General features: G+C 40.7%; 5 protein-coding genes across 11 annotated transcripts in view; 1 reads left to right on the forward strand and 4 right to left on the reverse strand.

Annotated features, from left to right (window-relative positions):
• Positions 1-20,207: 20,207 nt before the first annotated feature.
• CCDC141 (coiled-coil domain containing 141) lies at positions 20,208-157,033 on the reverse strand. 4 transcript variants are annotated; one of them, XM_063429786.1, is made up of 24 exons: positions 156,764-157,033; positions 135,726-135,848; positions 120,902-121,093; positions 119,261-119,369; positions 105,317-105,570; positions 101,893-102,012; positions 94,100-94,294; positions 91,956-92,110; positions 66,565-66,706; positions 61,509-61,628; positions 61,183-61,374; positions 60,185-60,346; positions 58,454-58,633; positions 52,138-52,263; positions 51,140-51,328; positions 49,828-49,989; positions 49,134-49,283; positions 43,023-43,163; positions 36,258-36,452; positions 35,113-35,296; positions 33,236-33,348; positions 25,725-25,815; positions 24,920-25,115; positions 20,209-21,656 (listed from the first exon to the last, which is right to left on the reverse strand). In XM_063429786.1, exons 1-24 carry the CDS (start codon positions 156,863-156,865, stop codon positions 21,407-21,409), a joined length of 3,843 nt encoding a protein of 1,280 aa, XP_063285856.1. In that variant the 5' UTR covers positions 156,866-157,033; the 3' UTR covers positions 20,209-21,406. The 4 variants fall into 4 exon arrangements, with proteins under 4 accessions (XP_063285859.1, XP_063285856.1, XP_063285855.1 ...); XM_063429789.1 differs by lacking the exon at positions 24,920-25,115 and having other exon boundaries at positions 20,208-21,656; XM_063429785.1 differs by having other exon boundaries at positions 24,920-25,815.
• A 16,987-nt stretch (positions 157,034-174,020) lies between these two features.
• SESTD1 (SEC14 and spectrin domain containing 1) lies at positions 174,021-304,949 on the reverse strand. 2 transcript variants are annotated; one of them, XM_063428674.1, is made up of 18 exons: positions 304,872-304,949; positions 278,343-278,417; positions 243,513-243,621; positions 240,171-240,261; positions 231,991-232,104; positions 210,803-210,916; positions 210,117-210,214; positions 207,166-207,221; positions 202,509-202,720; positions 186,714-186,836; positions 185,594-185,788; positions 184,600-184,714; positions 183,624-183,783; positions 182,531-182,612; positions 181,677-181,799; positions 178,542-178,733; positions 176,195-176,316; positions 174,021-174,861 (listed from the first exon to the last, which is right to left on the reverse strand). In XM_063428674.1, exons 2-18 carry the CDS (start codon positions 278,395-278,397, stop codon positions 174,732-174,734), a joined length of 2,091 nt encoding a protein of 696 aa, XP_063284744.1. In that variant the 5' UTR covers positions 278,398-278,417; positions 304,872-304,949; the 3' UTR covers positions 174,021-174,731. The 2 variants fall into 2 exon arrangements, with proteins under 2 accessions (XP_063284744.1, XP_063284745.1); XM_063428675.1 differs by having other exon boundaries at positions 304,844-304,882.
• A 75,949-nt stretch (positions 304,950-380,898) lies between these two features.
• On the reverse strand, positions 380,899-882,862 carry ZNF385B (zinc finger protein 385B). 3 transcript variants are annotated; one of them, XM_063429791.1, is made up of 10 exons: positions 882,773-882,862; positions 795,239-795,544; positions 563,919-564,061; positions 510,396-510,506; positions 434,457-434,598; positions 428,587-428,709; positions 405,283-405,528; positions 400,142-400,320; positions 397,421-397,522; positions 380,899-381,925 (listed from the first exon to the last, which is right to left on the reverse strand). In XM_063429791.1, the coding sequence occupies exons 2-10, from the start codon at positions 795,540-795,542 to the stop codon at positions 381,713-381,715; spliced, it is 1,563 nt and encodes a 520-aa protein (XP_063285861.1). In that variant the 5' UTR covers positions 795,543-795,544; positions 882,773-882,862; the 3' UTR covers positions 380,899-381,712. The 3 variants fall into 3 exon arrangements, with proteins under 3 accessions (XP_063285861.1, XP_063285862.1, XP_063285863.1); XM_063429792.1 differs by lacking the exons at positions 795,239-795,544; positions 882,773-882,862 and adding an exon at positions 780,223-780,455; XM_063429793.1 differs by lacking the exons at positions 795,239-795,544; positions 882,773-882,862 and adding an exon at positions 595,523-595,540.
• LOC134570654 (putative tyrosine carboxypeptidase MATCAP2) lies at positions 440,766-442,619 on the forward strand. Its single transcript, XM_063428590.1, has one exon. It carries the CDS (start codon positions 440,766-440,768, stop codon positions 442,617-442,619), a length of 1,854 nt encoding a protein of 617 aa, XP_063284660.1.
• A 111,269-nt stretch (positions 882,863-994,131) lies between the features above and the next one.
• Positions 994,132-1,008,221, reverse strand: part of CWC22 (CWC22 spliceosome associated protein homolog) — a 70,360-nt gene continuing 56,270 nt past the window's right edge. The window contains exons 14-19 of the mRNA XM_063429790.1: positions 1,001,468-1,001,545; positions 1,000,669-1,000,821; positions 998,734-998,861; positions 997,361-997,462; positions 997,086-997,267; positions 994,132-994,676 (exon numbers count right to left, since the gene is read on the reverse strand). Coding sequence (XP_063285860.1) covers positions 994,459-994,676; positions 997,086-997,267; positions 997,361-997,462; positions 998,734-998,861; positions 1,000,669-1,000,821; positions 1,001,468-1,001,545 — 861 coding nt within the window. The 3' untranslated portion in view covers positions 994,132-994,458. The remainder of the gene's footprint in view (positions 994,677-997,085; positions 997,268-997,360; positions 997,463-998,733; positions 998,862-1,000,668; positions 1,000,822-1,001,467; positions 1,001,546-1,008,221) is intronic.

Consider the following 1,008,221-nt stretch of genomic DNA (forward strand, 5'->3'; position numbering starts at 1 on the left):
TATTATTTATTTATTTATTTATAAAATATTTTACCAGGAAGGATACATTGAGATTTCTCTCGTTTTCAAGTATGTCCTGGGTCCACAAAACATTGCATTGTAGCAATAGGATACAATATTACAAAAAATACAATATACAAACTATATATATATATATATATATATACATACACACATATATACATTTAATACATAACAGGTAATAAATATATTCAACTCTGACAGGTGCATTCTGTGCTGATGTATATTGCCATAGATCTATTAAAATATTTTAGATTGAATGAAGATTTGACTGTATCCCTGAGGTTATTCCACAATTGCGGTGCTCTGTAGGAAAAAGAAGGATCGAGCCACTTTATTTTTATATTGCGGTATGCTAAATATTGTGTGAGTACTGTATCGGAGGTTTTAGGAGGTGGGAACAGCTGGGGAGATCATTCTACTCAGGTAGGGTGGAAGCTTCCCAGAAATGCTTTTATGCACAAGGCTGGAAAGATGTATACATTGACTCTGTCACTGTCACTCAAATGTACCAAATTGCTTCCTGCACTAGGGTCTGTCCTACAATTCTTGCCAGACAACTGTTTTATGCAATCAGCTTGCTCCAAATTATTTTTAACCCGTTAAATCAAAAATATAACGTTGTTTTATTTTACAACTCTGCATGCTTTCTGGCGGGTTCGTAGTTAGTATATTATATTACATTAAAATAAAATTATGTATTTATTTTCACTTTATGAAAGGCTGGTTAGCAAGCTTATCGCTTTTTAAACAAGTCCAATCCATTTAGGGGAATATACTGTAAAACCCCAACATTTTATTTTAGCCCTGTAAAGTGCTGTGCACACTGATTCCACAACAGTGAATATCTTTAGAAACATAAAAATAAAAGTACAGCATTGTAAAAATTTAGATACAAATATAAAAACAATGTGCCTTCAATGAACTGACATTTTAAACATCCATTATCATGTCTATGCGATGTTGTAATCAGTCCTTACAATTCTAATCTTTTAAGAGCCTGAATGCATCTTGTTCTGGTTTGTGTTAACATTGGAATAGCTGGAGAGATTGTCAGGAGCGCTGCCGATTACATACAGTGCACTATATAGTGTAACATGGTATATGTGGTGTTATACAACATAACATAATAATGTATGACAATATGTAACTTTAAGTAAATCTGCCATTTCTTTTGAAAAAGATACAGTAATTTGTCACAGAACATAACTGTATGCTATGCCCTCTATAGAATACAGTAATATATGTGGATACAAACAAAATAATATATATGGTTTATTGAAAATGTAACTTTCCTGAGAATTCAAACGTATGTATTACTTTTCACATGAAATATCAGCATCTGTGACCCCCACGGATTATATCTATCACTCTTAATGGGATTTAATAATGTATATGGATTTCTATAAAATATAATTATTCACAGAGCTTCCCATAGAACCTGTGAGCCTCTAATGACCGGAGTTTAGAGAATAACTCATTAGAAAGTGATATATACGCTCTAATCTGAACCTGGGCACCCATTATATATTATTTTATATTACTTTGATAGGAGAGCAATAGAAATACTGACATACATATCACACATTGAACAATGTAACAGTGGGTAAGTGTGCAGGAATTGGTTGTAGCATGTATTTAAGGTTCAATGTGGCTAATCACTAGTGATGTGCCGAACGGTTCGCTGGCGAATAGTTCCTGGCGAACATAGCGCGTTCGCGTTCGCCACGGCGGGCGAACATATGCGCGGTACGATCCGCCCCCTATTCATCATCATTGAGTAAACTTTGACCCTGTGCCTCACAGTCAGCAGACACATTTGTCAGGATCGGGTCAGGGATCCAACACGCAAAGTACAAACAGGTACAGGGTACGTATACCGGACCTTAGAATGGCCGGACTAACGTACAGAGAGTATAGAGAATGGTCAGAGACAAGCCGAGGTCGAGGAAACGAGAGGACAGGTAAGCGAGTAACAAGCCGGGTCAAGATAACAGAGGTAAACAGAGTAAGTCAAACAAGCCGGGTCGTAACCAAAAGGATAACTGAAAACACCAGAGCACTGTGTGACTAGACAGGCTAGAACCACGACAGGGCAATGAGCAACAGGGCGAAGTATGTTTAAATACCCTGGCTAGAGAGGATAGACACGCCTCCGACGAGTCCTGATTGGTCTCCAACGGATTGAGTGACAGGTCGTTCCGGATTGGCGTCATGACGTCGGTCTCCGGGCACCATGCTACATAAGGAAGTAACTCCCTCGCGGCCGGCGTTTATGTGAACGGGTCGACCGCGAGGAACAGGAGAAACATGGCGTCCGGACGGATAAACGTCTAAGTCTCTACCTCTCTCGGAGGTAGAGACCTCAGGTACCCTGACAACATTCCAGCCAATCAGCAGCAGACCCTCCCTTCCAGACCCTCCCACCTCCTGTACAGCATCCATTTTAGATTCATTCTGAAGCTGCATTCTTAGTGAGAGGAGGGAAAGTGTAGCTGCTGATGATTTGATAGGGAAATGGATAGCTAGGCTAGTGTATTCAGTGTCCACTACAGTCCCGGACTCATCTGATCTCTGCTGTAGGGACATCACCCCAAAAAGCCCTTTTTAGGGCTAGAACATCAGTCTGCTACAGTTTTTGACTGTAATCTAACAGCAGTCCGTGTCCTTCAAGCGGGTGTCAGGCCTACAGCGTGTACTCTGCCAACCTCTGCCAGTGCACAGTGCCACTCATATCTGGTGTCACAATAGCTTGCATTTAAAAACAAAAACGTTTTTGACTGTAATATAATAGCAGTCAGTGTCCTTCATAAGTTTGTGTCAGGCCTACAGCAGGTACTCTGCCAATCTCTGCCAGTGCACAGTGCCACTCTTATCTGGTGTCGCAATAGATTGCATTTAAAACCCAAAAACTTTTTTCACTGTTATAGATTGAATAGCAGTTAGTTGTCTGCAAGCGGGTGTCAGGCCTACAGCGTGTACTCTGCCAACCTCTGCCAGTGCACAGTGCCACTCATATCTGGTGTCACAATAGCTTGCATTTAAAAACAAAAAAGTTTTTGACTGTAATATAATAGCAGTCAGTGTCCTTCATAAGTGTGTGTCAGGCCTACATCGTGTACTCTGCCAACCTCTGCCTGTGCACAGTGCCACTCATATCTGGTGTCACAATAGCTTGCATTTAAAAACAAAAATAGTTTTTAACAGTAATATAATAGCTTTCAGTGTCCTTCATAAGTGTGTGTCAGGCCTACAGCGTGTACTCTGCCAACCTCTGCCAGTGCACAGTGCCACTCATATCTGGTGTCACAATAGCTTGCATTTAAAAACAAAAAAGTTTTTGACTGTAATATAATAGCAGTCAGTGTCCTTCATAAGTGTGTGTCAGGCCTACAGCGTGTACTCTGCCAACCTCTGCCTGTGCACAGTGCCACTCATATCTGGTGTCACAATAGCTTGCATTTAAAAACAAAAATAGTTTTTAACAGTAATATAATAGCTTTCAGTGTCCTTCATAAGTGTGTGTCAGGCCTACAGCGTGTACTCTGCCAACCTCTGCCAGTGCACAGTGCCACTCATATCTGGTGTCACAATAGCTTGCATTTAAAAACAAAAAAGTTTTTGACTGTAATATAATAGCAGTCAGTGTCCTTCATAAGTGTGTGTCAGGCCTACAGCGTGCACTCTGCCAACCTCTGCCAGTGCACAGTGCCACTCATATCTGGTGTCACAATAGCTTGCATTTTAAAACAAAAAAACGTTTTTGACTGTAATCTTATAGCAGTCAGTGTCCGTGAAGCGGGTTTCAGGCCTACAGCGTGTACTCTGCCAACCTCTGCCAGTGCACAGTGCCACTCATATCTGGTGTCACAATAGCTTGCATTTAAAAACAAAAAAAGTTTTTGACTGTAATATAATAGCAGTCAGTGTCCTTCATAAGTGTGTGTCAGGCCTACAGCGTGTACTCTGACAACCTCTGCCAGTGCACAGTGCCACTCTTATCTGGTGTCGCAATAGATTGCATTTAAAACCCAAAAACTTTTTTCACTGTTATAGATTGAATAGCAGTTAGTTGTCTGCAAGCGGGTGTCAGGCCTACAGCGTGTACTCTGCCAACCTCTGACAGTGCACAGTGCCACTCATATCTGGTGTCACAATAGCTTGCATTTAAAAACAAAAAAGTTTTTGACTGTAATATAATAGCAGTCAGTGTCCTTCATAAGTGTGTGTCAGGCCTACAGCGTGTACTCTGCCAACCTCTGCCAGTGAACAGTGCCACTCATATATGGTGTCACAATAGCGTGCATTTAAAAACCCCAAAACGTTTTTCACTGTTATAGATTGAATAGCAGTTAGTTGTCTTCAAGCGGGTGTGTCAGGCCAACAGCGTCTACTCTGCCAACCTCTGCCAGTGCACATTGCTACTCATATCTGGTGTCACAATAGCGTGCATTTAAAACCAATTTTTTTTTACACTGTTATAGATTGAATAGCAGTTAGTTGTCTTCAAGCGGGTGTGTCAGGCCTACAGCGTCTACTCTGCCAACCTCTGCAAGTGCACAGTGCCACTCATATCTGGTGTCACAATAGCGTGCATTTAAAAACCCAAAAACTTTTTTCACTGTTATAGATTGAATAGCAGTTAGTTGTCTTCAAGCGGGTGTGTCAGGTCTACAGCGTGCACTCTGCCAACCTCTGCCAGTGCACATTGCCACTCATATCTGGTGTCACAATAGCGTGCATTTAAAAACCCAAAAACTTTTTTCACTGTTATAGATTGAATAGCAGTTAGTTGTCTTCAAGCGGGTGTGTCAGGTCTACAGCGTGCACTCTGCCAACCTCTGCCAGTGCACATTGCCACTCATATCTGGTGTCACAATAGCGTGCATTTAAAAACAAAAACATTTTTTTCACTGTTATAGATTGAATAGCAGTTAGTTGTCTTCAAGCGGGTGTGTCAGGCCAACAGCGTCTACTCTGCCAACCTCTGCCAGTGAACAGTGCCACTCATATATGGTGTCACAATAGCGTGCATTTAAAAACCCAAAAACGTTTTTCACTGTTATAGATTGAATAGCAGTTAGTTGTCTTCAAGCAGGTGTGTCAGGCCTACAGCGTGTACTCTGCCAACCTCTGCCAGTGCACATTGCCACTCATATCTGGTGTCACAATAGCGTGCATTTAAAAACAAAAACATTTTTTTCACTGTTATAGATTGAATAGCAGTTAGTTGTCTTCAAGCGGGTGTGTCAGGCCAACAGCGTCTACTCTGCCAACCTCTGCCAGTGAACAGTGCCACTCATATATGGTGTCACAATAGCGTGCATTTAAAAACCCAAAAACGTTTTTCACTGTTATAGATTGAATAGCAGTTAGTTGTCTTCAAGCAGGTGTGTCAGGCCTACAGCGTGTACTCTGCCAACCTCTGCCAGTGCACATTGCCACTCATATCTGGTGTCACAATAGCGTGCATTTAAAAACAAAAAACATTTTTTCACTGTTATAGATTGAATAGCAGTTAGTTGTCTTCAAGCGGGTGTGTCATGCCTACAGTGTGTACTCTGCCAACCTCTGCCAGTGCACAGTGCCACTCATATCTGGTGTCACAATAGCTTGCATTTAAAAACAAAAAAAGTTTTTGACTGTAATATAATAGCAGTCAGTGTCCTTCATAAGTTTGTGTCAGGCCTACTTCAGGTACTCTGCCAATCTCTGCCAGGGCACAGTGCCACTCTTATCTGGTGTCGCAATAGATTGCATTTAAAAACCCAAAAACTTTTTTCACTGTTATAGATTGAATAGCAGTTAGTTGTCTGCAAGCGGGTGTCAGGCCTACAGCGTGTACTCTGCCAACCTCTGCCAGTGCACAGTGCCACTCATATCTGGTGTCACAATAGCTTGCATTTAAAAACATAAAAGTTTTTGACTGTAATATAATAGCAGTCAGTGTCCTTCATAAGTGTGTGTCAGGCCTACAGCGTGTACTCTGCCAACCTCTGCCTGTGCACAGTGCCACTCATATCTGGTGTCACAATAGCTTGCATTTAAAAACAAAAATAGTTTTTAACAGTAATATAATAGCTTTCAGTGTCCTTCATAAGTGTGTGTCAGGCCTACAGCGTGTACTCTGCCAACCTCTGCCAGTGCACAGTGCCACTCATATCTGGTGTCACAATAGCTTGCATTTAAAAACAAAAAAGTTTTTGACTGTAATATAATAGCAGTCAGTGACCTTCATAAGTGTGTGTCAGGTCTACAGCGTGCACTCTGCCAACCTCTGCCAGTGCACAGTGCCACTCATATCTGGTGTCACAATAGCTTGCATTTTAAAACAAAAAAGTTTTTGACTGTAATCTTATAGCAGTCAGTGTCCGTGAAGCGGGTGTCAGGCCTACAGCGTGTACTCTGCCAACCTCTGCCAGTGCACAGTGCCACTCATATCTGGTGTCACAATAGCTTGCATTTAAAAACAAAAAAAGTTTTTGACTGTAATATAATAGCAGTCAGTGTCCTTCATAAGTGTGTGTCAGGCCTACAGCGTGTACTCTGCCAACCTCTGCCAGTGCACAGTGCTACTCTTATCTGGTGTCGCAATAGATTGCATTTAAAACCCAAAAACTTTTTTCACTGTTATAGATTGAATAGCAGTTAGTTGTCTTCAAGCGGGTGTCAGGCCTACAGCGTGTACTCTGCCAACCTCTGCCAGTGCACAGTGCCACTCATATCTGGTGTCACAATAGCGTGCATTTAAAAACAAAAAATTTTTTTTCACTGTTATAGATTGAATAGCAGTTAGTTGTCTTCAAGCGGGTGTGTCAGGCCTACAGCGTGTACTCTGCCAACCTCTGCCACTGCACAGTGCCACTCATATCTGGTCTCACAGTAGCTTGCATGCATAGTACCAGTACAGTAATCCCCAAAAAAAGACAGGCAGAGGCAGGCCACCCCGCAGGGGCCGTCGTGGTCGTGGTGCTGTGATTCCCTTTTGCCCTAGAATAATGCCCAGTTTTCAGAGGCCACGTACCCTGAACTTGAAAAGTTCTGAGGACCTAGTTGACTGGCTAACACAGGACACCCAATCTTCTACAGCTTCCGCTCGGAACCTTGACGCACCATCCTCCTCCAGCTTAGCTTCGGGCACCTCTCAAGATACCACTCACACGCCTGCCGCCACCACCAACACTAGCACCACAGTCGCTTCACTTTATCTGTCAGAGGAGTTATTTACACATCCGTTTGAAGAAATGAGTGATGCGCAACCATCATTGCCAGAGGATGTAGATAACAGGGATATGTCTCAGTCAGACAGCATTACACACATGGACGGACGGTGTGATGATGATGATGTTGTACCCGCTGCTGCTTCCTTTGCTGAGTTGTCAGATACAAGTGAAGCGGTTGATGATGACGATGCATCCATGGATGTCACGTGGGTGCCCGCTCGGCAAGAAGAAGAACAGGGCGAAAGTTCAGATGGAGAGACAGAGAGGAGGAGGAGACAAGTTGGAAGCAGGGGGAGGTCATCGCAAGGAGCTAGTGGCACAGTCAGACAGCATGCATCGGCACCTGGGGTCAGCCCGACAGCACGCCAATCAACGCATGCTGTGTCCACCACCAGAATGCCGTCATTGCAGAGCTCAGCAGTGTGGAATTCTTTTTGTGTGTCTGCCTCTGACAATAGCGATGCCATTTGCAACCTGTGCCAAAAGAAACTGAGTCGTGGGAAGTCCAACACCCACCTAGGTACAACTGCTTTGCGTAGGCACATGATTGCACATCACAAACGCCTATGGGATCAGCACACAAGCAGCACACAAACTCAAAGCCGCCATCCTCCTCCTGGTCCAGCATCTTCAGCCACATCAACCACTGCTATCCTCCTTGCCCCCTCTCAACCATCCGCCACTCCGTCTCTCGCCTTGAGCAGTTCCCGCTCATCTGCCCACAGTCAGGTGTCTGTCAAAGACATGTTTGAGCGTAAGAAGCCAATGTCAGAAAGTCACCCCCATTGCCTGGCGTCTGACAGCTGGCTTGTCTGAACTATATTAGCCCGCCAGCTTTTACCATACAAGCTGGTGGAGTCTGAGGCGTTCGAAAAGGTACCGGACGAAATTTCTTTTCACAAAAGGCAATCCCCAACCTGTACTCGATTGTACAAAAGGAAGTAATGGCATGTCTGGCACACAGTGTTGGGGCAAGGGTCCATCTGACCACTGATACCTGGTCTGCAAAGCATGGTCAGGGCAGGTATATCACCTACACTGCGCATTGGGTAAACCTGCTGACGGCTGCCAAGCATGGAATGCGTGGCTCTGCAGAGGAGTTGGTGACACCGCCACGACTTGCAGGCAGGCCTGCTGCCACCTCCTCTACTCCTCCTACTCCATCCTCTTCCATAACCTCCTCGGCTGAGTCCTCTTCTGCTGCTGCGTCTTGCTCCACATCAACGGCACCCCCCCAGCTCCCAGGTACTATTCCACATCCCGGATACGGCAGTGTCACACCGTCTTGGGTTTGACTCCTGTCCGCCCTGAACGCACAGGTGGAAAAGTGGCTGACTCCGCAGGAACTGGAGATCGGCAAAGTGGTTTGTGACAATGGAACAAATTTGTTGGCGGCTTTGAAGTTGGGCAAGTTGGCACATGTGTGTAATCTGATCGTACAACGCTTTGTGCATAAGTACACAGGCTTACAGGACGTCCTGAAGCAGGCCAGGAAGGTGTGTGGCCATTTCAGGCATTCCTACATGGCCATGGCGCACTTTGCAGATATCCAGCGGCGAAACAACATGCCAGTGAGGCGCTTGATTTGTGACAGCCCGACACGTTGGAATTCAACACTCCTAATATTCGACCGCCTGCTCCAACAAGAAAAAGCCGTTAATGAATATTTGTATGACCGGGGTGCTAGGACAGCCTCTGGGGAGCTGGGAATTTTTTTGCCACGTTACTGGACGCTCATGCGCAATGCCTGTAGGCTCATGCGTCCTTTTGAGGAGGTGACAAACCTAGTCAGTCGCACCGAAGGCACCATCAGCGACATCATACCATTTGTTTTCTTCCTGGAGCATGCCCTGCGAAGAGTGCTGGATCAGGCCGTAGATGAGCGTGAAGAGGAAGAAGAAGAGTTGTGGTCACCATCACCACCAGAAACAGCCTTATCAGCATCGCTTGCTGGACCTGCGGCAACGCTGGAAGAGGATTATGAGGAAGAGGAGTCAGAGGAGGAATGTGGCTTTGAGGAGGAGGAGGAAGACCAACCACAACAGGCATCCCAGGGTGCTCGTTGTCACCTATCTGGTACCCGTGGTGTTGTACGTGGCTGGGGGGAAGAACATACCTTCATTGAGATCACTGAGGAGGAGGAGCGGGAAATGAGTAGCTCGGCATCCAACCTTGTGCAAATGGGGTCTTTCATGCTGTCGTTCCTGTTGAGGGACCCTCGTATAAAAAGGCTGAAGGAGAATGACCTGTACTGGGTGTCCATGCTACTAGACCCCCGGTATAAGCAGAAAGTGACTGAAATGTTACCAAATTACAACAAGTCGGAAAGGATGCAGCATTTGCTAAATAAATTAAAAAGTATGCTTTACACAGCGTATAAGGGTGATTTCACAGCACAACGGGAATCTAACAGGGGAAGAAGTGAAAGTAATCCTCCTCCTCCCACAACCACGCCGGCAAGGACAGGACGCTTTACAGACAGTGGAAACACCAACCAGACCTCAAGCTAGTTGTTTTTTCTGGTGCTTTACAGACGTGTTGTTGATGGAGGACATGCAGAGCTTTTTAAGTCCTACGCATCGCTACAGCCCAGGATCCACCCTCAGAGAACGACTCGACCGACAGGTAGCAGACTACCTCGCCTTAACTGCAGATATCGACACTCTGAGGAGCGATGAACCCCTTGACTACTGGGTGTGCAGGCTTGACCTGTGGCCTGAGCTATCCCAATTTGTGATAGAACTTCTGGCTTGCCCCGCTTCAAATGTCCTGTCAGAAAGGACCTTCAGAGTCGCCTAGGTCAAAAAAGTATAGATTACCTCACCTTTATTAAGATGAATGAGGGATGAGGGATGAATGAGGGATGGATCTAAAAAAGGCCTGATGAGATAAGCTGCCTTGGGCTAAAAATGGTCCACACGCTGCTGTATAGATTGAGCTTTAGCTTAGAACACCCTTGAAGGTGTTTAAGGAGATTAGGGCTAGTTTAGAGGATTCTTCTTAGACCTCTCTGAGTCTTTATAGCCCTTCTACCTATCCAGCATTTCTGGAAACTAGCTAAGAGAAAGGGTGGCTGTGTGTCTGTGATACATTTAACTTTATATCACCTTATTGACACTTTTTATGACAGCATCACTCCGGTCTCCATACTCTCTGCCTATACCCATCTATTTAGAGGGAATTTCCTTGCCCCTGGCAATATTATATAATAGGTAATAGTATTACCATTATTACACAATTAGCCACTATAGGGGAATGAGTATAGTATCCCTTTGTTATTTATAAATGATACAATAAAGACTTTTGTCCATTACTCAATTTACTTTAACAAAGGGTACTAACCACGGTATTAGAAAGCATTACTCTGCTTTCCCTTTCTCCCTCTATTATACACCTATGCTCACTAGGATTTGTAGGTATCACTTTATTATAGTTGTCTAACCTTTTCCTATGCCAGTTTTAGATCTCCTTCATGGGAGATTTTTTCTTTTTTCAGTTTATTAGCATAGCTGGGTACAAGCCCTGGTGGGGCTGGCACCACCACCTGACCACATTTCCTCGTTTCTTCCACTCATACCACTTTTTCCATCTTTGAAGGGGTTTGGCAAAACAAGGAAATAGTCCTCTACTCGTAACAGGGATTAAACTGATAAGAATAGTACTACTTAACACACCTTATAATAATGCAGAGAGAGGCAACGCAGAGAGAGGAGTCTGAAGAAGAGGAGTCAGAGGAGGAAGGTGGATTTGAGGAGGTGGAAGACCAAACACAGCAGGCGTCCCAGGGGCTTGTTGTCACCTTTCGGGGACCCTTGGTGTTGTACATGGCTGGGTGGAGAAAGAGACCTTCAATGACATCAGTGAGGACAAGGAACGGGACATGGCTAGCTTGGTATCCAACCTTGTGCAAATGGGGAGTTTGCGGTTGTGCAAATGGACTGTTTGCGGTTGTTTGCGGTGCGTTAAACGGGGAGTTTGGTCTGTCACTGTGATGCGGGCGTAACCCTTACACTACCTGATCGATACAACATCATACAGTAGGTCCCCCCCCCCTCATTATTTTTATGGCCCCCACCCACCGCTCATGGGTGGGAGCGGGCGGGAGGACAGTAGGTCCCCCCCATTGTGATTTATGGCCCCCACCCACCGCGCAGGGGTGGGGGCCGGGGGGAAGGACAGTAGGTCCCCCCCCCTTATCCTTATTTACTGAATATTCCCCTGTGTAACAATGTTTGGCATTTAGTGAATATTCCCTATTCTGCTCTGTGTCAGTGTGTATCAGGGTCTCTGAGGACAGGTGTCAATCCATATCTCTCAAGTGACCCTATGTAGGGGGAACAGTCCCTATTCTGCTCTGTCAGTGTGTATCAGGGTCTCTTAGGACAGGTGTCAATACATATCTGCCAAGTGACCCTATGTAGGGGGAACAGTCCCTATTCTGCTCTGTGTCAGTGTGTATCAGGGTCCCTGAGGACAGGTGTCAATCCATATGTCAAGGTGTCAATATGTCATATGTCAGGTGTCAATCCATATCCATTGTGATTTAGGAATGTTAGGTGATTTATGCCCTTTATGGATTAAAACCAGACTCTTTAGATCTTTAGATCTCTTCTATATTATTCCCACTAGAGGCTGGGGAGTGCAGGGGAGTGCAGGATTAGTCGTCTTTGTCAATACAGGGTTAAAGAATCCTTATCAGAATATTAGGACTCTAAAATATTCTGTGTTCCTTTCTGTGTATGTCAGTGTTACTGTACACAAGTGATGACTGATGACTAAACCTGCACTCTGCAGATACGGGTCAGATGATGGTGGAGAAACAAGTCTGGACTGTGAGTCACATGTTATTCTGTACACATAACGTATTCATGTTGTTGGGCAGTACATGAAAAATGCTGCCCTTCTGTATGTTGAGTTCATGGTCTACTTTACAATTTAGGACAATTTGTTTGGAAACCCTCTTTAATTAAAGGGACGCTATAGTCACCAGAACAACTACAGCTTAATGTAGTTGTTCTGGTGAGTATAATCATTATATGCAGGTATTTTCATGCAAATACTGCCTTTTCAGAGAGCATTGCCCCTGGGTACACCTCCAAGTGTCCACTGCTCAGATGGCCACTGGAGGAGCTTCCTGGCTCAGTGCTGCACAGTAGGCAGCTCTGCCATACAGCGTCTCCACGTTCAATGCATCTCGATGAGGAGGTGCTGATTGGCCAAAACAGTGTTTGGCCCCGCCCCCATGGGAAAGCATTGGATTGGATAAAAATCAGCAATTCTTATGATGTCACCAAGGGGGCATGGCCAGCTCCGACAGACCTGCACGGCCCTGGAAATTAGGTGAGTTTTATTCCATTTTAGGGGGCAAATGGTGGGTTTTGCACTATAGGGTCAGGAATACATGCTTGTGTTCCTGACCCTATAGTTTTCCTTTAAGTAAATCCCACCCTGTATTTTAAGGGTTATCTAATGCATCACTTTTCATCAACTGTCCAACAACAATGAATATTCGTCTAGAAAAATGGTGGCTCTGAACCATAATCACAGGGCATGTTATTTAAAGGGACACTATAGTCACCAGAACAACTACAACTTAATGCATTGGTTATGGTGTCTGTAGCCTGTCCCTGCAGACTATTTAATGTAAACACTGCCTTGTCAAAATAAATGCAGTGTTTACATTACTGCATAGGGAAACCTCTAGTGGCAGTCACTCAGATGACCAATATAGGTACTTCCTGGGTCCCTGCATGGAGGTGCTGAACATTCCTCGTAGAGATGCATTGATTCAATGCATCTCTATGAGGATATGCTGATTGGTGCATTGTTTTGCTGCTCATGCGTGATAGCCCCCAATGCTTTCCTGTGGGAAAGAATTTAATAGGCTGAGATCATCATGTTTGAGCAGGTTTGTATTTCTGACACTATAGGGTTCCTTTAACCAAGAGATGTGACTAGAAAGTGTCTATTGTCCCAAATGCTGGGTGGGAAGCAAGATGGCAGAATCAGTGCCATTTTCTTTGTCCAAACAGTTTTTCTTGAAACTATAGCATTGACATAATTTGTCCGAACAGAATTTTTGTCCACCCCAACAACATTTTTATTCTGGAGAAATTGATTTAGCCAAACCACATTTTTTCCCATGCACAAGTCTACAAAATGTGCATTCTCAAGTATAGACATATCTCTTAATTTGGTCTATTTTGGTTGGAGAAGGATATAGAATGTTCATATGCATGTAAATTACTATGTGAATTTATTACTATGTGAACGGTACACCATATCAAGTGATTCAATGGAAATTGTAAAATAATCTGAGCCACAATAAACACCCAGATTGTTTTACAGCAAATCGTCTGGCATCAAAATCTATTAACATGCATTTTAAAAAGGACCAGACACATAAATAAAATTTATATTAATACATTCAGAAGAAGAATGTGTACAAACGTGTGTCTAATTGTGATGGTTACTAGTCCATATAATCAATTATTTTTTGACCTCCCTTTCTCAGTAGACACTGTCCGGGTTTAGTTTTCACTATTAAAACATAGTAGAGAACTTAGCTTGCCGGGGACCACTGTAATGCAACACAATAGCATGGCAGACCAATGATATCTCTAGTAGGAGCCATTGTGGGTACCATTGTCAGTGGGCAGAGTCTTTCAGAGGCATAAAAAAAAAAAAGACAGACATAAAATGGAATAATAATGCATCATTTAAAAGATACAGTATATATATATATTTATGTATGACAAGATACTGAAAATGATATAATAATACAGTATATAGATACATGTGATGTGCAGTCCATACTGCAGGTTGCTCCAGCAGAATTCAGTTTCTGATATAAAGGTTACAATGATTCCATTAAAATGTGAATTAGAGTTAGTATTAGGACAGTATACTGCCATGATTCCCCATGTCTGATATGAGGCATGGTTGGAAAGTTAAACTAGATGAATTGTAGGATAAAACTTACCAGGAAAAATTAAAGAAACGTAATATGTATAGCTTGGAGGAAAGACGAGACAGGGGGGATATGATAGAAACGTTTAAATACATAACGGGAATCAACACAGTAAAGGAGGAGACTATATTTAAAAGAAGAAAAACTACCACAACAAGAGGACATAGTTTTAATTAGAGGGACAAAGGTTTAAAAATAATATCAGGAAGTATTACTTTACTGAGAGGGTAGTGGATGCATGGAATAGCCTTCCAGTTGAAGTGGTAGAGGTTAACATAGTAAGGGAGTTTGAGCATGCGTGGGATAGGCATAAGGCAATCCTAACTATAAGATAAGGTATTTAGAAAATTGGGCAGACTAGATGGGCCGAATGGTTCTTATCTGCCGTCACATTCTATGTTTCTATGTTGCAGGAGTTAGTGTTGGGATTAATAGTAGTTGAATTCCACATCTTTGTCAGTGTAAAAATATATTGCCAACTACAAAAACCCCTGTCCTAAACTTGTATCCTCTTATATCCTAATCTCTGACTATAAAGGGATATCAAACCAAGCGCACATCACATGGTATGAACTGCAACTACCGTAATCCACCTGACTGAGAGTAGTAATTATATCCCTGTTAGGTACCAGGATTTAACAAGAATGAAAATGGATAAACTAATTGTTGCATTAAAATCACCACACCCATAAAACAAACAAAATAAAGACACAAAACTAAGAAATAAGTGTGCAAAATATTTATTGCACCTTAACAAGTGGAATTGCAAAGGTCTTTGACTAGCTAGGTATCATGAATTAAACATGGTTAGTGGCAGTCTGAGTACCATAACCACTACAGCATGCTGTAGATGTTATGGTGCCAGGAGTCCACTGGTGGAGTATTATGGTTAAGAGTTAAACTATTTTCAAATGGTACTTACCTGGGCCCCCACCATTATACCTAAAGCATGGTTCCCTTCTGCATTCAACATATCAATTTTATCTGTATTTGGATGGAATTCATTGACTGAGAGCATAATGTAATAGTGATGCCCCAATGAAATCCATCCAGAGACATGTAACTGATTAATGTGGAAATAGAGACTTCTGTTTGAATAATATCTGACGAGAAGACCAGACTGCGGGAGCCCAGTAACTATGGTGCTAACAATTTAAAAGGACACTTAAAGGGACACTGTAGGCACCCATACCATTTCAGCTCATTGAAGTGGTCTGGGTGCAATGTCCCATGTCCTTTAACCCTGCAGTGGTAATTATTGAAATGGACCTTTGGTCCGGTATCTGATGTTGGACGTCCTAACGCTCTGCATGAGGACCTCCAGCATCAGATTTTTCTCCACATGAAATCATTGATCAAAGCTTTCCCTTGGGAAAATCCTAATGTGAGTGTGACCATTGCCATACATTCGCATTAGGTCTCCCCTGCCGGCTGACGTTGGCGGGGGAGGACCATGGTCAGAGCCTAAGACCGCGCGAGGGACATCGAAGCTGGATTCAGGTAAGTGACAGAAGGGTTGTAACCACTTCAGCGCCGCGGGAGGGGGGGGCAAGGTACATCCTAAGCACCAAACCAACTGTAGCTTAGTGAAGGGATTTTCATGTATGGATCATGTCAGTACAGACTGACTGACTGATATCATGTGAATAAACAATGTTAACATAATTATAAATTAAAAAGTAGTTTTTGTGTATAGGTCATGCCCCTACAGACTCACTGATCACATTTCTGCCATATACAAGTTAAATAACGTTTTATGGAGCCCTAGGCACACCTCCATTTGCTGAGACTCACATAACCTCCCAATACACTTCCTGAAAAAGAGCTTACCATTTTTTTTTTATCTTCCCTTATTGTACAGTGTTTTACTTTAGAATGTATTGCCTCCTGTTCTGCTAATTACCTGCTAGAGCATGCAGGAACTGCATGTGTGTCATTAGTGTTTCAATTAATAGAGCAGAAGACAATGACTTCTAAAGTAAACACACAGTGCTGTAAGATCTGATTAAAAATGAAAAAAAATTAATGGAGGCTGTGTGATTCACAGCCAGAGAAGGTGTTGCTAAGGCAGCATAAACAAACATTATTTACCTCCTAAATGGCAGAGAATTGAGCAGTAATAATGTAGAGGTATGATCTATGCACCAAAACTGCTTCAGTGAGAGACTGTCAGTCAGGGTAGAGGAAACTAAAGGCCCTCTACCCATGGATCGGACACTACAAGGTCGGCAGGCACAGGAGGAGGGGAGGGATGGAAGGTGTCTGACACACATGGAGAGGAGGGGGGGGACTGAGATATATGGAGGGCAGGGAGGCATAGACTACAATCAGTGGCGTCTCTAGGATTCATTTTTAGGGGGGGCACATCGTGGACCAGGGACAAAAGTATGGGGGCAGTTATAAAACATGTATGTATGTGTATGTGTGTGTGTATATATACACACTGTAACGGATCGACGGGCACCCCGACTGGGTACCTCCGTTGAAGGATGCTCCTAGTGTTTCCTGAGGACTCCAAGCACTGCAGCAGACACCATAACCACCGTGGACTCTTCCAGAAAGCAAAACAGGAACCAGCGCTTACAAGAACTTAGCAGTGAGGTAGCAATGGAATATGACAAGCATAGCAATCCCTTTTAGCAGATTCCCCCAATAAGAGACGGCACTCCAAATTGAGGGTAAAGTAGAACTCAGGTTTAATGGCAGGTACTCTGCTTTTATGCAGTGCTCCCCTGCAAAGGAGACCCACAGACAATTAGGCATTAACCAATCAACTATCGGTTACATCCCACATATTCATCGAACGCACTTCGACTTCTGTCGAAGTGTCGAAGTGAAACCGGGGTTGTGTTTCCGTGGTGTTATATTGTCTACCAGAGGTCTATTTTACACCCCAAAATTACAAAGTCCCGTTCGAACGTGTGTTCGAATCTTCGAACGGGACTTAGTCTCCAGCCGCAGTGTCAAAGGGTAGGGGAAGGTACAGCTCACCGCGGTCGACTGGATTAAAATGGCCGCCACCACGTGTTCGACTGTAATGGCGGCCACTTCGACGACTTCGGCACTTCGACTGCATCCGAAGTGCCAGTTTAAAAGTTGTAATACTGCTCCACAGTATTTAAAGGGCCAGGAACACCATATAAACATCCATTGTACCCAAATACCCTTCTTACAGGGTTAATACACCCCAGGGCCATAGTCGCAGGGCAGGAGGCTAGCAACCAGGCTTCTCCAGTTCACAGTGGCGAGGTTGGTTCCGCCACACACACTCTCCCTTAATCCCTATGCAAACTGCAGTCTTAGCCAGGTAGGTAATGTGTCACACCTTAGATGTAGCCACACCGTTCAGCTCGCATCTACCCCATGGATTGAAGAATCCAAGTCTTTTTTGCCCCCCCTACCATCGATGTCTCTGTTCCCCTTCCTTTTATGTCTTTTCTCCCCTCTTCTTCAATGTCGTGGATGTCATTTGTATTGTATGTAGTGTATGTATTGAATACATTATGTGTGTTTGTGTGTGTGTGTGTAATGAATGCAGTGTCTGTGTTTGTGTTGTGTAAGTAGTGTTTGTGTGGTGGATGCAGTGTCGATGCAGTGTCTGTGTAATGGATGTAGTGGATGTACATGTAGTTATGTCTGTGTAGTGCATGTAGTGTTGAATAATTGCTGGGGGGTGAGCCGTTCAAATTAAATTTGGCTTAACCCCCCTCCCTGCCTCTTACCTGTGGGCTGGAAGGGGATGGATAGTGTATAGGAAGGTGACAGTAGAGGGGGGCAGTGTGTAGGAAGGTGACAGTATTGCAGGGCAGTGTGTAGGAAGGTGACAGTATGGGGTTCAGTGTGTAGGAATGGGACAGTGTGGGGGAGCAGCGTGTTGGAAGGTGACATTGTGGGGGGCAGGGTGTAGGAAGGTGACAGTGTGGGGGGCAGGGTGTGGGGGGCAGGGTGGGGGATGACAGTGTGGATAGGTAGACTAACAGACAACATGCCCTCACTGATACACACTCACTGACAGCCATTGGCTCACACACTGTTTAACTAACACACATGTTCACTGACAGACACAGACACACACTGACACATGCACTCACTGGCATACACACACTCACTAACAGACACACTCAAAGAAACACACCGACAGTCACACACGCATTCAACGACAAACATACAGACGTCACTGACAGACGCAGACTCTCGCTGATTTGATGTACACACTTTTCCTGACAGACACAGATACATTCATTGACAGGCACACAAACACTCAATGACAAACATAGACTCTCACTGATGTGACAGAAACATACAAATTCACTGACAGAATGGAGACCTGCGAGTCTCGACATGTAACTTACCATATGTTGAAAAATTATTTGAAAATAATAAAAATCATATTTACAAATTCACTGACAGACATACACACTTTAACAAATTACTAATATTATTATTTTAATTTGTCCACCCAGCCTCTCTACCTTTCTGGAGTGCTGGAGCGGATCTGTACCTGGGGTTCAGTGGAGCTGTTTTGAGGCGGGCGGCTGTGAGCCCATTAGAGGCGGCGAGGGAGCTGTAATCCTCCTGCTCTACACACATTTACCGTCACACATAGGCACACAGCCCCACACACACACACACACAGCTACAGTCACATACAAGCAGACAGTCAAACACTCAGAGACAGACACACACACACGCAGTTATAGTCACGCACAGGCAGACAGTCTCACACAAATGGACACAGTTGAGCGCACACACACACAGTTGCCTCTATCCATTATGGGCTGTCCTGTGCAGCAGTTACCCCGACCAAAATTTTCCGGGCACCTTTAGCCCTGCCCTGCTGTCATTTGGCCCAGCCCCTGCCACAATGTGTTTTTTTTTTTTTTTTTTTTTTAATCCCGGGTGGAGGATTCATTATTTTACACCAGGGATTATTAAAAAACAAACAAACACGTTTTCCTTGTTAGTGTGCCTGCATTTGGGGGGGGGGAGGCAAGGAGCATGATGTAGGAGGGGCATGGCCCCCTCTGTCCCTCCCCCCTCTAGCGACGCCACTGACTACAAGAACTGACAGGCAGGAGGGGAGCGCTACCCCTTCTATTAGGCTATTAGAGCGCCTGCTACTTAGCTAACTAAGCTAATGGAAGTGGGAAGTGAATCTCCCCCAGCTGTTTCACTATTTTGAATTTTAAAAGTGCTAATTTCACAATTAAATTATCACTTTTATAAATGGGGATTTTAATGGGATACTCAACAGCCATATAGCAATTCAGCAAGCTGAAGTGCTCTATGGGTGTGGAGTGCTCCTTTACTATGGTATGGAACTCTAATTAGAACTCTTGCCATGTCCAATTAGTTTATGTATGAGGTTATAACCGTGTGATTTGCTGTTTAGCTTTTTGCATCTACGTGCAGGTATACCTAAAAAAGTAGGTATTGAGTGACTATATATATACACGTCTATATTATATACAAACACAGATAATCACACAGGCAATGGCTAGCTTTTTGTTCTTTAATTCTGGAGCTATACATGAGCAATTTCTGGCACTAAGAAAGAAAATCTAATTTCGAGCAGGTATGTTGGCCTTCATTTGGCAACCGGTCGTCAGTTCACCTAGCTCACTGTTTAGTGAATAAGGTCCCTCAGTCTGGACAATGTGTCGCCTTCAGTTTTTCTTAGAAGAGGTTTCCATAGTCATGATGCCTTCTCATGCCTTTCTTTGGTTTCATATGCATGCATTACATCCAGATTAACGGGCAGCCACTCGATGCCAAATCTTTGAAATGCCTCTGTAAGATATACCCGCCGTGACATTTGAGTTGCTGTATATTCATAGAAATTAGAATTGGAGTCTATAGCAGATAGACTTTTTAAAATATAAATTAGAATTGTAACTCCTCTTCATATCTTTTGCTGTAATACTTTGGGTATTCTTTTGTCCAAACTAAAACCAACATTTTAACAGATGTTAAGCACAACACAATGATTACACTACAAGGAGTCTTGGAGGAATACTTTATTTTAATTGTTAATAATTACTTGTAATATGTGCATAGTTCTTTCATTGCCATTACTGGACCAAAACAAACACAATACTCGGGCACAGTCTCCTCTACACAAAATTCACCCACCACACACACTCTTAACCAGCACACATAAACACACTCAGCCCCCCATAGAGCTCTCAGCTTCTTCTTCCACACACAGCACTCAGCCACTACACACCTGTCTAGGGTCCTGGGTAACCTTCATTTGTCTCTGTTTATGGTGATTAAATTAATGCAACTACGAGTTAACCATAGGTTACATAAGCAAGGGCACATCTAAGGCATTACCATAATTTGTAAAATATTTGCTTGACGAGCACCAGAGCTAAAAAGTTATTTAATCCTATGACCATGGATGTGCCTCTCAAAATTCTACACATATAAGTTCACCACCATTAAATAAATGGCATGGAAATAACTTAATAGTAACATATAATTCTCCTTAGACCATGGGAAGCCTACAGTTAGGTTTTGACGGTTTTGTGTGTTTTCTCAGATACAGTTTGATTGAAGATCATGTCAGTTAAATTCCAAAAAACACATGGGAATCCACCTGCTGGCTGTCACTGTCCCCGGGTATTGTAGTCTAGTCTAATGTTACATAACAAAAATACAGAATCAATATAACAAACAAATAGATTTTAATCAGCCATTATCTGCTTACAGTGATTTGGGGAAGTTTGAGACTTATCGTAGGGGACCAAAGAGCCTGATATGCAAAGTGTTATTGATAAGGTCAGTTGCTGACAGATGACAGATTTTTTTTTTTGCATGTACAATGTATTGTCATTACATGGAAATACTCCTGTCGAATACCCCAATGTACTAGTTAATTTCCTGTTTTATCAAAACAGTTATGTTTTTGTTCTACATTCAGTTTTCTTTTTTTTTATTTTGCAACTTGTTATGTAATTGCAAATGCCCATCTTGAATAATTCCATGTATAGGTTGGCAGATCATAATGAGGGTTGTAGCTCAAAGACAGCTGTCTACTGAGGTCTGCTGCTGCCTCTGCAAATATACTTTTTTTGTTTTAATAACTAATAAAATTGTTTGTGTTAATACATTTCACAAGTATTGATACATGGTTGTATGTCATTACAGAAATATCTACTATAAATCAGTTTGATGACAGTGTTTAAGATCAATTTGTGAAAAGCCAATACGTTAATGATATACAAAGGTAGACAAAAAGTAAAGTAATCCAGTCTATTTCTGAAAGAGGTGACCTGTCATCTTCCCATCGGATGCCGTCAATAGAAGAAAAGGAGTTTCTACAAATGGACGTGTGTGCAATATATTGGTCAGGATCTTTCTTGCACACCTCTCGAATGACCAAAGTGTTTTTGCTTTCTTCTCCATAATCTGTAGAATGTTTGTGTTCTTTTTGGAACCTGAAGCAAAAAGTTAGTACTCATGTCAGATTTGCATAGGACAGTGAATTCCGAACTACGGAACTAGTGATAGGTAACAACTCCAACTGCACATTCCGTTAATCATTCAATTATTAAGACTCATTTCATGTTATTGTAGATAATCAGTCATTCATATATATCTTCCACACATTCTTTAGGAGGTATATATCCTCAGTGAGATTTAAATATATATCTTCCATTTTCTGGGGCCTCTTTAAATCTAGAAACTTATCAACCCTTTTAGTGTCCAAACAGTGAGACCCAGCTATTGCTCTTTGGGAGGTTAAGGAGATATCCCTTAACAGTTCTTGTGTTTGTTTTTGTTGTGGAGTCTGTAGAAGTAGCAGCTGTGCAAACCTTTCATTGCTCTCTCACAAACAGCTGTTCTATATTCCAGTTTCTCAACCCAGTCCTCACAGCATACCCCCAGTCTTGGATTTAGACATTTCCCAATTTTATTCTCATAAGAAAATTGACTGTTTGGGTGTCTTGAGCACTGGTTTGGGAAGCACTGTTAATCCATAGCACAGCAGTATGATGTTGCATACCAACATTAATTGTCAGTCAACAACTTGAACATGACTAACAGAGTTATTCAATAAAGTGAAAATTGCTGGGAGTTCAAAGTCAATAAGTTGATCTTTGTGGATTGTGTCCTGCCCCCTCCTCCTTCCCCACCTGTACCCGTTATGGCATTGGCAGGCAATCAGTAGGGTACAGTCACAATATGTTTATTTTTTTAGAGGAACAGGCTGAATGGAAGGGGCTAAGAACTGGTGAGGGGAACTTGACAAGCTGCACTGGAAGGATGGAGTTTAAACATTAAAAGGTGTATTAAGGCACTTGGAAGCTCAGTGAGGGATATACGCACTGGAAATATTGCAGAGACACAAGGTAGACTTATTGTAACTGGAGGGGATAGGGGAACCAATGGACAATAGGTGGACTAAAAAAACATAGAAAAGAATCATGGGAAAATCAGAAAGTTAAGTATGGGGTGGTAGTGATAAGTGGAGGAAGAAAGCTTTGCAGATTGAGGGTATTTTTGTACAGATCTATAGATCATTTCGTGCAGATCGATATATCCCAAAACTGAATTCCGTAGAATTTAAGGCAGAATAGCAAAATCTAGGATAAACCGTTAAACAAAAGGCAAATATTTTTTCCATATTCACTAGGGATCTCCAGATCCCAAACCTAACTGTATTAACAAGGCAATCAAAAACATAAATATATTTCCTAGATTGACATGTAGAGAAACTAGCTTTGGATTTATGGAATGAGAAAGGCTCCCAGCATAGACAGAAATAGCGTGACACAAAATGGCACACTGCTCATCACTAATAACCGCTGAGGATATATATCAATTTAGCAGCTGCATTCATTTTAGTAAACACACAGGCGGGTGTAGGTGGGGAGCACCAGTGCAAATTGCTGGGTAGCCAGGAATATATTTTTTTAGCAGCAGGAGCTGACTGAGGGACTACCCCCATTCCTTCTTTAAATGCCCACATCCAAGTTAAAACAATACTGTCAGAGCCACCATTCGGCAAGCCTGTTGCACATTTAATTGTTTTGTTGGGCAGTAAGCAGGGTAGCAGAGGTATCAAAATAGCTGCATGCATATCTAAATGTCTGTATGCATGTTTGTAAGTTTATGTATCCTTATTTTTTATTTGTTATTTTTTTTTTATTAACACACTGGGAACTTAGGTTGTCTATTTATTTTAATGCAGGTGTATATGTCCACTTTGTTTTTGTAAATTGCCACAATATATCACAGTGCCACTCTCAATTCTGGGCTCTGGATCCAACCCTGGTTAAAGAGATGTATACAACAAGGTTGTTTGACAGGTTTTGATACCACACGAATGTAATGTGCCCACGGGTTGAATAATGAAGACGTCTGCTAGAGACGCTGGGGTAGGCAATCTTCGGCACTCCAGATGCGGTGGACTACATCTCCCATAATCCTTTTACAGTCATAATACCTGCAAAGCATCATGGGAGGTGTAGTCCAAAATATCTGGAGTGTCGAAGATTGCCTACTCAAGATGCAATCATTTCTTTTGCAACTAATATAAATCTGGATTGAAACAAACAGCCTCCACGATGGACTGACTGGAGAGGGAGTCTCATTCCCCAAAGTTATGAATTCAATACAAAGCAGTAGCATAGATGGGCCAGCATTCTCCCCTGTATTTCGCTATAGAAGAAAAGGTGGTGGTCTTGAGCAAAAAAGGTGAGCAGTGGAGAGAACACAGCAAGCAAGAAGTTTGTGGTGATGGAGCGGGTCGAAAATTATAACCCTGCCCACTCTCTTTTAGGAGAAAGGATTGGCCAAAAATCCTAGACATAATTTATTATAGTCAGAAACATTCGTGCAAACCAAAGAAAATCCGGTGTGATAGCGGTAAGTATCAGAGCAGCAGGGAATGCAGAAGGAAGCACATCATCATTTATTTGGCTTAGATATGAAAAGAAAAAACAAACAAACAAACTAACAAAAAACACAGGGGTTTTACTTTACCTTTAAAAATAAAATTCAGAAACAAAATCAACACACTCTGGCAATTTGTATGTATTTTTTTTAGATACATTTAACAATTGCACTAAACTGATTGGACAACACTTTTTATTTATTAAAAACTTTTGTATTGATGCATGTTGGGGTTCTCTCTGTACAAACACTAAACGCTATCTTAATTTTGCGACAGGATACAGCTTTGAACTAGCACTGGCTTGCAATAAATTAAACAAAATAACACTATATCAAACAATTCAGTGAAAGTGAATTAGCTTGTTACGTAAAACCAACAGCATAATTTCCTAAAGGAAAAAAAAAAGAATGTTACACAGAAAGCATTCGGTTGGAAAAACTTGACAGATTAACAGCTCTGTAAAATACGCAGAGGTTACGTTTCTGCCTCTTTTGGCACTGAGCAGATTTTCTTTTTAGAATCCAAGCATTCGATTGGGCTAGTTAGAATATTCTCAAAGTGGTTTCAAGCATGAAATTCAGAGTTAAATATTCTTGTGGAATGTTGTGTTAAAAAAAATAAATAATAAAAAAAAAAACAGTAAGTAAGTATGAATATTGTAGAGTGTGAGATGTTAAAGAAACTTAACATGAAATATAAGAGACCATGCCATTGGTTACACACAAATAGGTGACTATTGTGATTGCATTAGTACACTTAGAAATTAAAGGGAATCACTGTTCTTCATTGTACGCTACCCACCATGTTAGAGTTGGCTCTGGACAACTTGTTACTTCTACTTCCAAAGTCACCGGGGAGCCTTCTTTAACAGTGATATTAGGCAGGGGCTTGGAGAAGCCAGAGGTCTGACCTGCAACATTAACGCTGCTGTGTTTTTCTGAAACGCTTTTAATCGCTTCTTGTGTCACCATATGTCTCTGGCAGCTTTTGGCTGGGTCTGATTGAAACACGAGACTTGAGAATTCATCTGGGGTTGCATGCAGCCTATCTTTAGGATTAGATGTATTACTGGGGACATGCAATTGTTCTGTTTTTTCCATGCTTGTGTAAACAGAATGATGTTGCATGTGAGTTTCATGCACTTGATTTGACATGCTGTAGTTAGGTTTAGATTTTGCAGGAGACGTATTTAACAAATATCGGGTTTCGTTGCCTACGGTTGAAAGAAGCGCGGAGGGAGATTCTATTTTATAAGAAACAGTGGGAGAATAGAATCTCTCTGCAAAGCTCGAAGTCCTTTCCCTTTTAACGTGGGAAGTGTCAGTATAAGCAATGGGGGTTACGATATCTGAGCCTGCGTCCGTTACCCTTTTGCCGCTCGAGTTCGTCTGCATATGCATGCTGTATGAGCTAACATGCATGCTGTGGGAGCTATAGCAATGCTGCTCTTCCTGCTCGGTTTCAGATTGAGGGAGGTTGGATTCGGGTGTTTCAGCAAGCGGAGGCAGGGAGATGTCATCGGGCGATATGCACTCATATTCATCGCCAGACGCAGCTTCCTCTGCTAGGGATTCAGGCCGCAAATCCATGTCTGTTAGCATACTACCGTCTTTGGCAGAGGATGGTAGATCTATGGGTTGGGACGAAAGTTCTTCGGAGGCAGGATTCGTGGGCGTTTCCAGCATTTTACATGGTTCCTTCAAGAAAGTAGAAGAAATAACATAAATAAGATCTTGTTGTTTGTTATTGCAGATGTTACAAAGTGGCAAAATGTCTCTCGTGTACGAAGTTTAAGCTTGAAAAATGCCAGTATACATAGTTACATACAAATAGGCAGATTTAAAAAATAAATAAAAAAAAGCAATTTGGAGTAATTCTGGAGAAATTTGTAGCAATGACAAGACCTTCCAAAGGAAAATACATTTACCCCCCCCCCCCTAATTTTTCGTAATTCAAGCATCTTAGAAGCTGAGAGTGATAGGAGTTAAAGACCACAGCACCTTGAATTAGGTAACTCCTAAACCAAAGTCCCTCCTTTACATATTCTTAAACATGTATCACTGTGTACACTGCCATACCATGCCCTTTTACAGCACTGATGCTCATTGTAGTTGTGTACTCATCGTTATAGTGACCACTATAAATATTACAATGCTAAAATGCTGCTGCAGCCTTTTAATGTGAAAACTCTTTAGCAGGGGTGCCCAGAAGGTAGACCCATAGATGTTGAAGAACTACAACTCCCATGATGCTTTGCATGCCTTCAAAATGACAAAGCATGATGGAAACTGTAGTTTTAAGACATCCGGGGATCTGCTTTATAGCGTTACTATAATGACCGTTGCATTTTAAAGATGCTGTTTAAAAGAGAACCACCGTTTCTTTGGAAATTGCATCACAGAAAAAAAAATCACAGAAAAGTCACCAATACCTTGTGTTAACCGAACTTTCTTGTTATGCACTTTCTTTTTCCATTTCTATTAAATATTTAGCAAATTACATCACAAACCTATTTAGCGCAATCATAGCCAGGGCACACGTGGTGAATAAAGAGGAGAAATACAAACTTTGTTTAATTACTCCTCTTCTCTCTATTTTTTCTCTATACAAAGGACGGAGCTTGTATCAATGACCGACAGGGAGCTAAAACAGAGGCCCCCAGATGCAGGATAAAAAGGTGTGGATTTCTACATTTCAATTTATTTTCCACACCTCACAAACACATATTTGGTAAATATGAGAAAACATATTAAAAGGAAACTATAGGGAAACAAAGTTGTTTTCCTGGTACTTTAACTATTATAGTGCCCACTAGGTGGTGCAGAAGGGGTTAAAAAAAAAAAACCTTCTACACTTACCCGATTCCATCGCTGATGTCCCTCGGCGCTAGTTCAGGCTCCGCCTCTGCTCCTCCACTGCCGACGTCAGCTGGCGGGGAACCTAGTGTGCATGCTCGCCGATTGCCGTGTTCGCAATAGGATTTTCCCCATAGGAAAACATAATACAATGATTTCCTAGGGGGTTTAGGGTGACTCTGGATAGCATAGTGTGAGGACGTCTACCGTCAGTTAGGTGACCAAAAATCGCCTAACCACCCAGCCACTTTATAGGGATTTAACCCTCCAAGGCAATTATTGCAGTTTCTCAGAAACTGCAATAATTACCACTGCGTGGTTAAGGGACCTAGAACACTGCACCCAGATCACTTCAATTAGCTGGAGTGGTCTGGGTGCCTATAGTGTCCCTTTAATATTTCAATTCCCTTTATTTTATTTTTAGTGGCAGTGTGGCGCTGTTCTGAGAAATCTTAGGTGGCTTACTAATAATCTATTCAACTAAAATGTAATTTACAACAAGAACAATGTATCTCATTTACACAGAGCTCTGTTATACACTCAGAAACACCAACAACATGGAGCTATTAGAAAAGAGGGACAGAGGAATTTGTGCCCAAAATAGAGACTCTCTCTCCTTAATAGGGACACTCGGGAGGTACGTATTTGACTAACAGAGGAACATTTCAAATGGTCAAAGATGTCCTGGAATATTCTTTAATAATAACCCCATATGGATTTTTATATATTGTATGTCACATATATACCTCAATGCACCTTCTGGTCCAGAGTATCACAGCTGTCATCTCTGTGAGTCATTCATACAGTCTAATTTAGTGAAGGAATAGGATGATTAATGGCTCTGCTTCATACGGTTATACAACAGCAACTTATATCAGCATTTATATATAGTACAAGCCCACAGAACTGGAACTGATCTAGACTATTATTAGTGAAACCAGACATACTGCTTACAGCCCTCCTTAGAAACAAAAAAGCTATCTATATATGTCTACATTTCATATTTTATAGTAAATTATAAAACAAATAATACTTCCATATTACAATAGCATCAAGCCTATAAATTACCATTCTTTTAATACAATCTGCTAAGAAGTTACATAGTTACATAGTTAGATAGCTGAAAAGAGACTTGCGTCCATCAAGTTCAGCCTTCCTCACATTTGTTTTTTGCTGTTGATCCAAAAGGCAAAAAAACCCAAAAAAAAAACCCAGCTTGAAGCACAATTTAGCAACAAGCTAGGACAAAAAAATCCTTCTTGACCCCAGAATGGCAGTCAGATTTATCCTTGAATCAAGCAGTTATTACCCTACATTGAAAGATTATATCCTTGAATATTCTGTCTTTGCAAGTATGCATCTAGTAGCTGTTTGAACATCTGTATGGACTCTGATAAAACCACTTCTTCAGGCAGAGAATTCCACATCCTGATTGTTCTTACAGTAAAAAAAACTTTCCTTTGCCTTAGACGAAATCTTCTTCCAGTCTAAACGCATGGCCTCGTGTCCTATGTAAAGTCCGGTTTGTGAACAGATTTCCACACAATGGTTTGTATTGGCCCCGAATATATTTGTATAATGTTATCATATCCCCTCTCAGGCGACGTTTTTCTAAACTAAATAGGTTTAAATTTGTTAACCTTTCTTCATAGCTGATATGTTCCATTCCTTTTATTAATTTTGTAGCCCGCCTCTGCACTTTTTCTAGTGCCATGATATCCTTCTTTAGTCTTTAGGTGCCCAAAATTGCACAGCATATTCAATATGTGGTCTTACCAGTGATTTATAGAGAGGCAAAATGATATTCTCGTCCCGAGAATGAATGCCCTTTTTCATGCATGACAATACCTTACTGGCCTTGGCCACTGCTGATTGACATTGCACATTGTTGCATAGTTTGTTGTCTATAACAATTCCCAAGTCCTTTTCGTGTGTTGTTATCCCTAATTCACTTCCATTAAGGGTATACGTTGCTTGTGTATTCTTTACGCCGAAGTGCATAACTTTGCATTTTTCAACATTAAATTAAGTATTTATAGTAATTAAGTATTTATTAAGTATTTATTAAAATTATATTAATGTACTTACCACTGCCATGTAACCAAATATAGTCTTACATCTCTATATACAGTGAGGGTAAAAAAGTATTTGATCCCCTGCTGATTTTGAACGTTTGACCACTGACAAAGAAGTGATCAGTCTATAATTTTAATGGTAGCTGTATTCTAACAGTGAGAGACAGAATACCAACAAAAATAATAAAATCCAGAAAAACACAAAAAAGGAGTCAAAAAAAGTTATAGATTGATTTGCATGTCAATGAGTGAAATAAGTATTTGACCCCTTGACTTAGTACTTGATGGCAAAACCCTTGTTGGCAAACACAAAGGTCAGACGTTTCTTGTAGTTACCCACCAGATTTTCACACATCTCAGGAGGGATTTTGTCCCACTCCTCTTTGCAGATCCTCTCCAAGTCATTAAGGTTTTGAGGCTGACGTTTGGCAACTCGAACTTTCAGCTCCCTCCACAGATTTTCTATGGGACTAAGGTCTGGAGACTGGCTAGGCCATTCCAGGACCTTAATGTGCTTCTTCTTGAGCGACTCCTTTGTTGCATTGGCTGTGTGTTTTGGGTCATTGTCATGCTGGAATACCCATCCACGACCCATTTTCAATGCCCTGGCCGAGGGAAGGAGTTTCTCACCTAACATTTGATGGTACATGGCCCCATCCATCGTCCCTTTGATGGGGTGCAGTTGTCCTATTCCCTTAGCAGAAAAACAATCCAAAGCATTATTTTTCCACCTCCAAGTTTGACAGTGGGGATGGTGTTCTTGGGGTCATAGGCAGCATTCCTCCTTCTCCAAACACGGCGAGTTGAGTTGATGCCAAAGAGCTTAACTTTGGTCTCATCTGACCACAACACTTTCACCCATTTCTCCTCTGATGTAAAAAAGATGTAAAAGATTAAATCCTACTTTCCATCTAAGGATCCAGAGTCCAGAATATGTAGCAGATAAGCAGTGTGCTGAAAGTGTTACCACTCCCTTGGTGCAGTAGAAATTCAGAAAATGTCCAAGGATCTAGCCGAAATGCTGCAAGTTCAAATGGAGGGATGACAAAGCACTTAACTGCCAAAGGTGTCTGCCTGGAAAGATAACATGTAAGGCTTCTAACTCATCCACGCGTTCCACCCGTACTCAGCGGGCTTTTTCAGACACCTTTGGCAGTTAAGTGCTTTGTCATCCCTCCATTTGAACTTGCAGCATTTCTAGATCCTTGGACATTTTCTGGATTTCTACTGCACCAACGGAGTGGTAATACTTTCAGCACACTGCTTATCTGATAAATATTCTGGGCTCTGGATCCTTAGATGGAAAGTAGGATTTAAACACCATCTTTTTTACCGTGTATGAGTTTTTTAAAGGATTTAAAGTTTTAATTTTACATGATATTAATAAACTGTGTTGCACTTTCTCTGCTTGGTTTGTATCTTTGAAGATACTTTACTGTGATCACTGCTGTTGGATACAAAGTTTACACAGAATACTCCTAATTTCCTAAACCACCGCTGTGGAGGTGGAAATCATACACATTTACCTCAATACCCAGCTTCCCCACAAACACTGATTTGGGGCTATTGCACAGCGCTGACATTTATCTACTTTTGGACATTCTATCACATAGGTTTGCAGAATAACCTTTTATGTCTGGCAACTAAAAAAAATCTTATCTTTAGACTTTTAATATTTGGTGTCATACAGATGATTTAATTTTATATTGCGCTTTTTTGTTCTATTTTTTGTGTATTCTAATTGTTTTCTTGGTGACTATGGTCCCAGCTGCCTTAAGATGCCCGTGTAGTTTTGGGCATCGTTCTCATGATCATTGAAACTCCTCAGGTGAGATCTTGCATGGAGCACCAGACCGAGGGAGACTGACAGTTATTTTGTGTTTCTTCCATCTGCGAATAATCGCATCAACTGTTGTCACCTTCTCACCAAGCTGCTTGGCGATAGCATTGTAGCCCATTCCAGCCTTGTGTCGGTCTACAGTCTTGTCCCTGACATTCTTGGACAGCTCTTTGATCTTGGCCATGGAGGAGAGTTTGGAATCTGATTGATTGATTGCTTCTGTGGACAGGTGTCTTTTATACAGGTAACGAGCTGAGATTAGGAGCACTCCCTTTAAGGAGTACCGTACGGGACACTCCACAGAGGCAGCCCTATGATAGATGCAACGCTTAAGGGCTGGTGCTCAATCCGCTACTCAAAAAATGTACTATGTCCCCAAATCCATTGACACCCATAACACACAACCCGGAACTTGCGGACGGCCTGCGACCGGCCAAAGTGGTCGGCTTTCAGGCTTCGGACTGGACACGTATCCATCACTGGTGCACCTCGACTCAACTAAAGACCCTTCCGAACTGATCCCTTGACGGACAGCTGAGCCCCATGGAAAGATTTTGATACCACCAAATACGCTTGTATTACACATCCACGGCGGGGCAAACCCAGTTCCAGAAACCACTTACACAATTTGAACAACTGTGCAAGACTCGTGAACTATTGTACAAAGGGATCTCCACCCTCTACACTATGCTTCTTACAGGATGTGATGGACAGCCACCTGGGTTCACCTTGAGATGGGAGAGTGCTGTAGGGGAGACACTTACTGAAAGTGAATGGGACAAAATTTACACCCTGACACATAAGTGCTCCATTAGCTCTAAGTAACAGGAACTAAGCTACAAGCTCTTAACACTCTGGTACCGGACATCAGACGTCCTACACCACATAAACCCAGAGACCCCAGCGGTCTGCTGGCGCTGAAGAGGAGAAGAGGGCACAAACCTCCACATCTGGTGGTCATGCCCAGTGATTTCCCCTTACTGGGCTATGGTGCACGCTAAAACCCGCAATATTACAACTTCTTCAGATGCTTCTACACCATAAACCAGTCCCATTGCCTCATACAAGAAGTCCATAACTATCCACCTACTCACAGCAGCAAAATTCCTAATCCTGACACTATGGAAACAGATGGGTGTGCCTACCTTCCAGCAATGGGCCACCAGGGTCAAAGAGATCCATAGCATGGAGACCTGAGAGGCTGCTCTGACAAATATGCCTTGACTTGGTACCCATGCATGCACTATATCTCCAGGACTTGTCCCTAAAAAACACAAACTTTCCCGCATCCAGACGAGCCCGTCCTCCAAGCCAGAGTGCAACTCATGACAGAGCAGGCGACACACCTAGACCTTTATAGCAGGGGAGAGCCAGACCACCCAGAAGACTAAGCCACACACTTTCTCCCCCCCTTTATCCTTCTTTTTTCTCTTCCCTCTCTTTCCTACTCTCTTCCCTCACTCGCTCTCATACTCCCATTCACTCTCATACAAGCGCATCTTCTACATCTTCCCACAACCTTACCCCTGAAAGCCACCCTTCCCAGCTCCCACCTCCCTTCTTACCCACTCTCCCTACCCAACTGAACACCAATTTGAACGCAATTGCTCACCTACAGCCCAAATACAACTACCAGATGATGCCCGCAATGTTTAACCTAAGACCAAATCAGAGACACATGAAATATGGCACGACTCAGATACGAAGCTACGTAAAGCGCATCACTCACTGTATCCTTAGATAACAACTGAACTAACAGTAAGACCACAGATGCATAATACATGTGACCAAAGTTCTAACATATGCTTTAAGTTCTTCCATTTCTATTTCTCTCCTATGTGAAAAAACTAAACTCAAATAAAGATTGTAAAAAAAAAAAAGAAATAAAGTCTGTTCATTTTTATTTTGATTCCTCATTCTTCTGGATACCAAGTTGTTCCCGTGAACCTTCTTCAAGCTAACCCATTTGTGGATGAAATGCACCTATAGTTCAGAGCCAATCTTTAAAATGGCTCTGTGAATTGTGAGTGTTCCATTTTACTTAATCGCCTCGCTATTTGTGTTTACAAATTACACTACTTTTTATGTCTTTATTATACAGGGTCAAATTAGGGTTTTAATTGAAAAAAAGACCCATCTATTATAAACTGAAAAGGTAAATTATAATTATTGTGTGCGCGTTTACCTTTTTTGTTTGGAAGAAAATGGAGTATATCCACCCTCCTCACAAGGTTGAATAATGATCACTGAATCAAATTTATAACACAATTAGGAGAACACATACATTGTATCAATGGTTCTGTTGTTGTTTTTTAAATCTAATTAACAATTTGTTAATGAGAAATACCTGCAGTTTTTCCTCAAGTTCCTTTAAGTATATGTATAAATCATTCACAGAGTGAATACTTTCTTTGTGTTTTGTGATTGTCTTCTCTATATACTTCATCCCTTCATCGGGTCCTGGAAAAACATCAAAATAAAATCTGAAACATGATAAATGTATATTAAGAACAAGACTTATTGTCTCATCATGCATAATTCTTTTGCATTTTTGTAACTCATTTTAATGTTGTTTTCATTTTGCCATCATGTTAACCTTGTAGAAAAGCTCACAGTAGGACTGTGGTTTTCAACCATTTGGCCTTATTCCTCTCCAAGATCAGAGAAACAACTTGCTTGTTTTCCATCCGATTCCCAACCAACTGCAAGCTGTCTGCTATAATGGGTGAGGTGGGTCGCTTGCCGATCTTACACTGGAAACTATCACGCCCATGATTGAGGGGTCATTAATGAGGGTCCTGGACAGGGTGCAAATTCTTCAGTAGAATCATTGAATAATCATTCTGAATACGGACCTGAGACCTGTGCTTTCCACTGATTGCTTTTACTATTTTTCCAGCCGGCCACAATTTTTAGAAATAGTTTTTAACAAACTAAATGAAACTGTTTTGTTTAAAGAGCTGAACGCTTTAGACTCGATATTATCCATATAATTTACCGTATTTTTCGCTCCATAAGACGCACTTTTTTTCCCCTCAAAAGTGAGGGGAAATGTCTGTGCGTCTTATGGAGCGAATATGAAGCTTTACTTACCTGTCTTGCAGCGTTGTCCGGCAGCACAGGGCGCACCGCGGTAGTGGAACTTGAATTTCATGTTCCGGTTTCCGGCGGGACTGAAAGGAAGTGTGCACAAGCTGAGTGCGCACTTCCTTTCAGTCCCGCCGGAAACCGGAACATGAAATTCAAGTTCCACTACCGCGGTGCGCCCTGTGCTGCCGGACAACGCTGCAAGACAGGTAAGTAATTATGGGACAAGGGGAGGGGGACAGTAAGGGGGGGAGGGGGACAGTAAGGGGGGGAGAGGGACAGTAAGGGGGGAGGGGGACAGTAAGGGGGGAGGGGGACAGTAAGGGGGGGGGGGTGAAGTCTATGGGGGGGAGATGAAGTCTATGGGGAGGGGGTGGATGAAGTCTATGGGGAGGGGGTGGATGAAGTCTATGGGGAGGGGGGAGATAAGGTCTATGGGGAGGGGGTGGATGAAGTCTATGGGGAGGGGGTGGATGAAGTCTATGGGGAGGGGGTGGATGAAGTCTATGGGGAGGGGGGGGATGAAGACTATGGGGAGGGGGTGGATGAAGACTATGGGGAGGGGGTGGATGAAGTCTATGGGGAGGGGGTGGATGAAGTCTATGGGGAGGGGGTGGATGAAGTCTATGGGGAGGGGGTGGATGAAGTCTATGGGGAGGGGGGGTAGATAAGGTCTATGGGGAGGGGGTGGATGAAGACTATGGGGAGGGGGTGGATGAAGACTATGGGGAGGATGAAGACTATGGGGAGGGGGGGATGAAGACTATGGGGAGGGGGTGGATGAAGTCTATGGGGAGGGGGTGGATGAAGTCTATGGGGAGGGGGTGGATGAAGTCTATGGGTAGGGGGTGGGTGAAGACTATGGGGAGGGGGTGAGTGAAGACTATGGGAGAGAGGAGAAGACTATGGGAGGGGGGGGACACTATGGGACAGGGGAGGAAAAATATTCTGTACAAACTGTCCCATAGTAAGAAACACTATGGGACAGTTTGTTCAGAATAATTTTTTTCTGGGTTTCTTCCTCTAAAAACTAGATGCGTCTTATGGTGAGGTGCGTCTTATGGAGCGAAAAATACGGTATTTGGGTTTCTCAGTGAATTGATTTTTTTCTTTCTATATATAGACTTAATGTCTTACCATATATATGGCTGGCAATATTAGTCATTTCCTGTATCCTTTCCTCTTGTTGAGGGACGGTCGGTTCTACAAACTTGTTAAATTGTTTAAGGAGAATTTCTATGGCTTCCACTGTTTTACATTCTGCTGAATAACGTCCCACTCTGACAACTGTAGCGCAAGCTTCTTCACTCCAAAACTGGCACTGAAATAGAGTGTAAAAAATATATATTATGGCAGTGCATCATGGGAAACAGTTCACAACAGTTAGAACTCTGTAGATCATCCATCAGTGTGATAAAGTTGCAGGTACAGGTTCCATGTAATGTGTAGGATTTTAGGGAGAAAATGTATCTCTTAAACGAACATTGTATCTTTACACTGGAAACTTAAATCGAGTTTTCTAATCATATATATTCACTATTAAACCAGGAATGTGACTCTCTGTTTACTTATCGTTGTAAAGAACCAAAGGTAAAAAGACAAGTATATTTATCAGCAGGTCAGCTGTAGCTTGTGCAGTTTTACTGAGCATTAGGTTTTTAAAAAAATAATATAAAAATAAAGACTACAGTCCTTTACAGTCTTGGATTCAGTGGGACAGTCACAATTTCGGTCCATTGTCATTTAATCATAGGTTTAATTTTGGGTGAATAAAAACAATTAATGTAATATTGTAAATATGCATCCAGACCACTTCAGCTCATTGAAGTGGTGTGGAGACATATTCCCAGTTCCCTTAACCCTACAAAGGTAATTATTGCAGTTTTTATTAAAGTGCAATAATTACCTTTGTCAGTTAATTCCACCTATACTGTCTGTCTGCCAGACAGCCACTAGAGGCACATCCTGGTCATGAGGAAGTCCAGTGTCACCCGCTGGCTGACATCGGAGGGAGATGAGCGGAGGTGGAGCCCCAGGCAGACATCGGCACTGGACTCAGGTAAGTCACAGAAGGAGATTTTAACATTTACTGCACCATGGGGGGATTGTAGGGGCGGGGAAGGGTGACCAAGGGGAGGCACTTAAGGGAGCTTTAGTGCAAGGAAAACAACTTTGTTTTCCTGGCACTATGGTTTCCCTTTACCTCTCGTTTACAGTAGCTCTCTGCAATCAATTATTTTGTTTGGTTCTCTAGTGGTCAGAGCACATTGGTGGTCGATTACCTCTTCCATTATATGTTGTAGATCTTCTGCCATTTCAAGGTTCTGTTTATATTCTTCCACAACAAAGTTGAAGTCATTCACTTTTTTCAGCAAATCACATACTGCTTCCTTAAAAACATCTGCTTTATCAGCTTGCTGAGAGACAACACCTGTAAAGGTCTTCTTTTCTAAATTATCAATTTTTTTCTTTAAAACCTAAACGGAAAAATAAAAACATCGCAACGTAACTAGTGCGTGCATAGCAAGAATAATGTATGCAAAGCTAAAGGGACAACCACGTGGCTGTGTACAAATCTTCATATTTTTGGAGAGAGAGATTGAGAGAGGGATGGACAGAATACATATTGGTGAAATGTTTATAAATAGAAAATTACGAGTTCTGGAGACACACTAATAAATATCCCTTGTAGTATTTTTTTTTTTTTAAATTAAGGTTAGAGCCTTTAGCCTTGTGGTCTATCATTATATCTACATATCATGTGTATCATTATATATATTAACAATTACAAACTAAAACATTTAACTCTGAACAAATTGAGGGTTCTTTCACATGATGAAGTTGAACGATACCATAGCCTACTACTGCATTTAATAGATTTTAAATTAGCCCGATACTAAAGTTAAAATATAGTACGTAAATTCTATTTTGAACATGCTAACATTCTCCTGCAGTTTACAGCCCCTATATTAAGACACATGTATGAGTGGGAGGGGTGTGACCCAGAAATGCACTAGGGGAACTGAGTCAACCAGCCATAGCAAGCAGACACGTTTTAAGAAATCTCTGCAATATCTCATAGAAATATACGCGATATCTACACTAGTCAGACATCCATTCTCAAATGAAGACATTTTCACATTGCACCAGAGGGACTTGGAATTTTTGATCTGTGAGCTTGCATCCTTCTCTGCCAATACCTATGGCCTAACTATTCACTGCATTCATTCACAGATTTTATATTTTGAAGTAGTGTTTCAAATTAGTTAATATTTTCCATAAGATTAAAATATCAAAAACTGTAGATATATATACACACATTTCTCAAAATATTAAAATATTATTAAAAATACTAAATCATTTGAAAAGCGTATTCAAAAATACTAATTTGAGGCGCAAGGCTCCTTTTTGATAAATCAGCACATCTTTTTTTGCTTTCTTGTATGCATCCATACATCAACACCCTACTTTGGTCCAGAGGCCCTAACCAACCCTTGAAATCTGCACCACAATTATGGTCTTGGGCTGTGCTCTGCTCCCTGTGCGTAGAAATTGTTTTTGTGGAGTACAAACATCTGCACGTCCTAAGTTTGCACTCCCGCCATTAAGCTTCTATTACATTTTATGTTTTTTTTTTTAATTTTACTGCCTCAGGGCTACTGGTGGCCATTATTTACGGAGCAGTGATAGCCCACATGCTTGAAAAGTTGGCCTGCTCTTTATACCAACTTGACACTTTGTGGCTTTCTGGTAAATCACCCCAGTACTTCACTCCAGGGAACCTACCTGCCTTTTGCCTAGATCTTTTGGACTGGTGGTAGTTCCCCCAGTTTGCCTACTCTAAACATCGGAGACTACTCTAACCTTCACTCACATACTCATTTGTTAAGCCTCAGGGCGCAGCTGATATACAGTGAACAGAACAGAGCTCTAATCTAACATACACTTGTGACTTGGGAGATTTTGCACATTTTGGCAAGGAAACAAAGGTTGATACAGCTTTAGAGATATATTAAAGGATCACTATAGTGTCAGGAAAACAAAACGGTTTTCCTGACACTATAGTACCCTCAGGGTCCCCCTCCCGTTGAGCAGAAGGGGTTAAAACCCCTTCAGTTACTCACCTTCTTCCACCGCCGGGCTCCCTTACCTCTCCTCCCCCGCCGACGTCAGCACCCCCGTCTGACATCAGCGGAGCGGAATGCGCATTTCCTATGGACACTATGCGTGATGGAGGCATAATATGCCTCCAGCGTCGCAGATGCGCCTCTAGTGGCTGTCCGGAAGACAGCCACTAGAGGCTGGCCTAACCCCAGTTTCTCTGAAACTGCTATGTTTACAGCAGGCGGGGTTAACCCTAGAGAGACCTGGCACCCAGACCACTTCATTGAGCTGTAGTGGTCTGGGTGACTATAGTGTCCCTTTAATAATATCAATGCCACTCTCAGCTAATTCTTGACAGTGGCTGTGTCACCATGTTTGTTACAGTCTGCAGAAGGGTTCTGTTATATTACATTTACCCTCTGTTTCCCTCACTATTCCTCACTCCCCTTCTCTAGTACTCTTCTTGACTAACCACATCACTGTAGAAAACATTCTCACTAAATATCGTCTTTAAGTTCTGCCAAACAATCTTGTTGTACTAGCTTTTATCTAATTATTTCATTTATTTTTGGGCCTGTGTTGATGTCATTACTTAGTTACAGAGGAAACAAACACGTCATATTCATCGTACTTGGATACAGGCTCAATTGAACATATTGTATGGAGTGCTTTCTATAATCTCTTTTAAATATATTTAATACTAAAAGCACTCACTGCATTTTGAGATTGACAGTCTTTCTGTTTAAGACAAACAGGCAGCTATAAAAGACGTATTCACCAAACATACCATTTAAATATTACTTGCTGCTGAGCTGAATATATGGAAAGGAATCAAGTAAAATTCTATAGATTTTATAAAATATGTTATAACACATGTCACGGATTTCAAAATATAAAGTTGTGGAGAGAGGAGAAAGTAAAACTAGTATTAGTTGGATTTGTGATGAATTTACTTTATGTTGTATGGATGTAGAACATGCAGGATTGTGTAATTTATAAGGTTAACCGGCAAACTGATTTGTATGGGTTTTCTTTGGGGAGAGGTCCAGTCTTTGATATTGAGCTTTTATGAAGCCCCTTTCTGCCAAACACACATAGTGAGGAGTACCCTAACCATCATGTAATACTACCTGCATCTGTGTTGCAGCTAAATGGTAAAGGTTACTTTATATAGAGGATGACCAAGGGGACTTTGGAACAAAGAGATTAATTATTGAGAAGCTAAGAGCAGCCTAAATTATTTTATGTTTGCGGAATTATCTATTAGCTCCTCCTTAACATCATAACATACCCGTGGGGATGTACTACCAGGAGGTAAAATGGATAACAACATACCCCAGACCTTAAAAAAACAGACTTGTTTTCCAAACAAGGGGTCCCAATGTCCAGGACAAAACTATATGTCCCACAACTAGTCTGGTTTACCATACAACTGGACACCACTTTATTGCAGTCCAGTCTCCCTGACAAAGATCTGGGGGATTCTGGTAGACTTGGACAGGCTGTTTGGTCACAGCTCCTCTTCACGCAAGGACCTTCTGCCCCTCCTTGGTTCACAAAAATTTGTCATGTGCATAATGCCTTAAGGTCACGTCATTATTTTAACTTAGGCTACTTTACCTCTTGTCAGGTCAATAGTAAATTTTCACTCAATCCGCAAGCCTGGCTGATCTAACCAAGTGACACGAATTTCACTTATTTATAATAGGACCATAGTTATTCCCCTGTTGACAACCATTCACCAGTCATTTGGATGGATGTTGTAGCCACACTGGCTTTACAACTACATTTGATGATGTGTGGTTTAGAGACATGTGATCTCATCATGCATACACAGTAGCAGCTGCTAATACTCAGGGAAACTTATGGCAAGGCCAAGCAGTCAATGCCCCTCAGACATGGCAGCTTGAGATATCAATAACAACGGTTCTCATTTTAATAATCACAAGGATGGTTAGACGATTCACCTCTCTGACAGCTAACCATCAGTTTTCTCTGGTTTGTGTTCACTCTGGCTGTTGTAACTCAGCAGTTGATGCTCTGTCATGTTCTCATTTTCTGGACTTCTTTATACTAGACCCGACTGGCAGGAAACACAATAAAACCCCAGCTCTCAAAGTCCTCATTGACTAGCGCGTTTACTGGTCAGAGCTGGTTGCTGACACAAGCTGCCCTATCCTCAAACACACTAAGAACATATAATAGAGCTCTGACTATATTCAACAGATTCCAGATTACCGAATCTTATTCCATGAAGACTAGGGCAGAGGTGGATCCAGAGCCTGATCTCGGGATGGGGCACTTGTAGATTATTTAAAGAAATAATCCATGCACAATAACCACTACATCTCTGTGTAGTAGTTGTGGTGCCAGTAGTGCCGGGACCCCCTCCCAGAGTAAGTAGTCAAACCGTTTGAGAACAGTTTGACAACTTACCTGGGGTCTGCTGGGATATGGGGCTGTAGTAGGGCATAGGAGCAGTGGTGTGTGAGTGGTGCAATGTGTGAGGGGTGCAGTGTGTGTGAAAGGTTCAGTGTGTGTTTGTGGGGTGTGTAATGAGTGAACGTGTAGGGTGTGTGGTGCAATGTGTGTATGGGGGGGCAGTGTGTGCATGGGGGCTGTGTATGTGTGTGTGGGGCAATGTGTGTATGGGGGGCTGTGTGTGTGTGTGGGGCAGTATGTGTATGGGTGGGCAGCGTATGTGTGTATGGGAGGGGGTGTAAATGAGTATGGTGTGTGTGGGGGCAGTATGAGTATGGGAGGGCAGTGTGTGTATGGGGGCAGTGAATGTGTGCGTGGGGCAGTGTGTGTATGGGGGGGCAATGTGTGTGTGTGTGTGTGTGGGTCAGTGTATGTATGGGTGGCAATGTGTGAATGTGTGGTGAGGAGGGTAGGGAGGCTTTTTCATAAAATTAATAAAATTAATAAAATAAATACATTTCTCGATCCCTGGTGGTCGCAGTGGTGAGAGTAAACTCTAGCCCGTAGCTCCAGGGCTAGAATTCATTCTCGTGAGATCCGGAGCATTGCCGTGGTAACCGCAGCAATGCTCTGTGCGCGCGAGAGAAGGACCTGAAGGAGCTGCAGGCTGAGTTCCAGGGTCCTCTCTCTCTCCCCTGACGGCTGCCCGCACGGTGCCTGTGGACGAGGTTGGGAGGTCTCTGATATCCCCTCCGGCCCGTGAAGGCAGATTGCAGGGCTGGTGCTTGGACTGTGCCAGCCCTGCATTAGCCGGCAGGGGAGAGCCTGGGGGGGGGGAAATTTCCCCGTGGTAACCCCTCCCCACCCAGGATATGCCAGTGGACTAGGGTGGCATTCTTTTCCTTAATCTAAACTATCACATAATACTATAAACCTTACCTGACAGGCATTTGACATCATTTACTTCCTACCTTCCTAATCACAACCATTGTGCCTACTTACCCTAGTAAACATTCTCAAGGCCTTATAACAACAAGACCATCCTTGACACCCAAACGACAACTCCTTGACAGGAATAATTGAGGACGCTTTCAGTTATTAGACAGTACTCGTTTTAAACTCACACTACTACTGCAATTAAGGCAGCCATATACATGTCTTTTACGGTTCCTCACGCCATAGGAATTTACATAGCAACGTTATCAGATTCACCAAGTTGTCAAGCTGTGAACTTGACAAAAATCAGTCTTCATTAAGTACTCCTATTAAAAAAAAAACCAAAAACTAAATACCAGCCAAACGGGCCCTTTAATAGAATCTCCCTTTTTTTATCCCATAAAATATGGGACCCAGTATAACTGCTGCAAAATAACAGGTTACCTGGCGAATATACCCTACTGTTCATGTACGATATACCACCCAGCTCAATTTATTTAACATTAGGACGCTGTTCATGAGACTCGCTTTGACCCTTCTATATTTACAGCACATTCTTCCAGTATAAGTGCAGCTTTGGCTGCTTTTAAAATGGAACATATAATTATAGAATAGGATGCTGGAAGTCCTCAGGGAAAGAGATACATAACGCAACCCGAGAAGAGTTAAGAAAGCATTCAAGAGTTTGGTTTGTATGCTGTATACTTAATGGTGTGCAATTTGGTATTTTTTTTTGCACTCTTTATTTACAGGCCTACCCAAATGTCAATTTCAGCATACCACAACCGACTTTCCATAATTATGGCTTTTGTCCCTGACCACAAATGTAAAGGCTGTGGCCTTTAAACTTAAACCTAGTAAACCCTCTTACCTGGGCCATTGTCGCTCGATTCACCCCACCCACCGCTCCCACCCTTTCTCATATAACTACCTTGGCAGGCCCTCTTTATTTACAGGCCCACCCGAATGTCGATTTCAGCACACCACAACCAACTTTAAGGTATTATGGCTTTTGTCCATGACCACAAATGTAAAGTCTGTGGCCTTTAAAACTTTAAACCTAGTAAACCCCCTTACCTGGGCCATTGTCGCTCGATTCACCCCACAGACCGCTCCCACCCTTTCTCATGTAACTACCTTGGTGGGCCCTCTTTATTTACAGGCCCACCCGAATGTTGGTTTCGGCAAACCACAACCAACTTTCCATTATTACGGCTTTTAACCCCGACCACATATGTATAATTATTACATTACATAAGTGATTGAATGAGGTATCGTCAGGTTTTAAAGGTACATTGTAGGAACCATAATCACTTTATCTCATTGAAGTGATTATGGTGCCCGGAGAGTTACACTCTGCCTGAGCCACACCAGCAATGATAGGCTGGAAGCGTCCAGCAAATGCAGAAACATTAGCCTGAGCAGTAGCTCTCAGTCAGTATGAAACCATTCGAAAATTGTTTAACAATAAACAGAGGAACGGTGCCAGAGGACTCAAGGCACCATAAACACTTCAATGAGATAAAGGGGTTAAGGGGTTATGGTGCCTAGAGTGTCCTTTACATATTGATCTGTAAGCCACTTACCTGCATCTTTTCTGCATACATTTCAACTTGCAGTATCTGGTTCTTAATCAGTTTCAAATTCCGACCTTTGTCAGCTTTCTTTGAGTAATTGAATTTCAAGTTGTTGAATTTTTTCTTCACATCTTTAAACGATTCGTTTAGCTAAAACGATACAGACATTTATATTAATTCAAGGTAATGTGACTGTTGAACTTTATTCTGTCTCTTTGTCTACAACCAACAAACATATTAACAAACACCTTATATACTGCATTTACCACCAATAAAAAGAAAGAAAAAAGGAAAAGGAAATTCAACGCAGAGTTTTTATTATTATACGGATGCATGGGGAGAATGGGTAAGTAGTTAAAAACACTTAGGATTTTATATGAAAAAAAAAAAAGTAGCAACTTGCTTAACAAAAGCTTGCTTAATGCGTTTGCTAACACAGTGCAATGTGAAAATAAGACAAAGGAAAGCGAGTCTTTCCTTAACACTTCTATCAGTTTTCCAATTGATGTCAAATATGGGATGGCAGCTGCAGCCTTATTGCAACGTGACACTTTTTTCCTGACATCGCGAGATCAGGTTTCACATTCTCCCCCTGCCCAGTGTAGATAGCTGTCAACGTAAGCAATCTCTCGGATATAAATCGGAATCTAATCTGAGAGTTTGCAGGCCTTTCAAAACTGCTTTATGAGTTTGTTTCTGTCTGCAAACAATGGGCTTGTTTCTATGCTTGCCTCAATCATTTACTGACAAGTGAATAATTGCCAAAATGATTGTCGATAACATTCGCAATTACAGGCTGTTTTCGTTCTACACTTTACTATAAAAAAAACAAACAAACTGGCAATTTTAGGCTGCCATACATTTTATTGTCTTTCATAGAGATTAATGTAAAAAACAGATAAAATTCGTACCTTTTTATTTTATAGAGATTAATAGGAGACAGTGATCGCTAGGTAACACCTAATTTCCAAGTTACACTGTAAAAATGATCACCTGTCACTAAACTAAAAATTACACCTACCTCATTTACGACTAAAGAGAAAAATACAAGTTAACAAATGTTAACTATCAATACATTTTAGATAAAAATATAATATATATTTTAGCATTTATTCATCACAATGCTGTCACCCAAATCCACTGCCAATGTGTTGATTGAGGGGATTTTCAAAGTCTCAAACTCACCTGGAGTACAAAAGAAGGGTTTCTGTGATGTAATTGTTCAACTGTCCCAAATGGGTGACAAGTCCACCATCGTGAAGATGGCTCTTAGTTCACCCTCCAATACCTTGAGGGTATATACTTAACTTTTAATACCAACCTCTCCCGGGCTTCCTTACACTGGAGCAGTTCACAAAGTAATGTTACCAAGCTACTCCGTGACAAAATGATCACCTACTGGTGGGTGAATCCTAGATCCTTAAATGGACACTCCAGACCCCTAAAGCACTTTAACTTGCTGAAATGTTTTATGTGTGAAGAGTGTGCCCTCTTTTTGTCATTTTGCAAAAAGTGTAGATTTCAATAGAAATTGACACTTTTATACATTAACCTGGTTACACCCCCTTGACTGTCAGGCAAAGAACAGGTTATGTTACCTCCTGGCTTGATTAGCTCAGTGGAGCTAAACTCAAGAGACAGCAATGGCCCAGAGCACCTGCATTTCAAAGACTTCTCATTGAGCTTCATTGGGAAGTCTGTGATTGGACAGCCACAGAAAGTATGGGCGGGGTTAGAAGGGGAGGGCTTGGAAAGACTGCAAACAAGAGAACTGCAGTTTTTGAAAGCTGCTTTTAGATATACTCCAGTGAAAATGGCATAATTAAATGCATGCAGGTTTTCATTTGGGGGAATAGCTACATATAACAGTGATTTTTATTTATTTTGTGTTTGGGCAGTAGAGTGTCCATTTTATAGTGGAACACTATGGCGTGGTGCTGAAGATGTCTGTGCAGTGGAAGCATCTTCATTCCTCACGGAGCTGGGACTATCATTGCCTACTACAACTACTAAAGGTAAATCACCAGATGATCTGGGATGTTAATGGGGGCGCTATGACTTTACCTGATAGGACAATTACTAGAGGCATCTTTATGTAGCCTTTCATTTAACAGTCCAATTTGCTTTATTTACAATCTGAATATCTCTTTTTGCCTGAACTTTTAACATCTGTTATGGTAGACTTTGAGATGCACTGTTCTGAATCCTTTTACCAATTACTAAAGGCTCCAGATCATTATTATGATTATTATAACAAAATCACAAGGATATGAGAACTCTGAGAACCGAAAAAACTTAGAGGAACTCAGTAGCTTGCCTTTCGATAAATCTCCGCTCAGTCTCACAATAGTTTGCTCACTTGTGCCATTACAGAGAAATCATATTCTGAAACATAACAGACTGATTCCACCCGTAAAAGCAGTCAAGAACCGGAATGTCAGCAGGTGCTCTCTGTATGAGAGGTACAGCAACCCCAGACGATCGTTTCGGCCTTTTTGGGCCTGTCTGGGGACTTTGAATATTTTCGCAAAGAGGGGTCTGGTGGCCATGGTGGGGCAGGCAAAGGTAAGTTCTACACATCTGAACTTGTCCCTTGCTGGTGCAAACATTCTTCTGGATTGTCCTATTGTGCTACTGCACCAGAAGCTGAAATAACTGCTATTCTCTCGTACATGTGCAAGAGCAGTGGTGTAATCTGGTTTTGTGCTGCCCTAGGAATGACAAAACTCGGCACTCAAGAACTCACTGATGCATGCACTGACATACACTCACAGATACACAGTCACTGTCACACACACTGTTTAACAAACACACACTTTCACTGAAACATACACATTCACAGACATACACACTCACTCATTGTCAGACACACACACACACAGGGACACACTCACTGACAAACATACATATACAACACTCACTGACAGACACATTTGCACTCAGTGTCAGGCACACACATTAACTGACAGACACACACTGACAGACATACACATTCACTGACAGACACACACTCTCAGTGACAGACACGCATACACACACTGTCAGACACAGATACACACACTGACACATGCTGAAACACACATACATACACTGACAGGCACACATACACACACTGACACACACTCTCAGTGACAGATGCACACACTGTCAAACACACATACAAACTCACTGACTAACACAAATACACTGTCAGTGACAGACACACACTCACTAACACACACACACTCTCACTAACAGACACACTAACTCTCACTAACAGACACACACTAACACTCACTAACACACACACTAACATTCACTAACAGACACACACTAACAGGCATGAACACACACACTTTTACTAACACACACACTAAAATTCACTAACAGACACACTAACACTCACTAACAGACACACACACACACACACTAATACACTCACTAACAGACACACACACACAATTTAAAATGAAAAAAATAAATCAAGTTCAATCCACCCAGCCTCCCTACCTTTGGGAGTGCTGGAGTGGATTCTTCCCTGTGGTCTAGTGGGGCTGGCTGCAGATCGGCGGACAGGCAGGCGGTTGGTCGGGCTGGCAGGCACAGTGGAGGTGGGCGGCGAGGGTGCCCTGATCCTTCTGCTCAGCTTTCTTGCGCGCCTCTCAGTGATGCCGGGACTGGAAGTGACGTCATATTCCAGCTACGGCATCACTGCAGGGCGCTTGGGGGAGCAGAGCAGGGCAAAGATCTCCCTCACTGACCGCCTCAATTATCAGTGCATGCCAGCCTCGGGGGGTGGGGGGGGGGCTATGAGGTGGCCAGCCGGCCAGCTCTTGGGCCCCCAGGACAAGAGGCTGGCAAATGCCTTGCCAGCCTCGTGGTAGATACAACGCTGTGCAAGAATATACCAGAGAGGTCTCTGGAGCATCCCTCGAGACTTAGATAGAGTCAATTTCTCTGCAGTGTCAAGTAGTGTCAGTCAGAGGAAAAATACTGAGACAAAGTAGTCCCTACTTGCATTGAATAGTTCATCCGTAGAAGTGGTATAGTTCACAAATGCCTAGGACAGCTACACTTTATTCTGAGCAGTGAACATAATAAAAAATAATGTATGTACTTTTAGAAAGGAAATGGCTAGACTAGACAGGCCATCACCATGTTTTAAAGGGAAAAATTTATCATTCATTATTATTATATAACAACCCAGAATAGTATATAGTTGGAAAAATATATTAATGTTAAAAATGTCCCCCAAGATGTTCTGCAGTGGCCATGAGTTTGAAGACGCGTGCTTCTCTTGCAAACCAGTGCCTTGTTTTTATTGGCTCGAATCTTGACATTCTCAAAACTCGTGAACAAATGCTGCTCAGTCACCCTGGCCAGTCAAACCGTGCGGTGGGTGATGGGGCATTCCTAGAGTGTCATGAAAGTGTCTGTATTCTGACCTGCTGGTGACAGCTGCTGTGAACTGTACTCCTGAGATGAAGGGTAAAGACATCATTTGATCTACTGGATAATTTCCCAAGTTATGCAAGTTTAGAACTACACCGTGTTTCCTTTCTATTCTATGATCACAAATAACATACCTTATTTATGTAGTATTTGTATGAAACAGGGATCAAATTTGCTCACTGCTTACCTCTCTAGTTCTCAATCCCTAACAATATTAAAAGCTCAGCAAAAAATAAATAAAAACTTTTAAAAAAAATACAAAATACAAAGCAATTCAATAATATAAAAATTAACCTAGTGAAGATTTGTATTCATATGCAAGGAATATGTAAGGAAAACCAACTTAATGGAGCGAAAAGAGATGCACCCAACCTTGAAAGTAGATGGGATATTTCATGAGTGAGCAGGACAGATCGCTATGAGTACAAGAATTTATATTGGGTAGCTGGGCAAACGTATACGACACTGCTTCCAGTTGGCACTTTTACGAACAGTCTAATTTCATAAGTATAGCTCGCTGCATGCATGCTAGGGCAAAAAGCTGAAATCGCTGAACTATGGCTTACATGTGAATAAGACCTAGTAGGATTTACACAGTGAATCCATGAATGCAGGAGGGGTGGTCAAAAAGTAGCAAAAAAACGCTGCACAGAAGCTAAATATATTGGAAATTACATGGGCTGATTTGTCATTTATCATTAAGATTGAAAAGTATCACATTTTTTAAATGACTTATTAATTGTACTCCTGACAAATTCCACAGTGTATGCACAATGGATAGGCTGGGTAAAGCAGATAATAAAACTTATTATAACACACAGATGCAAACCAGCACTACTTTTGAAAGCCCTGTCTGCAAGCTTACAATCTACAATTAAAGGCATAAGCTATATGTAGGGTGTGTGCGTGCGGCAAAAGAGATAGGTTAGCTTGAGTGTGGACATTATGGTGCTTAGAATGGAAACAGGATGAATGAGATAAAATTCCTCATTCACAGAAAATTGACGCCACTCCAAACGATCAGATTATGCTGAGAAGCTGGATCGTGTTTTTTCTTTTAACATTTCAATCAATATATAAATAAAAAAAATAACAGGATTATTTCCTCGGTACTGGACTCTTCCCAATTATTGATAATACTTCACAATATTTACACAGTAGTTTACACATGTGGATAATCCCAGACAATCCACAGGGAAAAAAATACAGTGGTACCTCGGTTTACAAACGCCTCGGTTAACATAATTTTGGCTTACAAATGAATATCTATTGAAAATAATGCCTTGGTTTACAATTTTTTTCGCAATACAATCGTTTACTTTTGATCGACTAAATCACCAGTAGATTTTAGTCAACACGCTAAGATCTAATGAGTTTAGTTAAAGCCTCTGTCTCTTTTGCCCCTTCCCCAGTCCCACTGTGTCTCTTTGTGTGTCCCCAGCCCCTCTCTGTGTTTTTCCCAAGCCCTGATCTCTCTCTGTTGCCCCTTCCCCAGCCCCTCTGTGCAGCATTAATTTTGGCGGCAAATTTCAATTTAGGTTTAGTCAAAATCTAAAGCTTTTTTCGTTATAGTCGTAATTTAATCATCTGAATTGTTTTAGTCGACTACATCTCACCACTCTGTACTGTGCTAGGTCTAAACAACAAACATTAATATTTCTAAAATGTGTGCTTCTTTTTTCAACAGACCTCTTTCACATCGTGTAGAGCTTCTCCAAAGTTAGGATTTGTTAATGCTTTCTCCTCCTGTTTGTTCTGTTTGAAATCCTGATCTCGTCTCTCATTTTCCAGCAAATTAAGCTGTTGTTGAAAATCCTTTATGGGGATAGTGATGTATTTCTAACGGGAGAAAGGTTATATACTTAGATAGCGATGAAATTTCCAAACTTGAATACTTAACTGTAACCTAACCTGCACATTACATCTAACATTTATCATTCCATATTGCTGTAAGAGCAACACTAATTTGCAGTGTTTTAAACTTTGATCCAAAAATCGTGCTTCAAATGATGTCCAAAAATTTTAATTTAGCTAAAATCTTGCTAGTTATTTTGCTTTTATTTTGTTAACATTCTCAGTTTTTTTTCTTTTAATTATGCATTTACATTCATGCTTTTGATAGAATGACCAAATACCTGTACATGTGACCGTTTTAAGCGAGCTATGTCATTTCCTGAATTGGTAAAATTGGTCATTGCAGAAGCTGCACAGCCTGGGAATTTGCAGAAAATGTAGAATTCATTTTCAATATTTTCTTTATTCGTGTTTCACATTTTGAATGCATTAATTATATAAAAGAATGGGACAACACCAGTCTTGATTTGAGCAATAAATACCCCAGAAAAATCCCAGTATTTATTTGCCAGTAACTAAGTTTACTCACAGAGCACTGAGCAGTGGAAATGATCTCTGTCCCCAGGTTACGTATCAGATTATATAGGCTTGTAATGTGTGTTTGCTGCTCAATTGTTTTATGGAGCTGGACGTCATCGTTGACTTCAGGAGGTTTCGGGGGTTCTTGTGTTGATCTGACAAGAATTTCCAACTGGAGTATTAAAACATAAAATATTAATATTAACAGAAAATATTTGAAATAGGGTAAACAATAAACAATTGGGTGGTTGTTTTTCATGTCTCTCTTATTTCTAGTTTTTTTTTCACCTCTACCCAAGCAATATTAGTTAGTAGACATGTGACACTGCACAGGATTTTATGTGTCCTGATATGCATACATGTAAATGTTTGGTTAGTCTTGATATTTACATCTATGGATCTCCCCTGAACCTTCATATGTGCACCTACTGATCTTCCATGTGCTCTGATATGTACACATTGGGTCATTTGTTACACTGGGTATGTACACGTGTATAGGTCTTACAGGGTCTTGATGTGTACACGTGTGTATCTTTGATAAAATCTGATGTAAGCATGGATATGTCAGTAAAACTGAGGTTCATACTTACAAATCACTAACTTTAAGGTAAATGAATCCTTAGGATAGTTTACATCAGCTACGAGAGAACCTGAGGAAAATGACTCAAGAGTTCGGAATAGAAGGTAATCTGCTTGAACCAAAATTCTAATGTGTTTCCTTATGTTCAGTATCTGAGAAAACTTAAAATTGTTTGGATTGAACTCAAATGTATCCACATTTTTAAAAGGAATTTTGAGATTGTTCACTCTGATTTAACCTTTAAAAGATTAAAGGGTTATTATCTAAAATTAATTCAAAGTTGATTTCAAATTTAAGGTCAAAATATCTGAATGAGAAATATTCTCCAAGTCAGTTATTATCCTACTTCAGCGATTTTGGTCCAATATATAAAATTCACTATGAATCCCAGCTATTCTCACTAAACTAAAGATTTGTGAAAAACAGAACAACAAAAAAACTACATTCGAGGCTTTACTAGAACTAACTTAGGTTTCTAAAATGTAGAAAGTATTATTTATAAAATTGGCAATGGACCTGTGAATTTTAAATGATAGTTCAAATTGTAAAAAAATGACTAATTTTGGCCTAATATTTTTAATTGCCGAGTCATTTTCCAACAGTTCCCTTGAGGAAGTCCTAAAAACCCGCACTGTCTGCTTGTCTTGTAGAAGCTGTCTGTTAAGATGGATCCTTTTAAATTCCAATAAAATTTGATGTTTTTATACTGTAAAAAAAGAATAATTGTAAATGGTGTTCTTACTTCTGTCTTAAATTTATAAAATGTCCCAATCTTAATTAAAAGAGCTTCGTATTCCATAATGCTTCCATTCACTCTTTGGTAATGTTGAGCAAGATCATTTATTTTCCCACTTGCATCCATGACAGTCGTTTGTTCCCGGTTAAGAAGTTCAGACATCTTTGCAGCATGTTCAGTTTCAGTATTGAGTTTCTAAATTAATCAAATGATGACACACTGATTATTACACTGTCTATTAAAAGTCTTTTAAGTCCGTATAGTAAAAGTCAAACCAAAGCGATATGCGTAGTAAAGTAAAAAGATGTACGAAAAGCATACGAAGCAGAACACAATACAATCAGAGGTAGATCAGAAATAGGGAGTCATCGTCACTATTTTCAGAGGCATATAAAGTGCAAATAATAAAAATGACAAAACCAACTAATACAAACCAACATAGAGGGGATAGGTGAACTACAGTACACTAAATAAGGAACTTCAAAATTGATGCTACCTTTGTGGAGGTGATTTATAATTTAAAAGATACAAAATATATGAAAAAGGAGTGCAAAACTAAACAATTTTTATTAATGATAATTTGTTAGATGGAAAGAGGTGAAGGGGGTGATATACTTTCCTGATGCTCTAACGCTTTGGCTCCTCCACCAGTTAGTAAAGCTCCATGTTCAGTTTATATCAGATAAAACTGGATAGGCTCCACGTAACTGTTACAATATAGAATTTTCCATAGATCTTCTTGTGGGCACAATGATATGCTTTAGACTTTTATTGTACATGGGGATTTCCTATAAATCTACTTGAGTGTATGCAAAAGTTGTAAGCTGACTGATGCTCTGTCTTTTTATCTCAGCATCTCCATGAAAATTTCAGCAAAATTAAAAACCGTCTGCTTATAAGGACATTTCAAGCACATGCCGAGCACCAACACAACTTAAAGGAACACAAGCGTCACCCAGACCACTTCATCTCAATAAAAATGGCAATGTATTATACTGAATTACCTGAAATGTATCTTTAATACTATTCAGTTTTTCTTGTGCAATTAGGATATTTTGGAGATTATCCCCAAGGCACAGTAAGGAGAAAGGTTGTAGATCATTCTCTAATTCTTGTAGCTTGTTAGATGCCTACAAAAAGAATAGTCATATATCAGATTATTTTCTTTACAGAGATAACTGTCATAATATATGTCAGATGACTTAAAGGTAGGCAGACAGTGTAATAGAGCAGCAGGAAATGCTAGCAGAATGATTGGTTGCATAGGGAGAGGTATTAGCAGTAGAAAGATGGAAGTGCTCATGCCATTGTACAGAACACTGGTGAGACCTCACTTGGAGTATTGTATGCTGTACTGGAGACCGTATCTCCAGAAGGATATTGATACTTTGGAGAGAGTTCATAGAAGAGCTACTAAACTGATTCATGGATTGCAGGATAAAACTTACAAGGAAAGGTTAAAGGATCTTAACATGCATAGCTTGGAGAAAAGACGAGAAAGGGGGGAATATGATAGAAAAAAGTAAATACATAAAGGGAATCAACACAGTAAAAAAGGAGAGAAGTCCATGAAGAAGTCCAGCACCTTATCGGACGAAACGCGTTGGATTCATACCTTGTGTACTTTGATTTTATTTGCATTTATTGTTTATTTGGATTTGGCTGCCTCTATACTACTACCCCTGGATTTCCATTGTGGATGTTTGACAACATCAGCCAGGAGTTCCATGTTTATATGGAGACATGCTTTTTTTAATTCTTCTATGTGTAAGTGCAACCAATAAATGTGATTTTGTAATTTTATAACAAACTTCACTATATTCGATTTCCTTTATTTCCATATATCTTACTGGAAGACATACAAGCTCATATTCATCACACTACCCCTGAGAGGGTAAAAAGCCTGATTTCACGTTCGTTTGTGAGTGTATCTAATATTTCACTTACTATTATCTTATCCCATACTATTTTACGCTATGTTAGTTGTCTGATTTTTTCCATACAGACCATATCCATGGATATTCCACCTGAATTCAGGTTGTCTTATTCTATACATATTTAACGTATTCTGGGTGTTTTCCACTTTTTTTGTTTGGTTGTATATTTCTATAGGTGGTTGTGAAGTACACCTGTGATTACTTCCAGCTATATGTTTTATAGATCTTTAGTGTATATACTTTGTTTCTGTTTGCAGAATACTGGTGAGACCTCACTTGGAGTATTGTACGCTGTACTGGAGATCGTATCTCATATCTCCAGAAGGATATTGATACTTTGGAGAGAGTTCATAGAAGAGCTACTAAACTGATTCATGAATTGCAGGATAAAACTTACAAAGAAAGGTTTAAGGATCTTAACATGCATAGCTTGGAGAAAAGACGAGAAAGGGGGGATATGATAGAAAAATGTAAATACACAAAGGGAATCAACACAGTAAAAAAGGAGAGAAAAGAAGAAAAACTACCACAACAAGAGGACATAGTCTTAAATTAGAGGGGAAAATGTTTAAAAATAATATCACGGGGATGTGGCTTGGACACCAGAGTGAACCGCCGCATGAAAGCCAAACTCCGCTCAGAATTGGCCTAATCAATAGGAAACCCGGTGATTTAAGAGACATTTCAATGAAAAGATTGAAGGCACAAGCATGTAATACCCCTTCCACAGCCATTACCTCCTCCAAGACCTCCTTGAGGTGATTCTACACCGAGAAATTGGAGCCGGACCTGCGATACAAAATGGCGGTGGCCAGAGAAATCTCCCACCAGTAGTGTACCAGCGAGCCCGGCACCATCAGACAGCTCGATGAAAGGTGCTGATTAGAGAACACTCCTCACACAGTTACTCTCCAAGACCGACCTTGAGGTGATGTTTTCCAAAATGGAGAAAAGTTTTGGAGAAAAACTACAAACACTCCGCGAAGAGGTAGGTCACATCGGCACCAGGGTGCAAACACTTGAGGATGAAGGGGAAATAGAAGACTTGGATGATAGGGAAAGGTGCAACAACCTTTAGAGTGAGAGGCCTTTCTGAGGCACCTGACGAAGAACAGGAGAATATAATAAAAATTATCACAACCCTTTTCAACCGGGTCCTAGACAGGCCACAAGACACCATTATCAAATTTGACTGGGCACACAGAGTGGTCAGACCGAGAGCCCTTCTACATGAAAAGCCAAGGGGCATTATTTGTCGCCTCCACTATTTTCCCCTTAAGGAGGAAATCCTACAAAAGGCCAGACAGCTAAGAGAAATCACATATGGCGACCACAAGGTAAGGATCTTTCAACACCTTGCACAATCCACACTAATTGCACAGAGAGCACTTTGGCCAATAACCAGGGCCTTGACAGAGCGCAACATGCGGTTCCATTGGAATTATTCCTTTGCACTGGTGGTGGTCCGTCAGGGAAAGACACACTCAATCACTTCTATCACAGATGTCCCAGCGTTTCAACAAGCACTGGGCCTACCAACGGACACTGTGGAAGACTGGACTGACCTTGCTACGGAACGAGACAAGCAACTGCCCCAGAGAGCGAAATGACAGCGCATCTCTAAGAAAAGACGATGACAGACCCCTTTGGGATGGAATTATCTGCAACCCCAAAAAGCATGGGGACCTGACCACCATAAGGAACTCATTATATCCTTTAACTCTGTTAGCCGCTGCAATGCCACCAAGGTGCCAAGTTCAATCACCTGATTATGTTTATGTTTGAAGCAATGTTTATTATTACTTTATTTCTATAGTTCTGCGTGGTCGAGGCCCGTATACCAAAGGGCAGAGAAGGGCCTTGACCACGGCAGAACCGGGATTATCTTACAAAAGTAATTAGTTAATATTTGAGGATAAGTTATAACATTACAATGTCTTATATGTATTAATGGATCTATAATGTATACATCATAAGCTGAAAGCCTAGTTTCCTGACGGTTCTAGACCACAAGGAGCTTGCAGGATCCAAATGATCCCTAGCAAGCTCGACACCATCTTGTCGATGCATGTGACCCACATGCTTGATGTACATAGTTACCCTGGTTTGAATTTCCCCTTCACTACTTCCCCCTCCACTGGGTACCAGTTCCGACACTGTCCAATCAGTGTTGCACACATACATGTCTGGCCATTCTACAATGGGTGACTTCACGCTAATGTCCTTGAATGTCCGAGGACTTAATACTCCTGAAAAATGCACAGTCCTGGCTCACAAAATTGATAGACAAAAGGTGGATATAATTTTCCTGCAGGAAACCCATTTTAGGGGATACAGACTCCCAAGTTGAGATCTAAAATGATTGGGCAATCCTACTTTAGAAACTACCATGGGAGCAAGTCTAGGAAAGTTGCTATCTTGCTGTCATCCCATATGGCCTTTACGTCCACTGGAAGTAAACTAGACCCCCAGGGGAGGTATATATTTATCAAAGGGAGGCTGAACAACACACTCATAACTTAAGTCAATATATATGCACCCAATACCCGACAGGTCTCCTTCATCAACTCGTGCCTAAGGAAACTAGAGTGGTGGTAATGGGGGGCGACTGGAATAGTATGATGGACCACTCAACTGACAGTTCAGTGACTGGCAGAGACACACAACTGCACCAATAAATGCTACTTTAGAGGGCTCTCCACGCTAACCAATTAGTGGACTGCTGAAGGATCACACACCCCCAGGTTAGGGATTTCACCTACTATTCACAGGTAGTACACATCTGGGACATGAACACCTACAAGAGCTTAGAGATGCCTTGATTGGTCCTATCACATGGTCTGACCATGCCTCAATATTCTTCACGCTATCCATTACAGGGACAAGCAAGAACAGCACCAGCTGGTGCTTAAACAAATTCCTGTTAGATGACTCGAGAGTAACAGAAGACTTAAATAAATCTCTCCCCTGGTACATTATGGAAAACAAAAATAAGGAGTTTGCGGACTCATGGGTATAAGAGACTCACAAGGGCATAACCCAACGGATCCTGATCAAATGGGGGGCTCGCATAAAAAAGGAGCAGGCAGCTCAGATCCAATCACTTACAAATGCTATTCACACAGTAGAATTGATTCACAAATCTAATCCCTCACCGGAAGCCCATAAATGCCTAACGGCGCTTAGAGTGGAACTGCGCAGCCTCCTCATAGCAAAAGCACACAGAGCAGTCCACCTGACTAGAGGAACATACTACGCACACGCAAATAAAAGCAGGAAATTACTGGCCAAAGCACTAAAAGACAAACATCAAAAGACATGTCACACAAATTAAAATGGCAATTGGGACTCAACATGACATGACAGAGGACATAGCTAGAGCTTTCTGTGACTATTATGGCGACTTATATAACTTGGGTCCCTCGAATTACCCCCCACCCGAGATAAAAGACTACATTACAGTTAATTTAACAAGAACACTAGCCTCAGAACAAATCTCTCTCTTTGAAATGCCTATCACGGAGGAGGAACTGCAGACAGCGATAACAACCTACCGAAAGGCAGGCCCTGACGGACTGACAGCCAAAATTAGATTATGGGATAAACCTCCCTATTCACTCTTTGGCAGAGTCAATATTCTTAATATGATGATCCTGCCAAGGATCCTTTATTTGTTTCAAGCTCTACCAGTAGTGCTGGATAGCCTATTCTTCCATACCCTGAAGAGGTATTTTCTTTCTTTTGTACGGGGACATAAAAAATCATGGTTGGCATTCGATATCCTTATACGCAATAGGAAGGGTGGGGGCTTGAGCCTACCCCAAATGTACAAATATTATATCGCAGTCCTCTTCACCAGGATAAGGGAGTGGACAGATGAGATTCACAAAAAAGCATGACTCTACCTGATGGGAAATCCATCTCTCACCACCCCCCCCCCCTTTTTCTAACATCCCTTATATAATGTTTTGTTTGATCCTGAAATATTGGAGGTACACAATGCAGCTAGGACATGCAGCTATGCACACTACAGTAGTGACCACAATGGGGTTGGGCAGGATAAGTAGACGCATTATACTTATATGGGATAGGATACCCTGAGACACTCCCTCCATATGGGGCCCTCACAGGCACAGACGGGTATCTCCCGAACTTAGAAACCCAGTGTCAATGTAAAGGGCTGGGTATATATATATATATATATACATATATATATACACATATCTCCTTACTTCTTGTACTGAAAACTATATTGTAATACATGATATTGTGCTTATATGCTGTGTATGTACATTGTATATACTTCGCCCCTATAGAAAAAAAAATTATAATAATATCAGGAAGTATTACTTTACTGAGAGGGTAGTGGATGCATGGAATAGCCTTCCCGCTGAAGTGGTAGAGGTTAAAACAGTAAAGAAGTTTAAGCATGCGTGGGATAGGCATAATGCTATCCTAGATTTAAGATAAGGCCAGGAACTAATTAAAGTATTTAGAAAATTGGGCAAACTGGATGGACAAATTGGTTCTTATCTGCCGTCACATTCTATGTTTCTATGTTTAAACAACAAATACATTCTGATGTGTATTGTATTATAGCAAATGTTGGCAGAAGTCTTAAATGGTATAAATGTTTTAACAATACTATAAAAGTGGCAATTTAGGCACGGTAACCACTACAGCAAACCAGAAGTTACCTGGATACCAAGGGTGCCTCCAACTAGGCCTCCTCTTCAGATAACTCTAAGGTGAAAGTCCCCTCCTGAAACAGTTTACATAAATTTTGTATCTATATTGTTAGAATTCATTGGCTGAGAGAATAACTTGATATCACTAATGTGGAAGAGGAAACCAGACTGGAGGCACCTTCGGAAAAATTGGTTACTAGGGGACAGTCCCAAGGGACTCTGCACGATAACCACTGCAGTATACTGTAGCAGTTATAATGCCTAGATTGTCCCTGCAACATAGAAAGAAGCACATTGTTATATTATGTTTATTGATGACAGAAGAGGACAGAGTTTATATCAATGATTGATAGGGTACCACGATAGAGGCTCAGTTTCAGGACAGAGGTTAATACAACAGAGAACTACAGTTATATGTTATAAGTTTTTAGTGTGTTGAACAGAAATCCTACCTAAATACCATAAACATACATTATTATAAACATTAAAGGTGTCCGAGTCTAAACTACTTCTGTTAATTCTGAATGATATATAATTATCATGCATACCTAGAAAATATTAGTAAGCCCAAATGTTAATCATTGGATTAATCTATGATTTTCCCAGCTGTTTTGATTCAGTAATAATTCTTACAACATTCTTGAATGAATGGTTTAGAAAGGGAAGAGGAATGCCTTTTTTTGTTGTAAACTCACAGATCTCAACTGTTCTTCTATTGTTTTCCATTGCTGCTTGCTGGATTTTTTTATTTGGTTGGAATGCTGTTGCCATCCTGACAAAAAAATGGCTAATTCTGCCTTTTCTTTAATCAAGTTATCCATTGTGGATTCAACTGTTTGCACGTGACTTTCTTTCAGGACTGTATTTTTGCTCATCTATGATAAAAACAAACATACAAACAGTTCTAAGTCACATGATTTAATAATACATCACACCAATCTTGAACGGACCTCCAGTTATTGTATTAACTGTATTATTTTTCCCCCACTAGGAGTGTTCCTCAAACATCAACACACAAAATGGTGAATGAGAGATCAAACATTGTATACTGCTATGACATCTATTTGTTCTGCAAGGATATTTGAATCAAAGTGCTCAGTTTTTTTGAATATGGTTGAGCTCAAAACCTACCCATAAGTTTGCAAGTTAGTTTGGGCAAGGCCCTCTCCACCTACAGTTCCTGTATTTCGTACGTGTTTTGTTAGCATTAAATATTTGTGCTCTTTCGTATTGTATAGTGCTGCAGAATATGTTGGCACTATATAATTAATTGTAATTGTATCCTTTTTCGTGATGTGCACAACCTAGAATAAGTATAATTTACAGTTAAATTATTTAGTTTTTAAAGCTAAAATAATAAAAAAGGGTTACAATGTGGGGGCGGGGCTTGACTGCCATGCTGAGAGGACGTGGCGGGCTCGAGCTCCCAACAGATCCTGCATTTTAGGAGATTTAAGGGTCCTTAATATCCTATCAAACTACGTTATGCAACTGGCACAGACATCTGGCACATCTTTGGCAACATCAGCATTGGTGCCAGGTCCAACTAATACTACAGTGGCACAGCTGCATCCTCCAACTGGTCGATCGCAGAGCCTCGGCCCAGAGACTCCCTCCCAGATGGGGACTTCGGCAAGTTCGGCGAACCATGCACAGTTCAATCGCCAAGGGGAATATTGCTCCCAGGGACCTCAGGGAACTCCACCAGCTGGAAGCATAGCGGCATGTGGCCATTGGTGCTGGAGATCTGTGACATGCCAGGACATCCAGGGAGGCTCAAAGCATCCATTACACCTGCTTGGACTCTTCCTTTAAGCTAGGGGCATAGGCTGAATGGGCTGCAGTTAGGGGGTTATTTTAGCAGTACGTTAATGCATTGCCTTGAAGTTTGTTGCCTCTCTTTCTCAGCTCGTTTTATGTGTCTACCTACCATAACATGCACCCTCGACCACTCTAATTATTAACGACAGCTTCAGACCAGTCAGTAAGCTGTTGGTGCTACTTCTCTTGTAAGTTTAACTAGCATGTAATTAGTGCACATAATCATCTCCTACTCACCATGTCAAATGTTTTTGCTCTAGTTATCAATATTGCCTTGTACTCAGGCATGATAGCTTAGCATGTTTAATACAAAAATATAAAAATTGTGCTATATCATCAAAATATCACGCACTGTACCATCACTCAATGTATAGGAATTCCTGCAACTTGTTTTTCTATGTTGATTGTTATTCTTGTACTTGCTGTTATGGCATTTCAGGTTTCATTGTACACTCAAGCACAGCAAAAAATAAAGAATTATAATTTAAAAAAAGGGTTATAAGATAGATGACACTTCTTACAAAGACTTGACATTAAGCAAATGCAGAAGTTCAGAACTAGAAATGTATATATAATTCAAATATAATTAAGATAAACTTCCTCACCATCTTTATGATGTTTAAACAGTTTTGTCCCATATCTCGGACTGAAAAAAACTCATTGACCACACGTTGCAGCTGGGCATCTGCAGAATCCTCAATGGACATCGGTCTTTCTTCAGGATTAGATGTGTACATTTTCTTAAGGCTCTGGATATGAGAGTTTAACTTGAAAATATACAGAAAGTGAGTTATTACTTTGATTAGTCCATACGCTTTATATTTAATAAATTATACATTTTTCAAATATGTGCAGATATATTCATCTATAAATGACATGTATAATTTACAAACCAAATTGTGTTCACAAATCGCTAATTGATATTGGTGGGGTAGTTGGAAAATATTAAGTGGCAGATATAAGCCTAGATTTAATGAGTTTTCCAAATTATTAATATCATTACTGGTAATTAAAGAGTGACAACTTATTTCACAGTGCATTACAATATTATTAAGGGGGAGTTTAACAACAAGAGAGACAAACAACAGATTGATGAGGACTCTGCTCAAAAGAGCTTCTATAGTGTTAGAAAAACGTTCACAATTATTTTTCTACAGAAGTCACCAGTAGCCTCTACAGGAATTTTTGTAGATAGTTAATTTGGAAAGTTTATTTTGCAGTATTGAATCATTTGGAAAGTTTATTAAATTGAGGCCATACTTTCCACTTTGTAGGTTTGTTACAGTTTTTCAGGTACGTGCTGCATACACAGAAGTATTGTCATTTCCTCAAACATAGATCAGGAAAATATGGGTTCTGCATAGAAATCCTGAAGTCATCTAGTGTTAGATGATAAATGGTCCTTCACCTACATCAGGGTTCTCCAAACTCTGGCCCTTCAGATGTTGATGAACAACAACTCCAATTATTCTCTTGCCATCTATGTCATTCAAAGAACAATTTGAGTTGTAGTTTAGCAATATCTAGAGGGCCAAAGTTTGATGGACCCTTGTCTACATGGTAGTTCATGATACAGACCAATTATTTATTATTTGCATTGTACCTCTTTTGATGATATCAGAAAGGTAGTATATACATTTAGAACTTCCAGTTTCTCCTCTATAGTTTGATCAAGAATATTCAGTTTTTCATCCAAAAAGTGAGCATTGGTGATAAATGCATGTGCTTCGGTTGGGGCATTTTGTGTCACTTCTTTCAAAAGTTGGGCAGCGGCCTCCATGTTTTGAGATGCTTCCTATGTGAAATATAGACTAAAACAGTAATTACTGAAATTAAGAACTGTTGATTAGAAATATGGATCATGTCTCGTAATGTTAGTGATTTGGGAATTATTTCAAGATTAGGATATGAATATGTATAGGTAATTACCTTGGTTAGATTAGAAAGCTCTACCAGTTTATTGAGCACCTCTTCACATTCGTTGATGGTACAGCCTGGATCACTGTATCTTTCCAGTTCTGAATTTATTTTCTGAATCAACATTGACACCTGTTATGCAAAATATTATGAAAATAACATGTAATGTGCAAGCTTACATGATTGACTGCTATTTAGTAGGACTATGATGTAAGTTAAAGAAATCATAATTTTGAAAAGGAGAGCCTTTTAAAACCATCCAGAATTTGACATTGAAAGGGACCTCCATTACAACCATTTTCTGTAATTTAAGCAAGAACATTCATTTCATTAGTTAGAGATTTTCTACTTGTTCCAACTAAGTTTTTCCACTACAGAACCTTCTAATGAGCACTAGAGGTCTATGTTTATTGAAGAAGTCAAACTATCTTGGAATAGCTTGTTTGTCAAAAGTATTTTCCGGACGCCATACTCTTGGGTCTTCACACATACTTTTCCTTGGCTTTAAGCTTGCCACACTGATATTGACACCATTATTTTACTTTTCATATAGACCATAGCTGTCAAAATAAAGGTCATCGACGAATATATGATACCTTTCTTCCTTCTGGAACTGTCTTCACAACTATACACAACTAAACATTGATCTTGTGACTTGACCTAACAGCCTTGTCCTTCGAGAAAATAACAGGTTTATGACTAATAACGGGATCACAATGAGAAAAGGTAATACAACCTTTTTAATGCCAGGGATAAAAAACTGACTGCTCTTGATGTTCTCTGTAGCAGCTCTTACACTACATCCAATATGTTTTCTGCACAAGAAAGATGTATTTTTGAAAAGTCTTAAAGAGGAAATTGTGACATGCCAGTGTTAGCTATAGAAGCAAATAGCTAACTAGATGTTAAAGGCTGTACCATTTTATTTTTATGTTGTATACAATTCTGTTCTAGCATATAATGCATATTAAAGTAAATCCCCATGATGACATGTTTGCATTGGAAGCTGCATCAGGGTATTTTGCAATTAATCACTAGGAGTAATTTTTGATATTTTCTGGTTATGAGCTGGGGAGGGGAATAGGATAGAGGAAAGGACACAACATTTTGAGCTTAATGGAAAGCAGTTTGGAAAAGATAAGTTCTACATTTCTTCTTGAAGAGACTTGCGATTGTGGTGGGAGAGAGTACCATATCTGGATGGGAGGGGAAGCGGGGGACAGAATTTCTATTCTCAAGGGTGGTGTAGGGAGATCTTGGTTGATAGAGAAGGGATGATTTCATGGAGTAGTCACTCATGTTGTTTTATGACTGTTTCATACAATGCTATGTTTTGTACTACTTAGAGTTTCCTACACACACTAAGCAAATGGAGGTGTATGAATGGGCCAGTTATTCAAGGTCTGGTGTGTCTACCAGTAGGCATTGTCCTCTGAGGGTTCTTAGTGTCCAGCACTAACCACTGCTTACACCTATTCATCTAAGTTTAAACAGCTGTCAAAAAGTAGTTGGACCACATTTCAGAGAGTTGGGTTAATCTAATGCTGCACTTTCTTCAGTCTTAACTAAGTTAAATTTGAGTCTGTTATCATTCATACAAGTGGCTATATCTGCAAGGCAGTTAGAGATTCTCTCCGTCACTAAGACGAATCCGCTAAGAATGAGACATAGACCTGTGTGTAATACCGATGACACTCTATTGTATACCTCTGTATACATATATACATGTATACATCTAACAGTGCTTTAATGAATATGTTAAACAAAATAAGTGATAGTATTGAACTTTGTGGAACCCCTTAGGAGAAGACCCTTGGCCCAAGTGAAACTGACTCATCACTATATGTTGCGTGCAGCCATCTATACTGGGTTAGAGTAATTTCAAAGAACTTTTCTTCACTCTTGTCGGGTGTTCCAATTATATTAATATGTAGGGCTGGATTCGTTAAAAGGGACTGTATGAGTGCTTGTTTTAAAGTGGGAACCTATATTACATTGATTAAAAGTGGATAATTGAGGTCATAATGGAGAAAACTGGCCTTAACGTCTCTTTGAGAAGCCTGGTGGTGCAATGCACACACTATCGAATTTATTCGGCATGTTGCTTCCACACTGTCATTCTCTGAAGTTCTGCCTCTGCATAACACTTAGAACAACAGGCAGATGCGTATTAGGGACTTTAACTTGTGGCTTGGTGAATGGTGTCGGAAGCAAGGATTTGGCTTCATTTCTCCTGGTAGCTCTGTTTGGAATATAAATAAACTGTACAAAAAAGATAGTTTGCATCTTTCTCAAAGAGAACAAATGTTCTCAGAGAGCAGTTCAGAGGTTTTGCTTGGATATATTTAAACTAAGAGGGGGCAAAAGGGTGATAAAACATCAATCCAATTGCCCCCCAAAACAAGGACAGTAGGTGCCTGTAGCAAGTGTGTCTGTAGCAAGCTTAGAGTCATGTCTACAAATGCTTGCAGTTTAGGGAATAAGATCCATGAGCTTGTGGCAATAATGGCAACTTATAATGTAGATTTAGTCGCTAAATCCCCCTGTAATTGAGAAGAGGGACTGTCTCCTCTTACGGTATCTCTGGCTGCCGCTGGGGAGAGAGATCGGTTGTCTCCTCTCCCTGTAAGGTAAGCTGCCGCTGGGGAGTCGGACTGAATGTCTCGACTCCCGGTAACGCTGCCTGGTTCTGGGTAGTGGGACCGACCGTCTCCAACCCCAGTATTGCTTACTTCTGCTGGGATGAGGGACCAACGCTGCCTGGTGCTGAACTGCTTCTCTTAGGTTCTGGTATTCCTGCTCCAGTTCCCATTCTAGAGCGACTAGACGGGTGATATCTGGTCCCAGGCCTGCAGTACTGGGGAGCTCCAATGCATCCGTACAGTATTCCTGAATGTCACAATACCTAGACTCCCCCATGCTGCCAAAAAATCACTGTCTTCCTCCATGGCATCCCATAATAGACCAGGGCCATCATAATCATAACCCTCTGGACCATCACGCTCATCCATCCAGGGGCACCTCTGCACCGAATACCATTGTAGTGCCGGGTATGCCTCGTCCAGCCATAGTTCCTTCTTGATCTGATCAGCCACTAGAATTCTATAATCCACTCTTCCCGGGGCAGGGACTCCAGTAAAGGCAGCCTCAGCAGTGTTTGCTTCTGCCTACGCCATTCTGAACTGGGAAGACTCTCTCCCCCTTGAGCTTGAGACTGCTCCAGGGCCTCATGCCAGAGATCTTGCCTTACCCCATCTCTCAAAGCCAGCTCCTCCTTGGTTGAAATAGGGTCGTACTCCTGGACCAGTGCGCCTTGTAGTCTCCTCTGGAACTCCTCTTCATATGGGTACGCTGCCGGGGGCTAGCTCGCTCCATCTTGCTGAGTTCCTCCGCAACCAGGGGCGCTGCACGAATGCTAGCATTGCCCTTAATTATAAATCCATACGATACCGGTGTCTCTAGGATGCTTCTATACTCCAAGGAAGCCATCCCACGGCTGCCACCAATGTGACGGACTGCCTGGCACTCCGACCGGGTACTTCCATCAATTGCTGCTTCCTGGTATTTGCAAGCACCATAGTCTTTTGGTAAGAGGCTGGCCAGCAGGCCCCTCCAAGAACACACGTGACGAGGCTCAGTTCATCACACAAAGGTTTAAAAATTATATCAGGAAGTATTACTTTACTGAGAGGGTAGTGGATGCATGGAATAGTCTTCCAGCTGATATGGTAGAGGTTAACACAGTGAAGTAGTTTAAGCATGCGTGGGATAGGCGTAAGGCTATCCTAACTATAAGATAAGGCCAGGGACTAATGAAAGTATTTAGAAAATTGGGTAGACTAGATGGGCCTAATGGTTCTTATCTGACGTCACATTCTATTTTTCTATTCTTGCTAGGGTCTGTTTAATATAGACTTAATTAACTTAACATAATTAAGTTCTGGGATGTCTTGAGTCTGGAGAGAGGTGTGGGGATGGCCAATGGGGTGAGTGTGACCTTGATGTCTATGGTATGCTAAAGCACAAATGCACATGTACCAAACTTTCTAAACATATACCTGAATGTTCAATGTTTGATCACATGGAGCATCATGGGATTTTCCACACCTAGAAGTGTGCAGAGAACTGTGATTTATACTAAACTCTTATACTCTTAACTGGAGTGAGGGTTTGTATAACTGTCACTTTCAAATGACTGTTCCTCTTTATTAAATTCATTAATATTTTTAAATAATGAGTTTTTGTCTCCACTACTAATGTCCCACTTTATTTTTTATACTATTACGGAAGGGGTTTGAATTTGTGACTTTTAGAAAAATGTATATAACATTCTCTTAATCTGCTTACCTGTTTGTGAGCACCAAACCTTAGGAACAAGTTTACCTAAATATTGTACAGTAGAGTTTATCCACTAAGCCAAGGGTATTTCAAATATTAGGCCAAATTAGATGTTGTCATTCCATTGCTAGTTTATTAAATGGCCCCATCAGGAGTTGTCAAGAAATTATCAATAATTAAAATAAAAATTAGACCAAAACATTAGAGCCATAGTCACAGACAAGAGTAAAATGATATTGTTAATTTTGTGCTTATATAAGTCTTTTAATCAGAGACACATATAAAATGCATACATTAGACATAACAGATACCATTACAACTGGAGATTGCACTAATTTTTCTGACACGATCCATGAATTACTAATTTTTTCCCAGCATCTCTGACTTAAATATCAATATGATCCGCCTGCTGACAGACATTATGGCCCCAATTTAATAATTTTTGGATAAGCATTTAAAATTATTCAAATTTTAAAATATTATAATTTTCAACAATGTGCAATATATATAAAAACATATTTTAACATATTAAAATATTTTTCAATGTATAAAAAATTGTAAAACTGTATTAAAAAATATGAACTTATTTTAAAAGCGTATGCAAAAATATTAAATCGGGGCCTATATTTCTATATATTTTTATAATTGTCTTTGACATATTCCCTGTATATTCTTACTTAGCATCAAAGTACTGTGAGCTAGACAACAAGACAACAGTTATAGATCGCACCTTTCTCAGATGTTCCTCAAGAGATGTTAATAGAGAATGTTTCTTTACATTGTATTCTGTAGATGTGTGGCTGTGGCCGGTTAGCTGATCTACTCTTTTCTGAAGATATCCAATCATTTCCTGAATTCCAGTCATCCCAGAGCTAAATATGAAGCAGACAGCTGTTAGCACCTCTCCAAGATGAAGTTCTTGCCAGGGTAATAAAAAGGCACATGGAAACTATGTTTCTACTGTAATAAAACTTTGACATATTCACTGACGTTAGAGCTTATGCTGAATACAGGGGTTATGTTTTATTTGATTTTCTGAGAATATTAGTAAACAGATATTACATATGACAATTTAGTATAATTATAATGTACTTTCTTTCTTATCACTTACTATCCAACTTATTCTTGAAAAAACAGTAAACCTAATACCTAATACATAAGTTAAACTTATGTGAAAAGTACATTTATGACTTTTGCATATGGGTGATTTACAGAGCACTAGAGGTGCGACATCCACATGAAAAATCTATTAAATTGTGCGCGATTTAGTAAATTGTTTTCTGCTTAACATCTCTGGAGCTCCGTACTAACTTGTTGCTGGATTTTTTTTTTTACTATTTCTTTTTACCAGTGCAACCTTTTATGACTCAAATCTGATTTTGAGACACTGTCTTGTGAACTCCAGTTTGTCTGCAACCATACAGTTTTTGTGTATAGATTATGCCCTTGTAGTCTCACTGCTCAATTCTCTGCCATGTAGGAGCTAAATCACTTTTGTTTCTGTTTATGCAGTCCTAGCTACACCTTCGTGGCTGTGACTCACACAGCCTGCATGAAAAAAATATTTAATTTTCAATCAGATGTTAACGTTCTTTAGAAGTTTTTTTTAACTCCTGCTCTGTAAATTTAACTTTTATCACACACAGGGGGCTTTTTCATGGTCTAGAAGGTCTTGAAGGCGAGTAACAATGCAAGAGATAAGAAATTCTAAATTAAACAGAATATTGTAACGAAAATATACCCCAACACGCAGGATTCAACTAAACAGAAGACAACACAGAGGGGAGATACGTCTACCGGACCTTAGAGTGGCCGGACTCGACGTATATAGGAGAAGTACAGAGTCAGGAGCGATCCGAGGTCAAGGGCACAAAGAGACAGCGTAAACTAGGACTAGCCGGGGTCTGGTACACAGTAAACAGCAAGCCGGCAAACAGAACAGATAAGGATAAAGAGATAACGTAGTCAGAAAACAAAGCCACGGTCAAGTACGAAGGAAAACAACTGAATACAACAAGCGCTAAAGGGAACTGAAACAGACACCACGATAGGGCACGGAACTAAGGGAAAAAGGTGAGTATATATATCTAACATCTATTTTGATTGTTCCCTGTCGCATCCACGCCCCCAAAAGGTAAGTGTATGGGGAGTGTGGCATGACAGGGACCAATGGGAGGCCTTTGCCAATTTAGGCTCCCACTGTCCCTTTAAGAGCGCGCCCGAGACCCGCGACGCGCTCTTAGAGTCAGGCAGGACTCTAGTCACGCGGTCACTGCCCGCCTTCCTGTTGCAGCCGTCGGATGAGCCGCGCGCGGCTCGTGCAGCAGCAGGGCCGCGCGCGGCTTGAACAGAGGACCCCGGCCGGCCCCTGGAAAGGGTAAGTACCGCTACAAATATACAATAAAGGAAGTGTAAACATTAGATCTCGCTTTACAGGAAGTGTTTAGGAAGGTTGTGTAAGTCACGTGCAGGGAGGTGTGACTAGGGCTGCATAAACAAAGTGATTAAACTCTTAAATGGCAGCAAATTGAGCAGTGAGACTGCAGGGGCATGATCAATACACCAAAATAAATGACTTTATTAAGCTAAAGTTGTTTTGAGGCCTATAGGGTCCCTTTAACCCCTTAAGGACACATGACATATATGACATGTCATAATTCCCTTTTATTCCAGAAGTTTGGTCCTTAAGGGGTTAAGAAAGAAATAAAAATATTATTTTTAGTTGTAGCTTGACATGTTGGGGTACTGGATCCAACAAAAACATTAATAGTGCCACAGAATATTTACTGTGAACAGGGTTCATCAGGATGTCTTAGGAATATGTTACTCATTAATTAGTTATATTCATGGTTTCTAAACAGAGTTATAAACCAAAAGAATACTAACCTGTATGCCGAGTATCCCAATTAGTGTGTGCACAGACTTCAGTTAAATGTGCAAATATTTTTGTTAAAGTGTAGCAATTAACAAAGAGTACCCGATTTGAAGTCATTGGGTGAACTGAGACACTACTATTTTACATGGTGCTTTTACATCGGCAGATGTCAGAACGTTTCCCTGTGTGAATCTTTTCCAGGCTATATCATTCAGAATATGCCAAGCAAAGCAAATTTCCAGATACTGATATGTGATATGTATATTACAAGTTTCAAAAATAATACACATCTCAAATTCCATACATATGTGTTGCATGGTGTAAACAAAGTGAATGTGCTAACGAGTCAATTATATAATAGGCATACACACAAGATTAATCAGGTATCCATGTGCTAATGAGTCAATTATATAACAAGCATACACACAAATCAGGTATCAATGTCTGTTTTAAGGATTTATCATTCTTAAGCAGAGCTCTACTGGGAGACTAACAGGGGGACTTGTTCTGGGTGAAAACAATTTACTTTGGCCAAATCAATTCAGCTCCCAAAACAACATTTATTAAGGTGGCCTAAAATTCAGTTTGGACGAGTTTCAACTCTGTTATTATTTCAGAAATAATGATTTGGACGAACCAAAAGGAAGCAAAAATGACCCAATCACTGAAGTGAAAAATACATAATAAAAATATTATATCTTGCAAAAAACTAATAGGTAAATATTTACACCATTTGGTTTACAGATCAAATGAGTAACCAGTAAAGGGAAAAAAGCTTTTGATCAGTCAATAAAATCAACATTTGGTGGCTGTCCCCTAACCACCATCATCTTTTTTCCCCCATCAATCATCTCTTCCTTTGGTGCCAAGGGCGGAACTCCAAATCCGAAATCAAACAAAACTGTCCATCTATTGTCCTTTCGTGGAATGTACATATGAAGCTTCCGATTTACAGAATTTAGCCTGCCTGCGGACCACCCTAAATTCTCACAAATCGCAATTTGTTTAAAACTGAATGCACCATCCTACAAATGGGAAAATGTGAACCATTATTGTCTCCCCTTACATGATTCAAGTCAGACTGCTGGATGTGTTAATATAATGGAGATGAGATCTAATGATTTAATTTGCTGCGTTTGCTTCATGCCACACACCTGTTAAGGTAAAATTATATTGAACCATATCTAATCTAATATCTTTAATAAGTTAATACTTATTAAATGGTCAATTGCAGTAAATTAAAGTTATTTTCTACACTGAACAAAAATATAAACGCAACACTTTTGTTTTTGCCCCCATTTTTAATGAGCTGAACTAAGATCTGAGACTTTTTCTATGTACACAAAAGGCCTATTTCCCTCAAATATTGTTCACAAATCTGTCTAAATCTGTGTTAGTGAGCACTTCTCCTTTGCCGAGATAATCCATCCACCTCACAGGTGTGGCATATCATGATGCTGATTAGACAGCATGATTACTGCACATGTGTGCCTAAGGCTGGTCACAATTTAAAGGCCACTCTAAAATGTGCAGTTTTACTGTATTGGGGGGGGATCAGGGAGGGTCTGAAAAGCAGTCAGTATCTGGTGTGATCTAATTTGCCTCACACAGTGCAACACATCTCCTTTCCATAGAGTTGATCAGGTTGTTGATTGTGGCCTGTGAAATGTTGGTCCACTCCTCTTCAATGGCTGTGCGAAGTTGTTGGATAGTGTAAGGATATTGTTCTTCCTCTCCGCTGGATCCCCCAAGAGTAAAATCAGGAACAAGAAAACACCAAGTAGATATTCCACCTCCTCCCCAGCAACTGGACGACACACAGTTCTGGGAGTACAACTGGTTTTATTCCTGCCACACACGGCTTTTATACATTGCCCCTAGCATGAGGTTTCTTAGTCACAATTACAGGGCTTTTCTTCCCAAGATCCTCTGTGCCTGAGATATAATTGCGTGAGAAAAAACTATGACTCAATTATCTCTCAGGTTCAGAAAAATCTACAATATTTAAAAAGATCCCAAAATACAATGTAATAGCTTCAGAACCCCACAAAAGTCATATCACTGAATAGCTTTGATCTGAGTGCACAATTTGCCAAAATATCACTTAGATCCCTTTGGTGGTTAGGGAATGCCATTCGAATGAAGTTTTGACTGGTCGGCCACGAGGTAATGCCCCAAAACAGTTCCAGAGAAAACAAGGTAACGACCGGTCATCTTTCAGGGGTTCTCACATGAACATTGTTGAATCTATCCCCTGACTGTTAGTATACGAATGCTCCCCCTGTTCGGTAGTTTATGCCAGCCGAACGCCATTCTCCTAACTGTTCTGGATGTTGCTTGGGCAGCGGTACCAGTTTCCCGGCGTCGCATATCCGAAATTGGTTCCATGCCATCGATGGCCATGTACCGCTGCCCTCGTCCGGGAGACAAAATGGTTGCCAACTGTTTGAACATGTGCGTTTGGTTAAATGAACGGCGGCCACACAGGGAAAGCACTTGAACTAATAACCAATTTGTGTGATTAACAGCCAGGGGTGGTCAGTGATTATGAAGGTGCGATCAAGGGACACATGGCAAAGGGGTTTGGTATTGAACGGGGCATACGGACAGCCGAACAAAAAGGGGAAGAAAAGTATATTGGAGTTCTTTCCATTCCACCCACCATCTTCCTTTTAAATAAATACCTGATGAAGCACTGGCTTTCTCTGACTTAATGAAACAATTAAAATCAGTATATACCACATTACGTTTAGTGATCACCGTCACCAGATATGGTACTCCCTACATAGTGGATGGCCTTTATTCTTCCTCTAGAACACAAAGCAGACGAAAAGTAATACTGAAGTTTTTTGAATGACTCTAGAGTCGACCTCTTTGCACTCGTCGGCTTTATTAATGGACTAGAATAGATCGAATAGAGGAAAGCATAAAAAGAAAAACGCAAAGATATAGCATCATTGAGAGCTTTAGACTACTCCATCTTCAAACGATTATTTGTTATTCCTTTTCTGCCTGTGTACGTAGAGTACAAGTTCTTCTTTTCAAGCTCGTTAACATGGAGCGAAAATGTACAAGATGAAAGCTTACATTCCATTTATATATAAATAGATGTTATTTTTCCATTTCCTTCCAATCAAACACTTGCCATTTTGTCAAAAATACAATTTCAGAGGAAATGGAAGCGTGCTATGTGAGAATCGCAGGTCTGTCTACTCAGAAATAATTTGCTTTAGCTCTATGGTGAATGGAAGGGTTATTATTATTTGTATTTATTATTATTTTATTATTTATATAGTTCCAGCAATCCTACTTCCAAAAAGAATAAAGTTGTTAATTTAGATCTAAGTTCAAAAATAACACCTGTTTTATTAGTATCTACATGATCTCAACTCCAAATAAAATTAATCAGGAATCATATTTCTGCACGGTCAACTCATTTGAGTGGGGCTTTCTTCACCTCTTGTTTCTGTTCATTTTTATATGTCAATTGCATATATAGAAACATAGAAACATAGAAACAAAAAATGTGACTGCAGATAAGAACCATTCAGCCCATCTAGTCTGCCCAATTTTCTAAATACTTTCATTAGTCCCTGACCTTATCTTATAGTTAGGATAGCCTTATGCCTATCCCACGCATGCTTAAACTCCTTTACTGTGTTAACCTTCAGCTGGGAGGCTATTCCATGCATCCACTACCATCTCAGTAAAGTAATACTTCCTGATATTATTTTTAAACCTTTGCCCCTCTAATTTAATACAATGTCCTCTCATTGTGGTTGTTTTTCTTCTTTAAAATATAGTCTCCTCCTTTACTGTGTTGATTCCCTTTATATTTTAACCCCTTAAGACCGGAGGGCGTACAATTACGCCCTATTTTGAGCGGCTCTAAACATCGCCGGGCGTAATTGTATGCCCTCCGGTCTTTTCTTACTTACCCGGTCGCCGGCGATCCCACGCCAGCGATCGCGGTTGGGAGGACTCCCAGGGAGCCCCCCGCGGCACATCCGTCCTCTTCCGACCCCCCCCCTGGCCATGTGAGAGTGAGGTCCTTGCGAGGACCTCACAATCACATGGCCGGGATAGCTGGCTCAGGCTCTGCCAGCAGGGGGACTGCCTGTAATGACAGTAAGTCCCCATGCTGGCTGGAAATAAAATAAAATTAATTAATCAGTGTAACAAAAAAATAATAATATACCTAGATCATATATATATATATTATATATATGATCTAAGTATATATATATATATATATATATATACACACATATACACACACACATACACTGTCTAGGTGTATTTTTTTATTAATATATATATATAATTATATATATATATATATATATATATATATATATATATATATATATATATATATATATATATATATATATATATATATATATATATATATATTAATATCAAATTACACAAACCTGTCAATACCTCCCTAAAAGACTCCATTATCTCCTTGCCTGGCTGATTTCTTCAAGAGGCATCGACATTGGAACTGTATTTAAAGGGACTCCTAAACCCATGAGAGGTTGACAAGCGTTTTTGCACAACTAGACATAAGTCTCTTTGTGCCACCTTCTTTGTGAGTGTATATTTTTAATGTTGTTTTAGATATTTTATGTCATTAAATACTTCACCATGTATGTTTTTTATTTCTCTTTTTATATGATCACCATGCAATATATATGTAAAATTTACGCACGATTTGTGATTGTTGTGCCCCCCACTGGTATATGTCTTTGTACTATACTGTCTACATATTTGTATATCAAATTACACGTAGACTGATACTGATTATATATATAATTTTTGTTATAAATATATTTATATATAATATATAAAAAATATGTAAATACATAAAAAATCTAATTAAATTAAGTTCTAACTGTATTGTGATATTAATATATATATTTATATCAAAATACACGTAGAACGAAATAATATATATATCTATATACATAAATATATACAAATATATCACTATATATATACCTATATATAAATAAAAATATTTTTAAAAAATTATATATATATATGCATATATATACACATATGTATATATATATATATATACATATATTAATTCTACACATATATTTATGTAATATTTTTACATAATTAGGTATCCTAATTAATTACAATTAGCGGGACCTGCCTGACAACCCATGCCGAAAGTATAGGGAATTTAATTTGCTAGCACTATATTTAACCCTATAACTTTCCAAGATACCATAAAACCTTTACATGGGGGGTACTGTTTTACTTGGGAGACTTCGCTGAACACAAATATTAGTGTTTCAAAACAGTAAAATATATTACAACGATGATATCGCCAGTAAAAGTGAATTTGTTTTGCATTTTTCACGCACAAACAGCACTTACACGGACGATATTATTGCTGTGATACTTTTTATTGTTTTGAAACACAAATATTTGTGTTCAGCGAAGTCTCCCGAGTACAACAGTACCCCTCATGTACAGGTTTTATGGTGTTTTCAAAAGTTACAGCGTCAAAAATAAGGCTTGTGTTTCATTTTTTTCACATTAAAATTCGCCAGATTGCTTACGTTGCCTTTGTGACCCTATGGTAGCCCAAGAATGAAAATTACCCCTATGATGGCATACCATTTACAATAGTAGACAACCCAAGGTATTGCAAATGGGGTATGTCCAGTCTTTTTTAGTAGCCACTTAGTCACAAACACGAAAAAAGACTGGACATACCCCATTTGCAATACCTTGGGTTGTCTACTATTGCAAATGGTATGCCATTATGGGTGTAAATTTATTTCCTGGGCTACTATACAGTCTCAAAGGCAACGTAACCAATCTGGCGAATTTCAATTTCAAATGTAACACGCTATATTTGACCCTGTAACTTCCCAAAACACCATAAAACCTGTACATAGGGGGTACTGTTTTACACGTGGGACTTTGCTGAATACAAATATGTGTATTTTATTGCAGTAAAAGCAAACAGTATTATGACATTGACAGTTAAAATGTCATGTAAAACTAAAAAAATAACAACATTTCTTGTTTTCTCCCATTTTTTTCATATTAAATTATGTTTCATAGCTAAATATTTTATATTAAATGAAAGCCCTGTTTCCCCTGAATAAAATGATATATAATAAGGGGTGGGGGTGCATTTAATATGAAAGAGGTGAATTACGGTTGGACAGACATATAGCGCAAATGCCAGGTTTTGTTTACGTTTTGTTCTGTTCACAACGTGTACATTTGGCTCAGTCCTTAAGGGGTTAAAATGTTGCTATCATATCCCCTAAGCTATACATGTTAAGATCCTTTAACCTTTCCTTGTAAGTTTTATCCTGCAATCCATTAACCAGTTTAGTAGCCCTTCTTTGAACTCTTTCCAAAGTACTCCAAGTGAAGTCTCACCAGTGTTCTGTACAATAGTATAAGCACTTCCCTCTTTCTACTGCTAATACCTCTCCCTATACAACCAAGCATACTGCTAGCATTTCCTGCTGCTCTATTACATCGTCTGCCTACCTTTAAGTCATCAGAAATAATCACCCTTAGATCCCTTATCTATATGTTGAGGTTAGAAGTGTATCAAATTTTCTTGTTGCCAAATATGCCCTTTCTATAATTATAAAGTGCTGCATAATATGTAAGCGTTGTATAAGAGTGGGGAAGTGGCTGGTCTCCGCCCCTGACCAGTGCTGCCAACTGGTGCCCCGTTACCCCCCTTTGGATTAGTGGGGGTGATCCCAGTCTACCTTTTGGAGGCTTCCTTACACTACTGAGAGTGCACGGCATACCTGCCGAACACACTATTGACTCCTGCAAGCACAAGATGCCGCATGCTCCTCCGACTTCTGTGTAGAAACCAGCAATCTCCTGCATCAACTGAATGGCCACTTTGGGTCCTTCTGGGCATAGCTACGGAATTACCTTAGACCCCACGTGCCGAGAGATCGGACCAACGATGAACAAGCAAGGCATGCAGCCATAACACAGGCCTAGACCAGGCCAGAATGGCATCCAGATAACAACCAAAACCCATCATGGGGCCAGCAGTGAAGTCAATGGGACTGACTCCCAAACCACATAGGGCAGTGGGACCCTCAATAATCGCAAGGGACTTACCCGAATATCGAATGGTACTCAAACAGCGCTACTCAAGGGGGGGTTCTGGGAATATCATTGGGACTTCTACAGAGGATCTACACTAGGCCAAGGCAGGGTATGGGCTGATTGCACAACAGAGTTAAGGTGTACCTACTCACTCATGGCAAGTAGCTCTAGAGCTTCTTATACAAAGTTAAGCTGCTCACTTGTTCTTATTTCCCGGTCTCCTACTGGCTTAAGTTTATGTCCAGATTGGGGGGCCTGCGGGGGTTTCCAAGCGAAGATAAGCTGTTTTATTTACACTTTTATTATTCATTCTCTACTTTATTGATTTATTACACTACTGTCTTATTCTCTATTTTAAAAAAAAGTGCATTTATTCAGGCTAGCTTAAACCATGTTATTCCTTACAGTCTTGATGCAAAGCAATGTGTCATGAGGTTTTATTATTCAAATTCACAACAAAATTAAAGAATTAAAAAAAAAAGATCTCTTTTGATTGATTACATTGGTAATTTAATAAAATACCAACACAGACTATAAGTGTTTTCATAAAGGGAATTATTAAGTAAAGCCTAAAAGTCACCAACCTGAGTTACGAATAAGAATCAGGTATGATAATAATACTTTCGCAGAATCGGCCACTATATGGCCATGAATTCCGTTCCACCGAATTTCCACAATAATTCAAACATAAAAGATGAATTTTATAAAATGCATAATATATAATTGTTTGATAAATATAATGTATCAAATCAAAACTATTTTAGGATAATTTTATATTTTAACATTTTGTACCCTGGCTACTTGTGTGGCCACTGGGCAAATATTGCAGATTTCTGTGATTTGCTAGCAAAAAAGCAAGTGAGATGAATAAAGATTTTTCAGATAAATGCTGGAGGGGCTGTGGTGATCTTGGCACGCTGTCTCACATATTGTGTCAATGTGAGATAATTAAATATTTCTGAAATGGTATCCATTCCTTAATTAAACTGATAGATCCATCGATTGTCATATTCACACCAGACTTGGGATTGTTTAAGAGATTCCGTGATGTAATAGATAAGATCATTTCGGGCCACATTCTTGTTGCAGCAACGGCAATCATACCCTGCTATTGGAAGTCGCCCACTGTTCCATCCATAAGGAAAGGGCTTCTTCTGGTATTGGATAACAAAAGATTTGAATTGGCTATAATCCCCTAACAATGCTATTCCATCCCCTAACAATGCTAAAGTAAGGTTTCATTAGGACACTTGGGAGAATTATATATATAAAAATATATATATATCGGATATAATTAATTTTACACACCCTGCAATATCATTTATAAGGTAACTATTGAATTTTCTTTTTATGTACTTCAGTGTACTCTGCGTTATACATCAGGACTTTAAACACCTGTCATTTCAATGTATATACATAAGGATGGAATGCCCCTGTCCCCCCCCCCCCCTTGTGATTTGATTTTTTTTTCCCCTTCTCTTCTTTTTAGCCCATATTATAATTGTTCAATGTCTGTTTTATTTCACTATTGCATTGTTCTATAAAAGCTTGTTAATAAAAACGATTTGAAGAAAACAATCGTTCATGAATAATACAATGTATCTTTACAAAATACTCAAGTGACAGTGTTTAATTTAATTAAACAGTTAGAGAATTTAATTAAAGAAAGCACGGCAATTATTAAATATATAATGATTGAAACGTTTTTTTTTATAAAAACTGAAATTTAAAATGTTACATTACATTGCTTAGCATACATTGTTTACTATTAAAATATATTTATGTCTGAAACAAAATTGTGGGGAAAAAATGAAATAGTATGAAAAATATTTTGATAAATCTCTACAAATGTCTTTTAAATATTTGGTAATCCTGTGGTTTAGATATACCATTGTCAAAACGTAACACTTGTCTTGGAAAACAGCTGTCTTGGAAAAAAAAACAAATCGAAAAACTCAGAGTTTATTCTTGAGAGTTAATTAGGTGAGATATAAAATGCTTGCCTAAATTGGTTGTATGCATAGATTTCCACTGTGAATGAATATCTACCGTGTGCATTTTAACAGTGTACCATGTTTCAGCATCTACAGAGTGTAAGGGGGATTTTGGTGGCCTACATTGGCAGGTGAGTTTATCTGTGTGCTATAAATAGCACATTGTCTGGGTACAGAGATATTCTTTGATGGCTCCCAGATATGTCCTGTGCAAAAAAACTAAAATCAATAACTGTATTTTTATATAAAGGATTGGCAGATTAGATTTGTTGCTTAACTTTTGTCAAAATCAGTGTTATTTTCTTTTTGTTTGTTCGTTGGTGCTATTATATATAGGCATTTATAATGTATTTTTATATAAAAGATTGGCAGATTAGATTTGTTTCTTAACGTTTGTCAAAAGCAATGTTTGTTTGTTGGTGCTATTACAAATAGGTATAGGTATTTTCTTCCTTTCTAGTCCGTGTAATGTGCTTTCTTTCAGCTTTTCCTTGGGAATTGTAAGCTCTCACATGAATGCTATCCAGGTAGGCAAAGATATCCTTAAAAAATAATTCCAGAATGCTGCACTTTTTGAATTGTGGCTAAGCCAAATAGTCGGCAGCTGTTGGAGCAGAATTTGCAGGGCATGCACGGTTTTCATATAATGTAATTGGGGAAGAGCCAAGTGCCCCCTCACCCTCGATCTTGCTCTAAACTGTGTTTGCACATTTTGGGCACTTTAATATAACATTGTGACATTAAAATACACCAGGTCACTTGGAATAAAGTGAATGACATAGCTTTATGCAAAAGTTTCATATTATTTTACTTTTTCTGTCACTGTGCATTTGTTAGCGTTAAGAATTGCGTTTGTCTGTGAGATACATTCTATATTTATACAACTGTTCTCATGCCATGGCAGGCAGAAGGGCTTTTTGTTTTTTAACACCGCAAACAGGTTGTCATTACAGAAGTGCAGCTGCTACACGTTGCTGTCAGCACAGTATAAACCGGTGGCATTAATGGCTCGTCCTGCTATACAACTCCACCTACTGCCCTTATAGAAAGAGCAGAACTGGAACACAGCTCACCGACGGAAAGCAATATTCGATTGACTACTAAAGCATCTAATGCATGTCATATTATTGTAATGGAATAAATAGATTTCCCATTTCAGGCCAAAATAAGTGAATTGTAAAAAAAAAAAAAAGTTATAAAAAAGTATTTAGTTTGGATATTTGACCTACAAGCTCTAAATTAAAATTGAATTCCTATCATTTTACATTAGAGCACTCCATCCATCCCAGGGTACATTCATATCACTTGATTCCTTCACATCGCTTTACATATTTGTCCCTCAAACCTTTAGATTGTAAGCTTGTTTGGGCAGGGCCCTCTTGACCTTCTGTTCCTGTATGTCATTCGTGTTTTCTTAGCAATAAATGTTTTCTTGTTTACCTATTGTACAGGGCAGCGGAACATGATGGTGCTTTATAAAAAAAAAAATCAATTATTTAATAAGCAGGGAGATTATGGGCTCAGTGAAGATTTTGGCTCAAATTTATCAAGATAAACCTGAAAAAAATCCTTGGGCAATATCACAGGCTTGTAGCAATTAGCACACATTCTATCGTTTGCTACAGTGATTGCTTTGCAATTAGTATATTGACCCAGAAATGATTCAGGTTCGCTATGTATAACCCTTTGTGGTGAGTTGATTAAAAAAAAAAGAAATCGTTTGCAAATGTGCAAAATGTAGACCAAGAAAGTCAGGATGGAGGAAATCTCATATTAAATGATTTTTTCATAAGTAAGTTGTCAGCTCACTGGCTTAATAAACAACTCCATTTAATATATATGTTTGCAGTCAATTTATTCATCATATGAGGCGTTTCTTAGAAATGTGTTGTTATTATTACTGTGATTCTAATTGGTGTTTTTTTTAGCACCAAGCAGGAACAGACTGGTCCTCGGACTAACTGGGCAAATGCCCAAAAGGGCTGTGAGGGTAAAGGCCAACAGAGGAGATCAGAGGATCTCAGATGCAGGGCAGGGCAGTGCAAAGCATGTTTTTGGAGCAGGGAAAACAAATAAGAGGGTGGTGAAAGTTAAATTGTAGGAGGGGTACATCGGGTTACTTCACTTTTTTCAACGTTATATATTTATATGTCACCCACAATAATCCTAAGGCTATTTCATAACATGAAAGTATATCAATAGTGATGCTGTGAGCTTACACCTCAGTACCAACAGCTGATTCAGATACATTGGTAATGTAAGTGCAGTTGGATTAATGGCTTGTGTGGTTTGCTCAGGAGAATTGTGCCCCCTAAAGGATATCTGGGTTATTGCATTTTTCATCACTGTAGACCAGGTTTAGGCAACAAATTATGCCCCCTGATGTATATCTGGGTTATTGCAGTTCACATAATTGTATACGAAGTGCAAACAACCTTTTGGCACTCCAGATGTTGTGGACTAAAAGTTCCATAATTCTGGAAAAGCAGGGGAGATGTAGTCTACAACATCTGGAGTGCCAAAGATGGCCTACCCCGGCAAAGCAAATCCTACTGGGCACAGTTTTTTATCTCACGGTAAATTCATACAATTGCCTAGTTTCCTTGAGTTAAACTAGTAATATTTTGTTTAACTACAAACACAAAACATGTCCATGGCTCTACCTCAATTGTTTGAAAGAAAGAATGATTACTTTTTAGAACTTTTTTTTTTTCAAAATATCAAATATTGTACTCTGATTGCCTTTATGATAATCTTTTAATTTTTCGCTGATCAGTATGGTATACCTATTGCAGCTTTGAGGGGACATTGAAAAAGAGAAGCCAGGAGAAGGTTACTGTAAATTTAATTTAAGCTTTCATATAAAGACACTAAAAGAAAACATGCACCAGCGATGGCTAACCTTGACACCATAAATTATTTCTGGACTACATTTCCCATTATGCTCAGCTAGCTTTTAGAGTCTAAAATCTAGCTGAGCATCATGGGAAATGTAGTCCAGAAACCGTTTATGGTGTCAAGGTTAGCCATTACTGATCTACACAATAACAAAGCAAGCTTTAATCGCAAACTTTAAAATATGAAGTTAGCAATAAGCAATAGCATTTTACTAGACATGGCAGATGGTATAGAGTGGGTTAGAGGGACACTGTATGCCTCTTCATCCGCTCTGTCTCTGATGCACTATGTTATAGAAAGAGGGCAACTAAATGTGATGCCATATGCTTTAATTCTGTATACAAAAAGGATAACAAACAAGGTATAGAAAGCTATAACATAGACCAATGGAGACACAAGTCTACTGCTCTCCTCTAGATCACTAGAGATTCCACTAGGGATATCCTACTCCACCCATGGAAAATATGCAGTAGGGCTGACGGATGGCATCAGAGAAGGAGGAGGCCTCACTTTATTCATGCATGGGTTCTCACAGTGCTTTTAGTCATGGACATATACACTGCTCAAAAAAATAAAGGGAACACAAAAATAACACATCCTAGATGTGAATGAATTAAATGTTCTTCTGAAATACTTTGTAATTTACATAGTTGAATGTGCTGACAACAAAATCACACAAAAATAAAAAAACAGAAATCAAATTTTTCAGCCCATGGAGGTCTGGATTTGGAGTCACACTCAAAATTAAAGTGGAAAAACACACTACAGGCTGATCCAACTTTGATGTAATGTCCTCAAAAAAAGTCAAAATGAGGCTCAGTAGTGTGTGTTGCCTCCACATGCCTGAATGACCTCCCTACAACCCCTGTGCATGCTCCTGATGAGGTGGCAGATGGTCTCCTGAGGGATCTCCTCCCAGACCTGGACTAAAGCATCTGCCAGCTCCTGGACAGTCTGTGGTGCAACGTGACGTTGGTGGATGGAGCGGGACATGATGTCACAGATGTGGTGACATTCTGTCATCAAACTAATATGGTGACCAGGGGTCATGTGACCAAGCTCATGTATGCCTTTCTCACAGTGGGATAAGCTTTACCTTTGATATGGTAATTCAATACCTTTACAGGTCAGGAAAGAGATAACCACTCCCCCCTATCCCCATTCCTTCCTGTTCCTTCTTGGCTGTGCTACTAAGCAGACCCTTAAGCAGACATGGGCTAATTTTTATCATGGTGAACTGTGAGTGGGATCTGGTGATTTTATAAGATTTAGTTGTTATTGTTAGTTAGGTTGTTGTTGCTGTTGTTGTTGTTGTTGGTATAGTTAGTTAGATTGTGTGTCATTATTTGTATGTTGTTGTTGTTTTGTCTCTGAATAAATATTTGTTAAAGTAGACGGACCAGAGTTTATATGTGTATGCGTACATAATAATTTATAGAGTTTGGTATTACACCACAACAGATGTGCTCAATTGGATTCAGGTCTGGGGAATGGGCAGGCCAGTCCATAGCATCAATGCCTTCGTCTTGCAGGAACTGCTGACACACTCCAGCAACATGAGGTCTAGCATTGTCTTGCATTAGGAGGAACCCAGGGCCAACAGCACCAGCATATGGTCTCACAAGTGGCTTAAGGATCTCATCTCAGTACCTAATGGCAGTCAGGCTACCTCTGGCGAGCACATAGAGGGCTATGCGGCCCCCCAAAGAAATGCCACCCCACACCATTACGGACCCACTGCCAAACCAGTCATGCTGGAGGATGTTGCAGGCAGCAGAACGTTCTTCACGGCTTCTCCAGACTCTGTTACGTCTGTCACATGTGCTCAGTGTGAACCTGCTTTAATTTGTGAAGAGCACAGGGCGCCAGTGGTGAATTTGCCAATCTTGGTGTTCTCTGGTAAATGCCAAATGTCCTTCCCCGTTGTTGGGCTGTAAGCACAACCCCCACCTGTGGAAGTGGGGCCCTCATGCCACCCTCATGGAATCTGTTTCTGACCATGTGAGCAGACACATGCACATTCCTGGCCTGCTAGAGGTCATTTTGCAGGGCTCTGGCAGTGCTCCTCCTGTTCCTCCTTGCACAAAGGGGGAGGTAGCAGTCCTGCTGCTGGGTTGTTGCCCTCCTACGGCCTCCTCCATGTCTCCTGATGTACCGGCCTGTCTCCTGGTAGCGCCTCCATGCTCTGGACACTACGCTGACAGACACAGCAAACCTTCTAGCCGCAGCTCGCATTGATGTGCCATCCTGGATGAGCTGCACTACCTGAGCCACTTGTGTGGGTTGTAGACTCCGTCTCATGCTACCACTAGAGTGAAAGCATCACCAGCATTCAAAAGTGACCAAAACATCAGTGAGGAAGCATAGGAACTGAGAAGTGGTTTGTGGTCACCACATGCAGAACCACTCCTTTATTGGGGGTGTCTTGCTATTTGCCTATAATTTCCACCTGTTGTCTATCCCATTGGCACAGCAGCATGTGAAATTGATTGTCACTCAGTGTTGCTTCCTAAGTGGACAGTTTGATTTCACAGAAGTGTGATTGACTTGGAGTTACATTGTGTTGTTTAAGTGTTCCCTTTATTTTTTTGAAAGAAACAAAAAACAAGTAACCCACAAAGGGGAACTCGTAGTGTGTCTGTGGATAAACCTATAGGGGATTACCCTCACTTGAGTGCTTTGAAAAAAAGAAAAGAAGAAGACCTCAGGAGCAGAAAGCCCAAATTAGGTTACCACTGCTAACTGTATAACTGTATATAGCTATTTCTAGCAGCTGGTGATGTCTCTCCCAATCCAGGGCCCTTCACCTTCTCTACACACACTAAGACAACCAGAAACCCCACAAACCTCATCACAATACCCTGCCCTTTACCCTCACTTACCAAAATGCATTGTGCACTCTGGAATGCCCGCTCCATCTGCAGTAATTTAAAATCAACAACCATAGATGACTTTTTCATCTCAAACTCACTCACACTGCTTGCACTTATAGAGACCTGGCTGTCCCCTTCTGATAGCGCTACTCCTGCCTCTTTATGTTTTGGTGGGCTACAGTTCTCTCACACTCCCAGACTCAACTGTAAAGGAGGCGGCGTAGGCATCCTTCTCTCCCCTCAATGTACCTTTCAACCAATCATAACTCCCCCTGCCCTATCCTTTTCTTCACACTGTCCGACTATTTAAACCCACTCCTTTAAGAATTGCTATCATCTACCGCCCCCCCCCCCCCCTCTCCACCCCGGTTATCCTATTCATTGAGCACTTTTATTCTTGGCTTCCCCACTTCCTCTCATCTAGCACTCCTTCCCTTATACTTGGGGATTTCAATATCCCAATCAATAACCCCAATTGCACTGATGCCTCTTGTCTGCGCTCTGTAACCTCCTCCTTTGACTTTACGCAATGGTCCAATTTAGCAAACCATACAGCAGGAAACACTCTTGATCTTGCCTTCACCAACCTCTGTACTGCCTCTAATCTCTCCAATATTAATTTTCCTCTATCTGACCACCATCTGCTGACTTTTGACATTGGCATACCTAAGACCCAATTGACACCACCATCTGAACATCACTCTCACAGAAACCTCCAATGTCTTGACCTACAGCATTTCTCCACTAATCTCCAAACTCTCCTTTTACCTATCTCAAACTTCACCTGTCCTAGTTCTGCAACCTCCTTCTACAATTCCACCCTCTCCTCTCAACTAGACATCATGGCACCTTGTACATTTAAACACCGCAGCCCCCCCCCCCCCCCAACAACAACCCTGGCACACCAAGCTCACTCGATACCTCCAAAAATGCTCCAGAACTGCTGAACGCTGTTGGAGAAAGTCTCACTGTGCATCTGACTTTCTCCACTATAAATTTATGCTGAGCTCATACAGCTTGGCTCTTTCCTCTGCAAAAGTTAATTACTTCAACACCCTCATAACCGCACTCTCCCATGAACCCAAACGACTATTTCACACATTTAACTCTCTTCTTCGCCTTGCTGTTCCTCCTCCACCTACTAACCTGACCGCCTCAGACTTTGCCACTCACTTCACTGACAAGATCTCTACAATCATCTTTCTTCTTCCCCTTACAATATTTCCCCTAACTTCACTCCCTCTGCTGTTCTATGTTCATTCGCATCCGCTACATTGGAAGAGGTTTCTGCTCTGCTCCAGTCCTCCCGCCCCACCACCTGCTCCCTAGATCCAATTCCTTCGCATCTCATCCATACTCTGTCTTCTTCTCTTTCTCCACCTCTCACAAAAATTCTCAATCTCTCTCTCTCCTCTGGTATATTTCCATCGCCCTTCAAACATGCAACTGTAACCCCAATTCTAAAGAAGCCCAATCTTGACCCTAACTCCCCATCCAACTATCGTCCTATCTCGCTACTGCCTTTTGCATCCAAGATCCTTGAAAGAATTGTGTATGCGAGATTGACAGACTTCCTCGAATCCATCTCTCTGCTAGACCTGCTTCAGTCTGGTTTCCGCGCTAAGCACTCTGTGGAAACGGCACTGACCAAAGTATCCAATGATCTACTCGCTGCAAAATCTCGTGGTCACTACTTTATCCTAATTCTCCTTGACCTGTCTGCGGCTTTTGACACTGTTGATCATCAACAGCTTCTTCTCATCCTCCGCAATATCGGTCTACAAGATATTGCTCTCTCCTGGTGCTCCTCCTACCTCTCCCAGCGCTCTTTCAGTGTTTCTTTCTCTGGATCTGCTTCTTCTCCCCAACTCCTCTCTGTTGGTGTCCCCCAAGGTTCAGTCCTTGGTCCCCTACTGTTCTCCATCTATACTGCCTCCCTTGGTAAACTCATTAGCTCCTTTGGCTTCCAATATCATTTCTATGCAGATGACACGCAAATCTACCTGTCCTCTCCTGACATCTCCCCGTACCTCTTGACTAGTGTCTCTGACTGCCTCTCTGCTGTTTCTAACTGGATGGCTGCCCACTTCCTTAAACGAAACTTGACCAAAACTGAAATTCTGGTCTTTCCTCCCTCAAGTGTTGTTACTGCTGTGTCTGTCTCCCTCCAAGTCAACAGTGCTACCATCAGCTCCACCACAGGCTCGCTGCCTAGGTGTTCTCTTTGACTCCGACCTCTCCTTCAAGCCTCATGTTCAATCTATCGCCAAATCCTGTCATTTCCATCTCAAAAACATTGCGCGCATCCGCCCCTACTTAACGCCAGATACGCCTATGGTGTTGGTCCATTCCACTGTCCTTTCTCGCCTTGACTACTGTAATCCACTTCTCAGTGGTCTTACGGGCTCCCAACTTGCGCCGTTACAGTCCATAATGAATGCGGCGGCGAGGCTCATCTTCCTGTCCGCCCGCACCTCCCATGCCTCACCCTTCTGTCAGTCCCTACATTGACTTCCTATAAAATATAGAGCTCAATTTAAAATTCTGGTTCTTGCTTTCAAATCTCTACATAATGCTGCTCCCACCTATCTATCCTCCCTTATACACAAGTATGTCCCGTCTAGGCCCTTACGATCTGCTGAAGACTTACGTCTATCTTCTGTCCGTACTCCAACCTCTGATGCTCGCCTTCAAGATTTCTCGAGGGCTGCACCGTACCTGTGGAACTCGCTTCCCTCCTCCGTTAGATGCTCACCCAGTCTCCACTGCTTCAAAAAATTGTTAAAAACCCACTTCTTCATAAAAGCGTATCAATTAAACTGTTAATAGCTCCCAACTGATTCCTCTTCTGCAACTGTCACTAGCCTAATACTATCCTTACCTTTTGTGTCATTTTACCCCACTCCCTCTAGCATGTAAGCTAATTGAGCAGGGCCCTCAACCCCTCTGTTCCTGTGTGTCCAACTTGTCTTTTTACAACTACATGTCTGTTCGTCCACCCATTGTAAAGCGCTGCGGAATTTGACGGCGCTCTATAAATATCATAATAATAATTAAAAAAATAACTTTTATTCAATCATTAAAATAGGGAGTCATAGATTCATACCCAGTGAATAAATAAGTGAGAAAAACAAAAAAAGAAAAAAATAATAATAACAAATAAAATCACATGGCAGGTTAGGGAGAGACCTGCTAAATCAGCCACTAGAGCTGAAAAGATAGTATACCTAAATGGTTGAAGAAAACACACTGGTCTCTCACAAAGCAGCTCATGTGCTGAACTATATATCTCTGGGGACACCGCACAAGGGAATACAAATATAACCCCCCCGAGGCTCCTAGATAGCTGCTCAGAAGAGTGGCTTGTATGGATATTTTACTGAATCTTGCTAATATTGTACTTCAGAACATGTAAAACAAAGAGTTCTGCTTGAAATGACATAAATAGTGTCTAGCTGGGTGGAAACACTGTTGCTTAAACCCCAAAGTCCCGGATCTAACTTCCGTGGGCTGGAGTCTGCAATGGCAACTAAGTTGCTAGAATCTAATAGCCGTCGGACTAGCGCCTTCGTCAGAGGCAATAATTTCTAAACGTGCCCTGATTTGTCTGTCGTTTAAATTAATCAAGAACCAATAGGAACAGGGGGCCTGTATCGGTAATTCCCGCCAAACAATGACGGGAGGCATGCAACACGCCCCCAAGAGACGTGTCGGTGTCCCATTGGTTATGAAGTCCCAACGGACAAGTACCCTAATGGGGAATTAACCCGTAGGGTGTCTGGTTGCTCGGTCCGCACGGTAAGTACCTTGACGGGAAATTAACCCGTGGAATGCTTTTGGATTCACAGATTCGATACCCTGGCTCCCAGAGGACTAAATGAAGGTTTCACTTTCACTTCCTTCATCGAGACTTGAATTGTGTTTGTGTATCTTGTCCTTTATTTGGAGAGATATTTATCTGACTGTATAGATTGTTATTTACTTTGTATTTTTTTTATTTTCCTTATGTAGATTTAGGTTGCATAACCAATGTCCAGTGCCCTCTTCTTATTCTGTCGTTAGTACATCATAAACTGTAGCATGATCTGGTTAGGCCAGGGGTAGGCAACCTTTTAGCAGCACTGTGCCGATATCGGATTGTGATGTCCCGTAGCGTGCCGGTCCTATTTTTTTTAAAATGAGGTGTGTATGCTGCCGTATCCTGCTTGTGTTATTTTTACTGTAATTGCTTTGTATCGTTGTATTTGTGAGTATATGCAGTGCCGTCTTTAATATTGACTGGACCCTGGGCAAAGCATTTGTTTGGGGCCCCCTGGACCCTGTCCCCCGCAGTGGCGGACTTAAAGTAGAGCGGTGCAAGAATTTTTTTGGGCCTCCCTTTTGCACGAGTGATTAAAAGGTAGATCCCCATCGGTCGTGCAACTCCAGTAATGCATTGACAGCTGGGGCTCTACCATTTACCCATGTTTCCAGGTCTTAGCACTAAGCGGTTTTTGTGTGTTTGAATGTAAACAGGTTTTTGTATGGAATATGTTTGTATGTGGTGTTGGCGTGACTGCAAGCATGTATTTGTGTAGTGTTGGTTTTTGAATGCAGGGGTGTATTTACATATAATTTTGGTGTGTAACACAGACATGTGTTTGTACGTAGTGTTGAAATTTGAATGTAGGGGTGTATTTGTGTGTAGTGTTAGTGTGTGAATGCTGAGATGTATGCACATATACACGCACACAGAGATATATATACACACTGAAACACACATACAGATATACTGACATACTGACACACACACACACAGATATACTGACACAGATTTACTGACACACACACACAGACATACTAACACACACACACAGACATGCTGACACACACACACAGATATGCTGACACACACACAGATATACTAACACACAAACATACTGACACATACACAGATATACTGACACACAGATGTACTGACACACACACACAGACAGACATACTGACACAGACATGCTGACACACACACACACTGACATACTGACACACACAGATATACTGACACACACATAGTGACACACACAGACATACTAACACACACACTGACAGACATACTGACACAGACATACACACATACAGATATACTGACACACACACAAAAATTACACTTTTAAACCCACCCTCCAGTTTCCTACCTTTCCTGCTGGTGGCTGAAGGAGTTGGGGTCTGGCTCTCTCAGCCAGCCCCCCACTACTCTGCCTACTCTTCTTTCCCGCACGCTCCTCTCTTTGTGGGAGGAAGTGATGCACGGCCGTCACTTCCTCCCAGCCTGTTGCCAACAAGCAAGGGGCCCACTTGCGCTGTTAAAGCGCCTCAGTGCGCCACCGGGACTCTGCTGACAGATGCCCACCGTGTGGCCCTTTGTGCACGGGCCACCCGGTGGGCCTCCTTAGTGTGCGGATTACCGGCCGGGGGTTAGAAATAGTTGAGGCCAGCGGGGCTCACGGTGCAGCTGCCCAGTTTGCCCCACGTTAAAGACGGCCCTGCGTATATTAGCTATTATATTGTATATGTTCATGAGTAGTTTATGGTATTGTGTATGACACATATGACACATATGACACATATGACACGTGAGTTGTGTATGGGGGCTGCATGTGGAATTGTGTGAATGGATATGTCACATTTTGTGTTTGGTAGAATGTGTGGGGGCTGTTTGAGGTATTGCATGTGAGAGACTGCATGTGGGGTTGTGTGCATGTATGTAGATTGTTAGTGGTGTTGCGTTTATGCAGATTATGTGTATGTTTGTGTGTGGGCTGTCCGTACTATTTGTATGAGGGATTACACAGGAATGCAGGATTCTGCATTTCTGTGTATATCTGGCAGTCTGGGTGGCTTCCCTGGGTTCCAGTGGGGACCAGACCGGCCAGGTACATGTCAAGGACAGGAGCTGCAACAGCAACTGCAAGCTGCTCTACTACAGTGTGGATTCCTATTCACAAGTGCTGTGAGGAAGTGATCTGAGATCACTTCCTCTACGTGCTGCAATGCATAAATTGAGGATTGTCCTTCACCACCTTTTCGGATTAGCAGATATCTGAAGTTTTACTGGGACTCTTGATTTTGTCTCTAGCAGCCTTGAGTGCCGTGCAAAGACACCTCGAGTGCCGTGCATGGCACTAGTGCCGTAGGTTGCCTACCTCTGGGTTAGGCGATTGATTGATAATTCAATAGATGGTACTCCCTATATTTACCATCTTTATTAGCTCCTGTGTGATCATTGGTTTACCTATTATTTATCCCCAGGGATTTTGTTCCCTAAGGGATATAGTTCTGTTTCTAAGGCACCTTCCCCCTCTTTTTGATGTAGGGGTTGCCCCCTTAGTAGTCATGGAATCACCCGATGACACCCTATGTTTCTGTACCCATAATTTGGATTGGTATTCCTTGTAACCTCGGTACTTAGGGGTCACCTTATTTGCCTTCCTAGGAAACACTTTTTCCTCTCGGTTAATATCCGAAGGGATATAACTGTCTTGTGGAACAGATTGGAATAGATTGCCTTTGAAATAGATTGCCAGTGGTTGCTCTATTCCTTTAAGATCCTGCTACTACATGAGTTTAATGCCTTTTTGACCTGTAGGGAAAAGGCACCCCATGGATTGTTCCATTGCTTCAAGGTCCTGTTATTACATGAGTGGTATGCCGTTTAGCCCCGCTGGGGCAAGGCACCCCACAGGTTAATTTCCTGTCAGGGTACTTACCTGTAGGGACCGAGCAACCAGACACCCTACGGGTTAATTCCCCGTTAGGGTACTTGTCCGTTGGGACTTCATAACCAATGGGACACTGACACGTCTCTTGGGGGCGTGTTGCATGCCTCCCGTCATTGTTTGGCGGGAATTACCTATACACGCCCCCTGTTCCTATTGGTTCTTGATTCATTTAAACGACAGACAAATCAGGGCACGTTTAGAGATTATTGCCTCTGACGAAGGCGCTAGTGTAAGCGCTGAAACGCGCATCAGGCTTATCATAGGCAGGCTTCAGCTCATTCATTTGCTACAACCATTTATTTACTTTATTTTTCTCTTGAATGGGGTACACCAGGGGACCTGGTATGGGGTATCGTTCTGAGTCAGTGGATTGTCTCAGAAGCGGCAGTATTTTTAGGACTGTGATAGCTGGTCCAGCGTTATAGGAGGCAGTTTAGGAGGCTAAGATGGTAGTCCAGCACTCTGCTACCTTTCCTCCACGCTTTATTCTTGGCACTTAGTCCCAGTTATAGCCCGTACTTCCTAGCGGTTTATTAGGCAGCTAGCCTATAGTTCTGCATTTTTTGTTACTTTAGTGGCAGCTTTGGAAGGGGGGGTTTAGTGTTGTTGTGTATCTTTGTCTGTCCGACGGCTATTAGATTCTAGCAACTTAGTTGCCATTGCAGACTTCAGCCCACGGACGTTAGATCCGGGGCTTTGGGGTTTAACCCCTTAAGGACACATGACGTGTGACATGTCATGATTCCCTTTTATTCCAGAAGTTTGGTCCTTAAGGGGTTAAGCAACAGTGTTTCCACCCAGCTAGAAACTATTTATGTCATTGCAAGCAGATCTCTTTGTTTTACATGTTCTGAAGTACAATATTAGGGGTTATATTTGTATTCCCTTGTGCGGTGTCCCCAGAGATATATAGTGCAGCGCATGAGCTGCTGTGTGAGAGACCTTTATTTTTTGAGCAGTGTATAAATGGACATATACTATAGATTTTAATTTCAAAATTAATACCAACATAGCCAAACAAGAAAAATTCTCCAAGTCAATTTTGACCATTTTGGCCTCAAATTTGAGATTCATTTTGAATTCACTTTGAATTCCTAGAAACTTTGCCAGTGACACTGATAGATATCTATATGTCTAAAATCTAAGCCCTAAATGATTCCTAAACATTTTATAGATATGTGTTGACGTGTAAATATAACAACATTTTCAGCATTCCTTAGTCATAACACATCCAAGTTTCCATTATAGCATCACATTCACTATTCTGGAGACGCAGAGAGTTTTCAAAACAAAGAACAAGCATGTCCATCAGACAACCACTTTATCTGGTTATATGAGCAATCCAAAATGGTGGCTACTCTCGTGAGATCTTGCAAGACTAACTACCACTTCGGATTGGTTAACTAAAATGCTAATTTCAGCAATTTTATTTTGGGAGAAATAGCATTCCATCAATTACTGCTGTCCAGATCATTAATCTATCTGGTGGATAATGATAAAAAGAAAACTGATCAATAATCAATAATCTACGGTATATTTAATTGTGAAAATACAAAGTATACATCACTGTTATTTTAGAATTTATTTGAGTATAAACTTACCTATTAGAACATTTGTTGATGAGAACCTGTCCTCTCTGAAAGGCTTCAGCAGTGCATTTCCTAATTTCCGTTTCCACTTCCCCCCCAGGGCTACCCGGTTCCTCTGTCCTGAGATGTTTTAAATGCATTTCAATGTTTCCTAATTTGTCAAAAGCCTACAAAAATGATGACAAGATAATATAACATTACATATCAATATGGCATTTAGAAAACTGATTTAGTACTGATTTATGAATGTAACCAATATAATATCCACCATGTAAGATCACCACCCAGTGGAAGGTTGAAAAATACATTTTAAATTATAACATTAGCCCAAACGAGCATTTTCTCTCATAGGAATAATGTTAATGTACCTCTTTCACGTGTGGATAGTGTGTTAGAATACTTAAAAACCCTATTGGGGAAATCTGACGCTGGAGGTCCGTGAGGACCAAAAGTCTGTTTGGATTCCGGAAGCCCTCTAGTGGCTGTCTGTTAGACAGCCACAGAGGGCAGACTTAGAGCTGCAATGTCAACATTTGGAACCGCAATGCTTTACATTGCAGCACTAAGTGCAAAAGGCGCTGTAATGGTCTGGGTGCCTACAGTGTCTCTTTAAAGGTAGGCAGACAATGTAATAGAGCAGCAGGAAATGCTAGCAGAATGCTTGGTTGTATAGGGAGAGGTATTAGCAGTAGAAAGAGGGAAGTGCTCATGCCATTGTACAGAACACTGGTGAGACCTCACTTGGAGTATTGTATGCAATACTGGAGACCATATCTTCAGAAGGATATTGATACTTTAGAGAGAGTTCAGAGAAGGGCTACTAAACTGGTTCATGGATTTCAGGGTAAAACTTACCAGGAAAGATTAAAAGATCTTAACATGTATAGCTATATGATAGAAACATAAACATTTAAGGGAATCAACACAGTATAGGTAGAGAGTGAGCAGTGGCGACTCTCTAATTAGGTGATTTAGGCGGCCGCCTAATGGCTCGCGCTGTCTGGGGCCTCGCGGCTGCCTAAATTGCCTAAGGGCAGACTCACGTCGGGTCTTCGGTCTATGACCGAGGGCCCGACACAGGAGGGGGCCGGCGGCTTGACCTTTATACTGCTGGTTGCGAGGCCCCTCCTGTCAGTCTGCCCTGACTGAGAGCCAAGCACTGCCTCCAGTCTGCAGCTCCGCCGGGTGCAGAGCTGCAGACTGAGTTGTCTCCCTATCTCCATGCCTCATGTTTGAGTTTCGCCCAGGGCCTCACAAAGTCTAGAACCGCCACTGAGAGTGGGTATACTTAAAAGAAGAAAAACTACCACAATAGGAGGACATAGTTTTAAATTAGGGACAAAGGTTTAAAAATAATACCAAGCTAAAGGGGCGGGCTTGTGCTCCATGGCGGCCAGATGCATTTTATGCGTGCCCCACACTAAGCACCAGCAATCAATACTTTCCCTGGCTGTTACTTTGTTTCGAAGTGCCTGAAACTGCATTCCCCAGAGGCTCGAGTGGGGCATAGTTGGTATAGCGGTATCTCAGTATGCCCCTACATTGGATCATTCAGGGCTCCCACCACAACCACTTACTGCCGGACTGCCACCACAACCACTTACACATCTGTAAGTTTCCCACCTAGCAGTGCGCAGGCTGCCCCCACAACCATTTACACATCTATAGGCTCCAGCCTCCCAGTACCAGAACTGCCACCACAACCACTTACACATCTATAGGGCTCCCAGTGCCAGGAATTAGCTTATTGGTCAAGATTCATGTCATCATTCATGTAATTTTTCCTCCCTCTCTCTTGTTTTGCCACTTTTCAGAAATCCAAAGCACTTCGGAACTTTGACACTTCGGTTCGGCACTTCCGAACTACCGAACTTCAGCACTTTGGACATTCGTAAGTATCCGAATGTCCGAATTGCATGAAAATCGTCCGAATATACATTCGGAACGAAACGAATTGCACATGTGTAGCACAAAACACGTTAGCCCCCTGCCCAGTGTTTCACTCTGTTTGGTATACTACTTTTTAAGCATACTTACTGAAAGAAGCTGGCAGCTGTTTGTTGTTTTTTTTTTAAACATAACTGCAGAAGTTTTCTAATGGTTGAACTCACATGATAACATCTCAAATGGCAAAGATACTGTTTGTTTCTACCCACCTTGTTCACACTTTTAAAGAAGTTGTTGGCTTCATGTAGAATGTTTTGTCTTTGATCCACTAACTTCCAGAATTCAGCATTAAGTGCATTTAGTTTATCATTTGAAGTCAAAATGTATTCTTTTTCTGGACAATCCACCATCGCAACTAAACGGGCAGCCTCTCTTTTTAACTTTTCAATAACAGGGGTCCATTCCTAGAAATATAGTAAAATGTTATTTTACCATGTTATTGTGACAGCCTGCTTTTAGACAAGAGTAATCTTTCAGTACAGCGATATCCTCCTGTGAACAGAAGAAAAAGATTGTCTTCCAATTTTTTATTTTATTTTATGAAAATGGTTGAGGAAGTTCCCAGCATCCCAGCCTATCACATGACATATCACTGGAAAGCCCAGGATGTCCTCGCTACAATACAGAAGGTATTGATAGAGTAGCTCAAAAGAATAAAAGGAGATGCATGTTAACGAAATGTCCAGTACAGAGGACTCCGGTTAATGGGCTGGCTCTCAGGATGATACAGCATACTATGGGAACACTCCAAGCACCATAAATACTACAGCTTGGCTTAGTAGTTATGGTTCCCATTATAAGCAGTCTGTTTTTAATTGTCTCTTAATCGCTCTCAGTCAATGAGTTAAGCGCTGCATTGCACGCAAGGTATGAAGTGAAGGAGGGGGGTGAGCTGTCATGAATAGCAACAAGCTGAGAAACAGGGTATGTGGAATGTAAAAGGGCCTTGAATGGAGCGAGAGAATGATAAGCAAGCCTTGCATGATGGGAGATAACAGGGGATTAAATTAGGAAACACTAAGAAAAGGTTGGCTTGGAGAGATGAACTGGGATGGGGGTTACGCTTGTCCAGGGTGTGGCAAACTGACTCTTAAAAGGTATTTTTCCATCTGGTTATAAGGAAATAATCTGGAAATATAGTGTGTTAATCCAGGTGAACCTCATAACTGATGAATGCTGGGTGAGGGGGAAAGGATCCCAACAATCCATGGGAATTAGACAGTGCTAGATAACTAATCTCCTGGGGGTTTTTTTCTTCACACTTTTCTTCACACTTTTTTCTTTATACGGTCACTTCAAAACTAATTTTTAATATAATAATACTTTCATCAAGTTTTAAACAGAAATAGATTGCATGAGAGCAAAAAGGGATTTACAGATGGGACCAGAGGTTCTGATTCTCAAGCAATCCCTGAAAGTCAGGCAAAGCTAGTGTGCCTGTTGTTTGGAGCACACTGGTTTACAATGTATACTGCAGATTACAGTGAGTTCTATTCTGTCCTCACTACCTTTTGTATAGGCAGACTGAATGTAGAAGATAATCGCAACCGCTCACCTTTATAATGGAGGTCTTTGGAACTCCCCAGCACATTTTTATTTACTTAAAGGGACACTCCAGGCACCCAGACCACTGAAGTGTGTGACGAAATGCCTTTTGTCACTGGATTTTTAGGTGACAAGCTGCCCTTTGCCCCTGGCTGTTGGAGGAGCCTGATTGCCATCCTCCTGCCTCATGACTATGGCCCTGGGTTGTATGGCCCTTTGCAAACATCATTTGGGCCAATGGATTTATATTGTGCTGCTGCTGGCCCTTTAAGAACTGCATTGTGGCTTATGGACTTGTATTGGACCATGCTGGCGCTTTAAGAATCGTCTGGGGACATATTGAGACTTTGTGTGACAATGCCCCTTTAAGACGGTGTCCCCAGTGTCCCCAGACTTAGTTAAAATAACTTGTTCCTGACTTTCTCCCACTTGGTCCGGTAAATGGGGCTTACTGAACCAAGTTCCACACAGGCGGACCACCCAGGAGTGGAAGTGTGCAGGCAATTTACCTCCCAGGCTGGGAGCCTGCTGTAGGTAAATTGCCGACCGCTGGGGGGCCGCCGTTCATGCAAACCAACACGTGGCGGCGGCCATCTTTGTTCATTCGAACGAGGTCAGCGGTATGTGTAGCCAAATTCATGGAACTGAATCGGCTACACATTTCACCGAACACCGCTGACCCTTACCTTCTCCTACACTGAACTTTCAGCACGTTCGAATGTCATTTTTCTGCATAAAATTGATCGGCCACACAGCCCAAATCTATGGAACTGTTTTGGGCAGAAAAATGTGCTGGCGGTCGGTCATAAAGGACTTCCACCTAACTTTTTATGTACTGGAGGGATTTGTATAATTTTTGGTTATGTTTATATTTAAGTATGCTGATTCTGAATATATATGCTTTGTATGAATATGATGCATATTGTTAAAGTTACAGTGTATGTATAAAAAGTGTATTTTCCTGTCTGTGATAAATTACATTAACCCATTGTGTTCAATAATTATATCACAGGCAGAGGGGAGGGATTGTATGTTTGTGCTGGGTGTGTTTTACGGTTTTCCTGTAGATGATTGGTTGTACTGTGTCCCACCCTGTGGGATGTCCCCTTGCATGGGGACTTGCATAAAAGCCAGTGTGTATCTTGTACCTTCATGAAGTTTTGGCTCATGTTTGGGGGATTGGAGAACTAAACTCTGGGGATTGCTATAATCACTATACTCCCCAGGGTATGATCACCAAGCTCTGCTAAGAGCTTGTTCCTGTTCCTGCTCTCTGGAATTCGGAGAGGTCCACCTACTGGAAGCTGAACCCTGGTCTTGGGTCCAGAGTGGGTGGAGACGGCGAGACCCCAACCAAGCTGCGGCAGTTCGTGGGGTGTGCAGTGGTTATGGTGTCAGGCAGAGTGCTTGGAGTTCTTGGAAAGCACTAGGAGCATCAGTCAGCGGAAGGTACCCGGTCGGGGTGCCAGCGGTTCCGTTACAAAGTGGTGTGGGTGCAAACTCCCACCACCCTCAACCCTGCAAGTGTAATTATTGCAGATTTATAAACTGCAATATTTACCTGGCAGGGTTAAGTCCTCCTCTAGTGGCTATCTATCAGACAGCCACTAGAGGGACTTCCGTGTTCTTAGAACAAGTGTTTTAAACGACGCTTGACATCCTCACGCTATGTGAGGACCTCCAGCATCTCCGAAATCCCCATAAGAAAGCATTGAATAATGCTTTACTATGGGGAGGTCTAATGCAAAAGCGCATTAGGTCTCCCCCGCCGGCTGACGTTGGCGGGGGAGGAGAGTAGGCTGAGCCTGACCCCTTCAGCAACATGGGATGGGGGGTGGGAGGGAGAGGGAATATGTTTTCCTGGCACTAGAGAGTCCCTTTAAAGAAAACATTTTAGTACCAAAAGGAACATTCCAGATATTCAAAAAGTCCGTAATATTTTTCTATGATGTGTGAATGTGCTGATTTTAATAAAAATGTTCATATATTCATATATTTTCCCAGAAACATATTGATCAATTTTCCCTGCTTTTTTGTGTTCTATTTCACTTTTTTTTTTTTCGCCAATTTTCGGTGTCTTCTGGCAGAATTTCAGATAAAGAAAACAGTCAGCAAACTGACAGCAGAATGGACAGAGCTTACATCAATGACTGACAGGAAGTCAAGACAGAGGCACACTTAGTACCTGGACAGCGCGGTGTGGATCTACATATCATTTTATTTTCAGACCTCACAAACACGTATTTTGTTAAATATGTTGGCGAACTAAATATAATTAACAATCCTGGTAAGTGAGGATTCCTTTAATTTGTGCTTTAGAGGGTTCAAAATTCCCAGGTGATTTATGTTTGTTTTATAGTTTTTTTCTGTTAAGATGGGACATGCAGGTAGAGAATTCACAGATTACCAGTACATGGATTTTAATCAGGGTTAGTCCCTAAACTAAGAATTATAAAGAACTGTAAAATCTGTCACAATTTTATTTTCACGATGGAAAAATAGCTGAGTATTCTGACATAAAATGTCATGATATTTATGTTATTAGTCTATAAATGTAGATGCAAAGATAATGAAATATTGCAGTTTCTTTCAATACCTTTATTTATTGAACTAACAGAAATGTATCAAGGGAGAAAGTCCCGAAAGCTTGTCTATACAAATTTCTGTTAGTCCAATAAAAAAAGGCATTAAAAAAAAAATTCAATACTTCCTTATTTTTTGCCTAAAATGTGAGCTTCCTTTTTTGTTTTCACAAATTTCCAGTTTAGTGAAGACGTCTGTCAATTTTTTTTATTTTCTAAGTCAAGGTGATTTTAGAAGGCAAATTAAATAGGAATTAACTGCCGTTAATCTCAGATGTTGGCTGTTTTATTACTTGCTTTTATCATTAAAGTAATTTCCCATGTCCTGCTGTATGGTCACATGATGGCGCTGAAGACACATTATTTGGGAGAAAATAATGTTAGGCACAGGTTTCTGTCATCAATCAGAATGTATTTTGCCAGTAGCAATCGTCTGTTACACAGACAATTTTATTGATGTAACATTAACAAAAGCCTTTTTGCTTTCAGATGTTTTATCTGGTCCTGCTGAGGGTTATAATGTTGCTTTAAAACATTACAGCCGCTAAGCCAACTGCCTGAAGTATATATTTTTGTCTTTGTCTTGTGCTTTTTTAATTTATATATTAACATTTTAGTTATTTATTTGCAAAGAGCCAACATGGGCAGGCGATATGGTTAGATATGATTATGGTTATATACTTTAATTATTTTGCTTAACCCCCTGCAGTTTAAAATGAGACAGAATTGTGCATAGATATGAAAGACACAAAACATGTCTTTAAGGTAATGACTTGAAGTTGGTCAGGAATAAATTAATAATGTAGCAAAGTTGCCATAGTTTAAAGACAAAGAAAAACAAACGCAAAGTATTGGCAATGGCAACCTATTTCTTAGCATTCAGGCTTAGAACAGACATCTACATTAAAAGAATAAAATACAACAAGTAGAATCTGAGGCCTGTAGTCCAAATTGTGTCACATGGACTCTTTGGATTTATAGGAGGGAAGTCAGTTATACAATGCTCAGAGATGGGAAGCTAGAGGTAGTCAGGGGAAACATCTGAGCAGGCCATGTACAAAGTACACACACACTGGGGGCAAACAAAATGGCAGACACATAATAAGGACTGATAATGTTGTATATTCCTCTCTCCACTTAAGACTCTTGTGGGACATGAATTGATGACAAGGCCTGATATCTTCCCTGAGTCTCTTGGCATCTTTTGTTGTGAGGTCTTTGAGTAAGGGATATTCCTCCAACTTCCACTGGAAGTTTTGTGTTTGCAGTTATAGAGGTATGACCAACCTGAATCCAATTCTAATTTGTATTTTGTTCACCAGGGTTTCCTTGCTGGCATTACTTTGGGACTTTTTTTGGTTAAAGAGATAGGCAAAGTAGTCAGTACAGCCACTATGGACTGGCTTCGGTATGAGATGTCATGAGAAAATGGTTATAGTAGGATATCTATAGCAGAAACCAGGTTTTTCTTATGCTATTTAAATGTGTTGCACCATATATCTAGTCATGAACTACAGGAGGTTGGTATATATGTTTCATTTTGGCCATGTTCTATTGGACAACAGATATATACCAATGCAGATATCGGAAGACTAGACCAGCCTGGATAACGTCTATAAGCCTGGATGAGTTAGCTTTAGCAAAGGAGGTCAGAGGCTAGGAGAACAGAAAATCAGTGTTTTTCCTGTCCAGTCTGGATCATCTTGTCTCTCCAAAAGGCTCTCAGATGTCAACAGAGAACGTTTAAAGTAAAGAGGGATTCTCATTTGAGGTGTTCCTTAACTTCTTCAGACACAGAGTCTGTATCATGACTACCAAAATGTAAACCCCCAGCTATACGTGAGGCAGACAAAGCATTGTAAAAGCTGCAGTAATGCAACAGCTGGGATAATATGTTTGTCCACACTTTCTGTTCATTAAATAACAAGTTGACTTGAGTGTATTCATAGGTAATTTAAAAAGGGAAAGTCTATTTCCAGCTCAGTTGGGGAATAATTTACTTTAAATTTAATCAAGCTCTCCATATTCAGAGGTTTAGCATGAGATGCCAAAGGGTTTAGCTACATAAATAGCTGGAACATTTCAAATTAAAGCATTATATACTGCGCTGGGTAAAATGAGGAAATAGAATGGATGCAGCATATAAATACGGACATCATTTTGATGTAAATTGCTACATATGGTACATGAAACGTTCAACTGATTACTAGGTTTAAATAATAGGAAGCAGCCACTTGATTTCAAAATATCAAACCTATGTATTGATAAACATAACATGTCTTGAGAAGCATAAGTGAACATTGGATTTTGTGATTCTTGCTTTTTAACGCACTGTGTTTGATGTGCATGTGTAAAATAGAAATACATGTGTAGGATAATGCATGTTGGAATGAATGACAACAGGTATTGGAATCAGATCAGGAGTAACCATAAGGTAATGCCGAGGGGTTAGACAGGGGCCCCAAAAACTGTGACTTTGCTTGGCCCCATTATCCAACCCTATGTGAAGAATGAAGGAGGCCTCAAACTGGTAATCAGTTTAGGGCCCTCTGGGAGCTTAATCTGTCTCTGATTGGACTTCTAAGATTTTAAAAGGACATATGGACAAACAAAACTTTCAAATATCTCCCTTTATCTGCATATTTACAAATACTAAGAATATATGGTGGGTTATGGTTCAGTCTGGCCTAAAATACTTTTCCATAAAACCATATATTTCCCCCAAAAGATAATTCTGGACTACAGTTTCCAGCTTTCGAAAGCTTTTTAAGATCCATAGGATATGTATTAAACAATAAATCCAGTGCCAGTGGTTATTGTTCTTTGCCATATGACAGAGGACTCAAACATCAAACCACAGAAGATTTAAACATGCTTTTGGGATTCCACCACGTTAAGGTGGTTAGTCAACAATTTGCCTACATGATAATTTTAGAGGGTTTTTTTAACCACCAAATTATAATAAACTAAAAACCAAGGTGCAAAACTACTATTTTAAAATGTAGTCAAAATAAATAAAAAATATATATATCATTAGAAAGGATTATGAGGCATTTAAAAAGAGAAAGTAGTAATTGCTATGATGCACATCCAATCTCATTTTAGCATATACTACCCCCAGCTCAAATCATTATATTATGCTCTGTTTGAGAACTTTGCATGGCTTGAAAGATCTTGTTTCTATAAAATGTCATATCCTAATACTCTGTTTCGTTACACTATGATAGGACAATGTGGAAGTATATATATTTTTTTAAATGTCGGCACCAGACGATTCCCTTGCTCTGTCATTAGAATCCCAAAATACAAACCCCTCTATAAAAGACAGATAAAAAGGAATACACACATCTCCTAACAAATGTTCTTTGGACACCATGGCATTCCCATTCTACCATCTGTTTTCCACTTTATGGCATATTTTCATAATTTACACATAGAAGGTGATGTGAGGAAGGCTGAACTACAGATGTGAGGAAGGTTGAACTTGATAGACATGTCTCTTTTCAGCCTATGTAACGATGTAATTGTTAGTTCTCCTTATTCCTGATGTTATTAAGTATCATCATCAGTCTTATGTTTGGAATACTGAAGATCTTAGCGATAGGACATTTGTGATGAAGGGGTCATGCTAAGTATAGGTTATTACCAATACTTGAACAGTCTATGGAATTATAATTTTTCAGATTTGAGATTTTCTGAGCCCATCTGGAAATAAGTAGTTTTCTCTCTTTCACAAGACATTATTATTACTGTATTATTATTACTACCCCCAACATCTCCCACAATGCTGACACGATACATTGGTAAGTAAAGCCTGCACATTGTTTATTGGTGTGTGCTCAGACTGTTCTTTTAATCAGACATCACAACCGTACCTTAGCATTAAGGACGAATTGTTTGTGCTTGTGGAGTAATTCATCATTCTCGGTCAGCGATGAGCCTAATACATCTGTCTTCAAATACACTTCTATATGCTTTTTCAGCCAACAGGTAACCTAGAGCAAAAACAGCATGTATAAAACATTGTCCATCAGATAACTTTCTATCACAAACTCCGGACAGAAGATTGATTTGGGATTTTGAGAGCCAGAATGTTTTGTGCAGCTACATACAAAGAGAAAATAAATACAACAGGGGTCACAGTTATCAATCCAGACATAGATGGCAATTTCAACATTTTCTGGACACATATAATGTTTACACGAAAAGTGCTGACCTGACGTATGTAGAATTCATATGTTGTAGGATGAAAATCAAACCATTCACATGACTTTGTCAGCAGAAATAATGACTCCCATCATACCAGATGATATGTCAGGGCAGCCCTTATTTAAGCTATGTGCCAAACCCATGGCTTGACAGAGTTAATTTATTAAGCAGCTAGAGATGATATTTCTCTGAAATTAGGACAGTAAAATACAAAACTGTTTATATTCTAAACAGTGTTCCCCTGACATGTGAAGACTTCACAACGTCTTTAAATTAGTCAGTAACATCCATATCCTCTACTCAAATATCTTGAATCAACTCTCAAGGTTAAAGACAGTTACCACCGTGCCATAAATAAACCAGAATTAGAGTATTTGGCATCCGCCGAGCTCCAGCCTACGCTTAGCATCATCACTCCCATACACATGCCAACTACTGAAAGGATCTACTCTGAGACAGTGGTGTAGCATGTGCAGTGCTTATTCTTATGGGCACAATATTCTTAGGGGCACAATTTCAAAGAATAAGAATATAATTTCTACCACCTGTCACTTCCTCCCATCTAACACAAGGAGCTATACACAGGAGGGAGGGGGCGCGGAAGAAGGCGGAGAGAGTGGCATGAACTGTAAGAGCCAGACTCTGACTCCCAACAGTCCCAGCTAGCAGAGGCCACTCTCCTGCATCCAAAATGTAAGTACAGGAAGTGGCTAAAACAATTGCCTGCATGTATGTGTCTTTGTGTGTCATTGTGACTGTGTGTGTATCTGTGTGTTAGTGTGTGTAAATGTATGTGTCAGTGTGTTTTTGTGTGTATCTGCATGAGTTAGGGATGCAATTCATGCCTTACCCCAGGCACTGGCAACCCATGCTACACCACTGCTCTGAGAGTGAATCACAAAGGAGCCCTAATCTGCCATACTTGGTACAGTGTTTATTTACCCACCACCTTTACAATCACTATTGAAAAGAAACACCTCAAATAAGTTTCATTAGAAGGGGCTATTTTGGCCAAAACTTGGAATTTGTCAATTTTTGTAATTTGCCTGTTTAGTGAATAAACCCCAATAGCCCCTACATACATACAAATCTCAGAAATTTACCATATGGCACTTATTCAAAAATCATTTCAATGCACTAGCTGGTATTCCCTGAGAATAATTTGGGGCGGCCCACCATCAGACTCTAATGGTAGGACGGAGTGGAAAACCTGAACACAGCTACCTCATCCTCTTCTCCTAGCCTGGAGACAATATCCCTATAATTTCCTAAGGGATCGAACTTGTTCAACGTACCTGTGTTATCCTAAACTGGCTCATGGTTACTGTTTGTTTGTATTTGTTTCACAACGAATTTTCAGGCGTCTTCATGATGGGGTCCCCACTTTCAGATATAAATAATGTATGATGCTTTGTTTTGCTATTTTTTTGTTTGTTTGTTTGTTTATCTTGTTTAAATGGAATCTGCCATCTAGGGTATTCGGTAATGTAACCCCAACACCAATATTGCTGACACTTTGCATAATTTCCAATAAAAAATGTTTAGATAACTAGAAAACTGGAAAATAAGGGTGGGGTGGGATGGGATGGGTACACATTTGCAGTAGTTATGGCAAACATTTTGTTGGGAGATGTTCTAAGAATAAATGTGACATAGTACAAGGAATCTATAGTAATTGGTAAAGTTGGCACTGCATGACTACGTAATATGTTTGGCCATCCATCGAAAATGATTTTATGTTAAGGCAAGCCAAAAAACAGTGAAGCCTATTAGCATTATAAGCAGTACATTTGAAACTAATCTGCCCATTTCAAACAATCGAGATGGTGGATAGTATGCGTAATGAAACATTTTGAGAGTTGTGCCTTCACAGGGCACAAAGAAAAGACATTTTAGCAAGTAAGTGTAAGAGAGATGCAAATCGACAATAGAATAGTAAATGGATTAACCATTGTGAAGGGACAGTTTTAACAGTATCCCTGTTGGGAGTGTTTCTAGTGATAGAGTGTAGACTACAGGTATTCTAATACTTTGATAGATAAGATTTTTTTGATTATTTTTATTTTGCTCATAGGTCAGTGTTAAAACAATTTGGTAGCCTGAATTTTTAGAAGATTCATGAAATCTCTGCGCTGGGCTTTTGAAGTGTCAAAATGTTGTTTGGTCTCAGGACTGCTCATTTAAACAGTGAATTCTAGAGATTTGACAGGTAAATTGCACATTGCAGACCACACTAAGAGTGCCAACCTACAGTCCACAAAGTACTCTCCAATTTATCATGAATGGGTCTTAGCTTTAAAGGATCACTCCATACCCGAAAAGCATGTCAGCTTGCCGAACTGCTCTATGGGTCAGGAGTATCCTGGTTTAACTCCAGTTTATAAAAGTGCGGATTTCTAGGAGAAATTGGCACTTTTATTAATGAACTATGGAACATCTACTTGAGTGTGCCTGCCTCCTCCGAAACATATCTCAGACCAGCTCCTCCAGACCTCACACTAAACGTGCACGTGCACACACGCAACTGAGTCTTCTCAATTAGTTTTTTCCTATTGGAGAGAGTGAAAGTCTTTTCCGGGAAAAAAGAGAAGGGCTTGCTAAGGCTGCAGTCCATAAGATCTACATCCTTTGCAAGGTCTTTTAAGATACACCCAAATTGAATATATGTATTAAAACAATCCATGCATTCATTCATCGAGGGTATATCTACTAAACAGTGATTTTCTTCTTTTCTTTGCCCATTTGGGCATTGAAGTATTACTTTAACTGCAAGATTTATTTTTATCTGAATTTAGTATATATGTAGCCTTGCACAGTACGGTGTCTAATGATAATTCCAGTAACAAATTGTTAAAGCCTTCCTGGCATTTGCTATATGCTAAAAAAGTTGTAGGCAAAATAAAACCACATGGCAGATGTCAACTATTTAAAGGTCGTTTGTGTCACTCTGCAAGAATGGGAGAAATAATTCCACGGAAAAAAAGAGGAAGCAAAGTTCTCTCTTGTCTCTTTCACACCAAACATGTTGTACATGACATCAATTTTACATACACGATCCGATAAAACAGGTGCTCTCCCTTTGTATATTACCTTATCTTCTTCCTGATTCCATTGACTAACTTGCAAGGTCTGCTCCAGTCTTGAGCGCAGTTGCTTGAACCGTTTATCCAGCTGTCGTCTCCTGTCTTGCAGAAATTCCAGAAGATTGTCAATTTTCGAGCAGCTAACTCTTGCTCCCCGAGCGATCTGGCAGTAGGCAATTGACTGGTTACTCTTAAAAAGGTCTATGAATTCAGTCAGTTCATGGCTTTTATTGAGCAAATGCAGTGATCGTTCAAGAAGGGCTAAACAGAAACAAAAGCATTTACGTTAAAATGTATATTTAAATAATTTTTTTTACACAATTAGAACAAAAAAAATATTCCAAAATCTTTCCTAAGGGGATTTTAAAATGTTTCCCATTACAATGCTCTTGCTTTAGAATGGGTAGCAACTTAAAATAAAAGGGACTAGTTGGTGTACCTGGGTTCTGCCAAATGTTTCAGAAATTAGAGCTAATGCTAGTTATTGAAGAAAGGAATTGTGAGCATTATAGAGATTAAATACAGGACAATTATTTGAATAGAAAAGGGTGTTCTATTTAAGATGAGGAACATTTTCTTTTATTTTTTTTTCATTAAGCCCCAAAGCCACAAAATGTAGCAAATTAAAGTACAAAAGGCAACATTCAGGCTACGTAGCAAAGCTTGAATGAAAATTTTGCTTAAATCTTGCCATTTGGATTTTAACTCGCTACAATTTAGAATTGAGTGAATTAACACTATTATCTTGTTCTGACCATGCACAATATTTTTTCATAGACCTATTTCAGCTATTTTCTTGATTGACCCATGCCTAATAGTGAAAAGCAATTGTGAAAGTACTCGGAGGACAATATATTTTATAATGTTAAAGGGACACTATAGTCAACTGAACAACTTTAGCTTAATGAAGCAGTTTTGGTGTATAGAACATGCCCCTGCAGCCTCACTGCTCAATCCTCTGCCATTTAGGAGTTAAATCCCTTTGTTTATGAACCCTAGTCACACCTCCCTGCATGTGACTTGCACAGCCTTCCATAAACACTTCCTGTAAAGAGAGCCCTATTTAGGCTTTCTTTATTGCAAGTTCTGTTTAATTAAGATTTTCTTATCCCCTGCTATGTTAATAGCTTGCTAGACCCTGCAAGAGCCTCCTGTATGTGATTAAAGGACCACTCTAGGCACCCAGACCACTTCAGCTTAATGAAGTGGTTTGGGTGCCAGGTCCCTCTAGGATTAACCCTTTTTTTTATAAACATAGCAGTTTCAGAGAAACTGCTATGTTTATAAATGGGTTAATCCAGCCTCCAAATCCTCTAGTGGCTGTCTCACTGACAGCCGCTAAAGGCGATTGCGTGCTTCTCACTGTGAAAATCACAGTGAGAGCACGCAAGCATCCATAGGAAAGCATTGTTAATGCTTTCCTATGAGACCGGCTGAATGCGCGCGCAGCTCTTGCCGCGCATGCGCATTCAGCCGAAAGGGAGGATCGGAGGCGGAGAGGAGGAGGAGAGCTCCCCGCCCGGCGCTGGAATAAAGGTAAGTTTTAACCCTCTTCTCTCCCCAGAGCCCGGCGGGAGGGGGTCCCTGAGGGTGGGGGCACCCTCTGGGCACTATAGTGCCAGGAAAACGAGTGTTTTCCTGGCACTATAGTGGTCCTTTAAAGTTCAATTTAGAGATTGAGATACAATTATTTAAGGTAAATTGCATCTGTTTGAAAGTGAAACCAGTTTTTTTTTTCATGCAGGCTCTGTCAATCATAGAAAGGGGAGGTGTGGCTAGGGCTGCATAAACAGAAACAAAGTGATTTAACTCCTAAATGACAGGGGAAATTGCAGGGGAATGATCTATACAGTAAAACTGCTTTATTTAGCTAAAGTCATTTAGGTGACTATAGTGTTCCTTTAACTTGTATGCAGGGCCGGCCTGTCCATAGGACAGACTGGAGCCATGGCTCCAGATGGGCACTTTAACAGGGTGGCGGCATTTTGCCGCACCGGCCGTTAGGGGCCAGGCTGCCTCTGCTGCATATGTAGAAGCGGCTCTCTAATAATCAAGGTAGAATGATCTGTCCGGTCCTCGACCCTACACCAGGAGGGGGCTCGGCGGCTTGCCCTGTATGCCGCATGGTGCAGGGCCCATCCGCTCAGTCTGCCCACGAAGGGCCTTCTGCCCCCAATACTGTCACCTTCCGACACACTGTCCCCCTATACTGTCACCTTCCTACACACTGTTCCCGCCTTCCTGAATGCTGAATGTTGCCTATCACGGGTCTAGAACCACACTAATGAAACAGCATATATGTTACAATTAGGGGTATAATTATTTTAGGCATTTTTATTGCTATTCCTCTGCATGCCATTACCCAAACAAAAGGGCATCAACCGAATAGTAGAATATGAGCAATAGGCGAATACATTTTCTGTACTTGAACATTAGATATAGATATAGATATAGATATAGATATAGATATAGATATAGATATAGATATAGATATAGATATAGATATAGATATAGATATAGATATAGATATAGATATAGATATATATAGAGAGAGAGAGTACATATGAACAGTTTGTTTTTTCTGTAGAATATTTAGTTGTAAACAGATTTCCTTTGAGAAAGAATCTAAGAACACATCTCAGGATAATGGAAGAAATGTAACCCACGGTTGCCATTTTATTAGCAATGGCAGGATGCTTCATTGTATTGCGCCATTGGATATAACTCACCTGTACAAATATCTTCAATATCTATTTCCCTCACAGTGAAAACTATAGCCAGAATTAAAAAAAAAAAATCTATTTCAACTAACTAGGTAACTTCTACTCTTCTGGCTATCTGCCAGTTCTTTAATAAAACGGTAGGCAGGATTTCCACTTGTGTGCGGATTGTTGGGACTTTCATGCATATTTAATTTTAGGATCCATTTGGAACAATTCAGCAGTTTTGGCCTAAATTTCAAACTTGCTTTGCTTACCCGATAGTTCAAGCCTTATTGAATAACCCTGCTTCTATCAAGATCTTAGTGCACGTTCTTAATATACATATCACTTGAAATGGCAAAATGTGTTAAGTTCACCAAATTTCCAGTTTTCCTTCAATATCGAGATATATAGTTCTGCCCCTTATTGCAATGCTTTTGTTTTTCATAACTTGCTTTTACCTCTCTTCTTATGGCTATGTATGTATGTACACACGATAAAACCTGTGAATTTTGTGTTACTAAAGTTAGACATCAACATAGTTATTGCATAAAGACACACTTTGTATTACACACCTGGTTTAGACGAACATCTTGGCCTGTGATACATGAGCCAACTATGGTTTACACAATTCAATATGCCCTAAATCGTCTTGCGATAATAAACATGCAAGTCTGTTGAATTGTATTTCTATGCATTTTGTTTTGCCCTTCCAACATCCGAAAGGATCATTCTTAGTCTTGTGCATAGCCAAATTTTATTACTGAAGACAGATCATGGAAAACAAATTAGATGAACCAAAAGGCAAAAAATGCTACCATATGGTTCACAGATCACGTGAGAAAAAGTAACAGAGTGAAAAAGAGGAGGAATAGTAAGATAAACAAATATATAAATATAACTAGATTTATACATTATATACATAGATATAAATCTAGCGTCATTATATATTACATATACATTTAGTAAATATATAATACATGAATATTGATTTTGTTTTTCACTGATTCTCCTGGTTTTCCTCTATGGCTCACTTCTCACTTGCTCTGTGAATAAAATGAACATTTTAGGAACTGTCCACTAGCAATCAATCAACTTTTGTCCCATCAATCATCTCTCTTTTTGTCACCACAGGCGGAATACAGAATCGCAAGTTAGAATCTCATCTCAGAATGAATCTCATGTGTTCCATTAGTGTATTTATTTGTCTATTAAACCATATTCACTGTGTTTCACGCTATACTGAGGGCAGTGGTGGATGGACCAATCTGAACGTACTCATGGCCATTGTAGACCATTAAAACCAATGCCTCTGTATGCACTAATATGTTCAAGGGTAGGCAAATTGCAAATTAAAATGGCAAATTCTCTACATAAAAATAAATTGGACACTTTACAGTTGAATTATCAGACTGTCAATACTGAACATCAAATATGTTATCTGTCTCTGTATGCTAATATACCAATGTCAGGCCAGGTAGAATTGCCGCCTGGGACAAGTCAAACTGGAAGGCTGTGGAAGCTTAGGGTTTTGAATTCGAGTTGTTGCTATTTAGTACTCTATATGCAATGGTTATCATATCCACCATGCTTCCCTGGACCCGGGACACATGACACATGACACATAATATACACACACACACACACACACACACACACACACACACACTATACGTATATTTACGGGCAGTACACGCAATTAGGTAGCATGTTGAACTCAAAGGCTGCAGGTAGATCATGTAATTAATCAGTAAGAATATTTTAGCAAATTAATTTTTAAAATCAATGTACTGCACATCAGTATGTATGAAATGTATCCAGGAAAACAGATTGGATTAGACAATCCTACTACCGTGTCCACTATTGTATTTAGGATATTACCAAAAAAGTGTTGTAAGTGTTATAGACCTTTATTTTCAAAGGCATCATTTTTAATGTTTTATTTTTAGAACACAATAAAATATTGTAAGAATTCACCATCATTCCTACTGGTGTTTTGACTGTTACCTGAATTTCAAAGCCTGTGGATAAACTTATTCGGAGCATGCATACGTTTAGTGGAACATATTACTGCCTGGATTTACGTTAGCCAATATAAAAGGCCACCTGAACACCATAGGGAAAGTAGTACATTAAAATGTGATTAACAATCAAAAGGGAAACCCCACTTTAACCCCTTAACGACGAGTGACGGACGAGGTCCGTCACTCAGGGGAATGCGTTAATGATGAGTGACGGACCTCGTCCGTCACCCGTTAAAATTAACCCCAGATCGCCGCAATCGCGGCGATCGTGGGGTTAATGGTGCTCCGGTCTGCCTCTGCATTAGAGGCAGACCGGGAGCACCGGATCGGGCTGTCAGAGTACATGTGCCCGCTCTGACAGCATGCCAGAGCGGGCACATGTGCTCTCTATACTCACCTCCGCCTCCCTGCACTTCCTGGTTCTGTGTGAAGTGCAGGGAGCCGGATCTTCAGTGATCCTGCCCCCTGGTGGAAAGAAAATATAGTCAAATTAAAATCCCCCCCCCCCCCTTTACCCATTTTAATAAAAAATTAACCCCTTCCCTGCCAATTGATCACTGACTACAGTGATCAATTGGCAGGGATTACATTTTACTAAGATCTGATTTTTTTTTTTAACCCCTGATGGTTAAGTCTTTTTTTTTTTTTTTTAACCCTCAGGGGTTCAATTTATTTAATTAATTTAAATATTTTAAAATTATAAATTTAGCTAGCTGGGGAGGGTGGAAGTTAGTGGGGAATTGGGGGATTTAGTATTACGCTAACTAGGGTTAACGTTAAAAAAAGTTTAAAAATACGCTTTAAAAAGTTAAAAAATTAAGTTAAAAAAAAAGTTTTAATAACATTTAAGTAAAAAATGTAAAAAAATAAACCCTTTACCCAGTCCAAATAAAAATTAACCCCTTCCCTGCCAGTCGATCACTGCCTACAGTGATCAAAATACAGATCACAGTATTATACTGTTCTAATTTTTTTTTTAACCCCTGACGATTAACTTTTATTTATTTTTTAACCCTCAGGGGTTAAATTTATTTAATTAACTAATTTAAATATTGTATAATTAAATATTTTGCTAGCTGGGGTGGGTGGGAGTTATGGGAAAATGGGGAATTTACTGTTAGTGCTGCTTACTGCTAGTTAGGGGTTAACGTAAAAAAAAAAGCTTAGAAAAATGTTAAATCTGTAAAAAAAGTTTTACGAAAGTTTAGGAAACTTTAAAAAAATGAATAATCAAAACAAAAGTTTAAAAAATAGTTTTAAAAAGTAAAAAAAGTTTTAAAAAGTAAAAAAATACATTTTAATAACGCTCATTACCACTACACCTGGTACAAGCTAGCGGAAAAATTATCCCACGCTAAGGTTCAAAATATGCCTTTTGAAATACCCTGGGATGTCTTCTTTAAGAAATGGTATGGCTTTATGGGGTATTTGGTTTATATAGCCTGGTAAAATACTCTAAAATGGGACATGGGCACAGCGTAAAAATTTAAAGTTTGAAAAAAAATGGAATGGCTGTGTCCCAAATGTGCCCCTCCGATGTCCACATATACCTGGCAAAGGTACATACGGGGGTATTTTTGTACTCAGCAGACATAGCTGAGCAACATATGAAGTATTATACAGTGGTAGTACACATAAGGTTTGCAAAATATACTGTGCAAACTCACTTTGTGTGTCAAAAAGGCAGAAAAAACGCTTATTACCACTACACCTGGTACAAGCTAGCGGAAAAATGATCCCACGCTAAGGTTCAAAATATGCCTTTTGAAATACCCTGGGATGTCTTCTTTAAGAAATGGTATGGCTTTATGGGGTATTTGGATTATATAGCCTGGTAAAATACTCTAAAATGGGACATGGGCACAGCGTAAAAATTCAAAATTTGAAAAAAAATGGAATGGCTCTGTCCCAAATGTGCCCCTCCGATGTCCACATATACCTGGCAAAGGTACATACGGGGGTATTTTTGTACTCAGCAGACATAGCTGAGCAACATATGAAGTATTATACAGTGGTAGTACACATAAGGTTTGCAAAATATACTGTGCAAACTCACTTTGTGTGTCAAAAAGGCAGAAAAAACGCTTATTACCACTACACCTGGTACAAGCTAGCGGAAAAATGAACCCACGCTAAGGTTCAAAATATGCCTTTTGAAATACCCTGGGGTGTCTACTTTAAGAAATGGTAGGCCTTTGTGGGGTAGTTTGAATTTAAAACCTGCAAAGATGCTTGGAAATTGCACATAGGCCCGGCGTCAAAATTCAAAGTTCGGTCAAAACTGATATGGCTTGGTCTCCTATATGGCACTGTAGCTTCACAAAATAGTGCCATAGACATACAATGGGGGTGTCCTTTTACTCAGAAGACTTAGCTGAGCATAATTTGGGGGGTTTGAACTTAGTGGCACACATGAAATATACAAAATGCCCAGAAAAAATGCAATCCGTATGTAAAATATGCACAAAATTATTTTTTACCACATACTTTGGCATGTAATGGTAAAAAAATGGGGGCATGTTAAGGCACAATATGCACCTTACGAGATACCCTGGAGTGTCTACTTTTACAAATGGTAGGCCTTTGTGGGGTTTTTTTGAACAGTCAAACTACTATAATACCCCAAATGGAAGCATAGGCTCATTAAATCCGTCTCTCAAAATTCTACTGTGAATACTGAAAAGGACAGGTCTCCTATATGGCACTGTAGCTTCACGAAATAGTGCCAAAGACATACAATGGGGGTACCGTTGTACTCAGCAGAAGTAACTGAACACATAATAAAACTTTGTACAGGAATAGCACACACCAAATTTACAAAATACACATGAGAAGTTCTTTGTTATAAGTTTGTGTGCGAAAACCCCCAAAAAACACAATTTTACTCCAATATTTAGCAGAGGTTGGCGGTAAAATGGCTACGTAGAAAGTGTCAAAACAACCTTAGGTAAATAGCCTGTGATGTCTACTTTATATAAATATATACTTTTGTGTGGCAATTTTGTTTTCTTTTATGGCTATTAGGCTTACAAGACAAACATACCAAATTCTAAAATCGCTCCACATAAAAAGTTTATTTTACTCCTTGTGCTTTGTGACCTGTAACTACCAAAAAAAACTGAAAATCCCAGACACATTATATATTCTGTAATTCAGAACAACTAAATGAATTTATTTTTAATTACTTTCCTTAACCTGCACTAATTATGTACACATTATTATTGCAAAAACTGTAAAAAAAACACACAAAAATTCATTTTTTTGCATATTTCTGTATTTTTTTTATAATAAATAAGCATTTATATATACATGTGTTACATCAAATTAAAGCCCTTTCTGTCCTTTAAAAAACGGTATATAATATGTGTCGGTGCAATAAATTAGTAAAATGCAAATTGCAGTTGAACGCAAATAGCAAAAAATGCAAAAAATGCCGTTGTCATTAAGTGAAAGACAAGCTTCTGAAGCTCTGTCCTTAAGGGGTTAAGCTGGCTGTGCATTATGGGAAATCTAGTTTACAAACAATTGCAGTGCCAAAGTTAGGAATTATTGCTACAGAGAAATACTCTGGAACCATCTGTGAGCAGTTAAAAAGCCTTTCACAAAGTACGGTATTTATAGAAATGACTTTTCTTTCTCCGCCCACTAAGCCCCAGAATAGAAATCTAGACTATAATGAGAGCAGCTGGGGTTTGACATGTAGAGCATTCTAACCAAACACTGCTGTGATAACTCCACGTTACATTGTAACCCTTTCACTATTCCATTCATACAACGTTTACGTGGGTATTTTGAACGTCCAGAAGACTTACAAATTCCACCCTATGCAGCAATCATTGTATCTTATTGTTAATAGTCGTACAACACTAAATTGTCATTTTTAATGCAAACCAGGTCTTTTTGATTATTTTATTTCCATAACCTTACACCTAACCAGTTTAAGGGTTAATTCTCATTTTATATGGTGTACTATTGTTATTATGTACTACTTTTCAACTCACTTAAAGCGGCACTGTCATGCCGAACTTACCTTTCCCCAATCGATTCCTCTTCTCTCCCTCTCTCAGGACCTGTTCTTCTTTTCTTCCTATCTGCTATAGTTTTCTTTAAAACTTAAGAAAAAGTAGGGACTATTTTTTCTTCAGGAAGTTTCCTACGCAGTTACCAGTGGTGACCAGCGGAGGAGCAAAGTGTGCTTCGTTTCCGGTGGTCACAGCAATTTTCCCATGATCCTTAGCTTTCCTCCCTGTTCCCACGATGCTTCCTGTCACTTAGACAGAACGCCGGCAAAACTGCCGAATTGCGTTCTAACAGTTTCTCCATTCGTGTTAGAACACAATTCGGGCCTGTGGCTGCTCACTGTAAAAAAAAAAAAAAACACACACAAAATAAACCAACCTATTGGCCCCACCCCTACTGTCCTGCCCCCACCCCTGCGCGGTGGGTGGGGGCCCTATATAAGAATTGTGGGGGGCTTATAAAGCCTTGCCCCACCCTGCAATTAGGCTAAGAACACTCTGATTGGCTGGTTTAAGCCAATCAGAGTGCTCTTTGTCATTTTACACAGCGTGGGAAAATCCCAAAGAACTTTCCCATGCTGTGTAAAATGACACAGAGCACTGTGATTGGTTAGATTCCAAGCCCACCAATCAGAGTGCTCTTTGTCATTTGGCACAGCGTGGGAAAATCCCAAAGAACTTTCCCATGCTGTGTAAAATGACACAGAGCACTGTGATTGGATGGATTTCAAGCCATCGGGTCACAGTGCTCTGTGTCATTTTACACAAGCCATCGGGTTTTTTCTTTTTCGTCAGGTTTTTTTTTGCGCTCGGGTTTTTTATTTTATTTTAAGTTCGATGGGTATAATGGATTTTTATTTGGCCTTTTTTGGGACTGAAAAATGAAGATTTCAGAAAAAAGATGTTGAATGGTAAGTTTAATTTTATTTACAGGGTAGTAATTTTATCCTCCCTCACTTTTTAGGGTGAGGGGGGTAGGTAGGGGCTTTTTTATTTGGGTGGGGGGTGGGTGACTAGGGGCTTGGGGATCCCTAGTCACCTTTGATGGAGGGGGGGTTATTAGATTTAGGGCCCCCACCCGCCGCCCAGGGGTGGGGGCCAGGGGGGGAGGACAGTAGGTGTCCCCCCCTCATTATCATTATGGCCCCCACCCGCCGCCCAGGGGTGGGGGCCGGAGAGGGGGAGGACAGTAGGTCCCCCCCTTGTTATCTTTATAGCCCCCACCCGCCACACAGGGGGCCACAATGATAATGAGGGGGGGACCTACTGTCCTCCCCCCTCATTATCATTATGGCCCCCACCTGCCGCTCAAGGGTGGGGGCCGGGGGGGAGGACAGTAGGTCCCCATCCCCCCATTGTAATTTATGGCCCCCACCTGCCGCGCAGGGGTGGGGGCCGGATAGTAGGGATTGCGGCTGCTCACTGTTTAGTAGACATGCCCCTACTCGCGGTATAGCGAGTAGGGGCATTGGGGAGATTTTATTCTCCTTTATACTATTATGGGGGTCATATTGACCCCCATAGAGTGAGGGGGGGGGGACCTGGGGGCTTATGAAGTGGTGGGGAGCACTGCTCCCTGCCGCTTCTATCTTTACATATTACAAGGAGGGAGCTGCGTGCCGGTAGCTCCCTCCTTGTAATAAACTGAAAGAAACAAACGAACACTGATACACAGTGTTTGTTTGTTCGTCTGATTTTTCTATTCATTCATTCGTCTGTCTGATGAATGAATGAATAGATGAAATTCCCGTTCGCATGTCCAGGTGTTTCACTGGGCATGTGCGGGAATCTCAGTGCTATCTAGTGTGGGCAGATGACGTGTCCCACAGGGACTTCACCTACCCACACAAAGATGGCGGCGCCCTGAATATAGATCGGGGCAGAAAATAAAGATAAAAAAATAGGTAATCTGGGGGCTTAAGGGTATTTGGGGGTGACTAGGGGGTCAATTGGATGTAGTAGAGGCGGGAGGGGGGTTAAAAAAAAAACGTGATTCGCATGACAGTGCCGCTTTAATAGGAAATCCAGATCTTCTATGTATGCAATCACCAACGCCGGCAGTGACGTCACAATTGCACGCTGGAAGTGACGCGCCGCCATTGCTGGCTACGACGAAGGACGCCAAGTCAACACTTTACACGAGGTATAAATAAGGGATAATTGACAAGAGTATATATATATATATATATATATATATATAAATAGATACCCTTTGGCACTGAGGAAGACTGTAATAGTCGAAACTCATTTGCCCAATTGAAAGGACTATTTTATCCACATGCGGTATTGTATACCAATCTAAGAACTGTTTTGCCTACTGCGTATATATAGTCCTGTACATTTTTACTCAATATTTATTTGACCAAATAAAGTATTTTTTGTGCAAGAAGCATGGATTTCAGGCTAGTGAATGACCAATATAATATTATAAGCACTTCATTGGTATTGAATAACCCTTTACTTGTTGCAGAGGTTATGTTGCAAGGATTTTTCAGTCTCTCGCTACCCACCATTTGTGGCAAATCCCTGCCCTCTGCCACACAATGTATGATGATGCAGTATGAATATCTTCTACATGATGGTCATACAAGTTCTTGCACTCCGTTCATATCCATGTAATTTGTATGGGTTTTCTTATACAGTAGCATGCCACAAATAATTGAATTCATAGAAAATAGTTAATAAACATCCAAATGTACAAGTTAGTCAGACTCCACACAGAATATGCTAAATAAACACTTCATCTTCCAAGATAAATAACATTTAGGGGACCAAGGTGGGGCCACCAAAATGTGCAACCAGGACTGGTGCTTTAAGCGTTTCATGCATTTAGCACTTCAAGTGAGGTCTCAGTCGAAGTCATTTAACTGAAATTGAAATGAGAAGCACATTATTTAACAATAACAAAAGGACCAGAATAGGCTGCAAAATTTTAGACACATCCTATCTCCCTCCAAACCGTTGATCCCACAAAATCAACACCCATGAGGCCAATGATTGGTCACTCCAGTCACAGAGAAAGAGCCAATGTGGAAACCCTGTCACATCGAAGCTTTAAAGGGACACTCCAGGCACCCAGACCACTTCTGCCCATTGGAGTGGTCTGGGTGGCAACTCCCACTACTCTTAACCCTGCAAGTGTAATTATTGCAGTTTTTTTATAAATTACCTTGCAGGATTAACTCCACCTCTAGTGGCTGTCTGGTAGACAGCCACTAGAGGTCACTTCCTGCTCTATAGCACAGGAAACCTGTGCTAGAGCGTCGCTGGACGTCCTCACGCTGTGTGAGGACCTCCAGCATCACTCAAATCCCCATAGGAAAGCATTGAAATTAGTTTTCAATGCTTTCCTATGGGGAGACCTAATGCGCATGCGCGGAATTGCCGCGAATGCGCATTAGGTCTCCTCGGCCGGTGGGCGGGATCAGTCTCGCCCACCGGCCGATGCAATGGAGAGGAGGAGCGTCGCGGAGGAGGAGACAGCGGTGAGGGACATCGCCGCTGCCTCAGGTAAGTGACTGAAGGGGTTTTCACCCCTTCAGTACCTGGGGATTGGTGGGTGGGAGAGGGACCTCCAGTGCCAGGAAAACAGATCATTTTTCTGGCACTGGAAATTCCCTTTAATCTTGGATCTCAATATTTGATGAAAATAATATATGCACTCCAGGTGAGAAATTGGTTAATTACTCATGGTGGGAATATCGATACAACTTCTGTGATTATTAACTTGTTTACACACCATGAGAATGGGCAACAAGTGTGTCCACATCCACTAAGTTTACCTGGATTAATTTCACTTCTGCATGGTCATGAGAAGTGCTTTCCTGGTGTATGCAGCCACCATGTGTTTTAGGGAGGAACTCATTCACTAATGAATAGAGTTTATTTGGGATCATTACTTGATTATTGAATTGATTTCCTTCACATAGCAGGGGAATTCTACATTCTGCAATGTAGCATTTCTCATGGGTTGACCATCAACATGTAGAAGTAATATGTATCTAAGGAAATATGGTGGATCTGGCAACCCTATGGGCAATGTTTACAAGTACTGCCCAAAAGAAGACAAAATTGTTAAAGAGACATTGTAGGCACCCAGACCACTTCAGCTCATTGAAGTGGTCTGGGTGCAATGTCCCATGTCCCTTAACCCTAAGAAACTGCAATAATTACCTCTGAGGGTTAGCTCCTCCTTTAGTTGCTGTCTACTAGTGGTCCTGCATGAGGACTCCAGCGTCAGATTTTTCCCCATAGGAAAGCATTAAATAATGATTTCCTATGGGGAAATCCTAATGCGGCTGACGTCGGTGGGGGAGGAGCGTGGGCGGTGCCTTACCCAGCACTTGGGGACATCCGCGCTGGATTCAGGTAAGTGACTGAAGGGGTTTTAACCTCTTCAGCGCCATGAGAGGGGGGACGCGACGGAGGGGGGCACTGCAGGAGCCTATAGTGACAGGAAAATAGGTTTGTTTTCCTGGCACTATAGAATCCGTATAAGTTTCTCACATAAACATGGTTATCTGGAAGCATCATCATCATGCCATTGGCCACTTGAGACCTGGTGATACTGTATTAAATTAAGCTACAGAGCTTGTACTGTGCCGTATTATACTACATATTGCTGGCTGCCTACATACAATCTAGAATGGAGTGCTGAGCTTTGAAGGGAAACTCTAAGCACCATAACCACATCAGTAAGTATGCCAGGAGTCCCCTGGCACAGTCCAAACTATCAACATTTTTAAGGACAGTTTGACACATACTTGTCTCTGTCTGGTGTCCGCATTGCTTCCAGTCTGCACTAGTATGGTAAAATAGAAGTTCACACCTCTCCCTTGTCATGCTAACTCATTCAAAGTTGGGACATTATTCATTGGCTGACAGTCATCAGCTGATGCTCTCAGGCAGTGACTAAGGTCCCAAACTAATAGTGGCATGATAATGTACCACAACTGACAATCGTTTCCTTGTTTTTTTTGCTTTAAATTAAGCATTTAATAATATTTATTAGAACAGGTGAGGGGTCCACTTTAGATTACCAGCTAAGGTTAGCAATCTAGATAAATGTTTGTCTGGAAAGTGGTAAATGAAAGGAATAGGCATTGCATTGATACCACTTTTAAAAATACTGTTTTAGGAAAATCACTTAGTCACACTTTAAAAGAGCTTAGTTTAATATATGTTATCGTGAAGAACAAAATGTTACCTTTTGTGTGACTTTGAAGTTGATTGAAACATTCTGTAATATTATCTGTTGATTCCTGGCCTGATGTATTCTGTAGAAAGTCCTCTGCTCGATCAATTGAGGTAGAAAACTAAAGAAGAGGGACACCAGAGTAAACAAATAATTAAAATGCATTAATGTTATCTAATATTAAAGAAGCATGGATCTAGCTGTATGTCCCTCCTTTTATTTCTAGAGGATGTCAACCTTCGTTTATGTCTGTCGGGCAACTTTTTTTTAAATCAGTCCTCTACCGTTATTATATACCAGTGATGGTTAACCTTGACACATACATTGTTTCTGGACTACATTTCCCATGATGCTCAGCTAGTTTTTAGAGTCTAAAAGCTAGCTGAGCATTACGTGAAATGTAGTCCAGAAGCAATTTATGGTGTCAAGGTTAGCCATCCCTGGTATATACACATATAGCCAGAGTTCACATGTATATCCAGCATGTCTGTGCTCACTTTATCTCCCCTTTTCGGTAGTACCCTCCAGGCCTTTTTTTGTCTCCACAATTCCTCCACATCTTTCTCCACCACCTCACTCCCAATCTTCTCTCCATTTCCAAAGGCCCTCTAAGAAAGTTTCTTAAGACTGAAAGCTTATACAGGAAACATGTGTGCTATTCTGTTTTTGATAAACTCTGCGCTAAACTGAGTGATATGCCAAAACCAAAAGAAACACTCCTAGCACCATAACTACAGCCCAATGTAGTGGTGATGGTGTTATGAGTGCTCTAGTGCTCTCCCAGCATAAGTTGTCAAACCATTTTATAACGGTTTGAAAATTAACCTGGGTCCCACCATGTGCCCATGACTGCAGATCCAAGCACGAGAATCCCATTAGCTCTAAGTTAAGCAGGGCCGAGCTCATTGGCTGAAAGTGTCAGTCTTGGGTTGACCAGGTGTAGCTCAATAAAGACATCTGGTCTTCTCCTGCAGGAAAAGAGAAGATGCAGCACTAGCACCCAGAGAACCCAGGTAGGTGGTGCAACAATGCTAAAGCAGTGTTTGGAGTATTCATTAAATGGGCAGTCAAGGCACTACAGCCCAGTTATGTGGTTATGGTTTTAAGAATACCCTGACACTCTAATTTTTGACCAAATACAGTTGACATGTAAAAATCCTAAGGGTTCCCTATCAACAACCTTATTTTAAAGTTGTGTAATATGTAATATCAAATGCAGAGGAAAAGCCGTCCAGCTTACACCAACAGGGTTATTTACAATAGTGAGAATTCAAAGTGAATTTAAAATTCAAGTTAAAAATAGCTAAACTGGAAAAATTTAACTAAGTCAGTGAAGTTCGGCTACTTTGGCTTTAAATTTTAAATTCACTTTTAATTCTCACCCTAGTGAATAATCCTGTGAATAAGTATCTTGGCACCTTGGGCTCTCTTTCTTTGTTGGGTTTCCCCTGCAGGACAGATAAATAGTTGGTATGGTAACAGCACTATAGAATGCTGTGAAATACATTAACACTTTGTAAACAACAAGCAACTAGCATTGATTAGGTTGGTAGCTTAAATGGAAGTATTAATTACTGTTGGCAAAGATAAACAGGAGAGGGTAAATGGCAGAACTGCATTTTAACATCGGTCATATGTGACTCAAACACCTACCTCTAGTGCAATTCGAAAGAAGTCTGCAGCCAAGTGTAAGAGAGTCCGTCTCTTCTCCAATACAGCGATCAGTGTGTCCCACGCATCTTTAAGGGTTGATGCCATAGCATCATACACACGTTCTTGATCTTTATTTTCGTCAGCTGTCTTATCTGCTTCACATAACAAGTCCCATACTTGATCTTCCAAGGACTGGGATAAGAAAACAATAAATAATTAAGTAGAATAACAATAGGCATCTTTTTAATGATTCCAAGTCAGTGATAGTTTTATTAAAAGTGTTCTTTTTATCTGATAATTCCTTTGCACTATAATATAGCTCTGTATATAGTGAGTATATGTAGAGCTATTATTTTATCATCTGTTCAGCAGTTTTATTAATAAAACACCAAAAAAAGAATGTTGGAATTCTCAGAAAGACATTGCTATACACACACAAAAACAATGCAGGAATAATAGTATGTAAAAAAAACAACAAAATAAACTTGATTAGGTTAAAAAAGTATAAGATATAGAAATATTTTTTTAAACTGATGATTTATGACAAGAACATGGGATTTGTCCACTTTACAAAATGCATACACTCTTACATTTTTCCATGACAAGTATGCCCAACATTGTGACAAGTATGCCCAGCGCATTTCACAGACAATGAGAAATAACTTATAATATATTATACTATCAGCTATCAAAAACGACACAAATACAAAGCAAGTTCAATGTCACAATTAACCTGCAATTGGTCAGCTCAATAAAAAAATAAAAAGAGTGCAGCCCTCAAACATCAAGGTAACCAATTAGGGCCCAATGAAATAAATGTACTTATCCCTTCAAAATATGTGCAAGGTATAGGACACCTTGGTAACAAAGAAAGTCCTGAAGAATATTAAAGGAACACTATAGAGTCAGGGATACAAATGTGTATTCCTGACCCTACAGTGTTAAAAACACTATTTAGGTGGCCGCTCACATTATCCACCTTAAAAAGTTAATAATCTTACCTATATTCCAGTGGTGGCTCCAGTGGTGGCCTCCTTGGCTAAGATCATCAGAATTGAAAATCTCAGTAAATCCAATGCTTTCCCATGGCAACATTTCTCTAGTTCAGTGATGTTCAGCTACTTTGTCCTTAAATTTAAAATTCACTTTGAATTCTCACTTTAGTAAATAATCTTGTAAATAAGTAACTGGTAAATGGTCTCCACTTCCTTGTTTCAAATAAAGACTGCCTTTTAGAAGAATCCTTAAGTTTGCCTGGATATTTCTTTATTTTATTTTTTTTCATGTAAATAAGTAACAGTTGTTACGGGCATTTTCTTGACTCCTCAGGCTCTCTTACTTTGTCTGGTTTCACCATAGAAAAGCATTGGATTCGATTCTGATGTTCTCAGCCAAGAAGGCGGGGTGTGGGAACAGATCCAAATCCATGCAACTTTATTGGTAACTGAATTCCTTGCTTCCTATACGGTACTTTATATATCGCCAAATTAAAGTCCCTTTCCAACCCACCTGGCAGGTCCTATGTTGCTGGCATCACTACTAAACGTAATTTAATGTAATCTATTTTCCCCAAAAATGTATTTGAGATTCAAAAGTCTGATCATTTTGTGCAATTGCGGCCAATTCTCATAAATTGTCCCTTAGAAATATTAGTTAGCCAATTATTAAGATGGCAATGTCTAAAATTAATATATCTATTTCTATCTGGGAATTGCTCCCTGTATAAAAAAGAAAATGACTTTCTGTTTTATTAACTCGAATGGTTCCCTCTGTTAGTTGGATTTTCCTCTATTTCCATTTTAAACTTCATATGAATCTCAGATCTATTATTTTGGCCATTTTTATTCCTAATTGAGATCTCGGCATCCTCAGTTAATAGTTGATCTGCGTCCGTTCCCTGTTAATATTTATTATTCCATTTGTGTTTAATATTTGATGGACTGGGTTGTCTGTTTGACTTATAGATAAATATAGCCTGTTACTGTTCTCTTATTATTTTAAAATCCTCATTGTCTTTATTGAATTTCATTTTTTTTTATTTTCTATTTTTTTTTTCCCCCTATTAGTTTTATGTTTTGTTTAATCACACCATTCCTCCTCTCCATCTCCTCAGGTTTACAAAGAGTATTCATTTCAATTTCCAAAGATTCTGTCTCTCTCACAGATCTTAATTTGAGCATGTTGATAATCAATTAACAAATAAATCAGATCCTTAGAACCTTTTTTCGAGTATTCCGTTCCACGTTTTCATAAACCCATGTCAATCTGTGCCTTGAGTTCTAATTGTTTGTGTATCCTCAATCCTTAGGGATTATTCCCAACTTTAGGTACTGTTCTAGATGGACAACTTCCCACTAATGTATTACATCTTTAATGGCTGTTCTTTTGAATTTTGAAAAGAGATTATCTGGAGTATTGGATTTTGTTACACTGTTAATTTTATTTTGTGTGATTTTATACTACCGTGTTTCTCCGAAAATAAGACCGGGTCTTATATTAATTTTAATCACAAAAAACACACTAGGGCTTATTTTCAGGGTAGGGCTTAGAGCCAGTCTGTTAACCGGTGTCCGCGCTGTGTAACCCCCCCAGAGACCCTCACCTCCCCCTCCCTGTAATATTCTCCCCTCCCTCCCTGTAATACTCTCCCCCCTCCCTCCCTCCCTGTAATACACCCCCTCCTTGTAATACTCCCCCCTCCCTCCTTGTAATACTCCCCCCTCCCTCCCTGTAATACTCCCCCCTCCCTCCCTGTAATACTCCCCCCTCCCTCCCTGTAATATTCTCCCCCTCCCTCCCTGTAATATTCTCCCCCCTCCCTCCCTCCCTGTAATGCTCTCCCCCCCTCCCTCCCTGTAATACTCCCCCCGCCCTGTAATACTCCCCCCTCCTTGTAATACACACCCCCTCCCTCCCTGTAATATTCTCCCCCCTCCCTGTAATATTATCCCCCCTCCCTCCCTGTAATACTCTCCCCCCTCTCTCCCTCCCTGTAATACTCTCCCCCCTCTCTCCCTCCCTGTAATACTCCCCCCTCCCTCCCTGTAATACTCCCCCCTCCCTCCCTGTAATACTCCCCCCTTGTAATACTCCCCCCTCCCTCCCTGTAATACTCCCCCCCTCCCTGTAATACTCCCCCCTCCTTGTAATACACACCCCCTCCCTCCCTGTAATATTCTCCCCCCTCCCTGTAATATTATCCCCCTCCCTCCCTCCAATATTCTCCCCCCTCCCTGTAATATTATCCCCCTCCCTCCCTCCCTGTAATGCTCTCCCCCCCCCCTCCCTCCCTGTAATACTCCCCCCCTCCCTGTAATACTCCCCCCCTCCCTGTAATACTCTCCCCCCTCCTTGTAATACACACCCCTCCCTCCCTGTAATATTCTCCCCCCTCCCTGTAATATTATCCCCCCTCCCTCCCTGTAATACTCCCCCCTCCTTGTAATACTCCCCCCTCCCTCCCTGTAATACTCCCCATCCCCCCTCCCTCCCTGTAATACTCCCCTCCATCTTCTCCTCACCTCCCCTGTAGCGTGGCCGAGCTCCTCTCCGGTCTGCGACCCGGCCGGACTGACCTGGAAGTGCACACTCAGTGTGCACTTCCTGTCAGTCCGGGCAGGTCGCGGACCGGAGAGGAGCTCGGCGACGCTACAGGGAAGGGGAGGTGAGGCAGTGCGGCAGCCGTCTGAGCGCTCTCTATAGAGCGCTCAGGTGGCTGAGGCATTTAAAGGGCCGGCAGGTGCCGGCCCTGCCTAGGTCTTATTTTCGGGGTAGGGCTTATATTGCAGCCCACCCCGAAAATTCAGCTAGGGCTTATTTTCGGGGTAGGGCATATTTTCGGGAAAACACGGTATGTAGCTTTATTTTCTATTTGTAAGCTGATTAAAGAGTTGAAGGAATTCTGAGCAATTTTCTTTTGGATCTTTATTGATAAAGCTTTTCGAAGGTATGTTCTATATGTATTCCCCTCGCTTAGTGTAATTACACTTCTGCAATCCATTTGTCATGTCACACTATTTGTTTGGTATCATATTTTACCATAATTACCGTAGCAGGCAGAGCTGGGTATGGTGCTTGCTGTGTTCATTTAAACGGCTTAGGATAGTAATTCTTAAAGGAACACTATAGTTACCTAAATTACTTTAGCTGAATAAAGCAGTTTTAGTGTATAGATCATTCCCCTGCAATTTCACTGCTCAATTCACTGTCATTTAGGAGTTAAATCACTTTGTTTCTGTTTATGCATCCCTAGCCACACCTCCCCTGGCTATGACTGGCAGAGCCGGCATGAAAAAAAATCTGGTTTCACTTTCAAACAGATGTAATTTACCTTAAATAATTGTATCTCAATCTCTAAATTGAACTTTATTCACATACAGGATGCTCTTGCAGGGTCTAGCAAGCTATTAACATAGCAGGGGATAAGAAAATCTTAATTAAACAGAACTTGCAATAAAGAAAGCCTAAATAGGGCTCTCTTTACAGGAAGTGTTTATGGAAGGCTGTGCAAGTCACATGCAGGGAGGTGTGACTAGGGTTCATAAACAAAGGGATTTAACTCCTAAATGGCAGAGGATTGAGCAGTGAGGCTGCAGGGGCATGTTCTATACACCAAAACTGCTTCATTAAGCTAAAGTTGTGCAGGTGACTATAGTGTCCCTTTAATTAAGGAAGGGCTTAGAGGAAATCCGACATACACATAGTTATCTGATTAATCTTATTGTGTGGGATAATGCATTCAGAGGCCTGTGGTATATTTGAAAGCTACAGTTGTTGGTTTTCAGTGCCTATTAACAGACTATAATGTTCTGTGTGGCCCTATCAATGTACTACAGTTACATTTTAGATACGACAGGTAATCATTCTGGCCTTTGCTATGAGAAAGAACAGAACTTGTTGGAGATAAATCAAGAATGTAGCTGTCTGATAGATAACTACAACAATGTCATAACATTGTGATCCAGTTAAATATACTCCAAAACACTTGTTCCAGCTATTTGAAAAAAAATTCAAAAAACAAAATCACCTGAAAAAAAGCAGAACATATCAAATGATTCTTATAGTTCTCTAACTATATATGTATGTATGTATAAGCATTGTATGTTATAAAGCTTGTATCTATAGACACTGATGGTTTTGTGTTTTTAATGACGCCGCTGAACTGTATTAAAAATCAGCTACAGGTTTGTAATTTAAGCTCCAGATTTTTTTTGATTTTTTTTTTTTACGAACAAATTGATACCTGCCCTATTTTTCATCAGACAGGATTAATTAAATACTTTTCCTGCAATATTTCCTGAAGCTGAAAAACAATCATTAAATGTAACTTTTCTTTAAAGTGCAACTGTCACCTAAAAATATTTTGCCTGAAATCAGTCAAAACAATAATTCAAACAGTTAAGTAAAAATTTTTATCTAAACAAGCTATAAAAAGTTTATCAGAATTACAACTTAAATATCTATCAATTTTTCATTGTGGAGTCAGCCATTTTGGAATTACATGACAATTTTTACACCCTCGATGACAGTTATTGATAAATCGAGCCTCCAGGTAACATGTGATATTAGCAGCCAATCAAATTTTATCTTGTGATTTCAATTTGATAAAAGCATCATATATATATATATATATATCACTGTGAAGCACCCGGGTGGTCTATGGTTTTTTGGGGGTTTTTTTTAAGGCAGAGTGCCAGAGTTTAACTTACAGATAGATAAAGAGTATGAGTTTCTAACAACAGATCCAACAAGAAGGTAGTCAAAAATGTGCACCTGTGTGATGTACCATTGAATAACCTTCAGATATCACTGCAAAACAGCTATGTTGCCAGGTATGCTACAGCATGGTAACATTGTCATGCATAAAGTAACATTGCATCACATGTCTCACAATACATGAAAAAACTTCTGAAAATAATGGGCTAGATTCTATTATAAGATAATAAGGATATATTTGGTAATTTAATAGGATTTCCCCACAGATGTCAATAAGAGACACATCTGTTTGCATAGTTAAAGGACAGCAAGCACCATAACCACTACAGAGCCCCTAATATGACATTAAACCATATCTTTCCTGTAGCCTCTACTCAATGGGACGGAAGGTAATCAATACTCTGGATTAAGATATCCACAAACACCGAACAACATGATAAAGGATAAGGGTATGCACATGGCCAGTAGTACTTGCTTTAATAACTTTATCCATCTATCTAATATAAGATCAAAGTACGTCCAGTCACCTGTCAAAAGTGTTTAAATCAATACTCCATAAGCTCCTGGGCATTTATAGTCTCATATAACGCTCATCCCAAATGATAAAAAAATTGAGTAAATAACCGCAACTGTCTTCTTACCTCTGCTTCTTATTTGATAGTGAAGTCCCCACTAGGTTCAAAACCTAACTGTACGGATAGCTTAGAGTTCACTAGAGAACAGTATGAATATATTTTAACGTCTTCACTATAAATTCTTATCAGTCTTTTTAAGTTAAAAACATTCTTTAGAAGCAGAATTCTCCATCTTTTAAATGATAGCGTAATACGAATTCTGAATATTTTAGCCAACGCAAGAGTTTTACATGTTGCCTAACATTGCAGGCAATCCCACCAAGATCTTGTCCTGTTTTCAAGAGATTTAATATTCCTTAGAACAGAGAATTGTATTCATTTCAAAAATATCTCAGCAGCTTAGAACATCAAAGAAAACAGCTTGAGGTCTGATAAGGCTTAAAATCCACAAGAAGAAATTATGAAATTGAGATTACGAAATAATTTGCAACTCCTTTATCACACTTTACATAAAAAGTATGAGAAAAATGTAATAAATAAAAGAAGAAAACATTGAATACATACTTTAGCAAAGATACAGACATATTTATGCAAATAATAGCACTCAATGGAGTGAGAGGACTTATTTGAGCCTACACAATGTTGAGTTGATTTGCAATAGAGCAGAAGAAGTTGCTTATAATATTTAAGTCAATATATATCCTTAATAAGCACCGATAAATCAGTGGGTTAATCCTCCCGCTGATAAATACATGATCAATTCTTTACTTTTTGACATGCGCACTCTGCATTTTGTCTTTCGGAGGTCGATGGAATTAGTTTGAAATGTATTCGGTAATAGTTATGTCATTTGACTTAGTATAAAGGACTAAATCCCTCCTAGAAGGTTTGAAGTAGGCTATATAAGCAAAGGGATTATTTGACTAATGTTTATAGAGCGAGATTCATTTTAGACCTTCCCAATATCTTGCTACAGGTTCCCAGTCACTTTGATTTTGAGGACATAGCTTTTGTAGATGTGGACATGTCACCTTGACCCGTCTAGTGTTGGCAGAATGATAGGAGCTGATCCCACACCAAAAGCTCTGTGTAACATGAGAATGCTTTAAAACTGTGAAACCTAGGTTCAAATCCCATTTATACCTCTCTACCAGTAAGTGTCCTTCACCAAGGCAACTAATGATATACGTCCACCTATCTCAAATCCTCATAGATTGTACGCTTGTTTAAGCTTGACCGTCTTTAACTCTAAATTATGGAATATGTTCTTGCTATATAAATGATATTAATAATCAGTAGCAAAAGTGGTGCTTATACAACTAACGGAAAAGATAACAGCAACAGCAAAAAGCTAATAAATAAATAATGTAGCCTGAGACACAGATGAGCGCTGATTTGCATGGCAATCCCAAACCAAAATGAGTATTGGATCCCTACATACCCCAGGATTTTTCCCTCCTATCTCCTTTATTAGTTTCTGAACATCCTGAATTCTTTACGGCATGGCGCCATCATGAGCTGGAAACATTGAGAATTCTGAATCATACCGACTCCATGTGTAAATACATGGGGTTTGAATCATATTACTGGTTTATATATCGGTTTACAAATACCACTAACAGAGTTGATGTCTTATTCTAGGTAGAGCCCCTATTCTACATACCTGGACAATATAGTAACAAACTGTAAGGAGATTTTATTCATATAGCCATCTCATGCAGATTAATTATCTCAAGCAAGTTAATTATTTTTGCATGAATAATAGGGTTACCTATAGAAAAGTGAGAGTTCCATTTTGAATTCCTATTTGTTGTGCTGTACCTTCTTCCTCCAAATATGGGGATGAACATGGTAGCCACACCTGGTGTTAACAAGAGCCTTGGACGAATACTGTAGTGAAGCATAAGTGCCATTGAGCTGGCCGGTTGGGAGATGTACCACTGCACTTGCTGAAGTTCATGAAAGCATCAGTTTACTTTGAGTCTTAATTTCTCTGCCAGATTAAGACCTCCAAGGCATTGTTCAGAGTTCTAAATTATAACAGTTATCCAAATCCTTGTACATAAATACCAATATGAGGCGAATTCAGTAACTAACCATGTAGCCCCAGTTTTTAATATTCTGTCTGCTAACATAGAAATATCCACATTGCACAAGGACCGGGGGTAGACAACCATCGGCACTCCAGGTTTTGTGGACTACATCTCCTATAAAGGTCTTCCAGACATAATGCTGGGAAAGCATCAAGAGAGATGTAGTTCACTCCTCTGGACCTCCAATGGCTGCCTACACCTGACTTAGACAATAGCGTGGATTGTCAGCTTGGCAATACCGATCTGCTAGGGAAAGTCATTTAAAAGGCATCTTATGTTGTTCTGCCCTCTGTTATAATGCAATTACATAGTTCATACTCCTCAGACAGTCCAAGAGTTAATTTTATTCGAAATTACCCAATAACAAGCTTAATGCATTTGTTGTTTGACTAGTTTCCATTCAATGATACGGAAATGTCAGAACATTTTTGTTTGCTCACTTTTTTAGCATGTTTTACTCTTTCAGGCAGATCACATGAACGCATGACCCTGACCAATTTTCCTTAAAAACCTCTCAGTGTTTTCTCTTTACATAAACAAACAGGATATTTTGGCCTGCTTGCCAACTAAAGCTTTTATGTGCTCTCACAGTTTATGGTTTATCCTCATATTTGTCAAAAAAAATCTGCTTTTTCTAACTGACAGTTTCCTTTTATTTTCTGTACGGATGTTGCAAAACTAGTTTTGTGTTTTGTCATTTGTGCAGATAGAGCATTAATAATAAAATTGACTTAAAATCACTTCCTGAAGTTTGTGTTTTGGCCGAAGATACTTCCAGCTTCAAAGTGGTTTTGTCAAAGATAAATAGCAGAAGTGTAGTAGATTTGATTTAGTAAAGGTTACTGTTAAGGACTCATGGTTTCTAAAACACGCAATATATGCCTGTAATACCCTTGGATGCTTCTCAGTGGGTATCCCTTTAAAGTGACACTGTTACTTCTGTGTTTTGACATTCCAATGCAATGAACCTTTGTGTGCTGTACCTTGTCATATCCACCCAGCCACTCTTGCTGGATGTTAGGAATGGACATCTTCTTGTACCTAGTGCAGTAGATGCTTTTGGCATCGTATCACATATGCAAAAGAATATCTTCTAGAGAGCCATGTTTGCAATCATACACTTAGGTGCAGAAACAAAGATGGCGGAGCTCTTGGTAGCTTCATCTACTGGAATATGAAGGGAGGAACTTGAGACTGAGCATGAGAGCTTCATGTAAGTATGTTTATGTCCCTCTTTTCCCTCCAAGTGTCAACATGGAGCAGGCATGTGACACGAGGGAAGGTGTCTGTGCAAAAAGAGGCTAAAAACTGCATAGGCCATGACAGTGCAATCAGATTTAATTTATCAACACCTAGTGCAGTATACTATAAAGCAGTGGTTTCCACGCCAGTCCTCATGGCCCACCAACAATCCAAAACGTATGTATTTCCCTGTTTTTTGCAATGGCGATACTGTCAAAACCTGGAATGTTGGTGGGTCTCGAGGAAACACTGCTATAAAGCATACATTTATGTAAAAAGGCTGTTATTGAGTATTAACTTGCACCATGTTGAAACTTACATATTGACTTCCATCATTGTTAGTTATAGCATTCAAGCTAAGAATGCCATACCTGCAGTAACAAAAACCACACTATAAAAATCTGTTACGTTTTATTTTCTGAAACTTTTTTTTTTAAATAAATCGTTATTAAAATGAGACAAGTTCGATAAAGATTTGTCAAGGAATAACAAGTAAGGAAGTACATTGAAATAGGTAACAGCACAAGAAAAACTATATCAATGGGACTATTATTTTATAGTAAACAATCTATCTTCTCTAGAAACTATACCACTGAATAAAACTTAGCAAATCACTCATAACCTGTGTTAACTTTTTTCATATGGTGCTCTGTTTTATAGTAACTGTGTGTTAAACATTACTTGAGATTTCAGTCTAGGCACAACCAAGGCACACAATGCAAATGTCAGGGTACTCACCTGTGAGACAGACGGCCAGACGTGGTCGCCCCTGGAATTCCCAACAGGGGACTTGAACCGGGGTACTTATCTATCCCAGTCCTGCTCTCTGCCTCTGAGCCACAGCAGCTTTACCTGAGACTTCTGATTCCGGTCTTGTTCATCCTGGCTTGGCTACTACACCGGGGGCTGCACCATGACTTGTCTGCTTCTCACCTGACTCTGATCTTCATTAGCAGGGTATTTAAACCCAGCCTCGCCCTGCACTCATTGTCAAGTCTTTGATCTGTGTTCCTGTGTCGTATCAGTGTTCCTGTTTATTCTGCTTCGTATATTTGACCTCGGCTTGTGACTACGTTTATTCTACCTCTGGCATCCTTTGACCTCGGCTATCCCTCGACTATCCTGCTGGTTCTGCCCTTGCCTGTCCTGCGAATTTGGTACTGCATCCTGCACTGCCCCCGTGCACAGACCCACAGGCCAGGTGAATTCTTACCTGACCACCTCGGTCTGTGGCTATCTGCAAGGGTGAGCGACATATCTGCGCTACAGACTCCCAACTCAGGTAAGACCCTGACAGCAAATGAGTAACCAAACAGAAACATTGTTTCTGTTTCTTTTCTTTCTCTAACTATGATCAATGGCAGAAAAGAGCAACTTTTATAACAGTGATTGACACACAGCCAAGATGTGGATTTATAAATTCTAAATATAAAATATATTTACTATTTACAGATGTGCTAAATATATGGTGTCTATCGATGTACTCCTCCTGCAACCTAGCATACAACATTTTACATTCAAAAAGAGAAAGTTATGCTTTTATATTTTCTTCAATTTATTTCAATGCAACATATTAACAATAGTAAGAAGTTACAGGGATGCTATTTATTGGAATTAAAATATATCCTCACAAGATGGTCCATAGTGAGCTAATTGTGAGATATAGAACATGTATGTTTATATGAAAATATTTTATACACTCAAGGCTAAACATTATACATTTGTCATTTATTGTCTTGAGAAAGCAATATGGCAAATAAATATATTTATAGCACATATATTATATTTGAGAAAGAAAATAAATAAATGCATTCTAAGTTATGAATCTCATCCAGACATTCAGCACAGGATCAATACCGGTACATTTCTGGTTATTGCTGGGTCTTGTTATCCCGGCAAATTTAGGTTTAGTAGAAATCTACTCATTCATACTTAAAATAATAATGGAATTCTTTCTTGTCTCTGAAAACTTTCTATGTTGATTGTTTTCAGGATTTTTAGCAAAACGTCCCTAAAGTAAAAAGAGCATAAATGTTTTGAGATAAATGGAAAACTTACCATAACAAAAAGGATAATTTTCAGCGGACATATTACTGCAGTTACGTGTGAATACAAAGATATACTAGACAGCAATATCCTCAATACAATGGTATAAGTACAGCAATAACTCATTTCCCCATCAACTTTTTTTTCAATTTGACACAACTTGATGTTTCCTTTTTTATCCTAACTTTGAAAAACTAATTTACAGAGTCTTTCCCATCTGGGAAAAAAGTACTCACCAGAGATATCTCATGAGTAAGATGAGAAACAGTATTCAAGTACTAAACTGAGCGCATGTTTAACTCTTTTTAAAGGGCAGTATAATTAGGGAACCTTTTTTTCTAAACTGGGAGTTCAAGTCAAATCATGGGAGAAAACAGTAGATCTGGGAAAACATCCAAGTATAAGTTTTTTGTTTTTTGTTTTTTTTTCGAAGTGGTTATTTTAGTCTAAAATTTGCAATTATATTGCCATTTCTCCGCATTACCCAAGAGAGTTTAGTGCATAAACCTCTAGCAGTTATTTCATAAAGTGAGAATTGTAGGGAATTCAAAGTGAATTTCAAATTTAAGGCCAAAGTAGCTGAACTGGAAAATTCCCCAAGTCAGTTATGCTTCCAAGTTGGCTGCTTTGACCTTCAAATTGAAATCCACTTAGAACTCCACACAATTCTCATTTTAGTAAAGAACACTTTTACCATATTTTTCACCCATACAATGGTTTATATTTGAACCTTTCTTTCTATCTCACAAGCTTTTATGTCATGGATTCCGAAAAGGTATGGCATACCCATACTCTATACACCTAAACAATGTTGCTGTGTGAGTTATTTCATCATTATTCTAGTAAGTGAGATATGCAACTAAAACACAAATCTCTCTTCGGCCACCGTCTCGGTTACAAGGAGATCAGAGACAGGAAATGCAGAGCTGCCATGACACCTTGGACCTCCGCCAATAAACAGCTACACAATATTCTTTATCTCTAATTGCACCCCTGTTGGACTCAATCATCAATTATCAAGTGGCACGAACGGCTTGGTGACACATAGTTATAAGACGATATTATATATGTTGCTCAATTATGTGGTCAATACAGAAAATAAATAATTTTTGAATACATTTTTTTTAGCAGCGTAGCCAGATTTTGGCTGTGACTTGATTGTAAAAGTACGAAAAAAAAATTCTGAGAATTTCTGATCTAAATATATTAACAAAGACTGGAGGTATGTTATGTATGTTGGCGTGGATTCTACTAAACCAATCTCTTAGTTGTCCTTTCTCTTCTTTCTTTCTCAATAAATCATGCTGTCACTTAAGGATATTAAGGACATTTTCCGAAGGCACGCAGCTGGAAGTTCAGGTCCAGAGGGACGTGCCATTAATCTTGAAAATGTTAGTAAAGCTGTGGAATTCAAGTTCAGGTTTAAAAATAACTGGGTTATTCTGAACCAAGTGAGGGCTCTAATCGAGGATGGAAAGATTCCTGTCAGGAACACAGAGGCAGGGTCACACTATATACTGCTGAATTGACACATTTTTATGGTGCATTGGCAAACATGTTGCAATTTGACATTTTCAATGTTATTTCCGATATATTTATTTGGGTTTTAAGATCCAGGACTCTGTGTATTTGACCCGCTTGGTGTAAGCTGGAGCACTGTATGCCAAATGTCAGGACAATGCATCAGGAGCTGGCTAAGTGAGTCACAGGAGAAGCTCCACTTTTTGTCAACATCAATTTGTCCCATAAAAGAAATAGCCCCTACTTTGTCTTATGATATCTTGCGATTGCGTTGGGATTCCAAAGCAAGTCAACACAAGCATCTTATAAAGATTTTATCTTTATGAAATAGTTGGGGAACTTTATCTTGATCTTTTAAGGTGTTTAATAAAGCACAATAGTGTGAAACGCACTCAGAGTCCAGTTCACTAATACCTCTACCAACTAACTTTTGTATTTGTGTTTTCTTTGTTTCATGCTCTAATTCTGTCATGTTTTTCTGACAATTTCAATAAAGATGAATACTCCTTCCAAACCCAATACTTAACCCAAGAAGACACAATTTTTCCACATAGTAATACCAAGCTTCACAACTCTCTTCCTGGCCCATGGTAAAAAAACACACTTATCTTTTAGAAAACATAACAGTAGCCAACATTCTAGAGTTCATTCACTAAATGAAATTCTTCGAAAACAAGAATCTCAATTTCTCTCTCTATGAACATTCATAAATAAAATTTTAGCATGTCGACTTTCTATTTTAGGTGGAGGCTTCTACATATGCCCCCCTCCATTGCGTGATGTTCTCCATAGAATGCTGTCCCAAAAACACACAGTCCTGAAAGATTTAGTAATATGGGGGATTTACCCTATATCTTATTTTTTTCAAATGCATGCTCAGTCTCCAAACTCTGTAATACTTCATTTCCTCTATCAGACCACCACCTCCTATCATTTGTTCTCGAGTGCCCCCACACCCAATATCCTCAACCTAACCCCCCGCAACTCAGGAAGAATCGGAATTCTCTTGACCTCCAGTAACTCTCATCCATCCCTACCTTCTCCTGTCCCTCTCTGGGTATCTCCTCATATAATGCTACCCTCAACTCTGCCCTAGACGCTGCCGCCACGCTCCAAGCAAGCTCCTTAAGGAGGGCGTGCATCCAACTACACTTAGTCAACCTGCTACCTGCAGAGATGCTCCCGCTGAACGCTGCTGGTAGAAGTCTTGCACCTTGTCAGACTTTCTACACTATAAAATTGTCTTGCGCTCATACAGTGCAGCCATCACCCTTGCTAAACAGTCCTACTTTTCTTTTTTCATTAGTTCATGCTCCCGCAGTCCTAGGCATCTCTTTAATACTTTTTTAACTCTCTTCTTTGCCCTGCTGTGGCCACCCCACAAACTAATCTTTCAGCTGATAGCTTTCCATGTTACTTTACTGACAATATTAAACAGTTAAGGAATGAATTATCCCCCCTTCTCACCTCTCTATCTCAACCTCACTTGGACCATACCAACACTACCCTCCAAGACTTCCCTCCAGCTACTGAACAGGAGGTGGCTGCGCTTCCTCATCCCACCACCTGTCCTCTTGATCCTCTTGATTGTCAAAGCATTCTAACCTAACATGTAGCTTTTTTTAGGTTTACCTTGAGTTTGGAAAGAAGCAGCTCGTGATCCTCAAGCAATTTTTTAGATTCTTCTAGATTGTTGCCAATATCAAGTAAATTGGGTACGGCTTCTGATAACTGTAGATTCACCAATTCCCCACACTGAAAATAAAATAGCAACATATTATAAATCCATATATAGAATTTGAAAATGGAAAAAAAAAACAACTTGTGAATTACACATACGCCATGTGTGCACATATGTTAAAACTTTTAAAATTACAGCGAGGCATTTTGGAGCACACACACAAATACAAATCTGAAGGGTGGAATTATAAATACTTGCAAAAAATTGTGATATGTACCAATTACTTCCAAAAGTAAAATGTATTGCTTATTATTGAAAAGCGTGTGATTTAATAGGATATCATTAATAAATGATATAATTTAAAGTACAGAATTTTGAAACACAGACTTGCTACAGTCAAAATGGATGTAATGAAATTGGAGAGCTGATTTGTTAAATTCTTCATTTCACTAGACATCAGAGTTTGCTATAACATTGATCATATAAAATGGCGTTAGGATATATAGACTGGATTTACAGAAGAGTATAAGACAGTCAGACTTTGACAATAAATGAGGAGAATTTGTTCTAAAGTGTCTTGGACCCAGAATAGATGGAAAGACCAAGCCCAGTCACTTGACTCCACAGAAGGAAGAATGTTGAAGTTTAGTTTTATATTTCCTTAGCAGCTAGCTTGGAAGTGAAAGGTTAATGCACTGCCGTCTGAAAGACCAATAAGACAGTTGTTATTAGATCTCCCGGACTACAATTCAAGTTGATTTTTATTTTTATTTTTTATTTTATTTTTTTTATGAGTACTCAGTCACAAGTATTAAGCGCCAACACCTCTTCAAATCACTACAGATGTTCTGGAAGAGTAGAACTCACCTGCTGTAGCTTAGCGAAAGGGAGCATTGAGCTCTAGATCCTTTTAATAAAAGCGCAGTGTGCCAGTAAAGGTGTAAATACATTTATGACACTGTACTATACATGACTGCAGTTTAAAGAACGTGACGCTTGGCAGACCTTTGTGGATTAAGATAAGAACCTGTTCAAAATAGTAATTTAACGTGAGGAGCTGTTTATAGCACTACGCAGCACTACGCACTATGCCATGCTACCCTCTTGCTCTTTTTAACTGAAGATAATAGAAGTGTTAGTTAAATAATGTTTGGACTGAGGCTGCACTTTGTGTGTATATAATTAACAATGTGTTTTGTATCATAAAATGTTATTGAACATATTATTGCAAAAAGTTATTTGGCTTGAGGTGAAGAAAATAGTAAAATATAATTAATGTAGACCAATATCCGTAATATGTTTGATAGTCTGTGTGCTTTAAAAATAAATTGTTTACACCTATTCTTTTAAGATGCTCATAAGGTCCAGAGACTTAATGTGTGAACTTGTGAAATACAAGATGATACATCGCTATTAGAGAAATTTAATAAAGCATTTATATGCATGTGATTAAAATGATTACCATCAGAAAACAAAATTCAATATATACACTGAACAAAATTATAAATGCAACACTTTTTTGTTTTTGCCCCCATTTTTCATGAGCTGAGCTCAAAGATCTAAGACTTTTTCTATGTACACAAAAGGCCTATTTCTCTCAAATATTGTTCACAAATCTGTCTAAATCTGCTTTTGTGAGCACTTCTCCTTTGCTGAGATAATCCATCCACTTCAGAAGGTTTGGCATATCAAGATGCTGATTACACAGCATGATTATTGCACAGCTGTGCCTTAGGCAGGCCACAATAAAAGGCCACTCTAAAATGTGCAGTTTTACTGTATTGGGAGGATCCGGGGGGGTCCGAAAAGCAGTCAGTATCTGGTGTGACCACCATTTGCGTCACGCAGTGCAACACATCTCCTTCGCATAGAGTTGATCAGGTTGTTGATTGTGGCCTGTTGAATGTTGGTCCACTCCTCTTCAATGGCTATGCGAAGTTGCTGGATATTGGCAGGACCTGGAACACGCTGTCGTATACACCGATCCAGAGCATCCCAAACATGCTCAATGGGTGACATGTCCGGTGAGTATGCTGGCCATGCAAGAACTGGGATGTTTTCAGCTTCCAGGAATTGTGTACAGATCCTTGCAACATGGGGCTGTGCAGGGCCGGACTGGGGATACAAAGCAGCCCTGGAAAAAAAAATCTATGCCAGCCCCATAAGTCATTGCGCCATATATTGTCGCATGTAATATGTAAGGATATGTCTTGCCACCCCAGATAATAGAGTAATATATATATAAAAATATATATATATATATATATATATATATATATATATATATATATTGCTTTTTCTAATATAATATATTGGTCCTTTCAGAGTAAAACATTTAATTATACAGTAAGCATACTCACATGGAGACACAGACAATCTCACTGACACACACAAGCTCATTGATACACAGCCTCATAGACAAACAATTTCACTAATATACATAAGCTCATTGACATAAAAACACAAGCTCACTCACTAGCAGGCACACACACACACACACATGCAAGCAAGCAAGCTCACTAGCAGGCGCACACACACACACACACAGCTTAATGTAGTGGTTCTGGTGTCTATAGCCTGTCCCTGCAGGCTTTTGAATGTAAACACTGACTTTGCAGAGAAAAGGCAGTGTTTACATTGCTTCCTAGTGACACCTCTAGTGACAGACACTCAGACGGTCACTAGAGGCGCTTCCTGTGTCAGTGCGGATTGGCTGAGATCATCAAGCTTGATGATCTCAGTCATAGAGGCAGAGACCAGCACGACGTTGGGGAAAAAAAAAAGTGAGTAAAACACTATTTTTAAAAACACACACAGACACCACGACTGACACACACACACACACACCATGACAGACACACACACACACACACCATGACAGACACACACACACACACACCATGACAGACACACACACACACACCATGACACAGCCACACACACCATGATACAGACACACCGTGACACAGACGACACAGACACACACAGCATGACACATACAGACACACACAGCGTAACACAGACAGACACACAGTGTAACAGAGACAGACACACACACAGCATGACACAGATAGACACACAGCATAACACACACACACACACACACACACACTGCATGACATAGACAGACACACAGCATGACACAGACACACTGCATGACACAGACAGACACACACACACACCGCATGACACAGACAGACACACACACCATGACAAACACACACACCGTGACACAGACACACACGACACAGACAGACACACACACACATCATGACACAGACAGACACACACACACAGCATGACACAGACAGACAGACACACACACACTGCATGACACAGACACACACACACAGCATGACACAGACAGACACACATACACAGCATGACACAAACAGACACACACAGCATGACACAAACAGACACACACAGCATGACACAGACAGACACACACATAGCATGACAGACACACACAGCATGACACAGACAGACACACACACACACAGCATGACAGACACACACACACAGCATGGCACAGACACCCACACAGCATGACACAGACACACACACACAGCATGACACAGACAGACACACACAGCATGACAGACACACACACAGCATGACACAGACAGACAGACAGACACACACACACAGCATGACACAGACAGACACACACACAGCATGACACAGACACACACACACACATGACAGACAGACACACACACACACACACTTTTTGGTACCTGTGGGTGGGCAGACTGATTGCTGTGCTGGCGGCCGCAGGGGAAGCTTTTCATGAGGCCGCTGGGGGAGCAGGCTCTTCTGGGGGAGCAGGCTGTTCTGTCTCTGCTCCCCTTCCCTCGCGCGCAGCTTGATGAGACCGGAGCCGGAATATGACGTCATATTTCCCGGTATCCCAGTGGGCCAGTCCGGCCCTGGGGCTGTGCATTATCATGCTGCAACATGAGGTGATGGTCATTGATAAATGGCACAACAATGGGCCTCAGGATCTCGTCACGTAATTTCTGTGCATTCAAAATGCCATCAATAAAATGCACCTGTGTTTGTTGTCCATAACATATGCCTGCCTATACCATAACCCCCACCGGCACCATGGGCCACTCAATCCACAACGTTGACATTAGCAAACCGCTCACCCACACAACGCAATACACGCTGTCTGCCATCTGCCCTGTACAGTGAAAACTGTGATTCATCCGTGAAGAGAACACCTCTCCAAAGTGCCAGACGCCATTGAATGTGAGCATTTGCCCACGACGACAAACTGCAGGCAGGTCGAGACCCTGATGAGGATGACAAGCATGCAGATGAGCTTCCCTGAGACAGTTTCTGACAGTTTGTGCAGAAATTCTTTAGTTATGCAAACCGATTGTTGCAGCAGCTGTCCAGGTGGCACGTCTTAGACGATCTTGGAGGTGAAGATGCTGGATGTGGAGGTCCTGGGTTGGTGTGGCTACACATTGTCTGCAGTTGTGAGGCCGGTTGGATGTACTGCCAATTTCTCTGAAACACCTTTGGAGACGGCTTATGGTAGAGAAATGAACATAAAATTCACTAGCAACAGCTCTGGTGGACATTCCTGTAGTCAGCATGCCAATTGCCTCAAAACTTGCAACATCTGTGGATTGTTTCTATAACCTTTAAAGGCAGCAGAAATGGACAAAAAATAGTGCAATATGTAGCAGTAATTTGGACTATTTAAGGTAGGTACAATTAGTTGAGCTACTAAGAGCTCCGCTGTTATGCGCCTGGACGGTACAATCCCTGGATATGGATATATGTAGCTCTGTTCTGTTGTTCTTGCCGTCCAATATATATGGGAAAACACAATAGAGAGAGAGATATTAAGGTGTAGTACATGCGTACACAAAGTAAAAGATAAAAAGCGGTATCCTACTTACAATATCCAGAGTAATGCAGGATACACCAAGGAGAATGGTGACGGGTATGTCATGAAATAAAACAAAAATAATAAAATGGAAATATATATCTAAAATTCTAAATACTTTATTTGAAGTAGAATATATATATATATATATATATATATATATATATATATATATGGCCAGACTCTGGCACTCATCCCCAAAAAAACAAATAAAAAGAGTAATATTACCCGGGTGCTTCCAAACCAATAGATAAATGTAGTCAATCAGGAGCACTCCCTTGGATTTTCAAAACGGTATTTAATCAAGTGTTAATAACTCACATCAACGTTTCAACCCTATAGGGTCTTTATCAAGACCCTGATTCCTACATGTATATATATATGCTCCTGATTCACTACATGTATATATATATATATATATATATATACACCCCCTGTCCCCCACTAAAGCCCCTTTTCACCCATTACAGTCTTTATACTCCCATTATCGTTCCAATTTTTTTAAATAATTTTCCCTCAGCACCTGTCTCCTCACTACAGCCCATATCTCGCCCACTACAACCCCTATTCCTGCATTCGACCCCCTGTCCCTCCCTGAAGCCCCTTTTAACCCACTACAGTCTCTAACCCCCAAAAAACAACCAACAATCCATGTTTACCCAATACAGCTCTTAATTCCCTAACCAACCACTACATGCCCTATCCCCTATTACAGCCCCTATCCACCAAACCCCCACACTACAGTCTCTATCCCTCAATTTCAACCCCTATCCCCCACACTTCAGGACCTATCCCCCCACTACAGCCTATATTCACACACAACAGCCCTAGTCCACCTCTAAAGTACCACCTCCCACAGTACAACCCTTTCTGTAACACAATGATGTACATGTAGCCAATGTGTGTATGTGGATGAGGCTTATATGGGTGTAGCTTGTAAGTTGCCAGGCACAAGTGGGTTCCATGATCTCCTATTGCCCGTAAGCAACAATACAAACAATGGCAAACCTTGGCTTTGAAGAGGTTTGTGAAAAACATTTGACAATTCCCATAAACCCTGTTTGACAATAATTGCAGGTTCATATTAATGTGTGTATCTGACTGCACATGTAATCTGTATATCTCCTTATATATTATGTGCATAAGTGACCACATATAATTTGTATTTATGCTGTGTGTTATGTGCATGAACCCAGAGACACTCAGATGGATGGGGAAGGGGACAGTGACACACAAAGAGGGACTGGGAAAGGTGACACATAGACACCCCAAGGGGTTGGGGAAGGGGACAATGGCAAACACAGAGTGGCTGGGGAGGGAGAAATGAGACATGCCAAGTGGCTGGAGGGAGAATCAAGCAAAGGGGCTGGAGGAAGAGACACACAAAGGGTCCGGGGGAAAAGACACACAAAGGGGTTGGGGGAAAAGACACACAAAGGGGTTGGGGGAGAAAGTGACACACATAGGGGTTTGGGAGAAAGAGACACACTATGTTTTTCAATTTTTGTTTTTGGAGGGGTGCAAGTAGTGAATCTTGCCTAGGGTGCAATATTCTCTAGCACCAGCCCTGCCTAAATATCATTGCTCCCTATTCATCTTAAGACATCTAAACCACTTTCCGCTCCCTTCAAGCCATCAGCCTTCAGCCCTTTTTATCATTCCTCTACCTATAGTACTTGACATTCAGGAATATATGACACCCGGAAACCTTAATTCTATGTCACCATGTTCATCCCATAATCCCATATGTGTGGTATGTATGTAAAAATGCATGTGAATATTTGTATGGAGTCTCAATACATGTGGGTGCAAGTGTACCCGTATGTGAATGTATCCTGCATATCTCCTCCAGATGTGTCTTTTAGACAAGTGTTTATCCCGGAACTCTCAAGTGTCTAACTCTTTCCCTCTTGTACCTCAACCACATCTGCCCCTCTCCTCAGTCTCCGCGTCATGTGCCTTACTCTGCCATCTCACACACATGTGCTGCTCCTCACCATGAATACTGGCATTAGTTTCTCCAGAACCTCCTCATAGATATCCCGCAGTGTTGTCCCCACAGTTAGTATACCACTGAACACAACTTGTGTTAGACTGGGCATATCGCTACAGAATTAAAGAAACATTCCACGCTGAAGTTGATACTAATTAATTTAATTAATTAATTAGATTTGGGTTAGTTGATTGTGAACATTTTGGTTGACATTTATTATTAATGCATTTGATAGCTAATGCATAGCAAAAGAAATATTAAAAGAAAATTAATATATAGAACTTTGTAGTTCACATTATTGCTGCAAATACCTGGAATTTGGAAATTCTGTAATCCGCTCCAGCCAAACTAGGTAGTGACCCAGCAGAAGATTATAAGATATGTAATTCAACACCTAAAACAGTTCCATTCAACAAGAATGATGAATGGAGAAACTGCACTGCTGTGAAATCACTTAGACTGGTAGAGGGGAAGTATAAGCTGTCTCTTTTGTAAAGCTAGAAGCGTGGTTTATTTTTAAAGGTGATTAGAGCACCCCTTATCCATTTATTTAATATAATGAAGCGAGGAAGGAATAGGGAACACTTTGCACCATAATCCAGGAAAATAATACATTTTAAATGCACTCCAGGTTGACAAGCCCCCTTTTGGGGGACCCACACAGTTTTTGGGGATTAGTACAGTGTCACTGACACCATCACCCCTCATAACTGTCAATCTTGATCATTGTCCATTAGTATAATATTTAATTAAAATGTGGTATTGTTACTCAGACTCAGATACTTCTAGAGCTGCAAGCAGATCGCTCTTTATTTACATCTGTGAAACAAATTAGTGTAAAAAAAAAATCACTGTGTGTCAAGTTTACTCTGAATCAATTTGACTATATGCTGCTGTAAGTACGTGAAGAAAAGACAACTCATTACACTTATAAAGACATTATTACATTTCAATATCCACTTATAGCGTAAAATAAAACTGCCAGCATATGCCGGCAGACACATAAATAAATTGCGAGGCTAAATGGACTTTTCCAGGAAGGATTAATGCTGAATGGAAATATCACTAGTCAGAGAGTAAACACTATATCTTGCTACTGTGCAACTCTAACAGCAGATCCCATTCCTGACCATTCTCTCCCCCACTTATAATTTAAAGGACCACTATAGCATAATGAATACAAACCTATATTCCTAATGCTATAGTGTCCCTGTCCCTAAATCTATATAGGGCTTACCTCTCTGCCTCCCACGACGTCACGGAGGAAGCAAAGCTTCCTCTGCGGTGGTCCAATTCAATGCTTCTCATAGAGGGCTTCCATATCACATAAACAAGTGTTATTCAGTCAGAGCAGCTGAAGCACCACTAGTGGCTGTCCTTATGATGGCCACTAAAAGGTGGATTTAACCTTAAAAACACAGCACCCAGGCCACTTCATTGAGATTAAGCTGTGTGGGGTGACTATAGTGTCCCTTTATGAAAATTTTTGGAAAACTATTGTCACTGGTTCTAGAGAACACAAAGCCAGCAGTTTGTACTGCCATATCGAGCAGAATGACATTGATGTACTAGATTGAAATAAAGGTGTGGAGTGGAGAAATTGTGAAGGTATTTCATCATGTCATGAGCTGAAATTTAATGTTATGGCTTACGTACTGCTCCATTATCTCTACAATTTACATTTACATATTTTTTAAAGTATTACTTATACACCATCCCAGAGTAAGCAATCAGACTGTTTAAAAACATTTAACAATGTTCCCCCAGGTGCCTGTTGCCCTTTCCCTGGACAAGGCAGCGGACATCTGGTGAACTCCAGGTATGTTGACAAGACATTGCTTCATGGTTTGTCTGTTTACAATAGGAGGACATCAGGGCACTTCTGGTTATGGGGTTAGGAGTGTTCCTTTAACTCTTTTATAGAACCAAATGCACTGCGTGTAGACTACTGTCCACACAAAATAAATTACTGTGAATAATTATTTTTCAAATATATATATATGTCTATATTATGTTAGACACTTGTGTGAGGCATGGCCATTTTGGGAGTGTACAATCTTCAGCCATCAGGGGAATCTACCTGGGGAACATACACTGAATCTTGAAGTCTTCATCTCCATCATATACTGGTGGGAATTATGGTGATGGTCCTTCTGGCTTTACACACAACTATTGAATATACATCATATTGTGTACTATTAAACCCAGTCACCCTGACACAACACCTCAAATTAGCAACGATATTTTCGATGACAAGCACAGCCCTATTCTTGATCTGTTACCAATACCACGTAAAAGGGATGGGAGAAGAGAATGTGATTGAGGAAAAGGTAGGGGTAGGACATATGGCAGCATGGGAGGTAAGAGAGAAAATGTGGAGGAAAAGAAAGTAAGGCTTGTAGTGAAGTAAATGTGGCCAGGGGCGGACTGAGAGCCCTCGGGGCCCACGGGCAAAATAAATCAAGGGCCCCCTTACAGGCCCCACCCATGCTCCACAGCAAGCCCTACCCTTGTCCCGCCTCCAGCCACACCCTACACAATCTTTAGACACAAGGAACAAAAGTGCAATCATCCCCTCGAGGCCCCAGTAGAGACTACAATTGAGGGCTAATGGGCCATGGAGGGGGGTCTTTCTAGCAGAGGCTCTCTCAGTGTCCTTTAGAGAGTGTGTTATAAAGAATCCCCTCCAGGCCCAATTAGAGACTACAATGGAGTCTAATAGGCTTGGAAGGGGGTCTTTCTATCAGAGGCCATCTCAGCGTCCATTAGATAGACTCTGCTGGAAACAGTCACCTCCAGGCCCCAGTAGAGACTACAATTGAGGGCTAATGGGCCATGGAGGGGAGGTCTTTCTAGCAGAGGCTATCTCAGTGTCCTTTAGAGAGTATTAGAAAGAATCTACTCCAGGCCCCATTAGAGACTACAATGCAGTCTAATGGTGCCTGGAGGGGGGTCTCTCCTATTTACAATATAGCAACACAACATAGCTTGCTGATACCTAGGCCAAGTTACCTTAATTACTGTTGCTGGAAGGCTGTGGGCTTGCTGGCTGCGGCTGGCTGGCTGTGGCTTCCCGGCAGGCTGTGGGCTTCCTGGCTACTGCCGGCAGGCTGTGGGCTTGCTGTAGGTCTGTGGGCTGGCTTCTGGCCAGTGGCTGGCTGCTGGCCTGTGGGCTGGCTAACTGGTGGCCTGGTTGGCCTGTGGGCTGGCTGGCCGGCCTGTGGGCTGGCTGGCTACGGGGGCACTTGTAGATTATTTAAAGAAATAATCCATGCACAATAACCACTGCTGCTCTGTGTAGTGGTTATGGTGCCAGGAGGGCCGGGACCCGTCCCAGAGTAAGTAGTCAAACCGTTTAAGAACACTTTGAGAACTTACCTGGGGTCTGCTGGGATATGGGGCTGTAGTAGGGTATAGGAGCAGTGGTGCAATGTGTGAGGGGTGCAGTGTGTGTGAAAGGTTCAGTGTGTGTGTGTGTGTGGGGGGGGTGTAGTGTGTGAATGTGTAGGGTGTGTGTGGCAATGTTAGTATGGGGGTCTGTGTATGGGGGTCTGTGTATGTGTGTGTGTGTGTGTGTGTGTGTGAGGCAATGTGTGTAAATGTGTGTGGCGACAGTGTGTGTGTATGGGGGGCAGTGAGTGAATGTGTATGGTGTGTGTGTGTGTGTGTGGGGGCAGTGTGTGTATGGGGCTAATCCCTGGTGGTCGCAGTGTTGAGAGTGAACTCTAGCCCGTAGCTCCAGGGCTAGAGTTCACTCTTGCGAGAGCCGGAGCGTTGCCATGGTAACTGCCGGCAGCGCTCTGTGCTCGCGTGAGAAGGACCCAGAGGAGCTGCAGGCTAAGCTCCCGGGTCCTCTCTTCTTCCCTCCCCTGACGGCTGCCCGCACGATGCCTGCAGACCGGGGAGAGAGATCGGCCAGGGGGATCCACCAATGATATATACAACCCCTCTGTGTGCCTTTTTGTCTCCCCCAGTCCCTCTGTATGTTTCTTTCTCCCCCACACTGCTCCTCTGTGTCCATGTCTCCCCTCTCCTTCCCAGTCTCTCTTCCCCCTCTGCCTCTTTCTCCCCCTCCCCTTGTGTGTCTCTCTCATTTTTCCCTGTGTCTCTCGTCCCCTCTGTCTCTTTCTCCCCCTTTTCCCTGTGTCTCTCTCTACCCCACATCTCTCGTCCCCTCTGTCTCTTTCTCCCCCCTTTCCCTGTGTCTCTCTCTACCCCACATCTCTCGTCCCCTCTGTCTCTTTCTCCCCCCTTTCCTTGTGTCTCTCTCTACCCCACATCTCTCGTCCCCTCTCTTTCTCCCTCCTTTCCCTGTGTCTCTCTCTACCCCACATCTCTCGTCCCCTCTGTCTCTTTCTCCCCCCTTTCCCTGTGTCTCTCTCTACCCCACCTCTCTCTTCCCCTCTGCCTCTTTCTCCCCCCTCCACCATCTCTCTATTCCCCCTCTTTCTCCCCCTGTGTCTCACTCTTCCCCCCTGTCTCTTTCTCCCTCCTTTCCCTGTGTCACTCTCTCCCTCCCTCTGTCTCTTTCCTTCCCCTCCCCCTGTCTCTCTATTTTCCCACTGCCTGTTTCTTTCCTTTACCCCTGCCTCTATCTATTCCCTCTCTCTGTGTTATTTCCCCCCTCTCATTTACCGACAGAAGGGGCCGGCCGTGGTACATGCTGGAGCCGCCGGGCCGGGTGGCAGCCTCGCCGGTCCGGCGGCACTCCTGTCAGGCTGTCACTAACGCTGAGGACGGAAGGAGGGAGGAGCATGTCTCTCTCTCATGTTCCCTTGCGGTTCCCTCATCCTGTGCTGGGAATTGTGGGAACCGCAAAGTAGCATGAGAGAGAGACATGCTCCTCCCTCCTTCCGCCCTCAGCGTTAGTGACAGCCTGACAGGAGTGCCGCCAGACCAGCGAGGCGGCCACCCGGCCCGGCGGCTCCAGCATGTACCGCGGCCGGCCCCTTCTGTCGGTAAATGAGAGGGGGGAAATAACACAGAGAGAGGGAAGGGATCACCAAAAGAGGGTACCCGGGTACCAAACCTAAACCTAATAAAGTAGTATTCCCTACTGTACAAATTACAGACAGTTTAAGCAATATTGATACATGTGAGCCTCCTGACACTGGCTGCTTTGCAACAAAGGCTTTAATTTAATGTGTTTGGATCAGCATCGGAAATGATCACTATCTGTTAGAAAAACGTTTCAAATGATTTATCTACAAAAAGAATTTCCATAGACTTTATTAGTGACTTCTGTAGAAAAGTAATTGGAAACGTTTTTCTTACAGATTGTGATCTCCCACATATATACTTATATTTCTGATGCTGATCCAAACAAATTAAGATGTTTTATTAACATGGGACACAAGCACAAAAAATTATCACTATCAAAAACAGCTGAATGAATGTCTGAATGATGCACAATTGGGAAATGAGTGAGGAAGAAGATGTGGTAATTATTATTATTATTGCCACCTATGGATCTGTGAAGAGATATAAGAGGGGCTAGAATTGTTCAGTGCTTTATAGGTATAGGTTACCACTTGACTCCTATAGGATACAGGAAGCCAATGTAAGCAGGGCCGGCGCTACCTGTAAGGCGGACTAGGCAGGAGCGCCGGCCCCCCTCATGCTGCAGCCGCCCGAGCGCTCTGTAGAGAGCCTCAGGCGGCTGCAGCTTTGCCCGGGCTGGTGCGTCCATGAGGGCGCACCGCCCGGGCGCAGCATGAGGAGAGGGACTAACAGGAGGGAAGCACTGTAGCATGAGGAGAGGGACTAACAGGAGGGACTAACTGTAGCGTGGCCGAGCGCTGTATGGTCCGCCGGTACAGGGAGCATCGGTGTCCTGTACCCAGCCGGACTAACAGGAAGTGCACACTGAGTGTGCACTTCCTGTTAGTCCGGCCGGGTACAGGAAACAAAAGTTCCCTGTACCCGCGGATCATACAGAGCTCAGCCACGCTACAACACAGGTGGGGGGGGGAGATATAAATAGAAAGGGAGGGGGAGATAAATTGAAAGGGAGGGGGAGATAAATTGAAAGGGAGGGAGGGGAGATAAATTGAAAGGGGGGGAGATAAATTGAAAGGGAGGGGAGATACATTGAAAGGAGGGGGAGATACATTGAAAGGAGGGGGAGATAAATTGAAAGAGGGGATATAAATTGAAAGGGAGGGGGGAGATAAATTGATAGGGGGTAGATAAATTGAAAGGGAGGGGAGATAAATTGAAAGGGGGTAGATAAATTGAAAGGGAGGGAGGGGAGATAAATTGAAAGGGGGGAGATAAATTGAAAGGGGGGGAGATAAATTGAAAGGGGGGGAGATAAATTGAAAGGGGGGAGGGGAGATAAATTGAAAGGGGGGAGATAAATTGAAAGGGGGGAGATAAATTGAAAGGGGGGAGATAAATTGAAAGGGGGGAGATAAATTGAAAGGGGGGGAGATAAATTGAAAGGGGGGAGGGGAGATAAATTGAAAGGGGGGAGATAAATTGAAAGGGGGGAGATAAATTGAAAGGGAGGGGGGAGATAAATAGAAAGGGGGAGATAAATTGATAGGGGGGTAGATAAATTGAAAGGGAGGGAGGGGAGATAAATTGAAAGGGGGTAGATAAATTGAAAGGGAGGGAGGGGAGATAAATTGAAAGGGGGAGATAAATAGAAAGGGAGGGGAGATAAATTGAAAGGGGGGAGATAAATTGAAAGGGAGGGGGAGATAAATTGAAAGGGAGGGGGAGATAAATTGAAAGGGAGGGAGGGGAGATAAATTGAAAGGAAGGGGGGAGATAAATTGAAAGGGAGGGAGGGGAGATAAATTGAAAGGGGGGGAGATAAATTGAAAGGGAGGGAGGGGAGATAAATTGAAAGGGGGGGGGGAAGATAAATTGAAAGGGAGGGAGGGGAGATAAATTGAAAGGGGGGGGAGATAAATTGAAAGGGAGGGGGAGATAAATTGAAAGGGGGAGATAAATTGATAGGGGGTAGATAAATTGAAAGGGGGGAGATAAATTGAAAGGGGGGGAGATAAATTGAAAGGGGGGAGGGGAGATAAATTGAAAGGGGGGGAGATAAATTGAAAGGGGGGAGGGGAGATAAATTGAAAGGGGGGAGATAAATTGAAAGGGGGGAGATAAATTGAAAGGGAGGGGGGAGATAAATAGAAAGGGGGAGATAAATTGATAGGGGGGTAGATAAATTGAAAGGGAGGGAGGGGAGATAAATTGAAAGGGGGTAGATAAATTGAAAGGGAGGGAGGGGAGATAAATTGAAAGGGGGAGATAAATAGAAAGGGAGGGGAGATAAATTGAAAGGGGGGAGATAAATTGAAAGGGAGGGGGAGATAAATTGAAAGGGAGGGGGGGAGATAAATTGAAAGGGAGGGAGGGGAGATAAATTGAAAGGGAGGGAGGGGAGATAAATTGAAAGGAAGGGGGGAGATAAATTGAAAGGGAGGGAGGGGAGATAAATTGAAAGGAAGGGGGGAGATAAATTGAAAGGGGGGAGATAAATTGAAAGGGAGGGGGGAGATAAATTGAAAGGGAGGGGGGAAATAAATTGATAGGGGGAGATAAATTGAAAGGGAGGGAGGGGAGATAAATTGAAAGGGGGGGGGGAAGATAAATTGAAAGGGAGGGAGGGGAGATAAATTGAAAGGGGGGGGAGATAAATTGAAAGGGAGGGGGAGATAAATTGAAAGGGGGAGATAAATTGATAGGGGGTAGATAAATTGAAAGGGGGGAGATCAATTGAAAGGGAGGGAGGGGATATAAATTGAAAGGGGGGAGATAAATTGAAAGGGGGGAGATAAATTGAAAGGGGGGAGATAAATTGAAAGGGAGGGGGGAGATAAATTGAAAGGGGGGAGATAAATTGATAGGGGGTAGATAAATTGAAAGGGGGAGATAAATTGAAAGGGAGGGAGGGGAGATAAATTGAAAGGGGGGAGATCAATTGAAAGGGAGGGGGGGAGATAAATTTGTAAGGGAGGGAGGGGAGATAAATTGAAAGGGGGGAGATAAATTGAAAGGGGGGAGATAAATTGAAAGGGAGGGGAGGGGAATTGAAAGGGGGGGATAAATTGAAAGGGAAGGGGGATACATTAAAAGGGATGGGGGGAATAAATTGACAGGGAGGGTGGGGGGATAAATTGACAGGGAGGGTAGGGGAATAAATTGACAGGGGGAAAATAAATTGACAGGGAGGGGAGGAAGAAATTGACAGGGAGGGGGAATGAGAGTGGGGAGGGGAGAAGAGAGTGACAACAGGGGAGAAGAGAGTGACAACGGGGGAGAAGAGAGTGACAAGGGAGGGGGGAGAAGAGAGGGACAAGCAGGGGAGAAGAGAGTGACAAGGGAGGGGGGAAAAGAGGGACAAGGGGGGAGAAGAGAGTGACAAAGGAGGGGGGAGAAGAGAGTGACAAGGGAGGGGGGAGAAGAGAGTGACAAGGGAGGGGGGAGAGATTGACACCCATCTCACACACACACACACACACACACAATGCACCCCTTACACACAGAAAAACACACAATGCATTACACAGACACACACACACAAGCAATGCAACCCTTACACACAATGCATCCCTTGCACACACAGAAACACACAATGCATTCCTTACACACACTCAATGCACCCCTTACAGACGCACACACTGCATCCCGTACATACACAGAAACATACCTTGCAGCCCTTACACATACAAACACAGATTCACACAATGCATTCCTTACACACATATCAGGACATCCCCTACACATTCCACCCCCTATGAACAAACTCATTGGTGAAACATGAAGGTGGACCCTGGGACCCAGACCTTGAGCTGTGTAAAGGGCCCCCCAAAAATGGAGCTGCTTCCCGTTCTCCCAGAACATTGATTTTTGTGACCACAGTTACAAACAGCCTCCAGAGAGCCTGTTCTACACCAGACCAGTGGAGCCAGACTGCAGCTAGAGCCCATCATCATCCTCATCTGGTTGTAAGTAGGCAATCTAGTATATTATTCGTTGCACTAATCTCTAATTTACCTCACATTAAAGAAACACTATAGTCCCCAGAACCACTTCAGCTTAATGTAGTGGTTCTGGTGTCTATAGCCTGTCCCTGCAGGCCTATTAATGTAAACATAGCGGCACTGCAGCACTGGCGTTAGTTAACATGGCAGATCATATGGATGGGGCATTGTGATGTCACATGGGGGGGGGGGGCGGCAAACTTTACTTTTGCCTAGGGCTGCAAAAATCCTTGCACCGGCCCTGAATGTAAGGACTGACAGAGGGGTGAGGTGTGAGAGGACCGACTAGAGAGGAAAATCAGTCTGGCATCAGCATTCATTAGAGACTGTAGCGGGGCAATACAGGTTTTGGGAAGACCAATAAGGAGAGGGTTACAATAATCCATGCTGGAAATTACTATAGCATGGACAAGCTCCTTGGCAGCATCTTGCGTTAGATGCGGGCTATACTTTTAAGATGGAATCTACAGGATTTGGCAACATACTGGATGTGAGGCTCAAAGGTGAGGCAAGAATCAAGTATGACGCCAAGACAGCGCGCTTGCAAGGATGGGATTATGTGGATATCACTGACTTGAAGGGAGAGCGAGAGAGGAGGATCCGTATTAGGAGGAGGAAAGACAAGGAGCTCAGTTTTACAGAGATTGAGTTTCAGAAAGCGGGAGGACATGCAGTCAGAGATCGAAGAAAGGCAAGCAGTGACATGTTGCAGGACGACAGGGTATCATCAGCGTAGAGGTGGTAGTGGAATCCAAAAGAGATAATACGTTTGCCAAGAGAGGCAGTATAAAGAGAAAATAGAAGGGGACCAAGGACAGAGCCTTGGGGGACTCCAGCCAAGACAGGATGAGGGGAGAATCATTAGAAAAGGAGATACTGAATGAGCATTGGGAAAGATAAGAGGAAAATCACGAGAGGACAGAGACACAGAGACCGAGCAATTGAAGAGTTTAAAGGAGGAGAGCATGATCAACGGAGTCGAAGGCAGCAGAGAGGTCAAGAAGAATTAGTATGGAGTAGTGGCCTTTGGATTTATCTGCGATTAGATCATTAGTAACTTGGATAAGAACACTCTCAGTAGAATGGAGAGGGCGGAAGCCAGATTGAATAGGGTCAAGGAGAGAGTTGGAATTGAGGAAGTGTACATACAGGTAAAGATAAGTATTTCCAGAAGCTTTGAGGAAAAAGGGAGCAGGGATATGGGGCGATAGTTAGAGGGGGAGGACGGGTCAAGGGAGGGTTTTTTCAGGATAGGTACTAAAGTGGCATGTTTAAGGTCAGCAGGGACAATGCCAGAAGACAGAGAGCAGTTGAAGATGTGTGTTAAGAAAGGCACACGACAATGGGAGAGAGATCTGATAAGGTGAGATGGGACAGGATCGAGCGGGCAAGTGGTGGGGTGAGAGGAAAGGAGAAGCGCAGCCACCTCTTGTTCAGTAGCCGGAGAGAAAGTCTGAAGGGTAGGAAAGGGATGATCTACGTGTGGTTGGGAAACAGAATGGCAAGGTGGGGAGAATTCTTTCCTTAGCTGTTTAATCTTGTCGGTAAAGTAGCATGCAAAGCTATCGGCTGTAAAGTTAGTTTGGGGGTGGCCACAGCAGGGCAAAGACGAGAGTTATAGGTGTCAAAGAGACGCCTGGGATTGCGGGAGCATGAACTAATGAGAGAGGAAAAGTATGACTGTTTGGCGAGGGCAAGGGCTGCGTTGTATAAACACAGTATGAATCTATAATGGAGAAAGTCTGACTGGGTGCAAGACTTCCTCTAGGAACGTTCAGCACAATGGGAGCATCTTTGCAGGTAGCGTGTTGATTTAGTATGTCACAATTGGGGGGGTGTCCTCCTCGAGGTGCATGTTTGGAGCGGGGCTGCAAAGTTCAAGGCAGAGGTAAGGGTAGTGTTATATCTGGACATGGCCAGTGAGGGAAGGGAGAGGGAAGGGATGGATAGCAGTTGTGAATCAATATCAGCTGACAGCTGCTGGAGGTCAACAGAATTAAGGTTCCTCCTGAGTTGAGGGGGTTAGGCTGAGGTTGTTGAGTGAGGGGGTACTCAAGAGCAAATGATAAGAGGTGGTGATCAGAGAGAAGAAATGGAGTGTTGCAGATATTAGATACTGAACATGCAGAAGAGAAAATGAGGTTGAGGGTATTGCCAGCTACATGGATTGGAGAATTAACCACTGCGATAGCCCGAGGGAGGAAGTAATTGAAAGTAGTTTAGAGGCTGCTGAGGTCAAAGGTGGGTTAATGGGAATATTGAAGTCCCCGAGAATTAGGGATGGAATATTAGAGGAAAGGAAGTAGCATAGCCATGCAGTAAAGTGGTCAAGGAAGAGGAGAGGGGCACCAGGGGGAACGATAAATAACGGCAATGTTAACAGAGAAGGGTTTGAAGAGGCGAATCAAATGAATTCAAATGATGGGAAAGAGAGGGAAGGGGGGGGGGGATAGAAGTTTTAAGGTGCAGTGAGGTGCGAGAAGAAACCCTACACTACCACCTTTACATTCAGAGTGTCTTGGATTGTGGGTTGAAGTTGAAGACCACCAAAGGACAAAGATGCCGGGGTAGCAAGAGGTCGTGGACAGCAGTGGATTTTGTAATATTGCAAACAGAGCATGCATTCCAGAGGACTGTATTGAAGGAGGATTTAGAGGAAGAGTAACATGAGATATGTATGAGATTGGTGTGGTTCCTTGAGTTTGCACATGGTGGGTTTGCTGAGATGGGACCGGTGTTTGGAGAGACATCACCAGCTGCTAGGAGCAAAAGGATAGAAAGGAAGTGAAGGTGGGAGAAGGATTTGAACGTTTTGTAGGAGGGTATGTATATTGAGGATTTGGGAGGAGTTGGAGGAGATAGGCTGGAAAGGTATATGTAGAGTGCATGGGATGAATAGAGAGGGGAGTAAAATGGAAGTAATGAAGATGGTGTTGCCAGGGACAGGTGAGCAGAAGGACAGGGCTATTTTACTAATGAGAGAAGTTAGTGTGAAAGTGAAAAAAGAGAAGGGAGAATATTATTTAGAGAAAATGTGATACCACTCTGGGTTCTCTTAAAGCAACACTCTAAACCTGTAAAGCACTTCCTTGGCTGTCAGACAGCCGGTCCTGTTACTTCCTGGCAGCTTAGCTCTGTGAAGCTGAACTGATCAGGCAGACAATTATCCATAGTACTTGCCTTGCAAAGACTTATCAATGAGAATTCAGCTCATTCAGAAGTCTGTGATTGGACATCCACGGAGAAGGAGAGGGCTAGCAGTAGCTGCAGATTATAGAGCTGTAGCTATTGCAAGCCATGATTTCATGTAACTGCAAAGAAGACATTCAAAACAAATTAAATGCTGCAATTATTCCTTGGGGGCATTCCTGTTGTTGTTTTTTTTTATTTGAGTGTTCCTTTAATAGTCCCCTCTACCACATATATACATACAGCATTACAAAGTTGCACAGACAGCCTGTGTGCTGGGACTTGCAGATAAACATGCACACGCTGTCCCCTCATAAATACGATTGAGGGAGTGAAAAAAAAGACTCTTTTACTGGTTGTTGTACAATATACAGAGACGGGCCCATGGAGACTTGGTCAATTTGTGCTTGCCCAAAACTGTGGTGAGATTCCTCTGCCACAATGGCATCTCTACATAGACTTGTTACATATTTTCTGATCATTCTCAATAATACTAGGCCGTTAATAAGGAGACCACATTTCCTCAATCAGCTCCAAACAAGAGCCTCAATCATGCTTCCTCACTCATCAGACTTGCGGCAGGTGACCTCTGCTTCCAATCCTACACTTAGGGGGAGATTTCTCAAACTTAACAGGTGCTATTTTGGCACAAAAGTGCTACTTGTTTAGAGACATTCTATTGGTTTCTAAAGCAATTGGTCTTTTTTTAGCACTTTGCCACAGAACACCACCTGTTTATTCCTAAATCTCCCCCTTAATGTCCTTTTTGCAACATATGCAAATTATGGTTTGTTTCACAACGTTTTAAAGCCTCCGGATGCAGATTGTAAGCATTTTAAGAGGAGCCTTATTGACTTCTAATTTCTGTTTACCTTATATTTTATATCCTCGTTAAAGCAATATATTTTGGAGCTATAGAAATAATAATTAAAATGCAGTTGATATGTGATTCAAAACCCCCAACAAAAGTCATAGAAACAGTGCGAATGATCCCAGTGCGAATGATAATGATCCCAGTGGGAATGATAATATGGAAAGCTACCCTTAGAATTGTATGTATATATTACTTCCAACACATTGACCTTAGGGGGGACGTTAATTTGTAAATCAGTAAAATGTTGTCCTGTGAAAACTGAATTTGCTCACTTTACTTGGGAATGTAGAAACATTTGAGAATGTTTCAATTTGTTTTGAATTTACCAAAATAAAATCAAAGACCATCACAGTTCACTACCAAGCAAATAAATCCCCAACGCCTGGGTTTTGCATTAAAAGCCAACGGGTAACCTACGAGTCAATATCATTGGGAGAAATTGTAATAAACACTACAAAGCATGGCTTACAAAAAGGTCATATAGAATCCAAATAAATAAACCAAATTGAATCAAAATCTTCATTTAATTTAGTTTTTCCATTATACAAAACATCTCAGGAGAAACAAGCAGAAAGTCTCAAAGCTTAAAATGAATTATATGACATGCTGTGATAGCCGTAAAGGGATTAAACTTCAGCTAGGGACAAAATCCACAATTTAACGCCGATAGAGAACTGGTAGAATTATTACAGGTTCATAACTTAACTATTTGATTGCTGTGCAAAGTATCGCAGACTGTTCTTAAATCTGGATCTTAAAGGGTTAAGGCATTCAGCTGATGCAGGTGCTGTACATATACTGTGATTTATAGATCTGGAATGTAACCAGGATCTGTATTGTATCCTAGAAGGAGCTGCGTTCAGAAACATTTAACAAACGTACATTCGGTAAAGATTCCTAAAGTAAGCTGATACAACTATTTAATGCAAGACGCAGTCATCACACACCTAAAGCAATGCGGAACAAAATGCATAGTATAACAATTTATGTTTGCAAAGTACTTAAACTCCATTAACAAAGCTTACCTTGAGTACTGCTACAACTATTCTGGATTCCCCCGCTTGGATAGCTACTGTACTCACTGTAGTAGTGGAAAACTGTTCGACAAAATCCTTTTCGTTTGACATGATGTCTGTCGGCCAGATCCTAAAGGGCCAAAGTGTATGAAATATAATAATTACTAAAAAAAGATCAACTCTTTAATCACGCTGCCTCAGTATCGATGGTTTCTGAATGTAATCACCAAGGGTATTTGCAAGCATTGAAGAGGGGAAAAAAAAAAAACCTCAGCCGGGGCACATTACATTAGCAGAAGAAACTAGCAGGAGGTTAAAAATAGACGATCCCATTGAGTTTATCATCGTCCCGTCACAGAACCGACACACCCCTAACTTCATAGCACAGAGCTGTTTGAGCACTTCTGCTATAATCAGAGATGTCAAAGCTCCCTATAGCTCGCTGCTCTTAATGGTGGATAAGCAAATGGAATAAGATACTTTAACAACACTTAAAATAGCTCTAAACGGAGAGCACATTATTTTTTGATTTTTTTAAATTATATTTTTTTGATGTTTTAGTTTTTTTGTGTCGTTAGAAGATATTTTTACCCATTTTTTTGTTTTCTTTTTTTTTGTATTACAAAGCTTTAAATAGCATTGGAGTTTATGACTATATGAACTATTTATAGCCAGATAAAAAAATGCAGACAATGTGTCTGGGGACAGCAGGGATTTGCTTGGGGCCGCACTGTGGTTATGGTTATTTAAAAGTAGAAAAGATTATGTTCTGATATTTAAAAGTTGACTAAATATAAATATTCGCAAGTTTCTAACTTTTAATTAACCGGAAGAAAATTGGCAAAATTCAAACTGCATATTGCTCGGTGCATGCATTATAGAAAAAAACTGGAATCTAATTCACTGTATTACAGAGCATTCGTAAAGTATTCAGACCCATTTTTTCTCATTTCTTTTTATATTGCAGCCTTATGCTACAATTTTATATATTGTTTTTATTTCACATCAATCTACATTTAATATCCAATAATGACAGAGCGAAAAACAGATATTTTGACACCATTGCATATATATTAAACAGAAAAAAACTGAAATATCATATTGACATAAGTATTCAGACCCTTAACTCAACACTTAGTTGAAGCATATTTTGCAGTGATTGCAGCATCAAGTCTTTTTGGATATCATGCAACACACTTTGCATACCTGGATCTGGGTAGTTCCTGCCATTCATCTCTGCAGATCGTCTCAAACTCTGTCATGTTAGATGGGAAATATCAGTGGACAGCCACTTTAGTGTCCCTCCAGAGGTGATCAATTGGGTTTAAGTTTGGGCTCTGGTGGGGCCACTCAAGGACATCTACATAGTTGTCCCTAAGTCACTCTTGCATTGTATTGGCTGTGTGTTAATGGTCATTATCCTGTTTTAAAGTGAACCTTTAGCCCAGGCTGAGGCTCTGAGCGCTCTGGACCAAGTTTTCATTAAGGATATCTGCATACAGCTTTCCTAAAACCTTGACTAGTTCCCCAGTACTCCAGTCCCTACAATTGAAAAACACCCCACTGGTTGATATTACCACCACAATGCTTCACTATTGGCATGGTATTGAGAACGTTATCAGCCGTGTTTGGTTTCCTTCAGACATGATGCTTTGATTTGAGGCCATATAGTTCAATTTTGTTTTCATATGACCAGATAATCTTATTTCTTCCGCTGGCCAGTCTGCCATAAAGTCCAGATCGTTTGAGTAGTACAGTGATGGTTGTTCTTCCACAAGTGTCTCCCATCTCCAAACATGATCTTTTGAGCAAACCCAGGGTGATCATCAGTTCTTGGTCACCTCTCATGCTGAGGCCATTCTCCTCTGATTGCTTAGTTTGGCTGGACTGAGTCATGGTTGTTCCAAACTTCATCAATCTAAAAATTAAGGAGGCCACTGTACACTCAGGAACCTTCAATGCAGCCAATAGTTTTTGTAGTCTTCCTCATAGTGCCTTGACACAATCCTGTCTCTGAGCTTTGACCTTATGGCTTGGGTTTTGTTTACCTATGCATTTAAACACGTGGAACCTTATATTGACAGATGTGTGCCTTTCCAAATCATGTCCAAGTTAAGAGGTTTAGGTGGATGATTTTAAAAAGTGTTTATGTCTACTTAGTATATTAAGACTATAGAAGATGGCTTTGCATTTCATGAGTATAGTATTATTTCCATCTATTCATTCACTAAGCTTAGAGCTGTGGTGTGACTTCTAGTTCTGTAACTTCAGTTAATAAATAGACTTTTGACAAAGGGTTAATTGCTACTGAACTGACAGAATTATTCACTAAATTAAATTTTTACATTTTAGTTACATTGGAAGCATAGCAGACTTGGAGGTTTTTGTTTTTTTCTCAAACCGTTTTGTGAATTGGAAGTTACTCTCCTCCAATCAGCGGCACCCATGGCGAGGATTCCTCTTCCAAGATTCTGAGCAGCAGAAGGACAGAGCGTTATAACAACTTTATTTCAATTAAGTTGTTATGGTGGCCAGTTCTTTTAAGAATTTACATAAATTAACAGTAATAAAATGATTTAGCCCAGTATTAGGAAACAAACCACGTATTAAAGATAAATTGTCACCTTTGCCCTGTTGACAGCTTAGTTTTCCCAAATGTGAGTAAACACTATTAAAGTATTTACTGGGGTAAGAAGTGCAGCTGAGCACAGTGTAAGTACTGTCTTTGATACATTCTCTATGAGTGAGCAGTGTAGCTAAGCACCACTTCTCTGTACTGTCTTTGACATTTCCCTAGCTGTGCCTTCCCATGATGCTGTGCATGTGCGTATGTGCTCATGGGCTGGTAAGCATGGCATCATGGGATTATCAGTTATACCATAGGACACGACAGCATGTGCCTTGGCAGCCTCATTTGAAATTTATATTTCTGTTTTTCAATTTCACAATCAATTGTTAACTTCTAGTTGTTAACGTATAACAATTCCTCTCTAAAGAAAAGTGTTTGTGTTTTAATGGAGCTACTCTACTTTACTGCCCAGATACTAATATATATATCTCACTATTTAGCAGATTTACACTAAATGGAAATATGCATACATTTAATAACCCCAATGGAAAAAATGCATATCTAAAAACAGCTTGCAAAAGCTACAAATCTCTTGTCTGCTGCCTTTGCAAGACCTCCCCTTCTAACTCTGCCCAGACTTTCTGTGGCTGTCCAATCACAGACAGCCCAGTGCAGCTCAATGAGAAGTCTTTGCATGGCAGGTGCTCTGGGCAAATGCTGCCTCCTGAGTTTAGCCCCACTGAGCTAATCAACCAAGAAGTAACAGGTCAGGTTGTCTGATTGACAGTCCGGGCTGTGTGACAAGGTTAGTTGATAAAAGTGACAAGTTCTATTGAAACCTGCACTTTTTGTAAAATGAATAAAAAAAAGGGGACACACTCTTCACACATGAAGCACTGCAGCAAGCTAAAGTGCTTCAGGGGGTTGGAGTGATCATTTGAGAACAACACATAGTTTACAAAAGTAAAGGCGTTTGTGGAGAGTTGATGAAGAGACTAGAGCTCATAAAACTATACTTTAGCTCAGTATAGATGATGTACCACAAACTAAATCAAACACCATTATTGTGATTGGGGAGACAGCTGCCTGAATTCTGCAACAGAGCAGCTGGGAAACTGACACAGGAGAGAACCTATATCTGCCCAACATGCACACATCACAGGAACAAAAGGCAAAACAAGTCAAGGTGTCAGAATCATCATCATCTTTTCGTTAAAACAGCACATTTTGGGGGGGGGGGCGTGGCTACCAACGGAGCAAGATGGCCGCATAAATCTTAGCTCCGGCACATGGGCTCCGAAAATAGGCGACTAAACCCTGACACAGACAACCCAAATACCCAGCAAATCAACATGTCACAGCCTAAGCAAAAGAGGCAGACGACTAAAGCCGAAAAACATAATTTCTTTGGCCAAAATGCCACGCCGGCAAAGCACACGACTCAGCCGCACCAACAAGATGGCGGAGAAAGCTCGCACGACGACGACCCTGTTATTGAACCGGGAATTCCCTCTTTAGAGGAACCGGTCACTAAACAGTTCCTTATGGAACAATTTGAGGCATTTTCCTGCAAAATGATGTCCGGCTGGAAAACGGACCTGGCAAGCCTGAAAAAGGACATAGGGGAATTGGGCGCGAGAACCTCCCAAGTGGAGGAGAAAATGGAGGAAACACAGGACGCACACAACCAACTAACGTGCCAGGTTGACTCCTTACAGTCTACTGTCTGCACACTAGAGAACAAAATTATGGATATGGAGGACAGAGCGAGGAGGAATAATCTGCGGCTACAGGGCATACCAGAATCGGTGGCCCCTGTGGACCTCCGGGCCTACCTGCATGAGTTCTTCCGAGCCCTGTCGCCAGATACGCCGTCGGATATGCTGCTCTTAGACAGAGCTCACAGGAAACCAAAGCCACGACACCTGCCAGATTCAATACCCAGAGATGTCATCCTGTGTGCCCACTATCACCACGTCAAGGAGCTCATTTTGAAACAGAAATAACAAAGACGTCCCCAGCAAATACACCGACCTGAAGATTTTCCCCGACCTGTCAGCAGCAACACTGCGTTGGAGGAAAGCCTTTCAACCCATCACCACCATCCTCAGGCAGCACCAGATCGCATACAGATGGGGGTACCCCATTAAGCTTCTTATCTCCAAGGACGGTACGACAAAAGTTCTACTTTCGCCAGATAAGGGGGAACAGCTTCTCCGAGAGTGGAAGCTCCCTCGACCAAACAAAACGCCAAAAGAAGCAAAGAAGCTGCCACAAGAGTGGCGACAGGCATAGAAGCCATGGACTATTACCAGCCACATAACGCTTTCCACTTACAGCAGCATGTATTGGCTGGTAATGTATATATACCACACTGACCCTGCTTGTCATGTTGACTAATGTCGAGCTGTTTCATAGTTCTGATGCTAAGAACTATCTGTTAATAGTTATAGTTTATTATGTTTAGCCAGACCACCCTGCGACATTTACTGGAATTATCCATATATCGCCAAAGCACACCTGAACCCTGTACTGCCGAGAGCCTTACCCCGACTTCCTTAGGTGTATCTTCCCCTGACTGAGGGATTACCTGTCACCAGCACTACCTAACCATTAAAGGTTCTGACAACCTGCTTAAACTCTACTAAACCCAGACGGGAACGAAACCCACCTCCTGAGGTGATGATTCCGAGGTCCAATAAACAGACCTAGCCCTTAGTGGACCGAGTTGATAGACCAGGGGTAGGCAACCTATGGCACGTGTGCCATGCACGGCACTCGGAGTGTCTTTGCATGGCACTCAGGGCCAAACAGGCCCTGGCCTATCAGGAGTCCCAGTGAAACTTCAGATATCTGCTAATACAAAAAGGTAAAGAATGATAAAAACACACAAGTATTATTATGGCGCTGAATTATAAAACAACAATAATTACTAAAAAGCAGCACTATATACAGTGAAAAAGCTCAATCACCTATACTAAGACGATACAAAAATAAAGTGCACTCTGTGTGTCTCTGTGTGCCAAAAAGACTTCCTGGTTCCAAACACTTCCGGGAGGCGAGGCTTAGCGGCCGTCTAGCGTAATGACGTCAGAGCGTCATTGACGTCATTACGCTAGACGTCCGCTAAGCCCCGCCTCCTGGAAGTGCTTGGAACCAGGAAGTCTTTTCGGCACACAGAGACTCTGTAAAGCCGGCGCCGAAAGAGAGACTGCAAAGCACAGCACTTACCATAAGGAGGAAAAAGCCAAAGAGGGACTTACCTGCCAGATATAGCGACCTGCCAATAAAGGATTTCAACTTCACCACAGTTTCCAGTCTACATCATTGCATGAGAAGCCATCATAGTTTAGAGCAGACTTGATTGCTCTACCCTTGTGAGTGTTTTGGTTTATATTTTCTTAATATTTATATTTTAACATATTATCCTATGATTGTGAATTTTCCCTTCTCTTTTTGAGACACATATTCGATTGCTGACAGAAGTTTTAAAGCAAATTCCATAATTGGGAAAGTTAAGTATTGGTTTTCTATTGCACAAAATTGTTGCACTAAAAGGTTTTTGCACATTTTGTATACTTATATTTATATTTGTAAGTGTGTTGCACATCTGATGCACTTAATCACTTTATTTGTACAATATTGCACTAATTGTTTTCACTGTTTAAAAATAGGCACAGCGCACTTTATTTTTGTATCGTAATACAAAAAGGTGGTGCAGGACAATCCTCAATTAATGCATTACAGCATGTAGAGAAAGTGATCTCAGATCACTTCCTCCCAGCACTTGTGAATAGGAATCCACACTGTAGTAGAGCAGCCCGCAACTGCTGTTGCACCTCCTGTCCTTGACCTGTACCTGGCCAGCCTGGTCCCCACTGGAACCCAACCACACTGCTAGATATACACAGACCTGCAGAATAACCCTCCCATCATACAAATAATACAAACAGCCCAAACACAAACATACACACAATTCCCACAAACTCAACACCACTTACAATCCACATACATGCACACAACCCCACATGCAATATACCAAACAGTCCCTCACATACACACACTACTAAACACACAATGTGACATATCCATTGTAACGGATCACCTGGCACCCCGACCGAGTACCCTCCGTTGATGGATGCTCCTAGCGCTCTCAGAGGACTCCAAGCACTGCAGACGACACCACAACCACCGCAGGCTCCACAACCGCCGTAGCTGAACTGGAGCCGCGCCGTCTTCCTTCCACCCTGGATCGGCTTCTGTCCTCCAGGACCGTGTGGGGAAGACCTCTCCTCCAGGAGAGCGTATCCGGAACAAGCTCTTACAAGAGCTAAGTGATTAAGAGCTCAGGGGAATATGCAGCGCATAGCAATCCCCAGTGTGATATAGCAGTTCCCTCCAATAACGAGACAAGGCTACGTATTGAGGGTCAGAAGAGGTCTGAGGACTGGAACACCCAGCCTGCTTTTTATTAGGATCAGGTACATACAGGACACTCCCAGGGGGAGGATGAAATTGACCAATCACATGCATGGTAACACCCCCACGTCTCCTCCCCTCAGATAAACACATAACCCAATTAAAACGTACATTATTTTACCCAAGTTCTGGATGTACCCCAAAAACAGGGGGTACAGCTTTAAATCTGGTATATATAAATAGCCCTTGTTCAGGGGAACAGTCTGTCCAAAAATCAGCCCATTCGGATGAATGGTTCGGGAGATACAGAGCTCCAAAGTTTTGACCGACCGCACAGACCAACTAGCCGAAAATAGTTCCATGAGTTTTGGCCTTGCGGTCGGTCTCCGTTCGCACGGTAAAATAGACGAAATTCTTGCCATCCATTCGCATCTTTGTGATCGCTAGAATCCCCATACTAAGTTAAGTATAACTACCGAACGGCCGGTCGTTCGGTAGTTTCCGTACGTAGTTCTGGATGTCTGGAGGTCTTAGCGGTATTCGCCTGTTTGCGCTTCCGATTTCAGTTCCATGCGTTCACAGGCAAACACCGCTGTTCGTACGCAAGATGGCCGCGGACACGTGTAAAAGTCCCGAAATGGCGGCCACCTATTCAGAGCACAAAGAATTCGTATGAAATCATACGAACGGCTGTATTCTCCAGTAATGGTATTCCCATGCAATATATTCGTCTAAATCCCCTGGCTGTTCGGTTATATTAGCAGTCCAGACCTACAGCATAGTTAAAGGGTTAGAGACAGCCTAATACAAATCCATGTGCCCGAATATAGGGTTTACAGTGCAATATAGTCCAGGACCATAGTCGCAGGGGAGGAGGCAGGCAAGCAGGCCTCTCCAGGACAAAGTGGCGAAGGGCACTTCGTCACATCCATCTACACACACAATTCCACAAGCAGCCCCCATACACAGCAGACATTCATAGGTATAATACACAACGCCACAAACTACTTGTGAACATATACAATACAATAGCTCATATAGGCACAAATACGATACAAAGCAACTGCAGTATAAATACCACAAGCAGAATACGGCAACAAATACACCTCATTTAAAAATAAATAGGACCGGCACGTTACAAGATATCACATCTTATTTCGGCACAGTTCTGCTAAAAAGTTGCCTACCCCTGTGATAGACTAAACCAGTCTCTCCAAAAAATAAATAAATAAATAAATATAAAACCCTCATACTAAAGGGCTCAAGTGATCCCAAACACATCACGATAATGACGCCCCAAAGACCAGGAGAAGCCTCAGATACCTTAGTTTCTGACGCGCAAGGGAACCTGACTTACTATTAACTAGACTACCCAGCTGTATATGTATTGTAATGTGTATTGTGAAACTGTATAAGTGTATGGTATGAGCCCTATACATTTCCCCACCCGGTTTCCACATCACCTCCCCACACCTGTAACCCCTCCGGGGCCAGCCTGAAGTGAGCGGTATATTCGTTACCCAGGAAAACACTACATACACCACACGGGGGAACACAACCCAGCACAAATTCAGGGTCCGCTTTATGAACTAAATAATGAAGGAGCCCAGGTAGCCTCATTAGTGAGCAAACCACGCATGCTCACAACACCCCAGGTACTAATAAAGAGTACCAAGCCCCAATCTAGGGCAAAACTGTACATAGTTAAGTCCCTTAAAGGACTACTGTTTACCCCTACCTCTCTCCCCAACCCAGGTTGCAACAAACGTGAATGCATACGGCATCTCGCCGTCCTCAACTATGAACCTCAGCCCCACCACTACTTATCTATAGCCGCGCAACGCACATCGTCGCTGCCTTCCCGCAGCCTACTACTGCATCACCCGATACCAACTGAGACCTCATTTCAATTAAGATTAAGCCTAAACTTTACTTCCAACACACCCCATAATGAAGATATACTCCCATAATGTTCGGGGACTAAATTCTCCCCACAAACGCCAAATGCTATTATCCGAACTGAAGAAACAAGACGCTGATGTGGTATGTCTCCAGGAGACCCACTTCCAAAGATTGAAAATGCCATCCCTTGGCCTTAAACAATTCCCCCACCAATACCACTCCACATATAGCCATAAAGCCAGAGGAGTCAGTATCTTGGTGCATAGATCGCTCCTCGATGATGCCTTCTCCTACAAAGGAAAAGGGTCCTGGAGAATGAACAACTCGCTTCTCTATAACCAAACATTTACCTCCACGCTAAACCAAGAGCTTACACATTACTTCACCATGAACGCAGACCCCCAGCTTACGGCCCCAACCCTGTGGCAAGCACATAAACCTGTGATACAGGGACTATTGATCCGCAGGACTTCATATCTCAACAAACAAAAGCGGGCAGCACTTATGACACTACTAAGGGAACTCAGAGACACTACCCAAGCCTAATACCAAACAAAGCAACAGGACCTCCTCACTCGCATCCAGGCACTAACTGCTAGAATCAATGAACAGCACTTCCAAAAAACAGCGTATACCTTGCAAAAGTTTAAAATGACCCACTATGCGCAAGGGAATAAAGCTAGCAAACTCCTGGCCAACATGCTGCGAAAACGACAATCCAACGCCAAAATCCCATACATTCTCTCCAAAACTAACCAAAAACTTTGGAACCCACAAGACATGAACAAGGAACTAGTGGCCTTTTACAACGCCCTGTACAATGTAAAAACAGACACGACTCTATATCAGCCAACCACGACGGAAATCGAAGAGTATTTGAAGCAAATACCGTTACCGACCCTGACACCTAAACAGAAAGACACCTTATCCGCACAAATTACGACAGAAGAGATAGCAACTGCTATCTCCTGACTACCCACTGGGAAGTCCCCAGGGCCGGACTTCTTCCTGTACCACTGCTTGAAGAAGGAGTCTTCCAGAAACTGGCAGTAGGACTGGGAGTTGAGCTTGACTCCATCCTCAACCCGAAAAGGCCCCACAAGCTCATCTTTGATGATACCAGCCAAAACCAGTACTCCACCTCCACCTTGCTGGCGTCTGAGTCGGACTGGAGCTCTCTGCCCTTTACCAATCCAGCCACGGGCCCATCCATCTGGCCCTTCAAGACTCACTCTCATTTCATCAGTCCATAAAACCTTAGAAAAATCAGTCTTGAGATATTTCTTGGCCCAGTCTTGACGTTTCAGCTTGTGTGTCTTGTTCAGTGGTGGTCGTCTTTCAGCCTTTCTTACCTTGGCCATGTCTCTGAGTATTGCACACCTTGTGCTTTTGGGCACTCCAGTGATGTTGTAGCTCTGAAATATAGCCAAACTGGTGGCAAGTGGCATCTTGGCAGCTGCACGCTTGACTTTTCTCAGTTCATGGGCAGTTATTTTGCGCCTTGGTTTTTCCACACGCTTCTTGCGACCTTGTTGACTATTTTGAATGAAACGCTTGATTGTTCGATGATCACGCTTCAGAAGCTTTGCAATTTTAAGAGTGCTGCATCCCTCTGCAAGATATCTCACTATTTTTGACTTTTCTGAGCCTGTCAAGTCCTTCTTTTGACCCATTTTGCCAAAGGAAAGGAAGTTGCCTAATAATTATGCACACCTGATATAGGGTGTTGATGTCATTAGACCACACCCCTTCTCATTACAGAGATGCACATCACCTAATATGCTTAATTGGTAGTAGGCTTTCGAGCCTATACAGCTTGGAGTAAGACAACATGCATAAAGAGGATGATGTGGTCAAAATACTCATTTGCCTAATAATTCTGCACTCCCTGTACAACAAGCTTTCCAACACATAATCACAACGGGAACAATACCAAAAGAAATGCTTATGGCCCATGTGGCCACTTTACCCAAACCAGGAAAGATCCCAGACAAAGGTCAAAACCTACGCCCCATATCACTTCTCAATACAGATATCAAACTTTTAGCTAAAATTTATTCCAACAGGCTAGGCCCAATGCTCCCCACAATAGTACACGAAGATCAAGTAGGATTCATAAAAGGTAGACAGGGCACGGATGGCACCAGAAAAATATTAGACCTCATATATCATCTACAAAAACAGAAACAAGGAGGTCTCTTCCTATCATTGGATGCCGAAAAGGCCTTTGATCGGTTAAACTGGGACTTCCTCCGTGCCACACTAGAGAAATTTGGATTCCCCACTGAATTCATGAATACCCTGCTGGCACTCTACAGCAACCCCACTGCAAGAATAACCAACGCAGGGTTCCTGTCTGACCCGTTCAACATCACGAATGGAACCAGACAGGGATGCCCTCTTTTCCCCCCTCTTATATGTCTTAGCACTCGAACCCCTCACAACACTCATTAGACAACAACCTTTAATTGCGGGAATCAAAACACACACTAGGGAACAAACTCACACTGTTTGCGGATGACGTACTAATGACACTACAAAACCCAGACGAATCTCTGCCGCATTTTCACTCCATACTGGACAATTACAGTAAAATGTCCTACTACAAATTGAACATATCCAAAACGCAAGCCCTAAGCAGGGGATTACCTCAGGAGACAACGCACAGACTAAAACACACATACCACTATGACTGGAGAAATGACTACATCACTTTCTTAGGCATACGTTTTACCAAATCACAGTCCACGTTGTTCAGTGCTAACTACGGCAAATTAAGTATAGATATAAAACAACAATTACAAGACTGGAAGTCAGCCTTCATATCATGGTCAGGCCGCATAGCGGCAGTTAAGATGATAATACTCCCCAAACTATTATAGCTCTTCAGGTCCCTAATGATCCATGTTCCATCCATCTATTTCACCACATTACAACGCTGGGTGACCAGATTTGTATGGAATGATAAAAGGGCGCGAATAGCCCTAAAAATTATGCACATGCCACTGAGAAAAGGAGGCATGAACATGCCAAATTTCAAACAATACTACCATGCTGCAATACTTGGCAGTATAGTCCAAGCGAGACCGGGGGCACTTGAGCCTCAATGGAAACCCTTAGAAGCAGAATGGGCTGGGAATGCTAGCACGGATAGTTTAGTGTGGCTTCCATCACAAGATAGACCACAAAATTCGAATTGCCTCCCAACCACTGTGCTGTTTTTTGGGAAAAACACAGAGCCAATCTTACAAACGGCTCATTGATATTTACAGTTATACCACTTAAAACACTCAAGCTACTTATCACAGATTTCAACTATAGAATCTGGGAAAGACACGGTATACACCTCCTGCACCAGATGCTCGATAATCAGAGTTTAAAAACTTTTAACACACTCACAGAAACCCATGGTTACCAACAACGGCACATTACTCATATCGTCAAATAGCCTCGTGGTTCCACACACAATGTCAGAAGAAAACAATAGTCCTCGAGAAACAACAATTAACGGACTTCGAAACTATGTACACAGGTATCAGACCACCCTTAAAAACCATATCCTCTATCTACACAGCTCTGCCTGCGAAACCAGCTCTGAACGAACATAGCTTCACTAAAGCGTGGGAAAAAGAGATTCACAAAACATTCACAGAACACGAATGGGAACGCATGTTCCTAACCCCCAAAAATTTCTCCCTCTGTTCGAAACATATAGAACTGGCCAAGAAACTCCTGTACAGGTGGTATTTAACACCAGTCAGACTGCATAAGTATAACCCCAAGATCACACAAATATGCTGGAGATGTAAACAGGGCATAGGAACGATGGCACACATATGGTGGACATGCCCAGTCCTGAAACAGTACTGGGAAGACATAGCAGCACTTATTAAAAATTGTACGGGGAAAACACTGCCCCATAGACTGGAACACTACGTTCTCTTTGACATCCCAGAATTGATACCTAAACCAGATAGATATCTCATGTTCCATATAAATATAGTGGCTCTGGGGGCTCTAGCAAGGAGCTGGCTCTCACAAACGATACCCACCATCCCCATGTGTAAAAACCTTATAAGCCAATCTGGCCGCTTTGAAAACATAATGAGGCGACAAAACACTCCTCCCAACAAAAATCACGAGCACTACAGGAGATACTGGGAAATAGCCTGGGAAAAATGGGATAGGCACAACGAGATGTGCCAAGACACGGATTGCCCCAAGGGCAAATCCGTGAACACAACATCAGCGCACAAAAGCATTGCTACTACACAAAATTTACAGGACTTGAGGTAACTGTGTCACACACTTAAGTTAAGGACTAGACCTTTTACAACCAATCTCAGCTGCACCACACTATGCTATATTGCATAGATGAATACGGCTCATATAGGCATAGTAACTTGTTTGTACTGTTACCTTCACAATGCTATGATAACCTATGCCAACACTAGACCCAAATGAGACTAATATATGTGTAATGTATTCATGCAATTAACAGAAGTGATTCTGTAACGTCTATAATGTACATGCAACCCCCCTTTCCCCCCCCTCCCCCCCTATTCTTCTTTCTGTACCCCTATACCTTTGAAAAATGACAAAACAATAAAAATTGTCAAATTATATTAAAAAAAAAAACAAAAAAAACAGCACATTTTAACACATTGAATCGAATAATAAAATTATGGGTTTATCCCATAAACAGTTAATTTAGTGAACTGAAATTGAAAAATGTTGGTCAAGTTAATTGACCTATTTTAAATTCACTGATTTATCTATAGTCACAGTTTACTAATTTACCCTGAATTTCCAATCTGATTTTCCCTTCGTCATGATTCATTGCAGTTAATCAACCCTTGTGCTGCTGTAATCAAAGATGTTTTGCATTTGCTTAAAAGTCATTTAATTTACAGGGTTGTTCTCTAAAGTGACAATTTTTAGGAATTGATGCAAAGTGAATTGAAAGTTAATTTCAAAAGTCAGTCCAAAATAGCTGGATTGGAACACTTCTCTGAGTCAGTTTTGGATTTAAATTTAAAGTTCACTTAGAATTTTCAGTAGTTCTCAATTTAGTGACTTGTGCATTCCCGACAAAAAAATGGTTTGACTGAATCAATCTGTGTGTGTGTGGCAGTGGGGGAGGGGGAGATTAAACATTGTCAACCAAATTTTGCCTATGCAGCAGTTCAACTCGTCCAGCGTTCATCTAAGCAAGTGATTCTGAAAAAATGATTGGGCAAATCAAAAGGGCACAAAAATTGGCCATTCTTTGCAAAATACATACATAATATGTTTATATATATATATATATTAGCGGACTGCTGAAATACACAATAAATGGGTATATGTGTTAGCGATACCTGCTATAAACTACCTGAGTGGGAACCCCTTATACCACTCAAACAAAAATCTAAAATATATACATACAATAGGCGGAACACACATCTGATGATTCTACAAGAAAGAACATAACATAACATAGTGCAATATTGCCAATATAAGGAATATACAGATAATCATAGATTTCAGGTACTACTCACAAACATGGAGCCAAATATGAACATATGGCTCTCATCTGCAGTGCAGAGGGACTCTTAATAGGATGTCCCCATCCCTCTTCCTGCTGGTCTTTATGCAGCCCTTCAGGGGTCTGTGGTAATGAACAAATAGGAGAACCTTCTCTGGTATAAAAAGGCTTTATTGGGTCCAATCAACACAATAAATATGTGTGCAAAAAAAAAGAGTAGAAAGACTGGACAAAAGTAAAAAGTCCAAATAAGTAAAACTAAATCCAATGTTGACACAAGCTGCTGGCTAGTAAGACAGATACGCGTTTCACCCTATGGTAGGGGCTTCCTCAGTCTGTATGTGATGGGGGAGCCTCCTCCGCGTCTTTTTAAACTGGGTATTGCTGGCTCTTCCGGATCTGGCTGTTTGCACTTGGAACGCATCAGGCGTCCCAAATCATATGTCATGCACTGCACTTCTGGGTCGGGTGACTTGCATCATTGGAACACGTCATACAACGTGAGCGTTCCACTGGGTAGTTCTATTCGTCCGCAGAAGTTGTGGTATTAGACTCTTGTGTTTGCATATACTCAGACATATGTGTATTAAATAAATATAATAGTATTAGAACAAATTACACATTATTAGTAGGTGAAGGCCTTCTGTGTCATAAGAAACAAACAGAAAAATAGCTATGTATCTAAACAGAAAGTGATTATATTACTAGATACCATATGTATAAAAAGATAGGCAATTTAGAAGCCTTCTTTGTTTTGTATTTTTTGTAGTCTGAGTGCGCCACAACAATTTTTTTCATGTATAAAGTTTGGTCACTGCGGCAGCACCTTTCATGCAAAATGCAGGTCTCGGGTGTGCCCCCAATCCTTTCTCTGTGCGTCATTTCTATAGACCAGCATCAATTGAATGATGCCAAAGCATATGCAACAGAGCCTGCCTGATGGGACTGTCTGTGTCATTTACATTGGAATGACTTAAGGTATAAAACCGTGGGGTGCTGCAATACTAGGACTTCGGACGAGGCAGGTAACATCACAACTTCTTAATTTGACCTCAGCCTGTTTTTTGGTTGAGGTACTGTTCAGTTTACCTACCAAAGATTATCAAAGTACACTTGCCATGGAATGGTTTGATATTATAGCATGAGATGTTTAAAAATAAAAAATATAATTTCATAACTGGAATATTTAAGTATTTTGTGAATTAGATCTGCCATGGTATTGATATGCCAATCATAATGCAATAATAATAGTAAAAAAATAAAAAATAAAAAGGTTTCTTAAAAATAAATGTATTAAAGGTTAATTTTTGAACAGAAACATTACACATGTACGAAACATGCACTATTTATAATAACCATATTTAAATTAAGGTGTGTGCAAGCGCCTTTGATATTCCTCTGAAGCATGTCGGTTGTACATAAGAGTTTTGTTTTTTAAATCTGAAGTATCATTTTAAATCATTATGTGAAATTTGCTGACCAGTATACACTCTATCAAAGATCCATTAGCGGACTGCTGACTAAATAGAAAGGCCCTTGTACATTGTATTAAGGTCCATAGCCAGCCTGCTTTATAATAAATTATTAAAGTATCATTTTTATTTTTTAATATATAGGGAAGCAAAGAGATCATGTAAAATTCTAAGTGATGCAAATAATCCATTAACTCAAAGGCTTTTTTCTTCTTCAATAGGATGTCATATAATAAAAAAGTTCAAAAGAAAAAAAATATATATATACATATATGTATCAAACATAGGCTACATTAATCAACAAAGGAAACATGAAGGAAACACATTAAATAAGCATTTTCTCTAAGTAACAGAGTTGGAGCCAGATATGCATATCCATTTCTTCAAATTAATTGTGTTGTGTTTGATGAAAGCATATCAAAGGAACTGTGCTCTGACTTTCTGCTCTAACTTAGGTAATGCACAAGCAAACTTCCACTTTAGTTCATCCATCTTTGGAAAGCAATGATAAGCCGGGAGCGTTTGGCAAAGTTGTCCTTAGAACCATCAGCCTTTTCTGGCGGTCCATAGGTGGACAGCTGATGTGGAAATTCACGTACATATTAACAGAGATGCAACAGAGAGCTGGGTCTTGGGTACCAGGAGAAGCCCTTTTATTTTAATACAACTCAAAAATGGTTTGGTACAAAGCGAGGGGGTGGCGCCAATAGACTCATATTGCATAACCACTACGACCTGTAGAAGTTAGAAGGTAGATCTCGTCTTGGGCCACTCAATATGACTCCACTTGACAGAGGAATAGCCCCAGGTATCTATTGGTACTTGGATCTCCTTGGTGCGAGCAATGATTTAAACACTAGAATAAAAAGCCAGAAACTCTGCAACAATTCTCACTTTAGTGATTAACCCTGTTTGTCTAATTTGATTTCTTATTGAGCCAAAGTGGTGCAGTAAAAAGTTTGAGCGAGATGTGTCTGAAATGTATGCAATATTGTATTCCTGGTGGGAGCACTTCCCACATGTTCACAAGTGATGTATAAGCGATGGATGGGGTGAAAAAGTATATCTACTCTATGATGGGAAAGATATTTATGTGTGTAATTTTCTTATTTAACTTTTTTCCCCCAGTGGTTCAGAGACAGTACAAATGTTTATACAAATACTTATCTTACCTATTTACTAATCAGAGTCATATTACTTGCAAAGATGCCACACCAGTAAATCAATGTGAGTATTGACTTTTGTTTCCTGTATTTGCTGCATAATATTTAAATCCTATATTTATCAATCCTATATTTCCTTTTAAGTAGTCTACAATTTATTTATTTTTTAGAAATGTAAGCGCCTTTCTTGGACTTAAATATGCAAAATATAAAATCTTACGAACATGATTTTATTTAGCACAAACAGATTTAAATACATTGTTCCATACAAGTAAGAAAACATCCGTTTCATGACCATGATATATCAAAGTTCTAATGGACAAGTTGCATAATAATGGCACAATAAAAAAAATGAAATGTCTTTAGATAAAAGTTGAAGTACGCTACAGCCTAAAAACAACAGGGAAATTACCCACGTCCTAAAAATACTAAGTTATCCGATCAGCGTCAGCACTTGTCCCATTCCTCTTCTTCATATTATTTTTTTTTTTTTTTAATGTTAACATTATTATTATTATTATGGAGAAATCCTTCACTTTTTGGTAGCACCAATAAAAGCTTTTGTCAACCCGCTTAACTAAGAATTAACTGCCATATAATATAAAGCTTTCAGCCTGCGTGCTAATCAGAGGCACTTGTAACACATTAACCAGCCGGGTGTTGCAGTTACCGTATGAACGCTTAAGGGCCAAGGAAGTGTTCAGTGCAACAATTACACTTTTGTTTAAGATACTTTGAGTTTATAAATTCACAGCACATTATATAAGTAAGGCTCATAATGGAAAATGTTACAATACACAGAGAATGTTTAGATTGAGACGATGTTGGTGAAATGAATTTTAATGGGAGTATACTGAATGTTGCATTATGCCGACGACATGCTGTCTTCAACCTGCAGCCTTTTTACTGGCCAAAGCAAAGTCTATTAGCTCTCCCTTGAGGACATATTGGACTCCAGGAGCTGCTGTTTTTTTAGGCAAATCATCTTGATTTGTTCCCTGATGTGTTCTGCTGTAGAAGCCATGTCACTGGGGCTTCCAAAATACTGCTCAGATCTATGGCGAAAAAGAAAACGTAATGTATAAATCATGTAATGACAAACACACATAGTAAATAATCTTTAACTACAAAATATGTTAAGATATATATATATATATATATATATCATACTATGCAAATATGGAACTGTATTAATTTGTAAATAAAACAATATACAGTACCATAAAATGTGCATATTTGTGTTTTTTTTGTAGTAAAATTATGTTTTACCGGGATCTAGATTAGAGCTCTGGATTTTCTGTGAGCTCACGCTATTTTGCTATGCAATAAAATAATGTAAAAATATTTAAACAGGAAATGTACATAGCTTGATGCTTGTTTTCTAAGTAGGTTTCGAAGTCCAGATATTATTCATCAGACACAAACCGAAAGAGAAATCACACTCCAAAATTAAAACAATACTCTCCTGGTGGTACACACAATCTAGAAACGCCACATTCCTCCTCCAGAGCAATGTACAGACAGTGACTAATAAAAAATAATAAAAACATGGAAACTTACTGAAACAGAAGTGTTTTGGATCACTGGGAAGCCTTTATCAAGTCGATAAGGCTGCTTATGAGATAATAAATTGGTCCAGATACACTCAGTGGAAAGAACCCCAGACTATATGGTTATCTATATATATATACACACACACACACACAACATAGTAATTTACAACCTTCACCTTTATCAGGTTTAGCTTGATAAAGGCTGCCTTTATGATAATAAAGTGTCTATTGTGGCTGAAGACAAATTCACTGAGCTATATCACATTATAACTGCCTCTTACATGTGTCTGCCACCACCAGAGAGATAAAGAAACCATAACAAACCCATCAGGATAGATAACAGGCACTGTTAAAGGGACACTATAGACACCTTCTGGGTCCAGTGTATCTGTCCCCTTAACCCTGCATTTGTAATAATTGCAGTTATTGATAAACTGCAATAATTACCTTGCAGGATAAACTCCATCTATATGTGGCGGTCTACCAGACAGAGAAACTTCTGCACCCTTAGAGGACTTTTGGTCCACTATATGAGTACGCTGGACATCTTCATGCTTTGCATGAGGACATCCAGTGTCAGAAAAATCCCCATATAAAAGCATTGAAGCAATGCTTTCCTGTGGGAAATTCCTGTGATTGCGGCGCTTGCCGCACATGTGCATTAGGTCTCACCGGCCGGCTGTTGTCGGCACAGAAGGAGCTGGAATCGGGTAAGTGACAAAAGGGTTTAACATCTCGGGGGGGGAGAGGGGGGTGTGTGTGTTGGGGAGCCGCAAGCAACGGGGCACTTTGCATCCTAGCACTATAGTTTCCCTTTAAAGTAATAGTAACATACCCATCAGGATATACAACAGGCACTGTTAATCGGTCCAGAAGGGATTTCCCAATAGCTTCAACTTCATCAAATTGCTCAAAATCCATTACAGATTCTGGAAGGTCTGGGCAATCCTGTAAAATCTGCAATAAGAAATGGAACAGTCAAACACAAAGCTTCACGTGAACCTTTTACTTGTATGCATGTACAACGTGTGATAATTTAACAATTATACATTGATGTATTCAAAAACAGTCATTTTGAAACTGATATTTAATTAATTTTTTTTGGAAAAGGGTTAGTCCAAGCATCATAACCTCTACACTGACAGCTGTAGTGGTTATAATATGAGAAGTGCCCTCGCCCTGTTCCCCATTAATAGTGCAATAATTCGCCCCCTTACCTGGGGTCTCCACCGGGTGCTGAAGGTCCTCTAATGGCCAGTGATGTGCATTCGGCTTCTGAAAAGCTGCAGAAGCTCAATGCTAATCCCATTGGCCATTCATTGACTGATAGTGTCAGCTGAGCACTCTTCAGCCAATGAATTCCCCTCCGTACATAGAAATAAGCACAGAATTGACCAGGTTGGTTGATTACGTCCAAGTGATGCTGCTAGAGGCTGAATTATACCTCGGGTAGCAAAGGGCTTAAATGCTGTGCAGGGTGTTTACAGGGAAATACAGACTTGAGGCACCATGACCACTTCAACACATTGAATTTGCCATGGTGTTTGGAGAAACCCAAAGGTATACTACAGCATGGATTTATTCACCCAAGAGCTTTTTTTTAGGCTTGGATACACCTCCTTTGACATCAAGAAGTGGTTATCACACTTTCTGGACTCCCATTATATGCTTATGTCCCACATTAAATCCCATGCAGGACTGCACTGTGATTTCTATTAAAATATACAGAAGAAGACTATATGTGGACTACTGACATGCTGTGTATTAGGCTTGCATATGTGCCTTGTATATTCTGCTCACACACATGCAACGCATCTTTAAAGGTTAATGTTCAAAGCAAACAGACACCAACAGCAAGTGTACTGGATGTATGTAAGTGGCTCTCAATAAATAAAACAGGGGAGCACTGGGTAATTGCAATGAGCTCTATTGATACCATTAGGAAACAAAAATAATGTCAGAGAATCAGAGGAAGCATTACATTTGATGTAAGAACCCCCTTCATGCACACACTACTTTTACAGATTGGATTGAAAAGACTGTCCACAATTTCATTGCATCTGGAATATTCCTTTGAATGCAGGTCATTTGGCATATTTTAATTAAACATATTGCATTACAGAAATAATTAGTACAAAAGTAATGAGTTTGAGTCACCCCTGATGGCCCACTGTAAATGGAGTTGATTTCCCTCCTTTTAAGGCATTATGGAGAGAATTGTTGTAAAAGAGATCCAAAAATGTGTTATTACCAAGAGTATAATAAAGACATTTGTTAATGGCTTCTTACCTAGTGTGCACCAGGTACCCTTCCCTGCCAATGCTACTGTCAGAAATGAAAGCCAGAAGCTTCTGCAAGGAGCTTCATTAGCTCTCCTGAGCTAAGGTGTGCAGTCCTAGCTCATTGGCTTGGAGAGCATCCAAGCTCGCCCCCCAGGGCCCGCCTCCAAATCCCACCCCCAGGAATACACAGACACAAACATACGCACTGATACACACATACTGAAACAGTATGTATGCCTACATGTGTGCATGCCTGACACACACATACTGAAAGAGGCCCGGCCACGCTATTACACGGCCGCAACGCTGACCAGGCCCCTAAAGATATAAGGCTTATCGGGTGGGTGGCCCTAAATGCTTGGGCCACCCGGTGGGCCCTATCAACGTGCAGGCCCCGGTGGCAGATGCGCCGCTACACATGGGGCCAAGGCAGCAGGGCCCTCCAGGGCCGTGGCAACCGTCATTGTTGTCACCCCCTGATGGCTTCCCTGCATATATGGCTCAGGTAAAAAGAGGTGGCAGAGGCAGGGGGCAGCACAGGAGGTAAGAAGTCCCATTGTTAGTGAATGGTTTGACTACTTATACTGGGCACGACACTGCTGGCACCATAACCAATATAGCCATTTATGCATATACATGTCTTAGAAATGTAAAGGCAACAGAAAACTCTTAAATGCAACTACTTGAAATAAAATCTAAGAATAGTAAAAGCAAAACTAATGTAAATTGCATTACACAAAGCCAAACTATAAAACAAAGGCTTATTTCAATTCTATACGCTGCTGAAGATTATAAAGCACTGCATTCTGACAGTACGAACCAGCAAGAAACGCTATGTAAAATATGTGTGACCTTTTCAACAGAATTATACGGCGTGGGTCAGATGCAAATGTGTCTAACCTTTTCCGCGTTTGAATGAAACGCAAGAGCCATTTCTAGCCGCTGAATTCTCTCTTCTGAGGTTATGTTGAACTGCTTCCATACTCTGTTTAGCTTCGGGAGCGTGTCTCCTGATGACCTTGACGTACATCGCAGAGACTGACACAATACAACAGTGGCTTGCAGTAGCTGTCGGCCATAATCATAGGTACTCTGCAATACAGAAATCAAGGATTTGTATAGAAAGATAATTCATTTCTACTATTGCAAGATTGAAGAGTAAGCCTAACAAATTTAGTCTTTTACATGTTTTTTTGATTTCCATTGAAAATAGAAAATTATCGGGAAAAAAAAAGTATGGACACTACTGATGGAATAATTCAAAGAATTATGAGCAAAATCGTTTAATTTACTGGGAGAAGGAAAATGCTTTCTTTATGGCATAAAATTGTGTTTTATATAGGTAAGCAAAATGTGGGAAACCTTGGGTTAAATGCCAAATTTGGCATTTCATATTTAAAGAGACACTCCACTACCCAAATATTTAAAATCACTGTTTAGTATACATACCCCAATTTTTTTAATTGGGGGTATATCTAAAACCAGCTTTAAAAAGCTTCAGATCTTCCCTAACCCAGACTTTCTGTGGCTTTTTAATCACAGACTTTCCAATGCAGTTCAACGAGACGTCTTTCAATGAAAAATAGGAGGACACACTCTTCACACATAAAGCACGCCAGCACGCTGAAGTGCTATAGGGGGTCCTGTGTGTTCTTTTAAGAATGTTACTTCGTTTTGAATTGATAAATAAATCATAGTGATTTTGTTTTCCGGGAGCTCCCAGTCCGTCAGATCAGCCCAGTTAAAAAAATTCAGACAGGTGCAGGCTCCACAGATACTACAATTCTGATCATTGTATACATACATATTTACACACTGGCCATATACACGTACATATAATCATTCAATATGAAAGGCATTAGAGTAAAGATGATACAAAATGCCTGACAGATTCTGTGCAATCCTAAGATCTATGTAGACACCAATTAAAGGGTTTCTCCAAACACCATGGCCACTTCAGTAAATTAAAGTGGTTATGGTGCCAGGAGTCTGTATGTGCAGCCAAGAGTTCCAGCTTGGCCAATATCAATTGTGTGCCTATTTCTTCACACAGAGGGGCATTCATGGCTGGAGCAACCCCTTTAAGGCCTAGCACTCAGCTTTCAACTCAGGCAATCCTTCATTAGCTGCCAGCAATTTCTCATTTAACAACTGTGAAAAATAGCCACTTTCAGGCTCAAAAACACAATTAAACCCCCAATTATAGACAGATTATGTTAAATTAATATTTATCGACTGAAAAGGTTGCTTTAAACATACTGATGTAAAGAAATACTCGAGTGACAGACATTTTATCAAAAAGAATTGCAAATTACATTTGCCTAATTTTACAGGATTACTTAAAAGGACATTCTAAGCACCATAACCACTAGAGTGGGCTAATGTTCTTAGCCAATGAATAATCTCCAATGTTAGCATGGTATGCAAATGGAGGACCGCAAAGACCGAACATAACAAGTTAAGTGTTAAGCCATTCGCAAACAAGCCATTTGCAAACAGTTTGACTGCTTACCCTGGGACAGCTTCAAGAGACTCCAGGCACCGTAATAAATATGTAGCGGTTATGGTGTATAGAGTATCCCTTTAAAAAAAAAAAATGCAATCAAAAGTAAATTTCATGTTGTGTTTCGATTGTGTAACAAATCTATTCGATATTGCTCTTCTAGTAGTTCGGTATTGTACGTCATGTTGTCCCCTTATATGTTGGCAGCTGAGATATAAAATAATTGTATAAGTACTTTATGGATATTAGAATGTCCTCCTATATTTGAAAACAGAATTGCTATGGTGCTACAATGACTGGATGTCTGGTGCAGCCTCTAAAAGCATCAAGCAACTGCTTAGTTTCTACGGGAGCCTTGAAAAGGCTTGAATGCGTCGGCTGTCACTAAGCGCTGTATTGGTGGTGATGTCCCCCGCACCTTGACTGTCAGTAAGGGGTTAAACTGCCAGATCTTTTAGCAGCTACTGAATTTCTTCACTTAAAAGGGACACAGCAGGCACCCAGACCACTTCTGCCCATTGGAGTGGTCTGGGTGCCAACTCCCACTACCCTTAACCCTGCAACTGTAAATATTGCAGTTTTCAGAAACTGCAATATTTACCTTGTAGGGTTAACTCCTCCTCTAGTGGCTGTCTACTAGACAGTCACTAGAGGGCACTTCCGGGTTTCTAGCACAGATTTTCAGTGCTATAGCGTCGCTGGACGTCCGCACGCTGTGTGAGGACCTCCAGCGTCGCTTAAATCCCCACAGGGAAGCATTGAAAGCATTTTTCAATGCTTTCCTATGGGGAGGTCTAATGTGCGTGCACTGCATTGCTGCGCATGCGCATTAGGTCTCACCCCGCCGGCAGGCGCGGATGCGCAATCGGTCTCCCCCGCCGTATGACGTCGGTGAGGGAGGAGTGTGGGCGGACCCTGGACCAGCGCCGAGGGACATCGGCGCTGGACTCCGGTAAGTCACCTTCAGCAACCTGAGATGGGGGGGTGGGAGGGAGAGGGGACCTGCAGTGCCATGAAAACGGTTTGTTTTCCTGGCACTGGAGTGTCCCTTTAAGTGTTCTTTTAGAAAATGATGCGTCCTTATGTCGCTAATTCCCAAAAAGAATCATTACAATAAGCCACTGACTCTGAATAATTTTTTGTGCAGATGTCCTCTTGATTATATTATGCTGCAGAGTTCTGGCATTTATGGTACTGAAGAAGACTATTATGAAGGTGAATATGCTGCCCTGACTGTCATAACTGCAATCTGCAATATCTCCTCCTAAAATGAAGAATGTGATAAAAAAAAAAAAAATGCAGACCGGTCACAAAACCAGAAAAGCCGATGGAGATTCCACGTAGGAACTGGGAGAGTTCGGAGATCAATGCTAGTCCACCTGCCTAGAAGATGATAACCATAGACGACTAAGATAAATACCCAAGGTATCTAAACTGGCCACATACTCTCCCATTAACTAGTCAGCTTTGCTAGTATTTTTGGCTCGAGTAAACATATGAAATAAAAAAAAAAAAAAATAGAAAAATGTTACCTGGGCAACGTCAACAAATTTTCTGTGTTTTTCTAACAATGTTGTAGTTTCTTGTCGGTCGTCTCCCAATCGAATATGAGTCTTTAATAGTGCATCTAACAATTCATTCAGCCAATCTACTGCCTGGGAAAACAGAAATAATTAAACATTAAGAAGAAGAAAAAACAAAAAACAACTAAATGGAGTATAAATTATGTTTACGTTATTGTTACTGAGTTCTGTACTACATGGACAAGATATCTCCACTGTGCATAGGGATATACCTGGCATTGCCTACACCAAGTACCAGAACTTTGTCCTGGTATAGGTAGCCAGGATTGCTGTTCAGCATGTCAAAAATATGTAACTTATGCAATTGGAATGCTCCTTTAACTTTCATTACCACCAATGTCCACCTTTGATGACAGCATAAAGCTTGGCTTTAGTTTGCCCTGATTGCAAACACAGGCATTTAAAAAAATAAAAAAATAAAAACTAAACAAGAAAACAAAACAAAGCTAGCCTTACATTTACTACAATGTTTGTATCATTTATAAAGTGTGTTCCTTTCTGAATGTGGTATACAATGTTCGTTTCATATTTAAAACTTTTTTTATTTGTACAGAAGTATAGTTGTACATCTCTGCTCTTGTCTGTTTTCATTTAACTTGTATGATTGTAGCTTATCTATTTTAGCTAAATATTTATCATCTTGTTTAATTGTGTTTAATTAAATCTAAGAAAACGTAGCTAAAAAAAAATTATTATTAAAAAAAAAAAAAAAAGCTCACACCAACAGGTAGGGTGGAAAAATATTGTTTAACATTATCAAACAGTCTAGAGGAGTAGTCTGATTTGATGTTAATGGAAATTACCTGAGCTGCATCTTCTTCACATTTAAATAGCTGAACCATCTGAAGCATTTTTAACCTTCGGACATCAACCATGTCTTCACACCTGGGAGGATCGTCAAAAAGGATTAAAACAATGTATCTCCTCACAAACTGAAGCTTGTGGGTGTACTGGGTGTTCTTTTCAGAGATTTAATAAATCCTTAAATGGAGCACCATAATTGCTAAATGTTGTTGTAGTGGCTAGGGTGGCAGGAGGTTCTAGAACAAACTATGTTCAAAAAACTGCTTGACCCAGAACCATGGTACAGCTACTGCAGCCTACCATCACCATAATCACTACAGGTTAATGAAGTAGTTATAGTGCTTGAGAAACTAAGAGCTGGGGAAATCCATTTATATCAAGACATGCCTGGCAGGTGTTTGGCCTTTAAGGGGCTAAAACACTAAGTAACAAACTAAGCCAATGAATGCCATGCAAATTTGGACACAACTGATATGCTAGTGCAGACCTTCTGCAAACAGCAATGTACCATCTGACAGGCTAAGACACACATGCCCAAAGGCCTCTACGTTTGTGTCCAATCACTAAAAATCGGTTTAACACAGGTCTGTGAGACAGCATTAAAGGCATGTAAGCACCATAACCACTAGAGTTACCTGCAGAGAATATGGCACTTAGTATACCGCTTTATTAAAAAATGTTTGTATTACATAAACACAAAGATATCTGCAGCAAATGCATTCACTACATTCTATTTCTGCATCAAATAACTTTATCCACCAAAGACTGAAATGTGGCAAAATGACACTGAAAATGTCAAATTTAGGCTACGCAAAAAAAGTCAGAATTGATTAATGCCAGTATTTTTTTGTTTTCCTAACTGTTGCAAATATGCTATCACTTGCTATTTGGTAACCAACGTTCTGTTGTTTTTATCAGTTACAATAATTAGAACCCAGGATATCTTATTACTTGAAAGAGAACTACTATGCAGGAACCATGTTCTCACTATGTGCTATGAATTGCCTGGTGATTTACAGCAAAACAGATTTGGATTCTTAGGCCACTTCAACAATATGAAAGCTGTTCCTTTTGCATATCAAGCCAGCTTACCTTTGCTTTCTAAGTTGCATGTCCTCCATTACTCCTTGAACGTGATCGACATTGTCTTTGTTTTCAGTAGAAACATCTTTCCCATAAGCCCAAGAAGCTTGGTTTGTAATTTGATCTAGAAGACCTTGACCTTTCTCACGTAGACCTTGGAGGCCTGTATCTAAAGTCAAGATAAAGTCTCATGTAAAACAATAAATCTGGGATGTGAAACTTTCGTATACATTTCTACAAATAAGTATATGGGCAAGATTTTACACATAGCAGACTTAAAAGGACTCTGAAAGCACCAGTACAATATCTGGCATTGCTGTATGGAACTAGCATGTTTGGCACAAAAGACATAGGGTGAGATTTATCAAGGGAAAACCACATGAAGTTCTGGGGCAAAATGCTAAACAGGAGACATTAACCATGGAAACCAATAGAATGTCTCTAAACATTTAGTACATTACACCCAAAATAGCACCCGTGATGCCTTGATAAATCACCCTCAACGTTTCTACTGCCATGTTACTGATCACCTTCACATGTAACATGTACCATTAGCTCATCACACATCTATACGGGCTTCTTGCAGATACCTGGAATAAAGGTTTGTTTTCTATCTATGGAAGAAAAGTAAAACTACTGTACAAAAGCAATACCTGGGGACTGATAGCTAGATGAACTCCAAAACTCATGGCATTAACCCTTGTTTAACATTTGAACCAATAACTTTACAGAAGCCTAAATAATCTTTATTTTTGATTTGTTTGTATAGGAGACATGTTGTCAGTGAAAGCGTTAACTATTCCCACCAGTTTGGCCCGATTTAGTCGTTTTTAAAAAACCTGCAATGACTAGAATAGCGTGGCACCAAGCACAACAGATCTGTTTTAATATAGTTTTTCCCTGCACCGTGCCATGCTTTGCATTAAGCATGTGTCTTGGTGTCCTTGCAATATGAAGGAAACAAAGGTACCGTCCGACTCCTTACCAACACTCTTGAGCTTCTCCTCAAGCAGTTTTAAGGTTTGCTGGATCGCTGCTCCATCTGTAGGGGGCACGTCCACACACAGCATCCCCAGTAAGCCATCCAACTGCTGTGATAACTGTGGATAAAACAAAATACAGTAAAATATATTTAGATATCTGGTGGTGTCATTTCAGTGATCTATGAGGGCGGTAATTGATAACGATCAGGGATAATGCATTTAGATATATAGGAATAAAAGCAATCCCTGAACCAAATTTTTCAGCGATCTGATAATTTAGGAATCACATGAAAGATTTTTTTTGACTGTTCGTTTTGAGATGCTTTCAATATGCATCCTGCAGAGCTGCCACCTCTAGTTCTTAAATCTCAAAGATCCAAATTGGACATGTGTCAAACCAAGAGCAGGGTTTTACTGATCTTCTGATAAATAAAAAAAAAAAGTCCTAAAGCAAAATCGCAATAAACATTTTTCAATAGCAGACCCGTGTACATGTCGATACAAAAGTTTATTTAATGATACACTATTTAAATTTTGCACCCCATATGATTGTCTTGCTAGCCGTACGGTCATTCTTATATTAGTTGTATATTTCAGAAATATACAAGTGGAGGATTTTTTTTTTTTATACCTAGCATTAATATATATTTTGTACAGCACAATTTAAACTTTAACATACAAAAATGACTGGATAGTTATTTTTTATCAAACACTGGGGTTAATACTGCACATATATAATTGTACATTACATTACTTCAGTGGGACTCGGTATGATCAGGGCTACATTGTGGAAACATATTTCACCTTATGATGAAATGGTGTGTTATCTGACAGAAATTATTATTTAGGATTAATAAGAAGAAACGTGTTGTATTGTACAAAAAAATGCAACACAGTATCCACACAGTGGTTGCCATAAAACATACCAAATGTATCAAAATGTACAACTGCTAAAGGTATTGTTTAAGATAATTGTATGCTGGTTTAAATACTCACATCTTGGGCCACCCCATGAAATTCTAGTGCTGCCTGAAGTAGGTTTTGCCGGAATTCTAACTGGCTGGCCTGGCGGTAACAAACATCACTAAGTCTTTGTTGTAGAGTCTTCAGCTCCACCAGATCCTCTTCATCTCCGGCATTAAGCAGAGCGGCGATCTGCTGATTCAGTTCAACATACACTGCAAACCATTCCTATAAATACAACATAAAAAGGTCGTTTTGAAGTGATAATGCCGGCTTCTTTAGGATACGCCATTCATAAATCTGCTCGGCAAATTTATTGTCACAAACACTTTGTGCCCAATTTTGTCTGTATACTATTGCGAAAGAATTTGTCAGTTCCAGAACACCGGGATAGTACTTTTTATTTATATGTAGGTTCAGATAACACACAAATTAAATTTAGAATAAAATTAAATCTATTTCAAAGTTAATTTCACCATTTTAGACCAAAATAGCTGAATTAGAAGAATTCTAAAAGTCAATTATGTTCTCAGTTTGGATAAGCATAGCTAACTTTGAGCTTACATTTAAAATTCTCTTTGAATTTCTGGTAATTCTCACTTTACAGGGTTATTTTAAAAAAAGAAAAATCAAAGCGAATTTCAAATTTAACCTCAAAAGCCAGCTACGCTTTTAGCTTGGCTACTCTGGCCTTAAATTTCAATTTCACTTTGAATTCACCTTGAATTCTCACTTTAGTGAAATACTGTGTGAAGAATTCAAAGTGAATTTGAAATGTAAGACCAAATTATCCAAACTGGAAACAGAATTTACTTTTAGAATTTTTCTAATCCAGCTATTTTGGTCTGAAATTTTGGAATTTTCCCATGTTAGTAAATAACCCTGTAGGTGTTTGCAAGCAATTTGAGCAGCACTGCTTAGCTAGAGTTGTTATCTGCATATCAGTGGTTCCCAACTTGGTCCTCACAGCTCATCAATGGCTGGTTCTGCCAGAGTTCCCAAAGAAACAGAATTGACACATTTCTAAATTCTGGAATGTTGGGATCCTGAGCTCTATAGAGTGCTTTCCTGTAATTATTTTCATGACGACAGGTACAGTGTATGTTCTGTTAAACATTAGAAAGTGCTTTTGCTTTTGTAAAGGAAGCCTTACGCTGTGTTGACTTTCAATCTCCTCGTGCTTTTGTTGTAAAGCCTGAGAAGCTCTGATTGAGTCTCCAATTCCCCACTGGGTTCGTAGCTGTTCAGACCCTGGTCCTTCCAACCAGTTCACAACCTGAATGGAAGACAAACAGGTCTGTTAAAGCAAATGTACTTTACAGCCAGACACATTTTTATAGAAGGTAGGAGTCACTAAAGATACGAAAGCATACAAAAGTATTTAATATTTTAGAAATCCAGGCGTTTGACATGTTCTCCCGTATAGAGAAGAGTTGAACAAACAAGAAAAACACCAGAGATACATGAACAGCACAGATATTAGCCATTTCTATGGCACAATATAAGTAAAAATACAAAAAGTGTTTGCTTTGATTTTTAGTTTTTTTTAACATGTGCAAAGTTGGTGATAGAAATTAATACAGTTTTACTTTTGTCCCTCAAAGACACCTTTTCTGGTTCGCCTTTATCTATTTGGTATGACATGTGTAGCATCACTGGGTGCCAGCACTAACCTTATATAGTCCCAGTCTCCCGGAAATACAAAAAGCCTAGCATGGTGTAATTAAGGGAACACTATAGTCACTAGTACAACTAATGGTTTATATAGCCTGTCCCTTTAGGCTTTTTAATGTAAACAGTTTACATTGCAGACTAGTAACACTTCTATTAGCAGTCACTCAGATGGCCACTAGAGGTGCTTCCTGCATGGAGGCACTGAACAATCTCCATAGAGATGCATTGATTCAAAGCATATCAAGGAGGAGATGCTGATTGGAGCAGTGCGGCATTTTGCTGTGCACACACAATAGCCTCTCAATGCTTTCCTATAGGAAAGCATTGGATTAGCCGACATCATCAAAATTGATTTTCTCAGCTACGAAGACGGGACCAGCGGAGTCGAGACCAGCACAGCATGAGAAATAAGGTAAGTAAATCATGCTCGTGTCATGCTTGTAATCCTAACACAATAGTTCCTTTAAGCAACATGCATTAACAAATTCAATGCTCACCATCCATGTATGACACACACATGCATACACAACATGATCCCTCACATGCCAGCAGGCAAGACATCACTAAGGAGCTATTTAAACCATAAGTCTCTTAACTGGTCTCCAAATGATCTCAGCGGCTTGCTGTGCCCATGGCTTACACCTTGCTACTTCTGACATAAATCCCTCGCTGCCCTCTAGAGGACATTTTTCATTCTGCAGCGACCCTCTGTAATTCCTAGCCTAGTTCTATCAGACTATCACACACAATCTATAACAAAATGTTCTCTGAAGACCCATCTAGTCGGAGAAACGTAGTGACCCATCTCACTGATAATCTTCTTGAAACGTCAATTTCCTCATCCAACTTGCAGCATGTCTAATTTCATTCCACACAAACTGGATTTTCATTTATAAGCAGTCTACTTAACTTCAGTCCCCATCGACCATCACTTCTGACTAGACTGAATTAAGAAAGCGGGGTCCCAATATGAACGCTACCTATGTAAAATGTATACAATGTTTCCAGTACATAACCATATATTCATCTATAAGTGTATAATGCTGCATAACCTCCTGGGGCTTTAAAAAAAATAATACACATACATTGTACGAATACATAGCATTTATTTAATTCCTTAAGGAATCACAATCTGGTCCCCGATTCTTTAGCAGCATGGAATGTCCTGTTTATTTAGCCCAGGCAGCTCTGTAATGCTTTGCTGCTGGTTACAGGAATAGTGATTTCCATTGTGGACTGGGATCCTTAAAAGCAGATTGTTATGGTAGTATAGAGTAGACCATCATGTGCCCTTAAGGGGTTAAACTGTTATACATTTTACTATCGCATCACAGAGGAAGAGGATTTGCAACCTAATTCTAGACATCATATTTCTTTATTGCATGTGACATGTACTGTTGCTACACGAGGTTTCGTCTGTCTAACTTGGCACTTATAAAACCACTATTTTTATAGCTGTATTAGATGCTCAGACAGCGGCCCAGGATTACGATTTCTAGGTTAAGTAGCTTTGTCAGTGCAAACTATTGCAGAATGACATCTCTAATAACTGTAAAAGGCACTTCCCACACCGCGTGTTACCAGGCCAAAAAAAAAAATATCACAGGATTTCACTAGCACAACGAGTAACCCTTTCTGAACTAATGCTACTCAACCAGACAAACACATACACCAACACTTCACATGTAATACATTCAAATTTCTATTTTATTAAATTCAAATGGTTTCTTCTACAAATATCCTGTTTCTGGGCCGCAAAACAAACTATGCATTTAGACTACTCTTGCAATCTCTGCTGCTCCGTGAAAGACAAACTACAGTCATTTGGTTCTTTACCATATCCTTATTACTGTATTCTTTTTATTTGGCTACATGAAAGTCAGTGAGTAAATAATAACCTGTCCTGTTTTCAGACAAATATAGTAACATGCATCTACTGCTCTAATTGGGCCCATTGTGATTAAAGTGCACTTAAAGTTGTAGAAGTGGAGCAGTCACTATGGAAACCAATGGTTTGTTACTCTGGATTGCTGCACTTTTACAGTACTGCCCTCTAACAGTTCATTATGGGACTGATATCCAGCCCATTCTCTGTACCCTCTTACAAATAGATGTTATTAGTAATAGTGGGTTTTAAACCATGTGAAACGTTGTGAGGTTTCTGTGGTTTTATTTGGACAGTCTTGAAAGTAATATGATCAGCTAGGACAATTCCTCCACTTGTAAAACATCAAGAAGTCGAATAGTCATAGCATTAGAGGAATACTATAGTGCAGGCAACCTTCGACACTCCAGATGTTTTGGACTACACTTCCCATGATGCTATGCCAGCATTATGGATGTGAGAGCATTATGTGGCATGTAGTCCACAACATCTGGAGTGCCGAAGGTTGCCTATCCCTACTATAGCGTTAGGAATACCAATCTGAATTCCAAACGGTATAAAACCCTAATCACCTAAACAGTGCCTAGGGCCCCGTTCAGCGGCCAATACATTGTTAATTAACCATTTATTTGCTTACCTTAATCCAGCGCCAGGCTCCCTCGGCACTGGTGACCTCTCCTCATCCATCGACGTCAGCTCCAGAGGCGCGCTCGCGCATTCAAACCCGCCCATAGGAAAGCATTACTCAATGCTTTCCTACGGGCATCTTTTTTTGATGCTGGACTCCGTGAGGACGTCCAGCGCCAAATAAGGGCTGTTTACTCAGTGTAAATCGCGGAAGCGCCTCTAGTGGCTGTCAGGGAGACAGCCACTAGAGCAGTGATGGCGAACCTTTTTGAGCCAGAGTGCCCAAACCGCAATACATGCCAACTTTTTTTCCTTAAAGTGCCAACACGGCAATAAAACCCAAATACTGAGGTTTAGAAAAAACAACTCGTACTGTTGTCCGAACTAATAACTTTTGTTTTAAAAGAACACAGACTTCAATTATACAAATTTTAAATAATGATATAAATAGATAAAATTAAGCTTATATTTATTAGTATCTCCAACAAATGCAATACATACACACACAGACTGCTGAATACACACACAAGACTGCTGAATACACACACACACACACACACACACAGTCTGCTGAGTACACACACAAGACTGCTGAGTACACACACACACAGTCTGCTGAGTACACACACACACACACTGCTAAGTACACACACAGACTGCTGAGTACACGCGCACACACAGACTGCTGAGTACACGCGCACACACAGACTGCTGAGTACACGCGCACACACAGACTGCTGAGTACACGCGCACACACAGACTGCTGAGTACAAGCACACACACAGACTGCTGAGTACAAGCACACACACAGACTGCTGAGTACACGCACACACACAGACTGCTGAGTACACGCACACACACAGACTGCTGAGTACACGCACACACACAGACTGCTGAATAAACACACATACTGCATTGAGTTGTGAGGTGCTGTGTGTGTTTGTGGGGGGGTGCTGTATGTGTGTGTGTATGAGGGGTAATGTGTGTGTGAGAGGGGTGCTGTGCTGTGTGAGAGGGGTGCTGTGCTGTGTGAGAGGGGTGCTGTGCTGGGTGTGGGTAAGGGTGCTGGGTGTGGGGGGTAGGGGTGGTGCAGTGGGGGGGTAGGGGTGGTGCAGTGGGGGGGTAGGGGTGGTGCAGTGGGGGGGTAGGGGTGGTGCAGTGGGGGGGTAGGGGTGGTGCAGTGGGGGGGGTAGGGGTGGTGCAGTGGGGGGGGTAGGGGTGGTGCAGTGGGGGTAGGGGTGGTGCAGTGGTGCAGTCGGGGGTAGGGGTGGTGCAGTGGGGGTAGGGGTGGTGCAGTGGGGGTAGGGGTGGTGCAGTGGGGGTAGGGGTGGTGCAGTGGGGGTAGGGGGGGTGCAGTGGGGGTAGGGGGGGTGCAGTGGGGGTAGGGGGGTGCAGTGGGGGTAGGGGGGGTGCAGTGGGGGTAGGGGGGGTGCTGTGGGGGTAGGGGGGTGCTGTGGGGGATAGGGGTGGTGCTGTGGGGGATAGGGGTGGTGCTGTGGGGGATAGGGGTGGTGCTGTGGGGGATAGGGGTGGTGCTGTGGGGGATAGGGGTGGTGCTGTGGGGGATAGGGGTGATGCTGTGGGGGATAGGGGTGGTGCTGTGGGGGATAGGGGTGGTGCTGTGGGGGATAGGGGTGGTGCTGTGGGGGATAGGGGTGGTGCTGTGGGGGATAGGGGTGGTGCTGTGGGGGATAGGGGTGGTGCTGTGGGGGATAGGGGTGGTGCTGTGGGGGATAGGGGTGGTGCTGTGGGGGTAGGGGTGGTGCTGTTGGGGATAGGGGTGGTGCTGTGGGGGGTAGGGGTGGTGCTGTGGGGGGTAGGGGTGGTGCTGTGGGGGGTAGGGGTGGTGCTGTGGGGGGTAGGGGTGGTGCTGTGGGGGGGTAGGGGTACTGCTGGTAGGGTAGGGGAACTGCTGGTGGGGTAGGGGTGCTGTGTGTCAGTATCCCTCCCCTCCCTCCTTCCCTCCTTCCCACCTTTAATAAAGTGGGGGGGGGAGGGGGGTAAGCACTGCAGGGGAAGGGATCTGTGAAGCAGCTCCCGTCCTCCCGCGTGATGCTGTGTGGAGCGTTGCCATGGTAACGCTCGGCAACACTCCACACAGCATCGCGCGGGAGGACAGGGGAGCTGCTTCACAGATCCCTGCCTCCCGACACAGAAGCAGAGTAGGCGCCTGCCGTTTCGGGCAGGCAGGTGCCTACTCTGCATTAATGGCGAACATATGGCCGCGTGCCCACAGAGAGGACCCGGCGTGCCATAGGTTCGCCATCACTGCACTAGAGGCTGGATTAAGCAGCGTAAACATAGCAGTTTCTCTGAAACTGCTATGGTTTTCAGCTGCACTGTTAAAACTAGGGGGGACCTGGCACCCAGACCACTTCATTGAGCTGAAGTGGTCTGGGTGCCTATAGTGGTGCCTAAGATTCATATCGCTCTGAATCAAACCATGCACATCTGTCATCTTGCTTTAGAAATGTCTCAACACGTTGTTTTTAACAATACACATGTTAACAATGAGTTTAATGTAAATATAAGAAAAAACAGTGGCATCATCTCCTTAGAAGAAAATGAACATCAGAAACATTCAGGTGGGACTTCCAGCCGAAACATGGATATAAGGCCAGATTTCATTATCATATCAAGTAATTAATTTTAAACATCACCATCTACAATACATATTACGTGTTCTTTAAGAAAATCATGTTTTATCAGCTTGAATTGTACACTGATATAGTTGGATTCATTATCAGATCATTTAACACACGGTTTTCGCTCATGGAATGAGCAAAAGATTATCAAGATGCATAAATAATTACATTTCTAAACCGGTCTATGTGTTAATTTCCTGAATGTTCCCCATTTTCTCTCTCTTCCTGGTTGCAATCTCTTACTAAATGCTGTGTTTCCTCTCCTTTGTGTCTTCTCTTCTCTCCTTACTCACCCCGATCTTCTCTCCTCTCCCTACTCACCCCGATCTTCCCTCCTCTCCCTACTCACCCCGATCTTCCCTCCTCTCCCTACTCACCCCGATCTTCCCTCCTCTCCCTACTCACCCCGATCTTCCCTCCTCTCCCTACTCACCCCGATCTTCCCTCCTCTCCCTACTCACCCCGATCTTGTCTCCTCTCCCTACTCACCCCGATCTTGTCTCCTCTCCCTACTCACCCCGATCTTGTCTCCTCTCCCTACTCACCCCGATCTTGTCTCCTCTCCCTACTCACCCCGATCTTGTCTCCTCTCCCTACTCACCCCGATCTTGTCTCCTCTCCCTACTCACCCCGATCTTCTCTCCTCTCCCTACTCACCCCGATCTTCTCTCCTCTCCCTACTCACCCCGATCTTCTCTCCTCTCCCTACTCACCCGATCTTCTCTCCTCTCCCTACTCACCCCGATCTTCTCTCCTCTCCCTACTCACCCCGATCTTCTCTCCTCTCCCTACTCACCCCGATCTTCTCTCCTCTCCCTACTCACCCCCATCTTCTCTTCTCTCCCTACTCACCCCCATCTTCTCTGCCTACTCACCCCGATCTTGTCTTCTCTCCCTACTCACCCTATCTTGTCTTCTCTCCCTACTCACCCCTATCTTCTCTTCTCTCCCTACTCACCCCTATCTTCTCTTCTCTCCCTACTCACCCCGATCTTCTCTTCTCTCCCTACTCACCCCGATCTTCTCTTCTCTCCCTACTCACCCCGATCTTCTCTTCTCTCCCTACTCACCCCGATCTTCTCTTCTCTCCCTACTCACCCCGATCTTCTCTTCTCTCCCTACTCACCCCGATCTTCTCTTCTCTCCCTACTCACCCCGATCTTCTCTTCTCTCCCTACTCACCCCGATCTTCTCTTCTCTCCCTACTCACCCCGATCTTCTCTTCTCTCCCTACTCACCCCGATCTTCTCTTCTCTCCCTACTCACCCCGATCTTCTCTTCTCTCCCTACTCACCCCGATCTTCTCTTCTCTCCCTACTCACCCCGATCTTCTCTTCTCTCCCTACTCACCCCGATCTTCTCTTCTCTCCCTACTCACCCCGATCTTCTCTTCTCTGCCTACTCACCCCGATCTTCTCTTCTCTGCCTACTCACCCCGATCTTGTCTTCTCTCCCTACTCACCCCTATCTTCTCTTCTCTCCCTACTCAACCCTATCTTCTCTTCTTTCCTTCCTCCTCAATCTAGCCCCTTATTTTTTCCCTCTCTCTCCGTTCCTTGTGCTTTTTTCTTAGCTCTACTACGCTGGTTTAGGTTGCTGACTTTTTTCCCACTCATATGCAGAGAAGATTTTATTCTTGTTTGAAGGTATACTTTTGAGCTTTAAAGGGGTGCTACAGTGCCAGGAATACAAAGCTGTATTCCTGGCACTAGAGCTCCCTCTGCCCCCCCCCCTCCCTCCCCACCTGGGTAAATAAAGGGCGAAAAACCCTTTATTTACTTACCTTTTCGCAGCGCTGAAGTCCCTCTGTGCTGGGTCGGCGCTCCGCCCCCTCCTCCATCCCGAGTCGAGTGGGGTCTAATGCGCATGCGTGCATTGAATCAATGCTTTCCTATGGGGAAAAATCAATCAAAGGTCGGTTTCAACCCAGGAAGCCCTCTAGTGGCCACTGTGGGCAGACGTGGAGCTGCAATGTAAACGTGTTTTACATTGCAGCACTAAGTGCAAAAGGGACACTGCACCCAGACCACTTCAACGAGCTGAAGTGGTCTGGGTGCCTACAGGGTCGCTTTAAAGTCTTGCTCGTGGTGCAAACTGAACTACAATAGAAATTCACCACGCTGTGATGTCCTGCAATGCCCCCCGGTGTTGGACTGCATTTTACCGCAACTGCTGATCTTTCATCTCAAGTTACCTTCGAAAAGGGATAGGCAACCTTCGGCACTCCAGATGCTGAGGACTACATCTCCCCTGATGCATTAAGGCTGTGTGAGCATTATGGGAGATGTAGTCCACAACATCTTGAGTGCCCCTGCTTTAGGATGCATATTGGGGTGGCTTCCTTGTGAAATGTACAGACGGATCATGCATTTTTCTTTTCTTATTGTGACTTGTAATAAACTGCAAACGTTTGAATAAAAAATAAAATAAAATAAAAATTACAGATGAGTTCAGAAAATATCCTGATTAAGGTTAGTGAAGTTATTTGTGATTTTTCAAGGTTTTTTTTTTTCCCACTTGTCTAATTACTGAAAAGTAGGTGGAACAATACATTCATCAAAATAATTCTATAAAAGAATGAAAACCTTTGAAGCTTGAATGTTTACATAATTACCATTTTATTTCTTAACTATTTAATATTCTTAACAAATGTTATGTAACGCCAGTGACACAGATAAAGCAAATGTTCATATTCGATGCCCTTTGAGGAGAACGCCACAGTAAAGAGGTCCGTTTAAATGCATGAATGATGGCCGTTTCCCTGACTAATCTGGACACATCATGTTAATCATCCCATCATTTAGACAATTTGAATATTAAATTAGCTACAGACATAAAGTGCAGTTTTATAGATCCCTTCTAATGGCAACATTATAGCAAAACACTAATATTAGCTGCCAAATTTTGAAATGTTTATAAATTTACAATCAACAAAAATTGTGATGATTCATGTGCATGTCTGGCCAATTTTAATGTTTTATAATGAAGTAATCCAGGTTGAAGAAAAGACTAATGTCCATCAAATTGAAAACCCATTCCGTTATGCTCTTTATTAAAGAGTAATAACTAAAGAGGTAATCTGAGATTTCAAAGGACACTAATGATCTAATATACGTTTTACTGAATAAAACAACCCATTGTACTTTATATTAAAATATTATAGGGTTGGGTTTATGTCTTTTGTTCCTCCAACATCATGACTCAACAGGAACTGCAAGGTGCAATCTACAGATCCCAAGTAGGCCGTTGCTAATCAGTGAAATGTCACGACTCTTCGGCTAAGTATTTGCGCTTCACAGCAGGGTTTAGAAATTGGAATTTGCCAAGTGACACATGAGCGTTTACATATGAGTTTAAAAGTAGAAAAAAAAAAAGAGCGTGCCTTATTTTAATAGCACTTCTCAAAGTTCTAGATGTACCTCTCAAAAAAGAAATGATAATTCTTAAGAAAGTTTGGTGGTGTATAAAGAAAATATATTTAACATTCTAACAGGACGATTAAGAGGAACCTGACACTTTTTGGCATTGAATCAAAGTAATGCCATATTATTATTATTAATATTTATAAAGCGCCAACAAATTCCGCAGCGCTGTACAATGGATATATACTAGCGGGAGTATCTGTGTTCGATGGCAATTGGTGAAAGACTTGAACTGGAGCAAAATTGGTCCAGAGGAAACAATACAAATTGCAATGCCTGAAAATGTATTAAAGAATAACAAAATCACCTTACACCTCTCTCTATAATCTATCAACTGTAGAAGAGACATTTTTAGTTACCTTTCGGTAAACAGTTCCCTAGATGATCACTTAGTCATTGATTGTTCTAATATAATTGTTAAGTTAGAGAAAATACTTAAGACCAATTCATTGAAAAAATTAGTAGCAGACTGTAAAACACTGATAAGCAAAGAGGTACATCCCCAACCAGTTATAAAATAAAATGGGAATAAGAATTGCATATTAAAATTGATCATAAAGAGTTGATTTGAGTCCAGAAGATTGGTAAATAAAAAAGTGCATTGCCTTAAACTGGTGGAAATACATTACAACATTTTTAAACAGGTGGTACTTGGTCCCCAGCAGGCTAGCAAAGCTATATCATGATTATACAGATGCTGGAGATGTGAAGGAGACAAAGAAGGGTTTGTCCATACATGGTGGGACTGTCCGTCACTTTAAGTGCTTTGGTATATGATCTACATTAAAATACAAAAACTACTTAAAGGCACACTGTAGGCACCTAGATCACTTCAGCTCATTAAAGTGGTCTGGGTGCAATGTCCCATGTCACTACAGTCTATAGTGGTAATTATTGCAGTTTCCAAGAATCTGCAATAATTACCTTTTAGGGTTAAGTCTTTCTTGTAGACAGCCACTAGAGGGACTTCTGTGCGCTTAGACGACTTTCCAGCGTCACCAGAATCCCCATAGGAAAGCATTTAATAATTATTTTCTATTGGGATACCCCAATGCGAGCGTGACCATTGCCGCACACGTGCATTAGGTTTCCGCCGCCAGTTGACGTCGGCGGGGGAGGAGCTTGACCCAGCTTGACCCAGGGATATCGGCGCTGGATTCAGGTAAGTGACTGAAGGCAATGTGCGATGGGGGGGAGGGAGGCAAGGGGGGGCACTGTAGAATTCTACAGTGTCAGGAAAACAGGTTTGTTTTCCTGGCACTAGAGAATCCCTTTAATAAGCTCTTCATATTTGAACATAAGTTATTCTTACTTCACATAAATGTATATAATAGTTTTGGCCAGGGGCGGACTGACCAGTCGGGCACTTCGGACATGGTCCGAGGGCCCGGCTGGGAGGGGGGCCCGCCGCCAGAGCCGCCATCAGGGGGCCCGGCGGCAGGGCCGGATTGCCCCACCGCGGCCTCGGCATCTGTGCATGTAAGTGCCACCGGGTGGCCGGTCCGGTGGCACACTGAAGGGGCCGGTACATGCTGGAGCCGCCGGGCCGGGTGGCAGCCTCGCCGGTCCGGCGGCACTCCTGTCAGGCTGTCAGTAACGCTGAGGACGGAAGGAGGGGAGGAGCATGTCTCTCTCACATGCTCCTTTGCGGTTCCCACAATTCCCAGCACAGGATGTGGGAACCGCAAAGGAGCATGTGAGAGAGACATGCTCCTCCCCTCCTTCCGTCCTCAGCGTTACTGACAGCCTGACAGGAGTGCCGCCGGACCGGCGAGGCTGCCACCTGGCCCGGCGGCTCCAGCATGTACCCGGCCCCTTCAGTCTTCTCTTGGTAAATGGGAGGGGGAAAAATAAAACAGAGAGGGGGAAAAGATAGAGGCAGGGGAAGAAACAGACAGTGGGAAAATAGAGAGACAGGGGGAGGGGAAGGAAAGAGACAGAGGGGGGAGAGAGTGACACAGGGAAAGGAGGGAGAAATAGACAGGGGGGAGAGTGAGACACAGGGGGAGAAAGAAGGGGAATAGAGAGATGGTGGAGGGGGGAGAAAGAGACAGAGGGGAAGAGAGATGTGGGGTAGGGAGAGACACAGGGAAAGGGGGGAGAAAGAGACAGTGGGGACGAGAGATGTGGGGTAGAGAGAGACACACAGGGAAAGGGGGGAGAAAGAGACAGGGGACGAGAGATATGGGGTAGAGAGAGACACAGGGAAAGGGGGGAGAAAAAGACAGGGGATGAGAGATGTGGGGTAGAGAGAGCCACAGGGAAAGGGGGGAGAAAGAGACAGAGGGGAAGAGATATGTGGGGTAGAGAGAGACACAGGGAAAGGGGGAGAAAGAGACAGGGGACGAGATATGTGGGGTAGAGAGAGACACAGGGAAAGGGGGAGAAAGAGACAGGGGACGAGAGATGTGGGGTAGAGAGAGACACAGGGAAAGGGGGGAGAAAGAGACAGGGGACGAGAGATGTGGGGTAGAGAGAGACACAGGGAAAGGGGGAGAAAGAGACAGAGGGGACGAGAGATGTGGGGTAGAGAGAGACACAGGAAAGGGGGAGAAAGAGAGAGGGGATGAGAGATGTGGGGTAGAGAGAGACACAGGGAAAGGGGGGGAGAAAGAGACAGAGGGGAAGAGAGATGTGGGGTAGAGCGAGACACAGGGAAAGGGAGGAGAAAGAGACAGAGGGGACTAGAGATGTGGGGTAGAGAGAGACACAGGGAAAGGGGGGAGAAAGAGACAGAGGGGACGAGAGACACAGGGAGAAAGGAGAGAGACCCACAAGGGGAGGGGGAGAAAGAGGCAGAGGGGGAAGAGAGACTGGGAAGGAGAGGGGAGACATGGACACAGAGGAGCAGTGAGGGGGAGAAAGAAACATACAGAGGGACTGGGGGAGACAAAAAGGCACACAGTAGGGCTGTATATATAATTGGTGGATCGCCCCAGCCGATCTCTCTCCCCGGTCTGCAGGCACCGTGCGGGCAGCTGGCAGGGAGGGAAGAAGAGAGGACCCGGGAGCTTAGCCTGCAGCTTCTCTGGGTCCTTCTCACGCAAGCACAGAGCATTGCCGCAGTTACCACGGCAACGCTCCGGCTCTCGCAAGAGTGAACTCTAGCTCTGGAGCTACGGGCTAGAGTTCACTCTCAACACTGCGACCACCAGGGATTCCTGGTGGTCGTAGTAGTGAGAGTGAACTCTAGCCCCATACAAACACTGCCCCCCCACACACACACCATACACATTCACTCACTGCCCCCCATACACACACACTGTCCCCACACACACCCTACACATTTACACACATTGCCTCACACACACACATACACAGACCCCCATACTAACATTGCCACACACACCCTATATGTTCACAAACACACACACACACACACACTGAACCTTTCACACACACTGCACCCCTCACACATTGCACCACTGCTCCTATACCCTACTACAGCCCCATATCCCAGCAGACCCCAGGTAAGTTTTCAATCTGTTCTTAAACGGTTTGACTACTTACTCTGGGAGGGGGTCCTGGCCCTCCTGGCACCATAACCACTACACAGAGCAGCAGTGGTTATTGTGCATGGATTATTTCTTTAAATAATCTACAAGTGCCCCCGTAGCCAGCCAGCCAGCCCACAAGCCAACCAAGCCACCAGTTAGCCAGCCCACAGGCCAGCCAGGCCAGCAGCCAGCCACAGGCCAGTAGCCAGCCCACAGACTTACAACAAGCCACAGGCTTACAGCCAGCAAGCCCACAGCCTGCCGGCAGTAGCCAGCAAGCCCACAGCCTGCCGGCAGTAGCCAGCAAGCCCACAGCCTGTCGGGAAGCCACAGCCTGCCAGCCGCAGCCAGCAAGCCCACAGCCTTCCAGCAACAGTAATTAAGGTAGGAGGAGCCAACTTGGCCTAGGTATCAGCAAGCTATGTTGTGTTGCTATATTGTAAATAGGAACCAGAGTGTTGGAGAGACCCCCCTCCAGGCCCCCATTAGACTCCATTGTAGTCTCTAATGGGGCTCGAGTAGATTCTTTCTAACACTCTCTAAATAACACTGAGATAGCCTCTGCTAGAAAGACCCCCCCTCCATGGCCCATTAGCCCTCAATTGTAGTCTCTACTGGGGCCTTGAGGGGATTATTGCACTTTTGTTCCTTGTGTCTAAAGATTGTGTAGGGTGTGGCTGGAGGCGGGACAAGGGTGGGGCTTGCTACGGAGCATGGGTGGGGCCTGTAAGGGGGCCCTTGATTTATTTTGCCCGTGGGCCCTGAGGGTTCTCAGTCCGCCCCTGGTTTTGGCTCCTATTTTTTCATAGTTATCCATATTCTGACTGCGGCAAAATTACTAGTGGCTAGATACTGGAAAAGAGCCTTAACACCGTGCTGGTCTGTAGTTAAAGAGCAGTTGATTTATCAGATAAGAGAGCGGTATCTGTAGATCATCTGGAGATAAATTTGAACAATGGATTGAGCGAATATAAAAGTTATGAGGGGTGACTTACACCTGACAAAATGAATCTCTTTTTAAACAGTGACGCCTGACTTGGCATAATCTGACCTGGAGCCCTGCTCTCTTCCCCTTTCCCTCCCAGCAAGGAAATGTTATTTGTAGTATGTAATATGTCTGTAATGTTATTGTATGTGTTATATTGCTAATCAGATTGATAGGTTTGGCTATGTAGTTCATTTTGGTGCGAGAGTGATGGTGTGAGAGTGATGGGTGTGAGAGTGCTGGGTGTGAGAGTGCTGGGTGTGAGAGTGCTGGGTGTGAGAGTGCTGGGTGTGAGAGTGCTGGGTGTGAGAGTGCTGTGTGTGAGAGTGCTGTGTGTGAGAGTGCTGTGTGTGAGAGTGCTGTGTGTGATGGGTGTGAGAGTGCTGTGTGTGATGGGTGTGAGAGTGCTGTGTGTGATGGGTGTGAGAGTGCTGTGTGTGATGGGTGTGAGAGTGCTGTGTGTGATGGGTGTGAGAGTGCTGTGTGTGATGGGTGTAAGAGTGCTGTGTGTGATGGGTGTAAGAGTGCTGTGTGTGATGGGTGTAAGAGTGCTGTGTGTGATGGGTGTAAGAGTGCTGTGTGTGATGGGTGTAAGAGTGCTGTGTGTGATGGGTGTAAGAGTGCTGTGTGTGATGGGTGTAAGAGTGCTGTGTGTGATGGGTGTAAGAGTGCTGTGTGTCATGGGGTGTGAGAGTGCTGTGTGTCATGGGGTGTGAGAGTGCTGTGTGTGATGGGTGTGAGAGTGCTATGTGTGAGAGTGATGTGTGTGTGTTTGGGGGGTAAAAAATAAAAATAAAATAAAGCAGTTATAATGTCCCCCCCCTCCCTTCTTACCTTTAGCCTGGGAGGGGGGGGGACTGACATTGTGGTATCTGGGAGGGGGGTCCAGTCACTCGCACAGCATCCCTGGTGGTCCAGTGGGTGAGTGAACTCTAGCCTGCGAGGCTAGAGTTCACGCTCGCGAGATCCGGTCGTTGCCATGGCAACGCGCCGGATCTCGCGAGAGGAACCCAACGGAGCTGCAAGATAGAGCTCCGCCGGGTCCTCTCCCTCCCTCCCCAGCCGCAGATCTATTCAAGTGGGCCGGTGAGGGAGATCTTTGATCTCCCTCACCGGCCCTTCATGGCACACAGCGGGCCGGCGCTCGGATAGTGCCGGCCCTACATAGACCGGCAGGGGAGATCCTGGGACCTTCCCCTGTCGGCCTCCGCCCATGGCCACCGCGGCCCACCGGGCATTTGCCCGGTGTGCCCGATGGCCAGTCCGGGCCTGCTATCGTGCAATCTAAAATAAAGAAATAAATAAATATCAATAAAAAAAAAAAACCCTGCAGTGCCATTTAGTAGCCTCCCAAAAAAAATAATATTTGGAAAAGCTCAGACCCCCTTGGTAAAGATGCAGGTTCATTTACTAAAGTGAGAATTCAAAGTGATTTTAAAATTTCAGGCCAGAGTAGACAAACTAAAAGCTTAGGTGACTTAGAAAATTTCCCAGTTCGGCTATTTTGAAACTCACTTTGAATTCTCACATTAGAGATTAATCTTGAGAGGTTGCATCTTGAACGAGAACCTGTCCTAAAGTGGAGTTGTACTACAGCTATACTCTTACTAATGTACAGCCTTCACGGTCCAATTAATTTACCGTAAAACTAGCAACAGGGATAAAACAGATATATTGAAGATATTTTTTTCATTATTGAGAATATGTTTCTTTATATGGGACTATTGCTTTTCGCCAAGTAAAACAACAGATCAAATTCGTATCTTGTAATACCTTTTTTAATGGCCTTACAGAATTTTGTAATGACAAGCTTTTGGGGAGAACCTCCCTTTCTCAAGTCTAAAGCATTTCTGAGCAAAGACGTCACATAGAATTCAAAGTTGAGTTGTGATACAGTGGTTAAAGCGAAGTGAGTGCAGATTATTATTATTTAATTATTTATATAGCGCCAGCAAATTCCGTAGCCCTGTACAATGGATAAGACACAGGTTTGATAGAAAATGGACGTAGAATTACTGAAGGACAACATGGTTTGTATTTCCTATAAGCCATAAATTGTTAAGTGAATAGCCAAACCGTGAATCCACACAAAGTAATAAACAAGAACAAATAAATGCAAAAGAATTCTGCAAATCATGTCCTTGTTTTATTTGAGGTGATGCAATGTAATTTTTATGTTTGTTATATTTATTTGGGGATATATTTATTTTTACCTGCATAACTTTCTGTTGGACCTCATCAAGTTGAGTGCGTTTACTTCTTTGTCTGCATACTTCCTGGTATCTGGTATATTGCTCTCGCAAAGAGTCGAGAAGCTTCATGACCTGAGGTTGTGCCAGAAGTTCATCATCCATTGGAGACCATGAAACCCCTCCCTCAGACCCATTGAACCTGCGTTGCTGTAGTTCAGAGAGCAGCTCGTGTCCTTCAAAAATAAAAAATAAAACAGGGAAAAGAAAAGCACTTCATGAAAGAGTGGGAAAAATGCACTAAATACACTATTCCTGTGATAAAATGACTTATAATATATCATTTCATGAGTGTGTTAACTGGTGAAATAATTAAGCACAAATCAACAAAGAGCCCTTCTCCACACAAAGGAAGAAAAAAAAAACATAAAAAGCCAAATAGATTCTCACTTTAATTTTAGTAAATGCTCACTATTTCTCTGTGGCAGCAACTCTGCATTGTTAAGCATACAGTAACAAATAAAGAACCTAAATGAAAATATTTAATAGTAGTGCTGCAAACATACTTCCTTCTGATATATTTCAACAGCAGATTATTAAACACTAACACTGTAATCTTCTCTACAGAGATTTATTTACGAGGCATAATTAAAGTATACAGCCAGTACCTAGAATGTAATAACAGAACTCAATGCTTAGATGGTTTATGTTCTGCTCTTATCTAACAAACTTAAATACAGACTATTTTTACACTACCACTTGACAGTCATATACCTCTGATATTACATTCAGCACCATGTATTGCCAGATGGGCCGTTTGCTAGAGTAAAAGGCTAGTTGTAAAACCAATCATATAGGATCTCTCTAAGAGTATCTGAGGATTAAAGGGTAATTAACATATCAACCTTTTAGGCAGTTGTCTGTTTAAGACTGCTACAGTCATATTTAAACCGAATGTTTCACATATAAATTATTGATCAAATCACAACATTCTACACTAAACAAATGAAGTAAAATGATATTAAAGGGACACTATAGTCACCAGAACAACTACAGCTTATTGTATTTGTTCTGGTGAGTATAATCATTCCCTTCAGCCTTTTTGCAGTATTTACATTACAACGTAGGGATACCTCCACCGGCCACTCCTCAGATGGCTACTAGAGGTGTTTGGCTTGTGCTTGCTCTGCCCCTGATCTGTCTCCTTGACAGTCTTAGCCAATCCTATGGGGAAGCATTGTTATTGGCTCAGAGAATCACTACTGATGAGGTTATCCAAGCAGGCAGATCAGAGGCAGAGTCAGCAGCTGCAGACTTGAATAAAAGTAAGATTTTAATACATTTAGGGGGCAATGTTGGCTAGGGGGTGTTAGATGATTGATTTAACACTATAAGGTCAGGAATACAAGTTTGTGTTCCTGACCCTTTAGTGTTCCTTTAAAGACAAAGAAACATTACATATTACTGGTTCTTTCTAGACATAATGCTGAATCAATAGCAAGGTGACAAATTGGACACCTGTACCGGTAGCACAGTCCTATAATTACCAAGCCATATCGAAGAAACTGTGAAGAAAGCCCGTGAGTGTAACAGGATGTGACATGCATTTGCTAACTCATCCCATCACACGCTATTGCAATGAGCTTCCACTACAGAAATAAATGTAAGGATGAAAGTCATCTGCTGTTGTACCGAGCATGAGTGGGAACTTCTGTGTTTCTGAGCATATGCTGAGTGTGCATAATGTTGAGTATTACCCAATCACTAGTGCTTCGACAAACCGTGTTACCAGAAGCTGTGTCATGAACAAGAGAGTAAAACGATGCACATATTTTTATACCTTTTCTAGCAAACAAAGCAATCACGCTATATTCATTCCAATATTAACCAGTGATCATGCTTTTAAATCATTTATTTAGGAGTGCCTTGAGGTATTGCTCTAGAGTGAAGATTGATATGTATACAACTTAATTTTACATTTTGTTACCTTATTCTGTGAACAACACTGCACACAGATAACAGGGCCATGAACTAAAATTCCCTCTTAATTGATACTTTATAGCCACCCAACACAGAGCTGCCTTTCATAAAATCAGCCCGTGCCACCCATAAACAGTTTATTGAATCAGGCATGTTATATTGCCATTTTGCATGTTGTTTTTTTTGTGTCTTTAACAAAGAAAAAAAAAGAAAATGATCTCGGGAAAAGATGTTGAGTAGTAAATTGTTCCAATGTAAAGTTTATCACACAGCACGCTTCATCTGGCTACTGGCCTTTGTACCAGACTTATAAACAATTATTTGTTGGCCTGCTGAAAGGACAGCTTTCATTATCTTTCCACATGAACAGCCTGGTGTTTCTTTCACATTAAAAGACATCCTGCACAGAATAGACATCCATACACAGAGCTGCATCTGGCTTTCCCTTACTGCCAAATCCTGGACACTGAAAAGTTCCAAGGCATTCTGTGAACTCTCCCTCTAAGCATCTTAGAACATTTAGAACACAATTCTTTCTAAACATCTTAAATCATTTGAAGCCAATAAAGCAGAGGTCTTACTTCAGCAAATTTGTGAAACAGTCAAAATAATCAAGGCAGAGACAACTATGAAACAGATTTATATAATTAAACATGGCTTTTCTTTAAAAAAAAAAAAAAAAAAAGGTCAGAGGGCTATAACATTTTTTTTTTGTTTGTTTTTTTAAAGTAGAGTTATTGGGTCTATACACTCTACTGCCACTTAAAAGTACACTTTTGTGTTAGGAATACAAAGCTGTATTCCCAACAATATAATATTCGTCTGTCCCCACTACAGCGGTAAAAGGATCACCCGCCCTCCCTTCCCCCCCCCCCCCCCCTTACATTATACCAGCTTACACTTACATTATACCAGCGCCAAGGTCCCTTGGCACTGTCTCCGTTTCCTCCTTTGTCATCATCACGGGGAGCTTCATGCGCATGTGCGGCAATTGCTGCTCATAAATTAGACCTTCCCACATAGAAAGGTCAGCTGATGCTCTCGTCCAAACAGTGACTCCCCATTCACTAAACTGGCTTGGAAAAAGTATGCACCTTTCTCAAGCTAGTTTAGTGAATGGGAAGTCAATGATTGGCCGAAACCATCAGTTGACCGCTCTCATCCAATCAGCCGCGCCCTTGCCCAGTGGCACTCCGTGCTTCCTGAATCTGAAAATTCAGAAGTCAATTGTCTCCTGGGAGGGAATGGACATCACAGCTGGAGGCAACTTTAAATGGTTTACATTGCAGGGCTAAGGGAAGAGGGACACTGCACCCAGACCACATCAAGGACTTAAAGTGGTTTGGGTTCCTACAGTGTCGCTTAAAAGTATTAAAATGACTTAATTATTCACAATATAAAGTAATACCAATTAAAAAAAAATCCTATCCCCCTACTTCTTTATTTTACCCTCCTTAAACACAGTCCTGTTAGTTCTAAATAAATTGTATCAAGACTATGCTAATAACAGTAGTTGTCAGTTTCACGTGAAACCTAATTTAAGTTTTTAAAGTTACATAAATGATTAGACAAATGGTATCATATTCCTGATGAGACAAGGCCAAACATTGTAAATGAAAAGGGGCAATGGAAATGTATTTTTCTTGATGCTGTTTGCCAGACATAAATGACACCGCTTATAATGATGGAATTGTCAAGTCAAGATGGAGTTGTATAGTGGCAGAAAAAAAAGGTATATATTTCTCCATTTCTTTTTCACACCTCTCAAATACATATTTACTGAATATAGGGGGATAAGTAAAACATTATAATACAAATCTTGGGGTGTGACAATTCCTCTTTATTTATAATAAATTATTCTTTCAAATTTAATTCATGGTTGAAGTCTTTTTTTTTTTTTTATCGGGTGAATCTTACAAAATATAATTTTTTACATAACTCACTGTTGGTTTGCTGGATTTAGAATAGGAAGTTAGTATTAATTGGGAAAGTGTGTTCATGCGACTGCTTGAGTCACTGGGAACATGTGAGTAAACCTGCAACACTTTTAGTTTTAACCTATTTAGCACAAACATGTTTTTTTCCTAAAAAAATCGATTGTCACAATAAAGGTTTGAACAGCAATACACAACTGCTTGGGATTGGCTTGTCAATGTATAAAAATTCACATTAGCTGTTCTTATAACATATATATGCATAAAAGTATGTATTTAATAGATCCTGTTTTTAGATCCCTTAATGTACAGATGGCGATATCATCTGTACATTGTTGCTGCAAAAACGCAAGTTGACTGCCACCATCAGCAGGAATATTAGTGGGAGTTATTGTCCTAGGTAGCAGCTGATATTGATAGCAAACCTAATCCTTAACACAAAAACAAAACAAAAAAACCAACATATAGCATAAAATAGATGCAACAAAGAAGTGTTGAGTATTACATGGAAACATGAAAATGCAATCTCAGTGTTCTTAAGACATTCATAAACCACTTGAACATTGGTCTCATTGTATATTGTGATGTCTCCAGAAACCATAATGTGATTCACCATTATTCATCCTCTATATACATTTTAAGGATACACAATTTAAAGGCAATAATATACGGTATGTGTCTTTTAATTTTATTTTTTGTTTATTTTAAAGATTTAAATGTTATATTATGAAAATGTAGTTGCTTTACAAGTCAGAAGACGTTCTTACCAGTTTGTAGAACAGTTTCTGGGTCAACAGAGGGTAGATAATTGAAATCCATGCTCCTTAAAAATAAATAAATTCACAAATTAATAAGACCATATGATAAGCATTGAGTTTTTAAATGAGGTCATTTTCAGGGGATATCTTGATCAATTTTTGCTAATCTTCATATGCCACAACGTTGGTTTCTCTTATTAAATCAAGTTAACCCTTTCTATACTGTAAAATTTGGGAGTTCTTGTTTAACCCCTTAAGGACCAAACTTCTGGAATAAAAGGGAATCATGACATGTCACACATGTCATGTGTCCTTAAGGGGTTAACAATGTGAATACTGTGGGATTTAACCGATTACGCCCTTTTTCTTTTACTTGGGTCTGAATATATTCATTTTTGTCAATTATATGTAGTTGATTCATTTGATTGGAGCCCTTTTTTGTTAATTATGCACCATACTTATAGGTCATGGTTGTAAAACTGTGGTAGCTTGACAAAGACCCTGCTGGGTCGAAACATTGCTGTTTTGCTCTATATAAAACTGCGATTTTGGCTTTTATCCTTAAGTGCCTGCGTCAATATATATTTTTAATATAAATTATAGTGACAGCTGTAACATGAAACAACAAAACATCTCGACTATAAACATACCAGAAACATAAATCCATTATTTTAACTGTCACTAGTAGGAATAAAAATTAATTTTAGTTCATATCTTTCACATACATGACTACCATACAAACAGGTATTCAGTGAACACAGTTTTCGAGGTGATACTGCTTGGTGTTGACAGCTAATTAATGACAATGTAATAAGGAAGGCAAACATAGATTCCAAGAGAACCGTTACAATGTATATTTGTAAAGATGTAACAAGGTTTTGGTTGTTAGGTACTCTGTGTTTTTTTTTTAAATATACTTGACATAATGTTATTAGACTATTTCCAAAGTTATCCACTGTGATCATTGATGGGAGAATAACACGTTAATGAAACCTGTAATCAGAATGTATGTATCACAAGTATTTACAAAATCCTTCTGGACCTTCTGAAAGGAATCAAAGCTCAACAGAAGCTAGCAGAGAATTCTGTAAATTGTTGCACAGTGACCCGGCAATACCAGGAGAGATCACAACCCGTTTTATATGGTAAAGAAGGGAAAAGGAAAAACATACTACATAAAACTACATAGATTCAAGTCCAAACAGGGGAGGAGAAAACCATCTGATACACAAACAAAAAAAGCAACAAGCAGACTTACATAAAAAGTGTATTTTTTTTAAATACAAAAGTTTTAAAAGAACTTCTAGTTTACTGATGTAGGCTGATGATAAAAAAATAGAAAGGAAAAGAAAAGTAAGGAACAGACTAGAGAATAAGCATGTACGAAAGTGTGCTTGAGCTCAAAAAATTTAAATAGTTTTTGTTTTAAGATATATAATAATACATAAGTCATATAGACAAACTACCAATGTAAATATATAAATATATAATAATACATCAATGAGTTACATAGTTACATAGCTGAAAAGAGACTTACGTCGATCAAGTTCAGCCTTCCTCACATTTTTTGCTGTTGTTTCAAAAGAATGGAAAAAAAAAAAAACCTAGTCTGTATCGCTTCCAATTTTGCAACAAACTAGGAAAAAATTCCTTTTTGACCCCAAAATAGCAGTCAGATGTCTCCTTGAATCAAGCAACTATTACCCCACTAATTAGAAATTATATCGCTGTATGTTATGTTTTTGCAAGTATTTATCCAATTGCTGTTTAAACCACCTCTTCAGGCAGAGAATTCCATATCCTTATTGCTCTTACTGTACACATTTCCCTAACATAATATCATTGCTCATTTCCCAGAGCCCTTCCTCTTAGTTATCATGAACAAAAGTGCCTTCTCTAAAGAGAGCAACTTTCGATTATTGGTTTAACACTTCTGCAGGTAAGTAACTTGATGGGAAGTGGTCATGTACCCTTCAGGTCAAAACAATCTCAGACTTACACTTATACGTTTTAGTGCACGTCTTACTTTCCTGGTTTTAAAAATATACTACACTATTAATTTATCTTTGTCATCTGTTTTGAAAGTCATCTATTTTGTCGTTTAATATCACTGCACTAAAGGACATTAAAGGTGCCACTGCCACCTCCTCCTCAAGCATTTTATCATGGCTGGAGAGGCGAGACCCTGGCTGGGTTATGTTGCCACCAGCCTCATCCTGTGAGCATACACTCTTCATAATTTGATCAGCTGTATTATTTACATAAATAACATAATTGTTATTGATAGATACTACAAGTTCTTATATTTAATTAAGACTAGTTAATGGTCCAGAATACCTTTTTAGAGATGGCGACTCCTCCAAACTAATTCACAATATGTTACAGTTGTTAGGATATCCAATTTGTGATACAAATCTATTGGCCATTTGGAAATTTATTAAAAATACTTTTTTTTTTTTTTTAATCATGTTTTCAATACTTGAGGATTTTTGGTATGGTTATATGACATGATGCATATTGATGTACCATCTTATCCATAAAAGAACAAATATAGGAACTCGTGTAATTGCAAACTGGGATGGAAGACAGACAGACATATAAACTACTTTTTAAAAATCCTTCCAAACCCAATCGGTGTTTTTCTTTGTACCTTGCCATATAGCATGCCAAACATAACACATATGACTTTTTGTTTATTTATATAATGCTATTGAAAACACAACTAGTTTTGACAAGCAGATCAACCATAGCTACTCTGCAATGGTGGAGGTTAAAATTATGTTTTTGTTTGTACACACAGTCCAACCTTTTCAGACTTTGGTTCAATAGATGTGTAAATATAATGGCGTGGCTCCCCGTCAGTTTTAGGAGAATGGCTGAATGCACAGATGCAGACAGGAGAATTGAAATTGTACGGCTTAAAAAGACCAAGTTGGGTACAATCAGTTAATTTCACAAACCTCTCCTTTTCATTCTGGTTTCCCTTATCACTTCCATTGTTGATAACAGCTAACTCATCCAGCAATGATGTAGACTCTTTTGTGAACTTTTCAAATACCTAGGATGCAAAAACATGATTATTTCACACAAAGAGTGAGAATTGTGTTAGACGGCACAGGGTGAATGCCAATTCGAAGATGTTCCAGGTAAATAATTGCATGCGCTAGATGAAAAATGTCTATATTTTAAAAATGATATTTCTTATTAACAATTGTCTGAATTGTGTGAATGTTCATGAATAGAAACAGTCTGGAAAAAAAAAATGCATTTACAGAGCAACAAATAACGAAAAACCCAAATCAATAAATGATGTAGGTTTTTATACAGGGGCTTAAAATAAAAGTCCTGTGCTTCTAGACACTCACCAACCATAACAATCTCAACAGAGGTGAATTTTTACTCTCCATAGAAAAATGTACATACAATTATAAATAAATAGAAATAGTATTTATTGGTAGGACAAAAGTACAGGACCACTGCACTCAGACCACTTCATTGACATGAAGTGGTCTGGGTGACTTTATTAGTCTTGACCACAGCTTGGACGTAAAAAGCAAGCATGACGTAAAATTTCCGTCACGTGTCCTTAAGGCGTTCAACTTTCAAATAGCAGTTGATACAAATAACATTAGTTCATTTTACTTACAAGCCTTTTATTCAGCCAATCCATGTGATCGTAAGTGAGGCTCCCACCAAACTCTTCTGTTAGTTGACATGGTTCTATGTATCTTGTCAATTTGTTGCCAGAAACCAATATAACCTACAGAACATAAAAAAGAACACATCATAAGGTTAATCAACACATATCAAAATATTACATTTTAGGCATTAAATTACATACTTCTCCTGGATGCTTTGCACTGACCTGTAGCAAGATTGCAAACCATTAGTCACATAATAGAGAATAACAGACAGTTAGGGATATCATGAGACAGAACACACTATTATGTACTGGAGTGGCCAGATGTCGGAGAATTTCTTTACACTAAGAAGTCTCGTTATGGTAAAGTCATGCACAATACAGATAAGCCTGGTTAATGGTGATGGTGTTTTTGGCCTTTCAAAAGTTGAATGGTGCAACGGGACTAGGTCTCCTGGATAAAAATAATCTTGGATCATTGATATGAGCAATAACAATATTGTTAAAGTCGTGGTCTCAACTTTGACACATTCAAAAGTTAGAATTGCTGGGAATGCAATGCAAATGCAAAGTGCATTTCAATTTGAGGCCAAAAAAGCCAAACTGGAAAAAAATCTTCACGTCAGCGGAGAAGCGGTTCTCTGAGATCTCAATAAAAATTACTTGGCGAATAATCAAATCTTCTGAAAAATATACTCTACCAGGGACGCAGTTAATTATTAAAAAGCAACACCAATCATGACCACATTAAATATATTGTACATCATAAAGAGCAAAATACATTCTTTTATACATGGCACAAAGAAAGAGCAAAACAGATTATCTTATACAAAGACTATCGGGTTTGTACATGTTTTTACGGTCATCTAATAATACAAGAATGCCTTGATAAAAATGTACAACATCCACAAGACGTCTGATTCTTAATAAACACGCTTACACAAATGTAATAACTTTGACCCTTTTGTATCTTTTCAATGTATATATTTATATTTCCGAGTCACACTTTGCATTTATTCAGATGTCCCTTCTTCTCTTGATTTCTAAAAATGTGGAATGTTATAACAAAAGGGAAAAAAAATACTTACTAAGGAAAACATATTAAACGTATGCACATTTGTAATTCTGCAGGGAAAACTAAGAACACCACAAGCTAGGATTAATAATGCAAAATGATAAAAAAAAAAGAAAAAAAATGTTCATAAATCAAGGTTACATCAGGTCTCTTATTGAAACAATAATAAACGATAAGCCTATTGCATGCTATCTTGTCTCATTAGAATTGGCAGTTTGATTAAAAAACATCAGTATTTTGAAACCTCGAGAGAACAATGTTCTGTAATTAACTATGATGGTAGCAAATGTGCAAAACAAGGTTCTAGCAGTACGGAATGCAAAGTCCATATTTTTGTTCTAAAAGAACACAGTTACAAAATAAGAACTAAATAAACAACCAATGTTCATCAATGTGTAGAAGAGAGCATCATGAGACTGACTAACATTAAAACAGAAAAATTAGGTTGAACCACTCAAATAAAGACCCCGCTTTAGATTTCAGTTAAGGTAACCTGGGCCTTATGTAGCTGTGCCGATGTGTGTTTAATACCAACACTTGAAAAGTGTGCTGCTACCAGCCTATATAAGCTTCACCAGTGAATATGACAAAATGTGACATTACTGATAACTGGTCCTAGAGTAAACTCTACGCCGATGACATTGCGGATACTGCAATTGGCACTGTGCCTAGTGTTGCACTCCCCAATGCAATGTGTGCAATGTGGCAACACACGACTGGATTGCAATCAGCCGCAGGTGACCTTGATCTTAACACTAACAAAGTATAACATTTAGTTTATTTAATCACAGGGGATTGCACGAGGACACCATATATCCTTATATATTACAACTCGAACCCCTGTAATTATATAAACATAATGTTATACTTTGTTGGTGTTTAGATCAAGGTCTCCTGCAGGTGACTTCAATCCAGTCGTGCATTCCAACGTTGCACACATTGCATTGGGGAGTGCAACACTAGGCACAGTGCCAATTAAAGCATAATACTCTATATCTGAAACTAAACTTGGCACCCATACATTTAGCCAATAAATTTACAGGCGCAGCGCAGTTGAACAAATTCTGGAAAATTCTTGAGGTGTCGAAAAAGTTAAAACAAATCTCCATTTAGGGAAAAGTCTGTGGACTTTATAAAGTAGAAAATTAATGTCACATAAAACCCAATTGATAAAAAAAAATAAAAAAAATCTTGCTTGGCAAGAAAAGTAACACTGTAACCTCAAATAATACAGTTCTACAAAAATATATCATCTTTCTTATTCTTTACATGACACTAACCAACCATTCTTCCTAAAAACCCATTCTTCCTTCATTTCCAGACACATATTTTTTCGTGAGTTTTACTCTCATCTATCCTATATAAGCTATCCCTGCCTTTATGTTTTCCTTTTTTTAATTACCAATTTTTTTTAATTTTTTTTTTTACACAAAAGGCTCTACCGTCTACCCAATCCTTAAAAGCACACTAAAAATCACTTAGATCTCCTCATATTAATGAAGAGGAATTTGTGTTGTGGGCCTGTCCTTTTAAAGGTGCACTCCAGAACCTTAAAGCCATTTAGCTTGCTGAAAATCTGTGTGTGTGAAGAGTTTGTCCTCTTTTTTCCATTTTGCAAAAAGTGCAGATTTCAATGGAAATTTATACTTTTATGAAATGCCCCCTGTGGCATTCAAGCAGACAACAGGTCCTATTACTTCCTGGTTTGGTTAGCTCAGTGGAGCTAAACTCAAGAGGCAGCCATTGCCCAGGGCACCTGCCTTGCTAAGACTTCTCATTAAGCTGAATTGGGAAGCCTGTGACTGGGCAGCCAGAGAGTCTGGGTGAGATTACAAACGGAGAGCTGGCAAAGGCAGCAGACAAGAGAAATGCATGTTTTGCAAGCGATTTTCCGAAAAAAAAGGCATAGCTAAATACATGGATGTTGCCATTGCGGTATATTACTAAACAGTGATTTTAATTTATTTTTCTATTTAGGCAGTGGAGTGTCCCTTTAACCTTGCAATGTAAAACATTGCAGCTTTTTAGAAACATCAATGTTTGCATTGTAGGCCTAAATTCACCCCCAGTATGTTTCTTACAGGCAGCCACTAGAGGTGCTTCCGCGGGACTGACCAAGTAAAACTCGGTTACGTGACATGGAAGTTCTAAGTGTTCCTCTTAGACAGTGGTTCCCCCTAACAGTCCAGGATTTAGGGATTATCCAGTTGTGTCTAAGGTGTTTTTAAAAAAACAAAACAAAACAAAAAAAAAAACACTTTACATACAACAGGGTAATCCCTAAATCCTGCACTGTTAGGGGGTACATGAAGACTGGGTTGGGAACCACTGTTCTGAGAGACAAACTGCAAGCTTCTTCTAAACCCAGTTATAGTATCTTGTATTTTCTGTTCAGATGTTGTAAAAATTCAAACTGATACTGGCTTATGAAATCATGAAGAAGTTTAAAAAAAAAAGAAAAAGAAAAAAAGAGAAAAATTGAAAAGAAATAACAATACTCTTTAGTCAAACTATGTCCCAAGGCATCTTAGCTGTAGAAACATATTTCTCTAATCTGCTACAGATGCTGTCCAGATTAGAAAATCACATAATATTAAAAAAAATACCATGTCTATTCTTATGAAACTTCACTAAAAAAAAACAAATGAAGAGAAAAAAAATTACAGGTTTTACTAGCAATACTAGCATCACTTCACGGTTTTCTGTCACATTTCATTTCAATTTAGAGTCAAAAGAGTTATTTCCACTGACTTAGAATAACAAAGTCAGACATTGTTCTATTTCTACAGGCTGGAACATTGCATGGGATATCAGCAGCCAGCATTGCTATAGAACTGCACATCAAGATATTTATGAAAATATAGCTTGAAGTTACTTCCGTTCATGATTCTGTCAAGGAATTCTGCGCCACACAACCCATGCAAAAAATGTTAGTAAAAGGTGACGCATTAGTAAATATAATTAAAATATGTTGAAATAATTTTGTAATGACATTCATAGCAGCAGTGCATGAATATTAAATCATAACAGACGCTGGCTGTGAGCCATGACATTTTATTAAAGGAAAAATATTGGATATGTCTGGAGAGAATTCTATATACACACACAAAATATCATCTAAATTCAAATTATTTTCATATTTTCACTTGATTCATTGTTTTTGTCAGATCTCTGGCATTTATCCAAAAAAAAAAAAAAAAAACAACAAACAAACAAACATATTTACATGCTCTATAAAATCAGATATAAATTAATACAAAATCATGATTCAAAGAATTGGCCAGAAAAACATCATGATTATTTCAAGAAGCTACAAAATTAAACAGTACTGATAAAGATTGAGGAGTATGTCAGTAATATTAAGGGGTACCTCTGATCAATTTCTAGGACATATCCAAAAAATGATCTGTGATTGTACAAAACGATGCAACGCATTCAGCACCATAAGAACATAGTGTGATATTGGTAAATGACAACAAAAAGCGTTTAGTTTATAGCAAGATAATAAATTACAATATGTATTTTAAGAAAGATTTTTTATTTAGACTTTTAAAATATGCAGGATAAATAGAGTGAAATGGAAAAGCAGATGGTATACAGTTATTCTTTGATTTGCTCTGCACTATAATCACTAGTCTGCTACTGCCAGGAGTCTCAGCGACACCTGCAGTACGGACCCTAAAGTGAAAGTTTTCCTTCCTCATAATATATATATATATAATTTTTTGGTCTCTATTGATACTTAACTTGTTTGATGAGAGTGTCAGCCGATTCGCTCAGTCTAATTGAATTCCATCCCAATTCAGAATGATGAAAGTTGCTTAGATCAGTGCACACAGCCTATCAATCCACTAGGCAGTAAAAGTCATGTTCATAGACATAGCATTACAGATAATAAATACATAGTGAGGCAAAATAAAGTGCAAATAGTTTCAGTGAAAAACTAAGCACTAATAAATACAATGGCCAACAATTAAGTGGCTCTGTCACCAAATTATTCCCTGGTACCCAGCATAGGGATCCCTCTCTCGAGCCCTCTTTACCAATCTAACAACAAGTTTTAATGATCCATGGACAACTTACCTTTCTTAACATTGTTCTAGTCCCGCCAGGTCTTCATTCTTGGCACTGCCATTATGCATTCCTAAGAAGGCAGACGCCGGAAACACCATCTTATTCCCTTTCTAGGGCATGATTGTGAAATCACATGCATTCTCAGTATACCGATGGAACTGGGTTCACTCTGGTCTTCGGTAAATAGTCAACATAGATAGATGATCCATGATGCACCACTCCCGAAAGTGACACAACACTGGAATGAGATCAGTAAAGAACGAGACAGCCAATGCCAAAGGCCGTGGAGCTTGACTTTTCCACCTTTTGACAACATTTGTCCACTAGCAGACTACACATCAGGAAAATACTTTTCATTACGTAGATTTTAAAAATAAACATGATTTTAAAAAAATGAAAAGAAAAAACAAACCTCAAAACAATGGGACAGCCCACAGCAGGGATTTTTGGACATGTTAAAAGAGAAAAAAAAAAGTGACAAAACTACTTGAATCAAGAGGAAATTAGAACTATTAGACTAAGAAAAATGTAGATTTGTTTCTATAATTTTTTTTGTAAACAATTTTCATGAAAAAAAAGAAAAAATGTAAATTCATATATGTTAAGTTAAAGTGAAAAATGGAAAATAGACTAAATGTTAAGCCATTTATAATCATATGAAACTAATTCATGGTGATTAATGAATATATATCTTTTTGAAATGTAATATCCTGCCTTTCAACTCCCTCAAGCTTGGCACTGGTCTTTGAAAGGCAAGAAGTTAATTTGCATAAAAGCCTACTGAAACATGAAAAAAACTGTCTCTGGGGACTTGTAACTAATAACAGTAATACTTAATCCATTTACCGTTAACACAATCTGTACTAAAGTATTGATCACCTCTATGAAACATGGTAAAAACAAAGGTGGTGTGGCTAGTCTACAAGCATGAGGGTTTTTTAGACATTAAACCCAACTGCTAAAAAGCAAGAAAGAAAATAAAATGCGAAGGCAAATGGCACACATGGGGATCTGAAGTTACATTTCTTAAATTTTCTTTTTAGTAGTTTGCCTTAAAATTACAGCTCTGAACCCCTGCCAAGAGAGTCACGTTTTTGCTTATTTTTACCCCGATACAAATCTCCCCTTGGACTAGTTATAAGCAGAAAATTAACTCTGGACAAATTCACTTTTCCTTAAGTCACACATGATTGCAAGGTCTGCATCACGTTCAGCACTGTGCTTAATTTATAGGTATTGTATATTTATTCATCAAGAAAGGAACCATCATTCGATGCTCAGTGTACCCAAGAAAACCCAAACACAAAAGGATCACTGCTTGGCAAATCCAATAGAGAGAGAACACTCTCCCACATTAATTACTGTACAAAGTTTTAGCGAGCAACAGAAGACCGTTCTCATCACGGCATGCATGAACCCCCGTAGAGTGTACTTTCCCATTACATTTGGAAGCTTTTCCTAAAAACGATATTTACAAAATTCACAGGTCACACGGCACATATTTCAAAAGGAGGAAAGTATACAATGAACATTAAATGCGCATTTTAAAAGCAAAAATATTTATTTTTTTCTAAGATATAATTATAAAGAACTACATCAATATGTGATCTAAATTACATTTCTAGAGAGGTCTCTTTTCCCAACCTGCTGTTGTATATGAAATGTAGACAAACTGTATCTGGAAACATTACCGAGTTATTGATCAGAAGTCGTTAACATTCCGCATTTATCCAATTATAATTGAATCGTAATATGGGAGCAGTAAGAGGTAAAGGAATGCAAGAATAAGGCAACTTGCAAGAGATATTGCTTTCAAAAAGGGAAAGTAGATTTACAGCTTTAAGAGTATCTGCAAATAAAATATACAAAGATCCTGAACGATGCCTAAATGCATAAAAGAAGAACGTTGGCCGATTCAATTAACTGATCACAGCAAATACCAGTAAACCTATAAGGAACCCATGTTAATTATTTTTATTTATCAGACATCAATTAATACATTAATTGGGTCCAGGGCAACTAGATGAAAAGGCGGTGGGTAGAGCACTGGCAATTTTATTAAAATATGTTTCTCTATTAAAGAAGGATATCAAATGCATAAATTCCGCACACGTGCATGCTAGCACAGAATTTTCTGCAGCAATAGCTTACACAAGCATATACTGCGCACACAGCACTGCGACCGTTAATTAAGTTACATATTTAGTTCCGCGTTCGCCAGCAAGGTATACAAGTTAAAAAGTACCAACGAGAATATTTTTTCTTTAAATAAAATTAGCCAAGTTTAGTTGTGCTGAACACAGCCAAGTGACAGTTCGTCTTTAAATACAATGAAAACCCTCTCATAGTTTAGTCTTCAGTCTGTTTAACCAGGAAGTAGATCAATGTTTCTCATTACAAAATGGTGCTAAAACTTGATCGATAAATGTAGATAACAGACACAAGCATACCTACATATACAGAGACTTCATTTCCTTTAAGGCATAAAAGCAATAAAAACACTAAACCTACTTTACTTCTTTGAGTCTGTGCATTATGTCATTTGACAACAATTTCATTTCTAAAGTCTACAATGATTGGAAGAGAAATTTCCTTTGCGAGTATTTCTTTCCCAATGTAGATTATTAATCTTTTAAATCTTTTCCGCAGAGCTATATTTCAGTCTTTGTGTCTGGTAAAAACTTACTGGTTACTCCTGTAACTATTTTTTTAATTTTTCTTTTCTTTTTTTTTTTTTTTTTTAAAGTACTCTTCCAGAGATAAATGGACCCTAAACATAATAAGGATGACACATCTTGCCAATATTAATCAATTATTATTTACTATTGCAGGCTAAAGAATACACTTGAAGGGTCATTAATGTACTCTAAAAGCGCTAAATTCTGCTTGGTTCTAGAGAATATGAGGCAGCATAGATGTGTTGACAACCCTGTTTTAAAGGGACACTGCCCAAATACAAAATCTAATAACATTCCTGCAGGGGCGTATTTGCCGCGAGGCAAACAAGGCATTTGCCTTGGGCGGCATTTTCTAGGGGGCGTCAAAAAAAGCCGCCCCCAAACGCCCAGGGCAAATGCCTTGTTAGCCTTGTGGCTAACAGACATCCTGGGCTGGTGGCTGCTGGGCTGGTTGCTGGGCGGGTTGCTGGGCGGGCGGGCGGCTGGCGAGGGAGCACTTCCTCTGAGCTGTCTGCTCAGCTCCCTCGCGCGCCTTAGAGTGAGGCTGGGAGCCGGAATATGACGTCATATTCCGGCTCCGCCTCCCAGCCTCACTCTGCGGCGCGCGAGGGAGCTGAGCAGACAGCTCAGAGGAAGTGCTCCCTCGCCAGCCGCCCAGCAACCAGCCCAGCAGCCCGACCGGCAGCCCCACTAGACCCCAGGGAGAGGGAGAACCCCCCCAGCATTCCCAAAGGTAAGGAGGCTGGGGGGGTAAATTAAAAAAAAAAAGAGTTAATGTGAGTGAGTGTGTCTGTTAGTGTGTGTCTGTTAGTGAGTGTGTCTGTTAGTGAGTGTGTCTGTTAGTGAGTGTGTGTGAGTGTGTCTGACTGTGTGTGTCTGTTAGTGTGTGTGAGTGTGTCTGTTAGTGAGTGTGTCTGTTAGTGTGTGTGTGTGTGTCTGTTAGTGAGTGTGAGAGTGTGTGTGAGTGTGTCTGACTGTGTGTGTCTGTTAGTGTGTGTGAGTGTGTCTGTTAGTGAGTGTGAGTGTGTCTGTTTGTCTGTTAGAGTGTGTGTGTGTGAGAGTGTGTCTGTTAGAGTGTGTGTGTGTGTCTGACTGTGTGTGTCTGTTAGTGTGTGTATGTCAGTGTGTGTGAGTGTGTCTGTTAGTGAGTGTGTGAGTGTGGCTGTTAGCAGCTAACAGACACACTCACACACTCACTAACAGACACACTCACACACTCACTAACAGACACTCACACACACTGACATACACACACTGACATACACTCACTAACAGACACACTCACTAACAGACACACTCACTAACAGACACACTCATACACTCACACACACACACTGACAGATACGCATCCATTAGCTAACAGTTAGCTAATGGATGCGTATCTGTCAGTGTGTGTGTATTTAGAAGGCGGGGGAAGGGTTGGGTGGGGGTGGCGGGGGGGGGGTGGGGGTGAGGGGGGCGCCTGAGTTTTGTCCTGCCTAGGGCAGCACAAAACCAGGATACACCACTGCATTCCTGTATAGTAGATATATGTCAATGAAAACTTGTATGCATTTAATTATTGTTTTTTTTTCATTAGGTGTATATTGGTAAAACATCTTGTACAACCTGCCCATATTTTCTGTGGCTGTCCAATGACAGAGTTCAAAATACAGCTCAATAAGAAGTCTTTGCAAAGCAGGTGCTCTGGGCAATTGCCTGTGTGACAGAACGCTGGCACTCCAACTGAGTACCTCCACCAATCAATGCTCCTAGTGCTCGCTGAGAACTCCAAGCACTCCAACCGACACCATCAGCACTGCAGATCCCACTTCCAGCGATACAGCTGCGCCAGGGTCTCGCCGTCTCCACCCACCCTGGATCCATGATCAGGATCCAGCTCCCAGTGGGTGACCCTCTCCTAAATTCATTGAGCGTAGCAGGAACAAATCAAGCTATTGCAAGAGCTTACTCTGGGGAGTTAGTGATTATAGAAATCCCCAGAGTGTAGGTATCCCTTCCCCCAAACATGAGCCAAGGCTTCAAGAAAGGTTCAAGATGATCTGATTTTAATGACCACACACTGGCTTTTATGCAAGTCCCCATGCAAGTCCCCATCCCACAGGGTGGAACACAGTACAACCAATCACAGACAATACAAACAAAACACTCCTACAGTGACATCACAATCCCTCCTTTCTATCCTGGAGATAATTGGGAAGTTATCAAATTATCGCCCAGGACAGAGGCAAGACTCCATTAACCACATGGTTACAAAAAGACATACAATTACACAATGCTACAATTACTACATAAAACATATACATGCAACATATCCCCAGATAGCTTAGATCTGAGTGCACATTATTATTGAATGGCGCTCAGATCACATACATACAATTCAATTGCCATGGAGCCAAAGTCTTTTCCATAGTCTTTCGTTAAACGAATAGGCTCCATGGCATAGCTATCTGGGGTAGCACTACTCACATACTGAAAGTCCCGAACACCCCGGCAGAAATACCCAAATAAACCTCAGGGTAAAAATACAGCTATCAGCACAGGGGCCATAGTCGGAAGGCAGGAGGCTAGCCAGTAGTCCCCTCCAGGCACAAGTGGCAAAGGGCACTTCGTCACAGCCTGCATCTTGGGTTTATCTCCACTGAACTAACCAAACCAGGAAGTAATAGGACCAAATGTTTGATTGACAGCCAAAGGGGTTAAACAAGGTTAATTTATAAAATTCCAAATTTTGTTTTTTAAATCTACACTTTTTGTAAAATGTAAAAGAGAGGACACACTCTTCACACATAAAGCACTTCAGCAAGCTAAAGTATGTTAGGTGTCTCTTTAAAGCGGTTCTGTCACTTCTGAGTATTTCATAGAGATATAAATCTTTATGAAATACTCATACTGACTGCCTTCCAATGCAAAAAAGATTTCCATAAGGCAAAGTAGGTTGCTCCACATTTGTATTTTGTCCAATCCGAGCAATAGTCACCAGTGACAGCTGTAGGATGCAGGCATCATTTTGCTTATCACAAGACGTGATCTAAGAAAGCTCCCCTATTGTCGCGTGTTTCTCAAAAGACTTCAGTATTGCACTCACGTGCATGAGTTGATGAAGCTCCAGGAGCAGAAGAGGGTCCCATGGAAGAAGATGACTATTGCAGCGAAAGTCCATTCCAGGTAAGTATACCTAACTTTCACTTCACCCCGTAGCCAACAGACCCTAAGTGGAGAAGTCCCCTTTTGAGAGCTATGCAAAGACCACTGAAGGTGGCAGATTTGCATTAAGCTATAAAACATGTGGGAAAATTGGCTAGTACCATGTACAGGTCAAATGATTAATGTGAAATGGACAAAATCCAATTAAATCTTGTGATCAATATCTGCAGAATAGTATAGATGAAAGCAGACATTTAAACTTCCTATTCCTAATAAGCCATTCAATCTTCTCCACTAATCCTACTACAGTGTTTTTCCTTTCCGTCTGATAGAATGAGGTTGGAGATAATGAGTTATCACTATATTTAAGTGCGGTTGCGTAGGAAGCAGGAAGGTGAAATGCCAGTCTGCAGACATCTTAAATAAAAATCAATATACTTAAGGGAAAACGAGACCATGCTAACCGTAAAATGCCTTAAGTCCACATATAAAGAATAAAGAAAAGGGGGGGAATGCAGAACAGCAGCACCTTACATTCTTACCAATGAGAAACTGATGAGCCAAACTATTATAACAACATTTTAATTTTCTCCTTTTTTTTTTTTTTAAAGAACAAATTACTGCCATCAGTAAATCCAAGATGATGTAATACAGACATTTTACAAAGATTTTAATGTGGCAGACCGCCGTCACTAAGCACCATGCCCACTGCTCATTCATGTGTTTTCCCCTGTGTATTGTATGTTTCCCAATGTACTCTGTGTAAAATACCCTTTTGACCATTTCGGAAGTGCCCGTGCGAACGGAACCCGTACAGCAACGCTGTAGAACTGATTTCGAGGATGTAGCCCCAGACTTTATACGATCCGATAGACCCCCTATTTACAGGGATCCTAACTTGGACCCGGGGCTATCCAGGGATGTATGTTTCATGTGTGTACCCTATTCCCTTCCAGGAGCACGGAGCCCCTAAGTGTTCCCCCATATATGTAATATGTTTTACTGTTTGTAATATGTTTTAATGTATGTAGCTGTGTCCTGTTGGTATATCCCAGAGCAGAAGATGGCTATATGTAACCCATCCCCCTTCCCCTGCCTGGGACAAAGGAAAGTGTATTGAAAGAGTGGAGACCTCCTGCAGGGGTCGGTGCATAAAAGCTGTGTGTGCCAATAAAGGATTGTCAGTGTTTTTACCTCCAGAACTCTGTGGTGTCTAGTTACTGGGGGGGGGGATTTAGGAAGGAAATTTAACTCTTATCAATCCGTAGAAATCAAGGATCAGGAAGTGACTTTCATAGTCACTTTAAAGGGACACTATAGTCACCTGAACAACTTTAGCTTAATGAAGCAGTTTTGGTGTATAGAACATGCCCCTGCAGCCTCAGTGCTCAATCCTCTGCCATTTATGAGTTAAATCCCTTTGTTTATGAACCCTAGTCACACCTCCCTGCATGTAACTTGCACAGCCTTCCATAAACACTTCCTGTAAAGAGAGCCCTATTTAGGCTTTCTTTATTGCAAGTTCTGTTTAATTCAGATTTTCGAATCCCCTGCTATGTTAATAGCTTGCTAGACCCTGCAAGAGCCTCCTGTATGTGATTAAAGTTCAATTTAGACATTGAGATACAATTATTTAACGTAAATTACATCTGTTTGAAAGTGAAACCAGTTTTTTTTTTCATGCAGGCTCTGTCAATCATAGCCAGGGGAGGTGTGGCTAGGGCTGCATAAACAGAAACAAAGTGATTTAACTCCTAAATGACAGTGAAATTGCAGGGGAATGATCTATACACTAAAAACTGCTTTATTTAGCTAAAGTAATTTAGGTGACTATAGTGTTCCTTTAAAGTAAATGAAGTGGTCTGGGTGCCATGTCCCGGGCTTTTTATCCCACAACCAAATATATTGCAGTTTTGCAGAAATTGGCATTGTTTTCATTACCAGGTTAACATGCCTCTAATGGCGGTCAGGAAGACAGTCGCCAGAGGCACTGCCGCAGCTATAACAGAGTTAAACTCTGTTACAGATCAAATGACTTTCCTAGAAAGCATCTGATTGGCTTTCTGTTTTCCCATAGCACTAGATTCCCAATGCTTTGTTATGGAGAAGCATTGGATTGAATGAGATCACCTATCTTGATAATCTCAGCCAGGGACGCAGAGTGGCAGCTAGATCAGTCTGCAGCAGAATGTAAGATAAGTAAAACTCATCTTTTAAACCCATGCAAGGGGGAGTGGAAACTGACATTGGTAGGGGAACACTAGAGTATTAGGAATACTTGTTTGTATTGCTAACGTTAAAGTGTTCCTTTAAGGAGGAACTGTCCATTCACAATCAAACTAATTAAAGGTTAGATTCGATATTGAACAGTTAAAATTCTTTACATTCTTTACATCAAACTCTGCAGTTATCAGTTATGTAAGAAAAAAAATATTGCAACATTCATGAGAAAAGTGATACGGTGTATGGATGCGACGCGATACGGTGTATGAATGCGACGCGATACGGTGTATGAATGCGACGCGATACGGTGTATGAATGCGACCCGATACGGTGTATGAATGCGACCCGATACGGTGTATGAATGCGACCCGATACGGTGTATGAATGCGACCCGATACGGTGTATGAATGCGACCCGATACGGTGTATGAATGCGACCCGATACGGTGTATGAATGCGACCCGATACGGTGTATGAATGCGACCCGATACGGTGTATGAATGCGACCCGATACGGTGTATGAATGCGACCCGATACGGTGTATGAATGCGACGCGATACGGTGTATGAATGCGACGCGATACGGTGTATGAATGCGACGCGATACGGTGTATGAATGCGACCCGATACGGTGTATGAATGCGACCCGATACGGTGTATGAATGCGACCCGATACGGTGTATGAATGCGACCCGATACGGTGTATGAATGCGACCCGATACGGTGTATGAATGCGACCCGATACGGTGTATGAATGCGACCCGATACGGTGTATGAATGCGACCCGATACGGTGTATGAATGCGACCCGATACGGTGTATGAATGCGACCCGATACGGTGTATGAATGCGACCCGATACGGTGTATGAATGCGACCCGATACGGTGTATGAATGCGACCCGATACGGTGTATGAATGCGACCCGATACGGTGTATGAATGCGACCCGATACGGTGTATGAATGCGACCCGATACGGTGTATGAATGCGACCCGATACGGTGTATGAATGCGACCCGATACGGTGTATGAATGCAACGCGATACAGTGTAGGAGTGTCATGGAACACATTACATGAGTAAATAAAATAAACTGCAAATGAATGGTACCAAACAATACCGTTTCTTGTGTATAGACCATGGCCCTGCAGATTCACTGCTCAATTCTCTGTATATGCACTCCAAGCCACACCTGCCCTGGCTGTGACTAACACAGTCTGCATGGAAAAACATGGTTTGATTTTCATTCAGATGTTAACACTTTAGAAATTTTTATCTCCTAAACTTAAACTTTAATCACACACATGGCTCCTGCAAGGTCTAGCAAGCTATTAACAGTGCAGGAGATAAGAAATTCTAAATTAAACAGACTGTGCAATACAGGAGGTGTAAACGTTAGATCTCACTTTACAGGAAGAGTCTAGGAAGGCTATCCATGAATTGCTTCATTAAGCTAAAGTTGTTCTAATGACTATAGTGTTCTTTTACTAATTGAAAGGCAATGTCATTCCCTCCTACAAAAAAAAAAAAAAAAAAAAACAAGTAATTCATAAAGATAGAATGAAATACTACTCATCAATTTCACTGAAATTACAACCCAATCAAGAGATATACAAAGATACAGTAGGGACTACTTTGTCTCTGTATTTCTCCTCCGTCTGACTTTCTTTAACACAAGGTGAAGACTAAGTGTCAATCCCTGTAGTTGTCATCAGTGACGGCTGTGTCTATAGAGGATCCCACGGTCTTGTGGGATCCTCCTTGTACAGCAGTGACATTGGCAGCGAGCAGGACCACGCCAAACCAAGATGGCGGTGCATGCGAGAGACAGGTTCAGGTAAGTTAACTCACCTTTACCTGTTGCTTTAAGCTTTGGCAGGCTGCATCCTGCAAGGAAAAAAATCATGAAGCTATAGTGTCCCTTTAGAGAAGAGAAGCTTGTGCTACCAGGTTGCAACAATTCTGTACAGTTTTATTTTTTGTTACAATTTCTAGCCGTCGTATTCCAAAGGAAATAAAAAAAAAAAAAAGGAATGCTTTGCTTCACCAATACTGTTTGATTAAGTGCGCTGGGTGACTTTAATCTTCCTTTAAACAGTACTCCACTTCACATTGGTCTTTAAACATTGTATTATTATGATTATTATTTGTACAAAGTGAATCCAAACGAATACAAAACTGCTATGCAATAAAGAAAAAGGAGAACCACAAAAACAACTGCATTTGTTAAACGTTAAAATGTTGTCAACTGTAGATAATGTTCTAGCACGCACAGTGCCTAAAGAGATCTTCCCTCCAGTCTGAAATGCCATGTGGTTAAATAGCCTATGGCCATTCTTTCAATTTCTTTCTATTTTCGCACATAATCCCTGTAGCAGTCATGATTCACACTGAAGTAATCAGGCATCCATGCCACGGGTGATAAAGCATGCCAAGCCATTGAAGAGATACTACATTAGCTTGGAAAGACAGTCTTTGACATAACTTCTAGGAAACACCGATCACTTTCAGTAGATCTCATTTTTATTTCATGACTTACTTTCTCCCACTATTTCCCTGTGCCCCTCAGTGTGAGAATACAAATTACATAATCAATGTCTACCAGCACCTTTCTACTGTATTCAAAGAAGATGAGAAGTTTTATTAGATCTTCAAATTAAGTGTAAAGAACACTCTGTGCACCAAAACCACTTCATCTTAATGCACAGATTTGAAAATTTTGAAATATATCGGAGCGCTAAATAGTCAAATAAAATCTCTTTAAATGCTCAGGGGTCTTGTAATGTGTCTTAATTAGATCTAAAACCACCCGATATGGGAAAAATGTATACTGCTGTCGCCACAACACTTTGATATGTACCCTTCACCACATCACATTTATTTTGTTTAATGCACATAATCTGTCCCTTTTGTCGGCAATGTAAAGTATTGATAGTTCATAGAAATTGCAACATTTACAATTGTCTGAGAACATAGTTTTAGTGTTGGACTGACAGCCACTAGATGCAATTCCTTTGATTTTTGAAAATATTTCCATACAGCGTCATGACAACGCTGACCACCACTAACACTTGTTAGAGAAGATGGTGGTGGATTTAGAGTTCTATTACTACTGGTTGGATACTTTTCATAACCCCAAAAATGTGCAATTTGTATTTGAATCATATTATATTGTTTTCTACAATAATTTCTCAATGTTTTTGCAAATCATTTGTCTTTTAACCAAATAGCTGAGTGGTACTAGCGCAGAAAGACTGGCCACACAACCAATCGCAATCCACCATAATTAATTATAGTGTCTCCTCTACCAAAAACACAAAAAGAAACAAAACAATACTTAAGTAAAATGGCTAAGCATCCTGTGAAAAAAAAGTATGTTCTTAGTTCCATTAATGTTCTCAAAGAGAAAAAATAGAAACAAATCCAAGCAAAAAAACAAATGGATCTAAGAATATACTTTTTTACAAGACGCTGAGCCATTTTATTTAAGTATCACTTTTGCTTTTAAACTTACTTGTGCTTTATTTATTTTTGTCTGTTTTATTTAATAGGCACACTTTATATAGCTTGAGAGATTTTATTTATATACACTGTCCAAAGCTCTTACTTAGAAAAGGCATTCCTGTTTGTTCTGGCCTTCTGGATACTTATCTTGTGTAGTTTTAATCGTGACAAGATAGGAATAAAACTACTTGCCAAACTCACAGAAGTCACAGCTGATTGCTGTAGAGATTTATTCGTATTTTCATGAATGAAGATTGCACTGGTTGCACAGCCAGCACACCACACACAGAGCCAGCACACATCACAGACGCTACAAACAGCCGACGCACACCACACACAATCACCACACACTGTGCAGGGGACACAGAGGTTATTGACTAAACTCAGAATTTTCACAAATTAATTAAGAATAGAAAAACAAAGGCAAAATGTTGTTCATGATCAGCTTGTATTGTTTCTGTTCTTTCAGTGACTGTCCAGGGCTACAACACGTATTGAGTGTGTCAGGACAAGTAGATCGTCATCCTATCAGAAGGACAGTGAAATTGGGCTACTGCTTTTTGCCCACTGAAAAAGTAGATTTTTTTTATTTAATTTTTTTTATTTATTTTTTCCACCCCTGATATAGTTATGGTGCTTGGAATGCATCTTTAACATAATGGGAGCAATGTTTCTATTGCTATATTCACTTGTAAAATGTTTATACAAAGTAGGTGAAACTGCACCATTAAATACTAACTAAAGGTAATAGGGTTTGTACTATTAAAATGAAAAAACTGCTGAACCGGGAAGAGAAGCAAGATTCACAAGATATGTATCATTTTTCATGCACTACTGATTAATGTGCAGTTTATTTCATGTGACAGTTCTACTTTTAACATTAGGGAAGATCATCGTATTCCGGAGTTCTATTTTCTTTAATCAAAGATTACACCTCCGATAAGGCATAAACCTGTGCAGCGGTTAGCGACACATCCATAGACATTATTCAGAGAACTGAGTTTTTTTAGATGGGGGGTGGAGGGCTGTCATTTCTGCTATCTTGTGGGCTGTCAGAAACACAATATACGCTGGAAGCTTTTTCTAGAACACGCAAGCATTAGTATGTTTGTTTGCATTGGTTTACAGCAAGTTGTAACTGTGATCCTTCTGAAAACACAGATCAGTCGAAGGATGAGTTATTAGGGCTCAAGGGAATTTATTTCCAATTTCTGATTCCTTCTGTTGGCATAAAAATGTAATTTAAAAGACCATCCTGCTGGAAGCAGGCCAAAAAGACATTAAAATCAGCTTATGGGAATATAAGAAGATTGGGCTGCAATGGGAAGTGCATACACTGGTTTCCATGGATAAGCCAATAAGATAACTGGTTTTATAAGGAAAGGTCAATATGTGGTGATGTGATAGATGTAGACTACTATAATGTAGACAGATCTATGGAAAAGACAAATACTAGAATAGTCAGTGCCATAGCAGTGAGGAAACGCAGCTTGGATTCAGAGGGGTCATTTCATTAACCTTCTGGAGAGCAAAGGGAACATGCTAAGGTGCAGGAAAGACACAACAGACAATACGCCACTCTTAACTTTTAATCAACACAGCAAGCAGATATATTTATTGTATCTGATGCTTAAGCCTCACAATTCAGGGAACGCTTTAAGCTAGGGAAACAAAAATACATTCTAATAGTGTTTTCCTATTTCTTTAAATCGATGGGCCTGTCTTCTTAAGTAAAATAAATAGTCTTACTTGCCTTTAGTTTTCCAGCACACTGGTCTCACTGCAACCACGGCTCCTCCCCTGGCTGAGATTATTACTACAGATAATATCAGCCAATCCGATGCTTCCCCAAAGGGAAGCATTTGGGGGCTTGTGTGCATGCCCGGCAATTGCTGCGCTACGTCAATCAGCATCTCCTCATAGAGACGTCTTAGATCAATGCCTCTCTATGGGGAATGGGGAACATACATTCACACTTACAACCGAGTTGTGCGTTTAAAAATAAATAAATAGGGGGGCGGGGCCGGACCGCCGAGCTGGACGGTCGCAAGCACCTTCAGCTCCTGCACCTTTCGGCGATTTCAGCCTTAAAACATGGCCTATCCTGAGAAAACAGACCGACAGCACCGACCCTCCGTGTGCTGGGACCACTGGACCCAGGGAGAGGCTGACTCTCCGAGTTCCAGTCCCCTGGGGGAGAAACTACCACCCCAGATGGGGCCTTCTTCGGCGGTGAGCGGGGCGGACGGCCGCTGCCCCGCTATCCTGCCTGACAGTGCCCGGCCGGAGGACCGGACCGGCGAGGTCCTGGCCCCGTTCCCCCCCCTCTGGACCGGCGGGGGTGATCCCGGTCCCCATCCTGTGACCCCGCAGGCAGCAAAGCAACCCGGGCCCAGCAGCAACATCCGCAGACTGATCCGCGGCCTGGGCACCTTACCCAAAATGGCGGACGCCACGTGCATCGCAACTAGCAGGGGAACATGCAAAGCCCAGACGCCCACGACTTATGGCAAAACAACCAGGTACCAACAAACGGACACCCCACAGCTGCCACCGACTTCCAACTGCCAGAAAATCCCAGCAGTGCATCTCTCCAGGCCGCAACATGAGACCGACATCGACATGAGCCTTAACACAGAGCCTGCAGAAACTCGGCCCCTCCATGAACGCCTGGATGCCCTGCTGAATAGTTTTTGGGAAAGACTGGAGCAGCGGCGTTTACAACAAACCCCCAACCAACCTGCAGTAGTGGGGAAGCGGGAGACTGCGAGCCGGAGAGGGCAGATCCCGGACATGGCCGCCACTCCTTTGATGGCGGAGTGCCCTTCTAGGCAGAGGCCCAACAGGAGATTCTCTCCAAACCACCGACCACACCGCAGGAGGGTCGCCCGCCGCCGGCGGCGGAGAACCACCAGACCCCTCCACAGCGCCCATAAAGGGAAAGACCCGGCCCAGAGAGGTACCCGAGTCTGTGGACACGAGGTGGGGGCCCAATGTAAAGCCTGGAGCTGGGGAGAAGCTTCTCACCGCACTCAACCCCTCTGCACGTTTACCCCACGGACCGACGTCTATCCCACTATACTGCCGAACAACCGACCATCCATCCGTCCGACACCAGCCTTGATCCTGACCGGCATCGGCTGAATGCTTCCAAGGACTCAGACAGAATAGGCCAGCGCTACCATTTCCAACGACACAGCTACCTTGATGGACTGGCACTGTGCTGGACTTTCCCACCTAACGATCTGAGCAGCTGCTATTCACGTGATATTTTAATTTTATATTTACAGTCTGATTTGCTTTGAATTCATGTCCAGTTAATGACATTAGGTCGCTGACTGACTGCCTTGCCTACAGGAAACTGTGTTAAATAATCTCATGTTAAGCAGGGTAAACCTGGGCCTAATTGCCTGCTAGAATTGAGAGCCTGCTGTAACCTAATATAGACATATCTTGCCCACTAGTCTGACCCTAGCATTTAAAGGGGATTATCCCCCATACACTTGGTCTCCAGCTTGTAACTATCCGTAACCTTGTATATGTACTGGGAATGCTTGTTTGAAGCTTGTAATTACATGCATAGCTTAGGAACACTGTGTTGCTTGAAACGCCTATAAATCGCTTATAATTAATCGAAATGTTTTAATGAGTAACGATCGCAGTTTTTCCTAAATGTGAAACACAACCAGCTCGCCAGCATCAACGTATGTTAAAACGATACCTGCTAAACTTCACTCTTTTACCTTAACTAATGATGTTTTATTTTGTGACGCTTAACCTAATTTGAAACGCTGTGACTATTCATGTTTAAAAAAAAGAAAATATGGCAGGCTTTCTTGGGAGTGTAATGTGAACCATCTTGTTACCATTCACATGTGTTATCCCTATGTACCTCCCCTTTCTGTTCTGTACCCCATAACGCATATGCCATAATAAAACAAAGATTGACAAAAAAATATGGGATCGTGCCTAGGGACACCTGGCACCATAACCATTGTGGCCTGCAACACAAAAAAAAAAAAAAAAAAAAAATAAATAAATAAATAAATAAATAAATAAAATAAAACCACTTCTTTGCCAATTGATTGAGAGCCTGATGTTTTAAGGGTTATAATTACAATGTACCACCAGTATCAGAATAAATGCATTCAGCAAATCAAAAACATATCCTTGGTAAGCCAATAATAATTTGTAAGCGGAGACATGGAAAACTGTGTAAATGTTATGGTTGTACACGAAATTATGAAGTGAAAAGAATCTGGCTTGGTGTATATGTATTGTTATGTGTACTGAAACAATAGCAAACAGTGCACACAAAATTATGCTCATTGACCCTGCCTTCAAAAACATATTTATTAAGCGATAATCTTCTAATGGAAATTACATTCGACATACAGTGAAAGGCTCCCTCCTGTAGGACAGATCTCAAGTGTTTTACACACACACACACACACACACACACACACACAGACAGATTTAATAAAAACAAATTACTTACTTCAAATCCCAGTCTGTCCTTCTCTTTCCAGAAACAGAAATGTGTTACTTTCTTATCCCAAAACTCATCTGGCTTTACTACACAAACCAAAGACACTTCGGCTGGAACGACATTCTGTAACATAACAAGGCAGGGTGTTAATATTGTTGAAGATTACACACGTCGTTTCAAAGTCTTGTCAGGCAAGAGAAAAAGCAGGGAAAGTGGATTTTTATCAATTACCTTTGACATTTACAGTAAACACATCACCCAAATCCTGATGCAAATTAACAGACACTGATCAAGCTAAGACGTACATACAAGATTTAAAAAAAAAAAAAAAGGACACAGTAGAAACCTGTAAATTATATTTCATAGTTCCTATACAAAAAAAAAGTTTATATTATTTCTGCATGAACAAACACCCTAGGATGAGAGAGAATTTTCCATAAAAGACAAACGATGGGCTATTGACAGGAAGAGCAGAATGTATTGGAGGATTAGCTCTATTTAAGCATTATATAAATTAAGCATTATATAGACAGTCACATATACAGTCACAGGCAGAGAGTTACACACACACACACACACACAGTTTTACACACACACACACACACACACACTATGCCCCCTCCCCCCCCTTTAGTACGCCACTGAATACAGATATTAGAAAAGGGCAGAAAAATAGCTTCTTTGGTTCATTTAATTACCAATGGAAAATTGTCAGACAAGGGTGGCAAAAAGCTAAGTTCTCAGTTGTTGCAGAATTACAATTACCATACAACTTTGCTGGCCATAAAGTTTGCAACGGAGCGTGGAGGCTGTCATTTAAAAACAGCTAGGAATCACCAAGGCTTAGATCAGTGACCATTGTGTGTCTTCTGATAGCCTTGCAATCCGTTTTTTTATTATTACTCTTTTTTAAAGGGACACTATAGTCACCAGAACAACTACAGCTTATTGAATTTGTTCTGGTGAATAGAATCATTACCTTCAGGCTTTTTGCTGTAAACACTGTCTTTTCAGAGAAAATGCAGTGTTTACATTACAGCCTAGTGATAACTTCACTGGCCACTCCTCAGATGGCTGTTAGAGATCCTTCCTGGGTCATGGCTGCCTAAAATGTATCCAAACATTCAGTGTCTCCTCCCTCTGCATGCAGACACTGAACTTTCCTCCTAGAGATTCATTGATTCAATTCATCTTTATGAGGAGATGCTGATTGGCCAGGGCTGTGTTTGACTTGTGCTGGCTCTGCCCCTGATCTGCCTCCTTGTCAGTCTCAGCCAATCCTATGGGGAAGCATTGTGATTGGATCAGGTCACCACTTCTGACGATGTCAGCAGACTGCTTGTTTTTCTGAGTCTAACAGCATGCAGACCTGCAGCTTCAGACTTGAATACAGTAAGATTGTGCTATATTTATGGAGGCATGAGGGGCCCAAAGGGCTAGATTGTGATTTTAACACTATAGGGTCAGGAATACATGTCTGTGTTCCTAACCCTATAGTGACCCTTTAATATTTCCCCATTAAAAAATATTGGGATGTATTCTGACTATTAAATCTCTAAATAAGAATTTCAGCTTTAACATTTTGATAAATGCCAGCACAGCAGGACACTGGGAACGGAAGCCCAAGCCATTTCCACACAGATTACACTTTGCGGTTACACACAGTAATCAAATGTCTGGCAAATCTAGAAGATAAAAAAGAACCAGTTAAGTATATTTTCCAACAAATGTGACTGCAATGAAAAAAGAAAAAAAAATGTTTATTGGATTAGTAAGAAATAAACACAGCTCTTACTGTTCCCAGCAGTTTGAATATTAATCTATTATTCAACCCCTCCAGCTGGTAACAAAATACAGCGCTGAACTTTAAACTAACCGATATCAATCACTGCTCTATTGAAACTCTGAACCGCATGTTGCCAATCAGATAAACGTATCAGTTTTTTAAGCCTAACCACTTTGATAACCAAATGATTTTTATCAGTTCTGCTGACTGTAAAAAAAAAATCTAACACACATGACGAGAAATGCTCTCTGTTGAAACATTAGGTATTCCAACAAGAAAGTCATTTTCCATTAAAACTTCTTACCCCCTGGCAAAAGTTTAAAAACAAACTTGTCATAAATTGTGTCCTTTGCTACTGGTGGTCAGCATAAATAAAGCACACAGAGAATAAGCAAAATTAAACAATGTTTGTATCCCCCCCCCCCACTTCATTTACATTTGCCCTGGCTTTGCCTGGTCTGAACTGGATTATCATGTTATTTGCCAACTCTTAAAGGGACACTATAGTCACCAAAACAACTGCAGCTTATTGTATTTGTTCTGGTGAGCATAATCATTTCCTTCTGGCTTTTTGCAGTAAACACTGTCTTTTTCAGAGAAAAGGCAGTGTTTATATTACAGCCTAGGGATAACTCCACTGGCCACTCTTCAGATTGCTACTAGAGGTGCTTTCTGGGGCAGTGATGTACAGTGTGCAGCACTAAACTTTCCACAAAGAGATGCATTGAATCAATGCATCTCTTTATGGAGATGCTGATTGGCCAGGGCTGTGTTTGGCTTGTGCTGGCTCTGCCCCTGATCTGCCACCTTGACAATCTCAGCCAATCCAATGCTTTCCCTATGGGGTTAAAGGTTTCCTATGGGATTAAAGGTACTTACTGGTGTATATTTCAGAGTTCCCCTTTAACTTATGCTTACGTTCTGTTTGCCTCCAAACAAAAAACAGGACAGAACAAAACAAACATGGAATAGCACCTACGGGTATTTGGACCTTTAAACAATTTAAAAAAGGTAATTCTTGAAAATGTTATTTTGTTTTGCTTGCAGGTTTCTAATAGTGCAATCTGAGTGGCTCATTTGTAGAAGAAAAAGTAACCAACATGTTTTCATTTATAACCAGAAAGCATTAAGTGGATCTGAAGCACTTGTGTATTCATCATGGTAACGATCCGATTACAGCAAGTCATAAAACTGTCAAACGTAAAAGACTTTCCTGCTCATTTCTCCACAGCCACATAATGACCCCCAAATAAAATGCTAATTGGTTATAACCATTTGTCACCACCAAGAAGTAGTAATGGCACGCATTTAAGGATTTCTAATCTGTTTGTTTGCTGGCACTAATGAAAAATAGTCCCTTAAATTTAACAGAATACCAAAATGTTGGTAAATTCTCCCTGGTGGGTGGTATTAGAATTGTAATATTTGATTTAAGACTGTATCTTTTTTATGATTTACAATAGGGAGGGCAGTAGAGGTCTGTAACCCCGGAAGGACTAATATTATACACAATAGAACATTTTAAAAGCATAATCTACGGAGCAATGGGCATATTGTATCATAATTGCACAATAAAGAAAATGACTGCAGTCCTTTCTTCAAACATTTATACGCTTGCTTGGGGGAGTCGGTTTACCTTCAAGTGGGCCCCCTCCAGCCTAAGACCACTTAAACTGTTACTACAACCCTTTCTAATCGATTGTTAAATGTACTTAAAGTCCTAGTAGTGAGCATTGCTAAATAGGCCCCCTACTAGTTATAAATTACTAAAATAATAACTTATGAAGCTCCTGGTGTCACTTTCCACACCTCTTCTGCCATCACCGTGGGCCACGTGTGGTCAGATCAAATGCTTCTCATAGAGTGCATGCGCGCACACAGTCAGCAAAGGGAGGAAGTTTTTTTTTATTGATTACCGTATATACTAGAGTATAAGACGAGTTTTTCTGCACATTTTTTGTGCTGAAAACCCCCCACTCGTCTTATACTCGAGTCAATGTCTGTATTATGGCAACTTACATTGCCATAATACAGACCAGGACCGCCGGGTTCATTACAAGCCCGGCGGTCCTGTTGGGGGCTGGCAGCAAGCTGTAACTTACCTTTCCTGCAGCTCCTGTCATCTCCCTTCTCCTCTGTGCCGTTCAGCTCCAGTGTAAGTCTCGCGAGAGCCGCGGCGTCAGAGCGTTGCCACGGGTTACTCAGACCACGAGATTTACACTGGAGCTGAACGGCACGGAGGAGAAGGGAGCTGACAGGAGCTGCAGGAAAGGTAAGTTACAGCTTGCTCCCAGCCCCCCTCCTGCACAGCCCATCCACTGGACCACTGGAATAATATAGCCCCACCCTCACTGGCCAGCTAACAAGCAGGGAGGAGGGACAAAAAAAAATGTAAATAATATTATAATAAAATATTTTTTTTTATAATATTAAAAATAAAAATAACTTAATATTAAAATAATAATAATAATAATAATAAATAAAAAAAATGCCCACCCCCCCCACCAAGGTTACACACTCTGCATCACATACACACACACACTGCATTATATACACACACTACATTATATACACACACACACACTCTGCATTCATTATATACACATACTGTAAATAAATATTCAATTAACCCCTTAACGCCGTTACGGCGTTCTATGCCGTCGCGGCTTTAAAGGGCTTTAAAGCCGTTGCGGCGGCATAGAACGCCGTAACGGCTTGCAGCCCCAGGAGCAGAGGTGTACTCACCTCCGCCGCGATCCTCTTCTGGGGGGCTGTCTGAGAGCCCAGGCAGCCCCCCGCCGGCAAAATAAATTAAATGCCTTTTTATATATATAATATATGTATATATATTATATATACATATTATATATATGTAACGTCATACGTAATGTATTTTAATATTAATATTAGTATATATATTAATATTAAAATACACTTAGAATGACGTTACATATATATAATATGTATATATATTATATATATAATAGATCTACATATATATATTATATATATATACGCATAATTACAATAATAAATACATTAATTAAATAAATAAAATATTGAAACAAAATATAAAATAAATTATATATTCATATGTAATTTCATTCTAACTGTATTTTGTTAATATATATATATTGGAAACAGAATACACTTAGAATGACATTCTATATATATCTATCTATATATAAAATACAAATAACCGCAAATATATATATAGAGATAAATACATATAATTACATAAAAGATTACATTAGTATACACGTAGAATTTATATACCTATAAATGCATATATATTAAAATTCTACGTGTATATTTAAGTAATTTTTTAACATAATTATGTCATTTGATTAATTAAAATTTGATTGACATGCCTGACAACACAGGGAGAAAGTGCAGAGAATTTAATTCGCAAGCACTATATTAGACCCTGTAACTCTTCAAGACACCATAAAACCTGTACATAGGGGGTACTGTTTTACTCGGGAGACTTTGCTGAACTCAAATATTAGTGTTTAAAACTGGTAAATTGTATTACAACGATGATATTTTAAGTAAAAGTGAAGTTTTTTGCATTTTTTTACAAACAAACGGCACTTTTATGGACTATATTATTGTTGAAATATGTTTTACTGTTTTAAAACACTAATATTTGTGTTTAGTGAAATCTCCAGAGAATAACAGTACCCCCCATGTACAGGTTTTATGGTGTTTTGGAAAGTTAGAGAGTCACATATAAGGCTTGCATTTCATTTTTTTGACATTGAAATTTGCCAGATTAGTTATGTTGCCTTTGAGACCGTATGGTAGCCCAGGAATAAGAATTACCCCCATGATGGCATACCATTTGCAAAAGTAGACAACCCAAGGTATTGCAAATGGGGTATGTCCAGTCATTTTTAGTAGCCACTTAGTCACAAACACTGGCCAAATATTAGTTTTTTGCTTTTTTTCACACAAAAACAAATATGAACGCTAACTTTGGCCAGTGTTTGTGACTAAGTGGCTACTAAAAAAAACTAAACATACCCCACGTTCAATACCTTGGGTTGTCTACTTTTTCAAATGGTATGCCATTATGGGGGTAATTCTCATTCCTGGGCTACCACACCGTCTCAAAGGTAACATTACTAATCTGGCAAATTTCAATTTGAAAATGGAACGTTCTATATTTGACCCTGTAACTTTCCAAAACACCATAAAACCTGTTAATGGGGGGTACTGTTGTACTCGTGAGACATCGCTGATTACAAATATGTGCATTTTGTTGCAGTAAAACCTAACAGTATTATGACATTTACAGCTAAAATGTGAGGCGGAACTACAAATTTAAAAAAAAAATTAAAATTTCTCAGTTTTTTTTTATTTTATTCATAATAAATTGTTTCATATACAAATATTTTATATGAAATGAAAGCCCTGTTTCTCCTGAACAAAACGATATATAATAAGTGTGGGTGCATTTAATATGAAAGAGGGGAACTACGGGTGAACAGACATATAGCGCAAATTCCAGTTTTTGTTTACGTTTTGTTTTGATCAGAACGTGTACTATTGACTCCGTCCTGAAGGGGTTAATATAATTTTTTGGGATCTAATTTTATTTAGAAATTTACCAGTAGCTGCTGCATTTCTAACCCTAGTCTTATATTTGAGTCAATAAGTTTTCCCAGTTTTTTTGGGTAAAATTAGGGGCCTCGACTTATATTCGGGTCGACTTATACTCGAGTATATACGGTAATTTGTTTCAGAAGAAGAAAAAATGCTGCACATACAGACTGATGAATTAGTGACCACTTCAAAAAAGCAGAAATGGTCATGGTGGCTGGAGAAACCCTCCAAGTCCATAATTCAGGAGTCACATCCACATGCCATTTGGTCCAAATGGGTTAATGACATAAATTAAATAATATAACGTATAATATAACGTGCTCTGGTTAGAGAAAAATAAATATTTGCGTGAGTTTATGGTCTAACAAACCTCAAAAATGGACAGCTCAGACAAATCGCTTTTTGTGCTTTAATGACAACGCTGAAATGGGTGTACAGAGAGTACTGTGAGTTTCCCTTTAACAAATCAATGTCGTTGTCAATATCCTGTTTTACTAACTCAAACAAACGCACCCTGTGATCCTCTCCGCTTTCAGTATACTTTTATAATAGACACTGCAGCCACAGTCATCTTTTACAAAGACCTCAAGGGATTAAATCATTAACAGCACATTTTTGTACTGTTGTGACTATAATTAAGAAGTTCTGAAAGTGTAAAAAGTTTAATTTGTTTCACTACTGGGGGATTTAGAGTTGGGGTAAGAAGTCCCCTGACTAAAGATCTCTCTGAAGTATGGATTGTGAAATGAAAAACAGCAGCAGTCAATTAATAACACATATACATATATTAAAAATGCAAATAGATAAAATCAATCAGAAAGTAACAAGTTTCTCCCCTGCCCATTTCATTTGAGCACTGCACCATCATATAAACAGTTCGAACAGCATGCTTGAAGGACACACCTGATCGGTCATTTCTTACATATTAATCTCAAAATGAATTCTGCAATTTTCAGAAACCACAATACGATAACCTAAAGTAAGTAAGCTGACTTCTGTCACTTGTTTGAGGTAGAGCTACTTCCAGAGTAAAGGCAGGTCCTGCAGATTCTACCAGAGGAAAGCAAGCCAAGGGCAGAATATATATACTTTATCTTAATTGCCTTTACTGACCCAGCTGTTTTGAGTGACAGGAGCAGTGTGAAAAGCAGCAGCGAGTGCAGTTTGCCTCCTTCATTATTCACCTTCAACATCACTCAAAGCCTGCAGAAACCTGTGATGAAGGAGAAAACTAAATACCATAAAACTATAGCCATGGTAACGCTGCCAGGTTAGATACTTATCAGAATGGCAATCTCTTAATGAGAGGGGCAGTAGTGAAAGGGGAATGCATTGCAGTAGTGCATTGGAAACGATCAGAAAGGACCAACGGAGAGAAGATAACAGAAGGAAATAACTTTCTATGGTAGAAAACATTTAAATAAAGCAAGGTGGTCAGGTACGGACATTAGTGACCCCTTAAAGGAGAACTGTCCCCAGGATTGTAGAAGTCATGCCTACTTATCTTCTAAATTTAAAATACATTTGTTGGGTGTGAAAGCAAAAATACACAAACCCATACCTCTTTATCATGCAACTTAGAGCGTTCATCTTGGCTCCCTGCATTTCAATGTTACAAATATTTTGATTTGGACTGAGCAGCCAGCATAGAGAAAAAAATAAACAATGTTTTTATTTCCTCATTTGCATGGTGTGCCAGGCAGTAACTGGCCTAATTGTGATTTCATTTTCTAAATCTTAACATTAAATGTAAACGAAATTGTAGGACCACACAAAAACCATTGATAGAATGTACCTGAAGCATCAGGACTACAGTCTTGACTATATTCCATTGTGATTTCCTTCCGTCTACGATGACCGTGAAGCCTCTTGCTTTGCACTTATCGCTACAAAGAAACAATAAACAGAGGTCAGACATGAAAGGTGCATAGTGGCAAAAAATCATGTAGAGTAACATGATTTATAGAATATAGGCTACTCAAAGGCCTGAAGCACATTATATAATAAACAATTAAAGGTCCATCATAACCTTAAAGGGTAATGCCAAGTATCGTAGTGGTTATCATAGTTATCCTAGTGGTAATGCAACAGTTTTCCTGGTCTCCTTTAAGACTGGCTGTGACATGCATCCGGCTCATGCAGCACTTCAGAGCCAATTGCCGATGCAGCGGGCATGACCGCTGTCAGCCAATGATTGTAATTCTGTGCATAAAAATGTAATGACGCCAGAGGTGATTTTTTAAAGAAACGCTGCATATAGAGACTACATTATCACTTTAAATCAATGAAGTGTTCATAGTGCGGGAAATAACCCTTTAATCACATCTTATCTTAGTATAAATTCAAATTGTTTTGTTTGTCTACCACTTTTTCTAGAACCCCATTGCATGTAACTATCAACATTTCTGTAGTACCGTATTTATTCGAGTATAACGCGCAAAATTTTGTACCGATTTTTAATTTAAAATTAGAGGTGCGCGTTATACTCGAATAAATATTCGAGTGGGTGCTCCGATTATACCTCCCAGGACCGCCGGGCTCATTACAAGCCCGGCGGTCCTGGGGGGGCGGGCAGCAAGCGTTTACTCACCTCCGTGCAGCTCCTCCAGCTTCCCAGTGTAAATCTCGCGAGACCCGCGGCCGTCAGAGCTGGCCGCGGGTCTCGCGAGATTTACACTGGGAAGCTGGAGGAGCTGCACGGAGGTGAGTAAACGCTTGCTGCCCGCCCCCCCAGGACCGCCGGGCTTGTAATGAGCCCGGCGGTCGGTATTATCGGAGCATATTTATTCGAGTATAACAAGCACCCCTAATTTTAGATTAAAATCGGTATAAAATTTTATAACGATTTTTAATCGAAAATTAGGGGTGCGCGTTATACACGTGTGCGCGTTATACTCGAATAAATACGGTAGTTTTGAACTGTTAACATTCTCATGTTCAATTATCTTCATAAAAATTAATCTTACCATTTTAAAGTGGACCTGTCACTTTCGGGGTTCTATGCATATTTTGCAAAGACCCACAAAGGCTACATCTCATGTTGGGGTCTGATGGTCGTGGGGTCCAGTAGAAGGTAAGCTTACTCAGGTGTCCCTTTTGGCCACTGCCATCTGCTTTATGGAGGTCTTCTTTGGCTCTTGGCGCTTCACATGGAAAGTCCAGCGAGACCGCACCTGAATCCCACAGCCATCACTTGTGAAGGCTGCTAGGGTTTGACAATTGTTGGCAGCAGAACTTTTGTCAACCTCAGGCTTTACCATAAGCCTCCTATGATATCTTTGGATTGTGTTTCAATGAAATTCCAGTGCAGTTAGCATTAGTATTTTATACAGATTGTATCTATATGAAGTGCCGAGAAGTGACAGAGTTGCGTTAAGTTTATTAAACCATTTACATTCTTTCATCCAGAGTCAAAAAGTCAGAAGTATTTCTGTGTTTGATAATGTACTATTTAATAGTCCCGCTTTGAATTAGATATGAATAATTTACACCATTCTTGCATTAGTCTCTAGAGGTGTACAATATTATAATAACGGCATTGTTTGTGACCTTCATTCTTGTTATTTTGGAAATTCTAAGCAGACAGATGCTGCTGCATGGCTGCCATCAATCTACAGAGTAGCTTAACACATTCTAAGGAAATAGAAGATCTGCAAATGGGGATAAAACTACTTATACCATAAACTCTTGTTGTGTAGGAGTCTATTGGATACGAATTCTTTCTGGCATAGCTGGGTCTGCCTGCAGCCTCAGGCAGAGATGGTAAATTGTGTGTAGCTAAGAACTCTCCGTTATAAATATATATTACATTTTAATGAATTATGTTTATAATGCATCAAAATGAAATTTTTGACCCAATAGTTCCCTCTTCAAATTTAGTTTCCAAAAAGATAAAGAGGACAAATGACAAGTCATTTTATTTCTTATAGACTGGATGTGCTGAATAAGACTTGGAGACAAGTTTATTCAGGACGTCACAAAACATGCTTATCCAGCCTTGTTAGCATCCTAATGTCTATACTCCAATAGAGATAACCCCATGATACAAGTTTTCTATCTGTGCTCTTATTTGCTTTAAAGAGCATGTATTGAACAAGGTTAAAGGGACATTATAGTCACCAGAACAACTACAGCTTATTGTATTTGTTATGGGGAGCATAATCATTCCCTTCAGGCTTTTTGCAGTAAACACAGTCTTTTCAGAGAAAATGAAGTGTTTACATTACAGCCTAGAGATACCTCCACTGGCCACTCCTCAGATGACTACTAGAGGTGCTTCCTGGGTCAGGGCTGCACAGTGAGCAGCAGTGCCATTTAGTGTATCCACCCTCTGCATGGAGACACAGAACTTGATTCAATATATATCTATGAGGAGATGCTAATTGGCCAGTGTTTGGCTCTGCCCCTGGAATGTCTCCTTGGCAATCTTAGCCAATCCTATGGGAAAGCTTTGTGATTGGCTCAGAACAACACTTCTGATAATGTCAGCCAATCAGGCAGATCAGAAGCAGAGCCAACAGCTGCAGACTTAAACAAAAGTAAGATTTTATTATATTTAGGGGGCAAGGTGGGCCAGATGGTGGTTTTAACACTATAGGGTCAGGAATGCATGTTTGTGTTTCTGACCCTATAGTATCACTTTAAGAAAGTAGAGAGGCAATTCTAACTTTTTTTTTTTTTTTTTTTTTTTAATTCACAGAAAATGTGTTACAAGACAAATAGTACGATTTGGTTCCAAAAAGTAGGATTTGGTTTATATATATAAAAAAAAAAAAGTGTCTATACACTCTGAAATATACTCTTGTTTACACGGTACTTGAAAAGAACAGTATTTAATTGTAGCTTTAAACAAAGTAAAACTGTCAAGACTTTCAATCAGCAATTATGATTTCACCGCAAAATCCATTGTAGCAACTTGTTGTGAGTGACAGCCGTGATGAGCTTTCTTATAAAGAGCAAAACAGGGCCTTTGCTTACCCTGCAAAACACTGCATTTCTCAACACGTCAAATCCAAGTTAAACAAAAGAGGACAGGAACACAATGCAAAGGCTGCAGAATCAAAGAATACAGCTTGTGAAGAAGTATGCTTAGCCAAGTGCAGCACAATAACTTATTCATGCAAGAGGTGAATGTCACCTTGGGATGCTGAGCAAGTAGTCCAACGTGACACTAAGCTCATCCATATTAGTCTGCTCGGAGCACAATGGAATTGTCAGAATGAGGCCACTTCGTCTGTCTTTTCCCCCTAGAGAAAAAAAAAAAGAAAATCAAAATGTTAATTACAGGTTAAATGTCACATGATTCTGATTTAATGTATACTAAAGCAGGGGTGGCCAAAAAGTAAGCTAAAAACTACAACTCCCGGGGGGGCGTGGCTAGCTGAGCTACTGAGCGGTCGCATACTAGCAGAGCTCCCGCTCCAGAGACCCAAAATCCGACTTTATCTATCACGCCAGAGCTTAAAAACTTACCTTCTAGACACCTGGAACACCCCCCGAGAGAGATGGGCAAAAAACACCGAAAAACGGCCCCAGCGGAGGGTCAGAAACACAGAGACATCAGGCTGTCCTTCTGCCGGCCGCCGCAGCAAGCCCGAACAGACATGGCGCCTGCAGAGCCACGCAGCTCAAGTGACTCGGAACTTTCATGGGAGGATGAGACACATCAAACTCATCAGACCCACAGCGGTGTGCACCAGAGAGCGGAATCCGACTCCGATCAGTCCCCATCCACTAAGGGGGACATAAAAAACCTCCTGCGGGACCTGAGAGAGGTGTGGAAAGCGGACCTCGCAGGAGTACAGGAGGAAATAGGAGGCCTGAACCGCCGCATGGGAGCAATCGAGTCCCGAGAGGAGGAGAGGGGGAAACAGATTACCAACACTGACTCCCGGGTCACTGCCCTCACACACCAAGTACAACTTCTTACACGTACGGTGACCTCCCTAGAAACGCGCCACCGACGAAAAAATATCAAAATCCGAGGGGCCCCAGAATCGATAGGCCAAGAAGCCTTACTCGAATATGCCAATCAAGTCCTGCAGGCACTAGGAGTCCGGACAGAAGGTGAACGACCACCACTAGCATCGGCCTTCAGGATCAGGAAGGCCCCCACAGCACCCGCGGACGCACCCCGCGACATCATTGTAGTCTCAAGGGACATTGCAGTAAAAAACGCTATCATGGCGCGAGCGAGACAAAACCCTAATCTGGTGATCGCACACAATAGGATCTTGATATACGAAGACCTGCCTTTCACTATCCTTCTCGAACGGCGTAAATTCGCGCCCATCACCCGGGCACTCCGGGATCATGGCATAAAATACCGCTGGGGGCTGTCAGGAACCTTGGTGGTATCGCAGGGGGAGGCAATACACACCCTGTCGGCCACTGAAGACCATACAGAGTTTTTAAAAGGACTCAATATACCAGCACCGACCCCCTCGGAGCAGCTCACGCTGGGAGACCAGAACACAGCGACCACCGCTGCACAACAGAAGCGAGGAAACAGGCCTACGGGAGACGCACACCAGAGAGGGCGGGAGGACCCCCCATAAAGAGACTCTCATGCTCACACAGCCTACTTTATCATCGAGGCCCCGGAGTTCAACGAAACCACGGCCGATTAGTGAGGACTCAGGGGGACAACACAAACTCTCCGGTTAACCTAACCCCCTTGTTCTTGTTTTTGTTGTTGATTCTTTTTTTCTCTTTTTGGTTATGCTACGCTTCCACCCGCAAGAGACTCAAACGAGCCCTACCAATGGGCCGATAGTGACTACCTATCTCGATGCCGCACGGCACCAACATGTCTATCTTAACCCTCAGGGACCATCGACAGTTCCTGTCACTTAGTCTCATTTAACCCCACGACACTCGCCCACACACTTAGACACTAGGCTTATGCTCATCCCACTGGGAAGGCCAGCCCATGATACCGGGGTGCCGGCCATACCTGATATGTCCGCATCATGACTCCATAGGAGTCACTAGCAAACCCCACCAGGGCAAAAACCTTAATGGCACACAAGCCGCTCTACATTCCCACCAATAGGGATCGCCATAGACCCCACAAACGGTGACTCACCACGACACTCAACCAAAATTACAGTTCATGACCATCTACCATATAACATCATTCATACTCATTCATCACCTCTTTGGATGAACTGGTGGTAAGGCAACGGGAGACAGTAGTGAATATGAATACTCGTAACGCTAAAATTTTGCATTAATTCACTTCTCCTAGCTCCGTAAAGCTAGGCTTTTTGTATATAATATAAAATATGTTTTTTCTTATGTGGAGTTGCCTAAAGTTCTCCTAGGCTCAGACGGTTTGACCTACAGACACCCTACTTTACTGACAGCCCAAAATGTATAGATTTTAAGTAATGCTAACTAAATTACATACCAAGTACTTTTCTTACAGGCTCATCTTGATATCTACCACCGCAGATATTTCCCACAGAACTTTATAGCTTACTATAAGAATGTACACTGTGTTGACATGTCATGCCCTGGTAAACCGATGTCCCCTTTTAGAATGTGAATATATGCATATGGGGCACGACACACACACGCATCTGTAACTGCTCTGTATATAAGCAACCAAAAGTACCAACTGTCTACCCTACTATTAAAGCCCAACTGGTATCATACCAAACACATTACAATCTATAAACAGAATGACGTTCGCACATCCTTAAACACCACTACAACACACAGCACTTGTCCCAACATCTCGATATCACATTTTTCTTGTAAATATGTATGTTATTTTATTTATGTTTATCACAACAGCAAAATAGACAGTTACCAAATGACTTCCTTTTACTACCAGGCTTCTGCGTAAGCCATGAAATGAACCATTACTGCATTGTAACTGTCTATGCTAAAATAAAGAATTAAAAAAAAAAAAAAAAAAAAAAAAAACTACAACTCCCATAGTGTTTGCTAGCTTTGTGGATCAACTTTTTTTTCTTCTTACCATTCATGTGCTACAATACTTTTACAAACCTGCCAAAGATGGGGTACATTGACGTTCTGACAGGCTTATGCATTGTATGATCATATACTGTAACTAAACCCTCTTTATTTTTGCCAATATTAGGTGTTTTAAAAAATAAATAAATAATAATTAAAATAAAATCTGTGAGCTTTGAAGTTGCTGTTTAGTGGATGAGTGAGTGAGGTGGATCTTGTGTATTGTATAAATTTGCACCAGCTGCACCACATTTATGCATGTTTAGGTGTGTGTAGCCCCCTTGTTTCTATATATATATATATATCTCAATTTTAAAAACAACAATGACAATTTAAAATAAAACAGCTTGCAACTGCATGCTGCATTCACAAAGAAAAAAGGATAATAAACTAAATAGTGAACTTACATCTGTCGCTTAAGCAATATATATTCTCAATATTAGCTAGAAATACTATTATATCAGGTATCAGATATCATGTATTAAACACAAACTGACAATGTTGTTTTAATAGGGTGGCACATCACCCTATTTAGCACTATATCACTTTCAGAATTGTCACAGTCACAGCACTTTACATAATGATTGATTTTGCACTTTAACAGCAGTAAGCACTTTATTTTCATATATTGTTTCCCACACATTATCATCCTATGACGCCCTTAGTTGTCTCACCACTCATAAAATGTCCGTTCACATAATATTTTACAGCAGCACTAGCATGTAAGCTTACATATTTATGCCATATTAGATTTCCATAGCGCGTTACTATGGTAACAATACACAACAATGTTATGTATCGCATCACTTCATGTTTGGCCGCATTTCTATGACAACGACGGCCGCACACGCATGAGGTTACGTTTGAGGGCGGAGTTAGCCTCGCACATGTGCACACTTTCGAGCTAGACGCCGATCACAACACAGAGCACCTGGGGTGAGTTCATTTACTTTTTATTGTAACATTATATTATATATATATATATATATTTATTTATTTATACACACACACTGTCTTTTGTACATTGTCTGTATGATCCTGATGAAAGTCCTCAAGTAGGACTGAAACGTTGATCCTTTAAACAAGACTTATTAAAAGTTATATTTTATGGGAATCCGTGAGTGCAGCCTTCTATTACAGCCATTTGGATATTTGGAGCCCTGGTAGTGCACCCGGTCTTGAAAATTGGAGTCTGAGTGCAAGGTACAGTTGTTATATATATATATATATATATATATATATATATATATTTATTTGTGAGTCAGGCCAACGTCTTGGTTTTGCACCCCTCCCTCTCATAGGTGCCTCATTCCAGGGCCTTATTTGGCTTTGTACTGCAGAGAGCCCCAGATGGAATTTTTATCCCAAGTAAGTGGGTTCAGTGGTGTACTAAGGGGGCGGGGCGGGGCGGTGGTCCGCCCCGGGTGCCACCAGGGCTGGCCAAGCTTGGTGTTGTGAGCTGTGTGGCTGCACAGTGCACCATGGCAGAAGAGGCGCCGGGCAGCCGGCACAGCTCACACATGCAGGGGACGGGCATCTGCTTCCCCCAACATCTACACACCAGGGATGATTACAGTGAAACAACTCCTCCTCCAGCCCATGATGTCAGTAAGTGAGAATGGCTTTGTGTGTGACTGTCTGTCTGCCTGTGTCTGTGTGACTGCCTGCGTGTGCATGAATGTGACTGTCTGCCTGTGTGTGCGTGTGACTGTTACTGTCTGCGTGTGCGACTGTGTTTGTGCGTGTGACTGTCTGCCACTAGAGGCTGGATTAACCGTGCAATGTAAACAGTTTCTCTGAAACTGCTATGTTTACATCTGAAGTGTTAAAACCTGTGGGACCTGGCACCCAGACCACTATAGTGTCCCTTTAACCCCCATTATTTAAAATAAAATAAAAAATAAAAAAAACTAATAAAATCTGTGAGCGTTGTATTTGCTGTTTAGGGAGTTATTATGAGTGAGTGCCCTGGATCTTGTCTACAGTACTTTTACAAGACACAGAGGAACAAACATTATTCTTTTTTTTTTTTACTCTAATGAGACAGCTGCCGCAAAAAAATGTTTAGGAAGAGCACTTTATGCAAAGTAAGTAACAATTCTCATGATTCTTATCTCACAGCAAAAACTCATAAGAAGTTCATGAATATATTCCCAAGAGAAATCCCCAATAGCTGATTTACACACATCTCCCTGAGATGAGGAGTTATAGGAAATGTTACATTTGCATAAGAGAGCATCAGAATATGAGCACTATCCTAAATGGCAGTGCACATTACAGGTCACTCGACAGGTCACGTTCAAGATGAACACTTTTGTTCTTTTTTATTTAATTGAAGATTTTAGAACAAGTTATTACAAAACGATCTTAACAAGAATACAACACTGTAACAATGCCAAAGATGAGGAACCAATCAGATCAGCACAAAGTATAGATAAGCTTAAATACTTACCTCCTTTAAAGGCACAATCTCACTACCAGGACAACATACGCTTGTAAAGCCTACGCCTCTACAACACAAAATACGACCTAACACCTAGAACACATCCAAAGGTAGATAGATGGATAGCTACAAAGGTAGATACAATGGGCTTCTTTCATTCTAGGCAACATCCAGATAGATGGTCTTGAACCTGTATTCGTTAATTAGGGCAAACAGTGTTGTATTGTTTGTTTTTCCAGTGAATTCTCCATCACAGAATAAAAATACTAACATGACAGACAGAGCACTGACTTCATGTCAATCACACAGGGCCTGAAAGGAGCCGGAGAGGATTTGGTGATTGGAGTGTCCCTTTAGTATTTAAAGGAATGCTCCACTGCCCATATCCAAAATAAATAAAATTCACTGTTTAGTAGATATACCCTCAAGGAAAACTTGCATGTATTTAATTATGCATTTTTCATTGAGGTAAAAAACTGTTTGCAAAACCTACATTTCTTTTGTCTACTACCTTTGCCAGTCCCTCCCCTTCTAAACCCGCTCAGACTTTCTGTGGCTGTCCAATCATGGGCTTCCCAATGTAGCTCCATGAGAAATCTTCATAAGGCTAGTGCTCTGAGCAATTGCTGCCTCTTGAGTTTAGCTCCACTGAGCTAACCAAACCAGGAAGGAGCAGGATCTGTTGTCGATTTGAAAGCTAAGGGGTGTTACTAGATTCATTTATAAAAGGGTCAATCTGCACTTTTTGCAAAATATAAAAAAAAAAAAAAAAAAAAATTGGACACACTTCACACAGAAAGCTTTTCAGCAAGCTAAAGTACTTGAGGGGTCTGGAGTGGCCCTTTAACAAAACTAATATATATATATATAATTATTTAGGGTTTATTCCTGTTGTCTTTGCTAATTAAATTTCTCCAAGTGGATGTGTGGCAGCTTAAACACAAAGGCTGCCAAAACAGTCTTCTTACAGAAAATTGGACCATAGAGTCAATCTAACAGATTTATTGCTAGTACGTACAATACGGGTTCCGCAGACAAACAAGCGACCAGGATTCATCCCAGGCAGGGATATATGAATGGATGTCTGTTTTTTATTTTATAAATATTTTGTGTTTGTTTCTATTATTTTATGGTCTGGCTTAAGGAACAGAAAAGAAGAATGCAATAAATTGCAGGTGCCAATGGAAAAGTCACATGGCATGCAGCCCTGGATTTTATACGGAGGAAAGTATCTTAGCAGCCAGCTTTGGCCTGCGTTCATGCAAACCATAGTCAGTGCCAGCTCGCATTGTGATGTTACCAAGACCAACGTACAGAGCCAACTAGGGTTTTGGATTTATTTCAGTTTACTTTTGGTGCGGTCTCTTGTGTGTAACAGCACGGAATATACTGTTCAGCCACTTTGTATTATTTCTGAACATTTAAAAAAAAAAAAAAAATAAATAAAAAAAAAAAGGTTTTAAAAGATACCAGGGGGGGCGGAGCTCAACTGCCGAGCAGAGCAGACGTGCCTGGCTAGAGCTCCCACGACTAGCAGCATATTTGGGGCACAAACCCCTATCACTTGCAACATCCAGGCAGCTGACAGCGAAATCTGAAATCGGGGGACACTCCACTCCACGTGGATACCCCACATAAGCTCCCTGGACCCTGAACAACGCAGTCCGAGGCTTGCGGCCTACGCTGGAACGAACCGAAGTGAGACGGCCGCTCACCCGGTTCTGTCCCTGCAGCAGCAACACGCAACCCGAGCCTCCCCCCCCCCCTGGACCGGCAGGGGTTATCCCGGTCCCTGCTGAACGGCTCCGCGCAACCCACGTACCTACAGCGACGACCTTCACTGGGACGCAACCACGAGGTCCCTCTCAAGATGGCGGACGAGTCTTCCAACTTTGAGCACCGGAGGCAACGTGAAGCGCAAGCTGGAAACACAGCACTCGAATACACGAGGCTGCGACTAGACGCAATCTTCACCCGTTTCTGGGCACAACTGGAGGCTCGAAACAAAGCAGCAACCCAAAGCAGAGTGAAGGGAAGGAGGAAGAGCGGAGAGGAGGTCTGTGCGCCACCCTCGGGCACAAACACCCAACAAGCGGCAACACACCCAGTATTGAGCCCACCTGGGCCGAGAGCCGCCGGGGTTATTCCCCCCACGCATCACCCACGGAGGCGGAAGACCCGCCACAAGCAGCGACCCACCAAACGCCACTGCCGTATCCCGCCAGAGACGGACCTGGCCTCAACTGTGAGTACCCAGGCCCGTGGGACACTGATGCAGGCCCTTCCCACAGCCCAGGGCTGGAGGGTTGTCACATATAACCCCCTCCAGGAACTGTCCTCCAGAAATGCCAGTGAGCCTCACTTTTACCCTACACCTGCCTCCAGCTACTCACTGGCTAGTCCCAGCAGCCTCCCTTTGCGGGGCATCGGATGAGGATGACTATTGTGGACTCATGCCAGCCACCCAGAGGGACATATCCTTAGTGCACAATGCCAGATACTCCACCTAAATGATTTTTACATGTGCTAGGCTGTCTTGCACCCCTTTTTGCTATACTACTAAAAGCATGTTTTGCTCCCTTGATCACACTCAGTACTGGGGGTTGCACTATATTTGTCCTATCTGATGCGGTTAGCTAGCCTAACAAGGCTATTTCAAGTTGTATATCTTGTATTCTATGACACACTTGTTTAATTTTCACCTGTCAAAGCTACATAGTCAGATACTCTAGCCTGTATCTTAAGTTTTCCTCTATGTCCCTCTTCTGATTATGTATCCTACTCAAGCACAGAAAAGCATTAGACATACCTTCACAAATATGCATATTGTGTTGTTCCTTGCATGTACTCAGAATAGTTGACCAAGCCTGTTATAATCCCTACAACTTATCTCAGGCTGTTATTTAGACAGCAATACTGTTTAATGAGACCGTACAGCATGTTTTCACTACCATTTAGCCTCAGGCTTTACTTACTTTCATAGTTTCAACAACATGTCTATGACCATGCGAAGCTTAGCCACTAATGTTTCCAGACATATGCTGTTTAATCTATACCCTAAGCGTACTATAAAACCTTTAAAAAATTGTGCCACGTATGCGCATGCCACAAAACTGTTTTGAATGTCTTGTTCGCTTTCTGTTTGCGGAAGCTGTTGTGGCTTACCAAACACTGTGTTATCTCTTTGCACTCTATAAATAAAGAATAAAAAAAAAAAAAAAAAAAAGATACCAGGGAGAGAGAAAAAATATTAAAGGTGCAACAGAGTCTTAAGTGAAAAACTTAATTAGACCCATATTTGCACTTTTTGTATTTTCCACATTATCGTGATTTTCTGTTTATTTTTTTTAAGGAGATATGCTCCCATTCTATTATGCCAGCCAGTTCTTCACAGCAAACACAGAACTTCAAGAACAAGCACGTTTAATTAATTATAAAAATACATAATTAGAAATACAATTACATGCACTTGTAGCGGTGACTAGACTAAAAGGAAAAACTCTAATACCATGACCACCACAGCGCACTTTACACTGGGGCACAAGACCCCAATGTAAATAGTGTAGCCATTTTAGAAGGTTTTGACTCCTTACCTTGGGTACACAGGGAGCCAGTCCCAGCCTTCACTGCAACCAGATGCTTTTAGTTCTGAGCTACGTTTTGCAGTGCAGAGCTTAGGTCACTGGCTGAGTGTGATTAGCTGACCCTCTCAGCCATAGAGGATCCCTGCACTGCAAGACTTAACTCATGATATGTTTCTGTATAAAAGAATCATTACAGATTTGCAACTAAACTGTGCTTCCTAGCTACACAAGTGCCTCTGTTTAATAAGGGCTGGACAATTTTACAAGTGTATTTTATTAGAATTTGCAATTTCCTGGTGATCAGAGCACAATCCATTGTTAAGTCAATAACCAACCCTACCAGGGTGAAATATAGACGTACCAGTTGTCAATGTTTTAGGGATTCCTAAAGTGTGAGGATAAAACTACGGTACATCAAGGTCAGGGGGAAACAGGAAGTATACGGCAATACAGTATTTGCAAAATAACTCCAAACATTTATCTCCCGACTATAACTTGAACGGATAAAAAAAAAAAACAATATTAAAAGGGTCCACTACTTTGCTGTCAATAATAAGCCTTATTATAATCCTTGGGGTCTCGATACTGACTTTACTGAAACATTAATAAAATTGTAGTTGGCAAGCAAGGAAAATGAAAACCGTTCAAATTCTCTTTAGTTCTGACAGTGAAATAGGTTGTTTTTTTAATAAAACAGGTTAGGGGGCATTTTAACATACTCACTACAGTTTGATCACAGGATACCTCTGAGAATAGTGTTCAAACAATTATATTATAGTTACAGGAGACAGTCTGAAATGGAAAATAAATCTACAGAATTCCCCAGTCAGTCAGCAGGGTTGACTGTCAAATGAAATAACTGCGGTGGAAATAAAAGCCAAATTATATAACATTTATTAAATATGTGAGGTTATTTTTTTTATGGAAAAAAAATAAAGCACTCTGCCAATTTACCAGAAGTACTGCATTGAGTTTCCATTTTGATGCTAGGACCACCTGTGGGGAAGAGAAGTGGCCAATGCGTACTCTAGAATTCCAGCAGAGCGAATAAAAATAATTATTGCGATTAAAAGTGTATCACTCAATATTTCCCTTCATAAGGACGCCACTAACTATTTCCAAACAGAAACACAAAAAGGGCCTTAGAGTTTGCAAAATGAATTAATAAAGATGCTTAGCAAGTAAAATATCAATTTCTTGAGAACTCTGCTCAACCGATAACCCTCGGAGGGTCAAGATGCAATAGGACAATCCACTGATGGCTGAATAAATTGGTCACACCTCCGGATGGTGGTGTAAAAAACACTTACAGCCTCTTGAGTCTAAAAACTTACTATGAAAACAAACTAATTAGAAGGAATTAACACCTTTCTAATTACATTTCCACTAGAGTAATTAAAGGCAGCACATGTTGAAGTTATCTTAAAGAGAGAGTATGCCTATTTTTTTCTCTCCCAACTTAAAGCAGATAGTTTCATTAAAAGCAGGCTAAAATTCTAGTCTTAATACCAAATTATGCCATCAATGTAATATTTATGGATAAGCTTTTCAAATAATTTAATATTTTTTTTGATAAACGTATAAAATATATTTTTCAAAATATTAAATAATCTAAATATATATTATATATATATAAAATGTTGTGGTCGGGGACAATAAGCCGAGTTGTTAGTGGTGCCTATATATATATATTATTTGTGGTGCCGAGTTGTTAGTGGTGCCTAAGTCGGAACCCGATAGTTACTAATAATCATCTAGTTTATGAAATGGTGAACAGAACAGAAACCGTATATGAATATTTTTTTTTTTTTTTTTAATTCTTTATTTTTGTCATATTTTATAATATTTTCAGTGTCATTGGGGTGGGGGTACAGAAAAGAACAAGGGAATAAAATTATTGTTACAGAGGTCAGAAAGCTTATTTACCATTGTGATGACAATCATACATAATATACTTGCAAGGTAAGGTCTTTCATTGGTTGCAATATCACACGTATGTTGGTACTTTTGTGCTATCCATGCAACATTTGTTGCTGCGCTGATTCTAAGGGTTAGGGAGGGGTTAAGGGTTAGGGAGGGGGAATATTTTTAAATCATCATATAATACATACCCACTGAGCCAAATAAAACAAGATGTCGGAAGACAGAATCAAAACAGGAACAGAGGCCTGAAGAAGATCTCTAGAATGCCATAGTGGTTGAACAGGCTAGTGGCCCTGATGGCCGTACATAATACACAGGAAAAGACAGGAGATTTAAGACATACATTAAAAAGACCTACATGCGGAATGCTTAGGAGGATGATAAACACTTATGCATACACAGCTGGCATGGAATATTAGGGTTGAATGCAACAGGAAATGCTAGAATAATGCTAGAATATCTCAGTAATATTGGCATCAGATATAAAACTTCATTGTTTAAACTGAACATGACTGAATGATGTTCCTAATTAGACATATGCATTCGTTTTTGTACAAATACGATTTTTGACCAAAAATTCTGGGGGGTTTTCGTATTCGTTTACTAAACTGTAAACGAAAGCCCTACAAACTAAAGGGCAAATGCTGAATGCATTACCTTTTCGTTTAGTTCGTTTAATAGACTCCATGCTGCAGGGGAATTAACCCCCACAGCACAGAGAAATAACAGTGCGCATGCCAGCAGAGCTAGCAGTAATAAATAATGACCCCCATATTAATAAAAGGGAGGTTAAATCCTCCCGTATGCCCCAACTCGTGGTATGCCGCCTAAGCCGCGAGCGGTCATTTAAAACTTAATATAAATCAGTAAGGGGGTAACTTTTTTTGAAAGCAACTAATTAGGGGGTTATGAGTCAAATTACACAGCATGGGAAAATTCCAAAGAACTTTCCCACGTTACGTAAAATGAGACAGCGCACTCTGACTGGTTGGATTTCAAGCCAACCAATCAGCTTGCTGTGACATGTAAATGTAGAGACATACCTGTCAGTGCCCTCTGATTGGTTGGCTTATTCTGTGCCGTGCCCTCCATGAGTGAAGATGGATTATTTTTTTACCGTTGGGATTTTTTTTTACAGTTGCGACGCGTATTATGGATTTTTATTTGCCCTATTTTGGGGCTTAAGAAAGAAAAGAAGAAAGAAGACATCAAATGGTAAGTATGAAATGTTGTTTTACAGGTTTAGTTTATGGTCGTACGTCTCCCTCTCTCCCCCCCCCCCCCCCCCACTATTATTATTCGGGGGGGGGGGAAATAGGTAAAGTATTTTTAGTGGGGGGGAAGAGGGAGGAGTGACTAGGGGCTTGGGTCTGTACTGAACCAGACAGTCTCAGTCCAGAGGAAGGGGCAGCGTGTGTATTTATAGGCCAGAATAACCACTCCCACAACTACAGGCTGCAATGATTACACTGCAGGGTTAAACACACCTGTGGTGGTTGTCATACTGACAGCCTAACCTGAATGCATCCACACAGCGTTAGGAATACAGATTTATATATATATTAACTCTATAGTGTTCCTTTACGCCATTTCTTAGCACTACTCGAAGACACGTACACAAAGTCAACTGATCAAGTCCAAGCCTATAGTTATCTCTGAGGAAATCCAATTAAAGGGAAACTATATTGCAACGAATACAAAGTTGTTCACTAGAATCAGTGGTATGTCTACTATGAGTTAACAAAGAAGGTTGCCTCATCTTAGGTCAGGATTCCTCAAACACCGGCCCTCCAGATGTTGCTGAACTACAACTCCCATGATACTCAGCCTATATTTCATTCATAGAGTTGTAGTTCAGGAACATCTAGAGGGCCGGAGTTTGGGGAAGCCTGTCCTAGGTGATAAGGGGAACTGCTGCTGTGGAATAAACTAACTATCCAAAAAAACTGCTGCTGAACAATAGTTGAAAGCAGGGGTTCTTAACCTGTGAGGCATGCCTTCCCTCAGGAGGTGCCAAGGGTTTCAGTGGGAATGTGACATTGTGGGGAGCTACTGATACCACTCTAGCCAATTAGTGGTGCTCCTGCCCGGCGGCACTCCACGCTTCCTGAAACTCAATTTCAGAAGCCAGATGCTGCCCGAGGAAACTGCAGATCAAGCACTAGATCAGCCTCCTGGCACCATAACTTCATTGAGATCAAGGGTGCCCAAAAGGCAGATCCCCAGATTTGTTTTTATAGCTACAGCTTCCATGTTGCTTTGTCATACTAAAGACATTATAAAGGCATGCAAAGCATCTATGGGAGTGGTAGGTCTACGACATCTGGGGTTCTACCTTTTGGGCACCCAGATTTAGATGAATATGTTATTTTGTTCCTTTAATAGATTTTATTTTAAACAAAGTGCAATGAGAACTTGAAGACATATGCTCACCAAACAGTTAAATGTAACTGCAGTAAATGTAAAAAATAAAAACACATTAGGTTGTGTCTAGACAGACTACAACAGTTTAAACCACTCTGAAAATCAATCAAAGAGATTAGGGGGGCTCAGACTTGACAGTCTATAGAGGCATACGGTATATCCCTGCACTGTAAACATTGTCGTTCCTACAGATTGGCACCCACTTCATTGAGACAAACGTGTCTGGGTGCCTATAGTCTACCTTCCATAATGGAAACATGTTTCTGCTCACACATGCTTATGATGCCGCTTCGTTCTTTCACCGCTTTACTTTTTGTAAACTTGCAAAGATTATTCATGTACTGAGAAGATGTGACTCTGAGAAGATGTGAATTTTGTAAAAAATTTTTTTACCAATTGTATGCTACAAGGTAAAAATTAATTTCTGTCTCACAATATAGGATTGAAATCATAGAAAACATGGGAGATAGAGGAATGTCAATGTTTACAGTGCAGGGTTTAAATAACCTTTAGTGGCTATCAGGATTATATTGATCCAGCACGCAGAATAGTATCACACCCTAGAACTAAGGGCAACGTCTTACTGGGCCTTAGAATGGCCGGACTTAACGTACCCGAGAATAGTCAGAAAATTAGCCGAGGTCAGGGGCACAGAACGGTACACAGGGAAAAGGAAAGGCCAAAAGTCAAGGGTACCAGAAATCAAGGAAGTCGAAACAAAGTCAAAGACAAAAAAAAAACACGATCAGGAACACACTCTCGGACAATATCTAAGGGAAATCACGACAGGGAAATAAGCTAAGGAATAAGCGAGTTTAAATAACCCCCTTGCAGATCCGATTGTCTGTACCTTGACCCCAAAACATGTGTGTGCATCTTTTGCGTGACGTCATCCGCACATTGACGTTGTCTTTACCATGGACAGACGTGGGGCTATATAATTGCGTGGGTCCGCAGCATCCGGCATGCACTGACATGCCGCACAAGCCAGGCATCAAGGCAGAAGATCGCCGAGCGGCACTCCCCTCGATCTTCGGAAGCAAATTATCTCCGTTTTTGCCACATGGATACGAAGGATACGGGACACTATCACACTCTGCTATTTCATAGAGACCATCCAAGGTGTTTTGTCATGCATGCGAACGAGCCTCCAATGCTATTTCTATGGCTATAGTGTTCCGTTATGAAATTGTATAGTGCCTATTTAGACTCTAGGTTCCAGTTACTTTAAAGGACCAATTTAACATTAGCAATACATACCTGCATTGCTAATGCTATTATGTACCTCCCAACTGCGGCAGTCCCAGAATCAGGAGGCAGGTGGAAGGGGAGTAAAAGGACCGGAATGTAATTGTCACGACACTCCTTAGTCAATATGCCCTCGTGCAGCACTCGCACTCACCACTCTCTCTGTTTGGCACGGTTTCTCATTTCCTTTCGTTAGGCACTACACCTGGCCCTTGTTTAGCACCTATATATTCTGTCAGATCATTATCCTCTATCCTTGACCCTGTACCTGCTGTTTCCTGGTTCCCGTGATTCTGGCTCCTTGCTCCTTGCTCCTGTGTCTTGTATCCTGTGTATCCTGAGTATCCTGTGTTTCCTGATCCGATGTCCTTATGGTCCTGTGTTCTTGTCTCTGCCTGGTCCTGTGTCCTGTGCCTCCTGTTCCAGTGTTCGCCTGCAGTGTTCCTGCCTAGACTCCTTCTCCAGTGATTCTGACCTTGCTGCTTTATTTCTGTGTGACCTGCTTAGGGCTTTGCCCCTTGATGTTCATTTAGTACTTGGTGGCTGCACTACCCTGACTAAGCCTTTACCTTTGCCTAGGACTATCGTGGACTCTGCCTGCTCTATTGTATACATTGGGTTATTGTATATATTTGTGGCATTGTCATATTTTGTTTTGTATATATTATATATATATATATATATATATATATATACTGTATATATATATATATATATATATATATATATATATATATATATATATATATATATATATATATATATATATCCATTTGGTTTTCCTTAATACATTTTCTTTATTACTCCATTTATCGTGTCCTAGCATTATTTCTCTGCTAAGTTGGTTCCCACACTTAAAGGGACAGTGCTGTTGCAGGGCAGCACCCCTTCATGTCCTTACAGTAATCATGTCACTGACCCAGCCAAAAAGCAGATGGACCTTCACAGACGCAACATATCTGCCCAAATTACTGGCAGGTCAGCCTGGTGTGAATACACACCAAACTGCCTGCCTGCCAAACATTTTAGGTGACCCGCTGAGGACAGGACATGAAGGGAGCGCCATTTCAGTGGTCTTTTCAGGGTCCTAATGCCCTAAACATAGTGCAAGTGCTTCTAATGGTGCACTCATGCTATAATTGTTGGGTATAGTTCACTGGTGTCTCCAAAAGAGGGACACCAGGGTACTAAATCAGGGCTACACTGCCAAAATCAGGACAGTTGGACAGAGGCATGCTATAGTAGCCCTGTCCCTAGCTTTATTCAGGGCACCCACCCCCCACACTTCCTTGGTGCTGCACACCTCTCTGCCTACCACTACTGCATTGAGGAGGCATTGCTTCCTTAATCCTGTTAGTTTACAAAGGGTATATCTCTTCAAATGCATTAATATTATTGGTATTTGTATAGTGCCTGCTTATTCCGCTGCACTTTACAGGATTAGAAAGGGGAAATGTAACAATAAATAAGACAATTAAAAATTGTTACAATACATTTGGTTGTTACTCAATAGCCACACAAAGCCGGGTTCATCCTCAAAGCATCATGCAAGGAATTCATTTTTTAACATGATTTTAAAAATTAAACGTTTTCCTGAAAGCATAGTGTCTCTGACTCTGGAAGACAGCTTCTGGAAATCTCATTCTCCAAAATCCTTAGAATTTATTGAGAAGGGTTTGTTGGCAACATGCTTTGAAAACGTGGTCAATGCCAGGCAGCAGCTGCAAAAGTTACCAACAATGAATGGATTTATGGAAGGAAGCTGATATCCTACATCTTTGACATGGCAAGCAGCCTATTTATGGCAAGCATGCCTCAACAATACCGAAAAGGAGGAACATACCAGTACACATTCACATATAATCCTTTATGCAAAGTCTTAACATTGCTCTGCTTATAGCTCCCCAGTTACAACTTACACTGGTATCTTCTGACGAGGCTGTACATTACATGTGTAAATTAAGAGGGCAAAAAAAAAATAAAAAAAGCACTCTAGACACTGTAACCGCTTCATCCCATTCAAGGGTTATAGTGTCTGCAGTCCCTTGGCACCGTCCTTCCATTCAGTATTAAACTATTTTTATGTTTTAATGCTAAAGAAAAGTCCCCATGAGCCCACCCACTCTGTGCTACATGAGCTAACAAGGAAGCAATGTGTGGCAGCGATTTTCTGAAAGTTTCAGCTGACCACTTTCAGCCTATTACAGCGTCTGTTGCTGGTATGAATTGGTATATAAAAGAGTATAATCTTTGAATATTCACACCTTTAGTTAGCGCCAGGAACCCTTATTCAGAGTCAAACTGCTGGAAAATGGTTTCCCATTGATATGAATGACACCGCCAGGTGACTCCAGGCACTATAACAAATTCAATGAGATGAAATGATTATAGCGCCTACAGTGCCGCTTTAATTATATAGTTCCAGTGTTTCAAGATGGAGGGCACTAAATCCTGCCCTTTTATCTATAAATCCCAGTTTTCACAGACAAGCTGAAGAGCAGATGGAGGAAGATGGTGGCGCCCCGCGAGAAGTTCAGGTAAGTAAATCTCACTTTTAACTCCCCCCCTCCCCTCTCCAACCAACGGACCCCCAGCAGTGATGTCACCATTGAGGGTGTTTGAGAATTCGGTGAAGTTCGAAAGTGCTGCTTTAACACTTAACTGCCAGAGATATACGCATTTCTTTTGAATACTTTTAATATATTACCAGACACTGAAAGTGTTAAATACGTCTCAGGTGGGATGGCGGCTTCAGACTCAAAATGGCCTCCCTGTCAATCACCGGTGTGCCTTTTTCTGAATATAGGCCTCGGTTTAAGAAGCCTTCAAAACTATTACTATTATTTTTGGCATTTATATAGCGCCAACTTATTCCTTAATATTACAAAAAGGGAACGTTTCACAATAGATGAGACAATTACAAAAGGTTACAGGAACAATAGCTTGATGAGGACCCTGCTCAAATGAGCTTACAATCTACAGGTGATTCAAAATTGTTAGAAAAACATTCCAAATGACTTATAACATCTATGGGAATTTCTGTACATAAGTATTGAATCATTTGAGGACATAGGTAGTAGAGGAGGATAAACTAGAACAATGTTTCCGATCTCCTCCTTATTTGCATTGTGTACCCTGACTGTGCCGGGACTAAACTGGATATTGATGTTACTCTGCACTATTCTAAGAGTGGCTTGTGTTACTTGTTAAATCTTTAACACACATCTTGAAAGATAATGGAATAAAAAAAAAAAATAAGAAGGTCACAGCTGATTGTCAGTGTTTTTATACAATAGTGTAATGTCAGAGAGGTAACAGTTTTAATTTATACAAAACTAAATGCTTTTTTATATATATATATATTCGTCTCATCCTCCAGCAGCAGGGGAAACAGATATATTTAGGACGTTGTCTTTTGATAAGCAGGTGATGTGACAGTGTAGCACAAAATATAAGGATTCATTCTCAAATTAAATTATTTTTCACTACACTTCCCAACTAAATACACTTGCCTTTTTATTTTAGGAAAACATTTTAAACTATGCTATGGTACATGCTTCAAGACTCTTAAAGGTGCACTCTACGTCTACGTACCATAAACATTACTGGTAGAAGCCAACCTGCTAGGTCCCAGCCCTCTCAGGCTGTTATTGCCTTCCAAGATTGGACAGATTTGCAGTTGACAATTAGGAAGTGTAAAATTCACATTAGAAATGTGGTTGCAGTAGAGGGTGGGCAAGCAACCAAAGACTTATAGCACCATAACCACTACCATTAGCTGTTTACTGTACACCATTAACACACAACACAAGAGCTGTCAACTTCCCAAGGCATCATGCTCATTATACTATACCAGACATCTTGAGAAATTTATATCTCACAGTGAAGTGGTTTGTGGGTGTGATGCACTTCTGTGTACAATGTCATGTACTTAGCCTTGAAAATAAAAACCCTTTGATATACTCTCAAATTGCTGTGAAACAGACCTTCAGCCTTATGGTTTGTCACATATCTCCAGAACCCCTTAACAGCATTAATTTCCCATAATAAATGATTCACCACTACGTACGCATGAAAACCAGTGCATGAACAGCATCACGATGTCTTGTGTGTAGACCACCTGTGTAGAAGTAATTTAATATATATATGTATATACTTCGAACGAAGACGCAGATTCGACAAGCGTGACTAATTTAATACCTGCTTGTCTGTCTTCATTTGGGGTGTTATTACATGTACTTATATCTTTCCTAATTGTTCAATGAAGGACAAACTGTTTTAATCACTGCACTTTGAGTAACTGTACCAGCCAGTTAAGTATATTTGTTGTGGATAAAGTCGGCCATTGATGATGCACTGATAATATTTTAATTCTGTGTAATTTTAGTAAGTGTGGCATAGATTAGCAATGAGAGTATGTCTGAATATATACAGTAACATGCAAATAGCTGTGTATAAGTATACATTAAAAAAAAAATACATGCAAAAATCTCTTTTATAGAACTGGTTGCTTCCAGGAACACAGAGAGAACCTGCAATTAGTGGTGCTGCTCTCTGAGAAGTGCTCATTGGCTGTCATTGTTAATAATTTAAAAGTTTCCAATTTTCTCTGACGAGAAGAGTTTGGATTCCGATTACAAAAAAAACCATATTTACCTGTAATGGGATTAATGTCATCCCAGCTGGGACTTTATAAATTGAATTCTTCATGTAACATAGGTTCAATAGAAAAGCAACACTCTTAATATCACTTCATAACACTTCCAGTATCTAGGAGTTAAGAGCTGTAAATTCAATAATGAAAAGCACATTTTCAGCTTTTTGTAGATCAGCTGAGTGAAAGCAGCAATGGAACATCTTATGCAACAGAATAAATTCAGCTATTATTAGTATGGAATATGTCTCATAAATATCAGTTTGTACACAGCTGGATTCATGGTTTTGTGAATTGGGTTGGGTACAGGAATTGGCAAAGCAGCGGATTGTGGGAGAATCTTCAAGCTTGTGGTCCCCAATATGGACAAAACGGACACAACAGAGGAGGAAAAATAATTCCTTGTTTGCTGAATCTGACTCAGGTGATACTTTTTATAGCTGTGATTTGTATTTATTTTTACATATTTTTGTGGTTAGAAGTACCTCTCAGAACAGTAATACAAAGCTGTTAAGGTATTCAGACTATTTCTGGAGGAAGAAGCTTTCACCCAATGCGTCTTCCTCTGACATCATGGAAGCTGTGGGCCAATTGATGTCAGATCTCCCTGACAATAATACAGCATTATTATAGAATGTGACGGCAGATAAGAACCATTCGGCCCATCTAGTCTGCCCAATTTTCTAAATACTTTCATTTTCACTTTTTTTTTACTTTCAATACTTTCATCCCTGGCCTTATCTTATATCTAGGATAGCCTTATGCCTATCCCACGCATGCTCAAACTCCTTTACTGTGTCAACCTCTACCACTTCAGCTGGAAGGCTATTCCATGCATCCACTACCCTCTCAGTAAAGTAATACTTCCTGATATTTTTAAACCTTTGCCCCTCTAATTTAAGACTATGTCCTCTTGTTGTGGTAGTTTTTCTTCTTTTAAATATAGTTTCCTCCTTTACTGTGTTGATTCCCTTTATGTATTTAATAGTGCGCACAGGCTGCACTTTGTACCTGGGCTGCCCAGTTACGTTACTGCTCCTTTTTTGTTCTGTAAATTCTAACATGTTAGAGAAGAGATAAATGGACAGCAGCCCAGTGCACTGATTCACTTAGCAGCATAAACAGTTTATAGACCAGGGATATCCAAGGGTTCGGTATCCAGTACATCTCTACTATAGACCAGGGGTAGGCAACCTTGGGCATTCCAGAGGTTTAGACTATAACTTCCATAATTCTCTTACTGTCATAACGCTGGCAAAGCATCAAGGGAGATGTAGTCCAAAGGGTGGCACAGGGAGCCCCATTGGCGTGCGCACACACCATCGTACAAGATAAACAGTGGTTTGACTGTGGGCGCCCCCTGCCCAGGGGGAATTAATTAAAATGACTTATTATTTTCTGTACACCTGAAAGTGGCTAAATGTATATTTCTTCCAAGTAGTATGTGACAGCCTTCTCCCATATAGTGCTGATTTAACAATGACATCTGTGAGCGACAAGATTCTGCCTTTCAAACCCTTCCAATATGGATAAATAAAGGGTCTAATCAGAGATCAGCCATTCTGCCTCTATATCTTCTCCCATGGTATGAATAATCACAGCACTTTCATGCAGTTTCAGAAACAATGCAAAAGATGATTAATCCTATTGGAAACTGTGGATGGAAGGGTGAGGGGGCAATAATGAGCTAAATATATGTACTATAAGGTTCTTAACCCCTTAAGGACCAAACTTCTGGAATAAAAGGGAATCATGACATGTCACACCTGTCATGTGTCCTTAAGGGGTTAACAGTGTATAATTAAGTCATAGCAGTTTTATTTTGTGATCTGTCTATTTATTCGTCATTTTTCTTTCATGTTTAAAAGAGGTTTGATGGAAGTAGAAATGGTCACTTAATTAGGGATCTGATGTTAGACTGGGAAGATCGGCACAAAACTGGAAAACTACTATAAATTTTTATTTTTTTTTAAATCTAAATACATGCTGAAAAGAAAGGTCACATTTATCAAAATAAACGTATATCATGATGAAGTTGAAGGAAAAAAGCATATCATAAGAAATATTTAATTTGCTTCATGCAAGGGGATTGTTCAAATGCAGAAATTTTGGACAAATGGAATCTAGCCCTCACTAACTTGGTGAGCAGCATAGATTGTGCTTTAATTATTGCAGGAGTTCTCTGATAAACTGATATTAAAATCTGTGCAAAGGTGCTCGCTAACAGTGTTTTCACTGTAATCAATCAGAATCAGGTTTTGTTCACCAGGAATCAGAGAGCGGCACTTATTGACTTTGGAAGGAAAAATATTAGGGTGTCCCCTCCCCCTCATTTTGTTCAGGTGGTTGCTGAAAAGACAATGCAGCAAACTAAAAATATATATTACACCACGGTTAAGAGACATCTAAACAAGTTAGTATATTGATGATCAACGTCAGAATAAGAAATGAATGCTTCAGAAAAAGGCAAAAAACATAGAAATGAGGACAAAAAAGAAAGAACAGAAAGTGAAATATCAGCAGAGCAAATGTAGAAACCACAAAAGCATAAAATAAAGGGTAACAAAAGCAATACTCAGACTGGTGCTGAAGCAGCAAAGAGAATGTCCTTAGTCTGACATCACCTGCATTGCTTTACTTCTTGCAATGTAATTTTTTTTTAGTTTCATAGCTGCTGCTGTTTTCGGGGAACAGTTAAAAAAAAGGGTTAAGGAAAATGTGAAGCCGCCTGTCATGTAAAAAAATTGCTGACAGTGTGACAATGTCAGAACCGCTCACCCCAGCCCATAGGAAGATAAAATAATGATAAAAAAAAAAGTAGTACGAATAGCTAATGATTGTGAATGAATGGCAAGGCTCCCAACAGCAGATACAATCATTCGTTGACAAAGCACCTTGTTTTCTTGATTGACAAAATTAAAGATTACCTTATGTAGACACGGAGGCACATTAAAGAGACATTGCCAACAAAAATGTAAATATTTGTTTCAATTTATTAAAAAGTTCTAATATGCAGAGGAGGTTTCACATCTTATTTTTTCAATTTATAATATATACCATTTGTAGACAACTCTACATTTTACATATCCATAATATTTGCAACAGTGCTGCCATGTGTATCTGTGAATGTATCTGAGAGAATGCTTCATTTGTTCACTGTCTTGAACGCGTATGACTTTACAAAACCAATTTATGGGGCCTTCCAAGTTCACAGATACAAATTCACGGACATACACATCCCTAGACACACAAAGGTAAGCATTCGCACAGATACACAGTCACAGATAAACATGGAGACATGAATTTCAGACCACACAAAAAAGAAATTCACAAATTTACACGGGTAGACGGAGATACACACTGCCACACATACACACAATCCTAGGCACACGCACAGACAGGTCTCTTCTGGGGCCTGTGTAGATGCAGCTGGCAAGTGCAGTCAGGTTTGGAGATATATTTCAACAGGGCCACCTCTGATTAGTACTTGTTTAATGCCCTGTTTGTGGACAGCCACTAGAGGTGGAGTTTATAAAAAGAAACACAAAAAAACCTGCAATAAATTACCTTTGCAGGGTTAAGGGACCTGGGGCACTGCACCCAGACCACTTCAATGAGTTGAAGTGTTCTGGGTGCCTATAGTGTCCCTTTAAAGAACTTAGCATGCGTCCATCATAGCAGATATTTTATATAGCTACCCTAACCTACAGGGAGGGACATTTTACGTACCATGTCCTATTTTTCTTTCAAACTACCTAACAAAAATAAAATAAAAATAACCTCCTTCTAGACAATCTAAGGACTCTGATTAATTCTTTAAAATCATGTGTAAGACTTTCTGTGCTAGAACTGCTCTTATAATGCATATTATTGGTTGTTTTACAAAGTGCTGGGGGTGATATGGAAATAAATACATTTGTCAACGTAACCCGAAAGTCAGTCTATAAAAAGCAATTCAATGAAGACAATCTGCTTTCTGCCTTTATAAATTACTTGGCTGGTTTGTTAATTATAGTACGTCTGGTAAAATAAACTCTGCCACTTCATCAGCAATATGGTGTTTTTCGTCTTTAGATCTCTCAGTAATGTATTACTTCAACCACCTGAGACAATACAACAAAATCTGCGTTCATCTGTTTTTACACTTATATATTAATTCCACCTCCATATGTCGAGTGAAGCAAGACTGAGCATAGTGTTTGAAAAAACAAATTAAATAGCATTGTGCTTTACAATTCCCGATACAAAGAAATGAAGGTGAGCACTTACTCAAGGAGTTCCATCAAATAAAAATACTGCAAATGTAAAATAAACAATGGATAGTCCAGTGCAGTGTTTAGACAAGTCAATTACAAACAGGTGACATAATACCGTCTAATACAATGTGTTTATCAATCCTGTGCGCACAACATAAAAAGACACATTTGATCTGGTGAGGCTAGAGCTTTCTCTGCTTTTATAGGAGACTTTGCTGATTGATTTGAAGTTGGTTTTGTGGCGTTTGGACATCCCCCCAACATTGTGATATTTGAAATTAAAGGAACACTCTGCTGTTGTAGTTATGGTGCCAGGAGTGCACTGGAGCCCTGCCAGTGTAAGTAGTGATTTGACAACAGACCTAGGGTCGGACGGAGGCAGATTCCATCTTTATCTAGGGCCTGGAAGCCATATGAGAACTCTTGGTCAGTGAGCTAACTAATTCACCTTAGCGCTGAAGAGAAGGAGGTAACTGGCATTCGGTTGACTCCGGCTAAGTTAGCAACCAATTTGAAATGGTTTGGTTACTTATAATGGGAGGGTGCCAGGGCATTTCTTACACCATACCACTACAATTTGCTATAATGGATATTGTGCATGAAGGGTTCCTTTAAGACATGGGAAAGAAGAGGAAGCTTAACAAGGAATTAGAGTCTGCCTGATGCGTATTAACATACACCACCTCTGTGAATAGTCCTTCAAATGGTTCCACACAGGAGTGTTCAATGTGGATCACTAAAATGTAGCGTTTGTACATAAAATATGTTTATATAACTTTTTTCAAAAAGGTCTGGGTGCCAGCATTTATGACTTGCTTTAATTAATTGCTCTTGGGCCTTAGATTATATTCATCGTAACTTTGCATTAAGTGACTGATCATTTTAGTACTTATTAATTACCTTGCCCCCTGGGGTAAAAGTGTGCCAGTGTGACTATGTCTGGAAGGTATATGGGCTACCAAAACTAGTCTCAACAAATCATGGAAATTCTCCATAATAAAAAAAACACATTTCACATGTATAAACCAACAAACTATATATATATATATATATATATATATATTCTGTATATGTATTCTCACAGAGAATACAATAATTATTATTGCATATTCTTGAAAGGAAGACTGAACATGAAAATTGATCTGCACAATTCTCTATGAACAGTGTATACTTAATATTCCCTCACACCAGAATATAAGGACTTATAAAGGACTATCTAAACATGGTTCTCCAGGATACACTTTGTCGGGTATTTAGGGCACATTGCTAAGTATACAAAGTCAATTGGTTCATGATCAGCAATTAGATCACTCCTTTAATTAGCATCAAAAACCTCAGAGAGGAAGCCTGACTGTCCTAACCTAGTATAAAAGCAGTAAAAGCAGGCAGATGGTATATTTTTGTTTTCAAGAGAACGTTCTGCTCCACAAAGTGAGACCAGTTCAGTCCCCCTTACAACTGGTCCCTGAAGATACTGCTGAGGCAGCAACGAAGCACTTGAAAGGTTGTAGCTCTGTAATGCAATAGTAGTTTAGTAGCAACTCCGGAACCTTCCAAATTTAAATAATGGGCTACACAGGTGTCCATTTCAAGGAGTGCTATGGCTAAGATAGGGGTCAGGAAATCTCATTATCTTGTGGCTGCCCTGTTTTCACAGTTTGGTCTATCTTGTACAAAGCTTCCTAACAGCTATGGAAGACTGACAAAACTCCTGTGCTCCTAAAACTCTACTTCTTAATTCGAGCAAAGAAAGAATGACGAACATTCTAACCCAGGCTTCCTGTACAATTCAATACATAGCCAGCTATTCAGACATGGCTATTTATTACCTTTATACATCTAAATCCTCCAGCTGCTATTAGAACTCAGAAATATGAGTAAAATAGCACATTGAAACTATTTACAAAATTAAAAAAAGTCATTAAAGTGGCTCTATCATCAGAAACCCACCACTTCAGCTTGTTGGAATCTGTTGGCTTCCTCACAGTTTGCGTCAAAACGGTTGTCGTTGGCAAAAACGAAGCTCTCCTAGCACCTACAGCCTAACTTCTTTATTGTGGACTTCTGCCTTAACGCGTCCAGCTTTGGCAAGGATAGGCAGACAGCACTGGAGGCTGGGCAGCAATACACTGCAATGGTCACACTGCTTAGGGTTCCACTTTAAATAGTGGTTTGGTTTCATTAAAAAAAATAAAAAAAAAATAAACTATATACACGTGTAATGTTTATTATGGATGATACATGACAAAATGTTAAAAAAAAAAAGATTTTGAGTTAATATTGAGGAACATTCAATGAACTATTTTCTGTTTCCTGCATAGTGAAAAGCCATGAGCTAATCTGTAAACCACATACGGTTATCAGGAATACAATGTGAAATTCAAAAATAGTTACATTTACAAGTTTTCCCATTTGGAGAAAAACTCCAAGAACCAAAACCACTACACAACGCCCCTTCACTGTAAGGAGTCAAACCGTTAACCTTACCTGGACTGTGCCAGGTGCTGCTCCCTGCCTTAACACCTAATTTCGGAGAATCAGGAGTTCCTAAGTAGGAACCTGTGAACTTTGCAGCTCTTCTGAGGTAATCTTTGCAATGCTGAAGTTTGCAGCCTGTGCTTATGAACTTCCGGCTCACAGGCATCAGTAGTAGAGGCACACGGCGTAAGACGTCAAACTATTTAAAATCTATTGCCTATTCAAAATTGATGGTGAGCCATAGCACCTATTACTACCACCACCTGTAGTGGTTATGGTCTTGGAGTGTAACGTTAAAATGTTATATTTTCTTAGAATTTTAAAGAATTAACTTATTGATAACCATCACATAATCGTATTAAATGCTGCCATCACAGGTATTATTAATCTTTTTGTATTACTGTCTCATACATATCTAAGGAAAGGATATCAGGGGACAGAGTCACTGAATGAAAACAATAACAATGGTGCATATTATTCTATTTAAAATACACACACACACACACACACACACACAAAACTTGTTACAAAGTTTCCAAATCCAGGTCAGTATTTATAAAGGCATCATCACATTTTGTTCTGGCTTTGTCATCCGTACAGAACAGAAAGCAGCACTGACAGACAAACATGGCCTGAGGTTTGTTTAAATCAAACACGCAGACAATGAACTGCCTTATCTGCATGAAAGACACACCGGGATAAAGGTTACACCAACAATACAATAAAGAGGAACCGTCATAAATCTATTTTTAACATTTTGTCATGTATCATCCATAATAAACATTACACGTGTATATAGTTTATTTTTTTTTATTTTTTTTTAAAGAAAAGCACTGTACACATACAAGCAAAAGTAAACAAGCCTGGAACACAATGGCTCTGTATATTTCTTAGGAAGACAGGTTTCAAAAGTTGAACAGAGAGCCATGACAAAAATGACGAGTCCCAAATTATACTGCTGCTACTATTAGTTGCACTCTAGGCAAGTCAAAAGGCTAGCATATCTATGGAATTATAAAAATAAAAAAAAATGAAAACTGAAGCATAAAAACACACACACACACACACTTTTACTTGGTGCAAAAACAAAGCAGAATTCAAGCAGAAACTCCTATCTTATAAATGCCCTAACATCCGAGGTTAATGGAATAAGCAATCTATCCTCAGACAGGATATCTAAAACTATGTTGTAAATTTGTAGCAACCATTTCACGTTTAGTGAACCAGCCTATGTTAAACTCACAACAGACCAGCGTCTAGAGATTGGCTCTCTCTCCTGGGTATATAGAGTGCGCAGAACCCAGTTGTGCATGCAGCACACGAAACAGATACAAATGTTACGACCCACTAAAAAAAAACTTAAGTGGTTATGGTGCTTAGAGGATAAATATAAAAGTATTTCTCTCTGATATTCTAATGTCTACATGCAGCCCACGTTCTCCTTCTAAAAAAAGAGCTAGGAGACTGGAACCCAGGAAAATTAAATATTATGCAGTGGTTTTTTGTTTTTTTTTCCTGAATGCGTAAAACCACTTGGGCATAGAGAGGAGGCTAATACCATATTGATTAGATGGGAAGTTAGATTTAAAAAAAAAAAATCTTCCACTCAATAGAAAGTCACTAAGGATGCTTTTGTTTAATCAGTTATTCAATAGCATCTTTCAAGAAGTGTATCAGAACAACAGTGGAGATACAGAACAAGAAAAAAAAAAAAAAAAAAAAAACTCAAGAGCTTAAACTTAATAAGATGCTTAGTGTTCCTAAAGATTCAATGAGCAGGTTTCTGGCAGATATCTATAGTTTCGACAGGCAGGCAACATTTAGTAAATAGCATGTAAACCTTGATGACTGGATACCCTGTGGCCCCAAATCTCAATACTTTTTCTGCTGTCTCAAGAGTAGGTGGATAGATCTTCAGATTCCTTTCATCAGAGGTAGAGACTCCGTTATGTCCAATTGGAGTTCAGCCCTGAATCTGGCTGTAAAACGGTTTGAATTTGGTATATATTTTATGATGCCTTCCAATGAACATGCGTGAAAAAACATATTTATTTTTTTTCCCATTTTTAAATTTTATTCACATGAAATGTTGTGATCGGTATTTATAAGGGATTTTAAACAAAACCCTTAAATTACGTCGACAAACATATAGCTCAAATTCAAGGTTTTGCTCTGATCCAGTGGACAATTGCCTCTGTCCTTAAGGTGTTAAAACAGGGATCGAAATGGTCTACATTTTTAGATTGCAAGCTTATTTTGCAGAGCTCTCTTTGCCTATTATTCCAGTATGCAAATAATGTTTTCTTATAAATGTATTGTATTGTAAAGCAGTGCAGAATATATTGGTGAAATATATAAATTATTATAATTATTATTGCCTGTTTAAGTACGTTAGTGCCCCTTAATACCCATAACTCATTGTGGGCACAGAACACAATGTTCTTAGATGTCCTTTTGAATATTTGAGTATGGACACCTACTGGTAGGAACAAAGTACAATAATAGTGCCGTGCAGGAACCAGAAGGTACTTAGTGTGTGCCTGGAACAGCAAAACATTGTCCATAAATAGCAAATACATAATTCCTGTTCACTTGCGATGCGCAGTAACATTATGACAAAGAACATATCCATGAAAGGAAGTAGGGAGATGAAATCCACCCTTCCCATTATCTTCACTCAGCACTTTCACCAACACCCAAAAGCAATATTTAACAGAGTTTTACAAAATAAATTGTGCAATAAGTCATTAAATTAGAACATTAACTCTTTCACTACCTGCCACTTACTCATACCCTGGGTACTAGGAGAGTCAGGCGTATTCCTTCTTATAGCTTATTTTTGTCATAGGATTTATAGCCCAGACATTTGGCTCCTACAATGCCTTTTTATTGGTTCTGTCATGACACAAACTAGTTTTGGAAGCACTAGAATGTCATAAAATACTTTATTCATATTTTGGCTATTTTAGGTCACTGCAGAGTTCCTAGCTTTTTTTTTTTTTTTTTTTTAATTAACATTAAAAGAAACATTGTTTAGTTTAAAGTTTACATTCAGAACCATTTTATGCAATCGTTTTTTCTCTATACAATTGTGATTACGTATGGTTATCTTTGGTAATTAGCTTTAAGGAACTACACACATACAAAGCGTTCCGGAGTTGAAATATTAAAAACGATCATCCAAAGAAAGATGCTGCTAAAATTGTGCTGTCAAGTATTGGATAATATAAGATAAACTGACTTAAAGGGACACTATAGTCACCCAGACCACTTCAGCTCAATGAAGTGGTCTGGGTGCCAGGTCCCTCAGGTTTTAACCCTTCAGATGCAAACATAGCAGTTTCAGATAAACTGCTATGTTTACATTTGGGGTTAAACCAGCCTCTTGTGGCTGTCTTCCGGACAGTCACTAGAGGCACATCTGCGACGCTGGAGGCATATTATGCCTCCATCACGCAGAGCGTCCATAGGAAAGCATTGAGAAATGCTTTCCTATGGACACTTTGAATGCACACGCGTCACTGCCGCACATGCGCATTCTGCTCCGCTGACGTCAGACGGGGGAGCGGACGTTGGCGGGGGAGGAGAGGTAAGGGAGCCCGGCAGTGGAATAAGGTGAGTAACTGAAGGGGTTTTAACCCCTTCAGCACCACAGGAGGGGGATCCTGAGGGTGGGGGCACCCTTTAGGGTACTATAATGTCAAGAAAACCGATTTGTTTTCCTGACACTATAGTGATCCTTTAAAGAACATTGTCCTCATGGCATGCCACAGTTTATTATTAATTTAATCAAAGAGAATCTTTATCTCAACAAGTTTAGTTTAAAACAAACTATGTCCTGCACAGCTGGGCTTTGCTCAGACAGAGAGCTTTAGTTTCTCTTTCAGAGGTAGTGGAGACAGAGCATCACCAGCAGACCTCGGGTATGAAGTCAAACCATTCTAAAACAGCCAGACTAGTTACCAGGGCACCCCTGCCTCCAAAACTACCACAACATGCTCTAGTGGTTATGGTGCTTGGAGCGTTTCTTAACATAAGACTTGACAAACCCCAAGAGCTCACTATCTATCTGAAAGCTGATCAGTGGTCCTATTATTATCTGCATTAGAAGAGTCAGAGTAACAAAGGATACAGCTAAAATGTGCCAGGAGTGTCATTGAAAACAGCTTGACACAACCTATGCAGCTGCTGTAGGACAATTCCCATGATGCTTTGCATGCCTTTAGAATGACAAAACCTCATGGAAGCTATAGTCTTAAAACATCTGAGGATCTGTCTTTGAGCACCCCGCTCTATGTCCTCAATGAAGGAAAAATCCTCTAAGCCTAATGCATTAAGAAAACCTGGCACACTAAACACCAAAAAAATAAAGGGTTCAGGTACTAAGAAGAATCAAAGAGTTTTAAAAAACGGAAAAACATTTGATTAATTAAATTAAAAAAAATTAAACATCAAAGTTCCATCCTAGTCTGATGTGACAAGGCATACGTTAAAGATTCTGGGTAACAAAGATTTACCACCCCTTTGTTGTCACCACAAGAGGTAAATCTATTGGGGGAAAAAAAAAAAAAAAACTTATTCTGGCTATCCAGAATGTAAGGGTGAGGGCCAATAAAAACAGAAATGCTTTACAACCTAGTCACTATGAGAAAATTATTATGTTTGAATAAGTAAATACAATGAGTACAGGTTCCTGGCTCAGAGCTACCTGCATTGAGGACTGAATATTTATTAAGAAACCCTAGACCAGTGGGAGGCAACCTTTGGCACTCCAGATGATGTGGACTACGTCTCCCATGATGTTTTGCCAGCAATAATGGCTGTCAGGGCATTCTGGGAGAATTAGTCCACGACATCTGGAGTGCCAAAGGTTTCCTCCCCTTGGCATCGAAAATAAAGCTCAGATTTTAATTAAAAAAAAAAAAAAAACCATACCAGACACAATAAGCAATTCCATTAATTATCTGTACTGCAAGTCATGTTACAAGTTATCCAATGGAAAGCAAGGAGAGAGCTTGTATAAATCACTTTAGAGTCTCACAGCTTATGTGTATGACACACAGGATCCTGCATGGCACAAACACAATGTATCCTCTATGTTTCCTAGAACAAGGAGTTCAGCTTGCACTATAAGTTTACAGGAGTAGAAACAGTAACAGAACCTGGAGTATTTCTTCAGTCTCTGACTTCCTGTTCTATTGGTGTTCCCCATCTCACATCTCTGGACTTGGAAAAGTTTACATTTTTTTTTTTCAAAATCCCTTGCAATATTTGCTTGTTCATTATTAAAGCGGCACTGTCATGCCGAACTTACCTTTCCTCAATCTCTTCCTCTTCTCCCCCTCTCTCGGAATCTGTTATTCTTTCCTTCCTGTCTTCTTTAGTTTTCTTTAAAATCACAAGACAAAGTAGGGACTCTTTGCCTTATGGAGGATTCCTCCGCTTGACCAGCTCTGACCAGCGGAGGAGCAAAGTGTGCTTCATTTCCGCTGGTCAGAGCAATTTTCCCATGATCCCTAGCTTTACTCCCTGTTCCCACAATGCTTCCTGTCAGTATTGCCGAACGTCCTGTCACTTAGACAGAACGCCGGCAAAACTGCCGAATTGCATCCTAACAGAATGAGCACTGTTTCTCCATTGGTGTTAGGATGCAATTCGGTACTTTGTTCGTATCGGAATTTCATTCTAATGAATGAAACTCTGATCCTATTCATTGCCGCGGCTGCATCTTGCAGCCGCTTAGTAGATAACTCCCTAATTCCCACGGTATCAGGAAGCCATCTACTAAAAGGCTGCAAGACCTAAAATGGTCTTTCAGACAAATTTACTAATACTAAGTAAAGATTACTTAGTATTAGTAAATAATATGCCCATACTCGCTATATCGCGAGTAGGGGCATGTCTAGTAAGCAGTGAGCAGCCTATAGCTGCCCCCCCTCCCCCCCCTCATTACCATTTTTTTTTACAGTGAGCAGCCACGGGCTGCTCACTGTTTAGTGGACATGCCCCTACTTGCGGTATTGCGAGTAGAGGCATTCGGGAGATTTTAATCTCCCTTATGCCATTATGGGGGTCATATTGACCCCCATAGAGTGAGGGGGGACATGGGGTGCTTATGAAGTGGTGGGGAGTTCTGCTCCCTGCCGCTTCTGTCTTTACATATTACAAGGAGGGAGCTGCACGCCGGTAGCTCCCTCCTTGTAATAAACCGAACAAACAAACGAACACTGATATTCGGTGTTTGTTTGTTCGTTTGATTTTTTCTATTCATTCATTCGTCTGTCTGATGAATGAATGAATAGGTGAAATTCCCGTTCGCATGTCCAGGTGTTTCACTGGGCATGTGCGGGAATCTCACAGTCTATCTAGTGTGGTCAGATGACGTGTCCCTCAGGGACTTCACCTACCCACACAAAGATGGCGGCGCCCTGAATATAGATCGGGGCAGAAGATAAAGAATAAAAAATAGGTAATGTGGGGGGCTTAGGGGCATTTGGGGGTGACTAGGGGCCAATTGAATGTAGTGGAGGCGGGAGGGGGGTTAAAAAAAAACGGGATTCGGCATGACAGTGCCGGTTTAACCACCAGGTGAAAAGTTCTGAAGGAGCAGCAGACAAGATATTCTCGGAGTCTCAGATACTTTAGTAGATTGTTACTAAACTATACTAAAGGAATATTTGTATTTCTTAAGGGTACACTCCAAACACCAGAAGTGCCCTGGCACACTTCAGTAGTTGTGGTGGTGGAGCCCTCTCCACCCCAACTACTTCAGCCAGATAGCAAGAAGCGCTCCTTTTGAGCTAAGCCCGGTAGTCCAGGTCTTAGATCACTTGTTGAAAGTAATCATCTTATAGCGCCTGGTAAATTCCCATGAAACAAGTCATTGTCTGTGAGCATGCCACGGCACATTACAGTGGTTTTGGTGCTTGTAGTGTTCTTTTAAAACTATAAGCAAAATATATTTCAAAAAAAATTATGAGAATGCAATTTATACACTTCCATATCTATGATACAAACTCAAAGAACTAGCTTATTTCAAAGAGATGTTTTGCATTGAAGAAAAAAAAAAAAAAATATATATATATATATATATATATATACACACACACACACACACACACACACACCACAGTAAAAATTCCAGAATAATAATAACATACGAAAAGTAAAAGGCAGAGGAAATGACAACAGTAATACTCCAGAGTGTGCAAAAATATTCAAAGCACTTCCTAGGCATTTATAATTGGATCCACTGTGAAATAAATGTAGAAAAATGGTCCATGTTTCATTTTTGCCTTTTACAGATTCCAGCTCAGTATTGAATATATTGCTAGAAAAACTGATTTGACAGCTGCAACCCTTCCGTATCCAAATTGGAACAGTGCAGTCAGTATTTAAAAGGTTAAAAATAAATACATTATGCATGGCTATGAATGGGATTATAAAGTTCTCTGCACAACTTTAAAGCATGGGAGATCATTATATCAGCAGATTCTGCTGGAAATCCTGTTCCGCACTAATTAAATAGATACGGTCAGCTTTTTTTTTTTTTTTTTTTTTTTTTTTAAATCACAGAAAATTCAGTTCCTCAAGAAGCAGCAAAACATATTTTTTATTTAAATGCAACATTAAAAGGGATACTATAGTGCCAAGAACACAAAGCTGTATTCCTGATACTATAGCTCCCTCTGCCTCCCTCCTCCCTAGTTTCCCCCCCACCCTGGTGAATAAAGGGTTAAAAACGCTTTACTTGCCTTCCCCCAGCGACGAGGGACATCCGCCTTCCTCAACCCGCAAGTACCGGACGCCAATGCGCATGCACAGCAAATGCCACTTGCGCATTAGACCTCCCCATAGTAAAGCACTGAATCAATGCTTTCCTATGGGAAAGAATCGGACGCTAGATGTACACATGCAGAGCGTGAGGTCGACCAGCGTCATTTACTGGACCAAAGATTCGTTAGGATCCAGGAAAAGCCTCCAGTGGCTGTCTGGGAGACAGCCATTGTAGGCACACTTAGTGCTGCAATGTAAACATTGCAGTTTCTCTGTAAGTACAATGTTTAACACTGCAGGACTAAGTGCAATAGGGACACTGCACCCAGACAATTTCAATGAGCTGAAGTGGTCTGGGTGCCTATAGTGTCCCTTTAATTATGCATTTCCATCAGTAACTCTGTTTAAAAAGAAAAGAAAAAAAGTTCTAAATATTTATTTTCATTTTTTTTTATTTAAGTTCACTGACAAAATCATTGCCTGGACAAGTTTATAGAGTAGTTTTAAAAATATACATGAAGTACCACAATCACTACAGTGGACCAAGTCACATTCAATGCAGAGAAAAGACTTCGGAGCCAAGGGGGTATTGTCCAAAGACAAAGTGCCATTCTTCTGTTTGACTACTTACACGGGAGGGCGCCGGAGTATCATGACCACTCTCATGTTCAGACAGGTTTCCCAAACGATGACAAATATTACCCATGAGAGGCCCAATGCAAACACACCTTTGAAATCCATTGTCTGACTCTATAAACACCACACCAGAAACAGTGTTTCAAACTGGTAAGAAAGATAATGAATCTGCCTCTTTTGTCCAAAAAAACAAAAATCAGACTAAAAACTGTAAAAGAACCCAATTTTTGCCATCTTAAATAATGGAAATGTACCCCCTAGAGCAGTGCATCATGTATAGTTAGAAGAAGTCTAAACCTTTTTAAATGTGGGATGCGCTAGAACCATCAGCTAACAAGTTTTGACATCTTAAAAAATAAAAATAATCCATAAACTGGATGAAATTAACATCTGTATTTAACATTCAGCACCTGCTTGGCACATACCACTTTGAAGAAAATCCAAGAATGTTTCTCAAAGTAAGACATTGAGGAGAAAGGAAAGTAACTCACTTATCACAGAATGAAGATATATAAACAATAAGCCAACAATAACACACACACACACAAAAAAAAATTAATACCTGAAAGGAAGGCAAGTTTTTTCTTCAATATTGGTAAAATCACAGTGGCGTCCATTTCTAATAATGTTTACAGATCTGCAGGAGATAAAATAACGAAAAGACACTTGTTAAAAACATGGGTTCTTGTACTGTTGAAGACCTATGGCTCTAAATATCCACAGGAAATTCATTAGCTTTCATAACTGTTAAAACAATATAATTTCAAGTTGTAACCATGACAATGAACAAATGGCTGATGTGGAGATTAAAAAAAAAAAAAAAAAAAAAGACACTCCACCCTTCTCTTAGGTAGAGCAGTTACCTTCACTTCGTGCAGACCAATGGGATAATGTTCCCACATAATTCCCCCCTCACCCCTCAAGCTCCCATTGCCAGATATAATGCCCACATCACAGACAAGGAAGGGGTAAAAATCTTTTTCAATTATCTAGCTCACCTTGCCTGTTATCGTCTTAACTCGGACCTGCCGCTTTTGTTTTCCTTAGTTTGTTAATTCCCTATGTCTCTCTTCCTAGTAGGTGGTATGGCATCTGCAGCCTGAAATGTAGCTTAGCGCTTACCTGCCACTTCTCATTTAGGCCTTAATATGAACGATTCATCTAGTTTGTTTTTACCATCTAAAAATGGCAATTTCTAAGTTGCATTGCTTTCTCTGACTAATGATTGACAATCACAGACTTCCCAATGCAGCTCAACGAGAAGTCTTTGCAAGGCAGGTGCTCTGGGCAATTACCTGCAGGTTGAGTTTAGCTTCACTGAGCTAAAGAACCAGGAAGTAACAGCACGGTTAAATGATTGACAGCCAAGAGGGTGTGACAAGGTTTATTTATAAAAGTAACAATTTCTATTAGGTTTAGGTGTGTAAAGTGATCCTTTAAGTCATCTCCTTTATCCAAGGTGCATTGTGAGGAGGAATTATTAAATATAAGTTTAAGCTTCTATTTGTAAAGTTTGGTTACTAGAAAAATTTGTTTGTTCATAGAAATAATTACAAATAGCTTTTCATAGGTTAAAGTACAATGGTCAGATGTTATAGATACCAATTTAAATCTTAAAGGGACTCAATAGTCACAAGATCCACTACAGCAAGCATGTCAAACTCAAAAGCTAACACAGGCCAAATAAACAAAGGTTTGAGTTTATGTGGGACACCAAAAAAACAAAAACTTCAGTTATCATAGAAACGTAGGCTTATTTAGAAAAGTACCGTATAAAAGAAAAGTTGCCTAACACTAGACGTCTTCATATTCGTAGGGCTTCGAAGTAAAAAAAATAAAAGAGCGGATTTATTTAAGGAGACGTGCATTTCACATACAACAGAGGTTTGAAAAAATGTTTAAAAAGTTTGGTAATGGGACTGAAATGGAGAATGTATGCTGTTGCACAGCTATAAAAAATAAATTATGTTATCTTGTTTATTTTTGTAGTTCTATGATTGTCTTCTTCACTTTTGCTGAGATCAAACTTGATGATCTCAGCCAATCCAAGTTTTTCCATAGGGAAGCATCAGGAGGCTATTGTGCATGTGTGGCAAAATGCTGCGTGGCCAATCAGCATCTCCATGGGGACCGTTCAGCGCCTCCATGCAGACCCAATCCAATACACTACCCCCTTCCCTCCACTCTAATACACCGCCCCTTAATCTAACACACTGCCCCACCACTCTAATTTAATACACTGCCTGCTTCTCTCCCCCAATTTAAAACACTGCCCCCCTCACCACTAACACTGCCCTCCCCCATCCCTCAATTAATACACTGCCCCTCCTCGCACCACTCAAATGCACTGCCTCACCCTCCTACCACTCTAATACACTGCTCCTCTCCCTCCTTCAATTTAATACACTGGCCCCGTTCCCCAAGTTAGTACAGTGCCCACTCCCTCCCCCAATTTAATACACTGGCCCCCTTCCTCCCTCAAATAAATACATTGCCTCCCTCCCCAATTAAAACACACTACACAGGAAGGTCCCCTAAGCCCCTCTTCCCCTACCTTAAGATGAGCCGCCCGTCCTCCAGTTCCAGCCCTGCTCTTCTCTGCTCAAGCAGGCTGCGGGAGCACGCAATCAGCCGTGGAACGGCTGTCTTGCGGCAGTTCGCAGCCACAGCACAAAGTGGCCCCAGGGCAGTGGTGCCACAAATATTCACTGTGGGCCGCATACGGCACGCGGACTGCAAGTTTGACATACTTGCACTACAGTTTAATGTAGTTGTTTTGGTGAGTATAGATAGTCCCCGCAGGCGTTTTAATGTTAACCCTGTCTTTTCAGAGACAATGCAATGTTTACATTGCTGCCTAGTAACATGTAGTGGCAGTCACTTCCCATTCCAGTGCTGTACTGGCATTCAGCGTCTCCACGGCCTACATGGAGGTGTTGAACGCTCCCCTAAGAGATGCTGATTACTGCAGCATGGCATTTTGCCGTGCATTTGCAATAGTCTCCTGACAATTTCCTATGGGATTTGATTGGCTGAGATCATCAAAACTGATGATCTCAGCCATGGAGATGGAGCCAGCCATGGCGAGACCTGCATGTCGTGGGAGATAAGGCGAGTAAAATAACCTCGCTCATATTTAGCAAGGAGGGCCAATGACCTATATATTTAGTTTAACATTATAGTGTCAAGAATACGTTTGTATTGCTGACACTATAGTGTTCCTTTAAAGACAATGTTAAAAAAAAAAAAAAAACTGGTTGGTGTTACTTCACACTAATTAGCTGGAAAGTCCATTTCTGGTTAGTCATATCGTTTAAAAGTCAGTAAACATTTGTATTTCAGAAAAGCCAACAGACAACTTCAAGGAATGTCTGTAACTTGGAGAAATTCCAAATAATGTTCTTAAGTTAAATTATGTTTTGTAAGAAGTGGTTCTCGTATAGTAGGAATATTTAACATGAAACAATGTCACTAACACTTGGTTTGAAGAAAAAAAGATGTAAGGAGCAATACACATTTATTCATACATTTTAATATTAGGATTACATTTCAGATTTATATTTTTAATGAAAGTACAGGATAGATCTTCCAAGAACAGATTACTTGTTTTGGCATTTGGGGATTTATTCACAAAACTTGATATGTGGAGAATACATTTTTTAGCCAAAGTAGCAAAATTGGAATAAGTCTCTAAGCTAGCTATTATTCCAGTTTTGGGCCAATATGTGCTAATAAGAGCAATTCCTTTGTCAAAAAGCCCAAATTCAACTAAACCTCAGTCTGTATAATGAAAATCAGCAGTTTACTTTCCTATTTAGGACAACAAATCTTCCCAACCTCTATCCTAGGCATTCAGAATTGCTGTTGTATTTATCTGCAGTACTATAGCCAAACATGACCAAAACAGCATGTCAACTGATAAATGTGCATCATTGTGCTTAAATAAATACATTATATAAAAAAAAAAAACACTATCACAAAGTTACTTTGCATTTGTAGCACAGACAGAGGCCCAACCCAAGGGGGATTATAAAGGTTAATCAATTACAGACTGTACAATATATACATTGACAGAGCAGGGGAAAAAAACAAAATTAAACGTGAACTCGCTCTATTGGAAATCTAGCAAGAAAGAAGAAAAATAAAATTAAAAAAAGAGGCACAAAGTAGTAATTCGTATAAGAACACATGATGACTCAAAGTAATCTGTCACTGATTGGTCATAAAGTTCATGTAATAATTCTCAGAATAGTGTAGTCTCCTAAATCAACATGATTTTGCTTTGCCATTTTCTCTGTTATGGTTTAATGAGCAAACCCCAAAACATCTCCAAACTCATCCAGCACAATATCTTGTTAGATATCCGTATACAGTCCAAGTTTTCTATATTCAATTTGTAATTTTAACTGAGCCATTTTCGACATTCTCTCTCTCTCTCTCATAGCCAACTGAGCTTGTTAAGCCACTTTTTATTTCCCTCGAGGGCATATGAGAACAGGGTTTTGCAGTAATAATCCGGATTAGGAACCTAACACAAATATCCCTATTAAGACATGTCTTTTAAATGTTTCAATAGGGACCACCTACACACAGGACCCTGCACTCATGGACCTGTAAAGATTAATTATGGAGTATCCTTCAGCAATGTTTGGATATTGATATTTTTGGGGAGCACTTTGGGGTCTAAACAAGATGTGTTGGCCTGAGTATACTCTTGAGAAAGGCAAGTTAGTGTCGAAACGTTGCCACTCTGTGTTTGATGGCTAAAAACCATTATTAATCACTCAGCTGTGTGCGGAGGCTCTCTTCTTGAGATTATACTTTGGTCTATGGAACAAGGAGTAAAGAATTAAATAGTCGCCTACACAATCGTATTTGTGTACCCTATACTCTTCAGATGATATTGTGATGTGGATTATTGCGTTACTCATGGCACAGCACTGAAATCCATGGTGTAGGCCAAGAAAAGTTGAATGCAGAGAAAAGAATTCTGAGCCGAAGGGAGCACTGTCCAATTTGAAAGACACATAGATATTCTTCTGTTTCATAGTAACAAGCCAATCGTACAGAGTTTTCAAATCTTCTAATTCACAAAGATGATATTTCACAGAATGTATACAATCTTTGTGAACTGCGGGATCTACCGTTCTGGAAACAAAAAGAAGCATGGTTCTTTTTCCTCATCTTCTTTCTTAATATTCACTGGTGGTGGACATGTTGACGAAGGATAACCCAGCACCAAGATCATTTATTCATTTAAGGCACCAACCCCATTATTCTCTCTCTCTCTCTCTCTCTCTCTCTCTCTAGTATCCATGTACTCGTGAGAAATGTGGTATTTGTAGACTTGTTTCTTCTTAACTATATGTATTAATGGTTATTTCTGGAGGGCATTCCCAAAAACCACATCACTCAGATTACTGTTCAGAATAATTGTGCGTAAAAAATGACTTTAGCTAGCTGTGGTTTATTTTGCTACAGTTCTAATAGCCCTGCTTTTAGGATATGCATAATTTATTAGAATATTGTAAAATGTAAAAGATTGGATGTGTTTATAAACTGCTAGTTCAAATGTTACTGTGCTGTGCTCTAGGCATTTGGACACACACCAAGCACAAAGACAAAGACGTTTTACATTAAAGGGTTAGTTTAACCCTTGGGAGCGGAGGGGAACCTTTTCTGTGTAAAATGCCCTATTGGGCACCATGGATAAAAATAAAAAAATATATATGTATTAAGGCCTTTTGGCCTGTAATTGTGGGAGGGGCGTATGACACACCTCTTCCCTACTTAAGGGACACCCCTTACCTGGCTCCATATCGTTCGAGGTCAGCGCTGCATCATTTCCACTTCCGGGTCATCCAGACGCCATTTTACCTGATTACTCCATGAGGTTTTTTAAGCAGAGCTGTGTCAGGAATCCAGCCACAGGCTTTTCCGGCCTACCACCTTCTTTCTTCAATCCATCGCCGTGGATGGTGTCCAAGTGACTCACAAACTGTAAGTCAACCTACCCGTTATGCCAGGCATCAGTCCCACGGCACCATGCACGGGTCAGGTCCTCACTTTACGGCTGCATTTTGTCTAAGTCTGTTCTAAAACCATTGCATGTTCATGCATATCATTCGTTTAAACCCCCTACCGGTCTTTGGGTGTACTACAGGCTTCTTAGACATTATCGCATTTCATGTACAAACCACTGCATTTTCGCCTACACACTGACCCCTACCGGTCATTCAGTCTACTACAGGCTTCTCAGACATTATTGCATTTCATGTACAAACCAACGAACCACTGCATTTTCGCCTACACACTGACCCCTACCGGTCATTCGGTGTACTACAGGCTTCTCAGACATTATTGCATTTCATGTACAAACCATCAAACCACTGCATTTTCGCCTACACACTGACCCCTACCGGTCATTCAGTGTACTACAGGCTTCTCAGACATTATTGCATTTCATGTAAAAAACAACCTTGCTTCATTTAAACGATTGTCATTTCGGTTTGTGTTTTCTGGTCGGCACTTATTCATAGTATATTCTATGCACGATTGCTGTTCGCATTAAAATGCATACGGTTAAGCTATTCATGCTAACTTCTGTTTCCCTTCATACTAAGATTCGGTTATTCTGCTATGTATTCACATAGATCTTTTTCGTGAGTTACATTTCATCATTTTATGTATTTACATTTGGTTAAAAAGTTGCTTGGTTAAATAGACAGACCATTTTCATGCTATTTTTAAGGTATCACTTATTACATCAAGGGTATGAAACCAGCTAACATTTCTGTATAGACATTGGACTCCCACGCTTACTGGAGTTTTTTTTATAATTATCCATTTCATTACAATTAAATCAGCCTACGTTACAGGCCTCATTTCTTTGTTGTTAACCATGACACAAGGATTTAATTCCTTTTCATGCATACTCGGGTTGAATCACACGTACTGATCCAACCAATCATACGTTTCCTGCACAGTTATCGGTTAAACTTTAAAATACTTATTTTACACGATCTTAGGTTGTCTATTTTGTTTCAGTTTGCTTATTATATATATATGGTTTTAATAATAAGTTATTTTATTTTACAATGCAGATATTACATGTATATTACTGTTATGGTTAGCCTACATTACGGCTCCTTTTTCTGTCATGCTCGTACGACATACCACGAGTTCAAGGACACGGTCCTATTTTCAAAGAGTATAATGGAGATATGATGTTATTACAACCATGTACATTACGATTACATGGCACTAACTATTCAGGCCATTTCTTATCATACTCATACGATATACCACGAGTATATAAGAACACGGTCCTACCTTCCACAGAGGGTTTCGGGTTGAATCACACGCGTTGGTTCAACCACTCATACGTCACGTTACAACATTTTCTGCATAGATTGTCATTTCACATAATTTCACATGGCATTTACAAACTCAGGCCTTTTCTTGACACACTCAGGCGACGTAACACGAGTATTCAAGAACACGGCATATACGTCTCACAAGACTTTCGGTTTTTGAATCACACGTTCTGGTTCATACATTCATACGTCACTTTACAGCAACATTTATGATTCTGCATATTGTCACTTCACATTAAAAAGTCCCTTGCATTCCCAGATCAGTTTAGTGACATGCATATCATCTGATCACCTTCCATATATACACATTACACGGCCAATCCCCTGCTGCCAGGTATCGGACTCAGCGTAACGCTTGTCACCAAGCATGGGCAGTCATGTCACTATCATACTCATAGATTTTACACCTCCCACACATACTGCTAGAAGCCTAATCCCAGCCTATACAGATTACACAGGTCTCACAGGATCCATTCTCACTCGATCCCTTTTTAGGTTTATCCAGGTTTTCATACCTGTCGAATCTCAAAACTTCATACATACTACCAGGTACGTAAGCCTGCTCACGTTGTAGTTCACATACGTTTCATTCTTCTAGGCCATAGAGTACTGGCAAGTTAGGGGTATAGGCCCAAATAGGTACCTCCCTTCTTGGCATTTCTGCCTATCGTTTAGTGGTCCGCGAGGCCAACACCCCGCCTCAACGTTTCGGAGGCAAACGCCATCGGGCCACACGTGAGTAAGCCGCCTCGCAATATTATAGAGAGGGCCTCACCTGTCACTCCCTCCCCCTGTTTTCTTTTACTATCACTGAGAGGCCTACGATTCCTGCCACTACGACGGGTGGCCTCAATAACCCCTCGCGCCAACTCATAGACAGAGCCTCTCATAGCCACTTGGCAACTAGCAGGGCCTCACCTGTCACAAACAAGATTAATTTTTCGCCTTTCAGGCCTAGTTAGCCTGCCAGTATCACCCCTGGGGAATCGGTCACTACACCCCTTACCATGGCTGGGTCGGCCGCTGCGACCCCTCCAGCACTGGTTGAGTTGCAATCACTTTCTCCAGCCATCTGTTTCAGGGCACATGCTAAATCTGTGTCCAAATAAAATGTATCCCAAAACTATACTTAACATCAATAAACATTTCTGTACTTACGACATTACTGCCACATCATCCATCTAGACATTTGGTGGAATTCATTATCTCGGGTCTATCAGAAGGATTCACACAGGCCTCATACACATGCCTTCCGGAATCCTGGAATGTCCTAATTTACAATCCGCACAACAAACCCTACAGCGGTGGAGGCACTCATAGCCAGGAAGTGGCAGAGGACTTCTTATGGGGGCCCTTCCAGTCCCCTCCGTTCACCACATGGCGGACAAACCCCATCGGTATTGTCACGGGGAAATCTTCTCACAAACAGAGACTTATCATTGATCTATCAACACCTCACACCTCTGCCACTCCTAGTCTGAACTCCCTCATACCCTCTGAGGAATTTTCACTGCAATATTCCACCATAGATCACGCCATTACGGCTATCATGCAGGCAGGGGCCGGAGCATGGCTCAGTAAGACTGATATCACAATGCTTTCAAGTTACTGCCTATCCACCCTACACTGTCACCTGCATGGTATCAAGTGGGCAGGGAACTACTATTTTGCTCACGTTTAACATTTAGGTTCCAAAGTAGTCCGGCCATTTTCGACGTATTCGCCGAAACCCTATGCTGGTTTTATTAAATATAGCCAGATGCCCTACAGTTATACATTATCTGGATGATTTCTTACTGGTCGAGGAGAATATTTCCCCTCCCAGTAGCCTAAAAGAAACCATCAGTCTATTCGAACAGGTGGGTGTCCCAGTCTCCTCCACCAAGACTGAAGGACCAGATACCTTCATCACATTCCTGGGTATCATACTAGACTCAGCCACCATGCATGCTAGCCTGCCACGCCCAAGGTAGAAAACATTCTGATCAACATAATCTCTACATACAACTCGGTACTTGCAACCGCAAGAATTAGTCTCTGCTTGGGTCACTGAATTTTGCCATTCGCATCATACCTCAAGGCCGGGCTTTCATCTCACAACTCCTTTACATGTTTCCCACTTTTAGACATGATGGACACAGGTCACCCCTGGATACCCAAGCCACGGCAGGCGTAATTATGTGGAGAAAATTTTTAACCACCTTGAATGGTAAAAGCATGTTCCTTCCAAAATTGTCTGACTCCTCACCTACCATTTGGTCAGACGCGGCGTCTACCACAGGTGTTACAGCATTTTTTCAGGAACGAATGGCTTTGGGGCAGCTGGCCTTCAGAAGTTCAGGACCTGGAGGGTTTTTACACTACCTCAGCTCTGTTTGAGATATATCCCATCATGACGGTTGCCGTGGCATGGGTGCATTTATGGGCAGGTTCGTCTGTACGTTGCTACTCAGACAACCAAGTAACTTGTCACATTATAAACAAGGCCGATCCAAATCACTGACTATTATGAGATTCTTGAGGAAACTCACTTGGCTGGCTGCATGTCATAATTTTCTCTTGTTTTGTATTCATGTTCCAGGTGTATGTAACACTGCTGCTGACAATTTGTCTCGCTTTAATTTCCAGGCTTTTCGTCAAATACTCCCGTCAGCCGCACTCACAGCCATGAACACCCCACTATTCCACCATCTAGTAATGGACTAGATGCTATTATGCAACATAGCAGAACATTGTCCCAATTAGCACTGTCTACTAATACCCGGGAAACTTACGATAGAGCTTTCATTTGATTTAAAGATTCCTTTCTGAACACAACATCTTACAACCTTTCATCGTGACATCCTGGTTGGGCTTTGCTTCTTTTTGCCACCTCAAACTCAAACTATCAAACAACACAATCAAACCATATCTGACAGGCATCCAACATCACATGCTAACTTTACAACCAGACAAATCAAGTGTCCTCCTACCAATTAAGAACACCCTTAGGGGTATTCAGAGATCCGAACCCCCACGTACGGCCCAGAGGCTACCCATAGATTTCCATATTTTTAAAGACTTATACAATTCACTAGATTTAAACCCTTTGCCAACAACACAAACCTCATCGTTAAAACCGCCATATACGTAGCCTTGTTTATGGTTTCTTGAGACCAAGAGAATTTACCGCCATCAGCACAACACAGTCCACTCACATCCTACTTCATTCACACTTAACAAAACACATGGACTATTATATCTTGACTCTGCCTCACTCCAAAACCAGTCAACATGCATTTTCAGTAGAGGTTAAGTACTATCCTACTCACAACAGGTGGAGCCCCGTCCAACTACTGGACTCATATACCCAGCATAACAACGAACCACCATCTCAACCACTTTCAGTCTACAAGGTTCGGTACTCACTACCACCACCTTTATGACACACGTCAGGTCTTTACTTGCACAGCTGGGCCTCAAATCAGCTAACTATTTGGGCCACTCCTTCCGCATAGGAGCGGCCTCCACAGCATCCAGTGCAAACATTCCAGTTCATGTTATCAAGTCACTAGGGCGCTGGAAATCATCGGCTTACTCTAGATACATACCTAACCCGGTACAAGAAGTAAGAAATGCCTTTCAAGACATGTCTGGTTAAAGTATGTATATTGCTGGTATGTAATAAATTTGATTTTCTACTTTTGCCCTCTTTATTTACAGGCCTACCTCATCGTCGGTTCCGGCACACCACAACCGACATGCTCTTTTAATACCATCAGTGTTTGTATCTTCTGTACTATCATGAGCCCTTAACACAAGTATTAAGGCCTTTTGGCCTGTAATTGTGGGAGGGGCGTATGACACACCTCTTCCCTACTTAAGGGACACCCCTTACCTGGCTCCATATCGTTCGAGGTCAGCGCTGCATCACCCTCCCACCCACTCCTCATTATTAACTCCTTTTCTCTTTACATTTCTTCTTGGTGGGCCCTCTTTATTTACAGGCCTACCTCATCGTCGGTTCCGGCACACCACAACCGACATGCTCTTTTAATACCATCAGTGTTTGTATCTTCTGTACTATCATGAGCCCTTAACACAAATATATATATATATATTTTTTTTTTTTTTACTGAACTTGAATTCAGGGCAAAGCTATTGGCACTGACTTTCACACTCTGTCCTCATGTCACAGAGGCCACGAGCACTTCAATCGCAGGAGCGCCCACAAGGAGGGAGCATAGGAGTGAAGCGCTAGCTTTAAGCAAGGTGATTATATTTGAAAATATATGTAACACATTGTCTTTTCCCTGTAATTTACAACAACGAAAAGTATTAGTTCTCGAGGAGCAAGTTTTCTTTAGCCATAGTTAAAAAAGCTGCCCCTAAAGGGATACTTTAAAATGACATTAGGAAGGAACTGCTAAAAATGAATCTATTATGTACTCTTCTTTAGGTCTTTAGAAAAATAAAAATCAACACCACACCCTTTAATGAAGTCATCGGCTCCAGGGCCAGTATTGGAAGCTGTGCTAAATCAACGTGAACTATGGAGAAGCAGAAGAAAGAGTATTTTAGTAAGTAGATAAGATTTAATAGCACCAATTGTGCTTAAACCTTGTTGAAAATGTGTTCTTGCTCAAAAGGAAAAAGTGCCTTCCAGATACAACTTTATAATTTTGCTGGTCTGAGCAAGAACTATTTGCCAACTTTGCAGCTGTCTGCAACGATGCAGTCGGACTACTGGAATAATCAATTCACAACAGCTTTGAAGCAGACTTGTAAGCGTTTTCAAACTAAAATATAGCGAAATAAAATTTAAAGCAGCACTCCCATGATATTAGTTCCTCACAACCAACTGTGAAAAAAAGTATTTTATTTGAAGGCAACCTTATGTAAAAATACTAAACAGAGGAGACTGGACCCGAAGGGCAGGTGGGTCTGCGTCCTCCCCCAAGTTTTTGTTGCAATTTTTTATTTTTTTAAATCATAATAAATTATCAAATCTATCGGTGTTGTAATGACTAATGATAAGTATGGGATAGAAAACGTGTGTGTGTTGTGTCTGTCATAATTAGTTCTGCAGTTCGCGCTCTCATCCCACATAGAGGCTCTGTATAGGACAAAACTGGACATCCTAAAATACAAGTCTGTGTATTATCATGTTTTTTTTTTTTTTTTAAAGTTCTGTTTCCTAGATTTGTGTGTCTATAGGTTTATAGTACTGAGCATGGCATGAAGTCGTATTGGGTCAGGGGTTGCGTATGTGGGGTCAAGTAGGAAGAAAAAAATAACAACCAGGAAACCTAGTGAACTCGATCCAGAAATTCTAGCTTGAGATTGCATTTAGAGTGAGGAAAACATCAAATAACGATAATTTAGATATACAGTACAAATGGACCCTCCAGACAACATGAAAAACTCCCAGTGATAAACAACTAAAAGGTGGTGGCAGAGGTGGGTCAGTGTGCTATTGGAACCATAGGGGAAAACTGACTAAAGTAATTTCAGTGTAAATTCCTCCAATCATCACATCTAACTAGCAATATTGCCAATGAGGACCTGACTCACTGAAAATGCGCCCCCCCCCCCCCCCCAAAAAAAAAAAGACATGTGTATTAGGAAGAGGTATAAGGACATCAAAGCCCCCAAACAGTTAGAAGAAAATAATAAGGAAGATAAAAGGAGACTCAATACCTCCACAATTACTTATTTGGTTATAGGGGGGAAGTCAGATTTGGGACTGAGGGCTTAGTGACCGTGTTTAGACACCTCCCCTCCTTTCGAGTAGGTTAAGAAATTATCATAAAACGCTGTCTTCGTGGCTTGAACTTTAGAAATGTAAAACGGTGTCATGCTCTTAACAGAAAATGCCAGCCAACATGTGCTTTCTATTAGTGTATAACATCTGAAGCAAATTTGGCTCCAAAAAAAAAAACTATATTATATTCACAAAAAGAAAAAAGGCAAAACTAGATTATATTCATATATTCGCAATATTCACAATAAAATAATTTCACATGATCCAAATCATAGCCTTATCTGTGATGCATTACAGGCGCAGTTTTATAGCTACATGTATGATGGCCATAAAAATTGATGATATTCTGTAATATTATAGTAGTAATCTAATAAGTCAAAGACACCTCAGAGGCTGAACAAAGAACACAAACTCACCACTAAAACTATCAATAAACATCTCAGACAACTTTCCATCAAGAAACAACCTGGAACAAACTAGTCACTTCTATCTCCATTTGGATGCAATACAAAAATGCAAACAAAAGGTTAAGAAACCATAGCTGCCAATGTTCTGATTGCCCTGACAAGAACCTGCTACTAGAGTGACCAGGTGAAGGGTAGCATGATATTGCTAATTTATTATTATTGGCAGTTATATAGTGCCAACTTATTCTGCAGCGATCTAGGTTATTTGGAAGAGGTGGCAATGTGCCAGGGCACCACTGGCACCATAACCACTACAGCATGCTGTGCTCCTTTAATACTATGTTTCCTATATTTAGCAAACGCGTTTGTTAGACCTGGAGAATAAAATGGAATGCAGAAGTCCACGCTGCTGTATTTATCTTCTTATCCTAGAAGTGGGCACTTTCATGTTGTCTCACTGTCAATCATCGCTATAAATGTCTGCCATTGAACATTGTTGAACAGTTGTATTGTGTGCCCTGGCTGTGCCAGGACTGAACTGAACTGGATTGCAATGTTATTTGCCAAACCTTTAAAATACATTTAAAAGAAAATAAGCATCACAACAAAAGTGTTAACAAAATTTACAGGTGATTTTTGATGTTTTATTCTGTGGTGTAATTTCCAAAGAAGTTATGTTCACTCTGTGATAGACCTGGTCTTTCAAGCATTTGAATCTTTTTTATTTTTTTTTTCTTCTCAGTTCAACCTGCTCCTCATCACTGATTTAATAAGATCCAAACAGGAGTAAAGTCAGGCACACACAATGATACAACCCTGCACTGTTGATATCACCAACAAATAAAAACTCACCTTAAAGGATTACTCTAAGCACCATAACCACTTCAATGATTTGAAGTGGTTGTAATGCTTGGAGTCTGTATGTGCAGCATTTTACTATGAAACGCTGTACATACCATGAAACGCTGTACATACCATGAAACGCTGTACATACCATGAAACGCTGTACATACCATGAAACGCTGTACATACCATGAAACGCTGTACATACCGCGTTGACTTCACCTCCGGCAGCGTCATTAGCAAGCTCAAACAAGAGTTCTGGTCTAACTAATGTCAGTGCAGAGCATCTTGGACATCTGTTGTCCGTATGCACAGCACACTGACGACAAGTGCCCAATGGAAGCACGCCTCCCCCCATCCACCCACCCATGCTGCCCAAGTCCTCCCAAACGTGCCTTCCCCTCCTGAGAGGGAGAAAGACATCAGCAGGGGATAATCGAGCTGCCAGGAGAACGTAGCCTCCGCATTGAAAATGAGGTAAGTTTTAGGCTTTGTTTTTTGGGGAGGGAGGGAGGGACCAGAACTGCAAGGGCCACTCGGACCAAAAATAGTTGTTTATTAACACAGGAACAGGAGAGGAAGCAGAAATTTAAAGCAGCACTCCAAACACATGAAGCACTTCAGACTGCTGAAGTACTTTATGTGTGAAGAGCTTGTCCACTTTGTTTCATTTTATGAAAGTGTCAATTTCAATAGAATTTTTATAAATAAATGTTATCACACCTCCTGGCTGTCAGTCTGGCAGCCAGGTGGTGTTAATTCCTTCTAGTTTAGTTCATTGCAACTAAACTCAAAAGGCAGGCACTTACCCGCAGATAACACAGCATACTGAGAAGTCTGTGATTGGAGAGCTGGTCGGCAAAACTTCTCAATGAGAATGAGATATTACAGTGGCTGCAGGTACTAAATATGTGGCTATTGCAAACCAGGATTTCAGAAGGTTTGCTTAAAATCTCTGTAAAATGGCTAGAACACGTCCATGAGAGAGATCAGGTAATAGATCAGGTAATAGACGCATAATATCTTATCGCAAGCTGCAGATACTTTAACAACAGTTTATCAGCTTCGGGTAGTTTTGATTTATGAAGACAACATTTAATAAATGAGACCAGACTATTGCTTTGCTACACGCTGTAAAGTCAGTAGTTAAAGCTTTTGTTTACATTTGGAGTCATAAAAGTTAAACATTTATTTCAGAATCGTTTACCAAGCAAGTTACATGTATAATGGGTATAAATCCTGTTAGTCTAAGCCTGTGGTTCTCAATCTATCTTAAAGGAACGCCAGGAAAATATTGGACAGTCTGCCACATCAGAAAGCTTTATGAGAAGCAGTCTAAGCATGTAGAATGCAAAGGAGCGTACACACGGTCAGCCAATGTACTCATTTCCATTACTTACAATGCCTCTTTTATTTCAAAATTGTAAAGGTTATAATTTCTTTATTAAACCAACATAAAAAACTAAATGCCTTGAAAGGGCAGTCTAAGCCCCAGTGACTCGTAAGTATTCAACAAAAAGTCCTTACCATTTACCATGAGATGTCTACAGGGGATTCCTGGCACCACAATTGAGGCCTGTAATTACTCTTTAATATTTTATTCATATTTAATGTTATGCACATATAGAAGAAAGTCTTATCTTATATTTACAGAAAAACTAGAGTGTTAGGAATACAAAACTACACTAGAGATGGAGTTAACCTTGCAATATAATTATTGCACTCTCTCTGAAACTGCAATGTTTTACAATGCAGAGTCAGGGGACATGATCACTGCACCCAGACTACTTCAGTGATGTGAAGTGGTCTGGGTGCCTATAGTGTCCCTTTAATGGTTCACTTAAAGGGACACTCCACTGCCTTAAAAAAGTCAATGTTTAGCCTCCAATGAAAACATGCATGCATTTTATATGCATTCTTTTTCACTGGGGGCAAATATCTAAAACAGCTGGCAAAACCTGCAGGTCTCTGGTCTGAAGCTTTTGCCATCCTGCCCTTCTAACCCAGCCCAGACTTTCTGTGGCTGTCCAATCACAGACTTACCAATGTAGTTCAATGAGAAGTCTTTGCAAGGCAGGTTTTCTGGGCAATTGCCTGCCCCTTGAGCTTAGCTCCACAGAGCTAACTAAATCAGGAAGTAACAGTAGTGGTTGTCTGATTGACAACCAGGGGATTCTAACCCGGTTAATTTATAAAAGTGCAAATATCTGATGAAATCTCATATCTTTACTCCATCAGCTCCCTAACTTGTCGTTAAGGTTTCCATGCCAAATCAGTTAAGAGACTGCCACATGGTATTAATGACAAATAAATAAAAAGAAATGCCACCTTGAACAAATGCATTGAGGGCACAAAACCTGTTTTTCCTGAATATAATTGTTTGAACACATTACTTCATGACAGAGCAATTTGTTAGGGAGAACAAACTGGTAAGTTACCACTACTTGTTAGGCATGGGTAGAAAATGATTGCCTATAAGCAGAGTCTGACAAGTGCCTGTGTATGTCACAACAACAAACAGAACACAAAGAATGAATAAAGGAATATAAAGGCTGGCAGAGAATTGTGGGAGATGTAGTCTAACAGAAGCTAGATGAACTTTGATAGTAATAAGCTGTAGATTACATCACCTCTCTGCCTTAAATAAACCCGATTATAAACATTTATTCAAAACATCATATTACTCGTGTCATTGAAGCAGACTAAAATAATCAGCATTCATAGATTTTACATTAAAATATACATGTGGTTCAAAAGCAAGCATCCAATGTTATAATTAGCTGTCATGTTTCCCGGGTCGAAATAATTTCTGATGGAAAGTGATGTTAAATTAGCATTTTCATAAACCTGTAGCTATTCTAAACTACACTGATTTCAAAGTCTGAAATGATTAAAAATGGGCCTCTGCAATTCTTTCCAAGCAAACAGAGGACAATCCTTAAGAAGATGATGATTATTACTGTACCCAAGCAAAATGACATCAAATAAAATAAATACAATAATTTATATAAAAACAGGAAAATAGATATGCAGAAATTGGAAAAAAAATATATATATTGCTTTTCTATATTTTATATCAATGCATTTTTATCGCTGGTCTTCATATCTGCGTTGATTAGGAATACCATAGTTACTGTGATGCATCACCCAGATATCTCTAGGTGGACTTTGAGATGTCCTTCTTGGGCAGAGAAACTCCCCCAAAAAAAACAACAAAAAAAAAAAAAAAACATTTCCACAACTGTCCTAGAGTTCCCAACATGGATTTAAACAAAGTTTTTTTTTAAACCACAGCATGAGCTATGATCCAGAACGACCAATGACCAGAAACTAGCCAAGGAGTTAGCTTCGACCTTGTGGGTCTCAGCACGGCACAGTTTCTGCTGTGGAAGTTAAAGTCTCTCTGAGAACATATAGCTAGATACTAAAAAGACCATGGGGAGACCAAACACAAAACTCCAAACTGTGTTTGGGTCTTCTTGGATGGTATTATAGGGGGAAGATGATTGTAAGATGAATAAGCCCTGTCATATGTAAGTGTACAAAAGTGGGGTTTACTGAGGTTTCCATGATATTCTAGGTAATGTGCAACTAGTATGTACTGCGTGATGCATGTTCCCAACAATCATAGATAGGAAACAGCAAGATGTGTTGAGGGATGCTGTGTCCATGGCCATATTTTGCCAAAATTCAGCTTGAACATAAGAGAAGGTAGCCCCTAATTTGCCTCATGTATAACTTCGGAATGAGTTTAAATCCCAGTGAAATTCAATAGCATTCTATATGAGGAAGCTTAAAGATTCTATATTAATCAAAAACTCAGAAGAGCCAGTGCCTTGATGAATGACATTTAAACTAGCCTGCAGACATATTATGCAAGAGCTTTTTTAATTTTATTTAAAAATAAAACAAAAATATGCATTGGTGGGGTTTCTGAATTAAATACGTATACATACGTATACACACCTATTTCAACAGCATTTCTGAGACTATATCTTAAATGAATGCTTGCATTATATGTCAACAGCCATTAGATAATTGCATTTCTGCAAAAGACATTAAAGATCAATGTTATTATCCAATTACCATTGAAGATCACACACAAAAAAAAATGGCTATGTAATCTGGCCACAATTACACTGAGGACAGAAAGAGACAGCAGGAGCTCAAATGTGTTTGTATTCATGACCAATGCTTTAACCGCAGGGCCGCACGTACCCCCACCCACAATATCATTAGCTCTGACTTCAACACAGCAAGGGAGAGTCTATTTCACACACAGCATTTGGCGTATTATAAGACAATGAAAAAAAAAATGATTCTGTGTTTTGTTTTTTTTCGTAAAACATTTAATTGCAGGGGATTGGATATTGAAATACAAACTTGATAGAAATAGCTGATTTGGGGGGAAAAAAAATCAACTCATCTATATCACAGCTTGGCTATTTTAGCATAAATTTTGCTAATTTTTTTTTTAAATTCACTGTTTGGTGAATGAAACCCTTCACGAATGTTCAAGAGTTAGGGCTATTTCAAAGAAGTGCTTTCTATAATTTGAAATTGAATCCAAGCTAAATGCAATATAGGAGATTAGGAAGCGTAATCCAACATAAAAGATTCATTAGGCCTCAATAGAAAAAAGAACAAAAAGATAACTTGAGACAACAGAAGAAACAAAAATAGACAATCTGGCCCTGAAGCTCAAAGGACCAAAGCTAGCTGTTATTTATTTTTTCTTAGATAATAGGACAAGGTGTTGCCCCTCTTAAAGGGACCCTTTACCCCCAAAACAACTTCATCTCAATTACGTTGTTTGGAGATCTGGAGTCCTTGGGTGCCATCTTACCTTAAAGTATTAAAATGTTTTTGAACAGTTTAACAACAAAGATGTTCTTCAGGATGGCCTGCCAAGGCGGCATCCATTTTTATTTTAAACTCCCCCTCCTGACTCCACTATATTTTATTGCCCCCTTGTCACCCCCAAATGCCCTTAGGTCATGGCCCTGCCATCTTAGTGTGGGATGGTGAAGGTCCTGCGGGGCACATTATCTGCCCGCACTAGATAGAGCTGTGAAATTCCAGCACATGCCCATCTGAACATTGGGCATTCGCTGTTGTCAGAAATTCGGAAGGGAAATTCAGCTATTTGTTCATACGGCAGAAAGAAAAATGGACGAATAGAAATTACAAAGTACAAAGGAAAAACAAATCTCAAATCAGTCTTCGTTGGTTCGCTTATTACAAGGAAGGAGCTACAAGCTCAAAGATCGGTCTTTGTAATATGTAAGTTTGCTCTGCATGGAGACGCTAACCATTCCCCATAGAGATGCATTGATTCAATGAGGAGTTGCTGATGGGCTTGCACAGCGTTTGCCATGCATGTGCAATAGCCTCCCAATGCTTTTCTTTTGGAAGCATTGGATTGGCTGAGATCGTCAATTTTGATGATCTCAGTCAAGCAGACGGAACAGGGGATCGGGTGAGTAAACTCACCTTTTACATTGGTGACAAAAGGTTAAACAGTTAAATTACAGCTATACTGACAATACCTAATTTCCAGCCACCTCCCCCTGCAGCCTCCAATGCGAAGATCTGTCAATGTTACCAGCTGACGTCAACCGCGGTCTTGTTCAATCCAGTGCTTCTCAGAAAAGAATTGGGGACAAGAACACGTGCGAAAAAAAACGCCATGCTTCCCCCAATCAAATGCTGCTATGAGCAGAAGATGATTGCAGGACCACATTTTACGTGGTTATGGAGATGAAAGATCCTCCAATTGCTGTCAAAAAGAGCTCCACTATAGGCTTGCTTAACCCCGTAATGTAAACAAGTCCTTTTTTTCCCCCCAAACAAGCAATGTTTTATATTATTTTTATTACTGGCATTTATAAAGCACCAACATATTCCACAGTGCTGTACAAATAACACTACAGGACCACTGCACCCAGACAACTTAATTGAGATGAAGTGGTGTGGTTGATGTCTGTGGTCCTTTAAGTACTTTTTACTCCTTCTGTTCACAAGAGCCATATGCCCATCTCTGGCACTATGTGACATGACAAGATTTGTATGGTATGTATTTGACATACAAAGTAACTTGTAAGGTGCTCTCATTGTCCCAAAACCTAGTATGCACAGATGACAAACAAAAAAATCTGGGTAGCTTTACTCATCTCGCTTCATGAATGAAACAACTCAAGAGTTCTGAAATGCATATACCCCAATTCCCTCCTAACCTAGGGTTTAGATTTATGGGAAACAAGACAATATCTCCATAATGCATCATAATGAGGGGGTTTCAATTAATGCCCAGAGTAGCCCTTGAATATAGGTTTCACTCCAAAATGTTTTAAAGGATCACTATAGTGTCAGGAAAACAAAGCGGTTTTCCTGACACTATAGTGCCCTGAGGGTGCCCCCACCCTCAGGGTCCCCCTCCCGTGGCGCTGAAGGGGTTACAACCCCTTCAGCATCTTACCTTAATCCAGTGCTGGGCTCCCTTGGCGCTGGTGACCTATCCTCCCTGTCCAACGTCACTGGAGCTGAAAGCGCATGCGCGGCAAAAGCCGCATGAGCATTCACAGTGTCCATAGGAAAGCATTTCTCAATGCTTTCCTAAGGACGCTCTGCGCGATGGAGGTGACATATGCCTCCAGCGTCGCAGATGTGCCTCTAGTGACTGTCCGGAAGACAGCCACAAGAGGCTGGTTTAACCCCAAATGTAAACATAGCAGTTTCTCTGAAACTGCTATGTTTGCGTCTGAAGGGTTAAAACCTGAGGGACCTGGCACCCAGACCACTTCATTGAGCTGAAGTGGTCTGGGTGACTATAGTGTCCCTCTAACTATTTCAAGATTCCAACTTTTAACTCATTCTGAGAAATAAAACAGAACAGTGAAAAGGATTTGGCTATTTAAATTTGGCTGTTGAAATAAGAGTATTTCTCAGCTAAACTGTAGTCGAGTACGGAGTATACATGCCATTACAGTGTCTGATTTCCTATTGTGTTGCCCTTAATAATATGTTGGCACATTATCAATAGGTAATATCAGAGACAACAATGGGTGGTGAAACTGGGTATTTTTCCCCCTTCAAACACAATGAAAAATCTTACAAAACAGGAACCATCACAAGTGATGAAAGAAACATTAAAACAAAGAGACTGTGTGTTCTTGGATTTTTAAATATATTTAATTTTACATTGCCAAGAAGTCAAATTTTTGACGTATATGAAACCTAATATTGCTTGCTTATTTCAAAGTAGGACACAAACACATAGCACATCTCTTTGAATATAGGGTGGGGGAGTCTGCTCACCCTTTGCTGGATCTTAAAAGGGGTTAAATAACATTGTTAAGTGGTGATTTTATAAGCTTGGTGTAAACTCCACTAGAAGTTGTGTTGACAGCTGTGAGAAGCTTTGCTTGTAACACCCAGCCTCTGTATGACCCCTGCCGCATTACTTTCTACCAAACAGATCTCTTTAGAGTGCCCTTAAGTTGCCTGGAGAGGCAGATCGCTTTATAATGATTTATTTACAGAAAAGTAATGCATTTTGTAAATGCGGACACCCCAAAATGCAAATAAGGTAAGCTTGTCCAAACATGACAGTTTAAGAAGAGGACAATGTTTGATGTGCAAACCTTTAGCTCAACAAAGGTCTTGGTATAAGTACATTTATTGCTGCTACAAGGCTGTCAATGCACTTGCGCAGTGATTGCAAATCTTGGCCAAGAAAACCAGCATCCATTAAGTAACCAATTATGGACAAAAAGAAATAACTTTTTATATCTGTAATATCTTGTTGATTTTGATTGAGAAACATATCACTTACACTGCTCAATGCAAAGGTCTAAATAATCTTTAAAAAAAAAGTCTCTATAAGCATCAAATACAAGTTTGCATTACTGCAATTTGTATTGTGCACATAGCACTCTGCTCTCGATTTTCCTTCCCAGACTGGCTGATAAATGCATCGATTTGCTTCTTCCATTGCTCCCTCAGATCTAACCAACTTAAACATTAAATGCATACAAAGTTTAGACATCTTTCTCATGTCCTTTCTGATTCTTGATTGAGCCCAAGTTGCTGCTATGCATGCGAGTTTAGCACCTTGGTACATACACAGGGTGAGATTCAAGGGAACTATGACGACCCCAACCCCTTTTTTGTATTTATTTTTTAATATAAAGTGACTGTTTGTTTAGATAATACATTAAAAAAAAGTGTTAAATACATAAATAAAAACTCTTTCAAAGAATCCTCCAAAAACAACATATCTTGCCTGAAACTAGAGACAGACCCCTTCACCATCAAGAAAAAAACTTTTCCTAATGGAAAAGGTATGTTTTTTTTTTTCCAAGCCAGTTTAGGGAATGGGGAGTCACCGATTGGCTGCCCAGTGCACTCCGCGCTTCCTGAATATGACTATTTATAGGCCAGGTGCCACCTGGGGAGGAGTGGACATTCCCGCTGGAGGCAACTTTTAGGTAACAGTGCCACCAGGGGCCTCCTGGCACCATAATAACTTCATTTAGATTTAGTTGTTTTGGTGTCCGGAGTATCCCTTTAAATAACAGCAGTGACTACTGCTTGTAGTAACACAGGGGAGAAGCATAAGTTAATACTTTGAATGTGTCATGTTTTCAAATTATACATTAATGAGTAACCAGTCATTTCCTCAGAAACATTTAATCTTTAATTCCCATGAAACAAAAAAAGGTATGACTGATTATGGACTGTGGGTTTAAAGAAGTTCATATTTAATATGACACTGAAACCAAATGTGCAACAAAAATTTTTGAATACTACCATCTGTCATATAATATCACTATTTCGATACAATACACCTTCGATGAGAAAAAATGTCAAGGAACATCATCTGTATTTTTCTTTTCTATGTTATATATACTTATAAATGTCAAATGTATTTAATATGCATTTAGTCAAACTGACCAATTTTAATGCTGACAATTATGAAAAAAAGTTCCACATCTTAAAGGGGCACTGTAGGCACTATAACCATTTAATCCCTTTGAATTGGTTATAATGCCTGGAGTCCCCTAGCACTCCCCTCTATTCATTGTTAAAGGAACACTATAGTGGGAGAAATGCAAATATGTGTTTCTAGTGCTATAGCGCCCTGCTAACATGTTAAGTGTCCTGTCCCCACCTGCAATGAGTAAAAAAGCAGTTTTATTCACCTTTTCTCCCTTGCAACACCAGTCCCTAGGATTGATTATCTCAGCCAATCCAACGCTTTCCCATAGATAATCCGTAAGAGGCCAGTGTGCATGCATGCAAAACTCCATGCTGTTCCAATCAGATGGCCTTTATGAGACCACTCAGCCATTTTGGCAGAAATTTATTTAGTGGCTGGCAGAATGATAGCCACTAGAAGCGTTTAAATCCTGTAATATTTTACAATGGAGAGTCCTCATCAGGATTCTTCAGACATTACTGCTGTACCCTAGCCCATGCACGCAGGGCCGGACTGGCACACCGGGATACCGGGAAATTTCCCGGTGGGTCGCAGCACTTGGGGCCCGGGGAGAGACAGGAGAGCCCTATTACCTATAACTAAATACCATTTGGTAAGTTTTCCCTCAGACTGTGAGAGTCCGAGGGAATTATGGAGGGATGAGCTTGGTGCCGGTGCGGCCGCATTGAGGATGGGGCAGCCGGAGGGAGCTTTCTGGCACTCAAGCTCTGCCCCCAGCTGCAAGCTCCGCTCCCCGGTCGCAAGCTGGTGACCTCAGGGCAGGAAGAGGCAGGGAATGGAGTCCTCACCTCCCAGTAGCCTGCAGTGCCATGTAGGCTTCAAAAACACTGCAGCTAGTGAGTGAGAGTGATTGTGCGTGCGCGTGTGTAATATATATATATCTGCTGTTGTGAGCATGTGTGTCTTAGTAAGCATGTCTCTAGTAAGCATGTGTGCAGTAAGCATGTATGTGTGTGTGTGCGTGTGTGTCAGTGAACACGTCTGTAATGAGCATGTATGTGTGTTGGTAACAACATCTGTAGTGACCATGTATGTGTGTGTCAGTGAGCTTGTAATGAGCATATGTGTGTCAGTGAGCTTGTAATAAGCATGCGTGGTGTCAATGAGCTTGTCTGTACTAAGTGTGTGTGTGTGTACCTGTAAGCTTGTCTGAGTTTGTCAATGATCTTGTGTGTGTCAATGAGATTGTCTGTCTGTTCCAGCATGTGAGTATGCTTATTTTAACTAATATTTATAATTAAAAAAGGAACTAAATCAATAATAAAAGTATATATTTATATATCCTTTAGTGAGAATATTAAATATCCCTTGATAACATTTAAAATATGGCTGTCTTGCTACTCCAGATTGAGTAATTCTAATTTAAACATAGATTTTATATATATATATAAATAAAATCTATATGCCAGCCCTATATAGCATTGTACCATGGTAGTGCGTGTGTGTGTGTGTATATATATAAAATATATATTAAAGTCTATGGAGGATGACAAACGACAGTGGGATTCTCCATAGACTAAGCCAATTCCCTACAGCCATCACTGGTGACAGCAGGGGGGACTGACACTTCTAAATGGCAGTAGCTTCGCCCAGTGTCTAAAAGGTGTCAACTTTAAGAAATAACAGAGACAAAATAGTCCCTATCTCTTGACTGGGTTGGCATTTCAATGAAATTCCAAAAGAGTCACAATGAGTATTTCATAAAGATTCTATCTTTATGAAATACTTGTTCGTTTGTTTGGGGGTTTTTTTATGAGGGGGGGGGGGGGGGCAGTGCCACTTTAAGACAACAGAGACATGGCAGCCAGACCACTTCATTGCAGCTCAAGCAGCACAGAGGAGATGGGCTACAAAGCACTAAGACATAAAAAAAAAATAAAAGGTTTGGCACTGGATAGAAGGGTGGCACCAGTTATCCCAGACACTATAATCACTTCAAGAAATTAAAAAAATTACAGTGTCCTTTAAGAACATCATTTATCCTATTACAGCCCTGAAGTCGCTGTGTTGGTGCCACAGTTTGTAGAGGCTTCAGACTCACTAGTGTACCGCAAGACACTGGCTGAAAGCCACCGTTCATATATCACATGTGGCAGCATTTTTCCTTGATGTCCATACACATCTGGGTTTTGCAGTTGCAACCAAATAAGACTTAGACTTTCTTGTAACCACTAGTAGTGGAATTCCTGTAAAGTAATCAGAATTTTCCAAAATAAATATGCTAACCTGTCAAAAGTGTGCAACCAAACTCCATAAGAAAGATTCAAACATCAACGTACCTTTAAAGTAAATCTAAATTTACCCCTCCCCATTCACAAAAAAACATATTTAAAACAGGCTAGAAAGAGAAAAAAAGTATTTCCAAATATTTTTCAAGGAACGGTGGAAATACAATGGGTTAGCCAAAACAAAGCACAGCACAATAAAATCTGCACAACTCCAGGACTTTCAAATCCCTAAACAAACAGCTCTAAAATGAAGACAACAAACTGCACACACAACTGCAAAAAAATAAGGAAAAAAAATCACCTGCAATGATTGGCAAAAAATCAAGTGATAAATATAAATACAGCCTACACACTACTGTACTCTGCATTTTTATAATCATGATCTCATTCCACAGGAATAGCCAACTCATGATAGGAAATGAGTACCACAATTTGCAAATAAGTCCATACACTTGCAGACAGCGACAATAAATTATGGCAATCCATCCAACAGCTTTTAGTTATCTCCTTTTTTAGAAATGCATTGTAATAGCTTATAATGGCAAAATATGCAAGCCAATAACTAAAGTATGAAGAATTGAAAAGTGATTTGCAAACTTTAGGCCACATTTCAAATATTCTGCACCACACGTTTTTTTGTGGCTTGTTTGACCAACCAGGTTTATTAATTCTAGATTTTAAACGTTCCACAATTCACAGTTTAGTGAATAATCCCAGGTGTTGTGTCCCACACATTACAAACATGTGTTCACTGTAGTGAATGTTCAACTTTATGCTCAAAATGACAAAATAGCACTTTAATTTTATTTATTTTTTTCCCCGATTTGGCTATTTTGACTTAAATTTGAAATTTCACTATGGAGTTTATTTACTTAATTAAGAACTGCAGTGAACTGGTTCATACAACAGATTTGTATAAATAAATTAATAAAATACTCCCAGTCAGCTATAGTCACTGCTTGGTATTTATCCTTCATTTTTGTACAGCGCTGCAGAATAGGTTGGCGCTATCTAAATACCAATAATAATAATACCAATAATAATAATAATACCAATAATAATAATAATACCAATAATAATAATAATAATAATACCAATAATAATACTGGCATTGTGATTTAATTTTATTCCAATTCATTGTTTAGTGGATCCCAGACTGTCCCTGGTTTAGTACATAGCCCAGCCATCTCGCAGGGTGTGTGCTTGTTGCAGTCAGTGTATGCACACATGGTACATGCAGCTCACACACACCAGGTATGATGGTTACTGTAACAGAGAGCAGTATGCTGCTCCATTCACAAGGGGGAGAGGCTGTATCTCCCACAAATGCCATGCAGCATCAGCCCAAGCAAGCAGCCTTCTGCAGACCCTCACCCACCCCATGCATGACTGGCCTCGCTGCTAGACACACAGGGAAACCCTTCACCCCCAGTTACCCCCGCCCGGCCGTTCCATTCACACTCACATCCCGATATGAAAACCTCAATATTTACATGATGAGCTTACGGCAGCGACCACGGCAGCTTCAGTGTACGCGCCACACTTCCTGTTGCGTCCCCTCCCCACTCACTACTCGCCGGCCCCCTCTGCTCGCACCACGCCTACCCGAAGGGAGGGGTGGAGCGGTGAGGGTGAGAGTGTGCAGATGGGAGAGAGCTGATTGGCCGCTTGATAGCCACGTGTACAACCCCCCCTCTCTCATCCCCGCCCCCTCCACCGTGCTGCTAAGGACCTTGATTCCTTGGCGACCGCCATGGAAACAATGAAAGTGATGCGGTCGGGAGGGAGTGTAAGGGAAAAGGGGGGATGGCGGGCTGCTCGTGACACCTACAGCGCAGTACGAGGGTAGCAGGGAGGGGGAGCAGACTCAATCAAAATAATAATCATGGGCTTGGGGGTATGACGCTCTGCTAGTGATGGCTAGGGCTGTCAGCATCCACTGCAGCCCAGACAGGGATGGTTAGGGCTGTCACCATGACACCCAGATAGCGTATGCTCCCATCATCCTCATCCAGGGAGTGTCAGCACTGCCACACGCCTATGATTCTCAGCCAGTGAGAACAGGGCTTGCCATCCTCCCCCTAAATGATCAGGCAGTGGAGACAGGACAGTCTTGCACCTATGTGATGCTCTCTCAGCCAGTCAGAACTGAGATGTTAAGCTCCCATGATGCTCAGCCAGCAAGGACTAGGACGGTCATGCTCTCATAATGCTCAGATAGCAAGGACTGGGGTTGTCATCCTCTCATAATGCTCAGACAACAAGGACTAGGGCTGTCATGCTCCCATCATGCTCAGATAGCACATACTGGGGCTGTCATGCTCTCATAATGCTCAGACAGCAAGGACTAGGGCTGTCATGCTCCCATCATGCTTAGACAGCAAGGACTAGGGCTGTCATGCTCAGCCAGAAAGGACTAGGACGGTCATGCTCTCAAAATGCTCAGATAGCGAGGACTGGGGCTGTCATGCTCCCATGATGCTCAGACAGCAACTAGGACTAGGGCTGTCATGCTCCCATGATGCTCAGACAGCAAGGACTAAGGCTGTCATGCTCCCATCATGTTCAGACAGCAAGGACTGGGGCTGTCATGTTCCCATCATGCTCAGACAGCACAGACTGGGGCTGTTATGCTCCCATAATGCTCAGATAGCAAGGACTGGGGCTGTCATGCTCCCATCATGCTCAGACAGCGAGGACTAACATGCTCAGACAGCAAGGACTGCATTGCTCTCATGATGCTCAGACAGCAAGGACTAAAGCTGTTATGCTCCCATAATGCTTAGACAGCAATGACTAGATCTGTCATGCTCTCATAATGCTCAGACAGCACAGACTAGGACTGTCATTCTACCATCATGCTCAGACCGCAAGGACTGCCATGCTCTCATGATGCTCAGACGAACAAGGACTAGGGCTGCTAGGCTCCCATGATGCTCAGACACATGGACTTGGGCTGTAATGTGCCCATCAAGCTCAGCCAGGGAGGACGAGGGCAGTCATGTTCACGTGATCCACAGTGAGTGAAATCTTCCACAAGTCATCACTCAATTCTCAGACAGTGATATATCAGTCACTCATGCTTACAGTATGCTCTGCGTCTATGGCAGTTAAACTCACATAACTATGGTACTTATGCTCAGACAGTAATGGCTGAGCTACTCCCATGATGCTCAGACAGGAAGGGCTGGGGCTGTCATGCTTCTAAGATGCTCAGACATTGATGGCCAGCCTTTTGCAATTCCAGTTGAAAAGTTATGGATTAGCTTTCCCAGGATAATTATCTATATTATCCTGGGAATCCTAATCCATAGCAGCTGTTATAATTTCTGGCTAAGCAGCATGGGCAGCATAGTCCTCAAATAATGGGGTTCTCTGTGTTATATAACTGCCTGAGTATCAAGGGAAACAAGGTCTACAACAGCTGGTGAGCCAGAGGTTACATTTCCCAAGTTTAGTGGAAAAACTGGAATATGATCATCAACGTTATGTAAGGGTGGATCCCAGCACTGCAGTTAAGCCTCCCAATGCTTGCCAGCTGCAGGCAGATGTTTGAAGGCTTTCTTAGAATAATTTGCATTAATACCTAGGAAAAAAAAAAGAATTGTATAAACATTGGGGTTGTGCTTGGAGAGTTTGTGCTCCGTAAAATTCCTCCTTCCCTTCCAAATCACTGCTTATAGTGCTAATTTTAATAAGGTGCACCCTGCTAATTGTATTAATTACAATTTTAATGAGTGAATAATGGAGAGGGTGAATGACACAAAAATATATCATCTAAATATTTACAGATACATTGAGTTAGTATTCTTTTTGTTTTCATATAAGCCAGCGTATTCTGTAGCACAGTCGATTATTTTCAAGCAGAGCCATCAAATGTGAGGTTTTTGCATAACTGAATATCATTCTAGAGCTATGGGCTTTGCTGTTTTTTTTTTTGTTTTTTTTAATTCCGCTCATTACAATGTTTTAATTTATTTAATGTCATGTCTCTCTAGATGCCAGAGCGAGCGTGAGTGTGTTCAAGTCATCATAAGACAGCAAAGTCTTTATTTTTATTTAACTCCGTTGCAGTATTCATCTTCGTAAATGCTAGAGTTGTGTTTACTGGTGTTAGAGAATAAAGAACAGTCACTACCAGACAAGTGACATTTCCACTTTGAAGTGGCTCTCAATTTTTACTTTCTGTATATTTTGCAAAGAACCCCAGAGGTGGATTTGGAGGTTCGTGCACAGTACAGCAAAATGCTACACCAATCAAATGCTTCGCAATGGAGAAGCATTGGAATGGCTGAGATCATCACGTTTGATCTCATCCGAGGAGGCGGGACAAACCCGTGCCAGATGCACACCATTTTTACAGTTGAAATAACTGTATTTTGTTTAAAGGAATTGATAGCTATCTTTGATGCAAAGGGATGCGGGGTAAAGATGCACGTACTTAAACCACTGACAGGTGAAGTGAATAACATTGATTATATCATTACAATGGCGCATGCCAATGGGGTGGTGTATATTAGGCAGCAAGTGAACAGTTAGTTTTTTAATTTCATGTGTTGGCAGCAGGAAAAATGGGCAAGTAAAAAGATCTGAGTGACTTTGACACAGGCCAAATAGTGATGGCTAGACGACGGTCATAGCATCTCCAAAATGGCAAGTCTTGTGAGGTGTCCCTTGTTTGCAGTTGTCAGTACCTACCAAACGTAGTGCAAGTAATGATAACCGGTGTTGTCTGGTCTGATCACACAGAAGAATTACTGTAGCTTAAATTGTTGAAAACCTTAATGCTGGCCATGATAGAAAGGTGTCAGAATACTCAGTGCATCTCATTTGCTGTGCATGGGGCTGCATATCCGCAGAACGAATGGAGTGCCCATGATGACCTCTGTCCACTGGTGAAAGCACCTTCAATGTGGATCTGAGCTTCAGAAGTGGACCATGGAGCAATAGTAGAAGGTTGCCTGGTCTGATGAAACACATATTCTTTTAGTTCAGGTAGATGGCCGGGTGCATGTGCGACATTAACCTGGAGAGGAGATGGCAGCAGAATGCACTGATGGAAAAAGGTAGACCGACTGAGGCAGTGTTATGCTCTGGACAATGTTCTGCTGGGAAACCTTGGATCCTGGAATTAATGTGTATGTTACTTTGACATGTACCATCTACCTAGAGATTGTTGCAGACCACGTATACCTCTTCATTGAAAAGATGTTTGCTGATTGCAGTGGCCTCTTTCATCTGAATAATGCACCCTGACACCCTGCAAAAATTGTTCAGGAATGGTTTGATGGACATGACAAAGAGTTCAAGGTTTTGCCTTGGCCTCCAACCCCCTAGATCATCTGCGGGATGTGCTGGAACAAAAAAATCCCATCCATGGAGGACCCACCTTGCAAACTGCAGGACTTAAAGTTTTGGTGCTTATGTCTTGCTGCCAGATACCACAGGACACGTTCAGAGGTCTTGTCCATGCCCCAATGCATCAGAGCTGTTTTGGCAGCACGAGGGCACCTACACAATATTATGCAGGTGGTTTTAATGTTGTGGTTGATAAGTGTATATATAGTGAATTAATTACTCATTTCAGAAATCAAAACGTGTTATGACAGGTTCCAATTAGCTTTTTAAATCTATTATTTTTTTTAATGAATTATTGGTTTTTATCTAACAATGCACAGAGTTGCAATACATCACTATTAAAAAAATGTATTCAATACTTAGTGAAATGTGGTAAATTAACAAGCATATTCCAGTACTAAGGACAATATAGCCAAGTTGATGAATTGAGTTTTGGTTATGTTTTTATAGCAACACTTGTCACCATCTGTGCATAAAGACATTTATAAATTGTGCATTCTGTCCGTGGTGTGAGAAACGAACTTGCCAAATCCTTAATAAATGGGGCCAATCAGAAATCATTTTGTTTTAACATATTAAAAACAATTTATTAATAATAAAAGAGCAATGGCCATTTGTCCAATCAAGTTGATTCTTAATAAAGAATAATGAGGTATCATTTTACTGAAAGAAAACATCTTCATCATGTCATCATTCTTCTTTGTTGCAAATGCAGTCAGTGCAATCAAGTATAGACATGGTTTCTGCTGCCTGGCTGTTGCCATGACAGCAGATACAAATTCCATATTCCGTGGTTAGATCTGTCTTGATCCTTTGTACATCATCTCTAAGGTGTTACCATTATTGTGTTTTCTTGTGATGTCTAGCAATAGTGTATATATCACTTATGTTATTTTACATATTTCAAATCATTTAGATTGTAAGCTTGTAAATTTGCACGCTAACTTGTAAGGCACTTTGTTTCTTCTGAAGTAGTGTATATTTATAATGTACTGTCTGTATCACCCTATTTGTCCAGCTCTGCAAATATGTAGGTGCTTTTTGAATACATAATAATATGATGCATTATATAATTATGAACCTTGCAGATCATTGGCATTGTAATTATTATACTGTCCAAATAGGGGTACACACAGACACTTTAACTGTTAAGGTAATTTTAGGCTCTTGCCGTCAAATCGGACACTTGAAGGGACACTGAAAGCACCACCTTAATGTAGGAGTTTTGATGCATGTATTGTAGCTGTTAGCCTGACACTAGAGGTGTGTTTTCTTGTAGAATGTCAACATTGGAAAAGTCAACGATTCTCTCAAAAGGCAATGTTTAAATTTATGAGATAAAAGGTGCAGCATACATGCATCAAAACTCCTACATTAAGGTGGTGCTTTCAGTGTCCCTTCAAGTGTCCGATTTGACGGCAAGAGCCTAAAATTACCTTAACAGTTAAAGTGTCTGTGTGTACCCCTATTTGGACACTATAATACTTACAATTAGCTTTAAAATTCCAAGATTTTACTATTTACATGACGTAAAGTCATGATTTTATTAAAGACACGGAGGAGAGTATATGCAATCTCTTTCTTATTTATTCCCTCAGCAGCAAAAATAGTTGAGAGAAAAAACGAAATTACTTTTAACATTAACATTTAAATCTGCCTAGGAACAGTGGCAGCCAATAATGTCATAGTGTCCATATGAAAGGAAGCTGTCATCTCTTGCTCCTCCTCTTTCTGTCTGCGACCTTCCATATAACGTAACTAAATAACATCCAATAAGTCCACAACGAGATTATCTGTATCCACCAATCAGGATGCAAGGAAAAACAAAATATATGGTAAAATCCTATCTTCCAACTATTTGCATATCTTTAAGCAATATAATCAGAAATCCAAGTATTCTAAGTTAACCAAAAACCTTTCTTATCCTACCTTAAAATGTTTAAACTGTGTAAGAATTCAATCATGCCTTATGCGACTTACCATAGTTCTCGAACCAGAAAAGGTATAAATGTATCCACCTTCCGCGGTTGGGCGGGAGGGAATAATACTCGCCTCCGTGTCTTTAATAAAATCATGAGTTTACGTCATGTAAATAGTAAAATCTTGGAATTTTATTATAGACACGGAGGCTCGTATATGCAATTTGAAAGCTGATCAATAATCCTTGAAGAAAAATGTTCGATAGATTCCTTCGACCAATCGGCTGCTTTTAGGATATCCTCCAAACGACAACCTATCGTCGAAGCCTTGGAGGCCATCGCCCCCCGTACAGAATGGGGTGAAAAACTCGATACATCAATCCCGGCTGTAGAAAGCATCCATCTTGTCCAGCGGGCCAATGTGGGAGATGAGACTGGGAGTTGTGGTTTCCGAAGGGAAACAAATAACGCGCTTTCCTGTGGAGACCGAAGTGGAGCCGTGTAGTCTAGATATGCCTTCAGACATAGTACTGGGCACAGATTAGGTTTGCTAGGAAATCCTGGATAGAAGACTTGTTTAGTCGACGTCTTAGTTCTTTGTGAAATGTGGAATAAAACGCCGCCCGATTGAAAGGTGATGGCGTTCCAGTCCAGGGCCCTGACATCGGAAACCCGTTTACATGCGATTAAACAAAGGAGGATGAGTAATTTTGCCGAAAGTTTCTGAAGTGAGAGTTCTTGATTCGTCGGCCACGTGTCCAAGAAATTGAGGACTATGTTGACATCCCAGAAGACCGAATACCTGGCCGTTGGAGGTCTCAACAATCTAATCCCTTTAATGAGTCGACAAGTCAAGGGGTGGTTTCCTGCTGTATTTCCCGTAAACCCCTGGTGGCCTGCTGATATAGCCGATCTATGTAAGTTGATCGTACAATATGCTTTTCCTGCTTCAAACATAGACGTGAGGAAATGTAATATCTTATTTAGAGGGGCAGATATGGGATCCACTTCCCTTGCCAGGCACCAGCTAGACCATGCTAAATGGTAAGCGTTTCTAGTGCCTGGTGCCCATGCCTCTGCCAAAAGTCTGAGAGTTGACTGTGGAACGTCAGGGATGGTCCAGGGTCCCCTGAAAGGAGCCAAGCCATGAGGCGTAACAGACCTCTGTCCACTAGGTCGTGCGAGTTCCCTTCCGGGTTGGTCAGCAACTCCGGCAGGTTCGGGAGCAATCGTCGGAAATCCATTGACATCTCCAGCAGTCTGGGGAACCACGCCTGTGTCCGCCATTACGGGGTAATTGATGAGGTTGAACGGTGGGAAAGCATAATGCCTTGTCTGTGGCCAGACTTGTATGAATGCATTGGCCGCTAGAGCTGCCGGGTCCGGTCTCCAGCTTTAAAACTTCAGAAGTTGCGCGTTCAAACGAGAAGCAAATAGGTCGATGTCCAGTTGACCCTACAGTGCTCGCAGTTGAAGAAAAGTCTGTCTGTGTAGCTTCCAATCTCCCGAGTCCCTGAGGTATCTGGAGTTCCAATCCGCCGTGAAGTTGTCCAGTCCCGGAATGTGTTCTGCAATCACTCAGATGTTGTAGCGGAGACAAAAGTGCCAAAACTCTTTGGCGAGGAGGGCCAACATCTTCGATTTTGTGCCCCCCAAGTGGTTTATGTATCTCACCGCTGACACATTGTCCATTTTGAGTAGGACACAGCAGGTAATGTTGGTGGGTGTAAGGCTGCGGATGGCGAATGACCCCACCAGGAGTTCCAAGCAGTTGATGTGGAGCCATGTTTCCTGCTCCGACCATCTGCCGCCGGTGGTAATATCTCCACAGCTTGCGCCCCAGCAGTGTGAGCTGGCGTCCGACTCTATAATCAAGTCTGGTGTTGCCCCGAACATCACCCTGCCATTCCAGGCCTCCATGTGGGTGAGCCACCAAGCTAGTTCCTCCCTCGACTCTGGGTCGAGAGGGAGTCGTGTTTCGTATGTGTGGCCTGTGCGGAGATAGGAGCCCTTGAGTCTCTGTAGTGCAGTGGGCCTGGAAATATCGCCTCGATGGATGAGGCGAGCAGACCTATGATTCGTGGCAGTTGTCGTACTGTTTAGTCTGGGGCTCATAAGAGTCGTCTGATCTCCTTTTTTATGGCCTTGACCTTGTCTTCCAAAAGGCAGAGGGTCTGTTGAATGGAATTGACCTGAAAGCCTAAAAAGTCCATGTCTTGTGTTGGTTCTAAGATCGACTTCTCCCAGTTGATGAGGAAGCCTAAGTTCTGTAGGAGGTGCAGTGTCCAATCCAAGTGGGTAAGTAGTAGGGACGGTGAGCTGGCGAGGAGGAGGATGTCGTCCAGGTGTATGATGAGTCTGACCCCTAGTGATCTGAGAAAGGCTATCACCATGGTGCCGAGGATAGACTGAATGGAAGGCATTTGAAGCGCCAGATATGCGTCCCACAGGTTGACCATCCAATCCGCCGCTAGAAGTAAATCTGTGAGGCAGTGAATACCCTCCATTTTGAAGTGTCGGTATTGAAGGAAAGCATTTAACTAGCAAAGATTTATCACTGGGTGTATGCTGCCACCTTTCTTTGGCACTAGGAATAGAGTGCTTGTGAATCCATGTTGATTTAATGGGACCTCTTGGATCGCATTCTTGGCGACCAGATCTGAAATCTCTAGGGTAATCAGTATAGCCTGATCGTGGGGAAGCGATAGCTCTCTTGGGGTCCTGAGTTGTATGGGAGTGGTTACTAGGTCTAACTGGTAACCTTGTACTGTTTGGAGAACCCACCGGTCTGATGTAATCATGTGCCACACATGGGCAAAATTGACCAATCTTCCACCACCTGGGGGGGAAGGGGAAATTAGTACACTTATCATAGGGCCGTCGTCCCAACGCAGCTCCTCTCGATACTCGTGGCTGCCATGATCTTCCTCTGGATCGGAACGGGGATGGCTTGTACTCCAACGTGTATCTCAGAAATTGGTGGGAACCTCTGGGGGCTCTGAATTGTCCCTGATAGCCTCAGCCGGGTGGACGGCTCCTAGATCTCCCGGCCCCTCCAAAAACCTTGGGTGCGAACACCGTCTTTAGGTTGGCTTGTGCCTTGTCAATAGCCGTAAAGATTTTTACGTACGTGCCCAGATCTCTGACAAACGAATCTCCAAATAACATGCCCTTTGCAGCCGGGCCAGGCTCAGTAACTGCCATAGATACCAGTTTAGGGTTGATTTTTAGCAATATGGCCTTACGGCGTTCAGTCGCCATAGCCGTGTTGGCGTTTCCCAACAGGCAAATCAGGCGCTGAACCCACCCTATAGCCTCATCGAAATCCATGGCAGTTTCTCCCGCTTTAGTGGATTCTAATAGCTCATAGAGCTTAGATGTTGGTCCAGTCGTTTCTAAGAGTTTGTCTTGGCAATTTTTAAGTGCAAACTCCAGGCCTTTCTTGGGTTTCCAGGCCAATTGGGAGATCTTGGGGTCCACTTCTGGGGTCTTACAGGCCTCATCAGGCATGATAGGGCATGGGCATTCTGCTCTGAGTTTTTGGCGTCCCTCCTTTGACAGTGGCGTGCGCATTCGCAACGCCAGATACTTGGTTATATGTGTGGGTGGCTCCCACTCCGCGGAAAGCAGGTTGCGCAAGCCTTCCGGGTCAAATAAGGGTTGTCCCTGTGGGTCCCGGAGACCCGCCCCCGCGTCCCCCAGAGTAGTGTCCAACCCAAGCGCCGTGGAGGTCAGATCTTCCTGAGCTCCAAATTCAAAGGGTCCCTCCGCCTCGGACCCCGCCTCATCAAAGGAGGCGTAGTCAGGGGTGTCGGAAACCTCTTCCTTCTCACTCCGGTCGGAGTCCAACCAATCTTCCAGGGCTGACGCCCGTTTCCATGATCTGGCCGCTTTTGCCCGGCCAAAGGCTCTTTTGCGCGGCTGTAACGTGCCATCAGTGATCGCCAAGGGCGGATCAGTCACAATAGGCATAGCCTTATCAGTGGAGTGGGAGTTAAGGTGTTTACTTGTACTTTTCACCTTGTGGCGGTCGGAGTATGGGGCTTGGTGGGCGCCATGGGCTTGACACAGAGCTTGCGTGAGTGTCTGGGAGAATGAAGTGGACATAGCCCCCATAGCAGAGTCCAGGGCTTTATTTATGGACGTAGCCATCGTGGTGTCCAGGATAGCCTGGAACTCATCAGAGGCCAATAAGGCCATGTCATCAGCCGAGGGGGGCTAGAATGGATTAACGCTGGGTAACCCAGACCCCTCTGCATGATCATTCCTGGACTGCATATTAGCACTAGTAAAGAGCAGTGACAGGCTGTAGGGGAAAAAACATCTGAAAAGCTGCTAAACACTAAGAAAAAACTGAAAGGGAAAACAAATAGGGTTGAGTAACTACAACACCCTGAATGTACTGAATGCACTGAAAACAGATAGCATACTGACTGAAATACTTCTGGTGTATACCCTGCCGGAGAAGCCGTCAGCCAGCAATGGATGGAGGGAGACCACAAAGAGGCTTCCCGCCTATGCGTGCTTTCACCACAGAAAGCTCGCCAACGGCAGTATCCGGCTTCTCCCCCCACAATGGCCGTGAGCGCACAGAGCCCGCGGCCGGTTTGACAGCGTGAGAACTCGCCGCACAGGGAGAATAAACTCCCGCGGCTTATTAGACTGAGCGCGGCGGCTCTCCCAAGGGAGGGGGGAACCGCCGGCTCTCGAATGCGGTCACAGGCTGCGAGTAAGGGAAGGGATGAAAAAGAAGGAACAGGGGTAAAGAGCACCCAGGGAGGTCCCCCAGAGCACCGGTATCTCTGTGAGGGTGATCTTGGTATACACCAGGACAAAACAAGTGTTACAGAGTTAAAAATAAACTTCAATAAAATACAATATTAAACTGAAGAAAAAATTGGTAACTTATCTGTGTGAGGGAGCAGCAAGAAAGAGGAGGAGCAAGAGATGACAGCATTCTTTCATATGGACACTATGACATTATTGGCTGCCACTGTTCCTAGGCAGATTTAAATGTTAATGTTAAAAGTATTTTCGTTTTTTTCTCTCAACTATTTTTGCTGCTGAGGGAATAAATAAGCAAGAGATTGCATATACGCGCCTCCGTGTCTATAATAAATTTGAAAGTCATTACATTCAGCATGATCATGCACAGGATGATGCAGAACATGGTTAGCAGAATTGACTGACCTGAGTTAGAGCACTGAGTAGGCTGCTAAAAAGCCCTGTGTCTAAATTTTGACATTTATTACTGTTGGCCTCAAGTCCCCTGTTTTGTGCCTGGTCAGAAAAGGACACTCTGGGCTAATAGTAGTAAATGGCATAATATCGCAAAACGCCTCCCTGGTATTTCTTCCCTCTCCTCACAGCCATTGGTAGCTTTATACTCAACACAGCTCCCAATTGCTCTTGCAATGTCACATGCACAGTGCGCACCATGTGGGACCTGTGCTTAGGGCTCTCCAAAATATGGCTGCCACAGTGGATAAGGAAACATTGGATCAATCACTTGAGCGTTTTTTGTGTAACATGAGTGAGCATAATAATGTATTAGCCCTACGCTATCAGGGTACTTAGTTTCTGGTGTCTGGAATCAAGCTAGAGAACCAAAGTTGGTGGAGCAAAAAAACCCAAATTGTGATTGTCCTGCCAAATCCAATGCTGTTGAGAAAAGGCAGTAGTTGAATTGTAATTCACGAGTAACTTAAGACAGTAGCAAAGTGTTAATCATATATTTACGAAGTATCAAACTACAAACTGAATGAAATAGTAACAGAAATGTATGTTAGTTAAAAAGTATAATTTCTAGTTTAAATTACCTCAATACGACTTTACTGTTCCAATCGCCAATGAAGAAGAACACTTAATGAGAAAAAGACTATACATTTATAGATTGTCACTCTAACCTGTGTATAGTATTAGGAAAGGTAGTGCTTTTTCAACAATAGGGATTAGTCGTAGACATGTGTTATTGGAATACTCAAGGGACCACAATATCTTACCACACTGATATTAATGTTATATAAGGCCTGTTGGGAAAGTCAACCTATTATGTTCATGTCCTGGCACCTCACAGGTTCAATAGGAACCCACAAGGAGAAAAGGATTCGATAGCTATGCGGTAAATGTCTGTGTAGAACTGTAGATGATGGGATAGAAAGGTGTAAATGACTCACGGAATGAATATTCAGAGACAAGTAAAGGCTTTATGGTCTAAAAATTGATGGCAACATTATCCCTAATACAAAATGGTAGTTTACCAACCTTTAAAGAATGAGTAATATACACACAGAGAGTACCTTAGCTGTGAGACTGCCAACTGAGGAAGCTACATCTAGCGAAACGTGTCTTGGCATTGGAGAATTGTCACTATACTTGTTTTTTGTTTTAAAGATTTTACATGTTTTAAACTGTTTCGCACTGCTGGTAGTCTGTTTTGCTCCAGGTTGCAGATCACATTTTGGGAAGTGTCACCCCACAATCTGACACTGAGTGTTTCCATCTTAGAGCTGAGGCAAAACAGGGCTCTAGGGAATGTGAGCGAGAGTCTTTTATATTGATTAAACCTTTGTTATCTTTATGTGGATATACTACTCCATAATTCCCTATACGTGTTTCTGCGTATTGTGAGAGTGAACACCGATTGAAGGAGGTGGGGTGCCGCCTTGAAAAAAGAGATCTAAGCTACATTAAAGGGAAACTCCAGTGCCAGGAAAACAATCTGCAGGTCCCCTCTCCCTCCCATCCCCGGTTGCTGAAAGGGTGAAAACCCCTTCAGGTCACTTACCTGAGACCCCGCCGATGTCCCTCAGCGGTGGTTTCTTCTCGCCGCCGCTCCTCCCAGTCTTTACGTCAGCCAGTGGGGAGACTGATCCCGCCCACAGGCCGGGGAGACCTAATGCGCATGCGCGGCAACGACGTGCATGTGCATTAGAGCTTCCCATAGGAAAGCATTGAAAATGCTTTTCAATGCTTTCGTATGGGGAATTGAGCGACGCTGGAGGTCCTCACACAGCGTGAGGACGTCCAGCGACGCTCTAGCACAGGTTTTCTGTGCTATAGAGCAGGAAGTGCCCTCTAGTGGCTGTCTAGAGGTGGAGTTAGCCCTGCAAGGTAATTATTGCAATTTATAAAAAAACTGCAATAATTATACTTGCAGGGTTAGGAGTAGTGGGAGTTGGCACCCAGACCACTCCAATGGGCAGAAGTGGTCTGGGTGCCTGGAGCATCCCTTTAACCCCTTAAGGACACATGACATGTGTGACATGTCATGATTCCCTTTTATTCCAGAAGTTTGGTCCTTAAGGGGTTAAATATCAAAGTATTTTCTGGATTTCATACTGAATCACTGTCCATACAGGGACCTGACATCATGACCAGTTCAAAACACTAAAGTGGACATGGTGCTCAGAGTAACCCTTTGAGCAATATTTCACAATCTTTTTACTGTATTTGTTTTACTATAAGGAGAATTGTTTTAAGGAAGAGAATTTGTATTTTTATTAATGATTTTTTTTTTTTTTTTACTTTTATAAATATGTGGTGGCTGGCTAGCAGTGCCAAAGTTTTTTTTTTTATATATACTATTCCACCTGGCTGCTATCCAAATAGTTAAGATTTTTAAAAATCTGGCCCCAGATGTGAAGCAGCTGGGCCCGGATTTGAAGCATTCTGTTTGGATTTGCGCTGTCCAGCGCCTTTCTGTCCGGCTGAACTAAGGACCTAATTCAGGCTCATTTAGAGCCTTGCATGCAAAACTCAGACATTGTTAAATAGCACAAACAATGCCCAGATTTTGCAGTCAGAATGGCTCCGTACGCAGTCGAATGGTTTTACCTTATTCAATACAGGACGATTAAGAATTTAGTAGTGAATAACCCTGTTCGTTTACTTCTTCATTAATATATGCATATATACCCTGTGGAGTCAACAGAAAATACAAAACATTTACGTCTAAATTTATGTAACGCACATGGCAATGTTGCATGCTAAAAAATATTCATACTTTATGGTTGTGTGAAATGACCTCACATAGATTTTTAGTGATTATGTTACATCTGCAGTTTTTGTGCTTTTCACATTCAGTAGATGTCTATGCCATCTGTAGTCTGGCACATTGAGCTGAGGCACATGGCGGGGACTTAATCAGGTTTGTACAGAGTGCCGCATAAGCTCCCTCAGCTGGACACAGACATGGTTTTCACTAAAATGAGAATTCAAAGTGAATTTATAATATAAGACCAAAGTAGCCTGTAGCGGAGAGCTGATTTCTCGCAGCTATTCTCCACTTTAGATCCAAGGGAGGCTCAGGAACAAGTCATTAGTAAATCCACAGCAGAGTTTCCAGCAGGTAAAAAGGTACAGCGAAATCCCCACAGCACTCCCAATAACTGGACGACACACAGTTTCAGGAGTAGAACTGACAATCGTTTATTCCAAGGTTTCTTATAAAGCCTGCTCCCATGCAAGGGAGGGAACTACAGTAATTATGACAGTAACCAATACCATTCTTGTTACCTCCCACACATCTCCTCCCCTCAGAGTGAGTCATAATCCCCTTAAGTTGTACAGTACTTTACCCCAAACTTGGATGTACCCCTAAACCATCACATATCCTTAATATCAGGGTACCGCTAGGTAGCCCTGATCTGGGTGAATATAATATCCAAAATTCACCCAGATCGGACCAGGGGTTCGGTAGTTACAGGCAGGGGAAGTTTGACCGACCGCACACGAGTTGGTATCCGAAAAGGGTTCCACGAGAATGGGCCCTGCGGTCGGTCTCCGTTCGGCAGTTAAAACAGGCATTTATAATTGCCATCCACATTTACATTCACCTAGATAGTGATTCCCTCATTCGGTACTTTATTACTACCGAATGGGGATTCGTTATGGTTCTCCGTTCGGCAGTTACGGAGCTCTGGAGGTCTCAGCGGTGTTTGGTTGTTTGAGTGTCCGATTTGAGTTCCAGGCACTCGACGACCAAACACCGCTGGGATTTTCATGCGTAAGATGGCCACCGCCACGTGTACGCATGCCGAATGGCGGCCACCCAGATACAATGCTAATGAGCCGGTTAACTTGCGGTTGGAAGGAATGTGAACTTTAATAGCCGGCACACTTCTCTCTGGGGTGGTCCCTCCGTTCGGTAGTTTCCATAAGTATATAGTACGGATGGAAACTACCGAATACCATACAATTCACATAATACACACACGAATAGCAATTTCAACATAGGGAAAACATATACAAACACAGTCACACAGGCATTTTGCAGGACAGGCTCACTGCATTCCGCTACATAGCCAAACTGACGACATAGCTGATTGTTTCCATTTTATTTATTCTGACCTTAAAGGGACACAGTTTACTGAAGTGTTTTACTTATCTGGAGCCTGTCTAATTTCTGACAGTTTATAAAAGTGTTGTTATGCAATTTGCTGAAAGAAAATGGGCATTCATTTTTGAACAAATGTGGTTTAGTTCAAATTTTGGGAAATTCTACCATTCATTTTTTTGAAAGAATAAAAATGGAGACCAAATTGCTTGCTGGACAAAACTTAATTTGAGCAATTAATTTGTCTCATGTGTTCGTTTAACTGCAAGGAGGGAACTACTGGCTCCCTCCTTGTAATTTGATTATAAAAAATTAGAAGCGGGGAGCACATAATTCCCCCATCCCCTTCTCCCCACTGCATTGGGTGAGGGATATAATAATTTAAAGGGATACTCCATTTCCCAAATAAAAAATGTATATTAAAAAATCACTGTTTAGTCGACGTACCGCCAAAAAAACCATACTTGAATTTAATTATGCATTTTTTTCATTGAGGTTATATCTCTAAATAGGGTTACCAGATCCACCATGCCTTCAAGGTGAAATATAATTTTCTCTTGTTTATGAAAATGCAAGAAAAGGGTTGCCCTGCGGTATGTCTCATGCATATTCTGCAGGATTCTTCAGTGCCTAATTACTTAATCTTATACACCTTTTGAATTCTACATATTACTGGGCAACCCTTTTCACGTGCTGCGCATTATTATGTATATGTGATATGTGTGCCTGAAAGCATATTGGATCTTGTAACCGTAGGTATAAACAGCTTGCAAAACCTGCAGATCTCTTGTCTGCTGCCTTTGCAAGTCCCCCACTCCTTCTAACCAAGCCCAGACTTTCTGTGGCTGTCCAATCACAGACTTCCCAATACAGTTAAATAAGTCTTTGCACGGTAGGTGCTCTGGGGAAATGCTGCCTCTTGAGTTCAGCTCCACTGTGCTAAGCAACCAGGAAGAAACTGTCTGATTGAAAGCCAGGGGGTATAACAAGATTAATTTATAAAAGTGTCAACTTCTAATAAAACCTAAAAGCCTATGGTGAACAATGTGACCCCCTTATCAGTCTAAAGGAGATTTGAATGCTCCATTTAAACATTACATGGAACATGTCTACCTATGGAAGCGTTACATAGATGACGTCCTCGTAATTTGGACAGGCACTACAGAACTGTTTATGGAGTTTGTGGGGCCACTAATTTTGAATAACCTCAATCTCAAGCCGACTTTGGAGGTGGGTACTCCATCACTCAATTTTATGGACTGTACCCTCACGATATCTGAGAACTCAGAGATTATTACTACCCTTTACCGTAAACCAACCTCAACTAACAACATGCTCATATGGGAAAGCCATCACCCTACCACCCTCAAGAGAGGCATCCCAGTGGGACATTATCTGAGGCTGAGAAGAAATTGCTTTTCTACTGAGGATTTCCAGCAGAAAGCCACACAATTGAGAGAGAGATTTAAGGAAAGGGGATACCCTAATAGGTGTCTTAAACAAGCATACCAAAGGGCATTACTCTGTGATCGTGATACTCTTCTAGATAATGAAGTAAAGCAAGAACCCACCAAATTAATTAGATGCTGTCAGGGTACCTGTTGTCTCTACCTCGGAGGAGGTGAGACACTTAGACGCTCGTCCTCTGAGAGGGGTTGACTCACTCGTTCCTCGCAGCCCTCTCGGCCGTTTACACGCCGGCCGCGATTGATCCGCCTCCTTTTATGACGCGGCGCTCTGTAGCCGACGTCATGACGACTATCCGTTCCGGCCTGTCAATCAAACCCCGAGCAACGAATCAGGACTCGTCGGGGGCGGGATCATCAATTTAGAACCAGGGTATAAAATAGGGTTTTGTGTATTGGTTCATTGCCCTGTCGTGGTTCTAGCTAGTCTAGTCACTCAGTGCTCTTATTACTGTTTGTCTCTTTGGTTCTGACCCGGCTTGTATTGTTCTACTCTGCTTACCTCTATTATCCTTTTGACTCGGCTTGTCTCTCGCTTACCTGTCCTCTCGTTCCCTCGACCTCGGCTTGTCTCTAGACCATTATTTGCTTATTCCTTACGTTAGTCCGGCCATTCTAAGGTCCGGTATACGTACCTAGCTCCTGTTTGTACTCTGCGTGTTGGATCCCAGTCCCGATCCTGACAGATGCATAGCGAACTATGACGCAGGTTGGGACTCGGCCAAAATAACTTTGGGAAGGTTCTGGCCACTCCTGACACAGGACCCTCACTTGACCGAGATAATTTAATTACTGCTAGAGGGGGCAGAAACCTAAAAGAGATTCTGGTACCAAGCCATTTTTCCATACCCAACACGACTAAAAACAGTTGGATTACAGTACATGGCACATATCAATGTGAATGATGTGTGGCTTGTCACTATATGTCACTATATCACTGTGTGGCTTGTCACTATATGGCTAAAGGGTCCAAGACACTAACAGATTCCACAGGCACTGTCAATATTCCAATCAAGCAGTTCTTTAACTGCAACACCACTGATGTAATTTATCTCTTGACATGCAAATGCGGCATTAAATATGTGGGAAAAAACATACCGTATGTCCTTTGAAAAGATGTGTAATGGAAGCTATCCACTCAGTGACATCCAACGATTCACCCAGATGCATCAAATTTGCAGGTATAGAGAGAAACCAAATGGGAAAAGGGGGGGGGGGGGGAGATCTGGACCAAACTCTCAAAAGGAGAGAGTGTTTCTGTATCCATAAATTTGACATCCTGTCACCCAAGGGACTTAATGAGGGTTTTATATTTACCCCATTTATAAATTCATAGAAGCATATGCGTTACACCAATATTTAGTTTAGCATTTTTTATTTATTTTCATTTCATTTAAATATACACATAAATCCACAGTAATTCATGGATACATGAGTATATTACTAGGCAGAGAGTGCTGGCTGCATTTGTGGGATATTAGTGGGGTATTAGTAACTTGAAACACAGATAACCGTGACATAATATCTGTATATATGTACATATTCTTTTCATATTAAACTATGATCATTTGTGCCCTTACTAACTATGTGACTTGTATATATGTATATACACTATATACATTCCTCTCAAACTATAGGTGGCATTACTACCCGATCTGTATCTAACTTTTGGTTGGGGATATTAGATTCAATTCTCCTTATGTTCCCATATTCTAGAGGTAGGATTGTAAAATGGATAATAATACTTAAATACCTTATGAGACATGTGAAGTAATAAAGGATTAATGCATCAGTAACTTATGTAGCTAATCAAAGTCCCGTATACAATGTCATCTAACACTTATCTAAGATTATTAACACCTACCCAAAGGTGTTAATAATCTTAGATATGTGTTTCAGTAATTTCATTTAATGGCAACAGTTTCATCTGGATGCCTTTTGGACGACCTATGATAAGATCGTTGTTGAAACGAGTCTAGTTTGACATGACAGACAGGTTCATTGCACATAACGTAATAGAAACCTGTTGCCTAGGCAACAGGCACTAGTAAGGGGAAGTATCCTTCTCAAACCAGAGACTGGGTCCGCACATTGATATGCCCAAAAGGGCGTGACTATATGCGGAAGAAGTATGCTCCAATCTCCAGGCGATTAGGTTAATTTCAGTTTTGTCGTGAGAAGTTCTACACGCCCACCATTCCTGAATGGCTCATACGAGCATGTCCCAGTATACAAATAGCCACACAGGTCAGTGTACCGGGTTATTGCCTTTGACAAAGGCGCTTTAGCAGCACCGAAACGCACGTTAGACTTTATGTCTCTTCATTCTTTATTTTAAAATCACGGCACTTTTTTATTTAGCACTTTGTTTGGAGTGAGGGTTATGAGGACAGACCTTTTATAGTTATTTTGGATAATGGGGGTATTTTAGGAGATTCTAGCATGGGTTTCAATATCTTAGGACTCTGGTTTCATAACCACCTTAATAGCACGGTCCTACTTATAGCCAGTGATTTATGAGACAGTGATTTTACTGCTCACTATTGGGCTGAACAGTGTTTGTCGGTGGTTTGCATGTAGCCAAATGTTACTCTTTCATTTGGGCTCTTACAAACAGACATTTGACTACAATTTAGCAATCTTTCATCAAGAGCCTGTTCAAGGCATCTAAGTGTCTATACTCTAGGAACTATTGTATAACATAATTTGTCATAACTTTATTAGAAATATTCTAGTACACTTAGGTCTGAGGATTGTTTGAACCTATCACTGTATATTTACTACAGATAGGATTTGTATCCATTTATTAAGTCTTTTCTTTAAAGCTGTCCACCCACCGATGTTTGCCATTTAGCAACCCCTGATAACCTGCTAATCCCATATCCCTATTAGGTCTGTTGAGCCTGTAAGCTCTCCTCGCGGATCTAGATGTGGAGTGATCAGTTATTTTGTTTATTTTTTATTTTTTCTCTTGTATTCTATGATTTACAATAAAATGTGTTTTTAATCTAATTTACTAAAAATACTCTGAGGACTCTTTTGTGTGCCCCATTGTGTGCTCCATTGTGCCTCCACCCACCATGCCAGGTTGGTACATGTGTACTAAACAGTGAGCAACCAGTAATTGTTCAATGTCATAAAATACTAGCAACAATTATTGCTGCTCAGTTACTAATCCAATACCAGGGATTAGTACAGGTCCCTTAGGTCTCCATGGTGGGGTAATTATTAAAAGGGTCATAGTTTCCCCTCCATTCCCACAAACATATTTATTGAATACAATGACCGAGATGATAACGTATTTTCACCCGTCCCCCCACCTATAAGCGAAGGGTGGTGGCTCTAAATACAAATAACTAGCGGAAACCTATTGTCCCCCCTAACCCACACCCTTTGGCAGCAGGTGGCAGCTAATAATAAAATATACCAGGGGAGCGGACATATTATTGTCCACCTATTCCTCAGGTGGCAACATCAGTGTAGCCTGACAGCCAAGGAGAGTGAACTGAAATATGCAGCCATGAGCAATGATGACTTCACTGTACTAGTCAGTGGGGGCGCTAGACTCTGTGGAGTGAGCATGTGTACTATGTGGCTGTCACATTCAAAATGACTGAGCGCGTAAAGCAGTGATGGCTAACCTTGACACCATAAATTGTTTCTGGACTACATTTCCCATGATTCTCTGCTAGCTTTTAGACTCTAAAAGCTCGCTGAGCATCATGGGAAATGTAGTCCAGAAACAATTTATGGTGTCAAGGTTAGCCATCACGGGCGTAGAGCAACAAATCTGCATCAAATTGTGCGTTAAGTTTGAACATTCCTCCGCGGAAACTATATGGATGAATAAGAAGGCTTTCGGGGACGATGCATTGAGTGCAGTGCAAATAAAAGTGTGTCACAAACGCCACATAGTCGAGAATCTGTTGAAAGATTTCAGGGAAGCGATTTCAGACCGTCGATGAGATTCACGAAAATACGACAAAGCAACTAATGGCGATTCCAACAAAGGATTTTCTAGAGTGTTTTGAACAGTGTAAGAGGCGTTCTGAGAACTGTGTGAGTCCCAAGGTGTCTACTTTAAAAGGGACTGAAGCGTTATTATCCTATGTACAATGTTTCTTGTATCTTTCTTCTTCAATAAATGTCTCTATTTTGCATATTATATTGCTGGATACTTTCTGGACAGAACTTGTATACTTTTTTATTTTATCTTCTAACTTTTTGCGTTCAGCCACAAAAAAGGGGAAAATAAATAAGTAAATTTAAAAAAGGAATGTATTGCAAATAAAAAAAAGAAACACAAATCACACATAAAAATTAAATTAGGGGGGCGGAGCCAAGCGCTCAAACGGAATGGTCGCAACTACCTAGAGCTCCGACAACGGAGAACAAAAGACGGGGAAACTCACCGCACCCGATACGCCACGGAAAGTGAAAGCCACCTATCTTGATACACCCGATCGGGAGCTACAATTCGATGCCTTTCCTGTTCCCGCAACCCAACAGAAAGACACGCCGGAGGCCTGGGGCCTACTCCGGGCCGCGCAGCGCTCGGGCCTCGTGGGAAATACCGGAGTGGCCGGAGACCTTCTTATACTCCCCTCCACACCAGACCCTGCACGCCTCAAAGCCTACCGAAGTCATGGGCAAAAAGAACCACAAAGCCCCCCTGACAACAACCAGAGACACTCAGGACATAGGCGCAATGTTACAGCGCCCAGCTACCACGATGGCGGCTCAGGGGCAATCTGAGGGCCCGAAAGCACAAGAGGGACCAGCAGAAAGGCCCACTCACACCACACAGTCCGAACTGAACATAGTGGAGCAGACATTGGTACCCAACCAAACTCCGGCCACGAAACAAGACATAGCGGACTTACTACACGAAATGCGGCAGTTACATGCTGCTGATCTGGACTTACTCAAGAAGGAAATCACAGCGGTTATAGTCCGTACTCAGGCCTCCGAGGACGGCATCCTGGAGCTCAGACAGGAGGTTCAAGACATAAAAGAAACCTTGAATCAACTGCAAGCATCCCAAACCGCGCTCCTAACTAGAACAGACCAAGCCGAGGACCGCCACAGGCGCCTTAATGTTAAGATAAGGGGCATCCCTGACTCTGTTACCTTAACGGAATTGCCCCACTACATCAGGAGGCTCACCACCTCGATAATGCCACACACGCAGGCAAAGAAACTTACTTTTGAGAGCCTCTTCCGAATCCCGACGCCACGCCAAGCACCAGCTGGAGCACCACAGGACGTGATAGTCCGATGCCACTCGACCACCGATAAAATCCAAATGATGACAGCAATCCGGGGCAAAACACCGCTCCACTTTGAAAACGCGCAGTTAACGTTCTACCAAGACATAACCCGCTCCACAATGCTATGGCGCAAATCGATGGGCCCAGTTACCAGCCAACTCCGCAACGCTGGTGTGGAATACCGGTGGGCACTACCACGTACCCTCCTAGTCACCAAAGACGGAAACACGAAGAGACTGTCCAACCTACAAGAAGCAACCACGTACTTGCAAGCTATGGGTCTCCCTGCACTAGCTGAGGAAAGAGCGACTACCTCGGGCTCACATGCCTGGGACCCGGAGAGATCGGTGCCCTTCACCCCGAGAGACAACGAACGCCCAGCAGCCCCAACCTGAAAGAACTGTGCTCACTAACAGGGAACAGTAGTACCCGGCAAAATTTGAACTCTGGCTAAAAACACTCCCTTCACAAATTATCAGTTAACGTTAAGTTTATTTAACTTTGTTTGCTTCTACAATGCCCCACTTGTAAACTAATGTGGCATAATGCACACCTACAAAGATTACGGGGACATAGGTCACTCAATGCACACAGGTCAGACGCATACCAACACACTCATGCACTACACTACACGGGAGGTTGCAACAACCCCGAGAAGGCCTCATACCCACCCTTACGGAACCCCGGCAAGAGATGGGATCACCATAGCGACACCCCCCACACACACACACACACAAGTCTCTGCCAACTGGAGACACCCTATACCGAGCACCGCAGACCAACGACCACTCTAAGAACAACAGTCGCCCACACTTTCTATAATGTTAAGGCGCAGAATACAACCGACCGGGTAGAGTATATGACACCGAGAAGGCACACTGACACCGCCTCACAACACCGCAACACACGAACAGTCACACGACAGGTGTAGAAACATCCGAGAACTTCACAAATTACAATATATACACGCGAATATCAAACGACTTTAATGCTAACTTTGTATATGAACGTTTTATCATTGTCACAATGGCACTTGGGAAGGAACAAAAGACAAAAACAGAACTTACATAGAATGTAGTGGGTACCGGGGAAGGTTAACTACAGGACTAGACCAGTTTACCCACTGACTACTGCCACTGTATGGCACTAGATAACCTTAATACGCATGACAAGGTACCCCCGGCTGCACTGAACATATTATCGATGAACGCAGTGCTAGCTTTACAGTACTGTCACGACTATATTGACCCATGTTACGGCTCAACAGCATGACACAGGCAAACGAGCCACGCTCCCTAATTTTACCTACTTAGCCAGTCACTAAGACCGACTGACACTCTACACCACCTTTTATATAGGCATTTTCAACCTGACAACACAAAGTCGTTTATAATATAAAATGAAGCGGACACTCATGTAAGAATGTATCAATGTTATTGACCACTGTCTATATGTGCATTTACCAAGATATATTTTTCCTTATTCTTCCTTTCTGTAACGTACCCATAAAGCTTCAATAAAATAAAGATTGACAAAAAAAAAAAAAAAAAATTAAATTAATGTTTGCCTTTTAAGGGGCCCCATGCATGACAGGAACAGCCTTTATAAGTGCTTTCCCATGCAACGCAATCTCAGTCAGAGACTCTGGACGGCTTGTAAGCAAGTCTTGAGAGAGTGATTGTTAAAAAATAAAAAAACAGTATTATATTCTGAGCCCCCACCTGCTGCTTCTTAATTTCGATCTTTTATCTGCTTAGTAAATAGCTCACTAATTTGGTTGGTATCATATGTGGGATTGCTTCATGTATTCTAAACAGCCCACTTAAATATGGCAATTTCACATAAAGGTAACAATTTAGGGAGATATCTGCTAAACAACTGTAAGATGATTCAACCACATGAATTTCCAATCTGAAAATATTGTTTGAATTTCATCTGAACCATGCAATCCAATAGACAACATTCGGTTTGAAAGAAAGAAAAAAAATATTTTCATTTTAATAAAAACAGACAAATGGAAATTTGCCATCATGCCCAAGTCTATTGTCTAATGGTGTTCCTCTTTAAATGGACATCTTATGAAGTTGTTCTACTCCTCTAAACCTAATATTGAACTAATTACAAGACTTGGAAGAACAGCCTCCAGGATGTCGCAACCCAAGGAGGAGGTCATGGCAGCAAAAAGGGAGGCTCAATGCCGAGTAATTTTTTTTTCCTTCATTTTTGTTTGTGTGCAGATGGGAGGGTCAAAATGATGTGGGGCACCAAGACTGTAGTGTTAGAAATACAAACCCAGAGAATTATTGATAATGCATCCTTCTCCCATAATTGGAAAAAAAAAAAAAAGCATTTTCAAGGCGTATTCAAGGAAGAAACAGAAAACCTCAACACTGTACAAGGACAATATTCAACAAAAAATGTAAATGTAATTTTTTCCTAGGTCTAGAGGGGACGCTGTCGTTCTTAGATTCATTACAAATGACTGTATGAGTTTATGAATATATGAGGAAGAACAATATTTACTGATCTGTATCTTGTTAAAAATCCATATGCTATTGGTGAACCACATTAAATGGTAATTACCTACGTTAAATGCATGCATATATTCATCTCATACCTAGACCACTGATGAACCATACAAAGCTGTAATTAAATACATTAATTATACATCAATGAAATAAAAATAAACCTGCAATTAAAATCCCTGATTATGGTTCCAAATCATCTCCTACTGTTATGTGAAATGGGCACAGTTTGCAATTTTTTTTATATTACATTTTTTTAATAACCATTTTATATTGATTTAACGTAAGCTTACGTAAGAGATACGTTCATGTGTTTACTTAGGAAACATATTTAAACTTGTATTTGGACATTATATTCTTTAATGGACTTGGGTGATGGTTAACAGAATGTTTGTATCGCTTGAAAGCTTTCAATTTTAATGTTTGTAAACAAACATAGATTCCAAGGAAAGTCAGGGTTTATTATAAATGGATCTTGGCAGATAATTCACCTGAACTTGCCTGGCTGTTTTCGTACTTAGGTTTTCATGCTACAAAATGTCATATAGTTAAAGGGAACCTATGGTGCCAGGAAAACAAAGTTGTTTTCTTGGCACTGTAGCTACCTATAGTGCCCACCTCCCCCCACGCGGTGCAGATGGGGTTAAAACCCTTTCTGTGACTTACCTGGGTCCAGCCTCGATGTTCCCTAGCGCTGGCTCGGGTTCGCCTCTGCTCCTCCCCCGCTGGTAGACAGCCACTAGAGGTGGAGTTACGTCACAAAGCTAATTATTGCAGATTACAAAAAACTGCAATAATTAGCTTTGCATGGTTAAGGGACCTGGGACTATGCACCCAGACCAATTCAATGAGCTGAAGTGGTCTGGGTGCCTATAGTGTCCTTTTAAGGGGATACTCCATTAAAAATTTATAACAATTTAGTAGATATAACCCCAAAAGAAAATATATATCTGTAATTTATTTAGCATGTTCCTTTTCGGGTAAATGCAATCTTGGCTTGCGATAGATGCAGATCTAGTAAGTGCAGTCATAGGAAGACCGTCTCTTCTTCCTTTTTTTTCTTTTTATTATTAATTTCAGTTTGATAAGAAAGGTTAATAATCCTAATATTTGGTCTTTTTAAATAATGAAAAAGTGTTAACAGGGGGGCGGAGCCTGGCAGCCACGCCGAGCGGTCACACATCAAGCTATACTAAGCATGTTTAGCTGAAATTCAAGCTAAAGCCATAAATCTCGCCAGATTTAGCTGCCTTCTGGGCCAAGCTATCCCACCACAGGGGCACTACTGAGGAGACCCACAGGACACATACTACCATGTGCTACAACACAGTGGCCCACAGCTCCTGGACGAAGCAATGGCGCTGCACAGATGGTGGGGAGGAGAAGGCGGACGACCCGATGACAGCCTCAGAGCCACAGAACCAGAACAGCAGAGAGCCACCTCCCCTCTGGGAGATCACTACACCACTTGTGAGGAGACACCTTACCCAAGCTCAAGCAGCATTATGCCACGAGACTCGAGCACAAGCCCTATGCGCACACCGCGATGAGACCCGTGAGTCTGGAGCACTGGACTGTGTTGAGTCCAGGGGTTGGGGGGGCACAGCCATTAAGGAAACGAACCATCACTCGTACCTGGACAGTATCCAGCACCTGATGGGTATTGGTTGAACCTCTATGGGCATTCCACAGGTTTAACAGCCAAAACCCTCTCCTGATGACAATTACCTGTTTTATGGACTACCTCTGCATTACTTCACATCACACAGTTTAACACCTACGGATCTCACTCAATGCCTACCTAAGTTACATAGTTACATAGTTACATAGCTGAAAAGAGACTTGCGTCCATCAAGTTCAGCCTTCCTCACATTAGTTTTTTTGCTGTTGATCCAAAAGAAGGAAAAAAAAAACCAGTTTGAAGCACAATTTAGCAACAAGCTAGGAAAAAAATTCCTTCTTGACCCCAGAATGGCAGTCAGATTTATCCTTGGAGCAAGCAGTTATTACCCTACATTGAAAGATTATATCCTTGAATATTCTGTTTTTGCAAGTATGCATCTAGTAGCTGTTTGAACATCTGTATGGACTCTGATAAAACCACTTCTTCAGGCAGAGAATTCCACATCCTGATTGTTCTTACAGTAAAAAAACCTTTTCTTTGCCTTAGACGAAATCTTCTTTCTTCCAGTCTAAACGCATGACCTCGTGTCCTATGTAAAGTCCGGTTTGTGAATAGATTTCCACACAATGGTTTGTATTGGCCCCCGAATATATTTGTATAATGTTATCATATCCCCTCTCAGGCGATGTTTTTCTAAACTAAATAGGTTTAAATTTGTTAACCTTTCTTCATAGCTGATATGTTCCATTCCTTTTATTAGTTTTGTAGCCCGCCTCTGCACTTTTTCTAGTGCCAAAATATCCTTCTTTAGAACAGGTGCCCAAAATTGCACAGCATATTCAATGTGTGGTCTTACCAGTGATTTATAAAGAGGCAAAATGATATTCTCGTCCCGAGAATGAATGCCCTTTTTCATGCATGACAATACCTTACTGGCCTTGGCCACTGCTGATTGACATTGCACATTGTTGCATAGATTGTTGTCTATAACAATTCCCAAGTCCTTCTCGTGTGTTGTTATCCCTAATTTGCTTCCATTAAGGGTATACGTTGCTTGTGTATTCTTTACGCCGAAGTGCATAACTTTGCATTTTTCAACATTAAATTTAATTTGCCATTTGAGTGCCCAGTCCTCCAGTCTATCTAAATCCCTCTGCAGCAAGGTAATATCTTGCTCACGTTGTATTATTTTACAAAGTTTTGTGTCATCTGCAAACACTGAAACATGACTTTCAATGCTGTCTTCAAGATCACAGTTCACTTTATGCCTTACTTTACTAGTATGATAACACTATAATTTAGTTTTACCTTTAGCATGTCAGTTTACCAGCTCTGATCTTATGCCCCATACACAACTAACATGTTTGTGTCCTCTCATGTACATCTACTTCTAATATAATATAAAAATAATGCACGTTTGCTCTACTACCCCAGTTGTAAAACATGCCATGACGCTTGAGGACTGCCATTGGGGTACCTCTGGCTTGTATGTACCTATCTCATGCACTGCAAAAATATACAAAAAGAAAAGAAAAAAAGTGTTAACAGTGACCCTAATTCCCTTCGTTTGTTTAGAAACAAGCCATACAGTTAGTTCCTGTGCATTCAATAAAAAAACACAATTTTTTAGATTTGATTTTGATTTTCAAGGTAGTGGCTTTTTTTGCATTTCAGAATGTCTCGACAATCAAATCATCTTCCTTGGAGGGTTTTAATATAAAATATCATCTGTTCGCACCTGGTGAGAAATCATTAAAAAGTATCAGGGTTATTCACTGAAACGTGAAATTTAGGGAATTCAAAGTTGACTGTTTTTTAGTTTGCGTATTGTGGCCGAAATGTTAAAATCTGGTTGGAATTCACGTTGAATTCTAACAATTTCCATTTAAAGGGACTCTATAGGCACCCAGACCACTTTACCTTAATGAAGCAGTCTGGGTACAATGTCCATGTCATTTTAACCATGGAACTAAAAACATTACCATTTTGCAGAAACAGCAGTTTTCATTTCAAAATTAACATGGCTCTAGTGCAGTGGTTCCCAACCTTTTTTCGCTTGAGTACCCCTTGGCAACCCATTTCCATAAATTATTCCCCTCATATTATGAAATATTTATAATTATTATAGTTGCTGTTATTTCAAATTTATATATATTTTTCTCTGCCCTATCTTCCCTTTTTCTCTATTCTAGGCTCCCCTGCTTCTCCTCTGCCATATCCTCCCCACCTCTTCCTTGACGCCAGGCTCCCCACGGTGCAGATACACACATGTGGATACACAGACATACTGACACAAATGCAGATACACAGATACAAACTCTGACACACATACAGATACAGACACACATACAGATACAGACACACAGATACAAGCACTGACTTACACTGAAACTGGCATGGTGTGGGAAAAAAGGTGAGTATAAACACCTTCCTCATGCGAAGGGGGGCAGGTATCTAAACGCGCACATGCACATACTCTGACAGGCTCACATTCACGCTGACAACATGTGTTGTATTGGGCCAGAGCTGCAGCTGCCTTGGCTGATACCGACTTGTGATAGTTGTAGAAAGCGAAACCCCCATACTTGTGTCCTAGATCCACCACCTTGTGTAAATAGAGGTCCAATTCCTCCCGCCTCTAGGGGTACACAGAGCAAATGACATCTCTGTAGAATCCAAAGGCGAGGACGAATTTGGGGATGGAGAGTCTTTTATCACTGAAATATCTCCGTAATTAAAAGCTCTATTCTCTAGTATGTCCTGCGAAGCAATAAGGAGAGATACTAGGTTGACATCCTTGCCATCAAGAATATCTTTCTTAATAGAAGCGGGAACCGAGTGTGTAGGGGCAATGGCACGTGAAGTGTTGGGAAGGGGAGTAATATTAATGGCACTACCCTGTGTGTTTGTGGGTGCTGGTGCGGGGGCTGGAACGTCAGATGCGCTAATTGTAGTAGGGATGACTGTTTCTAATTTGATCATTCTTTCGTTAAGTGACTGAAGTGTAGTCAAGATTGAGGACAACGTGTCTTGCACTTCTCCAAAACTGCTGGCATGGGACTCCTGTGAACTTGTGCCGACCTGGGATCGCTGGACTGGGCCACTAGCAACTTGTAGAGTTCCGCTTTCCTAGCTGTGGCTGGGAAAGGGATGTTTCTATGATGTAGCTCTGCTGCCAGTTTAGGTATGGTCCAGGATCTCAGGGTCCCGAGGGGATAAGAGATTCTGCAGGGGAACTTGGTCTAACAGGCGTGCTGGGCCTGGTAGTAGTGTCCTGGAGAGACAGATCGTCTCCTTGGATTGATTCTTGTGACACCCTGTAAAGAAAATAGCAAATGAGAAATAATATACATTTGAATGCCAATGATAGTATCCCGTATGTAGAACTGGCTTGATAACTGTTGCCGTTGGGCGAAGAACTTAACTACCCTGTGACAGGTGAATCCCTGCTAGTTGCTGATGAGTTGGTGATGAGAGGCTCTAGCAATGGTTTGCCCGTGGGGGGGGTCGTGGCCACGAAACGGTGTGGCGGGGTGTTAGCCTCTTGGTGACAGTAAAGAGACAAATGCGTATGGCTGTGGCTTGTGATGACCTGAAAAACCCCTGCAGAAGGGGATGTGAGGCATCTTAACTATGCGTTGAGCTGTTTGAGCAATACCTCCGTGGAGAGGTGGCGAGTTGACCTCGCGGTATCATGAAACTAAGTTATTAAATGAGGGCCAGCTCCTAACCCTTGCATCCAGTTTTCTCTCCTTAGCAGGGCTTGTCTCTTTAAGAAAGTGCATAACTGTAAACGTACGTACCTGTCATACCTCGCGGCCCCCGCCGTCTCGGTCCCCCATCCATCCTCTCCTGCCGGGCGGTGTCGCGGACCACCGGCGTCGCGCGTGTGCGCTCAGGTGCGCGTGCCCGTCTGGGAGCGTGTCCGGGGGCGTGCGCGTGCGCGGAGGCTAGCCGACAGAGGTAAGCGTGACACCCAGGAATCCTTAAAGGGAATCTCCAGTGCCAGGAAAACAATCCGTTTTCCTGGCAGTGCAGGATTCCTCTCCCTCCCACCCCCCAATCCCCAGTTGCTGAAGGGGTGAAAACCCCTTCAGTGACTTACCTGAGGCAGCGACATGTCCCACGTCACTGCCTGCTCCTCCCCCGCCGCTCCACCTTCTGCCCACGTCGGCCGGTGGGCGAGACTGATCCCGCCCACCGGCAGAGGAGACCTAATGCGCATGTGCGGCAATGCCGCGCATGCGCATTAGCGCACCCCATAGGAAAGCATTGAAAACGATTTTCAATGTTTTCCTATGAGGAATTGAGCGACGCTGGAGGTCCTCACACAGCGTGAGGACGTCCAGCGACGCTCTAGCACAGAGCGCTATAGCACCTGTGCTATAGAGCAGGAAGTTCCCTCTAGTGGCTGTCTAATAGACAGCCACTAGGGGAGGACTTAACCCTGCAAGGTAATTATTGCAGTTTATAAAAACTGCAATAATTACACTTGCAGGGTTAAGGGTAGTGGGAGTTGGCACCCAGACCACTCCAATGGGCAGAAGTGGTCTGGGTGCCTACAGTGTCCCTTTAACCCCTTAAGGACCAAACTTCTGGAATAAAAGGGAATCATGACATGTCACACACGTCATGTGTCCTTAAGGGGTTAAAGTGATAGTAGACTATTACTACTATCTATTTATATCCTGCCTCATTCTGTCCCTACCTATCAGATTACACCTTACCCTATATTAACCTCCTTCTGACATCACTTCCTTGCCCTTTCGTGGTTTATTGTAGCCCAAGAGCGCGTTCATTGTACTTGTCTTCCTTTGGTTCCTGACTTTGGCTTGTTTCTGGTTATTCTTATCTCTGGCTCCTTCGACCCTTGGCTTTGTTTATCGCTTGCTCGTACCTCTCTAACCCTGACCTTGGCTAGTCTACCTATTCTTATCTCTATTTTTCCTCACGTTAAGTCCGGCCACTTTAAGGTCCGGTAATACGCCTGCCTGGGCTTGCCTTTATTGTTCTCTAGTTTGCATGTTGAGGAGTTCAACCTTGACAGTACCTAAGCAAACTGGATAGAAACAGAGGAAGAAGAGCTGGAAATGACAACTATCTGAAATAAAGATCACCAATTGTGCTTTGAAATGTGATATCCCAGGGGGATAAAAAAAAAAATAATGATTATGGTACATAAACAGAAAGTACCCTTGTGCTCAGCAGGGGTTAAGTCAGACTGATACATAGTAATAACAAGTAATACATAGCATAACAAGACACAGAAACACAATAAATAAAACACAGACTCAGAAGTGTGCTGAAAAGGCCGTGGTCTTTTATTCAGTTTACAAATAATACAAACATCACTTATTAACTTTATAACCCCCGGAGAATTAACCAAACATCTCCGGTCTTTAAACCCCCAGAGATTTAAAACATAACTCAACAGAGTTCCGCCCTATTAGCCAGAACTTAAACCAAATGCTAATGAAACTCAGCTAGTCCACCCCTTGAAATTAGGCAGGTGACCTCAACCCCCAAAAAAGACCACGACAATTGAACATAGGGATGGAGGATACATGCGAACAGTGAAACTATAAGAACTCAAGACCGAACAGCCTTTAAATAATTTCAACAAAAGTATAGGTATATTCATATAAGTAGGCTAAGTTGTAAGCGAATGAATGTATGATTCAAGCAATGTATGAACGGGTGAAAGTAAACAAATGTACAGTTGAAACAAACGAATGTACAGGAGAAATTGAACGAACGTACTGGATGGAAACAAGCGAACATAAGGTTAAAACAATCAAGTGTATATACGATAACAAACTAACAAAACACATGCATGAGAAAGGGATGGAAGCCAATCCCCATGTTTTGTCGGCCCGAATGTGGAAAAACCGCAAACGGTTGCTCCCATGTGTACATACGTAAGCATGCCGGGTCTCGTGGCCAGAAGTCAGTGTCTCACAATAGTGGAGCCTTGTCGGAGTCGATGAAAGGCTGGATCCGCAGGCTTGAGTAATGAAAATTAGGCGAAAAAGGGCCGGAGCGTAAGTGCTGGTTGTTGTGGCAACCTGGTCACTCGAACACGAAACGGCATAGATAAGTAGAGGGGTTGAGTTTATATAGGGAAAACCCCACCCACAAACTTAGGCCTATGGCATTTTACATATAAAGTATGAAAATATTTTGAAAAATATTTTTTTAAATGTTAAATCATTTTAAAAGTGTATCCAAATATATTAAATATTTTGGGTCATGTTAACTATATGTGTGGCATTGTCTGTGTGAGGTTTATCATTGCGAATAATTCTTACAGGTAGACTTATAAATGTTCTCCTCCCGGCTAGAAGCTTGACTGGTAGACTTTATTTTCCATGACAGTCCATTGCCATATTCAAATCCGTAAAAAGGCTATATCTTTAAAAGAAACTGAGTTGGCTTGTACCCAAAAAGATAACAGACATCATTGTTCGGTATGATTACAATTATTTGCTGCATAGATGTCCCTATAAATATCAGAGTGTCACCTTAGCGTAAGTCATTAAACACTGTTATTAAATCATTTTCACCCTATTAAGGACAGATCACTGTGTTTCTTAATTCCTGGAGTACAGCTTAAAATAACCAAAGTACAAAGACAAAGAAAAACTCGAAGGTTAATTCATAGTAGAATCTTTGATGATAATATCAGAACATTTTAATTAAAATCGAATAACATAAGCCACATCAATATTCTCGCACTAATAAATACATGTAATAAAGCCCAAATTTTAGTGAGCAGTTGCGTTCCTTGTCATTTCTTCTGGTTTTCTTAAATCACTTTTTCATTCCAGAGTTATTGTTTTTTGATCTCCGAGAAAGAAAGATTTATTTTAATGAGAAAAACATAAAGAGCAAGAGAAGGAACAGATAGGTTTATTCTCTGGGATTTTAAGAACAATATGTCCGACTTGAGTGGTAATAAGTAGCACTACGGTCTGACATTCAGGAGAAAAAGATACAAGTAACAAAATTAAGATGTCTTTACGATACGGCCCCTGAGTATCAGTCACAGCTGTAATGCCGATAATGTGAATTGGAAATGTGGTAATTTGCTCAGACTGTGTTCCCTAGGAGGATATAACCTAGTATTTTGATCCCTTATCTACTTGTAAAGATTAGATTTAGAACACTGGTGGGCAATATCACATCATAACTCAAGATGCCTAATAATGCTACTGTAGTCTTGGTTCAAACTCTTCTATCACATAAAATCAAACAAATAGAAATACGTCTATAGCAAGTAATTGAAATATTTTTTATCGTATAATGTTGCAGGAACATAGATATACCTACATCTAGATATATATGTAGATATACAGCATTGTTAAATACAGTAAAAATTCAAAGTGAATTCAAATTAATTTCAAAATAGCTAAACTGGAAAAATTCTCGAAGTCAGCTATGTTTCCGATTTAGCTACTCTGGCCTTAAATTTTAACTCCACTCTGATATCTCTTTTTAGTAAATAGACCTGTGTGTGTTTTCCTTTGCTCTCACCCCAACAGACGGATGTTGTGTTTGCGTAATTGTGTCTGATAAGAGTATTCTAGACCTTCACCAGAACTTTTCTTATTTTAAATGTAAATAGATGCACAACTTTTTTCTTCCTGCTGTTAAATATCACGAATATTTTTTTTTAGAATAGCAATGGTTTTTTACCAACAGTTAATAAATCCATTATGTGAATTGACCCTGTTTTTAAATTTTATTTACATATATTTACATTTGTGTGTGTTTCAAAATTACGTAATCATAAATTTAAATTTAAATGTCCTTTATAAATTATTCCTTATCGGCCTGTGTCATTTCTACTTTAAAAATGTTAGTAAATAACCCCTTTTTGATGTCTTGGCCTCCAGTATAGTTATTGTAAAACGCCATAATTATTTTTAACCTTTAACAGAATGTATTCAAGCCATCTCCATTATAATTTGAATATAGTTTTATTCCAGATTAGCATTTCAACAAGGTTCAAAAGTCAAAATACTGTAGAAATTGCTGCACTGTTTTCTCTTTTGTCAACCTCATGAATGACAATGATGTCAGTGCATCTCAATAGGTTTCAAGCTATAATTTGACAATGAATCCGGTTTTCTAAATGCTTATATTAGCATAAATTCTTTTCCTCCGATGTTTTTAAAATACACAGATTTAATTTATCTGGTATGAATTCCAGGAACACGTTCTCTTAAAGAATTGTCATCAACAAATTAGTGGGTGAATGGATCCTCTTTAGGTCAATATTAAAATTGTATCCATTTTTTATTGTAATCTAAATATCACTAGCAGAATGAAGAGTTACCATTATTCATTTCCTAATGCAATGTTTTGAAATGTATAGGACAATACATTGTCAGGTGCCCATTATTTGAATTCTATGGAGGTGTATATTTAATTTTAATTTTACACTAGGCAGCTGCTTCTCATAAAAACAAATGATCATCACTACTGTAGTGTCTCACAATGCTACTAAGGAGGAGGGTGTAATGACCCCCATGTACTGCCTGAAGGAGGTGCAGAGTATAGATCTTTGCTGCACACCCCTCTATTAGGTAGCATGTAGGGATACCACTGAATACTCGGCTGTGCCTCTTTTCTGTCTATGCTATCATTGCAAATCCGGATAGTATCAGCAGCATGCTGTTTATGGGAAAGAAAATAACTGAGAAAGAAAATAACTGAAAAAGATGGGGAACTATCATGGCATAACTATACCTTTCTGTTAGTGTAGGGGTCATCGAGTTTTGCTTTGGCCTTAAAGGGGCACTATAAACATGAAAACAACTTTAGCTTAATGAATCAGTTTGGTGTATAGATTATGCCTCTGTAATCTCACTGCTTAATTTGCAGCCATTTAGGAGTTAAATCATGTTTGTTTCAGTTTATGCAGCCACAGCCACATCTCCCCTGGCTGTGACACACAACAACATGAAAAAAAATGTTAACTTGCTTTAGAAGTTTTTATCTCCTGCTCTGTAAATTGAACTTTAATCACACACAGGAGGGACCTGCAGGTTCTCGAAGGCTATTAACAGAGTAGGGGATAGGGAATTCTAGATTAAATTTACAGCACAGTACAGGAACCTAAAATATCTAGGTTCCTCTACAGGAAGTGTTTGGGAAGGCTGTGCAAGTCACATGCACAGAAGTGTGACTAGGGTTGCATAAACAAAGTGATATAACTCTTAAAAGGTAGAGAATTGAGCAGTGAGACTGCAGGGGCATGATCTATACACTAAAACTGCTTCATTAAGCTAAATTATTTTGGTCCCTTCAAACCCTAGGTGTTTCTGGAACCTTGAAAAGCCTTGATAGCATTTATAATTACTTTGATATGGCTTATGGATTTTAAATATTTTAATATCCCACCCCCAGCTCCAGTTAGATGGCATGTTCTCTTTAATTCTGTATCAGCCTGCAGATATGTGTTTGTTATTTTATACAGTATGCAATGCCTGTTCTACCTCAACTTCTCTGTAACTCTAATTACATTGTACACTATGTATATACAAGAAATTCTAAATGGGTCTATCTCAAATACAACCGTTTTTTTTTCCCACTCAATGAAAGGAAAACTCGTATTGGATTTCCTTGAACTATAGTTTTTGTAATTCTTGTAATTCTCACATATGGAAAATTGTTTTGTTATGAACTGCTATTTGTCCGAATTTAGGTCACTTGCGTCAATTGTCCGAATTTCTGATTTCTGAACTACCATATAGACTCATCATGAAAAATAATCACTTGTGCAATGGACTCCCAATAGAGTTCTGCCCGTGGTGCCAACAAAGGAGATGATTTGATGGGGAAAAATAATCAAGTGAAAAATGACCAATAGAGGGGGAAAAATAAGTGGTAATAATAATTTATAATATATTAACAAATATTTATATATATATATTTATTTATAACTTTTCCTTCTCTTTTAGTTACTTTATCTCATTTGATCTATTAACCAAATAATAAAAAAATGTGGCTAACGGAGTACTGAAAAATACATACATAATATTTTTGCACCCTGTTGTTTCATCTTATGCATTTACCCAAATCTTTTTCAGCGGGCAACATTTTGACGAAACAAACCACCACATCTTTTAATTTTTTTTCCATGCACACCCAGAGATGTATTATTTGTATTTTTATTTTGAAATTATAGATCTTGTCACGGAGACTATACGCAAATCAAACATACCGCGACATGGTAAAGAAATGTAATTGATCAATGACGCGTAACTTTTACTCTTACTTGTGTTACTTGTTTTTGCAAAAAAAGTTTGTATTGTTTGATAAGCTGTCCAATGTGGACATAAATCTCCTAGCAGGTTATTAACAATATAACTGTGTTTAACACTTCAGAACAAGGAGTTTGGTAAATCCTTTTTTCATCACAGTTATGAAAAACCACCTCTCTTTTAGGGGTTAAATGTGAATACTGTGTATCTATTATATTTTGTTCATGTACTTCTTTTTAATAATAAATATGTAAAATAGTTTTCTCTATATGCGTCAATCTCCTCACCCTGTTGTGTAGCCCCAGTGTCTGGCATATTGCCAAATATTTCACATTGCCGAAGAAGGACAATCGGAATAGGAAACAGATCCAACTGTTTCTATCATTCAACCGTATGCGATGAAATACACTTTAAATAATAATTTAACCGTTATTATTTATGCCATGTCAAGCAAGTATGGTACGTGTCACAACATGTTAGTAAGTGCTCCGCAAAGTGTTAGCATTGATTGTGTGTGCTTGATCGTTTCCGTTGATGTATTTGTATACCTGGGAATGCGACATTACTGTTGATTCAAGGATTTTTTTTTCTCTCCCTCTAATTTTTGGAAAGTGGGTTGTTTCATGTAAATTACACTACTAGAAACAAGTGCTAGAAACCATGTTGGTAACTAGCAAGGACATACAGGTTAGAGGTAAACAGGAAGTAGGAAGTACAAGGCTCTATTCTGAGCCCAAAACATAATTTGGTAACCTCTTCCTAAAACCCAACCCCTGACCCCTCCCATAATGCCACTTTTCTAATTCCACTGCTTAACACGCCTCATGCAGGGCCGGTGCAAGGATTTTTGCCAGCCTAAGCCTCCGCCGATATTGTGGCATCACTATGTCCCGCCCATGTGACACACACACTAATAAGCAAACTGAAACACACAAGTTTATCATATAACTTTACAGACACACACAAAATCTCACTAAAGGGGAGCTCAGTTATGCACACACACACACAAGCTCACTACATACAAGCTTAATGTCCCATACACATAAAAGCTAACTACAGACAAGCAGACACATAACAATGCAAACTCATTAAACATCCATGCTCACTGACATATACATGCAGACCCCAGCTCAATGACACACACTCAAGCTCACTATAGACAAGATCTCTGCACACAAGGTAAAGGAAGTACACAAACACTGGCCATTTGAAGCTTATTAGCACTAGATACCTACTTGCAGAAACTTAATATTCAATGATATAATTTTTCAACTGTAGGGTAATAGCTTCTTGATCCAAGGATAAATCTGACTGCTATTCTGGGGTCAAGAGGGAATTTTGTTCCCTAGTTTGTTGCAAGAAGTGCTTCAATCTGGGTTTTTTTTTTTTGCCTTCTTTTGGATCAACAGCAAAAAATAAATGTGAGGAAGGTTGGCCTATTTTAGACCGTGACTTTTTTGAGGCCCACTTGGGGCAATAGCCCCAGTAAGCCACCCTCTGACGCTCCTGTCTCAGATGCATGTCTTCACGAAATGAAACATTCATGACTAATTGATTTTGATTTGATTATTGTGATACACTATATCACTGTGCGCTAGTACACCCTACAAAAAAGGATCCTTAGCATAGGTTAAGGAAAATTGTGTGGATTTGAAACATTCCAAATAACATTTTAGTGAATAACCCTATTTATCTCATTATTTCCTTTTCAAGTCTATGTTGTAGTCATAGATTAGTTGAAAGACATCATTTATACAGATGTTACTCTTACTTAAATTGTCATTTTAAAACAAAAGGACTTTTCAGCTGAGTTCTATTGATAGTTTATATGATATTAAATTCCTTAAGCTGTTTAATTAAAACTTGTTTTTTCAAATGCATTGCCAAAGAAAGAGGACATCACATTTTACTTGCTCAAATGAACAGATGCTCGGTGACTCTGAGTATATGCACTTGATGTCCAGATGCTCATGCATATTTATCTGTCCTTTACAGAAATGGACAATTAGACATAAATGTGACTCATTATTCCATCAGTTTTTGCATGTTTGGCCTTTTTAGATCTGTGGGTTTTACATAAATTGTGCATAAATATCTGTGCATGTTTCTTTCAACTGATTTTTTCTTTCAACTGATTTTTTGGAGCCTACTTTCCATTATTCCATCTACGCACCCCACATGGATATAGAACAGGATAGCTTGCTTATCTCACTGATAGTCCTTCTGTGGTTTCAAACTACAAAGAAGTAGCCCAACTTGAGGCCAACCCTGCACATTATCACATCACACCCCACACTCTTTTCCTAATTTTATATTAGATGTTTTATAATAATTCTGCCATTTCTTCTCTTGCACCCACTGAAAACAACGAAAGGACCCCAGGTGATCCGATTTATTGCCTCTATCCATGACCCAATCCAACTTTAGTGCCCCGTGTCTCACTTTGAAAACTTATGTACTGTCTCAGGATCCTCCTATGCTTGCTTAGCACTAGGCACCAGAATGTCAGTGTCAACCTAATGCCAATGAAAGACGTAAAGTAACTCAGTCACTTTCAGGGGTCTTTGCACATTTTATACTGATCCCAAATGATGACATTGCCACTTCACCATAGATATTGTCTTGTGATGAGTGAGACAATGCCTTATTCCCGCAGTCATTGCTAGCTACGGTTGGGGGAAGTGACAAAAACTTAACAGATGTAGCTCTACCCTTTGTCACGTTTTGATAAGATCAAAAGTACATAAGATAAAATAGTCCATACTCTGCCTTATGTTTTTGGGTGTAAAGATTGAAAAAGAAGAAATGAAGAATAGATTAGAGGTGAGGAAGAGAGGAACAGCCAGGTTTTAATTTAGTGACATAGAGTCTTTGAGGTCTCTTCTCATTGGGATAATCCCATATACCATAAGGATAATAAGGAAGGAGACATGTCTTCATAATGAAGGGCAAGCTTTGGGTGACAGAAAATCAATCCATTTTCAAAAAGATTGAAATAAACTGGAAATCCTTCACCCTTACAATTCTTGCACAGTCAGCATTATTCTTGCACAGCCAGGTCATTGTACTTGCAGGCTCCTGTTAGATAAAAAATCATAGAAAAAAAAGGAGACTAAATGGGGATATTGAGAGCCATATCTCATGAATTGTGATAACTCTCTGGAAAACGTTCACCATTCAGTAGTTGTGGAGACTTCACATAGAATCACCCCATGGAAATCTGCTGACAGAATCATCTATTTGCAGTTTTGTGAAACGGTTCTCAAATACTTGATAATGTACTTTTGTTTGTGTGTATTGCATGGTATACAAAGAGATGTATGTACATTTTAACCTTTTCAGTAGCACTGGGGTGAACAATGTAGGGCAGTGAAGATTAAAATGACCATTCGTAAAAGTTTAATACTGAGATTACTTGACTGACATAATGGAATTTGTGATGCCAAAAATTAAAATATATTGGCCGCGTCCTGTTAAGCTTTAAAATGCAAATGCCCTTTGCTGGATAAATACCAGCCTAAGACCCATGTTAATTCAAGAGAAAGAGCTTATTCTTTCCGAACATAGTGAATTGCAGCTCACACTACAAAGATCATATAGAGGAAAAGCTTACATTAATCTGCTACACTCGCTTCTGTTTGCTTGGAGCGCTGGTAGAGTGGTAACTTTGTTTGTTAATAGATAATTGTTCATACTTGAATAAAAAGTAGACAGCTGATTATTTAAATGTAATTAGACAAAACCTTTAGTTTCTGGCAGCCATTTTATTTTATTTCGTTTTAATGCCTTTGGATGTTTATTTCAGTTTTTTTAGATAACATAATGACTCATTCAAACACGCAGTAATAAGCTACAGTAATTAATGTTTAGAGTAGATAGGGGACAGGGGCACCCCTGCTATTTGTACATAGGGGCACTTTGGATACTAGTTGGAGTGTTACTGAAGTCTTACAATCCACGTTTCTCTTGCTGATACCATAGTTACTAGTTAGGGTCTGGAGTCTTATACTTCATGCTCCTCTGATACTGTAGACACTAGTTGGAGTGTGACTGGAATCTTTAATTTTTGCTCCTCTGATACTGTAGATACTAGTTGGAGTGTGACTGGAATCTTTAATTTATGCTTCTCTGATACTGTAGATACTAGTTGGAGTGTGTCTGGAGTTTTGCAATTCACAATGAAATGCCTTCTTGAATACTAATAACATCTTGAATACTAATAACATCATAACAATCTATGGAAACATGCTTCTCTGATACCATAGACACCAGTTGGACTGTGTATGGAGTCCATGGGCATAGGAACCCAAAGAAATCTGGGGGGGATAGCATTTTTACTTGCCAGGTATATTCTTATTCCGTAAACTAGGAGTTGTTTATCCCATTGTACATCGCTACGGAATTTGCAGTCGCTATATAAATGATTAAATAATAACATTAAAGGGTCACTACAGGGAAGGGGTTTTACTTACCTGGATACAGCGCCGGGATCCTCCTGATTAGAACCACCCCTACCCTTCCCATGAATATTAGAACCACCCCTACCCCTTCCATGCACAAAAGAACCCCACCTACCCCTTCCACACATATTAACCCCCCTACCCCTTCCATGAATATTAATACCCCCCTAACCCCTTCCATGCATATTAGTACCCCCTAACCCCTTTCATGCATATTAGAACCCACTCTACCCCTTCCATTCATATTAGTACTCCCCTAACCCCTTCCAAAAAAAATTCTACCTCCCCCCTCCTCCCATCCATATTAGTAGCCCCCCTAAACCCTTCCAATAATTTTTCTACCTACCCCTCTCCCCCTATCCTTATTAGTAGCCCCCCTAACCCTTTCCAATTATTTTTCTGCCCTGTTAACTAACGCCAGTGCTGGAGTGCCGCCGTGTTTACATTAAAAGGCCTGCAGGGACAGGCTATAGACACCAGAACCACTACATTAAGCTGCAGTGGTTCTGGGGACTATAGTGTTTCTTGAATGTGAGGTAAATTAGAGATTAGTGCCACGAATAATATGCTAGATTGCCTACTTACAACCAGATGAGGGTGATGATGGGCTCTAGCTGCAGTCTGGCTCCACTGGTCTGGTGTAGAACAGGCTCTCTGGAGGCTGTTTTTAACTGTGGTCACAAAAATCAATGTTCTGGGAGAACGGGAAGCAGCTCCATTTTTTGGGGGCCCTTTACACAGGTCTGGGTCCCAGGGTCCACCTTCATGTTCCACCAATGAGTTTGTTCACAGTGGGTGGAGTGTGTAGGGGATGTCCTGATATGTGTGTAAGGAATGCATTGCGTGAATCTGTGTTTGTATGTGTAAGGGCTGCAAGGTGTGTTTCTATGTATGTACGGGATGCAGTGTGTGAGTCTGTAAGGGGTGCATTAGGTGTGTGTACAGGGTGCATTGAGTGTGTGTAAGGAATGCATTGTGTGTTTCTGTGTGTGTAAGGGTTGCATGATTGTGTGATTGTGTGTGTGTGTGATGGATGTCAATCTCTCTCCCTCCCTTGTCACTCTCTTTCTCCCCCCCTTGTCACTCTCTTTCTCCCCTTCCCTTCCTCCCTTGTCACTCTCTTTCTCCCCCCCTCCCTTGCCACTCTCTTTCTCCCCTTCCCTGCCTCCCTTGTCACTTTCTTTCTCCTCCTCCCTCCCTCCCTTGTCACTCTCTTTCTCCCCATCCCTCCCTCCCTTGTCACTCTTTCTCCCCCTCCCTCCCTCCCTCCCTTGTCACTCTTTCTCCCTGTAACGGATCAACTGGCACCCCGACTGGGTACCTCAGTTGAAAGATGCTCCTAGCGCTTCCAGAGGACTCCAAGCACTCCACCAGACACCATAAGCACTGCAGGCTGCAGCTATCTCCCTTCAGAACGAAGCAGGAACAAGCTCTTACAAGAGCTCAGTGATTATAGCAAGGGAATATGCCTAGCATAGCAATCCCTTGTAGCAGATTCCCCCAATAAGAGACAGGACTCAAGTTGAGGGTAAAAATAGAACTCTCTGGCTGCTAGCTTGCAGCCCTTTTTATTAGGTGCTCCCATGAAGGGGAGGGACACACAGTAACGTACATTAACCAATCACACAATAGTTACATCCCACACATAGCCCTCCCCTCTACCTGTAAACTAATTATCTGTACACACAGGAAATACAATTATCCTAGGTAGGGAAAATACAGTTTTTACACAACATTCATAACTCCCAAAATATACATCACATTCGCATAAAAATACATATACACAATCAATCCATTCGGGGGAACAACATACTCAAAAATCATACGAATTGGACCAGGGGTTCAAAAGTTAGTACAAATGTGCATTTGACCTTCTGGAAGCATGGTTTTTAGAAGCTCAAACTAGTTCCCCAGAATCCTCTATCCTGGAGACAATGGAGAAGCTGATTTAATTATATCCAGGGACAAACACAGCCTCCATTAAGCACATGTTACCAGCAACCACCAAAAGACATAAAAATACATAACTCCTGTTATACTAAACAGAACCCCCACATTCAACCCATCCCCAGATGGCTTGGATCTGAGCGCTCAACATATCCAAACAGCGTTTAGATGCCACAAACACAGTTCAAACGCCATGGGGTTTAAGTTTCGTATGGGCTGATGAGAGGGCCCATAATCCTGGGGCAGCCCAATAACCCACAGTATGCCCAAATACCGTGCATAAAAGGCCAAATCGCCCAGGGACCGTAGTCACAGGGTAAGAGGCGGGCAAGCAGCCCCCTCCAAACCACAGTGGCGAAGTGGCTTTCGCTACATATCTTCTCATTCGGGGGTAGACTAACCAGGTACCTGACCTTCTGCCGGTCAGTACCTAGATTAGTCGGGCAGCCCACCCATAAAACAAAATTAGCAGAGTAGCCCACCCACAAAACAAATTTAGCAGTGTAGCCCCCCCACAATAAAGAATTCACAGAATGGCCCACCCACGGTACATAGTTCACAGAGGGTCTAACCCACAAAACAAATTTAGCAGTGTAGCCCCCCCACAATAAAGAATTCACAGAATAGCCCCCCAACAATAAGTCATACTGGCCTGTAGGTCCCAAGTTGTGGGGTGAAACTGTGGCACCCTCGGCCTTGCTGGGCAAATGGCTGTGAGTACTTGGGGGCCAGATGCCCGTTGTGCTCTGCTCCGGGGTCAGAGCTGGGGTAGTCTCAGGGTAAGGAAAAAAGGAAGGACAGAGGCCAGCGGCACTCTGCCCAGTTGCCAGCTCTTCCGCTGAGGCAGCCTGTAGAAAGTCAGGCTCAGGGGAAGGAAACAAGGGAGGACAGAGGCCAGCGGCGCTCTGCCCAGTTGCCAGCTCTTCTGCTGGGGGGTCAGGGAACAAAGGAGTTGACTGGGGAGGAGAAATATCACTTACCTCCCCCTGGTACTCCGGCTGCTGCTGGGGGGGGAGGTCGATGCTCTCCACTTTCTGTAACTCCAGCTCTAGTTGGGGATCTGGGCCGGTTGCCCAGCATCCCTGTAGGGCCGGTGGAGAGATCTCGGTCCCATCTCCACCTGCCTGCAGGGGGTCCTCCCAGGACCAGTCTATGAGGTCCTCTACCTCGGGTACCTCTGGTTGCTGTTGGGGAGGGAGACCGGTTGTCTCTTCCTCCAATAACACATTCTGCCGCTGGGGAGTGAGACCGACTGTCTCCCCTCCCTGTAAAACATACTGCCGCTGGGAATCTGGGCCGGGTGCCCAGCATCCCTGTAGGGCCGGTAGAGAGACCTCGGTCCCATCTCCACCGGCCACCTCGGTTTCTTCCTCGTCCCACTCTACCTGTGGCTGGAGTTTCTCCCAACGTGCCCACTGGCCTTCCCTCAACGCCCTGTGTTGTAGGTTCCGGGTCACCATGTCCCATACGAACCGCACGTATTTCTCCTCTGGATTCAGAGGCGGCTCTCTAATTAGGCGGTTTAGGCGGCCGCCTAAGGCCTCGCGCTGGCTGGGGCCTCGCGGCCGCCTAAACCGCCTGTTGGCAGAGTGTGTCAGGTCCTCGGTCAGTGACCGAGGACCTGACACCAGGAGGGGGCCCGGCGGCTTGCCCGGTATGCCGCCGGGTGCGAGGCCCCTCCTGGCTGCCCGGCCACCATCGCAGACACTGGTCTGCAGCTCCGCAGTGTGCAGAGCTGCAGACCATGTGACTCGCGAGAATTGGCCAATCAGAGCGTTGCCGCGGGTTACCACGGCAACGCTCTGAAATCTCGCGAGATTACATGGTCTGCAGCTATGCGGAGCTGCAGACCGGAAGCAGTGGCCACCAGACCACCAGGGAACCCACTGGACCACCAGGGAAAGGTAGGCTCTCCCTCCCCATCACCCCCACCACACTCAGCCTCACCCACAGCTTCACCCCCCACCACCATCACCCCCTACCACCCTCAGCCTCATCCCACCACCACCATCACCACCCTCAGCCTCACCATCACCCCACCACCCTCAGCCTCACCCCCACCACCATCACCCCCCACCACCCACCATCCTAACCCCCACCACCATCACCCCCACCACCCTCAGCCTCACCCCCCCACCACCATCACCACCCTCAGCCTCACCATCACCCCCCCACCACCCTCAGCCTCACCCCCCACCACCATCACCCCCCCACCACCCTCAGCCTCACCCTCCACCACCATCACCCCCACCACCCTCAGCTTCACCCCCCCACCACCACCCTCAGCTTCACCCCCCCACCACCACCCTCAGCTTCACCCCCCCACCACCACCCTCAGCTTCACCCCCCACCACCACCCTCATCATCATCATCATCATCACCACCACCACCCCCCACCACCCTCAGCATCACTCCCCCCACCACCCTCAGCATCACTCCCCCACCACCCTCAGCATCACTCCCCCCACCACCCTCAGCCTCACCCCCACCCCCACCACCCTCAGCCCCACCACCCTCAGCCCCACCACCACCACCCTCAGCTTCACCCCCACCACCCTCAGCTTCACCCCCACCACCTTCAGCCTCACCCCCACCACCCTCAGCCTCACCCCCACCACCACCCCCAGCTTCACCACCACCCCACCACCCTCATCTTCACCACCCCCCTACCACCCTCATCTTCACCACCCCCCCACCACCCTCATCTTCACCACCACCCCCCACCCCCCTCATCACCCCCACCACCCCCACCACCGTCAGCATCACTCCCCCCACCACCGTCAGCATCATTCCCCCCACCACCGTCAGCATCACTCCCCCCACCACCCTCAGCATAACCCTCCGTCACCACCCTCAGCATAACCCTCCGTCACCACCCTCAGCCTCACCCCACTCACCATCACCCCCTCCTTCTCACATTCCCCCCCTCACTTTTACATCACCCCCCCGCTCCCTCTCACCATCACCCCCCCCGCTCCCTTTCACCATCACCCGCCTCTCACCATCACCCGCCTCTCACATCACCCGCCTCTCACCATCACCCGCCTCTCACATCACCCGCCTCTCACATCACCCGCCTCTCACATCACCCGCCTCTCACATCCCCCGCCTCTCACATCCCCCGCCTCTCACATCCCCCGCCTCTCACATCCCCCGCCTCTCACATCCCCCGCCTCTCACATCACCCGCCTCTCACATCACCCGCCTCTCACATCACCCGCCTCTCACATCACCCGCCTCTCACATCACCCGCCTCTCACATCACCCGCCTCTCACATCACCCGCCTCTCACATCACCCGCCTCTCACATCACCCGCCTCTCACATCACCCGCCTCTCACATCCCCCGCCTCTCACATCCCCCGCCTCTCACATCCCCCGCCTCTCACATCCCCCGCCTCTCACATCCCCCGCCTCTCACATCCCCCGCCTCTCACATCACCCGCCTCTCACATCACCCGCCTCTCACATCACCCGCCTCTCACATCACCCGCCTCTCACATCACCCGCCTCTCACCATCACCCGCCTCTCACCATCACCCGCCTCTCACCATCACCCCCCTTTCACCATCACCCCCCTTTCACCATCACCCGCCTCTCACATCACCCCCCCCCCATACACACAACACACTTCAAGCAGCTACCCCCATACACATAGGGTCTCAGACAAAAACGCAAACATGCTCACAGAGACATACATTCACACACACAAGGATACTCTCTGTCAGACACACTCTCAGGCACATACACAGGTAGACAGTGCATCAATGTGTATATGTGACACTTTTTTGTTAGTGGGGCCTCATGTTTGCGTTTCGCCTAAGGCCTCATAAAGTCTAGAGCCGCCTCTGTCTGGATTGGGTCCGTAAAACTTCAGGCGCAACCCTACCATCGTGCCAAACTCTAGTACGGAGTAGCTATACGCCATGCTTGCTGTAGCCACTGCTGGTTCCATTATGTTGCTGAAGATAGGGACGCTGCACAACTCCACACGTTACCGGTGTCTCTGAGCTGCTTCTCCTCGCACTAGGACGCCATCCCACCGCTTGCCACCAATGTAACGGATCAACTGGCACCCCGACTGGGTACCTCCATTGAAAGATGCTCCTAGCGCTTCCAGAGGACTCCAAGCACTCCACCAGACACCATAAGCACTGCAGGCTGCAGCTATCTCCCTTCAGAACGAAGCAGGAACAAGCTCTTACAAGAGCTCAGTGATTATAGCAAGGGAATATGCCTAGCATAGCAATCCCTTGTAGCAGATTCCCCCAATAAGAGACAGGACTCAAGTTGAGGGTAAAAATAGAACTCTCTGGCTGCTAGCTTGCAGCCCTTTTTATTAGGTGCTCCCATGAAGGGGAGGGACACACAGTAACGTACATTAACCAATCACACAATAGTTACATCCCACACATAGCCCTCCCCTCTACATGTAAACTAATTATCTGTACACACAGGAAATACAATTATCCTAGGTAGGGAAAATACAGTTTTTATACAACATTCATAACTCCCAATACATATACACAATCAATCCATTCGGGGGAACAACATACTCAAAAATCATACGAATTGGACCAGGGGTTCAAAAGTTAGTACAAATGTGCATTTGACCTTCTGGAAGCATGGTTTTTAGAAGCTCAAACTAGTTCCCCAGAATCCTCTATCCTGGAGACAATGGAGAAGCTGATTTAATTATATCCAGGGACAAACACAGCCTCCATTAAGCACATGTTACCAGCAACCACCAAAAGACATAAAAATACATAACTCCTGTTATACTAAACAGAACCCCCACATTCAACCCATCCCCAGATGGCTTAGATCTGAGCGCTCAACATATCCAAACAGCGTTTAGATGCCACAAACACAGTTCAAACGCCATGGGGTTTAAGTTTCGTATGGGCTGATGAGAGGGCCCATAATCCTGGGGCAGCCCAATAACCCACAGTATGCCCAAATACCGTGCATAAAGGGCCAAATCGCCCAGGGACCGTAGTCACAGGGTAAGAGGCGGGCAAGCAGCCCCCTCCAAACCACAGTGGCGAAGTGGCTTTCGCTACACTCCCCCTCCCTCCCTTGTCACTTTCTTTCTCCCCCTCCCTCCCTTGTCACTCTCTTTCTCCCCCTCCGTCCCCCCTTGTCACTCTCTTTCTCCCTCCCTTGTCACTCTCTTTCTCCCTCCCTTGTCACTCTCTTTCTCCCCCTCCCTCCCTTGTCACTTTCTTTCTCCCCCTCCCGCCCTTGTCACTCTCTTTCTTCCCCTCCCTCCCTCCCTTGTCACTCTCTTTCTCCCCCTCCCTCCCTCGTCACTTTCTTTCTCCCCATCCCTCCCTTGTCACTTTCTTTCTCCCCCTCCCTCCCTTGTCACTTTCTTTCTCCTTCTCCCTCCCTTGTCACTTTCTTTCTCCCCCTCCCTCCCTTGTCACTCTCTTTCTCTCCCTCCCTCCCTTGTCACTCTTTCTCCCCCTCCCTTGTCACTCTTTCTCCCCCTCCCTTGTCACTCTTTCTCCCCCACCCTCCCTCCCTCCCTTGTCACTCTTTCCCCCCCTCCCTCCCTTGTCACTCTTTCCCCCCCTCCCTCCCTTGTCACTTTCTTTCTCCCCCCCTCCCTTGTCACTCTCTTTCTAACCCTCCGTCCCCCCTTGTCACTCTCTTTCTCCCCTCCCTCCCTTGTCACTCTCTTTCTCCCCCTCCCTACCTCCCCACTCTCTTTCTCCCCCTCCCTCCCTCCCTTGTCACTCTTTCTCCCCCTCCCTCCCTCTTTTCTCACTCTCTTTCTCCCCCTCCCTCCCTCCCTCCCTCCCTCCCTTGTCACTCTCTTTTTTCTCCCCATCCCTCCCTTGTCACTCTCTTTTTTCTCCCCCTCCCTCCCTCCCTTGTCACTCTTTCTCCCCCTCCCTCCCTCCCTTGTCACTCTCTTTTTTTCTCCCCCTCCCTCCCTTGTCACTCTCTTTTTTCTCTCCCCCCTCCCTTGTCACTCTCTTTTTTCTCCCCCCCTCCCTCCCTCCCTGCTCTCTTCCTCCCCCCTCCCCTACCTCTGTTGTAGCGTGGCCGAGCCCTGTATGGTCCGCGGGTACAGGGAGCTTTTGTTTCCTGTACCCGGCCGGACTAAAAGGAAGTGCACACTCAGTGTGCACTTCCTGTTAGTCCGGCCGGGTACAGGAGACAGATGCTCCCTGTACTCGCGGACCATACAGGGCTCGGCCACGCTACAGTGAGGGAGTGACAGATGGGAGCGCTGAGCCCTTCCCTCCTGTCAGCCCCTCTCCTCATGCTGCGCCCAGGCGGTGCGCCCTCATGGACGCACCAGCCCGGGCAAAGCTGCAGCCGCCTGAGGCTCTCTACAGAGCGCTCGGGCGGCTGCAGCATGAGGGGGGCCGGCGGAGCTTTCCCCATAACCTGCCCCCCCGCATGATTTGCTGGGGGGGATGCGTCCCCCCCATTCCCCCCGGTTCCTACGCCCATGATGGAGTCCTGCAGTTCATGTATCTCTTGTTGATATCACAGATACTAGTTTGAGAGTGCATGGAGACTTATGATTCTTGTTTCTTTTGCTGACATTGCAGATTCTAGTTGAAGTTTTACTGGAGTCTTTAATTCAGGGTTCTCTTGCCGACACGACAGATACTAGTTATAGTCTAGAGTCTCCCACTGATACTGTAGATCAGGTGTGGGGAACCTTCGGCCCTCCAGATGTTTTGGAATACATCTCCCATAATGCTCTTACAACCATAATGCTAGCAAAGCATCAAGGGAGATGTAGTCCACAACATCTGCAAGGCTGAAGTCCCCCCCCCCCCCCTTCTGTAGATGCTTGTGCTAGCTGCTAGAAGATAGAGTGTGTGTGGTGTATTATAATTCATGTTTCTCTTGCAGATACCATAGATACTAGTTGGAATGTGACTGGAGTTTTGAAATTCATGATGAAATGCCTACTTGAATACTATTACCACCGCTTTGTAGTATAATAGTCATTCATGAAGGGTCCCTACCTTGTTCACTCATCCATACTTTCTCTCCTCAGTTTTCCTTCTTGCCATTAAAGAAACATTCTGGGCACCATTAATTAAAATAAAGCTGTTTTGGTGCCAGGAGGTCCCCTGGAGCTTTCTTACCTGAATTGGTTAAATCATTCTCAAATGGTATAACACCAAAGGTCGCCTCCAATGCAGGATCTCCAACTCACCCAATGGCATCCAGGTTTTGAAACAGACTTTCAGGATGCATGGAGTCTTGGCAGGGGCACTGCTGATTGGCTAGAGTAGTCAGCAACATAAAGTCTCACCCTGCGTCTGACTTCCTCCACTATAAATTTATACCCCACTCCTACAGTTTGTCTCTTTCCTCTTCAAACGTAAACTACTTTAATACCCTTATAACCACACTCTCCAGCAAATCTAAATGCCTGTTTCACACTTTTTACTCTCTTCTTCGCCCTGTTGCTCTTCCTCTTCTTACTACATTGACTTCTACAAACTTTGCAACCCACTTCACTGAAAGGTTTTCTATAATCAGAGATCTCTCATGTCTCTCCTTCCCCCATCAATACTTCCCCCAACCATACTCCCTCTGCTGTTCTATGCTCATGCGCACCCACTACAGCAGAATAGGTTTCTGCTCTGCTCCGTTCATCTCGCCCCACCACGTGTTTCCTCAATCCTATTCCCTCGTATCTCATCTGCACCCTTTCTCCTTCTCTTGCTCTGCTTCTCACTAACATTTTCAATCTCTCCTTCTCCTCTGGCCTATTTCCTTTTCCCTTCAAACATGCAACTGTAACTCAGATTCTGAAATACCCTAACTCCCCATCCAACTACAGCCCTAGGCTCATTCATTCAAGTGGGAGCAAATGCTAGCCTGTCTCATCCAATTACACAGAAAAGCTACTGTAGCTTAAATTGATGATAAATGTAATTCTGGCGATTACAGTTTGCTGTGTATGGATATGTGTGGCCACAGATCGGTCAGAGTGCCCATGATGACTTCTGTCCATGAAGAGTTAGTATTTTTAAGGATCTTTTTAAGGTCACCTAGTTTACAAAGTTGCCAGGAATGGCCATCACTGCAGCTTAATGTTTAATGTATGAGGCATCTGGTTCATATCATCCCTCCCTGTCTCGTCAGCTGGACCTCTTCGTACACCGCACTTGACCAAATAATCTAAATTCCTTGACCTGGGTGAAATCAAGTGGACTTACATTACACGTCCTATCGCTTCCAAGAAATAGTTGGCATAAACAACTTCTAATGCCATTCCTCACATTGATTAGATTCTTCTTGTAGTGTGAGTGCCCTCTCAAGCCCAGCACTATTTTTATACACTGTTGGCAAACGACACAAGATTTCTATCTGTGTATGCTTTGTTCACTCTCATTGTGCATTGCTGAGTACAGTACAGAGACAAATGTTATTAATGTTTTCACTGCTGGAAATACTGAAAACCCAAAGGGATTCATTCCCTAGTCAACAGCATGTTACATTGATTTAGTGGGAGCTCGTTCAAAGGGGCACTTTAGGCAACACCCCAGTTTTTATGTTGGAAAAAAATAGCTGCAAAAGTTTAGAAACACTAAGATTATTTTACTGGGTGAAGGGGGATAATAAAAAAAAAAAATGTGAGCATACTCCAGCAATTGCCTATGTGTATGTCAAAATAAAAATAAATAAAAAAATGTTATGTCTTTTTAATTCTGAAATAGGTTTTAGTTCTGCAAGATCCCTCCCCCTTAGTGGCTTTAGAAGCTTTCTTACATAGTTACATAGCTGAAAAAGAGACTTGCGTCCATCAAGTTCAGCCTTCCTCACATATGTTTTTGCTGTTGATCCAAAAGAAGGCAGAAAACCTAGTCTGAAGCGCTTCCAGTTTTGCAACAAACTAGGAAAAAATTCCTTCTTGACCCCAAAATAGCAGTCAGATGTCTCCTTGGATCAAGCAGCTATTACCCCACTAATTAGAAATTATATCCCTGTATGTTATGCTTTTGCAAGTATTTATGCAATTGCAGTTTAAACATCTGTATGGACTCTGATAAAACCACCTCTTCAGGCAGATAATTCCATATCCTTATTGCTCTTACTGTAAAAAAAAACCTTTTCTTTGCCTTAGATGAAATCTCCTTTCTTCCTGCCTAAATGTGTTACCTCGTGTCCTACGTATAGCCCTGTTTATGAATAGATTTACAGATAAAGGTTTGTACTGGCCCCGAATATATTTGTATAATGTTACCATATCACCTCTCAGGCGTCGTTTTTCCAAACTAAACAGATTTTAATTTTTTTACTTTTCTTCGTAACTAAAACGCTCCATTCCTTTTATCAATTTTGTAGCTCGTCTCTGTACGTTTTCTAGTGCCATGATATCTTTCTTTAGAACAGGTGCCCAAAATTGCACAGCATATTCAAGGTGTGGTCTTACCAGCAATTTATAAAGAGGCAAAATTATATTTTCATCCCGAAAATCTATGCCCCTATTTATACATGACAAAACCTTACTGGCATTAGCAACTGCAGATTAACATTGCATATTGCTGTTTAATTTGTTGTCTGTAACTATTCCCAAATCCTTCTCATGTGTGATTATCCCTAATTCACTACCATTTAGGGTGTAAATTGCTTGTGCATTCTTAACCCCGAAGTGCATAACTTTGCATTTCTCTACGTTAAATTTCATCTGCCATTTTAGTGCCCAGTCCCCCAATCTATCCAAATTCCTCTGCAGCAAAGCAATATCCTGCTCACATTTTATTACTTTACAAAGTTTTCTGTCATCTGCAAACATTGATACATGGCTTTTAATGCCTATTTCAAGATCATTTATAAATATGTTAAATACAAGCGGTCCCAAAACAGAACCCTGAGGGACACCACTTATCACTTTTGTCCAGCCTGAAAATGTACCATTAATGACAACTCGTTGTACTCTATCCATAAGCCAATGTTCTACCCAACAACAAGAATATTCATCTAGTCCAATTTCTTTTAGTTAGAAGACTAACCTATTCTGAGGAACCGTATCAAATGCCTTGGCAAAATCCAAGTAGATCACATCCACTGCAACACCCTGATCTATATTTCTACTTCTTCGTAGAATGCAATTAGGTTAGTTTGACATGACCTATGTTTCATAAAACCATGCTGATTATTGCTAATAGCAACGTTCTTCCCAATGAATGAGACCAACGAGGAATTTACAAAAATGGGACAGATTTAAAATATGTCCTTTATCAGCATATTTTGCACATGCCTGGTCTCATTTAAGGAGTCATTTCTGGCAACAGAGCAAGCAGTCCTTGGGTGTAGGCATGTTATTGGCCTCTCTATTCAGGAGCCATTATTGGCTAATAGCACCAGGAGGGTGGGGTTACAATGCCCACAGCAGAAAAATGGGATAAGCTATTTTAAATGTAGCATAGAGAGAGCACAGCAGTAGCAGCTCCTGGCCCATGCTAAATGTAAGTGTACAAGATTATCATTTTCTTTTCCCCAATGGCCACAGTGTTTGCCTGAGGCAAGGTATTTTACTAAAATATGTAAATATTATTTAAAAAGTCATGGAAGCCCAGAGAGAACAAGAGAAGGGAGTGAAAATGGCAGACATTTCTGACAGCACTGTCGTGCTAGTGACTACTAGTTTAATAACTCTGACCTACAGCATGTTGCATAGTGTAAGCTCAGTTGCCTAGTGCCCACTGTCATCTTCTTTACAGTGCTCAGTCACTCTGTACCTGAGAACTGAGATTTGTGCTGTGGCTAGTTGAAAAGTTGTGAAGTAACACACGGCAGGATTGGGGCTGTTATTCAGAGTCTGATTCAATTTACTAGCCTTTACTAGATTTTCTAGCCTTATTTACTAGCATTAACAGAAACATGATTATCCCCCTCTGCCCCTGCATCTTTATCCTTTGGTGGTCTTCCACTTGCCCACAACCAAAGGCACTTTGAATGTAAAGGTGGTTGTGTAGGGTTTCTCCTCTCACCTCACTGCTCCTTCAAACCTCTACCCATGCCCCCTTCCCTCTCTTTCCCATTATTTGAAATTAATTTGATTCGCCTCTTCAAAGCCTTCTCTGCTAACATTGTTGTTATTTATCACCCCCCTGGTACCCCTCTCCTCTTCCTTGACCACTTTTCTGCCTGGCTACTCTCCTTCCTCTCTTCTAATATTCCATGCCTAATTCTCTGGGACTTCAATATTCCCATTAACCTACCTTTGACCTCAGCAGCCTTTAAACTACTTTCAATTACTTCCTCCCTCTGGCTATCGCAGTGGGCTAATTCTCCCACCCATGTAGCTGGCAATACCCTCAACCTCATCTTCTCTGATGCATGTACAGTCTCTAATATCTCCAACACTCCATTTCCTCTCTCTAATCACCACCTCTAATCGTTTGCTCTCGAGTACCCCCTCACCCAACAACCTCAGCCTAACCCTCCTCAACTCAGGAGGAGCCTTAATTCTATTGACCTCCAGCAGCTGTCAGCTGATATTGATTCACAACTGCTATCCATCCCTTCCCTCTCCTGTCTCTCACTGGTCATCTCCACATATAACACTACCCTCACCTCTGCCTTGAACGCTGCAGCCCCGCTCCAAACATGCACCTCAAGGAGGGCATGCCCCCAACCGTTCCATACTAAATTAACATGCTAACCACAAAGAGGCTCCCATTGTGAGGAATTCTCCTGGAGGAAGTCTCACACCCAGGCAGACTATCTCCATTATAGATTCATATCGTGTTCATACAGCGCAGCCTTTGCCCTTGCCAAACAGTCATACTTTTCCTTTCTCATTAGTTCATGCTCCCCCAATTCCAGGCGTCTCTTTGACACCTTTAACTCTCTTCTTTGCCCTGCTTTGGCAACCCCCCAAACTAACCTTACAGCCGATAGCTTTGCATGCTACATTACCGACAAGATTGAACAGCTAAGTAAACAATTCTCCCCACCTTGCCGTTCTCTTTCTCAACCACACATTGATCATGCCTTTCCTACCCTTCAGACTTTCTCCCGGCTACTGAATAAGAGGTGGCTGTGCTTTTGCTTTCCTTTCTCCCCACCACTTGTCCTCACGATCCTGTTCTATCCCACCTTATCAGATCTCCCCCGTCTTGTGCCTTCCTTAACACACATCTTCAACTGCTCACTCTCTTCTGGCATTGTCCCTGCTGACCTTAAACATGCCACTGTAGTACCTATCCTGAAAAAAACATCTCTTGACCCGTCCTCCTCCTCTAACTATCGTCCTATATCCCTGCTCCCTTTTTCCTCAAAGCTTCTGGAAAGACTTGTCTTTACCCGTATGTCTCACTTCCTCAATTCCAACTCTCTCCTTGACCCTCTTCAATCTGGCTTCTGCTCTCTCCACTCTACTGAGACTGCTTTTTGCAGTAAACATAGCAGTTTCACAGAAACTGCTATGTTTACCTATGGGATAATTCAGCCTCTAGTGGCTGTCTCACTGACAGCTACTAGAGGCGCTTCCGCGCTTCTCACTGTGATTTTCACAGTGAGAAGATGCAAGCGCCCATAGGACAGCATTGATAATGCTTTCCTATGAGACTGGCTGAATGCGCGCGCGGCTCTTGCCGTGCATGTGCATTCAGCCGATGTCGGAAGAAGAGGGAGGAGAGTACCAGAGCCGAGGGAGCCCGGCACTGGAAAAATGGTAAGGGATTAACCCCTTCCTCCCCCTTCAGCGCCATGGGAGGGGCACCCCCAGGGCACAATAGTGCCAGGAAAATGAGTATGTTTTCCTGGCACTATAGTGGTCCTTTAATATTTCCAGTTGCAAAGGTAATAAAGAGTCTTTCGGTATCCTGCTCCACTAACCATGTGCATTCGGTATCATAACATCAGCTTTGTTCACTAGAAAGCTGTAGTTGGTATAGAAGGATCACTACTGAAGATGAGATCAAAAAAGGCTGGATCATTATACAGAGACATGTACTGTGTTGGGATTTCTATATTGCAGCTCTGTGTAATCCATCACAGTGGTCCTGGCTGTGTGGGATAGTTCAAAGTATTTCTTTACTGTGTCCAGATCTGTGTGTTATCTGTATTTTACGGAACTTTGACTATTGTATGGGTATCTCTGTAGTACCCAATTCTGTTTGTTTAATGGATATCTTTGTGTTGTGCCCAGTCTGTGTATTGCCTAGGTATCTCTGTATTATGTTTAGTTCTGTGTGTTGTATTGGTATCTCCTTATATTACTTGCTTATTTGTAATTGTATCTCTGTATTGTACTTAGCTCTCTTTATTGTAACTATGTATCTGTTACCCTTAAGAGTTGGGTAAAAAAGGTTAAGTGGTCAGATGCCACAGGTCGAAAGATGATGGCTACAAAGTTAGGGTGGTGTCAAATTCTGGGGGAGGAGTCTGGCACCCCACCATCTCAAAATGTTACCATCCACCACTGTATTGATATGACAAAAGACTTGTCAAATCATATTACATTAATCTGGTGTTTATTTAAAGGGACACTCCAAGCACCCAGACCACTTCTGCCCATTGGAGTGGTCTGGGTGCCAACTCCCACTACCCTTAACCCTGCAAGTGTAATTATTGCAGTTTTTTTATAAACTGCAATACTTACCTTGCAGGGTTAACTCCACCTCTAGTGGCTGTCTACTAGACATCGGCGGGGGTCTCAGGTAAGTGACTGAAGGGGTTTTCACCCCTTCAGCAACTGGGGATTGGGAGGTGGGAGGGAGCGGGAACCTGCAGTGCCAGTAAACGGATTGTTTTTCTGGCACTGGAGAGTCCCATTAATAAACTAGGAATTAGTTATACTTACCACTACAATTCCTTTATGTTATTTCTCCACTATTCACAGGTTAGAGAATAAACTCTTTTAGCATTTATTCAATTCAAAGTGAATTGTGGTGTATTTAAAACTGGATTGAAAAATTCAAGGGAAACTGAGCATCAAAATAACTTTAGCTTAATGAAGCAGTTTAGACCATGCACCCTGAAGTCTCACTGCTCAATCCTGTGCCATTTAGGAGTTAAATAACTTTGTTTAAACATCTTTAGGCACATACCCCTGGTTGTGACTCACAAAGCCTCCATAAAACTTCCTGAAAAACAGCCCTCATCAATTTAGAATATCTTATCTCCTGCTGTTTTAAAGGGAACTTATAATTAATATTTCAAGACTGCAGGTTCCCTTACGTCCACCCCCTTTGCTGTAAAAAAAAACCTAAAAAAACTAAGTAAAATGAAGATTAATTACCTAGTTTCTAGGAGGGGGAATTCTCTGCTTTAACTGCCCACTCCAACTTAGTAGACGTCAGCAGGCATGCCAATGTCATTGCAATCTCCTTCAGTCCATTGCTTCCCAATGACAGGATTACTGCACCCAGATCACTGCATTGAGATAAAGTGGTCTGAGTGATTATACTATTTCTTTAATGAAGGCTGTAGTCTAGAGTCTGCAGCAGCACCCTGTATGTGATTAAAGTTCAATTAAAACGTTACTCCAACCAAAACCAGTGTTGTGTTTTTTTTGTTTTTTTTTTAAACTCACACTGAGGTCAAGTTCTCCCTGCAGCCTGATCCTCCTCCTGTGACATCACTTCACTTCAGCTCAGCAGCAGTGTGCTTTAACTCTGTGCAGCCTTTCCTAGTGAAATCAATCAAGTTGTCATGGTGCTTGGAGTAACCCTTTAACAGAGCAGGGAATAAGAACTTCTTAAGTAAACACTCTGTGTTGTAAAAAATATAAGCTTTTCTTTCATGGGGGCTCAAATAATTCAAACCATAAATGGCAGTGAATTGGGCAGTGAGACTCTGCGGGGAATCATCTATACACCAGAACTGCTCCATTAAGTTAAAGTTGTTTTGGTGCTTAGAGTTTTTCTTTGAATCCAAAATAAGAGTTTGAAAAATAAAATCTAACATTCAGTTGGAATGTATTGACTGAACTAAGAACTGTTCATAAGTGACAAATTAAAATCATAGACATTAACAAAAAATGTTTAAAAAAAATCTAGATGGATCTGTCTAGTTCAGACATTTTTAAGATAATAAACACCATTATTGTATTTCAAATTGAGGTGAACTGATAAATTAATTTCAACATTACACCAAAACATCTGTGTTGGAAGAATTCTAATTCAGCAGTTCCGTTTTGAATTTACCACAATTCACTGTTTAGTAAATTAACACTACTGTGTTGCTTTTAGCAACGACTGTATATAAAATACTTTTTCAAATAAATAGCCTTCATTACGTCAAAATTATTTATTTTTCCATACTTTTTTTATTTAAGATTGTATGTTTGTATATGTGTTATTGTTGCAAATGAAAAAAAAAAAAAAAACTGAAAGTGAGTGGAAATTTGTTTCCTTGTCATTTTTGTGTCTGACATACTTCTAATTTTTGGTTTCTGCTATTCTTTCATCAACTTTAGTAACTCTTTCTAGTAATATAAGCTAGTTCTCTTTATATTCCTTACCATCTTTGTCCAAGACAAAATCATTATCCAATTTCTCTAAATCATTTGACAATTTATTTACATTTTCTTTTTCAAACTCAATAATGATTTCCGTGAGGACAAAAGAGCCTTTCTCTAATGCTGAATTCCATTTTTGTTCCAATCCATTCGCTGGATCTTTATTTAAATGCAGCCTCTTGGGATCAGATTCTCCTTTAATTAAGCTTCCAGGATATTTCCCACCTGATATGTCCAGAAAGGATATTTCCCACCTGATATTTCTAGAAAGGATATTCCCAGAATTGATATTTCCCACCTGATATTTCCAGAAAGGATATTCCCAGAAATGATATTTCCCACCTGAAATTTCTAGAAAGGATGTTTAAACATTGCTTCCCTCAGTTGTTTAAGGTCAGAGAGCATGCTCTTGTTATGTGCCATAAGAATAGTACCTGGGTTCAAAAACGGGGAAATAAATCACACAGAAAAAATCTAACACAACCTAGATAAATTTAAACAGGTTATAAAGAAGATTCCTTGATTTCTTCTTAACAGACAAAATATAACATAAATAATCTGCAGTGATTTAAAAAGCAGGTGCTCACCATACAAGCCACCACATCCTCTAGACAAGCTACATCACAGTAAGCTTGTATCTACAGCTCCAATCATGAAACCTCGGGCCGCTGTCCACCTGATCAGAAAACAGGAAGTGTCTATTTCAGAAAGTTATATTTATTATATTGTAACGTTAAATAAACATGGAATAAAATAATAATAATAAAGGGAATATGTCTACATTTACACAAAAAATCGGAAATTAAAATTGTTTGTACAAACATTTTCACTTATGTTTGATTTCTAATTGAAGATATGGGAAACATTAATACTCAGTGTGTTTGTACTTTGTCATAAAATTCATTCTTATGTTATTGGTCCATTAGAACGTTAACGTAATAAATTTAACTAAAATATAACCTGTATAGGCAGATTACAGCATGAGTTGGGCAGAGCTATAACCTCATTTAACAATATGGAAGTCCAGCACTGCCCTAGATACCCAACAAACATTTACAAAAGTCAAAAAAAGAAAAATCCAGATGTGATAAGTATTAATTCTATATGGAAAATTCTTTCACTTTATTAGAAAGGTTTAAATGTCAAGTCATTCCCAACTTAGACAAATAAAAAGGGATGTAGATAGATAGACAGACAGACAGACGGACGGATGGATGCAAAACAAAATAGTTTTTGGTATCATTTGAGGCTTTTTCTAAATTCTAGGAAGTTTCGAATTAAGCCCACCAGACAATATCAGCTATTTATGTAGTACTGTAAAGGTTAATCAAGCTAAATTGTGTATTTATTTAAATATACTATGGCAAGTATTATTTTATTATAATAAATGATAAGCACCTTTAATGGAAAAAATCACATGCATTAATCTAGATGTGTATAATATCCTTGCTTAAAGTTCTTTGTTTTATTACAGATACTTTAGATTCCTCTTTTGTTGCCTTATCAGGCAAGAGGCACTCCAAATCTTGTACTTAAGAACTAAGTGACTATTGAATTTGCAGGGGAATCTACACTGGCAAACCAAAAAGGAAAATATTAAAACATACAAAAAGCTATCTGTCTGTCTATCTATCTATCTATCTATCTATCTATCTATCTATCTATCTATTTATCGTAGAGAAAAAATGGATAGGGTAGAGATTGTATCTAAACATGAATAGCAAACACAGATACAATACAAATGCCTACAATGGATGGAACACCTCACCCTATATCGCCGCTTCATTGACAACATCTTAATTATATGGTAAGGGCATTGGAATGCGATAGATGAGTTTTTTTTTTCCTATCTAAATACCAATGATTGGGGGCTCTCCTTTACCTACAATAGGCAAAGGCACAAAATAGAGTTCTTAGGTCTACTCCTATAGGGAGAAAATGACCTTAACCTTACAAAAATCATTCAGAAAAAGGGTGATGTTAATGGTTTTCTACATGCTTCGAGTGGGCACCACCCAACATGGATCTCTAATGTGCCCTTGGGGCAATTTACAAGACTACAAAGAAACTGTTCCTCGCTTTATGACTTCGAAGAAGAGGCTCTCACGCTGAGCAGATGGTTCTTCGAGAAAGGGTATTCTCCTAGGTGTATTATATCTGCATATGAAAAAACTAGGAGCATGGAAACTCTTAACATGAACAAATTAAAGATATACCAACAGTACCTGAGAGACAGCAAGACTCGGACACTCATTTAAATATGTGGCCCCCCCCCTGGATTAGTACTCTCAAATTTCTTTATGCTTGAGATACAATTTTTTATGCAGGATGATTTTACAGTTTGAGATCTGTGTTATCCTATATTATTATTGGGATTTTATGTATGTTTTTTTTATTTATTTTTCTTGCGTTATTTAGTAGAGTGATTCCTTCTTTAATGAGGGATTTCTACCTAAAGCAGTTTTAGAGTAAGAAAGTGTGGAGCTTGTATCTGTGTTTGCTAGTCATGTTTAGATACAATCTCTACCCTATCTATTATTTCTCTACATTAGTTACATTGTGACTTTAGTTGTTATAAACGACACTAGAGTTGCATAGGCTTTATGTAGATCTGCAGGCCCGGACTGGCCATCGGGCACACCGGGCAAATGCTATTTTGATAATGATATTTCCCACCTGAAATTTCTAGAAAGGATGTTTACAGAAAGGATATTTCCAGAAAGGATATTTCACACAGTAAAGGAGTTTAAGCATGCGTGGGATAGGCATAAGGCATCCTAACTATAAGATAATGCCAGGGACTAATGAAAGTATTTAGAAAACTGGGCAGACTAGATTATAATATCCCACCTGATATTTCTGGTTTCTTTAATTGCCAATTTTTCAAGTTTATTTAAATATTCATCCAAATGTTTACTAACAGTTAAACTTTGATAATCTATGTTTTCTTGGGCAGTAAATAATGAGTTAAACATTGCTTCCCTCAGTTGTTTAAGGTCAGAGAGCATGCTCTTGTTATGTGCCATAAGAATAGTACCTGGGTTCAAAAACGGGGAAATAAATCACACAGAAAAAATCTAACACAACCTAGATAAATTTAAACAGGTTATAAAGAAGATTCCTTGATTTCTTCTTAACAGACAAAATATAACATAAATAATCTGCAGTGATTTAAAAAGCAGGTGCTCACCATACAAGCCACCACATCCTCTAGACAAGCTACATCACAGTAAGCTTGTATCTACAGCTCCAATCATGAAACCTCGGGCCGCTGTCCACCTGATCAGAAAACAGGAAGTGTCTATTTCAGAAAGTTATATTTATTATATTGTAACGTTAAATAAACATGGAATAAAATAATAATAATAAAGGGAATATGTCTACATTTACACAAAAAATCGGAAATTAAAATTGTTTGTACAAACATTTTCACTTATGTTTGATTTCTAATTGAAGATATGGGAAACATTAATACTCAGTGTGTTTGTACTTTGTCATAAAATTCATTCTTATGTTATTGGTCCATTAGAACGTTAACGTAATAAATTTAACTAAAATATAACCTGTATAGGCAGATTACAGCATGAGTTGGGCAGAGCTATAACCTCATTTAACAATATGGAAGTCCAGCACTGCCCTAGATACCCAACAAACATTTACAAAAGTCAAAAAAAGAAAAATCCAGATGTGATAAGTATTAATTCTATATGGAAAATTCTTTCACTTTATTAGAAAGGTTTAAATGTCAAGTCATTCCCAACTTAGACAAATAAAAAGGGATGTAGATAGATAGACAGACAGACAGACGGACGGATGGATGCAAAACAAAATAGTTTTTGGTATCATTTGAGGCTTTTTCTAAATTCTAGGAAGTTTCGAATTAAGCCCACCAGACAATATCAGCTATTTATGTAGTACTGTAAAGGTTAATCAAGCTAAATTGTGTATTTATTTAAATATACTATGGCAAGTATTATTTTATTATAATAAATGATAAGCACCTTTAATGGAAAAAATCACATGCATTAATCTAGATGTGTATAATATCCTTGCTTAAAGTTCTTTGTTTTATTACAGATACTTTAGATTCCTCTTTTGTTGCCTTATCAGGCAAGAGGCACTCCAAATCTTGTACTTAAGAACTAAGTGACTATTGAATTTGCAGGGGAATCTACACTGGCAAACCAAAAAGGAAAATATTAAAACATACAAAAAGCTATCTGTCTGTCTATCTATCTATCTATCTATCTATCTATCTATTTATCGTAGAGAAAAAATGGATAGGGTAGAGATTGTATCTAAACATGAATAGCAAACACAGATACAATACAAATGCCTACAATGGATGGAACACCTCACCCTATATCGCCGCTTCATTGACAACATCTTAATTATATGGTAAGGGCATTGGAATGCGATAGATGAGTTTTTTTTTCCTATCTAAATACCAATGATTGGGGGCTCTCCTTTACCTACAATAGGCAAAGGCACAAAATAGAGTTCTTAGGTCTACTCCTATAGGGAGAAAATGACCTTAACCTTACAAAAATCATTCAGAAAAAGGGTGATGTTAATGGTTTTCTACATGCTTCGAGTGGGCACCACCCAACATGGATCTCTAATGTGCCCTTGGGGCAATTTACAAGACTACAAAGAAACTGTTCCTCGCTTTATGACTTCGAAGAAGAGGCTCTCACGCTGAGCAGATGGTTCTTCGAGAAAGGGTATTCTCCTAGGTGTATTATATCTGCATATGAAAAAACTAGGAGCATGGAAACTCTTAACATGAACAAATTAAAGATATACCAACAGTACCTGAGAGACAGCAAGACTCGGACACTCATTTAAATATGTGGCCCCCCCCCTGGATTAGTACTCTCAAATTTCTTTATGCTTGAGATACAATTTTTTATGCAGGATGATTTTACAGTTTGAGATCTGTGTTATCCTATATTATTATTGGGATTTTATGTATGTTTTTTTTATTTATTTTTCTTGCGTTATTTAGTAGAGTGATTCCTTCTTTAATGAGGGATTTCTACCTAAAGCAGTTTTAGAGTAAGAAAGTGTGGAGCTTGTATCTGTGTTTGCTAGTCATGTTTAGATACAATCTCTACCCTATCTATTATTTCTCTACATTAGTTACATTGTGACTTTAGTTGTTATAAACGACACTAGAGTTGCATAGGCTTTATGTAGATCTGCAGGCCCGGACTGGCCATCGGGCACACCGGGCAAATGCTATTTTGATAATGATATTTCCCACCTGAAATTTCTAGAAAGGATGTTTACAGAAAGGATATTTCCAGAAAGGATATTTCACACAGTAAAGGAGTTTAAGCATGCGTGGGATAGGCATAAGGCATCCTAACTATAAGATAATGCCAGGGACTAATGAAAGTATTTAGAAAACTGGGCAGACTAGATTATAATATCCCACCTGATATTTCTGGTTTCTTTAATTGCCAATTTTTCAAGTTTATTTAAATATTCATCCAAATGTTTACTAACAGTTAAACTTTGATAATCTATGTTTTCTTGGGCAGTAAATAATGAGTTAAACATTGCTTCCCTCAGTTGTTTAAGGTCAGAGAGCATGCTCTTGTTATGTGCCATAAGAATAGTACCTGGGTTCAAAAACGGGGAAATAAATCACACAGAAAAAATCTAACACAACCTAGATAAATTTAAACAGGTTATAAAGAAGATTTCTTGATTTCTTCTTAACAGACAAAATATAACATAAATAATCTGCAGTGATTTAAAAAGCAGGTGCTCACCATACAAGCCACCACATCCTCTAGACAAGCTACATCACAGTAAGCTTGTATCTACAGCTCCAATCATGAAACCTCGGGCCGCTGTCCACCTGATCAGAAAACAGGAAGTGTCTATTTCAGAAAGTTATATTTATTATATTGTAACGTTAAATAAACATGGAATAAAATAATAATAATAAAGGGAATATGTCTACATTTACACAAAAAATCGGAAATTAAAATTGTTTGTACAAACATTTTCACTTATGTTTGATTTCTAATTGAAGATATGGGAAACATTAATACTCAGTGTGTTTGTACTTTGTCATAAAATTCATTCTTATGTTATTGGTCCATTAGAACGTTAACGTAATACATTTAACTAAAATATAACCTGTATAGGCAGATTACAGCATGAGTTGGGCAGAGCTATAACCTCATTTAACAATATGGAAGTCCAGCACTGCCCTAGATACCCAACAAACATTTACAAAAGTCAAAAAAAGAAAAATCCAGATGTGATAAGTATTAATTCTATATGGAAAATTCTTTCACTTTATTAGAAAGGTTTAAATGTCAAGTCATTCCCAACTTAGACAAATAAAAAGGGATGTAGATAGATAGACAGACAGACAGACGGACGGATGGATGCAAAACAAAATAGTTTTTGGTATCATTTGAGGCTTTTTCTAAATTCTAGGAAGTTTCAAATTAAGCCCACCAGACAATATCAGCTATTTATGTAGTACTGTAAAGGTTAATCAAGCTAAATTGTGTATTTATTTAAATATACTATGGCAAGTATTATTTTATTATAATAAATGATAAGCACCTTTAATGGAAAAAATCACATGCATTAATCTAGATGTGTATAATATCCTTGCTTAAAGTTCTTTGTTTTATTACAGATACTTTAGATTCCTCTTTTGTTGCCTTATCAGGCAAGAGGCACTCCAAATCTTGTACTTAAGAACTAAGTGACTATTGAATTTGCAGGGGAATCTACACTGGCAAACCAAAAAGGAAAATATTAAAACATACAAAAAGCTATCTGTCTGTCTATCTATCTATCTATCTATCTATCTATCTATCTATCTATTTATCGTAGAGAAAAAATGGATAGGGTAGAGATTGTATCTAAACATGAATAGCAAACACAGATACAATACAAATGCCTACAATGGATGGAACACCTCACCCTATATCGCCGCTTCATTGACAACATCTTAATTATATGGTAAGGGCATTGGAATGCGATAGATGAGTTTTTTTTTCCTATCTAAATACCAATGATTGGGGGCTCTCCTTTACCTACAATAGGCAAAGGCACAAAATAGAGTTCTTAGGTCTACTCCTATAGGGAGAAAATGACCTTAACCTTACAAAAATCATTCAGAAAAAGGGTGATGTTAATGGTTTTCTACATGCTTCGAGTGGGCACCACCCAACATGGATCTCTAATGTGCCCTTGGGGCAATTTACAAGACTACAAAGAAACTGTTCCTCGCTTTATGACTTCGAAGAAGAGGCTCTCACGCTGAGCAGATGGTTCTTCGAGAAAGGGTATTCTCCTAGGTGTATTATATCTGCATATGAAAAAACTAGGAGCATGGAAACTCTTAACATGAACAAATTAAAGATATACCAACAGTACCTGAGAGACAGCAAGACTCGGACACTCATTTAAATATGTGGCCCCCCCCCTGGATTAGTACTCTCAAATTTCTTTATGCTTGAGATACAATTTTTTATGCAGGATGATTTTACAGTTTGAGATCTGTGTTATCCTATATTATTATTGGGATTTTATGTATGTTTTTTTTATTTATTTTTCTTGCGTTATTTAGTAGAGTGATTCCTTCTTTAATGAGGGATTTCTACCTAAAGCAGTTTTAGAGTAAGAAAGTCTGGAGCTTGTATCTGTGTTTGCTAGTCATGTTTAGATACAATCTCTACCCTATCTATTATTTCTCTACATTAGTTACATTGTGACTTTAGTTGTTATAAACGACACTAGAGTTGCATAGGCTTTATGTAGATCTGCAGGCCCGGACTGGCCATCGGGCACACCGGGCAAATGCCCGGTGGGCCGCAATGGCCGTGGGGCCGAGGCCGGCAGGGAGATCACTGGACCTCCCCTGCCGGTCTTTGCAGGGCCGGCACTATCCAAGCACCGGCCCTGCAGTAGTCCACGGCGGGCCGGTGGGGAGATCAAAGATCTCCCTCACCGGCCCACATACAGTATACTGCGGCCGGCGGGGAGAGAGTGATAGAGCCAGGAGAGGACCCGGCGGAGCTCCTACTTACAGCTCCGCCGGGTTCCTCTCGCGAGATTCGGAGCATTGCCATGGCAACGCTCCGGATCTCGCGAGAGTGAACTCTAGCCTCACAGGCTAGAGTTCACTCACCACGAGGACCACCAGGGATGGATGCCAGCAGTAGGATCCCCCCTACCAGGCTAAAGGTAAGCAGGGAAGGGGGAAATAATCACATCAGCCTCACTTGCTCACACACACCCTGCACACTTGGCACTCATAGCACCCTCACTCACTTACACACTGCACCCCTGACACTGACAGCACCCACACACACACAAACACTGTACCCCTGACACTGACAGCACCCACACACACACAAACACTGCACCCCTGACACTGACAGCATCCACACACACACAAACACTGCACCCCTGACACTGACAGCACCCTCACTCACACAAACACTGCACCCCTGACACTCACAGCACCCTCACTCACACATACACACACTGCACCCCTGATACTGACAGCACCCTCACTCACACAAAACTTCACCCCTGACACTGACAGCACCCTCACTCACACAAACACACACACACACTGCACCCCTGACACTGACAGCACCCACACACACAAACACTGCACCCCTGACACTGACAGCACCCTCACTCACACAAACACACACACTGCACCCCTGACACTGACAGCACCCACACACACACAAACACTGCACCCCTGACACTGACAGCACCCTCACTCACACAAACACTGCACCCCTGACACGGACAGCACCCTGACTCACACAAACACACACACTGCACCCCTGACACTGACAGCACCCTCACACACACACTGCACCCCTGACACTCACAGCACCCTCACTTACACACACACTGCACCCCTGACACTCACAGCACCCTCACTCACACACACACTGCACCCCTGACACTCACAGCACCCTCACTCACACACACACACACTGCACCCCTGACACTCACAGCACCCTCACTCACTCACTCACTCACACACTACACATGCACTGCACCCCTGATACTCACAGCACCCTCACTCACACTCACCCTCACACACACTGCACCCCTGACACTGACAGCACCCTCACACACACACACACACTGCACCCCTGACACTGACAGCACCCTCACTCACACACACACTGCACCCCTGACACTCACAGCACCCTCACTAACTCACACACTACACACGCACTGCACCCCTGACACTCACAGCACCCTCACTCACACTCACACACCCTGCACACCTGACACTCACAGCACACTCACTCACACACTACACACTGCACCCCTGACATTCACAGCACCCTCACACACACACACACACACACACACACACACTGCACCCCTGACACTGACAGCACCCACACACACACTGCACCCGACACTGACAGCACCCACACACACTGCACCCCTGACACTCACAGCACCATCACTCACACACACTGTACCCCTGACACTCACAGCACCCTCACACACAGCTTCCTCACACGCACATAGCACCCTCACGCAAACACATCACCCATCACACACAGCACACACACTGCACCCTTACCCACATAGCACCCTCACGCAAACACAGCACCCATCACGCACACACACACACACACTACACCCCTTACACACACACTGCACAAAACGCTTTCCTAGCATTTATGTCTCCTGATATCCCATCTATGGAGACACCAGAGCCAAATGTCAAGCAAACACAGTGCAAGCATGTTATTAAAGTCGCTTGCGCTGTGCAGAACAAATACAGGGTCTTTTTCTCATGCTAGAGCTCTTCAGCAGAGCTCTGCGCATGATCTACCCTGGAAGAGCATTGAACCAACATGCTCACTTTGTGATGGGGTGTGCTTGTCATTGGTGATGACAAAACACACCCTATCTGGCCCCGCCCCCTTTTTAGTGGGCCTCTGTAATTAAAAAATGCCCGGGCCGAATTTTCTTCCCAGTCTGGCCCTGTAGATCTGTATCTAATTTATACAGTAGTATATCGTCTTTTAGGAGTTTAACTGTATCCAGTGTATGTTTTTATGTATTAAAGTTATATTTATTACTTTATCCATATTTATTATGTGCTTATAATAGGAGCGCTCACACCATTTGTTTATATGATTTAACCATTTAAAGTTCCTCATTTTATGGTGTTGTTCAGCCTATATTACCTATATCTTGATCGGCCACTTACTTGGATTTATATTGTACTATCTCTCTATCGTGTATTATTACTTTAAGATCTCCCTTTGGTTTATTCATAGAAAAAAACTTGAAAAATGTAGAATACTGCTTGAAGACAATAGACACAAGAGATGTAGTAAACACAAGCACTGAAATGTATGCTGCAAGTAAAGCGTTTTTTTCCATCTTATCTGATTGTCGCTGCAGGTGGATGGTGGAGCGAGCACACAGTCAGCTTTTTATAGTCCATGGAAATCATCTTCAGGCATGTTAAGTCGAATTACTTGTTTACTGAAATACTTCAAAGACTTGAAAAAGGAGTCAGCAAAGAATTAAAAGTATATCAAAAGAAAAAACACAAAGTTAGATCGGGTCCTCGTAACATTTTCATTAGCATCGTTTTTTTGCAAGAACTGGGATTTGTTTTCTAAACAATTCGCTCAAGATGTTTTGCGTATGGCAACAAATTGTCATTGTCTCTCGCTTATAGTACATTAATCTACGAATGGGGAGGTTGTTGTGCTCTTCTTGCTTATTTTTGGCCTCATTACGAGGAAGATTGGTCCCATCTCTAAACCATGGGAACAGACAATTCTCTAGAATGCTAATTAAAAGTTTTGTTGCTGTGTGACTTCCTGTTAAAGGTATCGAAGTGCTTACCACGGTTATGGTCATATGACACATGGGCAGCTAGATGGAGAAATACTTTAGTTTTTATTAGAGATTATAAATTCAATAATCAAACTTTATGAATGTTATTTCAGCCAAATTTCAACTAAATATCAACCACTGTAAACAAACTCTTGACCTTGTGTTGTACCATGCAGTTAGACCTTCCTATGTGGTTTGCTGAACTGTAGTAAATATGTTTACCTCTGACTATCCACTCCCAAAAGTTAGACGATAAATCTTACTTCCTAATTAAACTATTCAAATTTAAGGGAATTAAGAGTGGCATGTCCTGTAGCCAAGAATAATGACCACTTAGATACATAGCTCTTTGTGGCATGGGCAATAATATGCAGTAATAAGAACAACTCAACATTCTTGACACATAATGGGTTGGAAGAAGCAGCTGAAGGTTTCCAACACCCTAGGACATCAGATTTGTGGTACCTCACAATCCATATGTCAGTTCCTCTGTACTCTCTCTGTGTGTGCTTATAACCGAACAACAAGTGCTGGAGAAAACAGCGGCCATCTTGTCACACAAAAGCAGGCAGCGAGACTTGGTCAACAAGTGTCTGGAACTCTAAGTTGGGCACTCGACCTCGTGAACACATGCAAATTCACACGAAAGCCTGCTTCTTTCCACGACAAGACAGGAGAGTGCTGTTCGGTAGGATTGTTCGCACAAACAAGGCGAACAATCGCTAACAATGAGCAAGGGAAACCGTTTGTCTTTTTGTTTGTTTTGGAACTCACAAAATTGACCGACCACTACTACTGATTCTATGGAACTAATTTGGGCAGTCGCCATGTGTGCGGTCTGTCAGAACTTTACTGCGGTGGCAATTCGGCTGTGTTCGTGGGATCTGAGTGCTATTTGGACAATTTGGGCACTTAGATTTAGGCTATCTGGGGATATAATATTTGTGGGGGTTCCTCTATGTATTATGTGTATTTTTAATATTTTATGTTTTATGATTTGGAACTCTAGTGCCTGGGAGATAATTAGTTTAAGCAAAGTACACTAAATTATTTCCCAGACACAGAGACTCCGGGACGTGTTGTGGGAGTGTCATGGGCGTGTTGTGGAAGTGATCTGCTATGTTCTTGCTTGAGACCCCCTACTGGGGGTCTGTGTATAAAAGTGGGCCATCTGGCCATAATAAAACATTACTTTGGTACCCTTCATCAAGTCTCGACTGATGTTTGGGCATGCAAACGACGAACCGCTGAATTTATTCTTACGAACAGCTTGGATTTCGGGAATATACGAATCAATGTACTATGTGAACAGGCTATAATCACTAAGTCCCTAGCATTTCGGGAGTATACAAACGAACGGAGTATACGAAATACAACACTTTCGTTACAATCTATATCCCTACTTACCATGTGGATAGATGATTGTAGTGAATTGAAAACCAAATTGCAAAATTTATGCCAAAAGCTAATTGTTTCTACAACTGCCTGATTTGTAAAATTCTGTTTTCAATTCACTGAATAATGCATTAACTCTACAAAGTAAACTAATAACTTGTTCAGATAGAGGAGTGGTACTATAATGTACATTTCGGCTAAAATATCCAAATTGGAAAAATACCTATGAATTGGAGAATTTTTCCAAAGCAACTATTTTGGCCAATAGTTTCAAATTCCATCGGTCAAATTGTCACAATTCATGCTTTAGCAAAACTAGAGTAATACATGTTCAATCATGTATTATATTTAATTTCATCAAGACAAGCGTTCGTGCAAATGCTTATACTATTACATTCCTTTCTAATCAAATACCATGGCAGGGCTATGATCAAATTTTTTTCACAACAGACAGACTTTTATGATATTTTTGCAGGGGTCAAAATTTTCACTCACCCACTATCCACTGACGACTGAAAATTCAGCTCTGGCAACTAAAAAGTCACCTGTGTTTGCGGTGATGAGTACCTTTTAGACTTAACTTGTAATGTAGGACCTAAAATTTTGAGTCCTGATACTTTGTAATGATTTGTACATATTAATAAATGTCAAAATCCCATCAGTGGTTTTGAATAAATATTGCATTTCAATGTTTTTCACATGACCTTTTATAAAACGATACAGTGTTCATTTAATATATTGAAAGCCATGCCATTCATTTAGGATGTTTTAGTTAAACATTAGTCCTTTATGCAATTAAATTCATGAACTTTCTAACTAGCTGTCTTCATTGTCTCGTGAGAGATTGCTCTAACAACTGAACATCAATACTATACAATGTTGTGTTTTATTCAGGTAATCTGAATAATGGTAGTGAAACCCAGATAATGATGTTCTGAATTCTTTTGTCATAAGTGAGGCTCTTATTGAACAAGTTCAACACTTATGTTAATATTATGTAAATATTGCTTCAAATGTTCAGTTACCGTATGTGTGCCTTGCATTTAAACAGAATGCTCAATGGTCTGACCAAAATGTTTCTGAACGAGTACAGAGCAAAATGTACTAGAACTGGAGTTAATTTATTTAAAATAAATATAATATTAAATCAAATATATTAAATTATTCATAGCAACAAGCTTGAAATCATGCTATCTATTCCTATTTTTTTCCATTGCTCACATTCCACTGCAGGGAGTTGATTTGGATTGCACCATTCCAGAATATTATATCATTTTTGGGCAGAAAGGGAGCTGAACTGGAGAAGAAATTACTTCAGCCAGGAAACGTTTCTGAATTTGCAGATCTTTAGAAAATATATCTTCAGTTTTTCTAACATCGCATATGAAGCACTAAACCCAAGTTTGGCTTTTACATATAAATTTCCTTTTGCAGTGCGTGGCTCCACGTTATCGTTCGTGATCAAGTCAGTGGGAACAATGTTATATCTGTATCTTTTTCGAATCCTGAAAGTGTGTTAGAATAATATTTTAAATAATCTTAAGCATGTTTTGCTTCTACAAAAAGAAGAATTATTTTCAAACTGTAGTGGTGCTATGTATAAATAATTTGCTTCTACAAAAGAAAGAAAAAAAACATTTTCAAACTAGTGGTGCTATGTATTAAATAAAAGTATTTAGCTATTATTTTTTTAATCCATGATCACTTTTCACTATTTCTACAGGGGCATCAGCTACACCTGAAATTATCCTAAACCTTCTGGATCTCCTGTGTAGAGGGCATGACCCCCAGGCATTGAGTTTCTGGAGTGCAAATGCTGGCAAGATGAGTGTGAAATACAAATGATATAGATTCTCTCTGTTATAGGACAAGAGAGCTGAACCATGTTTTAGATACCAAAGAGGGACTAATCTAAGAGCCTTTTAGTCCATTCTCACTGCTCTTTTACAATCTGATTTAGACTGCTGTTTATAAGAATCCTTATAATATTTCGCAGACTCCTAGTCTGTTCAGTTGCACTTACGCTAGTTTAGCCAGATTCGCCATTTTCTAAGTACTTGACATACAGAAAACATACAGTCACCCTTACCATAGGCAGAGCCCTAGGCGAGACAATTGTGTGTCCCTCCCCCTTTTTGCACACAAGCATATATATGTTTGGCCTCATATATGCAATTAGCCACTCACACATAACTTGTCTTACACTTTGTCATGTATTCATCCGCACATAAAAATGTGGTTAATGGCATTTACCCTCCTGACAGGAAAAGTTGTGCCGAGCAACATTACCGTCCTGACAGGAAAAGTTGTGCCGAGCAGCAATCATGCACATGGAAACCTGGTAATTGCTTTTGGGGTCAAAGGCTGGTTACGGCCAATCAGGTCCACAGGAGGGTTTGTGCTGAGCAGTAATCATGCACATGGAAACCTGGTAATTGCTTTTGGGGTCAAAGGCCACTTACGGCCAATTGGATCCACATTTAAACCCAATTTTCCTTTTGCTCATTGCCCTGTTGTGGTTTCATCCTGATGGTAATCCGAGAGTGCGTTCCTGATCTTGATTTTCTGGTATTTGACTTTTACTTCATCTGACTTCCCTGAATTCTGTTATCCTTGACTTTTGGCTTTCCCTCATCGTTGTGTCTGATTCTGTGTTCTTGACCTCACCAAGTATTTTGACTATTCTTGGATACGTTGAGTCCGGCCATTCTAAGGTCCGGTTATACGTTATCCTTAGTCCTAGGTGTGACACAGTTCTGTGTGCTGGATCAACTTGTAATCCTGACACACTTTTCCGAACTAGCAACACCAGGTTGACAGATTATTCAACGGATGCACACTAGCAAGCATACAGGAACACACTCAAACTAGAACACAACAATTGATGCTGATTTGTTGATTGTTAGAAAAAGTGTTTTCAATGACCATGAATCCTTTTATGTGCTGAATTTGCAAAAGTGTCCAAAGGCTCTGTTAAAGTTGCGATAACTCTTTTTCGGGTAGCTGGTGATTACTTATTTTACTGATTCGAATAAAAGTAAGAATGATGTTGAAATTTATCAGACAGGTGGGATTACTTTAATATCATCATGCACAAGCGACAGGGAGATCATAAGACTGGTGCCTGTTCTCTCTCTCTGTTGCAAGGGAGTTTTTCTTGTTGGCTCATCCCCGCTGCTGCCAGTGAATTTTAGTTTTAGTTTAGTTTTAGTTCATTTCAGTTTTTTTAAATATTACCTTCCTCACCCTGGAAGAGTGGTGGGAAGGTGAAAGGAGCAATGGAAGCAAGTCGCTCCTCAAGGTATTTAGACAGCTGAAAGGCCATCTGGGGGAATGAATGTCTGAGGGAATGCAGGACAGCCAACAGCAGAGGTGAAACTTCCAGGAAGCATCTGGTAAGGGAAGGCTTAAGGAGAGTGTGGTGTGTGTCATTGTGTTTGTATTGGTCTCTGTGTGTGTCAGTGTGTCTGTAGGTATCTCTGTATGCCAGTATGTTTGTATGGTTTACTGTGTGAGTCTCTGTATGTGTCAGTGTGTTTGAATAGGTCAATGTGTCAGAGTGTTTATACGGGTCACTGTGTGTGTTTGCATGAGTCACTTTTTCTGTTACTTAGTGCTCCTCACATTGGACTGCCAGGCAGATAATGGGCCACCAGGGAGCAGGACCATGATCACAGCCCCACTGGGCCACCAGGGAACAGGGCCATGACCACAGCCCCACTGGGCCACCAGGGAACAGGGCCATGACCACAGCCCCACTGGACCACCATGGAGCAGAGCCTTGATCCCAGCCTTACTGGTCCACCAGGGAGCAGAGCCATGATCACAGTACCAATGGGCCACCAGGGAGCAGGGCCATGATCACCGCCCCTTTCGGCCAATAGGGCAATGATCACAATTCCACTGGGTCACCAAAGAGAAGGGCCATGATCACAGCCTCACTTGGCCACCAGGTAGCAGATACATGATCACAGCCCCACTAGGCTACCAGGGCCATAGTCAAAACCCCACCAGGGAGCAGAGCCTTGATCCCATCCCCACAGGGAGTAGGACCATGATCGCAGTACCACTCACAGGACCACTGGGCATCCATGGAGCAGGGCAATGATCACAGCCCTACTGGACCACCAGGGAGCAGAAGCATGATCACAGCCCCACTGGGCTATGAGGGAGCAGGACCATGATCACAGCCCCTCTGGACCACCAGGGAACAGGGCCATGATCACAGCTCCAATGGACTACCAGGGAGCAGGGCCATAATCACAGCCCCACTGGGCTACCAGGAAGCAGAGCCTTGATCCCAGCCCCACTAGTCCACCAGGGAGCAGGGCCATGATCACAGTACAACTGAGCCACCTGGGAGTATATACACCATACATACAGCAACTGCAGACACAGTGAAAACATATACATCACACGCAGCTACCAAACAGTATAAACAGTCATTGCACACACACAATGTTTTGGTTTGCACCATAATCTCTGCAGCCTGCTGTAATGGTTATGGTGCCAGGAGCAATCTGGAACACTTGTAGAACAAATTGACAATTTTCATGGATCCTACAGGCACTCGCCCTGTACCCGGTTTTCTGTAGAAGACGCCAGATGTCTTCATCGAGCTAAATCGCGGCATGCAAGGAGAAATCAGAAGCAGTGGCTGCAGGCGCTTGCTTCAGTGGAACCCAGTTAAATTGTTAAACTGTTCTAAAACAATATGACAAATTACACTGCGAGGACACCAGGACAGCCCTGGCACCATAACTACTTCAGTGAGCTGTAGTGTTTATGGTGCCTTGAATGTTCCTTTATTAAATATTCACCTTAAATAAATGTATAAAAGGCTATACATAAATAATATTGTAAAGCGCTACGGAATCTGTTGGCGCTATATAAATGGCAATAATAATAAATAATAAATAAATAACTCCTGGTTGCACACCCTAATGAAATGTGTTGTGCATGCCTATGACTACAATGTTTTTGCAAATGTAATGTAACATATATTATTCCAATATTCCAAGATCTATAGTGTGCTAAGCAATTGTTTTTGTCATTATTATTTTTTCAAGATAACTTCTCCAAAACCGAAGAGATCTAAATTAATGTTTGTGCTGAAGTGTTTATTGGGGGATAAAAAAAAGAAAGATAAATGTGGTGTCTATACTGCCATCTACTGGCCATATCTCAGAATTCTTGACAATACTAACACACCAACATGTCACAGTTTTGTAAGATTCTTTTATTGAAAATGTACATTACAAAAGTACACAGAGATTAAAATCGATAATGACTGCAGAATAAAATGTCCTAAATAAATGTGCTTGAGAAGACTATCATTTGTGCTCTCTTCTATAATGTGCTGTAACAACCCCAAAATGAAACACTGCAATACGCATCCTTATAGTTTATCACACTTCAGGTAAAATGCCAATACTATTACATGTTTTCTGAAATGGAAAGAAGACAAATAGTTAATGATATGTATTTTACCTCTGTACATTATTGCATTAGGGTGCCACAGAAATAATGCATTATTTAAAAAAAATAAAAAAATAAAAATAAATAAATAAATAAATAATATGTTTTTTGACAGAATGTATAGATAGACCTTTCATATAATAAATTTATCAAACGTTTGTTCCTTTCCGTGAAATTTAGAGATCTATTATAGAGCAATTAGACTTTCTGGCTATAAACATTTATTTTATATTTCATAGTAACAAGTTATACATTGAGAAAGCTATAAAAATCAGTTAGACAACAAAAAAATATGTCATGACATTTTGATATTATATGGCTTTTTCTAGTTTGGATCATCTATCAAAACAAAAAAAACAAACAAACAAAAAAAAATGAATAAAAAATAAAATTCATTTAAGCAGAGTTGCTTTCCACCTTTAGAACAGCGTGTGAACTTTCTAATAGAATCTAGATTCTAGAACGATACAAGACAAGACAGTATTTGGGTCCTACACAATATTACACGGCCCCTTGTTAACTAGTCAATCACATTTAAGAATACTTTATATCATCCAATGATTTGGTGTTATCCACAATAAAGCACTTGTTAATCTTTACTGTATATTCCACGCTTCAGTATTGACATTTGGATGCCAAACATCTATGTACATGAAAGGACCGTTAAGACCCCCATTATCAATCCAACTGGCAAAGAAGGATATTCATATTTGTTGATGTTAAATAGATTGCAGACAAAGCAGTGCCATGATCTTATGAAAAGCTGGCTCTACCCAACACAGAACTGTGTTTACTGAGCTTTCTACAACAGGAGGGCTTGGCTAGGCCATGTGCTCTTCGAATGCAATATCCAGACAAGAGATGTGTCGGAGCAAACAAGGATTTCATGGTACAGAGAATGTTAGTCCTTTGTCTTGTTTAAGTTTTTGTTGATAACAGATTCATTGTGGTTAATACGGCGCAAAGAGAATGGATGCCGTAGTTGCTCGAATTGATCCATGTCCTGCTCTTAGAAATGCTGGGGTTAACCCGGACCCTTGAAACAAAGAGCTAGGTGGTCGAGGTGGTAAGGAAAACGCCGAAGACACGGCTGCTGCAAGAGGCGATGAAAGGAAAGTCGGGGCTAATGGTTTGATCATATCTTTTTGGAATGCAAGCTTTGCCTACAAGATAAAAAAAATGATTAGATTCACCTATATTTTTCTTAACATGATGAAGATTTTGAACATATTTTGGATTGATATTCTATGCAGATAAAAATATAAATCGCTATAGTAGGATTGCACTTCTGCATTAAACTTCTCTAATTAAACACACACTGTTGTAGTGAAATGTGAAGCAATTATCACTTGCAAAATATTGTATTAAAATAACAATGTAATTAAGCGTACTCACATTCATTAACACTATATTTTGCAGCCAAGCAACATTTCCATTTTAAAACTTTTCATATAATTTTTTATTTTATCTCCAATACATCTATCGATAGCCAACTTTATGCTAACACACATACATATGAAAAGACTTGCGCTGGGCACACGAAATGCACCCTGCCTTTTTGTTGTATGATGGGGGAGGTTTATCTGTGTGTTCCGTTTTAAAAATGGTGAAAACACTAAAAGGGGAGGAGTCAGATATGGAATGTGCCTGCTGGTCCTACAGGTTTACACTGTGATTGTCCTAGTTTTAGTACTTTGGACCAATTCTTAGAACAAAACACTATCTTAAATCTCTCCTCTGGGAAGAAAAAGAACTATATATATATTGAAAGTGTCTAAGCAGGGCCGCCATCAGGGGGTGACAACCATGACGGTTGTCACGGGCCCGGCGGTCCTGGGGGGCCCGGACTGCTTTGGCAGTCCAGGGCCCCACAATTAATCTCTGCACCTATATATAGCGATGATCGATATATATATAGGTGCAGCCGCGGGCCCCCCAGGCTCCCTATACTTGCAGAGGGGGCCCAGCAGACTGCAGCTGTACTTTACAGCATTTCCCTCACTCTAACTCCCGCGAGATGTGCGGCCGTTAGAGCGTTGCCATGGCAACGCTCCGCGCGGCGCGCACACCACATCTCGCGGGAGTGAGAGCGAGGAAAATGCTGTAAAGTACAGCTGCAGTCTGCTGGGCCCCCTCTGCAAGTATACACTAACACACACTCTGCATCCACTGCACTAACACACACACTGCATTCACTGCACTAACACACACTCTGCATCCACTGCACTAACACACACACTGCATTTACTGCACTAACACACACACTGCATCCACTGCACTAACACACACTGCATCCACTGCACTAACACACACACTGCATTCACTGCACTAACACACACTGCAGCCACTGCACTAACACACACACTGCATCCACTGCACTAACACACACACTGCATCCACTGCACTGACATACACACTGCATCCACTGCACTAACACACACACTGCATCCACTACTAAACACACACACACACACACACTACATTCGCTGCACTAACACACACACTGCATCCACTACACTAACACACACTCTGCATCCACTGCACTAACACACACACTGCATTCACTGCACTAACACACACTGCATCCACTGCACTAACACACACACTGCATTCACTGCACTAACACACCCACTGCATCCACTACACTAACACACACTGCATTCACTGCACTAACACACACACACTGCATCCACTACACTAACACACACTGCATTCACTCGACTAACACACACACTGCATCAACACTAACACACACACACACTGCATCCACTACACTAACACATACTGCATTCACTGCACTAACACACACACTGCATCCACTGCACTAGCACACTCACTGCACTAACACACACTGCACCCACAACACTAACACACACACACTGCATCCACTACACTAACACACACACTGCATCCACTGCACTAACACACACTGCACCCACTGCACTAACACACTCACTGCATCCACTGCACTAACACACACTGCATCCACAACACTAACACACACTCTGCATTCATTACACTAACACACACACTGCATCCACAACACTAACACACCCGCTGCATTCACTACACTAACACACACTCTGAATTCACTACACTAACACACACTCTGCATTCACTACACTGACACACACTCTGCATCCACTACACTAACACACACACTGCATCCACTACACTAACACACACACTGCATCCACTACACTAACACACACTCTGCATCCGCAACACTAACACACTTACTGCATTCACTACACTGACACACACTCTGCATTCACTGCACTGACACACACTCTGCATTCATTACACTGACACACACACACTGCATTCATTGCACTGACACACACACTGCATTCATTGCACTGACACACACTCTGCATTCATTACACTGACACACACTGCATTCATTACACTGACACACACACTGCATTCATTGCACTGACACACACACTGCATTCATTGCACTGACACACACTCTGCATTCATTACACTGACACACACACTGCATTCATTGCACTGACACACACTGCATTCATTACACTGAAACACACTGCATTCATTGCACTGACACACACACTGCATTCATTACACTGACACACACACTGCATTCATTGCACTGACACACACACACTGCATCCACTACACTAACACACTCTGCATTCATTACACTGACACATACACTGCATTCATTGCACTAACACACACTCTGCATTCACTACACCAGGGGTAGGCAACCTTTTAGTAGCACTGTGCCAATATAGGTTTGTGATGTCCCGTAGCGTGCCGGTCCTATTTTTTTTAATTGAGGTGTGTATGCTGCCATATTCTGCTTGTGTTATTTTTACTGTAATTGCTTTGTATTGTTGTATTTGTGCGTAATATGCAGGGCCGTCTTTAATATTGACTGGACCTTGAGCAAAGCATTTGCTTGGGGCCCCCTGGACCCTGTCCCCCCTCCCCATGCGTGCAATCACGTCCTCCACCTCAACGCAGTGGCAGACCTAAAGTAGAGAGGTGCAAGAATTTTATTGGGCCTCCCTGTTGCACGGGTGATTAAAAGGTAGATCCCCATCTGTCGTGCAACTCCAGAAATGCATTGACAGCTGGGGCTCTACCATTAACCCATGTTTCCAGGTCTGTATTTAGCACTAAGCCGTTTTTGTGTGTTTGAATGTAAACAGGTTTTTGTATGGAATATGTTTGTGTGTGGTGTTGGCATGATTGCAATCATGTATTTGTGTAGTGTTGGTTTTTGAATGCAGGGGTGTATTTACATATGATTTTAGTGTGTAACACAGACGTGTTTGTACGTAGTGTTGAAATTTGAATGCAGGGGTGTATTTGTGTGTAGTGTTAGTGTGTGAATTCTGAGATGTATGCACATATACACGCCCACAGAGATATACACACTAAAACACATACACAGACATACTGACACACACAGACATACTGATACACACACACAGATATACTGACACAGATTTACTGACAGACACACAAACACACACAAACATACTGACACACATACACACACAGATATACTGACACACAAACATACTGACACACACAGATATACTGACACACACACACACACAGACATACTAACACACACTGACAGACATACACACACACACACACACACAGATATACTGACACACACAAAATGTACACTTTAAAAACCTGCTGGTGGCAGAAGGTGTTGGGAGTTGGGGTCTGGCTCTCTCGGCCAGCTCCCATCCACTCGGCCTACTCTTCTTTCCCGTGCGCTCCTCTCTTTGTGGGTGGAAGTGATGCGTGTCCGTCACTTCCTCACAGCCTGCTGCCAAAAAGCAAGGGACCCGCTCGCGACCGGGCTCCTGCTGACAGAAGCCCACCGGATGGCCCTTTGTGCACGGGCCATCCGGTGGGCCTCCTTAGTGTGCGGATTACCAGCCAGGTGTTAGAAATGGTTGAGGCCAGCGGGGCTCACTGTGCAGCTGCCCAGTTTGCCCCGCAGTTTGCCCTTAGCTATTATATTGTATATGTTCATGAGTAGTTTATGGTATTGTGTGTGATACATATGAATGTGAGTTGTGTATGGGGGCTGCTTGTGGAATTGCATGTGAGAGGCTGCATGTGGGGTTGTGTGCATGTATGTGGATTGTTAGTGGTGTTGCATTTGTGCGGATTATGTGTATGTTTGTGTGTGGGCTGTCTGTATTATTTGTATGAGGGGAGGGTTATTCTGCATTTCTGTGTATATCTACCAGTGTGGGTGGCTTCCCTGGGGTCCAGTGGGGACCAGGCCGGCCAGGTACATGTCAAGGACAGGAGCTGCAACTGCGAGCTGCTCTACTATTGTGTGGATTCCCATTCACAAGTGCTGGGAGGAAGTGATCTGAGATCACTTCCTCTATGTGCTGCAATGCATAAATTGAGGATTGTCCTTCACCACCTTTTCGGATTAGCAGATACCTGAAGTTTTACTGAGACTCCTGATAGGCCAGAGCCTGTTTGTCTCTAGCAGCCTTGAGTGCCGTGCAGAGACACCTCGAGTGCCGTGCATGGCACTAGTGCCGTAGGTTGCCTACCCCTGCACTACACTAACACACACTCTGAATTCACTACACTAACACACACTCTGCATTCACTACACTGACACACACTCTGCATCCACAACACTGACACACACAGTGCATTCATTGCACTGACACACACACACTGCATTCATTGCACTGACACACACTCTGCATTCATTACACGGACACACACACTGCATTAATTGCACTGACACACACACTGCATTCATTGCACTGACACACACACTGCATTCATTACACTGACATACACTGCATTCATTGCACTGACACACACACTGCATTCATTACACTGACACACACACACTGCATTCATTGCACTGACACACACACTGCATCCACTACACTAACACACTCTGCATTCATTACACTGACACACACACTGCATTCATTGCACTGACACACACACACTGCATTCATTGCACTGACACACACTGCATTCATTACACTGAAACACACTGCATTCATTGCACTGACACACACACTGCATTCATTACACTGACACACACACACTGCATTCATTGCACTGACACACACACTGCATCCACTACACTAACACACTCTGCATTCATTACACTGACACACACACTGCATTCATTGCACTGACACACACACTGCATTGATTACACTGACACACACACTGCATTCATTGCAATGACACACACACTGCATTCATTGCAATGACACACACACTGCATTCATTGCACTGACACACACACTGCATTCATTGCACGGACACACACACTGCATTCATTACACTAACACACACTGCATTCATTGCGAGGGGGAGGCTGGCCGGGCGGGGGGGGGGGGGGAGGGAGTGGTTTGTCAGGGGCCCCAGAATTTCTGGTGGCGGCCCTGTGTCTAAGTCTCTTATAGTGCAAATTAAGGATGTTCATATAAATACATATATCAATCAAATATAGGTATTATCTGACAGTATAAAAAGTACCTCGACTGTGAGTGTAAAACCACTGACAGCGGGGGCAAGGCCTGACTGCCATAATGTGCAGACACTTCATGAGAGCTCTGGCAGAAATAGCTATTTTTATCACTTTTTGACAACTTATTGCCTGCATTGTATGCATATCTGGTTTGAAGCTACTTATAAATCCTGAGGGCACCAGATAGACTTGTTATAAGCAGCACTGATGATAATCTGGGGAGTTTCAGAGGAGTAGGCCTACAAGTGGCCTTCTAACCATGGGCGAGGGATATGGAGTAAATATAGTGATTACTGGGATGGACAGAATATTAAATCCTTAGAGATACACCAAGTTTCTTTGTAAGGGGACAGTCAAAAGTATTGATCTAAATGAAACAGCCTTATTATCAAGATTACTATATGAAGTGCAGTACATCTTGAAAACAGCCACTTAAAACGTAAACACATATTACCAGACAGCCTGTAGGAAACCCCCAAAAAATGTGCCACTGCTTGCCATGGACGTGATAAAAAGAGATGACACATATATACAAATGATATTGAATTGAAAGGGAGCAGTAAGCAGGGGTTATTCGGAGATAAAAGGGGAGTAGGGGAAACATTTGTTCAAACCAATAGGATAGTAGGGATTTCAATTTGTAAACTCAAAAACACTTTAAGTTTCTGGTCTAGGTCTCCCTTCCTGGGAGACATTAATTCAACCCCTAGAAATCTAATATCATCAGATATGTCTGCAGGCACATTTAGAGGTGTCTGGAGAGTGGAGGACCTAAGACATGCTCTTTTTTTTAACTGTCATACTGCTTGGCTGGTCTTAGCTCCTCACATGCAGCTGCAATAAAAAATATCTGGGGAAAACTTTTAGCCATTTCAAGATGAGAATTTTGGAGCATGGATTGACATGAATTGACATGCTCCAAAATCATCATCTTGAAAGGGTGAAAAGTTTTCCCCACATATTTTTTTATTGCAGCTGCATGTGAGGAGATAGGACTACCCAGGCAGTATGACGGTTAAAAAAGGAACATGTCTTAGGTGCTTTAAAAGATGAGAGGGTTGCTAGAGTCTGGTTAGTGTGCCTAAGATTGGAGGTGAGAGCTGTCACCAGGTCTCTGAGAATGTGGTTAATGTATACGCTGATATTTCGGTTCCAATGCCCTCTTCCTGGCACAGTAAACCTGCCTATGAGATTAGGTTGTTGTTTGTGTATCTTGGACAATGCATAGGGTTTCTTATGAACATAAAATTGTATGGCAAGACAGGAGGCTTCATATTTGCTTTATCTTTCTTTACTGAACCTCCCAGCAGCAAAGGAACAGTTAACAGTAATGTAAAAAGTTCAACCAATCAGATAGTATAACAGTATTATATGATGTCATCAAACTCCTCCCATATCCTCTTTCTTTGCTGCTTGCCTCCCAGGTGAGTCTACTGCAATTATATTGCTGTATCATTTAACCTTTAATACAATATTTAAACTAAAAGATTTATTACAATGGTCATATACCTTTAACACTTTATTCACTTATCACTTTAACAACACTTTCTGTGGAAACATTTATGCTCTATTTATTTTAATTTCATTCTATTCAATCTTGGACTACTTTGTCAATTTCCTATTAAACTTTATTTAGGTGTTTCCCCTTTAAATCGCAGGAGGTTTTCCTCCTGCGACTCATTTCGGCTTTTTACTATTCTCTGTTTGTTTGCCGCGCTTCTCCCCTCTCTTTCGCGCCCTCGCGTTACCCCGCCCGTTCGCATCAGCACTTAGCAAGTGCATTGTTTCCCGCCCTTTTGCTGGCGGCGGCCATTTTATTCGCGTTCCAGTCACCAGAGCAGCGATCAACTCGCCTGACTTCGGATCTGGTAAGTACTATTTTCCTCTTCTGTTTATAGCACCTTAAAGTGCTAATACCTTAATTTCTTTTAGTGATTTTTTACCCCCTTTTATTTCCTTCTCAGGATTTTTTCCAACACCTGCTGTATTATCATTGTTGTTACTAAATAAAGGAAGGCCTTGTGGGTGACCCCCACCATTTTATTATCTGCCACTTCATTATATTGAGTGTCTTTAATATCAATTCTTAAGGTGTTTTTAACACCAATATTACTGTTAAGGGTGACCCCCTTATACAAATGCACTATAATTAAAGTGATACAACACTTTAATATCAATTCTTAAGGTGTTTTAACACCAATATTACTGTTAAGGGTGACCCCCTTATACAAATGCACTATAATTAAAGTGATACAACACTTTAATATGAATTCTTAAGGTGTTTTAACACCAATATTACTGTTAAGGGTGACCCTCTTATACAAATACACTATAATTAAAGTGATACAACACTTTATTACTACTCAGTGGTGAACCCCACTGTCTATGGTTATAATTAAGTGGTTAACCCCACTGTTTACTATCATAGTGGTACAACCCACTTGTGTATATTTTAGTGGACAACCCCACTAAATATTGAGTGCTGCCTACGTATTAAACTACACAAATATTTTGGGTGTCCCCCACCTATACTCTGAAATAATTTTGGGTGAACCCCATTCAACTCCATTCTTTCAAATTAATATACTTAACTGTTTGGCAACCGCTCTAAGACATACAATGTCTGACAATAATGAGCCTGCTATATCCCAGGTACTCAGAGCCTGGTTGGTTTCAACCATTGCAGATTCCATCCCCAAGGCATTAGCAGCCTTTCATGAGAAGACTTCGGCCGAAGTCACCCCTACTGCACGTCAACTCTCTGATTCCGAGGACTCTCAACCCTCGGATCAGGAGGTTACACGCAAACGCCCCTAGAAAGGGGATAGTAGGTCTGCGGGCAAGGGCAAGGCTCCTGCCAAGTCCCAAAAATTGATTGCCACTCGCCCCGTTCAAGCTAACTTTAAACCCTTAGAGGGTTCTACTTCCCACACGTTAGACGGGGTTGACTATTATTTCCTTGGATATTCTGATGGGGACCCCTCGGCGAATGCGCTAGGGGATACCCCATCGGAATTTGTCAAGGAAACCTTTCTCACACATAAAGAACTAGATGCTAAACTACCTAATCATAAGGACCCGATTCAGACATCCTTCTGGATGCTTCGGGCATCCCTTTATTTGACCCCAGGGTCATCAGACACCCACGGTCGGCAGAATGGGCTCCACCAGAGCACATTTCCAACTTTTGTAAAATGTGGTTACGCAAACCACTGGACAAAGAAATTAGGGCAAAACTCAGAGCCGAGTGCCCTCGACCGACCATTCCAAACAAGGTAGCTCTCACGCCAGAATTGACCCAAACACAGTTTGAGAGTGGGCCCAGAGAGCCTTATGCTTACTAGGCAACGCTAATGTGGCCATGTCCACCGAGAGACGCTAGGCGGCACTGTACAAACTGGATGCAAAATTAGCCGATCTGAGCTCCCGAGAACTGGGACCAGAGGCAAATGGATTACTGTTTGGGGACTCGTTCATGAAATACCTTTCCAAACATGTAGCGGTGTTCACCACCCTAAATAAGGCCCAATCCTCCTTGCGCAGGGTTTTTCGTTCTCAGTCAGGCCGTTTTTCTGGGAGAGCTGGACGTTATAGAGGCCGAACGAACAGCAGAATCGCCTTCACAGGCTACAGGCCTCGCCCCTCTGAAAACTATTGGCAACCGGGACAACTCCAACCCTACCACAGGCAACTATTCACTAATAGAGGGTCTATCCGGGGACGTGGATGTGCCTCCCTACACGGAAGAGCTGCTCCAGGTAATAAATCTCCCTTCTTTCAATGTACCTATAGCAGGTCGATTAACCAGTTTTTTCCAACAGTGGGAATTACTTTCTCAGGATCTATGGATCCTACACACAGTCCAAGGGTTCAAATAGATTTCCTTTCAACCCCTTCCAGGACACCCCACCTACACCACTACAGATGTCTGCAGCAGACAACCTGACACTACAAACTGAACTGCGCAAGCTAGTAAAAAAAGGGCCAATAGAGAAATCCCCTTTCCCGCATACTTTTCTAAGCAACATTTTTTTGGCCACAAAAAAACTGGAGACCTACACCCAATTATCAACTTAAAAAACCTGAATCACTTTGTCAGGTATCGCCACTTCAAGATAGAGGGCATGCATCTACTCAGGGACCTCCTTTGCGTGGGAGATTGGTTCTCCAGATTTGATCTCAAAGACGCTTACCTCACAGTTCCTATTGCTCGCAACCATCGAGCTTTCCTTCAATCCCTCTGGCAAGAGGAAATCTGGCAATTCACATGCCTCCCGTTCGGACTATGCTCCGCACCATGATGTTTCACGAAACCAGTGATGGCGCTACTCCGATCACAGGGGATTCGATCCATCATATTTTTGGACGACATCCTGATAAGGGCACAAGACATTCGCAAATTGTTATCAACCCATCAGATTCACTTACGCGATCTGGCCCATACTATAGGCCTACTGTCCGCCTCTATCTAAGCCATTTACCCAGGACCTTTACACTACCGAGCCATGCAATGGCTCAAGACATACTACCTACACCGTTCCACCTCCTACGATCAGTACATCCAACTGACAGACGAAGTTCATATAGAACTTCACTGGTGGCTTCACAATATGGAAGCCTGGAATGGCAAAGCTATCTTCGGATCACAGCCAGATTTAATTCTGGAATCCGATGCCAGTCTCCTGGGATGGGGCGCCACATGCGCCCAAGGGTCCACAGGGGGACTTTGGTCCCCATCCGAACAAGCACTGCACATCAATTGTTTGGAATTAATTACAGGATCTTTCGCGATTCGCAGTTTCGCGAAAGACCGTTTCAACTGTTCACTACTACTGTGCATGGACAACGTCTCTGCAGTGCGCTATGTGAATCGGTTAGGAGGCTCCCGATCCAAGCTACTATCTGATCTGACCAAAGATCTTTACCAATTCTGTCTAGAACGGAACTTATCTATCAGAGCGGAATATCTTCCGGGCACGGACATCCTAGTCGCGGATTGGTTCTCTCGCCATTGGAGGGATGTAAGCGACTGGCAATTAGACCCCCGCGTGTTCCACCAAATTCATTGCCTTCGCGGGCCCCTTACACTGGACCTGTTTGCATCCCGTCTGAACCACCAGACGGAAGCCTTTATCAGCTGGTTCCCAGACCCCAGTCATGGGCAGTCGACGCCTTTCTACATCCTTGGCCGGAGACAGAAGCCTATGCATTCCCACCTTTCTCCATGATCCATTGCACCCTCTACCGGGTCAAAGCCCTAATAGTGACGACTATGGAGAACCCAGACTTGGTTTCCAACCCTGTTAGAATTATCAGTGAACTATCCAATTCTTCTACCTCGATCACCCGACATCCTCAGGAACCCAACAGGGCACTTTCACCCACTCGCCCTTCAGGACCGGCTCCAGCTTGTAGCTTGGACCGTTTCAGGGGATCTTGGAATGTCTCAGGGCTTTCGGAGACAACTCAGGCTCTCCTATGGGACTCCTGGGCCCCAGGCACTAGTCGAGCTTACATCGCTGCATGGAAGACATGGGTCAGCTGGTGTTTGGAAAGGATCCCTTTTCAGCACCTCTGACGATCATCCTAAATTTTCTGTCTACCCTATTTGATCAAGGCAAATCCTATCGATCAATTAATGTCTATAGATCCACTATCTCTGCGGCCCATAATCCCATTGACAATGCGTCAATAGGGAAACATCCTTCAGTCTGTAGACTTTTACGAGGGATCAGGTTAGCCAGACCCCCTCTTCCTAAATACTCCTGTTTCTGGGATATCACTCAAGTCTTTTCCCTTTTAGAATCCTGGACCGCTAATGAAAATTTGTCGCTACGTCAACTTTTGCCCAAACTGGCCTTACTCCTATGCCTGGTATCCTTCCGTAGGGTCTCGGATATTCGAGCATTTGATTCCCACGCAGTAGTCTTCTCGCCTGAAGGCGTTAAGTTTCACATCACCAGATGAACAAAACGAATTCTTCCTCCGTATTCTACCCTTACTTTCCTAATAGACAGTCACTCTGCGTGGCACTCTGCGTAAGGCATTATTTAGATGCCACCACCACTCTACGCCCCCCTACGGGACCCCTCCTCGTGTCTTATGTAAACCACACAAACCGGTATCCGCACCATCCGTCGCACGGTGGATCAGATGGATACTAGCGCAAGCAGGCATTGACTCAAATTTTGGCGCACATTCAGTCAGAGGAGGAGCCGCATCCTCAGCCTTTCGCGCGGGGAGCTCCCTCTCAGACATTTTGTCATCTGCAGATTGGTCCAGAGAGTCCACATTCCGTACATTTTATTTCAAACCTATGACACATGCTGCATCTTCTATCATATAGGAGCGTTAAAACAGCAAATATGAAGCCTCCTGTCTTGCCATAAAATTAGGGATTATTCTAGCTTTAGTGACTGAATAATCTAAATTTTATTAACGACAGGAGGCGAATATTTTCCCCCCCTTCTTTATTTTCACTTTCTAACACTAGCCCAGGTAAGTTACTATGCATTCCAGTCTACTGGTTACACACACTTTATACACCATCTGCCATAGGTTCACGCCATAACACTTCTAATCTAGTGTTTGAAATATTCAATATTATATTCAAAGAGTAACTACAATTTGTTCTTAACATACATGCCATAAATTGCATTCACCTAGTATGAGAACCTATACTCTCACGTCTTTTCTCTATTCCCTTAGTGTGAAAAATACCTACCTTTGTATATACGGCTCCTTCAAGCACGCTGAAGATTCCACATGTTGACTACTTCAGGACTCCAACTTAGTCCGCAGTTCATCGTTACAGTTTACACGGTTGACACAGACATATCATCGACCACAGCAAGAAAGAGGATATGGGAGGAGTTTGATGACATCATATAATACTGTTATACTATCTGATTGGTTGAACTTTTTACATTACTGTTAACTGTTCCTTTGCTGCTGGGAGGTTCAGTAAAGAAAGATAAAGCAAATATGCGCCTCCTGTCGTTAATAAAATTTAGATTATTCAGTCACTAAAGCTAGAATAATCCCTAATTATACTCGTCCCTGCTAATCAAGCTGGTTGCCTGTGCATCGTCCAAGATCCCTTTCAAATCTCTGAGTTAGTCAGAGGTGGGATCCCTATTTAGCTTTGTACATGTTAACTGGTCCCCCACAATTTTCACTGTCATGTTGACATATTGGGTACGATCCATAACAACTATGATCCCCCCTTGCAGAGGGTTTAATGATAATTGTTGTGTTGTTTCTCAATCTGTTCAAAGCTTTACGTTCCTATACATTGAGATTTGAGTTTGGCTAAAAAGCGAGATCGTTGTTTGTTAAGCTATCAATCTCCCTGCATGTCATCTCCATTATTTCAATTATCCACAATTACCAGTATAGCAAAAAAGCTAAACATTTTTTTTTAAAGGATGTCTTCAAAAGGTGCCTAACTCTGGTAAAAAAAAAAAGCTCTACAGATAATTTAACCCAGCACTTAACATCAGCATAATTAAATCTGCAAATAGTCTTAGGCAACATAAATTATTTCATTTCTCAAATTAGTTGCAAACAGTTTCAACTACATGCAGAAAGGCTATATACAGGATATAGGATATATCTAGGATTACCCATAAGGCAGCATAGATGGCTGGGTAGGGCATGGACTCAGACAGGGGCACGGAGCTTTATCTCTGTTTGTTTGTGGTCTCTCTCTGTTCTTGATCCTCCTCAGATCACTTTAAGAGCACTCTCATGGTCCCCCGGCACTTCTGCAGCCAGCACTTTGTGTCACTAACTGAGAGCCAAACCATGAGGAAGCTCTTATAGTGATCTGCACTAAACATAGGTGTAGATCACCATACCACAATGCTCCCCCACTGGACTACCAGGGTATGCTCTTCACTGCACCACCAAATAAGGCTCTCCACAGCTCAAGTGGACCACCAAGAATAACAACACCTTCCTGACACAAGATAAAGAGGGGGGGGACCCTCCCCCCAAAACTCAAACTCCACACAATGCAGCCTTCTCCCCCGCCCCCCCCCCCCCCCCCCCACACACACAACACTAATTTTTCCCCACATATATACAACAGTCAGCCACCACCCTCAACAGTTACAGAAAAGAACCCAGGGTTCTCGAAGAGGGCCCCGATTTGGCATGTTGCTTAGGGCCCTGGGCAATCCGAATCTGGCTCTGGCTATATATTTTTATAGTGGTCACTTCATGTGATAAGCAGAACATGGATGCACAGCTAAAGATCTTCACTTAATTTTAAATCCTGTATCCTCTTTCATTATGTCATCCAATATTACAAGGCTGATTGCATCTTTCTTTTCATTTTCTCTCAGTACAGTGTCTAGTTCAGCAGGTTGCTGATTGAAGTTGACCCCCTGCAGGGCACATGAAGGAACGCTAGTCTATAACCAAAACTATTACCCACCCCTAGTGCTGATACTACACAAAATAAAATAAATGAAAAAAATCTCTATATATTCCAGGTTCGCTGAAAAGTCCATCAAGTGTAAATTCAAACCAAATTGTTCAATAGTACAAAATGTATTAGTCGGTATATAGTCTGCTCATCGTACTTCACCTTGTGTTACCCTCATGCAGTCCAATCAACTGTGTAATATAAACTAAAGAGAGGTATCAAAGGGAGTATATTTAAGGATCAAGTGAGTAACTTCGGAAACCTATTGTGCTTTGAAAGAGAACTTGCAGTTACTTAACTAAAGATCAATGTTGCTTCTATTTCTGAACAAGAAGTTAATTTTAGGATAAACTTTAGAAATTTTAGAAAGCAATTTGTGCTTTAGAGGGAAATTATCACCACTTACCTGGCACTCCGCTCCTTCGCAGCGATTTCCTTGCAGAGGTGGGTGTTACAACTTCAGTCTGCCTGCGCTCCTCCTCTGTTTTTTGCTAATTTACCCTGCTTGGGGACACTTCCGTTCCTATACTCCCTAGCCAGCACTAGCAGTGCCGGCTTGGGAGTTACCATAGCAACCACTGCACATAAACTGTGGTTGCTATGGGTGGAGAGCAGACCTCCTGTGAGAGGTCTTATCTGCTCTCCTTGTATTTCAATTCCTCAGCATTGAGTGTCTGCTGAGGAACTGAGAGACAGAGAATAGTTTTTTTCTCCTAATATATACATTTGCTAGAAAACTGATTATACAATCTATGTAGATATAATTTGAAGCCAAAGTTGTTTAACTCATGACAGGTTCCCTTTAAATTATAACCTGCTTTCTTTCTTGAATGGAAATTGTCTACTTATTCTGAAAAAGTCCTCTCTTAAAGGTCTGCCTCACTGAGCCGCCCTTGATATTGGACAGGTAGCCTGGCTTGCATACACCCCAGACTGACCTGACAATCTTTAATGGCAGATCTGCCCCTTTCTTGGCAGGTTTGCCCTCTTTGGGTAGCACCAGTGATGACGGAGTTTGCAGGTATGCATTTATTTTTCATCTAGAGTGTTTTAACCTATAATTTGCAATTCCCGATGATATTTTATAGTACAATTTCCAGTTAGCAAATAAACTCAAATATAGTTTTCAGATACAAGGGTTCACTAAAGAGAGCACAATTAAAATTATTATTTTAGCCAATTTATTTTTATAGCGCCAACAGATTCTGCAGCGCTGCACAATTATAGAAAGGGAACCTTTGAAGGTGAAGAAGCCCCTACTCAAACATGCTTCAAGCGAGTTTTCCAGTTCTAAGGCATTACCACTGCTCTAGCCAGCTAATTTAAGTGGAATTACCTGTACAGAGAATGTGGTTTAACAGATAATGTAGATATATTTAGAAAAGGTATGGATGCTTTCTGCAAAGAACGATATTCCGTGCTATAATAGCAAATATGCAGCTATTTATAGCTTACTGATTTTAGAAATAATTTTGTCACTTTATTTTGCAGAAGGGATTTTTTTTTCTTTCTTTTTTTTTTGCAGCCCATTAAATTAGGTGTTTCACCTTCTTTACATTGTGGAGGTGTCTGGAAGGTTAAACATGGTATTTCTTACCAACCTATATAATTATATAACTATGGTTATTTTTCCTCTGCCTGTCTCCCAGCTGATAGAAATCTGACAGTAGCATCTGCCTTCAAAAGATTCACAGAAGAGATTTCACTTACTGCTAAAATACTAGGACTGCGTTGAAGTTTGTTGTATGGACTATATTTAGGCTTCATTGGCTTTCCTGCTACCCTGTCCTTGTGTCTTCTGCTGGAGATGTGCTGAAAGAAAAATAAATGAGTATTAGTTTTCACACAGAACCAGACATTTAACATAGTCCAAGTGATAGGAGAATGATGTGCTATTTTTATCCCTGCATGCACATTGACGTCAGTATTGGTGACCCATTATTTGTGTCTTATCTTTTCTTTGTATTTTACTATTATTTATAAAGCACCAACACATTCCTTTAGCACTGTACAATTCGTGGACTAACAAACAAGTATCTGCAACAAGATGAGTTGGACACACAGGAACAGAGGGTGTTGAGCAGTGGCGTCACTAGGGTTGGTGTCACCCGGTGCAGTAACTCACAGTGTCACCCCAACCCCCTCCATGTCCCTTAGTGTTCCTCTCCCCTGTCCCTTAGTGTTCCTTTCCCCTCCCTCCCCTGTCCCTTAGTATTCCTCTCCCCTCCCTTCACTGTCCCTTAGTGTTCCTCTCCCTCCCCATCCCTTAGTGTTCCACTTCCCCCCCTTAAATGTCTCTTTTAAGTGCCCCCCATTCCCAATATTGTTCCTCCCCCCTCTTAGTGTTCTTCTCCCTTCTCTTTAAGTGCCCCCCCAAACCTGTGTTCCTTTTCCCTTCCCTCCCCTGTACCTTAGTGCCCCCCCTTAATGTTCCTCTCTCTCCCCCCCAGTTTCTCCCCCTGTCCCATAGGGTTCTCTCTCCCCTGTCCCATAGTGTTCTTTCTCTCCCCCTCCTCTGTCCTATAGTGTTCTTTCTCCCTCCTCTTCCCATAGTGTTCTTTCTCCTTCACCTGTCCCATAGTGTTCTTTCTCCTTCACCTCCCATGTCCCATAGTGTTCTTTCTCCTCCCCCTCACCTGCCCCATAGAGTTCTTTCTCCCTCCTCTGTCCTATAGTGTTCTTTCTCCCTCCTCTGTCCCATAGTGTTCTTTCTCCCTCTTCTGTCCCATAGTGTTCTTTCTCCTTCACCTGTTCCATATAGTTCTTTCTCCTTCACCTCCCATGTCCCATAGTGTTCTTTCTCCCCCCCTCTCCTGCCCCATAGAGTTCTTTCTCTCCTCCCTTCCCCTGTTCCATAGTGTTCTTTCTGCCCCCTCCCCTGTTCCATAGTGTTCTTTCTAACCCCCTCCCCTGTCCCACAATGTTCTTTCTACCCCCTCCCCTGTCCCACAGTGTTCTTTCTCAACCCCTCCCCTGTCACATAGTGTTCTTTCTCCCCCCCCCTTCCCTGTCCCATAGTGTTTCTTCCCCCCGTCCTCGGTGTGTCTCCTAATTTTCTGGTAGAGTGGCCGGGTTGAGCAGACCGCGGTACAGGAGCTTCAGTTTCCTGTACCCGGCCAGACTGACAGGAAGTGTTCTCTCAGTGAGCACTTCCTTTCAGTCTGGCCGGATACAGGAAACTGAAGCTCCTGTACCGCGGTCTGCTCAACCCGGCCATGCTACACTGAGTGGCAGGCAGGAGGGAGCGCTGTGCGCCCACCTCCTGCCGGTCACTCCAGTCTTGCGCCTCCCCCCCCAGGCCAGTGCACCTTAAGGCAGCTGCTCGTACCGCCTTATGGATGTGCGGGCCTGCGTGGTGTCACCCCCACACCCTGCCGGGAAGCACCGTGGTGCGGTCTGCACCTCCCGACCCCCCTTGTGATGCCACTGGTGTTGAAGACCCTGCTCAAATGGGTTTACATTCTAGAGGGAGTGGGGTAAAGAGACACAATACATATTTCATCAGGAAAAGTAGGCTGCTTGAACACAAATACAGTGTATGTGTGTGTGTGTGTGTGTAAGTGTGTGAGTGAGTATGAGTGTGTGTTTGTCAGTGTGTTTGTGAGTGTGTGTGTATATATATATGTCAGTGTGCTTCTGTGTCTACCCACACATCTGTGTATGGGCGTCTGTTTGTCAGGGTGTGTTTTTATGTCAGTGTGTGTATCCGTGTCATGGTGTGGGCATGTATCAATGTTTGTCTGTGTCAGGGTGCATGCGTGCATATGTCAGTGTGTATCTATGTGTCTGTATGTGTCTGTGTGTATCTATATGTGTGTATGTGTCGGTGTCTATATGAATTTGTGAGTATGTGTCGGTGTATTTATTTGCATCTATGTGTTAATGTGCATGAATATCTATGTAAGTATGTATGTATTTATGTATGTATATGGTAGTGAATGTGCATACATCCAAGCAGTCAAACACCAGCACAACATACAAGCACACTCCTGCAATCTAACTCTAATATTACATACACACACCCCCCGCATTCAAACTAAAAAAAATATGCAAACACACCCCGTAATTCAAACACAAATACTTCACACAAATGTACATCCGCATTTTAAAGTGAACATTACATTCAGACACACCCCTGCAATCAAACGCAAACATCACATACAAACACACCCCTGTATTAAAACACAATAAATGTATTCAGCATCCCTTCAAACACCAACACTGTACATTACACTGTAGCGCCAGTAAATGCCGCAGCGCTGTACAGATATACAACCTAGAAATTTTGACTTGGGGTGCCTTGGAAAAATACTGAAATATTAAGGAACCACTGGGCTAGAGGATTTCATTTTCTGAACTATTTATTTGAAACCAAACAATTTCCAAAATAGCACACATTTTGTTTATTTTTGTTTCTTTTAAATATATTACCTGCTTTAATTGGATTTCTGAGTTCACATGCACATCACAGATTTCACAATGAAATGTTTTGTTCTGTAAACCTGATCCTTTCAAGCCATTTTGTAGTTTTAGTCTGGACCCTGACCTAGGGTACGATTTGATTGGACCCGCACCATTTCGGGCTTCAAGCATCGTCTTGTGTTTAGAACCTTCATGGAGACAAAAGAATATTAACCCACTGATAAATTAACATATTTATTATACTTTCTTTTACAGTACACAACAAATAATCCACTAGAGGCACTCTTTAACCTGCAGTATAAACATTGCAGCTTCCTTGAAACGGCAATGTTTTAGATTGCAGGGATAAGGGGACAGGAACACTGCACCCAGACCACTTCAATGAGATGAAGTGGTCTGGGTGCCTATAATGTCCCTTTAAAGATTAATATTACAGTGTCTTTTTACATATGCAAAACATTGTTTTACAGTGGCCGAAGTTGAAAAAATAAATTTGTTAGCTGCATAGACATTCAGTTTCACTAAGTATGTGAATTTTAAAGGAAATCTGAAGGGCTAATAGAACTCTCCTGTTGTCAGGGCCGGACTGGCCCACCGGGACACCGGGAAATTTCCCGGTGGGCCGTCGGCACCTGGGGCCGGGCAGACATCTGGGTCTGCTGGCGGCCGCAGAAGGATCTGTTCTGTGCTGCCTTTGCTCCCAGCGCGCTACTGAATGAGACCGGGGCCGGAATATGACGTCATATTCCGGCCCCGGTCGCATTCAGTAGCGCTCGAGGGCGGGGGAGCAGAGACAGCACAGCTTCCCATGCGGCCGCCAGAACAGCTCCTTCCGCGGCCGCCTCCCCAGCTCCTTCTGCGGCCGCAGAACAGCTCCTTCCGTGGCCGCCTTCCCAGCACCTTCTGCGGCCGACAGCACTCCCAGCTCTCTGCCCTGCATGACCCCCTAGCCAATCACCCACAGGTAATCACCCACATGTGTAATGCTGTCAGTGTATGCATGTGTGTTTGTGTGTGTGTCTGTCTGTCATGGTGTGTGTGTGTTTGTTTGTGCCTGTCATGGTGTGTGTGTGTCTGTCTGTCATGGTGTGTGTGTCTGTCTGTCATGGTGTGTGTGTCTGTCTGTCATGGTGTGTGTGTCTGTCTGTCATGGTGTGCGTTTGTTTGTCTGTCATGGTGTGCATTTGTTTGTCTGTCATGGTGTGCGTGTGTGTGTCTGTCATGGTGTGCGTGTGTCTGTCTGTCATGGTGTGTGCGTTTGTCTGTCATGGTGTGTGCGTTTGTCTGTCATGGTGTGTGCGTTTGTCTGTCATGGTGTGTGTGTCTGTCATGGTGTGTGTGTCTGTCATGGTGTGCGTGTCTGTCATGGTGTGCGTGTCTGTCATGGTGTGCGAGTGTCTGTCATGGTGTGCGAGTGTCTGTCATGGTGTGCGAGTGTCTATCTATCATGGTGTGTGTGTCTATCTGTCAATTACTCAATCATCTGGGGTGGCAAGACATAGCTTTACATATTACATGCGACAATATATGTCGCATTGACTTATGGGGCTGGCATAGATTTTTTTTCCAGGGCTGCTTTGCATCCCCAGTCCGGCCCTGCCTGTTGTGCGGGTCTGTTTTACAGAATTTTGCCATAAGCTTTCTTTTGCTTTCTTGCAGTTTTACTTATAGCCACAGGGGGCATCTGGAAAAATGTGTAGCCAGATTCAAAGGTTGTATTTTTTTTCTACGCCCTCTGTTTGTCTACTGGATTTCTGTACAGTCCCTTTAAACTAGTGTGAGGGGATTGAAGCTAGATATGTCAGAGAGATCAGAGTGACTTCTGATGATTTCATTAAGCCAGTCATACCATTGTGTAATTTGGATTTTAACCCCTTAAAGCGGCTCAGTCACCCTTCAAAAAAATGAGCGATTGATAAAGATGAAATCTTTTATGAAGTGCTCATGAAGTGTGTGTTGAAGTTCCAGCCAACCCAAAAGAAATCATAATACAATAAAGGGACTACTTTGTCTTATATATTTTTCCTGCGCTTGACAAAAAGATGGAACTACTGTCGTCAAGCTTTATCAAGCTCGGAAAAAGGCTCATTCTGTAGAGGATCATGCAATCTCGTACGACCCTCCATAGACATCAGTGTTATATTCTCGTGCATGCGCCAGAGCACAGCACTGACATTGGAAAAAGGAATGTCAGGAGCTGAATATAACCTCACAGAAGAAGATGACAGTGGCTGAGAAGGACAGATTCATGTAAGTAAAAACTATTTTCCCCTGCATGACGCAGCCAAACAAATGCAGTGGAGCAGTCACCATGTGGGGTCTTTGCAAAATACTGAAGTAAAAACAGAGAATATGAGAACTCTGAGGATGGGCAAAAGCTCAGAGAAACTCAATAGCTTGCCCTGCAGTAAATTCCTGATCAGGTCTCAAAAACGATTTTGCTCACTTGTGCCACAACATAGTGAAATTATGCATTTGCATATAAGACTGATCCCATTCATAAGGGCAATCCAGATCCGAAATGACAGCTAGCTCCCTCTGCACAAGGTACACAGCAACCCCAGATTATCATTTCTGCCTTCTTGGCTCTAAACACTGAGGTGTAGCTGATATTCCTCTAGGCACTGTGAGCACGGGGTCAAAGAGCGTTCTATGACCGCTATCTAGTGGCCATATGCAGCATGACAGGGAGATCTCCCTCTCATGTTGCTGCTGTCTGGCTTTCTGTCTCTGCCGATTACAAAGTGATTATTGCTGGTCAGCTGGAAAGCCCATCAGCAATCACAATTGTCTGATTGGCATGCAGGGAGGCCGTGTCTGTGTCTTTTCAGATCCCCCTAATTCTGGCTGCAGACAAAGAATCTCTGTGGGTAAGCGTGATCACTCTGCTGCGGTGATTTAAATGGATTTATAGAACTGTATGCAGCGCTCACTTTGAAAGCTGCACACATGTCATCTGTAAGTCTGGTGCAACTAAATATGGCTTCAGCTGACCGAGCAGAGCCCCAGGTATCGATTGATACCTGTGTTTCCCTGGTGTGAGCAGGTTTTTAATCTTGTTCACACCAAAATTTTAGGACCTTAAATGCTTTCTTAACAGTGTTAAAGTCTACTGTGTGGGGGATGGCATGGAATGTCCTAACTTCGTCAGTAAGTGGTTATTAACTATTCTACACTGTGTGCTTATTAAGAAGGACTAGTGAATTAAAACATGTACTTTAAAGTTATAATACCAGCTATACATTAAGGTATAATTTAGAAAATCAAAAGTCTCAGTTGGATATTTTTTTTCTTTAAAACTCTATGTCAATCTGTTGAAATGTCAGGATCAAGTGACATAAATTAACATATGCAATGTTAAGCACCTGTTTGTTTTTAGAGAAACTGAAACATTAACTTTTTCGGCAAGTAAAAAACAGATTCATTTATTAAATTGAGCATTTTCAGAAATCAGCAGCAATAATATTGATTTTATCACCCACCCATAGATAGTTAGATAGGCAGGTAGGGTCATGGATGGTTAGATAGATAGGCAGCTATGGATGTAGGATAGATAGATAAACAGACAGACAGGGTTATAGATAAACAGGTAGGATCATAGATAGATAGGCTCGAAGGGTGATGGATAGACAGACAGACAGACAGACAGATAGATACATAGATAGATAGATAGATAGATAGATACTTTTATAAAATAAAAATATTTGCTAAATGTCTAAACTGAATTTAGTTGAGATGTTATTTTCGATAACGGCATAAATGTATAATGGCATAATGATATTTATCTGACATTTCCCTTGTCTAGAGAGGCTCAAAAAAATACTGACTTAAGGCAAATAATAAAAATTTAAATCAGGTGGAATCAGGCTACATGATGGGATACAGAAATGCATATTGCATTGCTTCAAATCCACAATATAGTAAAAATAAATTCACACCTAATATGTTCTTTTTTATTGTAGGCTTTTTCAGAGAAATATTTGCTCAATTATATAAAGGAACACTCTAGACACCATAACTACTACAGCAAAGAGAGAGAAAGAATATTGGGTATATCAATCGATTAATATTGATTGATTAAATTTGTAAATAAAAATTAATTTATTTACATATTTCACTGTATACTGATCTATACCATTGCATGGCTTTTGCCTCTTTTATTTAGATAATAATATTCATAACCTCTTGACCACCTTTCTTTCACTCTATCAAACATCATAGGTACCGGCTGTTTAATATTGTGACATTCCATGCCGAGGAGCTTTGTAAGAGCAATGTTAAAAGGCATTGAACAAGTAAATAATATTTCTTACATTACACTGATTGCAGACAACATACAGTGTATTAAAAATATACTCTATTCCCGTGTGTCCACTTTCTTCACATCAGCAATGTTTACATCCATCAGCCAGATCAGTTAGCCATAAGTGTCTAAAGGTTTTGGGCAATACTGGTCACTTAAACCTTCCCTATGGAATTCTTCACAAATGTGACACAGTAAACTTTATTACAAATGATGAACATTTCTCAGTGTAGTTGGAGGATTGTTTCAGTCCAAACTGCCATTTGTCAGAATTTGGGCCGTTTGGGTGATCGGTTGAATATCCAAACTCAGAGCCAATGTGTACCCAAATCAAGAACCAAACCTGTTGTGCAATGACCTAACATGTGGCACCAAAAAAAAGAGATGATTGATGGGACAAAAAATTAATCATTGATGGCTAGGAGACAGTCAGTAAATGTTGATTTTATTCACAGATCAAATGAGAAGTCAGCAAGTGGTTTGTCTTATTCGTTTCGGTTTCCCATACCGAAATTCTACCGAGTCCAACCAACAGATGGCTGAAATGTGGGCGTCCCAAAATCTTTTCTATTTTTTTGGAAAAATTCATGGAGTTTTCATGCCGTGCACAAGTCTAGTTCTAGTTGGACTGATAAACTCATTGGACAGGACAAAATTGGGATGATTAAAAAGTATATAGAACACTAAACTGGTCATTTTCATTTTGCCTTTGCTCCCACGTTTGACTTTGCCTTTCTGCGTAACCCATATAACCTGCCTCTCTGCATTAAATTTCACTGCTTCGTTATTTAATGAGACCTTTTGAACTAGGATCACACACCTTTGTTCTTTGAAACCAGCCGATTACCTGTGTTGTGTGCTTCTAACTGTGACAGGGAGTTGACCGCTACTTTGCATAGTGAGCAGTACAGCAGCTTCTTGGCTTTTTCTTCTTCTGATTCAGAAATTATGTTTGTAGTGCCATTAGTGTTCTTGAGGAGTGTCGCTGGTATAACCGCTGTTAATGCAACTTCAGACTTGGCAATGAATGTTCTAATCTCGGCCATGCCATGATTAACTGAACTGCTGGATTTTAACTTCTCCTCTTCACCACCTACAAACAAAATTAAAAATAACAAAACATAAAATAACTGTAAGCTAATTTCTGCTAAAAATGCTCCAGAAAACACTGCAAGTATTTATTAGAGGAGTGGCTGACATTTGTAGACAATTACTGGTGGAAATTGATTTCCTGTAAAAGAAGATCAATATTCATGTTTAATGATCCATCAGGCGAAATTGGACGCACCATTATAATTTGCACTGATTATTGTCTTTTGTACGTTCATATATAGCACATGACTAATCCATAGGGAAAAACAACACTCGCTTAAGTTATTTAAAGAAATTGTCTAACACAGGCTAGAATCTGTGAATACATGAAAGGAAAGAAATATAAATAAATACGTACATTAAAAATCTGTATCTGTTAAAACGAACACTACTAGTAAAAAAAGATTTTTGTTTTGGGTTTTTTCCCCCTGAGCTTCAGAAATTCAGTCAAAATTTACAAAATATTTGGAAACATGCATAAATCATTAGATCTATAATACACAAACTGCTCAAATAGTTTATTCATTTTTTACTATTAAGCCTTATACTTTAATCTAAACCTAGAATGGAAAATTGCGGCAGAATCAACTTCTAAGCTGAATTACAGATTTTTTTGTCCAAATTGGCTAATTCGGGCAACATTTTAGTTAGTTTATAACATCTCAACATTAAGTGAATGACAGGGATGCATGTACATATTTTTGCATTGTTATATGTTCCCTAACCAGTGTCAGCAATGTAGCTAAATAACATTTAAAAATCACTTACTAATAAACAGATCCCCACCTCCACTACAGCTCAGTGAGGGTCAAAAGCTTTCTTCACTGAGCTAAAACTGGCGGTGCGGGGCTGGCTGAGAGATCAGCTGTAGCTCGCAGCCAATGCTTAATCCACTGTAGATGCTAGGCCAAGAGAGCTAACAGAAACTCCTGAGCTGGATCATCCGGGCCTTACTGAGCTACAGAGGAGGTGGGGACAGGTGCCCAGCAGTCCCCAGGTAAGAAGTCAAACCATCATAGTCAGTACACTGAGTTACATTCTATACATAATGCAATTGTGAATGAGCATTGCTACAAAACCGTGTCAGTGGTAGCACATATTTAGGTTCCCACATTACTTGTAACCAATTACGCTCACAAATTATGTCAGCAGAGATGTCCCATAGGATCTCCATTATAACCAGTGGGCCACATCCAACGAGGACATCAGTGCCAACATAATTTCAGAAATCAACAGATAAGCATTATTTCAGTAGACATGCTCAGTTATGCATTGTGATTGGTGGATTGAAAGTCAGCCAATCACACAAATGAGCCAAACAAAGTATGTAAGGGGAATATAAATACCAACCAGGGAGCTCCCTATTTTCGATGTCCAATACATTGGGCTGGAAGGTCACTCTTTTATGTGTTTATTTATGTGTTGACGAGAATGTCAAAATAACGTAATAATGAAGTAGATAATATACTCATCAGATAATTATAAGACAAAGGAGAAGTAAGAGTAACATCTGGTATCAACCAGTAACTCTACAACGGAAAAAAAAGGTCCATCAGAGGTCCTGCAGGTAGGGATATACACTATTCTGAGATTAACCTACTTAGTAAGTCCCTATTCAGAGGTCATCGTAGCAGCATCTACTCATCCACTAAAATGGACTGGTTCCTCCTCCCTCTCCCACTGCCACAGCTGTTTCTTTTTCAATAACTTCCTTCACTAATCCCTCGCTACCTCTAGCAATCTTTGTTGGTTCCAGCCATGGCTTCCTGTCATACATAGTGGTTAGTTCATTGTTCCCTGTATATCCTTTTTTATCTTTAATAATATCCTTATTCTATACCCCTTGCTCTCCTATTAGTTACTTCTTGTATTCCATTATCTTCTAGAGCAGCATAACAGTAAGAGATTATAGCTCTTTGACTGGATTTGCTTTACATTTCACGCACGTCATCAAATTGTTAATAATTATGGTTAAAGGATCACTACAGTGTCAGGAAAACAAAGCGGTTTTCCTGACACTATAGTGCCCTGAGGGTGCCCCCACCTTCATGGACCACCCCCCGGGGCGCTGAAGGGGTTAAAACGCCTTCAACCACTTACCGTAATCCAGTGCCGGGCTCCCTCGGCGCTGGTGACCTCTCCTCCCCCGCCGACGTCAGCAAAGCCGAATGCGCTTGCGCGGCAAGTGCTGCACGCTCATTCAAAGTGTTCATAGGAAAGCATTTCTCAATGCTTTCCTATTGACGCTCTGCGCGACGGAGGCGAAATGTGCCTCCAGCGTCGCAGATGCACCTCTAGTGGCTGTCTGGAAGACAGCCACTAGAGGCTGGATTAACCCCAAATGTAAACATAGCAGTTTCTCTGAAACTGCCATGTTTGCATCTGAAGGGTTAACACCTGAGGGACCTGGCACCCAGACCACTTCATTGAGCTGAAGTGGTCTGGGTGACTATAGTGTCCCTTTAATCTTGATGTGCTCATTCGAAAATGTATATTTCTTTTTCTTTCTTGCTATGTTGAAAAACATTAGATGTTCATTTCACAACAGGCCTTGCGTTTCTTAGTAAAAAATATATAAAGCGAGATAAAAAAATAAGAGTATAAAAATGTAAAATTAACCCCTTAACGACGCTAGACGGTTCAGGACCGTCATCGGCATTTTTGCGTTGCCGACCGACGACGGTCCTTAACCGTCCTAAATTTAAGAGGTACTTACCCGATCGCCGTCGTTCCCCCGGCGGCGATCGGCGTTGCTCCCGTTGTGGGGAGACTGCCTGCAGCCCAGACAGTCTCCCCATGGCGGATTAGGACCCCTGTGGCCATGTGATCGCCCAACAGGGCGACCACATGGTCACAATAGGTGTCCTAGTCTCTGCCTGCAGGGGGACTGTCTGTGCTGACAGGCAGTCTCCCTGCCAGTGTAAAATAAAAAAAAAATTAAAGTTATAGTGAATAAAAAAAAAATATTATTATATATGTGTATATATATATATGATATATAGACATATATTATACCTATATAATATATGTCTATATATCATATATATAATGTCATGCTAAGTTTATTTTTATATTAATATGTACATATATTAATATAAAAATACACGTATTATTAAATTACACACATATATATATAATATATATAATAACTATATATATTGTATATATATATATTATTATAAAATACAAATAATAAGTAAATTAAATTAAATTAAAAAAATAAAAATAATAATAAAAATTAAAAAAAAAATTATATATCTATGCGAAATTTTATTCTAACTGTATTTTGATATTAATATATATATATTTATATCAAAATACACTTAGAATGAAATTGTATATATATCTATGTATATATAAATAAATAAAAAGAATACGAACTATTCATATGTCCATATACAAAATTACATAAATAATTATATAAATATACACGTAGACTTCAAATATATAAATATGCATATATATTTAAATTCTACGTGCGTATTTATATAATATTTTTACATAATTAAGTAATTTTATTAATTGCAATTTGAGGGACCTGCCTGCCAACCCACGCCGAAATTGCAGAGAATTTAATTTGCTAGCACTGTATTTTACCCTGTAACGTTCTACGACACCCTAAAACCTGTACATGGGGGGGTACTGTTTTACTCGGGAGACTTTGCTGAACACAAATATTAGTGATTCAAAACAGTAAAACATATCACAGCGATGATATTGTCAGTGAAAGTGACTTTTTTTGCATTTTTCACACACAAACAGCACTTTTACTGATGATATAATTGTTGTGATACATTTTCCAGTTTTGAAACACTAATGTTTGTGTTCAGCAAAGTCTCCTGAGTATAAAAGTACCCCCCATGTACAGGTTTTATAGCGTTTTTGAAAGTTACAGGGTCAAATATATGGGTCAAATATTTTTACATTGAAAATGGCCAGGTTGGTTACGTTGCCTTTGAGAGCGTATGGTAGCCCAGGAATGAGAATTACCCCCATGATGGCATACCATTTGCAAAAGAAGACAACCCAAGGTATTGCAAATGGGGTATGTCCAGTCTTTTTTAGTAACCACTTAGTCACAAACACTGGCCAAAATTAGCGTTCAATTTAGTTTTTTACTTTTTTCACACACAAACAAATATGAACGCTAACTTTGGCCAGTGTTTGCGACTAAGTGGCTACTAAAAAAGTCTGGACATACCCCATATTGAATACCCTGGGTTGTCTGCTTTAAAAAAAATATGTACATGTGGGGTGTTATTCAGCGATTTATGACAGATAATAGTGTTACAATGTCACTATTGATACATTTTAAAAATGTATGTTTTGAAACCGCAATATCCTACTTGTACTTATAGCCCTATAACATGCAAAAAAATAGCAAAAAGCATGTAAACACTGGGTATTTTTAACCCCTTAAGGACACATGACATGTCTGACATGTCATGATTCCCTTTTATTCCAGAAGTTTGGTCCTTAAGGGGTTAAACTCAGGACAAAATTTTGAATCTATTTAGCAGTTTTTTTCATTCGCTTTTGTAGATGAGTAAAAGATTTTTCACATAAAAGTCAAAAAACATTTAATTTTTCATCATATTTTTTCATTTTTTTAAAATTAAATTACATGAGATTATATAAATAATGGTATGTAAAGAAAGCCCCCTTTGTCCTGAAAAAAACAATATATAATTTGTATGGGAACAGTAAATGAGAGAGCGGAAAATTACAGCTAAACACAAACACCACAAAAGTGTAAAAAGATGCCTGGTCGCAAATGTACAACATCGCAAAAACAGTCCGGTCCTTAAGGGGTTAATCGCCAACTTTTGGAATATGGCAGAACAACAATCTCTCTTTGAACAAGTCTTGCAGAACCGAGTTTACTCCCTAATACAAAGTAACTACAAGTACAATAAAAATATTAATTTCTATTAAATATTAAATATTAAATTAATATTTTTATTGTACTTGTAGTTACTTTGTATTAGGGAGTAAACTCGGTTCTGCAAGACTTGTTCAAAGAGAGATTGTTGTTCTGCCATATTCCAAAAGTTGGCGATTAATTTTACATTTTTATACTCTTATTTTTTTATCTCGCTTTATATATTTTTTACTAAGAAACGCAAGGCCTGTTGTGAAATGAACATCTAATGTTTTTCAACATAGCAAGAAAGAAAAAGAAATATACATTTTCGAATGAGCACATCAAGATTAAAGGGACACTATAGTCACCCAGACCACTTCAGCTCAAATTTTGAGTGGCATGTATGAGTACGGCCTCATGACAAAATGTCTATGGATCTGTAAAAATAGCAAATAATTTGCAAGAATAAGGGTTAAAAAAACACTGTATTATCAAAGTGTACACAAGCAGGTGTGAGTTTAGGCTATTAGCCGCTTGAGCGGTGTTATATCTACCAGAAAGAAACAGAGCTTCATCTGAGCTTAGAAGGAAAACTTGTCAATTTTAAATACGTTTCTGCTATTTACGCATGGATTGCGGGTAAGTCAATCATTTCCTTTTGCAATCAGGATTCTTTGCTCATGATGATTTGTTTTTAAGTGCTAATTCGGTAGCTGGCACAGATACCATCGATACTAGTCAATATTTAAGAGGTTTATATAATTCGAGAATCAGATCCTATATAACATTTTACAGTGGGAATGTAGGGAATTAAAAAACTACTTACACATTTTCCTATGTGTGAACTGTGTCTTTTGTAACCCATATAATTTCATTAAAGTGGAAGATATGCTAAAATTGTATCATTTGAATGCACTTGGACAAGGCAGCTAAAATATATGGATTTACTAGTATTTCAAAATTATTTCCCCAAGTCTCTAAAATTCTACTTTAGATCCTGCAGCTATGCTTATCCTCCCCTCTCTGCCCATCACTAACATCCTTGTTCTTACTGGGAAACGTCCAATCAAATGCCTCTAATAGAGAATCATTGTGGACACAGTAACCACATTTCGGAGTTAAAAAAAAACAAACATATGCGAAAATAGATTAAAAAAAAAAAGATATCTTATTAAATAGGAAAACAGAGAACAAAAAGTTCAGTGTCTCTGGGTGTACACCTGTGCCAACAACCCCGGATAACCCGAGGAAGTAATGCCGAGTGTCTACTCAGAGACTGGTGTACCAATTAGAGACTCCAGATGTCTCAAGAAGGGGCATAACCCCATATATACAAAATCAAACAACAAAAAGGACAGATGTGGTCAGATTCAAGAAATCAAATGAAACTAACCGCATCTCTGGAAATAACTATAGCGGCAGTGTCTAGGATTATAATGCTGGCTGTCGGTAACAGGTGTAGCTGTGAACCGCTAAGGGTGTCACTATAGACCCATGAGCAGAAAAAATGCTACTAAATACCAAAATGAAGTATATACAAAAAGTGACTGCTAAATGCAAAAAATAAATAAAGTATATACAGTGGTACTAGGATTCCACGCCTGTCAATAGAAGGATATGTATAGGTAGGGATATAATGAGCCAAATGGCAACAGCAACTCACCCCTAATTATCAGCTTTAATATAGTGCACTATAAGGAGATGAGAAAAATCCCCAAGTCCCAACCATAAATACCTCCTATAGAGATAGTAGTAGATACAAGGTAAACAGAGGCTCCAAATGAGGCTAGTACAGGGGTGAAGGGAGATTGAGGAGGGTATGCAGTGTTAATAGCAGTCAAATTCGGACTGCTAGTTTTAAATTTAAACAACCTCTCTCCCTGTAAATCCTGTACAAAAAGGATTATAGGTCCCCAAATCACAACCATAAATACCTCTTACAAAAAAATACTAATGATAGGTAACAGGTGTAGCTGTGAACCGCTAAGGGTGTCACTATAGACCCATGAGCAGAAAAAATGCTACTAAATACCAAAATGAAGTATATACAAAAAGTTACTGCTAAATGCAAAAAATAAATAAAGTATATACAGTGGTACTAAGATTCCACGCCTGTCAATAGAAGGATATGTATAGGTAGGGATATAATGAGCCAAATGGCAACAGCAACTCACCCCTAATTATCAGCTTTAATATAGTGCACTATAAGGAGATGAGAAAAATCCCCAAGTCCCAACCATAAATACCTCCTATAGAGATAGTAGTAGATACAGGGTAAACAGAGGCTCCAAATGAGGCTAGTACAGGGGTGAAGGGAGATTGAGGAGGGTATGCAGTGTTAATAGCAGTCAAATTCGGACTGCTAGTTTTAAATTTAAACAACCTCTCTCCCTGTAAATCCTGTACAAAAAGGATTATAGGTCCCCAAATCACAACCATAAATACCTCTTACAAAAAAATACTAATGATAGATACAGAGTAGACAGAGGCTCCAATTGGAGCTAGTACAGAGGTAAAGGGAGATTGAGGACGGTAGACAGTCATAATAACAGTCAAATTCGGACTGCTGGTTTAATTTATAAAGCCTCTCTCCCTGTCAATCCAGCTAGACAGGCATAGAAAAGAAAGAGTAAATCAAATATACATTAAGTGATTAACATGGTGCTAAAACCACCAGTGCCCAGTGCTCATATCCGTGATATGAGGAAAAAACAAATTGCCCAAAGTACCACTGTCCTAGTACCAGTGTATATACTTTATTTATTTTTTGCATTTAGCAGTCACTTTTTGTATATACTTCATTTTGGTATTTAGTAGCATTTTTTCTGCTCATGGGTCTATAGTGACACCCTTAGCGGTTCACAGCTACACCTGTTACCGACAGCCAGCATTATAATCCTAGACACTGCCGCTATAGTTATTTCCAGAGATGCGGTTAGTTTCATTTGATTTCTTGAATCTGACCACATCTGTCCTATCTTATTAAATAATTAAATACTGGATTGATGTTGATTATTGGTTCAATATAATGTGTAACTATATTTCTTTTTTATATTATCGTTTATTTAGGACCGTGGCTATTTATTACCATATCCCATTTATAGTGTATATTGTGCCTTTCGTGTCACTCATGAAAGGTTGTGGAAAATTGCCAAAAATCCTATGGGATATGATTTTAACGAAAGCTTATGATACTGATCACATGGTCTAAATGACAAGCCAGTGTAAACAGTGAGATTCCAATTTCTTTCTTCCCCATCTGTTTCCACTCCGATTGAAAGACAGATAAGTGGAGTTGGAACCAGTTGGTTCACGCAGATGTGGCTTTCAAATACATTTTATTTACTAATCACAATTTTGTAACCAGTCAGCTGATCCAGTGTGAACCTTTCAGGCTCATACCTTACCTCCCAACCTCTGTCCTTGGGAAGTCAAGACTTCCTGACTTCCCGAGGGCAGAAGTTGGGAGATACAGTCGTGCTGTGCTGCTCGGGGACAGTTGCGGGACACCAGGGAACTAAACCGAGATGGGCAAACAGCTACACAAAATAGGGGTTGTCCTGCCAAAAGCAGGACAATAGGGAGGCATGTCATACTCTTGATGTTCCTGAATATAAGACATTGAAAAGGCCCACTTGGTAGTATTGAGCAGACAAACACTGTCTGACACACAAAACATGGCAGAAGGAATCCGCGACAATCCAAGTTTGAGGTTCCCACTCTATGCGCTATACCTACTACAGAACACTGTGCACGGTATTGGGTCAATTTAATCATTCAACCCTTAACTGGGGCCGTCTGGTGCTTGAGGTTCTTTCATTCTTCACAATACAGCTAAAATAGAAGTTCTCATCAAGCTTAAGCTATGTCAAGTTTGTAAAACTTTTCAGGGCACTCATTATCTGAGAGTGTAGATGATGCTCTCAGCTAATAAATGACCTGAAAGGTTGCAGACAAGTGACATATCTGAAGCGGAGCAACAAAGGTATAGTAGGGTCTTATACACAGTTATAGTAGGGTGTTCTTAATTAAGGGTTAATAAGTATGTAGGAATTTAGATAAATACCCATTTCTGTCTTATAAGTGATTTTTTTTTTACCCGAGCTGAAGGAAGCAAGAATTTTTTTTTATTGTTTGACCCACCTAAGAGGTTTGCCTTGATTTGGCAGGTGGGCTTAAATCTAATGGCCATTGGAGTGGAACTAAAAACCTCCAGTTATTTAAATATGCACAGGGATTTGAAACAGTGCGCAAGTAACTCTTTTCTTTGGTTTTTATTGTATGTTTTGTGGTTGATGTGCACTATATTGCTGCCGCCCAGAAGTAGTGGGACTTGTTTCTGTATATTTATAGTAGGGTGTAGCTTTAATAAATGGAGTAAGGCTTAACCACTAGCCACTCTTGGTCCTGGGTGATGAGATGGAGATTTTTTACCAGTGTAGGGTTTACCTCTGACTGTCTAATGGACAGAGGAGACGTGCAATAGTTCCTACTAATATACAATGAGATGAGGCTTAATGTATGGAACTGTGTTCTCAGAGATTTCCTGCACTAAGAAGATGGTGTTTTTACACTCAAGGGCACCTTATAAAGAAGGAAGGAGCACTTGATCCTTCTATGTAGTCCCTTGATTTGTGGCATTTGAAGTGGTAAATATAATGGAGTGGGTGAGCTTGCTGGCTGCAAAATTATCTTATTATATGATCAGAAATATTGGTTGGTGGGTGTATGCGTAGGGTTCTGGCCCTGGAGCAGTGAGAATCATAGAAAAAAGCAACATTTATTGTGTGAGCCACTTAAACAAGGCAGTAAATAAAATAATAATGATTTATGGCATGTTAGCACAATACAACAGGTCTGTCATTGGTCCTCGCAGTTCTTTTTCGAAGTGCTTTACCTGGCATATACAGTATGTCATAAATATATAAACAATTATAAGAGAGATATGTATAATCTTTTCTTGAGTGATGCCACCAACCTGCTTATATACAGTCATGGTTTATTTCCTGCACTTCCATTGGTTTGTTTATACACCTGCTAGACACATATATGAGTAAGACCGTGATATGGTATAACTTGGACAAATGGTTTAATTAGAAAAGCAGAGGAAAAACGCCCGACATTAAACACAAACGTGTTAGAATTAAGTAGCAATAATCTGTCTGGTTCCCAAGGACAGACATTTGTAGCAAACGTTTGGGCGTTATATCCTAGTTAAACATAGAAACATAGAATGTGACGGCAGATAAGTACCATTCGGCCCATCTAGTCTGCCCAATTTTCTAAATACTTTTATTAGTCCCTGGCCTTATCTTATATCTAGGATAGCCTTATGCCTATCCCACGCATGCTTAAACTCCTTTACTGTGTTAACCTCTACCACTTCAGCTGGAAGGCTATTCCATGCATCCACTACCCTCTCAGCAAAGTAATACTTCCTGATATTATTTTTAAACCTTTGCCCCTCTAATTTAAGACTATGTCCTCTTGTTGTGGTAGTTTTTCTTCTTTTAAATATAGTCTCCTCCTTTACTGTGTTTATTCCCTTTATGTATTTACAGTCATACTCTCAAAATGTATTTATCATCATGTAGGTTACATAGAAACATAGAATGTGATGGCAGATAAGAACCATTCGGCCCAACTAGGTTTTTAGACAGACACTTAGGTTCTGTTTTCAATGCTAAGATTTATATTCTGCTATTTACTGAATATCTTTGAATGATAAATGTGCACATTCCCTGCATTTACTGTACTTCAACAGAGAATACCAAATCACCTTCAAAATATATATGTATATCTGTATATATCTAGAAATAATACCCAACATTAAAATGTTTATCTTTCAAATTCAATATTCCGTTTTTTATTACGGCAAGCACATGCACTACATTAAATAATCAGCCCGACTCCTAGGCAAAGCAGCATGAAGATAACTCACATTGTTTTTCATTGTTGTTTTATCAGTGTTATAATGGAATGAAACTTGTGGGTTTTTTTTTATTGATATAGTTACAAAAGAGCCCAGACAAAATAAATGCAGCTACATTAATAACAAAGCAAGGATAATGAACAATGAAAACTAAATGAGACAGTAACCAAAAAGGTAAACAAAATAAGATAATTTGGATGTTTTAGTGTCTCTAGCTCCAAACTATTTTGTTTTGTTGGTAATGTAAAAATCTAGGCTTTTATTTTAGCTGCACAGATTTACTGTATATAACCTATTTGTACGATAATTGACGGAGCATACAATTATGCCACCACAAGAACAAACTAGCAAAAAAAACAAAAAAGTTAAATATGTGTCTGCAAAACTTATTGACAACTAGAAGCTATATAAGAACTCATTTTTTTATTTTCTCTTTCCATTTCACACTTTAAATTCAGATGCAAAAAAAATGATGTCCAGTTACATTATCTAATGAGCTGAATAAATGTGTAATCTGCAGGTGTGTGCTATTGTAAGAATGCAACAGAAAATCATAAATAATAAGACTTAATGGAATTTCAGTATTCCAGATGTAGTTATTTAACCCCCATCGTTCTCTGCAATGAGATGTATCTCATAATGCTGACAGATTTGACGTAATGACTAAAAACAATAGAATCTCTGTCAATCAAAATGATTTCTTACAATGAGCCATAGATTTTTTGTAAAAAGTCAGTATCTTGTGGGCCGTGGCTAACCACCGAGCAAGATAAAAGCCTGAATCTTAGCTCAGGCATTTGGGCTCCTTAATTTCTAACGAGTACAGAGACAAATCCTCCAACTTACCTCCTGTCGCCTGGCAAACACAAAAGGGCAGCCACGAAAGCAGACAAACCTAATTTCTTCGGCCATAAAACAAACTCTACAACGCCCTAATGCCTGAAGGAGAGGGATCCTCCGTGGACAGCAACACAGCTTTGGACCAGGAAGACAGTGGCTCCGAAAGGGAAATCTCACAAAGAAACACCTACAAGAAGCTTTGGATGCCCTGTCTACTAAATTGATCAATTCCTGGGGAACAGAGCTGGGGAATAGAACTGCGCACACAGAATCCAAAATGGTGGAATTTGCTGCTTCACGTAATGACCTAGCAGACCATGTGCAAAACCTAGAACAGCAGATAGCCAATATGGAAAATAAAATGATGGACTCAGAGAACAGGGTGAGGCGGAACAATCTACGATTGAGAGGAGTCCTTGAAAAGGTGAAGCAAGAAAATCTGCAAATATTTGTCCGAGGCCTCATGAACACACTGATACCTAAAATCCCAGCCGACATGCTACTGCTGGATTGGGTCTAGCAAGTCCCGCGGCTGAAACACATCCCAGAGTCTGTGTCTAGAGACGTGTTCCTACAAGCGGTGTTGAAAAACAGCCGAACCAAGACGCTCACAACTGAAGGTGTTCGCAGACCTTTCTGCTGCCACTCCGCGAAAAAAAGAAAATAATTTGGCCAAATCACATCCACACTGAGAGAAAATAATTGCAGGTACCGGTGGGGATATCACACAAAATTATTGATCGTGAGACAAGAAGACATCATTCCAATTACCTCTCTTGAAGACGGATTATCCACCCTCCGTTCCTGGGGTATATAACCCAAGCCTCCACGCAACCATCTGCTTCTATGAAGAGACTGACTAAGGACTGGACCCCCGCTCAGAAGCCTACTTAGCAGGGCAGATGCCCATAGAGAACCACACAGTGCGTTCCCTACACTTCATTGTGTTACTGTTGATACGCATGTTTGTAGACTTTTGCAACCAAAGCCTTTTTCATGCTCAGAATTTAAGCAACATACTAGATATCCCACTAAGTCTTCAACCCCCCATGGTGCAATATACCAGCACCTCATCCCCACATAGGGGATTAATGTACATAATTTAGTTTAAATTGTGGTCTTATGTTTTCCCTCCTTACTCCCCACCTCAAAAATCACTATCACCCTTGGGAAGGACATCCCAAACCGACTGGATTCAAAAGGCAGACCATACAACACAGAATCTCATATCAAATGGTACCGTGTATCCTCACACATATATTGAAAACAGGTATAAAGACAGGACAGTCCTAACTATAAAACCCAGATGACTTTCCATAGACATAAACAACGCATCCTACTACTAGATGCCAAAGCAACACAGGCAGATATCTAATGCTTACAAGAAACCAATTTTGTTAAGTAAAAGTTACCAACCTTTGGCACAAATGACTATCCAGTCCAATATGACGCAACTCACTCGGCCAAAGCTAGAGGAGTATCTATCCTCACACATAAATCGTTCACATTTGAATTACTTAAACTAATAACTGTCCCCCAGGGAAGGTTTTTGATTATGCTGTGTATGATAGATGACATAATGTATACAATTGTTAATGTGTACAGCCCCAATGCTCACCAACGTAACTTTTTTCACAAAGTGTTAACTAAACTTGAACCTATCAGAACACATTTCACAATAATTTGTGGTGATCTAAACCATGTTCTAGACCAGCGGTTCCCAACCCAGTACCCTCTACCAGTCCAGGATTTAGGGATTACCCTGTTGTGTCTAAAGTGTTTTTTTTCCAAAAACACCTTAGACACAATTGAGTAATCCTTAAATCCTGGACTGTTAGGGGGTACTTGAGGACTGGGTTGGGAACCAATGTTCTAGACCATACCGTTGACACTACTGTATCCCCACTAGCAACACGTTATAAAGTTCTTAAATCTCAATGCACATCCTTCATGAAGCTATTACTGGCATTTTGGTACTATGAAGATTCTGAGCTAACTTTATCCTTGAGGAAATGACAGCATTATAATGGATGTATAAATAAGAGTAAAGGTTGCAGGTTATTCTAAACACTGTAACAACTTTTAATCTTATTGCAATGATTATAGTGTAGGGAGTACCCTGCTTTATGTTTCCCTGTCCACTGTGATTTATAACAACAGCAATTTTCAAAAGCTGCAGCATCCATATGACTGACCCCTGGATCAGTGATGACAAAGAAGGAATTTTTATTTCTCCTTTGCTGTCCAAGATCTGTCTAACTTATATGTGTGTGGCATTAATTCTCTGCATGGACATTAATCTTCTCCCATCTCTGACAGTACAGAGAGCTCAAAATAAACAGCACATAAAGGGAGTTTAATGAATTTATTAACTGGACCTTTCCTTTCAGGCATGAAAATGTCTAAAAATCATAGATTGAAAGGATTAGAAGCTCGAGTGAAATTATAGTTATTGTACAAAAGGTGTCTAAAATTATTCAGTTTAGGGTTAGCACTGGGTTAAGTTTAGTATTGGAGTACATACATGGAGTCTTTAGTGTTTAAGAGTAGTTAAACTAAGGATTAATGCAAAGTTTTTTTTCCAGGTTTAGGCTTTGAGTGCTTAAATGTGGCACCAATGAAAGGGTTTGTATAAGTTTTGGGAGGGGTTACATTTATGTTAATATCAGGGCTGGTGGAAGACTATTTTGCACCCTAGGCAAGACCAACTAGTTGCGCCCCCGACCCCCAAAAAAACAAAATTGCCAATTTTGTGTGTCTTTCTCCCCCAACTCCTTTGTGGGTCTCTCCCCTCTGCCCTCCTCCCACCTCAGCCCTCTTTGTGTCTCTTTACTCATCCCATGATCTTAGTGTATCTCTTTGTACCACCCAGCTCCTCTGTGTGCCTCTTTGTCCCCATCCCCTTTGTGTGTCTCTTCCCTCCAGCACCTTTGTGAGTCTCATTCCCCCAACTCCTTTGTGTGTCTCTTTGCCTTCACCAGCCCGTCTGTTTGTCTTTGTCCCCCACAGCCCTGCTGTGCACCATTTCCCCCGCTTCAGTCCTCTGTTTGACTCTCTCCCCCCTCAGTCCTTTGTGTGCCTCTCCTCCATCAGCCCTCTGTGTCAGCTGACCTCCCTCCTCCAAGAAGCATGGCCGAACCATGGACCGAGGTAGAGGAGTTTCTGCTCCCTCTATTTGGTTTGAAAGGAAGCAGTTCAGCGCTCCCTGGGTGCACTTACTGTCAGACTAAGTAAAGAAAACAGAAGCTCCGCGGATCAGTCATGCTACAAGAAGTGACCGGTAGGAGGGGAGTACTGTGCTGTTGCTTCCCTCCTGCTAGTCACCCTGACATTGCACCCCCTGGGCTGGTGCTCCCTAGGCAGCTCCCTACTCTGCCTAGCAGTGGCGCTGGCCCTGGGTAATATAAAAAGGGTGTTTAGACCATGTGGAATTTGAAGGATTATTTGCACAGTACTCATTCTCCTTTGTCTTCTGTAGCCCAGTCAGTCGCCAACGATTGTTAGGTAGAACTGCAATAGCTGTTACACAGTGTGCATCACTAATTGCTGTCCGGACTTTTCTTGTAAGGCATTCCCTGTGTAGGAGGCAGTGAGCAGATGGGAAATGATCTCTTCCACTTCCTGTCCAGTCTCACACACAGATACTGGAGGAGGTGGGGCAGCACTGACGTTTGCACCTTATATAACTGTTTCTGCAGATCTGTTATTAAGCATAAGAGGCTGACAGGATTACTGAGGACATTGGCCAAGGCTCTTAGTACTTATCTCTCCCATCAGCCATGTTCAGCTCTAAAAACGCACATTAGAAGTGCTAAATACTGGAGCCCGCTACAAGACAGGCACCTGTAGGCAGGTGCCTACTCTGCATAAAGGGATATCCGGCCCTGCTACTGGGGGTTCAACTACTTATCCCATTAAAATCTGTTAAACATGTGTTTATGGGATACAAAACCTCAAACTAGAATGGGATCCTCGTGGTGGTTTTAAAGGGTTTGCCAACTGTAACATTTACTTGTACAAACATTGCATTTTGTACATTGAAGTATTTTACTTTTATTTATCTTTATTTGCAAAATATTTAGATGTTTTAACCATGCCATTACATTAAAAATTGACCAGTTATTGATATTCAAAGGAGACCCTTCTCAGTTACTGAACAAATTACGCAACAAGGTAGTCAAATAATATTCTGATATTGCAGAATGACCATTCGATATTCAGAATAGTATATCTCAAATTAAGAGAATAAGAATTTTAAAACAGAACATGCTTTGAAAAAAAACACCTCAAACCTGTCAAATGTTGATACCTAATTTTATTATATTAATAATAGAAAATAGCACTTTAAATTAGACAGTTATATTTAAGTTCTACAGTTATATTGAAGTTCTATTTAAAACCTTCTTAAAACAACTTTGTCAACGCTTACTAAATCTAGCTTAGACTACATGTTAAATAAGAAAATATTCAGAATAAAATGACCATTTTTTCAAATGCAATTTTGTTCTAGTTATATTCAAATTTATGGCAGATGTAACATTTAGAATTGTCTATTTTTAAGGGTGATTACATTGAATAAAGTGTGCAATCTGCACATATATTCTGCAATCTGCATGAACTGAATATTTGATTTTTCTAGATGCTACATATTGGAGAAAAAGACCAAACCTTTTTAAATCCAGAGTGACAGTGGTGAGCATTAAGCTCTGTATGCGTCAATCAAATTCAGAGAAAATAATTTGGTAGATTCTAGGGTAATTTGGGTAATTACTAAATGTACTTCCTCTGTAATCCAACAAACTGGCTACAAATCTATGTAGATGAGTGTGGAGCTCATGTGAATAAGCCTTGGTTGAAAAGTGCCTGGGATAACTTACAGATATATCAATTAATTTCCAAACAATTCTATTTCATTCTATTAGTAATTTGGCTACTACTGCAGAAACAGTAAACATACATCTAATGAAAACACAAATAACCAAATAAATATCTACCCTCATATAACCATTTATAATGTGATTAATCCCATCAATACCCAACTCAAGTATAAATGTTTTTATTTTCATTTTTTTAATTTTTTTGCAGTATGACATCTAGTCCACAAAGCCTCACTCATCCTCACTTATACTGTAGTTATGATTGACAGGCTGTAGATAAGCTAATTTCTCTGCGGTCACTGATGTAATGCCTATAAATTTGACAATTCAAGCTCCCTCCCTGCTTTCAAACAGTACAGGAAGTTTTAATGGTTCATATTATTCCTACAGTTAGAGAAGGGGGAGCAGTGAATAGCCTCTACCATTACACTGTCAGCACAACATTAGCATTCCAGAGATAAATAAAGATTGCTATCACAGGCTGAAATACCTTTTTTTTTATATATAATTTAACTGTATTAACTGTATATGGGTAATATGCTCAAATGCATACATTCGCAGTACATTCCATTGCAATTTTTTAGCGTCCTTGCAAATATCTCTAGGAAATGTATTTTACATGTTTTATTTATCATTTCTTCACATATTCTGTCTAGAATTTTTGCTTTTAAACTAACATTTCAGACTCTGTGTTTAATATTGCAAAATGAAGGACACTGCATAGTGTCTACAGCTTTTAATTTCCCAAATATATTATATTAGGATAAACTAATTATTGAAAAATAAAATTGTCTAAATTTACATACTATTAATATTTAAGTGTGTCTGCAAAACAATCTATACACAGAATTGCTGTGTTTTTAATTGTTTATTTGCTAACTTTCCCTTGCTTTAAATACAGGTTATGTAATATTGCATTTCTTTTTATTCTTTCTTTTTTATTTTTTATATATATTTTATTTTTGAGTGTTCCTTTAAAGTAAGACTTTTACTATTCTGGGAAAGTAACCAAAGTGCTAGCTTACCTCCACTGAAAGACAATGTGTCTTGCTGTGTATTAAGTAACACTTTAAGAAAATGTTTTGTAATCTTTTCAAGCTTAATGTACCTGTACACTTTTCTTCTAAGGTCTTATAATATTTCTTCTGATAAGGTTATGGTTCATATAAACAGCTCGTTCCTGAGAACAGCAGAATATTTCAATAACCCTCATTATCTCATTGTTAGTACTAATTAAAAAAAAGAAATCCAAGTGATTCCAGATGCATCACAAACATTCTGCCCGTCCTTCTATCAATCATGCATGAAGAACTAACCACAATAAACGTGTCAAATTAATATTGTTCTGCTGGCGATGCAGCTATAGGTTTTCACAAAACCAATCTCCTTTATTTGTATCAATAACCTGATGACTAACTGAATGTGCTTCGGTACTAGACAAGTCACTCTTATTACATTACCTGAAACATCACTGAAAAAAAATATATTTTAAAAAATGTTCACTACATGAGTGAAACTCTAAAAATAAATTCCTGACTGGCGTCGCATTACACAACCGAAGCATAATTTGCCGGCTCCTATTCAAAGCAAACTGTTTCCAATTATGCTTAATAGATTTAGATTGCCCAAAATTCTATTCATAAAAACACAAAAGTGTTGTATTGAATGCCATCAAATTGATATCCTAAGGTCTTACATAATGGCTGTACCATTTCATGCTTTCTTAAACTGATAGGGTTATTCACTAGTGAGAACTCAAGGTGAATGCAAAGTGAATTTAAAATTTAAAGGGATACAGTAGTGCCAGGAATACAAAGCTGTATACCTGGCACTATTGCTCCCCCTGCCTCCTTTCTCCCGCACCCCTGCCGGGTGAATAAAGGGTTAATAACCTTTTATTTACTCACCTTATGCCAGGGCCAATGTCCCTCGGCGCTGGGTCGATGCTCCACCCCTTCTGAGGTCCTGCAAGGAGCGGGTGTTAATGATCCTGCGCGGTAAATGCCGTGCGCGCAGGATCATTAGCGCCCGCCCCTCGCAGGACCTCAGAAGGGGTGGAGCACACCGGGTCAGGACATGAGTGAGCATGTCAGCTCCCTTATAATTAGGGTTTCATTTTACGCTTCGTTTAGGAGGTATCTTTCATGAACTAAGCGCAGAGATCATTTAACCCGTTAGGCGGAGGAAGTGGCGGAGAACTGTAGCTTGAATATCGAATTAATTAAGTAAAAGGATGATTTTTTTGCCCACTTTCACTTTGTTGCTGGGTCATATATTCCATATTGCAATTTGTTCATTAATATTTTATATGAATGCTGAATTGCATAAAAATCTGACGAATTCGCATTCGTCCGATGCAAGTCCACTTGATTGTCATTTTATTGTACATAGCACATTATGTAGTACAATTATGTCTCACTAATAGTCTAAATCATGGGTAGTCAACCTTTTAATACCTACCACCCACTTTTGTATCTTTGCAGATGGTAAAATTTCCTTCCCATCCACCAGTGCCGCAGTAGCTAAATAACTAAGCGCAAGTGTGTTTTTTTTATTTTATAGAAAGTCAAAAAGAAGAAAAAAAAAAGAAATATGTATTTAAATGTATCTTTTCCCCCCCATTTTTTTCTATTTTATTTTATTTTTTTCTATGTGTGTGAGGTGCTGTTTGTGAGTGAGTGAAGGGTGCTGTGTGTGTGTGTGAAAGGTGCAGTGTGTGTATGAAGGGTGCTGTATGTGTGTGAAGGGTGCAGTGTGTGTGTGTGTGTGTGTGTGTGTGTCAGGAATCTGGGAATCAGTATACACAGACAGAATCACAAACCAGAATATTGTATTACCGATCATTAGAATGGTTGGGTTATACAATAAAGAATAGTCAGAGTACGAGCCGAGGTCAGGGAAAATAGAGATAAGAAATAACGGTAAGCAAGCCGAGGTCAAAGGATACGAGAGAGGAGAATACATGAGAAACGTAAGCCAGTCAAGATACCAAACCTCTAATCCAAAGAAAATCGCTATTGGGCCAATAAGAAACCACAACAGGGCAAGGAGGAATAGGATATCAGAGAATATATACCCCAAGATTACTTGTGATTGGTTGAACTACGATTGGAGTTAGCCCACTATACGAGAAGGGCTTCTAATCCAATTACGCTTGACCCTGGCGTCATTGGTATGTGCCAAATCCTGCAGGTTTTAAAGAGTCAATTGACAAGCGTGTAGCGCCTGACGGAATGCTGGAAGAGACTGTGGTATCCATTGGGTAAGCAGGCATGAGGTCTGACAGTGTGTGTGAAGGGTGCTGTGTGTGTGTGTGTGAGGGGTGTAGTGTGTGTGAGTGGTGTAGTGTTTGTGTATGAAGGGTGAAGAGGGTCTATGTTGTGTGAAGGTGGGTAAGATGTGAAAATCTATCTTAATGTCTCCCCTCCCTTCTTCTTACCTTTTACCAAGGAGGGGGGACATAATGCTGCAAGCCCTGGTGGTCCAGTGGTGGCTAAATCTCCTGTCCTCCTGCGAGCACAGCACTGTATCAGAGCATTCCCATAGTTACATGCGGAGATGCTCCGACCAGCCTGCTCGCAAGAGGAATACAGAGCCTCCCAGGCCCTCCCCTCCCTCTGCTAAGGAACTAAGTGCTGGCGGGCCGGTGAGGGAGATCTTTCATCTCCTCACCAGCCCGAGAGGGATTACAGCAAGGCTGGCTCTACATGGGCCAGCAGGGGAGAGGAAAGGATCTCCCCTGCTGGAATTGACCCACGGAAATCAAGGCCATCTACAGACCTATCCACCATCTGCAGAACCCGACCATCCGCAGAACCCACCACTGCCCACCTCAAATCCCAAACCTCCCACTAGTGGGCGGTAGGGACCAGGTTGATGACCCCTGGTCTAAACCTTCCCCATATTATTTTTTTATGTTAATTCATATGCCCATAATGGCTAATAGTTTATATATTGCTCATACTTTATAATATTTTCATGGATGTTCCGGTGTGCCCACAATCAACTTTTTTCTGTGAAGATGTGGAATCCAGAACAGATTCCTACTGGGTTGATCACCCCATCCATCCACTATAGATGTCCCTTTAGAGGTGACCACAGGAGAGCTAACTTGAGGAGAGTCTTTCGAAGCAGTTTTAAGAAGTAAGTGTTACAGTTAACATGTTAATCTCCCATGTTAAAATTAGTGCAAGACCCATTGATATTGGGGTATTGTGATGTAGTGGTGGGCTTAACACAATATGTCCATATGGTAGAACTGGATGCCCATGTTTGTTTGCTAAGGTAGATGTTTTTAAAAAGCCTTGTAAAATTAAAAACTGTATTTGGTTTTATGTGCACTGTTCCTTAATCTGTATTTAATATTTATTTGGAGACAGGTTTATTGTATCTAGGAATCTCCCATTTTGTGAGAATGAGTTTAACGTTCTGCCTTATACACATGCACAATTTATTTTTCCTGATACAAAACAAAGTAAATACATAACATGTCAAGATATGAATTCTTATCTCCGCGAGAGGAAGTTTTAAAGGACTCTTTTGTGAAACACAATAAGCTTACACGTTGACATAACTGTCGTGTGAAAGCATGCTGGTCACATGGTCCAGCTATTATTTTCTTTTATTTCAAGATAAAGCCCCATGTGCCAACATAATAGAACAGCTCCTTCTTTGTCGATGGATTTCATATAGAAGATTTTGCTCTCTGTTTCCAAGGAAATAGCAAAGTTTTCTTTTAAAGTCTAGTGTCAACTTTCCATGTTAAATGGGACACCTAGTAGGCAATGAATTATTACCCTATTCTTCGTAAGTGATGCCTAGATCGTGCCTTTTATTGAATAGCTTTACTTGGAAAAGGGCACATTACATACATTTCTTTCAGCAAATACATTAGCTCAATCAGATACAATAAGTATGCAGGACATTTTTCATAACTATATAGCTTCTATTCAAATGCCTTGTGTGAATAGGACAGTAGTAAGAATTTTGGAATCCTTACAGAATACTCCTCTCAATGTCTCATTAGTAGAAGATTGATGATGATTTTTTTTTAACAAGAGACTGAGGTTTGGGACGTTGTTTTAGGGTAAATGGAAAATAGAGCATGCAGCATTATGGACAACCACTTTAGTGCCCAAGATATAATAAGGTTTAGGGTGATTTACTTAAAGGAATATAGAAAAAATTGAATAAGGTTTCCCAAGAGGACTCAAAGTGCTTTAGCTAAATCGGAAGCTGATTAATGTATGTTACCATTACACAAAGTATCTGTACTTTGTGCATTCTGATTCTTTCTAAAGAGAGACAGACTAGAGAGAGTATTCTGACTGCACTGTGTCTAGAAATATCTCCATTCCCTCATGTATACTGATAATTTGTCACATTTGAGGGATATGGAACCTTAATAAGCGTCATCACGATGTTCAAGGCTAACACTAATATGCGTCCCTCTCAGGATATATTCTACTGTATATGAAGTACAAAGCTTCCTGCAGCAATTTCAAATGCTATTAAAGAAACACTATATTGGAATTAGTAAGGTATTACTAGGAAGCTGGTGAGCATGTGGGTGGTATGAGATCGCAGAGGAAGCACCTCTAGTTGCTGTCGGGGTATTTAAACCCTGCACGGTAAACATTGCCCTTCCTGTGTCAATCAGATCTTTGTGAAAACTCCGCTTACAAATATCTGTTCTACAGCCATCTTCATTCAGCCTTCAACAAGCTGTTTAACAATATTGTCAAAAAAGACTAAAATTAACAGATTCCTCAATATAAAACACAGAATCCACTCTGAACAATACTGTCAAAATTTACTAAAATTATGAGATTCCTCCATGAAAAAATAACACAACAGAATCCACAAACGCTCACTAAACACTAACAAAATGGCTTATTTCAAGTCTTGCCTCAGGGGTGAATACTTACACAGGCAACTAATTATTATTCTTTTAATAACGTGCATGTCACACTGAAAACATTCACACCTTCCAAATATAAATCAAACAGTAAAGTTCGCAGCTGAATCTATTTTATTTTGTAACACAACAAATTTGATAAAAAAATAAAAAGTGTGATGAATAGTTATGCAATGTTATCTGTAACCTCTATTAACCTCTAAAAACATAGCATAGATAAAACATGATTGAAGGCTAGCATTCCATCTGCTGCTTCTGTACTGCACAACATGTTGTCCGGACTCTCGTTTTACATTTTTCTAATCAGACTACATGCCGATTTACGGCGAATATCCATTATAAGCTACAAATTACACCTATTACTTCCACGGTAATATAAATAGTGTATTTATATAGCACAGCAGCTTGACATCTCATCCGCTGTGTTCTTAAGTATTACTTTAGATTTCTTGATTTTACTTCATTTTATCATATTACTTTTGATAAAGTTTCAATGCGATATCTCTATATTCAACCCTGGCAATGCGCAGAGTAAGTCACAGTACTATAACCTAACCACAACAAGGCTCTCTACAGGAATGCAAAATAGTCGAAAGGAGGATTGCTTGGTGACAATCTGGTCCACGTACATGGATCAGGTGGAAAGAACCAGCCAGTGCTTGTATTAGATGTTGTCCTGGAGTTTATGGGTTCCAGTGGAGATGGTGAGATAGCAGTACATCTGTTAATGATTTCTCTCTCTGACAGGTTAGCTGAAACACAAAGAACAAGGTATAAAAGTTAAAATTGCCAAAGGTACATCTCTAGGCACTTTAAATGCTTTAATAAATTCTAAACACCATCAATGTTTGTATCAGTGCATTTAGAGGGTCTCTCCCTTAATGGGACATTCTCATGGAACCTGTCTAACCATTTAGATTTAAACTGGAGTCCTTCATTAGCCTTCATTTTGCACCTATCTTTATCAGAGTCATTCACTAAAGTGAGAATTCAAAGTGAATTTAAAATCTAATAGTTGAACAGGGAAAATTATTTAATTCAGCTGTGCTTCAAGTTCAGCTTATTTGGCCTTACATTTAAAATCCATTTTGAATTCACATTGAAGTCTCACTTTGGTGAATAACCCTGTATATAAAATTTGATTATTAATGATGTGATTTTTCTATTATTTTATTATTCTCCTGCTTTTCTCTGCCTTTACAGTCATTTTGAGTGATCATGACGCGGAATTAGACCACTATATCTTGTCAGGCTGTTCCACTGCACTGAGCGATAATGTCACGTATCTTTAACCTGCAAGCAGTCCAAAGCTACGCAGCCTTTACAATAGTCCTAACTGCTCCTTTTTGCAGATACTGTGGTACTTCTAGTTGCTCAGCTTTACTGAGGAAACATTAAATTAACTGTGAAATAAATCTGTCTGTCTGTGGAGTGCTCTGTGTGAACCCCCTTAGTGATCTTCAGTTGGATAATGTCAGATTCAGACCCAAGAGCACCCAAAACGGCTCTGCAGGCCGGGGGATAGGAGGGAAGATGACAGTGGAGAAATTTAAAAAACAGCAATGACGAAAAGCACAAAATAATGTAAGTTCCCCAAACTCCTAAAATATCAAAATAAAATAAAAATGTGACGGTATTCCTTTAATTACTTAAAGAAGTAAAATTGAAGCAATACTATGTTACTTGAATTTGACAAATCTTGATAATCTTATAAAATGTTTTGAAAATAAAAAAGGTGAGTTAAACATGATGCGGATGCAGATGATGCTGTTTTCTTACCTTCTTCATACACAGAACATACATTAAACCTGTCCTCACATAAATGTACACATTTTACTGTAGTTTGTTTTAAATTTTCACTCAATATAGCTGATGGTGTCTGCACTTCTACCACCTTAACTGCATTCTCTGAAATCTTCTCCTTCAGTTTTGTTATCTTTGGAATATGGCAAGGCTTTTGACCACTGTGCCAACCGCTCACCAGGTTTCATTTTCTTTCCTCCGTTGGGGTTTTCTTTTTGATACGTCAAAGAAACAAATGTAGAACATTGTTACAGTTCTGTTTTTCTTGTTCCCATTTGGCTTTTTCTGGCGTAGATCGTTGATTGTCCAGCCAGCTGGGTGGGTTGCTTCTTGCCATGAGGAGGACCTTTTCCATTCCATTTTTTCCTTCAGATCATATCACCAAGGCTCTTCAACAGATGACTCTTGACGTTTGTTTATTCATGACATTTGGGGCTTCATTAAACTTCTGTGAAGTTCGATCTCCAGTTATTGGGGTACATTATACTTATAAAAGTCGATGAAAAAATTGTTATAGCAAAAATAACTTTGAGGTGCCAGTTGTGGTGTCAATCTCAGTGGAGCCAAAATATATTTTAATGTTAAGAATGAAAACTTTTAGTGGTTCTGAGACCTCAGGATACAGTAATCAAGTAGAATTGATTAGTTTTTTTTGTCTTCCAAGTTTATAGTCTGTGTAAGTATAAATTTACTGTCCTGTTGTCACTCCTGAAATCGTTTACACTTTTACATCGTTCCCTAAAATTGCTTGCTACATAAGCCTGTTTTTATACTGTTTTTTATGGATTTCAATAAAATGATTTTGCACTATTCCCATTGTTGTACATGTATCTGGTTTATCCAGTGAAAGGCAATCAAAATGTATTTAAAATTTAAAATCTATGCACAAAAACAAAGGGACACTTCAGATCTAAATTAAGTTGTTATGGTGCCAGGAGGCCCCTGGAGGCTCTCTCTCACCTCAAGGGGTTAAACCCAAAAGATGCCTCCAACGCTTGTCTCAGTTCCTCCCCAGGCGGCATCCGGCTTCTGAATTTTCACTTACAGCAAGTGCGGAGTGCCACCGGGCGGGGACGCCAGTGATTGGTTGAGAATGGTCAGCTGATTATCTCAGCCAATCAGTAACTCCCCATTCACTAAACTGGTTTGCAAAGAAACTAACCTTTTGCATATAACTACTGATGGCAAATATGTAGCTACTAAATGGCAGAGAATTGAGCAGTGACACTGCCGGTGCAAGACCTGTACATCAAAACTGCTTCATTAAGTTAAAGTTATTTTGGTCCATTTAATTGTTCTTACTTTTTTTTTTTTGTTTGTTTCTTACAGTCTGTGTATCTTTATATTTTCACTATTTACATACATGGCTTGTGTTCTCTACATCTTCCCAAACTTCCCATCTAAAACATGAATTTACATATTTAGGTATACCAACAAAGGAAAATAGATTTTTTTTGCAACCAGAAATACCTTAATTTTTGGTGCTGCTCATTCACTAAACTGTACCAATCAACAGTGAGAGGTATGAATTCAAGATGGAAGTGGGCAGGCCTAAAGAGGCATGGTAGTGACACTATTTGCATAACTGATGATACTCAGAATAGGTTATTCTGCCTGCATATAGGGAAGGCCATTTAAAGAAGCCTTTGTGAATGCACACTATACTGACTGATAGCCTCCTGGCTACCCTCAATGCTGCTAAAGCGCTCTCCACATGGTACTAGTGCCTCCAACAAAATCTGTACTGTGCTGGCTGGGAATAGTTATCTGGTAATGTGAGACCAGGGAACAAACCCGGAATGATGTGAAAGTCCTCCCAGATACGGGACTGCTGGGAGGCATGCTAAACTGTAAGTTGTAATGAATTGCAATAAATATCCAGCTTAACTATTTAATGGTAATACATTTTATTGACCGTATATTCAGTATATTGGTTAATATTAAATAATATGCTTGGTTACATGATCAGTAATATATTCAGTATCTCACAAAAGTGAGTACACCCCTCACATTTTTGTAAATATTTTATTATATCTTTTCATGTGACAACACTGAAGAAATTACACTCTGCTACAATGTAAAATAGTAAGTGTACAGCCTGTATAACAGTGTAAATTTGTTTTCCCCTCAAAATAACTCAACACACAGCCATTAATGTCTAAACCGTTGGCAACTCAAGAGATACTGTATAGCAATTACTGCCTCAATGCGGCGTGGCATGGAAGCTTTTAGCCTGTGGCACTGCTGAGGTTTTATGTAAGACCAGGGTGCTTCAATAGTGGCCTTCAGCTCTTCTGCATTGTTTGGTCTCATGTCTCTCATCTTTCTCTTGGCAATGCCCCACAGATTTTCTATGGGGTTCAGGTCAGATGAGTTTGCTGGCCAATCAAGCACAGTAATCCCATGGTCATTGAACCAGGCTTTGGTGCTTTTGGCAGTGTGGGCAGGTGCCAAATCCTGCAGGAAAATTAAGTCAGCATCCCCATAAAGCTCGTCTGCGAAAGGAAGCATGAAGTGCTCCAAAATCTCCTGGTAGACGGCTGCATTGATACTGGACTTAATGAAGCACAGTGGACCAACACCAGCAGATGACAAGGCTCCCCAAATCAACACAGACTGTGGAAACTTCACACTGGACTTCAAGCATCTTGCCGTGTGTGCCTCTCCATTCTTCCTCCAGACTCTGGGTCCTTGGTTTCCAAATGAGATGCAAAAGTTGCTCTCATCAGAAAAGAGGACTTAGGACCACTGAGCAACAGACCAGGTCTGTTTTTCTTTAGCCCAGGTAAGACGCTTCTGACGTTGTTTGTTGCTCAGGAGCGGCTTGACAAGAGGAATACGACATCTGAAGCCATGTCCAGGATCCGTCTGTGTGTGGTGGCTCTTGATGCACTGACTCCAGCCTCAGTCCACTCCTTGTGAAAGTCCCCAACACTTTTGAATGGCCTTTTCCTGACAATCCTCTCCAGGCTGCGTTCATCCCTGCTGCTTGTGCACCTTTTTCTTCCACACTTTTCCCTTCCACATAACTTTCTATCAATGTGCTTTGATAGAGCACTTTGAGAACATCCAACTTCCTTCGCAATTACCTTTTGAGGTTTTCCCTCCTTATGGAGGGTGTCAATGATGGTTTTCTGCACAACTGTCAGGTCAGCAGTCTTCCCCATGATTGTTATTCCTACTGAACCAGACTGAGAGACCATTTAAAGGGTTTAGAAACCCTTTGCAGGTTTTATGGCCTTCTTTGCAGATTAGAGTGGGACACTGTGAGCCTAGAATATTGCACCTTTTCACAATATTCTAATTTACTGAGATTGTGGATTTGGGGTTTTCATGAGCTGTAAGCCATAATGATCGCACTTATGACAAATCACGGCTTGAACCATCTTGCTTTGCATGTAATGCGTCTATCTCATATATTAGTTTCCCCTTTTACGTTGCATTACTGAAATAAATGAAGTTTTGCACGATATTCTAATTTTTCGAGTATCACCTGTACACAACAAGGCTGCAAATAATAATAATAATACAACACCATTATCACAGTTAAAATTCACTTGTGGCAAAAAATATTAGAAAACTGTGCAAAATCCATTATCTTCAAGATGCTGCACTTACAATAAGCAGTAAAAACAGCAAATAACAATTTTTAACAGTTTCAACAAACTGTCGCCTTGCTTGCTGGCTTATCGTATAGTATTGACTCATTTTACTGGACATGGCTACAAGACATCATTGGATGATTAAATAACATGCTAGATTGTTCTCCAGCTGTGCAATCACATCGGACATAACATTAAACAGCTTCTTTCCAATTCAAAGAATTGGAACTTTTTTCAATATTGAATATCTCTTTAAACGTTATTCAATACACCCTGTATAGGAACACAATATCAACACTAAGGGGTTTACTCATTAAAGACCCTACACATGTCAAACAGAAGATTTGGAAACATTTTCTAGCCTAGCTAGAGTTCCAGATGGAATATTTCTGCTCGAAGTCTGTGATTTAGTTTTAAGTTTGCCATATTTTGAAGCTTTGTGAATAAACCTCGAAGAGTTTTTTCTTTTGAATATAAGAAATCTATCTTGACATTGTCAGTGGATTTACAATAACTAAGATGGTTATATAATATTGGGACCTGTTAGCTGCTAGTTAGTAACTAGCTTCAATTAGTAGCAGCTGGTTACTTCCTGTCCCTAGTGGTGACATTTTGCATTTGCTACACAGCTTGTACTCACTAACAGTATCCAGAGACACTTTATCAAGTAGTAACGTGTGGAAACAACTACTAGCCTTACTTCTGCGCATTCCAAGCTATCAGCTATTTATTAAACTCCGATCTGCGGTGAACTGAAATCGAAATTGCAAAATTCAGGTTATAATAGCAAACTATCTCTATAGCAGGATAGGATTTTTTGTTTTGTTTCTTCAAATCTAATTTTGCCTAAACTTTTCCATATAGATTCCAATTGGCTGCAATCCAGAATAAATGGAATACTCCTGATGTATATATATTCACAATTGTCCTTGTCACATTGAAAGAAATTATGAAGGTTATATAGAGTTGTTACCCTTGTATCACACTATTCTTCATGCATCAAATTGTATGAAGCTAATTGCACCCAGTTTGAAAATGAACACTGGTTCATTTTAAGAACAGAGAAGCGTGTAAATAACCAAAGTGTTATTGACCTGATTTGTGGTTGGCCGTTGAGCTCTTAATTGCCTTTGCATTGTCCTTTGAAACACCCGTTTTGTGCTTATTCTTCGTTGTCTCTAGTCCTTTGAGCTTCTTGGCATGTTTACTGCCTTTGTAGTGGGCCTCGGCTTGGCTCTACAAAGGAGAACAAATCAGGCTTATTGTGGTACTTTCAACAGAACACAACACAACACATGGAATGATTGGAGGTATGTAGAACAACACAGACAATAAGAGATAACAGAACATTTACAGTCCTCAAACATGAAAAAAGACATCTCTCTAAGAGTAGAATTACAAATTTAACCAGTTAATATACATTGTTAGATTTAATGTGTATATATTTAAACACACAAATACACCTGTTTCATCTACACACCCACATAAGTATTTGTGTACTATAATTATAGCGTACTTACTATTGTAGCACCATTTTATTCTAAACTGTTCATGTTACAGCTGGTTAAACATTCTGTATAGAACTCAAACTGACTTACATACAGAAAACTAATAATAAATGGAGCCATCATCTTAAATAAAACTCACCGTTTTTAATACATTTTGCCATCAGACAATCGGATTAAGCAATTGCCTTTGTTGTTTATTCTAAAGCTATTAAATGTTTTGTGGGAAACCTAATGTTACATTTTCAGAACAAGGTCATTCATTTGTTGCATAAGGAAGACATTCACCGGATTATTCACTGAAGTGTGAATTTTTGGGTATTTAAAGGTCATTGAAGGTGAATTAAAAATTTTAGGTGAAAATGGCCAAAATTAAAATACAACATGTTAATCAGTGGCAATGCCGCTGGAACTGGACACAGCAGAGATCACGGCCATACAAGCCAACCACCCCCTCAACTTCTCGAGAACCGAAAAAAAAAATACAACATGTTACATAGTTATCTAGGCTGAAAAGAGACGTTTGTCCACCAAGTTCAGCCTTCTTCGTGTTTGTTTTTGCTGTTGATCCAAAAGAAGGCAAAAAAAAACCCAGTTTGAAGCACTTCCAATTTTGCAACAAACTAAGGAAAAAATTCCCTCTTGACCCCAGAATGGCAGCCAAATTAATCCTTGGATCAAGAAGCATTTACCCTACATTGAAAAATTATATCCTTGAATATTCTGTTTTTGCAAGTATGCATCTAGTTTCTGTTTGAATATCTCCACTGACTCTGATAAAACCACTTCTTTAGGCAGAGAATTTTCATATCCTTATTGTTCTTAGTAAAAAAAACTTTCCTTTGCATTAGACAACATCTTCTTTCTTCCAGTCTAAACGCATGACCTCGTGTCCTATGTAAAGTCCTGTTTGTGAATAGATTTACACACAATGGTTTGTGTTGGCCCCGAATATATTTGTATAATCTTATCATATCCCCTCTGAGGCAACGGTTTTCTAAACTAAAGAGGTTTAAATTTGTTAACCTTTCTTCATAGCTGATATGTTCCATTCCTTTTATTGATTTTGTAGCCATTCGCTGCACTTTTTATAGTGCAATAATATCCTTTAGAACAGGTGCCCAAAATTGCACAGCCTATTCAAGGTGTGGTCTTACCAGTGATTTATAAAGAGGCTTAATTATATTCTCATTCCGAGAATGAATGTCCTTTTTCATACATGACAATACCCTACTGGCCTTGGCCACTGCTGATTGACATTGCACATTGTTGCATAGTTTGTTGTCTATAACAATTCCCACGTCCTTCTCGTGTGTGGTTATCTCTAATTCGCTTCCATTAAGGGTATAAGTTGCTTGTGCATTCTTTACGCCGAAGTGCATAACTTTGCATTTTTTTACATTAAATTTCATCTGCCATTTGAGTTGCTATGCTAATTTGCATATTTTTTCCAAATCAACCACTATAGCCTCACATTTCAAATTATCTTTTGAATTTTGAATAACCCTGTTAGTGAGTTGCTTTCACGTCTCTCTAGTGTTAGTGTGTACCGAGGAAAGTCCTTTCTTTGGACTAAAGTACCCTATACTTTATTTTATCTCTAGTGTTTTTATTAATCTTAGTGCCTTGCTTTCCTGGGATTCCCAGATTGTTAGTAAATTAAAACTGCACAGCAACGCATCTTAAACTATTGTGTTTTAAATGATTACTATATTAGTTTAAAAATTTGCTTGGGTAAATAAAATGCTTTCAGGCTTACTAGCTAAAGTAAGAATTAAAAGCAAATGTAAAATTTAAGGCCAAAATGGCCAAACAAATTTTTTTTTTATAAGTTAGCTATGGTTCCAGTTTTAATACTTAGGACCACCGTCGGTGCAGCCACATCAGGCCCCGCAAGCTGTGGGGGCTCATTGAGTGGCCCACGTACTTTGGGGCCACCCAATGGGTATTGCTGAAAAGGGGGCCTGGTCAGGCTCTGTGGCACTTTCACAGTGTGACCTGGCCCCTTTTACATCGGCCGGCTGGGAGGAAGTGAGAGATGGTCACTTCCTCCCAGCTACAAAAACAGCCGCGCAGAGGAGATGAAGCTCAGGAGTAGGAGAAACAGGAGGAGCAGGAGAAGGCAGCATTACTTAAGGAGGGGGAGGAGCAAGGAGAGACCCAGCTCTAGACCCACACTCCCAACAGCCAGAAGCAGCCACAATTATGACATATTACAGAGTTACATAGCTGAAAGGAGACTTGCACCCATCAACTTCAGCCTTCCTAACTTATGTTTTTGCTGTTGATCCAAAAGAAGGCAAAAAAACCCAGTCTGAAGCGCTTCCAATTTTGCAACAAACTAGGAACAAATTCCTTCTTGACCCCAAAATAGCAGTCAGATACCTCCTTGGATCAAGCAGCTATTATCCCACTAATTAGAAAGGATATCCCTGTATGTTATGTTGCTGCAAGTATTTATCCAATTGCTGTTTAAACACCTGTATGGACTCTGATAAAACCACCTCTTCCAGGAGAGATTTCCATATATGTGTGTGTATCTTAGTGTATGTGTGTATCTTTTGTTTGTGTGTGTGTATCTGTGTGTCGGGGAGTTTGTATGTGTCAGTGTTTGTTTCAGTGTGTCAGTGTGTTTGTATATGTCAGTGTGTGTATCTGTAGGTCAGGGTATTTGTATGTGTTGGTGTGTGTATCTGTGTGCCGGGGTATGTGTATGTGTATACCTGTATATTAAGGTATGTTTATGTGTCAGTGTGTATGTATCAGGGTGTTTATATGTGTCAGTGTGTGTCTGCGTGTGTGTATGTTTCAGTGTGTGTATCTATGTATATGTCAGTGTGTATCTGAATGTGTGTGTGTGTCTGTAAATGTGTATGTATATCTGTGTACGTAAGTATGTATGTATGTATTTGGCAGTGTACATGTGTATACACATATACCCCAGCAAACACCCACAAAACATGCAAACACACCACTGCAAAGGTAAACATTACATACAAACACACACTGTATTAAAATGCCAAACATTATATATAAACACCTCTTTATTCACATACCAGCACTGCACACAATGTACACCTCCATAAAAAGCTAACACTACACACAAACACACCTCTACATTCAAACACAAACACTACACACAATCACACCACTGCATTTGGATGACAACAGTACATACAAATATGCCTCTACATGCAAACACATACTCTACACAAAATAATAACAAAGTATTTAACCAGGAAAGTTTCCAAGTACATCCTGGGGATGTTACCTTAGCCCAACATCCAGGGGTTGTTACTATCACCCAATTTAATGGTACTAATTTTATCTACCTTGGAAGGATGAATGGCTGAGTCAACCCTGCCAGGATTTGAACCTGCAAGGGTTAGAAAAGATTCCGCTGATGTATTAGCCCACTGAGCTATTTCACCGGCCTAACAAAAACATGCTTACATTCAAACACACACAGGGGGCTTGTTGTCACCTTTCGGGGACCCTTGGTGTTGAACGTGGCTGGGTGGAGGAAGAGACCTTCAATGACATCAGTGAGGACAAGGAACGGGACATGGCTAGCTTGGTATCCAACCTTGTGCAAATGGGGAGTTTGCGGTTGTGCAAATGGACTATTTGCGGTGCGTTAAATGGGGAGTTTGGTCTGTCAATGTGAAGCAGGCGTAACCCTTACACTACCTGATCGATACAACATCATACCTGATGTTTTAAAGCATGTTATTCCAAACAATTTAGGAATGTTAGGTGATTTATGCCCTTTATGGATTAAAACCAGACTCTGCATCAACTATGTAATTTTCCATGGGAGTTTTGCCATGGATCCCCCTCCGGCATGCCACAGTCCAGGTGTTAGTCCCCTTGAAACAACTTTTCCATCACTATTGTGGCCAGAAAGAGTCCCTGTGGGTTTTAAAATTCGCCTGCCTATTGAAGTCTATGGCGGTTCGCCTGTTCGCGAACCTTTGCGTTCGCCATTCGCGAACGGAAAATTTCATGTTCGCGACATCACTAATACTCACCATTGGCGAGTAGAAATGTAGCCCTGGCAAGTAAATATTCACCTAGGACTTGTAGTGGTGAGTAACCTTTAAGGGTTGGCTAGTAGTTAAAGAGTTAAAAAGGTAATCAGCAATTAATATGATCTTTTAAGATTTGCCAATGTGTGAGCATATATGTTGTTCTAAAAAATTTTTAAATTCTATTTTAAATTGTGAAGGATTCTTCCATTTCAAAGCTTTCCTTTTTTTTATCAAAGCATTCGAGAATCATGTGACCTATGCCAAGCCATTAAGAACAAATGCAGGCATCATCACGGGATCTACCTACTTTAAAAGCAGGGCTCTCTTCACAAGCTATTCTATTATCTCGATTCGAGTGGAACATGAAGAGTTTACCCACTATTAACCCATCCTGTCTGTAAGAATAGATCCCAGTCTGACCATTCTGTGCTGTAGGATTACAGGAAGGACACCCTGTGTAAGCCATGGTTTATACTAAGATTAGCAAAACCCGCTAATGTGATCTCATTCTTTCCCTGGCTTCACAAATCAACAGGTGTCCACAGTTTCAGCCAAGGATGTCAGTCTATCATGTGTCTTGGGACATGCTGCACTAATATGTGTTTTACATTTAATATTGTACTAGTGAAAAAATATAGCCCTATACTTATTAATAAAGGATTACACATATATTATTTTAACCCCACTGGCCATGTGTGGAACTGCATGTAAAAAAAAAACAGACACATTTCCCATATTTAACATAGCTTGATGTACAGTATGCAACGCTATGCCACTGCCAGTCCACCATTGCAGGCCTCCCAACGTTTGGGGAACTGTTCCTGTGCAATACAGAATGAGAGCTAGTGAAATGCAATAGGCACTAGGACCGATCAGAGAGCGCTTTAACAAGTGAATAAGGGCTTTCCCATGCTATGTAATTGATTGGCTTTTGATAATAAGTAGCTCCACCTGCAGGCCACTGGTGGGGGAAGGTGGGCATTAGGATAACTCCACTCATTTTTCCAAGTAGCCTTCACCTGCCAGCCACAGGTGGGGACAAAAGGGGGGATCGATCCACCCCCCATTATTTAATTATGGGGAAGTCACCCACCCAAAGCCACATGGTGGAGGCTCATACGGCACTCATTTCCCCCTGCTGTATGTTATTGTTTTTCTTTATCTATTAGCCCCACCATGGAGGCATTTTTTCTTTTTCTAAGATCAACTTTCTTCCTTGCTTGCTCTTTTTCCTCTCTTCCTAAATGGTTAAATATTTTTGACATTTTCTAGCATGAGCTAGCATTCTCTGAATGGCTGATACTAGCTGTCTCGCATTTGCCATATGCAGCTGCCAATCTTCTTTAAAAAAACAGAATAGCAAACTAAAGGCATAATAAATGGGAATCAATAAGTGAAGGGAATTGAAATTACTACAGTGATCTATACTGGCAATGTAAATAATTCTATTTAGGATATTCTATATAAAATGAAATTGAATGTCAAGGAACAAATCAAGTTATATCACTGCTTTTTTTTTTAAATCTTTATTTATAACATATCACTGCTTTTAAATCAATCCATTGTCCTGATTGGCTGCAGCCAGTGTCCTGCTCTATGACATAATGGACTATGTCATTCAGCATCACCAGCACAAAACTTCTTTGTTTTGTCACTGTGACAGAAACTATAGCTGGAGGTTGAACCTTTCAGGAGTTACATGCGATAAACGTCAAGAGAGCTCTGGACCTAGTGTGCAGAAAATCACTGCATGTGTCCTAAGGGACAAGTGATCTTTTAGGTACCAGAGGCTGTAACGTGTTATTGAAAAGAAAAGGGGCTTCCACACTCAACAAGTTTTGTGTCAAAGAGAAGAAATTCAAACACAATGGAATCATACTTGTCTGCGTCAGGGACCAGCATGAGGATGACAAACAGATCTGTTTCTGCCAATATGAATGCTTTGCATCCTACTTCCAGCACAAGGAATCCTAGCATTAAAAGCCCAAAGACTACTTTAGTCACTGAGAGACAGAAAGTGCTGACAACCACACCAAAAATCTTTTCTGGGAAGAGATCTTTCCTACCCAGCTTGACTCCAGGTCAAGGGCTGCTGGCCTCCAAACCAAAAACCGAGTCTGATAAGAAATCTTTCCTAACAAGCGTGACTCAAGGTCAAAGGCTGCTTGCCTCAACACCAAAAACTGAGTCTGGAAAGAGATCTTTACTAACTAGCTTGACTCAAGGTCAAGGGTCTCTGGCTCCCGCACCAAAACCTGAGTCTGGGAAGAGATCTTTCCTAACTAGCTCGACTCAAGGTCATGGGCTGCTGACCTCCACACAAAAATCAGATTCTGGGAAGAGATCTTTCCTACCTAGCTCAATTCAAGGTCAACAGCCGCTGGCCTCCACACCAAAAAACGATTCTGGGAAGAGATCTTTCCTAACAAGCTCAACTCAAGGTCGAGGGCCTCTGGCCTCAACACCGAAAAACGATTCTGGGAAGAGAACTTCCCTAACCAGCTCGACTCGAGGTCAAGAGCCTGTGGCCTCCAAACCAAAAACCGAGTCTGGAAAGATAACTTTCCTAACTAGCTCAACTCAAAGTCAACAGGCGCTGGCCTCCACATCCCCTAAAACGGATTCTGGGAAGAGAACTTTCCTAACTAGTTCAACTCAAAGTCAAGAGCTGCTGGCCTCCACACCTGTAATGAAGGAATCCATTGCTATAAAGGAGCATTGTTGGCTAAAAAAAATAAAGCCTTTAAATGTGCAGCAAGAGAAGAAAAAGTTTTTCAACTCAGATTTTAGGTGCAACCCTCACTTTGCCTACGTTAAACTTGCTCCGCCATCTGCCTTAGCCCAGAGCAGCCAAGCTTCTGACAAATTTCTTGAAGTAGCAATTGATATCATAAAGCAGACACTTCAGAAATATGGAAGTTATGAAAAGTTTGAACAAGTTACAGGGGGCAGCCTTCTGCCAAAGTGGCAGATCTATAAGGAGATACGTAAGTACATGGAGAAAGAAGGGTGCACAGGAGAGATTGCTGTAAATCTCACTGAGGATATACTTACACACGCCTCTATTGGAAATGTAAAAGGGCATCCAAAAATGGCAATCAATGTGTCTATGGCACGAGAACACTGGCTAAAAGGGACATTGAGACATGAGATAGGAACTCATTATTTTCGAAAAATCAATAACAATGAACAGCATTGGAGAAATAGTACCAGTCGTGAAAAATATGGGTTAAAACCAGAAAAGCAAACAGAAGAAGGATTGGCAACCATCCATGCCCTTTTATTTGATCCAAATCCTTCTTTGTGCCGAGTTGCCCTCCTCTACTATGCTATCCACCGAGCAAGCTCTATGTCCTTCTCTGAACTATTTAAGGATTTGAAAAAGTATGTTAAAGATCCAGACACAAGGTGGTATTACTGTTTGCGGGCAAAAAGGGGCCTGACTGACACGTCCAAGCCAGGTTGTTACAATAAAGATCAGGTATACCTTGAAGGCGTTCTCCATCTTCTAAGGCACAGGCATGCCATAGATTTCCAGCTTCTAATGGCAATGGGAAAGGTTTCTTATGAAGATATTGGCCATCTTAAAAGCATTGCAAGACTAATGAATCCAAGGATCCCAGAGTTTCTACAAGACAGGAAGCAGTATATGGAATGTCTGGAGAACATAATGAAATTCAATCATCTAACAGATGCCAAACTACAAATGCTTATCAGTTGAGATGTGAGTGTTAGACCATCAGACACAACATGAAGCATGAGGCAAGTATCACTCGAAAGATGAATACATGTTGTTTGTGTGTTTTTTTCAAATGGTATAATTCTGGTGCTTTACATCCAGGAGATGTTTCCATGCTTAGCAATATCTGTGTAAAATGCAATATTGTTCTCTTCTGTGAAGTGAAGTAGTTTTTGTTGTTGTTGTTGCTGCAAGAGGTACAGATTACTCACAAAAGTGCATGGAAAACGAATGCACGCAAATTGAGTTTTGAAATGCCTATAATTCCGGGATAAATGTCTATAGATCAGAACAATGGCAGGAGAAGAGCTGAGGGAGAACAGGGAGAGCAAAAAAGTATTCACAGGCTGTGAGTGACAGATACAGTCTGCAGCGCATCTTCACACCAACCTGCAACCAGGGGACCTATGCAAAACCAGGCTGTATGCCACAAGTCACGGAACCCTTCCCTACCGGTCCATTTTCATGGCTGCTTGGTGAGTGATTCCCTACCGCCACCTCTATTTGCAGTTGCATCTTTTCTTTAAAACGATTGCTTACTGTCTCTACTCTCGCTTTCTGTTTCTGTACCCTCCTGATGTTCTGGATTGTATTTGGCTGTCTTGGTCTTTTATTCTTTTGTTTCCATTTCTGACAGTCTGCTATAAGCGTAGCCCATGCCAGAGCAGGATGTGGCTGAAATCCTAAAAGTTTAGCCATATCCCGATCTGTCATCACCTTAATGCATGCGACTCATGCGAGAGCGAGATACAGTTAAATACCGATTGTTCATCCACAAAATCCACTCTGCAATCATCAAATTGCATGCCTGAGTGGAATCTGGTTGCAGTCTTTAGACTAGTATAATCAATCAATAAATAAATAAATTGGTGCAAAAGTCTAAATGTATGGACATTTTTTATACTGATTAAAAAAAAAAAAACGAAACTAATCTCTTTTTTTTCTTCTTCCTTTTCAATCAATTCCAGAAAACCAACAAAGGAGAGGTACAATGAGTCCCCCTGGACTGATCAAGAAAGGATTCCGATGTTTGCACAACACCCAGTAAATATTTGAACTTGACCATTTGGACCTTTACTTTACTGCAACAGATCATAGTTTAAATTTAATTTAACGTTTCCTTACAGCAGTCTTTTACATAAAATATTGTACTTGCTTAACTAAATAAATCATTTGGAATTCAATATACTTGAGTCTGTGTCTGGCTCTGGTTTCATATGAAAATATATGTATGTATTTATACTAGTATATTAAGAGAAAATCAACTTTTTTTTAACTTAAAGGAATATTAATTATATAATTAAATAAAACGGGCAAAGAAATACAAAAATAGACAAAGATAATATCTAATTATATTATATTATATATATATATATATTTTTTTTCTATATAATATAAAATTAGTAAACCAGTAATATATTTTTAGTAAGGAATTGTTCATTAAGTTTGTTTATGAACAAAATAAATCATTGACGTGCAACATTTTAGTTTAAAAAGAGTTTCATACAAAGATATCTGAGGTTGCTGCTGGAGCTGTAACTCCATCTCCAGCAGCCAGGAACAAGACTTCCAAGCTAGCCCACATTAATTCTGTGCATTTTGGGCATCTGTTGTCAGCACACATAGCATCTTGAAGGCAGTTTACAAATGACAGCAAGCAGGGCCAGTGTGTGTGAGTGGGTGCTGTGTTTGCGTGAGTGTGCTATGTGTGTGAGTGAGTGCTGTGTTTGCATGAGGGTGCTATGTGCGTGTGAGGAAGCTGTGTGTGAGGGTGCAGTGTGTGCGTGTGATGAAGCTGTGTGTGTCAGGGGTGCAGTGTGTGTGTGTGAGTGAGGGTGCTGTGAGTGTCAGGGGTGCAGTGTGTGAGGGTGCTGTGAGTGTCAGGGGTGCAGTGTGTGTGAGTGAGGGTGCAGTGTGTGTGTGTGCTGGGAGTGTCAGGGGTGCAGTGTGTGTGTGTGCTGGGAGTGTCAGGGGTGCAGTGTCTCTGTGTGTGTGCTTTGAGTGTCAGGGGTGCAGTGTGTGTGTTGTGAGTGTCAGGGGTGCAGTGTGTGTGAGTGAGGGTGCTGTGAGTGTCAGGGGTGCAGTGTGTGTATGTGGGTGCTGTCAGTGTCAGGGTTGCAGTGTGTGTATGTGTGAGGGTGCTGTGAGTGTCAGGGGTGCAGTATGTGTGTTGTGAGTGTCAGGGGTGCAGTGTGTGTGAGTTAGGGTGCTTTGAGTGTCAGGGGTGCAGTGTGTGTGTGGGTGCTGTCAGTGTCAGGGTTGCAGTGTGTGTATGTGTGAGGGTGCTGTGAGTGTCAGGGGTGCAGTGTGTGTGTGGGTGCTGTGAGTGTCAGGGGTGCAGTGTGTGTATGTGTGAGTGAGGGTGCTGTGAGTGTCAGGGGTGCAGTGTGTGTGTGTGTGTGTGAGTAAGGGTGCTGTGAGTGTCAGGGGTGCAGTGTGTGTGTGTGTGTGTGAGTAAGGGTGCTGTGAGTGTCAGGGGTGCAGTGTGTGTGTGAGAGAGTGCTGTGAGTGTCAGGGGTGCAGTGTGTGTGTGAGGGTGCTGTGAGTGTCAGGGGTGCAGTTTGTGTGTGTGTGAGGGTGCTGTGAGTGTCAGGGGTGCAGTGTGTGTGAGTGAGGGTGCAGTGTGTGTGTATGTGTTGTGAGTGTCAGGGGTGCAGTGTGTGTGGGTGCTGTCAGTGTCAGGGTTGCAGTGTGCGTATGTGTGAGGGTGCTGTGAGTGTCAGGGGTGCAGTGTCTGTGTGTGTGTTGTGAGTCTCAGGGGTGCAGTGTGTGTGTTGTGAGTGTCAGGGGTGCAGTGTGTGTGAGTGAGGGTGCTGTGAGTGTCAGGGGTGCAGTGTGTGTGAGTGATGGTGCTGTGAGTGTCAGGGGTGCAGTGAGTGTGAGTGAGGGTGCTGTGAATGTCAGGGGTGCAGTGTGTGTGTGTGTGTGAGGGCTGTGAGTGTTAGGGGTGTCTGTGAGGCTGAAGTGACTAGGGTGATTATTTCCCCCCTCCCTGCTTACCTTTAGCCTGGGAGGGGGGAACCTTGCTGCTGGCATCCATCCCTGGTGGTCCTCGTGGTGAGTGAACTCTAGCCTGTGGGGCTAGAGTTCACTCCCGCGAGACCCGGAGCGTTGCCATGGCAACGCTCCGAATCTCGTGAGAGGAACCCGGTGGAGCTGTAAGTAGGCTCCGCCGGGTCCTCTCCTGGCTTCCTCACTCTTTCCCCAGCCGGCAGCCGCAGTATACTGTATGTGGGCCGGTGAGGGAGATCTCTGATCTCTGATGATGTGGACTACAGCAGGGCCGGTGCTCGGGTAGCGCTGGCCCTGCAAAGACCGGCAGGGGAGATCCTGTGATCTCCCTGCCGGCCTCGGGCATTTGCCCGGTGTGCCCGATGGCCAGTCCGGGCCTGGCAGCAAGCTTCCCTCCCCCTCCATGCAATAGTCCTTCCCTCATCCTGTCATATGATATTTCTCGCCCACTGCAGTGCGGAAGGGGGAGGGGTGATGTCACTGGAGGAGAAGACTGGATGAGGATCAATTTGTCCCGTTGTCATGGGATTTCAGGTAGGTTTTTATTTTTTATTTACCGAGTAGGGGGGCAAATAAGATTTACTCTTTAATTGAAATTTTATTAAAACACAGTTTTTGGTTGGCGAAAACCTTTGAAATATGAAGAATTAATAATTTCAATAATGCTGAGCTAGCTGATGGCTCTGTAGTGCTTCTAAAAATTTCTACTTAACCCAATAGCACAGTTTTCGCGCTATGTTTAACCCCACGTGTGCCTGCTCGCTCCCGGTTGCAGCTTATAAATCTCTGGCTTCCCCTCTCTATACCTCACTCTGATCTGACACACTATCACTGCCTCTGACATTGAGCCAATGAGCGAGTCCTCAAATGATGGTGCCCCACACAACCTTCAGGAGGATGCTCAAAAAGCTCAGTGCCAGACAAAAACTGGGTATCCCAAAACTGACGGCCCCAGAAATACCACATTCACGGCAACCCCTGGCATCACTGTAGTGGTGGATGCTTGTGAGCCAATAAAATATTTCAAGCTGTTTATGTTGGAAGACATATTTCAGTTAATGGTTGAGCAAACCAATTGATTTGCCAACCAGTATCTGACTGCAAATCTGGGGTCACATTATAAAAGGAGAAATATGTGGGACTCCACCGATGTCGCAGAAATGCACATATTTTGGGCCCAACCCTAGTTATGGGTATCATAAACAAGCTGAGTATCAGATCCTACTAGTAGATGAACCCCATCCTGGCTACCCCTATTTTCCCAGGGGTTAAGAAGAGGGATCTCTATGAGCAGCTGCTGCATTTCCTCCATTTTAACGATAATGCACTGTCCCCCCCAATAAACACCACATTGTTTGATAGGCTCTACAAAATTTGTCCCTTTATCCAACTCCTGTCAGACAAATTTTCCCAAAAATGTATTTGTTTTGAAACCCTAGCTTGTGGCACAGTGTGGAAAAATCGCAGACGTTTTCCTTAAACCATGACATTTCCCTTAAACCATGACAAGAGGCAGAAGCAGTAGAGGCTGCTTTTTTAGCGCTCCGCCAGGATGAGTTGCTTACCCTTCGGTTACCCCACAGTGTCAGTGTATCTGAGAGGTAGAGCTGAGCAGCTGGAAAAGCCAAAGTGCTTTTTAAACTACATCAAGTATATGGGGGAGGTAGACTTGGCTGACCAATGCATACAGCCCTTTCTGAACTGAAAAAGAAGAATCTGATACAAGAAAATTGCAATCTACATAAACCAGATTCCAAGTTTCAACTCCTATGCACTTTACAAAAAGGAAGCCATTGGTAGACCCTACCTATTTCTAAATTTTATGGAGAAAATTTTGTCTGACATTTTTTTGCCTCGGCCTCCAATCTTCCATCTGAAAATGTCCAAAGACTTTTTGGCAAACATTTTTCTTTCTGAATCCCCCCAATGCTGTAGAAGGTCACCCCAGAGAAAGTGCCGTGTTTTTTCATGAAGAGAGGAGTCCAAAAGGACTCCTGTTATTACTGCCCTTCCTGCTAATCTCTACCATCCCTCTGCATAACAAACTGTTACAAAATCTACCACACAGAGCCGAATGATTAAATCACTCTGTATGGGACATTGGCGGTTTGTTTGTTTTTTCTGGATTTCTGACCTCGGCTAGCCATGACTACGCTTTGTTAGCTGCCTGTACTAACCTATTGGCTTGTTTTACCGACTACTCTGACTTCTGAATTCCCCTGACCTTGGCCTGTCCCTGTTTACGTTAAGCTCAGCCACTATAAAGTGGCTACACAAAACAACTCAAAATACTACGTTTGTAGTACTTATTAAAATTGAATGCCTTCTTGGAGGTCATTTTCTTTCCTGGCCTGCCATACTGTTTAAAAAGCGACATACCCAGAAAATTAGTCGATTTTGCAAGTTGAAAGGGGCATATAATACATTTGGCCCTGTGACTGAACAAAAATTGTTAAGTTGGGGTATTGTTTTATTCGTGAGGCAATATTAAATCAAATCAGTGAAGTGAAGTAGTTTTTGTTTTTGTTGTTGCTGCAATAGGTACAGATTACTCACAAAAGTGCATGGAAAACGAATGCACGCAAATTGAGTTTTGCAATGCCTATAATTCCGGGATAAATGTCTATAGATCAGAGCAATGGCAGGAGAAGAGCTGAGGGAGAACAGGGAGAGCAAAAAAGTATTCACAGGCTTTGAGTGACAGATACAGTCTGCAGTGCATCTTCACACCAACCTGCAACCAGGGGACCTATGCAAAACCTGCAAAACCTGCAAAACCTGTCTGTATGCCACAAGTCACGGAATCCTTCCCCATCGATCCATTTTCATGGCTGCTTGGTGAGTGTATTCCCTACCGCCACCTCTATTTACAGTTTAATTTTTTCTTTAAAAAGATTGCTTGCTGGGGGGCGTGGTTTGCAGCCGAGCGAGCTGGACGTGTCCGGGTAGAGCTCCGCTGCGACCGCGGTGCCAACAGCATACAAAGGCAGAGATAAACTCTCAAACAGACGATTCAGGCGGGGGAGACGTGATGGATCGGAGAGCCACGAAAAAACAAGCGAAAAAGGCGGTGGAAACGGGCGTTATTGTGCCGGATATGTTTGCGGCCTCTCGCGCCGTGCGACTGAGCACACAAGATGGCGGACGAGAAGGCCAGACTACGCCCCGTTCACCCGCGAGCCCAGCAAGCGGTGTGGCATCGGATTCCGATACCAGCCAGATCCTGGCGAAACTTGCAGAGGTTCGTAGCTATCTGGCCTCAGAAATGGTACGTACTACTTCTGAGGTGAAAGCTGAAATACAGGCTCTGGGGGTGAGGACGACGGCACTTGAGCAGCGGGTCGAATCCACGGTTGTGGCCCACAATGCTGCAGCCGCCCAGATCAACCACCTCACCTCCCAACTACTTACAGCAGAAACAGCTATAGATGATCTCGGGAATAGAACGTGGCGCAACAATATACGCCTTCAGGGATTACCTGAGCAGGAAAGGGAAGGGTCCCTGACCGAGGTCGTCCTGGGGATTTTCAGGCCGCTACTCCCTGACATCCCGGAGCACTTGTGGCACATTGAACGGGTGCATAGGGCCCTCAGAGCTAGGAGGGCGGAAGACCGGCGTCCCAGGGATGTAATAATTCCTGTCGTTCCAAACGAAGGAGGCCCTGATGAGGTATGGCAGAGACCGTCAGATCCTCTATAATGGGGTAAGCCTTTCTCTCTATCAGGATCTTACCCCACTGACCTTGCAGAGGCGAAGGGAATGGCGTCCGATCACTGAACTCTTGCAGCGCCATTCCATCAAGTACGCTTGGGGGCACCCATTCCGGCTGATGGCCTTCAGGGATGGCCGCACGAAGCTTCTGTTCCCTGATGGCGACCCGAGGAAGTTCCTGGCCGAGCTGGGGATCCAAACCCCTGATGATTTTTCGGTGTCGAGGGTGTCGGCGGAGGCTCTTGCCGCTCTCCCCCGAGAGTGGTAAGCGGCGGATGAATGAGGAGGGAGGCTATTCCGTTGCTGTATCCGATCGGCAGGATGTCATTCTGGATGGTAAGACCTCACGGGTGGGATTAGGTTGCTTGGGTGGGCGACGCCTGGGCCCCGCTTAATGCGCCTTTTGGGTCTTTATTATTAGTTTTTCTGGTTGTGGTAGGCCCAGGATGTCGGGATTCTACGCGAGGCGCATTTGGGTCAGCGGGCTACTTAATTTACGGGTGGGCCTGCTCGTTATGGGGAGGGTTAGGGCTTCTTACCATCCCCAGACCTTGCCCTGGTTCCCACACTCCTGTCTTATTGCTGCCCCTTCCCCAGGGGACTCTTTTCGGATTGGCCCACTATTTTTCTTCGTACGATTTTGGGATTCATGTCTGGTCCCTCGGGGCCGGGGGCAATGTACGTTTAAACCCTGTCTTTCTGGGGAATGGGATCAGAGTGGGGCGGCGGGCGGCGGAATGCGGTTTTCAATGTGTTCATGTTATTTTATTACATGCTCCCCCTTCCCCTAAGGACTCTTTTCAGGTTGGCCCGCTATTTTTCATAGCATGATTTTTTGGGTTTCATCCCTGGTCCCTCGGGGCCGGGGGCAATGTACATTTAGTCACTGTCTTTCTGGGGAGTGGGATCGGAGTGGGGCGGCGGGCGGCGGGATGCGGTTTTCAATGTGTTCATGTTATTTTATTATTTGCTGCCCCTCCCCCAAAGGACTCTTTTCAGGTTGGCCCACTATTTCTCATCGCATGACTTTTGGGTCTCATGCCTGGTCCCTCGGGGCCGGAGGCAATGTACACTTAGACACCCCCCCCCCCTCTCGCTCCTGTCTCGATGCCGCCCCTTCCCCATAGGATTTTTCTCGGGCCGGCCCACCATTTTTTGGTTTCATAGCTGGCCCTTCTGGGCCGGGGGCAATGTACATTTTTGTCACTGTTTTCTTCTAGGGGGTGGGTTCGGGATGAGGCGGCGGGATATGGTTCACACTATGTTTACGATTATTTTTATGCCACATACACTCTCAAGTCGGGTTATGACGCTGTGTATTGTACGTTCTTGGGCGGGGGGTTGTATGGGGGAGGGGGGGGCGGGTTATGCTGTGTATGGGTGTAAGTTTAAGACACCTGTTAGATTCTAGAGTTTTGTTTTTTGATTATGGATGTCGCTTCGGTGAGGCCCAGCGGTCTCCCCCCTTTATTTCGGTACTTTTATATAATATTTTCGAATTTTGTCTCCAATTGGGGTTTGTCTGGCACCCTGGGGTGCTATTCGTTGTTGGTCTATGTTGAAGCGGTTCTGGGGCCGTCTCGGTTCTCTGGAAACGCCTCGACATATATCCCATTTTGTCCTGGCAACAGGTAAGACCAGGCTACTGTTATTTATGTTTTTTTCTCTTTCTCTTACTACTTTCTTCCACTGTCCTACCACCCCTCGTCATCCTTTTTACCTTCCCTTACCCCTCTTCCCTGTTCGGACCCTGTTGGGGGGAGGTGTCATTGTGTCCGCTACGCATTATCTGGGTCGATCCATAGAGGATCCGACTTGTATGAAGGCCGATCTCTTAATTCACTACAATGCCGTTGAAACTTTTATCTCTGAATGTTAAAGGCCTTAATGCCCCGAGTAAACGGCGCCTTATGTTTAGGGAACTTAAACGCCTGAACCCTGATATAGCCTTCCTGCAGGAAACACATATACCAGCGCCAGCGAAATTTATGTTGAGGGACCATACATTCCGCATTGTACATGAGGCGAGAGCTTTAAACAAAAGGAATGGCGTAGCCATCCTCATACATCACAGATGCCCCTTTCGGATAGGGAATGTGATAGCTGATCCGGCGGGACGCTATTTATTGCTTTCTGGGAGTTTGTACTCCCACACGATCCACTTCCTCAATATATATGCCCCCAATGTCCCCTCTGCCGAATTTTGGGACGCCATGGCCCAAATGGTCAATAACTTACCGCATGGAATGATAGTTGTGGGCGGCGATCTTAATGCCACTCCGTGCCCGGCTGTTGACCGGAGCCGTAGCAGCGGGTTGCCAAGATCGCACGGTAGGGGGAGCCAGGACAAACTACTCCGCACATTTATCCAGCGTACCGGCCTCTTAGATATTTGGAGAGCTCACCATCCCGATGACCGGGATTTTACGTTTTATTCTGCACCCCACGACTCTTACTCTAGGATTGACCTATTTCTAGTTAACTCGCACGCGGCATCCAAGACCTCTGATTCCACGATCGGTTCTATAACCTGGTTGGAACACGCGGAGATCTCGTTAACGATGGACAAATTATGCACCGCGTCTTGGGAGCTCAAATCACGGCCGACGAAATAGATGCGCCAATCTCGTCCTTGAAGGGCAATAAAGCCCCAGGCCCAGATGGCTTTGAGGGCGGTTATTATAAGATGTTTCGGGAAGAGCTGGTACCGCATCTTGAGACGTTGTTTAACGATCTAATGAAGGGGGGCATACCAGACAGGGACATGTCGCTGGCCGACGTGGTCCTGTTGCCAAAGCCAGGCAGAGACGATTCGCTCCCTGAGAATTTTCGACTGATCTCACTGATAAACCACGACTCTAAGATCCTAGCTAAGATTTTAGCGACTCGCCTGAACCCCTTTTTAACTCGTTTGGTCCATCCGGACCAAGTGGGTTTTATCCCTGGTAGACAATTGTACGAAAACACTCGACGTAACATCGACCTTCTCTGGCGGCAGACGACTAGGAAGATCCTAACATTGGTCCTGTCACTTCACGCAGAGAAGGCTTTCGATAGAGTTAAATGGCCATACTTATTCGAGGTCCTGCGACACTTTGGCCTCCCTAACACGTTTATCACTGCAATTAGGGCTCTATATACGAACGTCCAGGCACGGGTACGTATAGCAGGATCAAAGGCTCTACTGTTTACCTTGGGCAACGGAACCAGACAGGGCTGCCCTTTGTCGCCCTTACTCTTTGCCTTATCACTGGAACCCCTATTGCAACAAGTGAGATGTACAGATGAGATTCATGGAATTTTGATTGCGGACCAGCGATATGTTGTATCCGCATTCGCTGATGACGTTCTGCTGACTCTGACGGAACCGACAGAGTCAATGGATGCGCTGACAACAGTCTTAGAGACATATAGTGAATTGGGCGGATACAAAGTGAATTTGCCCAAGTCGTGCGCTCTGCCTATAATATGAGTGATCCTGATATCGCTCGCGTGGGAGATAATCACAATATTCGTATTGATAGACATCACATCAAATACCTGGGGATCCATTTGACGGCAGATCCTGCCCAGCTCTTCCAGCAGAATTACACCCCCATGCTACGCACCCTTATCTCGGATATGGAAAACTTGCAGGATAAGCCAATCTCTTGGATTGGTAGAATCCACTCAGTGAAGATGAATGTCCTTCCCAGAATTTTGTTCCTGTTACAATCTCTCCCAGTTCGACTCACCAGGTCTGACTTGGGTCCGCTTCAGCAAGCCGCAGGGAAATTCATCTGGCAAAACAGGAAGCAAAGAGTTTCCCGTAATATCCTATATAGATCAAAGTCTAGGGGGGGCCTGGGGTTGCCAAATTTTTATTTTTACTATTTGGCGGCCCAGCTTACGCAAATAGCGTTTTGGCACACCCCTCCAGATGAAAGGAGGTGGGTTGACTTAGAGTCGTCCCTCATGGGACCTGATATACCCCAATTCCTTATGTGGGTTCCTCGTGAACATAGACCGACAACACGAGTTGAATGCCCGGCCATAGCGAACGCGATGAAAATATGGGACATTGCGTCGGTCAAATATGGGTTGTCCTCCCGGACATCCCCATTGACCCCCTATCTTAGAAACAAAGCTTTTCCCCCTGGACTAAATGCTAGGGAATTCAAAGGAATAGAGGGTACGGGCGTCCAGCGCCTATGCCAACTCTATGAAGGTGGCTCACTACTTCAGTTTGAGGATTTAAAGGCCAGGGCAAATCTACGCCCTTCTGACCAGGGGCGTACCTAGAGCATTTGGCACCCGGGGCGGACCCTGAGTGTGGCACCCCCCCCCATAATAAAAATGTAAGAAAACACCCACATATTTTTTCAATATTTTCAATACCAGTGCTTTTGTAGAAAAGGGCTGGTGAGAACCTTCTAGAAAACTCCTGCCCTGCCCCTTTCTACAAAGCCCCTGGTCTCGCCCTTCATATAAAAACCCTGCACCCCGATCACATAAATTTCATACACTCCCTACACATAAAAACCCTGCACCCCGATCACATAAATTTCATTCACTCCCTACACATAAAAATCCTGCACACCCCCTTAATAAAAAACCCTGCACACCCCTTTAATAAAAAACAAAAACGTGCACAACCCCTCTTAATAACAAAAACCTGCACACCCCCCTTATAAAAACCCTGCACACCCCCTTAACAAAAAACAAAAATCTGCAGTGCACATCCTCCCTTAATAAATAGAATACTGCAACCCCCTTAATCAAAAAAACCCTGCACCCCCATTATTTAAACCTCCCCCTTTAATTCTTTAATCCACACCCCCCTTAATTAATACACCCCCCTTAATAAATCCTCACCCCCCCTTAATTAATACACCCCCCTTAATTAATCCTCACTCCCCCTTAATTAATACACTGCCTTAATTAATCAACACACCCTTAATTAATACACCCCCCTTAATTAATCCACACACCCCTTAATTAATACACCCCCTTAATTAATTCTCACTCCCCCTTAATACACCCCACTTAATTACTCCACCCCCCTTAATTAATCCACACCCCCTTAATTAATACACCCCCCTTAATTAATCCACACACCCCTTAATTATTACACCCCCTTAATTAAACCACTCACCCCTTAATTAATCCTCACTCCCCCTTAATACACCACCCTTAATTAATACTCACTCTCCCCTTAATTAATAAACCCCCCTTAATTAATCCACTCACCCCTTAATTAATCCACTCACCCCTTAATTAATCCTCACTCCCCCTTAATACACCACCCTTAATTAATAAACCCTCCTTAATTAATCCACACCCCCCTTCATTAATACACCCCCCTTAATCCACACACCCCTTAATTCTCACTCCCCCCTTAATTAATACTCACTCCCCCCTTAATTAATACTCCCCCCTTAATTAATCAATACACCCCCTTAATTAATACACCCCCCTTAATCAATACACCCCCCTTAATTAATACACCCCCCTTAATTAATACACCCCCCTTAATTAATACACCCCCCTTAATTAATCCTCACTCCCCCTTAATTAATCCACCCCCTTAATTAATCAACACACCCCTTAATTAATTTAATCCACACACCCCTTAATTATTACACCCCCTTAATTAATCCACTCACCCCTTAATTAATCCTCACTCCCCTTAATACACCACCCTTAATTAATACTCACTCTCCCCTTAATTAATCCACACCCCCTTAATTAATACACCCCCTTAATTAACCCACACCCCCTTAATACACCCCCCTTAATTAATACTCACTCCCCCCTTAATTAATACTCCCCCTTAATTAATCAATACACCCCCCTTAATTAATACACCCCCTTAATTAATACACCCCCCTTAATACTCACTCCCCCCTTAATTAATACACCCCCTTAATTAATACACCCCCTTAATTAATACACCCCCTTAATTAATACTCACTCAAACCTTAATTAATACTCCCCCTTACTTAATCAATACCCCCCCTTAATTAATACACCCCCTTAATTAATACTCACTCAAACCTTAATTAATACACCCCCCTTAATTAATACACCCCCTTAATTAATACTCACTCCCCCCTTATTTAATACACCCCCCTTAATTAATACACCCCCCCTTAATTAATACACCCCCCCTTAATTAATACACACCCCCTTAATTAATACACACCCCCCTTAATTAAACCTCCCTCCCCTTTAATTCTTTAATCCATTATCCACCCCCCCCCCTTTAATGAATTTAGCCCCATCACATAAAATTACTACTTACATTTTATTGATGCCTTGACGACTGGGTGCCTCACCGCCCGGATCCTTCCGCGGAAGATCCGTGAAGGCGGGCTGACGGCGCTGCGCACGACGTCCTCACGTTGCGCGACGCCGCGGCCCGCAACACTCCTCCCCTTCTCATCCTTGTAGTAAGTCCTGCCGGGCCGCAAAGGTGCTGCGGCTGTGCGCAGCGTAATGATGGGGTCGGGGGGTGACACATGACACCGGACATCATGGCACCCCCCTAGTCAGTGGCACCCGGGGCGGGCCGCCCCCCCCGCCCCCCCCTTAGTACGCCACTGCTTCTGACTTCTTTCGCTTTTTACAACTTAGAGACTTTGCACAGACCCCGACCAATAGGTCTTGTGCACTGCAACCGCTTACTTTTTTCGAAGCCATATGCCTCAGGGAACAGTTCCCGAGGGGCCTTATAACAGCTTTATATGCGCATTTAAGCACTTCCACGTCAGAATGGGGGGACCTTACATACATAGCTCAATGGCAGGCGGATCTTGGCGACGAATTGGAGGGGGTGGATTGGCAGGAGATTTGGGAAGCTGCAGCGATAGCTTCGTCTATCTGTGTTTCAATGCAGGAGCAAGCATATAAAACCATGTTTAGGTGGTACACCACCCCGGTGAAGTTGTGTAGGATGAACAGGGCATCCACGGATGTATGCTGGAGAGGCTGCGGTCATAAAGGGACCTACTTACACATGTGGTGGGAATGCCCTAGGATCAAATCGTTCTGGAAGGGGGTGGCGGACTTACTGAAGGATATCTTCGGTAGGGAAATTGAACTGGACCCATGGGTTTTCCTTCTGGCTAGACCTCTAGAGGGCAGGACCAGAACGGAACTGAAACTGTTAAATAATGTAAACCTGGCAGCGAGGCGGGCATTGGCTCAGGTCTGGCTTCAACCTTCCTCCCCCCCTTTTCACAGGGTGCTACAAAAGATTAAGGATACGTTCCTTATGGATAAACTTACAGCGAAGGTCAGAGGCACGACGGCAAAATTTGATAAAGTTTGGGCGCCGTGGATAGATAGTGGCGCGGGAGAATAGGCGATAAGGGAGTTGGATCCGGGCCTCCGTGCTCCCTTCTTCCGTCACCTTTTAGTGAACAGGATGCCTACCTGACTTGCTCCCCTTACAGAGGATGTAATAGGGCTCCCATTGGGAGCCTCTAGGATACTGCTGGTTTTAGGAGATAGGTCGGGCTGTATACAAGGAATAGCGTGACGTGGCTGTGAATGAGGGCACCGCCTCATGGGCTGGTGCTGAGGACGGATGACTACTCCTTCCCTTCCTACCCTTCATACCTCCCTTCCCTCCCTCCTTGACCTTCTTTTCTATACTTTCCTTATCCCCGCTTTTTTCTGTCTGTATTGTTCTTTGTTCTCTCTTTCCTCTACTTCTTTATCATCTGAATGGCTTTAACTTCGCATTTTTCTCTATCTTGGCCTGGGCCTTGTCCTATCTGGTGGGGATCGCGACTATCTAGTGATATACTTAGGTACATGCAACTATATCAATCAGCATCCCCCCTGGCGGGGCTGTAAAGGGCCCTATGTAATCTGTAAAATATGGGATTATATATGCATACTTAACAACAAGATGCCTCCTGTACTGCAGCCATTCATGTTTTTTTCGAATTTTATGTTAATGGAAACCGTGCACACATATGGACGCTTCGAGGCCAGTGCGCCGAAGACATTAACAAAACTACGAATAACATACGCTTTCCGTTGAACAATTTGCTCATTACTCACGCTGGATCATGCTAACGTCTTTACAAATGCGATGTGTATCTATATGTATTGTGCAAATGGTGTCTCACCTTGTTATAAATAAAGAATTAAAAAAAAAAAAAAAAAAAAGATTGCTTACTGTCTCTTTCTGTTTCTGTACCCTGCTTTTCTGGAATGTATTTGACTGTCTTGGTCTCTTATTCTTTTTTTTCCCCATTTCTGACAGTCTGCTATAAGCTTATCTGATGCCAGAGCAGGATGTGGCTGAAATCCTGAACGTTCAGCCATATCCAGATCCATCATCATCTAAATGCATGGAAGAGCGAGATACAGCTAAAATACCAATTGTTCAGCCACAAAATCCACTCTACCATCATTAGTGCAGGGTTATATAAAATAAAATATAAATCAATAGGTTTAAAATAATCTTGATGTACGGGAATGTTTTATACCATTTTTGTAAAATAACTAATTTCTCTCTTTTATTTTTTCTTTAAAACAAAAATCAAATCTAGAAAACACAGGAGAGGTGTAATGATTACAATACGACCAAATCTAGACTGATCTAGAAAGGATTCCGATGTTTGCACGACACCCAGTAAATATTTGATCTTGGCCATTTGGATCGTTCCTTTACTGCAACAGATCATAATTCAAATTTAGTTTAGCTTTTCCTTACAGCAGTCTTTGACATAAAATATTGTATTTGCTTAACTAAATAAATCATTTTGAATTCAATATATTTGAGTCTGTGTCTGGCTCTGGTTTCATGTGAAATTATATGTAAGTGCTTATACTAGTATATTAAAAGAAATACATTTTAACTTAAAAGAATATTAATTAGAATTAAATAAAACAGGCAAATAAATACAAAATAGGCATGTTTAGTAAGTGACATGCAGCATTTTAGTTTGAAAAGAGTTTCATACAAAGATATCTGAGGTTGCTGCAGGAGCCGTAACTCCACCTCCAGCAGTGACATTAGACAGCCAGGAACAAGACTTCCAAGCTAGCCCATGTTAATTCTGTGCATATTGGGCATCTTGTCAACACACATAGCATCCTGGAGGCAGTCAACTAATGGCGGCAAGGCCACTCCCCCCACTCCATACAATAATCCTCCCCTCATCCTGTCCACTGGTATGTCCATCCTGCTGCAGAGAGGGGGAGTGATGCCACTGGAAGAGAAGACCGGAGGAGGATCAATTTGGAGAAGAACTGGCCTTGTCATTGGATGTCAGATAAGTATTTTTTGTTACTGGGTGTGGAGGACCATGCAAATAGGAGGTACTGTAACCAAAAAAAGTTTTTTAAAGTTTATTAAAATGCAGCTTTTGGTTGGAGAAAACCTTTGAAATATGAAGAATGAATCTATTCAAAAATGCTGAGCTGGCTGGTGGCACTGTAGTGCTTCTAAAAATCCCTACTTAATGAGAAAAATTTTTAGAAACCAGACTGGCCTGAAACAAATAATTTCTAAAAAGCAGAGTGGCCCAGTAGAAGTGTTGGAGCTAGAGAGGAGGTGTGTTATGTCATCACCAATGACAAACATGGTCCCCAAACTGAGCATGTTATTTTGAGGCCACTCCAGGGCAGCCCATGCACATATCCCTGCTAAAGAGCTCTCTCGTGTTTTGAGCACCACAATAGAATTTAATGATAGTCTTGCACAGAGTTTCTGTTGACCTGTCTCTGGTACCAGGGAAAGCACCAGTGATAAGCTTCTCACTGAGTAGTGCTGTGCTATTTTGATTACGACTTTCCGATGCTTCTCAATGAGCTGTAGTACAGAGCATTGAAAAAGGGGAAATGGCACTCACTCTAGCTCTTTGCTTCTTTTAGCTGCGAGGAACGGAAGAGGAAGAAAACCTGTCTGACAGCCAGAGAGGTATTTCCGTCACCAATTATAAAAGTGCTTATTTCTATTAAAATCGGCAGTTTTATAAACTATCACAAATATGACAGTCTTCTGGCAAATAAAGCACTTCAGCAAGCTCATCTCTTTTTTTTTTTGTGCTATCTTGTTTTGATAAGGTTAGTTGAACTAAATACATAGACTTTTTTGCTATCTTTTTGTAGTTCTAACTGCTAAGGCAGTTGGTGTGGTTTTTGGGATATTTTGTTTCGTTTAAAGCCCTAATGGTTAAACTTGGATTTTACAAAAGTAGATGCTCCTGTTTCTATATACAGCCACAATTTTATAGTTAGCCTTATGTCCCCTGTAATACTGAGAGAGAAATAACTGCTCCGATTATAAGATTTGTGACAGTGCTATCTTAATGCATTATATGCTGAGTTAATTATACAGCAGTGTGGGGGTATTGCTCTGGTTGCAGGATTTTAAGGCAGTGGAATGAAGTGCTAATACGGCAGGTGTATAATGTCTAAATACAGGTTTATATAATACTTAGAATCTATTCACTGATTTGGAGTTACAATGTGATTTATAGAACATGTTATAGTTTAGAGCTGAACTTATGGTATAGGGCTGGTTTTAAGATGGGCCCAAGTCAATATATGTGGGAGTGACAAAAACATGTACTCTTCAGTTGAAGCCACCTAGTCACCTAGCAAATACACTGGGTTTTACAGAGCTCTGGGCATATTCCTGAGGCAGTGAGAGAAAAAAACATGTGCGATAATTATTGAATTCGGCACCCTCGACCCACCATGTATCACTATACGTACTGATTGTTAATGGAGGGACCATGAACAAAAATGACAATAATCAGTAGTGTAAGGCAAAATATATTTTTTTTAGCTGAACCACTTCATCCAAAAAAACAACAACAATTTTTTTTGGGGTATGACTATATTTTGGTCATATGGCGATTTAGCTAGTCTGAATTTTTACAGAAAAGAGATCAGGAAAACTAATCAGATGAACTAAAAAGGCATGAAAATGGGCCAATCAATGTATTGCTAAATATTTGCATAATATAAATCTTCTAAATCTTCTTTCCTTTAACCGAAAAAAAGGGAAAATAAAATCCTTACTAATGTGATGCAACTATTGAAAAAAAACTAACAAACTCAGTTTCCATCTCTCCCTTCTGGTTTATTCTCTTTATACTCATTTTATTTAACTTAGTTCATACCCTCTTAATCTCTTTATGGCAGGATTATATAATGTCCCAATGTACAAATCTAGGTCAGCACAGAGAAATAGCAACATATTACCGATGGTGGCCAGGCTTCATGTACAAAACAAGGTGGCCAGCTCCACATACAAGAAAAAGGTAGAATAGTCAAAGATTGGCCAAAGTCAAGGGATAACAGAATAACGACAGGGCGGATAAACAAGCCAGGTCAAAGAAGGTCAGGATTAGAGAAATCAGATTAGTCAGGAAACAACCTGAAGTCGGAAACCAGAAATAACACAGTAATTATGCACTCTCAGGTTACTAGACACCATGATAGGGCACAGATCTCAAGTGGACTGAGAGATGCCAAAACGTAAATGGACAGCATCACTATTTTTATTTATTTATTTATTATTGCCATTTATATAGCGCCAACAGATTCCGTAGCGCTTTACAATATTATGAGAGGGGGATTTAAAATAATGTCATGCTTGCATCATTTTTGGGATAAGAGATGCTTGAGGTGGAGCGGTCTGTATTAATCTTGACGCCGGCTGATGCATTATTTTCACGATCCTAGAATGGAGAGGAACATCTTACATTAAAGATGCTGTCAGAATGATGCACAGAGTTGTATCATGTTGTAGAATGATAATGTGAGGAAGGTGCCCTGACAACCTACTTCATTCAGCTTTCCTGTCTTTATCCCCGTCACTTTTTTTTACTCCATTCATCTTTCAATTCTTTAGACCATGTCATATTGCCCTATCTGTCCTCTCGTGACTTCATTTCCCATGTACTGTAACCAGGGCCGGCGCTACCATTAAGGCGAATACGGCATTCACGTGGGGCGCCGGCCTCTGGGGGGTGCCCACTAGGTGGTTTCCCGGGGGGCTGCCCTGCTGCTGTCTGGGGATGCTGTGCTGGGTGAGCGGCCCCTTAGCCACCCCCCAGCACAGCAATTCAGCTGCTGGGCTCCCTCTGCAGCCGATTACCTGCTCAGGGAGTGGGGTTTACTGTAACCCCATCCCCCAAGCAGAGCACTGTGCTTCCTGCAGGCAGGGGGAAGCCGGGATGTAAACTGGTATCCCGGCTGCCCCCTGTCTGTGAACACAGGAAGCACTCAGAGGGGAACAGGAAGCAGCATGTGCTCACAGTGCACGGCTCTCCTGCTCCCCCAGGAGAAAGAAGACCAACATCCTGAATTCTGCTGCCTGGAACTCTTCACAGCACCCAGGTATGGCATGGGGGATTGTTTATAGTATGAATGTTTGTAAATTGATGTGTGTGTTACATTACTGTGTTTGTGTGTTTAAATAAAGTGTGACTATATGTAGAGTAGTGTGATTTTGTGTTTGACTGACAGTGTGTGTGTGTGTTAATGAGAGTGTGCAAGTGACACTGTGTTAGTATGTGCAAATGACACTTTGTGTGTGTGTGTGTGTGTGTGTGTGTGTGTGAAAGTGTGCAAGAGACTCTGTGTGTTAGGGAGAGTGTGCAAGTGACACTGTGTGTGTGAGAGTGTGCAAGTGACACTGTGTGTGTGAGAGTGTGCAAGTGACACTGTGTTGTGTTAGTAAGAGTGTGTAACTGGCAATGTGTGTTGGTGAGAGTGTGTAGGTGACACTGTATGTCAGTGAGAGTGTGTGTGTGTGTTAGTGAGAGTGTGTAAGTGACATTGTGTATGTCAGTGAGAGAGTGTGTGTGTGTGTGTGTTAGTGAGAGTGTGTAAGTGACACTGTGTATGTCAGTGAGAGTGTGTGTGTGTGTGTTAGTGAGAGTGTGTAAGTGACACTGTGTATGTCAGTGAGAGTGTGTAAGTGACACTGTGTATGTCAGTGAGAGAGTGTGTGTGTGTGTGTGTGTGTGTTAGTGAGAGTGTGTAAGTGACACTGTGTATGTCAGTGAGAGTGTGCAAGTGACAATGTGTAGGTCAGTGAGAATGTGTATGTGTTAGAGTGTGTAGGTTAGTTAGAATGTGTAAGTGTGTATGCCAGTGAAAGAGTGTGTGCATTAGTGAGATTGTGTAACACTGCAAATTATTGCAATTTTTAAGAAACTGAAATAATTACTGTCCTGGGTTAACGTTATCTCCTCTAGTGGCTATGCATTGAGACGTCCAGCGTCACGCAAAACCTAGTGTCATGGAAATACCACTGCGAGCGCGGCCATTAAGGAGCGAAGGCGGACCCAAGCCAGCACGAAAGACATTGGTGCTGGACCCAGGTAAGTGACAGAAGGAGTATTAACACCTTCTGCACCGTGAGGGGGGTGCGTTTGACAGAGGGGGAAGCTATAGTGCCAGGATAACAAGTTTGTTTTCCTGGCACTCTAGTTTCCCTTTAATGCCTACTCAGTGTGTCTCTTTCCCTAAATGTCTCTTCACTGTAATTCAGAGTTTAGTGAATAAACATCTAAAGGGAATGTAGTTGCATTCATGAGGGGGCGGCAAAATGGATTGTTGCCTAGGGCGGCAAGAATCCTTGCACCGGCCCTGACTGTAACTCATATTAAAGGTAGCAAAGTGGGAGAAAACAGAAAAACAAATATATATATATATAAAACATTCTGTAAAAAGCGAAAACTAATAAAATAAATCAATCAACACTAATAAAACTACAAATAATAACTATAAATCCAAAGATATTTAGAGAAGATCTGACAAGAGAAGAGTATCTTCTAGTGCTCTAAAGCAGTTAAACCAGGGGTTCTCAACCCAGTCCTCAAGGACCCCCTACAAGTCCATAGGGGTTACCTGGATGTGTCTAAGGTGTGTTTTTTTGTTTGTTTTTTCACTTTAGACACACCCAGGTAAACCCTAAATCCTGGACTGGTAGGTGGTCCTTGAAGACTGGGTTGAGAACCCCTGAGTTAAACGAATATGGACTGCACAGCAGGTAGATTAATGTCGTTATTCACCAAAGTGAAAATTCAAGGTGAATTTGAAGTGAATTTCAAATTTAAGGTACAAATTGTCAAACTGTAAAAATTCTCTAAATCAGATTTGTTTTCAGTTTGGCTACTCTGGCCTTAAATTTAAAATTCACCTTGAATTCTCATTTCAGTAAAATCTTGTTATGTGGTTTGCACACGTCTGAATTAACTGTATAGTCTCTTACATACTGAGTTTCCCAACTGATGACGTAACTGAATGAGCATTGTTCAAAGAAAACAGTGAATGCCGACAAATTACATTATGGAATAAGACCACACGTTACGGAACTTGTGCTATCCTTCCATGAAGTTTGTAAATGAATATTTGTGCTGCATGAGTCATGAGTCACCCTTTTTACATGTTAGGTTAAAACTGGACATGAATAATACTCAGATCAATGGGAGTCACGTTTAAAGACAGCTGTTTTATGTGTAGCATTTTGATGAATCATTCCAAGAGTGCATCACATTTTTATGCTTTTGTAGCTTACTTGTGAGCTGCACCTCAATGCTCCTTTCTCTGGTAAAAGTACACTATGTGATGAGATTAGAGCAGGTGTCTGAACCTGAGACATGAATGTGTCAATCAATGTCTTTTTACTGCAATTAGGCTGTGAGCAGTCTTCAATCCCTACTTATAGTATTGTGCATGATTTCCCTAAGGGGTTTATTTATAGAAATAAATTACTTTTACATGAGTACTTCGGTTTTGCAGAATTTGAAAACAAAAAAGTGTGTCTGCGTTTACAGTAAAACTTGTCCTTTAATGCATGGAAAATAAATACAAAACGTCATATTTTATCCCGCCAATCTTTTTATTCCGAAAAAATGTATCATGTCTATAACTGTTTTTAGTATTTACCTGGGTGAACTAATACAAAAAATGAGTTACACGAATACACAGTTAAAGGGACACTAAAGTCACTCAGACCACTTTTTCTCAATGAAGTGGTCAAAGCAGAGGCCCTGTCCTTTTAACACCGCAATGTAAAACATATACGTTTTTCAGGAATTGCAATGTTCCATTGCAGGCTTAAGTCCACCTCCAGTGGTTGTCTTCCCCACTAGGGAGGCTTACAATGCCCTGAATGAGTAAAATTCGTCACGTGATGTGAAATGTCATAGGAAAGCACTAAATACAATGCTTTCCTATGGGGAGGCTCCAATGTGCTCACCGTGCATGTGCATCACATCCCCAATGCTCCCATGCATTTTATTGGAAATGCGTCAGAGGAGAATAAGCCATCACGGAAGGTGGAGACTTGAACAGCGCCGAAGGAGTCTCAGTACTCAAAGAAGGTGAGTAAACTATTTTTTTCTTAATTTTGATGGGAAAAGGGCAGGGGGAGCTGTTTATGACAAGGGACAAGGGCAGTGCAAAATTAGTCATGCAGATTTGTATTCCTAATGCTATAGCTTTCCTTCAAATAATATACAAAACATGATGAATAGTGGGTAAATGCTGGGAGATAATAGGATGAAGCACGGTCAAACACACATTTCTGCACATTCAGCAATCATTGTGATTTTCTGTCCTGCCCAGTTTTTGACTTTGAAGGCTGCTCCTCAGTACTCCTTTCTCTGGTAAAAGTACAGTATGTGATGAGATTAAAGCAGGTGTCTAAACCCGAGACAGGAATGTGTCAATCAATGTCTTTTTAAGGCAATTTGCTGTTCTGCCCATTTTTCTTTTTTTATTGTAGGTACTGTCATTCAATAATTTGCTGATAGAAATGTCTGCCTCCAGTAAATCGCAATGTTCCATAGACATTGCTATTAAATGTTTGAAAGCTATGCTTACTTTGCATTTTCTATTTGGTTTTTCCAATAAGATATTAGTGCAGGCCCATAATGCAAATGGATCAAATCCAAAATTCACAGTACTTGCTCATTCAGCATATTCTAACAACATGCACTAAGATTCTTGCTTCCCAATCTAGCAGTGTTGGTGCAACAGAAAGAAAACCTAATGGTATTTATATATTTACTTAGAACCAAACATGTTGACCTGTCCCATTTTAATTGGCAGAACTACAGATTAGATGATTTCCACCTATGTTTCCTGGCTAAGCGAGTATGCTAGTGACTGTGTATTTCTTATTAATTATTGATTTTGCCGGTGGTTGTTTTCTTCTGTTTTATGTAGTCTTGCATTTATTGCACTATTTGAGTATCTCTTCTGTTAGTTAAAGGATCACTATAGTGTCAGGAAAACAAAACGGTTTTCCTGACACTATAGTACCCTGAGGGTGCCCCCCCTCCCGTGGCGCTGAAGGGCTCTCTCGGCGCTGGTGACTTCTCCTCCCCGTCCGACGTCAGCTCCCTCGTCCGACATCACTGGAGCCGAATGCGCACATTCAAAGTGATGTGTGATGTGCGCACATTCAAAGTGTCCATAGGAAAGCATTGGCCTCCAGCGTCGCAGATGCGCCTCTAGTGGCTGTCCGGAACACAGCCACTAGAGGCTGGAATAACCCCAAATGTAAACATAGCAGTTTCTCTGAAACTGTTATGTTTACATGTGAAGGGTTAAAACCTGAGGGACCTGGCACCCAGACCACTTTATTGAGCTGAAGTGGTCTGGGTGACTATAGTGTCCCTTTAACAATCACCCAATTTTACCATATTAACAGTACTGGATCATAAGCTTGATCGTGGCCTGATTTAAGTGATTTAATTTGAGGCTGCTGCATACTACTCCCAGCATATTGGCCATTTGCTGAATTATTTGTATGTCATTTCATATTTGTACACTTTACCATTAAGGTTAAGAGTGTTGCCAATTTAAAGAAGAAACCAGATGGTATATTGTGTTTTCACAATGAATGTATAAGAACAGAATAACACATAAATGTGGCACTCACAGGGGGCGGGGCCTGGCAGCCAAGATGGCCAGACGTGCTCGTGATAGCTCTGGCACAACCAGGCACAAAAGCACACTTTTCATGCCCAAACAGTACTGCAAACTGCTTAACACAACTTGTGTCCTACCTAGCATCGAGCAGAAACACCGAATCTGAGGCCTACCATGAATAGCAGTCCAGGGCCTGGGAGAGGCGGACGATCTCCCAGTACGGGACATGCTCCCTGCAACTATTCTCCTGCAGTCCCGCAACCTGCCCCCCTTGGACCGGCGGGGGTTATCCCAGTCCCCTCCTGGGGAAACATGCTCCTCAGCAATGGCAGGCTCCTCCACAGAATAACCAACCGCATGATGAGCCCAAGATTCAGCACTCTAAGCACCAGGAGAGCCCCGCAATCACAGCGTGGAGGGAGAGCTTTGAAGCTCGATTTGACAGGCTCTGTCAGGAGTTCTGGGAGCACTTTTATAGCAGACCTCACTCCACAACTCCGCAAGTAACCCGAGCTGAGGTACAGGATAACCGAGCCCACTCCAGTGGGGGAGACCCTTCTGGAGGATCTTGCGACCAGATGCCCGCGTGCTCAATAAGCTGCCCCGACCTCTGTTGCTCCCCCGAACCCGAGACCCTGCAAGGGGGAACAGGAGCAACACTGGACAAGCAAAGAGAGCACCCACTGTTGTCCGGGCTACTAAAAGCGGCGAACCATGTTGCAGCGACCTACCAGCAGCGTGCACACAGAAGACCTGTCACTTCTCACAGAGCAGCCCGGAGACAAGTCAAAAGACCATTCATGACAAATTGAAGGACTGTATGCAGTGGCCCATATGTGGAGTGGGATAAATCTATGCCCGCAAGAGCCTACTCATATTCAGACAATCCTGTCTGCAATGCGGAGGACTATGTATTTCTACTCACTATAAGCACCCAGTGGCAACACAAAATCCCAGCTATTAGCAGCATATTTCTTGCAAGAGTTGGCACTCTCGACAAAAGGGTCAGCCCTAACTTTATTAGTTAAACATGATCAATCTACAATGTGACCCTGGGGTTCCTATCCTAGTTAGTATTTACTGTTTATTACTGCGCTATATAAGCTTACGATTTCAACTTGTTTTCTCGTTCTATATAAAAATGTGCAATGCTTTTGATGCCATAATACTATTGTTAACACATGTGTAAAAATCGACTTGCACCAGCTGTTGTGGCAGTGCAACTCTGCCTGTTTAATGTCTGCATGCATAAAATAAAGAATTTAAAATAAAAATAAATGTGGCACTCACAACATGAGTTGGGGGGGGGGGGGGGGGCTTTAGCAGAAGATCTTCATTCAATCAATGATAAGTGATATTCATAGCAGAAACACAAATCCCTAAAGCTTGATGATATGGTAACCACCATACTAAGTAACGTCAATTATTATTAATACGACATTGATGTAAGTACAGGACAGAGTTTGAACAGTTATTGATGGTTTTGGCATGTTTGTTAATATATGATTTCTCGGCATGCAGTATAGCCAGCACATCCTCTACACTTGGCTGCTTTGCCTCCTATTTAACAAGACATGATACCACTGTTTGTGTAGATATAATACAGATTAAGCCGCTGTGGGGTTGTTAGCAGAGTTAGCAGTCCCACCCTCGCACACATACGCTCCATTGAAAGTGAAGAGAGGACGTTTGTTAAAGGGATTTAGGGTTAGGTAATTTTGTTTAGGCTTTATGTTATGGGGGAATTAAGGTTTGAAGAAACCTGGCTTGAATGAGAATTCAAAGTGAATTCAAGAAGAATTTCAAATTTTAGCCCAAAATAGTCAGACTGAACGCATAGCTGATATAGAGAATTTCTCAAATTCAGCTATTTTGACCCACTTTAGGGAATAACCCTGTACTGGGACTCTGGGACATGAATTCCAGTCACTTTTTATTCGGCCTTTAACACATATCCACTTCACTAACATCTGTCAGTAACAACTCAAAATGGCTTCCAACTGCCACCGAGACCCAGACACGGCACGGGACATGTCCCGCTCTTCTTAAAGCTGCAGCACAGAATATGTATTGATGGAGTATGTGCGTGTAATATGCAAATATACAAAAGAAAAAGAAAAACACAGTAATTGCAACTGTTTCACTATTACATCTATGTATTTAGTGGTTACGTAAAGTGAGACTGTCTCTTTTCGTCACCTCTTTTAACATGACTGAAGTGTTTACTAGGTTAATAGTGCAGGATTGGTCTCCACTGCACATCTGTGTTCAGGGTGAGTTTGCTGACCCACAATGCATCAGAGCATTCGTGTACGCTCCTCTGTCTATTGAGAAATATCATTCCAGCACTTATGACTTCAGGCACTCCTTCAACAGTGCTGTAAGCGCTCATGCGCACTCAGATGTCACTGCAGGGGTTCCTTCAATTTACCATCCCGTGCCCTGACAGCGAGGCACGGCATGTAAATTAAAATATTAAAATAGCACAACAACAAATTTGACAGGGTTATTGACTAACGTAAGAATTTAAAGTGCATTTTAAATTGAGGGTCAACATAGCCGGAATTGTGAATTCTTTATGTCGGCTATGCCTTTAGTTCGGCTACTTTAGCCCTAAATTTGAAATTTCCTTTGAATTCACATTAAATTCTCACTTTAGTGAATAAGCCGGTTAACTTTTAGCTAATTTTAAGTTAGCTATCTGTTGGTACATACATCCAACTAGTGACAAATCTGTGTTAAACAAAACTCTTTCAAATTGGGTTTTTGAGTGAATTGTTTGAACTTAAAGGACTTTTTAACCCCTTAAGGACCAAACTTCTGGAATAAAATGGAATCATGACATGTCACACATGTCGTGTGTCCTTAAGGGGTTAAACCCTACTAACTTTGTAACAATTTTGCTAGCTCTGATGATTTGCAGAACTGGAAAGAAATGCATTTTTGTATCCTGCAAATTGCTCATTTATTACAATAGACACATTTTTCACAAAGTAATTTAACTTTATCTAAAATTGCTGTCCCTCACTGTAATGCATTTTACTGCTTCAAGATCTGTGATTTGGGATCGTCATCTAAGAAGCTGATGAAACCTCAAATTGAGAAGATCTGACGTTCATTAGTTTTTATGCAAAAAAAAATCAATGCAACTTCGCAAAAACTTAGACCTGCTTTTTCACTGTATTGACCTTTAAAATGTATGTTTCAAGCTGTGAATGTTCATTTCAGCTCTGTCACTGATTAAACTAACAGAAATCCCATGAGCTGTTGTAAAAATCACAACTGCAAAAAAGATCTATAATTTGTAATAATTAGAAGATATTTTAAGGTATTTTTTTTTACAAGAGTACTGTGAATCGTAAACCAAAAACCAAAAATGTGCAATTATTTTGTCAATTCTTCAAAATTCCCAAATTTAGGAAATAAACACCTGGGTGTCAGTTTTAAATACAAGTGCATTAAAGCACAGTGGAAGCATTTTGTCAAATTCCAATTGAATAAACAAAACAGTGTTAAAGTGCAGCAAGTGGAAATATAAAAAAAAAATGCCTCTGAGATGAATGGAGAAAAATTTTCAACTGCTCAATAATATAAATGCTGTTCATTTTCTCAGCCACACTCCTTCCTGCAATGTCAAAGGATCAGTGACTGAACATATGTCAGAAGAAATTCTCTCCAGTGTACATGCACAGAACAATGACTGCACAAACACACAACACGAGCATTAGTGTACCAGGAAAGGCGGCCAGGGGTTGGCATGGGGAATTGGAAGGCCAAGGTGAAGGCCAGTTATCTCGGACGAGGGAGGAGGGCAGGTACCCTGGAAGGGGGTACTCTAGAGTTGTTATGGTCCGGTTGGCAAGGACGAGTTTGAGTTATGTCATACTCATATTAAGGATAGTTAAAATTGGTTATATATATCTTTATATATATTTATGCTTATTATTTATAAATAAAGCTGTGGCCTGTTTATACCACATTTACGTTTCTTGGTCTTAATTGGTGGAGGATGGGGGGGAGCGGGTTTGTGGGTATAATGGGCGCACCACACAATAACCACTACCTGCACACATGGTTTAAATTACATTTTAGTTGCATAAATTAATCGTATGTGTCCAAAAATGTCTCAGAACATCCCCCCCCCCCTCATGCCCCATCTCCCCCTACACTCTGCGCAAGACTCCTTTTTAATGCATGTTATATGCATGACTCAGTGTCAGGTGTATTCCAGCTTGTGCATCATATTATTTTAATTGAAAGCTCAGGCGTTGTCAGGATCAGTTAGACTATCTGCTCAGCCAAAGAAAGATTGTTAATTTTATTAGTCTTTCTGATTTCCATTCCAAGCTGTTTCTCAGCTATGCAATTAATCATTAGCACAGGCTACTGGATGAAGGGGAAAAAAACTATAATGGAATTGAAAATTTGTGAGAATTGAAATAATTCATTATGTACATCAACAACAGGGCTTGAATAGAAAAAGAGCTAGTGGAATTGTATTTTCATGCCTATGCAGGTTTATACAAGGACTATTTCGTAAAATGTTCCATGCATACCCATCCACACAATGGCACTTGCGGGCATAGCCCTTTGTGGAAAAAGTAATTCACATGGAATTCTGGATTAACGGAAGTTATATTTCAGCTAGCAGCTAATGCAAATGGTACAGCTACGTGTGGAACCGTCGGGTTTAGTTAATTTACAAGGTCTGAAAAAGGTTTAGGGGAGTTATACTTCCGCAGACAGCTAAAAACATGATTAAAGCCATGTGCATCTTGCTTCTCTTAGTCTGAGCACATAGCTTTATTCCTGAAAAATTGCCGGCCCTAGAGCTTTCAGTATTTAGCTGACAGCTGAACTACAAATTCTAGGTATGTCCCATAAACCCCAGATATGCAGGAGTTGGTGGGATATGATCAACACTCCTACTCAAAGCTATAGGAAAAAAAGAATTGACTTGCCACTTCCTGGTTTGGCGAGACCACTCTATTGAATCTTGTATTTGAAATTAACACATGGTCTTCAAAAGTAAGATTTGATTTTCATTTTCTATATATTTCTAATGTATTATCTATATAATACATTTATAAAGGTGTAAATCATTTCTAACCTGGAGTATACCTTTAACAATACAGAAATACAATATTCTTTTTTTTTTTTAGTATTTCACTACCAGTAAACAGTAAGGAGATTGCCTGGCTTATCATCTTTGTACTGTTAAAAGCTGAGCAGAAATATACAATAATATTCCTTTTTTTATCCTAATTACATCCCTGGCGTCTATAAGAACAATTACCACAAATTAGTTCTCCCAAGCTCTTAACAATTCCACTTGGCACTACATGCAATGACATTACAAGTACCTATGGCTGTAAATTGCACTGCACGTGTATATTGTACACAGAATAACATAACTCGGCTGGAAACATAAAGTAATCTAGATCTATATAAATTCATATTGCTCACAATAGTTGCTCAATTGGCTTCTATTTTACTGATCTAAAAATTCTTTAACCATCATTAACTCAGCAATACAAAACATAAGTACACTAGTTGGTCTTCACAATAGAGTGGCTGATGTGACAACTAGTAATGTATCCACATTGGGCAAATGCTAGTAGGATATTTCCGATTGTACCCTGTTGGGCAATAACTGAACCAATACCTGCGGTTCTCTTTGGAATGTACAATGAAAGGGTATACCGCACCAGCCTAGCATATCATATTTGTGAGCATAATGTTATACATGGCTGTGTTTGATGTAAAAACACTGTGAACAACATTTCCAATACCAGATTGATTCTAAAATAACTCTTAATTTCAATAAAACTTGATTCAGAAAAAAAAAATAGCTAAAATGTACTTTGCTTTTAAAGCCTGCGTGGGTTTTTCGTCAAATTAAATCCATATAGCAGGGCATTTTCACTATAAAAAATACAGTACTCTTATGTGTCTGATGTATCCTTATATGTACATCACTATTTCAGTCCAGGCACAACAAGGGCACATGTTGCAAATGAGGAGAAATAGAAAGGCAGAGCTTAGAACAATGGGCAGACTGTGAGCTGAGATATAGGCACCGGACTACAGGATAAAAAAGGTGTAGATTTCTACATTTAATTTAATATTTTGGAAATCTCGCAAACACCTGTATGTTACTTGCAGGGGATAAGTTGAGGATTTATTTCAAATGTTATCAATACTATATGCTTGGCACCCAAGGAGGTTGTCCCAGAATAAAAAGACTCAAACTTGGTAAAGTTAACTCACACAAACAAAAATATACATCCATTTTGTAGCCTTTTTTCATAAAACTCTTGAAATGTAGGCCTTTGTGGAAGCTTGAGCTCCTTTGGAAGAATCTGCATTCCTGTTTTAATTTGACATAAAATATGAGCTGCTCATCATTTAAAGGGACACTACAGTCACCAGAACGTCTACAGCTTAATAGGTGGAGTCCTGGTGAGTATAATCATTCCATGCAGACTTTTTAATGTAAACACCGCCTTTTAAAAAACAAAACAAAAAAAAACAAAACAAAAAAAAAACAATGTTTACATTGCTGCATAGGAACACCTCAAGTGGCAGTCACTCAGACGGCCACTAGAGAATCTTTCTGGGTTAGTGCTACACAATGTGAAGCACTGACGGTCAGTGTTTCAATGCTCAGCATGAAGATGCTGAAAGATCCTCATAGAGATGCATTGGATAGAGATGCATTGGTTAAAAGCATCTGATTGAGGACATGCACACACGCAATTGCTTCCCAATGCTTACCTAAGTGAAAGCATTGGATTGGCTGAGATTGCCAATTGTGATTATCGCAGCCAAGGAGGCAGAGCGGAGGCAGGGCCAGCCACAACGATCCCCCTCAGCGCTGGAATAAAGGAGAGGAAACTCACCTTTTCCTTAGTTGACGGGGTGGGCTGGGGGACCTAAACTGAGTTTTCACAGCTATAGTAACAGGAATGCATGTTTTTTTTTTTCTGTCACTACAGTGTTCCTTTAAGTAATATTAATAGATAACCAAAATCAGAAAAAAACTTGACAAGAAAAAAATATTTTCATGTTAAGGGCTTCACTGAACAGTGTGTCTTGTAAAAAAATATGCAGACTCCTAGGCTGTCTGGTATTCTCCAGATTCTAAGATTCTTCAACCAATAAGGTGTAAGTTTAAGGAGTCCTTCACTATAAAACAAATCCTCGGTGTCTGCTTTTTGAAAAGCAGATTTGGGATTGTAATCATGCCCCATTCAGAAAGGATTCAACAAAGAAGTTGTAAATGCTCATAAGGGGGTTGAAAATCGTTGCTAATGAAATTGGAATCATTGTTCCACAGACAGACAAATATTGCACAAATAAAAACGTGTTTACTTTAAGGAATAGTGGCATAGGGCAGTCTCCAATTCCAGTCAATTAGCAGAAGCACTCTTCCTCAAGAGACAAGACACCCTGTGAATTGAGAATGTGACCATTCGGTCTACAGCCACAATCTAACAAACCCGTGTACAGAACATACGACTGTAAGCATTATCATTAGACCTACAGCATGATGTGTCCAGCAAACCAAAATGGAACATGCTTCATCCTGGACATATGGGTACTTACCCACTACAGGGACACTATAGTCACCAGAACAGCTACAGCTTAATGTAATTGTTCTGGTGAGTATAAGAGCTCCCTTCAGGCATTTTCATGTAAACACTGCCTTTTCACATAAAAGGCAGTGTTTACATTGCCCCTAGGGACACCTCCAAGTGGCCACTCCTTAGATGGCCACTGGAGTGGCTTCCTGGCTCAGGGCTGCACAGTAAGCAGCCCTGCCGTTCAGCGACCCCACGCTCTGCAGGGAGATGCTGAGTTTTCCTCATAGAGATGCATTTATTCAACGCATCTCTATGAGGAGGTCCTGATTGGCCAAAACTTCATTTGGCCCCATTCCCGTGCCGATTTTAGCCAATCCAATTGATTGGCTAAAAATCGACCATTTTGATGATGTCACAAAGGGGGCGGAGCCAGCTGGGCTTAAGGGGGGCAAGCCACCTATATGGTGGGTTTATCCCTATAGCGTCAGGAATGCATGTTTGTGCTCCTGACCCTATAGTGATTCTTTAATTACTCTACTACTCCGCTTAGGTGCTACATATTGGTGCTTCCACTCTAGATTATACAAATGGAGTAAGGTAGATAATATTCATTACTTTGCTACTGACCCTTAGGTGCAATATACACATAATTTAAATATAAGTTTTCAAAATAACAAGCACATTATATTTCATCTATACACTTTGCTGGCCATAGATTGCTCTTATCTACTTTAGACATGTTCGTCTTTCTGGGATTTTTACTGTTATTCCTTTGTAAAGAATGAGATTACTGATAGGGAGCTGGTTATATGTTTAGGGGACAAGATCAGAAGGAGAGGGATTTTTTAAAAGCAATTTTTGTAAATTGCTGCATCTATAGTGATCAGAATGACCCACTGTTTATTTGTGGCAGTTGTTCATATGATTGTTATCATTCTGTATTTCTGTGAGAAAATATTAATAATTACAAACAATCCACAGGGCCTAAACTTAAACTAAACATAATTCCATCACGCTGAGAGTGCTAAGATCACTGCAACTTTCAAAAAGTTTAAATCATGGTTTCATGCAGGAAATTGGCTAGAAGTGACATTTATACAGAAGTAGGTTGACTGAGTTTTTGTACGCTTTGCAAAAGAGTACCGGTATTCATTTTAATAGAAGCTCTGGACATTTTTTGTGATGAATAATTTAAATGTATAATGGTTGGAAGTAAATGGGAGGTAAGATAAGAAATCATATTTTTATTGTAATGTTGACAGATCTTTATTGTGCTGTTTGAGTGAAATGTACACAGTCAGACAATAATAATCCTAAATTGCTTGCTCTGCTAATCAAACATGCAAAAGTATTGATCCACTTGTTTATAAACTAACATAATTATACAAATACAAAAAGAGAAGTCCTGCGCCTACTCCCATTACTACTGGGCCTGCAGCAAGGACTACAGTACACATCAGCCCCAATATATAGTAAAAAACAAAAAAAGAAAAAAAAGTTACCTGCGCTCTCTCCTTAATCCCTATGTATATTTAGACAAATGGAGGTCATTTAGTTGCTCCAATGGCCATTGGGGGGAATGCCCGCCCGCCCGCCAACGCCAATGCAGACCCCCCCCCAAGCGGGTCCCAACACCGACCCCCCAGCCTGCTTCCCTGAGCCTCTGGCAAAGACATCTCCAATGAGACTGTTACAACTTTTAAACTGGCACTTCGAATGCAGTCGAGTGGCCGCCATTCGGCAAACGGACGCGTGGCAGCGGCCATTTGAACTTATTCGAATGCGGTCAGCGGTGTGTGCAGCCAAATCTATGGAACTGTTTTCGGCTACCCAATTGCATGAACACCGCTGACCTGTACCTTCTTCGACACTGCGGCTGGAGACTAAGTCCCGTTCGAAGATTCGAACGCTCGTTCGAATGGGACTTAGTAATTTTTCTCGGTGTAAGATAGACCGACTGCACAGCCCAAATCCATGGAACTGTTTTGGGCATGAAAATGTGCTTGCGGTCGGTATTTTTATAAAGGACTTATACCTATCTCCCGAACGGCTGAACGGATTCGAATGATTTTTGGGTATGTTTGTATTTTGGAATGTGCTGATTAATAATATGTATGTTTTATTAATATTGGATGTATGGTTTTAGAGTTATGAAAGTTGGGTAAAAAGTATGTTTAAACTGTACGTATAATTGGGTTACCTCTCAGGCTAAGGGGAGGAGATGTGTGGGATGTAACCATTGTGTGATTGGGTAATGTATAATTGTATGTGGGCGTCTCCCTTGCAGGGGAGAATTGCATAAAAGCAGAGTGTGTGCCATTAAACCAGAGATCTTCTTGACCCTCAACACATAGTCTTGTCTCGTGATTGGAGGGAGCAGCTATATTCACATTGGGGATTGCTATGCTCTGCATACTCCCTTGAGCTTTAATCACTTAGCTCTTGTTCCCGATACGCTCTCCTGGAGGACAGAAGCTGATTCCAGGTTGGAAGGAAAACGGCGTGGCTCCAGTTAAGCTACGGCGGTTGTGGAGTCTGCGGTGGTTGTGGTGTCCAGTGCGGTGCTTGTGGTCCTCGGTGCAAGCTAGGAAGCGTCCATTAATGGAAGGTGTCCGTTACAGTGGTGGTAGCGGTGGGATGGCTTCCCTAGTGTGAGGAGCAGCATCCTGGGAACACCAAGCAAGCCTCGAGTATTGGCATAGTCACGTACGGTTTGACGCTATACTGAAGGGGCAGTTGGAGCTCTATGGGCCTAACCCAATGGAGGAACGTGTACAGAGAATGAGGAGAGAACTGGCCGAGGGTCTGCAGAAGGAAGCAGAATATTGGGCAGAGATGGCGAAGTATTCTGTCCCTGCGCCCCAACAACAGCGTATCCTTCTTCCCCAGCGGCATTGTGAAGTCCAGGGGGCCGAAGGTGCCGTCCTTCCCCCCCAGCAGCAGTGTGTCCTACAGGGAGCAGAGACAGTTGGTCTCTCTCTCCAGCAGCAGGACAATGTTACGGGAGTGGAGACAGGCGGTCTCCCTCTCCAGCGGCAGTGCGAGTTACAGGGAGCCGAAGGTGTCGTCCTTCCTCCCCAGCTGCAGTGCGAGTTCCAGGGAGCTAAAGGTGTCGTCCTTCCTCCCCAGCGGCAGTGTGAATCCCAGGGGGCCAAAGGTGTCGTCCTTCCCCCCCAGCAGCAGTGTGTCCTACAGGGAGCAGAGAAAGTTGGTCTCTCTCTCTCTCCAGCAGCAGGACACTGTTATGGGAGTGGAGACAGGCGGTCTCCCTCTCCAGCGGCAGCCTGTGTTTCAGGGAGAGGAGCACAGTACCCTATCTCCCCAGCGGCAGCTTACCCTACCAAGGGGAGACACCAATCTCCCAGGCGGCGCAGATGGGACCGTGATCTCTGTGCCTGACCTACAGAGATGCTGGGCAGCCTGTCCAGATCCCCAACTACCCTCACAGGGACAACAGGAGGAGGGGGTAAGTACGATTTCCCCTCCCCAGCTAACTCCTAACTTGGCCCCAGGGATAACAGAGGAAAAGTTAACCCCCACTGACTCCCATGTTCTCCTGGCTACTGAGCCAGACTATGTTCCCAGCACCCCAGCAGAAGAGCTGGCAGGCCTCTGCCCTACCTTTGTCCCTTGTTCAGAGCCTGATGTCCTGCAGGCTATTCCAGCAGAAGAGCTGGCATCAGGGCAGAGCGCCGCTGGCCTCTGCCCTACCGACCCCCTTGTTATAGGACTGGCCTGCAACCCCCTCATCCAAGCAGAAGAGCTGGCATCAGGGCAGAGCGCCGCTGGCCTCTGCCCTTCACGTCCCCACAGCATGTTGCCCCATCACCCCAGATGGATACCCAGGTGCAGTAACTGTTTGTTGTGGGTGGGCTGCTCTGGCACTTGTTTATTGTGGGTTGGTGGATCGACTAACGTAGGCACTGACCGACAGAAGGTCAGGTGCCTGGTTAGTCTTCCCCCCAAAGGGGAGATATGTGACAAACTGCCATTTGCCACTGGGCATTGGAGAGGACTGATCGCTAGCCTCCTGCCCTGCGACTATGGCCCTGGGATGTATTGCCCTCTAAGAACTGCATTTGGGCATAATGGATTTGTTTAATGTTGTTCCTGGCCCTTTAAATACTTTGGAGCAGTGTTACAACTTTTAAACTGGCACATCGAATGCAGTTCTTAGAGGGCAATACATCCCAGGGCCATAGTCGCAGGGCAGGAGGCTAGCGATCAGTCCTATCCAATGCCAAGTGGCAAATGGCAGTTTGTCACAGAGACAGAGAGGGGAGAGAGCGCTGGTAACTTTTTTCTGTTTTTTACTATATATTGGGGCTGATGTGTATTGTAGTCCTTGCTGCAGGCCCAGTAGTAATGGGAGTGAGCGCAGGACTTCTCTTTTTGTATTTACTTTGTTTCACACAGCTTGGTTACAATGCTGCCGCCCATCCCATGTGTTCCCTATTAAGGGTTAATAAGTATATAGGGGTGTATATAAAAAATGCCCCTCTCTGTCTCATTGGAGATGTCTTTGCCAGAGGCTCAGGGAAGCAGGCTGGAGGATCGGTGTTGGGACCCGCTTGGGGGGGTCTGCCTTAGCGTTGGCGGGCATTCCCTCCAATGGCCATTGGAGCAACTAAATGACCTCAATTTGTCTAAATATACATAGGAATTAAGGAGAGAGCGCCGGTAACTTTTTTTTCTTTTTCTTTTTTTAATATAATTATACGTTACTCATTTACCGCCCTCAGTGCTAAAAGTTTTTTGTTACTTTTCTACATTTTCTTTTTCTTTTTGAAGCTTTACAAAACCCCAAATATTAATTGGCACGCTATAAATTTTGTAGGGAGACACTCCAAACACCACATTCTAACAATCTGTGCTCGTTGCAATAAGCCCACTTCCTTACTCACACTACTGGTAGCTGATAGCTCCATTCATGTTTATCCTAAATGTAACTGTACGTGCACACAGTAGCTGCTCTAGAACTTTCAAAGTACTTGATCTTCTCAGAGGAATAGGGAAGATGGAAAACAGTGAACCTGAGACTGCATCATCTGTATGGAGCTCCAAAGCAGTTAGAGGCTAGTGATGATTGGAAACAATGTTTAGTTCACTCTGTAGTCTCATATTTACAGCCCATATATACACCCCTATAGATTTCCATACAAATACTTCCTTACATTCACACACACATTGACATTCTGCATACATACACACTTATATTCACACACAGTGACATTCTGCACAAATATGGACACTGCACCCAGACTACCTCAATGAGATGAAGTGGTCTTGGTACCTATAGTGTCCCTTTAAATAATAGATATTGGCTGTAGATGTGCACCTGTTCCACAATTAAAGAAAAGATTGCCATGCTGGGCTGAAAGTACCAAGTTAGCAATTAAAGGGCCAGTGTGGTTTGAAAAGAGGCAGAGTTGGCCAGAAGAGGGCAGGGCTGCTCCATTTGAAGACAGAAGTTACACTTCACACACATACACCCTTACATACACACACATGGTTATACTCCTCAAAAATACAACCTTATATTCACACATATTAACACTCTGCACAACAGAGGCGGCTCTAGACTTTTGGAGGCCTTAGGCGAAAATCAAATATGAGGCCCCCCCCATGCGTGATAAAAAATAATTAAAAAAAAAATAAGCAGGAAATATTAAAATTAACTGTATACATTGCATATTTTAAGGCAAACATTAAAATATGCATCTCCTCTCCTTCCCCCTTTATTTGCATCTCCTCTCCTTCCCCCTTTATTTGCATCTCCTCTCCTTCCCCCTTTTTTTCCCATCACCTCTCCTTCCCCCTTTTTTTCCCATCACCTCTCCTTCCACCCTTTTTTTATCACCTCTCCTTCCACCCTTTTTTTTATCACCTCTCCTTCCTCCTTTTTTCCCATCACCTCTCCTTCCCCCCTTTTTTCCCATCACCTCTCCTTCACCCCCTTTTTTTTTAATCACCTCTCCTTCCCTCTTTTTTCCCATCACCTCTCCTTCCCCCTTTTTTTTCATCACCTCTCCTCCCCCTTCTTTCCCCATCACCTCTCCTCCCCCTTCTTTCCCCATCACCTCTCCTTCCCCTTCTTTCCCCATCACCTCTCCTTACCCCTTTTTTTCCCCATCACCTCTCCTTCCACCCTTTTTTTTAATCACCTCTCCTTCCCCCTTTTTTTTTCATCACCTCTCCTTCCACCCTTTTTTTTATCACCTCTCCTTCCCCCTTTTTTTCCCCATCACCTCTCCTTCCACCCTTTTTTTTCCATCTCCTCTCCTTACCTTTTTCTCTCTTCTCCTCTGCTCTCTTTCCTTCACCACCAGCAGCGTCTTTCTTTTTCTTCTCTTCTTCTTGGTACCGCAGGCGGGGGTATGCAGGGAGGGGTTACGTCGTCGCGTCGTGACGTCATCAACATTGGCATCGCGGATTGGCCGATTAGGTTAGTGTGCAGGAGGAGGGAAGGGGGACTCACTACCTCACGGAACCCATGTGAGAGGGTTCCATCTTTCATTAGAGCCGAGCGGCGACGCGGCAATGCGGATGCGGCCGCCGGCTGGCATGAAAATATTACAAATAAGCATTTATTTTTATAGCACTACTGAAGTGTCTCTCTAATTACACGGTTTAGGCGGCCGCGAGGCCCCTTTAGCGCGAGGCCTTAGGCGGCCGCCTAAACCGCCTAATTAGAGAGCCGCCTCTGCTGCACAAATACACCCTTACATTCACACACATTGACACTGCACAAATACACATCAACACTGTGCACAAATACACTGTTACAATCACACACATAGTTACACTACACACAGATCGATCCGTAAAAACAGAGAAACTGATTTCTATTTTCTTTTTATCTGTCGCACTGCAGTTAAAGGGATTCTATAGTGTAAGTAATTAGAGATGTCCCGAATAGTTCGCTGGCGAATAGTTCCTGGTGAACATAGCTTATGCGATGTTCGGTACGCCCCCTATTCGTCATCATTGAGTAAACTTTGACCCTGTACCTCACAGTCAGCAGACACATTCCAGCCAATCAGCAGCAGACCCTCCCTCCCAGACCCTGCCACCTCCTGGACAGCATCCATTTTAGATTCATTCGGAAGCTGCATTCTTAGTGAGAGGAGGGACAGTGTAGCTGCTGCTGATTTAATAGGGAAATCGATAGCTAGGCTAGTGTATTCAGTATCCACTACAGTCCTGAAGGACTCATCTGATCCTTACAGCACCCCAAAAAGCCCTTTTTAGGGCTAGAACATCAGTCTGCTTTTTTTTTTCCTGTGTAATCTAATTGCAGTTGCCTGCCTGCCAGTGTGTGTGTCAGGCTCACAGCGTATACTGTGCCCACTTGCCCAGTGCCACCACTCATATCTGGTGTCACAATAGCTTGCATTTAAAAAAACAAAAACTTTTTTGACTGTAGTATAATAGCAGTCAGTTTCCTTCACACGTGTGCGTTTCAGGGCCTGCCAGGGCACAGTGTCACACCAGTGCAACTCATATCTGGTGTAACAGTAGTGTACATTTAAAAAAAAATTTTTTGACTGTACTAGATTGAATAGCAGTTAGTTGTCTGCAAGCGTGTGTGTCAGGCCTACAGTGTCTAATCTGCCAACTTTTGCCAGTGCACAGTGCCACTCATATCTGTTGTCACAGTAGCTTGCACGCATAGTACCACTAATCGAAAAAAAAATGACAGGCAGAGGCAGGCCACCCCGCAGGGGCCGTCGTGGTGCTGTGATTCCCTTTGGCCCTAGAATAATGCCTAGTGTTCAGAGGCCACATACCCTGAACTCGAAAACACATACCCTGAACTCAAAAAGTTCTGAGGACATAGTTGACTGGCTAACACAGGACACCCAATCTTCTACAGCTTCCGCTCGGAACCGTGACACACCATCCTCCTCCAGCTTAGCTTCGGGCACCTCTCAAGTTACCACTCGCCCGCCTGCCGCCACCACCAACACTAGCACCACAGCCGCTTCACTTGATCTGTCAGAGGAGTTATTTACACATCAGTTGGAAGAAATGAGTGATGCGCAACCATTATTGCCAGAGGATGTAGATAATAGGGATATGTCTCAGTCAGGCAGCATTACACACATGGACGTACGGTGTGATGATGATGATGTTGTACCCGCTGCTGCTTCCTTTGCTGAGTTGTCAGATACAAGTGAAGCGGTTGATGATGACGATGCGTCCGTGGATGTCACGTGGGTGCCCGCTAGAAGAGAAGAAGAACAGGGGGAAAGTTCTGATGGGGAGACAGAGAGGAGGAGGAGACGAGTTGGAAGCAGGGTGAGGTCATCGCAAGGAATTAGTGGCACAGTCAGACAGCATGCATCGGCACCCGGGGTCAGCCCGACAGCACGCCAATCAACGCATGCTGTTGCCACCACCAGAATGCAGTCATTGCAGAGCTCAGCAGTGTGGCATTTTTTTTGTGTGTCTGCCTTTGACAACAGCGATGCCATTTGCAACCTGTGCAAAAAGAAACTGAGTCGTGGGAAGTCCAAAACCCACCTAGGTACAACTGCTTTGCGAAGGCACATGATCGCACATCACAGACGCCTATGGGATCAACACATGAGTACAAGCAGCACACAAACTCAAGGCCGCCATCCTCCTCCTGGTCCAGCATATTCAGCCACGTCAACCACTGCTGTCCTCCTTGCCCCCTCTCAACCATCCGCAACTCCGTCTCTCGCCTTGAGCAGTTCCTGCTCATCTGCCCACAGTCAGGTGTCTGTCAAGGACATGTTTGAGCGTAAGAAGCCAATGTCACAAAGTCACCCCCTTGCCCGGCATCTGACAGCTGGCTTGTCTGAACTCTTAGCCCACCAGCTTTTACCATACAAGCTGGTGGAGTCTGAAGCGTTCCAAAAATTTGTAGCTATTGGGACACCGCAGTGGAAGGTACCCGGCCGAAATTTCTTTGCACAAAAGGCAAAGTACTCGATTGTGTACTCAACCTGTACTCGATTGTGCAAAAGGAAGTAATGGCATGTCTGGCACACAGTGTCCATCTGACCACTGATACCTGGTCTGCAAAGCATGGTCAGGGCAGGTATATCACCTACACTGCGCATTGGGTAAACCTGCTGACGGCTGCCAAGCATGGAATGCGTGGCTCTGCAGAGGAGTTGGTGACACCGCCACGACTTGCAGGCAGGCCTGCTGCCACCTCCTCTACTCCTCCTACTCCATCCTCTTCCATAACCTCCTCGGCTGAGTCCTCTTTTGCTGCTGCGTCTTGCTCCACATCAACGGCACCCCCCAGCTCCCCAGGTACTATTCCACATCCCGGATACGGCAGTGTCACGCCATCTTGGGGTTGACTTGCCTGAAAGCAGAGAGTCACACCGGACCAGCACTCCTGTCCGCCCTGAACGCACAGGTGGATCAGTGGCTGACTCCGCACCAACTGGAGATTGGCAAAGTGGTTTGTGACAACGGAAGAAATTTGTTGGCGGCATTGAATTTGGGCAAGTTGACACATGTGCCGTGCATGGCACATGTGTGTAATCTGATCGTACAACGCTTTGTGCATAAGTACCCAGGCTTACAGGACCTCCTAAAGCAGGCCAGGAAGGTGTGTGGCCATTTCAGACATTCCTACACGGCCATGGCGCACTTTTCAGATATCCAGCGGCGAAACAACATGCCAGTGAGGCGCTTGATTTGCGACAGCTCGACACGTTGGAATTCAACACTCTTAATGTTCGACCGCCTACTCCAACAAGAAAAAGCCGTTAACGACTATTTGTATGACCGGGGTGCTAGGACAGCCTCTGCGGAGCTGGGAACTTTTTTGCCACGTTAGTGGATGCTCATGCGCAATGCCTGTAGGCTCATGCGTCCTTTTGAGGAGGTGACAAACCTAGTCAGTCGCACCGAAGGCACCATCAGCGACATCATACCATTTGTTTTCTTCCTGGAGCGTACCCTGCGAAGAGTGCTGGATCAGGCCGTAGATGAGCGTGAAGAGGAAGAGGAAGAGTTGTGGTCACCAACACCACCAGAAACAGCCTTATCAGCATCGCTTGCTGGACCTGCGGCAACGCTGGAAGAGGATTGTGAGGAAGAGGAGTCAGAGGAGGAATGTGGCTTTGAGGAGGAAGACCAACCACAACAGGCATCCCAGGGTGCTCGTTGTCACCTATCTGGTACCAGTTGTGTTGTACGTGGCTGGGGGGAAGAACATACCTTCAGTGAGATCACTGAGGACGAGGAACGGGACATGAGTAGCTCGGCATCCAACCTTGTGCAAATGGGGTCTTTCATGCTCTCATGCCTGAGGGACCCTCGTATAAAAAGGCTGAAGGAGAATGACCTGTACTGGGTGTCCACGCTACTAGACCCCCGGTATAAGCAGAAAGTGCCTGAAATGTTACCGAACTACCGCAAGTCGGAAAGGATGCAACAGATCCAAAATAAATTAAAAAGTATGCTTTACACAGCGTATAAGGGTGATGTCACAGCACAACGGGAATCTAACAGGGGAAGAGGTGAAAGTAATCCTCCTCCTCCCACGACCACGCCGGCAAGGACAGGACGCTTTACAGATGTGTTGTTGATGGAGGACATGCGGAGCTTTTTAAGCACATTAGATTGCACGCGCAGTGCCCCATATTTGAAGTAGGAGGACCGACCAAGCATCTTTTTCCATCTCCCGGTTCCTAAAATCGATGCCATATACACGTCCCCTGATAGGGGACGTAACAGTGATTAAACTGATAAGAATAGTACTACTTAACACACCTTATAATAACGCAGAGAGAGGATTCTGAAGAAGAGGAGTCAGAGGAGGAAGGTGGCTTTGAGGAGGTGGAAGACCAAACACAGCAGGCGTCCCAGGGGGCTTGTTGTCACCTTTCGGGGAGCCTTGGTGTTGTATGTGGCTGGGTGGAGGAAGAGACCTTCAATGACATCAGTGAGGACAAGGAACGGGACATGGCTAGCTTGGTATCCAACCTTGTGCAAATGGGGAGTTTGCGGTTGTGCAAATGGACTGTTTGCGGTTGTTTGTGGTGCATTAAACGGGGAGTTTGGTCTGTCACTGTGAAGCGGGCGTAACCCTTACACTACCTGATCGATACAACATCATACCTGATGTTTTAAAGCACGTTATTCCAAACAATTTAGGAATGTTAGGTGATTTATGCCCTTTATGGATTAAAACCAGACTCTGCATCAACTATGTAATTTTCCATGGGAGTTTTGCCATGGATCCCCCTCCGGCATGCCACAGTCCAGGTGTTAGTCCCATTGAAACAACTTTTTCATCACTATTGTGGTCAGAAAGAGTCCCTGTGGGTCTTAAAATTCACCTCCCTATTGAAGTCTATGGCGGTTCGCCCAGTTCGCCCGTTCGCGAACATTTGCGGAAATTCGCGTTCGCCATTTGCGAACGGAAAATTTTATGTTTGCGACATCTCTATAAGTAATACAAAATGCTGTGAGCGCATTAGGCCCTCCCCATAGGAAAGCACTGCTGCAATGCTTTCCTATGGGAATTTTACTGACGCTGGATGTCCTCATGCAGAGCGTCTGTTAGGTGACCAAACGTTGCCTAGCAAGCAGGAAGTGCAGCCTTAGTCCTGCAATGTAATCATTGCAGTTTCTCTAAAACAGCAATGATTTACATTGCAGGACTAAGGGGGACAAGGACACTGCACCCAGACTACTTCAATGAGATGAAGTGGTCTGGGTGCCTACAGTGTCCCTTTAAATAATCTTCCGGTTCCTCTCCTGAGATTGGCTCTGGGTGTGCACATGTTCCACAATTAAGGGAAAGATTGCCATGCTGGGCTGAAAGTACCAAGTTAGTAATTAAAGGGCCAGTGTGGTTTGAAATTAGGCAGAGTTGGCAAGAAGAGGGCAGGGCTGCCCCATTTGAAGACAGAAGTTATCACTAAAGACTAAAGAACACTCACACCACCTTGGCACATTCTCAAGTGTAAAATTATTATTTTGAATGTTCTAATTTTAACCTTTTTCGAAGCCACGGGAAGAGCATATGAAGCCACAATGCTATGTGTTTAGTGCCATTGCAAGGGTTAAGTCACAATGTGTCTTTAAAATAAAAGAAAATACAAATTGTCACATATACCAACAGTGTGTAAATAAGCCAACACCCTTTCTGCATTCCCTTTCTCAATACAAATAAAAAAAAAGTGATGAAATTAGTGTTAGTGCATCAAATAGGAAAGATAGAAACTGATATTTGATCTAAAGGAGAAAACCAAAAATTGATTTTTGAATTACAAATTGATGTGCCTGTGGTGGAGAATAATGCAATCATATTATATTCTTATTATAAGACTAAATACACTTCTATGGTTTTCCCTTCTTATTTCCCCTGTGAAAAATATCAATATACCTCCTCCCCATTCGCTTTACTATGAATACATTTTTGTTATGGAAACTGTATAGGTATAAATAGCATCTGGTACACTTTAGGGAGTAAATACAGTGCTTAGTTTCTAATTTTCAAATATCCGTTATTATATTATTATTGCAAATAAATAAGAATGTATTATGGCATTGATTAATGCATTCCATCATGTAAAAATGTAGGCCTCTTAAAGCAGTTGTTTCACATTGGTTACAGTATTTTAACACTAATCCAGCAAATAAAAGGTAGTTATTGTAACGGTGCCCGATCTGAATCGCCACATGGTCGCACCCAATTGGTGCGATAACATCACTGTAAGGGAACATGGCTTAGCTTATTCTCGGCGGCTCGCGCCCGAAATAAGCTTCTGCAGCAGAGCCTGTCCGGTCCGGCATCAATAAGGATATAATCTTGCCGCGCATGCGCATTCCACTCCACTCGGGAGCCAACGTCAGAGTAGGAGGAGAGGTCACCAGCGCTGAGGGAGACTGGCACTGGATTAAAGTAAGTAACTTAAGGGGTTTTAAACCCTACAGCGCCAAGGGAAGGGGGTCCTGAGGGTGGGGGGGACCTAAGGGTTGTATAGTGTCAGGAAAACGAGTTTGTTTTCCTGACACTATAGTGTCACAGCCATCCTAAACACTTCCTGTAAAGAGTCATCTAATGTTTATACTTCCTTTATTGCAAATTATGTTTAGTTCAGAATTTCCTATCTCCTGCTCTGTTAATAACTTGCTAGACCATGCAGGAGCCTACTGTGTGTGATTAAAGTTCAATTTACAGAGCAGAAGATAAAAACTTTTAAAGTAAGTTACATCTGATTGAAAATGAAACCATTTTGTTTTCATGCAGGCTGTGTCAGTCATAGCCAACGAATGTGTGGCTAGGGCTGCATAAACAGAAGCAAAAGTGATTACATTCCTAAATGGCAGGGAATTGAGCAGTGCAACTTCAGAGGCATAATCTACACACAAAAACTGCTTCATTAAGCTAAAGTTATTTTAGTGACTATAGTGTCCCTGTAAGTCCACAGTACAAGCCTAAAGCAGCAGTAGTGAAATCCCCAGGAAAGGGTTGCAGAATACATAGGCTACTTACAGTGGAATACACACAATCCATGGGGCCCCGGTGCAAAACTGATCCATGGGGCGCCCCCTCCCACCGCCACCCCATACATACAGACACACACCCACAAACATATATACATACATACAGACGCACACAAATACATACATACAGATGCATATACATACAGACACATACATAGAAACACACACAGACAGACAAACAGACACACATACAGACACTAACACACACATGCAAAATATTTTAGTCACCCTCCTATTACCTACCTTTTAGGTGCAGGAGGGTGACTTCCCTGGGGTCCAGTGGCTCAGGTTGATGGGAGTCAGAGTTCCCACTCTGACTCCCTCTCCTTCCTGGCTCCAGGTGGTTGCTAGGAGGAGTGACCGGGGCAGTCACTTCCTCCCAGCATCTGACATCAGAGGGGGCCAGGTCGCGCCATTACCGGGCCCACTCTGATCATGATATTAATTTCCATCGGGTGGCCCCTTCACGTGTGGCCCCGGCAATTATACTGTGCGGCCGGGGCCACAACACATGGAGGCGGGCACCCCTGGAGTGATGGGCCCGGTCACAGCTGCAACCCCTGCAACCCCGGTATGTACGCCACTGGCTACTTATGGTAGGACTGTGGGAGTTACAACATGCATCAAAAATAAATTTATCAAGAAGAATAAACAGTAGGTGGTGCTGTAGCAATCTATCAATGACTTCGATTTAACACTGTTGTATAAGCTTTCCAAATTATTTAATATTTTTGGATAAACTTAAAATTATGTTTTAGACACATTAAAATATAAAAACAAATATATACTAAAAAATATATGAATATAAATTATATCAAAAATAAAATATAACATTTTAAAAATATTTTTCATAATATTAAATGATTTGAAAAGTGTATGGAACAATATTAAATCAAGTCCAATGTTCTATGCGCTCTGTATGGCAATGAGTGTAGTTTTTATCTTTTTTTCCCCCCACTGTTTCTGTATGATTTTATAAATGGTTTGTATTGGGCTGTTAAGTTTGTTTTAATGCCCATCTTTCAAGTTAATTAATCAAATGGCATATACACTGATCAGCTACAACATTAAAACCACTGACAGGTGAAGTGAATAGCATTGATTATATTGTTACAATGGCACCTGACAATGGGGTGATATGTTAGGCAGCAAGTGAACAGTCAGTTCTTGAATTTCATGTGTTGGATGCAAGAAAAGTGGGCAAACCAAAAGATCTGAGTGACTTTGAAAAGGGCAAATAGTGACGACTAAGCAACTGGATCAGAGCATCTCTAAAATAGCACGTATTGTGGGCGCTCAAGCCTCGTTGATGCATATGAGGAGTGAAGGCTAGCCCGTCAGGTCTGATCACACAAAATAGCTACTGTAGCTCAAAGTGCTGAAAAACGTAATGCTAGCTAAGATAGAAAGGTGTTAGAACACACAGTGCATCGCAGTTGACTGCACATGAGGCTGCATAGCTACAGACCGGTCAGAGTGGCCATGATTACCCCTGTCACACCATCAAAAGCACCTTCAATGGAGATGTGAGCGTCAAAACTGGACCATGGAGCAATGGAAGAAGGCTGACTGGTCTGAGGAATCATGTTTGGCTTTTAGATCAGGTGGATTACCAGGTGCATGTGATTCATTTACCCAGGGAAGATATGGCAGCAGGATGTGGGAAATAGACAGGCCGGTGGAGGTAGTATTATGCTCTGGGTAAAGTTCTGAAGGGAAACCTTGTGTGTCGGCAGCTAATCTCTTACTGCCAGATACCAAAGGACACGTTCAGAGGTCTTGTAGAGTCTATGCCAAAATGCATCAGACCAGTTTGGCAGCATGGGGGGCACCTATATGATATTAATCAGGTAGTTTTAATGTTGTAGCTGATCAGTATATATAAATTATATAAATTGTTTTTTTCTTCTATTTAAATTAATACAATTTCACTCTGTCACAATTTCCTTTTGAAATGGCACAGGCAGAGCACATTATACAATTTTTTTTTCCATTATTTAATTCCTCTTATATAAAGATCGATCCCCAAAATTACATCAAACTGAAGTCCATTTGGAACACCCTCCAAAATAACCTCCCATACTAGGGGCTCAATTCAATATTTTTGGCAATTTTTTTTAAAATTACTTAATATTGAGAAAAATATTTTAATATTGTAATAACTTGATATTTTTTTTATATATTGTTTTATATTTGGAAAACAATATTTTAAAAGTTGTTTAAAAAAAATATCAAATGCTTTGAAAAAATTATACAAAAATATTAAATTCAGGCTAAAATTCGTAGAGTCATCTAAAAACTATAATCAGTGTAATCACTGGTATGTAGTATAACGTTAGTATAGCTAAATATACATTGCAAAGATTTCCAGTTAAGATCCATTTAGGGCTTCCCTAATGGTAATTGTATCATTAATTTTAATAACTCTTATAAGATCTTGTTAATATACTAGGAGTTTATGATAGCAATCATGCTTCTTGCTCCAGTCACCTAAAATACTTTAGCTAAATAAAGCAGTTTTAGTGTATAGATCATTCCCCTGCAATTTCACTGCTCAATTCACTGTCATTAAGGAGTTAAATCCCTTTGTTTCTGTTTATGCAGCCCTAGCCACACCACCCTGGCTATGATTGACAGAGCCTGCATGAAAAAAACTGGTTTCACTTTCAAACAGATGTAATTTACCTTAAATAATTGTATCTCAATCTCTAAATTGAACTTTAATCACATACAGGAGGCTCTTGCAGGGTCTAGCAAGCTATTAACATAGCAGGGGATAAGAACATCTGAATTAAACAGAACTTGCAATAAAGAAAGCCTAAATAGGGCTCTCTTTACAGGAAGTGTTAATGGAAGGCTGTGCAAGTCACATGCAGGGAGGTGTGACTAGGGTTTATAAATAAAGGGATTTAACTCCTAAATGGCAGAGGATTGAGCAGTGAGGCTGCAGGGGCATGTTCTATACACCAAAACTGCTTCATTAAGCTAAAGTTGTTCAGGTGACTATAGTGTCCCTTTAATGCTGGTTGGTTGCAATAATTTAGAATGTTATTTTTGGCCCTTATATGGTCACAATTTGTTCCACAGTTGCAGATAGTTACTGCAGTAGATCAGAGATATCTCTATTTAAAGACTTAAAGCTGGAAACTGGACTTTACAGTTAAGTCATACACTCCACTCCACGGACTGATTATTGAGAACTTTTTCAATATATGCGAGACGTTTCCATCTTATTGAAGTTCTGAAAAATACAGAAGAGGACATAGCCACTGAGCTGCAGGCCTCTAGACCAGGGGTAGGCAACCTTTTAGCAGCACTGTGCCGATATAGGACTGTAATGTCCCGTAGCGTGCCAGTCCTTTTTTTTTTTTTTTTTTTTTTTAATTAAGGTGTGTATGCTGCCATATTCTGCTTGTGTTATTTTTACTGTAATTGCTTTGTATCGTTGTATTTGTGCGTATATGAGCTATTATATTGTATATGTTCATTAGTAGTTTATGGTATCGTGTATGATACATATGAATGTGGGCTGTGTATGGGGGCTGCTTGTGGAATTGTGTGTGGATGCATATGTCACATTGTGTGTTTAGTAGTGTGTGGGGGCTGTTTGGGGTATTGCATGTGAGAGGCTGCATGTGGGGTTGTGTGCATGTATGTGGATTGTTAGCAGGTTGCGTTTGTGCGGATTGTGTGTATGTTTGTGTGTGGGCTGTTTGTATTATTTGTATGAGGGGAGGGTTATTGTGCATTTCTGTGTATATCTAGCAGTGTGGGTGGCCTCCCTGGGTTCCAGTGTGGTCCAGGCTGGCCAGGTACAGGTCAAGGACAGGAGCTGCAACAGCAGCTACGGGCTGCTTTACTACATGTGGATTCCCATTCACAAGTGCTGGGAGGAAGTGATCTCCATGTGCTGCAATGCTTAAATTGAGGATTGTCCTTCACAACCTCTTCGTATTAGCAGATATCTGAAGTTTTACTGGGACTCCTGATAGGCCAGACCCTGTTTGGCTCTAGCAGCCTTGAGTGCCGTGCAAAGACACCTTGAGTGCCGTGCATGGCACTAGTGCCGTAGGTTGCCTACCCCTGCTCTAGACCAAAACTTATTTTTAAAGAAAGAAAATATGCTAACAAAACAAGTGACTAGGGAGGACTTTAATATTCCTCGGGTGCCATATTGAAGATATGTGAAATCTGACCAGGATGGCAAGTAAAGTCACACTGAACTTGTGTCAGTGAAATCAACACAACAAAAGAAAAATGGAATGTAATCTCTTTACTGTTGAAGACCCTCCAGCAGGCATTTAAACAGATTATTAAAAGGAAGTAGAAACGTCAGTACAGAAAATGTGAGCATCTAAAGTTAATTAGACTACAGTTATGAACTACGCCTTGTAATTCTATATTTTTTTGTGTGTGTGTATTCTCCTTAGACATTGGGGAAAAAAAATATTATTTATGATTCAAAATCGCCAAATCGCAAATGAATTGTAAAGGTCAGATTGAGTCCTATTCATACTTTAGTAAATGTGGACTAATGGATCAGTATATTTTCTATCAACTACTTATAAAACCTACCAAAAAAAAACACAGAAGGAAATGAGTCATCATATAATACAGTAGTCATAGGCAATAAATTGTCCCATCACATCAAGATGAAGCCATGTATGATTGGATGGACCAAGGGAGGAAACAGAAGCTAGATGAGTCACTATCAGGATAACTAAGTAATGTCAAACAATCAAAACACAGCAGACACAGGAGAACAGGAGAATACTTCGTAATATTCTGTAATAACTGGTTGGGACAAAACATATTTAGAAAGGGTTAAAGGTGCATGCAGCAATGTATAATTTAAAGAATCAAGGTGGCAAACAGTAGACCTTCATGATTAAACGTCAAGATAACTAGCCCATGTCAATCAAACAGTAGCAAACAGACAAAGGGAGATTATTTTGTTGAATTCTGTTCCAGCTAGTCGTAAAAAAACAACCCAACACGTGTAGAAGTCATTATTGGACTACTCACCATTGTTATAATAGTAATTCAACAAGTAGGATGTATATGTGAAAATGCTGTGTCTTTTAATTGGCACAGAATCCCACATTATACATATCCAGCATCCATTATCAAAAATATTGAAATATTTCTATTTTATATAACATATATATACATATACAAGTAATGGATGTTGAAATATATATATAATACATGTATCTCCAACTGATTTGCAATCACCTGTTAATAAACAAATGCCTCTATATATTTTATCCAAGGAGAGATGATCCCATTGCCAATATGGAGTCAAGGAATTTTTTTGTCAAAATTAGCCAGTGCTTCAAAATGAGTTTGTGTTTTTTTCCCTTGGTTTCGATCAACATCATAAAAAGATGTTCTAAAGGTTGAACTCGACAGCCTTGAATGTTTTTTCAACCTAGAGTACTATATAGCTATGTAACTACGCCTTGTGCAAGTCTTCCATATAAGACAAATATGAACAGGAGATGCATGTATATTACAATATCAGGCACAGTTCAACGCATGCTTTATTCCATAAGGTGAATTATTTAAAGCCTGATGTGTGCCATCATGCTAAGTCAGTAAACTGTTGATGACAGGTCAGTATAATTTAAATTCTTAGTGTCAATGATTCAGACCAGTGGTTCGGAAATAGCTATACAGAATAACATTTGGCATTTCATTCATATTCTCTAATGCTAGACAAATAGTTGCTTGCACACTATCCCAAATCCTAAAACACATTTAAATGCCAAGGGGTTTTTAATACCATTGCAAAGGCCAAGTGTAAGCTCACCTGCCAGGACCGAGGCATATCTTCTACTAAAAGTCAAACTCTCTAATAAGACACAAGAGGCTATTTTTATAAACTCTTCAGATTGAATTAACCTTAATAGAGCACACATAGGGAGGGCGGCAGCACTGGATCATGACTATGCCCTTTTATATGAACCTTCTTAGGGTTTAATGAGTTTTTAAGAAATTGTAGGAATACCCTTTTTGTCTTAAATATTTTGCCATTTAGCTAAAAGCAGCAAGATGGATTGTTAGCAAAGTCTGCCTTGATGTTGGCAGGTGAGCTTGCACTCTAATTGCCAATGCAGTGGTGATAATCTCTGTTCTTTCAATATACATATGTGTTTGACGTAAATTTGTTTTCTTAGGTTTTGTTTATATATTTGGGCTGATAAATACTAAGCCGTTGCTGCTGCCCAAGAGAAATTAAAGCTTGAACACAGAGCTAATTTCATTTTTTTTTTTTATATTCACTAATACTGTAGAATAAAACTCTGGTAAAGGAAATAGGGTTAAACGATTTCATCAGTTGCCAAAAAAAAAAAAAAAGGTAAAAATCTGTTAATATTATGTAAATCCTATCAGATTTACATAAATGTTCCCTTGCAGACATGATAATATTTTTCAACCCGAAGCATTTAATAAGTGATACATTTGTGTTTTGCTGCAATATTCGAAACCTTATGTTCAAAAACATTGAGTGGAAACATAGATTACTGTCAATAAAAAGTCACATTGCCTTGAAATTATCCAATCTTTACCAATAATAAAATAGCTAATGGTAAGTCAGAGGACCAGAAATGTTTCTCATTTTGTCAGCCCTGTCTCAATGAAGGGAATTACCTTTACCAGCCTCTAGAGATTTATGCTTTTAATTACCTCCTATCTGCCTCACTACTCACAAACGCAAACAATCAATAAAAATACTCTTATTTACACGGCAATGGAAAACATTTGACAAATAGAAGCTGGATTTATCATAGTACCTATCAACGGAAAGTGATTGATAAGCTGCACTCTTTATGCTATTTAACCCCCAGAAAAATAGAGTTTTTATGTTACACAGTCACACTTACAGATCAATATCCTTTGCCTAACATCTTGATTATTTCAATTACGAAATTACCGACATGTGCAATTTCACCATACAAAGAAAGAATAATGTATCATATCATTAAAATAATAAAATGCAAAAGAAAAGTTAAAGACCCTAAAATAGGCTACTATGTACACACAGGCATAATGCAGAGATTGGAGAATTTTAATGTGATAGCAAGGGCATAAAATAAAAATGTTATGGCCTCACATGGGATCTAAATTTAATACAGCGCAAATTAGTAAAATGACCACATTTCCAAATTGCAATATACAGTTCAGAAATTGGGGATTGTGAATTCACTCAGAATGCGAGCACATCCTTCATACTAATATGAGACTCTTCTGGCAGAGAGATGCATTGACATATATGTGTTTTAGACATGTCATTAGTAAAATATGAAGAACATTTTTTATCTCTGTGGAAATCATACCATTAATCTAAAGGCGGAATTTGATAGAAAAGAATTTGGTAGAAGAGAACATATATATATGACTTTTGACTGAAATATGACTGATGGAATAACTTTGTTGCCCTTATTTTTTTAAGGCACAATATGTTATCTTTAATAGGTTTGCAACTGATACACAAAGTCCTGCGCTCAAACTACCACTACTCTTGGGCGGCACTAACAACCGTAGTACACAGCATCCCCAATACGTACAGTAAAAACCAAAGATGAAAAAGTTGCACACTTCCTGCATCCCTATGCATATTTAAATAAATGGAGGTTATTTAGTAACTCCAATGGCCATTAGATGCTAGCCTACCTGCCACATCAAGGCAAAGCTCTTAGGTGGGTCCTACACTAGCAATTCCTCGAGCTTCAGGCAAAGAAAAGTTTGCAACTAAACTTATTTAATATATATTTTAAAAAGTCCTTTAAATGGTAGTAATTTAAAGCAGCCCCTTGCTCCATACACCCACATCCCTTTGCATACTCTACGCTCAGGAAGCTTCTCAATATGACTGAGTTCTCTAGAAGATTGATCTTTCTGCCTGCAAGCAATGAAGAGGGGGGAAGGGGATAGTTAAAAAAGGGTTTTACTATTGTGTTTGACTATTCTAATTGGACATCCAGCCGTGCTCCTTCACCTTGATACAGGTACTGCTGTAGTGCCATAAATTTTTTTTATGTCATAAGGCATGTACCAATGCAAGTAAATGTAACATTTAAACATCCCATTTTCAATACATTTTAAAAATAATATGGCACGACATGTTTAGTTTACTTAGTATTCTAAAAGACAACTCTTCAAAAGAACAAGCAAACAAACGCTGGCCTTAATTTAATAAGCTTTCCAAATGATTCAATACTGTGAGAAAAACTTCCCAAATGATTTATCTACAAAAATATCCATAGACTTTATTGAATCATTTGCAAAGCTTTTCAAATCGAGGCCATTGTTTGAGAGCAACTGTGTATATGCTGCCATTACCAGTCTCCACTAGTTAAAGGAACACTATAGTGTTAGGCATACAAAACTGTATTCCTAACATTATAATGACCCTTTGCTCCCATAGCACCCGTAGTCCCCTCTCCCTGCCTCAGCGGAGAAAGTCCTTTTTCTTTTTTGTAGCCCACTTTCTCTTGCCTAGTTCCAGCGCTGCTATCACTTGGTGCTGGATTGGACTCCTCCACTGACGTCACAGTGATTCGGAAAGCGAATGTGCATGTCCTGGGAGCGGTGCGCGCGCTAGTCCTTTCCCATAGCGTGAGGACGTCCAGCGTCGTTTCATGGAGTAAAGCTTGATGAAACACCAGGAAGCCCCTCTAGTGGCTCTCTGGTAGACAGCCACAAGAAGAGGGGTTAACCATGCAATATAATTATAGCAGTTTCTCAGAAACTGCAATAAATAACATTGCAGGGTTGAGGACAGGGGCACTACACCTAGGCCACTTCAATGAGTGAACTGGTCTGGGTGAGTACTAATATTGACTGTGTTGGAATTTCACTAAAGGTCCAAACCAGTCAAAAGATACACTGAAACAAAGTAAGGACTACTTTGTCTCAGTATTTTTCCTCTGCCTGACACTTCTAGACACTGGATGGAGCTACTGTCCTCTAGAAGTGTCAATCCTTCAGCCATCACCAGTGATGGCTGCAGGACATTGGCACTATCTATGGAGGATCCTGTGGTATTGTAAGAATCTCCATATACCTCAATGCTCTACTCTGATGCAGAAGAGAACTGGCCAGAAGAATATAGAGTACAGGTACAGGAAATAACAAGTACAGATACGTTAACTCACCTGCCCCTTCCCCTCAACCACCAGACCCCCGGGGTGATGTCAGCGTTAGGGGTCTTTGCACATTGTCAGTGAAAGTGCTGCTTTAAATTTAAAGACAGAATATTTGCTTTGACAGTGTCTGGAAATAAAAGTATCATGTCTTGTGGGAATCCATAAAAATCTATTGAAATAGAAACACGTCTTTTTACCTATGAACCTACAACATCAAAAGAGCGTGGTCAGTACAAAAGAGTTTTACAATTCTAGAAAAAAAATCAAGTATGCATCTCTTATATCCCATGCCTGTTTTCAGTCTCTTTAACACAATCTCTTTCCCTCTCCAGTTTCTCCCTCTCTCTGCCATTCTTTCATTTCTTTCTACCCAACTTTCTCTCTGTGTCATACTATTCCTATTTTACAGTAGATTTGACTGTCTGTCCAATGGTCAGAGCTTGTGGTGTGCATAACTTTATTGCCCCTCTAGTCCTACGCCTCACATGAATTTGAACAGTATTCAGATAAACAGATGGCAGCTCCGAAGCACCAGATCAGGAAGGAGAGGAGATCTGCACAGCTACAGGTGCAGGTCACATGCTCCCTTACCTCACCACCATAGCTGGATTCAGGGCCGGACTGGGATAAAAATTCGGCCCGGGCATTTTTTTATCACAGCGGCCTACTAAGAAGGGGACGGGGCAGAGAGGGTGTGTTTTGTCATCACTAACGACAAACACACTCTCTCTCAAAGTGCAGGCCATGGCAGACCATGCGCAGAGCTCTGCTAAAGAGCTCTAGCATGAGAAAAAAGCCTTGTATTTGTTCTGCACAGCGCAAGCAAATGTAATAACATGCTTGCACTGTGTTTCCTTGCAACTTGTCTCTGGTGTCTCTATAAATGGATACCAGGAGACAAAAATGCCAGGAAAGAGTATTGTGCATGTGTTTGGAGCCTGCTTGTGGGATTGTGTGTGTATAGAGTGAGCTGATTGTGGTGTGGTATTGTGTAATAAGGTCGGTTTTAGTCGTGTTGTGTTTGTGGTGTAATGTAATGCATATGTGGCTAGGGGCTGTAGAGAATGTGTGTATAGGGGATGTAGCAAGTGTGTGTGTGTGTGTGTATAGGTGATGTAGTGTTTGTAGAAAATGTGTGTTTAGGGGTGTAGTATGTGTTTGCTTACATGGAATCTAGTGTGTGTATAGGGCAGTGATGGCGAACCTATGGCACGCGTGCCACAGGTGGCACGCCGGGCCCTCTCTGTGGGCACGCGGCCATAGCTTTGCCATCACTGCAGAGTAGGCGCCTGCCTGCCCAAAACGGCAGGCGCCTACTCTGCTTCCGTGTCGGCAGGACCTGGAAGCAGGGGGGAGGGATCGAGGAAGAAGCTCTCCCGTCCTCCCGCGAGCTGTGTGGAGCGTTGCCGCGCGTTACCATGGCAACGCTCCACACAGCATCGCGCGGGAGGACAGGAGAGCTGCAGGACCTGTCCTCCTGTCCTGCATACCACCACCAGGGATGGCTGTGTCCCCCCCCTCCCCTTCACCAAAGGTAACAAGAAGGGAAGGGGAGGGGGATACTGATTTAATAACTTACCCCCAGCACCCCTACTCCCACTACCCCCAGCACCCCTACTCCTTCTACTCCCACTACCCCCAGCACCCCTACTCCTTCTACTCCCACTACCCCAGCAACCCTACTCCTTCTACTCCCACTACCCCCAGCACCCCTACTCCCAGCACCCCTACTCCTTCTACTCCCCCTACTCCCACTACCCCCAGCACCCCTACTCCTTCTACTCCCACTACCCCCAGCACCCCTACTCCTTCTACTCCCACTACTCCCAGCACCCCTACTCCCAGCACCCCTACTCCTTCTACTCCCCCTACTCCCAGCACCCCTACTCCCACTACCCCCAGCACCCCTACTCCCACTACCCCCAGCACCCCTACTCCTTCTACTCCCACTACCCCCAGCACCCCTACCCCCAGCACCCCTACTCCCACTACTCACAGCACCCCTACTCCCACTACCCCCAGCACCCCTACTCCTTCTACTCCCCCTACTCCCAGCACCCCTACTCCCACTACCCCCAGCACCCCTACTCCTTCTACTCCCACTACCCCCAGCATCCCTACTCCCAGCACCCCTACTCCCACTACCCACAGCACCCCTACTCCCACTACCCCAGCACCCCTACTCCTTCTACTCCCCCTACTCCCAGCACCCCTACTCCCACTACCCACAGCACCCCTACTCCCAGCACCCCTACTCCCACTACCCACAGCACCCCTACTCCCACTACCCCCAGCACCCCTACTCCTTCTACTCCCCCTACTCCCAGCACCCCTACTCCCACTACCCACAGCACCCCTACTCCCACTACCCACAGCACCCCTACTCCCACTACCCACAGCACCCCTACTCCCAGCACCCCTCCTCCCCCTACCCCAGCACCCCTACTCCCACTACCCCCACCCCCAGCACCCCTACCCCCACTACCCACAGCACCCCTACTCCCACTACCCCAGCACCCCTACTCCTTCTACTCCCCCTACTCCCAGCACCCCTACTCCCACTACCCACAGCACCCCTACTCCCAGCACCCCTACTCCCACTACCCACAGCACCCCTACTCCCACTACCCCCAGCACCCCTACTCCTTCTACTCCCCCTACTCCCAGCACCCCTACTCCCACTACCCACAGCACCCCTACCCCCACTACCCACAGCACCCCTACTCCCACTACCCCAGCACCCCTACTCCTTCTACTCCCCCTACTCCCAGCACCCCTACTCCCACTACCCACAGCACCCCTACTCCCAGCACCCCTACTCCCACTACCCACAGCACCCCTACTCCCACTACCCCCAGCACCCCTACTCCTTCTACTCCCCCTACTCCCAGCACCCCTACTCCCACTACCCACAGCACCCCTACTCCCACTACCCACAGCACCCCTACTACCAGCACCCCTACTCCCAGCACCCCTACTCCCCCTACCCCCAGCACCCCTACTCCCACTACCCCCCCACTACCCACAGCACCCCTACCCCCACTACCCACAGCACCCTTACCCCCAGCACCCCTACCCCCTTACCCACAGCACCCCTACCCCCTTTACCCACAGCACCCCTAACCCAGCACCCCTACTCCCACTACTCCCAGCACCCCTACTCCCACTACCCCCAGCACCCCAGCACCCCTACCCACAGCACCCCTACCCCCAGCACCCCTACCCCGCACCCACAGCACCCCTATCCCCCTACACACAGCACCCCTATCCACAGCACCCCTACCCCCCTACACACAGCACCCCTACCCCCCCACACACAGCACCCCTACCCCCCCACACACAGCACCCCTACCCCCCCACACACAGCACCCCTACCCCCCCCACACACAGCTCCCCTACCCCCCCACACACAGCTCCCCTACCCCCCCACACACAGCACCCCTACCCCCCCACACACAGCACCCCTACCCCCCACACTCACAGCACCCTTTCCCCCCACACTCACAGCACCCTTTCCCCCCCACACTCACAGCACCCTTTCCCCCCCACACTCACAGCACCCTTTCCCCCCCACACTCACAGCACCCGTTCCCCCCCACACTCACAGCACCCTTTCCCCCCCACACTCACAGCACCCTTTCCCCCCACACTCACAGCACCCTTTCCCCCCACACTCACAGCACCCTTTCCCCCAAACACACACAGCACCCTTTCCCCCAAACACACACAGCACCCTTTCCCCCAAACACACACAGCACCCTTTCCCCCAAACACACACAGCACCCTTTCCCCCAAACACACACAGCACCCTTTCCCCCAAACACACACAGCACCCTTTCCCCCCAAACACACACAGCACCCTACCCCCCCCCCACACACAGCACCCTACCCCCCCCCACACACAGCACCCTACCCCCCCACACAAAGCACCCCACACACTGCACCCCAACCCCCCACACACAGCACCCCACCCCCCCACACAACATTACACACAGACACATACACTGCACCCCTCAATGCAGTATATGTGTGTGTGTTCAGCAGTCTTTATGTATTCAGCAGTGTGTGTGTGTGTGTATTCAGCAGACTGCGTGCGTGTATTCAGCAGACTGCGTACTCAGCAGTGTGCGTGTATTTAGCGGACTGTGTGTGTATTTAGCAGTCTGTCTGTGTCTCGGTGTGTGTATGTATTAAGCAGTTGGTGTGTGAATGTGTTCAGCAGTCTGTGTGTATGTATTGCATTTGTTGGAGATACTAATATAAGCTTAATTTATATCATTATTTACATTTTTTATAATTTAACTCTCTGTTGTGTTCTTTTAAAACAAAAGTTGTTAACTGTACGAGTAGTTTTTTTCTAAACGTAAACCTCAGTATTCAGGTTTAATTGCCATGTTGGCACTTTGAGGGAAAAAAAGTTGGCATGTATTGCGGTTTGGGCACTCGGGCTCAAAAAGGTTCGCCATCACTGGTATAGGGGATCCAGAGTGTGTATGTCAGGAATGTAGAGTGTGTGTGTGTGTGTGTGTGTATGTATATATATATATATATATATATATATATATATACATACACACATACATATATTATATATATACATATGTTTGGAAGTATTGTGTATGTGTGTGGTGCAGTGTGTTGGGGAGGTTCTGTGTGTATGTGAGGGGTGCAGTATGTGTGTATGATGGATGCTGTGTGTGAGGGTGCGGTGTGAGGGTGCTGTGTGTGAGGGTGCGGTGTATGATGTGTTTTGTGATAGTGCTGAGTGTGATGTGTGTGTGAGTGCTGAGTGTGATGTGTGTGAGAGTGCTGAGTGTGATAGTGCTGTGGATGATGTGTGTGAGTGCTGAGGGTGATAGTGCTGTGAATGATGTGTGTGAGAGTGCTGTGTATGATGTGTTTTGTGATAGTGCCGAGTGTGATGTATGTGATAGTGCTGAGTGTGATGTGTGTGAGAGTGCCGAATGTGATAGTGCTGTGGATGATGTGTGAGAGTGCTGTGTGTGATGTGTGTGAGAGTGCTGTGTATAATGTGTTTTGTGATAGTGCCGAGTGTGATGTGTGTGAGAGTACTGTGTGTGATAGTGCTGTGGATGATGTGTGTGAGAGTGCTGAGGGTGATGTGTGTGTGAGAGTGCTGTGGATGATGTGTGTGAGAGTGCCGAATGTGATAGTGCTGTGGATGATGTGTGAGAGTGCTGTGTGTGATGTGTGTGAGAGCGCTGTGTATAATGTGTTTTGTGATAGTGCCGACTGCCGAGTGTGATGTGTGTGAGAGTACTGTGTGTGATAGTGCTGTGGATGATGTGTGTGAGAGTGCTGAGGGTGATGTGTGTGTGAGAGTGCTGTGGATGATGTGTGAGAGTGCTGTGTGTGATGTGTGTGAGAGTGCTGTGTATAATGTGTTTTGTGATAGTGCCGAGTGTGATGTGTGTGAGAGTACTGTGTGTGATAGTGCTGTGGATGATGTGTGTGAGAGTGCTGAGGGTGATGTGTGTGTGAGAGTGCTGTGGATGATGTGTGTGAGAGTGCCGAATGTGATAGTGCTGTGGATGATGTGTGAGAGTGCTGTGTGTGAGAGTGCTGTGTATAATGTGTTTTGTGATAGTGCCGAGTGTGATGTGTGTGAGAGTACTGTGTGTGATAGTGCTGTGGATGATGTGTGTGAGAGTGCTGAGGGTGATGTGTGTGTGAGAGTGCTGTGGATGATGTGTGTGAGAGTGCTGAGGGTGATGTGTGATAGTGCTGTGGATGATGTGTGTGAGTGCTGAGCGTGATGTGTGTGAGAGTGCTGTAAATGTTAGGGATTGTGTGTTGGGGGTAAATAAACAAATAAAAACATCTAAGCAGGCATTATATCCCCCCTCCCGTCTTACCTTTAGCCTGGGAGGGGGGGACCGGCACGGTGGTATTTGGGAGGTTGGGGGAGAGGCACTCGCACGCCATCCCTGGTGATCCAGTGGTGAGTGAACTCTAGCCTGCGGGCTAGAGTTCACTCTCGCGAGATCGGGGGCGTTGCCATGGCAACGCTCCGTATCTCGTGAGAGGAACCCGGCGGAGCTGCAAGATAGAGCTCCGCCGGGTCCTCTCCCTCCGCAGCCGCAGGTCTATTTAAATGGGCCGGTGAGGGAGATCTTTGATCTCCCCACCAGCTCATCGTGGCAAACAGCGGGCCGGCGCTCGGATAGTGCCGGCCCTGCATAGACCAGCAGGGGAGATCCTAGGACCTCCCCTGCCAGCCTCGGCCCATGGCCACCGCGGCCCACCGGGCATTTGCCCGGTGTGCCCGATGGCCAGTCCGGGCCTGGCTGGATTTGTTAGATGTTAAGTGGCTAATGGCACAGAATTATGAGATCTGATAAAGTAAGCTAAATGTATTTAACTTGACATTGTAGGCATAAATAAAAACATATTCAAATTTGACAACTACATATGTATATACAGTATGTATTTGTATATTTCTACTTGTAATGTATTCTGTTTGCATATGTGAATATAGTGAGTGTATGTAGCTGTATATATGCATGTAGGGTTAAAAATAATTGTAACAGAGACTCCCATGCCATGGCCTTTTGGAAAGGCTTGAAGGCCAGCCTCTTACCCACAGACTATGGACCTGGTCCCAGGACTCCCTAAAACAAATGTGTGACAGCAGCAATCAATGTACAGACTATTCATTTTTACTGGATAACTCTGAGCACAATCCCTCTAGCCCTGGGATAAATCAAGAGAGCTAGGCCTGAGAGACGCAAGTGCCTTTATAAAGGCAATAGCAATCACTATAAGCAGAGCTGCAGAGGAATAGACAGAGGAGACGATAGTTGCCTGGAAGAAGGATCTGGTCGGAGGGGAAGAGTTACAGGAGAGACCCCAGTAAACCTTCGGCAACTGGGGCTGAAGCAGTTCAGGTTCCCTCCCCAACAGGAAGCGGATTGGGCGGAGGTACTCGGTCGGAGTATAGGAGCTCAGTCACAATAATGTTAGAAGTGGTTAGGGTAAAGAGGGGTAAGATTATATAAGGGTTATATTACATAGCGTGTTAAGTGTTAAGAGGATGAAAAGCTTCAGAGGGGTTATAGTTGTGGTATGAAAGAGGTTATTGAGTTCAGGATTAGAGTGGGGTTAAATGTAGTATTGGGGTACATGGTGTGCTTAATTCTTAAGAGGAGTTAAACCTAGGATTAAGGTAAAGGTTTTTGCAGGTTTAGGCTTACATTTGAGACTACGGAAAAAGTTTGTTTAGGTTTTGGAAGGGGCCAGTGCCCCTTCAACAAATGTGGTTCTTTGTTGAGCTCATTTTCATACACCTACCCAGAATCCCTTGCAGTAGTGAGAGCACTGCTAAAGTGAGATTTCTGTAGGAAAAGCACATCTTATGGCTTGACTGGTGTGTGTATGTGTGTTTAGCAATGTAAGATAGATAGAGATAGATATCCAAATATCTAAATACACTTGGGATGAAATTATACAAATTAAAGAAATTATAAAAAAGAAAATTCTTGAAAACATTTTAAAAAAGAAAATTCTTGAAAACATTTTTAAAAAGTGTGCTAAATACTCTAGGTAAGCCAAAGATGCAGATTAAAGTGTATATAACTGCCCACCGTATGTAGTGTGATTGTGAATTACTATACATCTACAGTCTTTATAAGTAATCCTCTCTCTCAGAATTTGACCATTAAGTAATTAGTAACATTGGAGTGTTTTTCACAAAGTTATGTTTTTTTTTATAAAGTGAATTTGCAGTTGTCTGTCTGCTGGAACCTCTCTCTTAATTGGTTTTAACACATATTCATCCTTTGTTCAAAAGGATGAAGATTTTATGTAAAGCTTAGTGAATGTTATTGCAGGTCATCAACTGAACAGAAATTATTGCATTCTCTACAGTGCTAATAAATATTTAATTCAAATTCCAACTTATAATGACTGCAAACTTCAGAGGTGATTCATTCAACCTGTCACAAAGAAGCAGACATTTCTTTTAGATTGCACTGCTTCCTTTACCTCGGGAAATGTATAAATTGTTCTGCTTCTTGTTCTGCAGTTTTTCAAGTTGGTTAATCTATAATATGCTTGAAAAAAAAGTAATTGTTACATTATTTATTTCTCTGAAATAAATATATTAAAAGGAGCACTCCAAGCATTACAACCACGAGACCATGAGAGCCCACTGTAGTGGTTATGGTTAAAGGACCACCCTAATCACTACAGCATAATCTGTCAACTTGTTTTAGTATAGCTTGACACTTACCTGAGTCTTGCTGGTTGCCTGTGCTTTTTTTTTCTTCTTTTTTTTTTTTTGCTGGATTACTTTGTTTTTTGGGGGGGGAGTGGAGGGGGGGGGGGGGCTTAGCTGATGCTCTCAGCTAGTGAATAAATGCCTACATTAGCATTTAGGTTCTCCAGCTATGAGAAGATGGAGGCACCTTGGATATGCAATGGAATACAGGTAAGTGCAAATGTGGCACCATAACCAAAACAGTGGGATGTTTGGTTGTAGTGTTTTGAGTGTCCCTTATTCCTTTTATAAACAATTTTAAAATGTCCTTTGAGCTGGGCTCTTGAAGAAAAGTAAGATTTTACATATGTCATGTCCAAATAAAATAACCCCAGCGAAACCAAAACCCTAATTAAGTCCACTGACAATTTTTTTTTATCAGTCTATAATTTTAATGGTAGGTGTATTTTAGCAGTGAGAGACAGAATAACAAAAAAATAAAACCAGAAAAATGTGTTACAAAAAGTTATAAAATGATTTGCATGTCAATGAATGAAATAAGTATTTGATCCCCTATTAATCAGCCTGATTTCTGGCTCCCATGTTCTTTTATACAGGTAACGAGCTGAGATAAGAAGCTTAAAGGGAGTGCTCCTAATCTCAGCTTGTTACCTGTATAAAAGACACCTGTCCACAGAAGCAATCAATCAATCAGATTCTAAACTCTCCACCATGGCCAAGACCAAAGAGCTGTCCAATGATGTCAGGGACAGCCTACACAAGGCTGGAATGGGCTACAAGACCATCGCCAAGCAGCTTGGTGAGAAGGTGACAACAGTTGATGCGATTATTCGTAAATGGAAGAAACACAATATAACTATCAGTCTCCCTCGGTCTAGTGCTCTATGCAAAATCTCACCTCGTGGAATTTCCATGATCATGAGAGTGGTGAGGAGTCAGCCCAGAAGTACATGGGAGGACCTTGTTAATGATCTCAAGGCAGCTGGGACTATAGTCACCAAGAAAACAATTGGTAACACACTACGCTGTGAAGGACTGAAATCCTGCAGTGCCTGCAAGGTCCCCCTGCTCAATAAAGCACATGCACAGGCACGTCTGAAGTTTGCCAATGAACATCTGAATGATTCAGTGGAGAACTGGGTGAAAGTGTTGTGGTCAGATAAGACCAAAATCGAGCCCTTTGTCATCAACTTAACATGCCGTGTTTGGAAGAGGAGGAATGCTGCCTATGACCCCAAGAACACCATCCCCACCATCAAACATAGAGGTGGAAACATTATGCTTTGGGGGTGTTTTTCTGCTAAGGGGACAGGTCAACTGCACCGCATCAAAGGGACGATGTACGGTCAAATCTTGAGTGAGAACCTCCTTCCCTTAGCCAGGGCATTGAAAATGGGTCATTGATGGGTATTCCAACATGACAATGACCCGACACACAGCCAAGGCAACAAAGGAGTGGCTCATTAAGAAGAAGCACCTTAAGGTCCTGGAGTTGCCTAGCCAGTCTCCAGACCTTAATTCCATAGAAAATCTGTGGAGGGAGCTGAAGGTTCGAGTTGCCAAACGTCAGCTTTGAAACTTTAATGACTTGGAGAGGATCTGCAAAGAGGAGTGGGACAAAATCCCTAATGAGATGTGTGCAAACCTGGTGGCCAACTATAAGAAATGTCTGACCTCTGTGATTGCCAACAAGGGTTTTGCCACCAGTACTAAGTCGAAGGGGTCAAATACTTACTTCACTCATTGACATGCAAATCAATTTACAACTTTTTTTGACATGCATTTTTCTGGATTTGTTTTTTTGTGATTCTGTCTCTCACTCTTAAAATACACCTACCATTAAAATTATAGACTGATCATTTCTTTGCCAGTGGGCAAATGTTCAAAATCAGCAGGGATCAAATACTTTTTCCTCTCACTGTACATATCATCCGAGAGTGCTCTGACCAGAATTTTAAAGCCTTTATAAGGTAACATTTTATCACACTATTTTACACTTTATTGTGAGTTCGCATTGTGCAATTTATTAATTGCACCAAAGACATTTTTTTTTCTTTCTTGAAACATTATTAACAAAAACAAACATCATCATTAGAACTGAATATTCATAGATCAATCCCTTTTAAAGACATACAACCATCCATAACACAACTAATATCTTTTGTTATTCTCAATCAAAGCTAGGGGTACTTTAAATATAGGAAAGTTAATTGTCCCAGAATTTGTAAATGGTCCGACATACATGGCCCCTGATCAGTAAAGTGTTTTGGATTCCTCGCATATTCTCCTTCCCCTTGATTATGACATTTTTTAGGAAAATTATAAGGATTTGAGTGAAAAGTGTAAGTCCCCCTAATCATAAAATAAGACCTAGCCCAGTTGCCTAGCAGCAGCATTGTGTCAAACCCCATAGCCTATGAGTAAAATCCAGAAAAATCCCATTTTAAGTAATAATTTAAGTTATTGCGCTATCGTACACATATCAGTTTGACAGATTTTTAACTGTGACATCACTGGCTGTCAAAAAACAACAACTAATTGTTCATTAAATTTAGGAAGTGCTATGTAGAGTACAGTATTGGAAACAAAACCACTGCTAGATATATCTCTAGGTTGCTGTTATTGTCACAATCTTAATTTCACACAACTGTGTCTCATCAACTAACTTAATGATATCTGCCAACATAACCTCCCTTGGCAGTAACAACCATACTATTAGTACCATTAAACAGATACTATACTAATTCTAATATTGGCTTAGTTAACACATCTCTTACCTATCCCATCCTCTTGAAACTACCATTACTTAACATGTGCCTTACTTCCCAGCTATGAACACATTATACATACCCTTGCCATCCAGATAACTCTACCAACATGCCAGGTAAGCTGCTTTTATATTATTTAGTGTTAGAGAACCACGGACCACATATAACCCCTGTATAGATCTCAAGATTGGGGTTGACATGATGTTGTGTGTTAGTAATTGGATCTAACAGTAATGGGGAGTCAGGTGCCCCATGCCCAAGGTGGCAAACTTATCTGGGCACGTCATCATCCCACACAAATATAACCCTCCCACACAAACATAGAGAGAGATGAAGCTATGATCTACATGCTAGTTATTACTTTAACTGTCAACACATATCCATATAACCGACCACTATATTTCCTTGTCCTTGACAGCCTACGATTAGCATTAGTGGGCAAGGGTACAAAAACAAAAACAAAACAAAAAACTGTTTTTAAAAAGCCCCAGAAAGCTTGGTAGAAACATAAACAGGTCCACTGGATTTCAAACATTCCAGTTCCAATTTGCCATATGATAATTCCAATGTTCCACCTCTCTGAAACACTACAGTGAAAAAAAAACCACAGCAGTCTGTTCAATGTAATTGGAGTTATTTAAACAATGCACATCATCAGCCAGCTCAGTGAGCACATGTTACTGAGTCACATAACCGCCATTGTATGTCATGCATCCAAGAACTTTAGGAAACCTTTACTTTAGGACCTTAAAATTATGGAGGTATACCTCTTTCCTTTAATGATTGTTTGAGTAGAGTTTGTAGCCGTATTAGTCCAGTGATGCAGATGTAAAATAACAGATGAAATTCGTATCTTGTAACACCTTTTTTTATTGGACAAGATTTCGGGAGAACGCATAGAATTCAAAGTTGAATTGTGAGTTAAATTCAAGTCGTTTTTACCCCTGTATCACAACTCAACATTGAATTCTATGTGCTCAGAAATGCTTTAGACTTGAGAAAGGGAGGTTCTCCCGAAAGCTTGTCATTACAAAATTCTGATAGCCCAATAAAAAAGGTATTACAAGATATTACAAGTTATTTATAATAGTAAAAAAAAATACATTTTCGTCCAATGTCAGTGTCTTGGAATATATTCTTGTTACTTGAAAATGCCTAAATAGTTTAATATGCTTACTACACAAAATATATAATTCCTTTAATTTTGTTGTTGCCTTTTTCATGTCTATATAAATTTATCCTTTTAGGATTCAATGTTGACAACTAGTGATGTCCCGAACAGTTCGCCGGGAACCGTTCGCCGGGAACCGTTCGCCAGCGAACATAGCGTGTTCGCGGTCGCGAACACGCGCGATGTTCGGTCCGTCCCCTATTCGTCATGGAGGTGGGAGGGTCTGGGAGGGAGGGTCTGCTGCTGATTGGCTGGAATGTGTCTGCTGACTGTGAGGTACAGGGTCAAAGTTTACTCAATGATGACGAACACGCTATGTTCGCTGGCGAACGGTTCCCGGCGAACTGTTCGGGACATCACTATTGACAACTCTTCTGTATTTTCCATATTATCTGATTATTCGCAGTGAATCTCACTGACCTTGCATTATTATTTGTTATGACCATAGGCTAAAAGCAATTTAGCCACTGCACGTTCCACCTTTCATAACGATGTTCTGCAACTGTCCAATTAAACTAAAGAGGAGACTAAATCACTTGCTAAATATTATCATCAAGGCATCTGTGTAAAGCACTGCCAATGTGAAATATTTTCCATTCAGCACAGATTCCGTATGCCATTAAAAATAATCCTTATTAGACGTGAGGTTACTTGGCACCATTGAAAAGATAAAGTTGGCATGTGTACTGCAGCAATCCTATAAACGGGCATTACACTAAACAGCTGATAAACCAGACTTAAAGTGTCATGAAAGCTTTCCAAAACACAATGAGCCTCATTAGAATTCCAAAATATAAACCAAGCAACATCTCAAGTGCATCTCTATTATTCTTTTATGATGCTGTACCACTTTGTATTTGCAAAAATAAACTATAAGATATTAAACACACAATTATTTACCCATGCCATTTTAAATTCTTTCTTTTGACTGTATGTGGGTGTAAATTAACCCCTAAAAGACCAGTGACAGTCTACACCGTGATTGCTTGCCTATCATTAGCAGCTTTATAGGGACTTGCAAATTCTAAATATATTCAATATTCCATGATAGCAGATTGCTATTATAATCTAGGTCAGGTATAGGCAACCTTCGGCACTGCAATTGTTTTGGACTACACCTCCCATGATGCTTTGCCAGCATTATGGGGGATGAAGTCCACATCTGGAGTGCCGAAGGTTGCATATCCCTGATCTAGGTTATTATTGTCCCTTTATGAGGTATATACATAATTTGACTATATATATATATATACATACAAACAACGAGTCTGGCACTCTGCCCAAAAAAACTGTGATAAGTATACCCTTATTTAACCACAGTGCTGGATATATTCAATAGAAACAATTCTAGAAAAAAACCTGATTGCGTCAAAACATTAATTTATGCGAGGTTAAATACACAGAGTGATCTCATTTTTTTCACTTGAATATATGTGTATATATATATATATATATATATATATATATATATATATATATATATATATATATATATTTATTTATTTTTTCATTTTCCATTAAAAGATAGAAGATATCGCACTGTGATATGCACATTCTACCTATGCCCAGACTAAACCCTTGCAGCAGCTCGGGAGGTTATAGCAATAGATGCGCTGTCTAATGAAGTGATGCATGTATTACAGAGAAAACTGTTAATGAACCAGATGCAGAGAAACATGTAAACATAAAAACAATAAGCATACTTACATCAGAATTAAAGCGCAGCTGGCAGACATTGCAAGAAATAACCTGCTTCTTCTTTGGGGGAAAAGAAACTCCAAACGTATGGTTTATGACTGCTTTTTGGACAGGATCCATCTAGAATACAAAAAATTATCAAATTATATGTTGCAATTGCAACATGCGCTCGCCACCAAATATGTGAAAATAAATATGTTTAACAGAGCTTGTGATTCAATCTCTCAATCTTTTCCTTTGATATTAAACAGCAGATTGCGGTTTAAGATCAAAGAAAGACTACAGTCTCTCTGTCATCTAAAATGTATGTTTGTTTGTTTTTTAATAATTACTCCAAGCACTATAACCAATTCAGTGATTTGAAGTATTTCATTTTGAGACACTCCACATACAATGTTAAAGCCATTTTATAGAAGAAGTGTACATCAACCTCCAGAAGCAACATTAGTTAGAACAAAATAAGAGTTCCAGGCTTACTAATGTTAATTCTGTGCATGTATATGGAGTCTGTTGTCAGAAAACTAACGAAGGCCAATGTAAACCGAATGGCAACATTTAAGCATATGCTGTGACTAGAAAGAAGTTGGGGAGTATTTATATTTTTCTAAATCAGCCATTGTTATATACAATTTGCCTTTTCATTTTCATATTGCTACAATTTTGACTTAAAGGGACACCATAGGCATCCAGACCACTTAATGTCAATGAAGTGGTCTGGGTGCCATGTCTCCCCTTCTTTAAGCCTGCAGAACGGCAATGTTTTCATTGCAGGGTTTCAGTGCCTCAAGTTGCTGTCACTCAGACAGGCAGTAGAGGCACTTCCGACGATGTAGCATAGTAGAACTTCAGCTATTACAAACATATGGTCGCACAGGTGCTGTTTGTTTGGTGCAGTTTGGCATTTTTGCTGTGCATACACACAAGCCTCTAAATGCTTTCTTAAGGGAAAGCCTTGGATTGGCCAAGATCATTAAACCCAATAATCACAGCCAAGTAGGCGGGACAGCAGCGCAGAGACTGGTACAGCAAGATAGAAAAAGTAGGTAAAATGGCCTTTTCACTCCCTAAAGGTGGGGGCCGGGGACTTAAACGGCCAAGAGGGCACTATAGCATTAGCAATACACATTTGTATTCCTAATGCTATAGTGAATAAACCTCAATTTTTTTTTCATGCTGATGTTCTTCCCAATATGGTCTCAATGCATGTACTTTCTTTCATATAGATCAGGGGTTTCCAATTAATTTTTCCAGTGGAACCCTTTGACATAGTGTATCAACATCGTGGAATCCCTCCCCCCCACCCTGGGTAAAAACAAATTGTGCCGTTTTTTTGTATGTGCCAGTGTGTGTATCTGTGTTTGTATGTGTATGTGTGTGTCAATGTGTATCTGTGTGTGTGTGTGTGTTTGTGTGTTTGTGTGTGTGTGTGTATGTATGTATCTAATTAACAAGAAAATGGTAGGCACACCCGGCTGCCAGCCGTGTGCAATAAATCTAAGCAATCAATGTAAATGCAAAGATAAGGGTGCTCACTCAGAAAGCCATATTTCCAAAGGCTAATGATACAATATAATATAGTACTGAATGAGGAGCACAACCAGCCAAAATACAAACCACTTTATTGTACAGGTACAAAAGTAACAGGTATCACCAAATATCCAATCTATAAATCAAAGTGTAAATATAATCATACTTATACAGTCAATATAAAAGCTCTGACCCAAACAGAAAAATAGAAATAAGCAATCTTGGATATGCAGACTAAATGGTAATAATCCCAATACAAAAGAGAATGGATACCAATATACAAATGTTAACCAAGTAATACATACCAGAATCAATAGAACCTATCAAAGTGAATGAGAGGAGGCTGAAAGAGTCACAGACACACACACACTGGCAGGGCCGGACTGGGAAGAAAATTCAGCCCGTGCATTTGTTAATTACAGCAGCCCACTAAAAAGGGGGCAGGGCAAAGAGAGTGTGTTTCGTCATCACCAATGACAAGCACGACCCATCACAAAGGGAACATGTTGGTTCAATGCTCTTCCATTGCAGACCATTGAAAACACATACACACACACTCACTGACGAGCACACATACACTCTCACTGACAAACACACACTCACTAACAAACACACATACACTCTCAGTGACAAATGCACATACACACACACACACTCACTCACTGACAAACACCCATACAAACTTCTTAACAGACACACACAATTTATTTATTTTTCAAAATTTCACTCCACCTAGCCTTCCTACCTATGGGAGCGTGGCATGGATTCTCTATTTCCCTGGGGTCCAGTGGGGATCCTGGGCTGAGGGCTTGCATGCAGTTCTTAGGGGTTCATTGGGGCTGCTGGGCTGAGCAGCTGGCGTGCAGTCCCTGGGGTCCAGTGGGGCTGCTGGGCTGAGCTGCTGGCATGCGGGCGATGAGGGAACTCAGCTGCCTTGTGCACCTCTTAGTGATGCCGGAGCTGGAGTGACGTCATATTCTGGCTTTGGCATCATTGCTGTGCGCGCGATAATTGAGGCGGGTGGCGAGGGAGTACTCTCCCCTGCTCAGCTCCCTCGCCGCCCACCTCAATTATCGCAGCTGCCATTTTGTTTCCCGAAATTTTGCCAGAACCATATTTGTGTTCCCGCGGAACCCACCAATTGGGAAACACTGATATTGATATGTTTGCCATTTAAAAAAAATAATACAATTATTGCCATGTGCCTTACGATGCTCTACCTTTTGCTACTTTATCCAGTGTCCTCTCTGATTGTATGCAGTTTGTATTCTTATATATTTATAATTGTCATATTTCTGTTCTGTGTGCAGGTCTATTTTCAAAGAGTCTATATATACATAGTATTGACTTGAAATAATGTTTTTTTTTTCCAATGTCTTTTTATTTTGCATAAATCGTTTTGCTAATTTTGAGATATTTGTAGCTTGCTCGTGACTTTAATCATTTGATACTGGACTGTATGGATCACCTTTTACCTTATTTGCTAAATAATAATAAATGAAAAACTTTTGAACTAGTAGAGCTATGAATAAGGCAGCAATAAATCCTAAACTATATGTCTTTATGGGTAGAAAAATGTAATTTAGTCTTTAAATTAGTCTTTCAAGCGAAAATATATTTAAGAATCAATTGACGTCATCCTTAACAAAACCACCAAAAAATCCTTCTTATTTTTTTGGTTTCCTTCTTAAAAAAAAAAAAAAAAAACTGTGTTCATTGTCAGGATTAGCATTTGAGCAATCCCAAAGGAATGGGTTTAATTACCTGATTAGCTAGATGATCATATATCAGCTGGTTAGAGAAGTGGTAACTTCACTGCCTTAGAATTGTGAAACAAAGGCTTGAATCCCAATCAGATTACCTGGTCAAGACAGCTAATGATATGAATTCACTTATCTCAAATCTCGACAAATTGTAAATTTAGTTTAGCAGGGCCTTTCTCAATTCTAAATATATGCTTTCTATAATTGTAAAGTGCACACTATGTTGGGGCTATACAAATACCACCACCTAGTGAATATATAACATTGTAATCTAAATGCACATTAAAGGATTTGGTTGCGGGGGCGTGGCTTAACGCTCGGCGAGAACGGACGCATGTGAGACCGGCTCTGTTCAAGATCTGGCCTAAACAGCGATAACTAAGCGACTGTGACCAGCAATAAGCACTTAACTCACCCTCAAACATGGCTCAAGGTAAGGGGAAGTGGATCCCCGAAAAAAACGATAAAAACGCTTTTTTTTCCGTCCAAATCAGCCGCCAAAAACTCCGAGCACAGGAGATCAAAAACAAGATGGCGACGATACACTGCCACTGCAAGACTCCCCTGGGAGCAGAGACCTGCCAGTCACACAGGATATTTTACAAGCATGCCTGGGAGAAATGTCAGACAAATTACTGCACAGCCTTAACAAATCAATCTCAGACCTTAGAAGGGATGTGCAGGAGCTGGGGGATAGAACAGCCCGTATGGAAAACCGCATGGGCGAATATGCGGATGCACACAATGATATGGCGGATCATGTCCACCAACTGGAACAGGCACTGGAGTCCTGCCAAAATAAAGTTATGGACCTGGAGGATAGGTCAAGGAGGCAGAATATACGGATCAGAGGGATTCCTGAGACGGTAAAACAACCTGAAATAATGGCATACCTCACAACTTATTTTAAAGTGCTAGCCCCAGACCTCCCAGCAGATATCTTGCTTATGGACAGAGCACACAGGGTCGCAAAGCCAAGCTTCCTTCCAGCAGAAGCACCCAGAGATGTATTGACCCACCTCCATTACTACCATGCCAAAGAAGCGCTGATGAAGGCATCCAGACACCGTAAAGACCTCCCAACCCAATATTCCTCCATCAAGCTTTATACCGACCTATCTGCCCAAACTCTAAAGAAAAGGAAGGAATATAAAGAAATAACGGACACTCTCAGGCACCATGAGGTACCTTATTGATGGGGTCACCCAGTTCGTCTATTAATACATAGGAACAGAGTTATGAATGTCATCACCTCTCTGGCAGACGGGCGCAAACTCCTACAGAAGTGGGGCATACAACCACAAACCCAGGCGCGCAGTGGCGGCGATCCACAACCGAGCAAGATTACCACCGAATGGAAAAGAGCCCGCAACTAACACCGGAGCCCTGCGGCCTGATCGGAGGGGTAAAGTACTTTGGGTTATAACAAGCAGCTGAAATGGCGTGAGATGCCATATGATACCCGCAGCACCCACTGAAACCGGGACGCATGGAAATGTAAGACCGGGACTGATTCAATGATGTGAGCACGGCCTACTGGTCTCCAGGAGGTGAATATGCTATGGATAAACCCTTACTACCCTTGCAACCCCAGCAGTATCCCCAAACACACAGAACAATCTCATCTTTGTCTAGCTCATAGCACCCACATTAGGAACAAGCACGGCCCCAAATAGACGACCATTGGGACAATTTGAGGCACAGGCCATCTTATGACTACCCCAGGGACGTGAACATAATGAGAGCCGGATGGGGGACATTCTGCCTCACTCCATGTGGGTGTGCGGAACAGGAGAATGCAGACTTCACCCGAAGATGGTCGCACCGCCGCCCACGTGGAGCCGCTGGATCCGGGGATGTCTGTGGGGAGGTATCACCGGGGAAAAGATGCAAGTATAATGTACTGTATTGTGTGTTGGGAACTGTAATGACCCATGGGGATTTTGCCACTAACTCAGTGTCTAAGCACCTCTGATAGGCCCACACGCAACAACCCTGCCCCACTGTAAGATCCCCGGGGAGGTATATCCGGTTGGGGACAGGGACAGGATCAACCAATATTGGTTGCATAATACGACAGCCACAAGTCACCAAGCGGGCCCTATGCGCCTTAGATAAGCAGGCTATCGCACCACACCGTGTTAGCGCATTGCTTTAACCTAGCCTAGGCCACACTGAGGGACCTCCCCCCCCCCCCAAGAGAACCAAACCGCTTCCCAACTTAAGGCACAAGAATTAGTAGGTATACTGCCAGAATAGGAATAGGGGACACCTGGGCTTCCTAAGGGCCACGCTGAGACCAGATGGGAGGTGCGGTGTATACAAACTTATCTATTTTACCTATATGTATGGAAAAAAAGAAAAAAAAAAAAAAGAAAAAAGAAAATGTATATAACCATATTCTCTATGCTTGCCCTGCAATCTCTCTGCGATATCATTGTTTGTACAGTACCCCAAGCTGCGGGTTGTGAGCTCCCGATGTTATACTGCCAAGCGATAAGTCAGTTGTAACTGCAGGGACCACAGTAGGCCAGAGCGACTGCTAATTACTACCCCACCGCAGGGCCGACAGGTTAAGGGTGAAACAAGCCAGGACCTCAAATGGTCACGATATATTGCTATTGATGTTGGCCAACTTCACCACTGTTACCACATTAGAATACCCACGTTCTCAATGGTACCGATATCCGGAACCAAGGCCCATGAATGGGCTATAGTTTTACCACCCTTATTGTTCATACGCTCACAGTATGAATCCACCCCAACCCTGTACCGCACCCCCCACCCACTGTTCTTTCTAGGGATAGATCCGCCCAATATATGCACCCGAAATACCCACCTGAATACAATACCGACTCAAAGATTCACCGCACACCAAATGTGGATAATCCATAGTATCGATAAGCATAACACTCTTGCTAAAGCCGATGCCCCGCAGTGTGCAGTCAGTGTTACCGCAACAATGACCATTAGTGCAACCCACCTTATAAGTAGATCACGCGAAACGAACCTAGCAACCCAAGATACTGTCCCAAAGTATGAAAATACAAAGTTATAATGTACGAGGGCTGAATACCCCATACAAGCGGCATTGCCTTTTTAGGGACATCAAAAGGGAACAACCTGACGTTATATGCCTTCAGGAAACACATTTTAAGCTACCACCAACCCTAAAACCGTCCTTATTTCCAAACCAGTACCACGCCACGTCAGGGAAAAAGGCTAAAGGAACTTCAATTTTTATTAGTAACACAGTATCGTTCCAACATCACTGCTCACTAATAGATAAAGAGGGTAGATACGTGATAATAGTTTGCATATTGGCAAATATATATGCCCCTAACACAAACCAAAAGGACTTTCTAGGCAGAATACTATCTAAATTGCAACCAATACAAGAAGGAATACTGATTCTCTGCGGAGACTTTAACCATATTATAGACCCCACTAGAGACACGACATCACAGGCTGCAAGAGCACCTCAGACCAGACAACACAAAACGTGTGCATCGTATCTTAAGTTATTAGACAACAACAAACTGTATGATGTATGGAGAGTCCTCCATCCTCAAGAAAAGGACTATACGTATCACTCAGTCACACACAATACATACACCAGGATAGATAGATTTCACATGGAAAGCTTACATTTAGACCAGGTCCTGGATTGCTCTATTGGCCAAATCACATGGTCGGACCATGCCCCACTTACACTAACCCTTAAAGACAATTACGACTACAAACATAAGAGCCCGTGGAGACTCAATGAATCTCTACTGACAGATATAAACTTCACCGGCCAAATAGAGGAAGCCATAAATGAATTTTTCACACTCAATGACACAGGAGACACATCCGCGTGTACATTATGGCAAGCTCATAAAGCGGTGATTAGAGGTCTCTTACTGAGGCGTGCTACGCACTTAAAACAAGCTACCCAAGCGCAATGGATAGCATGGAACAAACAACTAATCGACCTTACGAACAAAAATAAACTGCAACCAACAGAAGCTACTCAAAAAACTATAACAGAAGTAGCAGAAAAAATCAAGCTACATACATTACAACGCGTAGGTTTAAATTTACGCAAACTCAAAGCTATATACTACACGCAGGGAAACAAAGCAAGCAAATCACTTGCGGCTCGCTTGAAACGAGCTGAAACCAATGCTAAAATATCTCACCTCTATACCCATGACAACATAAAAGTAATTTCCCCTATAGACATCAGCAACACCTTTGCAACATACTATAACAAACTCTACAATTTAGCACAGTCTGACCAGACACACAACCCTTCTGATCAAGACATACAGTCCTTCTTACACGACATCTCCTTACCCACACTTACTCAAGACCAGGCCGCAGTACTGCAACAACCAGTCGCCCCCGATGAAGTGGTGGACGCCATTAAATCTTTACCCAAACACAAGGCACCTGGCCCGGACGGCTTCACAAATATGTACTATAAGACATTCGCAAGCGCCCTAGCACCACACTTGGCCAACCTCTTTAATGTAGCTACCCAAACCAAATCACTACCGGAAGACCTATTACTAGCTCACATCATAACACTACCAAAACCGAGGAAACCTCCAACCCACTGCCCGAATTTCAGACCAATCTCCCTCCTCAATACAGATGCAAAACTGTACGCTAAAGTTTATGCCCGACGTCTGAGTTCGATACTCCCAACCATAATTCACGACGACCAGGTGGGATTTGTAGGGGGGAGACAGGGTACTGACAACACCAGAAAAGTTTTAGACCTAATACATAGCATAAGGAGGAAAGGGGTGGGCAGCCTCCTAGTCTCCCTAGATGCAGAGAAAGCCTTTGATAGGTTAAATTGGCGCTTTCTCAAAGCTGTTCTGGAGAAATTTGGCTTTCCTCCCCACTTTACAGACACAGTAGCAGCTCTGTATAGCTGCCCCACGGCTAAAGTCCTTAACGCAGGATTCTGCTCTGACAAATTCGCCATCTCCAATGGCTCCCGCCAGGGGTGCCCACTATCTCCATTGCTCTATGTTTTGGCGCTAGAACCACTGGCTGCCAAGATCAGGGCGGAATCGGCAATACATGGGGTAACATTACAGCAGAAAGAATATAAATTAAGTCTCTTTGCAGACGACATATTTCTTACTCTCACACAACCTCACATATCTCTGCCCAATCTCATGCATCACATTACGGAATATGGGCGAGCTTCATATTATAAACTAAACGTCACCAAAACACAGGCACTAAGCATCAACCTTCCTGAGCCACAGAGGACAACTCTTAAAAGCTCGTTTCCCTTGGATTGGAGAGATGATTACCTCACATTCCTGGGAGTCAAAATGACAAAAAATCCCATGTCCTTATATAAAATGAACTACCAACCATTAATTGAAACCTTCAAGACCCTGCTAACTTCATGGGAGGGAAAATATCTGTCCTGGGTGGGGCGCATGGCGGCCATAAAAATGTCGCTACTACCCAAACTCCAATATCTATACCGCACACTACAGATACCACTACCGACTGAATATACCAAAACGCTAACCAAATTACTAACGAACTTCTCATGGCAAAACAAAAAACCGAGGGTAGCGACAATACTACTACAGAGACCAATCACCCAGGGAGGCTTGGGTCTCCCAGACCTAAAAGCATACCACAAAGCGGCAGCACTGATGGTAGTACCACAACTCCGACAACACACCACAGCACCCCAATGGTTAGAAATAGAAAATAGCTGGGCGCACCCATTGACGCTCCACTCTATTCTATGGACCCCCAAATCACATAGGATGGACACAAGCCACCTCCTACCCACGTCCCAACATATCTTACATACCTGGGATTCCGCCAAGGATATGATGGTACGTTATCTACCAATGCCACTGGCAGCCCCACTATCCACACTAAACCATGTGATACCAACTCTAAATACACAACCTTGGCTACAAGAGGGAATCCTCGAGATAGGGCAATTATATAACGACAAAGGTTTAAAGTCATTCCCAGACCTCCAACAAGAATTTAACCTAACACACCGGCTAGTTTTTGCCTACTTGCAAATTAAATCCTATCTAACTACAAATAAGCCCAGTTCAACGGCCGAAACAAGCACCTGGTCAATGACCGAATTCGAACTGGTGTGCGTCAACAAAAAAACACAGAAAAAATTAATCTCCATCAGCTATAAAGCACTGACCCAGTCACGTGACCAGGGTAACAATTCGCACATTCAAGCTTGGCATAAAGAATTAGGCAAATTCATATCACAAGAAGACTGGGCTAAAGCATACTCCTCGCATAAAGGGGTCTCCTCATGTGCACCCATATAGAGCTGCAACGTAAACTTATATATCGATGGTACCTAGTACCAGCTAGAATACACCAAATATGGCCACAGTCCTCCGACTTATGCTGGAGATGCGGCCAACACAAGGGCACCATGGTACACGTCTGGTGGTCATGTCCACTTATCACACCCTTCTGGCAGGAGGTACACTCTATCATAACAGATATTATACATACACAGATCTCATTGACGCTGGAATTGTGCATACTATTCATACCACCGGAATCACTCACTAAAGATATGTGGGCAGCCACATACCATGTCCTTATCTCGGCAGCCATGTGCATTGCTCGGAGGTGGAAGCAGACATCAGCCCCACCACGAGAAGCCCTTATGAACCAAATTAAACTAAACTGGGCCTATGAGATGGTTTACGCTCGCCAATTTGGAGAAAAGAAACACATGAATTTAGCACACACTAGATGGACCAACTTTTTAACGAAACCCATGCAACCAGGTGTGACCAACATTAGACCAGACTAAGCAGTGCGGACTAGTCCCCCTCACCAAGTTCCCCCCATCCCCCCCACCTTCCATGTCTACACCCGTTTTCCTTCTCTACAGTAAGGGAGTATGATGCTTGAAATTAGAGGTAGCTACCAAATCAGCCTATGGATATCTAGTGACAAGAGTAATCACGACTTAGCAATTTGTGATGCGCTCCCGGTTAACCCACCAGCTCCTGGAATTCGGGGGGAAGGTGGGTAGACTAGGAATTGTTCATTGATTTATTGACTGTATGCAACAATATGTTATACCAGGCTGCAGCATAATGTCACACTGCGTATTACTCGGAAGTTACAGTCTAATGTCTGATGCATTGTACGCTACTAAATAACATTGTTCACATGGTACCCTTCCCTCCTTCTTTTCTGTATCCCTATTGCTGTTTACAAGAAAATAAAAATTGTCAAATTCAAAAAAAAAAAAAGTATTTGGTTGCAAAATGCACCAGGAACTGACAACTCATTCACCCTCTCACACCAGGTCAAGCATCTTTTATCTTAAATGCCATCTCCATCCTCCCCACTTAATGTGCATCGTGCCCATCTGCCAACTCCATGGTCATCCATACTACTATCAGACCCCCTACTGGATGGCGTACTATTTTCTCCAGGCCACCAACTATCCACAATAAACAGATCACTGTGGGATCTCTCTTCTCCAGGGCTATGGAAACTGCTTAGACGATACAAAGAGTTTACAGAAGGTGTTTCGCAGAATTTATGTTGGCTTATATTATACTACAGTTTGGAAGATTTCACTGAGCTAATAGAAGATTGGTCACCTTTAACCCCTTAAGGACACATGACATGTGTGACATGTCATGATTCCCTTTTATTCCAGAAGCTTGGTCCTTAAAGGGTTAAGGGAAAACAAAAACCCACTATGTTAAATTCTCTACATTTCTTGCACGTCTATCGCAGATTTCCACTCCTCTTTTCTCATAGAATGATGTAATTATAAGGGCAGTAGATGGTGAAATCCCAGACCAGATTCAAGGATATATGCATTACATATTTTTCTCTACATGATAACTTATTCAACAGTAATCTCATAGTAATCCCTGTTTTTAAGGTAGGGTGACCGTGTGCGAAAACCCGAAATACCAATAAACTCATCCTTAAGCACTTTCTCTTTTTAGAAATGTTGACACATGGAAACACAGACACTGTAGATTAATTAAGCAATAGCTGTAATATCAGTAACACTCATTAATAAGATTTATAATGGTAGCAACAATAATAACACTTCACATGATGTGGTCACTATAAATGTTTTCTCAGAAATAAACCTAATTAGTATAGAGAAAACATAATTTAAAAAAGCATATGAAATGGATTTAATACTCATTTCATCAATATCATAAACACGAAAATTTGATAGGATCCCACTGACAGCAGAACCAGAAACTGTGATGTTCCATACAGATATCTACAGGAGGTATATTGGCCAAAATGAGCTAAGTCATAGGGTTAAAAAATGCCAGCTTTGTACATTTACAAATCCCAAAAAAACAAGTCCTGCATTTAAACTCCCATCACTCTTAGGTGGCAGCAACGACCATAGTACACATCAGCCCAATACATACAGTAAAAACCAAAGAAAAAACGTTCTGCGCTCTTCCCAAATCCCTATGCATATTTAAACAAATGGAGGTTATTTAGTTTCTCCAGCGACCATGAGAGAGTTTAGCCCACCTGCCACATCAAGGCAGACCTCGCAGGTGGATCCTACACCAACCTTTCACCTTGCTTCCTTGAGCTTCTGGCAAAGATATCTCTAAGGAGTCAGAAAGGGGTATTTTTTTTATATACACCCCTACATGCTTAACCCCTAATAAGGAACTCATGGGATGGGCGGCAGCATTGTAACATAGCTGTGTGATACAAAAGTGAATACAAATAGGTTTAGCATTCTGTGTGCCATTATTAGAGATAGGGCTAACAGGATGATACAATACATTTTTCGCAATATTATATAATATTTAGAAAAACACTTAATTGTTTGTTCCTCCACAAAAATATCTTTCTGGTTGCTACTTCCCTAAATGTGTATATAGAATGAGAAGACGTGATAAATATTGATGTAATTTACAAATTAAAGATGAATCTATAATTTGGCACAGATACATGTTTTAATCAATAAAAGTGATAAAATAGCCACGGAGAAACACACAAAGCTTAGATGTGAACACCTCAGAAGTTATTTAGAAGTAAAATTTAGGAAACTGATATTTTCTTCCAGTTTTCTTACACTATGCTATGGGAATATTCACATATACACTAGACATATAAACTTACTTGGAAGCATAGTAATAAAAATAAGCAAATACAAGCAAACTAAAAAAAGAAGAAACTACATTTCATACATGATAATTCTAATACGGTTCTAAATGGAAAAAATGCCAGATAAAAGAGAACCTTACAGCAATTTGCAGTTTGTGAGCCACTTGAAACCTCGTCTACTTCAAAGAAGGAAATAAAACAGCATGAAGAAATGAGTGTGTATTGTGCTACGGGAAAATCTGCGACAAGACCTCTGGTGTTCTTCAGATAACAATCCCTTGTATTAGTATTGAGCAATTGGCAGGTGATAGGTTCGTAGGAGATGCTGTACAATGTCACTCTTCCACTGAGCAGATGCAAGACAGCAAGGACAAAATACACAGAACAATGCTCTGTACGTCTCCTGGGGTTAAAGTGTAAGATTCCCTTCTGAACAGATGACGATGTTTTCCAAACAAGCTATGTGAATTGACTTTGGTCATTATCACAATTCAGGAAGCTGCAACATTAACATTTCATAAGAGTTTAAACACGGTAGAAACTCAGGTGGATTACACTATGCTTGAACAGAAGGTGTCTGGCAAATGTAACCCTATCGCTGAAACAATATTAAATACAGCAATCTTCTAAACCTTGTAATAATGTATTAATTAGTCCTTTAAGAACCAGACTTCTCAGCTAACTTATGCAGAACCCATCTAGCATTCAAACAGTCACACCTAAGAATAGATTTGTTGCATGGCTATGCAATGTTACACTTTGAAGTACATGTGGCCTTAATCAACACCTGAAATTAGTTAATGTTTGTTATTAGTGTTATATTGATAGCTCTGTTTTCAACGTATTTAACCCCTTAAGGACACATGACATGTGTGACATGCCATGATTCCCTTTTATTCCAGAAGTTTGGTCCTTAAGGGGTTAATGGGCACTTTAAGCACCAACTAAACTTTAGCTTAATGAAACAGTTTTGATATATAGATCAGTCTAACTGCTCAATTAACAACAGATTTGGGGGTTAAATTGCTTTGTCTATGTTGCCCTAGTTACACCTACTTGCTTGTGATATACACAGCCTTCCTTAACACTTCCTGTAAAGAGATATCTAATATTTAAACTTCCTTTATTCTGCACTAGAGCACCACAAGCATGGAACTACCTCCCAGACACAATTAAATCTTATTCCACTCTAAAATCCCTGCCAACATATCTCAGTACAGAATGCACCTGTAATCATGGTTGATTATATTTTAAATTATATGTATATTTTAATATTACTTTGTATTTTTATTATTATACTGTGTATTTTAATATTACTTTGTATTTTAAATATTACACTGTACTCTATTCCATCACTGCAATGTTTGTCAGCACAGGAAATACTTGAAAATAAGAGAAATCTCAATGTATCCTTCCTAACTGGACGTGCTCTCTGAGTGCTCCTCGTGAAAAACACAATTTAGTTCAGTTACCCATGATTTTTGTTTGCAACACAGACTTGACTGACTCTACCTGGCATCCTGCACCGATTGATGGCCTCTGGGTTGCTTGCAGCTGTCATTGGCGGGTGTCCAGTCAGATACTTCTGCTGCGTGTGAGCTAGGTCTAATTGGTGCTGTGGAGGGGAGACCCAACCGATCTCCCAGCCCAATCCATATAGACCCGCGGCAACATTTTTGCTGCCTTCTGGCAGAGAGTCTCCCGTTACACACTAGCTCTACAAGCCCCCCATGTAGCTCTCAGTTTGCCCAGATGACATGATTGCCGACCAGCAGCTTCTACACCACGAGCAGTGCGCCTAAGGCGGCCAAGGCCACATTGGCATATCTTGAGAGGGATTGCCAAGCAAGCAGGCACCGAGGTAGAGTATATATGAAGCATGTACAAACCTACTACAGAGAGATGAGCAGTTGTTTGGGAGCCGATCACAATCTCTGTGCCGCTTTCTTAAATCTAAAGTGCTAGGCCGGAAGATGTGCATGAGTATGGGGGACTGTGTACATGCGAGGGGCATAGGCTGACCTACAAGCTGGAAGACTGACGATTAGTGATGTCCCGAACGGTTCGCTGGCGAATAGTTCCTGGCAAACATAGCGTGTTCGCGTTCGCCACGGATGGCGAACATATGCAATGTTCGGTCCGCCCCCTATTGGTCATCATTGAGTAAACTTTGACCCTGTACCTCACAGTCAGCAGACACATTCCAGCCAATCAGCAGCAGACCCTCCCTCCCAGACCCCCCCACCTCCTAGACAGCATACAATTTAGATTAATTCTGAAGTTGCATTCATTTTTTTTGTTGTTGTATTATTTTTCCTTCATAGCCAGTAACCTGTGTTTATTATACATTATACCCCATAGCCAGTAACCTGTGTTTATTATACATTATCCCCCCATAGCCAGTAACCTGTGTTTATTACACATTATTCCCCCATAGCCAGTAACCTGTGTTTATTATACATTATCCTCCCATAGCCAGTAACTTGTGTTTATTACACATTATCCTCCCATAGCCAGTAACCTGTGTTTATTATACATTATCCCTCCCATAGCCAGTAACCTGTGTTTATTAAACATTATCCCCCATAGTAATTTATCGTTGGACCCAGGGCCGGCGCGTCCATAAGGCGGCACAGGCGGCCGCCTTAGGGCGCACGGGCTCTGGGGGTGCAATATTTCAGTGGCCGGCAGGAGGGAAGCTCTCCCTCCTGCCGGCCACCATCTGGACCCCGGCGTGGCAGTGCTGTGATAAGGCGCGGCGAGGGAGCTCTAATCTCACCGCTCTGCTCCCTTGTGCGTTCCTGTTTCCAGCGGGACTGAAAGGAAGTGCGCACTCAGTGTGCACACTTCCTTTCAGTCCCGCCGGAAACCGGAACCTGAAATTGAAGTTCCTGTACCGGGGTGCGCACTGTGAAGCCGGCCCACGCTTCAAGACAGGTAAGTAATTATGGGACAAGGGGAGGGAAAGTGCACTATGGGACAAGGGGAGGGGGGGACACTATGGGGGGGGGAGAACACTACGGGAGGGGGTGGAGAATACTATGGGAGGGGGGGAGAATACTATGGAAAGGGGGGGGAGAACACTATGGGAGGGGGTGGAGAATACTATGGGAGGGGGGAGAATACTATGGAAAGGGGGGGAACACTATGGGATGAGGGGGGGGAACACTATGGGAGGGGGGGAAATTTCCTGAAATTTCCTTCTTAAAATGAGGTGCGTGTTATACGCCGGTGCGTGTTATACGCCGATAAATACGGTACTTCTCAGTTATCTCCAGGGCAGAGGAGAGGAAGCCAGGATGCATTGTGGGAAAGTATTGTGACTGTATGTCCTAAATTGATACCTGTCTGTCTTTTGTTACAGTCTTCCATTTGGTCCCCTAGGGGAGTGTCCACCAAGTGGGAGACCTGCATAAATACTGGGCGGGTAGCCCATAATAAACCAGACCACTGCTTGACCCTCAACACGGAGCCTTGTCTCGTCTTTGGGGGGATTCACTGTATGCTGATAGAGACTGATTGCCAGGAGTGTAAGCCGCTTGGGAGCTTTTCCTGTTCGTCTGCTAGCAGCTATTTGTGAGGTTCCGGTTCGGGAGTTTGGAGTGCTACCTTATTCCCTTGTATGCAGTTCAGGAGTTTGGTGCATTCACTTGTATTCAATTCGGAAGTTTGGTGTTTTACTGAAGCTGCCTTTATATCTGAAAGGGGAATATCGCCTAAACGGATTTTAACCCCTTGTCTGCTGAAACGGTCTGTTACAGTGATCATGATTTTTAGCGATATCCAATATTTTTAAGGTGGTCCCAGTGCCACCACTCATATCTGGTGTCACAATAGCTTGCATTTAAAAAAACAAAACCTTTTTTGACTGTAATATAATAGCAGTCAGTTTCCTTCACACGTGTGCGTTTCAGGGCCTGCCAGGGCACAGTGTCACACCAGTGCAACTCATATCTGGTGTAACAGTAGTGTACATTTAAAAAAAAAATACAAGGGGCTTGTTGTCACCTTTCAGGGACCCTTGGTGTTGTACGTGGCTGGGTGGAGGAAGAGACCTTCAATGACATCAGTGAGGACAAGGAACGGGACATGGCTAGCTTGGTATCCAACCTTGTGCAAATGGGGAGTTTGCGGTTGTGCAAATGGACTGTTTGCGGTGCGTTAAACGGGGAGTTTAGTCTGTGAGGCGGGTGTAACCCTTACACTACCTGATCGATACAACATCATAGCTGATGTTTTAAAGGACGTTATTCCAAACAATTTAGGAATGTTAGGTCATTTATGCCCTTTATGGATTAAAACCAGACTCTGCATCAACTATGTAATTTTCCATGGGACTTTTGCCATGGATCCCTCTCCGGCATGCCACAGTCCAGGTGTTAGTCCCCTTGAAACAACTTTTCCATCACTATTGTGGCCAGAAAGAGTCCCTGTGGGTTTTAAAATTTGCCTGCCTATTGAAGTCTATGGCGGTTCGCCGGGTTCGCCCGTTTGCGAACATTTGCGGAAGTTCGCGTTCGCCGTTCGCGAACGGACAATTTCATGTTCGCGACATCACTACTGGCGATATCCATCTTCTGACAAAAATACTTCACCAGCTCTTACTCTCATGCATAATATTGCTTTTTCCTCTCCTTAACTCTTTTCTTAGACATACTATATTTTTGTCTTTGGTGTGGTAGTCTCAGCCTGCACAGTTTCCTGATTATCCCAGGAGCAACCTGGGGCGGTTTACTCTGCTATTTCTTCTACATTCAGTGCTTGAGTTTAACTGGTTATATTTCACTTGTGTTGCACTGGTTAGCACTGGGTTCCTTCTCATGTTTTATTTTAATTTCTATACATAATTAGTTTTTCAAATCTTGTAATCATGACCCACTCCTATGCTGCTACATGTTTCATTGCATATTTGCTGTATGCTCAAGCCTACTTGTCACTTACGTTTAATTCTGTGATTTTATGTTGTGCCTCAATAAAAAATATGATTGACAAAAACAAATATTAAATTTACGGAGCAGGGGCTAAAAACGTCTAAAGCAAGTTAAAATCTGATTGAAAATAAAACATTTATTTTCCCTAAAACATGATTTACATCCTAAACTGTAAAGAATTGAGCAGCAAGACTGCAGGGGCATGGTCTATACATCCAAACTGTTTCAGTAAAGTAAAGTTGATTTAATGCTGGTAGTGTCCCTTAGCTTTTATTAATCACTACAAAGTAATAGCTGGCTTTGTCGAAGGTACAGAAAGGCATTTTCTGCATGCATGTTTGCCGCCTATTTCACATGATTACTCACATACATGTGAGTTTGTGTTTCATGGCAGACTGCAATCGTGAACTAGAAATTGGTGGTGAATTGTCATGCATTGTGCTGATGAGGTGTGTCTTCACTGATTAACAATGAGGACTAAGGCTGCCAGTACAATTTGTAACTGTTCACCATAAATATATACTATATGGGGGCGAAGCTTGGACTGCAAGCTGGAAAGACGTGTATCGCATGAGCTCCTGCTGCCATCGCTGTTTGCCCGGTGATATCCCGGGCTAACAAATCAGAGATCTCAATCCAAGGTGACTCCCGTGCTGGAGGCACCGCGATCTACCTTTGGACACCACTGAAGCCCTGAGTCACCGGAAACTGCGGCGGCAGGCTGCAGCCTACTGGAGACGGAACGGAGGAGAGACGGCTGCTTTCCTCCCTCTGAATCAAGCAACTCTAGACGCAACTCTCCTTCCCCCTTCCCTCTTTGACCGGTGGGGGATATCCCGGTCCCCTCTGGAGAGCAATCAGCTATCCCAGCGTTACTTCTTTTTTTTAACTGAGCAGATCTTGCATTGCATCTTAACATCCCAAGATGGCGAGCACCATTTGCACAAACGCACATGGCACAACTACAACCAAGAGGGCATTTAGCGACGTTAATGCCTACTCCCTGTGGTGGCTAGATCAAATCTTTCAAAACTTCTGGCTGAAGATACAAGCATGTAACAAAGACACCACTACCCACAGGTCTGTACTGCAGAAGGGAAACCGGAGAACAGGGCAGCCAAGTACGGTGAAGCCTCCTCAGAGCACAAGAACGAAAATGAAGCCCCTATGACTGCTCACCAAGCCGAGAGCCATCTGAGGCAAGACTTCCAGGCATCGTCCACGCGGGCGGAGAATCATCTATAAACAGAGAAGATTGCTACTCACCTCCTTCATGTGACGGGGATAGAGTTGGTCCCTCGACGAACCTAAGTCCACAGTGTAAAGATGCTGGTCCTCATGCAGGCCTGGGGCCGAGGAGGCACCATGCTCTGAAGTAATACCTGCTCAAGCAACGCAGCAGCTCTGCCAGCTACAGGAGTCAGCTAAACTTGCTTCTGGGACTGCCACCTGAGCCTACTCTCTCATTGATAACAAGAGAAGCAATTTATGTGTTCTAAATGCCATGCACCAAGTCTTGTGTATTATGTTTTGAATTATGATTTGCATTACCTTTCTTTTATTTCTAATGAAGTGATAAAGCACAATAATGATACTGCTCCCAGAGGTACAATATCAGTGACTTCAATCAGCAAGATGTCTAACACTTGTACATATACAGAATACTCACTAGGTCTAGAGCTTACCCTTAACTCTATATGCCCTACCTAACTGAAGCAAGTAACCGTGCCTATTGAGCCTGTTAGCGCCCAATAATGCTATATAGTTCATATAACTACCGTATTTTTCGCTCCATAAGACGCACTTTTTTCCCCTCATAAGTGAGGGGAAATGTCTGTGCGTCTTATGGAGCGAATATGAAGCTTTACTTACCTGTCTTGTAGCGTTGGCCGGCAGCACAGGGCGCACCGCGGTACTGGAACTTCAATTCCAGGTTCCGGTTTCCGGCGGGACTGAAAGGAAGTGCGCACTCACCTCAGTGTGCACACTTCCTTTCAGTCCCGCCGGAAACCGGAACCTGAAATTGAAGTTCCAGCACCGCGGTGCACCCTGTGCTGCCGGCCCACGCTTCAAGACAGGTAAGTAATTATAGGGGAAGGGGGACAGTATGGGAGGGGGGGAGAAGACTATGGGGAGGGGGGGAGAAGACTGTGGAGGGGAGAAGACTATGGGGAGGGGGGGGAGAAGACTATGGGGAGGGGGGGGAGAAGACTATGGGGGAGGGGGGAGAGAAGACTATGGGGAGGGGGGAGAGAAGACTATGGGGAAGGGGGGAGAGAAGACTATGGGGAAGGGGGGAGAGAAGACTATGGGGGAGGGGGGGAGAGAAGACTATGGGGGAGGGGGGGGGAGAAGACTATGGGGAGGGGGGGAGAGAAGACTATGGGGGAGGGGGGGAGAGAAGACTATGGGAGGGGGGGAGAGAAGACTATGGGAGGGGGGGGACACTATGAGACAGGGGAGAAAAAAATATTCTGAACAAACTGTCCCATAGTAAGAAACACTATGGGGCAGTTTGTTCAGAATATTTTTTTTCTGGGTTTCTTCCTCTAAAAACTAGGTGCGTCTTATGGTGAGGTGCGTCTTATGGAGCGAAAAATACGGTAATTGCTAAAGCACTTTAGTCTAGCGTCTGACCTAAACTGATACGGTAGCACAATGTGAAACTGTTACTCTACTTGTTATTCTTCCACTCTACCTGTTATTTCGCCTGTCCTATAATTATGAGAAATGCGCATGTTTCTTTAAATGCCTTCCAGCATGTGACCTCTGACACTTTAATAGCTTGTTACCCACTGCTGGGGTGTGCAAAGACTGTTTGTACTCTTATGCACAGCAAAAAATAAATACATTTAAAAAATAGGGCATGCCCTATCAAAAAAATGAAAAAAATAAATACAATATCTTCAAAATGGAGATTCAGACGCAATTTGCAGTGCTTACTGAATTTCAAAACATAATTAGACACTAAAAGTTTATTTTGATGAAGATTAGTGGCAGTCTATGTCTTTATAACAATCCTGTACTCTGAACCATTAATCCGTAATGTGCCACCACTGTAAGGACCGGATGGCTCTAAAGAAATGCTGATGCTAAATAAACTAGTGATTGCTTGCTAGTAATAAACTTGCATAGAAGCTATATCTATGATAAAGACAGAATGTAACTGGTCTTTATGGGGTTAATAATGCCTGGCATGAACATTTTATTATATGGATTATATTCTTGGTTTATCAAACATTTCAGTTTGATGATAGGTAGCTGTTGAGATAACTTATATCTCAACAGCAGATTGCTTGATCTTCCTGTGTGTATATGTATGGATTCAGACGAGGGGCTGGGTTCCTAGGAGTCCATAGATATGCCTTAGAGTTGAGGGGGTCTTCATTTAATAGGTCAAATTCTCCCCACTTTATGGGTTTGGCACAGAGTGTGACATTTATTTTTTATTCAGCTAGGCAAGGAGTGAAACAGCAATAGGCACATACTACTTCATTGAAATGTGGCGCTTAGATTTTAAGTTTAATTTGACAAGTTGCTGAGCTGCAGATAACTACCTGCACTTTAAAATACTCGAATGTCTATGCTCCCTTTCTGCCCTCCATAAATTATATCCACACACATCAATTTTGTTATTCTGATCACCAAAGATATCATATAGTGCTAGGGAAACTTGTGGGATGTGGAACTGCCAATCATCGATTAATAAAGCACTTTGAGAAAATGGATAGTGATTGACAGCTTTACTTTGTACATGTACAGAACAAACTGGCAGATAATTTTTGATAAAGTGCACATACCAATGCATTATTGATGCTTACATTACTACAACGCAACCTTGCTAGGTGTATATCGCTAGAAAGAGCAACCTTCTGCCTTCAGGATACATCTACAATTCAGCATCAGTGACTTACTGCTATGGTAAGAAAGAACAATCGCTGTAGGTACTTGACTGATACAATATATACTCAGAATAACTTGCGTGATTTAACCCCCTAGTGACCAGACGGTTTTTCAATTTTCTTAAGGATTCACTATGTTTCACTATTTTTCACTGATTTCTTCTTGAATCTCTAGTCCTTTTCATTCTATATATCTTTGATAGTGATCATATTATTTTTTAAATTGTATTTGTTTCCTCCGCGATCTCCTGGTGGTGGTTTAATATTGTTTCTCCGTTATCTAGCAACTACGTTTGCAATGGAAGACATGGAGTTTTATTATCGCTTAGCAACCACGTACTCACGTCACGATCTACCACTTCCGGGTACAATCAGTCGGTGGGCTGTCGTAACACTTAGCTGGTTAGCGTTTTGGGGTAAATTAATCTTATAAATTCACATGTGATCTTGAAAAAGACCCGAATTGGGTTGTAACGTTGATTCCTTGCACAGCATTTATGGATATGTAATTTGAAATTGGAACACTAAAATTTGCTCTATGAAGTCCTGTGAGTTCAGCCTATTCTTTCATTTACTATTTTATATATATATATATATATATATATATATATATATATACACACCCTGTTCCAAATTATTATGCAAATAACAGTCAGCATAATTCTCATGTTATCAACTATTAAGAGTACAATTCAAATTTTATTGAACAAACCTCCTAATGATAACAATATTTTTTAATTTTGTTTTTGATGCAGGGTTTTTGATTTACAGGCACAATTTTATAATATAAGTAGACAGAATCAGTTAAAGCAGTACAGCATCGATTTAAAGTGTACATTCAAGCTGCAAACAGGCTAGGTCTGTTCGTCAGACCATCTGGTGATAACACGAATTGTACAAGCTTATATTGCTAGTAAGTTACACAGGCTAGTGCGGTTAAGCATGGTTACAGTAGTAATTTAGGTAAGGCTTAGAGGCGACCCTTCATAGGGAGCCAGATGTTTACGACCGAGCGTATAAAAGAAACGTATGTCTTAATGTTTAAACTATGCAGGTAAGTAGCCTCAGTGTGTGAATGCTAAGCTGATATAGGTGGGTAAGCTTCCCAAGCAAGCTTAGAAATGAGATGTAGTAGTTATCTGGTATACAGGTTCAAACATGCTTAAACTTAAACTTAGACACAAAAATAGAAAAAAAAAGAAAAGAAAAAGAATTACATAAGAGGCTGACTAGGCATTAAATCTGAGTGACATTCTGTCTTTTGTGTCTCACTATGAGCTTAACGGATATAATATCATTAATCTTAAGGTCTATTCATGCAGATGCGATATAATTAACAGTGTGATTCTACAGTGATAAAATTAAACATCTATTGCATCCATTGAACTTGTGAGTTTTTGGACAGTTTCTGCTTGAATTTGTTTGCAAGATGTCAGAATAGCCTCCCAGAGCTGCTGTTTGGATGTAAACTGCCTCCCACCATCATAGATCTTTTGCTTGAGGATGCTCCAAAGGTTCTCAATATGATTGAGGTCAGGGGAGGATGGAGGCCACACCATTACATTCTCTCCTTTTATCCCCATAGCAGCCATTGATGCAAAGGTATTCTTTGCAGCATGAGATGGTGCATTGTCATGCATGAGGATGATTTTTATTACGGAAAGCATAGTTTTTCCTTCTGTACCACTGAAGAAAGTGGTCAGTCAGAAACTCCACATACTTTGCAGAGGTCATCTTTACACCTTCGGGGACCCTAAAGGGGCCGACCAGCTCTCTTCCCATGATCCCAACCCAAAACATGACTCCACCACCGCCTTGCTGACATCGCAGCCTTGTTGGAACAGGGTGGCCGTCCACCAACCATCCACTACTCCATCCATCTGGACCATCCAGGGTTGCACGGCACTCATCAATGAACAGGACTGTTTGAAAATTAGTCTTCATGTATTTTTCTGCCCAATGCAGCCGTTTCTGCTTGTGAGCATTGGTTAGTGGTGGCCAAATAGAAGGTTTATGCACAGTTGCAAGACTCTGGAGGACTTTACACCTTGATGTCCGTGGGACTCCAGAGGCACCAGCAGCTTCAAATATCTGTTTGCTGCTATGTAATGGTATTTTAGCAGCTGCTCTCTTGATCCGATGCATGGATCTGGCAGAAATCTTCCTCAATGTGCCTTTATCTGCACAAACCCATCTGTGCTTTGAATCAGCCACAACTCTCTTAATAGTGCGATGATCACGCTTACGTTTTCGTGAAATATCCAATGTTTTCATACCTCGTCCAAGGCATTGAACTATTTCACTCTTTTCGGCAGCAGAGAGATCCTTTTTGTTCCCCATATTGCTTGAAAATGGTGCTCTGCTTAATAATGTGGAACACCCTCCTTTAGTAGTTTTTCCTTAAATTGGGCTCACCTAGCAATCTAATTATCACAGGTGTCAGAGATTGTTTTCAGTGATTAAAAGAGCCCCGAGACACAATACCATCCATGAGTTAAACTGAAAAACAAAATATTGAATCTTTGTGACACTTAAATAGAATTTGCATAATAATTTGTAACATGGTGTATATATATATACACACACACACACACACAGACACATATAATACATGTATATATAATAAGTGTGTGTGTGTATACACACACCAAGCCAACCAATAAGAATGCTCTGATAGGTAAATTTGAGCCTTGCAAGTTACCAATCTGGCAACGCTCAAAATTTACCTATCAGAGCACTCTTACTGGTTGGCTTGGAATCCAACCAATCAGAGTGCTCCTAGTCATTTTACAGAGCGTGGGAAAATTCCAAATAACTTTCCCACGCTGTGTAAAATGACTCAGAGATTGGTCTTTCAGCCTTTTTGTAGATAGCTCATTGACACCGTGGGAATTAGGGAGCTATCTACTAGGCGGCTGCAAGATGCAGCCTCAGCAAATATCGGAATTTCATTCATTAGAATGAAATTTCGAACCGACCTAAAAGTACTGATTGTCGTCCTAACATGAATTAATAAACTGTTCTCATTCTGTTAGGGTGAAATTCGGTAGTTTCGCCAGTGTCCTGTCTAAATGACAAGACGTTCGGGAAAAGTGAAAGGAGGCATTGTGAGATCAAGAAGGAAAAGTGCGAATTGTGGACAAATTTCTCTGACCACAGGAAATGGAGAATAGTTTGCTCCTCCGCTGCTCATAGTGTCAGGTGTAGGAAATATACACAAGACAAAATAGTCCCTACTTTGTCTTATGTTTTAAAGAAAACTAGAACAGACTGAAAGAAATGAAGAACAGATCCTGAGAGAGGAAGAGAAGAGGAAGCGATTAGGGAAAGGTAAGTTTGGCATGACAGTGCCGCTTTTAATCCAACTAAGTAACCCAAATTCCACAATCCTCATTCTTTGGCTGCACAATGGGTGTACACTGTATTTCTATACTACAGTAAAAAGAAATTCCATCACCCTTGGCATTCTGTGAGTTATGGAGAGAAGAATGCTAGAATTTCAACTTTAACATTTCTTTGTATGTGTTTCTCACAAGATAAACAGATTACCAAAAAAGCTTAACATGGTGGTATTTTCTGCTTTATAATTTAAGGTTACAGTTATGCTTTAGTTAAATAATTAATTATTTACACAGTTAGAGCTGAAGCCTATGGCTCATATAGCAGATGCCTTTTTTGTTAAGAGAACGCTGTGATCTTTAGCCTTTAGGTTGCTAGGGTCCAGTCCTCAAATAGAGACTAAGAACCTACTAGGTATGAATGCTTTAAAACCTGTGTCTACAGGAGAACCATTAGTGACCTCAACATATCCCTCCTTGATTTACTATATATTACTGGATGCAGGAAGTTTCACTAAATGTAAATTAATTTTTGTTGCTAGACAGAATTTCTTCATTGATAAAAATAAAAGTAATCAAGATACTGATTGATTATCTTAATCATATTAATGCATGCTTTTATAATCTAAATTCTGTACAGCATAATTCTTGACATTTTAAAAAGTCAGAATGGAATAATTTTGTTCAGTGGGGAGGGGGGAGGTTTGTTTGTGGTGAGAGGTATTAAAATAATTTTTAGATGACTTTGCAAACTCTTGAAAGCAATTTATGTAATGGAGTAAAAAGTAGAATATAATATAGCACTAATCCATGTAACCATGTAACATGTAAGTGGAAAACTGCGCTGATTAATGCCTTAATGGTGATAAACATTGAGTCATGAGGGTAAAAATAAAAACAATGCAAGGGAACTCACCTGTCCAACCCGCAATGGAACCAGGCAATGCAAACTGCCTCAGAGGCGCAGAATGTCCAGAAAAAGCCTTGAAAAGGTATGGGCTGCGCTGGCCAAGGTGGCTCCCACCCCATAGTACTCTCTCCGGTGTCTGACGAAGCCTCAGAGTCTGAGCTCCTCGCAGGTCTCTCATATGATGTGCCCATATCAGAAAGGAAACTTTAAGCTATGCTCAGTTACCAGATGTCAGGATCGGGACAGGGATCCAACACGCAGAGTACAAAGAGTGGAAAGGTACGTATACCGGGCCTTAGAATGGCCGGACTAACGTACCGAGAGTAATAGAGAATAGTCAGAGACAAGCCGAGGTCGAGGGAACGGGAAGACAGATAAGCGAGAGACAAGCCGGGTCAAGGGAGAACAGAGAAGCAGGGTAGTACAACAAGCCGAGTCAAAACCAAATAGAGTAAACTAGAATACCAGAGCACTGAGTGACTAGACAAGCTAGAACCACGACAGGGCAATGAGCTGAAGAGAGAAGTAAGCTTAAATACCCTGGCTCTGGATGGTAATCACGCCTCTGACAAGTACCGATTGGATATCGGACACTTGAGTGACAGGTCGCTCGTGATAGCGTCATGACGTCACGTATTGAGCGTCCTGCTAGAAAAGGACGTGGATTCCTCGCGGCCGGTGTTTAAGTGACTGGATGAACCGCGAGGAACGAAGGAAACAGCTCGCCTGGACGGGCAAACCACCAAATCTCTACCTCCCTTAGAGGTAGAGACCTCAGGTACCCTGACAGTACCCCCCCTCTCAGATACGCCCACCGGGCGGAAGGAACCGGGGCGAGATGGGAAACGGAGGTGAAATGCTCTGCGAAGGCGAGACGCATGAACGTCCTCCTGAGGTACCCAACTCCTCTCCTCAGGACCATATCCCCTCCAGTTGACCAGATATTGCAATTTTCCCCTTGAAATTCTGGAATCAATGATGGAGCTGACCTCGTACTCCTCCCGACCCTCCACCTGAACAGGACGAGGAGAGGAAACCTTAGAGGAGAATTTGTTGCAAATAAGAGGTTTCAACAAGGAGACATGAAAAGAGTTAGGAATGCGTAAGGCAGGTGGCAGAGCAAGGCGATACGCAACCGGGTTGATACGAGTGAGAATCCTGTAAGGACCTATGTAGCGAGGAGCAAACTTCATAGATGGGACTTTTAGGCGAATATTCTTAGTACTCAACCATACCCTATCCCCAGGAACAAAAACAGGAGCCGCTCTTCTATGCTTGTCAGCGTGTTTCTTGAACAACGAAGAACTATGTAATAGAATTTGCCGAGTCTGATCCCATAATCTCTTCAGGTTGGCGACATGATCATCAACCGACGGTATCCCCTGAGAAGAGGAAACCGAAGGAAAAATCGAAGGATGAAAGCCATAGTTCATGAAGAAAGGGCTAGAGCGAGTTGAATCACAAACAAGGTTATTGTGTGCGAACTCCGCCCAAGGAATCAGACCGACCCAATCGTCCTGGTGTTCGGAAACAAAGCAACGTAGATACTGTTCGATCTTTTGATTAGTACGTTCAGCAGCTCCGTTAGACTGAGGGTGATAGGCAGAGGAGAAGTTCAATTTGATACCCATTTGAGAACAAAAGGATCTCCAGAAACGTGAGACAAATTGAGAACCTCTATCAGAAACAATCTCCGAAGGAATCCCATGTAGGCGAAAAACCTCTCTCGCAAAAATCTCCGCCAATTCAGGAGAAGTCGGAAGTTTAGGTAATGGTACGAAATGAGCCATCTTAGTAAATCTATCCACTACCGTGAGAATAACAGTATGTCTCTTGGAAGCAGGTAAATCAACGATAAAGTCTATGGACAAACAGGACCAAGGTTTCTCAGGAACGTCCAAGGGGTGTAACAGGCCACATGGAGAAGCATGAGGTAGTTTAGTCTTGGCACAAGTCTCACAAGCTGCGACGAACTCCTCAATATCTTTTCGAAGTGAAGGCCACCAGAAATCCTTGGATATCAGAGAGTATGTCTTGCGAATACCAGGATGACCAGCTATCTTACTTTCGTGAAAACATTGTAAGAGCTCCAGTTGAAGTTCAGGAGGAACAAAGTTTCTTCCCTCAGGAGTGTTTCCGGGAGCTAGATGTTGTGACTTCAAGATCTGGTCAAGTAGCGGAGAATGAATTTTAAGACTGGTATTAGCAATAATATTGCATTTGGGTACAATGGAGGACACAAGTGGTTCAACTGAAGCAGAAGGCTCAAATTGGCGAGATAGCGCATCGGCTTTAGAATTCTTTGAGCCAGGTCTGTAAGTCAGAACGTAATTGAAATGGGTAAGAAACAATGACCAACGAGCCTGCCTGGAGGACAGACGCTTGGCCTCTCCGATATAAGACAAATTTTTGTGGTCTGTTAGAATGGTAACAGGATGTAAAGTACCTTCCAATAAATGTCTCCACTCTTTCAAAGCTTTGATAACCGCTAGTAATTCTCTGTCACCAATGTCATATCTGCTCTCAGTACCGGACAATTTCCTAGAGAAAAATCCACATGGATGTAATGGTTTATCAACACCCAACCTTTGAGATAGGACAGCACCTAAACCAGTCTCTGATGCGTCTACCTCAAGCAGAAAAGGCAGGGAAGTGTCGGGGTGAACTAAAATTGGAGCGGAAGCGAAAAGCTCCTTGAGAGTTTTGAACGCAAGAAGAGCTTCAGTAGTCCAATTCTTAGTATCAGCCCCCTGTTTGGTCATATTAGTGATAGGTGCGATAATTGAAGAATAGCCCTTAATAAAGCGCCTATAATAATTGGAAAAACCAATAAATCTCTGTACGGCTTTAAGACCTTTGGGTAAAGGCCACTCTAGAATGGACTGGAGTTTATCCGGATCCATCTTAAATCCCTCCCCAGAGATCACATAGCCGAGAAAGGTTACCTGGGTTTGATCAAAGCTACATTTCTCCAACTTGCAGTACAAACCATGCTGAAGAAGCTTGTGCAAAACCCTCCTGACTTGCTTGTGATGAGTCTCAATCTCACTAGAATGTATAAGTATATCATCTAGGTATACAATGACGCACTCTTGCTGAAATTCCCTAAGAACCTCATTAATCAGATCTTGGAATACCGCTGGTGCATTGCATAACCCAAAAGGCATAACCGTATATTCATAGTGACCATAGCGAGTATTGAATGCCGTCATCCACTCATGTCCCTGCTGGATTCTCACCAAGTTATATGCCCCTCTGAGGTCTAACTTGGTGAAAATTGTAGAGCCCTTTAAACGATCGAAGAGTTCGGTGATCAAGGGAATCGGGTAGGCATTTTTAATGGTTATCTTATTCAAGCCTCGATAATCAATACAAGGTCTCAAAGAACCATCTTTCTTTTTAACAAAAAAAAATCCAGCCCCGGCAGGGGAGGAGGACCTCCTGATGAATCCCTTGTCTAAATTCTCGTGAATATACTCCTCTAGAACTGAGTTCTCTTTCGTAGATAATGGGTATACATGACCTCTGGGAGGCATGGTACCAGGGAGTAGGTTAATTTTGCAATCAAAGGACCTGTGTGGGGGTAAGGTATCGGCTTTCTTTTTGTCAAATACTGCCTTTAAATCTAGATACTGAGGCGGAATTTGTGTCTCTGTAGGATTGTCAGAGGTAGTCGATGTGTTAGTTAATCCGAGAGGTAAGACCTTCCGCAAGCATTTTTCTTGACAATTCTTTCCCCACGAAACTATCTCCCCTGACTCCCAATTAATAATAGGGTTGTGTCTCCTCAACCAGGAGTACCCCAGGACTATGGGAATAGACGGAGAAGAAATGAGCATTAAGGATATATCCTCTTTATGTAGGATGCCAACAGTTAAGTTAATCGGTATGGTCTCATGGAAAATAACAGGCTCAAGTAACGGTCTACCATCGATGGCCTCAACAGCCAGTGGTGTCTCTTTTAACTGGGATGGGATAGCATGCTTGGCAACAAAATCCTGATCTATAAAGCTCTCAGCAGCTCCAGAATCGATTAGTGCCATAGTCTTTACTACTCCCTTCTCCCACCTCAAAGAAACGGGTAACAGAAGCCTGAACTCTTTGTAGTTGTGAATAGAGGACAAAGTAGAAACACCCAAGGCCTGTCCTCTAGAGAAACTTAGGTGCGAGCGTTTCCCGAACGATTAGGACAATTTAGGCGTAAATGTCCTCTGACTCCACAATACATACATAAACCCTCCCTTCTTCTGTACTGTCTCTCTCTCTCTGTGAGATGAGTACTGCCTATCTGCATAGGTTCAGAAATACGTAAGTCCTCGAACTCAGAATTTTGAAAGGTAGGCGCTAGTTTAAAGGAGGGTCTACGGGTCCTATCTCGAGTGTTCTGCCTCTCTCTTATGCGTTCATCAATACGAGATATAAAAGAAATTAAATCCTCCAAATTCTCAGGGAGTTCTCTAGTAGCGACCTCGTCAAGAATTACATCTGATAACCCATTCAGAAACACATCTATATAAGCCTGTTCGTTCCACTTAACTTCTGCCGCCAAGGACCTGAACTCTAGTGCATAGTCCACAAGTGTTCGATTGTCCTGTCTAAGGCGCAACAGTAATCTAGCTGCATTGACCTTTCTACCAGGAGGGTCAAAAGTTCTTCTAAACGCAGCTACAAAGGCATTATAATTATAGACTAGTGGATTATCATTCTCCCATAAAGGATTGGCCCATCTCAGAGCTTTCTCAATGAGTAAAGTAATAACAAATCCAACCTTCGCTCTATCTGTAGGATAAGAGCGGGGTTGTAATTCGAAATGGATGCTGATCTGGTTCAGAAAACCACGGCACTTCTCCGGTGACCCGCCATAACGTACTGGTGGGGTAATACGGGAAGAAGCACCTACAGTGGCTACCTCTAGACCTGAGACTGCAGGAGAAATAGAAGGAGTACGTGTCTCCTCAGGTGGGTTACTAGCACGAGACAAAAGTGCCTGTAGTGCTAGAGCCATCTGATCCATCCTATGCTCCATGGCGTCAAACCTGGGATCAGAAGAACCAAGCTGACTGTTTGTACCTGCAGGATCCATTGGCCCTGTCGTAATGTCAGGATCGGGACAGGGATCCAACACGCAGAGTACAAAGAGTGGAAAGGTACGTATACCGGGCCTTAGAATGGCCGGACTAACGTACCGAGAGTAATAGAGAATAGTCAGAGACAAGCCGAGGTCGAGGGAACGGGAAGACAGATAAGCGAGAGACAAGCCGGGTCAAGGGAGAACAGAGAAGCAGGGTAGTACAACAAGCCGAGTCAAAACCAAATAGAGTAAACTAGAATACCAGAGCACTGAGTGACTAGACAAGCTAGAACCACGACAGGGCAATGAGCTGAAGAGAGAAGTAAGCTTAAATACCCTGGCTCTGGATGGTAATCACGCCTCTGACAAGTACCGATTGGATATCGGACACTTGAGTGACAGGTCGCTCGTGATAGCGTCATGACGTCACGTATTGAGCGTCCTGCTAGAAAAGGACGTGGATTCCTCGCGGCCGGTGTTTAAGTGACTGGATGAACCGCGAGGAACGAAGGAAACAGCTCGCCTGGACGGGCAAACCACCAAATCTCTACCTCCCTTAGAGGTAGAGACCTCAGGTACCCTGACACCAGAGTGCCCTCTTGCAGGAGGATTTTAAACTCCCCTGCAGATGGCCTTCAGTCAAATTCCAAGGTCATGGAACATCATCACCGCAAAGGTTCCTTCTCTGCCATTTCCACCAAGGAAAATGCAACCAAATTGGCAGAAAATGGGATCGCCTATGCATCGACGACGATCTAAAAGATGGATTATGATTGGAGATATCCTTACAGCCTACAAGCACAAGTCATCACAGAACACAGACCAATGACGAGACAAGTATTTTCAAGTTATAAAAACAAAAAAACATCAAAAATTTACATCAAAAGAAAGATGACAAAAATCCAAAGTGATTTGCCCTCTACATATGGTGGATAAGGGCTCTACTACTGATAAACAACCTGCACCCATTAAGCCTACCCCAACTACCCTCACTGAAGGTGCTTCCTGCAGACTTTCCCCTTGCAGCCTAAAAGTCCAGCAACATGATAGTTTTGCTGTTTGATATTGCCAGTTGAAACTGCATGTATTTAAACTCTGTCAAATACTGTACGTAAATCATAGAGTAACTGCAATGTTTATGGGCCATCACACCTTTTGTCCTTTGTTGTTTATTTAGAAAAATGTAACAAAAAATTAAAAAAATATGTACATTGCAATGCTTATAACAACTGAGTAACATTTTTGTTACATACATTGACCTATTCAAAGAATCAGGAAAACATTTGTTATTTAATGTTGTTATAATTGTATTATTGTCTTGTAAATGTGTTTGAGTTGTTATAATTAACAAACAAACAAAAAAAAAACAATAAAAAAGGAGTCTAGGTAATTGGTCAACCTTAGTTTAAACTAAGGTTATGCCTATCCCTTGTAATTGATCCATGGCCCTCATTTTAAGGGGTTTACTAACAGGGTACACACGAGCAGTCAGAGAAACAGAAATTGTTGATTTTGAGCGAAACATTCACTGTCTTCGTCTAAGTGTTGTGCTTTTATGAGCAAGAATAACAGAACCAAATGGTATTCATAAAAGCAAAATGGATCCCTGCATTCAACGTTTCCAAATAAATACTTTTCTGGAGAAAAAAGCCATATCACTTATTTTTATAACATTACTAGCCATTTTATGGTATAAATGTTTTCTTTATCTGCTTGTCAGAAACACACAATGGGATTGCAGCACGTGTTACCATTACTGTCCCCATCAGATGTGGGGGAAATGGTCAAACTCACTTTTTCTTTGGAATATAATCACTGATCTCTGTTGCAATCAACAACTGTTCGGTTGCTGTGTTTTCAAGGCTGCTTAGCCATTGTAGTCAGTTTTTAGCTGCCCATAATTCATGTGTACAACTATATGGTGTTTCATAAAGTATTTTGTGAAAATATCTCATATAATCATATATCAATATGTATCCTTGAATCCAAGTGGAAAAATGTATTTAGCAGCATTCTGTTCCAGTGAGAACTTTATTTGAATATTTCTTGTACTTTTTGTTGGTTCTAAAATGCATAATTCATATTTTTTAACTATGTAAAAATACTCTCATAACGGAAGTTCACACATTCTGCATGTAAAAACAAACATGACTTAGCGCGCATCCACAACAGGTAGCCAATTGGAAGGTTTACCCCAAGCACCTTAACCACTTCAGTGATTTGAGCTTGGAGACTGTGTGTGCAGCATTTCGTTTTGAAAGTGCTACTGCCATAGCTGTATCTCCTTCTCCTGGCGGTGTCATAGGGGTATCATCAGCCAGTTCGAACAACATTTCCGAGATGGGTAATGTCAATTCTGTACAAATTCCTATTAATTGCATGTGAGTGGTGTAAAATGTAGCTTGGATTGGATCGTCACTGTTATATCTTCTTACTTTCTTCTTGTCTTCAGTTGATTGATATATACGTCTTTTGTATATATAGTCATGGGCCAAAATGCTCGCCACATTAATATATGTCAATATTAATGAAAAGTAATAATACGCAATCTGACTTCAGGTTTATTCTTAGTTAAGTGGTCAACTGATACTCTTAGTCAATGAAGGGCTAGTGGAATCTGCAAAGGTTAGATGTTAGCCACTGCCACTGATTCTAAACACTTGGATCCAGGTTGCAAAATGGTTTGCTCCATTACCAAAAAAGGAGAAAGCTATAGTCAGGGGAGGGCTGGCAGCCTTAGGCCTGGGGGGCAAAACCAGTCAAGTGGCCCATTGCACCACCAAATCAGTTCACCATCCATGCCCACCTTTTCCTGGTTTTATAACGGATATTGATGTTATGCTAATCAGTAGCTCTTTGCCATACCCACTCCTTCACGGCTCTGACTTTCAATGTTGTCAGAGCACAGGCTGAGAATCTCTGAGCCTGTGCTCTGACTCACTAACTGAGCGCCGGAACCACGAGGGAGAGGATATGATCTGAATGCACCTACTGCTGGTGCGCACCAGTGGACCACCAGCGAATCGTTTAAATTAAATATGCTGGTGTACCCAACTTGTGAGCTGTGTTGGCCGCCGGGTGCCTCTGGTGTCATGGCACCCTGCGTGACCGCACAGCTTGCCCACCCCAACGGCTGGCCCTGCTGACACACACTGACGTTACTACTTAGACATCACTCAATATTAATACAGACATCAGAGTAAACACCAATAAACTGTGGAAACAGAGCTGATCCCCCCAAATTTATAAAGGTTTGCTTAGAGGATTTATTGTAAGATAAAATCATGCCTCCTCCTCTCTCTCCCCCATGCGCTGCTCTGTAGGCTGGGAGGAAGTGAAGAGTAATCACAGTCTCCCAGCACAACGCCACCTGTGGCTGCATGGGGAACAGCTGTTTAATGTAATGCTTGCAGGACAGCCAGCTGCCGCAGAACCTCTTTGTTTCCGTCTCTGCAAAGGGCTCCAGGCACTGCTTGTTGTGAGTGTGAGCCACTGTAAATTAGGGGCAGAGGGCACTTGCACTGCGGTCAAGACAGGTCTGGGCAGGAGGAGAGTGCAGTGCAATCAGTGAATTCCCCTCCTGTGGGTCACCAGTAGACTGGTGCACCTGCCCAGGATCAGGGCCGGTGCAAGGATTTTTGCCGCCCTAGACAAAATATAAATTTGCCGCCCCCCATGTGACATCACAATGCCCCACCCATATGATCTGCGATATGAACTAACGCCAGTGTTGCACACAGTGTGTGTTTACATTAAAAAGCCTGCAGGGACCAGCTATAGACACCACAACCACTTCATTAAGCTATAGTGTCCCTTTAATGTGAGGTAAATTATAGATTAGTGTCACTAATAATATACTAGATTGCCTACTTACAATTAGATGAGGATGATGATGGGTTGCAGTTTGGCTCCACTGGTCTGGTGTAGAACAGGATCTCTGGAGGCTGTTTGCAACTGTGGTCACAAAATTCAATGTTCTGGGAGAATTAGAAGCAGCTCCATTTTTGGGGGGCCTCTTACACAGCTCAAGGTCTGGGCCCCAGGGCCTGACGATGGGTATGCCCATAAGGCCCACTCATAAGTCCACTTATATGTTCCACCCACGAGTTCGCTCAAAAGGAGTGGAGTGTGTAGGGGATGTGTTATGAGTTATTGTAGAGGATCTAATATGTGTGCTTATGGTATGTAGTGTATAGGGATACCAGTTTGTGCAGGTGATGCAGTGTGTTTGTGTGTAGTGGAAGCAGTGTGTATTTGTGTATAAGGGATGCATTATGTGTTTCTGGTTGTGTGTAAGGGATGCATTGTGTGAATCTGTGTTTGTATGCATAAGGGATGCAAGGTGTGTGTCTGTATGTGTGTGCATTGAGTGTAAGAGATGCATTGTGTTTCTGTGTGTATGTAAGAAAAGCAGTGTGTGTGTGTTTGCATTGTCTGTTTCTGTGTATGTGTGCAAAGGATGCATTGTCTTTGTGTGTAAGGGTTGCATTGTGTGTGTGTGTAATGGATGCGTTGTGTGTTTCTCTGTGTGTAAGGGAAGCATGTTGTGTTTCTGTGTATGTATAGGGATGCATTGTGTGTTTCTGTGTATGTATAGGGATGCATTGTGTGTTTATGTGTATGTATAGGGATGCATTGTGTGTGTGTGTGTGTGCGCATAGTGTGAAAGAGCTCCCTGTCTTGCCCCCTGTCCTATAGAGCTGTCCCTTCTGTCCCTTAGAGCTTCTTAACCCTTCTACTTCTTCTTACTCCCCCTTCTTCTTCTTACCCCCTCTTCTTCTTCTTCTTACACCCCCTTCTTCTTACCCCCTTCTTCTTCTTACTCCCCCCTCTTCTTCTTACTCCCCCCCTCTTCTTCTTACTCCCCCCCTCTTCTTCTTACTCCCCCCTCTTCTTCTTACTCCCCCCTCTTCTTCTTACTTCCCCCTCTCCTTCTTACTCCCCCTTCTTCTTCTTACTCCCCACTCTTCTTACTCCCCCTTCTTCTTACCCCCTCCTTTTCTTATCTCCCCTCCTTCTTACTCCCCCTTCTTCTTCTTACCCCCCTATTTTTCTTACTCCCCCCTTCTTCTTCTTACCCCCTTCTTTTTCTTATCTCCCCTCCATCTTATTCTACCTTTCCCTCTTCTTACTCCCCCTCCCCTTTCCCCTATTTTTCTTATCTCCCCTCCTTCTTACTCCCCCTCTTCTTACTCCCCTTCCCCCTCTTCTTCTTACTCCCCCTCTTCTTCTTACTTCCCCTTCTCCTTCTTACCCCCTCTTTTTCTTATCTCCCCTCTTCTTACTCCCCCCCTTCTTTTTCTTATCTCCCTCCTTCTTACTATCCACTCCCCCTCTTCTTATTCCCCCTCTCCCTCTTCTTACTCCACCTCCCCCTCTTCTTCCCCCCTTTTTCTTATCTCCCCCCCTTCTTACTGCCCCCTCTTCTTACTCCCCTCTCCCCCTCTTCTTATTCCCCCTCTCCCTCTTCTTACTCCCCCTCCCTCTCTTCTTCTTACTCCCCCTCCCCTCTTACTCCCCCTCCCCTCTTCTTACTCCCTCCCCTCTTCTTACTCCCCCCTCCCCTCTTACTCCCCCCTCCCCTCTTACTCCCCCTTCTTCTTACTTCCCCTCCCCTCTTCTTACTCCCCCCCTCTTCTTACTTCCCCTCCCTCTTCTTACTCCCCCCTTCTTCTTACTCCCCACCTCCTCTTACTCCCCCCCCTCTTCTTACTACCCCCTCACTCTCCCCCTCCCCTCTAACTCCCCCCTCCCCTCTTACTCTCCCCCTCCCCTCTTCTTATTCCCCACCCCCTGTTACTCCCCCCTCCCCTCTTCTTACTCCCCCCTTCTTCTTACTCCCCCTCCCCTCTTACTCCCCCCTCCCCACCTCACTCTCCACCTCCCCTCTAACTCCCCCCTCCCCTCTTACTCTCCCCCTCCCCTCTTCTTACTCCCCATCCCCTCTTTTTACTCTCCCCCTCCCCTCTTCTTACTCCCCCCTCCCCTCTTCTTACTCCCCCCTCTTCTTATTCCTCCCCTCTTCATATTCCCCCTCCCCTCTTCTTATTCCCCCCTCCCCTCTTCTTATCCCCCCCTTCTTATTCCCCCCTCCCCTCTTCTTATTCCCCCCCTCTTCTTATCCCCCTCTTCTTACTCCCCCCTCCCCTCTTCTTACCCCCCTCCTTCTTCTTAGCCCCCTTCCTTCCCTTCTTCTTAGCCCCCCCTTCTTCTTAGCCCCCCCCTTCTTAGCCCCCCCCTCCTTCTTAGCCCCCTCTTCTACTTAGCCCCCCTTCTTTTTAGCCCCCCCTCCCTTCTTCCCACCCCCCCTCCCTTCTTCTTACCCCCCCCATCCTCCCTTCTTCTTACCCCCTCCCCTGTAGCGTGGCCGAGCTGCTTTCCGGTCCGCGGTGCCCGGCCGGAGTGATGGGAAGGTGCACACTGAGCGTGCACTTCCTGTCAGTCCGGCCGTTTACAGGAAACAGAAACTCCGCGCGGAACAGGAGTTTCTGTTTCCTGTAACCGGCCGGACTGACAGGAAGTGCACACTAACCTTCCTATCACTCCGGCCGGGCACCGCGGAGAGCAGCTCGGCCACGCTACAGGGGAGGGGAGGGAGGGAAAAGCTGCTGCAGCCGTCTGAGCGCTCTCTACAGAGAGCTCGGGCGGCTGCAGCATTTAAAGGGCCGGCCCGCCGCGGCCGGTCCTAAAAGAATTTCGGGCGGCCTGGGGGGCAATTGCCTCCCTGCCCCCCGGCCCAGCCCGCCCCTGGCTATAGTGGTTATGATACTTGGAGTAATTATTTAAGAGGCTTTTTGAACCTGATATAGAAACTAGGATGTTTGTTTATTTTCACAAGAAATGTTTACATCTATTGTCTTGTCTTTTAATATCTTGATTTGAGATGTTTTGGCTGTTGTCTGGGCCAATTAAATGTAGTGCCATATCCATGGTCTATTATATTTTTCCTACAGTTCTTTAATTTACATCCTTACTTTTCGTTAGATCTGTTTTAGCTTTGTTTTTTCAAGAAGATATCTCGCATCCTTAGTAGCTCACTAGCTATGTCCTTGACATGGTTCTTAAGGGTATCAAATTGCCTCTGCTGATGTTCTACCAGATCCACAGAGCACTTAATAAGGATCTGTCCATCAATGTAACCAGCTGAGATCAGTCTGGATAATGTATTTCAAAACACGAGACCACAGCGTGTGTATACAGTCAAGAGTAAGCAGTATCAAAGGTATCAGGCAGATTACTAAACTATATATGTAATAGTAAAACTGGTTCATTGCTTTATTTTTAAGAGGCATTGCTAAGTTACAATAACAAATTGCTAGTATTTTAATAAAGATAAACGTCCGATTATTCATTATTGCCACGTTGTTAGGCCACTCTCATGGTTAATCTAATGCCCGGTGTGACACTGTTCTCAGATCCTGCGTCAATAATGAAAAAAACTGAAAAGACTTAGCCAAATTCCCTACCCTGCGAAACTCATTCTTCATTACTGATGTGATGCAAAAAGAATTTGAACAAATTCCAACCACGAGTCATTACTCCATCTATATAGACTTGAGGAGACTTATAACATATTCCCACCTCAAGAGAATCCTGCATCAATAGGGCCACAAACAAGCATAGCCACACTAAATATGGAGCAAAAAGTAACACAAGTTCAGCACGATTATGGCATTGCAAATCGGTAAAGTTTTGGACTCGCTCTGGTGATGTCAGACGCTGGGGCTATTTAATCTCGCTCCACTAGGAGACATGTGCCCTGTTGTGTTCTCTAGCACCCTGAGAGTAAATTCCTTTCTGCCTTTGATTATTCTGGATTTTTACCTTGGCCTGTTTATTGACTATTCTGCTTCTGTGCTCCTTGACCTTTGTCTTGTAGCCCCAAGAAGAAAGCGCAGCTTAGCAGAGGCGGCCTTGACAGGGCTTGGAGGCGGGCTTAGGTGGAGCAGGGGTTGGTGATTGACAGATCAGGATTCTGGGTAGGCTGATATAAATGTTGGCCGTTGTATAACACCTCATTACTAATTGACTTACCAGGCTGAATTGGTCCCTCCCTCCCTCCCTTTAGTGTTGGGTTTTACTCTACCCGCTTGGTCACAGCGGCGGGCTAGTGTAAGGAAAGTTAAGGGGGTAACAGGCCTGCTTAAGGAAGCATAGAGCAAGAGTAGTGAGTTGGCTGTTTCAATATGGACTGGTTACCTGTTGGTAAGATGTTGGTGGTTTCGAGCTCGTTGGTAGCTCAGAACCCAGGTGGTGTAGGGGTATCAAGGTATACCCCTGCCAGGATCGTGTGGAAAATGTTGGATCTTGTTTTGTTATACTTATGGATTGTTATACAATGTTATGTTATATATGATGGGTCATTGCCTTGTGAATTGATATGTGGAAAATGATAATGATGGATGGCTGAGGATGTGGGGGTGGGCAATTACTTTTTTGTTATTTATATATTATCGTTGTTATTATTATTATTATTATTATTATATATTATGAATAAAAGCTGTGGACATATTGAACCATACCCTAAAGTGTCAGTGTTTCATTGGTGTGGGTTGGGAAAAAGGTAATGGTCAGCTCCTCCAGCCCATATGGCGACAATGCACCTGTCATGTATTTACATCCTGTTGTCTCTCTGTATCCCTTGATCTCGACTCGTATTCTGACCATTTTCGCTTTTGTATCAATGCAAATCTGCCACCTCTAGAGACCATTAATACATCCTGTCTTTCTCATTTTTCTAGATAAGTATGTTGGGACCCATCCTGACAATTATCAACTGAAGTTATAAACTGTACGTAAGTTATTTTGGCAAAAAAAAAAAAAATCAACGTTTATAACATATTTTTAACTATAGCATGGTAGGTAGGCGATTTTTTTTACTGCATTCAAATTACAATTTTATGGAAAAGGCATGAGACAACTGAATAATTTCTACCAGGTATTTGTCTAAGGAACCTAGGTATGCAACAGTTGAATCAATGAGCTAATATATGCTTATATAGAGAGATGTTTTGTCAAAGACAGTGGTGCTCTCTAAAACAGAGCCAGAAATTAGAAGGATCTAGAAAAAAAATACTGCACAAATGGGATACTAATCCTTAGTGAACCAACAGGCAAACTGTGGTACATAAAACTTTGACTTTGAGGGGTCTGCACATGTATAGATCTCTACACAACTGCGGCAAACAGATTCTGACTGCACACCTATTGGTGAACAACTAAAGCGTTCCAAAGCAGTGTAAGCTAACACCGACTTAACACACTGTTTTGACTGTATATATTCCAGTCGTTTTCCTACAATTCTTTGAGAGAGATAATGTTTGATGGACACTATAGCATTAGGAATACAAATATGTGTTTACCTGTAATTTTCTGAGCTGTCCATTCTGTCCCTAGTCTTATCCCTTCTCCTGATCAGTCCTCTCTGCTCTCGCTTTGTTTAGTCTGAGGAGGCGGGACCATGCACAGATCGCTGTTTTCAGTCTGAGGGGGCGGGACCATACACAGATCACTGTGTTCAGTCTGAAGGGGTGTGACCATGCACAGATCACTGTGTTCACTCTGAGGGGGCGGGGCCATGCACAGATCGTTGTGTTCAGTCTGAGGAGGTGTGGCCATGCACAGATCACTGTGTTAACTCTGAGGGGGCGGGGCCGTGCACAGATCACTGTGTTCACTCTGAGGGGGTGGGGCCATGCACAGATCAGCCTCCTCAGACTTAATACAACAATTCCAAAGTCCAGCAGACACCAGGCAGGATGTATGGAGGGGAATTCTAACAGGCAGAGTATTCACCCCATGAGGCATGTGTCTGTAGGCTGGTGCCTAATTTGCCAAATAGGAAATCCAGCCCTGGTGATTTGTGACTGCTGAATGGATGTATTTATGTTTTAATGTATTATTATTATTTTTTTTATTATCAGTGGATATTAATTATTGTTTCATTATTCATTATAATCTGAACATTCTAGTCAAAACTCTGCAATATAGATTTCACATCACGAGTTCTGTGTCTAATAAATAAACCCCTGATTCTAGATTTGGGTTTTGTAATCAAAAAGTAGGTGAATTTCCACCCATACACAAGTTTCAAGGGTGATTAACGTATTGAGAGGAAAAATAGTCACCGCCACTTAAAAGAAACTATCTTGCAGACTTTTACATTTTAATTCATAAAATATGCAAACATACAGAAAGAACAGTTTGATTTGAACAGGGGAAAGTCATACATCATCGATGAAGAAATTATACAAGAAGATTGAATTCTTTAGTTAGAAATAAAAGTGAACCTTGTAAAAGAGCACATACGGTACGTGCCAGTGTTTCAACTATTTGTCATTCTCCCAGCAGAAGTAAATAAATAAAGGTCAGGTTAATGGTTATAGCTTCTAGAGAGCTCAATCAATGCTGTGATTAATTGGTGTCAGATTAAGCTCTGTTCTATATCAGTCAGACCTGGGGTTTAGATAGTTACTGTCAGGGCCGGACTGGGAAAAAAGATTTGGCCTGGTCATTCTCTAATCAGAGAGGCCCACTGTGAGCATGTTAGTTCAATGATATTACAGGGCAGACCATTCATAAATGGGATACCAAAAGGCCAGGCGTGATTACTGTGCATGCATTTGGTGGCTAATTGTGGTATTTGCGTATGTGTAGAGTAAGCTGTTTGTGGTGTGGTGTTTGTGTAAATAAGTTGGTTGAAGCTGTTGTAATAGGGCTCCTGTACCCAGACTGATACCTCCGTTGTATTTCTCTCACAGGTCTTGCAAGGCAAATAGTGTGTATAACTCTTTCTTACCGAAACATCAGTCGAGACTTGATGAAGGGTAAAACAACAACTTTATTAAAATGAGCACAGGATTTATACCCAGACCCCCATCATGTAGTTTCCATTGAACATATAGTAAGCCCACCCAGGCACCTCTGTGTCTAGGGGATAATTGTCTCAGCTTTCGCTTAAACTAATTATCAGAACACCAAAAATATCCACAAAATATCTTTGAACCCCCACATATTATATATCCTTGGATTGGTCTGATCCAATCACCCATTCTGTGAATATAGCTCCCTGATTCATGGGTTATTGTTAAAACGCCATGGGCTTAAAGTTCTGACAGGGGGCAGGGGGGTCCCTTCAGCTCAATTGTGCGCCTTGATAAGTTGTATATCCTCTCCAAAATGCGCTCTCTTAGTCCATTGTGAAGGGAATGAAAACCAAGGAACAAGATGACCGGATAGAGTTGCTGAACATGGCCGAGCCGGAGTTCCCGAAAAAAGAAAAAGAAACACAGAAAAACTAACCATGCAATCCCATGTGCTTACTGCGATGTCACTCCCCCTCACTGCAGAGGAAGGGACGTTCCTGAGGAGGGGCTATGTGGAAGACTTGGGTGGCATAGAATGTTATGCATGAAACCCTTCGCATACAGACATACTCCAAGCACCATAACCACTTCAAATTGCTGATGTGGTCATGGTGTTTGGAGTAATCATTTAAATATGTATACTGCATGAGTGCACTTTAATCACTGCTAGCCAAACGCTAAGAATATTGAATGGGCATTTTTAAAAATGTATTACAATAGTGATTGCTCTAGATCTTACATGGAATGAGACATCAGTCACTAGGTACCATCTATACCAGAGGTGGCCAAAAGAGTCTGGTAAAGCTGAGGATCTTATTTTTTGGCTACCACTAATTTAAAGTAGTCAAAAAGCTAAAATGAGTTACCACACAGTCACTCAGACCACTTCATATTATTTAGCCCTTTAGCCCTGCAATGTAAAACATTACATGCATTACAAGCATTACATTAAATGTTTACATTGGTAGCTGTCTGTCAGACAGACACTAGTGGTGCTTCCTGGATTTTCACGGAGTTTGGCTCCTTGAAAGTACGCTGCACGTCCTCACACTCTGCATGAAGATGCTCAAGACCCTACAGGAAAGCATTAATACTATGCTTTCCTATGAGGAAGGCCTAATGCAAATGCTGCGCATTAGGTCCCAACATCAGATGACGATGACAGAGGATCATGTCCCAGTGCAGAGGGACATTGATGCTGGAATTGGGTAAGTAAATAAAGGGTTATTTAACCCTTTGCAGCTCGGTGAGGGGGAGCCACGTGGGCTGAGGAGGCTGAGGACCACTTTAGTGTTAGGAATATAGCTGTATTTTCCTCATTGTTGACTTTGTGTTCTATCAATTGAATCTCTGCCATTGTGTTCAGAACAGAACAAGTTTAGAATGACTTTACCTCCTCCTTTACCAGTTCATCTTATTAGTCCCTCTAAACGTCTAAAGGTACAGAGATCCAACATCATAACTGAGCCGCATGAAGAGTGACTAATAGCAGGGACTGAGAGTGATAAATGAAGTTGAGCAGTGTCTCCAGATCACTTATTTCCTGCTACATACAAAACATAAAGGAACACTACAGGCACTACAAGCATTTAATCTATTTTAATTGGTTATGGTGCCTGGGGTCCCCTGGCACTGTCCCTCCATTTTAGCACTGTTTATCCATAAATAAGCGTCCTTGGCCAACCACAGACCAGTCCCAATCAGTGTTTAGCTGAGGAAGAGATTACAGTTGTCCTTAGCCATACCACTTCTTACAAGGCAGCTCGATACACAGTATACACAGCAGACACTCCCAGCCATTCACCAATGCCCATTGCTGCTCAGGTTGATGCTTCCTCATTACCTTGAGGCTTCTGGGTAATCTCGTTCAGTATTAACCATTACAAAAAGTTTAACACGGAAAGGAAACTCAGGGGACTGCAGACGCTATAACTTCTTGAAACAGACAAAGTGTTTGAGTGCCTACAGCATAGATGCTACTACTTTGGTACTATGATGGGCAGTTATTCTGGACCATTTTGGCTCATATATATAGGCATTCAGCAATTCCATTCATATAACTGGATTATCTATAGTATGTCAAATTCCCAAAGTGTGGGCAATATGTAACTTCAAAGTCTGGAGTTTTATATTGATGACTATAAAGAAGCTAATACTGAAACGGATAGTATGTTAAATAACAAGAGACTTATTCAAACAAATAATAAGTTTGGAAGTCAAAATAAGTCTGAAACATTTTCTTCTATAATTTCCCTTGCTAAAGTCTTGTCATGAACGACAGTCAGAAGTAGTATTTCTTCAGCCTACGGAGATTTGATAAGGAGAAACATTCAGTGACAGCAGTTCTGTATTTTAGACTTTAAGGAACATAGGTCAGTGGGCCGTACCATAATGAATCAAGAAACCAGGACCTATTCTCTAGAGGATCGATGTAAAGTCCAATCTTTATTATCAAGGGATGTCTCTGAGAAGAAAGCAACTAATTTTCATTATTATACATGAGACCTTCAATGACATTTTGATAAAAGAACCTTGCCGAATAGATGGTTTCTCAAAAAAGATTTGTTCTTGGCGGAATTTTGTAATGTCTTTTGTTTACATCTTGAAAGATGCCCACGGCGAGTGGGCTCTAATGAGCATGCTTTCCGATGGGGAAAAATCTGACGCTGGATGTCCTCATGCAGAGCGTGAGGATGTCCAGCGTCAGACACCGGACCAAAGGTTAGTTTCAATCCAGGAAGCCCTCTAGTGGTTGTCTGGTAGACTGGAGGCAGACTTAGAGCTGCAATGTAAACATGCAGCACTAAGTGCAAAAGGGACATTGCACCCAGACCACTTAATTTAGCTGAAGTGGTCTGAGTGCCTATAGTGATACAGATTTGCAAATCATTCTAGTCGAACATAATTTCCATAATGATGAACAAGACCCCCGACTGAACTTAATGAAGCACAAAAGATAGAAAAAGTTGCAGGAGCAACTACATACTCAATCCAGAGTTACCGGTGTGATAAGACAGGTGTGATATAAAACAAAGTGTGATAAAACAGGTGCTATAATGATTTGTGACTTAGAAAAAGCTACCTAATAAAGCAGACACGAATGCATGTCATATGTTTCTACTTAATAGCAAAATTCACTGTAGCTGTCTCATTCAATAATACTAATTCTGAATGCATATACCGTATATACTCGAGTGAGTGTCTGTATTATGGCAACTTACATTGCCATAATACAGACAAGGGGCTTTTGGGGGCTGGCAGAGAGCTCTTACTTACCTTTCCTGCAGCTCCTGTCAGCTCCCTTTTCTCTCTCCTCCGTTCCGGTCAGCTCCCCACTGCAAGTCTTGCGAGAGACGCGGGGTCAGAGCTCCGCACGGCACTCACACCGCGAGACTTGCAGAGGGAGCTGACCAGACCGGAGGTGAGAGAAGGGAGCTGCCAGGAGCTGCAGGAAAGGTAAGTAAACGCTCTCTGCCAGCCCCCTCCTACAGTGCACACCACTGGACCACCAGGGAGTGAGAGCCCCCCTCCCTGGCCAGCTAACAAGCAGGGAGGGGGGATGAATACAAAATAACATACAAATTTAAATAATAATTAAAAAAATATATATTAAAATAATAATAATATAAAAAAATATTAAAATAATAATAATAATGTTATGGACAAAAAAATAATAAAAATGCCCACCCCCCACCAAGGCTCTGCATCACATACACAAACACACTGTGCATCACACACACACACACTGCATTCATACACACACACACTGCACTAATACACACACACTGCATTCATACACACACACACTGCACTCATACACACACACTGCACTCATACACACACACTGCATTTATACACACACACTGCATTCATACACACACACACTGCATTCACACACACACACTGCACTCACACACACACACACACACTGCACTCACACACTGCATTCATACACACACACTGCATTCATACACACACACTGACTGCACTCATACACACACACTGCATTCATTATATACACACACTGTAAATAAATATTCAATTAATATAATTTTTTGGGGATCTAATTATATTTAGAAATTTACCAGTAGCTGCTGTATTTCCCACCCTAGTCTTATACTCGAGTCAATAAGTTTTCCAAGTTTTTTGGGGTAAAATTAGGGGTCTCGACTTATATTCGGGTCAACTTATACTCGAGTATATACGGTATACATTGTATCAAAACGATGCATAAAGGCAATCTATTAATGTTATTCTTTACATAAATAAATACATTTACAATTGATTACGAAATATGCCTAGTTGGAATTTGGAAGCAGATATGCTGCTGCATTTTACAAGACTGAGAGGTTGACTTGTTTATGAACAAGAGGGTATGTTTTACTATTTTACTCATATCGCAAGCACATACTTTAATCTTGTAAACTCTGCTGTATAATATTATAACGTATTATTAAGTTTTTATATATCATTATTTATATTCAATAATTATTTAAAAAGAGAAAATGTTATTGCTTTGAAAACAATCCCTATTTTTTTATTGTATTCTCAATTATTTATATATATATATATTTTTTTTTGTAAATCTTTCTTTTATTATGGCATATGCATTATGGGGTACAGAAGAGAAAAAAGGAGGCATTGCAGGGTAACACAAGTTTGCGGTAGCAAGGTGGTGGGCAAGACACCTCCATGAAAGACTGCCATATTTTTTGTTTTTTAGAACGTCGTGTAAACAGGTTTATACAAGCTTGGAGAACGAAATACATATTAAAAAGAACATGCTAGTGATCATTGCTTACGGAACATAATCTGCTAGCGTAGTTAGATAGGGCGGATACAATAGCTTAACCTTTTCCCCCATGCTGGACAGCTTTATTGTATGTTCGAGTAAGTTGCTTAATCTAAATAGCTGCGTAAGGCGACATATGAGTCAAGATAGATGCAGGTATAAGATTAGTGACTATGAGGACCTCGTTGGACCTGCGGTAGCATGGCCGTGGGATCTATAGGTAGGCTTTAAGTTATTGAGGTACACATAGAGTATGTTCATTATGGTTAGTTACAATCAGCAGGACATCTTGTGTATGCAATAGCTCCAAACCTTAATTGTTGCATCTAGATCGCTTGGCGTGTGTAAGGTTTGGTGGAAGACAGTAGTTAGCAACATCATGAAAGGTACATGTACCGTGTATGTTGGTGGTAGATCTTCGTGTTGGGGCTTACTCTCAAATACAGTTTAGGGAGACAAGCAGGTATATTGCAATCCCCTAATCTCATCTATGCGTGTGAGTGTGTACGACAGTATGCGTGGCCTAGCCGTTGTATTTGTATGTATGACATATTTAAACATGGGAATTAACATTCAACTTGGAGGTTAAGTTACAAACAGAAGTCCAGCAAAAAGAGGTCGTGTAGCCGAGCAGGTAATGTCCCAATAGTCCATAGCCAAATATGGTAGTAAGACTGTCTGCTAGAGGTTAGTTCAGCCTATACCGCTGCTGGGTGGTGCAGCCGCGCACGTCTGAGGAGTCGGAAAGATGTCTCCAGCAGCTTGCTAGATCCATAGGGGTGCGGCTCGGTGCGGACCGATGGCAGCCGACTGCCTGCCCCAGGCCTCTGTGAAGGCCCTCACCTGTGGTCCACTGACACGGTTACTCGAGGAGGCCGGGTCATCCCTTCTGCGGGCGTCATGTGGGGCTCTGGTGTTCTGCCGCCGCCAGCGGCGGGTGAGCCTCCGACGGTGTGGTCGGTGTTTTGGAGTTTGACTCCATGTGGTCTTCAGCCTGGGAAGGCATCGTGGGCGGCTTTCAGGACCGCGTCTCTGTCATTGGTCGAGCTTTGGGCTTTGAGGCACATCTTTGGGCCTGGTAGAGACTCCGCCGCCGTGGTGAGGTGGTTTGGAGTGCGTGTTTGGCTTCACCCGTCTTCTCTGCCGCTTGTCGGTGTGTGACTCGGGAGCTGTCCGGCAGAACAGGCTTGGTGCATGGTGGGGAGAGTGCGGTGGGCCGGGCGGTGGTTGCACGTTTCGTGGTCTGCTCTCAAGCCTCGCCCAGAAGGCTGTGAATAGCTTGTCGATGCGGACCTCCAGCGGCTCCATTAGGTCCCATGTGGTGGGGGTCCGTGTGGAGTCCGCCATCTTGGCAGCAGCTGCACAGAGTGGCTGTCGTTTTCGGGTTGCCCCGTCGTCGTTTGGCAGCAGGTAAGGGTGAGCTGGGACCGGGATAACCCCCACCGGTCCATAGGGGGGGAACGTGGGATTAGTCTCCATCTGGAAGCCGTCGCTGGCGACGGAGGAGCGGCCGCCTCCTCCAAGCCGGCCATGCTTGTAGGCCTCGGGTCGCTTTGTCGGGTGTTCTGCGATCGGTACCTGATGTGTGGTACCAATGTGTAGCCCTTATCAGCAGCCTTCTGTAGGTGGCCCATTTGTCGGGTTTTGAGATTGATTTTCGGCGTTTTTCCGGACAGATTTGTCGTTTAGAGCGGGAGCAGCTCTGTCCTGCACCCGCTCGGCTCTGCATCCAGGCCACGCCCCCAGTTATTTATATATTTTAAATACAGAAACTCTTATCAACTATATAACATTATGGTTAAAGATATCTGTATGGTCAGCCCTGCTAAATTTGATGCTTTAAGACTTTTATAGTGGTAAATAGGGGTACCAGCTGTTACAGAATCAAACACACCTATTTTTTTTTTTTTTTTATTATTCATTCCCGATTCATCGATTCATTCCTGATTGCAATTTACAGTGTAGGTACTTCAAACCTAAGACTTGGGACTTGGGAGATACATGACTTGTAAAATGTGCTATGTATCAATATTGTGGTCTACATTTTGCTGAAATGGACATTTTGATCTACTAAGACAAATTGAATATATTACATGTGAATATCAGATAGTGCTAATTAGTTTATCTTCCATTCCCCCTTTTTATATTATCTCTAGAATGCTTTCAAACATTTAAACCCCAGATGTTTTCTGTAACAGTTATCCATGGGAGCTATTGACTGGGAAGAGGGGATAAGTAAAATTAAACGTAATGGAACTCAACACTCTGCTGTATACCGTTACTCCTAATCCCACTGCCCACTCAGTGAGGGGAGTGAGAATATTCTCTAAGCCTCCTCCCCAATGGAAAATTCACAAGGTCTGTCTATGACATTGAATTGTAGGACAGCATTTCAGCCAGTATTTAGAGGCATCCTAACCTTCTGCTCCCGTCATATTTCCAACTTTTCTCCAGATGCTGTTACTGTAACTGTGCTTCTTTGTTAACGGCAAAATAAGAGTGAATCCAGCCTCTCTGTAAATGCTTCCGAGATAAGCCAGGCACCAAAATAGATGTCTAGTTCAGCAGCAGCTTCAAGAATTGTTTGTGACAGGGTGTGAATGCAAGCTTGTTTCTTTGTATAAATTTGTCACAAATTTCTAAAAATAAGACTATCCCATGTATTAGCGGCAGTGGTTGTGAAAGGCTTAGTGCAGGCACAGGCAACCTTCGGCACTCCAGATGTTTTGGACTACACCTCCCATGATGCGTTGCCAGCATTATGGGTGTAAAAGCATTATGGGAGATGTAGTCCACAACATCTGGAGTGCCGAAGGTTGCCTACCCCTGGCTTAGTGAATGCTGGCACCAGTACCTAATTTTTTCCGAACCAGTTGTTGCAATGCATCTATCCGTACTTGCAAATTAGGTATACAAATATATACCTTTGTGTCAATTCAACATAATGGGGTAGATTTAGCAAAGAGTTCTGAGTTCTAAAAGCTGGGTGCAACCAATTGTAAAGGGGGAAGAATCACCAATAGAATGTGCCTGCCGGTTCCACTGGTTTCCATGGTGACTGCTCCACTTGAACACTTTAGACCACTTCTTAGAACAGAACAGTTTTATAAATCTCCTCCAATGTACTAAAGAGAGAGTTGCACTTTAAATAAAATGGTGTGAATAGAAATTATTTCTATTTTTATTCCTAACAAACCTCTATAAATACAGTCCATAAAGTATATGATTCATTCAATAATTGTAGTAGCAGGGTAATTTGCAGATGCTAAAAGTCATACACTAACATATGTCAAGATAAGGAGCTTAAGAGCAAAGAGTAATTTGTGACAGGTTGGCTGATCTCAAATTTTCTTGGTAACTAAAATGTTGCCGTAATTGACCATTCGGTTTTATGTAAAAGTACTTTATTCAGACTTCAGGACATTTTGATTTAAATATACAAACCAACGTAAGGTAAAATGAAACCCAAAAAGCTATTTGCTTTTTAAGTCTATTCTGTATTCAGAGACCGTTTCCTAGCTGACATATGGCTTTCTTCATGTTCAAGCATTTATAGCTTTGGAACAATAGAATATATTGTCCTTAATTCTCAATATACAAAACTAGTTTGTGTAAAAAAAATGGTGAGGTGTTTTTGTGGAAAGCAACAAAATCAGCTTTCTGTGTTGATTTTCCTGTCAACTTGGTGCTGCGTCTGATCGAAAGTCGATTTGTAAATTTATTCATAAGGAAAGGGCACTTTTGAACGTCAGGAGACCATCTAACCTGGATGACTGACAGTGCTGGAGGTGGGTTAGAAATTGATAGTGTAAAGCATGGGTCGTCAACCTTGTCCCTACCGCCCACTAGTGGGCGTTTCAGGATTCCAGGTGGGCGGTAGGGATTTTCAATTTTTTTTTTATAAATTGGGCAGGCGGGCGGGCGCGAGCCGGCGGTACCACTGTGACTGGGTACCGCCATCACCACTTGCGGCCCCGGCGGCAAACCGCCGGGGCCGCATATGGAGGGGTCCATCGGGTGGCCCATGCTGTCAGGGCCACCCGATGGATGTGGATTGTGAGGGGGCCCGGTCAGCGCTGGGCGCTTTAACAGCGCGACCGGGCCCCTTGTGATGACATCAAATCTGCTGGGAGGAAGTGATTCCCCGGTCACTCCTCCCAGCATACAGAGAGCCGCGCGGGAGGAAGGAGGAGGAGGGAGTCAGAGTGGGAACTCTGACTCCCATGCACCTGAGCCACCACTGGACCCCAGGGAAAGTCACCCTCCTGCACCTTAAAGGTAGGAAACAGGAGGGTGACTTAAATATAATGTGTGTTTGTTTGTGTATGTGTCTTTGTATGTATGTCTTGTGTGTGTATGTCTGTATACATGTGTCTTGTCTTTGTATGTATGTCTTGTGTGTGTGTGTATGTCTGTATATATGTGTGTCTTGTCTTTGTATGTATGTCTTGTGTGTGTCTTATGTATGTGTCTTGTGTGTATGTCTGTATACATGTGTCTTGTGTTTGTATGTATGTCTTGTGTGTGTGTGTCTGTATGTGTGTCTTATGTATGTGTCTTGTGTGTATGTCTGTATACATGTGTCTTGTGTTTGTATGTATGTCTTGTGTGTGTGTTTGTATGTGTGTCTTATGTATGTGTCTTGTGTGTGTGTATGTCTGTATACATGTGTCTTGTCTTTGTATGTATGTCTTGTTTGTGTCTGTGTGTATGTCTGTATATATGTGTGTCTTGTCTTTGTATGTATGTCGTGTGTGTGTCTTTGTATGCATGTTTTGTGTGTGTGTGTGTGTTTGTATGTATGTTTTGTGTGTGTGTGTGTGTGTCTTTGTATGTATGTCTTGTGTGTGTGTGTGTGTGTCTTTGTATGTATATCTTGTGTGTGTGTGTCTTTGTATGTATGTCTTGTGTGTGTGTGTCTTTGTATGTATGTCTTGTGTGTGTGTGTGTGTCTTTGTATGTATGTCTTGTGTGTGTGTATGTGTCGTGTGTGTGTCTGTCTGTATATATGTGTGTATGTATGTGTGTCTGTTTCTTGTGTCTGTCTGTATGTGTATGTGTCTTTGTATGTATGTCTTTGTGTGTGTGTGTGTGCCTGTCTGTCTGTATGTCTGTATGTGTGTCTGTATGTCTGTATGTATGTGTGCCAGTCTGTTATAGTGGGATACCTAGCTCAGCCTTCCTACTGGGCATTGCTATAAGGAAGGTTAAAAAAGGGGGGGAAAAAAAGGTGGGGAGGGGAATTGAGGAGGGAGAAGAGGGGAGCTGACGCACAGATGAGAAATCATATTATGCGCAAACAGAGAAGTCGTCTGAATATCACCGAAAGAGGAGACCTTTGTTTGTTCCTTACAACCTCAAGGATCTCATTAATCACTAGTAAAGGTAATTTCAATTTACTTTATTGTTTTCTCATTAAACTTTTTATAAAGTTAAAAACATTATAAACATGCATTAATTGCAAATAAAAAGATAAATGTACGTACATTTATTTTTTTTAAAACACCCTCCTTTCGAAAAAAATATTCCGCACTTGCGCGAAAACTGGTGGGCGGTAAGGAAATTTTTTCAACCAAAAAGATGCATTAGTGGGCGGTAGTTAGAAAAAGGTTGACTACCACTGGTGTAAAGTGTGAAAGTGTGAATTCTGTATGATCAATTTGACTGAGGAGGGGCAGTCTCTGAGCCACGGTAAGACCAAAGATTATGTCAAGTCATTACTAAATGTTTTGTCGTTAAACTGGGGGTTGGTTCCAGGGCGCTCTAGGCAACAGAACAGCTCACTTAAAGGATTATGTTGCTTTGAGTGACAATGTAATGTTTTATTTTTTATTATTGACTGTTCTTACAACTGAATGACTGCATTGCAACTTAGTTATTGCGTTTGCATTATTTTTAAAGGGATTATATAGTACAAGGAACACAAAGTTGTATTCCTGACACTATAGTTTCCTTAAGTCCCCCCTCCCTCTCGGCCATTCCCCCGGCATAGAGAGGGTTAAAAAAAAAAAACCTTTAACACGATTTCAGCATCAATCTCCATATGCGCTGGGTTGCATTCCGCCTCCTCCTCCAAGTGCATGGCTCTCCCCATAGGAACACATTGCTTCAGTGCTTTCCTATGGGGATTTAACTAACCAGGGATATCCTCATGCAAAGAGTGAGGACATCCAGCGTCAATTAGGTGACCAAAAGTCACTTAACCACCAGGAAGTGGAAGTGCCTCTAGTGACTGTCTGATTGACAGCCATTAGAGGCAGTCTTAGTCCTGCAGTGTAATCATACTAAGGGGACAAGGACACAGCACCCAGACCACTTCAATAAATATATAAATATAGTTTGGAGAACACTGATTTTTTTTTCCACCATTTGGTTCACAGATCAAGTGAGAAAAGTAACCAATAGAGGAAAAAGCAAGAGGAGCAGTAAAAAAACAATATATATATATATATATATATATATATATATATATATATATATATAAAAATATATAATATATAAATAAAATCCAATATAAACTGCTCCTCCTTTTTTCCCTCTATTGGTGACTTGATCTGTGAATAAAATCAACATTTAGTGGCTGTCCTCCTTCATCCCTTTTTATTGTGCGAAATCAAACATGTTCATTGATTCGGGTGTGATTCATTTGGTTCATAATTTAGGGAAAGAAAGAAACCATTTTTAACATAAATTCATAAATTCCAAATGTCTTGGATGTAGTGGGATAGGTCAAATTTGGTATACCTGACTCTCCATTTATTTATCTTGAGTACAGTTCTCGAGTACAACAGATACCTTTTCCCAAAAATAGCTTCAGAAGGCCAAAGCAAGGAATTTTATCAATGGCATGGACAGACTACATTCCTTCCCCTATCCCAAATTCTTCACTTAACAATGGCCTCAATTTACTATAAATGTTTTCATTGGTTTAATATTTTTGGATATACTTTTAAAAATAATAAAAAAAAATCAAAAATCAAAAGATCAAAAAGTACATCATATATAACAAAATATATCAAAGAATCTAAAATTTTTTACAATATAAAATCATTTGAAAAGCGTATCCAACAATATTAAATCAAGGCCAATATTAGGAGGGGTTTTGTTGTAGCCGATATATCAGGGTTTAAAATTTCAAGTCATACTCTACAAGACAGGCCTTATAAGTCCATACCCTTACAATGTCTAAATTCTCATTCTCTAAAGACTTTTGGTGAATGGACATTTTGAGCCCTGAAAATATTTTTAGTAGTAATTAAAAAGCAGAAAGAGGATAGCACAATATATCTACTTACTGTGTTAAAATTTGGGAAGAGACCAACAGCAGGACTGCTGTCCATTGGAAATGACACAAATGGCTTGATATCCAAAGAAGGTTGCATCACTAAGCTCGGAGTCCGGACTAGAGCTGGAAGTGTGGTGGTGTGACATGTGCTGCCTGGTAAAAAAAAAGAAACATTATATTTAGTATCAAGGCTGTTTTTTTGTTTGCTTTTTTATCCCTTGAAGTAGATCTGTCACATAGGAAATTAGAGAATTTTTAATCAAAAAAATGTTACTTATGCAAATCATGTTTTATGTTGGAAAAATTCCAATATACATTTAATTTCAATCTGACATTGAGGGTAAATTAATGACTTTTAAGAACAGGATCTCTGCATAAATAAGTCACGGTGTATGTATGTGCTTGTCTCTGTTTGTATGTGAGTACATGTATGATTGCATGTCTATGTCTATGTATATATGCAAGTCAATGTGTATGTTTGAGGCCTGACAAAAAGTGTAAGAGGTAAAAGGTGCAGGTTAAGATATTCACAAGAAGCAATGTTGGTTAAAAGCAGCGCCTGTGAAAGGATTTTTGGCTACACAGCCCTGCAGAATCCTGATGCAGAGAGAGGCTGCGCAGGAAAGGAGAGGCTGCAGCGTGACTCACTACATTGAGAGGGTAGAGCCCAGGCAGGCATTCATGCCAGGCAAGGAGACAGAATGTGTACTTCAAACCACCATGCTTTACAGTTGTAGAGTACTACCCCAGGGTAGGTACTGGGGGAGAGTTATTACATGTGTGTATACACAGATCCACACTCAACATATGGCTAAATAAAGACACTTCCACATGTATATATTTCAAAAGAAACAACCATGCACACTGTAGCGAGCCCGTGGTAATCCGGCTGGTTGCCCCCACTAGTAAGGAAGGAAGTGACCCGTTCTAATTGATTGCTGTGAACACTCCAAGGGGCACTGGGGAGATCCCCATTCGGGAACCGAACAGGGTGGGAAGCAATCCGCGAATGCTCCCCCTGGATGACGTTGGTCTAACGAACTGGCCGCCAACCAAGGTCGGCATGCGCCGAGGCTTCCCTTGCAGTTTGTGGTTTTCACACCTCGTTAACTAGATGCGAACATTCTAATGAGGTGTAAACGTTCCAAACAAACATTCTTATTGGGGTATCGAGGTGGTTCCCATTTGGGAGGTGAACAGAACTCGTTCGTATGGGGACTCCCGAACAGGGAGTAGGTAAAACATGAGAATACACACAATATAGGGGAAAACATGGGGACTGTCACACAGCAATTCACTAGCAGGTAGCAGTCCCGCCACACACACCACACACATTTATATAAATACAAAGAAACTAGTCCTGCACTCAAACTCCCATTACTCCTGGGCGGCAGCAATGACTACTGTACACATCAGCCAAAATACATATAGTCAAAACCAAAGAAAAAAAGGTTACCTGCGCTCTTTCCACATCCCTATGTATTTTTAAACAAATTGAGGTTTTTAGTTACCTCTAATGGCCATGAGAGGGTATGCCCACCTGCCATGTCAAGGCAGACCTCTTAGGTGGGTCCTAACTAGAGATGTCACGAACATAAAATTTTCCGTTCGCGAATGGCGAACGCCCGCAAATGTTAGCGAACTGGGCGAACCGCCATAGACTTCAATAGGCAGGCGAATTTTAAAACCCACAGGGACTCTTTCTGGCCACAATAGTGATGGAAAAGTTGTTTCAAGGGGACCAACACCTGGACTGTGACATGCCGGAGGGGGATCCATGGCAAAACTCCAATGGAAAATTACATAGTTGATGCAGAGTCTGGTTTTAATCCATAAATGGCATAAATTACCTAACATTCCTAAATTGTTTGGAATAACGTGCTTTAAAACATCAGGTATGATGTTGTATCGATCAGGTAGTGTAAGGGTTATGCCCGCTTCACAGTGACAGACCAAACTCCCCGTTTAACGCACCGCAAACAACCGCAAACAGTCCATTTGCACAACCGCAAATTCCCCATTTGCACAAGGTTGGATACCAAGCTAGCCATGTCCAGTTCCTTGTCCTCACTGATGTCATTAAAGGTCTCTTCCTCCACCCAGCCACGTACAACACCAAGGGTCCCCGAAAGGTGACAACAAGCCCCCTGTATTTTTTTTTTAATGTACACTACTGTTACACCAGATATGAGTTGCACTGGTGTGACACTGTGCCCTGGCAGGCCCTGAAATGCACACGTGTGAAGGAAACTGACTGCTATTATATTACAGTCCAAAACGTTTTTTGTTTTTTTTAAATGCAAGCTATTGTGACACCAGATATGAGTGTTGGCACTGGGCAAGTGGGCACAGTATACGCTGTGAGCCTGACACACACGCTGGCAGGCAGGCAACTGCAATTAGATTACACAGGGAAAAAAAAAAGCAGACTGATGTTCTAGCCCTAAAAAGGGCTTTTTGGGGTGCTGTCCTTACAGCAGAGATCAGATGAGTCCTTCAGGACTGTAGTGGACACTGAATACACTAGCCTAGCTATCGATTTCCCTATTAAATCAGCAGCAGCTACACTGTCCCTCCTCTCACTAAGAATGCAGCTTCCGGGGGGCGGGGCCTAGCTGTCATGGAGGAAAGACGCACTTTGTGTGAGCTCCCTCAATATCTCACTTTAAGCAGCTATCAACAAGCGAATTTCACCCAAGAAGGGGATGACCCAGCAATGTTGCTTCTACCTGACCGACCCGACATGCTTAATAGCGGTCAGCAACTCGACAGAGTCTTACTTACCTCCGCGTGGCAAGTGTGGCCTGGTGCTCACCAGGCGGGAGAGGTGGCCGATCTCCCGATCCTGGCATGCCCAGGAGCAGCTACTTCCCGGCAGGAGCTCCGTTACCCCCCCCCCTCGGACCGGTGGGGGTTATCCCGGTCCACCCCTGAGAGGCTGTCTGGAGCTAATGGACGCACAGAGCACAGCCGCCCAGGCCGACATACTCATCAGCGACTCTCCCAATATGGCGGCAGCCGCGTGTCCTCCTGGTACCAGCAAAGCATGGCAGGATATTGAGTCTAAGCTGGACAGACTCTTTAATCAATTTTGGAAGCAAATAACAAGCAGGAAGCCCCAACAAGCTCCATCACAGCCCCAACAAGCTCCACCACAGCTAAGCGAAGCAGTCCCCATTAAAATCCACCAACACAAAAGGCGTTGAAGACGGGACCGGAGGCACAAACAGAAATGCAGAGCCTGCCCCACGTCAAGCACTCGCCTCCACCTTAAGCCACCACAATCCCACACCGGACGTGAAGCACCACCGGGACAGATCCGACCACCCGATTATCAAGCTTCCACCACCTCAAGCCACGAACCCGGCACTCAGCCTTGCCTTTGTTGTTCCAGGTATCAGGGACTCCCAGGGTCTGCCCCTGGCGCCCAGAAGGGATCGGATGAGCACAAGCAGTAAACAGCAGCCTGCCAAGCATGTCCCACTATAGCCGATCCTCCACACCATGCCTTTGATCACATGAACTGCTCTCTGCACATTAACTAATCGTAAAGTAGCAAGCATTTAAACATGTCATTATTTCACCTCCTAAAGAGTTTATTGTCGTAGTTCCTTACATGCCTTTACCTTAACCATGCCTTTACCTTCATGTATTATGTTATTCACTAGTATCATCTCATGGGGCGACTCACACTTGATTTATAACTAGTGGTGGAGCTGCTGATATAAATACACAGTTGATAACGTGCAAGCTACACCCTAAACATGACAGCCATCTTTCACAACAATGTACTGCTAACACACTTCCGTCTAAAAAAAAAAAAAAGAATGCAGCCTTCGAATAAATCTAAAACGGATGCTGTCCAGGAGGTGGGAGGGTCTGGGAGGGAGGGTCTGCTGCTGATTGGCTGGAATGTGTCTGCTGACTGTGAGGTATAGGGTCAAAGTTTACTCAATGATGACGAATAGGGGGCGGACCATCCAGGGGCGAACGCGAACAAGCTATGTTCACCAGGAACTATTCGCCAGCGAACCGTTCGGGACATCTCTAGTCCTAACGCTAACCATTCGCCTTACTTCCTTGAGCTTCTGGCAAAAAGATCTCTAATGAGACAGAAAGGGGTATTTTTTTAATATACATCCTTACATACTTATTAACCCTTAATAGGGAACACATGGGATGGGCAGCAGCATTGAAACCTAGCTGTGTGATACAAAAGTGAATATAAATACAAAGAAACTAGTCCTGCGCTCAACCTCCCAATACATATAGTAAAAAACAAAGAAAAAAAAAGGTTACCTGCGCTCTTTCCACATTCTATGTATTTTTAACCCCTTAAGGACACATGACATGTGTGACATGTCATGATTCCCTTTTATTCCAGAAGTTTGGTCCTTAAGGGGTTAAACAAATGGTGGTTTTTAGTTACCTCCAATGGCCATGAGAGGGTATGCTCACCTGCCACGTCAAGGCAGACCTCTTAGGTGGGTCTTAACACTAACCATTCCCTTGCTTCCTTGAGCTTCTGGCAAAAATATCTCTAATGAGACAGAAAGGGGTATTTTTTTATATACATCCCTACATGCTTATTAAACCTTAATAGGGAACACATGGGATGGGCAGCAACATTGCAACTTAGCTGTGTGATACAAAGTGAATACAAATACAAATAAACTAGTCCTGCGCTCAAACTCCCATTACTCCTGGGCGGCAGCAATGACTATAGTGCAGGACTAGTTTCTTTGTATTTGTATTCACTTTTGTATCACACAGCTAGCTTGCAATGCTGCTGCCCATCCCATGTGTTCCCTATTAAGGGTTAATAAGCATGTAGGGATGTATATAAAAAAATACCCCTTTCTGTCTCATTAGAGATATTTTTGCCAGAAGCTCAAGGAAGCAAGGCGAATGGTTAGCGTTAGAACCCACCTAAGAGGTCTGCCTTGACGTAGCAGGTGGGCATACCCTCTCATGGCCATTGGAGGTAACTAAAAACCTCAATTTGTTTAAAAATAAATAGGGATGTGGAAAGAGCACAGGTAACCTTTTTTTCTTTGGTTTTTACTATATGTATTTTGGCTGATGTGTACTATAGTTATTGCTGCCGCCCAGGAGTAATGGGAGTTTGAGCGCAATAAAAATCATGCTCTCCTCTCACCCTCCACAAACTCACACACAGAAACACAGAGTGCATCCCTTACACACACACACACTGAATGTATCCCTTACGAACACACGCACTGCATGTATCCTTTACACACACGAACACACGCACTGCATGTATCCTTTACACACACAAACACACAATACTATTCTTTACACACACTACATGTATACCTTAAACACACATCCACTGCATCCACTACATATACATGCATTGCATGCACCTCTTACGTAAACACTACATTCACTATATACACATACTGCATGCGTTCTCTACACACTGTTTCCATTATAAACATACATACAAACAAACTCCATGCATCCCTTACACATATACACAGTGCCTCAGAGCCGCTAGAGTACCCCTGGACGACAAGGTAATATAGTGTCCCCCTCAGAGGTAAGAAGCAGAGTGGAATAAAAAAAAAAAAAGAAGAAAATACAAAGCTGCTCCACTCTCACAGAACACAGCCCATATCATACTCCACACACACGCACGCACACACGCATGCACACACACACAAAAACAAAATACATGGGGGGCAGGGCCTGCCAGCCAAAATGGCCGGTCGCACATTCTAGGATCTCCTGCAATGACTGGCAAACAAGCGCTGCTACGTAGCGAACCAAAAGCGACAGCGGCAAGCGGTGCCCGGGTACAAGCACAGAACGACATGAGCAATCGAATGATACATGCCCGGCACCGGGCATGTAATATCAAAGCTGAATATTTTTGGAAGTAGTTTTTAGTTTGTTTTTAGTTATAGCTATTTTAGGGGGATATCTGTGTGTGCAGGTGACTATTACTGTGCAGAATTATTAGGCAAATTAACAAAAAACAAATATATACCCATTTCAATTATTTATTTTTACCAGTGAAACCAATATAACATCTCATCATTCACAAATATACATTTCTGACATTCAAAAACATAACAAAAACAAATCAGTGACCAATATAGCCACCTTTCTTTGCAAGGACACTCAAAAGCCTGCCATCCATGGATTCTGTCAGTGTTTTGATCTGTTCACCATCAACATTGCGTGCAGCAGCAACCACAGCCTCCCAGACACTGTTCAGAGAGGTGTACTGTTTTCCCTCCTTGTAAATCTCACATTTGATGATGGACCACAGGTTCTCAATGGGGTTCAGATCAGGTGAACAAGGAGGCCATGTCATTAGATTTTCTTCTTTTATACCCTTTCTTGCCAGCCACGCTGTGGAGTACTTGGACGCGTGTGATGGAGCATTGTCCTGCATGAAAATCATGTTTTTCTTGAAGGATGCAGACTTCTTCCTGTACCACTGCTTGAAGAAGGTGTCTTCCAGAAACTGGCAGTAGGACTGGGAGTTGAGCTTGACTCCATCCTCAACCCGAAAAGGCCCCACAAGCTCATCTTTGATGATACCAGCCCAAACCAGTACTCCACCTCCACCTTGCTGGCCTCTGAGTCGGACTGGAGCTCTCTGCCCTTTACCAATCCATCCATCTGGCCCATCAAGACTCACTCTCATTTCATCAGTCCATAAAACCTTAGAAAAATCAGTCTTGAGATATTTCTTGGCCCAGTCTTGACGTTTCAGCTTGTGTGTCTTGTTCAGTGGTGGTCGTCTTTCAGCCTTTCTTACCTTGGCCATGTATCTGAGTATTGCACACCTTGTGCTTTTGGGCACTCCAGTGATGTTGTAGCTCTGAAATATGGCCAAACTGGTGGCAAGTGGCATCTTGGCAGCTGCACGCTTGACTTTTCTCAGTTCATGGGCAGTTATTTTGCGCCTTGGTTTCTCCACACGCTTCTTGCGACCCTGTTGACTATTTTGAATGAAACGCTTGATTGTTCGATGATCACGCTTCAGAAGCTTTGCAATTTTAAGAGTGCTGCATCCCTCTGCAAGATATCTCCCTATTTTTGACTTTTCTGAGCCTGTCAAGTCCTTCTTTTGACCCATTTTGCCAAAGGAAAGGAAGTTGCCTAATAATTATGCACACCTGATATAGGGTGTTGATGTCATTAGACCACACCCCTTCTCATTACAGAGATGCACATCACCTAATATGCTTAATTGGTAGTAGGCTTTCGAGCCTATACAGCTTGGAGTAAGACAACATGCATAAAGAGGATGATGTGGTCAAAATACTCATTTTCCTAATAATTCTGCACTCCCTGTAAATGTGCAGCTAAATATTGTATGAAATAGAATAAAATTACTGTGTTTTAATAATTAAATTGTAAAGTTTTGTGCCTGTTTGTGTATGCAGTTATTATGGTAACATTCCGGAAGATGATGTGTGTGTGCGTGCGTGCATGCATGTGTGTGAAAGAAAGGAATGCATTAAATACTTGATTATTTTAACACGAAGTTGCTATGTTACAGGAAATACTTAATATCCTTTGTGACTGGAGAATTCCCTGGTGAAACTTGGTAAAATTGTACGTGGCCAACTATTGATTGGGTTATTCTGGGAACAGAAACGTATCTTCAGTCGCCAGCGTCTCACACAATGAAAGCTGCTGTATTTCGAATGCCGCTCACAGTTTTAATTATAAATAGCTATTAAAATAAAATGCAAGCAATCAAATAATGTGAAAGAACCGAAACATTCATTATTATAGGGAAATTCTCAGGTAGAAAAGGAAAAGACATGTAATTGTCAATCTATAATAATTCATAGCCTTTAAAGTATAACTTATGTTTAACAAAAAGCATTTTCATTTTCCTCATCGTCAATTAGATCCATGCATAGCAGATATGAAATGTTCTGCTTAATGAATTGTTTGCCTTTTGATTACTGTATTCCAAAACTACTTTGCAAATAGTTGAAGAAAATTAATAGGAACTAGACATTTATTTCATTTACATATTTTATCATGCTTTCAAATTAAAAAAGGTAAGGAACAAGTGGAAGTTACAAAAGCAAATTTGGCGTTAACTTAAAATACATCACAGAAGTATTTTGGGCACTTTTTGTTAAAGTTGGGAAAAGTAATTTAATGTATACTCTGACTCTTTGTAAACTGTAAAATAGGAATAAAAAGGTTAGTAATATAAAACACAATCAAAGCAAATTGAGAATGCTTTCCTATAAGACTGGCTGAATGCGCGTGCGGCTCTTGCCACGCATGCGCATTCAGCCGATGACATCAGAAGAGGGAGGAGAGTCCCAGCGCCGAGGGAGCCCGGCACTGGAAAAAAGGTAAGGGATTAACCCCTTCGTCCCCCTTCAGCGATACCCTCTGATCCTATCCTATACCCTCTGATCCTAAACGTCTTTAACCCTAAGGCTTCCAAACACTAACTGCGACTAAACTACTTGGGATACACCATAAGCCTGTCTGTAGGTTTATCTGTGTTTGTTATGAATTAAATAAATTGTGCCTGTGTGTTCACGCAGTTGCGGTACAAGCTCTCTCATAAAAAGCTATTACAGCTATAAAGAACAAATGTTGCAGAATGAAAAAAAATATATATAGAAGAAAAAAAACTGGCAAACCATTAAACTCTATGAAATAAATAGTAAAGTCTTCTTAAAGCTGCAGCTTTATTATTATAATAAACACATATTTGCAACTTTAGAAGACTTTGATATCTATTTCATAGCTTAGGGTGATTAGGGTAGTGGTCCTTTAACCCCTTAAGGACCAAACTTCTGGAATAAAAGGGAATCGTGACATGTCACACATGTCATGGGTCCTTAAGGGGTTAAACTCTAACGTATAGACTGCACTGACCTCGAGTGGGTTCTGTTTTACAATTTTATGAAACATTTTACACTAACAAAATTCAAAGTGTGTCTTTTAACACCTTTTTTAAAGTGATAGCTTACACTTTTACATGTCAATTCTAGCTATAGTAAGTCCAACAACACAACTGACCAGAGATGCACTTATGACTTAACACTGGGTATTGTCAGGTATTATATGTCAGGAAGTATCTTTGCTTTCTTCAAAATTAACATCTTCGAATTCGGGTTTCCCTTTCTTAATTATTCACATCAGTCATTACAGTGTTCTATTTAATTACATTGTGTTTTTTTAATTAGAAGATGAGGCTTCCTTTTTCAGCCTCTTGTTCTCCAGACCATGTTAAGGACCTACGTGAACATATCTTATTACAATATATGTGAAGCAGTTCTTTCAAAATCCATAGTATGTTACAAGGGCAGATGGTTCTATATGCCACCAGGTGATTTGCAAGTACAACATTTAATTGAGTCTGGATGAAAGGCTTCAAAAAGTAAAACATTGTATGATGTGAATGAATAGGTCAATAGTGCCATTCTTCCGCAGGGCCTCAGATGTCCTGGTTTACTAAAAGGAAATCTACCGTTAAAAAAACAACACAATAATATCCCCCCCCCCCCCCCCCTTGCTAATATGCTGCTGGTAAAAACTTTTATTTTTTTAATTGAAGAATGAAGCATATGGTAAGTTTCAATATTAAATAGAAACGGCTAGTTTGCAAGAATAGAGAAGATCTGTTTGACTGGTATTTTTTTGTGTATGTGTTCGTTGTTAGAAGACGAAATAGATAATGGTTAATAAAGAAATGTTGACTATTGCTCCATTTTAAATAGTGTAGGATACTGAAGGCTACAGCTTTTCAAACTGTGTGGTGTGACACATTAGTGTGCTGGCATCACAGTCTGAGTGTTTCACGCAGAGTTGTCCGACAGGAATGGGAGTGCATTGCAGAGCGCTCCCCTCCTGCCAGTCACTCCATGTAGCTTGGCCGAGCTGGCGGACCGTGGTAGAGGAGCTTCTGTTTCCCCTACCCGGTCTGACAGGAATTGCTATCTGAGAGCACACAACAGAAGCTCCTCTACCACGGTCCGCCTGCTCGGCCGAGCTACATGGAGTGAGGCGAGGCTGAGCAGGCACAAGGGAAGGGACAAAGATGGGTACAAGAGGAGAGGGGACAAAAAAGGGCACAGGACTGGGGTCAAAAGAAGGGCACAGGGGACAGAAGGTGGGCATGGGAGGGGGTGGAGAGAAAAAGGGCACAGGAGAGGAGGTGGGACAGAAGAAGTGCACAAGAGGGGGGGGACTGAAGAAGGGCAAAGGATGGGATTGGGGACAGAAAAAGAGCCAAGTGGGGGCAAAAGAAGGGCACAGGGCAGGAGGTGGCACAAAGACACACAGAGGGACTAAGGGGAAAGAGACACATGGATGAACTGAGGGGGCACAAAGAGACACACAGAGGGGCTCAGGGGTGACAAAGAGACACACAGAGAGGCTGGGGACAGCGGCAAAGAGACACACTGAGGAGCTGGGGGGAAAAATAGACACACAGAAGAGCTGGAGGGGAAGAGTAATTGTCTGTAGAAAGAAGTGAAAATTAGTTATGAAAAAAACCTTATGATGAATAATGGGAAGCCACATTTATAATCAATTAGGGATTAGACATCCCACCATTAGATCTAACTAGTCTTTTAAAATATACTGCTTTCCATGTATTGAACAAATGAACAAGTTATTTTACAGAGCACACAATAATAAAAAAAAAAATTAAACAGACAGGTTTATTCCCTAAAGTGTGTCTTGTTGGGAACTCAAAGTTAATTTAAAGAGAATGTCACATTTTAGACCGCAAAGCTTAAAATGGAAAAAAAACTACAAGTTGGCAGTTTTAGGTTCTGCTATTATGACCTAAATTATGTTTAAATTCACTTTTAATTCCTTTTAATTCACAATTTAGTGTATAATGTCATTGTTTGCTACAGTTACATAAAGTTAACTTTTTTTTTTTTTTTAAAGTAACCATAATTTCACTTACTATATCACATTTAGCAGCAAGTTATGATGCTATGTTGGTCATATATATATAGTTAGGTACCAAAAAGATTGTGGGGAGGTTAAGCATGATAAAAATTCACATAGTGCAAGTGGAAAAACGACTGCTATGCATCATATTATGCACCTTATATCTCAAGTTGGACTTGGAGAAGACCTTCTTGGCCACAAAAACTTGAGAAATCACCCAAAACTATTCCACCGTTTTCAGCTTGACATGCAAATGAGCATAGACAGGCATCGTGTTTCTCATATATTTGTGTGTGTATGGTTTTATATATATATATATATATATATATACACACACAGGGCTGCCATCAGACATTTTAGGGCCCCTGACACAGCTCAAGATCTGGGCCCCCGGGGCCAGCCCCGAGTCCGCCCACAAGGATGAAGTGTGTGTGTGTGTATAGTGGATGCGGTATGTGTGTCATGGATGCAGTGTGTATAGTGGATGTAGAATGTGTATAGTGGATGCGGTATGTGTGTCATGGATGCAGTGTGTATAGTGGATGTAGAATGTGTATAGTGGATGCGGTATGTGTGTCATGGATGCAGTGTGTATAGTGGATGTAGTATGTGTGTCATGGATGCAGTGTGTATAGTGGATGTAGAATGTGTATAGTGGATGCGGTATGTGTGTCATGGATGCAGTGTGTATAGTGGATGTAGTATGTGTGTCATGGATGCAGTGTGTATAGTGGATGTAGTATGTGTGTCATGGATACAGTGTATATAGTGGATGCAGATTGTACGTTTTGTGTAATGTATGTAATGTTTGTATGCATGCATTAGATGCAGAGTGTGTGTGTAGTGAATGCAGGTGTGTGTATAGTGAATGCAGAGTGTGTGTTTTTGTAGTGGATGTAGTGTGTTTGTAGTGAATGTAGTGTGTTTGTAGTGAGTGAAACGTGTGTATAGTGAATGTAGTGTGTGTGTGTGTAGAGCAAAATGTGTATAGTGAATGTAGTGTGTGTCTGTAGCTCAAAGTGTGTTTAGTGAATGTAGTGTGTGTGTGTGTGTAGTGCAGAGTGTGTTTAGTAAATGTAGTGTTTGTAGTGAGTGCAGAGTGTTTTAGTGAATGTAGTGTATGTGTAGTGCAGAGTGTGTTTAGTGAATGTAGTGTGTGTGTAGTGCAGAGTGTGTTTAGTGAATGTAGTGTGTGTGTAGTGCAGAGTGTGTTGAGTGAATGTAGTGTGTGTGTGTGTGTGTGTGTGTGTGTAATGCAGAGTGTGCTTGTAAGGATTCAGTGTGTGTGTAAAATAGGGGCGAGGGGAGTATTTTTTTTTATTATTTGTGTATATTTCAATTTTATTCCCCCCTCCCTGGTTCTTACCGTGCCAGGGAGGGGGGAGATCGCATTTCCTGTTGATCCAGTGGCATGGTGGAGGGAGCCAGCCGCGGTACATTGAAGAGGGGGCCCAGCAGCACACATTGTCTTCCTTTCCAGCTCCTCTCTGACTAAATCTCACGAGACAGGCCTCTGTGCTGTGCGGAGCGTTGCCATAGTAACCCGTGGCAACGCTCTGGCAGCCGCAGGGTGCATGAAAGTTAGACAGAGAGCAGCTGGAAAGGAGGACAGAGTTTGCTGCTGGGCCCCCTCTTCGTCGTACAGGTAGCAGGGGGCCCTCTGCGCACATATATTTATGTGCTTCTCTATGACAAGCATTCAGCGTCGACATGCAGAGCATGGAGATGTTGAATGTCAGTGCTGCACATTTTGCAACACTGACACAGGAAGCGCCTAGGTGTTCCTAGGCAGCAATGTAAACACTGCATTTTCTCTAAAAAGGCAGTCTTTGCAGCAAAAACCCTGCAGTGGTAGACTATACTCACCAGAACAACTACATTAAGCTGTATAATATAAATTAAGCTGTAGTTGTTCTGGTAACAATAGTGTCCCTTTATGTTTGTGCGTGCAAAGGGGTAGGGACTGCAGAGGGTGCCGAGGGTGCAGGGGGTAGGGGATGCAGTGGGAGCAGGGGGGTAGGGGATGCAGTGGGGGCAGGGGGATAGGGGATGCAGTGGGAGCAGGGGGTAGGGGATGCAGTGGGAGCAGGGGGTAGGGGATGCAGTGGGAGCAGGGGGTAGGGGATGCAGTGGGAGCAGGGGGGAAGGGGATGCAGTGGGAGCATGGGGGTAGAGGATGCAGTGGGAGCAGGGGGGTAGGGGATGCAGTGGGAGCAGGGGGGTAGGGGGTGCAGTGGGAGCAGGGGGGTAGGGGATGCAGTGGGAGAAGGGGGTAGGGGATGCAGTGGGAGCAGGGGGTAGGGGATGCAGTGGGAGCAGGGGGGTAGGGGATGCAGTGGGAGCAAGGGGGGTAGGGGATGCAGTGGGAGCAGGGGGTAGGGGATGCAGTGGGAGCAGGGGGTAGGGGATATGCAGTGGGAGCAGGGGGTAGGGGATGCAGTGGGAGCAAGGGGGGTAGGGGATGCAGTGGGAGCAGGGGGGTAGGGGATGCAGTGGGAGCAGGGGGCATAGGGGATGCAGTGGAAGCAGGGGGATAGGGGGTGCAGTGGGAGCAGGGGGAGTAGGGGGTGCAGTGGGAGCAAGGGGGGTAGGGGATGCAGTGGGAGCAAGGGGGGTAGGGGGGATATGGGATGCAGTGGGAGCAGGGGGTAGGGGATGCAGTGGGAGCAAGGGGGTAGGGGATACAGTGGGAGCAAGGGGGGTAGGGGATGCAGTGGGAGCAAGGGGGGGTAGGGGATGCAGTGGGAGCAAGGGGGGGTAGGGGCTCCCAAAACCCTCCCAAACCTTACCTCTCTGGTGGTCCTCTTCTGAAGGAACCTCACAATGCTGACACGCTGCCTGTAAGTCTGCTCAGGGCAGCTCCGCACAGCTCACTCTGCACTGTGACTGATGATGTCACTTCCTGCAGAACAAGCTGCACGGAGCTGCCCTGAGCAATGTTACAGGCAGCTCAGTGAGGCTGTGTTTGGAGACAGGCACACTGAGGGGCAGCCTAGTGGGGTCTTTGGAAGGCCCCTATAGCTGTCCCTCAGTGTGCCCTGCACGGAGGAGATGATTAGTAGCAGCAGGGGCCCGCGGACGGCTGTGCGGGCCCCTTGCTGAGTGCAGGCTGGCTGGGGAGATTGTTTAACTCCCCAGCTCAGCCATTACTTACTGAAGCAGTATGTGGGGCTCGGGGCCCCCCAGGACCGCCGGGCCCATGACAACTGTTATGGTTGTCATGCCCTGATGGCGGCCCTGTACACACACATATACATAGACATATACATATACACACTGCTCAAAAAAAATAAAGGGAACACAAAAATAACACATCCTAGATCTGAATGAATTAAATATTCTTCTGAAATACTTTGACAGAAACTTTGATAAATACTTTGATAAAATCACACAAAAGTTTCAACCCATGGAGGTCTGGATTTGGAGTCACACTCAAAATTAAAGTGGAAAAACACACTACAGGCTGATCCAATTTTGATGTAATGTCCTTAAAACAAGTCAAAATGAGGCTCAGTAGTGTGTGTGGCCTCCATGGTCTGCTGAGGAAACTCATCCCAGACCTGGACTAAAGCATCTGCCAACTCCTGGACAGTCTGTGGAGCAACGTGACGTTGGTGGATGGAGCAGACATGATGTCCCAGATGTGCTCAATTGGATTCAGGTCTGGGGAACGGGCGGGTCAGTCCATAGCATCAATGCCTTCGTCTTGCAGGAACTGCTGACACACTCCAGCCACATGAGGTCTAGCATTGTCTTGCATTAGGAGGAACCCAGGGCCAACCGCACCAGCATATGGTCTCACAAAGGGTCTGAGGATCTCATCTTGGTACCGAATGGCAGTCAAGCTACCTCTGGCGAGGACATTGAGGGCTGTGCGGCCCCCCAAAGAAATGCCACCCCACACCATTACTGACCCACTGCCAAACCGGTCATGCTGGAGGATGTTGCAGGCAGCAGAACATTCTCCATGGCGTCTCCAGACTTTGTCACGTCTGTCACATTTGCTCAGTGTGAACCTGCTTTTATCTGTGAAGAGCACAGGGCGCTAGTGGCGAATTTGCCAATCTCGGTGTTCTCTGGCAAATGCCAAACGTCCTGCACAGTGTTGGGCTGTAAGCATAACCCCCACCTGTGCCCTCATACCACCCTCATGGAGTCTGTTTCTGACCGTTTAATCAGACACATGCACATTTGTGGCCTGCTGGAGGTCATTTTGCAGGGCTCTGGCAGTGCTCCTCCTGTTCCTTCTTGCACAAAGGCAGAGTTAGCAGTCCTGCTGCTGGGTTGTTGCCCTCCTACGGCCTCCTCCATGTCTCCTGATGTACTGGCCTGTCTCCTGGTAGCGCCTCTATGCTCTGGACACTACACTGACCGACACAGCAAACCTTCTTGCCACAGCTCGCATTGATGTGCCATCCTGGATGAGCTACACTACCTGAGCCACTTATGTGGGTTTTAGACTCCATCTCATGCTACCACTAGAGTGAAAGCACCGCCAGCATTTAAAAGTGACCAAAACATCAGCCAGGAAGCATAGGAACTGAGAAGTGGTCTGTGGTCACCACTTGCAGAACCACTCCTTTATTGGGGGTGTCTTGCTAATTGCCTATAATTTCCACCTGTTGTCTATCCCATTTGCACAACAGCATGTGAAATTGATTGTCACTCAGTGTTGCTTCCTAAGTGGACAGAAGTGTGATTGACTTTGAGTTACATTGTGTTGTGTAAGTGTTCCCTTTATTTTTTTGAGCGGTTTATATATATATATTGTGTCCTCAGGTGCCTTTTCTATATTGATATAAAAAAAATACTATAACATCATTCTGTTTCACTCCAATTTATCCTGTTCATTCTGCCTATAAAATCAGCAACCATATGTATTATGGATGATATAGCTGATTTATAAACCATAAACACTTAAACGTAATAACTCCTGGTGCTTCCCAGCATGAAAAATCAACTTGAAAGCCCACATTGTCTTTATAAACAGAGCAGATGTTTGCCATTACATTAATGGTTTTATTCTCAAAGCCATACTACAGCATCAAACAAATTTACTAATTTGGATTCCGGGTAAAATTATGAACATAAATCTTCAATAAATTATATGCAACTCAGTTTACTTATATTGTGTTTTATTTTTGCAGGAAATAATTTATGAAGTGAAACCCCTCTGTTCCATTTTTGTGTTCAGGAAGGGGCAGGTACCTAGTAGTAAATCATTTGAGATGCACTTCTTTTTCTCAAAACATTTATCATCTGTGCTGTCATAACCTGTTCTATTTATTAATAAGAAAATAAACTGTCAAACCAAAATGGATTTTTGTCCCAAATGAATAGCGTTAGCATTTTTTTTTAAGTTTCTTAAGTTCCATAGTATCATTATTGCAGTTGGTTAAGGACACTGTAGATAGGAAAACAATCAAAGTAAAATTGGGAGTGATTTATCAAAGCATAATAGCGTACAGGTTGATAAACAGAAAACAAGTCAATGTGGAGCAAAAGTATATTGATTTGTTAACTTTTTAAAGCTTGAACTTAATGAACTTGAGACTTTTTCAACTTAGAATGCGTTGTAACTAAATAACAGTAAAGGAGACATGATTTTGTTCCCAATGTCCCAATTTTAAGCTCATTACTATAAACCAGCGGTTCCCAAACTGTGCTCTCCCCTGCCGGCTCTGCAGGACCGGAGGGGAGATCAGAAATCTCTGGCCCGCTAGCAGTGTAATGCTGCAGCTGGCAGGGGAGGGAGGGAGAGAGGACACGGGGGACCTCCTCTCCAAATCTTGCGAGAGTGAACTCTAGCAGCTCCTGAGGCTGCTAGAGTTCACTCCCACCACCTGGACCACCAGGGCTTCCCCACTGGACCACTAGGGATTGCAGAATATGTCCCCCCTCCCAGGCAAAGGTAAGCAGGGAAGGGGGACATAATTTTTATTTTTATTTAAAAAAAAATAAAGTATATATTTATTAATTTGCCCTCCTACCCCCACAGACTCCATACCACACAGTAACTACCCCCATACACACACACTGCCCCCCATAAACACACATTATCCCCATTATACACACACTACCCTCCCATACACACAATTACCCCCTCCATGCACACAATTACCCCCCCATACACACACATACTACCCCCATACACACACATTGTCACCCATACACACACACTGTACCCCTCACACACACTGCACCCCTCACACACACTGCACCCCTCCACACACACTGCACCCCCACACACACTGCACCCCCCACACACACGCTGTACCCCTCACACAACCTGCCCCACACACACTGTACCCTTCACACTAAAAAAATAAAGTATATATTTATTAATTTGCCCTCCTATCCCCACAGACCCCACACCACACAATAACCCCCATACACACACACACTACCCCCATGCAAACAATTACCCCCTATACACACACACCCTACAGACACATTGCCCCACATACACATTATCCCCAATACACACAATTACCCCCCATACACGCACACACTGCCCCCCGTACACACACTATCCCCCATACACACACACTACCCCATACACATAATTACCCCCCCATACACACACACACTGCCCCCATACACACACACTATCCCCATACACACACACTACTCCCACACATATAATTACCTCCCCATACACACAGTTACCCCCATACATACAATTACCCTCGCATACACACACACTGCCCCCATACACACACTACCCCATACAGACACATTGCCCCCCACACAAACTGCCCCCCATACAGACACTGTAACCCACACAAACACTGCATCCCCCACATACTGTACCCCTCACACACACTGCACACCCCCACACACACATTGTACCCCTCACACAACCTGCCTACACATATACACACACACACACACTGTACTCCTCACACAAAAAATAAAGTATATATTTATTAATTTGCCCTTCTACCCACACAGACCTCAAACCACACAATAACTCCCCCATACACACACACTGCCCCCATACACACATATTATCCCCCATATACACACACTGCCCCCATACACACATATTGTCCCCCATACACACAGTTATCCCCATACACACAATTAGCCCCATACACACAATTAGCCCCATACACACACACTGCCCCCATACACACACATTATCCCCCATGCAGATAATTACCCCCCATACACACACCCTTCACACAACCTGCCCCCCCCCCACACATACACACACTTTACCCCTCACACACACACACTGTACCCCTCATGCACAAACTGCCCCACATACACACACACTGGACCCCTCACACTCACACACAAACTACATCCTTCACAAACACAATGCATACCTGTACACACACTGCACCCCTCACACACACACTGCACCCCTGCACACGCACCCCTCTCACACACACACACACACACAAGCACACTGCAACCCTCACACACGCATTATGCACCCCTCACACACTCACACTACAGCCCCTATCCCGGCAGACCCCAGGTAAGTTGTCAAACTGTTCTTAAACAGTTTGACTACTTACCCTGAGAAGGCACTACGGCACTACTGGCACCATAACCACTACAATGTAATGTGGTGGTTATTGTGCCTGGATTTTTTCTTTAAATAACCTACCAGTGCCACTCCCAAGATTAGGGACCCAGTATATGCCACAGCATTGTACATAAATACAACGTAGAAAATTTTTTGACTTGGGGTGCATGGAAAAATATTGAATTATTAAGGGCGCCTTGAACCTAAAAAGTTTAGGAACCACTGCTATAAACTGTTTCATAGCCACTATTACAATGCATACACATTTCCTGGAATTTCTATTAGAAGAGCAGGGAATTGGTCACACTCTCTTCGTATGTGACAGTGTAAGAAGTTGAATTGCATGACTGCACTTTGCTTCGTATTGCGGGAAAATGAGCAGCTATATGTAGCTCTCTAAGATAGGCCAAACAGCACTGAAATGGGAGAAAAAGCATGCTTTTAAGGAGGTTGTGAAACTATACAAGGCTACTTGAACACAACAAAAATCTAATAATATTGATTCCTTTTAATCTTTGCAAGCATACAAATACATACAATAAACATGATATATTATTTTAGGTGTAAATAAAGAGGAAGAAAATGAAAAGCTCTTTGGCTTTAATGGGTGAATCGAAGTGACTGTATGTGCTCTTCGACAAAATCAAAGGTCCTGATTTATCATCAAGTCAGCTGTTATGAAGCATGAATTAATAAACATTAAAGGGACACTATAGGCACCCAGACCACTTCAGCTCATTTATGTTGTCTGGGTGCACTGTCCCTGTCAGTTTAACCCTACAGTGGTAATTATGGCAGTTATTGATAAACTGCAATAATTGCCATGGAGGGTTAACTTCACCCCAAGTGGCTGTCTACCAGACAGTCACTAGAGGCACTTCCGGGTTGTTAGGTGACTATGCTATGCATGAGGAAATCCAGCGTCAGCTAAAACCCCATAGGAAAGCATTAGTTGAATGCTTTCCTATGGCGTTGTCCTAGTGCGATTTCGGCATTTGCCACAAATGTACATTAGGTCCCCAACGTCAGCTGAAAATGGGGGAGGAAGAGTGGAGGTGGAGCCTAACTCAGTGCTGAGGGACATCAAATCAAATTGGTCAAATACCTTGCTTCTAGAAATTTGTAAGGACCCTGGCGGCATTACTAGCAGTACAGTCTACTAAAAATGGCAACAGAGTGTAAAAAGAATGTTTGCCTTTCAGCATAATGTCCACATACAGTAAATGCAGTTAAATCAAATATTTCTAAAATAACGTTTTTTGAAACTGGAGTAGCATCCTTTATTGCTTTCTGTAATGCTTATGCAATTCTAAAAGTAAAACAATAGTGGCCATTCACTACCGCTACCCCTTCACACTGACTGTAGGAATGATATAATCCATTGAAACTTCCTCAACTGTTTATAACCAGGTATGCTTACATTTTCAGCAAATATACATCAGTGACTAGTGGGTTCGGGAAAAGAAATCTAGCCCTCTACTGGGAATCATAACAAGAGTGTAAATCAGGATATGTGAGACTTTATGGACTAAAATACATGAAAATAAATATGTTTATTCTTGATATAGGTAGTGAAGTGGTTAAGTAAAGATATTGAGAGGCTCATCTCTAAACATAAAAATATGTTCATTACCCAAAATCTAACATATGTTTAACTGAAACACACACAGCAGCTGCATACCATTTATATTATTTATCACAGGTCTATCTCCTCTGTCATCTATCAGGCTAAATGATGCATCAGTAGGGTCCTATGCAGTCCCTTTCATCTACTTTTATAGTAATAATACCTTCCATTAGATAAATGTGTCAATAGCTGTGCTAAATTTCATTAATTATTTTCTCTTACAAAAGTCTCAGTATCAAGAAAGATAACTTATCATTAAAAAGGATCAATGTTTACCAGGCTCGTAGTAAACAAGTGCTTTATTTTAGTCAGTCTGCATTCCATAATCAATATCACTTTGAGGAGGTACAACAGAAAGTGAAACCTCCTCCATCTAAGCTCCCTGTCAATTACTGCTACAAACCGGCAGTCAGTGAAAGCATACGGAGAAGAGGGAAAATTAAACAATGTTCCCATTTGCAATGTGTCACCTGGCTGTGCCTGGGTTGACCTGGATTGTGATGTCATGTTCTATGTCTTCAGAGAAACACTAAAGTGCTAGGAATACAAACTTGGACTTGGACTCCTAACGCTTTAGTTTCTCTGTCCTCGTTTATATAGTTCCCCCTCCCCGTACCCTAAAAATAAGCAAATGTTTTTACCCACCTTTTTCTAGTACCAAGACTCCCTCTCTGATGCTTACATCTCCATCTCCCAAGATGTAATGGAGGAGACATGACTCCTCTGGCATGGTTTAATCCAATGCTCCTCAAAAAGAAGAACTGGGGATCAGCTGTGCATGTGCGGCAAGTGCCTTTCCTTTCCCTTTCGAACGAGTTGAATTATTGTTTTTTTATGAGGGCTTCCAAGTCATGTGCAGTTGAAGTGCCTCTAGTGGCTGTCAGAAAGACAGCCATTAGAGGTGGACTTAACCTTGCAATGTAAACACTACTCCTAGATCACTTCAATAAAGTAAAAGTCTATACCTTCCTAATTCATCCGATCATTGAAAAGAATGATCAGATCTGTCAACATTGAAGTTGCTGTTTAGTAGATAGGAGAGTGCGCTGGATCTTGTGTATTGTTTATTGTATAATATGGCCCCCAGCAGCACCCCATTTAAGCATGTTTAGGTGAGTGCAACCATCCCCCCATGTTTCTCATATATATATATTTGGGAGTCTAGCCAACTCCTTGGTTTTGCACCCCTCCCTGTTACAGGTGCCTCATCTCAGGTCCCTATTTAGCCTTGTACTGCAGAGAGCCTCAGATGGATTTTTTTTCCCCAAGTAAGTGGGTTAATCTCATAAGAGCAGACATTAGACTGTGAGAGTAGGACCTGCCAAAGATGGGGTACATTGACGTTGTGGCAGGCTTATGCAATGTATGAGACAAACAGAGTATAGGCGCTCGCTATAGTAGTATAAGTGATATAGAATGGGCAGCAGTGACCAACACAAGGATTCCCCACCTTATGATAAACAATAGTGAAAAAAGAAAAAAGGAAACCGCGCCCTTATTTTGATACGAACATACGTACTCAAATCCTTATGGTCGTATAATGGTATACTCAAATCCTTATGGTCGTATAATAATATACCTCAAAAAAAAGAGAGAAATATACAAAATAATAGTGTAACCCTGTAAATATTTAGAAAGCAATAGAAAGAATATAAGGTAGTACACTCACATATAGCAGAGCTAAATACAGAGCTCTGCTGTTTTAGCGCGTAGACGGAATGATCCCCGTCCTAGGATAAATATGAGGTAGTCCACGTCTTGATGGTCTCAAACAGAGAAAACAGACAGGAAGATCCACATAGTGTAGTAGATACTAATATAAATATGGGTGATAAATGAATAGAAAATATCGTACTCACATTTACTAGAGCGTACCTCGCTCTAGTTAATAGCGCATAGGTGGTATAATCCCCACCAAGGAATAAAGATGTAAACCAGGAGCAAAATATAGTGGAAATCTCAGAGTAATAAAAAGTTAAAATTATAACTATTTATTATACATATAAATCAGTAAAAAACAATATATATAAAATATTCAATGAGAAAGTCCATAAAAAATCCACTTTACGCGTTTCACCTATAGAGGCTTCTTCAGAAGTGTGGATAGAGTCCTGGTAATGTCCATGATCCTAGGACGGGGATCATTCCGTCTACGCGCTAAAACAGCAGAGCTCTGTATTTAGCTCTGCTATATGTGAGTGTACTACCTTATATTCTTTCTATTGCTTTCTAAATATTTACAGGGTTACACTATTATTTTGTATATTTCTCTCTTTTTTTTGAGGTATATTATTATACGACCATAAGGATTTGAGTATACCATTATACGACCATAAGGATTTGAGTACGTATGTTCGTATCAAAATAAGGGCGCGGTTTCCTTTTTTCTTTTTTCATTATGCAATGTATGATCATATAATGTAACTAAATCCCCATTATTGTTTTGCCTAGATTAGGTATATATATATATATATATATATATATATATATATATATATATATATATTACACACACACACACACACAGAGTTTGGAGTATTCAACTGCATGTATTTATACAACGGTATGTGGTATAATTGATTAGTGAATGTAACTAGGTGGTTGGATGATAAGTGGGACAGAGCTGGGAGTGTGTGTGTGTGTGTGTGTGTATGTTTGAGGAGGATGTTTGTGAAGTTATGTTTGTGGGAATGTTGCTTGTGGGATTGCAAGCCTGTAGGTGGATGCTTGTTGAGTTGGCTTCCGGGTAGTAGCTACAATGGGGTTACAGTGCATGTAGTGGGGAAATAGGGGATGTAGTGTGAGGATTGGGGATGTAGTGTGAGGATTGGGGCTATAGTGGGGGATAGGGTCTATGGTGAGGGGATAGGGTCTATGGTGAGGGGATAGAGGCTATGGTGAGGGGATAGAGGCTATGGTGAGGGGATAGGGTCTATGGTGAGGGGATAGGGTCTATGGTGAGGGGATAGGGTCTATGGTGAGGGGATAGAGGCTATGGTGAGGGGATAGAGGCTATGGTGAGGGGATAGGGTCTATGGTGAGGGGATAGGGTCTATGGTGAGGTGATAGAGGCTATGGTGAGGTGATAGAGGCTATGGTGAGGGGATAGAGGCTAGGGTGAAGGGATAGAGGCTATGGTGAGGGGCCATAGTGGGGAGGATAGTGGCTATAGTGGGGAGGATAGTGGCTATAGTGGGGAGGATAGTGGCCATAGCGGGGGAATTGGGACTGTAATGGGAGGGTGGGGACTATTATGGGGTGGACAGTGAGTATAGTGAGGTGGCAGGGTCTGGGTTGGGGTATAGTGCCTTTAGTGAGGAGGATATGGACTATTTTGGTGTGGATAGTGGGTATAGTGAGGTTACAGAGGCTGTTGTGGGGTGACATGGGTTGCAATGGGGTTAAAGGGGTTGTATAGTAGAGACAAATATTCTGTAGTATGAGGATAGGGACTATTGTGGGGTGAATTATGGGTATAGACAGGTGAATGCATCAGAAAGGCCCTGGAGGCATTTTTCCACCTGCCCCCTCCCTCCCCCTCCTGGCCCAGTCTGTCCCTACTTGGCCACAAGTGAATAGACTTCACAATTAATATGAAAGTGGACTATGAAATTTCTGTATTCCTTTAGAATACAAGGCAAATTTAGTTTATTTTACTTATACACGTCATTGTTATTTTTGAACCATGCTTTAACAATTATTATCTAAAAAGCATCCACTTTTTCTTCTAAAAGGGTTGAAGAACAAGTTTCTGCCTTCCTGATTCATTTGCGGATTTTACATGTGGAGCCTGAAGAAAACATATTATAAAATGCCATATTCTATCAAAAACTTGTTTTGTGCTTTGACTGTACATTGACCTTTACTTTATGAATGCTAGCTATAGAAAAATGAAAATTACATACAGAGTATAGAGAATAACAAACTAACAAAAACAGACTGTGCCAATGCATAGCATTTGTCTCATGGAGTATGCTTGGCATAAAAGCTGCATATGTATCATTTTATAGTTAGATGGTACATCAACACACATCTCCTAACAAGGGACACAGGGTGCAGCTAAATATTAGCAGATTTGTTTCACCTGTTTTTTTTTTTTTTTTTACCCTTTCAAGACAATGTCTTCCATTAATCAGTTGCTACAATGACAGCTTTCGCATATCTTAGGATCTGGAGAGGTTAAGTATCTCCTACGAGATTTTTAGTGCATTTATAATTGTTTATTTTTGCATCAATTAATAGATTCTATAAGACATTTTGGTTTTAAAATGCATGTATACATTGTCACACTCTGTTCTTTGATTGTCTAAAATCTGTACAAATAATATTGTTAATTAAAAATATATTGATCAAAGTTTAGTTGTTGTACTAAAATAACTCCATAGTATTAGGAATACAAATGTGTGGTTTGGGGTATGTTATTGGTTGGATGAATGTGTCTAGTTTGCGGTATGTGATTATATAGATAAGTGTGACTAGTTTGGGGTATGACTGTATGATAATTATGACTAAGTGGATGACTGGATGGCAATAAGTGCAATGTGGGTGAGGGTAGGTGACATGGTATGTGACTAAGTGTGTGAATGTGACGTGGGTATGATGGGATGTGGGTATGATCTGAATGGGTGGGATAGGGGAATATGATCAGTTCAGAGTACATGGCTGGTTTGGTGACTGAATAGCAAAGTGCACATAGGAGCACATTTGTGTGATTTGTTAGTGAGTACATGTGAATAACAGGCATATTTGTGTAGAGTGCTAATGTAGAAATATAATTATGTGTTTGAATCAAGTGCCAGTATCCGCATGCAGGAGCATATTTTTGTGAAGTTTTAGTGTGCATGTGTGGGTATTTAGTGTAAAGGTATAGGTGTACTAGTGCACTATGTTCCTAATTTCCATCTGCCCATTTTTATCTCTCTACATCCCCTTCTATTCATTTTTTTTTTTTTCTTTTTTTTATTTCAGACATTACCAGCCAAGAGATTTTCTAATACATCATTGTATAGGGCTTTGGTAAAAAGTCATCATCAATTTAGTATTTTCTCTTCCTGTCTCCTGACTTCTTTCCATAACCCCTATCTCTCCTCCTTTCCCTCTCTCCTCCATCCTCCCCTCCACCCCTCTCTCCCCTCCCCCTCATCTCTCTCCTCTCTTGCCCTCCTCTACTTCTCCCCGAATTCCCAACCGCTTTGTATTAGGGGGCTACCCTTCGATCCTATGAGAGTCCATCACTATTCACTCTCTCCCTTGTTGGGAGGTAGTGGTCAGGGGTGGTGGGGGGTAAGAATAGGGGAGGAAAATCTCTTGCTGCATTCATTCATCTATCACTCACACATTAAACTTTCACATTAACTTGGTACAGTGGTGACTTTCATCTTCATCCCATCTAACTTATGGAAGTATATATTGTATAGATAGCTATTTCTATGGTAAGTTATTTTTTTCCTCCTGTTCTAATAATTCTAACCAGGTAAACCAGAAATTATTCTCTTTACTATTGCTTCGACTTTTGTTTACTCCAATTTCCATTCTTATCTGAAATTTTACTTGTTGTATGAGCTTTGCTTTGGAGAATTCATCTGTCTTTTTCCAGTTTCTCGCTATAATTATTTTTGACGCTATCAGACAATGAATTGTCAATATTTGCTTTCTTTTAATTAAAGCGGGCCATCTAAAGTGAAGCAACATCGTGTCTGGGCTAGTCTCTATTCTGATATTGTCCAGTTTGAATAACAAAGTGCTCACCCAGCTCCACAAGGGAGTTACTTTTTTACATTTCCACCATATGTGAAGATAATCTCCTCTTGATTCGCCACATCTCCAACATAGGTGGTCATTATTTGTTGAGATTCTAAACAATCTTGTAGGTACCAAGTAGCATTTATTTATCACCTTGTAATGGGTTTCTAATAAATGTATACTATGCACATATTTGTTCACCTTAGCTAACGCCCCATACCAAATATCTATATCTATATTTATATGCAGAAGTTTTTCCCAACTTTTTATTGCTGTTGGGTGATATTCAGACACCTTAGTATCAAGTATTCTAATACTTTTTGAGAATAATTTCCTTGTTTCATTATTATCAAAAGTTGCTTTTATTGCATTGTACATATTCCCTTGATTCATAAATTTGTGTTTATTTAGGTAGCTGTTTACCCTTATATATGAAAAAGCTTCCTGTGGCGAAAGAGACGCTTCATTTTTTAGTGTTCTAAATGGTTTCACCTTGTCATCTTTGTAAATATTTTCTATTGTGATAATATTTCCTTCTTTCCATTTTTTTAAAGAAATATTAGGTATTTCTCTTTCAAGATGCTCAATACTTTGGAATCCGAAAATGTTGTTTTGTATATCTAATTTCTTTTTTAATTTTTCCCACGTGGGGAGTAAGTGTCTCAACACATAAGAAGAAGAGCAATCACATATTTTATTATTCCATATTATATTAGCTAACTTCTTGGTTTGACACATTTCAGATTCTAGCCAGAACCAACCCTCTTTAAGTATGGATTCTTTCTGCAGTAATGTTATATGATGAATTATCCCAGCCTCATAATATTTTTCTATATTTGGGTAACTAAGCCCACCTTTGCTAGTATGATTACATAAGGTGTCTGTTTTTAACCTGGGTTTTTTGCCTCTCCATACAAAATTGGAAAAAGTTGATTTTATCATTTTTATCCATGGGGGAGGGATTGTTAGCGGCAACATTCTGAACATATATATCCATTTGGGGAGAACATAGGACCTTAAGGTGTTAATTCTGCCCCACCATGATATTTCTAGTTGGCGCCAATCCTTTAGATCTTTATTAGTTCGTTTTAGGAGGTGTAAGAAATTTATTTTCATTAGTCTATCTATATGCTTCGTTATTCTAATCCCCAAATATACAAATTCTTCTGGTTGTAGAAAACCGTATTTAGTTTGGTATTCCTTTATTATGCTTACTCCGACATTTTTATACAGAGCAATCGATTTGGTCATATTTATTTTATAATTTGAAATGGTGCTGTACAATTCAATTTCTGCCATTATTTGGGGTAAGGAACTCTCTAAATCTTTGACATATAGGAGGGTATCATCTGCGTATAATGATATTTTTAAATCGCCCTTAACTGTGTTAAGGCCTTTTATTAATTGATTTTGTCTTATTTTTAAAGCAAAAATCTCCATAGTAATAATGTATTGGATTGGAGACAGGGGACATCCCTGCCTCGTTCCATTTTCTAAACCAAACCAGGAAGAACATATATTTTGACCTACCGATCTTGCTGATGGGTTGGCATATAAAGCTCTGATCGCATCCAGCATCCACCCAGAGATATTGAATGCTTCCAAGGCCCTAAACATGAATCCCCAACTGACCCTGTCAAACGCTTTCTCTGCGTCTAAGGACAGGATCAGGAGGGGATCCCCGCTTTTGTTCGACATGTCCATTGCGTCTGTTAGCCTCCTCACGTTATTACCCGAGTTTCTCCCAGGGATAAATCCACTTTGATCTGGGTTAATTATATCCTCCAATATTGTTTTTAATCTCTTAGCTAAGATTGATGCAAACAGCTTAATATCCACATTTATTAAGGAAATTGGTCTGTAGTTTATTAATTCAGTTAGTATTTTACCTGGTTTTAGTATTGGCAGGACATTTGCTTTCAGCATTTCTTGTGGGAACGCTCCCTTTTTTATGGCCTCGTTGAAAGTCTTAGTTAATGGATCTGCAATTATAACCTTCATATCTTAGTAAAACCTATTACTGAATCCGTCTGGTCCTGGAGTTTTATATTGTGCCAATTTATTTATTTGTTCTAATACCTCTTCTTTTGTGATGTCTTTATTTAGGTTTTTTCTTTGTTCTATGGATATTTTTGGGATTTTCACCCCCTTAATATATTTTTCTATTTTCTCATTTGAATTATTTTTAGGTAAATTATACAGGGATTTATAGAATTGATTAAAAGCTTCTCCTATTTCTTTAGGTGCTATGCATGTTTTCCCATCATATATGATTTTATCTATTCTATTATCTGCTTTCCTTTTTTTTAGTTGGTTTGTTAGTATTTTATCTGCTCTATTTTGCCGGTAATACTATTTAATTTTTAATTTAACCATTTTTTTTCTATGTTTTCTAAGATTTTATTTTTTATAGTCTGTTTAATTTGTTCTATTCTGATTTGACCTTCTCTATTTGGGTTATCCTTATATTCTTTAATAATTTGATATAATTGAATATACCACATAGCCAACCTCGATCCTTCTGATCTTTGGATATCTTTTTTAATCTTTATACAGTGCCCTCTAATCGTTGCCTTATATGCGCACCATGTTGTTATATCTGATATCTCTAACGATTTATTTTCTATAAAAAAATATTTAGAGGTCTCTTTCAAAAATTCTTGATTTTCTTTTCTGTAAAGAATTGACTCATCTAATTTCCAGGTTGTCCTTGAATGATTGATCTTCCCTTCTTTTAATGTCATTATGATACTGTTATGATCAGACCATATCATAGTTTTTATCTCTATTTGTTCAACTTTTTCTATTATTCTTGTGTCACCTATGAAAAAATCAATCCTTGAATATGAATTGTGAGGCCATGAATAAAAGGAATATTCTTTATTTATTGGGTTTCTTATTCTCCAAATGTCGTATAGGTTGTTCTTTTTAATAATGTTAGAGAAGGTTTTAATGTTCCTAAGTTTAGTTTTGTCTATGTTTGTATTGTTCTCTCTATGTGTGTCCATTTCTATATCCAACACACAATTAAAATCTCCCCCCAATAATATACAACCCATAGCAATTTTATCTACTCGATCTAGGATTTGAGAAAGTAGTTTCATCGGGTTAATATTAGGTAAATATATATTTACCAATGTATATAGATCACCATTAATTATACAAACTAAAATTAGGAACCTTCCTTCGACATCACTCTCCTGATGTTGTATTTCTACTTGTATATGTTTTGAGAACATGATTGCCACCCCTGCCCTTTTTTCCTCTTTTTTAGATGAAGTGAATACCAATGGAAAAAATTTCTTACACCACCCAATTTTCTCCTTAAGGATCCAATGTGTCTCCTGTATTAGTGCCACTTGAATATTTTCAGATACTAGATAATCTTTAAAAGCCCATTTTTTTTTTTGGTGTATTTAAACCCTGAATTTTAATTGAAATTAATTTCAACATTTAATGACTGATTAACCATCCTCTTTTTCTTCCCCGTTGCTTAACCCTGATCACCATGTCGTTCACCACTGTACCTAAGTCATTCATTCTACACATACATTCTTCCAATTTATTGTCTTCTACTAAAATCTCTATATTGTTTAGAGATCTATACTTACATTAGCTTAAGTTGCCAATCTCTAAGTCCTATTAAGAACTCATGGGCGAAGTAATTTGGGCGTTATGGCGGTACAGATTAATTTATCTGCTCTACATTTATTATTTGGTTTTCACATGTTCGGATTCTATGTGTATCTCCCTCTCCTCCTCCCTCCCCCCCCTCCCCTCTCCCCATCCCCCCCCCCCCCCCCCCGTGCTTAAGGAGAGGGGAGAAGAAGAGAGGGAAGAAAAAAAAACCAAAAAAAAACCATCATGCCTATTATTTCGTTGTGATCTACACTACTCTACTTCAATCCTCATAATATAATCTACTCTAAGTGTTTACTTGTATCACGCTTGTAAAAATATTGTGCTTTAGTGCCTGTGTTCTCTGTTATGTTCTTTTATATGGTGCTTATATTGTCCCTAACTATAATGCTCCCCTCATTATTTGCTCTTTTTATTTATTAAACTCAGAGAGAGGTGTATATATATTGATTCCAGCTTCCCCTTATTTACAGTCTTATGTCTAACTCTAATCATGTCTTTTCTGCTCCGTGTTTATATTGTTATTCTCTGTTGTGTTTACTACTAGTGTACATACATGCAAACTATTGTGTCATTACATTGTACTCGGTGAGTCTATAACTATTATTTTGTAAATTATTCTATTCGCCGTGATGGGGGAGGGTAGGTGACATGGTATGTGACTAAGTGTGTGAATGTGACGTGGGTATGATGGGATGTGGGTATGATCTGAATGGGTGGGATAGGGTAATATGATCAGTTCAGAGTACGTGGCTGGTTTGGTGACTGAATAGCAAAGTGCACATAGGAGCACATTTGTGTGATGTGTTAGTGAGTACATGTGAATAACAGGCATATTTGTGTAGAGTGCTAATGTAGAAATATAATGATGTGTTTGAATCAAGTGCCAGTATCCGCATGCAGGAGCATATTTTTGTGAAGTTTTAGTGTACATGTGTGGGTATTTAGTGTAAAGGTATAGGTGTACTAGTGCACTATGTTCCTAATTTCCATCTGCCCATTTTTATCTCTCTACATCCCCGTCTATTCATTAATCTCTCCCTCACATGTGTTTCTTTCCCCTTTTCCTTTATTATGCCTTCTCTCCATAACCCTTTCCTTTCTTCTATGGTTTCCCTCTTCTTTCTCCCCATACCTTACTTGTCTTCCTCTTCTTACTCCCAATCCCTCATTCAGATGAAATGGTCTGGGTGCCTATAGTGTCCCTTCAGTATTACACAGAAGTAAGAAACCAAAGTCCAAGAAAGAAGTTTGATTGGACGGCATGTCAAAGCAAGAGTTTTTAAGGTAAACAGTGGGTCTGTACAACATTATAACCAAAATTAACTGAGAAGAATGAGGAGCAATTGGTTAAGAGAAGAAACAGAAACACAGCGAAAGTATCCAGGAAAGGGTGACAGAAACATGCTCAAAATATTTGTGCAGACATAAAAAAACTCAACTCCAGACAAAACATTTTCCAGATTCTATTGCCTTTCATATCAAATTAAGCTACTTATTAGATATTTGGCACACGCAAACAAAACAAAAAAAACAGCCTCTTTTTATAGTGCCAGGAATGGTTTTATGAATCATGAACCATAACAATCACGTTCAGGCTTGGGTGAGTGGTTTCCCCCTACATTGTGGCACATGGAAGCTCGAAAATCGGAATTTCGGACAACTGTAGTTTCTCCCACAGTGAATCTCCAAGTCTAATCTTAAATTTATTGTTGAAAGAATACCACCGATACTAGTAAATGCAATCACACTTTGTGACTTTTTTTGCTCAAGGTTCATTTGATCTTTCCACACAATTAAACACCACCAAAGGCTTGATTTATCAGTGCTTTTAAAAAAACAGGATAAACAAGAAAAATGTTTACGCTTGTTTCTTTTAAAAGATTTCAGAGCAAGAGTTCAAATTTAAACAAGAACTTAACCAACACAAGCACAAAAGAATGAGGAGCAAGTGGTCAAGAAAAGGATCAGAAACACAGGGTGAAATTATGCAGAAAACAGTGGCACAAACATACAAAACATAGTTTTATATACATTCAAAAAAATCAACTCCTCCAAAAAACATATTCCAGATTCAGATTGGGCTCAACGTGATTCTAGAGACACAAAACAAAGCAATAAATAAATATGTATTATGTACCTGAATTTTCAGTTGATTGTGAAACTTTACACAGCAACGGCATGAAATTGTGGACTTCTTCGATAAGTAATTTCATTCAACACATAATTTAGATAGAGGGAGAAGAAAACCAAATTCTGGTAATGCAAAGCAATTCCCGGCAACGACTGAATTTACAGAGAAAGGTTATTAAACTGCCTGCCCACTTATGCTATTGGCTATCCTACAGCAAACCTATATTTAACATCTCTCGCTGTCTACTAAATCAGCAAAAAAACTATGTAAATAGCTTTTCACTTTTGCCGACAACTGTCATATAAATGTAGTATTTGAACTTTTTTTATTTCTTTGTTGGCGTTATTTCCTTGTCTATAACAGTGAAACGTATCTTTGACAAAACAAACAAACAAACAAAAAAAATTGTTATGGATATGGTATGTGGCTGGACATAAAAATAAAAAGTACTTTATAGCAATGCAAATGTACTGCTATTCTGATAAAGGAAACAGTCAATATTACCTTTAACAAGGACCTTTGCCTTTCGTTAAAAGGCAGAGCTGAGTAAAATATTAACTTGAAAATTTAACGAAACTAGTTTTTCTTGCTTATATGGTTACACGTGACACATGCTCTCATTTTTAAAATTACATTTTGTTATGTTATCTACTGTGTTTAGTGGATGTTACGATACTTTTTATTATTATTTTTTTAATTATTATTTTTTTTTTTTTTTAAATCCAAGTTTGTCTTTTCTATTTTTTTCTTTTAAATATTGAGGTGTCTAACCTGTCTCTTCTCTCAGTAGTACTATGTTTGAAGGACTTTATGAAAATTGCAACTTATATGATTTATTGCATGTAATATATGGGTAATCTCATTTTAAATAGTGCAGTATATAGTTGTTTGTTTTTTTAATATGTGCTGGATGTGTGGATGTTATTCCTGATAGATTGCTTCTTTGTACAAGTTTTTTTTTTTTTAGTTTTTTTTTTAATTATTATTTTCAAATCTTTTCAAAGTTGAATAATAATAGTAGTGAATCTGTGAATAAAATTATCATTTACTGGCTGTCCCCTAACCAACAATCATCTTTTTTGCTACCTCTTGCCAGGAGATATAGCCCACATGATTGGGCAGACATCTTGCTCATCATAGATAACAAAACTGCTTAAAAAAATGTAAATAAATAAATTCAGTTTCTGATGATATGATAACAATGAGGGGGGACCTACTGTCCCCCCCCCCCCCTCCCGGCCCCCACCCCTGAGCGGTGGGTGGGGCCCTAAAATTAACAAAAAGAGGGGGACCTATTGTCCCCCCCAGCCCCCACCCCTGAGCGGTGGGTGGGGCCCTAAAATTAACAAAAAGGGGGGGAAGAGGGGGACCTACTGTCCCCCCCGGCCCCCACCCCTGAACGGTGGGTGGGGGCCCTAAAATGAACAATAAGGGGGACCTATTGTCCCCCCCCCTGCCCCCACCCCTGAGCGGTGGGTGGGGGCCCTAAAATGAACAATAAGGGGGGAGCTACTGTCCCCCCCCGACCCCACCCCTGAGCGGTGGGTGGGGGCCCTAAAATGAACAATATTGTTAATTTTAGGGGCCCCGCCCGCTCAGGGAGGGGGGACCCTTTTTTTTTTTTTAACAGTGAGCAGCCACAGGCTTTACTTAGTATTAGTAAATTTGGCAAAAAAAAAAAAAATTATGCATATATTGCATATGTTCGCCGTCCGTGGCGAACGCGAACACGCTATGTTCGCCGGGAACTATTCGCCAGCGAACCGTTCAGGACATCACTAGATGCCACTAGGAGGTCCTAAGAAAAACAGTGTTTGCGATTTCCATAATGCAACCAAGGGAATTAATATATGCCAAATAATAAGCTTAGATTCACAAATTATGCCAATCTTCTCCTGAACTCGAGTAAGCAGACTTCCTACTACTTTCAAAAATGTACTTCAAATGGTTAAAGGGACACTATAGTCATCAGAACAACTACAGCTTAATGTCAAGTTTGATGTTCTCAATCGCGGAAGCAGAACAAGGTAGGGCCAGCGGTGGTGAAACCGGCCTAGCACTGGAAAAAAACTCACCTTTTTACTGCAAGGAGAGAGGGCCGGAGATCTAAATAGTTTATTTTACCAACACAGTGTCAGGAATACATGTCTTTGTTCATGACACTACAGTGTTTCTTTAGGTCGAATGAATCTTGAAAATGCTTGCGTTTTCAACCAGTTTCAATGACTTAAAGAACTTTAAGAAATAATGATCTTGCAAGTGTCCAAATCTACGATACACCTCAATAACTTTCCCTCCTGATGCTATGTTTTCATGTGCGAGTTAACCAAAAGATAAAAATTCACACATATCACACTAAAGATTGAAGACCTCCCAGTCAAGCATCTACTTAAGGAATAACACCTGCTTTCAAACTACTCTGACACTTTCCTAATAATGGGTAGGTGATTCATTATTTTTTTTAAGAAGACAGTTGTTGAGGATAGGCATAGTGCACTTCCATATCTGCTGTCAAAAAGATCTGGCTTTGCTTGGGCAGAAATATATACATATGTCAGTTTTATTTCATTAAGCAAGATTGTAGTCTTTTCTAGTTAAAATGTATATTCTTTATGGGCTATTATAGAGGTAGGAAGTTTAACGTTACCTTCCGTGATAACCCATTTTTACAACAACGTAAATATATTGGTAAACATTAAAAAAACACTAATGGTAAAAAAATATATATATATATAAACAATATTGCAGCCCAAAATGGTACTAACAGTTAGTACAGTTTCTGCCTCCATACTAAAAATAACAAACCTCTTATAAAAAGAAAATTGCCAAACACACATATTTTCATTTATAAAGCTGAAAAAGTAATTTAAGTATGTTGAGATAATCTTTTTTAAACAATCTTGTTTTAAATCCAGTACCTATAGTTAAAACAAAAATATTGCTCAAACATGCCAAAATAATTCTGGCCAATAAAATATAAAACCCTATGAGTTTCCAAACAGGAGTCAGACTGTGAGGAAGACTTGTAAGTGCTTCTTTTAGTTATTGTCCAACAGTTCAAAGGAATTTTCTGGCCCATCTGAAGACATCTGAATATATTCATATACGGGGTATTTAAAGGAGTTGCTAGGCCAAAATAAAAACCTGGGACTTGAGCCCAATAATCCACCTATGCTCCTCTCCAATTCCACCAGTTAACACTCCTGTTACAGACACACACACAGATGTACATGCATGCACATAGGCATGCAGACAGGCATCGAAACATCCACAGACAGGAATACACAGGCATAGACAGACACAGTCAGGTGCACAGAGGCAAAGACAAATCAGAAGCACACACAGACATATAGAGTTACACAACAGACACACACAGGTACACACAGGTACACACTGGCATAGCCAAACAACTGACGGTACCAGTGAATTTTAGTCTAAATGTCCCTCCCTCTGTAACCCATCTGCCCATCTCTCTGCAGCTGTGACCCCTATACCCAGTTTCTCATTCTCTGTATCCCATCAACCCTATTGGCTGCACCTTTGAACGTTGCCCCCAGCCTCTCCTCTGCCTCTGCATCCCATCTGCCTAAATCTCTATATATTTTTTCCCATTTCCAACCAGTCCCCATTTACAGCCCACTTGCATCCCATCTACTCTTCCCCTTCCCCTGTATGCCTTCCACTTACTCCCTGCATCTCATCTCCACCAACCCTCTCATTATACACAGTAACTATCTGCCCTTTTTACTTCTGCTCACTGCCCTGTTACCCTTCCAGGTGTACATACCTACATACAGTGTCCTTTATATCTCCCAAACACTGCTAGCTACCCCATGGAAACAAGAAGAAAAAAAAAAAAGGTAACTCAAATGGAAAAAAAAACATAGAGTAGGCATGAGGCTAACTTTATATGGGAGCCCAATATTTCTAGTAGTGACACTTTATTGTAGGACATGGTAGGCACATATATTGTGACAATGCCTTTGTTTCAGCTGCATTATGACAATGAACCTAACTGCTAAATTTAAATCAGGCTGGTGTAGCCCTGTTTTGGAGATGGAGATGTCTATATGCCACCATTATGTGTCCTATGTTGTCTTTCACTCTTCTCACATTCCTCTTTATGGATACAGTCTCTTTATGTTGTCTTTCACTCTTCTCACATTCCTCTTTCTAGATAAAGTCTCTTGATGAAGTCACAGATGATTTATACAAGGACTTTATTGCTATTAATGAGTATCTGGGTGATCTCAGCACCAAATCTGAAAGCTTTTTGTGGACTAGTTGAATGCTGAAAGAAAGAGAGCTCCACAAAGACCTTCCACGATGGTGAAAAAGCCAGTCTTCATCCCAGAACTCCAATAAGCACTGCTCTGCCTCTGCCCGCTGCTCCTGGTCTTCTCAGTGAGGCTCATATAGGAGTGGATGAAGAGCAGTGAAAGAGACACTCAGAGAATAAGATACTCTATAATTTTCCTTGTGTGTCTCTATTATTGGTTACGTCTACTCCAGGCTGACTCTTGGGCTTACAGAGCAGACTGGGAAAGCAGAGCAGGTAGGAGCTTGAGTCCTGGGGGACCCATGGAGAAACTATTTGAAATTAAGGTAAGTGGGAGACTTGATGTGTGTGTTTGTGTCAGTCTGTTTCAGTCAGTATGTTTGTTTGTGCTTGGGTCTGTCTGTGTGTGTGCGTCTGCTTAGTTCACTGTGTGTGTGTGTGTGTGTGTGTATCAGTATTTTATGTGTGTGTGTCTTCTTGGGTCAGTGTGTGTGTGCTTGAGTATGTGTGTGTGTCTGCTTGGGTTAGTGTGTGTATGTGTCTGGATCACCCTTTTGTGTGTGTCTGCTTGGGTCAGGGTGTGTGTGTGTGTGCTTGGGTCAGTGTTTGTATTTGCTTGAAACTGTGTGTGTTTAGATCAATGTGTGTCTGCTTGGGTCTGCCTGTGTGTGTCTGCTTGGGTCTTGTGTGTGTCTGGATCAGTATTGTGTGTGTGTCTGCTTGGGTCAGTGTGTATGTGCCTGCTTGGATCTGTGTGTTTGTGTGTGTCAGTCTGCATGAGTCAGTGTATGTCTGCTTGAGTCAGTGTGTGAGGCTTGGATGCCCATGACCATGATGCTGGTTCAGCGTTTGTCTTTCCTTGCCCCACTTTTGATAGGTACTAACCACTATATACTTGGAACACCTCGCAAAACTTACCGTTTTCGAGATGGTCTGACACAGTTGTCTAGCCATCACTATTTGACCCTTGTCAAAGTCACTTAGATTTTTATCACTTGCCAATTTTTCCTGCTTCCAACACATACAATTCAAGAACTGACTGTTCATTTTCTGCCTAATATATCCCACCCCTTAACAAGTGCCATTGTAATGATATAATCAATATTATTCACTTCACCCGTCAGAGGTTTTAATGTTGTGATTGATCGGTGTATATTACAAGTCTAGCAAGTAAAAGGGGCTACTCGCAACAAAGACAATAGAGTGTGATTTCATAAAGCTTTGGATTTTACCAAATGGCTAACAAATGGATATGTATTAAGTAAATTTAGGCTGGTAAGAGTCATCTCCCCAGATGTTGGTTAATTACAACTCTGGTGGCCTTCTATTACATGCAAAGAATTATGGGAGTTGTAGGCCACCATAAACTGGAAAAGCAATGTCTAAATTCCTTGCTCCAACTTTTACTCTATATCTACCCTTCCCCATTTTTAATTTCTACACAGTACCTCCGCTCTGAACTTGCATTGTGAAGAACATAACTCAGACCTCTGTCGAGTCAAACAGCAATAAAATTGTCAGATATACAGCCCCTTGCTATTTTACAGTATTTGTTTTAGCTGCTCAATTTCAAATTGTGTTACTCTTGTAAGGACCCTTGTCAAATCCATTTAATAAGTGTTTCATTTCCTGGGTGGCTTCATTCTGCTACGGAACAAAATGTTTTGAACACGTTTTCAAGAGATTTTTAATGTTTGAAAGCGTATCTACCAGAGTTTTAATTTCCAGTCTATTGACACGTACCACAATCTACACTAAATGTAAGTAATCTACAGTGTATTTGGACGCAAACCTTCCGGTTTCGCAGTCCAGGTTGTGTTGTCATGATCAACCTGTGCTAATCAGCAGCTCAGAAAAAAGAAATGACAATGTTACAGGATGTTATTTTTAATTGTTTTCATTACTGAACAAAAGTGTTACTTCTCACCTCTAGAAGAAACAAAATTTTGAAAAACAGGCTATATATAATTATTTGCTTCTTCGTATCTAAAGGAGCATTATACATTATTTTAATATGTATCATATGAATGAAGCTAAGCATCGCTTGCTTCTCATGTAGACCATTGTTCACCAGACCAGCACGCTGAAACATACTGTTGGTGTGAAACAAACATCTGAAGAAAAAAAGGCCTTTCTGGGCCTTGTGGCATGGATTGCCAGTTATTCAGTCCATGGTAGAGCATCACACAAAGGGCAGAGGAAGGAACTACTTAATTAATATACAAATATCACATAGTTATATTTACAATTGTATTATTTATAAAGTGCCAACAAATTCCGTAGTGCTGTACAATGGGGTTCAATTAAAAGAAGGATAATTAAAAATCAGGATCTATACACCTCTAACACTAAATTTACACATTCCACACATGTGCACATTTTTTAGAATAATAATTGCTTTTGGTTAATGAACTATAAAGCAAGCTGAAAGATTAGGTTAAACATTATTTATTCCCATTGTGAACCCATCCTTGCATCAACCCTTCCATTTAGCGGATGCTCCTTAGCAGCCTCCAAGCATAACCAAAGCCAATTTTGCTCTTGGTCATCACCTAATTATATTATATTTATATATATTTATATTATATTATATTATATTATATTTCACACCGTACAGTAATCAGAATTTGTCTTCAAAATTTGGGACCAAAAAACTAACATTTATTTAGAGACACTGGGGCCTAACTATCAGTACCTATACATTAAAGTAAATAGATTCATGGGCCTCTTTAAGGTATGCCTGCTCATTAATGCAAATATCAAACCGTCCAATCATGTGACAGCAACCAATCCACATATGCATGCAGACATGATCAAGAGGCTCAGTTATTATTCAAACTAAATATCAGAATGGACCATATGACATTCATTGAGGAATGTTTGTTGAGGTATGGAGGTTTGACAATCTCAAAAATTGCTGGTCTCGTGAGATTTTCATGCACATCAGTGTGTTTACTTTATATTGAAAACCACTCAAAATATCCAGTAAGTCTTTAGACTTGGGTACTGCCAAAATTTTCATTTCCAAAGCAGTCGGTTGAAAATAATTTTTTATTTCATCCAAACCGAATTTTATTTTTGTTTGTTCATTTATTTTCTGACCAAATTCAGACATTATTATTTTTTTGGAATTGAATTCAGCCTCTTGCATCCATTAAGCAGATAACTCCCTAAATTGGTACCCTTGGGATTGCCATATTTATCAAATTGTGGAACTATTCAGTAAATATTTTTGGTATCCTTATGGCAATCCCACAAGGATTAGACAACTATCTTCTAAGAAGCTGAAAGACCAATATTACAAAAAGCTCTTCCTTCCTTCAGTATGACAGCCACCATAGGGGCTTCAGTAAAACAGCAGAGTAAAACTCTGCTATTTTAGTCAGATGGGATAATTTCATTTGCGCAGTGCCACATTTTGCCGCGCATGCGCATCAGCCTACGAATGCTTTCCTACGGGTATGAGTTGCACTGGTGTGACACTGTGCCCTGGCAGGCCCTGAAACGCACACGTGTGAAGGAAACTGACTGCTATTATTTCACAGTCAAATTTCTAGTTTTTTTTAATGTACGCTACTGTTACACCAGATATGAGTTGCACTGGTGTGACACTGTGATCTGGCAGGCCCTGAAACGCACACGTGTGAAGGAAACTGACTGCTATTATTTCACAGCCAAAAAAGTGTTGTTTTTTTAAATGTACACTACTGTTACACCAGATATGAGTTGCACTGGTGTGACACTGTGCCCTGGCAGGCCCTGAAACGCACACGTGTGAAGGAAACTGACTGCTATTATTTCACAGTCAAATTTCTAGTTTTTTTTTTAATGTACACTACTGTTACACCAGATATGAGTTGCACTGGTGTGACACTGTGCCCTGGCAGGCCCTGAAACGCACACGTGTGAAGGAAACTGACTGCTATTATTTTGCAGTCAAAAAAGTGTTTTGTTTTTTTAAATGTACACTACTGTTACACCAGATATGAGTTGCACTGGTGTGACACTGTGCCCTGGCAGGCCCTGAAACGCACACGTGTGAAGGAAACTGACTGCTATTATTTCACAGCCAAAAAAGTGTTGTTTTTTTTAAATGTACACTACTGTTACACCAGATATGAGTTGCACTGGTGTGACACTGTGCCCTGGCAGGCCCTGAAACGCACACGTGTGAAGGAAACTGACTGCTATTATTTCACAGTCAAATTTCTAGGTTTTTTTTAATGTGCACTACTGTTACACCAGATATGAGTTGCACTGGTGTGACACTGAGCCCTGGCAGGCCCTGAAACGCACACGTGTGAAGGAAACTGACTGCTTTTATTTCACAGTCAAATTTCTAGTTTTTTTTTTTTATGTACACTACTGTTACACCAAATATGAGTTGCACTGGTGTGACACTATGCCCTGGCAGGCCCTGAAACGCACACGTGTGAAGGAAACTGACTGCTATTATTTCACAGTCAAAAAAGTTTTGTTTTTTTTAAATGTACACTACTGTTACACCAGATATGAGTTGCACTGGTGTGACACTGTGCCCTGGCAGGCCCTGAAACGCACACGTGTGACGGAAACTGACTGCTATTATTTCACATTTAAAAAAGTGTTGTTTTTTTTTAAATGTACACTACTGTTACACCAGATATGAGTTGCACTGGTGTGACACTGTGACCTGGCAGGCCCTGAAACGCACACGTGTGAAGGAAACTGACTGCTATTATTTCGCAGTCAAATTTCTAGGTTTTTTTTTAATGTGCACTACTGTTACACCAGATATGAGTTGCACTGGTGTGACACTGTGCCCTGGCAGGCCCTGAAACGCACACGTGTGAAGGAAACTGACTGCTTTTATTTCACAGTCAAATTTCTAGTTTTTTTTTAAATGAACACTACTGTTACACCAAATATGAGTTGCACTGGTGTGACACTATGCCCTGGCAGGCCCTGAAGCGCACACGTGTGAAGGAAACTGACTGCTATTATTTCACAGTCAAAAAAGTGTTGTTTTTTTTAAGTGTACACTACTGTTACACCAGATATGAGTTGCACTGGTGTGACACTGTGCCCTGGCAGGCCCTGAAACGCACACGCGTGAAGGAAACTGACTGCTATTATTTCACAGTCAAAAAAGTGTTTTTTTTTTAAATGTACACTACTGTTACACCAGATATGAGTTGCACTGGCGTGACACTGTGCCCTGGCAGGCCCTGAAACGCACACGTGTGAAGGAAACTGACTGCTATTATATTACAGTCAAAATAGTGTGTTTTTTTTTTTTTTAAATGCAAGCTATTGTGACACCAGATATGAGTGGTGGCACTGGGCAAGTGGGCACAGTATACGCTGTGAGCCTGACACACACGCTGGCAGGCAGGCAACTGCAATTAGATTACACAGAAAAAAAAAAGCAGACTGATGTTCTAGCCCTAAAAACGGCTTTTTGGGGTGCTGTCCTTACAGCAGAGATCAGATGAGTCCTTTGGGACTGTAGTGGATACTGAATACACTAGCCTAGCTATCGATTTCCCTATTAAATCAGCAGCAGCTACACTGTCCCTCCTCTCACTAAGAATGCAGCTTCCGAATGAATCTAAAATGGATGCTGTCCAGGAGGTGGGAGGGTCTGGGAGGGAGGGTCTGCTGCTGATTGGCTGGAATGTGTCTGCTGACTGTGAGGTACAGGGTCAAAGTTTACTCAATGATGACGAATAGGGGGCGGACCGAACATCGCATATGTTCGCCCGCCGTGGCGAACGCGAACAAGCTATGCTCGCCAGGAACTATTCGCCAGCGAAGTATTCAGGACATCTCTATACAGGATTGTAATAGTAATATTAATGTACGGGAAATATGTTCTTGGGACTCATTAGGTCCCTTAATACAAGCTGAGACTAATTTAAATACCACAACCTAACTGAGTTGTTTTTTTCCATGTGCATCCCTTTATAGCTGTGGTTGTGGTTACTGAATTAATTACATTTCTAACATTCGCTTACTTAATAGTACATACATATTATGTTCTATTAAATAATACTATAATTAATAATAAATTTCACTTAAACGCCTGACACCGAATAACTGCATTCAGTAAAACACCTTTGCTATGTGCTATGCACATTTTAATTGTGGCTTCAGTAATGAATATACACAGGTGCATATATTAGCACATTCTCTATCAGTGAAATATGTATTTAGCTCCTCCAAATGTGTTACCACCAGGGCAACTTCATGCATATCAGCAGAACCCACCTACGCTAATAGTTTCATACACCTACATAGCAGCTCTACTGAGAGAGTGAAAATCAGTAACAAATTATCTTCAAAAACCAGACAGAATAATTAACAGGGTTGCAACAAGAAAGAAATCAACAGCTCTCTAAATGCATTGGAAAAAACATGTAACTGCCTGTTATTTGTCTGTATCTTGCTGAGTTTTAAATCTTCCATTGTACAAGGAAAATGCTACTGCTTCGTGCCCCATGGAGATACATTTTAGGTCAGTGAGGGACCGTGGGTCTGGGGGAGAGGGTTACAGCTCAGTAATAGTAAACTTATATAATATATATAACACTATATTTTTTTGCTCTAAAATGGTTAAGAATACTATTTAATAAACCTCTATAGTAACAGTGTCCATTGTTCAATAAGCACCAGAGAGACAGTATATAGTATCATATACAGTAATTGCAATGACTGACTCCATATAATTTGGTCAAAACATAATTAGTATATTATTCTACGGGAAGGAAGGGGGCTATCCACCGATTCACTGTATTGTAGGTTCAAAAATTAATTCATACTTTAGCTAAAATAGTCATTCCCACTATCACTAAAAAGAGAAACTACATACAAAAAGTAATGGCACAAAAATATTTTTTGGGGGATAGTTTTATAGTGTTACCAGTCACAACTGTTTAGCTTAAAATACTTACAACGGGTTGGCCTAAAATACCAATCAATGCTACCACAACCAGCAACCAGCAATAAAGCCACATTATAAACTCATAATCAGAATTCTTACCAGAGTCTAAATTAACTGTTAGGCCTATTTTTTTATATTATTTTTCTTTTTGAATTGCACATATATTAGGTGGGACAAAAATAGATAAATAAAAATGGTCAAATACCTTGCTTATAAGTATTTACAAGGATAATGAAGGACAACAAAGTTATTACTAGAATATAACTTACTAAAATTGGCAACACTATCAAAAGAATGTCTGTATCTGTGCATAATAATAAATATAGCTAAATTGTATATTTATAAATTAAAGGTATTTAAACCTGCTATAGCAATATTTACCAGTTCATTCCCTCCCCGCCCCCTCCTTGACTGTATGAATGCTATGACCCATTAAAACGTCCTTTACTCTTTGAAAGAAGAGGCCATGTTGGCATTTTCAGCAAACCTGCAAGCATTATATCAGTGACTAGTGGCTTCTGAAAGACAAATAAGTTATTCCACAGGCTAGTAATCATAACCATATGCATAAATGATGGTGAGTGAAACTTTATTGCCTAAATTTCATTCTGCAAAATTTGTTTAAATAAAAATGTTACAAATGATCCTGGTAGTGAAGTGGTTACACATCTATGGGCCATCATTTAAAGAAGTTTATAGCAGCTGATATATTAAGTATTCCTTGTAGCAGGTGTTTGTTGTAAATTTCACTAAATTGCAATTGAATGAGTATAATAATATACAAACAAAACTAAACTACATTCATTAGTTCTGTAGCATTTCCATCAATGTCCAAGCAGATTTATTGGATCAAAAAGTAAACCTTGCAAAAATTAAACATTGCAGCACTAAGTGCAAAAGGGTCACATTTATGTTTTTTTCTACCTATCTTCCTTTATAAAAGCACACCCAACAATTGCTATATATGTGTGGCCACTAACCTAACACGTACAAAAGCGAAGATTGAATTAGTGATGCTGTGCTTTGCCTAAACACATATCTGCCTTCCTATACCAGTTTTCCAGGTCAATGGAAGCAGGAACATAAGACATATTAAAGATTGTAAATAATCAACCAAGAAAACGCATAAGTAAATAAACAAACAAATATATAATTAAGTGACATTAAGAATGTTAAAAAATATACTGCTGTTCTAACAGATAAAAAAATTAAAAAAATAACTCCAGATGGAAATACAACCCTTAAGTCTAGGTATTTGTATAAATTTACTATCTGACTAAAAAACACTGATCTTTTAGTATTTTCACAACGAAGACTATGGAATCATATGATCATTTATCTATGTTTTTTTATTTTCATAAACAATTAATGGTGTTAAAATGATCTATTATGCAAAATGAACATATATTTAGGTTGGTTGTTTCTTGTAGTACTCTAGAATTCAATTTACACACAGGTAATGAACAAGGCATAAATACTGGCGGTGACTGAGACCTTAATAAAGGATTTATTACAAACAATACGATTAGAGGAATTTAAACGGTTTAGTTCTAGTGAATTATGGTGAACATGCCAGTTATGTAGCTGTATCTTAATTTTTAAGCCTAAAATAGTTTGGTACATCATGCTAATTTCGGCACCATCCTACTAATTTACCTATTGATATGTGCAGAGAGATACCACCTATATAGTAATACTATCAGGGCATTGAGCTAGCCGTATTACTGCAGTTATGATAGGTGCCCAAGAAATTAGGGATACACTACAAGACAGTGATGCAGTCTTGATTTACTTTATTTAATTTTCTTAAAATCCTTCCACATATTTCTCTGTTAAGTTATTGTATTGCCATTTAGATATTTTGTTTCAATTTATTTAACTGTTATTTCCAGTCTGCAAAAGTCTTAAAGGCAGACTGTGAGTGAAATGCCATTTGGTGAACTGAATTATCTGAATTATCAATGGTTAATTTGTATTCAATTAACCATGGTGTAACGGATCCCCTATACTCCGACTGAGTATATCTGCTGTAGTTCTCCCAAACCCAAGTGAAGCAGTAATTAAGCTCTGAGCTACCCAAACATCTGCCTAGACATGATGAAGGGTGCAACAGGAATTTTTTATATTCTGGCCAGATGGCCTGCTTTTATACACATCAGGGATACAGTAAAACACACCCATAACACTCCCACAAAACACCCAAAACACTCCCACAACATGCCCATGGATTTCTTAGCATGACTGTGCATAAAAACATAAAATATAAAAATACATAAAAGCTGATATAAGACATAAAGCAGGGGGTCTTCAAACTTTTTAAACTGGGGGCCAGTTCACGGTCCCTCAGACACTGTTGGGGGCCGGACAATAAACAATATGAACGAATTCCTATGCACACTGCACACATACTGACATACTGACACATAAGGACATAAACACACACACACACACACACACACACTGACATACATACATACATAAACAGACAGACACAGACACACACATACATAGATACATACACATACATATTGAAATACATACACACATACATATATACAGATACATACACACAGACAGACATGCATACATACACATACTGACATACACACAGACATACATACTGACATACATACATACATACATACTGACATACTGACATACACAAATACAGCTAATTTTGCTTTTTTTGCAGGTGGAAGGCTGTGGCTGATGGGAGTCGGCGAGGTTCCCGCGGCCTGGCTTTCTTCCCTCCCGCATGGCGCAGAGGGAGCTGGGAGGAAGTGACCAGCCGTCACTTGCTCCTAGCAGTACTTTGTGGCTGCCATTTTTTTAAGGGGCCCCTGAAGATATAATGCCCTGGATCCTTGGGCCGGGCTGGCCCTCGATCCTTGGGCCGGGTTCAGGACCCTGGCGGGCCAGATACGGCCCGTGGGCCGTAGTTTGAGAATCCCCCTGACATAAAGGAACACAAATAAATATTATATTGTTAGATAGTCCTGATCTGAGCACCCAAGTTCTCCAAATAGCGCTCATATCCATGTAGTGTAGGGGAAACACCACCGTGTTAAAGTTCTGACCAGCCACACACATGGTCCTATGCCCAAAACAGTTCCAGGGCATTTGGTGCTTTTGCCTGTTAACTTTCGGGAGCTCCTGTGGCCGCAATACGGGGTGCTCTGCCTGGCTCTTATATAGCGTTTGTTCTCCTTAGTCTCAGGCACCTTCACTCCAAAAAGCGCTCTGCTGGCGGATTTCAAAGTGGTTCAAAACCGCAAACCAAGTTGTCCGGGAACCACACGGTCACCTCATGCCGAAAACAGTTCCATAACATTCGAGGCTAAGTCCCGCTGAGGTGACCAGCAACCCACAAAGTCCTCATGCCGAAATTAGTTCCATAGTGGTCACAGCAAAGTACCGCTGGGACTATTCATGGGTTTGGTTCACGCAAATGGCCGCCAGTGAGACAGCTTTCGGTTCCATTCACATGAAGGCGCCCAGGGCAAGCTATTAATGGTGGTTGGGGAGATTTAACTTCCGAACAGAGTCTTTGCATATGGCCTATAGTCGGTGGGTAGAAGGCACTCCTCCAGGAATTTGTGGCAAACGTCAAAGGCAAGGAGCGTTTGTCACAACACTGGCCTGGTCAATCAGCATCTCCTCATATAGATGCATTAAATCAAGCACTTTTAGTGGCCACTAGAGGTTTTACTGGGCACTAATGTAAACACTGCCTTTTCTCTGAAAAGACAGTGTTTACATAACAAAAGCATGCAGGAACAGGCTATACTCACCAGAACAACTACATTAAGCTGTAGTTATTCTGGTGACTATAGTGTCCCTCTTTTGTGTGCAGAAAAGTTGTTGGTTTTTCTTTTATTCAGTGTCTTAGTGAATTGTGATGAACTAAACATTTAGTAAATTAAGGTGAGAGATTACCAAATTGGCAAAATAGCTCTGTAGGAAAATTCCTAAACAGCTGATTTAGCTTAAAATATACACATTTGTTTTCAATTCACAGTTTAGTAAATAGAGGCTACCTATTGTATAGTAAACGTGATATCAGTAATATACATGAGTGAGCAGCTGGCGGTGGTTAAAGATATACAAAAAACGAAATATGTTGATGCAGTGATTTGATGTTTCGTGTATCTTGGCATTGGTTGCAAAGGTCACTAGGGGGTATAACAAGAATAAACTTTGAAAGGCCTTTTTTGTACTGTCACTTCTTATTATTAGCGGCAGAGTGTAATGTGCTCAATCAGACACATGACGGATCGTGTAACAATAGTGTCACTTAGCTAGCATTCCTGGAAGGAACGAAATTAAATACTAGCAACTCAACACAGTACAGCAATCAAAGACTAAAGGTACAGCACAAGGATACTTTGTTTCATTTGATAAATATTTTATGTGCAATACCTCGTGTTCCATAAAAACAATCTGAAACGGACTTTAAACCAAAATAGCGAAGGCAGGAAAAATATTTCCAATTTCTCCAACTGAGGGTTTATTATACCCATCAGTCCTTTCGGTTTTATTTTTTCTTCTACTTTTTGCGAGTTGTTTTTCAGCTTGCAATAACTCAGTGTTTAGTGAATACACTTTAAATTCTCAAGGTTGGGGGTACTGTTTAAAGGGACTGTCAGATACAAAGCATGTAGGTGTAAGTGTGAGCTACAGGTAAGTGTTAATATAATAAATACATTGCACTAGAAATATCCATCAGTACTGCAAACTGGGACTTAATTTACCATGACATTATACTTTGACAGATTCATAGTAAACAATGATGTCTTCTTATTTATCATAGTGATTCTATAATGTATCACTATAATGGATTTAATGCATCTTTAATGCATCTCACTCAAAAAAACTAAGAGAATCTGATAGCCATAGAACCATTTCCTGGTAGCCCGATCTGGGGGAACAACATGCTTAAAAATCACCCAGATCGGTTCAGGGGTTTAAAAGTTAGCTGGAGGTCACATTTCTGCCCGGCTGCCCACGAGGCTACTGCCCAGAATAGTTCCATAAGTTCAGCTGGGTCGCCCGGTCTATTTCAGGGGTAGAGAAATACATTAAAATGATGATAGGACTGTTCGTGTATTTGATTCTCCAGCGTACCTTGTTCGTGTGCTTCAATGTACCGAACGCCGCTGCATTCGTATGAAAAAGAAACAAATTGCTGGGAGTCTGGAAGTCCCAGCTGTGTTCGTGCGAGCAAGTGCCTGAAAACAGTTCCATGCGCTCGACAACCAAACAACGTTGGCCGTTGGACAGTTTAAGATGGCCACCGCCACGTGTTCGTGCATTTGAACAACGACCACCCAGCCGTTCGTCAATGAAGCTGCGGTTAACCACAGCTTCTGGGAGGTTAATAGGCTGCACACTCCACTTGCGGGTGGTCCGGCTGTTCGTCACCATAAGCCTAATCCATTCGACAAGCCCCATATACTGCACCATAGCAGGGAAAAAGGCGTGAACCGTGTTTTTAGCCCAAAGTTCAAGACAGGACCATAGTCACAGGGCAGGAGGCTAGCAAACAGGCCCCTCCAAAAAACAGTGGCGAGGTCATTTTCGCCACAGAGGGACAAATTAGGACCAGACACCTAAAATGGGTTTTTAACACATTTGTATTCCTGACCCAATATCGTTCTTTAAAAAAAGAAACATACAGCAAGGCAATAGTTGAGAACAATCTGATATCCTTCAAAAAGGCACTATATGATAGGAACAATACAGTGTGTGTAAATATTTAACATGTTTATATTTTCCTTCTAGATTTCCAGATCAAATATACAGGTGTTCATTGCATCTGACATTGGCAAACAAAATTCGATTGTATGTGTGGAATTTTAATGGAGTAAAATATTTATTTAAAATATTGAGATTGTAAAGCATTTCATTAGCTACGTTTCATAAGAAATGAGTAAAATGCCTAGAAATCAATATGATTCACTCAAAAAGTCATAGACATGACAGCACTGGCCTTGGAGTAGATGAGAGTGAAATTCACACATCAATCTTTCCAGGCGATAGAATTTAACCTCTTGCAAAAGATTGCTTTGTTAGCCGTGCAAACAAATTTCAGTTCCATAGAATATTTATTTAATTCAGATTTTTAACTCTCTGAAGACATATTCAAAAGAAAAATCTCAACTTATCATCAAGATGAATCAACATGGTAAGTTTACCAATGAGTAAAACAATGTCCACTTCAGTTACTTCATCATCACCTTTGGGAGTTTGAGATTACATAAGCATTGCATAATTGTAGAATTTTATGTATTTATTGACTGCAAAGAAAGTACTATGGGGAATTATGAGGCGATTAACTAGGTCATGATTGCATTGCACCCTCAAAAATTAACATCCGTTAAAGTGACGTTTATTCATTTATTAACCGGGCATTGCAAGCATAAAAATGTCTAAAAATCATATATTTGTATATATTGCAGTATGCCTGGAGTTGTGGGAGAGTTTTTTTGCTGGCATATATCTTCCTCTCCTCCCAGCTACCTCTTGACATTCTGTTGATGTTTGGAACCTATATCCTCGGTTACCACATACAACTTCCGGTTCACAGGCTTAACAGCTTAGGATGGCATTGCCGCATCGGAAGGAGGAGAATCCGTTCATATGTAGGGAACCTGACCTGGAGTCAACCTCCTCCAGTTCTCTTCGACATTTAACATTTATGTTGGGCTACACTACATATTCACTTTGGTTTATTAAATTCGGTCTATGTTCAGCCACTCTACATATTCACTTTGAATCAGTACATTTGGCATATGTTCAACCGTGCCAAATTTTCACTTTAAATCAGTACATTTACCTACATTTGGCCACGCTACATCCTTGTTATGGCTTAGTACACTCGGCCTCTGTTTGGTCACGCTACATAGCATAGTTGGTTTAGTACATTTGGCCTACGTTCGCCCTGCTACATTTTAGTTTGGCTCAGTACATTCGGTCTACAGTCAGGCACACTACATATTTACTTTGATTCTGTACATTCGACCTACGTTTGGCCACGCTACATAATCACTTTGTTTCTGTATTCGGCCTAAGTTCGGCCATGCTACATCATCACTTTGGTTTAGTACATTAGGCCTACGTTTGGCCGTGCTACATATACACTTCAGTTCATTTGGTTCAGTATATTCAACCTATATTCGCCTTTAGTGTATTAGCATGTTATATATTCACAAATGTCTCTCACACATTGTAGTAAAATAGAACTTCTCTTTACTTCAGTACACACACATAATGACATAACACAAGAGAGACTAACACAACAGAACAAGTGCATAACTTCACTATGCTTCCATCTACTGGAAGGTGGACTGCATAAACCTCAATACATAACACTCCTCCCCTAGACCTCAAAGTGTTTGAGATAACTGGGAGGTTTAATATTTCGTCTTGGGCGCCCCAAAACCATGTTTGGAACTGCTTCACCTGGACCTTCAGTTGTGCCCATCCCTTCTTCCTGTGCTCTGTCAGATGGACCACACAGAACTGGTTCTTTAACAACACTCCTGGAGAACTGAGACCTGTATCATCCAGTGGTTCCACATCATCTGGTATCACAGAAAACCCAGTATGACTGGGACCGGCAGCAGGCACAATCTCATCACTCCGTTCCCGAATCTGATCGACATACCTTCGTAATATTCTACCATCAGGAATTTGTACTTTGTATGACAAAGGTCCTGTGGCCAAGTACTTTTGCAGGTATCCATTTAGGCCCAGAAACATAGTTCCTGACATAGACAGCACTGTCAGGTTTAGTTTCGTTTTATTTAGCAAAATATAAAACATTTGTTTTTCACACAATATTACCAATAAAAAAAAAAAACAGAGGGAAATATGGAGGTATACGTCACTTTCTATTATACTTAGAAATCTAAAATATTTTTTTTCCTAAGCAGTCATACTAATTAGTTGTGTCTCTATTAATATATCTGTAGGCAGATCTTGTAAAATAAATAAATAAAAACCACAGAAGGTGCTAAGCAGTGACAGGCTTAAAATACTTACCTTAGCTTATAAGATTATACTTTACTCCTGCCTCAATGTTCAAGCATTTTATGTGATGTTAAATTTAGAGATAAACAGCCATTTCAGTTCTGTACTGTGCCTTTGTGATGCTGGGTGCTAGGAAACCACAGACTGATGATAAGTCTGAACAAATCGCATGTAATTGCTGCAGAGCTGTAATTACTGTTAAGATCACGTGAGCTGCTATATTGCAGAGAGAGAAAAACCTTTCTAACATTTCAAATACACAAAAAGTGTCGGTAAAAATAGAAAATTATTAGCAGTGCGTGATTTATGAGAGCTGCAGTAACACTGTATCGCTGACCATGTACTGCACATTCAATAAATAGTATGGATTGTTTCTTGAAGGAAACAAAAACACAAGAAAGGTGTAGCGCTACATACAAAAAAGAATTGTTCCACAGATCGAAGGGGTATTTTCACCAGAACTGGTATATTCTGTCTGGGATATGCCTAAAACATAAATTAGAACTCCAATAGTGTAATCCAATAGTGTTATATAATAAAGTCCTTATATATAATAAGTGGAATAACTCACATTCTCCTGAGCTATAAACCAAGCTCAGGCAGAAAAAGCTTGCAGGTCCGTAAAGGCGACCTCCCCTTCTTTAATTCTGTTGGTCTTCTCCGATATGGACTGGAGCTTTAACAAACAAGTATATATGGTGCAGTATATTCTAAACCCAATATTTCAATCCAAAATACCATGGTAATATATATACTCACAAAGAGGGAGCCACGAATTGGCTCTGTCACAGCACGTTGTGTAGTTCGGGACTACACTCCCATATGCAGGAAACCACTAGCCCAGATAATATATAAAAAAAATCTTTATTTGGTAATTACGTAAAATTCTAATGGCCAATTCGAAAATTCAATAAAAGAACAAAAATAAAATAATAATAATAATATATAAAGTAAACAAATATAAATACTGTCAATATGGGCATAGAGGTGATATGTAGAGGTGTTTTCTATTGTTTCTTGAAGGAGTCCGTGAAACATAGACACACATTCCCACACTATATATATATTTAGAAATTGAAACAGTGATGCTAAATGTGGGTTCGAAAGATTCCAAATTCATAAATGTCGGAGATGCCATTCATGCAAGATGCATGTGCTAGGCATGATGGGAAATCATCACAATTGTGAAACATCTGGAACAGCAAGAGTCATCATCATTTATATAGATCTGTGATTGTCAAATATTTTTTTCTTTTAATATCTCTAGTCTGGTGGTTTACATCTGAAAACATATATCTACAGTCAGGAGAAAAAAGAGTGTATACCGCGCCTAGAGGTATTTATATAAAAAAGTATACATACATATAATTGATGGATATTTCAACAGTAGATGGTAACCTCAAAATAAAAAGTAAAAAATAATAATAGTGCAGTACAATAAATCAGTACAAAAAAAATCAAATAAAGCTATACACAGTCCACTCACATTTGGATGAGCTATAATAGAGCTCGGCTGTGATGCGCCTGGACGGTACAATCCCCGTCTCGGGATATATGGTGATGTGGCTCCAGGGGTTTTCAAAGGTGCAGTTGTATGTAGATAATGAAAGGGAAATATAGCAGCAAATGGTGAAGTAAGTACTAGTGATAAAATAAAAAATAAATAAATAGTAATGTACTTACAATTTCTAGAGCATAAAACCTGCTCTAGTGTAAACAGCCTAGGTGGTATAATCCCCACCAAGGATATGCAGGATCCAGGGAGTAGATAAAAGTAATTGAAATATAAAAAAAGTATTCTATAAAAAGTACTTTAATATATATAACAAACAAGTATAATAACAAGTATAAAAGTCCACTTTACGCGTTTCGCCTAATAAGGCTTCTTCAGAAGTGTGGATCATCTCCCTCATGGATCCGTTTATATATGGCTGTAGATTGGAAAATTCGTTGGTGGTGTGGTGGTTCCTATTTCCGGGTTGTCTGTGTGGAACGTAAGTGTTCCTATTTCCGGATTGTCTGTGTGTAACGCAAGTGTCGCCTGACTGGTGACGCGGCACTCGCGTCGCACCGAAAATGACGTGGTGTACGCGTCATTCCGGAACGACACCTTGGCGTGATTAATGATGAAACGCTCAGATGGAACGCACGCAACGCTAGGGGAACAGCGTGCGTTGCGTTCCAGAGCGTGTATGCTAACTTATTTCTGCAAAAAATAAATAAATGTGAGCATGGTTATTTGAATGTATAACCGCCATATTTGTTATGGGCACCAGATATAAGTTGCATAGGGTTATATTAATGACACTTCAACATAGATTAGATATTTATCAAACTCTACTTAAAGGAAATATATGTATACCATAGAGGTAGTATATAGCATTCTGACATATTATTATTGAACTTGGGTGTAGTAAATTAAGAACAATATACACATGACAATGCATGGATAAATTACATAAATATGTAAAACATTATTTCCTTCAATAAATATAGTGAATTATAGTGAATAAATATAATAAATTAAGAACAATATACACATGACAGTGCATGAATAAATTACATAAATAAGTAAAACATTATTTCCTTCAATAAATATAGTGAATAAGATGACATGGAGATCAAGGATATATAATAATGTATTACTCCAGGTGTAAAAAAGCAGAAAGTAGTATATAAAACCAATAGAAACATTCAGAACAAATGAATGTAACAAAAAACACAAGTATAAAAGATACTCTCCTCTCTTTTATTTCTTTTATACTTGTGTTTTTTGTTACATTCATTTGTTCTGAATGTTTCTATTGGTTTTATATACTACTTTCTGCTTTTTTACACCTGGAGTAATACATTATTATATATCCTTGATCTCCATGTCATCTTATTCACTATATTTATTGAAGGAAATAATGTTTTACTTATTTATGTAATTTATTCATGCACTGTCATGTGTATATTGTTCTTAATTTATTATATATTTTTTTTTTTTTTTGTAAATATGTGTTTATTGAAGTGTTATGTTCAGTTAGTCAACTTTGAGTAGACATTAAGTGGGACACGCAGGTCCCGGCGATCAAAACATCAACGGTAACATGCAAAAACTGTAAGTTATCTTTTCAATTGAAGCGACACGCAGGTCACCTCTGAACACGAGCATATCATCATTAACTGCCAACATGTTAACATTCTGTTTTCTGTTTTCCTTCCCCCCATACCTCCCCCCCCCCCCCTGCCGACCCCCCCCCCCCACCCCCCGCCCCCCGTGTGCGGCCACTCAGATCTCGGGGAGAGCCATTGGAAGTGACAAGTGGGGCCATTGAGCGTAGTATCTATAGCTTTTCACAGAGGGACGTGTCGAGAGATACATGCTCTAGGTGTCTGTTTAGCAACCTATCCAACCATAACATACACCAGGGTCTAATGATGTTAGGTGCAAGACTTGGTTCGGAGCTCGGAGAGTGGGTCTAGCACTTCGAGTATGGGCCTATATATCCCTACTTGAGCTTGGGTTGGTAGGTATCAGGTGGCAGTTGTGGTGGGAATGGCAGTACAGGACACAGTTTACTACTAGGCTGGGTCAGGGGTTAGCTGTTACGGTCTTATTACCATGTGTTCTCTGGGGTGCATGAGGCATCCGCTCCCCCACCCCCCTCCCCGGTAGCCGTCGGTGGGAATTATGTGGTGCCTTGAGGTAGTTCTGCGTTTGGGAGTTGATATGACTCACCAGTGGTTTGTTCATGTGTTCTGCTGGTACCAGGGTGTCCAGTGTAGAGAACGGGGCTAGGGTAGCGTCTGTGGACCCCCTGCTCCCCTATTTGTCCCTGCCATCTAAGTGGTAGCTGTCGGGTCATGCGTTCCCTGTGGTCCATAGCCAGTATGTTCCCGCTGTCCATCTGTCTGCTAAGGTACCCAGTGTCTGGGGAGTCATCTCTGGGCCAGTCTTGCTTCAGGTGTATGTGTGGGTGTCAATTTAGGTGGTCATAGGTGCTGGTATGTGCGTGTGGTGGTAGGTGTGGTGTGCGTCCCATATGTACCTCTCCTTGTCTCTCCATCCGCCCGCCCTCCCCCGTGCGGCTCAGTGTGGTGTCAGTCTCTCTTGTGTTGCATCGGTTGCCAGTGTGTGTGTGTTCTATATTATAAGAAAATAGTTATCTCCCTACGCGCGTTGCATGCAAGTCTGGTTACTCTGTGCGCTGATAGCGTTCCCTTAACCCCGTCCCCCGGATATCCATTCCCAACCGTGGTGAGGCCTCCGCTCCGGTCCCACCGGGGTCCCTGCCCACCTGTCCCCCAGCCCCTGGCGAGGATATGGCAGATCAGTGGGGAGGTAGGGAAGTTGTATCAGGCAAGCCCGGGCCCCGTATTCCCACATCCCTTTCAGTCATCATCTGTGTTTTGCGAGCGGTAGAAGAACCAGGGTCCCCATTGATCCGCATGCTTTTCTTGTTTGCCAAGCAGGTTGGCTATTATGGATTCAGCTTTTTGGATATCATCCACTTTACGTCTCCATTGTCCGATCGTCGGCGGGTGCGTCTTCTTCCAGAGCAGTGGTATCAGTGTCTTCGCCGCGTTCAAGAGGTGTCGAAGGATCGACTTTTTATAAGCTGAGAGCGATTTATCCGTGTGGTGCAGTAGGGCTAGGTCTGCCGTCAGGTTCTGAGGTTCGCCTAGTATCTTTCGTATTTCGTCTCCAACATTCACCCAGTATGGCTTAATACCGTCGCATTCCCACCAGATATGTTGGAGGGTCCCGGTCTCAGTCTCGCATCTCCAGCATGTGTTTGGAATTTCTGGGCTGATTCGGTGTAGCAGAGATGGGGTGCGGTACCAGTGAGATAGCAACTTGTAGTTCGTCTCCTGGTATTGTGAGCTAGAAGAGCTCTTATGTTGTAGCAATAGTACTTGCTCCCATTGACTTTCTGTGTATTCTCTGTCCAGTGCGTCTTCCCAGCGCCCCTTGAAGGTATCTTTCCTCTCCCTCTCTCCTGTCGCCAGTCGCTGGTACATTGTGGAGACTGTACCTTCCGCCTCGGGTGTCTGGAAGCATAACTGTTCAAACCACGTTAAGTCTCTGTGCAGTCTATTTCTATGCGGCAAGTTGTGATAGAAGTGTTTAAGTTGGGCATAATGAAATTGGTGCATCAACGTGGGTCTCTCTATTTCCGATATGTCCTGTAGCGTCTTCATCCCCCTGTCTGTGACCGCCATATGTAGTGGTATGAACCCGTCTTGGTTTGGTAGCGGCCATGCTGGAGGCGGTATTCCGTCGCCTATGTAAGTGTTATGGGCAATGGGGATCAGGGGGCTCGGGGTAGGTGAGATATAGGAAGTTTGTCTCAGTCGGGTCCATGTCCTAAGGGTCTGGGTGATTGGCGAGTCCTCCCCGAGGTCCTTCTTGGCGTCTGCTTCCTTGTACCATAGGAAGAGGTGTAGGTGGTTGTTCGCTAATTCCCGGCCTAAGGAGGTCCACCGTTTGTGAGGGGACGCCAAGTGGAAGTCTCTGATGCGTTGTAGAACCGTGGCTTGGTAGTACTTGTGGAGGTTAGGCAGGGCCAGTCCTCCCCACGGTTTGGGAAGGCAGAGTGTGTCATGTTTGATCCTGGCTCTCTCTCCCTTCCATATATATCTGAGGAACGCTGAACGGAGAGTTTTAAAGAATGCCGGTGGGATTGTGCGAGGTATGGTGTGGAACTTATATAATATCCTTGGCAGGATGTTCATTTTAATGACTGCTATACGACCTTGCCAGGAGATGTGGTTGAAGTTCCATCTCTTAAGGTCGTCAAGGATGTCTGTCAGGAGGGGTGTGTAGTTCTGCGCGTATATATCTCTAGCTTCAGGTGTGACCCGGAGCCCGAGATATGTCATATATTCCGTGCACCAGTGGAACGGAAACTGGTGTTGCAGGGTGGCGCATTCCTCTCCCCTGACCGTCACATTCAAGACCTCGCATTTGGGCAGGTTGAGCTTAAGCCCCGATAGTGTACCATATAACCGGAATTCGCTCATGAGTAGTGGGAGCGACTCAAGGGGTTCGGCTAAGAAGAACAGCATATCATCTGCGTAGGCGGCTACTTTGTGTTCCTGAGTCTTATGCGTAAGGCCCAGGATCCGGGGGTTGTTGCGGATTTTGTCAAGGAACGGTTCCAGGGTGAGCGCGAACAAAAGTGGCGAGAGTGGGCACCCTTGCCTGGTTCCGTTTCGAATCTCGAAACTGTCCGTGAGGGCTCCATTCACCCTGACTCTGGCATTAGGTTGATGGTACAGCGTCTGGATCCAGGTCATCATTCCCTCTCCGACACCGACCCTCCTCAGTGTCTCCATCATGAAGTGCCAGTTCACCCTGTCAAATGCTTTTTCCGCATCCGTGGATAGTAAAAGTAGCTTCTTCTGCAGGTGTTTCGCCAGGTGTTGTAGCATGAAGAGCCGGAGCGTACTATCTCTGGCTTCCCTGCCCGGGATGAAGCCTGTCTGATCAGGGTGGACCAGTCTAGGCATGAAGGCCTGCAGACGGAGGGAGAGTATCTTCGAGAAGAGTTTTATGTCGGTGTTGATGAGGGAGATTGGGCGGTAGTTACCCACCTGTTCCGTGTTCTTCCCCGGTTTAGGTATCACTGTGATCGTCGCCGCCAGGGATTCCTTATGAAAGGAAGCTCCATCACGTAGGTTGTTAAGGGCTTTTACTAATCTCGGTATTAGGTCATCGCTAAATTTTCTGTAGTATTCCACCGGGAACCCGTCCGGGCCCGGTGTCTTACCGTTTTTTGCCGATTTTAGGGCTAGCTTAAGTTCCCCTTCGGTGATGGGCGCTTCAAGACCCTCCGCTTCTTCCGGGGTGAGGGCGTCTGGGTTGAACCCTTGTAGGTAATTGGTGGTTTCAATTCTCTTCTGTGCGGTACTGGTGTCACCATCTGTTGCAGGGATGTTGTATAGTTGTGAGTAGTACACCCGGAATTCGTTGGCGATGTCATCTGGGAATTGCGTAAGCTTGCCCTGTCTAGTGCGCAGGGTGTGTACTTGCGCCTGCTTCTGCGGTCCCCTGAGCATTTGGGCGAGAAGTTTGCCCCCCTTGTTAGCGTGCGTGTAAAAGAATGCCTTTGAACGTTGCACCTGTCTCATGTGGTTACGTTCCAGGATGTCTGTGAGTTGTTTCCTTTTCAGGGTCAGCTCACGGTAAGTTGGGTCGTGTTGGGTTCTTTTATGTATCTGTTCCAGATCTGCTATCTGTCTGGTGAGGTCTTTAATCTGTGCGCCTGCCTCCCTCTTTTTTTGTGTGGCCATTCTGATGAGGTGGCCCCTCAGAACACTTTTGTGCGCCTCCCAGATGGTCATGTCCGAAACGTCTTCTGTGGAGTTCTCCTCGAAGTATCGACGAATGTGATCCGCAATCAATGTTCTCGACGGTACATCTTGGAGTAAGGCGTCATTGAGTCTCCAAGTCATCCTAGCTGGGCGATAAAGTGGTGATTCCAGTTCTACCCTCACTTCACTGTGGTCCGACCAGGGGGTCGAGTGGATGTCAGCCTTTCGGAGGAATGTGAGTCCTTCCTGTTGTATGCATAAGTAGTCGATCCGGGAATACCTATGGTGTAGCGTGGAGTAATAGGTGTAGTCCCGGTCTGTAGGATGGAGCGCCCTCCACGCGTCTGTCAGGCGAAGCGCTCTGAGGGATCGTCGAATAGTTTGCAGGGCTGAGTCAGGGACACAACTCCGTCCCATGGATGTATCGACCAGAGGATCTAGTGGGACGTTTAGGTCGCCTCCCATTATCAGCACTCCTTCCGTGAAGTTGGCTAACTTTCTCAGTGTCCTGCGGAGGAAGCTGGCTTGTCCCGAGTTCGGGGTGTATATGTTCGCTACTGTATACGTCCTTCCCGCCAGGATTCCTTTAACGAAGATGTATCTGCCATCGCCGTCCGACAGATGGTCTGTGGGCACGAACTGGAGGTTAGCCGCGATCAGGATAGCCGTCCCCGTTTTTCGCATTGTGGGGTGATTGCTATAGAAGTTGAGTGGGTAGTGTCGGTTTTTGAGTAGCGAGTTTGCCTCCACTCTCAGGTGAGTCTCCTGCAGGAGAGCAAACGAAACGTGTTGTCTCTTGAGGGTTCTCAAGAGGTGTGATCTCTTTTCAGGGGTGTTGAGGCCCCTGCAGTTCTGCGTCGTAATGATCAGGGGTGCCGGAGAGTAGGCCATTGTCGCGTCCCACTCGTTGGTCAGCTGTAAGCGGTCCACTCCGTGTCTCCAGCCAGGGGTCTCCCCCTCTTGTGTGCGGGAACGGGGCCGGGGCCTGCCGGATCAATCGCCGTAGGGCGGCAGGGAGAAAGAGCGGGAGCAAGGGGAAGGAGGGAGAGCACAGAGGGGGGAGAGAGAGGCAGGAGGGGGGGGGCGGGGGGCCAGGTGAGCACCCCCCGGGGCGTCCAGCGAAGAGTTAGAGCGCTGTGGGTATGAGGTCCCTCGCGACACAGCGTCACAGTCGTAAAACGTCTGCGGGGTGTGTCTCCGTAGGCGCTTGTGTGCCTACCTGTGTTTGGCTGTCCCCTGGAGTGTGTGCGGGTGATTAGTCGTGTGTGGTGGTGGGAGTGTGTGTGTGGCAGTTATGTAGGGTGTGTCTGTGTGTGTGTGTATACCAACTTATGTAGTAGGTGTTGGTGTACCCTTCTGTATAGGATGTGGTCCCGTGTAACTGGGTGGGTGTCCAGAGCCGTACCACTACACGGTATGTACCGGAGTAGCCGCGGCTGTGGCCCCCTCAGTGGTTCTGGTTTACACGGGCTTGGTTCGGGTCGTGGCCTATGCCAAGTCGAAGTGGTGTGCGGGTGTGTCTGGAAGTCTCAGGTGGATTACCTGTCCCGCTGAAAATATAGCGTTTCGTGTGCACTTTGTTGCTGGTGTTACTAGCGGTTATGTACTCTCCCTTTGGGTCTGGGTCAGCACTATCTAGAATTGCGTTAGTAGAGTCTCCCCCGTCCGGTGGTCCAGGCTCTGCAGAATCCCATAACCAGTCAGCTCTCAGGTGGCATCGGGCAAGTCAGAGTCAGTTAGGTTAGTTTTAGGTTAAGCGCAGGTCGTTACAGTTCGTCGTCGTCATGGTGGTGGGGCGCATCATCTAGGCGTCGGTCAGTGACAATGGGCGTGATTCCTGGGTGCCTGTCTCTGCAGTGCGAGTGCGGTCTGGAGTGTGGGATAGTCCGCGTTAAGAGTGGGGTGGTTGAGGCGTTTAAGCTAAGTCTGGGATGTGTGTCCGGGGTTTCACTGGGTTTAAACACTCCATATATGGTACCTGTCTTATCCAGTGATCCCGAGACTTTCCTGTGCTAAGTACAGTGCTCAGTGGGCCCCGTGTTATACAACCATCTTTCCCATCATTATACATTTTCATCCTCCCCCACCCTCTCCCACCCGCCTCAAGCATTTTTCCCTTCCAACATTCAACATTACCCTGATCCCCCTCCCCCACATTCTCAGTCCTCCAGTAGAGCCTGGGGTAGCATCGGGTTGTACCCCTAGTTTGGCGGTGATCCGGGTGCAGTGGCACTACAGTATTAAGCGGCAAGGTCCCATTTCCCAACTTACTCCCCCCCTCCCAAGGAGCGTCTAGGATCCCACCCCTTCCATTCAATAGTGCCAAGCTGTCAATGTCTCGGTGGTGCGTAAGTGCCCCTGACCACTTCAGGTGAGGGAGATGTCGTCGGGTGGGTGGCAACAGTCCGCAGGGAGTCAGTCCATGCCAACATCTCTAGCGTGTGTTTTAGGCGAGTAAAGTCAATAGTCTCGGGTCAAAGTCAATACTTGTCAGTATAATAATATAAATGTACTTAGCTGTCATGATCTCAGTCGCAAGGATGCCTCTGTCCTACCAGCCGGGGGAGACGCCAGGTCGTCCACCTCAGTGCCAAATCGTTAGTCAGCCTGCTGGGCCGGGTTGCGTGGCCGGTGCGCCGGCGGTCTGTGCGGCGATTCTTCTCTGCGGCGTCGTGCAAGTCTTTGTGCCATCGGGCCAGGGCGTGGTTCTGTCGGCCTCAGGATCCAGTCTTCAACCTCCGTGGGCGGCAGGCCTAGTCGCCTCAGGAATATCGGCACTTCTTCAGGCCACCGAATCGGGATCCATTCGTTATCATGGCGGGCCAGTAAGCTAAAGGGGAAGCCCCACTTATAGGGGATGTTGCGGCTCCTCAGAAGTTGGGTTACCGGCCGGAGTGCCCTGCGGGCCTCAAGAGTGAGGGGTGACAGGTCCTGGTAGAGGGCCACTTCTGAGCCTTGAAACGGCCAGGACTGTTTGGAGCGGGCCTTGGACATTATCAGTTCTTTTAGTTTGAATTCTCGCAAGCAGCAAATAATGTCTCTGGGAGAATTGTCAATGTTTCTCGGTCTTGTGGCCCTGTGAGCTCTGTCGAATTGGATATGTTGCGGTGCATCCGGGCCTAATATACCTTTGAAGAGGGCAGTGAGTATAGCCTCTACGTCTTCCTCTCCGTTGGATTCAGGGAGGTTGCGAACTCTTATATTAGATCTGCGCCCTCTGTTATCCAGATCTTCAGCTTGTCTTCTAAGGTGCAGAAGGATAGTCCCCTGTCGGGTAATTGCTAGGTTATTAGCTTCTATGCGGCTAGACATTGCCTGTTCTGAGGCCTCCAGGGTCTGAATGCGGTTACCTTGTGCTGCCAATTCGTTTCCTAAGATGGCGACCTCCGCTCTAATTGCCTCATGGAGCGTGTCCGAGGTACTTTTGAGGTCGTCCTTCATGGTTGCAGTAAGGGCCCTGATATCAGCTCTTATGTCCGCTAGGGATAGCGCATGGGGTTCCGTCTCCGGCGGTGAGCACTGGCCGTCGGCCATTTTGGGGCCTTGTGCGCCGCGTGGCTGGCTGCTCGGTGTTTGCAGGTAGCCGTCCAGGGAACCGGCGTGCGGGCTGTTCAGCGGTCTCCTGTGGGTCTGGTGGGTGTCTGCCCGTTTGGTGCGCCCCATCGGGAGAGTATTGCGGCGTGTAGTGCTGCTTACAATGCTGCGCGGGTCGGAGCTCCGAAGTTAAGCGGCCATCTCCGACGGCTTCCAGGCCACCAATTTATTATATTTATTCACTATAATTCACTATATTTATTGAAGGAAATAATGTTTTACATATTTATGTAATTTATCCATGCATTGTCATGTGTATATTGTTCTTAATTTACTACACCCAAGTTCAATAATAATATGTCAGAATGCTATATACTACCTCTATGGTATACATATATTTCCTTTAAGTAGAGTTTGATAAATATCTAATCTATGTTGAAGTGCCATTAATATAACCCTATGCAACTTATATCTGGTGCCCATAACAAATATGGCGGTTATACATTCAAATAACCATGCTCACATTTATTTTTTGCAGAAATAAGTTAGCATACACGCTCTGGAACGCAACGCACGCTGTTCCCCTAGCGTTGCGTGCGTTCCATCTGAGCGTTTCATCATTAATCACGCCAAGGTGTCGTTCCGGAATGATGCGTACACCACGTCATTTCCGGTGCGACGCGAGTGCCGCGTCACCAGTCAGGCGACACTTGCGTTCCACACAGACAATCCGGAAATAGGAACACTTACGTTCCACACAGACAACCCGGAAATAGGATCCACCACACCACCAACGAATTTTCCAATCTACAGCCATATATAAACGGATCCATGAGGGAGATGATCCACACTTCTGAATAAGCCTTATTAGGCGAAACTTGTAAAGTGGACTTTTATACTTGTTATTATACTTGGTTGTTATATATATTAAAGTACTTTTTATAGAATACTTTTTTATATTTCAATTACTTTTATCTACTCCCTGGATCCTGCATATCCTTGGTGGGGATTATACCACCTAGGCTGTTTACACTAGAGCAGATTTTATGCTCTAGAAATTGTAAGTACATTACTATTTATTTATTTTTTATTATATCACTAGTACTTACTTCACCATTTGCTGCTATATTTCCCTTTCATTATCTACATACAACTGCACCTTTGAAAACCCCTGGAGCCACATCACCATATATCCCGAGACGGGGATTGTACCGTCCAGGCGCATCACAGCCGAGCTCTGTTATAGCTCATCCAAATGTGAGTGGACTGTGTATAGCTTTATTTGATTTTTTTTGTACTGATTTATTGTACTGCACTATTATTATTTTTTACTATTTATTTTGAGGTTACCATCTACTGTTGAAATATCCATCAATTATATGTATGTATACTTTTTTATATAAATACCTCTAGGCGCGGTATACACTCTTTTTCTCCTATCTCTATCCACATACAAGGTTTTGGGAATCCTTGTTTTGTACACTGCTGCCTGCTCATTACTTGCTATAGTGAGCGCCTATTACCCTCTTGTTTTTTGATATATCTACAGTCAACTCAATAAAAAAAATGTTTCTGTCTGTAAACGGTGGAGGTATAATCTCCAACAGAAGGATGACATAATAGGGGGCGGCGGGCTAGTGATGCGAATTGCATCATTGTCTCTGCTCAATGTGGGAGAAAGCTTTTTTTTGTTCTCTATGAGTGGTTCTAGTGCGAGCATTCAGTTCCCCTGTTTCTTCAAAAGCAGACACAAATGAACAATGTGGGGCAAAAGGAGTCCATGAAGTAGGGACTGAAGTCACAACTGTTCCACCTAAATTGGGACAGTTGGGAGGCCTGTGGATGGTAGTGACTGCATGTCACCTGGTGGCAGCAATTGGGAACCACTGACAAACTAAAATGGAATAGTGGTCTGGAAGTACAATACAGCTTATCTATGCAAAAAAAATTGAATTGTAGCGAGATAGAAAGATATTCTGCATATTGAACATTTTTACAATCCTTATGTTGCTTAATCCACTCATTACAAATAACATATCAGAACTGTCATATAATAATAGGAATTTGCCTGCACTATTGTCAGGTGATTGCAGGAGCAAGGGAATCCAAACACTCCCAATCCATATATACTGATTACTTTATTTCTTGATTGGATTCGATGAAGACTAGATATTTATTAAAGTCTAAACAGCCACATGCTGAATGGAGCAGAACGAAAGAGAGAGAGAGAGAGAGAGAAAGTAGAAAGGAAAAATGTGGAAAATGAGACTAAAGGGAGATGTGGGATACACGAAGGGGCAAGGAACAGGATTTGTTTTTGTCAAGAGCATCAAATGTCTTGCATGTGCTCTGGTTAAATTACTTGCATGTACTCAGGATTTTGTTTCAGACATACAGGCAGGGACGTGTTTGCCGCGAGGCAAACAAGGCATTTGCCTTGGGCGGAACTTTCTAGGGGGCATACTCCGGCTCCTGGCATTACTCTGCGGCGCATGAGGGAGCTGAGCAGAGAGGTCACAAATCAGTGCTCCCTCGCTGGTGCCACGCGCCTGGATTACAATTAGCCGCCCAAGTGCCTGCCTCCCTCCATGCAAGAAGACCCACTGGACCCCATGTAAAAAAAATTCACTCAGCTCTTCCAAAAATAGGGAGGCTGGGTAGATTTAAACTAAAATAGAAAAAGTTATCTTTATTAATTAATGTTTGGGGGGGTTGTGTGTCTAGCTGTCAGTGTGTGTATGTCTGTCAGTATGTGTCTGAGTGATTGTGTGTGCCTGGCTGTCAGTGTGCTTATGTCAGTGTGTGTCTGAGTGATTGTGTGTGTCTTGCTGTTAGTGTGTGTATCTCAGTGTGTGTCTGAGTGATTGTGCGTGTCTGGCTGTCAGTGTGTGTCTGAGTGACTGTGTGTGTCTGGCTGTCAGTGTGTGTATGTCAGTGTGTGTCTGAGTGATTGTGTGTGTCTGGCTGTCAGTGTGTGTGTGATTGTGTGTGTCTGGCTGTCAGTGTGTGTAATTCTGTCAGTGTGTATTTGAGTGATCGTGTGTATATTTATCACTGTGTGGCTGTCTGTCAGTGATTGTGTGTGTCTGGCTGTCAGGGTGTGTATGTCAGTGTGTGTCTGGCTGTCAGTGTGTGTATGTCAGTGTGTGTCTGAGTGATTGTGTGTGTCTGGCTGTCAGTGTGTGTCTGAGTAATTGTGTGTGTCTGGCTGTCAATGTTTGTGTGATTGTGTATGTCTAGCTGTCAGTGTGTGTGTGTATGTCTGTCAGTGTGTATCTGAGTGATTGTGTGTATGTCTGTCACTGTGTGGCTGTCTGTCAGTGAGTGAGTGAGTGTGTGTGTGTCTGTCAGTGAATGTGTTTGTTTCAGAGTGATTGTGTCAGTGAGGGCACCTGTGTGTCTGAGTGATTGTGTGTGTGTGTGTGTCTTTCTGTCAGTGTGTGTCTGTGAGTGAGTGTCTGTCAGTGAATGTGTGAGTGTCTGTCAAGTGAATGTGTGTCTGCGTCATTGTGTGTGTATGTCAGTGGTTGTGTATATGTCAGTGAGTCAGTGATTGTCTGTGTCAAATCAGTGTGTGTATGTCAGTGTATCTGAGTGTGTGTCTGTCAGTCAAAGTGTGTGTTAGTCGTTTAACAGGAAGAGGTGTAGCATTGACAGGAAGGAGTGGGGCAAATGTAAATTAGGGGGTGCCCAAGTTCCGTCATGCCTAGGGCAGCACAGATACTAAATACATCACTGCATACAGGGGCACTTTCACTGAACACTCAAGCTGACTTTGAAAACATTTTTGAGTATTACGTTGTCAATCAATGCAGGCACAAAAACTAGTTAAATTACACATTTGCACATTTGCTTAAACATTTTAAAATGTTATTATTATTATTATGTTATTATTTATATAGCGCCAACAAATTCCGCAGCGCTTTACAGTGGGTGGACGAACAGACGTGTAGTTGTAACCAGACAGGTTGGACACACAGGAACAGAGGGGTTAAGGGCCCTGCTCAATGAGCTTACATGCTAGAGGGAGTGGGGTAAAGTGACACAAAAGGTAAGGATAGTATTAAACTAACAGTTGCAGTTCACAGTTGCAAGAGAGGAATCAGTCGGGAGCTATTAACAGTTAATTGATACGCTTTTGTGAAGAAGTGGGTTTTTAATGATATTTTGAAGGAGTGGAGATGGGGTGAGCATCTAACGGAGGAGGGATGTGAGTTCCACAGGAACGGTTCAGCCCTGGAGAAGTCTTGAAGGCGAGCATCAGAGGTGGGAGTACAGACAGAAGATAGATGTAAGTCTTCAGCAGAGCGTAAGGGCCTAGACAGGACATACTTGCGTATTAGGAAGGATAGATAGGTGGGAGCAGCATTATGTAGAGATTTGAAAGCAAGAACCAGAATTTTAAATTGAGCCCTAAATTTTACAGGAAGCCAATGTAGGGACTGACAGAAGGATGAGGCGTGGGCGGTGCGGGCGGACAGGAAGATGGGCCTCCTCACCGCATTCATTATGGTCTGTAACGGTGCAAGTTGGGAGCACGTAAGACCATGAGAGAAAGGCGAGAAAGGACAGTGGAATGGACCAGCACCTTAGTCACATCTGGCGTTAAGTAGGGTCGGATGCGCACAATGTTTTTTAGATGGAAGTGGCAGGATTTGATGATAGACTGAACATGAAGTGTGAAGGAGAGGTTGGAGTCAAAGAGAACACCTAGGCAGCGAGCCTGCATGCTGGAGCTGATGTTAGCACCGTTGACATGGAGGGAGACAGACACAGGAGTAGCAACATTTGAGGGAGGAAAGACCAGAATTTCTGTTTTGGTCAAGTTTAGTTTATGGAAATGTGCAGCCGTCCAGTTAAAAATAGCAGAGAGCCAGTCAGAGATACTAGTCAAGAGGGACAGGGAGAGATCAGGAGAGTACAGATAGATTTGTGTGTCATCCGCATATAAATGATATTGGAAGCTAAAGGAGCTAATGAGTTTACCAAGGAAGGCAGTATATATGGAGAACAGTAGGGGACCAAGGACTGAACCTTGGGGGACAACATTTAGAGGAGTAGGGGAGAAGAAGCAGAGCCAGAGAAAGAAACACTGAAAGAGCGCTGGGAGAGATAGGAGGAGCACCAGGAGAGAGCAATATCTTGTAGACTGATATTGCGGAGGATGAGAAGAAGCTGTTGATGATCACCAGTGTCAAAAGCCGCAGAAAGGTCAAGGAGACTTAGGATAGGGTAATGACCATGAGATTTTGCAGAGAGTAGATCATTGGATTCTTTGGTCAGTGCCGTTTCCACAGAGTGCTTAGCACGGAAACCAGACTGAAGAGGGTCTAGCAGAGAGTTGGACTCGAGGAAGTCTGTCAATCTCGCATATACAACTCTTTCAAGGATCTTGGATGCAAAAGGCAGTAGCGAGATAGGACGGTAGTTGGACGGGGAGTTAGGGTCAAGGTTAACAAATCATTGGTAAATTGTGTACTAAAAGGAAATCTACAACGTCTCTGAAAACGACACCATTGAATAAAAAATTGGAAAGCAATTAACTTGCATTAACCTTTTTTATCATACTCCATTTTCTTTCACATTCATATTAAACATTTATGTAAAAGAAAGTCCATGTTCATCCAGGATACACATTGCAAATGGCGAGGAGAAATGTACAGAAATATTGTTTCAAGTGACAGTCCACCTTTAAAGACAGTAACTTTATGACACTGTTCACATTTCTTCCTTTACTAAAAGGACACGATGTCCTTGAACGTATCGGCAACTATGAACATTCTGTCAAAATGACAAAAAACTGCTTCATGCCATTCACATTATAATGACTCAATATATTTTGCTATCTCAGCTGTACAAAGGACCACTTATGGCTCATCATCTGTATAGGCGGTGTCAATAGGGCATGAGTAATTGAATTAGAAATGCATGATACTGTCAGTGATTACTGCTGGACGAATGAAGTGGAGCTGTAATGCATGTTAAATGTCTATCTCGAAAGGTGTCACTTCATTTAAATGTTGTAATTGCTGTTTCTAGCAGATTTTTAAAAAGTACTTTTTCCCCTTTGTTACTGAATATCCACTGTACAGCATGAAGAAAATTATAATGAAATAAAATTACTGTAATAACCGTTATGGGAAACAAGGATAAAGAATATAAAACAAGACAAACTGTTAAACACACCATCACCGGATCTATTTGATTTTTAGAGCACACGTTGAGCATGTTAAAAAGATCGTAATGGTCACAAACCACACATTACAAAACAAAGGAAATCATATTGAATGATTAAATATGGTTACTGCTATCGTGCACGTCTTTAATTCAATGTTTCATTTTCTATGTTGATATATGTCGTGTACCATTAGTTAAAGTCGCTAGGAATTAGGAAACTACAGGAATCGAACATATTTTTGAGATGCAAAAACAGCCTATTCATTAATAAAGACACACAACCCTTTGCTTATTTTTTCATGAATAAGTCTGACAGTTTGCCATGAACAAGTACAATACTCTTTTTCTGCTTTGTAATCAGTCTTATGTTTTCCTCCAAAATAAAGGTATAACAAAAATGTGGTCAATATGTTAAGTTTCTGGGATTTGTATATAGAAATGATCTAACTATTTTTCCCTTCAAGAAATACCGTATTTATCGGCGTATAACACGCCCCGGCGTATAACACGCACCTCATTTCCAGAAGGAAATTCCAGGAAATTTCCACCTCTCCCATAGTATTCCCCCCCCTCATCCCATAGTGTTCCCCCCCCTTTCCATAGTAATCTCCCCCCCTCCCATAGTATTCTCTCCCCCCTCCCATAGTATTCTCTTCCCCCTCCCATAGTATTCCCCCCCATAATATTCTCTCCCCCCTCCCATAGTATTCTCCCCCCCCATAGTATTCTCCACCCCCCATAGTGTGTCCCCCCCCCCTCCCATAGTGTCCCCTAGTGCACTTTCCCTCTGTCCCATATTTACTTACCTGTCTTGAAGCGTGGGCCGGCTTCACAGCGCGCACCGCGGAACTGGAACTTAAATTTCAGGTTCCGGTTTCCGGCGGGACTGAAAGGAAGTGTGCACACAATAGTGTGCACACTTCCTTTCAGTCCCGCCGGAAACCGGAACCTGAAATTTAAGTTCCAGTACCGGCGGGACTGAAAGGAAGTGTGCACACAATAGTGTGCACACTTCCTTTCAGTCCCCCTGGAAACCGGAACCTGAAATTTAAGTTCCAGTTCCGCGGTGCGCGCTGTGAAGCCGGCCCACGCTTCAAGACAGGTAAGTAAATGTAGGATATCGGCGTATAACACGCACCCATGATTTTCTCCCTATTTTCAGGGAGAAAAAGTGCGTGTTATACGCCGATAAATACGGTATTTAAATATGATTGTTATAACACAGACACCCTTATAAGGGGCACTTCAGACCCCTAAAGCATTAATGAGTGGTCATATGCCACGTGTGGATATAACCTTGCTTATAACCATCTGCATTCAGTCTGATTGTTTTTCTTTATTCTGTGTTTTTACGGTGAATTTAACTTATAACAATCCCTTTAAAAAAATGATAAAAGGTTACTCCAACCACCATGACTACTTCTGTATTTAGTAGTCATGTTGATATTAAAGCACATGTACACTGTTTCAGTGTAATTACATCCCCTACACACGTGATTTAGTCAGCCCAAAACTGTTCCGGGATGACTAACGTTGTCCGTTGTCAGAAAACTGGCAACGGACATAATTAGATTTTTCACTTGCAGACGAAGCCACCCCTATCACGTTTTGTACGCCCCCCTCTACTTTCCATCCTAAGCCATTGCGAGGAGGGTGTATTTTAATAACAAGATGAAGTGTGAAGTGTAGCAGTTCAGGAGTTTTACTTATTTTACTGCAACTATATAAAAAAAATTTTTTTAAATAAACGTAATAATAAACATTAAAAAAGGGTCGGAGTAACACTTTAGCAGACTTTACAGACCACTTTAATTAGAAGTTAAAAGATATTTCACTGGAGATTTATCAAGGCAACATGTGCTCTTTTTGGTGCTAAGTACTAAATGTTGAGAGATATTCTATCAGTTTCCATTGTGGTCCTTATTTAGCTTGTTTTTTTATTTTACATTTTTAACAGAGATTGCTATATGCTTTTGCCTTCATAAATCCCATCCCATTGTTTTTAGTTGCCATGACTTCCTTTATTATAGCTCTGCCCTCGTATATAACACTTTGTTTAGACGTGTATAAGTATAACTTGAATATAAGGCTTCCATTATACCAAAAATATACTCAAATTGGATTACATTAGAATAAATTGCAGGATAGACCATTTGTGATTTTCCAGATGTGACTGACATCAATGATGAAAACAGCTTTGCAACAGCTGGAGAATCAGTCCCTGTCAATCATTGGATAACAAGGAAAACACATACTAGATCATTTTATTTGTGAGATTAGCCAACAGAAACTCTATAGAATTTTCCACGTAACAAAAAGAATCAGACATATGAAATATATCCTCAAGTGAAGAAAGATAGTGCAATGGGAGGCTCATGCGCAAGTGTGACCCCCAAGACAGATTTAATATTCCATATTTATCCCTGAATCATTACACACAGCAAGTGTTTGATCTGTGAGAGAATGGAAACCCTTGACAGTTCCTCCAAGGATCGGTTGTCATCTATCACTTTCTTTTCCCTATGCATAGTTTTATTTCTTGAGATCCCAAAACAGTCATTTTTATTTCACAGTCAGCCAAGGACTATAAAATACACAGTTACATTTGTCTTTCGAAAGACAGTGCTCCATTACCATCATACATAAGGCGAGATAACAATTCCGACAGTAACTTGTATATAACTCTGGGTTTAAAGCAAACAAGCTGAAAGATATTTAAATTTATATTAAACAATATGAAACATAAAATACAAAAAAGAGTAATCAGAAAAATGAAGGACTTTAAATATATCACATACAGGTCACATTTCAGAGGGTTTCATCTGATATTTTCACTGTTTTTACACGTACTAAACTCACTATTCACTATATCACTATTGTAATACCCATACTTACATCATCTCTTCACATACTTCTTTTAATTAAAAAAACAACAAAAAAACAAGTCATTTACGCGTGAACACAGGCTGGCACAATGCCGTTGAAATAACACATATATAAACTGTACATGTATCTAATAGGCAGATATGATATGATAGTGTCACATCCCACTGTGAAATATTTTCAATTATACTGCTAATTGCCAAAATACAAAATGTTATGTTAGCAGCAGGAGTAGGAATAAGGTACTGTAACATGCATGCCCATAGCTGCCTAACATTGATGGGAGTCATACTCCAGTTTAATTCATATCTGGGTCTCACTTTCTGCAGGAGCCCCAAAACTGTACAGAGTATCAGTAAAAGGGAGACAGACTGGTAGAATGGTGACAGTTGCAGTCAAAAAGCCATATTTCACTATTGCTTCACAGCACCGCACGCTGTAGTGGTTATGGTGCTTGGAGTGTCCATTTCTTTCGTTTTTCAAAATTCCCCAAATGCCTGAAATCTTATAAACCCTTAAGGACGGAGGCAGCTGTCAACGTTCTGAACCTAAAACAAAACATTGTATTTGAGCTATAGGTTTGTTCCACCGTAATTTAAGGATTTTTCTTCAACTGCCCCCATGCATACAGTATGATGTATATATTACATACACATGTTCTGGGGCTGTCCACCTTACAGAGAGTGAGTGAGTGAGTGTAGCTGTCAGCGTGTGTCTGTGAGTGAGTGAAAGTGTGTGTTTTTCAGTGAGAATGGGTGTGCCTGTGAGTGTGTGTCAGTGTGTGTATGTCATTTTATGTGTATCTGAGAGTGTGTGTCTGTCAGTGAAAGTGTGTGTTGGTTAAACAATGTGTGCCAATGACTGTATGTGTGTGCCAATGACTGTGTATCTGTCAGTGAGTGTATTTCAGTGCATGTATAAATGAGGGCATGTGTCTGTCAGTCAAAAAGGTGGCCTTGACACGAATTGGGGGGGAAATTTAGATTTTGGGGGTGCCCGAATTTAGTCGTGCCTAGGGCAGCACAAATCCAAAATACACCACTGCATACACACACAGGCAAAACTGATCATTCTGTAACTGCATGTTTTATCTTCTTTCCTGCAAGTTATTTATTTTTGAATTATTAAGTTTTCTGTCACAGTTCTTTTTTTTTTTCAATTCACACATATTGTTTATATTCACAAAATTCTCCTGCCATTTGGAAGTCTGAGTGGCGATGCAACGCCCTGGAGAACACTACCGAGGATGTTTGCAAATAAATATGATTTATTGTTCACATCATGGTCTTAAATATACATGTCAGATAGTTTACAAATATGGGCATATGGTTATTATTTTCTCTGACATATGTGATACAATTAGATAATAATCTTTCACATTACGATATTAGCATGTTCATTAAGCTCCAATTATTCTGTTTATAGCATTGTGGTTGCTTATAATATCTTTAAATCTTGTTTCTGAAAACCGAATACATTTTTTAAAATATCAGTAACATGAAGAGAGTTAGGAAACAATTTTAATATATTTGAAGAAATCACAAGTTGTGTCATTTAACCACCATGACATGTATAGATTGGACCGGTTAAATCAGTCACTTTTGAATTTGTCATTAAAGGGACACTATAGTCACCAGAACAACTGCAGCTTAATGTAGTTGTTCTGGTGAGGATAATAGTCCCTTAGATGGCCACTGGAGGGGCTTCCTGGCTCAGGCCTGCACAGTAAGCAGCCCTGCCATTCAGCGTCCCCACGCTCTGCATGGAGACACAGAATTTTCCTCATAGAGATGCGTTGATCCCTGTGGGAAAGCATTGGATTGGCTAAAAAATCTGCAATTTCGATTATGTCACAAAGGGGGCAGAGCCTGCGCCAACGGAATACCTGATACATCTTGCCACTTCCCATCTTCACTTGCAATAGCTGATAGTAACAGGTTCTCCTTCAGAATTAGATGCCAGTAGTATCTTGTGTGTGTGCAATAAGATCTTGTATTGTATGTTATGGTCTCTTTCTAATGTCACATCTTAATACATGGCCAAGAGAACACATGTGATGCGTTTCCTGGTGGATTCATGTGTCAGGAACTGAAGGCGAACCTGGGCCAGAAGATGCATCAACCATTGAAACTACACAAAGAACACCAATTGGGAAGACCAGGTATCCCGTTGAGTTAAAAATGGGATCCCAGGAACAAGTTATTTGATTTATACCACTTTATACCATTTATGACAAGCCTTGGAACCACACATATTTCTAGCATACCGTTCTAGTAAAGTACAGTCAACTAAAAGGATGCATCCATAGAGCTAAGATTAGTCATCACTGCCTTAGACTAATGATTGCCTCTCCGCTGTTAAAGAAGTTGCCAATTTTTATAGATTTCTATGTATGATATGGGTCTATAGAGCAGTGTTAATTTTGTCGACTAACAATTTTATTTAAATTTTAGTCGACTAACATTTTTGAGATTTAGTTGACTAAAACTAAAACAATTCAGAGGACTAAAATATCACTAAAACTAAAATGGCATTTTAGTCAAAAGACTATGACTAAAACTAAATTGAGATTTGCTGCGACAATTAGCACTGCTATAGAGAACAAAGTAACATTATACTCTTTGCTATTCTGCTTCAACATGCATATTTGAAAAGGAATGTAACAATGATATAATACTGCTGTAATAGGTCACAATGGTGAGTGACCATAGTAGCAAATCGTGGCTGTACTCTAATTCCTAAGACATGATAAATACAATGTGTGCCTATACACCGAAAATGGCCTACAACATTTACATCTTTTTCCAGTTGTTTGCATCTCATAAAATCCCAATTGTATTGAACAGACACATTCCCACAGGGATTATATTTCCAAAACAGACACATAAATATATTTCTGAAAAACTACTGCTACTCGTGAAGTGTTTTTTACTTTTTTGTCACTTTTGTACTTTTTTGAATTCTATAAACAGTTTTGAAACATCTACTATCATCCATTTGACACTTTTTTAAAGTTAAAGGGACACTCCAGGCAGCAAAACAACTTCATGAATTGTTATGGTGCTAGAAGGTCCCTGGAGACGCCCTTACCTCAACGAGTAAAAAAAATTAAAGTTGCCTCCAGCGACCATCTCTTCATTTCTTTCCAAGCCAGTTTAGTGGTTGGAAAGTCAATGATTGGCTGAGAGCATCAACTAACCACTCTCAGCCAATTAGCGGCGCCCTGCCCGGCAGCATTCCATGTTTCTTGATTCTCAGAATTCAGAAGCCGAATGCCGCCCTAGGTGAAGTGGACATCGCCGTTGGAGGCAACTTTGGGGTTAAACCACTTTCAAACAGTTTCCCCCTTGATATAAGAGTGCCTCCAGGGGTCTCATGGCACCATAACAAATTAATTTAGTTAAAGTTGTTTTGGTGACTGGAGTGTCCCTTTAAAGTGATATAATTCAATACACTGAGTATTTATTTATGTGAGAATACATAGTTACATAGTTACATAGCTGAAAAGAGACTTGCGTCCATCAAGTTCAGCCTTCCTTACATTTGTTTTTTGCTGTTGAAATACAATGTGGAGTTTTATCACTTTTGCCATACAGTGTATGAAATATTTTTTTGCCAATTTTCGATGTATTTCTACAGCATTGGTTCATGTTTTTGACTGATAACTACCTCTATCATTTCTTGTCATACTGGCAGATGTACATCTCTTCACAACCATCACACATTTTACTTTGTTCCAGAGAAGACGTAAATCAAGTTAGCTCAGAATACATGGATTCTAAGGAACTTTTATGTTCATTCTTCAGAAAAGAAATACTGTCAGAGTGATAATGTCACCTATCAGTGCTATACAACACCATTATTGACCTGATACCGAGGCTGAATTTGGAACGGCAGAACTATCTACCATCAATATTAACATTACAGTCACATGTTCTCATAGAAATGTTAACATTCACAAATCCCTATTGCTCTGTGTTCGATTTTTGTTTCATAAAAACGAAACCTGGTTTCAGAATCCCAAAAAAATGATTTTCACCCAATGTATACATATTATTACTATCATTACTAGGATAAAAAAATATTTAAATAGTAATAAGAATTTTACTATTTGTAGTAATAATGCATCTGACTACTTTTGAGTACATTTCTTGTATTTGACAACATAGCTTCTCTAGATAATGCATTTCATAATTATTTGTCTACAAGCCGAAATGTAATTTCCTTAAAGGACAACTGTCATCTCAACACAATTTTTTAATATAATGATTCTTCAATCAAGTTTTGAAAGGAAACAGATTCTTTGTTAAAGGAAATATATGTAAAAAAAAATCAGAACAACTTATCCCTAGCTTTAGTATATGATAGGATCCTTCAGCCATATCCATACACCTTGTTTCAGACAGTGTTTTAAAACAGACAGTTAGTCTCTATGGTCTTCCCTGCTTCACTCCCCAGTTAGTCTCTATGGTCTTCCCTGCCTCACTCCCCAGTTAGTCTCTATGGTCTTCCCTGCTTCACTCCCTGCATATAACAGTGGCATCATCAGACTGACTAACCTTCAAATGAAAACACTGTATGACCCAAGGTGTATGTATATGGCTGAAGGATCCTGTCATATACTAAAGGTAGGGAAGAGTTTTTCTAATTTTTTACATAAATTTCATTTAACAGATAAATTATTTCCTTTCAAAACTTGATGAACGGATCATTATATAAAAAATTAGAGCTGAGATGACAGTTCTCCTTTAGGTCACAATGAATGAGACTTGTACAGTTCTGTTAATGCACCTGTGGCAGGAGAGATGTCTGTATTACCCTTTAGTCTTGTGGTTTGTTATGTTACAACCAGAACTCTGAGACGCCATTACTTCCTTGTCTTGGTGTCTTGAGCACTGTAACCACTGACTGTCTCCCTGATGGCAGCTTCCTGTTAGCCTTGTGGGATAACATTTCAAGATGAATTCTGTTGTGTGGGGCTCAGATTCAGGAACTTTGTATCAGTACAAAGCTTTCGGCAGGGCTTCCGATGTGGAGCACATGGCCAACGCAGCCATTACTCTCGGCAGTCAAGACACTGTAAATCTGTTATAACTCTCTCTTCAGTGGAAAGAAAAAACATAGGCAACCGTCAGCACTCCAGATGTTTTGGACTACACCTCCCATGATGCTTTGCCAGCATTATGGGTGTCAGAGCATTATGGGGGATGTAGTCCACACCATCTGGAGTGCCGAAGGTTGCCTACTTCTGTCCAATACTATACAAATGCGTTTAAGACCTATGTTATACAAAAAAAATTTAATATAATATGCTAATGATGACTGTAAAATGAGCCACACTGACATACTGAAAATTCTTACAAAATAGCAGTACCGCACTCAAAAGAACTTAATGGAAAACTAATTACTAATCACAATCTTGCGAGCAAGGTGTGCCCACGGTAACAAGCAGCAGTGATGAAAATTGTAACCAACACATCTCTGCACTGAGCATCAAAAAAGAGAGTGTGGGCAGAATAAAAAAAACTAAAAGCTATATGAAACTGGAAACTGAATGTGTTCACATCACTTCTGGTCGCTTTCTCAACATATATTCTAGCACCCTAAATGAACATATTTCAACACTTCCTGGCTGTATCTCAAATAAAACTCAGATAGTATTAACGAAGAGATCTGTATCATGGTTCTAAGAAAGTTCTGACGGTTTCCACACCTGCTTATGGGATTGTAGAAGAACTTTTAACTGCACTTTGTGATGACAACCGAGTTTCTTTTTTGTTTTGATTTACATAAGCGAGTGACATTCAACTACGACCCTACAAGTTTTAAAAAAAAGTTCCGTAAGTCAAACTGTGAATCTATCTACTCAATGACATCGAGCTATTTATATATTCTCTATCGATGTTCTCTGTACCACAAAGGTTGTTTGCTTTATTTACATTGTTCCTGTCTGCACGTATTATTATTTAGAATCAATTGATTTATAAACAAAAAAAATCTGAAACAGGAAGAACTACACTGAATAGACATATTTTTTTTTTATAGGTTTAGTTGTCATGCAGAATAAAATTAAAATTACACACAATACAAAACAGAATCAGAACAGAGTATTGTGAATACAAAATGATCCTGCAACAATTAATATCAAGAGAAATAAAACAACCTGTGCCCTAATGTCATCACATCACTCGTTTTTTGTCAAATATATAAATAAAACACATATCTTGAATTGTTCCTCCTCTCAAAAGAAGAGAGAACGAGATAATATAATGCATACCACTCAAAGTGCAATCGGTACAAAAAAGCCCATGAATATGGAATCCAATCTATTTATTTTCATATCAAAGCAGGGATAGATTCTTTGTCATGAAAGGAAGCTTTCACTTGGCTAATGGCATTTTCATTGAGCTAGACATCATGTAATCAAGTCAAATAACATGAAATGTACTTTTCAGATAACATGAATAAGTTTAACTGACAAACGTACAATAACAAGAATGTCTCAACAATATAGAAAAGAACATAATGATCTACCGATAAGCCAAAATACAAGAGACACAAACTGAGAATGGGCAGAAGCTTAGTAGATTTCTTATGGTTCCAAGTGAGGAGATCCCCAACAATGGATAGCTTACTTGTGCCATTACAGAAGGGACCTATACATCTGCATATTGGGGTGATCCCACCATGACGGCAATCTGGAAATTACATCAGATAATTTTGGACTGTTTTGGCGTTATTTATCAGCATGTTCAAAATATATCCTGCATTATAACAATACTTTTTAAATCTAAATCAGACCTTATTCGAACAACCCAGAGGAAAACAATGTTTCAGCATCATCTCCAAAATTGTACACACATAGTAAAATGGTTTTCTCATGTCCAAGATGTACCTCATATGGTCACATATTGGTAATACTGGTTTACACAGTTTTTATAGCATGAACAATCTTAGAAACCTTTAATATATTTCTCAGATTTTGATGTCAGACCTAGCCTTCAAAAAATGGATAGCACGTTACGTTTTTATGTTATTGGTTATTTTGACTGCCAATTACATTTTCCTATACCAACACCTAGATACAACTGGCATGATACAGGGCAGGTGGGACTCGGAAATGATGGGTGGCTACGGCTTGTTCTTGCAGGATGAAGATACTCAACACATAAGAGACAAAATTAAGATCCTTATATATCTCATTTTGCATTTCATTATGAATTCATATGTCACTTTATATTCAGTTGTCTATGATTAGACGTTTCTTTTTCTAACTGTAATCCTGTCGTTAATTAATATGTTTTAAGTTGCTGTTTAATAAAATAGTTACCATATTCATGCATTTTCATTGATATTTCAAGTACCTAAATCCGTAATAAAAAAATAAAAAAACTGTATATACTGTAGATTTTTCATAGTTATTTGATTTCAGCACACCTAAATTAGTTACAAACATCCTATATGACCAATATTATAAAAATAAAATTCAATTTATTTTTTATCTAGTTTTCTAGTACATTTGTTTTCTTGTTTTCTAATTGTTTTCTAGTAATTAGTGAATGAACCTTATGGTCCAGATGATTAGTTTATATACTGTATACTAGAAAATGTAGGCAAACTTATATTTCCAATACATATAAATTGCATACACCCCATTCTATAACTGTAAAGCACTGTGAGATATGTTTCTGCTATGTAATCACTATTAATAGTAAATTGTAGTTAACTATATGTTATATCAAAGTTATTTGGGTCCTGCACAGGTTTACGGGCATAATATTCCAGGGACAGTAACAAGGTCAGGAGATGACTAGCTCTGTATAAATAGTATATACTTTGCATATTGCGAGAAATCACCAAAGACAAGACAAATAATGTCACAAACAGGTGCACACACCCTGCAGAGACCTTAAATACCGTATATCATAAAGTACGGTAATGACAAAGAGCTTAGCCTTCTGCATCTACGAAACTGTGAGACGTGAGAATTTTTTTCTTGATAAATATTTATACCACTGTCTGAACATGTAGTCTTCCACACTATGTCATTGGAGGTGTATAGTTAAGTTAAATATACTTTTATCCGGAGCAAAAACGTTTAATTTAAGCAGAACAAGTAGTTATTTATTTAGAGAGTTGTCATAGTTAGTGATTTAAATTAGGTAATTATGGAAATTAGACACCACATGGCTAAAATGGAGAATAAAATGGAAGCATGCATTCTGAATTTTACATACAGACTTTATGTACCTGTCTCTTTTAGATCAGTTATTACTAAATACAAATACATAGATTTATGAAGAGAGAATACAGTTCCTAAATAATAAAACTAAATATAGAAATAATTAAGTGATAGCAAAACAGTCAGGCTATGCAGTGTATTTTTTTAGCTCTCTTTACAATATATTTATGCAGTAGTGGTTATGGTGTTGGAAGGCAATCGATAAAAAATCCTTCAGCATTTTGTCTTGTGGTTTGAGAAAAATCAGGGGATACCCTGGCTTCATAATCAAACAACCTCTGATGTAAATATCATAATAAAGATACAGCCAAACTGCTTGAAAACAACAGGGAAACAACGGAAGGGTCTTTATTTTGTAACTTAATCTGCACAATAAGCTTTTATGTTAGTATACCCAATACCTCTTTTTTTTTTCTAATGCTGCAAAACTGACTGATAAAAATAATAATAAAGAGAGAATGAACACATACACAAAAAAAGTTTTTTATGGACTTGAGTGTCCCCCCCCCCATTTTTTCTTACTATGTGACAATGTAAATAAAGTGCCTGTCTGTACCCACTAAAGTAGCTTTTATTATAGTAAGTTATTTGATCAAATATGGTGTCATTTTAATTATGCCTTGTAGACACCATTTGCACATATCAATTAACCAATAACATATAGTAGACTATCACTAAGATATGGCAGACAAACAATAAGATATGGTAGACCTTTGCTATGTGGACAAGGTACACTTGGGTACAAAAATACAAGTGATTGGGTGTGCAACATTTCATATATATCTAAAACTTGGTTACATGGTGAGTTTGCATAGCTCTGCCTGGTTTTCTCACAATCAGAACGTCCAATGGCTATCTATACCTTTTATAAGGGATCCTTTTCTTTATGCTAAACATTTAAGAAAAGTACCAAGATATTGGGCAACACGATTAAACGGATTGGATTTAAATACTGATTTTTGCACAAAATAGCATTCATCACTATCGCTATTATCAACACCTGGTAGTTTGCAACAACAAAATTCCACCAGGTTTCCAACAAAACCACCAGTTTCCAACATTGGCGTTGATTTTAAATTGTTAAATAAACTTTGTAAATGATTGAATATTTTTGGATAAACTTTTAAAATAGTTATTTTTTTTAATATTATGATATTGTTTAATATATTGATATATTTTCTTATATATTATACATGGCGTAAAATTTACACTAGTCAAGTTTACAAGCCAGTCTGGAGAGGGCATGGCACACTTACAGGTGTAAATTTCTACTTGCCAGGGCTAAATGTATACTCTCCAATGACTAGTGGAGAGTGAAATTTTGAGCCCTGTATGATGTATGTTTCGATATTTTCATTTTTTGAAAAAAAAATCATTTGATACGTTTTTCGAAAAATATTAAATCATTTGGAAAGTCTACCCAACAATATTAAATCGAAACCATTGTTGTTACATTTTTGTAGCTTATCGTTAACAGCTGCCAATACATATACCAACCACATACTTGCTCTTGCAGAAACACAAATCTGTGTAGGCACAACTCAGTAGTGACAGACAAGCAGCAGCTTAACAACAGGTGTGGCTGTATAGGGATTAAGCACTGGCCAGGCAAAGACCTGGTATAACATCTTTTGGGTTAGCGACTACAGGTAACTCTCAGTTGCAAATGTAAAAATGTTTCTACTCAGATAGTAGTGACAGACTGTAGTAAAAAGTAGCAACAAGGTTGTAAACCAACAGGAGGCAACCTACAGCACTCCAGATAGTGTGGACTACATCTCCCATAATCCTCTTTTAGCCATAGGGCAGGCAATGCATTGTGGGGGATGTAGTCTATAACATCTAGCTTGCCGAAGGTTGCTTGTTGTATACAAACCCTAAACCAGGCCGGTAATGAGTAAGAGATGTTTTCAGATCTATCATTTTATTTCACATATCAGTCACTGAATCTCTAGTGCTATCTATTGTATATCAGCTCTGATGATCTGATGATCTTATTTGCCCTTACAATAGCATATATGTGAGATTGTGTTTTCCCTTATCTGCCAATCTGCTAAACTTGCATACTATGAATGGAAAATATTAATACGTTACTTAATAGAACAAAAACAAATTAAGAAAGTCATCAATTTTGTTGGTTTTCAAAACAAAACTCTTTAATAATCGGGTTATTTAGATAAGATTAAAACTGGATATTAATATGCAAATATACATAACAGTTTAGGTTATGATCTACACTTAAATGTAATAAAAGCGGGATATTAAATTATAGAGAAATGATTAGGATGTGAGAGCATCATTCACTAATTTATGAGCCCCCAGTATGTGTAATGAAAACAGATCATAGTGACTTTGGAAAAGATATATGATTACAGTTTATATTACCGAAGAATATTTTGTACAAAAAGTTCAGCTACGGGTCAGCAGTGTCTAGCTGTTTGAGTACAGCAATGTCATCAAAACCGTGTGTCACTTATAGAGAATCCACCAGCAAAATTCTGTATTAGGCTGTTTAATGTAGGGTTATCTCATGCCGTGTAATGGCAAATAGAATGTCTAAAATACTTTATTTTATATCAGTTTTATGTGGAATTCTTCATTCTAATGTTATACTATATGAGCTATATTACTACCCCTCCTACATGAAAGCACAACATTAAATGGACTGTCTAAGCACCAAAACAACTTTAGTTGTGGTGTTTAGAACATATCTCTGCAGTCTCACTTCTAAATTCTCTGCAGGTTATGAGTTAGATCACTTGCGACCCTAGCTGCACTTTTCCTAGCTCAGATTCAAACAGCCTCCATAGACAAATGGTTCAACTTTCACTCAGATCTCACAGCACAGTTTGTTTACTTTAGTAGTTGATATCTCCTGTTTTGTTAATTTTAATCACACACAGGGGTGTGTGGCAGGTTTTAGCAGGCTACATTCAAATGTAATACTCCATGCAATAAGGGAAGCTGAAAAAATATAGACTCTTTATAAGGAAGTGTGTAGGGAACTATGTGAGTCTCAGCCAGTATAGGCATGGTTAGTGCTGCATAAACAAAGCTATTTAACCCCCTAGATTAAAGAGAGTTAAGCAATGAGACTGCAAAAACCACATAATTAAGACAAAGTCGCTTTGGTGCTTATAATGTCCGTTTAGCTTAACCCCTTAAGGACCAAACTTCTGGAATAAAAGGGAGTCATGATGATGTGGAATTATTAAAAATCTTTATTGTACTTGTATTGAATTATTGTACTAACTCCATTTTAACTTTATACTGTGACTTCGTCCTCCATTTTGTCCTCCTAACCTGACTTCTTCAATCCTCCATTTTGTCCTCATGACTTAACTTGTTCATTTTAAAACTACATTACGTGACTGAACTTCTCAACCCAATTAATACAGTAGACAAAGACCGTGTTTCCTTCAAGGACAAGTACCAGGAGGTGCTGGCTACTCCTTAAGACTTGCTGGCTACTCCTTAAGAGCTTGTAAGATAGTACAGTTTGAAGGCCACAGAACACAGTAGTAATGAAATGTTCTATTCATAAGAGACCTTGCACCTGGACATAAAGCCTGATATCACTGACCGTGTAAAATGACGCTTAGGACCCCCTTGTCCCCCACCCGTGTCCAGAATAATCCCACCTCTGATGGGTGGGCACGGGACTAACCTCTTAATTTTACTAACCAATAGGTAAGACACTAACTCCGTCACTTAACAATTAATCCAATTGATGATGTTTATTTGCTGATATTCTAATAATCAATGATGACGCAAAATGCCTCTTAAAAGGGCCTGCGCGCCCGCTTTTACTTCACTTGCCAATAAACTTTCTCGAAGTTATTTTAACCTGAACCTCGTGTGTCAGACTTAATTACTTCAGCGTATATACGCAATTTAATTTTATTAATTTGGACAGGAACAGATAGACTTTGAACATTTTGGTTTACTTTCAAAAAGTACCATAACAACTTGGCGCCCAACGTGGGGCATCGGGCTATGTCTGGCCGGTGAGCCGTCCTAAGGAAGACAAGGGTGGACGGAGGAATCCAGGGGGAAGGAAGGGAGACTGATCACCTCCAGATACACGGTAGAGACTTCTGCAGAGCCACCGGTACGTTCCGGCCCCTTTGATTGACCCGTCCACGTGTCTGTGACTGCTTCCCGGGAGGACATCAAAGACAGGTAATATCTTGCCCGGTGCCTCGTTACTCACTTGTTTACCTGCATTTTAGTCTATCTGTTGCCTGGGTGTGTTTGAATTGTTTGCCTGTTTCCCCATTTTGAGATAAAGGGGGGGTGGACCTGCAGGGGATTTGCCTGGGGTTCTGTCTTGCTTGTTTTCCCCTTTTTGGGATAAAGGGGGGTGGACCTGAGGGGACTTGCCTGGGTCTTCTGTGTGTCTGTTTATCTGTTTGTATTTTACCCCTTTTGGGATAAAGGGGGGTTGACCCGTGGATGTGTTCCTGGGGGGTCTTCTGTTGCCTGTTTTACCTCTTTTAGGAACCACGGTGCTGTGGTTGTAAGGAAAAAGAGGGGTTGACCCGTGGATGTGTTCCTGGGGGGTCTTCTTTGCCTGTTTACTTCTTTTAGGAGCCTCGTGGCTGTGGCTGTAAGGAAAAAGAAGTTTGTGGAACTGTGGGATCTGTGTAGAATCATAGTTTCCTGTGATCCAAGTTTGTGACACTTTGATAGCCTAGCTAGCTTCACTGTGCGCGTTCGGACTATCCAGCTCTAGTTGAGTTGGGGACGTCCTGACCCGGACCATCCAGCTCTAGTTGAGTTGGGGACGTCCTGACCCGGACCTGTCGGCTCTAGTTGAGCTGAAGGTCCACTGATTATTTAATCGTGGTAGGAGACTTAGCCTTGTGGCAGGGGACTTTGTTTCCTGGGGGAATTCAGGCAGGTATTGCTTGTTTTTCGCATCACGTGGTAGTGAGACCTATAAGTGGGTTTTATAGGGGCACTACGGGAGTGAGGATAGACGTGGCCACATTCTTGTGGACTGCAGAGTAGAGGGAGGCTGGAAAGGATTTCGGACCGGTGTTAGCTGTTATCCTTGGCCGCTGGTAGTGAGACTTATGAAAGTCGTTCTCCGAGCGGGGACACTACGAGGTTGAGAAAGGTGACTTTGGAGTAAGCACATGTAGAAGGAAAGGGATTATTGTTGATTTTATTTGAACTGTAATGCATGCACTGTATTTCAATTGTATTGTTGTCTTGTCTGTTTTATTAGGAGCCTCATGAACTCCTGTGTCTGTCTCTAAGGATTTTTCCTTGCCTTTCATCTTTTCTAAACTTCCTATATTATTATACTATCCACTCCCATTTCTCTTGAAAGAGAAGTGATTGGTCACACACTTCTCACCTCGCTCCAATCCGTGTCTACCACCCCGGGTAGGCGGATTCAGTGACTAGTCTACGTTTTGGGAAGACGCACCTGAGAAAGTCCCACGATTCTCGGGTGGCAGTCGAGCATTGTAGACGTTCTTGTTCAGTTTTCCTTCTCTCTCCCTATATCTAGGACGCTGGTATAGGGGTAAAGGGATTATGGGACAGGATTTAAGCAAGCCCAGTAAGGGCTGGTTAGCATGTGATTTAGTCGAAGACAGAGAGGGTGAGGAAATGGTTAAAGGTGTTGAAAAGATTGCAAAAGTATGTAGAATTGCTGTACCGACATGTGGAAGATTGCAACCAGAAAGTTGGCGTAGGTTACTGACAGAAAAGAAAGGCAAACTTACAGATAATGGTTTATTAAAGACTGCTGAAGCATGGTATAGAGTAGCGAAGGCTATTCAGCTAGAAGGTTGGGTTGAGGAAGAGATAAATCACAAAGGTGTGAAATTGTTTGTGTATCATAATAATTGTGTTGCTGGGGTCTATCCTCAGCCAGCGCCCAAAACCGGCGCCCAGGGAATGTCTATCCCCAAGGTTCAGTCAGCAATTAGTGATAGCCAGCTGACTATGTTCCCCACTCCCAATACCCATCCCATCACCTCCCCTGTCTGCCCGGTCTTGAATTCTGATGGATCTTTCTTTTCCCCTGCCCCATCTTTAACATTCCCATCATCCTCATCCATCCCTACGCTACCTGCTATACCTTCCCCTAACATTTCATCTGCCATTCCTGCCCTACACTCTCTCTCTGTTCATGACCCCCTCCTCTCTTCTTCCACCCAACTAACCACCTCCTCCGCCCTTGCCCCGGCTCCTCCCTCTACACCCACCCCTACCAATCCCTCTCCGTTCCCTCCCATCTCCACCCCAGCTCAATACCCCACCTCCTTCCCCTCCCCAGCCTGGCCCTACCCCTTCCCATATCCCATGGCCCTGCCCTATCCCGGATATCCACTCTCCACTCCCCAAGCCACGCCCCAGGTTCCGGTCATGCCCAGTCCGGCACAGTCTGCCCCGGATGTGCCCTCTTCCAACATGGCCGCCACTTCTTCCCTTAACCCTAATGTAGTACCTTCTCCGGCCACCAATATGGCGGCCCCCAGTTCGGCCCTGATGCCGGTAATTCCCGGTGACTACCTATCCCCAGGTTATGACTCGCTAGCCACCCCTGCATCTGGGGCTTGTTCCCAACCACCGATCCTTTCACCTCATTCAGGCCCTGCACCACGCAAAAGAGCCAATATCATAGAATTCGATGATGACGAGATGGACAGGGTGTCCCATGTCTCATCGGAGCTTGCCGCGGGAGCCCCAACTCATCGTTCTATCGATGACCCCTTTGGCCACAAGGGTCGGGGAGAACAGGCCCCTCCTAAATATGTTGCTTTCAATCCCACTCAAGCTAGTGCTCTAATGAAATCACTCCCTGACCCAGAAAAACAGCCTATGCCCTTCTACCGAGGGATAGTTCAAATTCAAAAGACTTATTCCGCAGCATGGCGTGATCTACTGAGCATTTGTGCTATAAAAGCAGGGGATGCATATTGGCCAAGCATGGCCCGACATCTCAGTACAAATCTGCTCAGCAGTGATGTTGATTACCCCTCTGGAGTAACTTTTTGCACCCAATTAAGAGAATGGGCTAAGGACAAACTTGCGGATCAGGCTGCTGGCCTTACTGATGTTATTCAAGATAAAGGAGAATCAGTGGAAAGGTTTCATGCAAGATTGTATCAAATGTTCACAGATTTGGGGTTTGATCTTACAGATAAGATTCATTCACAAATGCTGTCAGGTGCGTTTGTCCAAGGTGTTAAAGACTCTATACGCAAGGGGATCATTGCTGCACGTCCTGAATACAAGGTTGTCCCTTTGGATACCCTGCTTTTAGTTGCTAGAGGTCTGGAATCTGTTCAGACCCCAAGAAGACCCAATCCAGCTCCACTCATGGTGGCCCGCGCTACCCCCATCACCTCTGGCACCAAGGGTGCCAAGCTAGAGGATGTAACTTGTTTTAATTGTGGGGCTCAGGGACACTACAGAAGTGATTGTCCGGAACCTAAAAAGGAACCTGGGGCACCCAGAAAATTCTCTAAATCTGCCCCAGGCCCCAAGACCGAGAAAAAGATTCCAATTATTGAAGAACCAGATGATTAGGAAATTGGCAAGCCTGTGTCTGTGACCCCTGTCATGGCAGTGTCTACAGGGGACAAAGGGGGGCCACTTGCCACAGTGACTTTACCCATTGAAGGCCACCCCACCACATTTCTAGTTGACACAGGTGCAGCCCGTAGTGTTCTGCGAGAACAAGACCTGCCAGACCCATCCTTCCTGTCCAGTATTGATGTCTCTTGTGTTGGAGTGGATGGCCAGCCAAGACGTAGCCCTTTAACAACTCCGCTGCGAGTTGGTTCTAGCCTGCTCGCTCGCTTTGTAGTATCCTCCACATGCCCCATTAACCTGTTAGGTGCTGATGTCCTCTCACGCCTGCAAGCATCCATCACTTTTACCCCGGATGGGCAGGTAGAAATGTTTACGCCTCTGTCTGTATCAGACACTTCAGCCCTATGCTCTTTGCCTCTGATGCTGCATTTAGAAAAACCCCGTGAGGGGGCAGCAGAATTAAGGTCCAATTTCCCAGAGGAATTAAAAACACAGGTGCCCGCTAAGTTATGGTCCTCAGGCCCAGAGGACATAGGTCACCTAAATGTTCCCCCTGTGGTGGTAAAGCTTATTCCAGGAGCTAAGTTACCAAGAAAACCACAATATCCATTAAAACCAGCACAGTCCGCTGCAATTTCTGTCCACATCAAGGCACTCTTGGAGAAGGGTGCCCTGGTAAAATGTAAATCTGAATGCAATACCCCGTTATTTCCTGTGAAAAAGAAAACTCCAAAGGGTGAACCAGAGAAGTACAGGATGGTCCAGGACCTCCGTGCTGTTAATGAAGCTACCGTCCTGGACACCCCTCTTGTACCAAATCCTCATACTCTGCTCTCTGGAGTCCCACCATCTGCAAAATTCTTTACAGTTATTGACCTGGCCAATGCCTTTTTCAGTGTCCCACTGGACCCGTCCTGTCAATACCTGTTTGCTTTCACTCATGAAATGCAACAGTATACCTGGACTGTCATGCCCCAAGGGGCACAAAATTCTCCAAGTCAATTTGCTAAGGCCATGGGCACCATCCTTGACCCATGGCAAGCTGAGCACCCAGAAGTTGTCCTGCTTCAGTATGTGGATGATCTATTGCTATGTGGAGATGATGTACCCACTACTGAAAGGTGTTCACTTAGTCTCCTGTGCTACTTGGCAGAACAAGGATGCAAAGCTTCACTCATCAAGCTACAATTCTGTCAATCTTCAGTGATCTTCCTTGGACATTGCCTATCTCAAGGTACCAGACATCTTACTCGGGACCGGGTAAGAGCTGTTTTAGACATTCCACCTCCAAGGACTTCAAAGTCTCTTCATGCCTTCCTAGGCCTCATTTCCTACTGCAGAGCATGGATCCCAGAAGCCTCTCTGCTTATGCAACCTCTCTATGATGCTCTTAAGTCTGACCCGTTCTGTCTGACCAATGAAGCCCTGGCCAATTTCGATGCTTTAAAACGGGCCATTGCTTCTGCTCCTGCCTTGGGCCTACCTGACTACTCCAAACCCTTTAAATTGTTTGTCTCTGAAAGACAGGGCCACGCAACAGGAGTACTCACCCAAACTAATGACCTAAGAGGCCGCCAGAGGCCTTTTGGATATTTCTCATGTCAACTGGACATTGTGGCCAGAGGGACTCCTTCCTGTCTCAGGGCTGTTTTTGCTGCAAGAGAACTCATAGAGAGGACCTCAGACCTGGTCCTTGGCCACCCTCTGGTTGTTTTGGCCCCTCATGACATCTCTGCCATCGTCAACCAAGTCCAGCTCAAGCACGTGTCTCCAGCCAGACACCTGCGCCTACAGTGTCATCTTCTTTTGCCTGACAACATTTCCATCCAAAGATGTCAAGTGCTTAATCCGTCCACTCTTCTTCCACTCCCTGAGGGGGGTATCTATTATGGATTTATCACAGATGAAACCTACATCTACCTGCTCTGTGGATGTATCAAGAAAGTCATGCATCCACATTTGTCATTTCATGAAGATGAGACACCTCTTTGTGAAGGCCCGGATTACGCCTTCTGTACCATGTGGTACAAGCCAAATATTACTCCCGAACCTTGCTATGAAGATGAGCTTTACCACTGGACCGATGTAAAGCTCACTGCACAAGACTTTTATTGCGACTCTGAAGGTAATAGCATGGTCTTGGTCCAACTACCTCAACAACTTAACTACCTCTACCGCCATTGGGATACCGCTATCCCACATATTCCTGTTACCAAGTTGAAGACAAAGTCATGGAATGACCTTGGGCCCATGGCAAAACTATGGGCCACCATGAACGAAGAACAGCTACAGGAAAATGGTATTGTCAAATACCCAACAACTGACCTTCTAGAAGCATGGCCACGCCATTTCCTGGAAAAGGAATTCCAAGATCTGGTCATAAAGAATGATTATGACCCAGAAACACCTCATGACTGTTTTGAACAGATGAAAATGGAAACAGTGCACTTACCAACTGTGCATGAGAACCCACTACCAGATCCGGATTTTACCCTGTTTGTGGACGGATCGAGATATGCCGATGAAGGTGGAACATATCACACAGGATATGCCGTAACCACAACAGATGAAGTCATTAAATCATCACCCTTACCGCCAGCAATGTCTGCGCAAGAAGCTGAATTACAGGCTCTGACTTCAGCATGCAAAATTTCCGAAGGAAAACGTGCCAACATCTATACAGATTCAAGATATGCCCTGGGTGTGGCACATGACTTCGGCCTAATTTGGAAGACTAGAGGATTTCTCACCACCGCCGGTACACCAGTCAAACACAGCACTGCGATCAAGGAGCTAATGGATGCCCTCCTACTCCCCAAAGAAGTGGCCGTTTTGAAAGTTAAGGCCCATGGGAAATTGGATACAGATGAAGCAAAGGGCAACCATTTGGCTGATCAAGCTGCTAAGTTAGCGGCCAGGGATCTGCAGGAAGTGGATGAAGAAGTGTCCGGACAAGAAGAAGAAGAAGTCCCTATTTTTGCTTTGCAAACTCTTCCTACTGATTTGCGAATTTTACAAGAACAACAAGCTGCAGTCACTCCTGAGGAAATCCAGAAATGGAAAAAGAAAGGAGCTGTCCAAAAGGACGGAATATATTACAACAACTTCAAATTTTGTCTTCCCAGAAATTTATACCCAGCAGTGGTCCAATGGGCACATGGGCCTGCACACCTGTCAAAAGAACTGATGGCCGCCCTCATACAGAAGTATTATGAAGCACCCGGAATCACAACATTGATCAGCAGCTTCTGTAAGGCCTGTGTCATTTGTGCAAAATGCAATCCAGGAAGACCAGTCAAGGTGCCTGCAAAGAACCTGGCAAAGCCCATGTACCCCTTCCAACGAATTCAAATTGACCACATCCAAATGCCCAAGAGTGGGCCCCATGAATATGCATTAGTAATAGTGGACATGTTCTCAGGCTGGCCAGAAGCCTACCCAGTGGCCAATATCACTGCAAAGACAACCGCAAAGCGCCTAATTACAGATATTGTATGCAGATTCGGACTCCCAGAAGTCATTGAGAGTGATCAAGGCCCAGCCTTTACAGCAACTGTGACTAAAGAAATTTGGACTGCTCTAGGGGTGACTCTGGCCTTCCATACCCCTTACCACCCACAAAGTAGTGGTAAAGTGGAGCGCATGAATGGCACCCTAAAAACCAGAATGTTAAAAATGTCACAAGAAACAAAGATGCCCTGGCCAGAAAGCCTGCCAATAGCTTTATTTAGTGTTAGGCACACACCTAGAGGGAAGCATTCACTGTCCCCATATGAGGTTCTATTTGGGACAGCACCCAGACTAGGTTGTTATTATCCACAGCAGTTACAGCTCCAATCAGATGTTTTAGTAGACTATGTAACTGAACTTGCAAATGTCCTAAACAAAATACATGCCCAAGTTTTCTCTTCAATTCCAGATCCCGAATTGGATACAGGTTCCCATAACCTACTCCCCGGAGATTGGGTCCTGGTTAAGAAGTTTGTGCGGAAAAATACCCTAGAACCAAGATTTGACGGTCCATTCCAAGTCCTCCTGATTACCGCAACCTCCGTCAAATTGGCCGGTAGGCCAAATTGGGTCCACGCTTCCCACTGCAAGAAATCTCCTGCCCCAGAGGAAGCGAATATCGCACAAACATGTATCTCTGGTACATCTTCTCCTTAATTAGCCTTATGAAGGCCCAGCAAGTAGCCATTACCAAAGACATTAGTGGGTACACCTTCTGGTATAATTCATCATGCACCCAGGTGGCTACTTATACCTTTGACTATTGTGATATTGTAGAATGCCCATTTCCCACACCACAAATCCAGAGCATCTATAGAGATATCCCTCATTCGAAAGACCCATATGTTTGTGTAGTTGACAAACAATGGGGGCACAATTGTGACCATTGGGGGGCGGCGGGATGGAATGCCGGGCCTGCCTGGGGTTACAAACCAAAAAGTGCCATAGCTAAAGTAGATGATCGTGGTAGATCGCTTCTCCAGAGAATGACTTTGAGAAAGCCTGGGGGGAGCACACCAATGAAATTAATCCTTAACATTGAGCACCCAAGCCCAACAGATGCAGACCAGTATGTGATGGGAATGTACTGGAAAAGGGGTTCCTACCAGAAATTAGGGCATTTCTACCTCAAAGATATGTGCAACTCTTCTGAGTGGCAAGGGGCCACCCATATGGTCCCTAACCCATTAAAACCCCATATCCAGACCTTTCAGGATATGATGGCCATTGCTAACCCCACTTTTGAAGATACCATGGCCGCTGAAACAGGTTTTAATGATGTAAATTTATGGTTAGAATGGATGAAATATAATGCTAATAAGCATAATAGAACCGCATGTTATGTGTGTGGAGGTGCCCGGCCTCACCTGGGTACCGTACCTTTAATCCTACCCGTAGATATAGAAGAATGTGTTTTAAGCCTTTTTGCCTATCACTATAATTTTAACAGGTCCATATGTATTGCATGGACAAAGGAGTATCCTCTTCTAGCCAAAGACGTCAAACCCCCTGATGGTATTACCGTATATAAAGGTAATTACACTTGCTATGCCATGTACGATGGTATTGGTAAATTTGTAGGTAACTTTTCCAAAGGCTATTGTGCTACATACAGAACTGTCCCTGTACGTTTGCTGCAACATCACACTAGGTCACTAGGGGACATTTATTGGTTGTGTGGGGATTTACAGCTAAGATCCAGAATGGACACAGAATGGTGGGGAGAGTGTACTTTGACTAAGGCCATTATGCCTATACATATTATTTCTGACACACACCTCAACACCCATGAGTTCAGCCACACTAAGGTTAAACGTGACGCCCCAGTGAAAGGAAGTTTTGATCCTCATGTATATATTGATGCCATTGGAGTGCCCAGGGGGGTGCCCAATGAGTTTAAAGCTAGGGATGAAGTTGCTGCAGGATTTGAATCAATTTTTACCATAGTTACCGCAAACAAGAATCTAAATTGGATAAATTACATTTATTATAATCAACAGCGTTTTGTCAATTACACCAGAGACGCCCTCCAGGGATTGGCCGAACAGTTACAGGCCACATCCCAAATGACTTTTCAGAATAGGATGGCCCTAGATATGATCTTAGCCGAAAAAGGAGGGGTTTGTAAGATTTTGCCCGACACTATGACATGTTGTACCTACATCCCAGAAAACACAGGCCCTAATGGTAAAGTCACACTAGCTATAGAAAAATTAAATGACTTGTCTGAAGAGTTAAAAAGGAATTCTGGGATAAAAGATCCCTGGGAAAGATGGTTTGGTTGGATGACAGGATGGCAAAAGGCTTTAATGCAGATTGGTATGGCTATACTAATTTTTCTTTTTATTTTTGCTCTTCTCTTTTGTTGTGTCCTCCCATGTCTGAGAAAATCCCTCATGAAGACTGTTGACCAAGCAGCACCCACTTTGACCCATCTCGAAGTTGATGACCAAGAATTCCAAGACATCAACTCACCCTGTCTGCCGCTGCAAATTATCCCCTTTGTTGATAAAGTGCAGGAATTCTAGGAAGGGACTAGATTAGGGACAGCATCTGTCAGTGAATGGTAAAGGCCCCATGTGGAGAAGTGGTGGGTTAGCTGCCATGGGATACCCTTGGGTGTGAAGCGTTCGAGAGCCATACTGACGGATGGTTAGCCTATTAGGGTCAGATCTAGGGACAGCCTTGCACTTTGCATTAACATCTAGCTAGCAGCCACGGGGTTTCTGTGCCTTTGGGTTAACACGTCTTCTGATACTAACATAATAAAGTTTTATCTCTTAGAATCTAACATTTCATAGGGGGGACTGATGTGGAATTATTAAAAATCTTTATTGTACTTGTATTGAATTATTGTACTAACTCCATTTTAACTTTATACTGTGACTTCGTCCTCCATTTTGTCCTCCTAACCTGACTTCTTCAATCCTCCATTTTGTCCTCATGACTTAACTTGTTCATTTTAAAACTACATTACGTGACTGAACTTCTCAACCCAATTAATACAGTAGACAAAGACCGTGTTTCCTTCAAGGACAAGTACCAGGAGGTGCTGGCTACTCCTTAAGACTTGCTGGCTACTCCTTAAGAGCTTGTAAGATAGTACAGTTTGAAGGCCACAGAACACAGTAGTAATGAAATGTTCTATTCATAAGAGACCTTGCACCTGGACATAAAGCCTGATATCACTGACCGTGTAAAATGACGCTTAGGACCCCCTTGTCCCCCACCCGTGTCCAGAATAATCCAACCTCTGATGGGTGGGCACGGGACTAACCTCTTAATTTTACTAACCAATAGGTAAGACACTAACTCCGTCACTTAACAATTAATCCAATTGATGATGTTTATTTGCTGATATTCTAATAATCAATGATGACGCAAAATGCCTCTTAAAAGGGCCTGCGCGCCCGCTTTTACTTCACTTGCCAATAAACTTTCTCGAAGTTATTTTAACCTGAACCTCGTGTGTCAGACTTAATTACTTCAGCGTATATACGCAATTTAATTTTATTAATTTGGACAGGAACAGATAGACTTTGAACATTTTGGTTTACTTTCAAAAAGTACCATAACAATGACATGTCACACATGTCATGTGTCCTTAAGGGGTTAAGGAGGACCCCTGTCCTGTTTCCTGCACACACATTTGTTAAAATCCATGCAGTTATCAGAGATTAAGGGGTTGTTTTATATATTTCTCCAAAAACCTCACTTTTATTTTTTCAGTCTATATGCTGTGTTGGGAACACCAGCCATGGCAGATCAAACAGTTTAACCTCTGCCGTGTCATACACATGGCGCATGCATGACTATGGCACCAATGAAGCAAAGCACGAACGTATGTGCTTATAAATCTATTCTCTGTAGCTGACTGAGGCACCATAAGGTGGCAAAGTCACCCACAATGTGGAGGGTCAGTGTTCAGGAGGTAAGTGCATCTTCACTTACCTCGACTGCTTTATTCCCCCTCTGTGGAGAGGGACCAAGGAACTTTTCTTTTGTAGAGAAGGTTACATTTCTGCTTTTAGTACCTGCGATCAGAGGACAACATCCACCTTTACAGCTTACTGTGGATGAGCCTGAGCTGAGATCACACAGTGGGGTAATAAGGTCTGACAGCTACTCACACAAAACTGTAAATAGAACTGTCATTACTGCTGATCCCTTGCTAAGTCCACGGGCATTTAAAGAAAATACAGAACTCCCGACTAAGCAGAATCATGTTAGATAGCAGTGTTAAACCAAGATGGATGGATGGACGAACAGATTAATTACAAACTGTAAACGTTGGACATCAATGTAATAAAACAACACTTACTTCTAAACCACAAAGAACATTAACCCAGATACGTTTAGAGTTACTATGTGTTAAGTACTAGAACAATTTTGGAATATTTGCTCTGTATTTGTTTAACAATAATTTATCTCTCGTGCCATTGTTTTAAGAACACACATCATGCTATTGTGACGTGAAATTGTCATTTGTTTCTGTTAAAAATCAATAAACTACACGTTAAAAAAAAAAAATTAACTCTCTTGTACCCACTTATACATACAAACAGGGTTATTCACTAAAATGAGAATTCTATTTTTTTTGAAGAATTCAAAGTGAATTTCCAATTTTAAATAGAAGTAGCTGTAGGTAAAGCATACAACATCTTTCTAGTTCAGTTATATTGGCCTTTCATTTTAAATTAAATTGGAATAACCACTTTAGTAAATAAACGTGATAGTTATTTACTGTAGTGAAAATTGTCAGGAATTCACAGTGAATTTTAAATTTAAGTTCAGCTATTTTGCCTTTAAATTTGAAATTCACTTTGAATTTCTCTGCCATAGGACATTCATTGATACCATCAAATATTTAACTTTGCACAATATATTACACAGAGTGATGAAATCAATGAGGACCTTAGCTGTTAAGCCTCTGTATCTGTTATTGCCTGTAGCCTTGACATTCATTGACTATCTACATTCTTTCTTTATGTCTGTATCTATGATATCACAATTCTCAAGCATATAGCATCTCTGCACACTTCTATTTGATCCCTTGAATACAAGTGTCTGAAAAAATCAGTCATTTTGTTCGGAATGTGGTGTGTTTGACCTCTAAGTTTAAAGGTCAGCAGGCAAACCATAACTGATACATAAAAGCACACATTTTTATAAACTATGTACCGTATATACTCGAGTATAAGCCGACCCGAATATAAGCCGAGGCCCCTAATTTTATCCCAAAAAACTGGGAAAACTTATTGACTCGAGTATAAGACTAGGGTGGGAAATGCAGCAGCTACTGGTAAATTTCTAAATAAAATTAGATCCTAAAAAAAATATATTAATTGAATATTTATTTACAGTGTGTGTATAATGAATGCAGTGTGTGCGTATGTGTGTGTGTATGAGTGCAGCGTGTGTGTATGAGTGCAGTGTGTGTATGAGTGCAGTGTGTGTGTGCATGAATGCAGTGTGTGTGTGCATGAATGCAGTGTGTGAATGCAGTGTGTGCAGGGCCGGTGCAAGGATATTTGCCGCCGTAGGCAAAACATTTTTTGCCGCCCCTCCCCCCCCCATATGTCCTGACTTCCCCTCCTCCTCCCTCAGTGGTCCTTACCTCCCCACCCCCGTGTTCCTTCACTCCCCCCCCCCAGTGGCCCTGACTCACCCCTCCCCTAGTGGTCCTTACCCTCCCCTCCCCTAGTGGTCCTTACTTCCCCCTCCCCTCTCATAGTGGTCCTTATCCCCCTTCTCCCTCCCATAGTGTTCCTTATCCCCCCCCATCCCTCCCATAGTGGTCCATATACCCCCCCCTCCCTCCCATAATGGTCCTTATACCCCCCTCCCTCCCATAGTGGTCCTTATCCCACCCCCTCCCATAGTGGTCCTTATACCCCCCATCCCTCCCATAGTGGTCCTTATACCCCCCTCCCTCCAATAGTGGTCCTTATCCCCCCCCTCCCATTGTGGTCCTTATCCCCCCCTCCCTCCCATAGTGGTCCTTATACCCCCCTCCCTCCCATAGTGGTCCTTATACCCCCCCTCCCTCCCATAGTGGTCCTTATCCCCCCCCTCCCTCCCATAGTGGTCCTTATAACCCCCCTCCCTCCCATAGTGGTCCTTAACCCACCCCCCCCCTCCCATAGTGGTCCTTATACCCCTTTTTTTTTATTATTATTATTTTTTTTTTTATTATTTTATTTCTTATTTAATTTATATTTTTTTTTTCGTCCCCCCTCCCTGCTTGATATATGGCAGGGAGGGGGGCTCTCCTTCCCTGGTGGTCCAGTGGCAGTTCAGTGGGGGGGAGAGGGGGGCTGTCAGAGCTGTACTTACCTTTCCTGCAGCTCCTGTCAGCTCTCTCCTCCTCCGCGCCGTCCGTGCAGCTCCCTCTGTCAGCTCACACTGTAAGTCTCGCGAGAGCCGCGGCTCTCGCGAGACTTACACTGGGAGCTGACCGAGGTGCTGAACGGACGGCGCGGAGGAGGAGAGAGCTGACAGGAGCTGCAGGAAAGGTAAGTACAGCTCTGACAGCCCCCCTCTCCCCCCAGTCTGTATTATGGCAATGCAAATTGCCATAATACAGACTCTGACTCGAGTATAAGCCGAGTTGGGGTTTTTCAGCCCAAAAAATGGGCTGAAAAACTCGGCTTATACTCGAGTATATACGGTAATAATCTGTGGGTATAATAACACTTTTTATTTAGCAATTTTACCATCAATCTCTGCTAAAATATGAAATAATATTGTGTGTTTTTCTGTTTTTCCTCACACAATGTTGCATTTTTCTAGTACGTTTCATAAATCTAATGTATGCTACCACAATTTTAAAAACACAATTAAGAGTTCATAAGAAAAAGCCCTGCTAATATATGCTTTTTGTGCAGCTGTCAATCTCTTTCAAACCTGGAATTTTGACATTGATTTTATTATTATGTTATTATTATGTTATTATTTATATAGCGCCAACAAATTCCGCAGCGCTTTACAGTGGGTGGACGAACAAACATGTAGTTGTAACCAGTCAAGTTGGACACCCAGGAAGTGTCTGTGTCTCATTATGATGCATTTTAGCCCTTTATATATAAATATATTCCACAAATGCATAGCAGGTACAAAATATTCTTACATATTTCTAATAGTGTATTTTAAGACTTGCGTTGGTCATTAATTCTCAAATTTCTTTCATATTAATCAATCCTTAACTCTAAGCCAACATTAATCCTAAATTTACACTAACCCTACCCCTAACAAAAAGCTAGCCTTAAAGATATATAGAGAAGCACCAGGACCACTTTAGTGATTTGAAGTGCTCAAGGTGCCTGGAATATGTATATGCAACGTTTCAAATGTGAATAGCTGTACATATGGAAATTAACCCCTCTGCTTCCAGAGGTGTAACTCCACCTCCACCTCCAGCAGCATCATTGGGGTTATTAGCCAGGCCAAATAAAGATCTAACTAATATCAATTCTGTGCAAATTTGGTGTATGCTCTGTCCTCCATATATAAATATATATTGGATGTCTTGGCCTGAAGCTGTGGGAGGGGCTAATGGACCTTTAAAATGGACTCCCCCCTTCCCTACCCTACTGTGGTTTGACGAGCTGCAGGCTGATGAGATTGTCTGGGTCAGTGCAGAACCATATTCTTCCAGTTCAAAGGTCATCAACTGGAAATATGAAGGGCATTTGTTAAAATGTCATCTTAATGTATATGTTCTATTATGTTCTTTACTCAATAAATGTATTTTGAGCATTATATGTATTCCTTTTTGCTCACTTTATTTACTGGCCTACAGCATACGTCGGTTTTGGCACACCTCAACCGACTTTTTCCTATCACAGGTTTGCTAACGACAATCTTACTTCATATCATAATCAATGTTGCCCTGAACACAAAAATAAAAAAAATAATAATAATAAAAAAAATTATAAAAAAAATAATAATAAAAAAAAAATATATATATATATATAGAGAGAGAGAGAGAGAGAGAGAGAGAGGGATATACAATTAGAGACACAAGATACAAAAGGAGAAGAAAAAATACCCCTTAATGGACTATATAAATAATGCATTCAAAATATGCATCAAATGAAATGAAACATAATTAATTTAGATATATGTACATAATGCATGGATATGCACAGATGGGACAGGCTTATGAAGCTGATGAGGAATAGTCTCCACCAGTCAGGAGTCACTTATTCTCACCTATAGGCACGGCCGCCATCAGGGGTTGACAACCGTGACAGTTGTCACGGGCCCGGCGGCCCTGGGGGGCCCGGACTGCTCTGGCAGTCCTGGGCCCCACTTTCCCTCTCTGCATACATAGATCGCGAATATCGCGATCTATGTGTGCAGCCGCGGGCCCCCGGCTCCCTGTTGCCGCAGAGGGGGCCCAGGCCTCCAGCCTCTTCTCTTCTCCTCCCTGCTAATAACTCTCGCGAGACCCGGTTGCCATGGCAACGCTCCGCGGGTCTCGCGAGAGTTATTGGAGGAGAGAAGAGGAGAAGCTGGAGGCCTGGGCACCCTCTGCGGTAACAGGAAGCCGGGGGGCCCCACCATGCCACCGGACCACCGTGGATGGAATCTCCCCCCTCCCTAGACACAGGTAAGCAGGGAGGGGGAGAAACAATTTAATTAATCAATTTTTTTTTGTTTTTTTTTTAATAATGTTAAAATGACCCCCCCTCCCCCTCCTCATTACAAATTTACACACACACACTACATACACTGACACAACACACACACACACACACACACACTACATACACTGACATAACACACACACACAACATACACTGACAAAACACACACACTGCATACACTGACACAACACACACACACACACTACATACACTGACAAAACACACACACTGCATACACTGACACAACACATACACTGACACAACACACACACACACACTACATACACTAACACAACACACACTACATACACTGACACAACACACACACTGCATATACCAACACAACACACACTGCATACACTAACACAACACACACTCTGCATACACTGACACAACACACTCTGCATGCACTGACACAACACACACTGCATACACTTACACAACCCACACTTTGCATACATTGACACAACACACTCACCGCATACACTAACACAACACACACTCTGCATACACTGACACAACACACACACCGCATACACTAACACAACACACACCGCATACACTGACACAACACACACACCGCATACACTAACACAACACACACACCGCATACACTAACACAACACACACACCGCATACACTAACACAACACACACACACTGCATACACTGACACAACACACACACTGCATACACTGACACAACACACACTCTGCATACACTGACACAACACACTGCATACACTAACACAACACACACTGCATACACTAACACAACACACTCTGCATACACTGACACAACACACACTGCATACACAAACACACACACTGCATACACTAATACAACACACACTGCATACACTAACACACACAGTGCATACACTAATACAATACACACACTGCATTCACTAATACAACATGCACTCTGCATACACTACACACTAACACACTCACTGCATCCACTATACTGACACACACTCTGCATTCACTACACTAACACACACTCTGCATCCGCTACACACTAACACACTCTGCATTCACTACACTAACACACACTGTGCATCCGCTACACACTAACACACTCTCTGCATTCACTACACTAACCCAGACTCTGCATCCGCTACACACTAACACACTCTCTGCATTCACTACACTAACACACACTCTGCATCCGCTACACACTAACACACCCTCTGCATTCACTACACATTAACACACACTCTGCATTCACTACACATTAACACACTCTCTGCATTCACTACACTAACACACTCTCTGCATTCACTACACTAACACACTCTGCATTCACTACACTAAGACACTCTCTGCATTCACTACACATTAACACACACTCTGCATTCACTACAAATTTACACACACACTACATTCATTACACTGACACACTCTGCATTCACTACACCCTAACACACACTCTGCATTTATTACACACTAACACACACTCTGCATTCACTAAACTATGCACACACTCTGGATTCACTATACTGACACACACTCTGCATTCACTACACTAACATACACTCTGCATCACCTGTACACACAGCATCCACTACACAAACATCCTGTATTCACAGTACACACACTACATCCACCACAAATTGAAACATTCTGCATTCACTATACACAGACACTGTGTCTAATACACACACTACATCCACTACAGACACTGCATCCACTAAACACATTTCATCTAGTACATACAAACACTACATCCACTACACAAACACACACTACATCACTGTACACATACTACATCCACTACTCAAACACTCTCTGCATTCACTACACATTAACACTCTGCATTCACTACACTAACACACACTCTGCATCCGCTACACACTAACACACCCTCTGCATTCACTACACATTAACACACACTCTGCATTCACTACACATTTACAAACACTCTGCATTCGCTGCACTAACACACACACTACATTCATTACACTGACACACTCTGCATTCACTACACACTAACACACACTCTGCATTCATTACACACTAACACACACTCTGCATTCACTAAACTATGCACACACTCTGCATTCACTAAACTATGCACACACTCTGGATTCACTATACGACACACACTCTGCATTAACTGTACACACAGCATCCACTACACAAACATCCTGTATTCACAGTACACACACTACATCCACCACAAATTGAAACACTCTGCATTCACTATACACAGACACTGCGTCTAATACACACACTACATCAACTACAGACACTGCATCCACTAAACACATTTCATCTAGTACATACAAACACTACATCCACTACACAAACACACACTACATCACTGTACACACACTACATCCACTACTCAAACACACTCTGCGTTCACTATACACACTGCATCTGCTACACTAACACACTCTGCATTCACTGCACAAACAGTATCTAATACACACAAACACTACATCCATTACACACATTCTAATTCACTTACACTATACACACCACATTCAGTCCCGCATCATTGTCAGCGGACTAGGTAGGGCGTGGGCGGGCTCGGGAGGGAGGGGTCGGGGGGGGGGCCCAGACCTTGTGCTTTGTCAGGGGCCCCAAAATTTCTGATGGCAGCCCTGCCTATAGGATCTGATCTTATACTACAAGCAGTATGCATACAAATTTATAGTCATGCACTCCCACACTACACAAATACACCCGTACATTCACATAGAAAAATACCACCTTGTATTTCAAATGCTTTCTTAAATTCACTCTGCTTTTAGATATCCTACACACAAATTCAAATATATATTCACTCTCAAACCTGGGTTCATAATGTCCACCTGCCCTCTTTTCTTTGAGGAAGTGCTAGAATATGGTGTTTCTAATTATATGGGGCAATTTGGGGGCAGTCAGCTGTGTAGTGTAAATGTCCAAGTCTATTTTTTTTAATCCCACATCCACTGGGAAGGATGGGGTACTCCAGCACAGATTTAATTTAGACTTTCACTCCTTCATGACAAGGGGTTGGGTAAAACCCATTAGATTATGATAGTCATGGCATTTCACCTGTTATGAAGGGGTTAATTTGTGACAATAGACTTAAAATGAGCAGTGTGTTTTAGACGTGTATGTACAGGATTTCTCAGATTTGAAATATGTTCCTGTTCGTCTATGGTCTTTTGGAAATGCGACTTTAACACCTCCTTGCAAGAGAGAATTACTGTACATTGACGGAATGAAATGTTCGCAATTTAAAGAAAGAGAAGAGGGGTAATCTGTCCATTGTATTCTAAATTTAAAGTACACTGGGAAGATATAAGGATTAGGTTGGCTACATCTTAATTTTAATAAAAATACTTGAGAAGTGGAGCGCTGGACAAATGGCAGAGATCAAGTAATATGGTATATAATAGGAAATCTAACGACCTATTCAGCAAAATATGCACAATAATATTACAAATACCCTAAATCTCTGACATAAATGACTTAAATTTTAGTACTATTTTCCAAATAATCTGTACAAAATATTTACGCGATCATGTACTGTAATTAACATGAGAAATAATAGACATATTAACTGCAACAGACTAATTCATAAACAGTCCAGTAATGTCTGTGCAGGTTCCTTTAAATCAGATATTTGGGAGACAGTTTTAAGGTTCTATAAATGTTAAATACTTATTCTGTTTAACTTCCCAGCTGTATCTTGTACTATATTAAAGAACAGTGACAATATGAGTAAATGGCAGTTAAATTTTGAACGCAATTATAGCGGGAGTAACTATGGTTACATATAAATGTAACTTATTCTAATGAATAAGAACGAGAAATTGATACTATTTATAACCGCTGAAACAATGTAGTAGGAATGAATATTTTGTGTATAATATGTTTTAAAAACAATGATTTATTAAAAGTATGAATTGGAAAGAGAAACTGCTATATAAGCGGCAAGTTGCAAGTGAGTCCATATCCATTGAAAAAGCCGTTGTTACGGAGAAACGCGTTTGAAGGGACTGACTGGTAATCATGGAAAGCCAGCATCTAGGACGCATCTGCCTTTACTGCATTCAGCAATATTACAACTAAACTGCTGATCCGGGACGCCGGCAGCACTAAAGATCAGCACCTAGTCTGCATTCTGTAAACCAGTCTACAGACACTCGTTTATGAGGTCTGGATTTGCAATATTAGGTTTTATTATGAAAGCTTTAAATTTATTTTTAGTTGAAATTATAATATAGCCAATTTTATTTTTTTAAAATTTGGACTGCACTTTATGAATATACATCGACATTGAGATTAATTAACCAATCGGTTCCCTTTTTTTTTTCCCTGTGTTTCCACATATACCTATTTTCACTACGGAGCACCATCATCCAAAAGAATATCTGATTTAAAGGAACCTGCACGGACATTACTGGACTGTTTATGAATTAGTCTGTTGCAGTTAATATGTCTATTATTTCTCATGTTAATTACAGTACATGATCGCTTAAATATTTTGTACAGATTATTTGGAAAATAGTACTAAAATCTAAGTCATTTATGTCAGAGATTTAGGGTATTTGTAATATTATTGTACATCTTAATTTTGCAGTTTGCTGCTTTTCAGTTTTAAGACTAAATGACTAAATATAACAATATACGACTTCACTACAGATATGTATATTTATACACAGATTTGTGTAGCTGCATTAGTCCAGTGATTCAGATGCCAAATTAAAAAACTTCTATTGCAGTATGAAATTCTATATACCATATATAAATACATGTATATATGTTGTATTTACTATAAACTACTATGCTATGTTGCTATTATGATGTTACTATTGTGTAATGACTATATTACTATAAAATCTGGATTACTAAAGGGGAGAAGTAGACGTTTACCGAATAACAGAAGAATGAGGAAATTGCATTTTTTCTTGCACAATATACACATTTCCTTGATATTCAGTATCTCAGTGCATCTCTGGGAAGCTGTCTGTTCAGTATGACAATTTAGTTAGGTTTTGTGACAGTTTGATGAAGTTCTGGTAGTGTTGTGACAGACTGTATCACCTCACTCTCCCTCTGTCTACCCGCCAGCTATATCCTTTGCTTTTTCTTGTTGCCCTTCTTGCATCTCTCTTCTGTTTTTGGCCACTTGCCTGCAGCTTATCTCTTATTAGTCCTTATCTGGATTTTAGATCGGATATTATTGTAATGCTCCCTCTCCTACTGCTGTTACAAAACCATTTTCTTTTTGGATTGTGGCACTGCAAGTAGATAAGGATTGTATCTTCTACCTTTTCATAGATCCTCTGGTCTGGGGTTGGCAGAAAAAAATTTGAATTTTAGTGGAAAATTTGTATAGCTTTTATTCAAAATATTTTCTCACCTCTCCCGGTGGAATGTTCTGTATTTCTTATTCTCGGGTCCTCTACCAGAGGCATGGGTGGCTGAGTGTTCTGTGCAGTATCCTAGCTGTTCCTTGAACTGCACTCTTCTAGATAGAGATCTCAGATGTCCCACCTGGAATCTGCGGAGGCCACTCTCCCAACTTGGGGTTTACAGCACTGAGTGCTGCTATCACAACCTGGTCTACTACTGAGTTCAATTTACACATCCTTTCTAGTTCCTCTTTCAGGTCTTGATACTTGTTCACCTCCTCATGTTCCTACTTCTTGATGTAATGTGAGACTTCTCTTGATATTTACTAATATTGTATAGTATAAAAAATGTCCCCATGTAATGTAATAACATACATAATTTGGCTAAGCCCTTCCAAGGGATCCAGGAGTCCTCACAGGTGAAGATGGTTCTCTTCATTGCATTGCTGTTTTGATTTTTTTCCCTTTTTATTATTTTTTTTTTTCTTTCACAAATTGATTCAGGAATTATTGATTTCAAGTTGGCCTTTCTTGGGTCTGAAGAGAAGTTAGAAGAAAGAAGACTCCTGATAATAAATGTTTTTTATTTTACAGGATGTAGTTTTGATGACTTCCTTCTCTATTATTAGAGTGATGGGGGAGGAGGGAGGGTTATTAATTTTTAATGGGGGACGGGGGTGGTTTGTGGTTGAAGACCCCTGGCCACCGGAGGAAAAACATGGATAGATTATTATTTGATTTTTTTAGAGACACCATCAGCTGTCCATGAATGGGGACCAAGGAGAGGACATTAGATCCTCCCCCATATATATTATAATTAGGGCGTCCACCTAGGAGGGGCATTAGAGTGGTTAGGGGTTAAACACTTACCTTTTCTTCAGCACCAGGCTCCCTCGGTGCTAGGGACTCTCCTCTCTCTTCCGACATCATCCGCCGAATGCGCATGCGCAGCAAGAGCCGCGCACGCATTCAATCAGTCCATAGGAAAGCATTTCTCAATGCTTTCCTATGGACGCTGGAGTCTTCTCACTGTGAAAATCACAGGGAGAAGTGCGGAAGCGCCTCTAGCGGCTGTCAATGAGACAGCCACTAGAGGCTGGATTAACCCTAATGTTAACATAGCAGTTTTTCTGAAACTGCTATGTTTACAGCTGCAGGGTTAACCCTAGATGGACCTGGCACCCAGACCACTTCATTGAGGTGAAGTGGGCTGGGTGCCTATAGTGGTCCTTTAAATGCTTGCCTGGATTTGAAGCATCCTGACCCAGATTTGAGGAATTCAGATGTGGATTTCAGCCCAGGGGCTGAACTGCAGAACATTAAGAGAACACTGTCTGAATTTTGCTGACCGAGTTGTTTTGCCCCATTTGGTATAGGGCCATTGGGACTTTAGTAATTAGCCACCCTAGTCACTCTCTCCAACACCTTGTCTTGTCAGTAACAGGAGAGAGACAAAATTAATTACTGCAAAGATAAATAGAGGCTGCTGAATGTGACTGTGACACCCACCAACCTCCAGCAACCAGCGACATGAATGCACTAAGGAAAATAAAAGTGGGCAGATATGTGTTTGTGTGCGTGTGTGTTTCTGTGTGTGTATCTCGGATGCATTTTAAAACAATTGGAAGAGAACAATCTCTGGCATTTGCATCTGTTGTGAGGCAAACTTAAATGAAAATATGTTTTACTTTTCTTTTCTTTTTTTTATTCCATTACATTGCTCTGGAATTCCGCATACAGTTAAATAAACACACACACACACACACACACACACACACACATATCATGCATGTAGTGGAGTCAATTTAATATTAAACAAAAATATATGACTCTGTTGGTGAATGCTTTCTGCATCATGTACACAAACATCATTTGCACAGTTCTTTCAAGGCATACATTTTCTATCCCAGAGGCAATATTTTGGGTTCCGAAATATAACTTTGTTGAAAACCTGAACAGGGAACAAATGTTATGCAATATGGTTTTAGAAAATGTAGGTAAGAAAATATAAATGGAAGAAAGCTTACAAATGGATTCAAACTTGAGTTTGGAAACTTTTTGGAAATGCATTAAACCAGAGACCTCCAACTTTTTAATCTAATGGGGTAACAAACTTAGCAATGTTTTGGCACAAAAGTTGCTAGTGATTTAAAGGGGCATTCTAAACACCAAAACCACTTTAGCATAATGAAACAGTTTTGGTGTATAGATCATGTCCCCGGCAGTCTCTTTTGATTCTAATTATACTGCTTTAGCCACAACTCCCCTAGCTCACACGGCGTCCACAAAATAAATGGTTTCATTTTCAGATCTTACAGCACAGTGTGATTACATTAGAAGTTCTTATCTCCTGCTCTGTTAAACACCAGTGTATGATTTTGCATTTATTCTACATAAGCAATAGGGACGTCTTTGCTTTATCCTGTACCATTCTGTTCCCCCATTCAGTCTCTTCTTACTTATAAAAATGACTGTATATGTGGGTTATGGCCCCTGCTGGAGAGGTGTGGGGTAATTTGCCCGTTAATTTTCTTTTTTTTCTCTTTAAGTGTCATGCATATGTGCCACATTTCTAGCGGTACGATCAATTGGGTGTATATGTGTTACTGTCGACTTCTGGTATTTTAATCCGAGCCTAGTTGTCACGTAAGACTAGCCAAATTGGATACAGAATCTCATTTTATACAGAAAGGTGTACATTATTAAACTTTTAGACATGGTGAGATAAGAAATTTGAAAACTAATGATCCACATCATACAATATCTGTGAACTAGCTGATTTAATGATATTTTCTTACAGAGACAACCGTAAAAAAATAGAGTTTCAACACAGTGCCATTTAACCGTATATAATAGTTACTGCTCTTTAGAGAAAATGCCCTCGGACTGAGCAGTCACATCTTGTTATTTGCAAGGCTGTCCTAACTAGTCATTAAAGCCTAAGGTTTTCACCAATTTATCTCAAGAGGCTTTTTCAAAGCAGTATAGTGTAGACCTCTTGGCAGCAAAGATGTTTTGAAATAATGATATGAAGTTCTCTGATGTAGCAAAGGGCAAAAAATGAGATCTCATCGCACAGCGTAATGTAAAGGATTAAAAAAAAAAAAAAATATGACAAATAGAGCTGTGGACTTTACAACATTTGTACAATCTGTCAGTACAGATGTAGCACTGTACATTAGGGCACTGTCAATCTTTGAGATATGAATCAGCATTGACAATTTAATTTAATGTCATAATGATTGATGTCCAGAAATAGAAGCGGGATAGTTTGAGTTTTGGCTATCAGGTCATCATCACGGTCATGGGCGACATTGCTGTGTTTTATAAAAGGCCAATCTTTTAAAATAATATACCCTGTGTGTGAGCAGTTCTATGATTTATAAAAAAAAAAAGGCCAAATATAATCCCTCTGTGTACTCTTCTCTGCCCGACAGAGAAGTATTCAGATCATCCTTAGCAATACAATGATGTAAATTAAAGGGACACTCCATCACCATAACAACTTAATGTAAATGAAGTTGTTATGGTGCCAAGAGGCCCACGGGCACACTCTTAATCTAAAGGGCTTAAACAGTTCTGAAATGTTTTAACCCCAAAGTGTGCCTCCAGTGCTGATATGCAGGTCCGCCGGGCAGCATCCCTCTTCTGGATCTCAGTTTCAGGAAGTGCAGAATGCAGCTGGAAAAGGCCACACTGGTTTGCTGATGCTCCTAGCCAATTAGCAGCACCCCATTGATAAAAAAAGGGTGACTGGAATTTTTTTTTTCAATTTAATATATTACATATGTATGATATATATGTTACAGAAGTTTATTTGTGGTTCCAGCACATGTGAATAATTCACCATGAATTTTTATTTTTTATCTTAATTTGACAGCAGGCCGCAGGGGCCCTGAAGCCATGTATTTGCTTGGCTCAATTAATCTCCCCAATATGAAGAATGACAGGGGGGGGTGGGGTACTGCTAATCTGCCCAGGGCCCCTTGAGACGTTACTAGTTCTCCAAGATTAGGTGGCCTACCTGAATACTAATACCTGCTATATCCCAAAGAGAAACATTCTCTTCTGGTATAGTACGGGCTGATTCGAACATTAGGGACCACCAAAATACTTCTAAGATCCTAAGAGTTAGATTAATCTTGCATAAGCTATTTAACTGTGCATAGGCTTGGGTAAAAAACCCAAGAGTAGTGGCAGGAGGAGTTACTATAATGGCTATAATTCTGCGTGTTTGTAATCTCAATATTACTATTATGTAATGGCTTAATAAGTGTGTGATGGAATGCGGTAAAACTATTATTATTTTTATTTTATTTTTTATTTTTTTATGATACAGATTTGTTTTACATATGTAAAATCTCTATATATCCTTAATGATCAAAGTTCCATCTGAAATAGGTTGTACCGAATCTCCATTTTAATAGGAGATGCAACATTCGCAGAAGAAAAAAGAAAACATACTCGTTCCACTTTCTCAGCATTCACGTTCAATACTGTGTTTAATCTCCGGAGACTACAGCTTTAGGACATAATTGCTAAAATGTGCATTGAGTTACTAATGGAAGCTGCCAGAAAGCAGAGCTTTTTAATACCTAGCTCCCTTCATTTATTTGAAACTTGGAATGCATCGCTAGCTCATAAAATTCAGACATACAGCAATTTTGCATACATATTGCTGCTCGCGTTAACTAAGAAATTCAAATTATGTATATTCTCATAATGTGTTCTTATGTATTCATTCTTCAGTTGCAGATATATCAGTGGCAACAAATCGAGTATAAAAAATGCACATTTTACACAATAAGTATAAAAAAGATATATAGCATTGGCAAATACACTGCTTTAAAATACAAAAAAAATATTAATACACAATATATACAAAATGTAACATAGAACAGGTAGGAAATATATAATCAGCCATGACAGGTGCATTCTGTTTTGAGATATGTAGAGAGGGATCTCTTAAAGGACTTTAGGCCTGGGGAAGATTTGAAAGTGTGCGGGAGGTTGTTCCATAATTGCGGTGCTCTGTAGGAAAAGGAGAATATAGTGGGAACCAGTCTGTGTACTTGTCCCCCCAATACAGACCAGCTCCCTTTTGGGTGTCTATGGATGTGATAGGATATACGTGAGGCTATAATGTTCAGTCCCACCACAGGCTCCATCACACATCATGGGGACAGAGCAATAAGTGCCTTGTCCTTTTTGGTGTATTTTTTTTAAGGTGGCATTTCTGTTTCTGAATGGGTCATTGAGAGTACTTCACTGGAAAAACACGGCATTGGTTAAGATTTGAAGGAATATGGCATTGTCAGAATATGGAATAAGGAATAAATTAGGAGAAATATCATTGGAGGATACATTGTAAAATGGAAATCGTGGGACGACAGGGAAAATCTACTGAGTATGGGGAAAATGCTATTTCATATGTAATCTAGGGGTTAGTGGACATGCTGGCTAATAACAGTTCAGGGAGATGTAGGATAACCATTGGTGGTATCAGAAGAATTGGGAAACAACAGTGTGTAAGTTTTTGTATGGTGGCAAGCAGTGGACATGAACTTTGAATGGTGAGATACAAGTAAAGTTTCCATTCATAATAAACTATACTATATGTGGTTGTTTTGTTTATGTGTGCCTTTTGGAGGTAGAGTTTTAGTGGACAGGCAGGGGACACAGTTTGTTCTTGGACCCCCACAGTACAGTGCCCTGAGCCAACTCTTGATGGTCTGGTGGGTCAATTTAAAACCCTTAATTTGTGATAATTGAGATCAGGGGTAGGCAACCTTCATCACTCCACAAGTTGTGACTGTAAGAGTATTATGGGAGATTTAGTCCACATCATCTGGAGTCCTGAAAGTTGCCTACACCTGATCTAGAGCTACCCTACATGATATAACCCTGTTTGTGTAAATTTAGATTATTATGAGTCCATAGGATTTTTAAGGAAACACATCTACAATCTACAACAGTTGCATTATTCAAATGTACAAGACATTTGAGATTAACTAAGAAAAACAGTAATTACAAGAGAAAAAAAACAAACAAGTTTTGAAATAACAACAAAAAAGGTAATGTTACTTACCAAATATTCCTGATAAAGCATTAAAGTAAAAGAAATAGAGAAATAAACACCATATTTACTGAAACATGGAACGATAAGGTAACAAAACAACAAAACAACAATATTAAATATAACATAACGTAAAGATCTGGTTCTTAATGATCTCATCTTCTATTGTTTGCATATATACCAACGCAAGAATATTTTGTCTGGACACAAGAGCTGTTGTTTATGAAAGGGACTTTATTAAAAACAAATTGTTTGGGACAATCAAATGCAGCAAAACAAAAATCTTTCCAATATGAATTTTAATAAATACTTAAATTTTTTGGAATAGTTGTTATCTGAGAATCATCTCATGTGAAAATCTCACTTGAGAATCAATCAAGTGAAAATTAATTATTCCGCTTAAATTGTTACTTGGTGCATGAATGCTATGACAGATCCAACAATATTTTCAAAGATTAAGGGTATCTTTATATTTTGCCTTTTTTTGTTATTTTTTTCTAAACAGCTAATTTTGTTGATTCCAGAACTGTTACATTTATAGTACAATATGCGAATTGGAAAAATAATTGAACTGGATATTTACTGCCAAGCACAGCTTTTATTGCCTAAATCGCACAATACGGTGTTCAACTTACTTTACCTTTTAAAGAAGCCGTGTATACACCATAATGACTTTAGCCCATGTAGTGGTTATGGTGCCAGGAATTCCCTGATGCCTCCCTGAAGCAGTCAAACCGATTTCTAACAGTTTGACACTTATGGGGGTCCTCAAGGTGCCTCTTGTCCAGCCTCCATTTGTGATTTGTCTAATGGGAAAGGTCTTCTTCCTCAAAAGATCAATATCAATTTAAAGAATATAAATTTACAATTATATTAATTAGCTGAGAGTGTCACCTGATAATCTAACCAAACATCGTCAGGATTGCCAGAAGTAGGTCCTTTTAAATTAGGGCTATCACAAACAGAGGCCAGACCGGAGGTGCCCCGAGACTCAAGCAAGTGTCAAAATATTAGAATATCGTTTGACTACTTACCATTTGATGGCTTCAGAGGACTCTTGCCCAATAACTACTACAATAGGCTGAAGGGGTTATGATGCCCAATCTACCTCTTTAATTTCCTACTTAGTAAATAAAAAAAAATCTTCAGTGTTATCATGAGGCTTCAGTGGGAAATTAGCACGTATTTGGTCCCCAAGCCCCTAGTCACCCACCCCCCCCACCCCAAAAGAAGTTACCCCCTACCTATCCCCCTCACCCTAAAAAATAGTGAGGGGGAAATAAAATAACTAACCTGTAAAGAAAAATTCAACTTACCATTTGACGTCTTCTTTTTTCTAAAATCTTCTTTTTTCAGCCCCAAAAAAGGCCAAATAAAAAGCCATAAGAACCGACGCAATTTAAAAAAAATAAATAAAAAAACGAGCGCAAAATGTATCCTGAGGACAAGTGTCAATCCATATCTGCCAAGTGCCCTTATGTAGGGGGAACAGTCCCTATTCTGCTCTGTGTCAGTGTGTATCAGGGATCCTTAGGATAGGTGTCAATCCATATCTGCCAAGTGACCCTATGTAGGGGAAACAGTCCCTATTCTGCTCTGTGTCAGTGTGTATCAGGGATTCTTAGGATAGGTGTAAATCCATATCTGCCAAGTGACCCTATGTAGGGGGAACAGTCCCTATTCTGCTCTGTGTCAGTGTGTATCAGGGATCCTTAGGATAGGTGTCAATCCATATCTGCCAAGTGACCCTATATAGGGGGAACAGTCCCTATTCTGCTCTGTGTCAGTGTATGGGGGGAGTATCTGCAGTAATACAGAGTGTCTGGAAAGAGTATCTGCAGTAACACAGGGTGTCTGGAGGGAGTATCTGCAGTAACACAGAGTGTCTGGGGGGAGTATCTGCAGTAACACAGAGTGTCTGGGGGGAGTATCTGCAGTAACACAGAGTGTCTGGGGGGGAATATCTGCAGTAACACAGAGTGTCTGGAGGGAGTATCTGCAGTAACACAGAGTGTCTGGAGGGAGTATCTGCAGTAACACAGAGTGTCTGGAGGGAGTATCTGCAGTAACACAGAGTGTCTGGGGGGAGTATCTGCAGTAACACAGAGTGTCTGGGGGGAGTATCTGCAGTAACACAGAGTGTCTGGAGGGTGTATCAGCAGTAACACAGAGTGTCTGGGGGGAGTATCTGCAGTAACACAGAGTGTCTGGAGGGAGTATCTGCAGTAACCCAGGGTGTCTGGGGAGAGTATCTGCAGTAATACAGAGTGTCTGGAGGGAGTATCTGCAGTAACACAGAGTGTCTGGAGGGAGTATCTGCAGTAACACAGAGTGTCTGGGGGGAGTATCTGCAGTAACACAGTGTCTGGGGGGAGTATCTGCAGTAACACAGAGTGTCTGGGGGAGTATCTGCAGTAACACAGAGTGTTTGGAGGGAGTATCTGCAGTAACACAGAGTGTCTGGGGGGAGTATCCGCAGTAACACAGAGTGTCTGGAGGGAGTATCTGCAGTAACACAGAGTGTCTGGGGGGAGTATCTGCAGTAACACAGAGTGTCTGGGGAGAGTATCTGCAGTAACACAGAGTGTCTGGAGGGAGTATCTGCAGTAACACAGAGTGTCTGGAGGGAGTATCTGCAGTAACACAGAGTGTCTGGAGGGAGTATCTGCAGTAACACAGAGTGTCTGGATGAAGTATCTGCAGTAACACAGAGTGTCTGGGGGAGTATCTGCAGTAACACAGAGTGTCTGGAGGGAGTATCTGCAGTAACACAGAGTGTCTGGGGGGAGTATCTGCAGTAACACAGAGTGTCTGGAGGGAGTATCTGCAGTAACACAGAGTGTCTGGGGGGAGTATCTGCAGTAACACAGAGTGTCTGGAGGGTGTATCAGCAGTAACACAGAGTGTCTGGAGTGAGTATCTGCAGTAACACAGAGTGTCTGGGGGGAGTATCTGCAGTAACACAGAGTGTCTGGAGGGAGTATCTGCAGTAACACAGAGTGTCTGGAGGGAGTATCTGCAGTAACACAGAGTGTCTGGAGGGAGTATCTGCAGTAACACAGAGTGTCTGGGGGGAGTATCTGCAGTAACACAGAGTGTCTGGAGGGAATATCTGCAGTAACACAGAGTGTCTGGAGGGAGTATCTGCAGTAACACAGAGTGTCTGGAGGGAGTATCTGCAGTAACACAGAGTGTCTGGGGGGAGTATCTGCAGTAACACAGAGTGTCTGGAGTGAGTATCTGCAGTAACACAGAGTGTCTGGAGGGAGTATCTGCAGTAACACAGGGTGTATGGAGGGAGTATCTGCAGTAACACAGAGTGTCTGGGGGGAGTATCTGCAGTAACACAGAGTGTCTGGAGGGAGTATCTGCAGTAACACAGAGTGTCTGGGGGGAGTATCTGCAGTAACACAGAGTGTCTGGAGGGAGTATCTGCAGTAACACAGAGTGTCTGGAGGGAGTATCTGCAGTAACACAGAGTGTCTGGGGGGAGTATCTGCAGTAACACAGTATCTGGGGGGGAGTATCTGCAGTAACACAGGGTGTCTGGAGGGAGTATCTGCAGTAATACAGAGTGTCTGGGGGGAGTATCTGCTTGTAACATTTATATGCACTGAAAAAAAATTAATAATAATAAATTGAAAAAAAAAATGAATGCGGCTTCCGAATGAATCTTAAATGGATGCTGTCCAGGAGGTGGGAGGGTCTGGAAGGGAGGGTCTGCGGCTGATTGGCTGTAATGTGTCTGCTGAATGTGAGGTACAGGGTCAAAGTTTACTCAATGATGACGAATAGGGGGCGGACCGAACATCGCATATGTTCGCCCGCCGCCGCGAACGCGAACACACTATGTTCGCCGGGAACTATTCGCCAGCGAACCGTTCGGGACATCACTACTTACATAATTACTCATATTGTGTATTGTTTCATGTCTTTGTAACTTTATAAGAGTGACTTTAGTAAAGAGTGTTTAACGAAAGAGTACAGGGTAGGTTCATCAAGGGGAAGAAAAAAATTATAGTGGAAAATAGAGGAAAATAAAAAGAGAGAATGAGTGGAGGACCACAAGTAAGTGATCAAGAGAACAAGGATGTTAAACTCATAACTCTATAGCACAATACAACATAAACAATATAAATTAATGCGATATAAAGCAATCTTTAAACAGAGTGCATGAAGTCATGAACTTAATGTTATGTAAGACACCTTAATGATAAAAAAAGCCTAAATTAATTGAATAACTTGAATAAATGATGTACTGAACTAATGAAATAGGAAAGTAGTAGAACACAAAAAATCATAAAGGCAATAACTGAAGCTTAAGAAACATAATGGACAGACAGTGGCAAGTTAATGAAAAAAAAAAAAAAGAGGCACTCATGTTATTTACAGTATACAGAAAATCTTGGGTAGTAAAAAAAACACCAAAACATCCAAGCATGTGAATAGAGGTCAAGAGTCTAAAACATGCAAGGATGACATAAGGGGCCAGTAAAACATGAGCATAAGATTTGAACGGATAACTGGTAGGTAAACCAGTTGAACTGTTACAAAGAAACAGTAAAAACATGTTCAATACATGTTAAGCTACATATTTATGACAAGCCCCCTTTACATCAGACTATTGCAGGTAATAAAAATTTAGTCAAGAACCAAGTCTTTTCAGAATGGGATTCTGTTAACCCCTTATGGACCAAGCTTCTTGAATAAAAGGGAATCATGAAATGTCACACATGTCATGTGTCCTTAAGGGGTTAAAGGGACTCTCCAAGCACCATAACAGTCAAGTCAACTCTGGGCAAGAGTGTTTGAAAAAAGTAACAAAGGATCCCCGACATCCCAACTCCTTTGCTTGGGATGTGAAGATGAGAAATGTGTTATCTCATAATATATTCAAAAAATCTGCAATACATAGCGTTGCTGAATTGCAGAAGCCATTCCTATACAGCAAAGTCACCTTTGACCCTTACAGTTTTACATAATGGACACAGTCTCTCTCTGTACGATATTACCGGCAGAGAAAAGCATCCTTGTATGAAAACCACTACAATATGTTGTAATGGCTTTAGTTTCTACAGTTCCCGTTTAATTACATTGTGGCCCATTTAATTAAAGAAGTGCTGCAGCAGCTATCACTTTTAATACATGGACCTGTACAGTAGCTGTGAACGAGAGAACAGCCCGGGTCATTAAAATTCTTACTGCTCCTGGGACCATTGGTCTTCTATCGAAAGGTTGGAAAGCTTTTATTTACTGAGATTCTATAGAATAACAAAGCAGATGATTCATAAACAGTATATTAAACGTGGCATAATAGCCGAAGGAAATACTGGTATCTGGAGGCTCACAAACTACAGAATGTGTTTGTTTAAGTATTACAAATACATGTCTGTTTGGCTGATTGGCAAGTTTTGTTACTTTAATGAACCATAAAGAACACTTCAGTTGAACTGTTTTTTTTTATTAATACAGCAAACACTGAATTATTAAGTTCCTTTGGGAATTTTTCTACAAGCATTTTTCTCCATCTTTTCATAACATTTTGATCTCACATAACTATCTCAATTACTAAGCACAGAATAGTAATAAGATTTTACAGAAAAAGGAAATTCCCAAGTTGACACCTTTTACATGTTTTCATGTAATGAGTACGAAAAATATTAACCTTTTTCATATCATTTACAAGACAGGCTAAATCAATATTTCGGGCCAAGGTGATGAATTGTAAATTATTACAATTTGTAGGTCTTAATTCCAGACATTGAAAAGGTCAACCTTTGAGGCTGCTACTGGATGTCAGCCTTTCAACCCTAGATTTGCCCCTTTTCATTTACTTGGAACTTAATGTGAGTGTTCTATCTCAAAAGAAGTCCTCTTTTAATTGGTAATTTTTTAACACATCACCTGAAAGGTAACACTATTCATAATTCAGCTTCCATTTTCATTTACTTGGAACATAGTGCGAGTGTTCTATCTCAGAAGAAGTCCTCATTTAATTGGTCATTTTGAAAACATCACCAGAAAGGTAACACTATTCATAATTCAGCTTCAAGCCCCAAAGAGCACATGGGAGATTAAGCACAAGCTAAAGTATTTGTTCACTAGCTGTATCTTATCTTTGCCTCTGTCATACACCACGTCGCCAATTATTTTGTTCAACCGAATCACATAAATGTAGCTAGTCTTCTTAGATGCATGTTTAAAGTGCATACATTCTTCAAAGTATAAGACACATTTGGTTTCATGTTGCAAATATATGTTTCATGTTTATGAACTAAGGTTCAACTTCCTTAGGCACTTAGAGCAGAATGTCCTTCACTTGGATGGCCTCTTGTTAAGTTTAAGAATGATGGACAATTCCCCAACTAAACACGTAACACTGTAAAGAGTACCACGTTCGGCATGCTGCTATTTATGGTTTCCAAATATATTGTTTTTATTAGTAGTAGTAGTAGTAGTAGTATTTGATCTAAAGAGTTCAGCATCCAAATGAACTTTAAACATATTAATTGATAAATAGATAAATAAACAATAGTATTTATGTACCTTCAGTTTAAATATCAACCACTTATATACTTTACTTTACATCTGTGTGTTTGCTAACTTTTCTGCCATCTGATTTTGCACTTATTTGGCTTCCTGTAACGAATATGTTGACATTTATTTGCAAACCAAAATCCACCCCTTTCCGATAGATTTCCAAGGCCATTTTCCAAAGAATAACAAAACTGTATTTTTGATTATTATTGTTTTGTTTTTGCTAAAAGAGATATATCACTTTTGTAAGCACATCTAGGTTTTCTTTTGCCCAAAAATTTAGGCAGGAGGACACAAAGCCCACAGAAGAGGGTACAGTATTAAGAACTGGTACTTCAAAGAACACCAAAGAATGAGCCCAAAGTAGCTGATGCCTGTAAAATGAGCAAATTAAACTTTTAGGGGGCCCTACTGAGCTCAATTCTATATTTATTTTGATAAGAGTTTAGCTGAATTGGTATAAACTTGCCAAATCCAGATCAGTAAGTGTCAACATGTTTACATTTTACAAGGGTTTGCTTTACAGGGAAACTGGGTGAATACTGAACTAGCAAACCTTAATAGGTCTCAACCTGCTGGAATTTGGAAAGACTTTGAGAAACTGGGTAAAAAAGTGTTATTGAGTATATCCAAAGAATAGGTCAGCAATTTTGATAGTTCAAATTATTTTTTCTTGATGTGACCCATAAGAAGACTGGAACAATATTCCATTTAAGAAAGGCATGACATAGGCCTCGAGTTAATATTTTTGGATAAACCTTTCAAGTGAATGAATATCTTTAGATGAATATTTAAACAATTTAACATTTTGAAAATGTTTTAAAATTGTGATATTTTTATATTTATACATATTCCTTAAATAAAAAATAATTTGAAAAGTTTATCCAAATATATTAAATCATTTGAAAAGTTAATCTTAAAATATGACATCGAGGTCATAGTGTCTTCTGCTGTAATTTAACTTTAACTTTAACTACACATATGACTGCCTTGTTGGATGGGCTTTTCCATTCTACACTCGGATGGGCAATCTAACAATCACTTAGAGTTCACCAGTGATACTTTTTTGTTTTAATTTTAAGATTAAGATCTTAATATTGACTATTGTCTAGTTAATATCAACTACTATATAGTCATGTTCCCTGATTATAAGATTATATAAAATGGCAAATCTCTAAAAAATATTTCAGGTATAATGGGCACCTCTGAAAAACCATCACAGGAAGATTGTCTTTTAGTGTATTTTTTCCCTTTTTTTAATAAAGTCAAAAAGTATTTATAGTTTTATCAATTTATTTATTTAGATGTAAAACACATGGTATTTAAAAAACGTCTGTTATTTTTTCCTCATCTCTTTCACACTGTCTTGAAGAGTACTGATTACAAGAAGTAAAAACGGAAAAAATAAATAAAAAAAAAACAGCAAAAAAACACAGATGCATTATTCATGGGTCCTACCGAGAAACCTTCATCTACTTAAAATTGAAAAATATGTCAAGACATTTCTATTCCTGACAAGCAGTGATTATTCCTAATGCCAACTCAGTTTATTCAAGGTAAGATGAATTGGCCTCACAAAACTGTGCACCATATATAATTTCCCAAATAATAGAGCTGCCTTTAGCATTCGTCCTATTTAAAAAATGTCACAGCAGTGATAGGTGAAGTGCCAGTTCTCGTCTCAGTGACCTCCTCCTGTCCACCGCATCTATTTTATTTCTGACAATAATCATTGGCACTTACATTTAAAAAATGTTTTTTATTTTTTTTTGAGCTGATTCTTTTGTTGTTACACTTTTCCTGTCGTCATGGAAACAAAAGAACAGCTTAAAAGTCCTGACAAAAAGAAAAAAAAAGCAAGTGGCAATTATTAGTTGAGAAAAAATAAGGTTTTTCTTGCTGCAATCTGAAATTTCAATCATATTGACTTGAACAAACCATGCAAAGTACAGTAATGACAACATCAAAAGGACCTACTGTGTGGAGAGCAATGTGGAGGTTAAGCTGCCAAAACCTTAAAAACGTTCTCAAAGATATAGTGTCTTCATTATCCAATGAGCTATAGACAAAAATAGCAATTACAAAATAAAACCTGGTTGAACCCAATGACGATAGTGAAATATCCTAGAGCAAACTTTGAAAAATTGTGTTTTAAGTTGAAAGGCTCCTGTGAGTGGAATAACACACACACACACACAAAAAAACAAGGTGGTGATAGCGTATTTTATAAGACAATTTATATTTTTGTCCCTGCTCTACAACGTTACTACTTTTCAACAGGAGAAATTGTTCAGTTGGTGAACAGGTTCACTGCAGTACCTCTGAATCACAAATTCGACCTGCCAGGGCTATCATACTTCCAAAGTCAAATGAGTGGATACAACTGAGTAATTATTATAGTACTAATAACAAATCCTGCAGTGTTTTACAATTACACAGTTGACTTAGAAGCAAATAACTTAAAGACAAAACAAAGTACAAAGGCAAAAGAGGTAAAGAGAGCCCTGCTTAGTTGGAACTGGGTTACGGAACAGAAAAGACAAAGAACATGTCAGTGGGGAGAAGAGGTTGACGGGTAAGATATCTGTGTCTAGTTAGCTTCCAAAAGTGGAACTGAAAAATACTAGAGTTACTATAGAGGGAAGCATTACATAGTACTATGTAACTGTGGATGAATAAGAGCAAAGTTGTTTTAAGCCAATCCGACTTGAAGCTAAAGGAGGTCTTATATGAAGAGGTGGGGAATTCCAGAGGAATAGAGCTGGCAGTAAAAAATCCTGTCCGTGAGATTTAGCAATCTGAGAATGAATACAGGTCAAATAAATGTAAATCAGAGAAAAATAGATTATTAATAAGGGGTGTATTGATGATTTAAAGAAGCACTCCAAGCACCATAACCACTACTAGGAGAGCCTTGCACCCCCCTCCACCTCCCATTAAAAGTAGTAATTTAGGATGGTTTGACTTTTTTATTGGGGTCCACTGGGCAAGACTCCCCACCATCTCACAGCTACCAGAAGAGCAGGAAACCCCTGCTTAACCCATTAAGGACCAAACTTCTGGAATAAAAGGGAATCATGACATGTCACACATGTCATGTGTCCTTAAGGGGTTAAGAGATGTGTTAGCTCTCCTGAGCTAAGCCCTTCAATGCAGGTGATAACAAGATGGTAATAAGAGGTACATAACATGTTATGCATTTTTCTCATTGGAAAGCTAGTGACAGGCTGTGAACTTCACCAGTTCCCAGTTTGAGACTTCCCTGTTGAAGCTAGGGCTGGAGAAGGAGACGCTGGGACCCGGAGGATGTCTGGACTACTTTAATCCCTTAAGGAAAGATAGTAACTAGGACCCCCAGGCGCCATAACAACTTAATCAGAATGGAGTAGTAATAGTGCCAGAGAGTTCCTTGAACAATAACTTTTATACATTTGACCGGACAATCAGGTATACATCAGATCTGATTTTATTATGTTTTAAATGTATTAAAAAGTCATCTTTTTTTTAAACTTTAAAAAATACAGTTACACATTTGAAAGTTTTTTTTTTTGGTTACTTGCACATTTAATTTTTTTCAAGGTAACTACAAGTTCATCATATCTAAAATTATATAGCGCATTCCAATGTCAAATACATTTAAATCACTTTTCATTGTGCTATCCAATTGTTTTATATGGTAATGAACATATCCCAAAGAGTTGCTTTTCAGAAACTTAAATGAAAAAAGATGCATCTGAAAGATAATTCTAAAATATTGAAATTCATGCAGAATTAAGTTTAATTATTTACAAGTTTGCAAAAAAACTTTTTTTTATCCACAAAGAAAAAAAAAACACTTTGTTCTATTAAAAGGTAGAGTTTAGACAGAAGTTTAACTTCATCATCAGAACTAAAATAAAAAGTCAATGGTGCATATAAAGGGGGCTTATTTTATAAATCACGTTACATGAGATGATACAGACAATTAAATGGTTTCTATTTGTACTAAACTGTGTCTTGAATCTTCAAGTGAGTACAAACACCTAAGAAGACACAGTATAGTACTATAGCCTTGTTCTGAACAACATCAGCTTTCATTGCGTAGGTCTACCCACTAAATTCTTTTCAAGCTTTTCAACCAGTTTTTGGGTGGGTTGAAGACAGTAGTTTCAGTACAGATCACAAAAAAATAATTGGAAAAATATAGGAATGCAAATGAAGAACTTCTATCTTGAATATATCCTGATAGCACTCTAGGTGCTGAGATTGTACATTACTGGTCTGTATCACTCAAGAGACTTGTCAAAATCATCTGTCAGGAGGCAGTTAACTAATGCCTCGTTTCCACTGAGCGGATCGGTTTGGGTTGGTACAGTTTGGAAGGTTTAGAATGGTCCAGCCTATTCTGGTGAGCATTTCCACTGCAAGTCAGACCTTCAGGAGCCATGCGGGGTTTAGAAAAAATGCTCTTCCTGTCCACCAATCAATGGATTGTATAGTAGCTCCGCCCTAACCGAACCGTACCATTTCCTATGGCCCTACATCTGAAGCAGGACCCTGAATGGTGCGGTCCGATTTGGTTGTATGGGCCACTTTCATAATGGAAACACTCAAAGTAGCGAACCATACCGAACCGAACCAATCCGCTCAGTGGAAACGAGGCAATAGAGGTAAAAAAGGTTTGTAACAACAAAAAGTAAAAATAATAAATAAATGCGGGATAGAAGGTAATAACACAAAATGTAAGGGTTACTTCTAAGATACAGTTGGGTTGATTTTTCAAAGGTAGAAATATTTACAAGGTAGGGGTACTGAGAAACAAAAAAGTTTGTTGTAGGGGTGCGGAAATCAGCTTTACTTGGCAGAATCAGCAGTGTATTAGTTGACATGAAAACATTCCGGTTTATATTATAGATTCAGGGTTCACAATCCAACGTAAGACTCTAAAGTCCACCTTGATCTTTCGCTGCGTTGACCAATGAACTATTCCTTCTATAGTCAACATTTGGTACTGTAAGTTTCCAAGCACAAGGTACTCCTCATGGCTGCAATTGTGTTTATTTTGCATACTGCACACCTATATCTGGCAAATGTGTTCTTCTTGCCATAGAGAGATACCAATTCTACTCATCACTGTAAGCCTGAAGGGTCCATAGCTTACTAAACAGGGGTGAATTTCTACCCACCATGGTTGATTTTTCACTTGCCACTGGTTAGCATGGTAGTGGAAACTCTGAGCCATGACATATTTATAATTATTAGTAATAGCAGTATCTTGATAAACTCCCACATTAATGATGGTTTACTGTTATGGAACAATGCGATACAAAACATTCCAACCATCTGAAACATGAGGGGCATTATGGATATGGGTCATGAAGAAATCCCGAGATAACATCTATCATGGGGGACATCACAGACTGGAATGCAGGACTAGCGTTACTCCATATCTCGACGCAACCAATCCCGGTATATAGGAAATCGATACTCCGTTACCTCCTGAACGCAGCTAAAGCTTCCATACCGGTCCACTGGAAAACAACCAGGATACCCTCTAAGGAGGAATGGATACAACGAGTCGAGGATATACAGGCAGCTGAGGCGGCACATGCCTCCCTGACGGACCGTGGAACTAAACACGCAGAGATGTGGTTCCCGTGGTTCCAATATATATTGCGATACCGGCGAGACAATGGTACTGCCGGGGCAGCGGAGGGAACGTCTGCGGGGATGGGTCCCACGTAATGGACCGCGACCAACCCTAACCCCCCCCCCTCTATCCTGCCTTCTCGCCTTGCCCACCTTCCAATCGCTACTTAGTATGACATGCCAGTGAGGTGCCAGTATAGGGGAATTCGGGAGCAGAGAGGACGGTGGTGGAACACCTGCACAACATTACACACTACCAGTTCCTAACTCATAGCACACGAGGCATTGTGCCACTACTACCTACCTCCAACGCCTAATCACTAAAGTCTCAAGATACAAACTGACCGCTACACTACATACAGTAACTTACAGAACTACCGTGACCGACCATGGTCCCTGCACCTCCCTCCTCCCCCCACCCCCCACCCCCCTCACCCCCGACCACCCCCTCCCCTTTCCCACCCCCTCCCCCCCCCCCCGTTCTCCCTAATAACCCAAGCACAGGCAATATTGCTTATAATCTCGAACTACCTGCACCATAGCAAAAATGACATAGCCTTCTCCACCACGACCTTAATATTACTCACCACGCAATTACGCAGTAGATGGGAAGGAGATGATCACCTACTTAACACGCACTATGCCCCATTAATTCGCACATGACCTCAGACTAGGGGGGCTAGGATACAGTGGAACGATACATCAACGAACTTATACCTCAAAAAGCGACTGATCACATCCACGACCCATGTACCACTACACTCGAGCACTGACAGACCCAAGACAGAAACGCTTTTGGAGAGGACACAACCATGAGGACCGAATCTGGTTACTGACTTTAGACGGAAGGGATACACCTGCTTCCTACCGACGGGCTAGGGGTAATGATATTCACTGCTCCCCCGTGGGGTGGTTTTGTTGAGATCTGCGAAACCTAGGATAAGGCCAATTTCACGAACCCAATTGCTATAGCTCGGCTCTAGTGGGTAATGGCGGGTAAAATGTCATGGATATCTGGTCTATCCTAATTGTTAACTATAGAACACCAAGTGGATCCTCCTATGCTATGTCCTACACTTGAATGATGGAATTATTCTTAATTGCACTAGCAGGTATAATCAGACTACTATTTATTGCTGACCATGTGCCACACCCTTACCTTTAAACTTCCGACTATGCCATTCATTGTGATATAATCACCCACAAACTTTTCTTACATGTATGAAAAATAAACAATGAAGAGAACACAAAAAAAAAAAAAACCAACCACGCATGTGGATTGTTAAGTTGTAACAGTGGTTATTCGCAAACTCATTGTTCAGATTTGCTCATGTTAAACTTAAGTCTATTGCTGTTGTTGATACAGCATAAGTTGTGTTACACTGATGTCTTTACCTCAATAAAGATTTACAAAAAAAAAATGAAGAAATCCCTAGACCACATTTGAAGATACCATACAGGAACAGCAGTGATATGATTGTCTCTGTAATAGATGTTTTAGAGCATACTAGATAATATTGACTACTCCTTATCATAGATGATAAATATATTGGTGCGTTTTAAATACAATGATAACCATTATTATACTAGCATTATCTTCCGAAATGCTGGTCACAAAACGTTAACATCTATTCACTGTGTGCCTCCTGTGTTTTAAATACACCTGACGTTTTGCTTCATTAGCTCTAACATTAGATTAATCTGAGCTGTTACTTTGACAAGCTTTAAAATACCATTCCTCAATTTCTATATATACTGTCAAATAAAGAACATAGCAAAGGGAAAAAATAGGTCTCCAGAAATGTCAAATAGCACTTAATATATTCAATTTCGAATCTAACCACTCAATTATAGATGACAGATAACTGTTAAGAGGCCACTAAATGATGACCGGTCATCAGTTTTGATTGTATAGTTACACAGGCGATTCCTAAAAAAAAAAAAAAAAAGTCTCTATTTTGCAACAATTCTATGGTTTCTGTTCAATTTATTAGCACATTCTCTTTAATTAATTTATGTGTGAGATCTCCCAGTTCTAGTCCTCCAATAGTTTTCTGTATAAAAATGAATGAACTCTACACTATTAGGTGCACTAATTTATGTCAAACACATACAAGCTTGCTAATTATTCATTCTAGTAAAATGATGTTGCTACACCATAGGGTCAATTACGGTTTGAATGTTCTTTTGAAAAGAAACAGGCAGCTAAAGGGATTAATCAATCAATCAAGTGTATCTATAATATTTTTCAAGTGAATAAGAATCCGGTTGAGAAAGCAAAATGGGAAACCATTAGTTACTGTACAAGAGGTTCAAAAATCAGGACAATACATTTACAAAATATATATTTTTGATACATTTCTGCATTATAGACCTCTTTCCCACTGCCCATGAAGAGTAAAAGTAATCTCAGTTTTAATAATTTTCTTCTAAACTTCCTGTTAAAGTTTGATAAGATGCACATTACATTTGGCTAAAAAGCATCCTTTAATTGATTTGCTTTCATTAACGTCAGATGACTTATAGGACATTTAAAATTTGGTGGGGATAAGTTTGTTCTGGAAATTACAAATAATAAAACAGGGAGTCAGGGGAAAAAAAAAAACTTTTAAAAAGGTAACAGATTTTTATGCTCCATAAGAATTACTTTTTAAGCAACGGAGAAAGAATGAATGAGTCAATTTTAAATTCCTTCAGCAAAAACTGAATTATTTAACATTTTAAAAAGAGTGAGATTTGATGTGCCTTGTTCACACCTCTAAAATAATCAAAATCAAATGTAGTCTGGAATGAAGTAAAATTATTTAAAAATATATATATATTGATAAGATGAAACCATTAATGAAGCATGAAATTAGTAGCTGTGTAATGAGAAAAGTATATGCTTGATGGTATTATAGCTGAGGATTACACTAGTTTGAAGAAAGGAAAATTTATCACAAATTGAGATACAGTCATCGTATTGTGCTCTCTTGTTTTATTAACCATTTTCAATATTCTACATAAAGAATTAGCTGATTTTGCGATGCAGTACAATCAAGAAGTACCTAGATTACACTGCTTTGTCCAATTCATTTTGACCTTGGATTTTCAATTTGGATCAACTTCACAACTCAATTCTTTAGGACAGACAATCCATCAAAAATTGAGGAGAAAGTGAATTGAGACAAGTCCAAGTTTAAGAAACACTATGTGGTTGTGGCAGGTGTGCCCTGGTGCCCCCCAACCCCTTTGTATATAGTCAAACATTTAGGGGGAGGAAGAATGCACTCAGGGAAGCATAACCACTACCGTGAGCTATAGTGGACATGGTGCTTAGAGCATTCCATTAATCGATATCAACACTTGAATGTGACTCAATAAGCCCGATATCATAAAGCATTGGCGGTCCTTGAGTCTGAGTTCCACAGATCTAGATCTTGGATGTGGTTGCCACTACATTTTTCACCAGATGCTTACAAATGCAACATGTGGCTGGGTGTCACATTGACTTTGCTGGTTAGGGGGGTGAGGAGAGACCACAAAGGGAAAGATGGGGGAGGGGAGAGACCACTAAGGGAAAGATGGGGGAGAGAGACCACTGAGATAAAGATTACAAATGCAACATGTGGCTGGGTGTCACATTGACTTTGCTGGTTAGGGGGGTGAGGAGAGAAAACTAAGGGAAAGAGGGAGGGGAGAGACCACTAATGGAAAACTGGGTGGGGAGACCGCTAAGGGAAATATGGGGGGGGGGGAGGACAGACCACTAAGGGAAATATGGGGGAGGGAGAGACTCTAAGGGTCAGGGGGAGGGAACGCACTATGGGAACGGGGGAGGAGGGCCATAGAGAGCACTATGGGTCAAAGGGAGCATTAAGGGATATGGGGACAGGGGAGAGCACTAATGGACAGGTGGGCAGGGGAGAGCTCTAAGGGAAAGGAAGGGAGAGGAGATCACTAAGGGACAGGAGGGCAGTGTAGAGCACTAAGGGAAAAGTGGGCAGGTGAGATCACTAAGGGGCAGGGGAGATCACTAAGGGACAGTGAGGATGGGTTTAGTGTTTATAGCAGATCCCTAAGGGATGGGAGAGCACTAAGGGACAGGATGGGATGGGAGAGCACTAAAGTGTTTATTTTTATGAGCACTGCCTCCGGAGAGCCTGTTTTAACACCAGACCAGTGGAGCCAGACTGCAGCCTGAGCCCATCATCATCCTCTTGTCCTCATCTGGTGGTAAGTAGGCAATCCAGTATATTATTAGTGGCACTAATCTCTAATTTACTTCACATTAAAGGGACACTATAGTCACCAGAACCACTGCAGCTTAATATAGGGGTTCTGGTGTCTATAGTCTATCCCTGCCGGCGTTTTAATGTAAACACACTCCAGAGAAAAGACACTGTGTGCAGCACTGGCGTTGGCTCATATGGCAGATCATATGGGTGGGGCATTGTGATGTCACATGGTAGGCAAAGCATATGGGGGGGCAGCAAATTTTTGTTTGCCTAGGGCGGCAAAAATCTTTGCACCGTCCCTGAGAATTCATATGCTACTAAGGAAAAAGCATTTAATCATACTGGTTCCTATGGCTTCTCTTCTATAATATCAGAATTTGTTTCAGCATTGTATTTATATATATACTGCCAGCTAGAACTTTTCATCCAACTGTATCTGAAATGTACACGTGGCTATCTGGCTTCAGTCAATTTTAAGCTTTTGGCTTTGACTTGTTCCATGCACTCCAGAACATTCTGAGGGTTGGTAACGTATCTTTCCTTCTCCTTCTCATTCTGTTTTACTGTTGCTAGATATATTATGGTATATTTTGATCCATAATATAAGAACCTAACAGACACCAAATATAAAGAGATCTGCTATAAACACTAAACACACGCACGCTCGTACGTACGCACATACACACACAAACACACACACATATACAATTCCCCTCTAGAGCTCATATTCTCAGGGGAATAAACCACAGTAGATGGTGTAATGTATTTAATCTAATGTCATCAGAAATACAATTAGCAAAATATAACGCAGGGAAACAAACACAGGAGAAGCAAATTAAAATCAAAGTAGATTAATAGAGAGGTCAGTCAGGAGACAGAAGAAAATGTAATTATTTAATTTAGCTTATGGAAGCCAGAGGGATTACATTTATGCTTTATAAACCTTTATAAAATATAACAATGCATACAAAATCTGAAAAATTTTAGACTTATCATTATTAGATTAGCTTAATCAAACCATAAAATTGGATCGTTTAGAAAGTAATGTCAGCACCCTTCATAATTAGTAAAAGGTTGCTCAAACCAAAATGGTTCCTTTCGTTTAAAAATAAAAAAAGGCAGAAAAGAAAACTAGTTTGTGTAAGAACGTAGAGGTCAAATTCTGACTGCAGCCCAATCTTCCTTTCAAGATGTCTCTCCCCTTGCTGCAGAGGAACGGACGCCCCCAAGGCCAAGCTGAAGGAGACGTACGGCGGCACGGAGTGGGTGGCTATGCCACCATTGCTTGTCCATCACCAGCATGTTATGTGTGCTGACGAGTGATGCCTTTCATTCACATAACTGTCATTAGCAGCCCAGAACTTTTATTCCATTCTAAAGTTGGTAAGGATGGCGTTAATGTTCTGCATCGCTGTCTGTGCAGCATTTCTTATTGAAACACTGCACAAACAGACTCCAAGCACCATGACCACTTCAAATCACTGGTGCTTGGATACATTTAAAACAAATTCTTAATTCCACTGAAATCTGAAATTGGTGTGCAGATCAGTGAGGATCAACAAAGTTAAGGTATGTAACGCTACAGGCATTCAATGCGATGCGATGCTGCCTCACTAATAGAGTAAAGTACAGAAAAGTTGTGTTTCCCAGCACCCCATCCTGACAGTGACCTGATAGTCAGACTGAGTACTATAATTTTGATCTTTCTTTTATAATATCGCCCAGCCCCATCCAAAATCTGCAAAGATCTCTGGCCAAAGAACCCCACATCTGGGGAGCCAGTCCTCAAAGCACCCTCCTAGCAATGCCTACGACAGTAACCATCAACAAGGAGGTATTTCAGGATAGGATATGATAGGGGGCGGTGGGAAAGTGAAGGCTGTCTTAAAGGAACACTAAAGTCACCTAAATTACTTTAGCTAAATAAAGCAGTTTTAGTGTATAGATAATTCCCCTGCAATTTCACTGCTCAATTCACTGTCATTTAGGAGTTAAATAACTTTGTTTCTGTTTATGCAGCCCTAGCCACACCTCCCCTGGCTATGATTGACAGAGCCTGCATGAAAAAAAAAAACTGGTTTCACTTTCAAACAGATGTAAGTTACCTTAAAGGACCACTCTAGGCACCCAGACCACTTCAGCTTAATGAAGTGGTCTGGGTGCCAGGTCCAGCTAGCTTTTACCCTTTTTTTTTATAAACATAGCAGTTTCAGAGAAACTGCTATGTTTATACTGAGGGTTAAGCCAGCCTCCAGAGCCTCTAGTGGCTGTCTCATTGACAGCCGCTAGAGGCGCTTGCGTGCTTCTCACTGTGAAAATCACAGTGAGAGCACGCAAGCGTCCATAGGAAACCATTATGAATGCTTTCCTATTCGACCGGCTGAATGCGAGCGCGGCTCCTGCCGCGCATGCGCATTCAGCCGATGACATCGCGAGGAAGAAGAGGAGGAGAAGGAAAGCTCCCCGCCCGGCGCTGGAGAAAGAGGTAAGTTTAACCCCTTCCTCCCCCCAGAGCCCGGCGGGAGGGTTCATAAACAAAGGGATTTAACTCCTAAATGGCAGAGGATTGATCAGGGGCATGTTCTATACACCAAAACTGCTTCATCAAGCTAAAGTTGTTCAGGTGACTATAGTGTCCCTTTAAGATGCAGAATGGGACTAAATATTTATTTATTCGTGTATAGATTTTGCACAAACAATTACGATTAAACATGTTGTGTTGGTGGCTGGAATGCCCTTTAAAGACAAGACTGATTTCGGAATAAATGACAAGATAATTGACACCAGTGAACATTGTCACTGGCTGCAAGGTCACTATGGTATTATCATACTTAAAAAAGATATTGACTCGGAGGAAAAGATACAGTTTTGCCACCTTATGATATGAACCAATATAAAAATATTCAGTGACCTCGCAATCTCAAAAAAGAGATAACTGATCCAGGGACAGCAACTATGGAGTAGGTTTACCTCCTTTTCAGGCATAGCTGGAACGTTTAAAAAAAAAAAAATATTTCCTTTTGCTGTCTTGTGGATTAATTGTGATAATATGTATGTGATAGTTAAATCTAATGGGTAAGACTCATTTTTAAAAACAAGATAGATTGGATCAAACTGTCAGATTCAAAGTGAAACCAATATAATGACATACATATTTCACCCTGAAATTATATTTTTCAATTATTTGTTGTCTTCTCAAATAATGTTTATGATTTTTTTCATTGTTTGTATTGTTTTAAATCTTACAGATTCACTTGTTTCTTATATAATACGTTTTCCTTGTAATCCAACCATGACTGAGATTTGTCCCTATTTCTGTGCATTAATGACTGATATTTTTGCATTTTCACTTTGTGTTAATGGTTTAGGGTTCCGGCAAATATACGTAGATATGCCCCTACAATTAGTGAATTGTGCTGGATATTAGGTAATTATGTTGGGGATCTTCTGCATGTCTTTTGGGAGTGCCCTAAAATTAAACACTTTTGGATCAAAATAGTGGATATAATTAAGACTATTTTCCACATGGATTTTTGTCTGACCCCGGAAGTAGTTATAATTTTGCATAGATAAATGCTGCCAGAACTTTTTAAGAACTCATGAACTATTAGCCTAGTAAATGTAGCTAAAGAGGGTGGTTTAGTATTAGACACAGAGGATTATCCCTCCAACATCTGAATGGGCACTTGAAGTAAGTAATCTTTGTCGAATAGAACATAGCATTCACTTTAATATGCCTTCTTTTGAGACAAATATTCTCTAGATCTGATTCATTTTTTGATAAGGTGAGCACACGCTCCTTACTCTTGTTGCTTAGTCCCTGGGCTATACTCAACATCTTACAGAATATATATTTACATGCTATTTATGATTTGTACTGTCTTGTTTTGTTTGTCATTTATTGCTTTAGATTATTGTTTTGTCAGGATCGGGACAGGGATCCAACACGCAGAGTACGAACAGGAGATGAGTACGTATACCGGACCTTAGAATGGCCGGACTAACGTAAGGAGAAAGCAAAGAATGGTCAGAGACAAGCCGAGGTCGAGGGACCGAGAGAACAGGTAAGCGAGAGACAAGCCGAGGTCAAAGGACACGAGAGGTAAACAGGAACGATAGTACAAGCCGAGTCAAAACCAAATAGAACAATAGACATAAGAGCACTGAGGAACCAGACAAGCTAGAACCACGACAGGGCAATGAACCATTACACACATCCCTCTTTTATACCCTGGTTCTCTAATTGATGACTCCGCCCTTGCCGAGCCCTGATTCGTTGTTCCGAACTAGATTGACAGGTCGGGATGTGATTGCCGTCATGACGTCGGCTCCTGAGCGTCGTGTCATAAAAGGAAGCGGGGCTATCGCGGCCGGCGTGGGAATGACTAAGAGAGCTGTGAGGATTGGATGAATCAGCCCCCCTGAGAGAACGGCCGTCGGGAAGTCTAACCTCCTCCGAGGTAGAGACTTCAGGTACCCTGACATTACCCCCCCTCAGAAACGCCCACCGGGCGGAAGGAACCGGGGCGAGATGGAAAGCGAGCATGAAAAGCCCTGAGAAGGCGAGGAGCATGCACATCCTCCTGGACCACCCAAGATCTTTCTTCAGGACCATATCCTTTCCAGTCAACAAGATATTGCACCTTCCCCCGAGAAATCCGAGAATCGAGGATGGAATTGATCTCATACTCCTCCTGACCCTCAACCTGGACAGAACGAGGGGAAGGCACAGTGGAGGAAAATCTGTTACACACCAAAGGCTTCAATAAAGAAACATGAAAGGAGTTCGGGATGCGTAAAGCAGGCGGAAGAGCCAGACGATATGCAACAGGATTTATACGACACAGAACCCTGTAAGGACCTATGTAACGAGGAGCAAATTTCATGGAAGGAACTTTCAAGCGGATGTTCCTGGTACTCAACCATACCCTATCACCCGGAGAGAATACCGGAGCCAGCCTTCTGCGTTTGTCAGCGTGTCGTTTGGACACCATGGAATTATGAATAAGAATTTGTCGAGTCTGATCCCACAACTTTCTCAGATTGGCAACATGAATATCAACCGACGGTATCCCCTGGGAGGGGGAGGCCGACGGAAGAACGGAAGGATGAAAGCCATAATTCATGAAAAAGGGGCTAGAACGAGTAGAATCGCAAACACTGTTGTTGTGCTCAAACTCCGCCAAAGGAATCAGACCAGACCAATCGTCCTGGTGTTCAGAAACAAAACAACGCAAGAACTGTTCAACCTTTTGGTTGGTGCGTTCGGCAGCCCCATTGGACTGGGGATGATAGGCAGAGGAAAAATTTAATTTGATACCAAGCTGAGAACAGAAGGATCTCCAAAACCGGGAAACAAATTGGGAACCTCTATCAGAAACGATTTCAGAAGGAATCCCATGTAAACGAAAAATCTCCCTCGCGAAAATTTCAGCCAATTCGGGAGAAGAGGGCAATTTGATCAGAGGTACAAAATGAGCCATAGCCAGACAAGACCATGGTTTCACAGGAATTTCTAGGGGGTGCAAAAGCCCACATGGAAGCGTATGAGGTTGTTTAGTCCTCATACAGACATCACATGCCCCGACGAATTCCTTAAGATCCTTACGTAATGAAGGTCACCAGAAATCTTTAGAAATCAGAGAACATGACTTGCGTATGCCAGGATGTCCGGCAAATTTACTGTTATGAAAACACTGCATAAGTTCCAGTTGGAGTTTAGGAGGAACGAAGTAACGGTCCCCCGGAATAGGTCCGGGTGCCAGATGTTGTAACTTCTTGATATCATCCAGCAACGGAGAGTGAATCTTGATGCTAGTGCTGGCAATAATTTTACGCTTGGGAACTATAGAAGAAAAAACCACATCAGGCATAGTAGAAGGTTCATGTTGGCGGGACAATGCATCGGCCTTAGAATTCTTAGAACCAGGTCTATAAGTGAGAACATAGTTGAAATGAGTAAGGAACAAAGACCAACGAGCCTGCCTGGCAGATAATCGCTTGGCTTCCCCTATATATGACAAATTCTTGTGATCCGTCAAAATAGTAACCGGGTGTAAACTGCCTTCCAACAGATGTCTCCACTCCTTTAAAGCCAAAATTACCGCTAACAGTTCCCTGTCACCAATATCATACCTGCTCTCAGGCCCAGACAATTTCCTGGAAAAAAAACCACAAGGATGCAGTGGTTTATTCAAACTTAACCTTTGGGACAGAATAGCGCCTACACCTGTCTCTGAGGCGTCTACCTCGAGTAAGAAAGGCAAAGATGTGTCTGGATGAACTAATATCGGTGCTGAGGCAAACTGTTCCTTGAGAGTACTGAAAGCAACAAGCGCCTCCGGGGACCATGTCTTAGTATCAGCACCCTGTTTAGTCATGTTGGTAATAGGAGCAATAATAGACGAGTACCCCTTAATGAAGCGCCTGTAGTAATTCGAGAATCCGATAAACCTCTGAATGGCCTTGAGTCCCTTGGGCAATGGCCAATCCAAGATAGATTGGAGTTTAACAGGATCCATCTTAAACCCCTCACCAGAAATAACGTAACCAAGAAAGTTTACCTGAGATTGGTCGAAGCTACACTTCTCCAATTTGCAATACAACCCATGCTGTAGGAGTTTGTGCAATACCCTTCTGACTTGTTTGTGATGAACCTCAGGCTCTTTAGAGTGTATTAGTATATCATCCAAATAAACTATAACACATTCATGTTGAAATTCCCTAAGAACCTCATTAATCAAGTCCTGGAATACAGCAGGGGCATTGCAAAGCCCGAAGGGCATTACCGTGTACTCGTAGTGGCCATACCGGGTATTGAAAGCCGTTTTCCATTCATCGCCCTGCTGAATTCTCACCAAGTTATAAGCTCCCCTCAGATCTAACTTGGTAAAAATCTTAGAGCCTTTAAGGCGATCAAATAGCTCAGTAATTAGGGGAATCGGATAAGCATTTCTGATAGTTATCTTATTCAAGCCCCGATAATCAATGCAAGGCCGTAGTGTACCGTCTTTTTTATCTACAAAAAAGAAACCGGCTCCGGCTGGAGAAGAGGATCTTCTAATAAATCCTTTGTCTAGATTCTCCTGAATGTACTCTTCTAAGACTAAGTTCTCCTTAGTGGATAGAGGATATACATTGCCCCTCGGAGGCATAGTACCAGGTAGGAGATTAATCTTACAATCAAAGGACCTGTGTGGGGGTAAAGTATCAGCCTTCCTCTTATCAAAGACTGCCTTTAAATCCTGGTACTGGGAAGGTATCTGTAATTCTGTGGGCTTGTTAGAGTTACTAGGTGTGTCCACTACGCACAATGGTGAGACTTTCTGTACACAACCTTTCTGGCAACCCTGACCCCAAGAGACTATTTCACCTTGCTCCCAATCAATAGTAGGGTTATGCTTTTTAAGCCAGGGATACCCCAAAACTATAGGAACTGAAGGGGATGAGATAAGCATGAGAGAAATCTCCTCCTCGTGTAAAATACCAATGGTTAACTTAACTGGTATAGTTTCACAAGAAATCACAGGATCTGATAAAGGTCTACCATCTATGGCCTCAACGGCCAATGGAGTCTCCTTTAGCTGAGATGGGATAGAGTGGTTTTTGACAAAAGTTTGATCAATAAAGCTTTCAGCTGCTCCGGAATCTATTAATGCCATAGCTTTAAGTACTCCCTTTTCCCAAGTTAAAGAAACCTGTAGTAGTAACCTATGATCCCTGTAATCATATGTAGAGGACAAAATAGAAACACCCAAGGCCTGTCCTCTGGAGAAACTTAGGTGCGAGCGTTTCCCGGACGGTTAGGGCAATTTAGGCGTAAATGCCCGCCTACTCCACAATACATACACCGACCCTCCCTTCTCCTATATTGTCTTTCATTCTCTGAAAGGCGAGTGTTACCAATTTGCATAGGTTCTGGGAGAGCTAGTATAGTAGATTCAGAATTCTGAAATGCGGGAGTTAGTCTTAAGGAAGGTCTATAAGCATTATCACGAGTGTTCTGCCTCTGTCTCATACGTTCATCTATACGAGAAATAAATGAAATTAATTCCTCTAAATTTTCAGGAAGATCCCTTGTGGCAACCTCGTCTAAGATCGCATCTGATAATCCGTTCAGAAATACGTCCATATAGGCTTGTTCATTCCACTTGACCTCTGCCGCCAAGGATCTGAACGCTAGCGCATAATCCACAAGGGTTAGATTATGCTGTCTAAGACGTAATAGTAATCTAGCTGCACTGGCCTTTCTCCCTGGGGGATCAAAAGTCCTCCTAAAAGTAGTAATAAACGCATTATAGTTATAGACTACTGGATTATCATTTTCCCACAGAGGGTTAGCCCATCTAAGAGCTTTGTCAATGAGTAGCGAGATTATGAATCCAACCTTCGCCCTGTCAGTAGGGTAGGCGCGGGGTTGTAATTCAAAATGAATTCCTATCTGGTTTAGGAAACCTCGACAGGTATCCGGAGCACCGCCATACCGTAAAGGGGAAGTAACACGGGAAGAAGTTCCCACTGTGGCTACCTCTAGGCCTGAGTTAGCAAGAGAGATAGATGGAGTACGCATCTCCTCTGCTTGATTACTCGGATGGGATAGTAATGCTTGCAGCGCTAGGGCCATTTGGTCCATTCTATGGTCCATGGCTTCAAACCTCGAGTCAGGCGGACCAAGCTGAGCGTTTGTACCTGCAGGATCCATGGCCCTGTCGTAATGTCAGGATCGGGACAGGGATCCAACACGCAGAGTACGAACAGGAGAGGAGTACGTATACCGGACCTTAGAATGGCCGGACTAACGTAAGGAGAAAGCAAAGAATGGTCAGAGACAAGCCGAGGTCGAGGGACCGAGAGAACAGGTAAGCGAGAGACAAGCCGAGGTCAAAGGACACGAGAGGTAAACAGGAACGATAGTACAAGCCGAGTCAAAACCAAATAGAACAATAGACATAAGAGCACTGAGGAACCAGACAAGCTAGAACCACGACAGGGCAATGAACCATTACACACATCCCTCTTTTATACCCTGGTTCTCTAATTGATGACTCCGCCCTTGCCGAGCCCTGATTCGTTGTTCCGAACTAGATTGACAGGTCGGGATGTGATTGCCGTCATGACGTCGGCTCCTGAGCGTCGTGTCATAAAAGGAAGCGGGGCTATCGCGGCCGGCGTGGGAATGACTAAGAGAGCTGTGAGGATTGGATGAATCAGCCCCCCTGAGAGAACGGCCGTCGGGAAGTCTAGCCTCCTCCGAGGTAGAGACTTCAGGTACCCTGACATGTTTATATAATTAAATGTGTTTATGAAAATGAACACATAAAAGCTAGAAAAATAACTTTAAAAAAAACAATAATAGGTTGTTGTTTTTTTAATAGAAGTTATGTTATGGCAACATTTTGAGGCAAAGGTAAAACAAAGTAGAAAAAAAAATTATCCCAAGTTTCTGGGAGTTTAAAGAATAAAGAATAAACATACTATAGGGGTACAAGAATGTAGAGAGTAACTATATAAGAGCATACGATCATAAAATATTAAAAACAATTAAACACTACTCTTAAAAATAAATCACGAGTGGCAGGCATTCTATGGGAACAGCTGGGAGACTAACGAACTGTTATACGATGTCTAAATTTTGATCACACATTTAATGAACTTATCAATCATATGTACGTGTATAAAGCATTACAAGGCTATTCACTTGTGTAGAAATTCAACGTGAATTTCAAACTTATGGCCAAATAGCCAAACCGGCTATGTGTAAGATTTTGCTACTTTAATCTTAAATTTGAAATTCACTTTCAATGCTCACATTTGTTAATGACCCTGTTAGATGAAGTCTTTTATCTCCGGAAAGATACTCAAACATGGAAAGCCATTACAACTTGTATATGCCCAAGATTAAGAGCATGCTTTCAGCATGTTGTAGTAAAGTGTAGTTGAATTGAATTGGTTGCACATTTTACACAGTGTGTATAACAAACCACTTGAATAGAATAAAATAAAAGCTTGTTTGGGCTAGTCTGCAAGTCCCTCAGAAAGTCTAATTCCATCATCAGGTCTATATATTGTATTAACAAAGAACTTTGGTGGGGAAAGTGCAGTATACTGTCAATTGTACTGTGGGCTGCATTCTATTAGCAGAAAAAAAACATAAATGGGAAGGGTCTTTTGTAAATGACACCATTGTTAGTACCTAGAACTTGTGATAACCCTTTTTATGTGCTTTATTTAACATTTATGTTAAAGATTTAGTGACTGATAAGATAATCCAGTTCAGTCCATCCTGGCACAGCAAGGCACGCAGTGCAAATGAAGAGGAGAAATAGTAACATTGTGTCATTGCTCCTCGTCTCTATATATTTTCTCGATGCTGACTGCCCCATGCTGAGCATATAACTATGACTGTGAGGGATCTAAGATAGAGATGCCCAATCACAATATAAACAGGCGTGGGTTTCTACCGATAACTTTATTATTCACACTTCAAAAATACATATTTGTCAAATATAGGGCACGAGTTAATGTGATATTACAAAACCCTGAGATTTAAAGGTACTTCTTTAACTCAAGTTATTAAGAAACAGTTATTCCAGTCAATTTTCTATATGAAAACGTTAATCAATTATAACATATAAGCTTATCACATCAAATAGAATGTAGCCCATAGTGAACCACCCAGATCATACTCTTAACCTGGAGCAGAGCTTAGGAAAAATGGGCCATTGTGGACCAACATAATGTGAACAAGTTGGACAAGAATAAATCATGTACCCATTAGAAGCACTTGAGACTATTAGTCAATAATAACAGCACTTGTCGTTAGTGCTCTATTCCTATGTCTGTTCATAGATTGCATGCTAAACCAACATATGGATTATAAGCACAATAAGGCACTCCGGGGTGTGTAATGTAATTGCATTGCTCAAGTGGGTTGTTAGGTAACAGGCATTTTCACCGAGTGCTTTTAAATGAGCACAAGCTCAATGCAATTATTCATCATAATTGTGTAGTCTAATACACTTACAATGTTTGGAACAAAGAAAAAGTTCTTTCAAGAAAAATCACAAGTGTCAGAACTAGAAAATGCATGTTAAAAAAGCAATATCACACAAACAAAAATATCAAAACTGTACTAGAAAAATACAATGATTGAAAGGTACCATTTCCAAAAAAATTCATTTAAAATAAATGAGCACTTTATGTTGGTTTTGAAGAAAGCAGACGTTTTAAGTTTAAAAAAAAATTTCACTTTAGAATTAGACGATTGGTTTCAATTCTTTAACAAGATTATTGGTAGTGGAGTGATGGCAAAATAGCACCTAATATATCCAGCCAGACTAGTTTTCAAATTGAGAGAAAAGATGATCTTTGAGTAAACAACTAAATGCCAATCCCTTAGGCTGTTAGGTAAATTATGTGTTTGCCTTGAGCACCCACCTGGCCGACCACCGTACTGATGCAAAGATTAACAAGGCTGATGACATGCCGGGTCTTCCTTAATGCTGAGAGGGAGCATGTGGTGCAGGCATTCAGATTGCTTTTAAAATTAGCTTTTACAGTGATATGCAACCACCAGTGAAGCCCACCACCGGGGATAATAAGATTAATAGTAAGCAGGAGGGTACAAAAATGCATGTGATCTATTTTTTGTAACTTTCTATATCACACACAGCTTCCTTCTCTCATATACTCACATGTACAAACACACCGCACACAGACAAAGCATATACACACACAGCCACTCCACTAGACATACATCCTCCCCACATCCCACCACAAACATAAACACAACACAACCTCTGCCACACCTCATTAATAAACACAGCCTCTTCTACACATCATTAATAAACACAGCCTCTGCCACACACGATTAATTTTTTTCTCTTCTATATACTTGATTGAATTTCTTATGTACATGATGTTTATTTATTTATTTATTTATTATTGCCATTTATATAGCGCCAACAGATTCCGTAGCACTTTACAATATTATGAGAGGGGGATTTAACTATAAATAGGACAATTACAAATAAACTTACAGGAACAATAGGTTGAAGAGGACCCTGCTCAAACGAGCTTACATTCTATAGGAGGTGGGGTGTAAAGCACATTAGGACAGGAATTTACACTCAAATAAGGTGGGCTGCCCTTTAGGAGAGGGCAAGAGACAGGTATGCGAGGTAAGGGTTAGTCTTGGAGGCCATAAGCTTTCCTAAAGAGATGGGTTTTAAGGCACTTCTTAAAAGATGCAAGACTAGGGGAGAGTCTGATGGCGGTAGGCAGGCTATTCCATAGGAAGGGAGCCGCCCGTGAGAAGTCCTGCAAGCGCGAGTTGGCCGTACGAGTGCGGACAACGGACAGGAGGTGGTCACGGGCAGAACGGAGAGACCGAGAAGGGACATACCTATGGATCTGTGAGGAGATATAAGAGGGGCTAGAGTTGTTCAGTGCTTTATAGGTGTGAGTTAGTACCTTGAATTGACTCCTATAGCATACAGGAAGCCAATGTAAGGACTGGCAGAGGGGTGAGGTGTGAGAGAAACGACTAGAGAAACGACTGTTTATCTTATTTATGAGGATGTCTCCTCTGTATCAATCGATTATATTATGTATGTTGTATGTATTGTGAATTTTTGTAATTCTGAAAACATTTTCAATAAAAAATTATAAAAAAAAAAAAAAATAGGACAAAAATGAGAGGGGAAAGAGTGGCAGAGAAATATTGTTGATGGGGATAAAAAGACTGAAAGTAGATTTGGGAAAAGAGGAGAGGGGTGGTTAACAGAAAAGGATCAAAATTAAACACTGTTGGGTATCCCGGCTGTTTAAAAAAAAGTGGACTGTGTATGAAAATGGTTGCAGTTCCTAAACGTTTCACACACTATTTTTGTTTAACCCTTTAAATTAATGCTGAAAATCGGCACTTTAATTGCATCCCGGTTATTTCATTTGAGACCTATTGTGGTGGAATAGACAGAGACAAAATTATAAAACTTGTGTCAGTGTCCAAATATTTCCAGACCCAACTGTAAATATATTAAAAGAAGCAAATATAATGCCCTATCTAAAACAGAAAGCAGATGGAGTAAGTTGTAGAATATGTGTGAGAGTTATCTTGTAAGTTTACTCTGTTCTAAGTCAAAGGGGTAATCTCTATGCAATGAGTGAAATATATATATAAATATTAGCGTTTTTTGGAGCCAAGCTTCATTTCAAAGGCAAACCTACCGCACAGAGCTCAGCTAGAGAGTACATGGCTGATATTCATCCAGTTTCTGGCAGGAAGAAGGATATTATATGTGCATATAAGTGCAAGCAGTGAGAAATTGATTTTTACAGAATAACTAGATTTATGGCTCTAGCAGTAGTCAGAAGACAAAGCGTAAAAGTACTCAGCCTGGTCACATTAAAGGGTTGCAGTACTCCCAAACTGAATTATGCAGCTACTGAAAAAAAGACTAAAATATATGATAACCTTAGGTTCCTTTTCGTATCTGTCAGTAAAAAAAAGTTAAAAGTAGAGAGAATTGTAAAAATGTACGTATAAAACATGTAATACAGTTTGCCGTGTGATTAGCATGGCTGATACTTCTAAGGCAAAAAAGGCTTCCGTCTTGAGTTCCACCTCTTGCAGAAACATAAGTCAGTAGGGATACCACATTGTGTCGTCTAATACACTTACAACATTTGGAACAAAGAATGAATAAGTTAGTTTAAGAAAAAACTGAAGTTTTCTTGACCAATTTCATGCTCCCTCACTATTAAGAGGCATGTAATTGGAATCTCCAGCAAATGTTCCCTTACATTCCCATCACTCATGTGTCAATCAGTCTGGAATGACAGACAAGATTAGTGTTTACAGTGATCCGCCCTGCCTTCAATGCGGTCCACAAGCTAGGCCTACTAAACTACAAAAATCTGTACTTTGAATCTGGTTATTAGTATGAAGTATAAAAACTTAAAATAACTTCTGGTTTTGACAAAGGCATAATTAACAATATTAGCACTGTAACGAGGTGATTCAGCTTTTTAAAACAGTCACATCTGAGATACTTGCACAGCCTGACTGATATCTACCTCCCCGCCGCTTTCAGTCTACCAAAGTCATCGTTATCCAGGTTGGGCACGTTTTACATTAGTAATGTGGATGTGTAAATTCTGTAGGTGTAAAAGGGGGGCAGTCTTTGGGGGGTGAGGAGAGCATTGATTATTTTTTTTTTGTCTAACTGGCACTAAATGGAGATGGCCCCCAGTGACTCTTGAAATCATAATCAATTCACTAAACTGCAATGGATATTATGCTTACACTGGCCCTTTAAGAAATATTGTTTAACGCTTAACTAAGCATCAAAATAAGTGTCAGAATCAGTTTAAGATAACTACTGCTGGAATAATAACATCTTTTTTTTTCAAAGCCCCAAGGACACCTGTAAATGTATTTGTTTTTTATTAGGGATGATTTAATTAGAATTGTGTTTTTATCTGCCACACTTTGACATTTACTCTCAGACCTTTAGCAGCCAAGTATGTTGTTGTTTTTTTTTCCTTAAAAGTAAACAAGCTCTCGTTATTTAATTCTACTTATTTTTCACATGATTTGTTCTTTCCTTTACAGTCAGCTTGATGAGTCCTCAGCGACTTTGAAGGGGATTCATTGTGGGGATTTGACCGGCAGTTTGGCCAAGATAAGATAGGAATCATGGGAATTGTGATTTGATATGCATGAAATGGCCTCGCTATGCTCAAGAGACATTTTTATTTTTTTACATTTCACTAGAATAATATTAATCTAAAAAGACTAATTAACACAAAATAAAAAAATAAAGCTTTTATTAGCTTGATTAAAAAAAGTATGACATAACAAATGTGATATGTTTATATTAAAGAGAGGTTAAAAGTAAATGTTACCTGTATTCAGAGTTAGCTACTGAAATACTTCGATAAGGTTTAAATTCTATCTCAGAGAATCGGGAATAGGTGATTCTTATCCTTTTTTTTTTTTTTCAACTAGCTTTATTTAAGCTAGGTATAACGTGAAAACATAAGAAAACATGGCAGGTGTAGTTGAAATTTTCTACATAGCTATTGCAAATTACAGATAAACAGATCATGCACATATTTAAAGTATATAAGAAAAATACAAAGGCAGATTTTGTGCACTGTGAAGATTCCTGGAACATGGTTTAATGTCTCAATCAGTGTCTAGCAGATAGCATATTGCAAGGCCTTATTATAAATGAGATTATGGACTGGATAAACTCTGGTAATAGCTGTTAACTTGTATTGGATAAATCTTATTTAATTACAAAAGACAAGCTTATCTTATATAAGAAAATCAAACCCTATGGGTTGGATTGTCTTAGCAGAGTAAGAGTAATATAGGCACCCAGACGACTTCAGCTCATGCAATAATTACCTTTCAGGGTTAACTCCACCTCTAGTGACTGTCTAACAGACAGCTACTACAGGAACTTTTGGGTTGTTAAGCCTAACTGTAGCTATACATGAGGACATCCAGCGTCACCCAAAATCCCACAGAAAAGCATTATACAATGCTTTCCTATTTGGGAAGTCCTAATGCAAGGGCAGTGCTTGCCGCGCATTCACATTAGGGCCCCAACGTCGGAGGAAGAGTGGAGGCAGAGCCTGAACCAACACAGAGGGACATCGGTGCTGGAATCGGGTAAGTGACAGAAGGGGTTTTAGCCTCTTCTTAGTCGCGACGGAGGGGGGCACAATAGGGAGTTGTAGTGCCAGGAAAACAACTATAGAATAAACTCTTACTAAGGAAATAGAACGTTGTATATTTACTTCTATTTTTTATTTTTGTTAAAATGTTTCTGGGTCTACGGATATAGTAAAGAGATTTGGGTTGGCTCTTCCTTCACATTTCGGTTCCCTAATTATGGGAGATTTCAATAGATAACCTGCATTACATTGGAAAGAGGATCGTAATTTGCTTTTAATCCTCCTTGGTAAATGGGAAATAGCGAGAACCATTTGACACAGAGCTGTATAGTGGATTTGTCTTTACGGAGAAAGGTCTCTGACCAGTCCATGTAAGAATAGTTTAATAATCTATGAAAGACTTGAGTGGAAGAGCAGGTGAAGAGAAAATCAATGTGAATTCATATCAAATTCATTCCTCAGTCAGCTGGGTTCATTGGCTTGGAATGGGATCAGGCTATATAGCGTTAAAGAATATTAGTTTTTCATTACACACAGTATTAGGACTGACTGTTCTTTTAAAGTACATATCTAAATGTAAATATACGGTAATCCTATGGCATTATAATTAACTTTAACAGCTATTTTCGTATACTGAATAATAGCATAACATTTTGGTTTGACAGTCACTAGGAAAGATGTTTCATATTCAGTCAAGCATTATATCCACCGAGAAAATGCTTCCTCTCTTTTTTTAGAGAATCTACGCATACAGTGAGTTTAATATAGGACGTTCGTGGAAAGCAGAGTATTCCTTATCATGTTCCTGCAGAAAAAAAAAACAGGAATTCAGGAAAAAAAATCTTTGTATCATATATTGGGCTTTTCAGTGAAGCCTATAATAGAGGATAACTGATACATCCATTGCAACTATTAGGTCATAGTACCCACAGTGGAAAAGAACTGTGTTGGCATGCTTTTTCAATTGTTTTTGAATAGTAAAAAAAAACCAAAAAACTAAATAAAAACAAAATGTATCTTCTGACGCCTATAACCTGGTTCCTTATCTTCTGCTTTGGTGATCGTGATAGGCTGAGACAGCTGTGCTAAACTGCTGCCTAAATTTGGAAGGCTAATTAGGAAATTAACTTAAGTATGAGCTGATAGGGGCCAGGCGATAGGCACCCTGGTTTTTGTCAAACCACTTGAAAATATTTTGACAAATCTGGCAAAACAGTTTGCAACGTAACCATTACAATAAGCTGTAATGTTGATGGTACTTAGATTGCACGTTTAATTGTCGATAAAACTGTTGGCTTGAGAATTTAAAATACAGTATTAGAATGTGCTTCTTGTGCAGGAATCTCGCTCTGCAAAAAACGCTTTTGAACACAGTTTCTTTAAAAAGTTCTACATGCGACCGAGCTTAGAACAATTTAATTTGCTGCATTTGTGCTCGAAAGAGTAAACACAGCTTTTGTCTATTAGCTGTTATTGAAGTTCACTTAAGACTAAAATGGCGAAATCCACACACTGTCACAAAATAAATAACTGTCAGGTGCAACAAATGTTTGAACAAACCGTTCATTATAACAGGAATGAACAAAAGCAGATGAACAGATTTCACTAAATTTGATCATTAAAATACTCGGAATTCAAATTAAGAAAAAGCAACAATGTATTCACGTTCTTTTTTTTTTTAGTTTTTGTGTTCTATGTTTCGAGTAATACAGAGAGATTTTTTAAAAACTAGAACAACCAAGACATAATTACAAGAAAAAAGGCTAAATGTTAATATTCAATCTTCCATTGCACTTAGGATAACACCTATTGGTTTTATTATAAACATTGGCAGTCTGAAAGATGAAGCCAGTAAAATGATTTAGGAAATATTTTACCCCGGGGCCTGATCATTAAAAAAAAAATCACACAACTGTTATCATTCTGGTGTTAATAAAATACTCCGTCTTGAAAACACTTTTATTTGATAGTTTCGGTGTATTTTTCATTATGGTGTTTCAATATTTTAAATTGAATAAAGTAAAGATGAGTATTTCAGAACGTACCTGCAATTTGTCTCAGTTGTTGGTTCACTAAACACTAACTAATGATGATTTAACAAAAATGCAGAAAAATAAAAGCATTTTACACAGAGCTATATTTTACCCCCCCTCATGCCACCCTTTAACCGTACGTCTCCAATCTGCCAAATTACGATACATACATCACTATTTCGGCCCATTTGCCATGTCATACCATAATAATACCATATGCAGTTTCTACCCATATGCAAATTTCATGTAATATGTGACATTTATTTCCACGGCCAAATCAAATCCCACATATGCCATTTCATCTAATTTGTGTTACATTTCCTAATACTGTCCATAATTTGTAATTTCATCCAATTTGTTATATCTTATACAATGCATGCCATTTAATCTCACCAGCCATATTTGTTCACATATTTATAATTTTATTCCATTTGCTACAATTACTATCATTCCACATCATATGTGATTTATGCTATTTAATTCCATATAGGCCATCTCATTTCACCATCCACATTTTGTCTAACAGGTGCCTTTTAATCCTATTTATTATTCCGTCCTTCGGTGCATATCTAGTTTCAATCCATTTGCCATGCTATCCCTTAAACATGCCATTTCAGCCAATTTTACACATTTCAGCCAAGTTATGCCATTCCTTTCAATTTGCCATGCTTTATCACATTCATATCTTTTAATCTAATTTTCAAATGCAAATGTATTCTTATGTATATTTAAACCTACTTTTATATATATATATATATATATATATATATATATATATATATATAATCATGAGAAAAGGAAAGTACACTCTTTGCATTCTATGGTTTTACAAATCAGGACATATTAACAATCATCTGTTCCTTAGCAGGTCTACAAATTAGATAAATACAACCTCATTAGATAAACAACACATATTACACCGTGTAATAATTTATTTAACAAAATTAAAGCCAAAATGGAGTGCTGTATGGGAAAAACTAAGTACATCTTATGATTCAATAGCTTGTAGAACCTCCTTTATCAGCAATAACTTGAAGTAATCGTTTTCTGACTGTCTTTATCAGTCCATCGCATCGTTGTGGAGGTCCCACTCTTCTTTACAACGTTTCAGTTCATTGAGGTTTATGCACAGCGCTTTTAAGGTCCCGCCACACATTTCAATCGGGTTGAGGGCTGGACTCTGACTGGGCCATTGCAACTCCTTGATTCTTTTCTTTTTCAGCCATTCTGCTCTACATTTGTTGGTATGCTTGGGATCATTGTCCTGTTGCATGAGCCAGTTTCGACCAAGCTTTAGTTGTCAGACCGATGGCCTTACATTTGACTCTAGCACACTTTGCTATACAGAGGAGCTCATGATTGACTCAATGACTACAGTGTTCCCATATCCTGTGGCTGAAAAACAAGTCCAAATCATCACGCTATCACCACCGTGCTTGACACGTATATGGTGTTTGTGCGGATATGCTGTGTTTGGTTTTCGCCAAACGTAGCGCTGTGCATTATGGCCAAACGTCTCCACTTTGCTCTCGTTTGTTCAAAGGACTTTGTTCCAGAAGTCTTGTGGTTTGTTCAGATGCAACTTTGTAGACCTTAACCATGCAGCCATGTTCTTTTTATGTAGATTATGTAAAAATATTAATTCGGGCCTGAGCCTGCTAACTTATAATGAAAATTACTTTTTAGCGAAGTGTCTAAAAAGGAAAGTCTCCAATTCAGTTTGGTCAGCGTCTCTAACAGACTCTACAGCAAACAAACAAAACATTTAGCTTTTATAAACCAGCCTGAAACAAGGAAATCCATTAAAAAAACATTATTACCATCACTAATCTTAGATTCCTAATGTATTCATTCCTATGGCATCCAAAGTTCATATTCAAGCTTTTAGCATATGCTCCAGTATCCGCTCTCTCTCCAGATCTGTTACTAATTAGGACAGTCAAACAGCTGAGGAATCTCCATGTGACTTGTCTTGTAAAATTAAGGCTAATCCAATTATAATGGGCTGCCCTTCGGATGATCTGATGTCTCTTTCTCTGGTGCATTAAGCTCCTAAAACTTCCTAGTTTTTACAAGTCCTGACCATGGCTACCTACCCTTGACAGTTATGGTATTTGACTTATCATAAAAATCATCAGATTTTTGACCCTTCTCTAATTCTCGTAAACCCACAAAATCGTTGCATACCTCTACAGGCAGTGGATGAAGACTGAACCTTGCAAAAATCAAATTTATCTTGTGTACTATGTAGGTCGGAAGACATTTAAAATGGTTCCAAATCTGTGCATATTGTTTACTAATTAATTTAACCTGAGAATTATAATTAACTATGTTTTGGTTCTTCCTATTCTTAGTCAATTATTGGCACTCCTGGTTAAATAATTTACGGCTAAAGTTATACCTTGTTACGCGGACAGTCCTAATATGTAATTGGACACGAACTGCTTAAACGCCACAAACAAGAAATCATTTCTTTGCCAATCTGCCTTGATGAGCATAATCATACTCTAGTTCAGACTTCCAGTATCTTGCAATTATCCATCACACATAAAGCATGCATGCCTGGTTATGTTGACTCTATTAAGAATCATTTCAAGCACCATAATCACTTGTGCTTCTTGCATAAATTGCAATATAATGAGTTCTCTGTTGCTGTCTTCCTGCAATCTATCTAGTACAGTATCAGCAATCTGATAAAAAATCAACGCAGCTACATCCACATTCTATTACTCTGCGATTTTTTGGGACAAGTAAAACTCCAATAAATGTGGAGTGCTAACTAAATGTCATAATATGAACATGATTAAAGCACCCAAAAAGTGCAGAAAATCAAACTTGAGAGATACTGTAGCGTGGCAATTTAGAATCAGCAATGGTTGAATCCTCTAAATAAATTAGTGGTTTAATTCTGAGCAATGCAACCAGTAATATACTCATAGCCCTCCCTGTCTTGTTTCCACTGGAGCAGAATGTCACATGTCAGTCTGTGTGTAGATTGCACAGCAATATAGGGTTTACATAATTACTAATCGTCATGGATCATCTATAGAATGTGCTTCTCCTAACTCATCAAGTTTCTATAAGAGAGCTGCACTTATCTTTAGTTAATTTGCTTAATTGAACAAATGAATACAGCTATTTGTCAAGTTAATTTGTCAAGTTAACTGTCCAGTGGCTGCAGTTAACGTCCATGTTTAAACCACTCACCAAAAGGATAGCTTTGTTGTAAAGACATGTTATATTTGAAGGGAATATATTTATACGATGGGTCGAAATAGGATGAGGAAAGCCAGACACAAGATTGGTCACAGAAGATAACTCTGATCACATCTGACCAGTCAACTGAATGGAAGGTATTCTTCAGAGCAGGTAGGTAAACAGGCAGTGGTGTGTGGTGAAGTTTAAAGATGATGGTACTGCCCAACCTGACTTGTTGGGCTCTACCCACTTAACACCATTAGATGCCATCAAATTACCAACATGTACATTTGTATCACAACTCCAAAATTATGGAAAAGAAATTAAAAACAAAAATAAAACTACTTACATCCTATCTATATTGCAAATCCAGATATAAGGTGCTGGCATCTTAGCGCCACGTAAAAAGGACTACAGGCAGTAGGATAATAAAACTGCACTCCAAGTAGATCCAAAATAAATCCAAGAAGCAAACCCACACATGTACAATTTTAATAAAATATTACAAAACCACGGCTGCAGACCATATGTGTGAAATGGATCATATTTGGCGACAAAAATAAATAAATAAGAAAACAAAATCCATACATCTGTAAGAAGGAGGGGGAAAAAACAAAAACAAAAAACCTTGAGGGACACTGGACATGTTTCACGTCTACCACAGACACTTTATCAACATTGAATATTTTATTAAACTCGTACGCATGGATTTGCTTCCTGGATTTTATTCAGATCTTCTTGGTGTGTGGTTTCATTATCCTACTACCTATAATCCTTTAGATGCCATGCCCGGTTCAAAACTAGCTGCATTTCTAACTTGCCCCTGGATAATTATTTTACATCAGCTTTAACATTTAGCCCTGCGGGTGTATTGCACTATTTGAACTTGTGACCAGATTTATGTTTAAACAGAAAATATTATTGAATCTCATTTGGCTTTATTTTACTACTTTGTTTTTATATTGATATTTTATAAATATACAAGCTTTCTATATGTATATTTGAACGTACAATTTCTATAGTGCTGCTCCGTTATCTTTAATGTACTTATTTGTTTATATTGTAGTGAGTCAGCCGGTTTTATAGAATTTGAGCTGTAATAGCAGTCTATATTTTAATTTTATTTTTATACATTTTTTGCTCCGTCTTTTGGCTAAAATATATTTGCATATTGTCTTACCTGTGGGATATGGGATATAAACACAGGAAAAAATATATAGTGCTCTCTGTATTATAGATGTGAAAGAATAAGAAAAAACACTACTTACATATTTAGGAGCAATCTAATTGCTCTCTGATGACAGCATAGGTGTTGTAATTCCTACCTGGGATATATGGAGGTAAGTCCCAAAGGTAATATAGCCAGGGAATCCAAGGTTTGGAAATACAGGACCAATTAGATATAGATATAAAAATAAATACTAATTTAAATTTTTTTTATAAACAATACACATACAAAAACAAAAGTTTTGCAGCAAATAACTTTTTCAGGATTAAGAAACCGAGGCTCTTAAAAACTGTGAAATTATAGGGCACTTTACATTTGAAAGGAGGTGGGTGGATGATGTCATGTACATGAGACCAGCATAGTACATTGGAAAGATGTGAAAAATAAAGTGTATTTTGTATTTTATAAATAAGATCATTATAAACGATAACTGTGGGGCTTCCTAGACACATTCGTGATTTGTAGCATAATTTTACTTATTAGCATGCAATTTATAGGTAAAATAAGCATGCAGAACTACAAGGACCATGAAGCCTAACAATATAGAGATCGATAACATAACCAGAACTTTGGTGGAAAGCAGAGGAGACATCTAAATGTCTAACAAAATGGTCATATGGAACTACGAGGGACATAAAGTCAGATCATCGCATGGCAGGAGAATGTAGACGATTTCTGAGTATGTAGACGATTTCTAGCCACCACAATAATCACCTACCTACTCCTGCCTGTAACACAACCTAGAAGAGTCTCTGATCACTCTTAGACAATAAGCAACGCCTGGCACCACTGGGCTTATCTCAGGTAAAAAGCTTCCAGCACCATAATCACTACAATGTATACTATACAATTATAGCATCATAAACATTACAAAGGGCTGTAGTGATTGTGATGCCATGAGGACTGTATGTTTTTTTACAAAAAATATAAATACCAAACTATACAATCTATGACAGAGATACTTTGCTTATCATCGCTCGTCTCTTGTGCCAGCCTCCACATAAATAACCCTTGTGCTGCCTAGAGTTATTTACCCAGGTTATTTAACTATTTGCCCATTGGCTGCTGGCACTGTTCGGGGGCAAATAGTACTTTCAATTATCATTCATATGCACGAAAGCAAGAGAACAATAATTTGCAAATGTTTATCCTGCTGGAAAAATTCGGTGTTTATTCAGTTTAAAATCTGAGCTTTGTCATAGCACCGATTTTAAACTTGACACCGAATGTGTCAGGATCCTGCGAGGGGAGGCTGCAGTCCGCTCACGGCACTCACCCTCCAGCCGTCCGCGGTCCCCTTCTCCTCGTGCACTCGGCGAGCAGCATCCTCCCAGCCTCGGATGCCGCCCGCGTCTTCCTCTTTGTCCCCCAGCGGCAGCATGCATGATGCTGCACGCTGGGAGACCACCCAGTTTTGTAAACGTCGGGGTCAGCCACCTGACCCGGCGTTAAAGACACAGTGCCTCAATCACAGTGTGAGGTATAGATATCTCCCACGTGTGATTGTTAACTCTGATTGGAAATTATCCAATCAGAGTTAAGCAATGGGTTTAAATACTTACCTTTCTTGTCTCTCTCTGCCCTGTTGTGGTCTTTGCTTTCTAGTATTGTTGTTCTACTTGTGTTTCTCTCTGGTTACGTACTCTCTGGCTTGTTTATCCGACCCTGCGACTTTCTCCTACCCTTTGACCTCGGCTTGTCTCTCGTTATTCTGTCTTCTGGTTCCCCTTACTCGGCTTGTCTCCTGACTATTCTTTGTGTGCTTAGCCTGACCACTCTAAGGTCCGGTACTGCACCTTTTCTGTGTGTATGTTAGCGTGTTTTGGTTCCCAGAATCGTGACAGAATGCAGCAAGACGATTATTGCAGATTTGCTCAGGTCAACCGAATTGTGGCTGCATTTGTATTTAGTAAATATGATAATTGCCAATACGGTCAGAGTTGGGTCTTTTTCACCGATGTTTCATCTGATGTTTAGAGAACAACCCCAATGTTGTTAAACAACATTAAACACAGACAATGCACTATAACGAACAAACAACCCAACCACAAGTTTCCATCAAAATACAAGCATGTTCACTGTGAATTAGAGTCGACTCATAGGAGTGTCATTCTTTCAGCTCTTATAGAGACAAGGAGGATACTTGGAGAATGTTTAGCTTCTGCTATTTTGAAACAAGTTTTGCACGTCATTTGTCAACTTACCATGACTCACAGTTCAGTAAACAGACTCATCTTTGAATGCTAAAAAATGCTCTAATTTTAAAGTAAGGTTTACTTACAGAAAACTTTTTTTCTCTCTTTTTTTTATTTGCAACAATAGTTTACTGGGCATTTTGCATAATTAATAGATAATATCTGATTTTGATTAATTGTACAGCTAGTTACAATGCTGGCTTTCTTTGATGCAGGTTTAATGAAAATTGATACAAAGGGAATTATTAAAAGGATGAATGTATCAGCATCAATTTATCAAGCATTAGTTCTTCTATATTTAATGCTGTAAACAGAGATTAGGATTGAAAGGAATTCCCAGATTTTACTATTAACATGACGTAAAGTCATGATTTTATTAAAGACACGGAGGCGAGTATTATGCATAACTCTTTCTTTATTTCCTCAGCAGCAAAGATAGAGGAATATGAATATTGTAAAAATGAAAGAAAAAACAGTATAGATACACAGGCAACCAATCACATAACAGAGGAAGTGAGTATATAAGGCCTGTGTTTCCCACAATCCCCCTCTTTCTTGCGAAAACCGAAGATCAGGTAAGAAGAACGAAATCCAACTTGTCCAGAACAGTAAACGGTAACCAACCGATAACGTCAAGCTAAAAGAGAGAGAGAAATATGGTTATATCCAGACTCCAAACTGTAGACTTACCAAAACAAACTGTAGGCAATTCAATGAGAGAAAAACTTGAATCAAAAACATAATGTCGATAGCTCCAATCATAGAAAAACTGGAATCTGAAAAACATAACGAAAATCATTAATATAACATATAAATGACATGCGTAAATCACAACAAAAGACAGACCGAATTGAACTTACCCGAAGAATCCAATAGCATCTCATCCCAAAAACCCACCTCGGGAGGGTGGGAGGGAATAATACTCGCCTCCGTGTCTTTAATAAAATCATGACTTTACGTCATGTTAATAGTAAAATCTGGGAATTTTATTAAAGACACGGAGGCTCCTATTATGCAAGTTTAAAGCTGTGCTATCACCTGAGATGCGATATGTTCAATAGGTCTGAAATAGAAGTCGCGGAAGGTCGATTCCCTAGACCAGTCCGCTGCACGCATGATGTCCTCCAGTCGACAGCCGACCGCGGACGCTTTTGAAGCCATGGCGCCGCGAACAGAGTGAGGCGTAAAAACCGAAGTGTCAATACCCGCTGAAGACAGAAGCCAGCGCACCCAACGCGCCAGAGTCGGAGTTGACACAGGTCGGTGAGGCGCTTTAAAAGACACGAATAAAGGATGTAGGTCCAAGGAGCGGATAGATTGGGTAGCGTCCAGATAAGCCTTCAAGCAGTCAACCGGACATAGAGCCGGACATTCTGGGAACCTAGGATACACAAACGATTTGGATGCCGATTTTGTCCTTCTGGATATGTTGAAAGCGACACCTTCCGAGGTAAAAGCAATAGCGTCCCAATCAAGGGCCCTAACATCAGACACTCTTTTACACGAGACCAAACAGAGAAGCATCACCAGTTTGGAGGACAATTGCTTGAGGCTCAGTTCATGATTAGGGTACCATGAAGAGAGGAACTGTAACATGATGTTGACGTCCCAGAAGACCGAGAAACGGGATCTAGGAGGGCGAGCGAGACGGATACCCTTGAGAAGACGACATACAAAAGGATGTCTGCCGACTGGTGAACCATCCAGACCACTATGCCCGGCCGAAATCGCCGAGCGGAAAAGGTTGATCGTGCGGTATGCCTTGCCCGCATCAAATAACAACGTGAGGAACTCCAGGATCAGATGGAGAGGGGCAGATATGGGATCCACTGCCCGTTCCATGCACCAATTAGACCATGATTTCCATGAGGCCCGGTAGGCTGATCTTGTACCGGAAGCCCAGGCGTTATCGAGGAGCAGGAGAGTTGACCTCGGAACATCCGGGACAGTCCAGGTTCCCCTGAAAGGAGCCACGCTACCAGAGGCAGTTGCTGTAGGAGCACCAGACCGTGCGAGTTCCCGTCCGGATCCAGAAGTAGATCCGGGAAGCTCGGAATCAATCGGGGGTAGTCTATTGACAACTCCAACAGGCGTGGGAACCAAGGCCGGGATCTCCACAGGGGAGTGACCAACGCCAGGCAACAATCGTGACGAACCAACTTCGAGATCGTTCGGGCGATCATGTTGAATGGGGGAAACGCATACAGGCATCCCGATGGCCATTCCTGGAGAAATGCGTCTGTCGCCACAGCCGCCGGGTCCGGCCTCCAACTGTAAAACTCCGGTAGTTGAGTGTTCAGACGGGACGCGAACAAGTCCATCCTGAACCGTCCCCATAGCTTGTCTAGGCTTTTGAATACCGAAACGTGCAAGTGCCAGTCTCCCGAGTCTCTCAAATGTCTGGAGTTCCAATCCGCGTCCGAATTGTCTAGACCCGGAATGTGTTCCGCCGTCACTGAGACATTGTTGGAAAGGCAAAATTGCCAAAAATCCTTTGCCAACAGGGCTAACATCCTGGACTTGGTGCCCTCGAGATGGTTTATATAGCGTACTGCCGAAACGTTGTCCATCTTGAGGAGAACGCAGCAGTTCGCTCGTCTTGGGGTAAGGCTGCGAATCGCGAATGCCCCAGCTAAGAGTTCCAGGCAATTGATGTGCAGGGATCTCTCTATCTCGGACCATCTGCCTCCGGTGGAAACGTTGCCACAGCGAGCACCCCAGCCGTGTAAGCTGGCATCTGATTCGATCACCACGTCCGGGACAGAACCGAAGATGGCCCTCCCGTTCCAGGCCTCCATGTGTGCCAGCCACCACGCCAGCTCGTCCCTGGATTCCTCGTCCAGTCGTACTCGAGATTCGTATGAATGACCCGACCGGAGGTGCGAACCTTTGAGCCTCTGGAGGGCACGATAGTGCAGCGGGCCCGGGAATATCGCTTGTATGGAGGCCGCAAGGAGGCCAATAACCCGTGCCAATTGTCTGATGGACAGGTCTGATACACGAAGAGCCCTTCGCAACTCCTTCCTGATGGCCTTCACCTTTGAGTCCGGTAGGTATAGAAACTGGCGGACGGAGTCCACCTTGAAACCCAAGAATTCCATCGACTGAGCGGGTTCCAGGACCGATTTGTCCCAGTTGACCATGAAACCCAGGTTCTGAAGCAGATCGATCGTCCACCTCAAATGCACTAGGAGATGGTCTCTGGACTGGGACATGATTAGAATGTTGTCCAGGTAAATGATCAATCGCACTCCACGGGTGCGGAGGAACTCCATTACAGGCTTCATGATCTTGGTGAAACACCAAGGAGCCGAGGAGAGGCCGAATGGTAGGCAGGTAAAGCGCCAACGCCTTCCGTGCCAGGTGAAGTGTAAGTAGTCTCTGTAGTCCACCGCTATCGGGACCGTGAAATATGCGTCTTTCAGGTCCAACTTGGCTAGCCAGTCCGACTGCCGAAGGAGGTCCCTGAGGCAGTGTATACCTTCCATCTGAAAATGTTGGTAGCGGAGGAACGCGTTGAGAGGGCGGAGGTTTATCACTAGACGGACTCCGCCCCCTTTTTTCGGTACCAGGAAGAGATTGCTCGTAAAGCCCGGAGCGGCGAACGGCAATTCTTCTATGGCGCCTTTGGACAACATCTCCTCGACCTCCGCGGAGATCATCCTGTCCTGATCTGGGGGAAGAGACAGTTCCCTGGGGACATAAGATTGGACAGGCAGAGAGACAAAGTCCAGGTGGTAACCTTTGACACATTGTAGGACCCAAGCGTCCGAAGTAATACATGCCCACCCTTGGTGGAACAGAGCCAGCCTCCCCGCTACCCGCCCGTGAGCGACAGGGGAAGAAAGGGTACTCACCATAAGGGCGTCTGCCCGAAGCGGCACCGCGGGGGTATCTGGAGCCCCAAGATCTCCCTCTGGCCGGGAAGAAAGGAGGCGTCTTTGAGTCCTGAAATCCCCGGGACGGGAAAAAGGAACCTCTGGAGGCACGGAATGAGCCTCGGAAACCACGGCCGGGTGGACGGTTCCTGCTACGCCCGGCCCCTCCAAAAACCTTGGGCGCGAACATGCGCTTCATGTTCGCCTGTGCCTTGTCTATGGCCGTAAAGGTTTTAACGTATGACCCCAGGTCCTTAACGAAAGAATTACCGAACAGGACCCCTTCTTTGGAAGGGCCCGGCTCCGCTACCGTCATGGCAGCCAATTTCGGGTCAATTTTGAGGAGAATCGCCTTGCGCCTCTCAGAGGACATGGCGGTATTTGCGTTCCCCACCAGGCATATAGCCCTTTGTACCCAACCGATGGCTACATCAATGTCCAAAATCGAATCGCCAGTTCTAGTGGCGTCAAGCAGCTCGTAGAGCTTTGAAAGAGGGCCCAGGGTATCCAAGATCTTGTCCTGACAGCCCTTAAGGGAGTAGTCTAGGCCCTTTTTGGACTTCCAGCCTGATTTATTCAGGAACTGGGCAATTTGGGGGTCAATATCGGGAGTCTTGCAGGCCGAGCCCAGGAGGGAAGGCCTGGGGCACTCCGCCCGCAACTTATTGCGACCTTCCTTAGACAGGGGGGTACGCATGCGTCTGGCCACATATTGGGCTATGTGTTCCGGGGGAACCCATTCAGCTGACCGGGGATGGCGGAGGTCGTCGGGGTCAAACAGGGGGTTACCCTGAGGGTCAAATAACACTTTACTATCCCCAGCGGGGTCCTGAACAAGGCCCTTAGTAACGTCAGAGGAACCCGAGGGGGTTACACCCGTAGGGGGCAAATCCTCGTCTGAACCATCCTCATCATAGGAGTCATACTCCATAGCGTCAGACTCATTCTCCACACTCCGGTCGGAATCCGACACATCATTGAGGGCTCTAGCCCGTTTCCATAATCTAGCCTTTTTAGCCCGGCCAGGGGCTCTTTTGCGCGTGGGATGCGCGCTGTCTGTGACCGCGTCAAGCGAGTCCATCATGGCAGGCATAGCCTGCATCGGGGAGTGGGAGCTGACGTGTTTCGCCTTAGCCCTTGCCTTACGGGCCCCAGGCATGGCGGGGGCCGGCGGGGGGGTCCCATCACCCAGGGGGGAGGGAGCCGCCAACGAGGGCAAAAGCATACTCTGCAGAGATTGGGAAAACGATGTGGACACCGCTCCCATGGCAGAGGCAAAGGCCTTCTGCAAGGATGAAGCCATAGTGGCGTCCAAGAGGGCATGGAATTCCTGAGAAGCTATATTACCCTCTGGAGCATCCTGAGTAAAAGTGCCAGTAAGGCCTTCCTGCCCTTCATCCTTGTCTTGCATAATGGTAGGGACAATTACTCACAGATGATGTTGGAAAAGGATATGTAGAGCAACAGGGTTGATTAACCCACGAGAACAGGGAAAAGATGCTGTTAGGTGTGCCAGGGGACCCAGGGAACAGCAGAGGCGGACAGCAGGCTGACCGCGAGCCGCAGAGAAGCAGTGGTACCGGCCGCGAGTAAGCTCCGCCTCCAAAATGGCCGCCGCACGAGGAGGCCGGCGGATAGCTCTCGCGGTCCGGACCTACTGGGGGAAGGGGCGCGTGCACCTTATCCCCGCGGCACGTATGCCGAGAGGGCGAGAGACATGCAGCCGCGGTCGGAACAGACAGAACGCGGCCAAACAGCCGCCCACGGAAAAACTGCGTGCGAGCACCCAGCGGGGAAAAACCAACCGCAGGGGAAGCAAGGGGGGGATCTCCTCCGCGGAGAAAAACAGTAACAGAGGGATGGGAAACCCACTAGGCACACCAGGAGAATAAACGTTAAATACACAATCAAACGAGCAAAGTGTAAACAGCAATAAAATTCAATAAATTCAATAAATGCTGAAAAACATGTAGAGCAAGATAAAATACTTAGCTGATCTGAGGAAGCAGCAAAGAAAGAGGGGGATTGTGGGAAACACAGGCCTTATATACTCACTTCCTCTGTTATGTGATTGGTTGCCTGTGTATCTATACTGTTTTTTCTTTCATTTTTACAATATTCATATTCCTCTATCTTTGCTGCTGAGGAAATAAAGAAAGAGTTATGCATAATAGGAGCCTCCGTGTCTTTAATAAAATTAGAATAAATCTAAAGCAGTTAATGCATAACTCATTTGTTGGTCTTATGTAATATTTTTTTTCCTATCAGATTTCATACTACGGGTGTACAATAAAAGCAGCGCTTACTAAATAATAAATAAGTAATTGATAAATAATAATCACTAAACTAACAGACATAATATAATAAATCGTAGCGCAATACTGCTATATGGATTTTGGGTTATTGTTCAATGTCTGGCTGCACTTATCGGATAATAGAGTTATAACAATGTTTTAACTAAACTGTTAACTATTAACAGAACTGTTATTTCAGGAAATGGGCTCAAGACAGGGTTGACAATTTCCCTCTTGGTTCTTATTAGATACATGTTTAGTATCATATAGAGTTTTTATAATCACATGGGGGCATATTCTGTATGTTATCGTGTCACTCCAGGAAGCCTCTCGTGTTATATTCCCTGTGTGCGTTTAGTTACAGTTAGTCATCTTGTGTGATTTTTGTTTTTGTTTTTATTTATATTATGTTTTCCATTGCATTGTATTAATTTTGTTCCTGAAAGAGACACATTTAAAACATCTTTACCACTACAGCTCACTGTAGTGGTTATGGTGCAAGGGGTGCCCTAGCACCATCCAGGGGTAAGTAGACCAACAATTTGTGAATGATTTAAGAGCTTACCAGGGTAAGGGGAGGGAGGAGAGGTTCGCCGGGTATACAGACCCCTCTGGAGCTGGAAGTTTCTGCTAGTTGCTTCCATTACTTCACCTAAGCTAAATCCATTATGCAGCAGAGCACTCGCAGCTCATGAGCTAAACCCTGCACCTCCAGGCAGCTTTTGACAGCAGAGCAGGAGGTGATTGGTGCCCAATGGACCCCAGGTAAGTTGTTAAACCATAACAAATGGTTTAACACCAAGGCACTCTCCTGGCACCATAATTACTACAGCAGACTGTAGTAATTATGGTTCTTAGAGTGTTCTTAGATGCCTGGTCTTTCTTTTTTTGCCTCTCATCCTGCAGTGATATATTTGTTTTGGTCCAAAAATTAAAGGCATAGTAGAGTGCCAGGAATACAAAGCTGTATTGGTGCCAGATACCACCGGACATGTTCAGAGGTCTTCTGGAATTCATGCCTTGATGCATCAGAACTGTTTTGACAGCATGCCCGAGACCTACACGATATTAGGCAGGTGGTTTTAATGTTGAGGCTGATCAGTGTTCGTGTGCAGTGCACTTCTTCAGTAGTTCTGTATGTGTGCATTGATGGGGTTAATACAATGTACATGGCATGTCCTAGTTATTTACACATAGTCTAGTGTCCCACTTAAAATTAGACAACTACATATAATCAGAATCGTATAGAAAATACAAACCAAAGTTAATTTTTTTTAGTTAGCAATTAGCTTGTGCAAACATCTCTGCAGTAACAATTTCGATTTAAGTAGACTTCAGAACTCTGTCTGACTATATTTAGAAGCCAGGATAACAAAATCCAGCGATAAAATATACTCCAAAAGTGTCCAGAGCCAATTTTAGAAGCTGTGGCTCACTGACCAGCATTGATTTAATTGACAAAGTATTATAAATAATTCATGAAACTTTCTGGCTGTATGATAATGCAAATATTTTGGTTCGCAGAACAAATAAAATAAACTGCTTCAAACAAGATGCAAAAAAAACCCCATATTTTCCCACTATATCAACGCAAAAATGCAAATACAAATATTTAGATATTTTTAAAAGTCTTGAAAGATAAAATATTTCTGCTACAAAGTGTTAGAAATCTGTAAAATCAGTATGGAACACAAAACGATTTATTCATATGTACGCTCGGTGATCTTTAGCTCAGGAATATATAAGGACAGTTTGAATACTCATTTAAATAAGAATCGTTTTCTCGGACAGTTATATCTCCCACTATTCAATGCTAATTTATGTAAATAACTTAAGAGTATTTAGATTTAGTTTCTAATTTATTTCAGTTATTTGTATACAAATAACCCAAGGGTAACATTTGCATGTTATAAAGATATATTTCCACACTCCACACTATCAAGAATATGATATAATAAATAAGAAGACAAAAACAATCCAAATAAAATCTATTCTTTACTGCCTAAAAAGCATTCTAAAACATTGCAAAAATTATCAGCTTCTCGTAGAATGAATTTATTTTTTTCCTAAAATGGACACACAAAGGGGTGTAAGAGGGGCGGGGGGAGTGTAAGACACAATAAGATACACTAAAGGGAGTAAGAGGTTCAAGAGGGGGGTTACATGACACAGCGGTGAAGTAGCATTTATTTGAGGGCGGGGGAGGGGGGAGGGGGGGGGGGTAGCAATATGCATCTTCTCCTGTCTAGCCAAAAATCCTTTTACGGATTCTGAGTGAATATGATGCTTATGTAAGGACTATATGGGTAAGGGGAACGTTGTACTATATCACAGACCTTCACCATGTTATAGATTATTATATATTTTGTATTTTCAGTTAGTTATATTGAAGGCACTCCTGATAAACAAGGCTGCATGTATGACATTTTCACTTTTGGAAAAATATGACATTTTCACAGATACCAGATTCCTTTTGTTATATTTGCTTACATTGTTAGAATTAACTCTTCACATTTTCTAAATCCTTCTAAAACCATCCACAATAATAACATATCCCATCCAGTGATTCAAGATCCCAGTGTACATATTATGATGATAACAATATAATAGCTATTGTTTTTCACGCCTGTTCTATCTCTTATGTAATATTATATTCCTACAGGTTTGAAAAAGGATGGAGCAACAACCTGTCACAATAAAAAGTTTAGAACGTGAAGTGATGAGAAAAAAATGTCAAAAGAAGAAAAATAAATTGGAATTGTTATTCTGCAAAGGTTATCTTTCAATGTGTCTAAAATACATCTGATCTTGATAAGCCGGTCCCCATAGAATAGTAAACAAAGCAAAAAGATTTTTTTATTTGGACTTATACAATCTAACCCACATGGTTTCACACTGCGGATATACACAAAATATATTATTCTCCTATAAAAATAACAGCAATTTGCCGCGTTTTAATCTAGAAAATATTTCTGAAATTAAATTTCTAATGGATGCAGCAATTATGAATGTGATTAGCTCTAGCTATGGGGATTTATTGATAGCATATGGAAATGGAAATGTCTTTAAACTGCTGGTTATGAAGTATGCTCAAACAAGCTAGTTACTAAAAAATATCTAGGAATGGCTGAGAAGGCGTTAGAATGGTAGGAAGGAGTCCCTGCTTCCCCACCAAACAGTCTCCAGAAGCTGCACTGCCTCCACAATGAACTTCACAGGTAACTGTGTGATTGTCAGTGTCAGTGTGAGTGTGACTGTCTGCCTGTGTGTGTGTGTCTGTGACTCTCTGCCTGTGTGTGTGTGTGTCTGTGTTATGACTGTGTGTGTGTCTGTGTGTATGACTGTCTGCCTCTGTGTGTGTCTGTGTGTATTACTGTCTGCCTCTGTGTGTGTGTCTGTGTGTATGACTGTGTGTGTGTGTCTGTGTGTATGACTGTCTGTCTCTGTGTGTGTGTGTGTATGACTGTCTGCCTGTGTGTGTGTGTGACTGGCTGCCTGTGTGTGTGTCTCTGTGTATGACTGTGTGTGTGTCTGTGTGTATGACTGTGTGTGTCTGTGTGTATGACTGTCTGCCTCTGAGTGTGTGTCTGTGTGTGTGTGTGTATAACAGTCTGCCTGTGTGTGTATGACTGTCTGCCTGTGTGAGTGCATGACTGCCTGTGTGTGTGTGTGTGTGTATGACTGTGTGTGTCTGTGTGTGTATGACTGTCTGCTTGTGTGTGTGTGCGTGACTGTCTGCCTCTGTGTGTGTGGATGTCTTCCTGTGTGTGTACGGCCGTCTGACTCTGTGTGTGTGTGTGTGTCACATACAGCCAATACACGCATATCACACACTGTTAATACACCCATTAAAAATATCACACACAGCCAACACATAGCATACATATCACACACAGTCATCACACCTACTATCACATACACAGACAACACAAACATTACATCATACATGGATGATGGGGGGGGGGGGGAGCGCTGTGAAGATTTTTCTAAAGGCCTAAGGCCGGCCCTGATTATATATATATGTAGGTGCCACAAATAGACAAAGTGGGTACCTATCAAAAAATTTGATAATTCCTCTCAAACTTAACTCTTGGTTACACCATCAAAGGTCACAGTAGACAAAGCAATGATCTCTAGACATCCTTATCTTGATAAAGACCTAAAAGTCAAATGTTATCCGCAAGACCTTAATTACACAACCAAGGGACACAACTGTTGTCCAACAAATTGTTGAATAGCAACTGCAATGCAGACAATATTTTAAACTTTGCAGGTCTTTATGTAAACAAAGACCTGTAACGGTCAAAATGTCAATGTACTCATCGTTGGGACAACAATTTACCATATTTGGCAAAATGTTTGACCAAATTGCGGGATGGACCTAGAAGGGCCAAGATCCAATTTTGTCTATGTAAAAAATAATATTTAATTCTGAGTTTGTTTCAGAAATCATTAATGGATCTGTCTAGTTCTCTTCTACCATTGTGCTTAGTTTAAACTGCGTTGGTGGGCTACAAACGGTACACAAAAATCAAACGATATATGCTTAATTGAGATATTCTGAAAAGTACAATGTATCTGAAGATCAAAGACACATATACAGTAATAGAAGTCACACTAAGGCAGTGTTTGATGTGTTCGCTTTGCGTATCTGCCTTTGGTATTATTAAAATAGAGTCAAAGCTGTTCCATTTCTGCATTACTCCAAAAGAATTATAAGCATGTTTCCTGAGACATGGTTTGAAATTTAGGTATTGCTATTTATATAGCTAAGTGATAGGTTAGCAGCTGCGTGGACAACAGTGATAACATGAAAATGTTCTAAAATACTGATGAACCTTGGAAAATGTGAGGCTGTGACAGAGAAGGGACTAATTTGCATGGATCATGAGTTTTACGAGGTCTATTTACATTTAAGGCTGAGTGAATCATGATTGACTGTACTCTTACCAGCGGTATGGAGTATGCAATTAGTGATGTGCAAGTCTCAGCTGTTTGGCTTCGCCAACTTCTGCATCAAAATATCAGTGATAGGCTAATTACAATTCCATGATTGTGCCTCAATCAACAGATTATCAAAAAAATCCTTGCCGAGAGTAAAGAGGGAAGATTTATTTAAACTATTGAGGAATTTCCAAAAAAGAAAAGTAGACATTTTCCTCACCTAAGTTCCAAAACAGTTTATTGCGATTTTGAAGCACAAAAGGAAATCTTTCGTGCATGTCTGTATGTGTTTATGATCTTATCAGTATGTAAAATAACCTCCTCCACCTTATTAATTTGAAAATATGCTGTCACAGTAACATTGTTAGGTGATTGTGCAATAACAGAGATGTGTTTTTGTAAACTAATTATTGTTGTGTTATATTTGTAGCAACACAAGCATGAGAAATAATAGTATCTCACACACACACACACACACACACACACACACACAGACGTACAAAAGTGCATACAAGTATGTACTGAAAATAGTAGCAAGTTGTAACCGCAAAAATATAGAAAACAGAAAAGGTGCAATGAATGACGTTGTATTTGTTTTTGAGGTTTTTAAAGTCAGAAGTAAATGTGTGTCTGAGAGACATCTTCTCTCAAACAATGGGTCCTAAATTGATATCAAAGTATATGTCACAGCAGGAGGACAAAGCAGTTGCTGAAACCTTTGGTATGATGGGAGTCGGCTCCCCATTCAATACAGCAGCCCACGTCCGTACTGAGGCTCATGTATGAAGTACAAAGAAAAAACAAAAACAAAAAGCAGAAAGTGAGACAGTGTGAACCACAGTACAAAATATTTAAACAATGCTTGCAAGACTAAGTTTGAAACTTATGGGCATAGTTCCTCACAGAGGGCTCTACTCTCTACTTGGGTGTTAAAATCCAGCAATTCACTCAGTTTAAGTGCCTTATACTTCCTTAGAGTGCTTTATACATGCCTCAGAGTGCAGAACTCGCGAAGCTTTGCATCCATTGTATGTAGTGATGCTATGTTGTCCCTGTATTAACTCCATCAAATGTCATTTATGAGGATGGTTTTTTTTCTGGCACACAATTGTTTTGTTTTATGATATTTTAGATTTAATTGCAGATGTGTGCGTTTTGGGGGGAGAAATTACCCGGTTGTTTTTATTGCAGTTACCTATAATATTTTCTAGCTATATATAATTTCAAAGCAAAATGCTGCACATACAGATTCCAGGCACCATGACCACTTTAAATTGTGGATTTTGATTACTTTCTCTCTCTCCCCTTCCCCCTTCAATAAAACATAACTACATGACATTAAGTATGTAAGTGTGCCTTATATATGTCTATAAAAGGGGTTCTGGAGTACATTTGTAGTGTGCTGTATCGAAGTGTATATTAGGCTACACACATTCGATATTTTTTGTAAATTTAAATTCACATAGGATTAAGGATGTGTGGAATAGACACTTGTCAGGCAGATATACATATATGATACCTCATATTCCATATACTGTTTTTTTTTTATATTTATATATATATATACAAGAATCGAGTGACATAAAATGACAAGTAAAAATTATATTTTGAATAATTAATGTATTTTTAATCATTACTGCATTAAACATTCTTTGAATTACGTAATGTTAGTTTAACAACATCCAGAATAATATATGCATGTCATGCAGCGATAGCACTGTGGAGCTCTCTGTGGTACTGGAGGGATTTTGTAGGAACGCAAAGAAACATTTGCTCTGACATATTACACCGCATGTTTACATTGGACTGTCAAATAGAAATTCCATGAAGATTACTAGCTAGGAAACCCATACCCCATCAAAGTTCACCTACAGAGATAATGCAAAAGTAGCATTCAGTCAAATGTATTACATGTCATTAAAGAATGGGGATCGTGTAATTGTTCCTAAACTCTTTAGCAATGCTCAGTGGATGCTGACAAATAACCGAGATGAACAGAGGAGGATATCAATGGAACATCTCCAGACGTTTAAATTACCTATTTAAACTATCCCCGAATTAAACGACTGATCTGTTTTATTGCCGTGCGAGGCACAGATATGTTTTTAAATAGACGCCTAAACATGTCTCAGAAAAAGTGTGACCGCAGTCTGTCCTATGAAAAAAAGCAAAACAATGTTTTCCTTAGCTTATGTTATAAATCTGCTTACTGAAATAGCAATCACAAGCTCCATTTGTAATCTGAGCATCTATTAGACAAGTCACAAAATACAGTAACAGTTCACCCTGTTCACCTCTGCGAGAAATATTTGGACAGCAAATGTAGCAAGAGAGCATCTGAATTTACTTTTTTTTTATATATATATATAATGTCCTCTTTATTTATTTATTATATATTATTCAACAGGGTCCCCCAAAAAGAATGCTTGGAAAGCAGTCTAAATAAAGATTTGACTTCCCTTTATCCAGGTCTAGGAGAAGCTTTTGATTGGTTAATTTCACTGGCTCAGCGCACAGGCACACGCTGTGAGCCGGAAAGGAGCGTGGGGGGAGGTAAAGGAGGGCTGGTGGGGGAAATACAAAATATTGATGGGATAGGGAGGTGGGAGGGCTACAATGAAGTAGGGTGAGAGGCAAGGAGGAGAGTGCTAATTTTTTAAGTTTGTCAACAGTGTGCAGTGCGCGCTAATGACAGAGGTTTTATATGCACAGAATTGACATTGGTAGTACGGAACAGGGCAACTAGCCCCCAGCAGACAATTACATGCTGCATTTTGTTTCATGCTGAAATCTTCGTAATTCTTGCACAAAATAAAAAGGATTGCAGGATTCTGCAACATAAACCTGCCTCCGTAGCCATGCACCCTTATGAAAGACTTTCTTTTCAAAGGTATGCACTCACTCCCAACACCCACAACAGAACTTAGTGAGCAACTTTTATTTTATAACCTGGCCGCAGACAGTCAGAGTAACTACAAACAGGTAATGATACCCTTGCTGTATGTCTCCCTGGGGGTTCTCTCTTTCTAATGCAGGTTGTTTTGTGATAATTAATTTAGTACTGTCAGTGGCTCAGCTGTGTACATCCTTTTGATTAGGAAGTCTTTTTCTAAAGTGAGGGTGTGTCAAAGGTGCAGCATTCTACAAAACATGTATTTATTTCATGCAAATACTATATAATAAAGATTTGATCATGCACAAAATACAGCATATCAATGGGGCCAAAACCAAATCAAATGCATTAAAGTAGCATTGGTGCCTGGAATGTCCCTTTAAGAGCTTTTAGGCAACCATGAATTAATGATTTTAAAATGTAATGGCATGAGTGCCTGATTATTTATTTTTATGTATTTTGCATAAATTGATTTCACTTCAACAATATTAATGCAAATTACAAGCATTACCTCTAATACCCGTTTTAATTTCTAATACTGTAGAGTGAAGTGGGAATCGATGGGAGAATTAGGCAATAGACAAGATAACCATAAATCCCAAGCAATGTACCATATAGTTTCTGGGTCTATTTTCCCCAGTAATGCATATAATGTAATGCACAGATCAGTTGGGGGAGGCATTATGGTGAACTGACTACTGCTTAAAGGGACACTTTAAACATGAAATCACTATAGCACATTACAGTGGTTATGGTGCCAGGAGTCCCCTGTTACCATCGGATGGTAAGCTGTCAGTATATTTATGAGTGGTTTGACAGTTACCCAGTTCTGTCGGGCAAAGTGGTCCCTCCATTCAGCACTGATATACTAAACTGAAAGTTCATAATTTGGCATTAGCAGTACTCATTTTGTTAGACTTTTAAAATAATTCACTGGCCGAAAGAGTCAGCCAACACTCTTATCCAATGAATAATATCCAATGTTGCACAAAACTCATATTTCCAATGCAGATGTATCAACGTCTGCTATAGTATATCAGCGCAGACTAGGATCACATTTTCCGAACACATAAAGGTAAGTGTCAAACCATTCATATACTGTTTCCAACAGAGCTAGGAGAGTGTCAAACCATTCGTATACAGTTTAATGGCTTACCATGGGAGGGTGCCAAGAAATTCCTGAAACCAAATCCACTACAGCGTACCGCGGTGGTACAGTGTGCAGAGTTTCTCTTTAATGAGCTGCAAAATTTAGATCAAAATAAAAGTTTGAAAATAACAATTCAGTTAAAATGTAGATTGTTTGGTTACTTTTGTTTCTTTGGCACAAATTATGTAACTCCGCTGTCAATTGAACAAACCTGATAAACTCACCAAAAATCCACCCACTGGCAGATAGACAGTTTAGTCTTTTTTGTGATTTTATCTTTGTTATGCTATGTGAATTAAAATCCCATCTCCACCAATTCCTCCAAAATAAAAAGCATGAAAACCAAAGTTAACTGTACTCTATAAGGAGTATAATGTACATTGTCTTACACGCATTACATTGTTGAGCTATACTTGATATAGATATATATAGATACAGACACATTCGATTTTCAGATCCTTTACAGGCAAATAGTCCTCATCGACCACTATTGAGAAGGGGAACATTATGTCACCTACTACGGGATAATATGTCACCTACTGCAGGATATTATTTCACCAACTGTGGGATACTATGTCACCTACTGGAATGTCACCTACTGCGGGATATTATGTCACCTACTGCGGGATACTATGTCACCTACTGGGATGTCACCTACTGCGGGATATTATGTCACCTACTGCGGGATAATATGTCACCTACTGCGGGATACTATATCATCTACTGCGGTATACTATGTCACCTACTGGGATGTCACCTACTGCGGGATACTATGTCATCTACTGCGGTATACTATGTCACCTACTGGGATGTCACCTACTGCGGGATATTATGTCACCTACTGCGGGATACTATGTCATCTACTGGGATGTCACCTACTGCGGGATATTATGTCACCTACTGCGGTATAGTATGTTGCCTACTGGGATGTCACCTACTGCGGGATATTATGTCACCAACTGCGGGATATTATGTCACCTACTAGGATGTCACCTACTGCGGAATATTATGTCACCAACTGCGGGATACTATGTCACCTACTGGGATGTCACCTACTGCGGGATATTATGTCACCTACTGCGGTATACTATGTTGCCTACTGGGATGTCACCTACTGCGGGATATTATGTCACCTACTGTGGTATACTATGTTGCCTACTGGGATGTCACCTACTGCGGGATATTATGTCACCAACTGCGGGATATTATGTCACCTACTAGGATGTCACCTACTGCGGAATATTATGTCACCAACTGCGGGATACTATGTCACCTACTGGGATGTCACCTACTGCGGGATATTATGTCACCAACTGCGGGATATTATGTCACCTACTGGGATGTCACCTACTGTGGGATATTATGTCACCAACTGCGGGATATTATTGCCCCTACACTCGTTAAATGAAGGGTTTGTGATGTTCAGAAGATATTTTCAAACATTTCTGCAGTCTTTCTTATCTAGTTGTTCGCATTGACATGATGTCAGAACCAAATGAGCAACAGTTAGCAGGGCCACTTACAGGATTGTATTTACAAGTGCACTGTCACTTGTCATGAGGTTTAATGGTATTTTACTTGCCTGTATATTTAACAGTCAGAATAGAGAAAGCATAGAGAGAAAATGAGAAATTAATCAATGTTCATCATTTGCAATGTTTGCCCAGCAATGCCTGCTTTAAACTGGATTGTGATGTTACATCTAATCTAAAACTTTAACATGAACTTGGAAGAAAATAGACAAATGAAAAGGTTACAATATAAACCACTTTAAGGTGCAGGTATCCAGGAGCTTGAAAATAAAAACTGTCTAACACTGATATAGAAGAAATGTCTTATGTGTAGCTTCAGACAGTCAAATAAACAAATTCGTAGATAATATATCAGAATTTAAATTGGCACAAATTAGCAGTATACACAAGAATTTCATGTGTCTCACAATGGGATTGCAATTCTATACTGGTATGATGAATTGTCATAAGTAAACAGTCCTTATTATGATGAAGAATGGTTATTATTCCAACTCTGTAGCTAATCTTTTCATTACTTTGTATCACAAGTAGCTATGACCCGGCCTGTAGTAACAGTGCCGGGTGAACAAAGTACCTGTGAATATGATCTACTTAAAATATCAATGGAGAATTTTAAGAGAGATACAAAAAAATCCAAGATTGAAACAAATGGCAATTTAGTATAGATAGACTAAATGCCTAAACAGTCACCTTAAAAGAATATATAAAAAAAAACAAGTGGATAAAAAATTACCCAAATTTATTTCAATAAAAATGCTTAAAATAGAAAAATAATGGTGAAATAATGAGGTAGGAGTACAGTCTATTATGTCCCAGAAGAATAAAAGTTTATAACCTGAATAAATTAAAAGGTTAACACACGTTGCGGGTGATTTGTCAATTTTTCTTTAGGTAGTGTAAGTGACAGTCCTACTTTAAGCATAAATAATAACAGAGAGTAGTAGCTGTACTATCACCCGTCTAGGCATATTTAATGCGAGCCACACTATTATTTTACTCAGAAATAGGTTTTTAGTGCAATTTATACTTTATTAGAAATGTATAATTGTCTAGTGCAGACTTGACAATTTTCATAAATCAGCACAGTGGTTATAGCACTATGAGTCTCCACCAATTTTCTGTTAAATCGTTCTCGCACAGTTTGACAAAACTATAGATCCATGGCATCTATAGCCTATTCTTGTGGAGTAACATTGATAATGAAGAAATTACACTAACTCATTTTCAAATTCAAATCTTTTCAACCTTGAATGGCAATGCTAGAACACTAGGGGTAGATTATCATTACTTAGATTTATAGCACCATTACCAATACCATGACTGAGCTGTAGTGGTTATGGTGTTTAGAGTAACTTTGTTGCAAACAGCAATGCGGACCTGCGGAATTGTAACAGCAACAAATTGTAACAGCAACATAATAAACTATTTGAAAAGTCTACACTCAATATAATTAGGGAGCGTCTGTCAGTAGCAATAAATAAAAAAACTGACAGATTCCTTTTAATCAGATTGATTGTGTTGATAAACAGTGGGAGCATTTTAGAACATTTACGTACAGATGAAAAGGGATTTACGACAAATAAAAGGATGACATATCTTTTCATTTTACTGTGAGAAGGATTTTCCCATTGCACAGAAATGTAAGCGTTCCATTTATCATTGCAAACCATGTCACACAACTGTAACATAATGCACTGATTTCTCTATAAATCAAACTTTTTTAGTCGATATTCTATTAAACAATATACATTTAAGTAAGGAAGACAGTATCAAAGGTGACTTACAGGGAATCTTCTATAATAGAACAAACTAAGGAAGATCCAAAGAAACCAGGCTTTGTCAATTAACGAATGCCAAGCGTAAGCAGGTACTATGGGTTCCTGGCGGTGCCTATCTGCATGTGCTTGTCTGAACCTGTGTATGTGTGTCGGTGTATGTCTGTGTCTGCTCACTCATACCTGTGTGTGTCTGCCTATCTGTGTCTATGTAAATGTATGTGTATCTAGGTATGTTTGTAAGTAGCTGTGAGTGTGCCAATAGGTGTCTTCAGTAGTGGAATTCCAGAGGGGGCAGAGGTAGGGTTGGGAAGGGGAACTTTCGGAAGAGGTCCCAAAATTATTTTTGTGCTCAAGCCCCAGGTGTTTTCTGACCCTAGCAACGCCCATGACAGAAACTATGGCAATACTCCTCTAGTATACCACGACTTATGAAATACACTGCTGATAGCTAGAGTACCATGTACTAGTGAACACGATAGTATATTATGTATTATAGTGTATAGGATCTCACTTCCTCCGAGCACTGACTGCCATTATTAAAGGGGCCTGGTCACGCTGTGAAGATGCTGCAGTGCATGACAGGGCCCCTGAAGGCACACTTTGCCATTGGATTGCCCTAAATGCATGGGACGCTGGTTACAAACTCTGTCCTTTTTACCTGCCAGCCAGCGTACAGAAAGTATACAGAGAAGAGGAGAAGTTAAACAATTACAGATGTATTTAGTAATGTGAGAGTTCTAAGTGATATGAAAGTGAATTTTAAATTTAAGGGTAGAGTAGCGAAAACATCTTCACTTTGTGAATTTTTCCAGTTCAACTATATGGACCTTGAATTTGAAATTGACTTCTCACTTTATTATTATTATTGTTATTATTATTATTATTATTATTTTTATTATTTATATAGCGCCAACAAGTTTAAAGCTGTCAGAGTTACTAACTAAAATGAGAATTGTTGGGAATTTAAAGTGATTTCAAAGAGAATTTTACATTTAGGGCCAAAATATCCAAATCTGGAAGCATAGCTAACATGGAGGCTTTTCCAGATCAGCTTTAAATGTAAAGTTCACTTTAAATTCCTGACAATTCTCACTTTGGTAAAAAAAAAAAAACCTGAATGTTTTTATTCGTCCTCTTCATTTGCAATGTTTCCATGGCTTTACCTTGTCTGAACTTGTTTGTGATGTAATTTGCTAATTCTTTAAATAAAAAATGTAACATCTCATGAAAAAAGGTTAACACAAATTACAGGTGATTTTCGATGGTGTAAATTACAGAGAAGTGATAGAATCCTATAAAAGGTTTACTCTAAGCACCCAAACAACTTTAGCTTAATGAAGCAGTTTCAGTGTGTAGACCATGCCAATGCAGTCTCACTGTTCACCTGTCATTTAGGAGTTAAATCACTTTTGTTTTTATTTATACAGCCCTAAACACATCTCCCCTGGCTGTGACACACAATGAAATTATCGTTTAATTTTAAAACAGATTTTACAGCACATTATGTTTAGAATGTTGTATTTACTGCTCTGTTAATTCAACTTTAATTACACACACTGAAGGTGTCTGAAGGCTCTAGCATGCTATTAAAGACATCCCCCTGTTCAAATAAAAACACTGTTTAGTAGATATACCACAATGAAAAGATGCATACATTTAATTATGCAATTCTTCATTGTGGGCATATCTAAAAACTGTTTGCAAACACCGCAGATCTCTTGTCTGCTGCCTTTGCAAGCCCTCCCCTTCTAACCCTGCCCAGACTTTCTGTGGCTGTCCAATCACAGACTTCCCAATGCAGCTCAGTGAGAAGTCTTTGCAAGGCAGATGTTCTGAGCAATTGTCTGCCTCTTGAGTTTAGCTACACTGAGCTAACCAAACCAGGAAGTAGCAGGTCCGGTTGTCTGATTGACAACCAAAGGGTGCAACAAGGTTCATTTATAAAAGTGCCAGTTTCTATTGAAATCTGCATTTTTTTGTACACACACTCTTCACTAATGCACTTCAGCAAGCTATAATTATTTTGGGGTCTGGAGTGGCCGTTTAACAGAGCAGGAGATAAGAAAATCTAAATTAAACACACTGCAATAAAGTTTAAACCATAGAGCTCTATTTATAGGAATTGTTGAGGGTGACTTTGTAGATCACATGCAACGAAGGAGTGACTAAATAAAGTGATTTAACTCCTAAATCACTGACAATTAAGCAGGTACATTGCAGGAGCATGATCTACACGCCAAAAACACTTTTTTAAGCTTAAGTTGTTATGGTGCTTACAGTGTCCCTTTAATAAATAAACCCCAAATATGACAGTTTGGGATTTTTTGGACTGCAAGTTCTTAAATATAATGTAGCATAACCCCATCCGACTTTCTAATTATACTGTGCAGATGACTGCACATTTTACAGTGCTATATTGTAAACTATTAGCAATCTGTTAACACTCTGAAAATAGCTCTAAATGTGGTGATATAATTAGCCACTCTATGAAGCCGTGCAATGCTCTGACTTCCACTGAATTACAAGTAATTCTATTTAAAGAAGTAATAAGATATTTTGTCTCTTCAAACCCAAACCTGCATTGCTACGCATTTACACTATCTTCTAACTTCTCTTTAAAGGTGTGCTCTTTGGCACCCTGCAATGTCACCTTCTAAAGATAAAACAAATTCTGTCTATTAAGAGCTATCATGTTCTGCTTTGCTGTACCAAAGAACAGGTTACAAACAAGTTATCACCCAGGAAATGTTACATTAAATATAACAGACACACAGTGTTGCAGGAATATTGAGATTCTTGTTTTTTGCGAGCTTAGCATGTAATGAGGTCTTGGGTATAGGCGTGCGCAGCCTATTGCATTAGGGTGTGCACCCTCAAGCACAAGCACACGCGGCGTGTATATATATATATATATATATATATATATATATATATATATATATATATACACACATATATACACACACACACACAAAGCTGTGTGTGTGCTGTGTGAGGGTGCTGTTAGTGTGATGTGTGTGTGCTGGTAGTGTACTATGTGGGTGAGGGTGTTTGTGTGTGCGTGCTTGTGAGGGTGCTGTGAATGTACTGTGTGTCAGGGTGCTGTTTGTGTGTGTGTGTGTGTGCACTTGTGAGGGTGCTGTAAATGTACTGTGTGTCAGGGTGCTGTTTGTGTGTGAGGGTACTGGTAGTGTTTTGTGTGTGTGTGTTTGTTAGGGTCCTGTTTGTGTTTGTGAGGGTGCTGTGTGTGTGGGTGCTGTATGTGTGTGTGGGTGCTGTATGTGTGTGGGTGCTGTATGTGTGTGGGTGCTGTATGTGTGTGGGTGCTGTGTGTCTGTGGGTGCTGTATGTGTGTAGGTGCTGTATGTCTGTGGGTGCTGTGTATGTCTGTGGGTGCTGTGTATGTCTGTGGGTGCTGTGTATGTCTGTGGGTGTGCTGTGTATGTCTGTGGGTGTGCTGTGTATGTGTGTGGGTGCTGTGTATGTCTGTGGGTGCTGTGTATGTCTGTGGGTGCTGTGTATGTCTGTGGGTGCTGTGTGTGGGTGCTGTGTATGTCTGTGGGTGCTGTGTATGTATGTGGGTGCTGTGTATGTCTGTGGGTGCTGTGTATGTGTGTGTGTGTGGGTGCTGTGTATGTGTGTGTGTGTGCTGTGTATGTGTGTGTGCTGTGTATGTGTGTGTGTGTGCTGTGTATGTGTGTATGTGTGTGGGTGATTGTGGGGGTACATTACTTAATATCCCCCCTCCCTTCTTACTTTATGTGGGGAGGGGGGATTCTTGTTCCTTGTCCCTGGTGGTCCAGTGGAGGTGGAGGCAGATCAGTTATCCCCCCTCCCTTCTTACCTTATGCCTGGGAGGGGGGATCCTGCTGCTGCTGCCATCCATCCCTGGTGGTCCAGTGGAGAGTGAACTCTAGCCCCGCAGGGCTAGAGTTCAGTTACGCGAGATCTGAGCGTTGCCGTGGCAACACTCAGATCTCGCGAGAGGAACCCGGCGGAGCTGCTGGCAATAGCTCCCCGGGTCCTCTCCTGCCTCCCTCACTGCCTGTGAGCCGGTGAGGGGAGGCTGAGAGCAGAGCCGGCGCTCGGATAGCGCCGGCTCTGCATGAGCCGGCAGGGGAGATCCTGAGATCTCCCCTGCCGGTCTCAATGCATAGGCGTGCCGCGGGGATTAGGGTGTGCCCAGGCACACCCGGCACCCCCCGTGCGCACGCCTATGGTCTTGGGTGTGACGGGGAAGAGAACGAGGAAAATAAAACTAACTCGTTATTAACAGGGTTATTTACTAAAGTAAGAATTTTGGGGAACTCAAAATTAATTCGAAGTCAGTTTCAGATTTCAGGCCAAAATAGTCTATTTGGCAATTTTCTCCAGCTTCCAGTTCGGCTATTTTAGCCTAGAATTTTAAATTCACTTTGAATAAAAGTTAAATAACCTTACAAGATTATTTACGGTAAGATTAGATACTGATGGGTGAATTTATCACTTCCAGACATTTCTGTATAAGAATATTGGGTAAGTTTGCATGCTTTACTAAATACAAAAATAAATCTTTCAGGCGGATTAATAAGAAAATATAATAAAGAAAAAGCAAGATAAAAAAAACCAAAAACCAAACGATGTGTTTATTGCCTAGGGATTACCAACAGTTCAAACTCAAAACTTTAGGATGCCAATTCCTACTTATACCATTAATAGAGGTTATATTTGTAAATTTTACTCTTACAGGTATGGCTAAAAGATAATTAAGACTTACAAAAGGATCCTAGGGTGATCTAGATCAGAGGTTTGTCAACCTTTTACGGAGAAGCACCCCGACAGGTCTACAATAAATTCCTACGTACACTTGCCCAAAGTAGGGACCTAAATATTTCTGTTAGGAATACATTTTTTTAATCTGCACCCGGTCTTCCTGAGCATTACTGAAGAGATTTAATATAAAGGAGGTGTATTGGCAGCCCCCTGGAGGCTTTGAGGCTGATTATTCACATACTTCTCGTGAGTCAATTATTATCCAAATAGCGATCCTCACTGCAACAATATCACACTATTATTGCATTTGTATCTATGTAAGTTTATTGTTTTGCATATTTGTATTGGAGAAGTGCCCCTACAGGGTTAAATAAAATTCCTAGGTACCCCTGCCTCAATAGTTCCCTGGTATTGTTGTTTCAACTTCTTATATTGTAACAATACATGTAACTATTATGTAACTAGATATCGTAATGATATCGTAATGTTTAGAAGTACACATTTTTTACTCTAACTTCTTTTTTAGTAAGGCACAATAGGGGAATAATTGCTGTTATTATTATTATTCATTTCTATGTGATCTTATATATATATTAATGTAAGCCCTTTTCCTTTTCTTTTTATTTGTAAGCCGTTTAAACACCTTGAAAATACACACGGTGCCGTCCTGCTTGGTGCAATGCTATATTTTGTTAGAGCTTATTTGGACATTATTTGGAACTTTAGACCATTACCAAGTAGGATCTTCTACAAACAATAAAGGTTGAATGGAGAAACCAAAAACTGAAGAGGATGATGATATCGCCACTCCAGAACGAGGTTTGGAACTTACAGAAACAATACGAGATTAAAAAAGAATTTGGAGCACGACAGAGCTCCAGGTGAGAGTATGTGCTGTGATGAGCATTTACCATCACAGAGAGGCTTGAACAGCAGCGTATTACCTAGATGCGGTAATTACGTTGAGGAGCTGGAGCACCAGATGGGTATTCCCTCATTAACAGGGTATATAAGCAGACATCGACTAACCAGGGATCTATACACAGCATATCCGGCTGAGGAAGCTACATCCAGTAGTGAAACGCGTTCCGATATTCTATATGGACATTGTTCCTGGTTTTATTTCTATGTTTTGATAGTTTATTAATAAATGTGGTACTTTTAATCCTAGTTCCTGGTATCAAGAACTGCTTACTAAAGGGGGAGTGCAGTCCCAAACTTCATAATACGCTGCCACAGAGCCATAGGGGCTCTATGTTTCTAAGTATTGACTTGGTACTAGACCTTACACTACTATTCAAAACTGTGCTACCCTATTTTCGTTCTATGTGCTTTCCTTAGTATCTGACCCTTACCTTCTATAGGGATGGGTCGCCTTAATGGACCCGTAGACTATCCACACCGGACTAGGTCTAATAGCTCCTTGTTTGTGAGTGTTCTGTACATATACTTTTTAGTATATTATTTTTGTCCTTTATGATTTGCATGTTATATTATTAATATTTCTCGGCATCCAAAGTCTTATACTGAAGTACCCGGATTATTGTTATTAAGGTAATAATTACCTTTCCAGAAGTGCTATACTTTTATCTTAGTACTATTTGTTGGTGTTATTTGTAGAAGTTACACTTATTGGTGTTTAGCTGGTATTTTTTAATACTAATGTAGGAACATTCCTCTTACTCTTATTAAGTTCTACAAAGCGCTAGTACCAACCATCCTGCTAAAACTAATTGTCCCAGGATCAGTGAAGCAACTCACAATTTGCTTCACTACCCAATTATTAACAATTATTTGGAAAAAATTTGCTAAATCACTTAGTGTCCTTTTAATAACATTATAACAATGCCTACAACGACGTGTACACTCCAATAAGTGAAAAGGGATATTCAGTACAATGCTCTGGCTTGTTTGCTCTAGAACCGATACTAATCTTTTATATTCCAGGGTGGCAAAAACATTATTGCTGCCACTCCTCAATCAAAGGGTTAATTCTCACCCAGCTCACTCTCTGCCAGCTTCCAATACTTTGTTAGAATGCTGATGTTTTTACTGTTAAGGTGCCTATCAAATGTTGTGCCATGTAAGGATGCTGTTGTTACCATAGAGACATTGCATAGGATGATAAGAATCATCTTGCAAAACCACTCACTTGTATGTTATAGAACTGAAAACTCCATCTTTTGAAATTATATAAGTAACCAATTTATAAAAAAAATATGCCACACAAAAACATTGTTTTCCACACAATTATGTTAGGAATTGACAGGTGCATGCAAGGCTGTCTTTTTCACAGATGTATATCGGTACAAATGCATACTAGTACAAATGCATAATAAGAATTGTTTAACCCCTCAGCAATATTAGGATCATCTATAGAGGGGGCTTCCATGCTGTAAGATCAGGGCCGGACTGGGGATACAAAGCAGCCCTGGAAAAAAAATCTATGCCAGCCCCATAAGTCATTGCGCCATATATTGTCGCATGTAATATGTCTGGCCACCCCCAGATGATTGAGTAATTAATAAAAAAAAAAAAATATATATATATATATATATATATATATATATATATATATATAGCCTTTTCTAATATACAATATTGGTCCTTTCAGAGTAAAACGTTTAATTATACAGTAAGCATACTCACATGCAGACACAGACAATCTCACTGACACACACAAGATCATTGATACACAGGCTCATAGACAAACAATCTCACTAATATACATAAGCTCATTGCTTAAGCAGGCACACACACACATGCAAGCAAGCGCACTCACTAGCAGGGGCACACACACACACACAGCTTAATGTAGTGGTTCTGGTGTCTATGGCCTGTCCCTGCAGGCTTTTCAATGTAAACACTGACTTTTCATATAAAAGGCAGTGTTTACATTGCTTCCTAGTGACAGACACTCAGACGGTCACTAGAGGTGCTTCCTGTGTCAGTGCGGATTGGCTGAGATCATCAAGCTTGACACACACACATACACACACACCTTGACAGACACACACACCATGACACAGACAGACACACACACACCATGACAGACAGACACACACACCATGACACAGACACATACCATGACAGACACACACACACACCTTGACAGACACACACACACCATGACACAGACAGAAACACACACACACCATGACAGACAGACACACACACACACACACCATGACAGACAGACACACACACCATGACAGACAGACACACATTCACTCACACTGACACACATAATTGTTACCTGTGTGCAGACAGCTGTCTGGGCTGGTGGCCGCAGGGTGAGCTCTTCTTCTGGCGGCCGCAGGCATTGCATTACTATCAGACATGGAATTCTTCTTGTAATATGCAGTCGGAGAGCAGGATATTGGAAGGAGCAGTGGGAAAGCCTTGATTCCTCATAATAACCAGCAGCTACTTTACCGATTCCATTACCAGATAAGGCTTGAGAACTCTAGCCCGGTAAATTGAAGAAGCAGCATGATTTCCATCATAAGACAACAGTGTCCACATTGCTTTCTTGCAGCCACCCATCCGGAATTGGATGAGCGGGAGGCAGGGGCGACATCTGTCAGTGACCTTAAATTAGTAAAGTCTTCTGTTTAAACCAGAATCCCAGCTGTAGTTACAGGTAAGAGATTGAGCTCTTCTTCTGGCGGCCGCAGAGTGAACTCTGAGGGCGGAATATGACATCATATTCCAGCCGCGGTCTCAATAAGCTGCGCGCGAGGGCGGGAGAGCAGAGCCAGAACAGCCAGCTCTCCCTGCAGCCGCCCTCAGAGTTCACCCTGCGGCCGCCAGAAGCAGAGCTCACCTTGCGGCCGCAGGTCATCCAGCTGTCTTCCCGGCCCCAGGTGCCGACGGCCCACCGGGAAATTTCCCGGTATCCCGGTGGGCCAGTCCGGCCCTGTGTAAGATTGACATGGAATGTCCTAACATTTTGGTGCATGCAGGGTTAAATCCCTCCTTACAATGGTATTAATTGATACCTGGGACTTCCCTAGGCCAGCTGAGACCAGTTGCCCCAGACTAAAAGATGAGAAGTATGCAGCGCTCTAAGTAAGTGCTGCATAGAGTCCTGTAAATGAAGGTTTAAATCCCCGTAGCTGCAGCAAGGTATGAGCAGAGTAAATCTCAAAGTGAACACTACAACTGATCCTAGGTGGGTGCATAGCGCCCAGATGCTCTGTAGATAGAAGTGGTTCGGCAAAATGTGCAGTGATAGGCTCCACCCCCTTGCATTAGGTCACACCTCTCTCATTAGGCCCCACCCCCTCACAGTCGGTGCTAGGCGGCCCAGCTGGAATGCAAAGGTTACAAGCTGACAAACTGTTTGAGGACAACATACCAAGTTGTCCTCAAACGACTTGTCAGCTTATAGTTTCAAAAGTATGAGGTATGAGGCATTTGTAAAATAGTTATTCTGATTAAAGTCTATGATCAGTTATTTTGAAATACATTTTCAGGCTATGGAACCACAATTATTTGACAATGCATTACAAAGATATTAGGAAAATTATCCCAACATGATAAACACCATATACAAATTAAACATAAAAGAACATTTTCAGTTGTTAAGCTACTTTACCCACAATCCCTCAATCAGTGAAAATAATCTGCAAACTGGAGACGTAATGGACAGAGGAGAACAAAATGGCAGCACCCAGGTCTTGAGATAAATATAAATGAAGGCAAGTAGCAGGGGAGGGAGTATAATCATTAAAATACAAGCTAAACAACAATACTAAACACCGACATAGCTTTCCAACTCAGTTAATAATCTGTTTAACCCCTTAAAGACCAAACTTCTGGAATAAAATGGAATCATGACGTGTCAGATATGTCATGTGTCCTTAAGGGGTTAAAATGCACATTATTTTATTTTGAGGGAAAAAAAAGAAAATAAATTTGGAAGAGGCTCATAGAAAGTTGTACTATTTCAAATTGCTAAAATTGGACTTATTGCCATGGAAACCATGAAATGTACCTGAAATGTGATGGAGCTTGTGTTGATAAATATACACTTTGTCAATATTGAACAAACCAAATAAAATCAAGGAGAAAGTAGTTTATCATTTATTAAGTTCCTATCACATTGTCAGCATCCCAAGTGTGTTTGATAAATGAATTTGCTTCTACTAAAGAAGAAAATGTTATTTTTAAAGGACATTTACTGTCCATAGCACCAGAAGTGGTAAATTGATTAAACCACAGATTATTCCTACCAACATAAAATTACTTGCCACACAAAAACCATTCAAACCACCCACTTGAATGACAATGGTCACCTCGAAAATATGTTTTAATATAATATTCCATTCATCAAGTATTAAAAGGAAGTAGATTTTTTTAAATGAAGTGTATGTAAAAAAATAAAAATGAGAAAAGCATGTCTACTTTTAGAAAATAACAGAATACTTCAGTCGTATACATGCATCTTTGGTCGGGCATTGTTTGAAATCCTATAGTCTCTTTGATCTTTCTACTTCTAGCAGGGAGTGATGTATGGACGACCATAGAGACTGTCTGTTTTCAAAAACACTGCCTGGCCCAAGGTGTAGTTATATGTCTGAAGGATTCCGTCATGTACTAAAAGTAGGGGCAAAGTTTTCTCATTGTTTTTACATATACTTAGTTTACAAAAAAATCAATTTCCTTACAATACTTGGTGAAAGGAATATTAAATAATATTTTTGAGGTGACAGCTGTCATTTTATATTTCCCAGAAATTTAAACATTAATCGTCTTACCTACCATAAACAAAGTCCATCTACTACATTCACGTGAAAACAAATAAGGAGAACAACAGCAAGGAAATGAGATCGGAAATGAGATCCTCTGGTAGGTGAAGACTAATATGGGCACAAATAAAAGTGAGATTTTTTTATTTTTTTAAATTTGTTTGGCCCTGCAAAATGAAGCCACCAATTGTATGCATGAGGTCGGTATAGAAGAGGTTCGTTCACCAAACTGTGAATGAAGTGTTGACTGACCTCATGTTGATTCCAGCCATCAACCAAGTTACATGGGAGGGAAACACAAATAACATTCTACTTCTGCAACCACATCGAGAAGTCTATGAGAATGTCTCTATTTATAAAACTATGATGTGAAAAGAAAATCAAAAGAGGGGAAACTTTTTTTTTTTTAATTTGAGAAATAATATCTACTTTTGATTATTTTTGCAATGATTTTTTATTTTATTTCATTTTTCTTAGCCTATAAATCAAAGTAGCTTTTTGTGTGTGTGTTTTTTTTTCCAAACAAATAATTTATTTAACAATATAAAATTTGTAAGATATTCACTCCTATGTTACCTGACAACATGAATGAACGAAGTAAACCATGGGCGCTCATCTTATTTACATGAAGGGGTAATGCAATATGGATGGACACCGTAAAATAATCACAATGAAAAACAATACCGGAAGCCGTACAGTATTGAGAACAACAAATAATAAATAAAACATGTATCTGCTGTGAGTCCAATTTCAGAAAAATATCAAATTACATGATTTATTGGAAAGGACACTGCCATCTTATTAATAGCACAATTACGTTTTTGCACAACTCTGTTTAATGACACGTAGCTGCTGGGTTCTTCTTTCATTAGAAGGTTCTGTGTGTGTATGTCTAAATTATCAAAGAGACTTTCAACAGTGAATGATGTTACTGTTTGTTAATACTTCTATTTTTTTTAGATTGTTTAATTAAAACTTACTCACATTTCTGTATAAATGATTGTGTAGTATATAGTAGCATCCAGTAGGTCCTTTACACAGCTCAGGGTCGACCTTCATGTTCCACCAATGAGTTTGTTCACAGGGGGGTGGAGTGTGTAGGGGATGTCCTGATATGTCCTGCGTTTGTATGTGTAAGGGCTGCAAGGTGTGTTTCTGTGTGTGTACGGGATGCAGTGTGTGCGTCTGTAAGGGGTGCATTGAGTGTGTGTGAGGAATGCATTGTGTGTTTCTGTGTGTGCAAGGGATGCATTGTGTGTAAGGGTTGCATTGCTTGTGTGTGTGTGTCTGTGTAATGCATTGTGTGTTTTTCTGTGTGTAAGGGGTGCATTGTGTGTGTGTGTGTGTGTGTGAGATGGGTGTCAATCTCTCCCCCCTCCCTTGTCACTCTCTTCTCCCCCCTCCCTCCCTTGTCACTCTCTTTCTCCCCCCTCCCTCCCTTGTCACTCTCTTTCTCCCCCCCTCCCTTGTCACTCTGTTTCCCCCCTCCCTCACTCCCCACTCTTTTTATCCCCCTCCCCACTCTCTTTCTTCCACTCTCTTTCCCCCCTGTCAGCCCCTCTCCTCTGGCTGGGCCCGGGCGGTGCGCCCTCATGGACGCACCTGCCCGGGCAAAGCTGCAGCCGCCTGAGGCTCTCTACAGAGCGCTCGGGCGGCTGCAGCATGAGGGGGGCCGGCGCTCCTGGCGGCGCCCCTTCCCAAGGGGCGCCCTAAGCGGCTGCCTAGTCCCCCTAACAGGTAGCACCGGCCCTGGATGTAGTTGTAATAGTGCCTGGATAGCCCTGGTGCCCATCCAGAGTAAATTGTGGCTTCACAACTTCCTGGATTCCACTGGGTATCTCTCCGCTGTCTCCCTTGCTGCTAAAAACACCTGCCACTGAGCTAAAGCCAGCTGTACTGAACCACCCTCACTGGCTGAGAGTGCTCAGCTAAATCAGCCAGTGAGCATGGAAGGACTTATTAGAGCTAATGGGACACTGATTTCCAAGATCTTCTGGCAGCAGGGGAGATGGTAGCAAACACCTGGAAGTGTTCCTTCTAGGTCAATGTAAACCAACTGACAACTGTTTTAACCTACTGGGTTATTGCACTGTGGCGATAGTTTTTGTTCATAGAAGGAAAACACAAGTTTTCCGCACTGCTGTGTGCAGATGTTTTTTTTGTATAAACAAAACCTTCCTTGTTACATGTAGACTTGCAAATCAGTATATTTGAAAATAAATCGACATGCATGAGTTTTATTTGCACCTGTCCACTAACACTTTGTAAGTATGATATCTTACCTTACACTACCTACAAAGGCTATGAGCCACAGGTTGTATGCAAGTTAGAATTACAATGTAGAACACTGGGAGGATACTTATAGTGACACAGAGAGTCAGACTGATCCAAACCTGTTTCCTCTTTGTGTAGTTTTCATTGGCTTTAGCACCTGTAGTATTCATACCAGCAGCAGCACAAAATGTATATATGGTCCTAAACTTGTAACTATAAGGTGTATCCCAGTGGGGAACTAGTCAGTAAATGTTATATACTCGATCAATACAGATAATCTATCCATTATACACATGTGTCGTCCAATGCAACCATGCTACTATGTCACTACTAGATAAAAATAGAAAAAAATAAATAAATAAAAATATAGAAAACATTTAGATCTTGCACCAACTCACTTTATTAAGGCACTATTTGTGTGTTTTGTTTATTGTCTGTTATGTATTTCATTATACATCACAAGTAGATGAAAATAGAAAAATAAAATGTTGTTAAAATGAAATACATATAACATATAACAAACAATTAACAAAACTTACAAATAGTGCCTTAATAAAACAATGAGTTGATGCAAGAGCTAAATGTTTATTTTTATTTTTATTTCATTTAAAAAAAATATATTTCTATTTTCATCTAGTAGTGATGTATTATCCTATACCCATGGTTGGATTACTAATGCGTATAATGGATAGATTATCTGGACTAATCGAGTATGTAACATTTACTGACTAGTTCCCCACTGGGATACACCTTATAGTTACAAGTTTAGATCCTTTACTTCATAGTAGTTATTTTAAGGTTTTTCTTCTTTTGAACTATTTGGCTCGCAACCTCTTCTTTTTTTAGTATATATGGTCCCACTCACAACAAATCATATACACCTAGTTTGTCTTCACTTTTATAAACAACAATCAACCTTAATAATAAAGGCTAAGTAAGATTCATTTTCCCCCGTGGTCCCCACTGATGATGGAACTGGATGCAACAGATTTCAATTAAAGGATTAACATTCAATGAATCTGAAATTACACTGAGCTCAGCAGTGTGAAAGAACCATTTGTATGAAAGAAAAAATGAATGCAGAAACAAGTTGGTTTCCTTAACTAAACAGAGAAATTTGCTAAACTAAGGACAAACTGCATTTTTGTCGGCCGAGATAGCTAATTTGTACAAATAGCTGCTCTACATCATTTTTTCTATCTAGGCTTTTCCAGTTGAGTTTCATAGCAGATCATCTCTATCCCATCTGTTTTATGATACACCAACGAGTGAATTCGAAAACAAACGAGCCCTAGAGGGCATATCATCTTGCAAATTAAAATCTTAATTGTTTTGCAGAGGAGGAAAACATTTAATATATTTAGTACCTTGTGAGTATGGAATTATAGCCTCATTCTGCCGGTTTGCTTTACTATAATTGCCTTATTTTTATTTCACATGCCTAAACAGAGTTTTCTCTAATCTTAGAAATGATGTATAACAAAATAAGGACACACTTTAGTTTTCCTGTAGGCCTTACATTTTTGCATTTTATAGATTAAGCTATTTTTTAATTTTCTTTCAGGAGAGGGCCAGTAAAATATAAATTGATGTGATTGATGGTGCAAGGTCCTTGGTTGTATACGAGTTTCCTACTTTTTATTATTCAGAAGTGAATTTGCATTTTTATAGATGCTGTGGGGTCTGCTAACATCTTGTTATTTGAGATAGGCAAAATTCTGCAAATAAGCTACAAAACATCTATTTTTGTCTTATCTTGCAGTGCTCTCAAAGTGCTCTTTCATTTTTTTTTTGTTTTTCCTTAAGGCATCATAAAACGCCCCAATGCATACACACACTTACTCATGTGGATAATAAGATGCAGTATACATTTACTACTGCGATATCTAAATACATGCATTCACAACGAATGCTTCATGCATTTTTATATTTTTATATGTGCATGTGTACATGCTCTGTTACATTTAATTTAGGTAAAATAACAAAAATGTATTTAGACTTAAAGAAGACATTATTTACTTTTTTTTTATTCTGGGAGGCTTTTTGCAAGAAATGGTAAAAAGGATGTAGAACAGCAAATATTGTTCCAAACAAATGAACTCTGCCTTTCTTGCATTTGTTATATGGTTTCACTCTTATGGGGTTAATAAACTACTAAAAGATGCAAGCATTGTGATTAAATAACGATATTTGCTAAGGTATACAAAAACATGAAAAAGGCATCGTTATTTAAAGGGATACTGCCTTCCTCCTCCCTCGCGGTGAAAGGGTTAAAAACTATTTATTTACTTACCTGATCACATCACCGGGTCACACCTCTGCCTCCTCCAACGTTACTGATGAGGGGGCACTAATGCGCATGCGCGGAATGTGCCGCACGCGGTTTAGGCCCTCCTCATAGGAAAGCATTCAATCAATGCTTTCCTATGTGGAAATAGCTGATGCTGCATGTCCTCATAACATCCAGGAAGTGCCTCCAGCGGCTCTTTGGTAGACAACCACTGGAGGCAGACTTAGTGCTACAATGTAAACATTGCAATTTCTCTGAAACTGCATTGTTTTATACTGCAGCACTAAGTGCAATAGGGACACTGCACCCAGACCAATTCAACGAGCTGAAGTGGTCTGGGTACTTATAGTGTCCCTTTCAAGGAGAACTCAGAGATACCCCTGGCAATTACAAGGGTCATTTACCATCCCGCACAGTACACAACAGACATCTTAACCAGGAGCTGAGTTGGTAAAATTATCATGGGTCTAGCAGGGCCGGTGCAAGGATTTTTGGGTACATAGGCGAAGATGTATTTTTCCGCCCCCCCCCCCCCATTCAAAAATAACATCTTCACCTATGTGCCTCTTAACCAGCCCCTCTCCCCGTCCATTACTGGTCCCTTCCCTACCCTGTCCCTTAGTGTTCTTCTGACAGTCACACACACTCAATGACAAACACAGAGACTCACTGATCTGACACACACACACTGATTGACACTCATTGACAGACACACTGATAGTCACACACAGACTCAATGACAAAGATACTCTCACTGATTTGACAGACACTCACAAACACACACTGACAGACACACACATACACTGACACACTCACATGCAACACTCATACAATCACTCACAGACACACATACACTCACTCACGCACACACTCACAGACACACATACACTCACTCACGCACACACATACACTCACGCACACACTCACAGACACACATACACCCACTCACGCACACACATACACTCACGCACACACTCACAGACACACATACACTCACTCACACACTCACACACAGTCACTCACAGACACACAGTCACTCACAGTAACACATACACTCACTCACGCACACACACAGAGACACATACTCACAGACACTCACTCACACACACTGACACACACTCACAGACACTCACTCACACACACTCATACACAGACACACACACACACACACACACTCACTCACAGACACACACTCACAGACACACATACACTCTCACTCACAGACACTCACACAGACACTCACACACTCACTCACAGACACTCTCACACACACAAACTCTAACACAGACACTCACACACACAGACACTCACACACACAGACACTGACACACACAGACACTCACACACACAGACACTCACACACACAGACACTCACACACACAGACACTCACACACACAGACACATCACATACATTCACAAATTATTTTAATAAATAAATAATATCCACCCAGCCTCCCTACCTGGAGAGCTGGTGTGGATCATTCCCTGGGGTCCAGTGGGGCTGCTGGGCGGCGTGCGGCAGTGCTGCGATCAGGCGCTGTGAGGGAGCTCTAACCTCTCTGCTCTGCTCCCTCGCGGGCTGTCTGCTGATACCGCGGGAGCCGGAATATGACGTCATATTCCGGCTCCCGCGGCATCACTAGACAGCGCGCGAGGGAGCAGAGCAGAGAGGTTAGAGCTCCCTCGCAGCGCCTGATCGCAGCACTGCCGCACTGGGGGCGGAGATGGTGGCTTCCCTCCTGCTGGTCACTGAAATCTTGCGCCCCCGGAGCCGGTGCGCCCTAAGGCGGCCGCCTGTGCCACCTTATGGACGCGCCGGCCCTGGGGTCTAGCTACTAAGAATTAAAAAAATATATACATATCAATAGAAAGAAAATAGTGTCTATTGTGTCTGTGCAATATTTTCGCCCTTGGATCTTCAATAAAGACGACTTTGAGAAGAACATCTGGGAAACAACTTAAACCGTTATTTATTAAAAAATCATGGTCCATAACGTCATACTAAAAATGTTTGCTATAAGGACCCTACCAGCCCCCAGACCAGCCCGATTAGAACCCCTGCCCAGTCAGACACTTACCTCTTACACTCCTCTCGACGCTGCACCAACAAGACCGCGGCTTCTGAGCCGCATCAGCTGAATCCGCTCTCCGACTGGATGTTCTAGGCGTGCATGCGCAAGAACAAAAGCATCTTAAAGGGGAAGTAGGCATTTTTCAGAAGGAGGTCCCAGGAGACAGGAAGGACACCTGTGAAATGTATTCCACCCCCTCTCCTATATAAGCCTGCTTAGACCTTCTATCTTTGCTCAGTATTCTGTGCTCCTATCAAGCTGCTCCCTGTTCCTGTCTGATTATGTGATTTACGACCTCTGGCTTGTTCTACTTTTATGATCCTGCGCTGCCTGAACCAACCCTTTTGCCTGTCTGACTTCGCCTCTGCCTATCCTTGTTTGTACTTCGTTTTGAACAACCTAAGTCTGTAACTGCATATTGGGCTCTATCTACTAAACCATGACAGATCATTGAATTGGAATAACTTGTACATATAAGGATTACAAAGCTGCATAGATTTGCCACAGATAAATAAGAGAACATTCCAAATTGCTGTAAATGTTAGAAGAACAAGATTCTGATCTTTAGAGTCACCAAAATAACTTTAGCCTAATGAAGCAGTTTTTGCATATAGATCATGCCCCTGCAGTTCCATTGCTCAATTCACTACCATTTAGGAGTTAAATCACTTTTGTTTATGTTTAGGCAGCCCTAGCCACACCTCCATTGACTTTGACTGACACAGACTGCATGAAAAAAATGGTTTCATTTTCAATGAAATGGTAACTTATTTTAAACGTTTTTATCTCCTGCTCTGTAAATTAAACTTTTAAGGAACACTATAATGTCAGGAACACAAACATGTAATCTGACCCAACAATGTTAAAACCACCATCCAGCCCTTCCTTGGCCCTATAAATATAGTAAAATTATAGTAAAATCTTGCTTTTGTTCTAGTCTGCTGTTGCTGGCTCTGCCTCCGATCTGCCTGCTTGGCTGACATCTTTGGAAGTGATTCTCTGAGCCAATCACAACGCTTTACCATAGGATTGGCTGAGACTGTCAAGGAGGCAGAACAGGGGCAGAGTTAGCACAAGTCAAACACAGCCCTGGCCAATCAGCATCTCCTCATAGAGATACATTGAACCAATGCATCTCTATGAGGAAAGTTCAGTGTCTCCATGCAGAGAGTGGAGACACTGAATGTCAATGCTGCACACTGTGCAGCACTGCTCCAGGAAGCACCACTGGCAGCCACCTGAGGAGTGGCCAGTGGAGGTATCCTCAGGCAGTAATGTAAACACTGAATTTTCTCTGAAAACACAGTGTTTACTGCAAAAAGCTTAAAGGGAATGGTTATACTCACCAGAACCAATACAATAAGCTGTAGTTTTTCTAGTGACTATAGTGTCCCTTTAAGGGTTAAATGATGTGTATAAGCTCTCAAAAGTCATTTACAATTTGACATTTATATAGATCATCATGACTGTCACATACAAGAAAGAAACAGGTAATTATATGCCAAATAAAATAATAATACAATTCTCCAACTATAAATATTATTTTTTAAAGAAGGATATATTGATTAAGGACCCATCAACTGTGCCATAGTTCGACACTTCAGTGCTGGAAATTTAAAATTCATTCTAGAGAAGTGATGGTTAGAAGAAGAAATAAAATAAGTATCTGGCAATTTATTGTGCATCAACCATCTAGCAATTATATTGTGCAGTGTGCAAATGTATTCAACTGATGGGAGTCAGAAACTATGTCTTTACTTAGAATCTCCATTATTGTGAAACTGAGGAGGCAATAATTGGACTGTCTACTCACACAGAATTCACACAGTTACATAAATCCCTTTAAAAAGCCTACGCTATGTGAGAATCCATTATTCTTACAGTGTGCTGTCACGTTGATGATATATTTGGAACACTGATGGACAATATTTATTATTGCTTTAATTTAAACAAACATTAAATTCTGACCTGTCTTTTACTTTAGCTGACAGAGTTTCCATATTACATAAAATTGAATTTTTGTTGAATTCAGACATTTGATGCATCTGAATACCATACGTTAATTAGTTTTTGTCCATTTTTCAATAACTATTTTATTTTTCATAATGCTTCTCTTTCCTGGAAGGGGGTACCTATACAGCTGTGTTTGATACATAAAAAAGTTACTAAACCAAAAGTGAATTAAGATTAAGAGGATTTTAGGTGCTATGCTAAATATCTATTACATAAATTATCAAAATAATTTCTCCACAAAACCTCTCTTTCTAACACAATTGGGGATACTTTCTTTCTGTTGTCATTGTTCTGTAACGCCTTATATGAATTAACACCAATTGAAAACTATGTGCGAAACAGTACGTTTTCAGAAAAAGAATTTCACATGAATGTACCTGCTATCCAGTTCCCTATTTTAAAATATCTTATCATATATTTCAGCAATGTTTTTATTTAAACTATCAAGTTATCACAAAGTTATCTAGACAAGAACAAAGAGCACAAGAACGAAGGTAAAGAATCTTCTACATTGATAAATATACCAATGCAATTGTAAAATATTTGTTTCTATGAGAAAATCTGTTATAATCACAACGTGAAATATTACAAAAATAAATAAAAATAATAACAATAATAGTAACATGTCCCGTCATTCAATTGTTTTGGACACAGGCGGATAATTTTTTTTAAAAGTAAGTAGCCTTCAGATAGAACTGATATGCCAACTAATTTTGTTGTACTATATTAACAAGGAGCTCCAGTGGTTAATGGGTTCTCCTGAGATAAGACTAATTAATGCCGCAAATAAATAATTCCAGCTTATTGGAAACAGAAGATAACACCACCCTGGAAGAATGGTTTCAGAGAATAAATAATATTAGATGGGTGGAACAATTAATTTATAGGGGGAACAGATTAGAATAACATATTAAGTGATGGGAACCTTTGGAGGGGTTCCTTAGTGGTAATAAAGATGGATCCGATATCTTGGATTAGGATAGCAAAAAGGCAGGTCTGTAAGGCTGTAAACTGAGTACAGACTGGGATGCTATTGGGCAACTAAGTGATGGATGGGGTGGTTAAGAGGTGATGAAGGAAAAAATAGTGCTAATGATAGGGTTAGAGAGGGTAGGGTAGGGATTTGGTAGGGAGATGTTGTTATTAAGGTATGGTGAGTGATTAGGGTGAGGTCAGGAACAGGCCTAGGGTGAGTAAGGCCCAGATAGGGACTGTTCCTACAGACAATTTGATTCTCCCTAGCTCCCCCCCCCCCCCCCCCATTACCCCCTGTCTACATCCTAACTAATTATGTATTTGTTTTTCCTTTTAGGGTGAGGTCAGGAACACGCCTAGGGTGAGTTAGGCCCAGATAGGGACTGTTCCTACAGACAATTTGATTCTCCCTAGCTCCCCCCCCCCATTACCCCCTGTCTACATCCTAACTAATTATTTATTTGTTTTTCCTTTTAGGGTGAGGTCAGGAACAGGCCTAGGGTGAGTTAGGCCCAGATAGGGACTGTTCCTACAGACAATTTGATTCTCCCTAGCTCCCCCCCCCCCCCATTACCCCCTGTCTACATCCTAACTAATTATTTATTTGTTCTTCCTTTTAGGGTGAGGTCAGGAACAGGCCTAGGGTGAGTTAGGCCCAGATAGGGACTGTTCCTGCAGACAATTTGATTCTCCCTTGCTCCCCCCCCCCCCATTACCCCCTGTCTACATCCTAACTAATTATTTATTTGTTCTTCCTTTTTGTCTTTTCTTTTCCTTATGAAATTGAAAGACATGTTTTGATGTTTCATACAAAAGTGCAAGATTGCGAAATAAGTATGAATTGTTACAAATTGTTACGAAACTGGAATGTGTTGTCTTGTATAAAATGGTAAGATTGTGAAATATGCACACATGGCGTGTTACTGTTATTTTTCTGAATGCAAAACTGCAGAAAAAAATAATAATAGTAAGGTTTCTCTTCAAACACGTTCCATATGGCAGTGCCATTTTATTTATTTACCTATTGTGGACTGGTATTCCATCGCTACTGAAATAAGTGCAAATTGATCATTGTATATGATCTCTGAAAACTGTGACCTAAGGTGATTTATTTTAATTTGACTATTCATTATATCATGAAATTGGGTATCATTCATAAAGATTATTGGATTACACCTCTGAGAGCTATTTTTCATTATAAGCTTGAGTCAGATTTAATGACTATGATTTGCACACAGCACCGGTACTGTCCTATCTGGTTAATCTATTATTGCTATTTATTTGTTGTAAAATAATAATATGTTTGAAAATGTTATAGCCCATGTCTATATTCTCATGTACCCTTGTGTTAATGTGCGAAAACTCGATGTAAGATTTTCCTGCTGTTTTTAAGTGCATTATTTTAACAGTTAATTCTGAGAATGGAGCAGAACTTATTGTTAAAATTTCAAATTTACTTTTATTTATTTTTAATTTATGGCTTTGAATTACAGCTACACTTTCTTGAAAAGCTAGTTTGTGATATAAGTGTCAGGATTACAGTATGATCCAGCACGTAGAATTGTGTAACACAGAGGACAGATAGGTAACGTATACCGGACCTTAGAATGGCCGGACTAACGTACCAAAGAATAGTCAGAAATAGCCGAGGTCAAGGGATACAGAAAGAGACACAACAATAAGGAAATGCTGGGGGTCAGGGATGCCAGAAAACAGGGAAGTCAATATCAAAATACCAAAGTCAAAATACCAGAAAAACCAGAATCAATAACGCGCTCTTGGACAACCACAAGGGAAACCACGACAGGGCACAGAGCAAGAGGAGAACTGGGCCTGAATACCCTGCCTGTGGATCTGATTGGTTGTAACCAGTCTTTAACCCCAAAGTCAGTTACTAAGATTGCTGCTCAGCACAAACCCTCTCCCAGGTCAAGCTTAGTAAACACTTTAGCGCCCTGGAGTCTGTCAAATAATTCAGCAATAAGAGGAATGGGGTAGGCGTTCTTAATGGTGATTTTGTTCAAGGCCCTGTAATCGATACATGGGCGCAACTCACCATCCTTTTTAGATACAAAAAAGAATCCTGCACCAGCAGGTGATGATGATTTTCGGATATGGCCTTTATTCAATGAATCTTTAATATATTCCTCCATTACACTGATCTCCTGAAGAGATAGAGCATAGACTGCTCCCTTAGGTAGCATAGTGCAGGGTAGTAAGTTAATGGAACAGTCATATGGTCTGTGAGGAGGTAGAGTATTAGACTGAGTCTTGCTGAATACTTCTTTAATGTCTTGGTATTGTATAGGGATCTCGGGATTTTGATGTGTACTAGTGGGTAATTCAATAGTGCCCACTCTTTTGGTGACATGCAATATACACCTTTCATTACACTCCTTAGCCCATTCTAATATTTCCCATTAGCCCAGTCAATGTGAGGGTTATACTTGCTAAGCCATGGAAATCATAATATGATAGGACAAGAAAAAGATGCAATCACCTGAAATGTAATCTCTTCCTTATGTAAGGCACCAATGGAAATATTAATGGGTAAGGTTTCATGCATTATCAATTGTTGTGAGAGTGGTCTCCCTTCAATAGCTTCAACAGCTAGGGGTGATAGTCTCTCCTTGATAGGTATAGTATTACCCTTGACAAATTGAACGTCGATGAAGTTTCCAGCAGCACCTGAATCCATCAGGGCTTTGCATTAAAGGTTCTTTTTGTCAAAGGCGACAGAAATACCAAGGGAAATCTATTTTTATTCTTTTCGGAGGACGTCTCCATTACCCCTAAGACCTGTCCCCTTAAGGTGCTTAGGTGCAGTAGTTTTCTGGACGTATGGGACAATTGTTTCTCATATGTCCCTTTCTACTGCAGTATAAACAGGGCCGGACTGGGGATACAAAGCAGCCCTGGAAAAAAAAATCTATGCCAGCCCCATAAGTCATTGCGCCATATATTGTCGCATGTAATATGTAAGGATATGTCTTGCCATCCCAGATAACAGAGTAATATATATATATATTGCTTTTTCTAATATAATATATTGGTCCTTTCAGAGTAAAACATTTAATTATACAGTAAGCATACTCACATGCAGACACAGACAATCTCACTGACACACACAAGCTCATTGATACACAGCCTCATAGACAAACAATTTCACTAATATACATAAGCTCATTGACATAAAAACACAAGCTCACTCACTAGCAGGCACACACACACACACACACACACACACATACACATGCAAGCAAGCAAGCTCACTAGCAGGCGCACACACACACAGCTTAATGTAGTGGTTCTGGTGTCTATAGCCTGTCCCTGCAGGCTTTTGAATGTAAACACTGACTTTGCAGAGAAAAGGCAGTGTTTACATTGCTTCCTAGTGACACCACTAGTGACAGACACTCAGACGGTCACTAGAGGCGCTTCCTGTGTCAGTGCGGATTGGCTGAGATCATCAAGCTTGATGATCTCAGTCAAAGAGGCAGAGACCAGCCCGACGTTGGAAAAAAAAAAAAAGGTGAGTAAAACACTATTTTTAAAAACACACACAGACACCACGACTGACACACACACACCATGACAGACACACACACACACATCATGACACAGACACACACACCATGATACAGACGCACCGTGACACAGACGACACAGACAGACACACAGCATGACACATACAGACACACACACACAGCGTAACACAGACAGACACACACACAGCGTAACACAGACAGACACACACACAGCATAACACAGATAGACACACACCATGACACAGGCACACACACACACTGCATGACACAGACAGACACACAGCATGAGACAGACTCACCGCATGGCACACACAGACACACACACACCGCATGACACAGACACACACACACAGCATGACACAGACAGACACACACACAACATGATACAGACACACAGTGACACAGACAGACACACACGGCACAGACAGACACACACACACAGCATGACACAAACAGACACACACAGCATGACACAGACAGACACACAGCATGACACAGACAGACACACACACAGCATGACACAGACACACACACACACACACAGCATGACACAGACACACACAAACCGCATGACACAGACACACACACACCGCATGACACAGACACACACACAGATTGACACAGACAGACACACACACACAGCATGACGCAGACACACACAGCATGACACAGACAGACAGACAGACACACACACAGCATGATACAGACAGACACACACACAGCATGACACAGACACAAACACACAGCATGACACACACACACACACACTCCCACTGACATACATACTTTTTGGTACCTGTGGGTGGGCAGACTGATATCTGTGCTGGCGGCCGCAGGGAGAACTTGAAAGGTGGCCGCAGGGGAAGCTCTTCATGAGGCCGCTGGGGGAGCAGGCTCTTCTGGGGGAGCAGGCTGTTCTGTCTCTGCTCCCCCTCCCTCGCGCGCAGCCTAATGAGACCGGAGCCGGAATATGACGTCATATTCCGGCCCCGGTCTCTTTCTAGCGCGCGATATCGGTATCCCGGTATCCCGGTGGGCCAGTCCGGCCCTGCTCCCAGTTCTTTAGAGAGAGACGGTAAATGGGGCCAAGCAAATTCATTTTGGGCCCCTGACTAACCTGTGAGCACTAGGCAGCTGCCTGATGGTTAATTGTGCTCCTTTAGAAAATAGCATAAGCAACAATCAAATTCATACATGGTATTCTATTATGAAATTTTGAACACCAACATTCTGGCAGTTAATAATCCCAAAATTCCAAAGTCAAAACAAATGTTACCGTATTTACTCGAATTTAATGTGCCATCGAATCTAATGCGCCCCTCAATTTTTGAAACCTTGAAGCTGAAAAATATTTTTGCTGGCGAATGTAATGCACATTTATACAAGAAGATACTACTATACAACACAATGAAAATGTTTATTGCCATATACCATAGTAACATTGATGGTATTTCAATGTTAGTGTTACATGTTAAGCCTATTCTTTCTTAAGCCCTCTTTCAGGAACAGAATTTGCCAGAACGAAATTCACCTGTTTGAATTCACCAGTTTTAATTCGCCTCTGTGAATCGCCTCTGTTTGAATTTGTCTGTTTGTTTGAATTTGTCTGTTTGAATTCACTAGTTTTAATTCTCCAGTTTTAATTAGTCTGTGTGAATTTGCCAGAATGAAATTCGCCAAAATGAAATTCGACGGAAAATTTCAAATTTTGCCCTGAATCTAATGCACATTCAAATTTTGTAAACTTTTTTTCCCAAAAAAGTGCGCATTAGACTTGTATTTAGGAGGGTAAATGAGGTTAGGATGTCTGTACAGTTCAAACAAGGGAGTGACAGAGGTAAATGGTAAGCAAGCACAGTGTTTTTGTTTGTGTATAGGTAGAGAAGGTTGAAAGTTGTGAGGTTGCTGATTGTGACTACTTTTTCTGTGTTGGTGCAAGGCTGTATTTTGTGCTGCGTGTGCTCACTGTTTGTGTTAATTTGCCCCCTTCCTGCTTACCTTTTAGTTGCAAATGTGTAAATGTGAGTCTACATTTTCCTGAATTATCCCATAAACACTGCCAGACTGATCCTCCTAGATTCCAAGACCTGCCATTTAAACAGGATGGCCTGGCTGTCATTGTTTTGTTCTGTTTTGCATTTTTATTTTATTGGCCTGTGAGCTGATCTCTTCACTCCTTTGTGGCCTTACTAATTTATTTTTCTTAATCTCACCTTGTTCCATACAAACATCATGTTATGGTATAGGTGCAAAGGAGTGAATGGGGTTTGTGCTGGAATCAGCTTACATATCTGCAAATTGGATGATAGTATGCACAGATTGATGACCAGGAAAAGAGAGGGGAGAGTGGGACGCAGGCCCAGAATGGCCATAAGGCAAACCAGGCAAGTGCCCAGTGGGGGAGCAGGCTCTTCTGGGGGAGCAGGCTCTTCTGTCTCTGCTCCCCCTCCCTCGCGCGCAGCTTAATGAGACCGGAGCCGGAATATGACGTCATATTCTGGCCCCGGTCTCTTTCTAGCGCGCGAGGGAGGGGGAGCAGAGACAGAAGAGCCTGCTCCCCCAGAAGAGCCTGCTCCCCCAGCGGCCTCATGAAGAGCTTCCCCTGCGGCCACCTTTCAAGTTCTCCCTGCGGCCTTTCAAGTTCTCCTGTGGATTGATTGCTGCTCAGCACAAACCCTCCTGTGGATTGATTGCTGCTCGGCACAACTTTTCCTGTCAGAACAGTAAATGCCATTAATCACATTTTTATGTGCAGATGAATATGTGACAATAAGTCAGAAAAAAGGGTAGTGAAGGTAATGCAAAACTGTATTTATGAGCTTTGTTATGGTTGTCCAATCAGCTGGCATGCTAAGAGGATATTAAGCCTTTGCCCTAAACCTGGTTTTCTATTCCATAAACATATGAATACACATTTAAACAAGGAAAATTTGAAATGTATTACTTGGCTTCTAAATGGTCCCAATACAATGCTCTAACTTAAACACTAACTAGGAGGATCCTTAAAAGAATTGAATTGCATGCAGGTTGCAGCTAAACCGAATCATTAACAATGCATTATTCAGATAAGGCATTCAATTATATACCTAAAAAAAAAAAAAAAAAATGAAATATAACAAATAACATATCTATTTATTTAAGGTCCTGGCATCTACAGCAATGTGTTAGTGCTCACAGACAATGAAGCGACTCTCATGATATTGCCATAACTTTCTATTTCAGTGTGATAAGCCTAAGGCCATACATTTCTGGGAATTTCTGGGAAAGTAAATGTCTACTCCAGGAATGTAACAGCAGGACTACAACTCCCTGAAACCTCACACAGTTTGCTTATTTTATCTAAAAAAAAAAAGGAAACACCTCTGGAGGTAGGAACAGCAAACGTACGGCTACATAGCAAAACTAGTAACTACTTAAAATAATTGTAACAATAAAAAAGCAATCCTAAATAAGATTATTTAAAATTACCCAGCATAGCTTAAACGTTCACATTACACCTAACATGAGTGGATCCCCAGGCTGTCTCTTCAAGGTGCCTTAAAGAACAAAACTGGAGGGAAGCAAATTTGTAACACAAAAAAAACATTATTGTTCTACATTGAGATCTGGAGACTTGCCAGCTGTCTATCACTGTTGGATCGTCAGTAATTTTCATGTCACCCGGTTCAAGTCAGTCAATACTCTGTTCACTAATGACAGAGTAAGAACAGAAATATATGTAGAAGAAATAATTCAGTCTTGTGCACAAAATTCACCTCAAGTGATAAAACTCAAACTGGTTTTGTTTTGTTACCTAGGCTACAAATAACAAATTCCTTAGTGTTAAAGGGAAACTATTACGTCCTATATATTAAATTTAGAAAACCACACATCTATTTTGGAACTCAGCTCCTCCATCTTGGTTCTCTACTGTTGGTCATTGTTGCATGTGTTGTCTTTTTCTATCACTATATACAGTAAGAGGATCTGGAGGAACAGAAACTATGTGTGCCCGCCTGGACTGAAGTGGATTGAGACGGCAATTGAAAAATCTTTACTATACATTGAGAAGAATGAAGAGCATCATAGGAAAAGGGCTACCACTAGTTATAGGTGATTTTCAATGTTTTATTCAATGGCGTATTTTTCCCAGAAGTGATAGTTCCCCTTTAACCCCTTAAGGACCAAACTTCTGGAATAAAAGGGAATCATGACATGTAACACATGTCATGTGTCCTTAAGGGGTTAAGAGCAGCATTTATTTGTGAAAGCATGTATTTGTGAAAGTGGCGCATGTATTAAGCAGTAATTGTGACTGTTGCACACCTTCTAACAAAGCTCAATATTGTAAGAATCCTCTTTGTATTACAGATTAACTTAAAATTTTGAAAAATTATTGTAAAATTTTTAAAAAAATCTACATTCAACAAAGGAAGAGATTTTTGTTTTAAAGCAAAATTGAAACGCCCATCAAATGTTACAATGTTTAATAAAATAAAACACATATTTCTAACACACTTTGCAATCAGAATGAAATAAGTCTTGTACCATAAAATGTATTCAGGTCCATGTGCTCAACCTTAAACTATTTATTATTGGAAACTTTACTCCCCTTCTCTCCAGTTATTTATCTCCCTCGGCACTGCTACGGCTCCTCCGCACCCGATGTCATCCTAAAGGATTCTCGATGGCAGTTCATGATGCATGGGGGTTTTGGAGATATGGCTTGAAGCTGCAATTCTAGGCCTCGTATTTAGTCAAATACTGTCATTTGGGTCAGTGGGAATGTCCGTAGGCACTATAACAACTTCATTTTGATTAAGTTGTTTTAGTAAATATAGTGTTCCTTTAAGAAATGCATCGTTTGCTCAGCAACATAATTGTTGGAAAAATAAAGTGTTTTTCTTTTTTTCACACGTATATATTTATTTTCTTTTGTATGGCTTATTATATACATACTTAATAAATTGACTTTGCTTCTAAATAGTGTAAGGTCTAGCCAATGAGTTCAATACCTCATTTATTTAAGTCATTGAATTATTGTTATTTGATGAAACACAACGATTTATCATAAAGAATGCAACCATTATTCTTACAGTGCCCAAATTGAATATTAATGTTAATAATCATTTGAACACAACGATATGCTAACGAGGTTTCACTAGACCCAAGCATGCTATATAGCGGCTTTTTGTATAGTTGAGTGGAATACATTGTTCTTTTGTGACAAACACTGTAACATTTATCATGTTGTTGGAATTAATTAACGCTTCAGATCAAGAGCACTGTGCACTAAATCCTTCATTAGGAGCTACGGAACAGATACAGGAAAATCAAGCATTTCAATGGTCTATTAGCCAGAACTTCAGACTCTGCACCAATTAGAAAAATCATTTCGTGATTCTGAAACTTATTGCACTTAGAGCTAGTTGTACAAATTATTTCACCAGATGCTCTTTACGATGATTTCTAATCAGTACACATAAGAGCTGAAATGTAACCAGTGACCCAAAGGTGAAGAAGTCGAAAATTACTGTAACATTTAATTCGTTAACTAATTCCAACCTGACAAGGCTTGGAGATTTCAAGAATGAAGAGCATGAAAAAAAAATGCATTTTTGTGTCAAATAATTGATAGAATAAGGTCTATGTATCAGAAGTTATCTGTCAGATATCTAAGTGTTCAGCAGAGTGTCTCAGAGGCTGACAGATTCAAATAACAGCATTTGGTTTGAATTCATTAATGTGCACTGCGTATTTGCAATGTATTGTCAGCAGACAAAATATGATGCATTGCTGTTTAAAAAATGTATGATTAAAACAATACCTAGACAATTTTATTTGTGTGTACACGGAAGGTCATGGGTTTTACTAAAATACATCCTGGGTTTATTGTAAGGCAACATTTTGATTTTAACTAAAAGAATCTCCACTTTTTTATTACAACTGTAAGGTAGTGAGGAGGGGGGAGGAGGGGTACAAGGGTGAAGTTAAAAAAGTTTAGAGAAAAAAATCTGCTGTTTGTCTGTCCGTCCTTCAGTCTGTCAGTCTATCTATCTATCGATCGATCTATCTATTGACTGTGTCTGTCACCATAACCCAGGTGTGTGTGTAAATATTCACACAGCAATGCTGATTCATAGAAACACTTATATAATTATCCTACCTTTTTCATGAATCATAACATATTATGCAAATACAGTAACACACCTGAGTTTTTATTAACAAAAAAAATAAAAAATAGTCAGTCATGTGCAGGTTATTCCAAGCCATTAGCTAATAATAAAGGTTCTAGCCACAACTATTTAACTCTCTTCTTCGCCCTATTGTTCCTCCTCCACCTACTAACTTGACCGCCTCTTTGCAACTCAGTTCACTGACAAGATCTGTACAATCAGGGAGAGATCTCTTATCTTTCTTCTTCCCCTTACAATACTTCCCTTAACCTCACTCCCTCTGCTGTTCTATGTTCTTTTGCACCTGCTACAGTGAAAGAGGTTTCTGCTCCGCTACAGTCTTACCGCCCCACCACCTGCTCCCGAGATCCAATTCCCTCGCATCTCATCCGTACTCTGTCTTCTACTCTTTCTCTACCTTTCACTAAAATTCTCAAGCTCTCTCCTCTGGCATTTTTCCATCGCCCTTCAAACATGCAACAGTAAACCCAATTCTAAAGAAGCCCAATCTAGACTCTAACTCCACGTCCAACTACCGTCCTATCTTGCTACTGCCTTTTGCATCCAAGATCCTTGAAAGAGTTGTGAATGCGAGATTGACAGACTTCCTCGAGTCCAACTCTCTGCTAGACCCGCTTCAGTCTGGATACCGCTCGTCACTCTGTTGAAACAGCTGTGACCAAAATATCCAATGATCTACTCATGGCAAAATCTTGTGGTCTCTACTCTATCCTAATTCTCATTGACCTTTCTGCAGCTTTTGACACTGTTGATCATCAACAGCTTCTTCTCATCCTCCGCAATATCGGTTTACAAGCTTTCTCCTGGTGCTTCTCCTACCTCTCCTACTGCTCTTTCAGTGTTTCTTTCTCTGGCTCTCCTTCTTCTCCCCAACTCTTCTCTGTTGGTGTCCCTCAAGGTTCAGTCCTTGGTCCCTTACTGTTCTCTATCTATACTGCCTCCCTTGGTAAACTCATTAGCTCATTTGGCTTCCTATTGGATTCTATGTGGATGACACGCAAATCTATGTGTCCTCTACTGATCTCTTCCTGTCCCTCTTGACTAGTGTCTCTGACTGCCTCTCTGCTATTTCTAACTGGATGGCTACCCACTTCCTGAAACTCAACTTGACCAAAACAAAAATTCTGGTCTTTCCTCCCTCAAGTGTTGCTACTCCTGTATCTGTCTTCCTCCAAGTCTACGGTGTTACTATCAGCTCCACCACGCAGGCTCACTGCCTAGGTGTTCTCTTTTACGCTGACCTCTCCTTCACGCCTCATGTTCAGTCTATCGCTAAATCCTGCCGCTTCCATCTCAAAAACATTGTGCGCATCCGACCCTACTTAACGCCAGATGTGACTAAGGTGCTGGTCAATTCAACTGTCCTTTCTCGCCTTGACTACTGTAATCCACGTCTCCGTGGTCTTACATGCTCCCAACTTGCGCTGTTACAGACCATAATGAATGCGGCTGCGAGCCTGTCCGCCCGCACCTCCCACCTGTCAGTCCCTACATTGGCTTCCTGTAAGATATAGGGCTCAATTTAAAATTCTGGTTCTTGCTTTCAAATCTCTACATAATGCTGCTCCCACCTATCTATCCTCCCTTATACACAAGTATGTCCCGTCTAGGCCCTGACGCTCTGCCGAAGACTTACGTCTATCTTCTGTCCGTACTCCCACCTCTGATGCTTGCCTTCAAGACTTCTCGAGTCCTGCAGTGTCACCCAGTCTCCACTCCTTAAAAAAATCGTTAAAAACCCACTTCTTCATAAAAGCGCATCAATTAAACTGTTAATAGCTCCAGACTGATTCCTCTCTTGCAACTGTCATTAGTCTAATACTATCCTTACCTTTTGTGTCACTTTACACCACTCCCTCTAGCATGTAAGTTCAATGAGCAGGGCCCTCAACCCCTCTGTTCCTGTGTGTCCAACTTGACTGGTTACAACTACGTTTGTTCGTCCACCAACTGTACAGCGCTGCGGAATTTGTTGGCGCTAAATAAATAATAACATAATAATAATAATAATAATAAAAGTCAGAAACAGAGTAAAATATTCACTGGTGTGTCAGCCATTGATTCAGGTCCAGTCGGACGGTAACTAGCTCTGACTGTTATTCCTCCATGTAAATGTTCACAGTCTGCTGCTTTGCAGAAAAAAAGAGGTTATTTCACAAAGAACAATTTACCCAGTCACAGCAACATTTTGTTTCCAGAAAAAAACCCTGCATATCAAAGAAAGGAACCATACAAAGAAGAGGGCTTCGAAACTTGTAAACCTTTTACCTGCAGTCAATGTAAAGAAGGAAAATCTTTTTAATGACTAATTGTTCATAAATTAAAAGCTCAAGTGATTATATTTGTTTGATTCAACAGATACAATGGACATCCCCGCAGACAGCCTATACATTGTATACAAACATTTAATAAGAAGTCTGGTCACTATTTGTTTCATGAAACTGTAACAGAGCAGATACTGAACATTCTATGAATACAAACATTATGTTATATTATGGTAATGCAGTAAACACGAGAGTGATCAAACCAACTGTATATTCAAGAAACGGAACAGTGATAACGAACTGCTTCACACAATACGAATCGTTAATAAATTCTGATCATGATCTAATATTTTCGGATGGATAGGCTTTTCAAATTTTTAGATAAACTTTTGAAATAGTAAAAAAATGTGAATACTATTATAATATTTTGATTTTTTTTATATATTGACTTATTTTTTTTATATATGACATAGTTCTGATATTTTAATATTTATTTTGAAAACAAAATAATTTCAAAATTAAATAATTTGCAAAGCCTATCCAAAAATATTTAATCAAGGCCTATATTAAAAGGCATTTACTGAAATGTTAGTTACGAGTTTGAGTGGGAGCTCCTTCCCATATGTCAACCAAATAGCAGAATAGAGAAAGATTGAGCAATAACGTATCCCATTCAAGCATCCAAAAAACTGGATGTATCACCGTGTTTGACAAATATACATATAGACATATTGTTGTATGCACTCTGTTCAATGATTTCATAAACTTTTGTCACTGTGTAAGAGATTGATTATATATTTTTTTTCATATTTTTGGTTCTAAGATTTCTTACATTCTTCTAAGTACACCACAGTCACAAAGCTGAAAACCTGCATCTCTTGGAACATATAATATTACACAGTATGGAATCCTTAAATGCTTAAATTACAGTGTGAGAAGGTTTGCACTGCTAGCTGTTCACATCTCAAACTAACATGTGTGAGTTATACGCTAAGTACTGCTTTCAGTTATATACCTAAAATAGCTTTCTTATATTCAAAATAGAGCTCACAATTTATATTTTACTGCATGTAAAGCAAAACTATAGGGAGGACCAAGATATTCTAATACCTCTATGACACCTGCAGTCAAGTAAATTCTATACTATGTAAAGGATAGTTACTGTGTCTGCTGTAATTTTGTGGCATTTGCTCCCAGCTGTGCTTTTTGTAGCTTCTAACGCCACTACTGACATCACCGAGTAAATATTGCAGAAGCTATGCTTGCTCAGAGACACAATGTAACCTGTTAACTTAAAAGTCGGCAAATCACATTACGGAAGAGAGGTGTCTAAGACTGGCAGTGGTATATAGATGCTAGATACTGTTAATTTTTCATTGTATTTTTTATTTATTTTTTATCTTTGGCAATATTTCCTTGGGCAGAAGATGAAGAATAATGGCATTTGGGGAAAAGTGACATTCAGTTAGACATTCGTCAGGTTTTTGGTATTTTTATGAAAGACCACTTCGCTCCTATACATAGCTTGAGTTAACCAGTAGGAGTCAAGCCATCCACTGGTCCTGAGATTTGGAAGCTTACAGACGCTATATTCCCAGCATGTAAGTGGGCCAAGCAATGAGGCATTTTGTGGGTCTTTTGGTTTAGCAATCTTTGTGAGTTAGTTGTTAACAATATGTCATTTTATTCTTTTCTCCTCAGTGCTGGGTTGTGCAGGAACCACTGGAGCCATTCACTGGTGAAATGCTTTTACTGGTGATAGCTACGTGACTCCTATGCAATAACTAAAAATATTCTAATACTCCAGGTGCTCCTGTGTTTGCTAGTAATATTGTGCAACTTGACTGCTTGCCTTATTTCGCGTTCATGTCAAGATGCACACCATAGGCAAAAATTAGTCTATGTTACTAGTAAGTAATGTCTTAATTGTCCTTAGAATGGCCAGGCTTAAAGTATGACAGTACAGAGATCAGTCTGCAAGCAGTCACAGCAAAAACAGAGACAATCCAAGAATAACAGAAAGATGGAGCAACAAGAAACAAGCCAATGTCTAGGGTTATAAAAGTCAGAATAGTTAGATAAGCAAAGCCAAGTCAAATCCAGAATACATTACATGGAGATATGGCACTTTCAGGCAACTGAGGCCATGGCAGGGCACTGAACAGACTGTAGTGTAGTCTTAATTAGCCCCAGTACACATGCTATTGCATGTTTCCAATTTATGATGCTAGAACGTCCCCAACCAATGTCACCAAAATGCAGCTCCAAAAATTGATTAAAGTCAGATTAGTGTGGCATCAGTATGTGTGTCATCGTGAGGTCCAGATGACACCAGGGGCAATCACAGTTCATCTTAATGACATGGCATGGGGAAAGCGTAAAGTAAAGACAATCAATGTTTGGTATCTTCCCTTACCTTGGCACCCACATACGCAAACACTGCAACAATCATCACCCTCCGGCAAGAAATGGCTGCCATAAAACATTAGCTATTGCATTAAAAATCTCACCAGTTAGCATTGCATTTTCAAACTCAATCATCACAAGTCGGCAATCAAATGGTTACTAAATTAGCAAGAGAATACTGTAAATGTAGTTATAAAAAATATATATATTAAAAAAAAAAAACCTTTGAGATAAAATCAAGTATAATTGCTGCAATTATGCAGATTGTATCTGTCATTTTCTCAGATATCAAATAAAAATAAGATCTTATTTAATTTTCACGCTGTCATTTACCATTTTAACTCTAAATTGGTTTAGAAAACACTGATGAAGCTGCACGGCCTATTTATAGGTTGGTCTTAATCCTCTGCTGGATAAGATAAACCTTTTCCCTATCAAACATTCTTCTTTTAACAAACTCTAGCATTGTTTTTATTTTAAACACTGGATCCATAGCTAGCACATAAATCTAAGATAAAAGGCAATTGTATATGTATGGAATGTATGGAATGCTGTTCTGAGATTCATAAAATCATTATGGAAGCTTCAATTTGAATTTTGTTTTATTTGTTTAACATTTTATATAAATATTCGGGACATAGCATTCTTGGAGATATATGGTACACTTTTTCTTTCTTTTTTCAGGGTCTGAATTGTTACTATATAAACATATATACCATCTGTATATGTGGTATAGGTTAAATAAATAAATATAGACTTAAGAGCCTTAGTAAGGAACCTGACAGTATTTGCATGAATACAGCTTCACAAAAATACCAATTAAATGCCAGAAAATGTCTGTATGCAGATCTAATGCCCACATATAGTTTTACATATTCACTAAACTAGTGTACTACACGTAGGCTTTTCTGATATTATAATACTTTTTCATTAGCACTAAGTGATATTCAGTACATTCTCATTTCTCTCCAACCGTCCTGACTGTTAGAATGCATGAAAACTTTTTTTTAATTAAAACTTGCTTACTGTTTTATACAGTGTGTAGCTTACATATATATATATTTTTTATTATTTTTACAGTTTGTTTCTTCAGTGTTCTTATTAAAGAAGTACTAAAGTGCTAGGAATACAAACCTGTATTCCTAATGCTTTCGTGCCTTGCCCTAAGCAAGATCTAGCTCCCCTCTCCCTTTATGCAGTAAAAATTAATACATGAAATGTTTTATTCACCTTTTATAAAGCTGAGGCTCCGTCTGTACTGCTCACCTCTCCTCACGGCCTCTACCGGCATGGTCCAATCCAATGCTTCTCACAGAGGAGCATTGTAGACCCGATGCGCATGCACAGTGAGCGTTGCATGCATATTCAAGCTTTCCCATAGCTTTACTCGGTTAGTTCCGCAGAAGAGGTGGACAGCCCTACTAATGTAAACATTGCACTTCCTAAAGAAAATATGTAATGGAAAGAATATACCATGTAATTACCAAAACCAACACCTATATGGTTCACAAATATCATGTTAAATAGTGTTCTAAATCATTTTTATTAGTGCATATTCCTTGAATTCTAGGAAGAGATCAAAGCAGTAAATTAAGGAATAACTCATTTAAAAAAAAGATGGTGCTTCTTATAGAAAAGGATTATGATGTAGGGTGCATGCCAGTGTTTCTCTTTGAGATGACCTCACATAAGTTTTGCGCTGGGTTACAAAGCACTGGGAAAGAGCCCCGGTTTAGTTATAGCTGGTAATCTGAAACCATTTAAAAAAAAGTGAGAACGAATAGACACTCTGTGAACCCCTAATGTACTTATGTGCTTTAGGAGTGTGGAGTATTCCTTTAACCTGTACCACCTCAACACAATGACAACGTGGCAAGATGAAATATCTACAGAAATAAAGCATTTTATAGGCAAATTCTAACCAGCAGATTGACACGATGAAACTAAATTATTATTTTTCAATTTCCAAATTTGAATGGTCATAAAACATTAAAACTGAACATGATACTTCAACTCTGCAACTTGGAAGTTTAAACATGTTACTGTATAACTTTAATGATCTAAATGTAATATTGAAAAAATAATGGTGATGTTAATGTTGGTAAAATAAATAAATAAAATAAACACAAAGGATGACTCGATGTTTTACAAAAAAAAAGTAATGCTAACCACCGGCAAAATAATCTTCATCCACTGTAAGGTGAACTGGGTGAAATGGCACAGGTCCTGATTAAGGTGGTATTTCGGCTATAATGTCGGCAGTAATTGATAGGAGATCTATTTACTAGAAGCTGGATAATTAGTTGTCAGATCTGGAAACAATATGGAAAACACAGAGAGAATCCAGAGTCGGGTTAGCCAAGTGATAAACAGACCATTGATGGGTTGAGATAATGCCATGTCCACTGGGTTTGTTGCATGCACTGCTGAGGCTGTGTCAGAGCTTCTTCATTGTAACAATCCAGAACGTTGTACCTTTAAATATGCATTATCTGGGAGGCAGAGGTCCAGTACCATCCAATGTCACATTAGTTGCTGTTACACCACCATAGTTCTCAGAGATTGATTTTATTTATTAAGGGAACGTCAAGTCTCTAGTATACAAATGCCAGCCGTTAGAAAGCACAGAAGGCTAAAAATAATATTTTTTTACATAACTGCATAAGAGATATATAACCCATCTTCAAATACCTTTGATATGTTTCACAGAAGGAATCTTGCTGATAAAAACCTCTCCGCGTGATAGCCAAATCTGCATGTCTTCAGAATCATTTCCTTTTACCAAGTTACACAATCTTGACATTTTGCTTCACCATATAGCTTAATACAAACCAGATACACAACATTGCTTTATATGCTCAGGAATGATTTAATGCATAGTATATTCTAAATAATTATGCTAATGTACAGCTGCCATGCAGATTTAGATTTAGTGCCATGTAATGCATAGTTATTTGATATTAAGTGATCTGGCAGTTCACAGGCTAAATGCAACATATCTTAATGCTCGCATTTGCATTGCTCACAAAATATAGTATATGCACCGCATATGTATTCTGAAAAGCAATAGTTGCATCTAGAATATTCACCTAATTTAAAATGTAATCTGCATACTTTTGGACATGTCTTAATGTGACACTATAGGCACCCAGATCCATGCAGCTCACTGCAGTGGTCTAGGTGCAGTGTCCCAGGTCCCTTAACTCTTAGCAGATAATTATTGCAGTTTTTAAGAAACTGTAATAATTACCTACTAGAGTTAACTCCACCTCTAGTGGCTACCAGACAGCCACTAGAGGGACTTCCGGGCTTTTAGGTGACTTTTGGTTGTCTAACTAAAGCTGGACGTCCTCATGCTATGCATGGGGATGTCCAGTGACACCCAAATTGACTAATGCTTTCCTATGGGGAAATCCTAATGCGAGAGCTGCCATTGCCAAGCATGCGCATTAGGTCTTCAGCGCCTAGAGAAGAGTCGAGGGACATCAGCGCTTGACCCAGGTAAGTGACAGAAGGGGTTTTTGTGGGGGGCCATGACAGAGGGGGAAGCTATAGACAGAGGGGGAAGCTATAGTGCCAGGAAAACTAGTTTCCTAACACTATAGTTTCCCTTTAAAGATGGACAGACAGGGATTGAAGCACAGACAGTGACAGAAGGAGAAACAGAGATGGACAGACAGACAGACAGACAGACAGACAGACAGATAGACAGATAGACAGATAGATAGATAGATAGATAGATAGATAGATCGATAGATAGATAGATAGATAGATAGATAGGCAAACGTTTGGAAACATTGTTTACTGTTTTTTGTGTTAAATGTATTTACAGGGTTATTTAGTATAGAAAGAATTGTCCGGCATTCAAAGTGAATTTCAAGTGTAAGGCCAAAGTAGCCAAACTGTAAAACATTTTTAATTTATGCATTAAGGGAGAAAAAAACAAATGTACAACTAATATTGTGACCATTTATCCATGACTCATAGTATATCCTGACAATATCTAATGATAATGAGTAGAAGTCAATGTGGTCTGATTTACCCAGGCTGACACAAAGTTCAAGGACAGGAAGATTAATGGTGCTATCAAAAGAAGAGTCATTTAATTTTATAAGTAAATGTTAGCAATTTGACAATACCATTTGCAACATGACATAATACACACTACTATATATTTAAATATTGAAACATAATAGGGCTGTACAAGGGAGAGGAGGTATGAGACTAGATAATAGGAGATTTCACCTACAGCAGTGGTGTACAGTCTTATCAATAGACATATGGCATACACGATACACTGCATTTGGAGGCTTTGCTATAAAAATCCAATAAATATTTTTTTTTTAGTATAGACATTATACACAATAAGAATGTATTGATTCATGTAGAAACCGCATTGGTTGTTTGGATTTATAGAATATTTATTTCCTTTTTAACAAAAATTAGATGGTACTTCATTGTGTTTCACTGACGTTCCATCTACATACACGCTAGATCAATAGCAGTAAAAAGGTTTGTGTGAAAGGCTGAACTTGATGAAACTGAGTTTATAAATAAAATTAAGTAATTTAAGATAGGATTATACAGTTACAATAATAAATAAGGTAACCCTATACACTAATTCATGCATTATGCAAATTCCAAGTAAGTTTCTATGTGATACACAAAGCGCCAAAATATTTTAAATACAACAATGTCAATGAAACATCTTAAAGGAACATTATAGGCACTATAACAAGTCCATCTTATTGAAGTTGTTTTAGTGCCTTAAATAGTTCCCCAATTCTCTTATCCTCCAACAATATGTATTTCACTAGCTTGAAGGCTTGAAAGTGCAGCTTCAAGCTATGACTCAAAAACCCTCTGAATCGAAGAGCCTGGACTAATACTTTTCATTTCATACCAATTGATACCATAACATCAATGCATTAAATAATTCTCTATGACAAGATTTTGATTGGCACATCACAGCGAGCACCACACATGTGCTAGGGTCCACAGTGATTCTGCATGAGAACTATTGGACTGGAAGTCGCGGTAGGAGGAACAGGCAGCAGCACCATGGGAGTCTCAATGCTTGAGAAAAGGTGGGTGAAAACCTTTATTTTTATATTTTCTACTGCTAATGTTGGGGGCTCCATAGGTACTTTGACACTATAGCGTAGGAATACAGGTTAACGTTAGAGAATTCCTTTAAAATAAGGGACATTTAAAACTACTTCTCTGCAGTTTGTTAAGATCTCTTTTCGTTGAACTCTGAAATAATTCTTGGCCTATACTTTGATCATTTTTAGTTGAAACATTTATTTTATCTTTCTGTGCATAATTATTTGAAATGAAAGGACAAGTATGCACTTCACCTAAGATTAGGGAATGGAGCCACGTTGAGATTTTTATGCTGAAATGACTCCAGGCACTGAAGTATAAAAACATATATATTTTTTTACACGCATATATAACCTCTCTATAAAATCTGGTCTTTTATTAATCTATGAGCAATGATGTCACTAACTTAAAAAGAGAAATTTAGCCACGTTACGATTACAAATGATTTATACAATTACTGAGTAGAAACAATGAAGCTTTAAATGTCTTTGGTTGCTTCAAACAGTACATCAACATTGAAACATGAAGTATCCACTTAGTGAAGGAATCTAAGGTGAATGCAAGTGCTCTTACTATGTGACAGCTCGTTCTATGAAGGACATGCTGATGGGTGTGTTTTGAAGTGTCACAGCAATCTAAACTGTCATGCTTTGTCTGCTCTGTAATTAACAAGTGATAAGCTTAGCTTGAGATCTGCTTCACAAGACAAATGTATGCAAAACTGTGGAGACTACATGTTCATATTGAATTCTGCTTCTGTTCAAAACCTCTAATACACACAATGTCCAAAAGAAAATCAGATAATGTATATAACTGAAATGCTAATATATATGTGTGTATATTTATTTATTTATTTATTTATTTATCAGATCTATTTATCCGTCATTTTTTTTTTTACCTTTAATCAGTTTCTCTCTCTTCAATCCTGCCCTACACTGCCTAGTCATCTTTAGCAACACAACACGGACCACCCATGGATAATTGTTGACATGTCAGCTATTTTTGATCACATTTCCCATGATGCACTCAGAGCAATTTAGTCTAGAACAGCTAGGATGACAAATGCCAGTCACCATCGCTACAGATTGTTCACGATAGTTATGGAATGAGAGCAAAACATGTTCAGAAAACACTTTTGGAAATTTTCATATATATTTTGTTTAACACACATGGCTGCAATAGGTGAAACTACAAAAGAAATGAGGAGATTAGGTAACCAATAAACAATTCCCTTTGGTGATAACTTGTGACCACTTATCGGTTAGGTTTGCAGTGCTGAATAAATATACTTACTGATACAAATCTCAGAATACTGACACATTCCTGAATATGCAATTCTAAGTTGGGCAACCTTATCTTACAAGATAAATCTTTAATGATACACTGAGCATTTTGACAAATGTTTAAATATCTGAACAAAATACATTAGATCGAGAATTTGGACCTAAACCGACATGCTTTTTCTAATATAGGTATTAGTACTAGTACACCTGTATATTGTCTGATTTTAAAATGTCCTTAAACTGAATCCTACTTTAGGTTAAATGGTGAATGCCCTTTAGTCTTTTAAGGGTTGAAAGTGAAGGTGCATAAAATTTTGCCGTCGAGCAATTCATCTTGAGCATGAGACTTGTGTTTAAAGATGAACTGTTGCCCCATTCTATAATGACTTGTAAAATACACAGAATACATTACACAGCTTTTATCAATGAATGAATGTTCATATTCATGTGAAATAATATATGCAAGCGGTCAGTGTTGCAATTAAACAGGAGGAGATCAAAAAACAATAGTTTAATATGTCTAATGAAGATAAAAAATTTTTTGAAGTGGTCATGATGCAAGGACACTGTGTGTGCTTGTATAAATTCAGGACATACAGAGATATTTAGCCTATCTGCTGGAAGTGTAACTCCCCCTCTGGAAGTGTCAGTGGTCAGTCTAGTATGAGAGTTCTGGACTCGTCAATGTCAATGCTGTGCATATTTATGTACATTGAAGCCCATTCATTGACTGAGACACTCCGCTGATGCTCTCAGCCAACAAAGTGTGCCAGGATTGCATCTAACTTCTGCAGCTTTGCAGAAGTTGGTTGTCATTCAAGTAGCAGGAGTGGAGACCTAGCGCCCGATGGGGCCAATGCCTAACAGAACCATTGCAAAACAGTTTGCCCCATTACTGAAGGAATTGTGTTAGGATACTCCAAGCATCAAAACCACTACAGTGGGCTGCAGTGGCCATGAGGCTAGGAGCAACCCTCCAAGAGTTAGCATTTCAGTTTATTGGTTTGCCCCTTTGCTCTGACCAAAATAATATCTACACTTAAATATAACTCATAGGTACCTTAGCTTTGCGGTGAGCACATTCTGTGCTTATTAAATACAACTTTATAATGCCTGCCTGAACATCACAGGAAGTGTAGTGCACAAAAGATGAGGTGACATCAAGGTTATCAAGGTTATCATGTACTATTCCAAATTAGGTTCTGTTTTTTTTCTCACTTATTTGTTTATGATTGCTTTATCAAAGAATATCTCCATATGAATCCTTCCAATTCTCATGATCCTGCTAGAGCGAATATTTACCTGGCAGTTAAGTTATGGTGGTGTACACATCCAGATTTATATTCCACACACCTGTATGTTAAGAATTCTCAGGCAACTCTACTTCCAACTAAACAACTATGTTCGTTGTTGCTTGCTTCATGATTTGAAGAAAGTATAAGCAAGTTCTAAAGGAACCTTAACAAGCCAAGATTCAGGATTTACTTAGTTCTAACAGGAATACTATTAAAACCTGGACGCTTGGTAATCCTCAAGGATTGTGTTCAGAACCACTGGTTATTAATGGCAGCTAGTGAAGTCCTGTTCAATACCATAAACTTTTAGAAACACGTTTTTGATAAACAACTACTTCAAATTGCACTGACCACATCCAATGACAGGCCTATCTTTTACTGTGTTTAGGATCTGACGGCCCCATGCAAAGCCTCAGGGGTCTATATCCAGAAAAAATGTGCTTTTTTGTTTTTTTTTTCAAAAATGTTCTAAAATCTTATCATGATTAAGGGGAGATGCATAAAATAGTTTCAGGCGTTCAACGACCAGGTTCCACTGCCTGCGTTCGGGAGACACTGGACCACGTACGTTTGGTTATACGAATGGTGGCCATCCATGGAAAGCACTCAAGGGAAGGTGTCAAGTTGCTAATTTGTGGTTAACAGCCAGGGAAGGTCGTGTTTGCTAGGGCATAACGAGGGGACCACACACCAGTCATTAGGGAGACGAACAAGGGGGTACGGACAACCGAACACAAGGGAATAGAGTCTGCTACAACTGTTACCACCTGTCACGACACTCCTTAGTCGACATGCCCTCGTGCAGTACTCGCACTCACCACTCTTTCTGTTTGGCACTGTTCTCATTTCCTTTCGTTAGGCACTACACCTGGCCCTTGTTTAGCACCTATATATTCTGGTTTCTCCCCTCACTCCCTGTCAGATCATTATCCTCTATCCTCTATCCTTGACCCTGTACCTGCTGTTTCCTGGCTCCCGTGATTCTGTCTCCTGTCTCCTGTGTCTTGTTTCCTGAGTATCCTGAGTATCTTGTGTTTCCTGATCCGGTGTTCCGATGTCCTTATGGTCCTGTGTCCTGTGCCTCCTGTTCCAGTGTTCGCCTGCAGTGTTCCTGTCTAGACTCCTTCTCCAGTGATTCTGACCTTGCTGCATTATTTCTGTGTGACCTGCTTAGGACTTTGCCCCTTGATGTTCATTTTGTACTTGGTGACTGCACTAACCTGACTAAGCCTTTACCTTTGCCTAGGACTATCGTGGACTCTGCCTGCTCCATTGTATATATTGGGTTATTGTATATATTTATATATTTGTGGCATTGTCATATTTTGTTTTGTATATATTATATATATCTATATCCTTTTGGTTTGCCTTAAATACATTTTCTTTATTACTCCATTTATCGTGTCCTAGAATTATTTCTCTGCTAAGTTTGTTCCCACACTTAAAGGGACAGTGCTGTTGCAGGGCAGCACCCCTTCATGTCACCACCTTCATGGAGTAATCCAAGCTTTAAACTTCCAATCCTATCAAACTGAATTATAACAATTAACAGAGAATATATATACATACTCTATCACATTTCACTGAATACCAAAAATATATATATATTTTACGAAATGTAGATTCGGCACTCCAAATGGTTTGGGCTTTGGATCTATGCCAGATAAATGTTATATCTATTAGTCCATAACTGAAATTTGGACACAGAAGCACGCACATGATGCAATGCCACAGGTTATACATCACTTAACTAGGGGGACAGTCACAAAAAATGTATATCATACAGCTGCATGAAAATAAATTCTGCCCATGAGTTGTATGGTTTTCACTATTACAGTATATAGTATAGTATAGTATATAGTATAGTATTATAGTATAGTATACCCCTCTATGATAACAAAACAATACTGGCTCTTGCAGGCAGTCTATACCAGATATATACTGGTATATATCCCACATTTGTTTCCTTCACCATCAAATCAAGTTCTTTATTTGGAACACATACATCTCTTTATTACAACACACGTATAACACAAGATGCACAGTGCCACTTTCTTTACGTGTTGAAAGTCATTTTTATACCCACCAAAAGTGTGATGGAAAGAACTGCAAAAGATGATCTCCATCTCAGGTCTTTCCTTCAAATTGGTTGAGCCATTGAGTGTTCCAATTCTTCTTTATTAAAAGAATACTGAAAAGCTACACCACTGTAGACTTGTGCTTATTGACTTTAAAACCCCCAACCTTTCATGTAGAGTACTGGATATCTCGGATACATTAGTAAAGGAATTAGGATGTACAGACAGCTATCTTTCAGAACATAAATGAGAAATAATACACTAACAGGACATAAAAAGTGTTCTTATCTGCTTTCACAGTATATTTCTCAAATTTTAAGGTTGTGGATTAATAAAAAATGTGCATAGAAATAAATCTTCTAGCAGAATCTATAAATACGTGTACAATAATTCCTTTGAAGTGAGTACAGTCTACTGACTAAACTCTCTCAAAGTAAGGACCAGATTTCCAGTGGATCTTATCAGACAATGATAAATCTATATCATGCCACAATGTGGTCAATTATTTGTCAAAAAGTAGATGTTATTGAATGTTTTCAAAAGATCAACATGCTTAAGAGTATTGGCACGAGATGCACTATTGACACAGAGTTTTCGAAATCCCTAGAGAGCACAATCAGACAGTTTATTTATCCCATAGGCAGCGACTTATTCCATATTGTAATCTTTAAGTAGATAGCTTAGAGCCAACATCTTGTTGAGTTTTTCATTCTGTCACAATTATGTTTGAGATGTGTAATCCTTGCTGGGTTTTATACTGTTCATAAAAGTTGTAATGTGTGCTTATAGGTTTTTGTTTCTTTAAAAATGTGTGGGTCATGGCACACAATATGTGAAGACATCTCAAGCAATTATTAGAAAACAACAGATGATTGATCACCACAGTTTAATAAGGATTTTCTTTTAATCTCTAAGAAACACCTTTGCTGTTGCTATCTTTTTTTTTTAAGAGTTTACCGAAATCCTGTCACTGAACCATAAATTGACCATCGCCATAAAAAAGTGCATGCTTAGTATAAAACTAATTTCATGCTTTCAAAAGCACACATTGGCTTCAAGCAAGATTATCCTAGGAAAGAGAGCTGCCAGGTTGGCTCACACAAATAGAATGCTCCCAGTGCACTCAGTATAGCCACACATATATAGTCAAACAAAAAGGCTCATATTAAATTGGCAACGTATCTACTACTCAATTTGACTGTTGTCATTACACATTAGTACAGGTCGTAAAGGAAATGCAGAGGTGGTGGGATGCAACCAGGCAGCAAAACGAGTAAAGAAAGTTGCCTTCATGAGTCACCAGTCAACTGTAAATTAGGAGATGTGTATGTGTGTGTGTGTCAGTGTGTGTGTGCATAGTAATTAAGCACATATTACATGATCGGCTTGTTATTTTTTTGAATGTCATACGGCATGGATGGTGACATCATCCATGCAATTATTTCCCATAATTAATGGGGAATAATGCACAGATCACCTAAATGCACCAAGTGAGATTAGTGGGAGATTTGTCAGAGTTACACTCCTAAGTGGTAATTGCCACTGTTTTAATGACATTAAATCAAATAGCTGCCACCCAGGACTATAACTCCTACTAATCTCAGGCAGCACTTGTACAAAGTCCTCCCCTTAATCCTACAGTACTCTTAAACTCTACCCTACACATTACTGCCTGCATTACCCAAATAACCTATGCTACAATACACATTAACCCATACACAACATCTACACACAACACAAACACTAACAATTAACCCTTACAGTAAACTAACCCTAAAGATTACCCCTACATACCCTAACACCAACCATTAGCTTATATACAACATCAATACCTTCACTAACACTAACCTAAACATATAATTCAATATAAAAGATACAAAACAATGAAACATGTATTGGGGACATTTATAATCCACTTGACCTTCGGGTCTTGTGGTTTATTCTGATGTCTCCAGAATTATACACGTAAATGCATACACAGAAAGTGCATATCAGCATAAACAGGGACACAGCAATTTAACAGTCATCTGGAAAATCTTGTTTAGATGCAGTAGTTGTGGTGTTCCTTTAATAGCCAGGAAATCATAAAAACAATAATTACTCATAGTGATACATAAAAACTTTGCTGATCAAACTGATTCAGCAGATTACAAATACAACATTGCACTTAAATTCTACTTAAAAAAAACATCTCTGTTTTTTTTAAATCTCAAACCTACTTAATTTTACAAGTGCACCGCTTACTGTAGTAGTACATTTATCCCAGTAAGAGGTTATATACATCTCGTATGCAATTTTGAGTCATGTGCCATTTTCTTCTATACAGGTGAAGCATGATCCCTGTCTGCTATTCTCTGTTTAATACAGGGGGGGGGGGGGGGGGGGAATCAATGCATCCTCTTCAAAATGTTCTAAACCATTTGACAAGCAGACAATGTATGTATTATTATACAATGTCCCAGAGATTTATCAGACAACTATACATCGAAAAACAATAATCATGAGTTACGATATATCTTCATATAAGGCATCAATTGCAAACATGTAAAATTAGGCAATATTTATCTGTCGATAAATCTATCTGCCTATGGTAAAAAACAACTTTGCATCCTTACCTCCGAGGCACATTGCAAATCTGCTTACACTATATCAGTACATTTCAAATTTAGAACCGAAAGCACAAGTGGGTAACAGAAGCATGGAGCTTACCTCGACGAGCAAATCCACTCCACATTTTAACAGAGTAGCGTTTGTATTTAGCAAGCAACCAACTTAGATTGGCTGAACTTCCAATCCGTGAGCAAGGCGATCTATAAGGCTAAAGATGTTTGACTTTAGCCACGACCATCTGTATGTCTGTACAATTTCAAATCAATGCAGCTCCCAGTCTCTCAGAATGCTGGTTCATCTCGCTGCTCATTGAAACTCCTTCACACGCTGACAACATTTTAGGGAAGGAAAAAAAAACATACTGAGTCATTTGTAAAGAAAGCAAAGCAATTATAGCGCTGTGTCTTTATGCCGACTGAAACACTGAGCTCTGTCACACAGAAGCCTGATGTGAAATTATGCAGGCACAAAAAAAAAAAAAAGAAAAAACCCAACGAACCCAAGCCTTCATTATCAATGCATGGAATCAGCTACTGTGATCAGATTCACGCAACCCTTAGAAAGGCATGTGATTATAAATCGTTCCACCAAATCAGCCCTGAACTGTGTACAATAAAAAGAGTGATCTTTATCAACTGTGCGCTTAAAAATAGCCTTTCCTCTTTAATTATGGGCTGGGAAGGCAGAAAATTATCAGTATTCTGTACCATGATGAGTAATTGTTTGAAGGCTGAAAAACAAGAAGTTGAAGAAAAAAAAATTGTTTGCAAGGTAGACAAATAAAAGCATTGGAACTGATCTGCTGAAACACTGTATACGGCCCCTTAACTGCATGCTTGTATCGTTTTGATGTATATCACACAGAGAGGATTTTCATGGCTTAATCCTGTTTTCCTTTGCAAAGCACTGACCCATTTAGAAAGAGATTCCGCCAAATTATATTCAAGAAATAAGACAGACTATAAAATAAAAGGAAGAACGGTACTTCATTTTAGAAATCATGATTCCACCTTTTTTTATGTGACAGCTGTTTAATATTTACTACGGTATATTGTCATCTTTTATTTACAGCAAAAACAAAAAAAAGGGTTTTCAGTGTGCCTTACATATATTTATTCTACTTGCAAACAATAACTTTGATTTACACACACGCATTTCTAAATTAATAACTAAAAGTTCTATATCAACATTTTAGAATGATTGTTTACACTGCTGTCTACTAAGAGTGGAAGATACTTAAATGCATTCTATCTAAAGTGTCTTTGTTTGCCCTAGGTCATATGTACTCAACCAACCACTCCACAAACAATTAACTTCAAGTGCAATATATAAATGAAGTAAAGCAAGCTTCATTAAGAAAATACGTTTCTTATATCACTATTAGCCAAGGATGTGTCATCTGCTGTCCGTGGTACTGAAAGGACTCATTCAGGACTCACAAGATTCTCAAACAAATATCTACATCTACTATCTATACAATCTATTAAGATATGTTGTGAATCCCAGTGAGTGCGCGCTAGGTCTTTTTCACAACATCTCTTGTGTGCAATTAAAATATGTTATTAATTATAAATATCTTCCAAACTTCAACCTTGATTCTAACTCCAAAACCCCAAATCAAAGCCAGTTATGAAGAGAAACTGTCACTAGTCTGACAACGAGAGTTCATTAACCCTTCACACCTGTAAATACGATGCATTATTAAGTAATTACTGGATTATAAAATACACTTTCCTCTACAATACTTCCAGGTGCAGAGAGACATGATGAGAGACATGATGGCTCCAAAATGTTCTGGGATGCACTTATGCACTTATATATCTGCTTGGAAATTATTGTACAAGGTGGGAGAGCATTTCTTCCATGGGGCCACATGCAAGTACCCAACAAGGGAGTACAGCTGATACATGTGTATAATATAAATATATACACACATGAGGTCTGTCTGGCCATCGTTATTATTATACTGTGATTGTTTTTTTTCGCTTTAGATGTAACCTGGCAGCTAAGGAGAGTGGACTGGAATGTGCATGCATGAACAATGCCGACATCACTGTACTAGTCAGTGGGGGCACTAGACCCCATTGAGTGAGCAGGTGTACTGTGTAGCAGTCACATATAGAATGACTGAACGAGTAGAGCAACAAATCTGCATCAAATTTTGTGTTAAGCTTGAAAATTCCTCCAGGAAATCTATTTGGATTACTCAGAAGGTTTCAAGGGACGATGCAATGAGTGCAGCGCAAATAAAAATGTGGAACATACATATAAATATATAGAGCCACACTCTATTCACTATACAAACATACACTACATCCGTTACACACACACTGTATCCACTATAAACACACACACTGCATCCATTACACACACTGCAACCACTATGCACACACAAACTACATCCCTTACACACGCATGCACTTTACCCACTTTATACAGACTGCATTTACTATACACACAAACCTGCATCAACTATACACAACCTGCATTTATTATATACACACACTGCATCAACTATGCATACACACTGCATCCTTTACACACATACTGGATCCCACTGGATCCCTTACAAAAACATTGCCTTGTGGCAGACTCAAGACCAGCCCTGTGGGTGGACTCAGGGGCGGGCCCCCAGGGCCCAGTCTTTGAGCTGTGTAAAGGACCCAAAATTTCAGATGGCAGGCCTGCCCATGACTCTCCCGCAAGACTGATGCTTGAAGGTTAAACACATAACACATGAGGATTAAATTAATCTACTCTAACTGTAAGGGCTCTAACTGTAAGAGCACAGCCTGACTTATGATGTAAATAAAAGAAAAATGTAAATGGTTTAAAGCAAATCTTGGCAATCTTGGCTTCCCTCTAGCTACCTATAACTCATTTTTTACAGATCTGCACAAAGTTCCATAGGTCAACACCCAGTCATCTAACATTGACATCAGAGTCCATCCAGTTCTGTTACAACTTGACTGATTTTTTTCTCTGCTCAATATACATCATGCATCACCCCTTTTCGGCCTCACTGTTCATATCATCATCAAGCATGTAAGGTGTTTCCATCTAGATGTATGCAAAATATTATGCATTATGCAGCATGTAAATCCTTGTTCCTGGCCATCACAGGGGTAATTTGCAGCCTGGCACTTACATTGGCACAGAAGTCTTAAACAGGAAGTGGGTTGGCAAAATTATAAGAAACTTATGGCTGGATACAAGAAAAATGTAAAATATGCAGTGGCAATAGAAAGCAAAGAGCATCTCTCGCACCTGAGCTTTATTTTAGCCCTTGGTTCTTCCACAAAGAAGACCATGACAAGAACATCTGGGAAACAATGTAACTGATTAAGGACAAAAGGAAAAATGGGATTATTTTGAGTGACTTCAAACTGGTATTTGTTACTATGCCTACACAATTTAAGCTTGTCCTCAACACTATGATTAGAAAGCTTACCTTGTTTCCATTTACATGATGTTACTAAATGGTTTCCCATAGTATTTACATCAGCATAGGTAACAAATAGAATATTTGAATATTAATAAACTTGGATCAAATCAACATTTTATTCTTCCATAGTTGAGAATAAACATTAATTTAGACTATTGGACATCCTTGCAAACATACAAAAATCCACAAAAATCCCTAATGACAGTCAATATCTATAGATCTATAATATATATAGTCAATATTAATATGTTAATTATTAGTTAAACTTTGTTATTATAGATAGTATATTTCTAGAAACTCTCCTAACATGAGGGGATAAAAAGAAAGAAAAAAAATATTCTAATTATAACATCAACTTTGTCTAACTATACGCCAAATGTGTATATGTTTATTTCAACACTGGCATTGATTGCGTCACTACTAAAATAATCTGAGGTTATCACGTGAGAATAGGTGCAACAGAAAAAAAAACCAGTATCTAGACAAATTGAAATTCATGTAAAATTATGCCAAAGCAAAACTAACAATACTCACAGAAAGCAAACACATTTTGTATTATAAATAAAAGAATGCCAACAAAAATTCAGAAACTGCTAAAAAACAGTGTGAAGGATTAATAAAATAGTTTACATAAACTCCAAACTCTCTCAGAAAGCGGAAATGTGTGATTTCCCCTCCCCCCAAATGTAATATAAGATCAAATTTACTATGAAAACAAAGAATAAACAATCAAGTAATACTTTAACAGACCTCAATACTTGACAAATTGTTAGCCAGAAAAAGAGAACATATATTCCTATTTATAACAAAATACTATGAAGGAGCTTAAATATATATATATATATATATATATATATATATATATATATATATATTTATAAAAAATAGATTTTCTCACCCCTCTTGGGTGGTATGTTTATTCCTCAAATTCCCAGAGGCCTGGGAATTTGAGGGTTCTGCGCAGTATCTTATCTGTTTCTAGAACTGCACTCTTCTGGACAGCGATCTCAGATGTCCCACCTGGAATCTGTTGAAACCACTCCCCCAACTTGGGAGTCACAGCCCCGAGTGCTCCTATCACAACTGGGACTACTACTGCAGTCACTTTCCACATCCTTTGTAGTTCTTCTTTCGGTCCTTGGTATTTGTCCACCTTCTCATGTTCCTTCTTCCTGATGTTATAGTCACTGGGTATTGCCACATCCACCACGACTGCAGTTTTTCGTTCCTTGTCTACCACCACGATGTCGTGTTGGTTGGCCAGCACTTGCTTGTCTGTCTGGATCTTGAAGTCCCACAGGATCTTAGCCCTGTCATTCTCAACTACCCTTTGTGGTATCTACCATCTGGACTTGTGGTATCTCCCATCTGGATCCATATTCTGTGCAGATGTTTCGGTACACAATCCCAGCAACTTGGTTGTGTCTCTCCGTGTATGCTGTTCCTGCTAACATCTTGCATCTGGCTGCTAGGTGCTGGACTGTCTCAGAGGCCTCTTTGCGCAGTCTGCACTTTGGGGTTTTCCTGGTGTAGTAGACTCCAGCTTCTATTGATCTGGTGCTGAGTGCCTGCATTAGTGCCTTTCAGTCCTGCCTTTTCCAACCACTGGTAGGATTTTGTCATGTGGGCCACATCCACTATCTGCCAGTGGTACACCCCATGGAGAGATTTGTCTTGCCAAGGAACCTCCTCTTTTTCTGCATCCTCGATCTGGGGAAGTCTCAGGCATTCCCTGAGCAGTTCATCTTTGGGAACCTGCTTGAATGCTACTACAACAGCAGACCCAATGAGATATATATATTTATATTTATTTTTTATTTTTTAAGTTACTTTAGTGTATTTATTTTTCTGTTATGGACATAAGACATCACACACATTTTATAACGTACTTCAATGTAAAGCACTAGAGCCTTTGCAGTATGGCTGCCTGCAAGCACCTCCACGAAATCCAGTTCTTGTAGAGGCACTGAACATGCGAGCACCATGTTATATTTTCCTATTTTGTTTTTTGCTGGAAAGAAACGGTTTCATATATGTTGCATTTACTTGTTTCTTTTGCCAAAACCTGGACATTTCCCATTGTGCTAAATAGGATTCTAGTTCACTTACATATACCATCATATAACCGAGATGTAAGAAGTCACATGATACACATAAGTCATTTTAAAGTTGACGTATTTTGTTGAGGAAGTGTCAAAAGATACCAAACATTTAGATTGAACAATTTTTAATCTGTTCCTCCCCTTGCCTTATTATTGAATAAGTAAATTATTATATTTAAATACTGATGAAGGTTCAGTATTTGTTCCTGATGAAGGAATCAGTGTTGTCCCCTGTATATTGTTGGTAAAGGATGAGGCGCCTAGACCTAAGGTTTTACCCAGGTGTTCAAAAGGTCGAACTTGATGGAAAAGAGTGTTTTTTTCAACCCAGACCCTTATATAACTATATATATCAGTGACAATTATCAGACTGCAAAAAATATAATCCACCAAACTTGGCACAAATAGAGAAACAAGAATACAACAATAGAGAAAGCTGCTATAGAATGGTACTACTGTAATAACACACAAAATCTTTCCAAACAAGTAATAGATGGGGAAAATGAAAAATTAGGTACATTTCCTTGGGTATACCCAAGTATCCATCTCTTCTCTCTTGGATAATTCTTCCGTCTCTCGCTATCTTCCCACCCCCACCCAATGATGTAAGAATTTATAGTAAGGTTTAGAACATGAAGTATGCAATTCATATAAAATATATAATTTAATTCACGTGCAAGCCCAAGATATAAGAATGCTCAGTATACCACAATTCCTAGTGTGCAGTTAGTTGCATCATGTTGGGATAGACTGGGGTGTTTGCATCCTCTTGTATCCATTAGGATAAAGCAACAGGATCTTCAGTTAGGTATATCGGTTTAATTTCTAAATCTGCTAGTGATTGCTCCAGCCTTCAGCACAATATAGAAATTAAAATGCTATAGCTACTTGAAGGAGACCCGGCCATCCTGATGTTCGTGAATAGCAATGTCCCTTTAAGATCGTACCAGAAGATATGTACAGAACTCCTTCTATGGAAGTGTGACAACCTCTCCCGCTTCTCTCATTTTTTTTTTTTGACTATTATTATTTCTTTGCTGTCACTTTTATATAAATTGTACCATTGATCATTTTAGAAACAGCACAATGAAAATAATCAGGCAATCAATCATCAAAAAAAAGTTCAGATCCTTAAAAGGTTTTCTTTAAAGAGGGAAAAAGATTTTGTCTGCTAGAAAACATTGCTGGAATTAAGCATTAAATAAAGAGAACATTCTAGCCCTGTCACTGTTATTAGAATGAGCCCAATGCCATTAACATTTAAAAAAAAAAAAAATCACACGTGTACATGATGTATCACAATTTGCCACTGGTACATTTTTATTTTTGTTTTGCATTGAAGCATATTGATTGAAGGTAATTATATTTTGACCATAGAATGTAACGTGGAACATGAAACACGAAACTGGCATATTCAACAGTAATATTGTTCTATAAAAAATGAACTGTCACATTTTATTGAAACAGAACATGTCACAGTTCCCTCAACTCAGTTCGGTAATTAAACATGACTGAAGCATTTACTAGTGTGTTTTGCAGTGAAGATTGGTTTAAATAACTTTTATATCTGTAGTGTGGAAATTTAAACCTTTCTGCATTTCCTTTTTATTAACTGTTAGCCAATAAGTCCAAATTATCACATGGTAAATAATAAAGGTTATTTGAGGCGGAACAGGAATTAGGAAGCATGTGTTAGTGGTCAGAGAGCAGGAAGTTAGTTTATTACGTAGTGAGTGGTCAGTGAACAGGAAATGAGTTGGTATGTGGGAGTGGTCAGTGAACAGGAAATGAGTTGGTATGTGGGAGTGGTCAGTGAACAGGAAACGAGTTGGTGTATGGGAGTTGTCAGTGAACAGTAAATAAGCTAGTATAAGGGAGTGGCCAGTGAACAGGAAATTAGTTGGTATGTGGGAGTGGTCAGTGAACAGAAAATAAGTTGGCATGTGGGAGTGGTCAGTGAACAGGAAATGAGTTAGTATGTGGGAGTGGTCAGTGAACAGGAAATGAGTTAGTATGTGGGAGTGGTTAGTGAACAATAAATTGGTTAATATGTAGGAGTTGTCAGTGAACAGGAAATGAATAAGTATGTGGGAGTGGTCAGTGAACAGAAAATGAGTTGGCATGTGGGAGTGGTCAGTGAACAGGAAATGAGTTAGTATGTGGGAGTGTTCAGTGAACAGAAAATGAGTTGGCATGTGGGAGTGGTCAGTGAACAGGAAATGAGTTAGTATGTGGGAGTGGTCAGTGAACAGGAAATGAGTTAGTATGTGGGAGTGGTCAGTGAACATGAAATGAGTTGACATGTGGGAATGGTCAGTTAACAGGAAATGAGTTAGCATGTAAGAATGGTCAATGAACAGGGAACGAGTTAGCATGTGGGAGTGGTCAGCGAACGGGAAATAAGTTGGTATGTGAAAGTGGTCAGTGAACAGGAAATAATTAATTATGTAGTGAGTGGTCAGTGAACAGGAAATACATTTGTATGTATGAATAGTCTGTAAGCAGGAAATAAGTATTTATGTAGGAGTGGTCAATGAGAGATAGGGTGAGATGTATATATATTCATCAGTACATATACAATCAGTAGCTAATCTATCTGGAACATACTAAGACCACTTTTTCCCACCAGGACAGAGGAACTTCTTGGCATCATGGATTAATCAATGAAGTTAAAAGATATGTTTGAAATTTAAATGCATGGTACCCCCATAGCATCATGCAGTAACTGTAGTTTTTACTGCCACACATATCATGGTGCAACCTTTTATTAAAAAAGTCTGACATATGTTTGTGTTTTACAAAGCATTTTGAACAGTGAATTTACTCTAATCCTGTGAATGCTCAGATGATTCTTTGTTCTATATTGGTTTGTGAATCCAAATCCAGTTCCTCAGTTACAGGGACACTTATTAAATACAGTCAAAATTTTGCTACAAAACTAAGATAACTGAGAAATATGTGAATATTTTTTTTTTACTACAGTAAAAATCAGTGGTAAAAAACTGTCACTGGGTGACATAAAAAAAGCCTGAATGAATAATCATTGTTTATCGTTATATATGTTTTACAGATAATTTACAGTAACTCTAAACACATTCACTAGACAAAAATTATTTTCTGATAGAAAATCCCATTGTCTCAGCACCATCAGACATAATGAATTTAACGATATACAATGCAATGTGTAAATTCCACAGATGTGACATTGAGTGAGTATTGCGTTTATCATCTATTGCTGAATCCCCATCCCATGTGAGTCAAGAAAAGGCAGGTTCTGGCCTTTTAACAGGTGCAAATTAATGCTATCACTTTAGCTATCAGAACAAAGATGATGAGTGATACAGTCTAAGCTCACACTATATGCATTGACCATCTCTGTTACTAAATTACCATGCTGGAGACGATAAGGTACAAAGACATAAGCTGATTGTGCATTTTGATTTAGCTACATCACAGTCTGGGCTTAATCTTAAAATCATAATTTTAATAAAAATGTATATAGCTCAACAATATTGCATATCTCATAAAAGAACATAGATAACACTAACCTACATCCATATATCTATCCCTAAAACTAACGCCTTTAAACCTTTTCCATGAGCTCATTCCATAATCTGTAACCATGGTGTCTAAACCTTATGTCTAACTATGACCTGAATTAACTATGGCTTAATTAATTAATGGTGGGCATGTCGCACTTGGCCATTCTGTACATTCTATTTTATGGCACACACATTATTTTTATTATTATTATTATTAGAGGATAATTTACGTGGGTCTGCACTTATAAATGTACTAATATCTAAACAGCTGGCTAGCATTGTGAAACCATAATGCTATGATTAGATTTAGAATTAAGGAAAGTATTCGGAATATGTACAAATGGCACAGAAAAGGTAGATGTGCGGGGACCATTGTACATTTTGTCCATTATGTAACTTGAAGCAGTCAGGAAGCAAGACGTCACTTAAAATTATGTAAATGAAGTCAAGTACAAAAAGAAAAAAAATGAATACTACATACATACTAAATATGAATATGTGTATTCATATATACTTATAGCAATAAACAAAAAAAAAAAAAAAAAGAAAACATGTATTGATCCAAAGAGAGGAATATATTTCTTATATAAGAGAAAAGCTGACCTTACATCACAAGGCAAATTGTCAGAACAAAAAAATTGTTATTACGGCTTACAGCAAGCATTCGATAATGAAACTGCATTACTGCAAAACAATTTACAGTACATCATTCAGCCCCGCATGAAATTACATTATATCTTGTAAAAATAGGCCTGTGGCTCCATCTTGTGGCTGATATGTTAATGTGCTCACTGTTTTCTATGAATGATGTAAAATTAATTAATGGAAAAATATATTTTTTTTTTTAAGTGTCATAAAAAAGTACACACTTTCCATTTGCTAAACTTCTTGTACTGGTGAAAAAACGTCATAGTAATAAGAGTAAGATTTATCAGAATGCGTAACTGTAGACACTGTTATTCTATTTTTAAACCCAGGAAAATATAATACATGCTGCTGCTGTTTATGCTCTATACATAATCTCTCACAGAAAGAAGAGAGAGATAATGTCACTCAGGAGTGTCATACTATATGAAATCTCGTATGGCTATCCATGGACACAATGTATGAGATCTCGTATGGCCATCCATGGACACACTGTATGAGATCTCGTATGGCCATCCATGGACACACTGTAAGAGATCTCGTAATCCATGGACACACTGAATGAGATCTTCTTTGGCCATCCATGGACACAATGTATGAGATCTCGTATGGCCATCCATGGACACACTGTATGAGATCTCGTATGGTTATCCATGGACACACTATATGAATCTCGTATGGCTATCCATGGACACAATGTATGAGATCTCGTATGGCCATCCATGGACACACTGTATGAGATCTCGTATGGCCATCCATGGACACACTGTATGAGATCTCGCATGGCTATCCATGGACACACTGTATGAGACCTCGTATGGCCATCCATGGACACATTGCATGAGATCTTGTATGGCTATCCATGGACACACTGTATGAGACCTCGTATGGCCATCCATGGACACACTGTATGAGATCTCGTATGGCCATCCATGGACACACTGTATGATATCTCATATGGCCATTCATGGACACACTGTATCAGATCTCGCATGGCTATCCATAGACACAATGTATGAGATCTCGTATGGCCATCCATGGACACACTGTATGAGATCTCGTATGGTTATCCATGGACACACTATATGAATCTCGTATGGCTATCCATGGACACAATGTATGAGATCTCGCATGGCCATCCATGGACACACTGTATGAGATCTCGTATGGCCATCCATGGACACACTGTATGAGATCTCGCATGGCTATCCATGGACACACTGTATGAGACCTTGTATGGCCATCCATGGACACATTGCATGAGATCTTGTATGGCTATCCATGGACACACTGTATGAGACCTCGTATGGCCATCCATGGACACACTGTATGAGATCTCGTATGGCCATCCATGGACACACTGTATGAGATCTCATATGGCCATTCATGGACACACTGTATGAGATCTCGCATGGCTATCCATAGACACACTGTATGAGACCTTGTATGGTCATCCATGGACACATTGCATGAGATCTTGTATGGCTATCCATGGACACACTGTATGAGACCTCGTATGGCCATCCATGGACACACTGTATGAGATCTCGTATGGCCATCCATGGACACACTGTATGAGATCTCGTATGGCCATCCATGGACACACTGTATGAGATCTCGCATGGCTATCCATGGACACATTGCAGGAGATCTTGTATGGCTATCCATGGACAGACTTATGAGACCTCGTATGGCAATCCATGGACACACTGTATGAGATCTCGTAATGCCATCCATGGACACACTGAATGAGATCTTCTCTGGCCATCCATGGACACACTAATTGAGATCTCGTATGGTTATCCATGGACACACTGTATGAGATCTTGTATGGCCATCCATGGACACACTGTATGAGATCTCGTATGGTTATCCATGGACACACTATATGAATCTCGTATGGCTATCCATGGACACAATGTTATGAGATCTCGTATGGCCATCCATGGACACACTGTATGAGATCTCGTATGGCCATCCATGGACACACTGTATGAGATCTCGCATGGCTATCCATGGACACACTGTATGAGACCTCGTATGGCCATCCATGGACACATTGCATGAGATCTTGTATGGCTATCCATGGACACACTGTATGAGACCTCGTATGGCCATCCATGGACACACTGTATGAGATCTCGTATGGCCATCCATGGACACACTGTATGAGATCTCATATGGCCATTCATGGACACACTGTATGAGATCTCGCATGGCTATCCATAGACACAATGTATGAGATCTCGTATGGCCATCCATGGACACACTGTATGAGATCTCGTATGGTTATCCATGGACACACTATATGAATCTCGTATGGCTATCCATGGACACAATGTATGAGATCTCGTATGGCCATCCATGGACACACTGTATGAGATCTCGTATGGCCATCCATGGACACACTGTATGAGATCTCGCATGGCTATCCATGGACACACTGTATGAGACCTCGTATGGCCATCCATGGACACATTGCATGAGATCTTGTATGGCTATCCATGGACACACTGTATGAGACCTCGTATGGCCATCCATGGACACACTGTATGAGATCTCATATGGCCATCCATGGACACACTGTATGAGATCTCATATGGCCATTCATGGACACACTGTATGAGATCTCGCATGGCTATCCATAGACACACTGTATGAGACCTTGTATGGTCATCCATGGACACATTGCATGAGATCTTGTATGGCTATCCATGGACACACTGTATGAGACCTCGTATGGCCATCCATGGACACACTGTATGAGATCTCGTATGGCCATCCATGGACACACTGTATGAGATTTCGTATGGCCATCCATGGACACACTGTATGAGATCTCGCATTGCTATCCATGGACACATTGCATGAGATCTTGTATGGCTATCCATGGACAGACTGTATGAGACCTCGTATGGCAATCCATGGACACACTGTATGAGATCTCGTAATGCCATCCATGGACACACTGAATGAGATCTTCTCTGGCCATCCATGGACACACTAAATGAGATCTCGTATGGTTATCCATGGACACACTGTATGAGATCTTGTATGGCCATCCAGGGACACACTGTATGAGACCTCGTATGGCAATCCATGGACACACTGTTTGAGATCTCGTAATGCCATCCATGGACACACTAAATGAGATCTCGTATGGTTATGCATGGATACACTGTATGAGATCTTGAATGGCCAGAGAGCTAACTTATGGCTGTGACCTCATATAATGTGTGGGCATGGAAAACTACTGCAACAATTTTGGTACTATAATGAATGAGATGAGGACAGGGAGCTCCAACATAAGAATATGGTATTACAGTCTCTAGACTAATTATAGCAAATTTTTATGTCAATATACATCATTTGAACATTACTAAGCACTAAATGTTTGCTGACAATATAGGTCATTGGCTAGGCATATACACTGGTTGGGACTATGTGCCTGTCATAAAGGTTTATATGAAATAAGGAGAAATATTTAGGGGTTAATCACAACAAGTAGCATTTGTTTGAGCTACAGCCTAAGATGTTTTTATGATAATTTGAATCTAGCTGTATTCTCCAGAGAGAATTCTCTTCAAACATGCAGGGAATACTACTAAAACAGAAATCTCACCAAGATACCTATCAGGTTCAATATTAAATACACTGAAGTATTCCTTACGCCGGTCAACTCATGGAAACTCGCTTAAAGCAAAGAAAAATATGTTTTGTCCCAAGTTGACCCTCTGTCACCATTTTAACTTTTGCTTATCTCTGCAGAAACTTGCTACAACTGGTGTTCCACAAGCCTAGGGTAAAGCTACGTTTCCCCCGTCATATAAGTACTTTGCATGTGTCAGTGAGCAGAGGTTTATGGCATGTGATCAGCACTCCCTCTGAAAATAATGTGATTGCTTTCATACATTATGGGTTGACAGCTATGGCAAAGTAAGAGGAGAGCTCATTGCAAGAAGTTGCAAATCACGGGGAAGCATTATCTTTAATATTTTTTATAATGTTATCATTTTCAGTTTTCTTTTTTCATTTTTAAGGCAATTATTCCATGTTTTATCTGTTCTCCAACAGGTAAGTAAATAAATGGATGTAAAATAGGTGTTTCACAAAAACAGATGACTTTTAAAACAAAACTGACCCTTTAAATTGAACCAGTTTCCCCAAGACCTGTGAGCTCCAACTTTAATCCTTTGAAGATTCCCACTGTCTCTTACAAACATTGGCCCACAAAAAAACCCCTATAAAATAAAGATTGCTGAATTGTTATAACTGGCCATGACACCTTACATTTCGATGACTAACATAATTGAATTTTCATGCTCTTCCCACAAAAATCACAGGACATAAATATTTGAGTAGATCCCAAGGTGAACTTTGAATACAACACCTTTCTTAATGTTATGTAGTTGTTTTCCAAATAAAATGATAGCAAGCAATGCAGATTGCTCTTGCATTGTACGGACAGAGTACATAGATTAATGACAGCGATGTAGAATGCCAGATTTACAGCAGAAGTACTGCATGGAGCAGTTATTGTTAGTTCAATTCAACGCAGGTCTGAACTTTGCAATAACCTACACATAGACACTTCTCCAGCAAGCATATCTTTATCATTGATTCTGACATTGCAATGAGTTTGCATATCTCGTATATCCGATATCTAAAGTTAGACATGACATTCAAGGACAAATGCAAAGCTTGTAAGTTTGACATAATATGATACATTGCAGAACCTGTATCAAACATTCTTCCTTTTGATAAAATGTACAGATGCCAAAAGACAACAAAGGACACTTTCACTGCATCGTTAGCTTTATATTATAATCGAGCATCTCTTCATGTCATTATTCGCTACCTTGCCGAATCGCCTTGGATCAATATTTCCTCTCTTGCCAAAATCTCCAATTAACTCCGTAAGAGGCAATCGATGAATAATTTGCCAACGTCAAACAGTCAACTTTACTAAATCGTAAATTCATTGGATACATGAGTACAGGTACACTGTTTAGTGGTATATACCAATCATTATTGTTTAATGTTTAATCTGCAGCACACATACAAGTAGAACACATGATTCTTTGATGAACCTATTGTTCCATTAATGGTGGGATGATGCATAGGAGGAACAAGACTGTGAATTTTATCATTAACTTTCCTGACTCGATACTGTACTTTTAATCCTCGTCTTGTTGTTCACATCCTATGAGAACTAAGAGATTAATTGTGAACTCTGTATATTACAATTTGACAGGTATGACTTGTATTTCTGCTTTTTACTCGGTTTATATAAACAATTAGCTATTTCACATGTCCTTCATGGTTAGGTCATAAAAAATATATTATACATATTTTGAAAAAATACTGTGTCTTGGACTTACCCGTGCTGTTGCTTAAAAGTAATGAACCTGACGATGTGTTTGAAGGTATTTTGCCATTGTTAAGCTGTTTCACTCTTTTAAGATGGGATTTTCCATTGTAGTGGATCTGAGCCTGTGCGGCCGAGTTCAGTTGAATATTGCACACTTCACACAATGAAAACAGGATCTTCTTTTTTTCATTTGAAAATGGATAGTCCGTCCGATCATTCCAAGTGACCTTTTCTTCAAAGCAGCGTAAAAACATGGCGGCCGTACTCATTTTCCCATTCTCATTTAAATGGTCGGGACTTAACGGGCGCTTCATACCTAAAAAACAAACATTGTTTATGAAGAGACTATGAAGAAAATGGACAAGAAAGTTGATGGGCTTCTTAGATAGCCACGGAGATCATGTGGTCTTTCAGGTGCATTTATTATAGTAAGCACCGTTTTTATCAGTATGTATCTAATTTTCACCTGTATTCAAGTATCTTGCTAAAACAAATGCTGTGATAAACTTTTTGTGGAATTTTGGTGAACTGACAAATTTTGTCCAGGACAACCAAGGTGGAGATTTTGCTCAGTTGTACTTTTTTATTGGCTTAACATTTGCGATTAACATGTTTAATATCATGGTTTATTAAAAGGGCTGTTCAAACACTATAACCACTGTAGAATACTGTTGAGATTATGAGTTTCCTGGAGTCTTCTGGCGCTGTCCCATGATAAAGAGCCAAGCCATTTTTTTTATGTTTTGACAGTTACCTTAGTCCTCCAGGCTCCCACAATTCCAATTCAGCTTTAGCAATATCAATTTTGTCCATCTGTTAGCATCAGTCATTGACCGACAGCATCATATGTTTTGTACAAAATTGATATTGCTAAAGCAGAATAGTTAGAATTCTAGCTGTATCACAGAAGATCATATGGTCAAAAATAGTTTATTCCTTACCATGGGATGATGCCAGGCTTTGACATCATACCACAAAGTTGTTCCTTACAATAAGCTTTGATGGCTCCTGAATAATTTTTCACAGAATTTTTGTTAATAACTTACTGTACTCTCAAATCCCTTGCTGTTATGCTGCGGTTTCATCTTAGAGCACTGATCAGTATAGGGCAGGATGAAAGCACATTCTAAGCTTTACTTTGCCCTTTCATACAATATTTGTGGTTATTGTAATCTGGCATTATATAATATGTATGCAGTGAGTTAAATTCTAAAACTGCTATTTTCTACATAGAGTCTGCTATTTACAATCTGATAGATTTGTAATGTGTGTTTACTTTATGTTACACAAATAATAATGCTTTTTTTAAAATCTGAACATATTCGTAAATTAGCTTTAATTCTTCCTGTGATTGAACATTAAAGTGCCTCTATCATCACGTATTTTACAACCACATACCTCCCAACATTGAGAGGTAAAAACGTTCACATTGTTAATCATGCCATTAAGGTGGACTCATCTGGTGGGATTCTTGGGTGCTTGTACGCAGAGTATCATTGAGGGGTTCTGCCTATAGGCTTAATTCCCTGAGTGCCGTTTGCGCAGTGTGAGCTTGTCTAATGATGAACATGCACTGCCCTTTCTGGGTACATGTTTCCTGGTGTTCTCATAAGTCGAAAAACCAGAGACCAGAAGTTTGACGATGGGACAATGCAAAATGCAGGACATCTGGGAGATATACAATAAGGAGCATCTCATTCTGGTCCGTAACAGTTTCTTTTTACCCCATAAACCTCTGCCCCCAGCAGTTCTACTTATCAGAAATGGTAAGTGAAACTACCGTTGGTTGCAGTCTGGTTTAGTTTTGCAATAAGGGGGAGAGAGAGGTCTATCTGAGTTATACTTGTGGTTGAACCATGGCACATATACACAACTTGGGCAGATCTTTTATGGCAAAGGAAGACACAGAGTGGAGGATTCTTCACCAAACTGTGAAATATGGGAAAATGTCAAGGTTATTACAAATTTTTACAATTCTACCTGAAACCTGCAAATTCCTTTCCAATTTTCTACAACATCCAGGATTAGTAAACACCTGGAACATAAACCAAGACTATATAAATATAACTGTAGATGTATTATTTGCTAAATAACTTTAAATACATATAATTTAAGAAATATTTTTGCTAAAAAGGGATTCAAGTAAAAAAGCTAATGTTTCTAATCCCGTATTTAGCGATATGGCCTTACATTCAACAGTTTATGTAGAACTGCACGTTTAAATTATTTCTTTATTTGGCCACGTGCGTCACACTGGTTAATGTTCCTCTATTTTTGCAATCAGAAAAAAAAAAATCAGGCTGAGAGCATCCTTCGCCAGCGATTTGTTACATCTTGCCAGTCACAGACGGGCAGCAAATTAGAACAAGCAGTTGATGCTAAGCAGAATCAATATGCTCCACTAGCAAATTATAAAGTTCTGAGGCTTTCGCAAAAAAAAATATCTAGAAGCGCTCATCAAACACATGTTGAAAGTCTTAATAACTGCAACGTGACAATAAAGTTGTTGTTACTTTTTTTAAATCCATATCTATACTGAAAGTGACTTTTTTATGGCCATGAACGCACAGCCATCTCAACCCTCAGGATGTAGATGAGCACTTTAGCTAAATTGCCTGACACATAACCATGATGGTTTTTCAATTGCCCTTTCCCATGCCATAAACTTGAGCTCAGACGTAAGAGACTGAAGGGAATGTTTGCATTTCTGTTTTAATTAGTGCCTAACTGCATTATATTAATAATGGGAACAGACTGTGTGAATGGAAACTTGCGATTTACTGCCAGACTGATTGTAGTGATTCTCTAACACAAACACAGAGTTACACATCTTGTGTCATTGTCTCATTGTCATTGCAGTGATGTGTTAAGGTTTGTTTTTTATTGGCTAAAGTACTGCTCTATTATAAGAATATATTGCAAACGTTTCCATCATAATTAAATATCATAAAATCGGGGGATATTTTTTAATTCACACGTTTAAAAATTAGATGTTAGTAAAATAATTATTCGTAAAATGACAAAATATTCTGCAGACCTGTACAGTGACCGAATGGACACATTAAAGTTAAAGCGGCACTACCACTGTCTGGGGACTTTGCCGAATTTTCAAACTCCCCTAATGGTGACATCCCAGCTGGTGTTCCGGTGGCCGCAGGGGGCTGGTAAAGGTAAGGTTACTTACCTGAATCTGTACTTTGCGGTCATGACCATCTTTCTCCTCGTTTTCAACAGCCAGGAGCCAACATCACTGCTGTGTCCTGGCGCATGCACGAGTTCTATGGAGGACTAAGGCAAAGTCTATGGAGGATCCTGCATAGACACAACCAATTCCCCACAGTCGTCACTGGTGACAGCTGTCGGGATTGACTCTTAGACTTCACCTTAAGTCTAAGAAAGTCAGGCGGAGGAGAAATACTGTCCCTACTTTGTCTCACTATCTCTTGATTAGGTTGGACTTTCAGTGAAATTCCATCACAGTCAAAATGAGTATTTCATAACAATTCTATCTTTAGGAAATACTCATTTTTTTAGGTGTGGGATAGGTGACTTTAATTCAACACAATAAGTCTGACTTGAAGAGATGGTGGCCCTCAAATGAAATAACAGTCCAGAAGAAGTGGGATAATAATAACAGGTAATGGTAAAAACTGGCAACGGTAGAGTACTATTCAAAGTAGGAGGAGAAGCACAGACTGGTGACAATAAAATGGAGATGGGGCAGGAGAAAGGAGGTAACTGGTTAGTTTATATGCTTCCAGAGGCAGTGAGTTATAAACATAGCTTATACTGTTATACTATATATATTCTAATATATAATGATAATTACAATAAAGGAATCATTTTGATGGGGAAGAACATAACAAATTCTTGGTTCATGGCAAATGTTGGGTCTGGCTACTAAAAATGCACTGCCTGCAATTGCTTCTTCTGATTGAAGTGAAGATAGTGCCTGAAGTCCCCTGTTGCTGTCATTCTGGTAAATATGAAGCCATTCTTAATCTTTCAATGCTCAATGAGCGACCTGACATTCCATCCCCCCTGTGCTGATCAGGCAAAAGATGAAGCATTAGTCTAAACATCAATGGGCAGCAGTAATTGGCTGAGGGTGTCAGCCTGACTGCCATCAGCTTATTGCAGCTGCTCATTGGTGGAATGTTTAAGCAATTGTGTAACGTCTTAACCATATCTCTCTATGGGGCCGAGCCTAGGCTGTCCAGGGACACTAACTCTGTGTTGAACTGCTCGAAAAGGGTTTTACACTAAATTATTATTATTATCATCGCCATTCATATAGTGCCAACAGATTCTGCAGCGCTTTACAATTTTATGAGAGGGGGGATTTAACTATAAATAGAACAATTACAAGAAAACCTACAGGAACAATAGGTTGAAGAGGACCCTGCTCAAACAAGCTTACAGTCTATAGGAATGGTGCCACGGCACTTCACTTACTATAACCAATTCAATGAGATGAAATGATTTTAGCGCCTAACGTGTCCCTTTAAAATTTAGCTGCAGAGTGCAGGGGGCATGTTTTTCTACCATTATCTCTGTACAAGTGGATGTGGAGACAGTGCCAATTGTGGCAGCGTTCTAGTTTAGCAGGAGTCTTGGGGAGAGCCTCAAATGTTCTTATTTTAATTGTTTCACTATTATATAAAAAGGCAATATGTTGGTGCTACATGCCATGTGTATCATGGCTGGGTAATTTCCAAGCCACCGCTGTACTGGGAATTCATTCTATAATTTACAGGAATTTACTTAAGTTAATCAATATTTTGAACCTCGGCAAATGGTGTATTTAAAGAGATCCCAAAATGACGAACTGCAAAATAAAAAATCAGTAGGCTTCCCAAAGGCATTCCCAAGAATTATTAGCAATAAATCTCTCTCAGATGAGCCCATTAGTCCTTTTCTACAGCTAGTAGGCAAGTAATATTTAAATTGATATACAATAATTAGTTTCATACTGGTATCCTATAAATATTGCATTACGGTCTAAAGATTGCATATAACTGAATCCAAAAGTCTCATGTCTGCATATTATATGAAGAGATATGAGTACCAGCATAATATCATTAATTCCCATGACAATAAGATTTGATGATTTGTTTATCACATAAAAACCAAAGCTATGATCAATGTAATTTATGACCCGTAACAGTAATGTTGGATCATAACATGAAAAATACACCCGCATTGATTGTAGAGATTGCATCCAAAATTTACTTTGCTAATAAGATGTAATTTTTATCCTATTTGTATCCTGTGTTGATTCAGTTAATGCAGTGCCCACTGTTACCTGGACATAAACACAATATATTCTCAATCAAAACCATCTGTATGATCATTGCTAATTTCAGAACAGTATCAATTAGTCTGTGTATCAAACGAAAAATTCTTCAGTTTTTAATTTAGTTCAAGAAGGCATTTCATGTACTTAATATTCAATACGGAAATTAAACCTTTAGCTCACTATTCCATTTCACATATAAGTCATCTGTCCTGCCCACAAAGGTATTGATTATTTCTAAAACTGCAACATTTAAAGTTATGCTATTAATGGGAAATGCTTTTTATCTAATCACTTAATCCATAATGGAAAATTATTGTTGAATAATGCAATTTTTGGATTTTATTGGGCTGTGCCTTTGACAAATGAGCATGCTTGCTTTAGTGGGGAAATTGGTGAAACCTTTTAAGAATTTCAATCTATAATAATGAGTTATTACTAGGCATCAGGCAGTTATAAATGTATTTGTATGTGTAACCGCCGCATTCTTAAGTTTCACAGATAACAGAAAAGTAGTTCTTAACATATTGGGTATGATCTAAATTTGAGTTGCCAAGCTATTTTGAGAATGCCCCGACTGGTTGGAACAGGTGTAATACACTCTTTAGTAACCAGCCATCTGCCCAGATTACTGCAGTGACATTGCTAGATTGGCAAATAAAAAAATCTAACACACTGATATGATTGTCATACAACAATAGGTAAAATAAACAAAAACATAGCACTATGCACACATGCTATTTCAATGAGTGCCAACATTTTGACTAACCTCTCCCAGCTATGACAGTACAGATACTTTATATTTGCATATTGGCTGACACTTCCTCTCTTGTATAAGTCATCTATATTGGTCCTACCATCCCACCTACCATTTTCTCTCTAAGTCTTTTTCTCTACTGGTCATGGTTTCACTCTCTTTTTTCCAAAATCTCCCTATCTTTCTCTCCTCATATGCTTGCTTCCTGAAATTCAATCATTCTCCCTGTTCTCCACTCCTTTTACCATCTTATTCTTCTCCAAAATAGCTTAACAAATCTCTCTTTAATATCATATTCCATGCTGTCCTTTTCTCTTCCTCTCCACTCCTTCTCCAGCCCCTCAACCGCCCAGGCACCTTGTCTCTCTCCATTTTTGTCACTTCCTCTCACACTTTCCTATCTCCTTTCTCTACCAGTTATTTTCCTTCTTTTTCTTACTTCACTCTATTTCCCCTTGTTACTGAATTCCATTCCATTAATTATAATAATATTGTTAAGGCATATTCGGCATTCCACACTATTGCCATTGTGGACAAGAGGGGCTCATTCACACAGAACAGTGGAAAAAGAGAGTGATATGCAACTTCTTCTCTGTAATCTGCTACCCATAGAGTATGTCCACCTTCCACACTTTCCATACATAAATTGACATATTATATATACATATTACCAAGAGTAAGAGTTGAGGTAAAGTGGAAATGTTACTAAATTAAAGGTGCATGCCAAGTACCAGAACCACTGCAGTTCACTGTAGTGGTTATGGTGCCAGGAGTGCTTGGAGACCTCCCAGGGCACGTAGTCAAACATTTAATTAGGAGATTCTATTAGTTTCACAGAGCTAAGTGCTGCTGTACATGTCTGGGATATTAAATGAGAGGTCAGCCGAGCACTCTCAGCCTAGTTAACGTGTTTGGCGTATTCCTTTAAACGCAGTTTATTGCATTATTTTCCTTTTAGAGATGGCAAGTTTATTGGTACTTTCTACAGTGCACGTCGGCAAGATTTACAAAGACCATATATTCTGGTTTAAAATGTGTAATTTTCTATGTATTAGTCAACAGCACAACATATATTTTCTGCTTCGCAATATAACCATTTCTTAAACTTCTGCACATATCGCAAGCTGCACGAAATGTTTTATCGCGTCCTTGAAAGAACAGTAATGGTAACACTTTGTCCTAAACTACCTTTTGTCAAGCCTATATTTATGTGCAATTGGTATTTTGTCTCGGTTCACATTCCATTTACCTCAATGAAGGGATAACTTTTTAAGGTTGCCAGCTCAGACTTTACCAACTTATATGGTATATTCTTTGTCTTCCAAAAAGGAACAATAATAAGGCTTCTTGGTTCAGTCATATAACATGAATGCAATTAGGGCTGTATTCACATAAGTCACCCACATAAAACTGTAACAGTATACATTCATGGGTCACCTCCCTCATCTACTAAAAAAAGGCTACTGGCAGTGAGTTACATCAGCCGTATTAGTAATTGTATAAAAATGACTCTGATTATTAATATGCCAGTGATCACTCCTATCTAATTTCAGAGGCTGCCTGTCAAGGAATTAGTTATTGGTCTCTCTTTCTAGCACCCAAGCTGTAGGCTTTGGGGTGATGACATACCTAAATGGACTTTATAGTCTAGGAATATAAAATTGTATTCTTAGCACTATAGTAGCCTATAGTCCCCCCTCACTCGCCGCCCCCTCAACCCCCACAACACAGAAAGTTTTCTGTCACTTACCTGATTCTAGCGCCGATGCATTAGGACAATCCCATAGGAAAGCATTGAATCAGTGCCTTCCTATAGGGTTGTAGCTGACATTGGATGTCCTCATGCATAGCGACCAAAAGTCGCCTAATGACCAAGAACGTCATAGTGGCTATCTGGTAGATCCATATCATGGCTGGTAGATAGCCATTAGAGGCAGAGTTAACCCTGCAATGCAATTATTGAAGTTTCTCAATAACTGCAATAATTACTATTGCAGGGTTAAAGTGACAAAGACACTGCACCCAAACCACTGGTAACCGTAGTGAGGCAAGCCGAGGTCAGTGGGAAGGAGAAGCAGCAAAGTCAAAACGGTCCAAATTCAGCAACAGGTAGATGAAACATCAACAAGCTTGATTATAGAGTACAGGAACCACAATAATCTGGCAAACGTACAGAGACAGGAAGTGAATTATATACGCAAAGAACCAGACACCTGACCAGACACAGCTGAAGAGAGTTGTCACTGATATCATTGCTTGTAGAGTCAAGGTTATCAGATCTCAGGTAAACTTGCAAAAGGCAGGCTGGTGAACTGGTAAGGAGGTTTAGCAGCATGTAAACCAGGGTTTGAAACCCAGCAGAGTCAGTTCCTCACAGTAATACTTCCTGATATTGTTTTTAAACCTTTGCCCCTCTAATTTCAGACTATTTCCTCTTGTTGTGGTGTTTTTTCTTCTTTTAAATATAGTCTCCTCCATTACTGTGTTGATTCCCTTTATGTATTAAAATGTTTCGATCATATCCCCCCCTGTCTTGTCTTTGCTTCAAACTATACATGTTAAGATCCTTTAACCATTCCTTGTAAGTTGTATCCTGTAATCCATGAACCAGTTAAGTAGCTCTTCTCTGAACTTTCTCCAAAGTATCAATATCCTTCTGGAGATACGGTCTCCAGTACTGCGTACACTACTCCAAGTGAGGTCCCATCAGTGTTCTGTACAATGGCATGAGCTCTTCCCTCTTTCTACTGCTAATACCTCTCCCTATACATCCACACATTCTGCTAGCATTTCCTGCCTCTCTATTACATTGTCTGCCTACCTTTAAGTCATCTGAAATGATTACCCCTAAATCCCTTCCTTTAGATGTTGAGGTTAGGACTCTATCAAATATTCTATACTCTGTCCTTGGGTTTTTATGTCCAAGATGCATTATCTTGCACTTATCCACATTTAATGTCAGTTGCCACAGCTCTGACCATTTTTCTAGTTTACCTAGATCATTTGCCATTTGGCTTATCCCTCCTGGAACATCAACCCTGTTATATATTTTTGTATCATCTGCATAAAGACATCCCTTACCATCAAGACCTTCTGCAATATCACTAATAAAATATTTAAGAGAATGGGTCCAAGTAGTGAAGTAGGGGTACCCCGCTGGTAATAAGATCTTGCTTCGAATATACTCCATTGACTACAACCCTCTGTTGCCTGTCACTCAGCCACTGCCTAACCCATTTAACAGTATTGGAATCCAAACTTAAAGATTGTAGTTTATTAATAACTTTCTATGTGCGACAGTGTCAAAAGCCTTACTGAAATCTAAGTAAGCAATGTCTACTGCACCACCCTGAGCTATTATTTTAGTTACCCAATCAAAAAAATTAATAAGATTAGTTTGGCATGACCTCCCTGAAGTAAACCCATGCTGTCTCTGATCTCGAAATCCCTGTAATTTTAGATGTTCAACAATCCTATCCTTTAACATGGTTTCCATTACTTTCCCCAGTGCAGAAGTAAAGCTTACTGGCCTTTAATTGCCCGACTCCTCCCTACTACCTTTCTTGTGAATGGGCACAACATTCTACTAACAGACTACTCCTGTTAACAATGATTGGTTAAATAAATCCGTTAATGGTTTTGCTAGTACACCACTAAGCTCTTTTAATAACTTTGGGTGTATTACATCAGGCCCCATCGACTTATTTGTCTTTACTTTTGACAGTTGAAATAGAACCTCTTCCTCTTTAAAACTCACATGTAACAAATGACTAATTTGTCCTTTTCCCAACTGAGATCCCTTTCCTTCATTTTCATCTGTAAATACAGAACAAAAATATTAATTGAAGCAGTCAGCAAGACCTTTATCCTCTTCTACATACCTACCTTCTTTTGTTTTTTATATAACTAATCCTTGTTTTACTTTCCTTTTCTCATTTATGTATCTGAAAAATATTTTGTCCGCTTTTTGTTTTTTTACTAACTGTGCTATTTTCTCTTCTGTGTGTGACTTGGAAGCTCATATAACTTGTTAGCCTCTTTCTGCCTAATCTTATAGATCTGTCTATCTTCCTCGCTCTGGGTTTTTTTATGATTACTAAATGCTAACTTTTTGATTTTGACTATTTTGGCCACATCTGCGGAGTACCACAGTGGTTTCTTACATTTTGTTGCTCTTACTGACAAGCCTAATGCAATTTTCTGTTGCCTTTAGTAGTGCAACTTTTAAATAATCCCATTTCTCTTGGACTCCATTTAACCCCTTAAGGACCAAACTTCTGGAATTAAATGGAATCATGACGTGTCAGACATGTCATGTGTCCTTAAGGGGTTAAACTGCATATCAGACTGATCCAACCCAAAAGGGCAGTTCAGATCAAAAAGTTAGGCCAGCTCCCTCTGAACGAGCGATACAACAACCCCTCACAATAATTTTAGCATGTTTAGGCCTTGCCAGTGAGGTATAGCTATAACCCCTAAAGACACAGTAAAGCACAATCTAGACACAAAAAATCAGGCATTTTTATTCACTAAAGTGCAAATTTTGAAAAATTGACGAGGGAACTGTAAGTCACACTCGGTTCTTCTTTTTCCAGCTCAGATTTTGGCTTAAAATATGTTCAACTCTCTTGTTAATTATCCACAATTTCTAAATAAGTCAATCTTGCATCCTTATTTGCCCTTTTCAGCTTATACCATATAAACTACTTTGGAAGTAATACAAGGTTTAGATTTTCTGCAAAACTCTATAATTATTATGAATGTAGTTTAGGTAACTGATAATCATAATTATCCAAAATAATGTGATTTATATAACTTCGGTGAAAACATAACATAGAAAAAAAACTATTATGAGGTTGTTTGATATAATAATTAATTCCCTTATTAATTATCTAGAAGCAATGCATTACCTTGCCTTGTCATTTATTAGAAAAGACTTACTAGACTTGTTTTAAAATGAGCATGCATCTCTAATGGCTTCTAAAAGACAGCCTTATAATAACTGTTTGCTTCCGTACTTCGCTTTAACCATGCAAGATAATTATTATAGCAAATTACAAATAGCATTACTGCTGTAAAAAAAAGTGGTAATTATTTTTAGTCGTAATTAATTACTTTAAAAAAATTAAAATAACATGGTGACGGGCAGTGAATAAAATACCACTGCCTCGCAATATAACCTCAACATGAACTCATTTGAAAGCTACAGCTGTTGTGGTTTAGAGATTTGACTTAATACCCATCATTATCTCTCAGTTAATACTCTTCCGTGCACCAATCAGTAGTCATATGGTGTTTGCAAACCATGGTCACTTAACCCACTTGAGGGCCTTTACGATGTAGTTTGTACCTCGATACAATCAGATTACATCTAATCTATATGATTTGTTTCCTCTATGAAACAGATAAAGGGTAAGCTTTTAGAGTTCTGTAACAGAGTGGATGCTATCACATCTCTCTTTTCTCAAATTAATACTGTAACAAATGAAAACACAACAGTTTAATATCAAACTGTTATCTTTGTTAAATGTAGTTTTAGGGAGTTTTGGAGTGTTATAATCATGGCAGAATTGACTATTTTTTAAACTTTTGCCTAAATGACCAAACTTTTTTTTTTAAGTTCATATCAATTAAATGGTTCAATTCTCAAGTCAACTTGCTTGTATTTTGCTGATCTGATATAACCTTTTTTCCAGTTAGTTGTCTGTATTTCTCCAGAGCAGTGTGGGATGGTCATGCACACCTAAAAACACAATTAATGATCTGCTCATGCAATTCGGATTCGACCTTCGGTGTTTCAATTCAGACAAATTTTGTCCATGCAATCATTTCAGAAAAACGAATCGGATGAACCAAAGGTGCAAAAATGGGCCAATCAAAGGACTACAGAATATAAATAGTATGTATACAATTTGCAGTACACTTATTTAGTTCACAGATCACGTGTGAAGAAGTAACGAACAGATGGAAAAAGAGGAGGAGCATTAAAAAAAATCTATACTTATGTAATCTATTTATTAAATATATAATATACGGAATACAGATTTTTTTTTAATTGCTCTTACTTTTTTTCTCTACTGGTAACTTCTCACTTGATATGTGAAAAAAAAAATTACGTTTAGTGCCTCTCCCCTAATGATCCATCATCTTTTTTCTTATCAATCTACTTTTTTGAGACAGAACTCCAAATCACAAAACAAACAAAATGGTTTTGCGCATTGTCTATTTTATTTGTTTCGTGATTTGTCTATATAACTTTTCGTAGTTTGGAACTTTAGACTAATTGTGTTTTGGAAGAGACTGAATGCACAAGTCTACATTTTGGTACACTGAATAATCTACCTCTACCGTTACATTGGCCATTGAAAAATGATAACTATTCTTGTATAATGATTGGATACATCCAAAACTTAAACTCTGTGTATTTATAAAATCTAGCAACTAAACTACTGCAATGTACAGAATAAAATGTATACCTTTAACCCGACCTTGTCATCCACACATTTTGGAGGTCTATGTCCAGTTTTAGGTTGAGCATTTTTCCATTGGTCAAGCTTTTTCCCAGCTTTGAACCACATGCATCTACATCATCACTCAAGAGATACATGACAATACTACTACCTTTCAGGTAGCTCACCTCTTTGTGTTAGCATATTGTCCAAAGATTTCTTTGAAATTGTCCAATGACTGCTTACTATATGATATGTCATAATATTGCCATGGCAATGTTACACCAACTCCCTCAAATAAAAGAATGGCTGTATCCCAGTGTAAATGCACAGATACGAAAGATTTAAAAATCTACGTATACTTGGCAGTTGTCCGCTATCTGGATTTGTAGCAGCTGATTTGCACTTGGTAGCTGACCTTTAATCTAATAACTGGGCTACGCAGAGTACAATTGAGTACACACTGCTGTGATGAATGAAAAGAGAATGCCATTGATCAGTTTTATACAGTTCTTGACACAAGCTTCTATAAGAAGATCAATAATTCTTGGTTTTCGTCACCCACTCTAGTTCTGCACAATGCATGTTTATCTAGACTTGCGCATTTGTGACGAAAGTATATACAAAATCTATTATTGCAAGCTTGCATATTACACTTTACCTGTATTTTATTTCCTTTATACGCTATAGTATGCTAATTTAATACATGTATTCAAAATGCTTACATGAGCAGTAGAAGAGAATGTATTCACTAAGTTGTCGACAACTGACAAGGGAATTGCAAATGTAATGCTATATATCTAATTTAAAAAAAAAGTTGGAAAAAAGCTGAGTTGGGGATTTTTAAATTTTTTTAATCTTTTGCTACCTTGGCTTAAAATAAGCAATTTCCTTATCCATGCTCAGTAATTCATCATTTAGTTAATAAACTACGTGGTACTCATAAGAAATCATGAAAAAAAAAATTATAATTAACTATGACTGTCTATGATAGAATCTTACAATATTCTATAAGCTTGAGACTCAGTAGGACAGAGTTTAATTAATTTTGGGACATGCAAAATGCAGGCATTCTTAGAAGCTGTAAAACATATGGCAAGCAGCTTAGCTCCAAAAGGATAATATGCAATGTATTTGCAAAGAACTAGTCTGCACATTTTTAGCTGCATTTGTCATAAAAGTTTATATTTTTATATATTGATGGAATGTAATTTGCACGGTGTAGCTGGAAAAGGGACTTTGAGAACGTCATGAAAATGCATAACATTTCACTTAATGGATATTCTAACAACATGCAAAATACTCAAGGATAAAATAGGATTATTAAAGCTACCAGCAGGGGACTGTGAATGGCAGATTTTTGGCTTGGAGCCAAACGAGCCTCGCTGACCCAGATATCAGGCCATCAGTAGCCCTCACACTTTCACAGTGTTTGCAGGCTTAGAACACAACAGCCTAAAGCACAACGTTTTCTCTGAATATACATGCAGTGGACAAGCTACAAGAATCTCCACAACTTAGCTCATTTGTTTCCTTATGCACATGAACTTGCATGCTAGTAATATTATTTTAGAAATAAAACTGTCACATGATCAGGAATCTTAAAAAAATGTCAGGCACTAAGCTCATTTGTATATCTTTGTAACACGATCCCATTCTTTTTACATTAAGATTATGCAGTAGATGAAGGGTCGTTTCAAAATATTTTGATGGACAGACAGACAAACAGGTTTTAATTTGTGTCCCATTGTACAGTGCTCTTTAATTTGCTAGAAACTATTCTACAAAATTTACAGAATTACACTGTAGTTTCCAATTCTATTTATTGAAAGTGTTTTTCTCCAACCCTTTTTTTCACCTGTGAATAAAGCCATATTGGGCATTATTCTTTAAAGGGACACTATAGTCACCTGAGTAACTTTAGCGTAATGAAGCAGTTTTGGTGTATAGAACATGCCCCTGCAGCCTCACTGCTCAATCCTCTGCCATTTAGGAGTTAAATCCCTTTGTTTATGAACCCTAGTCACACCTCCCTGCATGTGACTTGCACAGCCTTCCATAAACACTTCCTGTAAAGAGAGCCCTATTTAGGCTTTCTTTATTGCAAGTTCTGTTTAATTAAGATTTTCATATCCCCTGCTATGTTAATAGCTTGCTAGACCCTGCAAGAGCCTCCAGTATGTGATTAAAGTTCAATTTAGAGATTGAGATACAATTATTTAAGGTAAATTACATCTGTTTGAAAGTGAAACCAGTTTTTTTTTTCATGCAGGCTCTGTCAATCACAGCCAGGGGAGGTGTGGCTAGGGCTGCATAAACAGAAACAAAGTGATTTAACTCCTAAATGACAGTGAATTGAGCAGTAAAATTGCAGGGGAATGATCTATCCACTAAAACTGCTTTATATAACTAAAGTAATTTAGGTGACTATAGTGTTCCTTTAAGGTGTTCCCACACCCCAAATCTTTTCAATATAAGTTTTACTTACTTTAATCCAGTGCTGGGAGCTGCTCAGAGGGCCAATAGAAGGTTTCTTATAGTACCTTTGATTGGACCATTTAATCGGCTCAGAACACATGCATGCACACTGACCCAGCAAGAGGAGGGGACAGGGGAAGGAGAGCGTGAGGATACAAAAAACATTGGATGGCACAGAGAGAGGAAACCTGAGCTTCCCCTTGCAGGCTCTGTGCATGTCTGTCGGTAGCAGAGTTCTGGACTGCCTAATTCACGTGTGCAAGGGGTGCAACTAGCCCCTGGCACACAATTAAAAATAACTCTAGGTGTGCAGTGTTTCAAGCTGAATCCAGACTCATACTACCATGCCAACTTCAAAAATTAGACGTGATCCTGGTGACAGGAATAACCCTATCTATTTCATTCATAGAATCATGGGAGTTGTAGTTCAGCAACATCTGGAGGGCCGAAGTTTGGGTAAGCCTGCTTTAATGCATTATAAGTAGAATCATTGTTTTCTGCCTTAATTATGACAACACAGTCCCCCTGCTGGTAGGTAGTGTAAAAAAAAATATTAAACATATTATAAAATAAATTAAATGCATTTTTATATATATAATATAATATATATATATATACATATTATATATATTTAACGTCATACATAGTGTATTTTAATACTAATATAAGTACATATATTAGTATTAAAAAACACTTCGAATGACGTTACATATATATATGTATATATAATATATATAATAGATCTACATATATATATATATATTATATATATATACGTATAATTACAATAAATAAATAAAATAATAAAATTAATAAATAAAATATTGAAACAAAATTTAATATAAATTATATATACATATGTAATTTCATTCTAACTGTATTTTGTTATTAATATATATATATATATATATAATGACATTCTATATATATCTATCTATATATAAAATGCAAATAACCGCAAATATATATAGATAAATACATATAATTACATAAAAGATTACATTAGTATACACGTAGAATTTAAATACCTATAAATGCATATATATTAAAATTCTGCGTGTATATTTAAGTAATCTTTTAACATAATTAGGTGATTTGATTAATAAAAATTTGATTGACATGCCTGACAACTCAGGGAGAAAGTGCAGAGAATTTAATTCGCAAGCACTATATTTGACCCTGTAACTCTCCAAGACACCATAAAACCTGTACATGGGGGGTACTGTTTTACTCGGGAGACTTCGCTGAACGCCAATATTAGTGTTTCAAACTGGTAAAGTGTATTACAACGATGATATTTTAAGTAAAAGTGACGTTTTTTGCACTTTTTACAAACGAACTGCACTTTTATGGACTATATTATTGTTGTAATATGTTTTACTGTTTTAAAACACTAATATTTGTGTTTAGTGAAGTCTCCCGAGAATAACAGTACCCCCCATGTACAGGTTTCATGGTGTTTAGGAAAGTTAGAGAGTCACATATAAGGCTTGCATTTCATTTTTTTGACATTGAAATTTGCCAGATTGGTTATGTTGCCTTTGAGAGCGTATGGTAGCCCAGGAATGAGAATTACCCCCATGATGGCATACCATTTGCAAAAGTAGACAACCCAAGGTATTGCAAGTGGGGTATGTCCAGTCTTTCTTAGTAGCCACTTAGTCACAAACACTGGCCAAATATTCGTTTTTTGCTTTTTTCACACAAAAACAAATATGAACGCTAACTTTGGCCAGTGTTTGTGACTAAGTGGCTACTAAAAAAGACTAAACATACTCCACTTTCAATACCTTGGCTTGTCTACTTTTTCAAATGCTATGCCATTATGGGGGTAATTCTCATTCCTGGGCTACCACATCGTCTCAAAGGTAACATTACTAATCTGGAAAATTTCAATTTAAAAATGGAATGTTCTATATTTGACCCCGTAACTTTGCAAAACAACATAAAACCTGTTAATGGGGGGTACTGCTGTACTCGTGAGACATCGCTGATTACAAATATGTGCATTCACAGTTAAAATGTCAGACGGAAATGCAAATTTAAAAAAAAATCTTATTTTCTCACATTTTTTTAAAAATTTTATTCCTAATAAATTATGTTCCATATATGAATAGTTAATGATAGATTAAAGCCCTGTTTCTCCTGAACAAAATGATGTATAATAAGTGTGGGTGAATATAATTTGGAAGAGGGGAACTACGGGTGAACAGACATATAGCGTAAATTCTAGTTTTTGTTTACGTTTTGTTTTGATCAGAACGTGCACTATTGACTCCGTCCTGAAGGGGTTAATGGAGTGCTAGATACTCTACACTTGGCTCCTTGCTCCTTTGTGTAATTCTTAATTATAGATGTGTTTTGTGTCTCCCCATTTTGTACAGCTGACCTCTGGATATCTGCAGCTAGCTTGTTTACACACATTTTCGCGGTTCTCATAAATGTTCTGTGAGGGAACACACAATAGAATAGACAGTAGGCTCAGTTCCACATTTGGATAGTCCCACTGGATCGGTCATAGCTTTGATGTATTCAATAATTCCCTGATTTCTCTCATGATTCCTAATTTAACACACACAGCTGAGTCTAAGGTAGAGAACGCTACTTTAGTTTCAAAGTCAGTGAGATCTGATGGTGAACAAGTCATTAATTTTCAATCTGCTTCAAATCCCAAGCAGACAAAAGGATAGACGACAGGGGAAAAAAATCTATGAAACACTATATTATTGCAGTCACTCAGAGGGGTCATAGAAACTGTGTGTTTGTTTCTATCTATTTCTCTGCTTTATTGATTATAAAATCAGAGCTATTATAGTTCTCATAGAATTAACATTATCTGCTTTAGCACATCAGAAATGTAAGTTGCTAATTAGAGCCCCCCTTGATGCATAGACTTAGAGAGTACTTTACTTAACTGTGAATCGTCAGGTGTGCAAAGGAAATTCACAATGCATTTCAAACACTAGGCCGAAATAAAACAAACCGAAAACATACACTATGAGAATTCTTCTAAGTTGGCTTTTTTGGCTTACCATTTTTAATTCATTTTGAATTGACTTACAATTCCTATGAATTCACACTCTAAAATATTACCCTGCAAGAAGTCAACCTACTATGTGAACACTTGGGATGAGTTGACAACTGGAAGGTTTTTCCACACATGGCTATTTTGATTTCTATATTTTAATGTGTTTGGCAATTCACCACAACTCATGGTTTTGGTGAACATGATCCTTAGACTTACCAAGGAGATATGAAAGCCATGTGAATAGAATGTTTATATTGAAGGCCATATGAACCATACCCCCAAAAAGGGTTATAAAGGCAAAGGAAATGCAGTTAAAGATTATTGTTAGCTTTTATATGGCCCCCAAATAATTCTGCAGCAATTTACAAATACTAAATAGAGATATATGACCATAGGTAATTAACATGCAGAATAAACCAGACAAGAGGTGAAGAAGGCCTTGCTCAAGGTTACAATCTATGAGGAATGGGTAAAGACACACAAGAGAAATAACAGCATGTCAGAGAGGATAGGGATTGATGGATATGATGACTTTTGTTGGAATAAGCTAGTAAATGTAGCACATGGGAAAACCAAACAGTGCCACAAGAGAGAGTAAGCCGGGCTATAGAGGCGAGGGAAGAGATGAGGGCGGTGAAATGAGAGAAACCTCACCCAAGAAGCTTCTCTCAACACACGATGAGGTGTGTTTTCAGTAACTTCTTACCGGAGGTCGTAGGGGAGAGTGAGATAGCACGGAATAACAATTTACAAAGAATTGGGGCAGACCTTGAAAAATGCTGCAGATGATATTTGGCAGAACGAGAAGATGTCAGGAGAAGGTCATTTGCAGAGTAAAAGGAACGAAAAGGGTTATATTTATTGAGTAAAGAGGAAATGTAGTGAGAAGGTGTTTGGAAGGCAGTTTGTGACATGTTGCAGGAGCGCAGGAGAGGTCATGGGAGGAGATGAAAGGTCCATGTCTTTTTTGCCTGTTGGCCAGTTGGACCATTGCAATGGTGGAGTAGATATGCATCATGTACATAAATATATATGTGTGTGTGTATCTTATAGTGTACACTCTACTATTCCACAGAAGACCCTCTTTCCAAAGTTACGTATGTCAGGAGGGAACCTTGATCCCCATAATTACCCCTAGACAACCCCTTAGAAATAATGTTTTGTGGGGCACAGTAGCAAATACATTCCATAATCCTCTTTTTACTTTACTACACACTATTTATTCTTAAGCTTGCATAAAATTAGTTGGCAATAATGTACTGTGTTTTTTTTTGTTTTTTTTTAAATGATATATTTTAATTCCTAGTAAATATTTATTTTTAGTTTCCTATTGGTGGGGCTGCAGGTGTAATGTGGAACGGATGATAGACTGAGCGGATGATACACCTCATTAGGATTTGTTCTAACCAAGGGACGTTTAAAGGTCAATGGATGTTCAGTCTTTTTATTTTGTGTAACTATTTAAAAAAAAAAAAAACATGAAATAAGAAATACAGGATATATTTTCCAGGAGAACCTGTGTTTAAGTTACTGATTGTTTTATAACAACAAGTTTCAAGTCATTGTAATGATTATTTTGTGGATTGGAAGAGAAGATAACATTATAAAAGTTGATACAAAGAAGCTATAAAATAGTAAAGATGTGACCAATTCAGAGCCTGCCTCGCAGAATCTAATAGTGCATACAAGAGGTCGCACAACCTGTAGAGATTGTGATTTTGGCAAGAGCAGCTAAAGTAATCAGTTCCAACCTAACAAAGACCACAGAGAGCTTACTGGGTCATCTGCTGTTTTTCTTCATTGAGATACTATCGAGACAGATTAGAACAGAGCGGCAGCAGCAATATACATTGCAAATGTTTCATTTTATCCCAGACACAGATTGCAACTAACACATAAACTGAGAGATTAACCTCAGAGAAAAGGAGCTATATATAGACAGAGAGGATGAATTCTGTGCTAGGAACAAAATAGGTGAGAAATTGCTGAAATAGAACTGTTCATTTGGAATGCAGAGGTGACAATGTTATTTATATTTACAAGGTGAGAGAAAGAAAGACCATTGGTGAATGAGCCACCTATTACAGTGTGAATTATGCTACCTGTTCCACACACAGATATAATAAATATATATATTTCTTCTTTTAGTTCATTGCAGAGAGAAAAATCTATTGAACATTGGTTTTATGGGTTGTTGTTTCTCCATATATGTAACATTTGTTTACTTGAATTATTGTGATAGTGATGATTGTGATAGTACTAATAGAATAAAATTGATGAGAGAAATTATTAGAATAGCTAAGGCTATAGAAAACGCTATTAAACGAATGTATACATATTGTTCTATGTTTTTTTTATTATGTAATATGTTATGAAAATCGTAATAAAAAAATATATATATATCGTATTTTTCGCTCCATAAGACGCACCACACCATAAGACGCACCTAGTTTTTAGAGGAAGAAACCCAGAAAAAAAAATATTCTGAACAAACTGTCCCATAGTGTTTCTTACTATGGGACAGTTTGTTCAGAATATTTTTTTTTCTCCCCTGTCCCATAGTCTTCTCCCCCCCTTCCTATAGTCTCCCCCCCCCATAGTCTTCTCCTCTCTCCCATAGTCTTCTCCACCCCTCCCATAGTCTTCTCCCCCCCTCCCATAGTCTTCTCCCCCCTCCCATAGTTGTCTCCCCCCTTTCCCATAGTCTTCCCCCCCTCCCATAGTATTCTCTCCTCTCCCATACTGTCCCCCTCCCCTTGTCCCATAATTACTTAACTGTCTTGTAGCGTGGGCTGGCCTTACAGCGCGCACCGCGGTACTGGAACTTCAATTTCAGGTTCCGGTTTCCGGCAGGACTGAAAGGAAGTGCGCACACTGAGTGCGCACTTCCTTTCAGTCCTGCCGGAAACCGGAACATGAAATTGAAGTTCCAGTACCGCGGTGCGCGCTGTAAGGCCAGCCCACGCTACAAGACAGTTAAGTAAAGCTTCATATTCGCTCCATAAGACGCACAGACATTTTCCCTCACTTTTGAGGGGAAACAAAGTGCGTCTTATGGAGTGAAAAATACGGTATATATTTATTTATTTATATATATATGGACACTCTAAGCACTGTATTACTTTAGTGGTTTTGGTGCATAGATGCTGCCCCTTTTGTCTATTTGCTTATCTACATTTTGCCAAAAAAATAAGCCACTGTTGGCTGTCATACTAACTGCTACATCCTTTTTTTTATGGTCTAAGCATTTAGTGGCATCACGTACAGCACGATAATATTAGTATGAACAACTCACAATCCTTGAGCGATTATTTCTCTCCAGCAACAGAGGAAACGTCTCAAGGACTGAGGACATTTACACATCTGAGTAGTTCACATGATATAACACTGTGATATATGACTCACAATATAGAAATTCTTGAGAACAGGTGAGTCATTGGGTGGGGGGTGGGTGGGGGAGGTACCCAAGGTAAAGAACACCTCCGAGGATGCATCTCTTTAACCAAATCTTGGGCCATGACCCAATAATTGAGATAGATTCCAAAGATACCACAGAGTTCTGCACCCTAAAGGTCCTGTGGGCAGAGCACCTAGAGACTTGGTATAATATCTCCTGGTGTCTAAATTAAAAGAAGCCAAGATAACTCTGGATCAAGATGTTTCCTAACTCACACTACAAAATTAACTTTTCCTGAAACTGCTGACTGAAGCACTACAAGACCACACATGGCTGCAATTGCTGGACCCAATTGTGTTGTACTTGGAGGTGCGAGCACAAAGTCAGCAACCTCATCCTCCATGTGGGGGTAATTCCATGCTGGATTCCTTGGGTATTCTTCTGTGTCTCGCTGTCCTGTGGCTCTCTGAGAACTGGGCAGAAGTGAAGGGCAAACTCTTTCTCCTAGCAAGCTCTAGTTTCAAGCTCTGCTCCTAGCAAGCTCCGGGCAGGTTCAGAGGCCTGTTTATGCTAGAACATGAGTGCAAAACATGGGACGGTCCTTGCAAAAATGGGACAGTTGGTATATATTCTTGGAAGTGATGCAACAGAGGACATATGAACTTGAGCGTCCTACCACTAGTGTCATTCCTAGACATTTCCTCTAGACAATAACAGCAGTTACATTTGACCTGAGGAGTTGTATTAGTGTAGAAATTTGATGAAGCCACTTGGCGGAAAGGTGGCATCCTATGACAACACCATTATCAAAGTCATTGAACCACAAAGGCCATTGTTTTTTATCTATAGAAGTTGTATGTGTGCACATGGCTTGTTCACTTCATCATCAGCAGTTGGCATGGCTGAAAAATGTATCTTAAAAAAGTACTTTAAGCTATGCAATGTATAATGTATAGAAGCAGAGCTCCTTGTCTTAAAAATTGCTCTGATTCCGAATCATATAAAATAATATTATTATTTTTTTTATTTTTATTTTTTTATATTTTTCACGTGCATGTTAGGTATTACATACAGGCTCTTGGTGCCCCAATAGCATTCCTCGAGCACATTTTTATATTTGACAATTGGAGCTTAAGTGAGACAGGCAAAGTTTTAAGATATACATTCACAGAAGTGTGTACATTGTGGAGTTAAGTGTTTACAGGCTTTGTACGCGTAAGTGTAAGATTGTTCATTTGTCTAGTGGGCTTCTTAGTTGGTTACATGCTTGGGTTACCACGGGCACCCACTCTTTATGTGTATGACTGTACGGGCTGTCTGCATTTGCTCCCCCTACGGGGTCTATATGCATGTGTGGTAGTTGTGGGGGCCTCTGTCAGGGCTAGAGTGTGCTATTGCCCGGTCAGTGTTAGGCTATAGTGTGTGTGTGATTATGTTTGCTGGCTGGAGTGGCTGTGTTTCCGCGTGGTTAGGCCAGCACATTGTATTAAGAGTTCAGAGTTAGCCAATGCCCTGGCTGGGTGGGAGTTTGGCGGTATCAGGAGATCTGGAGTCAGTCCAAGCGGGTTCACCCCAAAGCCCCAGGCAGTCTTGGAGACCAGCATCTGTGAACCACGAACCCGGGTAATCCCATAGGAGGCCGCGTTCTTCCCTAGTCGGGGGCTGCTGTGGATCCTGATGGAGGGTCGCTGTTTGTGGCGCCGGATCCTCTGAGACGGTGGGTGATGCTCAGGGTGTAGTCCCCTGGGGGTCTGCTGCCCGGGTTGGCCTGTCCAGTGAGGTTGTGCGTTGGTGCCATATTGAGTGCCCAGGGGGGACCCACCTGGTTCCCATCCGCTCTTCCTCCGATAAATAGTCGTTGCTTTTAGCTGCCAGGGGGAGTCATCTGGCTTGTCCCAGAGGCTGTCGCAGTTTGCAGGTTGTTGCAGTATACTGTGCTGGTTTGCCTCCCGTCTTTGCTCATGCTGTGTCTGAACACGCGGCTGTGGGATGGCCGCCATCTTGGGTCGGGCCGTCTGGTCGTTTCTCTGTGGCATTGTTAATGTTTGGGCCTGATGGTGCCAAATTGTGGCTGCCTGTGAGGACCGGGATAACCCCCACCGGTCCAAAGGGGGGGGGGGACAGCCAGACGCCGGTCAGAGAACTGGTAGAGCGCCCGTCTCTCTCCAGCTCAAGCTGGCTAGGCCTCTGGCCTCAGACGGGTTGCTCCTATGTCGTGCTGGGTCGGTAGCGGTATCGCCGTGTTCACCCGGTGCTCGTGCGTATTATGGGCACCTTTTTAGGTCAGTGGCTGTAACTGGCACGGAGCTGGCTCCGATAATTTAGCTTTGGTGCTGGAGCTCAGACGAGACACGTCTGATCCGTTCAGCGGTCAGGCCCCACCCTAAAATAATATTATTTATAGTATTCAAATGGCACCAGTGTAAAAACTTCCTAAACTCAGTATTTACATTTAAGTTTTAATGTATAATTAAGGCTGTTAAAAATCCATTAAAAAACTATTATCTATAAGAGTACAGTAATTCAATGCAGTCTTGCACAAGACTAAACGAACCTAACGACAGTGATATTTTAATAAGATTTAGATTAGTTTTTATTCACTCGGATAAATAAATTACATTGTAATTTTCCAAAAGATAAATTATGTTGGCTGCTTCTTATATTTTTTATGCCAAGCAATGATTTTTTACTTCCACGACAACAGAGTGCGTGCTTGTATAAAAACTACAACTGATGACTAAATCTAAAATCAAACTTTTTATCATTTTTATCAACAGTGTTAAATGCAGATTATTTTACTGAAAAAAAGAGATATAATATAAAAGGCGCCTACCTCATCAGGAAGAGATAATCCAATCAGAAAAATCCTATTCTGGTCTACGGTGTTTGCTCTTATGCCATTTACCTCTGTCTGGGTTTTATGGGATACGTCATTTATTTGCCACAAGATAACAGTGGTAGTGCAGTGGCTTTATGTTTACACACAATCTGGTTAACATTTTAAAGCGGCACTGTCATGCCGAACTTACCTTTCCTCAATCTCTTCCTCTTCTCCCCCTCTCTCGGGATCTGTTATTCTTTTCTTCCTGTCTTCTTTAGTTTTCTTTAAAATCATAAGACAAAGTAGGGACTCTGTCTTATGGAGGATTCCTCCGCTTGACCAGCTCTGACCAGCGGAGGAGCAAAGTGTGCTTCATTTCCGCTGGTCAGACCAATTTTCCCATGATCCCTAGCTTTCCTCCCAGTTCCCACAATGCTTCCTGTCAGTATTGCCGAACGTCCTGTCACTTAGACAGAACGCCGGCAAAACTGCCGAATTGCATCCTAACAGAATGAGCACTGTTTCTCCATTGGTGTTAGGATGCAATTCGGTACTTTGTTGGGATCGGAATTTCATTCAAATGAATGAAACTCCGATCCTATTCATTGCTGTGGCTGCATCTTGCAGCCGCTTAGTAGATAACTCCCTAATTCCCACGGTATCAGGGAGCTATCTACTAAAAGGCTGAAAGACCTAAACACTAAGTAAAAATGACTTGGTATTAGTAAATAATATGCCCCTACTCGCTATACCGCGAGTAGGGGCATGTCTAGTAAGCAGTGAGCAGCCTGTGGCTGCTCACTGTAAAAAAAAAAAAAATATTGCCCCCCACCCCTAAACGACGGGTGGGGGCTGTAAAGTAAAATAAGGGAGGGAGACCTATTGTCCCCCCCCGGCCCCCACCCCTGAGCGGTGGGTGGGGGCCATAAAGATAATGAGGGGGGGGAACCTACTGTCCTCCCCCCCGGCCCCCACCCCTGGACGGCGGGTGGGGGCCATAATGGTAATAAAGGGGGGGGACCTACTGTCCTCCCCCCCGGCCCCCACCCCTGGGCGGTGGGTGGGGGCCATAATAGTAGTAGGGAGGGGGGGGGAACCTACTGTCCTCCCCCCGCCCCCCACCGGCGGGTGGGGGCCATAATGGTAATAAGAGGGGGGGGACCTACTGTCCTCCCCCCCGGCCCCCACCCCTGGGCGGTGGGTGGGGGCCATAATAGTAGTAGGGAGGGGGGGGGAACCTACTGTCCTCCCCCCCGCCCCCCACCCCTGGGCGGCGGGTGGGGGCCATAATAGTAGTAGGGGGGGGACCTACTGTCCTCCCCCCCGGCCCCCACCCCTGGCCGGCGGGTGGGGACCATAATGGTAATAAGAGGGGGGGGACCTACTGTCCTCCCCCCCGGCCCCCACCCCTGGGCGGCGGGTGGGTGCCATCATAGTAATAAGGGGGGGGGCCTACTGCCCCCGGCCCCCACCCCTGGGCGGCGGGTGGGGGCACTAAGTAAATTCCCCCCCCCCCATCAAGGTGACTAGGGGTGCCCAAGCCCCTAGTCACCCACCCCCCACCCAAATAAAAAATGCCCCTACCTACCCCCCTCACCCTAAAAAATATTGAGGGGGGAATAAAATTGCTAACCTGTAAAGTAAAATTAAACTTACCATTCGACGTCTTCTTTTTTCTAAAATCTTCATTTTTCAGCCCCAAAAAAGGCCAAATAAAAAACCATCATAGCCGTCGAACTAAAAATAAAATAAAAAACCCGAGTGCAAAAAAAAAAAACCTGACGAAAAAGAAAAAACCCGAGCGCACAAAAAAATAATCCATCTTCACCCATGGAGGGCTCCGCGCAGACTGAGCTCCGCAGGGCGGGGCAAGGCTTATAAAGCCTTGCCCCGCCCTGCAATTAGCCTAAGAACACTCTGATTGGTGGGTTTAAGCCAATCAGAGTGCTCTTTGTCATTTTACAAGCGTGGGAAAGTTCTTTGGAATTTTCCCACGCTTGTAAAATGACACAGAGCACTGTGATTGGATGGCTTGAAATCCATCCAATCACAGTGCTCTGTGTCATTTTACAAGCGTGGGAAAGTTCTTTGTAATTTTCCCACGCTTGTAAAATGACACAGAGCACTGTGATTGGATGGCTTGAAATCCATCCAATCACAGTGCTCTGTGTCATTTTACAAGCGTGGGAAAGTTCTTTGGAATTTTCCCACGCTTGTAAAATGACACAGAGCACTGTGATTGGATGGCTTGAAATCCATCCAATCACAGTGCTCTGTGTCATTTTACAAGCGTGGGAAAATTCCAAAGAACTTTCCCACGCTTGTAAAATGACACAGAGCACTGTGATTGGATGGATTTCAAGCCATCCAATCACAGTGCTCTGTGTCATTTTACAAGCGTGGGAAAATTCCAAAGAACTTTCCCACGCTTGTAAAATGACAAAGAGCACTCTGATTGGCTTAAACCCACCAATTGCAGGGCGGGGCAAGGCTTTATAAGCCTTGCCCCGCCCTGCGGAGCTCAGTCTGCGCGGAGCCCTCCATGGGTGAAGATGGATTATTTTTTTGTGCACTCGGGTTTTTTCTTTTTCGTCAGGTTTTTTTTTTGCGCTCGGGTTTTTTTATTTTATTTTTAGTTCGACGGCTATGATGGTTTTTTATTTGGCCTTTTTTGGGGCTGAAAATTAAGATTTTAGAAAAAAGAAGACGTCGAATGGTAAGTTTAATTTTACTTTACAGGTTAGCAATTTTATTCCCCCCTCACTATTTTTTAGGGTGAGGGGGGTAGGTAGGGGCATTTTTTATTTGGGTGGGGGGTGGGTGACTAGGTGCTTGGGCACCCCTAGTCACCTTGATGGGGGGGGGGGAATTTACTTAGTGCCCCCACCCGCCGCCCAGGGGTGGGGGCGGGGGGAGGACAGTAGGTCCCCCCCCATTATCGTTATGGCGGGTGGGGGCCGCGGGGAGGACAGTAGGTCCCCCCCCCTTTTACCATTAGGGCCCCCACCCGCCGCCCAGGGGTGGGGGCCGGGGGCTGGAGGACAGTAGGTCCCCCCCCCTTATTACTATTATGGCCCCCACCCGCCGCCCAGGGGTGGGGGCCGGGGGGGAGGACAGTAGGTCCCCCCCCTATTACTATTATGGCCCCCACCCGCCGCCCAGGGGTGGGGGCCGGGGGGTGGAGGACAGTAGGTCCGCCCCCTTATTACTATTATGGCCCCCCACCCGCCGCCCAGGGGTGGGGGCCGGGGGGGGGAGGACAGTAGGTCCCCCCCCCTATTACTATTATGGCCCCCACCCGCCGCCCAGGGGTGGGGGCCGGGGGGTGGAGGACAGTAGGTCCCCCCCCCTTATTACTATTATGGCCCCCACCCGCCGCCCAGGGGTGGGGGCCTGAGGGGAGGACAGTAGGTCCCCCCTCATTCCCATTATGGCCCCCACCCGCCGTACAGGGGTGGGGGCCGGCGGGGGAGGACAGTAGGTCCCCCGTCCCCCCCTTATTACCCTTTCTTTTTTTTTTACAGTGAGCAGCCACAGGCTGCTCACTGTTTAGTGGACATGCCCCTACTCGCGATATAGCAAGTAGGGGCATTGGAGAGATTTTAATCTCCCTTGTGCTATTATGGGGGTCATATTGACCCCCATAGAGTGAGGAGGGGACCTGGGGGGCTTATGAAGTGGTGGGGAGCACTGCTCCCTGCCGCTTCTGTCTTTACATATTGCAAGGAGGGAGCTGCACGCCGGTAGCTCCCTCCTTGTAATAAAAGCGAACAAACAAACGAACACTGATACACAGTGTTAGTTTGTTCGTCTGATTTTTTCTATTCATTCATTCGTCTGTCTGATGAATGAATGAATAGGTGAAATTCCCGTTCGCATGTCCAGATGTTTCACTGGGCATGTGCGGGAATCTCAGGGCTATCTAGTGTGGGTAGATGACGTGTCCCACAGGGACTTCACCTACCCACACAAAGATGGTGGCGCCCTGAATATAGATCGGGGCAGAAAATAAAGAATAAAAAATAGGTAATGTGGGGGGCATAGGGGCATTTGGGGGTGACTAGGGGGTCGATTGGATGTAGTTGAGGCGGGAGGGGGGTTAAAAAAAAAACGGAATTCGGCATGACAGTGCCGCTTTAATGTTGCTTTTTTCCCTAAAAAAAATATACAATTTTCAATACTACTGAAAAACTTCACTTTACGTTAGACAATGTTTAATGTAAAACTACCAAAATCAGTTTTTTAATGGTTTATCTTTTCAGTAACAATTTAGAAAAATCACATATCACTGTGGTTGAAGAAGGATAATAAAGATTTTATTTTTATTTCCTGTTTTTTCCTAATATGTTGCACTGGGTCGAATCAATATCTGCAATTTTTTTCTAATAAATAATGGCCAATACTTTTTTTTTTAAATTTGCTGCAGACTGACAGCTGGCAATTAACCATTCCCTTTCTCCCAAAGCACTTAAAAAATCCCTGCATTTAATATTACTACCATAGTGAAAGAAAGGTATAATCGAAAGAAACCCCCTTAGCCTGCGGGGGCATGTGCTCCCTCTTCCCAGCGAAGTCAACAAATAATGTCCTTCAAATGCCTGTTCAAAGATCCTTCACCAGTTAGTTATTGAATGCTCTTATTGCTAATGTCTGCATTTTATGAAACTATCAACATTATTAAATGGTGATCCTAAGTAAGATAGATAGATAGATAGATAGATAGATAGGAGATAGATAGATAGGAGATAGATAGATAGAGAGATAGATATAAGATAGATAGGAGATATATATATATATATAGCTAGACAGATAGATAGATAGATAGATAGATAGATAGATAGATAGATAGATAGATAGATAGATAGATAGATAGGATATAGATAGATAGATATATAGATAAAGATAGATAGACAGATATATAGATAGATAGATAGATAAATAGATATAGATAGGAGATAGATAGATAGATAGATAGATAGAGAGAAAGAGAGAGATAAATAGATAGATATAGAGAGATAGATAGATAGATAGATAGATAGATAGAGATAGCAGATAGATAGAGAGAGAGATGATAGATAGACAGATAGATAGAGAGAGAGATAGATAGAAAGAGAGAGATGATAGATAGATAGATAGATAGATAGATAGATAGTTAGAGAGAGAGATATAGATAGATAGATAGATAGATAGATAGATAGATAGATAGATAGATAGATAGATAGATAGATAGAGTGATAGAGTGATAGAGATAGGAGATAGATAGATAGATAGATAGGTAGATAGATAGATAGATTTGAAAGAGAGATAGATAGATAGATAGATATATAGATAGATATATAGATAGATAGATAGATAGATAGATAGTTAAAGAGAGAGAGAGAGATATAGATAGATAGATAGATAGATAGATAGAGTGATAGAGTGATAGAGTGATAGAGATAGATAGATAGATAGATAGATAGATAGATAGATAGATAGATAGATAGATAGATAGATAGATAGATAGATAGATAGATAGATAGATAGATAGACACTAGATATAGAGCTAAAACGGTGAGTAATTTATTTTATAGTAATTTATTTAGCTTTTTTTTTTCTTTTCTTTTTTTAACCTGGGGGACCATTAACTAAACAGCAACATCCAAACTGCAGTGTTTAGGATACAGACATGCATTCCTAACACTATAATGTTCCTTGAATATAAATTTAAAAGAAAATAGAACATCTTGTGAAAAATGTTAACACAAGTTATGGGTGATTTTAAGTGTTTTATTCAATGATGTCAATTCCAGAGAAGTGATAATCATAAAAACTAGTTGAAAACATTTTTTCTTTTTTGTTGTTCTTTTCTTACTTTGTTTTGGTCTAACATTTTTTCAAGTTTCTACAACTCATAGATTAGCGAGCAGATAATGTTTTGTTGTAACATTCGGGAATTCAGACATCTTTTTTGCTTTTCATCTTCTGACCACTGTTTTGTGGTATAAAAAAACTTTTCTATTTTTGTCTGAAAAAACGCTGAGAATTACAGACTGCTTCTACACATGTAATTACCAGTTACACTGCACGCTATATATAGTTATGGTTCCTGTGAAAAGTACACTTATGAGAATCTAAAATAAAAAAAAATTTCATGCAAAACATTTAACTTTTACATTTTCCTTGCAATTTATAGGTTCTAGGTCTAAACATGAACATAAAGTCTAACAGTATTTTTTCCTTTTATAGAATATATGAATTTTTTTTATTGTGTGGGACTCAGACCCTTTACAAGTGTACATAAATAGAAAATGTATGGATTATGAAAAAAAAAGAACCGATTAATAAGGGGCAAAAAACAAGGAGAAAATCTCTGAAGTACAGAAGTTAACTAGTCTTCACCGATGGAACCTTGGAGAAGTTCCAACGTGTGCATGCAGTATGAATGATTGTACAGGATTCTGATTTTGTCTATTGACTACTGAAAAAATAAATTAATTTCCTAAATGAGGAAAGAGAGATGTTATCTATGTAACGGATCACCTGGCACCCCGACTTGGTACCTCCGTCAATGGATGCTCCTAGTGCTTCCTGAGGACTCCAAGCACTCTGGCAGACACCATAATCACCGAATCCGAGAAACCTTTAAATTCTCCCAAGCGTATGAATGCTGTAGACCATTGAATAGGAACCATACGAATAGGCTTGTACTCCTAGCAGTCAACTGGAACAGCATACAATAAATCCTTCCCCCAATAATGAGACGACACATCACTTTGAGGGTAAAACAGGAACTCCGGACTGGCTCATCCAGCCTGGCTTTTATTACAATAATACACATACAGGCCACACCCAGGGGGAGGCATAAAATAACCAATCACATACATGGTTCAGCCCACACATCCCCTCCCCTCAGATAACATTAAACCCAATTATCTGGTACACTTTTCCAGCCAAGTTCTGGATGTACCCCAAAAACAGGGGGTACACCTTTAAATCCAGCATCGCTGGATAGCCCTTATTCAGAGGGACAACATATTCAAAATTCAAGTCATTCGGATGAACGGTTCGTGAGATATGGGGTTCCAAAGATTTGACCGACCGCATGGGTAAAGTATCCGAAAACAGTTCCATGCATTTTGGCCCTGCGGTCGGTCACAAACAAGGGAATGAAAACAGGCGAATTGCCTGTGTTATAGAGCCTGGAGAGGGTTTGAATGAATTCCCTTGTTTGTGGGGTTCTTTCTACCGAACGGCGGGTCATTCGGTAGTTTCTATACGAATTTCTGGAAGTATGGAGGTCTCAGCGGTGTTTGCCTAGTCAAGTGTCCAATTTTAGTTCCAGACACTCGACGGCAAAACACCGCTGTTCGGTAGTTTAAGATGGCCGCCGCCACGTGTTTGTTTCCCGAATGGCGGCCACCCAGAGGACAAAGAATACATTACACTGATTGCCAATTACCCGTTTGCAACATTGTTGCAAACGGTAATTGGAGGCACACTTATTCCTGGGTGGTCTGGTTGTTCGGTAGTTTCACTCAATATAATGAATGGAGTGATTCTACCGAACAATCAGAGGAATGCTGCATACATATCCCAGGTTAAACTTAACACACAAATACACATATAATATTACAGGCAGTACACTAGAATATGTAGCACAGTCTTAAAGGGACAGTAGTCCCAAAAGTCCCAATATGTCCATAGATGCTGTTAAAAGGGCCAGTAGCAGCAATATACAGTACAATATGCCCCAAATAACCCAGGGGCCATCGTCAGTAGGTAGGAGGCTAGCAAACAGGCTTCTCCAGGGCCCAGTGGCGAGGTTGGTTTCGCCACATTTCTCCCCTTTTCCAAACATACTAACAGGGTACCTGACCTCTTGCCGGTCAGTGCCCTTGTTAGTCCAGCAGCCCACCCACAAAACAGAAACAGCAGTACAGTCCACCCACAATGAATGGTTACTACACCTGAGTAATGGAAAAACTTGTCCAGGTCCAGGTGCCTCACCCCGGCTGTGTGGGGGACTGGTAGGCTGTTTTGGTGGGTTGCTGAGTGGGCAGAGACCAGCGGTACTCTGCCCTGGTGCCAACACTACTACAGGAGTAGTCTGGTTGGAGCCTGGTTGCTGGAGACCGACTGTCTCCCCTTTAGCTGCGCAGCTCTGCTGCTGGAGACCGACTGTCTCCCCTTGAGTTACACCGCTCTGCTGCTGGAGACCGACTGTCTCCCCTTGAGTTACACCGCTCTGCTGCTGGAGACCGACTGTCTCCCCTTGAGTTACACAGCTCTGCTGCTGGAGACCGACTGTCTCCCCTTTAGTTACACAGCTCTGCTGCTGGAGACAGACTGTCTCCCCTTTGGCTAAACAGCCCTGTTGTGGGGGGGCAGGACCGACCGTCCCTACCCCCTGTGCTGGAAGTGCAGAGACCACGGTCCCATCTGCACAGGTGTGGGGCTTACAGTCTCCCCCTGGTACATTAAGCTGCCGCTGGGGAAAGGTGGTAACCAGCTCCTCTCCCATTAGAACACTCGGCCCATTGATGATCTGCCGCTGGGGAGAGGAGGTAACAATCTCCTCTCCCATGCCTACTTTCAGTCTTTGTGGAGGGAGACCGACTGTCTCTCCTCCCAATTCAGTGTCCTGCTGCTGGGGAATAGAGACTGGGCTCTCTATTCCCAAAAAATCACGCTGCTGCTGGGGGGTAGGACCAACTACCTCTGCCCCCTGTAACTCAGCCTTCCGCTGGGGAGGGAGGACGCTGCTCTCCTCTCCCTTCACTTCACACTGCCCTCCCGGCACATCACTTTGCTGCTGGGGGGCAGGAACAACAACCTCTGCCCCCTGTAACTCAGCCTGCCGCTGGGGAGGAAGGACGACACCTTCATCTCCCTGGGGTGGCTCACAGGACCAGTCTAAGAACTCTGCTACCTCGGGTACTGCTGGTTGCTGTTGGGCGGGAGGACCGGTTGTCTCTTCCCAGGCCTCATTGATGAGTCGCAGGTAATCCCCTTCCAGGTTCCATTCCTTGGTGACCAAATATCGTAGGTCTGCCTCGAGGTCCACAGCGCCAAAGAGACCCAGCATGTTCTCCCGGATGCCGTACAGGTCCCAAAAACGATAGTCGGCATCTTCCCCAAAGTCCTCGTCACCACTATTATCCCAAAATAGACCGGGGCCAGTGTATTCTCCGCCTTCTGGGAACTCATACTCTGCCATCCTGGGGACACACTGAGCCGCGTACCACTGTAGCGCCTGGTACGCGTTGTCGAGCGTCAGTTCTGCGTATACTAGAATCTCGAGTCTAGTCACCCACTTTTCTGTGGTCTGTTTTCTCAGGAGGGGCATCCGCTCTGCCATTCTAGCCAGAATTCGCTGCCTTCTGCTGCGGCGCCGATCCCCTCTTGAATACTGTACTTCCTCTAGGGCTTCGTCCCACAATCCTGCTCTGGCAGTCTCTCTGTACATCAACATGTCCTCTTCTGACACTGCTCCAGACCTCCGGAATACGGAACCGTACAATCTATCCTGCAACTTCTCCTCCATTTTCTGAGTTCCTTTGTAGATAGGGTCGCTGTACGGATACTAGCGTTGCCCTCAATTTGTAATCCAAAAATAGTGTTGTCTGTAGCTGTCCCTCTGGTTGTAGGAACGATCCCACCGCTGCCACCAATTGTAACGGACCGTTTCACACACAAGAGGATAAAACCCAGTTTAGGCGATAATCCCCTTTCCAGATGCACAGACAGCTACTGCAAACACCATTCTCCCGACTGGAACCACACGAACACTGGAACAGCTGAACAAGAAAAGCAGACATCGGCTTACACTCTTGGCAGTCAGCATACAATCCCATTCCCCCAAAGACCGAGACGACACATCGCTTTGAGGGTTAAGCAAGAACTCCGGACTGGCTCATCCAGCCTGGCTTTTATTACAATAATACACATACAGGCCACACCCAGGGGGAGGCATAAAATAACCAATCACATACATGGTTCAGCCCACACATCCCCTCCCCTCAGATAACATTAAACCCAATTATCTGGTACACTTTTCCAGCCAAGTTCTGGATGTACCCCAAAAACAGGGGGTACACCTTTAAATCCAGCATCGCTGGATAGCCCTTATTCAGAGGGACAACATATTCAAAATTCAAGTCATTCGGATGAACGGTTCGTGAGATATGGGGTTCCAAAGATTTGACCGACCGCATGGGTAAAGTATCCGAAAACAGTTCCATGCATTTTGGCCCTGCGGTCGGTCACAAACAAGGGAATGAAAACAGGCGAATTGCCTGTGTTATAGAGCCTGGAGAGGGTTTGAATGAATTCCCTTGTTTGTGGGGTTCTTTCTACCGAACGGCGGGTCATTCGGTAGTTTCTATACGAATTTCTGGAAGTATGGAGGTCTCAGCGGTGTTTGCCTAGTCAAGTGTCCGATTTTAGTTCCAGACACTCGACGGCAAAACACCGCTGTTCGGTAGTTTAAGATGGCCGCCGCCACGTGTTTGTTTCCCGAATGGCGGCCACCCAGAGGACAAAGAATACATTACACTGATTGCCAATTACCCGTTTGCAACATTGTTGCAAACGGTAATTGGAGGCACACTTATTCCTGGGTGGTCTGGTTGTTCGGTAGTTTCACTCAATATAATGAATGGAGTGATTCTACCGAACAATCAGAGGAATGCTGCATACATATCCCAGGTTAAACTTAACACACAAATACACATATAATATTACAGGCAGTACACTAGAATATGTAGCACAGTCTTAAAGGGACAGTAGTCCCAAAAGTCCCAATATGTCCATAGATGCTGTTAAAAGGGCCAGTAGCAGCAATATACAGTACAATATGCCCCAAATAACCCAGGGGCCATAGTCAGTAGGTAGGAGGCTAGCAAACAGGCTTCTCCAGGGCCCAGTGGCGAGGTTGGTTTCGCCACAATCTATAACTACAGATCTTTCAGACAGAACAGTCACTGATTACTTGGATTTCAGCTGACAAACAACGACATAGAAGCCACAAACAGAATGCTATAGGCATTCATAGAAAACCACCAAAGTCAGAAGATAGACACCGAGGTAATCCCAAGGGGAAGGATTCTCTGCAGAGAATGGAAAGCTTCATAAACAAGTGGAGACTACATATATTGTTTTAAATATAAACAAAAAAATGAGTCTTTATAGTAAAAAAAAGTATAATTTCCGTTTTTACATTTGTTTTCGAGAAACACCTCTACTTTTAGTTCAGATAACTGATTATTTAGGTCTTTGAAGGTCAACACACCATCATTCATTCCTTAATGGGGATGCAGTAAAGAGAACAGGTCTAATATTGCATGAGAATGTCTAATTGGTTAATATGGCTTCTGCGTTCAGCACCATCTGTATGTGATCTTCTATTTCTGGAATGCCAAGTGGAATGATCTACAATGATGAAGTCAACAGAACACTCATACATGGATAAAGGTGAGTTTACATGTTTCGACATATCAAGATTAATGTGAGAGAAAAAAGATAGAAACTTGAAATCAAACTTTTGCAGATAGCGTACACAAAAGACATATTTGATGTTTTTTCTATCAATACATGAAAAAACAATGGTTTACGATACACATGGATATCAACAGTTAAGTTACAAAGCTCCATTGATATTTGCCAAAACCAGTCCTTCTCCACATAGCGAATCACATTTAATTAAGTTTATATAGCTCTCCACTGACTATTCACCAAGTAGCATCTTCCAGCAGACATATCTGACTCAAACAACAAAGTACATTTTCCATGTCGCTTTACAGTATAATCTAATTATCAATATGCAATTAAAATAAATGTTTACTATAAATGTTTAAAAGGATTATCCCATCTCATTGTATGCCATGTTGCTTTGCCTAACTTATTTTTTAAGACTATTTTTTTTTTTTAAGTGAGTGGCTTCTTGGGCAGGTTTATAGTGCTTCTTGAGCTTATCCTGCACTTCATATTCTTGCGCAGTGAAGTTTTTATATAGCAATGTTACAGGTTAAACTGATCTCAACAAGTTCTCTTTATTCCTGGAAATGCAAACAGATCTAGGGATTACCAGTTCCAATTGAAATCAGAGTCTTTTCTGAGTGACTGCATGTTTCTAGGTCAGTGGCTTCTTAAAAACTGGTTCCTATTGAATTTGCAATGGATTTTGGCTAGTTGGAAAAAGCACATCATATTTATCAAGGTACCAGCCTCAATAAATAGTCTACTGTGGCATCACTGCTTCCCTAGAGGCATGGAGACCTTATCATTTCACAATTTATTTATACAATAAAATATGATGCCAATCGTGTACCAAATACATAACCTGGGTCACTCTCTTAAAATAGGTTAAATTAACATTACAAGCACCATTACCACTATAGTCTAGCACAGTAGTTATGGTGCCAAGACATCCCTGGCACCCTACCAGGGTAAGGATTTAAACCATTTGCAAACCGTTTATAACGTACCTACACCTGCTGGGCACAGCCTCTTCTGGAGACTCAATAGCCCTGCTAGGAGCTTCTTTTACATTGGGTCAGGCAGGGTCTGACAGGCAGCATCTGCTCATTGGCTGAGAGCATCATCTGCACGGTCTCAGCCAGTGAGCTGCGCTCTGCAATGCCAGGCTTAGCTCAGTGCTACAGGTAAAGGCAGCAGAGGAGGGAGAGGCAAAATGACTGACTGGTGGACACGAGGTAAGCTGTCAAACCTTTAACAAAACATTTGACTGCATACCATGGAAAGCAGTGTTGTAGTGCTTATGCTGCTTGGAGTGTTTCTTTAAGAACCACTGCTGTGGTTATTTCGACGAAAACTCAAAAAATGAGTTCATCATAATGTGAAATGTGGTCTTCAAAAACAAAACAAATATTTAATTTATATGTATAATATATATATATATACTAATTGAATTATATTTATATAAATATTGAAATTATTTAAATATTGAAATTATTATAATCAATAATTGCATGATTATATAGGTCCTGCAATTAAACAATAAAAGGCAACACTCTAAAGGCACTTTTGTTTCTGACGTATTTTTGATGCTAGATAATTACTAATAGCAGTCAAAGTCCTCTCTAACCTAGTTTCTCGGCCTAGCAGATCATTTATAATGCTCCTTTGAGACTGCAGGACACAAGCCCAATTTATTTCTTTGCCCTACACCCACATTGTTAAAAATTGTTGCCTGGAGGCATAAATATAAATGAAGAAATCTAGGCACAACAGGGTTTGTAAGAGAAATTGATTGAGCGTTTCTCTTTATTAACTGAGCTAAGCAAATTTTGAAAATTGGCCATTTGGCATCTAACAAATGACGTCCTACGAAATTGGACACGGCCTCTTTTGCATTTACATCCCAACGCACAATTTCAACCCATTATTAATTCATGTAATTATACAAATGCCTATATATCCCTGCGTTGCTTTACACACTCAGACCAGGTAGACAGATGGCATTGAAATTCTAGAAGGCAGTAGAACCGAAGAGACAATCACTGTATAAATGATTGGCAAATTAGTTCATTCTCTTTACTCACCTGCTGAAGTTAACAGCTGCCTGGCTGACTGGAGTAGATACAGAAAGACTGAAGGTTTAAAGAGCATAAATCCTGTTAGGGGTTTTCAAATAACATGTAAATGTCTAGGATAAATCGAGAGTCGCTAACCGTAGCTCATTTAATTTCAACTCATTTTACTTTGACTAATGTCTCCCCTTTCTTCTAATGTAAATGAATTGAGTTAAAATGAGCAGCTTTTTGACTGCTCTGTTGAGTTTATAAAATGATCTGTATCTTACGTAATTGTCTTTTGCAGACGTTGCATTCTAATAACAGGCAGGCAAAGCATGATTGGAGTTGGAGTCCGGATAGGCATCTACCTGTTGGCCACCAGTATGTTATTATAGTACTACTATGACTACTATAACCACTATGCTTAAAGTGATACATTGAGGGAGATTTATTAAAGTTCCACAGACAGTTTTGCACCTTTTTTGGAATATTTTGTCATTTTTAGGCATAATTTATTAAATCTGTTCGTTTGCATCCTGTCATTTTTGAATTCGTGCATGTTGTAGCAACACAATGGATTTATCAATCTTTCCATCATATTGTCTCTTTCACTTCTCATTTTTTTTCAGCTACTTTAAATTTGGCAGACTTCACTGAAATTAATATTTCTACAGAACAATGATGGAATTTAGGCATAGGAAAGCTACACTTTGTGCACCATTCTTAGAACAAATTAATAAATATGAACTGATTAAAGACCAAAACTAAAGATAAGAATTTAATAAATCATCCCCAATCTGTCTATATGGTTTTAGACAATCAGGAGATAGCATAGAGAACACCATACATACAGTGAGGGGGAAAAGTATTTGATCCCCTGCTGATTTTGAATGTTTGCCCACTGACAAAGAAATTATCAGTCTATAATTTTAATTATAGGTGTATTTTAACAGTGAGAGACAGAATAACAAAAAATAAATCCAGAAAAACATGTGTCAAAAAAGTTATAAATTGATTTGCATGTCAGTGAGTGAAATAAGTATTTGACCCCTTCGTCTTGGTGGCAAAACCCTTGTTGGCAATCACAGAGGTCAGACATTTCTTGTAGTTGGCCACCAGGTTTGCATGCATCTCTGGAGGGATTTTGTCCCACTCCTTTTTGCAGATCCTCTCTAAGTCATTAAGGTTTCAAGGCTAATGTTTGGCAACTCGAACCTTCAGCTCCCTCCACAGATTTTCTATGGGACTACGGTCTGGAGACTGGCTATGCCACTCCAGGACCCTAATGTGCTTCTTCTTGAGCCTCTTCTTTGTTGACTTGGCTGTGTGTTTTGGGTCATTGTCATGCTGGAATACCCATCCACGACCCATTTTCAATGCCCTGGCTGAGGGAAGGAGGTTCTCACCCAAAATTTGACAGTACATGGTCCTGTCCATCGTCCCTTTGATGCAGTGCAGTTGTCCTGTCCCCTTAGCAGAAAAACCCCCCCAAAGCATAATGTTTCCACCTCCATGTTTGACGGTGGTGATGGTGTTGGGGTCATAGGCAGCATTCCTCCTCCTCCAAACACGGCGAGTTGAGTTGATGCCAAAGAGCTTGATTTTGGTCTCATCTGACCACAACACTTTCACCCAGTTCTCCTCTGAATCATTCAGATGTTCATTGGCAAACTTCAGACGGGCCTGTACATGTGCTTTCTTGAGCAGGGGGACCTTGCAGACGCTGCAGAATTTCAGTCCTTCATGGAGTAGTGTGTTACCAACTGTTTTCTTGGTGACTATGGTCCCAGCTGCCTTGAGATCATTAACAAGATCCTCCCGTGTAGTTCTGGGCTGATGCCTCACCATTCTCATGATCATTAAAACTCCATGAGGTGAGATCTTGCATGGAGCACCAGACCGAGGGAAACTGACAGTTATTTTGTGTTTTTTTTTCCATTTGCGAATAATCACACCAACTGTTGTCTCCTTCTCACCAAGCTGCTTGGCGATGGTCTTGTAACCCATTCCATCCTTGTGTAGGTCTACAATCTTGTCCCTGACATCCTTGGGTCCTTGGGCAGCTATTTGGTCTTGGCCATGGTGGAGAGTTTAGAATCTGATTGATTGCTTCTGTGGACACGTGCCTTTTATACAGGTAACGAGCTGAGATTAGGAGCACTCCCTTTAAGAAAGTGCTCCTAATATCAGATCATTACCTGTATAAAAGAACATGGGAGCCAGAAATCGTGCTGATTGATAGGGGATCAAATACTTATTTAACTCATTGACATTCAAATCAAAGTATAACTTTTTTGACATGCGTTTTTTCTGGATTTGTTTTTGTTATTCTGTCTCTCACTGTTAAAATACACTTACTATTAAAATTATAGACTGATCATTTCTTTGTCAGTTGGCAAACATTCAAAATCAGCAGGGGATCAAATACTTTGTTTCCCTTACTGTAATGCAGCACAGCACATGAAGTTTAATCACTAAACAGTGAATTGTATTGAATCGAAAACTAAATTGCAAACGTTAAAACAAAAATACTTATTTGTAAAAATGGGAAAATTGTCATAGCCCGCTTATTATTTTAATTCACAATTATTCACTGTTTAGTGAATAAACACTACATTTTCTAAATGATGGTCAAAATTGTCAGAAAACATGCAAAAGCTGGATAAATGTCAGAGATCACAGTGAAAATTCACAGGAAACCAATCTACAAGGGAAAGGGAAAAAGCAGATAAGGAGGCACTAAGGTATGTGTATTCTAAAGGCAAAAACTAAATATTTACATTAAATAAAGCTACAAATCAAGATGTTTGTTAACTTGATTTCTATCCACTAATTTCAGGGTAATATTTGGTACATCTGCAAGAAACATCAAATTGGTGTAGGAACCAAAGACAATTTGGGGGTTACAGCCTCTTATAACAAATCCTCAAGGGACTGTTTTCTACAGGAAAAAACAAAACAGTATCACTAGAGAGTAGAATGGGTTATAGACCTATTAAGCTACCCGACCTCATCTTTTAATATATATAAAGATTGCAATTTCTCACAAAAATTATTACAATTGTAGAAATGTTAAAGAAAAAAATATACTCCTGTAAATAAAAAAAAACTACTGTTTTTTTCTCAACTTTCTTAATTAGTAAAACATATAATTTTAAAAGCTACATCATCACGACCTTGGGAGGGGGATCTTACTGCCTCATTCTCCTCACTAGATTATCTTTGGGAGATTTGTACCCTCCATCCAATTCCCAAGTGTTCCTGGATTTGCCTTTTTTCTAGGGCATGAGGTCGCAGCCTATCTAACAGGCTTCGATGTTGTTGGAATGTAAAGAACATATCAAGAATTCAGTCCTCTGCCCAATCATCATAGTGATTGCATTAGGAGCACTTTAACAGCATATGAACTTGTCCTATGTGAAACCAGATTTTTTTTTATACTGTCCTCCTTATTACAAAAACACAAAATCATTTTGGGTAATAGATATATAAAATTAAGAAACCACTCATTTTTTTCTTAAATCAGCTTCTCTATATATTTGGTAGCCATGCCATTCCAGTGTCTGTTGAATTCTAACACAGGTATGCTTCATTCCACTTAATAAGGTACTGATTAGGTGATCACCTGAACCAAAACGTAGTTAATAAGGAAAAGTATAAAAAACACTGCAGTGGTCAGTACTATCCTCTTGCAACAGGACCGACTGGATGGGAATAGCAATGATTACAGTACAACAAAAGTAATTGGAATAAGAAAATAAATGTTGACCATGTTAAGAGTTAAAAATAAAGGATTTTGAGTGAGAAAAAGAAAGGTTCAATTCTGGCTTTACTGGAAGAGGGATACAATGAGCATCAGGTTTCTTCCATCCCTAAAATGACAAGGATGGCAGTTAATAAGAACATGGTCAACCAGCAGACATTGGGGAGAACAAAGCAACTACCAGAATGGCTAATGGCAGCTGGGATGAAGTGCATGGCAAGGACTATTCTAAACAGGCTCCTAGGGGCAGTGCTGAAGTCATGCAAAGCTAGAAAAAAAAGTTCTTCATTAATGAGAAGAAAATGAGAGTAAGTCTGAGGTTTGCTAAAGACCATATGAATTGGACCGTAATGGACTAAAGTAAGATCATATTCTCTGATGAGTCCAATTTTCAGTTTTACCTATCACTTGGTCATCTAATAGTTAGAAGGAGACCTGGAGAGTGCACCCAGTGTGAAATTTGGTGGAAGATTAGTGATGATCTTCTGGTCTGAAAATGGTCTTCAGCAAGGCTGAAATACATTTCAGATTCATCTTTGTGAAGGACACATGAATCAAGCCACGTACAAGGTTGTCTTGGAAGAAGCCTTGCTTACTTTTAAATGTTCCACAACTCGAAGGATTTTTGTTTTCAGCAGGGCAATGCTCCATAACACACAACCAGGTCAGTCAAGGCGTGGATGGAGGGCCACCAGACCAAGACCCTGTGATGGCCAGTCGAGTTTCCAAATCTGAACTCCACTGAAAACCTCAGGCAATATGACCAAAAGGAAGCTTGATGGTTACAAGTCATAAAAAAAGCCAAACTGCTTGAATTTGTGGGCCAGGAGTGGCACAAAGTCACACAACAGCAATGTGAAAGACTAGTGGAGAGCATGTCAAGATGCATGAATACTGATTTCTGAACTCTTTTTAAGTTAAAACATTAGTATTGTTCTGTATTAAAATTATCTTGTTTTCTTTGTGTTATTGGAGGTCTGAAAACACTACATATTACTCTCATTTTGACCAGTTGCCATTTTCTGCAAATAAAGGATTGAAATAACAATACTTGTATTTGGAATTCGAGAGAAAAGGTATCAGTAGCTTAAAGAATAAAGAAAAAAAATAAATTTTACTCAGACAAGTACATATAAATAAACTGAGGGAAACTGATTATGTTGCAGGGGTCTCTTAAATTCTTTATAGAGCTGCATATAGATATATAAAATATGATATATAACTATATATATAATATATAACTAATGTATTGGTGCCAGATTGCACAGGACACCTTATCGAGGTCTTGTGGAGTCCATGCTGTGATGCATCAGAGCTGTTTTGGCAGTATGAGGGGGACCTACACTTTTGGTGGTGCAATATATAAATATCTTGATCTAGATCCCCCTCATACTATATATGTATGTATATGTATGTATGTGTGTGTGCAATTGTCAAATTCTTCACTTTCCAACCAACATAAATACTACGGGTATTGGGTTCCCCTTTTACAAAATACACCATTTACAAAATGTAGTACTCATGTATTGGGGAAGCCAAATAGCCAAGGTGTGCTAATGTTGCACACATACATGCATATACACACATACATGCATACATACATACACACACACATACATACATATAATAAAAACAAGAAAGTGATTTATCAGTGTAGAAAGCAATGTACAGTTCTAAGCATTGGGGACATTTATATATAATAATGTATGGCTACAGGATTTTAACAGCTCTTTGAGTGCAAAATGGAGCAGAACATAATGCTGTGTTCACAAAATGATGTTATTGTTATGGCCTTTAATTGATTCCAATTGTCTGGGGGTACTTAGACTAAAACGGGAAAACATAATGCAGCATTACTTAGACACATCTTGTCTATTTACATTCTTGCAAACAGATACATTTGTTCAATAGCCTTCTGAAATATGTCACATTAACTTAAAAGTAAAGTTAATTAATTAGTAAAAAGACAAGTGCTTTAGTGCTTTGTTCTCCTTATAGTGCTGACTAAGAAGGAAACAAGGTTGAAAATTACTTTTCACAGCCTGATTTGCAAATACAATGTGACAGCAAGTGATACAATACTAGAAATTTGCCTTTCAGCTCATTGCAATGACTGTTATTTCTACTGCAAGATTTGGATAAGGTGAAATTGTTCCTTTTTTTTGTATGGGTTTCATCATCAATTAGGGTAAGCATTGCCCAATAATGAGGACTGTTAAACAGCATTGCTGTTCATCAACATTATACTCAGGACATGACATTTACTCAACTACAATGCCAAAAAAATCCATACAACTATGGAACATTTAAATGTCTTGGTTTAAGAACCAGTATGTTGTTGAATTTCTAAGACAGTTTTTTTAGATCTATAATTACTAGCTTTATAATTCCTCTCTGTGTTAAACGAATGCCTTTGTACAGTTCACATAGCCACAAAATCATTGGGGGGACGGGGCAAATGTGTCCCTTTAACCAAAAACACAAGTTTCGTTCTGTTGTCTCCAAGTAAGAGCAACATAAGCACACCTTGGCTATTTGGCTTCCCCAATACATGAGTACTAAATTGTAAATGGTGTATTTTGTAAAAGGGGAACCCAATACCCGTAGTATTTATGTTGGTTGGAAAGTGAAGAATTTGACAATTGCTCTTTATTTAAAAAAGTATTTGTCCTCAGGGCTTAGCATCGATAACTGTGTGGCCATGTGTACTACATAAAGCCATTTTGAAACAAAGATAATCTCATAGTCAACATTTCACACACTGCGCTATTATACAGTTTGAAAGTTGGTTAGTTTGTGCAGTATAGAAGTACCATGAAGAGGAGTAAATGCTTGACTGGTAGATACTTATAAATAGTGTGTGTTTACAAAGTAATGCTCATTCAAACTCTACATTGCTAATATTTGAAGTGGTAAAGCGGGGTAGAAGTATTTCAGGCATATAGTGGTTTGTAGCAGGAAGAATGAACTCACCCAATGGAAATATTTGCTTTGTATATGTCAGGTCTGTTGAATTAATAAACCTCTTTATTGTTATATATTTGGAAATCAGGACCGTCCATAAAGGAAATGAATTGAGATAAGATTGTAGATCAGTAGTAATATTTCTATTGTCACAGATAAACATAAAACAACTTTACGATTGTGATCAAAGTAGCACCACATTTATTAAAGTAGTTTGAGGGCTTGAAGACACACAGCTGGGCATGCATACAGAGAGAATATAACATGAATCTGTCCCAAGCGTGTGATGTAGAGGTTCTCATATAGAACACTAGTTTTTTCAAGATTTTATTTTTGTAGGTCAGAAAGACTGCCTGAAGACTAGATTTTGTATAAGTAAAGAGCTTGCACTACATCGATACATCAATCTCATGGTCCATTAGAAGATGGTAGAGGTTCACAAAGTTTCCAAATCAGTTTCTCTTTACCTTGGTTTAAGTTTTACTATTCGGTTTTTAGTATATCACAGTTCATTATTTAGTAAATAAAGCCTCCGGATAATTTAATTGCCTGAGCTCTACACCAAGTAACAGCACATGCTTTGGTTGATCAAGATGGGTTCATTGAGGAACACCATTTTTGACAGCTTATTATTGAGCCAAATGTGATTTATTTAGATCACCACTGCATGGGGCATTAGAAGCATTGATTTCATAGTGCCTGAGGTACTTATACATCATGAGCGATTTATTTATCCTTATCATAGCAATTTGCTTGCACACCAATTATTGTAGCTGTTTTATGGTCTGAAAGATATATGATTTAAAAAATTGATAAGGGTCGCACTACGGGTTTGTGAACAAAAAATAAAATGGGAATCATTTTAAAAATCTTAACTTTGTTCTTAGGTAAATTTCTTGCTGTACACATATCGTTTTCAACAATTAATAATTTAGGGCTTGATTTACTAGTAAGAACCCTAAAAAAAAGGATTCACTGAAATGTTACATTGTTTTGCAATTAACTAACCAGCGTACCTCAGCATTGGCGCAAGTCTTAATTCATTTTGTACAAAGCCAAAACGCGCAACAGAAAAGCATAGAAAAAATTGCCAATTCCAATTTAGAGTTTGGCAATGGATGATTCACACAGAAAATAGTAATATTTTCTGGTGTGAATACTACAGTTCTTATGCGAATTCCAAATTGTTTGCATCGACAAGTGCCTCATAGTGGACTTAACCCAATCAGTGTCACAGCAGTCAGCAGCAATGCAGACTGATCATTTCTCTGATGCTTAAAGTGATAAAATGTATTCAAAATCAACAAGCGTTTGAGGTCTCTGAGAACACAGCATGTAAGAGAGCCCATGCTATTATATCATTCTCACCCCATCGCACATAGGGTTTTTGGAGGAGTTGAGGCTCTTAGCCAGAACTCCACATTTTGTAAAATGTATTTTACTATAATATTTGAGAGAACCCCTGCCTTAAGTATACTATGTCAAATGCAGAACCTTAGCACATTTTGAAGGGTGGACAATTTGCCCTGGTACATAAACAACCCCAATCTTTACAGATGCCCACAATTGTGGGATTATTGTATGGTTCCTGTATGTTTATTATTGTTTCTTGGTTTACCCTTGTTACTGTTTATACAAGTTCTGTAGGAGCAACATAGTAAAGGTGTACAGGTGCCTCATCTCAGGTCCCTATTTAGCCTTGTACTGCAGAGAGCCTCAGATGGAGTTATTAAGTGAGTTATTCACATAAGAGCAGACATTAGACTGTGAGAGTAGGACCTTGCCAAAGATGGGGTACATTGACGTTGTGGCAGGCTTATGCAATGTATGATCATATAATGTAACTAAATCCCCATTATTTTTTGCCTAGATTAGGTGTTTTTAAGAAAAAAAAAACCTTTAGAAAAAACTTTTCAAAAAATTAATAAAATCTGTCAACATTGAAGTTGCTGTTTAGTAGATAGGAAAGTGCGCTGGATCTTGTGTATTGTTTATTGTATAATATGGCCCCCAACAGCACCCCATTTAAGCATGTTCAGATGAGTGCAACCACCCCCCGTGTTTCATATATAAAATGTTCCTTTGTCAAAGGCATGAGTCAGTATGATACAATTTTCTTACAAAAATAAAAAACTGCTAGATTCCTCTCTCAGTGATACATGTTTCGATGTTCTTCAATATTGGTGTGTCGTAGTCATATAAATGGACTTATTACTGTGATATCTCATATCACTGTCTGACTCTGTCACTTCTGTATGAATTTTATTTGGTGTACTTCCGCCTCAATAAAAATAGATTGACACCAAAAAAATATTTGAGAGAGCAGATTGTATCATTCTGTCTTTCTCAGGGTGAGAGAGAGGCCATCAGCCCTTCCTTATCTATGTTGGTATCTTGGTATCTCACACATGTCTCAGTCCCACATGTTTTTGTTTTTTTCCTAAGGTTTGGCTAAAAATATCAGACTAAGTTAACCTTTTTACACTGGAATTTACTACTTATGACAAAGATTTCTCCTGGCATCATGCAAACTCTGTGCTTAGATTAGAAGGAAACATTCACTGCAAGTGGTGACTTATCTCCGTATGTCGAACAGCAAATGGGGCTATTAAATCGCCCATAACTTGTGCTGACGCTATGGATGTAATGCGTGAAATTACTTCAACCAGTATATACTGCAGCTGGTAAATCAAGATCTAAGTGTTCTTTTTCTTAATTTGAATACTGTGTGTTCTTAGCTTTTATTTTCATTAAAAATACATTTAAAATAAAATCTAAAAATTGGTTCATTTTATTGGTGGCTGATACTGTAAGACATCACTGTGATAACTGGATAAGCAGGTACTTTCAACCTTTTCTTTCTCCTTCAGCACACAAAAATGATACAGAGAATATACCATTAAATATAACTTTCCACTTCATTTGTTCATTTTTCATTTTTCCACAAACTCCAGAATAATCCATCATTTAAGAATGAACGTCTCATTAAAGGGCAATGTGAACATAGTGTATGTGAAAGAAGTACATAAGAAGCTCATATATATATATATATATATATATATATATATATATATATATATATATATATATACATATTACCTAAATTAATTAAAAAAACAATAATTATAATCAACTAAATTAAATAAAATAAACTACAAGTTAAACATACAGCATTTAATTTGGCATTTATAGAATCAGTTAAAAATAGAAAATACATATAAATAAATCTTTGTTTTTAATTATAGAATTTCCTGACACTTTAGTGGCCTAAGGGTGCCCCCACCCTCAGGGTCTCCCTCCCTTGGCACTAAAGGGGTTAAAACCCCTTCAGTTACTTATAAACCATAAAAAGTAGGTGCGCAAAATAAATATGTCCCTTAAACAGTATAATGTGCAAAGCATGCAAACATGTCATGCAATTAGCTACATAAACGCAGATATATACACATATTAGAAAAACACCATATACCAAGTGGCTTGTGCAGATAAATATACACCAATATAAAAGATTAATACTTGCACAGGTCTGCTCAGATGGTCCAATCTAAAAATATAAAGAGACACAGACCTAGTGCAATACTGTTGAAAAAGATAGACTTAGCTAAAGAGGAATATTCCAAACTCACAATTGTGGAGTGGTTGTAGTACCACTCCAAACTATCTGGCTCTGGGAGGATCAGTCCCTTGTAATCGTAGGATCCAATGGGTAGACAACTGGAAGCATTCACTCGGTAACCGGTCCGTTCAAAAGTAAAATTCCATTTTATTTCGACATAAAAAATGTGCTTAAAAATAACATTAAAAGTATATATTCCTGTCGCTGGTTTGAGAGTTCAATAAGTCCAGAGTTACGTTTTCTTAATAAAACGAAAGCAGTAGTTCTCTTACTCTGTCTCCGACTCTCCCATCCAGCGCAGTTACTTCCGACTTCCGGTTTCCGGTTTCACGCAACGCGTTTCGCCCCGCCTCTCGGGGCTTTCTCAAGCGTAAGTGTGAGTAGCTCCCAATGTCTCTTAAATAGCATCTACCCAAACAGCCAAATTAACTTCCTTGCAGACATTACTAGTTGAACCTGTTGTGCAATATTTATAGAACGCAAATGGATTTCAGAAAACCCACTTCTAATGCGTCTTTTCATTTGGTTATGACTAGTTAAAAATACATACATATGCATAAACAATATCCATAAAATGGAAAGAGGAAATATATTAATACTTTAAATAAAAATTAGTACTGCAAACATATGTATAGAAAATGAAAATGATTTTTTGGACTTGAATATCTATGTAGCGGGTGATACATTGAAGACAAAAACCTTCTTTAAGAAGGTGGATGCCAATGGCTATGTGGCATATAATAGTGGCCATTATTCACCCTGGCTCAACGGTATCCCGAAAGGGCAACTATTGAGACTGAGGCGGAATTGCACAGAGGATAGTACCTTCCAGATACAAGCTAAAGAGTTATTGAATAAATTCAAGGAGAAGGAATATCCAGATGACATTCTAAATAAGACATGGCATGAGGTAGAAAGGCTAACACAGAGGGATGTTTTGGAAAAATCTATAAACAGTAGAAAGGACCCCCCAAAAGATCTAATGGTGTTTAACTTTAATTCAGAGCATAAAGCAATAAAACGTGTGATTAACAAATCCTGGCACATCCTAAAAATGGATAAAGATCTCGGAGATACACTACCTGAAAAACCAAATATTACCTTTAGGGGAGCACCAAGTTTCAAAACTTCATTGGTAAGAAGCTTTCTAAAAGAAAAAATCCCACCGATAACTAGCAATGCATTTGGGGACCTAAAAGGCTTTTACAAATGTAGAACATGCCTGGGGTGTAGAGACACTCGCCGTACTGATAAAGTAGTACATAAATTCCAGTCAACTAAAAATAAAAAGGAATACGACATAAGGGAGCATATTACATGTCGAAATGCTAATGTAATATATCTTTTAGAATGCCCCTGTGGTCTCCAGTACATTGGGAGAACCACACGGCCTCTCTATGTGAGAATACGTGAACATGTATATAACATTCGGAAGGGGGTCACAAGTCATAGTGTCTCCAATCACTTTAAGGAGACACATAACCAAGACCCTTCAGGTCTCTCTTTTATTGGGATTAAAAGAGTATTCAAAGATTGGAGAGGGGGCGATTTCATTAAGAAAATCGGGCAGGAAGAGATGAAATGGGCCTATTATATGGATACATTAACCCCCACAGGACTGAATATCGATTTTGACCTCTTTAATTTCCTCTAATTTCCTCTAGTGTTCAATCCCCTCTGGCAGTTATTTTCGAAATATGACCTATATAGTTAATATTTAATATTCACTTCATATTTAATAGAGAGATAATGACCTGCATGGATTGGTATATGTTTAGTAGACATCCCCTTTTTTGGTTTGGTATATTTGTGATATTTCAATATTATCCTGTGAATATACTTAAGGCTGTCTTTACCTTATTTTTATTGATTTATTTATTTTCTTCTCTATAAGATGTATTTAGTATTCAATATATATTCAGACACTATGTTAAGTCATTTTGACTTTGTCAAGAGACAAGCTCTTTTTTAGAATTATTATCGTTTTCATTTTCTATACATATGTTTGCAGTACTAATTTTTATTTAAAGTATTAATATATTTCCTCTTTCCATTTTATGGATATTGTTTATGCATATGTATGTATTTTTAACTAGTCATAACCAAATGAAAAGACGCATTAGAAGTGGGTTTTCTGAAATCCATTTGCGTTCTATAAATATTGCACAACAGGTTCAACTAGTAATGTCTGCAAGGAAGTTAATTTGGCTGTTTGGGTAGATGCTATTTAAGAGACATTGGGAGCTACTCACACTTACGCTTGAGAAAGCCCCGAGAGGCGGGGCGAAACGTGTTGCGTGAAACCGGAAACCGGAAGTCGGAAGTAACTGCGCTGGATGGGAGAGTCGGAGACAGAGTAAGAGAACTACTGCTTTCGTTTTATTAAGAAAACCTAACTCTGGACTTATTGAACTCTCAAACCAGCGACAGGATTATATACTTTTAATGTTATTTTTAAGCACATTTTTTATGTCGAAATAAAATGGAATTTTACTTTTGAACGGACCGGTTACCGAGTGAATGCTTCCAGTTGTCTACCCATTGGATCCTACGATTACAAGGGACTGATCCTCCCAGAGCCAGATAGTTTGGAGTGGTACTACAACCACTCCACAATTGTGAGTTTGGAATATTCCTCTTTAGCTAAGTCTATCTTTTTCAACAGTATTGCACTAGGTCTGTGTCTCTTTATATTTTTAGATTGGACCATCTGAGCAGACCTGTGCAAGTATTAATCTTTTATATTGGTGTATATTTATCTGCACAAGCCACTTGGTATATGGTGTTTTTCTAATATGTGTATATATCTGCGTTTATGTAGCTAATTGCATGACATGTTTGCATGCTTTGCACATTATACTGTTTAAGGGACATATTTATTTTGCGCACCTACTTTTTATGGTTTATTTCTTACTTGGTTAATTGTATCAGATCCCCTTGTAGGTTGCTGCATCCATTTGTTTAAATTTATTTTCTCCATACTCCTGCGCCATCCTATTCTATTTACCTTCAGTTACTTACCTTAATCCAGCGCCGGGCTCCCTCGGCGCTGGTGACTGCTCCTCCCCGCCGACGTCAGCTCCCGAGTGGAGCGGAATGCTAATGCGCGGCAAGTGTCGCGCGCGCATTCTAACAGTACATAGGAAAGCATTTCTCAATGCTTTCCTATGGAAGCTCTGCACCATGGATGCACAAATCGCATCCAGCGTCGCAGAAGCACCTCTAGCGGCTGTCAGGAAGACATAGCAGTAAACATAGCAGTTAAAACCTGAGGGACCTGGCACCCAGGCCACTTCATTGAGCTGAAGTGGTCGGGGTGACTATAGTGTCCCTTTAATAATGTATTTGTTAATTTTATGCCCTGTGTAATATAGATAATACATTGGGCAAGTATGTTTTCATTCTTTATCAAATATTAATTGTGTGTAACTAGTAACCTTACTTTGTGTCTGACTTTTTAAAGCACTATGACCTATTTCACACACAAATCTAGACCAATCAGCATTACTATCAACAGATTTAACCTGAACAGGCAATATAACTGGAACAGTCTCTCAGTGTTCCCTCTGGAGATTTCACGGCAAGCACAGTATGTCAATTGAATATGGCCCTCTGCCTAAGTTTCCAATTACACAAAGGTTTCACAAATCGTATTCATGCAACAGACACAAGCGTAGCTGCGATTTCAATATTGTGGCACTGGCAACAGATTGCTAGCTACTTGTGCTAAGTTGCTGTTCAGTATCTTCAATTGAATGTTACAAATCTATTTCCTGTATGTCACGAGGACTGTGACAAATGTATTTATTTATAAAATATTTTACCAGGACGGATACATTGAGATTTGTCTTGTTTTCAAGTATGTCCTGGGTCCACAAAACATTGCATTGTAACAATAGGATACAATATTACAAAAAAATACAATATACAAACTATATATATATATATACATACACAAATATATAAATTTAATATATAACATGTAATAAAAAAATTCAACCATGACAGGTGCATTCTGTGCTGAGGTATATTATATGCCATAGATCTCTTAAAAGATTTTAGATTTAATGAAGATTTGACTGTGTCCTTGAGGTTATTCCATAATTGCGGAAGCCACTTTATTTTTGTATTGCGGTATGCTAAATATCGTGTAATAATATGTAAAAAAAAATGTAGTTGCAGTTACTTAGGATCCCTTCATTTGTGGGGGAACTATCATCCTATATTTTAAGGCAAAACTGTGACCAATCATTCTTAAATGCATGAACAGCAAGGTTTATTTTAGGAGAGACTTACTATTTTTTTGATACATTATTTTACTGAATTGGTATGTTGTGGTACGTTCGTGCTTGTGCCTCTGCATATGTTTGTGTTGTAAAATACATTCATATTTACATTTTTACACAGTAAGCACGAAAACAGGTTTCAAGTATCTGTACTCAAATAGTGTGTAAAATGACTGTATTTTGGGTGCACATCTCAGACAGACAATCAAATATATAGAACAAGTTGGACTTGGGATCCTGTACACAGGTGCTCAGGATGTGTTTGTCAGGTAACAAACAAATCAATGTTTTACTCTTTTAACAAAATACTTATAAAGTTTAACGGTTTCCTTGAAATATTGACATATCATTTTTTTATTAATAAAACAAGATGATGAGTACATGCTTTGTCACATAGTCCCACACTCGCCTTTACGGACCTGCATGCGTTTATCCCTGAGCTTGGTGTATAGCTCAGGAGAATGTGAGTGTATTTTCAAAAACAAATATAATAATATTTAATTTACTATAGCATCACACTATTGGAGTTTGTAATTCATTTTGTAGGCATACCCCAGATAAAATATATCCATCCTGCAGTTATTACTGGGAAAAGCACTCCTTGGACTGGTTCAACTATCTCTCGCATCTGTATGTAGCGCTACACCTTTTTTGTTTTTGTGTTTTACATAAATTGGTGTAAAAAGAAAGATTACATCTTGGTGTTATAGCAGCTATTACTTTAAAATTGATATACATCTGTAATATTAACCTATATAACCTATATAGATTTAGCGCCAGTATATATTCTTCATTTTTTTTCCACACTCACTCATACCCACAATTAAACACGAAAACACAATTTTAAATCATAAAACAGAAGTGCAGTACATGTGTTATTTACTGACATATTATCTTTCCAGCGTACCACACTTTAATGCATCCCTTTCTGTACGATGATCTATAATGCGTTATAATGCGATGCGTTTGTTCAATCTATGTCTACGGTAAATGCAGCAAGGTATAAATATCAAACAGTAAAGCGGAAAAAAAAAACAACAACGTTCGAATTAAATGGAGCTTAATCAGCATAAATGATAATGTGTAAACAAATACATTTAAATACTCCTCAATAAGAAAATGTTGTTGTTGCGGTGAAAAGAAAAGCTATTGTGAAATATCAGATTCTTTAAATACTACATCAAATATTCACACTCTTGTGCAGGAATGCAGAGAGGCAAACAGGGAAAGAGAGCTTATACAGTTACACACACGCCATTCCATTTGATGTGTAACTGTAGCTCATGAGTTTTTCTTTTGCCCAGTTGTGGATCTTTGGGAATTATTTGTTTGCTAATTGGATTGCTTTAAAACACTTAAGTAATATTAGATAGCCTATAGTGTTCTTAGAAAGCTCATGTAAGTTACAGCCAGGCAGCTAAACAGCCCTACCTAAGCCTCAGATGCTGTTTAACCTCTGGCTGATTTGGCTCACAAACTGCTTGGAATATAAGAGTCCTGAGGGGAGTACTATAACATTGTCACTTTATACACAAAGTCCATTGCTCATAATGTGACTGTCATGACCCTCCTTGGGCTCTGGAAACAAATATTGAGGGCCTCTGCTATATTCCGCCTCCCCCATCACCCTGCATTTGACTACCTTTATTCCTGGGAGAAGGACCTTGTCTCATTGCTTCTTGAGATGGTGATGTGTGTACAAACCTATCTCTCATGACTCCTGAGCAGGGCCGCCGTGTCCATAAGGTGGCACAAGCAGTACAGGGAAAGGAGGGGGGGAGGGGAGAGGAACACTAAGGGACAGGGAAGGGAGGGAACCACGAAGGGACGGGTAGGGAAGAGGGGTTGGATGTGAAAAAAACACACAGCGGGCCTTGAGAAGGGGAAAAAGAGGGGCTGGGGGGGGGAGGAGACAGATGGGCTGGGGTTAAAGAGACACACACAAAAGAGCTGGGAAGAGTAAAAGACACAAAGGGTCTGTAAGCAGAGGAGTCACACAAAGGGGCTGGGAGGAGTAAGACACACAAAATGTGGGAGAATGTAAGAGTTATACAAAGAGGGGAGATAAGAGACACACAAGGAGGATTGTAAGAGACACACAAGGCATGTGTAAAACACACAATGGGGGGGAAATAGTAGATAAGATACACTAAAGAGAGTAAGACATTTAAATAAGTGGGTAAGAAACACAAAAGGGCGGTTAAGAGGCACACAGGTGAAGATGTTATTTTTTTTAGGGGGGGGGTGCATCTTTGCCTATGTACCCAAAAATCTTTGCACTGGCCCTGCTCCAGAGAGAACTGTGTGTGCCGTGTATCATTCGTGCCACATTGTGCAGCTCTGCTGAGAAGAACACTTACCATGGCGCCCCTAAATAACAAGGCCCAGAAAAGTGACCTCCTGCTCACCACTAACCACCAGGTTTGTGACTTTAGGTTAATGAATACCGGCAATACTTCAGTCTCTAGACCAGGTGTAGGCAACCTTCTGCGCTCCAGACGTTGTGGACATCCACTCCCATAATACTTCTTTAGCCATAATGCTGGCAAAGCATCAGGGAAGATGTAGTCCACAAAATCTGGAGTGCCAAGGGTTGCCTATCCCTGCACTAGACAATCTTGATCCTTAAAGAAAGGGTGAGCAGTTAGCAACTGGGCAGCACAATGCAATTGTGCATGAGAGACTGGTGTTTATCGAGACAATATATTAAACAAGCACAATATGCCAACATCACCGAGTGCCAGGGAGTGCTCTAACTGCTGATTGCCTGACTCATCAGCATTGCTGATGAAAATGTGTAGGGGAGGAGGCTGGACGATGTGTATACGGAGAAAGACAGAAACACATGCGTAGTACGGCATAGCCAGACATAAGTAAGCAAATAAAGGACAAACTGCTATCCTACCATGAAAGCTTATGTTGATACTGCCCTTGACAGAATTGATAATGCTCTCTCCCAATATATACATAGATATATAGGCAGACAGCAAGATAGATGCATGTATAACATACCCCTTCAAACTGAGTCTCTGTGAGCCTTTCCGGTACCTAATATTCACACTCACAACATAAAAATATGAGAGCCAACTACATATTCTAAGTAAATAATGTCATTAGATAACTGCTCAACCTATAAAACACTAGCCAGAGGATACATGCTGGAAGGGATGCGGTAGTAAAGGCACCTTCGTGCACATGTGGTGGGAATGCCCAGAAACCAACAAATATTGGAAGAGCATACAGACACTACTGACCGACATAATGGAGAGACACATAGATTTAGACCCCTGGTCTGTCCTGTTGTCCAGACCCGTAGACGGCCTCCCCAGGAAAGAACAGCAACTCCTTAATAAAATCATACTAGCGGCCAGGAGGGCTTTAGCTCAGGCGTGGCTGAAGCCAACGATACCCACGGATAATGACGTGATAGTAAAAATCAAAGATACATATCTGATGGACAAACTCACAGCCCAAATTAGAAACACAGAAAAATCATTCCACAAAATTTGGCAACCCTGGGAAGACTATGCTAACGAATAAACTCCCACAAACTAGACAAAGGTCCCGGAGGGGGCCTTGATCCGCCATGTGCCCCGACAAACAGCGCCCCCCCCACCCACCCCTCCACCTTGCTCCATCCCCCCCCCCCCCACCTCCCCTCCTCCAAACAGATAGAAGGAGGTAAACAACAGCAAAAAACTGCCCATAAACTCCTCAGAGCCACATGCAGGCCAAAAAAAAAGGAGATTCTGATAGATGGTAGATAAATGGGTAGTACTACACCGAGACGCTGGCATGGCGAACAATAAGAGAAGCACTACGACCACCCCAAAACCACGACCCTGCTCCAGTACCTAAATACGATAATCCCCAGGACTAGAGGAAACAACCAGAAAGGGCACCAAAGCCCTCGACTGGAATGATTTCCTGGATAGCTATATAAATGGCAATAATAAATAAATAAATAAATAATAGGGATGCACATAGGGCGGGAAGATAATAGAAGCTAATGTCAGGAACAGACTTACACTACTTTAGCGACCACTAAGGTATGAATCCAATTCAAACGCAGCAGCGGGCATAAAAGGCACACAACAGCACAATATAACAAACTGCTCTTAGCAGGAACACTGACTGCTGTGACAAATGTGAGTCTGTTCTGTATCGTTTTGATTTGCATTGTGTAGTTTTGTACGGTTTCGTTATAGTTTATATTTTATACGTGGACACGAAATGCCAACCAAAATTAAAAAAGCGACACTGAGCGGCAAACCAAGAATGTTATTTAACCTGTAAAACCATTTGTCTTCTGTAACAAGCAATGTAAAACTTATTCACAACCGGCCCCTGCGTGAGCCAACGTATAATGCAATGCCGCATTCTGTGTCGACACAAAAATAAATAAATAAAAATAAAAAAAAACACTAGCCAGAAAACTATTACTTTAGAATCCGGGGCTAGATCAATAATAAGCGCTCTTTTTAAAAACACTGGTGTACATCGCACTTCTTGGTTTACAAGTCTTTCTGTAGCCACAAACATCAACGTCTCAGGTTGTCTAATGCATATTTAAAGTAGCAACTAATATGTTGTCTATAGAAGATGATGTCAGCTTTAACCTATACACGAGAAAAATCACAGTTCAGTTTAGAATTTTTAGCTTCCTTGCTAAGTACATCTGCAAACTTCAAAGTTGATTGTACAGCAAATGCTTTTGTCTCAACTTATAAAACAAATAGCAAAGACATTTTTTTTTTTTGCTGATGTCTCAGCAAACATCAGTAATGTGCAATAAATATTATGGGGCTAATGTATATGATTCAGCAAGCCTGCATTATGCATGTTAATTCATATTTTATTGACAGCTATTAGTCTGACGTACTCCAGACTACTGTATCATTTCTTAGACCATTCCCTTACTCCATCTGCTTAATATCCGCTGTGAACATGTTACACGGCGCTCAATTCTTCCTGTAAGCATTATGCACAAGAAAAAAAAAACATTCAAGGATTTATTCTGAATTTCTGCATTTTTCATTGATAAATTAGCACTACAAAACTAAGGTGGACAATTTAATCATGGTGTATCAATGTCTTAAACATAAGACACAATTTTCATTTTAAAATAACTGTGGTTTGCTCTGAATGTGTTTGCTTAGAAATATTTGGACCGTGACATATTCTATATCTATTTTCTATTGTTTGTCCAAAACCATACAAAACGTCGATTAGAAAAAAACATAATTAAATAAAAATTGTGATTTGTACTTTTACAATGAAATTTGGAATATTCATCCACATCAATAACCTCAACAGTCTCTATAATTCATTTCATTGAGTTGTCTGTCCTTCAATGCAATTGTATTGTCTTATGAAGTAACATTATACCCCAGCTCTCACATACAACCAGTGTATGTTGGAAACCGGAATAAAGAAAGAGACCTATGTACCAATGTTGCCTGGATATGGTACAACATTGTAAAATGGTTTTAACTCCCAAACCAGTCTTCAGCCTGTCATAAATCATTTCCCTGTACTCTGTACGCTTGGCAGCACGCCCTGGCCTCTTAGGCTTGCTCCCTAGCTGTAAACTAGAATCCAGTGGTAGGCAACTTTTGGCACTCCAGATGTTGTGGGCTACATCTCCCTTGATGCCTTGACATCATTATAGCTGTAAGAGCATTATAAGAGATGTAGTCCACAACATCTGGAGTGCTGATGTCTTACAGTCCCCCACTGACCACTGTTACTTTAGCATAGGGATAGCCAACTACATCACAGAGTGCAGAGTCAAATATTTTCATATGGCATAAAAGTAATTTATAGAACACAGACATTTTTTAAATGTAAACACACTTCCTATCATGTATTAGAATAAGAGGAGAATGATCTGTCCTTAAAGGGACACTATAGTCACCTGAAAAACTACAGCTTAATGTAGTTGTTCAGGTGAGATCTATAGCTCCCTGCAGGCGATCTAATGTAAACACTGTATTTTCATTTTGACTAAATAGGGGTCGCGGCTTCACGAGGCTCCCGGCGCTGGAACGAGATGAGTAAAAAGGGCTGCCTGGAGTGTCCCTTTAAGTAAAGGGTAAAGGTAATCTTAAAACATAACTTTTATTATACATAGGGTAATACTAAAATAAAATGAAATAAACCAAAGTTTTGTACTGACATAGCCATTTTTTGTATATACAGTGGGCTATACATTATCTTCACCGTTTAATCCCTCTTTCACTTATTTTTGTTTATTTAGTTTTATTTTATAATTACCCTATGTAAAATAAAAATTATGTTTTAAGATTACCTTTACCTTTATATTAAGGACAGATCGTTCTCCTCTTATTCTAATACATTCTGTTTTCAGGGTTATCCCCTACATTCTGTCCTAGATTTTTTATGTACACAATTAGCTTCCAACTTGTTCATTTTTTATTAACCCTTCCCATCATCCCCAGCTACACATTAACGGTATATGATGTGAGTTGTAGGTCAACGGCAGACAGAGAGGTACCTGTTGAAGAACAGTTAGAAAGATAAAGAGCACAATGCACCTACAATTACTACAGACAAGAGAAAGTCACAATAACATTGTTTTTAATTTGCATAATTGTGACTTACGATTTTAGTAATTTTCTTCTCCTTAATAACACAGAACACATTTTCTAAATGAGATAATTAGCACCAGAAGGACGGCTGTTTTTTTTCTGGTTCATCCCCCAAAAAATGTTTTTCCCTAACAGGAGTTATCAATTATTTTCAGCTGATTATAGAATGAGATTGAAAAAAAAGCCTAAGTGAGTCATTTTAAATTAAACTTCATATCTCAAGCTCGAAACAATCTGTTCCACTACCAATAATCAAGCTAATAAGGAGTACAAAAATGAAAACGATATATACTTTTTATATTCCTTTTTTTGCTGGCCAGTAACTTTCTGAAGGCAGCAATATTTTTAGGAATTTTAATATATTCTGCTCATATAGATGGGTCAAACATAAATAATAAACTATAAGCTTCTACATTGTGTCATTCACCATGTTTCATATAGTATAATAGACGTATGCAGCATGTACAATATGTATGCATCCAATGAACATGATATCGAATTACACAAGAAGAACGATACATTTGAGGTCAAAGTACAATAACCAACAAGAACCAAATACCTTGTAGTGTGCTATATTCAAGCATGCAAATGAAAATAGTTTTTAGTGATATAACGTTATGTAAAGTATACAGTAATGAGGAGGACAGAGTTAGGAGAATGCACATACAAAATACAAATTTCTAAACGCTGTAGTGGAGCTCCAAAACCTGGACTAGGTATCTCCACCGAATATCCTCTAAGCTGGAAGAAGCGCTCTTTAATGCATAGTTTTATCTCTCCCCCCAGTAACTAGACAACACATAGTTCTGGGAGTGCAACTGATTTTATTGAGCCGAATGCAGCCTTTTATGCACAGACCCCCAGCATGTGGTCTCTATGCAATACATACAGTACCCTGCCCAGGCACCTCTGTGTCTGGGAGATAATTCAGTTGTTGCTCGCTAAGCAAATATTCTCCCGGACACAGAATGCTTAACACAAAAACAGCCCAAAAATACAATAAATGCACACAGGAACCTCACATATTATACATCAGAGGATAGCTCTGGTCCAACACTCATGTTGGTAAAATAGCGCCCAGATCCATGAACAGGGGACAAGTCGCCACCGGGGTAAAGTTTTGGCTGCACACAAGGTCTAAGCCCAAAATAGTTCCAGCATGAATGTGACTTTTTCAGGTCACATATTGTGAACTCCTGCAGCAAAACAAAAGGGGGCTACCCCTGGCTCTCAGGGAGAGATTGTTCTATTTAGTCTGTAGTACCTCCCCTCCAAATAGTGCTCTCCTGGCAGGTCTGCAAGTGGTGTAAAACAGTAGTTTAAGGTGACTGGGAACAGGTCAAGTGAACAGGTTAGTGGTTCATAAGTTAGTGTGGCCAGGTGCAGCTGGGGACCCTTTCGGGAGTTTTGTAGCCGAATGACTGCCATAGAGAGGTGCTTTTGGCAATAATGTCCGGGGGGAGAAGGGAAGGTACTGAACCAGGGTAGTACTGAACCATAAGGGTAACATAGGACAGGGTCCACCACAAACCCATGAAACTATCAAGTAAGCATGTACAAGATGAAGAGATATGGAAGAAAATGTAAATTGCAAAGGGTACATAAACAGGTATATCAAAGTAAGCAAATATAACTAAACTACGTGACAAAAAGAGTGGAAAACAAATATTAATATTAAAAAAAAGACTAATGCCTCGTTTCCACTGAGCGGATCGGTTCGGGTCGGTACAGTTTGGAAGGTTTAGAATGGACCGGCCCATTCTGGTGAGTGTTTCCACTGCAAGTCAGACCTTCAGGGCCATGCGAGGTTTAGAAAAAATGCTCTTCCTGTCCACCAATCAATGGATTGTATAGTAGGTCCGCCCTAACCGAACCGTTCCATTTCCTATGGCCCTACATCTGAAGCAGGACCCTGAATGGATCGGTACGGTTCGCTTGTATGGACTACTTTCATAATGGAAACACCCAAAATAGCGAACCGTACCGAACCGAACCGAACCGATCCGCTCAGTGGAAACGAGGCATATATGAACACTGGGTGACAAGCTGTCGGCAATGTATCTCTGAAATAAGAATAGCAGTTCTGCAAAGCTAAAGTGCTAATAATAACATATAGGTGGCTTTATGTCACTCGGTTAAAACTGTGTGGTTACTCTCTACCCTTTTCTAGAATTAAAAAACCACAACAAAACTAAATGAAATAAACAATGGGAATGGAAATCAAATTATCTTACAATGTAGTATAAGCCGTATTCTTTCAGGTTTTTTATTGTGAGTTTAAGTGTCATCAACAATCCAATTCTTATTTCACACCCAATTGTGAAAATACCCATTACCCAACTTCATGAAATCAAATCAGTGAAAAGCACAATGTAAAAAATATACATGGAGAAAAAGGTATCAGAATACAGTGTAGAAATTTGTATTTCTGAACTTCAAGGATATTATATGATAGTGTAAGCAATGTATTTATAACTAAAGAGTCCCAGACATATTTAAATGTAAAAAAAAAATTAAAAATATCTGTAAGGCTTTTTGCATTAATTTCTCATTGTTTATATCGCCATTTTGCAGCCACTATACAAAATTCCATCGCAGAACTCTGGACCTGATGGCCTTCATAATGGGATTTCTTAGTCAAACAGCCATTCTCAATTACCAGATGGAACGATTAAGCACACATGTGCTTTTAGATTATCCATCAGCTCCTCTTGATTACATTCGGTGGTCACAATTCCCGCCATATCCCCTTCAGCTTCCAGAGACTACTGCTAACTCAAAGAAAACACTCCTTCAATAGGCCCTTATAATCTGTTGTAGGATTATTTTAACTTTATTACTATTATCTTCTGTTTAACAAGATATTAAAAGATGCAGCCCAGCCATGGGTAGGATTACAGGGAATACAAGCCTGGCCTGACATTTTCTGTGTCTGTATCGAAAAGATTAAAGGAAAAGCAAGTCACTTTGTTTATGGAAAAATAATTAAAAGTAGAATTACCGGTACATTTTAAATTATTTCTAGTGTACACATTTTTTATTTGCCTTCCCTTCCTGAGGAGAAACAGTTAGTGGTATACAAAACATTTTTTACTTAATTACCAGGTCTTTTCTCAGCCCAAATTACTGTGTTACTGCTGTTGTATTTAAAAATATATATATTTTTTAAAGAAATGGTATGCAGTCCCTGTCTCCATTAATTTCTCTGACATCTGTATTCAACACCGATGTTTTATGACTTGTATGACATGTTATTCATTTGAATAAAATGTTTATAATGGAAATAATTAATAAAAACTGAAATGGAACGTCAGTATGGTTAGTGTTCCACCTGGTTTAAGGTTGAACATATCAGCCAATAGGAATACGAACGAGGTGCTCATGTGTGATTCTACTGAATGATCAGGTTCACTCCTTAACCATGTGACATGAGGGTTAAGGCAAAAGGGGTACAAAAGCATTGTACTCAACTAAAATTGGACTAATTGGAAAGTTACGATTATAGCTCATTGAAAAGTATATGATGGTTCGATGAGTGTATGGGAACTATTCAGTTTTAAGTCAAATGATTCTGCAGCAGTGTGACAAAAATCGGGCTCTCCTAAGCACCCATTGCCCACCCCTTCTGCTACCCATTTCTACATTATCAATGTGAATCTGTTCAACCTTAGTCAGTAGTGACTGGGATAAGCCATCCAAGGTTTGAACCTGAAAATAAGTAAGTGTAAGTCCACTGTGGATGGGTAGGTTATGGGTGCTGTGCAGTCTTAAGCCAAACTACCCCTAAATGATGTCACAGAAAACCAGGGGGTTGTGCCAAAGACTCATAGAACCATAAGCACAACAATGTGTGCCCCTTTAATGCAATCATGGATATTCTAGCAAACACGCTGATTTACTTCTTTCTGTATTAGATTTCAATTTATTTTCCCGAAGGAAGTATTCCATTTGCAGTGAAAACAAACCATCATGCTAATAGCCTACTTAGTTATCATTATGAGTAACTTACTGTGACTGTAAATAGCCAGTGTATGTCATTAGGGTAGAAATTAAACAGAAGCTTGTTTAATGAACCTTGAAATATGAGTTAAAAGAATAATGCTATGTTAGTATTCTGTTATATTCCACATTACAAACCTTGCGTAGACCTCTGTAAAGCTAAGATATAAATGCTGTGGGATTTATTCACTAAATAGCAACCTGTTGTGACTGTATTACAACTTGCCAAATTCTAACTAACGCAGCCAATCTATGACTTTAGTTGGGTTGGAGAGAGTTTCAAAATCAGCTATTTTAGTTGAAGTTTTGCAATTCGGCTTTCAATTCACTGAAAATCAATGTTTAGTCATTGAACCCCTAGGTGTCTAAATAAAACATTTTTTAAAAAAGATAATCAAGATAAAACATTGTAATTTCTCAAATTTCCCAATAGGTCTAGGGAAACACACACAATACAATAGTATTCAGGTAACATAAAATAAATGTTACAATGCCATTGTGACACTATAGTCACAAAAACAACTTTAGCTTAATGAAGCTATTTTGGTGTATAGAGGCTGGCCATCTACATTAAAAACGAATCGTCACTCTCATATCCTCTGAACTTAAGTAAACCATTTTTCTACACCACACTTTAAGAAGGCTATTTTTACATGTAAGATATTTTACCGTTCTGATTGGAACCTTTTACGTTTATTTAGACACCTGTGTGGCGCAGCCCTCCCCTTTTATATCTTTCTATATTTGCTAGTCTTCAAAGGGCTTGGAGTTTTTTTTTTGTATTTCTGTTTATTAGCGCTGAATTATTTGTGTGTTTTTAATGGATGTTGGGAGTTTAGTTTCATTTTCCTATATATTTTTGGGTCAGGTATAACTTGTGGTACCTGAACAAAATTCAAACAAAATCTAATCTGAAGTTGAAACAGAAACAGAAGGTAATGCCTACACAATTATACGTGGAGACACCTCTTAATGATTACCAACAATTCAGGGTGAAGAATGAATGTATGCAATTATATGTGTATGTAAGTATATATTAAATGATCCCCAAATAGTAGATTGAAATTGTCCCGGAAAGAAAAGTAAAGGCAAAAAGTATTTGATAAGTTGTCATGTTTATTTCTTGGTGTAGAAATAATACAAGCACTTGGCTTATATATCTCGTTCACTGAAAAAAGGAAATATGTAATAATTCAAGAACAAATGAAAAATAAATTGAATGGAAAAGTACTACTGCAATTGTTTCTTTAAAATATTGTGTTCCGTTTTCGAGACTGCTAAATTAAACAATGCAATGGAGCATATGTTCTGCACAGTCGGCATATTGCCTAGTGGAACACAGTTTGATATAGATTATTTTTTTCTTAACATGGGAAACAAATAAGAATATGAATGAATACAAATAAAAGAGGTTCAAACTTTTAAAAGTATTTCAAGACCAAAAAGACAACATGAGACATTAGTAGAGATTTGTACGTAATAGGGAGCAAAACATCTTTCTGGTAATTGCTAAGGGTAATTACAAGGGTCACGAGTCATGAATCTGGCAAAGCGTCACATAAATAATCATTGTGTATTTTTAATGACTGTAGCATCATACCTGAAAAACTATTAAAGGATCACTATAGTGTCAGTGAAACAAACCGGTTTTCCTGACACTATAGTGCCCTAAGGGTGCACCCACCCTCAGGGTCCCCCTCCCGTGGCGCTGAAGGGGTTAAAACTCCTTCAGCAGCTTACCTTAATGCAGCGCCGGGCTGCCTCAGTGCTGGTGACCTCTCCTCCCCCGCCGACGTCAGCTACCCCGTCCGACATCAGCGGAGCTAATTGCACATGCGCGGTAAGTGCCGCGCACGCATTCAAAGTGTCCATAGGAAATCACTTCTCAATGCTTTCCTATGGACGCTTTGCGCGATGAAGGCATAATTCCTCCAGCGTCGCAGATGCGCCTCGAGTGGCTGTCCGGAAGACAGCCACTAGAGGCTGGCTTAACTCCAAATGTAAACATAGCAGTTTCTCTGACCTGGAGCCCAGACCACTTCATTGTGACTATAGTATCCATTTGATGAGAGTGAGTCGAGGACCTAGGAAACCTTGTTAGCAGCGTAATGGGTATTCTGACTCTGAGTAACAGGCCTTTTCAATTGTGCAATGCTACCTGCAGGGTACTCTAAAGTAATACTATAAGCACGTACGTTTATGCTACAGATTCCTAAAACAATTCCAGAGGTGATGGTTAGACAACCTTTTCCATGCCACAAGAGCAACATTATATCATTGTTAACCTTCCACAGAGTGAATAATATTCTCGAAACAGTGCCAGTGACATTGTGTTTGTGACTAGTGATGTTCTTTAGTAGGTGAAACTAGCAAAGAGTGCAATAGATCTCAGTGACTTATCTGTGTATTTTGGGGACTTTTCTATTGTTTGCCCAAAGCTTAGAAGCCAGAAAAAAAAACAAAAAAACAGTTAGAGCAGGTGCCCCAAATCATGACCGTCCCGATGATGGGGTGCTTGATAGATTTAATAAGTGATGTAACAGTAAAGCTTCAATAAAGTCACCTTAGATGCTCACTGTTGTACTATACTGTTTTCAGCGATTTTTAGGTTTCAAAAACTGAATATTCTTTCAAATTATATTCTTTTGAAGTATACATACAAATTAACGCATTTTAATATGTAAAAGCAACCATCACTTCATTTTTTTTAAAACATTGAATGAAACACTGAAAAATTGTGAATCCTTTTTTTTCAGTTTTAGCAAATTACATCACAATCTAGTTCAGTCCAACTACGGGCAAGGCATATCCTGTATTGGAAGTGGAAAAGCATAAAACATTGTTTCTGATTTTCCTCCTCCTCGCACTCTCTAAGTCAGGGATAGGCAACCTTCGGCACACCGGATGTTGTGGACTACATCCCCCATAATGCTCTTACACCCATAATGCTGGCAAATCACCATGGGAGGTGTAGTCCAAAACATCTGCAGTGCCGAAGGTTGCCTATGCCTGCTCTAAGCTGACTGAGAGATGCAAAGATTTTTCTTTTGGAATGACAGAAAATGCATGGCTTATAACAATGATTGAGTGGGAGCCATGATTGGGCCCTCTGTTCCAACATAAAGTGGAATAGATTTTTAGATTTAATTTCCAGGGCCCCACAAAACATTTTAGATAAATACAGGCTATAAGTAAACACAAAGTGTAAGCTCATGGGATTAGGCAGTTCCCCTTCAACCCTGCTAAAACCCTGTTAAATAACAGTAAACCTTCTATAACCAAAAAATACATTGAACAATATATTCTTTTCACAGATAGTAGTTTCCTCATGTGAAGAACTAAAATGTAATGTAATAATTTCTAATTCACACTATTGCTTAAATTTACATCAAGACGTCTTTACTACCATGAAGAATGTATCTAAAAATGAATGCCGTCTCCTTTCTTAAGAATAAAGCAGAGAAGCAATCACAGGAACCCTTTAAATGAATGGAGTAAAGATTAAAGGGTGGTAAAGGATGTGGATTTGTGATTTCTACTAGTAATGAAGATGCTCCACAGGTGACGCATGTAATTCGCACCTTTAATTCACAACTTCTCATATAAAATTTTGTAAAATTCTATAAGCCACGAAAGAGGTTGCACTATAAACTAGAAGAAGTTATTTAAAAATATATATATATTTTTTTGTCTGTTGCAAACATGTTTGCTAAACAATTGTACATGACACTGTCAGAGTAAACAGCGCCATGCCACCCAATGTATTGATGAACCGGGGATCGATTGGGCTCAATGGCCCTTTAACAGCACGACAGGGCCCTGTAGTATCGGCAGTGTTGGGAGGAAGTGAAAGCTGGTAATCTACCTGAATGGGGATCTATCTTTTGTCCACACTACAGAAGGCCCAAAAACATTTCTTGCACCAGGGCCCTCTCTACATTAGTTCCACCACTGAGAGTAAATGATGTAAATTTCTTTAGCTCCATGGTGCATTGGCACTGGTGCTGTGATAGCCATGCACGTGTATGGCACCATAGTTGGAAGGCATGAGCAAAAGGTACAAAATGTCTTAAGACATGTACATACCTCCCAATGTTAGCATCCTGTGAACTGGGATGCCATTTCGAGGGGAGTAAATGGGTGGGCCATGATACGATCACATCACTAGCTCCACCCACAAGGAAGATCTGCCCGAATTACTGGCAGGTGAGTCTGGTGTAAATGCATGCCAGGTTCCCTGTTAATCATTCAGGTCAACCCACTGAGCATAGACCATGCAGGGAGCACTGTATCATTGTTCTCTGCAAGGTCCTAGCATGACATGTGTGCGGCAAATGATGCACTCACGCAGTGCTTGTTGGGGACAGTTCCCTGGTGTCCCCAAAACCAGGACACCAGGGAACAAAGTTGGGACAGCAGGAGAGGACCTCATGACTGTCCTGCCAAAATTGATGTTAGGTACAATCTGTAGTTTAAGTGACAGTTAGTTCAGCCAGATAAGATTTTTATATATGTTCTAATACTGATTACTTTTGATCTATTCCAACAGTAGTAGTATGACAAGTTAAGTACAACTCCCAAAGTCCCTTGCTGTGCTATAAGGCACTGATTGATCAGGAACACTATAGTCACCAAACAGGGCCGGCGCCACCTTTAGAGAACTAGGCATTCGCTTAGGGTGCCGGCCTGCTAAGGGCACCCACCAGCTGGTCCTCAAGGCTTCCGAAGGTGGGGGCGGCGAGAGAAGCCCTGTCATAGGGGGCCCAGAAGATGGCCATCTAGCCACCTTTGGGTGCCCCCAAAGCTGTATTAGGTAAGGCAGAGCAGGCACCTGCTTACCTTGATGGCAGGTGCCTACTCTGCCAAAAAATGACGGTGACCTGTCTTGAGGAGAGGGGGACAGAGAAGCCAGGCAGCGAGGGAGGCGGTTCTGACAGCCTCTTACTCCTACCTCGCGCACCACCTGTGATGCCGGGAGCCAGAATATTATGTAATTCTCGCCCCGGCACACTAAACACCGGGCGGGATAAGTGAGGAGCTGCCCCACACTGGACCCCAGGGAGGTGATTGTTTGACTGTCAGTGAGTGTGTGTCAGTGAGTGTCTGCCTGTGTGTGTGTATGTCAGTGAGTGTGTGAGTGTTTGACTGTCAGTGTGTGTGTGTGTAAGTGAGTGTCTGCTTGTGTGTATGTCTGTCAGTGAGTGTCTGCCTGTGTGTGTGTGTGTGTGTGTCTGTCTGTCAGTGAGTGAGTGTTCTGTTCTGCGGCAATGTCTGGCCTTGGCTTCTGGTATCCAGTCCTCTTTTTACAATTTTTGTTTAGTTTTTCTTTTTTTTTTCTGGTTTTCTATTCTATGTCTGGTTTTCTTTATGCTGGATTTTCTGGGTTCATTCTTTATTCCATTCCTGGAATTCCCAGTCTCCTGGATTCCTTTAAATGTTTGTTTTTTTTGTTGCCACGCCCGTTCCTTTGCCATTTAATCCTTTTTGTTTCAGTCTGGTCCTGCAAGCGGTGGTCTCATTACCTCTGCTCCTTTCTTTGCAGCTAAGTACTGTGTGTGTTTTATTGTTTATTTAGTCATGCATAGTTAGGCCGTTAGGACCCACTGTAATTAGAGTACTTTGGCGCAGTAGTGGGCTGCATACATTTATGTATGTCTAAATCTCCAATGTTTTACATATATAGTACTTAGTTATGTCTCCTCTTGTTTTTCCTCATATCTCTTGTCTTGTTGTATTTTGTCTTCCCAGTTCATGTAAAATCCTGTCCTGCCCTGTTCATGTTTCCCTAATGTGTACATGTTCTGGGTTCTGCTTTCTGTCCTGCTCCGGTTCTGGGCTCTTCTAGTCTTGTCTTGTTTTCTTGTTTGGTGCCTATTCTAGTCTTGCCTTGTTTCTAGTACTGGATACATATCTGCTGCAGACCCTCCCTATCCAGTTCCTGGGAGGTCTGCATATCATTAAGCTCCTAGCTCTTGGGATCCGCAGAAGCTGCATCAGGGCCCTGGTATGTGGCCGCACAAACGCTGGTGCTCAACACCAGGGGGCGTGTGGTTACCCTGCACCAGGCCCTGATAGTCTATTTCCACGTTGAGACTCCTATCATCATCATCATCATCAGGAACTCAGGGGTCCTGGTCTCCGTACCGCCACCCGTGACAGTCAGTGAGTGTCTGTGTGTGTGTGTGTCTATCTGTCAGTGAGTGAGTGTATGTATGTCATTGAGTGTGTGTGTCTGTCAGTGAGTGTGTGTGTGTTTGCCAGTGTGCGTCTGTAAGTAAGTGAGTGACATGAGGGGGCGGCAAAATGGATCTTTGCCTAGGGCGGCTTAAATCCTTGAACCAGCCCTGTCTCCAAAACAACTACAGCTTATTGTATTTATTCTGTTGAGTATAATCATTCCCTGCAGGTTTTTTGCAGTAAACACTGTGTTTTCAGGGAAAAGGCAGTGTCTACGTTACAGCCTAGGGATACTTCCACTGGCCCCTCCTCAGATGGCTGCTAGAGGCGCTTCCTGCCTTTCAGTGTGTCCACCCTCTGCATGGAGACACTGAATTTTCCTCATAGAGATGTATTGATTTAATGCATTTCTATGAGGAGATGCTGATTGGACAGGGCTGTGTTTGGGTTCTGCCCCTGATCTGTCTCCTTGACAGTCTCAGCCAATCCAACGCTTTCCTATGGGAAAGTATTGTGATTGGCTCAGATCATCACTTCTGATTATGTCAGCCAAGCAGGCAGAACAGGGACAGAGCTATCACCAGCAGACTGGAGTAAAGGTAAGATTTTGCTATATTTAGGGCGTAAGGGGCTAAATGGTGGTTTTACAATCACTTTAACAGACACTGCGAAGGATGTGAGGATTCAGGAAGTTCAAATATTATTTTTTAAATTATATTTAATTTGAATATATTGTTAATGAAATACCTGCAATGCATTAACAAAAAAAGAGAAATAGGTCAACGCTATTCAATAGTGTAAATGCAATAATTTTCTTTTTTATGGCATTGGAAAGATGTTGCATCCGTTAACCCATGAAAGTCTTAGCAAGCCATTTATCATGAAAGGAAACAGAAGACTTTAATAGTATCCATAAACTTCTAATCACCATGTTGTTTTCCTGGTATAAATAAATAATGAGCTCTGGACCTCTGATACAGTTTGCGTGGGCAGCAATTAGTATGTAATATATGTTAATCCTAATGGAATACCAGTTTATTACACATATACACAAGTATCCTGACTGCAATTTAGAGTGATGTAGGTGTTCCAAGAGACTGAGTCAAACTGCAATAACTCCATTAACAAAACTCATCACAAAGTGGGGTCAAATATGTATTCCTGAACTTGATAGATAGAACCAAGGGCATTGCTAGGTTCCAGAAACACCTGGGGCTTGAGTTTAAAGAAAAAGCCCCATGTCCCGTACACTAATAGAAAGGTGGGAATATTTCATGACAAATCCCTGCATTTCTATTATTATTATCATTATTTTATTATTTATATAGCGCCAGCAAATTCAGTAGTGCTGTACAATGGGTGGACTAACAGACATGTAGTTGTAACCAGACAAATGGACGCACAGGAACAGAGGGGTTGAGGGCCCTGCTCAATGAGCTTACATTCTGTAGGAAGTGGGGTATAGTGACACAAAGGGTAATGAAATAGGTGGTTAGAAAAGTAATCACTGAGAACTTAGTAGGTTATTTTTGACAGTTGCAGGAGAGGAGTCATGGGAGGAGGAGGGGGGGTAGAATGAATGAAAACCTGCTAACAGTTTAAAAGATATGCTATCCTGAAGAAGTGTGTTTTCAAAGATTTTTTGAAGGAATGGAGACTGGGTGAAAGTCTAACGGAGAAGGGAAGGAAGTTCCACAGAAAAGGTGCAGCCCTGGAGAAGTCTTGGAGGCAAGCATCAGATGTGGGAGCACGGACAGACGATAGGCGTAGGTCTTCGGCAGAGCGCAGGGGCCTCGACGGGACATATTTGCGTATTAGGGAGGATAGCTATGTTGGAGCAGCATTATGTAGGGACTTGTAAGCAAGCACCAGAATCTTAAATTAAGCCCTATATCTAACTGGAAGCCAATGTAGGCACTGACAGAGGGGGGAGGTGTGGGAGGTGCGGACGGACAGGAAAATGAGCCTCGCCGCCGCATTCCTTATAGATCTGGGAACACGTAAGACACTATGTTATGTTCCCTCCTCTAGACCAATGAATAGCCTGCTGCAGATGTTCTACATGATTTTAATGAAAGCATAGCTCGAAACAAACACAGCCAGGTATTCAATGTGATCCAGCTACGCTACGCTACCTAACTAACAGAGGGGTGTACAGTAGCCTGCCGATCGACTACACTACGGATCTTTGTTTTTATAATAGGCTTTGGCCTCAAGTAAAATTGAAATAAAGAAAAAAAAACTAATATTTTCCATCTCCAACTAGAGATTTAGGGCTAAAGCCCCACATTCTGGACTTCGGCCTCAAAAGCCATCTCCCTTTGCAGTGACTATGGATAGAACTGTTCGTAAAGACCCGTCAAAATGGAGAGATGGAAGGTAAATATTTAGTAGAAGTTTTAAAATGTAGGTAAACCAAGAAAGCACTCTGAAATGATTAATAGCCCAGCTTGTGTAATATTAGCTCTGAGATCTCTCCAAACTGTCAAGTGATTAGATTTCTTTCTCATCTCAACGATACATCTTAACACAGTAGTGGGAGCCTTTAGCAAGCTTCTCTCAGACATGAATTAGAAACTGGAGCATATTTTCTGTTTTCTGTGAATCGGAATCGCAGTTCGATGAACACTGGGCCACACTAAATGGTGATCAATCTATTAGTATGTATCGTCATTCATTTAAAAATAGATTAAAAAGACTGCAAGGTTTATTTACTAAACTGCAGTAAATTGAAAACAAAATTGCAAATGTACACAAAAAGAGAATTCTCTTTCGTAGCTACAAATAACAGCTTGACTATTTTGGCCCTAAATTTCAACTTGATAAAATGTGTGGTTTAGGGAATAAACCGGCCCAGTCCCTGGCTATGTATAATCACTGCTGTTTGATAGATAATTTATTAACATTTCATTCAACAAAATATTCAGAAGGGCGTGGCCTCAATTAACAAGATGTCAGATGGTCATGGATCTGCCGCAGAGCTGACACTGAAAGTGCCAACAAGGAATTAACAAACCATACAGCAGATTAATTAAATCTTCAGAGGAGACTGGCCAAGAGAGAAAGAGAGAGAGAGAGTGTGTTCATGCAGGTGTGCTTGTAAACCAACATACACACTGGCTGGCTAGAACTTTAGATATATACATCGTGTCTCCTTTCCTGCAACAATGGAGGAGTAAATTGGAACTGCATTTCAAAACCAGACCACCTCATCTAAAACAGACAGGCTAATACATTCCTGTATAATCCTGTCACGGACACAAAACATGCAAATGAAAAAAGATGGTCCACGCACTTGAGGTAAAGTAACTGGTAGCTTTATTGAAGTTGTAAACATTGGGGTCAAAACATTACTGTGACTCTTCAATATATTTGCTAGTCACTTTATCTCGAGCTCCTGGACCATCATTTGCATGTTGAGGATTTGCCAACATCGGCTCCAGTTTTGAGCACCTTGGATTCTAAGGAAGTAGCGTGGTTTTCCCCTTTTGTTTCAAGTGACACAAAAACACGGATATTTCTGTTTAGAGGGGAATAATCAATTCCTTTGAAGACAAAACACTGAATAAAACATTGTAAATCACCTGTATTTTTTGTTCTAATTCCCTCCAGGCACCGTTTCCCTGGGGATCCAGTGTATCTGTTCTGCACCCCCACCGCATGTAGGTTTTCTGCGGCAATGTTCTGATCAGCCGAAGCTCACAGAAGCCATGCTGGTGGTCTGCTCCTGGGGGAGATGCTCTCTGCACCCCCAAATGTTTTTTGGCATTTAGCCATTTATTTCTGTTAGCCAAGCACAGAACAAGATACCCTAGGGATAATAGTAATAAATGGCAAAATGCATGCCGAGGTCTTTTCAGGAGTACACTCAGGGGTCTAGCCCAAGTCAGCCTCCCCACTTCCCCGCATGTGCAGACTCCCCTAGTCATGATTCTGTGAGATCTTGAAGGCCTAACTAGCACTTCATTTTTGCAGTCCATCTCACTTTAAATCTTCAATCTTGCAACACAAAACTACCTGCAGTGTGTTTTAATTAACAAACACGGCAAAAAAGACAACATCGGGAGAACTGTCTACAGATTGAGGATTACAAAACAAAAGCAATCAGTAAGTACGAAGATATTAAATAATACATTCTGAAAGCAGTAAAATGGATTAAACCTGATGTAGTGAGGGTTATTTAGTAAATGTGTTTAGTAAAAAGGTAACACATTCTATAACACCTTCAAGAGATTTGTTCTCTACTTGTAATCGTATCATTGCAAGGATATTTTCATCATTTCATACAAATTATATATGCATAGCTTTTACAAATATCAAAAAAAAAACAAAGTAACACACACAAATATATATTTCAACTGGAAAAGCTTTTTAAATTAGTTTTGTGAGCATGGGAACTTCTTTACATTTTTTTTCTATGCATATTTTAAGAATATTACTCTATGAATGTTGCTGCTAGTGAACAATAAAACTGAAAAAAATGACTTCAATCAAACTCCTAAATATCAAATATTATTAAAGAGACACTATAGGCACCCAGACCACTTCATATCATTGAAGTGGTCTGGGTGCACTGTCCCTGTTTCCCTAACCCCGCAATGCATATTTACATTGCAGCGTTAAGACAACCTCTAGTGACTGTCTTCCAGACAGCCAATAGAGGCACTTCCTGGACTCTAATGGAGTTTTTCTCTGTGAAATGACGTTGGACGACCTCAAGTTTTGCATAAAGATGTCTACATCTTTAAATTCCCTATGGAGAACATCTAATGCGTGCGGAAAGCCCTATGCACGCGCATTAGGTTTCCCCATCAGAGTGACATCACGGGAAGAGGAGAACTAGCTGGAAAAAAGTAAGTGTTCAGGGGGGATGCTTATAAGTTAGGTAATGTTTCTGTAAGTATAAAAAAATAAGTATAACCCTCTAAAAAAGGAACAAATACGTTGCAATGGTTTAATTTATTATTTATATTTATTTAGTTTGCTTAACATTAGGCAAAGTGAAGGGTTAATCCAATCAAAATATAATGTTTTCATAAAAAACTGGTTTCGGCTGTAGTAACTGTTTGTGGGGTGGTTCGCCCTCTAGAAAAGAGCCAACATGTGCTCGGTGCTAGAGCCAGAAGCCAATTGTGCAAAGAAATTATATCAGCCAGCCTGGAACTTTGTTCACCGACAGAACTGGGGTTACACCTCTAAGAGGTTAATAGTTGAATGGGAGAAACCCTGCACATACAGACACCAGGCACTATGACCACTTCAATTCAGTCAAGTGGTCCCGGTGCGTGGAGTAACTCGTTAAACATTTGGGCACATGGGCAGCTAAATTAACAGACATAGATACTTCAATATATTGGTAGCAGATATTATTCCATCATTAGAATCTCATCATTATTATATGATTATATATACCGTACATATAATCATTATAATTGAGTGTGTGTACGTTATGTATTTAAAATAGTATAAAATATCATACCAGGTGATTTCATGGTCATTCAGACTAGACTTAGGAACAAGAAAAGTAACTTTATGAGTCCTCTATATCTTATTTCACATTATGGCAGATCAATGGCTGCTACAGTTGCTTAGTATTATATTACTTGTAATAATAGGTGTATTATAACGACTTTTATCAGTGTTTTTTCTCTGTGCTTTTTTATGTTTGCCCTGATTTGTGTTAGGACTTGATTTCTCACTTCACTTTTAATTACTTTACACTTTCTTTTCCCTTTAATTAGACACTTTCTTTTCCAATTCTCAATGTTCCACTCTCTATTTAGCACAAAATGCTAAATACTGTGGGAACACACAGAAATACAACTCTTCTTTTTATAGGCGTTTTTTGACATTTAACCCACTTTGGGAGCCTTTTATGACTTCCAAATACACTTCTACTTAGCAGGTTTGTAACCGCACTTTTATCCCCAATAGGTTAATCAAACGTGCTTGTTGTCACTTTACAAAAATGCCTTTAAAAAGTCCCCATTGGACTGAAATGTCAACTGTATACTTTGTAGTACATTGTTTTGCAATAAAAAAGGGGATTGACCCATGTGAAGTCCAATGAGGGCTCTCTATTATTTTCATATAATTAATATATGACAGAGTAGCAAAATAAAAAGGTTAATCTACACATGGAGTGCCTGCCAGACAGCCGCTAGAGGGACTTACTTCTTAAAGGACTACTGTCACCTTAAAAATATAAAATAATTATTTCATTAAATATGGCAAGGAAATAGATTTTGTTTTTAAATGAAGTATATGTAAAAAAAAATTAGAAAGCATTTGGGAAGCATTTAATTGTCGGGTTGTGGTGAATGACCTGTTTCTCTCGATGCTGGAATAAGTACAAGTTTAAGTGTGAATTCTAACATTTAAAAAAAAAAAAAAAGGAGGTCCGGTAACCTAAACAAATGGACAGATATAGCGTAGCGAAAACCTATATATATGAGTTGATTTTTTTTAAAATTAGAGTGTTCCTTTAGGGTGGTGGTGGGGAACCTTTGGCCCTCCAGATGTTTTGGACTACATCTTCCATAATACTCTTACAGCCATAATGCTGGCAAAGCATCAAGGGATATGTAGTCCAAAACATCTGGAGGGCCGAAGGTTCCCCCACCCCGCTTTAGGGTGTTCTTGTTACACCTCAAAATTTTGACTAGTCAAACTGTTTGCTCAAGGTTTGATTTCCTACCTGAGGACCACTGGGTGCCGGTTACTGCCTCTATGAGAGTAGGACGCTCTCGTCACTGAGCTAAACCTAGTGATGCAAGTCTTAGCTCAATGGTTGAGAACAATCGCTTGCACTCTCCGTCAATGAGCTGGCTCTGAACATCAGAGTTTAGCTCAGGAGAAAAAAACAGAAGCTCAATGCAAGAGCTTTCAGCTCTCTATAGAGGTGGTGGCCGACAGCATGGTGTGTGTGTGGGGGGGGGGAGGACTCCTGTTATTATATCCACAACATAGTTATGTAGTGGTTATGGTACTTGGAGTGTTCCTTTAAATAGAAACAAACTACTTTCCCAATTTGGGACCTCAGTCTCAAGATTCCACAGTGACAGCATCTTAAAGTATTTTTGAGCAAGAGCATTTTATAGTACTCTGTGAATGCATTAGTGACTATTAGCCATCCTGGCTAGGAAAACTTATGTCATCATGTCAGTTTAAATTTGCAGAGCCATGTGCCCCTCGTCCTGGACTGGGATCTCCGATTGATGCCAGGAATAGGTCAATGAATTCTATAACCACGTTGTTATTTATTTATTTATTTATTTATTTATTTATTTATAATGTGCTTGTAAATCTCTAATGTTTGCTATAAAGAAAATGTTAGTACAAACCGTTTAGAGCTGCTGAATGCATTATCTGGGAAAGTGCTTTATCTTGTTTAGAGGTGAACATTAATAAAGCAGATAGAATACATAGATAGATGCAATAGACTTAATAGTTGTACGCAACATTCCACTGCAAACATCCACTGACTGCTTCCAAATATGTCTACATTTACATCATACTCAAAAAGCATTCTGCGTTCAGCATTTTTTCATAGGGTAATTTCTGTATTTAAATAAAGTCCAATGTGAAAATGTCATAAATAATATTTACTTTGAAAGTTTCAATTTGCATCCAGTTGTCAAGTAAACAGTAGCATGACACAAAATGTTTCTGAAAAAGGCAACACATAAAATTTAGAATTTTGACTTCTTCATAGTAAAGACCTTCAGTTTGACTTGTGTGCATCCTTATCGCGTGCGGTACTCATTGCTCACACATACTGCACAAATTTCACATAGTGCCTACACGTGACTCTCGTACACAAAAAAATGAAAGCAGTGTGTATAAAGGAACACTATAAGGTCAGCAACACAAACATGTATTACTGACCTTATAGTGTTAAAAGCTGCATTTAGGCTTCCTCTGCCTCCTTCCCCCCCTCCCCCCCCCCCATTAGAATTGATGATCTCAGCCAATCCAATGCTTTCCCATAGTGATAGTCAAAGAGGTGGGTGGTGAACCAAACGCTGGCCTGGCCAATCAGCATCCCCTCGTATAGATGCACTGAATCAATGCATCTGGTGTGGTAGTGCAAGCCCTTCTTATTAAAGCTTTATTTAGTCAAACTATATTGAACTGAAACATTTGCACTGCATCTTTTAGGCCAGTACGGCTAACTTTAAAACAAACAGAATTGCAGATGTATTATGTTTTTTTGGACTCGTCTATATTTCTCTAAATTAAAAAAAACTTGGTTGTTATTTGACCACTCTGTTTACATCTCTGTTATTGCACTTACTGGAAACAAAATGCACAAAATTGTGTTCTTTTTATCCTCTTTGACTTTTCGACGGCCTTCTCCAGTTCTCATTTACACAGTGCAGTGAAGTCACAAAGCAATGTGAAATCCCCAACAAATAAGGGAGGGGTGCAGAAAGCCTGGGTTTGTGAGTCTATGAAATGACCCCAGCCTTATCATCCCTTATCTTAATGGGAGTATCAATGCTTCAACCAGCAGTTTATTACAAACCCCTCAATCTATTACAGGCTGGCATTAGAAAAATGTTAGCGCCTGGTAAAGGTTAAGCAAAAACGGTATTTACCCGTGTCTGTCCGTAGAAAACTCTAAGGGGGCAGAAAATTGACATATAGGAACATATAAATAATAATAAATGGCATTTATTAGGCAGACTAAGCAAGTTATACGATGACATAGGCTTGGAATATCTCCAACATTTTACCGGCTTTTTACCAGCTATTTACTAGATGATAACACGTTTGGTAAAGTTACGATGAATGAATTTTCAGTTTCCACTGCTGAAGGTCTGGTGATCTAATATCATTGCTTGTTTGAAGAATTTATGCCAGGAAAAGAGAAGATACCGTGAGCTGGATTAGCAAATCTCATGGATCTTTTTAAAGATATACAACCATTAAACTTTTTATTGCTTACGCTAGATTTATCATGGACTAATAAACTAAGCCGAAAATATCTATAGAATAGAATTTAATGTTCATCCCTGGTATATGGCAGGATATGGCAGTGGAAGCTCCACCCACTGCCACATTCTGGCACATTTTTTGTCTCATTTGAGACACAATGATCTTTACTTTCTCTCAAACTTATCTTTTTCACTACATTGGATTTCATTAAATCGATGTTCAAGAAAAGCTCAGGTTTTTGTGACCATCACTTGACCTTAAGGGTAAAATATTGTTTCTCCTTTAAATACCTATTTTGACATAATTATTATTATTTTTAAATGGATTGTAAACCTATAGCATGGCTGCCATCCCAAAAGCCACTTAGAACAAACACTGTATCCCTGCAGAGTAATTAAGAATCGTTGAACCCCCTGACAAATGTAGAACATTTGTGAACTCAACGAAACATGACATCACCAGTTAATGTGTCACACTCCATGCAACATGACATCACCAGTTAATGTGTTACACTCAATGCAACATGACATCACCAGTTAATGTGTCATACTCGATGCAACATGACATCACCAGTTAATGTGTCATTCTCAATGCAACATGACATAACCAGGTAATGTGTCACACTCAATGTAACATGACATCACCAGTTAATGTGTCATACTCGATGCAACATGACATCACCAGTTAATGTGTCATACTCAATGCAACATGACATCACCAGTTAATGTGTCACACTCAATGTAACATGACATCACCACTTAATGTGTCACACTCAATGAAACATGACATCACCAGTTAATGTGTCACACTCAATGAAACATGACATTACCAGTTAATGTGTTACACTCAATGCAACATGACATCACCAGTTAATGTGTCATACTCGATGCAACATGACATCACCAGTTAATGTGTCACACTCAATGAAACATGACATCACCAGTTAATGTGTCACACTCAATGAAACATGACATCACCAGTGAATGTGTCACACTCAATGTAACCAGACATCACCAGTTAATGTGTTACACTCAATGCAACATGACATCACCAGTTAATGTGTCATACTCGATGCAACATGACATCACCAGTTAATGTGTCACACTCAATGAAACATGACATCACCAATTAATGTGTTACACTCAATGAAACATGACATCACCAGTGAATGTGTCACACTCAATGTAACCAGACATCACCAGTTAATGTGTCACACTCAATGTAACATGACATCACAAGTTAATGTGTCACATCACCAGCTGTCGCACCTAATAATAAAAAGTTACCTACCCACTCTCCCAAATTTAAACAACAGAGGGTTTTAGTACTACTCCAATTACCATTTAAGTGTAAGCTTTCCTGCTTATTTTATTTACTTGGGCTGATGAATACTGTAACAATTACTGCCCAAGAGTAATGGCATTTGAGGGCAGGGCCTAATTTTGCATGTTTGTAACACACAGAGCTGATGTCAGTACACATCCAGCAATACAACACAGCAGAATAAGACAACCGACAGGTAATGAGATCCCCACTTTTTATGTGGAAAAGGGGACAGGAAGCAGTAGTTGTATGTCTAACATTGCGGGATACAGAATTAAGGTTGGATTTCATACGCCGGCAGTAGGACAGACAGAAACTAACATGCAGGGTTTGGAAAGGGCTGATAGGCATGGGGAGAAAGATCATGCTATAGAGCAGGGGTTCTCAACCCAGTCCTCAGGACCCCCTACCAGTCCAGGATTTGGGGATTACCTGTGTGTGTCTAAGGTGTTAAGAAAAAGGGGGAAAAAACACCTTAGACTCTAAGGTGTTTTTTTTTTCTTTTTCTAAACACCTTAGACACACCCAGGTAATCCCTAAACCCTGGACTGGTAGGGGGTCCTTGAGGACAAGGTTGAGAACCCCTGCTATAGAGGATATGAAATGTATCTAGACAGAGTGGAGACTGGAGAGTGAATGTCAATACATAGCTAGTAGGAGATAGGAGAGGAAAAGAAAGAAGCATATATGTAGCAAAGATGGACACTGGGGGCAGGAAGTGAGGGCAGATAAAAGAAAAGGGGAGGAGAACAGAGGAGGAATGGGATATTTACTGATGGGTCTGAGATACAAAAAGGAAAGGTGGCACATGTGAAATAGTTAAAAAGGGAATTTGAATAAGAAGAGAGATAGAAAACAGACAATTTAAAAACCAAGAAGGTGTAACAACAAATAAAGTCTGGGTGATTTCAGATACGTTACTTCCTGCACAAAATCAAACATTCTGCCCTAAAAACATTCACCATCACTACTTTAGAATGTCGATTTCATTCAATACTCTTTCTATGTTAACGAATCCCACTTCAAAAAGAAAGCAACTGCTTCAAATAATAATTGTAATAACAATAATAATAATAATAATTGCTTTTTGATGCAAGGGATTAAAATCCATAAAACCAAAAGCATTCCATAAAAATGTATGTATAGAGCAGCTTAATCCTTTCTCCGTTCAGAGAGCATCCATCTGGTGCACACTTAGAGAAGCAACGTTTGCCAGCAGAGAACCCCCTAGATAAAGACAGCTTTACCTTTCAAATGTTCCAAAATTAGAAGTGACCTTCCAGTGGGGCACTAGAGCCACTCTTTATATTGCAGAATATTGCATATTGTCTAAAAATAATACAGGAGAACATTAAAGGTTCCCTCTGCCTTTTTGTGTTACTATTGGATTGTAAGAAGCAAAAAGAGTTCACTACAGAAGCATTGCATGTCATGCTGTGAACGGCATCAGCAAAGTCATTTCTGGCACATGCTGCTTGTGTGTGAATGAGGTACAAAGCTTCAAATCCAATAAAAATAATTGCTTTAAAGGATTCTTTGCCAGAGGACTGAATGAGTGCATTGATGGGTTTAAAATGTATCCACAAGGGTTAACCCACTAAACATATATATATATATATATATATATATATATTGCTAGGACCTATGGAAATGAGTGTGTTCAGGTAAAATGATTTTAAGTAAAAATACATAGGATTCCAGATTTCTAATCTATGGTGGTTACTTGCCGAGCAGGAAAATTTTTAACAAATGTTCGCTGAGTTTAAGAATATTTGTGAATGTTGCAGTGAAAGTAGCTATTAACTTGTGTTATTTATTGTTTTAGTATGGTTCGGATTTTTTTTCTGACTTCAAACTGCACTATGACCTCAAAACTAGTTTTGGAAAGGCACAGGCAAGGCACTTTATGCAAATTCACTCATGACTGCTGAAGAGCAAGGAAATTGTTGCTGTCCGCATTGGTCAAGCTAATTTTTGTGTGTTTTGCAATGTTAATCGTATCCTTCGGAATTTCAATATGCTAGTTTCACGAGTCCCAATTGAAGTAAGCAGGGTGGCAAGTTCAGAAAACAAAGCAAAATTAAGGTATATTCACAGCTGGATATTTTAAGCATGTATAAATCGATGTGCAATAAAAATCTGTAAAAATAGTAAAAAAATATCAAAATAAAGTATTACCATGATACCCTTTACTTGCGGCCTGATTAAACTTAATCCAGCAATTGCTAGGACCTCTGATCCAGGTACTTTTTGGATAGTTTGTCCCTCAAAACCAGAGTACTAAGAGTACTCTCTCAGTTATATTTATTTAGTTTTTTCTCTCTCTTCTAACGGGTGCAGGGACTATTTTTATGAACAGCACCAAGGACTTCTAAATCTTCCGGTCTAGTTTCAAAGTGAGTAAATGTACTTATAGTACAATATAGTTCCAATATGTTTTCCACATATTACTCTATTCTGGGGTAGCGGCACATTTTTAATGAAAAATTGCATTTTGATTGAGCCATTTACTGGTTTGGTGAGAGCTTACTGCAGCCTGAGTCTTCTGAGTGCAGTGCATTATCACTGTTTGGTATTTAGCGGCTCAGTCAATCTTAATGTTCTGACTTTTGTTAATGGAGCATGAGTATACCCCACAAACGTCTGCCTTGCTGGGGTTTACGTGACATGTAGTTTAGCACTTGGATGCAAATTGATTCATCAGTTAAGACAAATGGAGCTACTGCTTTAGCTGATAACAGCTGCACAGTGACTGCTATTAGCTTACTGCCAGCTTCATTCACAAGAGAGCGAAAAGAGCACTAGACTCGCCTGGACATGTATGTGGCTGCCTTAACCATAAGCTGTTCATTCCAACTCAGTGACGTACTTGGATTTAAAAGTTATCATAAGCTCCCCTTTTGCAATGCCTCTTAGTAAGTGAAGCTTCTAGCTGTGCTGACACTGATAACTGCTGTGATTTATCCTGATCACAGCAGTTATAAGACCCTATGCGTATGGACACACAGTGACAGAGGACTTATTGCACTATACATTATGCAATGAGCACTGAGTGATTGGAGTCCCTTTAAGCTCACTGACCATCTTCAATTCTACCAGTAAGTTAATTTGCATGAAATACCCTGTTCAAACCATTTTATGTGTAGGTTCAAAATACAAAAAAACTACTTATCCAAACTATGATAGTTTCTTATTAGACATAATAAACATTTATGATAAAAAACAAAGCGCTAACTAAAATATTGTAAATTCCGGTTGCTTTATCTTTATGTTGGTCTATATGATCAGTGTATTGTTTGTTCGATAATTACATCCCGTGTAAAAATTCCCTAACAGTAAGTGTGTGGGGATTCCAGGCCTAAAGAATTTGAATCAATTGACATTATACATTCCGAATGGATGTCTTAATTATTAGATGCTTAGTGTGACAATAATACGTATTATTTACATTTAATAAACCAGTTACCGTATTTATCGGCGTCTAACACGCACTTTTTCTCCCTGAAAATAGGGGGAAAATGATGTGTGCGTGTTATACCCCGATATACCATATTTACTTACCTGTCTTGAAGCGTGGGCCGGTGTTCAGCGCGCACCGCGGTACTGGAACTTCAATTTCAGGTTCTGGTTTCCGGCGGGACTGAAAGGAAGTGTGCACACTACTGTGTGCACACTTCCTTTCAGTCCCGCCGGAAACCGGAACCTGAAATTGAAGTTCCAGTACCGCGGTGCGCGCTGTGAAGCCGGCCCACGCTTCAAGACAGGTAAGTAATTATGGGACAAGGGGAGGGAAAGTGCACTAGGGGACACTATGGGAGGGTGGGGAACACTATGGGAGGGGGTGGAGAATACTATGAGAGGGGGGAGAATACTATGGAAAAGGGGGGACACTATGGGATGAGGGGGGGAACACTATGGGATGAGGGGGGAACACTATGGGAGGGGGTGGAGAATACTATGGGAGGGGGGGAGAATACTATGGAAAGGGGGGAACACTATGGGATGGGGGGACACTATGGGAGGAGGTGGAGAATACTATGGGGGGAGAATACTATGGAAAGGGGGGGAACACTATGGGATGGGGGGACACTATGGGAGGGGTGGAGAATACTATGGGAGGGGGGGAGAATACTATGGAAAGAGGGGGGACACTATGGGATGAGGGGGGGGGGAATACTATGGGAGGGGGGGGAAATTTCCTGGAATTTCCTTCTTAAAATGAGGTGCGTGTTATACGCCGGTGCGTGTTATATGCCGATAAATACGGTACTCTAAACTGTGTGTGTGAGGGGTGGAAGGGGGGGAGGAGTTAAACCACTGTTTCTTTTATTATCATTTCCAACAGGGAGCACTTAACTTAGCATCACAGATATCGGAGAACTATTTTTGCTGAGCCAGTTCTAGGGGTGCCAGGTACCCCAACTGACAAGGTTAGATATAGCTGCAGCAGTAGGAAGTATTTAAATGAACACCCTAACTGTAAATTATGTAGTGAGCTGAACAAAGTTAGAAAAACTTAGTTTTCTTCCCATATCGCTCACATTTATATTTATTAATGGTGGTTGTAGAAAGTTGCCTTACTTTGGTAAAATGATTAACACTGTAATATTTAAAGGCTAAATAGTGGCTTTACGCTTGGAATGGTGTGCTAGCATATTACCAGTTACTGCCGCATACAACCTTAAATGCACTTGGCAAGATCATCGTTACTAATAAATACGCCTACCGGATGAGTGACATCTAGTAATTATATCCAATCATTACTTGTCTGAGATCATAATCTCTCCACTGACTGGTCTTTAATGACACGTTCACTGATGTGTTATGATGTGACGGAAACAAAATATCTGAAAGAAGTCAAATATTGGCAAAAGTAGGAGAAAAAAAAGCACAGAAACTAAAAATAGCCATATTTGCCAGGAGATGACAAAAACTAAACTGTGAGAAAGCGTAAACACACTTAAATCTTTAATAACAGATAAATAAAATATTCTTCAATAAGTAGCCAACAATCTGCTGGATCTAACCGTTAAACACACCATATACAGTATGCAAGATGACGGTCTCCAAATGGCATATAAGAAAACACACTATAAATAGAAATTACCTAACAATGTTACATTTAAGGAAAACAGGTTTAACGTAACCATTAAATATGTTTTTTTTTATCCAAAACCTGAATTCAATTACAGGACAGTTCAACTCTTCAAAAGCTATTTTTTTTCTTACTAAATCCATGAAAGTGCAATATTAATTATAAAGAGCCAACATACTGCTCTGTGCTGTGCAGCATCCAATTCTATGTATTTGTACTTTTGGCGACTAAGGGTTAAGCCAACATAGCATTTAATAAGAATAACGTATCGATACCATTGTAGGAAAAAGTTCTAGAAGTGATTCAATCACATTGGAAATCAAAGAAATACCTGTTTCTTTCTTAATTTCAATCACTTGGCACTATAATTGCTCTATTCGTTTGTCTCTCTTTGACTCCAGTGCAAAATTCTAATGGGAATGATAATGCTAAAAAAAACAGTATATTATTATATCAATATTTTTTACGTATTCCATTGATTTACAATATGAGATATCACAATATATCAATGATTCAAACAAAAGCTCGTCGCTATTTTTTTATTCAATAATAAAACGCCTGCCATTGCAATAAGATATTTCCTTTTTAAAATGTACCTTTCATATATTTTTCTCTTAGCCCTTGACTCAGATACATCTTCTTGGGTTGGCTGTTGAGGTTTAAAAGAAATGCTTTGCTGATTTAAATCTTTATTTTACCCAGAACCTCCTAATCACCACCTAAAGAGGCCAAACTTCAAATAGTGCAGTTTCAAAACTATGTTATGGCAAGACTATTTCAAGGTTCAAAACAAGTCTCCCTGAAGCACACAGCAAATGTCTCACTTTGAATCTAGATCACATGCAGTCCCGGAAATCTAATTTCAGCCTTAGTTGCTAAATGTGCAACATCAGTCTCAATATTTTAAAGGTTACACTGCACAGCAGGCTTTATCAAAGTGTGGTTAACACTCCACTGCAATAGATTTTCACTGCCTGGAATAATTTATATATGTGTGTGTATGTGTGTGTGAGATTCGACTTATGCATGTTTTTTTTCTTTTCACACTAACGACCTCAATCTACTGCTATCATACTTAAATGATGTAACATATACCTTTGCCAGTGTATCCGTCATGCATATACCTAATTACCTGAGACACTCCTTGTACTTCCTCATTCAATAAATATGAGGCTTGACAAGAAAATAGATCTCTTCATCACCATTCTCAACACAGAGAAGGTCTTACTGAGTATTGCACTTACATATATAATATGAAATAAGAAAATAAATACAGTGATCTGCAATTGAATACAAAGAAACACAAATCAGGAATTGATTAAATACATTTTAATCCTAATTTATTATTTTAAAGTAAGCAAAAAAAATGAAGCAATTGATGGGTGATATTTATTGTCAAAGATGAAGATATCGGCAACATCTCTTAAATGAAAATGGATAATATAGTTTTAATGAACTATTAGTGACAGGCCGGCCACAGGAGAGTGGGACTCTGTAAGACATAATGCATGGCTATGCTTGGCTAAGTGTTTGCCAAGTAAATCGAAATCTGTAAGTCATGACCCTTAGTGCTGTGTGTTGGTATCCGCTACTATTGTGAGCAAAAATAAATATAAAGGCTATTAATAGTGCATCTTATCCAAAATTATACTTGTGGCAGAAAGCCCTACTGCCTCAATAAAGAAAAAAAAAATACTTTAAAAAACCCATACGAAACTAAGGCAGGAAATATTACTATCTCTAAAATATAGATTTGCCATCACAAAAATCAGTTTATGGGCCAGTAGCTTAAGCTCGCTCTTGCAAGCATTTGCTTTACATATGGTACTTAAAGAGCTAATCATATAATGCTTCCTTAAAAAAAAAAAACAACATTATAAGAAACTCACCCACTTCCCAACAGTATAAACTTCTCAGTGCAAACATTTTGTTTTTAAAAACTATTGTGTGTCTAATTTTAAGCATCACAAACACTCTGCTGAGTAAATTACATGTTTTTATCTAAAATGCAAAGTCCCTGTAATTTACATTGCAGTAAACTAAATTGTTACAATACAAATCTTCAAAATAAGTCATTACATCTCTGCTGTACACGCAATGCATATTTTATGGGTAGCTCCATGTAAATCCACTGAATGGTATATTGTGACAGCTGTATTTGGCATCCTAGCTCCCAAAATCCTCAGCCATCCTTATGCACCATGAGAGGCATAATCCAGAATAGTATTCAGGCTGCCTGAGCATGATGAGGACAGCCTAGACTTCTCTGGGTATGAGAGTCACAGTCCACAACAGCTGGAATGTTAAAGGATACCCACCACTGTTACAGTAAAACTATCAACTTCTTGCATTCCATGAACAACAGCACAATTCCGTTAGACTCCAGTGAAAGGCAGGTCCTGCACACTGTTATAATAAACAAAACTCCAGCCACGCACACCTACAGCAAGGCATGCACACCAAAAGCACAGTGCTGTGCAAACCAATGCTAGCCCCAGCCTGCATGCATAATGCAAAACGACTACATATTACAACGCAGACTTAACCTATTTCTTACAGGGAAACTGGGCTCTGGCCAACAGGCTTAAGCACAGGGAATTCAAAGGGACCAACTCTTATTGCAAGTGACAGATCCCATGCAGGACTTTGTCCCCAGTTCATGTCACACAGCATGTGACTTACCATTATAACAGCCATGGGATTGATTCCTCTCCATCTGTCAGGGGGGGTAAGAAGGGAGTCCCTGCTCTGTTTTCTCCATGCAGAGACAAGTTCAACAGCCCTGGAGGGAGTTAGGTAGGAGGGACGCAGTGCAACTCCCATCAGCCCACGCCGGCTGGCTAGGAGTGATGGGAGTAGCTGTGCAGCTTTAGCACTGGACACATTGCCCTTGGGTGCCAAGTATCTTTTTTTAATATATATATTCCTTACTGCATAACCTCAATTAAAATGACTTGGATTTTTTTTTTTTAAACAAAATCCTGCAAAGGGGGTTGTGGAGGAATTTGGGAGGGGTGCTGTCCTTACCTTAGCCGGTCCGGTTGCAGGCAGAGAGAGAGTAAAGTGACAGTAAGCTGTAGTGCCAGCTGCAGCCGCTCTGATTGTTGATGCTCTTGCTCCCACTCCGTCCTATTGAATGAAGCTCCACTCTGTGCGGCGCATGCGGGGTGGGCGCCAGGTGATGGTCCAGCCAGCAGGCAGTGTGTGACCCTCTGGGGCTCATGCACAGGTTCTGTCCCCAGGGCGTTCAATGACACGACTCAGTACTCGTAAAAACAAATACTATGGTGCCTATCATAAGCATAATTAAAAAAAATAAAAAAATTAAAAAATCACTTTTAAAAAAAAAATATATATATATTTTTTTATTAAGGTGAAAGGAGGGCAAGTCACAGAAATGTATAAGACAAGAGAGGAGACAGCACTAAAAACGTGCCAATCAGGATAACATGATTACACTGCTGATATGGTAGTTTTAGAATGGTGAAATTAAAATGTTTCCATTCATTATAGCTGGCAGTAATTCCTGCCTTCAAGGTGATATGAAACTGTTTACATTGACACCCCTTTTGTTTCAGGTAATTGTTCATCTTATTTTCACATTATTTGTTCATTCCATTCCTCTATCTTTTATATTTTTTTATTTTTGTCATTTACTTTTTCTACCCCTGTACTCCCCTCCCCCCCCCCCCCCTCTATTGTGATGTTCATACAGCAGTCAGGTGGAGTAATGATGTGGGGCAATTCTAAAATAGTTTACCAACCTCTCAACTGAACAAGTATGGCAATATTTGAATTAAATTGATTTAGCTCTAAATGGGGTTGATTAGTAGTTTAGATATTGGTCAGGATTGAGATCCTGTACAATTTCTGAATTAGTAAGTTTGCAAACCATTATTAATGAATACATTAAAAAAGAGCGCCCACAATGTTCTTCTTATTAGGTAAGGGGTAAGGCTCCCTGACCCTTTTGTGATATGGCTAATTAAATAAATGGGGGGTGCCCAGGACCCTACGGGGAACCTACTTAATATTCCTTGATATGTTGGGATAATTGTGCGGAAAAATACTAAATATAATATTTTTCTCATAAATGATGACTAACAGAGTAGAGAACATACAACTCCCCTGTGTGGAACTATGGGCTCCACAATGGCCAGGTGGCAGTGCTGGGCATGAATCTTTCTTCATTCCATAGTTCTGTAGGACAGATGTTATCTCTAATTAGACTGGCTCACATAGATCTCTATTAACCAGGAAAGGGCCCATGTGCAGTCTGGTTCGAGTGAACTAATGAAGGGTGAGGACCCCTTCTGCCTAACCTATGTGTCCACCGGCCCCTAAAGTAACACTGCAGGAACTGTCATTACTTCATTTCATTGAAGTGGTTATAGTATGGGAAGTTCCTGTCACTGTCCTTCCAGTCAGTGTTAAACTGTTTTTTATTTTTAAATGCTAAACAAGAGTCCACAGCAGCCCATCCCCTCAGGATGACGAAACATTAGTCTGAGCAGCAATGGGTAGCTGTGATTGGCTGGGAGTGTCAGCTGACCGCTTTGAGCCTATCAGAGTACCCTTAGCTGGTATGAATTGGTATGGCTACAAAAAGGAAATGTGTAATCCCAGGCAAGTCATACTTCCTGTAGAGGTCAGGCTGAGGATTTCCAGGGTCCCTTATTTAGTGTAACACTGCTGCTCGGAGATAGTTTAACACTAATAAAAGGACAGTGTCAGTGGACTCCAGGCACTATAACAAATTCAGTGAGATGAAATATAGCGATTGAAAGTAATTTCTACCTATCGTTCCTGTAAGTTGTCTTGTAATTGTCCTATTTATAGTTAAATCCCCCCTCTTATAATATTGTAAAGCGCTACGGAATCTGTTGGCGCTATATAAATGGCAATAATAATAATAATAACTTAGACCAAAGTAGCTTGATTTAAAAAAAAATGTTTTCCGTTTGGTTGTTTGGGCCTAAATTTGAAATTCACTTTGAATTGCCAGGCATGCTGAATACGTTCTAATTGCTGTAATGGAAATGTTTGTAATTTAAGAAACTTGAGCCTCCTGTGTAATTGCCTCATTAAAAAAATACTATTTTTGTACAAAAGATATAAAAACAAAAAAATTTTATAGGCACTAGCTAAAGAAACTTTCTTTTGATGTATTGGAATCTATGTAGTCAGTTCAGAGTCAACTTTCAAAATGCAGGATTATATAGAAGAGAAGAAAACCCAATCTGGACCAATTTGTATATATTTTCTCAACTTCCTTATATTTCTTTTATATTCTGTTTTCCAAGTCACCATAACTTGCAATGATCACTACAGAGATCACTAAATGTACAATTTCAATCATGATATATTAAATTAAGTTTTAGTTATTATATATTTGTTAATATGTCTGAAATAATATGTGCAAAACACAAAAAATATATAAAATATTTATAAATGTATTTACACAATTGCAGATATAAAGAATAAAAAAGTTAACTCACTCAGACATGTGTCAAGAGACAGGAAAATATAAAATATGTGTTGCTCACAAGATATGTACTGGAGAAAAAGCTAAAATACCGCTGGAGCACTATGACAGGGACCTGCGATCCCCAAAATATGGCCAGGAGAAGCAATGCATTTGCTTCACAGCGTAAAGCAAAAGACAATATTTTATTGAATCGCCTTATGGTATTAATCATTATTAGGGTCATAAGACTGTAACATTGTATGTTTTGTTTTGTTCTTTTGATCCTATAAACTCATATTGTATTTTGCTACACTCTATGAAGCCCATGCATTGCTTCATGTGACAAGAGATAGTGTGATACAGATGCAATAGAAGTACAAATTTTATAGGGCAAGGTCATGAGGATAAGTCTGTATGTGGCACATCATGGGTCATATTACAATGCTATGGAAAAACCTGATTGTCAAGGTGACTTTTAAAACAGGTCTTGAAAATTGAAAGGAAACAGAATAGAAGGGAGAAAAATGAATGAAAAGAGAATGTACGGCAGGCAAGATAGATAATTATTGGCAATGAAGCATAAAAAATGAACGAATAATCGAAGATTAAATAGAAAGACCAGTTAATATTCTGCCTAAAATATTCAAACAAAGTACAATGGACAATAAAATAAACAAAGTGGTATAATCAGAATGAAAAAAAGCACATTATTCAGTATTTATAGACAATATATATATATAGTATTGACAATTAATTTAAAAAAAAAAGGAGGAGCACCTTCAGAATTAGGGATACAAATGAAATCTAGAGATAGGAATGTACAGAATAGCGTAATACCGTTACACATGAATATTACATTATTAGTATATTGCGCTCACGAGAGCTAGTTTAATAACAGAGTTCCTAGATGCCTCTACAGTCTTTGTGGAGCTGGAAGGGACCTAAGGCCCAATACCTTGGATAGGCATCAAGTAGGGACTAACTATATTGGTGGTGGAATATTATTTTAAATTGCGAATGGAGCATTAGCGATGACAAGGTATGCATCACATATAAATGTCAAATGTAGGCCCAGGTTTAATATTTTTGGATTTTCAAACAATTTAATATTTTGAAAAATATTTTAATATTGTTAAATTTAGATTTTTTTAATATATTGATATATTTGTTGTATATGATATATTTTGATAATTTAATATTTTCAAAATAATGTAATTTTATAAAATTTAGCCCCCAAAAAATTAAACAACTGAAAAAACAAAAAATATTAAAATGGGGCCATTATGAGATTACAAAAATATGGACAGATCTTATAGAAGCATAAAATAGTAAATGCTGGATGAAGCAGCAACATTTTTTTCAGTTCAGGTATGTCTGGGAAGAGAGGGGTAAAAGTTTTAAGAAGTAAGGCAAGCGCTATACAATTTAGCAAGCTATGATTAAGTTAAGAAGTGGTAGAATGCTATGTTTCACTTAAAGGGCATCTGTAACTTTGCAGATTTTTTTTTAAATTATGCTATTTTATCTTGTATGTTTAACAAACATGTGCTTGTGAGTTATGAAAAATAAAGTTAAATATAGAAACCCACACTGCTGTGTTGAGCTCTACCCTAGACCTGAGTGCCTCCATCTTGACCCCCTTCTCAATCATTGTTATAGGCTCTGCCTTTTCCTTCATTAAACACAGTATGCAGAGATGGAATAACAGGCACAATGTTTTAATATCTCCTCATCCAATGCAATGTCTGCACCTGCTGTGCCAGGACTGAGCTTAAAATGTGTTCCAGTACAGTATATTAACGATTGCTAAAGCATTAATACATTATACATTTAAAAAAAAAAAAACATCATGTAAAAATGTTTAAAAACACGTGATAGGTGTTTTTCAATGTTTTTATTCAACTGAGTAATTCCCAAGTAAAGGATGGTTCCCTTTTAAAATAGAGTAAGCAGATGGTAAGTGTAATATGATGTAAATTTACAGGGGGAGCTTACGTGTCACATTGATGAAAGAAAACTTCACATCTTGCGATTTTATTATCAGTGGTCAATAAAACTGCATCAACAAAACTATGTCAAGTTAGATCTGTGCCAGAAGTGTCACAGATCTCCAATCGGTTATCAAGGAGGCAATATGTAGGGGGACGTACTGCTCCATATGTTGCATTGTCTGTATATACTATCCCTCTTGCCAGACTACAACAGCACAAACTGTTGGCTGCTCCAGTAAATGATCACACATAATGGGCACCATGATACTGTCGTTTTTCATTGGCAGTTAATGGATAGCCTATGCCAAAGAGACCATGCGCTGCAAATACCGTCACAACCTGCAGTTTTTCTGAAAAGGCTGACAGCTGATGAATTAGTTTTTTTTTTTGTTTATTCCCCAATAGAACTTAAGTAGTGGAATGGATATGATTGCATAGCTCACATGAACAACTAAGCTATAGCACAAAATGGAACTGGATTGTGCATCTGTCATGTGGTCTCTGTATTGTACAGGTCAATATTGCAAGAAGAGAATCATAAATCATATAGCAGCACAGGGGATTTGGAATGCATTTTGCAACGTTTACAAATATGTTAAAACGTTGCTCCCGCAATCTGTTTTTATAAAAATACATTTTAATATTGATATAGGCATTCAGTGGCTGAATGGTGTGCAAATAAATATGCCTTCACGTTTTTCCCTCTGTAATAATAATATGTATATTATTATTATTATTATTATTATTATTATTAATAATAGTAGTAATAGCAATAAAAAAAATGATAAGAAAAATAACTATAATAATGTATATACAGATTTATTGCACACTAGCAGAATACATTCTATAAAGTTTTTTTTTATAATTCTTTATTTTTGTAGTGCATTGCAGAGATAACAGCTTATTAGAGACATGTCAAAACATCACATTGGAAGATATCAGTTTGCAAACCTTATGCATGTCTGAGTTACAGCACTTTTTTTTTTTTGAGTTATAGTAGTAGGTAACAGTAAGTATGGTATATAGGGATATTATGGCAAAACAATTATAAGGATTCATTCCATGCAAGCTTAGATAATGTCATAGGTTAAGATGGGGTGTAATGCCTGAGTAACTTATAAAACAAACGTAAATTCAAATATACTGTGGCTGCAGAGTTGTGGCCTGAATGAAGTATAAGTCCATAATCAGTGGCAGGGTGCCGAGTATCATGGAGACAGGCCTGTGTTTAGAGTCCCGATCAGCCCATGCCTGTTCTGGTCGGCACATAACCCCCTGGAAAGTCCTGATGCCATAGGGCCCGCGGCCCTCCCAGAGCCGTGCCTGTGAGCCGATTAGAGTACCTCCAGGTTAGAAGGTCCTGTTGCTTTGGCGCCATGTCTGCTCCGGGAGTCTCTCTCCGGGATTGTGCACAGCTGCGTCCAGATCTCTTGATGGTTGTCCGGGGGACCTGTTGAAATCCTTGCCGGGTCTTGCGTGAGTTGGGGACAGGGGCTTGCCTTGTTCTGGCCGTATTTCCTCTTTGGAATCGCAGCAGCCTCCTTGGAGGTGCATAGACCTTTGGCCTTGCGTGGGTTCTCCTCGTTGGGACCCTAGAGGGGGTCTCCGGTATCTGGGGTGTAGCGAGGGTGGGAGTCAGCCCGTTGATTGTCGGAGGACGTTGCCTCCTCTGTAGTTTGGCGCAAAAGTCGGCAAGCAATTGGTCTAGTTTGTCCAGGGTGGAGGACGCCTGGTGTCTGATGTCGGGTGAGGAGCTGCCGTCCGCCATTTCACGTGCAGCCTATTTTTCAGCTGTTGTAGCTTGTTGTCGCGAGTATTTCCCGGGATATCCCCCACCGGTAGGGGGGGGAGAGGGGGGAGAGTAACCCCTGGCAGGCGCTGCGGTTCAGGAAAGTTTGTGACTGGGGGATCGGCCGCCTCCCCCACGCCACTTCAGGTAGGCCGCTTGTAGGCCGCAGTTCGGCCGTGGGTGAGGACCACCTAGTTCTGGCTTCGGATGTGGCTAGATTGGAGCCCACAGGAGCACCAGGTCTCAACCAGTCGTGGTGGGTCACAATAGTGCGAGGTAAGTAGCTTAAGTCATTGATTTTACACCGATGCCCTCGGAGCCCAGTTGAGGTGCGTCCGATCGGCTCAATGGTCAGGCCCCGCCCCTCCATTCTATAAAGTTTTTCTTTTTTTATAAACAAAAAAATATATATCATTTTACAGCCAAGAGGATATTCTTACAGACTGTTTATTGATTATCTGTATGAAGAGTGAAAATAAAGAAAAAAACAAACTTAGGATAAAAATGGGTCTATCGATTACATACGACTTGGGACTAATCGGAAACTGACTCAATTAAAGTTTGGTGGGCTAACTACACCGGAACAAAATCTGTGACTAAACAAAAATCATAGCCAGCTCACATCACCCATGACTGCTAACTCATACCTGTACTCCTCCACGGCCACAGTTTTATTTAAGATAACCAATTTTAAACCATGTCCAACTCTGTCAGCTGTTGAACAGTTGACCATGCCACTGTATTACGAAGTGGTGGAGGGGGTAAAACATTTTGAAACGTCAATGAACGCCATTGGATGAGACCACTTAATACATTAGATCAGTTAGACATGAATAGAGATTTTGATTCTACAGTTCAAAGTGACTGAGGCAGGAAGCTCACTGGTCTGTCTGATTGACAGTGTTACTAAGGTAAGTCATAAGTTCCAGGTTCTCTTGAAATAGTCACTTTTATAAAATAGGGAAAAGAAGACATGCAGTGAATTCCTAAAGCACTTCAGCAAGCTGGATTGGAGTGTCCCTTTAAGAAGATTATACTTACACTAATAAGAATGAAATCTGGAGAATAAAATAAACACACTTTCCCTGCACTGACTGAATAGTTCTGCTCTGACTGCTGATTGGTCTACACTTTATCACTACATTCTCTTCAATCAGATAGGTTTATTTTCTGTTTCGAAGAAAATGAGAAGTGTGTTTTTATAAGCTTATATATCTGCTGCCATGTGACTCTGACGCAATGTCGCAAAAAGCTACGCTTGTCTGCTCAAAACTGTATTGTAAGGATTTCAGAGAAAGACCTGGCACCTATTCATGTTCTATAAACCATGCCATACCTTCTATTGGACAAAGTTTATTTGTATTATAAGACAGCTCGTAACTGCAGCAGCCTTGACAGCTATGACATAGAGAAACATAACTCTAAAACATATAGTATGGTGTATATTGTGTGATACATAAAGTTTAATGATGAAAGGCAGTTGTAGAAGTACCACTACATTAATCATTTAGCTATTCACTTTAACATACATGTTTACTTCAATAAAAAAAATCTATGAGCTGACATAGGGACAGTAAAGGCACCAAATCAACGTTAGCTTAATAAAGCATTTTTTGTGTATAGATCAGGCCCCTGAAGTCTCACTGCTCAATTCTCTGCCAGTTCTGAGTTAAATTACATTGTGTCTGTTTACAATCACATGTTAACTTGCTTTAGAAGTTTGTATTACCTGCTCTTTAAATTGAGCTTTAATCACACACCATAGGCTACTGGAGGGTCTAGAAGACTGTTAACAAAACAGCAGATATGAAATTCTAACTAAATCATAAGACTACATACAGACTGCTGAGTCCATACACACTGCTGAGTCCATACACACATACAGACTGCTGAGTTCATACATACATACAGACTGCTGAGTCCATACATACATACAGACTGCTGAGTTCATACATACATACAGACTGCTGAGTTCATACTTACATACAGTCTGCTGAGTCCATACACACATACAGACTGCCGAGTGCATACACACACACAGACTGCAGAGTTCATACACACACACAGACTGCCGAGTCCATACACACATACAGACTGCTGAGTCCATACACACATACAGAGTCCATACACACACACACACACACACACACAAGCTTCCTCACTAGCAGACAGACACACACACACACAAGCACATTAAGCCTACCTGTCACTGGAGCCTGATGCTGGGAGTCAGGCAGCCATCTTCTATCCTTTCCAGCAGCAGCATGGGTTGCTGCTTAACGGCGGGGGTGGGGCTTATGTGCGGGAGGCGGGGCTTTGTTTGGGGGCGGGGCCTGTGCCAGGGAAGCTGCTGGGTGCTGAAAACACCCAGCACCATTCCAGCTGCTCTGCCCTGGCTGCATTCCCTTGGGCTGTCACACACTGTTACAGCCCCAGGGAATAGAATGTAAGGACATGGCCAGCAAGTTGCTGGCATTTGGGGGGGCCCAAGGGGGGGCACAGCATGATGTAGGGGGGCCATGGCCCCCTCTGCCCCCCCCCTAGCGACGCCACTGTTGACTGGTGTGTGCAGATCTGTGTTTAACAATGTACTGACTATATATATTTTTTGTTTTAAATATATATATATATATAGCTATTCTTTTATAATATTTTACATATATATATATATATATATATATATATATATATATATATATATATATATATGGGTTATGCAAAAATAATGGAGAACTGGCTGTCCAGTTTAAAAAAATAATTGACTTCTATATTAAAAGGAAATGAATCATTTTTATTTTTAAGTACAGTTATGGTGCTTCACCACTAGGTGGACCATTGCTAAGAACATATGTAATATTGCCCATGCATGCCTGTTTCCTAATTTCTGTTCTGGTAACATTTTACAGAAGGAAGCATTCAGTGAAACAGCTACTCATGGAAGGACACCAGAGCTTGGCTTATTTACTATGGCTAACAGTTCTACTGAGACTTTTTAACAGGAGTACTGGCCAGTACTATTTATCAACACCACTTTTAATATAGTAATACACTTTTTAGGTATCAAAACATTTTTAACTCATAATTGGTACCAGAACCTTACTTCCATAAACTCTAAGGTACTAGAAAAACTATAATTCAATTAAGATCTCCCTACTCTAATGTAACAATTAATCATAAATGTTTCAGACCTATGATTGTTAAGTTAAAGGTATCTTTACATTTACAGAACATCTGTTAGCAAGGATGTTTTGGGCCAGTATATCTAAGGCCAGCAAGCTCACAATATTTTTTGTCACCACTTCAGCTATATGCCCGTCTTCGTCAATCAACTGCAGACCCGCAACAGGTATATTTATTATTGTTTGTTTAATAATATTGTGATAATAAATAACAATGTATTTGCATTTAAACTGCCCTCTAATGCTACCACGCGTAGAGCTACTAAATGTTTCACTGAAAAAAAAAAAAGTAGCAAGGAGCAGCATAAAAATGTCATGGTCATTTGTATAAAAATAACCTAAATTAATTACACCTAAATTTTAATTATTTCTTTAAGGGTAAGTACTAAAATACAATTTTGATTCCAATATTCTGTCTTTTCTAACTAAATGATAATTAAATGAAACATACACTAAGTTATTTATTAATATGGATTTACGTTAATATAAAATAATGTCAATTCAGAGGATAAATTAAGGTAGCAGTTTGCTAGAATTCCGTGGTGCAGTCAGTGACTAACAGTTATAAAAATTAAAAAAAATACTCAAAAGCAAATGGCTCTTTGAGGGTTAAAGGGACACTCCACTTGCCAAATAATAAAACCTCTGTTTAGTCAATGTACCCCCCAATGAAAACATACATTTATTTATAGATGTTTTTTAAATTTGGATTTATATCTAAAAACAGCTCCCAAAAGCTGCAGCCTTTGCAAGCCTTCCCCTTCTAAACCCATCCAGACTTTGAGTTGCTGTTCAACACACATTTCCCAATTTGAAGTCTTTGCAAGGAAGGTGCACTGAGCAATGACTTGCCTAGGAAGTAACAGGATTGATTATCTGGTTAAGAGTCAGGGGGTGTAGCAAGGTTAAATTAGAAAAGTGCCAATTTCGATTTAAATCTGTACTCTTTGTAAAATTAAAAAAAGAACACACTTTTCTCATATAAAGGAATCTGGAGTGTCCCTTTAATAGTGGAACTTCCGTCTACCCAATATATTGTCCATCTTTATGCAGAGCCAATCCTGGGGCGATGTGGACCACCCAGGTGCACTGTAGATAGGCGGGGTGTGCAGTGCTTGGCTCAGCTTATTTTAGATAAGTTCCACCCCCTCTTGTTAGGCCCACCCTGCATGATCGGTACGGGGTGGCATAGGGGGGCTTAATGAAAGAGAACTACCTGAGGGGGTGGAGTCTAGCACGGCAAACCCTGCCTGTCTACAGAGCACCTAGGACCACGCCCCTCATGCCCCCACCAAGATTGGCTCTGTCTTCATGCCACTGCCAGTGGTGTGAGGGACTATGAGCAAGCACATGACATGTGGTTGTTTTAATTTACATACCGTATTTTTTGCTCCATAAGACATTTCCTCCTCAAAAGTAAGGGGAAATGTCTGTGCTTTTTATGGAGCGAATGTGTGTTCCCTGGAGCCGAATTGCCAAGCCCGAGCGCAGGTGCGAAAAGCAGATCCCGGTCGGGAAGCATACTGAGATCGTGCGGCATGGAGGAGGAAAGGCTGCAGAGTGGAGGCTGCTGGGGTTACTATGTTGAAAGAAAGCAGGACCCTGCAATTCAACGTACCTGTCTGACAGCGCGCTGCTTGGAGGGTGAAGAACCATTCATAGTCGTCTAGACGACATTCCCCCGCTCGTCGCCTAGCAACTGGTCTCGCTGGGACAGCAGTGTGCAGTCGCACCTACTGGACGAATGAAGAGGCCGATTATGAATCAAGTTTGTGAATGGGTGAAAACATCATGCCACTCAGTAAAGGAGGAAATCGTTGTACAGTCATTCAAAAAAATTTGCATTAGCAATGCTTTGGATGGAACCGAAGATGGATCTTATATGAAGATAGCGAAGAAAGGGATGTCAGTGATTGTGAGCAACTGAGCTTCATAAATTCTGACTCTAGCAATGATGAGTTCTTGGGGTACACAGAAAACTAGAAGAATACTAGAACCTTAAAGTCTCTCTTCATTTGTTAATGACAGTGGTGATGGTTCTTAATGCCACATGGTTGAAATATTATTTTGATATTGTTTATTAAATAGTTTAGTACACCATTTGCTTCAGAATATTTTTTTTTCTTGTTTTCCTCCTCTAAAAACTAGGCACGTCTCATGGTCCTTATGGAGCGAAAAAATACTGTAATTCTCTTATAATACATATTCCATTATTTATATTATAGTCAGTGTCCAAATATTGTAGATTTCTGAGGTTTCATCGGCAAGAAGCAGGTAAATTTATCTTGCAAAAATGCCTCCTGCTCGAACAGATTTGTGATGTTTGATGAAAATTCCAATCCTTCACTTTGAATGGGATTTGACAGTTTGTCTGCTGATGTATATATTTTTTGCCAGGAGCCAGATTGTTTAAAATTGGAGATTCATATTCTGTGAGATTCATCATGTTTATCCCTCAATTGCAATTAGTAAATATCCAAATTGCAAATCAGTGGAGTTTATCTTAATTGTAAGAAATAATCTTGATTGTAGCAACAGTTAATATATGTGAACCGAGAAATCTTTTCAAATGTTTTTTATTGTTTTTAAATAATAATAATAATAATACAAATTATATTTATACTTTTTTGTCAACGTTTTAACAAGCGGCAATGTAAAAACAATATGATATGTGAGCATTGACATAATGAAAAAAGATCTTCAATATAGATACTTTATCAATAGTATTAGTAACAGCATTAAGTTCATAAATGGAAAAAAAAAAAAAAAGGAAAAAAAACTGGGGAAACATTATTAATTTTCACATCCATAGTATGATATAAAATAATTAAATGCCATATATATTTGCATAGATGTCATATACTAAGTGACAGATACGGTAGATAATGAGTCAAACATAAGTGAAGCAATGTTTTTATCGGTCTGGTGGGAACATTGTCAAGCTTGTACTTACTCCTCATAGCTTTCTCCCATTCAGACCAGTCATGTCTGAGAAGTACATTGGTAGCAGATGGCACCCAGAGAGCAAGTTTGCATCTTTTATTTTCAAACATAAACAGTAAAACGTCTTTAACAGAGGCAATAGTAACAGATTTGCAATATCTTGGAATGATTGATGTAGCCGAGATAAGGAGGTGGCCTAACATTATTTTTGTGTGTGTTGATAAATCGTCAGAGAAGCATTTAAGTAAACATAACCTAGGTCTTAAATCGACAGGGAACTCAGTAATAGATATGATTAATTCTAATATTTTTTGCCAGTAATCAGATAATTTTAGGCATGACCAAAAACCAACAAAATATGGTATAAAGTACCTATCTGTCCACAGCCTCTCCAACATAAATTAGATGTGGAGAGGTGTAGTCTAAACATTTTAAATGGGGAGAGGTACCACCGATAAATTGATTTCAAATGAGTCTCCAAGTGTGAAATGCAACAAGTAACACCTTTCAGTGCTGGTAATGATGTATGCCATTCTTCTACTGTGAATACCTCAACCAGATCACTCTCCCACTTTGTCATGTATGGTAGTTTCAAACCCACCTCACCTGTAAAAAAGGCATAGCTTCTGGAAATGGTTCATTTCCGGACAGGATCTTAGATATAAACCTTTTCTAAACCTTTTCCAATTTTCTAGAACTCAAATCCCAGTTAGAAATCCCAAAATGCTCACTCATTTTTTTAACCAATTTCGTATATGCAGGGGCGTCAAAAACACTAAATTGGAATTTCTTTTGTAGCTGTTCAAATGATAAAATAATTAGAGGAGAAAAATAAATCGTTGATACAATGAATCGAATGAGAGGACATCCAATTCAGGTATACCTAGTATTAACACTGATAGATGGGTGGCTCTAGACCAGACAGCAGAAGGATGAATTTTTCGATACAGTAAATTCCAGGCTTTAATGGTAGTTTTGGTCATAAGAAACATGTCAGCCATCCTTGTGCGCTGAGATGGAAGCATCCATAAAATATCTTTAATCGAATGCGGAGAGAATTTGCTAGCCTCCATCTCAAGCCTCCATCTCATGCTCTTGGTTGAACTTCAGCGCCATCACTGCATTAGTTGCGTAATAATAATGAATAAAATACGGCAAACCTACACCCCCACTAACCCTGAGTTTTTGAAGTATGGATAAGTTAATCCTGGATGGTTTCCTATTCCAGATGAGTTTCAAGGGAGCAGAATGTACCTTTCTCAAAAAGGATAAAGGAATAGAAAGGGGGATGGCTCTAAGAAAATATATTTTGGGAAGGAGAGTAATTTTCACAGAATTAACTCTGTCTAATCATGAAATTTGAAGACTACACCACCTCTCAAGATCATAACTAAAGTCGGACCAGACCTTACTCAGGTTATAAGAACGCATCTTGGGCAGGTTCTTGCCTAGGTTAATGCCCAGATAAGAGATATAAGTGTCCCTCCAATCGAAGTCAAACCAACCTTTCAAAATGTCTAGGTCATACCAAGAATGAATAAAGAGAGAGCTTGAGTTTTGGCTTTATTCCATTTGTAGAACGGAATGTTGCAGAATTTTTGCAGGATCGACATCAACGGAGTAAGTGAAGTCATTGGGTTTTTAAGCGATAACATGATGTCTTCTGCAAAAAAGCCTATTTTATGTTCCTTTCCCCCTACTGCAATACCTTTGATATCTGTGCTGCTGCTTATCATCTCAGCCCGGGGCTCCATTGCCAGCACAAACAGGTGTGGAGACAATGGGCACCCGTCTGCTCCCATTAGACAATGAAAACTTTTTAAAAACAAAACCAGTCGCAGATACTCTGGCAGTTGGTTGACAGTATAATGCAAGCACAGCTTTGATAAAGGAGTCTGGGATGTTAAAACATAACAGAACTTCCCTCAGGCAATTCCAATGGATCATATCGAACACCTTCTCTGCATCCACAGAGAGGAGCAAAGAAGGCATGCAAGTAGATTTACGATGATTAAAGGATCACTATAGGGTCAAGAACACAAACATGTATTCCTGACCCTATAGTGTTAACACCACCATCTAGCCTCCCTGGGCCCCTCATGCAGGGCCAGTGCAAGGATTTTTGCCGCCCTAGGCAAAAAACATTTTGCCGCCCCCCATATGTCCTGCCCACCATGTGACATCACAATGCCCCGCCCATATGCTCTGCCATATGGGCCAACACCAGTCTTCACAAAGTGTCTTTTATCTGAAAAGACAGTGTGTTTACATTAAAAAGCCTACATGCACAGGCTATAGACACCAGAACCACTACATTATGCTGTAGTGCTTCTGGTGACTATAGTATCCATTTAATGTGAGGTAAATTAGAGATTAGTGCCACTAATAATATATTGGATTGCCTACTTACCACCAGATGAGGACAAGAGGCTGATGATGGGCTCAGTCTGGCTCCACAGGTCTGGTGTAGAAGAGGCTCTCTGGAGACTGTTTTTAACAGTGCTCACAACAATTAACGAACAGGAAGCAGCTTCATTTTTTAGGGCCCCTTACACAGCTCAAGGTCTGGGCCCCCAGGGGGCCTACGCCTACAATGCCCACCCATAAATCCCCCTACATGGCCCATCCATGAGTTGGGGATGTTTTATGTGTGCAATTTGTGTAAGGGATGTAGTGTGTTTATAGGGGATGTAGTGTGTGTTTGCGTGTAAGGAATGCATTGTATGTTTCTGTGTGTGTGTGTGTGTGTGTGTAAGGGGTGCAAGGTTTGTTTCTGTGTATGTAATCGAATGCAGTGTGTGTCTGTAAGGGGTGCATTAATTATGTAAGAGAACGTAAGGGATGCATTGTGTGTTTTGGGTGTGTCTGTGTGTGAGTAGAAATGCATTGTATGTTTCTGTGTGTGGGGGGGGCGGGGGGATGCATTGTGTATGTGTGTAGTGTAAAAGAGAGGGTTTGTGGGGTAGGATAGGGACTGAGAGGGGAACAACTCTTTATTTAAAAAAAAAAAATTCATAGTGCTCTCCCCTCCAGTCAATTATTGATTTCCACTTCATTTCTGTCCCTCCATGTTCTCCCCTTCTGTCACTTAGTGCTCTCCCTTGGCCCCCTGTCCCTCTGCAGTCCCCCCTTGGTGGTCGTCTCACTCCCCCCTCCCCCCCTTAGTGGTCCTCCCTCTCCCAAACCCCTTAGTGGTCCTCCCTCTCCCAAGCCCCTTAGTAGACCTTACCCTACTCCCCCCACCCCCTTAGTGGTAATCTCCCCCTCTCCTTAGTGGTCCTTACCCTCCTCCCCTCTCCTTAGTAGTCCTCCCTCCTTACCCCCCTTTGGTGGTCCTTCCCCCCCTTAGTGGTCCTCCCTCTCCCAAACCCCTAGTGGACCTCCCCACCCCCGTTCCCCCTGTGTTCCTTCACCCCCCTCCCCCCGTGGTCCTGACTCACCCCTCCCCTAGTGGTCCTTACTTCCCCCTCCCCTCCCCTAGTGGTCCTTACCCTCCCCTCCCCTAGTGGTCCTTGCTCCCCCCCCTCCCCTACTGGTCCTTACCTTCCCCTCCCCTAGTGGTCCTTACTCCCCCCTCCCCTCCCCTAGTGGTCCTTATCCCCCCTCCCTCCCCTAGTGGTCCTTATCCCCCCTTCCCTCCCTCCCCTAGTGGTCCTTATCCCCCCTCCCTCCCTCCCCTAGTGGTCCTTATCCCCCCCTAGTGGTCCTTATCCCCCCTCCCTCCCCTAGTGGTCCTTACCCCCCCCAACCTCCCCTAGTGGTCCTTATCCCCCCTCCCTCCCTCCCCTAGTGGTCCTTATCCTCCCTCCCTCCTCTAGTGGTCCTTATCCCCCTCCCTTAGTGGTCCTTATCCCCCCTCCCTCCCCTAGTGGTCTTTATCCCCCCCAACCTCCCATAGTGGTCCTTAACCCCCCCTCCCTCCCCTAGTGGTCCTTATCCCCCCCTCCCTCCCATAGTGGTCCTTAACCCCCCTCCGTCTCATAGTGGTCCTTAACCCCCCTCCCTCCCATAGTGGTCCTTATCCCCCCCCCTCCCTCCCATAGTGGTCCTTATCCCCCCTCCCTCTCATAGTGGTCCTTATCCCCCCTCCCTCCCCTAGTGGTCCTTATACCCCCCCTCCCTCCCCTAGTGGTCCTTATCCCCCCCTCCCTCCCATAGTGGTCCTTAACCCCCCTCCGTCTCATAGTGGTCCTTAACCCCCCTCCCTCCCATAGTGGTCCTTATCCCCCCCCTCCCTCCCATAGTGGTCCTTATCCCCCCTCCCTCCCCTAGTGGTCCTTATACCCCCCTCCCTCCCCTAGTGGTCCTTATACCCCCCTCGCTCCCCTAGTGGTCCTTATACCCCCTCCCTCCCTCCCCTAGTGGTCCTTATACCCCCCTCCCTCCCTCCCCTAGTGGTCCTTATACCCCCCCTAGTGGTCCTTATACCCCCCCTCCCCTAGTGGTCCTTATACCCCCCTCCCTCACTCCCCTAGTGGTCCTTATAACCCCCCCTCCCTCCCCTAGTGGTCCTTACCCTCCCCTCCTGCCCATGTAGCGTGGCCGGGCAGCACGGAACGCGGGACAGGAACCTCTGTTTCCTGTACCCGGCCGCCGGCAGGATTGACAGGAAGTGCTCACTGAGAGAGCACTTCCTGTCATTCCGCCGGCGGACGGGTACAGGAAACAGAGGTTCCTGTCCCGCGTTCCGCGCCGCCCGGCCATGCTACATGGAGAGACCGGCAGGAGGGAGCGCTCTGCGCTTCCCTTCTGACGGTCACTTAAACCAGGCCGCCCTCCATGCAGCAGTGCTGCGCCGCCTGGGGCTTGTTAAAGCGCTCAGGCGGGGCAGCATGAGGAGGCGCAGCTGGGACAGGGATCCGGCGCCCCCTGGTAAGTTGCGCCCTAGGCAGCTGCCTAGGTCGCCTTACAGGTGGCGCCGGCCCTGCCCTCATGCCTCCATAAATATAGTAAAAATCTTACTGTATTCAAGCCTGAAGCAGTAAATATGCATGCTGTTAGACTCAGAAAAACAAGCAGTCTGCTGACATGTGGTAGCCTGATCCAATCACAGTGCTTCTACATAGGATTGGCTGAGACTGACAAAGAGGCAGATCATGGGCAGAGCCAGCATGATTCAAACGCAGCCCTGGCCAATCAACATCTCCTCAGAGATGAATTGAATCAATGAATCTCTATGAGGAAAGTTCGGTGTCTGCATGCAGAGGGAGGAGATACCGAATCACAGGATGCTGTGCACAGTACTGCCCTGTGCTCTGCTGACAGCAGATCTGAGTGGATGGAGGCATATTATGCTTCCATCAACTCCGAAGTCCCTCTGGTTCACTCTGAGTGACTGCAACTGGAGGTGTTTCTAGCTTTCAATGTAAACACTTTATTTTCTCAGAAAATACAGTGTTTACATGAGAAAGGCTACAGGGAGCTGTAGTTCTCACCTGAACAACCCCATTAAGCTGAAGTTGTTCAGGTGACTATAGTTTCCCTTTAATCAAATTGATGAAATGCCTGGTGCCACCCAGAGCCTGACGGTTCATAAAAAACCCACCTGGTCCTTGTCAATTAGGCAAGGAAGAAGTCGATTAAGTCTATTAGCTAAAAAATTTTAATAAATCTTTGTGTCATTATTAATTAATGAAATGGGGCGAAAATTTGAGCAGACATTAGGTGTCTTACCAGGTTTGGGTAAAGTGACTATTTGTGCGCACAAAGCCTCCCCCGGCATTCCACCTGTATTCCAATAATGATTGAATAGGTGAGTTAAATTAGGAGTAGGAACGCCACAAAAAGACTTATAGTATGTCATGGTAAAACCATCAGTCCCTGGAGAACCGAGAAATCTAATTTGTCAATTCACCACACCGTACAGTCTAGTTAATTACTTGGAAAATGTTCTGTATTATGTAAGTGGAAAACTTGTAAAAACATCTCTGTCAGGTTTATTGTTTTTAAATTATTCCTTTTTTTGTTTCTCTATTCCTCCCTGTTTTTTTTTTTTATATTTAAATCATCAATTTAGAAAATGAGTAACTACTTTTTCTTATGTTTAGCGTGATCACTGGCAATGGGCAGAACATAAGCAAAGTTCCATTTCATTGGCTAAAGTTAAATTACCCATAATGTATCAGTCAAAAGAATCTCACAGGGCAAACTGCAGAGTACATGGGCAGAGGAGAACAAAATGGAGGCACCAAGGTAATGAGATCAAGTGCAAAGAAGAAAAGATAAATATAAATAAAGGCAGGTGGAAAGGGGGGGAATATTATCATTAAGAAACAAGGAACAGAAAACTGAATGAAAAAATTAAAACATGACCCCTGCACAATGCTAACTGTGAGAATTAAATTTCTCGGATTCGACAAAGAAGTGTTAATTACCAAATTACTGACATCTGTGCATATTGTTAAAGTGAGAGAAATGTTAACTAAAGATGCTGTCTAACGAAGCAGGCCACGGCAACATTTTGTATTTCTGACCTTGAATGTTGTCATCTGTCAAGGGATCTCAACAAGGGAACATGTTGGAAATCGCACGGATGCAGTTAGAATAAGTGTTAGAATTGTTTGTTTGGATAGGAGAGTCATTTGAATTAATACAATTACTCCATTTTAAATAGATGAATTGGAGAATATTTTTAGCTTGAGCGTTCTTTGTATGCCCTAACATGTTTAACCCCTTAACGCCGTTACGGCGTTCTATGCCGTCGCGGCTTTAAAGGGCTTTAAAGCCGTTGCGGCGGCATAGAACGCCGTAACGGCTGAAGCCCCCGGGAGGTACTGTGTACTCACCTCCGCCGCGATCCTCTTCTGGGGGGCTGCCTGAGAGCCCAGGCAGCCCCCCTCCGGCAAATGAGGCCCCCGGGGGCCATGAGATCGCTCTCAAAGAGCGATCACATGGCCCCCTATAGCTGGCTATGGATCTGCCAGCAGGGGGGTGTCTAAAATATTAGACAGTCCCCCTGCTGGTAGGAAAGTATAAAAAAATAAATAAATACACATGTTAAAATAAAATACAAGTATTTATATATATATAATATATGTATATATATTATATATATAATATATATACATATTATATATATGTAACGTCATACAAAGTGTATTTTAATATTAATATTAATATATATATTAGTATTAAAATACACTTGGAATGACGTGACATATATATAATATGTATATATATTATATATATAATAGATCTACATATATATATTATATATATATACGTATAATTAAAATAATAAATAAATAAGATAAATAATTCAATAAATAAAATATTGAAACAAAATTTAAAATAAATTATATATTCTTATGTAATTTCATTCTAACTGTATTTTGTTATTAATATATATATATTGGAAACAGAATACACTTAGAATGACATTCTATATATATCTATCTATATATAAAATACAAATAACCGCAAATATATATATATAGATAAATACATATAATTACATAAAAGATTACATTAGTATACACGTAGAATTTAAATACCTATAAATGCATCTATATTAAAATTCTACGTGTATATTTAAGTAATTTTTTTTTTTTTCAAATTTGTATTTTATTGTTTTTGAAAACGTGAAAACGTGAGGGGGTACAGAAGTAAAAGGGGAATGTTATTGGGGGACACATTATGCAACACTGCATTAGGTCTTCACATCCATTTGATATTTACAACAGCTGCGGTCATACAGGGTGAAGTATTACAGTATACATCATATACAGCATATATTGAGTCGGTTCGTGACCATAGGTTGGTTTAGTGCTGGTTACTCTTCTGTATGTGCTGTACAGGGGATTGACCTTAGCTCTGGCTGTGGGTGTGTCTGGTCGAAATGGTCGGTTGAGTATCCTTAGGGGCTGTGAAGTTCTCGGTGTTTCATTGTATTGTGTCTGCTTGGGGTCGAGCTGTGTATTGAGGATCGCTAGAGCATTCCTGGGCTAATGGGTAAGCTGGTGCATAGGTGGGAACTTCCTGAGGGGGTAGGAACTTGGCGAGGGGATGAGGGGGGTGGTAGGTAATCCAGGGTGGGCAAGGGAGGGGTGGTGGGGTATGAAAGTACTGTCAGAGCATAGAGTAGTAATATTATATGGGTCACGTCAATTAGAAGTGGGGATCGTCTAGTTCATGGCCGTACCGTCTGTTTTGGGGTTTATCCTTGTGTTTCTCCCGTGTCATCTCCCACTCCTTCCCACTCCCCCCAATTTAGGTCAAACGTTAATTTCTTTTGTGGAGAGGTTATTGCCATCCTTTCGTAGACTTTGTATTGAGAGAGTTTAATTTGGAGCTGGGTCAGGGATGGGCATATCTGCGATTTCCAGTGTAGCGCTAGTAGGTTTCTTGCTGCCAAGATAGTGAGTGCTGTAATTTGTTTCTGTGCTAGAGTGAGGTGTGGTGGGAGCAGAAGAAGGAGACAGGAAGACCTCGATAGTTGGAATGTAGGGATGTGCAGTTGGTCTAATGTCTGGGATACGGCGGTCCAGAGTGGTCGGATGCCGACGCACGACCACCACAGATGCTCTAGCGTGCCTACAGACGCCCCACATCTCCAACAGGTGTCGGGTGTGTTGGGGTATATGCGGTGCAGTTTCTGCGGGGTCATGTACCAGCGGTAGAGGAGTTTTTTATGGGCCTCAATGTGTGTATAGCACTTTGTCCACTTGGAGAGGTTATTGAGTGCGCTTAGCCAGTCGCTTTCTGTCAGCACCGTCCCGCAGTCCGTCTCCCAATGGTGTTTGTGGGGATGCGCCGTAGTGGTTGAGAGTTCCTGCCATGCTTTGTAGCAAAGAGCAAGTGATTTGGGTTTTGTGGGCGCTGTCCAGCATCTTTTTAGGAGTAGGTGAGAGGTAAGTCTGTCTGCGTCAGGTGTTGGAGGTGGTGTAGGCGTATGTACCTGCAACGCACTTTTTATTTGTAGGTAAGAAAAAGTAGCCCTACTGGGAAGGGACCATTGCTCCTGTAGAATTGGGAACGGGATCACTCCCTTGGTATCTAGGAGTTGTGAGATTTCCGTCACTCCCGCCATAGTCCAGTCTCTGAGGGGGATGTCGGGTATTATCATCTTTAACACAGAGAGTGGGGATTTGACGTGTAATGTATCTTTGTGTCCCAAAGTGTCCATAAAAGTGTCCCATATGGAAATGGTAAGTTGTGTGGTCGGGAAAAGGTCAGTGCGTTTGGTCCTAAACTTCCTTGGTGTCCATAAGTGGTCGGTGAGAGATGTGGTTGGGAATTGTGTTCTCTCCATGTCTACCCATTGAAGAGTGCCTGGGGGAGCATGTAGGAGTATACTTGTGGATAGAATCGCTGCCCTGTGATATTGCTGCAGATTAGGGAGGCCCACTCCTCCGAGTCGTGGGGCGGCCTGGAGGAGTGCCAGGGATACTCGGGGTCTCTTCCCCTGCCAGATGTAGGTGCCACATAATTTTTGTAAGGTTTTACAGAATTGGGGAGTGATCCCTAAAGGTAACATCCTGAAGATATAGAGTATCCGTGGGAGGATCATCATTTTGTAAGAGTTTATCCTGCCCAACCATGAGAGTTTGGTGTGCTTCCATTTATTCATTTCTACTTTGCAGAGCGTTAGCAGGGGCTTGTAATTTAGTTGGGAGATGGCAGAGATCGTGGGTGCTATTTTTATTCCCAGATACGTTATAGAATGTTGTTTCCAGTCAAACTGGTAGGAGGACTGTAATGTGTCTAACAGGGGCTTTGGCATGTTTATTGGTAGGGCTTGAGTTTTGTCTTGGTTCAGACGGTAATAAGAGACATCGCCAAATTCCTTTAGCAGGTTGAGCAAGGGTGCGAGAGATCGTTTGGGGTCTGATAGGGCTATAAAGATATCATCCGCAAACAGTGCTAGGCTGTATATTTTATTGTGGATATTGACACCTGGTATCTCGGGGTGTGTTCTGATCTTTTGGGCTAGGGGTTCTAAGGCGAGTATGTATAAGAGGGGCGAAAGGGGGCATCCCTGACGGGTGCCATTGGTGATAGAGAAAGTAGTTGAGAGGAACCCTCCATGTGACACTTTTGCTGCCGGGTGGTTGTACAGAGCCATTATGCTATTTATAATGGGTTTTGGGAAATTGAATCGTTCTAAGACTTTAGTCATGTAAGCCCAGTGTAAGCGATCAAAGGCCTTCTCCGCGTCTAGGGCGAGAAGGAGGCCAGTTGATCTTTTGGACTCCAGTGTGGAGATCATATTTAAGATTTTTCTGGTGTTGTCTGAGCCCTGGCGCCCCCTGACGAACCCAGATTGGTCGTTGTGAACTATCTTATGAAGGAGGGGTGCTATCCGATTACTGAGTAGCTTCGCATAGAGCTTGGCGTCTCCATTTAGGAGGGATATAGGCCTAAAGTTTTTACAATACGTGGGGGGTTTACCAGGTTTGGGAAGGGTAGAGATATGGGCCAGCAGCATTTCCTTCGGGAGTGCGCCTGTTTCAGCGCATTTATTGACTAATTGGAGGAACAGTGGTGCTATGGTAGGCGAGAAAGTTTTGTAATATTCGTTGGATAAACCATCAGGACCTGGAGACTTGTGCGTTGGGAGTTGGGAGATTGCGTTTGTTAGTTCATCTAGAGAGAAGGGTTTTGTCAGGGGCGCCAGGTCTTCTTCTGACAGTTGGGGTAGGTCTAAACCTTTTAGAAATTCGTCTATTTTGTCAGGGGTAGGTTCAGTCACCTTGGGGTCTTGTTTGAGATTGTATAGTTCGCCGTAGTAATGGGCGAATTGGTCCACAATGTCTTGGGGGTTCGTCACTTTTGTACCTTTAGAAGCATTAAGGAAGGCGATCCTGGAGGCGACATTTCGTTTTTTTAGTTGTGATGCAAGAATTGCACCTGCTCTATTACCATTCATGAAAAAGTTGTGTTTGAGTTTCCTAAGATGGTATGTGGTTTTGGCTAGCTCGATGTTGTGTAGTTTGCTTTGGAGAATTAGAAGTTTTGATTTCGTGTTTGGGTGCGGGTCTCGTTTGTTGGCGTGAGTCAGGGTGCGTATTTCGTCTAATAGGTTGGTATATTCAGCTAATCTTCGTTTTTTAGCATAGCTCGCATGTTTTATGAAACTGCCCCTTATGACCGCTTTGTGTGCTAACCAAATCTGTTCAATAGTGGAATCAGCGGTCATGTTTTCCTTAATATAGTTTTGGAGATCTTCCGTTATCTGGGATATTATGGACGGGTCCGTTAGAAGGGACTCGTTAAGTCTCCAGGAGCCGGATCCCTTATTTGGAAACGCTTCTTTAATGCTGAGCGTGATGGGAGCGTGGTCCGACCACGTCATTACCCCAATCGTTGCTCCTTCTATCTGGGTCATTGATGTGGCAGGGATAAGGAATCGATCTATCCTAGAATAACTGTTGTGGGCCGCTGTGTAGCATGTATGGTCTATGTCAGTTGGGTGTAAGATGCGCCATGGGTCTACCATGTGAGCTGATTGTAGCGTAGAGCATATTTTTGTGGTTAGAGTGTTTTTGTGTCTGAGTGTGCTACTCTTGAGTTGGGCAGTAGAAGAGGAGTCCAGTCTACTATCTAGTAGACAATTCATGTCGCCTCCAATGATCACATCCCCATGCTTGTACATATCAGTTAAGGCTAAAATCAACTGTAAAAACTCATTTTGATTGTCATTAGGGCTGTACATATTGATTAAAGTATACGGTGCATTATTCAACATACATTGTAAAATCAAATATCGACCTTTTTTATCGCTAATTTTCCTGATCAAGGAGAATGCAACGTCTTTACTAATTAATGTGGATACCCCTCTTTTCTTAGCCGAATAACATGTGTGGAAATCATGAGGATACCATCTAGAGGTAAATTTGGGCCGAGCCCTCCACTGAAAGTGGGTCTCTTGAAAAAATGCAATCTGGGCCCCGCATTTCTTCGCTTCCTGGAGGGCTAGTCTCCGCTTATTAGGGGAGTTAAGCCCCTTAACATTTAGGGACATGAGCTTAATCCCCATCTGGCCGTCTTGGGGGGTGCTGTATCAAGGGTTTGCTCATCGATATTGTGGGCCTAGGTGGCCTGAGAATCATGAAATTTGGCATAACCATTACACTGAACTGGCATAGTACTCTCTGAGGGAGGGTAGTGAGGAGGGGAGGGGGGAAACGGGGGGGCAAACTATATACAATATTCCGTAAGTCACCATTTGGTGGCATATGTTGCCTAGAGCAACGGAGAAAGTGGGCTACAAAAGCCGTGGGGGTGTATCACACGAAGTGTGGTACTTGGATCTCTGTGTAGAGGAGATCAGTGATAGCGTGGGTCGAGCGTAGTGCATCGCTCGCCCGGTGCGGCTAGGCCGTGGCCTACTGTTAAACCCTTAGTAGGTATCGGGGGTAAACTGCAATGTTAACATAAGCATAAACATGTGGAACCTGTATGTTAAGTCCATAGGAGGAAGTGAAGCGGCGGCGGGTCTGGGCCTTCAGGTCGGTGATTGGTCCCGGTCCGCGTGTGCTTGGGAGGCCCTGTGGATTCGCGACCAGTCTTTGGAAATCGTTTTCGGTGCTTGGGCCGTTGCTTGCTTTTTCCGCGGGCTGGTAGTCAGTAGGGGTACATCCCATTCTTGAAGCGCCTTTTGGCCCTCTTCTGGGGTCGTGATGGATCTGTCCACACCGTTGCGTTTAATTAGCAGTTTTGTGGGGAAGCCCCACTTGTAAAAGATATTTGCGTTTCTCAGCGCCTCTGTAATTGGTGCAAAGGTGCGGCGCTTGAGCATGGTCGCCGAGGAGAGATCCGTGAAGAGCCTGATGTCTTTGTGTCGTTCCGGCCAGTTGTCCCTGTTTCTTGACGTCTGCATGATTCTGTCCTTGACAGTAAAATGATGCACTCTAGTGATTGTGTCTCTCGCCGTGTCGGGCGGAAGGTGTTTGGGCTTGGGTAGCCTGTGAGTTCTATCCAGGATGAGATCAAATTCGGACAGTGAAGGGATCAGGGCTTTAAATAAATCCTTAACATACCTGGGCAGATCTTGCTGTGAAATGTTCTCTGGTATGCCTCTTATACGGATATTATTCCGCCTGCTCCTGTCTTCCTGGTCAGCCACTTTGTCTTCTAGAGATTTTAATTTGCGCTCCAGGTCTGAGTAGGCCTCTGCTATGGAATTATGTGCTTCCACCAGCTCTTCAGTCTTGTCCTCTAGGCGGGTAGTGCGCTCCCCCATGCTGTGTATATCTGCCCTGATATCCGCTGTCATTTGTTGGATATCAGCTTTAAATGAGGTTTTGAGTTCTTGCATTATGAGCCTGATAGAGGCGTTTGTCGCTGGGCTGCTGAGCTCCGACATACAGTCTCCTGTGTTAGTGTCATGTGCAGGCGAGTGCTGTCCGTCGGCGCCATCTTGGATTTTCGGCTCCGCGGTTTGCGGTCGTTCTAAGTGCGGATTTAGGGTCTTTTGCTTGAATTTTTTAGATGCCATCAGTAGCTGTAGCGTTCACCTGCCGGGATGTCGGTTTTGCCGCTCGTTTCGAGGGTTATTTTCGCTGTGAAGGTCGGTTTGGTGCCGCTAACCGGGAGAGCTCTGCCCCTGCACGTCTGCTCACATGCGTGGTCAGGACACGCCCCCCTATATTTAAGTAATTTTTTAACATAATTATGTCATTTGATTAATTAAAATTTGATTGACATGCCTGACAACACAGGGAGAAAGTGCAGAGAATTTAATTCGCAAGCACTATATTTGACCCTGTAACTCTCCAAGACACCATAAAACCTGTATATAGGGGGTACTGTTTTACTCGGGAGATTTCGCTGAACTCAAATATTAGTGTTTAAAACTGGTCAATTGGGGGCAGGGCCTGACTGCCGTGCAGACTGGTCGCACTCAACCAGAGCTCCGTGTGAATACCGGCTAACAAGCGACTTACCCCAAAAACTATCACACCAAACCTTCCACAACGAAGCAACAGAGTAGTGGGGTGACCCCCGAGACTCAATTTGCCGTATTGCCGAGCTCGGAGAAGCGACCTGGGGCAGACACGGGATTGCGGCCTACCAACCTATGCAGGCGCGGGAGTGGCGGCCGACCTCCACGCCAACAGCCCAGCGGGAAAACGCTGCAGCCCTCCAGACCCCGTTCACCCCCCCTGGCCGGTGAGGGATATCCCGGTACCACCAAGCGACGGACACAACACATACGACCCAAGCATACCTAAACGGTGAGCGAGATATCCAGACCACATAACTTGCAAACAAGCGGCACCTGCGGCCCAGCCAAAATGGCCGCCCAGCTAAGACACAGAAAAAAGTCAGCGGACAGCCGTGCCACACTCCACCCTCTGATGGCCCTAGACCAGCTATGCTTGAAATTCTGCACAACATTGGTGGACAGGGGGGTGACCTACCAGCGGGCTACACAATTAGTGGCCTCGTGGCTAAGACCAACCACCCGCAGACGTCACTACGAACACCCAGCTCTGGCCTTCCAGGCGGCCACCAGGCCGCGCAAACGCCAAAGGCCGGCATGGCGGGACCACGAATTGGGCGCACACACCAGCCCCCTCGCACAGAAAAGCAATACCACTGAACAGACCCTAAGGCCCAGCACTCTACCAGAACATGGCTGCAGGATCTCGCCAAAGGCCCAAGGGAACCGGCAAGTACACAGGCGGACGCACATCGGCCCGACCTCCCACCAACATAACAGCGAGCACTCACCCACAAGAGGTCGGAACCACCTGATGAAGAGGCAGACAACGGCAACGAAGACGGCCCCGACATGGTGGCACATAAAGAAACATACAACACACCGGGAACTGTCGACCCCAGGGACTGGACTTACTTTACAACCCACTCCGCAGCCTGAAAGCAGAAGTCACTCTCCCTGGCTATCGGGAAATTACTCGTCAGGCATAGGCTGAACTGTCTCTGCAACCGGTCAGCCACACGGACTAGAGCCATATACGCTCTCCAGTTCTTTACCGCCAGTGGTATTTTCTTATATTCTCCCCATATGATTGCCTTTTTTCCTTATGTTTTTTCTTTAACTTTCGTACCAAAGCAATGTTGTATACCTTTATAGCCTAGCATGTCTTCTAATGAAGTACCGATGTCAAACATAGCGTTTCATATATTTGCTTTCTTTTATTAGAAATTTCTTTATATAAGCCTGTTCTAGAAACCTGTTTTGGACGCCTGTTTCACTGGACCTGTCCCCTCTCAGCATGAATCTGATTGCAGGGCCTTGCTAATAAGATTGCATGTGTCTTGTCTATAGCCTCAGTCACGCCTCTGCATACTATATCCTAACAAGTACACATAGGCTACCTCAACACTCACCTTAACAATATTGGCAGTTACTGCCTATGCCATAAGCCTGTTTACATGTTGCCTTTTACCTTACTCGTTTCAGCTCTAAAGCAAGATTCTCAACGAATATAATCCTGGCATATGTACGACTGTTAGTCCCTCTCAGGCATGTAATACCTTATACTCAACATGATTTTACCGTAACTAGATCCATCATAAGCCTGTTTATTAAGATGTTATATATAAAAAAAAAAACTGTGAAAATTTTTCATGCCACTGTATACCATGTACAACACTTGAAATACGCTGTTGTGGCGATTGTCGAAATATTGTGACTATCTGCACTACCAAAATAAAGAATAAAAAAAACAAAAAAAAAACTGGTAAATTGTATTACAACGATGATATTTTTAAGTAAAAGTGACGTTTTTTGCATTTTTTACAAACAACCGGCACTTTTATGGACTATATTATTGTTGTAATATGTTTTACTGTTTTAAAACACTAATATTTGTGTTTAGTGAAATCTCCCGAGAATAACAGTACCCCCCATGTACAGGTTTTATGGTGTTTTGGAAAGTTAGAGAGTCACATATAAGGCTTGCATTTCATTTTTTTGACATTGAAATTTGCCAGATTAGTTATGTTGCCTTTGAGACCATATGGTAGCCCAGGAATAAGAATTACCCCCATGATGGCATACCATTTGCAAAAGTAGACAACCCAAGGTATTGCAAATGGGGTATGTCCAGTCATTTTTAGTAGCTACTTAGTCACAAACACTGGCCAAATATTAGTTTTTTGCTTTTTTCACACAAAAACAAATATGAACGCTAACTTTGGCCAGTGTTTGTGACTAAGTGGCTACTAAAAAAGACTAAACATACCCCACGTTCAATACCTTGGGTTGCCTACTTTTTCAAATGGTATGCCATTATGGGGGTAATTCTCATTTATGGGCTACCACACCGTCTCAAAGGTAACATTACTAATCTGGCAAATTTCAATTTGAAAATGGAAAGGTCTATATTTGACCCTGTAACTTTCCAAAACACCATAAAACCTGTTAATGGGGGGTACTGTTGTACCCGTGAGACATCGCTGATTACAAATATGTGCATTTTGTTGCAGTAAAACCTAACAGTATTATGACATTTACAGCTAAAATGTGAGGCAGAACTACAAATGTAAAAAAAAAATCAAATTTCTCACAGTTTTTTTTAATTTTATTCATAATAAATTGTTTCATATATAAATATTTTATATGAAATGAAAGCACTGTTTCTCCTGAACAAAATGATATATAAGTGTGGGTGCATATAATATGAAAGAGGTGAATTACGGGTGAACAGACATATAGCGCAAATACCAGTTTTTGTTTACGTTTTGTTTTGATCAGAACGTGCACTATTGACTCCGTCCTGAAGGGGTTAATCACTAAACAGTGAATTGCAATGTATTAAAATTATTAAATTCTTTGCCTTTATAGCATTCAATAAAGCATTGAAAATAACATATATAACTTTTTTAGCAATTGACATCACAATACAATTCAGGTCTGGCAAAGCCAGGGCACACATTGAAATGGAGGAAACACATTAGGGTATATTTATGAAACTGTCATAAAGAAACTGAAAAAATAAAACGTGTAAAAAGTGGAGCAATCAGCAGTGGAATATATTTGCTGATAAAATTTGTTTCCATGGTGATTGTCCAATGGCTCAAATTCTTCACCACCTTTCTGATTGTTAAACTCTGATAAATTTCCCCATAATCCTCCTCCTCTCCTCCACTTACCCTGTGTACCCTGTGTTCTTCTGGCCATTGATATAATTTCTTCCTCTATGATGATATTTGATGCAGTTGGTGAGGAGGTTTCTGATGCAAAGAAGCAAAAGAGCCCGGGTGACAGAGCTTGTATCAAAGATAGGGGACAAAATGGAGTCACTCAATTCCAAAAATAAAGGTGGTGCACATTTCTTAATTTTTTTGTCCGACCTTACAATCAGACTTTGCATTAAGGCACATGTAATAGCAGACACACATACACTCATGCACAGACAGAGACAAATTTAGATACCCACTCAACAAAAAAAGCACATATCAAAGCAAATATATATACAGACACATGCATTCTCAGACTCAAAAGCATACAGACATAGTCATAAAGGGAAAGATACATAGAGACATGCCTATACACCTAGACACAAATTTAGACACTTTTTCAGACATACACAAACACACTGAAAGAACACACACGTACACACTCACATATATACAAACACACAAGCGGACATACTGACAGACATGGGAACAGAAATGCACTTAAAAACAAACACATGGGTATAGAGCTAGACAGGCATGCTCATGCATAAAGATAGACTTGGAGACACACTTATGCACAGTGACAGACTAAAAGTTACGAATTTAAAGTAACAGCGATTACTACTATTTATTATTATCTACTGTGCCAATTTTCCCACTATTTGTGCATTTTATGGGTTAATAATGGAGAAATATAGAGTTAGACTGTAAGTATTGGTAAACAAACAACTTGCTGGAATTGCTGTTTATTGCTCCACCACTTCTGTGTGTGTGGGTGTGTGTGTGTGTGGGTGTGTGTATGTGCATTTGTGTGCACCACTCTGCCTACAATCCTTTTCTCTTCGTGCTGTGCTCACCACCATTGCGTTTTATCCTACTGAAAGGAGAAAGAAATTAGTGAGGCACCTAACGTAAAAAAATTTTTTTAAATGCAAGTATCCTTATTAAAAAAATGAATGAAAGGTACTCACATGACTGCCGTGTGATTTCTAGCAACTTGTGAGTAGCTTCATTCATTTTTTTTATGAATAAAACAATTTGTGGATATTTGACACTTTAATAAAAATATGATAGGTGGACTATATATGCCACAGCCCTGCTATTGAAATAGTGGGAGAACCATTATTGGTTTTGTGGTCTCAGGCATTTCTCAAATAGTGCAGACCTCACCATAAAAACTGCTGGTCCTGTGAATTTGCAGCAAGTGAACAACCCCAAAAAGTGTGCATCCTTCTTTATGTATGTGTTGATTTTTTTTATATGTATTTAAAAATATGAGGAGGGCCTTATTCAACCTAGAGATGGTCTGTAATACAAACCCCTGGTTTTCTGCCAATCAGCTCTTCACAAGTTCATGCTACATTTCAACACCCTCCTTACCACTTCTATCGTCAATTTACAGGACTGTGGCCTTTAGAATCTTATAAATCTTTGTATTTTACCTTATTTTACTATATTATACTCTCTCCAAATGTAAAGAATAACAAAACTCATCTTGTTGCAATGTTGGAACAGTAGATTAGGTAACTAATTAGCTACTACCTCTACTTTAATCTATCCTTTAGATTGTCAGCTCACAGGCTATCTAGCTAAGCACCTTGTATAAAAGAGCTTAAATGTCTAGATCTCAGCTTACAGGCATGGCCCTCTCTACCTTTTGTATTTGTCTGTGTATATTTTACATCCTCCACTAATTGTACAGCGCTGCGGAATCTGTTGAAGCTTTATAATAAATAAATACAAAAGAAATACTTCTACACGTGAGCAGATTGCTGTGGAATATCAGGGACGTTGTTAAGAAACATGACTCCTTGTTCCTTCTGCTTCCTAGCCCTTTTCCCCTCTCTAAACACGTCTGTTTGTCCAATGCATGTATCCCTTGGTGTTAAGATCTGGACTTATCTTCCCAAATCTTGCTTTCCTTTCATTTATTTTTTTCTTTTATATTGATTGTTTTGTCTCTTTCTCTATAGATACGTGTTTCCTGTTTAATCATAGTGATAAGCACTGTGGAATATGTTGGCGCTTTATAAATAATATTAATATTAATTTAAATTCTTTAATTTAGTGGTGCAATGATACAACATGAATACGTTCACTTGGATTAGCTTTCACAACAAGAGTATAGCAATATTGCACATTTTTATAGTAATAAAGAAATCAGAATCAAAGCTCTATCATGTCAGATTAATAATGAGTCGGAATGATTTTGGGATAGAATTGTAGATTATTGATAATATTAATATTAATATTAATAAGGGGAGACTTGGAGACCACCTGTTACTAAACAGGTAATCCAACCTTGAGGTTATATGAACCTTTCTTTTATAACTGTACCTGTTTATTTTGGACTAAAGGACCATTACTGTCTTAGCATCCATTTCATCCATTGTTACATTTCTATTCATGTTTCAAGAGGCTATCCGTCACTAAGAATTTGCTGACAACATTGTCAAGATGATGGAAGTTAAGAGTTCTGCAAAGGAAAGGCAAACAAAGAGTCCAGTTAGCTTGCCAAATTTATACTTTTGTTAAACCTTTTTTTTATTATTATATATTTTCATATTCGTTTTAACCTTTTTCCAAACATTAGTCATTTTTCTTAACTTAAAACATGAGAAAAAAAAATCTCAAGTATACAGACAAAAAAAATGTCTTTCTTAAAAAAAAAAAAAAAAAAACAGAGACTTAGTAAAACAGAGCAATACATCAAAGAATTCCTGTATAAAGCTTTCCAAAAATAGATGTATAGGCTCGGAATGCATGCAAAGGTCATCTCAGCCCCCCATGAGGGACCAGTTTTAGAAATACAATGTTAAAAAGAAAGATGATGAACATCACACCATATGACGGATGGATAGGGTAAGACTTGGAAGTAAAGACTTGTGTGAACAGTTAACGCTTTATTCTGTTTTTATAAACACCACTTACAAACAATTGGACCGTTCAAATAATATGTTCAGTCTCGGGCTTTATTTTATTTTTTTATATGTATCTCTCTCCTATATTTAAAAATTAGGCAGATACTGTTTCTTAAAATTTAACTGTTTATAGTAATAATGCCATACAAAAAAACCTATGCTCGAGATAATTTGTTACTGTTTGCTTGTCAATTTTGACAATTGTAGCACATGTCTTGAACGTCCTGTGTTAATATCCTGAATTCTCTTAGCAAAGCATTGGGATCATGTGAATAATAGACTTGTACACCACATATAAATTTGTTTCAGCCGAACAACTTTATCAGTAAATTAAAAACGATTTTGGGACAGACAATTTTCGCTCGATTAATGGTTTGGCTCATCTGAAGTTCATTAACAAAATAAGATTCATAAAAACAAAGGGTGCGAAAATGGGCCAATCAGTGTACTGCAAAATATATACACAGATCATGTGAGAAAAAGTAACCAACACAGGTAAAAAGAGGAGAAAACAGGAAAAAAACTGGTTGAAATTATTATGGAAGTTTCCATATGATAGAATTTTCAGGCAGACTAGGAGCTATAGAAAAATATTTACAGGTGATAGAATCGGACCATAAAATTCCCACACAGGTCTAGAGATAAGTGAGAATTGATTTGTAGGTTTACAAGCCAATCAAAAACAGAACTCTGACTAAAATTGCACAGTGTGAGAGAATCCTTACAAGGACTTTCCCCACTATAAATATTATTATTATTATTTAATTATTTATATAGCGCCATCAGATTCCGTAGCGCTGTACAATGGGTGGACTAACAGACATGTAATTTGTAACCAGACAACTGGACATACAGGAACAGAGGGGTGGAGGGCCCTGCTCCATGAGCTTACATTGGAGGGGGGTATAGTGACACAAAGGGTAAAAGTAGGGGTACGAAGTAGGTTGTTAGAAAAGTATTAATTGAGGGCTTAGTAGGTAATTTTTAACAGTTGCAGGTGAGGAGTCATGGGGGGTGGAGGATAAAAACTTGCTAACAGTTTAATTGATACGCTTTCTCGAAGAAGTGAGTTTTCAATGATTTTTTGAATGAGTGGAGACTGGATGAAAGTATTACGGAGAAGGGAAGGGAGTTCCACAGAAGAGGTGCAGTCCTGGAGAAATCTTGGAGACGAGCATTAGAGGTGGGAGCAGGGCCGGATTAACATAGGGGCTGATGGAGCTGCAGCTCCAGGCCCAGGCCCATGGAATAGGCCCATTTAAAAAAAAAAAAAAAAAAATTTTTTTTTTTTACTTTTTTTTTTTTTCTTACACACTACTCTTAGGTTTGCCACCTGGCTGGTATTTTAATGGCACAGTCGGTATTTGAGGCTGCCTGGCACAGCCGGTATTGCAGTAATACCGGCAATACAAATGCAGGTCATTTTCTTAGTATAAATTGACATTACTCTGCAATACCAGCACCGGCCAGTAGGGGTCACTGTGTGTGGAGAGAGGCAGGGATAGGAAGTTACAGCATATCCCTGCCTCTCACTACTACTCACTGATCCGTGGGGGAGCAGCTACACAGCACAGATAGTCCAGACAGCAGCTCTACAGCTCAGGTAAGTGAGGGATAGGGTGAAAGGCTGCAGGGAGACATGGGGACACTATGACACTAGAGGACACATGGGGACACATACACTAGGGGACACTGGGAGACCTGGGGACACTGAGATACTTGGGGACACTGGAAAACATGGTGACACTGAGACACTAGGGGGCACTGTGAGACATGGGGACGCTGAGACACATGGGGACAATGAGACATAGGGACATTGGGAGAAGCTGAGACATTGGGACACAGAGATTCTAGGGACACAGTGTCCCCATGTCCCCCAGCCAGTGTCCCCATGGCTCCCAGTTTCCCCTAGTCTCCCAGTCTCTGTGTCCCCATATCTCTGTGTCCCTATTGACTCAGAGTCCCTATGTCTCCCAGTGTCCCCATGTCTCCCAGCCAGTGTCCTCAGTGTCCCCATGTCTCCCAGTGTCCACAAGTCTCCCAGTGTCTGTGTCCAAATGTCTTCCAGTGTCCCCATGTCTCCCATGTCTATGTCCACAAGTGTCCCCATGTCTCCTAGTGTCCCCAAGTGTCTGTCTCCCAGTCATAGTGTCCATAGTGTCCCAGTATCCCCTAGTCTCCCAGTGTCCCCTAGTCTCCCACTGTCTGTGTTCCCATGTCTCTCAGTGTCCCTAGTGTCTTAATTTCCCCAAATGTTTCAGTGTCCCCATGTCTCTGTGTCCCCATGTCTCTGCCCCCATGTCTGTATTCACATGTGCCTCCATGTGTCCCCAGGTCTCTGTGTCCCCAGGTGACTGTGTCCCCATGTCTCACTGTGTCCCCTAGTATCCTAGTGACACACTGAGACATGGGGACAATGGGAGAAATGGGGACACAGACACTGGGAGACTAGGGGACTGGGCTACATGGGGACACTGACACTGTGATACATAGGGACACTGAGACACTGGGTGACTTGCGAGACTGGGAGACAGGGAGACACTGGGAGCAATTCCTCTATACAGCAGAATCAAACTGTGAGTAGTTTGTTGGTGATTTTACAGAATTTTCTCTTATGTCACTCCTTGTGATTTACATCATGTGATGTCACGCATAACTAATTAATTATACAAATGATTAAGGCTGGTATTTTTTTTCCAAGAAAGGTGGAAACCCTAACTACTCTTCACATACTCTTGCTTAAAGGAACACTATAGGGTAAGGAACACAATCATGTATTTCTGACCCTATAATGTAAAAACCACCATCTAGCCCCCCTGGCCCCTTCTTGCCTCCCTAAATATAGTAAAATCTTACTTGTATTCTGTAGTCTGCAGCTGCTGGCTCTGCCTCTGAACTGACTCTGTCTGCTGACAACATCAGAAGTGGTGGTCTGAGCAAATTGCAATGCTTCCCTGTAGGATTGGCTGAGACTGTCAACTAGGCAGATCAGGGGCAGAGCCAGCACAAGTCAAACATAGCCCTGGCCAATCAGCATCTCCTCATAAAGATAAATTGAATCAATGCATCTCTATGAGGAAAGTTCAGTGTCTGAATGCAGAGGGTGGAGACACTGAATGGAAGTGCTGCACACTAGGCAGTACTGCCCCAGGAAGCACCTCTAGCCGCCATCTAAGGAGTGGCCAGTGGAGTTATTTTCTCTGAAAAGACATTGTTTACTGCAAAAAGCCTAAAGGGAATGATTCTACTTACCAGAACAAATACAATTATCTGTAGTTGTTATGGTGACTATAGTGTCCCTAAAAGTTTGTTAAAGAGGGATGTATGGCAACAAAACTTGTATGGACTGGCTGACAATAAAATTAGGTAATTAGGTAATGCAGACTTTGGTTTCTCTAGCACTGTGACATATCCTCTTTCTTCTACACTCACTACACTCACCTTTACTCTGTCCCAGACTATATACCAGGAACGTCTGCCTGCTAATAAGATGATAAGGAGACAAGTGCACATGTGAGTGCTAGGGGACAGTCCTTAGAAAGCGTGGGGTAGGCGCATCATTTGATGCATTTATGTCAAGCTCTGGGTGCTGCCTGCATAGTATGCCCTTAGTTGGACAGCATTCATGCCAGGCTGGCCTTCCAATTCTTTGGACAGACATGCCCCCTTTTTGGGCATGTTCACCCCTTTTAGCAGGTCTGGTCACGTGATTTGCGTCAGTGGCACACCCTTTTACCCTTCCCTTTGACTTCCTGCTTCACTGGACACTGCTGTTAGGGGTTCTGGATTTACTTGAAAGATGAAAGCATAAATTAGAGAGATATTGGCATAGAGTATGTGTTTTCATATAGCTGCATCCTTTGAGTTTCCCTCCAACGCCATCTCCATCAGATACATGACGCTTGGGAGGTATGTTTTAGTGTTTTTGGTCGATAAGATTCTGTAATTAGGCCCATCATAATTGTCAGCTCCAGGCCCTCTGGGCTCTTAATCTGGCCCTGGGTGGGAGTACGGACAGAGGATATACGTAGGTCTTTGGAAGAGCGTAGGGGCCTCGATTATGCAAGCTCAGTCGGTGCGGAGTCCTCAGTGGGCCAACTTCCATAGACTTTTACGTGTTGCTATTTTCTTCTGTCACTTTTTTGCAATCTGGTCCTTCAAAAAAACAAACAAAAAGTTGTGATGGGACCGCAGGAATTAAATTGATCTGAACCCAAAAGCCTTTTCGGGATACAATAAACTGCTGATGTTATGTACATACAAAGTGTCAGAAACAGATACTATATATTCTGAGTCAAAAACTATAGACACAAGGCAATGTATGTTCCTATTGATGCAGCCATGACATTATTTTATTTTAAAGTAACAATGTATAGATATAGATGACGTATTAAAAATATGAGAAAAATAAATAAATAAACCGCCTTTAAAATGGTCCTAAAATTGCAATACTCGCACAGGCAAATGTCAGCAACAGACAGAGCTCTCACAGACCACAAAGAATACCAATCAGGAATCACCAATTCCGGTCTTTGCTTTGTGAACCTGCTTTGTGCAGCAATTTCCCAAGCCATCGCCTGTGCATACCAACATCCATGGCTTGTATTTTCTTTAGAGTTGTTGAGAGAAAGTTAAAGGTCTGATCATCCTGCATCTACCCGGCATGGGCATTCCTAGTTGGAAGGATTTGGGATAGCAAAGAAGGGAGTACAATTTCTCCTCTGACATCAGAGAGCCAGGGTGTAGTCTGTTAAAAGCAGCATTTGTTTTTAAATTGTTGCTTTTATGTTTTATAACCTGTGATGTGACAAAGCTAAATAACCTACGCAATCAGTATATAATGCTACCTTAGAGTGACCCTTAATAGAGCATATAACCACAATGAAAACATGCATGCATTTAATTATACATTATTTCATTGGGGATATATCAATAGACAGCTTGCAAAATCTGCAGTTCTTTTGTCCACAGCCTTTGCAAGCTCTACGTTCGCCCCTTTCTTCTGTCCAACCACAGACTTATCAGTACAGCTCAGTGAGACGTCTTTGCAAGGCAGGTGCTCTGAGCAATTGCTGACACTTGAGATTAGCTCCACTGAGCTAACCAAACCAGGAAGTAACAGAACCAGTTTTTTGACTGACTGCTGTGGGTGTGTAACAAAGTTGATTTATAAAAGTGCAAATTGTTATTGAAATCTGCAGTTTTGTAAAATTAAAAAAAAGAGGACAAACTCTTCTCACATAAAGCACTTCAACAAGCTAAAGCGCATTAGGTGGTTGCAGTATTCTTATGATTATTTTTTTTTAACTTGGATTAGGGTTAGATTAGATTAGGGTTATACATAAATAGCAGAGAAATGGTTATCCAGTTTTTGAAAATGACTTCTGTATTAGAAAGAAATTAATATTTTTTAGAAGTAAAGCTATGGTGCTTCACCACTAGGAGGACCATTGCTAAGAGCATTGGTAATATTGTCCATACAATCCTGTTTTGTAATTTCTGGTAATATTTTACAAAAGGAAGCATTCAGTAAAACAGCCTCTCGTGGAAAGAGACCAGAGCTTGGCTTATTTACTATGGTTAATCGTTCTTTTGAGGCTTTTTTGTTTCCTGCAGGCACTGGCAAGTACAAAGCAACACACTGATTTTAAAATAGTAACACACGTTTTAGGTATCAGAACTTTTTTCTACTAATAAAAAAATACCAGAACCTGACTTCCATAAATAAAATCTGCTGCACTTTTTGTAGAATGAAAGAAGACACTCTTAACAATTTCTTTCCTCTTAGAGTTCAGCTCCACGTAGCTCCGCTTAGCTAAATTACTTGTAGGTAACAGGACTGGTTGCCTGACTGACAGCTAGCGGCATGTAACAAGGTTAATTTATAAAAGTGCAAATTTCTATTGAAATCTGCATTTTTGGTAAAATTAAAAAAGAAGACATACTCTTCACACATTTAGAAAGCTGAAGTGCTTTAGCTGTTTGGAGTGTGCCTTTTAAACATCAGTTTCAAATCATTCAGTTAAACTTATTCTGCAAAATCTAAGTCATATTGGGTTAATATTTCTAAAGGTTTCAAGGTCACGTACATAGTAATGTTTCTCTGTTATCACTATGGATTCTGGTGACCAATTGGGAATATTAGCTCTGAAAATATAAAAAAAAAAAAAGAAATTGGCTGAATGAATCAATGATAACAAAATGTATTATTGCAGCTTCTGAAACACAACTAATTATTTTATATTGTAAGAACACCCTGCTATTGCTTTCAGTGGTATATGTCTGTCCTCTGGCTTTCAATTCAGTATCGCATTTACCTCTGCTAAAAGTGTTCTGATAAATAATTTTACAGAAACCACTTATTATTGGTAATTATTATTTACTTTTTAGTGTGTTTCCTTTTTTGTTCTTGTAATTAGCATTTGGCTCAAAGTTGATAGGTTATAAAGAATCAACTTGCTGCTCAATTAGACTTTTTTTTTTTATGCATCCAAAAATACATTTAGAGCTTTTCGAACAAAGCAAATATCACATATTCCTACAGTAGGCTATATTTTGTAATGCTCGCTCGTAGTGTCCCCGAGGACCAGCCAATATATAGTCAGAATTTTATTAAAGAAGGTAGAAAACACATGGGAGTATCATACAAGTATCATAAAATATTGCACAATAACAGTTATTCTAGGGTGTCAGAAAACCAAAAAGTGTGTTTGTGTATGGCTATGTTTTACTTGTAAAAAAAAATAATGCCTCTTGGAGTTTTAGGAATAAAAGGTGTCTTTTACATTAAGATGCTTAAGAGCATGCCATAGTATTTGTTTTCTTAAGTCCTCAAAACATTCCTAAGTCCGAGGTGACCAGATCTCAGTTCTTCAATGGAGGTCCAGGCCAATGATACTTCTCTACATGAAAGATACATCTGGATGGAGGAAAGACTCTTGCACGTTCAAGAAGGAGTTTTGCATCCTTGCTATTCTTCTGAATGATGGATAAAGGTTTGTAAAAAAAAAAGTCTAGAATGTGGAGTACTGTAATGTTTTGAACAGGATTTGGAGGTATCATATTATAGATTCTAAATACCAACTTTATAAATACTATTTTAGTTGTGAGTTTTCACAGATTGTATGTAGAAACACTTTATAATTGGGGATATTAGGCCTTTTTCATATATATATAATTTTTGTTTTTTATTATTATGCACTCCACTAACACAACATATATCTCATATTTTGTATTATATTAAATAATGTCATTGCACCATGAATCATTTTCCCACCTTGTACTCAATCTACCCATCTATCCCATGGGGAAAGGAGCTACAATAATATTAGAAAAAGATGACAATTTTCCTTATATGAATTTTTCCACCTAAGTTGAGGCCTGCAGCGGCAGCAGCCAAGAATGTGCGGCAAAGAATGTTTTTCTCGGTTTCTGCACCCCCCCACCCCCCAGTGTGGGCTTTCTGTATCTAGTTTATAATGAAGGAGTTGGACTACCTCACAGGGAAAAAACTTAAAGTGACACCTTTATTGTACATTGTATCATCCTATAGGAAATTAAAATGTGTCTAAACCTTGGATTTTTTAAAACAATTCAGCAGTTTATTTGCTTTTTATATTTTTTATAAAAAAGCAAATAACCGATTTCTAGTTAACGGTTGTTTTTTCATGGACAGAGTGGAATCAGAAGATTACCAATAAGTAGAATAATGTTAAATTTTCTGCACAGTAAAAATCTGGGAACTGTTTGTTTTGAAAAGTATAATATAGTAGTTTTAGGTGAAAATCATTTTAAAAATAAGAAAATCTTTTGACCTTGTGGCATTGATGTTCCATAGTCCTGCATGTGGGGGGAGGGTGGGGGGTCTGCATACCCCTCCTGTGATCCCCTCCAGTTATATTTAGATTCTGAGAGATGGGTCATTGTGACAGTGGAAGAATGATGGTATTGTAATCCTGTATTGAACAGTAGCAGAAGAGAGGCCTTGCGAATTTTAATTTAGGGGTACAGCATTTTGTAAACCCCTGTCATGTTAATCTCGGGGATTGGTTAAATAATTGCATTAACCCCTTAAGGACCAAACTTCTGGAATAAAAGGGAATAATGACATGTGATACATGTCATGTGTCCATAAGGGGTTAACCCCTTAAGGACACATGACATGTGTGACATGTCATGATTCCCTTTTGTTCCAGAAGTTTGGTCCTTAAGGGGTTAAAGACCACTATAGTGCCAGTAAAACAAACTCGTTTTCCTGGCACTATAGTGCCCTGAGGGTGCCCCCACCCTCAGGGTCCCACTCCGTGGCGCTGAAGAGGGAGGAAGGGGTTAATCCCTTACCTTTTTTCCAGTGCCCGGCGCTGGGACTCTCCTCCCTCTTCTGATGTCATCAGCTGAATGCGCATGCGTGGCAAGAGTCGCGCGCGCATTCAGCCAGTCTCATAGGAAAGCATTTCTCAATGCTTTCCTATGGATGCTGGCATCTTCTTACTGTGAAAATCACAGTGAGAAGCGCGGAAGCCCTCTAGCGGCTGTCAATGAGACAGTCACTAGAGGCTTGATTAACCCATAGGTAAACATAGCAGTTTCTCTGAAACTGCTATGTTTACAGAAGAAAGGGTTGATCCTAGAGGGGCCTGGAACCCAGACCACTTTATTAAGCTGAAGAGGTCTGGGTGCCTATAGTGGTCCTTTAATGATTCAACAAAGTATTTTAAAAACCTTTGATATATAAAAAATGGCTCGCAGATTATATTTTCATCTAAGTAACCCAAAGTAGACATTTGGCAGTATGTAGATATATTTGGTTTTTATATTTGAATTTATTTCTTCTAATTGAGGTCCCTTTACTTTCCTTTGTAGATACCTGGCAGAAAAATTAATTAGGCATTCATTAGCTTATTCATTAAAGGGAAACTCCAGTGCCAGGAAAACAATCCCCAGTTGGAAGGATTTTGGATAGCAAAGGAGGGAGTACAATTTCTGACATCAGAGAGCCAGTTACTGAAGGGGTGAAAACTCGCCGCTTTCTCCTCCTCCGCGACGCTCCTCCTCTGTATTGCGTCGGCCGGTGGGCGAGACTGATCCCGCCCACCGGCCGAGGAGACCTAATGCGCATGCGCGGAAATACCGCGCATGAGCATTAGCGTTCACCATAGGAAAGCATGGAAAAATAATTTCAATGCTTTCCTATGGGGAAATGAGCGACGCTGGAGGTCCTCACACAGCGTGAGGACGTCCAGCGACGCTCTAGCACAGGTTCCCTCTAGTTTCTGTCTAGTAGACAGCCACTAGAGGTAGAGTTAACCCTGCAAGGTAATTATTGCAGTTTATAAAAAAACTGCAATAATTACACTTGCAGGGCTAAGAGTAGTGGGAGTTGGCACCCAGACCACTCCAATGGGCAGAAGTGGTTTGGGTGCCTGGAGTGTCCCTTTAAGGCAATCAACTAGACATTTATTCTCCTGCAAGTATTGCCTTCTGTTGACGTCAATCAAACTATCCCCTGATTTATTTCCCCCTTTTGCTTACATGTCTAAAAGTGTTTTATCCCCTTGTTATTGACTGAGTTATTGAACTTCTATCATTCGATCTCTCGCGAGCTTTACTCATTTGAAAAGTTTTTGCTGAATTTTAGACTTTAGTTTTTATCCTTTGTTATTGGTCCCTGATCAGGTAAGAATTAAATGTCTCTGGTTCTGTTGTAAATCCTTCTAGCTCCTGGGGACATATTGCCTTAAATGCAATACCAGGAAAACTATTCTACTATAAATGATGTGAAATTAGAGTAAACGAAACCTTGCTTTGGAACTCTTTGAATATCACTTGTTTATATACATTTAGGTGAAAATGTGTTTGTATTGGTCTCTAAAACATTGTCAATATGACTAAATAAAATAATATTTCTCTTTCAATTAATCAGTAGAATTGGGAAAAATGAAAAGCATAGAGTGTCCGGCTGAAACCTACTGATCACATAGCAAATTACATTATAATCCAGTTCAGACAATGCAAAGCAAGGGCAAACATTGCAAATGTACAAAGTAATAGAAACAATTTTAGAGTTCTACTCTTCCCTCTATGCTTTCGCTATGATAACTACCAGTTGCAATATACAGAGCTTATAACTACGATTAAAGGGATACTCCAGGCACCCAAACCATGTCTGCCCATTGGAGTGGTCTGGGTGCCAACTCCCACTACCCTTAACTACCCTAGTTTTATAAACTGCAATATTTACCTTGTAGGGTTAAGTCCTCCTCTAGCGGCTGTCTATCAGAAAGCCAATATAAGGACTTCCGTGTTCTTAGAACACGAAAAGTGTGTTATAAGACGCTGGACGTCCTCACACTATGTGTGAAATCCCCATAGGAAAGCATTGAAATCCCCATAGGAAAGCATTGAAAAATGCTCTCCTATGGGGAGGTCTAATGCGCGTGTGCAGCCATTGCCACGCACGCAAATTAGGTCTTCGCTGCCGGCTGACGTCGGTGGGGGCGGAGTGTAGGCAGAGAGTAGGCAGAGGGTAGGCGGAGCCTGACTAGCGCCGAGGGACATCGGCGCTGGACTCTGGTAAATCACTGAAGGGTTTTTAACCCCTTCAGCAACTTGGGATGTGGGGTGGGAGGGAGGGAGAGGGGCACTACAGGGTCCTGGAGTGCCAGGAAAACTAATATGGTTTCCTTGCACTGGAGAATCCTGTTAACAGGGAGCTAAGATGGATGTGTCCTGTTGCAGGATAAAGAGGTGTTGATTTCTACATTTAATTTTATTTTTCACGCCTTAGGAATGCATATTTGTTAAATATTAGGAATTAGTAAACGTAATTTTTTTAAATTGTGGGAAGTAAAGGTACCCTTTTATCAAGCTTTGATTTGTTACCATGATTGATAGTTATCTGGAAAAAATAGAACATTCAAAATTCTATCATGTAATGGCATGTAAGATGTAATGCTATTGTTAATGAGAGAGGATTATCCCTGTTTGATCTTTTTTTGTTTGTTTGTTTTTCTCCTTCTTTCGGATCATGCTGTATAACTTGAAATTAGTCTAGAGTCTTTGCCAGTCTCGTTAAGCATATTTTGTTAGGTTTACATTATCCACTTGTTCCGTGATTACCCTGAAGATATTTTAATTCCCATATGAGAATCTTCAACTTAAAAGGGTAAGGTGACCTTCTCAGGGACGTGGTCAAAAATAATGATGGAAAAACAGTAAGGTATGCATCTTTAAATCAATCTAGAGTCAGTGATATTGTTTAAAACATATTGAGGATTTTAGGTTAAATGGCAATGCCAGTATTTTGTATGAGAGTCTTGGGTGTCATTTAACGGTGTCATTGCACATCAGGGATTAGTGAGAAATGCTGTGTTTGCTATATTTAGAAATGCTCCAAATGGCTTTCTATTCATTGGTACTAAGCATTTAAATGCTTTAATTATATGATAATAACATTATATTCATTAGAGACAATTTTATAGAATGATGTAAGATAAGGCAAAGGTAAGACTGTAAATAAATTAGGAAAAAATAGCTAATTGTATAACCTTTCAAACCTGTTATATTGAGAATCACATGAGTAAGGAACTAAAGTCTGTAATAATAATATTGTACTATATTACAAAGGTTTATATTTGATTAATAGTTTATGTATGCCTTAATTTCAAATATGCCTTAATTAAAAAATGTTAAATATGCATCAGATTAAAGGAAAACTACTGGCAAATCAGGGAGGGAGGGGGACTGGGAGCACATAGTCAAATACTCCCCTTAAGCCACCAGCGACACACTAAAGGGACAACCCATAAAGGCATTAAAATATTTTGCCACCCATACCTTTTTCCTGTACTGTGGTAATTTCCTCCTCTGAGTGAGTCAACTCTCGACAAGGTTTGATGGGGATGTAACCGAATGGGGGGGGGGAGGGGAGAGAGGGGGGTAACTGAATGGGATGTGTGTGAGACTGGCTGAGTGTAAGAGATATATGTGTGATGTGTGGGGGGGGGGGGTTTGAATGTGGAAGGATGTATGGGGGGCTATATAAATGGATGTGTGAAGGAAGGCTGTAGGAGGATGTTTGAGAAGCTCCCACTATGTATTTCCTAACGATTTCCTAAAATAAAAAGCCCTGCAGCAGCGCTCTGATTCATTCAATGAGTTCCAGGACAGCAGAGAGAACATTTAAAGCGGTCTGCACCAGAGAGGCGCAGTGTGAATGAGTGTACTGTAGAGCTTCGCAGGAATATGCAGTGTGTATGAGTGTACTGTAGAGCTCCGCAGTAATATGTAATGTGTATAAGAGCATTATAGAGGTCTGCAGTAATGTGTAATTTGTATGAAAGTATTGTAGTGATATGCCTCGTGGGAGTGTATTATAGAACCTTGCAGTAATATGCACTATGTTTGTGTATTATAGTGCATCATAATTATGACCCTTACATATCGAGGAGCATTAACAGCATATTGTTTTGCTGCCAGCCATAATGTTATCTGTTTGTGCTCTTACCAAGATTGAGCTATGGTTCCGCCCCTAAGGAGCACTCCAAGCGCATAAAGCTCTTCAGCTATGCTGAATTTTATTATAAATGAACCTTGTTATCTCTCTGGCTGTCACTCAGACAGCAGGTCCTGGTATTTCCTGGTAGATTAGTCCTACAAAGCTAAACTCAAGAGGCAGCCAAGTACTGTTATACAGTTTATTGAGAAATATGCGATTGGACTGGACAGACATATGAGGACTGTGCTGGGACAAAACGGGAGAGCTTGCATTAGCTGCAGTTACTAGCCAATATCGTATATGTCCCCAAAGAAAACATACAAAGAAAATTACATGCATATTTTCTTTGGGGTTATATCTACTAAATAGATTTTTGTTTTTGAGTTTTTCTTTAATATGGTATGATGCAATAAAACTATGCATTTTATTGCACTCTGATACAACTTGAAAAATTTAGCTGATATCTGATTTACAAAAGTAAATTCTGAGTCAACATAATCTCCTCCCTTTTATGATTTTATTTGTTAAAGAGCCACTAGTGTTGATTATACCAAATAGTATAATTGCATGCATATCATAAATGATGCATTCAAATATTTGAATTCATAGGTAAAATAAAAAATATGGCACCTATCATTTTGTCCTTTAATCCTAACATGTCCATTAGCCATATTTATCAGTAGGATGGGTACAGAGCCCCAAGCTAATTTCTAAACATTCACTGGAATTAATTAGGGACGCACTGCACCTACAATGTACCATGATAAGTGCTCACATATGCAGCAAACCAGCAAACGAAAAAAAAAAGGATTTTTTATATTGTGTTTACTTATCTCCACCTTCAACAACTACACTGATCAGCCAAAAGATTAAAATCACGGACATGTGAAGAGAATAACATTGATTATATCATTACAATGGCATGGTCAGGTTAACAGTCAGTTCTTGAATTTCATATGTTGGAAGCAGGAACAATAAGCAGGGGAAAAGATCTGAGTGACTTTTACAAGGGCCAAATAGTGATGGCTAGACGACTGTCAGAGCATCTCCAAAGTGGCAAGTCTTGTGGGTTGTTCCCGGTGTGCAGTGGTTAGTACCTACTGAAAATGGTGCAAGGAAGGACAAGTGTTGAACTGCATCAGGGTCATGGGTGCTCAAGGCTCATTGATAAACATGGGGAGCGAAGGCTAGCCCATCTGGTCCGATCACACAGATAGGCTACTGTAGCTCAAATTGCTGAAAAACTTAAAGCTGGCAAAAAAAAGGTAAAAAAAATTTAATAAATAACATCTTCATTATTTTTCTTTTCATTTGCAGTTTTTGCTGATCTTAATTATGATGTCATTTTCTAAATCTTACAATATACATTTTAAAAAGAATTAACATCTTATGATAAAAAAAAAATAACACAAGTTATAGGCGATTTTCAACGTTTTATTCAATGGTGTAAATTCCAGACATTTTATTTTTAAGAAAATTCTGATTACATTCTTTAATAGTATACTTCCCAGTGCATCATTATATATATATGTGTGTGTTTAGTAGCTACAAAAACTGTCAGATAAATAGCCTCTGAAAATTTAGAATTATTTAAAATGCCACTGTTTATTTTTTTTCTTTCCAATGAGCCCACTACACAAATCATGAGCTGATTAATATAACCGGATAAAAACATATTCCGATAGGATTAGTGTATAAATTTAATGTTCCGATTCATCCATTCAGTTGCCTTAATTGTTCTGCAAACTTAATTTCCTTATTTATAGGAGCATATTACTTGTGATTTTATGCCACACATCTAAAACACCCCTCATTTAATTTGTTGCAAGTCTGATTTATGGTCATATCAATTTACACATAATTATATTAATCATTTCATAACACGAATGTTCCCTAAAGAAAATTGTTGTAATTAGCAGATTGCATGAGTGCGGTAATGGTAAAAAGATGTAATCCACTGGCGTAAACCTTTATGATGAAGGATAGTCATGCACTAAAATTTTAGTTTTACAATAAGACAGCATCTATTATTACACATACCTAACCCGTTTCTGGAATCTCTTTCACAAAACATTGGTTTTATTCCCTTTTACAAATGATAGGGAATACAAATAAAAACTGTATAACGAGAAGAAAAAAAAAGCCACTATACTAAATGATACCTTGGACCCTGGGACTGGCCCTATGTTCCTTCCTCAATAAAACTTCTCCTACATCCCACACTGCTACATTGTGATCCTTCTTAAACCTAATTTTCCAATTCACCTTTGTCTGCAGGGAGAGGACATCATCGTTGATCGTGATTGATTTGACAGCTTCATTGGTTACAGATCACTCAATGCCTGTTTCAATTCCATCCTAGGTACCAGATTAATACCTACCAACAGTCCCATTTTTGCCAAGACAGTCCCACTTTGTGGGCCCCTATCCCAGCAAAAACAGCTCCTCGGTCTTGTCACCCTTTCTGAAATGTGCCCTGCAATATGATATGTGATTAGTACTGTTCAGTAATATTGGACACAAATTGAACTGTTAGGTTTATTTCAGCCTTATATACTGTCTTTAATGCTGGCTGATGCAGGGACACAGGAATGGTTATGGAGGTCATTCGGAGATACAGTTGGCTTGTATGATGATTGAGTAGGAGCACTGAGAGAGTTATGATATACTGTGTTGGTACACTGACTCATAAGGAAATGACTGACTACAATAGTACACATTATCTAGATGCACTAATAGGCAGTTGGCTGGTCTTTGAAAATGCTTCCATAACAGAAAGAGTTAATTTAGGAAGAAAAGATTTACTCTTATATCAGTCTGTCAAGTTAAATATAAATGGGATTATTTACTAAAATCAGCATTTTTTTCCCCAAAAATTCCTAAAATTTCTTTTAACACAATTTGTAACAATCTAGAGGAAAGATCACCAATGCTGTGCATAATTTGTAAACCTATTTCTAAATTGATTCCAATGAAATTCAGATTGGAGCCATTAGAACCAATATCAAATGATTGTCAAAGCCCCAGAAATAGCCCCAGGTTGGAGCTAGCCAGCTTAGCAACATTTAGGAATAAAGGACTGGAATAACTAGGAGAGGCATGATAGCATGGTCGTTTAATCTCTTCCCATGCAGAGAATTATAGGAATTATAGGCAGACGGTTTCAGATTTACTGGTCACTGGAAAACATGTACAGAATGTAAATACCAAACCAGAAAATAAATAAATAAAATGTACGTGCCATGTTACACACAAGTAAATTTAAAAGACAGTGGATAATTTATATTATATACATATATACATTTTATAAATCGCTAGCAAATTTCTAGATTATGAAATAATATAAAAATAGATATGATTCCTCGAGTTACCTCTCATTCAATTCTCGGTATTCGAGGCTGTGTGGACAGTACAAAATGCAAATCCAGAATTATGTGTCAAAAGAAAGCAAGAGAACTCTCTGACTGTTGATCTAATACATAAAAACCACAGTGCATGCACTGTAAGTACTCGACTTATTTATCTTTGTCAAGCAAGACTCACGACTATTGATGCACAGACAATAAAACCAGAATACTGGCATCAAAGTGGAGGTGAGACCTGTCTGGGGAAGAATTGCTAAAGAAGGCCAATCACATTGGCATGAGGAGGGAGGTAGTAGTGACCAAAGGTGAGTGTTATATTGATGGGTATTTTAATTACAGTTGTGTAACACCCATTAATGTTCCTTAAAGACAAAAAGCCATCAACAATGGAGAAAAGGTAGGTATTACTGTAAGAAATCTGAAAGTAATTAATGTTATTCATCTTTTATAATTAGCATTTATATAGTGTCAACATATTCTGCAACTCTTTACAATAATACATTGAAGATTGTATTGACAACGTAGTGTTGATAGACACAAAAAGTAAATAGGGCCATGATCAAATGAGCTCACAATCTAAGAGATGATAAATCATATATCAAGTGCTTAAAGGAACACTGTGGGCACCATAACCGCTTAACATAAACTAAGTTGTTATGGTGCCAGGAGGTCTCTGGTGTTAGCTCACCTTTAGGGGTTACATCTTTCTCAAACAGTTTAGGTATGTAAAACTCACCTTTGACTACCCACAGCCATTAGACCCCCTCTGGCGATGTCCCCCTTGGAGGTCTTAGCAAATTATGCAAAGGCTCCATTTGGTGACAGTTCTGCTTTAAATTTGCCAAACACAATATTAATAATAAAACAGTATTTTTTATGTAACCATATTTCACAATACATTTGTATAAGCTTTATCTATAAAATATGGATACTTTCCAGATGATAACTACAATAATAGATGACAAGATTAATGGTAGTTCTGTAAATTTTGAGATTAGCAGCATAAACACACTTTTTGGCAAAAGACTCAGAATGTGAATTTAAAAAGATGTTATCAGACAGAATCTTATCTGGAGCAAGCAATAGGGTCACAGGACTTATATAATATTTGTGATGTCTTTAAATATTTTATAGGACATTCTATGTATATACAAGTATACTAGGAATCAATAATCCACTAGACATGTGCAATTCGTTTCGGTCCGAATATGAATTTGGACTAATTTCGGACATTCGGGTACTTCCGAATGTCTGAATTGCCGAAGTGCCGAATTGCCAAGGTCCCGAAATTACCGAATTTCCAAAGTGTCGAAGTGCAGAAGTTCCGAAGTGCCGAAGTTGCCGAAATTCCGAAGTGTCAAAGTGCCGAAGTTGGCGAATTTCCGAAGTGTCGAAGTGCCGACATTCCGAAGTGCTGAAGTGCCAAAGTTCCGAAGTTGCCGAATTTCCGAAGTGTCGAAGTGCCAAAGTGCCAAAGTTCCGAAGTGCTGAAGTGCCGAAGTTGCCGAATTGCCGAAGTTGCCGAATTGCCGAAGTCCCGAATTGCGAAAATCCCGAAAATTTTCCCCATGCACATGCCTATAATCCACACAGGGTTTGAATTGCGTGGTGTGCAGAATGAATCTATTTAATAAATGTTTTTGCTAAAATAGCTGAACTGAGAACAAAACATTGAGAAATATTACAGTATGGCTTTTTTTGTGATAAAAAGTCTAATGGGGCAGAGCCTAACCAATATGGCCAACGGATGTGTTTGATATGAGCTCATAGGACTGTTCATAGTCTTGGAGCATTAGCTCAGCGTGTTTATATCCTACCTAATTTAAAAAAAATGAGGCAGACATATCTAGGAGTATGTAAAAATTGTGATGTCCCTATCTTGTGTACATCTCGTTCAACTCCTTTTCTTTATTTTGTACCACTCAAATCAAATGCCTTAATAAAAGAAAGATTGACAAAAAAGTCTAATGTACCTTCATGACCAAATAATCTGCTTTTTTATTATTTCTTTTGTAGTTTAGATTTTTATTTCATAGTAGCAAATAGTACATACTGAATACAAATATATAGTTCAACTACAATTTCCAATATGGCAGCCATTTTGCCAAAGGCCAAACCTCATTTGAAGGAAATAATCTGGTAGAATTTAAAGAAGCTAATCTATGCAAAATCATATGTTTATAATTCATGCACTTTCATATGGTTGATATTTTATTTTGTTGTCACTCTCTGTGGCAACTTTGCTATATGCATATATGTTATGTATGGCGGTGTCAGCAAAGCACGTCCATCGTCAATATGATGGATGCTTCTTGGATTGTAATACTGCTTCTGTAGCTTTAACTTTCACTTGTACATTGCTTTGTAAAAAACATCTTCCATCTTCCTGATAGCTGAATAAATAGGTCTAGTAAATAGCTCTTAACATTATGTAGGTCTGTTATTGGAGCTACAATGGCTATTTTTATTCTGTACATTCACATTTTCATTAAATTGAACTGTACGTGCATGTCATTCTAACGGTTTGTGTGACAGGCTCAAGACATCTTTGTGACTCATTATACGCCGTGTGAAGTAGAGCCACAGAAAACAAGATACAATTTGCTACATGTATTGCGTGTGAACTCGATGCTGACCGACATTTCCAAATGTTAAAACAGTTTTTTTTTTTAGCTAGTTCTGCTGATATATTTTTAGATATCTCTACTTTGTATTGTAATTTAGTTAAGAAAAAAAATGCATTATTGGTATTGAACTTATTTGATGCACGATAAAGGGATTTAAGAAAAAAAATATTGAATTGTTAATTGAAAATCAGACTGGAAAATTTAGGGTAAATAACAGATTAGAAATAACTTTCCATCTAAGCTATAGTCACAAACTTTCCATTTCAGTTTAAATTTTTGCCATTTGGTTTTCAGTTTGGTGTAGTTTGCTGATGACTGAATTAGTCCCTAAGAATCATTATTTAGTGCGTGTTCCTGGTTAGTGATCATTTAAATTCAATGGAACGTGTTCAGGAAACCTGGGCGCATAGGCCTCAAGATGGTTTATGGTTTATGGAGTATGGTTTGTGCTTTTAAGATACATATATGTTCACTTACCAAGTTATTCACTAAAGTGAGAATTCAAAGTGAATTTAAAATTTAAGGCCAGAGTAGCCGAGCTGACAGCAGAGTTTATTTAGGGAATTTCTCCAGTGTGACTATTGTGACCCTAAATGTAAAATACACTTGGAATTCCCACTTAAGTAACATAACCCTGTAAATCCTGATGCATAGTTTAACCTAACAAAACACTGAAAGAGGGTTAACATGGGGAATTAGTTATTATTTTTTTTTTTTAGAAAGGACTGTGGAAGTTTCATCTCTAATTCACTTTTAAGTAAGATGTTATTACCATACCTCCCAATAGCCCTGGATCTGGCAAGACTGTCCTGATATTGGGCTCCTGTCTCGTCATCCTGGGTTTGTTCTTTGGTGTCGCACATCTGGGAACGCCAGGGAACTGTCCCTAGCAGTGCAAGCACATCATTAGACATGTTTTTTGCTAAATGGAGCCAGGGCACGAGGACCATTGTTTGCCCTAATTGGGCAAGGGAGGCTGTCAGTCATTTGCACCTGGCTGACATGCCTCTATTCCTGTTAATAAATAACAACACCAACAACAAAGTGTAAAAACACATGTGTTATTGTTTTATAGGCATTGTGAAGACTACCCTGCCATCTATATATATGTATAAATATCTACTTATTTCATATCTGTATCTTAAATGAAGGGTACACTTTCACTTTGTGTTTTACACTCTGTTGTTGGTGTTATTTATTATCTGTACAGGGTGTTGGGGTGAAACCTATTTCAGCTTTCTATGCATTGATTGTTGATTGATTGTTTTTTTTTTTTTTAGCGCCCTACTTGTATCCTCATTTTGTTTCATGCCTCTATTTCTGGCAGACTGTTTGCTTTATGGATTGGCTTATCTAACGGGCACCCATGTCATGGCTCCCTTGTTCACCATCACCAGACCACCCTGTTCCAAGATCGTCACCAGGCAATGCTGGGAAGTATGTATTACTTACTAAATAATCTAATTTTAGGATGTTAGTTTTCAAGCAAATTCTTAAATTACTGGGAATAAAGTAAAACATTAATTCGCTTAATTAACTGATTTAATTAAAATGTTTTAATGTTAACCATCTGCTCGTATTATTTCTTCTCAGAAAACCCAAATATATTTATCATTAGATTGTTTCAATAACAGATATAGAAGAGAATCGCTTGCTTCTAAATTTTCCTTCCTCTCTTTCCGCAATTTACACATGTCCAAACCTTCTTATTCACAAGCAGGTATGTATGGGCATCATGCAGAGCTGGGCTCAAAATTTGCAATCACTCACTAGCCATTGGTGAGTGAAAATACAGCTATGGTGAGTGTGGCATGGACGCTCCAGGATTGCAGTGGTGATTAACTTTTAGGCTTGTCTAATAGGATTGGACTTGAAATTGTGAACCCTGTTATAGTGAAAGCAGTCATTTTAAGTAACCATGAATTGGAATGTATACACATGTTATGAAAATACATTTTGCTCATGTTATGGGTTAAAAACTCTGATCAAACTCGAGAAACTCTGGATGGGTTAAAAAAAAATGAACGAGGTGCTAAATTCTGTAATGAACTAGACACAAAGACTGTAGACACTTAATGTAGCAAAACCCCTCTGTGCCCACGCTCAAAATAGAAAGCAAAGGAATACAAAGTTATAAAGACTGTGGCACAGAGCAGTTAAGAAAAACATCAATGTATTACAACAAAGATTTCTACTGAGCATAATTTCCATTAGAATACACTGAAGACACTTCCTCAGGGCCGGATTAACATAGGGGCTGATGGAGCTGAAGCTCCAGGCCCAGGCCCATGGAATAGGCCCATTTGAAAAAAAAAAAAAAAAAAATTTTTTTTTTTACATTTTTTTTTTCACACACTACTCTTAAGTTTTCCACCTGACTAGTATTTTACTGGCACAGCTGGTATTTGAGGCTGCCTGTCCAGTACCAGTATTGCAGTAATACCGGCAATACAAATGCAGGTATTTTTCTCAGCAGAAGAGGAAATTACTCTGCAATACCAACTCCGGCCAGTAGGGGTCACTGTGTGTGGAGAGAGGCAGGGTTAGGAAGTAACAGCATATCCCTCCCTGCCTTTCTCTACTACTCACTGATCCATGGGGGAGCAGCTATACAGCACAGAGAGTCCACACAGCAGCTCTACAGCTCAAGTAAGTGAGGGATGGGGGAAAGGCAGCATGGAGACATGAGGACACTGAGACACTAAGGGACACTGAGAAACTAGGGGACACATGGGGACACAGACACTAGGGGATACTGGGAGACTTGGGGACACTGGAAAACACGGGGGACACTGAGTCACTAGGGGACACTGGGAGAAATGGGGACACTGAGACATAGGGACATTGGGAGACACTAAGACATTGGGACATGGAGACACTAGGGACACAGTGTCCCTCTAGTCTCTCAGTGTCCCCACTTTGTCTGTGTCCCCATGTCTCAGTGTCCCTAGTGTATCAGTGCCCCCATGGCTCCCAGTTTCCCCATGTCTCCGAGTGTCCCTAGTGACAGTGTCTCCATGTCTCCCTGTGTCCCCAAGTGTCTCAGTGCCCCATGTCTCCCAGTGTCTCCATGTCTCCAAGTGTCTCAGTGACATGGGGACACAGTGAGACATGGGGACACTGGGAGAAATGGGAACACTGAGACACTGGGAGACTAGAAAACCGGGCGACATGGGGACACTGACACTGTGATACATAGGGACACTGAGAGACTTGTGAGACTGAGACACTGGTAGACAGGGAGACCCCACTGGGAGCAGTCCATCTATACAGCAGAATGAAACTGTGAGTAGTTTGTTGGTGATTTTACAGAATTTTCTCTTATGTCACTCCTTGTGATTTACATCATGTGATGTCACGCATAACTAATAATTTATGCAAATGTATAAGGCTTTTTTTTTTCCAAGAAAGGTGGCAACCCTAACTACTCTTCACATACTCTTGCTTAAAGGAACACTATAGGGTCAGGAACACAATCATGTATTTCTAACCTTATTATGTTAAAACCCCTATTTAGTCCCCCTGGCCCTCTCTTGCCTCCCTAAATATAGTAAACTCTTACTTGTATTCAAGTCTGCAGCTGCTGGCTCTGTCCCTATCTGCTTCTGAACTGACTCTGTCTGCTGACATCATCAGAAGTGGTTGTCTGAGCAAATTACAATGCTTCCCCATAGGATTGGCTGAGACTGTTAACTAGGGAGATCAGGGGCAGAGCAAGCACAAGTCAAACATAGCCCTGGCCAATCAGCATCTCATCATGAAGATAAATTGATTCAATGCATCTCTATGAGGAAAGTTCTGCATGCAGAGGGTGGAGACACTGAATGGCAGTGCTGCACACTAGGCAGTACTGCCCCAGGAGGCACCTCTAGCAGCCATCTAAGGAGTGGATATCAGAGTTATTTTCTATGAAAAGACAGTGTTTACTGCAAAAAACCTGGAGGGAATGGCTCTACTTACCAGAACAAATACAATAAGCTGTAGTTGTTCTGATGACTATAGTGTCCCTTTAAATTTGGAAGCTTAAGAGGGATGCATGGGAATAAAACCTGTGTGGACTGACTGACAATAAAATTAGTTTAGATAATGCAGACTTTGGTCTCTCTAACACTGTGGCATGTCCCCTTTCTTCTACACTCACTACATACACATTTTCTCTGTCCCAGATTATATACCAGGAACTTCTGCCTGCTAGTAAGAAGGTAAGGAGACAAGTGGACATGTGAGTGCTAGGGGACAGACCTTAGAAAGCATGGCATAGGCACATCATTTGATGCATTTATGTCAAGCTCAGAATGCTGCCTGCATAGTATGCCCTTAGATGGACAGCCTGCATGATTGGCAGGCAGCCTGACATGCATTCATGCCAGGCTGGCCTTCCAATTCTTTGGACAAACATGCCCCCTTTTTGGGCATGTTCACCCCTTTTGGCAGGTCTGGTCGCGTAATTCGCGCCATTGGCAAACTCTTTTAACCTGCACATTGACTTCCTGCTTCACTGGACACTGCTGTTAGGGGATATGGATTTACTTGAAAGATGAAAACATAAATTAGAGAGAGATTAGCATAGAGTATGTGTTTTCGTATAGCTGCATCCTTTGATTTTCCCTCCAACACCATCTCCATAAGATACATGATGCTTGGGAGGTATGATTATTTGTGTTTTTGGTCGATAAGATTCTGTAAATAGGCCCATAATAATGGTCAGCACCAGGCCCACTGGGCTCTTAATCTGGCCCTGCACTTCCTGAATGTAAACCGGTAAGCAAGGATTGAACTGTGGCATGCTGTTACTATTGGAGCTTATATGGAGCTCCATTAAATGTGAGTGCACTTTTCTGCTATTTAGTCTAATTAGAGGTGTTGGACATATAACACCATTGGGTTTACTCCTGTGTTTATTCCTGTTTTCTATTCTGTGAAGGATAATCAGATTCAAAGACATTATGGAGAAGAATATCACTAGAGGATATGCAAAGATTATATACATCAGGAGAATATGTTGTAATACATTGGTGTTTTTTTTATTTTTTTATTTACTGCTTTGTGGAACAGCCTCTCTTTGCAAATGTGTTGTGAGAATATACCATCTCCTCTATCCTTTGTTTGCAGAAGTCTTTACTCATTTATTGAACAATTTATAAATAAGAAGGTCTTGGATTTGTATTCCTTTTTCATTTAACACAACTAAGGCTACTGTGAGTAACCTGGTAATATTTTGACCCCAAAGACACATTCAATATTTATATTAGTCTTTGTCTAATTGTCTAATTGTCTTTGTTTTGGTGGGAACCAAAATGGAGATCCACTTTCAGCAAATGTCTGTTTATGTGCGCTGGATAAATATTGAAATTAATTGAAAACTGGGGTATAGAGTATAGCTTGCAACAGAAGAAATGTCTGTCCCTTTAAAGATCCAGTACAGTCAGCATATACTAATTAATACTGCTTTGCATTCCCAGACCATATCCTAGACCTTCCATCCTGCTGTGTTTCCTTGTTTTGATGGAAAATCGTTGCTGTATGTCATTTCATGACTCAGGCTTTTGAGAGTTGTTTCTACAGCAGAAAGCTGACTATTGCACTACAACTACCAGAAACCTTTGTTCATCAAGTGCTCCTCATGGGTAATGCTCACAGGGCTGTACAAAGTGTAGCAATCACCAGAGAGCTTTGTTTAGACCTCACTGCAAATCCTACCGAGCCTGAAGTTTTGCATCCAATTCAAGAACTATAAACATGATTTATTTTTTATATTGTTAATTTATTTACAATTTGCATTGCTATTATTAATGTTCTCTCTGTGAAATGATACTTTTCCACCTTGTTTGTTTGCTGTCCCCCTTGATGCCTTTCCTGTTGTGTCTTTATACTCCACTCCTCTAGACTGTAAGCTTGTCTGAGCAGGGTCCTTATAGTTACATAGTTACATAGCTGAAAAGAGACTTGCGTCCATCAAGTTCAGCCTTCCTCACATATGTTTTTGCTGTTGATCCAAAAGAAGGCAAAAAACCCAGTCTGAAGCGCTTCCAATTTTGCAACAAACTAGGAAAACATTCCTTCTTGACCCCAAAATAGCAGGCAGATGTCTCCTTGGATCATCTACCTATTGTTCTGGTATCATTTTGTAATTCTCTCATTTATTGTTAAATTTTCCCCTTTAAAAATATTGGTGCGGAATAAATTGGCGCTATATAAATACCAATCATAATAATAATAATAAAAAGAGTTTGTCAAATCTAATACTGAGTGTCCCTTTAAGAGTTCTAGAACCAGCTTGCCATTATGCCTTGGCATTCTGTTTAAATTGGTAAAAAAAAATAAAAAATTAAAAACAAAAGTATTTATGAGAAACTGCACAGAAATAACAGTTCCTTAATAACTTATAAATGTGCTGTATTCACTGAAATCTCAAAACTGGACTCACTACAATGTACAACGACACTAATCAGCTAACTGCTTTTTTAAATTCCATTTATTTTTGTAAACAGGATTTTCTTATTAACTTCAATCACATCTTTTGCCAGCTCAGACCACACATTACTTATAAGAATGAATTGAGGTCAGAGCATATATGACACTTAAAATTATAAAGGAGTTTTAAGGTCGGGGTAACCTTGTGGTGTGGCATCGTACAACCAGAATATGTAAACTACTGAATGTTATTATATCATGTTTTGCAAAATAACAAGGTCGCTGTCTGTTTTCATTTCTCAGCATCAAATGATTGTGCTGCAGCTCTGAATTTATAAAAGTATGATTCATAAAAAATGAAAGTGTAGCCAGCGAGATTTCACATAGAAATAAATAATATACATTGTGCCAGTAGAGATTATAGAAAAATGTATAGATTTTAATTTAGAGCTCTTTAAAAATGAATCACAATCAGCCATTTGTGAATTTGTAGGCACTATAATAATTTCAGCTCAATTCGTCATTATGATGATGTCTAGAGTGTCTAGAGCTTTAGTCCTTTTTTTGGTGTGTCTTTTTCACTCTGATTTAGATTACTGTATCTTCAGCCCCTTCTTCGGCTATGATTTAGCTGTGAATGTGTAAGCTCAGATTTTCTAAATTCTTTCAAAATGTATTTGTCCTCACTACGTTTACTGCCAATTGCATTATACACTTTTCTAAGCTATGTTAAATTATTATTCATATGCGGTATGCAAATATTCCGTTTTGTGCACTGCGATAGTATTGAAAGGTAAAAAAAACATTTCCTCGTAGTAAAAGGAGATGCCAAATAGCAATCTTCCAACGTTAACAGCAATCTGCAGGTCTTAATGGTGCAATATTTTTTGATACAATGTTACTTCATTATCTCAGACAAAAATTACAGAAACATAGATGACTATGTCTTCTCCTCTTTTAATCTGCGTAGAGAAGTTAATAAAAGTTCAAGAGTAACTAAAATGGTAAATGAGAAATAATAAAAGTCAGCATAATTTATGTAGGTGCGAGCTCCCGATTCAGGCACCACAGGTTACTTATAGCTATATGTTTGTTGTTTATCTTCTTCAGAAAAAAAAGTATATTTACTTGAAATTATATAGACAATGTATTCTACTTCCCATTAATTCAACAACAGAGATTACGACATGCTACCATAATATATAGGGGTGCCTAAAAGGTAGATCCCCAGCTGTTGTAGACTTACAGTTCCCGTGATGCTTTGCAGGCTTTTAGAATTACAAAGCATCATGGGAGTTGTAGTTTTAAAACATCTGGGATCTACTTTTTGTGTACCTCTGATATAGACATACTGATGGATGGACAGACAGGTAGGTGAATAGATAGATATGATGATCACATACATCCTTTGTACTTGTGTTCCACCACCATCTTGAATTGCATTGCACTGCTATATTCTACAATAATATTTTTCTTAGAAGCTGATAGCTCTATGATTTAGAAAGAGATACCCTTCAAACTAAAGTTATTTAGCTTCACCCAGCAGTAATCATTAAAGCTACAGTAACTGAAGCTCTGTATTGGATATTTTCAGGTTCCTGAGGCCATTTTTAAAGGATAATAGTATTTCAATTATGTTTGTAAATTATTTCGAGCTGTAGGTTACAAATAAATAATAAAGTTTTTTTTATATAACTTATTTGTGATTTTTAATATTTTTTTGCTGTTATTTCATCTATTTAGTGCTTGAGGACTTGTCTAGTTCCATTAATTCCTTAAATAGGTTTTCTGGAAATTGTTGTTAAATTGTTGTTAAATTTCGGTATCTAACGCTTTGGGATATCCCCATAAAAAAGTCCTCTAAACATGACACGTGGCCCCCCAAAAGGGGGAACCAATTGCGCATTGCACCACATCCTCTGCTGAATTGGTCTTCTGTCCTGTACTTTCGAATCCACAGCACTCAGGGAAATGTATATTACACAAACTTAGACACACAGTTAAACATAAAATATCACAATTGGTGAAATCAAATACAAAGAAAATCCATATTCTATGTTTTACTTTAATGTAATTTTCATGTGCAAGATACATATCTCAATAAGGGCAAGACCCAAGATTATATGTCTAATCCTGTCCCAATAGAAAGAAAAAAGGCCAAAACATTAAAGAATAAACAAAATGAGAAAAATATATGAAAAAATCAATATAAAAAAGATATACAATATATACAATTGGATTAATCCCATAATACAATAAAAGTATATATACTGAGGGAAAAGGTATTTAATCCCCTGCTGATTTTGAATGTTTGCCACCTGACAAAGAAATTATTATTATTATTTTACTATTTATATAGCGCCATCAGATTCCGTAGCGCTTTACAATGGGATCAGTCTATAATTTTAACGGTAGGTGTATTTTAACAGTGAGAGACAGAATAACTCCATAAAAACACATGTCAAAAAAGTTAGAAATTGATTTGCATGTCAATGCATGAAAAAAAACTGGAGTGCTCTGAGTCGCAAATACCCCAGTCCCCTTAGTATCCGACTGTTGGGAAGGTAGTATAGGCAAGGTGAGGGAGAAGGAATAAATAAGAGGTACACAGAAAAAAAGAGGAGGCCCGAAAAACTAGTCTGGATACAAAGAAAAAAAAAGAAAAAATTAGCTCTCCCTTAAGGTTACCTCGACACCGTGGTCTGGCCACTAGTGTCTACTAAAACCATCTCTCCCTACAAAAGTTATAAATAAATTGAAAAGAAAACACCTAAAAAACAACCATAGTGGTAACAAACAAAAATGTGCTACCAAGTGCTGTGATTAAAGAAAAAAGGAGTAACGCTCTACGCGTTTTTCGGCGTATCAGGGCGCTGTCGTCAGGAGCATGTGAGTATGAACAGTTTCTTTGGGTCCCCTAAGACTGACTGGGCCCAGAGCAGCTGCCCTTTTTGCCCGGTATTAAAGAGGCCTCTGGTCAGACGTTTCTTGTAGTTGGCCACCAGGTTTGCACACATCTCAGGAGGGATTTTGTCCCACTTCTCTTTGCAGATCCTCTCCAAGACATTAAGGTTTCGAGGCTGACGTTTGGCAACTTGAATCTTCAGTTCCCTCCACAGAAATTCTATGGGATTAAGTTCTGGAGACTGGCTAGGCCACTCCAGGACCTTAATATGCTTCTTCCTGAGCCACTACTTTGTTGCCTTGGCTGTGTGTTTTGGGTCCTTGTCATGCTGGAATACCCATCCACAACCAATTTTCAATGCCCTGGCTGAAGGAAGGAGGTTTTCACCCAAGATTTGACAGTCCATGGCCCGTCCATCGTCCCTTTGATGCGGTGCAGTTGTCCTGTCCCTTTAGCAGAAAAAAAAACCCAAAGCATAATGTTTCCACCTCCATGTTTGATGGTGGGAATGGTGTTCTTAGGCAGCATTCCTCCTCCTCCAAACACAGCGAGTTGAGTTGATGCCAAAGACCTTTATTTTGGTCTAATCTGACCACAACACTTTCACCCAGTTCTCCTCTGAATCATTCAGATGTTCATTGGCAAACTTCAGACAGGCCTGTGCATGTGCTTGCTTGAGCAGGGGGACTTTGTGGGCACTGCAGGATTTCAGTCCTTCACAGTGTAGTGTGTTACCAATTGTTTTCTTGTTAACTATGGTCCCAGCTGCTTTGAGCTCATTAACAATATCCTTCAAAATCAGCAGGGGATCAAATACTTTTTTCCCCTTACTGTATGTAAATAAAGGATATAATACTGAAAAAAATAAAAATATATATATAACAATTATATAAAGAAGAAAAACATTTAATATTATGAAGGAAACATTTTATAAAAATCATATAAGAAATATATTTGAGAAAGTTTTATAAAATCATTTTTTTAAAATTATTTTTAAAAAATCCTCTTTATAAAAAAAAAAAACCAAGATAGATATATAGACAGACACATTATTTATATATAGGTAGACACAATGCATATGTTTGGCTGGTATTTATAAAGATCCTGCATAACCCACACTGTCTCTCATAACATATATGGAACACACTGACTTGGGATGTTCTTGTGATAAAAGGCAGTATATTTAAGGTTTCTGGTGTGCATCGTAATCTTTATTATGTTTGTAAACATGTATGTGTTGTTTTGGTAATTTAATTTGTTATGCATTGCGTTTGTTGTTACTGGTTTAATATTTCATCTACCTGTCAAACCGTGTAAAAAATAAAATAAATAAAAATAAATTAAGCAAAAATGCATTCTTGTCACATTTCCCCTAAATTAATCTCACCTGAGCTTTTTCCCATGGAAAGTCATAATAAATATGCAATAAGCATTTCTCCCCCAGGTCACATTGAACATAAAAACATCATTTAAATAATGAAATATTTAAATCTGTGCAATGTGTAGACAGAAAAATGGAATCTCGTTATGAGAGTGTGCATTAGGTTATTTTTTACGATTGGACTGTTTTTTTTAATGCATACATTGTAAAAAAAAAGTAATAATTTTAGTTCACTTTGTCTATGCATTTTCAGGTCTTGGATAAGAAAAAATGTTCTTTAATTCTGGCTTTTTTTCAAGACTGCAGATGTGAAATGCTGCAGTGACATGATAGACTAATCTGTTTTGTGATATGGTATGTTAAAAAGAAACAAAGAAATAGATGGGAAGGCTGTGATATTCAAATACTGTGATCATTTGTGTTACTTCCTGACAATTTATCAATTTATCATGTAGGATATTTTACTAAGTATGATAACCGTGATGATGGACTCTGTAAATCTCATATTTTTGGACAGAATTAAAGAAGATCAAAAGTCTGAAGCCAAATGTTAAATCTGAGCATGAAAAACGTCCGATGTCATCATGAAAAAAGCCTCTGTCAGTCCTGCCTTAATGACATCCCTCCCCCTGTAGTGAGGGGTCGTAACATCACAGATGGAGGATTGAGCTGCTGGGATCAGTATCTAAGGTGAGTTGGCCCTGGTGCGGGATATAAGATGTGCTTTCATCATTCTTTTTTTCTTTTCATTCCTTTTCGTTCTTCGTGCCAAGTTTAACCCCTACCAACAAACTGTTTTATGAAAACACTGTTTTTGTTTGGAGTAATTAGTTAACAAACAAAAAATGTAATAAATAAAAAAAGGCATTACAGATGCAACTATTTTAACCTAGAATGGTTACATAGAATGTCACAAACTATTACATAAATTACATAAATGATACTTCAACTTATTTCCTTAAATACCAGTTTGTGGATATTTATTGCATGGGTGAAGTTATTGCTGCAATTCAAACAGTAAGCAGCAACTGGTATAATAGTATTAAAAGTCACCACCCTCAACCCAATCCAGTCAGGGGAATGGAATATCACCACATTAAAATCTAAGGCTGAGCCTGGATGCCCCATGGTGCGGATGGTTCTGGCCTCTCCTCCTCCCTTTTCCTCCTCTACAGTTGATGCCATCTCGTGGTTGACGACTTCTCCCATCTATCTAGTGCCCTGTCTTATTTACCAACATCAGCTGCTGCTATCGACCCCCAAACATACAGCGAGATTGAATTGTTGTCATGTGGTATGGGGGGGGCATACAAACAGCATTCAACAGTACTCGCAAATTAAATCAAACAAAACTACTCTTCAGTGTATTTGTAATTACAAGGATGATGGACCTTTAAAGCTTCCATCTGAAGTTCACCACAACTGTATGACCATCTTGACATTTTTTTGGGTGGAAATTGCCATGACAGATAAATGAAATTGAATGAAATGTTTTATGAACATTACATTCATAATTGTAAAGGTTATGTTTAATTGATGACCAATGAGAGAATAATATACATATATTGTCTTGAAAAAACAAAACAAAAAAAAAAGACAAGCATAAGCATTGTTTTACATCTAATATTTAGCTAAAATTAATTATAGTATTTTTTACTCATTTAATAAAAAGTGACTATGGGAATGTGAACATGATTTGATGCTTTTTATAACCTAAAAATGTGAGTAAAGAATAACAAGGTATTCTGTAAGTTGCAAAGCACGTAGTGTGCAGTTTCTGTTCTATTTTCACAGCCTGCAAGTGTGAATTCACATGTTTAATTAAAATAGAATAAGCATTTCTAACAGTAAATATTTGATAGAAAACAGAGCAAAATATGGTGGTTAGCGCTCTATACAGTAAATATGGATTGTGACAACAGGTATGTGCACAGTATACAAAAAGTGTAATATAAGAAGTATATACATACACTTAAAATAAACTTTATCCAGAGGAGTTTCTAAAAGAGAAAAGGCTCACATAGGGCAATATAATCTGTATAATGTCCACACAGTGATAATATATAAGTGTGATAATACCATCCTACTCACATTTTAAAGGGAAACTCCAGTGCCAGGAAAACGATCCACCCCCACTACAATGAGCAGAAGTGGTCTGGGTGCCTGGAGTGTCCCCTTAATGAGTATAAATGACTGGCTCATGTAAATAAGCATAGGTAGGATGTATAGATGTAACTCCTCAGCGTCTGTGCTTTCCCACAATGATCATATGGAAAATCCTTAGACACGCCTACTTTTGATGCATCACGTCACTTCCGGTAATGTCTGGCGTTTACTTGCGGTTTAGTCTGAAGGTCAGTCATTACTTCCACGCCATCTTGCTACACCCAGAAGGACCTCCTTGGGTGTGCTTTTTGTTTCAAAATCCATGTAACTTGATTTTGTGTATTTTGGATACACGAAATCACCTCTCTCCCATCTCAGGGATCAACCGAAACCCTAAAGAGACTTATCTACTTTTACTAAACAGAAAGATAGAGATCCCCTCCAAAGATCAGTTAACTATGTTGGGGAATCCAGAACGATCATGTCAAGAAATAGATATGAACCTCTACGACCAGTCAGAGAGGATGTTTTTTTAGATGTAAAATGGCCAAGAGTAAACCATTCACCCTTAAAGAGAAGAAGGAATTCTCTAGAAGAGGAAAGAGAGGAGGAAAGAAGATCAAGGAGACAAAGAAAAAGATAATAAAATCTAGTGAACCCATAAAAATATTTAATCTTTCCAAAAAAGTTTTAAATGAAGATCAAAAACAAATCTTTAGAAAAGGTTTTAAATTTGCCCCTAATGTTGGTTTAAATAAGTTTTAGACTTTTCTAGATATAAACAGATATATTAGAAAGTTATGCTTAAAATTTTTTTTTTTAATTCTGATACAAATACCAACCAAGCCCCAACTGATGATTTTAAACATACTTCATTAAAACCCCAATCTGAGTTTTTCCTCACTTCCTAAAATCTAGTAGCATGAAAACTTTTTGAAAAAGCATGCATTAATGATTTAAAAATGAATTAAACCCCCTAATAAAACCTCCTATGTTGAAGAAATTTTTAGAGAATAGCCGATGAGAAAACTTATTGCCAGTTAACAAAAACCCAGAACCAGATATAAAAAAGAAACTTAGTAAATACCTAGATGAGGGATATCAAAAGGGGATTTTAAATAAAAATGAATATAAATTTCTAAATTTTAAATTGTCTAAAATCCCGGTAATTTATATATTACCTAAATTACATAAAAATCCTGTACACCCTCCTCGTAGACCTATTGTGGCAGGGGTAGATTCTTTACTGTCTCCCCTGTCACAATATATAGACTCACATCTTAAACCCTTAGTTACCTCAAGTCGATCATATCTTAAAGACACGATGCACCTTCTCCAGTTACTTTATGATTTTAAATGGAACAAAGATTATCTACTCATCACTTGTGACGTTAGTAGTCTATATACAATCATCCAACATGATAAGGGCTGTGAGGCTGTGAAATTCTTTTTAGACCAATCCTTTCATCAAGACCAGATCGATTTCATTTTAGAAGGAATTATTTTGATTTTAACCAATAATTTTTTCTGGTTTGAAGGGAATTTTTATTTATAGAAGACCGGAACAACTATGGGGACCAAGTTTGCACCCAGTTATGCCAACCTTTTTATGTCCTTTTGGGAGAATTCTTTTATATTCTCCGGGCATGACTGGGTAGCAAACTTGGTCCTGTACCAAAGATATATAGACAACATTTTCTTTATTTTATTCGTTTTTAAATTTTTTAAACTCAAACTCATGGGGAATTATTAACTCAAGAGGTGAGCCATGAAAAAAGTGCACTTTTTAGATCTACAGATTTTTATAGAAGATGGCAATAAAAAGATCAGCACCTATTTTAAATCAGTAGATGTAAACAGTTACATCAATATGGAGAGCTAAAACGTTAACCCCTGGTTAACCAATATACCAAAGGGACAATTTACAAGATTAAGACGTAACTGTGCAGATGACACTATGTTTTTAAAACAATAAGAAATTAAAAAAAAAAAATTATGAAAAGGGATATAAAAAGTCAGATGTGGAAAATCAATTTATGGAAATCCTGAATTAACCTAGGAAGGAGTTACTAACATATAAAACTAAGAATAATAAACCTCCAGAACAACAGATTAATTTTATATGTAACTATAATTCTCAAAGTGGGTGTTTTAAGAAATTTTAAACAAACATTGGCACATTTTAGAACAAGAAGAAGATTTGAGTCAGGTTAATATTTAATTAAATTAATTACTTACAATAAAGTTAGACCTGTAGAATGGGGTCAAATACATACCCAATAACTGCCTCCAACTCTACACTGAATACAATATCAGTGGTGGTCTGTATACGTAGAAGGTGAGGAACAGGAAGGGCTGCACACTTTTACTTCTCATCGTCCACCCATTAGCGATATGCAAAGAGGGGACCACTAGAGAGGTCCTCTCAATAATTCACTATCTGCCTCAACACCATAGCTTAGATAAAGGGGAACAGAACTCACCAACTCTGGTTTCTAACCCTTATATGCTAGATTTGTGGGGGAAAGAACCCACCAACTCCGGTTTCTAACCCTTATATGCTAGAGTTGTGGGGGAAAGAACCCACCAACTCCGGTTTCTAACCCTTATATGCTAGAGTTGTGCAAAAATCTGCTTCAGAGGGTTGGTTCAATTCCTTTTAATCCACACATAAATGAATCAATCCACCTGAGATTTATGCATGAATCTTAATCAATAATTGATATTACACATGTAAATCCCAGTGTAATCTCTAGTGTAGATTAAAAGGAATTTAATTCAGATGAACCTGTTAAAACAAAATTTAGCAGTTGTCTATTATATACTATATGTGTTTGTGAGAAACTGTTTGCCATGAGTTGTACAATGAGAAGTAGGTGCATAGCACCTACTCAGCTTATTGGGGGAGCTTAATTTCTCACCTGCTGTTTATTGGGAGAGGTTATAGAAGAGGAATTGGAGCCAAAAAATCCTTCTTTGTCATTACATTTCTGAATTGATTACTAATGTTTTTTAAATATCTTTTTTATTAAAGAATTTTTCAAATATGATGCATAACATTTGACATAAGGAGATGCGCAGATCTCCAACTGAGCCATTAGAGATGATACACGCAGGTACCAAAATACTTGTGGAATGGGTTACATTTATAACTTGGTGATGACTAATTTAATATTAAGGGTTAATAATGTATAGGGGTGTATATAAAAAAATACCCCTTTCTGCCTCATTAGAGATTTTTGCCAGAGGCTCAAGGAAGCAAGGTGAATGGTTAGAGTTAGGACCCACCTAGGGGGGTCTGCCTTGATGTGGCAGGTGGGCTCATCCTCTCATTGCCATTGGCGGTAACTAAAAGACCTCCATTTGTTTTAAAAATACATAGGGATAAAGGAGAGAGCGCAAGTGACATGTTTTTCTTTGGTTTTTACTATGTATCGGGGTTGATGTGTACTGTAGTCATTGCAGCCGCCCAGTAGTGATGGGAGTTGAGCGCAGGACTTTTCTTTCTGCATTTCCATGACTAATTTAATGTTGCAATTTTTTTTCTCATGTAAAACAGATATAAAGTGGATAGTTAAATCATGAACAATAGGCAGAAAATCTGGACAAATTATCTTTTGTCTGACTCCTCAAGTGTTGTGTGGCCTTTGAACGATAGTGTAGAATTTCAGTTAAGTGGTTATAGAAGCATTTTAGTAGGTCGGAAGTAACTTCTGCTGAATGGAGAAACTCCTTGTTAAGTACGAAACTATTTGTGTTCAATAAGTAAAAAAAAAATAACCAAACACTAAACAAATTTCAGAATTCATACTGGATCTACTCTATGGGACTTATGTCAACTGGTGATGGACCTTAACAAAAAAGGGTGACAGAATACACTAACAGGTAGTTTTAATATGTTTTCCTCAGAAATAAGTATCATCCTATATGCCAAACTCTGAGAACTATGTCAAATGTGTGGATTATAATTGATCTTAGACATCTATTATACATTTCAGCTGTGTGTTGTTTTCTACAATGCAGTTATTTCATGATTAATTCCATAATCATGCATTATCAACACGAACACTTGGTCACAACGCATTATACTTCTACCACCTCCTGATTCTTTTCGAGGTTCAGTTCAATCTACAATTTGTAGATCTTGGTCTTCAAGGTTCAACAGGATCTATCCATTACTCTCAAAAAAAATTAAAATATAATGTTTAATACAATCATTTGAATTGTGATCTGGACAGATGATCCCCACTAAGTAGATATTACCTGGTTTGGCAGAATCAGCATTCATAAAATCAAGGTATTTTTCTCCAAATGTGTCATGCCTTAAACCCTCCCGGTATCTCCTCGTACTTCCGGGTTTAACGGAGCTTAGCCACACCCCCTTTTGACGCGGTCTTCCTACTTAATGCGACCGCACCAGCTGATAGACGCTGGATTAATGAAATGCGTACCGCACTTACTAACCGGCTCAAGACTTCTCTGCGAATACCATATGTTACCGGACCGGACTGGAAGACTATTCACATCCCCTTCATCTCTCCTCGTCCTCGACTAGTGCCTGAACTCTCTTCAACCTCTCTCAGGAAACAAACTCCTCGGAGGAGAGCTTGGGAACCTGTTTTCCTACTTCTGGAAGCTAAGTAACATATAGCCTCTGTGTTAAGAGCTACCATCTCTTAACCCCTTCAGGACGGAGTCAATAGTGCACGTTCTGATCAAAACAAAACGTAAACAAAAACTGGAATTTGCGCTATATGTCTGTTCACCCGTAGTTCCCCTCTTTCAAATTATATGCACCCACACTTATTATATATCATTTTGTTCAGGAGAAACAGGGCTTTAATCTATCATTAACTATTCATTTATGGAACATCATTTATTATGAATAAAAGTAAAAAAAATGTGAGAAAATAAGATTTTTTTTTTTATTTGCATTTCCGTCTGACATTTTAACTGTGAATGTCATAATACTGTTAGGTTTTACTGCAAAAAAAATGCACATATTTGTAATAAGCGATGTCTCACGAGTACAACAGTACCCCCCATTAACAGGTTTTATGTTGTTTTGGAAAGTTACAGGGTCAAATATAGAACATTACATTTTCAAATTGAAATTTGCCAGATTGGTAATGTTACCTTTGAGACGGTGTGGTAGCCCAGGAATGAGAATTACCCCCATAATGGCATACCATTTGAAAAAGTAGACAAGCCAAGGTATTGAAAGTGGGGTATGTTTAGTCTTTTTTAGTAGCCACTTAGTCACAAACACTGGCCAAAGTTAGCGTTCATATTTGTTTTTGTGTGAAAAAAGCAAAAAACGAATATTTGGCCAGTGTTTGTGACTAAGTGGCTACTAAGAAAGACTGGACATACCCCACTTGCAATACCTCGGGTTGTCTACTTTTGCAAATGGTATGCCATCATGGGGGTAATTCTCATTCCTGGGCTACCATACGCTCTCAAAGGCAACATAACCAATCTGGCAAATTTCAATGTGAAAAAAATTAAATGCAAGCCTTATATGTGACTCTCTAACTTTCCAAAACACCATAAAACCTGTACATGGGGGGTACTGTTATTCTCGGGAGACTTCACTAAACACAAATATTAGTGTTTTAAAACAGTAAAACATATTACAACAATAATATAGACCATAAAAGTGCAGTTCGCTTGTAAAAAATGCAAAAAACGTCACTTTTACTTAAAATATCATCGTTGTAATACAATTTACCAGTTTGAAACATGAATATTTGAGTTCAGCGAAGTCTCCCGAGTAAAACAGTACCCCCTATGTACAGGTTTTATGGTGTCTTGGAGAGTTACAGGGTCAAATATAGTGCTTGCGAATTAAATTATCTGCACTTTCTCCCTGTGTTGTCAGGCATGTCAATCAAATTTTAATTAATCAAATCACATAATTACGTTAAAAGATTATTTAAATATACATGTAGAATTTTAATATATATGCTTTTATAGGTATTTAAATTCTACGTGTATACTAATGTAATCTTTTATGTAATTATATGTATTTATCTCTATATATATATTTGCGGTTATTTGTATTTTATATATATATAGATATATATAGAATGTCATTCTAAGTGTATTTTGTTACCGATATATATATATTAATAACAAAATACAGTTAGAATGAAATTACATATGCATATATAATTTATATTAAATTTTGTTTCAATATTTTATTTATTTATTTTATTATTTTATTTATTTATTATTTTAATTATACGTATTTATATATAATATATATATGTACATCTATTATATATATAATATATATACATATTATATATATATGTAACGTCATTCTAAGTGTATTTTAATATTAATATATATACTTATATTAATATTAAAATACACTTTGTATGACGTTACATATATATAATATGTATATATATTACATATATTACAATATATTACAATATATACATATTATATATATTATTATTATTATATATATATAAAAATATATTTAATTTATTTTTACACTTGTGTTTTATTTATTTTTTTATACTTCCCACCAGCAGGGGGACAGTCTGATATTTCAAACAGTCCCTCTGCTGGCAGATCCACAGCCAGCTATAGGGGTCCATGTGATCGCTCTTTGAGAGCGATCACATGGCCCCCGGGGGCCTGATTTGCCGTGGGAGGGCTGCCTGGGCTGTGAGGCAGTCCTCCCGAAGCGGATCGCGGCGGAGGTAAGTACATCTTACCTCCAGGGGCTGGAAGCCGTTACGGCGTGCTATGCCGTCATAACGGCTTTAAAGCCCACTTAACCCGTGACGGCATAGCACGCCGTAACGGCGTTAAGGGGTTAAGCCTTTATTTATTTTACCAAAGTCTGCTATCAAGTTATCAAACAATCCAGTTACAGCGTTCCTCAATTCATATTGATATTCAAGTTCAGCCGCACCTGTCTTGGTACTGATAACTTCGAATTGAACAATCTCTTATAACTGCTTTCCATTTAACCTGTTAACTAATATAACAGACTCTAATTGATTCAGAACCTACTCACTGCAAACTGAAGGCAACCGTTTATTATTTAAAGATACAGTACCTGTAATTCTGGAACTGAAGTCTCAGTACCTTCTAAGTGTCCTAATAAAATACCGAAGTCCTAAGAAATCTGCAGTTGTGTTCCTTATCAATTAATGTAGACGTGACAGAATAATCCAGCCTTTGTAATGTATCCAGCAGATTTTGATTCTAAAATAAATATGCTGAATCAAAGAGTCGATACACTCACCCAAGGTGTGCAAGACCTGCAGGTTACAAATGAAAGAATTCTCACTTATGTCAGAGACCTACAAACACATACTCCTCATACTGTTCTGCACTCAGCTAGCGATCCTGCTGTATGTAACCCCGAAAAGTTCTCTGGTGATCGTTCCAAATATAGGGAGTTCCTTAATGCCTGATTGCTTTAAAACCCAGATCTTATCTCACAGAAAGATCTAAGGTTTGTTCAGTTATCTCCTTTCTGAGAGGTGAACCTATGTCCTGGGCCCATTCCTTTTTGGAAAACGATGACCCCATCTTAGACTCACTGGATGAATTTTTTGAAGCCATGTCTCTTCTCTATGAAGATCCTAACAAACAATCTACAGCTGATTTAACAATTAGAACATTACAGCAAACATTACAGCAAAAACATAGACCCGTTGAAGATTACATTGCTGAATTTAAAAGATGGGCAATTGAAACGCAATGGAATGACATCACATTGCGCAACCAGTTTCGAATTGGCTTATCTGAAGCTGTAAAGGATGAACTATCCAGAACCGAACTCCCTACTACTTTGAACGCTCTGATTCAACTATCAATCAGCATCGACAGAAGACTTAGAGAAAGAAAGGCCGAAAAAGCTCAAGTTCATTAGGGAAAAAATCATTCAGTCCTTCGAAAACTTCTGAAAAACCATCCTTACCAACCGAACCTATGGAAATAGGGGTAATAAGAAGTCCTCTCACTCCTGAAGAGAAAAACCGAAGACGTATATTAAACCTCTGCATGTATTGTGCCTCTCAAGATCATTTGGTCCCTGATTGCCCCTTGTTGAAACGGACAAAGGGCGGTAGGCAGGCCCATGCCTCTTCCATCCTAAATGCACTCCCCTCTATAACAACTACTCAGTTCTCCCCTATAATTCTCATACTACAGTGGGACAAAGAAAGAATTATGACCGAGGCCATCATCGATTCCGGAGCAAACGGGGTGTTCATCGATTCAGCCTTTGTAACAAAGAATAAAATTCCATGTGTTCGTAAAAGCACGTCTGTTCCTGTTAGAGTGATCGACGGCTCCCTCATCTCCTCGGGGCCGATACTTCATGAAACCATCCCTCTAAAAGTAACCACCAATCATACTCATACTGAAAATCTTATATTTGATGTTATTCCATCACCTCTTTATCCTGTTATAATAGGGATCAACTGGTTAAGGAACCACAACCCTCAAATCTCTTGGTCTCCCTTCTCTCTCACCTTTAACTCCGATTATTGTAAGGAAACATGCTTACAACATATTCCAATCTTTCAGACCACTAAAGAACCAGCTATACCCTCTTGTTATTCGGACTTCTCGGATGTCTTCAGTAAAAAGGAAGCTGAAACGCTCCCACCTCATCGTTCCTACGACTGTCCTATAGACCTCATACCTGGTGCCCCCATACCTTTCGGGCACATCTACCCTCTCTCTGATTCTGAATTACAAATTCTCAAAGAATACCTGAATGAAAACCTCCGGAAGGGGTTCATTAGACCCTCCAGCTCACCTGCTGCCTCAAGTATATTTTTTGTGAGAAATAAGGACCGGACTATACGTCCCATCATAGATTACAGAGCTTTAAACAAAATTACAGTTAAAAATCGTTACCCTCTTCCCCTGATCAATGAACTGATTGAACAATTAAAAACTGCTACCATCTACACTAAGCTTGACCTTCGCGGGGCATATAACCTCATCAGAATAAAGGCTAACGATGAATGGAAAACTGCTTTCCGAACAAGATACGGCCTCTACGAGTATCTGGTGATGCCTTTTGGCCTCTGCAACGCCCCTGCAACCTTTCAACATTTTATAAATGACATCTTTAGAGATCTTTTGGACGTCTGTGTTATCATTTATTTAGATGACATTCTCATATACTCCAACACTCCCGAGGAACACAGAAAACACGTAAGATGGGTATTATCCAGACTCAGAACTCACAAATTATTCCCTAAACCAGAAAAATGTCTCTTTAATGTCAATGAAATAACCTGTCTAGGTTACGTTATTTCCCCTCATTCAATAAGCATGGATAATTCAAAAATCGATTGTATCCTCAATTGGCCCATTCCCTCTACAGTAAAGGAATTGCAACGGTTTCTGGGATTCGCCAACTTCTACAGAAAATTTATTAAAAACTACTCGGAGGTAGCTCATCCACTCAATCAACTTAACAGTAAAAAACATCCTTTCAATTGGAACGAGAAAGCTCAAGATGCCTTCGATGAATTAAAAAGAAGGTTTACAACAGCTCCTGTTCTTCAACTTCCAAACTCCACATGTCTTTATGTCCTTGAAACGGATGCTTCGGAAACTGCAATTGGAGCTGTCCTCTCTCAAAATAAAACTCCTCAAGAACCTCTTCATCCAGTCGCTTTCTTCTCACGTTCATTATCTCCTGCCGAAAAAAATTATCCTATAGGAGAAAAAGAATTATTAAGTATCAAAGCAGCCCTAGAAACTTGGAGACACCTTCTTGAGGGTGCACAGAACACCCTAATTGTTTACACTGACCATAAAAATCTTGAATATCTTCACTCTAACAAGACTCTTTCTGCCAGACAAGTACGATGGAATCTTTTTTTTTCCCGGTTCAATTTTCAAATTGTTTTCAGACCTGGGTCTAGGAATAAAAAGGCAGATGCCCTTTCCAGAATCCATACAGACACTGAATTGGAACCTCCTCCTCACACAGTCGTTGGAATCTTATCTTCCCTTCTAGACGACATAAAAGACCTCAGTGAAGATGCCCTTGAACTTCCTACATCAGTTAAACTATCAAAGAAAGACGGTCTCTACTATTTCAAGGACCGAATTTACGTACCTCCCGCTTTCAGAAATAAAATACTCAATTTTATTCATGATTCCCCTCTGGCAGGTCATCCAGGTATAAAAAAGACCCTTGAATTGTCCAAGAGATACTATTGGTGGCCTCGCCAAGACAAAACCATTGAATCATATGTTAAAACTTGTTCAACCTGTCAAAGATCCAAACATGAACATCATCAACCATTTGGTCAATTATTGAACCTACCGATTCCTGAAAGGCCTTGGCAATCCATTTCTATGGACTTCTTGGTGGAACTTCCCCCTTCTCAACATCATACCACCATTTTAGTGGTAGTGGACCGCTTCACGAAAATGTCCCATTATATCCCTTTAAAGAAGTTACCCTCATCCTCTGAACTCTCAAAATTATTTCTTGACAATATTGTAAAACTTCATGGACTGCCTGACGAAATCATTTCAGACCGAGGGACTCAGTTTACCTCCAAATTCTGTAACGCATTATGTGCTTCTCTTCATATCCAACGTAAACTGTCATCCGCATATCATCCCCAAACTGATGGACAAACTGAAAGAGTCAACCAATGCTTAGAGCAATATCTACGATGTTATTGTTCTCACTTACAAGATGATTGGATAACATGGTTGCCCATGGCAGAATTCGCATACAACAACTCCTATCATACTAGTAGCAAAATGACTCCATTTTTCTCCAATTATGGATTTCATCCCTCCTCGTTTCCTGCTCAGACAATTCCTTCGTCTAACCCCTCCGTTTCGAATCAAATCTCTCACATGTCCTCCCTATTTGAAAAATTACATGAAAATCTGGAACTGGCCTCATCCAATCAAAAGAAGTTTTTTGATACTAAAAGACAGCCTCCTCCCACCTATGAGATTGGTGATCTTGTCTGGCTTTCCTCAAAAAACATTTCTACAAACCGACCATCTAAGAAGTTAAGTTCCCTTTTTCTTGGTCCTTTTCCAATAATATCGATTATCAACCGTAATGTTGTTAAATTGAAGCTTCCACCTACTTTGAAACTCCATCCTGTTTTTCATGTGTCCTTGCTTAAACCTCATCATCCTGACCCTTTCCGTAGAGATGTAACTACTTCTCCTGATCCTGTTTTAGTCCAGGGTGAAGAAGAATACGAGATTCAGAAAATTCTGGATTCAAGGATTCATCGTGGCTCTTTGCAATACCTCATTAGATGGAAGGGATATGGAATTGATGAAGATACTTGGGAAAACTCCTCTGGGATCCATGCTAACAAATTAATTTCCGCTTTTCACAAACGCTACCCTTCTAAACCATGTTAAAATAGCACCCTGAGGTTGCTCATTACAGAGAGGGTACTGTCATGCCTTAAATTCATATTGATATTCAAGTTCAGCCGCACCTGTCTTGCTACTGATAACTTCGAATTGAACAATCTCTTATAACTGCTTTCCATTTAACCTGTTAACTAATATAACAGACTCTAATTGATTCAGAACCTGCTCACTGCAAACTGAAGGCAACCGTTTATTATTTAAAGATACAGTACCTGTAATTCTGGAACTGAAGTCTCAGTACCTTCTAAGTGTCCTAATAAAATACCGAAGTCCTAAGAAATCTGCAGTTGTGTTCCTTATCAATTAATGTAGACATGACAAAATGTTTCCATTTCAGGTTTCCAATATTTTCTGTACCTTGGTATGGACATAGTGCCAAATTACTTGTTCTTTAGGCTTGTTGCATCATTTAGACATCGGAGAACCTACCATAATATGATTCGAGCTGCCCATGATTATATAAGCACGCTATAGTGTTTCCTGTTGTTGTATCTATTTACATACATAATTCACATATACATTACTCAAAGAACCTGAACAATCCACAAGAGGAAAAAATACATTGTAAACTTTGCTCTGAATGTGCTGCTAGATTCGTCGTAGCATGATGAAATTGTCGCTGGATGCTGATTCCTTATGATGTGTAGTTTTATAGAATATATACTTTTAAGGCAGAACTGTTATATTTAGTGCATAATTTATTTTTACAATACATTCGGCAATAAAAAGTGTTGTAAAGCAGTCTTTTGAATTACAGAGTTGTATTTTCTAAAATGTATTGAAACCTAGACGAAGGAAGTGTTCATAGATCATAGCAGTAAAATCATTTGTATGGAGTTTATTAGATGGTGGAGGAAAATGCATTTATAAACAGTATTGCAATACCCAATTCAGGGTTCTATGATGCCCATCATAAATGACAAAATACATAGGATTTAAACATGAAAAAAAAATGTATGGGGAGACAGGAAATTCGGCTTGGATAGGTAAAGAAACAAATGTACTTAGAGACGTGATTTGAGGATATATGTCTTGAGGAGGAATGAGGAAATAAGGCTTGGAGATGAGAGACAAATTTTGATGAAATGTGGTTGACTTGCAATGAGCATGACACATTCTATTATTCTATTATTATGTAAGGGATTTAACGAGGATATAAACACACAGAAATTAGCCCTGCACTCAAACTCCCACAACTCATGAAAGTCAGCAATGGCTATACGATAGAATTTACCAGCCCAAATTAATAAACAATACAAAACTTAACAATAAAATTATCAGTGCACCATCCCAAATCCATATGTACATGTAAATAATGGAGATTTGAGGGATTTCTAAGAATACCCTGTGTTCTCTCAATAAAAATTCTGCCTTTTAGCTAAAATCAACAAGGTGAATTGTTAGAGTAGGACTTACTTAAAAGATTTGCCCTGATGTTGACAGGAGAGCTTACAGTTTAAAAGCCATTCCAGTGGAACTAAAACCTGCAGTATTTAAATGTGCATACAGATTTAGGATAGTATGCAGGTAACAGGGTTTTTTTTTTTTGGTATAGGTAACTTACTAAGGGTTGATTCCATACTTGTTAAAACCCAGGCTTCCAATTTGTGCAGATGTCGGCAGGACAGTCCTTATTTCAGGGTCCTGTCCCACCGTCCCAATTTAATTCCTGGGTGTCTCTCTGCATGGTCCCATCACCTGCTCGGTGGTGTCCAGATCTCATACTTTCAAGTGTAGGGAACTATGGGAATCATTTAAAATGCCAAGCGTTATCGTTAACAATTACTGTCCATTTCCATGCTACAAAAGGAAACGTTTCACAGTTGGTAATTAAAGGGTGCTGAAAATGTTAATATCTCCCATATAGATTAACAGGAGATTTGAAACACTACATGAACAACTGGTTTACAAGCTAGTAAAACTTACCACCTGTCTTTATCTGACAAATACATCAAATGTTGGTATTTAGAATTCTATATGGCTGCTTTCTAATGACAAGCATGGAAAAGAACCCAAAGTAAGGAGACAGAGACGCAGAACACAGAGAAAGGTTAAAAAACATGAAGTCAAACAGAACCAAAAGCTGAGTTAAAGCGATTGTAGACTGACAGCTCACAGGGCCCACATGCAATAAGAGATCAAGGGGCCCTCTTCCGTTGCAAAGATTTGGGGCTGCATTGAATACAATGCTTTCCTATGGGAATATTCCTATGGGGAAGCTTGGATGGGCATGTATTGCTTGTTGCGCATGCGCATCAGGTCCCCAATACTCCACTATGAGAAACATTGGATTGGACAATCACTAGAGGAGGTCATGCCTCCTCAATGATGCCGCAGGAGGTGGAGAGGTGAGCAGGGAGTGGTAAGAAGGGTGCTGGAAAAAGGTGAATAAAACTTTTACTCTATTAATGTCTGTTGGAAAAAGGTGGGGGGGGCTGTATATGACTAGGGAAAGGGGCACTATGCTCCAAATAAAGGCTTGTTTACCACTATTATTTTACTAAAATCTATGTAGAAAAAAATAATAATTTTAGGCATTTTTATAAAAATAAATTATATATTTTTTTGAAAGCATCAGCTTGGACGCAAAAAAAAATCTCCTTTCAGAAAATATATCTGTATATGGTTGTAAAAAATCATATCACTGTCCTGCCTCCACAAACTAACACAATATCACACACTTTGAAATACGACATATACAGTGACGTATTAAATATTCATAATGTTTTGGAATGATATACTTTTAAATGTATCATAGAGCAATCAAACAACGCCTGAGAAAAGCAAACTGACTAACACTTGTTTATATAGCAATGAACTCTCGTATGTTCTTGTAATGCATAAAGAATGATAGCAATAAGCCTGATGGTATATTAACCTATTTATGATATAATTTCACATTTAAAAGAAATGTGTGTTCTTTGCCTTATAGGGCTCTTGTAAATAGTTAACAATACTGGTTCAATCTGACGGTGTTACATACACTTTAATATAATGTGACAATGGCATAACTGCATAATTTGTCATCTTCCTGGTACCACTTCCTTAACTGCAATATAATAATGTCAGAATGCTGTGAGCTATCAAAGTAAAACTATCAAATATTCATCTGCAATCCTGTAATTTAACTAACAGTTTGTACACGTTTGTAAAGGATTGAAATTGTTTTTATTTTATAAATGTATCCTCTGTTGCTATTTTTTTTATTTATTTATCTATTTATATATTTATCATATATTTTAACAAACAGAAAGTAAACTGATGGTTTAAAAAAAATAAAAATTTAAATGAACTAAAAATATACTGTTTTAAACACAGAGCAATGATATCCCTAAGGGAAAATGCATGCATTATTCATTTACTGAAATAAATGTACATAATATATTTTTAAGGCAACATTATTGCTTTTACAGATCTTACAAAAAAAATGTGGTACTGTAGACAAATACTGTTGTCCTCTCATGATAAACCTGTCATTGTCGTAATTGTCAGTGCATATTTGTTGTAATTTGAAAGTCCTACAAAAATAAAGAAGGTAAAAAAAAAAAAAAAGTATTACACATCCATTATTATACACCTAAGCAAGCATGCACGTGATTACACAGTTCAAGCATGTGGCCAGAGGTTGCACTGGTTAATTTTATTTTATTTATTTATTACTGGCATTTATAAAGCACCAACATATTCTGCAGCGCTGTACAATTGGGAAAGACAACACAATAAGAACAGACCGATACAACAGGTAGAGGGCCCTGCCCATGAGCTTACAATCTAAAGGTTAAACTGAGGAGATGAGACAAGAGGTAACAGAGGTATATGTGATGGCAGAGAGAGTTAATAGTATAACAGCAGTAGTTGAAGGTATATGAAGGGAAGGAGGAGGTGATTGGCTGTGGTTCCAAACAGCTGAAAGAGCATGTTATATAGTTAGAAGGAACCGGGGTGGGTGGGGAGAGAAAATATTAGAAGAACGGTTAGTTTGACATGGCAGAGTCACTCTAAGTGTTACAAGCATAGACGGTGGTTAATTGCCTGACAATATAAGATTTTGCACTGCAGAGAGTCCCAGTAGGATGTACCAAGTAAGTGGGTTAATCTCATAGGAGCAGTTTTGTAATCTACACATTTTTGCAAAGTAGGCAATCATCATGCAATTCAATGGAACCAGAAAGTAGATGCTATATCTTTGCACCACTTTTATATCAACTGGCATGGTTATTTCCTAAAGGGAAAATTCAAAGTGAATTCAAAGTAAATTTCAAATGTAAGACCAGAGTAGCTTCAGGTTTGTCTGTTTTGACCTTAAATTCAAAATTCACTTTGAACTTACTTTGAGTTATCTCTTCTTTAAACCACTCCCTCCTATAGTGTTACCTTGTTTAAAGGAACACTGTAGCATTAGGAATTAATATCTTTATTCCTAACACTACAGTCCTGATGTGGCATTTTAGTTTATGACCCCCCCCCCTCCCCCCCCAGCTATTAAAAAACAAAGAGTCTACCTCGTTGTCGCAACATCCTCCTCGAGCGGCCTCATCCTTGAGGCATGCATCCAGGAATCCAATGCTCCTCATAGCAGAGCATTGGGGACCTTAGGCCCATGTGTAGCACTCGCTGCAATGTGCCGAAGAATCTGGCATACAGAATCATTGCATACAGTGATTCTCTATGGCAGGCTGTGATGGCCCTGTGCATGCATGTGACATCACGGTATGTTACAAGATGAGAGCCAGGAAGATTAAGTAAGATTCCCAGCTCTCATACCCAGAAGGCTTGATGCCGTTGCTTAAAGCTGCACTACCAAGCCTTCTAATTAGTGAAATTAAAGGAACACTATAGGGTAAGGAACACAAACATGTATTCCTGACCCTATAGTGACATCATCAAAATGGCAGATTTTTTGTCAATCCATAGGGAAAGTATTGGATTGGCTAAAATCGGCACGGGGACGCTGAACATCAGGGCTGCTTTTACGGCAGTACTGACCCAGGAAGCACCTCCAGTGGCCACTAAGGAGTGGCCACTTGTAGGTGTCCCAAGAGACAATGTGAACACTGCCTTTTCTCTGAGAAAAAGCCTGAAGGGAACTATTACACTCACTAGGACAACTACATTAAGCTGTAGTTGTTCTGGTGACTATAGTGTCCCTTTAAGAGTTTGGGGAAGTAGAAGAGGGGGTCTTGACTTTAATAAGGTGAAGTAGATAAAGTTCCTACTTCACTTACTTTACTCATTATTTAATTGCTCTTATACATTACCATTATCACATTGTAAAGTGATTTAGAATATATGCTGTATGTTCTATAAACATTATAATGATAGTAAAAATTATCTTGTTTTGGTATAATTGTTCATTTTTCCATTCGCAACAGTAGAGCAAAATTTATTTTACTCTTAAATGTCATCTTGTTGGTCGTGAGGCGCATGGTTAGGAATTATGGAGAAAACAACATAGCAGAATATATTATAAAACTGAAAAATTCTTTATCACTTTTCCATGACAATTTGTCATAAACTTGGCATTACGAATTATTCTTTTATTAAGATAATTCAAACACAATTTAATATCCTATTCTGATAAATATATGAGATGTGCAGGTTACATTGTTGCGCATATATTTGTAAAATATGGACACCATACTGAATAATTTAAGGTGCAATATTTCTTTCGGATTAATAAGAATACATTTGGTTATTATAAAAAATGTAAGACAGTCATGTAGAAATCCTAATTAGTATAGTTCCAGCTGGTTCCGAGGATTTTTACTGTATGAATTCGTATTGACTTATGGCTCTGATGAATTGCTATTGTGGCAGACAATGCTCATTTCTCTAAGGACTTACCATAGTTGGGAAATCTGATTGATTTGACTGAGTTAAAAATTCTAATACTTATGCATATGTAACTTTTTCAGCACAATATTGCATGCTTACCAGTAGATCATACAAGCTTAATATGGCTGTGTCCTTTTGACCACGTGGAATATACTGAGTGATAACTTATGCCCGTCGAGGCCTGTAATGAAAACAAGCACTAGTAGTGGATACAATGCAGTGGTTATGGTGCAACTGCTGCTGTGGTTATGGTGCTAGGAGTGCACTGGCATCCTCCCAGTGTAATCTGTCAAAACATTTCAGAACAATTTGACATCTTACCTGGTTCCTGACAGACTCATGCAGCTTAAAGTGATTGCCCATTCGTAAAACTGGCTTGGAAACAAACATACTCTTTCCAAGCAAATTTAGTTCATAACAGCTTGATTTGAAGATAAATATGTAGTGGGATGTAAGAATAGTAAAATCGAAGTAGGAAAAAGTCCAGAAAATGAGTTGGTCATTCTGTAGCCAGTGTTTCACTGTATATGATGAGTAATGTACCTAGTATCTCTGTACAATTATACCAAACACTGGTGTTTAAATGCATCATTTTTATAGTGCAGCTATACAAAGTTGATTTATTGTTTTCCTTTCCCTCCAAAAAATCCACTTTCTAGCTATTAACTTCTCTTTTATATAATAAATGTAATGGAATGTTCGCTGCATTGTGAGTCATTCTATACATCCTGTGTCTTAGTTCTACTGACATGCATTTGATTGATGGATTCGATGGCAGTGCAAATACATGTGTGACATCACGCTTGTAGGTGTCGCTGAGCCTTGACAATCACTAAGTTTATAACTATTGGAAAGTAAACAATATATCATTCTTAAGTTGAAATTTCTGATGAAGAAGAAATGCAATCTTTTGTATTTTATCATACCACACTACCAGTAGTGTATTTGTTATATACAATAAGTGGTTGCGCCTTCTTAGCCTGTTACAGCTATTTATGGTGTGCATAAAACAAGTAGATGGGTATTGTGGCAGTAAAGTATGTAGGAATATCAGCAATCATAAGCTTATTTATCAACAAATGCCTGTCTAAGGGGGTTTTAAGGGAAGCTCTGTGTGCCAAAACAACTTTTATTCAATGTTTGTTCTTGGCTTAAATCATTATTTCATTTTTTTTACATTTTCAGTTTAAAAAATGTTTTGGCATGTTCTACATCTTGATCTTGTCCCACTTGCTCCAATTTCAAATACTTTCTTCTGGGCACCTTTGTACATGATGTCACAGCTCCCCAGGCCCTCCTTGTTATTTATTTTTTAGTAAAAGCTATGCTATTAGCAATATGCATTGAACAAGTTAGTACAACTTAGCACAATATATGACCATGTTAGAATAGTGTTAACATTGCAACTCTGGGGTATATTTGGTGTAGCTCTCATTTCTAAGTCAGTCAGACCTCCCTCTTCTCAGTTAGCTACTCCTCTTGACTCCCATCTCGGCTCTCCTTCCTGGAAGTCAGGTGCCCTACCCACTTCCCTACTCACCTTCCAAGGTCCTACCTCAGTTGCTTTCTTAGACAATAAGCTGCTCTCCTCATGCCGTCCAGACTCATGACTAAGGCTCTGTTGTGTGGCAGCATGGTATGAAAGGCAGAGAATAAGATGAGACCCTTAAAGCAGCACAGTCACCGTCTGGGGATTTTTGCAGAATTCACAGACACCCGACAGTGACAATGCCACTGGGGGTCCGGTGGCCAGGGGGGAGCAAGTAAAGGTGAGATTTACTTACCTAAAAATGGTAATTTTCCTCCGGCTGGTCCTCTTCAGCTCCTGGCGCTTCAGTAGTATTTCCAACTTTGTCTCTGTGTATATTGACTTAGTTGGAATTTCAGTGAAATTCCAAAACAGTCAAACGGGGTATTTCATAAAAATTCTATCTTTATGAAATACATATTTTTTTATGGGGGAAGGAGAGAAAAGAGGGCCTGTAACGGTGTGTGATGGCAGGGGTTGACAGTGCCTCTTTAACAGTGTATAACAGTGCAGCCCCCTGTTTTGACCTTGGGTGATAGCAACACAGATGATATTTCTCTCTTAGCAACTATCACATTTCTGAATTTTGCAAAGAGAGACAAATAGCTAAACCCTTCAATGCTGAGATGTGAAGATGTCCAACAGCTCGTATTTCACAGACCAGAACAAGAGGCTACTAATCAGTTACTTCCTGGAATGGGTGGAGCTCAAGGCTTGGTAAATTCACGTCTGTGATTATGCTCTACAAAAGCTTTAAAAGGGAGTATCTTAGTTTATTTCAAAATTTTCATTTTATTTTGACATCAGCCTGTTTCAGGCATGTACCAAATTACATGGCAACTTCATACTAGTGTGTAAACGAACCATGCCATTGTCTGGAACCAATCCTAACGGGTTAAATAGTGATGATTAGGAAGTAAAAAAAATGGTGGTGTCTATTAAGTCAAAGTTGAGGATATCTTGGCATTGTGATATCATGCTGTGTATTGATCAAAGTTTATATATTTAACAAGGATTTGTTTATTATAGAAATATGTTACAGTGTATGAAAGAGACATATTTACCATATTTGAGGATTCTTAAAGTGGCATAATATGCAAAACTCCTGATGTTGACTGCCTCACTGGCAGTGTGCTGGTCGAGGGATGCAGGGAAAGATGAGCTATACTATCTTGAACCTTCCCCTTCCCATTGCCAAAAAATGTACTCAGGGCATCACTGTAACACCGTAACATAGGTACGGTATGTATTAAAGGTTTTTACTTTCTATGCTTTTCAGATGAAGGTTTCCTTTCTTAAGCTACTTCAGTAACAAAACCGTTTTGATCATAAATACTACTGCACATATAACTGGCAACAAAAATGATCCCATAATATAATAGGGTGGAGGGTGCATCCTTTGAAGAAGACGGAAGTCGAAACGCGTAGTGCTTTGCAATTTTTTATACTATTTGTCTTAAAAGTATTTCCAATAAATTCTTTTATACTTTACCACTTGGTCGTTTTGGTGTGACCGGAGGAATATTAAGAGAAGGCTTAAGCTGATCCTGGAGCTGATCCTGTTGGAGTATACAGCATACAGGAGTTCTGAAGAGCCTACACAGTCAGAGCCTGCTAAAATAGGCTCTGTTTATCGTGAGTGACCCAATACCACCATTACTTATACTCATTTCTTCATACAGTATTATGCTATGTGCATTCTGTTTATGTTTTTTCTAGATTGATTCGGTAATCTGCCGAGGGATCTAATGATGTACAGATATAAGTATTTTATGTCTATATATAGCACCCCCCTCTATATATATTTTTCTTTCTTACTGTAGCGTTACTCACCTTTCCCAGGGGCCGGCCGCGGTCCTCTCTTCAAGCCGCGCGCGGTCCTGCGGCTGCACGAACCGCGCGCGGCTCATCCGACGCTTCAGACAGGAAGGCGGGCAGTGACCGCGAGATGCGGTCACATGTCCCGCCTGAATCTAAGAGCGCGCTGCGAGTCTCGGGCGCGCTCTTAAAGAGACAGTGGGAGCCTAAATTGCCAAAAGGCTCCCATTGGCCCCTGTCATCCCACACACCCCATACACTTACCTTTTGGGGGTGTGGAAGTGACAGGAGCCAATCACATTAGTTTTTAACCTATTTATACTTACCCTTTTCCCTTAGTTCCTTGCCCTATCGTGGTTTCTGTTTCAGTTCCCTTTAGCGCTTGTTGTGTTCAGTTGTGTTCCTCCGTATTTGACCTTGGCTTTGTATTCTGACTTCGTTTTCGCTTTATCCTTGTCTGTTCTGTTTGCCGGCTTGCTGTTTCCTGTGTACCAGACCCCGGCTTGTCCTCGTTTACGCTGTCTCTTTGTGCCCTTGACCTCGGATTGTTCCTGACTCTGTACTTCTCCTATATACGTCGAGTCCGGCCATTCTAAGGTCCGGTAGACGTATCTCTCCTCTGTTCTGCCTTCTGTTTAGCTGGATCCTGCGTGGAGGGGTATATTCTCGTTACACTTACAGGGAAAGAAGAACAGACCACACACCTTAGCCAAGAGCAAGAAACCGCAAAGAAAGAAGGTGACAGGACCCAATATGGCACCCTGCCGAAAGTCTACAGCGCACCTGGGAACTCTTACACATGGGACTGAACTGCTCCACATGACCGCACCGGCGCCCAGAGGCTTGAAACGCCTTGCTGAACTACAGGACTGTGTGGTGCCCGCAGCAGGCATTAGCTGACCGAATCTAGGGCAAGCACCATGAGGGCCCACGACCCCTCTTAATTTTATGTACCCCCTCTCACGCACAGCAATCAAAAGAGAACTGAGTTAATGTTTATGTTGTGGTGCTCTATTGCCACACGCTGTCTAGTGGAACCGGAGCCTACATAAGCTATTTAACCTGATGTTTCCGGCTTGATATCCCCTTTCCCTCTGCTTTTCCCTCTTGATGTAACCTAGAGGTATCTTCCTGGGGCAATCACTCTACTTATTATTAGCAATACGATTTAACTTGTTTACTAGTAATATGTATACTCTCAAGCAAGGTTAGCTATTGTGTTAAGTTTAACCGTTTCGACTCATATCTTGAATCTCGCTTAATTTAAGCACCACATGCTATAAAGAATATTAGTCTTAGCTTTGCTCTTTCAATGCAGATATATATAATCACTCTACATTGTGCATATTCTGCAGTTTAATCGACCTCGGCATAGAGCTAATTCTATGATATATTGTTACTATCTACTCGTGTTCACTACTCTTATTAATAATACGACAGGATGTAACTCATTGACAAGCGACATTAACCTATAACAATGGGCACTGTTTCTAATGACTACCAATGTTCGAAGTTATGCTTACTCTAGCTGCTGTGGCATTGTAAGGTTGTGTGTCATATCTTTGCATAAATAAAATAAGGAATTAAAAAAACAACATAAACAGTTTATATTATTGTAATGCAGAAATTGTAAGACAAATAAATCTCTGTATACAATGTGAACGGGTCAAATCAAAACTGAAATGTATTACAATGGTTGCCACTTGTTGTAAGAGGGATAGTGTATTTGACTATGCCTGTAGCATTGGAGTGAACAAAACAAAAAAAATCATTTCATGAATAATTTAAAATGTAGGCGATATCTAGGCAAACAGCTGCTTACATTAAATATTCCTACACCTCATTAGTCCAAATAATCATGTTTTCTATTATTTTGTAACCTAAATGTACGCCGTGTTCTTTGCTTAACATACACACGAAGGGTTGGAAATCTAACTGTAGTTTTGAAAACTACTCCACCCAGTGCCACATATGTTTGAGTTGCAAAAATGCCAAGGCACCTTGCCATAAATATAATTACTGTTTGCACTGTATTTAGCTTATGATGAGAAAGTATAATGCTATTTCAGTTTTCGATCTTTAGAAAACATACATATGGATTATCTGGCTAAATATAATTCATTAACTCCACTTCGATATTCGTTTCATTTAAATGTTTCAGGGTAATGATGCCATATTTAGGTAAGTTAGCACACAAACCTATTAATAGTCATGAGTCAGGACTCCTTTAATTTTTGCACACATGCACCTGACTGCCTAGGATTAGTGGGAGTGAGATGCCAGAAGACCCGAGGAAAACAAACAACACCATCTCTGTCCCTTATCCCCTCTCCAATCATATAGATAACTATGGAGGGACAGGACTGATAAAGGGACAATGTTAGCACCAAAACAACTTTAGCTTAATGGAATGGTTTTGGTGTATTTAGGAGATAAATCACTTTAGTTATGTCACCTTAGCCACAAATCCCCTGGCTGAGATTCAAACAGTCTCCCTGTTCATTTACTTAAAAAATATCTAACATTTGTAACCTCCCTTATTGCACAACATGTTTTTCTTTCTTAATTTAGTATTTCATATTTTCTGCTTTGTTAGTTGCTTGCAGGAGCCTCCTGTGTAATTTGCTGTAAGATCTGTTGAAGATGAAACCATTTTTCCATAGAGGTTGTATAAGCTATATCTATATATCAATATGTTTCTCTAGATTTTCCTATGGCTGGGGGTAAATCCATCTATGTGCCATTGATAGACTACACAGATGTGTATAAAGGTCTTAAATGGGCAGTTTAAGAACCGTAATCACTATAACCCATTGTAGAGGTTATGGTGTTGATAGTCTCTTGGTGCTGACCCCGGCTCTTGATTAAACAATTTTTGAGTGATTCTCGGGAGTCCATGGACTGGTCACCTATTCAGCTATTGCTAATGTGGCATTTCCACATTCCATAATGTAATGTTCATCCATATTTGGATGGTATTGATAGGCTGAGCATGTCAGCTGACGTTATCATCATATCAATGGTGTCCACATATGGAAAAAAAATATATTTACAATATAATGAGCTAAAACTGTGCTGCTGGTAGTTTTTTTTTTTTAAATGGCTTGAAAGAGTGCAGAGTGCAAATACAAGCCAAGGCGAGTGCATTCAGTTGACACATTCTGTCACATAAGCCCTAATTCACTTCCCAGTTAATAACTCCCGCTCACATACCTCCAGTCATTACCCACAAAATGTATTCTGTTAATTGACAACTACAAGCCATTTTTGTTTTAGTCGTATTTTAGTGATCTAAATTGTTTTAGTCGGCTAAATCTCCATTAGATTTTACTCGGCACAACTAAAATCTAATGGGTTTAGTTAAAGCCTCGATCTGTTTCTTTTGCCCCTTCCTCAGCCCCTCTGTGTATCTTTCTGTTCTCCCAGACCCTCTAGGTGTTTCTTTTGCCCCTTCCTCAGCCCCTCTGTGTATCATTCTTTTCTCCTAGACCCTCTAGGTGTTTCTTTTGCCCCTTCCTCAGCCCCTCTGTGTATCTTTCTTTTCTCCCAGACCCTCTATGTGTTTCTTTTGCCCCTTCCTCAGCCCCTCTGTGTATCTTTCTGTTCTCCCAGACCCTCTAGGTGTCTCTTTTGCCCCTTCCACAGCCCCTCTGTGTATCTTTCTGTTCTCCCAGACCCTCTAGGTGTCTCTTTTGCCCCTTCCACAGCCCCTCTGTGCAGAGTTAATTTTGGCGGCAAATTTCAATTGTTTTAGTCATAGTCTTTTGACCAAAAAACATTTACGTTTTAGTCGTATTTTAGTCCTCTGAATTGTTTTAGTTTTAGTCGACTAAATCTAAAAAATCTTAGTCAACTAAAATTTGACTAAAATTGTTAGTCGACAAAATTAACACTGCAGAACACAACAAATAAATCCCTCCTTGACCTTTTTTTTTATAAGCTGATCAACCTATTGCTGGATGTCCTTTCACATCTGTTATGATATTAATTTAATATTAAACCAATTAATACAAAACATTTATTGGATTTTAATACACTGCTAAATTAATGTATTTTGTGTTATAAGACTAGATAAGACATCTGAGTACAAAAGAGCATTTAATGTGTCTGAGGTTACTCTGCAGGCTTGTGGTTTAATTCACGATTTGCTTTGTTTCCTAACAAGATCATTACCAACATTAAATTTACAATGAACAATTTTTCCACAAGCCTCAGATTTTTCTGTACAATTTATAATGCCTAAGACTAGATAAATGAGCCATTACAACATAAGGGATAATATTCAGGAATTCATTGGGAAGAACTTAGTTATTAGCAATAATCAGCATGGCTTTATGAAACATAGGTCATGTCAAACTAACCTAATTGCATTCTACGAAGAAGTAAGTAGAAGTATAGATCAGGGTGTTGCAGTGGATGGCTCCACACCATAGGTTAGTCTTCCAACTACAAGAAATTGGTCTAGATGAATATTCTTGTTCTTGGGTAGAACATTGGCTTAAAGGGAAACTCCAGTGCCAGAAAAACAATCCGTTTTTCTGGCACTGGAGGGTCCCTCTCCCTCCCACCCACCAATCCCCGGTTACTGAAGGGGTGAAAACCCCTTCAGTCACTTACCTGGGACAGCGGCGATGTCCCTCGCCGCTGTCTCCGCCTCCGCGACGCTCCTCCTAGTGATTACGTCGGCCGGTGGGCGAGACTAATCTCGCTCACCGGCCGAGGAGACCTAATGCGCATGCGCGGAAATTCCGCGCATGCGCATTACGTCTCCCCATAGGAAAGCATTGAAAAATCATTTCAATGCTTTCCTATGGGGTTTTGAGCGACGCTGGAGGTCCTCGCACAGCGTGAGGACGTCCAGCGACGCTCTAGCACAGGAAACCTGTGCTAGAACCCAGGAAGTGACCTCTAGTGGCTGTCTAATAGACAGCCACTAGAGGTGGAGTTAACCCTGCAATGTAAATATTGCAGTTTATGAAAAACTGCAATAATTACACTTGCAGGGTTAAGGGTAGTGGGAGTTGGCACCCAGACCACTCCAATGAGCAGAAGTGGTCTGGGTGCCTGGAGTGTCCCTTTAAGGATAGAGTACAAGTTGTCATTCATTGTAAATTTTCAGGGTGGACAAAAGTGGGAAGTGGTGTCCCTCAGGGTTCTGTTTTGGGACCACTTCTATTTAACATATTTATAAATGATCTTGAAATAGGCATTGAAAGCTATGTATCAGCGTTTGAAGATGACACAAAACTTTGTAAAGTAATACAATGTGAGCAGGATATTGCCTTGCTGCAGAGGGATTTGGATAGATTTGGAGACTGGGCACTAAAATGGCAGATTAAATTTAACATTTAAAATGCAAAGTTATGCACTTGGGGGTCAGGAATGCACAAGCAACTTTCTACTTAAATGGTAGTGAATTAGGGATAACCACACACAAGAAGGATTTGGGTATTGTTATAGACAACAAATTAGGCAGCAATATGCAATGTCAATCTGCAGTTGCTAAGGCCAGTAAGGTTTTGTCATGCATAAATTCTCAGGATGAAAATATAATTTTGCCTCTTTATAAATCGCTGGTAAGACCACACCTTGAATATGCTGTGCAATTTTGGGCACCTGTTCTAAAGAAGGATATCATGGCACTAGAAAAAGTGCAGAGACGAGCTACAAAATTGATAAAAGGAATGGAGCATTCTAGTTACGAAGAAAGGTTAAAAAATGTAAGTCTCTTTAGTTTGGAAAAAACGGCGCCTGAGAGGGGATATGATAACATTATACAAATATATTCGCTGCCAGTACAAACCATTATCTGGAAATCTATTCATAAACAGGGCAATGCATAGGACACGAGGTCACACATTTAGGCTGGAAGAAAGGAGATTTCATCTAAGGCAAAGAAAAGGGTTTTTTTACAGTAAGAGCAATAAGGATATGGAATACTTTGCCTGAAGTGGTGGTTTTATTAGAGTCCATACAGATGTTTAAACTGCAATTGGATAAATACTTGCAAAAAGATAACATACAGGGATATAGTTTCTAATTAGTGGTGTAATAGCTGCTTAATTCAAGGAGATGCAAACAAAAACAACAATATATGTGAACACAACCCAGTGAAGAAAATATATATATAATTTGAAGCAAACCGGGACTTCCCTTTATATTTTAGGTGAAGTATCCAGGTGAATCCCCGAAGACTTCCTCTTGTCTTCAATAGATTTGTGCAAATAGAATAGTGGACAATTTGCTAAATACAGATACAATAAAGAAACATAGCGTTTAACTGTGTGGGGACTGGTACTAATATGTAATCACAATTGGTCACTCACAAATTTATGGAGTTAAAACAGCCTTGAATGGTATCTTTTCCTTCAGTATCCAATGTATTGTCCCTCCTCACATATTCATCAGCGAATGGATGTATATATCTCAAAAGAGAAAAATATATACAAAAATGTAGTGCACTTCCAGAGTATAATAAAAAAGTATTTAATGACTTACATTCAGGTATAAAACAAACAGCTTGTCACCATAAAACGTCCTACGCGTTTCGTCCTAGGATTGGACTTCCTCAGGGACTTGGTGCAATAAAGTGCAGTAAAAGATAAAAAATATTTTTAAAAGATAAAATATTTTGAATTGCTGCTATTATCTTTTACTGCACTTTATTGCACCAAGTCCCTGAGGAAGTCCAATCCTAGGACGAAACGCGTAGGACGTTTTATGGTGACAAGCTGTTTGTTTTATACCTGAATGTAAGTCATTAAATACTTTTTTTATTATACTCTGGAAGTGCACTACATTTTTGTATATATTTTTCTCTTTTGAGATATATACATCCATTCGCTGATGAATATGTGAGGAGGGACAATACATTGGATACTGAAGGAAAAGATACCATTCAAGGCTGTTTTAACTCCATAAATTTGTGAGTGACCAATTGTGATTACATATTAGTACCAGTCCCCACACAGTTAAACACTATGCTTCTTTATTGTATCTGTATTTAGCAGATTGTCCCCTATTCTATTTGCACATGATTCAAGGAGATATCTGACTGCTATTTTGGGGTCGAGAAGGAATTTTTTGCTAGTTTGTTGCAAAATTGGAGCGCTTCAGACTGGGTTTTTTGCCTTCTTTTGGATCAACAGCAAAAACATATGTGAGGAAGGCTGAACTTGATGGACGCAAGTCTCTTGTCAGCTATGTAACTATGCAACAGCAGAAGAGGGTTTAAAAGACAACAAAATGCATGGATAAAAAGCTGGAGTCATTTTAATAAGGGTGGAAAGTCAGATTTGGTTATGTGAAATAGAATTATGATAATAGCAAGGAACTAACAAGAGATAGTTTAGGGTTCAAGATGTTGTAGTGGCATATGACTTGTTAAATATCATGAGGATTATAGCAAATTAATAACAAGTTATGCTTTTAGCTGTATGAATGGTTTGATGTTTCTTTCATAGGGACCACATTTATTGAATATGCAGTTTTACTTAACGTGATAAAGCAGGTGAGATTGTGAAATGGTGCTCACTCACTCCTTCACTACTACATACACCCCAGGAAGAAGAGATAAAAACCAATGTTCAGACAAAAATATAGTAACAGCAAGATGGTTGAAACAAGAATGACTTATGAGCTTTGAGGCAGGAGAACCGCATCCCTCAGTCAATCAAAATAGAATCATGTCTATGTCACAAGAAGGGTAACTTGATAAACCTCCCAAATCGTTTTTTCATAAAACTCTAATGAAATTTATTAAATAAAATCGTTGTGTCTAAATGAATTTGCTGCCAGAACTACTGTGTTTTTTCTAGACAATCAGTATATATTCCCTTAGCTGTGAGGAACTACATATAGCAAAATCCCCTGGATGTTGGGCTAAGGTAACATCCCCAGGACATACTTGGAAACCAGAGTAATGTGAATGTACCTTTCCTGGTTAAGCAATGTTATTAATTATTATTATCATTATTTGTGTGTTTAAATATATGCTCTAGTTCTCGAATGAAGAGGAGGGCTAGGTTTTCCTAACAATCCTAGATGCAAACTCTCCAACAGTAAGTAGTTAAGCATTGAGTGTACCTGGAATTCCGTTAAATGCATCCCAAATGTGCACTGTTCTGAATGTGGCTTCCACATATATTGCTCAACTATAAATGAAATCTCTGTCAGCTCAGCTATTTTGTCCTTTTCCCCCCTAAATTTGCAATTTTCTGGTGAATTCCCCAAAACTCCTTATGTAGTATATGTCTCCAAACATCTTCAAGTAACTTTCCTGAACAGTACATTTAGCTCCTTATCAATCTCTGTCTTTTCTAATAGGGATTGTGGGTCACCTGAATTTGGAATATATATATATAATGGGAACATGGTCTGTGGCTCAGACTTGGAGGACGGTTCCTAAGACTTGATGTACCGGATCTTACCAGAGCAATATTTTAAATTACTTATAAGATGACACATCACTCCTTTCAAAATCTATAATCTGATAGTCAAATCCCCTGTGTGACAGACAATAATGTCCACGAGGAAACGTATATGAAATGGTTCCCATTTTTTTGAAACAATTCTGCATACATACCAGCATCAGAAACTGAATATCCCCCATACAAACACACAAACCAGATTCTTTGGTATTTTTGTTTATTAAGCATAAAACTAAAATATTCTGCTGTTCAAGATTAAACTTTGCTGTTAAAAGAGCCTCTGCAGAGTAATATAAATGTATTCATTAAGCTGTGATTTTCCTGAAATTACATTTAAATTGCACAATTTATGCAAAAATAACTCTAGCCACAACTTGACAATGTTAGGCATAGTTTTACATTTTGGATTTAAAGGGGAAATACATAGACAATGTTAATGTTTATGAAATTGATTGTACCATGTATACAATTGTTTTTGTTTGCTTTATAACAAATACTCTACTAGATTTAATATACTGCTATAAATATATTCATACTTTTAGCCTAAATAAAATAGAAAATATACATAAAAGCATTGATATCAGTTCAGTAAGATTACAATTTCGCTGATTAAAAAGTAAGTTACCATTATTTAATTACAAGCTATTATTTAAAAGCCTAGCTAAACTGCACATTCCGGTTATTATACTGCATGTTCAATAGTAATCTTTCTAGATTCCCAAGGTCAGTCAGCTAGATAGAAATTTTGGTTTCATGCCATATATTCATTGTTCTAAAAACGCTTATTTCATCATATCTGAAATAGCTCAGGGAACAGATGTTATGGGGATCAAATCCTCCTGTAGGTTTAACACTATCTCATTGGAGTGGTCTGGGTGCAGTAGCCCTATTCTTTTAACCCCGAAATCTTGAAGAAACTCCAATGTTTACGTTGTAGGGTTTAATTTACCCCTAGTGGCTATCTCCTTGATAGCCACTGGAGGCGGTCCGTAAAAATTTAGCAAGTCGGTAGAATAACGCGGAAGCTCATAAGAAAGCACCGCGCATGTGCGTCAGATCCCAAGTGTTCCTTTATGAGAAGCATTGGATTGGACGACGGATGATGTCACGGAAGGTGAAAAGGTGAGAAGCGAGAAGGGAACCTTGCTGCTGGAAAAATGTGGGTCAAACCCGTTATTTTGTTAATTATAATTGATAAAAGGTCATTGGGGCTGCGTCTAACTTTGGACAGGGACACTATAGCGTTAGGAACCTATGGAAAGTGCTTGTTGTATTTCTGGTTTCCCATGATGTCCGCACTTTACATCAGAACGAGGGCTGCCATTTATTTACTCTCATATGTAGATTTTTTTGGTCAGTGACCATGATTTAGGTTTCAGCTGTATTCTGACTAGAAGGCACCAAGCAGCCAATAAGAATTAAGTTATTATTTGATTTTCTTTTTATTCTCTTGTGTCCTCCTGCAAACTTTATCTAAAGTTCAGAATTTCTTGCAACAGTAGGATGCAGGTCAGGCAATTCATATAATCTTTACATATATATCTGTTCTTCTTAATTCACAATTCCTTATAACATTTATTCATACTAAGGCATTACTGGCTCTTCATTTGGTATAAAAAAAAATCAAAAACAAGACAAAAATCAATAGGGAATAAACAAAATATATCTGTTTCTAAAATGGCTCAGAAGGTTTAAGAGGAACACTTCCCTGGAGAGGGATAAATGTCAACTTATCTTCAATGGAACTCATTATGCCAGGAACAATACAAGCACCCATATGACCCTTCGCCTCCCCCTTCTTCCTGTCTGCAGGGCCGGCGCGTCCATAAGGCGGCACAGGCGGCCGCCTTAGGGCGCACGGGCTCTGGGGGCGCAAGATTTCAGTGACCGGCAGGAGGGAAGCTCTCCCTCCTGCCGGGCCACCATCTCGGCCCCCGGTGCGGCGTGCGGCTGTGCTGAGATCAGATGCGGCGAGGGAGCTCTAACCTCTCTGCTCTGCTCCCTCTCGCGCTGCCTGTCTGCTGATACCGCGGGAGCCGGAATATGACGTCATATTCCGGCTACCGGGGTATCAGCAGACAGCCCGCGAGGGAGCAGAGCAGAGAGGTTAGAGCTCCCTCGCCGCATCTGATCTCAGCACAGCCGCACGCCGCCCAGCAGCCCCACTGGACCCCAGGGAAGGATTCCTCATCCACACCAGCTCTCCAGGTAGGGAGGCTGGGTGGAAAATATGTATTTGTAAAATAATTAGTGAGTGTATGTGTGTGAGTGTATGTGTCTGTGTGTGTGTATGTGTCTGTGTCTGTGTGTGTATGTGTCTGTGTGTGAGTGTATGTGTCTGTGTGTGAGTGTGAGTGTATGTGTCTGTGTGTGTGTGTGAGTGTATGTGTCTGTGTGTGAGTGTATGTGTCTGTGTGTGAGTGTGAGTGTATGTGTCTGTGTGTGAGTGTATGCGTCTGTGTGTGTGTGTGAGTGACGGCGTGTGCGTCTGCGAGTGACGGCGTGTGCGTCTGCGAGTGACGGCGTGTGCGTCTGCGAGTGACAGAGTGTGCGTCTGCGAGTGACAGAGTGTGCGTCTGCGAGTGCGTCTGTGTGTGTGCATGTGAGTGTAGGAGTGTGTTTGTCAGTGTATGATGAGTGTGTTTGTAAGTGTATGAGTGTGTGTCTGTCAAATCAGTGAGAGTATGTTTGTCATTGAGTCTGTGTGTGACTATCAGTGTGTCTGTCAATGAGTCTGTGTCTGTCAGTGACGTCTGTGTGTTTGTCATTGAGTGTGTGACTGTCAGTGTGTACAGAGTGTAGCGGAGCGGAGCACGGTACAGGAGCTTCTGTTTCCTGTACCTGGCCAGACTGACAGGAGGTGCTCACAGAGAGAGCACTCCCTGTCAGTTCGGCCGGGTACAGAAAACTGAAGCTCCTGTACCGCGCTCCGCTACACTCTGTACACATTGACACACCAGGAAGGGGAGTGTGACCACTAAAGGGGTGTGGGGTGCACCAAGGGACAGGGAGGGGATGGGAGAGAAACACCAAGAGACAGGGAAAAGAGGGGGGAGGGGAGAAGAACACTAAGGGACAGGGAAGGGACCAGGGAGGGGCTGGTTAAGAGGCACATAGGTGAAGATGTTTTTTTTTGGGCGGGGGGGGGGGGGCGGAAAAATGCATCTTCGCCTATGTACCTAAAAATCCAAGCACCGGCCCTGCCTGTCTGCACTTATTATTCTAAGCAGAGGAAACAAGGAAATATAGACATAAAGAAACACAAAACTTGTGTAACCCATTCACTCCTGTTTGCCTTCAAACTATGTAACATTGATTTGAAACATTGGATGCATGCCTAGCATGTAAATGTGAAATAAAACAGTAATTGTGTTAAGAGAGTTTTGATCAGGGATACCAAATATATCTTCCATTTTAGTTATTTTTTCCATTAATTCTTTCACCTTTTGCATAAAAACTTAGGGAGAAAAAAATTGTTTCAGCACAGGTGTCTAAAGTCAAACACATCACGGGGTGGCTGGCAATGTTATCCTCTCCCATGGGAGCCACATATGTGTACTGCCATACGCACATACAGCTACACACTCTCATACACACACACACATACATAGAGCTAAACACTCCTGTACACAGATTATATAACTTTGGCAATATGGTTGAGAGTGAAAATCATTATAGCTGCTCTGTGTTGCCACTATTCACCCTAAACCTAGTGAGGTCATTTGAAGTCAGTTTTATTAGCTATTATTTAGTTTAAGGATATCCAACACAATGAAATCATCTATGGAGAAAAGTAAGCTTATAAGTAAGTGCACACTTAATATTGATACATGTTGTAAAAACATTTTCCCATATAAACTTAAAGACAAAAATTGTGTAACAGATTCCAGGAAGGTGATGGAACCCATAATAATCATTGTATGTACCAGAGTCAAGATACTGTCCAACCAGTATATTTGTGGTTTTAAGGACAGCATCTTTATGGACAAGTCCAGCACTTATCTGCTTCTTTGAATCAAACTTCTAGGAAAGTAAAGATGAAAAGGAAACTGCCACTGTACAATTTAAATTTGGATTCTGATGACAAAGACAAAGATTAGCCTCGTTATCGTATAGTTATTAGCCTATTTATCCGTGTAGAGGGAAAATTTTGTAGACTTTTCATGATCCTGATGAAGAGTTTCAGATGCTAATTTCAGAGGTTACAGCTGTGCTTCAAATCTGTAAAGCAACAATGATGGATCCTGAAAAAGCCTTTCCATTTTTAAAAGCTTGAAAATCATTTTTTCCTAACCTGGAAGATGAGGATAAGTCTTGGTTAGGGAAAAAAACACACCATTACCTTGGAAGGCTAGTCTAGCCTTAAAATCTGTAATGATAGGAAGATAGAGACTTCTTTGAATGGTTTTCTAATCAGGTGCTTCTCCAAATAATGCTTTAATGGCAGGAGACTCAGTAGCCATATCCTAGTAAATATGTCTTATTTTCGATATCTATGTGGCATCACTGGTAAAGCTCTTGATGATTTAGGAAAAAAATGGGAAAATAGCAAAAAATGGGAAAATAGCTTTACTGCGGGATACAAAATAGAAAATGGAACTAGAAATTCTTTTTTAATAGATCTCCATATTAAGACAACTCGAACTACCTATTCCAGGTGCTCCTTTATAAGTCCCTCTGCAGCTCCAAGAGTCTTTACAAAGATCTTGGAAGTCTTATCTAAATTTTTTCACAAACATTGTGAATGTATTTCCTTGGAAGACTTCTTTCTTAGATTAGGCTATGCGGAACTAGAAGACCAAGTCAGGTTAATAGCACATTTCCTGCCAAGGCCGGCGCCACCTATAGGCGAAGTAGGCGCCAGACTAGGGCGCTTCTATATGTGCTGCAGCAGTATCCACGCAGCACGGCACTGAGGACCGTACTGCTACTCTGAAACAGCAATTGAGCCGTCCGGTGCTGTGTCACCCCACCCGCCGAAGCTGTATTTGAGCGTTGCTGTGGGTTACCATGGCAACACTCTGATGCATTTCCCAGCGCCGACCGGAAGGGGCTGCATTTCCCACCGTACCACCTGGGAGCCGGATTCCCGCAAAACAAGATAATCCCTCCTCTGTGCCTGAGCGATAATTGAGTCAAGAACTGTATTCAACTCAATTATCTCCCAGGCACAGGGGAGGGATTATCTTGTTTTGAATGTCGTCTTGTTACTGGGAGGGGAAAGGGCTTTTCTTTAATCACTGTTCCAGTGTGGCGGATTCAACAGGGAAAGTCCTTGTAAGGACTATAGCTCCCAGGACTGAGTGTCGTTCAGTGCCTGGGGGTGTCTAGAGTGAATTCCCCATTCGGCTCCAGGAGGGAGCGGCTTCCAGGACTAGAGCTCACAGGACTGAGTGTCGTCCAGTGCCTGGGGATTGCTAGAGCGAGTTCCCCATTCGGCTCCAGGAGGGAGCGGCTTCCAGGACTAGAGCTCACAGGACTGAGTATCGCCCAGTGCCTGGGGATTGCTAGAGCGAGTTCCCCATTCGGCTCCAGGGCCCCAGTCAAGCCACGGCGACTGTGGGCAGAAGTGCTGCGGTTTGTCCCCTGTTCCAGCTAGGAAGCGGTCCTTGGCGGAGGTACCCAGCTAAGAGTACAGGGAGCTCCGTTACATTGGTGGCAGCAGCAGGATGGCTTCCTAGTGAGTATAGAAGCATCCTGGAAACACCGGTATTGTTGGATTTATAATTGAGGGCAATGTTAGCATTCGTGCAGAACCCCTGGTTGCGGAGGAACTCAGCGAGATGGAGCGAGCTAGCCCCCGGGCAGCGTCCCCATATGTGGAGGTGTTCCAGTGGAGACTACAAGGTGCACCGGCACAGGACTATGGTCCTGTTTCAGCCGAGGATGAGCTGGTATGGAAAGATGTGGTACACCAAGAGCTCTGGCACGAGGCCCTGGAGCAGTCTCAAGCTCAAGGGAGAGAGCCTTCACAGTTCAGATCTGCGCAGACAGAGGCAAACAGTGCGGAGGTTGCCTTTACTGAAGGATCCGCGTGGATTATAGAATTCCAGTGGCTAATCAAGAAGGAAATGTGGCTGGACGAAGCATACCGAGCGCTACGGTGGTACTCGGAGAAGAAAAGACCAGAGGACGGAGAAGAAAAGACCAGAGGAGGATGACTACGATGGCCCTGGTCTACTATGGGAGGCATTGGAGGAGGACAGTGATTTCGGCAGCCCGGAGGAGTCTAGGTATTGGGACATTCAGGAATACAGTATGGACCCACTGGAGCTCCCCAGTACTGCAGGCCTGGGACCAGAAAGACAAGCAGTTCAGCACCGGGCAGCGTTACCGGGAGTTGAGACAGTCGGTCCGACTCCCCAGCGGCAGTATGGTTTTAAGGGAGAAGAGACAACTGTTCTCTCTCCCCAGTGGCAGACAGAGTTACAGGGAGAGGAGATTGTAGGTCCCTCGTCCCAGCAGCAGCCAGCAGTACTGGGGGTGGAGACTGTCAGTCCCACTACCCAGCACCAGGCAGCATTCTCGGGAGTCGAGACAGTCGGTCCAACTCCCCGGCGGCAGTATGGTTTAAAGGGAGAGGAGACAACCGGTTCATCTCCCCAGTGGCAGTCGGAGATACTGGAAGAGGAGACAGCTGGTCCCTCTTCTCAAGTACAGGAGGACCTCATAGACTAGTCCTGGGGGGAACCCCAAGTGGCAGGTGGAGATGCGACCAAGGTCTCTCCACCGGCCCTATAGGGATGCTGGGCAGTCAGCCCAGATCCCCAACTGCAGCTGGAAGTACCAGGAGGGAGGACAGTCGGTCCTCTACTCCTTAGCAGCAGCATACCATACAGGGAGAGGGGATAATTGGTCCCCCTCCCCAGTGGCAGCCGGAGGTACCGGTAGAGGAGAAAGATGCCCACTCTTCCCCACTACAAGAGGAATACCAGGAGGAGGTGGACGATTCCTCCTCTCAGCAGCAGCTGCCCAACCGGGTCCTGGGGGTAGTGAATGAGATGGCAATACCCAATGACCCCATCCGAGCAGAAGCGCTGGCATCCGGGCAGAGTGCAGCTGGCCTCTGCCCTACCGGCCCATGTGTTTTGGGACCAGACGACCCACTGTCCTACCCAGCTGTAACGCTAGCTATGGGGCAGAGCGCCGCTGGCCTCTACCCACAAAGTACCCACAACTCCATGCCTGGGAGCACAAGGGAGATCGGGGGTGACGGACAGCACCCACATAGAAACCGGGAACTGACAGGACAGATCATGGATGAGGAGGCTACCAGGTCAGACAATTGTTTGTGGGTGGGCTTCCAGACTACCTCAGGCACCGACCCACAGGAGGTTAGGTACCTGGTTAGTCTACCCTTGGGGGGGGAGATATGTGACAAATGCCCTGTGGTCTGGTCGTTTGCCACAAGCTCCTGGAGGAGCCTGCTTGCCAGCCTCCGGCCTCAGGACTATGGGCCCTGCAATATACCTTGCCCAATGCACTTTAAAAGGCTCCGTTCATGTGATCTATGTACTTTTGCACTCCAGAAAGAGAGACCGACCATTAGCCCTGATTCCCTGGAACTGTTTTGGGCATGGGACCATGTACATGGTCGGTCAAATATTTAACTTCCATGAAAATCCCAAACCTCTGAACCGATCTGGGTGATTTTTGGATATGTTGGTCACCCAGATTGGGACTATCATGGGATGTAACTTTTGAGGTTTTTTTTTTTAATGTGTTTTCAAGGTATTTGGGGGGTTTTGTAAAAGGTTTTCTGTGCCTGGAGATAATTGAATTTAATACAGTGCTTGACTCAATTATCTCCCAGGCACAGGGCAGGGATTGACCTATTTTGTATTGGAGTGTCCTGGGCCCTTGCATGGGGACCTGCATATAAGGCCAGTTGTGGCTGCCATTAAAGAGATTTGTTTTACCCTTCATGAAGTCTAGGCTCATGTTTGCAGGATTGGAGAGCTATATTCACTCTGGGGATTGCTATAATCACTATACTCTCTTGGATCACAATGATTGCTCTTGTAAGAGCATCCTGCTTCGCTCTCTGGACTAGGAGAGGTCTACCCACTGGAAGCTGGATCCTGGTCTTGGGTCCAGGGTGAGTGGAGGACAGCGAGGCCCAACCAAGCTGCGGCGGTTTGTGGGGTTTACGGTGGTCATGGTGTTCCAGTGCGGTGCTTATGGTGCTCGCAAGTACTAGGAAGCAGCGATTGAGGAGGTACCCGGTCGGGGTGCCAGGCGGTCCGTCACATATATATACTTATTTACAATATATTGTTCTTATCCAGTCCGTCCATCTCGGACCCAAGCCCTAGGCCATCAACACCCCCTCCAGAAAGGACCAGTCCACTCTGTCAAGTGCCTTCTCGGCAGCTATAGAGAGTAGTATAGAGGGTATCCCTGTGTGTCCAGCCAAGTGTACGAGATTGATAATTTTGGTGGTGTTATCCTTGGCTTCACGTGAGGGTACAAATCCCGCTTGATCAGGGTGGATCAGTCCCCCCAGGAGTGGTCGAAGCCTACCCGCCAACATCTTAGTAAAGAGTAGACATGTGCATTCGTTATAGGACGAATATGATTTCGTCCGAATTGTCTGACTTTTACGTATTCGTTTAATATAACAAACAAATGTCCTACATACAAATTATATATGAAATGAAAGGGCAAATGCTGAATGTAGTACCTTTTCGTTTCAGTTCTTTCGTCCTGTCAAAGAGATAAAAGAGAAACCGTAGTTCCTATCTACATAGAGACCAGAACCAAAGTACGGAAATACCCTTAGAAAAGTGTAAAATACTTTATTATGGACAAAGGATCTAACTATACAAATATTAAAAAGAACACTATAAATTTAGGATACAAAAAAAAAAAAAAGAACATATAGCCTCTATAATCACTGGGAAATTCCTTTATTAAGTATTAGGGCTTATTAGTAGTGGTTTATTAGCTAAATGGCTATTAAAGGAGATAAAAGTAAATTTACCACATAAGAGTCGAAGTGATGAGGATTATATTAAAGTCTAGTACAGATAAGAATAAACAGAACTCTATGGAAATAGATAGATTCTTATAGGGAATAGAAACATTGTAACCCCAAGAATCGCATGTACGGCAAAAATATGTACGGCAGCTGCATAATTAAACTTTTAAAGTATTACCCTGAGTAGCTTAATACTATGTAACACAGAGTTCTATTACAGCGGGCGATAGCTTGCAATGTAAGGTAAGAATATTTGGAAGGATGAGAAGTGCGTAAATAGGGATAAGAATCAATAAATCTCTCTCTTTCCGAAATATAACTAAATATGTAAGTAAGTTCACTCAGAATCTAACTAGGATATAAATATCTGGTTCTACAGGATATACCCAATAGCACAAATACCTCCGGATAGAGATTATATATAGATATATATATATATATAATCCCTATGTAGCACCTTAGCCACAAATTATTCCATTAGGCTAGAAAAACCTCATTAAGATACTGCCCTGTGTGGACAAATCGATTCCTACTACTTAGTAACCTCAATTGCCTACATACCACATATGCCAAATACATTTCTAATAAGAGCTGTCAAAGACTCATAATGATTTCTAACCCTGCATAGACAGGAAGATAACACCTCATCCCTGATAAGTAAATAAAGAACCTAAAAATCCAATTTCTCGTGGTCCCCCCCAAAAAATATGTTGTTGAAACAAGCTAAACTAAATCACATTGAAACTAAGTAATATAAAAATGCCCAACGCACATTTCGGCGCTAAAATACTGCGCCTTCATCTTGGGTTAGACAGGACACCAGCAAAACTACCGAATTTCGCTCTAACATAATGATAACAGTTTGTTCATTCATGTTAGGACGACATTCGTACTTTTAGTTCAGTTTGAAATTTCATTTGAATGAATGAAATTCCGATCCGATCTGTGCTGTGGCTGTAGACAGCTCCCTAATTCCCACGGTATCAGGGAGCTATCTACCAAAAACTTTACTAATACTTAGTATTGGTAATTAATCTGCCCCTACTCATTAAATCGCAAGTAGGTGCATGTCTAGTAAACAGCGAGCAGTATGTAAGGTAAGGTTTTAGAAAAAAGAAGACATCAAATGGTAATTTTTTTTTATTTACATGTTTAGTTTTATTGTGTCCCCCCCCCCCCTTTTTTTCCCCCACGCATTGTCTGACCCAATGTGCATGTTTATGGTTGAAATCTCTTTCGTCACGCCGACGGGTGGACAAACTACATTTCCTATACTCCCCATGACGCCTAATATCCTTGCATCACGTGATATTCTTCAAATCTCTATTTCCACTCAATACACTTTCGTTTTTAAAAGATGCTTTCAATTTTAGCATCTCCTACACTTATATTTTCTATTTATATTTATCCTTTGTATATTTTTATGTGTTTATTATATACTAATTCCTGATTGGCTAATTGCATTTTTGGGGCCAATTTTAATTCATTTGACCCCTATTAAACACCCTCTGCCAGGTTACTACTTTTATCCCATTTGAAGAAGCCACATATGGTGAAACGCGTAATGGTTATTTTAATTTGTGTATTTTAGTCTTTTGGTTACTTTGCTGTGCCAATACTATTTTTATTGTATTTTCTATGCACTTTTATTTTTTTTAATCTATCCTGGCATTTTGCTCTTCCTGTACTCAAAGCAATCCGAGGTGGGGATCATACCACCAACGCTTTACCAATATAACAATGTTTCTGCTCTATGCTTGTGAGTATTATTTTATCTACTTTTCCACTATTATCATAATTGAGAGGACTATTGTTGCCTTTTCTATTCCTCTTTGAAGCCTTGGATGACTGTGTTGACAGACACACTTTCTCTACACATGCTGTAAGCGGGGATACTGCTTTATGCCCTTCACACCAGTGCTGGCTATAGCTCTTTTAAATGTGAGTTTTCTACCTCTTACCCCTTTATTTTATTTTGGATTTTAGACTTATTGCACTATTGGTTGCCTCTGTCTCTCTTTTTAACTCCATATAACGAACAAACACCTTGAGACATTCTGACGCACCTATTTCTACTGAAGAGTCTACCCATCTACATTCTATCAAGTATCCCTGCGCAGCCCTACTCCATCTCTTTGTATTGCTTTCTCGATCCGACGCAGGATTTGAGGTTTCCTTCGTTTGGGCTGCTGCCTATTTACATATTGTCTGTTAATTAGTGCAGACTTCCTGTTGTATTGTGTACACCAATATATGCCTGAAGAAGTATCTAATATATTATCCAAAAAAAATAAAAATCTTCTATTTTATGCTCTATATATTTATGATTTCCTTAATTTTCTAATAGGGAATCCCTAAAGTCTGCAAGTTGTTCTATTAAAGAACAGGAAATCACTATCCAAATACATTTTCAAAATGCTGTGATCAGACCACGTATTATCAATGATTTCTATTTTTTTTAACCTTATCTACTAACATGTTATTGCCCCAAATCATGTCGATTCTCAAAAAAGAGTGGTGAACCCTGGAGTGATGAGTAAACTCTTTATCCGTGGGGTGAAACACCCTCCATATATCAAACAGGTTGTTTATATTAATTTAGAGATTTTGCTTGTTTTGATATGTATCTACTAAAAGTGGCTCCTGCTGGTATTTATTTTATCCTGAGTTGGATCTAGGATTGAGTTATAATCCCCCAAGTATATTTAATTTTATTTATTTTAGAGACCAAAATCATATAGCGACCATCTTTATCTAAAAATTGAAGATTATGCTAGCGCTAGTGTACTTATAATCTTAATTTTAATAATGACAGGAGGCGAGTATTTTGCTTTACTCTCTTTACTAAAACTCCATAGCAGTAAAGAAAGTGAATAAACGTTTTAACCAATCAAAATGCAAATAGGGAGTATATTATTTCAGTCAACAGGCTCCTCCCCCTCTTTCGGAAGCGAACATCGGAACAGGGAAGAAAATAGTCATAAAGTCTGTAACGAACATCCGTAATGGAATCCAACGGGAATGATGAACTTCTTGGGTTGATTAGGAAGAAAAAACAGGCACCAACCGGAGAACTTCCGATGCTTGGTCTTTATATGATGAGAAATATCGTTATGGTCATGCCGTAGATGTTCCAACTTCTTTCACACTTAAACTGAAAAGAGAATATGAGAAAGGTTAGGCACCGGTCTTGAAACTGTTTGTAGTCATGACAGTGATCCATCGGATTACATTGCAATAATTTAATTAGTATGTTCAGTATATAGACTACTAGTAGTTAAATAGGCTAATGACAACAGTGACTACCTTATGAACATAAGATACAAGGAGTTATGAAGAAAAACAGAAGAATGAAGAAATGTAGAGAAGTATGATTAGAGTATGAATAGAGTAGTTCCCCTCCTCCCGGGTGGGAAAATACTCGCCTCCTGTCATTATTAAAATTAAGATTATAAGTACACTAGCGCTAGCATAATCTTCAATTTTATCACATGACAGGAGGCTTCATATTTTGCATTTTTAACGCTGTAGAATCAGAGACATGGCAGCACTGGAATTCGGACGGAAATAGAAGGTGCGGAATGCAGATTCCCTAGACCAATCAGCGGAGCGTAGGATATCCGTTAAGGAGGCACCCGCCATGAAGGCTGAGGATGCTGCTGCTCCGCGTACTGAGTGGGCTCCGAATGTAGTGTCCACACCGGCTAGCGATAGTAACCATCGAACCCATCTTGCTAGGGTGGTGGAAGTGATGGGGACATGTGGTCTGACGTATGATACTAGGAGTTGACCTGATGGTGTAGACCGAAGAGGTAGGGTGGTTTCCACGTACTGTTGTAGTGTGGAGACAACACAGAGTTGCGGTTCTGTGGGGAAGAAAGGATAAAACACAGATGTGGAGTCCGTCTTAGTGCGGCGAGATATCCGGAATGTAACTCCTTCTGGAGAGATTGAGAAAGCGTCTATGTCCAGTGCTCGTATGTCTGACACTCTGCGGAAGGAGACCAGGCAGAGCAAGACTGAGTTTTGCTGATAATTGACGGAGGGAGAGTCTGTCGTTAGTTAGCCAGTCTTTTAGGAATCGGAGGATTACGTCGACGTCCCAGAATTGAGAGTATTTGGGCCCTGGGGGACGTTGTAATCGAATGCCTCTCAGGAGTCGGCATACAAGTGGTTCTTTGCCAACTGGAATCCCTTGTATGGGGATGTGGGCCGCTGAAATAGCTGAGCGAATTACATTAAGTGATCTGTAAGAACGTCCTAATGAGAAAAGGTGAGATAGGAAGTTCAAAATGGCTGAAACAGGGGCCGTAAATGGATCGAAGTTCCGTTCCAGACACCAAGTGGACCAGGAATTCCAGGCGGATAGATAGCATCTTCTGGTTCCGGGTGCCCATGAGTCCCATAGCAGTTCTTTAGCAGCCTGCGATAGTTCGCCGACTTGCCAGGAGCCCCTGAAAGCGTCCAAACCACCAGATGGAGATGGTTGTCTAGGATTAGTGGATGAGGGTTGCCTTTTGGATCTGTTAGAATGTATTGATGATGAGGTAGTAGAAGGGGATCGTGGCATGATAGAGCTAGGAGATCTGGGAACCATGGTTGTCCCCTCCATAGTGGAGTGATGAGTACTAGTGAGGTTTGCTGATTCTTCAGATAGTGTATGGTCCTCGCTATCATGGCGAAGGGAGGGAAGGCGTAGGCTCCTGTGATCGGCCAAGGTTGTAGGAATGCATCCACTGCTGCGCTCTCCGGGTCCGGGAGCCAGCTGAAGTATAATTTCGTTTGTCTGTTGTTGCGGGACGCAAACAAGTCCAAGTGGAGTGGACCTAGGCGTTCCGCAATGCAGCTGAAGATTTGTGGATCTAGTTTCCAGTCGCTGGTGTCCCGCCAGTGGCGTGAGAACCAATCCGCTGTGAGGTTTGTCTCTCCTGGGAGGTATTCCGCCGTGAGGGAGATGTTGCGGGGTAGGCAAAAGTCGAAAATTTCTTTTGTTATTTCTGATAGGAGACGTGATCGGGCTCCTCCTAGGCGGTTGATGTAACGGACTGCGGAAATGTTGTCCATCCGGAGTAGGATGCAACAGTCCGACTTGTCCTTTGCTAGGCTTCGGATCGCGAAAGACCCGGCTAGGAGTTCTAGGCAGTTTATATGTAAGTTGAGGTCCTGGGATGTCCAAGCACCTCCTGTCGATATATTTTCGCTCGTCGCTCCCCATCCCCAGAGGCTGGCGTCTGATTCTAATATCATGTCGGGAGCTTTCCCGAAGATGGCTCGGCCGTTCCATGCTTCCATGCTGTCCAGCCACCATCTGAGTTCGTCTCTGACTTCCTCTGTCATCGGGACCGGCTGATCGTATGAGGGGTTTTCCCTGAGAAAGGAAGCTTTGAGGCGTTGCATTGCCCTGTAGTGAAGTGGACCTGGAAATATAGCTTGAATGGAGGCCGAGAGAAGCCCTACGATGCGTGCGAGGGTGCGGAGTGGAATGGTGTGGGAGCGGATGGCCCTGCGTAATTCCTTGCGAATGGCTGAGATTTTTGCCGTCGGTAGCCGTAGAGTGCTGGAGGTGGAATCTATCTCGAATCCCAGAAATTGAACTGTTTGTGATGGGGAGATAGCTGATTTTTGAAAGTTCACTGTGAAGCCCAGGGATGATAGGAGATCCGTGGTGTAGCGTGTGTGTTGTATCAGTCTGAGTCTGTCTGAGCAGAACAGAAGGAGGTCGTCCAGGTATATAATGCAACGAATGCCTTGAGCTCGAAGATGTGCGACCACGGGTTTCAGCAGTTTGGTGAAACACCAAGGGGCCGAACTGAGGCCGAAGGGGAGGCACGTGAATTGCCAGGGACGGCCTTGCCAATGGAAACGAAGGTATTGTCTGCAGGATTGATGGACGGGTACTGATAGATACGCGTCCTTGAGATCCAGTCTCGTGAACCAATCCTTGTCTTGTAGGAGGTCTCTTAACAGATGTATGCCTTCCATCTTGAAATGGTTGTAAGTGACGTATTGGTTGAGTTGTCGTAGGTTTATGACTGGTCGTAGATCGCCCGTTTTCTTCTTGACTAAGAAGATGTTGCTGAAGAAACCTCGAGGTTCGGACGCGGGTTCTATCGCGCCTTTTGAGTATAGGGTTTGTAGTTCTTCGTTGATGAGAGATTTGTCTGTTCTTGAGCAGTTGATGGGACGTGGTATTTCCGTCTGTCGGGGTTGGTCTACGAAGTCTATGACGTAGCCTCGTACTGTCTGTAGGATCCATGCGTCCGCGGATATTGAAGTCCATTCCTGGAAGAAAAGAGATATGCGACCTGCTGTATGCATTGGAAGGGAAACATGAGTGAATTGGTTGCTTACCTGAGGAGAAACGTGCTCTGCCTCGAGTGCGTGGTCCGCGACCTCTGTCTGCGCCTCGTGTGTAGGAAGATGGTCGGTATCCCATCTCTGGGTAAAAGGGCTGTGGTCTTGTAGCTCTGGGGCCTGAGGGCCAGAAGCGGCTGGCAGCACGGCCCCTTTGGCGGCCAGCCCGTCCAAAAACACCCCTAGAGGGGTTTTGTCTAAAGACTCTTCTCATTGATGATTGAGCCTTGTTCAGGGATGTGTAGACGTTAACATGTCTGCTTAATTCTTTGAGAAATTGTTCTCCGAAAAGCTTGCCCTGTGCCATAGGACCTAACTCCTTGGTGCCCAACTCCACCAATTTTCCGTCAATGCGGAGAAGTGCTGCTTTGCGTCGCTCAGATGATAAGGCGACATTGGCATTACCCACAAAACAAAAGCACCTTTGTGCCCATTCCCGCACGTCATGCGCCCATTCGCGCACCATAGTAGGGTCAAATTGATCGGCTTTGGCTAGAGCATCATCAGCCAAGTACATAATTCTGGATAGTGGTCCCACCGAGTCCAGAAGTTTATCTTGAACCCCTCTAAACCCTTTTTCCACGCCTTTTCGTGGGTCACGGCCACCTCGTGACATAAAAGTTGTCATCACTTGGTCAAATTCTGGCGTGTCCGCCACGTGGTCGGGTAGAAAAGGCCTTGGGCATTCTGACCTCAAACGGTTGCGGACCGTTTTGTCCATGGGCTTTCGTAGCCAGAGGTGCATAAACCTCGCTAGGTGGTCAGGAGGTGTCCAATCGCTTGAGCGAGGGTGTCTAATTTTTCTTGGGTCAAAAAGTTTTTGTCCCAGTGGGTCAAGGATGGTGTCTTCATCCTCTTGCGGGTTATCCGCATTATCTTGGTCTTGGGGTTCTCCCATGAATGTATGTTGCGGAAAAAATGATTGGGATCCGGAGTCTGAACCCCAGCCACCTTCATTGGAGTCTGAATCGTCCGCTTGCCATTCATCTAAAATGGCCATGGGTTTAGTTTGGGACTGTTCTTCATCCGAAGAGTAGTCGTGTTGAGGATTCGTGATGGTGGCAGAAATGGGTTTAGCGCGTTTAGCGGGGTTTTTACTTTTATGTGAGTGGTCTTTTTCGCCTTTCCACTGGCGTTTGCCCGTGAGAGTTTCAGGGCTTTTGTGAGACTCTTGTGCATCAGAATCGGAGTCATGGCGGGATGGGTGGGCTTTAGATGGTTTCCTCTTGTCGGAGCCAGAGGCCATCATCTTGGAGAGGACTTTCTCCATTGAGGCAGAAACGGCCTCGTTCACCATATTTTGGAGATCTGTGGTTTGAGAGGTCTCCATGGTGTCTGGGTATATGATAGGCACAGGGCGTGGTAGAGGTCAGTCTGCTGTATTTTAGTCGATATAGACTGTAGTAATATCGCTATGCAATACCCCAGCAGGGTGCAGTAACGTAAATTTTGTATAGTAGTACAATCGGGACCCCAGCAGGGTTATTAGAATAAATAATAATAATAATAAAACCGAGTACCCCAGCAGGGTCTAGACGGTATAGTAACTGGTCAGATGTAAGCCAGATAACCCCAGCAGGGTTGTAATAAAATGATACCCCAGCAGGGTATGAGTAGTGGTATGTTGGAGATTAAGCTCCAGCAGGATAGTAATCCGATTTATATAATCACCCCAGCAGGGCAAATAGACCACTTGTTGGGATTTTAAATGTATTCTGGGCCTCACCCAGTATGACAGAGGTGGCCACAAAGCGACCTCCTTAGCAGCACAATATATAGGGCAGCACCCCAGTCAGGCACAGGTTAATACCTGATGTGCCTTTAAACAGCTTGAGTGACTGACCTCTTGTAGCAGACTGTAGAAAGGCTTGCAGTGTCCGTTGAACTTGCCGTTCTGAGGTTTCGCGGCAATTTGCTGCGGTCCTAAAATGGCGGCCGTAATCTCGCGAGACGCGGGATTAAAAATGGCCGCAGCGAGAAGGAAGCCGCGGCTGAAATAGGGCTGCGGAAAACGCGGCGGAAAATAGCCTCCGAGCGGCGGCAAGGTGGGGAAAAAAGAAGGATGCAGGGAAAAACCCAAGCAGAAAGGAGAGAGGTAAACTACCACTAGGGTGAAGTAACCCCGGTGGTACTAAACATAGGATAGATATTAGGATAAAAACGGTTTAGAGACTACAGAAAATAGCAGAACTATATAGATAATGAAAAAGTTAGATAATAAAATAGTATATATGAGGAAAAAAGGTAAATAAAACATTCACATGAGGTAAAATAAGGAAGAGCCAAAAACTCTGACCTGTCTGCGATGGAGCAGTAAAGAAAGAGGGGGAGGAGCCTGTTGACTGAAATAATATACTCCCTATTTGCATTTTGATTGGTTAAAACGTTTATTCACTTTCTTTACTGCTATGGAGTTTTAGTAAAGAGAGTAAAGCAAAATATGAAGCCTCCTGTCATGTGATAAAATTTGTATAGAATCTCTACCTGTAGAGTATTAGAGAATAGGATAGCTACTCCGCATTTATTTTTGTTACCTGTTCTTGAGGCATGAACTACCAAAGGAAACCATTTGGATTCCAATGACGTTTATTCATTAATCTCCAGTGGGTCTCCTGGAGAAAGACTAAATCTGCTTTTGCTCTTCTCAAGTGGTTTAGCACCATTGATCTCTTAAATCAGTGAGTTAAGACCCTGCACGTTTACAGATATCAATTTAACCATACTTCCCCCTGTTTAAAGTCCACTCTCTGCTGCTACACATACAACATAAAATACAAACAAAATTATCTACAATTTTCTCATTAACATAGTGAGGGCCTATTAGGACCGCTTGCTCTATTCTTTCCTGACAAGAATCTAATAAGATTCTTTCTAGATTCTTACTTTGCATGAAGCATAACTTGCAAATGAACGTAATCCCAACAGTGCTGCATGTGCACCATTAAAGAATGTTTTAAGTGTACACACCTTCATATGGCATTTCCCTGCAGATACCCAAGCATCAAGAGCAGACGGTGTTGTCCTATAAACAGAAAAGTTGTGGGCGTACGGAGTATAACCATGGGGTGAGGAAGTCAAGTTAAGTCACTTTTAGACAAGTAATACTTCAGTTTAAGAAGTATGAAAACACCATGTACTTTTCAGATTCCGAAAACATTTTTTTTTAAACATTATTACTTTATGTTCAATAGTTTAGAATGAAAAGTCAACGGTTAAACTATTCTTCATAAATGTCTTGAACTGTAGCTGGAGGGCCAGGTTTACCAAGATACAACTGTAAGCCGCTAATTGAACACTGATAGAAAATTCCGTGGATTTCAAGCAGACTACAAACCACATCAATAAACAATGGTTACAAAAGAGCAGGTTTTAATATAGACATATGAAAAGTAACAGTTTCAAAACCATAGAAAGAACAATTTCATGTATCAATGACAGCTGCTAAAATACAGCTTTGGTTTTGGCATTATAGTTTCTCCAATAGATAAATGCCAGTATTTAACAGTAACGTACATTTAATGTCCAATGGTGTTTCAGCACATGAAAGAATCTTGTTCGTTATGTACAAAGCAGTTATTTTGTCAAGGGAAGTATTATATAAAAATAAGTTGAAAATAGTCCTGTTACTTTTAGAAACCCCCTTATGGTACATAAAATATCAATTTTAAAATACTGAGTATCAGTGGGACATAAGAGATGATCTGTGGGAGCTTCTGGAGTGCAGGGAGTGTTTTGAGCTGCTTTCATGTTTTTTTGATCTGTCCTCATCCCTGTCCTTGTGACGTTTTCTGTCTGTTGATTCCTTGCGCCTACCTTCATTGGATTGTTTTTTATGAGGTTCCTTTTGGGAATGCTTACTTTTCTTTTTCTGTGAAGTCTTTTTTCTCTTAGGGGAATCTAAATTAAAAATACAAAAAAAAAAAATTTTTTTTTTTTAATAATGAAAATAAACACAAGAACCATACCTAAGACAGCTTAATGGGATTAAGATACTTTTTTTTTTTAATATTTCCATTTGAAGATCTTGTTTGTTTTGATAAAAAAAAAAAAAAAAAAATCAAAGGTGCCATGACTCCACCCACTTCACACTGACATTATAAGGGAAAGCATGGATTCCGTAGGCAAAGCACTCACTCAATACTTTCCTACGGGGAAGGCCTAATGCTTGCCGCGAATACGCATTATGTTCCCCCTCACGATGACATCTAAGGAGACGTAGCCAGCACCACGGGACTTCACCACTGGAATCGGGTCAGTGATGAGGAGGAGAGGGATACTATAGTGTTTGGAATACAAAGCTGTATTCCTACCATGATAATGTTCCTTTGAGGAATTAAAACTCAACACAGTAGGTACAACTTGCTATATAAAAAAAAAAAAAACAAAGAAAACACTGTAATAAGCTATAGTGGTTATGGTGCCTGTGGGTGTCTCTAGAGCAGTTTGTATTACCAATCTTGAAAAGGTTAACTTGATTACCACCAAACACATAAAAGGCTGAGCAGACATTGCGGGGAATCAAAGCCTGTGGCCCTATGAGTTGATAAATTATGTAGCTGTGGCCCAAAACTTTTAACTACCGGTATTTCCTGCCATATATAAAGTTTTGTCAGCTAAATGAATGTCTGTACTAAGAATTTAAAATAAAGCAAGGATTATTTTTATACCCAAAAAGATTACAAAAATAAGTACAATAGGGTATAGTTATATTAATGGATACCAAAAATATAGGTTATATATTAACGTCTTTATCCTTAATCTCAGTGATATTCAAAACATACAAAAAAATATCCCTTTACAATGCAGAATATAAACAGAATATAGCTATATACTGCACAATGCCACTCAGATTCACAGTAAATTTATGCAGTAAACATATCCCCTCCTGGAAAAATAATTCTGCGGTTGTATGTAGCAGGGCTGAAACAAAATAATTTTCAAAATGCAGACATTATGTGAGACCTTCAACCACTGCAGTATATTACCATTAAGAAGTCTCAATATGTCTACCACTGCAGTAACGTTATATATCAAATTAATCTCAAATCAGCAAGATCCCCTAAATACAGAAGTTCATGCTGTTTTATCATCTGCTCTCTAAACAATCTGAGTAAAAGGCACGTTGGATCTTTGAATTAGGCTGTGAAAGCACTTCTCCAAAATTACCAAGGCTCTTAATGCCAATATAGGAATGCAGAAAGGAGAGGGGGGGGGGGGGGGAGAAGCAATTTTTAGCATGCACTGATCAAAAATTCATACAACAGCATTTCTGCAATAATCTTTGCTCTTAAATTCTAAGAAGACCAAGATACCTCCCTAGTAAATACGATTATGACAAATGTAATAACTTGACTAGTGATTTTTAAGGACTTTGCAATTTTAAAAGAGGGCTCTCTTGTCCTTCTAGGATACAGATGATCAACAACATCCACTAGGTCAGTATTTTATGGAGGGATTTGGGGGTCTTTAGAATTTGCAAATCACATGTCTGAGGATAATAAGGAAGCTCTTTACCCCAAAAGTGACTTATAGCACAATTGTCGCTTTAAAACTATTTCTTAGAATAATAATAATTTTATGAAGTTTTAAAAAGGATATACGTTTGTTTTTACATGAAGCATATGTAAAAGAGTCAGAAAGACTAATCCTAACTTTTAGTATATGACAGGATATTTCAACCATATACATGCACCTTGGGTCAGACAATGCATGGGAAAAAAAAAAAATACAATCTCTGTGGTCCCTCCTTGCTTCACTCCATGTAGACTGTTTTAAAACACTGTCGTTCCAAAGGTGCATGTGTATGGCTGAAGGATCCGGTCATATACTAAAGATAGGGAGGAGGGTTTTTTTTTTTGGGGGGGGGGGGGGGGGGGTTTACATATACTTCATTTAAAAAAAAAAAAAATTCAAGACTTGGTTCTATTATTATAATAAAAAATAGTTTTAAGGTGACAGTTGTTCTTTAAGAAGCCCTGTATAATTACTGAAATTGGGTAAGTGGCCTTTGAGGTGAAAACAATAGAAGCCATGCTAACACCATATGCAAGTTAACAAAATCACGAGAGGTTAGGCATCTTTCTTTTGCTATTAACAAATATAAAGACAAGCCAGAGCCCCTTTTTTATGCAAATATTTACTATTAATATTTTACTATGCTAAGTGAGTTTGGACAAGGGTACGATAAAGCATATATTAAAAAAAATTTGTTACATTATACACACACACACAAATTAACAAGGGAAGGTATATTTAACTTGACGTTTGTTTCCAAGTACGTCATGGACACATATATAGATAAAATACCTGAGTCACCCCCACTGGATGAACTGCTGGAACTCGCGGAGCTAGAGCTACTGTCTGAGTCAGAAGAAGAAGAGTCTGAATCGGATGCAGAACCGTGGGATGAGGAATCCGAAGAGTCTACATTCTGCTTTTGAGTCATTATTATCTTGGGTGCATTCTTCAGATGTTCACGTAGCTCATCGCTGCATTAAATAGTAGAGAAGATGTCATTTTACCAAGACGAATAACACAATTCAAGCAGATTTAAAAAAAAAAAAAATGTATTCCAAACTTACGTTAATCCTCCAAGGCCAATTGATGTGAAAAAGTTGATAGCAAAGCGGGTGTTTTTTGGGTTGTCCATTGGCAGTAATCCTTGGAAGAAAGGCTGAAGAGTCCTAAAATACATCATTGCAAGAAGAATCATTATTAAAGCATATATTACAGAACTGTCATTAATACTACACTGCCAAAACTAGTATTCTAAGTAGGAGCTTGTGATTATATTTTGATCTTAAAAGAATATTCTGTTGAAATCAAAATAATATTTTAACCATTTAGTAGATTATGCCGCAAAGAAAACATGAATGTATTTACTTTTTGCGTGTTTTCTTTGTGGATACATGAAACATTAGCTTGAAATATCAGCAGATCTAGTATCTGCAGCTTCTGCAAACCCTCCCATTTTTACCCTAAAGAGACTTTCAGTGGAGGCAGACTGTCAAATCAGAATTGAAGGCAGGCACTGTCTAGCTAAACACCTGCCTCATCTAAATTTAGTAGAGCTAAAGGAGGCGGGACAGCTAAGAAGGTGATACATAAATGTGGCAATTTTTGCATTGAAATTGGCACTTTTATAAATTGAAAAAGCTGAAGAATTCCTTAGTCCGTTAACTCTATTTTGGCGTTGTATCGTTATCGTTGAGCTTATTCACCAATTAATATTTTGCTCTGACATGAGAAAAGCAAAACTGAATAAAACCAAGAAAAAAAACTAAACAAAATGCCAATTTAGTAATATAGTTGAGCTGCAGAATATTTTCTTCAGTATTTCGCCTTACATTTTTTTTTTTTTTTACTTATGTTGAGATTTGTACAACCAAACAAATATTATTCCACATGTTTTTGTGCATCCTAAAAATTTTTAAACAATGAATATAATATGCCCAAGATGCCGGTTTTCCTCTGCAATAAATGTATTTCTACACAATCTAAAAAATTTTTTTAACACATTAATTTGGGAAAAATTATTAATTGCACAGTACTATCTACAATATTAACAGGATTCCGTGAAATAGTCAGGAAAATGACCCATGCATGATAACTGCTGAGCAAAGGCTATGCTGGAGCCTAGCACTATTAAATAGTATAGAGGAACCTTCCCATTTAAAAATGAAGATGTAGTGTAGGTGTTGCTCAGTGAAACAGCAATAAGCTGTATTTGTATGGAATGTAACCAATGCAGAGATGGGCAAGGTGTGATGTAAATTTAAAAATAAAAAAATGACATGAGGAGTTATGCAAGTTATAATGTTAAAGCAATAACATAAAACTCAATTTTGCACACGATTCCTAATACTAAATATTACATTTTTATTTAGTATCTACCAATTTACATTCTGCCCTAGAAGGTAAAATAGTTACCGTTCAATGCTCTTTAAATACTTACAAATCCTTAAGTCTTGCATTTAGCCTCGGAAGTCCCATATATTCACATAGTTCCTGGAAGAATATTTTTACAAATATTCTACTAGAAGAGGTTGTAGTTTCTTCACTTAAATTTATACATTCTAATACCTGCATACAGGAGAAATTGGTGATAAATCTTAATTGGCAGTAAAGATAATAAAAAAACTGTAATATATGACCCATGTAACAAACTAAATGCACATGTTAAATATGTAATATGCAAGCCATATTCTACTCACCAGGGCTAAATTTGCACTTGCCTGTATACCTTTTATACACACACACACACACACACACAGACATTGGGAAAAAAATAAAGTACATTCTCTTTGAATTCTGTTTATTAGCTTCTCTAAGATCATTATTGATGTACTTCCTCCTTGGCATTGTGTTAACACACCTAAATGCTGTAGACCAGCAAACTTATAAAACTTTTGCTTTTATAGAGGTGGTCACACTTGCTGAAGATCAATGAATTAAGGGCATTTGATTAGCAGCATCAATAAACTTGTAAAGCAAACATGAGCAGCTTCGTTCATCTAAAGATTGATAAAGCTGCTCAGCAAGCACTCAGAAGTAACCGGTCACGGTTCCCGGTTCACTCCTTAGGTGATATCCCCTTGTGCAGTACCATTGATCACCACTCGCCCTGTTTGGTGCTATTTTCTAAATCTAGAAACATTAGCACCTTCAGCTGGCCCCTGTATAGTCTGGCCTCACCCTTCCTTCCTGGCCAGATCATTGTTTAATTATTCCTGTTGCAGTATAGGCATTGCACCTTGTGGCTCTGTACCCTGTGGCTCTCGCCTTGCATCCAGTGGCTCTGTAACTTGTGGCCCTGGCCTTGCATCCTTTGGCTCTGGACTTGAATCCTGTCTATTTCCTATGCAACATACCTGGTCCTGCCCAGCGTACTCTATTTAACCAAGAAGGACTGTACCCTGAAACACAGTCCACACCTCCTGTGCTTGTCCTGGGTCTACTGTATGATTTGTATTGTCACTGTATTACTAGTGTATTTTGTTCTTTGGTTACCTTGTATTAAATTTGTTTACTTCTTATAATAAAATTCCTGTCTGCATTCATTCCTTGTGGTTGTCCGTTATTTTCTCTGCATATTGGGTTCCTGTTCTTGAAGGGATTTGCTGTCATAGGTCATCACCCCTTCCTACCCTGACATAACCCAATGGTTGCAATTAGCTGGCTGAGTAGTTCTATTCAAGTATTCCTAAGAGAAAGTGTTTTCATGAGATGAACTACCTAACAACCCATTGCTTAGAATGTATTGCCTTTAAAGGAACTCTATAGTGGTAGGAATACAAACCTGCATTCGTAATACTATAATGCCCCGGTCCCTAGTTAGATATAGGTCTCCCCCCTATATTGAATAAAGTTAACAATAGAAAGGATTTAATTACTGTTCTTCATCGACAAGACTCTGTAGGTGCTTCTCACCTGCTGCTGCATCATTGAGGAGGCACAGCCAGATAGAAGCATTAGGGATCTGATGCGCATACACAGCAAGCACCATGTGTGCTTACAAGCTTCCTCATAAGAAAGCATTGTATTCAATGTTTTCTTTTGAGCTTCACGTCACATGACTAGTTTTACCAAGTCAGTGCAGTGGAAACCCAATCGAGTGGTATATGTTTTACATAGTGACATATGTTTTACATTGCAGTGTTAAAAGGAGAGGGACACTGCATCCAGGTCACTTCAATGAGTTGAATTGGTCTGGGTGACATTAATATCCCTTCAAGAAGCCCACAACATTTGTTGCATTGATTAACGATTTAATTCTGTGTATGTGCGTAAGAATCGCCAAATATAATGCAGTTTTAACATGTGTTTTGGTGGACTTTAATTACTCAAAGTCAACTATACACTCTTATAACATCTCCCAGAAGATACTCACACTCCATGGAATGGAATCTGTGTAGAGGAGATGGGCAAACATTTTTGCAACGTTTCTCAATTTGTTGGTTTCCAGTCGGTGGATGGTGTCATACTGTTCCTTGAAAATGGCTTCAAAAGATTCCATGTAGTCTTTCTTTAACAAACAGAAGCGCTGCAAAAACACACAGAATAAATTAAATTGGCAAAAACCTTATTAGCATTAAAATAACACGGAGACACGGAGGGACACACACACCACAGACCTGAGGAAGAGAAGAAAACCATCAAAAGCTTGTCTTTTGAAGGGGCACTATAATCACCAGAACAATCTCAGCTTAATGTAGTTGTTCTGGTGTGTCCTTGCAGGCTTTTTAATGTAAACACCGCCTTTTCAGAGAAATGTCTGTGTTTACATTACGGTCTAGTGACACCTTAAATGTGCAGCACTGGCATTAAGCATCTCCGCTGAGCGTTCCCCATAGAGATGCACTGATTTGCAAAGCGTAGAGTTTTATTGAGCATGCGCAATATACACCCAACCAATGCTTTCCTATAATAAATAATTGGTTTGGCTCTGGACAGCAAGATCATCAAGATATCCATTCTACATTACACACACCTATATATATCCCAAAACATGTACATTAGTATATTATTTCAGAGGAAAATACTGTGTCCTTTACTGTAATCTTCAAATTCTAAGAATAAATTCATTGATATGTAACACGAAAGTATAGCGAGTGAAAGAAAACCTCTAAATAACAAACAACAAATGAAAGACTTCATGGGTTAAAATTTAAAATGGAGCATAATCTTACCCCTGCAAGCAAGCCGAAGAACTTCTCATATGTTCTCTGCTGAGCACAGCAATCAAGGATCATGTTGCAAAGTTCTTTCTGTTTAAAAATAAAAATTAAATATTCAGTAAGCAGATTTTTATTCCACAGCTGCAGCACAATAAACTGTAGCTAAAAGTGCAGATAGGCATTTCCCATTTGTTTTTTTTTAAGTAACTGTAATGAATACAATAAAATATGATTGCGCCGGAGAGTTGTGCAAAATAGCAATAAATTGATGGTAGCGCAGTACGAGCTATGTAATATTAATCATAACTTTATATTTGGAAGCAGTTTAACAAAAGGTAAAAGGTGTAAGCACTATAGAGAATCATAGATATGTTCAATACAATAAGCACTCATAACTCATCAATTCTTACACAAAGTAGGTTACCAAAAACATTTTGCTGACTATATTAATAGAATTTTTTTTTATTTATTTTTTTTTTTTTACGCTTAATATCACTTTAATCATTGGACTTCTGTTAATGTCATTACATTTATTATTGCACAGTTTACCTCTATCATGGCTAAATGGAAAGTCCCTGATGCTGATGAAATGGAATACTGTAGTGGAGAGTCTTATTATTTCCCAACACACCAATTGCTGTATAACACATAATTGCCCAAGCCTTAGAAAGGGCATGGCATACGGTCAGTCTGAATAATCACAGGGTATCACTGCACCCTAGAACGCTCCATCACTCTAAATCACAGCTCTGACTCAGAAAGACACCGTAACCCGTTCGACGTCGGGGGGGGATAGATTAACCCTTCCAATGCTGAAAGGGCGGTTTAGGCTCTAATCCATTGCTTGCGTATCCAGTGAGGAGGAAAGGGTGTGTTCTCTAATCTGATAGATTACAATTATTATTTTTGGCATTTGTATCGCGCCAGCGTATTCCACAGCACTTTGCAATACTGATGACTTTTTTTTTTTCTTTTTTCAATTTATGTTTTTATTAGAGTTTGGATATTCATGGTATAGCTTTGCCATAATATACATGTGATAGTAAGATTTAAGCATCAGTAAAATTACAACAACAACTTAAAATTTTCTGTGCTATAGAATGACGGGTGTCGACATGACTAAGTCTACATTTTACGTCAGATTATAATAATAACAAACATCTGTTGGGGATGCATTTGAGAAAGTTTAAGTGGAGATTAGGTGAGTGTTCAGGCGGTGTCGGCTCTTGCGCTATTTGCGCCTCAGCTGGTCATCCATGCGGGGTCCGAGGGCATGCGTGCAGCTACTGTGTGGTGAGGTTTGAGAACGTCTCTTGGTCAGTTTCGATATGTACATATGTTTCACCGGACCCAGATTACTATTGGGAGTACGCTGCGACACTGTGTCTCTTTCTTCGGAGTCTGGCCCGTCAGGATCTGGGAGGTGCAGCTGGCAAAGGAATTCCTTTTGGTCGTCTTTAGATGTCAGGGTGAGCGTTTGGTTTCCCCGTGGTACCTCCAGGGATCCATCTGCTCCCCACCTGTATCTTACTCCTGCGTCTCGTAGTTGTTTGGCCGCTGGTGCTAGCTGCCTCCGTTCCGCGAGTACTGCGAATGGTAAGTCCCCATAGAGGGCCACCGTGCTGCCTTCCATTTGCACAGTGCCCAGGTCTCTTGAACGGGACATAATTGCGGAGCGGGTCACCATGTCCTTTGTGACCACTATAGTGTCTCTGGTTGCGTTTTCGGGAGCCGTTGCAGCCTTCCGGATACGAAATGCTGATACTATGGCTGTGGGATCAGTGCCTCCTTTAAGGCCCATTGTAGTCAATAGGCGGTGGATGTAGGGTAGTAATTGCTCTCCTTCTATATTGTCCGGTATCCCCCTGAGGCGTATATTCCGCCTTCTGTGTCGAGCTTCCATTGTGGTGATAGTCCGAGTGAGTTTCTGGACCTGTGAGGAGAGGGTCAGCATTGTGTCTTGGGAGTTTTGTGTCTGCTGGTCCCTTGGTCTTTCTCTAGTTTCCAGTGCTGTGAGCCTTTGTTGGATGCCCCCCACCTCTTTCTGTGTGCTTAGTATATCAGCCTTCCACACCTCTCTCATTTCTTGTAAGAGGTCCCTAATGTCTCTTTTTGTGACAGGGGATGATTCTGCCTCTGATTCTGTGTCAGGGCATGGGGGTTCAGACTCTGCTGTGGGTGAAGTAAGGCTTTCCCTTTCATCTTGGGAATCCTCCTCCTCGCTGCTGACTGCGGCCGCCATCTTGGCGGCTGCCTGTGGAGTAGGCCTTGAAAATGATAGCCTAATATCGGACATTTTGGGTGTCTCTGGCTGGCGACTTTTTTTATTTTTTCGCCCCATTTGTGTCTCTGTGCGGGTGGCCGATTTCGGGAGCCGGTTGTCGGGTAAGTGCTTACTTTAGTTTATGCCGGTACGGAGCTCCACACATTCACGTCTGTTTCTCTCGGCAGTCGGCCACGCCCCCCCATTAATAGAATTTTTAAACATTTCAGTGTAGTTTACACCTGAACTTTTAACTTTGAAATTCAAAAAGATTACATTTATTGTACGTGTATGGTAGGCTGCACATAAAGTACCCTTTAAACTCTTCTATGTACACCAACATGAACAGCGAGGATTCCACGACCCTGAGTTTGCTATAATTCTTAGATATAACCAATGTCCCTAAAAAAGGTCTTCTATTAATGATGAATGACATTCTGTTCTTAATTTTGAGATTAGCTTCTGGAGATCTTTGGATGACACTCTGGGGTTGTCCATTAGTTTTCCAAACTTTCTAATTTTAGAAACATGCACAATGTGGTTGTGATTTTGTTGTGGCCGAGTCCTTGAAAGTTGTGTTTTTTTTTTTTCTTCCCAAAAGCTTGCTAGATTGATATCAGTCAAATGTTTTTTTACAGAATTCAAAAATGATAAACTTGTGAATTTTTGCAATAGACCATTAAATGATTAAGTCAAATTACAAAGATATATATAAAAACAAACAAACATTTAGTCTGTTTATATATTTGCCAACATAAAAAACACATGGATCTTCTACTCTGTTCCTGAGAAACTAAATAAGGTGGGTTTTGTTTTGTGGCTGTAAGATATGCCCATAGACCTACACTTCTGTCTTGGATATCTATTCTTTATAAACATTCATTATCCAACAGCTTGGTCAGTTAATGCTTTTATATTAAGTCTTCATAGCAAAACAAAACAGTATGAAGATGAATTATAGAAATAACACAATCAAAACCAAGTCTACATGTGATATTAACCAAGTTAGTAAATACAAGGAATCTAAAATTAGTTTCCCGTTTATGGAAATGTTCGGCGAGGAGCACACATTTTTTAACTTGGTCTACGAAAGCCAACAAGCTGTATATAGGCTTTACAAAGAGTGACTTGTGATCACATACAGGTATCCAACATTTCCTGAATGTGTTGTAAATGCTGACAAACATATTTGTGCATGGCACAATTCTACACCTTTACGTTTGTAGTAAAATTCCTACCACACCAGACAGACTCTCTCTGCCAGTATTAAGTACAATAACTAATACAAGGAGAGGAACTGTGGATTATAGCTGCCATTAAAACAGAAAGATGCTGCTACATAAATCTGCATGTATCCAACACAATAGATCTAATCTGTACAAATAGACGGTCACATACTTAGATTTAGGATTTAAGTTTAAGAAAACTAGAGACACTTATTCAAAGGAAGGATTTGTTGTGGGAATATTTGACTTGACAAAAAAAAAATATATTTTTTTTAAACTAAATGACTACAGTTTCCTTTTTTTTTTAGAAACCTTGATTACTTAACAGGAAAACTTTTTATTTAATAAAATAAAAAAAAAATCACTAGTTTTTTTTATTTTTAGTTCAATTATTACATGCCCTGCTGGGCATGATATGTAAACTAGCACACTGCATGTTTGCAACTCTACTGATGAAGGAGAAAAAAAACACAACCAAAAAAAAAAAAAGTTATAATAAAAACAAATCTCAGGTTAACATTCCCACAGAAAAATAAACAACAAAAAAAAAAAAGACGTGAAATACAGGTGTGTGAAAAAAATGGCACAATTTTTATGCACTAGTTACATTTATTAAATATAAGACTGACCCACATCGACGGAGGGTCTACCACTGGGGGGGGGGGGAGGTCAGAACATTGGGACCCCCAGCTACTCTCGCTATGGGAGGGACTCGGCCCATCAGGGGTACAGGGTCTGTGGACCGAAGATATCGGCCTTTATAACGGCCTGGGGCGGCCACCTTTGAACACTGCCCCGCTCCATATGAGCAGAGGAGTACCTCACCCGTGGAACAAAGGAGTACCTCACCCGTGAGCTGCAACAGGTCTCCTTCTGATGGACTTGGCTGCAACCACCAAGCAGTGCCCAGCCAGGGAGTTGGGTGAAGGATCCCTGTATGAGGGACAGCCTGACTACCACACGCCGACCACTTGATATTCCAGTGGATGATCCAAACCTAAATATGTGCCCAAGATACCAATGATGCAAGCTAGAATCCAATGAGCATGTTTAATGTACTATATTCTTATTCTACACTCTCAAGAATGATTCCTAGATTCAACTATGCTATCTACTTGCCCTCTCATGACTTACCTTTTGTAATGCAGGATGCTAGTGTTAGTATGGTTCCAGCGGCTACCTCTTACGCCAGTTGCTCTTAAAAGCATGCTTAATTTCATGTAGCATTTGTTATGTCTCTATAGCAAGCAGTATTTGCATGTTTTTGGTTCAGCATGTGTACCCATACATTACTTAGCCTAGCATGTCTCCTGGCTATACAACTCACTCATATGTTTGCACCTAACCTGTATCCATATTATTAGCTAGATAGACCTGACACATTCCTATCCGATTATCTCTATTATACTATAAAATTGTGCTATATCCTAGAAATGCCCGTTATAGGATACAAAGCATTGGATTTTAAGCTCCTCTCTCAGGAGAACATCAATACTGAAGACCTGCCAGTCAGGGGAGCTACTGTGAGGAAATCAGGATTTAAGGTAAGTAGCCTTTTAATTTAGAGTAGTAGTAGTAGTAGTAGTAGTAGTAGTAATCTAAATAGACTTTAAAAAAAACAAAACAAAAAAAAAACACCTCTAGAGTAACAAAGGTTTTCTTTTGTAATGTTGGACTATTATTTATTTTTTTTGTATATCTTGGATTGGTTATTTTTGTGTGTGTGTGTGTGTGTGTGTGTGTGTGTTTTTTTTTTTTTTTTTAAATACATACAGTAGTAAACCGTTTCTGTTTATCCCATTTTTCTTTACATTTATTATTTTCCCCCATACTACGGAGATAGAATAAAAACATGACATACACTATCCTATTAATCTGCAAAAGTATCACAATACTGATACGGCTACTCCATAGCCATACTATGCTATATGACTATATATAAACACATAAATAGAGAGATTTAAAGTATTACTACATTTTAAAAACCTATAATGTGCCAATTTAAATGATCACCAGTAAGCCTCATGAATGGTAATCACAAAACGTAGAGGAAAAAGAAAAAGAAAAAAAAAACCACACAATTAGGAAGCCATCTGTGTCACAGAAAATAAATTTGGACGTAGTTCAGTAGACAGATGCTCATAAAACATCATTTCCAACTTTGCGTACTGCCCCTTAAGAATAAAACAGCAAAGGCATGTAAAAAGGTAATTCACAGAGCAGTTTTGGCTTTATCTGAAAATTGCAGAATAACCTTCTGAGCCTCTAAGCTATCAGAGGTTACAAAATGGAAATAAAGACAAAGATTAACACAATTAAATTTTCAATGTGAATATTATTCAGTGAATACATGGTATGCTTTTCAACAAGAGTTGTAGTTCTTAAATTGATTTTGGTAGAGTATCGAATTCAAACCTCACACCTGTTCCGCATCAAGCAAAACCACTGACCGTTGTAATTTCTCTGCTGTCCAGTGTATATAGAAATTGTGGTGAATTAAGCGGATGATGATCGATTCTTTGTGAGCCTCCTCACAGTCACTTTGGATAGCACATGGGATAATAATTCCTCAAGTGTGAGAATACAGAAATGTATCATACACACATACATACTGTATACACACACCTGCAATAATGGGGGAGGTTGCTGTTATTAGAGCAGGAACGAGAAAGAATAAGCTGGATATTCTTAACAGTTTGCTGACATAACTGCAGATATGCGCACCAAAGGGCACATTCATGCTTCTGTCTGATTTCTGTTTACATGTAAAACAATTATGTGGGGTAAATTCTCTACCTGAAAACACCACATGAGTGCCAGGAACAGAGAGAGAGACAAAGACAGACATAGAAACATAAAATGTGACGGCAGATAAGAACCATTCGGCCCATCTAGTCTGCCCAATTTTCTAAATACTTTCATTAGTCTCTGGCCTTATCTTATAGTTAGGATAGCCTTATGCCTATCCCACGCATGCTTAAACTCCTTTACTGTGTTAACCTCTACCACTTCGGCTGGAAGGCTATTCCATGCATCCACTACCTTCGAGGTAAAGTAATACTTCCTGATATTTTTTTTTTTTTTTTTTGAATTCTTTATTTTTGCGTGCATGAATGATAACAGACAGCTTACCTCGCCACAACAGCGTTTGGAAGCCGAAACACAATACAGTTATTATACAGTTATGGAATTGAAACAGTGCACATTTTTTTTTTTTAAAGTGAAAACAAGCTTATACGTCGTGAGACAATATAGGAACATTATAATGGTAGAGACA

The sequence above is a fragment of the Pelobates fuscus genome, chromosome 8, assembly GCF_036172605.1.
Source record: "Pelobates fuscus isolate aPelFus1 chromosome 8, aPelFus1.pri, whole genome shotgun sequence".
Lineage (NCBI taxonomy): Eukaryota > Metazoa > Chordata > Amphibia > Anura > Pelobatidae > Pelobates > Pelobates fuscus.

What these genes read in the sequence shown, in the direction of transcription:
- ZNF385B (XM_063429791.1), bottom strand. Translation starts at nt 795,542, where the DNA reads ATGAAGCGCCCGTTAAGTCCCGACCATTTAAATGAGAATGGGAAAATG. An exon ending in CAGAAATCCAATTAAAGCAG is followed by an intron (nt 397,523 to 400,141) that starts GTAATATATTTA and finishes TTTTTCTTTCAG; the next exon opens with CACATCTCCAGCAGAAGACA. An exon ending in GCAGTCCTAGTATTTTAGCA is followed by an intron (nt 381,926 to 397,420) that starts GTAAGTGAAATC and finishes TTTATCTTGTAG; the next exon opens with GCAAAGCTTGCATTCCAAAA.
- CCDC141 (XM_063429785.1), bottom strand. Translation starts at nt 156,865, where the DNA reads ATGTCAAACGAAAAGGATTTTGTCGAACAGTTTTCCACTACTACAGTG. An exon ending in TAGTTGTAGCAGTACTCAAG is followed by an intron (nt 135,849 to 156,763) that starts GTAAGCTTTGTT and finishes TTTTATTTTCAG; the next exon opens with TGTGGGGAATTGGTGAATCT. An exon ending in AATTCGTCCTTAATGCTAAG is followed by an intron (nt 94,295 to 101,892) that starts GTACGGTTGTGA and finishes CTATATTTCTAG; the next exon opens with GAATGGACCCCTGTTATTGA.
- LOC134570654 (XM_063428590.1), top strand. Translation starts at nt 440,766, where the DNA reads ATGGAATCATACTTGTCTGCGTCAGGGACCAGCATGAGGATGACAAAC.
- SESTD1 (XM_063428674.1), bottom strand. Translation starts at nt 278,397, where the DNA reads ATGGACGCCACTGTGATTTTACCAATATTGAAGAAAAAACTTGCCTTC. An exon ending in AGGACAGACTGGGATTTGAA is followed by an intron (nt 210,917 to 231,990) that starts GTAAGTAATTTG and finishes TATGTTCTGTAG; the next exon opens with GTTATATTGGTTTCTGGCAA. An exon ending in AATTTGTTGACGTTGCCCAG is followed by an intron (nt 178,734 to 181,676) that starts GTAACATTTTTC and finishes TCTGTATTGCAG; the next exon opens with AGTACCTATGATTATGGCCG.